The sequence below is a fragment of the Felis catus genome, chromosome A2, assembly GCF_018350175.1.
Source record: "Felis catus isolate Fca126 chromosome A2, F.catus_Fca126_mat1.0, whole genome shotgun sequence".
Classification (NCBI taxonomy): Eukaryota; Metazoa; Chordata; class Mammalia; order Carnivora; family Felidae; genus Felis; species Felis catus.
The window spans coordinates 81,480,273-82,633,705 of NC_058369.1; the positions used below are offsets into that span (position 1 = coordinate 81,480,273).

General features: G+C 38.2%; 12 protein-coding genes, 9 long non-coding RNA genes, 1 other non-coding gene and 2 pseudogenes across 64 annotated transcripts in view; 9 read left to right on the plus strand and 15 right to left on the minus strand.

The window, feature by feature from the left end:
* Positions 1–4,797: 4,797 nt before the first annotated feature.
* NAPEPLD (N-acyl phosphatidylethanolamine phospholipase D) lies at positions 4,798–84,623 on the plus strand. Of its 6 annotated transcripts, none has more exons than XM_045052295.1 (6): positions 38,116–38,538; positions 59,432–59,738; positions 74,099–74,745; positions 78,011–78,125; positions 81,351–81,509; positions 82,958–84,623. In XM_045052295.1, exons 1-5 carry the CDS (start codon positions 38,327–38,329, stop codon positions 81,477–81,479), a joined length of 1,410 nt encoding a protein of 469 aa, XP_044908230.1. In that variant the 5' UTR covers positions 38,116–38,326; the 3' UTR covers positions 81,480–81,509; positions 82,958–84,623. The 6 variants fall into 6 exon arrangements, with proteins under 6 accessions (XP_044908233.1, XP_044908230.1, XP_044908232.1 ...); XM_045052297.1 differs by having other exon boundaries at positions 83,957–84,623; XM_045052298.1 differs by lacking the exon at positions 38,116–38,538 and adding an exon at positions 4,798–4,954 and having other exon boundaries at positions 81,351–84,623.
* Positions 36,567–37,524, minus strand: LOC123383858. The gene is made up of 2 exons (XR_006594149.1): positions 37,204–37,524; positions 36,567–36,760 (listed from the first exon to the last, which is right to left on the minus strand). It is a non-coding gene; the product is annotated as an uncharacterized LOC123383858 (long non-coding RNA).
* LOC123383857 lies at positions 63,944–65,626 on the plus strand. Its single transcript, XR_006594148.1, has 3 exons — positions 63,944–64,271; positions 65,268–65,371; positions 65,457–65,626. It is a non-coding gene; the product is annotated as an uncharacterized LOC123383857 (long non-coding RNA).
* Positions 84,624–103,128, minus strand: ARMC10 (armadillo repeat containing 10). The gene is made up of 6 exons (XM_003982688.6): positions 102,990–103,128; positions 97,653–97,801; positions 94,451–94,585; positions 91,247–91,423; positions 86,570–86,641; positions 84,624–85,677 (listed from the first exon to the last, which is right to left on the minus strand). The coding sequence occupies exons 1-6, from the start codon at positions 103,126–103,128 to the stop codon at positions 85,426–85,428; spliced, it is 924 nt and encodes a 307-aa protein (XP_003982737.1). The 3' UTR covers positions 84,624–85,425.
* Positions 103,129–103,272: 144 nt separating this feature from the next.
* FBXL13 (F-box and leucine rich repeat protein 13) lies at positions 103,273–314,477 on the plus strand. Of its 7 annotated transcripts, none has more exons than XM_045052289.1 (21): positions 103,273–103,836; positions 119,684–119,787; positions 120,483–120,573; positions 139,007–139,074; positions 140,136–140,290; positions 141,631–141,740; positions 144,464–144,631; positions 189,822–189,917; positions 192,314–192,446; positions 221,486–221,538; positions 225,437–225,537; positions 234,660–234,789; positions 254,111–254,209; positions 254,748–254,865; positions 254,961–255,123; positions 260,812–260,931; positions 261,947–262,073; positions 284,778–284,861; positions 298,998–299,132; positions 304,300–304,463; positions 314,126–314,477. In XM_045052289.1, exons 1-21 carry the CDS (start codon positions 103,273–103,275, stop codon positions 314,310–314,312), a joined length of 2,970 nt encoding a protein of 989 aa, XP_044908224.1. In that variant the 3' UTR covers positions 314,313–314,477. The 7 variants fall into 7 exon arrangements, 6 of the variants coding, with proteins under 6 accessions (XP_044908224.1, XP_044908225.1, XP_044908226.1 ...); XM_011280343.4 differs by having other exon boundaries at positions 103,525–103,717; XM_045052293.1 differs by lacking the exon at positions 103,273–103,836 and adding an exon at positions 103,843–104,123.
* LRRC17 (leucine rich repeat containing 17) lies at positions 121,247–238,099 on the minus strand. 2 transcript variants are annotated; one of them, XR_002153626.3, is made up of 6 exons: positions 234,730–238,099; positions 217,574–218,480; positions 208,394–208,549; positions 192,003–192,128; positions 167,298–167,464; positions 121,247–121,407 (listed from the first exon to the last, which is right to left on the minus strand). XR_002153626.3 is itself a non-coding variant. In XM_003982691.5 (4 exons), exons 2-4 carry the CDS (start codon positions 218,343–218,345, stop codon positions 203,786–203,788), a joined length of 1,326 nt encoding a protein of 441 aa, XP_003982740.1. In that variant the 5' UTR covers positions 218,346–218,480; positions 234,730–238,055; the 3' UTR covers positions 203,454–203,785. The 2 variants fall into 2 exon arrangements, 1 of the variants encoding a protein (XP_003982740.1); XM_003982691.5 differs by lacking the exons at positions 121,247–121,407; positions 167,298–167,464; positions 192,003–192,128 and adding an exon at positions 203,454–204,183 and having other exon boundaries at positions 234,730–238,055.
* FAM185A (family with sequence similarity 185 member A) lies at positions 253,945–395,378 on the minus strand. Of its 7 annotated transcripts, none has more exons than XR_006594143.1 (14): positions 394,664–395,378; positions 391,791–391,900; positions 378,695–378,787; positions 372,563–372,701; positions 354,350–354,391; positions 341,190–341,285; positions 336,166–336,300; positions 313,493–313,557; positions 305,403–305,478; positions 304,345–304,475; positions 297,919–297,976; positions 289,730–289,830; positions 269,189–269,322; positions 253,945–254,271 (listed from the first exon to the last, which is right to left on the minus strand). XR_006594143.1 is itself a non-coding variant. In XM_045052299.1 (8 exons), the coding sequence occupies exons 1-8, from the start codon at positions 395,112–395,114 to the stop codon at positions 319,813–319,815; spliced, it is 1,179 nt and encodes a 392-aa protein (XP_044908234.1). In that variant the 5' UTR covers positions 395,115–395,375; the 3' UTR covers positions 318,996–319,812. The 7 variants fall into 7 exon arrangements, 1 of the variants encoding a protein (XP_044908234.1); XR_006594146.1 differs by lacking the exon at positions 269,189–269,322 and adding an exon at positions 292,407–292,480; XR_006594144.1 differs by lacking the exon at positions 269,189–269,322.
* Positions 395,379–395,552: 174 nt separating this feature from the next.
* Positions 395,553–510,364, plus strand: CCDC146 (coiled-coil domain containing 146). 5 transcript variants are annotated; one of them, XM_045052294.1, is made up of 20 exons: positions 395,553–395,754; positions 396,155–396,385; positions 411,982–412,151; positions 470,176–470,258; positions 473,449–473,658; positions 479,128–479,185; positions 481,420–481,596; positions 483,476–483,549; positions 484,469–484,696; positions 485,547–485,733; positions 491,928–492,023; positions 492,636–492,806; positions 494,021–494,109; positions 494,199–494,363; positions 496,473–496,697; positions 498,489–498,717; positions 503,946–504,074; positions 504,851–504,988; positions 507,962–508,210; positions 509,811–510,364. In XM_045052294.1, exons 3-20 carry the CDS (start codon positions 411,993–411,995, stop codon positions 510,012–510,014), a joined length of 2,871 nt encoding a protein of 956 aa, XP_044908229.1. In that variant the 5' UTR covers positions 395,553–395,754; positions 396,155–396,385; positions 411,982–411,992; the 3' UTR covers positions 510,015–510,364. The 5 variants fall into 5 exon arrangements, with proteins under 5 accessions (XP_044908229.1, XP_003982742.3, XP_019680936.2 ...); XM_003982693.6 differs by lacking the exon at positions 396,155–396,385 and having other exon boundaries at positions 395,556–395,754; XM_019825377.3 differs by lacking the exons at positions 395,553–395,754; positions 396,155–396,385 and adding an exon at positions 404,813–405,372.
* On the minus strand, positions 431,614–437,658 carry FGL2 (fibrinogen like 2). The gene is made up of 2 exons (XM_003982694.6): positions 436,883–437,658; positions 431,614–434,405 (listed from the first exon to the last, which is right to left on the minus strand). The coding sequence occupies exons 1-2, from the start codon at positions 437,496–437,498 to the stop codon at positions 433,699–433,701; spliced, it is 1,323 nt and encodes a 440-aa protein (XP_003982743.2). The 5' UTR covers positions 437,499–437,658; the 3' UTR covers positions 431,614–433,698.
* Positions 510,365–512,477: 2,113 nt separating the features above from the next.
* On the minus strand, positions 512,478–603,222 carry GSAP (gamma-secretase activating protein). 9 transcript variants are annotated; one of them, XM_023250292.2, is made up of 31 exons: positions 603,007–603,219; positions 592,322–592,398; positions 591,168–591,224; positions 588,925–588,994; positions 588,549–588,602; positions 581,793–581,881; positions 577,667–577,736; positions 576,428–576,477; positions 566,598–566,702; positions 566,289–566,348; positions 565,292–565,335; positions 562,678–562,763; positions 555,121–555,225; positions 554,366–554,443; positions 550,782–550,874; positions 550,431–550,648; positions 548,143–548,212; positions 547,511–547,593; positions 544,246–544,299; positions 533,549–533,677; positions 532,635–532,693; positions 531,946–531,977; positions 529,574–529,635; positions 525,997–526,092; positions 523,115–523,185; positions 522,331–522,425; positions 517,205–517,324; positions 516,309–516,370; positions 513,925–514,026; positions 513,665–513,764; positions 512,478–513,232 (listed from the first exon to the last, which is right to left on the minus strand). In XM_023250292.2, exons 1-31 carry the CDS (start codon positions 603,113–603,115, stop codon positions 513,141–513,143), a joined length of 2,592 nt encoding a protein of 863 aa, XP_023106060.2. In that variant the 5' UTR covers positions 603,116–603,219; the 3' UTR covers positions 512,478–513,140. The 9 variants fall into 9 exon arrangements, 7 of the variants coding, with proteins under 7 accessions (XP_023106060.2, XP_023106061.2, XP_023106063.2 ...); XM_023250293.2 differs by having other exon boundaries at positions 555,121–555,198; positions 603,007–603,218; XM_023250295.2 differs by lacking the exon at positions 555,121–555,225.
* Positions 603,223–612,748: 9,526 nt separating this feature from the next.
* LOC109497435 lies at positions 612,749–625,462 on the minus strand. The gene is made up of 4 exons (XR_006594153.1): positions 625,401–625,462; positions 623,842–624,031; positions 619,189–619,240; positions 612,749–617,172 (listed from the first exon to the last, which is right to left on the minus strand). It is a non-coding gene; the product is annotated as an uncharacterized LOC109497435 (long non-coding RNA).
* A 45-nt stretch (positions 625,463–625,507) lies between these two features.
* On the minus strand, positions 625,508–650,884 carry LOC123383859. The gene is made up of 3 exons (XR_006594154.1): positions 648,213–650,884; positions 644,536–644,730; positions 625,508–625,566 (listed from the first exon to the last, which is right to left on the minus strand). It is a non-coding gene; the product is annotated as an uncharacterized LOC123383859 (long non-coding RNA).
* A 67,652-nt stretch (positions 650,885–718,536) lies between these two features.
* On the plus strand, positions 718,537–823,283 carry PTPN12 (protein tyrosine phosphatase non-receptor type 12). Of its 3 annotated transcripts, XM_011280344.4 has the most exons (18): positions 718,540–718,961; positions 759,832–759,940; positions 772,755–772,831; positions 775,590–775,685; positions 776,997–777,035; positions 777,893–777,964; positions 781,477–781,536; positions 782,930–783,072; positions 786,310–786,376; positions 789,431–789,508; positions 789,618–789,716; positions 804,040–804,125; positions 811,942–812,918; positions 817,222–817,299; positions 818,143–818,210; positions 819,140–819,170; positions 822,046–822,153; positions 822,381–823,283. In XM_011280344.4, the coding sequence occupies exons 1-18, from the start codon at positions 718,863–718,865 to the stop codon at positions 822,440–822,442; spliced, it is 2,349 nt and encodes a 782-aa protein (XP_011278646.2). In that variant the 5' UTR covers positions 718,540–718,862; the 3' UTR covers positions 822,443–823,283. The 3 variants fall into 3 exon arrangements, 2 of the variants coding, with proteins under 2 accessions (XP_011278646.2, XP_006929201.2); XM_006929139.5 differs by lacking the exons at positions 718,540–718,961; positions 759,832–759,940 and adding an exon at positions 767,976–769,064; XR_006594155.1 differs by lacking the exons at positions 819,140–819,170; positions 822,046–822,153; positions 822,381–823,283 and having other exon boundaries at positions 718,537–718,961; positions 811,942–812,850; positions 818,143–818,195.
* LOC101088653 lies at positions 764,821–766,591 on the minus strand (annotated as a pseudogene).
* LOC109497433 lies at positions 783,738–810,739 on the minus strand. The gene is made up of 4 exons (XR_002153631.2): positions 805,753–810,739; positions 789,253–789,389; positions 789,034–789,102; positions 783,738–783,819 (listed from the first exon to the last, which is right to left on the minus strand). It is a non-coding gene; the product is annotated as an uncharacterized LOC109497433 (long non-coding RNA).
* Positions 823,284–845,968: 22,685 nt separating the features above from the next.
* Positions 845,969–883,175, minus strand: LOC102900101. 3 transcript variants are annotated; one of them, XR_439774.5, is made up of 4 exons: positions 882,612–883,165; positions 880,431–880,625; positions 866,119–866,300; positions 845,969–846,288 (listed from the first exon to the last, which is right to left on the minus strand). It is a non-coding gene; the product is annotated as an uncharacterized LOC102900101 (long non-coding RNA). The 3 variants fall into 3 exon arrangements; XR_006594158.1 differs by lacking the exon at positions 845,969–846,288 and adding an exon at positions 874,620–874,757 and having other exon boundaries at positions 865,828–866,300; positions 882,612–883,175; XR_439773.4 differs by lacking the exon at positions 845,969–846,288 and having other exon boundaries at positions 865,832–866,300; positions 882,612–883,159.
* LOC109497432 lies at positions 858,377–861,070 on the minus strand. Its single transcript, XR_002153630.3, has 2 exons — positions 858,969–861,070; positions 858,377–858,782 (listed from the first exon to the last, which is right to left on the minus strand). It is a non-coding gene; the product is annotated as an uncharacterized LOC109497432 (long non-coding RNA).
* A 53-nt stretch (positions 883,176–883,228) lies between the features above and the next one.
* Positions 883,229–951,016, plus strand: RSBN1L (round spermatid basic protein 1 like). The gene is made up of 8 exons (XM_003982695.6): positions 883,229–883,834; positions 915,603–915,713; positions 923,915–924,555; positions 940,789–940,926; positions 942,684–942,826; positions 945,625–945,792; positions 946,897–947,005; positions 947,086–951,016. The coding sequence occupies exons 1-8, from the start codon at positions 883,270–883,272 to the stop codon at positions 947,722–947,724; spliced, it is 2,514 nt and encodes an 837-aa protein (XP_003982744.1). The 5' UTR covers positions 883,229–883,269; the 3' UTR covers positions 947,725–951,016.
* On the minus strand, positions 907,135–907,245 carry LOC111559580. The gene has a single exon (XR_002740709.2). It is a non-coding gene; the product is annotated as a U6 spliceosomal RNA (small nuclear RNA).
* On the minus strand, positions 927,451–928,777 carry LOC109497436. The gene is made up of 2 exons (XR_002153635.3): positions 928,267–928,777; positions 927,451–927,858 (listed from the first exon to the last, which is right to left on the minus strand). It is a non-coding gene; the product is annotated as an uncharacterized LOC109497436 (long non-coding RNA).
* Positions 951,017–958,345: 7,329 nt separating the features above from the next.
* On the minus strand, positions 958,346–962,329 carry TMEM60 (transmembrane protein 60). The gene is made up of 2 exons (XM_004001387.6): positions 962,137–962,329; positions 958,346–959,042 (listed from the first exon to the last, which is right to left on the minus strand). The coding sequence occupies exon 2, from the start codon at positions 958,990–958,992 to the stop codon at positions 958,591–958,593; it is 402 nt and encodes a 133-aa protein (XP_004001436.2). The 5' UTR covers positions 958,993–959,042; positions 962,137–962,329; the 3' UTR covers positions 958,346–958,590.
* A 403-nt stretch (positions 962,330–962,732) lies between these two features.
* Positions 962,733–1,090,789, plus strand: PHTF2 (putative homeodomain transcription factor 2). 8 transcript variants are annotated; one of them, XM_023250299.2, is made up of 19 exons: positions 962,733–962,865; positions 995,787–995,866; positions 1,033,516–1,033,572; positions 1,033,926–1,033,937; positions 1,040,968–1,041,037; positions 1,041,603–1,041,761; positions 1,048,989–1,049,154; positions 1,050,087–1,050,251; positions 1,060,515–1,060,701; positions 1,062,450–1,062,605; positions 1,068,527–1,068,745; positions 1,075,173–1,075,301; positions 1,076,957–1,077,229; positions 1,077,459–1,077,590; positions 1,080,481–1,080,567; positions 1,083,922–1,084,077; positions 1,084,962–1,085,057; positions 1,087,209–1,087,334; positions 1,088,380–1,090,789. In XM_023250299.2, exons 2-19 carry the CDS (start codon positions 995,822–995,824, stop codon positions 1,088,398–1,088,400), a joined length of 2,256 nt encoding a protein of 751 aa, XP_023106067.1. In that variant the 5' UTR covers positions 962,733–962,865; positions 995,787–995,821; the 3' UTR covers positions 1,088,401–1,090,789. The 8 variants fall into 8 exon arrangements, 7 of the variants coding, with proteins under 7 accessions (XP_023106067.1, XP_023106069.1, XP_023106068.1 ...); XM_023250301.2 differs by lacking the exon at positions 1,068,527–1,068,745; XM_023250300.2 differs by lacking the exon at positions 1,033,926–1,033,937.
* Positions 1,031,953–1,033,167, plus strand: LOC101089842 (annotated as a pseudogene).
* A 59,759-nt stretch (positions 1,090,790–1,150,548) lies between the features above and the next one.
* LOC109497440 overlaps positions 1,150,549–1,153,433 on the plus strand; it is a 41,643-nt gene continuing 38,758 nt past the window's right edge. The window contains exon 1 of one of the 2 annotated variants that reach the window (XR_006594839.1): positions 1,150,549–1,152,813. This is a non-coding gene — a long non-coding RNA (uncharacterized LOC109497440). The remainder of the gene's footprint in view (positions 1,152,814–1,153,433) is intronic. The other variant, XR_002153637.3, reaches the window with a different exon arrangement.

A 1,153,433-nucleotide genomic window follows, 5' to 3' on the forward strand; every position in this document is an offset into this window, starting at 1 on the left:
AAATTATCACCATTAACATTAGGATAACATTTCAGATACCTTTTTAATGTGTATATGTACCTAGAAAGGTAGGATGGATGGATAGATGGAAGAATGGATCAGCACATAGCTATGGTGACCGAATACTCAATCTTTAAGAGAATGGGATAATACAACAAATGCTATATTTATTAACAGTGTCTGGATATCTTCCCTTTGTCCCCACTCCCCATCCTTTCCCACTCTATTCTGTGCTTTAGGGAGCTGCCCTGCAGATAGCTTGATTCCTCCGGTTTTTAGCTGGGTTTAGCCAATGAGAGTCACAGCAGGATACACAAGCCTGGAGAAGCGAGGGAGGTGCCTTCATCTCTCAGCTTCTTCCCTGGGACTTGATGCATCTCTCTGCCAAGGGCATGGCCCCTTATACAGCTATCCTCTGGGTTCTAGTGGCCTCTCCTTCCTCTTCTACCTTTGAGGCTAAGTGGGGACAGATCTCTGCAGTTGCTCGTTCTGGAATGCTGCATTTCCCCTTGTTGATTTCTCTATACCCTGCCCCTACATTTGTAAATAGACCCCTTATTAAACTCTCTTCAAATCACCCCATTTGAATAAGTCAGAAAGTAGACTGATAGCAAGTTTTAAATGTGTGTTAATCAGTATTAGGATAAATGAGCAGTACAATTGGTATTTATTATATTGTATTAGGATGGCAGATGATTTCATAGTATTATTGTCAGTATTTAATTTTACTTTTGAGAGAGTATGTGCCCGTGCATACGCATGAACAGGGAAGGGACAGAGAGAGAAGAAGAGAGAATCTCAAGCCCAAGCAGCAATCTCTTCACTGACAGCCCACGGTCCATTGCGGGGCTCAATCTCGTGACTCTGGGATCATGATCTGAGCTGAAATCAAGAGTCGGAGGCTTAACCACATGAGCCACCCAGGTGCCCCAGTTGTTGCTATTTCGGTTGTTTTGAAACTTTCATCGTGGATGTCCTGTTCCTTTCATTCTTTTATGTGTGAAAATGTCCACTTTTGCCTTTACACTTGAATAATTTATCTGGGCCTAATATTCTTGGGTAACATTTTCATTTTCTCAGAATTTATATACATAGCTCCATTATTTTCTTGAGTTGAATATTGCCTCGGAGAAGTCTGAGGCTAACCAGATTTTTTTACCACCCTTAAATATGGCTTGCTTTGTCTGTTTGAATACCTAAAAAATTATTTTATTCTTGAAGCTTAACAACTGAACTAGAGTACGTCTTAATGTTGAGTAATTTTTGTGTTGAGTGATTTTTATCAAAATTTCAAGAAACACAATATGTTCTTTCAATCTGTGGATTTAGTTCTTCCCTCATTTTGGGAAAATTCTCTTTCAATATACCTGGCATTCCATTCAGTGGGTTCTTTATTCAGGGGTAGAAGTTATCCCTATGCTGAATTACTTCAACCGTCTTCCATATTTGTTGGCATCTCTCTAATTTCCTGAAGCTTTGTCATTTTTTCTTTATCTTTTGTGATTATCTCACACCAGAAACAGACCCACATCCTTCTGCCCAACTAATTTTTTGCATAGACACATAAGGAATTCAATGGTCAAAAGATAGCCTTCACAAATGGTTCTGGAGCAACTGGATATTCCTAGGCCTAAGCCTCACACCCTCTGTAAAAATTAATTCAAAATGAGTCATAGACTTAAATGTAAAACTATATATTTTTTAGAAAAACGCATAGGATAAAATCTTTGGGATGGAAGGCTAGAGAAAGAGATTATAGCCTTGACACCAGAAGCATAATCCATACAAGAAAAAAGGCATAAACTGAACTTCATCAAAATAAAAACTTTTGCTCTGCAAAAGACACTGCTAGAGGATGGAAAGACAAGATTTAGAGCAAACATTTGCAAGCCATACATGCAACAAACAACTGGTGTCTACAATATATAAATGACTCTCAAATTAGTAAAAATAAACAAAAACAATTAAAAATGGGAAAGAGACATGAACAGATACTTCAATGAAGATGAAATACAAATGGCAAAAAAGCACATGAAAAGATCAACATCATTAGCCATGGAAGAAAGGTAATTAAAATCATGACATATCACTACACATGTAGCAGAAAGGCTGAAGTAAAAACTAGCATAACACTATATGTTGGTGAGGATGCAGAGAAACAAGATTTCTCATACATTGTGGATGGAAATGTAAAATTCAAGAGTGGTACAGTCACTATGGAAAATAGCTCAGCAGGTTGTTTTTTTTCCAAATAAAATTAAATATATGCTTACCCTACAACCCAGCAATTGCAATCTTGGGCATTTATCTCAGGGAGATGAAAACAACCACATGGTTATTGATAGCAGTTTTATTCGTGATAGCCCCAAACTGGAAACAACCTAGATTTCCTTCAACAGATAAATGGTCAAACAATTAAATGGTTAAACAGAAGTACATCCATACTGTGGAATATTACTCAGTACTAAAAAGAAATGAACTCTTAATAAATGTAATGACATGCACAGACGTCAAAAGAATTATGCCAGTCTTAAAAGTTCCATACTATTTTATTCCATTTATATACGTTCTTCTTTTGTAATGTTTATTTATTTTGAGAGACGGCAAGCGTGAGATGGGGGAGGGGTAGAGAGAGAGAGAGGAGAGACTCTCAGTCGGCGGAGAGAGTATCTAAATCAGGCTCAGTGCTGAGGGCGGACTCAGGGTTCGATCTCACAAACCATGAGATCATGACCTGAGCCAAAATCAAGAGTCGGACGCTCAAATGACTGAGCCACCCAGACGCTCCTGATCTCTTACAACTGAATGTGAATCTACAATCACCTCAAAATAAAAGTGTGAATTAAAAAAAAAAGTGAAATTATATTTCCAAAAGAATTTTTTTTTTATTATGAGAGAGGAACAGTGTGGGAAGAGTACTGCTTTCTGTTTATTGATCATCATGTATCACAGTCACACACATGTGTGTGCACACACATGCACACACACCGGTCACAGATTCTTATACAAATTGAAATGGGAAGAGAAATTCAGAATTGTTCATTTGGCCATAACTAATAAAGTAATAAAAGGAACTGCAAATGAATTGGAGCAAAAAAAAAAAAAATCTTGGCATGTTTCACGAAGTTTCCTGATCTGGCCTTTTCTACAATGGCCCCCTGGTGACGAAGGAGCGATTAGTGTGCTATGAGATGTGTAATGTGACAATTTGAGTGGCTCCCTGCATCTGGCTGTGGGGCTGGCAGCCTTTGTGCCCAGTCTGGACTCATTGAAGTGTTTCAGTTTTATTTCTTTTTGTCTCTTGCCTCTTAATGAGGCTGTACTGAGTGAGAAGTAGGCCCTGAGTTGAATATATAATCGCCATGGGAATTGAGGCCACAATCGGTCCCTGGGAATGTGGCTCATAGCCCCCACATGTCTATTGTCAAAGTCCTTTTCTATGTTCTGAATGTTTCTGAGTTTGAGTGAGCGTGTGTATGTGTGCCTGTGCATGTAATGCTTATAGGTTAGCTGATTTGTCCTTGAGGGCAGAAGCAGAAGAAAATGTAGGGCACTGTACACAAGCAACTTTACATCCTTCAAACTTCTGGTTAGTGCTTATTAGCTAGGAATCAATGATAATCAAATAGAGGAGAAGAAAAGTAGTTTCTGAAAAATCTGAACTCCCACTTACCCCCATGCAGCCCACCATATCTCTAAGTCCAGCAGTTCTGACACTAGCAAGATCTGATTTTCTGTCTTCTTCTCCTTAATTTCCTCTTGACCTAGAGGACCCCAAATTGTGAGGATTTTTCCGCACCCATGGGTCTTTCTAGGATCCTTAAAATCATTAATTTGCCTCTGCATTTTGTTCTTCTCTTTGTCCCCCCCTCCTGTGCTCCTTGATTCATACCAGATTGATGTATACTGAACGTTTCTGCCCCTGGTTTCTATTCATTCCACAAACCTTCCTGAAGACTCTGTGTTTCCCTTAGTGGAGACCAATGGTAACTTCTAGACAAATGTTTTCTCTAGATGTCTCCAGTGGTACCCTTAGGTTAGACTTACACTCGTTAAATCTTTAAGAGAAGAGTCCAAGGGGGTTGGTAAAGAGGGGAAGAGAAAGGTAGAGTCTAGATTCGAATTTAATGTGGGAAGAGATTCAATAATGATCTCAAAACAAATTTGCAAGAATACCAAATATCAAAATCACCTTGGTCCCAAGATGCTCTTCTTCAGATATTGGTATAAGATTCTTACAAAAGTAGACTGACCCTATTTACATTTACTCGGTTTTCTGGTATCTGAGAAAAGCACGGATTCAGAAGTTTAGGGATGATGATTTCCCAGTTAACTTAGATTTCCAGGAAGAGAATATAGTCATGTCAGTTTGATGACCTATCTACCTGAATCTCCTGTATGCACCCCTCCCTTCTTACCCCTGGCTGATTTCCGCAAATTTGGGTAGAGATCCTGAAGTAGAAATGTAATGATAAAGGTAGTTTTAAAAATTCCTACAAATCCATAAGCTGCAGTTAAACTTAACTGATCTTCTGTAATTGATCTCTTTTTAGTTTCAGTTTGTGGTAGGTGGAATTCTAAGATGACCCCCTAACGACCCGGGCCCCGGTGTAATCCCTTCCCCATGGAATCTCATTCCTGTGATTAGGTTTTCTCAAATGGCCTCAGTGAAGGGATCTTTCATGTGGAATTAAGTACCTGGTCAGTTGAGCTTAAGTTCATCAAATAGTCCTGAGAGGACTTTACTTAGTCAGGTGAGCCCTTTAAAAGGGTCTAGAAGTCAGAGATTCTCTGGCAGGTTCTGAAGCAGCAAGCCGCCAGAAGGTCTATAGTCTCAAGGAGATGAAGTCTTCCAACAACTGTGGGGTCTTGGAAGAAGCTCCTGAACCTCACGATGAAACCCCAGCCTTGACTGTGGAGACAGCCTTGTGAGACCCTGGAGTAGAGAGCTCAGGTAAGCCAGCTCAGGTTCCTCACCCACGGAAGTCGAGATAACATATGCATGATGTAAGCATTGCGCTTGTGTGTTTTGCAGCAGTATTAAATGAACATGCCATTTAATCTCCAGAGGTTGGGCTGGCTGCTCAGAGTGGCTGTTTTGTTCTCTTCCATCACTGTCAGTTTTTTTTAGGTATGCCTTGCCAACTAACACAAATGGGAAAAAAAAAAAAGTACCCTTAACACCAGGCCCTAAGTCTATATTTTGCACATTACAAACAAAAAGAGGGGAAATAGCATAACTAAAAATTCTTACCTCTATCTCCAGTCAAGATATAAAACTTTAGGGACACCTGGGTGGATTAAGCATTCAACTTCAGCTCCGGTCATGATCTCACAGTTTGTGGGTTCGATCCCTGCACTGGGGTCTGTGCTGACAACTCAGAGCCTAGAGCCTACTTCAGATTCTGTCTTCCTCTTTCTCTGACCTCCCTTGTTCGCACTCTGTCTCTTTCTCTCTCAAAGATAAACATTCAAACACATTAAAAAAAAAGAAAGGAGGGGCGCCTGGGTGGCTCAGTCGGTTAGGCGGCCGACTTCGGCTCAGGTCATGATCTCGCGGTCTGTGAGTTCAAGCCCCGTGTCGGGCTCTGTGCTGACAGCTCAGAGCCCGGAGCCTGTTTCAGATTCTATGTCTCCCTCTCTCTGACCCTCCCCCATTCATGCTTTGTCTCTCTCTGTCTCAAAAATAAAATAAACGTTAAAAAAAAAATTTAAAACAAAAGATGTAAAACTTTGCCCATCACAGGCCATTCATTACCAGATTCTGTTGATTCTACCTCCAAAATCTATGCCGAGCCCATCTTTTTCTTTCAGTCCCCATTCCACCCTCCTCTACACCACCATCACTGCAGCCCAGACAGCTACCATCTGGCCTCCATGTGGGTCCCAGCATCTTCCCTTTCCTTCTTCTACACACTCTCTGCCAGGCCCAAGTGATAATAAAATATGGGCGAGGATTGTGTCCCTTCGCTTCTTAAAATGCTTCGGTAGTTTCCTGTTGTCTTTAGGACAAAATCCAAAAGGATCTAGACTCTCCCCAAGTAATATTGATCGACTTTTCCTCACAATTCTCCCAGCCCTGTTGATCTTTTCCTTCATGCACACATGGTCGGTGGAACCTGGAATCCCTTATTTGGCTAACTCGTACGCCTCTATTAATTCTTAGCTTAGAAGGGACTTCAGAGAAGCCTCCCCAGACACTCTGTAGCAAAGGCTATTGATGCTCTATTTACATCACCTGCACCCAAGTAGTGCACCCATCCCTTAGCCTCTGCAGGTGTGGCTGCTGCTAACTGCTCACACCTGCCCCCGCTCCAGAGCACTGCATTCAGCCGAGGAGCACTGCCCTGCTGAAAGATGCCTGGGCGGTTATTCTGTCCCCAGAGAGCAACCTTCACTAACCATCAGCTGATGTGGGGTAAGAACATTCAGCCCCCTTGCCTGTGAGTGGGACAAATTTGGCCCTGCAGTTAATGCTCCAGAGCTCTCGGCGAGACCAGACTGCGGCTAGTTCTCCTGAAACCCCAAATTTCCCAGATTTCCCCCTCTCCCTGTTTCAGTCCCTTACAGGTTTGTCCTGAGCGCACCCCCTCAATGAAGGATTTGTGCAAGCATCCTTTCTTTAGGCTCTGCCTCCAGAGAACCTGCACTAGGACGCCCACAATAGAAATGACCTTCCCCATTACTGCCGCACATAGACCCTCTTTGCCTTCATTGCACGATAGCAATTTTATATTTGTGGGTTTATTTATTTTGTTTCCCTATTAGCCATGAGCTCTGTGAGGGTGGGGACCATGCCTGTTTCATCCACCCTGTATCCCCAGCAGTTAGTACTTTGTCCTGTACCATGGTTGGGGGCGGGGTGCTAATAAGTTGCTGAATGGATGAACAAATGTGTGACTTCGGCGTCCTTCTCTCAAGATAAGCACAGCTGGCAGTGGATGTAATGCTTACATTGTGTCTTGGACCGTGACTTGCAAGTTGTGTGGGGCTCCTTTACATGTTTTTAAGTGGAAGCGTTTGGAAAACCAGTCTCCATTAACTTAGATTCTTCCTCATGTGAAGAATGAGTAGGAGGAGGGAAAAAAGGAGAAAATAGTTTGGTCAAGTGGTGGTGTTTCCTTATTCACCTCAGAGTATTGAGACACTGAGGTTTGGGGCAAGAGCCACTCGCTCGGGGCACAAAACAAGTGAAAGTCTTAATTATGAACTGAATCGAAGGCTCTAACACCTGTGTTTCTTTCCTCCTACTTATTTCCTTTCCCTCTCAAGCTACTGATTAAATCATCTTGCACTACACAGAAGTAAAAGGTTTGCTCAACTTCTTTGCTTGAGTCAATGTCAAAACTAAGTATAAGCCTTAGAATGTGTTAGTCTTTTGAAATACCATCAGTCCACCTATTTTATTGGAAATCTATGATGTGTTGAACATTGATCTCACCATGACTAAAAAGGAGATTAACTGGAGATTTTGTTTCATTGTTTTTGATTGTTACTGAATGCCGAGTAAGGCAGGGCCCAGGAGCTCCATTAAGCTGTTTTGTGTCTGGGACAGTCATCAGTGGATTTTTATTAATGACAAACTTATTTCCTGCTTTATTTTTCTTTCTTTTATGTTTTAAGTTTATTTATTTTGAGACAGCAAGAGAACATGAGCTGGGGAGGGGCAGAGAGAGAGGGGAGAGAGAATCCCAAGCAGGCTCCTTGCTGGCATGCAGAGCCCTATGTAGGGCTCCATGTCACAAACTGTGAGATCAGGACCTGAGCAGAGATCAAGAGTTGGATGCTCAACCGACTGAGCCACCCAGATGCCCCTCATTGAAGCACATTCACATACACTATTTCAGTTTCTTCTTGCAACATACCTGTGTATTAGCGAGATAGTATAAATACCCCCATTTCCTGGATGTGGAATCCAGATTGCTAAGTGTTTGCCCAAGCTCATATACGTAGTGAGGAAGAGATCTGTGACAAGAAACTAAAGCTGTAAACTTATTTTTTTTTCAATGTTTATTTATTGTGAGAGCAAGCATAAGAAGGGGAGGGGCAGAGGGGCGCCTGGGTGGCGCAGTCGGTTAAGCGTCCGACTTCAGCCAGGTCACGATCTCGCGGTCCGTGAGTTCGAGCCCCACGTCAGGCTCTGGGCTGATGGCTCAGAGCCTGGAGCCTGTTTCCGATTCTGTGTCTCCCTCTCTCTCTGCCACTCCCCCGTTCATGCTCTGTCTCTCTCTGTCCCAAAAATAAATAAATGTTGGAAAAAGAAAAATTAAAAAAAAAATAAAATAAAAAAGGGGAGGGGCAGAGAGAGGGAGAGAGAGAGAGAGAGAGAGAGAGAGAGAGAGAGAGAGAGAGAGAATCCCAAGTAGGCTCCATGCTATCAGTGAACCATGAGATCATGACCTGAGCCAAAATCAAGATCAAATAAATGCTTAACTGATTGAGCTGCTCAGATGTCCCTACAGCTTTAATCTCAGGGATCCTCTACTTCTACGTGGACTGGGTAGAGGGTGGGAGGTTTGCTCTGGGGCCAGATGGTCCTTCCTCCAGCAACTGCTGAGTTGGTCAGGTTTGGTGGCACAGGAGCTGTGGGTTGGATGAGAGCTGTGGTTCTCACCCTGTGCCCCTCAGAAAAGTAGTGTGGTGTTAACAAGGCGAGCTGCCCCTGACATCAATGTGTCTTTGCTGATCCTGATAGTAAGCTACTTGATAGAATGTTCTCCGTTTCCAGTTTTCTCCAGGAACTCTCTTCTGAAATCTGTCAAAATGCATGAACCAACAGCAAGCACAGATGATAGTTTAATAGCAAAAAAAAAAAAAAAAAAAAAAAAAAAAATGTTCTTAGGCAATGGTCTCCTGTTGATTTGTATCAAATCCTTGGATCTCGGGGCGCCTGGGTGGCACAGTCGGTTAAGCGTCCGACTTCAGCCAGGTCACGATCTCGCGGTCGGTGAGTTCGAGCCCCGCGTCGGGCTCTGGGCTGATGGCTCAGAGCCTGGAGCCTGTTTCCGATTCTGTGTCTCTCTCTCTCTCTGCCCCTCCCCCGTTCATGCTCTGTCTCTCTCTGTCCCAAAAATAAATAAACGTTGAAAAAAAAAAATCAAATCCTTGGATCTCCTGCTGGCCCAGATTTATATTCAGCTGATGGGATTAGATGTACGAGTGTTTGAAGGACTACAACTTGATCCTCTCCATTTCCCTCAAACTCCCCCTTAGCCCCAGAGTTTACAGTGACTTTTCATCTTGAGCAGGAAATCCCACCTTGATAGCAGGGGCCACAGGGCTCCCACCACTGTCCCCTCTCCTGTCCCCTCTCCTGTGCCTTCCCACTTCACTTTTTTGGGTCTTCACTTTCTTTAGTCCTGCAGTACATGGATTTGCACAGTCCATGGCACACAGCCCATGGCGCACAGCCCACCTCAGACCTCTGTCTTTGCTTAAACCGTCCCTGCTGCCTCAGTCCTTCCTCTCCAATCTGTGCCCTTCCTTCAAGGTGAAGTTCGGGGCTCAGGCTGGGCTACAGACCCCTCTGGGCTCTGTACACCCTGTGCTGCTACCTACCGTATTATGCTGAGTTAAAAAATTTTTTTGATGTCAGCAGTGTTTTTCCTTGCTTCCTTTTTATTTTTTTTAAATTTTATTTTAGAGACTGAATACATGAATGCATGGGGGAGAGGGGCAGAGGGAGAGAGAGGATCTTTTTTTTTATTTTTACTTTTATTCATTTTTAAATTTATATCCAAATTAGTTAGCATATAGTGCAACAATGATTTCAGGAGTAGATTCTTAGTGCCCTTACCCATTTAGCCCATCCCCCCTCCCACAACCCCTCCAGTAACCCTGTTTGTTCTCCATATTTATGAGTCTCTTCTGTTTTGTCCCCCTCCCTGTTTTTATATTATTTTTGTTTCCCTTCCCTTATGTTCATCTGTTTTGTCTCTTAAAGTCCTCATATGAGTGAAGTCATGATTTTTGTCTTTCTCTAATTTCACTTAGCATAACACCCTCCAGTTCCACCCACGTAGTTGCAAATGGCAAGGTTTCATTCTTTTTGCCGAGTAATACTCCATTGTATATATGCACCACATCTTCTTTATCCATTCATCCATCGAGGGACATTTGGGCTCTTTCCATACTTTGGCTCTTGTTGATAGTGCTGCTATAAACATGGGGGTGCATGTGTCCCTTCGAAACAGCACACCTGTATCCCTTGGATAAATACCTAATAGTGTAATTGCTGGGTCGTGGGGTAGTTCTATTTTTAGTGTTCTGAGGAAACTCCATACTGTTTTCCACAGTGCCTGCACCAGCTTGCCTTCCCACTAAGTTAAAATTTTTAATTTTCATTCGTTTTATTTTTTAATTTGCAATACATACATGTGGTCCAAAATTCTAAAGAAAGTAAATCCTATGCCTCCTCTTTACCCTGTCCCCTGGCCACACCTCTCCTTTCTACAGAGGCCACCTAAGGCCTTTGAGAACTTGACCAGTATACGAAAACAAACATATATACTGATCTTCTTTCTCTCTTTCTTCCTCCCTTCTTTCTTGCACAAATCTCAGCATATTATATACAACTTTGAGCTCCTGTATTGTTTTTAATACTTATTTATGATCTTCTACAGAGGCCACCTATGGCCTTTGAGAATTTGACCAATATATGAAAAAAAACATATATACTGATCTTTCTCTCTTTCCCCCTCTTTCTTGCACAAATCTCAGCATATTATATACAACTTTGAGCTCCTGTGTTTTTTTTAATACTTATTTATGAATGAACTAATGATTTTACTTTTTAAGTAATCTCTACACCCAATGTAAGGCTTGAACTTACAACCCTGAGATAAAGAGTCTCCTGCTTTAACAACTGAGACAGTCAGGTGCCCCTTCAGCTCCCATGTTTTTTAAACAGCTTAGCTCCGTGATTGTCCTATAGCACTATATAAATATATTCATTTTAAGTGTACAAGTACAGGGGCACCTGAGTGGTTCAGTCCGTTGAGTGTCTGACTTGAGATTTTTGGCCCAGGTCCTGATATTGGGGTTTGTGGGATCATGCCCCCTTGTCAGGCTCTGTGCTGACTTAAGTAAGGAGCCTGCTTGGGATTCTCTCTGCCTCTCTCTCTGCCTTTCCACCCCCCTCAAAATAAATAAATTTAGGGGTGCCTAGATGGCTCAGTCAGTTAGGCATCTGACTTCAGCTCCGGTCATGATCTCGGGGTTCTTGAATTCAAGCCCTGCGTTAGGCTCTGTGGTGACAGCTCAGAGCCCGGAGCCTGCTTCAGATTCTGTGTCTCCCTCTCTCTGCCCCTCTCTCGCTCACACTCTGTCTCTCGCTGTCTCAAAAATAAACACTAAAATAAATTAATTAAATAATAAACTAAAATAAATCTACAACGACAGAGGATTCCACTGAATGGATATCCCACCTATTTAACTCCTCCCTAACTGATGGAAGATTTATTTCTACTTTCGTGCTGTTGGAAACAAGCCTACGGTAGATGACTGCAAGTAAACATCCATTTTTATGTATCATGCTACACAAGCATTATCTCCTTGCCAGTCTGTCCTAGCTTAGGCTCCAGGTTCTTCTGGGACAGGGATTAATACTCTATGCATTTCTGAATTTACCTGCTTTTAGCAGGGCCTAGCACGTGGTAGGCATGCAGTTACAGTTGGTCAGACTGAAGGTACTGTACTAGGAATAAGCTGGTCTATGTATGCTTTGCCACCTGCACAGGTCTAAGGACCACTAGACATGCAGGCCTTTAAGGGTCTGTTGGGTTAGTCTCTTTGTTCTCGTGCTCCCCTCTTCCATTCTCCATCCCTGTCTACCCTGATCTGTTTACCTGGGAGCTGAGCCTTAGCAACAGCATCCCTGCCACTGGCTTCCCATGGGGTTCATCCAGCAGGAGGTACTGCCAAGGGGGTAGAGAGTGGGAGAAAGGGAAGATGGAGGTCCTTTCCTGCTCAGCACCTACGGTTCCAGCAGTGGCTGTGTCTTCCTCCAGAGGCGGGGGAGGGGGGATGGTGGTGGGCTACAGCTCCCTCCATGGCTCCATCTCTCCCAGCACCCACAACTATCTACTGCTCTCTCCCTTCAAGGCCAGGGTAGTAAGAGCCCCACCATGAACCCCGGGTGCTTCCTCCTCCCTTTTTGGATCCCTTAACCCTGCCCACATCCCTCTAAATCGTCTTGCCATGACATGATCTTCAGGTACATCCTGTGCATGGGAACGCTGTTTTCTGCCAGTACCTTCACCGAGAAAGGGCCCCTTCTGAACTTGAGATTTAACCATTCTAAGCCTTGATGGAGAATTTTCCAACTGCTTTTTGAAATAAAATAAAATGAGCTGGCTACACAGGCAGTCAAACCATAACTGATCCCCTAAAGCTTCATAACAATTGTAATAAAGAAGGGTTGAAAAGACAAAAGCAGGCACACACACACACAAACACACACAACTCCCTTGTTCTGTGATTCCTTGGCCAGCATCAGCATTGTGATTCAGCCTTGGAATGTTTGATAAAAATATGCACAGGGTTTAAAGAATGTTTCAATGGCTTCTGCCTAGAGGTTCTTTTCACTTATTGAAGCAGCAGATAGGAACTGAAAAAAATAGAGCAAGCAAATAAGACCAGCAAGATTTTGTGTGAATTAAGCAGTCTTCTGCATTATACATTCCTTATAATGTATATAAATAGTGTTTTCAACGTGTGCATTTCTTGAATAGCTGTTCATTAGTGGCTATGAATTGCGTTTTTTAGATCTATGGGTTGGCCTCCAACCAATTAAGTTGAAAATAGGGTTTTTTTCCCCATGATTAATCACTGCCTGAAGAATCTTCAGGGCATTGAGATTGATTCTTTGCACTTGGAGTTGTACGGATATCTGGTTTCAAGCAAAACATAATGGCTGCAGATTGCAGCGTTGCTCGTTAGCAAAGCTCATGCTTTTGAAATTGGTGATTAGGATTTTCCTTCAGGGAGAATCAGGCTGCACAGTCTTCACACACAGATTTTGCTTGCAGACATTAGCTACCAAGCGTTTGAAGAGACCCACAAAAAGTCGGCCTGTCATTTTGTCTCTGGGCAGCCTGCTTCTAAGCTAGCTGGAACTTTCTCAGGCATAAAAAATTAGTTTGAATGACGCATGAAATCCTTTCCTAACCTGAAAAATAAAGGGATGAGGGGAATGACAAAATGACTCATTTATTTGCTTCAAATAAATGAAAATTCCTTTGGGAAAAACAGGCTATGCACGTGTGCATTTGCACATACATACATAGGGAGTACAGGTGCTTGGTCATCAACTCTATGTAGAGACTTTTCCTTTAAAGCTAGTAGTCACATGGGATTATGTTTAATATGTTTGTTTTTAGACTATTTTCTTGTGCTTATCTCACATCAAATCTTATATGTATATTCTTAGTGTTTTCATTTAGAATAGCATTTACATAGCAACAATTTAATGCCTTTAATTTTAATCAGATGGGGACACAATTCATGCATTATACTGATATACTCCTTCCTGGTTGACTAGAGACAGGACATTTTCCTAGAAAAATATGCCAATATTATGGTTTTAAACCTCACCTGGTCACTTGGTCATCTTCTATATTGGTGTTTTGGGGCCCCTAACACTTAAGTATGTTGAGCTTTATCGGGTGCCTATGACCAACTTGCTGCCTATGGTAATATGGGAATATGGTTGTGTTTCTATGGAGAACTAGGCCAGGTTATTGTTATTGTAAAACTGATATTTTTATATGCACAACTAAGAGTTACTCAGTTCATGTGGGAGTTGGCCATTTCCCACAAAATGTTAGTCCCTACAATGAGGTGGTGAGCAGCTAATTCGATCACAGCCAGTTTTACGGATGTGGAAATTGAGGCTCTGAGAAGATCACATAGCTTGTAAGAAATCAAGATGAGATGCTAAAAAGAACCCAGAGCTCTGACCAAATTCTGTACTTTATGGACCACCCCCATCCTAAGTCTTCACTTTCATGAGCTGTCTAAGGAATTTCTCCAAACAAGCTCAGTCTTGACTGTTATGGTGACGAAGGCATCTCTTTATTTAAAATAATGAAGAAAAACTTGTTGAGGGAGATTCTCCATAAGCTATCTTTCTGCTTCTGCATTAGAAGTTCGGTATAGAGGGGCGCCTGGGTGGCTCAGTCAGTTGAGTGTCTGACTTCAGCTTAGGTCATGATCTCATGGTTCATGAGTTCGAGCCCTGCAACAGGCTCACTGCTTTCGGCGCGGAGCCTGCTTCGGATCCTCTGGCCTCCTCTCTTTCTGCCCCGCCCCTGCTTGTTCATATTCTCTCTCTCAAAAATGAATAAACATTCATATATTAAAAAATCAGCATGGAAGTGGGAATGAATAGCCTTTAGTAGCATAGCACAAGTTACTTGACATGCTAGTCCTCAAGAAAAACCAATGTTATTTAAATCACGGACATTTTCAACAACCTCTAAGTGGTCTTTACTAAGTATATGCCCCACTATCTCCCTTCCTTGAATTATGTTAATACAAGAATCTTCTGAGGAAGATAACATTGGCCTCGTTTTATAGATGCATGTAAACCGATGTCACTGGGTAAAGGTAAGAAAACCCAGTCTTTGTGACGAGTCCTCTTAGTGAGGACTTGCAGAAGTCTGAGAGCGGCAGAGGGCAAGAGAAATGTCAAGATAGCAGTCAGGACTCCAGAAGGAAGAACTAGAATAGTTTTTCTCAGTACTGATTAGAACCAGCAGCAAAACCCCCTGATGGTGAAATGGTCAGTTTGCAGTCTGTGACTTAACTCTGCTGGCTGAATCCAAGCCATCAGGAAGCCCATTAGCATATGGACTATTTGTGGATATGGCTCTAAAACCCCGTAACACCACCATTCCTTGAGGCTCCATCCCACAGAGCTGAAGCCCTCTCCGTGGAATCGGTTTTCTGTTCTTTGTAGGAATAGTAAAAATCAGCTTAGTGCTCACTGTTTACTACTGTTTTTCCCCTTAATGCTGTCGTTAACTTAGCCCGTTAATTACCCAGATTCCTTTTTGTAATTTTTTTAGGTTTATTTTTATTTTTGACACAGAGAGAGAGAGAGAGAGAGCGCTAGGGAGGGGCAGAGAGAGAGGGAGACACAGAATCCGAAGCAGGCTCCAGGCTCTGAGCTGTCAGCACAGAGCCTGATGCGGGGCTTGAACTCACGAACCATGAGATCATGACCTGGGCCAAAGTAACTGACTGAGCCACCTGGACAACTTACTTTAAAAAACAGCAACTAGTAAACTTTCCAGTCACATTTTTGTTTTTAGTCAATCACTTATTTAAAAAAAATTTTTTTTTACTGTTTATTTTTTGAGAGAGAGAGAGATGAACAGAGAGAGGGAGACAGAAGATTGGAAGTGGGCTCCACACTGACAGTGGAAAGCTCAATGTGGGGCTTGAACTCAAGAACTGTGAGATCATAACCTGGGCCAAAGTGAGATACTCAACCAACTGAGCCACCCAGGTGCCCCTGTTTTTTTGTTGTTTTTTTTTTGTTGTTGTTGTTAAGTGATCTCTGTACCCAACATGGGACTCAAAGTCCCGACCCTGGGATCAAGAGTCTCATGCTCTACCGACTGAACCAGCCAAGCACCCCTCACTTACTCATTTTTTGCATGTCTACTGTATGCCGGGGGCTTTGCTAGATCCCCTTGGGATCCCTTGTTGACATGGAGCCTGTTTTCATGGAGTTCACACTCCAGTCAGGGAGACACATATTCTCAAGTGGCCAAGCACACAAATGTAAAACTGGAATTGTGTCACGTGCTGGGAAGGAGAGGTGGACAGTGCCTTAAGTCCCCGCTGAATGGAAACTTGGCATATTCAGGTGGGTCAGGAAAGTCTCCTCTGAGGAATGGGCCTCTGAGCCCAGGAAGGAGAAGCAGCCTGTGGACTGTGATGTCGGCTAAGGTCATAACATAGGCTGTGTTGGAAGCGAGAAGGACTAGGAGTCCGAGGGAGCCACAGCAGCCAGTATGAGGCTCACAGGGTCTAGTGGGCCAGGTAAGGAGCTTGTCATTGTAAGAGATAGCAGGCCCGAATTTGTGTTTTTACAAAACACAAATGTATGTTTGTGCTCTATGTATAAAGTGGATGGGAGCATGTCAGAGTGGGTGCTGGTAGACCAGCAAGGTGACTATCACACTAGTCCACGGAAGGGCTAATTGTGTTCAGACGAGGCTAATTTTAAACTGGGAGCTGGAAAGCTTGTCTCGGGGGGTCTCCTACCCCAGCTTGTTTGGGCACTGTTCTCTGTGTTCCTTTATTTCTCTCTTCTCCCAGACTTTTCCCCCAGGTCACTCCCAGCACAATAGATCGAATGCATTAAGGAATAAAGGAATGGACACAAGTTTAGCTATGGTGTCATTCCGCCTATAACAGAACATGTTAAACTGTGGAGCAGCGCCATATGAACAGAACTAGTACAGGTTACCAGTGTTGATGGCTTTGTATTTGATATTGCTCCTGTTCCGTAAATCACCAGATAATACATTTTCTGATGAATTACAAAATTCGTTTCTTGAGATGTACCCTGTTAAAATGGTCCTCTGAGTCCTAGGAATATTAGTAGCCCCTCTTTCTCCTTTGTGTGTGTATTGGGTAGGACACATGGTCCAGACAAGTTGCCTGGTTTGAAACTGCTTTTGTTTACCTCACAAGCATCCCTCACAGGGCTGTTAGGAGAATTAAATAGGCTAATATGCACTAAAGCTCTTAGTATAGAGTCTGGTACGTAAGAAGTGCTCAGTCATTTCTATTTTCTCCTCCAAACATTGTTTCCTATAAACACCTGAGTTCTCTTTAAGCCACAAGTATTAAAGTGTACAAATGTTAGCAGTGCGTATCTTTTTTTAAAAATTTATTTTTATTTTTTTAATTTTTTTTTCAACGTTTATTTATTTTTGGGACAGAGAGAGACAGAGCATGAACCGGGGAGGGGCAGAGAGAGAGGGAGACACAGAATCGGAAACAGGCTCCAGGCTCCGAGCCATCAGCCCAGAGCCTGACGCAGGGCTCGAACTCACGGACCGCGAGATCGTGACCTGGCTGAAGTCGGACGCTTAACTGACTGCGCCACCCAGGCGCCCCTAAAAAATTTTTTTTAATGTTTATTTTTGACAGAGACAGAGACAGAGGCAAGTGGGTTAGGGGCAGAGAGAGAGGGAGACACAGAAGCAGAAGCAGGCTCCAGGCTCTGAGCTGTCAGCACAGAGCCCGACGTGGGGCTCAAACTCACGAGCTGTGAGATCATGACCTGAGATGAAGTTGGACGCTCAACCGACTGAGCCACCCAGGTGCCCCTAGCAGTGCGTATTTCTTGATGCTGGTATAGATGATGATTTTATCTGCTTCTTTATGCCTCACTGTATTTTTCTCAGTTTCTAAAGTGAACATGAATTATTTTTATCATAAAATATTTTTTCTCGGGGTGCCTTGATTTTTGGCTCAGGTCATGATCCCAGGGTCGTGGGATGAAGTCCCACATTGGGCTCTGTACTGAGTGTGGAGCCTGCTTGGGATTCTCCCTCCCTCCCTCTCTCTTTCTCTCTCTCTCTCCCCCTCTGCCCCTCTGCCCCTCTCCCCTGCCTATGCTCTCTTAAAACAACATCAACAACAAAAAACTTTCTTGTCTTCCTTGTAACTTACATTATTGCCAATGGCAGTTAGAAAATTTAGAGACACCATTCTTTATAACGACACACAGTGCTGGAAGCCTCCCCAGATGCCTTATCAGGAAGAGAGGGTGACCAAATCCAGTGATTTGCTGGGTCAGCCCCGGGCACACCTCTGGGGCAGTGTTGACAAAACAGCACCAGCCATGCCCGCTTATTACTTTTCAGCTCCTAATATAGTCAACAACCAACTGACAGCTGTGTGGTGTTTTGTTTTGTTTTGTTTCTAAAGAATTTGTGCTATTACAACACTAATCTACCATCTAAACTGAAGCTGTCTTCAGTGAACTGATTAATGTGAAGAGTAGCCACTCTCCAGCTCTTTGAAACATGAACATTTGAGATGAACTCAGAGCTCCACAGAAGTGGTAACTTGCCAGCATCCTAACATCTGCAGGCTCCATACCATTTGCAAGGACAAAAGGTCGAAGGCTAACTAGATCTGATATACTCCACACGAACCCTCAGTTAAAGGCTTTGATATAATAGTTTCACTGTCCTGGTGTATCTACCACTATGAATAGGCTGGAGGAATGAACCGCATTCAGGAGGTAGGCCCGATAACTGGGCTGGGCCATCCATGAGTTGCAAGAACATATGTTGGGTGAAAGGAGGATCTGGAAGGCAGGACACGCTATCCAGGCCAGATGAAGGAAGGTCGAGCTGCAAGTAAGATGTTGGACTATCCCAAGGCCTGGGAGTCACAACAGGTGGTACTTGCAAATCCAGGCGGTGGGGAGGCTTGTTAGCTGGTGGTAGGACCACATCATGGGAGCAGCCCGGTGAGCAGTGCTCTTGTCTTTGATCCTCCCTGTGGAGGAGGGGCTGTGGGGGCTGGGAGTCTGACAGGAGGGTTCCCAAGAGACAGACTTGGTACTGGGTGGAGCACCAAAGCTCAGGCCTACAGGAGCAGGGCATGCGTCTACATCGCAAAGTAGAAGGGGTGAGGGGGTGTGGGCAGGAAAACTAGCTCCTGGAAAGGGTTGACATCGAGGTCTGGATTGGTATAAACACTGGCCCAGAGTTGAGCCGTTTGGTGGGAAGCAGGGGCTGGAGCAAGTGTGGGGTGGCCTCAGACTTGAGTGAGGGGAGGGATTACATGGTTGGCAACCAGATAGTACCTTATAGTCCTAAAAACAGCAACTGCATGCTGAGTACCTACTGTGTGTCAGATACTGCACTGGGATTTTGCATACATTGTTACACCTACCTCCCAGAAGTGTTTTGAGGTTAGTAATTCTTTCTATTTTATAAATGAGGAAATTGGGGCTCAGAGGACACATAATAGCTCAAGGTCACAGCATTAAGAAGAGGCAAGCTGAGGTCTACCTAAGGCCAAACCCACAATCCTTCTACCCCATGAATAAACTTATTGGAGTTGGCTCCAATTTTTTGCTCTTAGGGGCAACGTTATATAAGCAACCTATGACTAATGTTAAAACAGTGACTTTTTTAAAACTTTATTTATTTATTTTGAGAGACCAAGAAACTGTGAGCAGGGGAGGGGCAGAGAGAGAAAGAGAGAGAAGAAGAATCCCAAGCAGGCTCTGCACGGTCAGTGAGGAGCCTGATGCAGAGCTCGAGCTCACAGAGCATGAGATCATGACCTGAGCTGAAATCAAGAGTCAGATACTTAATCAACTGAGACACCCAGGTGCCCCTGTGATTTTTTTTTTTTTTTTTTTAATTCCTGGAAAAGTCCAAGCATCAGGCTGGTAGTATCAATAGCCTGTAATCTCATATTGAAGTAACCAGGAATTGTCATTATGCTGAGAAAACATGAACACTTTTTTTTTTTTTAAGTTTGTATATTTATTTTGAGAGTGAGAATCCAAAGTAGGCTCTGCAGAGCCTGACACGGGGCTTGATCCCACCAACTGTGAGATCGTGACCAAAATCAAGAGTCGATGCTCAATCAACTGAGCCACCCAGGTGCCCCAGAAAACATGAACACTTCTAGAATGACAGGACCTTGTAGTAGCTTTGACATTCTTGCTGACCATTTTGCTAATTCTGTGGAAACCCTGCACATTAACATCAGGTGGTAGCCATTGGAGCCCTTACACAAAATTAGAGTAGTTCAGAAAGAAAGATTAAACCTCAAATGTTAAAGCAAATTGTCAACAGGAACAGGAATCCTGGTGGGAGGGTTTCTGGTCAAAGGCTGCTGAGCTATTGAGGCCCTGCCCTACTCCTTCCCACCAAAAAACTAGTCATATCATTGCCTACTCTAGTCAAACGCACAAAGATGAGCAATGAGCAGTAAAAGGCTCTCTATCAATTGTAATTCCGAATTCCAGTAACTGTTTCAGAATTGTAGCACTACCTCATTGCAACTTTATTTCCCCAGCGCTAGGGGGAATGAAGCAGGGGGAGGACAGTGAGGCCTCATGGCATTTAAATCACCTGGCCCATACCTGTGGTCTGGCCAAATCAGGTTGATTGACTTCATGCAGGCAGGGGAGACCTCAAAGAAGAGGGGAGAAGGAAGCCTTTTGTAAGGTTTAGCTTCCTTCTGAAGGATTCCAAGGAGTAAGGGAAGCTTAGATCCGCTCTGTATTGGGTGCCACTTCTGCGGTGGTTTTAAGAAAAGCAAGAGTATCCTATGTGCTCACTCCTACGTGGAACATGGAAACTTAATGGAGGACCATGCGGGAAGGGAAGGGGAAAAAATAGTTTCAAACAGAGAGGGAGGCAAACCATAAGAGACTCTTGAATGCGGAGAACAAGCTGAGGGTTGATGGGGGAGGGGGGGGAGGGGGGAAATGGGTGATGGGCACTGAGGAGGGCAATTGTTGGGATGACCACTGGGTGTTGTATGTAAGCGATGAATCATGGGAATCTCCTGAAACCAAGAGCATACTGTATATACTGTATGTTGGCTAACTTGATAATAAATTATATATATATGCATATATATATATATATAATATAAAACCTGTTTAAAGTATTAAAAAATACAAAGTCTGATAAAAAATGAAGAATCAGCATGTCTGGAAAAAAATATATAAAAGCAGGAGTAAACCAGGTGTTGGGTGCTGCCCTGAGGGGAGGTGGTTTAACAATTGGGAATCCCTACTAAGAGATGGGAATAATCAAATGGGATGGGGCATCATTGGAAAGAAAGCAGTAACCATTCAAAGTTGGTGGGGAAGGGTGGGTTGTGGCATTTTACATCTGTTTCAGTGCTTCCTATTGACTTTGCAGCTGTCTTTATCTGTGTTCATCCTCCCAGCCTGATTTACAGCAGGGCCAGAGCACCCGTGGCTCAGTGGGTTAGACGTCCAATTTCAGCTCAGGTCATGATGTCACGGTTCACGGGTTCGGGCCCCACATCGGGCTCTGTGCTGACAGCTCAGAGCCTGGCTCAGATTCGGTGTCTCCCTCTTTCTCTGCCCCTCCCCCCACCTCTTTATCTCTCTCAAAAATAAACATTAAAAATAGATATCCATTAATGTTTTAAAAAAAAAACGGGCTGCATTTCTTTTTTCAGTTGGAGCCGATTTTTCATCTTTTAATTCTAGACAGGTTCTTAGTCTTTCAATAGGATGGGAGGAGAACACGAGGAACGTTGAGTGGATCCCTTAGCCCTCCAGCTGGCCCTCCTGCATTCTGTGACCTGGTTTTGGATCTTTGATCATCATTGATGCCTGTGACCCTCAGGTGCTCCCTCTGAGCAGCTGGAGTGTTCTATGTATAACTAATAAATTGCCTCTTCAGCATCGTCCTGACAACAGTGTTCGTGGGCAATAGTTAGAATCCCTGCCCAAAAGCTTGCTGAAGCTGCTCCTGCAGCCTGCTGCCTTTGCACAGAGACCTAATGTATCAGTGTGCTGAGAGCATCCTTTTTCTCCCCCCACCACTCCCCCTCCTCTTAGTGTGGTTTTTCTTCCTCTGTATCTCTAGGTGCTGGTGTCTGTCTGTCTCTCTCCCCTCAAAGGATTTTAGTTACGTATTTATATTTATTTTAATGTTTGTTTTGTGAGAGAGAGAGAGAGCGAGAGAGAGAGCATGTGAGTGGAGGAGGATCAGAGAAAGGGAGACACAGAATCCGAAGCAGGCTCCAGGCTCTGAGCTGTCCACACAGAGCCTGACATGGGGCTTGAACTCATGGACTGCGAGATCATGACCTGATTGGATGTTCAACCAACTGAGCCACCCAGGCTCACTCTCTCTCTTCAAAGGATTTTTTTTTATTTTAATATAATTTTAATATAATTTTTAATTTATTTTTATTTTAATATAATGTATTGTCAAGTTGGCTAACATACAGTGTATATATAGTGTGCTCTGGGTTTTGGGGGTAGATTCCCGTGATTCATCGCTTAATACAACACCCAGTGCTCATCCCAACAAATGCCTTCCTCAATGCCCATCACCCATTTTCCTCTCTCCCCCACCCTCAACCCATCAACCCTCAGTTTGTTCTCTGTATTTGAGTCTCTTATGGTTTGCCCCCCTCTCTGTTTGAAACTATTTTTTCCCCTGCCCTTCCCCCATGGTCTTCTGTTAAATTTCTCAAGTTCCACATATGAGTGAAAACATGATATCTGTCCTTCCCTGACTTATTTTACTTGGCATAATACCTTCCAGTTCCATCCACGTTGCTGCAAATGGCAGGATTTCATTCTCATTGCCAAGTAGTATTCTATTGTATATATAAACCACATCTTCTTTATCCATTCATCAGTTGATGGGCATTTGGGCTCTTTCCATAATTTGTCTATTGTTAAAAGCGCTGCTATAAACATTGGGGTACATGCGCCCCTATGAATCAGCACTCCTGTGTCCTTTGGATAAACTTCAAAGGATTTTGTAAATTGAACAGCTGACAAACAATATTATACTAGTTTCAGGTATGCAACAGTGATTCGCTATTTAGATCTGTTACAAAGCGGGACGGACGCAGTAAGTCTGGTTACCATCTGTTGCCGTACAAAGTGTTACAATATTATTGACTCTTCCCAGTGCTGTGCATTACATCCCCATGATAAACTTTGTCACTTGAATTTATCTGCTGATTCAGGCAACCCTTCCCCCTCAAATTCATACCTGATTCCTATAGAAAGGGTATGGGAGTAAAATAGCTAAACAGCAATTTTAGCAAAACACTTCCAGACTTTGGGGTCTAAGCAACGTGTCCTTGGTGCAGGAGCAGAAATCCAGCTTGGGAAAGCAGGCATGAGGGGAGGATTCACTACGTATCTTCCCATGTTTGGGAGCGATTGGGAAATGGAAAGGAAAGAATATTGGTAAGGTGACCACTCTTCATCCATCTCTTCAAAACTATGTCCAATACTTCTGCATTTTTTACCTCCTTTGATTTCCACAGCTATCGTTGCTTCCATTTTCACAGATGAGAAAAATGAGGCTTGGAGAGTGTCACGAATGTGCTGAAGTGATAGGTGGTCGATCTGGGGATTGTGGCGCAAATCCAGTGCTGTGCTGGTGAGAGGTTTAACTACGGGATCTCTGGAGAAATAGAATCCCTGGTTTGTAGCATTTGCTGATTTCTCTGCTGGCAATGCTCCGATCAGGGTGGACTCCAAGCTACCAACATGATGCTCTTAAACACAGAGTTGAGAAGAGGTGTGTATAACTTGCAAGTTATAGGAGCCAATCCAGTATACCACTTTATTACTCCCGATACACACTCTCCTATCTGCATTCCAGGATCAGACTTAGTCTCCACAGAGCAGAGGATGCTAATGACTAGATATTTAAAACCCAGGCTGTCCTCAGGTGGTGGACTCCCAACCCTAGCTCAGAGGCTCCGAGGTAGCAGGTTGTAAGAGGAGATTCCTACACTCATTGAGGGCTTCCAAGGCTTACTGCACATCAGAATCACTAGAAAACTCGTTAATGTACAGATTGTCGAGAACATAGCATAGAGGTTAACAGGGCAGACTCTGGAGCCAGGCAGCTTATATTCAGGTCTGGCTCTGCCCCTGACTAGCTGGGTGACCTTGAGCAAATTCCTTAACCTCTCTTTGCCTCAGTTTCTTCACTGATAAATGGTGATGATAACAATATTTACCTCACAGGGTTGTTGAGCAGGTTAAATGAGTATATATTTGTCAAGTGCTTGCAAGAGTGCCCAGAACACAGTAAATGCTACTGTGTAAAGTATTAGTTGTTATTATTGCTGACACTTATGCTGGGTGAGGCTCATCTGCCTGTATTTTAAAAATACTTGCCAATGATTTTTATGCAGTCTTGTGGGCTTGTTTATAGACATCAGGGAAACCACTGAAGTCTATTATTCTTGCCCTTGAGGAGTCGAGTAGCTTCTTTTAGGAGCCAAGACTAGGCCAAGAGTGAATCTGACTCTTCTTGCAAATCTGGAACAATCCATAAACCCTAAATTCACTGTGCTTGCCTTCGAAATCCTCTCATAGTCTCTATCCTTCCATAGAAGATCCAGTTTGCAGGATATTATACAGATGGTGTTTACTTAAATAATCCTAATTCACAATGGATTTCATCATAACAATGGCACAGAACATGACAGGCTGTGAGTTAATGTGAATTTCCACAAAGCATTCTAATTTCTACTAATGTTTCCCTCAATGTACATTTACATGTACATGGTAAACCTAGATTTCATTTTTGGCCTAGATCCATGTGGGGAGTCCTTGGGGCTCTAACTCTGCTCTCTCTAACTTTAAGAATTAAAACAGGGGCTCCAGGGTGGCTCAGTTAAGCTTTTGACCCTTGATTTCGGCTCAGGTGCTGATCTTGTGGTTCATGAGATCAAGCCCCATGTCAGGCTCTGTGCTAATGGCACAGAGCCTGCTTGGTATTCTCTCTCTCCCTCTCTCTCTGCTCCTCGCCCACTCATGCACACACTCTCTTTCTCTGAATAAAAAGTAAACATTTAAAAGCTTAAAAAAAAAAAACCCAGTCATAAGAGGGTTAACCATCAGCCCTTAATGCCAGGAAACTGCACGTAGATAGTACGTAGCGCTATGCACCTAGATGATAAATAGATATTACATGATGGCAGAGCCTCTGCTTTTCTACAATGGAAATTACAGAAATCTTGAATTTTGGAAACAAGGATTACATTTTTTCATTACCCCCAAAGGCTATTGTTAATTGCTGAGTAGTATTTATTAATCAATATAATGTCTCATTAGCGTTATAAAAAGCATGCAAGAAGATAGTCTGATGATTAGATCCCTCCATCTAACAGAAATGGGCCTGATTCTTGCTTCCACATCTTACTAGCCTTGTGCCTTCAGGAAAGTTAGTCTCTCTACATGTAAGCTTTCCTCCTCTCTAAGAAGAGTGTAATAATGCCTAGTGTCTGAGTTTGTTATGAAGATCAAATGAGAAATAGAATGTACTTAGCATAATATCTGGCACATGGAAAATGTACAAAATTGTACCTTAAAACAGCTGAGCCTGAAATGTGAAATTCTAAACCAGCATAGATACACAGTTAACAAAAAATAGCAAAGGAGGGGCGCCTGGGTGGCTCAGTCGGTTGGGCAGCCGACTCCAGCTCAGGTCATGATCTCGCGGTCTGTGAGTTTGAGCCCCACATCGGGCTCTGTGCTGAGAGCTCTCTGCTTCTGATTCTGTGTCTCCCTCTCTCTGCCCCTTCCCTGCTTGCTCTCTGTCTCTCTCTCAAAAATAATAAACACACAAAAAAAAATAGCAAAGGAATACACAGAGATGATTACATAGTAAAGAGTGCTGCATGATCAAAGACACATTGTAAATTAACAGCAGTCTCTATGAGAAGTCTAATTCCATGGTTTTTCGAGGTGTGTGGAAATGACAACCTCATTTCCATTTCAAAGAGGTTTTCTGAGTGGGTTTGGCCTTTGTGCTTTGTGCATCAGGAAAATGCACGATCTACTTGGAGCATTCAAGGCGTTGGGGAGGGTATTTTTTAATGTCTAAGAAGGAAAAATGAGTGTGGACAGTTTTGAGTTGTTATCCAGAATGGTCTGTGAGGACAGGGTTGTTAACTAGCTACCATGAAATTCTAAAGTCGGAGCCTCTGCCGAGAGGCACGCAAGGACGCAGAGCTGACAAATCGTGTGTGGCTGCCTGCCATCCGCCCCAGTTAAGAGCTTCTAATCAGCAGACTGCTGTGCAAGGTAGCTCGTACTGTTAACTCCACTCAGAAACTGACTTTGAAGCAAGGTCAAGAGAGATGCCAAATTGCATGTACAATGAGCATCTGAGGATAGCCTTGAATTAAATCATCACACAAATCAGCCTCCTCTTTTTCTCCAGGGCTCTGGATGTCTTGCTGAAACATGAGTTCCCTGTCCTCTTGTACTTTACCTCCATCCCTCTCCACTTCCCGCCCCACGCCCAGCCCCAAGAAGGCTCTTCAGAATTCAGGGAATAATCAATTTCTATTTTATCTAGTCCACAGATATAATAGGAGTGTGGGCTGTATGCCAACCACAGAAATACGTGCTAGAAGTATAAATATGGATCGGAGTATGTGTAAAGGAGTAGCCCACATTCTGGTTTCAGGAGACAGAAATGGAAATAAACAGTCGCACTATAATAACCGCTTTCATGGTTCTCTGAAAGCACCAAGGTCAGAGACAACCATTCTGCTTTGGGAAGGTGGGAGATTTTCTCAAAGGTGGTGATTCTTTTTTTTTTTTTTTTTTTTAATTTTTTTTTCAACGTTTTTTATTTATTTTTGGGACAGAGAGAGACAGAGCATGAACGGGGGAGGGGCAGAGAGAGAGGGAGACACAGAATCGGAAACAGGCTCCAGGCTCCGAGCCATCAGCCCAGAGCCTGACGCGGGGCTCGAACCCACGGACCGCGAGATCGTGACCTGGCTCAAGTCGGACGCTTAACTGACTGCGCCACCCAGGCGCCCCAACAAAGGTGGTGATTCTTGATTTGAGTGTTGAGGGATAAGCCTGAGGGCTCAGAGTGTGAGGCTGGGAAGACCATTCCCAGCAGAAGTAGTAACGCGTGTGCAAGCTCGTGTGTGTGTGCGTGTGTGTGCACTTGCCTTGGAGAACATGGGGACCAGAAGCCTGGAGAGAGGTCGTGATAGCAGGAATGTGTGAATGTGAAGTTCAAAGGTAAGACATGTTTGGCTCCAGCTCTGATTTTTAGATCTGAAGGGATCTTTGTGATCATGGTGGCTCAGGGTGGTCAGTGACTTGATCGTGGCAGGACCAGAAGCAATCTCTCCCAACACTAGGTCTCTGCTCCTTTCCCCAACCATGTCCCTAGCTCCAGCCAGGCAAATTCTTCCTATAAAGCTCAGAAATTGGGTCTCTCGGGCACCTGGGTGGCTCAGTCAGTTGGGTGTCCGACTTCGGCTCAGGTCATGATCTCACAGTTAGTGAGTTTGAGCCCTGCGTCAGGCTCTGTGCTGACAGCTCAGAACCTGCTTCAGATTCTGTGTCTCCCTCTTGCTCTGCCCCTTCCCTGCTCATGCTCTGTCTCTCAAAAATAAATATTAAAAAAAAAAATTAATTGGGTCTCAGAGTTCAATCTGGAAGTCACAATATAGGGTTTAGATACATGTGTCTACTCATTTGTCAGGTTAGTAGATCATCAATATTTTATAGACATTGTTATCAGACTTTCAGAGACTGTTTAAAGAAGACTGTGTTAGTTTTCCATGGCTGCTGTAACAAATGACCGTAAACTTGGTGGTGTGTACAAATTTATTTTCTTCTAGTTCTGGAGGCCAAAAGCCAAAATCCGTTTCACTGGCTAAGGTGAAGGTTTCACAGGACTGGTTCCTTCTAGAGTCTGCCTGCATTCCTTGGCTCTGGCTATGTCACTCCTGTCTCTGCTGCTGTTGTCACGTTGCTGCCTTCTTTCTTTGAGCTTCTTGCTTCCCTCTTATAAGGGAAGGGCCCTTACAATTATGTTTAGGGCCCACCTAGATAATCTGGCTAACCTCCCAATTTTAGATCCTTAATTGAATCACCTCTATAAAGTCTCTTTTGCCACATAAGGTAGCACTCACAGATTCTGGGGACTTGGAGGCAGATTTTTTAGGGAGAAGAGAGGATTGTTCACTTTACTACAGATAGTATTCTTCATCCCTGAATTGGAAGCATGCAGACAATACATACCTGTCTGCAGCTGGGGACTTGGGAATTGAGGGGTAGGTGGGAAGGGCTGGGACAAGGAACCCTTATTGGGTTACTGAGTCCATGGAGAATCAGATACCAGAGGGATTGGTCTAATCTTTGTGGGGAAGAAGGCAATAGTTTTTCTCCCTCTGTCCATAATAAATGCCATCCAAGTTGGATGACCCTTGTACTGGAAATACGTTGGGCAATTTAAAAAGGATTAGAAAACTGAAATTCTTGTTTGCTGAGTCACTGATGGCAGAGCCACATGACTGGCTGAGCACTGGGAATAAACTGTTTGAATGTGGAAATACTGAAGGATCAGTTTCTTTTCTTTCCTTTTTTTTTTTTTTTTTTTTTATGCTTACTTTTGAGAGAGCGAGCATGTGCATGGGGAAGGGGCAGAGAGAGGCAGTCAGAAGACCTGAAGTGGGGTCCCCACTGACAGCAGATAGCCCGATGTGGGGCTTGAAATAACAAACCACGAGATCATGACCCGAGCTGAAGTTGGATGCTTAACCAACTGAGCCACCCAGGCACCCCTGAAGGTTCATTGTTTCTGATGCTGGATTGGCACATGCTGTAGTCTGAGAGCATAACTATCCGTAGACGCCGGTCAGGGGTGGAGGGACCCTGCATGTGAGAGCCCACGCTGGCTCCTTTTGCTGCATTTCTCTCCAAGTGTTCCATGGAGACATGTGCTCTTGGAGCCCAATCTCCATCCTTGACCACTCTCCAGGCACCCAGGAATTGGAGACCTGCCAAAATGGTCTCAAGCCTGCCTTCAGGGCCAGCACCAACCTCTCCCCCATGTCTGTCCTCATGAGGTCAGGCAGCACACTATTGTGTGCACCCCAAAGCCTGGGGGTGGCTCTCTGTTGGTCATGGATGGGACTCAGACACGGGGAAGGGTCCACATGGATAAGCTGCAGGCCATCACAGTACAGGACAAAAGCTTGAAGCCAATGTCCTGAACCAGTTGCCAACCCTCCCCGAGTGTGCTCCCGGGTCTAGCAGAGAGTTCTGAAGAAGCAAAGAACTCTAAAGAACCCGGGCTTCCTCATCCTTATGAAGGTGTATTTTGTTAAGGTAGGAGGATTGAATATCTTTTACTTAACAGTTTGTCAGTCTGATGTAGAACCTTTTTTTTTTTTTTTAACGTTTATTTATTTATTTTGAGAGCCAATGTGAGTGAGCTGGGGAGGGGCAGAGACAGAGGGAGAGGGAGAGAGAGAATCCCAAGCAGGCTCTGCACTGTCCTTGCAGAGTCCAACGCAGGGAATGAACCCATGCACAACAAGATCGTGACCTGTGCCGAAATCAAGAGTTGTACTCTTAATCCACTGAGCCACCCAGGCACCCCTGATGTATAACTTTTCAATAATAAGATATGTAGGATGTGTGCCTTGTTAATACTCTTGCCTTGGGCTCTGCACGTGTTAGGGGCAGGGCTGGCCAGACCTATGCTCACTGCTACCAGTGTGCCCACATAGCACAGAGCAGCACAAGGAAAGCACCATGATAGGAAGTAATCATGTCAAGTTCTCTGGGCACTCAAGGGAATGTAAAAAGTTCAATGAATCCCTCAAGTCATTAGGAAAGTATCTATTTCAGGGCCTCAACCTTCAAAAGATAGGGTGTTTAGTTAGCTGGGGTGAGGGAGATAAATAAGATTTAATGCCTCCCGTGTTAACTGTCAGGTTTTGGTGTTTAGATTTTGGAATATGTTTGATTCTTTATTCTGAGTTATAATCTTTTGTTGTAACTGTGTAATTCAGCTCCATGGGAACTAAAAATAATGTTAACAAAAAACCTAAACCAAAAAAATAAGTCATTTTTCATAACCAGTGTGCCCCCATGAAGACTTCACTCAGGGGATCTGGGTGGCTCAGTCGGTTAACTGTCTGACTCTTGATTTTGGCTGGAGTCCTAGTCTCAAGGGTCATGAGTTCGAGTCCTGAATCAGGCTCCGTGCTGAGACGTTGGAGTTTGCTTGGGACTCTCTCTCTTCCTCTTTCTTTGCCCCTCCCCTACTCATGTTTCTCTCTCTCTCTCTCTCTCTCTCTCTCTCTCTTTTTCTCTCTCTCTCATTCTCAAAATAAATAAACTTAAAAAATTAAAAAGACTTCAGTCAAATAATATTCTGTGAACCACTTAGGTATGAAGGGATTCTTTTTCACTGAAGAAAACCATAGTGGGTTTCCCAATTTCTTGTTAACTTATCAGGGATTTCTCCCAACCTAATTAACGTGAGGATTAAAAACTGTTAAAATCAGTTATTCAACACTGATACCATTTTAAAAGTTAAAACTAGTGTTTTAAATGAAGAACAAATTCAAGTATAAAAGCTCAAAAAACCCTCTGAAATCTAAAATTCTTCTTAAGCACAAAATACATAATGATTGCATAATGATTGCTTTGGTTCCTTTTTTTTTTTTTTTTTTTTTTTTTTTTTTAAGTTATCTCTATGCTCAACATGAGGTTTGAACTCCTGGCCCTGAGATTGGGTCACATGCTGTGCCTACTGATTCAGTCAGGCCCACCTCACCTGTTGCTGTGTTTTTTTTTTAATCTCTAGTTTCATGATTTTTTTATTAAAAAAATTTTTTTTAATGTTTATTTACTTGAGAGAGAGAGAGAGAGAGACAGAGGTGTGAGTGGGGGAGGGGCAGAGAGAGGGAGGCACAGAATCCAAAGCAGGCTCCAGGCTCTGAGCTGTCAGCACACAGCCCAACGCAGGGCCAAGCTCACAGACTGTGAGATCATGACCTGAGCTGAAGCCAGACGCTTAACCGACTGAGTCACCCAAGTGCCCCTCATGATTTTTTTTAAATGTTTATTTTTGAGAGAGAGAGAGAGAAAGAACAAGTGGGAGAGGGGCAGAGAGAAAGGGAGACACAGAATCTGAAACAGGCTCCAGGCTCCAAGCTGTCAAGGCAGAGCCCAGTGTGGGGCTCAAACTCAGAAATCATGACCTGAGCTGAAGTTGGACACTTAACCTACTGAGCCACCCAGGTGCCCCAAATTTCATGATTAAAAGTAGCATGTTAACTTCTATCTCAGCGCTATTCTTGGAGGCACAGAATTTTCCAGGTGGAATAGATCGTAATAATGGTGGCAGACTAACCCCTCTGCTCTTGGAGTTCTCCCCTGTATTTTTTTGTGGTGCTAATCCACAGAAAATGCTATTTCTCAGAAGAACTTAGTTTACTTGGGGCTTAGATTTTACATTTTGAAGATCATACTCTGAATCTTTCAGATTAAAAAAAATAAACTGGCCAGCTACCAGTAAGAGGGATGTTACTTTCCACACAACTAAAATACCATAATATCTGGGTAGTCTCTTTTCTAGTGGGATAAATGCTAAATCAAATTCAAAGTATGATCTCATAACTATAGTGTGTGAACTTGTAAGAAGGCAAAGAAGCTAAATTTTTAGTGATTGCTTTGGATCAGCTGCCTTCTCCAGTTGCCACTATCACCCTCTAATTGAGAGACCTGCAGTGGTCTCCAATTTTTATTGTGAATGCCAAACAAAAATCTCATGTATTTTATAATGTGCTTCTGTACGGATACATATTCATTATGAAACTCAAGATCAGAAAGCAGAAAAGATGAGATTTAAAAACCTAAGAAGTTCTTTTTTCTTGCATACTCACTGGGCTGGGGCAACCCACTTTGGAAGCTGTTGCTGTAAGTTGACATCATTTGACTCAAAGAATTTCCTCTAGGCTGCTATTTCTGCTTTTATTTATTTATTTATTTATTTTATTTATTTATTTTTTTAAACACATTTATTTTGAGAGACAGAGCATGAGTGGGTGAGGGGCAGAGAGAGAGAGAGAGAGAGAGAGAGAGAGAGAGAGAGAGACATACCGAATCCGAAGCAGGCTTCAGGCTCTGAGCACAGAGCCTGATATGGGGCTCGAACCCACGAACTGTGAGATCATGACCTGAGCCAAAGTCAGACGTTTACCAGACAGAGCCACCCAGGCGCCCCTATTTCTGCTTTTAAAAAGAAGAAATGTTTGGAGAATTTTTACTTAACTGTCCCTTCCCTTTAGGTAGAACATAGCCTTGACTCTACCTTGTTTGTTTATTTTGACAGAGAGCATGAACAAGGGAGGGGCAGAGAGAATCCCAAGCAGGCTCCATGCTGCCAGGGTGCAGTCCAATGTGGGAATCAATCCCACCAACTGCCAGATCATGACCTGAGCCAAAATCCAAGAGTCAGACGCCTAACCCACTGAGCCACCCAGGTTCCCCTTGCCTTTTTTTCTTCTAGACCATCTCAGGTACTAAGAGACTAGGGGCAGAAAAGAAACGTAACATAGAGGTCAGCAAACTTTTTTGGTGAAGGATCAGATAGTAACTATTTTAGGCTTAGTGGGTCCAATGTCTCTGGCACAAGTACTCAGCTCTGCCCTTGTAGTGCAAAAGCAGTTAGACAATATGTAAATGAATGAATGTTGTTGTGGAAAAATAAAACTTTATGGGCACTGCAATTCAAATTTTACATAATTTTCAGATGTCACAAAGTATTTTTCTTTAAAAAAATTTTTTTTATGTTTGAGAGAGAGGGGGAGGGAGGGGCAGGGAGAGAGGAACCCACAGAATCTGAAACAATCTCCAGGCTCCTAGCTGTCAGCACGAAGCCTGATGTGGGGCTCGAACCCATGCACCATGAAATCATGACCTGAGCCAAAGTCAGATGCTTAAGTGACTGAGCCACCAGGTGCCCCCAAATATTTTTCTTTTGATTCCCAACTCCCTCTGCCCACCATGTAACCATTCTTAGCTCACAGGCCATATGAAAATAGGTGCAACCTCAAAGTGTAAAACTGCAGGAAGAAAACAGGACCTTGGACTTGGCAGTAGTTTCTTAGATAGGACACCAAAAGCACAGGCAACAAAAGCAAAAAGACAAATGAGACCATCTCAAACATGTGCATCAATGACAGAGAGTGAAAAGGCAATCTATAGAATGGAAGAAAGTATCTGCAAGTCATATGTCTGATAAGGGGTTAATAATCCAGACTACATGAAGAATCCTATCTCTCAACAATGAAAAATAAAATAATTAAAATTGGGCAAAGGAATTGAATAGATATTTCCCCAAAGAGGGTATACAAATGGCCAAGTATACAAACAAGATGTTTGGCATTCTTAATCATCAGAAAACTGTTAATAAAAACCACAATGAGCTATCACATCAAACCCATTAGGATGGCTACTACCCACCAAAAAATCACAAATGTTGGTGAGGACGTGGAGATACTGGAACCCTCGTGCGGTATTGGTGCGGTTGTAAAATGACGCAGCCACTACAGGAACAGTATGGAGGACCCTCAAAATATTAAAAATAGGACTGCCAGATCATATGGCATTACTGCTTCTGGGTACATATCTAAAAGAGTGATAGCAGGGTTTGAAGAGACATTTGAGCATCCATGTTTACAGCATCACTATTCACAATTACCAAGAGGGCAACCCAAGTGTCCATGAGTGGATGAATGGATAAATAAGATGTGGTAAATAAATACAATGGGATATTATTCAGTCTTAAAAAGGAAGAAAATCCCATCACACACTACAACATGGATGAACCTTGAGGACATTATGCCAAGTGAAATAAGCCAGTCACAAAAAAGATCATTACTGGATGATTCCACTTATGTGAGTTATTTAAATAGTCAAATACACATAAACAGAAAGGAGAATACTGGTTTTCAGGGCCTAGGGATAGGGGGAAAGGGGAGCATTGTTTAATGGGTTTCAGAGTTTCAGAGTTTAATGGGTTTACAGAGTTTCAGATATGCAAGATGAAAAAGTTCCGGAGATCTGTTTGCCCAATAATGTGAATACACTTAACACTACTGAACTATGCCCTTAACATAAAAATTGTTAAGACACTAAATGTTAAGGGTATTTTTTACTGTAATAGAAAAAGAGAAAACCAAGGGTGTCTGGGTGGCTCAGTTGGTTGGACGTCCAACTTCAGCTCAGGTCATGATCTCATGAGTTCCAGCCCCACACCCAGCTCGCTGCTGTCAGTGCAGAGCCCACTTCAGATCTTCTGTCCCCCCCTCTCTAAAATGTTTTTTTTTTAAATATCTTGATACTGTGATTCCTTCTTCATTAAAAAAGCAAGAGAAAACCTAACGCTATAATATAATGAATGCTGAGAATTTTGCATTCTGAAAAATAGTTTGAATCGAAAATAAAACATCTGGCCTTCAGGCCAAATTTTGCTGACCCTTGGCCTAAACACATTTCAACTCCCCCTATAGGCACCCTGTCCTGTCTTCATGTATTTTTCCTTGAAGCTATGTATGTACGTATGTATATATGATTATTTTTGAAAGAGAGAAAGAGAGCGCAAGCAGGGAAGGGACAGAGAAAGAGGGAGACACAGAATCCAAAGCAGGCTCCAGGTCTGAGCTGTCAGCACAGAGCTCCAGGCAGGGCTCGAACCCACGAACCGTGAGATCACGACCTGAGCTCAAGTAGGACGCTTAAGTGACTGAGCCACCCAGCTGCCCCTCAAAGCTTTTTAAAAAAAATCTTCAAATATTATAATGCAAGTGGCCGTACAGCCTCAGAGTAGGGAGTCTGGGGAGGTAAGATGGGTAGTTTCCAAGAACAAAGAGTTCATGGCAGAGTGTCCGTTAGAATTTAGTTACCCAACGTCTTTCTTGCTATTTGGAGTTATCTATGGATTTTTTTTTTTTTAATGTTTTGAGAGAGAGTGCAAGCAGGGGTGGGGCAGAGGGAGGGGGACAGAGGACCCATAGCAGGCTCTGCGTTGACAGCCTGCTGTGGAGCTTGAACTCACGAACTGTGAGATCATGGCCTGAGCCAAAGTCAGAGGCTCAACCAATTGGGCCCCCAGGTGCCCTGAGTGTCTATAGGTTCTTAATGATCATGAAAACAGTCTTTAGTGTGACTGGAGGTGAACGCAGGTGTTAACGATTCCACAGGTGCTGCTATAAATACGTACTGAATTAAAGTCTTCTAGTAACTAGTTCTTTAGTGCTCCGAGCATTTAGGCCTGGAGCAAGGAGGCCCCACTTAAAAAAAAAAAAATTTTTTTAATGTTTATTTTTGAGAGTGAGAAAGACAAAGTGTAAGCAGGGGAAGGGCAGAGAGAGAAGGAGACACAGAATCTGAAGCAGGCTCCAGACTCTGAGCTGTCAGCACAGAGCCTGACATGGAGCTCAAACTCACAAACCAAGATATCATGACCTGAGCCGAAGTCACGCTCAACCAACTAAGCCACCCAGGAGCCCGAAGGAGGCCTCACTTTAAAGATGAAAGAGCTATTATGCTGAAATTGTTTTATATGTGACTTTTTCAAAGTAAGTAGCACCTAACGTTTTGTGAAGTATTAAAATAATTAGTAGCAGTCTCCAGAAAAGTTGTATTGGCCATTAGCCATGCATAGAGAACTGTTTCCTAATTTTTTTTTACAGCTTTAATTAACATTTAAAAACTAAGTAATTTTTTTAAAGACTTTATTTTCAAGTAATCTCTACACCCAATGAAGGGCTAGAAACTACAACACAGAAATCAAGAGTCGCATGCTCTACTGGCTGAGCCAGCCAGGTGCCTCTAAAAATTAATGTTAAAAATCAAAATTCAACTGAGTAGATTTTAAAGATCTTATTGGCTTTATTCAGTGAATCATGAACTGGGCAGCATCACATCTAGCAGATAGAAAGGACTTCTGAGGGGCTGTACAAAATGAAAGACTTTTATGGGCAGGAGGTGTTGTTAAAATCCGACTTCTGTGCTCTGGAGCTGAAATATAACTTGAAGACAGAGTTTGGGGATAAGGAGCACCAATGGTTTTATTACTTTGCCAGGCAAAGGAGGCTGCTGTAGGCTAATGCCTTCAACACTGCAGACCCGCCTGGGGTAAAAGACTGAGGGGTTCAAAGTGAAATATAGCACCTAGATGGTTTCCATAGGTATCTGGTATGAGCCTCCAGCCATGCTCATTGTATTCTAGCTAGCATCAAACCAGCACTGGCCACCGGAGCCACTCCTTACTAAGTGTACCTCGAGGTTAGCAAGATGTCAACACCTTTACTGAGTTCCTAGAACAAAGGATTCTACAGAAAAACAAGTGAAGGGGAGGGAGAGAGTTCAAGAATAAGGAAGAGAAAAACACGTACAAAGTCAAGCCTTGCTGAAGCATTAGTGTGACCGTCTTAATTTCCATTCGTCTTTATGTGTCTGTAGGGGTTTCAAAGAAGTTACACAAGGAAAAAGTGGATCGGTGTGTCAAGGTCCCTTTCCTTTAGGTGATGGCAGGTTCTATTAAGGTGGATGATCTTAATAGTGCTGACCAGGTGATTCCTGGTTGGTTTAAGATCCCATTTCTGAGAGGCAAAAAAACGAATTCTCACTTTGGCTATGTGAAGCTTAGCATGAGTGACTCCATCTGGGGCCTGATGTCTTGTTGTTAACAGTAACAATTTAGAAGACAAATAGTTATCATTATGTGCAAAGTGCCTGACTTCCTAGGGGCGGCATAAGAGGGAAGGACAAATAAAACTCGTTCAGCAAGTCAAGATCTAAAATTAAGCCATGAGTTAAAATGCAGAGGGTGCAGTGTTCATTTTGCCCTATCCTGGGAAGCAGGGCTAACGAGAAATTTTGCCTGGAGTAATATAAATTGTTACACTAATCAGCTTCTTTTCATGGTCTAGAAAAAAATCCAACCATTAAGCTTTAGAAGTTGAGCTGACAGAGACTGCAACACAATCCATAAAGTTTATGTAGTATTCCAGGAGTTAAGCATTAACACTACTCCTTAATTAATACAGCTTCAATTACCATTTCAATGTTGTGGTAAAAGACTGTTCATTCCTCTTAGATTCCACTGATTTACAGAGAGGTGCTTACCTGTCCTCAAGGAAAAACACCTTGTGAACATTTGTCTCTTCATAGTATCTGTAAGTATATGTAGAGAAGAGTTAGCAAGTGAACGTTTCCAATTGCTTCTTAAGCATGGTAAGCAAATGCAGCACATGAGCCTAGACAGTATCCTAGTTGGGGGGGGGGGAGGGGTTTATAAAGACATTCTTGGGACAATCCCAGAAACTTGAATATGGACTGAATATTGAATGGCATCAAGGAATTGTTTTCTCAGGGGTGCTAATGGTATTCTAATTCTGGAGCAAATGTCCTTACCCTTAGCAGAGGCAGGCTGAAGTATTTAGGGGTGACAAGTTTTGATGTCTGCAACTTATTCAAATGGGTATAACAAAAAGGCATATCTATTTTCTGTATATTTGGACATCTTCATAAAAAAATGTAAGGGGAACAACAAGCTTCTTTTTACATTCCTTAGCCAGAAGCACTGTGAAGAACCTCGGAGCATAACTTTAACTCACAATTTTGGTTTGTAGCTCTGTTCCTTTCCTTTCGCACCTCAGGTACCAGCTTCTGAGTGCAGTCTGAGCTCCACCCAGGCACAACCAGCTCTAAATCACACTTCAGGCAGTAACATTTGGGAACTGTGCAAGCTCGGTTGAGGGAATAAAAGTCCACACTGACATTATCCGTGTATTCCTAGAGCATTACAGGTCCACTTTCACTTGCAAATAGTAAAGTAATTTGGTTTGCATTTTCCGGCAGTCCTATCCGCATTTGGGCCCTGTGTGGCGTTTCTTCCCCAACATGATGCCACCCCACCCCACCCCTCAAGTCCCGGAGGACCATGGACACAAACAGAAGACTCTGAATGAAGCAGTCTTTTTGCCCAACCACCTGCTGTTGAATTGTTTCAACCTGATTTCAACCTGTTTATAAATCACTTCTTGAAACAGCTAATATCATCCTGCAGTTTAAATAGAAAATCCTGGGAGAAACTCAGAATCACAGTTTCATGCTCTTTAGTCATTATCTTGAGTGTAAAAAAAAAAAAAAACAAAAAAAAAAAAACAAAAAAAACCAAGAACTGTGTGTACCAGTAGGCTGTGACATCGCTTTAAAAAGTAATGAGCACACCGTGACCAGGCAGTACTGCCATTAATATTCAACACCTCTTGTACACACTTCAAATTAGTTTCTTTGCTTCCAGGCTCATGGCACCATCGGTTGTAAGTATGCTGCTACCAAGTGTCTACTACAATTGCAACGGCTGTGAGATGCCACCTAAATCCCATTTAGTCTCAGCAATTAGGGCCGGTGTCTAGGAACGTGTTCATGCATCTGAAAGTTAGCTATTGATTTAGGTCAGGGTAACCAATCCTGTATAAAAAAAGGCTTCTGCAGAGCGCTCGAGAGGTGCGGGCCGGCCAAGGGGGCGCTAAGCGCGGGCCCCGCGGCGCCTCCTTTACCAAGATGGCCTCGGCACTGGGGTCCACGGGCGCGGCCATCTTGTAAAGGCCAGAGCGGCGGCCCGTAGGGGGCTACCGCTGGCAGAGCTGCCAGATTCAAAGGTCACAACGAGTGAGTGAGCAGCCCACGTGGAGCGAACTTCGCCTCGGCCTGTGGGTACAGCTCGCCCCCGGGATGGCGAGGCGACGAGCGCTGAGGCGCTGCCTGCAGCTGTTGGCGCCCTCGGCGGAGCCGGCGCGCCGGGGCCGGGGGCGGCGGAACCCGGGCGCCGGCCGCCGCGGCCCCTCCCTCCGCGCGGGGGTGCTGTGCCCGGGGGCGCTGTGGCCCGCAGCCCTGGAGCAGCGGCAGCGGCGGCGGCGCGCGCGCCCAGCCGCCCCCCGCGCCAGGTGAGCCCGCCCCCCTGCCGCCTCGAGCTGTAGCTCCCGGAGCTCCGCGCTCCCGCTCGCTCTCCCGCCCGCGTATCTTTTTCGCGGCTCGCTTCCCCCTCGGCCTCTGGGTGGGGCAGCCAGCACACCCCGGCCTGGGGCCGTTTGGACTGCTCGGCGAAGTGGAGCGCGCAGTGGGTGGGATTACCGGGGCCGAGCCCTGCCTCGTCCTGGAGATGCTGTACTTGTGAGCGGCAGGCGTTCGTTTGAATTTCTGCACCTCTAGAGTTGCGGAGCCCGCGTCTCTGAAGCTGCCTGGGTGAAGAGCCACATTATTATTTTTTTTTCTCTTGGGAAAGTAGCCGTCTCTGGGACTTGTTTTAGATCCATCTTCTCTTCAAATCACCAGGTCACATCTTCGCTGATCGAAATACATGTGGGTGTATTTTCTGTGGCTGTATGTAAATGAATGGGTCGACAGCATTCTTAGAGCAACTTATTTCTGCCTCATATAGGGTATTTATCTTTGAAAACTTCATTCCAACAGGTTTCTTTGCTTTTGTCTTGAAAATGAACCACGAATGGAATAGCAGAAGAAAGGAGCAAGGTGGGGTGGGGTGGTGGAAGCTGGTGCTTTCTGAGTTTTGTGTTCTGCGGTTGTTTCTTAAGTTGGGTATTATTGTGGGCGGTCCCCCCCCCCCCCCCCCCCCGGGATAGAACTCGCTGGGGCGCTGATAGTTGAGATGAATATGCTTCCTCGGGCTACGATCTGATATCAACCCGGCAACCGAACCTGGAGAATATTAAGAGAATGAGAAAAGTTAACCTTTAAAAAGTCATTTAGTTCTTGTCCTTGCCTTTACTGTTATGATATGACTCACCTCCTTTACTTGGGCTGAGCATGAAGTGTTTGCTATTTGATAATTCTGAGTAATTTATTGAGAGAGTCACTCCTGAGATACAACTCTCTGAAAATTAAACAGTTTCAATCTCTTTAAAAGTGGATATCTAGCATTTCTATTTCTATTTTAGTGCTTTTGATTTAGCCTCGGACATCAATACCATTTAGGAAGAAATTATGTAATCTTTAAAAGGAAAAGATTACCCATATCCCACAATAGTTTGATGTTGTTGCAAGAAAACATCAGGTCTGTGACAGAAATTAGGGCAAGTGTATTTAAGAGAGATTGACTTCACTTAAGACTGTTTTGGGTTAACTGAAAATATAGTCCCAATTTTCAGAAATTTTTTGTTAGATTCTGCAGGCTTTCCTGCTGCAAGAATTTCGGTAAGTCTCCAAAAGAGGAAAAATACTTAATGTATTTCTCATACCTTGTTTTCACTCACAATTCCAAGTTAAGTTGTACCGATTTCATATTGCAAAACTTAATTTTTAAAGTAGTGCAAGGATAATTGTATGAAGGACCTTTTAATGTAAGCATTCCATCGTAGGGTTTTGGTTATGTTTTAGTTGATAGAGTCATCCTCATGTTTGAAAACGGCATTTATGTTCCTTTGGTGTTTGTGAGTTTGGGAAACTGAGGGGGAACATTTTGTCTCTGTTGGGAAAAATACCATTTGCCTTTGATTTTGGTGTTTCATTCTGCTTTTTCTTTGTAGTAGTAGATGGCTGTGGATGTGGTGGGTTTTTCCATGCCATTCTCCTCTTTATGTAAATAAGATATGGCTATAGCTGGGAGGCTGTGTTGATCTGGCATTTTAGATTGAAAAGCACACAAGTAAAAAGTGTTAGCATTGAAGAAGTATTTGGGAGCCATATTCGCACATAAGTAATGGTTAATGAGCGAGCATCTTTATGCTGAAGGCCTGTGAGAGCATGTATAAAATTGGCATTAAAGAAAAATCCCTCGTGATTTCTAGCATAAGGCCCAAGTAATAAACCATTCTAACTGCTATAATACTGAAGAATTCTACCTATCTCTGCCTGCCTATCTCTTTATAGTTAGTGCTTTGCTGGACTTGTCTTTTGAATTTACAACTATTTATTGTGTATTTAAATATTTTGTTAACAGACTTTTGTGATAGATTATGTATGAACTCCTATGACCCCAGGGTCGGTTTGGTTATGTCAGAAATAGTCTTTTGCCAACTCAGGTGGTTAAATAATGTATTATAAGTATTATAACTATGACTTACAAAGCCCTTTCATGTATTTATGTATTTTCAGTTTAACTTAATAGACCTACAGTGTGTGAAATTATTAACGTCGTTCTACAGATGATGCAAACAGGAAACTGAGAGCTGGGAAGTTTTAGTGGTTTCCCAAGGTCCCTTAGCACAGCAGCTCTGGCCTTCTGTAGTAGTATCCACTGCTGCCTCTTGTCAGAAAGGTGTGCTAATGAAGCCAAGGTAGAGTGGTGTTGCTCAGCAAGCTCTGGTCAGCGTCACAGCCACAGATTGTACCCCTAAACCTATTGTTTGTGAATGGTCAGTATCACTGGTTAAAGAGGCCCAGGACTGGCTTATAGATGGATCAGCATAAATTCACAAGTGTGATTGAGAAATAACTCCGTATGTACCTGTTACATAAAACAATCCATTTTTTCCCTTGAAGGCAGATTTTCATGTTTATCTTATTTGGGGGTCTTCCCAGATTAAGGAATTAAGGAACACGTTGACCGAAAGGAAGTGCCCGTACACCTCTATGCTCTTCTGAAATCTCTCTTATTTCTGAAAGTAAAGTTGTCAGAATAAAGAAACACCAAGCTTCCTGATTGTTCCTGACACTCCTTACCCTGGTCAGATGCTTGTTTGCTTTGCTTACAAGGCTCTGATGCTAGGACATCTGGACAACACGCAGTAATTGGTTTGGAAAGTTTTCTGTAGTTCTTCAAACTACAAAGATGTTTGTTCTCTTTTTAAGTTACTGTGTTCATTCCTTTGGCTTGTTTGGAGAGTTTGTGAAAAGAAGTACTGTGCGTTTATTCAGAATATGGTGCTATTATATGGTTGAAGTAACTAAGGACAGTTGAAAAGTTTCTAGACTCCCTTTTTAAAAAACTTAAGGCCCATTTATCTGTTTATGAGCTAAACTAAGTAAAATATCCTGCATGAGGTGAAATGTGTCCTTTATCTTTTTATTCTGATCATTGCTCTTCTGATCCAAGTGTTGTTAAATATAATTACGATGAGAGCATGGCTCATAAGTAGTCCAGGTTCTATCACCAGGCAGAGCTGGAGCCTCTGAATGTCATGTAACTCTCCAGCCTGACTCGCTTCACCTGTAAAGTAAAGGGGTTCACACAGTGATGAACTTGAGTCATGGAATGTTCAAGTTAGAAAGGACTGAAGTGTGTACCTCGTGTTTAATTTATAGATTTCCTGTTTCTATTCTTGCAAGAGTTTTTAGCCAATCATGATAACCACAAAGCCAAAACTTCAAAATTCGGCTTCACCATTTCACAGAGATGAGGTACTTTAACATTCTTGGATGGAAGTTGATTCCTCTGTCATTCTTTGCCCATATAGTGTCTCAGTTTTATGTGTAGATGAACTGTTCGTTGTATACACATGTTGTATATGTGCTGTTCTCAGCTTGTTTTTTTAACTGGCAAATATGAATGCTGGTAGACATGTTTGAATAAATCACAATGAAGAGTTTGACAGCCTTTTGATGTTGTCAGCAATATTCTCTTGGTTAAGCATGAATATGTAGACCTTTGTAATTCCTTTTTGCTTAGCTGCCTAAATATATTAATATCATATTTTATAATAATGGTCATCTCCAATTTACTATAAACTGCTCACATTTTAGTTTTATTTATTTTTGATAGAGACAGAGCACAAGTAGGGAGGGGCAGAGAGAGAAGGAGACACAGAATCCGAAGCAGGCTCCAGGCTCCGAGCTGTCAGCACAGAGCCTGACACCAGGCTCGGACTCACAAACCGTGAGATCATGACCTGAGCTGAAGTTGGACGCTTAACCGACTGAGCCACCCAGGCGCCCCAACTGCTCACATTTTAGCAAGTCTTATTGAAGACCTAACTATGCATTTATATGGTACCCCGAGGCCGTAGAGTGACTATTCCTCCAGGTTTTCTTGGGACTGAGGAAGTTCAGGATGTAGGACTCTCCATGCTGAAACTGGGAAAGCCCTGGGCACACTAGATACATTGATCCCCATGCCTGAAGGTGTCTTCATGGAACTTGATTAACAATTCTTCTTGGTTGGAAGGGTAAGATGCTACGTGGTTATATGCTGGATGGACTCAAAGACATCTTTTCAAGGCAAGGAAAAGCTCTTCAAGGCCTCCTGTAGTTTGTTTATATGGCTGAAGTATAGAACTATATAAAAAGAATTCATTATTTGTTGTTGGTTCTTCACAGTGTAACTTTATATATTTAAAAAATATTTTTTAATGTTTGTTCATTTTGGGGGTGGAGGGGCAGAGAGAGAGGGAGACACAGAATCCCAAGCAGGCTCCAGGCTCTGAGCTGTCAGCACAGAGCCTGACGTGGGGCTCTAACCCAAAAGCTGTGAGATCATGACCTGAGCCAAAGTCAGACGGTTAACTGACTGAGCCACCCAGGCGCCCACACAGTGTAACTTTAAATGAGAACAGTGGGGCGCCTGGGTGGCGCAGTCTGTTAAGCGTCCGACTTCAGCCAGGTCACGATCTCACGGTCCGTGAGTTCGAGCCCCGCGTCAGGCTCTGGGCTGATGGCTCGGAGCCTGGAGCCTGTTTCCGATTCTGTGTCTCCTTCTCTCTCTGCCCCTCCCCCGTTCATGCTCTGTCTCTCTCTGTCCCAAAAATAAAATAAAAAACGTTGAAAAAAAAATAAAAAAAAAAAATAAATAAATGAGAACAGTTCAGTAATTAAATGGGTCACATCATTTGAAATCCTCTCCCTGTAAAATTAAAAGGGCAGTTATATTTATAAGGGAACTTATCAGGGAACTACTAAGTGCTTTTGACTTTGAAAGGGACAAAAAAGGACAATGTTGAAAGCAAAAAAAGGCTAGCCTGTCTGTGAGCCTTTAACTGTTAGCTATAGGTTGCTAACTTTGAAACTGGTATCTGTTCTAGATAAATTTATTGGATTTTCCTTGCAAATCCAGCATGATGAGTGGAAAGAGCATGGACTTTGGAATCTGATTCAACTTGGGTTGGATCTCCAGGTCTAGCTGTTAACCAGCTTTTTCACTTTATGCAAACTGTTAAACTCTGTAAACCTTTTGTGACATTACCTTTAACATAAGGATAATATCTGCCCCCTGGGAATGTTGTGAGGATCGAACATGATAACGAATACATTTAAAGTGGCACATAGTAAGTACAGCGAAAAACAGTAGCGGTCATGTCTGCTGCTCGGGGTACCCACGTTTGGATTAGGAAGGTTGTATTACGAAGGATTGTGTTTTCATAGCTTCCCTGAACTTTGCAGCTATGGTTATTGTCTCAGTTGGGATTCGTTTGGGGAGGCCTAGAGTTGGAAAGTCCAGACTTGTTATGGGGGGCCCCCGAAGTCGTTTTAGACCTCTGTGCCATTCCCAGGAATCGCCTCATATTCATGGCTCACAGTGGCTCCAGCCAGCAAGATGCAGGAAGAATCAAAAAGAATGTCTCCCTTTCCCTTAAGGAGACTCCCAGAGCATCATGTGAGACTTCTTTTTGCTTGAATCACAAAATGTCGTTAATATGGCTGATCCCTAGTTGGAAAGGTGGAAAAGGTAGTCATTTAGGTGGCGCAGAGCTAGTAACCATAAGTGAAACTGAGGCTCTGTTACTGAAGAGAAAGGGGGGGGGAGGGGACTAGATTTTATGGTAGGCATCTTCTAGTCTTTACCGCTAGGTCACAACTTTACCAGCATAGAACTCAAGACCTCAGGAATTCCCTGGGATTTTTCAGTTTTTCTTTCTGTAATTAGTAGTGGGAATGCCCTCTGTTGGCTTTTTGTCTCACTGTCCTTTGGTTACTTTTGCTTCTCCTATAATTTTGATTCCCAACAAGTCTTTTCAAAAACAATTAACTCTGTCCTAGTGAAGAGTAATTAGGCAATTATACTCCCGTTCTTCATTTATTCATTCAGTAAATATTATTGGGCACTCCTTATGTATAGGCTACTTTGGGTTACAATAGGCAATGTGAATCACCACTGACTGTGTTTCCTTTTCTTTTGGTTTGGCTTCCTGGGAGCACAGAATCAAATTTGTGATCCAGCTGGACTGAATACAAGTCTGTGACCTATCAACCTTTGTCCTTAGCATTGTGGTCTTCCCAGTCCTCGTGCTGTGTGGTCATCTTGGGGATTATGTGCCCCCCGCCCCAACTTGTAGTGTGGGACAGGGAGGAAGAGTAGGCTTTATTGTTGGCAGTTGCTAGGCTAGCATAAATTCAGGGGTATCAGAAAGTCCCTTTGGTCCTTCTTAGATGCCTGTCCTACCTCTGTGCCAATGACTAATTCAAAGTAGTGGTTCTTAACCCTGCCTATATTGGAATCACCCACAGAGTTTTTAAAAACTATCTGGGGAACTCCCACCTGACATTTTGATTCAGTAGCTTCAAGTATAGTTTAAATTTTTAAAAAATGTTTATTTATATTTAAGAGCGAGACAGAGCACAAGCAGGGGAGGGGCAGAGAGAGAGGGAGGCAGAATCCGAAGCAGGCTCCAGGCTCCAGGCTCCAGGCTGTCAGCACAGAGCCCAATGTGGGGCTCAAATTCATGAGCTGTGAGATCATGACCAGAGCCAAAGTCGGATGCCCAGCTGACTGAGCCACCTGGGTGCCCCAACTCAGGTATAGTTTAACAGCCTTCATAGGTAATTGTGATGTGTAGCCAGCCTTGAGAATCCCAGGGTGAAGGCTTTGTACTCAGGTGGCTTGGAAATACTTAGGTAACAACGTGGGACTCCTCTCTATCAGTTATACTGGAGATCACATCCTTTCTTAATAACCTGTTTTGACCACCAGAAGGGGACGTGGCAGAGCACTGAGATTAGTCATCACTTGGGTAAGAGATACAAGATGCTGAATTGCTTTGGGGGACATTTAGCCAAAGTTGGCCATGCTTGCTTATTTTACGGGCTCCTCTGGTGGGAAGTCCTTTGAGCCAAAGAATTCTCGTAAATGGGGCTCAAGCTCTGGGGAAGGTGCTGATTGTAGATGTGGCCACTGTTAGTATTATGAGTTTGCACATTTTTCTCCCTGGGGGCAGGAAAGAGAGATAGGAGGGTGAGGGTGGAGCGGATTATTATTTACAGAGCTAGGACACTATTCAAGGTTTATGAAAAGTCTTCTGGTAAATCCAGAGAGTTGCTGAGGCCATAAGGGGCTATGGGATTGCATAGGAATCCTTTGGAGAACCATGGTTTCATTTTTGTTCTGAGTTGTATGAATTCTAGGAAGACTGGGACTTATTTTTACTCAAATATAAGAACAAAAACACATTCCAGAGTTTCATTTCAGTTTATTCATGCCATTACTCTCTGCTGTCATATCTTATAAGTGCAGAAATTTAAAAATCGAATATGTATTCCACTAAAGTGCTTAGAATATAATAAGATAGTGGCTTACCGTTATTGAGGGCTTATTGTGTGCCAGACACTAGGCTACGGTTTATGTACATTTTGTCCAGTATCACAGTGAATGGGCACCAGACAAGGAAACTGTAAGACTCAGAGATGACAAACTAGGAAGTATTTATTTTAAAATGTTTTAAATTTTTTATGTTCCTTTTCCTAGTAATGTGGTTTTTCCTGGTAACTGATGCACCTATATTTAATTTAAAACATTTTTTTTCATGTTTATTTTTGAGAGAGAGAGAGAGAGACAGAGCATGAGTGGAGGAGGGGCAGAGAGAGAGAGGGAGACACAGAATCCAAAGCAGGCTCCAGGCGCTGAGCTGTCAGCACAGAGCCCGACGCGGGGCTGGAACCCACGAGCTGTGAGATCATGACTGAGCCGAAGTCGGATGCTTAACTGACTGAGCCACCCAGGCACCCCAAGTATAGTTTAATTATATCCATTTTTTATGTGCTTTTATAATTTACTACCTACTTCCTAGTATTCTGAAAATATACTGGGTTGAACTTACAGAATTTCAAAGTTCCTTTGAACTTGATTCTATTAGTTGACCTCTCGGGGATGTCATATGATGCCACTTTGAACCTGATGTTATACTGTCAGGAGATGGGGCTGAACAGGGTCTGACCTCAGTAGTGCCCTGGGCCTTGCCTCCTTGTAAAAACCCCCACTAGTGGTTTGGTTTTTGTCATTAACCTTTTTATCTGCGTCTTTGGCATCCCTGATCCTGGGGTCACAGAACTTCCTGTGTGAACCACGTGGCATATAGGGAAAAGTATTCCTTACCAGTTGAATTTGGGCCAGTTCTTATGGAAATGCCTTATACTAAAAACTACAGTTTTTGGTATTCATAGCTGACACTTCTGTAAACCTGTTTCTCCAAAATCTATATGGTTGCTTATGATGTTTTTTTCCCCCCTAAAGGATTCTGAATGCTTGGAGGTCAGAGGCTTGTATTGTCCACCATACCTGGAAAGCTAGAATTTAGACATAGTAGACATTCACACCATGTTTGGTAAATGACTCTAAGAATGATTTAAGTATATAGGCCCTTACAAATTATATCTAAAATCTTATTATAAGGTTGGAAATCTAATGGCTGTTTGATTATCAGATTTGTTGTGAAATCTCTCCTGAAAGATTTTAAGCTCTAAATAATCTCCTGGTCTGCTTGATAAACCCATGAAACTACACTTTCTCCAAGGAGCTAACCTTGCTGTTCTCAGATGAAAAATGCTGTGCTTATTCCTTGTTGACCCAGCCTGGGAAGGTGGCTGCATCTGAGCTAACTTTAGAGGGGAACCTCCTACCAGGGAGGAGAACTTGAGAGGGGCACGTGGCTTGGGAGTAGCCACGCTAGAGGGGACAGCTCTTTTGTGGCTTTGAGCAGGCTCTCTGGTGCAGCCACCGGCTGTTAGAATCAGGGAGGTGGAAGGGGCCTTACAGGTGTGGCCCAGGCCTCTCATTTTACAGATGGAGAAAGTGAATCTCAATGATAGTGACTTTTTAAGTGTTAAAGAATTCAGGGGTGCCTGGGTGGCTCGGCCAGTTAAACGTCTGATTGTTGATCTTGGCTCAGGTCATGATCTGGTTCGTGAGTTCGAGCCCTGAGTTGGGGCTCCTCTCTGGTGTCATGGAGCCTGCTTGGGATTTTCTCTCCTTCTCTCTGCTCCTCCTCCTCTCTGCTCCTCCTCTGCTCTCTCTCACTTGCTCTCTCAGAATAAATAAACTTTAAAAAAGAAAAAATAAATGTTACACAATTCAGTGCAGTCTCGACTTACTATGGTTTGACTTTTGGTTTTTCAACTTCATGTGATGCAAAAGCCATACATATTCGGTAGAAACCACACTTTGAATTTTGAACTTTTCCAAGGTAATGTTCATGGTACGATCCTGGCAGTACCCAGGCTCCCAGTCAGGCCTATGATCACAAGGGTGGACAGTCGACACACTTAGAGCCATTCTGTCCCCACACGACCATTCTGTTTTCACTTTAAGTAGTCAATAAATACATGAGCTGTTCAGCCCTTTATTCCAAAACCGGCTTTGTGTTACATGATGTAGCCCAGCTGTAGACTGACTAAGTGTTCTGAGCACATGCGAGGTAGGCCTGTGATGTTGGGTAGGTTAGGTGTGTTGGATGCATTTTTGATCTGAGTTAGTTCCAGCTTCAGGATGGGTTTATCGGGATTCACCCTGTTGTAAGTCAAGAAAGCTCAGTACAGTAAAAGCTGGAACCAGAACTGAAGTCAGAAGTAAAAGAGAGTGCTTTCCCCCTCAGTCCCCTTCCTTTCTATCCAGGAGCTATGAAGACCAGTTTCTCCATTCCCGTTCTTTATACTTTATACTTTATACTTTATACTTTAAAAGAAGTATACTATAAAGTATACTTTATACTTTAAAAAACAAAAAGCTTTCTTTTTGCATAATTGATGGAGAGAGAGACAGGAGAGAGAGAGGCCACATTTGAAAGAATATTTTTGTTCAAATCTTGGCTTAAGGAACAGTAAATGAGCACTTAAGGTCATATAACAGATTTAGGATATACTTCTTAGTTTCTTAACCATCAAGTTAGTCTTTCCTCCCCCACCAGCCCCAACCTTTTCAATTAAGTAATTATATCATACAGGTGTTACTGACTATAACAGATGACTGCACTTATTTGCGTTATTTTTAAGAAATTGAGGTGGTAACCGTGTCGTTTCACTAAATATACCTCTTTATGCATGCTTTCTCAATTTGCCATAACATGCCGTTTTAGTATGATTATCCTAAGGATTCCAGTTGTATTACTGTAGGTGGTATTTTAATTTTTTTTAATGTTTATTTATTTTTGAAGGAGAGACAGAGTGTGAGCAGGGGAGGGGCGGGGAGAGAGAGAGAAGACAGAATCTGAAGCAGGCTCCAGGCTCTGAGCTGTCCACACAGAGCCCGACGCGGGGCTCTAACTCAACAGCTGTGAGATCGTGACCTGAGACGAAGTCAGACTCCCATCTGACTGAGCCACCCAGGCGCCCCTGTAGGTGGTATTTTAAAATGGGCTTATAGTCTTGGGGTGCCTGGGTGGCTCAGTCTGTTAAGCGTCCGACTTCGGCTCAGGTCATGCTCTCATGGCTCGAGCCCCGCATCAGACTCTCTGCTGTCAGCGTGGAGCCTGCTTGGGATCCTCTGTCCCCCTTTGTCTCTGCCCCCCCCCCCCCCCGTCTCTCTGTCTCTCTTGCTCTCTCACAAAAATAAACGTTAAAAAAAATAAAATGGGCTTTGGTCTTAAGCTGCCTTGTTTGTTTCTAATTCTCACCTTGTTTATTGTTTCTAATTCTAATCAAGGCTTTGCTTTCTAATACATTTTTTTTTAAGTTTATTTTGAGAGAGAGCATGTGAGGGAGCATCTTTTTCTCTTTTCAAAATATTTATTAGAGGGGTGCCTGGGTGCCTCTGTTGGTTAAGCATCCCACTCTTTATTTGGCTTGGGTCATGATCTCACAGTTCATGGGATTGAGCCCTGCGTTGGGCTTCGTGCTGACATCGTGGAGCCTACTTGGGGTTCTCTCTCCCTCACTCTCTCTCAAAATAAATAAACATTAAAAAACCGTTTGCTTTCTTATTTACATATTGGAAAAAATTTCTTGTAGAGGAGGCACCTATAGTGTGCATATTTTAGTGACTTAAAATCTTTTAATAGCTTGTGAAATGACTTTTAGTTCAGTATTTTGAATTGTCTCAAATAGCAAAGATTTTCAGAGCCTTTGGTGTTCTGTGATCAAGAACATTTGTTGTCCTTGACTGGTTTTGAAGGGAGAACATGTTCTCTACTTTGTACCCCGGAGAGTCAGGTGTGTTCCACACTCATTCTTCTCAAAATTGTTTGTTCTGAGTCTCGGTGCTTTTGTTAAGGTAGAATTTCTTTGTGAATTACTTGTGTCAAATGACAAAAATAACACAATTTCATAACAAATTCAATGTCTTTAAGGGAAGAAAAAATCCATGGATCTGGGGAGTACAGTGCTTCAGGAGTCGTGGAGCACTCTTTCTGAGACATTTTTTGCAGTAGTCCATTTTATAGGGCACAGAAGAGGTGATGTGGAGATAGTGTGTGATTGGGAAGGAGGTCGGGATTTTCTTACAAGGCTAGCAGGTCCTGTTTTTAGGGTAAGGTAAGCTACCTAAGCTGAGTTGGAGGATTGTGGCTGATGTGTGTTAGGATTCCCTGATGGATTTCCTGTAAGTGCAGGCTGACTTGAGTTTAGATTTGTGGGCCAGGCCACCTGGGCAGCCTCCATTCTGTGGATCCTGATGTATGAATTAACTTTATCATTTGTTGAAGTATTGAAGTAACTTTTCTGTCTATAATCAGAAGAACACTTTATAAGACAGATTTGAAGTTTTTTTTTTAAACACAATACTTGGATTATTATAAAGGGTAAGGAAACTTAGACTTTTTATAAAAATACTTTTTTTTTTTTTTTTAAGGTAGTTTCCATGCCCAGCATAGAGCCCGTCTGGGGGCTTGAACGCGCAACCCTGAGATCAAGACCTGAGCTGAGATCAAGGGTTGGATGCCTAACTGACTTAACCATCCAGGTGCCCCCCAAATACTTTTTTTTAACATAAAGTTTTTAAGGAAAGAAAAATTTTAGGACTCTTTTTAAATCTATCTAGAATTCTGAAGTGTTATTTTTCATTTCGAAAAACAATTGGATCAAAAGTTTCTAGTTATCACATGATTTACTTTTCTACTGAACGTAACAATTTGTATTTGGATAGTGGTTGGAGATACTGCTCCATGACGTCATTGCTTCTCATTACTGTCCTTCAAGGGGTATTTAGGAGTTCTCTTTAATAGGTGCTGAAGCCCACGTTTAGAGAGGTTAGGTTACTTTACCTGTGCTAATAACTCTGTAGTTAGTGGTAAAACTGGAGTCCTTTTACACTCCCAACTAATGTTCTTTTCACTTGTGTGAAGGTAAATTATTTGGTGTGATATATAGATTTATCCTATATATACATCTATCTAAATGGACACATGTATGCACATATATATTCTGTTATTAAAAGTTGTCATAACTTGTTTTAGCGTGCTCCCAGGTATTGTATATTAAGTTATTTGCTTTGCTTTCTTAGCTTTTTAGTGAAACTGGTTAAGTCAACAAAGTGAGTAAAAGAAAGTCATAGAAAACAAACAGTGTGGCAATTTCTTTGTTAATGTATGTGGTGCACATACCTCCCACAGAACATTCTCCCTTTCATTAGCCAGTGTACTTCTCACTCTTGGACATATCTACCCTCCCACCAGACTCCGATAGGCATGTGGGGGTTAATACCAGTCTCAAGGGAAGCCTGTATTGCATGTGAAGGATGGAAACAGTTTAATCTATGGAAGCCCTTTGCAGACATTTCAGTGAATTGAAATAGTTTCATTAGCTATGTTATCTAGCATTGCACTAAAAGGACCCTTTTCTTCACTATAGATAGGACCACAGATATAAAATTGTGAATTTCCTGTTATTTTTAGATATCTGAAAATACAATTCTGAATGTTTTTCAGATTTAATGTCAGCATCTTTGTTGGTATGTAATGGATAGTCACTCAATTAGTATTTATTAAATGTCACCTTTAGGAATAATGATTTGCAATGTCATGATTTAGGAGTATGTTGAAATCCCAAACGTACATTGTACTAATGTAATTTTTTTCTTTAGTTTTTAAAATGATAATGCATTCACTTCTACGCAGCTGGCAAATCTTAAATGTCAAAGAAAGAGAGGGTAAAACATTTGCTTTTGAAATAGAGAGTTCTTGTTTTTTGAAAGCGTTTTACCCATGTGTGCAGTTATTGAAATAAAATATTTGTACTTGGCACACTTTTCTTCACCAAATGTCACAGTTCAGATCTTTCTTTGGTTAGAGACATTGGGGTAAGTTCCTCTCCTGTTAAGTAGGCACTTAATCTTCAGAGAAATGTGGAGAATGTAGTTGATAATTACTAGATAGAATTTATGTTGTCCTTTTTGTAACACATTATTCTTTACTATGAAGCTGTGGAGGCCTCTTTTTTTTTTTTTTAATATTTATTTTTGAGAGAGAGTAAGAACAGAGTACGAGTGGGGCAGGGACAGAAAGAGGTTGACCCCAGAATCTGAAGTAGGCTCCAGGCTCTGAGCTGTCCACACAGAGCCTGACATGGGGCTTGAACTCATGCACCGCAAGATCGTGACCTTGAGCCGAAGTCAGATGCTCAACCGACTAGCCACCCAGGCTCCCCACAAATTGTTCTTTAAAGAAGAGCATTTATATTTAAAAAAATTTTTTTTAACATTTATTTATTTATGGGACAGAGACAGAGCATGAATGGGGGAGGGGCAGAGAGAGAGGGAGACACAGAATTGGAAACAGGCTCCAGGCTCTGAGCCATCAGCCCAGAGCCCGACGCGGGGCTCGAACTCACGGACCGCGAGATCGTGACCTGAGCTGAAGTCGGACGCTCAACTGACTGAGCCACCCAGGCGCCCCGAGGAGCATTTATATTTTATATTAGTTGTCATAGGGCTTTGTTTAAATTTGCTTCTGGATTCTAGCTTTTTAGTCCAAATTTAGCTATTGGTCACAAAGTTAGCTGTTCACAGAGGAAAGGAGGGTGCACAAATTAATTGTGGTTCTGATTATATTTAATTACCAAGGTTAATGTTTTTGCTCCTCTTCCAGAATTTATATTTCCATATAAAAACTGGTGTATTTCATCAATGTCAAGACAGACATTTTATGCACATTTGAACACCACTGATAGCAGGTTATATCATACGATGTGTGACATTATAATTGATATTGTTACTTTCTTAGTGACACATAAAATAACAGTGTACCTTACCATTCATTCATGGTGCCTAAAATTGGATGAAAATTAGCATAATGTAAATAATGCTGATGATGTAAACTTCACCCAGTTTTGAACTCATGAGTTCACACATCTCCTTTCACTTACTGTTGGCCAGAGATCAAGGCTGAATTTTTACTTACATTGTTAAATTTGGAGAGAGATCTATAACCAGAAATAATGAGGAGATTTGCTATGTTTAATTAAGGAAACTCCCGTCTGGATATGTTAAGGGGTTTGTCTGAGTTTGCAAAGCTGAGGGCTAGTGACTGGCAGGGCCATACGTAGAATCTGCTCATCTTCAGTCCTAGTTTTCCCATCATTTTATCTTTGATGTTTAGAGATGACCGTTGTGAGATTGTCACCGTCCACTACATAGTGACCAGAAGACAGATTTGATGAGGAGCCTTCTCACGTGACCCAGCTCTCAGGCAGGCCCCATACATCTCCACTGGCCGAGGCTCACTTTGTCACTGGAGCACCTGTTGATAGACCTTGTCACTTTGCATGTTCACTGAATGGACTGCCAGTACTTTTCCTCCAGATGAACCAAGTCCAGATTGTGATGGTTCAGGTTTCCATGTCCTGGTTTTTTCTTATCGTTTCACACTCACAGTGCATAGTGTGAAATGGGACAACATAGCACCAACATTTTGTGTTGCTTGAACACTTTCACGGTAGGTAGTACATAATCCTGAGGATATATCTCTGAGTACTCAATATTTTAAAAATCATGCTCAAAGGCCCTGTGATAGCAATAAGTGGCCCCGAGGTAGGAACATGATGCATTTGAGAAAGATTAAGGCTTGTGTTTGAAGTAGGGGAGAGTGTGGGCAGGGCTAGAAACACCTTCATAGACCATCTTCCCGACCTTTGCCCTCATTCTGAGAACCAAGGCAATCTTCTGGAGGTTTTCCTGCTTTGTTTGTTTTATCAGATTTGCTTTTAAAAATATCATTTCTGAAGACTGGATTTTGTGTGTGTTGGGGTGAAGGGCGTGTTGAGAGAGGATGGCTTTTTGCTAGAAAACTGTTAACAGAATTGATTGGGGTGAGAGCCTGAGCGGATGGGAGGAAAGAAAATGGGGACACATGAAAAGACAACTTTGAGAAAATTTGTTGTTCAGGTTTAACCAGATCAGTGAACCCATTTTTCACTTTCATTTTACTCCCGGGTCCCTGAAAACCTCTCTGTTCTCTTACCTTCGCTTTTATCACCCCCAAAGCAACCTGGGTCCCAGGGTCATCATTTCCATTTGGTGCCCGTGAGCACTTCTGCTTGGATTCTTTCCTGTTGTCTCAAACCCTTTCGCAAGCTCACTGGGTCATAATTCCACCTTCTCTTATGTACTCCAAACACTAGCTTTCCCCTAATTCCTTTACTCAGTTATTGGTGCTGTCGTTTCTGGATCCTGCTCCTCCTCCCCCCCCCCCTTTTTTTTTTTTTTTTTTTACCTATCCCCCACCCTGCCTTACAAATGGTCTGAAGTTCAGGACCATTCAGAGACTCAGGTCTTTCTGATTCATCCTCTTATCTCTTGGATTTATTTGGTTCTTTCTCTTCTCACTGTCACTGCCTTCTCATCTTTTGAGTGGGCTGCTCTCTACCTTTTGGTGTTTCAGTTAGAAATGGGGATTATCCTACCTACCCTGAAATTTTGCCAGGAGCATTAATTTAAATGAAATGTGCCAAACATGTAACAGCGTGCTTTGCCACTACTGGATTTTCTGGGCTGCCCATTCCTACTCACAAGTTTATCTCCCTGGCTCCAGTGTTTAGCCACAGCCTTTTGTTTTTATCCTGCTGTCGGTTATCTCCTTTTTAAGCTCCTTCAATTTTCTTTTTCCTTCTTTTTTTTTTTTTTTTTTAAATTTTAGTTTATTTATTTTGAGAGAGCAAGCAGGGTAGAGGGAGAGAGAGAGGGGAGAGGGAGAATCCCAAGCAGCCTCCACACTGTTAGCTGACGTGGGCTCAGTCCCACAAATCGTGAGATCATGACCTGAGCCGAAATCAAGAGTCAGATGCTTAACTGACTGAGCCACCCAGGCGCCGCCCCTCCTTCAGTTTTTCTTCATTGCCTACAGTGTAACCAGACCTCCTTAACGTCTCAGGCCAGGCCCCAGATCTTTTTTTTTTTTTTTTCAGTATATGAAATTTATTGTCAAATTGGTTTCCATACAACACCCAGTGCTCATCCCAAAAGGTGCCCTCCTCAATATCCATCCCCCACCCTCCCCTCCCTCCCACCCCCCATCAACCCTCAATTTGTTCTCAGTTTTGAAGAGTCTCTTATGCTTTGGCTCTCTCCCACTCTAACCTCTTTTTTTTTTTTTTTCCTTCCCCTCCCCCATGGGTTTCTGTTAAGTTTCTCATGATCCAGATAAGAGGGAAACCATATGGTATCTGTCTTTCTCTGTATAGCTTATTTCACTTAGCATCACACTCTCCAGTTCCATCCACGTTGCTACAAAGGGCCATATTTCGTTCTTTCTCATTGCCACGTAGTACTCCATTGTGTATATAAACCACAATTTCTTTATCCATTCGTCAGTTGATGGACATTTAGGCTCTTTCCATAATTTGGCTATTGTTGAGAGTGCTGCTATAAACATTGGGGTACAAGTGCCCCTATGCATCAGTACCCCTGTATCCCTTGGGTAAATTCCTCGCAGTGCTATTGCTGGGTCATAGGGTAGGTCTATTTTTAATTTTCTGAGGAACCTCCACACTGTTTTCCACAGTGGCTGCACCAGTTTGCATTCCCACCAACAGTGCAAGAGGGTTCCCGTTTCTCCACATCCTCTCCAGCATCTATAGTCTCCTGATTTGTTCATTTTGGCCACTCTGACTGGCGTGAGGTGATATCTGAGTGTGGTTTTGGTTTGTATTTCCCTGATAAGGAGCGATGTTGAGCATCTTTTCATGTGCCTGTTGGCCATCCGGATGTCTTCTTTAGAGAAATGTCTATTTGTGTTTTCTGCCCATTTCTTCACTGGATTATTTGTTTTTTGGGTGTGGAGTTTGGTGAGCTCTTTATAGATTTTGGATACTAGCCCTTTGTCCGATATGTCATTTGCAAATATCTTTTCCCATTCCGTTGGTTGCCTTTTAGTTTTGTTGGTTGTTTCCTTTGCTGTGCAGACGCTTTTTATCTTCATAAGGTCCCAGTAGTTCATTTTTGCTTTTAATTCCCTTGCCTTTGGGGATGTGTCGAGGAAGAGATTGCTACGGCTGAGGTCAGAGAGGTCTTTTCCTGCTTTCTCCTCTAGGGTTTTGATGGTTTCCTGTCTCACATTCAGGTCCTTTATCCATTTTGAGTTTATTTTTGTGAATGGTGTGAGAAAGTGGTCTAGTTTCAACCTTCTGCATGATGCCGCCCAGTTCTCCCAGCACCATTTGTTAAAGAGACTGTCTTTTTTCCATTGGATGTTTTTTCCTGCTTTGTCAAAGATGAGTTGGCCATACGTTTGTGGGTCTAGTTCTGGGGTTTCTATTCTATTCCATTGGTCTATGTGTCTGTTTTTGTGCCAATACCATGCTGTGTTGATGATTACAGCTTTGTAGTAGAGGCTAAAGTCTGGGATTGTGATGCCTCCTGCTTTGGTCTTCTTCTTCAAAATTACTTTGGCTATTCAGGGGGCCAGGCCCCAGATCTAATCCCATCCTTCACACCTTTACTGTTGGCTCTCACAAGCCTCCCTTACTTCTTACATCCACATTGGATGGCTGGATGTTGTCCCAAAACCCCATTTTGGCTTTGCTTTTGTGGTTTTTGAGTCAGAGGGCCCATTTCTCCTTTCTCCTTATCCTCTAATTGTTTAAAACAATGAGCCAAAATGGGGCACTTGGGTGGTTAAGTCAGTTAAGCTTCTGACTTTGGCTCAGGTCATGATCTGAGCTCGTGAGTTTGAGCCCCGTGTCGGGCTCTGTGCTGACAGCTCAGAGCCTGGAGCCTGCTTCAGATTCTGTGTCTCCCTCTCTCTTTCTGCCCCTCCCCCACTCATGTTCTGTCGCTGTCTCTCAAAAATAAATAAACATTAAAAATAAAACATTGGGCCAAAAATTTATTACATAGTTGGTAGCAATATTATGTATGTATTTATATGTACATGTATATATACACGTATGTGTAAATGTGTTTATATAAATATGCACATATCTCACAAGCCGATTTTCATCACAAAGTGCAGGTGGCATCAGGTCAGCTCTGCCATCTCTTAGACATACTACTCTGTTGGGGAAATAAAAGTCTCCCAACTTGGTGTGTTTGCGTCTGTTAAATGTACTGGGGTTCAAATGGACGGTATTTGCCCTAGTGCTTTGTAAAGTCCTGGGCCTGAACTTAATTATGACCCAGGTAGAGCACTTCTTTGAGAAGAACTGAGATAACTCACCCAGATTCTTTGCTTTCGTATGGAATTTAAGGAATTTAGGTATATGGCCAGTTAGCAGGATTAGGGAAAAAATTATCATTTGGTGGGTGGCAGTCCTTTATGTACGTTATGTCATTTGATCCTTGAACCCCCATGAGATAAGTAGGTATTTTACAGGCGAGAATATTGAGGACTAGAGAGAGGTGGGTGGTTGCCCCAGATCTAAAGCTTGTTAGGCTCTCCTAGCAGTCGGGCTCTGCAGCAGACAGTGGGCGGCTGAGCAACCAACCGTGTGTGCTTCAGCTTTTGTCAGCCCTGGTTTCTTTTCTTAACACCCATTATTGTCCAGGCCAGAGACTATTTTACTGTAGATGGTTTGGGAAAAAGTTTTAGTTCAGCATACGTGTTCATCCTAGTGTTTATGTTCTTTCCCTTTCTCTCCTGGATGGTATTTCTGTGTAAACATCATTGTGGCCATAAAAATATTTGGCTTTCTGTTGTGCTTATTTTCTCAGGGGTTATGAAGTGTACTATGTGTATGCAGTGCATTTAAACTAGACAGAAAGCAAATGTTTATTTAGTGGAATAGGAAAGAAATGAAATTCATGGCATATATGTGCATATTCTTTTTTTTTTAAGTTTATTTATTTATTTTGAGAGAAAGAGTGTGTGAGTGGGGGAGGAGCAGGGAGGGAGGGAGGGGGAGAGAGAGAGAGAGAGAGAGAGGGAGAGGGAGAGGGAATCCCAAACAGGCTCCACACTGTCAGTGCAGAGCCCAACATGGGGCTCGAACTCATGAACTGTGAGATCATAACCTGAGCCAAAATCAAGAGTTGGAAGCTTAACTGACTGAGCCACCCAGGTGCCCCCAATAAATGCTTATTCTTTAAAAAAATTTTTTTTATGTTTATTTTGAGAGAGAGAACAAGTGAGCAGAGGGAGGGGCAGAGAGAGATGGAGAGAGGGAGGATCACAAGCAGGCTCCGCACGTCAATGCCCAGCCTCACGCAGGGCTCAAATTCATGTGAGGTCATGAGCTCAGCCGAAATCAAGAGCCGGAGGCTTAACCGACTGAGCCACTCAGGCGCCCTTAAATGCATGTTCTTAATATATTATCACTTCTATGTATCTGGAGTCCTATATAAATCAAAATCAAGGATTTTGCTTCCTTGAGTCTGGGGGCAGTGGTGGTGGTAGTGGGAATAAGGTCAGCTGCAACAGCTAGCATTTGTAGAGCTGTTACCATGTATGTATATGTGTTACATTTGTTATATAATGTTACATGCATGTTTCTAAGGGCTTCGCTTGTATTAGCTTTTTAAAACCTCTCCATAAACCTCAGAGATGGTGGTATTATCTCCATTTTATAAATGAGGAAATCGAAGCACAGAGAGGGTAGGAAACTTACCTAAGGTCACACAGCTAGGATACATACTACACTGTCTTGGCAGTTCTCAATCTGAGTTAATTCAAATTTGTATCGTTAACCACTTAAATACATGACTGAAATGTTTCTCCATTACTGTTATTGTTTCCTTTCCTGGGGCTTGAACTCAGTGTGCTTTTTTAGGGGCACTGGTAATTATTTTCAAAGTAAAATTATTTTTTTAAAGATTTTTTAAAGATTATTTTCAAAGTAAAAATGACCAGGCCTAGCGGAGTTCTATATAAATCACTGGAATTACTGAGTTATACTCAAGGAACTAAGGCAGTCCTTCTCACTATGTATTATTAACAATAGTATTTTTAAAATTCGGGTATGAAAATGTTACGCATTCAGGAAGGTGCTTTAATTCTGTAAGATATTGAAATGGAAAAATTCGTGTGTTTAAATGCTGGCTGGTGGAGTACTGCTTTCAGTTACAGCAGATATGGAATATCTAAATGGTTTGGCAAGAAAAGATAAAGCAAACATTTTTTCCTATTTAGCAAGCAGTAATTCTGGATTCAGAAGTGGTATTTTGCAGGAAGAAAGTTTGCGTTGACAGAGACAGAATGTTCTTGTAAATTTGAGAAAATTTTTATTAGCGAAGAAATACTGTGGATGCTGTGTAATGAGTCTTAATGCCTTTATGTTAAAGTCAGTATTCCCTCCGCCCCCCCCCCCTTTTTTGTTTTTTAGCTCTGAAAAGGACATGGATGAAAATGAAAGCAACCAATCTCTGATGACAAGCAGCCAGTATCCTAAAGAAGCAGTAAGAAAACGCCAAAATTCAGCACGGAGCTCTGTAGGAAGTGATTCTTCTAGGTTTTCCAGGAAAAGTTTCAAATTGGATTACAGACTAGAAGAAGATGTAACTAAATCAAAGAAAGGAAAGGATGGCAGATTTGTCAACCCTTGGCCAACTTGGAAAAATCTCTCTGTTCCAAATGTTCTTAGATGGCTGATAATGGAGAAAGATCACAGCAGTGTTCCGTGTTCCAAAGAGGTAGCGTTTGGTTTTTCTGGGGGGCTGTGTATTTTGGGGGGCTCTTATTATCACTTAATTTTGCTGTGAATTGTATCATGACACTCAAGTTAGTTAACTGAGTTCCTTTTATATGATAAGGCATAGGGCTAAGTTCTGAGAAGAAAAAGTGAATAAAGTGTCCTCAAGTTCATAACTTATCAACAAAGTATGTATATGAATAACCACTCTGATCTGGTGGCAATTGGGGTAGGAATCGAGTGCTTTAGAAGTACAGGATGAATGGATAAATAAGATGTGATATACATATATAATACATACAGTCAGTGGAATACTACTCAGCAGTGGAAAAGAATGAAATCTTGCCATTTGCAACAACATGGATGGAACTGGAGGGTATTATGCGAAGTGAAATAAGTCAGTCAGGGAAAGACAGGTATCATATGTGCTCACTCATGTGGAATTTGAGAAACTTAACAGAAGACCATGGGAGAAGGGAAGAAAAAAAATAGTTACAAACTGAGAGGGAGGCAAACCATAAGAGATTCTTAAATACAAAGAACAAACTGAGGGTTGATGGGGGAGGGAAGGGGGAAATGGGCATTGAGGAGGGCACTTGTTGGGATGAGCACTGGGTGTTGTACATAAGCGATAAGTCAAGGGAATCTACTCCCAAAGCCAAGAGCACACTGTATACTCTGTATGTTAGCCAACTTGACAATTAAAAAAAAAAAAAAAGGACAGGAAAGGAAGCGGTGGATCCGAGCTGGTAGGGCTGGAGATGGCTTTTCAGAGGAGGCAATTTGATATTTGAGCCGGGCCTAAAAAGATAAAAAGTATTTTGGCAGTGGTTTTCAGGTGGATGATGGCATGAACAAGGCCATGGAGGTGAGAATGTGCATGGCATGTCCCATCAAGTAGTAACCTGATGTGTGTTTGCCCAGAGTGCTTGGCTTTTCGTCCTTGGACACGGCTGCTAAAACTGTGAAAGGAATCTTCGGATAACCTTTCCAGACCTTAAACAATTGGCAGTAGGTCACGGACCTTTAAATAAATGATATTTACCTAGGGTGAAACTTTATTTTTTTTTTTTAAGTTTAGTTTCTTATTTTGAGAGAGAGAGCATTCATGTGCAGGGGAGGGGCAGAGAGAGAGAGGGGAGAAAGAGAATCACAAGTAGACTCCTGCTGTCAGCACAGAGCCTGATGCGGGGCTTGAACTCACAAACTGTGAGATCATGACCTGAGCCGAGATCAAGAGTGGGAGGCTTAACCGACTGAGCCACCCAGGTGCCCCTTTAGGATGAAACTAATTAACATTTGGCATACAGTTTATTAGATCAGTGTGATTACATTTGGCAGGGAGTGGGTGGCTCCCAATTGCAGGAGCTGTTTCTTGCCCCCTCTTTTTTCTTATTTTCTTGCTTCTCTCTACCACCTGTCTCCTTTGGCTTCTCTTTTCTACCAACCTCTGCCCTACAAGGCTTTGGAGGAAGTGGAGAGAGAGAGAGAGAACTTGGGAGTGGGGGACAAGATGAAAAGAGTGGGAGGCATCCTTGAAGGCTTGATCTGCAGTGGGAAAGACAACAGGGGGAGTGGCTGCTTGTGGTGGTGGTGGTAGATCCTTGGGTAAGTGTGTCTTTCTTTTTAAGGACATGGGATTTAAAAACGGTATTAACACTTTGATGCTAAGGAGTGTTCACAGTATTAATCCTAGTTAACAGAGTTGATTAATATGATTAATGCTTTTCTGACACCTTGTTAGAATGAGGCAGGCTGGGCATTAATAGATAAAACCGTATTACGTGTTTCAACTTTGAGGCCGGGAGGAACAAGAAGCCTCCCCCCCCCCCCCCCTTGTTTTTTCCTTCTGAAGAAGCCATATGAAGAGCAACATGGAAGGGTGTTGTGAAGAGGAGGGGTAGGGCAGGGGGCTACCTGTTTGGGGTAAATTTCCTACTGGTTTTGAGCCACAGCTTCTAAAACTGCAGAGGCAAGCTGTGGTAATTTTAGATTTGTTTCATTTCATATGGGAAGTGAGCGATCACACGAAGGCAGAAATACATCTGTGTGTTCTAAGGATTTGGAGATATTCTAGAAACTGGGTTGAACGAGAACTTGCCAGGCTAGTGGTTCTGAAGCTCTTTTCAACCCTGGCCCCTTTTGAATGTCTGATGAAAGCTGTAGACCTTATGTGGACATAAACACATTGCCTTTTACTGTAATTTCAGTGAGTTCATGGGTTCTCTCAAGCCTTTCCTCATTCATTCACTCATCCATTCATTTAGTTACTACTTACTTATTTAACATTTTTTAATGTTTATTTTTGAGAGAGAATGAGAGACTGAGCATAAGTGGGGGAGGGGCAGAGAGAGAGAGGGAGATACAGAATCCGAAGCTGTCACAGAGCCTGACACAGGACTCAAACCCAGGGACTGTGAGATCATGACCTGAGCCGAAGTTGGACGCTTAACTGACTGGGCCACCTAGGCGCCCCTCATTTAGTTACTATTTATTGAGCACCTGCTGTGTGAGCACACAGTTCTAGGCAGTAGAGGGAGACCCTTGAACAAAGCAGAAAGACACTGGCATTCTTGGACTTTGGGTTCAGTGGAAGAGAGAAATAGTAAACAAATGGGTAAAATATGTATTAAAATATGACTAGTGCTTTGAAGAATAACAAAGCAGAGAAAGGAATTAGGGTGGAGATGGGAACTACATTCTTTAATGAAGTGTAAACTTTTTTTTTAAAGGCAGAATTGTTTAACTGAAGTATGGTTGACATATACTATTAGTTTGAAATGTGTGACACAGTGATCTGACAGTTATATACATTACTCAGCGCTCACCATGATAAGTGTAGTTACCCTCTGTTACAGTACAAAATTATTACAGAGGGCACCTGGTGGCTTAGTTGGTTAAGCATCTGACTTCAGTTCAGCTCATGATCTCACGGTGCCTGAGTTCGAGCCCCACGTCATGCTCTGTGCGGACAGCTCGGAGCCTGGAGCCTGCTTCACATTCTGTGTCTCCCTCTCTCTCTGCCCCTCCTCTGCTCATGCTCTCTCTCTCTAAAATAAACCTTAAAAAACTTTAAAAAAATTATTATGATATTATTGACAGTATTCCCTATGTTGTACTTTTCATTTCTGTAACTTAGTTTATTTTATAACTGGAAGTTTGTACCTCTCAATCCCCTTTACCCATTTCACCCAGTACCCTACACACACCCCTTCCGACAACTGCCAGTTTGTTCTCTGTGTGTAGGAGTCTTTCTTTTTTAAATTTACTTGTTACGTTTTTTAGATTCCACATAAGGTAAAATCATACGGTGTTTGTCTTTCTCTGTCTAACTTATTTCACATAACATAGTGCCCTCAAGGTCCGTCCATGTTATCATTCTTTTTTATGGAGGGGTGATATTCCATGGTGTATATATAACACATCTTCTTTAACCACTCATCCATTTTTTTTTAAGCCAGGGTTTATTCTTACTTAAAACTAAGAGTCTTTAAAATACCCAAAGCCAGAAGAATTTCCAGGTTTGAGATGGTATCACAGTCAGGTGATGGCTGCTGCTTCCTCTTTTTCTAAAGCCTCAGAAGGATCCTGGGCAATTTTTCTCGAAAATGTTTCTGGTCTGAAAGCTGATGCCTAGTTTGCTTCATACATCAATCCAGTGAGGAAGAAAAGCACAGTGCCAGTAACAGTCGTCATTGCGAGAGAAACACCTCTAGGTTCCCCCTCGTTTCCACATACAGCTAAGAACTAGATCAGATGCATGTTGACTTTTCTTATTTTCATATGTAACTAAAGCCCCATGTTTAATCCCTTTACATTGGCAAAATTACTAACTTTTACCAACTTTTAAATATGATAGTCTTCCACGTTTTCCAGAAAACCACCCCCTAGACATGAAGAATACCTGCTTCAGATGATTGGGTCCACTCAGAATGTAATCCGATTCTGGAAATTGTTTTTGTTAGACATTGGGGGGCTAAAGTTTAGTGAAATAAAACTTCAAATTATTATTTTGGAAGGAGACAGGATAATATACACATAGGGTTATAATTACTATATATTAGGCAGTTTATATCATTATAACATGTATCATAACGTATGTTAATATGTTATAATGATATAACCTGTAATTTACAGGTCTAAGTAAAATGAAAATTGGTCATTAACAAAGCTAAACCATTCAGTTGGCTAGTCAGAAAATCATTTCTTTAACTTGGACCATTTCTGATACTTGCCTTTTCTGGGCAGCATGCCAGTTCACAGGCTTCACGCTGTTGAGACGCTGTCATTGCTTTGGGTTGTTGGAAAGCTCAGTGACTTTGTCTGGTTATTGTTGATTATAGTTACCAGAGTCCAGGGCGGGGGAGGGGGAAGAGACAGTTGGAGAATTTCAAAGAAGGAGGGAGGCAGAATGTCCTGAGGTTCACTGGTTGGGGGAGGCTGTCCTTACCAGTCACTACTATAGAAGTGACTAAGGGACGGTCACATTGGAGTATGAGACAAACATGGAACTGAGAAAACGCATCCTGGACTGGTAGGAAAAGTGGGATACCCGGAGTCCAGAAACCAGGCTCAGGTTCAGGATACCTCACTGAGTACTTGACTTTATTTCTATCACAGATCCTCAAGGCACTTTTTTTGTGTGTGTGTGTGGGGGGGCTTGTTTTGTTTTGTTTTGTCCATAAGGTTAGGATAAGACAGTTTAGTCCCTAGGATTTTGAGATTCACATGACACATGAAAGTACTTTGAAAATATAATACACTCTTTAGATGTAAAATATGGAAGAATAGAGTGGTGCCCTTTGAAAAAAAAGAAAAACATCAATTCTATTTCTGCTGTAGTATGCTAACATGTTGCTTTTTTATCTTTATAAAAATTACATGTATACAGAGTTTCTAAAAAGGCATGGTGCTGAAAGGCTTATTAGACAAATACCATTCCTCAAACAAGCCCCTGTAACCTGTCCCCCCTCTCTGAAGGCAACAGCTTACAGACCTTTAAGTTGTTTCCTTGGGAGCTTACCTTCGTCTTTTATTTATTTTAACTTTATTGTAGTAAGAACACTTAACACGAGATCTACCCTCTTAATTTTTCTTTTGAAAATAGTTATTTTTGAGAGAGAGCAGGCTCTGCACTGTCAGCATAGGGGCCAATGTGGGGCTCAATACTACGAACCGTGAGATCGTGACTTGAGCCAAAATCAAGCAGACTCTCAACTGAGCCCCCCCAGACGCCCTACCCTCTTGAATTTTTAAGTGTGCAAAACATTATTGGTGACTGTAGGCACAGTGTTGTAACAAGCAAGTCTCTAGGGCTTGTTCATCGTGCTCAACTGAAACTTTAGGCCTGGCAATAGAAACTGCACATTTCCCTCTCGTCCCAGCCTCTGGTAACCATCATTCCACTTTTTGATTCTGTGAATTTAACTACTTAGATATTAACGTGTGGAACCAAGCAGTGTTTCTGTGTTCCTTCATGTTTAGTGTCAAATTTAACTCCCTCTGTACCCCTCCCGTCTCTCTCCCACAGGCCTGCTTGACCTCTTTATACGCGACGGTGACTGTATCACTGTGATGAACCCAGTCATGGACCGTAGCCATGTCTCCTTTCTTAATATGCTCTTTCCCCCCGAGGTTAGCAATGCCTCATTTTTCACCTGCTTAACTTTGTATGTATTTATGACTGATTATTTCCCTCCTTCTCATTCCTTCTCAACAGCTTTCCTGAGGAGAGACTGTAAGCTGGTTTCCTAGCACTGGGTTCTTTCTGGGCTGACAGCCCTCCCGCTTCTCTGCAAGCTTCCATTCTGGAGTCTCCCTTCACCACCATCCTGGACCCCACTGCCTCTTCAGTGCTGGCTCTGTCTCCTGCACCCCACTTGTTCCTCTTTCTTGAACAGGTTCTCATTTTGGTGGAGCACCTTCTTTTTTTTTTTTTTTTTTTTTTTAATGTTTGTTTATTCTGGGGGCAGAGAGCTCATGGGCGGGGAAGGGGCAGAGAGGGAGGGAGATAGAGGGTACAAAGCAGGCTCCACGCTGACACAGAAAGCCCAGTGCTGGCCTCCAACTGATGAACTGTGAGATCGCAACCTGACCTGAAGTTGGACACTTAACAAACTGAGCCGCCCAGGCACCCTGGTGGAGCACATTCTTAATCAGTTTCCTGAGAAAAGGGTGCATGGAAAGTCAGGTTTTTGAGAACTTGATTGTCTGAAGTATCTTTATTATAATTTTTTTTTTTTTTTGCCATTTTTAAGTTGTAGTTGACACACAATGTTTATTAGTTCCAGGTGTACAAATGCAGTGATTTGACAACTCTATATGTTATGCTGTGCTCCCATATCATTGACTGTAATACCTTACATTATACCTTTTGTTCCTGTGGTTTATTCCATAACTGGAAGCCTGAATCTCCCTTTCTCCTTTACCCATTTTGCCCATCCTCCCAACCCTCTCCCCTCTGGAAACCATCAGTTTGTTCTCTGTATTTATGGGTCTGTTACTGCTTTTTGTTTGTTTATTCATTTGTTTTTTAGATTCTACATACAAAGAAATCATGTGATAGATGGCTTTCTCTGACTTACTTAGCATAATACCCTCTGGGTTCATCCATGTTGTAAATGGCAAGATCTCTTTCTTTTCTAAGGTTGATTAATAATCCATTATATATATATACCTAATATATATATGTATTATATATATGTACATGTATATATATAAATATAATATGTATTCTACATTTTCGTTGTCTGTTTATCGACACTTAGGTTGCTTCCATTTCTTGGCTATTGTAAATACTGCAGTAAACATAGGGGTGCATATATCTTTACAAATTCATGTTTTCATTTTCTTTGGGTATATACCCAGTAGTGGTGTTACTGGATTGTATGATATTTCTATTTTTAATTTTTTAAACAACCTCCACACTGTTTTCCACAGTGCATCAATTTACATTGCCACCAACAGTGTATGAGCATTCTCTTTTTTCCAAATCCTTGCCAGTGTTTTTTATTTTTTCTTTCTTTCTTTTTATTTTTATTTTTTAAGTAATCTCTACAGTATGGGGCTCAAACCTACAACCCGGAGATCAAAAGTCACATGCTCCCCTGACTGAGCCAATCAGGCACCTCTTGTTATTTTTTGTCTTTTTCACTTTAACCATTCTCACAGATGTGAGGTGATATCTCGTTGTGATTTGATTTGTATTTCCCTGACGATTAGTGATGTTGAGCATCTTTTCATGTGTCTGCTGGTATCTGTATGTCTTTGGAAAAATGTCTATTCAGATTCTCAGCCCATTTTTAAATTGGATTATTTTCTTGGTGTTGAGCTGTATTCTTATATATTTTGGATATTAACCCTTTGTCCGATATATCATTTGCAAATATCTCTTCCCATTCAATAGGTTGCCTTTTCATTTTGTTGATGGTTTTCTTCACTGTGGAAAAGCTTTGTTATTTTGGTTTAGTCCCAGTAGTGTATTTTTACTCTTCTTACCCTTGCCTGAGGAGACACATTTAGAAAAATGTTGCTAAGGCAGATGTCCAAGAGATTACTGCCTATATTTTCTTCTAGGAGTTTTATGATTTCAGGTCTCACATTTAGGTCTTTAATCCATTTTGAATTTATTTTTGTGTCTGGTGGAAGAAAGTGGTCCAGTTTCTTTCTTTTCCATGTAGCTGTCCAGTTTTTCCAACACCATTTGTTGAAGAGACTTTCTTTTCTGCATTGCATATTTTTGTCTCCTTGGTCATACATTAATTGACCATATAAGTGTGGGTTTATTTCTTGGTTCTGCTATTCTGTTCTCTTGCTCTGTGTGTCTGTTTAGTGCCAGTGCTATACTGTTGTGAGTGCTGCAGCTTTGTAGTTTATCTTGAAAGCTGTTCCCATCTGTGCTGTCAAGGTGGAGGGCAAATGTTAACTGGGGGGCTCACTTGCCTCTCAGACCCAGAACATTCTGGTATTTACTCACTGTTTGGCCAGAGTAGTTAGGGACTGGCTCCTTTAAATTCTAGTTGTCCTTTTCACCCTGTCTGTGCCCCATGCTCCCCTCTCTCAATACCATCCCTCCTTCCCACTGCAGTCCACAGTGAGCAGGGTGGGAGTTCCCTTCATGACTGTCTCCCTCTCTCTTTCTGTTCTCTGTGGTCCCTCTTTCATTGTGCAGAAGCTGTTGGGTCAGCCCTCAGTTCTTTGGGAGGAATTGCTCTAAAAATAGGTGTAGATTTGGGATGGCCCTGGAGGAGGTAACCATTCTTGGAACAGAACTGTGTTTCTGTTCTCATTCTTATTGGTAGTATGGGTGTAGAATTTTTGTTTGGAAACCGTTTTCTCTCAGAATTTCAAAGTATTACCTCCATGACATTCTTTGTAGTATTGCTGTAGAGAAGTTCAGTGCCAGTCTTGAACCTTTGTTTGCCCTGTATTTCCCCTGTAGAAACTTTGAGGATCATCTCTTTTTTTGAAACTTCTCCCAAGTTGTGTTTTACTTATTGATCATGCTCGATGCCTCGTGATGTGAACTTTCAGATGGGAAAGTTTGTTTCTTTCAGTTCTAGGAAAAGTTGAGTATTCTTTGAAAATTTCCTTTCCTCATCCTTTTAATTTATGAAACAACTACTAATTAGGTTGTGGATCACCTAGATCAGTTCTCTGTAGTTTTCTTTTTCTTTTTCCTGTATTTCATCATTTTTTTTTTGCATTCTCGCAGATTTCCTGACAATTCATTTTTAAATACTTTAGTATGTGTTTCAGAGTTTTAAGAGGTAGTAACAATGTCAAAATTTGAGATTCTTTAAAAAAAAAAAAAAGAAAATACAAATACCTTATGATCTTAACTATGCATAGAAATAGGACTGTGTCTAAAGATAGCATAATGTTAACAGTGGTTATAATCTCTGCAAACGGATGTATGGATGGCTACTCTTCTTTATATTTTACTGGATTTTCCAAACATTTTATGAAAGGTATTTTCTTTTATAATCAAGGAGAAGTTTAAAAATATTAAGCCATTCTGATGGATCTAGTACGCCTGCTACACATAGCATGGCAAAAATATAAAACATTACCATTGATAATTGAGGTATTTTGGTAACATCCGTCTCTGTTCCGTGTTAACATAATATCGGCAAAATAAATGTGAAAAAGAAAAATAGTTTTTATTTAAATCAGAGTTGCAAAGCAAAACTGTGAATTTCCTCAGTAAAAAGATACTTTCAGTCGGAAGAAAAGGCTTAACTAAATTCTTTAAATGTAATTATTTTTAAAAACATTTTAGCAGATTTGCATCATCTCTCATGCACACACATATTCTTAAAATAATTATTAAGAATATGGGTTTCATTGTTTTAAAGTTCATGAGTAAAAGTTATGCCATGGAGAAAGCTATGGTTTAATGAAAAGGTAGGGTCTTTAGAGCCAGGAAGACCTCAGTTCCGATCCTGAGTGAGTGTGCATGCGCTTGCTGTGTGCCCTGGGCCACCTTCTTAGTGACCCCTCCCCCTCCATATGGGTATCTGTAAAATGGCAGTGATATCTCCTTCATTAGAGTTAGATGACAGAACCCACCTAGGCATCTGGCAAAGAATAGTGGTTGAATGAATGTTAGGATTTTTCCCTTTCCTAAAGAAAAGTAAATATTAACTAGTATCCTGGTTAATTATGGGCCTAGGGATTTTCCCAGTTGCAGCTTTAAAAAGCAAGGCCAGGGGCGCCTGGATGGCGCAGTCGGTTGGGTGTCCGACTTCAGCCAGGTCACGATCTCGCGGTCCGTGAGTTCGAGCCCTGTGTTGGGCTCTGGGCTGATGGCTCAGAGCCTGGAGCCTGTTTCCGATTCTGTGTCTCCCTCTCTCTCTGCCCCTCCCCCGTTCACGCTCTGTCTCTCTCTGTCCCCAAAATAAATAAAAACGTTGGAAAAAAAAAAAAAAAAAAAAAAACAAGGCCAGCCAAGAAAGTCCTAACCTAGTAAAGAAAATGCCAAGCGAGTGCTTGGTTTCTTCAAATAAGAATTTCCCTACCCCCATCTACGTGCTTTTTTTTAACTTTAATAAAATCTTAAATAATAATAAAGTAATCTCTGTACCCAACATGGGGCTCAAACTTAAAACCCTGAAATCCGTATTCACATGCCCTACCAACTGAGCCAATCAAGTGCCCCTCTAACTGCTTTTTCAAACTCTGATTATCAGGGGGTGCCTGGCTGGCTCATGCCAGGCGGTAGAACATGTGATTCTTGATCTCAGGGTCATGAGTTCAAGCCCCATGTTGGACATGGAGCCTGCTTTAAAAAAATTGTAAAAACACCAACTCTCATTAGGACATAAAAGTTATTTTTTCTTTTTTTTGAATCTCAGTTGTTGACTGATTATTATGGACATAGTGTTAGAGATCAGATTCTTTAAGGTGGTCTTTTGTGATGAGCTGAGAAACCATATGGCGTGCAGAAACATGGTGTGATTGCTTAATTCAGATGTCTTGTCAGTACTTTGCTTTAAAAAAAAAAACAGCTTAGGTGAGCTATAATTCATATACTCTACAGCTGACCTGTTTTAAATGTACAGTTCAGTGGTTTTCAGTACACTCCGAGTTGTGCAACCATTCCCACATTTAATACATTTTCATTACCCCCAAAAGAAACCTCATGTCCTTACTCAGCAGCTCCTACTTCTCTTACCCTCCTGCATCCCCTGGAAATCACGCATCTATCTTCTGTCTCTATGGACTTGCCTCTTGTGGACATTTCATATAAATAGGATCATACAGTCTGTGGTCTTTGGTGACTGGCTTCTTTCAGCACTTTACCTGTTAATCTTCTGTTTAGAGAGCAAGGTGAGGCGGCCAGAGGTGCTCTGCTAAAGGTTTAGTCAGAAGATACTGTGGCTTTTAAAACTTAGGGCAAAGGGGCGCCTGAGTGGCTCAGTTGGTTAGGCATTCCACTTCGGCTCAGGTCATGATCTTGTGGTTCGGGAGTTTGAGCCCACATATTGGGCTCTGTGCTGACAGCTCAGAGCCTGGAGCCTGCTCTGGATTGTATGTCTCCCTCTCTCTCTGCCCCTCCCCTGCTTGCACGCACGCTCGCTCTCTCTTCAAAAATAAGCATAAATAAAATTTTTTTAATTAATAAAAAAAAAAATTTAGAGCAAAAAAGAGGTGCACCTGTTCTCAGGGAATTTTATTACAGATATTTTGATGCACTATTTAAACATGATGCTGCTTAAGATTTTTTAAATGGTTTTAATAACAATTCAAGTTCTACATTGAAAAAATGCAATTGAATGAGTTTTGACTTGTTTATATATTCATGAAAAGATTACAGGATGATGTACATCCTGTCATCTCCAATAGTTGCCTTGTATCCCTAGTAATCCATCTCTTATCCCTGGGCTGGTACTTGTGGCTTTTTTTTTTTAATATGTATTAAATAGAAAATTAGGACTGACTTAGGAGTCCGTGGTGGGAGATAGTATGTGTGGAGGCCAGCGGGCTGACCTTGTGTGACTGTCATCACTATTTGTTTTCTCCTCTGTAAAGTAGCATTAGTTAACAGGAGCTGCCTGCAGTATTATGGTTGGTCCTAAATTAAACATTTTTAATGAAGTAGTTAGTATGGTGACTAACACTCCATAAATGGTAGCTCTTGTTAGTGTTATTTTGTGTTATACTAAAGTACTTGACATATTGGATGATTCATCACCATCACTACTATGGTGCCTAGTGTGACGCCTAATACACGGTAGATACTCAGTTTATATTAATTCTCTCCCTTTTCCCTCATTGTTGATAAGTATACCACATGACATTTGTTACTGTTCAGTAGCCCTAACTCCTACCAACTTTGAGAACAGATCTGAAAATTTTCCACTCATTCATCCAACAGATTTTGTCGAGCACATGATGTGTTTGTCCCTGCACTGTGCATTGTGCCCTGTGGATGGTTCCAGGTTGAGTAAGACGTGAGATACATCCTGTATACGCCCATCCAGGGTTTGGGCAGAATATCCATGGATGGTGCATGAACAGAGTGGGGTGGAAGTTGAGTGGCTGGAGTGATTGTCCCGGTCTGTGGAGACTTGGTGTTGGCCCCGTGAAGGGTATGTAGTTAAAGGTCTCAAAGGGATCAGAGGGAAGGCATTTTAACCTGAGAAATGGGTTCAGTATTGTGCAGGGCTCCCGAGCTCTATCTGGGAGCAGGAATCAGTCCCAGTGTCGGTGGGACACAGCCCTGCAGGAGTTGGGTGAGACACAGCTGGAGAGGAAGACTGGGGGAGTCCACCGCAGGCTTCCTCCTGGGCCGAGGAGGGGAGTCGTGTTTTGTCAGTCAGTAGAGAGCCTGTAAAGATGTTCCAGAAAGGGAGACAGTTGTATGGTAAGTAGACTATTTTTGAGGTGGCTCTGGTGTATGGATTGAGTTTGACAGTAAGACAGTTTAGTGATCAAGGAAATGGGTAAAAATACAGAGTTGGTGCCTGATTGTTTGTCCAGGTTGTGGTTTCTTTCCCCTTCCGGAATACTTGCAGAGTGTTTACGGTGTGCCAGCTGCTCCTGATGTGGTTGGTCCCCATCACAATGAAGTGTAGGTACAATTATACTCCTTTTTCAGATGGGGAAACTAAGGGTTAGGGTGGCTTAGAGGGTGTTTGCATTGCCCTCCACCTCTGCTGCTCCTTCTCTTCCCCTGTCGGGACCCTTTTCCCATTCAGACCATCTCTGTGACCTCAGCTTTCCTTCCCTGGCATCTCCCCCCATTCCCTCTCTAGCCTCCACCTCCCTGCGGTCCCCTTTGTTCAGTCTTTATCTGTCATGGCAGCTGTTGTGACCACACTCCAGGTCGTCATTTGCATTCCAGAATGTTTTCTCTAAACATAAATTGGGACAAATCTTTTTTTTTTTTTTTTTTTTTTTTTCAGATGCTTCCTGTCTCTGGCATTCAAGGCTTTTATTGTGTTCTCATCCTTCATAGATTGTCGCCTGTCCCCAAATGCCACTTTTGTTCCTGTTTGGCTCTTTGCCTTTGCTTGGGCATTTTCTCCACCTAAAATGACCTCCTTCCTTTTCTCTGCATCATGAACTTCTTGTCAATTGGTCAGGAAACTCACACAGATCACTGTGTCGCCTTAGGCGACTGGACTCTATTCCTTTTTATTGGGCTGTAGTGTGTCTTGTATTTTACATAATTATCCAATACCAGACTTGTTAAAACTGATTTGCTGCAACTTACAAAAATCCACGTAGCGGTAAAAAACAGATGAACAGAGAAGAGCAAAAGGACTCTTAGGGTAGAGAAATAAAGCCAAGTATAAAGTTAGTATAGAAACATGTGCTGTCATCCCCTGCACAATGTTGGAAGTAGCTTTTTCCCAACTTCCTGGTGCAAAGAGGGAAGCATGAACTGTTACGAGTTTTCCCAGTGGCCAGATGAATAAGGCCAGTTGCTCTGGTGAAGAGCTTTTCCTGATATTGAGGATTGAAAGAAATGTTTCTGGGGTGAGTGAGAAGGTGGGGAAGGAGGATGGAGATATACTGAGTCTTAAGTTTAGACCTCTCTCCAGTACATACACGGCCAGGTTCGTGAGGCGTCTTCCTGTAAATGACCTTGATACAGCAGTAGAGCATAATACTAAAGCACAACTTAGAAAACAGTTTTATAAAAGCCAGGACTGTGACCCTACAACAGAGCTTCTGTAAGGATAAAATGGAGAATAACCAAAGAAGTAATGCTTCTGTTTTGTTCTGGTTACTGTTTTACATCTGTTTACCCCCAAAAGCAGTCACCTTCTCATAGGCAGGGACCATGTTCTGCTTTGGTTTGATCCGAAGGAGAAAACCTTACGGGTGAGGAATGAGAGCCGTCCGTGACTGGGGTTTGCTCAGTGCTCTGCTTCGAGTTCTGTGTGCTCAGATTCATATCTGAGATACAGGGTCTACCAATAAATGGCTGTAAGTTTTCTTTACTCTGTCCAGGAGCCCACCCACCTATTTCTGACACCATTTTTAGCAGCAAATGTACCAGCCAAGTAAAGGGGCAGAGTGACTGCAGCTAGGCTACAGTTTTGCTTCCAGCGCTTACAGAAGAGAGCTTCTAAAATTTTAAATAAGTTCAGCAATGCTTGAAGTTGCGCATTTAATTTTCCCTTTGTGTACTGCATCTGGGACTAAGACGACCTGATACTGTCATGATTACTGAGTCAGATTTGGAGAGAGGTATGCATTTTCATGCAAAAGGCAAAAATAGCAAATTTATTGAATGAGGTCATTTCTCCCCAAATAGCCCTTCTCTCTATAATCAGAGTCCAAATATGTTGTGATACCTTTTATCCCCCCCACTAACAGCTGCTTTTCTCCCTTTCTTTCTGTGCATAGGAGCTTGATAAAGAGCTTCCAGTGCTGAGGCCGTATTTTATCGATGACCCCGAAGAAGCTGGGGTGCGGGAAGCTGGCCTCAGAGTCACATGGCTGGGACATGCGACAGTCATGGTGGAAATGGACGAGCTCATATTTCTCACAGACCCCGTCTTTAGCTCCCGTGCGTCACCATCGCAGCACATGGGTCCAAAGCGGTTCCGTCGTCCCCCGTGCACCATAGGTGAACTCCCCCCGATAGATGCTGTCCTTATCAGTCACAACCACTATGACCACCTGGACTACAATTCTGTCATCGCTCTGAACGAACGATTTGGTCAGGAGTTGCGATGGTTTGTGCCTTTGGGTCTCCTCGACTGGATGCAGAAGTGCGGCTGTGAGAATGTGATCGAGCTGGACTGGTGGGAGGAGAATTGTGTCCCTGGACACGATAAGGTCACCTTTGTCTTTACGCCTTCCCAGCACTGGTGCAAAAGGACTCTCGTGGATGACAACAAGGTTCTGTGGGGCAGCTGGTCTGTCTTGGGGCCTTGGAGCCGATTTTTTTTTGCAGGAGACACTGGCTATTGCCCTGCCTTTGAAGAGATAGGAAAAAGGTTTGGACCTTTTGACCTTGCAGCTATTCCCATCGGAGCATATGAACCAAGGTATGTACACTTCCCAGGATGGCAGCCCTGCTATGTAATAAGTGGCCTCAACTCTGAAGTAGTTGAGTTTGTGGTCATTTGTGATCTCCTTTCTGATTTTGCTGGTGGACTTTTGGTGGTGGTGGCTGTTATTGGGGGGTGGTGGGTCAGATTCAATTAAATTTCTTTTGAAAGTGTTTCAATCATGCCATTAAGTAATTACTCAGAATCAGAAATTTATCACCCAGAAAGATGGACCAAGGTTTAAAGAATTGCCGTAACCTAGCTACAAGTTGGCATTCAGTTCTGACTTAAGTTGAACCTACCAGCCAGTAATCAAACCTAGTTCACGTTCTTCACATGGAGGACATGCGACATAACTACCTTTCACTTCACATCTGGTGTGCACCTGTCCCCAGCCTGTAGCCCTCCTGTGTTTGGCAGAGAAAAGGTGAGGAAAGCTAGCAATCAGTCCCTTGCAATGGTGTTACTTCAGTCTGTACTGAAGTTAATGTGGCAGTGACCCCACGGTATGCCCCTCGCCCACAGTCAGAGCAGTTTATTTTTTTATTTTTTATTTTTTTAATTTTTTTTTCAATGTTTATTTATTTTGGGGACAGAGAGAGACAGAGCATGAACGGGGGAGGGGCAGAGAGAGAGAAGGAGACACAGAATCGGAAACAGGCTCCAGGTTCTGAGCCATCAGCCCAGAGCCCGACGCGGGGCTCGAACTCACGGACCGCGAGATCGTGACCTGGCTGAAGTCGGACGCTTAACCGACTGTGCCACCCAGGCGCCCCGTCAGAGCAGTTTAAAGGTCACACTCGCACTGGAGACCGAGGAGACCCAGCCCTGCCTGTGTTGTTTCATCTTGTCTAAGGAAAAGAGAAGCGACTTCAAAGAATTCAGTTAGATTTCAGCTAACTGGGTGACAGGAACAAGTTAAACACTAAAGTACATGCACAGATACAGAATTGTATGTATGATGGCATTTTATTTCAGCAATCCTACAAGCAGTAAAACACTAGTTCAAAAATGAATTGAGCAAATCCGATGATTAGTTTCCATCTGATTTTGTTACATGTATTTAACTTTTAAGGTTCACTAAAAACCATGTCTTCACTATCTTTATGAATGCTTGCTTCTTTCTCCCTCTTTTTTTTCTAGTTTAAGAGGCTGGACACTTTTACCTTATTTTAAAATATTATGAATCTGTAGTAGTGCTTGAACTACATTTTTCCACTATAATTCTAATGAAATCTCTCAAAACATCCTGTTTTCAAACCAATTTCATATAGTATTGATCTTTCCTCAGTATATGTTCCTACTGTATTAGAATATCTCATTTGTAATTATGAAAACTCTTCCTGTGTCACAGTATATAAAGATCATATATATGGGATGGTAGAATGTGTACGGATTAACCACACAAATTCACTCACAGAATTCCCTCTTCCTGCTGCACTGTAGCTGTCTTAAGATGGGTGAAAGCCAGGAGGGCAGAATTTGCTCTAAGAGAATTAAAGTGTGGTAGCCTCTACTGTGTAATCCATTGCTCTGGTCAGTACTGACAGGTTTAGAAATAAGGTTACCAACAACTTCAGAGTGCTCTCTAAATGTGAAATGATTACGCCAAAACGGCTTTCAGTAGTAGACCTGTAACGTTCATACTTACATTATAGTATGGTCTACGTATTCCATCCAGGTTGGTTAGGAAGTTTTGTGTGTTTTGTTTCGTTTTGCTTTCTTTTTTTAAAAAAAAATTTTTTTTTTCAACGTTTATTTTATTTTTGGGATAGAGAAAGACAGAGCATAAACGGGGGAGGGTCAGAGAGAGAGGGAGACACAGAATCGGAAACAGGCTCCAGGCTCTGAGCCATCAGCCCAGAGCCTGACGCGGGGCTCCAACTCCAGGACCGCGAGATCGTGACCTGGCTGAAGTCGGACGCTTAACCGACTGCGCCACCCAGGCGCCCCTCGTTTTGCTTTCAAGTAGGCTTCACCCCCAGAGGAGAGTCCAATGCAGGGCTTGAATTCACGACTCTGAGATCACGACCTGAGCTGATTCAAGAGTCAGATGCCTAACTCACTAAGCCAGCCAGGCACACCACCACCCCGTTTTTTTTTTTATTTTTTTAAAGTAAGCTCTACACCCAATGTGGGGCTTGAACTCATGACCCTGATGTGAAGAATTGCATGCTGAGCCAGCCAGGTGCCTAGGATGTTTTTATTGTAACTTTCACACCAAAATAAAAACCTTACATTTATTTCAGGTAGACATGAAGGTGGAAAGCAAATCCCTTTGATTTGTTGTAGGAATTACAAAAAAAAAAAAAAATCAACAGAAACACCAAAAACTGTTTTGATCCTGCCCCGAATTCCGAGTGTCAGGAAATAGGGCAGAATAGTACTTCTCTAGTCTGCTGTTGAGGAGAACACAGTGGCTTTGTTCCTAGGCTCCCAGGAGGCCCAGCAGCTTCTAACAGTAAATAACAGCCCTTTAGCTGTTGGAGATGGATAGCTTTTCCATGCTGTGTTGTCTAAAATCCAGAAGCACCTGTGTCAAATCCATGTCCATGAGTCTTAACTGCAGCAGAGCTGGGAGTAGCAGAGCTGAGATCCACATTCCCAGCAGCTGGTCGAGCTGGGAGGGGTCCCCGTGCAGGCCACTGCCTCCTGAGCCCCACTCTTTCACAGGCATTTGGCAGCCTTACACTGTTTCCACACTCTCTTTGTTCAGTCCCCAGCGTGTACCCTGTGCTTGCTCAATCCTATGCCTCGCTATTCAGCTGTAGGATGCTCAAATAAAATCCTTGAATGGTAATTGGGTTTTTTTTGCTCCCAGTTTTTCAATTTTATACCCTAATTTTTGCTTTTTGCTTCATGTATTAAAAACGGTTTCAGCAATTTAGGTTCTTTTGAATTGCACTTTTGGTTTCTAGTCATTTATCCATTATCCAGTTTCTTTGATTCATATCAAGATTGCAAAATACCTTTTTAACGATTAAGACCTACCTTTAGAATAAATCATCAGTAAAATCAAATACGCATGAAACAACATCTTACGTTTCAAAGGGGAGTTTCACTTGAGATTTAGCTGTGGCATCACTAGGTTTGTGCAAGTAAGATTTTTGCTTTTTTTCCAGCAGGAAAGTGGGCTCAAAACAGATGTTTTTGCCTAATGTCTTACTCCTGTGCATAACCTTAAAGGTTGATTAGATGAAGCAGTAATTATAACTTAGTGCACATTTCAAAGGCCAGAATTAATAAATTGCTGTTTTATCAGGTGGTTTATGAAATACCAGCATATAGACCCAGAAGAAGCTGTAAGGATTCACATTGATGTTCAGACAAAGAAATCTGTGGCAATTCACTGGGGAACTTTTGCCTTAGCAAATGAGGTGAGTTTGTGATAAAAGTAACTTTCGTTATGTGTTTGACCTGAGAGGATCCTGGGATCAGCACACCTTGCAGTGTGTTCAGAGATCAGACAAGAATGAGAACCTGCACAGTCCTCAAATGAATTAAGGGGTAAACCACATTAGTAAAACCGTATTTATATACAGTGAAAAAAAAACCAACAACCTCATTACACGCTGTTCTTTTGGAAGCATGGGTTTATATAACTAAAACAGGTATAATCTTGGAAAATAGAAAAATGAATCCTGTCTTCCCTCTCAAGGGGGCTTTTGTTACAGCAGAAGATGTAAGCTGTGTACATAACTCTAAAATGTGTTGAAAGGACTGACTGCTTCATGGTGAAATTAAGTGCTCTCGAGTCACATGTTTGATTTGGAGGGATCAGGGAGGGCTTTATGGGAGAGGTGACATCTGAATGTGGCTGTGAGAAGGCATTTCAAGAGGACTAAGGGGCAGAGCATAGACTTAGAGGCAGCAAGTGAGGGGAACAGTGAGTGTATGGATGTGATGTGGAGGACAACGGGGGAAGTGAGGCTGGACAGCCTGGAATTTTCAGGAATGTTATTCATCCAGTAAACAGTGAGTGTCTGCTCTGTGCCAGGCAATGGATAAATGGTGGCTTTATTCCTAGACTGATTTTTTTTCCTCAGCAAAAAACGTTTTCTCTTTTCTTGGATCTGGGGCCTGTCCTAAGTAAAAATTTAGAAGTGGATGGGCAAGGGGCACCTGGTTAGCTCAGTCGATTAAGCATCCAACTCTTGATTTTGGCTCAGGTCATGATCCCAGGGTTGTGAGATTGAGCCCCACGTTGGGCTCTGTGCTGTGTGGAGGCTGCTTAGGATTCTCTCTCCCATCTTCCCCCCACCCTGCCTTTCTTCCCCGATCTCCACTTGCAAACACTCTTTCTCTCTCAAAAGAAAAAAAAAAAGTTGAACTTGGCTTCTCCTACTTTGCTTTGTGTGGCCTCTTCGACATCCCAGGGCCTCTCTGCAGGAACCCTGTGATTTCAGGCTGTTCTAGGCACTCCCTCTGCCTGATTTCTGGCCTGCCGTCTCCCTAAGTTGTAGTTACACTGTAGTTACCTTTTCTGTAGTTACACTGTAGTTACACTGCCTGCCCACCCCTACTGCCCCCAGTTAGGATTCCCGTCCCATGATGCAGCAACCCCGAGCCACGCTAGGGGGAGATGGAATGGAGCAAATAAATGAATGACCACAGGGCCAGGGGAGGATGAAGGGGAACAGGAGTATGTGTGTGTATTTGAAAAGGAAATTGGATACTGCTTCCCAGTGGCATACCATACTATTCGGTGGCAATTTCTTATTCTATGTGTATATAACTGTGTATGTTCATTCCATACCCATAGATATGTATTCCATATATGACATACACAGAGCCTTAGATGAAGTAATAGTATTTTTTCAAACCCATTCAAAAAGAGGAATCACGGATGACTCCCTAGGTTTTTAACTTAACGGGGAAGATGCTCATGCTCTTTACTGAGATGGGGAAGATAAGGGAAAGGTAGAAAACCTCAGACTTCATTAGTTATTCAGCTTTCAAGAATTATTCCTGTTATAATTCTAACCTCCATCTTTATTTCTTAATGAAACCTACAACTCCATAAGTCCTAGCAGTTTAGAATGTGTTCACATTCTGACATGAGTTGCATAAACCTGACAACTATGAATTTGTTAAATTACAAAGACCACAGAATTTTTGGATGTTTACCCTATGAGTAAACACTTTAAAATGATTTGCATAAAAGTAGTTATAATAGCTGCTTACTATAAGCTGACCAAGGATGTCCTTAACCTGGCAACACTTAAAAAAAACTGTGTACATATAGCAACATCTAATTATCTAGGGAATTATGAGTCAATTTCCTACATGATGTTATGTAAGTACTAAAACTTAACGTACTCGTTTTGGTGGAAACATTTCAGGCATTACATAAGATATGCTACCTTTTAACCTATTGGAGATCATAAAACAGTGACTCTTTAAAAGGGAATTAGAGTTGTCTCAGCTGGTTGCCTAGCCCTTAATGGAATCAGAGTGTTGGGTGCTTCTTCCACCACTTAGCTCTTACCTCTGATCTGCTGTCTCGCTTGATTCATAGTTGTTGTATGGCTGTGGGGCATTTTTACCTCCCTTGTGGGACTAAAGTGCTAGCATGAGCCACTTAGAAGGGTTTTTTTTGTTTTGTTTTGTTTTTTTTTTTGTTTTATTGAGAGAGTGAGCCAGCATGGAAGGGACAGAGAGGGAGAGAGAGAGTCCTAACCAGACTCAATGCTGTCAGTGCAGAGCCTGACTCGGGGCTCAATCCCACAAACCCTGAGATCATGACCTGAGCTGAAATCAAGTCAGATGCTTAACCGACTGAGCCATCCAAGTGCCCCACAGCTTTTCTAATTGAAATTGAGAAAAAAAGAATCTTTGAATAAAGGAAAAAAATAGGAAACAAGGGGAAATGGGGGAAATGCTACCAGATTTTGTTCTCTGGGTCCCTCTTATACTCTGTAGACTACAGTGTCGATATTTGCCTAGGGATTTGAGGGTGACAACCTTCTAGGAGCCAAAAATCTTTCTCCAGCATTTGCTTACACTCTTATAACCTAAGCTTCCATATTCTTTATTAAAAAAACCTTTTTTTAATGTTATTTTTGAGGGCGTGAGCGAGTGTGAACGGAGGAGGGGCAGAGAGGGAGACACAGAATCTGAAGCAGGCTCCAGGATCTGAGCTGTCAGCACAGACCCTGGCGTGGGGCTCAGAGTCACAGACTGTGAGATTATGACTTCAGCCAGTTGGATGCTTAACCAACTGAGCCACCCAGGTGCTCCCTAAACTTCCATATTCTTAAAAAATGTTGGTAATATCTAATTCTGTAATACTATCTTTGGCATTGATTCCATTTAGACTGGAATTTCATGTAGTGAAAGGGTCATCAGGTTTCATGTAATCTAGTGATGTTCAATCTAAGTTGGCACCAAATTTGACATTCATGGTATTTGGACAGATAATATATTTCTGTTAATGACTATATTAGAAAATGTGATTGGCTCATTTGCTAATGCTTGAATGAAAAGACATTATTTTAAGTAGGCATATGTTGGTTATTTTAGTTTCAACTCTCATTTGAAATAACCCCCCAATATATGCAAGGTTAATCCTTTTCCATTGTTTTCTGTGTGCCCTCTGCCAGCATTACTTAGAGCCCCCAGTGAAACTGAGTGAGGCTCTAGGAAGATACGGACTTAATACTGAAGATTTTTTTGTCTTGAAGCATGGAGAATCCAGATACCTCCATACTGATGATGAAAACTCTGAATGAATGGGAGCACGTGAGCTTTTAGTGAAAAAGGTATCCTCTAAGCTTCTAGGAAAGACTAAGAAATTCATGAATATTAGGATGTTTTACATTTGGAAACCACTTCTATAAGTTTGTGTTGTATGTTTTGTGTGACGGCTTGCTTGCTACTCCAAATGCCAGTTCATATAAAGAAGAGTTCAGAGGTGGGTCATTTAAATACTGAATTGGCAGAGGGGAATTTGAATCCTGTCTCAATGGTAGAAGCATTGAAATGGAATTTTTTTTTAAAGGATTATGCTTTAGTGGTAGAATTTGGAAGTTAGGAAAACTGATTTTAAAGTCTTCTTTCTGTTCTTCTGGTGAAGGGCCTTCTACAGGTTAAGTCTATCTACCTAGATGGTTTGAGGCTGCACATCTAAACTTCTAATTCACATTAGAGTAAGTGATGGAATGGACACCTACCTGCTTACAGCATTTCTTGTTCTGTCCACATTAGCTTATATGCCAAATGTTGAATGATTTATTTTTTTAAGTATAAAACCACAGGAGATTGGGCTAAGTTACTATTTTTAAAGACATCATTGTTTCAAAGAGGAATAATATATTCTGTTGCACATCCCCAGTCCCCAAATCAGAAGCTGCCTGAGTTGGGCAGAGGAAGGGAGAGTGTGGTTATGAGGACATGATTGATGACATTTTCTATTTTTAATCTACAAGTCAGACCTGCTGAGCACAAAGATCACTGCAAGGAAATAGTATTTTACAAAGATAAATGCAGATCTTAAAATGTTAACAATTCCTTCTATATTCTCTTTTCTCTTCACCTACTCACCCCCCCCCCCCCGTTTCTTAGCTCCAACCCTCGATGTATCAGTAAGATTTATAAATAATTTATGTTTTACATGATTCAGAGGTCTTATATTTTTATATTAAATGACCCATACGCACAATTCTGCTTTTACTAAGCTAGCACGGAATACTAGCAGTTTAAAAGTAATTCTAGGAATCAGGTGACCTGAGTTTAGTCCCGTAAGGGCCCTGGGATTGCTTGATTGCTCTGAACATTCCTCAGAGCCAATGAGGTACATTAGAGGCCCATCCCATCTTCCTGCTCCCCAGTCTCAGTGAAATAAATTTCATTCGCAGAATAATCAAAGTAGGTTTTTTACAGCATATGCTACACGGGCACTATTCTATTTACTTTCACATACACATCTATGCACGCCACCTGTTAGCCACTTAATTGGAATTTTAATCCTGCTTCCACCATGGTTTTCTGTGTATCCTGCCACAAGTCACCTACACTCACTGTGCCTCAGTTTCCTCATGTGCAACAAGAGGATAATTTTGACCTACCTCCAAAAGAATGTGAATAGTGATTTTTTAAAAAGCACTTTGAAAATATAAGGGAGAAAATTATTTAAGACCTCACTGCCTACTAGAGATCTGAAAGCTAAAACTAGGCTCATGCTTTTGGTCGCGTATCGTTCCCATTGCAGATTCAAGCGTCTGTACCTAGGACATGAAACACTGAGGATTAACAACTTCATCTCATTTTGTAAATTTGGGGAGTAATAGCCAAAATAAATGTAAATGATCTTCATCAAAATTTAGCATTTTTTATATTACAAAGATGCAAATCTGTCAGGGGGAAATGTGTATATAATGTGTGTGAATATATGTGATTTGGAGGCACTAAAGCACAAAAAATTTCCCTGTAAGATAACCTTCAGGAAAACAAAAACTGAACCACCATAAACCTTTCACTCTGAAGGAACATTCTAGCAAGCAGATGGGAATGGAGAAGTTAGGTTGATGGTGGATTCGCTTTGGGGCCTGGTGCCCTGACACTGGCTGTGTTCACGCAGTCGCCCTCCTTCTGTTGCACGCTGCATTCAACGCGCCATCTCTTGCCTCTGCTCTCTGAAGCAGACCAAGCTCCTCTTAATTTGCTCCATGAATGGCCTTAACATCATTTCTGTATTCATGTGCACTGTGTAACCGCGGGGCTCTGAGCACTTTAAATTATGTTCTAGTTCCACTGAATTAGGCCTGCTTCCTCACAAGCTTTAATTTTTATTACCATTCACATTCTTTCTGTGTTGACATTTTGTTAAGTACATCGAGCTTCAGGTCTCCTTGTACAGTCTCGTTCTATTGAGTGATTTCCATTGTCTCACTTAGCTACATTTTGTACGTTTATGTACAAAACAAAACCAAATTTTGAAAAGCCAGATGCACTCTTTAGCCTCTATTCATTCTAACCTCTGCGGTAATACCTTTTACTCGATCTTATTTGATCAGTTTTATTTTGCTCTTTGATTGGCACCCATTCGAACATGTGAGATTTGATTGAGGATTCCTTCTCCTGGGGAACCCCTTGATGTTCCTCCCTGCCTGGAGGGTGGGATCACCTAGTGGGGGGCAATCCTGAGAAAAGCCAAGATATGCCATGATCTGCACCAACCTAGATCCGTTTATGTATTTTCACATTTCAGACCTAATGCTTTGATCTCCAGGAAATGGGATGATCTATTCAAACTAAAAACAGAGGAAAGAAGATGCGGGGTTTTAGAATCCAGTGCTGCCAAAGCACATTAAAGCCAAATCCTAGTTTTTATCATGTGCACATTTTGATTTTCACTAACGAAGGCAGATTTTTAAAAAATTCGTTATAAAGAAATGTGCCTTTCAGGGAATTAGTACTTTTATTCATCAGTGATGCAAACCTAAGTAGTGTTCTTAGCATATACACATTACTGCTATAGCCACCTGGGAACTTCCATGTTTTCACCTTAATACTGAATCCTTTTTCTACTATAAAAGTAATTCTTCCAAGTTTGATTTCTATATTGGGATAAGCCTGAAAATACACATTTTTCTGTTTGAGGATCTGTGACTTCCTATGGAAATCCACATATTTATGAATGAACTTAAAGTACTCGTACGGCTTTGCCTTAACTACCTGGAGTAGGAAAACTTCTGCTTGCATACTGGTTTACTTAATACTAAGCATGGTGATGGTTATGAACTTGAACATTATAAAACCTGGCTGAATGGAAATCTATTAATAAGTTGTTACAATAGCTTATGGAATAAAAATTTACAATATGTGAAAATCTCTAAAATATGGATGAAAATGAATAAAGTACTATCAAGAGAAAATGTGTATGAACTCTTTTCCTTTTTATTTAAAAAATTATAAAACTTATGCTCATAGTAAAATTCAGACAATTGAAGGGTCAACATAGAAAAGACCTTTCCTCAGTCCCATCTTGGTATCATTCTAGAAAATATTCTCTCTGGATGGAAGCATAAATTGTTCATTTAAAAAACACATGCCTATTTCATGGATGCCTTTCCACATGAGCACATTCAGACTTGCTTATTTCTTCTAAGATTAGGTAAGTGACTTAACCAGTTGCCTGTGGATGGACATTTGATTATACACGGCATCTTCACAGGCTGGTGTACTGAGTGGGAGTGGTAAGGACGGGGAGAGTTTTCACCAACTCAGACTAAACTCTAATGCTGGGAACAGACTTCTGGAAGCATGTGGTATGGCTGGGCTGGGGGGTGGCCTCAAAGGCTCAGGAACTCTACCACGAGAACAAGGTCATTCCTGCGGCAGCCCCGACAAACTAATCACACACTAATGGGGTCTCAGACAAGTAACTGCACATCACTTCTAAGGGCAGGTTAGCTTACACGTAAAAAAAAGAAAACTGTCATGTCACGTAGAGGAAATAATTGAAGTAAACTCCACAAAAGCAAAATAAAAAGACATGCTTTCAGAACAACCTCTTCATTTGATATCAATAAAATGGTTCAAAATAAACCAGAAGACCATGGCAAGTTATGTTGTGTTAATGTTGAAATGTTGTGTTAATGAGGAAATTACCATTTAAGTTCAGCAGGTGAAAAGAATTTCAGCTCCCTTGGTAAGGAAGATGAAAAATAGGACCAATTAGAATTTTGGTAATACTGTTACCTTTTCCTTCACGTCTGCATCATGGTGATCAACTAAAGCTCTCATTTTCTGGGCACATTCTTCTCCGTATAACAGGAAAAACAGTGAACCTTTAGGGAAAGTAGGCTGCATAGCTGAACAGCCTTCTTTTTTGCAGCAGTTATTTATATTCTGAAATAGCGTAAGAACCCGAAGAAGGATCTCCTTTGCCACATGGCCGTCATAAAGGGAAAGAAATGATGAATCCACCTGAAATAGGAAACAATGACTATTTTTAAAATTTTTGAAAATATTTTTCATGTATATTTTCCCACTTGAAAACGACACTGAATACATTTAAAAAAATCTTGTCATAGAAAATTATCCCTAAAACCACCTAACATAAATGTAAAATCTTAATGCACCCCTATACTGTATACCAATGGAAAAAAAGAGGCTTCATAGTTTTAGCTGAAAAATTCTGTTTTCTTAGAGTCCTAGATTGTAGTCATTTGGAAAAACACCCATATCCTTTTTAAGGTCCAAGTTTCCTCACGGGAGCTCATCAACTCCCCAGACATTTGCTGCCCACTGCACACTGTGGGCATGGGCATGGGGCACATGGATGAGGTCACTGTCACAGGTTTCCTCCTTTACAGGAGTTGACGCCTGTTTGCTAGCAGTACCGCCTTCGCTTTCTTCAGAACACTTATCACAGCTTTTAGTGATCTTGTTTTGTTACATATTTTTGTCTCTTCTCACAAGCTCCACGAGGACAGGCACCATGCCACGTGCGCCCACTGGTGTGTCCTGGCACTCAGCCCGGCATCTGGCACATCCTGGGGACTAGGTAGGTGAAGACTAGTGTTTCAGTGGATGTGAAGATACATGCGAACACAAGTAGGTCAAGTATAGGAGACGTGACGACATACTGGTACCCCAAAATGGACAGGCAGAACGATTATAATTTATTATTGTCAGGGAGAACTTTTCCAAAATGATTTTTCAAAGGAAAATATGTTCATTACAGAAAATTTGGGAAATTCATATATAGGCAAAAAGAACCAAATTAAAAAAAAATCTGTTAACATGTTGAGATAAATCTTTCTAGGCCAAATCTATATATTTGTATACTTACAAAACAAATATGTAAACTACTTACTTGGGCACCAAGTAGTCCTTCTGCCATGGCTGGATTTTCAGATAAATTCACAAGCAGCTTCAAAACTTGAACCTGAAATAAGAATAATACTGGTTTGTTTCAGACCAGTGAGCATGGATTTTCCCTTCCCGGCAATACTGCCCTCTCACTGTGGTCACGTTCTAAAGTCCTGCCCGGGCTTCCGGGTCTGGCTCAAATCCTTTGCCCCACAGAGCCCTCTCTGCGTGCATCTTGTGAGGGCCTCTCTCCTCTTCCACACCTGGCGCACTCCGGGAGCACTTCTCACACAGCAGGCTTATTTAAACCTTACTTTTTCAAGTACATCCTCAGGGAAGAGATCCTGAATGTCTCATTGCCTACCCAACCCCCAACCCATGGTAATAAACTTAACATCTGTTACATAAATGAGCTTTATTATGATTACTGGTAAGTGAAATACGATCTTTGGAACAAAAAAAGAATCTCTCAAAGCTTGGTTTATTTCTATTTAAAGTATGAAAATCTTGGAGCAGTTCAGTTACCAAGACTAGATAAAAATATGGCCCTTTTCTTTTTTAGTAGGTTACTATGAACCTTTGAACTTATCTTTTTTTATATGAAAAATATGTTAAAATCTTTCAAATAGGCAGTGATAAAAATAATCAGCAAACAAATGTTAACTTCTAGCAGACTAGCTAGAATATCGGCATTCCCATCACTTACAACTGGTCAGTATAGACCCCCTGTCTGTAGGGGATACATTCCAAGACCCCCAGCACATGCCTAAAATCATGGACAGTATCAAACCCTATATATACTATGTTTTTTCCTACACATACATACCTAGGATAGTTTAATTTATAAATTAGGCAAAGTAATAGATTATCAATAGTTAATAATAGAATTCCAGTAATGTGCTATAACAAGTGAATGTGATCTCTCAACATATCGTTCGAATTTTAGTGTTTGTGAAGTGAGCACTCTCAGAGTATATTGTTCTGTGCTCATCCTTTTTTAATGTTTATTTTTGAGAGAGAGAGAGAGAGAGAGAGAGAGAGAAAGAGAGCAAGTGCAAGTGGGGAAGGAGCAGAGGGAGAGGGAGAATCCCATTGACAGTGCAGAGCCTGATGTGGCGCTCGAACTCACGAACCATGAGATTGTGACCTGAGCCAAAGTCAAGAGTCGGATGCTTAACTGAGCGAGCCACCCAGGTGCCCCTAACCCTTCTTATGAGGTAAGGTGATAAAATGCCTGCGTGACAAAATGAAGTGAGGTGAATGACAGGCATTTTGATTATTTGGCTACTAGTGACTTTCTGATGGTAAGTCAGAAGGATCATCCACATCCCAAATGTGGTTGACAGCAGATAACGAACTATGGAAAGTGAAACCACAGATAAGGGGGGACTACTGTAAAAACGTCATCAAATACAATTCCTATTTACAAACAACAGTCATATAAAGCTATACTTTGTAAAAGACACTTGAAATTACACAAAGTGAGGAGTGGCGAAGGTGCTCCCCACCAGACCTGGGAGGGAACCTACATCTTTATTTTAGAAGACTTTTTGGGGTTTTTTTTTGAGAGCACAAGCCAGGGAGGGGCAGAGCGAGGGGGGCAGAGCGAGGGGGACAGAGGATCTGAAGTGGGCTCTGCACTGACAACAGCGAGCCAGATGTGGGGCCTGAACTCATGAACCATGAGAGATCAACACCTGAGCCGAAGTCGGAAGCTCAACCAACTCAGGCGCCCAGGAGACTTTTTTTTTTTACATAGGCACTCTGTGTTTCTATAGAACATTTTGAAAAAGTGACAGAAAAGCACAAAGGAAAAGGAAATTCACCCATATTTCCATGACTAGAAACAATCACTATTAAGTTTTGGTATTTTCTTTCTGTTCTTTTTATATACCTATCCTATGTATGCACATATTCCTTTGATCATGTTGTACATACTAATTTGTTAAAGAGGATAAAAGGGTTTGCTTAATTTTATTTATCAACTATTTAAAAAATTTTTAAATGTTTATTTTGAAAGAGAGAGAGAGAATCCCAAGCAGGCTCCATGCTCAGCGTGGAGCCTGATCCCCCAACTGCAGACGACTGAGGCACCCAGGCACCCCCACCACTGTGCTTTTATAAAAGACCTACATAATTAGTACCTGTTTCTCTATCCAAAAGAAATCCAAAGAGGATTTTCGCTTTTCCAAACAAAAAGGCAAAAAATGAAAACAGGGTTGGGTGCTTGTTTTGCAGCCAGCATTAGTGGGGGCATCATGCACCCCGGGAGCTCCTCTCGGCATCTCAGCATCAAGCAGCCATAGCTTTGAACTGTGCCTGTGAGCATCTGCGCTTTATCTTGATTTATTTTGTGCATCTGTGAGCAAGATATGTTCCACGCTATCAGAAAAGCCTGAGAGGTTTTTTTCTTGGGTCTGGGACCACTCAAAACTTTTTCCATATAAATTAATGCTAAGTGCTGCTTCGCGTCATGCCATTTTGGCTTACGAAAAGATTTACAGGAATGCCCTACTTTCAGATAGCAGGGGAGACCTGTGTTTGTATTTTGGTTTGAACCATGTTAAGCTCTTTCTCTTATCACATGTGCCCTCTTGTGGTGACTCCATGACATTTCTTTCTTTCAAGCCATTAGTTGTTTGCTCTCGCTGGAGATTTAACAAACACAGGGTTTATTTATGTTAATCTCCCATTACTTATATTTGGTTAGGAATCACTGCTGTACCCAAAAGATTATTATAGGATGGTCAGATCTCTTATTAAAAATAAGATTTCTAGGGGCGCCTGGGTGGCTCAAGCGGAGCAGCACTCTTGATCTTGGCTCAGGTCATGCCCTGCATTAGGCTCCATGCTGAGAGTGTGGAGCCTGCTTAAGATTCTCTCTGTCTCCCCGCCCCTCTCCCCCACTCATGTGCTCTCTCTAAAAAATAAATGAGAAAAAAATTAAGTAAAAGATTTCTAAAAATAAGTTTTCATTTTGGTGGTTATTTACTAAGAAAATACGTAAAACGGGTACATTTTCTCACAAGTGGATTACTGTCCATTAGCAGCTCATTTGTAAGTTGGAACTTTGCATTCACTTTTTATGGAAAAATGATGTTATAATTGGGGTCAGGTTCCCAGACAGACCAAAAAAGCAAATTTTCTATCCCAGAAATGCTGTACTAGGCAATGGAATGGAAAAACAAAACAAAAATAGAACATACTATTGTGGTGTGAGTCACCTTCTAAAAAAGTCATAAAATATATTAAAACACAGACCATGTCTGAGACAGATCCATACAGCCCCAAGGCCAGACTCGCCTGGCTCGAAACTCAGCGTTTCTCCTGAGGTTTTGGGTAAAGCAGCTGCAGACTGGGGAGAGGAGAGATCTGTCCTATATTTGTGATGCTACTGGGAACAGGGAAGGGTTTCCATGGCGCCTCAGAGGCCGGAAGTTACCTTGCTCCCCTGGGGAAAGAGATGTCGATGGGTGCTTGTGTTTCGGAAACTGCGTATGAATGGAGCATACTGCAAAAATACTGCTAATAACATTATTACATTTAATGTTCAGTGCCTTTGGGTAAATCTTAGACCAGATCCAAATAAGTCTGGCTACTGGCAAAGTGGAAAGTCTGGAACAAATTTTAAAAGGACTGTAGTGAGGCTCTCCTCATCACATTTGATAACCTCAGCCATAAGGGTTATGATGATGTTGAATATTTGAGGTATGGCTTCAGTGATGTTGAATATTTGGGGTATGGCTTCATGTTTAGTCCTTCTAAAATGCTCATGTTTTTCTTTCAACCGTGCCAGAGAACACTGACCAATATAGTAAAACGCTGATGAATGACTAACCCAACTAAACGGAACCTTTGATTAGTCTACCTTCTGTTTTTATGCTGTTTCTCAAAGAATGGCCCTTGAGAAAAATGCCCACTAATATGAGGGGTTTACCCAAGTTACTTTCATGGGGTGTTTCCTGAGATCCTACTTAATTCAGGTTAGTCTCTGTTACCTCCTACCATCTATACAACTGGTCAAAATCAAGCACCAAGACATCTATTACTAATTTAAAAGTGGTTTTCAAAAGATTTTTCAGCAAATAATGTCTAAATCAAAAAAATGCTTCTAACCCCAGGCTAAGCAAAAATTCAATTAACCAGCATTAACTCAGAGACTCATTTTACTCAATTATGTATAATTATACCTGGTGGTGGGGGGAGCCACCCATGTCACCTCAGTAAAAGGCAAACTGGTTTTCAGAAAATCAAACAAATGTCAATCTATGGATAAGTGAAATAACAGATTTTCACAAATTAATTTTAAAATTGAATATTTGGTGATAAACATATTTAACTTTCTTGGGTCCATGAAAAGCCTTTTAATAAACTTTCGATTCCAGGGACACCTGGGTGGCTCAGTCAGTTAAGCGTCTGACTTCATCTCAGGTCATGATCTCACAGCTCATGGGTTCAAGCCCTGCATCGGGCTCTGTGCTGACAGCTCAGAGCCTGGAGCCTGCTTCGGATTCTGTGTCTCCCTCTCTCTCTGCCTCTCCCCCGCTTGCACTCTGTCTCTCTCTCAAAATTAAACAAACATTAAAAAAAATAAAAATAAATAAAAAACTTTCAATCCCAGTCTTAATAAACTTGATGCAATAGTTCCTTGCACTTCAAGTCATAACCGTTTCATTCGTACCTTGGTACTTCCGTTTCCTGTAAGCAACACATGGAACAGGTCTGTAATGTAATTGTGAAGCATGTGCTGGTGGTCGTTTGTAACTGTCATGTTTGTTAACAATCTCAGTCCAGCCAGCTGCACAGCAGAGTCCAGGGGACCAGAGAGGACATCCTTACAAACTTGATTGATGTATACCTAGGGGGAAAGAAGTGAGCATCTTAATTCTCCAAAAGTCTGTCTGTTAAATAGTAACTTTTCTGCCCAGTGGAGCAGGGCAGTTGTTCAGGATGAGACTGGCTCCTCAGAAAAGACATTTCTATCCAGCCCTTGAACTTGGGCAACTTTTTTGATTTTTAAAGCTACCTTTGGGTAGCTTTTTTGTTAATGCCAGGCAATGTGCGAGCATTTTACAAATATACCTGACTTAATCCAGAAGAGGATGGCCATTTTACAGATAAGGACAAGTCCTCAAGAAACTTGGATCCCCAGCCCAATATCAAGCCAGCTGGTAGGGGAGCAATGTCCAATTCCAGAGACCATGCTCTCAACACCAGTGGTCTCTCAATTATTGGGGGCCTCCCAACTCAGTCTACCTTTCTGTGTTAACTGGTCTAGGCACACTAGGACCAAGGAGGAAGACATGTCTGGCCATTTGGCATCAAGGTAAGTATCTTAACAATAGGACCCTATCCTTACGAAGTAAAGAATAGAGGAAACAGTGAAAGAATTTTTCTCTAGGGTTAGTTCTATCAAAAGGAGAGGGAAAACTCTCTTTGGCCCAGTTTTCTTATTTACCCAGTTTATGCATACGAATTACTCCTTCCTGATACTGTTAACTGCCACTGGCAAAACAAAATGCAAACAGTACAGGAGTACTATTTCACACATGACAGAATTGAACCCACCGGTGATGGAAAGTTTTCTGAAACTGTTTTCTATTTCTGGCCAGGATCTTTCCAGCTTGGAAAAACTAGGTCTCATAGATAATTACTATTCACCTAACTAAAAACTCCACCAGAAGTTCTAACTGCTAAAGAAAAAAAAAATTCCTAATATGAAATGCTAAGAAATTACCAATTGTCCCATAAGCCAATTCTAAGTTTTAAAAAAAACCGAAGGTATCCATGGTACCATAGAAACTAGAGTAATGGCAGTAAAGAGAGACTAGATTTTTAGTCTTGTTTCAGATCTGATATAAGTCACCTGGCTCTCTTTGGCCAGAATTTCATCACATACCTACTGATCCTTAGGAAAAAAAAAGGGGGGGGGGACATTTCTTTAGCTCCTTATAAATCATATATCTTCATAAGAGGCTGATGTCTTTCAAAGCATTTCCTAAAATGCATTGAGCATTTTTCTTTTTTTTAATGTTTATTTTTGAGAGAGTGCACAAGCAGGGAAGGGGCAGAGAGAGAGACAAGGAATCTGAAGTAGGCTCCAGGCTCTGAACTATCAGCATAGAGCCTGACCTGGGGCTCAAACTTGTGAACCACAAGATCATGACCTCACCCGAAGTCAGATGCTTAACCAACTGAGCCACCCAGGTGAATATTATTTTCTCCGAGTCTTTTCACCGGTTCAATTTTAGAAACAAGATCACCAGATGGGCCACCTTGGTTATTCCTGGAGCTGCGCCCACCTCCCCTTGCTCCTTTTTCTTGGAATTCCCTCCCTCCCCAACTCTGCTTCTAGAAACCAGACATTCTTCAGAGCTAGGTTGTACTCTACCTTTTACAAAACTTTTGGATGAGATCTCGTCCTTCTATGTACTCAACAATGTTTCACTTACATTTTTCCTTTAAGTACTTCATGTTCTGCCCTGCATCATGCCTGTTTATGGAGTTGCCTTCTCTCTCCTAGCTTTCTTAAAACAAGAGTTAATTGTGTTCATTTCTAAACTCTGTACCACAAAGTAGGAGCTCAATGAATGCTGAAAAAACAGAAGTTCCTAATTTATTTTATCTTTCTGCTGATATTACCAGACTCTGACCAGTTTCCTTTACACACTTGGATTAAAACGAACCCCAGGAGCGCCTGGGTGGCCCAGCTGGTTGAGCGTCTGACTTCAGCTCAGGTCATGATCTCACGGCTCGTGAGTTCAAGCCCCACGTCGGGCTCTGGTGCTGACAGCTTGGAGCCTGGAGCCTGCTTTGGATTCTGTGTCTCCCTCTCTCTCTGCCCCTAATGCACTAGCATTCTGTCTCTCAAAAATAAATAAACATTAAAAAAAAAACGAACCCCAAACTCAAAAGCATAAGGCACCTCTTACTGCCTGGTTCAGATTCCTCCTTCCTCTGCCTTATTCTCCGTAAAAAATGGGCAGAGGACCCAAATACATATTTTTCCAAAAGATACACATATGATCAATAGATAAATGAAAAGATGCTCAATATCACTAATCTTCTGGGAAATCACTAATCTTCTGGGAAATACAAATCAAAACCACAGTGAGGTCATATCTCATACCCAGAATGGCTACTGTCAAAAAAAAAAAAAAAAAAAAAGTCTTGGCAAGATGTGGAGAAAAGGGAATCTTGTGCACTGCTGGTGGGAATGTAAATGGTACAGCCACTATGGAACGCAGTATGGAGAGTCCTCCAAATATTAAATATACAACCACCATACGACCTAGCAATTCCAGTTCTGGGCATTTATCTGAAAACGGCAAAAAGAATAATTTGAAAAGACATATGTACCCACTATGTTCACTGCAGCATTATTCTTAACAGCCAAAACACAGAAATAACCTGTGGTGACAGGTGCATGAATAAAGCACATGTGGTCTATATACAATCGAATATTATTCAGCCATAAAAAGGAAGGAAATCCTGCCATTAGCAACCAATGGATAGACCTTGAGAACATTATGCTAAGTGACCTGACAGAAAAAGACAAATACTGAAGGGATCTTTTATATGTGGAATCTAAAAAAGCTGAACTCACAGAATTAGAGTAGCGTGGTGGTTGCCAGGGGCTAAGGGATGAAGGAAATGGGGAGATTTTGGTCAAAAGGCACAAGCTTCTAGGTACAAGATGAGTAAGTTCTGGGAGCTAATGGATAACAGGGTGACTATACTGTATTATATACTTGAAAGGTGCTGAGAGAGTAGATCTTAAATGTTCTCACCACACACACACACACAAAAGGTAATTATGTGAGGTGATGGAGGTCCTAGGTAACACCATAGAAGACTCACACATTTGTGATTTCAGCTAACTTACCTTTATCTTCACTTGATTTTCAACATTCACACTCAGGTTATTCAGTGCATTTAAAGCCTTCTCTTTAATACTGTGGTTGGGATTATTGATTTTGCTTCCAATGATTGGAATACCACCCAATTCACGAATAATGACCTAAGAGGGAAAAAAACGAGGACCATCACTTCAATATGCACCCCCTTCATCAAACTTTTTGCATCTACAAATACAAATTAATGACTCTTTGGGAATACCTTTCCTATGCACAATCTGTATTTCTTATTTTACTTATTTATTTATTGTTGAGAGAGAGTGAGACAGACAGAGGGTCCAAAGCAGGCTCTGTGCTGAGAGCGGAGAGCCCAGTGCAGGGCTCAAACCCATGAACCGCGAGATCACAATCTGAGCTGAAGTCGGAATCTTAACTGACTGAACCACCCAGGTACCCTTGTAATTCTTATTTAAAAAAAAATTATTAAATTTTATTAAAATTAAATTTCCATAATTTTATAGGTAAGAAAATAGATTGGAAATAAATTACGATACATAGTTATTTAAAAACTATAGCTTGGAGATATACAATGAAGATTTGCAGAGCTACTTAAATGATCTCAAAGCAATTTACAAATGATTTTCCTCTGAAATAAGTTCTGGGACTTTCCTATTATAGGCAAATTTGGAAAAGTGTTATGCTTTGCTAAACTGTATTCTTTGGAACACAAATCCCTCAAGATATTAATAGATGTTCCATTAAGAAAAAAAAAAAGGTTTCATGGTTAAGTTTGAGAAACTCTGTGTATATTAAGTGCAAACATTTCTTTATTGTGAAGCATTCATATATTCATCATGTGCACCGGGAATCTCCAAGAGGGGACCATTCAATATAGCATTTCCATGAACTGTACACAAAATAGAGGGAAGAGTGGGGTCAGAGGAAACACCTATCAACACCTGGAAGACTTGGGAGTTCCACGCAATTTGGGAAATGATACCCAAATTTCTGAAGAAATAATAATCTGGGGGATTTCTCACCATCAGTTGCAACACTATGCTACTACTATGCACCTTTGTCCTCAACATTAAAAGATGCATTAACTGCGTCTATTCTTACAAGAAAAGTAAGCTGAACATTACTCCTGTTGGGCCAAAACATGCCCTTCTATGAGAAAAAGAACAAAAGAGTATCTTGCCATCATCCATTTTTTACCAAAAGTCCCAAGCCCTACTCTACTGTCCAGAGTGGGCTCAGCACTGGGAGAAAAAGAAACCCCCTGTGCAATCCAGGTTCTTCCCAAAGAACTGCGATTACTAGAAAACAGATTTTTGTTTGTTTTAACTATCCTACTAAAGTAGATGAAGGCACTGTAATTTATGACCAGGGGCACCAACTTCCATTAGCCAAGAAAACACTTGTTCAAGCAGTGGCTACAGACACACTCTTCAAGCTACAGTTTGTTTCAGAGAGATATGAAACAATGGCATCAGAAACAGCACTATATAGGCATGCTAACAGTCACCACCTGTTGTTTTTGTTTGTGTGACGCTCCCCCCTGCCCGGGGGGCAGACAGAGCACCTCTTTTCTCCCATTTAGTCTCTGGTGGGACGGCTGGGCGAATGTGCTCACACCCACCACATCCATCCCCTGCTGTCTGGCCGTGAGATGCTCACGTGAGTCAAGCCTTGCTACCCGTGGCCCGGGGAGCCTTATTAGCACAGCACCTGACCCTGGCTGAGCAATTCCACCTTTCAGGGATGGAGGCCTGGGTGGCCAGTGGCTTTCTTTCCATCCTGTGAAGAAAACTTTCTTGTGGCCAAAGAGGTCAAAAACCAATATACAAAAAGAAGCAGGGATAAGCACGGCCAAAAGATGGAGGGAGGGAGAGCTCTGATAATGCATTCCGGAACCTTAAACGTTTCCACTTGTGCCTGAAGCCAGTGCTATTCTTGGATGTCCAAGTTAACTGAGCTCAGTATTTTCCTTTTTGGTTTAAAATAATTTAAGCTGGGGGCGCCTGGGTGGCTCAGTCATTTGAACGTCCCACTTTGGCTCAGGTCATGATCTCATGGTTCGTGGGTTCGAGCCCCATGTCAGGCTCTGTGCTAACAACTCAGCCTGGAACCTGCTTCGGATTCTGTGTCTCCCTCTCTCTCTGTCCCTCCCCCACTCATGCTGTCTCAGTCTCTCTCTCAAAAATAAATAAATATTAAAAAAATTTTTTTAAATAATTTAAGCTGGGTTCTGTCACTTGCAACTGAAAGAATATGAGTAATCAACAAATATCTTTTATATCTCCCTATAAATCTCAAAAGTTTTACAGTAAACCTTATCATGCTGGAAAAAACTTGATTGAAATAGAGTATAAATTCAACATAGTTTTCATGACAAAGTTAATGAAAGGCATTAGTTAAAAACCATTTCAGGGGCGCCTGGGTGGCGCAGTCGGTTAAGCGTCCGACTTCAGCCAGGTCACGATCTCGCGGTCCGGGAGTTCGAGCCCCGCGTCAGGCTCTGGGCTGATGGCTCGGAGCCTGGAGCCTGTTTCCGACTCTGTGTCTCCCTCTCTCTCTGCCCCTCCCCCGTTCACGCTCTGTCTCTCTCTGTCCCAAAAATAAATAAACATTGAAAAAAAAAATTTAAAAAAAAAAAAAAAATGAAAAAAAAAAAATAAAAACCATTTCAATTTTTTTTCTTTTCTTTTTTTTTTTTTTTTTTTTTTACTTTTTCTCTATGGGAGTAATAGAGAGAAGGTAACATTCAAATTGAGCTAGAGAGACTTAGTGTTACCAAGTTGCCATTGGTAGAAGGTAACATTGGTTAGTGGTTGTTAGCAATCAAGGGCCCACCTGCATCAGAACCACCCCATGAGACTTACATATAATAGAAGGCATGTACTTCAATGTTAGATGCTTTCACTTTTCAACTACAACAAGGTTGAGTTTCAAATAATTAAAAAAGCCATGCAATACTAAATGTGGTGTAGATAACATTTATCTACTAACCAACGTGATGCCTGTGATGAACTTCAAGGGGACCTCAAATCCCAGTAACACTATGTCACTATTAGGCTGTGCTTTTCAGGAGCAAACATTATGCTGGAGGGATACATCCCCACACCGTATATATGAGGAAAGTGAGGCTCTGGGATTAAGTACCTTATCAGGGTCACAATTACTGCCAGGGTGTAAGAATGGGAGGCACCCATTCTGAGACTAGATACTTACTTGGTTAGCTGAAAAGGCTGCATTGTTACCCAGAGTGACCAAAGCTCTTTCGATAATTATAGGATCATCAGTGGACTCAAGCAGGTAGAGGAGTTTCTGAAGCTGGTCAACATTTAGTATATCATCGTATGAACCATCGGTTAAATCTTCTGCAGAAGAACAAAGTTATTTAAAACTCTTTAAAATCAATAGGAGATTAAAGGATTTTTATTTTTATTATTTTGAGAAAGAAGAAAGTGAGGGGAGGGAGGGAGGGAGGGAATCTTAAGCAGGCTCCACGCCCAGTGTGAAGCCTGACATGGGACTCAATCCCACAACCCTGGGATCATGATCCGAGACAAAATCAAGAGTCAGGTGCCTAACAGACTGAAACCCCCCCACCAAGTGCCCATGGATAATATTTTTTAAACAATATTGAATGCATACTCTGATGCCAGGCACAGTTTTAAGCATGTCATCTACTTTATCTCATTTAGTGTTCCAGTAACCTTTGGAAGAAGATACCATTATAATTCTCAATTTACAGATGGTAAACTGAGGCTTACAGACATTAAGAAATTAGCCAATGGTCACTTGGTATTTCTTTCTTAGTAAGGCACTGCATGCTGAAACATTTTCTATTTCTTTTAAAAATCAGGTACACCTGTCCAATGGAACACTTGCCTAGAGGCATAGATTATTGAAGGAAAAGGGTTTGCATTAAGCAGATGTTTTCTGATCACAATTTTAAGAGTACCTCAGGCTGGAGACAAAGTTATGGGAGTAAGCCAATCATGCTGCTAGTGCGGCATTTTTGTTTGGTTGGGATTCTAGATGCTAGAATAACAGTCTTGCTGGGGGCAAGGACAAAAGCAAATCTCTTGTTTTGAGTAGAGCTAGAGCAGCTGAATGCTGGATCTGGTCAGTGACTTTTAGAATTTATAGCTCTATCTTAAAAAAGGCCCACAACTATATTTACAGAAATTACCACAGGAAGAATAGAAACCATTTTATAACACCATCATTGTGTGTTCGTTCCTGAAAAATGAAACTATGATTACAGGTTAGACAGTAGACATGTCCACAATTCACTGCCAGGGGAGGGGCAGCCTACAATAGTTGCTATATGATGTCATATCTGTGCCTTTAAAAAAATATATTTATTTTGAAAGAGAAAGAGAGGGAGACAGAGAATCCAAAGCAGCCTCTATGCTGATAGGACAGAGCCCGATGCAGGGCTTGAACTCATGAACTATGAGATCATGACCGGAGCAGAAGTTGGAAGCTTAACTGAGCCACCCAGAAGCCCCTGTGCCTTTTCGTTTTTAAAATATATACCAAATTATTAAAGGTGGTTATCTTTGGGTGTTGGATTTTGAATGACTTGTTTTCTATCCTGTGCTTAGGAATATTTTTTTTCTTTTTCGCAATAAATATGTATCGCTCCTGTAATGAAAATTAAGTACAGTAAAACCTTGGATTGCAAGTAACTTGTTCTGAGAGTGTTCTGCAAGATGAGCAAACATTTCTAATACATTCTAACTTGATAAAAGAGCAATGTCTTGCAATGCAAGCAGTATGTGATGCCGAATGTCACATGATCACAACTGAGCCAATGGTGTTCTCCCTCTCTCACTGCAGGATTGTGGGTGATCATCTCCCATGTTCAGATGCTCAGCCTCAGGCTGCGGTGTTTGGCAGAAATCAGTGAATTTTCAGAACACTGGAAGGTGCTCACAACTGGCACTAGTGTATTTTTTGTCGCTTCAAAGCACCTGTGGACAGTCCTTCACTTTCCTGTATTAAGAGTAAGCTTAGGAATGCTTGCTTCATTCTAGGTCAGGCTGCCTGCAGATATAGACCCTGTCCTCTGCTGCCTTACATTGCTGGTTACATTACAGTATATGACCAGAGTTTATTAATACTGTACTATAGTCAACATCCATGCGAGCGTATACAATGGCCCCATGCAGAAAAAGGTCGGAAAAAAGGTGGTAAGGAGATGATTACTTTTGAAGAAGGAAATCTCACACTGAGAAGTATGAATGAGGTGTGCAAGTGGCCAAAATTCAAGAAGTCAAAATTCAAGAGGTGGCCGAGATTTTATAAGAAGTCGATGTCTGCATCTCGTCTGCAGAGGAGGAGGAGGAGAAAGAGGCAGAGGAATCCCTCACTTCAAATGAAATTAGGGAGATATGTCAAATGTGGGAAACTGCAAAATTTTGTAGAAAATCACCACCCAAATAAGGCTGTAGCAGTGTGAGCAATGAATCTGTTTAACGACAATGCAATGTCACATTTCCGCGAAATCCTCAAAAGGAGGCAAAAGCAAGTGTCATTGGCTAGGTTCCTTGTTAAAGTTGCATGAAAAAAAGATTCTACAGAGCCAATAGACAGCAGTGACTCCGTTAGTGATCGTGAAAGTCATTCTCCACAGTAATCCTCCTCTCATCTCCCTCACACCAGCCACGAAGGTTGTCAAAGGTAAGTGCAGGTTAATTAATTTATTTTTCTTTATATTTTGTATTTTATTATTTTGCATTATATTACAGTATTGTAATCATTTTTATATGAATATTTTTCGGTTGTGGAATGAATCATCTGAGTTTCCATTATTCCTTATGGGCAAATTCTCTTTGATATACAAATGCTTTGGATAAAAGCATGTTTCCAGAACGAATTACGCTCTCAAACCAAGGTTTTATATACTGTATGATGTCACATATATAGAATCTAAAAACAAACAAAAAATGAGTTAATCAATAGAGATTGGGGTTGCTGGGGGCAGGCGAAGGGGGAGTGTAAAATAGATGAAGGTGGTCAGAGTACAAACTGAGTTTAAGATAAATCAGTCTTAGGCATGTAATGTACAGCTTGGTGACTACAGTTAGCAATACTGTATCGTATACTTGAAAGTTGCTAAGAGAGTACATCTTAAAAGTTCTCATCTCAACAAAAAAAATCTGTAACTTTCTGAGGTGAGAGATGTTAACTAAACTTACTGTGACTGTTCGGCAATATGTACAAATACATAAATCAAATACATCAAATTGAATCAAATATATGTACCATATATTTGATATCAAATACATACATATCAAATCATTATACTGTATACCTATCACTAGTACAAAGTTACATGTGAATTATATCTCAATTAAAACAAAAAAGATCATCTTCTGAAATCTAAGGTTGATGCTAAAAAAATGGGTACTTCTCAAGTCTTCTTCAAAAATAAAGGTGAGTAGCTTCAGGAAGAAGGGGCCATGAGCAACTTATTTTGTAAATTGCCTAAGGTAATGGTGACTTTGGAAACTGGTAAACTTAAGTTTAAAAGTAACACTATCCGCGTTTACCAGGTTAAGAAGGTATCTGAAGTCCAGGCCACCAGACCAATTACCTATATGGAAATCTCTCAAGGACAACAAATTAGGCTGTAAGGTAAATAAAGATCTTTAAAAAAAAATTGTTTTCCGGGGCGCCTGGGTGGCGCAGTCAGTTAAGCGTCCGACTTCAGCCAGGTCAGGATCTCGTGGTCGGTGAGTTCGAGCCCCGCGTCAGGCTCTGGGCTGATGGCTCAGAGCCTGGAGCCTGTTTCTGATTCTGTGTCTCCCTCTCTCTCTGCCCCTCCCCCGTTCATGCTCTGTCTCTCTCTGTCCCAAAAATAAACGTTGAAAAAAAAAATTATTTTCCTTTGTGCCAAAAGGAAATACACTTTCCCTCTACTCTGTTTTCTTAAGAGTGTTTCCTTGAGCAAAGTGGTAAAGCTGACTCTGGAACAAGGCAGGCGCTAGGAATGCCAATGCCTGAGAAGTTGAAAATCCATGTATAACTTTGGACTCCCCAAAACTTAACTACTAACAACCTGCCATTAACTGGAAGCCTCACCGAAAACAGTCATTTAACATATATTCTGTATGCTCTAGGTCTTATATGCTGTATTCTCATAATAAAGAAAATCATAAGAAAAATACATTTTCAGAATTGTACATATATTTACTGAAGAAAATCTGCTTGTAAGTAAACCTGCACAGTTCAAACCCTGATTGTTCAAGAGTCAGCTATAACTGTAAATCCTCTGCCTCTTTGACATAAATGAACATCTTTTTAAAGGCTAAGTAACCCTCTTGTCAGTTTACAACGCAACAAAGTGTTTCTTAGAGGCTTTGGGACTATCTGTTTGAAATGTAAGCATCAAGAAAGATGAAGCCCTGATCTCTGAGTTTAGCCTTGGCACCTGGCTCCCTGTTGTCACCTCCTGTTTATCCTAAAGATACTGAGAAGTCTGATTTTTCCTCTGGATAAAGGCAATTAGCTAACACAAATAGCCACCCCAATTACTAGTGAATATACGATGAACTATGTGTAGCAAATGGTGTTGTCAAGTCCGCTTAAGGACATGTTAATCTTGCGAACAGGCAGGTAATATGAAATAGATTTTTATCTGCCTGGGTACATAAAAGAGTGAGCACTCTTTTTCAATCCCATTAGCAGATGGCCTGTGACGACTCGGCAATCTAGTTTAATGCTTATTCAACAATAAAACTCTTTAGTGCTTTTGTCTATTTGTAGAGAGGAATTTCTTAGTTGGTAGTTTTAATTATTTCTGTAACAGCGTCCATGACCTGAAATATTCCTCCAGAACATTCAGCAAATCCTCAGAATCCCGAATGCACCAATCAACTTTTGGATGGCAATTTAACCACAACACTTGCTCACCAGGAGGGTACCCTCCCATGCAGACAACTGTTTCAACTGATATATACACCTGTGTCTGTACTTCCAGGATCTCTCTGCAACTTTGTGTATGAACCAGTGACATCAAGGTACCTCCCCTCTGAGGCTGGGCCGAATGCAGGCAGAGATAATCCTCAAGGGTTCCTTCTTCCAGGGCAAGTCCAAGCACAATTTCATCATCTACCGCTCCAAGGCCAGCAAAACCCGGGCCACAGTAGGGACAATCCCTTTGGTAACATAGAGTCCGGGAGCAAGCTTTAACGTGAGGAATAATCGACATGCTTTTGAGAAACCTAATCAACCCTCCGCTGTGACGCCGCACTCAGGCAGGAAAATCGGGGCAACTTTTCATCCCACGATTTTGAACCAAATGGAGGCAAGGGGCGGCTCAGAACCCTACCCGCACCCAGTCAAGCGGACGATCCGCCCTCTGCACCTGTGGTTCTCGACCTTGTACTTCTCACGAATCTCCCTCCCGCTCTCCCTCCTCCAGCTCGGCTCCTTTCTCTGCAAGCACGGGAGAGCCACGAGCGCCAGCAGTCTTCAACCCGCACCCTCGGGATAACACCGAGGCCCCGCCGGCCGTCCCCGGCCACCTGCTGGGCACCCCTGCGGCCTCACCTGCGGAGCGCGAGGGGCGCAGCCTAAGCCCGCGGTCGCCTTGCCGCTGGCCCCGCGTGAGCTTGTAAATGCAGTAGCAGGCGCCGGCCCCGAGGACCAGGCCCGCCGCCACCCAGCCCACGTGCCGGGAGCGGCCCATGCTACAGCTGGGGCTGAGGCGCAGCGCTGGGCCTGGCGCGGGAGGCTCCGAAGCAAGCGGGCCCCGCCGCCACCCCAGCGCCAGCCGAAGGGCGAGAAAGGAAATGGGGCTTGAGTTCCGCCTCCCGGAAACGGCCCTGCTAAAATGGTAAAACCGCCCACTCCGGCCCCCAAGCTTCCAGGCCGCTCGGCAGAGGCGGGGCGGGGGGCAGGGCTATGTGAAGGGCCGCAAGGACTGCGCGTCCCCCAGGGGGCGCACTGGGGTCCGCCGCTGTCCGGAGGCGGGCTTGCCCTCGCTTCGGCCCGGGCCCCGCCCCACCAGGGCCGAAGCCCGCCTCCCTCCCGGCTGCCCCGGGCGGTAGGGGCGTGGAACTTCGGGGGCAGCCCCGGCCCCTCCCCCCCACCTCCCGCGGTTGCCGGGGCAACGCCGGGACGCGCTAGTCCTAAGCTCGGGCTCCGCGCCTGTTACGCGGGGCGCGGAAAGCAGGCGGGGAGTTTCAGTGGGGCCTGTGGTCATGGCCTCTCTACGCACTGCCAACTCCCGGCTGAGGAACTACTTCAAAGAGAACTACATTCCTCAGGTCTGCGAGGTACTGGAGCCACGTGGCGGCGGAGTTACCAGAGGGGAGATCCGAAGATAGGCGGAAGGAGCTGGGGTTTAGCCGCCGAGGGAGCGGAGGGATTCCGGGGCGGAATGAGCCAGGATGAGGTTAGCCTTGAGCAGGCTGGCGATCTGGGCTGAAGATACAGATCAGAAAGGAGAGGACAGAGGGAGGTGATGGTGGCTGAAAAGGGGGAATGGGTGACCTAACTCGGGGAGAAAGAGTACAGGGTCCCGGGGCAGAAACCCCAAACTCCATACTTTAAGGTTTGGGCGCATTGGGCGCGAGAGGGGCCTGAGGACAAGAGAAGTGCGAAAGCAGTGCCCTAGAAACAGAGGAGGAATATCCGAAGAGTGTGGCTTTATGAAGAGAGAGGGCAATAGTGCCACCTAAGGTGAGGTATAGTGGATTTGGCACACGGGGTTTCAATGGAGTGGTGAAGGCAGAAGATAGAGACCTGTCGACGGAAGGTAGCCGGCCCTTTGTGAGGGGAAAGACCCCACCACCGGGATTGCCTTAAACAGCAAGACTGTTCCCTACCCCCACCATTATAACAGGAAGGGAGGAAGGAGGACAGGAGAGGGGTGGATAGGTTTTGTAGTTTTGGGGTTAGGAAGCCAAGAAAGTTCTCTGGTGACTTCCATTTTCTCTACAAATATTTGGTAAGATATTTGCTAAGAATTATATGTTTGGGTGGAGTTGGAGGCTGCAGAAGGGGTTTTGAGCAGAAATAAAGTATGTGGAAAATGATGGGGAGAGAGGTCTAGCTAGGGAAGGAAAGAACCAGGCAGTATTGAGAGCCCCGCTTGGGATAATAACTCCTATACAGTTGGGAGTGCAATTTGGTACAGCCTTTTTGGATGGTAATTTAGACATATTGTTGATCAAACATTTCATTTCTAGGGATCCACTCTAGAGGTATACTTTCACATGTACCCAGAAAGCTGTCCAAGGATATTCATTATAGTGAAAATCATAAAGAACTTATATATGAATGAGAGAATGGGCTAGTATATAAAGTATATGTGTACCTTTTCAAAAGAAAAGCCCTCCAAGACACATTTAAAAAGAAGGGGAAAAACATGCAAGTTGTTCCAGAAGTGTCTACAATTGACTCTACTCATATATTTATGTGTCCATATCTATCTACAGTTAAAACAATAACGCATGCATAGAACATATTGCAACACTATTGACAGCAAATGTTTGTTTTAGGAGAGAACCCTAATTTTTTGTTCTATATAGATCTGTATTGTTTTAGTTTTTTTTTCTGATGAGTTTGATTCATGTTTTACTTCAATTATATTTTTTTAAATTTTTTTTTCAACGTTTTTATTTATTTTGGGACAGAGAGAGACAGAGCATGAACGGGCGAGGGGCAGAGAGAGAGGGAGACACAGAATCGGAAACAGGCTCCAGGCTCTGAGCCATCAGCCCAGAGCCCGACGCGGGGCTCGAACTCACGGACCGCGAGATTGTGACCTGGCTGAAGTCGGACGCTTAACCGACTGCGCCACCCAGGCGCCCCATACTTCAATTATATTTAAAAATATCTGGAGAGCATGGTACTCATCTTCCCCATTGTGTGATTTTTCTTAAGCAGCAGTCAGTAAACCACACATAGGTACAGAAATAAGAGTTGATTTCAACCAGGATAGGTGTTTGCCAGGCATATAGTATGGAAGGGCAATGGCAAAGGAACTAAGCTTTTCAGAGTGCCTGATGGGCCAAGGAACTGGGTGGGAAATGAGAGTAGGATGTGAGATTGATCTATGGGCAGAAAGTGAAGGTTCCTAAGGAGTGAAGAGGTGTAAAGGGAGTAATTGAGTGAGGGAACTGGAAAAGTAGGAGGTAGGGATCAGGAAGTGGAATATTTGCATTTAAGATTTAGGGCAGAGTGATGACTCAGTCCAGGCTGGCTGTGGAGTAGGTAGCAGAAGTGGACTTGAGTTGAGGGTCAGGGAACATCAGGGAAGTGATAGCCTCTCCTCATCTTGCTCTCCACTTTCCATAACACTCAGAAGCTGCCAGAGTAATCCCTGGCTCCTCCTTTGGGTGAAAGCATCCTTTGCTCACCAGCCTACCAGGTTGCTTTGCTCCCAGAAGAAAGAGGCCCTCAGAAGTGCCCTTGGCCTAAGGTGACATTCTCATGACTCTCAGGAGTCCTTCACTCACTTCTGCTACCATGTTACCAATAGGCGCAAGAGAGCAGTTTTCTGGGGGCTCACACTCCCACCTTAACCTGGTTAACCCACTAACCCCAGGAGACTATCAGGATAAATCTCAATGTGCCTTATATTCCTGCACAGCTATTCATCTAATCCAATTTGCCAGGACTGGCTATTTTCCAAAACCCATCTTCTACAAGCTTTGGAATGTGTACACACACACACACACACACACACACACACACACACACACATTATCATGGATTCCCTGTGTATTTAACCTCTTCTGAACTTCACCTACCTATCCTAAATAAAACCTGGATATCATTTCCCTGAAAACCCTATCATGGAGGCTGATTTAAAACAAACAAAACAAAACAAAACAAAACAAAACAAAACAACACCCCTGCTTCACTTACTGGGCTGCTGATTCTTTTTTTTTTTTTTTTTTTAATTTTTTTTTTTTCAACGTTTATTTATTTTTTGGGACAGAGAGAGACAGAGCATGAACAGGGGAGGGGCAGAGAGAGAGGGAGACACAGAATCAGAAACAGGCTCCAGGCTCTGAGCCATCAGCCCAGAGCCTGACGCGGGGCTCGAACTCACGGACCGCGAGATCGTGACCTGGCTGAAGTCAGACGCTCAACCGACTGCGCCACCCAGGCGCCCCTGGGCTACTGATTCTAATTGACAACAGTTTTCATCAGTTTTAGAAAATTGTGGATCATTTCAAACAATGCTTCTACCCAATTCTCTCTACTCCTTCTGGGACTCCAATCATAAATATGTTAGGTTTGGTTTTTTTGTTCTGTTTTGTTTTTTCCCTATTTTTCTCTTTGTACTTGTTTGGATATTTTTCACTGATTGTCTTTAAGTTTATTGATTCCGTTTTATGCTGTGTCCAGTCTACTGTTAAATATATCAGATGAGTTTTTAATTTCAAACAGTGTGTTTTCCAGTTTTAGAATCAGTCTTTTTTTATACATTCCAATCAAAATTCTGCATCTTTTCATCAATTTTGTCTACCATTTCCTGCTTTCATTAATATGTTGTTATTTTAAAATCATTGTTAACATGAACAACTTTGAAGTCTCACGGAATGGGGTGATTGTTGAAACTGGGTTATGGGTACACAGGGGTTCATTATACTCTTGTTTACTTTCTCTGTGTTTGAAGTTTTCTATAATAAGAAGTTACAAGAGAGTAATGGCTGGGTGTTTTTTCTCATAATGTATGTAGCTAGGGATGGATGGAATAATAGGTTTCATTTGGCTGTATAGTCGTTTTCTATTTGCTGTATCAATTATCCATTGCTATGTAATACAACTATAAAACTTAGTGACTTAAAACAGCAGGAATCATTTTGTTTGCTCAAAAATCTGAATTCTGATAAGGTTTTTCAGTTTTTCTCTGCTCCATGTGGTACCATCTGGGGTGATGGACAGGGGTTAAAGGTCCACTTTTATTTTTTAATTTAATTTAATTTAATTTAATTTAATTTAATTTAGTGTGTGTGTGTGTGTGTGTGTGTGTGTGTGTGTGTGTGTGTGTTTGCCACTGTGCAGACTGTCCCCAGCAAGCCCATGGGCATAGAGACTTTCTCTGAGTACCTGCCTCCAAGCCATTATTGCCATGGGACATGAGACAATGATGGCCCTTGAAGTTATCAAGGCAGTAGATAAGAAGTCATCCCCTGCCAGCAAGGTCCCAAGTCAACGGTATTGAAGCATGTCCTCTAAGATCCACTTTTAAGATGGTTTGCTCACATGCCTGGCCAGCTGGTGCTGGGTGTTGGCTGGGAGTTCAGCTACATCTGTGAGCCGAGAGGCTTGGTTTCTCCATATGGGCCTCTTCATGAGCTGCTTGGATGCCCGCACAGTATGGTGGCTCAGTTCTAAGAGCAAATGTTTCTAAAGAGAACCAGGTATGTTCAATTCAAGTTAGTTAGGTAACTTATTTTTTTTGAGCAACAGATTAGGCTCTTGACACCAGCCAGCCTTTTTTTCTTAGGGGATGGTAAGTGTGGTAAGCTAAGGAGGGTACATTAGACCATTCCATCAGCAAATATTTGCTGGGCATCTACCATGTGTTAGTAGAAAATACCTCAATGGCTTTAGCCACTTGCAGCTGTGAATTTGAAGCTGTTTCTAGCCCAAACTTTTCTCCTGCATTCTCTGTGCATTTGTCTATTTGGGTGTCCTATAAATACATACATTAAAGAAGTAAAAATAAACAGGTGAAGTTAATTTAAAAAATTGTTAATGCTTATTTATTTTTGAGAGAGATTGTGAGTGGAAGAGGTGCAGAGAGAGCTGGGACAGAGGATCTGAAGCAAGCTCCGCCCTGACAGCAGAGAGCCTGATGCAGGGCTCGACCCACAAACTGTGGGATCCTGACCTGCGCTGAAGTCAGACACTCAGCTGACTGAGCTAGCCCTGGTGAAGTTAATTTTAATATATTTTAGAAAAACAATCTGTCCAGAATATCATCATTTCAACATGGACTCAATGTGAAATCACATTATGTCTTAGAATTGGATGTGTATTTTACACTTACGTCCCATCTCAATTTGGACCACCATGTCTGAAGTACTCAATAGCCATGTGTAAATAGTAGCTACTATAGGGGCGCCTGGGTGGTGCAGTCGGTTAAGTGTCCGACTTCAGCCAGGTCACGATCTCACGGTCCGTGAGTTCGAGCCCCGCGTCAGGCTCTGGGCTGATGGCTCAGAGCCTGGAGCCTGTTTCCAATTCTGTGTCTCCCTCTCTCTCTGCCCCTCCCCTGTTCATGCTCTGTCTCTCTCTGTCCCAAAAATAAATAAACGTTGAAAAAAAATTTAAAAAAAATAAAAATAAAAAAATAGTAGCTACTATATTGGACAATGCAAGTCTAGAATATATTTACATATTTAATAAATCAAGGAAAATTACCCCTGACCCAGAAGTGATCACTGTGTCTCTAAGAAGTTTGTTCTTTTCAAGAGCACAAAGCTTCTGGAACTTCAGGGAGAGTGGCACAGTGCCACTGAGTGGCACAGTGAGGGTAGAGGGGCTATAATGGCCAGTCAGCTTGGTGACTTACAACGATCAGTGGGGTCACACATAGGACAGCTATTCTCACATACACCAAAGGAAATTGATGTCTAGGTTCAAATCTTCAAGAATCACCATAATTAGATTTTATTGTGAAAATGAAAGAAGTGATGAGAGCATTCTATCAACTGAATGTTGGGTCTCCCCAAATTCATCTGTTGAAACCTAATGTTCCATGTGATAGTATTTGGAGGTGGGGACTTTGTCGGTGATTAAGTCATGAGGCAGAGCCCTCATGAGTGGGATCAGTTCCCTTATAACAGAGGCCCCACAGAAATCCCTTGCCCACCTATGATGTGAGGGTGCTATGAGAAGATGGCCATCTATGAACAAGGAATCAGCTCTCACCAGCTCTAATTCTATTACAATTAGAAATAAATTGTAAGTCACCCAATCTATGGTGTTGTATTACAGAAGCCCGAATGAACTAGGAGACTAGGTCATGGACTAACTGTTGAAATGATTTATTTGTTTTAAATCACAAAACGCTCTATACCTGTAGCTGAGAAGGTCTGTAGGGAGACTGGGGGACATGAATGGAGATTCAACAAGTGGCCTTGCTTCTGTCTTCCTGAATTTATCATTCCTCTGGGGTTCTCTCTTTGGACACTGATATATCTGCCTCCCTAATCCTATCTTAAATGAAGTCTGTCCCAATGAAGGACAAGTAAAGTGTATGCAAAATCAGAGATGGCTAGTGTCTTTGTCTGCTTGGGCTGCCATAACAAAGTACCATTACACTGGGTGGCTTAAACCACAGGACTTTGTTTTCTCACAGTTTTGGAGGCTGAAAGTCTGAGACCAGTGTGCCAGCATGGTGAGGTTCTGGTGATGGCCTTCATCCTGGCTTGCAGGTGGCTGTCTTCTCACTGTGTCTTCACATGGCAGAGACAGAGAGCAAGTTGTCTGGTGTCTCTTTTTATAACAGTGCTAATCCCATCATGAGGACCCAACTCTCACAACCTTATCTGACCCTAATTACCACCCAAAGGCCCCATCTCCAAATATCATCACAACGAAGACATGAATTTTGAGGGAACACAATTAGCCCATAGTGGCTGGTAAATGTAAGAAAATTAACCCCACTGACAAAAACATAATATAGATGAAATGAATTACTGTTTTCCACCTGTCAAATCACATATTTTATTATTCTCAGTGTTGGCAAGGTAAAATGGACACTCACATTGGCTGTTAATAAGAGTGTAAATTGATAAGATGTTTTTAGAAAGCAATTTTGAGATATGTATGAAGAGCTTCAAGATGCACCTTCTAATTCTATATTCTTCTAGAAATCTATCCTGAAAAAATAGAGCTGAAGATATGTACATTTCATCATTTTTAATAAAAATTAATATTATATCCTATAATTTTTTAATACTGGGAAAAAGTTAGAAATAACCCAAATGGCCAACATTTAGAAATTATTAAACATTTATGGTACTACTTTTTTTCTTCTTCGTTTAAAAAAATTTTTTTAATCTTTATTTTTGAGAGAGAGAGAGAGAGACAGACAGACAGACAGACAGACATAGAATCTGAACCAGGCTCCAGGCTCTGAGCTGTCAGCACAGAGCCTGATGCAAGGCTCAAACTCACAGATCGTGAGATCATGACCTGAGCCGAAGTCAGACATTTAACCAACAGAGCTACCCAGGCAACCCGGTACTATTTTTTGCAATAGATTATCAACCAACCTCAGTACATGATGGCTTGAGAATTTTGGGGAGACATGGAAAAATGTTCACAACATAGTGACCAGCCAAGGAAAAAAAAAGATATAAAAAAAAAAAAGAATATACAACAATATATAATCCTGATTTTAATTTGTACAATTATCATTTTAAAATTTAATTTGTTAAAAATATATGCACTGAGGAAAGAAACTAAAATTTTTCTTAGAGGTTATTTCTGGTTGGCAGGATGATGGTTGAGTTTTATTTTCTTCTTTGTATTTTCTCTGAATTTTCCAAATTGCATAGATCACATGTTATTTTTATAGTCAGAAAAAATATATTCATATATTTTATTATATAATAAAATATAAAATATTTTATATATTTTATATTTTATAATATAATAAAATATAAAATATTTTATATTTTATATATAATAAATATATATTTATTATATCTTATATAATATATATTATATAATATATATAATTATATAATATATTATATTTTATTATATATATAATATATATTTATTATATATATTAATTATATATATTATATATATTATATATATTATATATATTATTATATTTTATATAATTATATAATTATATAATTATATAATATATTATATTTTATATAATTTTATATAATATATATTTTATATATATTTTATTTAATATAAAATATATTTATATATAAAAATATATATTCATATATTAACTGAAATGCTGGTCTAACTGTAGTAAAAATGCCCCTTTTTTTGCTTTCCCATACTATTAGCAAATAAACTAGAAAGCAATAAAGAAAACACAGGGAGCATAAAAGCGTTTATTACTGGGAAGTGCTGGTTTCTCATCCCAGGTACAGCTGGTTGGCCTGTTGCAGACCTGCATCTGGTCTCCCTGGATTGAGTGCCCTTTTGCCTCTGGCCACGTACATGAGGTCTCCTGGACACCCCATTTCCTAGATGGGCCAGTCTCTGTCCCAGCTAGCACTGTCATAAAACCCTCTTCCTCAGGTTCGGTTTCCAGATAGCCCTGTGTGTGCCTAATTGCATACTGACAGATTTCCAAAGGTTTGGTTTTGTTTTCTGTTAGCAGAATCCCAGGGTTCTAACGACTCCTACAAGGAACGCTATATAGCTGGAGAAAGGGCATCAGGAAGAAGAGAGCTCCTCTTCTTCCCCTTATGCACTCCCCCTACAACATCAAAGAGCAGCTCTGCTTTTATCTGGATATATTTTGGGATTCCCATGAGGTTGTTTTTTTTTTTTTTTTAAGATTTTTTTTTTCTGACTAAAAAAAAAAAATGTATTTGAAATCACTGTGACCAATCACCATAGTTCTGTCAGGAAAATGATCTCTTCCTTCATGGTTCATGTTCTCATGTTGCAGCAAGCTCATCGTTTTTTCCCTCATGGGCAACCAGTATCTAATATGGATTCCACGCAAACCTACGTGTATTGTTAGTGCAAGAGGTACAAACATCGAGATACAGAATGGCTGTGGGTTTTGTTTTTTTAGACCATGGAGTCAAGTACTTTTTAAACTTTAATTTTAGGTTTGAAGTAAATGAACTAATTGATCAAATACTTGGAAATCTGTGCGATAAGAGATTTACTCGCTATATACTATTTTAAATTCAGGAAAAATATATTTTAGAAATTACACGTTTTTAAAAAACATCTGCATGTGGACACTCAGAGCCTGCACCTAGATAGAATTGTGGCAAAACTGAGTATTGTCTTCTGATTTCTCACTCACTAGATTCTCTCTCTGAGATAGTTCTTAGAAATACTTCATCTGAAGTATTTATTCTGAAATACTTCATCCCACTACTGTTGGAATCTCCTTCCTTGGAAATATTCCTTACAAAAGACATTTGTATTTTAAAAGGTATTAAGATAGCAATACACAATGAAGCCTTATTATTTTTGAGAGAGCGAGAGAGAGAGAGCACAAGCAGGGAAGGAAAGAAAGGGAGGGAGACACAGAACCAGAACACAGGTTCTGAGCTGTCAGTACAGAACCCGATGCGGGGCTCGAACCCACAGACCATGAGGTCATGACGTGAGCCGAAGTCAGATACTCAACTGACTGAGCCACCCAGGGGCCCCAATATTGTCAATAATATTTAGAAATCTATTTCTTCTTCAATTTTCTACTAGGCAGAAGTCAGCATGGTCCCAGGATGGGAGAGATACTATGGGTATAGTGTCTACCAAATTAGTAAACAGCTGTACATAGCAATTGTCTCTGAGAGCAGAAAAGTGCTCTTCAAATTGTTAGCTCAGATTTCGGTTTAACATTTAGTTTGCAAAACTAGATATTCCCAGCAGAGGGCGTATTTAAGTTACAAATCAAAATTTTTTTTGCAAAGTTTTCTATTTTTAGAAATAAGTGTTTTTTTATTTTTATGATTTTTATTCATCTTTTATGCTTTATATTTCTTTCATCATAGCTTCCAATTTGTATTTTGAAAATATTGCATTTATTTCTAAATTACATAGATTCTGTTACTGGGGATTTTTTTTTTTTTGAGTGTATTTTTTTTTTAATTTTTTTTTAGCGTTTATTTATTTTTGAGACAGAGAGAGACAGAGCATGAATGGGGGAGGGTTAGAGAGAGGGAGACACAGAATTCTGAAACAGGCTCCGGGCTCTGAGCTGTCAGCACAGAGCCCAACGCCGGGCTTGAACTCACGGACCACAAGATCATGACCTGAGCCGAAGTCGGCCGCTTAACCGACTGAGCCACCCAGGCGCCCCAGAGTGTATTTATTTTTGAGAGATAGAGACAGAGTGTGAACAGGGGAGGAGCAGAGAGAGAGGGAGACACAGAACTCAAAGCAGGCTCCAGGCTCTAAGCTGTCAGCACAGAGCCTGATGCGGGGCTGGAACTCATGAACTGTGAGATCATGACCTGAGCTGAAGTTGGATGCTCAACTGACTGAGCCACCCAGGCGCCCCTGGGGATTTTTTTTAGGAACTAATTGCTGCAAATATTTACTAGAGCTGCAAGAATCAGGAATTATTGAATATGGAGCAAGAGACCGCCAGCCAATGCAGGAGAGAAGGAACTGATACATTAACTCATTTTACTGGACCTTGGGGATAGACGTTGTATCTTCTGAGGGCAGTTGTTTGCTGAGTTCCCTTAGCCTAGTCAGCCAACTCACAGATGCAGTTCCAGAGGCAAATTTGTGGAACGCTTAAATAACCAAAAAGTATACAATGATTATTTCTCCAGTAACAGTTTACTTATTTAGGGATTAAACAGCTGGTGACCACCTCGCTGTGGGCCAGGCACAATCCAGCAGGTATCAGAATCCATTGTCTTGCTCTCACCTCACGGAGACTGGGTCTCCTCACATGTCCCACCTGCCTTAAAACCCCTCAAGTTCTAGTGTTGAGGGACATCTCTCGCTGATGTTCCTCCTGAATGGCTGAAGCCAGCTGACCCTTTTAAATAATCTTCAGTATACTTTGAGTTATAGAGTTTCTAAAATAAAAAATTGACACCTTCTATTTAAATCTCAAGAAGACACAAAAACTCTTTTGTTCTCAAATTGTTAACTTAGTAACTTCTGTAGAAACCGATTAAGAGTTCCCCTCCAATGACACAATAGCATGCCAACCCCATTTCTACCATAATGGGATGGCAAGCATTTGTGAGATGTCACTTGGAGCTTGTTTGCAAGGGGAGGGAGCTAGAAGCGACTTTGAACAGAGACTTAAACCTTATTCCTAAGAAAAGGGGTTTCTGTAACTGTGTGATTCTGACATTGCATTTTTATTTATTTTTTATTTTTTTTATTTTTTAATGTTTATTTTAGAGAGAGAGAGAGAGAGAATGGGGGATGGACAGAGAGAGAGGGAGACAGATTTGAAGCGGGCTCTGCACTGACAGCAGAGAGCCTGATGTGGGGCTCAGACCCACAAACTGCGAGATTGTGACCTGAGCCAAAGTCCGACGCTCAACCGACTGAGTCACCCCGGCGCCCCTGACATTGCATTTTTAAAAGCAATCTCATCTTGGGGTGCCTGAGTGACTCAGTTGGTTGAATGTCAGTCTCTAGATTTTGGCTCAGGTCATGATCCCAGGGTCGTGGGATCAAGCCCCATGTGTGGGTCCCCACTGGACATGGAGTCTGCTTAAGATTCTTCCTCTCTCTCTCTCTCTGTCTCCCTCTCTCTCTGCCCTTTCCCCACTCATGCACACACATGCTCTCTCTCTTTCTCTAAAAATTAAATGAAAAATTAAAAATAAATAAATAAATAAAAATAAAAGCAATCTCATCTAAAACAAATAAGGTGAAAACTATATGTTGATTTTTCTACCATTAATTTAAAAGAAGAATGTCTTTCTAGATTGCATAAAAATAAAATATTTCAAGGGGAGCATGGGTGGCTCAGTCAGTTTAAGGGTCTGACTCTTGATTTTGGCTCAGGTTATGATCCCAGGGTCGTGGGGTAGAGCCCCATGTGGGGCTATGTGCTGGGTGTAGAGCCTGCTTAAGATTCTCTCTCTCTCTCTCTCTCTCTCTTTTCTCTCCCCCTCCCTTCCCTGAACATGTTCTCAGCATGCACTCTCTCTCTTTAAAATAAAAAAAAAAAATGAATAAGGGAACAACCAAATAATAAATGAATGAATGAATGAATGAATGAATCAATAAATAAATACTTCCAGATAGATAACGTGAAAAAACCCCTCGAGTTCTGGAGGAAGATATACATGCAAACAATTTTGCGTGAGTGCAATGCTATGGGCCCGGGAGGAGCCCTGAGTTTGTGGTTTAAAAACCTTCTCACTTTATGTACCACCTGGCCCTACTTTGCCTCATCTGTGAAATCCAGAAATAAGAACATACCCTCTAAAAGTCAAGGTCAACTTCCTCTAAATGTCAAGTGGGATCTTGGGAAGCAAAATGAACTGGGAGTCTCTGGATGTTTGGCTGTCTGCGACATTTGGCCATGTGACTGGTCTTGCTGAGGTTTGCTTCTGAATGGCCTCGAGGAATCTAGAGGAGGGAGAAAGACCCTGTCCCAGGTCCCAGTATAAAATTCTGGCTATGTCTGCTTCTCTCTCATCAGAACCCTTTACTCCAGCCAAACTGGTCTCTGCCCCTGAGGTGTTGCTCTTGCCAAGAGAAAGACCCTATTTGCAAACCACCTGCTCAGTACTTGCTACCTGGAAGTTTCTCCCACTGCCCAGGGCCTCACAAGGCTTTTGTAATCACTTTATCTCTGTACTCAGGAAGCAATTGATTTTTGCATTGCTACTTAGGCCCTTAGTATATTTTACTATATTTATCTGCAATATCTGAAAAGCCAAATAAGTCTTGCTCCCTTGAGTATCTAAGTGTCTCATAGATAGTTACTACTTTGCTATTTATATTTAAACTATTGTTCTATCAAGTTCTCTCTCCTAATCCTTTCCCCCAAATGCATTTGTTCTAATCCCTTCCATCAGGCTTGGTATAAAGTCAATCTCTCTGTCATCACACTGGCCTCTGAATGGTACAAGGGAATAGTTTTGAATTTCTTTTCTCTTTGTTCAAGTCTTTGGCTCTACAGGAGGTGATGATTATCAGTGAATGGCTTGTTACCATGATCATCTATGGAGTGTTTATTTTATACTAGAAACTATTCAAAATACTTTTCATATATTAGCTCATTTAATTCTCATGATAGACCTATGATATGTGTACCTTTATGATATATATAGGGAAGGAAATAAGAACAGAGAAGTAATTGTCAGAGCTTCCCCACTGGGAGATTGCAGATCCAGAATTTACAGCTAGTGGAACCCAAGCACTGCATTATCTTGCTCCTGGAAAGATGGATGGTAGTTGAAAGGAGTAGAAACAATGGTCCTGGATAAACCCATGTTTGTCATCAGTCCCCATACATCTTTGAGAATATTTGAGAAAGACTGGGGACTGAGTTAGAGAGACAGAGCCAAAAGCAAGTGGAAGATTGCACAATTATTTTGTGAAAATACAAGCTTCAGAAAGCCAATTTAGATCTTTTTATGTCATGGTGTTTTTTGTCCTTGATTGTGTAAGTTTTTACTTAGAAACCTAGCAATAATAATTGGTAATTAATAATTAATGTGTTTTTTGACAGCCAAACATTCATCTTGTGGGAATTTTGCATAATTTTGCCTCTGCAAAACTAATGGTTTTGCAATTTTTATTTTCATTGGGTGGAAAAAAAGCTAGTGATTCACTAATTATGTTTTCTTGTTGGCAGATAGCTATACGCTGTTTACACATTAATATATAAAGCCTTAGCCTATTTTACTTTGCCCAGTGGGAAACTGAACAATGAGATATCTTGTGCAAAAAGTGAACATTTGAACTGTGCTAGTTCCATATGCCTTTATTATCATTCCAGAGACTTTTCCTCTCAACTTGATTTGACTTCTGCAAGATAACTTTTCAGGAGAAGTAGTTTCCTAATCTGTGGAACTTAGAAATATAAAGAAGTAATTTCTTGTATTCATTAATCAGATCCCAACTTTCTTAAAAATCACCTCAAGGCACCAATCCTCAGACTTCAGTGTGTAGAGGAATCACCTGGTGAGCTCATCAAAATGCAGCTTCCCAGGCCCCATCTTCAGAGACCAATTCACTCCCCAGGTGATTCCGATGCAGATATCCTCAGGGTGCCAGAATGGAATGCAGGATGTGGTAAGTGGGGAATGGAGAAACTCAGCACTCTGGGGACTCAGGCACAGCAGTGCCAGAAAGCAGATGGGCCTTTCATGGGACTATTCAGGGAGCTGTCTGAAGTCTGGCTTCAGGTAATAGAAGACTTCCGCCCTTGGGTAACAGAATGCTATTCGTATCCATCTTGCAACTGTGGTGAGAATCACTGACCTCCTGTGCAATTATATTCTGTAGGTCTAGGGGAGAAAGAAGTCAGTCAGCAGATGGCTGAGTGCTCACTGTGAACATCTGGGGTGGGGCTCAGTCAGGAGGCAGAGCTGGAGAAGGAGAGACATGTAGGTCTAACCACTTTGCCGTAGTCTTGAGGGCTGGGTTCTCACCCTGCAGCCTGCACACTAAAAGAGGGACGTGGAGCTAATTGCAAAGGGAGAACTATGTTGTGCAGGGTCCAGTCAGGGGAAAGTATCCAATTTCTTCCCCCTGGAAGAACACTATGAGAACTGCTAAGAGACTAAGGCAGGACTTCCAGGCCTGGATCTGCTGACACTTGGTCCATGGAGGTGGGAAGATCCCTGCATGACCCAGTGGGTGAAATTACTTTGTTCACAAGTGAGTGAGCAGGAAAAAAGCCAGTGAGAATAGGCCCTCTGTAAAAGAATGGCCTCTCCACCTCCACCCCCAGTCCTGCCCCATGCACACTAGACCCTGCCTGCAGGCAGTGAACCAAAATGGCAAAGAGAAATGTCTAAGGAGGATTCCAGGTGGTTTCTGTGGGATGTGTGCTGTAAACTGTTTTCTCTGCCTCAAACGGAGAAATATTCTCCATTTTGGGAAAACTCAACGCGGAAAGTAAGATGGCAACAGCTTTCTGAGTTCATATCCGTACTTTAAATTTTTTTTTTTTTAATGTTTATTTATTTTGGAGAGAGAGAGAAACAGAGTGCGAGTGCGGGAGGTGCAGAGAGAAAGGGAGACACAGAATCCGAAGCAGGCTGCAGGCTCTGAGCTGTCAGCACAGAACCTGACGTGGGTTCAAACTCACAAACCCAAGATCATGACCTGAGCCGAAGTCGGACGCTTAACCGACTGAGCCACACAGGCGCCCCTCATATATGTACTTTAAATATCCAGATCCAATAAGCCATTTGTTTCCCACCTTTGTGAACTATGCTACAAGCTTGCTTTCTTCTTTCTTTCTTTCTTTCTTTCTTTCTTTCTTTCTTTCTTTCTTTCTTTCTTTCTTTCTTTCTTTCTCTCTCTCTCTCTCTCTCTCTCTCTCTCTCTCCTTCTTTCTTTTTTAAGTTTTATTTATTTAAGTAATCTCTACACCCAACGTGGGGCTTGAACTCACAACTCCAAGATCAAGAGTCACATGCTCTTCCAAATGAGCCAGCCAGGGGCCCCATAAGCTATAATTTTTCAAATATATGTTCTGTAGATGTTGTGAATGATAAAATATAAATTTTTTAAAAAGACTCTTTGAATTTGTAATAGATTTTGAGAGTGGATTTTCTCAATAACTTTTGTGGTTGGGTCTGAGGAGATGTTTGATGTTAAAAAGGAGGACTTCATACTAAAAAGGGGTAGACACCACTGATCAAAATATCACAACTGTGTCTTCAATTTGACTCCAAAATACCGCCCATCGAATGTAAAACACTGAGCAGCAACTCCATTGTGTCATTTACAATGGATTTTTTTTTTAAGTAGTAAAGGTGAAACTTCATTTGTTAGACTTTAACAAAATATGAACACTAGATAAATAAAGGAGTGTCTATAAGGTACACTTACTTAAAAAACTGTCACATTGGGGTGCCTAGGTGGCTCAATTGGTTGAGCATTTCACTTCAGCTCAGGTCATGATCTCATGGTTTGTGAGTTTGACCCTCACATCTGGCTCTCTACTGGTAGAAAAGAGTCCACTTTGGTCCTCTGTCCCCTTCTCTCTCTACCCCTTCCCACCTCTTGCTCTCTTTCTCAAAAATAAATAAAAATATATTTTAAAAAAACCTATCACTTTATTTGATCCTGTAATTGGAGAGAAACCTATTTGTTGCTTAGTAAGAACATGCACATCCAGGGGCACCTGGGGGGCTCAGTTGATTAAGCGTCCAACTTTGACTTAGGTCATGGTCTCACAGTTTGTTGGTTCGAGCCCCACATCCAGCTCTGTGCTGATGGCTCAGAGCCTGGAGCTTGGTTTAGATTCTGTGTCTCCCCCACCCCCCTCTGCCCCTCCCCCACTAGTGCTCTGTCTCCGTCTTTCAAAATAAATAAATGTTAAAAAAAAAAAAAAAGAACATGCACATCCAGAAAGAGTGATTCTGTTTCATTTTCCCTAGGCTCTGTTATGTGGCCTACTTACTACATGTCCTGAGGATCCGCTGAAATATTTACAGAAAATGATCATTACTATAATGGAAAATGGTCTCGAAAGTCTTCTCTGGTGAGTATTGTTTTGCTTTATGGTAGGGAGATATTTTATTCTGAATGTAAAACACTCACTATAGAGTACCAAAAGAAGTCTTCTAATCTCAGGATGGTTAAGGAATCCCTCCATAGGCTTTTTTAAAATGTTTATTTCTTTTAGAGAGAGAGAGAGAGAGAGACAGAGAGACAGAGAGACAGAGAGACAGAGAGACAGAGTGTGAGTGGGGCAGGGGAAGAGAGAGAGGGAGACACAGAATCCAAAGCAGCTCCAGGCTCTGAGCTGTCAGCACAGAGCCTGACGTGGGGCTCGAACCCACAGACCGTAAGATCATGACCTAAGGCCAAGTCAGACACTTAGCTGACTGAGGCACCCAGACGCCCCCTTTCATAGGCTTTTAAGTCTGAAAGACTTCAATAGGAACAATTTCCCCACTGGTTCTTAACTTGAGAAATATAGCCCTCTCTCATCAATAATGTGCTCGTAGGGCAGTTATTTCAAGTTGGGGGTGAGGAAAAAGGGGCACAGCAAAATCTGGAGGAGGGGGTGGTTGACAAAGTCCTGCAGTAGGTTTTGATATACTTCTCCCAAGGGGAGTATATCCCCTCCCTTCAACTCCACCCATAGAATCATGGATTCAAATCACTGATTTAATTATGGAACTAACTACTATGAAATGAAATGTTTGACTGTGTTTTATGATTTTATCAAAGGGATATGTGCATTGATCCATCAATGAGGCCAAAAATTCGGAGGTTGTCTGAAACTTACATGGAACAACTTTTTGGACTGGATGATCAACTGGTCAGTATTAGTAATCAGACATTCTAAAATATACATCCCAAGTTTTGATGGAAGTTCTCAAATAGATTTTAGATTTTATAAGATGTATGAGGTCAAACTGTTTTTGAATTGGGGACACTCAGAGAAGTGAAGGAATATCACCCCGCCCCCAACACCCCGCACACAGCCACATTCATAGTAAACTTCCCAAATTTCCAGAAGTATTTAACAGACATTTATTCTTCCTCTTCTGATAAAATCTTTCCATTATATTTTTCCCATTCCTCTTTCTCCTTCTCCTCTCCTCTTGCATCTTTATAATGATAAAACCAACATTGTGGAAAGCTTTAAATGAGGATATTATCCTTCCTTTCTAATCTACTTCCTTCTGTATTCTATCCCTTCTCCATTCTTTTTGCCATCTGCCCAGGGATTATGCTCATAAAGATATGGCCAAACAACGAGAGCTAACTTAAAAGCCAGACTGATTGTTAAAGAAAGGAACAACCAGCTCTAACAGCTGGTTTTGATCCTGTACAGAGGGCAAGGAAGTAATTCAGGACACGGAGACTTTTAGAACAAAGACTGTGTATCTGAGAGAAGCTAAAATAGCAAAAGGCATGTGGGGAGAGAAATGCCAACACAAATTACATGTGTGTGGGGCCTTGTGTGATACCTCCAGATCCCAGGCTGGTGTCTTGGTAAACGCAGGCAGGGCTTGGGAGCTGCTGGTGAACTTGGGCGCCGAAAAGTGAAATCGAAGCCTGGGTCAAGGTGGATGCTGAGAGCCAGGATCAATCTGAAGCGTAATTTGGAAGGCTGGGTGGAGGGTCACACTGGATCCTACTCAGTGGTCTGCATCAGAGAGACAGAAATAGAGGGACAGGATATTTCTGTCAAGACTGGGATGATTCTGAGTACCAATACAATGGGAAGAACCCACATGTCCAATCCTAGCTGATCTGTGTTGTGGTGTCTGGGTGTCTTAATGACTTCACTTTATCAGCCATAGAACTTTATCTACTATGAAGTGCAGGTGTCTGCAAACTGTTCTCGGAGATGTTTGGGGGCCACCTCAGGAGCTGAGGGGGAGATCCAGGGGGTGGGGATTCAGGGTCTTTCACCCCCACCTTACACTCTAGAACAATTCCACTTTGAATATAATGTCATATGAAAAAAGCTTAAACATCATTGCTAAAAGATACTAAAATTATTAAAAACCACTGACGTAGAGGGGTGAACCTCGTCAATATTTTGAAAGTGATTTTGTAAAATACAATCAGATTATGTTCAATATCTAGCTAGAAGCCTAGAGAGAATCTTTTAAAGAATTGCACAGAATTCTGAGACACCATAGCAACTTTAAACCTAAAGTTTTATTAGAAAAAGAATTCTCAGAGATATTTCATGATGTTGAAAGTGCAAAGGATAAAATACAGGAAGCTCATGCACATTTAGAAAGGAGGATGATAATTCATATGTATAGAAAAGATGTCTGCTTCATTTTATAAAGTAGGGAAAGTAGAAACTAGATGTGATTTCACAAAAGGTAAATCTCTAGATGCCTATGATTGCTTTGTTAGAGGGCTCAGCCAAGATTGAATATGGATTAATTCATTTCTCCTTCACCCTCAGAGGAAAATGAAAAATTATTTTTTTTTTACAAAGGATAAGACACTTTAATCCTTAAAGTTTCCAGTATTTTATTTTATTTTATTTATTTAAAGTTTTTTAACATTTATTTATTTTTGAGACAGAGAGAGACAGAGCATGAACAGGGGAGGGGCAGAGAGAGAGGGAGACACAGAATCTGAAACAGGCTCCAGGCTCTGAGCTGTCAGCACAGAGCCCGACGCAGGGTTCGAACTCACGGACCGTGAGATCATGACCTGAGCCAAAGTCGGAGGCTCAACTGACTGAGCCACCCAGGTGCCCCAAGTTTCCAGTATTTTAAATTATAGTATACTAAATAAATATCAGCTTTGCTTTTTTCCCCCATTTTTCTTTCCTATAGTTTCCTATACAGCTATAATCACTGATGAGAGTTTTTAATGTTTTGACAAAACATTTAAAATATACATATTTTTTAATGTTTATTTATTTTTGAGAGAAAGAGAAACAGAGTGTGAGTGGGGGAGGGGCAGAGATTGAGGGAGACACACAATCTGAAGCTGACTTCAGGCTCTGAGCTGTCAGGACAGAGCCTAATGTGGGATTTGAACCCACAAACTGTGAGATTATAACCTGAGCCCAAATCGGATGCTTAACTGACTGAGCCACCCAGGGGCCCTGATAAAACATTTTAAAGATCACAAACAATTGTAATCTTTCCCATTTTTAAGATTGCTTTGTAGGGGGACCTGGGTGGCTCAGTGATTAAAACAGCCGACTTTGGCTCAAATCATGATTTCCCGTTAGTGAGTTGCAGCCTCTCTCGCATCAGACTCTGAGCTGCTCAGAGTCTGGAGCCTGCTTTGGATTCTGTGTCTCCCTCTCTCTCTAACCCTCCCCTGCTCATGCTCTGTCTCTCTTTCTCTCAAAAATAAATAATAAACATTAAAAAATTAAAAAAAAAGATTGCTTTGTATTGTCTCAGCATGCTTCTGTCTCCACACTGTTTTGCCTATTTATAACAAAGTATTTGTTTCTATTTGTGCAAACAGAGAAAATTGAATACAGGAAACTGTGAGCAAGCCACATTGTTAGAGAAAAAGTAGGAACTCCTCTCATAATAGTAAATAGAAAGACAGTTTAACTATGTGTTCCAAGATGAAAGAATCAACCATTGTCAGGAGGAAACTAACTTCACAGACTTGATTCTCATTTCTTAGGAAATGAAATCTCCAGATGGGTACTGATTACAAGAAGAAAAGACTTCTATAATATTTAAAAAAAATCTTTTTATCATGGAAAATTTTAAACATAACACACAAGCAGAACACCATAATGATTCCTCATCATCCAGCTTAAATGACAGTCAACATTTTGCCAATCTTGTTAATTATCTCCCCTTGTCCTTTTTTTTGCTGAAGTATTGGAAAGCAAATCCCAGGAGTTATATTATTTTACCAGTAAATACATCAGTGTGCATCTCTAACAAAAAATGACATTTTTAGGGAACATAGCACAGTGCCATTATCTATGTAATGAAATTAGCAGTAATTTCTGAACATCGCATAGTGCAGATTATATTCAGATATATATATTCCATATTCAGTCCATATTCGAGTTTCCCAAATTGTCTCAAAAATACCTTTTTAAACATGACTCTGTCAAATCAAAATCCATATGGAGTTCACATTGCACTTGGGTATCATATATTTAATACTTCTTGTAATAAACTTTCTTATTTCCCATGCCACTCATTTACTGAGGAAAACATCATTTGTCTTGTAAAATGTCCCACATTCTCATTGTTTCCTCTGGCATCATTTCATTTGTTCTGTTTCTTGTATTTCCTTCAAGTTTGTAGTTAGACCCACAAACTTGATATTCAGGTTCTTTTTTTCCCCTTTTTTTCTCTTGGGGACAAGAATAACTACATGGGGAGGGGTGGTTCTTCCTAATGCATCACATGGGGGTGCACCCAGAAGTGTGGCAGACCCACTTTTTATCAATCTTGATTCTTCTAGACATTAACATAATCGCTTATTAGTTTCATCTTACAATACACGCATAATGGTTTTGGAATAACGATACTACAAGATCACTAACAATAAAACTACTGGATGTAGTTTACAAAAAGTATGCAATTCAAAAGAGTTATGCAATTCTTTTTGCCTTTAAGATGTATATATCCTACCAAATATTTTCAGTAAAAATACTTTTTTTGTTACCCCAGGTACTTATTTTTTTTTTTTTGTGCCAATGGCCATCTTTTTTTCTCTTTGATATAATTATGCTTTTCCAATTATGTATAATATTACTTGGCAATAAAAACAATAAACGATACAACAAAATGAATGTTCAAAGAATCAAAACAATAAAATGAGTGTTCAGAGAAGTATTGCTTCTATTCCTGCCTTTTTCTCCTCCCTATTCCATCCCTGTTTCTAAGTATCCAATGTTTGTAGGTTTTGGTTTATTTATTTAGTTTTTCCATTGTTTCTTTTTGAAAATTATGAGCACATACATTGTATTCTTCTCCCATCAACTTCTTACATTGAAGTAGCAGACTATGTGTCGCTTTTTCTCACTTAATGTGTCCTAGAGATCACTCCCTTTTAAAATGATCCTATGGTTTTTAAAATGATGGTATCATAGAGAGCACTGTTTAACAAATCCTAAAATCTAAATGAAAGATGTGGACTTAAAAGTCTTACTGATGTAACAAAGTTTAACTATGAAAAGGAGACTTAACCTTATGACCCCAGTGGCTAGGTTTTAACCTTTTGGAAGAGGCCAGCAGATCCTATGCCTCCAACAAGAATCAACTGGTCGATAACCACACCCTCTACCCTTCCTGGTTTGCAAAAGTATCCTTTTCCTTTTAAAGTTTGGCTGGGCGCCTGGGTGGCGCAGTCGGTTAAGCGTCCGACTTCAGCCAGGTCAGGATCTCGCGGTCCGTGAGTTCGAGCCCCGCGTCAGGCTCTGGGCTGATGGCTCGGAGCCTGGAGCCTGTTTCCGATTCTGTGTCTCCCTCTCTCTCTGCCCCTCCCCCGTTCATGCTCTGTCTCTCTCTGTCCCAAAAATAAAAAAAATAAAAAAAGTTGAAAAAAATAAAATTTGGTAGATTACTCTTCCCTGAGAAGGCATCAAACTAAGTATTACAGTAACCTGGAAGGAATAGAAGTAATGAAGATATGAACTGGATTCATGTTGTTTACTTTAGGATAAATTTAAGTGTAAGGTAAGTAATAATAGTTAATGATAGAGCGTTTTTGTATGTTTGTCTACTATGTGTGGCATCTGAGAGTTCTAAAGAACATTTTTATAAGTTTAAATTGTTTCAGGGGCGCCTGGGTGGCTCAGTCGGTTAAGTGTCTGACTTCAGCATGGGTCATGATTTCACAGTCCATGAGTTTGAACCCGGCATCAGGCTCCACACTGACAGCTTGAAGCCTGGAGCCTGCTTTAGATTCTGTGTCTTGCTCTCTCTATGCCCCTCCCCTGCCTGCACTCTGTCTCTCTGTCTCTCTCAAAAATAAAATAAAAACATAAAAAAAAAATTAAAAAGAAATGTTTCAGGGACTTTCTTAAAATTTGTAATAAACATTTACATGTTTAAGGAAAACTGATTTTTCAAAGTTGTATTTATTTAAATGTGTTTATTAACACTTAGAGCCCTAAAGTACAAATATCAATCAGTGTCTGTCTCCAGGCACAAGAGCCCAGTGGGCATTAAAGAATCTTTCAATAATTTGCAGAAGATAAAAATAATAAGAAAATTACTCATGAAAAATCCAACACTTTACCCACATCATGGTACTGTTATAGACACTACTCACTTTGGCATGAAAGACATGGTTTCATTTTAGCATTTTTGTTATTACTATTAACTTTTCCAGCCCATGAATAATAAAAATATCAGAACTGGGAGGGATTTGAAGTAATGCCTTCAACACATATTTATAAACCCTGTTCGGGATGTCATAACAAAATTCTACAGACTGGGTTGTGGTTATCAACAACAGAAGTCTGTTTCTCCCAGTTCTAGAGGCTGGGAGGTCCAAGATGAAGGTGCTGGCAGATTTCATGTCTACTGAGAAGCCAGTTCCTAGTTCATAAACTGCCATCTTCTTGCTGTTACTTCATATGGCAGAAGGGGTGAAGGAACTCCCTGGAGTCTCTTTTATAAAGGCACTAAAACCAGGGTGCCTGGGTGGCTCAGTTGGTTAAGCGTCCAACTCTTGATTTTGGGTCAGGTCAAGATCTCATGGTTGGTGAGGCTGGCAGTATGGAGCCTGCTTGGGATTCTCTCTCTCTCTCCCTCTCTCTGTCCCTCTCCTGCTCATGTTCTGTCTCTCAAAGTAAATGAATAAACTTAAAAAGAAAAAGAAAAATATAAAGGTACTAACCCCATTCATAAGGGCTCTACCCTCAGGAGCTGGTCTCCAAAAGGCCCTACCTCCAAATATTATCACACTGGAGATTAGGTTTCAACATACGAATTTTAGGAGACGCAAACATTCAATCTATAGCAAATCCCATACTATTTTGTTAGTATTCTACAATGATGCTATGTGGGATATTAATGAATTCATGAATGAAGTAAAGAAATGTACTTTAAAATATGATGAGGGCACCTGGTGGCTCAGTTGGTTAAGCATCTAACTTCGGCTCAGGTCATGATCTCACAGTTCGTGAGTTCCAGCCCCACGTCAGTCTCTGTGCTGACAGCTCAGAGCCTGGAGCCTCCTTTGGATTCTGTGTCCCCCTCCCTCTTTCTGCCCTCCCCAACTTGTGCTCTGTCTCTCTCTCTCTCAAAAATAAACATTAAAAATTTTTTAAAAAATATGATGACATGTTATGATAATTTAATATATAATTCCTTGATTCTTGGATTAACTGAGCAAAAAATGGAATTGTTTACCAGAAGAAAAATTTTGTTATACTAAAAACCAAAAATTATAATATGAAGTTAATGATTTACCTTTATTTTTTGTTTGGTTCTTATCAGAGTCCTAATATTATATTAAGTATTTCAAATATCACAAAAGTAAAACTTTTTTTTTTCCTATTGGCATTATTTGAATGCATTAGTTTTCTCATATATCATAAATAGATAGTATCTAACAAAGTTAAAAATTAATGGGGACCAGTTACTACTAACACTAAAGAGCCATAAATTGAGTATGTTTGTAAGTTAGCATTCATGGTTTGTAATGGTATTTCTTTTTTTTTTTTTTTTTTTCATTACGAAATTTTCCAGGTCTCACCAGCCTGGGGTACAAGTAGAGCAATGTTGATAGTAATATTCCAAATTTCACTGCCTCTAGTCCCTAGCTCACAATTGCAGGAGGTTGGTTTCCCTCAAAATTCCAACCAGTTCTATCTGGGAATCCCAAAGCTGTCCCGTGTGAATTCAAGAATTCCTCTTAAGGTCTCTGTCTCAAGCCTGTTGGGCTGCCTGAAGGTGAAGCCGTAGTGTGGGTGCTCTTGACCTGAGAGCTCTGAAGTCTAACTGAGGTGGAGCTCTAGTCTTTTTCCACCACAAATCCTTAAAATGCCAAAACAGTGCTCCTTTCTCTGTTGCTCTACTCAGACCATACCTAGAGGTCACACTGTTTGAAAGAGATGCTTTTATAAAGACCTCGAATAAGTCAAGCTTGCACTTTAAGACTCATTCCACAAGCGTTTTACCTGCCAAAATGGTACCACCATGTGCCAAGAACTTAAAACTTCCATGCTCCCACTAGCTTTAGAATGAAATGCTTCTTGATAAAATTTTAAGTGGAGGGATTGCATTATTTCAAAATTTGGCATCATGTAAGATGTTTGTAATATTTTTATCACATTATTTCAGATTTTCAACACTTAAAGTTACACAAAATTGGATGCCACTGTGCTGTGGGTGCCACACGGAAGTGGAGGAAATGCCTTCTCTCATTTTGTCTTGTACAGAAGTGCCTCAGAGGAGCAGTTTGTTTGGGTTTTGCCTCCAGTCTCTTCTTCCTTAAAGCTCAGACCTCCAATCCATGGGGCTGTGACAGGAGCTATGCAGCGCCCTGTCCCCACTCCCCACTTCTATCATTCTTCCAGATGATAGAAGAAAACTCCCATCAAAATAAATTCACAACAAAAATATTTGAATTGACTTCTAGAACTTTCTCTGTAAAAATACATTAAAGATACCCAGAAAACTGAATTCATCAGATTTAGCCAGAGACTATGCCTTATTTGCCCTTCATAGTCATTAAATGTTGAAAAATATGTAAAAGGAGAATGAAGAAAAAAGTTTCATATAAAGTTTCATGAAGAGTTTCATATAAACCGAGTCATCAGTGCTAACACATGACCCTAGTTTAGACCTTAGTTAGACCCTAGTTTGAACAAACTAACTATTTAAGATGTTTGAGGGAATAATTCCAGAGATTTGGATATGGAGTGGGTATTAGATGATATTAAGCAATTATTGTTAATTGTACAAGGTGGGATAATGGAATTGTGGTTGTGAAGAAAATGTGACTATACTTTAGAAATAGACACTAAAATTTTTGGTTTATATACTTTATATACTACAAAGAGAAAAAGTAAGTATGGCAAAATGTTGACAATGTTAAATGTAGACTAGGGGGTGGTAGGTATTTATTTTAATTCTCTGTACATTTGAATTTTTTTACATAAAATATTTTTAAGACTATTTAAAATATTTTAAATAAAAAATTAAAATTTTTTTAAATAAAATTTTTAAATAAAAAATTAACATTTTTTTAAATATTTATTTTTGAGAGAGAGAGAGAGAGAGCAAGCAGGGGAGGGGTAGAGAGAGGGAGACACAGAATCCAAAGCAGGCTCCAGGTTCTTAGCTGTCAGCATAGAGCCTGATGTGGGGCTTGAACTCACAAATTACGAGATCATGACCTGAGCTGAAGTATGACATTTAACTGACTGAACCATCGAAGCGCCCCTTTTTAAAACTATTTTTAAGACTTGAGTTGTATTATGCTATATGCAGTATCTTTTTAAAAAGAGATCAACATTCTATTTTACTTCTTTTATTTTTCTTCCAAGCTATACAAAATGTTTCCTTGAAACTAGTGTGTTAAGTTGAATGTACTTTCATTGAATCATATTGTATTTCATTGGAACTCAGTTTAAAACAGAGAGCCTTAACATGAGGGATAAGACATATTCTCAGTAGTAATAGTGACTCATCATAGGAATAATTCCTATGGAGGTGGGGAGTGAGCATGAGTATTTTACAAAATTTCATAGGAGATTCTAACATTCCACCCTTTAACTTTCAAAACCATCTCTCATGGCAGAATTTTTTCTTTTATTTCCAGACTCAAAGCTAATCTTATAACTGGACTCTTAGAAATTGTGTGGCGGTCCACCTTTTTTCTCTCGCTCCTTCTCTCTCTGCCCTTCCACAGCTCGTGCTCTCTCTCTCTCTTTCTCAAAATAAATAAACTTAAAAAAAAAAATCACCAGGGCTTAACTCTCAAAAGCTGGATGGCAATAGCAAGCCAAGCCTCTGCCCTTAAAGAGCCAGGATACTAAGTGACTCTCCGGAGACACAGCACAGAAGCAGCAATTTGAAAAGTGCCTGGGCAGCACCTGGGTGTCTCAGTCGGTTAAGCCTCTGACTTCAAGCCCTGCATCGGGCTCTGTACTGACAGCTCAGAGCCTGGAGCCTGCTTCAGATTCTGTGTCCCGCTCTCTCCCTGCCCCTCCCTTGTTCATGCTCTGTCTCTCTCTCAAGAATAAATAAAACATTAAAACATAAATTAATTAAAATAAATAAACATTTAAAAAATCTTTCTAATAAAAAATACAAAATAAAAGTGCTTGGGGTATACATGAAGAAGATTTATTGACTAATTTGAGGTCATGTGTTGGAAGAGCAGAGATCTGCAGGAGAGTTCTTTGGGAGAAAAAGCTCTTTTTCTTGTCCTTCCTCAGCCTAGATAGTTGCATGCTTGTGGGAGTCAGTCCTATCACTCACCAGCCAGCCCTGGAATTTCTTTCAGCCCTGCCCCATCCAACTCACCTGCCTTGGCAGGTGTCCCACCACACCTAGCAGGAAGCCCTGGCTAGAACCAGCACCTCTCCAAAGTGACTCCTGCCCTGCAGAGGTGGGGAGATGACCCCACACATGACCCCATCTGCAGTTTGTGCACAGGAAACGAGTCTTGTCCATCAGTACACCCACAGCTATCACAGCAACTAATTGCAGATAGCCAGGCTGAGGGCCAGTCCCACCGACCAGCATGCCCACAGCAATCAAGACTCAGCCACAATAGGAGGACACATGCAGCCCACACAGCAGTCACCCTAGAGCACTTGGTTCTGGTAACCAAGGGGGGACTGAACTACAATGCACCACAGGACCCCATCTACACAACGTCACTACTTTCAAGACCAATAGCCATAGCTGACCTACCTAATACATAGAAACAGACACAGAGAGACAAAATGGGGGGACAGAAGAATAAGTCCTAATTGATAGAATAAGACAGGGATGCCTGGGTGGCTCAGTCGGTTAAGTGTCTGACTCTTGGTTTTGGCTCAGGTCATGATCTCACAGTTCGTGAGTTTGAGCCCCACATTGGGCTCCATGCTGTCAGCACGGAGCCTGCCTGAGATTTTCTCTCTCCCTCTCTCTCTGCTCCTCCTCTGCTCTCTCTGTCTCTCAAAATAAATAAACTTAAAAAAAAAAAAGAATAAGACAAAACCACAGAAAAAGAGCTAAACAAAATGGAGGTAGACAATATACTTAATAAAGGCCAAAGTAATGATCATTAGATATTCATGGATACTCATTAGAGAGAGGAGTGGATAAACTCAATGAGAACTTCAACAGATATAGAAAATATAAAAACTAGCCAGTCAGAGCTGAATTAGGCAATAGTTGAGATGAAAAATACACTAGAGGGAATCAACAGCATGTTAGGTGATGCCGAAGAATGGATCAGCAACCCAATCAGCTAAATAGCAAAAGAGAAAAGAATAATAAAAATGGGAATAGTTTAAGGGACACCTGTGACATCATCAAATATAGTTACATTTGGATTACAGGGATCTCAGAAGAAAAAGAAGAGAAAGAGAAGGGGGCAGAAAATTTATTTGAATCATAGCTGAAAACTTACCTAACCTGGGGAAGGAAACAGACATCTAGGTCTGGGAGGCAAAGAAAGCCCCAAATAAGATGAACCCAAGGAAGCCCACACCAAGACACATAAGAATTAAAATGGCCAAAAAAAAAAAAATCTTAAAGCAGCAAGAAAAAGCAAACAGTTACATGCCAGAAAAAAGCCCCACAAGGCTATCAGGTGATTTTTCAGCAGAAACTTTGCAAACCAGAAGGGAATAGCATGATATATTAAAAATGCTGAAAGGAAAAAAAACCCTACAATCAAGAACACTAATGTTATCATTAATTGAAAGAGAGATATATAAGGTACCCAGACAAACAAAAGTTAAAGGAGTTCATCACCACTAAACCAGCTTACAAAAAAATGTTAAAAGGAATGTTTTACTTGGAAAGAAAAGACCATACCTAGAATTAAGAAAATTAGGAAGGGAAAAAATTTCACTGGTAAAGGCAAACATACAGTAAAGACAGTAGATTAATCACTTATAAAGCCGATATAGAGGTTAAAACACAAAAGCAGTAAAATCAATTTTATCTACAACGATTAGGGGATATTCAAAATAAAAAGATATAGACTATAATATGACATACATAAAACATGAAGGGCAAGTAAAAATTTAGTGCTTTTAAAATGTGTTCAAACTTAAGTGTCCATCTACTTACATAGACTGCTATATACATAGGATGTTATATATGAACCCCATGGTGACCACAATCCAAAAACCTGTAGTAGATGCAAAAGAAATAAAGAGAAAAGAATCCAAGCATAACACTAAAGAAAGCCATTGAGCCACAAGGAAAGAGAGCAAGAGAAGAGAGGAATAAAGAATAACTATAAAAACAACCAGAAAACAATGAACAAAATAGCAATAAGTACATATCTACTACTAATTACTTTAAATGTAAATGGACTAAGTGATCCAATAAAAAAGCGTAGGGTATGGATGGATGGATAAAAAATGGATAAAATGGATAAAACAGAATGGATAAAAAAAAAAAGCAAAAAAAACAAAACAAGAGCCATCAATATGCTGCCAACAAGAGAATCACTTTAGACCTAAAGATACATATACACTAAAAGTAAAGGGATGGAAAAAGCTATTCCATGCAAATGGAAGTGGAAAAAAAAGCCAGGATAGCAATATTTATACAGACAAAATGGACTTTAAAACAAAGCCTGCAACATCAAAAAGAAGGGTATCATATAATGATAAAGGGATCAATCCAACAAGAGAATGCAATTGCAAATATCTATGCACACAACATAGGAGCACCTAAATACATAAAGCAAATATTAACAGACATAAAAGGAGGCTGATAGTAATACAATGACAATAGGGGAATTTAACACCCCATTTTTATCAATTAACAGAGCATCCAGATAGGAAATAGGAAACAGTGACTTTAAACAATACATTAGGCCAGATGAACTTAAGAGATATACACAGAACATTCCATCCAAAACCAGCAGAATATGCACTCTTTTCAAATATACACAGAATGTTCTCTAGGATAGATAACATGGTGGGCCATAAGACAAGTGTCAATAAGTTTAAGAAGACTGAAATGATATTAAGCATGTTTTCCAACCACAATGGCATGAAACTAGAAATCCATTGCAAGAAAAAAAAAACTGGAAAAGATACAAACACACGGAGGCTAAATAGACTACTGAACAACCAACAAGGCAAAGAAGAAATCAAACTGGAAATCAAAAAAATTGACAGAAACAAATAAAAATGGAAACAACGGTGCAAAATCTTTGGGACACAGCAAAAGTAGTTTAAGAGAAAAGTTTATATAATGTAGGCCTACCTCAAGAAACAAACAAAATTCAAATAATTTAACCTTATACCGAAAAGAACTAAAAAAAAAAAATAATAAACAAACCAAAGTTAGTAGACAGAAGGAAATAATAAAGATTAGAGTGGAAATGAATGAGGTGTGCCCGGATGGCTCAGTCAGTTGAGCATCTGACTCTTGATTTTGGCTTAGCTTATGATCACAGGGTCATGGGATTGAGCCCCACATCAGGGCTCTACACTGAGTGTGAAGTCTGCTTAGGATTCTCTCTCTCCCTCTGCCAGCCCCCTCCCCTACTCATGTGTGCTCTCTCTCTTTCTCAAAAAAAAAAAAAAAAGAAAAAAAGAAAAAAGAAAAAAGAGTGGAAATAAATGACAGAGACTAAAAAATAATAGGAAAGATCAGTGAAGCCAAGAGCTGGTTCTTTGAAATGATAAACAAAATTAATAAACCTTTAGTCAGACTTATCAAGAAAAAGAGGATGTAAATAAATATTTTTTTTTAGAAATGAAAGAAGAGAAAGAACAACAAACACAGAAATACAAAAGATTATAAGGGAACACTATAAAAATTATATGCCAACAAATTGGACAGCCTAGAAGAAATGAGTAAATTCCTAGAAACATACAATCTTCCAAAACTGAATCAGGAAAAAAATAGAAATTTTGAACAGACCAATTACTAGTAATAAAATTGAATCAGTAATATAAAACCAAAACCAAACCAAAACAAAACAAAAATCTCCCAACAAACAAAAGTCCAGGACTAGATGGCTTTACAGGCAAATTCTACCAAACATTTTAAGAAGAGTTAATACCTATCCTTCTTAAACTATTCTAAAGAATAGAAAATGAAGGAATGCTTTAAATTCATTCTGTGAGTCCAGCATTACCCTGATACCAAAACCAGACACAGATGCTACAAAAAGAGAAAATTACAGGCCAATATCCCTGGTGAACATACATGCTAAAATCCTTAACAGAATATTAGCAAACCAAATACTACATCAAAGGGATCAATCACCACAATCAAGTGGGATTTATTCCAGGGATGCAATCTTTGCAAATCAATCAAAATGATACATCACATTAACAAGAAGGATTAAAACCCACATGATTATCTCAATAGACGCAGAAGTATTTGACAAAATACACATCTATGCATGATAAAACTCTCAACAAAGTGAGTATACTGGAAACATACCTCAACATAATAAAGGCCATATATGAAAAACCCACAGCTAACATCATACTCAATGGTGAACACTGAAGGCCTTTCCTCTAAGACAAGGCAGAAGACAAGGATGTCCACTTTCACTACTTTTATTCAACAGAGTACTGGAAGTCCTAGCCATGGCAATCAGACAACAAGAAGAAATAAAAGGCATCCAGATTGGTGAGGAAGGAGTAAATTGTCATTGTTTGCAGATGACAAGATACTATATACAGAAAACCCCAACATTCCACCAAAAAACTATCAGGACTAATAAATGAATACACCAAAGTTGCAGCATAGAAAATCAATATACAGAAACTTGTTGCATTTTTAAACACTAATAACAATGCAGCAGAAAGAAATTAAAAAAAAAAAACACAACTTCACTTACAATTGCATCAAAAGAATACATTACCTAGGAATAAACTTAACCAAGGAGGTGAAAGACCTATCCTCTGAAAACTACAAGACACTGATGAAAGAAATTAAAGATGACATACATGGAAGGACATACTACGCTTATGGATTGGAAGACTTAATGTTGTTAAAATATCCATAATACCTAAAGCAATCTACAGATTCAATGCAATCTCTGTTAAAATACAAATAGCATTTTTTACAAAACTAGAATAATACTAAAATTTGTATGGAGCCGCAAAAGACCCTGGATAGCCAAAGCAATCTTGGGAAAGAACGAAGCTAGAGGTATCACGATCTCAAATTGCAAATCAATCAAAAGCAATCTTGGGAAAGAACAAAGCTAGAGGTATCACGATCTCAGATTTTAGGATATACTACAAAGCTATTAAAACCAAAATAGTATAGTACTTGCAAAAAAATAGACACATAGATCAAGGGACTAGGATAGAGATCCCAGAAATAAACCCACACTTACATTGTCAATTAATCTATGGCAAAGTAGGCAGGAATATACAATGGGGAAAAGACAGTCTCTTCAACAAATGGTGTTAGGAAACCAAATACTTACAGCTAAAAGAATGCTACTGAACCACTTTCCTACACCATTCACAAAAATAAACTCAAAATCGATTAAAAACCTTAATGTGAGACTTCAAATCATAAAACTCCTAAGAGAAAACCTAGGCAATAATCTCTCAGACATCAGCCTTAGCAACGTATGTATGGATATGTCTCCTCAAGCAAGAAAAATAAAAGCAAAAATAAATTATTAGGAGTATACCAAAATAAAAAGGTTTTGCACAACAAAGGGAACTAACAACAAGATGAAAAGACCACTACTGAATGGGAGAAGGTATTTGCAAATGATATATCTGATAAGGGCTTAATATCTAAAATATACAAAGAACTTATATAACTCAACACCAAAACCCCACAAATAACCTAATTAAAATGGGCAGAGAACCTGAATAAACATTTTTCTAAACAAGACGTATACATGGCCAGCAGACGTTTGAAAAGATGCTCAACATCACTCATTATCAGGGAAATACAAATCAAAACCACAATGAGATCACCTCATCAATCAGAATGGCCAGCTAGGAAAGCAAGAAAGCAAGAAAGCAAGAAAGCAAGAAAGCAAGAAAGCAAGAAAGCAAGAAAGCAAGAAAGCAAGAAAGAAAGAAAGAAAGAAAGGAAGAAAGAAAGAAAGAAAGAAATTAACAAGTATTGGTGAGGATGTGAAGAAAAAGGATTCCTTGTGTACTGTTGGTGAGAATGTGAACTGGTACAACTAATATGGAAAACAGTATGAAGTTTCCTCAAAAAATTAAAAATAGAAACCCCATATAACCTATTAATTCCACTTTTGGTATTTGTTTGAAGAAAATGAAAACACAAATTGAAAAAGATATGTGTACCCCTGTGTTTACTGCAGCATTTTTTACAATAGCCAAGATGTGGGAGCAACCCAAGTGTCCATCAATAGATAAATGGATAAAGAAAAGGTGGTATACAACGGTACATTATCCAGCCATTAGAAAGAATGAAATCTTACCATTTGCAAAAACATAGATGGTATGATGTTAAGTGAAATAAGTTAGACAGAGAAAGACAGATGCCATATGATTTCACTTACATGTGGACTTTGAAAAACAAATGAACGAACAAAAAAACGGAAACAGACTCATACATACAGAGGACAAACTGATGGTTACCAGAGATGAGGTGGGTGGGAAATACATGAAATGGCAGAGGGGATTAAGAGATACAAAGTTTTAGTTAAAAAATCAATAAGTCATGGAGAGGAAAAGTATAGCATCAGGAATCTAGTCAATAATATTTAAAAAAAAAATTGTATGATGACAGATGTTTACTAAACTAGTTATGGTAGCCATTGAGTAATGTACAGATTTTTAAATCACTTTGTTATATACCTGAAACTAATACAACAGTGTATGTCAACTATATTTCAACAACAATAATAATTAATAAATAAATAATACATAAAAATATTTCAACTTACTCCCCCCCAGAAAGTAGAAAGCAAGTTGCTAAAGCAACAGTGAAAACGTTGAGCAGTGGAAGCAGAATCATGTGACCAAACATATGGGCACAGGCCAGAGGTGCCGCAGTGGAGTAAAGCCCTGCTCAGCCCCGCGTGGGGGATGGGGCATTACTGGGCTTGAGTCTTTGCTGAGGCCAGTACCTCAGAGCGATCTCTTAAAGCTATTTTCCCTGTGGAGAAAACAGGAGGATGCCAACAATGAGGAAAAATCATAGCTATTTTCATTTTATTAGTGTTTTGTGTGTTTTGTTTTTAGTCAGAACAGTATCTGTGAAATTAAAATGAGAATTCAGGGCAAGAAACTCTTTAAACAGGAATATGAGGATGACAGACTTCCAGCATAGTAAGTCATGAATTAATGAGGACTTCAACTTCTTTCAACAATAGAATAGAAAGAACTAGAAAGAACACTTTTATGCTGGTTTAAAGAGTGGATCATTAGAAAGGAAACCCGGGGCACCTGGGTGGCTCAGTCGGTTGGGCGTCTGACTTCAGCTCAGGTTATGATCTCACAGTCCGTGAGTTTGGCCCCGCGTTGGGCTCTGTGCTGACAGCTCAGAGCCTGGAGCCTGCTTTGGATTCTGTGTCTCCCTCTCTCTCTATCCCTCTCCTGCTCATGCTCTTTCTCTCTCTGTCTCAAAAATAAATAAAAACGTTAAAAAAAAATTAAAAAAAAAAAGAAAGGAAACTCAAGTTCAAGTCTTACTGGCTGAATTATAATTCGATCATGTAATATACTCATTTTTTAATGAATGATGCCATTTATTGTAGATATTTATATATTACTTCCCAGGTTATATCTTCTAAAGAAAAGTTTAATCTTAGTAAATTTAGGGGCTAACAGCAGAACAGAAAGATTGTTTTGTAGATGAAATTTGTCTTTTCTTCTGTCACCTCATTCCTTTCCTGGTTTTATCCACCCTGCTGTGATATCCCCAATACTCTTACTTTACTCATCTGAATTCCTTTCCCTTATGAAAATCAGAATTTAGTAAAGAATGATTCCAATGATTTATGTTCCCCCTCCCCACAAGCAAAATTTGCATATAATCTCCATCAAACTGAGGGTTTCCAAATGTCTTTGAACATCAGGCAGAATATTGGCCGGGATGGGGGGTGGGGGGCAAGGGGCCTTTGTTGTATGCCTAAAATAAATCCATGATTGAGGAGAAAAACATTTGTCTTTGAAAAGTGGAATTAAGAATTCTGGGCAGTTTGTATAGATTTGAACCAAGCTTATCTCTATACCAAACAGACGTGGCCACATGTTTATTTATATGGCAAACAAGGTGGTGATAACATGAGAAAAAATAACCCCATTTGCACTTCATAGTAGCCATGTACATATAACAAATGTGTTAATATAATATTATCTTTGCTCATTAAAGAAGATACAGAAAGTACAGATAATTTCAGGAATCCTCACATAGGTGTTCAACATACATGTCAGTCAATGTGTGTTATTGTGAATAGTTGCAAGTAATAAATTTGCATCTCTTTTGGTATATTCCGAAATCTTAATTTATATGGTTTTCCTATGCCTGTTTGGTGAGACATTCTGGTAAGCTTTTTATTTTTTCTTTCTTTCTTTTTTTTTTTTAAGGAAAATTTCATTTTATATTCTTGAGAAGGCAAAATCATTCAGTTTAATAGTGACCTACAACTCTATACTATTATCAATACAGCTGACAATAATACCTTAGACTTACTTAAAAATGCTTTAATGTTTTAAAAAATGTTTATTTTTGAGACAGAGACAGAGCGTGAGGGGGGGAGGGGCTGAGAGAGAGGGAGACAGAATCTGAAGGAGGCTCCAGGCACTGAGCTGTCAGCACAGAACCCAATGCGGGGCTCGAACTCATGAACCGTGAGACCATGACCTGAGCCGAAGTTGGAAACTTAAACAACTGAGCCACCCAGGCACCCCTTAAAATGCTTTAAAGTAAATACAATATAATGGGAACATTTTAAGCTGCAATTTTAACTTAAAAAAATAGATAATATGATAACATTCCAAAAAGTGTATATGGTATATAGTTCTTCCAGTCCATTCCTGTCTCCTTACTGCCCAAGGCAACCATTGCTCTCATTTTCTTGTGTAGCTTCTGGAGTTAGCCTTTGGATTCCATTCATTTCTAATATTTGTTTTATTTATTTATAAATTTATTTATTTATTTATTTATTTATTTTAGATGACTCCAGAATTGATGATAAAAGCATGTACTTTTTATACTGGACGTTTAGTAAAGACACACTTTTGGTAAGAACGTGATTTTTACATACTATTTCTTTGTGTTTTTATTTTTTAATACTCTCCATATGAAGAACAACTCATTTTTAGCCAGTTGTTCTGATTTTATCTATTTAATCATGTCTCCACCATTTTGTATTATATATTTAATTTATTTTCACTTGGCTTTTACTTAGTTAAAATATGTTCTTTACTTCTTCATGGTATTACTTTGTTGTGTGTGTGTGTGTGTGTGTGTGTGTTTTAATGTTTTATTTTATATTTGAGAGAGAGAGCATGAGCAGGGGAGGGGCAGAGAGATGGAGACAGAATCTGAAGCAGGCTCCAGGCTCTGAGCTGTTAGCACAGCTAACAGAGCCTGATGTGGGGCTCGAACTCACAGACCGTGAGATTGCGACCTGAGTCAAAGCTGGACGTTCAACTGACTGAGCCACCCAGGTGCCCCTGTGGTGTTTTGTTTTTTTTTTTTTAAATAAAAACTTCAAAATTGAAAGTATAAGGTCTATAATCCCTTCATTTGAAACCCTTGGAGATATGTTTTGAAATTTATATTCCTTTCCTTAAAATTTTTTACAAAGGTGATTTCTGCACATTGTATGTATTATATAACATCTTCAGTGGTGTCTGAGACAGCATGCTGGAACCAAACGTATTCAAACATATTAGTATTTCTACTATGTATATATTATATATGTATGTAATAAAATGAAATGTATATACATGAAATGAAATGAAAAAAGACTATGACCAATTATGTGTCAATTTCAGGGAGGTTCTAATGCAAAATTACTTTAGATCAGGTCTAGTTTTGCCTCTAAATAGATTATGGAAAAACTTTAGGATTCCAGATCTTTCTGGGTTTTAGAAATGTAGCAAAGGGAATTGCAAGCTCAAAGGAAATGCAAGGACTAGCTAGAAATAAAACAATAACAATAATTGAACAGTTTCTTTCTATGCTGTGGTTTTTGAGGAGCTAAAGGAGGTGGTATTACTCCTTCTCCCTCTCCATTTATTTAGTAATGTATTGCCATAACATCAAAATACTATTTTTCTATATTTTCTGCCTCTAGCTCTTGGAGAGACATAGCAATACCTCTTACAAATGAAGATGATGAGCTGGCTGAGAAAATAGAAAGAGCAATGAAATATAATAATTTCAGACTTCAAAAATATGTATTTCATCTCTGGCACTCTTATGTAAAAGGTCAAAAAAAACAACTTACAGGTAAATCCTTACATAGTATTGATTTTTTTTTTATATTCAGGTATTCAAAGAATCAACACACTTAATGGCTGAGCAGTTTGTACTAGAGAATTTATTATTATGTCTAGAGAGCTGTCATGAAATGTAAAGCCCCTAATTTAAAATATTTAATGAGATTTGTGTCAAAGGGTTTCATCGTAACAGAAAACAGTCATGTTTAAAAGAAACTTCTGAAAAAATAAATAAATAAAAGAAACTTCTGTATGTATTTGTGTGAAATAGGGATCTCCTATCAGCTTTTTTACTAATAGACCCCTGGTATATCACAGTTGGGTACCAAAATTGATTATTTCTTGGTAGAGAGTTTTCCATTCATGACAGGTATTTCATTTGAAATGGGTACATGAGGAAACAAAGAAAATGAATTTTTTTTTCCTTAAATCTTTGATGAGCAGGCAGTGCAAGTACATGATCTTAGGAGCAGGGATAGAGGACTCCAGCCTTTTTTTATTTTTATTTTTTATTTTTTTAATGTTTTTAAATCTATTTTTGAGAGACAGAGAGAGACAGAGAAGGGGAGGGCAGAGAGAGAGGAAGAGACAGAATCCAAAGCAGGTTCCAGGCTGAGCTGTGAGCTGTCAGCACAGAGCCCAAAGTGTGGCTCAAACCCATGAACTGTGAGATCATGACCTGAGCTGAAATAGGTTGCTTAAAGGGGACTGAGTCACCCAGACACCCCTGGGGACTCCAGCCTTTTGTTCAGATTTTAGCCACTTCACCAAATATTGGTTTATTGTTGCTGCAAATTAGAGAATTATTTCCTCTTGATCCATTCCTGTTGGTCTCTCAGTCACAGTGAACCCTCTGAAGGTTTTGACATAAGACTGATGGACTTCTAATTCTGGGAGGAAACAATTGGTCGCAGTGAGGAAGCCACTGCCTTCTGTCAGTGGTATCCGGGGGCCTGCCTTAGTCATCCTTCTTCCTGGCCCCACCCCTGTATTTGAGCTTTGGACCCTTGGTGAAAACATAAAATGGAGCAAATTCTTTAATCATAATGCATTTAACTAAATTAGAATACTATCACATGATTCTATTTCTATGAATAAGTTTGGAAATTCTGGTTTTATAAAGATGTGCTATCACATCTATTACATCTTAATTTATAAGGGCAAAAGTGATGTTTACAGGTTAATAAAGTCTCGGGAGTAGAAATCTACTGCTATCCGTAATAATTAATTTTAGAAGAAATTAAAATCAAACAAAAACTGTCAGATGCAATATTGGTTCATATTGTAAACACTTTGGGTTTTGGGGAAATATCTTTAAATATATACAATAATCTAATAACTTTTCTTTAGATACACTATCGCAGGTACAAAAGATGTTGCACTGTTACAAGCTGACAGCTATCCTAACTAAATGGAGGGATAAAGCAAGACTTAAGTATAAAAAGAGAGAAGATGAGCTGGTACGGTATCTTGGAAACTTAGTATTTTTAGAAATTTAATTTTGGTGTTACATTGATGTGGCTTCAGATAATGATGCTATGTGTGGAAAGTACTAAAATCCTGAATATTACATACTTTTGTTGGGGTCTTTATTCTTGTAATTTAACAATTTAAATTTCACTTCAGCTACCAAGAATATTTTCTAATAAATTCTGTTGTTTCAACTATGAACACTGAGAAAAATCATTTCAACATTTTGTTTAAAGTTATTGATAAAGACTAAGAATTTTGCTCAAGCAAGTGGTTAGATGGGTATAGATGTCTAAAATGGAAGAGAAACTATTTGTTGTGATAAAGACTGAATAGTTTTTTTCTAGGTAAGATTAAATTGTTATTTATTCTTTTTCAACATTTAATGTAATAAATTATAATTTTAATATCAAATAATTTTAAAAATTACTAAATTGCTAAGATTAAAGGATCATTCTTAACTGGGACACCTCCTCCCCCCCCAGCAATTAAAGTAATTAATTTTAAAAAATATTTATTTATTTTTGAGAGAGAGAGAAACAGAGTGCGAATGAAGAAGGAAGGAGGGGCAGAGAGAGAGGGAGACACAGAATCTGAAGCAGGCTCCAGGCTCTGAGCTGTCAGTACAGAGCCTGACACAGGGTTCAAACCCAGGAAGTGAGATCATAACCTGAGCCAAAATCAGATGCCCACCCGAATGAGCCACCCAGGTGCCCCCAGGAATTAAAACAATTAAAATAGAGGATCTAAGGAAATTCCTCCAAACCTGAAAATATCTCTAGTTTGCTTAAGCTATTAGTAAATTACTATTTAATATTGTTTTAGTAAGCACAGTAACTATTAGGATCAGACAGAAAAATGCTGAAATTTTTTTAGGTATTTTATTCAGTAGGTAATATTTTATCAATAGTCTTTGAAATACAAAGTTGGAATAAATAGGAAAGAGAAAAATAAGAAGTTAAACTCCCTGTTTTGTCATTGCCTGGTGGAGGGCAGGATCAATGCCTCCCACCGCTAACTAGTTCAGATGTTGAGACTGATGATACTACATACGTCCCGAGAGGGCATGAAAAGATTTATTGCTTACATAATCCTTGAAACAGTGCTAGAGCCTGCAAAGGATACTGACATGCATAAAGCATATTCTTGCTCTCTGGAAGTTTATTATCTGCTGGTATTGAACAGGTGTTCTTATAGGATGTCCTCTAGAATTTTGTGGAGTTCATTTTCAGTGTTGCCAGTTAAACAGTTATACTTCAGGTTCCACTGTTTTAATCTGCTTGCTCAGTGTTTTTCAACACTGTGTACGAAGCTAGTACTTTGACCTTGGCTCCCCCCATGTCTGATCAGTGATTGTCCAATGGTGCAATAAATAACTGTACGTGACTAGTCTGCTCCTTTCACACCCCTCTAAAACTGAACATCCTTGAGGCAAAATCATTCTCTTAATCATACACATACATTGAGTATAATGTTTTGCATGTAGTAGTTGACACAATTAGTACATATAATAATGTATATTATACATAATATAGTATTATCCTTAATATAGATGTATATTATATAGTTAATTGAGTGTTTAGAGAAAATATTTGCTTCTAGCTATGTGATTTCTTGGCCTAATAATCACTCACTTAGGAGGGTGAAGTGAAGGAGGCAGGTATATATAATAATATATATATATACTATATATAATATATACTATATAATAATATGTAATAATTATATAACTGTATATAATATATACTATATAATAATATGTAGCAATTATATATTATATATAACTAATAATAATCAAAATTGTGTGTAACATTTGTTTGCCCTCATGGCTTTTTCTTGATTATGCAGTTTTAAGGAATGTATTGAAAGTTAAAATGGGGACTTCTTGTAACAATAAATCAGGCAAGTCCCCAGATGCTTTCTTCTGTCTCTCCTTTTTTTTTTTTTTTAATTTCTGTGCTAACCACCTCCTTTCCATGCCCCAAATATCAGTTCTATCATTACCAGAACCTCGACTCTGTGGGTTTCAGCTTCCTCATCTGAAGGAGGAGCTGGACCACATCTTCAAGGTTGTTGCCTGTGCCAATGTTGTCTTACAACTAATGGAAATGATCTCTAATGCCTTGGTGGTCCAGAGAATATTAAACATGCTATTGACAAGACAGTTTATATAACAATGATAGTAACAATAAATAGTGCTTAATTGGTGCTATCATGGTGGTGAGCACTGTGCTTTTTTTTTTTTTTTTCAACGTTTATTTATTTTTGGGACAGAGAGAGACAGAGCATGAACGGGGGAGGGGCAGAGAGAGAGGGAGACACAGAATCGGAAACAGGCTCCAGGCTCTGAGCCATCAGCCCAGAGCCTGACGCGGGACTCGAACTCACGGACCGCGAGATCGTGACCTGGCTGAAGTCGGACGCTCAACCGACTGCGCCACCCAGGCGCCCCGAGCACTGTGCTTTTTTAAAAAAAGTTTATTTTGAAGGAGTGAGAGAGCACATGCGCATATACAAGCCAGGGAAGAGCAGGGTGAGAGGGAGAGAGAATGGGCCCAATCCCATGAACATTTGAAATCATGGCCTGAGCTAAAATTGAGTCAGAAGCTTAACCAACTGAGCCACCCAGGTGCCCCACACTATGTTTGATATATATCATCTCATTTAACCTTTACAACAATTCCATGGAATTTATCAATTATTTTCATGGCAGATATTAAAACATGAACTTCAATTGCTAAAATGGAGAAACAACCTAAAACTCAAATTAGCTGCTAATGAAGAATCCATTTTTCCTGAACCAAGTCTGTCTAAAGTCTCTCTTGAAGGCAATATTCCTGAATGTGACATTTCACTGTTACCCCAAAGAGCGGTCTCACAGGTTTGTATGAATTCATGTACCGTAACTAGTCATTTTCACAATGCTTATTTAAAGAGTGGTTTTATAAACCTTACATGGATGATGGAGATTTTATTTCAAAGATATACGTGTTTTTTTACAACTACATTTGGGTTAAGCTAATTTTTTTAGAGGCCATCCTTTTGGATGGCTATAAGATGAATCTAACAGTCAAAAGTGGGGAAAGTAAAGCTGTAGGAAATGTTTTTCTTCCCTTCCTCCTTCAAGTACATGTTGTCATTTAAGGTGGAACAGATTTTAGATACCCCAGTGCTCACTTTTTAATCTCCAATCCCTCCCTAATCTTTTAATCTTAACATTATTCCTCTATTCGGGGATGCAAATGGTCATGTCTTATTGCAACTTTCAGTTAGTTAAAATATTTATACTATCTTTCTTCCTTAGATTGTGAATTCATAAAAAGAATCATGTAGTTACATCTTACAATTCATTGAATTGATCTCTGAAAAATAAACCATAATTCCAACTACTGGCTATATTCTCTCCTATTTTGATAGAAAAGTAACTTCTACTTTGTGAGGCTACCTGATAAGTGGTAGAAGAAGTGTAAAATATCACCTCATTCTGATTGATGGCAGCTTCACATTATAAAATCCCATGTATTAAATATACCCCTCTAAATGCACAGAATCAAGCTCAAGTTATATTTGGGAACAGGTATCTATGTATCTACACCTAATCTTGCATTTTATATAAAAATTTAAAAAAAATTTTTTTTACATTTATTTATTTTTGATAGACAGAAAGAGACAGCACAAGTGGGGGAGGGGCAGAGAAAGAAGGAGACACAGAATCCAAAGCAGGCTCCAGGCTCCGAGCTGTCAGCACAGAGCCCGAAGCGGGGCTGGAACTCACAAACCGCAAGATCATGACCTGAGCTGAAGTCGGACGCTTAACTGACTGAGCCACACAGGCACCCCATTTTTTATTTTATATTATTATTATTATTAATTTTTTTGCATTTTATATAGAGCATAGAATTAGGATAAGGATAGTTTTGCCCATAATTTCCTCTTTATAAATTGCCTCAGGTTTGTTTTTAAATTGGAATTCCTATAATTTTTTTTACTGGTTTGTAATAGCCCTTTATATATTGGTAATATCAACCCTTTGCCTGGAATATATTAGAGATTTCCACCCCTCCATGCTTGATGTTTGCTTTCAATTTTGTCTGTAGAGTCCTTCAATGTGAAAAATTTTAGAGCTTTCTGTAACGAAGTCTGTCATTCTTGCCCTAATTACTTTTCCTTTTGTGCCATATTAATATGTCATTCTTAGCTGTTTTCCTAAGCATGTCACATTCTTTCTTACAGTTTATACAGCTGTTTTTTGTCTTTGAACTCCTAAGCTGTTCACTGCTAATGTTTCTCTGTTTACTTTATCAGTGGCTGTTCTAGGGTTTACGATATGCCTTTTCAATTTATCACAGATTACACCTTCACAAAATTTTCTACCACTTTATGTATAATGTTAAAATCTAAGAGTAAGCTTTCATTTTCCTTCTCCTGTGCTTCATGCTAGTATTGCCATACATTATATTCTTAGGTATTTATAAACCGTACAATGCAATTTATTATTTTTACTTTAATAGTTATATTCTCTTTCTCAAATATAAATAATCTTAAAAAATATTTTTAAAAAAGGGACGCCTGGGTGGCTCAGTCACCCAGTCAGTTGAGCATTTGACTTCAGTTCAGGTCATGATCTCATGGTTTGTGGGTTCAAGAGCCTGGAGCCTGCTTCGATTCTCTATCTCTGTCTCTCTCTCTGCCCCTCCCCCACTTGTGTGTGTTCTCTCTCTCTCAAAAATAAACTTAAAATTATTTACAAAATAGTCAATTTTATTTTACCCAGCATTTATTTACTTATTTATGTATTTATTTATTATGAGTAAAGGGCAGGGAGACCTGCCCCTAATTTGCTTTATTATTTTTTTTCTAAGTTTTTATTTAAATTCTAGTTAGTTAACATGTAGTGTAATATTGGTTTCAGGAGTAGAATTCAGTGATTCGTCACTTACATATAACACCCAGTGCTCATCCAAACAAGTATCCTCCTCAATGCCCATCACCCATTTAACCTATCCCCCACCCGCCTCCCTCCATCCACCCTGTTTGTTTTCTATCATTAAGAGTCTCTTGGGGCACCTGAGTGGCTCAGTTGGTTAAGCATCCAACTTCAGCTCAGGTCATGATCTAACTGCTTGTAAGTTCGAGCCCTGCATTGGGCTCTGTGCTGACAGCTTGGAGCCTGGAGCCTGCTTCAGATTCTGACTCTGTCTCTCTGGCCCTCCCTCACTCATGCTCTCTCTCTCTCTCTCTCTCTCTCAAATATAAATAAGAAACACTAAAAAAAATTTTTTTAAGTGTCTTATGCTTTGCTTCTCTCTTCTTTTTTTTCCCCTCTTCTTATATGTTTATCTGTTTGTTTCCTAAATGCCACACATGAGTGAAATCATATGGTGTTTATCTTTCTCTGATTTACTTCACTTAGCATAACACTCTCTACTTCATCCACATTGTTGCAAATGGCAACATTTCATTTTCATTTCATATACCACATTTTCTTTATCCATTTGTCACTTGATGGACACTTGAGCTCTTTTCATAGTTTAGCTATTGTTGATATAGAATATATTTATTATTTTGTTGTTTTCTTATTGAAGTATAATTAGTGTACAGTGTTATATTAGTTTCAGGTGTATAATATGATGATTCAATGGTTCTATACATTACTCAGTGCTCATCAAAATAAGTGTGCTCTTAACCTGCTTTGTTTCACCCACCCCTCCACTCATCTCTCCTCTGGCAGTCATTAGCTTGTTTTTTTGTTTTGGTTGTCTTTTTTTTCTTTGTTCATTTGCTTTGTTTCTTAAATTCCACATGAGTGAAATCATAATGATATTTGCATTTCTATAACTTATTTCACTTAGCATCATACCCCCTAAGTCTATCCATTTGTTGCAAATGCCAAGATCCATTCTTCTTTATGGCTGAGTAATATTCCATTGTGTATATATATGTGTATATATATGTGTGTGTGTGTGAGTAATATTCCATTGTGTATATATATGTGTATATATATATATGTGTATATAAATATGTGTATATATATATATGTGTATATATATATTTTATACATATCTATATCTATATCTATATAGATATAGATATAGATATATATAGATACACACACACACTACCTCTTCTTTGGGTTTTTGTTCCCATATCTTGGTTGTTGTAAATAAAGCTAAAATAAACACAGGGATGCATATATCCCTTTGACTTAGTGTTTTAATTTTCTTTGGGTAAATACCCAGTAGTGAAATTACAAGATCATACAGTAATTCTATTTTTAATTTTTTAAGGAACTCCGTACTTCAGGAGTAGAAGTGGCTGTACCAGTTTGCATTCCTACCAACAGTGCATGAGGGTTCCAAGATTTGTTGTTTCTTGTGTTTTTTATTTTAGCCATTCTGACATGTATGAAGTGATATCTTATTGTGGTTTTGATTTGCATTTCCCTGATGATTAGTGATGCTGAACATCTTTTCATGTGTCTGTTGGCTATCTGGATGTCTTCTTTGGAGAAATGTCTGTTCATGTCTCTGTCCATTTTTAAATCAGATTATTTGTGTTTTGATGTTGAGTTATATAAATTCTTATACTTTGGATATTAACCCCTTATTGGATATGCCATTTGTAAATATCTTCTCCCATTGAATAGGTTGCCTTGCCATTTTATTGATGGTTTCCTTCACTGTGGAGAAAGCTTTTTATTTTAGTATATTCCAATAGTTTAATTTTGTTTTTGTTTCCCTTGTCTGAGGAGACATATCTAGAAAAATGCTTCCTTGGCCAATGTCAAAGAAATTAATGCCTATGTTTTCTTCTAGGAGTTTTATAGTTTCAGGTCTCACATTTAGGTCTTTAATCCATTTTGAATTTATTTTTGTCTATGGTGTAAGAAAGTGGTCCAGTTTCATTCTTTGGGTATAGCTGTCAGTTTCCCAATACCATTTGTGGAAGAGACTATCTTTTGCCCATTGTATACCCTTCTGTCCTTTGTGATAGATTAATTGACCGTATAAGTGTGGATTTATTTCTGGACTCTGTATTCTGTTTCCTTGATCTATGTGTCTATTTTTGTGCCAATACCATACTGTTTTATTACTATAGCTATACAATATATCTTGAAATTTAGGATTGTGATATCTCTAAGTTTGTTCTTTTTCAAGTCTGCTTTGGCTATTTGGCACCTTTTGTAGTTCCATACAGATTTTAGGGTTACTTGTTCCAGTTCTGTGAAAAATGCTCTTGGTGTTCTGACAGTGATTGCATTAAATCTTTAGATTGTTTTAGGTAGTATAGACATTTTAACAATATTGATTCTTCCAGTCCATGAGCATGGAATATCTTTCTATTTGTGTAATCATCAACTTCTTTCATCAGTGTTTTATAGTTTTTGGAGTAGAGGTCTTTGACTTTGTTGATTTATTCCTAGGTATTTTATTCTTTTTGATGCAACTGTAAATGGGATTGTTTTTAAAATTTTCTTTCTGCTATTTCATTAATGTATAGAAATGCAGATTTCTGTATATTAATTTTGCATCTTGTGACTTTATTGAATTCGTTTACTAGTACTAGTAGTTTTTAGGTGGAATCTTGGGTTTTCTGTATATAGTATCATGTCATGTAGAAGGAAAGAAATAATAAAGATTAGAGAAGAAATAAATGAAATTGAGACAAAAAAAAAAGCAATAGAAAAGATCAATAAAAGTAAGAGCCGATTCTTTGAAGGGATAAACCTTTCACCAGACTTGTCAAGAAAAGACAGAGGACTAAAATAAAATCAGAAATGAAGGAGGAGAGGTAATGACCAACACCACAGAAGTAAGAGGACATTGTGAAAAACTGTATGTCAACAAATTGGACAACCTAGAAGAAGAGGATAAATTCCTAGTCATATATAACCTTCCAAAACTGAAACAGGAAAAAAATATAGAAAATCTCAACAGACTGGTTATGAGCAATGAAATAGAATCAGCAATTTAAAACTTCCAATAAACAAAGTCTAGGACCAGATGGCTTCAGAGGTGAGTTCTACCTAACATTTAAAAAAGTATTAATGCCCACACTGAGATACCACCTCATGTGGGTCAGAGTGGCTAAAATGAACAAATAAGAAGAATATAGATGCTGGAGAGGATGTGGAGAAGCAGGAACCCTCTTGCACTGTTGGTGGGAATGCAAACTGGTGCAGCCGCTCTGGAAAACGGTGTGGAGGTTCCTCAAAAAATTAAAAATAGATCTACTCTGTGACCCAGCAATACCACTGGTAGGCATATACCCAAGGGATACAGGGGTGCTGATGCATAGGGGCACTTGTACCCCAATGTTTATAGCAGCACTTTCAACAATAGCCAAATTATGGAAAGAGCCTAAATATCCATCAACTGACGGATGGATAAAGAAGATGTGGTTTATATATACAATGGAATACTACTTGGCAATGAGAAAGAATGAAATCTGGCCATTTGTAGCAACATGGATGCAACTGGAGAGTGTTATGCTAAGTGAAATAAGTCAGGCAGAGAAAGACAGATACCATATGTTTTCACTCATATGTGGATCCTGAGAAACTCAACAGAAGACCAGGGGGGAGGGGGAGGCAGGGGAAAAAAAGTTACAGAGAGGGAAGGAGGCAAACCATAAGAGACTCTTAAATACTGAGAACAAACTGAAGGTTGATGGGGGCTGGGGGAAGGGGAAAGTGGGTGATGGGCATTGAGGAGAACACCTGTTGGGATGAGCACTGTTTGTTGTATGGAAACCAATTTGACAATAAATTTCATATAAATAAATAAATAAATAAATAAATAAATAAATAAATAAATGTTAATGCTTGTTCTCAAACTATTTCAAAAAATACAAGAGAGGTGCCTGGGTGGCTCAGGTGGTTAAACATCCAATTCTTGATTTTGGCTCAGGTTATGATCTCACAGTTTGTGAGACTGAGTCCCATGTTGGACTTCACACTGATAACATTGAACCTGCTTGGGATTCTCTCCCTCTCTCTCTGCCCCTCTCCCGCTCATGCTCTCTTTCTCTCTCTCTCTCAAAATAAATAAACATTAAAACAAAGTAGTAGAGGAAGGAAAGCTTCCAAATTCATCCTACAAGGCCAGCATTACCCTGATAACAAAACCAGACAAAGACACTACAAAAAAAGAAAACTATAGGCCAATATCTCTGATAAATATAGATACAAAATCCTCAATAAAATATTAGCAAACCAAATCCAACAATACATTAAAAAACATTCTCCATTATCAACTGGAATTTATTCCAGGATGCATGGGTGGTTCAATATTTACAATCAATCAACATGACACATCACATCAACAAAAGAAAGGATAGAGGGCACCTGGGTGGCTCAGTCAGTTAAGCATCCGACTTTGGCTCAGGTCATGATCTCACGGTTTGTGGGTTTGAGCCCCACATTGGGTTCTCTGTTGTCAGTGCAGGGCCTGCTTCAAATCCTCTGTCCCCTCTCTCTCTGCCCTTCCCCTGCTCTCTCTCTCTCTTTTAAAAATGAAAACACATTTAAAAAAAGGATAAAAACCATATGATCATTGCAATAATTGCAGAAAAAGCATTTGACAACAACATCCATTCATGATAAAAACCCTTAACAAAGTCGACTTAGAAGGAATATACCTCAATCTAATAAAGACCATCTATGAAAAGCCCACAGCAAACATCATATTCAATGGTTAGAAACTACGAACTTTTCTTCTAAGCTCAAGAACAAGACGAGGATGTCAATTCTTACCACCTTTATTCAACGTACTACTGGAAGTCCTAGCTACAGCAATCAGACAAAAGAAATAAAAGGCCTCCAGATTGGTAAGGAAGAAGTCAAGTCTTTTCAATACATTTTTTACTTTAATAATCTGAAGCTTACAGAAAAGTTGCCAGTACTATACAAAGAACTCTTTTTCCTAAACAGTTCGAAAGTAAGTTGCTGACATGATACTTCATCACCCCTGACTACTGTTGGTTTATTTCCTGTAAACAAGATCATTTACTTATAGTCAGTTATCAAAATCCTCAAACCCAGTTCAGGTTTCTTCCATTGTCTCATTAATGCAAAAGGATCTACTGTAGCAACTGGTTGCCACGTCTCCTTACCCTCCTTCAGGTTGCAACTGTCCCTTGGTCTTTCTTTAATTTTCATGACCTTGACATGAAGATTAGGTCGGTTTAATTGTGGAATATCTCTTAATTTGAGCTTGTTTTATGTTTCCTCAAGAATACATTCAGGTTATTCGTTTTCATTAGAAATACCACTGGGGCGCCTGGGTGGCTCAGTCAGTTAAGCATCTGACTTCGGCTCAGGTCATGATCTCACGGTCCATGAGTTCGAGCCCCACGTCGGGCTCTGTGCTGATAGCTCAGAGCCTGGAGCCTGCTTCAGATTCTGTGTCTCCCTCTCTCTCTGACCCTCCCCCATTCACGCTCTGTCTCTCTCTGTATCAAAAATAAATAAATATTAAAAAAAAATTAGAAATACCACAGACATCGTGCTGTGCTCTTCTCATTGTATCATATCAGTGACAGGATTTGGATTTGTCTATGACTGGTGACATTCACTTTGGTCACTTGGTTAAAAAGTGATGTCTATCAGGGGTGCCTGGGTGGCTTAATTAGTTAAGTGTCTGACTTCTGCTTTGGTCATGATCTCATGGTTCCTGAGTTTGAGCCCCACATCGGGCTCTGCACAGTGAGACATTTATTACCTTCCAAAACTGAATTAGGAAAAAAAATAGAAAATTTGCTTTGGATTCTCTGCCTCTCCCTCTTTCCCTCCCCCTCCCCCACTTGCTCTCTCTCAAAATAAACAAATAAACTTAAAAAAAAAAAGTGGTGTCTATCAGGCTTCTCCACTTCAATTCAATCACACCCTTTGTGATTGATATGCATTTTGTGGGTAATTACTTTAAAATTATATAAATATTCCCGTTTGTTTATTGATAGCAGTATGGACTCATGGTGCTCTGTTTTAGTCACGGGTTATAATCCATTACTATCCCTATTTATTTTGGTGCTCAAATTGTCCTAGATTCAGACAAATTCAAGTTGCCTTCCATGTCCTTTTGACATATAACCAGCTCCTTCAGTATACTTTCTTACTTTATAACACAGCATGATGTCCCAGGCTCATCTCACACTTTCCCTGCCCCACCTCAGATGAGTTATTTCTCCATGAGTCCCTAAATCCTTCTTAATGGAAATTGTACATAGAAACCAAGATTAGAGCACTACGTGTATTCTTTGCCATTGCTGTGTCACTTGTCCCATGTCTTCTCAGTAGACTGAGTGGGAGACTATAATAGGTACATGCAAATACACATTTATTTCCATGTCAACATACTTCTATATACCCAAACTTATTGCACATGGATACTTCCAGTTTTAATTTTGCACCACAGAGCTCATTCTAGTTCTTCTTCCATATTTGCAATGTCCTTCTCCACCAGTGAGAATCCTAGCCTTCATTATTTATTTTTCTTTTTTCTTTTTTTTAAAACTACTTATTTATTTTTGAGAGAGAGACCATGAGCGAGGGAGGGGCAGAAAGAGCGGGGAACAGAGGATCTGAGGTGGGCTCTGCCCTGACCGCACAGAGCCCGACACGGGGCTCGAACTCACAAACCTTGAGATCATGACCTGACACTCAACCCACTGAGCCACTCAGGCGCCCCCTAGCTTTCATTATTCTTAATATATTTACTTATTTGATCACTCCCCCTGTGTGTAACCATTCATACAGGTTGCTGCCACCATTACCTCCCTTCTTCATCCTGCTTAGGCTTTGACATCCCTCGCCAGGCCACCCTCTTATGAAGAGGCCCTCCTCACACAGCTTGGGCTCTGATGCCATGTGTCAGTTGCCTTTCTCCCTGTGTATTTTCCTCACTAACTCTGTTTGGGCTGACACACACTATCCTGAGTGCCTTCCTATGTAGATGCCCTCCTTATCCTACTCAGGTTCTGACAATGGACGTGTAGGCTGCCCTTTTTGGGGATGCCCTCCTTACACTGCATAGGTCCCATCACCCCATGCCATTCCTGCACACATAGGCATGCTCCACATTGCGCTTGGCCTCTGGTGTTTTACACTAGGTTTTCCTTCGTTGGTTCACCTTCCTTGACCTACACAGGCTCTGACATCCCACCCTAGCTTCTTCTCATTAGGAACACCATCCCCATCCCTCTTAGACTTCAACATTCTGGGATATCCTTCCACATGGAGGGAGGCCCTTCTCACCCTGCTTATTCTCTGACTGTCTGCACTGGGCACATGTCCCCTCATTGAGCTTCATCTCCCTTGGGCTGCAACATCGTAGAGTGAACCATGCTTCCTCACTTTTGCCTTCCCTTTTCCACTTGGGCTCGAACATTCCACTCTGAGCCATTCTTTCTTAGGAACACCCTCCTCACCCATCTTAGTCTCCCTAACCCTGTGCAAGGTTGTCCACTGAGTAGATACTCTCCTTTATGTACCCTAGTTCTGATACCCTGCTTTGGGCCAAAAGAGTTCCTCTGCACCCTCACTCTGGCATGGATGTCTACTTTGCTTAGGCAACTTAATGTTTTCCTGCAGGTCACTGAATTCCTATTCCGATTTTATTTTATTTTACTTTATTTTATTTTATTTTTTAGTTTTTATTTTTTAAATGAAATTTATTGTCAAATTGGTTTCCATACAACACCCAGTGCTCATCCCCACAGGTGCCCTCCTCAGTACCCATCACCCACTTTCCCCTAACCCCCACCCCCCATTAACCCTCAGTTTATTCTCAGCATTTAAGAGTCTTTTATGGTTTGCCTCCTTCCTTCTCTGGAACATTTTTTTCCCCCTTCTCCTCCCCCCTTCTGTTGAGTTTCTCAGGATCCACATATGAGTGAAAGCATATGGTATCTGTCTTTCTCTGCCTGACTTATTTCACTTAGCATAACGCTCTCCAGTTCCATCCACATTGCAACAAATGGCCAGAGTTCATTCTTTCTTATCGTATTCATTTTTTAAATTTAAGTTTCTGTTGTTTAGGCCACCCAGTGTATAATATTTTGCTATAGCAGTCTGAGCAAACTAATACAATTCTTTTCATTTTTCTTATTATAAATCCCCCACTTCGTTGCCCCTCACCTCACTTTCTGTCCTTCTTCAATGAGAAAATATATATGCCGTCAGGTAGGATGGCATAATTCCTGACCACGTTCCTCAGTCCTGTTTTCCTGATCTATTTGCCCTTTTTCAAATATACCATGCATACCCACCTTTGTTTCCTTTTCTGTTCTCAGGGGTGTTGCCTATGTCATGTACAGTATTTATTTCAGATGCTTTTCTTTAATTTCTGCCAGAGGTGATGATGCAATCAATATCAGTTTTGAGTCAATGAGGAGTAGTTGACAGAAAGCTGCATAATTAACTTCAAATACAAGACAGTTTCTCAACATAATTTCTGTTGCCTCCTAACCAAGGCACTCAATGGTCCGTCCAAACTGAATCTTTCTTGACATCTAGGACTATGTTTATTCATGTTTCCTGATTTATAAGCATCCAGAAATATTTATCAAGTGAATGAATTTATCATTTAAGAAATTATCATATGCTGGGGCACCTGGGTGGCTCAGTCGGCTGAGCCCCCGACTTCGGCTCAGGTCATGATCTCACGGTCTGAGTTTGAGCCCTGCGTCAGGCCCTGTGCTGACAGCTCAGAGCTGGAGCCAGCTCAGAGCCTGGAGATTTTGTGTCTCCCTCTCTCTCTGCCCCTTCCCTGCTTGTTCTCTCTCTCTCTCTCTCTCTCTCTCTCTCTCTCTCTCTCTCAAAAAATAAATAAACATTGAAAAAAATTAAGAAATTATCATATGCTGTCCCAATTCAAGGTTAAGAAAGAAGGTACAGATCTATAATAAAAGCACCAATATTTTCCCCAGGCCATTTCTTTTGTCTGTGAAAGCCAATTCTCCAAACAATTATTGACAAGTAGGCATAAAAGGTAAGCTTTTAATAACTACAGAAATATCGTTGATTGAAACAGAACAGAAAGGAGATCAAATTTTGAAATATCTTTAGGCTCCACATTTTTTCAAGAATGCACCATCTTTTTATGGGCCTCCATATAAACAATTTAAGGCAAGAATAAAAAATGTTAACACTATAGTTTCAGAAGCTTATTGATTGATTCAGACTCTTCAGGAGACCTCCAAGTAGCTACTTTAAACAAGGCATTCAGGTTTAGTAATTATCTAAGCTGTGAGCTAGTACTGCCTTCACCTACCAATATAAGAAAGCATGGCAGATGGTGGGGCTTAAAGAAATAAGGTCTTATTTGTTTCCTATAACAGAGAGTCCGGAGGAAGGCAATCCAGGTGTGGTCTTCCACAATGCCAATAAAAATGGAATCTATCATTTAATTCCACAATCCTTAGCATCTTCTTGCTTACTGTCTCATGGTTGCAATATGGCTACTCCACCTCCAACCATATTTTTACTTATCAGGTCTGAAGAAGGAGGAAAATCATAGTGCTAGCAGGGGAAAACGTTGGCTTATTTCTTTTTAGTAGGAAAGCAAAGTTTCCCCAAGACCCCAGTTAAGACCTTCACTGGTGTATTTTGGGCTAGAACTTTGTCACTAGGCCATGTTTAACTGCAAGATTGCTAGTCAGGAGGGGACTTTGAGTGGGGACTGGGTGAGTTACAACAGATAAGAAGCAAGCAAATCTTTAAGAAGTCAGTATATGATTGCTGCAAAGGAATTCTGGTTTAATGCTCTTCCCTCTCCCAACTCAAAGAGGCCCAAAATGCCAACTGATAAAGAACCACCGCACCCGGTGTTAGCAAACCATCTCATAAAGTGATCCAGGGCCTAACAGAGACTTGTACCTGGAAATTTCAACACTTATGATGAGCTATGAACTTGTATGTTTTCTCATAAAAGTGTTTTGGTTTGATAATACAGTGGTTACAAGTTCAGGCTCAGCTCTCAGGAGAACTGGGCTCCTATCTTTCCTCATCAATTACTAGCAACACGACCCTAGGCAATATCAGCCCTCTTGGCCCTTGATCTCTAAAACATCCCTGCTGTCATCTCTCCAACTAAATTCTGAATTTATGGAAAAGAGTTCACGTTGGATTAATCGAAGTTTTAGCACAATGGGAGTCATTGCCAGTTTTTGCATTTAACAGGTTACTTTCTGGTATCATGTCATGGGTTGTGATCAGGCTTGCTATCCGTTCTTCCACCCTGATTCCCACCCCTACTCCCATGTGGAATGATGGAGAGCCTTTGGGAATCAGAGTTATGAAGTCTGCCAGAGTACTCAAACCATAGCATGATCTAGAAAAAAGAATGTAGAAATTTCTCTGTTGAGCTTTTATGTTTTTCAGGACCTGTGGACCTAAGAAATTAAATGACATCCCCAAAGCCAGACAACTACAAAACTGAGATCAGAATCTGATTTTGCTAATTCTTGTCTAAAATTATAACCTCTATTCTGTTTTTTCTTCTTGGAGAATTCTAAAGAAACGTAATAGGGGCGCCTGGGTGGCGCAGTCGGTTAAGCGTCCGACTTCAGCCAGGTCACGATCTCGCGGTCTGTGAGTTCGAGCCCCGCGTCGGGCTCTGGGCTGATGGCTCAGAGCCTGGAGCCTGTTTCCGATTCTGTGTCTCCCTCTCTCTCTGCCCCTCCCCCGTTCATGCTCTGTCTCTCTCTGTCCCAAAAATAAATAAACGTTGAAAAAAAAATTTTTAAAGAAACGTAATATGTATATTTTACTTATGAGACAAAAAAAGGAATGGAATTTACCATTTATCTCTGTTTAGTTACATTCCCCTTAAAAATATATGAGTAATATTTTTCTTTTCCAAATGACTAAATCTTCATACAACACGAAAGTACAGAATTATTCTTGGTTATCCTCATTTTTTTTCCCCAATCAAATAAATTGTCAGGAATGTCTATTAAAAGTGCAAAGGCATTAAATGAGTGAATTTATATAATAGTGGAAAACTGGAAATTAATGATTCTAAGACTCATGTTTTGAACAGGTGGGTTTAAGCTTATTAATGCTACAGATTTGCAAAGCTAATTTTTTACATCATGGTTTAAAACGCCATCTAATTTGGTGACTAATTTGGTCAGCCAATTCTCAGGGACTTGAGGAGCAAAGATGTAAAAACATGAAAAGGTAATGTGAGTTGGATCTAACTTTACTTAAAGCCTTTGAAAGTGTTGGTTTTTAAAATAAGTTGATATTTGTACAATTTAGCTTGCCTAATGTTTTGAAGGAATAATTGAAAACAGCAATCTGGAATGACATACAATTTGAACTTACTTGGAAAATACACTTATACTGCAGGCCTGCCTTTTAGGTTCAGTTAAATCAACCCATGAAAACAGGTCAGGTTCTGTTTTATAACAATTTTCCTTAGTATCATTTACCCACTGGGAAAGTCTGCTTACAGATGGTAGGGATCATATACTATCACTCACATTCAGATCTAGTGGGAGGGTTGGCTCAGACCATTTTCCATGAAAATATAAGGTTTTTCTTTTTCTCCCCCCCCCCCCCCCCCTTTTTGGTATGTGTGTAGTTTGGCAAGCAATACAGAGAAAAGCCTTATACTTGATGAATTTGGAAAGTCTAAATAATATATAGTTAGGCAGTGCATTTGTCTTAAAATATAAAATTGCTTGATTAGCTTAACAATATAAATGGTGTCTTGGGGCTACCTTTCATTTTAAATAACTATTTTTGTTTGTTTGTAAAAGATAATAGCATGTGGACTTGCAGAGTTTTAAAATCACCTTCAGTGTTATGACTCATCTTCTCACTTGGAAAAAGAAAACACAAAACGTGGATGACTATTAAAACTTGTACCACGTTGCAGGAGACAAAGCAGATGGTTCAGGGCCATTGGATTCAGTTACTTTAGAATTATAAAACAGAATTCTCAATGACTTTTTGAATTCCATGTTTTGATAACCTCAGGGGTCAGTCTGACCTCAATTCACCAAAGCAGAGAGTGATTCCAGGTTTCATACGCATGTACTGTGGGAACTTCAGATAAGAGAAGGTTCCAGAACCTTGCTCTATCAAGGAACTATGTGTGCATTGGCTCAACTTGTGGAGTGGGTGAAAAAGCAGATGGAACAAAACATCTAAAAATTGTTTTAGCATCAGCTTATTTTTGGTGAAAGCCTGCTCTGCCCATAGACCTCGATTTCATTGCTTCAGTCCTAATCAGTAATACTAAGTTAAGCAGTTTTACAAATGATTTTACTATAAAGCTTTAATGACAAATTGTAGAAGATGTCACATTAATTTTAGCAGGAACGACCTTTGCAAAATGAAACATCATCCCTAGGATGGAAAACTACAGCACAGAAAGAGGCAGCCACTTGGAAACTGAGTGTGTACTCTGGAATGTGGGTGGCCAGTTCTGTCACTAGCTGTGTGACTGTGGGCATGTTGCTTAATCTTTTTATTTCTAAGTTGTCTCTAAGTAATGAGAGGATAATTTAAAAATATCTCCTGCATTTGCTATTATGAGGATTAAATGAGTTAATACATATGAAGCACTTAGAACAATTCCTAGTGTGTATAGTAATTTCTCTGTGGAAGTTACTATTATTATTATTTTACTTTATTTCAGAGAGAGAGACAGGGAGAGCATGAGCAGGGGAGGGGCAAAGGAAGAGGGAGAGGGAAAGAGAATCTTAGTGCGGAGCCAGACATGGGGCTCGATCTCATGACCCTGGAATCATGACCTGAGCCGAAATCAAGAGTGAGACACTCAACTGACTGAGCCACCCAAGTGCCCAGCAAAGTTACTATTATTGATATGTTGAATGTGGATGTCTGAATGATGAATAAACAACTGAATAGGAAGTACAGAAGACCGGATTCTACATGGTTCTACACGTAGTCAGTAGCACTGTCAGCCTGCTGACCTCCCACAGGGCATCTAACCTATCTCAGCCTCAGTTTAAAGACTTTGAAAATCTCTAGCAGAGTATGTACTTGCAGTTTCTTCTGTAAAACGAGAGGATGGGCTAGATGGCCTCTTGGATCGCTTCTAGCTTTAAACATCTATGAATCATGGATGCAAACAAGCATCCCGGTAGAGGAGATATCAGGAGTGAATGCAGAAAATCCTGGAGAGGGCTTTGCCCAGGTTCATGCCTGTGTTCCAAATGCTTCTCCACCCCACTACTAGCCTGATTAGCTCTTTCTCTTACTTTACATCTCAGCTTAAATGGCGTCCATCAGACAGACCTCTCCTGACAGTGCAATCTAAAATTTTTTTTTTTAAACGTTTATTTATTTTTGAGACAGAGAGAGACAGAGCATGAACGGGGGAGGGTCAGAGAGAGAGGGAGACACAGAATCTGAAACAGGCTCCAGGCTCTGAGCTGTCAGCACAGAGCCCAACGCAGGGCTCGAACTCACGAACTGCGAGATCATGACCTGAGCTGAAGTCAGCCGCTCAACCGACTGAGCCACCCAGGTGCCCCATGACAATCCAATCTAAAAGCAATCACTCCTCTAAGGCCTTGTTCTTTTCCTTCAGAGCACTTTTCATTCTAAATAGCTGTTAACTTTCAATAGCTTACTATTTTTTTTAATGTCTCTCTCACTGAAGTATATGCTTTTTAGGTTCAGATATTATACCTGTTTTGATTATTTCTTTAAATTTTTTTTAATGTTTATTTATTTTTGAGACAGAGAGAGACAGAGCATGAATGGGGGAGGGTCAGAGAGAGGGAGACACAGAATCTGAAACAGGCTCCAGGCTCTGAGCTGTCAGCACAGAGCCCAATGCGGGGCTCGAACTCATGGACTACGAGATCATGACCTGAGCTGAAGTCAGCCGCTCAACCGACTGAGCCACCCAGGCGCCCCATGTTTTGATTATTTCTTTACCCTGAGCATCTAAGAGATTGTCACAAGCAGGCACTCAATGAAGATTTTATTTTGTTTGTTTAACAACTATATTGGATTCCTACAATGTACGAAGGTTTTGGGGCTTATATTTTCATGTGAAGAAACAGTGAAGAAGTAAACAAGTGTGCAAGAACATGTCACACAGAATGAAATGCTATGAAGAAAAAGAAGTCAGGATAAAGGATGAACACCTTTACCAAAAGAAACATCAAAAGCAGAGGTAGCAAGAGCTGATGGAACTCCATCAAACTAAAAAGCTCTGCACAGTAAAGGAAACCATCAACAACACGAAAAGATTACCCACTGAATGGAAGAAAATATTTGCTAACTATATATCTGATAAGAGGTTAATATCCCAAATACAAAATATCCAAGGGCCAAGTCTCTTGAACAACACCGAGTTTAGGAGCACCAACCCCCATGTACTTGAAAATCCATTAGAACTTTTGATTTCTCTAAAAAACATAACTACTAATAGCCTATTGTTGACCAAAGCCTTACCAATAACATAAAGTCAATTAACACATATTTTGTATGTATTATGTACCATATTATTATAATAAAGTAATCTAGAGAAAAGATAATATTAAGAAATCATAAGGAAGAGAAAATATATTTATAGCACTGTACTATATTGAAAAAATATCTGCACATAAATGGACCTGCACAGTTCAAACTCATGTTGTTGGAGGGTCAACTGTATATAAGGAACTTATACAACTCAGTAGCAAAAATTTAAAAAATACAATTAAAAAATGGGCAGAGGATCTGATAGACATTTTTCCAAAGAAGATATAAAGATGGCCAACACATGTGAGAAGATGCTCAATATCACTAATCATCAAGGAAATGCAAATCAAAACTCTAACACCTCACACACCTGTTAGAATGGTTAGTATCAAAAAGACAAGAAATAACAAGTGTTGGAGAAAATGTGGAGAAAAGGAAATCCTTGTGCACTGTTGGTAACAATGTAAATTGGCACAACTTCTATAGAAAACAGTGTGGAGCTTTCTCAAAGTATTAAAAGTAGAAAAGCCACCTGACCCAGCAATTTTATGTCTGGGTATTTGTCTGAAAGAAACAAAATCACTAACTTGAAAAGATATAGGTACTCCATGTTCATTGCAGCAATATTCACATTAGGCAAGACATGAAAACAACCCAAAGGTCCATCAACAGATGAATGGAAAGAGAAAATATGGTAATATACATACACTAGAATGTTATTCAGTCATTTAAAAGAAGGAAATCATGTCATGTGCAACAACATGGATGGACCCTAAGGGGATTATGCTACATGAAAAAAGTCAGAGAAAGACAGAAAAATACTATATAATCTCACTTATATGTGAAATCTCAAACAAAGAGAGAGAGAGAGAGAGAGAGAGAGAGAGAGAGAGAGAGAGAAAACTGAACTCATGGATACAGAAGACAGATAGGTGGTTTCCAGAGGGTAGGGTCGCGGGTGAACAAAATGGGTAAAGGTAGTCAAAAGGTAAAAACTTCCAGTTATAAAATAAATGTCATGGGAATATAATGTAGCATAGTGACTATGGTTAATAATGCTGTACTATATATTTGAAAGTTGCTGAGAGAGCAGGTCTTAAAAGTTCTCATCACAAGAAAAAAATTGTAACTATATGTGGTGATAGATGTTAACTAGATTTATTGTGGTGATCATTTTGCAATATATACAAAAACTGAATCACTATGCTGTATACCTGAAATGAATATAATGTTGTATGCCAATTATATCTCACTTAAAAATAAGAATGACGGGGGTGTACTGCTCTAGTTGTGGGGGGAGGCTTCTCTCTGCAGCGTATTTGTTGAAAGAATTAAAAGAAAAATAACACTAAGAAAATGGGAGAAACATTTCAGCAGTGGTCGAATAAGGTTGGCTTGGCTGGAATGAAGAATTTATGTTGGGGGCAGCAAGATATACAGTTGGAAGGGCTGGGGATATATTGTTGAGGTCTTGAGTGTCCACTCAGAAGTTGGGCTTAAATAAGTGGTCAATGACATAATGGTAGACTTAGAAAGTGGTTCTCTTTCCCCTTCACCTGTCTCTCCCTCCTCTTCCTACTGCTCTAGTTAGGTCGTGAGGGTTGGGTGAAGTCTGAAGGCAGGAAGGGTTTTCTCTAAGAATGAGCAGTAGGGGGTAACCTGGATGACTCATTTGGTTAAGTGTCTGACTTTGGCTCAGGTCATCATCTCATGGCTTGTGAGTTTGAGCCCCTTGTGAGTTTGAGCCCCGTGTAAGGGCTCCGCATTGGCAGTGCAGTGCCTGCTTGGGATTCGCCCTCTCTCCTCTCTCTCTGTCCCTCCCCTGCTTGCACTTTTTCTTTCTCTCTCAATAAACAACTAACTTGAAAAAAAGAGAAAAAGAAGGAGCACTAGGATAGCATTGGTGGGAGTGATACATAGACTCTAAAAGACAAAACAGGGGCGCCTGGGTGGCTCAGTCGGTTAAGTGTCCGGCTTCGGCTCAGGTCATGATCTCACAGTCTGTGGGTTTGAGCCCTGCATCGGGCTCTGTGCTGACAGCTCAGAGCCTGGAGCCTGCTTCTGATTCTGTGTCTCCCTCTCTCTCTGCCCCTCCCCTGCTCATGCTCTGTCTCTCTCTGTCGCAAAAATAAATAAAAACATTAAAAAAAATAAATAAAAGACAAATGAATAAACAAAGTAAAACAGAAACAGACACATGGATACAGAGAACAATCTAGTGGCTGCCAGAGGGGAGGAGAGGGTGGAGGGATGGGAGAAATAGAGATAGGGGATTAAAAGGGACAAACTTCCCTTTATAAAATAAGTAAGGCACAGGGATACAATGTACAGCGTAGGGAATAGAGTTAATACTATGTAACCACATTGTATAGTGACAGTCAGTAGCTAGACATATTGTGATGATCACTTCCTCTGTCATGTATATAAATGTTGAAACACTGTGTTGTATACCTGAAACTAATATAACATTGTATATCAACTACACTTCAATAAAAAAATTTGAAAAAATAAAAACTTGCCAGCGCATGCACACACACACACATACACACACACACACACACACACACACACACACACACACACACGAAAGAGAAGGAAAGGACCCATGTGGGAAGCAAAGTCTTAACACAGTTCTGGGACCAGCAGTACATGGAGTGAAAGAATGAGTGAGGAGGCTGATAGAATCATCACTGAGCCTGACTGATTAGAGGGGTGGGAAGCTCAGAAGTAATAAAGTCAGGAGTAGAGCCAGGTTTTCACTGAGTTTAAATGCATGACTCATAATACCACTCAACACTTTTTCCTGACTCATGCTTCCTGTCTTGCCAAGTGTTTTTCTTTCCATACCATACAATGTTCCATTGAAATGGTGGAGTCTAATTCATTTTAGCAGTTTGCCGTCTGTTTTGGATGGCTTGTGATCTGCACTGAAGCAATTTACTAATTAACTCAAAAGTGTGTGTTTTATGTTCAGAAGACAACTCTCCTCTTATTGCACCACAAGGTAAAATTAAATAGGAGAGAACCGCTCCCCCTGCTCCTTCCCTGTGCCTTCCCTGGCCCCATCATCTTCAGTTGGTTTCTCTTTGATGACTTATTCCCTGATGTCTATAAACATATTCAACTCACTCCTTTAAAAACATGTCTCAATCATCCTTCTCTCTTGAGTTAAAATTCTATTTTCCTCCTTATATGTGTTGTCAAACTTGACTGTACCTCCCACCTGCCCTTTTGAGACACTCAGAAACTGCTTTTAAACAGTCTCCACCTGGGTGTTCCAAAGGCACAAACCAACTTATCATTTCCAAAATAGAACTTATCATTTCTTTCCTCCAACCCTCTCTTTCTTCTGTATTATTTCCAAAGGAATGGCATCATCATCGACTTAATTGGCCTAGGTAGAATTTGGGAATTATCTTCGATTTCTTTCCTTTACACCCAACTGCGTATTCTTTCTGTTTTTTTTTAATGTGTATTTATTTATTTATTTATTTTGAGAGGGAGAGAGAGAGAGAGAGAGAGAGAGAGATGAGGGGCAGGGTCAGAGAGAGGGAGAGAGAATCCCAAGCAGGCTCCATGCTGTTAGCACACAGACTGACAGGGGGCTCAATTCCATGGTTCATGAGATCATGACCCAAGCTGAAATTGAGATTCGGATGCTCAACCGACTGAGGCACCCAGGCACCCCTCCCTTAAAAATTTTTTTTTTTTTTAGAGAGTGGGGAGTGGCAGAGGAAGAAAGAGAAAGAATACCACGCAAGTTCCAAGCCCAGCAGTGTGGAGCCCAAAGCAGGGCTTGATTTCACGGCCCTAGGATCATGACCTGAGCTGAACTCAACAGATTGAGCCACCCAGGCACACCTCTTTCCCTTTTAAATGTGTAATCTCTCTTATTGTTTCCTCTCCATTCTCTCTGCCTCTCATTTTACCTATCAGTGACATTATTGTCAGAGCCACTTAATTGGGTCTTCTTGGCATCTACTTTTTTTTTTTCAATGTTTTTATTTATTTTTGGGACAGAGAGAGACAGAGCATGAACGGGCGAGGGGCAGAGAGAGAGGGAGACACAGAATCGGAAACAGGCTCCAGGCTCCGAGCCATCAGCCCAGAGCCTGACGCGGGGCTCGAACTCACGGACCGCGAGATCCTGACCTGGCTGAAGTCGGACGCTTAACCGACTGCGCCACCCAGGCGCCCCTTGGCATCTACTTTTGACCTTGACTTCCCACCAGGTCAAATGAAAAAAAACTTTTTCACTTGCCCACCAGAGCTGTATTTCTAAATTCACATTTATCTCTCGCTGACTTACCATCGGCTTGAACATGCCCCACAGGGCCCTTCATGTTCTAGGCCTTCATGCCTGTCAGCTTCATTCTCCACCATCCCCCCACAGGAATCCTTGGCTCTAGCCATGCTCAGTTACTCTCATTACCCAAGAGCAAGGCACTCCCTCCAGCCAACAGGCCCTTTTCTATGTAAGCCCCCTTCTCATCTTCTTTGGTTCATTTCTGCTTGGGCACAACTTAGATGTCATCTTTCTCAGAAAGACTACCTTTGCTTTTCTGTCCTCTCCCTTTATCTTGGTTAGTTGCCCATCATACATGTTCCTAGAGCCCTTGAGGCACTACTTTTTATTGTCTGTTATAATTATTTATTTTCTGTTTTTCTCTTGGACGGTAAGTGCCTTGAGGACAGGGATAGTGTCTCACATGTTCTGAATTCTCAACCACTAGATGCTCAGTAAATGTTGGCTGAATGATTGAATGAAAAATGATTTTTTGCCCATTCAGCTCTATCACTACAAGCTTGTTCTCCCTCCAGGAATTCCTTAATCTTCACATCTCATCTTCCTTGCTCTTTCTGTAACATTTGACTACCCTTCTTTCTTGAAATACTCTTTTTTTTTTTGGCTCCCATGGCATGACATTTCCTGGTTATTGTCTTCTGGGAATTATTTCTTTGTCCTCATGATGGGTTTTTTGCTCTCCCCCGCCCTCTGGCTCTCTACCAGCACCTCTGAATGTTGACTTTGGCCCTCTCTCCTTTCTCTACACTTTCACTAAATCTTGGCAATCACAGTTGGGCTTTTGACCACCACTCGCTGATGTTGGTATTGATTTGCAATTATGATAGGGACATTTGCAACTTCCTTACCATTTGGGAACTTTAATCTTTTTTTTTTTAATTTTTTTTCAACTTTTTTTTATTTATTTTTGGGACAGAGAGAGACAGAGCATGAATGGGGGAGGGGCAGAGACAGAGGGAGACACAGAATCGGAAACAGGCTCCAGGCTCTGAGCCATCAGCCCAGAGCCCGACGCGGGGCTCGAACCCACGGACCGCGAGATCGTGACCTGGCTGAGGTCGGACGCTTAACCGACTGCGCCACCCAGGCGCCCCGGAACTTTAATCTTTAAAAAAAATTTTTTTTTTACATTTTTAATTTATTTTTGATAGACAGAGACAGAGCATAAGTGGGGGAGGAGCAGAGAGAGAGGGAGACACAGAATCCGAAGCAGGCTCCAGGCTCCAAGCTGTCAGCACAGAGCCCGACGCGGGGCTTGAACTCACAAACCCAGAGATCATGACCTGAGCTGAAGGCAGACGCTTAACCGACTGAGCCACCCAGGCACCCCGGGAACTTTAATCTTTTAAATCTGAATGAAACGTGAGGCCAGTTGTACCTCTTGATGTGCGGCAGTGTGGGGTGTGTTGGGAGTCTGAGCTGGTTTGGGGGGAAAAGAAATTTAATTTTAGATCCATTGTATTTGGAATGTCAGTGAGGCATTAAGTTGGAAGGTCCAAGAAGTATCTGAAGAGTCATAAAGTCATAGAATCCTACATATAGAACAACTATAGAACATTTAGAGTTATGTGGTCCAAACTTTTTCCTAGGACAATAGTCCTCATAGATAAACTTGAGGTTTCAGGGGCAATATCATAACATCTCTTCCTTGTCTGGGTTTGCAACCAATTGAAAAGTTACTAGATGGAGATCAAAACAGTAATCTGATATAGCTGATAAGAAACTTTGGATTAAGATCATTGACCAAGGTGGCTTACTAGGTACGTTCACCTCTGGATCAGATAAACTCACCATCAGTCACTGCACAGCTGGACAACTGCAGACTTTCCTCAGGTTACTGAGAGCAGCCGGGTACAGGCATTCAGGTCGGGTAGAGTAGAGCAGGAGCTGAGTTGCAGGCCTGATTCTTTCTCCCAAACTCCTTAGTCAGTTTGTCTCTCCTCTTCTCCTGAGGAGGCCTGAGGGTTGGAGAGAGAGGCCTGGGGTGTTACCGAAATGCTTCCAGATGGAAACATGGGGCCAAGGGAATGAAACATCTCCATTAACAGTAATGTTTATCTTGCCTCTGACTTAACGCTTTCTGTGTTAGGGAGGCTGTTGACTTTGAGGTTATTCTGTTCCATTTGGAGAAGGATTGAATGATCAGAAAGTTGTTCCTCCCATCAGAGACAGTAGCTTGACCAGTACCTTCTGTCCCTAGGACAGAAATTTCTGCATCCACAAGGAATAAGACCAAATTTGCCAATTGTTTAAACACCACTATAATTTTATTTTGTAGTCCTTTTATGGTTACAAATTTCCAGTTCAGACAATCACTTATTCTTCTATGACTGTTTCTAGTCTCAGCCCTGCCATCCCCACTTCTGAGACTTTCCTGGTTGCCATCTTTTGAGAACTGTCTTTCAGTCTGTTCCTCATAGAGTGGGCCTGTGTTCTCCCACTTTGAAGGGCAGGGGATCTCCCCAGGTATAGGTTGCCTACATCACGTCATACCCTTATACTCACCTTCCTCCTTATCCCAGTCCTGAGGCTGTCCTTCAAGTAGCAATGTAAGAGAAACCTACACAAGACATTGAATATTCACTCACATGATTTATTACTTAACCCTGAGTCAAATAAGAATCAGTAGGAGAAGCAGCAGCCCAAAATGTGTCTTGAGCACCTAGGTTCAAGCTAATCCTTCTACACGGAAAGCTCTCCCTCCCAGATGGAGACACCCAGATCATTCAAGGCTCTGCGCCATTTATGGTTTCCTTTGTAGCTTGTGGATAGCCTCATAATGCTGTTTGCTCCTGGGGTCCTTTGGCAAAACAATTGGGAGTGGAGAATACACTGTTCTCAGACCCTTAACCTCATGGGAGCCGATTCCCACTATGTTCCTGGCTACTGTCACTCTTGTCCTTAAAATAATGTAAATCACCACATTGCTGCCTGTACCTTTTCGTTTTGCCTTTCTCATTTCCCCACAATATGACTTATCTATTTGGTTTCCCCTGAATTCTCTAATTTATCTTCTATTGCCACTACCTAATCTTTTTTTTTTTAAATTTTTTTTTCAACATTTTTATTTATTTTTGGGACAGAGAGAGACAGAGCATGAACGGGCGAGGGGCATAGAGAGAGGGAGACACAGAATCGGAAACAGGCTCCAGGCTCTGAGCCATCAGCCCAGAGCCCGACGCGGGGCTCGAACTCACGGACCGCGAGATCGTGACCTGGCTGAAGTCGGACGCTTAACCGACTGCGCCACCCAGGCGCCCCTACCCACTACCTAATCTTGACACCTGCCTGCTTTTCCTGTGCAATGACTTCCTCCTCCAATCACTTAATAGTGCCTAGAGTTGGAAAAAATATTGAAAATGTGACTCAATTTGCACAGCATCCAGTGCAAGTATTACCTTCCTTGAAGTGGACGTGTCTGTGGTGCATCTTTGGTCCCACTTTTTCATATCATACTCTCTCATCTTTGGATGAAAATAAACATCATATTTATTTATTCTCCTACATCAGGTCAATTTTCTACCTGTCCTCACTCATTTGGCAGCCAGTAAAATCAATCTCAATCATGAAACTTAACCCTAACCACTCCCCCCACCCCCACCTGGCCCCTGCTCCTTAGTTGCACAAGAATCTTAGAGGTCTCTTACAGCCCATGTGCCCAAGAAGAGTACTAGACTTGAGCCCACACTGGCCACCATACTTGTGCTTCCTGCCTGAACTAACTCAGTCCCTTAAAGGCAGGAGGCTGCAAAGTTTCTGAGCCAAGTCTGGGCACAGTGATCTTTACCGCGGTGCTCAGTGCAGGTTTCTTAGTGGTCAGTTGTGGTGGCCTTCTAGTGGCCCTGTCACCTCTTAAGAGCATCTGCATGAGAATGTAGCACAGGTGTCTGCTATGTGCCCCAATTCTTCCTCTAAGTCTCAGGAACATACTCAACTGGCAATTCTTTTCACTGATTAAATCCAATTCCTCTGAGGCTAGGTGTCTTGTGGGGCTTCTTTGGCTTCTGGTGGTTGGCAACTTCTGTTTTTGGCCCTGCCGTGTAAATGCCATTAAAGGGCTCAAATATTAGCACACACACCTGCCTTCCCGTTTCTTCTGGCAAAACAAAAATTAATATTTCAACAGATTATCTTCCAAGTGCTATGACACGCTTAATGTATGTTATCTTGTCAGTCCTCTCAATTTAGTGAGTTTGGTATTGCACCTGTTTTACAATGAGGAGAGAGACACTTGGGTTGCAGGAATTCAGTAGTGAAATCAGGAACTGAAAAAAGGTTTGTTTGAATCTATGGCTTATTTTTTTTCCCTCTACTACATAATATCCATCCTTGAACTTGTGTTGAACCAAAATGCTGAGGTCTTCTTTATCTGAACTGCTGGCCAGCAATTCAACCTTATGTCACTGCTATTCTCAATCTAGACACAGCAGTTCCTGTTATTCTTGTTCAAGTCGATCTTGTTGATTTTGGTTCTGATTCCAAAAGTCAGCGAGTTAGCTATGTCGTCCAGTCTTCTGGAATTTACTGATTTGATAAACATGATATTTACAGCTTTATCCACATTCAAAAAAATGTTGAACACAAATCCTATCTACACCCCTTTCTTGGGCTCATTCTGCTGCTCTGAGCTGTGACATGCCTCTGTAGGTCTGCTTTTTGTCAGTTAATCTATCTACATTTTCCTCCTTCCCATGAGACCTTGTATTATATGGAAGGTGGGAGTGGTTTGTATGCTGGTGGGAAACTCCATCAGGAGCCAAGGTGGTGTAATTCCTGGGTGGAGTGAGGGGCAAACTGTTTCATAGTTGCTTAGTGTAAGAAGTAGTCTTCAGGGGATTTGACCAAAGGGCCACAGTCAGCCCAGGTGGTGAGCATGGAAGGATTCCAACCTGGTGAGATTCCTGTAGGTGGGCAGAACACAGTGATGAGGGTATAGAAGTTGTCGGCATGTGGTGACACTGGTGATGGGCTGGTGATCAGGGACAAGTGGTCAGGCAGGCACTGAGGGTCTGTATGCAGGGCTAAAGGAGAGGGGGAGCCAGTGCAAGCAATGAAGAACCCCAGTTCAGGTGAGGGTTTCCAGAATTAGCAAATAAAAATACAAGGGGCTTAGTTAAATTTGAATTTCAGATAAAGTTCCCTTTTCTTTTTTTAGTATAAGTTTGTCCTATGTGGTACATACTTACACTAAAAATGTATTCATTGTTTATAGAAAATTCAAATTTAATTGGGCATCTTATAGTTAAATCCAGGTAGAACTGAAAAATGGTGTGGAGTTAAGTGCCTCCCTCTTTAAACCAGGATAATACTGGACATGTAATGGGATTCTTGTAAGACTTAAAATGAAATGCCCAGCACAGGAGAAAGGCACAATAAATAAAAATTCCCTTTCTTCTTCCATACAACCTTCTTTCCCATCTTACAGCATTAAACTTTTTGTTTAGACAGTTGTAATCAATAAAATGTCACATAAGCCCCCAGAATGAATGAATGTCTGTGAGGATGTTTCTGAATGAGATTAACTTTTGAGTTAGTAGACTGAGTAAAGCAGATATCCCCCACCCCTAGTGGGCTCAGGCATCATCTAATCCTCTGAAGGACTGACTAGAATAAAAAACCGAGTAAGAAAGAATTATCTCTATATTTGACTGCCTTTGAGCTGGGGCATTAGTCTTCTCCTGCAATTGACTCAGACTAGCACTGGAATTTATACCATTCATTGCCTTTCCTGGTTCTCAGGTCCTCAGACTCACACAAGATCTACACCACTGGCTCTCTTGGGACTCCAGCTTGCTTACTGCAGACCTTGGATTTCTCAGTCTCCATAATTGTGGGAGTCAATTTCTTATAGTAAAATATACCACACAGGGGCACCTGGGTGGCTCAGTCGGTTAAACGACTAACTTTAGCTCAGGTCATGATCTCGCAGTTCATGAGTTTGAGACCCACGTGGGCTCTGTGCTGACAGCTCGGAGCCTGGAGCCTGGAGCCTGCTTTGGATTCGGTGTCTCTGTCTGTCTCTGTCTGTCTCTGCTCTTCTCCTCCTGTGCTCTGTCTCTCTCTCTCTCTCTCAAAAATAAACACTTAAAAAATTTTTTAAAAAATACACCACACACACACACACAGATTTTCCTCAGCTTATGATAGGGCTATGTCCCAATAAACCCATCATAAGTTGAAAATATCGTAAGTCAAAAATGCATTTAATACACCTAACCTATAGAACAGCACAGCTTAGCCTAGCCTACCTTAAACATCCTCAGAACACTCACATTAGCCCACAGTTGGTCAAAACCATCCAAAACAAAGCCTATTTTAGTTTATTTTAGTTAATTAATTTATTTATTTTGAGAGAGAGAAAGTGAGAACAAGCAGTGGAGGGGCAGAGAGAGAGGGACAGAGAGAATCTCAAGCAGGTTCCACTTTGTCAGCACAGAGCCAGTTGTGGGGCTCAATCTCATGAAGTGTGAGACTATGACCTGAGCTGAGATCAAGAGTGAGACGGTTAGCAGACTGAGCCACCCAGGTGCCCCCACAAGGCCCCATTTTGTAATAAAGTTTTAAATATATCATGCAATGTATTGAATTCTGTATTGAAAGTGAAAAACAGAATGGTTGTATGGGTACAGAATAAGTGTATTAGTTGTTTACCCTTGTGATTATATGGCTGACTAGGAGTTGTTGGCTTGCATCCAGGATCATCCTGCATACTGCTGGCCTGGGGAAAAAGCCCAAATTCAAAATTTGAATATAGTTTCTACTGAATGCGTATGGCTTTTGACCATTGTAATGCTGAAAAATCTTAAATTGAACCATCTGTCATAAAAATATATCAATATATCTGAATTGATATATCTCCTATTGGTTCTTTTTCTCAACATTTATTTATTTTTGGGACAGAGAGAGACAGAGCATGAATGGGGGAGGGGCAGAGAGAGAGAGAGAGACACAGAATTGGAAACAGGCTCCAGGCTCTGAGCCATCAGCCCAGAGCCTGACACGGGGCTCGAACTCACAGACCGCGAGATCATGACCTGGCTGAAGTCGGACGCTTAACCGACTACGCCACCCAGGCGCCCCTTGGTTCTTTTTCTCTAGACTAATATAGGGACAAATGGAGGGAGCAGAGAACCAGGAGTCAGGGAGGGGGGAGGGACTAGTATGGGTAATTGGCATCCTGGAAGCTGGGAGATAAAGAATTTTCATTAAAAAAGCCAAAACAAACAAAAAACATAACAAGGTCCACAGTAAATGGTTAATGTCATTGTCTTTCTGAGGATAAAAGAAGGTCCTAAAGAAAAGTTTCTGACTAGTTTCTAAAAGGGTAATACTTGTGAAATTGATTTAATGGATATATGCTTGCTATAAATTTCTTTCTTTCTTTAGATGCTTAAATGCTTCATAATGTTTTATTTCATTTTGATCAGATTTTCCCACACTTATTTGGCTGTGCAATCATTTTTTCCCTACAAAGTATTTTTTAATAATGTAAGGAACATTTATAGAAAGAATTGGTTTATATGTCCCTGGGATCCAATGCTTGTATGCTGGACTATAACCACCATGGCTCAGACCTAAATGGAACTTATTAATTAATCCAAAATAGTATTCTGACTTGTAATGGCATTTGGGAAACACAGTAGAATTGTTTTTAGAATACCATCTTCTAGAGATCATATATCTTTTTTGACAATAAGTTTAAATTAGGGGAACAAAGAAGAAAAATACAGAGTGAAAAACTTCAATATTAATTTAGTATTTTTCTCTTAAGATCTATATACATGAAAAGAATTTTTAGAATATCTACCATTTATGCATCATAAATACTGCATTAAAAAAATAACTTTGTGGGGCACCTGGGTGGCTCAGTTGGTTAGCAGCTAACTCTTGATTTTGATCTCACAGTTTGTGCATTTGAGTCCCCGTGTCAGGCTCTGTGCTAACAGCATGGAGCCTGCATAGGATTCTCTCTCTCTCTCTCTCTCTCTCTCTCTCTCTCTCTCTCTCTTTCTGCCCCTTCCTTCCTTTCCCTCTTTCTCTCTCTCAAAATAAATAAACTTTAGAACCGCCCCCCCCCCAAAAAACCCTTTTATAAAATGTCCTACTTTGGGTAAGCAGAACAAGATAGTTGCTAAGAATAGTTCAGGTGTTGTATTATTATTTAAAAATTGTAAAGAGTAAGTTAAACAGAACATGCAATTTAGCCATGGAAGCAGATTGTTTGATTGTTAAGTGTTTTACTCTTGGGAGTTCTATTTCTAATGGGATGTGGTTAAATTTTCCTCTAAGTATTTAGAAGTGAACGTGTTGTTATATTTTTTTGACATTAGATGTTGTGCAAAAAGGAATGGTTAGTTTAAACAAGGAACAAGAAACTTGACCTTGTACTGGTCAAAGTTTCAGTTTTATTTTGGGTGAAGTGAATGACTTCATTGTACAACTGAGGTTTACTTTTGAACAAATTTTGTCTTCAAACAGATGGGTGTTTGCAGAATTTTGACATGAGTATCTCTTAGGAGAATTTGTCAGCAAAATTAAGAAAATCATCATTACATACTGTCAAGTAGTTTATGATTGGAAAATGTCCAATAATTATGCGCCTTTGGGAAAATGTTCAAAATACAGTTTATATGGTGAAGATTGAATTTTATGCTGAAAGGTGTTTTACCAATAAATAAATTCATTCTATTCTTGGCCGGATGGCAGTTAGGCAGCAACAATCTGCTATTCTAGAATGGTGTGAGTTATAGAAATTGTGTAGGGAAATGAATCCTGTATATAGAAAACCAGAGTATGAATTCCAGCTCTGGATAACTGTGTGTTATGGACTCAATGTTTGTACCCCTACCAAATTAATATGTTGAAGCACGGGGGCACCTGCTTGGCTCAGTCAGTTAAGCATCCAACTCTTGATCTCTGCTCAGGTTTGATCTCGTGGTTTGTGAGTTCGAGCCCCATGTCCGGCTCTGCGCTGGCAGCGAGGGGCCTACTTGGGATTCTGTCTCTCTCCCTCTCTGCCCCTCCCCCACACATGTGCACTTTCTTGCTCTCAAAATAAATAAACTTAAAAATTTTTTTAAAAAATATGTTGACGCATTAGCTCTCAATGAGATAGTTTTAGGAATTGGGGCCTTGGGGAGGTAATTAGGTTTAGATGAAGTCATGAGGGTTGGGTCCCCATAGTGGAATTACTGCCCTTGGAAGAAGAGGAAGAGACACCAGAGCTTCCTGTTATCAGCCATGTGAGGACATAGAAAGAAGGCAGCTGTGGAGAGCCAGGAAGAGAGCCCTTACTAAGAACCTGTCAGTACCTTGATCTTGGACTTCCTTGTCTTCAGAACTGTAACAAATAAATATCTGTTGTTTAAGTCACCCAGTCTATGGTATTTCATTGTAGCAGCCCAAGCTGACTGAGACTGTGTAATCTACGGCATGTAATTTAATCTCTCTGATCTTCCTGATTTGTATAATGCAGATAGAGTTGATACAAGCTATAATGTTTGTGAATAGGCCTACCAATACTAAACATGACTAAAGCAGTACCAAACCAATACTAAACCCTCCCACTGGTATACAATCAATGCTGGAATGGACCCAAGAGGCTTACTCTGACATTTAAAAACACTTATGTCCAAAATGCCTACAGTGACCTAAATTACTAGTGAATGTTTACATACATTTGCATTCTAACAGAACTCTACTTTTTTTTTTTAGCGTTTATTTATTTTTGAGAGAGACAGAGAGCGAGTGGGGGAAGGACAGAGAGGGGGAGAGACAGAATCCCAAGAAGGCTCTGCACTGCCAGCGTGGAGCCCGATGCAGGGCTCAAACTCACAAACCAAGAGTTCATGACCTGAGCCAATATCAAGAGCTGGACATTTGATCGACTGAGGCACCCAGGTACCCCCAGAACTCTACTTTTAATCTCTGGGAATTGTGAAAACTGGCCCTTTTGATGCAAATGCAGTGTTGCCAAAAAGATCTTTTGGGGGTTTTCATTTTTTGTCCCTAAATGTGTCTCTATTTGTTCAGATGAAATGAGTGTTTTAGGACACAGGGTGCCCTCAGGACAGGGATGACAGGAAGTGAGTAAGGTTAAGAGTTTGGCTTGCCCCAAGGATTCTTGCAGGTGCCATAGATCTAGCTGAATAAGAATCTGAAAGCCACCAAGCTGGGCCCACCACAGGCATTCTGGGGATGGGTGTGGTCCACAGCAGGGTTGGCAAACTATGGCCTGAGGGGAGGCTGTTTTTGTATTGACCTTGAACTAAGAATAGTTTTTTACATTTTCAAATATAAAATGTAACAAAAAAACCCACAAAAAACCCAAAACAAAAAAAAAACAACAAAAAAACCCACCATTAACTTTTGGTGAACAGTTGCTCAAAGAGTTTATAACCTTGCCCCGAGATCCACAAAGTCTAAAATATTTACTGTTTGGTTCTTTTCAGAAAAAGTTTGCTGACTCTTAGTCTAGAGGGTCACCATAGGTTACTACAGGTTAGTGGGTAACACCCAGGAAGTCAAAGTATTGGTGAAAGCATCCTGGAGCCCAAAGTGTTTTCACCCTACTCTGATGATCTATTGGGCAGTGACTGGCAGGATGTTGGCTACTTACTTAAGTCAATCCCTCCCCTCTTTCTTGCAAACAGAACCTTGTTTGGTTCAAGAATTCAATCTCCATGAGCTTCGAGGGAGGGTTTTCCCACTCTTGGCCTCATCTATCTATCCAGTTGTATACATTGAAACCCACAATTTCCTACTGATATCCCAGTTCCAATGTAACATTACAAAATTATAGTTTTCTTCCTTTCCCTACTTGTAACATCCTTGTCCTAGAGTGAGAACCTAGCTCCCAGTTTGCTAATATTTTTACTTATTTGATATATTTATCTCCTCCCTGTATATACTAACCTCCCATTAGCATGGCCTCCTTTCCCATGCAAATAACCCCCTTAAGCGCTTTTAATTTTTGACATTCCACACAGGCCCCCCCCCCCCTTATCTCATGAGCAGATGAGCTTCTTATACTACCAAATTCAACCTCCGCTGCCTTGTGTGACCACTTGCTTTATCTCCCCTGGGGTCACCACTCATTGACTAGACCACTTTCCCATGCACTTGGGTTCCAACCCCAGTGCCAAACTGGTCTTCTCACATTCTCCTCTTGGGGTTCCCACATTCCACGTCATGCCCCTTCTGCCCTGCCCAGCCCAAACCCCTCTCTCCTGCCTCACTTGGATGCCTGCCTCTTTCAATGGAGTATGGATGGACATCAGCACTGGAGAGCCCTCCTAAGTGGAATGCCTCCTCTAGGAGAGGCTATTACCCACGTTCCATGTAGATGCCTACTTTGTTAGCCCTACTTATGGCTTTAGAAAGAGGAAGGGATCAATGTTCTCCTACTCTTCCATCATTCTTTTTTGTTCCTAGCCAGAAGACCAGACCTACCTGAAGGTTGTGATATAGGCTTTGGCACACATTACGTTTAGTGGACCAAAACTGAACTTTTATTTTTTATTATATCTTATTTTCCACCAAGAAGGAAGGATCTTTTCCATTTCTCCAACTTTAAGGCATGGTCTCTCAGTTACACAACTCACTAACAGAGTCCTTGCAGAATGACGTGGCTAGTATGTGCGTAAAAGCATTTTGTAAACTAAGTGCTATCCAGTTGCTAAGAAGATATTGCTGCTATTTGATGGTGCACACTGTCAAATAATTATGTGATGTACAAACTGTGTCAAATTTAGAAGATTTATACTGTAACTTTTTTTCCTCCTGTGCCAAAAGTGTCTGGATTTATTTTTTGTTTGGTTTTCACTATTCTTACAGCAAGACTCCCACATGAAATGCATTACCATCCAGACAATCTAACAAATATGTACTATGTATTGGTCTTACTGGGGAACAGATTTAGTCCTCACAAAGTTCTCGTTTCTTTCTTTCTTTCTTTCTTTCTTTCTTTCTTTCTTTCTTTCTCTCTCTCTCTCTCTCTCTCTCTCTCTCTCTCTCTTTCTTTTTTCTTTCTTTCTTTCTTTCTTTCTTTCTTTCTTTCTTTCTTTCGAGAGCTGGCTGGCTTGTCTTAGAGGAAATGAATTACAAAATCTTGGAATTTTTGTGCTAGAAGGAAGTTCATCTCTTCCAACAGGCTTCTCCACCCCAAGTCTGTGTCCCCTCAGTAATACACCCTATGTTCTATCATAGTCTGTGAACTGGCACCCTTTCTAGTCAGTCCTCTCCATTTTAGCTCTCCCTTAATCCTTCCCCCTGCTCTTGCGTGGAACACATGTGCTGATACCAATCAATCTAACACCAGGGGCTTATAGAATATATTTAGTGCTCACAACAAACACTGTAAATTCTTTTCCTTTGGAACTTGCTTGTTTTGGAGAGCAGAGAATGACAAAATCTTAAAGTCATGGAGTCTTTGTGCAAGCCAGGGACTAGCCTAGAGGTCTTTGCTTACATAAAGCTGAAAACTGTTTGCTGTTGATTTCCTTCCAGGGATCCTAGTTCTATCATTTGAGGTCAAAATGAAAATGTGCTCTTGGTGCTTCAATGTGTGGTCAACATGTCATGGTCACCCCACCCCAAGAGCCATCCCTGGTCTCTTCCAAGGGGGTCAGCGATTCCCATATGAGTCAGGAGGAGTGAGAAGTGGGCAGGAAGTGTGAAAAGTCTCAGACTCCAGGATGACTCTTTTTTTTTTTCTTTCAATATATGAAGTTTATTGTCAAGTTGGTTTCCATACAACACCCAGTGCTCATCCCAAAAGGTGCCCTCCTCAACACCCACCACCCACCCTCCCCTCCCTCCCACCCCTCATCAACCTTCAGTTTGTTCTCAGTTTTTAAGAGTCTCTTATGCTTTGGCTCTCTTCCACTCTAACCTCTTTTTTTTTTTCCTTCCCCTCCCCCATGGGTTTCTGTTAAGTTTCTCAGGATCCACATAAGAGTGAAACCATATGGTATCTGTCTTTCTCTGTATGGCTTATTTCACTTAGCATCACACTCTCCAGTTCCATCCACGTTGCTACAAAGGGCCATATTTCATTCTTTCTCATTGCCATGTAGTACTCCATTGTGTATATAAACCACAATTTCTTTATCCATTCATCAGTTGATGGACATTTAGGCTCTTTCCATAATTTGGCTATTGTTGAGAGTGCTGCTATAAACATTGGGGTACAAGTGCTCCTATGCATCAGCACTCCTGTATCCCTTGGGTGAATTCCTAGCAGTGATATTGCTGGGTCATAGGGTAGGTCTATTTTTAATTTTTTGAGGAACCTCCACACTGTTTTAGGATGACTCTTCTTGTAGCTGCCTTTATATTCCTTAGCTGGGATCAGATACTATCAGGACCTGTTTCAGCCCCTTAGGGGCAGCAGCGGGTTCCTTGCATTTGTGAATTCTTTTTGTTTTGTTCTCTCCCTATTAGGGGTGAAAGTTCTTCTCTCCTTTTTTATCCTCTTTACTACATGCCTCCATTTCTCTTGTGATGTGGGCTTTCATTCCTCTTGCTCACTTCACTATTTGTTCCCAGTCTACTAGATGTTCTTTCTTCTCCTAAAGATCCAAATTCCCCCTGGCACAATGGCAACTGTGGAAACAGTGGAAACTGATACATATTGAATAGGGTGATTGAGTAGCCTCATACTTCATAATTATGTGCAGTTTCAGTGGTATACAGTTTTCTTAAAAGGTCCCCTTTTCTTTTGTATCACCTATTACCGTTTTTTTTTTTTTTTTTTTTTTTTTTTTTGGTTAGAATGTCTTGCATAGAATAACCATGTAATTATGTATGGAATTGAATTAGGAATCCACACGCACTTGCCCTGATGTTCTTCCCAGGTTTCCATGTTGGCGACAGCCCGCGCTCCCTGTGGAATTAGGTTCTAGTTTTTCCAAGTGCAAATACATATGAAGGTTTTTAAACTCTCAATATATATTATGTAACAATGACATGACTCCTTAGGAGAAAGTATAGGTGCATGGTAATTGCACTTAAATTCTTTGCAAAAGATTATTCCTCACTGAGATGTGGAACACCTGCCTTATAAATATTTCTGGGAAAAGTTCCATGGAATTAGTGAGTACGATTATCATAGAGTAGGTGCTCAAGAATGATTATTAAATGCACTTGTGAATAAATTAATGACTCCCTACATTTTGGAAAGGAATTATGTGGTCTTATTCAAATAGCTCCTTTCTTCTCTACAATATAAGAATGTAGGTATGCCTTTCAGATGAAAGTGCGTCTCCACTTATGCAAGGATTTGCAGATAGATGATGGGTACAATCCAATTAGGTGTAGACTTTCTTTTGATTATATATAATATACTGTTAAAATTCATAGCTGAAAATAATTTAATCACATGATGGGAAAAAATAAACCTTTTAAATGTCACGTTAAAGATTACACAGTGACAATACAATTAGGAGGCTAGTTTTGACTATCTGGCCACAAATCATAAAAGTAACACAAAATTTTCAGTATTGAATAGAACTTGAGAGACTACCTCAACAAAGAACTTCATTTTGCAGATGAAGAAACAGATTCCGAGGAGTTAGGTAACTGTACTGGGTTGACTAGCATCCCCTCAAAATTCATGTCCAACCAGAAACTCAGAATATAATCTTATTTGGAATTGGATGTAATTAGCTATGATGAGGTCACACTGGATTAGAATGGGTCCCAAATCTAATGACTGACATCTTCATAAGAGAAAGGAGAAGGAGGGGCACCAGGGTGGCTCAGTCGGTTAAGCATGCGACTTCGGCTCAGGTCATGATCTCACGGCCCGTGAGTTCGAGCCCCGTGTCGGGCTCTGTGCTGACAGCTCAGAGCCTGGAGCCTGTTTCAGATTCTGTGTCTCCCTCTCCCTCTGCCCCTCCCCTGTTCATGCTCTGTCTCTCTCTGTCTCAAAAATAAATAAACGTTAAAAAAATTTTTTTTTTAAAAAAGGAGAAAGGAGAAGGAGATTCAGAAACACAGATTCACATAAGAGGGAAGCCCACGTGATGACAGAGGCAAAGATTGGAGTGATGTAACTATAAGCCAAAGAATGCTGGTAACCACCAGAAGCTAGGGAGAGGCAAGGAAAGATCCTCCCCTTGAGACTCCAAAGGGAGCATGGCTCTGCTGACACTGATTTCACACTTCCAGCCTCCAGAACTATGACAGAATACATTTCTGTTTTTTTAAGCCACCCAGTTTGTGCTAATTTGTTACAGCAGCCTGAGGAAACTAAGACAGTAACCTTCCAAGGAGTGGTGGTGACTCAGGAATAAAGGCCCAGTGAATAAAGTCTCAGTCCACACTCTGAGCAGCTGTGCTCTTGTGTCCACTGCCTGCATCTTGGGGGTACTTAGAGTTGCTCCCTTTATTGACCGATGTATTCATGACTTCTATACAGTTTGCTGTCCTTCGGGCTTTACTTCCCATCCTCGTCCCTCTTTGAAGTTGTTCTTATACAACTCTTGCACAAGTCATCTGTTCTCACATCTCTTATACTCTCAGAAATTTGGTCCTATGCTTCTACTGCCATTCTGTGCTGCTACCTCTCTTTTCTAGGTTGCTTTTACCTCTGGGTATAGGCCCTGTCATGATGCTTCTTCTCTCTTAAAAAACAGTACAAGTGTAGTACATGTATAAAATTGTGTAAGTATAGTTTTCAGGCCATCGGATCTACCATAGTACCTTTCCAATGCTTCCTGACCATTTCAATAACTGACTTAATTGATGGCATATTTTTTCCTTTGTGGTACATACAGACAAAAGGTAAAGTTTTTGCTTTCTTGATAAAGTCCTTTGATGCACAAAGGTATTAAATTTTGATGAAATATAATTTATTTTTTCCTACATTGATCACACTTTTGGTGTGGTATCTTTAGAAAAAGTTTTTTTTAAGTTTATTTGTTTTGAGAGAGAGAAAACACGAGCAGGGGAGGGGCAGAGAGAGAGGGAGAGAGAGAATCCTAAGCAGGCTCCACACTGTCAGCACGGAGCTCCATGGGGGCTCAAACTCACAAACTGTGAGATGGAACTCTGAGCTGAAACCAAGTGTTGGATGCTTAACCGACTGAGTCACCCAGGCGCCCCAGTTTTTTGTGTCATATCTAAGAATCCTTTGCCAAACCCAAGGTTATAAAGATTTACCCCTATGTTTTCTTCTAAGAGTTTTATAGTTTTTAGCTCTTATATTGAGGTTGTAGATCCATTTTGAGTTTACTTAACATATGGTATGAGATAAGTATCTAAATTCATTGTTTTGTATTTGTATATCCACTTGTCCCAGCATCATTTGTTGAAGAGACTGTCCTTGCCCCATTGAATGATCTTGGCATCCTTGTCAAAAATCAATTGGCCATAGATGTATAGGTTTACTTCTGGATCCTCAATTTGATTACATTTGTCTTTGTGTCTATCCTTATTCCAGTACCATGCTATTTTGATTATTGTAGTTTTGTGGTAAGTTTTAAAATTGTGAAGTGTGGGTGCTCCGACGTTATTTTTCTTTTTGAAAACTGTTTAGCTATTTGGGGCCCTTAGCAATTCCATATGAATCTGAATATTGGTTTTTCCATTTCTGAAAAAAAGAACAATTGGCGTTTTCATAGGGTTGCACTGAATCTACAGATCACTTTGGGTTGTATGATATCTTAATATTCTTTAGTAAGCATTACATATTCCTTGGATATTTGATAGAATACTCTCATAAAATACTTTGGTATTTATTTGTTCATGGGCAGACTTCAAATTCTGATTTAATTCCATTTGTTGTTATATGTTATTTGTATTATGTCTTCTAGTCTATGAATATGGGATGTCTTTCTATTTAGTTAGGTCTTCTTTAATTTCTTTTAGTAATGTTTTGTAGTGTTCAGTGTACTAGTCTTTCACCGTGAAAGAATTTAGTGAAATTATTCCATGTATTTTATTCAAAAATGAGGTTATTAAAATATTTTAGGTATGCAAAGAAATATAATGAGCACTTGTGTTATCACTATACAGTTTAAGAAATAAAGTTTAACAAGTACAATTAAAGCCTCACTGCATTGTCTTCCCTTGCTCAGAAGTAACTGCTCTCTTAAATTCAGTGTTTATGTTTCCTTACATAGTGTGGTAGGCAGAATAATAGCCCACAAAGATATCCATGTCCTAATCCTCAGAATCTGTGAATATGTTATCTTTATGGCAAAAAGAGTCTTTGTGGATGTGGTTAAGACTGGAAATGGTGAGTTATCCTTGAGTATCTGGGTGGGTTCGGTATAATCACATAGGTCCTTGTAAGTAAAACAGGGAGACAGGACCTCTTATAAATATGTCTCTCCAAGGGCTAGATAAGCCCCAGTGTCTCTAGCTTTTATGACCTAGAGATATCTTCAAGGTCCTGCCTGGGGCACATATCTCCTTTATATGTAAATTACTAGGGATCTTCCTGGCATCTTGGAAGCTTGATCTAAAGGAGGAGGCCAAACTATAATCATTTGACCTTCTTGGGGAAACAAGAGAAGAGCTACTACCTTTTGGATCAGAGAAATAAACTAGAAAAGTGGACAAATGGTTATAGATCTAATCCCCATGGTAATGGTAATGGTAATGGAAATGATAATGGAAGGAAAAACATAGAGGAAGTGAAGGCAAAACATTACCTTTATATCATACAGATTTCTGTGCCTCCAGAGGTTAAAGGTTTTTATAGAAGCATTGAGAAATTCAGGGAAGATTTATTTCCTCACATTGATTTATCAGTAATTGAGATCTTTCATATAACTTTTTATCATGACTGTGGATTTGTCAATTTCTCCTTGTATCTTGGTGGCTATGTTATCGGAGGCTTACACATTTAGGATTGTTATAAATCTTTAGTGCATAGTTTGAATTATTTCCTTCATTTATGATATAGTGACTCTCTTTGTCGGACAAGCTTTAAAAATCCTCCTGAAATAAATCAATCCAACAAGAGGATATAACAATTGTAAATATCTATGCACCCAACATTAAAGCACCTAAATACATAAAGTAAATATTAACTGACATAAAGGAGGAAATTGATGGTAACACAATAATAATAGGGGACTTTAACACACCACTTATATTAATGGATAAATCATCCAGGGAGAAAATCAATACTAAAATAGTGCTTTTGAATGACACATTAGACTAGATGAATTTAACAGATATCTGCAGTACATTCTGTCAAAAACAGCAGAATACACATTGTTTTCAAGTGCACATAGAACATTCTCCAGGATAGATCATGTCTTAGGCCACAAAATAAGTCTTAGTAAATTTAAGAAGATTGAAATCATACCATGCATATTTTCCAACACAAAAGTATGAAACTAGAAATCATTTACAAGAAAAAAAATTGGAAAATACATAAATACATGGGAATAAACAACATGCTATTAAACAATCAATAGGTCAATAAAGAAATCAAAGAAGAAATTAAAAAAACACATGGAAACAAATTAAAATGAAAACACAATGGTCCAAAATCTTTTGGATGTGGAGAAAGCAGTTCCAAGAGGGAAACGTATAGATATACAAGAAAAATCTCAAATATACAATCGAACTTTATATCTAAAGAAACTAGAAAAAGAACAAACCACAAAGTTAGTGGAAGGAAGGAAATAATAAAGATCAGAACAGAAATAAATAAAACAGAGACTAAAAAACAATAGAAAAGATGAATGAAACCAAGAGCTCATTCTTTCAAAAGATAAACAAAATTGATAAACTGTTAGCCAGACTCATCAAGAAAAAAAAGAGAGAACTGAAATAAATAAAATCAGAAATGAAAGAGGAAAAGTAGTAGCTGACAACACAGAAATACAAAGGTTTAAGAGATTACTACAAAAAAAAATTACATGCCAACAAATTAGACAGCTTAGAAGAAATGGGTAAATTTCTGGAAATATACAATCTTCTAAAACTAAATCAGGAAGAAATAGAGAATTTGAACAGACCAATTACTGGTAACAAAATTGAATCTGGTAACAAAGAAACTCCCAACAAACACAAGTCCAGGACTAGATGTCTTCCTATGTGAATCCTACCAAACATTTAAAGAAGAGATAATATCTATTCTCAAACTATTCCAAAAATAGAAGGTGAAGGAAAGCTTTCAATACATTCCACAAAGCCAGCATTACTCTGATATAAAATCAAAGGAAAAAAAGAGAAAAGAAAACTACAGGCCAATATTCTTGAAGAACATAGATCCAAAAAAAAAAAAAAAAAAAAAAAGAAACCCCCTCAATATATTAGCAAACCAAATTCAACAACACACTAAAAGGATATTCAACACAATCAAATAGGATTTGTTCTGGGTAATAAATAAGGATGGTTTAATATTTGATATCAATGAATGTGTATACCACATCAACAAAATGAAAGAAAAAAATCATATGATCATCTGAATAGATGTAGAAAAAGCATTTGACAAAATTCAACACCTGTTCATGATAAAAAGTCAACAAAGTGGGTTTAGAGGGAAACTACCTCACATAACAAAGGCCATATATAACAAACTCATAGCTAACATCATACTCAATGGTGAAAAACTGAGAGCTTTTCCTCTAAAATTAGGAAAAAGACAAAGATATCCACTCTTACCACTTTTATTCAACATAGTACTGGAAGTCATAGTCGTAGCAATCAGACAAGAAAAAGAAATAAAAGCCATCCAAATTGGTAAGGAAGAAGTTAAGCTGTCACTATTTGCAGATGACATGATACTCTACATAGAAAACCCTAAAGACTCCACCAAGAAACTGTTAGAAGTAATAAATGAATAAGTTGCAGGGTACAAAATTAATACACAGAAACCTGTTGTATTTCTATATACTGATATCAAAGTAGCAGAAAAAAAATTAAGCAAACAATTCCATTTACCATTGCACCAAAGAGAATATATTACCTAGGAATAAACTTAACCAAAGAGGTGAAAGACCTGTACTCCAAAAGCTATAAAACACTGATGAAAGAAATTAAAGATGACACAAACAAATGGAAAGACATACCATGCTCATAGAATAGAAAGATTAATATTGTTAAAGTGTCCACACTACTCAAAGCAATCTACAGATTCAATTCAATCTCTATGAAAATATCAGTAATACTTTTCACAAAACTAAAACAAATAACCTTAAATTTGTATAGGACTACCAAAGACCCCAAATAGCCAAGGCAATCTTGAGAAAGAAGAATAAGGCTGGAAGTACCACAACTCCAGATTTTAAGATATATGACAGATCTATAATAATCAAAACAGTATGGTACTGTCACTAAAACAGACACCTATATCAATAGAACACAAAAGAAAGCCCAGAAATAAATCTGTGCTTATACAGCCAATTAATCTACAACAAAGGAAGCAGAAAATACTATAGGGAAAACACAGTTTCTTGAATAAATGGCCCTGGGAAAACTGGCCAGCCACATGCAAAATAATGAAACTGGATTACTTTCTTAAAGCATACACAAAAATAAATTCAAAATGGATTAAAGGCCTAGATATGATACCTGAAACCATAAATCTTCTAGAAGAAAACATAGCAGTCATTTCTTGGACATCAGTCCTAGCAACATATTATGGATAGTTCTACTCAGCCAAGAGAGATAAAAGCAAAAATAAACTACTGGGACTACACTAAAATAAAAAAGCTTTTGCACAGCAAAGGAAACCATCAATAATATGACAAGGCAATTTACTGAATGGGAGAAGATATTTGCAAATGATATATCCAATAATAGGTTAGTATCCAAATACAACGACAAAAAAGAATAATCCAATTTAAAAATGGGCAGAGGACCTGAACAAATATTTTTTCCAAAGAAGACATCCAGATGGCCAAGAGACACATGTAAAGATGCTCCACATCACTAATCATAAGGGAAATACAAAACTGCAATGATATATCATCTATACCAGTCAGAATTGCTAAAATCAAAAAGACAAGAAATAACAAATGTTGGTAAAGATGTGAAGGAAAAGGAACACACTATTGGTAGGAATGTAAATTGATGCAGCCACTGTGGAAAACAGTATGGAGGCTCCTCAAAAATTAAAAATAGAAATACCAAATGATCTAGTAATTTCACTACTGGGTATTTACCAACAAAAAAACTAATTCAAAAATATATATGAACCCCTATGCTTACTGCAGTATTATTTACAATAACCAAGATATGGAAGCAACCTCCATGTTACTGATAGATGAAGGGATAAAGAAGATGTGGTATATACAAACAATGGAATATTATTTGGCCATAAAAAAGAATGAGATCTTGCCATGTGGGACAACGTAGATTGACCTAGAGGGTATTATGCTAAGAGAAAGAAGTAATACAGAGAAAGACAAATACCATATAATTTCACTTAAATGTAGAATCTAAACAACAAAACAAACAAAAGGCAGAAACTTGCTCATAAATACAGAACACTGATGGTTGACAGAGGGGAGGGCATGGGAGAATGGGCAAAATGGATGAAGGGGAGTGGGAAGTATCGGCTTCCAGTTACGGAATGAGTAAGTGACAGGAATGAAAGGTACAGAATAGAAAATATAGTTAATGGTATTGTAATAGCGTACATGGTGACAGATGGTAGCTACACTTGTCGTGAGCACAGCATAATGTATAGAGTTGTCAAATTGCCATTGAACACCTGAAACTAATGTATCATTGTGTGTCAACTATACTTCAATCAAAAAAACAAATTAATTAAAAAAAATAGACCTGAATTCCTGCTCTGTCACATCAGTCTACATGTCATATAGAGGGGTTCTTACAGTCTTTCACCCTCAGTTTTCTCATTACAATGGGAATAAATATTATCTAATATTAAAAAAAATCTATCTAAAATACAACTCTGAACAAGATGAACACAAAATGATGAAAGTTTATAGCTCTGGTAGTATCAGAGGGAAAACATTTAAGCAAAAATATCATTAGGAATAATATTTGTTTTCTAACTAATGGATTTTTAAAAATTTATTGTTTCTAGATATAACTGGATTAATATTTCTCTTCTACTACTATATGATTATCCTCTTTTTTATATGCTTCTTTTCTCCTTTCCTGCCTTTTTTTTGAATTTAAAAAATCTATCCCCTTTTTTCCATTTTCATACTTTAAAAGATATGCATTCTATTTCTACTATATCAGTGGTTTCTCTGAAATATTTTTAACATGTGAATTTACCTTAATAAAGCCTAAAGTAAATTATGACCCATACTTTCTTCCTCATAATCACTACAATTTAAAACACTTAAACTCTGGTTACTCTCTCTTCAATCTTAGAATATTAGTACTATCTAGTGTTTTTATTCCACCTTGTTTTTGTATCCCACATTAGTCATGACCATTACATGCTTTTTAAGGTTAATGGTTTTATTTTCATACTTAGTTTCTTTGCCCATCGTTACTATTTCCATCTCACTCCTTTCTTCTGATTCCATTGTCCTTTGGAAGTTCTTTTGTGAAGGGTCTATTGTAGGCAAACTCCATTTTTTTCCCTCATACGTTTTGTAATTTCTATTGAAAGCTCATCTTTGGGGGGGATTAATCTGTAGGAATCCTAAAAGGCATGGTTTGAAGATGTGTCTCTTCATAGAAATGGTATTTATTTCTGCCAAATATCCCAGAGTTACCACCAAGTTGGCGGCTCTTTGCATGTTAATGTATCAAATCCAATTACAAAGGTAATAAACTTAAACTGGACCCCACAAATAATAAAATTCCAATCCATATGATATCTAGTATTTGGTTTTAAATTCTCTGTTTTTTGTTTCTTGTTGTTTTTTTTTTCAATCCCAGGCTAGGTACCTTAGTTTTTTCCTCACCAAATAGGTAGTTGTTGTTGTTGTTGTTGTTGTTGTTGTTGTTGTTTAATCCTGTCTGTTTAATAATGCTGGATTTCTCTCTTTCTTTTTCCTCTTTTCTGACTCTGTCTGTTCCTCTTAATCTCTCTGACTCAGTTAGGACTCCCAGCTTTGTACAAGCTTGGTAACTTTTTCTGTCCATGCATGACCAGTAAAATCTGAATCTATTTATTATGCAAAGCAGCAACCATCTCCACTGTTCCCTTATGTAGAGCAACTATACTGAACACCTTCTTATGAGTCTGGGTTTACAAAGACTTTGGGCCTGGATATTTTCCTTACTTTCTTAAAAACCCAGGTATGTTAAAAAAAAAACATTTGTTTTAGAGAGTAGAAAAGTGGTTGTCAGAGGCTACAACTTTCAGCTATAAGATGTATAAGGTCTGAGGATCTGACATAAAACATGGTGATTTTAATTGATAACACTGTGTTGTATAATTGAAATTTGCTAAGAGAGTAAAACTTAAATGTTATCATCAAAAAGAAAAAAGATAAATATGTGAGGTGATGGATATGTTAATTAACTGTCTGCGGGAGGGGGACTCTTTCACTATGTATATGTACCTCAAATCACCACAATGTGTACTTAAAATATCTTGAATTTTATATGTCAGTTATAGCTCAATGAAGCTGGCATTTAAAAAAATATTTAAAGAAATATTTTTTAAAAGGTTTGTTTTATCATTTACTTATATTTTGTGTCAAGAGGACTTGCAGATTTTCTAGTCTACTGTTTTTCCAGAAATAGAAGGCAAGATGGGTTTATTGATCTTTCCTAGGATTCTTTTTTTTTTTAATGTTTTTTAAAATTTATTTTTGAGAGAGAGGGAGAGACAGAGCATAAGCAGGGGAGGGGCAGAGAGAGAGAGGGAGACACAGAATCTGAAGCAGGCTCCAGGCTCTGAGCTGTCAGCACAGACCCCAGCGTGGGTCTCAAACTCACTAACCATGAGGTCATGACCTGAGCCAAAGTCTGCCGCTTAACCCACTGAGCCACCCTGGATCCACTCGGGTGCCCTTCCTAGGAATTCTTTAACTTTAAAAAGAATCCAGTTGAGTTCAGCAAGCAATCATTGAATGTCTTCTACGTACCATCTTCTATGTACCATCTGTTTAGAAAAATCACTCATTTTGTAGCGGAAAGCCACTGTCATTCAGAAAATAAATCTGCATATCTTCTTCCCTATCCTTCTGTGACTATCAATTGTAAAGATCACATTATATCAAAGGCATCATCAGATAAGTTCCAATGGTTTAGATAAAATTCCTCTCATCAGATAAAATTCCAGCACTTAAACCCCTGCTACTACAATATGGATTATATTATGATTAACAACAGCAACAAAAGGTAAGTGGAAGAGTTATATCCAAATTCACACAGTTTTCAAAATTGTGTATTTCTCTTCTTTGTGTTTAGATTTTCTTCTACCTCAGCTTAAAAGATAAAATAATATGTAGTCACGTTTGTCACTCCTGGATGTTGATGACACAAGCAAGCTCGTTGTGGAATGGTGTAAGTAGACACTACCTGAACTATGACTTGATCCTAGTTCTTAAAGGAGAACCGATCCCCATAAAAGCCAACTGTACTAGGGACTACTTTTTCCCCTGCTCCCCCCACAGGTCCACAAACAGTAGGTGCATTTGTTTCTCTTTTGCCCAGGCACAAGGCCAAAGGAAAAGACAGAAAGATAATAATGTTATTTTAAGAGCTAGATTATAAGTATTTTCTAATTTGAATGGTAGATATAAATCAAATATTATTTTTAAATTGAAACAAAGCTCCGTTAGATCTGCATTAGACTCTACATTGCCTCACTCGGGATGCTGCAGAGATAAGTTGAGGAAATGCAAGTGAAGTGCTTCCTATAAAGCCTGGCATGTAGGCAGCACTCAATAAATATCAGCCCCTATTATTGGTTTCAAAAACATAACAAAATGGCACAAAATATAGAGTAAAGGGGAAAAAAAACTAACAAGAAATAGGGCTAAAATATACGACATGTAAACAAAACTTGTTTGATATTCTTCGTGTGTTTGCATGCACACAGACACATATACACTCAGGTGTTTTCTAATATAGACTTCTAGGCAGGTACCTCTATACTATCCTTGTCATTGTACTATTTTTATACTATTCTTGTAACCTAGAACATGCTTGTGTTTCTTATTCCAATGAGACACTGGGGAGGGGTCTCAGCCAACAACAAAAAATAAGCATAAATTGCCCCTGCTGACTTCTTTCTTTTCCTTGGATGATACTTTAATCTCTGTAATAATTTATGCTGTCAACTAGTGTTATGGTGGCAACATCTTCCCTGTCACCGTTAGTAGATGACTTTACCAGCCCTCCTTAACTGCTAGTGATCAGAGGACTTATAATATCATGTGCTCAGACCGACCTATGAATAGGTGGCTGGAACCATTCCACATAAATTCTAAACCTTAAACGAAGAAACTAAGAGGGGCTGACAGGTACCACTCATAAATCAAGTCAACCTCTTGACATTCCATTCTTGGCTTCACTTGGCTTCCACTCTCACCTTGTGCAACAATGGCAAGAAGAAAATGTGCTTCTGTCTCGGCTAATCCATCTTAGCTACCAAATTTAATATTCCTGCCTTAGGTTTATTTTTAGTTTAAGGCAGTGATGATCAAACTTCAGAATGCATCAGAATTATCTGAAGGGATTGTTAAAACAGATTGCTGGTTGCCAACCCAGAGTCTCTAACTCAGTAGGTCTGGGGTGGGGCTTGAGAATTAGTATTTCCAAGTTCAAGGGTGATGCTGATGCTGTTGGTCCCAGGACCATACTTTGAGAATCAATGGTTTAAAGTAATAAATCTCTTTCTTATGTGACAGATTGGGGATGTTACTTTTTTCTTTGGAAAACCTGTAAAGAATTAGGAAAAAAAAAAAAAGAATCCAAATGATTGGAAAGAGAAAGAATATATATGACATTAAGATCAGGACAAATCCTGCAGAAGCCTGGCAGAAAAAGCTAGCGTTTCTGCCCTGGCAGAAAAAACTAGCACTTCTCAATAGGTTAAGTCAGAGAAAATCTGAGCACATGTCAGTGAAGAACAAAGCCTGGGTAGGAAGGCTTTATGTTCAGCACATTTCTCTTTCTGCAATTCTACGTTTGCCTTCATCTTCTATTAGTTTTGCCTTCATTTTGGAGTGCTCAAATGTGGCACAGCTAAAACAAACATTTTAGCACAAAGAATAGCTGTGCTCAGAAGGCAGTGAGAAATTGGAAGTTCATAAACTTAATCTTGTAGCTGAAAGACATTATTAATACTATGATATCAATGTTATTGTCAACCAGCCCTCGTCACTCAGCACTCACATAAACCTCTGTGCTCTTCAATTTTACATGCAATCAGCCAGGTACAGTCAGTCCTCTTTCCTTCTCTCCAGACCTCCCTCCTCCAAATTATGAGTTATGAAAAGGCCACTATAAATCTCTCACTCTGAATTGTCTTTTCCATAGTCAAGAACTTAACACATAGTCTGTGCTCATGAATAAAGAAGCAGGCATACATTAATAATGAACCCAGGATGAGTTCATTGACACTGAAGCAGCCTTGGGGCTCACCTGGGGCGATGGGGGGCTATCCAGGTCACTCCAAGACAATCAACTCTGTTGTGGGGTAGATGTGAGACTCTTGTCCTCCCAGCTGTCGACCTGGACTGGACATTTGGAATCTGTTTGCAATTAAACCTGGGAATGACCATGAACAAAAAAAATGTGTTTGTAATTAAACTCCAGAATGACCATGAAAACAAAGAAATGAAAAAATGAGAGATGTGGTGAAGAAATGTTGCTTGGTGCTTTAAAAATATTAAAAATTTTTACATGCAAAAGATCTTTCTCACTTCTTAACGTCTTTTGTTTATCCTTTTTAGATTGATTTTTCAACAGTAAAAAACATCATCACAGATAAATATATAGTGTCTACTTTGCAAAGGTGGCGTCTAAACGTGCTGCGTTTGAATTTTCGTGGTTGTATTCTCCGCTTGAAAACCTTGAGATCTGTCAGTGAGTATGTTCATTACAACTCTTTGTCTTGCTTTTATGTTTTTTAATTGAACAAATATAAAGAAAAATATAAAATAAAATGGAAACTTCAGTTATGGTCTTAGGCCATAAGGATACCAATTAAAAACATTTAAAATGCTTATAATATAGTCAACTCTTAATGGATTGTATGATCTGGGAGTTGGTCCTTTGTCCATTCTTTTTTTTTTAAGTTTATTTATTTTGAGAGAGATGGAGGCAATGTGAGCAGGGTAGGAGCAGAGAGAGAGAGGGAGAGAGAGAATCTCAAGCAGGCTCCATGCTGCCAACACAAGAGCCCAACATGGGGCTCGAACTCACAAAATAATGAAATCATGACCTGAACTGAAACCAAGAGTCAGACACTTAACTGACTGAGCCACCCAGATGCTCCGGTCCTTTGTCCATTCTTACTGACTACTTTTTTTTGGTTTAGCATTTGTCTATCTATGTATATTCAATTCATCTACTAAAAAAAATACAATATAAGAATATATTATCAATTTAAAAATTCTAACAATAGACAGTAAAAAGCAAAAAACCTCCCTGTGTCTCCCTCAAAACCATTAACTTACTCAAAGGTATTCAATGGTATTAGTTTTCTGTTCTTTTTTTTTTAAATTTTTAAAATGTTTTTATTTTATTTTTGAGAGAGACAGAGCACAAGTGGGGGAGGGGCAGAGAGAGACGGGGCACAGAATTTGAAGCAGGCTCCAGCCTCCCAGCTGCAAGCACAGAGCCCAATGTGGGCCCACAAACCACAAGATCATGTCCTGAGCTGAAGTTGGGTGCTTAACCCACTGAACCACCCAGGCACCCCTAGTTTTCTGTTTTTCTAAGATACATTTACATATATGTGATTAAAAATACACAATTAAAAATTTTAATATGAAATGGATCATATTGTTTTATATTTTCTTTTATATCCTGAAAATCTTTCCATGTCAGTCTATATAGAACTACTAAATTCTTTTTAAATCGTTAAACTCATTTTCCATACTGTGAATGTAGCATAATTTATTTAACTTTCTTCCTCTTGATGGATATTGAGGTTATTGAGCAGCTGGCTCATTGGTCTAGGGTTATGATTCTCGGTTTGGATATTGAGGTTATTTCCAATTTTCTCCCAGCTGCTTTGTACTTTCACTGTGACATGTGTATTTAATTGCCTTAGTCAGTTTGAGCTGTCATAATAAAGTCTCATAGACACCAGAAACTTATTTCCCACAGTTCTGGAAGCTGGATGTCCAAGATCAGGTCTAGAGAGGGCCCTCTTCTAGGTCATAGACGGTTGTCATCTTTTTGTGTCCTCACATGGCAGAGAGGAGGAGAGAGAGATCTCTGGGGTTCCTTGTATAAAGGCACTAATCCTATTCATGAAAGCTCTACCCTAATTATGTCCTGAAGGCCCTACCTCCTAATACCATCACACAGGGGGCTAGGATTTCAACATATGAATTTGGCCAAGGGGCACATTCAGTCCATTGCATTAACATATATATTTATTTATTTTGAAAGAGAGAGAGTATGTGAGTGGGGGAGGGGCAGACAGAAAGGGAGAGCGAATACCCAGCAAACTCTGTGCTAACGGCATGAACCCACAAACTGTGAGGTTATGACCTGAGCTGAAAACAAGAGTCAGACACTCAATGACTAAGCCACTCAGGCACCCCAACCCATTTGTTTTTTAAGGTGCATTTCAGCTTCCTTATATATTTCTGGAAATGAGAAAAAAAACATATTTAGAAAAGTGTACCTTCATACTGATTTCAGATAATGAGAAAGAAAGCCATAAACATGTAAATACCAACATGGATGAGTCTAGAGATATATGAGGGAAAGCAAATTGCAGAATGACATATGTAATCTAATACCATTTGCATACAAGTTTTCAATGTGCAAAATAATATATACTTTACCTTTTGAAATAATTTCAATAATACATATTTAAGGAAAATGTAAAAAGCATGCATGAGAAGGAAAACTCCAAATGCAAGATAGTGGTTATCTCTTGAGGTGGACAGAGTTGAATGAAATGGGGAAAAGTTTCACAAAGAGTTTCAAGTGTATCTGTAATTTTTTTTAAATAGAAAAGTAAATAAAATATACCAAATTGGATAATTCTGACTGGTTGCTGATACTGAAAAAAGCTATAGTTTTTATGTTATTGTATTTGATTACATATTAAAGTGTCTTCTTGGTTTTAACAGTTTGTCAGTTGATTCTTTTGGGTTTTACAGGCAGATCATTTATTTCCATTCATTCCTAGTCTTATATCTTTTATTTCTCCTTTTTTTTTCTCCCAGTAGCAGGGATATGGAGCCATATTGTCTTATTCTTGACTCCTTTTTTCATATTTTTAATGAGAATAGTGTTATTATTATTATATCTTTTATTTCTGGGATACACTCTTTATAGAGATATAATTCTGTTCCTTTTTTTACAGCAGCCATGTTCTGTTTGTTCCTCATTCAGTCTGGTCATGTCTGCCTTTGGAATTTTAGGAACTGTTAATTTCTGATCCACCAATACCATTCCTGTTTTGTTTTCCAGAGATATTACAGATTTTTGGAAAAAAAAATTATTTCTCAGAATTTGGGTAGGAGAGGAAAGCTGAAATATGGGCTTAGTCTGCTATCTTGGATGAATTTATTACTTTATTAGTAATAAAGAGTTAACAAAATAATTGCAAGCCTTAATGTGCTAGCCATCCAGTTTATAGCATTATCTACAATAGCCAAATTATTGAAAAACCTAAGTGTCCATCGACTGATGAATGGACAAAGAAGTAGTATGTATACAATGGAATATTACTCAACCATAAAAGAGAATGAAATCTTTCCATTTACAACGACATGGTCGGAACCAGAGAGTACTATGCTAAGTGAAAGAAGTCACAGAAAGATAAATACCTTATGATTTCACTCATGTGGAATTCAAGAAACAAAACAAACAAGCAAAGAAAAAAAGAAAGAAAGAAAGAAAGAAAGAAAGAAAGAAAGAAAGAAAGAAAGAAAGAAAAGAAAGAAAGAAAGAAAAGAAAGAAAGAGGTACACTAAGAATAGACTCTTAACTATAGAGAACAAACTGATGGTTACCAGAGGGGAGGTAAGTGGAGGGATTGTGTTAAACAGGTGATGGGAATTAAGGAGTGCATTGTTGTGATGAGCACTGGGCATTGCATGGAATTGTTGAATCACTGTATTATACACCTGAATCTAATATCATGCTGTATGTTAACCGGAATTTAAATAAAACTTAAAAAGTGTGCTAGCCACCCAAACTCACTCTCTGTCTCCAGAAAAATGTACTATTAAATGAATCTCTTTTTTGAAGGAAGAAAATGGACTCAAGATGCAACATTTAAGGTTTTGGTTTGACCTAAGATTTTCATGTTGGCAATGGTGGTTGAACACTGGGGTGAGTTTCTGACAAATGGCAGGGCACATATCTCTGGAAGCTTTCATTCCAAGTCTTTTTTTTTTTTTTAATCATAAGAGGGTGTTGAGTTTTGTCAAATGCTTTTTCACCGAGATTTTTTCTTCATTCTATTAATATGCTGCTATCACATTGATTGATTTTTATATGTTGAACCACCTTCACTTTCCTGGGACCAATCTCACTTATTCATAGTGTATAATCTTTTCACCATGCTGCTGTATTTTCTTTGCTAATACTTTGTTGAGGATTTTCACATCTATATTTAAAAGGAATATTGGCCTATAGTTTCCCTTTCTTGTGACGTCTTTGCCTGGCTTTGTTATCGGGGTAATACTGGCTTTGCAGAATGAGTTAGGAGCTATTTTCTCCTTTTCCACATCTTCGAAGAGTTTGAGAAGGATTGGCGTTAATTATTCTTTAAATGTTTGGTGGAATTTGCCACTGAGGCCATCTGGCCCTAGGTTTTTCTTTGTTGGAGGTGTTTTGATTGCTGATTTAATATACTTATTTGTTAGAGATGTATTCAGATTTTATGTTTCTTCCTGAGTCAAGTTTGATAGCTTATGTGTTCCTAGGAATTTGCCAATTCCATGTAGGTAACCCAATCTGTTGAGGCATAATTGTGCATAGAATTCTCTTATAATCCTTTTTATACCTGTGAAGTAAGCAGTAATGCATCATTTTCATTTGCAATTTTAGAAATTTTCGTCTTCCCTCTTGTTTTTCTTGGTCAGTCTAGCTACAGGTTTGTTAATTTTGTTGATCATTTCAAATAACCAACTTTTAGTCCTTTTTTTGTTGTAGCAAAATATACTTAACATGAAAGTTGCCATTTTAACCATTTTAAGTGTACAGTTCTGTGCCTTCACATTGTTGTGGAACCATCATCACCATCCACCTCCCGAACTTTTCCAAGTTTTTTTTTTTCAGTTGCAAAACTGAAATTCTGAACCATGAAATATGAACTCCCCATTTCTCCCTACTACCAACCCATGGCAAGTACCATTATACTTTATTTCTCTATGGATTTGGCTACCTCATATAAGTAGAATCATACAATATCTGCTCTTTTGAGCCTGGTTTCTTTCACTTAGCATCATGTCTGCAAGTTTCACCCATGTGGAGGCTCATATCTGAATCTCTCTCTTTTTTAAGAGCGAAAAATACTCCATTAGGATAAAGGACCTGAATGTGAGACAGGAAACCATTAAAACCCTAGAGGAGAAAGCAGGGAAAAACCTCTCTGACCTCAGCCGCAGCAATCTCTTATTAGAGACATCTCCAAAGGAAAGGGAATTAAAAGCAAAATGAACTATTGGAACCTCATGAAGATAAAAAGCTTCTGCACTGCAAAAGAAACAATCAGCAAAACTAAAAGGCAACCAACGGAATGGGAAAAGATATTTGCAAATGACATATCGGACACAGGGCTGGTATCCAAAATCTATAAAGAGCTCACCAAACTCCACACCCAAAAAACAAATAATCCAGTGAAGAAATGGGCAGAAAACATGAATAGACACTTCTCTAAAGAAGACATCTGGATGGCCAACAGGCACATGAAAAGATGCTCAACGTCGCTCCTCATCAGGGAAATACAAATCAAAACCACACTCAGATATCACCTCACGCCAGTCAGAGTGGCCAAAATGAACAAAACAGGAGACTATAGATGTTGGAGAGGATGTGGAGAAACGGGAACCCTCTTGCACTGTTGGCGGGAATGCAAACTGGTGCAGCCGCTCTGGAAAACAGTGTGGAGGTTCCTCAAAAAATTCAAAATAGACCTACCCTATGACCCAGCAGTAGCACTGCTAGGAATTTACCCAAGGGATGCAGGAGTACTGATGCATAGGGGCACTTCTACCCCAATGTTTACAGCAGCACTCTCAACAATAGCCAAATTATGGAAAGAGCCTAAATGTCCACCAACTGATGAATGGATAAAGAAATTGTGGTTTATATACACAATGGAATACTACATGGCAATGAGAAAGAATAAAATATGGCCTCTTGTAGCAATGTGGATGGAACTGGAGAGTGTTATGCTAAGTGAAATAAGTCGTATAGAGAAGGACAGATTCCATGTTTTCACTCCTATGTGGATCCTGAGAAACTTAACAGAAGACCATGGGGGAGGGGAAGGAAAAAAATGGTTAGAGAGGGAGGGAGCCAAAACATAAGAGACTCCTAAAAACTGAGAATGAACTGAGGGTTTATGGGGGGTGGGAGGGAGTGGAGAGTGGGTGATGGGTATTGAGGAAGGCACCTGTTGGGATGAGCACTGGGTGTTGTATGGAAACCAATTTCACAATAAATTTCATATTAAAAAAAAGAAGAAAGAAAAATACTCCATTAGATGTTCTTAACCATATTTTGTTTATCTACTCATCCATCAGTAGACACAGGTTCCTTCCACTTTTTGGCTATTGTGAAATAATGCTGCTATGAACATGATTTTTAAACATCAACTTTGATTTTTATTGATTCTATTGGTTTTCTATTTTCTATTTTATCCCTACTCCAATCTTTATTATCCTGCTTGCATTGGGTTTTGCTTGCTCTTCTTTTTTAGTTTCTTAAGGTGGAAGGTTAAGCTTATTGATTTGAGGTTTATATTCTTTTAAAATGTTGGCATATATGGCTATAATCTTCCCTGGATTTTTTTTTAACATGTTTCCACATAAATACTTTTCCTGATGCCTATGCACAAAGTCCACTGGGAAGTTTGGGATGGAGATGAAACGGGCAACATGAAATTGCAACTTGTGTGGAAAATACAGAGAGCCAAAAAATGAAAATTCTGTACTGTACAATGGCATATGTTCCTTACATCAGATAACAATATCTTCTATATGTCACATGTATTTCATTTATTGTATCATATATATAGATACGTGGACCTTAGTTTATATTTTATCTGAGGTCTAAAAGAGCCAAAAATATTGTCTTAAGGGTTTTTTTTAACTTAGTTTATTTGAGAGAGACAAAGAGAGAGAGAGAAAGAGAGAGCGAGAGGGAGAGCAAGTGAGTAGGGGAGGGGCAAAGAGAGAGAATCCCAAGCAGGCTCCGTGCTGTCAGCACAGAGGCAATGTGAAGCTCGATCTCATGAAAAGTGAGATCATGACCTGAGCTGAAATCAAGAGATGCCTAACTGACTGAGCCACCCTGGGCCCCCTGTCAAGTTTTTTGATATTTTGTTGTCTACTTAAAAATATTTAGTATTAAGGGGTGCCTGGGTGGCTCAGTCAGTTAAGCATCTGACTTCAGCTCAGGTCATGATCTCACAGTTTGTGAGTTTGAGCCCCACAACAGGCTCTGTGCTGACAGCTCAAAACCTGGAGCCTGCTTTGGATTCTGTCTCTGTCTCTCTCTCTCTCTCTCTGTGTCCCTCCCCGACTTGTGCTCTGTCTCTCAAAAATAAATGTAAAAAAAAAAATTAGAAAAAAATTTAGTATTAAGGCACCTGAGTGGCTCAGTCAGTTAAGTGGCAGACTCTTGATTTTGGCTCAGGTCATGATCTCACTTTTTGTGAGATAAAGCCCCACATTGGGTTCTGTGCTGGCAGTGCGCAGAGCCTGCTTCTGATTCTCCCTGTCTCTCTGCCCCTCCCCAGCTCATGCTTGCTCGCTCTCAAAATAAAGAAATAAACTTAAAAAATTTTTTTTTTAATTTAGTATTTATCTAGAAGTGTAATTCTTGGTAAAAATGCCTTTATCATGGAAAAAATTAAACATGAAAGCCTGAGTAGACCTTAATTTTCTAAGGAAGTAAATGTAATGCTTATCTCATCTTTGTGATATTTTCAATTTGCTAAGGATTACTTAAATAAAATCAGTTTTAATTCCAGCTACCTCGAGTGTATCAAGATTAAATAAAACCCAATCTCAGAGATGTTTCAGCTTTTCAATTTTTTCCCCCCAGCTAAGGTTAGTCTGTTGGTGTGTCTAGAATTACACACATTTTTGGCAAGAAGTTTGACTTTCTGACTGTTACACTGAAGATAAATACTGGCTGATTATTTGAGCTGTTTGGCTGAATGGCCACAAGAGTTGTACAAAATCCTGGTCTGCAAAAACTCTATAATAAAATTAGCTTTAAATTGTTATCTTAAAATGTTTAAAAGGCAGATGAAGGCAGGGGAGAAAATGCTTGCTCTAATATTGTGACAATCAAGTGTGCAGAGTATATGCTAAAACACTTTAGCAAATGTTTGGCAAGGGTACACAAGTGATTTTTTTTTTTTTAGTGTTTATTTATTTTTGAGACAGAGAGAGACACAACACTAGCAGGGGAGGGGTAGAGAGAGAGGGAGACACAGGATCTGAAGCAGGCTCCAGGCTCTGAGCGGTCAGCACAGAGCCCGACGTGGGGCCTGAACTCATGAACCCGCCAGATCATGACCTGAGCCGAAGTCGGACACTTAACCAACTGAGCCACCCAGGCGCCCCCACAAGTGATTTTTAAGTTCAGCAGTTGTGTTGTTGTGCTGGAGTAAAACAGATATATTAGGGATGAGGAGCCATCCCTAATTTTTCTACACTCACTCAATGACTGCAAGATTAGAGCAGTCCGGAAGAAGCTTTGACTTGTGGATACCCTTGGAGTTGCATGTTTATGCTTCTAGAATTTGTGAGATACAATATTGACATTTTTTTGAACAGGATTATGAAGTAATTTTCCAGTCTGCCTGCCACGTTCGTGTTGTTCTTATTCATTCTAGCATTGATACGGATTTGTTAGTCACATATTACATCTTCCTGTACACACCAATACCCCACACCTCCTGAAGAAAGGAGCCTCGATTTCTCATAGAATTTAGGCAAGTAGATTCTTAGTACTGAATTGCTTCTATTTGCCAGAGCAGGAGAAACAGATTTTTCAGAAACAGATGTTAGTTGATATAGGCCATAAAGCTCCAGAGGATGAATGATTAGTAAATGACAACTCTGAACTGGTTAATGTTAAATATCTTTCCCAAATAACCAGGCAGTAGGTCTGAGCTGACTCAGACTTAGGACTCAAGAGACCTCAGCTTGAAGTGAATCTTACTTACTTCAGAAAAATTAGGGAATTTCAGGATTAGCAGGAAAGTTAAAACAAAACAAAACAAAACTTGAGTATTTATCCAAATACTCAAGTAACATTTGGATAAATAGCCAAGTGACATTTAAACATGTATGTTCAAATATGTAGTTCTCAGGATTATTATATTTTTGACTGCCACAAAATATACTTATTTTTTTAAATCTCCTGACCCTCATCATCTATCGAACAGAAGGCAGTTTCAAAGGCAAGTTATTAAACTATCAAGAAATTGGCAGAAGGGGATGTACCTAATTGTTCATTCCATCATTGATCAACTATACTTCCCTGAAAAGTATAAACTCTGATACAGAGAAGGGGCAAATCCTAAGCTTTCAAAAATGTACTTCAATTTCAGTCCTGGGAGATACTAACAACTCTAACTTACTTTTGGATGGTCTGGATCAATTTCTATGCATTGCTAGCGCTTTATTTCCAATTAGACCTGGAGGGTGACACTGTCGATAAAAATCAACCAATCAAATCACCAACTAGCCTCCAAAAACTGAACCAGAGAGTAACATGGGCCCTTTGTCTGAATCGGATTTAATCTCTTTTTTTTTTCCTCCCAGAACCCTTGTGTCCCTACCACGTGACTTGGTCTCCTACTGAGGTCCCACTCAGGCTTTTTCCACTGTCACATCTTGGCTGTTTCAGGTCTTGTGTCCTTACTATTCTGAGTGTTCATGAACGTTCACACTCTGGTAACAGATTGAACAGTAAGGTGAAGATTTGCATTGAGACCCAAGTATGCATAAGTCTCTCCCCCTAATTCCAACCACTGGTAAAATGGGCAGAGTGGTTAGAACCTCATAATCTAGGGTCCTTCCCTGAACCACTAGCTCCAGCAATTCTTCCAGCATCCCATTCTCTTGGTTTCTGGTATGTACTAAATGATACCAGACTCTTGGGCCAAAGACTCTCTCCTGCCAGCTGCCCTCGCGGGTGTTTCTGGACAAAAAGGCTTAATTTTCCTGGTACCTATTCCTCTTCTGGGGTCTGATTCTGCAAGTTCTGATGTGAGGCAGCCGTGGCCAACAGTGACTGTGAGAGTGCTCTGCACACCTGCCCGGCAGCCAGGGCTAAGATGGACCTGAATGCTGGCTCTGTCACCCGCCGGCTCTGTGACGTTATCCAAGCTACCTAAACTCCAAGCTTTGGATTCCTTATCTAGAAAAGACAGATAGTATTACCTCCCTCAGAGGGATCTTGTTGAGAATTAGAAATAGAATATGTGAAGCTTTTAGCACAGTGTATGGCATCTAGTAGGTGCTTAAGAAACTATTTGTCATATACTATTTGTATATGAAAGAAACTATTTGTCATATACTATCTTCTATGCTTTGTGCAAGGATCAAATGAGACCAGTTGCTAAACTTTGTAGGAATACCTTGATAGAAGAATGAAAATGTATTCAACTCAGAGTGAAAGGGAAATGTCTATAAAAAGGAAAAAGTTTAAAAAATTTTTTTTAAGTTTATTTATTTTGAGAGAGAGAGAGAGAGAGAGAGAAAGAGTGGGTCAGGGTCAGGGACAGAGACCAAATCCCAAGCAGGCTCTGCACTGTCAGTGCAGAGCCCACCATGGGCTCGAACCCATGAACTGTGAGATCACGACCTGAGCTGAGATTAAGAGTTGCTCAACTGACTGGGCCAGCAAGGTATCCCGAAAAAAGTGGTATTGTAAAGGATATGTATATATTTCTTTTCATTTTATTTTTGTAATAGTAGAGCTAACTATCAAAACACAAGCTGATGGGGTTTGTCTCCAGGCATTTCCTCTTTTTGTGCTGATCTGCTTCTCCGGGTGAGTGATTTCTAACCTGCAAACCCATATCATGGGGCTTCTCCTGGACACTGCCTCCTTACTCAGTTGCTATTGATATCACTGCCTCCTGTTTGCTTCTACCTCATCCCAAATCCTGACCCTGATTTCTAATTTCATCCTTTGTTTATGCTTGACATATTAGCCTAGCAGGAAGGGCTCAGGCATTTCCCACTGGCAGGTGGCTCCCCAGTCTGAATTCTTTCAAAAATCAGCACTATTTCCACATTCACTAGTGTTTATACCTCTTCGTTGCTTATGATTCACACCATCTACAACTTCTTCTGAGTCCCATCTTCTGACCAGTCTCCAATATAATCTCAGATTCTCTTATTTATTGTTTGTGACAATTCTCCTTCAGGTCTAGCTTGACAGTTTTTTGTTTTGTTTTGTTTTGTTTTTTGCAAGAATCAGTGAAGAGCACTTGAAAATTTGGGTTTGCCAGGATCACATTTTGGAATGCACAGGAATCAGAAATGGAATTTTATTCTATGAATAAGCTGACTTGCTGGAAAAAAAAAGTGGGAGGGGGCAGAGGGGAGAGAATGATATTTTATTATTCCTAAGCGCTCATATATTTTCACTTTGATCATCTTTAGGTGTGTACAAGCAGCTCTCACAAGGCATATAAAAATGAACCAAGTTTTTTAAAATTTTATTTTCAAAAGGCAGTAAAAACATATATACAGGATGTTATGAAATTCCAATGCCATCATTAGGACCCAACTCCCGCAGTTTACCAGTGTGGAACCGTCACCAAAGGCCGGTCTGCAAACAGGCAGGCAAGCGGGATGGAAGTATTCCCTTGGTTGCTAGAATTTCTCACAATAAAAATAATAATTAAGGGAACCTTCCTGTAACTGGATAACCCTGCATAAATAGGCAACACAGTTAATCAAAATGTAAACATATGGTTTTCTGACACCGGTATAGCAAATTCAAAACCAGTTGCAACCAAAACAATTCCTAAGTTATCCCACTATAGTGATTCTTACACTTTGCTTCTTGGCTGTGTGATCCCTATGAATCTTCTCCCATTCATCATCTTCCGGATCCTGATCAAATGTCTCAGGGTAGGCTGGTAATTTGTCTTTGGGGCATTCTTCAAAGTAACTGCGAACATATTTTCCCACAAACCACCCTTTGTATTCTTCAGGCATCTTGCATTCCAGGCCGTTATAGTGGACGTTGTAGTGGTGCTTTAACCAGTAGTAGAGGTAGTGGATATTGTAGTCACATCTCCAAGGGTTATCTCTGAGCCACAAGAGTTTCAAAAAATACAAGTCTTCTAATACGCCATAGTCAAAGTTTTGTAGACTGTTGTTTGATAAATCTAACTCTTCTAAATGTGTGAGTCCTAAAAAAGCAGCTAGAAACAGAAAGTAGTTATTAACGCAATGAGTAGCTGGGTTACATGCAACTGTATGGCGTATTATAAGGACATATACACAAAAATGAGAGACTTAATTCTCCTTGTTGAAAAAAAAAATTCCCTCCTCTCCTTTTTCTCAGAGCTTTACTTTAGAAAACTTGTAATTTTAAGTACTTTATCCTCTCTTTGAAATGTATACATATCCTTTAGAAGCCTAACCAGGGATTCTGTCAACTTTATGAGCCAGGAATGTCGTCCTCAAGGACCTGAGAGCCATCTCTTTGAAATGTAAACGTCAGGGGAGCCAGTACCCTTATCTCCCAGTTTCTGAGGGAGGGTAGGGGCCTTGCTCCTTAGTCACGAAGATGGAATTTGTTTTCCTCTGGGTAAAGCCAATTAGCTAACATAACTGGCCACCTCAATTACCAGATAAGGTGAAGATGCCCTATGTATGACAATGCTGTCAAGCCCTCTCACTTGAGGACGAGTTACTTATCCTGAAAACATGGAAGTATTGCGTTTTCAGCTTTGCAATCGCTTAGAAGATTGCCTGTGATGTGCGTCACATCTTGGTTTAATGCTTATTCAATAATAAATGTTTTCTTTTTTCCTCAACTACCTTTGTGGAGAGAATTTCCGTGTTGGAGGATTTTGGTCTTAATTTTATTTTCGTAACGGTAATGTGTCTCAATGCAAAATTCCGGAGTATGTTTTTGCTCACACAAAGCTTTTCCCTTGATTTAATTGACTACAATATTTTATTTCAAAAATCACTTTTATGTTAGCTTTCTAAAAATGGTTTCTGGGCTCATGTGCATTTTTTAAATACTCACTGGAAAGATGCCACAAAAAAAGGGCATGAATTAGGAAAATATTTCAAATGTAAGACATAAGTGCATAAAAAATGAAAAAATGTGTATGGTGATGATCTGACAGTTCCCTGGGACAACAGCAAACTCTAAAAATGCCTAGGAAGAAGGTTTTCCCTTTTTAGGGGGAGGGAATGATATTCCTGTAGAGTCTAAAACTAAACAATTTTTATCAACATTTTGAAAACATCTGGTTGTGTTTTGGCAAGCTGTGGTAGCTATCAGTTCTGAATCCATATGTATTTAATTCTGCTGGAGGGTGGATAATTAGCAAATATCAAATATGTAACACGAAATAAGACAACAAAACTCTTTTTCCCCCTCCAGGGGTAAAAAGGATATCTAAACATAGATTTTAGTTGATGTGGACTAACCCTAGAATTCACTGGTCAACTTTGATTTCAAACATTTTGCTGCTATTTCAAACATTTTCTCATTACGGTTTTTTGTTTGTCTATTTATTTATTTATTTTTGAGGGAGGGAGGGAAGGAGGAAGAGAGACAGAGAGAGAGAGAGAGAAAGTCTTAAGTAGGCTCCACGCCCAGCACAGAGCCCAACATGGGGCTCCATCTCATAGCCAAGAGATCATGACCTGAGCTGAAATCAAGAGTTGGATGCTTAACCCAACTGAGCCACCCAGAACCCCTTAATACTGTTTAAAAATACTTAGGGTATATAATGTCTGTATTTTGGATTTGGAAAATGTGCTCTAATACCAATATCATGAACCATTTTCATATCATTTGTTCTCAGACAAAATGCATAATTTCCCCTAAAAAGAATTCTTTCTACTTTGGTGCAAAAGCAATGGCCTGGGTGGGAGTGTTGGGAGAGGGCAGGGGGCAGGGGAGGAGCAAAACGTCAGCCAGTATGATGACAGCTTTGAAGACACTGCATTTTCCCCCCTATTTGCCAACACTCTGTAAGTCAATGATCTCACAATTTACTTTCCTTGAAACAAGTCAGCCCTTTAGACTGAAAGCATGTGAAAACATTCCTAGATTTTATTTTGAAAGTGCTATAGTTTTTACTTAAACCATATGTATTCAGGCATTTGGGAAAGCTGGTTTTCATTTGTTTCTCAAAGGAGATAAATCCTTAATAGGGTGTCTTCTTTCTCTCTTTTGCATTAAAGTCTGGCATTTTATGAGATTGTTATTTCATGCTTTTTAAAACCAGTAAATCACCAGGTGGCTCAGTTGGTTAAGTGCCCAACTCTTGATATCGGCTTTGAGTGTGGAACCTGCTTGGGGTTATCTCTCTCCCTCTCTCTCTTTCTGCCTTTCCCCTGCTTGCTCCCTCTCAAAATAAATAAACATTAAAAGACCCCAGTAAATCTCATTGCATTTGTATACCTGCTAACATAAGTAGTTAACAGAGTTTACTTTGACACTGTTTCATCTCATAGGTCCTGAAATATAGAAGGTCTTTTATTTTAGAAACTTCTTTAGGCTATTTTGACTTATTGAAGTGTGGAGATTTTTTTGTTGTTGTTCCAGAAGACATACCAAGAAAGTGGCTGGCGTTTGGCAGGTGCTCAACACATATTTGTTAATGTAGAAAATACCTTCCTGGGACTGAACTGAACAAAGGAGAAAACAAGAATACTATTGCTGGTAACAAGAGTTCACCTTGTGAGTCAGCAAGGAAAACACATTGGGTAAACAAGTTCAGGAGGCTTCAGGAGATCTCAAGGATGGTAAAGGAATCCTTGCAATTATGGGAACTTCATAGTTGATGAGGGAAAAATATCACTTGAAGTAAAACAAACCCACGTTGCATTATTATCTATCTCTACACTGTTTTTTCATTTTACTCTAGTTTTCTTTATACACTGGTTCCATTACAATTAAAATATTGTTGTACCATTACTCACTACTTTAATAAATTTAACTTAGGCCATTAGAATAACAAACATTTCAGTCTCTTTTAGAGATAACTCTAAAACTCGATTGCACTGATACTCTGGATATGTGAAAGCCCAAGGACCTGTGACAAGGCATGCTTGTCTTGCAATTCTTTGGTTCTCTTGCAGCAAGAGAGGGTCTCCATCTCCAGATTCTTCACCCTGTGGCCTGGCTTTGTGGAGACTGGCTATCAGTCACTGACCTCCACACTAACATGATGATCACTTCATTTGGGAGAAGGATATCTCTGTTGTATTCTTATTCACTGTGAAATGAAAATGGCTTTTGACCTCTATACAGGCTAAGGTATAAGTGTAGCATAATGCTGTTCCTTTGGGAAATTTTTAAATTATGATTTTTTTTTGAGAATGCAAGTGTGAGCGGGGAACAGATAGAGAGAGGGAGAGAGAATAATCTCAAGCAGTCTCCAAGCTCAGTGCAGAGCCTGATGCAGGGCTCGATCCCACAACCCTGGAATCATGACCTGAGCCAAAATCAAGTGTTGGATGCTCAACCGAATGAGTCACCCAGCCACCTCTTAAATTATGATTTCTCAATATTTTAAAAGATGTTACAAATACTAAAATATGCCTTTGCAGCTCCAGAACATTCATTCTCAATTTGTACTTCTACAATGTTAAAATCCTACTGTTGTATTAATGACATTAAATTATCATTAAGCAAAGCAGAAGTAACAACTGAATTGAAAACATTTATAACATTAGCATTATATTATTAATAGTATCAATAATCATTTTTATAGACTGGAGTTTTCATATTGAAGCAGCACTATGAAGGCATGTGTGTTATGTATGTTCCAAATCTGATCAATATTGCAGTAATTCTCAGTTCTTTCCAAATCCAGTGTGTTTACTTAACATGCTCATTTTCGCCAGAGGCTTTATTATTAGCAAATGGAGAAGAGATTTGAGGGATGGAAAAGAAAAATAATCTGGATCTGGGATTAGATAAAATACATCTGGCTCTGGCTTGAACACATTTTATATGAATTTATGAGCTTGGTACTTAGCAGATTGTTTCAAGTTTACTTTAAACAAATTGGAACTTCATGAATAGCAAAGAAAATGCCAAATCTGAATTTCCCTTTAAAAGTCACTACATGTTTAATATATTATTGACCACATATTCTTATTTTTAAAATCCATTGTACAAAACACTTATTTGGACCAACTGAATAACTGTTGCTTAGTAATATACAGTATTATATCCTTCATAAAGCAACATTTTGGTAAATATTTCTCTGAGTGCCAAACAAATTCTGATTTAGGCATCATGTTTAATTTAAAATTTTCATTATATAGGTTTTTCAAAACTAAATTGTACTTACCATACATGTTGCCATAAAGGGGGAAAAAAAAACCCTGGAGAATACTCATCACCCATTTAAAGGGCTACTCTGTGGAACTTACCAGGATCTATGAATTCAATGCCATTGCTGCTGAGGTTTAATTTTTTTAGCTCATGAACATCTTCAAACTCCTTGGGTCGAAGCTGGTTGATTTTATTGTATGACAAGTCAAGTTTAACAATGTCTGGAGGGATGTTGTTTGGAACTTTCTTCAGCTCTGGAAAAATTAATAACATTCCGGTTATCGAGGTTTCCTCCCATGCCATCTTCTTAGTTACTGTTCCACCTGTGGTTGAAGGGTCAACTCTTAAAGATAAAGGGGAAAGGGATCATCTAAAGCTAAAGAACATTGGTATGAATGAGACATAGAATGTGCTAACTCCAACAAAGCCTCCTGGACCAGGTGCGTCAGGCTTAAAGGAATGGATATCACTCCTTGCTGAGCTGTTCAGAGAAATGTCCTAGACATGGCGGTGGGGCTCACTCCTGGCTGTCCAGTAGAAGCACCTGGGAAGCTTTAGGGGGAAAAAAAGCTAAAAGGAAGTGAAATCAATCAAACCACTGTATGTGTGTCCCTTCCAATCCTTTCCCATCTGCTTAAGGAAGGAATTTTCACTATTAACTGCCGCCCCTGGGTTGTGTTTTCATTTCATTCCTCAACTTCGATTTTTTCTGCTAACAAAAAGTGCTCAGGTCTCTCTACCCTTAAAAAATTAACAAAAAGCTTTTGACCTTGATCTTATGGCTCCTTTCCCTGGATGCTAAAATTTGAGGAAGCGTAGTCCTGACCTGCTGCCCCCTGCTTCTTCCTCAGCATGTATTCCCTGAATCCTTGTAACTTAGTTTATATTCCAGCACTCCTAGACTCCCAGACACCTCAGGAACAACAACACTATTACTGTTACTACTACTAGAGAAAAAGCCTCTGGAAGAGGAGTCCAGGTTATCTTTCACAGGTTAATAGAAAATCAAGGTTCACCTAATTTGTCTCTATTTACATTTCTCTTTAAATTATGCTTTAAAAAATATAGTGTTATTTTAAAAAATATTTTAATGTTTATTTATTTTGGGGGGATGGGAGAGAGAGAGACAGAATGTGAGCAGAAGAGGGGCAGAGGAAGAGGGAGACAGAATCCAAGCAGGTTCCAGGTTTTGAGCTGTCAGCAGAGTCTGACACAGGGCTCGAACCCATAAACCAGGAGATCATGACCTGAGCCAAAGTCGGACACTTAATCGACTGAGCCACTCAGGAGTTCCTAAAAAATATAGTGTTATTTTATATTTTAGTGTAATATTTGCCCTCTTAATCATTGGCAAAATAGTCTAAGGAGGTTTTATTTAATTTTAAGTAGGGCAAGTGAGAACTGTGAAGAGACACAAGCCTGTTTCCACAAAAGAAAACTAGAAGTAATAAAATGTCCAGATTAACTGATAACTGAGAAATAGCATGACCCAAAGGCTTTGTGAATAAAATTTGTTGAATTGGGTACAGAAAATAAGCTTATAAAAGGTGGTATCCATTTATCCATGATAATATTTTTGGAACAGGATAATTGAATTGCTGATAATTTCTTCAAAATACTAAAAAAGCAAAACAAAACAAAACAAAACCAAAACTCTGGTATTTATGACTTCTTAGCCCATAGTATATTTATTTTCATAAAGATTCAGGTTTATTTTTTCCCCTTTAAGACCCCAAATCCATGGTCTTAAATGGAATGGAATTGGTAAATCCTTCTTTAGCATCTCTATTACTGTTAAATTTGCTTTCTCGTCTCGATGGGATCTTAGTATCTTGGTATCTATGTGCAGGAAGTGTTCTGTATGTTCTAACAAGTATTAAGTGACAAGAACCCTATGGGCTAAGTACGATTATTCTCATTTTACAGATGAGGAAGCTGAGGCACAATTTGCCTGTGGTTATAGTCCTAGGATTTAAATACACATGCTAGCTTCAGAATATATGCTTCTAACCACTCTGCTCCTGGTACTTTTCTGTTTCTTTCATGCTGTTCCATCTGCCTTTGAATCCTCAAGGCTGGCACAGGGTAAAGTTGGAGTGGGGGAGGAACTGAGGTGGAGTCAATACACTGGGTGGCCATGAGACCTTCCTAGCTCTGTATTTAAAATGATGTCTCCTGTTTTCAGTTTAGCAATAACAAATACTCCCTGCTTTTCCTCAATGGTAAGTTATCACCATCAGATGTAGTATACATTTTACTGATTGTTTTCATTTTTGTCCCCTCCCCACCATAGAAGCTTCATGGTGGAGGCTTAGGACGATGCCTAATATATCCTAAACAAATGATATGTTTCAGACAGCTTCTGAAAAGGCACTCCATGTTCTTCTCTACTAATACGTATGCCCTTGTGTAAACACCTCCTTAATATGGCCTGAACCCATGACTTGCTTCCAAAAATAGAATGCAGCAAATGTCAGTGGATGCCACTTCCACAATCAGGTTACAAGAGATTATGACTTTTATTTTGCCAGCAGATTCTCTTCTGCTCACTTTGATAAAGTAAGCAGAGGCTTACTTTAAAAGATTGGAGAGGCCCACGTGGCAAGGAATGTAGCCTCTGGCAAATAGCCAGCAAAGAACTCAGGTCCTCAGTCCAACAACCCTTGAGGAACTGAATTCTGCCAATGGCCACATGAGCTTGGAAGAGGAGCCTTTCCCAGTTGAGTCTTCAGATGAGACCACAGACGTGAGTCCTGGTGAACACACTGATTGCAGCCTTGTGAAGGATCTGCAAGCAGAGGACTCAGCTGAGCCATGTCTGGTTTCCTGACCCACAGAAACTGTGAGATAATGAATGTGTGTTGTATCAAGCCACTAAGTATTGGGGTAGTTCATCACAGATAACACATTGTAAAAAGAGCTCATGAAACATTGAGTTTGATGATTTCAGGATACTGAGCACTTTTGTAATAAAAATGCTTTTAAAATATGGAGTGATCAGGGCACCTGGGTGGCTCAGTCGATTAAGTGTCCGACTTCAGCTCAGGTCATGATCTCGTGGTCTGAGTTTGAGCCCTGCATTGGGCTCTGTGCTGACAGCTCAGAGCCTGGAGCCTGCTTCGGGTTCTGTGTCTCCCTCTCTCTGCCCCTCTCCTGCTCACGCCTCTGTCTCTCTCTTTCTCTCCAAAGTAAATAAATGTTAAAAAAAATTTTTTTTTAATAAAAATAAAAAAATATGGAGTGAGCTTATTTTTGTCTTTTGGTAAGGCACTATTCTGTTTGACTTAGAATTATGTCTGCCAATATAATTGAAAGGTGAAAGATTTTAAGTGTTGAACTTATAATGTTCCAACAGTGAGGTATTCCCCCCTTTAGGATCATCAAGACCCCAAGTGAAGAGCTATATTCTCTCTGGGGTCCTACATTTAAACAAGTAAATGGAGATCCCAGCAATAATTAAAAACCATGGAGACAACGGAGGACAAATCAAAGGAATAATTTGTGGACATTATAATGTTTGTAATAATTATTGAAAATGGCTGTGGCATCTTCTTAGCAAGATTTTAAAAGCAGAATAGAGTTTTATTTCAAAATACCCAAGATCCTACCTCTTCTCAGTTCCTCCATTGCTACCACATTGGTCTAAGTCAACATCAGCTCTTGTCTGGATTATACCCAAAGTGTCCTAAGCCCATGTTAAACTGTCAAAACATAAATACGACCATGTCAATTCCCCAGATGGCTTCTAATCCACCAGATGTTCCCATCTTACTATGAATAAAAGCTCAAGTCCTCATTAAGGTCCTATGAGGCCATTAAGAACTGTAGATCTTCATTGCCACCACAGGCAGTATCTCCTAGGTTTTGGAAAGCAGGCTGTTTATCGGGATTTGCTTGCTGAATCCACATCTGTTGGGTTGGACATGGGGTGGATGACAGAGACCTCCCAAGCAACCACTGTGGGACAAGCTGAAGTGGGTAAACCACAAATAAATGGGTAGAAAAAAGAGTTTATGAGAACTCCCTGAAACTCAGTGTAAGCAGTATGACAGGGCCTGTGGAACATGCTGGAAAGGGACTATGAATTGCAGAACCAACTTTGGCATTGTCAGCAGTAAAAATAGGGTAAAAATAGGATCCACAAGTAAACCAGGATATACAACCCAAAGCCTTTGCTAGAAGGCTTAGAAAAACCATGGAAAAATCTTATTTGTTGTAGTGATGAGTAAAAACGATTCTTTAGTTCTTTTATCTTAAACTTGAATGAAAATTGCAAATAGTGATGTAAAATGATGTAAAATGTAAAATGATAAAGATTATAGCCACAAGTCAAATTTGGTCAATGTCCCTATTTCTAGACCAGGCACCACATTGTTATTTGCTGCTACCTAAAATTCTTGGTAAACACTCAAAACATACCTCATCTACTCTATCGTCACCCTCGACAAACCTTACCATTCCCCAACCAAAATTTGCTGAGTCTGAGGAGTGAACTGGGAAAATTTCTCCATGTAATTTCCCATTTAGTGGGCTATCTTTTCTTAATTAATTAATTAATTAGAGAGGGAAAGAGAGAGCATGCACAAGTTGGGGAGGGACAGAGAGAGAGAGGGAGAGATAGAATCCCAAGCAGGCTCCACACTGTCAGTGTGGAGTCTGATTTGGAGTTCAAACCCATGAACTGTGAGATCATGACCTGAGCTGAAATCAAGAGTTGGTCACACAACTGACTATGCTCCCAGGCGCCCCTTAGTGGGATTGCAATATCTTAGTTGTCAGTAATATCAGAACTACTCTGAAGGCTTGGTGGTAGTAGGCAAAGAGGCATAAATAACCCTGATTTTGCAAATAAAAAATTATTAATCATTGTTAAACTAGCGATGAAATTAACTTCAAAGGCAGCTGAAAGTACCTTACCTGCATAATTGCCCCCAGTCCAAATCTCAGAAGTAAAATGAATCCTTAGAAATTGTAAATGATTCTGGTAAACATAAAGCTAAAAAAGCAGTTTTCAATTCTTTCATGTCTTTTTGGCAAATACATTTACCTCAATGTGGCATAAACATGCCTTTCAACTAATTTCACATTTATTCCCTTTGGAAGACTACATTTTGTTGGCAAACTGCCTGTCCCCCAGTGAATAAAGCTATTATTTCTTTTTCGTGCTGTCCAATGTTTAAAGCAAAATTAGTGATTTTTGAGGTCTGTGTGGTCAAACTGGCACATATTAGGTGCCCTATGCACACCATCTGACTCATCATCTGTCAGCTGGGAAAGGCACAACTTCTGAGTTAGGGTAATCTGTATTTGGGTTTTCTGTGTGTGCTCATGTACATGATATATCATACAGAGCCTAAGAGGAGAATCAGTAGGGGTGCCTGGGTGGCTCAGTTGCTTGAGTGTCTGACTTCGGCTCAGGTCATGATCTCACGGTGTGTGGGTTTGAGCCCCATGTCGGGCTCTGTGCTGACAGCTCAGAGCCTGAAGCCTGCTTCAGATTCTGTCTCCCTCTCTCTCTGCCCCTCCCCCGCTCTCACTCTGTCTCTCTCAAAAATAAACATTTTTTAAAAATTAAAAAAAAAAAAGGAGAATCAGTACTGGGAGAAAACATCCAGAAAGCTTTTATACATTTTTCTTGGTTGATGTACCTGGAATCATGAAGGAAGAGATGACATTGCATGGTGGTCAATGGCTTGGGACTGCCTGTGGGACCTTAGAAGGGCAACTTACCTTCTCTACACCTCAGGTTCCTCCTTTGTGAGGGTAGTAATAGTTCTCTTTGAAGGCTGAATAGTAAATTACATAATGCATGTAAACCGCTATGTCTTAGGCACACAGAGCCTTTAGCAGACAGCTTTTATTCACTAACACCACTGCTGGTTCCACCTTGGACAGCATGTTTTGGGCTTCTTTAGATTCTACATAGTATCTAACACGTAGAGCATAAGCAAAAGTATTACTACTCTTTGGCAGGGAACTAGAGATGAATTGCTGAACATTCTTAGTATTTGACATTTGTTATCTATTTATAGAATGGAAATAGGAAAATTACAGATTAAATACAGATTGTCATACTTGAATTCTAGCCATGATTTTTAATTCTATGTATTTTTATTTTTAAAGGTTGCTTAAATTACTGCCTTTGCAAGAGCAAAGAAGGCAGCACAGTTATTATCATCAGTCGAAAGCACATAGCCCTGTTCCAGGCAGTACCTGAGAGTACAGGGGGTGTCAGAGACAAGACCATGGCTTTTACAAAAAATAAACTATCAACTGATTCATAAATTTATATCAATAATAGTGAAGGCAATTTATATGTATGACATTAAAAGACAAAATTGCCCTTCATTTTGTAATATAAATGACATATGCTCTCCTTTGTGTAGTTATTAACGTTTGGAGGAACTTGAATTGTCCTTTCATGTATGAGTCAGTATTATTATATATATATAGTGTGTATTGTTTCCAGTAAATAGGTGTATTTTAACACAAGGGGGATGAGTTTACGGGGCATATCTGGAAGGTCGTGTTTAGACAACAATAAGTTGAGGAAAGAAAACAGAAAATACTTCTGTTTTTATAAGTTGATGTTTGCCAAAAGAATATGAGACAAAAATATGGGAAAAAAGACAAAGGCAGAAATAGGCTCATTGTGGGGGGGGGGGTTGAATGGCCCAAGAGCAGTAAAGCAGTAAAAATGGCAGATATTTCCTAACACGTTATCTATTTTTGAATTACAGTGCAGTCTAGCTGTAGAAGTCTTTGATTTTGTGTCGATGGCATTTTTCTCAGATAATCAATGAACTTAACTGTGCAAACTTAACTTTATCACCTGATGCAACAAGTGCAAATTATCTTTAGCTTGAGGGGAGAGCCTCAGCTTTATCAAGTAATTTTTCTAACCCAAGTCTAGGATTAGTAGCTTTGTGTTAGTTTTTTAAATACGTAATTTAAGTTTTTAAAAAAAATTTTAATGTTTTTTTAGTTTTGAGAGAGAGAGAGAGAGAGAGAGCATGAGCAGGGGAGGGGCAGAAAGAGGGAGACACAGAATCCGAAGCAGGCTCCAGGCTCCAAACTCTCAGCACAGAGCCTGACACAGGGATCAAACTCATGAATCGTGAGATCATAACCTGAGCTGAAGTCAGAAGCTTAACTGACTGAGCCATCTAGGGGCCCCGGGTCTATTTTTTTTTAATGCTTATTAAAGAGAGAGAGAGAGAGAGAGAGAGAGAGAGAGAGAGAGAGAGAGAGAGAGAGAGAGAGAAAGAAAGACAGAGAAACCCAAGCAGGCTCCATGCTGTCAGCACAGAGCCTGACCCGGGGATCGAACTCACAAACCTTGAGATCATGACCTGAGCCGAAGTCAGACGCTCTACCGACAGGCACCCCTGTAATTTAAGTTTTTAATCTAAGCATCACAAAGGCATTGCTAATAAGACATGTTCTTCAGCATGAAACACTAAGTAGTCACTGTAACAAGGTCAGGGAAATTTCACCCAATCTGGCTGCAGAGAAACTGCATATACTGACTTTTCTAGAATTCTTTAATCTTTCCACTGGTGAGGCAGCTGTTTGCTTGAATGTGATCAAAGAAGATGGCATGATCAGGCAGACCTACCTTCAAACCTTGGCTTTGCTGCTTACCTGTGAGACCTCAACCAAGTCACTGAACCTCGCTAAGCTTCATTTTTCCCAGCTGTAAATGGGGATAGTGCTACCTTACTGGAAGCTATGCAGAACATGTGTGTGGAGTGCCTGGAGAATAGGTTTTCAATTAACGAACAGTTGCTCTCCAGTTCAGAGGATCCTGGCATGGCATCTCCCTGGTCATGACACTGTAATTGTTCTACTATGGCACCAAATTATACACGTCTCACAGGGTGTTGTAGTAAGCAAAACTTTCCATGTCACATGGCTGTGCTTTGCTCTCACCAGGTGCCACTTATGGAGTCTGGGACAGAGAGGCAAGGCTTGTGCACTTCTTGGCTGATAAATGAACAAATTTTCTCCTGGTTCAGGTTGCCTGCCTCTTCAGTGTCAACACATTCCTGCTTCGGGTTCCCTGGAAAGGAGTCAGGGTCTCTATGTTGCTTTTAACCTTCTCTTTCTGTTCTTAAAGAAACAAAACAAAGCAAAACGTCCTAAAATAAGTGGAAGGAATGACATCCTGCTTTAATGTGACCCTGATCCTGTGACATCTAGCTTTAATTGAATTTTGCGAATAAGTCATTAATCCATGCCAGAAATGAAACAGACACTGTCCTGTGGCTGGTTATCCTTGGGTAGACTAGCAGTTCTCAGACCACACTTTGAGAATGTCTTCACTAACCTGTCAAGAGCATTACTAAAGTTTCCCACTTTCTTATTTCATGAATTAATCCTGTATGTGCCCCAGGCAGCACCACACCAAAACTGTGTGGGATGTAAAACTCAGCAGTGATTTTTCAGGAAGTAGGTAATATTCTGGAAAGCTTTTCTTGGCTTCATACTTCTCAGATTAAATGTTTTCAGCTTAGTTCTTTCAATACTTTTAGGTTTTATTTGGGGGAACTTGGGAACAATGAAGATATAGGATGTTAGCAAGCATTTAGCAAGCATTGAGACCAGGGGTGCTTGGGTGGCTCAGTCAGTTGAGTATCTGACCCCTTGATTATGGCTCAGGTTATGATCCCAGGGTCATGGAATCGAGCCCCACATTGGGCTCTGCACTGAGTATGGAGCCTGCTTGGGATTCTCTCTTTCTCGCTCTCAAAACAAACAAAAAACCTTAAGGCCAAATTCTGAGAAGTACAGACGCGCCATTACATCCCACATAGCCTCCCTCTCACAGTGTTCTCACCTGTTCCCTTCCACACATGATTTTCCTGGAGGTAATTTCCCCACAGACGCACACTATGTTTTCGCTTTAAGTCACATTATATAGACAGCATTTGGACTTGTCTTTATACCCACTGGTCTGCCTAAATTATACCACATTGTGATTTAAGATAAAGGGGATTCTTGACAGCCACAGGTTTTATTAGCAAACAAGAGTAGCGCCCAACTGGCTGCTCTTCCTGAGCGTACCTCCTACCCTCCTCTACTGTCCCCCAAAACCCCAACCGTGTTGAGTCCGAACCCTAGAAAAGCTTGCAGTAAATTCCATTGTCACCGGGAAAAGATTTCTGGTGGAAGTGACACCAGAAATCCCAAGGCACGGTGGAGTGTAGGGAGGGTGATAAGATTCAAAGAGCATTTTTAATCGTCCACGAAAATGAAAAACTAAGAAACTTACAAACCTTTCCGTTTGCAGTCCAGCGTTTGTATGGGAAACACGTAATTGTAGCAAAGAGTCGAGTCCACCTCGGGCTTGATGACGGGGGGTCTCCCTGACACTTGGGGTTTCGGGTCTAATTGTTCCCTTTCTTCTTCATTGCATAACTGTTCAGATTTTATCTGCCGCAGCTTTTTGTTTTTTAGGTCTTGTGGCCTTTCGCACTTGGCATAGTTCCCCAAATTCCGGTTTCTTGGAATCTGCAACATTGAAATAAGCGTTTCCATCTCACAAGTACAGTGCCAGGGGTTGTCATAGAGACGCAGGTAGCTCAGGAGAGGCGTAAAAATGAACACTTCCTCTGTCAAGACTTTGATTTGGTTGTGCTGCAGGAGGAGAGTAGTAAGTTTATTTAAACCAAAGAAAGCCTCACTCTCAATTTTGGAGATCTCATTCTGCTGCAGATCCAGGCTTTTCAGCCTCTTAAACTTGGAGAACATCTTGTTCTTCAGTATGCGGATCTTGTTCCTTGCTAACAGCATATGCAGCAAATCCTGAGGCCAGTCAGGCAGCACGTAAACTAGTTTTCTTTCTTGACAATCTAAGTACTTCTCGTGAAGATACGTGTACACTTCGCAGGGGAGGCCTGGCGCGTAGCGTTTGACGGGGTTGGAGCCTCTCCTGCTCCCACCCGCCCGGCCATGATTCATTCGGCTTCTCGAGCCCCCAGGGCTGGCCTTGCGGAGCTCCGCGGCTTTGCAAAAGAAGAGCAGAATTACCACCGTAACCACGCGCATCCTGACATCCAGCTGGCCCCAATTACTTGGGGTGACAGAGGGAACGATGAAAGTATTCCTTTGAAATGCAAGCTTGGGTAATCTTAACCAATGCAATTCGGAACGATGAGACCCAGCTGAGGTTCGATGCAGTCCCTAGGTTGCAAGAGAAAAACATCTCTGAAGAACCACTGTGAACATTGTGTTATTAACAGATAGTAGCAGCTTTTTAAAAAACATTCATTTTCTTTATATGGATATTTTTTTATTGCGGTATAAATGACATATAACATTATATTTGTTTCAGGTGTGTGACATAATGACTCAATATTTGTATATATTGTGAAATGATCACCACAATAAGTTTTTTGTTTTTCTCTTAAGCAAAGACATTGCAATTAATAAAGGAACATCCTGAACAGTGGTGAGTGCACCCTCCCACTTGTCTGGTTTAGTGGCCAAGGGTTTGGCCCCTGAGTTTCAATGAAGACTCTCCTGCTTGCTTAACTATATGACGTCAGGCTAGTTATTTAACCTCAACTTCAGAATCTGTAAAATGGGGCTGATGTAGGGTGCCTGGGTGGTTCAGTCAGTTACACCTCTGTTGATTTTGGCTCAGGTCATGATCTCATGGTTCGTGAGTTCGAGCCCCACATCGAGCTTTTCACTGCTGACGGTGTGGAGCCTGCTTGGGATTCTCTCTCTGCCCCTCCCCTGCTCACACTCTCTATCTCAAATAAGTAAACTTAAAAAAAATGGGGCTGAGGATACCTCGTCGTATTGCTAGGAGAATGAAACGGGCTCATGCACGTAAGACACTTCACAGTACCTGGCCCAGGAGTAGTACTCTACTGTTCACGGCTTAGCGTTATGAAAACTGAAACACGTAATGTATCAGCACATCAGATTCAAGAAATGAAAGGGATACTTCCAACAGCCTTGCGATGGGCAAAAAAAAAAGTAGGTCCCCAACAGCTGTTCTCCTGAGCTTGTTTTTTCTTTCCTGTACTGTCTCCCAATCACCAACCATATTGAATGTGAGATACAGAAATGCTCAAAGTAAACGGCACTGTCCTTGGCAAGTCTTGCACATCTTGGTTCAAATGTCACCTGAGCAAAGCCTTCTATGACCACTCTGTGTCAAGTGGCATCTCTTCCCACTTGCTAGCCACTCTCTATGTTCTTTTTTTTGTTTTATTTTTCTCCACAGCACTAATCACCACCTGTCAAAGTAGATATTTTATTTTTTGTGTTTACTGTCAGCCTCCCCCAGTGAGGATGTGAACTCCCTAAAGGCAGGGACCTTTGTGTGTTTTGTTCACTTGCTGTACTTGTAGCACCTGTAGAGTTTCTGGCATATAACAGGTTCTTTGTTTTTTCTTAATTTTTTAAAATGTTTTATTATATTTTTGAGAGAGAGGGAGAGACAGAGTGTGAGTGGGGGAGGGGAAGGTGCATGGAGAGAGGGAGACACAGAATCCAAAGTAGGTTCCAGGCTCTGAGTTGTCAGCACAGAGCCCAAGCGGGGCTTGAACCCACAAACCATGAGATCATGACCTGAGCCCAAGTCGGTCACTTAACTGACTGAGCCACCCAGGTGCCCTCACGTAACAGGTTCTTGATAAGTATTTGTTAAATGCATGACTTACTCTCAGGTAAGTATTCTCTAAAAATATTAATATCATAAATTTAGTTATTGCATTGTTTGGGGAATCTATTTTCTTCCTTAACGAGTATTACTGATGACTTCCAAGATCTGTACATTTTAAAGAATTGTTTTCACTTTTAAATTCTGAAAGTGGTTTTGGTTTGCATTTATTACTTAGGACACAGTCCATTCTTGGCAAAGGAAGAAATGTTCAAAATCGATTTATAATTAATAACATTTCTGTTGTTATTATTGTGGGGCTAAGTGGTTATGAGCAGCAGATGTGTTTTCTATTCATTGTAGCAGTGTGGATGCCAGGATGTTTGGAGTTTTCCTGCTCGATGGGGGTCTCCTCCACCTAGAATGACTTTCCCCTCTTTGCCTCAAGTGTTCCTCTCCTTTACTGTTCTGTGTCCTCTCCCCTAGATGCTTGTTTTCTGTCTCAGATTTGGAGTTGTACTTTCTGTCGGTCTAGCCCCAGAGTGCTGATTGTAGAACACTTTGCTACCCAGCTCTTTGTGGACATGTGTCCTCTTCCCTGTGACACCATAAGCTGTACAGTTGCCCCTGGTCCTAGAGCAAATCAGACACTTGGCCTTTCTGGTCCTCCATTTCTCTGCAATTCATTATAAATTGTATTTAGACCTGGGGCGCCTGGGTGGCGCAGTCGGTTAAGCGTCCGACTTCAGCCAGGTCACGATCTCGCTGTCGGTGAGTTCGAGCCCCGCGTCGGGCTCTGGGCTGATGGCTAAGAGCCTGGAGCCTGTTTCCGATTCTGTGTCTCCCTCTCTCTCTGCCCCTCCCCCATTCATGCTCTGTCTCTCTCTGTCCCAAAAATAAATAAACGTTGAAAAAAAAATTAAAAAATAATTGTATTTAGATCTAAACAAATCCTAAACATTTTATTAATTATTACGCATGCTGAATTATTTACAATATGCATGCTGAGGTAGGAGGGGGATGTGTCCTTATGCCTATAGCTTCCTTCAAAATGCATAAAAATAAGATGGATTGAAAGATAGACAGAAAGATGGATATGTAGGTGAAGAAGTGATAACGCAAATATCGTGCAATAGAAATAGAATCTTGGTAATGGGTATATTCATTGTACAAATCTTCAAGTCTTTCCACTTTTCTGTGTTTGAAAAATTTTACAATAAAATAATAAAAGAAAACAAAATCCCCAAAATGAGCAAAAAGCCATGCCACAAAATAAGCAGGTTGGTTTTCTTCAAAGCTCTAAGTATATACTGCTTTTCCCAGAGTAGTACTTTTCTTTTTTCCCCTTCCTTCTGTAATCCTCAAGCAATAATAAACATGTGTATATATTTTAATTTTAAAGCCAGAAGGAATCGGTTTTCTGGGAAAAGGAACCATATACTTAGAACAAGTTACATGCCAAGATTTTTGTTTGTTTTCTAATGAATACATCGCATCGAATGTAGAATGGAAAAATTTTAAGTTTAAACATTTGTACTACGTTGTTTAGTAATGTTTAACTTGTTTGATTTAGGCCTCTGTAGAAATTTGCAAGAGCTGAATGTCTCTGACTGCCCAACACTCACAGTGAGTATATGAAGTTTATTTTACTGTTATTTATATAGATTCAGACTTGCTATATTGGAGTGCCAATACACAGAGATTTTGCCAAAATGCATGCCTGTCTGCTCATTTAGGATCAAATGTGTAAAAAAAGCAAACTATGTTAAACATTGGCAAGAAATGTTATCCCATTTGTATAATGCTATTTATTATTCATCCTGTAGCTATATGCCCAAGGTTGGAGTCTCTGGAAAGTGGAAACTATTCAACAATTACACAAAAATGAACTATATTTATATTTAAGGCCATGTGTGTCTGAGACAGAAAAAACTGGGTCCCAGTAGAGACAATAGGCTCATTTTAGTGGTCTTCACGGCTATCAGGTGTGTGCCAAAGAAGACAGAAATGAACATGTAACCCAGGGCAGCTCCTTCCTGGCCTTCTTTCCAAGCTTTTCTTTCACTTGCAATCTGTCTTCCACCCTGTGAGCACATACACTTTCTAAAAGGAAGATCTGATTATTTCACTCCCATTTTCCATAATTTATACACACATTCGTCACCTACACTGTTGATAAAGTCACAGCTCTTTAACAAGCTCTACCTCAAACACCCTCTGTACTCTTGGCTTTGCCTCCTTTTCCAGCCTCATCTTGCTCCAATCCCTGCATTTACATTAAGCTGCAGCAACCATGCACCGCTATGCTTTCTTTGCTGCATGAGCCAAGCTGCTCTTTGCTGTTTCACTTTTGCTCAGCCTGTGCTCTTGGCATGGAATGCCCTTTCGCTTTGTCCTCAGGTGGTGTTATCCTCTTTGTCAGGCTTGAAGGCTTACTTTCGGTACTGCTTGCTTTATCAAGACATCACTGACTCCCAGGGCTGGGTTTGTTGCAGCTCCTCTGGGTCCCTCTAATAAGTAGCCCTAATCACAGTGTTTCTGCCTCCTCCAGTAGCCTACGGGGCCCAAAGCACAGGAGATGTGTCTTATTTTTTGTGGTAGTCATAGCACATAGCACAGATCTTGGCATGGTAAACACTCTATACATTTGTTTAATGAATGGAGTTGTATGGAGACATCTAGCAGGTAATGGACAACGTGGCACAGAACTTGAGATTCCATCTTGGGTTGACATGTTCGTATGCTTAGTTAACATCACAGAAGTGAATATGGTCAGCCTAGAGAGAGAAAGAAGGCATGAGAAGACGATTTAGGAGTAAAACTTGGGGCATTGCTGACTTTTAGAAGTAGACAGAGAAGAAATAGCAAAGAATCTCCAGAAAGAACAGTGGGAGAAGCAGGGTGAAAACAGAGGAGTCTGACTGCGTCATGCTTCATTAAGCAGCAACTCCAGAGTGACATCCACACCCTTGACTCCTCCTTGCTACCTCCCAGCATCATCATTATTGTCCTTTCTTTCAAATTTCTGTTTCATTCGGTGGATATTTTTAGTACCTACTACGTTAAAGATGTATTTATTTTTATATATAAAGATATACAGGGAGTTTATACGCTATAAAATACAGGTGTTAGAGGGAACTTAAAATGAATCAAGTTTCAGTTCCTGTCCTCAGGGAGCTTCAGTTCTGCACTTGAATAACAGATCACAGTCTTGAAATATGGCTTTGTAATAGGAAAGTCAAAACAATGCCATCCGGATTGAATTTGTGAACATCAAAGTCTTTCCCAGTTTTGGAGTCTAATACTATACAGGGCTGATAATTTTATCCAGCTACATTTTACTATTGTTTTTCGCTTTGAGACATAGACTGGGGAGACAGGTTTACATTTAAGGAGCCATGTAACATCCTTTCAGAAAACTTTATTTCTAAGAAACTTGACTTATGAATATATTACACTCAGAAAGATTTGAGTGCATTGTGGACAAATTCAGAAACCATTTTGCAATAAGGATACTCAGTTTTTGAGTTTATGTACTCAAGTGTTTGGGGATTGAAACTTGAGTTCTTTTAAACACTGAGAATAGGATTCATCTGAAATTTTTTGGATATCCAAGCTCTGCCAGACAGGAAAATCCAGTAAATGGTTTGCCTCCATATCTTAAAGGAAAAATCAGATTCCTCTATGGTGCAGAAGACATACTTTATCTTGCTCTTCCTGGCCCCACATTTTCATCTTTTCTGTGGTTACCTCTCTAAGGGTGGGTGTAGAAACCAGCTTTCTATCCTCTCCTTGCCCAACTCATTTGCATTTTTGCCAGAGACTTTCAACAGGTGTACAACCACTTTGATATTTGATTGGTACCATGAACATTTTTGAAGATAGATTTTGTTTATATTAAAGTACAATGCCGCTCGTTATGGTTATTCTCTCCATACCTCTGGGAAACTTGTACGGCATACTTTTTTTTAAATCAATCCATGTGTACTTAAATCACACATTTTAGTTTGGAGTGTCTAGAAAAATCACTGGCAGCTTGAATGCAGTGGCAAGAATACAGTGCCCTTGTACTCATGCCATGTACTTGTACCTTTCCCTACAGCAGAACTACAGCTTTTACAACTGCATGATTTTGTTATTTTAATATCCTTGACTCTGGGAAATAGCTAGGAATACAACGTTAAACACTGATGATCCCACTGAAAATAAGCCTTTGCCATCCTTAGTGGTATTGGAGGTGGCCATACTGAACATGCAGAATTCTTTCCCAAACCACATCCCCTAGTCAAGTGACGATTTACCTCTTCCTGCAATGGCCTATTCTTTCCAAGACTGATGTGCCACAAATATTTAAAATGAGCTGACCTTGTCGGTGTCCCTAGGGAGACTCATCAACCATAATTAAATAAATAAAAACCATGCTGCTACTTACTCATACTAAAGCATTTTATAAATAGTTACCCATATGGGAAGGAGTTTATTGCAATGAAAGCTTGCAAGTGATCTGGTCTTGTAAATGCCAAGATAGGGCTCATGCTTGAAATCACTATTTGTTTTGCTGTCTCATTCATGTCATAGTGGAATTGTACCCTGGTACCCCAGTTTCAGCTCTCTGGGGGAGGGTTTCTTGAATCTTTGAGAGTGTTGCCCACAATACCCTCAACACTGAACTTCACGTTCAACATGTATGTAGCCTATATTTTACTTCAGGCCATCTCAAACTTACCATAAATTTGGTGAGAATCTGTTTAGCTGTTTTAATAATTCAGTAATAGAACCACAAAAACTTAATTACACACACACACACACACACACACACACACACATTTCTTTATATGTGTAAATATGGAGTCACTTTTAATGAAGTCCAGTTGAGAACATTTACTATTCCTGTCTTTCAGAATGATTTTAGTGAGCTTAAAAATAGATCAGGTTTTAATCACTTTCATGCATCTGAAGAGTCAGGAGCGTTTGACACTCTGACACTTAAGCTCAAATTTCCTGTCAGAGTTGAACTTGCAAGGGTTCAAATTTTAACGAAGTGTCACTGTGATCAAATGGGACTGGATTTCCAAAGAAGGGGAAGGGGAGAGAGTAATGAAGCTTCAAACAAAACCATCACCTTCTATTTAATTTGACTTACAACCAATATCAAAGAATTGAAGAGACCAAGCCTTGCATGGTATTTTTGGAGCAGGGAGATAGATAGTAGAGAGATCATGGGGAAATAACAGAGCCTGTTAGACTTTAAAAAATTTTTTTAAAAATGTTTATTTATTTTTGAGAGAGAGAGAGATATTGAGAGACAAACAGAGCACTAGTGGGGAAGGGGCAGAGAGAGAGGGAGACACAGAATCTGAAGCATGCTCCAGGCTCCAAGCTGTCAGCACAAAGCCCCATGCGGGGCTCGAACCCATGAACCGTGAGATCATGACCTGAGCCAAAGTTGGATGCTTCACCGACTGAGTCATTCAGGCATCCCCTGTTAGACTTTGATAAGATTCTTCCCTCTGTTTTTATGCAGGATGAATCAATGAGATACATCTCTGAAGGCTGTCCTGGAGTCCTGTACCTCAATCTATCTAACACAATTATCACCAACAGGACCATGAGACTGCTGCCGAGGTAATGTTTGTGTTATAGGTGTTATACTTAAAATAGTGATGCTCCTCCAGGTTCTGGCTTGTTCCAGCACTCCCCACCATCTAACCATCTAGCACCCCACCATCATGGCACCACTAATCTAGTAACAGGACTGCTGGTTTCAAGTCCCCAACCTGGTGCCTATTCTCTCCCTCCTGGGCAGGCCCAGATTAAATAACTGGTCCTCTGCTTGGCCAACATTTCTGTGTCACTCTTATAGCAATGTGCCCAGTAGCTTGAGTTAGGCTCTGCCAGTCTCTTTCTGGTCCTCCTTCCTGGGCAATGGAGCCTGGCTTCTAAATTCCAGTCCCATGTCTGGACTTCTTGACAACAGAACACCAGTGCCCTCCTTTCTTTGACCTTGAACACTGTGATCCCATATTCCCTGTTGCCATGCTCTGGTTACCTGTTGGGACCTCCACCACCTCCAGGAAATCTGATACGAGTTGTTTTTTGATCTATGGGCTGAATACAAATGTCGCATCTCCTCAGCTAGTGCTTCGTTGGAGGAGAAGGGACAGAAGACTACAAGACATCACCAAAAGTTGACAAGATATTCAAATTTTATGTCATTCAATTATTTATTTTCACCAAGGATATACTAATCAGGAAGAGAAGATAATCATATTGGGAGACATTCAAGACATTTTTTTCAAACTGTTGTGAAAGAATAAATTATTTTTGAGAATAAAACTTTTTGAGATTCTTTGAAAAATAACAGCAAAGCATTTGAAAAAGCTAGAGAAAATTCTAGGTGGTTATTTTCCTTATCTTCTGTCTCTGATCATTTTCTAGAAATGTGTAAGCCTAAAAAAAGTGGTAACATATTTTCTGTTTATCCCATTGATTGAGTTTCCACATTTTAGTCAAGTCTGTTTAGTCAAATCTATCAAATTTTTCCTTTGAAATTTCTTCTGATACTTTTAAACTTTTAAATAAAGGTTTTCTTCCTTCCAGGTGTTTGATGTCATTTAATATTTTTTTCTTGTATGATTTGTTTTTACTTATATCTATAATCAATCTAGAATTTATTTTGGTAGATAAATGAGGCAACAATGTAATAGGGTTCAGCAAACTATGACTCGTGTGGTCCAAAGCCTGACTTAATGTAGTCCATGAGCTAAGAATATTTTTTACACTTTCAGAGTTGTTAAGGGGTGCCTGGATGGCTCATTCGGTTAAGCTTCTGACTCTTGGTTTTAATTAAATTTTAATTTTAATTTCTCATTATATTTTCCAAATGGTCATTTTTGGACTTGGGTACAAGGTACAAGTGTCCTTTTAATGTTTTCATTTGTAAGATTTAATTGATTTCTTTCATTTGTAAGATTTAATATGAAATTACCTCTGAATAAGAATATAGGCAAAGCTTGTAAGATTTAATAAGTATTGTTCTCATTTTGTAAACTGTTGCACATTTGTTTTCATCTTTGACCCAATAATTATTTAGAAGAGAATTTTTGGTTCCAAGTAGTTGAAGTTTCTTTGATTAGGCTTCTGGTTTTAATTTCTAATTTTGTACACTGTGGTCAAGAAACGTGGGCTGAATTATTTCTACCTTTTGGAATTTATTGAGATTTCTTGGTGGACCAGTTTATATAATTAATTTTAGTAAATCATCCATGAATGCTTAAAACAAGAGAGTTTCTTTTAGAGAACAAAATTTCTACGTGTGTGTATATATGTATGAATTCTTGATATTTCACAGTATAATAGTGATACATTGGTTGTCTTTTAGAATCAAGCTTCTTTATTTTGATATTTTTATTTTATATATAAAGATTAATAAGTAGCAGGTTTCAATATAGATTATAGCATTTATTCACATAAAATTACATTCTTTATTCTGGTTGATGTTTCTTTGCCTCAGATTCTTTTTTATCTGCTATTAATATAGTCATCTTTATTTTCTTTTGCTTATGGTTTTTTGGAATAACTTTATGTATCCCTGTATTTTTAATCTTTATGTTGGTGTATTTTAGGTTTGCCTTTTATATGAAGCACATAGCTAACTTCTATTTTAAAATTTTTCATTCTGCCTTTTTAAGAGGATAGTTTACAAGTAATACTTCCTTTCAAAACTGAGTGTATGGTTTTATTTTTATGATCTTGCTTTGTTTTTTATTTTTTATGTTACTGTACTGTATTCATTGTTTCTGCCTTTTGCTATGTAAACTATATTGTTTACTTTTATAATCTTAATGTATTTCAGAGGTATGTGCACATTCTGTTCTGTATTCTAACTAGTGGCTATGTGTATGTTTTTTTTAAAAAAACATGCTTTTAATATGCATTTCTTCAGTTATCAAAGTTGTGACGGAACAATGATGTTGGTTAGAGATCTAATACTCTTTCATTCTCCCTTGAACTTGATGCTTCTCTACTTCCACCCCCTTGTCCATAAACACATATTATTTGTGATTTTTGGTAATCATCTAACTTACTTTCAATATTGATTTTTCATGTTTGTGCTCAGTAGTGTGATGATATTTATGATTATGGAGTCCTACCTCTAAGTTTGCCATTCATTGATGGTCCATTTGTTCCACAATTTCCTTAATCTTTATTTCTGACTTTGATTCATCTCATGATGACTGGACATATAGTTTTAAAACCTCTTTATTGAGAAAGATAAACAAGTGTTAGATTTTTAGCCATTGCTTTCTGAAAATGACTTTCTTTTGTCTTGAAGGGTGAACAACAACTTCTCTTGGTGTATAGCTCTTGAATTATGTCCCTTACTTTATTCTTAAAAACCTACAAATATTGCCACATAATCTTTGGTATTTCAGGTTAAAGAGAAGTGTAAAGCTAGCTTGATTTTTTTTTTTTGTTCCTTTGTTGGAAACCTATTTTTCTGCCAATATGCTTGCAAGAATTTCCTTTTTACTGAGAAATTAAAAACATTATCCAAGCTTAATTGTATTCTTTCAATTAACTTTTCCTGGAACATAGTAAACCTTTTGAATATTAAAACTTAGATCTTTTCTCAGGCAAGGAAGGCATTTTCCTTTTTAATGCTTCTATTCCATTTGTTCAGGTTTTGTCTTAAGAATCCCGTTTTATTCTCAGATAGAATTTTTATTCCTGTCCTTCAAAGCTGTCATCTTCTCTCTCATCATTTTTATCTCTGTATACATTTCCTCAACATACTGCATTCTCCATATCAGTAGTTCTCAAAGTGTGTTCCAAGGATAGCTGGGTTCCAATAAATGTTTAATAACTAGTTTGGGTAGGGGTTAAGGGGATATTCTGATTTATAAGATTTACTGATTTCCGTGGTGTAAATACTACCACCATGATCAATTTTAAGCTACCAACATGATGTCACTGAATGTGGAGTTGGAAAGAAATGTTAATAGTTGGCTCTCATGGGCTGGTGCAAGCCAGCTCCAGTGATGCTACTGTGGAGGGTCCTGACCCTTTCAGGAATTCTAAAAGGTGCTCTAGTCCTGCAATATAGAATATCACTCAATACTTTTCTTTAGGAATTCCATAGGGAGATGTATATCCATATGTATATATGTACATGTATGAGTGTGTGTGTGTGTGTATATATATGTATATATATATATACAGAGAGAGATAACATATATACTTGTGTGTGTGTGTGTGTATATACATATATAGAGAGAGAACATGTATGCTTGTGTGTGTGTGTGTGTGTGTGTGTGTGTACAGAAAGAGAGAGAATATATTACAAAATCCATTAAATCCCTATGTGAAAAACAGAATTTATGAAGTAGATGGTTTGGGATATCATACTTGGAGATAATTTTTTCTCTTAGGAAAATTAAGATAATACTACAACCGTGCATAGTTTCTTAGGAACACCTATTTTGCAAATGAAGCTATACCTTTAGTGGGCAACAGATAAAAAAAAAATAGGTAGGACCCAAAATGAGAATTTTGTTTTGATTTTAACTGTAGTTCTTGTGACTGGGAGAACAATCACGAAAAATATACTTGATATTGATGATTTTTGTCATATAAAAAAATGTACACTGACTTTCTTATCTATGATAAAAATACATTTCATTATGATTCCCTATTTTTGTTCTGTTTTTCCATTGTTTCAAGTATGTTTGGGAATGCAAAAGTGTTCTTTAAACTATAAATAACCAGAGAAATGTTGTGTGCTGTTGTCATTCTCTCCCCAGTTGCCTTTAGTATTTCTTTCCAAAGAAATCATTTGCCAGAAGAAAAATATAATTTGTTTGCCCTTCTTGACAACATTGATTTGCCAGCTTTTTATTTGAATATTTTTCCTCACTTCTTTGGGGACCTGCTCCATTTTCTGAAGTTGAAAATGAGGGCTGCTCATAGCTCATGCCCATTCCAGGACATTTTTGCTTCTGAATATCTCCTGAATCGAACCCTTTCCATTTACTCCTATTGCCACCACCTAGGTGGCACTCTCAGCGCCTCCTCTGGCCTAGCATCCCTACGGTTCACCCTTGGTCTCTCTTCCCTTCAATCTGTTTTTTTCTTATGCTGTAAGAGGCATCATCCTGAAATGATAGTCTTATCATGTCTTTGACATGCTGAAGGTCTAGACTCTTCCCTTACTGTCCTTTAACATTGATCAAACTTCTCCTGTATAGGTCCTTAACATTATGTGATGAAACCTATCTGCCCTGGTTTTCCAAGGGAAGCCCTTAACTCTGGTCATCTGGATTGCTGCAAGCTTCTCTTTCTCTATAGATGGAATTCCTTTCTCCTCCTCTCTGCTAAGCCATAGCCTTTATACCTCGAGTCATACCATCTACCACAATTCCACATTGATCTCTCCTTTCCCTGCATCCTAACAGCAACATTCATTCACTTTTATTTTTTTTTTTTACCATGCATTGATCAACTACTGTGTGTGGGACATTCTGGGCATATAGTAGTGAGTAAAGCTATTATGATCTTTGCTCTTTAATGGAGTGTCATGTGCTGTAGTGGCATGGTGTTTAATTATTTTTCACATAGTCTCTTCAAATGGCTTGGAAATTTCTTTACACATAGGTGCTCTCAGGTTATATGGTCTTACCCATCTGAGTGGGGCAGAAAGAGTAAGCTGTTTCCTTGACTGTACATCTTCAAGGTCTAGTCTATGAATAAGGTCAAAACACTGCATTTGGATTTCTGCAGGGATCCTATTATGCAAAACTGCCTCTGTGAAACTAAAGAGCCCAGCACTAAATCAAAAGAGACTACCTGCAAATCTTCTCTTTTACAAACTAGACCTTGTCTTGGTGATTTTTCCAGAGAAATCATTGTTTAAATACAGAATTCTACATTCCTTCCAACAGTAATGCTCTCAGGTATTGGTGATCTAATACAGAAGACCTCGATTCTTTAAAGGAAAAAAGCCAACAGAAAAAATGTGATCTCTGTAGTTTCTGTAAGAATTGTGATTTTTAAAAATTTTTACAAATATTTTAAATGTTTTATTTATTTTTGAGAGAGAGAGAAGGAGACAGAGGATCCGAAGCAGGCTCCACGCTGTGAGCACAGAACCAGATGTGGGGCTCAAACCCACGAACCGTGAGATCATGACCTGAGCTGAAATCAAGAGTCGGCCACTTAGCTGACTGAGCCACACACGCACCCCAAGAATTGTTATTTCTTAAAGATTATAGTAGCAGTAGAAAAATAAATCACAAAGAGAACCTCTCCCCCCATTAGAAACAGTTAGTTATCAAATAATTAGGAAAAGATAAACACAGGCTGCAAACACAGCTTCAAAGTGGAATTAGAAATACCATGTTGTCTCTGGGTTGAGAACATGATGAGCCAGATCTTACTCACGTAAGGGATGTATTTCTTTGCCAAAATTCAGAATAAAAAGTTGCAGTATTGCATAAAATTTGCCAAGTGATTTCACTGTCAACTGATTGTTTTCCCATTCCCAGAAGCTCTGAGTCTGCAGCACTGTAAATCCCTGGAAAGGCCACAGGGCCACTCAAGATTCCTCCTATGCTAGGTTTTCAAACTGATGGTTCCCATGAGGTTCCACTTTGAGGACAGCCACCTAGAGACTTTCAGTCTGGGAGTCATTTAGTCCAATGAACAACTTCTTTTGCCAAATCTGAGGTTCTTAACATGGGGTCAGTGGATCCCCCAAGGAACAAGGATGGAATTCAGAGGTTCCATAAGTTTTGATGGGGGAAAAATCATCCCCGTTTTTGCTAAGCTCTAACTGAAATGTAAGTGAAAAATCAGAATAGCACTAGCAGTTCCTGGGACTCTTTTACCCATAAAAATCTGAAATGTTTTCTTACTATAGTTGTTATAGTTATCTCAAAGTATCACTGACATTCATCGCCCCCTCAAAACCATGGGTAGTTCTTAGCCCTGCCACTAGATTTGTTATTTAATTTTAACATATGATATCATATGTTACATAACAAATATATATATATATATATATAATATAAACATGTTAAAAATAAAGAAGCACATATATTATTATTCTACTCATTTGATCCTTAAAAATTTTTGATAATAATATCTTTCAATATAATGAGCTGCTTTTGTAATTTTAAGTATTTTATTCTACGTATTAAAAACATTATGCTGATAAAGGGTCCATAGACCCAGAGGTATCTGTTACACACAAAAAAGTTAAGAACTCCTCAGTCAATTCCTACTTACAGTATTTGTTAACTGATCACGAGGAGTTAAAAAAATCAAACAGCTTTGGACTAGATTTGAATATATTTGAATATGCATGATTTTGTCAGTAACAGTTACATTATTATAATTAAAGACAGATTAATTGACATAGGGGTTAAAAATGGGTTAAGAACAGTCTGAAAATGTGCAACACACGAAGGGAATAAAAACTACATCAAAGGCTACCAATCTCACTGGAGTTCAAACGGATTAAATAGGGCTTTAAACCTTGACCAAACTGAGGGTGTAGATGTCATAGGAAATTCCCCCAAACCCTTGGAATCAGTTGTGTGCACCACCTTGTCAGATGAGTACCCATTCCATTACATGAAAGAAGACCCAACAAACTTCATAAGAACAATTAATATGTTATCATTTGAATTAGTAATAACGATACATATTTTTATTTTATTTTTGAAATTTATTTTATTTTTTAAGTTTATTTACTTATTTTGAGAGAGAGAGAGAGAGCACAAGTAGGGTAGGGGCAGAGAGAGGAGACAGAATTCCAAGCAGACTCCACACTGTCGGCACAGAGCCCGACACAGGGCTCGAACTCATGAACCATGAGCTGAGATCAAGAGTCAGATGCTTAATCGACTGAGCCACCCAGGCACCCCATATATTTTAAAGCTTCTACCTCCTGATTTTAATCATCAAAAGTCATCCTTAATATATACTCTTACATCTATGTTCTCATAGAATTGTCATACTTCTAAGAGGAAATAGCAGATAGAATTACATCCATGTTACAGATGAGAAAACTGAGGTTCAGGAAAGCTGGACACAGTTGGTCAGGGTTTAGAAAGAAAAGACATCATATTATAATCCCCACTTAACAGATGCAGAAACAATCTCTGAGAGGTTAGGGAAGTTGCAATAAGTGTCAGAGCTGAAATTTGAAACCAGTTTGGTCCGATTCCAAAACTGTGTGTGTTTTCCATTGTGTTGTGCTGTGTGCCACAGGCTCCCTCCTCCAAATTAGAGAGCTTAAGTGTTGTTAGAAATGACAATCCTCCCTGCACCCTCCACACACCCCAAGAAAGCTGTTCTTAAATCACAAGGGTACCCTTCCAGGGAGAGGAAGATCAAGCATTTTCAAAACTTTGGCATACATCTTCGTTAATTCAAGGGCCCCAGGAGAGGGGACGTGTCCTTGGGATGTTAGTACTGCTTTCTGCTCCATGGCCCTGCCCACAGCCACTGGGGAATCCAGATGGCGTCCCTCTTTGTTCTGTTGAATCTCATGGACACAGCCATTGCCAGAGGGGAATGTGTGTTCTGCATCAAATAAATCACTATGCAATGGGAATCCTTATATCATATAGATGAGTTTTTCAAACTTTAGTAATCAATCTGATTAACTGTCAATGCTCACATATCTTATTTCCCAATTTTATGTGAAGGTAAATTTCACTTGTCATTTATGCGCTTTTGAGGGACAGAGAGGCATCTTCTTCCACTTTTTTGTTCTTGTTTTCCAACTTGGTGTTAAACTGGTGCGGATCACAAACCGAGAGCATGTTGTTAATTCCATTACAAGACTCGGCAACAGTGGGAGTTCTTGCACTTTTAAAAAATGCCAGGCTTAGGAAGGCTTGGAAAATTGTCCACAGAAGGTCCTCAAACTGTAAGCCCTTGCCGGGTAGTACAGGCTCATCTTAATTACCCTCTTTTTTTTTTTTTTTTCTGGAAGCGATCATTTTGGTCATGGTGGTAATGCCACATTTAATCTGTTTGAACTCCAGTGAGACAGATAGCCTCTGATGTAGTGTTTATTCCCCTCATGTGTTGCCCAACTCATTTGTAGACTGTTCTTTTTAACCCATTTTTAAACTCTATCAGTCTTTCTTTAACTATAAATATGAAACTGTTACTTATGAAATTATGCATATTCAAATGTCTATTGCAAATCGTTTGCTAATCATGTCCATTTTAAGAGCCTGTTATGTTTAACTTTGCCTCCTTTCTGCCCCCAGTCCTCACTGTCATGTAACAGTTAATCGCCATTTAAATGTTTACAAAGGGTTTGTCCTTCTAGACATTTTGCACATTGTTTTGGTGCTCCAAAGATAAAACCTAAATGCAACAATAATGCAAACTCTGTAACTTTGGTTTTGAACACAAACTAACATCCAAACAATATGAATGCTCAAATCTCCCCCACCCCCAAAGCTTTATCCCAACTAGCTTTCTTAAAAATCGAGGCAAATCTTTATTTTCATCTAAAATGTAATTATGCATTATCTGACATACTACTACAATCTCCTTTACATAACAGGAAGAGAATTAACAATGAAGTCCAACTGTTGAATATCTGCAAGGAGAAAAGATTAATTTAGAGTTTTACTTCTCTTTGTCATAGTGGCTTAAGAAAGATGTGGAAAACGACTCAAGTTTAATCCCCTTCCTTCCTCTCTTTTCTCGTCCTGTCTTTTCAGGCACTTCCACAACTTACAGAATCTCAGCTTGGCTTACTGCAAAAAGTTCACAGACAAAGGATTACGGTACCTGAATTTAGGGGATGGATGCCACAAGCTCATCTATTTGGACCTTTCCGGCTGCACCCAGGTTTGTCTTTCAATCTTCTCTTTCCTGCAGCGGGCAAGGAAGTCCTCCGGAGGACGGGCTACATCCAGCCCTCATGTTATACTAATGCTGTGCACGGACTGCAGCACACTTTTCAGAGGTTTTGAATTACACAGCCACAGCTGCTTAAATTTTCCCCAGGATCGCTACTATAGGCTCTTGGCTTCCTTCCACTGGAATGTCACATCCACACACAGGCCGAGCTCAGGGGATGATGAAACAGACCATTTCTGTGTAGATACTTCAAGCACAATTATAATACCAGAGTTCCAAATGTTGAAAACTGTAGAATTGCTACCAGATACAAACACAGGAGAAACCTTCTTGGGGGAGGATTGGCAAAGAACTTCCTGGAAAGTCAATTAGCTCCCACATGGGCTTTCAAAAAATAAATGGGTATTGGGTCAAATGCTGCGAGTTCTAAATGTAAGAAAGGAAATACAACAAAGGTTGTAATTTCTAAAACTGCATTGTATCCTTGGGCTAAATAACATGGAGATTTGAGATGTACATAGGGAAATACTTTAGTTTGAGGAAACAAGGTAAAGGAAAATGGGGTAGAAAATCGGTGGAGTTGAGGAGGGTAGGTCATGGCACTTTGCGAACAGTTACTGCCTCACTGGTAGTTTCTTCTTGATTTTGGCAGATTTAAGTCATTATTCTTTTAACTTCTTTTCTTTCACCTCTCTAGGTATTTTGTTAATGTATGTTCCTCCTTCTACAGAAATAATACAATTGCACAGATGAGAACTGGCTGAAACCTTGATAGTTACTGTTTATTGAGTTGTTACCATATGCCGGGCACCATATTGAGTGCCTCACATAGATCAGATTCACTACAAATGCTGTGTAGTTGGTATTTATTGTGCCCATTTAGGAATGCAGAGGCTAGGCTCCCAAGGTTGCCAGCTGGTGAAAGCACAGGGTACTGGGGCAGTTGTAAGCACCTGTTGGTACCTACATAGGCAGGCAGAGTCCCCTGGAGGGCATTTAGGCATACAATGGGCTTCTCCTCCAAGTGCTTAAATGGATAGAACTTAGTCACCGTCACTGGCATCCCATGGTGCCCTGGTACACTAGGCAGTAGGGAGGATGTGGGGGCAAGGAGGGGAGGGCTCTGAGCTAGAGTTGAAACATCTAGAATTTACATTTATTTCTGACCTACTGGTGTGTAGCTTGCTAAACATCAACAAGAGACGGACTTACCATTCTCTCCAGCTTCCCTCGACTTCAGACCGGCTTCTTCCTGACTCTAGGTCCCTGACCTCCCTTAGAGAATTTCTTTTAGAAAACTTGAAACTGGTCATTCTTTCTTTGCTCTCCTTGAGATAGATAGAAACTTCTTTAAAAGCTTCTTGCCAGTGTTACAACCCAGGAACGCCTCCCTCAAGGACCTGGGAGCCATCCTTTGATACATAATCATTAAGGGTAGTGGCACGAGTATCTTCCAGTCTCTCTGGGAGGGTAGGTGTCTACTTTCGATATGGGTGTACGCATCCTATTGATTGCTCTCCCCTCTAAAGATACATCCTCCACTATTTTCCACCAACTAACCAAGTCCTTAAAAACCCTCCCCACAGTGTGACTTACCTCCTTCTTCTCAGTTTCCACAAGGTAATGGCGACAACATACAGTTCATACACAAACACATGAACACACATGCACATGTCCCTAAGGATAAATATTCTCAGACACAGTAAAGTCAAAATGAGAGGTTTCCAATCAATGTGCCTCTACTCTAGCCAGATATACATGTGGAACTCACAGATACAGTTTATCTACTTTTAAATTTTGAGCCAGCATTTTAAATTCTGGAGTTTTCAAAAAGAAATCTAGACTCCAAGCTTCTCTTAAAAAACTGGAAAAACTAACGAAATTGGGCCTACATCGCCATATGGCAACAAAGGGCTGGAACTGAGTCAGCCTCGTCCCCTTGAAATGGCGTGTGCTGGCTTCTCCTCCACTCGGTAACGTCCACACATGCACACCTACCAATTAACTGCATGGCCTGCCTGTCCTCGGTGGGTATTTAAGTTTGGTCTGAATGTATAAAGAATAGATTTTTTTCCCCGACTGGCTCTTAATTTGTACATCTCAATGCACAGTGAAGTTAGTATTTCACAGTGCTATGCAAAGCAACATTAATTTCTTTTGTTCATCTGTCTTTCACTTCCATTTGTTTATTTTATAATTCAACGGAGATTTAACTCCAGGTGTCAGACACTGTTTCAGTCACTGGAAATTGTGCCATTTGAAACCGAGCCCCTTCAGGTTCACTGAGAGTAAGAAATGGGCTCATTAGTAAGCACAGATCTCCTACGAGCAGATAGAGCTGCTGCTCTAGCTTCAGAAAGAATGAGGAAAGCTTGGATGTTACTGCTTCCGAGGGATGTGTTAAATTCTGTGGGGAGGTTCTGTCTGCCTCCCCAGCTCTGGGTGTGAGGACAGTTTCACTCTCCCAGGCCTACTTGTATTGACTGGGCGGCACAAAAATGGTTTCAAAGCAGGAAAATCGATGATTCACAGATTTCCCAGGTTCTCTGCTTGGAAACTAAAATCTATTTTCTTTTTACAAGAATTTTGCACTATGAAGTCATGTGTTAGTATATCTGCCAAAGAAAAAAGGTCCTAATAAAACAAAAGACTTGAGAATAGAAGCTCACACCTACCTGCTTTTCACTGGTGTTATCTGTGCCTGCTGCATGCTGGACACGCATGATGAATAAAACAGCATCCCTGTCCTTAAGGAGCTCTGGGTTAACGTAAGTGAAGTCTGTTAAGGGCTAAACTTTAATGCAGTCGTGGCTGCCCCCCAAAAAGGAAAGATGGATTTATACAATACCGTGGAAGTATTTTAACCATAGTTGTTGGAAAAAATACATAAATGGATAATGGAGAACTGCAAAGAAAAGTGAAAATCGATTACACATGTTTTAGAAATACTCTGAATGCTTTTGGGATTGGATAAACACTATAGGTGCAGTAAGTAATGCGACTGATTTCCTAACAAATACCAGCACTTGCATATACACTTGTGTGTCCTCATCTTTAATGTGACTGAGGAGACGCCTCTGTTCAGTTTCTTCTCAAAAAATCTCTGCTCACTTGGCCCTAAATCAGGGTAAAGCCGTTCCAGTGAGCTCTTACACCATACATTGCAAACTTCTAACAATATACTTGTCACTTTGAATTTTATTTTTTCACTTTTTAAAAACCTTTGCTTTTTTTTCTTTTTACATGTTAAACACAAAAATATGAGAAATGAGCAAAAATTTAAATTATCTGAAAATTCACCACCCAGAAATAATAAGGGTAAGGCTTTCTGGTCTTTTTCTATGCACATCTATACTTCTTTTAAACTAAAGTGGATTAGATAGTACACATATCTTTTATTTAATATTCCATAAATATCTTTTTTTATTTAACTATATATTATATTATACGATATTGTTATATTTATAACCTACCATTTTTAAAAAGTTTTTTTAACGTTTATTTATTTTTGAGACAGAGAGAGACAGAGCATGAATGGGGGAGGGTCAGAGAGAGAGAGAGACACAGAATCCGAAACAGTCTTCAGGCTCCGAGCTGTCAGCACAGAGCCCGACGCAGGGCTCGAACTCAGGGACCACAAGATCATGACCCGAGCCGAAGTCAGACGCTCAACCAGCCACCCAGGCACCCCTATAACCTACCATTTTTTGCTATCATCAGTAACCTGTGAGGAAAATTCTCATAGCCATATATTTCCATAAGTCTATGCAATGTTTTGGTATGAATTTTTAGAAGTGAAATGGTCAGAGCATATAGTTATTTTTAAGGCCATCTATGCTCTACAAAAGTTGCCAATGTATGAATTGCCAAATGTAAAATAATGTTTGATATCTTCATAAGAATATTATCTAAAAAAAACTTTAGCCAATTTGACATCAAATATGATATTTTATATTTTTAATTTGTATTTCTCTGATCACTTGTAAGGTTAAATCATACCCAGGCACTTAATAAATATTTGTTGAATAACAAGGATTCTTTTTTTTTTTTTTTAAGTGTTTACTTTTGAGAGAGACAGAGAAAGAATGCATGTGGGTTAGGGGCAGAGAGAGAGGGAGATACAGAATCTGAAGCAGGCTCCAGGCTCTGTGCTGTCAGCACATAGCCCAACGCGGGGCTTGAACTCATGAGCTGTGAGATCATGATCTGAGCTGAAGTCGGTCGCTCAACCGACTGAGCCACCCAGGCGCTCCTAATAACAAGGATTCTTATTCCAACCAGCTGCCATTGTTAAAATATTTTTCAAATTAATTAAAAGTTTTCTTTCAGAGCCTGAGTGCAACATATTCTTTATAGTATTTTCAGAAGAAGAAGAACAAGAAAACCAATCTACATTCATTTAACAAAAAATTCTGGTCGAATCAGTTGAACAAATTTAATACGTCTGCTTCTATATTTACTATTTACTCAGTTATAATATAAAATTTAAGTTTATGCCGTAAAACAATTTTTTAGGGGTACCTGGGTGGTGGCTCAGTCAGTTAGGCGTCTGACCTTGGCTCAGGTCATGATCTCACGGTTTGTGAGATCAAGCCGCACGCCGGGCTCTCTCCTGTCAGCACAGAGCCTGCTCCAGCTTCTGTGTCTCACTCTCTCTCTGCCCCTCCCCCTCTCACACTCTGTCTCTGTGTCTGTCTCTCTCTCTATCTCAAAAATAAAATAAACATAGGGGCGCCTAGGTGGCTCAGTAAGCTGAGCGTCTGATTTTGGCTCAGGTCATGATCTCACAGGGTGTGGGTTCAAGCCCCGCGTCGGGCTCTGTGCTGACAGCTTAGAGCCTGGAGCCTGCTTCCGATTCTGAGTCTCCCTCTCTCTCTCTCTGCCCTCTCCCACTCATGCTGTCTCTCAAAAATAAACATTAAAAAATTTTTTTTAATAAAATAAACATTAAAAAACAAAAACAACCCCCCCCCCAAGTACCACAATATTTTTAAAACTATGCTTAAACACAATTTGGGGAGACTTTTTAGAGACAAAATAGTTTTACTGTGTAAAGAAAAGTACCCTTTTCTATGCTCCTTTATTATCTATGGTCAGGGAGACAACTGGTGGCAACGAATGGGTCCATCTTGTGCTCTGCTCTAAAGAATGGTGTGTGACCTAACTCACAGCAGACATTTATCAGATGTTTATTGAATATTTGGATTGATGTTTAGTTAGATAAATGAAACTGATGAGCTATTGCATGAAACATTGGTAGTTTTCCTCTGCACCTGGTACTTTGCTTCAGGAACCACTCCTCTTGTTTCCTTGTGACCTTGCAGAGCTGTGTCACCCTTGACGCCTTGAGAGCAATACATGGTAGTCATTGGGAGCATGGGTTCCGGAGCACTTGCTTTTTAATCCTGAATTTATCATTTACTAGTTATGGGACTGTGGCAGGTTACCTGAGGGTTCTCAGCTTCAATATCTATGAAATGGGGAAAGTACTAGGATCTACCTCATAAGTGTGTTGTGTAAGTGAAATGATCTGATACATATAACATGCTTAGAACAGTGGCATCGTAGAGTAGATGCTTAGTAATCATTAGGGTTTTCCTATGGCCACTGGGTCATTTGACCCTGGCCTGGACAATCCTAAGTTCCATCTGCAGTGGCTGTGATTTTTCCAGGAGAGAGGCATGACCCTACCAGAACCATTCAGAATCCTTCTAAGTATTCAACACTGGGAAAAATAAATTCTGTTTTTCCTGAGGTTGCAGGGCCTGGAGAGTGTAAGTCTAGGCTGATTTGTGATTCTCTTAACGTTCATGTACTTATCCTTTGATGAAGACAGCAGATATTTTTTCTTTATAATTTTTTTTAACGTTTATTTATTACTGAGAGACAGAGAGACACAGAGCATGAGCAGGGGAGGGTCCAAGAGATGGAGAGACACAGAATCTTAAGCAGGCTCCAGGCTCCGAGGTGTCAGCACAGAGCCCGACGCAGGGCTCAAACACACAAACCGCGAGATCATGACCTGAGCCGAAGTCGGACACTCAACCGACTGAGCCACCCAGGCAGATATTTCTGCTCTATACACACGGAAGTTGAATGTCTGGGTTATGAAGTATATGTATGTTTGGTTGTTGTTAATACTGTTAGTTTCCTTAATCGGACGTGTCAATCCTAACGACAGTTTCATGATTTAGAAACCTCACATAGATACGATTTCTCTGAGAAAGCTGATGCCGTGGCTCTCCATTCTCACTCTCTGTATTTAGCCACATAATTTATTTTCACAGCAGCACTGCTAGTAAAGTGCACTACAAGAGATGTAGGAGAGCAACATTCAAACCAGGAATGGATTTCTATGCTGATAAGTATTCTTCCCCTCTCAGAAATTAGCAATAACTGTTTAAATCATCTTACGTTCACTTCCACATCAAGTAGATGTCATTAAACTTCCCTCTTTTCAAATATATTTAGCAAGCATTTAAACCTTGGTGACCACTTTCACTAAGAGAAATGAAGAAGAGGGGTTTAAAAATACTGTTTTCTCTGCAGTACTGTGCAGGGGAGAAAAAGTGCTCAGGAAGAAATATACCCAGAGGTTTTGATTTTATTTCATATTAGATTTACTTTATTTTATTTTACCTATTTTGGAACTCGCACCAGGAACAGATTTAATCAGACTCCTCAGTTCATGGCACACTTTCACTGTAAGTCCATAAAAGGCCACTCTCTCATTTTCTTTATTCCCTTTTATCCATATTTCCCACTCCTGTTCTCCCCACACAGCCAAAAAAACCCCTCTAACTTGTTTTATGTGGTTTCATGTAAGAATATATTCTTATAAATATACAGGTTTCCTCCATTATATGCATTATCTGAAAGTAGGGTGTTCTTCTGAAACCTTTCTTTTTTTTTTAAGCTTATTTATTTATTTTAAGAGAGAGAGTGTGTGTGTGTGGGAGGGGCAGAGAGAGAGAAAGAGAGAGAATCCCAAGCTGGCTCTGCACTATCAGCAAAGAGCTTGATGTGGGGTTTGAACTCATGAACCGTGAGATCATGACCTGAGCCAAAACCAAGAGTCAGATGCTTAACCAACTGAGCCACCCAGGTGCCTCACTATAAAACCTTTCTTAAGCAGAAATGGGATAAAGCCATTGAGAAGGGCACCTGTTGGGATGAGCACTGGGTGTTGTATGGAAACCAATTTGACAATAAATTTCATAAAAAAAAAAAGAAAGAAATGGCATAAAGCAAGGAAGCAGTTACCATTAATTTATATGAAAAAATTTTTGAGTGTTTTCAGACCCCCAAAATAATCTCTTAGGCTTTCTGATAACTTAGGGCACATCTTGCTAATGGATGCACAAATTTAATAGAGGTAAAACACAGACACTCTTAGACATAATTGAAACCTATGGCAGCTTGACATGGAGATGCTGACCTTAGTTCACAGGGAAGGTGTCATTCCTACTGTTTAGGGCACCCCCTATCTCTGTAGGAGCTTGATGCAAAATCTTCTTTAGATTTCTTTTGGTTAATGAAAACAGGTACTAATGTAGGTCTCTTGTAAAAGTAAAGCGGCCTGATGTGGACTTACGAAAAGCAGGGGATACCTACATAAGAATGTAAGAATTGTGTGGTTTTGCGTGTATTTGAATTTCCCTAAGTGATATTGTGCTATGTATCTTGCTTTTTGTCTTCTGACAATATTTCTGAAGTTGACTCTCTAAGTCACCTCTTCTTATTTCCAAACCCTTAATCACAGAGGGCCCTAGGGTTCAGTTCTTGGCCCATTTTTCTTCTCAGCCTACAGCTACTCCCTTGGTGATCTCACATAGATCATGGCTGTATATATCACCTACAATAATGAGCATTTATATATATATATATATATACATATATATATATATATATACACACACATATATGCTCATTATATATATATATGCTCGTTTTGTATATATATATATATAGTTTGTTATATGTATATGTGTGTATGTACATATACATATATAAATGCTCACAAGCATATATACATACATATATATGTAATATATGTATATAAGAGCTTGTTTATACATGTATACAAACTTATACGTGTATATATGTTTATAGGAGTGTACATATGTATATAATATACATTATACATAATATAAGTAATATATGTACACAGAATTAATATATGTATATATATGATATATATAGACACATATATATGATATATACCTCCAACACAGACTTACCTTTCAAATTTTAGACTCATATATGTTTTTAAATTTTTTAAGTTTATTTAATTTGAGAGAGAGCGAGTGGGGTAGGAGCAGAGAGAGAAGGAGAGACATAGAGTCCGAAGCAGGCTCCAGGCTCTGAGCCATCAGCTCAGAGCCTGATGGGGAGCTCAAACTCATGAACCACAAGATCATGACATGAACTGAAACCAAGAGTGGGAAGCTTAACTGACTAAGTCACACAGGTGCCCCTAGACTCATATCATTAAAAATTCTTGCTCTAAAAAATAACTCCTTGCTCCACCGTAAACCTTCCCCATGTCACTTAACAACAATTTCATGTTTACAGTTGCTTAGTCCAGAAGGCTTGGAGTCATCTGTTACATATTGAATTGTATTCTCCTCCCACCCCCAAATTCACATATTGAAGTCCCAATCCCTAGAACCTCCTTATTTGGAAATAGGGTTGTTCCAGATGTAATTAGCTAAGATGAAATCATGAAGATTGGCCCTAATCCAATATGAATGATGTCCTTGATAAAAAGGGGACATTTAGGGGCACCTGGGTGGCGCAGTCGGTTGAGCGTCCGACTTCAGCCAGGTCACGATCTCGCGTTCCGGGAGTTCGAGCCCCGCGTCGGGCTCTGTGCTGATGGCTCAGAGCCTGGAGCCTGTTTCCGATTCTGTGTCTCCCTCTCTCTCTGCCCCTCCCCCGTTCATGCTCTGTCTCTCTCTGTCCCAAAAATAAATAAACGTTGAAAAAAAAATTTTAAAAGGGGACATTTAGACACAGACACCTGCATACAAGAGAGTGCCATGTTAACATGAAGATAGCCATCTGCAAGCCCTGAGGAGAGACCTGGACCATATCTTTCCCTCATATTAAAGGCAGCAACCTCAGAAGGAACCAACCCTGTGGACACCTTGATCTTGAAATTTTAGTCTCCAGAACTGTAGGACAACACATTTCTGTTGTTTAAGCCCCTGAGTTTGTGGTGCTCTGTTAAAGCAGACCCAGCAAACTAGTGTGTTATCTTGGACTCTTCTCTCTCACCCCCACATGCACTCTGTCAGGAAGTCCAGTGACTGTTACTTCAGAACCACCTAGGATCTGGCCACTCCTTGCTCCCTCCACAGCTGCCACCCCAGCCCAGGTCACCATCCTCTCTTGCTTGCATTATTGTGACGACCTCCTAATTGGTGTCTCTGCTTTCACTCCTGCCCCCCTGCAAGTCTTCTTTCACCCAGTATCTATTTAAAATTTTTTTAACGTTTATTTTTGAGACAGAGAGAGACAGAGCATGAACAGGGGAGGGGCAGAGAGAGAGGGAGACACAGAATTGGAAGCAGGCTCCAGGCTCTGAGCTATCAGTCCAGAGCCCAATACGGGGCTCGAACTCACGGACTGTGAGATCGTGACCTGAGCTGAAGTCGGACACCCAACCGACTGAGCCACCCAGGCGCCCCTCACCCAGTATCTAGAGTGTGGCTTTTCAAACCCAAGTCAATGTCCTTCCTCTTCTCAAATACCTGGCAAGGCATCCTATTCATTCAATAAAAGAAACATCTTGGAAGGACTTTTAAGACCCTATGTAATCTGTCTTCTCCCCCAACTGCCCTTCAGGCATTAATTCCTACTGCTCTCCCACTTACCAAGTCTATTCTAGTCACACTGGTTTCCTTGCTGTTCTTTCAACACATGAGCTCTTGCGTCAGGGTATTTGCTACTGGACACTGGCCATTTTCCTTGCCTGGAATACTCCTTCTGCAGCTATCTGTATGGCTAACTTCCTCCCCTCCTTTGAGACTTTCCTCACATGCCCCCATGATGAATGAGTAGATAAAAAGGTATCAGCTAAAATGCTCTTAAGATATCTACATCACTCCCTGTTAATTTCAGTACTCTCCAAAAGTTCTTGTTTCTTTGAAAATCTCAAAATAGAAAATATGGGTAGGATGAAAAATTTTAACGGAGAAGACAAAGCTTTCCTAGTTTTACATGAAAAAGTCCCTATGAGGAGGGCAGTGATTGCTGGTTATGCTTTCCCTTTATCCTTTGTCTGTTTGTAAGTCCAAGGATTCTCCTGTTGATATTATCTTTGGGTGGCCACTTCTCCTACTGATTTATGTATCCCCAAATGCATGTAGCCATGGGTTATGACACTGTGTAGGAAGCCAAGCACAGAACAACGACAGCTATGCTGGGAAGGAAGGCTAGGGTTGTAGCCAATCTCAGGCTGAAACCCAAATGCCCAGAAACCAACAACCCTGAACATAGAGTGAGAGACAGAGCCAGGTGAAGGCCAAGATTCAGATTTATATTTTCAGATATGAGAGTTAAACAAGAGAATAAGAGTGCTTGCAATAGAAGCTTTTGCCTCTGTGCCTCCCCTGTTCTTCACTTCCAGCCTCAGTTGTTTTATTAGGCTCACCTTGTACCCTCTGCCCAAGTCAATGTCCTTCCTCTTCTCAAACACCCGGTGAGGCAACCTACCCACTCATTAAAAGAAAAACCTTGGAAGGAACTTCAAGACCCTATGTAATCTGTCTTCTCCCCCAACTGCCCTTCTGGCGTTAATTCCTACTGGTCTGCCACTTACCAAGTCTGTTCCGGGCACACTGGTTTCCTTGCTGTTCTTTCAACACATGAGCTCTTGCCTTGTGGTGTCTGGCACTGGCCTTTTTGGCACTGATTATGACGACCTCCTAACTGGTCTCTCTGCTTTCACTTCTGCCTCCTACAAGTCTACTCTCAACCCAGCATCTAGAGTGATCCTCATATTGTCCCTTTCTCCCATTCACCAGATTAGCTTTTATGCATCCTTTGAGGCTTTGTTCAATCACAACCTTCTTTCTCTAGGAAGCTCTCACTGACCCCCTCCTTTTCCCCCAACTCAAGCTAGGTTATGATCCTTCCTGTTTGTTCTTTTATTATTGTACTTTCACTAAGCATTCTCTACATATTCAGTGGTTTGCTTATTTGTCTGCTGTCCTCCCCATCATGGCCTCCTTGATGGCCCGGATGGTGCCTTATTTATCTGTGTATTTGTTATCCTCAGCACATAATACAGTAAGTACCTTGCATGTAGTGGGAGTAGGACTTTGATCAACGTTTAATGAACAAGTGAATGAATGAACGAAATAAGTGGCACCAATTTCAGGGTGTGGCCAGCCAAATGCTTCAGGTGGAAGCTCAAGAAGTCTGTTAGGAAGCTGAGAAGTTAGCAACTTGCCAGAGCAAAGTCTGATAGTCTTTTCTTGGTAAGGGGGGAATTTCACATTGCTTTAGATTTAGGGGAAGAAAAGCTTAGGAAAATACGAAATACTACAGTGAAAGTATTTTTTCATCAATTATTTTTTAGTCACTACACCCAAGTCAACAAAAATGAAAAGGGACAGCATCCCAGAAATGTTCAAATGACTCAACACAATAATAATGGTTTATCAGTAGTTCTTGTACTGTTAAGTCTCTCTGGGACCCATGGATCTTAAAGGTAGGCTGTGCAAACTGCAAACAGGAAGATTCCAAGGTCATTTCAGTTCTCTCTAGGCTACATAAATTACAGACTCCCCTTCTAGAAAGGCAAAGATCATGGAAGGTTTTACTTGTTCACCTCTGGGGATTGTGGTGGAGGTGGGAGAAAGACACAGAGGCATGTCCAGGAATGAATGTACTGGCCAAATGGAAGGGAGATTGCATAAGCAAAGTAAGAGTGGAGAGGGATTTCTCTTTCTTTCTCTCTCTCCTGCAGCAGAAGGCAGTGGGATGGTGAAAGGAGCCCCAAGCTGGACTTGGGACACCTGGGATCTAGTCCTTGCTGTGCCACTACCCTCTTGTGCAACTCTGAATGGTTACTTAGCTTTTCTGCCTCAGTTCCTTTATCTGTAGAATGGCTAGTTTGGGCTGGATGATCTCTGAGATCCTTTTCAGCTTGAGAATTTTGTGTTTCTGTGTAGAAGTCTGGTCCTTGGCACAGAGCTGAGAGTGGAGGTACAGATTTGCTAGGTTACCAATAAAGGGCAATTGGAACAATAAGAGTTGTGTGACCAGCTAAACCAGTTATGAATAAGCAGACTATGTACCAAAATGAATTGTCAACAGTTAATTCAAAATTATGATTCATTTACATTTTCCCTTATGATTCCATTTTCCCTTATTTTGTATTTTAATGGATGGTGATGATAATTGCTATCATTTGTTTGGGTACCGACTTGGTGCTAGGTGTTGAGGTAAGTGTTTTACATTTATTATCTGATTTAATCTTTATACATAACTGTATGAGGTAGGTATCATTATTCCCATTTTAGAGATGTGAAAACTGAAAAATCATGTGCTGGTAAACATTTAACAACTGGCAGGAAGCAGAGAAAGCCCTGATTTGCAATGGTTGCTGATTTCCATGGTGTAAATACTCTCACCATGACCTATTTCAACTTGCCAATGAGAAGTCATTGAAGAAAGAGTTATGTAATGTTATGTAACTGTTATGTAATGCTTTCGCTGTATACATCCAACACACACAAATATCCTCAAGAGCATACGAAATGGTAACATGTAATAACTTAATTAGGAATTGATGAGTTGGAATATTCACTACCTTTGTTAATAGAACTTATTTAATTTTAATTTTAAGTTTATATGACTTAATTTTTAATATGACTGTCTTTAACAATAGGCTTGCAGAGTTCCTACAAATTTAACAACTTGCACTTGCAAACTAGTATAAACTGGCCCCACACACTATTGAAAATGGTGCTAAGATAAAGTAACTTGCCTAAGGTCACACAAAAAGTGTCCAGGCCAAAATGATAACCCTGATCTGACTAATCCTGAATACCAGGCTCTATACAACTAGACTATCATTTGTAAAACTGTGAAGTGCTATATACTGCATACAGTAAAAAAGAAAAAAAAAGTTGCACTTTTTTCTATTGGAAAAAAATATTTTGTGGTCTTAAATGTCATTAATATGAAGGGGTTCTAGTGGAAAATCAGTCACGAATCAGAAAAACCACAGTGCAATTTCTGCTTTTCTCAGTCAGGTCTTGTGCCTCAGTTTCCCTGTTAAAGGAATGCTTTATGACCTTTCTGAATTATACTTTGAACTGTGTTGAACAGGAAAATCATTTTACATATCTTGTAGACAGGGCTTATCTAAATTCAAATGGTTGTTACGAGTTTGAATATAACTTTATGTTAGCCATATTGAAAATAAAAAATAAAGAAATATAACAAACATCTACTGTTAACATCCATAGCTTAATGCAATCTCTTTGTAGGCAAAATGTGTAAGGATGTTTATTACATTAAGCAGTAACAAATGAAACATCTGGCAACAATTTTTAGATCTTGAAGAATCAGATGACAAAATGATGAGTCTTAGGGGACTAAGATCATGTTTCGCACTCCTAAAAAAAGGTTTGGAAAAAACTTTAGGGCTTTCTGAAAAACCATCCTTCTTTCAGTTTCTTCTCTGCTCCCTCTCTCAGGATGTGACTTACATACAGAATTTCATCAACTCTTCACAAAACTCTACTTGGGTCTTGGGCCCCCAGTGAAGCCTATGGTTACAATGGTAGCTATAAAGCCACCATCTAGCTCAATAAGTCTAGACAAATCAAGTAGCTCTGTGGATCATTGTGTTGTAATAAAAAGTATTATGGTTGTGATTCTCTTGGTTAAAAGGGAGATGAAGCTCCATTTATCGTACAGGAGTTGCTGTGAGCAATTTGGCCATTGGGTGAGGAAAAGAAGAAGATGGTGTACGCTAAACAAGAATGATGAAGTGTAAGAAGGGTCAAGCCTACTTCGGCAGGTCACAGCTCACAGTCATTGTGCAGTGAGTGCACGGAGTTGGCATGCATGCCTTCCTGGCATCTGGAGGCTTCACTGATCTTGTATTCTAATTCCCCACTCACGTCGGAAAATGAAACTTTCTTTTTTATGTTTGGCATTTCAATGTTTTTAGATAAATACAGCAATCTTTAACAAATGACCATATTGATTATTACCCTTCCCCCGCCTTAGAACTATTAATTCTCATTGACATTCTACAACAGTTTATTCAACAACGACTTGGTCTACTAACAAACAGTTGTAGTATCATACTCAGTGCCAAGCACTTGTGTGGTACTGTGAAGGGCATGGTGGAGAAAATTCTGTCTGTGTTCCTGGGCAGGAATGGTAAACATGTGTACACATAATTATTATACAAGGGAGAGGATACAAAATTCAAACTTAAGGCTATACTGTTTGGTGCTCTGAGATCCAAGAGGAAGAAACAGTTCTACCTGAAGTGGTCACGGAGGACTACCTAGGAGAAGCACATTAGCAAATGTAGAGGAGGGGGTAGCCATGAAGAATATATAGACTGGAAAGTAAAGCATCATCTAAGCAGTTATAACGAGGCCTCTCTTCTTGTCATCACAGAGGACACAATATATGAAAGCCTGTCAAGCCCTTTTAGCACAGACCCTGGGAACTGTTGCTATTTTAGAAGTTTGTGGCACATTTGAATGGAATAAAACAAAGCGTTCCATGTTTTGGGGAAAAATCTTTGTCTTTCTCTCCAACAATTCATTCTACTTGCTAAGCCAGGCTTCTCTGAGGTCACCAGGAGGTCATGAAGGATATATGGATATGACTAAAGTCATTACATTACCCATTAGTCATGGGTTACAGTGTTGTTCAAATGAGAGAAACAGCTGGAAATGGTACAGGAACACAACTTGGGCAATGTCTACCTAAGATGGATATTTCTAGCTGTCATAGAGGCTCTGGCCCTATATACATCTCCTTTCTGTGTTGCTGAGCTAACTGGTTCAGTGTTTTAAAGAAGTGGAAAGTGGAAGCTTAGTTATATGTTATTCTCCCTGAGATAAGTTCCTTCCTTCTTTTTACCACCTTGCAGCAGCAAAGCGGGATGTGAGCTAGTCCTTGGTGCTCAACGCTTTGGTCTTCATTTCGTGTGGCTCACTGACAACTCATTTCCTCCTCAGACAGCTCTGTCCTGTCCTGCTCATGGGTTCAGACCCACCCAGAGGCAGCTGGAGAGGATTTCCTATGATCACCAAAGCTTCTCTGTCCCCATTAGCAGCAGTAGCTGTCTGCTGGGACTTGCGATTATGATGGCATTGGTGTGACCAGCTCCCCCAATTTCCTAACCAACGGGGGTTTGACAGCAAAGAGCAGGGTAGCAGGGCTCCAGTTGGTATCAAAACCGAAGTCCAAATCACCTCGCAAGGAAACACAGTGAGATTAGATCCCAAGTTTTGTAAGAATATTAAACACACGATACACATGTATCAGCTGTGGCAAAGCCTGGTGTTTTAACATGGTAAAATATTTTTTTTTCCCCTTCGAGGGGGATTGTTACTTTCAGGCTTATATTCCCATTATTTCAGTAAAGAGAAAGGACAAGTTAATAATTGGTTGGCCTAAAAGACTGGCGAGAATATTTGAGTCATAAAGTATTAGCCAAGCATCTTTTTGGACATTCTAAAATAAACTGTGTAGAGAACTAAGCATTTCATGCCAGGACAAAACTAAAAAGCTCTTCTTAGAGGTTTCCCCCACCCCTTTTCTGGACACAGTCTTATTGGTTGATAGCACCAAGCGTTTGGCTGTGCTGCAAGGAATCACTCAGCTGTGGCTGATTACTGCTATAATTTTTTCCCTTGTTCAGAAAATCTTGTCATAAATATGTTTCCAAGACAGCAAGAGAGAAAAGGTTTTTTTTTATTTTTTTATTTTTTTTATCTTGTGTTTTAGGGGAAGCCATTATTGGAAATAATAGTGCTAGGGTAATAGACCAGGGCTGAGAGAAAGGGGAGAAATTTAGAAGTGTTGTAAAAAACAACTATTCCCATAAGAGACTCTTAAAAACTGAGAACAAACTGAGAGCTGATGGGGGGTGGGAGGGAGGGGAGGGTGGGTGATGGGCACTCAGGAGGGCACCTGTTGGGATGAGCACTGGGTGTTGTATGGAAACCAATTTGACAATAAATTTCATATTAAAAAAACCCAACTATTCCCATCCCTGGAATTGTGGGTGAGATGGGGAGAGGTGGCCTCTAGCCTTCGCTCTGCCATAGATGATGTGACTCAAGACCATTCATTCATTCATTCATTCATTCAGCACTTATGGAGCACTCACTCTGTCTGACACTGTCCAGCACTGGGGACATTGGGGACATGAAGAGCAGATAAAGAACCTCTTCTCAAATCACACTACTTCTCTGAATACTATTTCTTTATGTTTGCAATGTGAGGGATGCACTAGAATGATCTCTCAAGCTCCTCTATCTCTAGGTCACGAATCTGTACTTCTCTGTGGGAACACAATGCACCCAGAAGAACACTAATAAGAAAACTGGTATCTAGTATTTCATGCCGGACATTGTGCTAACTGACCACTTTTACATACACATTACCCCATTTTGTTTTCCCAAGTATCTCCTAAAACAGATGTTATTAATGATTATAATTAATGAACCATTACATTATCAATTACCATTATTATATCAATATTAATTAGAATTATTAATAATATACCCATATGATAATGCCCACTTTACAGATGGGAAGACTAGGTGTCAGAGAGGTTGAGTTGCCTTGTGTTACAAGTGACAAAGAAACAGAGCCGGATTCCAACCCAGCTCTGCTGATTCTAAGCCCAACATTCTTCCCTCCTCTGATCTCCAGATTTTTAATGTTCATTCATCTCCCCTGGACCTTTCTCTGGGAATACTTATGGAAACTTATTCAAGAATCCATGACAGTATAATACAAAATATCTCACTCTTGCCTTATGGGTCTTCCATTAGCTTTCCCTCCCTCCTTACCTTTTCCTATTCATCCCAGGGGTGACCTTGCCACTTCAACCAAGTCCAGTGCTCCCCCTGCTTTCCTTTCACTTTTGTGCTTTACCTTCGACTTGGAATTGTTTTTGGTTTTGTCTGTAGCCAAATTCTGTACTCTTTCCTAGACGTTATTTGTCTTACTCCTAAATTTAATTCATTTAGCCACAGATAGTTGTCCAACACAGTAAGAAGTTAAAAAAGAGTGTAAGATCATCTCCTTGGGGGAATTAAGACACGCAGGTTATAGGAAAGAGTTATGGCTAAAATAAAGAGTTTTAGGCTTATAAGGGAAAGAGAAGAAAAGTAGCTGGAGTCATTGGAACTTGAGGCATAGTTAAGGCTTGAATAGACGAAAAGAGAAAGAGGCAAAGGGAGGTACAAGGTCAGACAAAGAACAGAGAGGTCCACTGAGTGCTGGAGAAGTAAGATGTCTTTCTGGCTGGAGCAGCTAGGTCTAAAGAACTATGGCATGTGGGGTGGGACAGTTGAAATGGATGTTATTGTTGAAGAATGTTCATCAGAAGGAACATTGGATTAAGAGTTTGAACATCTGTGTTCTTGTTCTGTCAATTTGTAATCTGGGGAAAACGGATCAAGGAACCTGATACTTTGTTTCCTTATCTCCTGGAGGCTACCTCAGTCTATAAGAGAAGTCCAAGATCCTTATGATAGCCTGTCTCTTCTGCTATTCCCACCTCCAGGCATTTTGTAATATGTCATCACATGTGAGGAGTCACTTATGAGCTGTGACTTCCATAACATGGTACAATCACATTCACTCTATGAGAACTCTAACAGGGCTGAAAACACTTTCTCACACAGCTACACAAGTTAAATAATACTCATTCACATGCATTTCAAAATGGAATGTTTCCCCTCCTAATTTAGTTATTAAACTTTAAGAAACTGAAATTCCTTTATTAAGTATTTTGGATCAGAACTTTAAGGGCTTGAGGGTTTCTGTTTTAACTTAGCAATGTGAAGCAACAATAAAATCTTAAAGCTTTCTTTTTAGTTATGCCTCGTTCAGGCACTTAGTGGTGCCAGATAGGGTGGATAATCTCAAAGATGCTGATATGGATAAAAATGTGGCCATGCATTGTGCCTGCGTGGCTCAGTTGGTTGAGCATCTGACTCTTGATTTTGGCTCAGGTCATGATCTCACAGTTTGTGAGTTCAAGCCCCATGTCGGCTCTGCACTGACAGCCCAGAGTCTGCTTGGGATTCTCTCTCTCTGCCCCTCCCTAACGTGTGCACTCTCTCTCAAAATAAATAAATAAAAACTTAAAAAAAAGAAAAACATGGGAAAATGAAAAATAATGTTGGCAAAGATGTGGAGAAGTGGGAACACTATTAGATTGCTGGTTGAAACGTAAAATGGTGCAATCACTGTAAAAAACATTTTGGTGGTTCCTTAAAACAGTTAAACAGAATTACCATAGGGTCCAGCAATTCCACTCCTACATATATACCCAAAAGAATTGAAAACTGGTACTCAAACAAATAGGTGCACATATATGTTCATAGCAGCACTGTTCAAAATATCCAAAAGATGGAAACAGCTCAAATATCCATCAATAGATGGATGGATGAACAAAATGCCGTATATTCATTCAATAGAATATTATTCAGCCATAAAAATGAATAAGGTACTGATACATGCTACACCATGGATGAACCTCAAAAACATTATGCTAAGTGAAAGAGAGAAGACACAAAAGGCCATATACTATATGATTCTACTTCTGTGAAATATTTAGAATAGGTAAATCCACAGAGACAGAACCCAGATTAATGATTGCTGGGGGCTAGGAGAAGGGGAGTATAAGGAGCAACTGCTTAATAGATTCAGTTTCCTTTTAGGGTGATAAAAATATTTTGGAACCATATAGAGGTTGTGGTTGCATAAGATCATGAATGGTTAAGGGCCCATTTAAGTGATTAATTTTACGTTATGTGAATTTTGCCTCAATAAAACAATTAAACAATAAGTTAACTAGACCTATTGTGATGATCATTGCATAATATACATATAAGAAATTAAATAGTAAAGAAATCAAGACTAGATTCTTTACTTCTTATGTCTGTCATATTTTATGGTTCCAATTTTAAAATATAGTAGCAACATCATGACATACCTTTGCTTACGACTTCATTCGGGTTTTATTAGCTGCCATGCTAATGAGTTCTACCATCATTTTCACCTACTTTGTACGATTCAGATTTCAGTCCAAGGCTTCAGGAACATTGCAAACAGCTGCACTGGAATTATGCATCTGACCATCAACGACATGCCAACTCTGACGGACAACTGCATAAAAGTAGGTAGTTGCAAAGTACATTTTCTTCTCAGTCCCAATTAATGCACACATTTTCTAGTGGCCTGAATTGTTGAGAAATATGAATGGGATTTTCAAGTTAGCTGTTTTTAGAGTAAGAAAATCATCTTAAAATTTATACACGCACATACAGTTGAACATTTGAATCCATACATGCCCTAATACACTTTGTTTCACAATTGGAATATTTTTGTTTCAAAGATACTATAGCCTAAGCATAAATGTTGACTTTAGTGCTACATGCCAGACTTCTAAATGTAGTGATTTTTTTGTCAGCATTTCATTTTCTCATGTCTTCCCATACCTTTGTAACATGATTTAATTCTGATTCCTCTGCAGTACTCAAATGTGAATGTACTAAAATATATTGAATAAAAATCCCATTGTCTTTGAAATTAGGAAAATGTAATGGTTAATATGTCTGCTTCTGAAAGTATGGAGAAAAACAAATAACCTCATTACTTTGCTCAGCTTGTTCTATACACTGTGGTAAATTTTATCATCTTTTCTTCTTCTAAAGGCTTTAGTTGAAAGGTGCCCTCGTATTACATCAATAGTTTTCATCGGCGCTCCACATATCTCTGATTGTGCTTTTAAAGCTCTTTCTACGTGTAACCTCAGAAAGATCCGATTTGAAGGTCTGTGATATTAAAAATGGGGTTCAGCATTAATGTTTACTTTTACTCTTGTGGCATTATAAATACAATACTTGTCTTCTGTTTTTTTAAAACAGGAAATAAAAGGATTACTGATGCGTGCTTCAAATTTATAGATAAGAATTATCCAAATATCAGTCACATTTACATGGCAGACTGCAAGAGATTAACAGATAGTAGCCTTAAGTCACTTTCACCTTTGAAGCAACTAACTGTGTTGAATTTGGCAAATTGTATAAGGTAATGAGTCATTCAGTTAAATGTTTAAGAAATACTGATTATTAGAATGTGTGAGACTCTCTCCTCAAGGTGCTCATTGGTTAGTAGAGTAAACATGAGAGGCAGGAGTCCAAGTGCAGGGAAGTACAGAGTTCTGTGGTAACACAATTAAGGGGCACCGACCCCAGGCTGGTTATACGGAAGGGCAAGGAGACTGTCAGGATAATTGGAATCATGGCCCCTTATAAGATTAAATGAATTCAAGGGAACACTTACGGGCTATTTTTCCTAGTGAGGGTTCTCATGGCTAGTTCATTTAACAGGTCTTTTCCCAAATGGAATTCATTAGTTGCTTAGGAGGAACCAACCTTACTGAAGGGTTTCTTCTTGAGTACTGGTGAGATTTCTCCTCTGTGTGGATCCCCTAACATATGGACAGAAGAAGACAAGTTCTTAACGAAACCCTTTCTTCAGTTGGGCATTGGGCTTCTCCCTTGGTATTCTCAGGTGGGCAAGGGTCAAATTCTTGTTGGAACCTCTTCCCTAGTGCATCTCAGGCTTTTGTCTGTGTACATTTTTTATGATCTTATAGGGCCACAGGCTGGCAAAACAGTAGTTGACTAGGAAGTTGGTTAATATTTGGGAGAACATAGGACTACTCAGAGTAATAAGCTAAACTACAAAAATCTTGACCCATGATCCCTATTATTAAAATGGGAAGTCACCATGGGTGAGGGAAGGAACTGGATTTGAAATGGGGAAAAATGTGGATTAGGAAATCCAGGTGTCTAGTGAATAGCCCAGCAAGGAACTGAGGCCTCCTGCCAACAGCCACGTGAGTGAGCTTGGATAGACCTTCCAGCCTTAGTCAAGCCTTCAAATGACTGAATTCCCAGTGGAATCTTTATTGCAAGCTCATGAAAGACCCTAGGCTAGAACCATACAGCTAGCCTACTCCCAAATTCCCAAGACCCAGAAACTGGGAGAGAATAAATGTTTAAGGCACAAAGTTTGGGCTTATTAGGTACATAGTGATACAGAACACACACACACACACACACACACACACACACACACACACACACACACAGAGTATCCTATCTGTATTAATATGTGAAATAAAATTGAGTTTCATCCTCATACTTCACTCAGGCTTCTGCAGGTTAACTACTTTTAAAATAAATGGAAGTTTTCTACTTCTAGCAGTATAGTTAACAAAACATTTCAAAGGACTCTTTGACACAATTTAGATCCTTGATGAGACATACTTTAAATACACTGCTGAGAGTAAGAGAACGATCCAATATCCAATATCCTGATTCTGTACGAATCCTCTCAACGAATGCTCTCTTGGGATTTGTTGCTGTTCTGAGCGTAAATGTTTATGTCAATGCCGCCACTGAGAGAATCAGCTCTGGCCAAGACTCAAGGTAGGGAAGCAGAACCTGAGACTTCCACAGGGGCTGGACCTGGACCTCTTTAAGGAGGACAAAATGGTCTTAGGTAGGTAGCACCCAGGGTCCTGCAAAGAAGTTAGCTCGAAGCTTCTCTGGAGGAAAGCATTTTCTATTTAGGCCTCCAGGACTCCTATAGATTAAGAATAAAATATAGGTGCTCACGATTAAAGATTGTTAGGTGAATGAAGATATGAGTCACCAGAAGCAGCAAAATAAATTTGACCTTCAAATAATTCAGATTATTGGGATTATCAGACATAGGATATAAGAAATATGTATAAAATGTTTGAGGAAATTAATGAAATAATAAATATGATCAGGGAAAAATATATAATAAAAATAACTAGATTTATGTTAGAAAGTAAAACTTTTAGGAATAAAAAATATAGTGCAGTTATTGAAATAAAGAAACTAAATGGATTTACAATCAGTAGGTTAGAACTCACTGGGAAGAGAAGTACAGAGACAGAAGATAATCATTTCCATGACAGAAGACTAAAAAAAAAAAAGATGAAAAATATGAAAGAGTGTATCATGGGGTGAAGATATCAGAGTTTCACAGTAGATTTTTAAAACTTCATCTATAAGAGATAAGCCTAAAAACAGTCAATTTGAGAGTCAGAGAATACACATTTTCCTCAACCACATAACCCTCCTCTTTAAAATGGACTGTGCATGAAGTTTTAAGACAAATTTCAATGATTTTCAAATTATTGGTATCAACAAATTACATTTTCTCACTATAATGCTATTAAATTAGAAATCACTAGTGGAAAGATAAATTAAAAACATATATAGGATTTAAAAATAAAAATTCCAGGGTATCAGAATCACCTGAGGAGCTGAATAAAACTACACATGCCCAAGCCCTACCACAGAGCTACTAAACCTGAATATTTAGGAATGGAACCCAGCTTGTGCTGCTTTTGATGCACAGCCAGGTTTGGGAATAACTACATTAACCAATTAACTTGTACCATTACCTGTATAATCCTTTTCTGTTGATTTTTTATGCCTTCTGGATTATAATAGAAAATTATATATACATATATACATACATATACACATACACATATATACGTACATACACACATATCAGTTGATATAGATAGGTGTGCACAGATTAAAAAAAAAATCCTTCTCACAAAGATGTACCTCACAAATTTAAGAAAAAAATAAAATGGTGTTTTTAAAACTGAAAAAAAAAAAGATAGGTGTGTATATGTATATGTTTTCAGACTACCTTTTCTGTTCCATTCATTTATCCATCCTCTATCTAATCTTGCACAGTATTTTACCTATAAAATGGGGTAAATAACAGTATATACTCAAGATAGTTGTAAGGATCAAATATGTTAGCTCATGTAATATGTTTAGAATAGTGTCTGGCATATAATATGCATTCAATAAATGTTATCTGTTATTATTGCTTTATAATATGTTTTAATGTCTAAGGGAATTAGACTTTCCTTATTAGGTTAATTTGATTTAACATATGGATTGTTTTCCTATTTTAAAAGCTTTCATATATATCTGTGGTTATTGCTGTTCTAATTTATTTTTCTCTCTTTCTCAAGAATCCTCTTTACCTAAAGATTGAATCCTAGTTCTCTGTTTTCAATCTCATTTATTTCTAATTCTTTATCCTTCTGCATTTCAAAGGAACTTTTCAAATATGCCTTCTACTTATTAATTTAATTTTCTAAAAGGGTCAATTTTGGTTTTGATGACTTAAATTAGGTTATTGAATTTTTAGTTTTTACCAGCTGTTTTTCTTTTGTTTGTTAATTTGATTATAGTTGACATACAATATTACATTAGTTTCAGGTATACAACTTAATAATTTGAAATGTTTATACATTATGCTATGTTCACTATCTGTATGAAACTATCATCTGTCCCAATATATCACTATTAAAATACCATTAACTGTATTCCTTATGCTGTGCCTTTCATTCCTGTGACTGATTTATTCCATAACTGGAAGCCTGTATCTCCTACACCTCTTTACCTGTTCTGCTTATCCTTCTACCCCTCTACCCTCTGGAGACCATGAGTTTATTCTCTGTTTTTATAGGTCTGATTCATCTTTTTGCTTTTTATTCATTTTAAAAAAAGATTTCACTATGATCTGAATCCTATGGTTTTGGAATTTCTCAGTCTGACTTGTTTCACCTAGCATAATACCCTCTAGGTCCATCCATGTTGTCTCAAATGGCATGATCTCATCTTTTTTCATCTAATGATGGACCCTTATATTGCTTCCATATCTTGGCTATTGTCAATAATGCTGCAATAAACATGGGGTAGATATATTTTTTTGAATTAGTGTTTTCATTTTCTTTGGGTAAATATCCAGTAGTGGAATTGATGGATCTTATGGTAGTTCTAGTTTTAATTTTTTGAGGAACCTCCATACTGTTTTCCACAGTAGTTGCACCAATTTACATTCCCACCAACAGTGCACAAATGTTCCCTTTTCTCTACATCCTCACCAATACTCATTATTTCTTGTCTTTTTGATACTAGACATTCTGACTAGTGTGGGGGTGATATCTCATTGTGGTTTTGATTTGCATTTCTCTGATGATTAGTGATTTTGAGCATCTTTTCATGTATCTGTTGGCCAACAGTATGTCTTTTTTGGAAAAGTGTCTATTCAGTTCCTCTGCCCATTTTTTAATCAGACTATTTTTTTTTTTTTTGGTGTTGACTTGTATAAGTTCTTTATATATTTTGGATATTAACCCCTTATCAGATATATAATTTGCAAATATCTTCTCCCATTCAGTAAGTTTGCTTTTTTGTTTTGTTGGCTACTTTTGCTGTGCTAAACCTTTTCATTTCAATGTAGTCCCCTAGTAGTTTATTTTTGCTTTTGTTTCACTTGCCTTAGACGAGATATCTAGAAAAACACTGCTATGTTTGCCATCTGTTCTTATCTCAGGTGGCCACCTTTTCATCTCAGATTGTATTTTAGAATATCTTTATTTTGGCTACAGTCAGGTCACCCTTATTAATTCTTACTGCTTCTTTACACTGCTTAATTTGTTCTAATGTTTTTGTATCTTCTTTTTCAAATCATTTTCAGAGATATGCTTTCTTAAGTCTTACAAATCCCATGATGAATTTGTTTTCTTGTTAGTAAAAATATCTCTCAATGAATACTCCAGCCCTGGTGTTTGCCAACAGATAAGTTGATCAGTTGTATTTGCACTGATCCCATCCCCTCCCATTCCCCCATCCACCCACTCACTCACCAGGCCCTTTACTGCATTCCCAGGTGCTGCCACAGTCTCCCTTTCATATTATAGATGGAAGGTGAGTTTATGGGCACAGGAGGCACTTAATGTGGCCCATTCAACTCAAACAGACCCATTCACCTTCTGCCTGTACTGCTCAGTTTTTTATAAATCTGATCAAATACAGGATATGAAAGATGTCAGCAGTCCACATATATTGTTTCCAAGGCTTTTCCCATCTGTACACCCACCTGTAGGATTGTTGCATGTGAAAGCTACCTCTTAGGATGCAATGTGCAATGTCCTGTTGTATTTATTTACTGGAATGCTTTTTAGAAGAAACCGGTGGTCTCCAAATGGAATCATAAATAAAGCTCCCAATGGAAGACAGGGAATGGATGGGCCAAATAGACTTCCAGCCATTTATAAAGCATGGTTCAGGGAGGGGGCAGGGAATGGTAGGGACACAAAGGCATCTCTGATTAGGGATAGACAATGTAGGAAGACTGAGGTCAAGATCTTCTTCTAGGTTTTCTGTACTTCAGAAAAAATCCAAAGGTCACTTGTTGGCTTTCCAGTCCAGCTAACTTGACCTTGTATTTAGTGAAAATTCCTCTAAGATTCTGGCAGTAGCTTGACTGTTAGTCTTGGTTCTACTCTCCTAAGTTTTGGTGTTTTTCTTGTGCAGGAGTTTGCATTGGGACCGCTTAACTCAATCACATTTTAAACCAAGAAAAAGATTTCAAGAACCATCTGTCTTATTGATTACAATTATGTCACCTAATTAAATGAAAAATGAACAGAAGAGCATTACTATCATTTATATCTTTTCTATTAGACTAAAAGTTGATTCTCAAATTTGGTTTTAAAACACTGGCACAATCAATACCAATATAAGGATATTACCATGTTATTTTAGAATGCATTGAATGTAGTAACTATTACTTAAGTAGTATTCTATATATTTCATATAAAATCATATTTAAAGCTTTTCTTACTCTTTCCTACAGAATTGGTGATATGGGAGTAAAGCAATTTCTTGATGGTCCTGTGAGCATAAGGATAAGAGAGCTAAATTTAAGTAACTGTATCCACCTGGGTGATGCCTCTATTATGAAACTATCAGAGTGGTATGATAAAACAATAATATTTTACATCATATATTAGTAATTGTATATTTGCTAATAGGAGAGCTTAGAGATAGACCTTCTGAGCCATTTGGGAAATATCAAGAGGCCAAGAAGCTGGTCCAATACTCAGTGAAATAAAAGAAAAGACACTGGAGTCATAGATTAAACTAGTTTTTTGATAATATATGAGTGGTTTCTTATTAATTTCATATTAGAGAAAGTTTCAGATGGAATCATTAATGAAGTTATCACTATCTAGACATGAGTGACTTCTCTGTGCTTTTCAAGGATATTACCTCTGTGTAAACCTTTGCTCCAGGCTTTGGAAATGCTCCAGCATTTCCCAAGAGATGTTCTAGCTGGTGGGTTTATTCTTGATTCTCCCTACTTGTCAGAGACCTTGTGTACTTGAAAGGGTCGAGCCCAATTCCTGTGGCAAACTTGTAAGGGATAAATGAGAAACTTAACCTTGCACTTTTAGGGGTCATTCATCATACTTACATGACAATATTTTGCAGGCAAGTGATATGTTTTTGTCTCACTAGAAATTACAGTATGAAATGAAACCACAGAAAGACTGTCTTATATAATAACCCACCTCCCTCTCATCCTATTTTGTAATTCCAAATTATTTTCCACTTTTAAACCTACTTCTATTTTTTTTAATTTTTTTAATATTTATTTATTTTTGAGAAAGAGAGACAGAGTAAGAGCGGGGAAGGGACAGAGAGAAAGGGAGACACAGAATCTGAAGCAGGCTCCAGGTTCTGAGCTGTCAGCACAGAGCCTGATGCGGGGCTCAAACTCACAAACCGTGAGATCATGACCTGAGCCGAAGTCGGACGCTTAACTGAGTGAGCCACCCAGGTGCTTCTTAAGCCTATTTTGATTTTGAGAAAAAGAAAGTCCTTGTTTCAATACCATTTGCTTTCCTTAGACAGTTTTGATATAAAGAAATGGCTACCAATACTGTGATTAAAAGCTAAAATTAATTCTTCATGCTGCTTTCTTCCAGCTGCCCTAATTTAAACTACTTGAGTTTGAGAAATTGTGAACATTTGACTGACCTAGCAATTGAATATGTTGTAAACATCTTTTCCTTGGTATCAGTAGATCTCTCTGGAACAAATATCTCTAATGAGGTAAAGAAAATTTTCAAAATAGTTCAATGGCTTTTATTGTTTTCAGTAGTATAACAATGGAGAGAACATCAATTATTTTTATTTCCTAAGTTATTAGATTATAAAAGGCCAGTTTAGGAATACTGTTTCTGTAATAGTGATAGATGAAGTTATTTATAAACTAAGGGTCTTGTTTCTCTGCTTACAAAATGGAAAATTCAGTATTTTGAGCAAAGTCCTGACAGATCGGAATGTTAAACGATAGATCTGAAATCTGTTTCATTATAGAAATGTGGCAATGTGGATGTAATATATTCCAGTTGGCTTATATATGTTTTTCTGGTGGACTGAACATTCTGTAAAACTATGTGAATGCCTTGAAACCTCACTCTTTAGTTCAAAACTGAAATCTAGAAATGGCCTCATCAAATATACAAAAGAATACATTTTAAGGAACTCATTTCCTGCAAGAGGCTGATGCTACTCCTCAGAGTTGAAACTCAGTTCACACTTATCGTATCTTATCTATCACTGCGGCACTGCCCCACTTACTAATCAAAAGGAAGATAAACTTGGAGAGATTGCCATGTTTCTGAAAGACTTCAATGGGCTGTAGTTAGATAAGAAATGCATTGGCTTCTCTTGAAAATCAGTGCATTGGGAGGGATATAGGAAGACAACAGAGTTGAGGACCTCTACCCCCATCTGCTTGTAGTTATTCCCAAACCTGGCTGTGCATCAAAAGCAGCACAAGCTGGGTTCATCCCCCTGTTCATCCCTCATGCTCATCAAATCACCTAGGAGTCCTTCTCTGAAAAGCCCTACCTTACAGGCAAGTACAGGAACTACTTCTCTATGTGGATCTCTTGCCCCAGTACATCCTTTAACATGACCCATTTCTCTCCATTTCTTACTGCATTACTGATATCTGTGTTGTGTCCATTCTTCCCCAACATTTAGTGGGCTCTGTTTATTGGTCTATGTTCTTTCCTTTCTTTATCTAAGAGTGAATTTAGATTCAGCCTCCATCCTGCTAGACGGTCTCCTCTTCCCTTCCTTGGTAGTGTTATCTATGTGTGGTATGAGAGTGGGGTAGGGGCAGTTACATGTAGTCAACTCATTTTGGTGGTGGCAAGCCTGATTTTTACAACGTTGTCTTCTGTCCAAGCTGGAATCCACTGGGATGTCCGTAGGCTCATTTGGTTTTTGGTTTCCTGTTTAGTTAGATCCCTGATGTGTCTTCCTTGGTCAGCTCCAAAGCCCCTTTAGGTCTGCAGGCTCCTTTGTCATGTGTGCCTTCCTCTGGACCCCTCTGGGTCATGCTGGGGCATGGGGACTCTGTGAGGTTATCTTAGGTCCATAGTCCTAGACATCCCCTGCAGACATTTTCCTGTTCTCACATCTGGGTGTATTTGCCACAGACCCATGCCTCACCCTTCTCTCACTCTGCTGCAGTGGCTGACTCATGTCCACCAGCTTCCAGTTGGGTTTGCTGCTTGTCAGGCATTTGTGAGCAACTGGAGGGTAAGAAGAGGGAAAAGACCAGAGTTTTCCTCCACCTTTCTTTGCATCATCAGCAGCAGCTGCATTTCCTTCATGATCTTCTGCCTCCAGTGAGATCTTCTGTGGTCCCAGCTTCCCTGGGTGACCTTGGCTCCAGCCTCCAATAACACCGTTTCTTCTCATTGGCCTTCCAGCACAGGGGGAGTAGTGGCTTCCTGCTCCTGCTCACATCTCTAGATTGTGTCATTATCCCATTTCACTTCTCAGTTTCTTTACCACATATCTAGCCAGTTCCCTATCACAATTAAATTTCCTCAGTTTTAAATACAGTTTCTGTTTTCTTCTTTAGATCGTAGCTGACACAACAAGCAGCCCAGGAAAAACTTGGATGCCTTGTTGCTTTTCACAACCCTTCCAGGGAAAGGTGGGATGGGTTCCCATTTGCTTAGATCCCCAAACCTATCAGGTTGGGGGTTCCAACCTTCTCTCCAACTGAATAGAGTCCAGGGAGGTCTAGAACAGTGCCCTGTGTGGGGCATCCCCCAGCACTCATTCTTTGCTTCCCTCTAGCTCCCCCTTCCCCTGCTCTTCCCCTCCTCCTCTCCTTTCCTCTCCCTTCCTCTGCCTTGTTCTCTCCCTTGTTCTCTCTCTTTTTAGCTCTTCTTCTTTTCTCTTGACATAGACTATCTAATTTGGGGATGGGAAAAAAATGTTCCAACTCCATTACATGGTTTGAAAAATATTATGTCTCAAGTCTTTCATGGCTTATGTAAAGCTTAAAGGCCTGGCATATCTTTTTTCCTCCTGTGTTCTTCTGTGAAAACCTTTCCCTGACACATACAAGTAGAATGCCCAGCTGCTGTTAGAAGGGTCACAAGGTAACAAAAGGTGGAAGATCAAAGCACATTACGAAACACATCACGGTATCGTTCCACCACAGCACTCCTTGCAAGCCTGAATGATGAACATTTGTTGAACAAAAGCAGTGAAGCTTGGAAGGTTTATCCTAGTTTTTAGCATTTGGGGAAAACTCAGTTTTTATTTTCAAAGACCATATATTGAAGTTCTATCTGCTGAGGACAAGTAAAAAACTTAAGAATATAGCCTCAAGTCCCATTCACTGTTGTTGTTTTGCTTGTAAGGAAGGTATACAATATGAGAGAGCTGTAAATGGATATCTGTGGGGGACAATGCTAGTTATATTCTGCTAAAACATTTAAAAAGAAGTCTTCTGAAGGTTGTTGCTTTCTTCCTCTAAATTGGTTAAACTCTGATCTAGAAGGTGAATGATTAAAAAAAATAATAAAAATAAAAAATATGATGACTAACTTGAATATAAATTTTAAAAAATAAAAAATAAATAAAAGGCAAATGGTCAACACTGTAGTACTACAACAGCTGTGGTAGCTAATCTCAAATAGTAAAAATAAAATGAGTCAGCCCAGATGTCAGTTTGGGCAGCTAAACACCAGTCTGGATTGTAGGTCTGATGAAGTGCAAATACAACTAGAAACTTAACATTTAGGATTTAAACTCTGGAATGTTACAGATATTCACCAGAGATCAAATGTGACCAATTATACCTTTTGAAAAAAAAAAAGAAAGCTTCTTACATTTTCTAATAATTCTGTTCACTCTCAATTTTTTTTCAATAATGAGTTTTCAGTTAGAATCGCACCACTCATTTAGTTAACAAATCTTTATTCTGAGTACTTTGTAGTCAGTATTGGGATGCTGGAATGAACAAGACAAACATGGCTCCTCAGGCATGGGACAAGTGGTTATAAACTGTGATGGGTATGGGAGACAACCTCCCTCAGAAAGTCAGAGAAGATCTTTTCTAAGAGAGAAAGAAGGGGTATGTGCTGAGCCAAAGAAACAGCCTGAACGAAGACACAGAGGTTTAAAAGTATGGTGGCATCAAGGATATCTGTACATTGGGTATGACTTGACCATGAGGAGAGTGATAAGAGATGATGCCTAGGAGACAGGCAAGGACCAGGTCATGAGGGGCCCAGAAGCCATACTGAGGAATTTGTTCTTTGCCCTTTTGGCAATGGAAAGGTATTTAGGACTGTCAATTAGACTGTAACAAGGTCAGACGGACATGGTTTAAAGATGACTGTACCTGCTGGATAGACAAGGGAATAATAGATGAACGAGAGACTAATTAAAAAGCAGTAATCCAGTTATGAGTGTCTGCATTAAGGCTAGAGCTAGGGGAGATGACAGTAGGGCTGGAGCAAAATCTGCAGATTGGAGAGACACTGAGGAAAATGAATCATCAGGAAATAGAAATAGACTGAGTATGGGGGTAAAGAAGGAAGGGAGGCAATCAGGGATCATGCCAGATTTTTGGCTTGAGCATCTGTTTAAATGGTGGCATCCCTTACTGAGCTGTGTCCTTTCCACAGTGCAAGGAGCAGGGCTGCTGTTTGGTTTGAGTCACCTGGAAGACAGCTTTAGAGAAATGTAGAGCTCAGGAAATAAGCAGAGAAATCGCTGAAATTCACTCCTTAGAGACAGAAGAGCTTTTTAGGTTTGCAAAGTGTGAAGGCGTGTTGCACTCTGAAAGTCATGGAAACTCGTGAGGAAGTTAATCAGAGAAAGCAAAAGTAGAGATATTTAGAAATTTAGAAATATGCTTAAGTGAGAGAGCTAGCTTAAACGGGGGAAGCAAAGAGGAGAACACAGTTATTTAAAGCTGTATACAAAAAAAAAATAAAGCTGTATACATTTCTTATAATAATTAGAAAATAGTGAAAAATGTATCATCCAGGAATAAAAGCTTATATAACAAGTTATCTAGTAAGCACATTTTAGAGAATGAGGAAATATGTCAATTTTCTTCTTTTAATATAAAGGGGACAGGGTTCACAAGTGAGGGAAATAGCTCACTAATGTGATGGTATCTTAAAGTATCATTAAAAGTCTTTTAATCCCTTATACAGCTTTTCTTAATGTCTCATTAAATGGGATGTTATTCATTCCCTTCCTACCTCAGAGGATTGTTTGAATATGAGGTTATATCTTCATGTATGTGGGGAAAATGTTTTCCTCTAGTTGGGAGAATTATCACTTACTGAAGACCATAGTACCTACAGTTAGGGAAGTTCAATCCATTGCTTAAGTTGCTTTAGTCACTGCCATATTTGCTGTTTAAAGGAGAAATGAGTCAGAGCAATGGTCCAGACAGTGTGCTTAGACAGTGGTTTAATTAAGGCTCTTTCATTTGCCTGATTTTTGAAATTTTTATTTTTTTAAATTTTTAAAGAAAGTCTTATTTTTTTAAATTTATTTTGAGAGAAAGAGAGCACAGGGGGGGCAGAGAGAGAGGGAAAAAGAAAATCCCAAGCAGGCTCTTCATTGTTAGCATGGAGCCCGATATGGGGCTCAAACTCATGAACTGTGAGATCATGACCTGAGCTGAAATCAAGAGTGAGACCTTAACTGACTGAGTCACCCAGGGGCCCCTGATTTTTGAAATTTTTAATTATGAGTACCATATCTTGAGTGCCTATCATGTACGCTATTTCCTAGAGTCCCCTTACTAGGATGTGAGATCCAAGAAGACTGAGACTTTGTTTTGCTCACTGCTGCTTTCCCAGAACCTTGGGGGGTAATAGACACTTGATAAATACTCACTGAATGAAGGAACAAATGCTGAGCTCTAGAGTTACCAAATGGGAATAAGATCTGTTCTCTGCAGTCCAACGTGGAAGGGTAAGTATGAGTAATTTAAACATGGTGTGGCAGGTGTAGTGTTGGAAGAAGAGAGGAAGGGATCTCTTAACTCAGCCTGCTCGACATGCAAGCATGCAAATGCATGCTTGTTCAAGGAACTTTATGCAGCTTCACACTACTAAAATGTACTGTGAAAAGGAGATGTCACTGAGGAATTCCATCCTAGGCCAAGGAGTTTGGACTTGAACCAATGGATGAGGAGACAACACTTAGCAGGGAAGTCACAGTCATAATAGCCTCCCATTTTAGAGACATTATTTGTGTTGTTCTCTGGAGGACAGATTGGAGGGGAGAAAGACTAAAGGCAAGGAGTGGAAATAAGATGAATCCGTAAAGGGGACTAAAGAAAGAAGGTGAGAAAGGTTGTAAGAGAACCAGGGGAGTGTAACCATGTGTGGAGTATTAAGGGAATATCCAACAGTGTTTAATAAAACACAGAAGGTAAACCAGGAAAGGACCAAAATTTGAAAGAATATTTACTATTAAACAGATCCCTGCCTGTTCTCCCAATATCACCTCATGCCCCTGCTCCCCTCACTTCCTTTCCTCTAGCTCCACTGCCTTTTTTTTCACTCCTCAAACAAGTCAAAAATCTTTCCTACTTATACATGCTGTAACGTCTGCCTGGGATGCTCCTCCTTCTATTTTTCATGTGCCTGGATAGGTAGATGCTGAGAAAATTATCAATGAGGATCATAACAATAGCTAATGCATCTTGGCAAATGGTACCTTTCAAGAATTTTTGAAATAATTTTATAATAAACATTGGTCATATTCTCCATAATTATCAGAAAATCACACTTCCCAGTCCAGATCATTCCAAGGAAATATCAATGGGTTTTATATTACTGATGCATTCTCTCTTTAAGAAAACATAAATGACATGGTGACATTAATGTCTCTAGGTGTTTTTCCTAAATAAGCATTCTCTAGTTCCTAATATTCTGTATCTTATTTCTGTCACATTACAGCATAGTTCTCTAGAGAGGTGTTATCTATTTAGATGGCCTCCCAGTAATAATACCTCTTGAATTATTGGTAGCACACAAATTATTTTCATTGAACTTCAAAAAAAAATTGATTGAATATTGGCATGCACATTCCATGTTAATTTTAATTGTATATGTTATAAAGTTTAAATTGTATTATGATATAAATACTTCTTATATCTATCCCTTTGCCTCCTCTCCATCTCTGCTGCCACTGCTGTAGTTCAAGCACTATTTCTCCTTACTAACCTCTCTTGTCTTAAATATCACTGTTTTCAAATCTGTTCTCCACTCGGCTGCAGTGTGATCCTTCAGCATGCAAATTGGAGCCTAATGCTTCCTGGAGCATATTCTGCAGGAGTTCCATACTGCTTACAGTTTAAAGTCTAAACAATTAGTGTAAAGGTCCAAACTCTTCCTGAAATTGTTCCTGCCCACCTCTACCATTTCACTTCCCCCAGATTCCTACTTTTCATCTTCGGCTCCACAGACACAGAGCTGACTCTCCTATAGCTCCTTGAACGTGTCACACTCCCCTTGCCTTCCCATCTCTGCAAGTTATTCCCTGTGTCTGAAATACCCTCTACCCTTGTCCACCTAGTAAATTCCTGCTTATCCCTCAAGTTTCAACTGTGTGAAGCTCTCCTGGAACTCCTAAGCAGACTTAGGATTTCTCTGTCTTGTTTCTACCATATTTCACAATGGCCCCAGTAAAGCCATTAACTCATTATACTTTAATATTTGTTGCACACTTTTCTCCCTACAACACTGTAAACTTCTTGATGGTAAGGCCTGGATCATCCCATCTTTGGGAAGCCTAGCATAATGCCTAGTTCATAAGAGGTACGTAAAATATTTGATTTGGGAGTCAGGGAGTGAGTGAATGAATGAGTCTCATACCATTTCCTTCCTTTCAACCAAACATTTACGGTTTCTTCAATTTCCACATTTTCTCAGCTATTCTCTGAGCTGGAGTAGGAGTGCTTACAGCTGAATGTCTTCATCTGACGATACACTTTCAAGAGACCACCCATCTGCATGGAACACACACATAAATAAGGCCTGAGGCTCAGTGAAGCAAAACCTCTAAAGCAGGAAACACATGAAATCGCTTGGGATTCGATAAATAGAAAGAATGGGAGTTAAAAGGAAGCAGGGAAACTCAGGCAGATGCATTTGCCTTGGATTTTCAAAGGCACATAACAAGAATTCTGCCCTGGTTATACTCTTCCATATGGAGCTGGACCTCTTTTGAGTCCTTTCCAGGCCCATCTCCTAGCTACTGGCTTTATAGGAATCTGTTGCTACCACCAGTAGCAATAGTGGCTTTCCTTACAGAGGTTACAGGCATTTGTCTCCTGTATCTGGCAAAATGCCTACTAGAAAAATTGCAAAAAGAAGTGAACAACTTAAGTTTGTCACTTCCCTCAAGGAGAGTCGTTGGTGCCAGAACTCTCCTCTTGACCTCCATCAGGTAGGAGGCAAGGAGTCTCAAGGCCAGTTGCTCTATTTCTAGGTAACATAGATGCTGATTTTCTTTCTCTCCATAAATATATAGAGAACCTATTTCTGTGTGTTGACCAAAGCCTGTTTTCCTTCAGAACTGTAGGTCAGTAAATTAGATCAGAGTGGTTACTACATTTAAAAATATGATAACAAAATTCATACTAACAATCAAGTAAGTAGAAATAAATAAAAATCATTGAAAAAAAGAAAGTTTTAACTGCATAAACATTTAACTGCTAACCGTAGTATAAAAGGGAAAATCACTTGTGAGGTTAAAATACATTCTGAAGGACTTTGTACAAGATAGTGTTTTCAGTGATTTCAGAAAGAGGAAGTGTGCTGACAGCTCAGAGCCTGGAGCCTGCTTGGGATTCTGTGTCTCCCTCTCTCTGCCCCTTCCTGCTTGTGCTCTGTCACTCTCTGTCAAAAATAAACATAAAGAAAGAAAGAAAGAAAGAAAGAAAGAAAGAAAGAAAGAAAGAAAGAGGATATGGTGGTAATTAAGATAAAACATATTTCCAAGTATAAGTTTTGTCCTTCATTTCTAAAAGAATGTGGTAAGCAATACCAAACACAGCAAATTGTTCAGAAAGGAACATATGAAATATAAACACTAACTCACATAATTACTAAGGGAAATAGATTCTATCCAAGAATCCTGAGAATATGCCACAACATAGGAGAAAATTGGCTCCATAAAAACAGATAATTTTACAGACTACTCATCCATTCACAGATATTCATTCATTGTCAACTGTGTGTTAAATATTATGTGAGGTACTGGGAGTACTAAATTTACAGCCATAGTTCTGGGCTCAAGGTACAGTCTAGTGGCAAAACAATAACAGTAAGAGTAACAACACTACTTGGTTAAAAGTTACCAAAAGCCTAAGTCCAGAGTGTGGGTTCACATCTCGTCTGGTGCCATCACACTAAGAGACCTTGGGCAAGTTACTTAACTTCTCTGTGCCATTTCCCTCTCTTTATTTTATTTTATTGTCTTAAATGTTTGTTTTTGAGAGAGAGCGAGCAGGGGAGGGTCAGAGAGAAAGAGGATCCAAAGTGGGCTCTGTGCTGACAGCAGAGAGCTGAACGTGGGACTTGAACTCACGGACCATGAGATCATGACCTGAGCCAAAGTCAGATACTTAACCAACAGAGCCACCCAGATGCCCCAATTTCCCCCTCTTTAAAACAGTGTTTAAAATATACTTTCCTCATAGTGTTGTGAGGACTAAATAAGATAATAAATGTAAAGTGCTTAACATAGTGCCTGGCATATGGTAAACAGTCAATACATCTTAGCAATGATTTATTCAAATTATGACATATGAGGTATATTTGTTGTGACGAAGATACATACATCTGGGTACATGTGCTGTATCTTGGCAGCATGGATGAGTTGAAAAGTGAGTGCTTATGTTTCTGTTGTCCATTTATAGAGGAGTCGGGGGACACTTCTCAGCTTCTGAGGTGTAGCTGAAAGCTTCAGTAGATGTTTGCAAGGAAAAGATGGACATTCTTGGTGGAGGAAGAAACAGGTGGGAAGGCATGGAGACATGAAAGAGGGTTTGTATTGGGAGATCCACAGGTGACTTTGTATTGTCCAAGCATGGCCCAAGAAGATAGGGGATGAGGCTGGAGAAAGAGGTAGAGGACAGAACGTGACTGGCTTTGGGTGCTCTGCAAAGAGATTCAGACTCATGCTACATGCAGTGGGAGCCACTGAAGAACTCTGAGTAGAACTCATACCGCGAGAAATGAGGTTTTGATAGTGGTGACAGAGGGACATGTATGAGAGATATTTAGGAATTATATAGGTAGGGAGGGCCTGGTGATTGGCTGGATATGGAGAGCAGAGGGGATAGGAGGAGACATAGAAAATTCCCAAGTTTTTACTTGGTCAACTGCAGACATGGTGGTACCAGAACCCAGAAAAAGAACCTCAGAGAGAGATTAGGACTTGTAAATAAGATGCCAAATTCCATTTTAGACATGTTTAATTCCAGTACTAGGACACATCTCTCTACACTACGGGCCCCTTCAATCCTGAGTGACGAAAAGAATACATAGCCATTTGACTTTTGGAATCACCATTTTTGTTTTGTTTTGTTCCTCAATATGTCTGGCAAGAAATCATAGTAACTAGGTATATTCCAATTCAACCATTACTGAAAGCAGAAAATTTACACAAAGATTTTCAACCACCTCCAAGTTCTATCCCCTCTATTACAACTAACATCTCATTTTTATCCTTAAAAAAAAAAAAAAAAGGCAGTATAAAAGGAAGCTTTTTACGTCTGCTGTCAGGGACCTTTTTTCCTTTCTAGATTTCTCGTGATCTGAGTGCCCCATAGTTACATCAGAGTTCTCAGTTATTCTAGACTCCTGGGCACTCACTGCATCTTATTTGATAGAATGTGATTTTTAATATCCTGTATTCAAACATCAAATATGCTAAGTTGCACAGGTTATATTTATAGGTTTCCCAGCCAGGGAAATCTGGGACCTATAAAGAGAATCATAAAAGTTGCAAAGTTCAGAGAAAAGAGCAAGGTACTTAGAGAAGTTCATCATGAGCCATTCACCAGACTCCTTCCTGAAGCTAGCAGAAAGAGTAGGAAAAACTGAACTACTAGTCCTCTGAAAGTAGCAATTCTGAGTTTGAGGTGCTTATGGCACATTAATGTGTCTAATTATCAATCAGGAAAGACCTGTTGCTCAGGAAGGGGATCTGAACTAGATGTAGAGATGGTTGACATGATGGAAGTCACAGATGAGAGACAGAAGGTGAAAAGAGGTCAAGTTCAAGACTCCACGAAATGGTGGATTTGGAAGGTGAACCCACAAAGGAAACTGAAAATGAACATCCAGAGAGGCAGATGAGGAAAGAGTTCAGACTGATATCAAGGGAACCAAGTGAGGTGGTATTTCCAAAAGCAAGAGATTGTCAGCAAGGTCAAATTTCACAGGTGGCTCAAGTACTGTGAAAACAGAAGCATCAATTTTTGTAAAATAAAATTGCTCATCTATGTATATACTTGTACATGGCAACATTCACAGCTTAGTATTTTGCTTGAATGTTGGTGCTGTGTGCTGTTTCAGTTTGTCTGGGATAGACAGTAAACTGCCCAGTACTGTTATGGGTCTGTGTAAAGGAATTAAGCATGGTGTTAATGTTTTGTATACTTTTTTGTTGATGTACAAAGAGACTTAATGATGGGCACAGGTGTTGTTTTTTCCAAATTATTGTAAATTATTTTTCACAAACATTGAGGAATTTCACATATTTATTGATTCATTCTTTTCTTTGTTATTTTCTTCTTTCGTTTGATACAGAATTAGCTAAGTCCTACAATATTTAGAGCAGCAATTCTAGGTTTGAGTATAAAACCAAGAATAAGACAAGCAGCTTGCCTTAAAGTTGTTATAAACTTTTCCCCCATCAATTTTTCTCTTCTTTTGAACAGGACATTTTGTTGTTTTGGCAATTTGCTTTCCCTATAGGTTGTAGCAATTTTTATTGCCATCTGCAATAAAACAACTATGGTAGACTTATACTCATTCATCAAGATTACCTGTTATAACTTCGCAAAAATTGCTAGGAATTAGAACTTTATTGTTATTTGAATTTGCATGTTAAAAAATTCTAGGTGTACCTTAGTGGCTCAGTTGGTTAAGTACCCAACTCTTGATATCGACTCAGGTCATGATCTCACAGTTTGTGGGATCGAGCCCCACATTGGGCCCTGTGCTGACAATGTGGAGCCTGCTTGGGATTCTCTCTCACCTGTCTCTCTCTGCCTTCTCCTGCTCGTGCTCTCTTTCTTTCTCTCTCAAATAAATAAACTTAAAAAAATCTAGTAATATCAATAATTTTGTCCTATATCTGCTGCTTTTCATTGCAATTATATTTCACCTTCTATGAATTTTCTGTTGACATTGGGGTATCAATACTTCTGCCAATTTGTATGAACTGTTTATAACAACGTAGTTATTAATCATTTGTCATATTTTCTCCAAATCCTTACAACAGCTTATCTCACTACTGTGGGAAAGAAATTAGTTTTAGTATTTTAATTGGAATGCCCACAAGCTACTGTTTGTAAAAAAAAAAAAAAAAAAAGAATCAAAAGTTGAACTATGCAATCTTATGTCATTTTATGTAGATTTTTTCCAAAAAATTATTTCTTTAACCATATGCAAGACAGATTATAAAGTTTATTTATGCTTATTTACTATTCTGGTATGTCTGTATTAAAGTGTTGACAGTTTCCAAACTGAAACATACTATAAATAAGGATGATTTGTAGCTATGTGGCTGTTAGATAAATTACATTATATTTTATTCTAATATTACTATTCCTAGACCATCTTTCCAGACTTTTTCTACAAACACAGTGTCTCAGAAAAAAAATCCATGTGCAAGTTTTAAAGAATAAATTTACTTTCAGAACGTTAAGCTTTGTTTAATAAGGTTTCACCCACTTCAATTTAAAAACATGTTTGTTTTTAAATTGTGACCAAATGTTCAGTCTTACAATAAGGCAAAGTATTGGTGTTTTTGTTTTCCTCAGTGTGTCATCTTTTGCCAACGAGTAACATAATCATACCAACCAAAACAGTAACTTCATTTTGTAAATGTGGTCAACAGGGATTTGGGAAAATTTGAAGATTGTTAAGGTAACACAAAAAATTAACTGCAATAGTTGTTACGTCTAAAATAATCTTATTCAAAACACCTCCTAAAATATTCAGCAAAACTGAAGAGAGAGGGTGTCAGAAAAGCTAGAAATGAGCTAAAAAATATACAAGAAAGGATAGAATTAGAAAAATCAGCATTTTGCAACTCCTAATGGAAAAAGTGATTTAGGCAAGGATGACCAATTAATCTGAAGTCTAACTTGGCTAAAAGGTTTCTGAGAAACATAGTATTTTTGTGGTCTCAAAGAATTACCCCACAGATTATTTATTAAATCAAAAGTAAAAATACATGCTATTGAAGAGATCTATAGTTACCACCTACGTCAAGTGAGTAAGCAGCATCACCAACAGTGGGGTGTCTCATATATGTGCCCCTAAAGGGTTGCAACAGCACCTAGGTAGTATTCTTGCAGAAAATTTTTACCTAGAATCTAATCAGTAGGAACAATCAGACAAATCCAGAATGAGAGACATTCTATGTAATGATTGGCCTGAGATCTTTAAAAGTCAAAGGCTTAAAAGACAAAATTTAAAGAAAAAAAAAAGGCTAAAGAGACATGACAACTAAATGCAATGCATGAACTCTGAGTTCTGAATAAAAAACAAATATTGGTTTTCTGTTAAATAGTATGGTATCACTATTAATTTTAAGTATTATAATACTATATATACTATACTATATATATGGGAAAATGTCTTAAAAAATTTTTAATGTTTATTTTTGAGTGAGAGAGAGTAAGCAGGGTAGGGGCAGAGAGAGAGGAAGACACAGAATCCGAAGCAGGCTCCAGGCTCTGTGCTATCAGCACAGAGCCCAACATGGGGCTCAAACTTATGAACTGTGAGATCATGACCTGAGCCAAAGTCGGACGCTTAACTGACTGAGCCACCCAGGTGCCCCTAAAATGTCTTTTTTCCTAGAGAGATACATATAGAATATTCAGAGGTAAAGTATCATGATATCTGAAACTTATTTTCAAATGGTTCAGGTAAATTTATAACATTTGTAATATGAAATATATAACAATTGCAAATATCGATGCATTCAACATGGAGCACCCAAATACATAAAGCTAAACAGACATAAAGGAAGAAACTGACAGTAATACAATAACAGTAGGGGACTTTAGGTCAGTGGATAGATCATCCAGACAGAAAATCAACAAGGAAACAATGGCTGTAAATAAGATGGATTTAACAGATTATACAGAACATTCGACCCCAAAACCGCAGAATACACATTCTTTTCAACTGCACATAGAACATTCTTCAGGATAGATCACATGTTAGGCCACAAAAGAAGTCTCAATAAATTTAAGAAGATTTAATTCACATCAAGCATCTTTTCTGAACACAATGGTATGAAACTAGAAATAAATTACAAGAAAAAAAAACTAAAGAGAAAAAAATAACCCGCGAACACACGGAGGCTAAACAACATGCTACTAAACAACCAATAGGTCAATGAGGAGGGGAAAATTTAAAATACATGGAGGCAAATGAAGATGAAAACACAACAGTCCAAAATCTTTGGGATGTAACAAAAGTAGTTCTAAGAGGAAAGTTTGTAGTGATACAGGCCTATCTCAATACAAGAAAAATCTCAAATAAACAATCCACACTTACACCTAAAGGAATTAGGCAAAGAAGAACAACCAAAGCCCAAAGTTAGTAAACAGAAGGAAATAAGAAAGATTAGAGTGGAAATAAACGAAATAGAGACCAAAAAAAAAAAAAAAAAAAAAAGACGAATGAAACCAAGAGCTGGTTCTTTGAAAAGATAAACAAAGTTGACAAACTAGTCAGGCACATCAAAAAAGAAAGAGAGAGGACTAAAATATTTTCAGAAATGAAAGAGAAGAAATAACAACCAACAACACAGATATAAAAGAATACTATTGAAAATTATATGCCAACATATTGGACAACTTAGAAGAAATGGATAAATTCCCCCAAAATTACAGTCTTCCAAAAGCAAATGAGGATGAATTAGAAGTTTTTAACAGACTGGTTATGAGTAATAAAATTGAATTTGTAATAAAAAAAACTCCTAACAAATCCATGGTCATGGGTTAGAAGAATTAAAATTTTCAAAATGTCCATATTACCCAAAGCAATGTATAGATTCAGTGGAATCCCTATCAAGATACCAATAGTAGTTTTCAAAGAACTAGAACAAATAATCCTACAATTTGTATGGAACGAACAAAAGACCCCGAATAGCCAAAGCAATCTTGAGAAAGAACGAAGCTGCAGTTATCACACTCCCAGAATTCAAGATATACCACAAAGTTATAGTAAGCAAAAGAGTATGGTTCTGGCACAAAAACAGACACAGTGATTAATAGTAGATAGACAGCCCACAAATAAACTCATGCTTATACGGCCAATTAATTCATGGCAAAGAAGGCAAGAATGTACAATGGGGAAAAGACAGTCTTTTCAATAAGTGGTGCTGGGAAAGCTGAACAGCTACAAAAGAAGGCAAAAGAGTGAAATTGGACCACTTCCTTATACCAGATACAAAAATAAACTCAAAATGGATTAAAGACCTAAGTGTGAGACCTGAAACCATAAAACTTCTGAAAGAAAACATAGGCAGTAATTTCTTGGATATCAGCTTTAGAAACATATTTACGAATAGGTTTCCTCAGGTCAGAGAAGCAAAAGCAAAAATAAACTATCGGAACTACACCAAAATAAAAGTTTTTGCAGAGCAAAGGAAACCATGAACAAAACAAAAAGGACACCTAGTGAATGAAAGAAGATAATTGCAAATGATATATCTGATAAGGGGTTAATATCCAAAATATATAAAGAACTTATACAACCCAACACCTAAAAAAACCAAAAAAATCCAGTGGAAAAATGGGCAGATGTGAATAGACATTTTTCCAAAGAAGACATACAGACGGCTATCAGACACATGAAAAGATACTCAACATTGCTAATCACCAGGGAAGTCCAAATCATCAGGTGAACCAGATGATATCACCAGGGAGATATCATCTCACACCTATCAGAAAAGAAAAGAAATAAGAAGTATTGGCAAGAATGTGGAGAAAAGAGAACTCTTCTGTACTGTTTGTGGGAATGTAAATTGATGCAGCCACTATTGAAAAGTGTGGATGTTCCTCAAAAAATTAAAACTAGGAATACCATATTACCCAGCAATTTTGCTACTGGATATTTACGCAAAGAAAATGAAAACACCAATTTGGAAAGATATATGCAGCCCTATATTTGCTGCAGCATTATTTACAAAAGCCAAGATATGGAAGCAACCCAAGTGTCCATCAGTAGATGAATAGGTAAAAGAGGAGGTGTGTGTGTGTGTGTGTGTGTGTGTGTGTGTGTGTGTGTGTGTGTGTGTTTATATACACAAATATTACTCAGCTATAAAAAACAATGAGCTATTGCCATTTGTGACAACATGGATGGGCCCAGAAGGTCTTATGCTAAGTGAAATAAGTCAGATAAAGACAGAAAAATATCATATGATTTCAATTATATGTGGAATTTAAAAAAAGGAACATACAAAAAACATAGACACGAATATAGAGAACAAATTGGTGATTGTCAGAGGGGAAGGAGGTGGGGGGATGGGCAAATTAGGTGAAGGGGATTTAGAGATACAAACTTCCAGTTTAAAAAACTGCATCAAGGGGCGCCTGGGTGGCGCAGTCGGTTAAGCGTCCGACTTCAGCCAGGTCACGATCTCGCGGTCCGTGAGTTCGAGCCCCGCGTCAGGCTCAGGGCTGATGGCTCAGAGCCTGGAGCCTGTTTCTGATTCTGTGTCTCCCTCTCTCTCTGCCCCTCCCCCATTCATGCTCTCTCTCTCTCTCTCTCTGTCCCAAAAATAAATAAACGTTGAAAAAAAATTAAAAAAAAAAACTGCATCAAGAAAACTTGTATATATATGTATGTATAGGCAGACTTAAAAATATATACTATGTATATATGTGTATATATAAAACTATATTCATACAGATAGATTAATGAAACTATATTTATACACACACACTCATATTAATTAAGCAAATACAGCAAAATGTTTACAATTGGTGAATTTAGGTAAGGAGCATACAGGTGTTTGACTTAGCTGTATACTAAGTGCACACACACATACCATCCCGACATTTGGTAACTAGTTCATTGCTGATGTCTATATACATCAGCTAAACAATTCCAGATGTTAAATTGGGGTGGGGTGGGGAGAATTGTTTTTAAGAATTTGCTCTGAAATGACATGTGTACATGTAGCTGTTCCTGGCAGTGTTCAGTGTCCCCTCCCACTTCTTCCAGTGACTCCAGACTGAACTACTTCCCAAACAATTCACACAATCCTTATGAAGTCTTTGTTTATGTCATTTCCTCAGCCTGAAACACTATTCTTATTATTTTGCTTATCAAAATCTTACTTAGTCTTTAAGGCTTAATTCAAATTCCCCTTCCTCCATGAAAATCTTTTCTAGACAGCCACCTCCCATTCTGTGGTCCCTGTACCTTTCTTGAAACACATGCTCGTTCTTTTTTGCATTATGGCCACTTATGTATCAACTGCTATTCCTTCAAGAGGGAAAGTTTTGTTTTACTCTGTTGCACACAATGAGGCCCAAATTCCTTAGAATGACGTACAAGACTCTTAGGACTTGGTGCCTGCTTTCGAGTGTTATGTCTTGACGCTTCCTTCATTGGACCTGATACCAGAGCTATAATATAAACCAATTACTAGGAATTCTTAAGTTCCTCAGATCCAGATCCCTCAGTTCCATGGCCTATGAAGGAGGAAACTGCTCCTTAGGATTTGTGTGAATTCCTGGGACCTTGCACTCACATACCACCTATATATGTATGTATAGGCAGACTTAAAAATATATACTATGTATATGATGTGTGTATATATAAAACTATATTCATACAGATATATTAATGAAACTATGTTTCATTAATGAAACTATGTTTCATTAATAATGAATAATAATCAATAATAATGAATAATAATGAAACTATACCACCTGCAATCTTGGCTACCACACGAGTAACTTTCCTCTGTGCTTCACTTGATTACAATTTATTCCCTTCCTATACTTTGGGAAAATAAGCCAAAACTTTCCTGCAAAACATTCATGAGTTTGGCTGACTTTTGAAGGACATTAAGGAGGATTTACATTTTCACGGTTACAACTTCCCTGAAAAGTAAGCGTCCACCTGCTCTTTACCCAAGGGAGGCCCAGTTACTCCCTTTTGTTGATTCCTCATTCCTCCTTCTTTTTGTTTTCCCACTCTCCTCTTTCCAACCCCACTAGAAGTAAAGTCCCTAGGACTTTCATCCCAAGCACTTAACAAGTGTTTCAGAGAACACCTAATTTGGAGCATTTATGAACCTCACGGTGCCAAGCAGAACATTTTACCTAGCTGGCTCTGATGTTCTTTAGGTCATTTATCTGAAAACCTTCTGAGTCAAAAAGCGGTTAAAAAATGAATCCTGTTGACTGGAATCATGTATTTCACTTGTACTGAGAAGCTGTCATCCCATACAAGCACAAGGCAGTTTTCAGCGGAGGCCTTATCTCCTCCAGCTGGCTCAGATTTGCTGCTGCTCAGTTGCAAAGTTGTGTTTACAACAGCAAGACCTTTGGTAACTTGTCCAGCACATTAGATGATGGCATCTCTCACTCCCTGTCTTGCTAAGAGATTGGCCGTCCAGATCTGAGAACTTTCTGTGTTCATCTTGGACTGAAGGATGCTGTAGGAATATTTCTACTCTGTATTTAGCTATATGGTTATTATGCCAATCAATCTCAGTTTTTACAAACATCTTTATTGAGAAATGATTTAAATACTGTAAAATTCTATGATTCAAAGTGTACGATTTAGTGGTTTTTAACATATTGATGGAGTTATGCAACCATCACCACAGTCTAATTCCAGAACATTTTCATCACCTCAAAAAGTCACCATAAACAGTGACTCCCTAGACTGGACCCACCCTCTACCCCACCCTAGGCAACCACTAATCTACTTTCTGGTTTTATATATTTACCTATTCTGGACTTTTCAAATCAGTGGAATCATATAATATATGGCCTTTAGGGTTTGGTTTCTTCTACTCAGCATAATGTTTTACATGTTTATCTATATGGTCGTATGCATCATATTTTTTTATTGCTAAATAATATTCTGTTATAAGGATATAACACATTTTATTTATCCTTTTACCGGTTGATGGCCATTTGGCTTGTTTCACTGTTTTTCTATTACGAATAATGCTGCTAAGGAACATTCGAGTCCAGTTTTTTGTGTTGACATATATTTTCATTTCTTTTGGGTATATACTGAGGAGTGAATTGCTGGGTCATATAGTAACTTTACGTTTAATATTTCGAAGAAATGCCAGACTATTTTCCAGAGTGACTGGACCATTTTACATTCCCATCAGCAGTGAATAAGGATTTTAATTTCTTCACATCCTCACAAACATTTTTTATTATCTTTTTAAGTATAGCCATCATTGTAGGTATGTAGTGATATCTCATTGTGGTTTTGATGTGCATTTACCTAATAGCTAATTATCTTAATTAAATTTTGAGGCCATATATTTTAATGAACAATTATAGTGATGAAACATAGCATTCTATTTTAATATTACCACATAGTGTTTTTGAATAAAGTGGTAAAGAGAATATAGGCTGTCAAATGTCATACTTTGCAGGTGTACTTCGTTTCCAGTTCATCTTAAAAAATTCTAACTCGGCTACATAAAAGTAAAAACAAAAGTGAAAACTCCAGAGATAGTTTCATAGGACAAATTCCCCATAGGATAATAACACATACTTAGCTATTATCAAGTACAGGGCAATGAGACAAACCTTGTATCTCTTACTTATTACTTTTGTTTGAACAAGTTGGTTTCTGCTGGGGGAATATCTAAGCTCCAGTTCTTCTAACATGAATAAAAAAAAAAATAGCATCCACATCTGGAACTGAGACCACATGTGCTGGCTCCACAGGGTTTAGTAATTTTTTTGTTTTGAAACAAGGAGGCAGAAAACATAATGTGTTCCTACCCAAAGAGTCCACATTTGCAATAAAATTTTAAAAATGAATGGAGTGATTTTATTTTTGGATGATATACAAAACTGTTAAATGAAATTAGAAATTGCAGTTTAAACAGTGGCATCAATTAAGAAGATTTTCTGGGAACACAATCTGGTGCAGCCACTCTGGAAAACAGTGTGGAGGTTACTCAAAAAATTAAAAATAGAACTACCCTATGACCCAGCAATTGCACTACTAGGTTATTTATCCAAGGGATACAGGTATGCTGTTTCGAAGGGACACATGCACCCCCATGTTTATAGCAGCACTATCAACAATAGCCAAAGTATGGAAAGAGCCCAAATGTCTATCGATGGATGAATGGATAAAGAAGATGTGGTATATATATGTGTGTATACACACACACACACACACACACACACACACACACACACACACACAAAATGGAGTATTACTCAGCAATCAAAAAGAATGAAATCTTGTCATTTGCAACTATGTGGATGGAACCCGAGGGTATTATGCTAAGTGAAATTAGTCAGAGAAAGACAAAAATCATATGACTTCACTCATATGAGGACTTTAAGAGACAAAACAGATGAACATAAGGGAGGGGAAACGAAAATAATATAAAAACATGGAGGAGGACAAAACAGAAGAGACTCTTAAATATGGAGAACAAACAGAGGGTTATGGGAGGGGGTGTGGGAGGGGGGATGGGCTAAATGCGTAGGGGGCATTAAGGAATCTACTCCTGAAGTCATTGTTTTACAATCTGCTAACTAATTTGGATGTAAATTAAAAAAAATAAAATTAATAAAAAAAGATTAAAAGAAAAAAAAGATTTTCAAGCACTTCTTTCCTTGACCTGGATTTCATTTTATTTTTTAAACAAAAGGGCCTAATATGTACATCGGTGAAACAACTGGATATAATATTTGCATAACCCATTTTAAATTATGATCCAAACGCTGTATTTAAGCTCAATAAAATGTAAACCAATGCTGTAAATAAAATTTAAAAAGGACAAATCCATATACCATTTCTGGTATTTTCCCTGCCAGTCAGCTCTGGGACCACAGAATGAGAGGAAACTGCTCTTGTCCACCTTTTATAGGAAGCATAATAAACCAGGAAAATGGCATCTAAAAGGCACATTAATCAGTTTCCCCAGTATAATGGCGAAAGTACTGAGAAATGAGACCGCAGAACCACACATTAAAAAAATTTAAGAACTAAAAAGTGTAATCAATGTTTTTTTAACTAAAAAGAAACAAAGCTTTTAAATCTTTTTTAAAAGTTTATTTATTTATTTATTGAGAGAGAGAGAAACAGAGCACATGAGCGTGGGAGGGGCAGAGAGACAGAGAATCCCAAACAGGTTCCTTGCTGTCAGCACAGAGCCTGATGTAGGGCTCAAACTCATGAACTGTGAAATCATGACCTGAGCCTAAGTCAAGAGCCGGACACTTACTCAACCGACTGAGCACCCAGGCTCCAAGAAACAAAGCTTTTAAACTGAAAGAGAGAGCTATTATTGATGAATGATTGTCTGTCTGTAGGCCTTTAATAAAGATCTGTTCCCTCTCCAAGCAATTAAACATAGTAAAATGAGCTAAAGATTTCAGATTTTTAGGCTGGGCACAAGTAAGAATTTACTGACAAATAGATTAAATAGCCACATGAAGTGTCTTCAAAATAATTGACTTAGATAATATTTACCTAAACACAGGTAACAAGGAAATTTCTGGCTTTGGGATTCTGTCACACTTTTTTCCCCTCTTTTTTCCCCTCTTCCTATGCTAGATCTGGGGCAAGAGGAGGAGAAATGAAAGAGTGGCCAATGCCCTCTTTTTATTTTTTAATTTAATGTTAATTTTTATTATTGAAAAAATTTTAATTCCAGTATAGTTAACACGCAGTGTTATACTAGTTTCAGGTGTACAACACAGTGACTCAACGATTTCATTCATTGCTCAGTGTTCATTGTAAGTGCACTCTTCCTCCCCTTCCCCTATTTCACCCATGCCCCACCGACTTCCCCTCTGGTAATCATCAGTTTGTTTTTTATGGTTAAAGAGTCTGTCTCTTTGTCTCTCTTTCTCTCTCTCTCTCTTTTTTCCTTTGCTCATTTGTTTTGTTTCTTACATTGTACATGAGTGGTATCATATAGTATTTATCTTTCTCTGAATTATTTCACTCAGCATAATACTCTACAGATCCATCAACGTTGTTGTAAATGGCAAGATTTCAATATTTTTATGGCTGAATAATATTCCATTCATATGGGTCACATGGTAACTTTATATATACACAATGGAATACTATATATATATATATATATATATATATATATATATATATATATCCATCCATTCATCTATCAATGGACACTTGGGCTGCTTCCATTATTTGGCTATAGTAAATAATGCCACTATATACATAGGGATGCATGTATTCCTTTTAATTTGCATTTTTGTATTCTTTGGGTAAATGCTCAGTAGTACATTTGCTGGATCATAGTAATTTTAATTTTAACTTTTGGAGGAACCTCCATGCTGTTTTCCACAGTGGCTACATCAGTTTGTATTCCCACAAACATAAGAGGGTTCCTTTTTCTCTACATCCTCACCAACACTTATTTCTTATGTTTTTGATTTTAGTCATTTTGACAGGTGTGAGGTGATATCTCATTGTAATTTTGCTTTGCATTTCCTTGATGACGAGTTATGATGAGCATCTTTTCATGTCTGTTGTCCATCTGGGTATCTTCTTTGGAGAAATGTTTATTCATGTCTTCTGCTCATTTTTTAATTGGATTACTCATTTATTAAGTGTTAAGTTCTTTATATATTTTGGATACGAACCCTTTATCATATATATCATTTGCAAATATCTTCCCCCATTCAGTGAGTTGCCTTTTAGTATTGTTGATTATTTGCTGTGTAGAAGTTTTTTTTATTTTGATGCAGTTCCAATAGCTTATTTTTGCTTTTATTTCCCTTGCCTCAGGAGGATTCTATCATACTTTTTATAAAACATTAGAGACAACCTGAAATTTTTATTTAAAATGTTGCCTAATGAAAGTAATTTTACAAGTGTAAAGAAATATAAGACAGAAGCTAAACTATTTTGCATAAAAGGTTGTTATTTTACTAGATATATACTATTTGTACTAAATTATAATCAGAAAATAATCTTTATATTATTTATATTTTAGGGTTTGATGACACTTTCCAGACATAAAAAATTAAAGGAACTTTCTCTATCTGAGTGTTACAAAATCACCGATGTTGGAATTCAGGTAAGATAATTAAGGTCTTCTCTTAAAGAATTATGGTTAAAATTTAAGCACAAACTGAACAAACTTTATAGGTCAGAGTAGAAAAAATAAGTGGATTATAAATATCCTGATTGAGACAAGGTAAACTGGACTTTAGACAGGTCTCCATAGCCTAAGGTGACTAAGGGAATTTATTTTCTCGTTTTTCCTCTCTACTCTCTCTCTTCTCAGTGTTAGACTCATGGGATAAATAAGGACTAACAACTTCCATATAGGACAAGGTTTTAACAAAAGGGGTTACAAAACATTTAGATGCCTGTAATCTACTAAGAGAAAAAGCCAAAAGGTTTTTCTAAGGTTAAACAATGATTTACCCTACTACAGTTCATTTAAAAGTTAAACGTACATTTACATAAAACTTTATCCATGAATACGATAAAGTCAGGCTCTTAAAAGGTCTTTGACAAGGTGACAGAACAAAGGTTATTAAAATAAAACAGTTAAATATTAACATTTCTAATACTGGGCTATCTATATATATATTTAAATATATGAAATTTATTGTCAAATTGGTTTCCATACAACACCCAGTGCTCATCCCAAAAGATGCCCTCTTCAATACCCATCACCCACCCTCCCCTCCCTGGGCTATATTTTTTATATGGTGATCAATTACACTGGAAACCTAGCATGGTGATGACATGGACTCTTAACATACACCAATTACTAACTAATTTTTAAAATATTCCATGGGATGAGAAAATGCTGATCAAAATATGAGACTAGGGGCACCTGGGTGGCTCAGTCAGTTAAGCATCCAACTCTTGGTTTCAGCTCATGATGAGTGGTTCATGAGATCGAGCCCTACATCTGACACTTTGCTGACAGTTCAGAGCCTGCTTGAGATTCTGTCTCCCTCTCTCTCTGCCCCTCCCCTGCTTGTGCTCTCTCTCTCAAAAATAAATAAGTAAACATTAAAACAAACAAAACAAAATACGAGGCTAAGTATTAGGAAGCCAGAGCTTTTTGCCATTTCTCTTTGACTCTATGGGTTCCAGGCATTTTTATTTTCGGTCCTTGAAACCTGAAAATTACACTATTTTTAGACACTCTTAGACTTGAAATAAAAGCCTTCTTCCATATGCTAACTACATGATCATTCAGATGAGTGGAAAAAAATGTAATTTTTTTAAAAATTGGCATGTATTTTTTCAGTGATCTAGAAGAGAAAATAAAAAAAGGGAATACAGGAGCACGGAAATACAGAATTATTTAATTATTAGTTACATAAGATCAGCTATTCTATTCAAGTTCACAAAAACTTTTTTTTCTCTTTCTCCTGCTTTTGGTGTGTATATGTATGTTGTGGCTGTTAATCAGTTTTACCTTTCTAAGGTTCCCAGTATACTCATACTTCTGGGCATATGACAATCTTTCTCCTCTGTGCCTCCTCCAGCCCAAGTATTAAGTCCCCAAAGAGAGGAGACAAAGAAGGTGAGAAGAGAAAATGACACAGAAACCTATTTCACAACTCCTTATTTGGATTTACAAAAGAGAGGGGAAGGGAGTAAAATAAGGTGATTATATTGAGATATTTACATTATCCACAATTTATCAGGAATTTGCTTTCTTGTTACTTATAAAAGGTAACTATGGGAGATTCTCTTTTTAGCACAAGACATTGAAACTTACATTCAACATCATGATTTAATGACAAAAATGAGATAAACATTTTTACCCTGGTTAGGTTTTGCAAGAGGCATGAACATAATCAGAATAAAAAATTACCTCATTTTAGTGTTTAACTGGAAACCGCAGCACATGCAGATTAAGTGTCTGGAGTCTCAGATGTACTGACTTAGGATCTGGTTTTAATTACTTCTTCCAGCTTCAGTCTTTTGTCTGAGAACATTAGACATTTAGTGATCATGTTAGACTAAAATTATTTGGTGCTCTTCAAAGGCACACGCATTTTGGAAAAGATGTTTGATGCAGTCATAACTGAGCATTTCTCAGGAAAACTTCTCCTTGAACATTTTATGAATTTAATTAAATAACAAACTGTCAAGTTTGGCAAAATAATTGGTTTAATTGGGATGTTGCAATATAGAGAATATGGAAGTTGTCTTGTTACTTGGATAGAACCAACGGAACAAATGTAATTATTTACTTTAGTTGCTTTTATTTTTCTCTAGTTGCTTTTTCTACTCCCTTTATCTCGTTTATATTTCTCATTCCCTGTTTTTGGAATGAAGTATGCTGTAAATGCATTTTTGTAATGGTCATATATACGACCATATGTAGGTCCTTTGCAGCTAGACAAAATTTTTTTATTATTTCCGTGTTTGTAAGTTGAGGTAGCTGTTTAAGAAAGGGCATTGGAGAGGAAAAAAATCAAGGTTAGTTATGACTTACCACAAGGGCTTACACATGTATATGCAGGGAAAAGTGTGCGTACATCTGTGCTTACATGTAGATATGTATGTAAATGTATACCTATGTATAGTATATGTGTGCAAATTAAATGTGTATACGTTTTAGCGTATGTTAGATTGCATGTTTACATGCAACTATGTGTATATCTGCATGTCTGGTATATGTGTGTAAATTAAATATGTGTACACATTTTAGTGTATGTTAGATTACACACATATAGAGATGCTGTAAGATTATATATTTCTAGGTTAAGACCAGATAGTTAGTGATCAATATTCAAAGCAAATCATAAAAATTAGTCTGTTAAATGATTATCTTTTTGTTTATATTTTAATTTTAAAAATTAAATATCCATGTAAATTAAAAGGATCTTTTCTTACAAAAGTGTATAGACTAGCTCTCTGATAGCAAAGGCAATGGATATAATATTGGCAACGTGGGCCTAGCTATCCAAAATCCTTATTTTTATCCTGATTCTGCCTCTTACATAGCTACATAATCTTATGCACACAATTCACTTAGCTCCACAACAATTCATTGCTCCCATAGTGGCTATAATTGTGAGGCAGACAGGAACTAGCACCCTAGAACAGGAGTCATCTTTTCGTATAACCTTTCTGTAACATTTTCCTGTAAGGGTCAGATAGTTTACATTTTAGGCTTTGTAGGCCATACAGTTTGTGGTCACAACTGCTCAACTTTGCTACTGTAGAGTAAAAAACAGCCATAGACAACACATAAATAAATGACAGTGACTGTATTCCAATAAAACTTTATGGACAAACTTGAATTTTATATAATTTTCACATGGCATGAGATATTATTCTTCTTTTGATTTTTTTCAACCACTTAAAAATGTAAAGGCCATTCTCAGAGTGAAGGCCATATAAAAAACAGTGACAGACAAGATTTGTCCTGCAAGTAAAAATTTGGCAGTTTGCCAACATCTGCTCTAGAGTCAGACAGAAGTTTACAGTTTTAGTCTGTCAAGATGTGTGACTTTTGACAAGTTAGTTTCCTCCTCTGGGCCTTGGATTCTTCACTTGTAAAAATGGGTGTAATAATAAAACAGTCTCCCTGTTGTGAGGATTAAATGATATAAAACATCTGAGTACTTAGCATGGTTTCTGACAGAATGCATGATGAATATTGCCTATTACTATGATTATTATTTTATTTAATGAAATAGAAACTAATATATACTAGTAAATAAAAAATAAACATATTTGGCATAATAGTTTGATAATTTGTTTACCTTAGTTAACCAGAGTCAGAAAGCAGGTAATCGTGACAGCCAAACTACTCTAATGCTAAGGAGATAGTTTAGAATATGTTCTTGGAAAAAACAGCTTATTAGTTTTTACTTCTATGAATGAATCATGTATTTTTCAGAGGCACTTAAATATAAATGACTAAATAAATTTACATATGCAAAAGCATTTAAAAAATCTAGAACACTACATAAATACAATTGCTATTTTCTTGAAAATAGAATAAGAGAACAAACCAGTTAAAAAGAAATTGGATGGCTGTTTTTCACTGGGATTATGATATTAAACATATTTTTTCAATATGCATAAATTTTCTCTTGAGACTTCTTTGACCCATGTTTATTTAGAAATGTGTTGCTAAACTTCTGAATATTTTAGGATTTTCTAGCTGTCTGTGTGATTTCTAGTTTATTTACTTTTTAAAAAAAAATATTTATTTACTTATTTATTTAGTGATTTCTAGTTTAATTCCATCTTACCCTGAGAGCATATTTTGTCTGATTTCTAATCTTTTTTGTTAAGGTCTTATTATGCAGGAACACTATTTGTGTGGTAGTTAGATGTGTTGTGGGAGGTCTCATTCTATATTCATATGATTAAGTCTCGGTCTTCAAATGGGCCTGTGTCCCAGGACAGTGATCTTTATAAGTGCTTCCAACCCCTCTCCCTGCCTCTGCTACACTGAGGTAAGACAATAAGGTGAGAGAGGCTGGATTTGGGTATTTCCCTGACCCTTTGCTGGATTAGCTCTCGTAAAACCCGTGTTGGGTAGGTTCTGGTAAAACAGTATCCCTTGAGGTCAAGCTTTTGTTAATGAGAACAGATGTTCTGGAGGTATCTTACAATGATTACTTTCCCTCTCCCTGTGTAGGAAGCATGAGGGCATTTTTCTCTGATCTTCATCCTGAGAACTTGGTGGGTCTCCTGGATAAGCTCATGAAAGCATGGGGGCTCAGCTAAGGCTGGGCCCCAGAAACTTTTCTCTCAAACTAATCTACTCTCAGTTTCTGGCAGTTAGTCAATAGCCCTTTAAATGTTCCAGCTTCAGCCACCGGCTTCTGCTCCTAGTAAGCCCTGATTCTCTGTATTCACCTGTCTTTCCAGTTTTCAGAGTGTGGTTTGCTTTGTGACCGCAATTATCTGACAGATCTAAGAAGAGTTGTTGATTTTCAGTTCGCTCACCTTTTTTCTTCTTTTGAGGATAGAAGTGATAAGTTCCAAACTCTCAGGACAGACTGGAAACTGGAAGTCTGGAACATTGCTTCTGGATTCATGGATGCTGGCTGAATCAATAACAACCAAAAGGGATGATAAATGTAAATTAGGCCTGAATCAGACCTTTAGAGTCCAGGAATGAAGTCAGGAACTGGAGGGCTCAGGAGCCAAGAGCAGAAAGCTATTGGCAAGCTGGGCAGGTGGGCAGCCATCGGTGCTGAGCACTGCCCTTGGCGTCGGGAGCTTGCTCTCTTTGAACTCCCTGCAGTGTGCAGCCTGGTGAGCTAGCTGTGCTCATACAGACAGAGCCTACGGCTGCCCCAAAGTTCAGGTACTTTGGTTGTGTCCATTCATAAATATTCTTAAGTTTCCTTAGTACAACCCCAGGATTTGCAATCACTGAGTTGGCAAAAACTGAAATGATTATGTTCAACGTAGATGAATAACTCCATGCCTTCATGGAAGAAAATATTCAAATTGTCTCATTCAGATTTATTTTGTGAAAATCTTGCTCAGTGATTGAACTAAGAACATGTGAACTGGATTTTCTATGCAGTGGACACTGAGGTAATCTGTCAGTTTTTTGAAAACAAAAATCATTCTAAAAATTTTTTTAATAAGTCAAGGCCTAGTCAAATAGGTAGGCTTATAAAAAGAAAAATCCAATACCATGTGCTGATTGTTGGCTAATGTTAATTTAGCATGTACTATATGCAAGGCATGTTCTAAGTATTTCCTGTGTATTAATTAAGTACCTTATGAAGTAGGTAATACTTTTAATTCGATTTTATAGATAAGGAAATCGAGGTTCAAAGAGGTTAAGAATTTTGCCCAAAGTCATGAAACAAATAAACACATGAGCTAGGATATAATGTCTAATTCCAAAGTGATAATTCTAGCTATTATACTGTAATAAAGAAATCTCCAGAAGGATTCAGTTGTGGTACTTAATTCAGCATGGGAATGCCAGGGAAAGCTTACCCACTGGAAGATCACTTTAAGAAGAAATGTGGCATTTAGACTGAGGGTAGAGGGGAGAGAGGACAGCTCTCAAGATTTATAGAAAGAATATAAGGTAAGAGGATTTTATTATAGTCCAGGAGAGAGAGAGTGGCAGGCCTACAAGGACAGTAACAGTGAGACTAGAGAGAAGGGAATGGATTGGAGAACATTTAAGTAGTAAAATCCATGGAACTGTTGAGTTTCAGTAGGCTTGGAAGTGAAGACATGGTTACGCATGACATCCGTCCATCTGACTTGGCTGCCTGGGAGATTTATGGTACCCTCATTTTCAAGCTCTTTCCCATAGCTAAGTCATGTAGCCAGTGCTATGAACTACCAAGTCCTATTCAGTATTTTGACGTTTAGTTTTGCACTTTCTCTTCTTTGTGAGTGATTCTGTCTGTGCTTCCTCTCTAAGCTCTCTTTACCCTTATACTCTTAGGACAGAGTCCCCTTTCCCACTCTCTCAATCCATAGGCTTGTAGTGGCTGCAGGCAGGTTAAGGGAGCTCCGTTGGAATATGTTTTTACTCTACTTACAGGTAATTCGAAGGTTGTAGTTGTTCTCTGTCTTCTAATGGGGAGAATATGGGTACTGTGTAGCTTTGTTTGTTCCCTCTATAGATTTTATGGTTTGGGGAGGAGGAGAAGATTCAGACTTAGATAAATATCACTGTTCTTCAAACCCAAACATGGTCTCCTCTTACCTTTTATTATGTGTATATATATACATATCTCAAAAGACTCTCTAATAGAGATGGATATCTGTGTTTTAAAGCCCTGCAGCCAGAATGCAGTGGGTGTATTTATAACTACATAAGAAAAATAAGAGGCATGTGGTAATGGTTCAGCCTTATCTACTCTCTAGTGTCTTTTCTGCCTGATTTGTTGCATATATCCTTCTCAAGCAGTTTACTGACATCTCCCAAATGGCACCACTGATGAATTTTAAAAACCTAGTTGTAGCCTAGGATAATGTCATATTCTCTGATGATCACAAAAATATTTGACAACTTTTGTTTATGGGGTATAAGCAGTGGTAGAGATGCTAGAACATCCACTTCTCTCACTGTTTTCTTACCGTCTTTCTTTTTTGAGACCCTTAATCTTGACCTAAGTGCTTGGACACTTGAGATTACGAGTTCCTTTTGTCTTTTAACCTTTAACATCTTTTATCCATTCTCTTGTTACAAACTTTTGATTTTATTTTTTATTTGACCTTTACTTTGTAACTGATTTATCTTGATTTATAAATAGAGATGTAGAGAAGAGGGATCAAGGAATAAGGACTGGGAAGGGTGGCTGCATGGGTAAATCAAGAGCTACGCTATGGCTGGGAGAGCAGCAGACTAAGATCCATTACTATTCAATTGGTTTTCAGGACTACTATTACTATTCTACTACTACTATTACTATTACTATTCTAATACTACTACTATTACCATTCAATTGGTTCCCAATCCAGGACTGTTCAGCAAATCAAGGGGTTCTGTAGATGTGAGGCTGCTCCAGGCTGAGTCCAAGTGGGGACCGAGGGTTCAGGGTTCTCTGTCCTGTATCCTGCATTACCTGTGCTAGAGAACTGAAACTCTTATAACTGAGGAGCATACATGGATACTCAAGTCAAAAAGGCCTAGGAGTACCTGCAACATTCAGCAACATTTCTGAGTCCTCCTCTCCAAGAATGGCCCATTGACAGTCTCTTTTGGACATTTATCTATAAATTGTAAGAAGAACTGGGTTCATGTCTTGACCTAACATCCACGTCGGGTTCATTCTTACCTAGGAGCAAGTGGATTATGCTCCAGAGACTCTTTTCTGATCTCAAACTCTTACTTTGAATCACTAAACTTTCTGACTAGTTATAAAATGTTGCTCATGCAAGATTTTCATCAATCATTCTCATCAGTTGAAAGACTCCACCCCCTTGGTGGTTTAGAGGTTTTAGTGGCCTTTGACATGTACTGACTTATAATGCCAAAGATGGATTAGATGTGTTGGTCCCACATAGCAACAATTTTTTAAAAAACCAACATTGATTTCTATTTGGTTTCTAAGATTAAATCATTCAAAAACTGTCAAAGTATGAGATTTCAATAACTCCACCTCTTCTCCAGGGATATAGTTATGTTTATGGGTTGTGAGGGAAGCAACAAACAGAGGATCCTTTTCCAAAATGGCTTTACTCTTTGGCCTTTGATACAGTGGAAGCTCTGAAATCTTCTGTGTGGGGAGATAGGACATTCAGACATCTGGACACTGTTTCTTGGCCATACTGCTCATTAAAATTCTTTGCCTCCTCCAATATTCCAGGTTACTATTAGGAAATAAGTGACTAAACTCTCTGTGATGAAGATCCCAGAAGGTCCCAGGTGTAGAATCATTTTACAGGGTTTGGGGAGAGGAAACTATGGAATTCCTGTGGTAGAATTAAGAGGAAGGTATCTGCTACCTTGTGGAAAAAGCAACTCCAACAAAACCTAGAGCAACTAAGATCTTTGTTACAGAAATCTGTGCTTCATAGATATCCATACCAAGAACTGTCTCCTAGAATCTATAATAGAACAACATAACCAACACACCTAAGACACTTGGAATTAACAGAGAGTCACAAGGTCCCAGAAGACACTTAGGCATTATTCTCTCTACCTAAGGCTGTGAGCAAAAGAAATAAGCTCAGTATTCTCTGTTGTTCCTCAACCTAGTGTGTTCCCAATTGTGGAGGCAATTCAATAGAATTAGAAATTTGCAAGACTTCAAAGGATGTGGGATTTGACAGCTTGTTGTTTTCCCACAGTCTGTAAGGTTCCAAGGGATACTGGAGTCATGGGTACCATGTTTCTTTGGCTGATAAATAGCCGAAACTGAGAATACCCAACACCAATCCTGGCTTCTTGCCCTCTCCCACTGGGGAGAACTATTTTTGGACAAGTGAAGCAGATAGACTTGCTAAATGAAAGCACACATCTGTTATTTTCATGTTGAGCATCCACAGAGAAGAACTATAAGAGAATATGTCAAAAGGAAGATAATCCTTTGGAGGACTCTCCCAACATGTAAGCTGTCCCTGGAACATGAGTTTATCCTGTGTAAGATGAAACTTGCCAAAAGTTAAATAAGAACTGTCAGATTGTATGAAGGTAAAAAAAAAGGGGGGGCACAAAAAATAAACATCCAAATTCCATTTTTCCACAAGAGTATGAGTTTATGCTTCTTTTGCTTCTTAAATATAAGTGGCCAATCTGTGTTTGATCTTTCTGTCATGTAGCGTGCCTAGGCCTTGCTTACTAAGCCTCACCTGACATGAACTGAGTACCCGTGGCATATCTCACACAAGATATGATTTTTCCATATTATGACTTCTAATTGTCCTCTCTCTTAGCTTCCAGTTAAATTTAGCACATGACATTTCCTCATCTGAAAGTCTTCAACATATGGAAGATAGTGAGGATGTGCTCTCAGGGGTCTTAAACGGCAGACCATATTGTTCTAAGACCTCTCTGGTTCCACTGCTGAGAGGCAAAACCAAGATCTGTAAAGGGTGCTATGTCTGTCAAGTACTTTTGGAGTACATTATCTTCCAATAAGCCTGTGAGATAGGTTAACGGTTGTTTCCATTTGCTTATAGATGAGACAACTTGAGGTTAAGTAACTTTCTGAAGATCACAAACCCAACTTCAGGCCCCTTAAGTTTTCTGCTGAACCAGTAACCTCCCTTGATTACATCATCTCTTAGTTCATTACCCCCACAAATGGGAGATCAAAGCAGCACCGATGGCTCATGAACTCATTATTTCCTAGAGATCTTTAAATGGAAGAGGTCACAGGAGGACAGTATGACTTAGCCCTCGGAGTGAAAGTTCTGAGTTGCCATTTTCTTGGGAAAGAATGAGAAAGAGAACAAGTGGAGTGGCTGGCTGTGTAAACAGAAACCTATCAATTCTTTCAGGCTGATTAGTATAGCTTAGATAATTTCCCTGCCCTTCTTATCCCAAAGAAACCCCTGGGGAAGTGCCAGGTAACTGGGCCACTGGGCACCCATTTAATTTTACTTATCTTAGAAAAATGGAAAAAGTGTAGGTTATCTTACAGTCCACAAGAGAAATGCCTGACTGACCTTTGAGTAGCCCAATCTGGGCTTATTTTTATTTTGGAGATAGAGTCTAAAACCTGAAACTGTTCTGGAAATTTCTCCCCACAAATTCTAACTCAAGGGTATTTTTTTTTTGTTATGCTTTTCCAGGTCTTCTTTCCGATATACGTTCTCTTTGAGTGCTTACCCTTTCTGTTGTTTAATTTCCCCACATTTGATCTCTTTTTATGACTACTATTTACCGACTGCTTACTATGTGCCAGCTACTGTTCAGTTGCTGTATTCATATTAACTCACTTAATCCTCCCTACAAATCCATGAAGTAGGTGTCATATTAAGGTACCATGTTATTCTCCTGTTGCAGATGAGATCATTGAGGAATTGAGAGGTAGGGTAATTTATCCAGAGACACAAACTTCTAAGTGGCAGGATATGAACTTAGGCTGGTGGACCCCAGACTCTGTGCTCTTTGCCACCTTCAGAACTGCAGTTATTAAACAGGGTGTGAGGAAGGACTGGACTTAGTGTCCTAAGAGCAATCTATGGGAGCTCATTTTCCTTACTCCTGTGCTAAGCAGCATTTTCCATTCCCTTCGGACACTATCTCATCTTGAACCTCTTTTGCATGCTAGATGTTGGGGCCGCAAGAGTTAAATTAGACATGGATTCTGCTCTCAAGAAGCTGCAGTCAATGCAGGAGATAAATTATGTAAATAGCTATAATACAAGTAGAAAGTGAGAAAGACAAAAAAGTTAAAAGCTATAGGGATTTGGAAGAGGCATTTCTTCCAGAGGAAGGAACTGGGGAAAAGTTTGTGGAGTTAGCCACATTTGAGCTGGCTTGAACTACAGCTTATCTCCCAAATCACCATATAATTAGGTAACAAATTGCATCATGAAAGCATCTTCGGAAATGCCTGTTTTGGGTTTTGGCCTTTGCCCTTTAAGAATCCCCTCCATATTTACTAAGCATACCAAGAAGTATGCTGAGCCTTGCTCAGCCTGGTTTCCCTGGCAGGGAGAGTGGGAATACAGGAGAGGCATTTTGCTAGCAGTGAGGCGTTGGGCTCTGTAGAATTTAGTTCTGGTGGCAATGCCCAGATTTCCCAGCTCAGTGTGCCCTGGCCACATCTACATCCATCTGCTCTAATGCCTAGTGAAAGCAAGTCTATGTTTGGTAGGATATAGGAGGCCCAACAAACTGAAGTTTTGAATTCAGTTTATAACTTAAAATTGTAGACGTTGTACATTGTAGCCCTTGAAGCAGCCAAAAATAGTCTTCATTACAGAAAATGGTTTTTGACATTACAAGATTTTCCCAAGATTTTTAATTGGGAAAAAGAAAAAATGAAGCAAATAGTCCAAAAATGGGTATGCACCACGAGGGGGAGCTTTTTTGAGACCGACAGCTGCCACCTGTTGAGGTGGCTTAAGTCAGGATTTTGGCAGAAGCACATTATTGTGACAATCAATAAATGTTAGTGGAACTCAGTCTCCTCTACATACCCAGTTTAGGAATGTAGTCAGTAAGCCTTCCCACACTATGACTCAGCTGCGAAGATAGACAGAAGAAATGATTTAAAGACATTTGGAAGTTTTCTTCAAGATTGTTAACCCACAGCAAAACTGGTTGATACGTGGGATGGGAGCCAAACTTGATAACTTTTGTATTTTCTCCCCATTTTCACTGTAAAATATTTCATCTTAGAAGAAGCTTAGTCTGACATTTTCTAAGAAAAGAAAATCAACAGCATTGATAAATATATATGAATCTGTACCACTGGAGCCAGAAAAGCATAAAATAACCTTATCAATAGGGGAGAAATGGAATTTCATGAGTGGTTATGTTGAAACATGCCTGCAGACTTAACTTACTTATGACTTATATGTGTCTTAAGGAAAATGTGAATTACAAAGAGAGGAGAGGGTCTGACTGACTTCTCAGATCTGCACTGACTTATGCCAAGCATAAAGCCTGAGTCCAGTCTTTATGCCTCAGATTTTCCATGGATGAAAATGCTACCATGAGTGTATCATAGACCTTCTAATATGTTTTCATGTTATTCTTTAATTTTAAAACCTCTGAGAAAGTTCAACTTCAAAGACTATTAGAGGTTTGTTTTTTTTTTTTAAGACTTAAAGCAGAACTGATTCAAGCAGTGCAAGACATTGACAGATGTTACTGAAAGGGTTTTCAGACACTAAGTGCCTTGAATCTCCCTTCAAATTTTGTTTCATCTTTTAATAAATTATTCTTAGTTTAAATATTCCTTCCCGCCTTGAATTTTCTATGGTTCCCTGAACTCTGTCCATTTTCTGAGTAGAAAACAATGTTACCCTACTCCTTGTGACATAAGAATTCCTGTATCATTAAAACAGAATTCTTTATATTCTCGAAGATGCTTATAAAGGATGGATCAACCAACTAGTATTTATTGAGAACCTACTGCATCCTAAATATGATGCTTGTGAAAGAGGGTATAAAAAGCTAGCAGAATTCCACACAATACCTCTGAGAGACTTACTGCATTCTCATTGAAAAAGCTGTTGAATCTCCAAGCTGAGATTTAAGACCAATCATTCCAGTCCTTCAAAGTCAGATTCCCCTTGCACCACCACTGGGCATTCTCTCTATGTTTGATTATCTCTAATGACAGGGACCTCACTATCTCATGACAAGCTGCCCCTTCCAATTTTTGTCATCACTTAGTTGCTAAAGAAGACTGATCTCCATACGAAGTTAGCCACAATACAGGAGTAAATCAAATACTGTAACTGCTGAATCAATTGAAGAAGACAAATTCTGCATGAGGTCAGAGGAAAAAGGAATCACTGTTGGCTATTCTGGTCAGGAAAAGATCATGATTGAGGGTTAAATCACCAATATCTTTTAGTACTATTTTTTACTTCCTATGCTAAACTGCCTCTCATGGAAATTTTGCCTCTTTTATAACTTGCTAAAGAAAATAGTGGACTGACTAGTTCTTTCCAGTCTTCCTTAGGGCTAAAATGATGGGAAACTGGCATAGTCAAGTGGGAGGGAGGCCCACTGGTTGTCTTACCTCTGGAGTCATCCTGATGGCATCAAGTGATCCAACAGCCCAGGTCCTTCCCTCAGTTCTGAAAGGAAAATGACATGTAGTCCAATGGACATCCATTTTTACATACAAATAAGCAACGCCTTATTAGTAAGCCACTAGTTACTAAAATCTAATATTAATGGTAAACTATCATTTACTGAAGTCTCTAATTTAGTACTTTAAGAATTTGAGCTGTTTTCCAATAAGGAAAAACCTCTAAAGTGACTGAGCACATGTTGATAATTTCTAATTTTTATAATTTGGGGGAGGGACTTTTGTTAAGTACAATATCTGGAATTGGTATATCTGGAATTGGTCATGGTTTCTAATTCCTATTCATCTTAGTATATTTTTACAACTGCAACTTTTGTGGATCATTTTGTTTTTGTATAACTGCTTGGTTGTAAACTTTTTCCTCATGGATTCTTCTTATCACTCAGTTCTTGTCTTTATTTAACTGAAAAGTGAGAATGAAAATTAATAACTACTAAGGTAAAGGGAAGAATTTCCAATGATTTCCAGGATTTTTCTAGCCCTAGAAATTTCAGATGAACATTTTGGTATCTCAGAACAATGCTAGAGGGTGGATATTATTTTCCCTGATTTAAAAAAGAAGAAACTAAGGCTCAGAAAGATGGAGTTGCTAAGGTCTGCCTGATTCCAAAGACCGTGGTCTTCCCACTACATTACCCCACAGTGTCTGCCATCTAATTCTCCCCTCTAGATTCTTTTCCTCCACTCATTTGGCTGAATATAACTTTAATAATTACTAACCATATGGGTAAAATCTCAGCGCTAATGTCAGGAATACCAAATTCCGCTAAGGAATTTGTATACTACTAAGCTATTAGGCTGGTGTGTGTATATCTTTTGTTTAAAAAAAAAAATGGATGTAATAGCTTTTTCTTCTTTTTTTTTTTTTTCAACAAGATGTAACACATCTATACTTCAGGGACTGACATGCATACTAAGCAAGCTGCTGTGGGTAAGATGGCTCTAGATGAATAAAGACTAAGAGAAAAAAAAGAAAAAAAAATCTTTGACTTTGAAATTTCTTGCAGGCGTTCTGCAAAGGCTCACTGATCTTAGAACACTTGGATGTCTCTTATTGCTCCCAGCTGTCAAATGAGATTATTAAAGCACTGGCCATTTATTGCGTTTCCCTCACATCTCTCAGCATTGCTGGCTGTCCAAAGGTAAGTGCAGGAGTCAGAGCTCAGATGTGTCCAGGTGAAACACAGAAAAGGAACCCAGGCAGGGTAGCAGTCAGGGGTCAGTGTCATCATAGAATTTGTTTTCTTTGCTATGCCTGAGGTATTCATTACATTTTTTTTTTCTCTTTCCTCAACTGGGAAATGGCTTTATGATTTCATTTGTGTTAAAGTAGAATTTTCAAAAAGTTAAAAACAATTCCCATTCAAATATAAAAACGTGTCAAGATTTATGAATTCATTAATGAGAGGACCAGCAAAATGGTAAAACCAGTTCATACAGCATTTGATCAAACTGGATATTTATAGGAACTGAAGAAAAAGAATGTTGGAATATGATTTTTAGGTTAGATCCAAAGTTGGCTAATGTCCTATAAGGTAATAAATCCATAACCTTGGATTTATAGTTTCTACCAGAAAGAAATAATTTTCATCTCCCCTGGACAAAAATATAACAAGTTATAACATGTAACTTCATCGACTTTAGGCCCTAACCGGTACTAATTAACATGCCAAACAAAGACATAATTCCTTACAGAATTCCTCTGGTGAGCCTGTTAAAGATGTTCCAGTATGACACTGAAAATACATGTAATCATCTTCATTCTTATTTCTAGTGTTTGATAATTTTTTTGACATCTGTTTATAAAAGAAATATGCACTTATTGTAAAATCTCTGGACTACATATAAAAACAAAAAGGAGAAACTAAAAATCTGTTGTCATACCACCATCCAGACATAACCAGTGTTGGCATTTTATACTTATCTTCTAGAACTGTTTCTATGTACACAGAGATTAGAAATAGTTATAGAAGGTTTGTTTTTGTCTTTTTTTTTTTTTTAAGAATAGAATCATACTTTCCAAAAGACATTGTAGCCTACTTTCTTTTTCTTTATACACTATGGACATATTTCCATGTCAAGAAATAGAGATCTCTGATTCTGGATTAATACGGTAGATTGAATATACACATATAATTTTGTTCCCTCTTAAAACCTTATAGACCTACAGAAGAACTGTTGGTAGGGAAAACAGAAGAGACAAGATCAAGAAAGTTTTGGAAGCTTGAAACCAGATCGACCAATAGAATTTAGCAGACAGAGGCAGTTTGAATCCTAAGCCAGCAACAGAGAAAACTGTGGGGGAAAAGATTGATTTATACCATGATCTTCAAACTTGGTGGCACTGTTTACCTTTGGAACTGGGTGGAGAGGGTGGCTAAAATAAGGAAGACTGGGTTAAGAGTTCTTGAGAAGTAGACAGATCCTAGATCTCCTCCTCTACCTCACACCTCTGGGCAACTACCCTTCTCTACCTTCACCAAAAGACTGGATACTTATTTCCTAAATTTCCCAGATTTCTCAACCCTGGCATTATTGATATTTTGGATGAGATAATTCTTTTGTAGTGGGGGGTTATTCTGTACATGGCCCTGTAGAATGTTTAACAGCATTCTTTTTTTTAATATGAAATTTATTGTCAAATTGGTTTCCATCCAACACCCAGTGCTCGTCCCAAAAGGTGCCCCTCCTCAGTACCCATCACCCAGCCTCCCCTCCCTCCCATCCCCCATCAACCCTCAGTTTGTTCTCAGTTTTTAAGAGTCTCTTATGCTTTGGCTCTCTCAACAGCATTCTTATTCTCTACCCACTATATGCCAGTAGCACCAGGTCCCCCCCCCCCCTTATTGTGACAATAAAAAAATGTCTCCAGATAATGCCAAATGTCCTCTGGGGGGCAAAATTGCTCTATTATTTGTTCTACCGATAGTAAAATAGTGGCTTGCTGGGCTGGGAGATACCATGCAAATTCAGAGTTTGAGTACAACAGTGAAAACAGGAATTCAGTGACTGAATGCCAAATGCAGAGACACTCAACAGCTATTCCAACAGAGCATCCAGAATGTGGCTGCCAGACCTTTCCCTTCAGGCAGGAGACTGAAAGCCTGTTCTCTGGAGACTCTGACTAGCACAAGATGAAAGACAGAAAAATATTGACATTTGGAGGTTTACCAACTAATAATCCATAGAATCATTGAAGCTTTAGGTAGAGAAGGCCGACATCATACACTTAACCCTTCCAATCAGTGTGTAGCCCTTCTGCTATTAATAAATAGCAGACAGCCAAGGATTACCAGACATAATAGAAAAGCCTCTAAAGTGGAAGATAAAGACCAAAACAAATTAATAGGAAAAACTTGGGGGAAACAAAATATGCAGAGGGAAGAAAACTAAAAAGTCTTTTTAAAAAATCCTCAGAAACTATATGACCATTAACAACCTGTTGTCTTCTGTTGTGCACACTGATGGGCTTCTTTTTAGTAAAGCACCACCCGAAATCTCAAGATATCCTGCATTCTAGCTCGTCTAAAAAGTCAGCTTCTATGTGGTTAGTGGATTAACTGAAGGATGCTAGAAACTCCTAATTCCTCCATAGTTAACTGTGCTGTAGTAAGGAGGAGAAGGCAGTGGGGGGAAAGATGTGGTAAATCATGACAAAATTAATCTAGAAAGTTCACAACAAAATTCTTGTTTAATAATGTACTTGTTTAGAACTAGAGAAACCAAATGCCTTATTGGTCAGCATCATCTGGCTCTAGAAGTAGGTCAAGGAACTAAGTATACTTAGCCACACTGACCATGGACCCTCTGCAGCGTTCTTGTTTTCATTGCACACAGACACGTGGACACATGGGCAACACATGGCTCACTGTGAACTGCCCTGGCCACAAAGCAGATGCAGATGGGGGCTGGGCCTCTTAGTGGCTCTATTAATTAGAGGGGAAAGAAGGAGAATAAGAGAAGTAAAGACTCTGGTGAGAATAGGAATTGGGCAGAGGATTTTTTGTTTGTTTGTTTTGTTTTTGCTTTTTGGTAAGGAGAAGCTGAGAGAATTTCTTCTATACACTGTGCAGTGGATACTGTCTTGCAGCCTAGAAACTAAGGAGGATGTTACACAAATAAGATATTACAAAACAAATCACCCTATATCAAAGATCTAGAGTGAAAAAAAGGAAAGGGAGTAAATTATTCTAGAACCTCAATGTAAGAGAGAAGAAGGGTTTAGCTTTACTACCACTGTGGGTCAAATAAGTATCTTCATTCAGAAGATGTGGTGACCATAATTTGGGCCAATAGGAATACTCCTCATTGAGAAATCATAAAGCTATGGTCCAGTCTAATATATTCTACCTACATTGGTTTTTTAAATTAAATTCAATTAATTTTTAAATTCCAGTATAGTTGACATACAGTGTTATATTTCCACCTACATTGCTTTTGATGAGCTATAAAAGACATTAGTGTCTGGCTCATCATCCTAGACTAGGTTTCTCAAAAGCCCATGGGTCAATCTTGCATGGTCACTTATCCATCTCCTGGAAGGCCAGCTTTTTCTTGCAACCAGCCAACCTCCAAGGTTGGTAAGTAGTACTGTGACCCCACCCTTCCCAGTGCTAAAATGGGAATAATAGAATCTCTGCTCAGTAGGACTGAGATCAGGACTGGGAGCTAAGAATTTACCCAGTCACCTCCACCTCTAGTTCCCAGCCCTATAAGTCCCAACAACATCTGTTCAGTCATTAAACATCTTGAGCTTCTGATCTACAGGAAATGTCAGGCTCCTTTTTCACTCCTTCAGAATCAATAAAACGTAGTGCTCTGAGCTCTACCTGTCCTGGACTTTTCTATCACCTCATTGTCTTGCCTATAATTCTGAGGGCTTTTTTTCCCCTCAATGACATCAGATCCTCAGAGACCAAGATAGTATGGCAGGAATGTATGGAGGTATTTTTGTGAGAATCAGGCACAATGTTAAACCTTGGTCCTGAACGTGTTCTGAAAACAGGTCATGCTTAGACAATGACAACATCTATTTTCCAAACTTGGAAAGTGTACATTTCAAACTGAAGAGTTTTCTACATAATTTCCTCAACTTTATATTAAGAACAAGAGCCAAGCCTCATGGCATGTGTTTTAGAATGTTCAAACATTTAAAATAAGAAATTAAATCCAGTTGGAAAAAAAATTCCTTTGAGGAAAGTAATCTCACTGATTTCACAGCAAGTCTTAGTACAGCTATGAATTCAAAAGCTAGACCTTGAGTAAATAAAATAATCTAAGAATGAGAGTTGAATTATCTCTGTATAACATCTGGGCAAACTCTCAAGATATTGGAACCCTCAGCAGAATTTCTCAGAGTCAGATTCATGCAGTGTCTGTGGCTTCTGCTCTTTCTTCCCCTGCCTACAAACATCTGTTTCATCTACTTGTCCCCTTCCAGAACCATTTTATTCTACACACAAACCATCAGAGATGTCCAGATCCCTTCTCATGGCAGTTTGACCTTGTCTGTGGTTTAACTTCAGGGAATATATATATTTTATAGCTTTGCAACATGTTATATTATTAAACTTAGTTTTCTAAATTGATGATGCCTTAGAGTGGATTTCAAGTTTAAAGCCAAATTCCATTACTGCGGCATTTCATAAATTGTTCATATTGGTGTGATGGGTATTACTAAGGAAATTTTGATGAAGTTACCCATCCAAAATAGAGAACTCTAATATGAAAGTTATAACAGCAAGATCACAAAGTCTATTGCTGCTACCTGAAACATAATTTTAGTGTTCTGGAAATAGTTAAATCACTAACGTGCGTGATAGGCCCATCATGTGACAAGCTGGGAAGGGTTGTGATTCTGTTTGTTATGGACTCAATTTTTGTCTCCCTCCCTCCTGCCCCCCACATTCATATGTTGAAACCCTCATTCTCAGTGTGACAGCATTAGGAAGTAAGGCTTTGGGGAACTAATTAGGCTTAGACTGAGGTCATGAGTGTGGAGCCACCATGATGCAACTACTGTCTTTATAAGAATGGGAAGAAATTAGAGCTGTCTCTCTGCCTTGTGAAGATACAGCATGAAAGTAACCATCTGCAAACCAGGAAGAGGGTCCTCACCAGACCCTCAGTCTGTGGGCAATCTCATCTTAGACTTCTCAGACTCCATAACTGTGAGAAACAAATGTCTGTTGTTTAAATTACCCAGTCTGTGGTATTTTGTTACAGCAGCCCAAACTGACTAGTTCACTGTTCTTCCCTGGGATGGAGTTCATGGGAATAATCAGTACTTCACTTTGGCTGTGTGTTCAGATTACTGACTCAGCGATAGAGATGTTATCGGCAAAATGCCATTACCTGCACATTTTGGATATTTCTGGTTGTGTCCTGCTTACTGACCAAATGCTCGAGGACCTTCAGATAGGCTGCAAACAACTCCGGATTCTTAAGATGCAATACTGCAGACTTATTTCCATGTAAGTATGAACCTGAAACATGAAAAGCTTTGAGAACTACTTTCTGAGAAAACAGAATACATGACTATGGCATTCATAACACATAGTGGCTCTCAGAGTTACAAAGTTTCATTTTAGTTTTTGCCTAATTGAAGCCAACATTTTGAGTTGAATCGGAGGAAGCTCTCTTCTAAAACTGTCTTTGTAGTTTTGTATCCCTTTCCCACTGGCCCTTCTACTTCAAGGACTTCTCCTTCCTTGACCATGCAGGTATTCAAAGCCTTAACTCTGCTCTTATAGAACTGTCACTATTCTTTCTTTACTCATCTCTCAAAATACTTCAAGTCAGTCAGTCTCCCCTAGGGGCTAAAAATAATTAGATTAAACCAGTTCACAATTAAGTATAAATTACTAACAGTTAACCCTAAGCCACATCTCTTTCAAAGCTATTTGTCTGATGGTTGTTACTCATTTAGGGATTTCCCTTAGGAGTGAGGTCAGAGTAAAGCATTCTGGCTTGACTGCTACAGCCCAAGTGCTGGTTCCCTCAATCTGCAAAATGTTTCCACTGAAATAAAAGTTGGGGAAATGAGCAATATACACAGGTAGAAGTTCTCAGGTGTCTATCCCGTGAGGTATTTTTTTTTTAATTTTTTTTTAAGGTTTATTCATTTTTCAGAGACAGAGAGACAGAGCATGAGTGGGAGAGGGGCAGAGAGAGACGGAGACACAGAATCCGAAACAGGCTCTAGGCTTTGAGCTGTCAGCACAGAGCCCAACGTAGGGCCCAAACTCACGGATGGTGAGATCACGACCTGAGCTGAAGTCGGACGCTTAACCGACTGAGCCACCCAGGCGCCCTATCCCATGAGTTTTTAAATATAAAGCAGTTATTTGCTACATTGTGTAGTTGTTTTCCTATTGACTGAGAGTAAAAATGTGCAAGTAGTTTTAACTGACCTGATGAAGTTACCTGTAAAATCTTCAAAATGAAAATTCTTGACCAATTCTTGAAGGTCTGGTTCTTTTCTGCAGGCTGGAAAAGTGAATACTAAGAATTAATATTATCAATTATCTAAACACATATATTTCGCAGAGGAACTTGCTTAATTAAGTAGCCCTGGCATGAGCAGAACCATGAGATCTGGTCACTTGAAGCCTGAGGAAGACAATGGTTCCTGATCCAAGGCTGTGTACGTTAAATTAAAACGAAAAAAAGAAAAAAGGACACAAAAATTATTACTTGTAAAATAGGCACTGCCACTGGGACCAGTGGGCCCACAGGGAGGAAGGCAGCCAACTGAAGTGGGGTCAGAAATAAAGAAGCAGGTCTTTGAAAATTTTTGAAGAGGAGTGGAGACCCAACCCTCCCTAATAAGTCTGGAGATGACTGATATAGGTGTGATTAACTTCATTGAAAGAGGCTATCATGAAATACGGTCCTAGGAGTCCCTGCCAGCCTTGTCATATCATTAAACAGTGAACTTTGGGTAGATGGCAATGAATGAATAACATATTACACAAAGGAGTCTGGCTTCTAATCTTTTGATTGCATTTTGATAATCACTAGTTTGGGGAGATAATATCACTGAACTTCTAATAAGTGGGATTTTAAGTAAGAATGAAGGAGACTTTCTGGCACATGGATGATAAATAATGGTGTTTGGTTAGGGAGACCCAAGATATCTAGTAATATCCTAATGTTGCCTGTGACGGGCTCACTCTCCTCTTGCAAGGTGACTAGGTAAAAAAAATATGTGAAGAAAACCAAACAAGGCAAAGTAAGATTTTACTAGTAGTTAGGCTTAACCACTAAAACTCAATGCGAAACTCTAGTTAACTAGTTGGATCTGTGAAAAATTCCTTTACCTAAGCTAGGACAGTGAAGTCATCTTTTGTTTTCTACCACCAAGGCTGGCTGTTCCTACTAGCAAGAAGCAGAGAGATGGTCCTAATGCTTAGAAGGGAACTGGCTTGTCTGTCCATCTCATCGTCTAAAAAGGCCAAACTACTTCAGTCTCCCTCATAGCCCCACCCCTGCTAAGCTCCAGCAGGAAAGAGGCCTAGAATGCTCTGATTCTATCTTTGTCTAGCAATAAAGAAGGGCAGTCCCCACAGCAGAGTGGTTTGGAGAGTCCCAGCATTTGGACTAGTAAGGCTCCAAAAGTGCTTATCTTGACTCCCAACTTCTAGGACAGGGTACTGTTGTTTAGACAAGGAGCTCCCAAGATACCTGGTCCTGAAAACTTTGATTAGAGAAGTGGTAAGGCCTGGCCACTTGCAGCTGTTTGGAGTCAGCTCTGAGGACTTTAAAGCAGCTTCCTTCTCCGCTCAAATCCTTGGTGGAATTGGAAATGCTACACAAAATATGTGGCCCCTTCAAGACTCAAGTTCATGATGTTGTTTAATCCTTTGCTTATCTATGTTCACTCTAAAAAAGCATAGTTGTTTGCTCTTACCAGGGCTAATGTGGCTCCCTCAACTGCAGTGGCTATTTTGTCTGGGTGAAATGGAACATTTGGTAGTTGAAATAGAGGAAATTGTTCATACTTGGGAAGACGTTCAATGACTTTGAATCACAAAGGGTTGAACTTCCACACATTTGATTCCATTTGAACATGAAAATATTGTATGATATGGCTCTTAAAATCCAGTTACTGCCATCAGAAGAAACATTTCTACGTACAAATCACCCCATACTCAATGGAATCTAAAAATATTGCACAAGCTTTGCAAATCAAAGATGTCTGTCCCACTGAACTGGGGGAGTAGCAAACTTTTGGTCAATGAGAAAATTAGCTACAGCTCTTTTGCAAGAGAGCTTCCAGCATAAGATATGCTATCATTCTACTAAACCCAGAGCCTGAAGGGATCCCAAGAAGTGGTTCCAGAGCATCATGCTGAGATACAATCTAGGCTCCTTTAACTCAAGGAGAAATAAGTAGCAACTATAATCATAAACATGAAAAGAATATCTAGTTGTTTATATTTGAAACAATTGTGTACAACCAACATTTCAACATATGGCCCTTTGTGGGAAAAACAAGAAAGGCAATACAAAGGAAGAAAAGCATAGTGGGAGAGAGGGAACAAGACCCAAACAATGGTCTCCACAACCCAACAGAGTTTGAACCACAAAGAGGTAAAAGAAACATTAAGTCTATACTTAGCAAAGAATAAAGGGACCTTTCTGACATTTTTGTGTCTGGAGTCTAAAACTTTCAACTCTAAAGAGATGAGTAGAGTCTTAGTGGCCTGGAGAGCCCAAATAGCAATACAGAGATTTCTCGAAGGCCTCTGTAGCAGTTGCTGGCAGCATGGATTATTACACAGGCACCCTGAGAGATCTCTGTTGCTAGGAAATAAAACCCTTATCAGAGTTCTCTTCCCCAGCTCATGGAAAAATCTTTGGGGAAAGACCTTTGTGATCGGGAGCTGTATTAGTATGAAAAAATATATTGCTTAATAATTATTTTTTGCCATGTATTGTGTTAATCCTATTTTATGTTGACTCTCTCATCTAATCCTCATAAATACCCCATTACTATAAAAATGAAGAAGGAAATTGGTTTAAACAGTGTAAATAAGACCCAAGGTCAAACAAATAAAAGGCAGAGCTATACTTTGTACCTAAGCATTACTATGTTGCTCTTTTGCCTTTAGCGATTCTCAAGCTTTTTTTTAAAAGTTCAGATATTCAAGGGACTTGATCACTAAGGGGAGACATGTGTCCTATTGTACCCAATCTACTCACTGATGCATAAATTAGAGAGGCTGCTGATTACCAGCATTCTTTGTGTTGTCTCCAACATTCCCCCCTTTTTTTGCCTACTCAAGAAACTAGAAGGAAATGTGCGTGAGGGCAAGCAATATTTTTATAAGAATAACCTTGAATCCCCTATAATATATAAAAACCAAAATCACCTACAAACTTCAGTACCTTATTATTATTAAACATCTAATATTTCACAACTGTTTGTGGCATAACATTTTGAAAATCGTATCCTAAATTAAAAAAAATTTCTTTAATGTTTATTTTTGAGCAAGTGACAGAGTGCAAGCAGGGGAGGGGCAGAGAGAGAAGGAGACACAGAATCCAAAGCAGGCTCTAGGCTTTGAGCTGTTAGCACAGAGCTGGACATGGGGCTCGAGCCCACAAACCACAAGATCATGACCTGAGCCAAAGTTGGACGTTTAACTGACTAAGCCATCCAGGTGCCCCTGAAAATCATGTTCTATATTGATCCAGAGAAACCTGTTTCACCAGGTTAAATGAGTAATGATGACTACCACTGCAGCATACTGGATTCAGTTCCCAAATCATCTCCTACAAGGTCCAAGGACCTGGGACTCACTTAGGTCCAGCCAGAGTGGAAGGTAGTCAAAGGATTCCATATGTACTCTAAGAAATTTAGAGTACACAGTAATTCCTAACTATACATTTTCTTTTCAATATTTTCTAGCTCCCATATATTGACCATACCAAACTATTTTAAAAGAGAGAGAGAGAGAGAGAGAGAGAGAGAGACAGAGACAGAGACAGAGACAGAGACAGAGTGAGTTCTTTTTGGCAGGAATATTCAGTTTCTAGATTTTCAAGTTCCCTGATACTTTTCAAAAGTACATGTGTGCAAACACACAGTAACACAGGATGTGTAAAAAGAGTTCAGAGATATTTGCTGCCAGTCAGCATGCTGGTCTGTTCTCTTGGCCAGGTCCTCAGCCTTAGGAGTCAGTCCATAGGAGGATGCCAAAGGTCTGAGTAAGGTGGTGAGGATAGCTAGTTCATGGGCTAAGGATTTTGTAAAAAAAATTTTTTTAATGTTTATTTATTTTTTTTTGAGAGAGAGAGAGACAGAGTGTGAGCAGGGGAGGGGCGGAGAGAGAGAGGGAGACACAGAATCTGAAGCAGGCTCCAGGCTCCAAGCTGTCAGCACAGAGCCCAAAAAGGGGCTTGAACTCACAAGCTGTGAGATCATGACCTGAGCCGAAGTCAGATGCTCAACTGACTGAGCCACCCAGGCTCCCCAATGCGCTAAGGATTTTCTAAAGAGTGGAGAGGACGTGGATTTCAGAATAGTCTATACTGGCATTCAAATCCTAATAATAATCCCAGATTTGTTCCAGGTCAAATTCAGATTTTCAGTTTTTCCCTAGGACTACTCTTGCTGTGAAAGCATACATGCTTTAAGATAGGCCCTAGAAACACTCTAGACCACAGAAAGCCTTAACCTCCTGACATTTGAGACTAGGGGAAGAAGGGAAGGGAAGGAGGGTTTGAGACCTGATCCTTTGTTCCTCTCTGGTCTGTGAGCATCACCTCCAAAGATCAGGGGACCCTTGGATGTTTAAGTCTCAGTGCAGCTGACTACGGGTAGAACAAAGAGCATTGCTTACCACTAAGAGCTAAGGTAAGGGTGGCAGGGAGCCAAGAAATAAGGGGTCGGCACCTCTAACCCTTATGTTGTTCAAGGGTCAACTGTATTTCAACAAGGGAGGACATTTTTCGTAAGAACTTTATCTCCCGTGTTTCAGAAAAGGAAGGAAGATCCCTCCCTGCCCCAGCAACAATGCTCTGACCACTACTTGTAACCAATGAGAAACTGCCACAACCTCAAACTCTTGTTCTTTTCCAATAAACTTTTGTTGAAAACAGCCCTCCCCAATTTCCCCCTGAAATGTAATAAAAGCTGACCTTCCCTTTGTCTTTTTGGACTTGGCTATGGTTTACCATAGCGTGCTTGTCCCGAATTGCAATTCCTCTGCTATACCCAAATAAGCTGGGTTTTTTTTTTTTATCTTAAATAAAATTGCTCTTTACTCTCCTTAAAGTTAACAGCTTAAGGTAAAATTGGGCACTTTCCTCATAGTTAGTGCTCAATATGCAGCTCATTTTGATCTTGTCCCATCACATTGCATTTAATGAGTACTCTTCCTTATGCATTCCCTACTTTTTTTTGTCTATACTGAGGATTCAGTATCCCCAGCTTTCTTGTTATTTTCTCAAACTCCCATTATTTGCCCTAATTATCATCTAATTTATTGTGGCTTGTAGCTGACTAAGGAACTGTATGGCCCAATATTTATATGTTACCAAGTTTAGCGTTAAGAGTATTTATCCTCTTACCAGTTATCTAGAACTCTTAGAAATTACTGCTCTTCTGAGGCCAAAGGTTACATATACTTTGGTCAATTACTTACAAATCTTTTACTCCCCAAACTCATCCTTTTCCTAAAGGTCAAGACCATTGTTGCCTATAGTTGTAGTTGCCTTATCATCAGTAGCATCGAATCATTATCAACAACTGTTAACTACAGTATGTATGTCCAGAACGATGCAGTTTGGCAGGCAGAGGGCAAGTGGGTGTTGGAAATAGCAACCTAAGAATGCTTCAAACCTGCAGAAGATAAGAGACCTAAAGGGCTTCCTTGTTGGGATAAACTGCTGAAAGTGTCTTGTTTGGTTGTCCTTTAAGATACAAAGAAATGGAATACACCCTTAAATAACTTAATACCTTATTAAACAAAAGGAAAACAATAAAGTTTATAATTATAAACAATTAATGCCATGAATTTATGTATTGGAAAGAAATTAATTCTATGATCAAGTATTTATTTATTTATTTTTAATATAATTTATTGTCAAATTGGCTTACATATAGCACCCAGTGCTCATCCCAACAAGTGCCCTCCTCAAAGCCCATCACCCATTTTCCCCTCTATGATCAACTTTTTATAGAAGTTCAGAGGAGGAAGAGATTGGGTTTGGGTCTTTACAAGAGGTTGGATTGGTTTGAAGATTTGAAAGATGCATCAAGTTTAAATGGGCAGAGATGGGGTGAAGGGTAAGTAACAGTGAAGCTCTGTTGCCTAGGGTACTGCTTTACATTTGAAACTGATGGTGCCAATACTTTATGCTTCAGATTCCCTTAACATTTGGGATTATGCTACAGTAAGTACTTAAGGGAAAACAATCTCATGGAAAACACCTTCGTAGACATGTCAATCTCAACTCCATAGAATTGGAAAGGGAGAATAATCTTCAGAAGAAAGTGGGGACAGCTAAAGATAGAACACTATTATTACTGCATAATGAAGTCCTACTTATATAAAGATTATATAAGAAGTTTCAAATGTAGGACCACACTTTAAAAAAATTAAAACATCAACAGAATGCAAAACTTCATCTTTGATCATAAAGTTATCATTTTCAAATTTGAGAATAAGTATTTCTCTAAAGAGAAGACACTTGTTTGCCAAGTTTTAGTCCATAGGATTGTTGGCTCAGAAGTAGAAATCAGTATAACTTGCTTTTACTCACACTTGTTCTTTTAAACTTGTGTGGTTTGTTTTTAGTTTTTTTTTTTGCTTTTAGTATTTTGTTTTGTTTTGTTTTTTGTTTAGTTTTGTTTTATGTGAGTGCAAATATAGAAACCAAAAAGTAATGTGGTAAGAGATGTGAGTGCAAATATAGAAACCAAAAGTAGTGTGGTAAGAGATGGAATTAGCAATGCTTTGGTTGTCTCCCTGTTGAGTTTCGTTATAATTATTTTAAGACATCTAAAATTTGGTTCAAATGAAACAGCATTTTAAACAACTGATGTATCTCAGCCTTTTACCAATGTCATTGTCCTGCCTGAACTCCTATAGCCACTGAGCACAAATTTAACTCAAAGCATATGGGTAATACCAGCTTCTTTATGTTTTAAGACTTTTGCAAGTAATAACTCAATGTAATATTTGTCAATAGTGGGCAAAGTATCCCCTTCATGGGCAACTATCATTACTCATTTCTGATCCTATAGAAGTTGCCAATTACTCAATTTTTTTAAAGCACTGGTCTCATTGTTCTACCCTCAAAAAGACATGTTTTCAAGTTAGATTTACTTATTTTTCTGATGGCTGTAATATTATGATTTATGAGAAACATATTTTGGTCATTTAGATACCAATATATATTTGGTCTTCCTTCATGGTTCCTGGCTCACAGCTCCCAAAACCCTTGGAATTTCCTGGGCAATAAGGGCAATGGGAACATCTTTTGTTATAATACTTGGTCTCATCCTCAGTTCCTGAAATTAGTTCAAAGACATAAAGATGAAAATAGGTGTCATGTTATTGATAACAAACTCCTTCCACCACAACTGGGTTTGTGTTAATGAGGTGACTTTTGGGAAGCAGCTTAGGATGGAAGCTGGTTGCTAGGGGAACGAACCAACAACGAGCATGGAGGTGCAAATTTCAGACCCATCCCCTGATTTCTCGGGGAGGGAGAGAGGATGGAGATTAAATCACTCATCAATGGCCAATGATTTCATCAAGCATGCCTACATAATGAAGTCTCCATAAAATCCTAAAAGGGTTTGGAGAGTTTCTGGGTCAGTGAATGTGTGTGGATTTGGGGAGTGTGCACCTGGATAGGACATGGAAGCTCCTCACCCTTTCTCCACACCATGTCCTATATATCTCTTCCATATGGCTACTCCGGAGTTATACCCTTTTATAATAAACCAGTGACCCAGTAACCAACATGGTTCTCTGAGTTCTGTGAGCAACTTTAGCAAATTAATCCAATCCAAGAAAGGGGTATGTTGGAACTTCTGATCTATAGCTGGTCAGTCAGAAGCCCAGATAACAACCTGGACTTGCAACTGGGATCTAAAGTGGAGGGCAGTCTAGTGAGCCTGAGCCTTGAACCCATGGAATCTGATGCTATCTCTGGGTAGACAGTGTCAGAACTGGGTTGCATTGTAGGGCACCCAGCTGCTGTCTAAGAATTGCTTGGTGGTGGGGGTGCCTGGGTGGCTCAGTCGGTTAAGCGTCCAACTTTGGCTCAGGTCATGATCTCTTGGTTTGTGAGTTCGAGCCCCAGGTTGGGCTCTGTGCTGACAGCTCAGAGCCTGGAGCCTGCTTTGGATTCTGTGTCTCCCCATCTCTCGGCCCCTCCCATGCTCACGCTCTCTCTCTCTCTCTCAAAAATAAATAAATGTAAAAAAAAAAAAAAAGAAAGAAAGAAAAAGAATTGGTTGGTGGTGGAAACCCACACTCACCCAATTTCAAATTGGGGTCCAGAACAACCTTTAGATGCCTTCTTTGCTTTCTTCCTTATTTCTTCCTAAGAAAGGCAGAAATGATATTTTAATCATTTTGGTCGCTGACACCTTTTGAGAGTTTGATGAGTCACAAACCCTCTCCTCAGAAAAATGTATATTAGACACAAAACTGCATGAATTTTCAGGGAATTCATGGACCTCCCTGAAGTTCACCCACATATCCAACAGGGATCTGGGGACTCTGGGTTATGAGCTCCTGCATGGTGGACCTTTGCAGGTTGGCTGGTTAGGATACTCCCTCATCAAAGAAACTAGAAATAAGAGGCAGAGGACTCAAGAACACTAGAGAGTGCTCTCAGTGTTCCTACTCCATGACCATGCAGTTTCCTTACCCATTCACTGTATCTGTTAATCTCTGAACTGGCTGAACCAGAGAGCTATGAGCTACTCAAGCTTTGGGATCCTGAATATTCACATAATTACCCATACCCTCCCTCTTGGTAAGGCAAGATAGCTGTGAAATTCATTCAACTTGTGACAGTTCTTTTAACTCCAAATTTGCTCTAGTTTGAAAATTCTACACCAGTAATTACTTCTGCAACTGGCTAATGCTAATCATTGTTATTGCAGGGAGGCAGCAAAGAGAATGTCATCTATAGTTCAGCAGCAGGAATATAACCCTGGTGACCCTCCACTTTGGTTTGGCTATGATTATGAAGGCAAGCCCCTTACAAGACAACATGAGATACCACCACCTAAAAATGTAGAATGGACAGTGACAGAGTCAACACACAGTAGTCAAGAGGAAGTAGTATGACCTTCAGCCTCAAGCAAGAAGAACAAAAAAATCTAGAACTTGGTAACTTCATTTGACGCAAGTATTTTCACTAGCTGGATCTCAACAGTGTGAACAACCAGCAAATCATCTCCTGATTTTTGTTCCAAATACAAACATTTCTAAATACATTATTAGTTCTTCTAATTGGTTTAATTGTGTGTTTTTTTAAAGCCAAATGAAGTATTGCTACACTGTAAATTTTCCACTTAAATTTACCTTAATCAAACTGATAGTTTTGATGAGATTATCAAATCTAAGGTTACAGTCATATAAAACAACCCTGAGAGATGTGATGTTTTTGACAACCATTTAAAAGCTTTTCTTTACAAAAGAAAGCAGAGATAGCCATAAGAGTCAAAGTAGGAGTTTGAGCCAGGGCAATGGCTTTAAGGATCTGTGATGATATATTATAAAAAATATGGGCATACATTTTTAAAGGAAACCAGGCTTTCTTGTTATTTCTAGACATTTAACAATAAGAACTAAATGCCACTTGACCCTGGACCCATCTCAACATTTGACTTAACAGGCAGGGACAAATTAAATAGAAACATGAACTATTTGTGAATAGAAAGGATGTCTCTGCAATGTTTCAGAAAGATCTTTTAATCACATCTGCACTATAGAGGAATTTTAAAATATGCTATGCCAAAAAAGATGCTCTCCCTATTTTATGCTAGGAGATATGGGTTATTAATTGTGTACCTCCTCCTTATTACTAATTTTTAATTTTTTTGAGAGGGAGAGAGTGCATGCCCACAGGTGGGGAAGGGACAGAAGGAGAGGAAAGGAGAGACTCTTAAGCAGGCTCCATGCTCAGTGCAAAGCCCAACGCAGGGCTCCATCTCACAACTGTGAGATCCTTACCTGAGCCGAAATCAAGAGTCGGTTGCCCAACCAACCGAGCCACCACATGCCCACTCCTTATTAGTGTTAATAAGCTTTCATCTATGGATTTTTACCACTCTGGTAAAAGATAATAACTACAGAATTCAAGTGATCACACGGTGGTATATCATTATTTGATATTATGTGACACTCGATAGAGTCCAGGAGCAAGCACAGCTCTGTTCTGACTGCCATGAACAAGCTGTGTTGGTAATACTGGATCAGTCTTTTAACCTATTTCCTCTATTACATACCTTTTTTTCCCCCCAGTGTAGAAAATATAGTGTTATATTGGTTTTGGGTGTACAATATAGTGATTCAACAATTCCTTACATTAGTCAGTGCTCATCATGAGAAGCATACTCTTAATTCCCTTCCCCTATTTCACCCATCCCCCCAAGCCACTCGCCCTCTGGTAACCATCAGTTTGTTCTCTCTAGTTAAGAGTCTGTTTTTATGTTCACCTCTTTTTTCCTCTGTTCATTTATTTTGTTTCTTAAATTCTACATATGAGTGAAATCATGTTGTCTTTCTCTGACTTATTTTGTTTAGCATTATGTTCTCTAGATCTATCTATGTTGTTACAAATGGCAAGATTTCATTCTTTTTATGGCTGAATAATATTCCATTGTATATATCTACCACATCTTTTTTTTTTTAATTCTTTTTAAAGCTCATTTATTTTTGGGAAAGAGAGATGGTGTGATCTGGGGAGAGACAGAGAGAGAGGGAGGGATAGAATCCAAAGCAGGGTCCAGGCTTCAAGCTGTCAGCACAGAGCCTGACACAGGGTTCAAACTCACAAACTGCAAGATCATGATCTGAGCTGAAGTCGGTCGCTTAACTGACTGCGCCACCCAGGCGCCCCTACCACATCTTCTTTATCCATCCATCTATCAATGGACATTTGGGTTGCTTCCATAATTTGGCTATTATAAATAATGCTACAACAAACAAAGGGATGTATATATCCTTTAGAATTAGTGTTTTCATATTCTTTGGGTAGATACCCAGTAGTACGATTACTGGATTGTAGGGTAGTTCTATTTCTAATTTTTTGAGGAAACTCTGCACTGTTTTCCAGCGCCTGCACCAGTTTGTAAGAGAGTTCCTTTTTCTCTATTTCCTTACCACTGCTTGTAGTTTCTTGTGTTTTTGATGTTAGCCATTCTGACAGGTACAATGTAATATATCTCATTGTGGTTTTGATTTGCTTTTCCCCAATAATGAGTGATGTGGAGCACTTTTCATGTGCCCGTTGGCCACCTAGATGTCTTGTTTGGAGAAGTGTCTGTTCATATCTTCTGTCCATTTTTGAATTGAATTATTTGTGTTTTTTCAGTGTTGTGTAAGTTCTTTATGTATTTTGGATACTAACCCTTTATTGGATATGTCATTTACAAATACCTTCTCCCATTTACTAGGTTGACTTTTAGTTTTGTTGGTTATTTCCTTTGTTGTGCAGAGCTTTTTGTTTTGATGAGGTCCCAATAGTTTTTGTTTTTGTTTCCATTGCCTCAGGAGATATATCTAGAAAGGTGCTGTTATTGCCAATGTCAAGGAAATTACTGCCTGTGCTCTCTTCTACGATTTTTATGGTTTCAGGTCTCACATTTAGGTCCTTAATCTATTATGAATTTATTTTTGTGTATGGTATAAGAAAGTGGTCCAGTTTCATTCTTTTGCATGCAGCTGTCCAGTTTTCCCAGTACCGTTTGTTGAAGACACTCTTTTTTCCCATTTCCCATTGCCTCCTTTGTCAAAGATTGACCATATAATCGTGGGTTTATTTCAGGTCTTTCTATTCTGTTCCACTGATCTGTGTCTGTTTTTGTCCCAGTAACATACTGTTTTGATTATATTACAGCTTCATAATATAATTTGAAATCTGGAATTGTGATACTTCCAGTTTTGTTTCTCATTTTCAAGATTGCTTTAGCTATTCAGGGTCTTTGGTGGTTCCATACAAATTATAGGATTGTTTGTTCTAGTTCTGTGGAAAATGCTGTTGGTTCTTTATCTCTTAAATGAAGTTAATCACGGTCTCTTTGTACCCCCAAAATTGGAAGCAAGGATAAAACTTAAGGTAAAGAATATGAAAATTATTTTGAAAAGTTTAAAATGGGCTGCACAAAGTATGATTATAATACCTTGTATTACCTAAATGTTTTTAATAATTCTCCCCTTTTTAAGGTTGATTTTGAAAGAGTTTCTGAAATAGGATAGTATCGTTTAGCTTATAGAATGGTTCCTAGAAGTGGACTGCAAGGGAATCAGCTGAGTAGGAAGCTTTCTGAAATGAGCCAAGAGATTTAAGATGACTTAAGAGGGTAATTTTTAAATCTAGAGATTTTTGGCAGCTGCAGAAAAATTTGCTTCTGATCCCTAAGTGTCTGCTCCCTAAGTGTTTCAAGCACACAACTGGAGAGACCTATAAAAGAGGCAACTGCTTTTCAAAGGAATAAAACCTGCATGGGGAAGATCAGAATAAGGAGAAAGACACCCTGTTATATTCTCTAGAAACCAAGTAGGGTGTTTGGTATTTAACTGTCAAAGCTCGCTCTAAAACTCTTTTGAGTAAGATCTTTTAAACAAAACAGGAGGCACATTTGGAAAGACACATTTTATAACCACACAAATGAAAAAAAAAAGGGGGGCAGGTGTTAGAAAAAGTGGGCTATAAAGGAGTACCAAGAAGCAGAAGGAACAGGTGGTGGAATCTTCAAGTACTCAGTGCAAAGTACTCAAAATACCCAAAATATTACCTAGGTCTTCAACTCTTAGGCATTTGCCATAGATAGGTGACTGGTCAAGAGAGCAAAATATGGCAGCTTTTCCTTTCTGTTTGGACTTAACTATGTGGTTCATATATGCACAATTCCTTTAAGAATTTTAAGTACAGTTTACTGCTTGTTATGCTCATGACCTTTCCAGCTGTTGTTGACTAATTTCATAAACTTTATTTTTAATCATGAAAATATTTATATAATTGCATGAGGGTGAAAAGAGATTATAAAAAATTGCCTCATTGCCTCACAGTTTCCTCTACTTAATAATCTAACACACACACACACACACACATCACATCAAACATACTAACATGAGTACTGTCCCAATTTCTTTAATAAATTTTGATTTCATAAAGATTGAACTAAAAGGAGACTTTGAGATATTCCACAAAGTTCACTTTTTGTTTCATAAATATGAAGTTAAAAATAGACAGGACTCTAAACAAATATTAAGAGACTATTATAAGTCATAATATTTTAAAAGGTTTATTATATATAGGCGCACCTAGGTGGCTCAGTCGTTTAAGTGTCTGACTTCGGCTCAGGTCATGATCTCGTAGTTTGCGAGTTTGAGCCCTGCATCGGGCTCACTACTGTCAGCATGGAACCTGCTTTGGACCCTTTATCCCTCTCTCTTTCTGCCCCTCCCCTGCTTGTGCTGTCTCTCTCAAAATACATAAACTTAAAAAAGAAAGAAAGAAAAGGTTTATTATAAACCATTGTTCAAGAGCTGATGTATCCTAACCATAAAAGACATAATCTGAAAGATAGGTCTATTCAGTCTTATGTAAATTAAATGTCCCAGGAGTAGACAGGTAAGCTTGAAAGAAAAAGAATTTATAAAATAACTTTATACAGTACACCATTGTAAAAATAAAAATCAATCTTCATACAGCAGGCTGTAAAACAGTTGAATGTTTCTCCTCTTCCCAATGCATTGTATCTTAGATTATGCAAAAAGAATTAAGAATCAGTAGCAAATGCATCATTTTTATGATGTATTTTATTGACAGCTTACATTTACATTGATGTCATAAGAAATACTAACATGTTACAAGAGAGCTAAAGTGAAAGAAATGCGTCTTTACAAGATAACTGCCGCCCATGACCTATGCTTTTGTATAATCTTCTCTTCTTGGGTATAAATGGAAATTGTAAATATGATGAGCGAGCACTCCCATGATTATGTTACATCACAGAGCAAAACAAAGATTATTCTGGGAAGGCCTGATCTAATCAAGCAAACCCTTTAAAAGCAGTTTCTCCAGCTGGTTGCAGAAGAGGTCGGATATTCAGTGCACAAGAAGCAAGTGCTGGCTTTAAGATGGAGAGGGCCACATGAGAAGGAATACAAGTGGCCTCTAGAAGCTTAGAGTGATTACCGATGGACAGCAAGAAAAGAGAGACCTCAGTCATAGTCACAAGGAAATGGATTTTGCCAACAATATGAATAAGCTTGAAAGTAGATTTTTTTTCCCTCCAGAGGATCTAGATGAGAACTTGAGTCCAGACTTGTGCACCTTGAGGAGAGAGCCTAGCTATGCAGAGCTCTTCACCTACAGAACTGTGAGCTAGTAAGTAAATGCTATTTTAAGTTGGTTACGTTTATGGTAATTTATTGCAGGGCAACAAAAAACGAATACAATAGCTAAGTACAAATTTTGAAAAGGTCTCCACAAGACAATTCACTAGTATTCATTCTAAATTGTTTTCAACATTTATATGAACTGTGGTATTTGCATTTTTGTAGTCTTAGATCTGCTGATCATTGTTAAAAATTATAAATAAAATTCAAACCATTCTTAGTCCTGCAGTTTCAGGGACTGAAACCAGCTTTGACTTCTAAAATTTATAGTGCCTTTTGGGGCATCGGCCTTAATCCATTTTTCATGTTTGCTTGCTTGATTCATGAGCCCTGAAACACAAAATTGCATAAAGTTATATCTTCATTGACAAGAACAATATCCGACTATGACATAGATCCTAACAACACATCTCTGAAACTGAAAAACACTTTGGAACAGCAAAAATCTTAGTAAAGACAGTGTGAGTCGGGAAAGAGTTGCAGTTACCTGGGCTTATTCCCTCCTTTCATTTTCTCAGAACTGAAAGGGAAGCTACTCTCTTTTTATCTGTATTTTTTTGTGTGTGCAGGTTTTAAAAAGAGGTTTATTTAAGTACAATTGATAAAAGACATATGCAATACAGTAAACTTTGGACTATGTAAAAATCTGTGGAGCCATCTCTTAAATCAAAATGATGAATACATCTATCACTCGTAAAAGTTGACTTCTGCTCTTCTGTCATCTTCTTGTCCCTTCTCTGTCACCTCCAGACACTCCCCCATGAAACCCCCATCACTGATCTACCCCCCATCACTGGTCTACTTTGTGTCACTATGGATTAGTTGCATTTTCTAAAATTTTAATAAATGGAATCATACAGTATGCATTTTATTCTTTTTTAAAAATCTAGGCTCTTTCACTCAGCATAATCATTTTGAAGTTCATTCACACTGTACTAGGGATGAGGTCATTTCCTGACACATATGAATGCTCATGGGCACCCTGTGCAGATCCCTCCTCTCTGGAATTCTTTCTTCTGAAATCTAGCAGCCCTGGTCTCCCGAGATGCTCAGCTCAGTCTCCACTTCAGGAGTCTGCTGGGCTCTGTGTTACTGCTCCCTGCCCTCAAAGTCATATGCTGTAGCAGTGATACAGCTCACCTGGTTTATTTCTCATCTCTGTTCTTTTAGTTCTAGGTTTTTTTCTCTTTCAGTCAAGGTAATGAAGGTGATATACCTCGTCTAAAGCTCCAGTGCAACTCTGAATTTAAGAGACCAATCAAAACTGTACTGAGGAGGACTGGCTGCCCCACATCAACACGCCCTGTTCGCGGTTGACCCACCCAGGAGTCAAAGTGGTTGGAAGCCTTTATGGCTGAAAGGAATGCCAGAAAGTGCCTGAGTGCAGCCGCTGGGGCATTTTATTCTGTTTTCCAGATCCTGGGGTCTGGAGGCCGTGACGTATGCTCTGGGGTAGGGACTACCGGTGTGACAAAGGGTTTCTCTGAATGTCTTCCAACGTTGACAGTTTCTCTTCACAATTCCCAGGAGTGTTTTGGGGCACATCTTTCTGTGAGAGTTTCGAGAAGGAAGGGAGCCGTTGGCTACGCCACTGGGTCAAGTGATTGACACCCGGGTGGGCTACCTGGGCCACCACAGCTTAGGCCCGAGTGGGGACAGGGCTCAACTGGCAATTGAGAGAAGGACTAAATAAATTAGTTTCGAGAGCGTTGGTCATTTTAAAATTAATGACTTTCGGATTCTTCTCTCTGCACATGGTTCAGTTTACTCTCTGTGTGAGTTATGTATATGCTGATTTTCCTAAGAGCAGCTCTAACCAAGAAGTGGAAATTATCTGAAGCAAAGCCTGGGTAAAGTCTTATGGTTGAAGGTTGCTGATGCCCAGGAAGACTCATTAAGTTACTTGCCCAAGGTCACAGGCTCTTTGTACTAGCCAGTAGCACAACCTTCAGAATTTCAGTCTCCTCCCCACATGAAGAAACACTACCAACTTAGACCCACGGGGAAACTAGAAGAAATTAAGTGATTAAGATATTAAGCTCCTCCAAATCCTCACCCAATTCTCTGATCTTAGGGCCCTGTTTTAGCATGACAAAACATGAAATACTTTAAAATCATTGGCACCATTTCTTATCTCTGAGTTGTAATTTTATAATGCTCTTTTCCAACTTCAGTGATGAAATGTATTAGTAAATAAGTATCACTGAGCTAGTATTATGAGTTGAGGTCTTATTATCCCCATCACAACAGAAATCCTATTGTGACATTTCCATCTCCAAGCCCTGGTAGCAAGATAAAAAACATCTTAATATCGACCTCATACAGAGTTCTGAAGCCATTTAATATGAAAGTAAGCTTTTTAGTGTTTCAAACTACTGTTTATGTTATAAAACCTCAGTCAATTCAGTTAGGATTGATGGGCCTAAGGAGGTGTTAACGTTCATCCCAAATTACCTTAAAATGGTAGGCCTCTAAGGGAGAGGACTTGTTCAAGCCCTCACTCTCGGCCACCTGCCTCTTAGGGAGGAGGAACTGCTATGGATGTGTGAGAACACACTAGACTGTGTTCTAGGTGTCACTGTGCTATGAAAGATTGTACCAGTGAGTTTGGTTCTCCTCTCGTACTTCTCTTGCAAGTTGCCTAAGTATAAGGGCGATTTCCTATTCTCTCTTCTTTGCCTTCAGACAGGTATAATATCTACCCATTCTGAACATATACATAAATAGCTCTTTTCAACTCACTTCTATACTCTGGCTTCTAGGTAGTGCTCAACCAAGCCAAATACCAGCCTTAGGGGGCAAAAATCTCTTGCCACCTACCTCTGTGATAACATACCCTTTGGTGCTGACCCTTTTTTTGTGTGAAGCTTTTTAGGCTTAGTTTAGGGAAATGTGTATCAGCTGTTTGAGTCAAATCTAACAGAACCCAATAAATAATAATATTGCACTGCCAAAAAAAAAAAAAAAAACTGTACTGAGGAGAGTTGTGAATACACTGTCTCAATTCCTTATATACATTTTCTTTGCTGAATCCAAACACACCAATCAGGAAACAATTTTTCTTTAGCATAGTTTTCCCTTATTAGTACCATATGATATTCCTAGCTGATGAAAAGGTGCTTTACACCATCCAATCTTTGTGTCGAGTGCTTTTCTGATACAAATTCTTCTCTGAATTCTTGCCTCCCCTTTAATCTGAGCCATAATCTTATCTATCAGTGTTTTAGAGTTCATTGCATCTTTCAAGTTCCTCTGGAGTTTTTCCTTCCACTTCTCTTGCTATATTTCTTTTTTATTTTTTTAAATGTTTGTTTGTTTAGTTTTAAGAGAGGGAGAGAGACAGAGCATGAGCAGGGGAGGGGCAGAGAGAGAGGGAGACACAGAATCTGAAGCAGGCTTCAGGCTCTGAGCTGTTAGCACAGAGCCCAAGGTGGGGCTTGAATCCATGAACTGCAAGATCATGACCTGAGCTGAAGTTGGAACGCTTAACTGACTGAGCCACCAGGCACCCCTTAATGTGTGTGTGTGTGTGGGGGGGGGCAGGGGAGGGAATCCCAAGCAGGCTCCACACTCAGCACACAGTCTGACGCAGGGCTTGGTCCTGGGAACCCATGAGATCATGACCTGAGCTGAAATCAAAGAGTCGGACACTTAACTGACTGAGCCACCCAGGTACCCCTCTCTTCCTAGATTTCAATATCATCATGACTCTACTTCTCATTAAACTGATTAAAATCTCATTCCATTTGGTAAATCCCTGTGTTAGATGTGTTAAAAACAAAACAAAACAAAACAAAACAAAACAAAACAAAACAAAACGAAACAAAACACCACAGGCCCAAATGGTGTCTCTTAGACCAAGTTCCCAAACAGATGCTTAATACATAATCTAATTGCAGTTTCAAACTCCCACAGAAACGTAGTCTTCGCTGGTCAGTCAGGAATTTTTAGTCAGTGGCAACGAGACTCTGCCACATGGGACCTCTTCATTCCCCAGAGAATGATGAGGTTCTTTGCATGGGAAGACCCCCTCCCCCCCCCCCCCCCCCCCCCCAGAAAGGGCCTAGCCTGGAATAATCCTTTTCTTTTGCTAACAACTTTCTTGGTCCCATCCTCCTTCTGGAAAAACCTTCCATTTTGTACAACACCTCGGTGTGCCCCTCTACTTGCTAGGTGAGGTGCTGCCCAAATCATTAATTGTTTAATAAAGCCAATTAGGTCTTCAAATTTACCTGGCTGAATTTTGTTATTTCACAGAAGCTTCTCTTTTTCCTCCAACTTGTCATTAAGGAGTTCAGCTATGTCAATTTTAATGTTCTTCTTTTCGTGCCTGTGCTGCATTTGGTAGGTCAGGATTTTGAGGTACCTGCACGCAATAGGTTTTCTATAATACATAATTTTTTCCCTAGTAATTCAAATAAATATAGAGGAAAGAATTGGAAATCTTGAACATTGGTTGCTCTAAGTGTATTATTTTCTTACACTCTTTGGCATCAATAGTAAATGATAGTAAGGTTTTCCCAAACACCTAAGATCTTTTCCTTAATATGTTATGTGTCACCTCCCCAATTACGCTTTTCTTGCTTATGGAAAGAGAAGCCAATCTACTCATTTTCTTTTGCAACAGTAGAAGAGGCTACTGTCGGGGAGAAAGGCCTTCTTCTGCCTTATGGTCCTTTTAACTGGACTTAGAATCAAACTGACATGAGACATCTACAGGAGAAAATCAAATTTAGTATGTGTGCATATGGAGAATCCCCACACACATGAAATTCCAAAGACAGTGAGGCGACTTGAAGCTTATATGAGATAAGGAGAGGGGTGGGGCCTGAAGATACAAAGGGGAGAAGCTCATTAGCAGGAAAGTGAAAGGAGATGCTTTGAAAAACAAAAGTTGCCCCGTTATGCAGGTAAGTTTCTTAGGTAAAGGGGAGTCTCTGTTAATAGCTCTCTTGCTGGCACAGGCTTTCCTTTCCAAAGTAAATTTATGCAGTTGAGGGAGAGGCAGACAGCTTTTACTGCATCTACTGGGTTTTGATTCCTTATAACTTGAAATCATCTTTATGCCAAAGTGGCCTTTCCTGGGGCAGCCTGCCCTTAGCCCTCATACTGCACACAGTGTTACTGCTACTAACAAAATGAACACACAGCAATATTAGGCTAGAGACAATACTCAAAAAACAAGACAGTTTATATTTATACAATTCCACTTGGGTTGCTTGAAAATAGCTTTCTCTATCTTGCCTATAAGTAATTTATTGAAAGCTTTTCATACTCTGGCCTGAATCTGTGGAGACTCCATTCTAATTTGTAAAGTTTATAAATTCCTTCCTACAAAAATCTTGCAACACACACTGGAACTTCTGGTTGCAGAAAACTTGTTCCTTATTTAATTCCCCTTGCCAATGATAATCAGTGTTTTATTGGCCAAAAAAAGGGAAATGACTACCCTATCCCTATGTAGTTTGGCTTCCATTAACTAAATGGGGGGAAGAGTTTCTTCTAAGGACATTTTTAAACTACAGTGTTTGCTCTCTAAATCCACCCTGTCCAAATCTACCCAAATATATGAATCTCCAAGTTCTTTTATTTCCCCCCAAATACTTAGTTGAGAAGCATTAGTCATTATTTAACCCAAAATACACCTGATCTAATCAGCACTCTCTGTGGATAAAGATAGGGCTCTAAGTAGTAATTTGCAGAATTTTAATTCTCTTGTTTAAAATTAGGCTTAAAAAGCTTCTTCACTAAGGTGAGCTTCTCCCTTCCCCTCCCCTGTTCCTGACCTCCACCTCCCTTTCCCAACCCTAGGACAGACTTTATTTACATTTGATTCAGAAGGATAATTCTGGTGCTGCCTTATTAGCATATTTAACTTCAATGATTCATAGTTGGAAGATTCCCTCTTTTACATTATAAACACTACTGACCACCTATTATGGGAAGCACCATGCTAAAGTAGTTTACATCTTTATATTCAGAAGATGTACAAAGACATACTAATATGCTCAAAAAGTTTACCAACTGGCTAGGAAAGTAAATCATAAACTTACGAAACAACATGAAAATACTCTGAAATTTTATTATTTTTACTGCATATATTTCACAAATAAAACCTCTAACCATACACAATTCTATAACCAAATATTTCAATGTTGTCAACATTCTACAAGTATTTACAGCCTGCCCTTACAACAATGCAGCCCCAGGCATCTTAACAAATTATTACCGACAAGAAAATATTTTTGAACTAGTGTTTAAAAAAAATTGTTTTTAAATGCTTATTTGTTTTTAAGAGAGGGAGAGAGACAGAGCACGACCAGGGAAGGAGCAGAGAAGGAGTGAGACACAGAATCCAAAGCAGGCTCTAGGCTCTGACCTGTCAACACAGAGCCCGATGCAGGCTCGAACCCACGAACCAGGAGATCATGACCTGAGCCAAAGTCGGCTGCTTAACTGACTGAGCTGACTTTGGCTCAGGTCATGATCTGGCCCCATTTTTAAACTAGTTTTAATGGTTTCCATCATTACATTTTCTCTCAATTACCTGGAATAACAAAGTCAACAGACCTCTAGACTTCGAGCAAGTAGACAGTTTTGCCCAAGAAGTATTCTCAAAAAGGCTCATTGTTCTTCAAATTTTTTATGTTTAATCCCATCCATTGTATTCTTCATCTCAGACATTGTAGTTTCCATTTCTAGAAATCCAATTTTGGTCTTTTTTACATCTTCCATGTCTTAACTTTATTCTATATTCTAATATGTGGAATGCAGTTTTGATAACTTCTTATTTTCCTTCTCTGTTAATTCTGACATCCATATCTGTTCTGGGTGGGTTTCAACTGACATTCCCTTTATTATGGGTCATGTTTTCTTGCCTTTTTGCATGTCTGTTAATCTTTGCTTGGATGCTAGACATTGTAAATTTTATTTTTTTCAGTGCTAGATGATTTTGTATTCCTATAAATCTTGAGCTTGGTTCAGAGATGCAGTTACTTGGAAACAGTTTAAGCATTTCATCTCTTGCTTTTATGATTTGTTAGGCAGTTCTGGGGAAATGTTCATTCTAGGGATAATTGTTTCTAACAACTACGTGGTCTACCCAGTGCCCCCATGAGTTAACGATTTTTTCCAGTCTGGCAGGTGGCACAGGCATTATTCCTGGACCAGTGTGAACACAAGGCCGTCTTTCCTCTGGTACTTCGTCCTATGAACTCTCACTGTCTTGGTCTGTGTGGACCCTCATCATGGTCTCCTCAAATCAGAGAGTCTGCTGGGCTCCACAATGGGTTCCTCTCTCTCTCTGTACTACAGACTGGAGACTTTTTCAAGACAGTAAGCAGGGCTCATTTTGTTTGTTTTGCATCTCTCAGTGATCACTTTCTTTCATTGCTTGATGTATAATGTCTTAGAAATTGTTTATTCATTGATTTTTCTTATTTACAAAATTTTATTATTGTTGTTTTAGATAAAAGGATAAAATGAGTCCGTTTTACTCCACCTCTTGCCTGGAAGCCTTCATTGTTTCTTTCTTCTCTTTCTCCTTCTCCCCATCTACCCCCCCCCCCCATTCCCTTTACTATGCTCTCTAACATCTTATTTTGAAATAATAAAGACTTACAAGAATCAAGTTGCAAAAATAGTACACAGAGGTCCTATGCACCCATTAACCCAGTTCTCCTAATGGTGACGTAACTATAGTGCATTATCAAAACCAAGTAATTGGTTGGCGAAGTACAATTAATTAGACTACAGACCTAACTCAGGTTTCACCATTTTTTGCATGCACTCACTTTTTTACATTTTTGTGTACACTGATATGACATTTTATCACATGTATAGATTTATAACCATCAACATAATCAAGATATAAAACTGTTGTATCACCACAAAATAAGTCTCTTGTGATATCTTTATAGTCTATCCTGTCTCTTCCCTAACCTTTAGCAACCACTTGTCTATTCTCCATTTCTATAATTTTGTCATTCCAAAAATATTATAATAATGGAATCATACAGTGTGTAACATTTTGAGACTGGCTTTTTTTCACTCAGCATGCTGCCCTCAAGGTCTATCCAAGTTGTGTGTATCAATAAAAATTCCTTTTTATTGTTGAATTGTATTCATTGCACAGACATACTACAATTTGTATAACAATTTACTGATAGATATTTTCAGCATTTCCAATTTTGGGGTATCACAAATAAAGTTATACTTTTTGTGTACAGGTTTTTATGTGAACTCTAAGTTTCATTTCTTCAAGACAAATGCCCAGGAGTATAATTGCTGGATCATATGGTAGTTTCATGTTTAGTTTTTTAACAAACTGCCAGACTGAATTTTAGAGTGGATATATCATTTTACACTCTTAACAGCAATGTAAGAGAGATCCAATCTCTCCACATCCTTACCAGCATTTAGTATTAGCAGTATTTTTTATTTTATGTATTCTAAGAGGTAATATCTCATTCTGGTTTTAATTTGCACTTCACTAATGGCTAGTGATACTGAATGTTTTTGTGTTTTTATTTGCCATTGTATATCTTCTATGGTTGCACTGTTTCTTAAATCTTAGGCAATCACACTTTTATGGACACAAATCATTTTTCTTCATTACTGGGAAGAGTACATTCAGGGTAAGATTTGACTGTGATTCAGTATTTCTTAAATGACCAAAATAAATACAAATACAAAAACAAACAAAAATCCCCAGGCTATACAAACAGAATTCACATGCTCTAAGACTGGGACCTGCACTTTGATCTCTAGGTTAGGGGTAAGCAAATTATAGCCCATGGGACAAATCTGGCCCGAGGCCTGTTTTTATGGCCTAAGAGCTAAGAATGACTTTTACATTTTTAAGGGGTTATATTAAAAATAAAAATACTATGCAACAGAAACCGTATGTAGCCTGCAAAGTCTAACATATTTACTATCTAGTCTTACACATAAAGTTTGCATATGAAAAGAAACAAAACCTGGTCTTTTTTGGTAAACATTAACAAATAAAGTTCATGTCTAATTATCTATGACATTCCCAGAACTTTAACAAAATGATGGGGAAAAAAAACACATTAAAAGCACAATCTGGGGCACCTGGGTGGCTCAGTCGGTTAGGTGTCCTACTCTTGATCTTGGCTCAGGTCATGATCTCATGGCTTGTGAGTTCGAGCCCAAAGCTGGGCTCTGCACTGATGACATGGAGTCTGCCTGGGATTCTGTCTCTGTGCCCCTCACCTGCTTCTGCTCTCTTTAACTCTCAAAATAAATAAATAAACTTTAAAAGCACAAAAAATCTGAAGGCAGTTTTTCTACATTAACTCCCTGTTAAAAGTATTTTTTAAAAATGTTTATTCATTTTTGAGAGAGTCAGAAAGAGAGACAGAGAGAATGGGGGAGCGTGACAGAGAGAATGACAGAGCGTGAATGGGGGAGGGGCAGAGAGAGGGAGACCCAGAACTCGAAGCAGGTTCCAGGCTCTGAGCTGTCAGCACAGAGCCCAATGTGGGGCTCAAACCCATGAACCATGCCACCGTGACCTGAACCAAAGTCGGACACTCGCTTAACTGACTGAACCACCCAGGTGCCCCCCTGTTAAAGTATTTTTAAGCAGACAGCCATAAGTCTATAGCATTCTTCATTCTCTTACTGAATTTCTTCCATGTCATCCTAAAACACATCTACATGACTGATAAATCCATGTGCTATAAGCTTGGAGAAAACTCAAACTTCAGAGTATTCTAAAAAAAAGAATTATTTCTATGAGTCATAATAAAACACTAGATATTTTTCCCCCCATTTGGAGGTAAAGCACTGTCTCTAGATCTAAAAGTGGCATTCTGTGGGCTTAGTCCCATTTCAACTTCTTTTCCAACTCATGAATCAGTTTTCCATTATAAATCCCAATACCATTCAATGTATAACTCTCTGGCCTGAAAACAAGCTGAGAATTCTATTTTGGCTTGGTGGCCGGATCCCAAATGAATTTATTTTTTATATGCTTTACATTTCTAGTTTTACTAAAATAAAATTAACCCAGTAGTATCACCTTCTATACTAAGCAGATAAGGACACGCATCATTTGGCTGGCAACACGCTTTATCTCTAATACTCTCTAAACATCTAAACTGGGGCTTTTAAGATAGAAAGACTTTGTACCACATGCAGTTTTGGGCTCAGAGAATGTTATTATATACCACAGTGAGGTTTTATATCTAAGTTGATGAACCAAGGCTAAAAGCTAATGGAGAAGTCAATTTCTTACAAGAAATATCTTACCTAAGCCATTCACCACCTGTTGAATTTGCTATATATGGGTAGAGCACAAAACTTGGAACCAAGGATCTTAAAAGGATTAAAAAATGCACTCCAAAGAATACATGCTGAACACAGCTTTTAAAGTAGGTAAATGTTTCAGCCTGAGCTTTCTTTTGACCTCAGAATAGCATATAATACTTGTAAGTCATTTTAAGAATTGTGCAATGTACAGTTATTAGTGACAGCAACAGCAAGGGAAATCATGAAGCAGGAAATCAAATAAAATTACAAGGCTGACACATCAAACCCTGTGGGAAGCCTGAGCCCTAGGGACTAATTTTTACTGGCATGCTTCTTGCAGAAATCATGCAGAAGCCATGCTACAGATACAATCCAGACCTCTTAGCAGTGAGGGTATTTCTGTTTCTATGCCTCATAGGCTCTGTAAGGAAGGCCCAGATGAGCTGAGCTCAGCTGCCTATAATAACAACTCACATATAAAACTGCTCATTATTTCCAAAACTGGGTTTCAGATTGGAAATCTCCACAAAAAAAGCAATCTGCCCTGATTTTCCAGGCCTCTTAAATTATTCCATCCATCTGATAAATAAGGTCTGTAGCCTTCTGGGCACCAAACAGTTTTAGAATCAAAATGAAACATGAAAGTTTCTGTAAACTCAGTCACTTGTTTATACGGCTGTCTCCAAAAGGGACTGCCCTGTCTCTATGTGAGGTCTCTTTGCACAATTACTCTAATGGATTTAACCTACTATCAGAGACAATCTAGAGATACATCTGGGGCTTGTAGTAGGTCATGTGGGACTCTACAAAGAAATTCTGCTGATCAGTACCTAGATTCTTGTGTTGTGAGCAGGAAATAAACTTTGTTCTGCAATGTAGGCCTTTCTGGTTTAGGAAGGAGGGGCTAGAGTACAAGACACATAACAAATCACACACAAAAGAATAGGCTGAGGAGCTTCATAAATACCAATGGGGTAAGCATGTATCTTCTTCATAGCATCCATTTATCTACTTCTTCAAGCAAAATTTGTTGAAGGCTTATTTATTTTTCTGTTGAGTTTAAGAGAGATTACTATGGAGTCCAGGCCACAGAAAGAGCTCTTCCGAATTACTGCAGTAGCCTGCTAGTTAGCTTTTCCTTCATTCACCATTGTCCTTTCCAATCTTTCTCCACTCAACATTTAGTGAACTTTAAAAAAAAAATTTTTTTTTAATGTTTATTTATTTTTGAGAGAGAGAGAGAGAGAGCGAGAGAGAGAGAGCGAGCGCTGGGGAGAGGCAGAGAGAGACAGAGGCACAGAATCCGAAGCGGATGCCAGGCTCCGAGCTGTCGGCACAGAGCCTGATGTGGATCTTGAATCCATGAACTGTGAGATCATGACCTGAGTTGAAGTCAGACGCTTAACTGACAGAGCCATCAAGGTGCTCCCCACTCAGCGAACTTTTTAATGCATAGATTTGATTGTGTAAACCCAGATGAAACCTTTTGGCGCCTTTGCATGCACTTAGTTTAAAATCCAAATCAGCCCTATATGATCTGACCCCTTCCAAAGTCTCTAGCCTTCTTTTATGCCACATTCCCCCTACTCTCTATATTCTAGCTATATTGTGCTTCTCTCACCTCTTCAAACTCACAATGGTAGTCTAATTTAGATAGGTCACATACATGCTTTCACTGTACCATATACATATCTTTACTACATTTATTCCACTTCATTGTGTTCACTGATTTGTCTTGCCTTACTAGGATGTAAGCTTCCCAGATGACAGAGAGACCATACCCTATTATCGTTCATTCCTAGTTTCTAGCAGTGCCTGACTCAAAAGTTTGCTGAGTGAATGACTTACCAAATGAAGGAAAACACAGAAGATAGGAGGAGGAGGAGATAGGCAAGGGAAGGTAACATTTGTTTTAAAATATATTATGCTTGAGGTGGTACTGGTTTAGTGGAATAGAAATGGGCAAGAAAAAAGAGATCAGGTCTGCAGATAGTGATTTTATCCAGTGACAGGACTAGTAAGTGTTCCTAAATAATTTAATGAGGTCTTTTTTAATGGCTAAAGTGTTGAGAATAGGGTTTTAAAAATAAATTAAAATGAAATCTAAATTTCATGATTCTATGAGTAACAATAGAAAATGACAAAGTAACTTTAATTTGTAATTTAAACATTAATATATGTAAAATAATTTGATTATGCTATCATGCAGAACATTATTAAACAAATTTATATTATTGCTTTAGATTACTGGGGCCAAAAAGGTTAACTCTATTGTCTCCTTATTAAACTCAAGAGATTGGATCATAAGAAGTTGATTCTTACTACATTAAATACAGTTAAATTTTCATCAAACTTTTACTATGTCACTAAGAGTCTGCCCATTGGGCACTGAGTTAGATCTGAGGGTGGGTGTACAGGTCTTATTTTTATTCTTGTTATGCTTTTTGTTAAGATTCTATGATTTTTAACAGATTGTTTAATTTTATGACATAGAAAACAAATAAAGGCATACCTTGCTTTATTGTACTTTGCTTTATTGTGCTTTGTAGACATTGTATTTTTTTACAAATTGAAGGTCTGTGGTAACCCTGCACTGAGCAAGTCTACTGGCCCCTTCACCATTTGCTACTTTGTCATATTTTGGCAATTGTCACAATATTTTAAACTTTTTCATTATTTTTACATTTGTTACGGTGGGTGATCTACGATCAGTGATCTTTGATGTAACTACTGTGACTGCTTTGAAGCATCACAGATGGCACCCATGTAAGACTGCAAACTTAATTGATAAATGTGTATGTTCTGACTACCCCATGGACTGGTCAGTCCCCCGTCTCTCGCTCTCCTCACACCTCCATAGTTGCTGAGACACAACAATATTGTGCCAACAACATCAGCCCAGTTAACAACCCTACACTAGCCTGCAAGTATTCAAGTGAAATGAAGAGTCACACATCTCTCACTTGAAATCAAAAGCTAGAAATGATAAAGCTTAGTGAGGGAGCCTTGTCCAAAGCCAAGATAGGCTGAAAGCTTGGCCTCTTGTGCCAAATGGTTAGCCAGATTGTGAATGCAAAGTAAGGTTCTTAGAGGAAAATTAAAAGTGTGACTCTAGTGAAGACACGAATGATAAGAAAGTGAAACAGCCTTACTGCTGACATGGAGATAGTTTTTGCAGTCTGGATAGAGGATCAAACCAGCCACAATATTCCCTTAAGCCAAAGCCTAATCCAGAGCAGGGTCCTAACACTCTTTAAATCTATGAAGGTTTAGGTGAGAAAGCTGCAAGAAAAAGGTTTGAAGCTAGCAGAGGTTACTTCATAAGGTTTAAGGAAAGAAGCAGTAACGTAACGTAACGTAACGTAACGTAACGTAACGTAACGTAACGTAACGTAACGTAACATAACAGTGCTCCATAACAAAAGTGCTAACGTAGAAGCTGCAGCAAATTATCCAGAAGATCTAGCTAAGATCATTAATGAAGGTAGCTACACTAAAAACAACAGATCTTCAATGTATACAAACAGCGCTATATAGGAGGAAAATGCTACTTAGGACTTTCATAGCTAGAGAAGAGAAGTCAACGCCTGGCTTCAAAACTTCAAAGGACAGACTGACCCTCTCGGCACAGGCTAAGGCTGCTGCTGACTTTAAGTTGAAGCCAATGCTCATTTACCATTCTGAAAATCCTAGGGACCTTAAAAATTATGCAAGGGGCGTCTGGGTGGCTCAGTTGATCGAAAGTCTGTCTGAATTTCGGTTTTGGCTCAGGTCATGATCTCGCGGTTTCAGGGTTCGAGCCCTGCATCAGGCTCTGTGGTGGCAGCATGAAGCCTGCTTGGGATTCTCTCTCTCCCGCTCTCTCTGCCCTTCTCTGTCTCTGTCTCTCTCAAATAAATAAATAAAAGTTTTAAAAAAACCTTAAAAATACTAGGCTAAATCTATTCTGCCTGCACTCAATCAATGGAACAACAAAGCCTGGATGATAGTACATCTGTTTACAACATGACTTACTAAGTACTTAAAGTCCACTGTTGAGGCCTATTTTCAGAAAATAAGATTCCTTCCAAAATATGACTGTTCATTAACAATGCAGTGGTCAGCCACTCAAGAGCTCTGATGGAAAGGTATAATGGGATTAATGTTCTCATGCCTGCTAACACAACCACCATTCTGCAGCTTATGGACCAAAGAGCAACTTCAACTTTCTATTCTTATTATTGAAGAAATAAATTTCATAAAGCTATAGCTGTCATAGACAGCGATTCCTCCGATGGATCTGGGCAAAGTCAATTGAAAACCTTTTGAAAAGGATTCATTCTAGATGCCATTAAGAACATTCATGATTCATGGGAAGAGGTTAAAATTTCAACATTAGTAGGAATTTGGAAAAAGTTGATTCGATCCCTCATGGACGGCTTTGAGAGGGTCAAGGCTTCAGTGTAGGAAGTAACTGCAAATGTGGTGGAAAGAGGAAAAGAACTAGAAGTACAGCCTGAGGATGTGACTGAATTGCTGTAATCTCAAGATAAAATTTGAATGTATCAAAAGGTACTTTTTATGGATGAACAAATAAAGTGGTTTTTTGAGATGGATCTATTCCTGGTGAAGACACTGTGAAGACTGTTGGAATGACAACAAAGAATTTAGAATATTTAGAATATTCCATAAACTCAGTTGATAAAGTAGCAGCAGAGGTGGAGAGGATGGATTCTAATTTTGAAAGAAGGTCCACTGTGCGTAAAATGCTATCAAACAGCATTGCATGCTACAGAGATATCATTTGTAAAAGGAAGAATCAATGCTGCAAACTTCCCTGTCATCTTTTAAAGAAATTGCCACAGCCACCTCGACCTTCAACCTTCAGCAACCACTACCCTTACAGTCAGCAGCAGCCATTGACATCAAGGCAAGAAGATTATATGACTCATTGAAAGCTCAGATGATGGTTACCATTTTTCAGCAATAAAACATTTTTAATTAAGGTACCTGCATTGTTTTTTAGACATAACGCTATTGCACACTTAACAGACTGCAGTATAGTAAAAACATAGCTTTTATATGCACTGGGAAACCAAAAATATTCATTTGAATTGCTTTTTTGCAGTGGTCTGGAACACAGTATCTCTGAGGTATGCCTGTATTTAAAACTGAAACCTGATCTCAGGAAGACACTCCACTGCCACCACTGCCACCACCACCACTGCCACACACATTTTTCCAATGCCGTTCTGGTAAGATTTTAAGGAAAACTTTACCAGCATTAATTCTTTTTTTTTTTTATCGTTTACATGTATTTATTATGTACATATATACAATAAATATTTTAAAAAGTAGTATCAGCCATCAATGCAGCCAAAGGTAATTTAAGAAAACGTGCAAAAGCCATTCACATTTCTGGGACTAAGAAATTGTTATATTAAAAGAGCAAGTTTACAACGTGCCTAATACCAAACCAAATGTGTGTTTATTCCAAACATATAAAGGTAACCTTAAATCTTGCATTCTATGTATTTAGATGATTTTTAAGGCCAACAGTTAGAAAGCAGCTTTATCAGCAAAAAAAAAAAAAAAAAAAAAATTAATGGTTAAAAAATTTTTTTTAATTGTGGTAAAAAAAATGCATAACATAAAAGTTACCATCTCAATCATTTTTAAGTTTAAAGTTCGGTAGTGTTAAGTATATTCACACTGTTGTGAAACAGATCCTCAGAACTTTTTCTTGCAAAATTCAAACTCTATACTCATGGAAGAAGTCCCCATTTTCCCCTTCCCCTACCTTCTGTTTCTATGAACTTGAGTACTATAGATATGACATATAAGAGGAATCATACAGCATTTGTCTTTTTGTGACCAGTTTATTTTACTTAGCATAATGTCTTCAAGGCTTATGCACGTAGCATGTGACAGGATTTCCTTCCTTTTCAAGGCTAAATAATATTCCATTGTCTATATAAGCCACACTTCACTTAACCATTCATCTACCAATAGACATTTAGGTTGCTTTCACCTTTTGGCTACTGTGATAGCACTCTGTGAATATGAGTGTGCAAATATCTCTTGGAGATAGAAAAATATTTTAAGTGGCTTTTATCCAATGACAGGTTAGTGAGTAGTTCAAATTAAATGTCTGCATTGTGCTACCGATAAGCAGTTGGAAGAAAAGAGTGTCAAAACACCAAAATGTGACAATGTAAAGGAATAAAAGACTAAAACTGCAGTTATGTATACCATATTTCTACTCATCTACAGATGACTATTCACCTTACATAGCAAAACGCAGCACCCTTACCAGTAATTATTACACCATCATCTTTATGAGCTTCAGCCATTTCTTGAACATGGACTTCTGAGTTCACGTCAACCTCTTTCCCTGATAACTCTAAACGAGCTTGAAGAGAAGATGCGACCTTGACAAGAATAGAGCCTGTAATAAATTTAACGAGTTTATTAATGCAAAGAAATCAAAAGTACCAAGGGCTATTTGGAAAATGATTGAAAGGGCAGCATTGCTCCTAGAACCCTGTCTTTACTCCTTGGCATATTTTATTTAAACAGCAGTGCCTTTTCCTTACTCCCAAGGCATTCACAGTAATTCTTGTCAAGGGTATGAGTCATTAGAACATTATGAACTCCTTCTGCCAAGACCTCTATCTCGTCAGCTTACCCAATATATCAGAAAAGTGTAGTGTAATACACATGTAGTTTGTAAACAGTATTTACCATTAATTGAGCATTTGCTGAGAGCAAAACAGCTTAATTAGGTTATCTCTTCTAATCTACATATCAACTTTATAAGTTATTATTGTAATCCCAATTTTACTTGCTCAAGTTCCCAATAGCACTAGTGTCGCAAACTAGATTCACTTCAATGACAACAGGGCCCATGCTCATAACCACTGTGGTATTGCACATACTGCTACCTCATCATATTTTAGGACTTCGGTTTTCACTGATCACTATGACACAACTAGAATCCTAAACTCTTGTGTTTTCAGTTGTAACCTGTGTGTGTATGTTGGGGTGGGGGGTGGGGTGGAATGGGGGAAATAACAATAATAAAAAAGGGAACATTTGAATTTCAACTGACTCATGTTTCTTTTCAATGGATATCAGTCTTTTTGTGTATGAGACAAGACATTCAACTTTATTTCCACTACACTCTTATAGTAATTTAAGCTTTTAAAGGAGGAAATAAGAAAAAGTACTCTGTTAGCTAAGTAATAATTTTCCAAAACAATTACATCTGTTGGGGTTGCAGTGCAAATTCATTAACACACTCCTGCTTCAGAAGTTTTTCTTTCTCTGTTTCTCATAAGTCAAATAAAATAAGTAAGAGACCCCTGCCATAAAGCATTAGGTCCATTTCCTCTGTGGACAAAAGTGGTCAGGACGACTTTCATTGTGAATGTTGCAAAGATTCCTTTTAAAATGCACTTATTTATGGGTCACTGTTTGTCTTTTAGTTTGGTTAGCATCAGATTAAGTTTCCCTAATTTCATATCTTCTCAGCATTCCTAACTGAAGCTGGAAAGTCTGAGCTAAAACTGATAAACTCTCATAATCATCTCTCAAAAAGGGGGGAAATAAGGTATATCACTACAACTGGGTTATATTATTTAAAAAACAAATTGCTTTTCAAGATTTAAATGTAAACTACTGACCGGAGATTCCCCATAACAACAGATATGAGGGATTTAAGTTAACAAAAAGTAGATTTTTAAAACCTTTTTCTAGGACTTTTTATCTCTAAACAAATCAAATGTGGTAATTTTATGAACACTTTTTTCTGTTTTTAAATGAAAAAGCGATGTTAAATATGTGAGAGCTTTAAAAATGTTAAGCAAAATAGGGGCGCGTGGGTGGCTCAGTTGGTTAAGCGTCTGACTCTTAGTTTCAGCTCAGGTCATGATCTCACAGTTCATGAGTTAGAGGACCACAATGGGCTCTGAACTGACAGAACAGAGCCTGCTGGGGATTTTTCTTTTCCTCTCTCTCTATCCCTCCCTCGCTTGCTCGTGCTCTCTCTCTCTCTCTCTCTCCCTCAAAAAATAAATATATGAACATAATTTCTTAAAAAATTAAAATGTTAAGCAATGCAACTAGCTCTATCCTTATCTTTCTCCACATTCTTAAAAACAAAAATCATCACTACCAAAACTCCATTACTGTCTGTGAAAGAATTCTCATGACTTGAAAAATTTTCCAAATCTCCCATCTTTAACACTATATTGTTTAGAAAAGAGAACTCTTGCTATATCTTCAACCTCTTTCACTTCATAAACTATTTTCATGGTTACTGACATCAATCCACACTGGTCGTGGAGCCTACTTAAATAAAGTTTAAGCCAACTCGGGGCTTGAACTCATGACCCTGAGATTGAGACCTGAGCTGTGATCAAGAGTCGGACGCTTAACCAACTAAGCCACCCATGTACCCCTCAATACCATTTTTTAAAATTAAAAGGTGAACTAATACTAATTGTACCATTTACTGAAGACATACTATATTAAGAAGAGTGGTTTTATCAAGGACAAATTTTAAATGGAAAAGTAAGTACTGAGATGCAGGTCTGACTCTTAAGCCTATTAAACATGGCCTCTTTGAAAGAATTAATAAGGTCATCATGTTAACTCATAGGAAGAGAAAACAAGCATGCAACATTCTTTTTCGCATGGCAAAATGAAGAACATCTAAGAGACTCAAGGGGTTGGCTCCCGAACCCTATAGCAAGATAGCAGCAGAATTGGAAAGGATTGTAGATGTCTTTACTAACCATTAAGCAACAGAATCCTGAATAATTTTCCATTACTCTAAAAAGTTACTGTTCCCAAGTGTAATTAAAAGACCTGACAGAAATTTTTGTTTCCAGTTATCTTTAAGCTTCATGCCATTTCCAATAGGAAAAAACACGAAGTTATAATCCTAATCAAATTTTGTTACATCATATGCTATTTCAATAGGTTACTGGAATAACATTCCAAATAATGCTCAAGAGTATTTTAAGTGAAGATTAACAATGTTTTTATTTTATCTTTTTGCCCATCCATATACAAAATAGGAAATAACATTCATATAAGAGCTACTTATTCAAAACTCTGTTTTTACTCTGTTACTAGTTACATTAAATTAGCAATGGTTTACATTTTTCTCTTTGGGCCTTCATAATAAGAGAATGCATTATATGACTTAAAAATTTTTTTTTAATGTTTTTATTTATTTTTGAGACAGAGAGAGACAGAGCATAAGCAGGGGAGGGGCAGAGAGAGAGAGGGGGACACAGAATCTGAAGCAGGCTCCAGGCTCTGTGCTGATAGCACAGAGCCCGATGCGGGACTCGAACTCCGGGACCATGATATCATGACCTGAGCTGAAGTCGGACGCTTAACCGACTGAGCCACCCAGGCGCCCCTATATGACTTTTATAGCACTTACAAAATACCCTGAATGGCATTACTGAAGATCTCAGAAATTTAGAGAGAACACAATATTATCCTATTTTAAAGGAAAAAAAATGTGATCTTGCAAAATCAAATCACACCTGTGTGTCAGCAAAAAACCTTCTGTTTCAGGTCTCTGTGTTTGTAGTTTTGACACTCTGAAAAGAGAGCCTTGTTGCACAAAAAAGTATTAAACCAACATGACCAAAAATATTGCTAACATCAGGAATAATCGGTTTCTGTAAGGAAGTATTTTCCTTGTTATACATATAGCTCTGTTCTGGCCAATATGCAAGATCTTCTAGACTTTATTAAAAAAATTTTTTTTTAAATGTTTAATTACTTTTGAGAGAGACAGAGAGAGAGTGAGAGACAGACAGACAGACAGTGCATGATCAGGGGAGGGGCAGAGAGAGAGGGAGACACAAAATCTGAAGTAGGCTCCAGGCTCTGAGCTGCCTGGGCAGCCAATGCAGGGCTTGAACTCATGAACCACAAGATCATGACCTGAGCCCAAGCTGGATGTTTACCTGACTGAATCACCCAGGCGCCCCTACTTAAAACAATTTTTAAACAGAGCTATGTTTTTCAGGGCAGCTGGGCTCAGTCAGCTAAGCATCTGACTCTTGATTTTGGATCAGGTCATTATCTCAAGGTTCATGAGATCCAGCCCTGCATCAGGCTCCACGCTGATGGTGTAGAGCCTGCTTGGGATTCTCTCTCCCTCTCTCTGCCCCTCTGCTGCTTGTTCTCTCTCTCTCAAAATAAATAAATGAAACTTTAAAACAAAAAACAAAAACAAACAAAAGCAAACAAACAAATAATAAACAGAGCTATGTTTCTGAACTTTCTGTACCCAGGCCACTTCAGCCCCTATGGGCAAGCTATTTCAAGTATCTGAGCCACTTGGCACCATGTACACAAAGACTTGTATTCAGTCTTCACGTGACTAAAAAATGTATTTTTAATGAAATACTTGGATTCTTAGAAAAGTTATTTGTAACAGAAATATATACAAAGAGACATGTCATGCTAGTCTTAATACTAAGTCAACAATCACGTTAGAGGAACTTCCTGGTGATACCTTTATTTTGGGATCATACTTTGCAAAGATTTCTCTTTCAAGAGAAATCTTCTCTTTCAAGAGAAATTCTTCTCTTCAAGAAGGTCCTCTTACATGAGGGTAGAAAAGCTTCCAAAAGAATGTATGGGAGCATTTTCACTCAAAAGGATATTCTATTTCAGACATAAAACCAAATTGAAAAACCCAAACACTAACAATTCCACAGTAACAGTCAATATATTGTAACATTAAAAAAAAAAATTTTTTTTTAATGTTTATCTTTATTTTTGAGACAGAGAGAGAGCATGAGCAGGGGAGAGGCAGAGAGAGAGGGAGACACAGAATCCGAACCAGGCTCTAGGCTCTGAGCTGTCAGCACAGAGCCCGACGTGGGGCTCAAACTTGTCAACTGCGAGATCATGACCTGAGCTGAAGTCAGACGCTCAACCAACTGATCCACCCAGGTGCCCCTATTGTAACATTTTTGTTTGCACTACAAAGGGAATGATAGTATTTATGGCCATCTGTTTCAAATCAGTCTTTATTTTTTTTTCTTTTTAGAGATTTTATTTTTAAGCAATTTCTATATCCAATGTAGGGCTAGAACTCACAACCCTGAGATCAAGAGTCGCATGCTCCACTGACTGAGCCAGCCAGTACCCCCTCCAGTCAATCTTTAAATCAAGTTCTATCAGAAGAAATCTTCTTGAGCTCACGATGTCAATACAGATAATATGACCATCTGTTTCCTAGATGTTACATAAAACCTTCCGTACACCATATGTCAAAATAAAACATTCCACTTGGCTAACCTTCATGAGATTTTAACTCCACTTTCCCTAGTTGGCTGACGTAAACATCTATTGCACCCAGATGAGTTGAGGCCTTTAGACATCCAGAGGATGAATCTAGGAAAAAAGAAAAAAAAAACATAATCATTCTTATTGTAGTAACTGAAATGAAAAATTTGAAATAAAAGGCTCTGCTTCAGCATTAGGATAAGGCACTAAGAGTCTTGCAAGGTTCTGTATTTTCCTCATAATTATGCCATCTTTCACTTAAAAATGAAAACAGTATCAGAAATCTACAAATCTATACCTAGATAACTAACAAAAAATCCCTATCTATAGTAACCTCCGTAACTTATTGATAAACATGTTTATTCTGCAACCTAATATATAGTAAGGACAGTATGCAAGCAGTAGATCCTTGACAGCCAAGACTATTAAGCACCATTGATATATTTAGTTTATTCTCAACTTTCAATATTTACTAAAGAGTTTTATCTCATGTACAGACACGTAGAAGTGGTAGCTAAGTTAACAAAAATAAAAACTTCTGATGCTTTCTTCTTTTAACAAATTTGCTAGTGCTAAAAAAGTACTGTAACAGTAAAAGATTACTTTAGATAAGACTTTGTTGCATTTCTTAGGGGGCAGAAATGGAGGAAAAGGGAGCCACTTAAAGAATGGGTGAAGCTTGTTTATATCTAAATATTTCTTTTCAAGTATTTGGAATTAAACAGATATTATTAAGTCAGGAGAAGAAAATCAGAATTCAGTGGTTCTGATTTGCCACTCAAATTTCTCAGTCGTCATTGACCCTAGTTTTCAAAAAACCAACATTTCAAGTTGAAGAAAAAGCTGATAAAGTTAAAGAAGTAAGTGAAAGATGTTGAAGAGTCAGCACTAAGTAGCTTCTCTTTCCTCCTCAACTATAGCAACTGAACCTTTTAATTTACCTGCCCTGAGAAAGGCCAAAGCATATTTGTTTTAGAAAGGCCTCTTAAAACGCTTATTTTATCAGGAACTTTTATTAGGAACTTTACTACTTCAAAGTGAAAACAAAATAGGGAGTGTGGTGAAAATAATGCCAAAAATTATATTATATTTTTAATAACATGTGGAGAAAAAAACATTCATATACTAGACATTTTTCTTTCAAGTTTTAAAGGACCCCAAATAAAGAAAACAACTTGGGAATAAGCTGGTTAAAATCTGACCCCAAGATAATTTATAATAATCATCTGTAATCTATACTGAAAATTGCCCTTTATCAGACCCAATTTATTTAATTTTTAAGTATAAAAAGTAAACACTGATGCTGGGAAATTAAGTCACTAGTGATAAATGACATAGAATAGTTGGGCAAAGAGGAATATCTCTCTCCTCAGTTACCAACAGAAATTCCTTTTTTATAACCTCTTACTGCATCCTAAAAGAAGCCAAGTAAAAATATACTGTGGTTAAAAAAATGTGGACTACACAATGTGTGTATTATCCCAGGTTGAATGAAGTAAAATATTTGAAACATTAGTTTGATTTCTTGCTTTCTCTTAGGGGGCTAAAAACACAAGATTTTCATGAGGCTAATAAACAGTACTTTTCACTTCTCCCCCCATCCCAATGGGAAATAAACAAGAGCTAAATAATTTTCTCATAAGCCACTGAGTAATTACATCCTCATGTTATCAGTCTTGAGCTCTGATAATGGCCAATTCCTTGGAGACTGTTTAAAAAAAATTAAAACTCAAGATATGTTTTCAAAAGAGAAAGCAAAAGTGATATTTAAAAAGCTATGGAGCAAAACAAACACTAATTTTCTTTTGTTTTCTATAATACACATGACTGGAACTAAAAATTAATTCTCAAGAATCAAATTAAGGCTTTCTCTAAAAAATTTCATTTTTGTTTTGGAAATTCACATAATGGGTAAATTCTATAAGTCTTGGAAGAAGCCTTAAGGGAAATACACATTAGAGGGTGGGTGATTAAGAAGTGAACAGAAATCATTAATCCAGGTAATGTTTGCAATAAGTAGACTCTCACAGAGAGTCTTCTATCATCCCAATTTTGGACAAAGATCTTGTTTGATTTGAGTTTTCCCAGAAAATTACAGATACAATCAGGAAAAAATGATGTCAACTACCAGTTAATCACTACATACAACCAAAAAAAAAAAAAAAAAAAAGAAGCTATTTGTAATATATATACATTTAGCTAACAGCAAAGAATAATAACTACTTGAAAGGCTAAAATTCCAAATTTTGCCATTTTCTTTCAGATAATGGGAGAATTCTCTCAAAATGGGTCAAACACGTTCAGAAAGATTTTCTGAATTTTTTTTTTATCACTTTACCTTAAGTTTCAACATGTAGATACTAAGGAACAGCAACACAAAAGGTATTTTTTTCATTTCTGCAACTTAATTCCTATACTTCCAAAGATACACTAATTGCATGAAAAGGAACAAATTTCATATATTGGACATAAAGGATTTGCAAAGGCGGAATTTTAAGGTCACTTCATGTAAAGCTTTCTAAATTAGTGCCCTGCTTGTTATTCTGTAGGGAGGGAACATACAGGAGGCTGGGCTTAAAGGAACAGACAAGGCAAACCACCCCACTCCCTGCCTCAAACATGAACATATTTCTTTTTTTAAAGATAAAATTACTGGTACATGGCTTCTGGCAGTGCCTTCCAAAAAAGGCAACACATATAAATTAAAAAGAAAAGGAGGTATCTGGGTGGCTCAGTCCAATGAGTGTGCAATTCTTGATTTTGGCTCAGGTCAGGATCCCAGGGTCATTGCACTGAGCCCCACATCAGGCTCCAAACTGAGCATGGGGCCTGCTTGGGATTCTCTCTCTCACTCTACCTCTGCCCCTCTCCCCCACTCGCACTCTTTCTCTCTCTCTCCCTAAAATTAAAAAAAAAAAAAGGGCAACATAAGGCAAAGAAAGTAAAGCGAGGTGAACAACTCTATTATACTTCTATCTTACTGTTATCTATTATCAAGCTTTGCCTTGTCCTGTTGACTCATTTCAAATAGAAGATGATCTGGTGTTCCAGAAAAAAGGCATTTTTTTAAAAAATATGAATCCAAGGAAAACCCTGGTTCTGATATACATAATCAAAATTTTTATATCACTTCAGCTTCTGAGAGAGATCGGTGTTACGGAAACTAGGAAGTACAAGGTTTTGGGAGGTGAGTGATAATGTGTATACAAAATCCAAATGACTGATGAGATCACTTAAGAATCTGATCAATTATATTGTCTAAACTCCTTTGACCTGAATTACAAATATTCTCTAAATAAAGAAATCATGGGAAAAATACTTCATCTATTATCCTGAAATCAGGATAATACTTAAATAATCTGAAGTCTCCTAATATTCCAACTTTATAATACTATATAACTTTATAATATATGTAGATGTAAGACAACCTATATTACAAAGGACAGGAGTGGATAAATGAATCTATTTGACATAATACAAAATGGCATAACATTAATTCTAAATAGACTGAAAAGTTAAGTTTCTATATTGAAATTACTAGAAACTCTGCTAAAACGTCATGTAAAGAGGCATAAATAAAAAGTCAAAAGGAAAATTAAAATGCAATTCTGAAATATATCAAATTAATTGATAAAGGCAAAAAGCAAAAAATAGAAAATACAAAATAAAATAAAATGGTAGACACATATCCAACCATACCAATAATTATATTAAATGTTAATGGACTATATCCTCCAATTAAAAGACAGTTTGCAAAATGAACTTTAAAAAGTGCCAACTACGCTGTCTATGAAAGAGGATTTTTAAACAGATAGACTGAAAGTAAATGAATAGAAAAATATATACCATGCTAACATTAAGCAAAAGAAGGCAAGAGTGCCTTTATTATTACTAATATTAAGCATAAGAAGTGAAGAGTGTTTTCATCATTAGATGAAGAAAATTCAAGACACAGAATATTACCTGAGATAAAGCAGGGCAGTTTGTAATGATAAAAGGGTTAATTCAACATACAGCCATAACAATCATGAATATGAATATCATAAATAACAGAGATTCAAAAACCAAATGTAAAGCTGACAGAATTCATTGAAAAATTTAACAACCCCCTCTCAGCAACTTATAGAACAGCTAAGACTCCCCAAAAATGTATTATACCGTATGCTCATTTCAATGGCATGTGATACAAAAATTCACAAGATAGAACCATATGCTGCTGAATGATAAAATAAACTTCAATAAATGTAAAACAACAATACCAACACTGAAATCACATAAAGAATTTTCTCTGACCAGAATGGAATTTAGTTAGAAACCAATAAAATAAGAGATCTATAAAAATCTTAAATATACAAAAATTTAAAAATAGACTTCTAAAGATCAAAGAAGAAATCAAAAGCACAATTAAAAATCTTCTAAAGGATGATTTTTAAAATGCAACATTTCACAGAACTAGAACAAATGATCCTAAAATTTGTATGGAACCACAAAAGACCTTGAATAGCCAAAGCAATCTTGAAAAAGAAAAGCAAAGCTTCAGATATCACAATTCCAGCCTTCAAGTTACATTACATAGCTACAGTATCAAAATAGTATGGTACTAATGCAAAAACAGACACATAGATCAATGGAACAGATTAGAAAAACCAGAAATAAACCCATAATTATATGGTCAATTAATCTTTGAAAAAGGAGGAAAGACAGTCTCTTCAATAAATTTCAGTTGGGAAAACTGGACAACTGCATGCAAAAGAATGAAACTAGACCACTTTCTTACACTATACACAAAAATAAATTCAAAATGAATTATAGACCTAAATGTAAGACTTGAAACCATGAAAATCCTAGAAAAGAGCACAGGCATTCATTTCTCTCACATAAGCCATAGCAACATTTTCCTAGATATGTCTCCTGAGGCAAGGGAAATAAAAGCAAAAGTAAGCTATTGGGACTACATCAAAATAAAAGCATTCTGTACAGTAAAGGAAATAATCAACAAAACTAAAAGGCAACCTAAACGGGAGAAGATATTTGGAAATGACTTATCTGATAAAGGGTTAGTATCCAAAATATATGAAGAACTTACACGTGTCAACACCAAAAAGCCAAATAATCCAATTAAAAAATGGGCAGGAGACATGAAAAGAAATTTATACAAAGAAGACATCCAGATGGCCAACAGACACTTGAAAGGTGCTCATCATCATTCATCATTGGGGAAATGTAAACCAAAACTACAATGAGATGTAAACCAAAACTACCTCACACCTGTCAGATGGCTAACATCAAAAACACAAGAAACAACAGGTGTTGGTGAAGATGTGGAGAAAAAGGAACCTTCTTGCACTGTCGGTGGGAATGCAAACTGGTGTAGCCACTGTGGAAACCAGTATGGACGTGCCTCAAAAAGTTAAAAATGGAACTACCCTATGATCCAGTAATCACACTACTGGGTATCTACCCCCAAAATACAAAAAAATACTAATTTAAAGGGATATATGTACCTTTATGTTTATAGCAGCATTATTTACAATAGCCAAATTATGGAAGCAGCCCAGTGTCCACTGATAGATGAATGGATAAAGAAGATGTGGTGTACATATATCAATAAAGGAATATTACTCAGCCATGAAAAAGAATGAATTCTTGCCATTTGCAACAATAGGGATGGAGCTAGAGTACAATGCTAAGCTAAATAAGTCAGTCAAATGATACTCTATATGGAAAACCCAAAAGATTCCACCAAAATACTGCTAGAATTGATTCCTGAATTCAGCAAAGTTGCAGGACATAAAATCAACACACAGAAATCAGTTGCATTCCTATACACCAACAATGAAGCAACAGAAAGAGAAATCAAGGAATCGATCCCATTTACAATTGCACCAAAAACCATAAAATACCTAGGAATAAATCTAACCAAAGAGGTGAAAAATCTATACACTGAAAACTATAGAAAGCTTATGAAAGAAATCAAAGAAGACACAAAAAAATGGAAAAAGATTCCATGTTCCTGGATAGGAAGAACAAATATTGTTAAAATGTCGATTACTACCCAAAGCAATCTACATATTCAATGCAATCCCTATCAAAATAACACCAGCATTCTTCACAGAGCTAGAACAAATAATCCTAAAATTTGTATGGAACCAGAAAAGACCCCGAATAGCCAAAGCAATCTTGAAAAAGAAAACCAAAGCAGGAGGCATCACAATCCCAGACTTCAAGCTATACTACAAAGCTGTAACCATCAAGATGTTATGGTACCGGCATAAGAACACTCAGATCAATGGAACAGAATAGAGAACCCAGAAATGGACCCACAATGTATGGCCAACTAATCTTTGACAAAGCAGGAAAGAATATCCAATGGAATAAAGACAAACTCAAAATGGATGAAAGACCTCAATGTAAGACAGGAAGCCATTAAAATCCTCGAGGAAAAAGCAGGCAAAAACCACTTTGACCTCGCCTGTAGCAACTTCTTACTCAACACGTCTCCGGAAGCAGGGGAAACAAAAGCAAAAATGAATTACTGGGACCTCATCAAAACAAAAAGCTTCTGCACAGTGAAGGAAACAATCAACAAAACTAAAAGGCAACTTGACAGAATGGGAGAAGATATTTACAAATGACATATCAGATAAAGGATTAGTATCCAAAATCTATAAAGAACTTCTCAAACTCAACACCCAAAAAACAAATAATCCAGTGAAGAAATGGGCAAAAGACATGAATAGACACTTCTCCAAAGAAGACATCCAGATGGCCAACTGACACATGAAAAAATGCTCAACATCACTCATCATCAGGGAAATACAAATCAAAACCACAATGAGATACCACCTTACACCTGTCAGAATGTCTAACTTTAACAACTCAGGCAGCAACAGATGTTGACGAGGATGAGGAGAATGAAGATCTCTTTTGCATTGTTGGTGGGAATGCAAGCTGGTGCAGCCACTCTGGAAAAAAGTATGGAGGTTCCTCAAAAAACTAAAAACAGAACTACCCTATGACCCAGCAATTGCACTACTAGGCATTTATCCATGGGATACAGGTGTGCTGTTTCGAAGGGACACAGGCACCCCCATGTTTATAGCAGCACTATTAACAATAGCCAAAGTATGGAAAGAGCCCAAATGTCCATCGATGGATGAATGGAAAAAGAAGATGTGGTGTATATATACAATGGAGTATTACTCGGCAACCAAAAAGAATGGAATCTTGCCATTTGCAACTATGTGGATGGAACTGGAGGGTATCATGCTAAGTGAAATGAGTCAGTCAGCGAAAGACAAAAATCATATGACCTCATTCATATGAGGACTTTAAGAGACAAAACAGATGAACATAAGGGAAGGGAAACAAAAATAATATAAAAACAGGGAGGCGGACAAAACAGAAGAGACTCATAAACATGGAGAACAAACAGAGGGTTACTGGAGGGGTTTTGGGAGGGGGGATGGGTTAAATGGGTAAAGGGCACTAAGGAATCTACTCCTGAAATCATCGTTGCACTATATGCTAACTAATTTGGATGTAAATTTAAAAAAATAAAAAATAAAATTAAAAAAATAAAAAAATAAAATAAGTCAGTCAGAAAAAGACAAATACCATACAATTTCACTCATATGTGGAATTTAAGACGCAAAACAAATGAGCAAAGAAAAAAAAAAGAGCAAGAGAGACAAACCAAGACACAGACTCTTAATTATAGAGAACATATTGATGGTTACCAAAGAGGAGGTGTGTAGAAGGATGAGAGAAATAGGTGATGGGAATTAAGAAGTGCACTTGTGATGAGCACTAGGTGATGTATGAAATTGTTGTATCAGTATTTTGTACAGCTGAAACTAATATAACACTGTATATTAACTATACCGGAATTAAAATAAAAACTTAATTAAAAACATTAACTCAAGGGTACACATGCACCCTGATGTTTATTGTAGCATTATTTACAAAAGCCAAATTATAGAAGAAAAAAATGCAACATTGCAAAATGTGGGGAGTACATTGCCTTTAACAGACTTATAATTTAAATGCTAATATTAACAAAAATTCTAAAAAAAAAAACTGTCTAAAATCACTGACCTAATGTTTCATCTGAGGAAGCTAGAAAAAGAGGAGCAAGGAAACTCCAAGTTAATAAAAGAAAGAACATAATAAATAAAGAGCAGAAATCAATTAATACATCAGAAAACAAACAATAAAGATACTAACAAAGTGAAAAGTTGGTTCTTTGAAAATAAAGTCTACCCTCATTAATCAAGAAAAAGAGAATACACATATCAATATCGGCAATGAAGAGGAAAGAAATACCACTACAGATCCTACAGGCATAAACAGGAATATAAGGGAATACTCTGCATAGCATTACGTGAACAAATTTGACAATGCGATAAAATAGACAAATTCCTTGAAAAGTACCACTTACTGAATGTAAAGTCAGACAAAACAGAAAATAGAATAATAAAATATCTATTAACTTATACAGTAATTTCATTCTAGACAAACATGCTGAAGTAATACATTGGAGAAAGAAAGTTTTGTCAACAAATGGTGACGTAACAATAACATCCAGATGGGAAAAAATAAATCCGGATTTCCTGACTCAGATTAAACACAAAAATTAGAAATTGATCAAAGGTAAAAGCAAAAATTTGAAAGCTGCTAGAGGAAAACATAGGACAGCTTCATGATTGAAGGCAGCCAAAGATTTCTCAGGACACAGAAATCAATAGCCATAAAAATAATTGGTAAATTAGACTTCATCAAAATGGAAATCTTCTCATCCAAATACACCATTAAGAAAATGAACAGACAGGGGCACCTGGGTGGGTCAGTTGGTTGGTTAAGTGTCCAACTCTTGATTTCGGCTCAGGTCATGTTTTCAGTTGTGAGATTGAGCCCCGTGTCAGGTTGACTGTGGAACCTGCTTTAAGATTCTCTCTCTCCCACTCCCTCTGCCCACACTCTCTCAGTCGAAAGAAAGAAAAGAAAAGAAAAGAGAAGAGAAGAGAAAAGGAAAAGAAAAAAGAAAAGAAAAGAAAAGAAAAGAAAAGAAAAGAAAAGAAAAGAAAAGAAAAGAAAAGGAAAGAAAACAGAATGACTGACCAGGCAAGCCACAGCCTGAGGGAAAATACAGAAAAACAAGGTTACAAAGGATTGTTCCCAGAATATATAAAGAACTCCTCCAACTCAGTAACAAAAAGACAATCCAACTGAAAAATAAATGAGCAAAAGACCTGAACAAAATTTCACAAAGATATACTAATAAGCAGTAAGCGCATGAAAAGTACTGAACATCATTAGTCATCAGGGAAATGTAAAATAATACCAGAGGGATACCACTGCACACGGGTAAAATTAGAAGACTGACAGGGGCACCTGGGTGCCAGGTGGTTGGGTGGCTGACTCTGGATTTCAGCTCAGGTTATGATCTCACGGTTTTTGAGTTCGAACCCTCTGTTTGGTTCTATGCTGACAGCATGGAGCCTACTTGGGATTCTCTCTCTGCTTTTCTCCTGTATGCACACACAGGCATTCTCTTTCTCTCTCAAACAAATAAATAAACATTAAAAAAAATAAAAGACTGACAAAAATGTTGGTGAGGATGTGGAACAACTAGAATTGTCATATGTTGTAGAAAGGAGTGTAAAAGGGAACTTTGGGGAAAAGTCTGGAAGTTTATCATACCTACTCAAATCAGTGATTCTATTCCTAGGTATTTACCCAAGAAGGGGAAAAAATATATATATCATCCATATATGTCTTCAAAAAATGACTTGTCTAAGAACGTTCATACCAGTTTTATTTATAAATGCCAAAAATTAGACATAGCCAAGGTATCCAACAACAGGAGAATGGATAAACAAATTAAGCTTTCTGGTTACCTGCTTCCACTTTTGCACCCTCTGGTACATTACAAAACAACAGCTAGGTTGCTCTTTAAAAAAAATTAAATATCACTTGCCTGCTAACACCTGTTGTAGCTGAAATTAAGTCCCAACTCTCGCAATGTCTATAAAGGCCCTATGATCTAGCCCTCACGTACCTTATCTCCCACAACTCTCCACGAGTTCTGCTTCTGTATCTGTATCTTGCAAATGATAGATCCATTCCATTTTCAGGGCTTGCGCTAGCTACTCCTCTATCTGGGGAGCTCTGCATCCAAAATTTTATGAGCCTCTTTCCCATTATTCTGGCTTGAGTTCAAGTGTCCCTTCTTCAGACCCTCCTTGATTACTAACTGAAGTAACTTTGTTTTCCCCATTCTCTATCCTATTACCCTCTCTTATTTATTCATTGCACAATCTGAAGTTATCTTTGGTTATTTGCATGCTTATTGTCTTTCTTCTCAGGCTGAAGGTAAGCATGGAGACTATGTTTTTGTTGACCAATATTATGGTCAGTACCTAAAAGAGTTCCTGAGATACAACAGGCACTCAATAAATACATGTTGACTAGTTACTGCCATACTCAAGGTTGTCTTCAAATGTTAACAGAATCTTGAGAGCAGTAAATAAAGACATAATTTATACCTTTCTTCCAAAGTATTAATATAGATATTGAAAGAAATAAAGGAATTTATGAAATGAACACTTCCTTAATAATTAAGTTTAAAACATAGTGACTTGTTCTATATTATAGATAATAAACTGGAAGAGGAGAAAGAGAGGGATAATTTATTGAACAACTACCATGCATTGCGATGTATTTTATATACTGTTGACCCTTGAACAACATGGGTTTGAACTGTGTGGGGCCACTCAAAAGTGGATTTTTTTCTATAAATATACAGTACAGTACTGTAAATGTATTTTCTCTTCCTAATGATTTTCTTAACATTTTCTTTTCCCTTGCTTACTGTATTGTAAGAATACAATATATAATGCATATAGCATACACAATACGTGTTAAATGACAGTTTGTGTTATGGTAAGGCTTTCAGTCTACAGTAGGCTATTAGTACTACTTTAATTATTATCTCAACAACCTTGTGCTATGTAAATGGCATCCATTTTATGTTAAAAAAAATGCAAACTCAGAGACTTGGTAATTTGAGAAAGTCCCACAGCTAATATATGGTAGGACCAAAATTTACCACCAAATCTATTTCTAAAGTCTATACTTTTCCACACTACCAGAGATCAAAATATGATAACCTAACAAATGTAGAACTTTTTTTCTTATTGTAAGAGATTCTTCCAAAATAAAACTCAAAGTTTATCAATGATATTTACAAAATAAGAATTCAAGCTTTATTTACCTTCATACATTTGTGGATTTTTAAGAACAACCTAAAGCCATGGACACAATTTATATTTTGATAAAGAAAATTATAAATTATAGTTCTTAACACTGTACTCAGGTCATTTTCTTTGAGTGGACAGAGATTTATCAAAGAAAAAGAAAACGTTTCATCTTAAAATCCCTCTAGTACTTAACAGTGAGAAAAAGTTCATATGAAAAATTAACAAGAATTCATAATGTTAATCATTTGTACAGTTTGAAACCATCTTCAGAGATGTAAATTGCTGCTCATTTCATCCTTGCTACTACTATTCTTTTCCAGTATGGATAAATAACCATTTATTTCCACTTTTAGAGAGAAGGGTTTTTCATTTATGTTTCACATTTCCATCCAAGAATCATACTAGCATGATCATATCATATTGTATTATAAACAGTCCTCAAATTCGTATCTGCCTAAAAGGCCTTCTAGTTGGTAATGAAATTCCCTGTGCCTCATTTTGCAACATTCTTCTTCTTTCCCCACTTGCCTTAATGCTACAAATGCCACCCATGTCTAGCATTTTCTCTCCCCAGCTGGCTCAGCTTCTTACCAGCATACCTTTTTGTTCACACTAGAAACTTCCTTTACTATACTTAGGTGTGTCCTCTGATGAAATGGCATGAATAGTTAACAGTAAATCTCAATTTTCCACTGGAACACAGGTAAATCTTTCTGTCTTGTCTTAGTTAAAATGATTTACAACTATCATGAAAGAAGCCTTTATTTTCAACTTAGTCCCTCATTGAACATAAAAGTTATAATCTGGAAAATTATTTAAAAAGATATGTACTTTAAGTCAGAAAATCTAGGAGTGATAGTGCAAAGGACTAATGGACATGTTCACTATTAAAATCAGTACAAAGAAAGGAAAAATTTAAACCATCGAAAAGGACAAAGCCAAGAGGCCCTGGGCATTCATCCTGGCAATAAGCCACAGCCTCCCCTCAAAGTTCCTCATTTTCCATCCATACTCTCAACCCTCTAAGGCCTAAAAACAACCACCCTCTTATGCCTTTGCCTATAGGTAAGCAGGTGCTCCTTGGGATAGAGAAAAACTCTATCTAAACTATCTGGAAAGCTGAACTTTTCTCCCACAGGCACAGCATCACATGTAGTGAAGAGGTCTTAAGTACCATTAGCCACTATTAGTTCTGGCCTGGGATTGGAACAATAATTAAAATGACAATTATTTATTGAATTTTTACCATATGTCAGACACCATGCTAAAGTACTTTATATATATGATCTCACTTCTTACAATAACCCTCTACAATAGGTACTTATTATAATTTCTATTTTTTTCAGATGTGCAAATTGAAGCACAGAGAAGTTAGGTAATTAGCCCATGTATAGAAAGTGGTGAAATCAGGAGCACCTGGGTAAATCAGTCAGTTAAGTGTCCCAACTTTTGATTTTGCTCAGGTCATGATCTCGTAGTTTCACGAATTCAAGTCCCATAGGGCTCTGCACTGGCAATGCAGAGCTTGCTTGGGATTCTCTCTCTCTCTCTCTCTCTCTCTCTCTCTCTCTCTCTCTCTCTCTCTCTCTCTGCCCTTCACCCACTCTCCCTGTCTCTGTCTCCCTCAAATAAATAAATAAACTTTAAAAAAAGAAAGTGGTGAAATCAGAATTCTAACTTTATTCTTATTGATACCAAATCTATAATTATATAATATATACAGGATGATGAGTCAATGAATTTTCAGAAACAATTTTACATATTCATACATTGGGTCTGCCTATATTTGACTTGCATATCAGGAACATATCAGATTCATGAGCTAAACTTCAGATTTTATTTATAAAATATCACAAATATAACTATTTTTAAAAGCATGCAAAATTTACCAACTAGCAGCTTAGCACATACCTACTGTGATGTTGCCCATGTTGCTGTGTAATGTTATATTGCCTGTAAAAGAGAGAGAAAAAAAGACAATTTTATATATTAGGGAAAGTCTAAAAATGAACTAATATATGGTTTTCTATAACATGGTTGGATATTCACAATATTATTTAATAACACTGTTATTGTTGTTGGCAATTCTCAGTAGTACAAATCTAATAAGAGAATTAGCTGAAACTCTGAAATAACTACCTTTAGTCATCTATACAAACTCTCTTCCAATATTCCACCTTAATGTTCTCTAGTATAACTACAAAACAAACCACCATACTCTCTGGGAAACGTGGATGAAAAATAATGATACTTCTATAATCCATAAATGAAAAAGTTACTTAAACATACTATGTATTTTTAACATAAACATTGCTGTATTTATCAGACCACTCAAAGCCAAGTTTTAAGCCAACTAAAATAACACTGAAATAATCTGTGGAAAAAAGTTATTACTGTTATTTTTCAGGCCGTGCTGCCATGTCTGTTAGATTAAAATAGTTTCTGTGCCAAGAGTCAAAGAGTTTGGGGCAGGAATAATGAACACATTGAAGTATGACTAACAAAGAAAAAGGTTTCAGAAGTCTTTTGATGAAAACATATTTTCCAGGAAAAGTATAGGATACTGGAACTGCTCTTCCCAGCCCCCTTTCTCCCAATACCAAAATTCATAGGATTTTTCTTCATATGTGTGTTTATAGACTTATTCCTAGACCCATACGACCTATGTTTACTGTACTGAAAATGTAATCAAGGTTACCTCTTCTGTCAGAATTCCAAAACTACTAAAAGAGTAAAGGAATAAATTTTATCTCACAAATAATCTAGGGTAAATGAACTCATTTATTTAATTTCTTACATCCTGTAAATACCGACATGTATCATCAGCACCTGAGAAAAAGCAAACAAATCACTTGATTCATTTGTCAACAGTCAGATGTATTTTGATTGCAAAAATCAAAGAGTCTTATATTCCTTCATGTGAGGATATGAACAAGGAGTACATTTGTGTAGAAATAAAACTTGGTTTGTGTGGAGAAATTAAGCTCCTAAAATTATTTTCAAGTCTCAGTACGTTACAAAGTTATAAAGATCCTTTTAAATGTGTTATGTAAATATTATTTCATCGGTGTGTTCTAGACATTCTCTTCCAATTTTCAAACCCAGTAAATGCAGATTCACCATCACATGCAAACAGCGGCCAAAGATCATATAGCTTCTAAGGTGGCTTTCAAAGATCCCTGACTCCTGGTATTCAAGCCCTTATATAATCTCTTCCCTTCATGCATAGGTTGGACCTAATAATTTAACACAGAAAATAAGGCAAAAGTGATGGGATGTTGTTTCCAAGATTAGGTTACAAAGGGATTCTGGTTTCTGTCTTGGTAGCCCTTTTCTGCTCTGACGGAAGCCATCAGCCAACTGCCTAAGAAGCACACTAGGAAGGAATCAATAGAGGCCTCTAATGAACAGGATCTGAACTCAAATCCTGCCAGCAACCACGAGTGAGCTAGGAAGCAGACTGTCCCTTAGTGGAACCTTTAAATGACCCCACAGCCCCAACTGACAGCTTCGTAACAACATCATAAGACATCTTGAGGCAGAGGATCCAGTTAAGCCACACCAAGATTCCCGACTCATCCAACTGTAAGATAATAAGTGTTTGTTGCTTTCAGCTGCTAAGTTTTGAGGTAATTTGTTACACAGGAAGAGGTAACTAGTACAGATGTTGAAAGCTAAAAGAGGGGTGCTGCCATAATAAATACTTAAAAATGTAGGAGTAGCTTTGGAACTTGGCAGTGAAGCAGAGGCTGGAAGGATTTTCAAGAGCATGTTAGAGAAAGCCTAAATTGCCTTGAACAGACTGTTAGTAGAAAGCTGAGTATGCTTTCCACAAGGACTCAGATGAAGTGAGGAAAATGTATTTAGAAATTGGAAGAAGGAGGGGCGCCTGGGTGGCTCAGTCGGTTAAGCGTCCGGCTTCAGCTCAGGTCATGATCCCAACAGTCTGTGGGTTCGAGCCCCACGTCAGGCTCTGTGCTGACAACTCAGAGCCTGGAGCCTGCTTCAGAATCTGTATCTTCCTCTCTTTCTGCCCCTCCCTGACTCATATCTGTCTCTATCTCTCTCAAAAATAAATAAACATTAAAAAAATTTTTTTAAATAAAAAAAAAAGAAATTGGAAGAAGGAGGATCCTTGATAAGTAGTTGTAGAAACTTAGCAATACCATCACCTTCAGTAATGTGCATGCAAAGTAAGAAATGTGCCTTAATGAACTGAGGGATTTAAGATTTCTAAGCAGGTTAAAGTATTATAAGTGCTACTTTTTTTTTTTTCACTTACTGTAAAATGCAAGAGATTAAAGATAAACTAATCTAAAGAAAGGACTGTTAAACAAACAAGACCAGGGCACAAACAGTTTTGAAAATTCTTAGCCACTCCAAACCATAAGAGACTCTTAACTATAGAGAACAAAACTAAGGGTTGCTGGAGGGGAGGTGGGTGGGGATGGGCTAGATGGGTGATGGGCATTAAGAAGGGCACTTGTGATGAGCACTGGATGTTATATGTAAGTGACAAATCACTAAATTCTACTCCTGAAACCAATACTACACTATACATTAACTAACTTGAATTTAAATAAAATCTTGGAAGAATAAAAATTCAAAAAAGAAAAAAAAGAAAAAGAAAATTCTTAGCCCCCCCAGATGACAAAAGATGTTAAAGGTGGGAATAGCTTTCAAACAAAGCTTGAATCCAAGAGCATTGGCAGAACATGGCCTAAAAATGAAGCTGAGAGGTGACTACAAAGACCACAGAAAGATCAACAGTGGTACCTTATAATAATAATAATAATAATAATCAATTATACAAACAATCCTTTAAAAAGATTAAAAGTATGTTTCACAGATCCTCTCAATCAACAGTCAATACTTCAGAAAGCTTGAGTGCATTTTACCTCAGTATCTCTGTGGAAGCCCACATTTTGAAGAGATTCTTGGATGTGGCTTTTATCTAATGGAATAAACCCCAATGTGATTCACAGGAGGCTGACAAAATTTTTGAGAGAATAATAACAGCAAGCACACCGCTAAACTGAACTGAAAGGAACAATGACAGTACAAGGTAAAAAGAGACCACTGGACCCCCAAAATTCTGTCAGGCAGCCGAATGAGAAAATCACTCACATGCAAACATACTTCATGAAAAAGGAAGGATGACTCAGAGGAAGGAACAAAAGCACAGAGGGCAAAGCATGAAATGCTAAATAATTACTCCCAGGCCTTGAGATATAAATCAAGGAAACTCCAATATTTGCCCACCCAAATTTTAAAATCACTATGGAGCAGTGACCTCTTTATGCCTCTCATTTTCCTCCTTTTGAACAGTAAGGTCTATACCAATTATCCTATACCTGTCCCATGATTGTATGTTGGGTGTGCAGGTAGGTTGTGGGGGAGGGGTGGTAAAGGGGGGGGGCGGCTAGATAACATCTCTTTAGTTCACAGGTCTTCAGATTCAGAGAAACTGTTCTTGATGAGTTGTACTTAAGCAACTACACCTGAGGAGTCTCATCAGGTGATGAGACTGATTTTGATGTAGAGATTCTGGACTCTGATGCGGTGCATAATGGGATGAAACTTTTAGGAAACTTGGAAGAAAGGAGGTGTATTTTGCATGTGAGAGGGACATTTGGGGGAGGGGATGGAAGACAGACTGGCCATCCAAAGCCTTACAGGATATCTGGGAAGATATACACATGAAAAATTAAAAATCAGTATTTATTAATAATTATAAGTGACAGTCCTAAGTTAACAATATGTATTAGGTGCCACGGCCACTCAGAGGAAAGAGACTAAAATGACCAGGCACAGACAACGAGAATGGTCATATTGGAGATATAACTAGAGCTGAGATTTTTTTTTTTTTAATTTTTTAACGTTCATTTATTTTTGAGACAGAGAGAGACAGAGCATGAACGGGGGAGGGTCAGAAAGAGAGGGAGACACAGAATCTGAAAACAGGCTCCAGGCTCTGAGCTGTCAGCACAGAGTCCAACGCGGGGCTCGAACTCACAGACTGTGAGATCGTGACCTGAGCCGAAGTCGGCCGCTTAACCGACTGAGCCACCCAGGCGCCCCGAGCTGAGATTTTAAACATGGATAAACTTGAATATTCTGAGGAGGAAAATTTTTCTTTGAAGAAGAATAACATAAGCAAAGGTAAAAAAAAAAAAAAGTAGAACTACACATGCTATGTTGAAATCATGCAAATCAGTTAAGCACAAGCAATTAGGCAAGTCTATGAGGACAGAGATCATGTCTTTCTTATTTAGCATTACATCCTGAAAGGTTAGTACAGTGCCCACTACATAGTAAACATTATCATTTTTTAAACAAATGTTCAAATTAAGTTTGGAAAAACATGTGAAGAGCAATCTGTAGAAGAGCCATAGAGTGCTAGTCTTCTACTGACTTTATCCTAAATTGATGAAGTCAGTGAAGAATTTCAAGATAGATAACAATAAGAAAACCATGCTTTAGGGAGACTAACCTAGTGTGAGACAGTGAAGACATTCACTCAGAATTCTCTTTATTGCTTCCACCTCCTGAACACTTCAAACAGATAAAGTAGACCACTGATTTTTCTGATTATAACTGTTAGTAAAGAACTGTAATAGTTTTATAGTCAGTCCTTTAGCAAGCGAGTCCAGTTGCCCACTCAGGAAGGCAAAAGAGCTTTATTATCTTACACTAAGCTATAAAAATTTGCTATTTTTTTTAACATTTATTTATTTTTGAGAGAGAGAGAGAGAGAGAGAGAGAGAGAGAGAGAGAGAGAGAGAGAGAGATTGTGTGAGCAGGGAGGGGTAGAGAGAAAGGGAGACACAGAAACCGAAGCAGGCTCCAGGTTCTGAGCTGTCAGCACAGAGGCCAACATGGGACTCGAACTCACGAACCGTGAGATCATGACCTGGGCTGAAGTCAGACATTCAACCAAGCCACCCCGGTGCCCCCCAAAATCTGCTATTTTTTAATAAAAATATGTTCTTTCTCAAAAAGCCTATCATTAGCGCTCATCATGAAAGTAAAGTGACCTCAAAGAAAGTTATGGTTCTTACAGCCATAAAACAGAAGTTTTAGATCAATTAAAGAATGAAGGACTAGTTCATATTATAGTGGGACCTTAGAGTCTCAGACTACATCTTTCTTGAATGTTAAAGAGTTCTGTGCAATAAAAGCATAGTGGAAGGAAAAAACTATGGAAATAAGGAATATTTGTAAATATAAAGAATATTTCAAAATACCTTTATCAATGCTAAGGATTTTAAGTTTATTTTTATTTATTCTGAGAGAGAGAAAAAGAGAGAGAGCAAGTGGGGGAGGGGCAGAAAGAGAGGGAGAGAGAGAATCCCAAGCAGGCTCAGTGCTGTTAGCACAGAGCCCAATGTGGGGCTTGAACTCATGAACCGCGAGACCATAACCTAAGCTGAAGTCATGAGTCGGATGCTTAACTGACTGAGCTACCCAGGTGCCCCATGTCAATACTAAAGGATTTTTAAAGAAATAAATAAAAAATGTATTTTTAACTCATATCAAAATATTTAGGAAACTCTACCCTAAACAGAAATATTCCAAAGTCATGAGAATATACAAAATGGATCTTTTACCTCAAATACTTTGTGGAATTAGGTAGAATATTTAAAAGGTGATAACTAAGTGAGAATCACTAGCACAGTTTTCTATATTTTGGTTCCACCTATTTCATCTCCAACCACTAAAAACAATAAACAAATCAACTACTTTAGAGGGGTGGATCTATGTAAAAGGCTTCTTTGTAAGAAAGGAGACACCACATGGTTTGTACTATGTGTGTGTATTCTTCTTTCAAGTTATGTTAACTTCTCCACAAACCCCAGTGTTTGAGAAAATATATTGCTTTTTTCAGCCAGTAATTCTTCATTCTAGTATGGTCAGAAGGAAAAATAAACTATCAATTAGAGATAAACATTAGTTTATTTTTCTTCACTAAAATAAATGTGATTATGGTTTAAAAAGCACATATCCTCAGTTTCCCAAGGGAATTTTATTTTTTTATTTATTTTTATTTTTTGAGAGAGCACGTGCATGCAAGTTGGAAAGGGACAGAGGGAGATGGAGAGAGAGAATCTTAAGCAGGCTCCATACCTAGCATGGAGCCTGATGCGGGCTCAATCCTACAATGTGAGATTGTGACCTGAGCCAAAATCAAGAATCAGATGCTTAAACAACTAAGCCAGCCAGGCCAATCATTTAAAGAATAGTTAATACTTACTCTTCTTAAACTGTTCCAAGAAATAGAAATGGAAGGAAAACTTCCAAACTCATTCTATGAGGCCAGCATTACCTTGATTCCAAAACCAAAGACCCCACAAAAAGGAGAATTATAAGCCAATATCCCTGATGAATATGGATGCAAAAATTCTCAACAAGATACCAGTAAATTAAATCCAACAGTACTTTTGAAGATTACTCACCACGATCAAGTGGGGTTTATTCCTGGGCTGCAAAGGGAGTTTAATATTTGCAAATTAAGCAATGTGATACACTAAATTAATACAAGAAAGGATAAGAACTGTATGATCCTCTCAACAGATGCACAAAAAGTATTTGACAAAGTACAGCATCCATTCTTGATAAAAACCATCAACAAAGTGAGCATAGAAGGAACTTGCCTTAACATCATAAAGGCTATAATATCAAAGACCCACAGCTAATATCATACTCAATGAGGAAAAACTGACAGCTTTTCCTCTACAGTCAGGAACAAGACATTCTCATCATTATTTAATGTCGTACTGGAATGTACTAGCCTCAGCAATCAGACAAAAAAGAAATAAGTGATCCCAATTGGCAAGGAAGACGTCAAACCTTCACTATTCACAGGTAACATGATACTCTATTTAGAAAACCTGAAACACTCCACCAAAAAATTGTTAGAACTAATACATGAATTCATTAAAAGTTGCAAGACACAAAATCAACATACAGAAATCTGTTACATTTCAATACACCAATAATGAAGCAGCAGAAAGAGAAATCAAGGAATGGATCCCATTTACAATTGCACCAAAAACCACAGGATACCTAGGAATTAACCTAACCAAAGAGGTAAAAGATCTGTACTCTGAAAATTAAAGAACACTTACAAAAGAACTTGAAGAGGACACAAAGAAATGAAAAAACATTCCATGCTCATGGATTGGAAGAACAAATATTGTTAAAATGTCTATACTACCCAAAGCAATCTACACATTTAATGCAATCCCTATCAAAATACCACCAGCACTTTTCACAGAGTTAGAACAAATAATCTTAAAATTTGTTTGGAACCACAAAAGACCCTGAATAGCTCAAGCCATCCTGAAAAAGAAAAACAAAGCTGGAGGCATCACAATTCCGGAGTCCAAGTTATATTACAAAGCTGTAGTTATCAAGACAGTATGGTAATGGCACAAAAACAAACACATATATCAGTGGAACAGTATAGAAAGTCCAGAAATGGACCGACAACTATATGGTTAACTAATCTTCGACAAAGCAAGAAAGAACATCCAATGGAAAAAAGACAGTCTCTTCAACAAATAGTGTTGGAAAAACTGGACAGCACTATGCAAAAGAATGAAAGTGGACTACTTTCTTACACCATACACAAAAATAAATTCCAAATGGATGAAAGACCTTAAATGTGAGAAAGGGAACCATCAAAATCCTAGAGGAGGGGTACCTGTGTAGAGTATATTATGCTAAGCAAAATAAGTCAGCCAGAGAAAGACAAATCACATATAATTTCACTGATATGTGGAATTTAAGACACAAAACAGATGAACATAGGGGAAGTAAGAAAAAAAAGAGGGAGACAAACCTTAAGAGACTCTTAACTATTGAGAACAAACAGCGTTAGTGGAGAAGAGGTGGGCAAAGTATGGGCTAAATGGGTGATGGGTACTGAGGAGGGCACTTGTGATGAGCCCTGGGTGTTATATGTAAGTGATAAATCACTAAATTCTACCCCTGAAACCAGTATTCCATTATATGTGAACTAACTAGAATTTAAATAAAAACTTGAAACAAAAAATAAAATAAAATAAAATAAAATAAAATAAAATAAAATAAAATAAATAAATAAAAAGCACATAATATCAATAATCCAAACGGAGCAAGCAAATATCCTTAAAGGTTAAATTCTTTTTGTATTTTGAGGAGGTGGGGGGAGGGTGAGAAGTAAGGGAGGCACTTCCCATTTGCAAGCCACAGTTCTAACTGCTAAGAATATAGAGATGAATAAAACATGATCCTTTCTATTGATGAATTTATAATTAGGCAAGAATGTACAGATCAATGGAAGGCCAGAGATGAGGAGCAGATGCTTTCAATGAGTACTGAAAAATTACTAAAAGTCAATGAGGTAAAGAAAGGTGGGAAAAGCATTTGAAGACTATCAACAGAATGATCAGTAGGTCTAAGACTCTAATCAAGGACTCAGGAATATAAAACAGGTAAGAATATATTCAGATAAGTAAGAGATTATGTAATTCCGGAAGGCACAGGGTCCAAACAGAAAGTTAGGCCAATCATCCACGCAATCGGAAAGGTTTGAATAAGAGAATGCTATGTTGAATGTGTATTTCTAATAAACAACCATAGGCTACAGTAAGGAGGATGGAGTTGATGAAAGAAAGACTGGAAGCCAAGGTATTGCTGAGTTGAGGCAAGAGATGACAAGAGTCTGAAATAGAACAGTAGAAATTAGAAAGAGATGAGATAGAATGAGGAAATATTTAGCTAATAAAACCCACCTAAATTTGGTGATTAATTAGATGATTGGGAGGTGAGAGAGAGAGGAATCTAGGATTACTTCAATCTTTCTAGCTTGGGGAGTTTGGTACATGGTAATATCAGAAACTGAAAATAGAAATAAAGGAGGAAAAACACATTATGGATAAGGTTTGTCAGGGGGAGGGGAAAATAAGAAAAAAAAAGTTAGAAATGTTGAGTTTGAGATGCCTGTAAAGATCCAATTAGCTATATCTACCAAGCAGATGGATGTATAAGTCAGAAGTCAGGGCTAGAGATACAGATTTGAATTACCAGAATACAAGAGTAGTTAAGGCTCAAAAGCATGTAAGATGCCCAAGGAAAAGAAAGAAGCAAAACAACAATAAAACAGGATGAAATCTTGGAGAATACCAAGGGAATGGGAAAAGGAGGAGCTCATAGAAGTTTGAGAAAGATCAATTATAAATATAAGACATGAAAAAGACTGCCAGTGCCCACTAATATTTGTGGCTTTTCTCCTGCCTTAGAACACTGCTAAACTCTCGATCTGAGCCTCTTGCAGTTCGATAAAGTCATTTAAAATATTCTGGCTAGGGAGAAAAGATGAAACAAAACAAAAAAGACCAAAAGACTAGAAAGTACCAGAGAACAGCACCAGAAACTCTGGCAACACAATGGCAATAAGTTCCTATCTTTCAGTACTCACTCTAAATGTCAATGGACTAAATGCTCCAATAAAAAGACATAGGGTAACAGAAAGGATAAGAAAACAATATACACCTAACTGATGTTTACAAGAGAACCATTTTAGACCTAAAGACACCTTCAGATTGAAAGTAAGGGGATGGAGAACCATCTATGATGGTAATGGTTGCCAAAAGAAAGCCAGAGTAGCCATACTTATATCAGACAATCTAGATTTTAAAATAAAGACTATAACAAGAGATGACAAAGGGCATTATTACATAATTAACAGGTCTATCCACCAAGAAGATCTAGCAATTGTACACACTTATGCCCCCAACATGAAATTACCCAAATATATAAATCAATTAATCACAAACATAAAGAAACTTATTGGTAATAATACCATAATAGTAGGGGATTTCAACACCTCACTTACAGCAATGGACAAATATCTAAACAGAATATCAACAAGGAAACAATGGCTTTGAATGACACACTGGATCTGATGGACCTAATTGATACATTCAGAACATTTCATCCTATAACAGTGGAATATACATTCTTCTTGAGTGTACACAGAACATTCTCCAGAATAGATTTGTGTGCTGGGACACAAATTAGCCCTCAACAAGTACAAAAAGATTGAGATCATACCGTGCATATCTTCAGACCACAACGCCATGAAACTCGAAATCAACCACAAGAACAAATTTGGAAAGACAGCAAATATTTGAAGACTAAATAACATCCTACTAAAGAATGAATCAGTTAACCAAGAAGTTAAAGAGAAAATTAAAAAGTTCATGGAAGCCAGTTTAAATAACACCACAGCCCAAAACCTCTAGGATGCAGCAAAGGCAGTCATAGGAAGGAAGTGTATAGTAATCCAGGCCTTTCTAAAGAAGAAAGGTCTCAGATACACAACCTAACCTTACACCTTAAAAGAACTGGAAAAAGAACACAAAATAAAACCCCAAACCAGCAGAAGATGGGAAATTATAAAGATTAGAGCAGAAATCAATGCTATTTAAATTTAAAAAAAAAACAAAAAACAATAGATCAAATTGATGAAACCAGGAGCTGGCTCTTTGAAAGAATTAACAAAATCGATAAACCCCTAGCCAGTATGATCAAAAAGAAAAAAGACAGGACCCACTAAATAAAATCAAGAATTAAAGAGGAGAGATCACAACCAACACTACAGAAATACAAACAAAAATAAGAGAATACTATGAGCAATTATATGCCAATAAATTGGCCAATTTGGAAGAAATGGAGAAATTCCTAGAAACATATTAACTACCAAAACTGAAACAGGAAGAAAGAAAAAATTTGAAGAGACCCATAACCAGTAAAGAAATTGAGTTATTAATAAAAAATTTCCCCAAAAAACAGAAGTCCAGGGTTGGATGGCTTTCCAGGGGAATTGTACCAAACATTTAAAGAAGAGTTAACACCTACTCTTGTGAAGCTGTTCCAAAAAACAGAAGTGGAAGGAAAACATCCAAACTCATTCTATGAGGCCATCATTACCTTGATTCCAAAACTATACAAAGACCCCACTAAAAAGGAGAACTACAGACCAGTTTCTCTGATGAACATGGATGTAAAAATTCTCAACGAGATACTAGCCAACTGGATTAAACAATACGTTAAAAGAATTATTCGCCACAATCAAGTAGGCTTAATACCTGGGATGCAAGTCTGGTTCAATATCCACAAATCCATCAATGTGACACGTCAATAATAAAAGAAAAGATAAGAACCACATGATCCTCTCAATAGATGCAGAGAAAGCATTTGAAAAAACATGGCATCCTTTCTTGATAAAAAGTCTCAAGAAAGTAGGGATAGAAAGATCATACCTCAAAAGCATAAAAGCCATAAAGAAGAGACCCACCGCTAATATCATCCTCAACGGGGAAAAACTGAAAGCTTTCCCTCTAAGGTTAGGAACATGATAGGGATGTCCACTCTCGCCACTGTTATTCAACATAATACTGGAAGTCCTAGCCTCAGCAATCAGACAACACAAAGGAATAAAAGGCATCCAAATCAGCAAGGAGGAAGTCAAACTTTCACTCTTCACAGACAAGATACTCTACATGGAAAACCTAATAGATTCCACCAAAAAACTGCTAGAAGTGATCCATGAATTCAGCAAAGTGGCAGGATTTAAAATCAATGCACAGAAATTCATTGTATTTCTATACACCAATAAGAAAGCAACAGAAAGAGGAATGAAGGAATCAATCCCATTTACAGTTGTACCAAAAACCATAAAATACCTAGGAATAAACCTAAAGAAAGAAGTGAAAAATCTATACACTGAAAACTACAGAAAGCTTATGAAAGAAATTGAAGAGGACACACACAAAAAAGGAAAAACATTCCATGTTAATGGATTAGAAGAACAAATATTGTTAAACAATCCTAAAATTTGTATGGAACCAGAAAAAAAACCGAATTGCCAAAGCAATCCTGAAAAAGAAAACCAAAGTTGGAGGCATCACAATCCTGGACTTCAAGATATATTACAAAGATGTGATCATCAGGACAGTATGGCACTGGCAGAAAAATAGACACTTAGATCAATGGAACAAAATAGAGAACCTAGAAATGGACCCACAAACATATGGCCAACTAATCTTTGACAAAGCAGGAAAGAATATCCAATGGAATAAAGACAGTCTCTTCAGCAAATGGTGCTGGGAAAACTGGACAGCAACATGCAGAAGAATGAACCTGGACCACTTACTTACACCATACACAATAATAAACTCAAAATGGATGAAAGACTTAAAACATAAGACAGGAAGCTATCAAATCCTAGAGGAGAAAGCAGGCAAAAACCTCTGACCTCACCTGTAGCGACTTCTTACTCAACACATTTCCGGAGGAAACGGAAACAAAAGCAAAAATGAACTATTGGAACCTCATCAAGATAAAAAGCTTCTGCACAGTGAAGGAAACAATCAGCAAAACTAAAAGGTAACTGACAGAATGGGAGAAGATAATTGCAAATGACATGTCAGACAAAGGATTAGTATCTAAAATCTATAAAGAACTTATCAAACTCAACATCTCAAAAACAAAAAAATCCAGTGAAGAAATGGGCAAAAGACATGAACAGACACTTCTCTAAAGAAGTCATCCATATGGCTAACACGCACATGAAAAAATGTTCAACATTACTGACCATCAGGGAAATACAAATGAAAACCACAATGAGATACCACCTCACACCATTCAGAATGACTAAAATTAACAACTCAGGTAACAACAGATGTTGGCGAGGATGTGAAGAAAGGGGAACTCTTTTGCACTGCTGGTGGGAATGCAAACTGGTGCAGCCACTCTGGAAAACAGTATGGAAGTTCCTCAAAAATTTAAAAATAAAACTACCCTATGGCCCAGCAATTGCACTGCTAGGTATTTATCCAAAGAATACAGGCATGCTGTTTCCAAGGGACACATGCACCCCAATGTTTACAGCAGTGCTATCAATAGCCAAGGTATGGAAAGAGCCCAAATGTCCATCGACAGATGAAGGGATAAAGAAGATGTGGTGTACACACACACACACACACACACACACACACACACACACACACACAATGGAGTATTACTCGGCAATCAAAAAAAAAATGAAATCTTGCCATTTACAACAACATGGATGGAAATAGAGGGTGTTATGCTAAGCAAAATTAGAGAAAGACAAATATGATATGACTTCACTCATATGTGGAATTTGGGATGCAAAACAAATGAACGTAGGTGAAGGGAAGCAGGAAAAATATAAAAACAGGGAGGGGGACAAAACATAAGAAACTCTTAAATATAGAGAACAAACAGGGTTGCTGGAGGGGTTGTGGGTGGGGAGAAGGCTAAATGGGCAAGGAACATTAAGGAAGACACTTGTCGGGATGAGCACTGGGTGTTAATACGTAGGGGATGAATCACTGGATTCTACTCCTGAAATCATTATTGCAGTATATGCTAGCTAAGTTGGATGTAAATTAAACAATAAAAGTAAATAATAAAAATAAATTAATTAAATAAAATGAAATATTCTGGCTAAAAACATATCGCAGAAGCAATATATATACTTTTAGGTTTGGTTTCTGAAATTTTTTGCATGAACCTCTAATCGCTCTTCCTTTCGTGGAAGCTTGGAAACCACACACTGAAGATGGCAGCATCACTTTTACAGAGAGAGTCAAGTCCATCTAAGGAACTGAGTCCAAATACAGCATGTATCACATTGTCTAAATCCCCCCCAAAATTTATGCTGTCTGTACCACAAAGCAAGCAATTCCTTTCTAGTATTTATATTAAAAAGTTTTAAGTGTCCAGAGTCAACATTAACATAACATTGTCATATGTCAAAATGAAAATCAAACCAAAACTTTACAAAAGACTTTAAATAATAAATCCTAGAATTTAAACAAAGCATGTTCATGAACTTCATGAAAAGTTCTATTTTATCCAATAAAAGCTTGTCTTTCGAAATTTTGTATTGTTTCTGTCTTTCTAAATTCACAAGACAGATTAATAAATTCACCAGTGACTAAAAATCATTTCTTAAAGCAAATTCGAACATTTCTTTATGAAATTCTGAGTGATATCAAAGTTATCAACTGTGCTTGTATAGCTAATGGAACTTTTACTTCTGGGAGTTTCTAAAATCTAAAGTAGTTGAGTAGAGAGAAAATTAGAGAACTAATGCTCAGTAATTTATTTATCTATGTATATTCCCAAAGAACCTAAAATAAGACCCTAAATTACATGGGGAAGCTAAATATTTAAAGTATACTTTTATTCATTGATAACTTATTCCAAGTACTAACATAAGTTAAATATAAAATGCTAAAACAATTGTCATGAGTTTGTCTACATATTTATTTTATTTTTAGTGTTCGTTTATTTATTGAGAGAGAGAGAGAGAGAGAGACCGAGAGCAGGGGAGGGGCAGAGAGACAAGGAGAGAGAGAATCTCAAGCAGGCTCTGTGCTGAGCACAGAGCCCAACACAGGGCTTAATCTCACCAACTGTGTGATCATGACCTGAGCTGAAATTAAGAGTCAGACATCTAACCAACTGAACCACTCAGGTGTCCTGAGTATGCCTACATATTAAACTCTCATTAATTGTTTAAATTATGTTATAAATAAAAACCAACCCCAGCAAACCATTTCAAGGAAGCTTCTGTTTCTCTTTAGAGTCAGGAGATTATATATATTTATATTTTAAAAACATATTTAGTAGAATACTAAATATAAAAATATGTTTATATCTTATACATACATGTAGAGGACTTTTTAAAATAATAAACATTCAAATAGCAGAATATAATAAAACATAATTCACATAGTATCTAATGTTTTTGATAATTTAGAAGGAAATCAAGAGAGTAAACTGTCCCAAAATTTTATACCTAAGTACAAACTATCCAACTACTTATTCTCCAAGATTGCTAGTGCCAAGAGAGTAGGGAATATTTGTTGAATCAACGAATAAACTAGTTTCTTTTATATTAGAAGACATACATACCTAATATATATGATTCAACCAACCTTACAAATAGTGAATATCATTAGTCAATTAGCTTACTCATTTTCTTATCTAGAATATATAGTTAACTATACCTAATAATTCCATTTGGAAAACCATTAGGATAGATTTTTCTTCTTCTCTACATCTAGGAGTCAACTTGCAAGGCCAGAAAAGACATATTACTGCTTTCAAAATCCCTTTTTTCATTACTGGGCATCCTCTAAGTACTTAACACTGTGTTGGGTATTGGTTTGCCATCAGGTTATATGAACAGACAGAAAATATATACAAGAAATAAATTTCATGCTCTCTCTTCCTTTATGGAAGCCTTAGAAACCATACACTGAAGAGAGCACTTTTATGGAATAAACTGAATTCCTAAATATCTCCATGAGACTAAGTTGAACCGAAACATTGTACAGAACATCCACATTTTTTCCAGATGTCTTAAGGCATCACAAATGTTACTGAAACTGGAGTTTACGATATAGAACATAGCTGAAACAGTCCATCTGTGTGGTAGTGCTGTTTGTCTAGAGGAAACACCTCCAGAGCATGCCAGGAATCCCTCAGGGCAATGATGGCATTTGGGTTCACCATGGCTATTACACAGATTTGTTTGAACACTGTTTACAAGTATCTCCTAGAAGGTCAAGAAACCTGGATTAAATCCTTGCTCTTCCATTAATTAACTTGTAATGGAGAGAAAACAATTAGACATTTCTAAGTTTTGTTTTCATTTGTAAACAGCCAAATGTCCATTAAGTGAAAGGCGCTGGTCCACTTTGGCACTCAATACATGTTTCTTTTCAATTTGCTTTCAAACCATCCACCCACCCACTGACACCAAGACCTCTGAACTAATATTTCTTGGTAAATCTATCAAAAAAGACAACTAGACAGCTACTGACACTGTATTTGTGGTAAAAATGGCTTTTTTATAACATCTGTATGTTGGGTTGCTAAAAATCTACTAAAAAAAAAAAAAAAATCAGCTTAAGCCTTGTTAAAGGAAAAGGAAGCCAAACTAAATAAATCCTAGATAGGCAGGTCTTAGAATGAATCCCAAATTTGTTTTCTGCAAGCCAGACATTTAGAAGTAGCAACACATTTTCCCATAAAAACAAGTTTTAAGATTCCCAAGCCAGCTTGTTTAAATATAGCCAAAATATAATTTGTGTTATATGACCATCCCCATTGAGAAGAACAAAGAATTCACTGCAATATATACTCAATATTCCAGCTTGGGATGATCTTCAGAAGATATTCCTCCTTACTAAAATCTTAGTAGCTAGAACATAGGGACTTCCTTTCACTAGCCACGACTCTGATCTTCTCACCAACTAGGATGTAGGCCTAGAACACTGCCTGTTCTTCCATCCCCATCCCACCTCCAAACTCCAAACTCCAGTAGCACATTCACATACTGACAAGGATGTCCTTTAGGACAAGGATGGAAATAAGGGTAGCATGAGAGAGGCAAGAAACGTAGCCTTGTCTGAAAGGTGATTAAAAAGTAGGCAGACACTGGTGTGACTAATAGGAGGGTTTCTTTCTTATTTCTTTCTCTTTTACATACTTACTATCACTGAAAAACCAAAGCAGATTGTGGGCCAAGGACCAGATGGAGGAAAGCAGGATTGCATAACATGTAAGCTTTTCTAGAGTGGCAAATGGATCAAATTTTCCCTTCCCTTACTTCTTCTCACTGCTGTACCAGTATTACAAATAAAGAAGATGACATTCAATCCTTTGATTACACCACTAGTTCTTTAAGGATAGGAATCATCTCCTGCCCAACTATGTACCCTTGGTGTCTGAAAGTATGGCACACAATAGGTGGTCAATATGTGTACTGAATGAATCAATAAATATAACTTCAATGAATGCTATGATTTGTCATCCAGAACCCCTTTACACCCGAGGGCTTATTTTCCTAGCTGATGGGAGTACTGCTGGCAGACAGCCCTCGGCTGTCAGCCCTCTTAGGGTATTACCTCAGCTGAAAAGAGCCATCTTGGCCCAAAATCATACTCCTTCCTGGGGCATCTTGCATCTAATGATTGGGGATCTAAAGGTCTAGCTTCCCTCACCTCAACTTGAGACAATTCTGAGGACCACCCCAGCTTTAGAGCTCCCCCTTGGGACTGTTGTGGCTGCATCAGGTCCAACTTCTCCAGTAGAAATTGGGCTTCCTTCCTTTGCACAGCATTGGTTCCAACACGCCTCCTTAGTAAATGTGCTACACTCGAATTTCCATCTCAGCGCCTGCTTTCAAGAAACCCAACCTGAGGACAACAGCCCAAGAGAGGATCCAGATCTGACTCAGATTTAAACCATGCAAGGAAAGGTATCTGACTTCATATTAAAGGTCAGTAAATATAAAAGGCTTTACAAAACTTAAGGAACAAATTATTTTATCCTTAGCAATTTGTTTCCATTTCAGCACTTTAAGTAATCAATAATCAAGAGACTTAAGAGTTTTTTTGAGGACTTGCTCAAAAAAAGCGCCTCTGTTTACTCTCATGTAAGCTATTAATGGCAAACTGTACCAAATTCAATTTTATCTAAGTTAAAAGAAAGTAAAAGAAATTAAACATTAATGGATTTAATGTAAATATGGTAAAAAGCACTGCAAAGATCAGTGCTGTTCTAATCACGGGTGTTAGTCAACATCTGACTTGATATAGAACTGCTTTTCTACTAAAAGCTACTCAATATATTAAGTACAGTACTTTTCACTGCCATTACCAGAAATGCAATACTACATAAAAGTCATTATTAAAAAATGAAGAGTTACAAATTACTAGGACTATTCAAGGCACAGCTGAGCAAAAAATAAATGAAAAAATAAGTAACAAAAGGAAATGCATTAAAAACCAGAATTACTATTACCTTCAAATATAACAGCATAATAGTCAATATCTTGCCAAAATAAAATATAATAGTTTATCAGTCATTTTATTTTATGTTTGTTTAAAAAGATGATGAGTTTGCCATTAATTATTTAGAAGGCCAGCTTCCTAATGGCAGATCCTTCTTCAACTAAAGAGAAATAAGAGCCACCTCTTAAAAATTTATGTTATATGTAGTCTGAGATGTATTAGGCCTTTGTCATCTTACCATGAACACTTCCTAATGTAATATCCCCAGCAGCAGAAGACAGAAATGATGATTCTGTATAAAGATACTTGGCTTCCAGCAAACCATCTTCAGTAGATATATTAACTGTACTTCCCTGCAGTTTATCTATGGTCACAGTCTATCAAAAGAAAAACTCAAAATCAGTTCATTATAAAACAAAGACTGGTAAAAAGTCAAAATGGTACCCTCAGATTTAAATGGGCAACTAGATAAAAAGATACTACCCAGTACACAATCACTTTATTTACGTTGATTCTCTAGCTCTAATTACAATATTGTGAGCAACAATGTATTCTCTGTGGAATGTGGAATAGAACCATTAAATTCCTTCACTTATTTAGATCTTTAATTTCTCTTAATGATGTTTTATATTTTCTTTGTAGAGTTCTTCAGCTTTTGTTAAATTTATTCCTATTTGGTATTTTCTAAGTGCTATTATAAATCTTTTTTTAAACTTCATTTTATCCTAATTGGCTTTTGTATGTGATCTTAAATCCAACAACTTCACTAAACTCACTAATTCTAATAATTTTCCTGATTTTTAAGAAAATTTTTCTACATGCATATTTACATTATCTGCAAGTGATAGTTTCTTTACTTCCTTTCCAATCCTTATATTAATGCATTTTTCCTGCTCTTTCCTGCCTAATTATCTGGCTCAGGTCTCCAACTCAACAGTGAACAAAAGCAAGGAGATAGCAAGCATCCTAAACTTATGTCTCTTCTCAGAGGGAAAACTTACAATATAGCGTCATTGAGTAAGATGTTTGCTCTAGATATACTTTGGATCCTTTGTATCAGATTCCAACTATTTCAAATTTGTTTAAATTATAAATAGGCTTTTAATTTTAGCACATACTTTATCTGATTTTATTGTACTATCATGATTTTCTCCTGTCATCTGTTAATTAGTGAATACACTATCAATTCTACAGTTTTTCCAGTTTACATCTAATAACAAAGTAGCTTTCTATTAAACAAAATGAAAAGAATTTTGTATCTATCCCTAAGCTTCCCTAACAAAATTTAGTATGAATTTATGTTTCAAATATTGAACACAATATAAAATGAAGATATCCAGTAATAATTTCTAATCATCTCTATCAAAGTTCAAACAAATGTTTTATAAGCGTCGAGTGTTAATTATGTCTGAGTGTTAATTACTTTTATGTTGACATAGAAACAGAATCACCAGGAAGGCATGCTACAATTTTGCCTGGCATCAAATTCAAGTATTACACTGGGGTGTTTAAAGAAAGATCGATTTTCAACACATCATCACCACACTAGTGTCATCCATTCCTAATACGTTTTTCAAAAACTGATAAAAAATGAAAATATTATGTAAGAAGAATTGAGTTTCAAGAATTCTAAAATTTGTAAGTACAAAAAAGAGAAAGAAAAGCACTCAGAGGTTCCACCAGGAAGCAAATTAGAATTACTTCACCCTCTGGATTTGAGATATATAACTTCCTTTTTTAACTTTCAGTAAGTATATAATATGCACCTGATTGCTTCTTATCTACAGTTTCTTTTAAGCTAATTATAGATTCATAGGAATTTTCACTTTAAATCTAGTTTCAATAAATCAGTCAAAAAAAGATATTTTACCTACAATTCATTCAAATTTGCGAGAATATAGATATTTCACATTCCTCAGTGTTATAGCATAGGTGTAAAATTCCTGAAAAAATCTGTCCTTTACCTACAAAGTTTCTTCATGAAAAGCTGCTTTATGCATGGCTTCAAACTCTCCAAGTATTTCCATAAAGCAGACAAGGAGGAACACTCTAGCTTTTTATAGATGGTGAGGCTGGTTTAGGCAATAACAAAAGATAAATACTGAAAGAATATTTGAAACTTAATTAAATTAGCAAAGGAGAACTTTTGATTAGACTCTCCCACAACCAAATAAAGCCTTTATGAGACTCCTTATGAGTATCTGGAAATGGTCAAGGATTTACTTTGTTCATTAAACTCTAAATATTTTATTTTGTAGAAAACTAGAAAAATATCCTCCCCTGCTGTACCAAAGCAAATGAAAGCATGTGAAAGTACCACACCTTCCCCACTACAATAATATAGTTATTTTAACCAATCATTCCATAAAATTAACTTCAAAGAAATTCAAAATTCACTGAGGGCCACATATGATGCACTATATCAGATACAAACTAGAACAATTAAAGATAGGACACCATAGTTTATAGCAAAATGCTGAGGTTCTGATTTATAGTTATTTAATGTTATGGGAACAGACTCTTTGGATTAAACTGTATAGCGTGCTTATTAACAGAAGCAGCTGTTTAAAGAAAGAACAAAAAGTAGATCCAAAAATTAATACCTTCTTGACAGAGATATTGCTATAAATTAATTTTATTTTCCATACAAGAAGGAAAGTTTTTCATAAGTTTAGTTATTATAAATCAACATATATAATAAAAATCAAACTTTAAGAAAATACTGTGGCTTTGTAGCTCAGACTAAGAGAGGTCAAGTGACAACCATGTCATGAATTCATCCAACCATCAGAGGGAATGTATTTCTAGTTTCTCAGTACCAAACTTAGGATGCTAAAATTAATGATACTATTTAGAAATAGACACTCCATTTAAAACAACATATTAAAAATACTGTTAAGTGTTTACAGTACTCATTTTATTCTCACAATCTTGTGAATAGGAAAAACAAATAATACCATCTCTATTTTATGAATAATGGAACGAGACTCCATAAAGTTAACTGGTAGATCTAGGACTAGTCATCTTTCCTGTGTTTTCACTTAACTTTACCATCATCATTATAGTAAATACCATATTAGAGATAACTATGTGCCAGACATTGTTTTAAGTACTTTATCTATACTAACTGACTTAATCCTCACTATAACCCTCTGAGTTAAGTCCATTACTATTATTCCATTTTTCAGAAAACCAAGACACAGAGGTTAAGTAACTTGTCTGAAGTTACAGAGCTTAGTAAGTGGCTGAGCCTGGAATTAAACCCAAGTAGTCTGGTTTTCAATTCTGTTCTCTTAACCAATTCAATATGCTGCCTCTCAAATATCTATAGCACATCTCTGTGAAAGTTATATATTAAGAGTAAATATATAAGTATTTATTTTATATAAAAACCCATAAACTTAGAAATATACTCTAAATATGAACACTATACACAATATAAAGAAAATATCTACATTAACACAACACAAAACTCAATCAGGCAAGAAACAAAATAGTATAATACAAAGTAGGAATAAATGAATATTTAATAAACCATGAAAGTTGGAACAAATAAATAACTAATGAGTGGGAACAGCAGCTAATAATTAAGAAATGATTTTAATTTTTCTTTGATACCTTTATTTGAATATCAATATGTAATATTCTGGTAACTTAAATCATTTCAATTCACATAAGCCATCATTTAAAGGACAGATTTAGTGGTGACAAATTCCTTCAGTTTTTGTTTGTTTGGGAAGACCTTTATCTCTCCTTCTATTCTAAATGACAGACTTGCTGGATAAAGGATTCTCGGCTGCATATTTTTTCTGTCTAGCACCCTGAAAAACTCGTGCCAATTCTTTCTGGCCTGCCAAGTTTCAAAAGAGAGATCAGTCACGAGTCTTATAGGTCTCCCTTTATATGTGAGGGCACGTTTACCCCTTGCTGCTTTCAGAATTTTCTCTTTATCCTTGTATTTTGCCAGTTTCACTATGATATGTCGTGCAGAAGATCGATTCAAGTTACGTCTGAAGGGAGTTCTCTGTGCCTCTTGGATTTCAATGCCTTTTTCCTTCCCCAGTTCAGGGAAGTTCTCAGCTATTATTTCTTCAAGTACCCCTTCAGCACCTTTCCCTCTCTCTTCCTCCTCTAGGATACCAATTATGCGTATATTATTTCTTTTTAGTGTATCACTTAGCTCTCTAATTTTCCCCTCATACTCCTGGATTTTTTTATCTCTCTTTTTCTCAGCTTCCTCTTTTTCCATAACTTTATCTTCTAGTTCACCTATTCTCTCCTCTGCCTCTTCAAGCCGAGCTGTGGTGGTTTCCATTTTGTTATGCATTTCGTTTAAAGCGTTTTTCAGCTCCTCGTGACTGTTCCTTAGTCCCTTGATCTCTGTAGCAAGAGATTCTCTGCTCTCCTGTATACTGTTTTCAAGCCCAGCGATTAATTTTATGACTATTATTCTAAACTCACTTTCTGTTATATTATTTAAATCCTTTTTGATCAGCTCATTAGCTGTTGTTATTTCCTGGAGATTCTTCTGAGGGGAATTCTTCCGCTTGGTCATTTTGGATAGTCCCTGGCGTGGTGAGGACCTGCAGGGCACTTCCCCTGTGCTGTGGTGTATAACTGGAGTCGGTGGGCGGGGCCGCAGTCAGACCTGATGTCTGCCCCCAGCCCACCGCTGGGGCCACAGGCAGACTGGTGTGTGCCTTCTCTTCCCCTCTCCTAGGGGTGGGATTCACTGTGGGGTGGTGTGGCCCGTCTGGGCTACTTGCACACTGCCAGGCTTGTGATGCTGGGGATCTGGCGTATTAGCTGGGGTGGGTAGGCAAGGTGCACGGGAGCAGGAGGGGCAGGCTTAGATCGCTTCTCCTTAGGTGATCCTCTTCAGGAGGGGCCCTGTGGCAGCGGGAGGGAGTCAGATCCGCTGCCGGAGGTTTGGCTCCGCAGAAGCACAGAGTTGGGTGTTTGCGCGGAGCGAGCAAGTTCCCTGGCAGGAACTGGTTCTCTTTGGGATTTTGGCTGGGGGATGGGCGGGGGAGATGGCGCTGGCGAGCGCCTTTGTTCCCCACCAAACTGAGCTCTGTCGTCAGGGGGCTCAGCAGCTCTCCCTCCCTTTGTCCTCCAGCCTTCCCACTTTCCGAGCAGAGCTTTTAACTTATGACCTCCCAGACGCTAAGTCGCGCTTGTTGTCGGAACACAGTCCGTCAGGCCCCTCCGCTTTTGCAAGCCAGACTCGGGGGCTCTGCTTGGCCCACGAGCCGCCCCTCCGCCCCGGCTCCCTCCCGCCAGTAAAGGATAGATTTAAAGGAGCTGCAAAGTTGGTACAATTTCGCTTTTGCACTTCCAAGCCCACAGCAATCCAAGGGGTGAAACTAAATGCCATCTCAAAAAAGTTGCTACATAAGGCCAGGCAGTATCTTTCAATACTTTCCTAGTTTAATTTAAAGGATAAATTCAAAGGATAAATTTGGGTTTAAACAATGTCCTAAAGGTTCTAAGACACAGGTGATGGAAAATAAAAGTGACAATAGTAGAAACAGTTACTGTTAAAATCTACATTGTTTAATTATGCCAACAATAATTTACCTACAAGATATATTTATAACTTGTCCTCACCAATTATCTCAGAAAAAAGCTGAGTAGAGAATTTAAATTTACAAAGAAAGATTCTCGCAAATTGTGTAAGTGTAAAATAAAAGGTGACCAAGATCTTTCTCAAAGATTTAAAACATTATCCATAATGTTAAGAAAACTGTGATAATTCATATTTCAAAATTACATCTATATTCTTAGTAGTAGGCAAAATCACAGAAAGCAACAAAAGTTAACTTAAAAATACAAGCTATTTTAGAACAACCAAAAAATCCCTATAGGTAATAAAAGATTTTGGAGAACAGTAATGCTATCTAATGGTGCCATCTTGTGGAAAATGCTGAAGAAAGTTGTTTTGAAATTCAACCTTTACTAGTCTAAAGGAAAAGTAAACAGGTCTTAGAAAAATGCTCAAATAAATCTAACACACACAAAAAAATTAATCCTGATCATGGCAGTATAACTTAATGATCGATTTTAATCCATGTTCATAAACATCCCTTTAGAACTTGGATTAAACATTTATTATTTAAAGATGTTATTGATTCCAAATAAAGAACTAAAGAACTGTCAAAAGTATTAAGTCACAAGCTAAAATTTAAGTTGTATAATACTTGATCAGTTAAATTTCAAATTTTAATTTACTAATGAACTAAAATGCATTCAAAAGAGGGAATGTTATGCCACAAAGTTTGTAGAACCTACCTACGAGTTGTGTAAGCCAATTGGATACAAAACTGTAATTGCTAAAAACAAACAAACAAACAAAAAGTTTCAATCTTACACTTTTATCTGATGCATGAATATTTATATTTCCATAAACTGTTCCCAGACAGATCACTTTGCCTCCTTTTGTTTGAACATGTAATTTTTGACTCTGAAAGACAAATATAAAAATATAGAGGAGAAAATAAATTTGATTGAGACTCATAAAAACATTTCCAACATTTTATACATTTCTTCTTAAATAATAATAAAGCAGAAAAAGGAACCAGGAATAAAACAGAAATGCACTGTTTGGAATAATAACATCAACTAGGAAATAGAGTCAACTGCTATTAAAGGGGTTAAATAAGTCATCTGTACTCATTAGAGAATAAGAAGAGATATTTGCGTGTTCCAGTAACTTCACTGAAGAAGCGTTTGGGAATATAAGATCACCATAACTGGCTAACTAAACATAAATGATGAAGAAGATGATAATAATTACTGTTATTGCTCATCATTATTAATACTTATCATTTTTAATAACAATAGTTATCACTACTTGGCATTTAATTTGTACCAAATACAATGTTAACTACTTTATATGATCTATGATTTTAATCTTCACAACTCAGAAATAAGTGTTATATTTTTTCCCATTTACAGAGGAAGAAATCCAAGAATCAGAAAGGTACAGGACAGTTAGAAAACAACAAAATATAAATTAACAGAATCAAGCTCTGTATGATTTCAAAACCCACACTCTATGGCTGGAGTCTTTTGAAGAAGGATATAGTCACACTTAGGGCAACAGCCTAAGTTGCCCATGATAAGGCAACAGAAGAATTGAAGGACTTGCCTAGAATGGTAGTTCTCAACTAAACATGATTTTGTCCCCCAGAGAACATATGACAATGTCCAGAGACATTTTTCATTGTCATAATGTGTGCTATTTGCATTTAGTAGGTAGAGGCCAGGGATGCTTCTAAACATGCTACAGGGCACAGTTCAGCCCATGATAACAGGAAATTATCTGGCCTAAAATATCAATAGTGCCAAAGTTGAGAAACCATTTTTTGTTTTATGCCACAATGGCAGGAGGAAGAAAAGTGACAAAAAAGATATCTTAGTATTATCAAATGAATCAAAAGATAAATGCCAAAAGAAAAAAAGAGAGAGAAATGCAAAGAAACTGACAGCAGCATAGTAGCTTCTGATTTAAAAAAAATTAAATCTGCAGACTCTTAATTGTGATTATTTTGAGTACCTTTATACTTGAACAGTGCCTACAGAAGTCACCATCAATTTTTTCAGTGGTAATATACTTTTTATTAAGTTATGAATTTTAATTCCAGTATAGTTAACATATAGTGTTATATTAGTTCCAGATGTATAGTATAGTAATTCAACAATTCAGTGCTCATCATGGTAAGTGTAATCTCTATCATCTATTTCCTCTATCCCCCACTGACCTCCCTTCTGGTAACCATCAGTTTGTTCTCTATAGTTAAGAGTCTGTTTCTTTCTTTGTCTCTCTCCCTCTGCTTTTTTGTTTTGTTTTCCTCGGCTTGTTTGTTTTGTTTCTTAAATTCCACATATGAGTGCAGTCATATGGTATTTGTCTTTCTCTGACTTACTTTGCAGCATAACACCCTCTAGGTCCATCCATGTTATCACAGATTGCAGGATCTCACTCTTTTTTGTGTCTGAGTAATATTCCTGTGTGTGCATACGTGTGTGAGCATGTACATGTACATGTGTGTATATGTATACACACACCACATCTTATTTATTCATGCATGTACTGATGGACACTTGGGTTGCTTCCATATCTTGGCTATTGTAAATAATGCTGCAATCTTTCTAAATTAGTGTTTCTATTTTCTTTGGGTAAATACCCAGTAATGCAATTACTGGATCATATGATATTTCTATTTTTAATTTTTCAAGGAACCTCTATACTGTTTTTTACAGTGGTGCACCAATGTACATTCCCAAACACATGAGGGCTTCATTTTTTCCACATCCTCACCACTTGTTATTTCTTATCTTTTTTGATACTAGCCATTCTGACTAGTGTGAGGTGATACCTCATTATGGTTTTGATTTGCATTTCCCTGATAATTAGTGATGTTGAGCACCTTTTCGTTTATCTGTTGGCTATCTATGTATTTTATTTGGAAAAATGTCTATTCAGGTCTACTGCCCATTTTTCCAATGGATTTTCTGGTTTTTAGGTGTTAAGTTGTGCTAAGTTCTCTGTATATTTTGGATATTAACCCCTTATCATATATATCATCACAAATATCTTCTCCCATTCACTAGAACGGTAACAAGGGTGAGAAGCAACTTCCTGAACTTCCTGTCCTGTACAAAACCAAGTTTCTTGTGTCTGATCATGTCAACGTGGGTGAGCCCATCAAGATAATTAGAAGGTGCTTACAGCTGAACACTAATCAAGTCTTCTTCCTGTTAGCGAATGGACACAGCACAGTGAGTGTGTCCACACCGATTTCTCAAGTATATGAAAGTGAGAAGGACAAAAATGGATTCCTGTATATGGTATAAGGCTCTTAGGAGACATTTAGAATGAGATTGTCTCTATAAGACTAGAAAAATATGTCTGTTCTAGAATTTTTTAAACCTTTATCAAGGGGGAAAAAAAAGGGATGTTACCAACTGAGATTGGTCAGTTCATCCAATCACAGATAATCAAACAGTAGTGTTCCTGCATAGGAATTTTAGGAAGTTATTTTCTTACTGCAAGCCAGAAAAACTGAGCTCCAAATTGAGCATATTCAGCTTTGGAAAACTACATTATTTAACCTAGGCTGTTCTGTTTTCAAATTTAGAAGTTCAAAAACAAAATACTTTGCATTCTAAAAAAAATATTTTGTTCATAATTTTCTTTGCTGTGTAAAACTTTTTCATTTTGTAATTCTGAGTTTTTTGTTTTTGTTTTGTTTTTTGCTTTTGCTTCCCTTTCCTGAGGAGACATATCCATAAATATATTGCTAGGGCTGATGCCCAAGAGATTACTTCCTATGTTTCCTTCTAGGAGTTTTATGGTTTTAGGTCTCATATTTAGGTCTTTAATCCATTTTGAGTTTGTTTTTGTGTATGATGTAAGAAAGTAGTCCACTTTCATTCTTTTGCCAAGTAGTTGTCCAGTTTTCCCAGCACCATTTATTGAAAAAAAAATGTTTTTTCTCCATTGCATATTCTTGTCTCCTTTGTCACCAATTAATTGCCTATATAGGTGTGGGTTTATTTCTGGGCTCACTACCCTGTTCCACTGATCTATGCATCTATTTTTGTGCCACTACCATACTGTTTTGATTACTATAGCTTTGTAGTATATTTTGAAATCCGGGATTGTGACACCTCATTCTTCTTTCTCAAGACTGCTTTGGCTATTCAGGGTCTTTCATGGTTCCATACAAATCTTAGGATTATTTGATCTAGTTCCGTGACAGATGCTATTGGCATTTCGGCAGGGATTGGATTGAATCTGTAGATTGCTTGGGTAGTAAGGATACTTTAACAATATTAATTTTTCCAATCCGTGAGCATGGAATATCTTTCCATTTGTTTGTGTCATCTAGCTTCTAATTTTGATTATGAAACTGAAAGTATACGATACTGAGTTTTCAGAAGACAATATTCTAAATGCACATTCTAAAACTCAAGCACTGATGAGTGAACAATATAAAAGGAACTATGAATATTCTCATCCAATTAGTCATTCAACAAGAAGATTTCATTGTGTATCTTTTACAATAAAAACCCAAACCATATCATTTTGCTAAAAGGACATATGATAGGATTCTTTAATCTTTTATGACATTTGTACAATTAAATTTATTTGAAATGGTTCACATGTGAACAGATACTAAAGGAAGGTTGTGGGAGATGCAGGAGAGAAGCATCAAAGGAAAAGACCTCAAAAGGGAAGGGCTGGAGAAGGTGCAAGGCCTTAGGACATGTTTACACAGCTGAACACTGCTGAGGCTCATAAGGAACCCTAGAGCCACTAACATTGTCAAAGGCCGGATCCTCCTTCACACCTGACCCTTCCTAGCGATATAGAAACCAGTTAACTTGAAATTCAACCTTGAAAAACTAAACCATTAGATTGATTAACACACTTGCTTAGCTGACTTTATGCACATAGCCTTTAGCAATTATCCTAATAAAAAGAAGCTTCATTCTGGAGTCAGGGCCTCATTCCGACTAGAGTATGAGGACCTTCACTAACTGCACTTTGTTTGCAGACTCATCTTTTGCGACTCTGGAACAATTGGTGGAGTCGGCAGGATTCAGTGCGGCAAACAGTCTTGGACTACTTCAGTTTACAGTCACAGGGGACCAAAGCAGAGCGGTAGGACAGGTAAGTCCCCGCTTTGGGATAGTGAAGTATGGGAAACTCCCAGTCTCAGGATCATGAAGCTTACTCTAACATACTTCGTACTTTATTGCGAAGTTCAGGAGTAAAAGTGGAAAGGGGAACTTTTGATGAGCTCTGGTACTTGGTTAAAAAACACTGCTATTGGTTTAATCCTTCTGGAAAAAATCTTTTAAACCTTAAACAATGGAGATTAATTACAAAAACGCTTACACATGCTCATCAAAATGGAGATATCATTTCTTTAAGTTTGGTCTTTTTATGCTCTTTGAGATGGCTTTACAGCCTTTACAGTCTGACTCAGAACAAAATATAATTTCATCTAAATTAAAAACTCATCAAGAAGAAGGAGATGAATTGGATTTTACATCTGATAGTTTTGAGGATGAATCTTCTTCCAAAGGAATCAAAGCTATATAGCACCTGAGGAAAATACTTTACCAGAATGGCCTCCACCGCCACCCACAAGTGATGATTAGAGTCAATTGTCTCTGGCTAGTCTACCTCAGGAGAGATTTTAAGGAATATTCCCAAGCAGCTGCCAAAACTCCTTTTGTTTCGGGGAACTTCCCTGTCTTCTCTGGCCCAACATAGACTGCCTAATTCCACTAAAGGAAAACAAAAACAAACCAAACAAATAATACAAAACAAAACAAAAATCGGTATCTGCTCGTCTATCTGAGCTGACAGACTTTAGAACCATGTGAACTCTTTTCTTTGCCCTCTGCGCCTCTGTCTGCCTTCAGGAAGATGTATGCTGTCAAAAGGCAAAGAAAACACTTCCTTAAACTTTAAATTTCCTCACTGGTTCCACAGGAAAAAATTAACAATGATAAACTTTTAAGAAAACACAGATAAAATATTAAGATAGACATGTCTTTTAACTTTATTCTACCAAGGTTGAGATAAATGGAATTTTTAAAATATACTGGTGTAAGGTTAAAATTCCGCTTTTCTCTCTGTTCAAAAAACAGCTTTCTTTGACTGTTCTGCTCTTGATAAGACAATGTAAACAAAGGTTTTTTCTTTTCTCTTTGCCAAAAACACCAAAGCTTTAGGTTTCATTTGTATCAAGTCTTTGATTGCTTAGGTAAAACTTCTCAATATTAAAGGAACTAAGTTTTGCTAACAACTATATAATGCTATACATTCGCCTTTAAGATCTTTTATTGACACGTTAATTAAATAAAATTTTAAGATTTATAATAATTTACAATCCTATTTAGGATATGCTTTATAATAACATCCTAAGGTTATAACAAACTTCCCAGGATTTAAATGGTAAATAAAACATATTTAATATTTAAACTAATTTATATTTGTTGGATTTGTCTTTCAAATTATCAACTTTAAATACAAAACTTTATTCTACTAAGGTTTATTAAAGGTCAAATAAACTCATGTTATCTCTGTTCCAATCTGTTAACAAAAGAATGACTTAAAGTAATGGTTAACTTTGTTTGCCTCATAGTTTTCATGGGTAATTGTTAAGATAGCTTTCAAAGTCTTTGGTAACCTAAAACATTTAAGTTTTGTTTGCATGATAAATTGAGATAAATTCACTGGATATCTAATGAGATAAAAAGCTAAGACACTACTAAATATGGGCCTTTAGAAAAAGGCACAATAGGCCTTATTTTTGAATGGAATAGTCTTACACTTAAAGGTATTCATATGCATCCTGGTGTTATTGACTATGATTATGAAAATGACATTCAAGTTATGATATCAGCCAATAACCCTTATACTATTCAACCAGGAGATAAAATTGCTCAATTACTTATTCTTCCTTACATAGAGGGCCAAAGCAATCCTGTTATCAGAACTGGAGGTTTTGGCAATACTAGAAAACAATTATATTGGCAAATTTTTTGAAAGATCCTTGTCCCCAAATACATCTTAAAATTAATAATAAATCTTTTATAGGATTAGTAGACACTGGAGGTTACCATTATATCTGAAAAGTTTTGGCCTTCATCTTGGCCTGTTAAGAACATACCTGTAATTTTTACAGGACTTGGCTTCTTGGAATAAAAAGAAGTCAACAGATTATGAGATGTGAAGGACCTGAGGATCAGATAGTAACTCTTAAACCCTATGTGGCTAACATTGCCATTAATCTGTGGGGTAGAGATTTACTTCAACAATGGGGTGCATATATTAATATCCCATCTATATCTACTCAAAATAAAAATATAATATGTGCCATGGGATATGACCCACTGAAGGGATTAGATAAAAATCAACAAGGCATTAAAACACCCCTCAATATTTTCCCCAAACACAAAGCCACAAGGCTAGAATATCCAAATTTATCCTAGTGGCCACTGCCAAAGAACAAAAATATACGCTGCCTTTAAATGGCTTAATGATGAGCCCATATGGATAGAGCAGTGGCCGCTTTCTCAAGAAAAACCGGCAGCTTTAAAATCTTTAGTTTCTGAACAATAAGAAGCGGGACATATTGAACCTTAAGAAATCTCTGGTTTTTGTCATAAAAAAGAAATCTGGAAAATGGAGAATGCTGACTGATCTCTGAGCCCTAAATAAAATCCTACAACCTATGGGGGCTCTACAGCCTGGCCTTCCGAGTACAACCTGCTGCTATCCCTCAAGATTGGAAAATTATAATTATTGATCTTAAGGATTGTTTTTTCTCCATTCCCTTAAACCCTAAAGATTTGGAGAGATTTGCGTTCTCCGTTCCTGTAATTAATCATGAGGAGCCCATAAACAGATTTCAATGAAAAGTTTTAACTCAAGGAATGTTAAATAGTCCTACTCTTTGTCAGCTTTTTGTTGCAGAACCTCTCCGATATTTATGATCTCAGTTTCCTCATGCTAAGATCATCCATTACATGGATGACATCCTATTAGCTTTACCCTAACGACATGATTGACATGCACTCTTTTTAGCAGCTCAGGCAACCCTCTCAAAATATGGCCTCATTATTTCAGAAGACAAAATTCAATTTGAAGATCCCTTGTTCTATTTAGGTCAAAAATTTGTACAAAATTCAATAATGCCTCAAAATGTTCAAGTTCGTAGAGATACCTTGCATACTTTGAATGATTTCCAGGAAGTTATTAGGAGACATTAACTGGTTACGTCCTACTCTAGGTATACCTACTTATCAACTGACTCATCTTTTTGGTGTACATAAAGGGGATTCTAATTTAAATAGCCCTAGAAAATTAATTCCGGAAGCATCCCAAGAATTACAATGGATCGAACAAAAAATTGCTTCCAGTCGGCTTACTCGAATTGACCCCTCGCTACCTGTTTCCTTGTTAATTTTACCATCACCTCATTCTCCTACGGGAGTACTTTGGCAGGCTAATGGAATCACAGAATGGATATTTCTTTCCACCAAAGTCTTTAAAAAATTATCTACATATTTAGACAAAATAGGAATGTTAGTTTTTAAGGGTTAGGAGAAACTTAAGGAAATAACAGCCCAAGACCCTGAGACAATTATAGTACCTCTGTCTCATGCACAAATATCCATGGCATATCGGCAATGCATTTCATGGCAACTTGGAGTTGCAGATTATATAGGTCACATAGACAACCATTATCCTAAATCCAAATTAACTGAATTTATCAAAACCACCTCCTTTATCATGCCTCGGATTGTACAATCACTACCTGTAAATGGACCTAATTATTTTACAGATGCCAACAAATCCAGTTATTCTACATATTATGGTCCTATTTCTAAATATGTAAAATCCCCATATGCTTCAGTACAAAAGGCTGAACTCTTTACTCTTTGCCATATTTTTATTACTTAAGGATGTATCCTCCTCCATCAATATCTTAACAGATTCAGCCTATTGTAAACAAATGATTGAAAATTTGGAAACCATTAATATTTATTCAGATGGCTCAGAATGGTCTTATTTTTTTGAATACAACATTGTCTCCAACACCAATCCCATCCTATATACATTACTCACAAATGATCTCATTCTGGCCTCCCTGACCCCTTGACAGAAGGAAATGCTACAGCAGATTCCTTATTGGCAGCTCCTGTTATTACAACACAAGATTTTCACAATCTGACTCATCTTAATGCTAAAGGCTTAAGTAAACACTTTTCTATTTCCCGTAAGCTAGAGAAATTATCACACACTGGCCCACTTGTGGGCCTATTGTCATTCCTCCATACTCTCAGGGGGTTAATCCCAAAGGTCAACAACCTAATGATTTATGACAAATGGAAATTACTTATGTTCTGCAATTTGGTCGCCTTGCATATGTATGTGTATCAGTAGATACATATTCTGGTTTTGTATGGACTACACCTTTGTCAGGAGGAAAAACGGCCCATGTTATTCAGCACCTTTTAGAAGCATTTGCCACAATGGGACTCCCCCAGAAGCTTAAAACTGACAATGGCCCCGCTTATACTTCTCACACTTTTCTTATATTTTGCCAAAAATGGGGGATTCGTCACACTACAGGCATTCCTTTACAATCAACAAGATCAAGCTATTATTGAACATACTAATCATACATTAAAAACCATGTCACAAAAACAAAAACTTGGGGATATGACCTTGAATCCAAAGAATCAATTAATGAAAGCATTATTTACACTTAATTTTTTGGATTTAAGAGGTGAACAAAAGCTCACTGCAGCTGAAAAACATCACACAGTCTCTAATACCAGACCCTTTTTACAACCAATATTTTGGAAAAATGATAATAACCAATGGTGCCCTGGGTATGTTAAATTGTGAGGTCGAGGATTTGCTCTTATATCCACAGATGACGGGGCTATCTGGCTCCCAGCCCAGCAATTAAAACCACGATATGAACAGATGGGCGAACAGAAAAAGAGTTGACAATTTTCAACCACTGGACCTGGAGCAAGAGATTACAAAAACAAAACAAAACAAAACAAAGCCAAACCTCCGACATGGGGTCAGATGAAGAAGATGACTCTAGAAGCAGAACAGATCCTCCAAAAAACAGGAACACCTAACCCTCTACTACTCTGTTCATTGCCGTGATGTAGGTTCTTACCCTAATCGTAAGCACTAAAGAGAATCACACATATTGGGCCTATATTCTAAATCCACCTCTTAATAGATTAATTACATGGGATGATCCCTCTTTCCCAGTTTATGTAAATCATTCAGTCTGGTTGCCTGGACCTTATGATAATAGAGGCCCATTTAAACCAGAAGAAGAAGGAAAATAATCCCTGAATATTCTGTAGGTGCAGATGGGCCACCTATATGCTTTGGAACAGGTGAACACTGTGTTACAGTTCGTTCACAGGCATGGATAACAAAAATACCCAATGGGACTAATGTCTCTATATTGTACTTGTTACAGGGAGTCTCCATGAGAAGTCAAAGAATTACATACGATCACCCTCCTAAATTGCCTCGATGTCAATTAAGAAAGATTATAAATACTGAGGAATGGGTTAATTGGGAGCTCTGTAGAGGAGAGATTAATAGAGTTCTTCTTAATACTTCCAAAGGAAGCATCATGAATTGGGCCTCTGTAGGCTCTGTTCGGACCAAATACTCCAAAAGAGAGCTCCGATGGGGTCGATATCAAGACGACATCATTTCAGGTGTAACATCTGAACCCATTGTATGGCATGAAGGAGGGATGGCTCCCCTCAGCCCACGTTTACCTGATGGGCCAGTTCATTCAGAACTTTGGAAAATTAGTACTAGATTATTAGGCATGGCCTCTTGGAAAGGCCACTTAATGAATTATTTCAAATAAATTCTCCATCTCTTTTAGATTAAATGAGACTCATAAAATCCAAGCATGTGTCAGACTTCCTTCTCTGTTTATATTAGGCATGCCTCATTAGGACCCTGATAATAATCTTCTTACTTGCCATAATTGTTCTTTTGATACTTGTCTTAATTCTATTTCTTTTAACCAGGAAAAACAAAGCTTATATAACCTTAAGGCACATAATGGGGTTTGGATGCCTGTAATCATGGATCAGCTTTGGCAACACTCCCCTGAAATGTTACTCATATATGAAATATTGAAACATGTCTTACACCGCAGCCTACGGTTTGTAGCTTTACTGGTAACTGCTGTACTTGGGATTATAGCTATTACAGCTACAGCAGCAACAGCCGGTTTTGTACTACATCAGACTGTACAAACCATCCACTTTGTACAAAACTGACATCAAGATTCAGAAAGGCTGTGGAACAGCCAACGGATGATCAATAGCCAAATAGAGAGCCAATTATCTGACTTGGAACAAGTTGTTCTTTTTCTAGGAGATCAATTGATTAGTTTACAACAACAGATAAAGCTTCAGTGTGATTGGAACATAACCACCTTTTGTGTCACCCCCATGTATATAATCAATCTAAGATATCATGGGACCTGGTACGTCAACACCTTAATCAAGGCAATACCTCTGCTGATATAGCTCAATTACAAAAGGACATTTATGAAACATTCAAAAATAAACCTGAGATGATTTCTGGTGCTCCTTCTCTATCTGAGATAACTAATAGAATCTCGGGATTGAATCCAATGAATTATATAAAACCCTTAAGCTTTTCTGCGATTGGTATTTTTATATTAATCTTTGTCTTATTACTTTGCATATACCTAGTCTGGAGAAGAGGACAGCAACGAAGAGGAGAATAAGCTCTTTGCAAGAGCCTCTGTCTTTGCTTTCCAGCTTTGCCAAATGAAAGAAAAGGGGGAGATGTGGGAGATGCAGGAGAGAATGCATCAAAGGAAAAGACTTCAAAAGGGAAGGGCTGGAGAAGGTGCAAGGCCTTAGGACATGTTTACACAGCTGAACACTGCTGAGGCTCATAAGGAACGCCTAGAGCCACTAACATTGTCAAAGGCCGGATCCTCCTTCACACCTGACCCTTCCTAGTGATATAGAAACCAGTTAACTCAAAATTCAACCTTGAAAAGCTAAACCATTACATTGATTAACACACTTGCTTAGCTGACTTTATGCACATAGCCTTTAGCAATTATCCTAATAAAAAGAAGCTTCATTCTGGAGTCAGGGCCTCATTCCCACTAGAGTATGAGGATCTTCACTTAACTGCACTTTGTTTGCAGACTCATCTTTTGCGACTCCAGCCATACTCCCTGCAACAGAAGGTATGCAAATAAAAGTGGCTGCAAAAAACAAATGATGTAAAAAATTTTAAATGCATCAAATTAAACATTCTAGTTAGTGTTTATGAATCTAAAAATGAAAATGTTTTGCAATTATGAAGCAAAGGTGACTGACTTCTCTTCAACAAAGTTATATGCCATCAAAGTTCACAAAAGTACTTGACAATGCAAGTGTAAGAAGTAGCAGTAGAAATGAAAAGCTAGCGCCTATCAGAGATGTAGTTGAAATCATTTAGAGCTGAGACCAATCTAATTTTAAGACAATTAAATTAAAAAGTGTTATTACAGGAAGGCTGGATGGCTCAGTCGGTTAAGTGTCTGACTTCAGCTCAGGTCATGATCTCACAGTTCGTGAGTTCGAGTCTCACCTCAGGCTCTGTGCTGACGGCTCAGAGCCTGGAGTCTGCTTCAGATTCTATGTCTCCCTCTCTCTCTGCCCCTCCCGCCCCTCACTCTTTCTCCCTCTTTCTCTCTCTCTCTCTTAAAAATAAACGTTAAAAAATTTTTTTTAAAGTGTTATTACAAACAAGATGAATCCTTTGTTGTTTAGCACAAATACCTACTTAATCCTTAAATAATGAGCTACTTGATACATTAAAAATGTGACTACTATTTTAAGCATATTTTTTAAATTTATTTTTAATTTATTTTTCTTTTTTTAAATTTAAATCCAACTTAGTTAACATAAAGTGTTATAATGATTTCAGGAATAGAATTTATTGATTCATCACTTACATATAACATCCAGTACATCCAGTGTTCATCCCAACCAGCGTCCTCCTTAATGCCCATTGCCCATTTAGCCAATCTTCCCACCCAACACGCTTCCAGCAACCTCAGTTTTTTCTCTGTATTTAAGAGTCTCTTATAGTTTGTCTCCCTCTCTGTTTTTATCTTATTTTTTCCTTCCCTTCCCCTATGTTCATCTGTTCTGTTTCTTAAATTCCACATATGAGCGAAATCATATATTTATCTTTCTCTAACTTATTTCATTAAGCATATTTTTAGTGCTTAAGGCCCTTTCCTTACTCTTTAATAAACAGAATAAAACCGTTTGTTAAAACGAAAATTTCTTTAACTTAATAAGATCTAAGAATACTAAGAATGTATTATTAGTTTCACTGTACACTTTAAAATGAAATTTAAAAGAAAAATGAGGATGGGCCACATGGGTGGCTCAGTCTGTTAAGCATCTGACTTCAGCCTTAGGTCACAATCCCACAGTCCCTGAGTTCAAGCCCCACATCAGGCTCTCTGCTGTGAGCCCAGAGCCCACTTTGGATCCTCTGTCTCCCTCTCTCTCTCTGCCTCTCCACTGCTCTCGTATGCACACTCATGCTCTCAAAAGTAAATAAACATTAAAAAATGTTTAATTTTTTAAACAATTTTTTAAACAATTTTTTAAAAAATGAGGAAAACCTTTAGAGTTGCTACAACCTCTGGACTTTCAGAACAGAACTGATTTCAAGGTAAAATTTCTGCCAGAAATGTCTGAAAGATGAATAAATAATACTTAACATTCTCAACATGATACTCAGAATAATAGCTTTATTTTGATACTGCAGCTCAAAGTTTAAGGTTTTTTAAAACAGTAATATTGAAACACAATTAGAAAAATTTTCATACCTTAACAGACTGTAAGATGCCAGTCCCCTGCTCAGTTTCAATTTTGCAATTATCACACTCAATATTTTGGACTTTTACACAGCCAGACCCTGATGACTTGATATTCAAATCTAGAAATAAAAAAAAAAAAAAAAAAGAAAAAGCAAATTAGTACTATGGCTAATGAGCTCCAAAGCATTTTAGTAACCCCTAGAAATCCAGCTCCTGAGTTATGTTCATAATATTACTGAACTCTGGAGAGAGCACAGTTGTTAGCACCTAAGGGTCCCACCACAGCAACAGGACCAGACGTAGTGCCCTTTTCTGCTTGTTTTAAGAAATAAAGCAGTGATTTCTGTTGACCTGTATCACCTAAAGAGAAAGTAAGTAATATAGGAGACAAGTCAGGGAGGTCATCAGAGACTCTAGTTATTATAGACATTCCTGGGAAAGATCATAGAAGCCTCTTCCCCACTGAGACAACACATACACACAGACACACACACACACACAGGTTCGAATAAGAATATAGCAAGTTAAAAAGTCATTATGAGGGGCGCCTGGGTGGCTCGGTCGGTTAAGCGTCCGACTTTGGCTCAGGTCATGATCTCACGGTCCGTGAGTTCGAGCCCCGTGTAGGGCTCTGTGCTGACCGCTCAGAGCCTGGAGCCTGTTTCAGATTCTGTGTCTCCCTCTCTCTGACCCTTCCCTGTTCATGCTCTGTCTCTGTCTCAAAAATAAATAAACGTTAAAAAAAATTAAAAAAAAAAAAGTCATTATGAGGGGCGCCTGGGTGGCTTAGTTGGTTAAGCATCCGACTTTGGCTCAGGTCATGATCTCACAGTTTGTGGGTGGGTTTGAGCCCCACATCGGACTCTGTGCTGACAGCTCAGAGCCTGGAGCTTGTTTTGGCTTCTGTGACTCCCTCTCTCCGTCCCTCCCCTGCTCACGCTCTGTCTCTGTCTCTGTCTCTCAGAAAATAAATAAATGTTAAAGAAAAAAAATTTTTTTAAGTCATTATGGTAAACTAAATATGCCAGTTAGCCTCTTCTCATATTCATGAAGATTTAAAGATTTGTTCTGAAATCTCCTATAAATTAAAAGCATGTACAGGAATAGTATGTATCTGTGTTTGTTGCCCCACACACAAACTACTGGGGCTTAATATCACAATTTTAATAGTTATGGCATAAAAAGTTTTCTACAGTTTTGTATATAGCAGTCTCTATAAAGGTTTAATAAACAGCAATACTAGAATAATCTAAATTATACAAACCAACAGTTTTACCCCATCTTTACATGGAAACAAATGTAACCAAGAAACGTTTACCCAGTTGTGTTGCAACATAGCCTTCATCCAAGGCAGTGTTGATAGACATGGAGAGAAAGAAACATACTCTAAATACACTCTACACACCCCGCCCCCCACTAGGTAGGTAGAGAAGTTAAGGCCAGACACTGAGTGGTAATAATGCTACTCTTATCTACTCACAGAAACAGGTATAAACAAACTGGAGGAACAAGTAAGTATGAAGAAAACTGAATTATGTTGATTTAAGGAGCTCGTGTATAGACATGTAGAAAATGGTAAATTGGAAATGGGATTCTGGCTCTAAAAAGAGGAATCTACAAAAAAAAAATGAGGTTAAGGATCATCAATATGGATGGTTTCACTTTTATCTGCGCTACCATAAAAATTTTGCTTAACTCTATTTCGATACTTAGTCCATTTTTTATTATGATAATATAACGGGAAATCTTTCTCCCCAACCCAGAGGGTTCTATTTTGAGGTTAGGGTCTCTTATTCATCTAGACTAGTTTAAAGAAGTTGAGAAGCAGTAAAGCATAGTGGTTGAGCAGACTGCAGTCAATTCCCATTCCAGCTCCACCACTTTATATCTGAGAGATATCTGATCTATCCCCATGAGAACAGAAGTTTCACGAAGGCATGGATTTTTTCTATTTTGTCACCCACAATAAACACTTGATGAAACCTGCTATCTCTCCCACTTCCTTAGGTGAAACAGTGCCAATAACAGTATCTACTTTATAGCGCAATTGTAAGGGTTAGAAAAGACTATCTTAGAAGTGTTAGCTGCTGTTATGATCATCATTAGTATCATCCTTCAGTCAGGAAGGAGAGCCTGGGGAGACTTCCCTAGAACAATGTGTACACACTGGCTTGCATTTGAGAAATATCATGGAGCCCAAATACTTAGAAACATTGCAGGCATTATCAACTGAAGTTTCCCAGGCAGTTTTACTGTGCGTGCGTGCGTGTGTGTGTGTGTTTTCAAAGACTGCTACTCATAGAAAATTTACAATGGAGACGTGTGTGTGTGTGTGTGTGTGTGTGTGTGTGTGTTTTCAAAGACTGCTACTCATGGAAAATTTACAATGGAGACGTATCAGTAAAAGGCTGGGTGCCTATTTGAAAGCGAACACTTGGTCCAGGTTAGATATGGAACATCCTATAGACAGAGCTGTTTTGGAACAGACTCCAGGCTGTGAGCACTGAATGGATTGTCAAGAAACTACAACCCTGAAAAATTAACCACTTTGCTACTGACAAAGTGCAGTGACAGAAAAATTAGGAACTAAGTGCCAAAGGAGAATATAAGGGTTCCACAAATAATATTTGACTTAGATTATTCCATATGAGGTTTCCAATGTCTTTAACTGCGAACCTGATGTCTAACTTTCACCAGGAAACCCAAAGTAGAACAAGAAAAAACAAACAAAAAGAAAAAGGGGGAGCAGGTTCCGAGGGGGGACAATAGTAAATTAGGTTGGAAAATCAAAGGAACCAATGAAAAGTGCACGTCTGCCCAATTTCAGAAGGTCGCCGGCTGTGCCCTGGGACCCAAACCCGTTTTCACTTCACTTCACTTGCCAAACTTCAGGGGCGCGTTCACCTCCACGGACGCCTGGGGGTCGATGGTGTCAGACACGATGGTTACCTCCTTCAGCGCCTCGTCGTATTTCACCTGCAGGCCGGCCAGGCCCCGCGCCCCGCCTTCCGCTGATCTCACCGCGACCAGCACACGGTCACCGTCGGGGTAGGAGAGGGGGTCCAGGGGCCTCACGGCCAAATGGCACGGAAGCCGCGCCCGCAGCCGACCGAACGGGCTCACTAGCAGCGCCCACTCCTTCAGAGCCTGGCGCGCAAGGCCTGGCCGAGAGACTGTGGGCTCGGACCCAGGATGGCGCTGGTCCCCACCTGAGCCGTACTCCCGGGCCGAACCAGCCCGACACGCCCAACTACCCGCAGCTCTGCCGGCCCCAACTCGGAGCTGGCTGAGCCGGAGGCGGCCCAACCCCCAGCCCGAGCAGGGGGCGAACATGGCGCGCCCCTCTCGTGCTCCCTCTAATCCCCTCAACCACAGGCCGGTCTCGCCACCAGCCAGTCAACTTGACCACTACGCCTACTCAAGTCAAAGGGGGGTCGTTTGAGAGGATTTGTTGAAGCAACAGCAAGACTGACCACTTTCTTTGGCAATTTAAACCTCAATAGCACACGCCTCACCGGCAAGTTGAAATTTCAAAGCTCTAAGTATCTACTCTGACTTGGACTCCTCGCCTGCGCCCTCCCCTTTCGCAAAGGTGCATGGGATAGGTAGTTTCAAAGGGGACGATAGGTCCGAAGGGCTTTGAGCAGCTTTGAAACTACATATCCCAGGAGGCAATGCGCAGGGTAGAAAGGGTAGTAAGACCACGTGTTAGACCCGCCTCCGAAGGCGTGCGCTGCTGGCCTGAAGCCCATTAGCTATTGGAGGAATAGGAAAAAAAAAAAAAAATCTACTTGGGAATCCAACTGGCCAATGGAAAGCGCGGAAGAAACAAGGTGGGCAGGACTGCGTGGTTTCCTTGGATACCCGGGACGCGACTACTTTGATAGAGGGTGGAGCTCTGGAGTGAGACCCTGGAGGCCCTAATCCACGGAGAAATATAGGAACTAAATAAGGATCAGGACCAAGTTAAGGGGTAAGAAACTGCGCTTTTAAAAAGTGAGAACTAGATGCAAACTAAAGTACCCTCGGTGGGTGGTTAGATCCAAACTTCACTAAACTAGTGGGGGTTACCCTGAGATGGAGAATCCCTGGGCAAGAGGGTAAAGAGCCAGATTGGTGTTTTTTGATGAACTCCCTCTTTTGATAACAAATTTAGGAATAGCATTAGAGCCCTGCCTTCTTCCTGATCCTAAGTGATCTTAAGCCAGTCATTGAACGTCTCTGGGTTTTAATTGCTTGTCCTTAAAACGAGGTCAATAATACTTTCCTTGTCTTTCCTCAGAGTTTTTGTAAGGATCAAATGATATAAATGGATGTGAACATGAGGCACAGGCTACAAAATTGCCGTGTAAATTACTGTATTTTTATTTTAGGGATAGCACTGATTCTTAGTAACAAAGAAATATCTGAGAGATCGGGACTTGTGTTGACAGCAGCATTGATCTCTTTGACTACAAATGCTCCTACAAAGAAAAATCAGTCAGCATAGTGCAATGAGAAGAGCATGGGACTATTTCTTGGCTCTGTCACCTGGCTCTTTATCTGCGTCTCCTGGATCTCTTTTTTCAGCTTTAAGATGAAGAAGGATTGTACTAAATGACTCTGTAAGGCATTTTTATCTTCTATAATTCTGTGGGCAATTTTAAAAATGGAAAAAAAAAAACCCACGAGATTTATTTCCTGCTTGCCGACATATCTCTCCCTTTCTGTGCCCCTTCCTCCGCCTACCAGTTATTCCCTAAATTCTTTAGTAAAGACAAACTGCAAGCAATGATGTTTAATAAAATGCAAGGGCTGAAACCAAATGTCTTAGAAAACTGAAGCCCTTGGCCAAGTGCAAATTACTGGGAGGTATAGTGATAGACTAGCTAAGTCCTAATGAACTTGGCTAAAGTCCTCATGGTCCCAGGTCACAGGGTTCTCTGCCAGCCATTACCTTTTTAAAAATTCAGTGTTTTCTTAGGTTATCATTTGCTCTTTTCTGTCCTCCTAGTTCTTTCTCCCTCCTTATTCTCCCTCCTACTGAAGACTTATGATAGATGCTTAGCTTTTAGGTTCACCAAGTTCCTGCTGTATACTAGTTCTGTCCTTGGCTTTGTGTTTCATTTGGTCAGAATTATTCAAACTGCTCTTCAAACTGTCTTTTTAATGAAAACCCACAGGGATAACTTTGAAAATCAATTTGAAAAAGGCATTGGTTTAAGCAAGTTAAGAATGCACTCACATCTGTTGTGCACATGCCAAATATTTTTAGATTAACTAGGAATACCTACCAGATTATTTTGTTTCTATGGTAATATTTCCTTGTGAGAATAGCCAAGTTAATGGAATTGGCAAATAAACCATAGTTGTCTATGTGGCAAAATCATTGTTTGATTATTTTCAAATAAAGCTAAAGAAAAGTGACTGAAAAACTGCTTTTCTGATTATAGGAGTGATCTCATGTGATCTCACAGTTTGTGACTTTGAGGCCTACATTGGGCTCTGTGCTGACACCTGAGAGCTGGGTACCTGCTTCAGATTCTGTGTCTCCCTCTCTCTCTTCCCCTCTCCCACTCACATACTGTCTCTCTCTCAAAAATAAACATTAAAAAAAATTTTTTTAATGTGTATACATGACCTGGAAATTATACTTCTGTGGATTTAATGTAAGCATAAAACTATGGATGTTCAAAAAACTTATGTTCAAAGAATTTTGTTTTATAGAGTTACTTATGATAATGAAGAAGTGAAGCAATTTAAATGTCCAGAAATAGTCGTAGTTACATAAATCAGTATATATCTGGAATATTCTGCAACAATTTAAAATTATATTCTGCAGAATATTCAATGATATGGGAACACTTCCATAATATAATTGGAAAGGAAAAACCTCCAGTTCTCTTTCTGTGTGTTTCTCCATTACTCTCATACTACTACCACACTCACAACACTTCTGCTGATACTCTGGGTGTTCTACAGTTTAACTCAATTCTAACACTATCTACCTGTAAATAGTGTCAGATCCCACAGGTTAAGGGCTCAGTTCCACAAGACTGCTCTCACCTACTTGATATGCCAATTACATGTAGTGGTCCCTGGGTTACCCACAACTTCTGTCTGATTTGGCTACAAATCAGAGGTTCCCACAACCCTTTCTCAGTTTTTATTATTATTTTTTAATGTTTATTATTGAGAGAGAGAGGGCAAGCGGGGGAGGGGCAGAGAGAGAGGGAGACAGAGAATCTGAAGCAGGCTCCATGCTGTCAGAACAAAGCCCAATGTGGGGCTCAAACTCACAAACTGTGAGATCATGACCTGAGCCAAAGTCAGATGCTCAACTGACTGAGCCACCCAGGCACCCCAACCCCCTTCTCAGTTTTGATGAACTTGCTAGAGTGGTTCTTAGAACTCAGGAAAACATGTTTACCAGTTTATTAAAAGATATGATGAAGGATACAGATGAACAGCCTGATGAAGAGATACATAGGGTGAGGTCTGGGAGGGTCCCTAAAACAGGAATTTCTGTCTCCCTGGGGTTGGGGTGTGTCTCCTTCCTTGTGTGGATTTGTCTGCCTACATGGAAGATCTACATACCCCATACTATTGGGATTTTTATGGAGGCGTCATCAAGTAGGCATGATCAATCATTAATCCCATTTTCAGCCCTTCTTTCTTCTTAGGAGAATGGAGGCAGGGCTGAAAATTCCAAACTTCTAATCATGGTTTGTGCTCTCCAAACCCTCATCCAGGAGCCATCCAGGAGCCCACCCAAAGTCACCTCATTAGAATGAAAGGTAATCCTACCACACCCAGAAATTACAAGGGTTTCAGGAGCCCTGTGCCAGGAACCAAGGAGAGATCAATATATATTTTTTCTATTATCTCACAGTAATATTAAGTGAAAAGAGTAGAATGCCAAATTGTATGTTTAGTATGATCTCAATTCTATAATAATAATAGTAGTAATTTTAAAATAAATTTGTATTTAAAATATATTCCATTGAAACAATTCCAACTTGATAACAATGGTTATCTCTAAGTAGTGAGATAATTAATTTTTCATTTTTTGTGTATAAACATATATTACATCTATAATTTTAAAATATTAAAAGCATTTCTTAAAATACATTGTTTCCTAAGACTAACTCAAATAATGAAATAGGTGGAGAATTTCTTACTATCTAAATTTAAGTGCCCATTAAGATTTTATTTAATAATTGTTAATAGATGGACAGCAGAGGGCATGAGAGAGTTTTCAGAAAAATGTAACTTAAAGAATTCTGGAATTCTTCAGTGAGGGAAGCCCTAGGAATTTGCTAACTTTCTCCATTATAAACTTTTAAAATAAATATATCTTATGGCTTTTATTCTTCTTATGAAATCTTAATAAATCAATAATATAAACTAATAACTGACAGTACTAAGAAGTATTTAATGAACACATAGGTAGCCTCATTTGAAATCTACATGTTATTTCCATGCAGATGATGTACCGGAAAAAGTTTGTTATTTCATGCAAATTCCCCCACTTTAAACACCTTGAGAATTTGCCTATGTTACAAATATTCTCGAGTACTTTGTATGCTAAAACAATATGTATTTGTGTGTTTATGTGTCTAAGATAATATTTTACTGCAACCAAAGTTTACTCATAATAGAAAAATTTTTAAAGCTAACTTAGGCAAGAGTTCTTGTATGTGCTAACACTTAACGCCATTTCTACAAGATAGCAATAGTGTTTCAACCATTCACACAGTGGTAGCACTGAGTAGAAATATCACTTACATTTTATATATTTTGAGACAATGCTGTTAGTTATGTATGGGTTCAAGATTCATATTGCTTCCTGATAAATTTTCTTTTTTGTCATTAAGTAATGACCCTCTTTATCTCTAGTATTGCTTTCTGTCTTTTTAAAGTTTATTTTTATTTATTTTGAGAGAAAGAGAGCAAGCAGGGGAGAGGCAGAGAGAGGGAGACAGAATCCCAAGCAGGCTCTGCACCCTCAGCACAGAGCCCCATGAGGGGCTTAAACTCACAAACCATGACATCATGACCTGAGCCAAAGTCAAGGGTCAGATGCTTAACTGACTGAGCCACTCAGGCGCCCCACTTTCTGTCTTGATACATATTTTTACCTAAAAATATTTTCATTCTTTTACTTCAAACCTGTGACCTTATAATTGGGGTTTGTGTCTTATAAACAGAATACAGCAGGATATTTTAAAACCAATTTGAGAATCTGTCTCAATAGGTAAATTAATCCACTTACATTTTTTGTAATTACTTTTTCATTTGTATTTATTCTTACCATGTTATTTTGTGTTTTCTATTAATCTTTCTTTTTTGCTTTTTTCAGGGTGGGGTCCTCTTTTTTCTCCATTCATTTAGTCTATATATTTTTCTTTATTCACCTGTTTCCTCTAATCAATCAATACCTTCATCCTCCTTTTGAACAATGGAATTCTTTAACATCAGTTTTTTCCTTTCCATCTTTCATGTCATATTGCCTTGTATATTTTAGTTTCACTTTGTTTTTTGAGGCCACACAAGTAGTTGTTATTGTTTTTTATATTTTGTGCTTGTTTGAATTTAGCAACATTTACCAATTTATTTGTTCACCTTTTTCCTTCTAGATTTAGTTTTGTTTTTACTGAAGTATATTTTTATATTTATTCAATGGATCTGAGTAATTTCTTCAGACTTTGTCTGAAAATGTCTTTATTTTGCCCTTTTAAATAATAGGTTAGTTGACAGTTACCGTTTCTCAGTAGTTTGAAGAAGTACAGTTTTTGCTAATGACAAGTCTTCTATCTGTCTAACTTAGTTCTTTTGTAGAGACAAAAGAACTTGGTTGCTTTTAGAATTTTTTTTCTTTGTTTTAGATGGTCTACAGTTTTAGCACTTTGTGTAAGTTCATTTCTTTTGTTTGCTTTTATTTTTATTTTTTTTTAATTTTTTTAAACGTTTATTTATTTTTGAGACAGAAAGAGACAGAGCATGAATGGGGGAGGGTCAGAGAGAGAGAGAGAGACACAGAATCTGAAACAGGCTCCAGGCTCTGAGCTGTCAGCACAGAGCCCAACGCGGGGCTTGAACTCACGAACTGCGAGATCATGACCTGAGCCGAAGTCGGATGCTTAACCAACTGAGCCACCCAGGCGCCCCTGCTTTTCTTGGTTTTAAAGAAAAACAGTAAATGGGGCGCCTGGGTGGCACAGTCGGTTGGGCGTCCGACTTCAGCCGGGTCACGATCTCGCAGTCCATGAGTTCGAGCCCCGCGTCAGGCTCTGGGCTGATGGCTCAGAGCCTGGAACCTGTTTCCGATTCTGTGTCTCCCTCTCTCTCTGCCCCTCCCTCGTTCATGCTCTGTCTCTCTCTGTCCCAAAAATAAATAATAATAAAACGTTGAAAAAAACAAAAAGAAAAAGAAAAACAGTAAAATTCATTTTTTAGGTGGACAGCTCTATTAATTCTGGCAAATGTATACTGTGACATAACCACCATGACAATCAAGATGTAGAACTTTTCCATCATTGCCAAAAGCTCCCTCATGCCACTTTATAGTCACTCTTTCTCCCCCAACACCCAGTCCGTGGAAAACACTGATCTATCCTTATACTTTTGCCTTTGCCAGAAACTCATATAAATGGAATCATATAATACATAGCCTTTTGACTTAATATAATGTATTTGAGATTCACCTGTGTTGTTGAATGTAGCAGTAGTTTATTCTTTTTTATTTCTGAGTTGAATTCCATTGTATGAACAGTATGAAAACAATCTGTTTCCAGTTTGGGGCATTTCCCATTTGGGGTGAATATTAATAAAGCCAATATAAACATTTGTGTACAGCTTTTGAATAGATGTATATCCTCATTTCCTTTGAATAAGTACATATGAATGAATGGCTGGGTCATTTGATAAATGTATGTTTAGCTTTATAAGAAATAAGTAAACTTTTCCAAAGAAGCTATACAGTTTTGTATTCTCATTAGCAGTACATGAGAGTTCCAGTTGCTCCACGTCCTCACCAACATTTGGTATTGTCACTTTTTTTAAAACAGTCTAATAAGTGTGTAATTATATCCCATTGTGATTTTTATTTGCATTTCCCCAATTACTAATGAAGTGAGCATATTTTCACATTCTTATTTGCCATTTGTATATCTTCTTAGGTTAAGTATGTGTTCGAATCTTTTGCCCATTTTTAAAATTGGTCTGTTTGATTTCCTGTTATTGAGTGATGAGATTTCTTTGTATTTCTCAATACCAGTCTTTTATCAGATACATTGTTTGCATATATTTTCTTCCTATCTGTGACTTGTTTTCAGTTTCTCAATACTGTCTTCTGAAGAGCAGATCTCCTAGATTGTGAAAAATTCCAAAATATCTATTTTTACCTTTATGATTTATAAAAATCTCGGGGAAAAAAAACTTTCTCCAAACCAAGGTTGTGAATATTTTCTCTTATGTTTTCTTCTGAACATTTTTTACTGTAGATTTTACATTTAGGTATGTACCTCATTTCAGTTTACTTTTTGTAAATGATGCAGGATATGGTTTGAGGTGTGTGCATTCTTTTACATAAGGATGTCCAGTTGTTCCAGCATAATTTGTTGAAAAATATGATCATCTCAATGCATTAACAAAAATTAGCCAAATTCATTACCCATTCCTGTTAAAAACTCTCCATGAACTTGGAGTAGGAGGAAACTTCCTCCACCTCACAGGCAGCTATGAAAACTTACACTTGATACCATACTTAACTATAAAAGACTGAATGCTTTCCCTGTTAAGATGTGGAACAAAGAGAGAATGTTCACTCTCACTATTTTTGTTCTGCATTGTACTGGAGATCCTACATTGTGGAATAAGGCAATACAAAGAAATAAAAGAAATCTACGTTGGAAATGAAGAAGTAAAATTGTGTTTATTTGCAGAAAGCACAATCATGTCAGTAGAAAGTTCCAAAGTATATTATGCAAAGCTACTGAATTAATAAAAATGTTTCACAAGGTTATAAGGCACAAGGTCAATGACAAAACCAGTTGTATTTCTAAGGACTAACAATGGCATTTGGAAATTGAAATTTAAAAATAATACAATAGCATACAAAATGTGAAATACTTAGGGATACATTTAACAAAACATATACAAGACCTATCTTCTGAAAGCCATAAGACATTGCTGAAGAAACTGAAGATGATCTAAATAAGTGGGGAGAATGTTCAAGGAACAATAAGACTCAACATTAAGATGGCATATCACCCCACACTAATGTATTGATTCATTGCTCAGTCAAAATTGCAGTAGGCTTTTTAAAAAAATAGAAATTGACAAGTCGCTTTTAAAATATATATGGGAGGGACGCGAGGGTGGCTCAGTCAGTTAAACATCCGACTTTGGCTCAGGTCATGATCTCACAGCTCGTGAGTTCAAGCCCTGTATGGGTCTCTGTGCTGACAGCTCAGAGCCTGGAGCCTGCTTTTAATTCAGTGTCTCCCTCTCTCTCTCTGCCCCTCCCCCACTCACACTCTGCCTCTCTCTCTCTCTTTCTCTCAAAATTAAAATAAACATTAAAAAAATTTATATATGGGAACAAAAGTACATAGTATAGCTAAAACATTTTTGAAAAAAGAACTAAGTTTGAGGACATATTCTACCTCCTTTTAAGACTTACTACAGAGCTATGATAATTAATACAATGTTGTATTGGTGTAAGAATAGACATAAATCAATGAGACAAAAGAGAGAACATAGAAATAGACTGATTTAATTTTTGAGAAAGATGCCATGATAATTCAATGGCAAAGATACTTTTCCTAACAAATGGTGCTGGAACAACTGGATATCCATATGCCCCTCCTCTCCAAAAGAATATCAACCCTTCACACCACACACAAAAACTTGAAATAGACAAAAAATGCAAGTAGACGAGCTAAACCTCTCAAAGATCCAGAAGAAAATGTAGGGGAAAATCTTGTGATATTGAGTTTGGCAAAGATTTTATTTTTAACTTCCTCTTCCAATGTAAGGTAGAAAAATTGGCTTGGTAAATATTCTTCTAACCCTATAATGAATATAAGAACCTTTGCTTTTACAGGAAGGAAAGAAATTGAGTAAGGGATGCTGCCCAAGGGGAGGAAGACTGAAGTGGAGTTCCGCCCAGGGCCAGGGGAAGCCTGAGAACAGGAAGTACTTATGCAATGAAAAGGAGGCTCTGAAATTTCTAGACATGGGAGAAGGAACTTTGCCTACTTATGGTCTAAAGCTGGGCCTGCCCTAAGAGTTGACACATATTCTTTCAAGGACTTTAAAGGTTTTTTTTGTTTGCTCCCCTTCGCCCCCCACTACCCCCACCCTGCCGTAATACTCAGTATCCTACATAGTCTTTCTTTTCCTACATTAAAACATCTCATAGTGGGATTTGAAGGTTAGGCTTACCAGGACTCTTACACCAAATCTTAAGAAGTATTCTGGGACAAATTCATGCTAGAGAAGACCCAGATCACCTTGTCCAACCTATAGATTCCTAAACTATTTGATCCAGTCCTAGGCTGACCTCTGTTTATTTGATCCCTGTCAAAATCATTTAAGGCACATTACACATGAAAGCAGAAGAACCCAACAGTGGTGGGAGGGAGCTAACATGTATTGAGGAGAGCACAAACCATGATTAGAAGTTTGGAATTTTCAGCCCTGCCTCCATTCTCCTAAGAAGAAAGAAGGGCTGAAAATGGAATTAATGATTGATCATGCTGGGTCTGGGCTGAGATTTTGTTCCATTTAATCTTCACAACAACCCTTAAATCATCTTGCAGTAAAGGAAATATCCACTTAGAGGATGAATATCTTGCCCAAGCTCACACAGGAAAGGGAAGAATGAAATTCAACTGTGAATTGATGAACTTCAGGCTATTCATTTCCCTTACTCCATGTTGTCATCCTGGTAGACTAAGTTAAAGCCACTAATCCCAGTCTTTGATGAAATAACAGGAGGAGAAGGAAGAGGAAGAGGAGGAGAGGAGGACAAGAAGGAAGGGAGGGGCCAGGGCTGCTGCAGATGGGAAGCAGGGATAGCCCATACTAAATGAAGTTCTTTGCTAAGGAGAAAGACCCATCTAGATTCACAGTTCCTACAGACTAGGGTATGGGGGAGAGGAAAGGGGTAAATTAAAAGAGCAGGTTTGCAAGGCAATGGCCTAATTAGATAGGACATATTGACTGGTATTGTTATGAATGTGCTTTCAGATATGCTTCTAAAAATTCAAACAAAGGTGGAAGTAGATTTGAAAAACATGGACATTTTTGTAGCAAAAGTAAGGAACGGCCTGCAATGTGAAGATTCTAGATCACACACAAATGTAGAATCTCTGCTTCACAGACCTTCTGAAACACTGTCAACTTCAGACCCACTTAAACATTCTAAACCTCCCACAGAATTTGGAGCTCAGTTTCTACTCACTACCAAATTATTTGGAAACCATTAAGGGAACTGTGGGGGCCTCTCAGGCATCTTTGAATTTCTGAAGTCTGACTGGACTTGCAGAATGACTATAAATTATTGCAGATATAAGACCAGTGTTTCTTGCCACACTTTGTAGAGGTGAAAGCTTTCCTTTGGTTTGTAACTATAGCAACAAGTTCTATAGCTCATTGTTTTGCACAGCTCAGTCTTACCACCTCATGGACTGCCTAGCAATCACTGCTCTACAAGAACTAAGTTGTCTTTAATTGACTTACCTTATATTGGCCTGCTGTTTGCTAAAGGGGTTTTAGCTTATACCTTTACAGGGACAGAAGTCAAATTGCATTAGCCAGTCTGATCCTTGATCCTGTTTTACATTACTGGAGGCCAAGAGGAAAGGGCTTTACCAAGGCCATGGCAAGAGGCCTATATGGTATAACAGAAAAGGGTAAGGGATTTGGAGCCAGCGGACATGAGTTTGAATAAATACTGCCATTTATGGCTGTGTGATCTTGGGCATATCACTTATATTCTGTGACCTTCAGTTTCCTCTTCTATAAAATGGAGATAATAATAGTTACGAACATGGTTGTCATAAGAATAAAGTGAAATAATATGAAGGAAAGCTTTGCTTAAACTGTCAAGAGCTATATAAATGCTGTTATTAGTAAGTGCACAGGTGAGTGACCACCCAGCAGCAGTGCCCGCATGCTGGTGAGGGCAACCAGGAGCATATGATAGGGACAAGAATCATGTCTGTTTCTCTGACAGTCTCCACATGGATGGTGCTTCCCATCCTGACCCACTCAGAAATGAGTACTATGGAGCTCATCTTGACTGTGTGGGTTTCTGAGAAAAAGAAGAGAAAATGTAAGAAGTTTTAAAAAGAGGTTGAATAACTTTCCTTGGGTCTGTGTTTGGTGTTGGAAGGTTCAAAGGAAGGCAAAAGGACTAATGAGTTGGGAGAAGGCCTAGCGCTCTCAGCTTCCTTAACCTATAACAGAGTCTTTGGTTCTCTGTGCTCATGGGCAGTGAACAGGTTCCTCACTGGTTACACATGCATATAATTTAAGATTTAACTATCTAATACTGTGAACATGTACTTTAAAGCCTCAATAGGGACTCCTGAGTGGCTCAGTCAGTTGAGCGTCCCACTTTGGCTCAGGTCATGATTTCGCTGTTGTGAGTTTGAGCCCCGCATTGGGCTCTGTGCTGACAGTTCAGAGCCTGGAGCCTGCTTCAGATTCTGTGTCTCCCTCTCTCTCCACCCCTCCCCCTGCTCACATTCTTTTTCTTTCTCTCTCTCTCTCAAAAATAAATAAACATTAAAAAATCTTAAAGCCTCAATATGCTCTTGGAGCTTCCTCTCAAGAGTTTTCTTTTATGTGTATATATGTTTTTAACCTACTTTGTTGCTTTGACACTTCAGTTATGAGGTAGATTTTATCTGTACATACTGATCTGCAGTGGTTTTATTTTTTTCTGTGCCAGATTGAGGTTTTTTGCAAAATTTTTTTTCTTTTCCTTTTTTTTAGAAACAGAAAGAAGTTGTGGTTTGATTTGTTGGGCCTTTGAATGACAAAGCTTTTCTACCCCCCTTTTTAAAAACATGATCTGAAATCTGTGTATCTTTAAAAAAATGTTTCAAGTCGCATCTTGTCTTTCTCTAATAATAATGTGCATTGTATAATTGTACATGAATAAAAGAGCTAGACGTGAATATGTGCAATAATTTTATCTGTTGCGTTTAGGACTCTCAAGCTGGTGGTGTCCTGTGGTGATGTTGTTGTTGGATTAAATGGATCTGAGTGAACTGGAGGACACATATGGGACCGGCTGCCCTATGTTCTGAGCCTGTCATATGTGGACCAGTGGCCTCTCACAAAGGGCCTTCAGTGTTGACTTTTAGCCTTATCTCTAAAAGGGAATATGCAAACAATCACAGAGAAACACTGATACAGCTTTAAATATACCACAATTTTTGTAACCCCATTTTACCATGTCTATGTTTTTAAATAAGTATAGTAAACTGAAACAAGCAAACAAAATAGGCATCCCAGACATCTCCCTTCCTCCAACAGGTATGGCTCTAAGTCACTACAGAAACTGTCCTGTAACTCACCTCTAGCAATGCCCTGCTGGGGAAAGGAGCATGTGATCCTGTTTCCAGGGTGGACAGAAGAACTAAATTATGCAAAAGAATGCTCAGGTTCAGTGTAGGACCATATCGTTTTGGACTTTGCATTATATCCTGCTATTCTAAAATGAGAAAATCTTGTGCTGGTTCAGTGGTAAATAATATCAAATGCCAGTGTGGTTTCCTGCTGTATCTTTCTAGAAGTAAGCATTGCCCTTTTACCTTCAAAAACACACATCCTTGGTGTAACCTACCCCATTCCCTTGTGCATGTAATGTTTTTTGGCATGTGTTCCTTGTAACTGTCAAGAAAACTTTCCTTAAGAGTTCAAAATCAAAACACAAAATGATGATCACTTCTTTAGCTTTAGAGAAGAGGAAGCAGTGCTGTGTCTTACAAAACAAGGCATATCCTGCAATATTCATTACTTAATTACTCTTTGTGAAGCTTCCTATTTTGGCTTTATCTTTTAACCCTGAGACAAAGTGTGAATTATACAGGAGCTCAGTGTTCACTAGTCTTTTGCTTTTCTGTGTCAAAGATCAGTACCTGTCTTCTCCCTTCTAGAAAGACCCACAAAACCACGTCCTCTCCTCCTCCTCAGACTCCTATGGCATAGCATGGTATTGCCTCGGCTTGGGTTCTCAGCATCTAACCTTCCAATCAGGCTTCCTCCCTGCACCATTTTGCCATTTTTCAGGAAATGGCGCCTGCTGGAAATGTGCAGCACATGGTTACCTTGCTTCTGCAGTCCATGCTTGCATAGCACCTGTTTCAGTTATATTTATTTTTACATTTATCTCTGATTCTCTGATTATTTTCTATCTTGCTCACCAGTCGCTGAGTGCCCCTGAGGCTAGACACCTGGTCTGGTTAAAGCTCACCAATGAATCTATCCCCTGCCCATAGCAAAGGGAGCTAACTCATAGCCACTAAATTGTCTCCTTGCCTTCAAATTCATACCCTTTTTAAAACATTCCTCTTATTGTAGGGGTGCCTGGGTGGCTCAGTCAGTTAAGCTTCCGACTTCGGCTCGGGTCATGATCTCACCGTTTGTGAGTTTGAGCCGCACCTCGGGCTCTGTGCTGACAGCTTGCAGCCTGGAGCCTGCTTCAGACTCTGTGTCTCCCTCTCTCTCTCCCCCTCTCCCACTTGCACTCTGTCTCCCTCTCTCTCAAAAATAAATAAACATTAAAAAATAAAAAAAAAACATTCCTCTTATTGTCACCAACATCTTTACAAACTCAGATAACTCCTCGATGCAAAAAAAAAAAAAAAATGTAATTGTTTTCCAACAACTATAGATTAAAATCTAAATTTCAGGCTTCAAGTTAACTTTAAAGCCATATCTACCTTCCTACCAACATTGCTTTTTCTTTAGGCTTATTTTACCTTCCCTTGTATGATACAGAGCTAGCTACTCCCTTCTCTCTGTTTTGTAAATTACTTGCCTTTTTGTAAATTCTTGATCTTCATAAAAGAACTCAGTAAATATTTGCTTAATTGACTTATGTATTAGGGAGATATATGTTTCTAGAATTACTATACTGGATAGCTACGTTCCTCATACACCAGGAATTTAAGATGTTTTATAAATGTTCTCTTGGTTATATCTTGTAGACTGAGAATGTATTTTATTCTATTGTTTTATTTATGGCTGCCAATCATATTGCCAACAGCATGGTAATATTAATGTAATGGGCTTTGCAATCCTACATTAATGAATCCTTGAATATTTGTTTTCTCCGTTAAACTTTGCTATCTACTTAAGCCCTTTCCAACCTGTTATTTAGATTAGATTAGATTAATTAGATTAATTAGATTAATTAATTAATTAGATTAATTAGTGTTTTAGGTTTAAATTCATATGAGACTTTTGTATTTGTCTCTGTTGTGTTTTCTTACTTCCCTACTCACTCTCCCTTTTCTTTTCTAAAGGTCAAAGTTTGTCTGATAATGTGTATCAGAACTCTGTTATAGTGTCTTTTAGTTGCTTCCCTCTGTTTAATGTTTTACCTGCTTTAAAATATTTGGAATGTTTTCAAGATAATAGAGACTGAAAACTTCAGGAGACTGAGAAATCTGTACAAATTCAGCATAGTGCCCTTCTCTTGTTGCCTAGGTAAGCTTTACCATATTTAAAGTGCAGTGGCTTTGAGAAGATTGCCTGAAATTAAGTTCAAATATATAATGTTTATTTTTGACAGAGAGAAAGAGAGTGCACGAGCTGGGGAGGGGCAGAAAGAGAGGGAGATAAAGGGTCTGAAGTGGGCTCTGTGCTGAAAGTGGAGAACCCAAGGTGGGGCTTGACCTCATGAACCATGAGATCATGACCTGAGCTGAAGTAGACACTTAATTGACTGAGCCACCCAGGCACCCCTGAAATTAAGTTTTTTTTTTTTAACTTTTTTAATGTTCATTTTTGAGAGATAGAGACAGAGTGCAAGGGTGGGAGGGGCAGAGAGAGAGAGACAGAGACACAGAATCTGAAGCAGGCCCCAGCCTCTGAGCTGTCAGCACAGAGCCCACTGCGGGGCTGGAACTCAGAATGGCGAGATCATGACCTATACTGAAGTCAGACATTTAACCGACTAGCCGGATGCTTAACTGACTGAACCACCCAGGCAACCCTGAAATTAAGTTTTTAAAGTCAATGCCATCTTGATTATGAAAGTTCCAAGAGCTTTTAAATATATATTTTAAACAAATATATGTACTACACTGTGCAAAAAAAACTATGATAGCAGAAAACTGGAAACATCCCCTGTTTTTATAATGTGGGAATGATTTGAATAGCTATGGCACATCTTTGCAAAGTGTGCTGGGCAGCTCTGCAGTGGCCTGAGGGCTGTCTCTGCATGTTGTTATGGAGTTCTTTGGCTATATTATTAAGTCTAAGGGTCTAGGTTTTGCTTCAAAATAATATGGAGAGTGGAGGGGTAAGTGGAAGGGTTTGGATAAAACAAAAATTGCTCAGGATTCGATATGTATTGAAGCTGATTGATGGGCACTTGAGGATTCATTATACTGTTTTTGGTTTGAAATATTGTTACTTTCATTTTTATTTGAAATAAAGCTAAAATTCACAGGTATGGTCTAATTCTCTGAAGGAGATACTTTTCTGGGATAGTCATTAACATTTTTCATCTGTGAAATGATTGAACGTACATATTTTTACTTATAAACATAAACACATCTAGATTATATAATTAAACCTTTTCAGCTCCTTGAAGATTTTTTTTAAATTTTTTTTTCAACGTTTATTTATTTTTGGGACAGAGAGAGACAGAGCATGAACGGGAGAGGGGCAGAGAGAGAGGGAGACACAGAATCGGAAACAGGCTCCAGACTCCGAGCCATCAGCCCAGAGCCTGACGCGGGGCTCGAACTCACGGACCGCGAGATGGTGACCTGGCTGAAGTCGGACGCCCAACCGACTGCGCCACCCAGGCACCCCAACTCCTTGAAGATTTAAACAATAAACTGTAATTAATTGCCGAAATCAAAGCATTGTGATGCCTCAATAACAACAGGTTCTTTTAAAACACTGCTTTATGGCACTGAAAAAAAGTATGTGTGTATTAAAGGGCCCTGAACTTGGTTTAATGCTCTACTGTCACCACCTTAATATCCTTAATTTTATTCTTGAGCTTCTGTTTTGTAAGTGAAGCCTGATGGGACAGTTGAGCACACAAGTAGCAGCAGAGATAGTCAAGGTGGTGGGGAATCGGCCCAAGCTGTGGCCATAGCAGGCAGTTCAGGTATTGAGCAATTAGCCTGTTGTGCAGGTGCACAGGTGTGTGCCTCAGGCAGTGTGGACCACCACAGTGTGTTGGCATTTATTTCCCCAAAACTAATTTGAATTAACTTTTTGTTATATTTTAAGAGTGGAAGTTACAGGTATTTACCCAATCAATGAATAGTGATTGAGTGCCAACTCAAATAAAATTAAGTCTCTGCTCTCATGGAACTTACGTTCTATTCATATCATTTTTCTCCAAGTAATGCAACAATAGCCTGCTTTTAAAAGTTAGAATTATTGGGGCGCCTGGGTGGCTCAGTTGGTTAAGCGTCCGACTTCGGCTCAGGTCACAATCTCACAGTTCGTGGGTTCGAGCCCCGCGTCGGGCTCTGTACTGACAGCTCAGAGACTGGAGCTTGTTTCGGATTCTGTGTCTCCCTCTCTCTCTGCCCCTCCCCTGTTCACACTCTGTCTCTGTATCAAAAATAAATAAACATTAAAAAAAATTAGAATTATTGATCTGAGATGCACCTGGGTAGCCAGAGCCTGGAGCCTGTTTCGGATTCTATGTCTCCCTCTCTCTATGCCCCTCCCCTGCTCACACTCTGTCCTTTCTCTCTCAAAATAAATAAACACTTTTTTAATTAAAAAAAAAAAGAATTCTTGATTTGAATGTAGCAATGGAGTGTATCTTTACAACAAAATAGTCTTTATAATAATTTATCCATAGCCGACTTTCCTGACCTATAATTTCATTGGAGACTAGCTTACTCCAGTTGACTTTTGCTTGCTTTTATTATTTTCCACCCATTTTACTTTATAAGCGATGACATCCCGAAATAGCTGAAAATGAAATGATTTATTTTAGAATTGTGAAAAATGGAAGACAGTACCACAGACACAGAACCAGAAGAGGAAGAGGAAAAAGATGAAAAGGATCAAGAGAACCCCGTTTATGCCATAGCACCCACAATTAACATCCAAGATGAACGGTTGGTTGATTTATCTACAACTCCAGCTTTCATTTGTCTGCACGAGGTATGTTTCTCTTTACGTATTACTATACTAAGACCTGAATCATTATCTACTTAAAATTCAGGTGAAGCTAATATTATTATCAAAATGGTTTATTACATGTCACCTGTAGGCAATATGTATCATTTGAAGCACTTGAAAATAAAACAATCCCCACCCTCTCTTCCAAAGTCTTATCCTACAATCCTGAATGAACACGGTGGTGTAGGTTCTGACATTTTTATAGCATAATAAATATTTGCATATATGCGCTCAGTTAAGTACATTCCACAGGCTTGTAAATGAAATAAAAGGGGAAATTTCTTTCATTATTGAATACACTACATTTACTTCCATAAAATGAACATAAAAGATCTTGACATCCAATGATAGAAAAATACGCATTTACCTAACTAAATGTAGCTAGAGCAGTAGGGCATTAAAATCCACTCTTTCCTATTAGCAGAGAAGCAAAAAGGGAAATAGGATTTTTGTCTGATTTTTGTCTGATTTTCTAACAAAAAAAAAACAACAAGATGAACATTTAGGAAATGCCTATATACAAGGAGAGGGTTTTTTTTTTTTAAATAGTAACTGACTATATATGCAACTGTTACCTTGTCATGCTTGAGAACTCTACTTTAGAAAGTATTTTACAGAACATCTGAATTCTGGACATTAACCTTATGTGGATATAACTGAATAAAACATCTAAGTAAGTTGATAGTCGTAATAGAAATAAGCTTAGAAAGTCTTAGAACAAAATCAGAATTTATTCAAAACCAAGAAGCAAAACTAAATCCCACCCAAATATTTTGTAGGTGTAAATATTTCAAACAATAGCTGCCACCACTGTTGAGATTTTATTTTATATATACAAATGTCCTATCAGGAACACGCAATGTCAACTTGTCTCATTATTGGTGGTATTAATTTGATCACTTGGTTAAGGTGGTGACTTCCATCAGTTTTCTCCTCAGTAAAGGTGTTGTTTTTCTGTTTGAAATTAGTAAGTACCTATGGGGAGATACTCTGAGTCTATTTAAGTATCCTACTCCTCCTAAAATCTTCACCTACTAGTTATATATTTCTTGGTGATACTTGCCCAAATCAGTTATTATTATGATAGTTGCCAAATGATGATTGTCTACTTCCATTATTCCTTCTACATTTATTAGTTGGCTTCCAACTGTAAGGAAGAACCTTCTCTTCTTTCTATCTACCTTTTCCCCATCTATCTCTATCTCTCTATCCATCTATCTATCTTTCTAGACCTATGAGTTCTTTTTCTTTTCAGTGGGTTATAATCCATTACTATCATTATTCATTTTGACACTTCAATTGTCCTAGATTTGGCCAGTATACACCTCTTCAAGAAGGCTCACTTGTCCTTTTGACATGACCCTATGATGCTTTGTGTAGTTCTTTACTTTCTGTTATAAGAATATGTTCCAGGCTCATCTTGCATTTTCTTTGCTCTAACCCTGGAATCAGCCATTTCTCAAAGATCCCTGGTTCCTTTTAGTGGAGAAAGATATATTTGCAAACTAAGATCTCAATGCTGGGTGTGTCCATTGCTACTGGTCTGTCACTGCTTCTAAGTCCTCTCAGCAGACAGAGCTAGGCAGTGGATGCATGAATATATTTATCTACAAACATATCTATTTCTATATCTATATTTACATATTTAAAACCATGAATCCACATCTCTAGTCTCAATATTTTTAAGTGACCAGGGTTCTCTGTTTCTGCTAAATCCATCATATGTCCAACTTTTTGCAATAGAATTTATACTTTTATACCACTACCCTTAATAATTCTATCAAATAAAATATAAGGCTAAACTAGAGTTTATTTCTACCAAAATTTATGCTAATAATAAAAATTATGGTCAAGTTTTTTAAGGCACAGATAAATAATCATGAAAGATTTCTTTTGTACAGTCAAAGGAGAACTCAGGACAACCTCTCCTGCATGTTAGTCTGCAATATAACAATTAAATATCTCAATCTCTCAGCATACATGTATGCATAAATTATAGTTCTTAAACATTGGATATGACCAGCCCCTGATAAGGTGAATACCTTACATTATAATGTCAAAGAACTGTCTTACCTACCCTTTTGAGTGGTGAAAAATCATATCAGTAATTAAACCAGTAATTTCATTGCATGACAACTGTTCCTCAAGCCAGCACAATCTTGCAGAATGGTTATTGGTTTCAAACAACTTTATTTCCATAAGAAGCACCACTAAAACTGTTCCTCTTGGCATCTATAGCTTTATTTGCTAATCATTTCAACACTCCTCTAAGATTTATGAGGCTCAACAAAATTTTTAACCTACTTTATATAAGCTTCCCTCCTTCGGTTATCTAAACAGAAGCCTTCTCTGCAGAATAGCAAGAGTTCAGATTGCAACTGAAAGAAAGGAGGCAGAAATTCACTTCCAAAGGTCCAGATGCTTGGCATCACATTGAAAGAACCAGAAGCTGCTTACAGTATTTATTGTTATTAATGCTAGTCACACAACTGGCCCACACTACTGAAATACACAGGGGTCATCATCTCGGTTAACATTGCCTGCAGAATACATTCAGGATGGTTTTCATGGCACTGAGTGATGTGGGCCCAAACTACTTGTGCAATCTAATAACTCACTTAGACTCTCATGATCTTCTGTTTATGCTGCACTCCTTCATAGGGACTCTCCCACATTCAGATGCCTAGGAAACTGGCACATATTCACAAAGCATGATGTAAGGTTACGGCTGTCCAGAAATATGCCTAGTCACATTATCTCTTGAAAGATTGTGCCATTCAAACAAAAAGAAATCAAATCAAATACTTGCATAGGCTGTACTTTGCAACCCCTGTGTCTGTTCCTACCTTTTAGGACCTTCTAGCTTAATGCCCATGTCCTTGGAGAAACTTTGCCAGCATTTTCTACAAACTCTCAACTATTACAGCATTTGTAGGCTACACCTGTCATGTGTACTAGGTCTTTAACATATTTATTGAATATCTTCTCATCATGTAATATTTTGCATGGAAAATTTAGAATTCTCCACTGACATTGTGATTATATTAATCAATAAGACCTAACAGGGCAGGAACTACACTGTGTAAATTCAGATTTTGGGATGAAGATTCCAAGTGGCGCTTGGGAATTAAGCCACATGATTTCTGTCAGTAGACTGTGCGGGTTAATGCTAGACATCTGCTTCCCAACTCTGCCATCGCTGCCTATGTATTAGGCCTGACACGCCACAGACTTTCCTTGTCTTATCGAAAATTTGATGCTGCTCTATTTTACTTTTATTTTAAACATTTTTGTTGTCCAAAAATATTTTTGTTATCATATACCATACATACAGTGATGCTCACAAATATTCAGTGTACAGCTTGGTTGAATGTTTACATAGTCCTATAACCAATGTGTTCAGAACCAAATTCATCATTCTTCGCCCAATCCTAATTCTCCTCCTGTATTCTCTTTGTCAGTTTGAGAGTTAAATACCTCTCTCAATATCTCTTGGATTTATCTGTTCTTCATTCTTGCCATGTTCCCACTCAGATCAAGATTAATGTATCCTGCAACCGGGGGGCAGGGGGTGTCCCTTGAGCCTCTTGCCAGTCACCCTAGACGCCATAGGCATTCACAGGCATAAAGCATATCAAAGGTTACTATTCTGTAGAAGCTTAATTGGGGAGGGGGGGAGTTGAAATATTAAATATCAACAAAAAGCAACATATCATTGTGAAACTGGAAGGTGCAATTAGAGTTACTAGAATTGAATGGAAGGAATAATCATTGTGGGAATGAGGTGATCTGGAAAAAGCTTTTTGGAGGAGTAGGTCATGAGAGGGAACATTTCTGCCATATCCATGGTGTTCACTATGAACCCACTTTTCTGTCCTTAGGCTTTGCCCACACCCATACGTGCACGTACTGGGAATATCTTTCCCAGATGACCCCAAGGCACCTTGAGCTAAACATGCTCAGAACTAAAGTCATTATTCTTCTCCCAAACCTAGTTTTCTTCCTGTATTCTATCAATTGTTTCTCTTAAACATCTATTAAATTTGTCTCTGTTCCATTCCTGCCATATCACCAATTAGAATGGCATTTCAGTGATCATGATAAGATGTAAGAAGACACTGAATCAAGGCAGGGGCAGTGGGGAAAAGGACAGAATATATATAGGAGAGATATTAAGGAAGTAGAAAATGCTGGACTTAGTGTCTAAATAGATGGGGGGAGTGGAGTGAGAAAGAAGAAAAAGTCTGAACTGATGCTTGGATTTCCGATTTAGGAAAGTGGCTGGAATATGACATTCTAAGTGACAGAGAATTCAGAAGAAACAGGCCTGAAAGGAATGTCCAATATGTGGGTCATGAACTTCCCAGGGAAGTTCTTGGGTTGGATATCTAGACATAACAGGTTCTCAATAGTATTCAGATTGCCTCCTGAAAAAATTGTACATTACTTTTTATGTATATTTAACGGCACCTTTTACCATGGCCATCGTTTAATTCCCTAGTCACATGTTCAAAAGATACTTTCTCATTTGTTATACATTTTGTTCTCCTAAGACTCGTAACAGATGAAATAATCCTAGGAATTTTTAATAAAAAAGTTTCGAGTAGTTACTGAAAACATTGGTGATTTTCTGATGCTACCAAAGCTTCCTTCATTTTCTAGGCTTGACCCCCTATCGGTACTAAGGAGTTTCCTGAGATAATCTGTAATGAAATTTAAAATTTTTTCACAAATGAAAATGATCCCTATTTCTTTCATACATGAATTAATCAAGTAACTGGTTACAAAGATGAAAACATAAGATCCCCACACTCAAGGAACTTAGTCAACATAGTTTTAAGTGTGTAATTTAATTCTCATAGGGATTCTATAAGGAGTAGGAATTTTAAGATATTATTTTTATCTTAAAGTTCTAAAAATGTTGACACTTGCTGGGTTGCACAACCAGACAGATGCAGAACCACAGAAGGAACGCTCTCTCCTGTGTCCTACCTTAGCGCACATCTCATCTGATGACATTCTTCACTTGACATTCATACATTTAAACACTACTCTTTTAGGATTTTACAAATTGACTTTTCAAGTAAACTGTATATTAAAAGAAAAAAATAAAGATAAATATTTAATGTTCTATTTAAATATTTCTCCTTAGCTTCCTTCTCCTTTTCTTAGTTATCACACTTTATTAATAGCTGTACACAGAGGATATGCATTAAACAAAAACTACTAAATTTCTTTTTTAAATCTTTCTACAAGTCTTGCTATTGTTGGCCTGTGTTCACTTTTCCTTTAGATATCCAGGCAGCCTTGCAAGAATAATTTTTCAAGATCTTTTTTTGGCTGTCAAGAAACTTTAAACAGACTGATAATTTATTAAATAATACAGATAGGTTCATGTTTCCCATAAAGTTTTTGGGTTTTGTTTTAGTCTGACAGTCAGGTGGAAATTTTAAACTCTTTCCAGTATGGAAAAAGACTTTGGGAGGTGCCTGGAATGCACTTAAACATTTGGGATATTGACATGGCTGATACCTATTTACAAAGATTAAAGGCTTATATGAGGATCGTAAGAATACAAGCCATATTCCACTTTGCAAAGTAGATTAACACCCTTAAATTCAATCAGCAAAATCGTACACTGCAGGAGTCCAGGGACACAGAAAAGAAAGTTCCATGTTAGGGGATCCTTATACTTGGCACTTTTATTAATTTTTTTATTAAATTTTTTTAATGTGTACTTTACTTTTGAGAGAGAGAGACAGAGTGTGAGCGGGTGAGGGGCAGAGAGAGAGGGAGACACAGAATCAGAAGCAGACTCCAGACTCTAAGCTGTCAGCACAGAGACCGACGCAGGGCTCGAACCCACCAACTGCAAAATCATGACCTGAGCTGAAGTCGGACGTTTAACCAACCAAGCCACCCAGGTGCCCCATCCTTGGCACTTTTAAAAATGAAAAACATGAAGATTGATTCTGGCCAGGAATCTGAGGTATTGTTGGAAAACTCTGCCATCTGAACAGGCTGTGATCAATAGCAAGTGAGAGTCAGAAAAGAGTTGAAAATCGGGGACAAAAACAATTGGTAGCTCCTCTGCCTCCTTTTGGAGATTATTTTCCTTTACTCATTCTGAAAATCTTTATTGAGCATGGAGCACAGGCTAGACTTAGGGCTGGGAACCAGAGGAAAATGCCACAGTGGCCTTGCCCCAAGCAGCTCATCTGACCCTTCATCTGTGTGGTTAATTGTCCTTAATTTCCCTTTCTCTTTTTTGATTCTTTTACAGACATAATGAGGACCTAGCTTGTGTATGTGTGCCTGCTTGTGTTTATTTTTCATTATATGCTTAATAGAATTTGAATTACCTCTATTTTTCTTTGATTCTTTAGCTAAACTGTTGTAGCAAAGTGATTAAATATTAGAAATAATAATCTATATTCAGATGCTTGTTTTTTTAGTTGTCACTGCAAATGGATGTTGCTTTCTATTTTTTTAATATATTTATGTATTTTTGAGAAAGAGAGAGAGAGAGAGAGAGAGAGAACGCACAAGCAAGGGAGGGACAGGGAGAGAGGGAGACACAGAATCTGAAGCAGGCTCCAGGCTCTGAGCTGTCAGCACAGAGCCCGATGCGGGGCTCGAACTCATGAACCGTGAGGTCATGACCTGAGCCAAAGTCAGACACTTAACTGACTGAGCCACCCAGGTGCCCCAGATGTTGCTTTTTAAAATAAGGATTAGGAAGAAATACTTAATGGTATAGTTTTCTCCTTTGAGAAAGGTCTTGAGAGATAAAGTAAGTTGGCTTTTGAAAGCTTGTGGCTCTCAGTAGAGAATGTGCATCTTGTGAAACAGTACCTTCAGATACCCAAGAACTATTTGAATATACATTTGACTTTGAACAACATGGGGATCAGGGGTGCCAATCCTCCTGCACAGTTGAAAATCTACATATAGCTTGGCTCCCCCCAAATTTAACTACTAATAGCCTTCTGCTGGCCTTACTAATGACATAGTTGATGAACACATATTTTGCATTGTATGTATTATACACTGTATTCTTACAATAAAGTAAGTTAGAGAAAAAGAATGTTATTAAGAAAATCATAAGGAAGAGAAAATACATTACAAGCACCTTACTGTGTTTATTGAAAAACTCCATGTGTAAGTGGACCCACGCAGTTCAAACTGATATTACAGCATGTGACAGGATTTCTTTCCATTTTAAGACTCAATAATATTCCATTGTATGTATATACCACATTTTGTGTATCCATTCATCTGTCTATGGACACTTGGGTGATTTCCACCTCTTGGCTATTGTGAATAATGTCGCTATCAACAGGTGTACAAATATCTCTTCAAGATCCTCACTTTCAATTCTTTTGAAGATATACCTACAAGTAGGATTGCCAGATCACAAATCCTGTGTTTTCTGATCTTGTTACCATTGTTAAAGTGCTCTCCATAGAGGCTGTAATAATTTATATTTCCAGAAACAATAAATGAATGTGTCTTTACTCACACCAGCACTGTGTGCTATCTAACTTTTTGACCTTTGTCACTCTGGGGCTGTCCCTAGTTATTTGGTACTTGGCATGGGTCAGGGGTAGGAGTGTGGGGTGTAGTGATAAGGGAAAGTGTATAGTGGCCTGAATGTGAGAACCTAATAAGGAGCCAGTTGAGAGTGTGGACTCTGGATTGGCTGGTTTGCATTTGAAAGTATACCTCTGGAAGGAGGATTCCTCTCAAAGCGGGGGAGGGGGACAATAAGGGAGGCAGGAGGCCAAGGCAAGGTGACTCAGGCATATTATCAGGTTGTCTAGAACAAGGTGTATCCGGCCAACATAGTCACATAGTGCAAATGTCAAAGCGGCAACTCTACAGAGGCTAGAAGCATGGATACTACAAAGACCCATTTGTACTTCTTTTTTTGTGAATTCTATTCACATTTTCTTTCCATTTTTCTGTTGTGTAGTTTTTTTTTCTTATAGATTCATAGAAACTCTTTATACATTTAGAAAACAGGCCTTTGTGTGTAATATGCATTGTTAAAGTCTTTCAGTTTGTTGGGTTTCTTTTGAGTTAGCTTAAGGTGGTTTTTCTTTATGTGGAAATTTATTTATTTGGGCGGGAATTTATTTCTTAATGTGCTTTTCTTTTACAGCTTCAGATTCCATGTCATACTTTAAGAAGACCTTTGTTACTCTGAGATGATAAATTTGTTTCCTGTGTTTTCTCCTAGCATGTTGATAGTTTGAGTCATCATATTTTAACCTTTGCTCCATTGGGCATTTATGGTGCCGTAAGGGCAAACAGAAAGGAGATGCCAGCAGCACGCTTAGAATCTAATGCCGTGTCCAATGTCTTCTGAGGCAAAAGTTCTTTACATATCCCCAGCCCATCCATACCCAGCGGACGCAAACAGGTACACCAGGGTGCATCAGAGATACGAAACCAGGAGGTACAAGAATTACCTGACATCAAACCTCAGATTAAATGAATAGAGACTAGGGGCACGTGGGTGGCTCAGTTGGTTAAGTGTCTGCCTTCGGCTCAGGTCATGATCTCATGGTTCCTGAGTTTGAGCCCTGCATCGGGCTAGTTGCTGTCAGTGCAGAGCCTACTTCGGATGCTCTGCCTCCCTCTCTTTCTCTGCCCCTTCCCTGCTGGTTCTCTCTCTCTCTCTCAAAAATAAATAAAAACATTTTTTAAAAAATTTAAAAAAAGAGAGACTATGCCATCTGAAAAGACTATGTCTAAGAATCAACAGGCTCAAAATATCTTAAATCTTAATGGCTTGGAAAAGAAAATCTCTGATCGGTGAGGGTGGGGGAATGGTTCCATAAAAATGGGTCTTTGTTCTAGCCGTGCATGTCCTAGCCATGCAACCTTGAGCAATTCAATCTGGTTCTCTGAGTCTCATTTTACACTCATAGTACATTTCTCAGCATATTAGCCTTCAGGGGTACCTCAGTGTCTACCCTGGTGGTAGACAGTTTTTTAAGCTGCTTCTGTCACTCGTTTCTAGTGGAAACCTTACACAGAAGCACACTATGTAAAGCAGATTTGGATGTAGGGATGCAGAGGGGAAGGATACAGAAGGGAAGGTCCCCTTCACATCTCCTGTCACCACCGGCATCACTGGGGAAACCCCATGCTCTGTACAGATAGTTTGTGAGCTGAATAAAACTGAGCTCTCTCCCACCTTAAAATCCATCTCAACACAGCCTAAAGGAAACACAGATCTGCCTCCAGAAAGCCTTGGAAAGCACTCTGATTGTACGGAACGCTCCTTGGAGAACAGAGGAGAGAGTTCCACGGCATGTCATGGAGCAAAACCTCCTAAAATTCCTCGTCACAGCACATGCCTCTCCCACACGCCTCTAAGCCCCTCTTTAAAAACTTCCCTAGAAATTGTTTCCCTACCCGCAAGCTGTTTTTGGTTTTTCCCTCCCTATCTCCACCCATCCTCTCCTTGATATCTTTGGTCATTTCATTATTTTGTAAAATAGTCTTCAGGGTTCCTTCCAATTTTCCTTCTCACCCCATATCCCATTATCACCTCACAGACTCAGGCACAGAACTGAGCAATCAGGAGGTGGCAGGGGAGATAGTAGGTACTGTACTTAAATTTGAATTTTTCCTTCCCTTAGATTTTCTTGCCTAAGATTAAGTGTCACCTCCTTGACCATACAGGAAAATTCCTTTACAGTCTCCACCATTCCTTTCTTCTTTTTGTTACTGTCCCCGGTCACAGACCCCATGCTCCAGCCAAGTTAGACACATGATTGTTTTCTGAACTAGCTCGTGATTTTCCAGCCTGCTGATTGATGCCTTTGCTCATCCCATACCCAGCCCAGAAGTGGTCTCCTTCACATTTCTGGGCTTCATTGTTCTCATCTTTCAAGGAAAGCTCAGATCCTATCTTTTTCTTCAAGCATCCCTCTTCCTGACAAAGTGTCATCACTTTTGCTGCTGTCAGTTCCCTGGATAGTGCCTGTACCTTATCCCACTTACCATTTTCTTTCCTGTGTTTTAAACTAGTAGCCTTAGGAACATTGAAAGCAGGAAGCCTATGCTGTTTGTCTTGATATTCCTAGCAAACTCTTAATTAGCTTACCATCTTGTGTGTAGCCAAGTCATTTTCAAAGAATGAATATTCATAGTAACTAGTTAGAGCCTTCTACTAAAAAAACCTCACAAAACACACACACACACACACACACACACACACACACACACACACCTGAATCACTATTTTACAAAGCAAACTTAAAGAGGAAATGTCTTCCAACTTTCTGAATGCATTTAACCACATCGAGTCTACCTAAAACTTCAGAGATTTAAATGTCTAAAGTTAGAAATACCATGCCAGGTTAGAATCGTCATGCATCTATATGAATTCTATTTTTGCGGGCTGAGCCCCCAAACAGATATGTAGTGGGGAGGCAATGATTTTCAAATATTTTTTTGAAAACAAACCTGTCCTTGGGGCGCCTGGGTGGCGCAGTCGGTTAAGCGTCCGACTTCAGCCAGGTCACGATCTCGCGGTCCGTGAGTTCGAGCCCCGCGTCAGGCTCTGGGCTGATGGCTCGGAGTCTGGAGCCTGTTTCCGATTCTGTGTCTCCCTGTCTCTCTGCCCCTCCCCCGTTCATGCTCTGTCTCTCTCTGTCCCAAAAATAAATAAAAACGTTGAAAAAAAATTAAAAAAAAAAAAAGAAAAAAGAAAACCTGTCCTTTAAGTGAAATTTAAGGTGGACTCCCAAGATATGAAATTAAATCAGAACTATTTACTAGGCGAGCAGTGTTTCCTACATCACACACTCTCCTGGCTTTTTCCTACCCTTGCTTTTTTTGGCATTCATGAACTATGTCTGCAGAACCTTAGGGACACAGTTTGAGAAGCTCTACTCTAGTTATTCAACATGTTAAACACCAACTGCGTATTCATCATACAAATGTCAGTCTTCCTGTCCATCTTGCATAGCTACCCATGCTATGAGAGCCTCTGTAGATTTGCAATGGTTGACTTGATCAGATAAAGAGAAAATTTTTACTTGAATATAGAACAGAAATAGAAAGTCACCATCACTAACACCATTCATTCGTAAGTGATGTTTACATTTTTAAAGAATTATTTTATGTAACAAATGAAAATAAAACTTTGGCATTTACATGAGAGATCTTTTGGCTTCCAAAGAACTTACAAAGTGCTTTGTACTTAAGCAGAATGTTTTCATCAGTGAATTCTGCCATGTAACCATGGAAGTAAAACAGTGTTTGGAGAGCGTAGAATATTTGTTTGGCCTTTTCTGTCAGAGTTGTTATAAATTCTGACTTCGCTGCAGGAAGAAAATAAATTTTAACTGCTAGGTTAAGTAGGGACATTAACACCCTTGAAAATGTATTAATTTTTAAAATATCTCCTGTCACCAGAATATTATGTAATTGTGTTGTTAAGATACAAAAAAAAATATGCCTCACTTTAAATTGAGATTTCATTGGAATCATTTTCCACTTGAAAAATTCACATAGAAAGTCAGAGCAGGGGTGATACTGAAATTTACTTATGAGTGTACTTTACCATGGAATCACCATAGGTAATTTGTCATGGAAAATTAGCCCATTTCATGAGAAATATACCAAGAAAGCCAGGAAAGCTGAAAATGGGTAATGGTCTACAGATGATCAACAAGTTTTAGGGAACAGAGGTTGGTTTAATTGTTGGGCTTTTTTTTTCAGGGAAGACTTTAGTTAAGTGTAAAACATTACCTCCCTATTGCAACATTACTCACAGCAGAGAAAACATTGGAAATGCTCCAAGGAACGTGTCCAGCACAAGACTGGCACTCGGCATGTGACAGCTGCTTATCATTATTAGAATTCAGAAGGAAGAATCTCTAAACAAAAATTTAAAAAGGTTACTTAATTAACTGGTAAAAATTTGATACTACAGTTACTGAATGGGAAATAAATGTAAGCAAACAGTTTCGTGGACCCGTCTTTGGATAAACTTGTACATGAGCACAAACTATTTGCTTCTTGCAGGAAATGAGAAAGCCAATTTCCAGAGATAGAAACTGAACGAGTTTTCAAATTCTGCATGATTCCCAAATAAGATGAACCTTTGTATAAGGCCTTTTGTAAGAGAGAAGCAATTTGTCTTAAATGGCATCATCCTTAATTACTTGAGAAAACTTTGAATGCTAGAGATTAGACTCAGATTTTGAGAGTTTATATAATTATTATTTAGAAAAAGTCTCATTCAAAATACTTTGATAAACATATAGCATGCTATACACATAGTAGGCAAATAATAAATATTTCTATTAAAATAATAAACATAAATGTAATATCAAGTATTTTAAGAGGCTAAGACAGAAAGACTACTTATTTTTAAATATGATTTTTTTTGGAAGAATTTATATTCTGAGAGGTATAGTGTGGGTTTCCTTCTGAAAATCGCTAATAAAATGATGCAGATCTTTTTGAGATACCTTGTGATGTCTAGGAAGATGCTGATCACAAGTTAGCTAGATCATAGTTTTCGTTTTGGTTTACCCCTGGGACTTTAGGTGAGCAAAAGTGCAGAGACAGAATTGAATATGGACATGGGAACAGCAGGCTGCTGACCTGACAGCAGTTGTCAAGGAGTAAAAGGAGCAAAGGAGAAGGAGCCAGGCTATGGGCTTGTGGAGGAAAAGAGAGACAGGAAAGAAATATTCCAGTTCAAGGAATAACAGCAGCATGAATCCATAGAATTTGTTACAGGGGATTTAAAGAAAGCTATCTGAAGTTCTTTTATGTCAGTCTATTTTATTTTTTTAAGTTTATTTATTTATTTTGAGAGAGCTCAAGCGAGAGCAGGGGAGGGGAAGAGAAAGAGGGAGAGAGAAAGAATCCCAAGCAGGCTCTGTACTGTCAGTGCAGAGCCTGATGTGAGGCTCAAACTGATGAACCGTGAGATCATGACCTGAGCTGAAATCAAGAGTCAGATGCTTAACTGAATGAGCCACCCAGGCGTCCCAATGTCAGTCTGTTTTAAATAGCATTGTTCAGGGGTGCCTGGGTGGCTCAGTCATTTAAGCGTCCGACTTCAGCTCAGGTCATGATCTCACAGTTTGTGGGTTCGAGCCCCGTGTCAGGCTCTGTGCTGACTGCTCAGAGCCTGCAGCCTGCTTCAGATTCTGTCTCTGGCTCTCTCTGCCCCTCCCCCACTTGTGCTCTGTCTCTCTGTCTCTAAAATAAACATTAAAAAAATTAAAATAAATAAATAGCATTGTTCAAAATATGGTAGCTATTGGCTCATGGTGATTTTTTTTTTTTGTATTGACTTTTGACTCTATGAGCTGCATATCTATTTTATTTCAGTGGGCAGGTTTCCTTGCATATTATAGCATGTGTTACAAATAGCATACATAAGCCTGCATGTGTATCATACATGTTCATCAGTGTGTGTATGTGTGCAAACACACACAAGGGGAACCTACCCATAAACAGAGGACTACACTCATTTCCAGCTTGACCCAACATTAAGTAAAAATTGCCTGTCAGATTCATTTATAGCCATTCTAGTGTTAACACTTTGAAAGCCATTAGAAACAGAAGATTTTGGTTATTGCTAACTGGGATAACTTTTGGAAAATGTTTTTGAAAGAAACAAGCCTTGAGATCATTAATGTCTCTAAAATAAAGAGTAAGGATACCTGGGTGGCTCAGTCAGTTAAGTGTCTGACTTTGGCTCAGGTCATGATCTCACGATTCATGGGCTTCGAGCCCTGCATCAGGCTCTGTGCTGACAGCTCAGAGCCTGGAGCCTGCTTTGGATTCTGTGTCTCCCTCTCTTTTTGCCCCTCCCCTGCTCATGCTCTGCCCCTCTCTCTCTCAAAAGTAAATAATGAAAAAACAATTTTTAAATAAAGAGTAAAACCAGTCTCTGCTTAACTAAAGGTTTATAATCATAGCAAACTAGTACCCTAATGATTTAAAATGACCATACATGATTACTCAGAGTTCAGCATTACACTGTTAACAAAGAACATTTTTGGTCTGTGGCCTAGTTCATAATTCTCTTGCGCTATATATATATATATATATATACATATATATATATATATATATATACACACACACACACATACACACACACACACACACATAAACACACCGTATCCTACATCACAGCACTCCAACTTCACAAGGTGCTGTGTCCCAGAAGATGCAGTATCTGAGACTTCAATAGGTGACCCTCCTCCCTTCTCTGTGAAGTGACAGCCTAAGTCACAAGCAATGATTTATAGAATACCATTTACAGAATACAGTATTCGCTTATAAGACATGTAGTAATTTGGGGCATATGGGTAGCTCAGTCAGTTAAGCATTTGACTCTTGATTTCAGCTCAGGTTATGATCTCACAATTTGTGACTTTGAGCCCCTTGTCAGGCTCTGTGCTGACAGTGCAGGGCCTGCTTGGCACTCTCTCTCTCTTCCAATCTCTCTGCCCCTCCCTTGCTCTCTCTCTCTCTCTCTCTCAAAATATATAAATAATAAACATTAAAAAAAAGACATCTGGTTTCTCAACAAAATACTGTTGCTGACAGAAGCAAGAAAAAGCACATCTAAATCTAAAATAATCTAGAGAAAGTTGTGATTCCGGTGGGAATAAATCTCTGCCCTCTCCATAAGGCAGCAGCCCTGTGACCTCTGAAAATGACCTAGTTCTAGGGTGGGCAGGGTGGGGGGAATGCAGCTGTGCTGGTTCCTCCTTATCTCCAACTTTTCTTCTGTGAAAGTCTTTGCTCCATGTACACTTACTAGGTTATCTCATTGAGGCCCACGATTGCCTTACCATCTACATTCTCGTATTTCTAAATATAGACCTGCATTTCTGAACCCTAGATGTCTTCTCCGTACATCATGCTCTCAAAATGCCATCCGCTGGGATGGATTATCGATCTCTGAGCTTAGAATGTTCAAAACTGCTGATCGCCACCCCTCACCCCATGCCAGCTACCAGACACGCTCTCCCTGCAGCCTTCCCCACCTCAGTGAACAGCAGCTCCGACCCTCACAGTTGCTCAGGCCAAAGTCCTGTCATTTTCTGTGATCCCTCTGATCTTTTCACCATCCACCCCCCCACCCCCTCTCACCGCCCCCCCCCCCGCCCCACCAATCTCTGGTCAGCAAATTCTGTCAGCTTTGCCTGCAGGACTTACTTCCCTGCAACCTCCGTGGTGCACATCTCTCTCCAAGATCATTGCAAACACTGTCAGATGACTGTTTGTGATTCAGTCGTATTCTCCACTTAACAACCAGAGTGGCCCTTTTCAAAGTGGGTGAGATCATGTACCTCCTCTAGTCAAAACCCTTAGGGCTTTTACCTATGTGGAGGAAAAGGCAGAATTCTTACCATGACTTTTAAGGTCTAGATGGTCTGGCAGCTGCCACGCCACCCCAGCTCCCCAGCTCCTCTGATCTCATCTTCCAACCCCCCTCTGTCTTAGACTATCTGCTTTTCCTACACTGGCCTCCTGGCGGACCCTAAAACAGGCCAAGCACCTTTGCACCTGATGCTCCTTTGGCCTGGATGTCTTCTCCCAGCTATCTGTCTGGCTCATTCTCTCGTATCTTTAAGACTGTTCAAATGTCACCTCTTCAGGGAGGTCTCCCCAGACTGCCTATGTAAAATAGAATCCTTCCTCTCATACTCCTTATATCCCTCATCCTGTTTAATTTTTATGGCATTTTAATATATTGTTTATTTATTCATCTCCTCTGATAAGATATAAACTCCCTGACTACAGGGTTTTTGGTAACTGATGTATCTCTGACTTCCTAAAACACATGGTATACACTCAGTAAATGCTTTTTTTTTTTTAACGTTTATTTATTTTTGAGACAGAGAGAGACAGAGCATGAACGGGGGAGGGGCAGAGAGAGAGGGAGACACAGAACCGGAAGCAGGCTCCAGGCTCTGAGCTATCAGCCCAGAGCCCGATGCGGGGCTCGAACTCACAGACCGTGAGATCGTGACCTGAGCTGAAGTCGGATGCTTAACTGACTGAGCCACCCAGGCGCCCCAGTAAATGCTTTTTTGAATGAATTACACCTGAATCCACTTCAACATTTCTATCTCCACAAGGCTTTACGTTCCAAGACATTTCTGGCTTCTTTTTTTAGTTAGCGTGAGCTGCTGTCGAAACTAGGTTTTCGTTAACTAATCAAATGAACTATTAGAAGCAAACACCTCTGCTCAAGCTAGCCCACAGAATCCAGAACTTCTGGTAAATATACCCATATCAATAGATCCGGTCTCATCTGAAATTCTGTTTTTTGCTTCCTTAGTCTAGCAACCTCAAAATCTGTCCCCACATGTATTCCCCAGCTTTCTGCTGATAAAAATTCACAAATTTGTATAAAGGCTTCTCCTCAAATTTGACATCATAATTTACATGAGAGCATGCCCTGGTTACAGGTCTGGAGAGGCTGAGGAGTGGGATGAAGGAGCCTCACGGAGAATAAGATCTCTCCCTCAGAAGAGAAAGCAACACTCTTGCAACAGGATGAGCCTCCTCAGTGTGGGGAGAGGGGCCACTTCAAGGAGCAAAGGTGGCTCATTCACATTTGGAAATTCAGGGGAGTGAGTTCTCCAAGTATACCCAATTTCCCTCATTTCTATTCTTACTTCCAACTCTTCCCAATCAGTAAACAAAAGAAACCTGGCATAAATACGATTCAGTAGACATTGCATTTTGGCAAGACACAGGATGAAATTAGTTGGGATTCAGCCAACTCTCTTGTCACCTCTGGGGAGAGGGAGGAGATTGGAATTAAAGGTGGTCTAGAAAGGGGTCTTTAGTCTCATTGTAATTTTTTTAAATTAAACCATTCATGAATTTGGTATGATTAAAATTAATTTCAAAATTATAATATGGTATAAGAAGTATGAAAAAAACACTTTTTTTTCTTTAGGAACATGGGTAGAACAATCACGGTCTGTTCTGGTACTGCCATGCGTGGTATGGACCCAGAGGCACGGTCCCAGAACCCCTTCTAAATTAGAGGTTTGCCAGTGTATGTATGTACCCAGTCTATAGTATATCTGATCCTCTCTTGCCAACTTTCCCCCTGGCTTCAACCACTTCTCACCTGTGTTCACAATCTCCCAAATCCTCAGATTTGACAGTATCTGCTCCTTCCCCAGTTATAACTCCAGCTTCCTCAGACTACAGCTCTCTTTGGTAACATATTTATGAACCACTTTGAATAACAACACTGTCACAAATTGGTTTTACATCCTAGCCAAACAGATTGATTTCAAGGTAGAACCCAGACAATTGTTGAATAATGTACATATAATACGGAATATATAGGATGGTATAGGCCTGAAGAAGAGGGGTACCAACCCCCTCCTAATGTTACCAGAACAGAATGCCCAAAAGAGGTAACTATTTAGGAGAAGGGAGAGGAGGATGGGGAGAAAGTGATACATATATATGTTCTAGGTGCTTCGTATGTTATCCTCTCAATAACTCTATTGGGCAGATTCTACTGTTATCCATTTAAAAATTTTGTTTATTAAATGTTTTTATTTATTTTTGAGAGAGGAGAGAGAGAGAGAGAGAGAGAGAGAGAGAGAGAGAGAGAGAGAGAGAGAGAGAGAACAGTGGGGGAGGGGCAGAGAGAGAGGGAGATGCAGAATCTGAAGCAGGCTCCAGGCTCCAAGCTGTCAGCACAGAACTCAACACGGGGCTCCAACTCACCAACTGGGAGATCATGACCTGAGCCGAGGTCAGATGCTTAACAACGGACTGAGCCACACAGGTGCCCCTACTGTTATCATTTTATAACTGAAAGAACCAAAGGACTGTGAGATTAAGTGACTGTGTTTGTGATCCCACAGCTTGCAGATGGTAGAGCTGAAATTCAAACCTAACAAGTCCAGCTTCTGAGTCCCTGCTCTAGATCACGAGCAGAAAGAAGACAAAACTCTGGTAGAGGATGGCCTTCTATCTAGACCAAGGGAAGAGTATACACAGAATAATGAAAACTTCAGGGAATGTGGGGATTTGTGCAAGAACAGGGGGTTTATTTGCTGGATTTATCATATAGGAAATGAGCAGTTGTTGGAAGGTTTTAAGCAGGGCAATAATATGATAACAACTGTATTTTTAAATAGTCTCTCTGACAGTGAAATGGAGGGTGGGTTGGAATAGATGGAAACTGGATGCATGGGTTACTCTGAGAAAGCATTTGCATTATCCAAAGGAGTTGATGAGGGCTGAGCCAGCAGGAATGTTAATGATGGAAAAAGATGGAGCAAAACAAAACGGAAACTTTTGTATTTCAAAGGTGTCAACAGTATGCTGGAGGGAAGTGAGATAATGGTCTTCCTGTTAATGAAATAGAACTCATTAAAGTCTTCAAAAAGAGTCAAAGGTAAAGTCTAGTTAGGTGAACATTATGTAACTTTTCAGACAAGAGTAAATATATAAATATTATTTTACTAACAATATTTAATGTTTCCATATTGCAGAAATAAATAGATGTGAAGATTAAATCTTTTATTTTATAGGGTGGTTAAAAGACATGAGACATAAACTTATTTATACATAAGAGAAAAGAAGAACTCTAAATAAAAGCTTATCATGATGACATTACCCATCACTTTTACTTTTAAAACCTTTCCCTGGGTAGCCACTCAAAAATAAGGACCAGCAAATTTTGTTACTAGAGTATCTTTTATACTTTGTATATTTAAGCTCTTTATTGGACAGATGTGTCATTCATTCATTTGAAGCGTTACTGCCTATAGGAAAAATCTGATTTTTCTTCTTAGCAATGAGTGGATCAGTTTCACTTGGAATATCTTTTCTTTTTTTTTTTTAAGGACTTCTATTTTCACTTTATATTCTTTTTTTTTTTTAAGGCTTATGTATTTTTGAGAGAGAGAGAGAGAGAGCACAAGCAGGGGAGGGGCAGAGACAGAAAGGGAGACATAGAATCTAAAGCAGGTTCCAGGCTCTGAGCTGTCAGCACAGAGCCCGACACGGGGCTTGAACTCACAGACCAGGAGATCATGACCTGAGCTGAAGTCGGAGGCTCAACCAACTGAGCCATCGAGGTGCCCCTCAGTTGGAATTTCTAAGGACTAGTTTTAGTCAACATTTTCAAAGAATGATAAAGTTTAGAAATAAAGTCTTATTAAGATAACAAATATTAGCCTTTAAAATGGAACTAATTTGTTAATAATCAATCCACATTTGTGAACATTAGCACATATTAGTGAATAACTATGTTAAAGCAAAACGCTCTTTCAGATATAATCTATTTCCATCAACATGTTAAAGATTAGCAAAGTATAAAATATATTTTATAAATGACATGAAATGATAAAGTATAAAATATATTTTATAAATGACATGAAATGATTTCAAGAAGGGATTCCTATGTCACAGAATTTTTTATTGGAAAAGTGTCTTAAAAGTATAATAGAAAATAAAATTTGATCCTTTGAAATAAGTGGAAAGATAAAAGGCAGCTTTTGAGTATTTACATGGATTAATGGATTATTTGGCAAATCTGAAATGATAATCTCATTCCCATTATATCAGTGGATACTCACTTTATGAGCTATTTTTCTTTAGAACTGTATTTTGCGCAGAGTCCGTATATTTTCCTTTTTTCAGTGTGAGAAATAGAAGTTTGAGAGGATCAGATCCTGCTTCATGAGTCCATTTTTGATCATGGGAATTGACTTAAACTTATGCATATATCAACAATTACAGATGGTAAATGAACATTCTCTTATGTGAAATAAATACATTGTATAAAATAAAAATCTTCTTAATTTTTTAAAAAAAACAAAAAAGAATAAAAGTGTAAACCAGTTACATTTACATCTGTTATACTATTGAGTAGATATGAAGCTTTTGAAATCTACCATGATATTTTGTATTTTGGCTGTCACAATTCTCTTTGCATTTCTCTTGCCTTAATACTTTAATAGTATTCATAATAACTTAATTTTCATCATGTGTACCTGAAAACTTTGTATGTCATATATTTTTGAGAGTATCTTGCTTCTTTTTGGTTAGAATTTTCTATAAAGGGCAATATTTGAAAAAGTTACTTTGTTTCCTAAAGCTACTATCCTTCTTAATTATTTTCAAATTATGAGTAAAGTTGCATCTTTTTGAGTATATTTTGAGTTACTGTGGTAGAAACAAACTAGAAATTAAAGACTGAATACATTTCTATGACTCACATACAGTATAATGTATTGTTTCAAATTTTATTCTAGAGTATATTTTAAATGTTCAACAGAATACCACTGTTCTCTCTGAAATGATCCCTTTTTTACTATGATTAAATTTAACACACTATTTTTTTAATAATCTTTAAAAAATGGTCTGCACTCCAGAATTAGTGAATTATAAAAGCTTCATATATTTTAGTTTGGTTAAAAAAAATAAACACCTGTATTTAAATTTTCTGATAAAAATATAAGCAATACACCAGTTAGGGTTGAGATATACATAATATTTGAACTACTATTCTATATATATCAAAATACATATGTCTTATAAAACTTAGCTTTCTATGAAGTGAATCACTTAATGAAAATATTGCTTTGGATATAAATGCTTTGGCCCTCAGAGTAATCTAGTCTATAAATAAATGCTTCATTCCCCACCCACACCTACCCTTCCAAAAGAAAGCCTACCAGTAGTCATGCACAGTAATGAGCAATCTTAAATTAAAAAGTGTTGTGCAATCAAAGCAAAGGAAGCTAATTTTTATAGTAAAGCAGTTTTAACCATCCAACACCTAAGGAGTTATCAACTGTGAATTAATAACCTTTAAATCATGGTCTTTAAGGTTGAATTAATTTTCTGAATGCTTTTAGGAGTGACATTATGCTACCACCAAAATATTTTAAATGACAAATATTTTACATTTCACAAATAGTACATGAACAGGTTTAATTACATGTATTTCCCTTTGTCTGGGAGCTAAAATGCTGTAGGGTCTTCCTGACCCAAAAGAAATGCCATAAATTGAGAAAGTTTATCTCAGAATGAGGATTAAGGTATTTAGAGACATAAATAGCCAATAACTGACTATAGCCTGAAAAAAAGGTATTTAAGTCACAATCAAAATACAGATTACTTGTGTAAAAATCCAGCCTGCTAAATAAACAATGATTTCATAATTATAGCAAGTAACATAAGTAAATAGAAAATCTTTCAATTAATAGAAATTAAGGGAATCATAAATCTAATGTGTAATTCTCAACACTCCCAATTGCTTTGCAAATATTCATCTGGATAACAGTATAACAGCAACAAAAGACGCCTATAAAATGTGTGCTTTTTCCGCTTTATTTAAAATGCTGTGTAGCATAAGAACCTATTCCTAGAGATAAATTTTTAGTCATAGTAAAGGAGTATAAAACATATTCCAAAGTGCTCAAGGAATTAATTGCCGTATTAGGTAATAAATACCCAGAGGAATGAGTTTAGTGATTTATGGCTTAAAGTGCTTGGGTCTCATCATCATTTTAGCCTCTTTGAAGGAGGACTTGTAGCCACCAGGGTGTGCCTCAGTTATACCAGGCCAGGTGCCCCAGAAAATCCCATTACGGACACCTCTATATTTTTGGTGATAATATTTGCCATTTAAGTTTGCAGAAAGACATGCATCAAACCACCAGCCTGAACTGTAATAGAGCCCACAGTTCCCAGAGGGATACCGATCATTGTCTCTATCTGGGGTGGTGAAATACTTCAGATCATGGTTGTAATGTTTACTGAAATGTAAGGCATCTCCAGCTGTGCCGTTATAATTACCGATGTGCAAACGGTATTTGAGAAACTCGTTGGCCACGTAAAATTGATCATACAAGGCATAGAGTTTGACACCATTAAAGTCTTCAAGATCAATTCTTAGAATCATTTCTTTACTTTTGGTCAAAAGATGAATTTTATCGTTCCCCAGCCAAAATTCTCTTCTGAGGTTCCCAAAGCCTACTTTGTAGTCTTGCCATGTTCTGGTGAAGTTGGTACTTCCATCGAGACGTGCCTGCAGCACTGTCCAGCCTCCCCCCATGGTCTCCATGTCACAATAAACTTCGAAGCTACTATTTTTGGGATCCGGCGTGACTCTGTAGGTCTCACTGCTTCTTTTGCCTATTGTGTAGTAGTCAGAGCAATCTTTATATATTAGATGTTGAACTGAAGGGAGAAGAAGAGAAAGACATTGGATTTTGTTACTAAAAATGATGCATATGAAGAATTCTTTATATGTACAAAAGCAATTTGATAATTTAGTCAGTGGTGTTCATGAAACCTTGCTCTGCAAAACTTACTTGAACCTGTTTAGCAAATGTTTATTAAAGCCTCAGAATAAGAACTTGGTGCTATAAAGCAGACAAGGCTCTCCGACATACTCTTGGTTGGTAATAATAGTAACAATGTTCGCAAAAAACAACAACGAAGTCAATAAAATAGTTTTGGTAATCTAGTAATACTTAGTGAGTGCTACTTATGTGTTCTAGGCATTCTGCCAAAGACTTGATAACATTTTCACACTTAGTCTGCACGTTGACCTTATGATGTAGGTATTATTTCCAATCTGCAGGTGAGGACACTTAGGGTCAAAGAGAACCAGTGGCTTGGTCAACTTCACAGAAGTATTAAGTGGTAGAGCCAAGACATGTACTGAGATCTGGCTGGCTGTAAAGCTTGTTCTTGTAACTACTGCATTCCTTGGTCCTAAAGGTCAGATGCTTCCAACCCTTCTAGAACTGCATTCCATGTTTACAGAAGAAGCAGAGTTTCTATTTCCTTTCACCTAACGGGGCTGATATCCTCTTCTGCCAGAAAGTTTTATAGGATATGTTCCAAATTATGTATTAAAATTCTAATGTACAGACTTGATCATAAATTCATATTTATTTTACTTTCTTGACAACTAAATTAAGAAGCTCAAGTAAAAAAAGATTTTTTTCAATAATATACCAATATCCTTTTTTTAATGCTTCCACACATACGTTTGCAAACACTTTTCTCTTTCCAATATTTTATTTAAATTCAAGTTAGTTAATGTATAGTGTAGTTTTGGTTTCTGCAGAATTTAGTGAGTCATCGCTTACACACAACACCCAGTGCTCATCACAACATGTACCCTCCTTAATGCCCAGCACTCATTTAGCCCATCTCCCCTCCAGCAACCCTCAGTTTGTTCTCTACAGTTAAGAGAGAACTTATGGTTTGCCTCCCTCTCTCTTTTTGCCTTATTTTATTTTTCCTTCCCTTCCCCTATGTTCATATGTTTGTTGCTTAAATTCTACATATAAGTGAGATCATATGGTATTTGTCTTTATTTGACTAACTTATTTCACTTAGCATCATACTCTCTATACCAACATTCTTATTCTGAATTTATTATCTGGAACGTATTTAGCCAGTGTTTCACATGTTTGGTTTCTAGAAAAGAACAACAGGTGGTTATGTTCAGGATGGTTCTGTAGGAATCAAATACAGGTATTTACTCTTAGATAATTTTTATAAGGATTTGGGCCAGATAAAGTAAGTTACTACTCAAATCAAAACAAAATCTGTTCATGTGTATTTAGAACTCAAAGTATTTCAACATTTCCCCTAAACTCTTAGTATAAAAATAGACGGTGGAATTTTGTTCATATCATTACAAGCTGCCATGCAGCAGCAAATCTAGTGTGCACCCAGGGATGTCACCCAAGATGTGAACTTCTGCCTTGCCATTCAGGGTATGTTCAGATACCGGCTGGCAGGAGTATTAGCAACAGTGGTCCTTGAAAGCCCCACCTTCAGATCCCTAGCAGATTCCTTGGGGATGGAGCACACATGAGGTGCTTGTTCCAAATGAATGTGATCTCCATCCCACGCACCATATCCCTTCAACCTTACATGCATGGTTATTGGAGGTCCTGATGCAGAGATGGCTTTCCAAAGTGTAACAAGACCATCAACAGCAGTGAATCAGGTGGAAAGCCAGCACTTGGAGGAACCAGTGCCACAGCTAGAAGTTTGTGGGCACAGTAGGTAACTAAGTTTGTGGTCTTCTGTCATGCCAAAACTCTCCCCTTAAAATGTTTTTGTGCCACTCAAAGCAAAAAGTTTTGCACACACATGAAGCCATATAGCTGCTTTTATTCCATTTATAAAATCTCCTGTTTTCACTAGATATTTGGAATTATGATTGGCAGATAAGTTAAAATCTTGCAAAGATTTCCTGTGGCCACATGAGAGGAGCAGTCAGCCAACCACAGGAAACTGACTTCCAATGAACAAAGCACAGCTGGAAATACTGCCTTATCTGTGTTGTCTTCAAACACTTCAATGAGGAGATAGATAAGTGAAATGCAGTAAAATATTAAGAAATAATATCTCTCTACTTTGGTTTGTGTGTAGCTCTGGCATTAACAAACAAGATCTTTGAAATTGAAAGTGCTTTCTAATGGATACAGAATTATGATTTTTGTAATTAAGTCTTGTTTCTGTGGTCACATTTGCAAAGATATTAGTTTTTCCTGTACTACCTTGATGAATAAAAGGCTTAATTTCTTTCATCTGTTCTTTGTCTAACTTCTTTGCAAAAGTTAATGATTATAGATCCTGTCTAGCTATATAATATTCATGAACAGATGGTAAGAAGACATTATACATACCTGGACGTGACTGTATTTCTTCTTGATTGGGACACTTAGATGAACACTTGCCATCCAAACTATTGACTACAAATGTTAGATTTGCCACTTTGCTGTCAACATAATTTTCTATGTTGTTCATATTTACAAGGTTGAGCTTCTCTAGGCGACCCTGAAGCACATCGATCTCCTCCTTTGCATTCTTTAGGTCAGAAGACAGCTTGTTAACCTCACTCTCTAATTCTCGAACTCTGTTGTCATCGGCTTCTCCTAGCGCTCCTGGGCTAGGTAACAGCTGTCCATTTCTGCCCGGGGCTCGGCTGTCGTCAGCTTGCAGTTTGCAGTCTTGGCAAGATTTCTTGAGGCTATTTACCATTTCCTTGAGGTTCTGGACTTCCTTGAACACCTCCTCGATCCTGCCGAACTGCTTCGGGAGCTGAATGGTCAGTGGCGGCAGGCTCACCTGGTAGGGGCATTCGCTCCCCTCCTCGCATTTCCCTCTGCTTTCTAGTCTCACCGGGCAGGCATCCTTGGCCATTTCATCTTTAACTTCCTCCGTTTCATTGTTCGCCACAACCAAAACGCCATAAGCCGCAAGGACAGCCGAGCTCAGCCCCCACCAGTTGGCTAGCTTCATCGTTGCTCGGCGGCGGCGGTGGCCCTCACCCCAGCAGGGACGCGTGCGGGCCGGCGCTGTTTTAATAGCCGCAGCTGCCTGCCTGAGTCAGGTTTTCTGTGTTCTCAGAAAAGGGCGGGAGCTCTTGCATCACCAGTTTCAGAATCACAGAGGAAGAGGAGACTGTCCTCTTTACACGCAGCTTGCCAAAACCTGTTATTTATTCTCAAAATACTACGCATCAGAATTACTGTGGTTGCCTGGATGTACAGATTCCTCAAGTTTCACTTTTACCATTTAGTTTATGAAGCACCAGAAAAATCTTAGATTTCAAAATAATTATGCTTGAAATAAATTGTACTTAACGCCCCTGGAAAAACTAGCTTTTAAAGATAAAAAAAATTAATGTGCTAGTTACCCAGACTGAAGAACAGAAAGTTTACAAAAATGGAAATGGTCTTTTTTTCCTTTGTAGAATGGGGTGAGTCATCGGGGATTCTGTATATTCTTCATGTTGGAGTTTCAGGTGAAATGCTAAGCACTTAAATTTTTTTGTTAATATGGCAAAAAGTGCAGCTTTCAGACTCATGACATGCACTTTTGTTTCATCTATTTGAAAAACAGAAGAAAACTGGTAGAAAGGGGTTACTATCTATTCCTTTGGCCATAGCCTAGCGTAGTAGAAATGTCTACATGACAAAAGGTACATCATTGCCTTTCATCAAAACCATCAGCCTCCTGCTTTCCTTCACCATGTTTGTGATTATATTCTACAGTTGCCCACGTGTAAATCTTTGAACTTTTCTTGGCTCTGTTCAGATTCTCCCTCTGTCCCCGGCATCTCTGCCTCCTCTTCCCACTGACAACCATGCCTCTGTGCTCTCTTCCTCCCACGGTGGGTTCCTCCACCTGGTCTCTATGCCACTTGCTCTAGCACTGCCCTGCCCACTTGTCAGACTTATGCCTTTTCAGACTTTCCTTGGTTTAAACCTTTTATCAATTTTCAACCTTTTCTCCTCAGAGGCTGAGAGGCAGGAAGGAGGGAACAGTTTCAAAGGGAGAAACCACCTCCTTTTTAGTTGTTTTGCATACTGGCATCTCATATAACGTTTCTTACTTTAAAAAGGGTATTTTTTGCTTTAAAAATAATTTCAAAAATAACTGACATGGATAAAAATCTAGATTCTTTATTGTGTTTTAAGGTACTCTGTAATCTATCTCATAGTTATTTCCTTAATTTGATTTCCTATGACTTTTCTATATATCCCCTTCATTCCAGCCAGATACCCTAGTCACCCTAACTCTTTATGTTCTCTAAGTGTGTCAGGCTCACTTTACACTTTGGCGATTGTGTTTATTCCTGAATACTTGGAAGACATGGATTCTAGCCCTGGATCTACCTGCTCTTGAATATACAGATCATTAACTTCACTGAGACTTGGTTCCTGTGCTGTGAAGGAGATATTTGGCTATTATTCCCTCATACAAGAATGATAGTTATAAAAACTTTGAGTGAAATGTTAAGGGAAAAGAATGCATTTAAGCATAACATTCTTTCCAGACAGATTTATCAAACACATTTTACACACCTTATGCCTCATTTTCCTCCATCTTCTTCCAGGTTTTTAAAAAAAAATAGGTTTGTTTTCTCTTCATTCCATTCAACATAGTCAAACCAATTTAGGCAAAATTTTTTAACCTTCTGACTAAGAACATCTAATTAATCTCTTAATTTCATTTTTCTCTCCTCACCCGCTTTTAAGCTCTGACACTCCCATGTTGTGAGGGGAGAAATAAATGAATAGATAATTTTAAAAGAAAGAGAATAATGACAATATAGATAATATATAAAAATATTTTATAAATTAGAAATATATAGAAATAATATTTAGTTTAAGGTACATTATTTTTTATAAATGCCCTTGTCTGGTTAGGGATACAATTGATATATTTAGTCAATTACTTATTAAGGATCTTCTATATATTCAGTGCTCTACTAGATTGTATATAAAATGCATGCCATGGCCTCATCCATTCAATCAGTTATTCATTCATCCACCACCCACCCATTCATCCAACTATTCATTCATCCCTCCATCCCTCCCTCCATCCTTCCCTCCATCCCTCCATCATATTAACTGAGCATCCTCTACATGCAAGACACCATTTGAGGCACTTAGACTATGCTAGTGATCAAATCAAACAAAAATTCCTTTTTCCTTCTTAGGCAGGGGTGTTGAGGACCTTGTATTTTCTTCATGTTGGACTTTGAAGTACATCATAAGCACTTTTAAAAGTTTCTGGGACGCCTGAACGGCCCAGTTGGTTAAGCGTCCAACTCTTGATTTCTGCTCAGGTCATGATCTCATGCTTTGTAAGATCGAGCCCCACACTGGGCTCTGCACTGACAGCATGGAGCTTGCTTGAGATTGTCTCTCTCCCTCTCTCTCTACCCCTCCCCTGCTCACACACTTGCATTTTCTCTCTCTCTCTCTTTCTCTCAGAATAAACTTTCAAAAAAAGTTTCTGAATCTAATAAAAGTGCAGCTTTCTGACTCTTGCAGTGGGCTTTTGTTTCATCTGTTTGAATTGGAGATTTGCTTTTCAAGCATCGCTGCTGATTCTTGGGCCCTGCTCCCCACCCCCACCCTAGCCAAGCGCCAGTGGCACATTCCACCTAAAAAGCTTGGACGTTCTGTGGGAACTGGCTCCTTCAGGACCCGTAAAAAAAATTCCCCAAATAGAGGTACTGATTTACTGATCAGTTCTCATTGACACTGGCAGGTGATCCTCTGCATTCTCAGTTTAAAACATCACTGGTCACTTACTGCAGGAAGACACTAGGTGACCACAACATGACAGAGGTTCAACCTGCCTAGTGAGTCTATAACCCATGGGGCCAGAGAGTATGTGCTACAATTATGCAAGAACGTTCACTAATACTATCTTACTGCCTCCTCCCATCTCTGCAGTTACTAAGTGCACTTGCAGATGAGCAAAGAAAGGACTCAAAGCCTGTTTTATAGTTTTTAAGAACCTGGAGCTTACTCCAAAGTTCATGTGTTTTCTCCTCTGCCACACTGCCATGTAGGGGGAAAGGATAACACTGGGAGGTACATTAGTACCACGTTGTGGGAACCTGGTGCTTCATCACTGCTTAGATCAATGGGGAGCTGAAGGTTTCTGAGCAAGGGAATACTGTAATGAGTTAAGTACTTTAGAGAAATTAATCTATCAGTGAAATACTCGATGCACTGGAAAGGGAAAGTTTAGGCAAGGAGAGCAGTTTCGAGGCCATTTTTATAGTTCAAGTCATTGTTTCCCAAAGTGTGTTTCCTGGAACGTGAATAACTAGATGTTGATGAATGTAATATGAAAATAGAGCCCCAGGACAAGCGGTTCTGAGAAATATCAGTCATACACTAAAGTGTATTATGGCTGGTCAAGAGAAAAGTGATGTATGTTGCATTTGTCAAATGTTAGTTAACAGGAGGAACCTTGCCCCCCACCCCAGGTCCACTCTTAGGAATGAACCTTCGAATAGAAACCAGTAGGAAATGGGAGTTCTAGATGAGAGGTATTAGTGTGATGGCAGTAGGGGTGTTCAAGGCATTGCAGACACTATTTCCAAGCAGTGATGGAAGCCATGAGAGCTTATAACTGATCAGAATTGGGGGGAGGGGGGGGAGAAGGAGAACTATGAAATACGGCTCTGGTTGAAGTTAAGTAATGTGGCAATGACAACTGGAAGGGAGCAGTAGATTGGGGAGAGTGTAGAAGTATTACTTCTGTTTGGAATACATTGACAAGCCATTAATTAGAGACATCTACCAAACAGTTGGACATCTAGGTATGAAATCATCACAGAATAAATGTGGGTATCAGTTTGAAACCACAGATACCAAAAGGATGGTCAAAGAAACAGGACAGGAACCAGAAGAGTGCAGTGTCGTGAAGACCAGGAGAGAGGCTTTCAAGAAGGCAGCTAGCTATCAGATAATCAAAAGCTTGAAAAACTTTTGTCCAATCCTACGGAATTCCCACCATCTGACCTTGACCTTTTGCCTCCTCCCTTTTGCTGGAAAGTCTTCCTGGATTTTCTCATGCCCAGTCTGCCCCGACTCGAATATCACCTCTCATTCTCCACAGCAGCATCAGAATCTTCCCTCCAACCCCACATCTGTCCTCAACCCAGAACTGACAGATGATGCCCATTTAGAGATTTGTTTTTCAAATCTAAACAAATTATTTAGCACCGACATATGGTGGGGTTTCTATTCAGACTTCTTTAGTGTTGTCTTATTCAAAGTATATTCAAGGGAGGATCTGCATTTACTGTATTTGGATCAGATTTCAAAAGTAAATTTCCATTTCCTATAATACGGTTTTTTTTAAGGGAACACTTTGATTCTATTTGTACCAAAGGAATATAATGACAATCATTATTTATAGCATTGAGATATTTTCACTGATACTACATGTATTAACATATTTGTAGTTTCTTATGTATTAAATTCAAGAGCCTTTGATTATTCTTTAGGGAATACATGTTTTTATGATAAGAAATGTTTAAACATTCACTTTTGGAAGTACTTGATTTGAAATGTCAACAGTAAATAATGTTTATTTTAATATTCTTTTGGGGTCTTAGTCCTTGTTCATTATAAATTTCACAGAACTTTAAAACAAAGCCCTGATTTCAGCAACCCATAGAGAGATCAAGAATTGCCTGATTTTGGTTAAAACTAGAATAAGAGTTGATAGTTTCTTTGGTCTGTCTTGCAAGTACCTTACTAGCAAAGATGCAGACTAGAAATCCCTCTAGTACGGACCTACCATGAAAGATCCATTATGTGAATTCTTAAGCGTTCTGGTTCAAAAGAAATATAAGGCATAAACAAGGGTCCACTCTTTAGAAGACTACAGAATATATACAGTTATCTGATGTGCTAATGGCCCAGATCTTCAGTGGGTATTCAGGGCTCCTCAGGCTAGAATTTTATGAAACTATAATATTCCATGGAAGTCTTGAGATATCCATCAGTTGTCATCTATCAACAGTATCTCTTTTTACCATATACCACCCACCAAGCCAGGGATCATAAAGGATTGAAGAGATCCATGGGGCATGACATCTACTTTTGCTGTCATCTAATTTCCAGACACTTAGGAAACTTCATATAACCAACGATGGAGAAACAAAATGTATTTATTTTTATTTCTATATTGAAAATACATCTTGTTTCTTTTCATATTCCTGAAACAAAACAAACAATAAAAGCATGGTAAAGAAATCATGAAAATCAAATTATGTCTCCCTCCTCCCCCAATTGTGGCTTTCTGCATCTTCTCTTTGTCTCCCATTATTTCTGGTAGTTATGTCCTACAAAGTCACTGTTCCCAGGGGACATACTAGGTTAGGTTTCTGTGAACCTCTAGTCATAGTACTTTTGTCAAGCCATCAATACGTAACCTTTTTTTAAACATGTTTCTGTTTAAAAACATCTTCTTTCATATTGTTGATTCATTAACATGGAACTCATGACCAACAGAACTATAATTCACACCTGAAGGAATCTTATCTAACACATGTATTTTCTCCGTAAGACATATCACAACCTTCTTGTACTTAAGAACACTAGGCAGCACTTCAGCACTAAGCTTAGGAGCACAAAAGTGTGAAAAAACATGACACTTAGGGGTGGGTGCCTGGGTGGCTCACTTAAGCATCCAACTTCGGCTCAGGTCATGATCTCGCCATCTGTGAGTTCGAGCCCCACATTGGGCTCTGGGCTGACAGCTCAGAGCCTGGAGCCTGCTTTGGATTCTGTGTGTGTGTGTGTGTGTGTGTGTGTGTGTGTGTGTGTGTGTGTGTATGTGTGTCAAAAAATAAACATTAAAAAAAATTAAAAAATGAAAACAAGAAACAAAACAAAAGGTGACACTTAGACCACCCAAAGGATTCTGTTTACACCATGAGAGCTGAAGCAAGACAGCAGAGCTTCACCATTCTAGGGATGTCTGCAAATGATCCCCAAAACCCACATGTATTATCTGGGGGTTACAAACAAATTTTAATGAGTAGGTGAGTTTGCAAATACACTATCCATGAATAATGAGGACTGACTGTATATTGCTATAAAATCCAGAGCTTTAAATCCTTGGAAATGTCTGTACATTCATTCTAAGCTGAGAACGTTAATTTGGTATTACCTGTTTCAGGTATTACCTTGCTCCCCTTGGGTTATTGTTTTTTGTCTTTATTTGGCATTTAAAAATAATATTTAAATTTTTATATAACATATTACATGTATAAACATACATCACATGTATGTGTTGTGTTTTATATATATATATATATATATATATATCATGTTATTAGATAATGTATATAAATATAAGTTGAATCATAAAATTTAGCTTAAAGACTTATTTTATTTAGTTTTTAATGTTTTTATTTGTTTTTGAGAGAGAGAGAGACACCACAAACAGGGGAGGGGCAGAGAGAGACAGAGACACAGAATTTGAAGCAGGCTCCAGGTTCTGAGCCATCAGCACAGAGCCTGATGTGGGGCACGAACTCATGAGTTGCGAGATTGTGACCTGAGCTCAAGACAGATGCTTAACTGGCTAAGCCACCTAGGCGCCCCAAGGATTTAGTTTAATATTTTAGTTCATTCATCAGAATAGTGTGCATCTTAAATAATTAAATCATTATGGAAAAATGAAGATATTAAACTAATTCCACACTAACTGAATAATTTCATGCTGAATACATGTCTTTTAAATGTCTACCTTTACTCTGAGACTCATTTTTGAAAGAACTCAAGTTTATCTTATGAAATATATGACAACACATGAACTCTCTCAATAAAGGTTAACTTAAAGGTGTCTTGTATGGTGCTGGTAAGTAAAGAAAATTTATGAAATGGATTAAAGGTTGTATATAGTACATATTGAAACACACTGACAGTTCATCCAAGTCCTTTGGAAATCTTTTTATGCATTTAAAATATAGCATTCTGAGGTACAGCATTATGTTATTTAGTTTATTTCTTTTTCTGCTTCTAGTTTGATAATATCTGTGATTTGAGTCATTTCCTGTTCTTTTCAGTGAAAATCTTTCAGGGTAGAAGAAACTACTTCTAGATCATTATCAACAGATGTAAAATTGCTTGTCCCTTATTTTGTTTATTTTTAAGTATCCACTATTATTTATCACCGCTTTCCTTTGCTTGTGTATTTAATACAAAGTTGTTTTGACTATGTTTGTATGTACAAAAGATAGGCATGTGTTTTGACAACTGATACAAAGTTTAGCTGCAACAATTGCTTATACACAAAAAGATGAAAAAACAGGCATAGAAGTTGTCAGTCACATACAAATTTAAACTAAATTTTCATTCGTTACTGTGATCATCTCAAAAACAGCATGTCATGATACAGTGAAAAGAACCTTAGGATGGTAGTTATGGAACTCGTGTTCTTAGGGAGGAAGCTTCTGCTTTCTTGCCACTTAAGTGGGCTTTCATTTCCACGTCTGTAATATGAGAAAGTCAAGTTAGAGATCACTAAGGTCCTTTTCAGCTGTAATAGTTTATGATTCTAAATGTTGTTCATTAGAAGCCATATAATAGGAAAGCAAATCATTAAAATATAAACCTAAGTACAGAGCATCCTTTAATTAAATCATTAATTACAATGGAAAACTATGAAGATCTGTTTTGTTTTAGCTATTCATCCAATGAATACTTATTTTGCATTTATGGAACCAAGCTCTGTACTGGGCCCTAGGGATAATAAGGGTGAAAAAACAGACACTTCCTTACTTGGTCGAGCTTTAACCTGAAGAATATGTTCCAAGCCAGAGCCAGCCTTGGACAAAGGCAATGTGTTTGGCCTTAGAACATACTTGCCTTTTCTGAATCCCGCCCCCCACCCCAATCCCTCCCACTATGCCATAGCACTGGCCTCTCCTTTTGCTACTCCTGAGATGGCCATTTTTCAAGTCATTTTTTCCAAATTAGACCACAAAGGTTGTATAGTGTCTGTAAATAACCACTGCTACCTTGGATATATGCTGTCTAGGTAGAGAAAAGAGCTTCCTGTTTGTCCCCTTTATTAGGCTTATTTCTTTGCTTCTTAACCCATCTCCCTAACTACCACCACTCCAAAATCTTCTGTGTACCAAGCAGAAAAAGTGTTTAGAACAAAGGGGGTTTAGAAAGAAAACCATACCCCATACAAATAGCACATGTAGCTTCCCTAGGTCTAAAACTTATTTAATGACTGTAGGGTTTATCAATTCAATAAATTATAAATTCTGCAGAATGCACAGAATAGATATAACCATAGCACTGAAAATATAAAAGCACAAGAGGTAAATATATTAAAACTTTCTGCTTTTTACATTTGCTCCTCTCCTATTTTTCCCCCTCCTTTTTATATCTTTGCTTCTGTAGTGTGAAGCAGTGGGGGTAAGAAGAGGGAAACAGCATATGGATTGGGGGATCTGACCTTTCTCCTTTCTAGGGCAGGCACCAGAAGAGGAGCCTGGCCTGACTTGGAGAATCTTGGCCAAGTTTAAGTTGCTCTTCCTCCCTGCTCCACAAATAGCTAACATCTGCTGCTTATTATGTGCTCATCTTCTATAATTTTCCCCTCTAATTCCCACCCAAACATAGAAGACAGAAATATAGTGTCGTGGAATAAAGTGGAGCTCTGAGAGATGGAGGTGGGGGGATAAAGATGACAGAGACAAAGAAACAGAAAAAAAGACTAGAGCGGGGGATGAAGAGAGAGAAATTGCATCATGGTGGGATCTTTTGTTTAATGTATCACAATATTTCGCTCAATGAAGATTATTAAATCCACATGTAAAGCTAATTTTACAGGATTTTCCTTTCTGGAGTGGATAATGAGAGAACAAATAGGATACGGTTGGAATCAGAGCATTAGGGCCTCATGATTGAACACCTCCTCCATCATTTTGACAGTGGCCAGGCGTGTCAGTAGTTGCTCCAGATTATATTGTTATGATGCCCATCCGCAAAGTTAAATAAACTTTTAAGACATGCGAGTTCCAAACAGCTTAACCTAACAAACAGTGTGAGCTTTTAGTCAGCATATCCAACTTCCAAATGTTTAAAGGAGTTTTGTTGTGGAAGTGTTTGCCTTCATAACAACTTAATTCCTTGTAATTTCTTGAGTTTTTCCTATTTTGGAACACCTGTACTACAGCAAATAGCAAAATAGCATTGTCAGGGGGAAGGTGCATGTACTAAATATATACTCCAGCAATTGATATAGAATATTTAGAACAAATAGTGTTTAGTGTTTACTAGAGGAACTTTAATATTAAACTGCTGTTGCAAGCTTTTCACTGTGCCACAAAACCTCAGGAAATGACGTTTCATGTTATCAAGACCAACGCCTTCATTTCACAGATGAGTGAACAGGTCTAGGAAAAGCTAAATGATCTGTCCAAACCCGACCAAGGCTGCTCAGGTCTTCCAATTTCCCAACGAGCTATTCCAGCAAATTCTGGATTGATGTGTATAGTACTCTTAATTTGTCATTAGATTATAGAAAAATGCCACTAAAATATAGTTTACCCATATTAAAACTTTCCTAGTACAATGCTGCTGGGATTTTAGAAAGCAATATGGTTTCTTCAGGTCTTTCAAAAGAATTGGGAATTCCCATATGTGCTATTCACATGCCTTGCTGGGCATGAAAATGATTCAGACAATTTCTCCAACATATACAAATCTGTATCCATAATTTTTTTCCCACTTGTCTTTCTGTCTATGCTTGTTTGTATCGTCTGGCTTTAGAGTATAAATTCTTAAGATAATTATTTTTTGAAAACATCTTGTGCCCAGATCAAAGAGAATGAAATCTTGCCATTTGCAATAATGTGGATGGAACTAGAGTGTATTATGCTGAGTGAAATAAGTCAGGCAGAGAAAGACAAATAGCATATGTAGAATTTAAGAAACAAAGCAGATGAACATAGGGAAGGGAAGGAAACGTAAGATAAAGACAGAGAGGGAGGCAAACCATAAGAGACTCTTAAATACAGAGAACAAACCGAGGGTTGCTGGAAGGCTGGTGGGTGGGAGAATGGGCTAAATGGGTGATACACATTAAGGAGGGCACTTGTTGTGATAAGCACTAGGTGTTAAACATAAGTGATGAATCACTAAATTCTACTCCTGAAACCATTATTACACTATATATTAACTAACTTGGATGTAAGTAAAATAAAAGAAAAAGAAAAAAACAACCACAAAAAAACCATCTTGTGCCCGACCCTGCCCAGAGCTGCATTCTAGAAGGCATGTGACCAGTTTTTTTTAAATCCCTTTTCTGAAAACTTTTTTTTCTGATTACAAATAAAACACTTGCTTACTGTAAAAAAGATTAGAAAATATAGAAATGCATATGAAAATTATAATCCTACTTCTTTATTACCATGGTAAAATAACCATAACACTAAATGCACCATTTGAACCATTTTTAAATGTACATTCGGTGGTATTAAGTACATTCACTGTTGTGCAACCATCCACCTCCAGAGCTTTTTCATCACCCCATACTGAAATTCCGTACCCATTACACAGTAAATCCTCACTCCTCGCTGTCCCACTCCTGGTAATCACTGTCCTACTTTCTGTCTCCATGGACATGACTGTTCGAGGTATCTCAAGTAAGTGGAGTCATACAATATTTGTACTTTTGTACCTGGCTTATTTCACTTAGGATAATGTCTACAAGGTCTGTTCATGTTGTAGCATGTATCAGAAAGAATATTATTTCTTTTTAAGGCTGAATGATATTCCATTGTACATGTATATCACATTTTGTTTATCTACTGCTCTGTTGATGGACATTTGAGTTGTTTCCACCTTTTGGCTTTGATGAATCATGAGGCTACAAAAATGGGTGTACAGATATCTGTTCAATACTAGCCATCTGAATGAGTGTGAAGTGATATCTCACTGTGATTTTGATTTGTATTTCCTAGTGATTAGTGATGTTGAGCATCTTTTAATGTGCCTACTGCCATTTATATTCTTTGGAGAAAGGAATTTTCAGGTCCTTTATTCATTTTGAATTGGGCTGTTTGGGTTTTTTGTTGTTAAGTGTAATAATACTTCTGTTAACATTTTGGACTATTTCAAATAATTTTTCTGAATGTGTAATTTTATAAAAAAAAATAGACCATTTTCTACATAGTTTTTAATCTTTTAAAATTTTGAACCGTAATACACCTATGTTAAAGTGTCTAAAATATAAAGGTATAAGTTAAATCAAATACTCAACCACTACCCAGGTCAAAAAATAAAATGTTGCCAGCTCCCAGAAATTCCCTTTATAGCCTATCACTCTACCTGTAGCAGCTACTGTGACTTTTATAATCCTTTTTAATTGTTCATAGTTTTATCACTTAAGCATGAATCCCTGAACACCATACTTTTTATTTTACCTATATTTTAAATTTGATGTAAATAGAATCGTACAAAATGTATTTTTGTGTTTGACTTCTTTCACTCTGTTATATTTGTGAGAACTATTCATATTTTTGCATGTATTTTTCTATTGTATTTTTATGCCAATATTACTTATCCATTATATTGCCTATGGAAATTGGGGGTGTTTCCAATTTTCATCAATTGCTAATAATGGTAGTTGAACGTTCTTGTATGTTTCTTGGGGTACTCATGCATACATCTGAATGGGCACTTACCAAGAAATAGAATTGCTTTGAGAAAGGGATTGTTAGGCAATTTTTCATGTAATTATCAGTCATTTGGTCTTATATTTAGTGACATATTTTTATGATCACTAGTCGTTTTGTGGTGGTTTTCTTTTTGACCTCTAAAACTTTTTTTATATATAAAGTTGTGTTATTAACCCTTTGTATATCAAGTGTATGCACACTGTTTTCAAGTTTGACACTTGATTTTTAAGTGTGTATGTAGATATGTGGAAGTCTTTAGATGTTGTGTGCTTATATTAGTTGTTTCCCTTTGATTCCTTCACAACACTACAATCATATAAAATATCCATGTGTATTTTGTTCTTATTTTTATAGTTTCATTTTTTGTTTTGATTTAAAAACTTTAGAATATATTTTTAAGTAAAATATGAGATAGGGGCCTGGCTTTATTCTTTCCCCAAATGTTTAATTTTGTTCTTTCAATACACTGTGTTGATGAATTCCATCTTTTCCTTGCAGTGACTTGAACTTGTATACTAAGTTATGCATAAACAAGCTATTTTCTGGTTACAATGATAAAGCAGCACTCTATTCTGGTGCTACTGTCATACTGTTTAAATCTCATAGGTTTATAATACATCTTCAGTCTGAAAGGGAGATTTCACACTTAACAGTCTTCCTTTTATAAAATTTATTGTTTCAACTGTACTTTATAATCATCTTTTATGCTCTAAAATTCTATTGATTAATTCAGAGGTAAATGGCCTTTTTTAAAGTATTTTTGTCATCCTAGGACATTTGTTCAAATCTGCTTTTACATTTCCCTGTATAATGAACCCGAATGCCCATAACCTAGTTTCAATTTATGGCCAATCTTGAGTCAGCCCCCACTCATTTCCTACACCACCCAATTCCAGATTATTGTGAAGCAAATCCCTAAATTATCCAAGAATTTTATTTATAAACATTTCCATATGTATCTCTAAAAGGCAAGAACTCTCTTAAACTGTAGCCACAATGCCATCATTATTCTCCCCCAACTAACAAAAATTCCTTAATATCATCAGATATCCAGTCAGTATTCATATTTCTCTAATTGCCCTATATGATTTTATGATTACACAGTTATGCACCAACATAGTTACGTTTGATTGATTTATTCTGTTTTCAATTTTTAGAATTGCTTTTCAATTTAATTTTATAGTTAAGGTACTGTTCTACACCATCTCTCCAAAACAAAGTATATTCAAAGAATTCTAACTTTTATCCCCAGGCCCTCCACCCTGATCCCTGTCTCTTCCTATAATATAATTCTATTTCAAGGTTTACCTTTCCTTTATATTTGCATATATCTGTTTTTATTCATAACATAGCTTCTGGAATTTAGGAAGATCTGTGCTTTTGTTATAATGTTATCTTTATATTCATATTATTATATCATACCCTTTTCCCTCTTTTTTTTTTAATTTTTTTTTTCAACGTTTATTTATTTTTGGGACAGAGAGAGACAGAGCATGAACGGGGGAGGGGCAGAGAGAGAGGGAGACACAGAATCGGAAACAGGCTCCAGGCTCCGAGCCATCAGCCCAGAGCCTGACGCGGGGCTCGAACTCACGGACCGCGAGATCGTGACCTGGTTGAAGTCGGACGCTTAACCGACTGCGCCACCCAGGCGCCCCCCCTTTTCCCTCTTTTTTAAAAAATGTTTTATTTAGTTTTGAGAGAGAGTGTGTGTGAGTGGAGGAAGGGCAGAGAGAGAGGGAGACAGAGGATCCAAAGTGGACTCTGCACTGAAACAGCAGCAAGCCCAATACAGGGTTCGAACTCAGGAATGGTGAGATCATGACCTGAGCCCAAGTCGGACGCTCAACCAACTGAGCCACCCAGGTGCCCCTCCCTCTTTCTTATAATTAGTTTTGCCTACTGTCTCTTGGTTTCCCACTATAAGTGATATCAAAATTAACTAGTATGTCTTCTTCCCCCCATCCCTCCTCACAGCATCAATTTGACACAGTACCCTTTCATGGATATCATCCACCTCTTCATGATATTTCATATCTGCCAATCTATATTACCTTAAGTTCTCTAAATGTTTCACATTGTCTCCATGCCATCAGCAAGGCTATGCTACTCATTTCTGAGTTTCCTTAATTCACAAAAATGACTGACAGAATAGGACTGTGGCCAAATCCCTGGAAAGCTTCTCACCAGCTGTGACCTTGGCCAAGTTTCTCAACCACCTCGAGTTTTGTTGCTGTTGTTGTTGTTAAAATAAAAGCTTTATTTTTTTTAATAAATTTTTAAAAATATATTTGTTAAAATTTGGATTATAATACTTATTTCATGAGGTAATTGTGAGGACTAAATGAGATAATATACATAAAACACATAACATATAGCAATCTTTCAATAAATAAATAAATAAATAAATAAATAAATAAATAAATGTATGTTAAGCATTATTTTTTTTAAAGTTTTTATGTAAATTTCAGTTAGTTACCATACATGTAAAATTGGTTTCAGGCGTACAAAAGAGTGATTCAACACTTCCATACAATACCTGGTTCTCATCACAACAAGTGCACTCTTTAATCCCCATCACTGGTGTACATTGGTGATATAGTGGTGAGCATAGCTGCCTTCCCATCACCTATTTAACCCATCCATCTCCACCCAACGCTCTCTGGTAACCATCAGTTTGTTCTCTATAGTTAAGGGTCTGTTTCTTGGTTTGCCTCTTTTTTTCCCCCTTTACTAGTTTGTTTTGTTTCTTAAATTCCACATATGAGTGAAATCACAGGGTATCTCTCTTTCTCTTCCTCTGTCTCATTCATTTCGGTTAGCGTACTACTCTTTAGCTCCATCCACATCATTGCAAATGGCAAGATATCATTCTTTTTGATGGCTGAGTGATATTCCACACAAGCATCTTTATCCATTCATCAGTCCATGGGCATTTGGGCTCTTTGCATAATTGGGCTATTGTTGATAATGCTGCTATGAACATTGGGATGCATGTACCCCTTTGAATTAGCATTTTTGTATCCTTTGGATAAATACCTAGTAGTTCAATTGCTGGATCACAGAGTAGTTCTATTTTGAACTTTTTGAGGAACATTCATACTGTTTTCCACAGTGGCTGCACCAGTTTGCATTCCCACCAACAGTGCATGAGGGTTCCTTCCTCTCTGCATCCTCACCAACACCTGTTGTTTCCTGTGTTGTTAATTTTCTCCATTCTGACAGACGTGAGGTGATATCCCATTGTAATTTTGATTTTCATTTCCCTGATGCTGAGTGATGTTGAGCATCTTTTCATGTGCCTGTTAGCCATCTGTATGTATTCTTTTGAAAAATGTCTATTCATGTCTTTTGCCCATTTTTTAACTGGATTATTTGATTTTTGGGGTGTTAAGTTTGGTAAATTCTTTATAGATTTTGGATATTGACTCTTTATCAGATATGTCATTTACAAATATCTTCTCCCATTCCATCAATTGCCTTTTAGTTTTGTTGATTTTTTTCCTTCACTGTGCAGAAACTTTTTATGAAGTCACGATAGTTTATTTTTGCTTTTGTTTCCCAAGTATTACTTTCAATAAGAGATAAAAGAAGAATGATTAATTTGTACTTTGTGTATTAATTCACTTGGTAAATATTTATTGAATCAATTCATTTCAGGAATTGCTCATTTATTTAGTAAATATTTATTGAAAGACTACTATTTGCTAAGCAGTCACATGTGTTATTTCTTTCACTTACTCAAGTATTTGTGAGTTCCACATGGGGCAGACCTTGGAGATATAGTGATGGGAGAAATGGACCTGGTCCCTACCTTAATGGAACTTCCAGTCTTCCATCCTACCACAAGTCATAAATTATGCTATTTCTGAATAAATTCTTTTTGTCCTTATAAATCCCCTCTTGGAATCCCTAGTGTGCTGGTGCCTGACTTGCCTGGAAATAATTTTCTCATTTGACTGTATTACTGGATGTTCACTTCCTATTTGGCCCAAACTTCCACTAAAATGATAACTATTGGAGTAAGTTGTTTGGAATTTATTATCTGCACTTCCCTTACAAATTATAATTTTTTCTTATCAAGTCCTAAAGTACAGGACCAAAGGGATAATTAACTGCAAGGATAATATTTGTAGATTTTTAAAAAGTCCTCTATGTTAATTAAAAAGTAAATAACAACAACAACAACAACAACAACAACAACAATAATAAAAGACTTTCCTGAATAAGAAAGCAAAATCTTGGGGAAAAAAAAAAGAGGCTTTGTTCTCTTTACCCTTTCTGCTGCTTCTTGACTTTCCACAGGGATAGCAGTCATTTTGTGACTATGAAGACAAGGAGGCAGGCACAGAGAAGCCTGGTTCCTCGATGAAGGTAACCTCAGCTAGCCTGAGGTAGCTGTACCAATCCTGGGTCTTATTATGAACTGAATGAATGAATGAAATAAAAAATACAAGTCCTTTATGTTAACTGAATGTTTCCTGTTTTTTGGCCCCAACAAAATTTACTGACTGATACATTTTTTCACAGTGTCTTCATAATCTTTTTAGCTTATTTTTGTCCCATGGTGTTTTATTGAAATGAAAACACATTTCAACATCCAAATAATAAACTATTTCATTTTAAGTGAATTTTAAATATCTCAATTAGTTAAAAAATTGTCAGATTCAAGTTTATTTGATAAAATCATCAGGAGTTGAAATGGAAAAACAGCAAAAAAAAATCTCAAATTTTAAAGTGTTAAGTACTAAATCTCAGATAATGCAGTCAGACACCCTTGTGCTCTGGTAGTTACACGGATAGGCAAAAGAGACAGATACAACCCCAAGGAATATGACATTCCAAAAAGTTTGTGCAAGAGTTTTATAAATAGAGCCACTCTCTTAATCAATTGACTATTTTCTACCTTGAGATATAGATAGGTAGATAGATAGATCTCATATAAATATATAACATAAAATATGTACAGAGCCCCAATCTCAAATGCCTATAAGGTCCATAAAAGTAACATAAATGATTGGAACAGCCTAGGTATTAGTACATGGGCCATGCATTGCATGGGTGGGGCAAACTGTTCTTTTTTAAAAAGGGCAGCCTCTTTTAGTATCTCTGAAAGTCAGCCTGTGCTAAATGCCAATTGATTGTTGCAATATTGGAATATGAATCCAGTGTCATCAAATCTAGTAATTTTTCGAGAAGCTGAAAATTCCATTCTTATATAAAATCTACCAATTTTTAAATGTTGCCAACTAATTCTCTAATTTCATTTTTAAATTGTGCATACTAAAAACATCTGCAGAGTGTATTTATACTATTGGATACTAGTTTGCTCTTGTGAAATATGCTGTTATGATATGGATTAAGGTCTATCTGATATATATTTAAAGAGTAGGTAGTGTCTTACCTTCTTTTCCTGATATAGAAATCTGTAGAAATGAAAAAAAAATCTGTAGAAATGGTTGCATATCCTTAAACTGTTACAAGCTATCAGAAATAATTGGAAATGTGGCATTTCCATGAAATGAGGCTATTTGTGTTTGCCAGAAGGCACATTAAAATATTTTGTAATAGTTGACTTAGTGAACTGGAAACAGCTGTGTTTGGCAAAATGTTTGTTACAATCTATTTTTCAACTTTTTTGTTTTTCATTTCTTTTTACTTTTCTTTGCTTGGTATCAAAATTGGTATCAAGTGAAGAAAGTTAAAGTTATACTTGGTGGTATTATATGATTTTCTTTCCTTTGTCCAAAATGAAGACAAGCTAACAAACTGTCTCCGAATATCATAAAAACCAGATTTCTTGGAAAACTATGTTAATTTCTGAATATTCCACCCTTTTCTGAGGAAATTCCAGGATAATTTGTTATATAATTGCCATGGGTAATAGCTATCCATCTGTTACCATTCAATTACAGTATTTCAGAAAATTTATAAGGTGACTAAGTGGTTCACATTAGTACATAAACTAAGAAGATTCTTAGGATCTAACCCTATGTTTAAATGTAACACTTTATGATATCCATTTAGTTATTAAAAAATTCTATTATCTTGCCCTTTAAAGAGTTTTTGTTAGGATTCAAATATTCATGTATTAGATTTTCTGCTTTATTTATGCATTTGAATCTCTCTGGTACTTAAATTTGGCCCACTAATCTACTGAAGTTATTAATATCAACTATGGGCAGAGTGATCCATCCTCAGAGATAGAGCATGTTGAATTTAAGACTTTCCCTAGGTGGCAAGCTGTCAGGAGAAAATGTGTGACAAATGTTCTCTTCAAAGGTGCTCACTATTCCATTCCAACCTGTACACACGAAGGGTATGCCACATACAGTCAACCAATCCATAAATCTCCCACAGTCAATATCAGATTTATGTCATCTTACCTTTACACACATGTGCACACACGCACACACACACACAAACACCCTTCAGGCTGCTGGTATTCCTTCTAGACTTACTTCTTTATATTCTTGTGGTGATGCCCTTGATGATCATTTTAGCCCAATTCACACATGTATGTGGAGAGGGAAAGTTATATACTGAAATTTCCTTTTGTGGTATGTTCAACCCTTCAGGTCACACCCCCACTCCGCTAGGTACTGATAGGTTCTTCAGACATGTACTATACAAGGTTCTTGGGGCACTAGAATGATCCCGGCCTTCAGAGAGAGAGCTTTTCATCTGGTGGACAGACATGTGAGCAAGACTTCAACGCTGACAAGATATGTATTCTAATTGAGGAATGTGTGAGATATAATGGCCTCACTTATTAAATATTTTTGTGCACTTCAGTGTCAGTTTATTCTAGATGCTCAGGATACATCAAGTGAACAAGGGGGTCAGAGATATTCTGCCCTAACTTAAACATTTGTACAACACGTAAAAAGGCTGACACCAGAGTAATGAGGATTGGCCCCTATTTTCATGGTTAATAATTTTAGTGGACAAAATTGAATGGCTTCTGCACACTAGCAACAAACAATTTAAAATTATATTGCAAAACAATTCCATTTACAATAGAACCAAAAAGAATAAAATACTTGGGGTAAGTTTAATAAACATTAAATGGTTTGTCTAAATATCCTGCTATGATTTAAAGCCCCCTACCAGTGAATCAACAAGAGCAGAACTCACCTACGAGAGACTCATTTGAGACCTAAAGATACATGCAGATTGAAAGCAAGGGGATGGAGAAATATTTATAATGCAAATGGATGTCAAAGGAAAGCTGAACCAGCAATACTTATATCAGATGAACTAGACTTTTTTGTTCTTGTATTGTTTTTATCCTGTTTTGGTATCAGGGTAATACTGGCCTCATTGAATGATTTTTTAATGTGTTCCCTCTCTTCCCTTATTTGTAAGAATTTGATTGTCATTATTATTTTTTTTTAATGTTTGATAGAAGTCACCAATAAAACCATGTGGTCTTGGGCTTTTATGTGCTGGAAGATTTTTGATTTCTAACTGAACTTTCACTCTTGTTACTGGTCTAAGAAGCTTTCCTACTTGTTGGATTCAAGACTTATGTTTCAATCTTGGTAACCTGTGTGTTTTTGGAATTATCTGGGTTTTTTTTTCTAAGTTATTTGATTTCTTAGTGTATAATTGTTTATAGTGATCTATGATCACACTATGTATTTCTGTGGTATCTGTTTTTTCTTCCATTTCTTACTTTGGCTTTTGAGTCTTCTTTCTTTCCTGGTTTAGGTAGTTAAAGCATTGGCAATTTTGTTTATTTTTTTGGAAAAACTGGTCATTGCTTTCAATGTTATGTTATTATTTATTCTGGTCTCTATTTCATTTACTTTTGATATGTCTTTGTTATTTCCTTCCTCTACTAAATTTCAGCAAAGTTTCTTCTTTTTTTAGTTCCTGGTGGTATAATATTGTTTATTTGAACTTTTTTTCTTAATACAAGCATTTATAGCATAAATTTCACTCTAACATTATGCTTTTTCTGCATCCCATAGATTTTGGAATATTGTGTTTTTCTTTTGTTTAGAGACATATTTTGATTTGCTCTTTGATTTCTTATTTGGCCCATTGCTGGTGTAGTAGTGTGTTGTTTAATATTTACATGTTAAATATTTAATATTTACATTGTAGATTTTCCAGCTTTGTTTTATTGCTAATCTTTAGTTTTGTACCATTGTGGTTGGAAAATATACCTGGTATGATTTCGGTTTTCTCAAATTTGTAATATTTGTTATATTTCTTTTTTTTTTTTTAATTTTTTTTAATGTTTATTTATTTTTGAGACAGAGAGAGACAGAGCATGAACAGGGGAGGGGCAGAGAGAGAGGGAGACACAGAATCTGAAACAGGCTCCAGGCTCTGAGCTGTCAGCACAGAGCCCGACGCGGGGCTCGAACTCACGGACCGTGAGATCATGACCTGAGCCGAAGTCGGACGCTTAACCGACCAAGCCACCCAGGCGCCCCTGTTATATTTCTTTTTATGTGATTTAACCAGGGGATTCTTCTGTGTGTACTTGAGGAGAATGTGTATTCTGTTTTTCTTGGATGAAATGTTTTATACATATCTTTTAGCACCATGTGTTCTGAAGTATGCTTCAAGTAAAAAATGTTCTTGTTGGGAAAAAAAAAGGAAAAAAACAAGAGTGGAACTCAAACAACCCCATATTCTGCTCCCAAGTTTCCATTTTATGGTATCAATGGGGAAATTCAAGCTGCAACTTTGGGTTTTTGTTCTTTTTTAAAGAACACTTCTGCAATCAACAGTGAAAGGCTTTATTGTCCATCACAATCTGCCCGCTAGAAGGGGAAGTGGAGGGTGCTGCTGGTGCCGGTGGCTTCCTGGATGCGTCTACACTAAATAAATTGTTACTTATGAATACTGGCAAAAGCACTGTGGGGCAGAAGCATCTTCAAAACAGGAAGGCGGGCACCAGAAGTCCCAAGTTTCTTTGTTGTGGGGAGAGGTTATGTCCCTTACCTGTAACCTTATGGTCCAGAGCTGGGGATCCCTGGCCTGCAGCCAGCTGACAGGGGTGATGCTGTCAGCAGACCAGAGAAGGTCTGAAGGGTGGGTGACCACACCTACCCAGCAGCAGAGAGAGCAGCCAGGCCTGGGATCCAACTCACATTCGCAATGATAGACCCTTACGGCAGGGTGTGAGCAGCGGCTCTGGTCTGTGAACTACAAAGTGAGATGAACAATTGACCAGCTGTGGACATGACCTTCATACATTCACAAATTTTGTGTGAGAAATACCCTGGCTTTTGAGGGCCCCAGCTTTGTTTCGGGGTTCTCACTGCCTAAACCAACTCAAGATCTATAAAGGTGCACTAGAGGTGGGACCTTTGGATGTGAAAGACTGAAAGCTGATTGGTCAGAATCAGCCAGCAACACAATCCTTTCTGGGGTTCATGCCACCCCTGCCCCCAATGCCTACTCCTCTGGTTCCTATTTTGTGATGTTCATCATTCACTGGTTTTAACCTGGCTCTTTTTCTTGACTCCAGTTATGTTCTGCCTCTCATGTCTCTGGCCCAGTTAGGTTCTTTGCTCTCAATCATTAGTTCACCCTTTGAAGCTCTTGAAGAGGCATCTGGGTTTTAATCTGGCTCACTTCCTGCCTCCCAGGTTCACAGCCACTCCAACCTGCTACATTTCTCCTCATGATCTTTGGAAGAGAAGGGGAAAATTTTTAAACAAGGGAAAACTGTAATCGTAGTTTCAGGGGGACAAATGTGAGTGTTTTAAAGGAATGCCACCCTTTAGCATGTATGTGTTTAGGCCTGCTTTTTATTTATTTGGCTGCACATGTTATCTTAAAACTATTATAACTTAACTTTGAAGTCTTACATATAGCTAAGCAGTTGCAGTACTCATCCACAGTGTCCACTGCACTTAATGCCTTAACTCTTGGGAGGCCCTGTTTGCCACTTGTAGCCTCCCCCTCGCATTTCTATGATGGGCCACCAGAGGAACAAGACAGCTGTGGGAGAACAGTCCCTGGCCTCTTTGCTCATCCTGTGCACCCTGCCAGCCACACAGAAGGGAGGAGAGAAGCTGTGGGTGAGGCAGCTGGTTTTGTACAGCACATTCTCTGCTCTTTCGAGTCTATGTTCAGGCCAAGTTACCTTGCTCTGTTCCTCTTTTATGCCCACCTTCTCTAATGGGGAGGTTGGAATGGAAGGAAGTGAATGAACAAGAGTTCTTCCAACTGCATCATTTGTTTTAAGATAAGGTGAAATCAACAACAGTTTAGTGAACACTATCGAGCACTTACAAGATACCAAGCCATGTGCTAGGGCTCGAAGATGAATAAAGGGGTAGGGATTCCATCATCAAAGAGTACACAGCCTGGTGGGAAGAAACATGTTTAATCATTATTTCGTTAATAGTGTATAACGAGTACAATAGCAAATGCATCTAAAAAGACAGGAAAAGAATTCTGCCTGGCAGTGTCTCTGGTGGTGACCACTGAGATGTTTCAAAGGTAGAGTAAGAGCTCTTCAAGTGGACAAGAGAGAGAAGAAACTGAAGATAAGGGAATATAACATGCAAGGCATGGTATGGTTGGGAACTGTATTCTTTTTCTACTGCTCTTTAACCAATTACCACAAACGCAGTGGCCTAAACAACACACATTTATTATCTTCTAATTCTGTAGGTCAGAAGTCCAACACAGACCTCAGTGGACTAAAATCAAAGTTTAGGTGGGACCATATTCTTTTTGGGAGTCTCTCCTAGAATTTCTGGTTCTTTTCCTTTTCTAGTTTCTTGAGGCTACACAGAGTCCTTGTCCTATGACCCCCTTCCTCTGGCAGGTCAAGTCCTTCTCACACTTCCAATCTTTCCTCCTCATTCCATTTCATCTCCCTAACCCAGCCAGGAAAGTTCCTCTGGTTTTAAGGACTTTTAAGGACTCCTGTGAGTAGCTGCGGCCTGGCCAGATAGTCCATAATAACCTCCGTATCTCAGGGTCCACACTCTTAATCACATCTGCAAGATCCCTTTTGCCCTGTAAGGTAAAATATCTCTAGAAATGTCCCAGTGATCAGGATGTGCACATCTTTGGGGGCGAAGGGGAAAGACATCATTCTGCCATTCACAGGAGATGACCCAGAACTGAAATGGTCACGGGAGATTTAGAAAGGGAGGAGATAGGTTTGGAGAGGGTGGCAACTGCCAGATAATGAAAGCCCTTGAACAGCATGTTAATGGACCTAGAGTTAATCCTGAAGGTGATGGGATCCTTTGAAGGGTTTAAAGCAAGGTGAAAACTGTGTTTTTAAATTGTGTTTTGCTGGCAGCATGGAGGACATATTCAAGGGAGAAAAGACTTGAAGTCAGAGGAAGTGGTTATCTAATTGCCACATGCTCAGCAAAGAGTTACAGATTCTGTTTATTCTATAAAACTATCTGACAATATCTGGTTCAACAAAATCTATAGACAAAATGCCACATGATAATACATTTCTCTCTAAAAAAAAATGGTCACAATACCTGAATGTCGATATTGTGTTAAGGAAACAATTTCATGTATTCCAGGTGTTAGACAAAGAAGACACTTATTATTCTTTCACCATAACTCCCATAGTCTTAACAAGGCCCTTGAACAAATCAAGTTCTAACTAGACCAGTAACAGCATGTAGACTCCCCTGCTTGGGGACCATCAGCATGTAGGCGGTAGTTCACACTATGGGAATAAATAAGACGCCCTGGGGAAAGTAAGTAATTTAAAAAGAGGAAAAGGATAAGGACCAAATCCTGGAGGACACCAACTTTGAAAGGGAGGACTGGAGAAGCAAACAGAAGAGCAAGAGAGAGAACCATGAGATGATATAGTACAGTAACTGGAAGAGGAGAGAGTTCCAGGAATGATAAGTCAATAGTAATAAATGGCATACAATCATCAAGTAATCTAAGGACAGAGGAATGTCATTTGAATATAATAATTAAGAGGTCATTGGGGCTCCATTTCCAACTAAGATGGAGTAACAGGAACCAGATATACCCTCCTACCTTAAACAACTAAGATCAAATCAAATTAGATGAAATGATGGTTTTCAGACTTTGGACAACAAATAGCACAGGACAGTAATCTCTGAGGGGAGGGGGTAGGTAAATAAATTAAGAACTATCATCGCCCCATCTCACTACTCAGTGTTTCCAAGTAATGATAGCTTAGGGAGGGGGACCCCAAGCAGAACTAAGTGATCTTGCTGATTTGTGGAGACAGAGTTTGGGATTCATGGAGGCCAAGTTGGCTAAAATACATAGGTGAGGAGAGGGCAGAGTTTCACAGAGAGGAAGCTCCAGAGAACTGCAGAGGAATATTGGTCAGTGCGTGCTTGTAAGGATACTGCTGAGGCTGGAGAAAGAACTCCCAGAGAGGAGGGTGTTGAACCATATCTGGAACTCACATAGAGCCAAATCAGGACAGAAAGACCTCCTGACATATGGGCACTGATTCGGTAGTGGGGCCAAATTAGCCTTAAACAAAAGATCATTCTGAACTTCCTTAACAAAGATTACAAGTAAGCCTTGAAAGGATCAAACTGTTTCCAAGTAACTCAACTGTGACTCACAATGCCCAAAAATATTTAAAGGAATATAAAAAAAATCCATTTCCCAAAAGCGTAAAATTCACAATGTCCGGCACGCAAAGAAACAGGAAAATATGACCTATAATGACAGGAAAAATCAAACAATGGAGTAGACATGGAAATAGAATTAATTGACAAGGACATCAGAACAGATATTATACATATTTTAATATTGGTGAAAAGGTGGAAGGAAGCATAAACATAATGCGAGAAGAGAAAGTTATAAAAAGACTTGAATTAAACTTCTAAAGATGAAACACATAGTATCTGAGATAAAAAATTCACTGGATGGGATTAATAGCAGATTGGACACTAAAGAAAAAAGATTGGTAGGTTTTGGTAACAATCGACACTATTCAAAATGAAACAAAGAAAAAGGAGTATAAGATAAAAAAGAGAACATCAGTGATCTGTGGACATCAAGTGGCCAAATATATGAATAATTAATCACAGAAGGAAGGAGGGGGGGCAGAAAAAATATTTGAAAAACCAACATCTAAAATTTTTCTAAATTTCATGAAAACTATAAGCTCACAGATCCAAAATTGTGAACAAATCTCAGGCCAAACAAAACCACATCAAGATATATCATAAACAAATTACTGGAAAACGGTGGTTAAGAGAAAAGTATCAAAATCTGCCAGAGAAATTAGTCATACATCCATTTATTAGTTTGGTTAAGTGCTGGCAAGCCGGGGACTACAACTCCCTGAGTGCCCGGAAGGTAAGGGGGTGGAGACACAGAACAGAGACTCCTCTCCTGAAGAAAGCTGAAGTGAGAGTGAAAGAGAGAGAGAGAAAGGAGCACAGCATCCAGCGTAGATTTTGTGTTGTTAGGGTTTTGTGTGTGTGTGTGTGTGTGTGTGTGTGTGTGTGTGTGTGTGTGTGTGTGTGTTTTGTGGTTTTTTGGGTTTTTTTAGAGACAGAGAGAGCGGGAGAGAGGCAGATGGGGAGAGGGAAGGGGAGGGAGGGAGACAAAGAGAGAATCTTAAGCAGGTTCCATGCTCTGTCCAGAGCCCTATGTGAAGCTTGATCCCAGAACCCTGGGATTCATGATCTGAGCTGAAATCAAGAGTCTGAGGCTCAACTGACTGAACTACCCTGGCACCCCTGTGTTGTTTGTTTTTTAAATGAGAAAGACATTCATAGGTTGAGGATAATGTCAATAATGATACTAATAAAATTACTGCCATTGATTAAGCCCTTGGTCCTAGATACTACACCAAATACTTCATATGTAATTACTAATGTAGTTCTCACTATGGACTTATGAAATGGGGACTACTTCTGTCTTTTTGTCTTTTACAAACTATAAAAACTGAAGCACAGCTTGACTAAATATTACTCCAAGTTACAAGGTCAAAAAGTAATAGAGCTGAACAAAACAAAGACAGAAAAAAAAGAGACAAACAAAAACACAGATTCAAATGAGAGAACTGATAATTACCAGAGGGAACCAGGGGAATGGGGGAAATAAATGACGGAATAAGAACACTAATGATGAGCACTGAGTAATATTTAGGATTGCTGAGTCGCTATATTGTACACCTGAATATAACAGAACTTATACTGGACTTTAATTATACTGGAATTTAAAAAAAAAAGTAGTAGAGCTGGAATTCAAATCAAAGTCCACTTGTGATGTACTTGACTACAATACTACGCTGAGCCAGTTAAGAGGGAGAAATAGAGATTATAAAAGAGAGGGAGGTATAACTGTTGCTTTAATGCCTAGGAAGAAATAGGAGAGTATATATTTGAAAACACAGATGGATAGGCTTGCCTTAACCAAGAGGAAAGGAAGACTTCATTTTTGAAATTTGGGGGAAGAAGTTAAGGGTGGGTGTGGCTATAAATAAATAGATCTTTTGATGTAGATGAGTTCAGGTGGCCTAATTTTGTTTGGTGAATGAGTTACCTATAAGGGAAAGCTGACGCTTGATATAACAACCAAGGCGGAAAGTCAAACAAAAGGAGTAAGGAAGCATTGTTGAGAGCTCAACTGCATTTGGAAACTGCTTCAAATGGCTAGATTGTTTATTTCTAGTAGAGAAAGGGAGCAGGTGAGTGGCAGATAAGGATCCTAAGGATATTTATGCTTTCAAGTTTATACTACCCCGACAAAGCCAACTATTCATGAGGATAAGATCAAACCAATAAATAGGTAATGTCAAAGAGGCAACAAGAATAGAGTAGGTTAAAAACCATGGTCACTGTGGTTGCCCTGTAGACGCCCACACAAACACCTAATTGTTTCCTCATGCTGACCCCCTTCCAGATCAGTTCACTTGGTGAAAGTTCTTACTTTCCTTGGAATGTCTTAGAATTTCCATTTTTGAAATTTTTTCCATATCATTACATGCTATCCATGAATCATGAACTCTTGTTAAACTTTCAGCTCTAGAGTAAATGTTTCCTTCCAGTCTCAATTACCAACAAGGCAATTCAGTAACACAAGTACCTATTGTGCAATCATATTTATGAACTTAATGACATACTATCTAACCTTTCCTTATGTATACTCTTTGACAATTTGAATTGGGTCTTATGTACTATTTCTTAGATCCCGCATTTTTAAAACATGACAAACTTGTTTTCTGTGCCCATTTGTATCATGCAGTGTGAAAATGCAACTATTTTTTCCATGTTTATAAGTGAAACATTTCATCTATTAGAATTAAGTCTCAAGTTTCCAACCAGAGATAGACCTGCTTAAGGAGACAGCTTACAATTTCACAGAAAGTCACTGTTTGATGAGTATTACATCTAGATTATGAATTTTATTTTTAAGGAGGCTAAAATCCATTCTTTACAGTTTGGTCTTTTTCTTTTTAAGACAGATTTGTTTTTAGGAAAGTAGACCAAATAAAATATAGCTTATCAATCCTCTTTCTAAACGTCTATGACTTAACTTTTTCCAATTTATATAGAAACTATAAAAACATATCAGATGTTTTGCCCTGCCAGCTTTCTTGACAGATTTGTAGGCATCAAAGGCAGTATGGCTTCTGGAGTGTTGGAAACAAGTAGGAAAGGAAACCTCTCTAGCCGTCCTGCTTTTTCTGTGGCCATAAAACCCACCAACATGTACCCCTGGCCACCTACCACCAGGCTTCCATTAACTGGTGTTTTAGAAGAGACTTAACTTAGGGAAAACACAGCTGAGTTTTCACTACCTTTGACCTAGAATCTGTCTGTATATGCCAGTTGGATCTGATCATGGCACACTTTAGTTTGAAATTTTGCTCTGAATCTCTGTTGTTTACAGCAATAGTTTTCAAGCATGTTTTAATAACCTCTTATTTTTTTTTAATTTTTTTTTTCAACGTTTATTTATTTTTGGGACAGAGAGAGACAGAGCATGAACGGGGGAGGGGCAGAGAGACAGGGAGACACAGAATCGGAAATAGGCTCCAGACTCCGAGCCATCAGCCCAGAGCCTGACGCGGGGCTCGAACTCCCGGACCGCGAGATCGTGACCTGGCTGAAGTCGGACGCTTAACCGACTGCGCCACCCAGGCGCCCCATAACCTCTTATTATTAAAAGCAATACATATGTGTTGGAGAAAATTAGAAGATACAGATAAACAAACATAAAAAGACAAAAACCATACATTCTTACTGACCAAAGAACATCATTTAACATATTAGTTTTTATTCTTCTACCTTATTGATATTTGCTATTTGATGAACTATCATTACACTCTCCTTTAATTCTTTAAATGTGGTTTCCTTTCATTGTCGGGACATATTTATAATAGCTGCTTTGAAGTCTTGGTTAAGTCCAACACCTGCTACCCACCTAAAGAGTTTTTGCCGTTTGGGGCGCCTGGGTGGCGCAGTCGGTTAAGCGTCCGACTTCACCCAGGTCGCGAGATGGGGCGCCTGGGTGGCGCAGTCGGTTAAGCGTCCGACTTCACCCAGGTCACGATCTCGCGGTCCATGAGTTCGAGCCCCGCGTCAGGCTCCGGGCTGATGGCTCGGAGCCTGGAGCCTGTTTCCGGAGCCTGGAGCCTGTTTCCGATTATGTGTCTCCCTCTCTCTCTGCCCCTCCCCCGTTCATGCTCTGTCTCTCTCTGTCCCAAAAATTAAATTAAAAAAAAAAAAAAAAAACGTTAAGAGTTTTTGCCGTTTTCCCCCGTTTCTTTGAAGGGCTCATAATTTTTTGTTGATAATTGGACATTTTAGATAATATATTGTAACAACTCTGGTTTCTGAATCTTCCCAGGCTTCTTGTTGTTGCTGTTACATTTTTGTTAGCATTGTTCATTTGCTTATTTGTTTAGTGACTTGGCTGGACTAATTCTGTGAAGTGTATCTCCCCTGAAGTGTGCAGTCTCTGATGCCTCTGATGTAGATATTCTTGCCTTTCTATTTTTAACCTTGCCCCACCCACCTGAATAGGTCTTTAACAATAGGAAGGTGGGGGAGATGGGCTCTTTACTGGCTGCCAAGCCTTCCTGGAATAGTTCTTCCACAACATGGACCTCAGGGCAATGGAGGCAGTTCATGGTTCATGTGCCACAGTCTCCCACCGTTCTTACTGAGTTTCAGATTTTATTAAATACATACATCTAAAGTTTTTTGTTTTTTTTTTTTGTTTTTTTTGTTTTTTTTTAGATTTCTGGGACAGTTAAGCTTTATTTTTCTTACATATACATATATATATATATATATATATATATATATATATATATACACACACACACATACATAGAGGAAATTTGCAAATTTACACACAACCTAACGAAACCACATATACATACAGGTGCGCGCACACAGATACACATTCACACCCCAAAGCTCCAGCCAGGCCAGCTCTCATCCCTAAGTACCATTCTCCCATTAGGGAAGGCCCTTCTCCCAGGGTCTAAGGCCATTAGCTCACTTTGTAGAAGTTTGGTGCTTATAGAGTTATAGTCTTAATCGTCATAAAGGACAGTCTGGACCTCATGGCTGTCCCCTAACCCCACCTTTCAGTCTTACGTGGCCCCCTGACAGGGCAATGGGAGCCAAATACATACATCTAAAGTTTTTGCATGCCCTTAGGTCAGTTTCCAGGGACTTTAAATGGCTGTGTTAGATAATTCTGGTGAGTTTAATTAATGTTTCTTTGAGGTAGAAGATTCATCAAGCTCTTCAAGTGACCATTCTGGAAGTTCCATCCCCTGGAAGTGGTCTGTAATTTGTAATTTTACTTACTTGCTTTAACTTACAATGTCAAGGAAATGATTGCAAAATACCGAATGCAGTTATTTACTAACAATAAAACTACTGAGCATAGTGTAAGTGTTATATAGTTTCTTTTGTGTCTAGCTTCTCAAACTGTGAGCTACTTTAGGACAGGACCCATGTCATATTTACTTCTGCTTCCATCATGCAGGACCATGGGTGAGACAAAAAAGTCTTTTCAGCTTGAAAACAAAACTATAAATACTCTATTTGTTTCTAAACAAAGGAGTCCATAATTACCAATGGCTTACCTAGTTGACTAATTACAAGACTGGTCCCCACATGGTCTTCATATCACACACATACACATGCAAACACACATTCACACACTTAACCTTTTCATAACTTTTTTCCCAGTACTTTTTCTCCTTTAAGAGTGCCCTGATGCAAAGTTGTTTTTTTTTTTTTTTAACATATTAGACCTTGAAGGCACAGTACCTATGTCCTATACTGTTTTTAGGAACCAATGAAAATGCTTGCGATCTGAAGTAAATTACATATTAGCTCAAAAATACAGAAAGAAAACTGAAAAACCAGAATGTGTTTAATTAAATATCTATAAAATGTAACATTAGGTCAACCTACCAACAGCAACTCAACACTTAAAAAGTTACATGTAAATTATATTTAAGGCGGCATATGAATACATTTTAAGATATTTGATATAGCAAGAAGTAGAACCTTGTCACAGGGCTTAAAAATCTTGTTTACACAGGATGGAGCTTCCTCAGAAAGTTAAAAATGGAACCACCCTGGATCCAGCAATTGCACTATTAGGTATTTACCTAAAGGATACAAAATTACAAATTCAAAGAGACACATGCACCCCCATGTTTACAGCAGCCCTATGGACAATAGCCAAATTATGCAAAGAGCCTAAATGTCCATCAACTGGTGAATGGATAAAGGAGATATGATGTATATATACATACACGTACATACCGTGGAATGTTACTCAGCCATAAAAAATGAAATCCTGCCATTTGCACCAATGTGGAAGGAGCTAGAAAGTATTATGCTGAGCAAAATAAGTCAGTCAGAGAAAGACAAATACCATATGATTTCATTCATATGTGGAATTTAAGAAACAAAGCAAATGAACAAAGGGAAAAGAGAGATAGGAAAACCAAGAAACAGACTCTCAACTACAGAGAACAAACTGATGGTCACCAGAGGGGGATAAGTTTGAAAGGTGATGGGGATTAAGAAGGGCACTTGTGTTGAGCACAGGGTGTTGTATGGAAGTGTTGAATCACTAAATTGTACACCTGAAATTAATATTACACTGTATGTTAACTAACTAGAATTTAAATAAAAACTTAAAAAAATCTTGTTTACATATCTACCCATATACAGAAAATGAGGGTTGTGAGGATTGGAACCCAGGTCTGGTACCAGCTTGTAGGTGACTCTCAAAAGATCCCAAACACTTTCACAAAAGGGTTTCGTAGTGGATTTAACACTGTTTTTTCTACCCTGATTTGGGTAGAGAGACCATGAAACCTTACTGTGGAGACTCAGACCATCACATTTTATCAGCCACACTCATTCACTCATGCAGCACATGTTTGCCAAGTACCTGCACCAGGTCTGGGGTTCTGCTGGCTTGAGGATACGGTGAAGAACAGAGTAGCCCAGGCCCTTTCTTCATGGTGCTTATACATGAGTTGGGGAGTAACATTTCTTTAGTCACATTTCTTTATTACTGCAGATTGTAATATGGCATCTGTTATTAAGTACAGCATTCTTTTGGGGTGAGTGGTGTGTGTATCTATCTTAATTTAGAAGTCAGAGAAGGCCTGATTACAAATTGATATTTAAGCTGAGGTATGAAGAAAGAATAGGGGTGAAGTCAAGGAAAAGTGAGGAATGACCAGCACAGAGACTCTGGGGAAGGAAAGAGACTCGTGCATTTACAGAAATAAAAGGCAGGCAGTGTGGCTGGAGCACTAAGAGCTTGAGAAGCGGGTTGGAAAAGAAGACTGGAAAGCAGCAGGGTCATGCAGCACCTCAGGGGTCACACCCAGGGTCTTGAATTCTATTCCACTTGAGTTCTGAACACCCAGCATAGCAAAACCTTGTTTGATTTTTTAAAAGCTCTCCCTGAAAGTAGACAGACAAGGGCCTTGAGTGGACACAGGGAAGGCTAGGGGGACAGTGGAGGTTTCGTTATTGTGGGATGTCACTTAGACTAGCCAGGGATGTCACAGAGAAAGGAGAGGGAGACAGATGGATTCAGGAGCTATTTTGGAGGTAAGAACCACAGGGCATTGATAAACACAAATCTTTCCTTTAGCTCCATTTTTTGACACTATGTCAGTAGCAGCTCAGGTAAAGTCAAACCTAACACAAATGCTCACTGCATTATGGTAAAACTTCAGTGTTTTGTGTTGCACTGTGATGTCTATTACTACTTATCATCTAGTTCTGAGAGTAAAAGTTCTTTTACCCAAAATGAAAAAGAAACAAATAATAGCACTTTACGTACCAAACAAACTCTCATGTTTCTTCGACAGTAGAGGCAGAGAGATTGTGGTGTAGGGGAGTGGTCGTGGATTTTTAGAGCTGGACCACTTGGGTTTACATCCTGACACACCGCCTTTAACTAGCTCTGTAACTTTGACACAAATCACTTACCTTTCCAAACCTTAGTTTAAAATGGCGATTCATCCCTACTTCACAAAACATCTTTGAAATAACTGAAATATAACACTTGCTTGTAATAGACGCTCAGCTATTACTAATAAATAATTTATTAGTTCTCTCAACTTAAAAATTGTTGTAAGTTTTTAACTTAACATGTATACTATTCAGGCTGTTTGCTAAAACTAGAAATATGTTTTCTTAGAATTGGAAGAACTTAACTCAATTCCTTCCCTCAATATGCAGATGGAGAAATCATAGTCTAGAGAGGTAAGAGCCTTGCTCAGGAACGTAGAGCTTACTGGAGGCAGAATAGAACTAGAATTATTTTCTGCAAACACCCAGCATTTTTGTAATATACCATCCTGTCTGGTGTGTTTCCTCTCTAATGTCGACTGGAAAGATCTTATAAGATATCCATATATCCATTTTATCTCTGCTTTAAGCATAAGGAGTGTGATGGCTAATCGTGGTCTTGGGTTCTCTTTGTTAGTTACATGCTATGGGAAAACTTCCTGGAACCAGAATGGCAGAGTTAAAAGCGAAGTACACCTTGCTACATGATACCGTGATAAGGTATGCTATTTGCAGACGTGGAGACATCTTTTATCATATTTATATTTCTTTTTTTGTGATGGGATCTATCTTGTTTTTTATTCTCCCAAAAGCAGGCCTTGAGGCAAAGATTTGAGTTCAAGTAGTTTGAGAAGTGATACCGGAAATTATCGTGGGAGAATGGGGAAGTGAGATGGGGAAGAGAGGAATCCAGCCAGGGTGTGTTAATGTGCAGGTTAACACTGTGGCCAACTGGTGCTCAGTCTCACTGAGGACCCTCTGAGTGTGTAGAACACACCTCGGAACTCTCCCACCGAAGGGTAAGGAAACTGGGATATTTGTCCACTAATTTCCATCCATCGTTGATCAAAGATTACTCCTAGGGAGAGGAGCCCCCCGCACTTCTAGCATGCCTTTTGAGAAGCCAAGTAAGTTGCTATGGCTAGACAAAGCTCTCAGGCAGAGGCACACAGGTCTGTCGGGATGTACGGTAACTGTCCACCAAAGCTACAGGTGACCCCAGAGTGGGCCAAGGGGATTTGGTGGGGCACTGACATTATCTACTACAGGACACTCCTACAGCATTCCATGCTCCCCACCTCCCTTCACGCACTAGCACAACCCCAGGCTACATCTGCTGAGGCTTCAGTTTTCTCACCTCTTCCTTCTACCCTAGGCTACTCTCCTAATCTTAGTCACCATCAACAGCATGTAAGAATATGCTTCCACAGGACAATTCCACAAAGTTTCCTAAGCACCTGCTATCAGCCAGTGGGAATCAAGAGGGAAGGAGAGTGAAGAAAGAAGGGAAATCCTGTTCTGCTGCTACTCCTTACTACTCCCCAGCCTCGTTCTTCCTTTTCTCCATAACCTCCTGCCTCATAACCTGGCATAGGGTCTTCATCAAAAGCCAAGGAGAGGCAGCAATGGATAGAAACTCCCTCCTGTCATTCCCCATCCATCCTGTCCCCCAATCTGCAAACATTAGCTCTACTTCTTTTCCTGCCCAAAGTCATTTGACTACTTTCAGGAAGGGAGCATGAGGGAAAAGTGAAGCAGCAGGAGAAGAGCAGAGCTCCATCTCTATGCACCCTTCACTTTCACTCCATCCAGGTTCCTAACAACCCCCCAGCTCTGGCTTCTCCTCCTCCTCCTCCTCCTCCTCCTCCTCCTCCTCCTCTGTGCCAGCCTCAAGCTAACTCTTCACCCTTATCCCGTCATTTCCCACAATTGGCCCCGACTGGCAGTGTAGACACATAATTCTCAAGATACATGAACTTGGAGGATTTAGATGGAAAGTCTGGGTAATCTTTTTCAACATACTTCACACTGCTTAAGTGGGGGTGGGGGTGGGGGTGGGAAATCCATGCAGTTCTCAGAACATCCCTTCAAGACTTTGCCAATACGAGTCCTACAGCAACACTTCTCACCCTCCAGATAGCTCTAGTCTAGAGCCCAGCCCAGAGAGCCTTGTGGGGTGCTGATTCAGCTTCCTCCTTGCCCGGGCCCCAGTGACAGACGGCCATGTAGGACCAAGACTGTGGCCTTGGTTATTTCTTCCTAGTTCCAGGTTGTGTTGCAAAACCATTACTTCCCTTCTGCTACCCACATTTTACCTCCCCTTGACCCTTTAGTTCCCTCTCTTGTGATTACAAACACCCACCACCCTCTCCCACTCCTCCCGCCTGGGGGGCGAGAAAAGCACGAAGACGCCAACTCTCCACTCTTGCTGCTGGGGCTGTGACAGGGCATATAGAGCCTGGAAATGCTGAACTGAAGCTGAACGAATTTTGCATAGGAACCACGTTATAAAAGTTGTTCAGTTCTCTTATGCTGGCGCATAGTCTAAGTCCATGTAGGCGAATTACCATTTGTGTTCTGGCTGGAACCCTAACCAACTTGTCCACTTTCTTTCTGGGGGAAATCAGGCACCGTGGCACAAGCCAACAACCATTCACAATTCCACAGTTGAAGATCAGGCCACTTTGGATTTACCAAGTATATTAACATGCAAGGAAACCAAATTATAAGAAAAAACTCCAACTTCTGTTAACAGAAATCATATGTGTTACCACCATAGCTGTGTTGATATTTGGTACCTAACATAGTGCCTGGGGCATAGTATGTCCCAGTAAATGTCTCACTGGAGGTTATTGAGCAAATGACATATTAACACTAGGGGAAATGGGTGGAGCAGACAACTTCAGGCGAGACAGCCTTTGTCAAGTCATTGGGCATCTCTGCAAATGAGGAGAAACCTGAAGATTTCTCCCGGCAAGGGTCCTTGCTGGGGTGTTCACCAAAGAGGCGTGCTGACTTTAAAACCGGAAATGGCACCAGCCCTGTCTCGCTTCCAAACAGGAGAGGTAGCTAATGTGAGGCAGCTGGGTTTTTGGGAAACGTGAATCAAGTCTGCTGGTAAGGCTACAGCTGGGGCTAGCTTGCAGCACAGATGAATGAGTTTTAGAAGCTTTCACCAAGTCCAGTTTCTGTGTCCATTCAAATCTGCTTCTTGCCAGATATTTAACCTTTTTTCCTATATAGCAACAAGACCTAGATAGGGGATCCCCCTCAACTGTGACATTTAAATCTGGCTCTAGCCAGACATTGAAGATAGGATCAGAAACCTGTAAGGGAGTTTATGTCCATAATTTTATAGGAAAATTTTTCTTCCCAGTTTCTTAGTAAAGTGTCATTAGAAAACTTTATTGTTTCTTAGTGCATTAAGGAGGAAAAAATTTCCCTACAGTTAGGTCAGGAGAATTCAAGAATTAGAGCCAGCATTGCTGAGGCAGTTAAAGGGAGAACCCACTCTCTTATTATCAACCCCACCCCCACCCCCTGCCAGTCCGGGAAGTCATGATTGTTCTTCAAAGCCCAATAAAAATACCATATTCCCATCCAACTCAGTGCTTTCTCTGTCTCTCCCACCATTTTGATCTACACAATAGTGGTAGTACTTGTCAGCTGGTACTCCAGCTTCCTACTCCATCTGTTCCCCTTCCTAGATTGTGAGTTCCATTCACCTCTAGTACCTACTGTAATACTTGGCACAAACTTATCACTGAATTGAATTGTACTGAGGAACGGAAGAAACCAGGAGCTGTGTGGACACGCTCCCTCCTCTCCTTGCTAGATCTCTACAGGAGTTCCTATGGATGTTAAAAGTACACCTTTCTCATTATTCCAATCTCTGTTTCATGGCTCCCAGCACACAGGAGTCAGAGGTCCAGCTGCTCCAGGATGCCAAACGTTTCACCAAGCAAATACAACAGCAGCAATTTCACCTGCAGCAAGCTGATAATTTTCCTGAGGCATTCACCACTGAGGTCTCTAAAATGAGAGAACAACTTCTCAAGTATCAAAATGAATATAATGCAGTGAAGGAAAGAGAGTTCCATAATCAGTACAGATTAAATAGGTAAGTGCACAATTCTCTCAAGCACACTGAAGACACGCTTGAGGAAAGCTCTTTCCACATAAATAAAATGATAAAAATTAAACTAAATGAGGAAGGAACTTTAGGCACACTGAGTGTAAGATGGCAATGTTAAGATGATTACAAGCCTAGCTCTTTCCTTGATTGCCTAGAACGGGCCATCCCTGAACAAGAAGGTAACACAACTTATAGAAAAAGGCTCAAGTGACAGGGAGACGTGTTCATGGAGGAGATCTCTACTGTGTTTTCTTGTGTCCGGAAAGTCATAAGCTTTGGAAGTTGCAGCCAAAGAGCACACTACATGGAACAAAGACCTGGCACACACTCTCGCCCTCTCTGGCCCTGATGGTAGCCCAGTATCATTTCGGCAGGACCAGACCACACGGCTGCACGGCGGACGCCCCACATGTACTTTGCAGACAAACCTGTGTGAGCTGAGGGTTACATCTAGCTCACCATATTTTTCTAATACACGAACACAGACCACTTGTTCAACCTTGTTCTCCTGAATTATCCCTCAGGATCAAGAAAGACAGGACTATCCTTTTGGAAGACACATTTACTTATCCAGATCTAGAGTATGTCATTCAGTGAATTAACGTAGAAAGGTACTGCTAGAAAGGCAAATAGTATTTCCAAAATCTCTAACATTCCTCCTGTGGAGGGAGTAGCAAGTCAGTGGAAGAGTTTGTTCAGCAAATCACACTATTTAGATTGAATTTCAAAATGAGTACAGTCCACGCTTTGTGCTGTGGTATGCTGGATGCTGTGCCTGGGCACTGAAGAGAAAGCCAAATAATCACTCCTAGGATTTGTTACCTTTTAAGGTGGCAGAACTTTCCTCTGGCTAATTTTAAGAATCTCAGTAGATCTCTGACAGAGCGAATATAATTCATTGCTACCAAGAGTTAAGCAAATTATTTAAGTGACTTTCTGAGGACTCTGTAAGTCCTGGGTTTTGAAATCTTCTCTTTGGGTCCTATCTTTTCAACTGGGGGGCTGAAGAAGGCTAGCTTCATCAGGAGAATTACATTCAGGGCAAAAAAAAATCTGAGTTCTCTTTTGTCTTTCAATCTAAACTTGTTTCAGGCTCACACTGAGATCTATAAAAAGAAAGGCTAGCTATTTCTGTGCTCTGTAAGCACTCTTTCAGTTGAGAAAATAATGAAATTAAAACAATTGGTGGTTGTTCATTAGTATTGAAAATAAGAATGCTTGACATTTCCATGAAAGGGTAAAGGGAACATAAGTCAGTTGATATTTAAATTGTTTAAAATTTCCAAGTATTCCTGCCAAGGAAAAAACCCAGCAACAACCAGAATTCTTGCCTTTTAGGTATAGACAGGCAAATTGTTCACTGAGTTGCCTGGGATAGGGAGGGAACCTTGCATAGTGACCTACAGTGAACAAGAATATTCAGGACTCACATTTGCAGAAATGTTTAGTGTGTATTGTTTTCGGATTTGCAATGCATAATACTTTGAGCTTGAGCAGACTTCCTCACATATCAAGTTATTAACAAACTTATTTTCATAAAAATAATGGTGATTCCCAAAGGAATACCAGGAAAGAATTATATAGGCTGCGTATTTCATTGGCTTTAACATATTTCATATCACACTGTATAGAAACAAATTCACTCAACACTCTCTCCCCAGGAAAAAAGTTGATATTTTCATCCCCACCTAAAAATAAAGAAACTAAGCCAGTGAGAGAAAACCATTCATTCAAATACACAGATGATATTTTTCAGATCAGTACAACAAACTCATTTTATTCAGGGTCTAAATAATAGAAGCTCTAATAAGTAACACCCCTCCACCCCAATATCTTTAGGAACTTCTGAATCACTGGCAGCTACGAAGAATAATTTATTGTTCAAATGCTCTAGAGAATAAAATTTTACTCTATAATTTGGTTGACTTTTCTTATGCTGTCACATAATATAAACTCTAATAAATGCTAATGGTAAGTTACAATTAAATCTATTACCATAGTTTCAGTTATGAGATTAATACTCATTGACTCCTTGAATATGCAGTTTAGGAAAGAATTTGCAACCCCTGGAGCACCTGGGTGGCTCGGTTGGTTGAGCATCCGACTTCAGTTCAGGTCATGATCTCACAATTCGTGGGTTTGAGCCCCATGTCGGGCTCTGTGCTGACAGGATGGAGCCTGGAGCCTGCTTCTGATTCTGTGTCTCCCTCTCTCTCTGCCCCTCCCCCACTTGTGTTCTCTCAAAAATAAGTAAATATTTAAAAAAAAAAAGGATATGTAACCTTAAGTAAGCTCAATTAATATTATAAATAATGAAGTTTTTAATTACTATTGAGAACTCAAAAATTTTTTTAAATATATATTTATTTATTTTGAGAGAGAGAGAGAGTGTACACATGTGGGGGAGGGGCAGAGAGACTGGGATTGAGAATCCCAAACAGGCTCCAGGCTGCCTGCAATGCAATGCTGAGCCAGGCTCAGGGTTCAATCCCACCAACTGTGACATCATGAACTTAAGAGTCAGACTGACACTTAACTGACTGAGCCACCCAGGCACCCTGAGAACTTATGTTGAAACAAAGTAGAAGTCATTATCTTTCTAAAAACAGCCTCTGAAAAGATTTTCCAATATCCTTTTCAACCATTTCCTTGCCTTCACTTTGTTACCTTTTGGGGCTTCCCTGCTTTCTAATAACTCCTCAGATTTGGACAGCAAGTAAATTGTGTCTCTGATACTAAATCTGATGCATTCTGACAAGTCTTGGCCAGGTGGGGAAACAAGGCCATGGAGAGTTATTGCTGTCTGTCACAGGTAGGGACATGGAGAGTGGGGGCACTCATGCTGTTCACATGCAGGGCTATCCCAATGTGACCCTGGCCTTAGTGACTGCTCATTATTCCAAGCTGGTCCCTGCCATCCCTGTGGTGTAATCCGGGCTTGGTAGCCGTTTGCCATTCTTAGTCCAATAGTAACAGCAAAGTTGGAACCAAGAAACAAACAGATGCAGCAAGAAAGGAACAGAGGGATTATTTTAGCAAAGCATCTGGAATTCTGGAATGTTAGCTACGACACAGGGGCACACAGGTCATTAGGATTAGTAGTAAGGAAAAATTCACCGCTGAAATAGATTTCACTTCCTAAACACTTTTTTTTTTAATTTTTTTTTCAACGTTTATTTATTTTGGGGATTTTTAAAAAAAAAATTTTTTTTCAACGTTTATTTATTTTTGGGACTAAACACTTTTTAAATCTTTCCTGCTCTCCTTGTGGCAACCAAGAGCAGAATGAGCTTAGAACAGGTTTTGCAGGGTGTGGTCTTCATATCTAAAAGAGAAGGACCTGAGAAACTTGGTTGAAAGGCAGATCCAACCTTAAAACTAATGATTCCAAGCCTTCTCACCCAAGGCAGCATTTGCAGTTTTTACAAGATCCCAGCATACTTCTGAGAAATGTCAGAGTTTTAAGAACTGTTGGCTCCGAAAGTACAAGGTTAGAATCCACCCGAGTCTTCTGTCAGTGATCACCAGTCTGTGCTTAAACACCTTCTGACGGGAGCGCACAGCCTCCCACAGCAGCCCGTTCCAGCTTTGGACAGCCTGATTTTTAGATGTTTATGGTTTGTATTGGTTCAAAAATCTACCTCTTGCAACTTCCACTGACTCAGACTGGTTCTACTACTGATAGTGAAAGATATCTCTTGCACATGGCCACACACAGGGTTTCCTGCATTGTCTCTTCACTCCCAAGTCCTTAAAATTAAAAACCTTTGAGGACATGGTTTCAGTTAGGACACTCTTGCTGCAGAAAAGAAATAAATCCTGAGTAGCTCTGACACTGAAGCACCCCTTAGTCAGGAAAGCTGAAAATGTCAGACAGATTTAAATTTTGATGTCAGTTTAAAAGGTTAGAAGTTGATATATATCAAGAGGCACAAAAGTATTTTTTCTTTATCTCAGTAATGCCATGCAAAAAGGAGAATCCAGAGGAGGGGAAAAAAGACATTAATGCACAAGAATATTTATTACATGATTACTTTTAAGAGTAAAAAACTGAAAGCAATCTAAATTCTAAAAATAGTGGAATATTTAAATAATAATGTGTTCCACAAACAGGCAGCTTGATACTGAAAAGCACCTTGGAGTCAGAGCTCAATTTCTAGGTTTGAATGTCAGTTTAGTTTTGATTGTGTGACTTTTGAAAAGGTGCTTAACTCCTCAGTTTTCTTCATTTGTACAATGAAGATAATACCTATGTAGTAAGTTCTGAAGTTTAGAAATGCATGTAAATTACCTGATATAAGTTCAGTAAAAGATAGACAATGTTTGGGATTGTTTTATTATGCTACACTCACCCACTAGGAAACCTTGAAACTAACTATTAAATTACTAATTACAAAGACTGTTTTGCAGTTGGGAAGCTACTTTAATTACATGTTAGGTAAAAATGGATTCAATCATATATACACATTTTATATAATTTAAAGATACAAGGAAAATGAAAATGATCAACTGTGATGGGATGGGATTATGAATGATAGACTTCTTTATAAATAGAAAAATACACATCTCTTAAAGGGAAAGTCAGTTTTTCTTAATAAAAAACACATGATAGAGACATAATTAGTTTAAAATGTCCTAAAGAATTAGCCATCTTATGTTTCTTTAAAAAATATATTATTTTATATTTACTTAAAGGAAAGACTGTGAGTCTTATCTTGTGGGAGAGCTTCAAGTCACCATTTTTCCAACTCAGGGACGCTAAGGTGGCCTTTACAATCAAAATATGACAGCACACTACTACCCCCTAGTGGCAGCCTGCATGAGGTGTAGAATCAATAGGTTGGAAGTTAAATATTGTCAATGTGTATGCAAGCTCTAACAGCAAAGGCCTAAGTACTCAAAACTCTGAAAGTTCAACTTCAACTTGTGTCCCAGCTAACCTACATTAAATTCCATGTGGTACATACTTATTACACTAACCTTAATTTACATTATTGCAAATAAAAATTCATAAAAATAAAAGCTGGTGTGCATGTTTTGCTCCAACTTCCCAGATCTACTGGCTCGTGAGATCTGCTTATTTGATGGAGCTTGTGGAAGTTATTGCAGTAATCCAGGCAGGCACTGGTTCATTGCCAGTAGTATAAAAAAAAAAGAAAAGAAAAGACCCAGAGCCTGCCTGGAAGGAGTCAGAGTCTAATGGGGAAGGGCCTGCTACCAAGTAGCTATAATGCGATAATATAACTGTTCTAATGGGTTGGTATACGCAGTGTTGTGGGGGGAGTGGGGAGGAAGCACCTAACCGGGAGTCACTGAAGCCATCGTAAAGAACAGACACCAGGTTCCCTGGCAAACAAACACAGGAAGTGCGTTCTAAGAGAAAATAGAAAGTTATTACTGCAGAAATAGCTTACTCTTTTGTACTTTGTCAAATTTGTTTTTTTTTTTTAACAGCTTAACAGAAGAAAAAAACCTCATAATAAAGGAATTTGAGAAGATACCTAAGCCAGGAGTAAGTCTTAGATGGTCTACAGTTTGTTAATACAACTGGATTCAAATATCCCTTTTGATAAATATTAATGTTTATCACAACAACCATACCCTGGGACATTTGAAAGACCCAAAAGTCTTAACTATGGACAATGCTGAAAGGAATAATTTCTGGAATAAACATAGTGATGCCTATTACAGGCTTAGCTATTTGGCATCTAATATAGGCTGTGTTTAGTTGGACAATATCTGCTTTGTTTTTAGAAAAAAAAAAGGGGGGGGTGTCTGTGGTTAGCACTTAAAAACATTATTTTTGCATAGTTATTACCCTCAGAGCTTCTTGAACATCTCAAGCTTACTATAAGACATTTTTATTTTTTTTATTTTTTTTTTATATATGAAATTTATTGACAAATTGGTTTCCATACAACACCCAGTGCTCATCCCAAAAGGTGTATAAGACATTTTTATAAAGGAGATGTACCACGTATCCATTCCTGCATAACAAACTGCCCCAAAACTTAGTGGCCTAAAACAGCCAACATTTCTTATTTTACACAGAGGTTTCCTGGTCTGAGCTGGTTCAGTTGGGGCTGGGTGTCCAAGATGGCTTCATTCATCTGTCAGCCAGTTGGCAGGCTAGCTGGTCTAAGATCACATGTCACCAGTCACATAGTAGTGGAAGGGTTTCCGGCCTCAAAAAAAAAACAGCCTCAAGTGATGGCAGACCCCCAAAACATAAGACCTTTCAAGCCTCTGCTTTTGTAATCCGTCATTGGTCAAAGCAAGTCACATGGCTAAGTCTAGAATCAAGGGATAGAGAAATGGGCTCTACTTTTTTTTTTTTAATGTTTATTTATTTTTGAGAGAAAGACAGAGCCAGAGAGAGAGAGAGAAAGGAAGAATCCTAAACAGGCTCTGGGCCCTGAGCTGTCAGCACACAGCCTGAGCAGGGCTCCAACTCACTAACCATGAGATCATGACCTGAGCTGAAGTTGGATGCTTATATGACTGAGCCACCCAGGCTCCTCTAAGCTCTACTTCTTAATGAGAAGAATGACAAATATCTATAGGAACAGGAGGAATTGGGAGTCCATTTTTGTGAGATCACATTTTTTGTGATCTATCACACAAAGTAAAGAGAACTGTCACTACATTCTGCACTGTTACCCCCTTCTGAATGGTTATATTTCAGAAGCATGTTGTTGGTGTTTTCATTCCAAAGCAAAAAAAACCTGTTTGTCATAGAGTAAAATACTACTTTTTTATACGTGTGTGTATATGTATGAGTATAGCTATGTACATATACATATATAGCATATAAAATATACATTATTATATAAGTACCTACCTACCATTTACACACAGATTTTATGGGAAAAAGAATTTTGGATTTTAGTTCCAGACCATAGGATCACCAATTTTACCCTCTCTCATCAGCATTGGAGGGTGGAGATATGTAGAAAACCCAGAGCAGGCTAAATGGATCCATTCGCTCAGTCATTAATAATGTGTAGATTTTCTGAGTACAAGGCTTCTCTCCCATAAGTCAAACACTCCCCAAATAATCAGGCAAGGGAACAAAGATGTGTTGAGTCTGGAGTGGAGGGCCTTTGGGGAGAATATGAATGGGTTAGAAAGAGGGGGATTAAGGAGCACAAAGGGCTGGGTTTTCCAAATATGAACTCCTCAGTCTTTAATTCTCATGTGGGATTCAGGTGAACCAGAAGCCCAATAGTCAAAGATGGTTTGCATCTGATGTCAAATCACAAAGCTACTAGAAAATAGGCTGGAAATTTTCACTCATGCTTTTTTGGTATGAAATAAAAATTAACTCAGAAAAAGGACACATTGAAAATATAGGACAGAGGGGCACCGGACTAGCTCAGTTGGAAGAGCATGTGACTCTTTTTATCTGGGGGTTGTGAGTTTGAGTCCCATGTTGGGTGTAGAGATTAAAATAAAATCTTAAAAAAAATAAATAAAATAAAATACAGGATAGAAAGGAGCCACTAGTAAAAAAAAAAAAAAAGAGTTTGAATCTAATGTAAAGTGTTTAATACATAAAGTACAACTGTCATGCCTTGATTGAAGATGTCAGAAGTCATTTTTGTATCTAACTTTGGAAGAAGTCATTTGTGAAACTCAAAACAAATATAATCAAAATGGTGAGTAAAATTATTTTTAATTTGATTTTTAGGTAGACAGATACTTGCTCAGGCTCTATATAACCTGATAATTTTCCTGACTTTTAAGGAAATGGAGAAGAAGATGAGAATATTGAGAGAAAGCACTGAAGAATTACGTAAGGAAACAATGCAGAAGAAATTAGAAATTAAAAATTTACGGGAAGATTTGGCATCTAAGCAAAAGCAATTACTGAAGGAGCAGAAGGAACTAGAAGAACTGTTGGAATATCAGGTCAACCTAAAGGTGTGTTACTTACATAAATATTTAAACATTGTTCCTCTGTGGACATAAAAATGCATGGTTATCAAGATTAACTACACAGGTTTGACAAAGAGGGGTAGCATCACACAAACTGAAATATTCAGCATTGTGACTGATCTAATCAAACTAAACCTGGGCCCTGGGAATTCACAAAAAATTTTAAGAGTGTTTGACAGGATCTCTCCAACTTGGAGCCCTGGCCCAGGGAAAAGACCTCACTAAGAATTTTTTTCTACATTAGAATTGGATGTCACAAACACAGTGACTTCTTTGAAGAGCAAACAAATGTCCTAACCTCTTGCATATATTTGTATAACTTTACCCTTATCTGTGTGATTTCACTTTACTTTCTCCTCCCCATGAAAGTGACTAAGACTTTGTTTATGCATTTATGTTTTAGGAAATAATTAAAATTCATTTTATTTTGAAAAATACATAACTCTCAAAACAATTTAAATAACCTAGAATTATTTTACCTTTTTAACAGTTTATTTATTTTTGAGAGAGAGAGCATGCGTGAGTGGGTGAGGGGCAGAAAGAGAGGGAGGAAGAGAGAATCCCAAGCAGGCTTGGCACTGTCAGTGCAAAGCCCAATGTGGGGCTTGATCCCATGAATGGTGAGATCATGACCTGAGTCAAAATCAAGAGTGAGACACTTAACCTACTGAGATACCCAGACACCCCTAGAGTTGGTTTAGAAACAACATCTGAGATTCATTGGCTTAAATGACAATTATGATTCACTTTGACCACTTTTTCCTTGAGGGTCTTAGAGCAGTCAAACACGACGTGCCCAGCTGCTACCTGGAACATAGTACCTCAGCAGAGACAGATTTACGAGGAGCCTAACAAAGCTAAAGCTTCAGGCCCCTCACTTGCATGAACGTCTTCCAAGGCCCTGTACCTATTTAGCATTTATAATTCTTTACTCTTTATCTTAGAGAGGCCCCCTGACAAACCATAAGAGTCTTAGCCTTACAAAATTTGGACCTGCCTGTGGACTGAGCGAGATCCCTGGGATAAATTCACTTCACTGCCATGATGTGTTCAACCTCCATGCATGTATTACCCCAGGCACCAAAGTCCAGTGTGATCCTTGGGCAGGAAGGGCTGTTTCATAATGCCTGCCCTGTACATACGTGGCTTGAGGCTAAAATTGAACCTTCTGTGAATCCACAGGGCATAGTGAAAAGTGGTACTAGCCAAAATTAGCTTTTGATCTCGGCCTTACCACTTCCTAGCTGCGTGACTTTGGGGAAATTATTTAAGCTTTCTTAGCACAAGTCTTAGGGTTCCCTAGAAGCAGAGTTTCTAGTATTCAGACAAATACTCATTGAGGGAGGTCTCTAAGGGGAATCTGATAGGAATGTCAGGAAAGTTGGGGAAGAAACTAGGCCAAAATGTGTTTTCAGGAAAATACTGGTCTCAACCTGATCCTGTGGGAATCTCTAGACAGTGAATTCCACCCAGACGCAGGGGGAATGGGCCGTGGTATCACCACATCAATTAGTCATTGGTCACAGAGAGCTGCCCGCTTCCCTGCATTCCCTATCCCTTGAGAAGACAGGTCTGCTGAGCCAGTGGCGATCCTATGGAGAGGAAAACAGGCATGAGCCAACCCCCGCAAACCCGGAAAGATGGGTGGACATCCATAAAGGGAACAGACAGTATTCGTTACACTCAGCTACCTCCTCTTTAAACTGGTTACAAACCATGTCTTGTAAGGTCACTGTGAGTATTAAATGAAATAATTAAAGCACCCTAGACAGTAGAGGGAAGATAAGAATTCTACACATTGTACTTCTTTTCTATTTAACTCTGGTCTAAAATTACATAATGTAACATTCCTTTTCTTTACTAGGATGAAGTGGTCCACCATCAAGCTGTTCCTGTACAAATTGGAAAAGAGATAGAAAAAACAACACGCAAAAAAGTGTATGACTTAATGTTATTTTTTAAGCCCTCCCAGCCCTAAGTTAGTGTATGCTCACTAAAACGAGAATATTAGCCATTGAACACATCAAATTACTATTACAACCTTTGAAATATCTGCATTTAGCCTTACCTCAGTTGTGTGTATCAAGTTCATTAAAAGAAAGTAAGGCAGCATATTACTAACATTCATAACATTTATTTATGTCTCTTTCCAATTTATAAATTGAATCTGTATGGAGTGTCCCTACAGATGTTAACAGAGCTGTGCAAAAGATAAATTATTGGAATTTTAATGTGTAGAATATTATGGTGTGTCAGCCAGCCAGAAGCCTAAAGCCCAGATGACAGTAACTCTACTTTGTCATCTAATCACCTGGGGAACACCCCCAAACATTCAGGGCAATTTTGGAGGCAGAAATCATGGAGGAAGTTCTTAAGGTTTAGAGGAGCTCAAAAAAATAAAGATAAATGAAGAAAGAAAAATTCTGGAGAAACCATTTGATTGCTCTGGTAAGGAGAAAGAAAAAAGCAGGCATTAGTAACAGTTCTAAAAGCCACCTTGTCACCACCACCAAAATTGAGAGATTCAGGTCAGTTCAAGAAGGCTGGTCAGGGAGAGGGTAGATCCCAGAAGGTGGTGCAGTGGAGAGCCAAGGAGGAAGTGAGGAGGCTGGACAAATCACTGCCCTCACTGGCACTCAGTGGAGACACCCCTAAGTCCCGCTCATCTGTGATCTTCATCCCACTTCTGAGTTCACCACTAGCTCTTCTATCGCCTCTTCAGGTAGTAAAAATAGGCAGAGACAGCATGAGCTCGAAATAAGGCAAACGTGTGTGTGTGTGTGTGTGTGTGTGTGTGTGTATACACATATATGCATGTATGTATGTAACTGTATCTGTATGTATGTACCGCCCACAGAGAAATGGAAAAGAAAAAAACTGCCTTAGAATATGAACTTGAAGAGCTAAATGACTTCCTAAAGAAAGTTGAAACCAAAATTAATTCCATAATGGAAGAGAAGGAGGATGTAATAAAGGAAGTTGAAGGCAAACGAGCCTTACTTGAAATAAAAGAACGAGAATATAACCAATTGGTCAAGCTGTCGGAATTGACCAGAGAGAATGAAGCAACTTCACTGACTGAAAGGTTATATTTATGTGTGTCTGTCATCTAAACTTGTCTTCAGTTTCTACTTAAGGATTCAAAACATAATCTCAAACACATTTATGTTGATTCAATAAATAGTTTATAGAATTTTGAATAGATTTTTACCTTTATTAAAAAATAAAGTATTTCCCAGTATTTTTCCCCATTGTTTACTCATCATTTTCCTCAATTTCTTGTGACCAAATCTCAAGGACACAATGTTTATATTATTGTAAGTTTTTGAAATGTGCCTCTGAAAAGTATATCACTGGAGTATGCTATAGTTGTGGGATCTTTCCTACATATGAATGGTATTCCTCAGGTAATCATGACTTTTTCCTAATGGGAATAATTTTGTGGTCCACGCAATTCCTTGGGAAGGTGTTAATTCCTATTTGTAAATAAAATTTTAGGGAAACTGGGAACCTCTGTCTCTGCTGAGCTGCTATTTTTAAAAATATTTTTATGTTTATTTATTTTTGAGAGAGAGTGAGTGGGGCAGGGGCAGAAAGAGAGGGAGACAGAATCCAAAGCAGGCTCCAGTCTCTGAGCTGTCAGCACAGAGCCCGAAGCTGTCGGGGCTCGAACTCCCGAACCATGAGATCATGACCTGAGTTGAAGTCAGACGCTTAGTGGGGTGCCACCCGGGTTCCCTCCATTTGGTTTTTTTTTAATTAGCCTGGGACTCCAAATGATACCAACTTACAAATAAAGTTGCTTTTAACATGATTTAACGTTGGATTCTCATACGAGGATAGTTCTGTATGAATATGCTGAGTATGCTGTCTTGAGAAGCATTAAGGGCAGTTGATGACAAATCACTTTCATTTTCTCTCTTTTCCTGGAACAGAGGAATCTTGGATCTCAATTTACGAAACTGTCTCATTGACAAGCAGAACTACCATGATGAACTTTCTCGTAAGCAAAGAGAAAAAGAACGAGATTTTCGAAATTTAAGAAAGATGGAGCTACTCTTGAAAGTGTCCTGCGATGCACTCACTCAAACTCAAGCACTACATCAAAGGCTTCTATTAGAGGTGGGTGCTGTGCACCACTTTTTGATTTTTTAAGATCCGTGCCATCTTTTTGAAGTAAAGATATCTTAAAAAGTTGTTTTTGCTACCAATAAAAAAATGGAAAACAGAGAATGCTAATTTTAAAACTGCATCAAACCTATCATAGAGGCTCTGTCTTAACGTTTTTCGGTCTCTTTTTGCTAACCCAAGGTTAGAGACGTGTCTTATTTGAATCAGGCATCAGCTTGGCCAGGGGAAGCAGTGAGGCCATCCAGGTCTGGAAGAGCTCAAGGCTTCACTACAGAGTAGGACCAAGTGGACCACTGTCTATACCAGTTGAAAGAGTCAGATCCAGCGTGGTGTCACTGCAGACTGCAATAGTCAGGGACTAGATAAAAGTTTGTCAGTCAGCCTGCACCTCCAACTAGCCAGGGTCCAACAGAACCCAGTGGCAGGCTACCTGGGTACTTCTGAGCAGTACCAATGATGTACCCCAGTCAGAGGATGCTCAGGATAGCTGGTATCTTCTCACTCTCTCTGTGCTCCCAAGTGAGGGTGTTTGGTCTTGTTGCCTCTGCACTCTCCTCCATCAGCAGCCTCTACTAATTGAACAAGCACTTCTGAAAGGCAGTAGGTCCTTGAGCAGGATGCATCCTTTGGTGGAAAAGAGAGCAGTCTCTGAGGTGAAGCAGCCAGGTGTATAAAAACCATACCCATTCTTTTCAGTATTGTCATGCTCTGTGACCATAAGGAGGTTCATGACCTCAGAAATTTAAACAGGAGTTTCCAACTCTGCTAGACACTACTGATCCTAAACTATACCTAATTCTCCTCTCCTTCTGGGCATGTGGGAAGTGTATACTTCCCTGCAGTTGAACAGTCACATGACTAGTTCTGGCCAATAGATTGTGGATGGAAGGGACACATGTCACTTCCAGCCCGGAATATCTGATTGCCCGTGTGAGACCCTCTAGGTTTTTTCCTCTCCTACAGCAGTTGTGGAAGTACATGATGATACATAAGTGCTGTAAAATGGAAGCAGTCCAAAGGCTCAGCCAATAGTGGTCTTGGACTCAGGTGCCTGGGTGGCTCAGTCAGTTAAGCGTCCGACTTCAGCTCAGGTCATGATCTTGCAGTTCGTGGGTTTGAGCCCCACATTGGGCTCTGTGCTGGCAGCTCGGAGCCTGGAGCCTCCTTTGGGTTCTGTGACTCTGTGACACTCTCTCTCTCTCTCTCTCTCTCTCTCTCTCTCTCTGCCCCTTCCCTGCTCATGCTCTGTCTCTCTCTCTCTCTCTCTCAAAAATAAACATTAAAATTTTTTTTAAAAAATTGTGGTCTTGAACAATCATCTTGACTGTCCATAGGCTTTGTCAGAGCAAAAAATAAGACTTCATGGTTTGGAGCCATGATAGTTGGGGGTTGTTTATTTCTGTAGCATAACCTAACTTATTCTGACTGAAACGCTAATCTTTAGCAAGGTGTGGACAAAACTGGTTAGGGTTAGGAGTGTTACAAATGGCATTCACAAACCTTTTTTTTTTTTTCCCCTATCTCAGTGGGGCAAAATATGCTTTTTACACTTTTGCAAAACAAAGAGAACAGTTATTTATGTTTCTCATATACTTTTTAAAAAATTGTTTAATTTTTTTATTGTTTCTCATATACTTCTAATATTTTTATTACAGTTCTAGCAAGCAGATTAATTCTTTTTATCACTGTGAAATCTCTTTAGAAATGCTTTTTGCCTTTGATATTAGGACATTATACGTTATACTAGCTTTTTTTGGTTAGATTTTGCCTGTTATTTCCTTTTCCATCCATTTACTCTTACTCTTTCTGTGTCCTTACTTAGATGTGTCCTTTATATGCAGCACATACTTTTTAATATCTGGTCTGAAAATTTTTACCTTTTAGTTCTTGTATTCAGTCCAAAAACATTTCATGTAAGTATGGATCTACTGGGGCTTTTGCCCACCACATTACTATTGCTTTCTCTTTGTCCCATTTCTTTTATGTTCCATTTTCCCTCCTATATATCTTTCTTTTAGATGAATCAAAAAAAAAATGAGCTGTTCTACTTCTACTTTCAATTGTCCTATTTCCCCAATTTTAGATATGATTTAGTTAGTTCTGCATTCTCTTCCCATCCATTAGCCTAAAGATTACAACATTCATCCTTGATTTTAATTAGAGTCCATATAAAGTAATAATTTGCTACTTTCCAGACAGTGCTAGGTAGAACCTTTGAAGACTTTAACTCTGTTTGCCTTTGCAACTCTTACACCTTCAAACATATTTTTTTAATCCAACTTTTCAAGTTATTCTTGTTAGGAGCATTGGTCTACTACAAGCTATTCCATCTTAGCCCAGGTCCTAGCACATTATGATGGTTAAGTTGGAACTTTGGGCAAACACAGACCCTATGCTATCTCCTTATATTTAAGAGTAAGGTACAATAAAGCTAGTTGGGAGCTATTTCTGATGATAAGGCTTGCCACTACAGGTTAATCTGGCTGGACACAAATATATATAAGGAATGGCCTTGACCAAAGAGGAGATTGCAATAGAATGATCATACATTGTTCATATTTTAATAAATAAAAGCTTTTTATAGTAGGACACCTCTAGCTATTAAATTCACAAAATAGCACCCACTGAATATAAAATGAACAGAAATGAAACCGTATTTTAAAATCCTCTTGGGGCGCCTGGGTGGCTCAGTAGGTTAAGTGTCCGACTTCGGCTCGGTACACAATCTCATGGTCCCTGAGTTCGAGCCCCACGTTGGGCTCTGTGCTGACAGCTCAGAGCCTGGAGCATGCTTTGGATTCTGTGTCTTCCTCTCTCTCTGCCCCTCTGTTGCTCTCACTTGGTCTCTCTCTTTCTCTCTTAAAAACAAATAAACATTAAAAAATAAAATAAAATCTTCTTCCTTCATTGGTTTTGAGAAAAATCTGGTTTTGCCCTAGCGCAGTTTGTTTCCATGAGAGACTATGTTCCTCTTTGACCTCATGGCTTATAATTAGCCTGGCCACAGTCCTAGGCTGGCTGGCAGCACTTGAAAATAGTCACTCCCAGACTGAGTGAACATTTCAGCCTTGCACACAGTCCAAAAAGGAAGGAGATAAAAGGTAAGTATGAAGAGTTCCCGCTACTCTTCAGACTTCATTTTCCCCCTAGAGAGAGTTGTTTGATTCTCCTATTGCTTTTGACTGTAGAGACTCCAGAAATTCAAGTCACAAACCTCGTGAAAGTTTGAAATATTTTAGGAAAATATCAAAGCTTTAAAGAAACTGAGGTTCTTTTGATATCAAATAATTGGGATGTTTACTACAACAGAATCATGTCTAACTTCTTAACTTTTATGAAGGTTACTGATGTTTGTTCATGCACTGAAAATGTCTGGAAGAACAGACACTAAACTATTAACCATGACTTGTGAGGAGTAGTATTTGAAGGAAAAGTAGGGAGCAGGTGTTTAATTTCTTACTTTAAACACTTTGTTTTGTTTGGTTACAATGAACACATTTTTTTTCTAAGTGTGAAATGCTACTCTATAAAAACCCAAACATAGAACTAAAATAAATAAGCTTACAAAACCTGCTGATATATGCAATCTGAGGCTCAAATGTAGTGGTAAATATCTCGTCACCCCAGTATTAGTACATAACTAGAATATAGCTAGAATCAACTTGGCTGCCAGAAGTAACAGAAACTCAATTATAGTGACTTAACTAAATAAGGGATTGTTTTATTCACATAATAAAAAGTCCAGAGGTAGGCCCAAGATCCTCTTAGCTCTTTTTTCTGTCACCCTTAATGTGTATATTTTGTTTTGAAGGTCACAAGACAGCCATTCCACCTTTAGGCATAAGATCAAACAAACATGGGGAAGGGCAGAGAATAAAAGGCATATGGCAGCTCGCTTGGTTGAGGTGGTGTTTTTAGCAGGAAAACAATCACTGTCCCAGGGGTCCCATCCAGCAGACTTCCATTTACATTTCACTGGCATATCCTGGTCACCCCCAGCTACAAAAGAGTCTAAGGAATCCAGGATACATTGCAGCTATGAACAAAACTGGGGTTTTATTAGTAAGGTCAAAGAAGAGGGTGGATATTGGCTAAGCTACCAGTGGCCCACCCTGATACTTCTCCCACAAACCAAGCATCCTTAATTCCTGTCTCAAACTTGAGGGTTAGGTTTATGGAGACTTAAGAAAAGTATCAGAGAAGCAGCTAGCCAGAATCCAAAAATAAATACAATTCATTGCAGTATTGTTTGTAATTCAAAACACTCAGACATTTGTAACCTAAATGTCTGAGACCTGAAACCAGTCAAGTTTTTTAGGGGCTTTAATTGACAAGAGAAGCTAGTGAGTGTGCCCTCATCATATCTTCTGAAAAGACCTTGTAAGGTTTCTTCATCCCAGCTAGCATTCATACACAGATTTGTCTACACTTGGGAGCCAAGCATTTGGAGTAGCCTGCTTCTGGGCACCTGTGGCAGAGAAGTACACAGGAACTGGGGCACTTGCTGGCCTTCCTCTGAAAGAAAGAACTCTACTTTCCAGAAGGAGAAATCAAACTCTTTCCATCTGACTTCTTAACTCGTCCATAAAATCTTCCCTGATTATTCAAGTCTACTTTGAGCTGTCCCTTTCCTGACCTGATATAGCATTTACCTGCTCCTCAGAATCACAAATTCTGTGTATTGTTATATGGATTTCACAAGACCATGTCTCGTCTTTCTAATCCAGGGTGTGCTCCTCAGTAGCTAGCTCTCCATGGTAGGATGGAAGCAGGACATCTTGGGCACTGGGGGGCACAGAAGGTGCTACTGAAGATACACAAGTTCATGGATTTGGGGACATCCAAAGACTTAGTTATTTTAAGAGAGCAACACAAATCTCAGAAAGACACTGTTAAATCACTAAACAGCATGATCTTTCCCTCTTGGTACAGATTTTAGCCAATATTCCACCTTAGTGCCTAGAAGTGTGAGCTGTCACATAGGAAATAAACTATCAGGTTGGAGTCATGTGCTTTTGGTATAAAAGTCTGACTCTAAACCTGCTCTAACTCAAGTATGCTGTCAGCACCTGAAGATAACCCTTCCTGTCTTTGGATGGTGTTTCCCCGGAAGCTGTTGTGTGTCCCCCTCCTCCTCTCTGCTTTCTTTTCCATCATAAAGAATCTGACAATTTCATTCCTAAAAGGCAGCAGAAACTGATAGAATGAAATGTTACTTTCTCCTGAAATTCTTTAGCAGAGGACAAAAGCACAAGCCAATACAATAGAAATATAATGGTGGAATTTCAGGTATCAAAAAAAAATGTAAGAGGCTTTTCTTTTGGGTAAGAACTTTTTTCCAGCTACTCATCAAATTACTACATATTGAGTAGCCAAGTATTCTTACTAGATTAATAAATGGTTCCTATTTTAAGTTTATTTATTTAGAGAGAGAGTGCATGTGCACGAGCAGGGGAGGAACAGAAAGAGAGGGAGAGAGAAAATCCCAAGCAGTCTCCACACTGTCAGCACAGAGCCTAATGTGGGGCTTGATCCCACAAACCACAAGATTGGGACCTGAGCTAAAATCAAAAGTCGTACACTTAACCGACTGAGACACCCAGGTGCCCCTAAATGGCTCCAATTTTTTTAATCTATAAGATTTCATAAACACATTTATATTTTATAAGTATGATAAATATCACTTGAACATGCCTGTTTCCAAAGTGCTGAGTTATGAGTTAGTGAAGCAGTAAAATACAATGTTAGATTCATGGACTCTGAGTCTATCCTCCTGGGTTTGCACCTGTATCACTGAGGCAAGTTGCTTAAATGTCTTTGTTCCTCCTTCTCTTCATCTGTACAATTAGAGAGAATAATATTATCTACCTCATAGGGTTTATTGTAAGGATTAAATATGACCATACACATAAGCACTTAGAACCTCTCCTGACACATTGTCAATGCTCTATAATTGTTAGCAGCTATTATTAGCAAGATTTATTTCCAAATGAAGGTGAAATATTTGCAATTTGTGAATTATAGATTTTTGGCAGGTTTTCATATTTTAGTTTACCATGACTTCATAAAGAATATTCAGCATAATAATTTGCCCACCATTTGCAAAAGGTACACAGTGGAGTTGACTACATGACATTGAAGATTTCTTTCTTGTGTAAATAGTGGTTTTAAATTTTTATTTCCAGATTGAAGCTATCCCTAAAGATGATTCTACATTATCTGAGAGAAGGAGAGAACTCCACAAGGAAGTTGAAGTGGCTAAGAGGAATTTGGCTCAACAGGTCAATATCGACTCTTATCTAAGCTTCTATCTAAGGGTGATTAATATGAAGTTGTGGTATTTTTAACTGTGCTCCACAAAACTTCATCAATAGGAGAGTCATCAAATATAGTATGATCCTATTTAATGTGGGTCTGTTTCTTCATCTCAGGGTCTACTTGAACCCCACGTTAAATAGGAGAAAAAGGATGTGTTTGAACAAACAAAATTATACAAATTCATGAGATTTTAAAATAAAAGGGCTACTGATTATATAATCGGATTAAAAATAAGCAATAAATGTTTTATTTCACCAATGTCTAATTTTAAATTTTCAAATTTTGTTTATTCAAGCCACTGTTAAAGTATTTTAAAACATGATTTTATGTCTCTTCTTTTTCTTCAAGTTACTTGAAAACAAAGTCTGATTAAGAAAAACTTCTATCACATTAAAATGCTAATACTTGCGCATTCTTTCCTAAGATAAAATACTTGGAGCTAAAGCAGTCAAGTTACTTTGTTTTATGTTCTAGCAAACTAACTTCTACATAGGAAATTAAAAAAAATGTTAAGATACTGGCCCTAGTGTGTTTCTTCAAACAAATAAGTTATAATATATGGTGTTCTTCAAAAGAAAATCCTATCAGAAGCTGAGTCCAAGTTAGTGGAACAGCAACTTGCAGAAGAAAACAAGCTTTTAAAGGAGCAGGAAAACATGCGAGAACTTGCCTTCAACCTTGTCCGTATGACTCAAATCAAAATTGATGAGAAGGAGCAAAAATCCAAGGATTTCCTGAAAGCTCAGGTAATTGCATTTTTGTAACCATCCATTAATTACTATACAAGTTCAGGATAACCTCAATTTCACATACTGTTCATTAGAAAGCTGTAATTGTCTCCTTGAGTTTGACTATAGAGTTTCCCCAAACAAGACTCAATCACATACTGAAAAATAGTTTCAGGATTTAATAAGCAGTAGTCAGCAATCTAGAGGAAAAATGAACCGCGTCAGTGGCAATGAGCAGAGGATTCGAGCACATGACAATTTCAGTAAGAAAAAGGTGGGTGCCTCCGGGGGACAGGGCTGACATAGTGGGCAGATCTCTGTGATTCCCCACCGTCTCACATGGTGAGATGTGTCCAAGAACAAGTCAACAGCGGTAGCATTAAACTGCTCCCCACCCCCCCCCACCCGTGCCTCCCAGGTTCACCAAGCCAGCGTTGTTTAAACCAATGCGAGGACTCCCTTAGTTACTACTCCACCCCATGACTTTCCTGGGCTCCCAACAAACTAGCAGAGCTGACCCAGTGCAACATCGCCAACAAAACAGCAATGAAACCAATGACAAAACAACTCTCCTGTCATGCTAGCTAACACTCTAACATGACAATCATTGTATTCCACAAAGGGATTATGTTCAGAGGTTCCTTGTTAAAAACGAATATGATATGACACATTACAAAAAGAGAATACCTGAATTTACCATGTGACCCAGATGTTGGCTGTTTCTGAGGGCAACCTTCATTCTGAGCAAGCATTGACACGGGGTGGCATTCTCCTCGGAAAAGCGCCTGAAAATCATGGCTTCTGTTTCTCACAAAATACCACAGGGGGTTCCATTTCTAACATGTGTCAAAACTGACTACAAATCATCTTCCTTCAACTATCTTCCACAAACTCTTCACTTACCAGCCCGGCTGTGACGTCCATACTCACTCCTGCACTCTCTTAAAAGTTTCCCAAACTTTTCCTCAAAGACAACTCCTATAGGCTTTTTTCTTTCTCTCTTCTCTCCTTCTTTCTTGTCCTTAATTAATTCAGTTCAGCTGGCCAGGCAATTTTCAGATCTCTCCCTTACAGTTCCCCTACCCCCACCCCAAACTGCACAACCCAGCTGGCTAAGATAGAATTCTCCTTAATGGACAGGAATGAGATCAGGTGCAGCTGGGAGTATTCATGTTAGTGGTGCTGAGCTTTTTTTTTTTTTCTTAATTTCACACATAATTTTCATATTTCAGCAAAAATATACCAATATTGTTAAGGAGATCAAAGCAAAGGATCTTGAAATCAGGATACACAAGAAGAAAAAACATGAAATTCATCGGAGGTAAAAGAATTACATGACGATTTATCTTGTTAGGCGGGCAAAAAATGAATTTTATTTCATGAGTTTCAAAAACACTTGTGTTTCCACAGACTCAGAGAGTTTGCTAAACTGTATGACACTGTTCGAAATGAGAGAAACAAATTTGTTAACTTACTTCACAAAGCTCACCAGAAAGTAAATGAAATAAAAGAAAGGCATAAAATGTCATTAAATGAACTGGAAATTTTAAGAAATAGTGCAGTTACTCAAGAAAGGTAAGTGTAATAATAACTATTGTCTTTTCAAAAGTTTCTCTTCTGATTCATTGAACTCTAAAATGCCCTGTGGATAATAAAGTAGATAATAAAGTAGAATAAAGTAAAAAGTAGAAGATAATAGTCTTACAAAGCTGTAAGAGCCCTTGCTCAAAGATGCTTTACAGATGACAGTGTAAGCATCTGAATGTGATTCGTTATGCTTCTACTGTCTGATAGCCATATTTTTAAGTGAATAAAACACTATGTTTACACTATTTATTTTCATTTACCAAATTAGAAAGAAAAACACAAATTTGATCATTTGCATTCAAATTTGGAAGACAATCAAATGTTCATCAACCAGCATTCCCTGGTTATAGATTTGAAGCATCTAATGTGCTTGGAGAAGGCAGTATAGTGGAGTGATTAAGACAGATAGCTTTCTCCATAATTTGGCTTTTGCAGCAACGTGGATGGAACTAGAGAGTGTTATGCTAAGTGAAGTAAGTCATACAGAGAAAGATAGATACCATATGTTTTCACTCTTACATGGATCCTGAGAAACTTAACAGAAGACCGTGGGGGAGGGGAAGGAAAAAAAAAAAGGCTAGAGAGGGAGGGAGCCAAACCATAAGAGACTCTTAAAAACTGAGAATAAACTGAGGGTTGATGGGGGGGGTGGGTGATGGGTACTGAGGAGGGCACCTGTTGGAATGAGCACTGGGTGTTGTATGGAAACCAATTTGACAATAAATTTCATATTAAAAAATAAAAAAGATAGCTTTCTAGACTCAACAGAGCATTAAATGAATTCCTTTAGTCTTTTGATTTGGCAAAGTGGGGCAGCAGAGGCTTGGGGCACAAAAGAAAAGATGTCCTAATCCAAGGTGGGAGGGAGGAACTATAGAAACTCCTGAAGAGTATCATATAATGAATATCATTATTACTACAGTAATAATAATTATAGTAGTAAACATTATTACTACCAGAGTAGTTCCCCCTTATCCTTGAAGGATACATTCCAAACCCCCAGTGGAGGTCTGAAACTACAGATAGTACTGAACCCTATATATTTTGTATTTTTTCCCTATATTTACATGCCTTTGATAAAGTTTAACTTATAAATTAGGCACAGTAAGAGATGAGTATAATTACCAATAAAATCGAACAACTGTAGCAATATACAGTGGACCCTTGAACAACACAGGTTGGGGCGGGGGGCACCCCCTGCACAGTTGAAAATCTGCATATAACTTTTAACTCCCCCCCCCAAACTTAACTACTAAGAGCCTACTGTTGACTGGACACCTTATCAGTAACATTTGATTAACAAATATTATGTATGGTACATGTATTATATACTGTATTCTTACAATAAGGTAAGCTGGAGAAAAGAAAATGTTAAGAAAATCATAAAAAACGGGCACCTGGGTGGCTCAGTCGGTTAAGCGTCTGACTTCGGCTCAGGTCATGATTTGGGGGAGAGGGGGTTTCCAGCTCCCTTAGGGCTCTGTGCTGACAGCTCAGAGCCTGGAGCCTGCTTCGGATTCTGTGTTTCCTTCTCTCTCTGCCCTCCCCCACTCATGCTCTCTTTCTGTCTCTCAAAAAGAAACGTTAAAAAAATTTTTTTAAATCATAAAAAAGAGAATACATTTACAGTACTGTGCTGTATTTTTTTTTTTAAATCACGTGTAAGTGGACCCATGCAGTTCAAACCTGTTTTGTTCAAGCGTCGGCTGTACTGTAATAAATTATGTAAATGTGGTCTCTCACCCTCTGTTATTGTTATTGTACTGTACTCACCCTTCTCGTGAGGACGTGAGGTGACAAAACGCCTGTCTGATGACGTGACGCGAGGCGAATGACGCAGACGTTGCGACGTAGCGTTAGGCCGCTATTGACCTCCTGAAGAGTCAGAAGGAGGATCATTTACTTCCGGACCACGGATGACCGCGGGTTAATGAAGCTGCAGAAAGCCAGATGGTGGATAGGGGGGACTACGGTACCACTATTGTCGTTTCAATGGACATACTGAAAGCAAGAGCTATGTTACTAGTTTCAGAAGTCTTCATTGTTTTTAAAGTAAAGAAAATTATGATCTCACCCATTTTCCCATTGTTTTTAAAGAAAGTTACAAAATTCCATGCTGAAACTTGCCAACAATGTTACCGTCAGAGAAAGCATGCAAAATGACGTGTGCAAAATCGTAGCAAAACTTCAGGCAATGAAGGAGAAGAAGGAAGTCCAGTTAAATAACATCGACAGACTTGCCAATATGATCACAGTGATTGAAGAGGAGATGGTGCAACTTCGCAAGAGATACGAAAAAGCCGTTCAGCATCGAAATGAAAGGTAAAAACCAGGAACCTAGTGTGAAAAACGAAACACCCAGAGATCCTACTTAGAAACGTTGCCCCTTTTGTGGGCACCTGGGTGGTTCAGTCGGTTGACTGGCCTGAGCTTGGGTCATGATTTCATGGTTCTGGTTTGTGAGTTCGAGCCCCACACGGGGCTCGCGGCTGTCAGCACTGAGCCCACTACAGACCCTCTGTCCCCTACTCCCTCTACCCCTTCCTCACTTGCGCGCTCTGTCTCTCTCAAAAATAAAAATAAACATTAAAAAATGCTTAAAAAAAACAAATATTGCCCCTTTTTCTATCTGGATTTGACAGTGGGTAGTGAGGGGCATGTGACATTTAGGTTTCATTAGCCTTTTGTGGGGGCAGGGTAGGGGGTCAGCTGTGTGTTTTGCCTGAAAATAAGAAACTCTGTTCTTGTAAGCGAGACAGGCAAGACTAGGGTTTGAGAAGTTGCCCGCTTAAAGATCAAAGTTCTTTCCCAGGCTACCATTCAGGATACCATCAAGTTATTTCAGTATAATTGACATAAGTAAGTCTTTGGATCTCGTATCCACTTTTGTGACAGGCTTGTCTTAGTAGGAAATTTATTAAGCCATTTTCCCAGCTCATTTTCTCAGCAAGTAAGACGTTTCAGAACAGCATTATTTCTTCCAGACTACAATTATGTCATTAATCAATTGCTACTGTAACTGTGCTTGTGCTAGAGAAATGTGGTATGTGAGATTGTAGAGCCCTGTAGTAATTACATCTGGTATCAGATCTTCTGTTCATTGTGGCTTGATTGTGGGCTGCTCCATGTGAAGTTATGTGCTAAGTGCTGGACCCTGAAAGTACAAACAGGTGGTATGGCATTGCTCCTGGCTTCTTGTGTCAAGAGAAGTAAGAGGATCCTGAGGAGCCAATGAATGGCAAATGAGACAAAACAAAGAGCTAAGATTAAGCAAATACAACGATGTGTATACATGTTTTAAGGGAGGGGAGAGAGACGGAGATAAAGGCAATTAAAGATGAACTCTGGGATGATGGCTATGCAGAGTGTGGGAAGAACTTCAGGGTGTGAAGAACACTACTTTTTCAAACAGCTGGCAGGTGTTTTCTCTGGGAAAAAAGAAAGAAAAAAAAAGTCCTCTTATTTGGCTCCTGGCACAAAACAAAGTAGTTAGGCAGTGTGTTCCCAGGCCCTGATCAGACCTGTAGGGCTGGAATTAGAAAATTCTTACTTTGTTTCTTTCCCACATTCTCCTCACATGGAGGGGTCTTTCCCCTGGCATGATTACAAAGGACAGGACTTTGCCTATTTATGGGGCAATTTGCATCAGAAATATTCAACTTTCAAAGAACCTAATAGGCCTGGCAAGTTACACCGAATTGCTGCAGAAACACATTCGCTGGCCCCCTGCCTGGGTACTTCTGGCCCAGAGCTCAGTTGGCAAGTCTGGCCCAAGAAAAGGGTCTGCAGAAAATCAGATTATGAGATTACTTTGTTCATGCATGGGGAATGACATTTTTTTCCCACCCCAGGAAAACCTTTGGGATTTGCAGAGATACCGTGACCAGCCAACTGCACGGTTAGCTCAGAGTCAAGATGCTAAACAGTCCTCCCTTTCCCATCCCCAGGAATTAAAAGTGTGGAGTTTAACTAGAAAGCCAACAGTGAATATCTTTTGCCTTCTGGAATTATATAACGTCAATGTGTATTTGGTGCCCACATCCAGGGGGAACCACCATGACTAAGTGACCTCAACATCCTCTTAGCCTCCTCTGCCTCTCCTTTTGGCCACAGTGGCGTTCAGCTGATAGAACGGGAAGAGGAAGTGTGCATCTTCTATGAAAAAATAAACATCCAAGAAAAGATGAAGCTAAATGGAGAAATTGAAATACATGTCCTGGAAGAAAAGATCCGATTCCTGAAACTGAAGATTGCCGAGAAGCAAAGACAGATTCATGTGACCCAGAAATTACTGCCAACCAAGAGGGCCCTGGATGCCGACTTAGCAGTGCTCCAGATTCAGGTGGGGAAAATATTCATCATACATTTCCAGGGCCATTTGCTTCCCCTCCCCCGCCTCTTCTTTAGAGGTTTGTAGATCATATTGAGCTCTCACATGTAAATTAAGCTATGCCCTTCTTAGTATCTGTACGAACCCATGAGTTATAAGTCTTCTTTAAAAATGCCCCTGCTCCAGGGTGGAATCAGGCATCCGCGCTACAGATTGTCTTTTTTTCCCCGTGAAACATTTTCTGCCTTCCATGGAATTTAGACCCTCCCAAATCTCAACTCTTGCTCAGCTTCCTCATAGCTCAAAATTTAAGTAAGCCAGGTTTTCACTGCCACCAGCATAACTATGTTTTTGATGCTTGCTGGAAAGATCCTGAAGACCATCTTGCTCTCATTTTTAGAACTCCTGTCCTCCAAAGCCGAGATTTTTGTTTGTTAATTGGCAATCACATATAAATGGACTCCTTATTAATCCCTGTAGTTTCCCTGTAATATAATAGCCTGATCTCTGACATAGTCTTTTTAAAAATGGAATAAAGCCACAAACTGTAAACATGAAATAAATACCTACATATATACATAAATAATGAATATAAAGCTACTTTCTTCACATGTAATAACTGTACTTTTTCTTCTATTTTTAAAGAATAGAGATCTTTTTTCCATTTACTCAATGCAGCAGGAACAAATTTTAACTTATAATAAGGCGCCTGTGTGGCTCAATTCTGAGTTTTGGCTCACATCATAACCTTGTGGCTTCCGTGGGTTTGAGCCCCGGTTGGGTCTCCAAGAGACTTTTCTCTCTCTCCCTCTCTCTCTCTCTCTCTGCCCCTCCCTGACTTGTGCTGTCTCTATCCCTCTCAAAATAAACAAACTTAAAAAAAAAATTTTAACCTATAATATGGTTTCTAAAATGTCAGGTTTATTTTCAGGTTTTTTCTGATTATAAAATTAAAACATGTTCAGTTAATGAAGTTTTGAAAAAATACAAAAATTAAAAAAAAAAAATTCCAAGGGCCCCTGGGTGGCTCAGTTGGTTAAGCTTCTGACTTCAGCTCAAGTCATGATCCCACAGTTCATGGGTTTGAGGCCCGCATCAGGCCCTGTGCTAACAGCTCAGAGCCCAGAGCCTGCTTCTGTCTCCCTCACTCTCTGCCCTCTCCTGCTTCTGCTTGCTCTCTCTCAAAAATAAAAATAAACATTAAAAAAATTAAAAAAATAAAATTCCATCCTAATATATAATCACTATTAAAATTATCAAAAATCTGGAAGAGATCCTTCTGGTCTTCTTCAAGATGTACAAGTAAATAGTTTTCATTAGCTCATGCTATAGACAGTTGTGAATCCTGGGTTTGTGTTTTGTTTTGTTTTGTTTTCATTTAATCATGTCATGGCGAGTCACGTGACTTTGTGGAACTAGATGATGGGTCCACTTCCATGTTTTATGCCATTTGAATGAATGAATGCTGTATCAATGATAGGATTCCAGTGTTTATTTTTTGAGCCATAAATTCTCCTATTCATTTGCTCCATAAGTGTAGCCCAATTTAGATGGATTGGTTGAAACACCCCTAGGCATTCCTCAGGTCTCCAAGGTAGCCTCCCCAGGATTCCTATGGCTCTGACTCCTGCTACCAATGAGTGGTTCATTTGGGGGATCCCCTCGTCAGCTCACACACAACAGTGCCTGGTTCACTTCCATGCCATGTCAGTGCAAAACTCAGGAGTCACTCCTTCTTCAGCTTACTGACACAAAATCATTCATGCAAGATCTTTGTCTATGAACTGATTGGAGATTTGGGGCAACAGTATGATGGGATACCTTACAGAAATGTAAAGAACTTATAAATTCCGTATCAGCTATCCATGCCCTACAGAGCTCTGTGGGGCACCCCATCACTGGTAACAGTCCCCAGGTGTGTTAGCCCATGCAGCACCCTGGCCTAGCTCCATTTCACTGGCTTGTCTTTCCATCTTTCATCCCCTTTGCCTCTCCACATCACCCCCACCCCAGATTGCCTTCCAGGCACTCCATACTTGTCCCACTTGATTTTACAGAATAATTTGCCTTTCTCTAGCTCCTTCCCAAAACACAGCTTCAGGGCCATCTTTTTCCATACCAAACTATCAAGATGCCCAGCAGAACAAAAGGATTTTAAATTCAGTAAGATCCACAATAGAAAAGTTCTCTCTCTATTGTGTAAGCATTTTATTTGTGTTAATTGCAAATCAATACTTCTAGTCAATGGATAAAATTCATTGTTCTTAAAATATACACACTTGGCATTTCATTATACAGTTATCTGGTGTAAAATGTGAATTCAGTTTACCCAAGAGGAAAATATTTATGCATTTATGCCTGATATGAGCCTTTTCCATTCTGACTGCAAATGAATTGAGACAATATGGACTATGTATTACCATCAGTTACCTGTTTTGCCAGGTTATTCTAAGCTTAAGGACTGCTGAATAGGGGCACCTGGGTGTCTCACTCAGTTAAGTGTCCGGCTCTTGATTTTGGCTCAGGTCATGATCTCAGGGGCCTGCAATCTAGCCTCGAGATGGGCACCAGTCTGGGCATGGAGACGGCTTGACATTCTCTCACTCTCCTTCTGCCCCTCCCACCCCTGCTCACGCTCCCTCTCTAAAACAAAACAAAACTGTTGAATAGAAAGTTTCCCATTAGTCTTCAAACTGCACTTAATTATTTGTCTACTTAGCACTAATCACGTGGGTCCTTTGAAGGCCATGATATGAAATTTAAAGCTTTAGGCAAGTCATTTTTGTACTCTGCCTTGCTGTGTCAGATCCCTGTCACATCCTGTTACTTGTTACAGCTGCAATGTTTTTGGGGTGTTTTTTTGTAAAGTCTTCCCATTTTTGCATCATTTCCAGAATTCTCTTAAGGTTTGCATTTTCTCAGTTGTTTGAAACATTTTTTAATTGTCCAACAGTCTAATCCAAGGATTATCATGAGTCATATTTTCCCGGTGCTTATAATAATGGCTCCTTTTCAGGGATCTTGGAAGTCATGTGAACTATTTTAGAGCACAACACTATTTTATATCAACAAAGTAAACATGGGGATTAAGGAGGGCACTTGCTGTGATGAGTCTAGGGTGTTGTATTGAAGTGTTGCATCACCAGATTCTACACCTGAAACTAACACTGCGTTGTATGTTAACTAACTGGAATTTATATAAAAACTTAAAAAAAAAAGTAAACAGTTTTTCCTCAAAGACCCATGGGGAAGCCAGAGCAATCAAGGTACTGCTTTGATAAACAAGCACCATATTTTTGTTCCTTATTTAATTTCTTAAGAAACAGAAATATCAAGTGTTGTTAATAATACATACAATAATTGGGAATGCAAGCTGGTGCAGCCACTCTGAAAAACAGTATGGCGGTTCCTCAAAAAACTAAAAATAGAACTACCGGACGACCCAGCAATTGCACTACTAGGCATTTATCCAAGGGATACAGGTGTGCTATTTCAAAGGGACACATGCATCCCCATGTTTATAGCAGCACTATCAACAATAACCAAAGTATGGAAAGAGCCTAAATGTCCATCGATGGATGAATGGATAAAGAAGAGGTGGTATATATACAATGGAGTATTACTCAGCAATCAAAAAGAATGAAATCTTGCCATTTGCGACTACGTGGATGGAACTGGAGGGTATTATGCTAACTGAAATGAGTCAGTCAGAGACAAAAATGACTTCACTCATATGAGGACTTTAAGAAACAAAACAGATGAACATAAGGGAAGGGAAACAAAAATAATATAAAAACAGGGAGGGGGACAAAAACAGACTCATAAATATGGAGAACAAACTGAGGGTTACTGGAGGGGTTGAGGGAGGGGGGATGGGCTAAATGGGTAAGGGGCACTAAGGAATCTACTCCTGAAATCATTGTTTCACTATATGCTAGTTAATTTGGATATAAATTTACAAAAATAAAAAATAAGTTAAAATAAAAAAAATACAATAATGTATTTATGCTTAATTATGTGTAGATGTATACTTTAACTCCATATTAAGGGCAATTAAGGAGTGTGGAGAGAGAGGAAGAAAAAGGAAAAAAAATAAATTATTTATGTCACCACTTATAATTCTTTTTGTCAGGAGGAGGAGCATACATAAATTAAAAATTAAATACTACCTATATCACTCTGGGACACGTTGTAGAGTGTGTAAAGTATAAATACCACTTGGAATGTGGTATCTCATTTAAGTAATCAACCCCATTAGGTTGGGCCTTATCTTCCCATTTGACAGTTGAGGAAACTAAAGTTTAGAGAAGATAAATGATTTGCCCAAGATTCTACAGGTTTTCAGTAGGTTGAAAATGATAACTCTTGGTTTTCAATGTGTTCCACATCTCTCCATATAAAAACTATGTGTGAACTGCTATTTTCTTCACCTCCAAAGTCTCCTTGACTCAATAAATATAGTTGATATATAAAGCATTGTATTAGGTGGTTAGCAAAAAAGATATAAATGGTTCAGGCTATACCTCACAGACTGTACATTGTATTGACCTAGTTAAGAACTTCATTCTTTGCAACACCATTAAACCTATTGCCAACAAAGGGTTTTAAACTGGAGTCCAGGATGCTGTCTGCTTTGTATGTTGTCTACTTTGGCCTCTAGAACAATCTTCCATAAAAAGCTCTGCTCTGCAACCATGCAGCATCCTGTGGGTATAACACAAAATGGTAAATAGTCAAAGGACTGGTTGTAAGATCAGGTTTTTCTTTAATGGCTCTGAACTCGCAGTCTTGCTTCAGAGGGTCAGTTACAGGCATCATCCTCATGGCACCATGGGTGGGCAAACACATTGTTCAACCCCAGGTCCCAGCTGATGGGATGTTAAGAGTTCTCTGGGGGCACCTGGGTGGCTCAGTCAGCTGAGCGACCGACTTTGGCTCAGGTCATGATCTCATGGTTTGTGAGTTCGAGCCCCGCATTGGGCTCTGTGCTGACAGCTCAGAGCCTGGAGCTTTCTTCTGATTCTGTGTCTCCCTCTCTCTCTGCCCCTCACCCATTCATGCTCTGTCTCTCTCTGTCTCAGAAATAAACATTAAAAAAAATTAAAAAAAAAAGAGTTCTCTTGCCCCTTTCCCTGGGTTGATCCCACTGGAAGACTTTAAAGACCATGGGCCATGTGATTTTAAAATTTATGGAGCAAGACGGTTAGTTTTGAAGTTAATGTTTCTTTCTTGTTTAATAGTTTTCACAGTGCACAGACAGAATAAGAGACCTGGAGAAACAGCTTATAAATCCTGAGGGTGAGAACAGAACCCGCTTCATTCCAGGGAAAGATATGACCCAAGAAGAAATGATCAAAAAATTAGATTCGGTAAGCATTCCTCTGACAGTAGTACCTACTAGCCCCTTGTTGATCAGTGTCACAGATATCGGTGGTGCTATTTCCATCTTATGCAGACAGATTTATCCCTCACAATTCTAGCCACTAACAATTGTGTCATTGTAATCCCTTAACAAAACCTAAGCTTGTTTCAAATGCTTGCCAAAAAGAAGTAAAACCTGTGTGGTTTCGAGATGCCCACTTTTGTCTCATAGCCCAAAGGAACAATTTTGGCATCTTTAGTGGATTAATTTGTCTTCCTGAAGGGAGAGTATCAGAGGAATGACAACAGGAAGCTAAATGGAGCTGAGAGGGCTGCCCCCTACCTTGGGAAGGAAGAACTCCCAGAGCTGCCTGCAGGGGGCTGGGAGCAAGGAGAGTCTTGACTTAGACCAGTGCTAAAGACTTTTCCAGAGCTATCTTGGCAACTATATAAAAGCAATCTGTTTTCATTAAGGGGAAAAAATTAGGGCTCTAATTAAGAAAGAATATTTTTGGGTGCCTGGGTGTCTCAGTAAGTTAAGTGGTCTACTTCGGCTCAGGTCATGATTTCACAGTTCATGAGTTCAAGCCCTGCATCAGGCTCAGAGCCTGGAGCCTGCTTCTGATTCTGTGTCTCCCTCTCCCTCTGCCCCTCCCCAGCTTGTGCTCTGTCTCTGGGTCTCTCAAAAATAAACAAACATTAAAAAAAATTTTTTTTAAAAAGAAAGAATTTGAATTACATGACTTTGTTTTTTCCTTTTTACTGAAATTGTTTTCAACCATAGCTGGAACTACAGCTGGCCAAGAAGGAGGAGAAGTTACTGGAGAAGGACTTCATCTATGAACAGGTCTCCCGGCTCACAGACAGGCTCTGCAGCAAAACTCAGGCCTGCAAACAGGACACTCTGCTCTTAGCCAAGAAGGTCTGCCTGAGACCCTGCCTTCTCCCTCCTGCCCTTACTCCTTTATTACCTGTCATTTTGCACAGTCTGCTTTATTTATCGAGAGCAGCACTGAAGAGATTTGGCTTTATGACTAGAGAAACATAAAGATGTAAAATTAAAAAGGTAAAGAGGACTCTTAGAGAATTGTCCAAAATGGGTTTCAATCTTGTCCCCTGAATGAATTGTTTTGTACTGGGAAAACTTAAGCTTTTTGATGACAGTTTGCACGTTTCCCTGAACAGGCCACCTACTCCAACTATGACAATTATACCTTTATATTTCATGTGCCAACTTAAATCCTTTCTAGTTCCTTGTGATTAGAGGGCCTCACTTACCCAGCAGTCTGCACGAAAACAGCCCTAATCCAGAACCCAGCCAGAACCCAGAAATGGACGGGACCATTAAAGAGAACAGCAGTCAGTCACACAACACCCATGCCTGTTAGTCCTTGGGATGAAGCCACTACAGGGCCACACTAGTGAGGAAAGACCAGTCATGTGGAGCTTCCTGATTTCTTAAGTTTCAAATATGAGGACTGCTGATTCAAAGCTCCAGGGTCAGGCTGGGACTGCTAGAGCTGCGCTGAAAGGGGCCACCAGCAGGAGGGAGGCTGGTGAGTTAGGTGAGGCAGGACCTGGCACCGTAGGACAGTCAGAGGAGCTGCTGCTCACCCGACCTCTGGGCCCCTTGGAGCATCTGCTGTGACAGCCCAGGGATTTTAGTTACTGAACCTGTTGTGTGCTCCCTTGATGCCAGGTGTGAGGGCAGGGACAAAGAGGAATGGACACATTGTCCACACCTAGTGCTGGCAGACAGGTAAACAGCCCATGACGGTGGGCTCCTGAGCGCAGTCACTGTTCCTCGTCCTTAATTTCCCCAATGGCCAGCGTGTACTAAACTCAAGAGAAAAAAATTATTGAATAAGTGAAGTCAGTCCCATTCTAGAAAGTTCTCGCTCACCAAAGAAACAGAAAATCACTGTAAACCTCAAGCCTCCTTTGCCATTTTTATTTGGCATTTACACACCTGCTCTGATGACTTTCACTAATAGACTTCCACATCAGACCCATGGCTCATGGGCAATTCACGACTTTACCTCATCAAATAAGAAATGCTAAGACTCTTTTAGGCTCATGAACTTTGCCTGAATTAGCATGCCCGATGTTTCTTTAAATGTTGCCTTCCTTCCTTTTGCAATATGAATTTCCCTTTCTTTAGGGGAAGTCCAGTCGTCACTGAGGGCTGGTTTGTCAAATCTGTTGGCAGTCTGGAAGTCAGCTGTAATGCTAGAGAAATGCAAATGGTGACAACTGCTACCCGGGATCCAGCAAGCGGAGTCCTAGCCTACTGCTTTATCTTCCCGCACCTTTCCCCACCTTCAGTGCTATCTACTTGGCTTTTTCTCTTTTTATTTAAAATTAGGATTTCCTTATAGTAGGCAGAACTAGAAGGTAGAAAGGTTCAGACCCCAGATCTGTGATTTACCAATACTAGGGAGTGACCCTGAGAAAGATACATAAATGATCTTAAAATGAAGTTTCTTGATCTGTGAAATGGGTGTTGATATCAGCTTAAGTTGTTGCAAGCATTGGGTAGTTGAGAAGTGGTCTAGCTCCTTGCAGGAACTCAACGAGAATGCACATCTCAAATCTCTCACCTTTCCCAGGTAGCTTATGGCTCCACTTGCAAATTTCCCAAATGAACAGAAAATGGGAAATCCCAAACAAAGACTTAGAGCAACCTGGAATACCATCCTTTTTTGGAGGAGATAAGGAGGTTGGCTAGCTTTACACACATACACACAACATTCAAGTGTACCATAAATGATTAATGAAATTTAAGATGACTCACCATTGAAGCTTTAAAAAGTAGTTGCTTTTATTCACTGTATGCTTCTTAAAATATAGAACAGTTTTTAAAATGTATATTCCCTATTCCTTTAAAGAGAAAAAATGTGTATATAACAATTAGACATTATATTTTCAGAGGAAGGCAAATCACAAACAGCAACATTTCTCTAAGCAAATGTACAGATAGATCAGTGTCCGCTCTATTAAGAGAATAAAGTATTTCAAGGTCCAGAGTAGATTTTGGAAGCTCATATTCAGGTCCCAGTGTACCTTTATTCAAAGGACTGAAGGATTAAAATAGAATAGAATAGAATTTATTAATTCCTTCATTCAGCAAAATTTCAGTTTTAATTTTGTTGGGTGCCTATGTTCCACTTAGTCCTGTCTTTTAATTCTTTGGTGGTAACTAGCTGATGTGAAATGGTAAACATACCCATAGAACAAGAAACATTTCATTTCAAATTATTGAACATATTTTCCCCAGTTCAACTCATGCTTGCTTATGACCTAATAATGATGCATCCCAGGAATTATGATCAATAATGCAACCACATTGAGGTATGATATTTTCCATTAAAAATCATTTCAGAATACAGGACCTCTGCTGATTATCTCGTATAATTAAAGAGTAATTTTTAAATGTAGTTTTTTTTTTCTACCAGATTTTTTTCCACTGGATAGGTGACAAATTAAAGACATGGCAAAATTAGGCCAGAACTTACACATCAAGAATACCCTTTCCCTTCTCCTTATCACCTCTTAAAAATAAAGGGACTATTTCCCTCCCTGCTACCCACTTGGAACTCCAGTAAGTAGATGAACAGACTGGTTTCTTTTCCCTCCTGTCTTTATTTACCCAGGGCCAGGCTCTCTCCAGGTGTGGAGGTGAGTGTGTGTGCCTGTGTGTGAGAGGAGGGCCTTATTTACACAGCCAGGGAATTGGGCTCAATCTCTGAGATCTCTTCCAATTCTTATTTTCTCTGAATTCCCACTTAAACTCTCTGTCCTCCAGCCAAGACTGCCCCCCACCATTCTAGACAGCCAGCAGCCTGCCATTTTCTTAGTGTATACATAGTCTAAACCTTGGGCTCTTTCATTCTAGATGAACGGCTACCGGAAAAAGATCAAAGATGCCACGGAAAAAATGATGGCTCTTGTTGCTGAGCTTTCCATGAAACAGGCTCTGGCCATTGAACTCCAAAAGGAAGTCATGGATAAAGAAGATTTCATCTTCTCCTGCAATTCCAGGATAGAAAAGGGTCTGCCACTCAATAAAGACATTGAAAGAGAATGGCTGAAGGTACTTCGAGATGAAGAAATGTATGCTTTGGCCATCGCTGAAAAATCTCAGGTAAGCTTTGTCTTCTATATCGCATTTGTCCAGTGTGGCAGGAAGGTCTATTTTCAGGGATTTCAGTCTTCCCAAAATATATAAAAAACCTCCCACTCTAGCACACACCTAGTTCCAACAAGCAGTAGAAAGGAGTTTTGTTTTTATTAAGATATGATGTAGGGGACAAGTCAAAATAACATCCCAAGTGCGGTAATATTCTCCAGAAAACATTCATCAAGCACCAAGCCCACCCCCCTCCCCAGTCTTACATCCTGGGCTAGTGTAGCTGAACACCATAGATTCCCACTGGCAGGACAGTGGCCAGGCTGGCACTGGTTTTATCCATAGGGCTTTATGTCCTTGCACCCCTGCTCAGGCTACACCTTACTTTCCCATGTCTGGCCACTGGGGCCACCAAGGTAGATTGGGAATGTTGTCACGGCCTTCTGCAGACTATGCACTTGGTGGCATCAAAGGCCTCAAGGCCACAGCTTTCTTCTCCAACCACTGACCTAAATCTAGGTCTATCACTGGACCGACACATCGGGTGCCGAGTTCTGCCTACTCCCATGACCTTCTAATATTCTTAAAATGGCATTAAGGATCTCTTTTTAAGAAGACTACATTCTTGGGGCGCCTGGGTGGTGCAGTCGGTTAAGCGTCCGACTTCAGCCAGGTCACAATCTCACGGTCCGTGAGTTCGAGCCCCGCGTCGGGCTCTGGGCTGATGGCTCAGAGCCTGGAGCCTGTTTCCAATTCTGTGTCTCCCTCTCTCTCTGCCCCTCCCCCGTTCATGCTCTGTCTCTTTCTGTCCCAAAAATAAATAAACGTTGAAAAAAAAAATTAAAAAAAAAAAAAAAAGAAGACTACATTCTGGGGACCTACAGCTCACTCTCAGACTGGCACGTAGATATCCCCCAAAGGATCACTATTCACTCCCTATCCCAAGAAGACATGCCTTCCAAACACACACTAGAAATGCCTGAAAATAGGGTCAGATTTGTAATTTCCACACTGCCTGGGACTCTATTTTTTAGGGCATTCATTTTTATCTATGACGTCCCAGCTGTCATTTACCTGTCTCCATTATTTAGAGTTCTTTTTTAATGCTGTTAAGAAATTCCTCTATTCTTCAGAAGCACAGGCAGAATCTTGAGGACCCTGAGGTTCAAAGCAAGGTGCTGACCACTTCTGTCCTCTGGTTCTACTTCACTCCTTATTTCCCTCTTTGTTAACATTTGCTCACCAATGACTTACTCCAGCCTTTTTCAAAACCATGGAAATAGTGTGTAATTAAAGCTATTAAAGCTGGAATATAGTGAATTTAAAACCCACTAACCAGTTTATGATAAACCCTAAACCCCAGCAACAGAGTGATACTTGGGTAACATGGGTCATTCCAATTAGATGCTGTGTGTGTGTGTGTGTGTGTGTGTGTGTGTGTGTGTGTGTGTGTGTGTTTAGCGACTCCACCCTCATACCCATCTGTCCCTTTGGGGGAATATCAGTCAACACAGCCTAAGACTGCTCAGACCCAGCTGTGTCTGCTGGGCCCTGAGGATGAACTGGCTTCACTATAGTTTTCAGGAAACTCAAAACGAAAAATCATTCTTTGCAGGAGTTCTTGGCGGCAGATATTCGCCAGCTACCCAACGGTGTTTACACAACTGCAGAGCCACGTCCAAATGCCTATATCCCAGAGGCAGAGGCCGCTCTTCCCTTGCCAAAACCATATGGCGCTTTGGCTCCTTTTAAGCCCAGTGAACCTGGGGCCAATATGAGGCACATAAGAAAACCTGTTATAAAGCCAATTGAAATCTGAGTATGTGAACCAATCCAGGCTTCTCAACGAGAGACACTTGAATCAGGTTTCCTCATATCCACAGCTGGAAAATATCAGCATAAGAATTCTAATGTACAAATTATTGCAAAATATTGCAATTGACCACCAGTGGAGAACAACATGGCTTCCTTTTACACTCATCAACTACTATATTTTACATGATGTTAAGTAGGACACAGAATTGTCCTACAGTTATGGCAAGGCATATATCTGTAGTGTTTATTTTTTTTTCTTTTTCACTCTATATATTGACTACCTTTCAGAAATGTATAGTCCAGGGGCTATAAAAATGCAAGAAAAATAAATCAAATTTCAGTGACGTACAGAAATTGGCAGAGTGGTCTCTGTTTATTAAAGAAGAAGAAAATGGGATGCCAGGGTGGCTCAGTAGGTTAAGCATCTGACTTTCGGTTCAAGTCATGATCTTGCAGTTCATGGGTTCGAGCCCCGCGTTGGCTCTGTGCTGATAGCTCAGAGCCTGGAGCCCGCTTCAGATTCTGTGACTCCCTTGCTCTCTACCCCTCCCCTACATGTACTCTGTCTCTGTCTCTCTCTCTCAAAAACAGACATTTAAAAAAATTTAAAGAAGAAAAACACAAATACTATTCAATATATTCACTTGAAAGGGAAAGACAGAATGATTGTTTAAAAAGGAAAACATCCCAAGTAACACAGGGGTATAATTCACTTTGTTAAATAGTTGTATTTGAAATTATTGTGGTAAATGTAAATCAAATAAAAAGCAGTAAGGAGATTTGTCCTTTTTAAAGTATATTATGGTAATTCTTTTTACAAATAAAGAATCCTTTTGCTTATTTTATATTTATCTTATAAATCTAGATTTATAAATTTATCTTATAAATCTAGATTTTTTACAATGTTATATATAAATAAACCTGTGATTATTTTAAGTTCTGACTCCAGATTCTTAAAAATTCCAAGGAAGACATTTATAGCTTTGCATGTGGCAGAATTGAAAATGAGGCCAATTCCACTTATTTCATTACTCTAATTTTATTGCATTTCACCCACGTATATTTTCCTAATTCCGTTTTTATATTTTCTCATGTATGAAAATACACAAGTAAATTTGAAAACTGATTTCACTTCATATATTCAAGCTGTATTTCATATTGGTATCAGGTATGGATTTTGTGTCATAATTCTGGGAGTAAGAAATACCACTTTTTCCTCTCCTCTCCTCTCCCCACCTCTCCCCTCCCCTCCCCTTCCTTCCTTCCTTCCTTCTTCCTTTCTCTCTCTACCCCCCTCCCTCCCTCCTTCCATCCCTCCTTCCTTCATTTGATTTTTGCTAAATCAAACAAAATATTTTGCAAACCCACATCCTGCCAGACCGGAAGGAAATTTAATCTCATTCTCAGCCTACAAGTCAGTCCTGAATCTAACTGGATGGTTTGGAAAGTTATTAAGAAGTAAAGTGTCTATGATAAGTAACACTGTGTGGTTAACACAAAGAAATACTGTATACTTAAACACAAATCCTGTGTTGTAGGAATTAGTAATTGCATTAGGGATCCAAAAAATATACATGTAGGAACAATATAAGAATGGAAACATAATTTGTAACACAAAGGGATGGATGTTTAAATATTACAGGTGTGCTACTGGCTAAGAGGGGGAGGGTGCCACTGTGTGTTGGAATGGCCAGGGATCACAGTCAGATGGAGCTTTTTATCTGGCCCTTAAACATAATTAAGATTTTAATAAGTGAGGAGGGGATTCCAAGTGGGGGGAAAAGCCTAAGCAAAGTTTGGAAGTAAGAAGACAAAAGCTGAATTCAAGGCCCAGCGAACTGGCCCGGCTAGAACAGCATGTTCACGTTGGGGAATTGTGTAAGAGCCACAAGGAGTTTGGATCCTATCCTGTAATGAATGGCAAATCATTGAAAGGCTAGGAGCAGGACCAGTTTCAGCGTAAGTCTGAGGAATCAGACTTTAGAAAGACACCAAAACACAAGTGTGAAAAAGAAAAGGGTAGGGAGTGAAAACCAATGACCTTCTCAAGAGAAAAAAAAGTCTAACATGCTGACAAGGCCCCCAGATTTGCAGCCTCTGTGATGATTAAATATGTGACCAAAAAGGGAAATTCTGTAGTGGAGGACAATATTTGGAACACAACTATGATTTCAGAAAAGAAGTTGAATTAGGACACCAGCTAGTGATAATTATAATCGTTAAAATTTCACAAGATCACTGCAGGAAACAGGGTGAAGAGAAAAAAAGCAAAGGGTAGACTGACCCCGGGCAAGCAACTACCATTATAGATCAGAATATAGTCACTGTAAGAGAGAGAGGGAAGAAAAAAGAAAAATAGGAGAACTAGGTAGGTGTCATGGGGGCCTCTGAGGGAACATACTCACAGACTCATGATTCCTGGCTGGGATAAAAAGGCCATGTTGAGAAAATGAAAGAGGCCAAAACCTTCAGTGTTTCTTATTTTAATGGCAAGATATTACTAAATCAAACTTTTATAAATACAAAAAAAAAAAAGAACTTTAACATATACATACAGTTCCATCTGAACCATTATAAAAACAAATCCTACTCTAAATACTGGATGTACACACTGCCGTATGTTACAAATTATTCTATTCTAGAAATAGCAGATTTGACCTGGTCCAAATTCAGCTCTTTAAAAAGTATCCTCTTTCCAAATACAGTTCTTACGTAACATTTAATTTTTCTGCTTGTCCTATGTTGTTTTCAACGACACATCTAGTTTCTGTTTTTCTACACACTGTTCCCTACATTTTTTTAAAGCATATTTTATTTCAGATTGCAACAGAAACTAGCTTTTGGCCTAGGAAGCCATTAGGAAGGTAAGCCACTAGGGAAGAGCATCACTGATGACACTGCGTGCCTCCTGGGACTGTCGGTCACTGACCTCTTGTCTGCTGTCCAAAACTGGGATGAGGCACAGCAGTTTGATTCTGTCTCAACAAGTACCAGACTGAAAGTCAGACGGCTTGACAATGCATTCTGACTTTGGTTACCAATTTTAAATATTGGTCAAGGATTCCTGACAGAGGTCAAGCTAATGAGCAAGATTAAACTATTGGAGGCGGGTATAATTGCATTCTCTCTTTTACAAGCCTAAAAGCATCATGGTGTGTTTCAGAGCTGCTTCCTCTACAAATTTTGCATCCACATTGTCATGTCCTTCAAAAGCATACAGGGCTGGGAAAAAAACAAAAAGAGAGAGAGAGAGAGAAAGAGAGAGAGGAGAAAAGAGTTACTATGAAGCCATGGAACTTCTATAACATTGTGCTCGCAGCTCGCTGAAATTGTAATTCTTTTATATTTTGGTAATACACATTATTCTGAAAATGTGTGGTTAAAATTTATCAAACCTCAGCCCTAAGCAAGGTCATTTGCAGCAACCAAATGGGTTTTGAATCTCTTAAATCCTTTTAAAACCTCAAAGGTGATTATCCCTTTGGTAATTTACTCTAAGAACTAAATTGTACATTACAAACTAAGACCAACTGCAGAAAGGACTAAGTTGTAAGTAAGGGGTATTCTGGAAAGAAAAGGCTACACAGAAATGAATAGGGACTGATGTGTCAAGAGAACAGCAGGGAAATGCTAAGAGTGGAGGAGTGAAATTACCTTGATTGGAGGATTCTATGTCTGTCAGTATTTCAACGAAGTAGTTCAGAGGCAGAAATTCCACACTGAATGACGACTTGTGAATCACGGAACTTGGGGGCTAAAAGAGAAACCACTTCTGGTATCAGTTGAATCTCCCCAACATGCACAAACTTACAAAAAGGGCACAGAATGACAATTGCTACCTATATGGATACATTGAAGTGGGCAGACAGGCTCCAAAGAACATTTAGTGGGGCTGTGCTTTCCCACGGACTCACCTTTTTCTTATAGTTCTGCAGCAGTCTCTTCACGTGGTTCCGGGAAATAATGTTAGAGCTCATAGGATGATCCCAAAGTCGACAGATCTTCTGACCAATAAGCTTTTATGCAAATTGAAAAATATGTAGAGGGGGAGTTTTAGGGCAGTGGAAACACTGTATAGATACTATAATGATGAACCCATTGCATCATACACTTGTCCAAACTCACAGAATGAACAACACCAAGAGTGAACCCTAATGTTAACTATGGACTTTGGGTGATTGTGATGTGTCAGTTAGGTTCATCAGTTGTAACAAATGGACCCCTCTGGTGGAGGATGTTGATAATGAGGGAGGCTATGCGCATGTAGGGGCAGGGGGCATATGGTGAATCTCTGCACCTTCCACTCAATTTTCCTGTGAACCTAAAACTACTCTAAAAAAATTAAGTCAATAATAACAATAAAAGAACGGAAAAAATATAGAGAGGAGAATATAGCTTACAGTGCATTAAGTAAATGTACCTTGTATCTATTTATAATTTTAAAAGAATGGGGGCGCCTGGGTGGCTCAGTTGGTTAAGCGGCCGACTTCGGCTCAGGTCATGATCTCGCGGTCTGTGAGTTCGAGCCCCGTGTCGGGCTCTGTGCTGACAGCTCAGAGCCTGGAGCCTGTTTCAGATTCTGTGTCTCCCTCTCTCTGACCCTCCCCGTTCATGCTTTGTCTCTCTCTGTCTCAAAAATAAATAAACGTTAAAAAAAATTTTTTTTTAATAATAATTTAAAAAGAATTATTCAAAAGTAGCTAGTCTCGGGTGCCTGGGTGGCTTAGTCGGTTAAGCATCCAACTTCAGCTCAGGTCATGATCTTGCAGTTTGTGGGTTCGAGCCCCACATAAGGCTCTGTGCTGACAGCTCAGAGCCTGGAGCCTGCTTCGGATTCTGTGTCTCCCTCTCTCTCTGCCCCTCCCCCACTCACACTCTGTCTCTCTCTCTCTCTGTCTCTCTCTCTCTCTCTCTCTCTCAAAAATAAACATTAAAAAAAATGAGGGGCGCCTGGGTGGCGCAGTCGGTTAAGCGTCCGACTTCAGCCAGGTCACGATCTCACGGTCCGTGAGTTCGAGCCCCGCGTCAGGCTCTGGGCTGATGGCTCAGAGCCTGGAGCCTGTTTTCGATTCAGTGTCTCCCTCTCTCTCTGCCCCTCCCCCGTTCATGCTCTGTCTCTCTCTGTCCCAAAAATAAATAAACGTTGAAAAAAAAATGAAAAAAAAAATGAAAAAAATTTAAAAACAAGTAACTAGTCTAAAAGAGAGGCCCTTTATGGTTAATGGCCCTTGAAGAAAGGCCATTTCCTATGAGCTGTGCTTCTGAATTTTGAATAAATACTCCCTTAAATGCAACCCTCAGGAAAGTAGCTTATACACTGATGTTGCCAAATTCTTTTTCTGAAATGGAGTTCATCTGCTACTCTTCAAAATCGGGTACCTGCAACTCTAAGTGATACCTTGATAGGAAAGAAAAGTCTGTAGCCATGTTTCTCTGCCAATGTCTTGCCCAGAAAATTATAATTCCCTAAGAGTTTGAGGCAAAAAAAAAAAAAAAAAAATTAGAGACCGAACTAAATGTTCAGAGGCCTTCCCCAGAGAGATATAGCCATGGAAAGTATGCTTTGTTTTCTACCCTCGCCTTTGCTTCACTAAGCTGTGAGGAGGAGAGGGTGTTACAAAGGAAGATGATTAGGTCCAGAAAGGCAACGGACATCCCTTTGTGGGAGGACTGTGCCAGAGATACGAGTGTTCAAGGTATGCAAACAGAGCAGAGAGCTGGCCGAGGCTCTCAGGGTCAGGAAGTTTGTGGAGTCCGAGGCTCTGAAGACCTTGCTGTGGAATTTCATATTTTCTTAGTATTTCTGACTCAGAGAGCTAATATCCTCCATAAAAATAAGGAGTGTCTTTCTCTCACGTTCCTCATTCTTCCTTCGACCTGGGAATGTTTTCCTGCTGTGGTGGAAATGACAGTGGGAGGAAATGCAGTTTCAGAACCTTCTGACCTCACCTGTATTTAAATTTCTTATCAGTTTAAATGCCAAAAGCACATGTTTCCCTTGTCCCTCCCCTCAGACTCACAGACGTAAATATTAGCGTGGTTTCCTAAGAGGGGAAAATGGCTCAGTGCTTCAGGCAGGCTGTGCCAGGCAGTACAAAGCCAGAGGAACAAGCCCTTTGTGGGCGCAGCAGGGAACGGCCGACGGGTGGGGATGGATGGGATTTCTTGGAAAGGACTGAAAAGTGAAACAATTCAGTTGACTTTAGCCCAAAACAAGTAAATGCTCCCTTTACAAGAAGAAACTGAAGGACGTTCATACCAAGGCTTATGGAGAGAATAAAATATAATTCAGGATTACCGGGGGAAGCCGCACAATGATGCTGAATTTTAGTTTTTCATTTTTCTCTGTATTGTCCAGATCTACAAGAAAGGTAGATTGGCAAATAAAACAAACCTCCACTTTAATATCTGAGCAAGCCAAATACTACTTTAGTGGTTCATTCTGATAACACACATCCCAACCTTGTATTCTCATGTTAAGTCTAACAATACCTTGAAAATTTTAGTTTGTGTCTCTGAATAAAAGGGCTTTGTTTTTATTGAAGCTGTTTCTATATGGCGTGGAACATGGCTGCCAGCCACAGAACAATTTTACTAACTTAAAACAGAAGGCACCTTGAGGAATGGCAAATACTTTAACACACATTAACAAAACTCATCTATAAAATACCACAATGAGTAATTTCAGCAAGTGATTATACTAGGGGCTGTCGAGTGCAAATTCATGTAAGCCCTGCATCTCTTAACTTTTCTTGCATTTCAAGCCTAAGTCTGAGATGACAGAGTTAATCAGCTGAAAGTAAGCCATTTCATGACATTTTCTTGAGAAACAAGCCTTCAGAGTCTCGTATCCTCAAGTGCCCCCGTGTACAGAGAAGGAATGTAATAGCTGTGTGTGGACTGAGAAGCCCTTTGGGGCCTCTTGAAGGTCTAAGGCACTTTAAATGAGCCCAAAGGCTGGTTACAGGAAATGAACAGGACCAACTGCATATTACGTGGAATCCATTGCAAAAGGCCAATGAGGATCCCCTTGTTCCGCTACTAAGAATTTCAAGATTTAACGCAGAGCGTTCAACAGGGCACAGGGCACTCCTGAGTGCAGCGGGGCCCCGTGTGATCCCACAGGGCCACACCCACGAAGCCAGCCTGATGGTGCTCAGCCTGGAGCACTCTGGCAGACTCAGAGCCTCGTACCTTTCATGAGCCTTGTGACAGCTGTTTCCGTGAGAAGCAACACTCCGCTATCAATGTAATGCAGCAGGTTGTGCAAAGGGAGACAGTGGACACCCAGGATCGTGTGCAGAGTGTGAAAACCTAGCAGAGAGATCAGGAGGGTGAACACAGTCGGCCAGCATCCCAGCCTTCCAGAGGAAAGGAATTCAGTGATGTAGATAAAGCGCTTAGCTTGGTCCCTTGGCACCTAGAGTCAAATAAACGCTGCTAGAAGACAAGGTCCAAGTTTCCTTCTTTGTGTTACCACGACCAAGTAGTGCTCTGGGTACATAGTAAGTTCCCAACAAGAATGTACTGCCTTCACCTCATGTCCCTTCGTAGGCAAACAGACAAAATGCAAGGCCTGCCCAATGAAAAATAGTTTTACAGTTTAATAGGTTTGCGATTCTACAGTAAGATGGCAAAAGAGAACAATTAACAAGAATTTCAAACCCCATATGGCCAGGCCAAAAGGCTGATAGATGGGGACCACGTTGTTGAAGAGGAAACATTTTGGACCAGAAGAGGACAGTCTATATGCCTGATCTCTGGGTATGCCCTAAAGAAAGGCTTTGGGGGTCTACTTGAAGTAAATTATAAAAAAGAAAAATGTAAATAATATGGTCAGATAGCATATCTATAGGAATTCAACAGAGAGGATGGCCCACCCTCATACCTAAGTCCTGTGGGGAGGGTTACTCAAACACTCAGAAACCTAGAGTTCTAAGTGTACTGTTAGCAACACACAATAAAAACAGGGGCGCCTGATGGTTCAGTCGATTAAGCGTCTGACTCTTGGTTTCAGCTCAGGTCATGATCTCACGGTTTGTGAGTTTGAGCCCCGCATGGGGCTCTGCGCTGACAGCACTGGAGCCTTTTCAGGATCCTCTCTCTTTCCTGTCTCTGCCTCTCTCAAAATAAATAAATAAACTTTAATAATAATAATAATATAATAATAATAATAACAATAATAATAATAATAAATAAAAACAACATCCAAGGGAGAAGAAGATAGCACTCCAGCAGATAATCAGAAAAGCCCTCTTGGAAAAGACAGCATAGAAGGGGACCTTTGAAGGGTAAATGCGATTCCTGTGTGTGGAAATGAGGCCAGAGAACATACAGAGTGGAGACAGTTTAAAAAAAAAAAAAAAGCCAGGCTTGTCATGAGCAGACCAAAGCTAGAATCCTGCCGTGTTGCTTGCTCACCATAGGTAACTAAGCCCCTATGATCCTGTTTCTTCATCCCTAAAATGGAGCCACCAGTACAGTTCCCACAGTGTGGCTTTGAGAACTAGAGCAAAGTCTATGAAGCACAGAGCACGTGGTAGAACAACAGTGACAAATAACAAACACGTATTGAGGCCTTCAGTCTAGGCACCGGCCAACTTGATCTTCATACAACACTATTAGGTGGGAACTACCTGATTCCCATTTTATAAATGGGGAAACCAAGATCCACAGGCACTAAGAAGGTTGCCCAGAATCATACCATTAGTAAGTGGCAGAGCTAAATTTGAAGGCGGGCTATGGAATTTTAGCCTATAACATTACCCTGCACCAATAACTGGCAGCTGGGTTAACGGGACAACAGGAACAGAGGCCCAAAAGTGAGAAAGTACAGGGCATGTTCAGAAAGCATTAAATGACCCAGCTGAGTTGGAATCAGGTGTATGAGAGGAATGGTAGGAGGTAAGGCTGGAATGGTTAGTTTATTTAACAAATCAGACGCCTTCCAGACACCAGGCAAGGAGCTGGGTGCACGATAATGAGCAAAACAGACATCACTGCTGCTCCCATCCACCTTCCGGTCTGATGGGAAGACAATCAGATAGTCACAAAATATACATTCTTAAAAATGTGATCAGTTCCATGAAGGAAAAGTGCAGGGTGCCCTGAGTATTGGCAGGGACTGAGAGCTGAATGATGGCAAGGAATATCTTATTTATTAGACTCTGGAGAGGGATACTGAAAGTTTCTGAGCAAGATGGAAAAAGGATTTCAGTTTTACTCTTGGAATATTAAAATGGCAACAGGCAAAGAATGGACTGGAGTATCAACACTTTGCTACAAGAGGTATGGAGACTTACAGGAGGCTACTGCATGAACCTGCACCAGAGGTGATGAGGGCATTGACCCTGAAAGAGGAAGGGAGGGATTGGGGGAGACACGTGGCAACAGGTACAGAATTGGAAACTGAGGGGGTGTGGATAGGGAATAACAAAGGATCACAGCCTAATCTTAGGAATTTACATGACAAGGAAATGATGCCCAAAGAGCAGGAACTTGAATTCAGAGCCATCATGGAGTTTTCTGTCTCTGAGCCTATGAATCATGAGCAATGAGGGACTGAGTCCGGAGTTCTGGCCACATCAAGGGTCAGATAAAGTGCAGACTCTGCCCACAAACAGATGTTAATGGGCTGACAGCTGGAGGAGTCCACTGGCTTCTCTGAATCCCCCCCCCCCAAAAAAGTGACTTTTACTAACTAATCAACATGAGATTTTTCACATGGATTTGGACATTCTTCCTAAGATTAAAAACTGTTGTGAAATTAGTTCTGAAGAAAAGTTTACCTAAGCGTCCTATAGGTTTCCTGGATTCAAAATCCCTTCTCCAGCCCTGTGTCTGTGTCCTGGAAACCCCTGATGACTCTTCATTCTCTATCCCTAGGGCACAGCCCCACATCCAACAGTCCTTTCTTGGCTGCCTCCACACATCAGCTCCAAGTAACACAGCCAACTGGCTCCAAGTAGGCATCAGTTCCAAGGCAGAGCTTTTGCAGCCCCCATCCGCATCCTCCGAGGCTCCTGGCCTCAGGTAGCCAGTGAGGGGAACCCAGGCTCCCTTCACACTGCAAATGCTCCAGCTATGGTTAAACCGTGACTTCCTTTTCGGGGTCCTTGTTGCCTTTTCCTCTTTAACCAAATGGATTATAAGTTTCTGACCCTTGGAACTCAAACAGTTCTCACTAATCCAGGAGGCTTGGAAAGCAAGCACACAAATACAAGGACATGGGAAAACACCGGTGTTTACACACACATACACATGCACACCCACGTGATCCAACCTCACTTCACCTCTATTTCCACGTCAAATGAGGGAAACAAAGATTTAAAAGAAGAGGAGAGAGGGATACTGCTTTTACTTGACCCATGGACACAAACCATTAAGTGTACTCCTAATTATTCTCAGCCACTATGGATAACACTTTTCCACCATGTTTCCCCTCCTTACACATGCCTGTGGAAGAATGTGATGTTCCACAGAAAGTAAAGTCTTCTGATCTCCCAAGTATAATGTTTTCCCCATGAGTCACGTTCATTTATTTACAAAAGAGGCTTGAACATCCACGGTGAACAAATCTGGAAGTGTCAATCATTCCTCTAACAAGTCTTTTGTGTTCATGACAAATAATTAAGAGCTTAAGGCAGAGAGCTATAATATAGTTTTCATGAAATCCCTTTAGTCTTTCTAGAGGGCATCTTGCAATTCAGATTCCATCAGGATCATTTAAAGCCATCTATAATGTTCATGAATGGTCACTTTCAGATCCCTACAAAATCAAAAGAAACTCTTTTTGTACCTCCACTACAAGCAGCTCTTATAAGGTGTATGGATAGAGAAAGCATGAAGGATTCCAAAGCATGAAGGATGTATGACAAATGCTGACAAGCCAAGACCTCTGTGGGGATTCCTGGGCCCATAAATAGTCAATGTTTCAGAATCAACTAATTCAAATGGAATATAAAATTCAAGAGACAGCACAGAATAGTAGCTAAAAGCACAGATTCTGGAGCCAGACTGCCTGGATTTGAATACTGGCTCTGTTGCTTAATAGCTGTGTGACTTTTAGGCAAGTTGCTTAGCCTTTCTGTGCTTCATCATCATAAAAGGGGAAGAATCATAAGTGGAACCCTATGAAAGTGCCATTTTTGTTGGTCAGAAACTGGTTGGATATTGACAATTTAATGTGGTTCAATTTAAGTTCCTACCATTTAGGACTGGTATGAAGATTAAATGTGCTTATTTATATAAAGTACTTAGAACAGTAATGGGCATAAAATGGGCACCATACTCATACTGGTTTAAATTTTTTTTGTGTGTTTATTTTTTTTGAAAGAGAGACAGACAGAATGTGAGCAGGGGAGGAGCAGAGTCAGAGAGGGAGACACAGAATCTGAAGCAGGCTCCAGGCTCTAAGCAGTCAGCACAGAACCTGACTCAGGGCTCAAACCCCTGGACTGTGAGATCATGACCTGAGCCGAAGTCAGACACTTAACCTACTGAGCCACTTAGGCTCCCTGATCCTGGTTTAAAATGAATAAATAAAAGAATGAATTACTGGTATATTATTGGATAGATGTATGTGTATAAGTAAACAAAACTGGCTGATAAACATTATGTAGTGATAGTTATCATAAAGCTTAACACGTGTCAGAACTTAGATGTAATGAACACAAAGCCGATGGGAGCTTATTTGTTTCGTATAAAGGATACTGATTTATATACACCTGTTCCCAACTGGACTTCTGTTAATTTTTGTAACTCCTCTAATTTCTAGCACAGTACATGGAATGGAATTTAAAAAATCAACAAATTGTTTACTGAATGAACAAATGACCAATTAAATGAATGACTGCATACGCACATGCCAAGGTTGTTTTGAGGCCTGACTTGCTCCTGTTTCAAAGTCCTAAGGGCAATTTTTAGCTTCCAAGCACATAAGAATCAGCTCAAGTTCTGACACCCAGCCAGACCCACTTCCTTCTGAGTGTTAACTTTCTCGATCAGATAAACTAAGCCTGGAGACATCAGAGAAAGATCTTCATGAATCATCTTCACTGGTTCAAAGTATCTTAGCAAGCTGCATGGGGACCAGCCTAGGCTCCCTAAAGTTAGTGACAAGGCATAGCATAGTTTAATAATTGGAGAGATCTGGTCTGCAGAGAACCAATGTCAGGCCCATCTCTCACGGTGACGCCAGATACCCAATTTCTCAGACACAGGGGATCACATCCTTAAACTCATAATGTGCCAAGACTGGGACCACATGAAGAAGAAAAAACAAATTTCTTACAACAAAAGACAATAGAGCCAAGACTTACCGGGAGGCAGTGGTAAAAACAAACTCTTGGTAGCTTCCAGAATCCTGGTCATGATGTGAAATACTTTAAATTCAGCCGCACTGGCCCTCCCACTGCTGGGTAAAACAACACAGCCACAGTCAGCCAAGGGTTAATCTCTAAGACCCTGTTTGTAGGGGCACCTGGGTGACTCAGTCAGTTAAGCCTCTGACGCTTGATTTTGGCTCAGGTCATGATCTCACGTTCGTGAGATCGAGCCCCGTGGGGCTCTGTGCTGACAGTGTGGAGCCTGCTTGGGATTCTATCCTTCCCTCTCTGCCCGTGCTCCACTCATGTGCACTCTCGCTCTCTCAAAATAAACAAACATACATTAAAAAAAAATCTGTTTTTCTAAGCAGTGGCTCTGAGTACCTAACAGAGATGGAATTCATGCTAATGGTGAAAGTCTAGGCCCTGCTGAAAGCCTCATAAGTATGATGGGGACCATCAGTCTAAAGCCTAGAATCTAACCAGACAGAAGGCACATAAATGATAAATGGTATTAATTGAAATTCCCCTTCCTAGCAGTCCTGAGCTCACACGTCCCTCCCTCCTCATCAACCACATGTCAGGGAAAGAGGATGGGTGAAGTAACAGGGCGATTCCCTAAATACTGAATATAGAATTAAGATAGACAGTGTCAGGGCTGGTGACAACTGCTGTCAACTGTTAACTTCCAAAAAAGCTTTGCCCAAACAGGCAGCAATTAGGGTTGTTTTAACTCTTTGCACACCTTGATAAAAGAGAGCAAGAGATACTTGCGTACAAGTGGGGAACGCAGGGGTGAAGACTGTGTTTTCTCCAACTGGTTTCCATTATCTGGCAGACGAGATCCAGCTGGAGGATAAAGACAGCCTGTTAGCCTTTGCCCATACCCTCTCCCTCAGGGGTCCCTATAGCTAGCCCTCCGCAGGCCTGATGGGCACGCTCAGGGCAGCTGGCACGTGGCCTGTGCCCGGACACAGAACCAGCCTTTCTGCAGTCCATTCTGAGGCACTGGAATCCAAAATGGAAAGACTGAAAATGCACACCAGAGTCTAACAGAGACCCTTCTGTCTATGCAGGCAGGGCCCCAACTGAGCTTCCCCAGCCTGGTTAACAGGCCCTCAATCATAGGCCCTCTGCCATCAGTGAAGGTCAAGTCCAACTGGATTTGTTCTAGGCCTGGTACATGACAAAGGTCAGCGGCTGACAGTGAGAAGAAAGGAGACACAGAAGAGAATGGAGGTCCTGAGTGTCGACTGTGGAGTAAGACTGCTTTCAAGTCCAGGTCATACATTTGACTAGTTTGTCAGCAACAGAGCAGTCTCTGTGGGGCTGTTGCCAGCCATGAATCCATGCACTACACGTGTAGGCTTAAGGACGGGGGGCTCAGGGGGTAAATCAGAAAGGATCTCCATACAGGCACAGGCATAAGAGTTTATTCTCAGTGACAGAGATTCTCAGTTTCTCTTTGGCTGAAATCAGGTAAGATAACTCATAAGCAATATAGTCTGGTTCTGCAGCAACTTCCTCCATTTGTTTTAGAAAGCCTGTTTAGCCACCCTCCTGAGAGGATTGGGAGACAAGGCTATTTGCTGCTGGGCAGGAGCAGGTGGATTTGGCCTCCATCAGTGGCAGCCAAGTCTAGTCATGGGTATTGAGTTTTCTGAGGCTACAGCTCTACCACTTCTGGTCCTATTAGTTCTGGTGGTTGTTAACACAAACTGCTGTTAAAAGTTTTATGTGGAGGCGCCTGGGTGGCTCAGTCAGTTGAGCGTCCGACTGCAGCTCAGGTCACGATCTCATGATCTGTGGGTTCGAGCCCCATGTCGGGCTCTATGCTGACGGTTCAGAGCCTGGAGCCTGCTTCCGATCCTGTGTCTCCCTCTTCTCTGCCCCTCCTCCACTCTCACTTTATCTCACCCTGTCTCTCAAAAATAAATAAATGTAAAAAAAAATTTTTTTTAAAGTTGTATGTGATTAACTGTAAGGAAGCATGACGCCTGAACAAAAATCCTTTAACATATTGGAAGGTGAAATTTAAAGTCAACAGAAGGAATGATGACAGATGGACATGTTAAATAATTGTGTTATTAAAGGACAAAGAAAGCAAGTTAATGTCAGCATGGGAAGATCAAGAACACGTTCATAAATTGAGTTCCTGGGTATAGTTTTACTACAAAGAATTATTATTTAATAAAGTTTCAATGCCGGAGAGCCAGAGCTACTCAGTCGGTTAAGCGTCTGATTCTTGATTTCAGCTCAGATCATGACCTCACGGTTCATGAGTTTGAGCCCTGCATTGGGCTTTGTGCTGACTGTGTGGAGCCTGCTTGGGATTCTCTCTCTCTCTCTGTCTCTCTCTCTCTCTCTCTCTCTCTTTCTCTCTCTCCACCCACCTCCCCCCCCCCCCACACACCGCTTGTGGTCTCTTTCAAAATAAACAAACAAATTTGGGGGAAAAAAAAGATGAAGAAGAAGGTTTCAATGCCCTGCTTGTAAATATCAATATATGAGGATTCCAACCTCTCCTAATGTATTAAAAACTGTGAAATTCAAAGATACTATTTAAAAAGACACTGGTGAGGGGCACCTGGGTGGCTCAGTCGGTTGAGCGTCCGACTTCGGCTCAGGTCATGATCTCGTGGTCTGTGAGTTCAAGCCCCGCATCAGGCTCTGTGCTGACAGCTCAGAGCCTGGAGCCTGTTTCAGATTCTGTGTCTCCCTCTCTCTCTCTGCCCCTCCCCTGTTCATGCTCTGTCTCTCTCTGTCTCAAAAATAAATAAAACATTTAAAAAAATTAAAAAAAAAATAAAAAGACACTGGTGATTGTAATAAAGGCAGAAAACTATAAAAGGTAATAAAATTAAACAAGAAATTCAATCAGGGCTATACCTAATACATATATGCAAACATGTATGTTCACACACTGGTCATTTGCATACTGTTCTTACCCAAACTTTGAGAAATGGAGTGTTCTTTCTCTTTATGTGAATTTAAATACTTCAAGAAACTGGTCTACCACACTATTTCTAGGTTCTTAGAAGGGTCACACCTGAACTCCATACACTTTCTGAGAGACTCAAGACTGCCTCAGAATTCAAACTGGTCACACCACTTCTATTTACACATGGACTGGTGTTATTAATTTGGATCACACAACTTCAGTGAGTGACTACTGGCTACTGAGTAGATAAGCTACCAATCCCACCAGCAGATTCTAATGTGGGAGTATTCATACAACTGAGCTAGAATCTGGCCTAATTGGGCTGTTAGGCACTCATTAAGAATTTAAGTTCAAGTTCTCTCATGTCTTCATAAACCTCCATGTACAGAAATCATTACCTATGGTTTAATAAGGAGTTAGAAGATGCCAAGATGACATATGACATATGAACATTTGGCAACCATGCCAAGTTCATTACTGTTCTATCCTTCCATGAACATAAAAATCACCATTTGAAGGAACTGCAATAAACTACTTTCATAACATTGCTTTTTTGGTTCTTTTTTCCCTTTATTCAATCTCCAGCACCAAATATACTGGTTTGAGGATAGGAAATCTGTAAAAAACCTAATCTGAAAAACTGAACCATATACTGGGAGCTACATACTGGGAGACCAGGGTGGAAGGAGCATGATAGAGAACAAAAAAGCAAAACTAACCAGTTTTGAAACATAGTCCAGAGCCATCTGTTCAATTTTCTTCTTTTCTACACCCTGTAGGTGTCTCAGAAGATGGTCTTTTAGCTCAGACACCATCTGAAAACAGGATACAGATTAGATAAGTCACAACCTGCCCACTCACACCTGCTACTGGTTTAAACTAGACCCATTTATTAACACTCTTTACCAATATGAAAAATACTGGGTCTGAAGGTCCCACCAGCAGAAATGTACAAACCCATAGTGTTACTTCAATAGGCATAAGTCAAGGGCACCAACGTTCTCCTCAAGAGGAACTACTGATGATTCCCTCAGTGAGCAGCCAAGAATCAGATTCCCAGCCTTAATTAGAATTCTCCAGAGAAGCTGGGCAAAACCATTAACTTAGAAGTCTTTGGGATGTACCAGATGGTTGAAGTCTAGTGCTCCCAGCCCTGGAGAACTAAAAGGAAATACTCTAATCATAGAACAACTGGGAGTTGGAGGGGGAGAGGCATGGTGTGGGACCTTTAGAAGGACACAGGCAGGAGTAAAAAGGAAATGCATCAGATACCTCCCTCTGCGCAGTGGTTACAGACACTGAATAAAGCCCCTACATGGAAAAGTAATGAACTTATTGATTCTATTGCCTCCAAACAGGCTTGTATACCTACTCTGTTCTTGGAGCTCACCAATCAGTGTGGCATCCCAGCCCTCCCCACCTTTTGTTTTTCTGTCTCCTTCCTTTCTTTTCCCCTCCCCTTTGTCTAGATGCCCTACTCAGCTAGATGCCCTCCTGGCTAGAGAGATTTTTGCATGAATAAACACCATGAGAATCGTACAATTGACATTATATGTGCACATATCTTCTATTTTAGCAGATTTGCATGTATAACATCCTAAGCAAAACTTAGCCTGTGGCATTCTGGGCCATGTGTTCATCAATTAGGCTTAAAATTTTTTGATTTATGACTACTGCATGCTTTTTTGTGCTTTTCAATTTTTCTATAATAGCCATAAAGATGAAAATTTAAGTCACCCATAATCCTATCATCTATGTTAACATTTTGAATTTTTTATTTTCCTTTTCTCTAGTGTGCACATTCATTCTAATGTTTCCTAATTTGGTTTTTTTTTTTTCATATAATAGTTTATGTCACTAAATATTCTTAACCACACAGGTTGTGATGGCTGCACAGTATTCAATTTTAGGAAAGTACTAGAATTATTTATTCCCTTCTTACACATTATGAGATGCTTCTTATGCAAGTGTTAATAGTACTGAAAAAAATCCTTATACAATATTTGTTTGCCATATCCCCAATTATTTTCTCAGGCTAAATTCCTAGAAATGGAATTTGTTGGGTCACATACTTAAGGTTTGTAGAGACACTGCCGAAAGACACAGAGACACTGTGATTATACTAATTTTTAGCCACATCACATGAGACTGCCCAATTTCCCATATGCTGAACTTTGTAATTTTTAAATTTTTGACAATTTGATACACACATACATAATTTTTTTATATTAGATTCTTTAATCTATCTAATATTTTTGTTGGTTTATGCTATAAAGTAGTGGTATTTGGGATAGGGGGACTTCAATTGTCTTTTCCAAATAGCCAGTCATTGATTGAAAATTCTTTCTTTCCATGGTGATTTTTAAATGCCTCATTTATGATACACTGAACATTCAGATTAAAACTAGAGTCTCCGGACGGTCTATTTTGTACAAGCACCACATTGTTTCAATTATCGTAGCTCAACAACATACTTAGCTATCTGGCAATGCTAGTTCCAGTCCTCTTTGTCAAGTGAGTCACTTGGTCAACTGTCAGAGAAATTTCATTGGCTTGTTAGTTGTAATTTTATTAAACCTAGAAGCTAAGGATTTGGAAATGGAATAATGTTTTTCATTTCCTTTTCTAACTGGTTAATCCTAATAAAAAAGAAAATAAATTTAGAATCACCAGCTTATTAACTTTTTCCTTATTATTTCCCATTTCCCCAGTTGATTATTTTATTTGTTTATTGCACTGGACAATCATAGCATCTTCTTTTACTTTTGTTTCTTATTGCACTGTATAGAATTGCTAGAACAATATAAAATTTTAGTGAAAATAGCAAGGATCCTTAACTTCCTTCTGATTTTAACAGGAATGCCCCCAACATTCCATTAAGAAGGGTGTTAACCATTAGTATTAGAATATCTTTTTGCCTAATTGATGTATTCCAGGAGTGGGATTTTACTTTTATCAATTTTAAGCACCTATAAAGATGATCTTTTTTTTCCCTCTTTGAACTAGTGATATGATGAATTACATTAATGTATTTGCTAATATTAAGCCTTCCTAGAAAAAAGCCCACCTGACCATGCCATATTTTTCAAATGGACAACTGGAAAATATTTTAATTAAGCTTGTGGTATCTATGTTTATAAGTAAAAGTGGTCATTGTTAGATTTTGGTTTTAAGGTTATGCTAGCTTAATAAAGTGACTGAGAAGCTTCCCATTTTTTTTCCCCCAAAAAATAATTTACATAGCATGGGGATGATCTAGATCCTTAAGATCTAGATCCTTAAGCCAGTTTGAAAGAACTGACTCATTAAATAATTTGGTGACGTTTTTGGAGATAATTTTTGACAATTTTTTCAAATTATTTATGGTTATTGTGCTTTCAAGGACTTCTATTTCTTCTTGGCTCAAGTTTGGTATTTCTCTTTATTAAGGAAAATTTAACTGGAATTTTCAAATGTGTTTTTCTCATATTTTAAAATTTTCCATAATTTAACGTAATGGATTACCCCGTTCCTAAGCCTGTACAGTATTAAAAATATTTTATTAAACTTGTCAAATGTCTCTTTAATCATTTTTAAAACATATTTTGGATTTATTTACCAATTCCGCTCTTACAGTAATTTATATAACTCTCTTTGGTCTTCCTACAGTAGGACTTCTTGAGAAAGAATACTTTATTCTGTTGTGTTTTAAACCCCAAATACAAATGCCACAGAGACATTGTTCTTCCCTTGTTTCAAAAACTCAGTGGAGTACATTTCTTTATGATGTTCCGTAATTATATATTTTGGGGGGTGACTGATTTATGTATGTCTCTCCCACTAAACTATAAATTCTAAAAGTGCAGGGGTGCCTAGGTGGCTCAGTTGGTTAAACTTCTGACTCCAGATTTCAGCTTCAGGACCTCATGGTTCATGAGCCCAGCGTTAGGCTCTGTGCTGACAGTGTGGATCCTGCTTGGAATTCTCTCTCTCTCTCTCTCTCTCTCTACACCCCCCGCCACTTGCACGTGCTCTCTCTCTCTCTCTCAAAATAAATAATTAAACCTTAAAAAAAATTCTAAAAGTGCAGAAATATTATCTGTGTTGCTTAACCACTGACCACACAGGGCCTACAGGGCTGATAACAGCTATATGTTAAAAGAATGAATGAATGAATGAATGAATGAATGAATGAATGAATGTGAATGAAAAGAATGAATGAAAGATAAGGTTAGCATGAGAAGTACAATCTAGCCCTTTCCCCTTTTCTTGAAGCCTACCATTTTCCAGCACCCAAATGGCCCACAGACCGCTTACCAGACCCATAAGCAGTCTCTGGTGGTTGTCCGCCTCCTGGAAGAGGGGTGTTAATCTTGGCTCTGAAATTAAACAGAGCACGAGTCAAGCAGAGTGGTTTTCAGAAAATGGGCTAGAAGAAGAGAAATCAGCCTGGGTTTCCCTTCTCTGACTTATTGGGAAAACTGAACACTTTGTTGATAGGATGAAATTTTTCATTACATGTGTGACCTATTCCTACAAGCTGAACTTATCACTCAGGTGATACGCAGCTCTATTCTAACAGAGGTAGAGACTAGGAAAGAAAGAAAATGAGGAACACATTTCCCAACACCAATAGGATCTGGCTTTGATTCCTCTTCAACATGAAAACTCACCACTAAGAACCTCTGCTTCACTGGTGTCAGGGAGACTTGCGTCCTCTCTTACTGCCAAGGAGGGCATAACTCAGGGACAGGGACTTGGTGAAAGGATTGCATGACTCTCTTCTTTGTGACCCCTTGTAGTTTAGTGACCTTGAGAGTCACAGAACTGAGGGGACCTGTCAATTCCTGCATCAAATAATACTAACTGAAACAAGTTATCCAACTAAAAGGTAACTAGATCAAGATGGGAAAGTGACAGGGAAGGGGCAGGCAAGCACAGTCTCACTAGATGTGCCCTCACACTCCTCTAACAGCACCTGGGTGCCCTGCTCCTCCTCTCCTGCAGCACCTGAGCCACAGCACCTGTCAAGAGAGCAGAACTTCCCCACTCAGCAGGCTGGTGACCCTATGTGGGATGGCACAGAGGCCTCTTGACCTCTTTGGATAAATTCTACTGGATCCTACACAACCTTCCTGATTTAGATGAAGTCATTCCAGACTTGACTCCAGCAGTCCTGAATTTCACACAGATTGTTCTGTTTCTGTTAGCAATGACGTTCTTCCTAGGAAACTAGTACAAACTAAGCACGTGAGAGGAAGGGACAAGTCCCTAATGTGCCCTCAAAAAGGATACTGGTCACAGGATGCAAACTGGCCAAAAGTACAGGGGCAGGAGTGACGGACACGACAAAATCCTGGACAACCAGCAACACTTCCCAGATTGCAACATTCCCAGCAGTACGTGGAGGGTGAGCATGAATCAGACACATTCACACCCTGGCCGCTGGGCAGGACTCTGGCTAGTGGCAGAACCCCCTGGCTTCAGGCATGGATGGCCTGGTAACACAGGCTGAGGATGGTTCCCTTGGGGCTGTTCAGTGAGCACAGGCTCTGTCGGCCTGGGCTGGATGACAAGTTCACTATCATGGTTCGCATGGGCTGTGCACACAGCTGCAGGATGTACCCCAACACACTATATAAAATAATTTCTGTTAGGGCCACCCAATATGCACCTAAACACCTGAGCCTATAAAACAACAGTGGGATATAAAAATAACAGCTTTTCAAATGGAGGCTGGCCTCCATGAGGCATGAAAGAGTTCCAGGGGCAAAACCACAGAAAACTTGTACCTGGGTATGCTTAACATTCTCTTCCCCCAGTTTCACCTGGACAAACACCCTGTTCATCAAGACTTACCTCAGACGTGGCTCCCTCTGGGAAGGCTTTTCTAACCTCACTCTCCTCCCCAGTCACCCCCACTCCTGACCCACTCCCTCCCCCACTATGGTTCTATAACACCTGTCACCTGGTTTAGAAACCATGTGTTAGCACCTCTTCCTCACACATTCATGACAAAGCAGCCACCTCAGGTATCCCCTGCACCAAGCGCTGTGCTGTATGAGGCACTATAAACATCAGCCCATTCACTCTCATTTTCTCCTCACCTTGCCCTGAAAAGGATAGCGCACAAAATGAATAGACGGCTTGCCCGGGAGCACACTGAAAGCACTGTGGACAAACTGGAAGTCAAGCCAAGTTCTGTCCAGGTCCAAGCCTGTGCTCTTCCCCTATAACCACACAGCTCACCCAGAGACTCCTCATCTTTGTACCCCTATGGCCTAGCCTAGTGAGTGCCCGAGTGTTAACCAAGTCACAGACTCTCGCATGATCAGCCCGCTGGAAAGAAATCAGCTCTAGGCCAGGGGAACTGCCCAAGTGCATCCTGTGGGTACAGCCACAGGGCATGGTAATTAGATCAAGTCCATGAAGAAAAATAATGAAAACCACAAGGCTAACACTGAAGGACTGGCCCAGCAAAAGTACATTCAGCAGCTGCCCCTGCAGGTCCTGGTGCCAAGACAGACAGGGAAGGAGCTGGGTGGTCCCTCTAACAGGAAGAGATTCAAGGGTACTGCCTTCATTACACTATTGGGTGTGATTTTCTTGCCAACTCACAGTGGTAGGAAAGACAGTGTTACAAACCAAACACTGACATCCAGAAGGCTTTATTATAGGTCTTTTCTTACCCAAATTCCTTGCTTCTAGGTTAGAAATCACCCTACAAAGAAATTAGCCAATGTTATTCACATATAAAGATTAAAAAAAAAAAGCCACAATACCATACAAAGACATCCTCCATAAAAACCACTGCAGAAACTGTTCTCAGGTCGCTGAAAACCTCAAACACTTTAATCAACTTGGCAAAAGCCACATTAGGCAATTATAAGATCTCAAAACCCTTTAGTGCAAACAATAACAATAATTCAGAACAATCGCAGCTCTCAGTTATTGGAAATAATGGGAACAGAAAATAGAACAGGGCTGGAATGGGGCCTACACTTGTAGCACTCTGAGATGACTCATCTATCCAGAAAATGTGCTTTCAAAATAAGAGCCAGTTCGTCAGTCCACTGACACTTTTTAAATGAACCTACTGTCTCTACCCACCTTAAAGTGCTCAGTTAGTAAGAGCTTTATCACTTATAATTCATCCATCCTCTCGATGAAAGTCTACAAGGTTTAACACATACAATTTTCCCACTAGAAACTCCAGCACTGAACTCAAGAATAGGGCCCAGGTGGCTGCATTCATTTAAGTTGACAGCATCATCTGAGGGTACTCAACAAAAGTAAGCTACTTCCATGAAAGTTACCCAAAAAAGGAATCGCAAAAGATAGCCATCTTATAGGAACACCAATCCCTAATTTTACTTACTTCGTTGCATTATCAAGAATATTCTTCACATACACCATGGACCTTCTTCTTCCTGTTTTCTAGAAGGGAGAACATGTCAGAGGTGTGGAAGGTAGAGGTTTTGTGGGTGACATTTTTCACACTAAGGACATAATGCAATATAGGAAAGAAGTATAATTTTAGCAAAAAAGAAATATACTTTCCAAGTAACCAAAATACCTAGGTTCTTAAAAATTAGTTTAGAAAACATTGTAGTCTGAAATTATTAGATTTGTAGGAAGGTGCAAGTCAACTATACACTGTTGTGTTATACACAACAAAACTACAATTATATACAATGCTAAAGAGAGATTTCATGTACTCTCCACCCGGTCTCCCCCAGTGTCTCCATCTTCTATAAACAACTATAGTGCAATATCAAAATCGGGAAACGGATGTTGGTAAGATGAGGGTATAGTTCGATGTCATTTCATCATATATGCAGATTCATGTACCATAGTGCACCACCTCGATCAAGTTACGCAACTGTTCCATCTTTCCAAAGATCTCCCTTGTGCTGCCCGCTTTGTAGTCAGTCCCAGCCACTCTTTTTTCAACTATCCCTAATCCCTAGCAACCACTAATTTGGGAACACCTAGATTTTTAAATCAAATTTTAACTATACAAGTACTGCAAGAACCCATGTTAAGACCTGGAGGTTAATCCCATTTCTACTATGAATATGCTGTGTGTGTCCCTTAACCTCTGTGCACTTGATTTTCCTCCTCAAGAGAACAGAGAGCAGAGAAGCACTTTGGTCTTCTTGCAACAATGCAAAAGGACCTGGCAACTGGAGAGACCTGCAAATTTAAGCCAGCCTCAAGACTTAAGGGCATCACCTCATCAAATGTACTATGCTTTTGCTTTTTGCTTTATTCTTATGAATCCACACAAACCTCTTCTGAGATCAGGCTGTGCCATTCTCTCCTGACCATGCTGTTGTTATAGTGCAAGTGTGGCTTGGAGTACTTAACATATTCCAGGTTGGAGTTCAGTTTTTCCCAGTAACCCTTAAAACTATGCACCTGTAGGAGACAAAAACATTGGTGAGCTTGAGAAGCAGGGCCTGTGGCCCAAACTACCCGGTAAGGATCACTGGAGCCTTGCTGCAAAGCTGGGCTTGCTTTACTTCCTCAGCTCTCATAGGGTAGCATTTATGAGTGAATTCTTCCCACGAAAGATGGCATTTCCCTCCTGAAAGGAATTCTAAATTGGAGAGACTTGGGGTGCCTGGGTGGCTCAGTCGATTAAGCATCTGACTCTTGATTTCGGCTCAGGTAATAGTAATACATTTTTTTAATGTTGAAGGATATATTGACACAAATTGCTTTTAAAGTTTTAAATTTTAAATTTAAGTATAATTAACATACAGTGCTATATTAGCTTCGGGAGTGCAACACAATGATTCAAGACTTCTATGTATGAATCAGTGCTCACCATGGTAAGTGTAGTCAGCATCTGTCATCAAACAACATTATTACAATCTTATTGACTAGATTTCCTATGCTGTACTGTTCATCCGTGACTTATTTCATAACTGGAAGTTTCTACCTCTTAATCCCCTTTATCTAATTCACCCATCTGCCCCCCACCCCAGATGCCCTCTGGCAACCACTAGTTTGTTCTCCATATTTAAGAGTCTGTTTTTTTTTTGTCTATTTTTGTTTTGTTTCTTAAATTTCACATAAGTGAAATCATAAGGTATTTGCCTTTCTCTGTCTGACTTATTTCACTTAACATTATATCCACTAGGCCTATCCATGTTGTTGCAAATGGCAAGATCTCATTCTTTTTTTAAAACTGAGTAATATTCCATTGTATATATATATATATACCACTTCTTTATCCATTCATCTATGGATGGACACTTGGGTTGCTTCCATATCTTGGCTATTGTAAATAATGCTGCAATAAACACAGCGGTGCATATATCTTTTCAAATTAGTATTTCACTTTCTTTGAGTAAATACCCTGTAGTAGAATTATTGGATCATATGGTAATTCTATTTTTCATTTTTTGAGGAACCTCCTTACTGTCTTTTTACAGTGGATGCACCAATTTGCATTCTCACCAAAAGAACATGGAGGTTTCCTTTTTCTCCACACTCTTTCCAATACTTGTTATTTCTTGTCTTTTTGATTCTAGCCACTCTGACTCTGACGAGTGTGAGGTGATATCTCATTGTGGTTTTGATATGCATTTCCCTGATGATTAGTGATGTTGAGCATCTTCCCATGTGTCTGTTGGTCATCCGGATGTCTTCTTTGGAGAAATGTCTATTCAGATCCTCTGTCCATTTTTTAATTGGATTATTTGGTTTCTTGGTGTTGAGCTATAGAAGTTCTTTATATATTTTGAATATTAACCTCTTATTGGACATATTCAGTAGATCGCCTTTTTGTTTTGTTGGTGTCTTTTGCTGTGCAAAAGCTTTTTATTTTTATATTGTTCTAATAGTTTATTTTTGCTTTTGTTTCCCTTGCCTAAGGAGACATATCTGGAAAAATGTTTCTGTGGCTGAGGTCAAAGTATATACTGACACAAACTGTTTTCTTAAATCAATGAAGATAGATTTATGATACACTTTCTTGCCAAAATATACGTGTTTATAAAAGATAGGACTGGAGCCAAAGGTGCAATGTGTAGCCATAAAACAAAGTGAGCTAATGCCTAGTGTGGTGACAGACTTGGCTGCATTGCAAGAAAAAAAAAGAAAATTTATACAAAATATGTCTCAATGAAGAAAAATGCCCTTACGTTAAATAATAGCACATTATCCAAATTCTTATTGGAAGTCCATTGGTTCAAAATGAATTTTGGAGTATCAGTAAATTACATAATAATATTAACTTACTGTTTTAGAAGGCTGAAAGGCCCATCCAGCCAACATCCCTTCTCACAGAGACAAGAAAAACTATGTTCAAGAAAAGGGCATTTCTAGGGGAAACCGGCACACTGGTCAAGTCACACCACCAACTTGACCTACCTCCCTCACCTTTTCTTCCCCTTTCAATTTATTTAAAATTAATATACCTTTATCCACCCTTTGGTCTTCCTTCTATTGAAAAAAATAATAATGAAAGCAAATACTGCCAACATTTGGCAGTATTCAGTCCCTGACAGGAAGTCAGTACAGCTTTCTTGCTATTCTACCCCTGGGTTCAGGCACTCTAGGGCCAAAGCCCAAAAACTAATTGGTGTTGTGGTGACACCTAGTGGTCAGTTAAAATACTAGCTCTGCCTGCTTTGCCACCACAGTCCCACCCCTCTGATCTTGTGAGGAACACGGATGCCCTTTTATCTGTCACGGGGCCTCTTCCCCTCAAGCCAAACACCACTGTCCTGTCTGAAGACCCCACTCACACACTGTAACTCCTAAGACAAGATCTCTCCCAAGCTACCTTCCTTCTCCTTCCTCCCCCATTAAAAAAATCCCTGTTCTCAGCTGAGAATAAACAGATAAAACAAGTCCATAGATAGGTTTCCAAGAGGGTTATGAACCCACTGATTGTATGTAAAATGGAGTGACTTGTAGGAGCAATTTTCTGGGGACAAGGTCTACAGCCTGCACCAGATGTTCAAAGGAATTCATAACCTAAAATAGTTCAAAACCACTGGGTTAGAAGGAGAAGGATCTAAGTGTTAAAAATAAACAAACAAAAAACACTTTAAATAAGAAACAACTGTTAATCAAAAGTCCCAGAAATATTTTACTTAAACCGGTGGGTCTTTCAAGAATGTCACCGGGCTGCATGCCATAACATAAGTGAAAACAATTAGTGGCTGATGTCGCTACATGGTATCTACAAGGTAAGTGATGTAATTTTTTAAGTTATGAAAATTCTCAGGGATCACTGTAATTGGAAAGTCTATTTGGAGGCCTAAGTAATAGATAAGACCCAGAGTTTGAAAATAGATTTGAGTATGTAAAAGACAAGGGGAGGATGTTCCAGATGGGGCATGTAGGGAGGGAGCAAAGACTGAATGAAAGACTGGAGTGATCTGGGGTTTAGATCAGAGAGCATTAGAGAAAGCAGAGAAAGCAAACAATAGTACTTGGTTCTCTGTGGCAAAGATTGCTGCCTCTAGCACGTCACTCCCAACCTCAGTAAACACCTGGCTTGCATCCCCTAGACATTTAACTGGTGTGGGGTGTGACCTGAGCTTCCTGAGTTTTAGAAGTTCCCTGGGCAACCCCAATGCTCAGCCAGGGCAGAGAACCCTGCTTAAGCATGCCTGCCCAGGTAATCCCAGTCTCCCACCCAGCCTCGCATATTTGCCTCATCTACACCCCTGGTTTACAGGCTGATGAAGAACCAGCTGTCTGAAGACTCATGATTGTGTTGTTAAATAGTAGGAGAAAGGATCAAAGAGAAGGTCAGCCAATCTAGGACAGATCTCGAACGAACGTCAATGAAAAACAAGCATACTCATTAACCCAGAGAATTCAAGCAGCTCCAAGATAAAATTTTAGATGCTTTAACACAGAAAGAGGGGGGAAGAGGGAGTGAAAGCTACACAGTCACATCCTAACAGTCAACCTGGGAGCACAGAAAACCACTCCTGTGTTGCTCAATTAGCACTTATGGAACCAGTTGTGAACTCAACATGGTGTTCATCAGAAACAACAGCATCAACACAAAGTAAAAGCCACAACAGCCCAGAAAGAACATTGCAGGCTACTTCAGAAGAGCTCAAAGCTTTAAAATACACAAAAATACCTTATAAAAAAATATTGATGAATTTAGCTACTTCTGGGAGATGCTAGTGTTAGAAGCCATCAGATCCTCAGGGAAGCCCCAGAAGTATTTTCTTGCACAAGAAGGAGTTTTAAAGTTTGATTCTGAAAGAAGGCAAATTATCCCAGGTCTCCTCTTGAAAAATAATCTCCTTTTATCTCTTAGGAGGACATGAAATAATTATTAAAGGAAGCCCATCAAAACAATTAATTGAACCAAAGGACCAAAGAATTACATTAAGGGACTGTTCCCCATTAATGATTTGGGTTGCCAGTTGATTTTAGGAGGGAAAAAAAATCCCTGTGGTACTGGCTCATCTGCAAATTACTGCCAGGAAAAACAAAAAAACAAAACAAAACAAAAATCTGCCTTTTATTTCTAAAAGTCCCTCTGGCTTTGGTTCTACATCTGATTAACCATCATCTTCTTAGAGAAGAAGAAGCCAACTCAGAGACCTTTACTCTTCATGCCAGGGCTCAACTAGCAGAACTAAAGCATCAATCCAATTTGTTCAGTAGATACCATCTCAGTATCAACTTCTATTTGCAGCCCAGAGAAACACAGTGACCCACTACCTCTAGTGCAGATAGAACATAGAAACACCTGTGTGTCCATAAACCCAGCAAAGCACCATATTAAGCCAAAATGCTCTAAACAGATCATTAGATCCATACAGAGGACCAGTGACTAGGTCTCCTGAAGCTTCCCACAAAGGGGACTGCATGTTGTAAGTGCCAGTTCTCCTACTTATAAATTAACTTCCTCTTTCTTCTCAACACCTAGGAAAAAACAATCTCTCTTCTTTGCCCAGCCAGGTGGCTCCCTTAGCCATTTTTAATGGGCTGCATTTTAATGTAGTCACTAAATATGACTCTAAACTATTCCATTTCACATTTCACAATCAGCATATACCCTGAGGAAGCCAATGCTATTTCCCTCCTTTCAACCTTAAGCATTCAACAGAACATCTCCAACCAAACCTATGAATAACAGCAGCACAGCCTAGTGACTCAGTCTGTTCCTCAGTTTCATCATCTGAGATATAAACTGAAGATACCCCCATCTCTGTAGATATAATAGAAATGAATATACCAGCCTAGTGCTCCATTTCTAATAGGTAGTATTTCTTTGTAGCATCATAAAATTATGTTTGACAATATTCACTGAACTTGTCATAACTCACTGCCCCAGAAAATATGTTGTACAGGAAAAACTTTTCTACAACAGTCTGTTCACAGAAGACTTCACTTCTGCTGTCACTAAATGTGTGAGCTCCACCCCTGCCCCCATCCATTAATTCTCCAACACCACCTGGGTGTCCTATAGTTTAACTCAGTTCTGACACTACCTGAAGACAGCATCAAATCCCACAGGCTGCCTATAAAACTGGAGGTTCCCAACACCCCCTGGGGTTTGATAATTCACTGGAGTAACCCACAGAAGTAAAAAAAAAAACCAGTTTACTTATTATATATTGGTTTATTGTAAAAGGATACAACTAAGGAAAACCAGGGGCACTTGGGTGGCTCAGTCGGTTAAGAGTCCAACTCTCGATTTCAGCATAAGTCAAGATTTCACGGTTCTGACATTGAGCTCCTTGTTGGGCTCCCCACCAAGCATGGAGCCTGTTTGGGATTCTCTCACTCTCTCACTGCCCCTCCCAAGCTCACTCATACACAGTGCCCATGTCCTCATTCCCTCTCTCCCTCTCAAAATAAAGAAACATTAGTGGTACCTGGGTGGTTCAGTTGGTTAAGTGACTGACTTTGGCTCAGGCCACAATCTCATGGTTAGTGGGTTTGAGCCCTGCATGGGGCTCTGCGTTGACAGCTCAGAGCCTGGAGCCTGCTTCGGATTCTGTGTCTCCCTCTCTCTCTGCCCCTCCCCCCCCACACACACACTCTCTCTCTCAAAAATAAACTTAAATAAATAAACAAACATTTAAAAAACAACAACAACAACTAAGGAACCACCAGATGGAAGAGATAAATAAGACAAGTCATGGGGGAAAGGGCTGAGTTTCCATGCATTCTTCAGGAACACCACTCTCCTACAACTTCACCTGTTCATCCATCTCAGAAACTCTTCAAACTCCTTCAGTAAAGGTTCTTTATGGAGGCTCTATTACATAGGCAGGATTGATTAAATCATTGGTCATTGGGGACTGAACTCAATCTACGGCTACTCTCTCTTACCTCTGGAAGTGAGGAGGGAATGGGCTTAAATTTCCAACTTTCTAATCACGTGTTCGGTTCTTTAGATAACCAGCTCCTAGTCTTAGGTGCTTTCGAAAAATCACCTTATTAACATAACTTGGCTGCAGCTGAAAGGAGCTTGCTATGAATAAAAAAAAGACATTCTTTACACCTTTGTGTCCCCGGGTGGTTTCAGGCACTGGGAACAAACACTAAATATAACACAAGATGTCCCTGTAGCTCTTACCACTTAAGAAATTATAAGGAACTCTGTCAGGAATCATGGATGAAGACCAAAAGTGTATGTCTAGTTTTACCATAGTATCACATATATACAGACTGATCTTTGGAAAAATCACTATTTGTCATATAACCAATTGACATTTCTGGTAATGCTACATTGTTATCAAAGCAACAATCCTCATTTTTAAAATTGTAAGCTATTACGTTGTAATTTTGTTGCTACTTCGGATCTCTAACCAACCTTTTATTTAAATGATGGTGGTTGTCTGTACTGGGAGGGTCAAGGGAAAAAGTGTTGTATTTCACCAAGCACTTAATGACACCCGTGCTCTACCCAATTAAAACAGTATTCTTAAAACACTTTTTAAGTGAAGAAGCATAATTAAATAAACAAGCCTCTACACGGAGAAGAGCCCAGGTGCCAATAATTGTTTTCCCAATTGCTCAGGGGTACTGAGACCCCAAATAGGCATTTGACATAACACCCTCACTTCTGAGTGGAAGTAAGTGGGAAGGGAATTTAAGTCTCTGACTTTCCCAGTCTCTGGGTCAGATAGTTAATCTCTAATCAAATGACAAAAAGGTTTCCTTACTTTATAAAATGAAAATAGAGATGTCTGGCTTAAAAAATACTTTGGTAGGGGCGCCTGGGTGGCTTAGTCAGTTGGGCGTCCGACTTTGACTCAGGTCATGATCTCATCATGGTTGGTGGGTTCGAGCCCCGTGTTGGCTCTGTGCTGACAGCTCAGAGCCAGGAGCCTGCTTGGATCCTGTGTCTCCCCCTCTCTCAAAAAATGAACAAAATGTTAAAAAAACAAAACAAAACCCCCAAAAAAACCTTTGGTAAAAATTCCCCATTTCTCCATCCGTGATATGCTTGTTCACCTTTTATCTTTATATTCAAGTAGGTGGTTTATATATTTTAATCCTTAGGTGCTCTTGTGGTTGGACAGTTTTAATAGTTTCTCTTCTCACCATAAAATCAAAGGTAATTTTGGGGCGCCTGGGTGACTCAGTCAGTTGAGCGTCCGACTTTGGCTCAGGTCATGATCTCTCAGTTCGTCAGCAGCCCCGTGTCAGGCTCTGTGCAGACAGCTCAGGGCCTGGAGCCTGCTTCAGATTCTGTGTCTCTCTCTCTCTCTCTCTGCTCCTCCCCTGCTCACACTCTGTCTCTGTCTCAAAAATAAATAAAGATTAAAAAAAATTTTTTTTAATCAAGGGTAATTTTAAACCTTTCACAAAAATGGCCACTTCCCCAGAAAAAACCATGTTTTATGAAGGGGTAAAATCATTCATAGGAAGGTCACTCTTGATAACACTGCTTTTAAGGCAAGGACCTTGTTCCAATATACTTGTTGTTTAATTGTTTAAAATCTTTTGGAAACCATTTTATAAAGCAAGGAAGCCACTTGTCTTTCAGGTGATAAACTTCTAACGTAACTGGTTTATGCTAGTTAAATTACATATTCATATGTTAAACGTTTGTAAAGTACTCCACAGGAGAATTATTTGCAGAGAGAGCAGGAAGAAAGTGCTTATCTAGTTTCACTTTGCCTTTCCCTCTCCTGACTCCTTATCAGGGCAGTCATCTACCAAGGAGAATGGAAGCAAGTGTGGTCAGAGTAAATAGGGGTCCCTTGGGCCTCATGGAAATTCTGGCAGCAAGCATGCATTCGAAAGGTAACTTGTGATTCAGGTCATAGGTACTCAGAGCCAAGTCCTGTAGCTGAATAAGCATGGCAAGAACAGTCATATAACTGGGACCCGGGAGGGAGGAGCGGGATGGGGGTGGTGGGGATTGAGCCACTGCCAGCAGGTCCATCGCAATATAATTAAGCTGGGACTTGGGGTAGAAGAAGTAGGTCAAAGGCAGCGGCTTATAGTGAGGGGTATTGTGCAAGCAGAAATGAGCAAACGTGAGACAGATCAGAGCCAGGTGTCCTGTGAGCTGGGAGGTTCTGATTAGGGTCTCCCATGCTGAGTGATTGGGGTGGGGGCTGGGGAGCTGGCGGAACCAAATTTAGTACCATCTCCTCCTGAGCCCAAAGCCCATCCCAGCAGTGTACCTTCAACTTCCCAGACAGATCTTGTCTGTGTGGACAAGGTCAGGTCGTGAAGAGATCTATAGTTGGAACCTGTGCTATTGTAACCCTTCCTGCCAGCGTGTAGATACATGTAGAGCAGTGGGAGAGCTCCTCAGCAGGTTTGGAAGACAGCTGTCTGCAAGGCCAAATGCTAAAGATAATTAGGGGAGAGGAGAAATTAGTGAGAAGGCAGAGGGAATATCAAGGGAGAGAAAACACAAACAAGATAAAAACGCATCATTTTACACACAAATATGCAAATAGAAAAAAGAAGAAAGAAAAAGTGCAAAAACAAGCCACTTTGTTCCTAAGCAAAGCAAATCATATTCTTAGCATTAAGCCAAGGGGTAAAAAATGAAGAGAACCCTCACATCACTCTTTTATACTTAATTTTTTAAATGAAAATATACGACAGTGATAAGGTTATAGTAAAACTGATGAACTCGTACATTCCTTGTAAGTTAATCACAACTTTTTTTAAAAGTTTATTCATTTTGAGAGAGAGAACGAGAGGTGGAGAGTCAGAGAGAGAGGGAAAGAGATCATCCCAAACAGGCTCCATGCTGTATGCACTCAGCCCAACATAGGGCTTGAACCCACAAACCATGAGATCACTTACCTGAGCGGAAATCAAGAGTCAGATGCTCAACTGACTGAGCCACCCAGGCTCACCTGCAACTTCTTTTTAAAATACCAATTTGGCAATAAGAATCAAAAGCTATCAAAACTGTCAGTCTTTCACCCAGTAATACTCCTTGGGGGGAATAAATCAAAGGAAAAACTGTCGATATAAAAATATTCACTGAGACGTCATTTTTAGTAGCAATTTTTTAAAATGGGGGCTGAAGACAGTAAATCTTTCAAAACAGAAAAATGATTAATGAGGACACACAACCCAGCAGAATTCTATGGAGGCATTAGAGATCATAATCATGACATCACGTGGCAGCATGAAAACTGCTTGATATGATTTGCCATCTTTATTCAGTATCTCTAGATGGCCACTACTACTAGGTAATAAATGCATACCTAGGACAGAGACCAGGAGGAAGTGGTGGGGGTGAGGGGGACCGACAGTTGATATGTTAGGACCTGTAGAATTGTGGGTGACACTGGTTTCTCTTTAAAATTTTCCATTGTGTGGCTTATTGTGTGTCCACTAAACACATTATGGGTTTGGTAGGACTAGTGATAAAAGCAGAAAAAAAATGAAAGGAGAGAGGGTCTTAAGAACCTTTTAAGCTATTAATCAAACCTTTCTTTCCCCTCCATCTTCCTCCCTTTGTCGAGCTTCCCAGTGGTCTCAGGCTGTGGCCGAGAATCATCACTTGTTGGTCTCCTTGAAGGACCCTTCTTAGGACCAAAACCCAGAACCACTACACCTGCCCCCATTGGCCCTCTCTCACTCGAAGGGCATCACCGTAACCTCAGACCTCATGGCTTTCACCCCAGCTGCCCAGGCCTGGCCTGCCCTTCATGAACTCACAAGAATCAAGTGTAAATGAAAGGGCACAGCACAGTGAGCTGCCTGCTGGCAAAACTTGAGATTTCCCACTACACACCAAACTACAATTAACAGGAAGCAATGCCAAAAACAACAAAAGAGCTTCAAGAATACTGCTAAAATACTCTCCAGTTTTTAACTACATACACATTCTTTTCTGCTCACCCCACCCCATTCTCCCTATTGTACTCAGAAACTCTTCTGAAACCACCAAACTGCAGAAAGACACTAATAGCTACCACTTCATGGCAGGAAGGGGGTGTGCAGAAGCTTCACAGAGACCACATACAGAGCCACTACAGATCACTTTTGAGAAACAGAAAAGCGGTTCTTAGAACCAGAAGGAAAGTAGATAATCCCAGTCCAGGTTACTTAATAGGTATGTGTGTGTGTGTGTGTGTGTGTGTGTATGCGCGCACATATGACAAGGAGGTGGGAGCACAAATGAAGTAAAGAAACAGCTACCAGGTCCTCCAAGGACAGTTTACAAGAAAGAACTCCTCCAGTGTGAACTGATTTGAGGTGCGGTGGAAAGGACCAGTTCTATATGGTTTCCATTGAGCCCTGTAATTCTCTATCTTCAGAAAACTGCCCTCTCCGAAGAGTATTAAGAATTGCCATAATATCACTATCAGTGACTACTCAACCCCTTAGAATGGATTTTCTAGAGAACTAACCCCTACCCACATCCTCCCCCAACAGCTTACAAGCCCCCCTGGGAACCACCTTAATACTTGGGGCAGCAGGGACGGGACTCCAGTTGGGCGTAGAGACCAGCAAGGAAGCCGTGCACAGCCGTGGTCTCGCCTCTGCCTATAAGGACTTACCTTCATGAAAGGCAACGCGATCTCTTCTGTCACAAGGGTTATTCCAGGAATTTCCTATCGTGGGGAAAAAACATACACACAACTGCTAAACCTATCAACCACCACAAACTTGAGCCTTCAGGAAGTGTTTTCTGCACAGACAGAAGCTAAGGGCAGCTCCCAGTTTGCTAACCTCTACTTTAAATAAACCTTGGGGTTTATAAATAACAGTGAACACAGCCCATCTTTTGCCTTGGGAAGGGAAATGTTCTTCAAAGTTATGATTACAATAGATGACAGGGTTTCTGAAGGAAAGGAGAAGACTATTAGGAATACAGAGCAAATAGTTTAATATTTACACATTTCCATTTAAGAACAAATTAGGCAAATTACATTTGCACCATGAAGTGTAATAATCAGGGGGACATGTTCCTTCTTTTTTTTATTGCTTCTTCGTCCCTCTTCTTCTCTTTTGCTTAAATGTATTACATTATAGTTAGCCCCTGCCTCACTAGGAGGAACCAAGATTAATGGGGTTCTTTTTTGACTTTAGCGGAAGATTTTTCTTTACCTCATTCTCCACCATAATTTCAGAAATAAAAAAATCTCCATGAAGAGTTTATACAGCAGTATCACCATGACAAATATGAAAGATATACAATTCACACCTGGAAGACCAAATTATAACATTCTGCTACCTAGTGAGCATTAAAACAAAAATTTCAGGGCACCTGGGTGGCTCAGTTGGTTAAGTATCTGACTTTGGCTCAGGTCATGATCTCACAGTTTGTGAGTTCAAGCCCCACGTTGGGCTCTGTGTTGACAGCTTGAAGCCTGCTTGGGATTCTCTGTCTCCCCCTCTCTCTGCCCCTTCCCAGCTCATGCTTTGTCTCTCTCAATCTCTCTCTCAAAAATAAACATTAAAAAAATTAAACAAAAATTTCAATAAAAATTATAAACTTCCAAGATTGCCTTTCATTCAGTTATTTTGGAAGTGTGTTTCTATAATAATTATGTAGGTTAGACTCTCAACTAGTGAATTCACCTTTTATTTTCTAAAAAAAAAAGATGATATACTAGAAATTAATTTATAAGGTGTTATGTAGAAATAAAATCTGGTATTTATTTAAAACTTAAATGTCCTGGATTTTTACTGACCTACAACATTCCTGTGGAAAGGGGCATCATAGCAATGGAGAAATAAATTTCCAGAATATTCAAGCAACTGAGTTGTCTGCTATGACCACTGAAAGCCAGTGATAAAAATATATTTTGTGTTTCACTTATCACTACTCAGTAGAGAAGACACTTTAAAAAAGCATTAAAATTTTACTACAGGTTTAGGTTATAAATGGCATTTTAAAATAGGTAGAACAAGGATAATTGTTTGCAAAGCACAATTCAGGATTATCTATGTGTAAGAGCATCGTATGTTCTAGTAACTTAAATACAATTCAATTATTTACAGAAATAATCTGTCTCCATACAGATGCATGAAATTAATGTCTCCTACTGTGGCAACTGTTTATTAAGGTGTAGGATTAAGAGCATTTGCAGATTAGAAAAAGCAAAAGTAAATGATTTACATCAGTGCTAAAGATATGCATACACTCAGAAATTTAGGATTAGAAGAGACCTTTAAGGCAACCTACTCTAACCACTGCAAGTTTAGGGCAATGTGGAAAATGCTAAAACAAGCTCAGTAGATGGTGATTACAACTGGGGGTTTTTTACACTGTACTGCTCACAGGACTTGCTGCCATCATTCTATGTGTCTACAAGAGCTCCTCTGCCCCCACAAAGTCATGAGAAATGCAAAGGTGAAGAATTGCCTGTCAAGATGAGCCTGTCATGGGTCATCCAATGAACACATGCTCCATCCTTAAACACAACTCTGGGAATTAGAGGGGTTCCCGGTCCCCACCTGTCAGACACTGAACACAAGAGGATGACAGGGTTGGGTGGAGGGGAAAGGAGGCAGAGACGTGTATTTCCTGACTTTGTGGTTTAACCTGCAAACTTCCTGCTGCATCACTTACAGTCTGCATGTCTATTCACAAGGGTTCTCAAAGGAAACAGTGAGGGCCTGGTGAAGGAACAAGCTCATCTTTTCCTTGTTTTTCTACAGCGAAGCAGGAAAATTTAATAACTCTTTACAGTAAAAGATGGAAGGGCCTTTAGGAAAACGCTACCACTGTGCATACAGAAAATTTAGGAATGAATCAAACACACCTGATTATATTTAGATAGTCTAAATACAAAATGGGCAAGTATCACAATTTATGCCAGTACTTATTTTCCTATGTCTGTGTTACCTAAAGTAAATTTATTTTTCTAAATGCCTTTTTGATACAAACCACTGCCTTGAGACTAAGCATATAGTTCTAACATCTAAATACGAAAGAAGAAACCTTTTTCAGGGGCAGCCTATACATGGTTTTTGCTTTTAAAAAAATGTTCATTTATTTTTGAGAGAGAGAGAGAGACAGAGCACGAGCCGGGGAGGGGCAGAGAGAGAGGGAGGGAGACACAAAATCCAAACAGGGCTCCAGGCTCTGAGCTGTCAGCACAGAGCCCCATCTGGGGCTCGAATTCATGGACCGTGAGATCATGACCTGAGACGAAGTCAAAGTCAGACACTTAACCGACTGAGCCATCCAGGCACCCCATGGTTTTTGCTTTCTGATCCAACAAAAACTCAGTTTACTGCCCCATGTTTAGGGGAAAAGAAACAATATTTTATCTCAGCACTTCCCAACTGAAAAGTAGAGAGGAAGGACCAAGAGGAAGAAAAGGTTGAATGGAGTGAATTTGCTCAGGATTACTAACTTCTACTGATCTTGAAGCTCTACACTTATTATAGATTTTCCTTATGAGGCTGGGAAGAGGTCTTAGTAAATCTACTTAGTAAACAGAGCAGCTTACAAACAATAGCATTGGCCCAGCCCTTCCTCATTAATAAAAACCTAAGAAATATTTTAATCCACCCTAGTTGCTAAAAAAAATTAAAATACCATTTGAAGATGACAGATGAGGCTTAATTCTTAGTCGTAAGAAGAGTAACACATATTCTATACCTTCACCTTCAATTCCATTTTATATAAATACTTTGGCTCACAGCAAGTATTTACTATTATTTTTCTGCCAGAAAACTCCAACTCAGATCCTTATCAGTCAAAAGACAAATGAAATCACAGCCATGGTTACTGTGACAGGGATGTCCTACAAATGACCCATGACGGTCAATCAATTTTAATTACATAAAGAACACAAAGGGTTAACTTACTGTATTCCAAGTGAGCACTGAGGAATATGGCAAAAGTTTATCCATGTTACTGGTCTCTGGACACATGCTCCAATATGAAGAAGCTGAACAGATTTGTGAAAGGAAAGGAAAAAAAAAAAAGACATGGTTTAATAAGAATAAGGCAGTAGACACTGTCATTCACCACAACAAGCAAACCCAAAAGTGTTTTTATTGCCTTATCCTTACCCTGGAAAGCCTAGCTATTATTGTTTCACTTTCACTAAATGTTCAGGTTCTGCTCTTTACAAGGAGAATAATAATAATAAAACTTATTTGGTACTTCTATCTATCCCAGTGATGTTATACCACTTCACATGGAACTGGCCAACACAAAACTGAACTAAGAAAGTTACATCTCACAGGGGAGAAAAAATCACTAATAAGGTTATAGAATGAAGATCATATATCCTATCAGTCTCTGAATGGCCGCAACTTCTCACAGACCATGAGAGAATGAAATTTAATTAGCTGCTGACTGATATAGAGTTAAAAAAAAAAAAAAAAAGCTCCTAACCAACATTTTGACAGATTGAGCCATTATCAATTTACTGTTCTCCCTCCAGTAAAAGGGTCAAGGATTCAACTTAATATGCACCATCAGCAACACCTACCAATTATAAATTCCTGAATGAGGTCAAATGAATGGCAGGCAGAGATATTCTCAGAAATCCACTGAATAATCTTTAAGAAGTGAGAAGACAATTCTGTTAGTATTTACATTTGCACCCTGCCCCCACCACCAAAGAAGTACAAAATATATGCAAATCTTTGGGGCGCCTGGGTGGCTCAGCCACTTTGGCTCAGGTCATGATCTCATGGTTCATGAGTTTGAGCCCCGCATCAGGCTCTCTGCTGTCAGCACAGAGCCTGCTTCAGATCCTCTGTTTCCCTCTCTCTGCCCCTCTCTTGCTTGCTCTCTCTCAAAAATAAACATTAAAAAAGGATATATATGTGTATATACATATATATATGTATACACACATATGCATATACATACATATATACATACATATATATACATACATATATATATGTATACACACACATATGCATATACATACATATATACATACATATATATACATACATATATATATATGTGAATCTTTTAGAATTCTCTATTTTGCTACTGCCAAAGAACACACTCACTTCTACGTTCTCTTCAAGACACATAATGCAAGACTGTAGCTTAAGTAATATGATAAATCAGGTCCATTTTACACATCTTTTTTACTAAATGTCCTTGGTTGGAATCCAAGTAAGGCTTCTTCGACCCCATGTTTGTTTTTGCTAGGGTACATCTCGTTACACCAAAATACCAGTGTGAAGGGCTGTGAGATACAGGAGAAAATCAAACCAAACCACACCACTAAGCTTGGAGGCAGCAGACCTGGGTTTGAATCCAGCTAAGCCATCAGTGTGAACATTGTCACACCATCTAACCTTTGTGAGCATCACTGTATGGTCCTCCCAAGGGCATGCTGTATCAACAACTCCCTCAGTCTCCACAACCATCCTTTCCTGCTGGAGGACTGAAACTCCTTGTTCCCAGCCTTCCAATGAAAGGATACTATCAGGCTTACCTAGCCACAGAGCACTCTCACGTTTCTGCTCCTACCAATAAGTTGCTGTTTTTATTTCCAAACGCATTCATGCTAGTTACACTTATTTTCACAATTAGGTAATTTAATAAAATATTACCATAGATGAGTGAAATATGGATGCAAAAAGAGTGTTGTTTGGTCAATAAGAGTTGAATGCTTTGTGGGTTTTTTTTTAATGTTTATTTATTTTGAGAGAGAGACAGCAAGAGAGAGCGAGCATGCATGCATGAACAAACAGGGGAGGAGCAGAGAGAAGGGGAGAGAGAGAATCCCAAGCAAGGTCCACGCCCTGTGCAGAGCCCCATGCAGGGCTCCATCTCATGACCTTGAGACCATGACCTGAGCCAAAATCAAGAGTCAGATGCTCAACGGACTGAGCCTCCCACGCCATCCCAAAGGTTGAGTCTTTGGAAAGACTCAAAGGCATGTCTAAAACACTTACTAAAAAAAAAATTAGGTATGAGATAACTAGAAAGGATTAGAAAAAAATGGCCCAATATACACAGATTGTTTTGAAAGATCTTCAAAAACTTGCTCTCCTTAGATTAAAAAAAGAAAAAGAAAGTAAGGTTAAAAAAAAAAAGGAAAAAAAAAAGCAAGCAGTAACAGGAAGTCAGAGACAACACATTACTAGCGGTTTTATGTAAGAAAAATAATTGTGAACTCTAACCACTAATATACAAAGAAAGGGTCTTAGTCTACCTCAAAAGACAGGTGAATAAGTGCACATTTTTTTGGTTTAGGTTAAAATGTTTCAGACATCTTTTCTTCAATTACCCAACAACCTGTTGGTCCCAATCAAGTCTAAATGGGCGGGGGGGGGTTCTCCCAACTTCAAAGGATAGCTGTACAATTAAATGACAAAGTGTGTGAAAGTGCTTCTTCAATTATATCATGCAGTGTAAATATATGCTATCTTTATTAAAATATAATAAATATATGCCATCAGATTTAGTTGTTTTGACACTATATATCGTACAGAGACCAGAAGGAAAAGTAGATATTTGAGAAACTATTTACTGTTCACTGAACACTTTCTTGGAATGTTACTAATATAGCTACCATTTTTCACAGTATGGAAAAGATAGTAGTCAAAAGAACAGACATGCTCACAGTCTGAGGTGTAGTTGGGGGGGTCTATAAAAAAGCACAAGAAAAGATATTCAAGTTAGGATGGAGACCATAAACTTCAATTAATTATTACAAACAAAAATGACTTCCATCCATTTCAACCACAAATATATACAGTTGGTGTTGTCCATTTGCCAGTTTTTAAACTTAAGCTACATAACCACCTTGGCTTCCAGGAACCGGCGGTCTCCACCACAGGAGAGCACACAGTGCAACACGGCCATCTTCTCACAGTCTAGCTGAGTGTTCCATAGGAACTGTAATAAATATGACTGGTTGAGGAGTGCCCTATAGAGCTTTCCAGAACACCAATCCAGTACCAGGGACCCTGACAGTGACTGTAAAGGACTATGAGGTAGCATATCAACAACTTCACTGTTTCCTGGTCAAAAAACAAAAAACAAAAATTACATCAGCAAATAAAAGAAACTCTTCTCACCCAAATATAAATGTTGCCAAGACAAACCCAAATGGATCATGTTCATGAATGAAAAATTACAGCCATATCACCATACCTGTCAGAAACAAACTGTGGCAGATTAGGTCTGGATGTTGAATGTTAAGTAGATGAAAAAAATGACCAGGTAAGTAAACAGCCAAGTAATAGTCTGTAGAAGAGAAAGATTTATGTTATCTGCATGTGGCAAGAGCTACATAGGCAAAGATAAAGCCCAGAACTTCACAGCAGCCCTCTTTGTGCCTCTTAAAAACACAAATGTTTTGACCAGTATAAAAATAAGCTGTCTTATATCAGTACATTTCATCTCACTAGCCAGATCTCATTTATTTCTACCTGTGGCTAATTTTCTTCATACATTTAGTCATGGTTATCTTAATTGACATCTGTAATTCCGTTTCTAAGTGAATTGTGGCTTTATATGAACCTAAATGACCTCTGAAAACAAATTAGAAAAAAAAATCAAGCAAGATGAATTCTTCCTTTATTGGATAGTCTGGGAACAGCTTAAAATGGGAATTTCCTTCCTAGTTTCTGCCAGCTTGGGGATGCTCTAAAATTTAGTTTCCTGTGTTTGCCCACTCATTGTCATCATCACTATCATCATCGTCATTTTGTTTAGAGAAACTTTAAATTGATATTCATCAAAACAATCTCTGCAGGCATTCTGATGCTTTGTGAAATACTAATACATTTCCTTGCATAGCTAACTGCTGAGAATTCACACCTTCACAGTCCCTGCATTAGATAATTTTGTACCAAGAACATTTGTACACAGATTGAAGCAAGGTATAAAAATAGGTTTCTGGGGAATGGGAAGGTGGAAGTAGCCCTTGCCAATAATTTTTCTAGGACCTTAGAAAAACAGAAAAATTCATGCAATAGCAGTGAATTTCACATACAAGACACATTTAGATTTTAAGTGAGCCAGCTGGACTCTTTTTTTTTTTTTTCCCTAAGAAGCAAAAAAAAAAAAAAAAATCATTTGCATAGAAGGCATTCAGTGGAAAGGAAGGGAAAGAGGATGTAAAACTTGAATGATTTGACTTAGAAGTGCCCTCTCAGTCACAGGGGATTAAGTGATGTTCAAGTCTATAGCACAAATGGTTGCAATAATGTTCTTATTATGGTAACATTTAAGTAGAAAGACACAAATAATGATATAATAGCACACAGTGGAAAGGGTCTAGGCATCAAATGATCTAAGTTAACTCCTAGTCGTAGCATTTAACCAGTTAATTAGGGTGGTAATTTTGTCCCTGGGAGACAAGGCATTTGGAAATATGTCAGGGTGTTTTGAGTTGTCCCAGTCATTGGCGTGGTAGGTAGTGTCCTACGTGCAGGACACTCTCACACAAAAAGTATTGTTTCATCAAAAATGTCAACAGTACCTGTGGTAGGCCAAATGTTGACCCCCAAAGATGTTCAGGTGCTAATCCCAGAGCCTGTGAATATGTTACCTTAAGTGATAAAAGGCACCTTGCAGATGGGATCAAGGATCTTGAAATGGGGAGAGTATACTGGAACATCCAAGTGGACCCAATGGAACCACAAATGTGTTCACAGGAGGGAGGCAGAGGGAGACTGGACTACAGAGAAAATCATGTGAGGATGAAAGAGATGGGAGTCATGTCGGTCACAAGTCAAGAAATGCTGGCCTCAAGATGCTGCGGGAGGCCAAGGATGAATTCTTCTCCAGAATCTCCAGAAGGAACCATTTCTACCTACACCTTGGCTTAGCCCCTCAAGACTCCAGATTTCAGAATTCTGACTTCCAGATCCCTAAGACAACATTTATGTTGTTTTAAGCCCTAAATTTGTGATCATTTGTTATAGCAGCCATAAGAAACTAACACAGTGCCCCTGACATGAGACACTAAAAGAAGACTGGGTACACATCTCAGCCTTTCTAAGCCTCACTTTCATTATCTGTAAAATGGGGATAACATCACCAAACAGAACTGTTTTAAGGATCAAGATAATTTAAATAACAAACTTAGCATATAGTATTCATTTTTCAAAATGATAGCTTTTTATTTACCAATGTATCTTTCTTATATAGAGGTGTTTGGGATTTATAGAAAACGTCCCCAAAGCCCAATCATTTAGTATTTTAATCAATATAAGCCCCCTTTTAATAGGGTAGCAATCAGGAAAATTGCATGCAATTTATAGGAAAAAATACATCACTCACAAAGCAATACTGTTGTCATAAAAATTACTTCTGGAATAGTTTTAATCCTGGGTATAATTTTGTGCCTATGAGATAAAATGTGTTTAAGAAGGAAAGATAACTTATGTAAGATAGCCTATTTTTACAAAGCTCTAGTATTTCTGCTGGCTCCACGGTCTGAAGACCATAGATTAAATCATGCCTGCCCTTTTTTAAAGTCACTCTCTGGGGAAAAAAAGGAAGGCTACCTTTGACCTCACAAAATGCTAAGGTTATTTTTAGTGGAAAGTTTCCCCTATCACTCTTAGATGGGATGTTGATGTAGCATTCACTACTTGATAATAATCAAGTCTCAGACCCAGGAAACCTTATATTTATCTCTCTTACCACAGGAAGCAGTAGAATCAGGCTTCTCTAAAGTAATTTCCCACAGGTTCAAAGCTCATGTTAACATTTGCCACATACTAGCCCACTCAACCTTAGATACCTCACCAATAGTATCATTCAAAAGAAAAATATTTTTTATGTATTTTCTTATCATTTTCATTCTCATTTTGCCAAGTTCCCTCACATCACACCTTCCTAAGCCTTTGTCATGATAGTAGAAGGACTGGGGAACAGGAATAGGGGAATACATCAAAGAATCATGTGCTCTAAAGCTGAAGCTTTTCTTTTTAAATATTGTCATGTCCCTTGGGTAGGCAAGCAATACTTCTGTTATTTAGTTCTGTGCTAACCTGTTTGTGACCCTCACCCCAAATGACATGCAAAAGCAGCTTTCAGGAGGTTGGTACAATAAACTCCTTCTTTATTTTCTTCATTATAGATTCCATTAATATGTCCCAACCTAACACTCAAGTTCCCTTACCATATTTACTCAATGAAAATCAACACATTCAAGCTGATCTGTAAATCATTTACAGGACTTGGAAGGCTCCAGCAACAGGAAATGGACGATTTTTCAAAGACCTTTGTCCTCTCTACAATCAATAATGAAACTGAGGCTCAGAAGGGCTGAGATGTGTGCCCAGGCTTCTTTCCCACTAAAAACATAGGAAAGCTCACAGCCTGTGTTCTCTAAAAAGGGAGATGCATCCCCCCCCAAAAGGCTGATCTGGATGGAGGGTCACAAATATGTCCATTAGGGTTGGTCTATAAGCCTTGAAAAAGACATAGGTCAGGAAAAAATATATTATAAAAATATTAACTAACTTTACTATTGAACAACAGACAAATTACTAACTAACTTAATACAGTTGACTATTGAACAACAGACAAATTACGGATGCTAATGTGTCCAGAGAAAACCTTCCCCTATCAGGTTTCAGAGAGGTCAGTGATTGTCCTCACAATCCGAGTCCTGAAGAGGTAGGAGAAAATGGGGTGCACAAATGAGATATAAAAGGCTGAGTATCACATGTACTGGAAAGGAGTGTCAGAGCAGAGAGACCCATCTCCCTCTCACTCACCAAGGTTGAGAAAAGTAAGGCCCTTTGTCACATGTGAGTCAACACTCCCAAGAGCAGCAGTGAAGGTCTTGCCGTGCCCTGTGGGTAGAGAACAGGAAGCCAAGAAAAGAATGGTAAGAAACAAAGAGCCGGAATCCCACCCAAGGCTATTACTCTATGTGATACTCTCAACATTTAGGAGCTGTGAAACTGACAAAGCATGTGTCTGACTTCTGGATTTTGTGGTTCCCCATCATTCTCCAAAAACCAGCAGAGAAAATGGATCACAAGTGCAATCACCATCTAGTACTTGTTCTGGGCTTCGAGTATAATATTAGACTTTATAAGATGGGTTGTGCTCAGACAGAAGGATCTGAAGCATTTTGTTGTAATGTTTATCACTTAACATTTATCATAAACAGTCAACACACATATGTTATGTGCATTCTACATTGTACTCTAACAGTAAAGAAAAAATATTAAGAAAAATTGTAAGGAAGAGAAAATACATTTATAGAACTCTACTGTGTTTATCGAAAAAGCCCTGCATGTAAGTGGATCTGTGCACTTCAAATCCACGTTGTTCAAGGGTTAACTGTATTCATCATTAATGAATTTATTCAGGAAACATGTATTATAGACATATAAAGGTATAGAATGTACTGATAAAATTCATTACAAGGTAATAAGTCTTTAAAATTTATCTAACTTGCTACCATTTGGAAAAAGTGATTATGTAAAAGTAAAAAAAAAAAATAAGAATAAATGGCATGTACCTTTATGAAAGTAAAACACTGAATATGTGAATTTTTCCCAAGAGTCAAACTTCGGACTGTAACACACACATAAACTTCCTAGAAGTAAGAAGGTATTTAGTAGAGCTGAAAAGAATAGGAGACAAATAAAAAGTTTCCTAAGTCATTTAACCTGACTTTTATTCCTTTAGACGTTCTGCCTCAACTTAATACAGAGATTATTCCCCAAATCTAGAAATGGTCTATTAATAAGTTAACAAGTTGCTAATTCCACAGTTACTCAGCACACACATAAGCAATGTATTGTGATGAGCTACTAAAGAACAGGAAAATGAATAGAGATACACTCCTACATATGAAATCATGAGTGTCTAGAGAAATTTACAAAGCTTCATAAGATTCTCCTAATATACATGTACTGCCCTGCTCTCTTATTTAGCTTGCCTCCCAGGCCATTACTAATAGCTATAGACCCCAGTTTAACAAAAATGTACCTCTTCTTTACAGAAAGTTTCCAGTCTTCTTTGTTATCTGGAATGGAAGGCAAACTGGGCCAATAAAAGCAAATGTGTGTTGGGACCATGCCCACACATATTTGGGTCACCAAGAGCCTTGGTCCAAGGGCAAAGAAGAGTTCGTGGCACAAAGCAGTCCTCCCAGATGAGCCCTGACTGCCTTTACTTACCCCATCACTCCAGAACACCCTCAGCCTTCACCCCTCCTTCAGTGTGTAATATGTCCATCATCTCTAGCAGCTGTTGCTATGTGGATAGACTAGATATTCTCATCAAAGACCTACCATTGACGGCATTATACAGAAACTGATACTTCCAATGCTAATGTTTATGTGATTACCCAAAATAGGAGATTTCCAGGAGGAAAGGAACTTAACAAGGAATCTGGAAACCTGGGTTCTGGTCCCAGAACTACAATTAGCTAGCCATGTAAATTCAATCATTACTTCAGTGAATAGCAGTATTTCCTCTGTTATACTTCACTAGGTCCTTTGTCAAAGAATCAGGGTGGCCCCCCCCAAAAAAAGCGCCAATTTTCTCTAAGAAGGCTGTTCAAAGACATATATGAGAATTTTGTTATAATATTTATCATTTGTGACTATTTTTAATGACATTTAAAACTGCACCATATTGTTAGAAGTACATTTTATTGCAATATCTTAAGTACAAAAGAATTTAAAAGAGTAATTTTATCAGATAAAAATAGTAACAATTCTACTAGATATAAAATTACTGTTATGGCTACTGAGTATACAATAATAGCTTTTCTTTAAAATTACAGCAGACTAAGAAACCAAGTAACACTATACTAAAGCTTAAACAAAAATAGTAATTATAACAGTTAAAAAAGTTCTATGTACCACTTGGACTATTTTTATAAAGTAAAGATACTACCAGCAAAAAACTACTGGTTTACCCTGTCCTTTTATGTTCTATGATCACAAGGAGAAAGAAATTTTCAGCAAACATAGTTAAAAATTTAGCCTCTCTAGTAATTACAAAATAAAATCTTTTTTAAAGGCACCATATTTTTTCTTTCAAATTAGCAAAGTTTTTAAAATGATAATCAATTCTGTCAAGGGAGCAGTAGGAAAAACATTCTCAAATAAGAAGGAAGTTGCTACAACCTCTCTGAAACACAGTTTTGCAGAGGATTAAATATATTCACACCTGTCGACCCAAATTCTTCTTGTAGGAATCTATCCTGTAGCATGAACATGAAATGTCCACAATAAAGAAGATGATATCCCCCCCTTCTAGCAAAATCCTCTACACCATCCTTTAGAGAATGGAGGTCATCATTTTTCTTGTTTTGCAGAAAGTTGAAGTGAGATGTAAAATAAATGTACCCAATTACATTCACCAGGAGCCATCTTCAGATCTCATAAGCAAACGTTTCCAAATAGTTACTAGGTTGTGGCTTAGTTACCCTTCCCTAGCCCAAAGGTGGGAAAAATAATAAAGACACAGCAAGGTGACACGGGTGTGCACCGACTCTGTGAAGCTTGTCCCATGGATAGAACTTTCTTTGATAATGGAAATGCTTTATATCTGTTGTCCAAATTGGTTGCCACTAGCCACATGTGGCTATCGAACACTTAAAATGTACCTACATAAAAACAAGGATATCAGAAAATTTTTGGATGGTATCTATGTTTTTGAAAAAGGAACAGTTCAGCAGGCTGATGAATAAAATCTAACTTGTCTAGCTACAGAAATACCAAGATGCCAGACGATTTATCAGACTTGTTTGTGAATTTTAAAGATGCAATAAAAGCTGTATTGATTTGGGGAAAATTTTTTTAAATAAAATGTAGCTACTGTGACTCTTTTCTGTTTAACTTTAATAAATGTTAATAGTTACATGTGGCTAGTGGTTGCCATACTGGACAACACAGCAATGGAGCACTGGTTCTCAACCTGGAAAGCATATTAAACTCGCCTGGGGCTTACAGATTCTCAAACCTCCCCTTCAATCAACTGAAAAAGAATCTCTGAAGGTGAGACCCAGGCATCAGTATTTTTAAAATGTGCCTGGGGCACATTAAGTTCTCTAAACTTCAGTTTCCTCATCTATAAAAGAAAATATAGAACCTACTTCATATAGTTCTTACATAGGAATTAAATGAGATGTATGTATAAAGCTCTGCCAAAGAAGTTATGTCTGGCTATAAAGGTTAGCTGCGATTATGATTATTCCAGAATGATTCTGCTGCTATTTACAAGTTGGGGGAACTCACTTGGGGGAAGTCAGAGTTTCAAAAAAAAAAAAAACAACAACAACAAAGCATGCTCTTAATGGTGTATCCAGAAAGAGATGTTTAATAAATATTCATCAATGATGAAGATAAAATCTCAGAGTTGGCTAGCCTTTGGGAAACTATTTGGACAATGAAAGCTATTATGGGCAAAGTTTTCCAAGGGAAATTATCTCATTGTAAAAGGCTCTATAAAATGCTAAAACACAAGACTAATTCTGGGAACTTGTGAAGGGCAACTCTTGAAATTATATGAACAGGAAAAGAGAATTTACACTTTTCACCCCTCACTACCTCCCAGTAGGTGGTGCACAAGAAAGAATACAGCCACTGACTGAAGTACAGCTATAGAGTGGACTATTAGGAAAAGAATATTTTCCTTCCTTCACTGCTTTAGGAAGTCTCTGATTTACCCTCCTGCTATAAACTCTCTTTAAAAATCTGCATTAATTATGGGGTGCCTGGGTGGCTCAGTCGGTTGAACATCCAACTTTGGCTCAGGTCATGATCTCACAGTTCGTGAGTTCAAGCCCCACCTCAGGCTCTATGCTGATAGTTTGTGCCTGGAGCCTGCTTCGGATTCTGTGTCTCCCTCTGTCTCTGCCCCTACCTTGCTTGCACTCTGTTTCTCAAAAATAAACAAACATTAAAAACATTTTTAAAAAATCTGCATGAACTCAATCTTAATACATAAGTGGCAGCACTTTTGCCCACCATCACCGCTCATGAGCACCCCCATCATCCAGATTTTCAGCTCTAATTCCTTGGAAGGTAGTGGATTTCATTTCTTAGGGCAGGAAAATTCAGGACATAGATGCTTTTGAGCATGTAACAAGCAATGCTGAAAGGACAGAGTAGCTCTTAATGACCAATATGGGACAAATGAACACGAAACATTATTATGGCATCAGTGATGTAAGATTGGGTTTGTTTACAACCCTGAGTCTGATCAGCATTCACTTCATGAACCCTGTTCTCTGGTCTCCACATCCGAGGAAAATTAAGCTCTCTGGTACAGAGGGAGCCATATAGGGATTAGCCTATCTGTTCCCTTCTCCATTCCTACTTCACTGAACTAGGCTTTTGTTTGGTAACTGCAAAGGTGAAAAATCATTTTTATGAGCAATTTGGGAAATACATGAGGTGACAGCTTGAGTTAAAAACCAAAAGGATGCTTCCTGGCTTGTTTGCATCTTACATCAGGACGTATCCCATTTGAAACAGGCTTATTTGTATTTCGAAGCTGACTGTGAAGAACAAGGCTCATTTTCTACTGTCCTAGACATTGCTGGGAAAGGAAAAAAAGCAGACTCTTCCCCTTCTGGTGCAGATAAACCCAACATTTTATTGAATAAGATACATCATAGATCACCCATCTGTAAGTTATAGCTGCTACTGTTCGTGAGAAATTCCTATGGGAATAAAATGAAAAGGAATAAAAGCTTCAAAGAATGAAAGCCTAAAATGATTGTTTATATTTGGCAGATTTAAAATAAAGCACCAGGGAAGAGCCTACCCAGGTCCCTCCACACGAGCTCAGGATCCCGTTACCTCCCACCTTCCGAGCAAATTCGTTGTACCAGTGATTCCTCCCTGCTGTGTGTTGTCATCTTTTCTCTTGCCACTAAATACCATGTAAGCATTCAAGCATACTGGAGTCTCTACCATCCTCAAAAATAATACTCCCTAAATCTTGCTACCCCTTCTAGCTGCTGCCCCTCTCATGTCTATACCTGCTATGATTTTTTTTCACCTCCCATGTGCCACTACCCAGCACAACCAGGATTTCGCTGCAATCACCCACAGTAACCTCCATGCTGCCAGACCACACGGACTCCGCCGCTTACTGCCTAGTAACAGTTAGCCAATTTCCCCTTTATAAAACCCCCCTCTGCCTTTGGCTGCTATAGTAAAACAACTGCTTTTCCCCTTCTCTCTCCAGACCTTCTTTTTCCTTTTTCTTTGGATATTCCACCCAATCTTTATATATTTGGCTTCTCAGATGTTATTCCTAAACTTCTTCCCTTTTGACCCTATACCCCTCCCATGACTTCAAATGCCAACTGCAGACTTAATGACTTCCACATTTATTCATGTCCAGTCCCGACCTCTCTTCTAAGTCCCAGATCTCTTAGTTAACATGTCCAAACAACCCTCACAATCTCTCTTTCTAAGCCTGACCTAAACCACTATACCTCAGTAAATGGCACCACTGTTCACCCATGTGAGAAACCTGAGAACCATTCCTTTCCAGCTAATTGATAGCAAGTCTTCTCAGTTCCATCTCCAAATGCATCTCAAACCCACCAAATTACCACCTCTGCCATCCTAGTTCAAGCCATCCTCCTCCCAAATGTACGACCATAACCTCATCCTAACTGCTCATCTCCCTACTTTTTCTCTTGCCTCCTCCTATCCATTCTTCACACAGCAGCAAGCGATCTTTTAAAAATACATATCTAATCACATCACTGCCTGCTTAAAACACTTCGGTGAAGGGGCACCTAAGTGGCTCAGTCGGTTATGTGTCCGACTTTGGCTTAGGTCCTGATCTCATGGTATGTGAGTATCTGTCAAGTGCAGAGCCTGCTTGGAATTCTCTCTCTCTCTCTCTCTCTCTCTCTCTCTCTCTCTCTCTCTGTCTCTTAAAATAAATAAATAAAAACTTAAAAACCACAACATTCAGTGAAGGAGCATCAAGGAGTGCCAAGTAAAAAGCTGTTGGGGACTAAGGCAGTCACATGATACTACAATAGCTCACAGGTTACTCCTGCAAAAATTAAAATGTACCTTTTAAGGGAGACAGGCAGTGGTTACCACGTGACCAAATGACCAAACTTAGCATCACAAGTAGTAGGACATCTTGACATTATGTGCCTCCCCATCTGGTGCGAGTAAATTTCACAATATTACCCATGAAGTATTCTTATGAAAAAATTTTAACTTACGTGTAACGATGCCTTTCAGTCTAATTATCAACATACAGAGAATGTGGAAGACAGAGGAAGACGTTAAATACTTCCACAAGGAAACAGACAAATCCAGAATGCAGGGTAACTGGCCTGGACACTTCAAAATATCAATGTTGTAGGGGAAAAAAAATACAAAAAAACAGGGGGCGGGGACAGAGGATAGGAGGAGGGGAGTGGTCTACATTAAAAAACACTACAAAGACATAACCAAATATAATAACAAATCTTCATGGAATCCTGACTTTAAAAATGATGCACACCACATATATTCATTTTTATACATACACACAAATATATAACACATATACAAACATATATAGAAATCTAAACACATATAGGACTTTTCTGAAATAATTATGGAAATTTGAATATGAAATTATTACTGATTAGTGCAATTCATTTTTTTCAGTGATAATGGAACCGAGGTTATGTTAAAGAGTGTCCTTAACCTAAGGAGATACATGCTAAATAATGTACTGGTAAAGTGTCAGGGTGTCTGGAACTTACTTTTGAATGGCTTAGTCAAAAGGAAGAAAATGGTACCTGTGTTTGGGGAGAGTGATCAAGCAAATACTGTAAATGATACAATTAAGTAAAAGGTACATGAATGTTCATTCTGTCCTTGAGACTTTCTGTAATGTTTGGGCATTCTCAAAATAAAATGTCAAAAGAAGAAAAAAAGACCTTTAATGACTTTAGACTCAGGATAAAAATATAAAGTCGTTCATGGTCTGCAAGGCCCTACGTAACCTGGCTCAAGCCACCTCTCCGCCACAGTTCTCTCCCCCTTGCTCCCTCTACTTCAGTCACACTGTTCTTAGCTCATTTACACCCTCCAAGTCTCACGTGAAATATCCCTGCCTTCCTAAACTCTCAAGACTGGTTTATGGAGGGACTTTGTGCCTGAGAGAGACCTGGGATGAACAGGAAAAACTGGGAGAGACTAAGAAAGAGTGAGGTGGGAAAGCAGACACTTTTCAGGACTAAGACAGAACGTGCTGGAGGGTAAGAGCACAGGGACAGACTAGCTGAACTAGAACTTATTTGAAGATATTAGTACCTTCTATCATACACTCTCATGACTTCCTAATTCCTACAGTTTATCAAGATTCTATTGAAATACTCTGTGTGCACTTATTTAATGTCTAAAATTCAAATAGTGGATTTTACTAATGAAAACTAGGTCATTTTTTCTCATCATCATTTCTCCAATACCTAGCATACGGTAAGTCTCCATAAACATTGGCTTAGTGAATACCACATAATCTGGTTTTAAAGGAATACAGTTTTATTCCAAGTGCTACTTAACTCAGTGGTAACTGTCTACTCAAGCTAGGGTATTAAAAATGGCTATCAAATTTAGTTATTAGTGTTGACTTTGTAGAGGCTTACAGTACACTAATGACTTTATGTCAAGCTTTGATTGCTAGCTCAGTAAGTTCTAGAATGGCTCTTAAAGCAGCCTGGTACATAGGTTTAGAGTCCAAATATATTAGTAGGCCTGACACAAAAAGCATCCTCATAATTGTATGACATTTGTTAAAAGACGGAACAGGTGAGAAAATGTAGATTGATTACATATGAATCCATCCCCTCTATTAAAAAGCACAAAAAAATAACCCTGCTGACTGTGGCTTCCTTTATGCAGACAACAGATGTATAAAATTGGAGTGGAGAAGATAATTTGATACACTGTATAAATATCCATAGGATCACTTATGTAAGATTGTGGCTCTATTATATTTTAAGGATCCATATATCTAAACAATGACTAAATTTTTTGTAGAACTCAAGTATAATTGAATAAATTGATAAATATAATCCTGGTTCTACCTGTATGGTTGGTAAAAACGCACAGGGTCAGGTGTTTCGATAAGTTCTCTTGGTCTTGAAGATCATCACATCCAAAGTTTACAAGTCTAAAAACATAAAGCATAAGAAACTGTGAATGCCTTTAAAAATTAGTTCTCTTGGGGTGCCTGGGTGGCTCAGTTAGTTTTGGCTCTCTTGGTTTTGGCTCAGGTCATGATCTCAGTTTGTGAGTTCAAGCCCCATGTTAGGCTCTGTAGTTGGCAGTGTGGAACCTGTGTGGGATTCTCTCCCTCTCTTCTCCGCCCTTCCCCTGCTCTCTCTCTCTCTCCCTCAAAATAAATAAATAAACTTTAAAAAAAACTAGTTTCCTCTTTCACTTAACACAGGGAGCATTGAATAATGGACTATGTTGTAAACTTGAAACTAACATAACACTGTGTGTCAACTACACTTGAATAAGAATCTTTTCATTGCTTTATATTTATTTGCTTCCTTATTTATTTATTTATTTATTTATTTATTTATTTATTTATGAGAGAGGAAGGAAGAAGGGAGGGAGAGATGGGCAAAGAGAGTTAGAGGATCCCCAGCAGGCTCTACACTGTCAGCACAGAGCCTGATGCAAGGCTTGATCCCACAAACCATGATATTGTGACCTGAGCTGAAATCAAGAGTTGATGCTTAACTGACTGAGCCACCCAGACACCCTTAATAGGAAGAATTTTTTAAAAATAAAAAATAAAGTTCCCTCATAAAGGATAGTAACTGCTATAACATACCCACCAAGGTAGAGACTTGTTCCTGAGAAATTTAAGTAGATAATGTGGGCCTTTTTGTTTAAAAGTTCTATAAAACTGGGAATGCAAGCTGGTGCAGCCACTCTGGAAAACAGTATGGAAGTTCCTCCAAAAATTAAAAATAGAACTACCTTACGACCCAGCAATTGCACTGCCAGGTATTTATCCAAGGGATACAGGTGTACTGTTTCCAAGGGGCACATGCATCCCCATGTTTATAGCAGCACTATCGACAATAGCCAAAGTTTGGAAAGAGCCCAAATGTCCATTGATGGATGAATGGATAAAGAAGATGTGGTAATATATATATATATATATATATGTATATATATATATATATATATATATATATATATATATACATATATATATATATACATACACATACATACACACACACACAACGGAGTATTACTCAGCAATCGAAAAGAATGAAATCTTGCCATTTGCAACTACGTGGATGGAACTGGGGGGTATTATGCTAAGTGAAATTTGTCAGTCAGTGAAAGACAAATATCATATGACTTCACTCATATGAGGACTTTAAGAGACAAAACAGATGAACATGAGGGAAGGGAAACAAAAATAATTTAAAAACAGGGAGGGGGACAAAACAGAAGAGACTCAAATATGGAGAACAAACTGAGGGTTACTGGAGGGGTTGTGGGAGGGGGGATGGGCTAAATGGGTAAGGGGCACTAAGGAATCTACTCCTGAAATCATTGTTGCACTATACGCTAGTTAATTTGGATGTAAATTTACAAAAATAAAAAATAAAATTAAAAGAAAAAAAGTTCTTTAAAAACGTGATCCAAAAAAAACCCCAACCAACCAAACGTAGAAACCCAGGAGGCACCTGGGTGGGTCAGTTAAGTGTCCGACTTCAGCTCAGGTCATGATCTCACAGTTCCTGGGTTCAAATGTCTCATCAGGCTGTGCTGATGAGATTCTGTGTCTTCGGACCAGACATCGGATTCTGTGTCTCCCTCTCTCTCTCTGCCCCTCCCCCACTCACGCTCTGCCTCTCTCTCAAAAATAAACAAACATTTAAAAAAGAAAAAAAAAAAAAAACCAAAACCAAAACCCTACCACACAGAAATGGCATGGTCCTGGCAATAGAGAAAAAAATACATAAAAACAGAAGTTGAAAGTGATGTAACTTTTTTCTAATGAGAGTGCTGCATATACTGTTTCAAACTAAGTACAACTGAGTGTTCCTATTTGATGAAATAAAGCTACTGAAATATAGAACAGTTTAGGGTTATCAGTAGTCTAATTCAAGACAACTTTCATTTCTTCTGTGCACTAGTGGGCTTCTGCCTATTTTTTCAAAAGTGTTCATGTTTTTATTATGTGTAAAATAGTCTGGGGGAAAAACGCTCACCTTTTGTGTAAAAAGGAAAACAAATAGCAACACAACAGATAAAACTGAGCTACAATCCTCTTTGATGGCAACAAGGAAAGGGTTTTGATGTTGGATTCTAAATGCAGCCCTCCCTGATTCATCAAATCCTTTTATTGAATCACAGGGAGAAGAGCACTTCCACAGATCAAAATAAATGGAAACATCCTACAGAAATAAGTGGCTACAAAAATCAATGTGATTGACTTTACATGAAAAACCCTGTGTTTGTGCTTGATAAAGTCGTTTATGTTCCCTATAGAGGACAGAAATCTAAAAAATCACACACACACACACACACACACACACACACACACACACACACACACGGAATACTGAACTGTCCTTTTATCTGTATACCACAGATTAGGTATAAGTATAAACATTCTGCCCACAAGTGTCTATAAAAATTAGTTGTAAGCTATGAATAACTTACTTAAATCCTGAGTCACTTAATGTTATATCCAAGGGTGCTTCAAACTGTCAAAAAAATCATGGGAAAATAAACCAAAAAACAACATTAAGCGTTGATAGTTCTGAGCCCAGAGCAAGTCTGACAATGCTGTGCTTGCCTTTTGATGAAGAACCTATTTATTTAACCATCATTATCTTCAGAGATTATCTCCTAAATTCACAGCACAGGAAGTCCACTGGAAATATTCTGGCGTTTACATACAATCACAAGCTTGGTGTATATTTATTTCTTAAAGGGCTAATACTTGGCAAACTTTGCCTCGGATCTGAGTATCATAAATAGGTTATATAATAAGCCAGTCAGTAGGGGTAGACTTTTACAAGACACAGATGACCATGTACGGAAGGAAAGACTGGGTGTCTTTAGAAGGAGAATGAGTTTAAAAAAAAAAAGGCAGGAGGAGTAAATGAAATTCTTGTAACAGTATGATATCAATCTATATTAGACACCAATATTAATCCTAGGGAAGAAGAATAACATTCTATCCATCACAGGTAAAAGATACTTATAATTCCTCCTCATGAGACTAGCATTCCAAATGGCTTTGCCAAGAGTGATGCTAGATTTTTACTAATCAGACTATACACTCTCATTGACATTTTACTTCATACTCAAATTCACTATCCTCACAAGTCTTTTTGGGTCAAATGACTTGTAATTATTTAAAGCTATCTACTATAGATAATTCCTATTACCTTCTACTAGACCTCACTTATATACTTGTTCCTTTAATGAGAGACATTCAGTTAGCAGAAATTTCCTATGTGCTCTTCTAATCACCTATATTAATTGTATATATTATAGAGTTGAAGCCTTAAGAGGCAAGAAATGTGCTACTTGTTCATACAAGTGACTAATGCAACAAGAAGTCTAAGATGCTCTTTCTGATAATAGCTCTCTTTAAACGGAGGCCATGCGTTATAAAATTTCCTATAGTCCAATCATTCTCTAGACTTACCATTAAGTTAAACTTCTCATCAGCAGAAAACTGGAGGCATTTTAAAATACTCCTTGATTTCTAGAAGAAAAAACAGGATAAATGACAAATCACAATTTAAAAAAACAATAAAAACACTAGTAAAAAAAAGAAAAAGAGAGAGGGAGAGTGAAAAGGAAGCAACCAAGAAGCAAACAGTGATGAAAACCTTTTCACGTTTTTAATAAACCTTTGTTGACTTCCCCATTAATGAAAATGCAGTAATTATAACAACGATAATGTGAAAATTAAATTGTTCCTGTGAAAGGAGGCCAGTGGACTCATTTTTACCTTTAGGTCAATGTAGTATAATCTCTGCTCTGACATATCCCATTGAGCCCAAACAAAATCCTCAGCTACTCTCTCTCTCGGGAGATGACCAGAGTCTTTAATTACCTAAAGAGGCAAAGAGATTTTAGAAATAAGTAACTATTTTAAAGGAGACCATATCTGGATTTCATTATTATTCTGCATATTCTATCTTTATAATACATACAGATATTTCCACGGTTTATTTTTCGCAGTCCCTGATCCCCAACACATATACATGGAAAGCCTTTCCAGAAAAGATTTAAGGCATTATTTCATTACTTACTCTTTCCAACCATTTTATAATAAGCAATATTATTCTTGTCCCTAGTTTGCCAGATAGGCCAGGGCTGCTGAAGGCAAGGCCACACCTACCACAAATCAATACCTAGGCTAACAGAAGGTTCAGAGTTTCCCATTCTGCACCTAATCCACTCAGGTATCTGCAGACAAAAGGACTTTACTACCAAAGGCAGCAGCTGTGAGGCCAAGGAAAGAACTCAGGCCTAGGGGTGAGGGGTATTGGGCAACAATCCCAGATCGGCCATAAAGTATTCATGCCATGCTTCTTACTTTTATCTCTTCCACAATGAGTATGGTGATACTGCCCATCCTTCAAGCAATACTTTACTACACATCCTTCAAGGCCTAACTTAGGCACTGCCTCCTGTACAAAGCCCTCCTTCACCTGTCCCCAAAACCAAGGCAAAACTCACTACCTCTGTATTTCTATGGTACTCTGGCATATTTCTTTCTTTTTTTTTTTAATTTTTAATTTTCAAGTTAGTTAACATAGAGTGTGGTCTTGGCTTCAGGAGTAGAATCCAGTGATTCATTCCTTTCATACAGCACCCAGTGCTCATCCCAACAAGTGCCCTCCTTAATGCCCATCACCCATTTTCTCCACCCCCATCGACCCTCAATTTGTTCTCTGTATTTAAGAGTCTCCTATGGTTTGCCTCCCTCTGTGTTTTTATCTTATTTTTCCTACCTTCCCCTATCTGTTAAGTTCCTCAGATTCCACATGAGTGAAACCATGTGATATCTGTCTTTCTCTGCCTTATTTTGCTTAGCATAATACCCTCTAGTTCCATCCACATTGTTGCAAATGGAAATTGTTGCAAATGGAAATGAAATTCTTTTTCATCACCAATTTGTATTCCTATATGCATGTATATGTGTATGTATACACACCACATCTTCTTAATATATTCATCAGTTGATGGACTTCTGGGCTCTTTCCATAATTTGGCTATTGTTGATAGCACTGCTGTAAACATTGGGGTGCATGTGCCCCTTCGAATCAGCACTCCTGTATTCCTTGGGTAAATTCCTAGCAGTGCTACTGCTGGGTCATAGGGTAGGTCTATTTTTAATTTTTTGAGGAACCTCCACACTGTTTTCCAGAGTGGCTGCACCAGTTTGCATTACACCAACAGTGCAAGACAGTTCTCCTTTCTCCACATCCTCGTACTTTGGCATATTTCTATTACAGTTACATTTAACTAATCGTATAAGTCTACCCCAATGAGTATGCACTGCCCTTCAACACCTTTATATTTTCAACAAAATTCTTAACTTTGGGGAGCCCATCTTATTTCCATTTTTTCTGAAATTTGTTAAATTAGGAGAGATTTGGGGACTTACAGAGGAATATACTGGCAAGAAAATGATCATCAGAGTGTGGCAACCCAAGTTCACATCTCAATTTTGCCCCTCTCTGGGGTTACCTCACCTCTGTGAGCCTTGGCTGTATTCTCTGTAAACATGGGGATAATGACAACACTGCCTACCTATTGCAGGATGTGATGAATGCATGGAACTGCACACTGCCTTAAGACGCTGTCATCCAAGCCTTTAAAGAATAAGGGCAATGATGCTTCACAGAAGGGCACAAAAGGATGGAGTGCTGAGGCCACACTGTGTTGGCTGCTGACAGAGGCCCTCACTCTGCAGTGTCTCTCGTGGTTCTCAGCCCCTCTTCTAACCAGCCAGTCCTCTGTCTATACCCACTTCTAGTCTTGTTTATTTCACTGACCTGGAAATCCTAGAGAATGCTCTCCTCTAAACTCACAGTGCTGGCTTTCAGATTCTACCTTCACCTTTCCTCTCTGGTCTCTTTTCTAACCACTAGCCCTGTCCGTGCCCTGTCATCCATGCCACTGTGGCCCAGAGCTCCAACCACTTTCTATGGTTGTCTCTGACTACTTTCTAGTCATTTTCCAGCCAGCCTCTTGAGATTTCAATCATAGATACATAATTAATAAATGACATTTTTCATTGCAATGTTGTTCATATAACTTTAAAATTAAAATCTTCAGAGAAGATTGTTTTGGTGAAGACTATTTAAATAGTGAAGGAAATAATTTCTAATACCAATAATATATTATTATGTTACATTAATTGTCAAAAAAAAGACAACTCAATAAAAAAACAGACAAGGATATAATTAGGCAATTTTCAGAAAAACAAATTCACATAGCCAGTAACATTAAGGGAAATACAAATTAAAATAATGATATCAACTTAAACCCATTAAAGTGGAAAAATTTTTTTAAATCTTTATTTATTTTTGAGACAGTGCAACAGGGGAGGGGCATAGAGAGAGGGACAGAAGATTTGAAGTAGGCTCTGTGCTGATAGGCTGACAGCAGCAAGCCTGATGTGGGGTTCGAACTCATGAACCACAAGATCATGACCTAAGCAGAAATCTGATGCTCAACCAACTGAGCCACTCAGGTACCCCTGGAAATTTTTTTTAAAAGGCAAATGCAGGTGCACCTGGGTGGCTGAGTTGGTTAGCCATCTGATCTTGATTTCAGCTCAGGTCATCATCTCCTGGTTCCTGGGCTCAGGCCCCACACCAGGCTCTGCCCTATCAGCATGGAGCCTGCTTGGTATTCTCTCTCTCCCTCTCTCTCTGCCCCTCGCCTGCTTGCACTCTCTCTCTCTCAAAATAAACATAAAAAAATAAAAATAATAAATAAAAGGCAAATGTGGCTATGATTGGTATGGGTAGAGGGAAAGCATTCCCTTACACATTGCTTGTAAAACTGTGAATTGTTACAAGGTGTTTTGGAAAGCAATCTTAGCAAAATCTGTTGAAATATATTAAATGCATACATCCATCAACCCAATTATCCCTCCCTGAGGATTTAACCCAAAGAAATATGTGTACCATATATATAAAGCTATGAAAAACATTTGAGATGATTTATAAAACAGATTTTTAAAAAAATTTTAACATATATTTATTTTTGAGACAGGGAGAGACAGAGCATGAACAGGGAAGGGTCAGAGAGAGGGAGACACAGAATCTGAAACAGGCTCCAGGCTCTGAGCTGTCAGCACAGAGCCCGACGCAGGGCTCGAACTCACGGACCGCGAGATCATGACCTAAGCCGAAGTCAGACGCTTAACCGACTGAGCCACCCAGGCGCCCCTAAAACAGATTTTTAAAAAGTGGCCATCCGACAGAGCTCAGTTTGGCGGGGAACAAAGGCGCTCACCAGCGCCATCTCCCTCGCCCATCCCCCAGCCAAAATCCCAAAGGGAACCAGTTCCTGCCAGGGACTTGCTTGCTCCACACAAACACCCAACGCTGTGCTTCTGCAGAGCCACCCCTCCGGCAGCGGGTCTGACTCCCTCCCGCTGCCACAGGGCCCCTCCTGAAGTGGATCACCTAAGGAGAAGCGAGCTAAGCCTGCCCCTCCTGCCCCCGTGCACCTTGCCTACCCACCCCAGCTAATATGCCAGATCCCCAGCACCACAAGCCTGGCAGTGTGCAAGTAGCCCAGACGGGCCACACCACCCCACAGTGAATCCCACCCCTAGGACAGGGGAAGAGAAGGCAAACACCAGTCTAACTGTGGCCCCAGCGGTGGGCTGGGGGCAGACATCAGGTCTGACTGTGGCCACGCCCACCAACTACAGTTATACACCACAGCACAGGGGAAGTGCCCTGCAGGTCCGCACCACTCCAGGGACTATCCAAAATGACCAAATGGAAGAATTCCCCTCAAAAGAATATCCAGGAAATAACAGCTAATGAACTGATCAAAAAGGATTTAAATAATATAACAGAAAGTGAATTTAGAATAATAGTCATAAAATTAATCGCTGGGCTTCAAAACAGTATAGAGGACAGCAGAGAATCTATTGCTACAGAGATCAAGGGACTAAGGAATAGTCAGGAGGAGCTGAAAAACGCTATAAACGATATGCAAAATAAAATGGAAACGACCACTGTTCGGATTGAAGAGGCAGAGGAGAGAATAGGTGAACTAGTAGATAAAATTATGGAAAAAGAGGAAGCTGAGAAAAAGAGAGAGAAAAAAATCCAGGAGTATGAGGGGAAAATTAGAGAACTAAGTGATGCACTAAAAAGAAAGAATATACGCATAATTCGTATCCCAGAGGAGGAAGAGAGAGGGAAAGATGCTGAAGGTGTACTTGAAGAAATGATAGCTGAGAACTTCCCTGAACTGGGGAAGGAAAAAGGCGTTGAAATCCAAGAGGCACAGAGAACTCCCTTCAGACGTAACTTGAATAGATCTTCTGCACGACATATCATAGTGAAACTGGCAAAATACAAGGATAAAGAGAAAATTCTGAAAGCAGCTAGGGATAAACGTGCCCTAACATATAAAGGGAGACCTATAAGACTCGTGACTGATCTCTCTTTTGAAACTTGGCAGGCCAGAAAGGCATGGCAGGAGATCTTAAATGTGATGAACAGAAAAAATATGCAGCCGAGAATCCTTTATCCAGCAAGTCTGTCATTTAGAATAGAAGGAGAGATAAAGGTCTTCCCAAACAAACAAACTGAAGGAATTTGTCACCACTAAACCAGCCCTACAAGAGATCCTAAGGGGGGTCCTGTGAGACAAAGTACCAGAGACATCGCTACAAGCATAAAACATACAGACATCACAATGACTCTAAACCCGTATCTTTCTATAATAACACTGAATGTAAATGGACTAAATGTGCCAACCAAAAGACATAGGGTATCAGAATGGATAAAAAAAACAAGACCCATCTATTTGCTGTCTACAAGAGACTCATTTTAGACCTGAGGACACCTTCAGATTGAGAGTGAGGGGATGGAGAACTATTTATCATGCGACTGGAAGCCAAAAGAAAGCTGGAGTAGCCATACTTATATCAGACAAACTAGACTTTAAATTAAAGGCTGTAACAAGAGATGAAGAAGGACATTATATAATAATCACAGGGTCTATCCATCAGGAAGAGCTAACAATTATAAATGTCTATGCACTGAATACAGGAGCCCCCAAATATTTAAAACAATTACTCATGAACATAAGCAACCTTATTGATAAGAATGTGGTAATTGCAGGGGACTTTAACACTCCACTTAAAGAAATGGATAGATCATCTAGACACATGGTCAATAAAGAAACAAGGGCCCTGAATGATACATTGGATCAGATGGACTTGACAGATATATTTAGCACTCTGCATCCCCAAGCAACAGAATATACTTTCTTCTCAAGTGCACATGGAACATTCTCCAAGATAGATCATATACTGGGTCACAAAACAGCCCTTCATAAGTATACAAGAATTGAAATTATACCATGCATACTTTCAGACCACAATGCTATGAAGCTTGAAATCAACCACAGGAAAAAGTCTGGAAAACCTCCAAAAGCATGGAGGTTAAAGAACACCTTACTAAAGAATGAATGGGTCAACCAGGCAATTAGAGAAGAAATTTAAAAATATATGGAAACAAACGAAAATGAAAATACAACAATCCAAACGCTTTGGGATGCAGTGAAGGCAGTCCTGAGAGGAAAATACATTGCAATCCAGGCCTATCTCAAGAAACAAGAAAAATCCCAAATACAAAATCTAACAGCACACCTAAAGGAAATAGAAGCAGAGCAGCAAAGGCAGCCTAAACCCAGAAGAAGAAGAGAAATAATAAAGATCAGAGCAGAAATAAACAATATAGAATCTAAAAAAAACTGTAGAGCAGATCAACAAAACCAAGAGTTGGTTTTTTGAAAAAATAAACAAAATTGACAAACCTCTAGCCAGGCTTCTCAAAAAGAAAAGGGAGATGGCCCAAATAGATAAAATCATGAATGAAAATGGAATTATTACAACCAATCCCTCAGAGATACAAACAATTATCAGGGAATACTATGAAAAATTATATGCCAACAAATTGGACAACCTGGAAGAAATGGACAAATTCCTAAACACCCACACTCTTCCAAAACTCAATCAGGAGGAAATAGAAAGCTTGAAAAGACCCATAACCAGCGAAGAAATTGAATCAATTATCAAAAATCTCCCAACAAATAAGAGTCCAGGACCAGATGGCTTCCCAGGGAAGTTCTACCAGACGTTTAAAGCAGAGATAATACCTATCCTTCTCAAGCTATTCCAAGAAATAGAAAGGGAAGGAAAACTTCCAGACTCATTCTATGAAGCCAGTATTACTTTGATTCCTAAACCAGACAGAGACCCAGTAAAAAAAGAGAACTACAGGCCAATATCCCTGATGAATATGGATGCAAAAATTCTCAATAAGATACTAGCAAATCGAATTCAACGGCATATAAAAAGAATTATTCACCATGATCAAGTGGGATTCATTCCTGGGATGCAGGGCTGGTTCAACATTCGCAAATCAATCAACGTGATACATCACATTAATAAAAGAAAAGATAAGAACCATATGATCCTGTCAATCGATGCAGAAAAGGCCTTTGACAAAATCCAGCACCCTTTCTTAATAAAAACCCTTGAGAAAGTCAGGATAGAAGGAACATACTTAAACATCATAAAAGCCATTTATGAAAAGCCCACAGCTAACATCATCCTCAATGGGGAAAAACTGAGAGCTTTTTCCCTGAGATCAGGAACACGACAGGGATGCCCACTCTCACCGCTGTTGTTTAACATAGTTGGAAGTTCTAGCATCAGCAATCAGACAACAAAAGGAAATCAAAGGCATCCAAATTGGCAAAGATGAAGTCAAGCTTTCACTTTTTGCAGATGACATGATACTATACATGGAAAATCCGATAGACTCCACCAAAAGTCTGCTAGAACTGATACAGGAATTCAGCAAAGTTGTAGGATACAAAATCAATGTACAGAAATCAGTTGCATTCTTATACACTAACAATAAAGCAACAGAAAGACAAATAAAGAAACTGATCCCATTCACAATTGCACCAAGAAGCATAAAATACCTAGGAATAAATCTAACCAAAGATGTAAAAGATTTGTATGCTGAAAGCTATAGAAAGCTTATGAAGGTAATTGAAGAAGATATAAAGAAATGGAAAGACATTCCCTGCTCATGGATTGGAAGAATAAATATTGTTAAAATGTCAATAACACCCAAAACTATCTACACATTCAATGCAATCCCAATCAAAATTGCACCAGCATTCTTCTCAAAACTAGAACAAGCAATCCTAAAATTCATATGGAACCAGAAAAGGCCCCAAATAGCCAAAGGAATTTTGAAGAAGAAGACCAAAGCAGGAGGCATCACAATCCCAGACTTTAGCCTCTACTACAAAGCTGTCATCATCAAGACAGCATGGTATTGGCACAAAAACAGACACATAGACCAATGGAATAGAATAGAAACCCCAGAACTAGGCCCACAAACGTATGGCCAACTAATCTTTGACAAAGTAGGAAAGAACATCCAATGGAAAAAGACAGTCTCTTTAACAAATGGTGCTGGGGGAACTGGACAGCAACATGCAGAAGGTTAAAACTAGACCACTTTCTCACACCATTCACAAAAATAAACTCAAAATGGATAAAGGACCTGAATGTGAGACAGGAAACCATCAAAACCCTAGAGGAGAAAGCAGGAAAAGACCTCTCTGACCTCAGCCGTAGCAATCTCTTACTTGACACATCCCCAAAGGCAAGGGAATTAAAAGCAAAAGTGAATTACTGGGACCTTATGAAGATAAAAAGCTTCGGCACAGCAAAGGAAACAACCAACAAAACTAAAAGGCAACCAACGGAATGGGAAAAGATATTTGCAAATGACATATTGGACAAAGGGCTAGTATCCAAAATCTGTAAAGAGCTCACCAAACTCCACACCCGAAAAACAAATAATCCAGTGAAGAAATGGGCAGAAAACATGAATAGACACTTCTCTAAAGAAGACATCCGGATGGCCAACAGGCACATGAAAAGATGCTCAACGTCGCTCCTCATCAGGGAAATACAAATCAAAACCACACTCAGATATCACCTCACGCCAGTCAGAGTGGCCAAAATGAACAAATCAGGAGACTATAGATGCTGGAGAGGATGTGGAGAAACGGGAACCCTCTTGCACTGTTGGTGGGAATGCAAATTGGTGCAGCCACTCTGGAAAACAGTGTGGAGGTTCCTCAGAAAATTAAAAATAGACCTACCCTATGACCCAGCAATAGCACTGCTAGGAATTTACCCAAGGGATATAGGAGTACTGATGCATAGGGGCACTTGTACCCCAATGTTTATAGCAGCACTCTCAACAATAGCCAAATTATGGAAAGAGCCTAAATGTCCATCAACTGATGAATGGACAAAGAAATTGTGGTTTATATACACAATGGAGTACTGCATGGCAATGAGAAAGAACGAAATATGGACCTTTGTAGCAACGTGGATGGAACTGGAGAGTGTGATGCTAAGTGAAATAAGCCATACAGAGAAAGACAGATACCACATGTTTTCACCCTTATGTGGATCCTGAGAAACTTAACAGAAACCCATGGGGGAGGGGAAGGAAAAAAAAAAAAGAGGTTAGAGTGGGAGAGAGCCAAAGCATAAGAAACTCTTAAAAACTGAGAACAAACTGAGGGTTGATGGGGGGTGGGAGGGAGGGGAGGGTAGGTAATGGGTATTGAGGAGGGCACCTTTTGGGATGAGCACTGGGTGTTGTATGGAAACCAATTTGACAATAAATTTCATATATTGAAAAAATAAATAAATAAAAGATATTTATTTACTCAAAAAAAAAAAAAGTGGCCATCCATGGGAGAATGATTGAAGTTGCATACATCCACGCTGGGGACTATTATGTGTTTCTAAAAAGAATGAATTGACATATTCAGGTTGACTTGTAGGTAATGCCACAAAGTTGTAGGAGGAAGGAGTGGATAATAAACAAACCTCTGGGTGTGTCAGGGGTGGGGATGAGATATATACACGTATGAAGAACAGCATGAAAGGACACATAATAGGTTGTAGACAAAAGTTAGAGGAGAAAACACAAGGGAGAAGTAGCATACAAGGAAAAAAAAAAAAGAAAAAGAAAAAAGGAAAAAAAATTTGAACTGTATTATCCCCCAGCATATATGTTATGATCCCATTTATTCTATGTATGCATAAAAATTAGTGGAAAAGGTTACATTCCTAATTAAAAACCTACGGGGATAGCCCTGATATACTAAGTAAAAAGCAAAAACAAAAATGGCAAATTAATAGATTCTCTTTTGGTAAAAACAACTGAATTCCTGCATATGTGTACGTTTGTATGAGCAAGGTAAAGGTGTGGGAAGAGTCACACAGGCTGTCATGAGTTATCTCAGGAGACTGAGATTGGACAGTGAGGTCAAGATAAAGGATATAATTAACTCCTTCATAGATCTCACATTATTTCACATGTTACAACAGCAAGTCTGTAATCTGAAAGACGTCGAATAAAGAAAATGGTCTGTGTCTGTAACATTACTCTACCCTTAACAGTCTAGAAATGTCACTCTGTGGGAAAAAACTGTGAAGCAAGAGAAATTTCAAATATTTACCACTCTACTTCCATCTTCTTGGATGACTTGGATATGAAACTTTTCGATATCTTTAAAAAGATAAACAAAAGAAAGACAGTTTAACCTTTATGAAAATTATGAGCACCTTTTTACACCTAACAGTGGTGAACGTTTATTTATAAAAGCAATGCAGATGAATCAACTGGCTGGAAAAATAGTATTATCACAGAGAGCAATTTCATAATATAAGTGCAAAACAAAACCCACCTTTCTCCAGCCTCTCTCCATAGTCTATTGCAAATCTAGCATTTACTCTGCTCCTCAATGTCAACAATGGATGAGACATTTAACCCTTCTGCTCCTCTGGGTTCCCTCAAATGTTGGCCTCCCCTGCACCATCAGTCTTATTTGGAGCTAACAGGGGTTCCTTTGGCAGGGTTTGTCTCCAATTTCCAAATATCATATGAAAATATCATACAAAAATAATGGGGAGAAAACTCATTATACAAGATATTGGGGGGTATTTTTACAGGGATCAGTTTCACAATAAGAGAACTCTCAGCAATTTAGGTAGATTTGTGGATGGTCCCTTTCTCTCAGGAAGTAATCTAGAATTAGCCATACTTAACCTTCTGCCAGACTAGGTACAAAAATGGGAGATAGATAATTGGTCAAGAGCATAGAAAGCGAACATGAACCTAACACCCCCAGGCCTGTTCTTCCCATTATCAATCAGCAATTTCATTTTATAACATGAAACATGGCTTACTAGGTAAGATCCACGAGTGGATTTTGTCCCTTCTCTGCTACCCTCCCCATCCAAAGTGAAAAAAACTTCATTAGAGGGTGTCCCAATCTTATTTCAGGTAGAATGTGACCAAGTATGTGTCCTCAAATTCTACTATCAAATTCTACTGGCTTCTAATACCTTCCTCCTTCTCCATCCAAGGTGACAGATACCCTGAAGAAGGATGAACTAAAGAAGGTAAAAGTGACCTCCACAACTGTTCTACACTCTACCATGTGACAAACATGGAAATGCATGCATATAGGAGCCCATCATTCCTGGGATGGGAAACAGAGCAGAGCCTAAGGGGACAAGTGGGGCGAAAAGGAAAAGCCCTTCCACAGGAGTGCTAGATCTGAAATGAACATCAAAGGTCAGTTGGACCTTCAGCACTGGTGAGTGAACATCTAGAAGATTCAGTCAAGTCCCATACTTCACTAGGAGATGTGCCCTTCATGAAGTTTGTATATATCATCTAAAGATACACTTACATTTCTCTTCTGAAACCAGTAACAGATGGTTCTCTGGAAGGGGATGACTTTCCACATGGGGGTAGAGAAACTATAAAAAGGAAATGAACCAAAATCATAAGCAAAGACTACCTTGCTTACACAAATATTCCAAAAGTGTTTGATCACTGTACTACTACACAGCCTAGAAGGTACTGGGAACCACCGAATAGTTTACAGACACACATTACAAATGGAAGCAAGGAGGAAAAAGAAACACTTTCAGGAGCTCAGTTTTCCAGGGGGAAATTGATGGCAGGCCAACATAATTCATTTAAACAGTAAGGCTAAAGTATAAGCTTATTTCTAGAGATGGTGCTTCCTATTTTGGAATGTGATTCTGAAGCTAATCAGAAACAATATAAACATCAGTACGGAAAGTTCTGTTTTGCAAGCACACAAAAAAGGGGTCAATACATCTGTTGTGCAATTAAATGTAGTATTTAATTTGACAACCAAGTAAATGTAGGCTCTCCTACAACTTCCAAAGTCCCACATCCAAAAGACAAAGCACAACGTAACACGGGACTTTCCAATGCAGAAGAGTGAGTCACGATGTGGCATGTGGTGGAGGATTTGCAAGCCTCAAATAATAGAATGACTGCCGTTGGGAAGAAAAGGCTCCATCCACCCTACTCCTCCTTCTCTATGCTCTCCCATACGGGTCAGCCCACAGGACAAAGCAGCCAGCCAGAAACAGCCTGATGTCATCAGCAGTGATAATGAGGGAAAAGGGGCCCTGGGATGACTCCAGTGACTTAATTCTTTCATCATCCAAAGGGTGACTATAAATCAGCAGTTTCATTTTGTAACATGAAAAACAGCTTACTAGATAGGATCCACCGGTGAATTTTGTTGTTTCCCTCCACAGTTCAAAGCATTATGAAAGAACATAACCTTTTTATGTCCTTATTTTGTAATTGGCAGCCTTTCTAAAGACTAGGAACATTTTTGACAAAATGTATTACCTGGTGTTCTAACTTTTCATGATGACAAAATGAAAATAGAACTGGCAATTTTTTTGTAGGTTTATTTGTTTACTTTTGAGAGAAAGAGCACAAGCAGAGGAGGGTCAGGGAGAGAGAGGAAGACACAGAATCTGAAGCAGGAGCCAGGCTCCGAGCTCTCAGCTGAGAGTTCGATGCGGGGCTGGAACTCACCAAAGGTGAGATCATGACCTGAGCCGAAGTCGGACACCTAATCAACTGAGCCACCCAGGCACCCCTAGAACTAGCAAATTTTTTTTTAGTTGTCCATAGTCAAGTTTCCTTTTTAGAATTAAAAAACAGAACATTAACGATACACCATTTTTCATGGCAAATCTTCAAAATTATAAAATAGTACGGTAGAATTCAGCTATGAAAATAATGTAGAACTTACTATGCCCTGATTTGTGAAATTGTGCACCTCAAACAGGAAACTGCCTGTCCTGGGGTTGAGGAGAAGCAAAGCTGAGTGACACCATACAGATAGTGGAAGAGCCAACACTCGGTGCCTCAAAACAAGGAAATATTCCTAGAGAAAATGATTCGGCCTCCCTTGGGACTACAGAGGTAGCCAAGGCATACTTGCCTAAGGCTGTGACCTGGAGTATGATGCTGACAAGTTCTAAGCCTTTGCCTGGTGTTTGTGCCGCAATCAGTGAGAACATGATTTTAAAAGTTCCATTTAGGTGGTGGTGGTTTTTCTTTCTATTATGAGGCAGCCTTAGAGCAAGGCCTAGGAATGAGAATATAAATAGACTTCAGGGCACCTGGGGGTGCTCAGTCAGTTGAGCGTCTGCCTCTTGATTTCAGCTCAGGTCATGACTTCACAGTCTGAGACTGAGCTCCTGTGTCAGGCTCTGTGCTGGGCATGGAGCCTGCTTGAGATTCTCTCTCTCCCTCTTCCTCTGCCCCTCCCCTGCTTGCATGTGTGTTCATTCTCAAAAATAAAAAGAGACAGACAGACAGGTTTTAGACACAGCTCTATAAAAGCATGCCAGGTTTTTGTTTCCTTGCAGTTTGAGTAGAGATCTATATAGATTACATCGTATTCGGGAAATATTTATCTTCACAGATATGGAGCTAGACTCTGATTATTAATACTCAGTTGGAAGATATGCACTATAGGTGGATATCTGGAGCCATTTGGAAGATGCAGGTCATGCTGGTAGGCGATTCTCCAAAGGTACCGGGTTGGGATCCAAACCCTGACCACTACTGTCCTGCTCAAGTTTCTCTGTGAAGGAGGTCAAGGCTGCACATACAGACTTGGGGAAATGTACTATCAGAGATCACCATGAATGTTTTGGTAAGGAAAGGGAGACAGATTTCAGGGCAAGACCAAATTCAGTGGACAATGAATGGCATTTCTCTAAAGGGGAGAAGGAGGGAGAAAGGGAGGTGGGGGGGGTTGTCCTGGATGGAGGTTTGGAGGATTTTCTCCCTCTAGAAGCATAAGAAAGAGGAGCAGGGAGCAGGGCTAGGCACAGAGATGGCTCCTCAAGACAAGTACGAGTTTTACCTCATTTGGGTGGGGACTTCCCCTTTGGCCTATGGATGCAGTCATGCATCATGTACTATTAATTGCTTTTAATTAAGATAAAATTTGCATAACAGAAAAATCACCTTTTTAACTGTTTTAAAGTATACAGTTCAGTAGTTGTTAATACATTCACAATGCTGTGCAACTACATACTTATAAAAATCCTTTCCCTCCTGTGCTCTAATTCCCTTTAGCTGCCCTAATCCTTCATTAGTATCTCCATTGCCTACTCAGCCCTGAGTGGACATGCTAAGGAAGCCAAGAACAGACCAAAAAAGGGAAGTGTGGTCTGCCCCATAGTCACCCCTGTACTGATGACAGTGTAAACATAGCAGCTTCCTGACGGAGGAGGAATACAGCCTAGGAGCTGGAAGCAGGCAGTGGCCCCCAGTGAAGGACCTGGGGGGGTGGGGATGGGAGAGAGGTCCCTCTCCTGACACACTGCAAGAGGGAGACCCACTGGCTTGAGGCTGGGAGTAGGCGGGGGTGGGGGGGGAGCAATGAGAAGCAGAGAGTTCAGGTTACACGAGAAAGTTATGCTATAGCACTGCATGAACATGTACAGTCCACTGTCATCTGTGGTAGTCAGATCGCATGGAGTCACCACAAACACCGTATACTGAATGCTGAACCATTACTCCTAGGGGACATACAAGGACAGGCTCCTGCCTGGTCACAACATTTCTGTCAACGAATTAATACATAATTTTGTTTCGTGTGTATTCCTGTTTTTATAAAACACATCTTATTTAATATATATTGTTGATCCATTAGCATTAAACTCATGGTCAACAGCACTCATGCCCTAAAGAAGCTAACCTAACCCACATATTCTCTCTATAAAGCATATGGCAGCCTTCTTGAGCTTAGGGACAGTAGCCAGCACTTTAGCACTATGCATGGGGGACATTTGAAACAGTGAAATCACCAACAAAAAGCTCAAAAATGTGAAAATCATGGCACTAAATAGATCATAAAAATGACATTCATGTATAGGATAAGAACTCAATCAAGAAGGCAGTGTCATGTTGTTCAACCTCAGCTGAGTGACAAATTTTTCACCACTTTGCACATGTCTGTAGATAACTGTGACGGCACCAAGAGTATTGACTTTGATGTCACAAATAGATTTTAGTGAGTAGGACAACTCACAAATTCAGAATGTGCTTGTAATGAATGTTGACTAGATCTGGTCCATCCACACTGTACCTACAGTGCTTCTGTACCATTTCATGGAGCTGACAAATTCAGTGATTTAGCCATTTAATCATGTGTACTCTGTCAACCATATGAATACACGAAACAAACTTTTCTTTAAACTTACCTTAAATATGTGTTGAGAGTATTTTATCATGTAAAAACATTACAAACCATGACATAACAGAGACAGAGGAACTAGGTTTGAGTTTTGATTTCTGTGTTTGCAAAAGGTGAGCTGATAATTCCAACCATACCCATCTACCAGATTGCTTTGAGGATTGAATGTGATAATGGGTGTGAAAACACTTCGTAAGCACCACTGCCTCTAGGTTTCACGCCTTCTGATTAGTGAGATGAGTGATAAATGGACATGCTCGCTTACCTGCACCCAAATATAGCTATCCACAGCTTTTAGAACCTTCACATTGTTAACAGGATGGATTTCAACCAACAAAGTTAAACACTTTGATCCTACAAAGGAAAGGAGGCTTTTAGTAAGAAGATGAGAATGTCATTCATGATCTTCTCCACGTACGTCTGAACTTGGAAAATGTAAACACGTTACCTGTTGTATTAGCTATTCAACCAGGAAAAGTAATTTTCTTAAAATTTACATTGACAGTTCTTAAAACCCACAACAGATAAAGAAAACCTCATGAAAGAGAAAGCAATACGCGTTCATGAACAAGTGAGGAACAAGTTCTTGCCCACTCCTTAGCCACTTGGCACAGCTTCATAGGCCCTCTGAGTTTCTAAGTCTAAGCAAACACAACTCAATTCTCTGTAACTCCAATTCTGCAGCACACTGGCAAATACTGCTTGTGTATGAAAATGTAAAGATATTTCTGAAGCATGAACATGTTACAGTTGAGAGTGCCTATTAAGAGGACAGGGGCTTGGCTTCCCTTGGGAAAGATACTGGAACTGCCCTGATAAAGACCCACTTACTTCCTCAGTGTCACATTGTAGCAAATGTCCTAAAAGATAGCAATTAAAAGGGAAGTCCTTGGACACAGGCTACAATGGGATTACCACAGATATCTACATTTAGGCCAAAAGTTCCCCTCCCCTAAGACTAAACCTCAGAGAAGAAGGAGTTGTCTTATATCTGAGTTCTTATAAAGACTTAACTATTCTCTGATGCTTTTTCAATGACTTTATTTTGAAAAATAATATACAATTTGGAGACAGCACAGCAACCTGGAATTGAATCAGTGCTAGTTTTCACTATTTAAGTAACTAACCTGATAGATAACATTGCTTAGGAAAAACAACAACAACAAAAACAAAAAAACAAACAAACAAAAACCCCCAAAACCCAAAAAGTCTCAGGTAGGGCGCCTGGATGGCTCAGTTGGCTAGGTTAAGTGTCTGACTCTTGATTTCGGTTCAGGTCATGATCTCACGGTTCCTGGGGATCAAGCCCCGTGATGGGCTCTGCACTGACAGCCCAGGGCCTGCTTGGAATTTTCTCTCACCCTCTCTCTCTCTGCCCCTCTCCCACTCCCGCTCTTTCTCTCTCAAAAATAAATAAATAAACATTTTTTTTTAAGGCAAAGAATGTAAAACAATTCCTGGGATATGGCCTCACAATTGCAAGGACTGGATATCTCTGTAAACATGCTTTTTAAAGATTACTGAGAAAGCAAGACAGTGAGTTATTATGTGGGATCTGAAATATAAAAGGACAGAACAAATGAAAATCAAATACTGTTTGGTCAATGGTACTTACAGCTTGGGATAAAAATTCCAGTAACACTGCGGCACCTGGGTGGCTTAGTCGGTTGGGTGTCCGACTGCGGCTCAGGTCATGATCTCATGGCTTGTGGGTTCGAACCCCACATTGGGCTCTGTGCAGCACAGAGCCTGAAGCCTGCTTCAGATTCTGTGTCTCCCTCTCTCTCTGCCCCTCCCCGGCTCGCACTCTCTCACTCAAGAATAAATAAATATATAAAAAACAAAACAAACAAAAATCCCAGTGAGACGATCATACACCAGTTCGAAAGAACTATACTTCTAATAACTGGGACAAAGGTAAAGGTAAGGAGCTTTGGGAATCTGCTTGATCACTCAAAAAGAAAAAAAAAGGGGTTTTAGGAATAAGAAAAACATTGGTGCCAACAATACTTAAGAAAAATAGAAATGTTTTGTGAAATGTGACAATGAGAAAAAAAATTATTTTCCTTATTATTTTATACGAAGTATGTATAACTAAGTAAATAAAGTAGTATAAGTTGACATTTGGCTATTTTATCTCTTGTCCTAAAAGTCTATATATTCCAATTTGGGGAACAAAAAAAACCCCACCTTTTAAGGGGACATGTAGAGGATCCTACTCATTGCAAAAGTAAAGAATCACCTCACATTTGGATTTTTTGGCAGTGAATTTGATAACCAGCTATCAGCTAAATTCACTTGATTTTAAAATGGGAGGATTTTCAAGGACAGAAACTATCTTCCTACACAAATCTTTCCCTTCTTTAGGGCAGCCCAGACACTTAACTAATATAATCAGCATAATCATAAGAGTAATCGTGGAAAAGGAATGTCTCTCAATAACACACCATGTGCTTTCATGGTGTGATATGATGCACTCTGGATCAGGATTCTAGAGACATCAGCTCTAGTGTCAACTAGAAAGGATGAAGCTTTCCAAGGCTTTAGTGCCTTGCTATTAAAAAAAAAAAAAAAAAAAAAACTACAGAATCAGATCATTTCCACAATCACTTTCAGTCATGAAATCCCATGATTCCATGAAGTACTTACAGTTGTCTTAAGAAGTTAGAGAATACCGATCTCAGGGGAGACTGGGAGGGCATCACTGAAGGGCAAGACGGATCCAGGCAGGATGTAGATATCACAGAAAGTAGAGACAGCAAGATCAAAAGTGACAACTTGGATGGACTTTGAGGGCGTTGTGTTAAGTGAAATCAGTCAGAAAAAGACACTGTACGGTATCTGTTATGTGTGGACTCTTGGAAAGAGAGAAAAAGAAACATGCGCATAGATACAGAGAACAAATTAGCAGTTACAAGAGGTGGGGGGTTGGGGTGGAGAATGGGAGAAATAAGTGAACTGTTCTGTCTTTTTAGCTTAAATAAATTGAACAAAAATTGAAAAAAAAATAAAAGCATAGGGATAGGCATGGCATGGGGAGGATAGAGTGGGCAAAAGAACCTGGTGAAGACACATGCTGTGAAAATTCTAGTATTTTTAAAGATGTGATCATTTAACTTCACTAGAGGTGCACCAAACTTTAAAGACTGACAAGGTTGGTAAAGGCCAGTAGGGCATGGTTCTGAAGCAGCTCTGGTTACTGGAGCTCTTGAACCAAAGCACAGCTCCAGGGAACATCCACAGCACTTAATTATCTATAATGACGCAGGGGACCCCAGGAGAGTCTCAGTGGCCAACACATGTGGACACCCCAATAGCTGCCCAGGGGGGAATCTACTGTGCCTTGGGGCAAATGCAATTCCACAGGGGAGGGTGAAGGGGGGAGCTAGGCCCTTTAATTCTTTTCTTTCCCTAAATCTTTTTTATTATTTTTTTAATGTTTGTTTATTTTTGAGAGAGACACACACAGAGTGTGAGTGGGGAAGGGGCAGAGAAAGAGAAAGAGAGAGAGAGAGAGAGAGAGAGAGAGAGAGAGAGAGAGAGACAGAATCCAAAGCAGACTCCAGGCTCTGAGCTGATGGCACAAAGCCCGATGCGGGGCTCAAACCCATGAACGGTGAGATCATGACCTGAGCCAAAGTCAGAAGCTCAACCGCCTGAGCCACTCAGGCTCCCTATCTTCTCCTCCTCCTCCTCCTCCTCCTCCTCCTCCTCCTCCTCCTCCTCCAAGCTCAACCGCCTGAGCCACTCAGGCTCCCTATCTTCTTCTCCTCCTCCTCCTCCTCCCCCTCCTCCTCCTCCTCCTCCTCCTTCTTCTTCTTTTTTTCAAGTAAGCTTGACCCAACATGGGCCTTGAATTCATGACCCTGAGATCAGAAGTCACATGTTCTACTGACTGCCAGGCATCTCTTTTTTCCCTCTTTTCCAAACAAAACATTAACTCTGCCATGGCCATAGCCAACAAGAGAAGCACTATTGATAAAAACTGTGCTGTAAAATATGTGGACCAAAGAACCCTGTATTGTTCATAGGAAAGATGTGACAGTTTGTCTCACTTACAATGGAAAAATCCCATAAGCAACAGAGTGTTAAACAACACCTCCAGGCAAACCACATTTTATAATTGAATGGCTTATCAGGTCATTCATGGACAAATAAAATAAGGCTTTCCAAAATAACTGTTCAAAGGGCAAAACATTATAATAGATTCTACAGTGCTTTCTGGTCACACCATTTCTAAACTCTTAACTGAACGAAGATCTCATAAGGGTCTCCATGATCTGTCTGTACTTTGACCCCGTTTTCCTCTGGCCTTAGTTCCTACTGATTTGCCCCTTTTCATTCAGCCTCACTGACCTCACTATCCTTTTTTTTTTTTCTCCCCTTTTAACCTCCTCACTGTCCTTGATCAGCAAATCCATCAAGTACACTCTGGCCTCAGGTCCTTTGTGCTGGCTGTGGTCACAGCCAGAAATGTGCTTTCCCCACACCATGTGCTTGCTCCCTCCCTTCTTTCAGATCTCCGCTTAAATACTCTTCTAATAGTATTTCCTAGCATCATCCCTCAAATAAACTAATTTCATTCAAATACTTGCCTCAGACTCTACTTTGGGGGGAAAACCCAAACCAAGACAAGAAATAATCTCAGGGGCCAGGATCACTTTAGCCCTGAGGGCTGGCGTGAGGGAGTGGGCAGCATGAAACAGGAAGAAGAGTCTACCACTGTAAGGAACCCAATCCAATTTGTGACCACTGTGGGATTTGAGCTGCATGCAGCGTGCCCTCAGAATGATCCACTTAAGGGATGGAAAAAAGAGTATTTATCCTTCAGCTCCTTGGCCCCTGGTTGGTCATGGCTTATGCTACTGGGAATCCTTTCCAGCCATGCTTCCAGGTGGCACGCATGTAGGTAGCAAACAGAATTTCCCAAGGGCTCTGGGCACAAAGCAAGAAGCAGGTAGAGCAGCAGAGTTAAGGCACTGTCTGTCAAATTACGTTTGCGGGGAGCTGGTTCTTACCATGGCAGCTGGCATGAAAGGTGAGCTGAGAAGATATAAAGCATGAGGTAGCCAATACGATAACTAACAACGTTCATTTTAGTATTTTTAAAGATGCAATCAGATGATCTCACCAGAAGTGCACCAAACTTTAAGAGTAAGCATATCTGAATAGGATTTAATTTAATAAAATTTACAGTAAAGTTGGTCTGAAAGTGCATTTTGTAATGTACATAATCGTCACTGTTCTGCATGACAATCAAGCATAGATGGTAAACATCAGGTGAAGAATATAGGTTCTACTGGTTTACCAGCATAATAAAGAATTCCAGAGGCAAATAGGAATAGGGGCCAAAAAGAACAGGGAGGCACAGGGAGCTAATCCAAGGATATGTAGAGATGCCCAGGCTTGTGATTGGGAGAAGCACAAGAGACGAGGCCTTTCTCTTCTTAAGTAAAGGAGATTGAGGTCATATGCCCTTGTTTTAGGGTCAGGACACCAATGTCTTAGATCCTATTTCACTTAAACTAGTCCAGTTCCATCAGTTCTGAAGTGAGCATTGCACTTCATTCTAAGAGGAGCAGAGGATGTGAAGAGGGGGACATGGCACTCAAGAGGGAAGGTGGCTGTTGTGGTTCTCCGTGTAACACGGCAGGAGGGAAGGCAAGGATGGTATAGATCATCATATAGATGATGAGGTTTCCAGGTGAGCCTCCTGCCCAGCAGCATCTCCCATAATCTCTGTGCCAAGGTCCCTGAGAAGATCCCATCCAGACTTGACTCTGCTTCCGTTGACCCTCTAAGCTGACTCTGTGGGAACCCAGGACTGCCTCATAAGCCCCACGGGGAAGGAAGGTGCAAGAAGTTTTTCCATCACATAACAACCACAGAAGAATACATCTGAGTGGGAACTATGCTAACAAAAGGAGCTTAAGCCCCGAATAAACACAACAGATGGGAAGTGCTGCAGGATGGGAATAGTAAGGGACTGAAATGAGAACTTGACCAGAGATTGAAAAATGGTAGTAGTCCATGGGCTACATCAGCCACAGGTGGTTATCACTGCCTGAGCAGAATTTTTAAAAAATATTTGAGCCAATATTTAAAATAAAATTTTAGGGCCACCTGGGTGGCTCAGTCAGTTAAATGTTCAACTTTGGCTCAGGTCATGATCTCACGGTTCCTGAATTGGAGCCCTGTGTCTGGCTCTGTGCTGACAGCTCAGAGCCTGAAGCCTGCTTCAGGTTCTGTGTCTCCCTCTCTCTGCCCCTCCCCTGTTCATGCTCTGTCTCTCAAACATGAATAAATGTTAAAATTTTTTTGATTAAATTAAAATTTTACATAAAGGTCCATACTTCTCTTGATAAATTGAAAAGCTGCTCCCACAGGGATTACTGCTGTCCTTTGAAGATGAGACCCATGCCCCAGGGGGCACTCCACCCACCATTAGTCTCTATAGCTCACCAGGTTGGCAATTGCCACACCTCTCTTGCATAACATTGCATTCCCAGCATCAAACACAGTGCCTGACCCACTGCAGGCACTTTGTTGAGTTCTGGACAGATGGATGACACATAATGTTAAAAAGAAGGGGGGAGTATCACATAGATAATAAACTACAAAGTGACCTTGGCAAATGGGAATTTTTATTTAGAATTGGTGGACTACTCATAGTGTATTATGTACTGCTCAATAGTTCACCAGATGTTAAGAACAAAAATTCATTCTTGAAGGAATATCAACCCTTTAAAAGCCCAGCCATTTACACCAGCTTCTGAACCATAGGATTCTAGTGTGTCCTCAGTGTTTATTTAGTCTGCAGGTACTAAATGCCTTTTTAATACTTCTACTATTCACTGTTACATTATTTTCTGTACTTTCTTGTTCTCTTGAAAAAAATAAAAAAACATTTTCATGACCTTTGCCTTTTCGTTCTGAGATAAAGCTATTTGTAAAGATGTTTGAAATTTGACTTAGTTAATAAATCTTCATCTTTCAATAGACACTAAAAACTATGTCATACCTGGTTGAAGCTCATTCTTTCTTCCTTCTTTAGTAGAATGAACTAAACTCGCAGCTAATGGAAAAAGAAAAAAATAATCCATTAGCAAGTGATCCATGCAGTGGCTGGTTAAAGTTTACCATTTAGACCTGAAATAAGTGAAGGCTCAAAAAATCTGTCAGTGGATGATAAAGGTAACGCAGAATGAAGTCTTTTTTTTTCTTTTTTTTGTAGGTGGATTCCACACATTTTTTATTTCAAAATTAATCTCCCAGGAGCATCTCCTCCCAGAAAATCATTGTTAGAGAATAGTCAAATATAGCAAAAGTCCAATGCTTTGAAACTCAACAAATGTAGTTTCGTTCTTGACATGTAGCAATAAAAGAGTCCAACTTACCAAGCAAAGTTCTATCACTATTGACAGAACAGCTGACAACGTGCAAGTCTTTTTCAAATGTATAGAGATGCTGTTAAAACAAAATTATTTTTTAATTTGGAGTTTTGTGTTAAATAACAATTATAGAATTCAAATTCCCATTTAGCTCTGAAACAGGTATCATGGTGGCAAGACCTTTTATTAAAGAACCATCAATGAACCAGTTTATCCATACCGAGAAGCTTCAGATTATTTTTTTTAACTTTTTATTTATTTTTGAGAGACAGAGAGGGACAGAGTGAGAGAGGGGGAAAGGTAGGGAGGGAGAGAGACACAGAATCCCAGGCAGGCTCTAAGCTCTGAGCTGTCAGCACAGAGCCTGATGCAGGGCTCAAACTCACAGACCGCGAGATCATGACCTGAGACAAAGTTGGACCTTTAACTGACTGAGCCACCCAGGTGCCCCTCAGATTATTTTTTAAGAAAAAGTCTGCAATCATAGACCAGAGTTGGCACTGAAGCTTAACCATGAGGCAACATGGCCAAGTGGTTAAGAGTTTAAATCTTGGAGCCAGGTTAAACACAGGATCAAATTCTGACTGTGCCACTTACTAGCTGTGTGACTTTGGACAATCTCTATCAGTAAAATAAAAATCATAATACCTATTTCATGAAATCCTTAGAAGGATCAAGTGAGATGATCCATTCAAAGCACTTATTATAATGTCTGCCACCCATAATAAGCATTCAGATGTCAGCTCTTATAATTATTGAGACAAGTAAAGTTTTAACCAAATTGCCTATGATATTGCCTTAACTATGGCTAAGACACAATCACAAGTGCATCTCCTCTAAGACTCTCATATTCAGAGCCTTGGCAAAGTAATCTTCTGTTTTTATTTAATCTTTATTTTTTAAAAATTTTTTTTGCTGTTTGAACAAGCAAGATTCCATTTCCTTATTAAATATTAAAGAAAATGAAAATGGTCATACAGGAGGAGGATATGACATGCAGATTTAGGAAATAAAGACAATTGTAGTTATATTAGGCAAACTCTCTTACAATACACTGAGAAGGTAAGAAAAGATCAAGAGTCTTAGACCTCAGCAGAGAACAGGCTAAGAGAAACAACACATGGCAGGAGTACTAGGAAAGTAATTAGTACCTATAGATACAAAAAGTACCAAGAATACACTAAAATCCTATGGCCAGAAGTTGAAAAATGTTGAGAAGTCACTAAACACTTGATTAGAAAAAGTGGACTTTGAGTGAATAAGAAGGCTCTCAATTCATTTCAGACATTTTGGTCTCTTTTGACTCTTGCTCTGAGGGATTCTAAGTTATAAGTAAGAAGAATTATGGTTGTACACACTTAATTTTTAGTGTTTTATCTTTTTAATTATAAAATAACACGAGTATAGTCTCAGTGTTTAAAACACACAGACACCATCAAATAAAAAGTCAAAGCTCCCTGCTATGCTCACCCAGTACGAACTACCTTCCAAAAGGAAACATGTTTTTATTTACTCGCTAGGCTTGCAGATCTTTTTAAATGAATATATGTTTATGCATATGTATTGCATACTTTCTTGAAAGTTTTTTTAAACATAAATGAAATGTATTATTCTGGCAATTTGCTTTTTTCAGGTAATAGTATGTTTAGAGAACCTTCTGTGCCAGGGTACATTTCTAGACTTCCTGGTCCCTTAATATTTGTAAGCTGCTTTTACATAGGCACAAAGGGACCCCATTGTATTTACACCGAGAGTTAGGTAAGCCTGTCACATCAACCATTGCTCGAGGTGGGTGGTTTGGGGAAAAATTAAGAAAAGGAGGCTGCGTTCTATACCTGGATGTTTAAGAAGTAAGAGAAGTGAAGGTTAAGGAGAAGAACACAGAGCCAGAGGTCAATATGAGATCCTAAACTTGTGAGAGCACACACACAAATCTCAGGAAGGCATTGGACTTCCTACATTCCTATGGAATATTGGATAATTGATTTGAGCCAATTTTGCTTAAATCTCAAAGGACTAAGAAACCTCAGGTAATGTTTTGGTCCAGGAGTTCTTGCACTTCATTCATTCATTCATTCATTCATTTTTCAAGATAATGGTCCAAGAGATGGTAAAAGGGAGGAGGCAAAAAAATTTTTTAGAAAATGAAATGAGAATATGTATCTAGAAAAAGGAGGCAGAAAGAAGTAAAAATCTCTAAAAACAATAAAGTAACTAATGAGTTATCTATGAATTATAGTAATTTTTACCTCATTTTGTCTGGTCTGGCAGTCATATAATCCAAAGAAGACATTTCCCTTATTGTCCTTAAAAAAATTAACCAGATATTTATTATATACCATTGTTCAGGAAGTTAGGATGTTGTTAGTCTTAAACCTGCAATAATTCAATCAATATTAGCAATTAGCACTCTAAAGGTAGCATGTCAGAAAGGGACCAAACCTGTTTCAACTAGTAATAGGGGCTCAAAGAGTGAAATGAATGAAGAGTGTACAGTTTGGTGAGTCTGGGGGACCCAGACTGGGGGGACCCTGGCTAGTAGGACAGAGCATAGTAAAGGAGTGAATCTTTTTATACTTCCTTTTATTTCATATACTATATATGATAGAGATTGGGAGTGGCTAAAACAAGTCTATGATATTCCTATAAGTAAAACTTTGTGAATCATATAGTTTCCTTAAATGCAGCATACTTATAGACACAACTTAAAATAACTATTTTTTTTAAAGATTTTATTTTTAAGTAGTCTCTATACCCAACATGGGGCTCAAATTCACAACCCTGAGATCAAGAGTTGCATGCTCCACTGACTGGGTCAGTCAGGTGCCCCAACTTAAAATAACTTCTAAGCAAAAAAAAAAACAAAACAAAACAAAAAGCAAGCAAACAAAAAACAGTAATACATCTACGCAAAGCAAACTGGCCAGTAAAATTATTCTTTCACGTTTCCCTACTATAGTAATCAGTAAAGTTAAATTTTCATTCCTGATAACACTGAACATTGAAAACATGTTAAATAATGCCTCAAAACAGATGATACCTAAACAGATTATTTAATCATATTTAATATGTTTCAAAGATCAAAACTTTACATATTAATTAGGTTTAAACGTCTTTCACTTAGCATTTGTTCCTCTGAAGAATGGAACTTGATTTATTCAAAAAATTTGAGAGCTGGGTCAGATATTGTGTGTAATTTTTGTTTAAAAAAATATTTCCTAAGACTCAATTTCAATTAGTTTGTTGAATCTCATAAAATAAAAGTCATGTTAAAAGTTAAATGCCAGCACTTATTCTTACCCGTCAGTAAGACATAGCATAAAATTCTGTGAAAAAACATAAATGGTTAAAATAGTAAATTCTATGTCATGCATATCATACCACAATAAAAAAGCATACATACCTTATAGGTATAAATAACATTTCCATTTCTTTCAACATTTAGTATACGTAAGCTCTCATAATTATTTTCTAAAACACCTAAAATGATAATAATAGCAAGTTAATATTTAACAGGGAATGTTTAAAAACATATCTAACAAATATTAGTGAAAAGCCAAATACAAAAGAGTACATACTGATGATTCTGTTATATAGAGTTTAAAAATAGGCAAAACTAATCTACTTAGTGACCTTTAGGGAAGAGGAAAGATCTAGTGATTGGGAGGTATCTCAAGGGAGCCTTCTGAGGTGCTGGTAATGCAATATGTGTTGGGTATACTGATATACTCGCTTAGCAATAACTCACTGAGCTGTACACTCTTAACCTAAATACTTCTCTGTATGTTATACTTCAATACATTTTAAGTAGCTATTAGTTTGTGCTTTATGTATTTTGAAACTATGTTATTAGAGGTATAAAAATTTAGTGCTGTTATAGCTTCCTGGTGGATTAACATTTAGGAACTCAGCAGAGTTATCAGATGAAAGCAACAAGATAAAAAGCAAGTAATAGTCAAGTCTTTTCTCACTGGCTATGATAGTATAAGGAAGAGTCTATACCAGAGAAAGCATCAACTTCTCAGTTTATTCTCTCCCATGGAATGACATGTGGTGGAGGGTCAGGTAGATCAGTAGAGAGGTGGGGAATCTCTCACTGCTGAAGGAGCCCTCAACAAAAGGCTCCTGCAGTGTTGTGAACCCTAGGGTTCTCAGGGCAGAGAGAGGGAGAAGACCTAACATGGACAAGTACTGAGTCAGTGTGGAAAAAGAGTATCTTCAAGGTTCCCCTCCTTTTCCTGGGGTGGTTTCAGCAGAGGTACCTAAAGAAGGTCTGTATTGATAGCTCCTGATAAAGAGGCCTCTGAATGAAGGCACCCCAGCTGAGAACGCAGCTATGGATAAGATGATGGCCACCCAGAGGGGGCCTGAGTCGACTGCAACTCCCTTGGAGAACTGCAGTGCACTGGCTATGCACCAAGTCTGGTTGGGGGGCAGGGGCAGCTTTCCCCCCATGAGGGCTGCCAGGTAAAGCTTCTTTCTTTATTTATTTGGGGGGGGGGCAGGGTGAGAAACACAGAGAGAGAGAGAGAGAGAGAGAGAGAGAGAGAGAGAGAGAAGGAGAGAGGGAGAGAGAGAGAGAGAGAGAGAGAGAGAGAAAATTCCAAGCAGGCTCTGCGCTATCAGCACACAGCCCGATGCTGAAATCCAGAATTAGATGCTTAACCAACGGAGCCACCCAGGCATCCCTAAGCTTTTGCAATTGCATACGGTTGTGCCTGAAAAATCACACATAGCTTTTTAACCAGGAGCTGGACTAGTTAATCCCTTTTTTCACCATAAAATGCCCTTTATCATGAATACATTCTTTTTGCTTTTATTTTTTTTATTTTTTTTTTAATTTTTTTTTCAACGTTTATTTATTTTTGGGACAGAGAGAGACAGAGCATGAACGGGGTAGGGGCAGAGAGAGAGGGAGACACAGAATCGGAAACAGGCTCCAGGCTCTGAGCCATCAGCCCAGAGCCTGACGCGGGGCTCGAACTCCCGGACCGCGAGATCGTGACCTGGCTGAAGTCGGACGCTTAACCGACTGCGCCACCCAGGCGCCCCTCTTTTTGCTTTTAAAGTTTACTTTGATTACAGTATAGCAACGTCAGCTGTCTTCTGATTAGGACTTACATAACATTTTTTATCCTTTTATTATGAATCTTCCTGTGTCCTTACACCTAAGATATGCTTACAAGCAACATCCTTTAGAGTATGTGGTCCATTTACATTTAATCACTGATATATTGGGTTTGTATCAACGATATTACTATTTATTTTCTATACGACTCAATTGTTTTTCTGGCCTTCTTCTGGATTAATAAAAAAACTCATTTCATTCTCCTACTTATTAATTTGTTATACAATCTTTTAGTATTACTAATCCTAAAGATTACAATACTAGTCCTTAACTAATTATGTTTTCATATTACGGGATGGCAAGAAATGTGAAGCAAGTGAAATGTCATACACTGCTAACAGGAATATATATTGGAAAACTGGCAGTAGCTACTGAAGCCGAACATACATGGCTCAGCAACTGTACTTGTACATATATCGCAATGGAAATATACACTTATTTCAGCAAATGACACATGTAATTTCTATAGCACTATGGTTCATAATAGCCCAAGCTGGAAACCCAAAATATCCATCAGGCAAAGAATGAATAAATTGTAGGATACCCAAACAATGGCCTATTGTACAACAGTCATAATAACTTGCTATGATGTACAACATAAATAACTGAGCAAAAGAAGCCAAGATCCTGCCCCCTCCCAAGAAAGGTTCAAACGATATGATTTAATTTATACACAAGTTTCGAAAACAGGCAAAATGAACGTATGGTGCTAGTTGAGTGATTGCTGGAAAGGAGCATGTGAGACCTTTGTGGTTCTATTAATGTTCTCTTTCCTGCTCTGAGTGCTAGTTACAAGGGTCTGTTTCATTTTGTGAATATTAACTGAGCTGTACACTTATGATCTGTGTACTTTTCTGCATGAAAGCCATATTTTGATGAAAGATAGAAAGGTCCTTTATACAAAACATTTAACTTGTAACTTAACTGACCATCATATTTTGGTCAAAATTTTAGTATATTCCTCTCAATTCTACAATTAAGGGATTAAAAAAATTTTTTTAATGTTTATTTATTTATTTTTTTGAGAGAGAGAGAGACAGGGTGTGAGCAGGGGAGGGCAGAGAGAGAGAGAGAGGCAAATCCAAAGCAGGCTCCAGGCTCTGAGCTGTCAGTACAGAGCCTAAATGAACTGTGAGATCATGACCTGAGCCGAAGGAGGACACTTAACCGACTGAGCCACCCAGGCGCCCCTACAATTAAGGGATTTAAACATTAGTAGATACAGCTTTGATAATAATTATCATTAATTGGAGAGAAATACATATTTCCCTAATTTCCACAAAATTGCTTCAACTTGACTCATTTTCCCCACACATGAATAGTGTTTTAGATGTTAAATTATGTTGATCATGACAAGTTTCAATATTCAGACAAGACATATGACAAACATTCTCCAACTCAGAGCAAACTTCAGTTTGTATTCCTGATTTAAAAAGAAAAACAAAACAAAACAGGATAATTGGTGACCTGGAGCCTTGTACTGGAACTGGAGGTGGGAAACATTTCAAAAGACAAAGAGCAGGTTTGTAGAAAATGTAGGAATCATCCTGGCATCTCTCTTCCCCCTCCCTCACAGGAAGAAGCTGCCTGGATCTTCTAAGAGCAAGGTAAAGGCAGGGGGCGAAGTGCTGTTTTTGTTTTAACGTGGGCACATCCACTTTTCAATGTATAATGAGCTGTCAGACTCACTTCCCACTGATTTAAAAATAAGGATAATCACCTAGTCTTCTTAGGAGAATAGTATGATTCAATAGCTCACCGATAAATAGCACTTTACAATTTACTGAGTTATTTTTAGCTCATCTACACTGTGTCAGCTTTTACAGGCCCACTATACTAATGAAACATTTGAATTTCAATGAGGTTCAGATACTTGGCCAATGTATCAAAAAAGTGGCACAGACTAGTCTCAAACTCAGAAAAAAGGTAAACAGAATAAACTAAGTTTCCTGTATCATGCTTACAATAGGCAAATGGATAATTACCAAAAAAAATCCTTTAAGGTAGATTTTGTAGACATCTAAAGAGAATTTCAGGGAGGTTTTTTTTTTTTTTTTTCATCCTGCACATGACTCAAAACTTCTGGAATGTAATGTGTCAATATTTTGAGAAGTACTTTTTTTTCTTTCAAGATTATAAGGATGCTGGGAGAGACCCTCTCCAAAGTACACTTAAAAGGTTTCAGCTAAGATAAGAAACTCCTTTACAAGAAATCTCGCTAAGAAAATTCAATTTACTTGCAAAAGCACATCTATTTTCGAAACACTAAACAATTTTTAAAAATCCCCATACAGATTACAACAAATGATATATGCTTGTTCCATTAAATTGGTGGTTCTCAACTCTGGCTTTGGGTTAGAATGATTAGGGGAGCTTTTATTTTTTTATTAAAAATAATTTTTTAAATGTTTATTTATTTTTGAGTGACAGAAAGACAGAGCATGAGCACGGGAAGGGCAGAGAGAGAGAGAAAGACAAAGAATCTGAGCTGTCAGCACAGAGCCTGACGTAGAGCCCGAACCCACAGACCACGAAATCCTGATCTGGGCTGAAGTCAGAAGCTTAACCAACTGAGCCACCCAGGTGCCCCTGATTAGGGGAGCTTTTAAAAGAACATGGATGCCCAAGCCCTACCCGAACTATCCTGACTTTATTGGGCTGGTGAGGAGCCCAGTCTCTGGTGTGTGTGTGTTTAAACTCCCCATCTGATTCTAATGTGCAGCCAGGGTTGAGAATCACTGAATCACATATTTGTATTATATATTAAACAATATTCATTAAATAACATAACTAGGACCAACTTATAATGTAATCATGATAGAGTTGAAAAATAATAAAAATAATGCCTTTGTGGATCTGTTATGTAGTAATAACTGCAGTCTTAAAATAATCCTGTAGTTAATAAGTTCACGGTTCTCATCTCAAAAACATCTGAATTAGACAAATTTGGCAATGTTGGAAATCCAGACACCAGTGTCTCACCACACACTATTAACCCATCCTCCCCGGATTAGTTGCTCATGGTTTAGACACACCCTTTTAAAAAAGAAGTAGTCAATAGCTTCTTTGCTTATTCATTCTGACTCTTCTCCCAGTAGTTCATCACTGGAAAGTCCAGAAGAGGAAGTTTAGCAATTCAAATGAGGAAATGTGGTTTAATTTTACAGTTCAATGTCCTCAGAGTTCATGAAGCAAAAATGTAGATACTTGCATAAGTAAACCTACTGAAGAAAAGGAGAGTACCTCCACACTAAAGTGTTGGCAAGGCACAGTTCACGTGAAATCAAAGCTGGTTTGTCAGATACTCTCGTGCGTTGCAAGCTCTTCTTTGCCAAACACAAGTGATTTCCTTTTATAGGAAGATGTTTGCCAAATGTGTAAATTTTGTTCCCAGCTGCATTCAGACAAAAATCAGATGAAAGTATTTGTCTTCCAACGAGGTTTCCCACAGTGTTACACAAAAATTTGAATTGCTCATATATAGATCAGGAGGTGCTAAGATAGGATTATACCTACAACACGTGTATGCTGTAAATAATTCATATAAGTATTTGTCTCAACGTGCTGAGATATTATAATTCCTAAACTTATAAAGTAAACATCATTATGTGGTTTATACCCATATTCTGAATGAAATGAAAAAGAAAAAAAAAGGATGGGGTGCTTTAGTTAAGAAGCAGTAAGAAAAGTATGACAATTAGAAAAGGAGGCTAGGAAGGTAGGGGAAGGAAAAGCGAAAAGGGCAGTATCAATACTGGCGTGCAGCGCTGGTGGTATAGTGGTGAGCACAGCTGCCTTCCAAGAGAACACTGGAACAATGAAAAAAAACAATGTGGCTAAGCCAGACCTCTGGCCCCCAAATCTGTCTGGGGGTATATAGGAGGCAACAAAAAGACATTACTCTTGAATCAGTCATCTGGTAAAATATATCACTTCTCTGGTAAAGATGAACAATTACAGTATTTGAAAGATGAATCAATCTGTGTATCAGATCTAAGAATATCAAAGAAGGCAAGAATATATACGCAAAGAAGCCTACATTCTTTCTGGTCTTAAATACAGATGACATTTAAACCTTCAGAAATATGCATACCATATACACTTTCTTAGTTTCTTGAAAGTGATACATGGCAAGAGGATATTAAGCATTGGATAAAAAATTAATAACCTAAGATCTGTTGTATTGCAATATACCAATAGGTAGAACATGTGATTTTTAAGTGTGCCATTTATGGAAGCAACATAAAATAACAACCTAGAAATAAATCTAGCAAAAAGTGTGCAGAACTTCCATGAAGAAAATTTTAAGACTTATTAAGATCATAAAGAGAATCTAAATAAATAGGAAATTATACTTGGTTCATAGTTGGAGGATTTAATATTGTAAAGATGCCAATTCTCCCAAAGCTGATGTACAGGTTCAATGCAACTCAAATCAGAATTCCAACAGACGTTTTGGTGAAATCTGGTAAGCGGATTCCAAATTATATATATATAAGATATCAAAGGACTTTGAATAGCCCAGATGGTCCTTAAGACTGCCGAGGTGAGGGGGCTTACTCCACCAGGTATCAAGACTTATCATAAAGACAGTTATTAACACGTCTTCATCTTAAGTTGACAGAAGGAACAAAATCAAGAAGCCAGGAAGGGAGACCCATACATATGTGGAAACGTGATATGTCACGGAAGTGGCTTTGCTGTCAATGAGAAGAGGCAGGTTTATGTGGTTAGTGTCACTAGAACGATTAATACAGAAAACCAAGACAATTTACAAAAGAACATTTTAACACATGTAAGCTATAAATAACAAAACCAAACCATTTACCCACCACCCAGCTTAAAACTAGAACATTATCAAGACTTTTGAAGGCTCTTGTGTCCCCTCGTCAGATTCCTACATCGTATCATGTACAAAAATAAATTCCAGATGGATTAGAAAACAAAATGCAAAGAGCAAAACCCTGAGAATTTAAAAATGTCTTCGTAACTTCTAAATAGGAGAGGATTTCTTTACAATATCCAAAAAGGCACAAACCAAAAAGGAAAAGACTCATAAATTAGACTACATTAAAACTAAAAACTCTCAATTATCAATGGCACCCCATAGCAAACTGAAAAAGACAGGATGAGAGAAAATATTTGCAACATATGATGATGAACCAAGGACTGGAAACCAGAATAAAGAACTCTTAAAAGTATGAAAAAAAAAAACACGATAGAAAAATGGACAGGATGAACAGACATCTCATAAAAGGGAAACTTGAATCGTCAATAAACAGAGAAAGATGCTCAACTTCAGACCACAATGACATAATGTTTAGACTCACCCATTTGACAAAAAATTACAAATCTGGAAATACCAAGAATACCAAAAACATTTCTACACCACAAATGGGGTTGTTAATAAGAACAACTACTTTGGAAAACAATTTGGCACTACCCAGGAAAAATGAAGAGGTACATAGCCTGTGACTCAGCAACTCCAGTTAGATATCCACCTTGGAGAAACCTGTGCATGCCTGCACCGGGAGACATGCATAAGAAAGTGAGTAAAAGCACTGATTGTAATAGCAAACTCCAGAAACTTCCCAAATGTCACCAATAGAAAAAGCATAAGCAAAGCTAGGAAGCACTCTGAGATGGGTTAGTATCCATGATACTTACCAGTGAGTGTTCAGGGATGTGGGATTAACACCCTTAGGAGGAAGGGGAAGGAAGGAGGTCCACAAAGTGGGGAGAAGACAAGCTACCATAGCCTCAGGTGATCTCAGAATCCCCTATTGGAGAAGCTCTCAAACTGAAATGGATTGTCAAAGCTGTCCTCTGTTGAGTCAAAATGGTCAGGACTTTATATCCCACTTTAGTCCCTAACTAAAAGTGGGCCACACCCAACATGTCCTGACTTTGGGTGAGGAAGGAAACCTTCTGTGGAGGCAATCCCTGAAGGGGCTGACAGCAGAAGATTATCTGCTAACTACCCTCAGCACCTGGGACAAGCCCTTCCTTGAAAGGAAGATCTAAGCAGGGCACCTCCATGTCCACCATTGCATTGTGTATTCCCACAATGGAATACTATACAGCGGTGAAAAATAATGACCTATAGTAATGTGAATATAAGAAGAAGAAAAAAAAGCAAGAAATACATATAATATTCTTTCATTTAAAGTTCACAAACAAGCAAAATGAAATGATATTTTGCATAGGGAGATCTATACCTATCTACATAGCTTAAAACTACAAATAAGATCAAAGTTTAAGTAGTTGTTACCTCCAAGAGGTGAAGGATAGAGAAATAGGATCAGATAGAGAGACACAAGAGCCTTCCAAAGTCTTGATATTATCCTATTTTTAAGGTGGGTACATAGTTTTTGTTATGTATAACTTATATGTGTTAAAATATTTTGTATAATTGTTTTAATTTTTAAAAGAAACATTTTTTTCTATTTATTTCAGGAAAGACCGGTTTCCCAAATTCAACCCAGAACCAGGAGCGTATGTAGTAACCAAATCTGATCTGCCTACTCTGTAACCCCTGGTTGACTAAAATACTATCACACAGGCACTTAATTTCCATGGCTAACTTAGTCCAGCTTCCTGGCTATTTTGCCAGGAATATGTCATACTTAGAGAGTATTACTTAGCACCACTAAGAAATCTTTAATTGTATTTGTTGATGTAAAAATATTAAGGCTTCAAATCTAGGAAGCAAGTGTGTAGAGAAGAGACATTACAATGGTATAATTACTTATAATTAACATTTGAAAAGCCGAGACTTTGAAAGGAAAATAATTTGTCAAATGTGTGGAGTAATAACCATGCTAGAAATAAATCAGAATTCCAGATTCCCTTGCCAGTGCTACAAATTATGGAAGAGGAATTAACTGTGTGGTTTTTTTTTTTTTTAGCTACCACCCACTGGTGATCCTTAGGAGTAACAATTCTGGGGGCGCCTGAGTGGCTCAGTCGGTTAAGCATCTGACTTCGGCTCAGGTCATGATCTCACGGCTTGTGGGTTCGAGCCCCGCATTGGGCTCTGTGCTGACAGCTTGGAACCTGGAGCCTGCTTGGGATTCTGTGTCTCCCTCTCTCTCTGCCCCTCCCCTGTACACACTCCATCTCTCTCTCCTTCAAAAATAAATAAACATTTAAAAAAAAAAGGAGTAAAGATTCTGTTAGCATAACAGGGCTACTAATCTTGCCAAGGTGCTCTGCAAGAGGGAAATACTACCGATATCAGAAAAAACTGGTATTTACCTTCTGAGAAACCAAGTGCATCTGTTTAGCAGAATGTCAATACACAAGTTTATATTTCTTCACAGATGAGTGAAAGGCACAGGAAGCTAAAGCTGAACTGGCTCACATAGAGCTTTTCAATCACAACACACATTACTGAAACACAAGACTGGCATTTCACACTTCGCGTAACTTCTCATTTGCAGACACCTGCCATTTAGCTTTGGAGGTGAAGGCTCAGAGAAAAAACTACTTTGTGGTGGAAAGCAGACTTGGGGCTGCCTATTGTATTTTAAAAAGTTAAAGCTTCCAAAACTCTCTAGGAGACAAATTTTTTTTTCCAAAAAAAGCTAAACGTTACTAATAATGACACTACAACAAACTCAAGCGTTAAGCTACAGGAAGATGACTCCTTATTTGGAACTAACAACCAACAGGCCAAGACAAGCTACCCTACAAATAATTCTGTTAAAGACATAGGATGGTGTGAAGACAGAAGGCAGGGAGAGAAAACTTTCACCAGAGTTAAGGAGAAAGAAACTGTAGATACGAGATAACCCTTCCAAAACAACACCCTCCAGCAGTCTAGAGCGTGTAAGGAAAAACAAGGGCAGGGGCAAACACACTGAAAAGCTCCTGTGAACAAGATGGGATCCAGGGTAGCATAGCTTTTGAAGCTGAAGTTAAGCCTTGAGAATGGGTCATTATTTGCAGCAAGCTTCTTAAAAAGAAAAAAAAATCTGAGAAATCAGAGTTCCCCCTTTTTTTAAAGTTTTGACTGATTAATGCTGGAAAGGCTCAAAAGTCACTTTTCTCTCCATCATCAAAACCAAAACAAAAGATTTTTGCGACAGATGAAAACCAAAGCCTCAACTGTGAAGGAAGTGTTCTCATTCACCCTGAGGAAGTAGAAAAGCAAACCTGTCACTGTCTCACACTCCTCTTGCTAGCCCGCACAGGCTAGTGTTCTGGGCTGGTGGCGATGGGCTTGGAGCTTCTTTGGAAAACCGGAGGCTCGAGTTCACTGCTCACATCCTGCAAGCAGACCCCTGCCCTCTCGCGCTTCACATCTGAAGAGGCACGTCCACTTCGCTCAGAAACACACCTCACCAATGTGAGGACAAACTGTGCAACTGTTAAGTATTTTTATGGTGGCCTTCTTGGTGGCCTTGATTCATCTTTTCTCATAACGCAAGAACTTCCGGGAGCCCCCAGTCTTGGCAGAGCCCTTACAAGGGTGATGAACCTTCCCAGGCAGATGAGATGCCAATGAAGCACGCAGAAGACCCTGTCCCACTCCCTGCAGCCTTGGACCGGAGGATCGTGCTCCTCCACGCCCTGCCCTGATGAGGTGATGCTGAGGTATCACTAGTGTCCTCGGCCTTTCTATTAAAGGCGACTGACTAGGCAACAAGTGAACCAGAAGCTGGAGGACTCGCTAGAATAAGCAGTGCAGTAGCCGCGACCTTGCCCAGGGCTTGCCCCTCCGACCTGCACCAGTGCCCCGGGGTGAGGGTGGCAAAGCCCAGACTCCAAAGAGGGAAGCTCACCCTTTCCGCACCAACCTTCTCAGGTTGGCGGGGGCTGCAGGCAGCTCCCCCTCTGGTCAACGCCCCCTACCCCCTCCGGTCCTGGGAACCCCCTCGGCAGGAACCACTCAGACTCCACCCCTCGCCGGCCCGCACCTGCCCCCCGCCCCTGGCCCGGACGCGCGCCTCCAGCACCTGGGCCTCCGCCTCGGGCCCCGGCGGCCGCTGACGCCACCCGCTGCGCCCGCAGCCACGGTAGCACGTCCTTCCGGAGGTCGAAATCGGAGACCAGACGGAGAGCCATCGCCGGGACGCGGCCAGCGGGCGGCTCGGGCCCCGCGCCGCGGGCATTCCCGGCCCTCCGCTCCGCGCGCCACCTCGCCCTTCTCCCCTGCGGCGCCCGCCCCTCCTTCCTCTCCCCCGCCTCCCCGCGCCGGCCGCTTTCGGTTCTGCTGCGGCCCGGCCCGGGAAGCCCGGGGCACCGCCTCCTAAAGGCCTGCGCCGAGTCCGGAGCCTCGAGCTCGGCACTGCGGACTAGGAGGAGAGGGGACTGGGGCATGGCGACCAAGCCCACCCGGCGCGAACCCTCCACGTGCGCCCTTCGGGCGGAGGGCAGATGAGTGGAGGGATTTAAGGGCCATGGAGATGTCCCTGAACCGATGGTTTTTAAACTATGCTGCGCGTTAGAGGAGGCTCTAGGCTTATTTTTCTTTTCTTTTTAAATCCTCAGGTGCTTCCTCTGCAGCAAAGTTGGAAACCACTTGACAAGAGAGAGAGGTATTTTGGCGGGATCACCTGAGAAGGTTCTAGTTCATCGCGGGGCTCGAAGGCTGCAGAATCCCGGGCCTACTGACCCAGCTGCAGGGAGATAAGGTTTCATTTGCAGTATTTAGGTAGCATCGGGGAGCTTGTGAAGAAGATAGTTCTATTTTGAGGGAGATACTGAGACCCTGGAAAGGGTTAACAACCTTAACAGAAACAGGTCCTCTGCTCGTTCAAGAGGTTCCCTTTTTACAAAGGGAATTGTTTAGGATTTTATGAACTGGCTTTTATAAAGCTGAATTGTTGACTTGTTTAGGATTCCTGCTGTGACTAAGTGCTCTCATTCTTCTATCTTGGGCAGGACACCTTCTCATCCCCACCCCTACAAATAAATCTGGTGTTTTCTTAGTCTCACCACTTTGCTTTTTATATATACATATTATATATATAGTGTGTGTGTGTGTGATCTGATTTTTTAACTTCATTTACCCATTTTGAGGGAGAGTGCACGTGAGAGTGGGCGGGGCAGAGGGAGAGAGAATCCCAGGCAGGTTCCACGCTGCCAGCACTGAGCCCAACACGGGGCTCTATCCCACCAACCCAGATATCATGACCTGAGTGGAAATCAAGAATCAGACTCTAAACCGACTGAGCCACCCAGGTGCCCCTAGCTTTCTTCTGTTTCCCATGAAAGCACCCTCAGTAAGTTTAATGGGTGTTGTGCCTTTGGCACTGACAGATTCAATCCTGAACATCAACACCCAGTTATTACTCCCTAAAACAAGGCTACCCTCATGTCCCTAGGCAGAAGACCTTGAGTAACAGCTGATTGCCCTAGGATAAAGTGCCTACACTTTAAGGGACTTTCCAGCCTTTGCACCTAGAACTTCAGCTCCAGACTGATCTAATTTCCAGAAGCTGATTCCTCTGAAAAGAAAGAAAAGAAAAAAAAAAGAAAAGAAAACAAAAATCCAGTCTTTCCAATCTGGATCCACAAAACCTTCTCACAGCTTCAGCCCACAGCAATCTTCACAACCCTGAACTCCTACAGAGATACTGCCAGTGTGCCTCATTTCATAGTCATATACTGCCTCAAGACGTGAATACCGAATCTCGAGTCTTGGCACATCCTTCTGCCCTTTTGCCTCCTATCGGGGCACCTACCAGAGCACCTGAAAAGTGCTCAACAGTTATTGAAGAATAAAGAAATACAGTAATAGATGGAAGAAAGCCTTATCAGATGTTTCTCAAAGTTAGGCTCTGAAAACTGCCTGCCATGCAATCATCTAGGAAGTTGTTTTACAATTCTTAGGCTCTAGTATAGACCTGGGTGAGGCTCAGAAATGAGCATTTTAGCCAGAACCTCAGGTGATTCTTAGGCTAAGGTTTGAAAATTATCCTAAATCAAAGTAAAGGAAGCTATTGATTTTGCCCTAGAGACATGTGTCTCCACCTGAGGTAGTGGATGATTTCAGGTAGAACCCCACTACTTCCCACCACATACCTGGGAAAACCTTCCCACCTGTAAAGTGCATGCAGGTTTAACAGAAATGTTTAAGGAGGCTACTGATAATGCTGCTGCACAAAAGGAAGACCAATGAAGTCATGGGGAGCTACTACAACAAATGCTTCATACCAAATGAAGCTTGTTGCTTTTGTCATAAAGTCTTTCCTTGTCTATTTTAAAATTCAGTTACGTTTCTGGTTCTCCCCCCGCCCCATAGTTAACCTCTATTTTTGCCAAGCAAGAGTGATATTATCCTCATACATAATCCTCATCAAGCAATGATTATACAAAAATTCTCTTCAAAATTAAGTAAAAAGGAACCTAGAGAACATAAGAACCAAGATAGCAGAAAGATGAGGCAGAAACTATGGAGGAGTACATGAATGGCTGAGCTCTGAAGATCATTCGCTAGAGAAAAAAGACTGGTGAATGGTGACTTACTGGTTTAAGATTTGTGAAGTGTTAATAGAAGAATCCTAGCGGATTATCCTTCAACTCTAGAGAAGACAGAACTGGAGACAGTGCTATCCTCTTTATTTAAAAAGCTGCCTCATTGATGGATGTGTTGACTTGATTATGGTTCTCATTTCGCAATGTATATGTGTATTAAGTCATACTGTACACTTTATATATAATTTCATTTGCCATTTATACATCAGTAAAGCTGGAAACAAAAGAAAGCTGCCTTACATAATCATTAGGCACTGGAATTGACTTTTGGGGAGAGAAGAAATATTTCTGCTTCTTGAGGATTTTAGAAATAAGCCACTGTCTTCCTTAAAATCAGCACATAGCACAGAATTGGAGACGTAAAGATCTTGTAATCAAGGCCTTTATTTTATAGAAGAAGAAACTGAGGCTCAAAAAGGTGAAGTGAGTGTCTGGTATAAAACAGCAAAGTTAATTAAGCACAAAGTTGGGGGCTCAGAACAAGTCTCCTGCTACTGGTGTTTGTGTTAATACATCCAGTGAACTGAAGTACTCTTACCTTACAGCCTGACGATTTCTAGTCATCCAAATACCACACCCTGACTGGGGTGGAATTCTCAGACCACAGTGAGAAATTGCAGAGCTTACAATCGGTTACACTTCTGGCTCTTTTGATTTTGGCTCGGGTCATGATTTTGAGATTCGTGGGATCAAGCCCCACGTGGGGCTCTGCAGTCAGTGCAAAGCCAGTTTGGGATTCTCTCTCCCTCTCTTCCTGCCCCTCCCTTGCTTGCATGCCATGTGCTCTCTCTCAAAATCAATAAATAAACTTAAAAAAAAGTAAAACTGAATCAGCTCAAAACCAAACCCTGCATTTTGGAGGCTAATCCTTTGAAAGCACAGCTGAGAATTTTTTCATGAAAATGAATAGAAGTTACCAGAATGTCCATTAGAATCTAAATGAAGGTAAAGTTCCTCTGCCCTTCACAGGAAATAATCATTAAAGTTCAGTAACTAAGATTCTCACTCACAACAAGGTAGATATATGTAGATATTGAGAAGGCTGCTTCCCTATAATAATTTATTTTTTAATGGAAATATTTAATATGTACTTAAGTAAATAAATATTTAATGTGGTGATCATTTGACTTCCCCCAAATCCACTTGCCCCCAGTCAGGTGGTAACATATCCTCTGGCCGGTGATTGATTTGGGAATGGGCAAGTGCATCAGTCAGGATTAAGTTCACCGGAGGTTAATGAAAACCTAAATTAAAAGTGAATCAAACATACAAGCTTTTATTTTCTTACATAACTGGAGGTGGGCAGTACAATACTTGTGAGGGCAAGTCCCTAAAGTTATCAGGGAGCCAGGCTTCTTCCAGCTTTTTGTTCTACCAGCTCTTTGAGTGTATCCTCATTCTCATGATCTAAGATGACCGTAAAAGCTTCAACCTTTTTTGTTTGCGTTCCGGAAATCAGAATGGAAGACAGATAGAAGAGGATGCTGCTTCTCTTTTTAAGGGTACTTCCTGGAAGTTCTACCTAACATTTTTATTACATTTAATTGACTAAAACTTAGTTATATGGCCAAATATAGATGCAAGGGAAGCAAGGGAATCTGGTCTTTAGCTGGCGAGCCATATGTCCAGATAAAATCAGAATAATATTACTGAAGAGAGCAGAGACAATGGATGCTCACAAGTAATTAGAGGCCTCTATCATGGGCCTGAAACCTAATCCTAGACAATGGGCTGTAAGGAAACCTATGCGATGTTATTTCTGGGAAAGATTTATCTACTCCTTAAAAAGGAGACATGGGAAAAGGTCTTTTTCAGCCTTTATGCATTTGAAGGCCTACATATGATTCCTGGAACTTAACCAGTCTAGCTCTGGTCTGAAGACGGAATCCACGGATGGAATTGGGCAGAGCCCAGAGAAGTGCAAAGAAAGGGAGCCCTGGCATGTCATTCTTGGCACCCGCCCTACCTTTGGCCTTTCTGAGATTAAAGATAACCAACTTTCTATTGTTTAACAAGATTGAGTCAGGCTTTTATTTTACTTGCAGCCAAGGGTCTCAGCTTTAAAGGGCTATCATTTCAAAGTTCTGGTAGCTTCCACCAAAGAGTGGTATGATCATAACAAGTTTTTTATTTGAACAGTTACATTGTCCTGTATCTTTGTATTATTCTTATTAACATAAAACGAAATAATGTGAATGGGGTCGGCATGGAGGGAAAAAAGCCCAGATAAGCAAAAAGAGTTCCAGAGCCCAAAAGACTTAAGAACCCCTGGATCTGATCACCCTTGAAACTCATTCTATCAGCACATTTTTCAATTACAGGAGCCACAGATTTCCTTTATTGTGTTAAGCCAGTTTGAATTGGATTTTCAGTTACTTTTGCTAACCGCACGTCAAATCAGGGATTCTCAAACTTGAGTAAGCATGCAAATCACCTGAGGATCTTGTTAAACTGTAGATTCTGAGTGGGCAGTCTGGGTTCTACACTTTAACAACCTCCCAGGTGATGCTGCCACTGCCGGTCCACAGATGACACCATGAATTGTAAAGCTCTGCTGCTTATTGCAATGATCTTTCCACCTGTGTATTCCTACTTTCCTTTCACCCCAAGGAGGGCCCGGTGAGGATAGGCTGGGATGTGCTAGGTGTGGAGACACCCCAGAGTCCAGAGGGAAGTCTAACATGGGGGTGAGTACAGATTATGTAAGTTAGAACCAGGCCATGGGCCACCAGTTCCAGTGGCAGACCACAGAAAATCAGGAACTGAAGGCAGGATGGTTTAGAAAAAAGGAAAAGGCTGGTAGTCCAGGACTTCCAGAAAGTACAGCCTGGTAAAAATTAAAGTGCCAACACTTTTTAGGGGAGGTGCAAAGACAAGGCAAGAAAGAGGTGAAGCAAGGCAGTGAATCAGAGTCTGCATTTTATCTTTTTTAATGTTTACTTATTTTGAAAGAAAGAGAGAGACAGAGAGCAAGCAAGTTGGGGAGTGGCAGAGAGAGAGGGAATACCAAGCAGGCTCCATGCCATCAGTGCAGAGCCTGATGTGGGGCTGGAACTCACAAACCGTGAGATCGTGACCTGAGCCAATATCAAGAGTTGGATGTTCAACCAGCTGAGCCACCCAGGTGCCCCAGAGACTGCATTTTAACAGATTCCTGGATGATTCATGTGCACATTAAAGTTTGAGAAGAACAGTTCTAATACCATATATGAAAAAAAAGACTTGTCTTCTTCCTTTTCTGTTTGTGTCTGAATTATTCGTTTCAAACCTGTTTTGATATGGTGCAGAGCAGAAACCTCACTCCAAGATCCATGAGTACAAGAGTCCTTCAAAAAAATAGCCTGCTCTGTGCACATCAGAACACAGTGATCCTAATAAAATAAATGGACATCTAAGTCAAGATTTTCTTTACCTATGTTCAGACTTCTCAGTGTTTTATTTAATGTAACTCTAGTAACAGTATTAGGGATCTAAACAACTGGAGATGGAAAAAATATGACATCTTTCTAGAGAATTTTTAAAAACCTACAAAATGTTCAAGGTGGGTAATCCATATGTCCCTAATCACCAATTCCAAGTTCTGTTATGATAAGGATGTTTTTACAGTCATTTTTTAGTATTTTTAAATTCTGTCCTAAAAATTAAAATGAATCACATAACATCCCACACACTTTCTTCATCTAAGAAAGGAATCATACTTAGATACGCTTAAAAATAGAAGATATAGTCCTATTTCTTACCAGCTACAAATGGAAGTCCAAAGACTGTCTCAGCTGTTAACAATAGTTATCTCTGAGAAATGTAATTATGTGAAGTTTTTTAAACCTTTTTTTTCATTTTGAAAATAGCTTTATATATATATATATATATATATATATATATATATATATATATACATACACATATCTTCACTCTGATTTTGATAATAACAGTATTGTTCAAGTTTTAAGGAACCATGTTTGTGCCAATTTTTGCCCCGTGTTGTTGTGGAGATGGCTGAATGCTAAGGGATATCATATGTTTTTTTTTTAATGTTTATTTATTTTTGAGAGAGACTGAGACAGAATATGAGTGGGTTAGCGGCAGAGAGAGAGGGAGACACAGAATCCGAAGCAGGCTCCAGGTTCCGAGCTGTCAGCACAGAGCCCGACGCAGGGCTCTAACTTATGAGCTGTGAGATCATGACCTGAGCCAAAGTCAGACGCTCAACCGACTGAGCCACCCAGGCGCCCATCATATGTTGTTTTTACATGTTTCCATAGAGAGCTGACACTGTATTTAGCAGTGACTGATCGAATAACTTTAAATCTGCTTACTTATCATTTGTGATGTTAGTATGAGAGCCTCTCCCTGTAATTTGTTGAAAAGAAGACTGACGTAGATCTTTTAAGAAAATGTTATAAAGAATGATAGCCTTATGATTTTGAGGGAAACAAAGCATTGACCTTGAACAAGATGGGCCAGACAACAGTCTGAATCCATTCTAAAGGAATTATGTCTGATTTAATCATGGGATAGGGAAGAAGTGGGATGAAACAGAAAGGGTACTGAACATTTCTGGCAGCAAGAATGCTTCACCAAGTTCCTGGGAAATTTACTGATGAGTAAATACTAAAACTGGGTGGAATTACTGTATCTCAAATAGGAAGAACAATAGATATACAAAATATGAAAAGATCATCCACAAAACATATAATCATGTGAAAGTTGGGCTGCCACCTGTAATACATGGATTTTGTCAAGACGAGGAAAAAAAATATTACATTCTATGTCAGAAAGCACTCCATTTCTAACTGCTTCTTAGATTCTTTGTATTTAAACCATATCACGTTAACAAAAACTTAATCTGCTTACTTGTGATCTATTTCAACATAAGTGTTGTTCTTTCTCCTTCCTTGTTCTCCTTCCTCTTTTTTTTTTTTTTTTTTGCTCCTAATTCCCTATACTCCCTTTCCTCTTCTGTTTCTAAACAATTACATCCTTAAGCCATCAGATGGGGCAAAGGCAGGTAAGCATCTACACAGTGGGGTTGAGGGCAGGGTGTCTGCCAAAATTTGGATTTCAGAGCCCAAGAAGGCTGGATAAAGTGTTTGTGGGGTGGGAGGAGTCACCCAGTAGGAGGTATCAGAATCCAGTCCAATACAAACATTGCAGGCATCCATGTGGGTAGCAGAGGGGTGGGGGTTGTCCAGCATGGGGTATCACATTTCAAATGGCTTGGGAGGGCATCTGTAGGAGGATGAGAATGGCAGCTGAGATGAGAGTTTGGCTACTTACAGAAGGATTGATCAGTTAAGTAAATATATTAAGAATAATGTAAGTTGTGTTACTGTTAGGCCAGGGTGTCACAAAAAAAGAGAAAAAAAAAGCTAAAATAAACTACATAGTGTTGGATTGGAATAGGAGGCACTGGTATAAACTTATAATTTCCACTAGACAGAGAGATGATGATGACAGAGATAGACATGTAGATGTAACATAAATGTGTATATGGGTAAACATGTATACATATATATTCCCTAGTTCTGTCCACTGAAAGCCTGGGAACAGCAATACCTCCAATATCAGTTAACACACCTGGCACAAGAAAAAAACAAGATGCACATGAAACATCTCACAGTGCCAGAAAGCAAGAACATTATTCAAGTATGATTAAGACATGTCAGGACACAGAAGCCAGTGTGAAGGGGCTCCCAAATGGCCAAATCTGGAATAATCTGAGTATCAAAATAAACAATTACAACAAAGGATTATGAACTTAAAAAAAATAGGTATATTAAAATTTAACATTTTATTTGAACAAAAATCCATTTGAAACCAGGCAGCACCAAACTGGAAATGGTTAGAAGTGCTCTTCTGGGAGAAAATTTTTATAGAGAAAAGGAGAAAGCAGAGTAAGGAAATTACTGATTGGCTATAGCTTAAAGCTTGGTTGACTGTGATTGGTTTTCGTTGGGTTTTGATTTCATAACATTGAGTCATTTATAGACCTAGATTTTGATTTGCTTACAAAAGCCACCATGGCATTAGAGCCACTTTGGTCTAATGGCCTCCTTGTTAAATTGAATTAATTTAACAAACATGTTAAATAAAAAAGAAAACCGTAGGCGCACACACACACACGCGCACACACACACACAATCTGATGTGGAACAGGATATCTAGATAATTTCCAAGTACTATCCCACAAAATACTTATTAAGCTTGGTATACATCACCTAAATCAAGGGATCAAAGTAAACAACATCAGTAATGGAACAAATGGAAATTATAGTATATAATCACTCCCCAAAATGATAACCTTAATCTAATCATGAGGAAACATCAGACAAACCCAAGTGAAGAATATTCTACAAAATTATTGGACTGTTATTTTCGAAAGTGTCAAGGTCATGAAAGCCACTGAAAGACAAAGTATTTCAGACAGAAGGAGACTGAAGAAACATGGCAGTTAAATTCTCCCCACAATCACGACCTGGATATTTTGCTATAAAATTCATCTTTGGGTCAACTGAATAAACTTGAATGGGTCTGAGGGTTAGGTGGTAATGATGTTTTGAGGTTAGTTTCCCGATTTTGATTGTTCTACTGTGTTCATGTAAGAGAATGTTCTTGCTTGTAGAAAATATATACTAAAGTTTTAGAGGATATTAGAACATCAGATTGGCAGTTACTCTCAAATGGTTCAGAAAAAAAGTTATTTATAGGATACTTCCAACTCTTCTGCAAGCTTGTGATTGTTTCAAGATGTGAAAAATATTTTTAAAACAAAAATATTTTCATGGGGTGTCTGGGTTGCTTGGTCGGTTGAGCGTCTGACTCTTGATTTCGGCTCAGGTCATGATCTTGAGGTTCATGGGATCTGTGCTAACAGTGTAGACAGAGCCTGCTTGGGGTTATCTCGCTCACTCTCTGCCCCTCCCCAGCCATCTCTCTCTCAAAATAAATAGATACATGTAAAAAAAATGTGTAAACAAAAATAAAAAATAAAAACAAAAAGATTTTCAAAATGACTGGTGTTTCAGAAGCTTTATAAAGTATTTTTTTTTTCGTTGAGGTCCCTGGGTGGCTCAGTCGGTTAAGTGGCTGACTGGACTCTTGATTTCAGCTCAGGTCATGATCTCATGGTTCGTGAGACCCAGCCGTGTGTCAGGCTCTGCACTGACTGCTCTAGCCTGTTTGGGATTTTTTTTCTCTCTTTCTGTCCTCTCTCTTTGCCTCTCTGCCTCTCTGCCCAGTTCCCCCCACCCCGCTCTCTCTCAAAATAAATAAATAAACTTTTATTTTTTTTCCCATAGAAAAAACTATTATTTTTGTGTTAAGAGCAAACTTTAAATAATGACATGGGTGGGTGGATTTAAAACATCAAATTATCAGAAGATGTAAAGGCTTTAAATTAGATTACATTTAAAGAAATGCAAAGAAAGTTTCTGAAATTATTAACCTTGTGCTTTAAGAAGTATATTCTCCCTTAGGGCCCCTGGGTGGCTCAGTTGGTTGAGCGTCCAACTTTGGCTCAGGTCATAACCTCTACTGTTCCTGACTTTGGGCCCCATAATGGGCGGGCTCTCCGCAGTCAGCACAGAGCCTGTTTGGGATCCTCTGTCCTCCTCTTTCTGCCCTTCCCCTGCTTGCGCTTTCTCAAAAATAAATAAACATTAAAAAAAAAAAAGAAGTGAATACTCCCAAACTGACTGAAAATAAGCCATAGTCGAATAAAAGCAGAAGCATGATGGAACACTGTATTTTTTCACCTCTTCAATGACTTTTTTCCCTAATAGGAATCTTCCATTAACTGGCCTCAGGAAAAAAAAAATTACTAAAATGAAACATTTTTTTTCAGAGCCATTATATGACTTTATTTCATAGGGAAATAGATGGAAAAAGATTAAATAATACCTATTACAGAAACACTTTCATTAAAAAATGTACACATTTTTTAAATGGCACTTAGCCATTTAAAAAGAAATATGTAACAGGTATTTGTGTGTGCAGCAACTTCTATGTCCAACTGCCATGTGTTTTGTATGCAGATTTATTATTTTTCTTTCAGATTTCTGAACACAGTGGAAGCCATGAGAGAGAATATCTGAAGCAATTCATTAAAATCTTGGCAGCCTGACCCTGAGCTCCTGCTTTCCCTGAAAGCTGCCTTTACTGAAGCTGAACGCTCTCCCAGCAGTCCCCTCCACAGAAGACCTATTGTCAGGGCCTTTGGAGGGGCAATTCCTGGAGGAACCACATCAGTCAATCTAGGTCGTGAATAAACAAAACCTACATAAATAAATTACCATCCCGAAAGCGGTGGGTTAGTGTGTGCTTTCAATCCTCCTAGGAAAATACATTCAATTAAAATTAAATATTTTGTTGTAAGATGTAATGCTCCGATGCAGAAGATTCTGGTGTCCCTCCAGTGAGTGTCAGCTGTTGGGGGAGGGGGGAATGACAGGCTGTCCTTCAGCTGTTGAATCAAATGAACCTCTTTTCTTGGGCAAGAATGTACACTGAAAATATGTAGGTAATCTAAAATAAAAGGTGTTTCTCCTTGCTAAGAATTGCATTTTTCACCTGTTTGTGGTTCCGAATTTTTTCCAGCTGCTCTCCCCTGCACTTGGCTTTGGTTATTAGGGCTGGGAATTTCCTGATTCCAGTGTTGCATGGTAGCCTTTTCACTCCCTCCAGTTTCCTCCCAGTGGCCCTATCTCTTTGGTGTCTTTGTTCTCAGCACAAAATAGTCCCTGCAAGCACTGATCAAAGTTCTATGAATACACACTGACTCATTAGCTACTTAAAGATCTTCCTTAAGTAGCTTCTTTTCAAATTTCAGTGGTGGTTTATTTATCTTACCATGAATCACCATATACAAAGGGAACATGAATTGACCTGAAGTATTAAAAAAAATCTGTATCATAGAAAATCTTTTTGAAAAAGATTTTACCGTGCCAAAAAAAGAAAGAAAAAAAAAAACCCCAAAAACGTAAACCTCTGAACCTTTCTCTAGGTGCATGCTAATACAGACTACTTCAGAGAAATAACTAGCTCAGTGCATTTCAAGAGGATCCAAGCGGTTAGTAGCCAAAATGACTATGTGTTTGTAGGTGATTTTTTTCAAGTTTAATTGAGGATTCCATTAATGTTCCCCCTTCAGTTCATTTAATTTTTGGAAATATATTAAATTTAAACCCTCCTCATTCTCAAAAATCCAAGATATTTATGTTAATTAAGACTGGTCTCTGGGTCTGTTGAAAGAATGGAAGAGGAATCAGATCTCTTGCTCTTAAAGAGAAATCAGAATACCATCTGAACACTTAGTCCTAATGGCAGCCTAAAGCCTGCAATGTGTCACCTTTCTCTCCAGCTTTCCAAATGTTCATCTAATCTGTGTCTACCCTTGGGAGCAGTTCCCCATGTAGGTGTTCTTTGATAATATCAAATCCTCCTTGCTTAAGAAAAAGCCTGATATTCACACCATACTGGCAAAATGCTCCAGGAATCTCAAGAGGGTAAAGAATTTCGGGTATTAAAACAAACAAACAAACAAACAAAAACAAACTAGCAAAGTAACAGAGTGATGTACTCAGTCCTTGACTGTGAGTTAAGAAGTTTGAATTCTTGGGGTGCCTGGCTGGCTCAGTCTGTAGAGCATGCAACTCTTGATCTTGAGGTTGTGAGTTCAAACCCCACATTGGGCACAGCACTTACTTTAAAAAAAGAAGAAAAAAAAAAGGCCAGAATTCTTGTCTCAGCTCTAGCATCTAGTTCTGTGACCTTGGGCAAGTCACTCAAACTTTCTGGACTTGGTTTCCTTGTTTGTAAGATAACAGAAGTTGGACTATAATCTTCGAAGTCCCTTTTAGTTATAAACAGTTCTATGATTCTGAACAGTAAGTTCTGTCAGTAAGTTCATATGTCAATAGAGGCTTCGGAGAAAAATTGCAACTCTAGTAACCAAAGAAACACCAGAATTTTAACAAAGATACCCTATATAGATATGCTGTACAAAGAAACCCAGAAAAATGGAATTGAGGATTAAGGAATATTAGGGACTTTTTAAAACACCAATTTACTTCTAACCCTCAATCCCCCCCTCCCCGGTCTCAAAAAACAAACTGTAGGTTTATCCACAGTCCACTGGATAAATGCCTGATAGTTCTTTGGGGATAGTTAAACCCCTCTAGTTAATCGAAGATTCAAGCAATGTTGCTAGTATTTGCTTTAAAATGATTTAGTTGAGGTTTTTTCAGTGTTAGACAAATCTATCTCCTTGCATATGGATTATATGGAACCCAGATAAACCAACCCTTCTGTCTTCTGTCCTTCGGTCACTAGTCTCTTTCAATGTATGTAGCTGAGTAGTCATCTTGCAAAAAAATTGATTTTGAAATAAAGACTCAGATGTCTAGTGACTGAGTCCACTCAGTTTCCCCTCTTTCATATATTTACATATTAATTTCAAGCCATAAGTAAAAATTAAAGACTGCTCTCTCCCAGTCTCTTTGATGATGCAAAGATCAAAAATTTCCAAAAGGAAAGCTTTCTTGCTGGGAATACTGATTCCAAGCATGACTGGTCCCTAAATCTGACTACTGAGACTGTGTGCGGAGGAGTGACAAGCTCTGTGCCCCTCAGGAAGTTGGGAAGCAGTCAGGCACTCTCAGCCAAGGACTAGTGTAGGGATGGGCTGGCCTTCCTATTGAGGGCTGGGTCACCAACAGCTGACATTGGAATGTACATCAGAGTTACATCCTGTTGAAGTGAAAGACAAGTTCTATTTCCAGGAATTGCTTTCCGCACCACCCCCCCACAAAAAAAGCAGAAGGAAGTGGGGTTGAATACTGTTATAGCTCTGGTTAGTGAAGGTGCAACTTGCCCTTGGAATCAGAATCTTGTTGGTTAAAGGGTGAGGCAGGGACTGGCCTGGGGCATCCTCCCTCTCTACACCATCTCTAGTACATAGCTCCCCTTCACTGTTTCAGCTCTCCCAAAATTCATTGGAGAGCATGCCGGACCCAGGGAGGTCAAGAGGCAAATGGGGAAAGAGTTGTGGGACAGGGTAGTGGAAAGGAGACGTGGTAATGGTAGGGATCAAATCTTTTTCAGGCTCTCTTGTCCCCTTTCCCTCCTTCTTAGGTCCCTCCTCCTGCTCCATAAGCGAATGTCATGACAGCAATAGAGAACAGCTTTGTTTTCCCGGCACACAGTATTAACCACAAATTGGAATATCTCCCATTTGAGCATTTTATCTGGAATGAGATCTGACTCCCAGAGAAGAATGATTCTTCTCCCCAAATGCAAGTCCTGAGGTGGCGAGAGGTGCACCCCCTAAGGAGTCAGAGGAATGAGCTCTGTGCTCAGCCACTACCCCATGCTGCCCACAGGATGCCCAGCCCAGTCCCCACCTCACCATTACCCAGTGAAATTCCAGTTCTAAATGACACCTTTAATATGTATGGGAATCTCCTGGAGGGCTTGTTAAAACACGGATTGCTGGGCTCCAATCCCAAAGCTTCCTATTTGAATTTCTAACAAGCTCTCAGGTGATGCTGATGTCGCTAGTCTAGGAAAACGACTATTCCCACACATAGCAGGCATTTAACAAACATTTGTTGTTCATTTTCATAATGGGAGATCAGGGTTGAGTGCTGTGGAACATAAAAAAAACCAGGAATCAGTTCATTTGCATTTGGGAGTTTATAGCTATTTGTTGTACTTTTCCTCACTCTGTTTCCCATGCTGTTGATGCAATTTTAGCAATTTTCAGGAAACAGCTGTTACTCACCTCCTTGAAAGACAATGAAAATTTAATAATAGGTAAATTGATATTTTTGGAAGAAACTAGTGTTTCCTATATATCTGTGATAGCCATGCCTCTGACATAATTGACAATTGAAATTTTAGGGGTGATGTCAATTGACATCAAAAAAAATTAAAGTATACATGTCAACTGACTTTTCAAATCTTTAGGAAAACTTATCATTTAAAAAGGTCCAGGTGTAGGGCGCCTGGGTGGCTCGGTCGGTTGAGCGTCTGACTTCGGCTCAGGTCATGATCTCGCGGTCTGTGAGTTCGAACCCCGCGTAGGCTCTGTGCTGACCGCTTAGAGCCTGGAGCCTGCTTCAGATTCTGTGTCTCCCCCTCTCTCTGCCCCTCCCCCACTCATGCTCTGTCTCTCTGTCAAAAATAAATAAACATTAAAAAAAGTTTTAAAAAAGGTTCAGGTGAATTTAAGATACAAAACAGATGAACATAAGGGAAGGGAAACAAAAATAATATAAAAGCAAGGAGGGGGACAAAACATAAGAGCCCCTTAAACACAGAGAACAACCTGAGGGTTGCTGGAGGGGTTGTGGGTGGGGAGGAATGGGCTAAATGGGTAAGGGGCATTAAGGAAGACACTTGTTTGGATGAACAATGGGTGTTATACATAGGGGATGAATCACCAGAATTTACTCCTGAAATCATTATTGCAATATATGCTAAGTTGGATGTAAATTAAAAAATAAACACAAAATAAAATAAAACAAAAAATTACAAAAAAATAAGAAGCTTCTGCACAGCAAAGGAAACAATCAACAAAATTAAAAGGCAATCTACAGAATGGGAGAAAATATTTGCAAATGACATATCTGATAAAGGATTAGTATCCAAAATATATAAAGAACTTATAAAACTCAACACCACCAAACCAAATAATCCAATTAAAAAATAGGCAGAAGACATGAACAGACATTTCTCTGAAGAGGACTTTTAGATGGCCAACAGATGCATAAAGAGATATTCAATATCACTCATCATCAGGGAAATACAAATCAAAACTACAATGAGATATCACCTCACACCTGTCAGAATGGCTAAAATCAAAAACTGAAGAAACAAGTGTTGACAAGGATGTGGAGAAAAGGGAACACTCACACATTGTTAGTGGGAATACAAACTGGTGCAGCCACTCTAGAAAGAGAGAGAGGGAGAGAGAGAAACCAAGAAACAGACTCTTAACTATAGAGAACTGAGGGTTACCAGAGTAGAGTTGGGTCGGGGGATGGGGTTGGGGATAGGTGATGGGGATTAAAGGATACACTTATGATGAGCACTGAGTAATGTACATAATTGTTGAATCACTATATTGTATACCTGAAACTAATAAGACACTGTATATTAACTATACTGGAATTAACATAAAAAACTTAATTAAAAAATTAAAAATAAAAATAAAAAAATAAATAAGGTCCAGATGAATTAAGAGTATGCTTACTATGAGAAGCAGTGAGTAATGTATAGAATTGTTGAATCACTATTTGTACACCTAAAACTAATGTAACACTGTTAACTATATTAGAATTGAAATAAAAACTTAATAAAAAAAGGTCCAGGTGATTTGCAAAGATTTACACCAGAACTTAGACAAAACAAAACAAAACAAAACAAAACAAAACAAAACAAAACAAAACAAAAAAAACAGAAAGAAGCATTTCTGACCTGAAGAAATCTTTTCTGACTCAGATGGTCATTTTTTATTATAGGCCAGAAAAATATTAGAGTCTGCACAGTGCAGCTGAGGATTGCTGTTTTTTTTTTTCATGTCATTTCTTTGGCTCATCTCCTTTAGCTTCAAGCCTGAACACAGTTAGTTAAGAGAAAGTGGATTATTTAAAACTTACCTTTGTGGCTGATGATCTGTTCTCCAAACTCTCTCCTCTTAGACATACACACCTTGGGAAAAAACACACAGAGTATGTGAAAAATGTGTATTCCTCTCTACATTGATGACTGAAATCACTTTCAGTGATTCAGATTAAGTGATTTCAGATATTTGTCAGGACCACTGACATGACAGTATATTTTTTTATAACTCTTTCGTGCTCAAAAAACTTTACAGACTTTTTTAATTTTTTTTTTCAACGTTTATTTATTTTTGGGACAGAGAGAGACAGAGCATGAATGGGGGAGGGGCAGAGAGAGAGGGAGACACAGAATCGGAAACAGGCTCCAGGCTCTGAGCCATCAGCCCAGAGCCTGACGCGGGGCTCGAACTCCCGGACCGCGAGATCGTGACCTGGCTGAAGTCGGACGCTTAACCGACTGCGCCACCCAGGCGCCCCAAACTTTACAGACTTTTTAAATGAATCTTTGTACCATCCCTCTGAGGCAAATGAGGAACAGGTGTAATTATCCCCTCTTCACAGATGGAAAGGCAGACACAAAGGAAGGGACTGAAATCCAGCCCAGAAGGAAATCCAGCTAAGGGCCCAAATAATTCTAATACAATCTGCCTCTCCTATCAATGCCATTTTCCTTTGATTCATGAAAATGTGTTGTGGGAAACTCTGAAGGCATTATTTTTCCATTCTTCAGTGATGTCCCAAACTCTGTAGGGACATCTGAAGAGAGGAAATGATGACAGTGGTAAATGTGGGCAGCAGCAGTGTGAGTCTATGAAACCAAAATTTAACCTTCCTGAATAATATGATCAAGGTCTATGCTGCATTCCATCAGTACCTGATCAGCCCGCACCATGCTGTTATTTGCATAAAAGCAGACAGGGTGTAGGGTGCGGGTGGGGTAGTATTAAACTAATAGTCATAATTGCACAGCTGCAAACCTCTAAAAGTACCCAACATTTGGGAAGTACTAAGGTACCGGGAATTTTTCTGAATGACAATAGCTTTCAGTGCAACAGGCTTAGAAAATATGCTGTTCCTGACCAGAAGCCAGACTGCTGACATGAAAGTGGAGAGGAGAATACAAGGGCCTCAAACTCTGCACTATGCAATGCCTTTCACATGGTACTGTTTTCTTAAGAGATTCCTACTGGGGCACCTGGGTGGCTCAGTCAGTTAAGCATCTGACTCTTGATTTCGGCTCAAGTCATGATCTCATGATTTGTGAGATCAAGCACTGCGTCGGGCTCTGTGCTGACACTGTGGAGCCTGCTTGCCATTCTCTCTTTCCCTCTCTGTCTGCCCTGCCCCACCTCTCAAAATAAATAAATAACTTAAAAAAAAAGAGAAGAGATTCCTATTACAGAAACTGCGACTTTAGGAATTACTGGTTTTAATAATCTCACCGTCTAAGCAATGGACACTATGACAGGAAGTCTCCAGACTGTCAGCTTCCACAAGGTCCTCACATATCCCTAGCATCTGAGGTCTTCCAGAAGCAGCAGCCCATCCCAGCGTCCCAGTTCCCCCAATCTCATCCCTGCCCTTCATACCCGCCAACCTCCCTGGAGGCTCTCCTCCCCAGAAGCTCCCTCCCAGTGAACCTGAGACTGTAGGGGATGAAGGGTGATGGAGCCCTCAGAGGGTGGAGCTCTCAAAGGACAAAACTTCAGGGTTTCCCTGGGTTTCCCTTCCTGTAAGTGCTGTTCTTCACCAAGTGGAGTAACTTTTGAAGTGTGGAATTCTATTCAAGAAGGGGATGGAGCGGAAAAGAACAAAATTCTCAAAAGATACAGACTATAAAGTGGGTGACTTACTGATCCAACAGGGGTTTGCCTGAAATTTCAGAAAATAAGAATAAAGAAAGATCTTATCTATGCACTGTTCCTTCTAATATTTTAAAATCGAGAAGGTAACATGCTCATACATGACAACCTACGAAGATGGCATATATAAAGATATAAATAGGTATTCAGAGGGAGGCAAGTTACTGTTCTAATCAAGTTAAAGCTTACAGCTTACTTAATCGGACACATTTGATGTTATACCTAATTGTGTAGCAAGATAATAAGATACAACAGTAAGGAGATCATTGAAAAGAAAAGTAATTGGTACTACTTGACACAGCTTGACCAACATTTTCGGTTTATTTTTTTAACTTTGATAATTCAGTATAATTTGCCACCATCGATCTTTCCATAATGCCATGAGTGCTTTTGATTATCAGCATTCACACAGATATATTCATACTGGGAAAAGAAAAAAGAGTGTGTGGGCACCTGGCTGGCTCAGTCAGTAGAGCATGTGACTCTTGATCACGGGGTCATGAGTTTGAGCCTCATGCTGGGGGTAAAGTTTACTAAAAACAACCCCAAAAAACAAAAAAAAAAACCCAGAAACAAAAAAAAAACAGTTAAAAAAAAGACTATTAAAAAAAAAAAACCCTGCTGAATCAAATTCCTTTTCACTCAGAAAGGTCTCTGTCCCTCCCCACAAACTTATGTCCCTATTCCTCATGAGTTTTCATCCTCCCTATCCCTGCTACATTGGCGATTTTTATTCAAGTTATCAAATCAAATGAAAAGAATTGCCTAAAGCATAAGAAAAAAAAAATCAGGCCCACTCAATCAGTCTTGAGGGGAAGAGCTGAGGAAATCTGTATTTAACAAGCAGCAATTAATTCTTCTTTTTTTTTTTAATCTTTATTTATTTTTGAGAGAGAGACAGAGCATAAGCAGAGGAGGGACAGAGAGAGAGAGGGAGACACAGAATCCAAAGCAGGCTCCAGGCTCTGAGCTGTAAACACAGAGCCCAATACGGGGCTCGAACTCACAGACTGCAAGATCATGACCTGAGCCGAAGTTGGATGCTTAACTGACTGAGCCACCCAGGTGCCCCAGCAGCAAGGTAATTCTTACCAGGCAAGTTCAGGAAATACTGGACTATGGGGTCCCTGTTTTCCAAGTCAAAATCAGAGCTCACAGATTTTTTTTACTTGTTAGTGAATTTATTTACAACACATGTTTTATTAAGATATACTTACTTACCTCAAATACTTTTATAAATAAAGTGGAATACAAATTAATGGTTTAAAGATATAGATAATAAATTGCACACTGACATCTTTTAATAAAATTCCCTTTTGTTTTTTCCAGAGATGACTCTATGTGAAATGAGAACCATCCAAAACATATGGCTGCTGGCTGGCTAGGTAGGAGTTCTGCCCTGAGAGGGGTGAAGATCAGGGGTGTGAATGGGGAAGGGCAGACAAGAGCGTTGGCACAGAAAAAGGAGAGGCGAATGAGAACAGACTGGATCTGAGGCTGGGAAGCAAAAGGAGAGACTGTTTTGGAATCAAGGGGCCAGGACTGTGTGGGTGGTGGGGCAATCACTACTATCAGCATCTTCCACATAATAACCCTGAGCATCTGCAGGTATGGCTACTGCTGTATCCAATATACCCTTTGGATACAGAATAAGGTCAGAGAAGACAAACACTAGGACGCCACTTTTTAAATAGCTCCCATAAAAAACAACATAGCTGATTTACCTTCAGAGCCACTCAAGTTAGAACTGGATTTCAACAGAAAGATCGACTGTCCCCAAAGAAATATATATTCCTTTAGGAACGAAGGGAAAAGATCATCTATCATGAGCTTGCTCTGTATTAAGTACTGTGGAAGTAGCTCTGGTGTGTGGGTCCAATATTCATTCAACAACTCCTTCTTCAGTGTCTGTCAAGGCTAATCACTGGGTTAGGTGTTAAGAATACACAACACAAAAGAAATGGTCTGTGTCCTCATGAAACTTAAAAAAAAATTTTTTTTAACGTTTATTTTTGAGACAGAGAGAGACAGAGCATGAATGGGGGAGGGTCAGAGAGAGGGAGACACAGAATCCGAAACAGGCTCCAGGCTCTGAGCTGTCAGCACAGAGCCCGACGTGGGGCTCGAACTCATGGACCGCGAGATCATGACCTGAGCCGAAGTTGGATGCTTAACCGACTGAGCCACCCAGGCGCCCCTCATGAAACTTTTAAAACAGTGCAGATAGACATTTAAAAATAAACACATAAGTGTGGGTTGTGTAGTGAGTTTAAAATTTATAGTCACAGCCCAGATGTGCTGGAATGTGCCTTTATCTTTTTCTGATGGAAATCAAACTTAGCTCTTGAGTCCCCTTTCTGCTGATGGAAGGAAAATGAGCTCAGTCTTGCCACTTGAAGATAACTCAGTATCTTTCCATTTAAAACTAGTAAATATTCATTCTGATTCAAAGTTTTCCTTCCCCTTCTGTTTCCCTTTTTTTTGAGGATTAGCAACTTCCCCAGGAACCCTAACTACCCTGCAGCATCGGTGCATGAGGGGCCTTTGTAGTGTGGTTGTCCACATGGTCGTTGGTGGGTCACATACATGAGCTGAGGTACAGTTTATCGCAAGTGGTATATGGCATCCATTGGTGGTGTCCATGGTCCCCACCATTGCTTCCAGCCTCAAGGTTCGCACACAAAGTCTCCCCTGGTTGCAAGGGCAATTTGCCACCACCCTCAAATCCTTCAGGGGCTTAAAACCTCTCAGCAATTTCCTCACACCACTCCGACATGTGCAGTGTTCTAGAATGCTGCCCTCATTCAGACCATCTGCCAGAACTTACTCAGTCCTTGTTACCCAGGCGTCCTATTGGCTGGGTGCTATTCCAAACTTGACATTCATCTAAGTAAATCCAGATATTGCAATGACCTCCCTTGGTTTTGCCCCGTAGGAGACAGGGTGCCGGTGCTTCTTCTTGGCACCCGTTGGCATCTGTGCTCCACTCTTGGCTCCTCTCAATCTCCTCTCCTTGTCTGTTTGGAGGATAGATGGGGCACAAAGATTTTACAGATCTGTGAAATCAGGATGAATGCAAAACGAAGACATAGCCTCAGCCTCTCAGTTACAGGTGAGGGCTGAGTAAAGAACCGCATATACAGGATGACCTTGGCCCAGAAGCTTTGTCCTCCCCAGGGAGAAAAGAAGGGGAAGAAAAAGTAAATGTAACTTGGTGTTTAGTCACAAGAGCAAAGTTCCAATGTGGAAATGATTATCACAAACTGTCAAGTCTGTGTCATCCTGTTCCTAGCTGGAAACCATGTTTTACGTGTTCTTTAGTATTCAAAGTCACATTCATGCACTCCTGACTTTTCGGAATATAAACTGGGGAAGCCCACTACATTTACAAATTGTTACCCACTCCTTGAAGGAAAAGTAGAGGATGGTGTGACAATGTATCTGTAAAAAGAGGCCCAATGGAGTTTAGAGAGCAGGAAGGGCCTGGGGCAGCTTTCTCAGCCTGGCAAGCACACCTCAGCCAGTCACAGGGTGCTCACAGCCAGCTGGGATCCACCAGCAAGGCCGCCTCCCCTGACCTCTAGCTGTTATCACCAGGGCCCAAAATAATACCACCACATTGGGTGAAACCTGACCATAATGTGCATGAACACTTTCTTTAATATTTAAATCTGACTTGGAACTACGCTACAGCAATGTAAGCAGCAGAATCCAGACTATGAGGAAAGCTACAGGTCAAAAATAATCTGTCTTCTTAAATCTGAATAAAGAGAAAAGTAATACACAGATTGAAGGAGAAATAATCACAATGTGAGAGGATTAGATCCCGATTCAAAAAAGGAACTAAAAAAGCTGATGTATACACAGCAACAGGAAAATTGAATACCAACTGCCTATTTAATTATATTAACGAATTTTAGGTGTGATGATCCAGTGATTATTTTGTGAAACGTTTGTTTCTTCTAGGGAAATATGCTTCAGGTACCTAAAGATGACATGATATGATGTAATGTGCTTCAAAGTAACACAAAAGGGGGAGTGAATGAGGGAAAGAATAGAATAGGACTGGCTTTAGGTTAATGGACATTGGGACTGAGTGATGGGTACATAAGGATTAATTGTACTATTCTCTCTATTCTGTGTATATTTTAAAATTTCCATAGCAAAAGTAAAAAACAAACAAGCAAACAAACAAACAAAACTACTTAGAACCTGTCTTGCAACTCTACCCTTCATATACAACTGTGTGTGACTACACAGGTACTACTCAGTAAACCATGCCAGGGAACTTTTTTAAGAACACATCTGCAACGTATTCTTCACACACAGAAAGTGAAACGCAACTGGATTATATTCAATTTAAGAAGAATAATATTGCTGGGGCACCTGGGTGGCTCAGTCGGTTCAGCATCTGACTTCAGCTCAGGTCATGATCTCACTGTTCATGAGTTCGAGCCCCGCGTCGGGCTCTGTGTTGGTAGCTCAGAGTCTGGAGCCTGCTTCAGATTCTGTGTCTTCCTCTCTCTCTGCCCATTCCTCACTCATGTTCTCTCTGTCAAAAATAAACATTAAAAAATATTTTTAATAAAATAAAATATTTTAGTTGGTGCACCTCGTTTCTCTTGCTCTTCCTAAATCTTTTCTGTTATAGAAAAATTGACGTATACACAAAAAATAGGGTGAATATTTGTAATGAAATCCCATGTACATATCTCCTGGCTTCAACAATGACTGATTCATGACCAGGTTTGTTTCATCTATATGCCTCACTTCTCTCTCATTTGTGAAACTAAACACAAATGTCATCTTGTTTCACATGTAAATATTTCCATTTGTATTGCTAATAAAAAAGGCCTAAAAAACTCCACAATACTGTATCTCACTTAATAAGTTATTTCTTGTTATCATTAAATAATCCAGTTAGTAAACAAGTTTCTCCCATTTTAAAAAACAATTCGTTTGTTCAAATCAAGATCTAGACACTACAGTTTAGACATATCTATTAATTTTTTTTAAGTTTGTTTATTTTGAGAGAGAGAGCTGGGAAGGGGCAGAGAAAGAGGGAGAGAGAGAATTTTAAGCAGGCTCCACACTGTCATGCAGAGGCCAAGGTGGGGCTTGATCCCATGAACTGTGAGATCATGACCTGACCCAAAGTAACTCTGGGAGCTTTGTATTAAAGATGGCAGAGCCTTGGGGCACCTGGGTGGCTCAGTTGGGCAAGCGTCCCACTCTTGATCTCTGCTCAAGTCTGGGTCTCAGGTTGTGAGTTCAAGCCCCACGTTGAATAAAATATGAATGAATTTAAAAAAGAACGAATAAAATAAAAAAACTAAAAATACATAAATAAAGAGAGCAGAGGCTCCATCAACCTTGGCTCCTAAATGGCTGTAACAAGCATAGTGCTCCCATCACCACCATCAACAATACACAAATACTTACAATACACAAATACACTATCATCACTGAACAAGAAGTTTACTTTTATGATGTTAAGCCACTGAGATTTGGGGTTTTCTCTCTCATGGAGGCTAGTACACAGGTCAATTGCTAGGTGGGATGTTGCAGTGTATATTCATGGGTGAGAAATCATTGCAGTTGTGAAATCAGAAAATGTTTCACAGGGAAGGTGGATGGAGCTTGAGCTGTATTTTGAACTATGAGCTGTATGTCAGTGACTAACTGGAGGGAAGGGGTGGGAGTGGGAGTTACCAGAATAGGAGACTAACAAAGGAACCACAATAGGAGTTCACATGCAGCCAGGGAATGGGGAGACCACCCTGATGAGCAGGTGCAGGATGGGGAGAATGGGAAATAAGGATGAAGAGAAGAGTGGGAGTAGGGTATGAAAGATCCTTGAGAATTTAGGACCTGATTCAACAGCAGCCACTGAAGTTTCTGAAGAGTGCCTGTTGAAAGGTCTATATTAGGAAAGTCAGTGAGACAAAAGAGTGCAGGATGGACCTGAAGGAAATAGATTAAATCTGAGTGACAATCCAGTTTAGATAAAATTAGAGGTTATATTAGTAAAGGCAGTAGAAAAGAAGGGGTAAATGCAAGTGTCATCTTAAAGCAAAAACCCATAGGGCTGGACAACAGAAGAAAAAACATGAAACTAAAAGATTATTCAATCAGTAGATCTATGTCTAGTCCTATGTATAATAGTAACTCCTCAAACTGTTCAAAGTTCTATTGTTTGAGACATAATATTTAATATCTGTAAAATGAAGGGATAGAACCAGATGATCCCAAAGTTATTTCCATCTATAGAACCCTTTGGTTATGAAATCATAAAGGAAAACATAAAACAACACAGGTGACACATCCAGTAGGAGGTAGAGAAGGGGTAAGTGTTCCACTGGATGGCTGAAACAGTTTGTTCGAATTGTTGCCAATCTTTTGTATTACAATGTAGCAATGCATGATGCAAAAGTACTTACAGTCTCCAAGATTTTCACTAACATCTTGCCTTTTTTTTTAAGTTTATTTATTTATTTAGAGAGTTTGAGCACGTGTGAGCAGGGAAGGGGCAGAGGGAGAGAGAGAGAGAGGGAGAGAGAGAATCCCAAGCAGGTTCCACACTGTCAGCGCAGAGCTCACTGCGGAACTCGTGAACCGTAAGATCGTGACCTGAGTTGAAATGAAGTCAGATGCTTAACCCACTGAGCACCCAGGCACTGCTGGAAGTCTGTACCTTTTAATCCCCCTTATCTATTTCTCCCACCCATCTCTCACCACCTCCCCTCTAGCAACCACCAGTTTTGTTTTGTTTTGTTTTCTCTGTATTTAAGAGTCTGTTTCTTTGTTTCTTTCCTTGTTTTGGCTCTTAGATTCCACATATAAGTGAAATCACATGGTATTCGTCTTTCTCTTTCCCTTAGCATAATATCCTCTAGGTCTATTCATGTCGCTGCAAATAGCAAGATCTCATTCTTTTTGATGGCAAAGCAACGTTCCGTTATATGTATGTGTGCCACTTCTTCATGCATTCATCTGTTGATAGGCACTTGAGTTGCTTCCATATCTAGGTTATTGTAAATAATGCTCCAGTAAACATAGGGGTGCATAGATCTTTTCAATTTAGTGGGTTTTTTTTCCTTTGGGTAAACACCCAGTAGTGGAATTACTGGATCATAGAGTATTTCTACTTTTAATTTTCTGAGCAACCTCCATACTGTTTTCTTCAGTGGTTGCCATAAATTTACATCTCACCAACAACGCATGAGTGTTCGCTTTTCTCCACATCCCCACCAACACCTGTTATTTCTTGTCTTTTTGATACTGGATTCTGACAGGTGTGAAGTGGTACCTCATTGTTGTTTTGATTTGTATTTCCTTGATGATTAGTGATGTTAAGCATCTTTTCATGTCTGTTGGTCATTTGTATGTCTTTTTTGGAAAAATGTCTATTGAGGTCCTCTGCCCATTTTTTCATTGGATTGCTTATTTTTTTTTGGTGTTGACATGTGTAAGTTCCTTATATATTTTGAATGATAACCCCTAATCGGATATATCACTTGCAAATATCTTCTCTCATTTATTAGGTTGCTTTTTGTTTTGTTGATGGTTTCTTCTGCTATGGGGGGGGGAACAAAAAATAAAAAACAAACAAAAAAAACCCACAACTTTTATTTTGGTGTAGTCCCAATAGTTTATTTTTGGTTTTGTTTCTCTTGCCTGAGGAGAGGAGACATATCCATAAACATGTTTCTAAGGATAATGTGTCTTTTCTTTCTTTTAGGAGTTTAATGGTTTCAGGTCTCACATTTAGATTTATCATCCATTTTGAGTTTATTATTGTGTATGGTGTAAGAAAGTGGTCTAGTTTCATTCTTTTGTATGTAGCTGTACAATTTTCCCAGCAGCATTTATTAAATATTCTTTTTCCCATTGAATATTCTTGCCTCCATTGTCATAGATTAATTGACCATATATGAGTGGGTTTATTTTTGGGCTCTCTATCCTGTTCCATTGCTGTTTTGTTTTCTTAGATTTATAATTATTCATAGATTTGTTTCATTTTGTATCACTTTATAAATAGGAAGGTTACTAGATGAAACTATTTTTTATTTTTTTTTATTTCTTTAAATAATCTTCACTTTCTGTATGGGGCTCAAACTCATGACCCCAAGATTAAGAGTCACATGCTCTTCCAACTGAGCCAGCCAGGCACCCCTGAAACTATTTTTCAAAGTAAACTAAGAAAGTGCTAATTTCCATCCTGAAAATAAGCCACTGAAGGGCAAATAGAAAAACTAGTTCCTGACATTCAACAGTTTTCAGGAGTCCACCATTGCCTTCCTATGGCATTAAAGAAAAATATAGCAGGTATTTATTTTAAAAACTTATAAGGGTCTTGGACAAGCTATGGAGACAATATACCGGTTCAATTATGCTACAGCATGGACACCAAGATGGATGAAATCAAAGAAGAAATGGGTTCACAAACATATACGACAAAAGACTGGTATCCAGGTTACACACAGAACTACGGCTCAAAAATAAATAAACAAACAAACAAACAAACAAACAAACCACCTAATTAAAAAGCGAACAAAGATTTAAACAGACATTTCACAAAGATAGGGCTATAAATGGCCAGTAAGCATGTCAAAAGTACTGAACATCATTAGTCATCAGGAAATGCCAATGAATACCACAATGGGTTCATTGCGTACCCACCAAAATAGGTAAAATTCCGAAGACTGACAACACTAAATGTTGGCAAGAACGTGGAGCAGCCAAACCTCATACGTTGCTGACAGAAGTGTGAAATGGCACAATTTTAGAAATGCGTCTGGTAGTTGCGTATAATATTAAGTATACACCTATGGCTCAGCAACTACATTCCTAAATACTTACCCAAGGCAAAGAAAAATAATATTCACAACACTTGTACAAAAGTGCTCATAGCAGCTTTATTCATCATGGCCAAATGTGAAAAACACTCAGGTTTCATCAATAGAAGAACGGATAAACCAACTGGTACAGTCATATAGCAGAATACCATTCAGCAGTAAAAAGGAACTAATTATTGGTTCACACAATAATTACAAAATGGGTGAATATCAACACTATGCTGAGTAAAAGAAGTCTTGCCCATAAAGGCATATACTTTATAATTCCATCTATATGAAGTTCTAAAACAGGTTAAACTAATTTGTGGTGGTAAAATATTAGCACAGTGGTTGCCTGGGGGAAGGGGCAAGGTGAGTGAGGATCACCTGGAAAGAAGCATGAGGAAATTTTCTGGAGTGACAGTAATGTTCTCTGTTTCAATAGGGGTTTAGGTTACACAGGTATCTACATTTGTCCAAATGCAGCAAATGGCAACCTGATATTCGTACATCTCATTACATGGACATACCGCTTGAAAAAAAAATTGTAAATGAATATATAGAACTCTAGTTAATGATATGCAGGCTGAAGTACACTGGTATCTGTAACTTACTTCATCAAAAACTTAAGATGGACTGCTGGGTGGTAAAGCAAATATAGTAAAATGTTCATAATAGAATACGTATATGTGGGCATATGTATATTCACTATACAATTATTTCAACCTTTCTGTCTGTTTGAAGTTTATCCAAATAAGATGTTGGGTGGTGAAAGAAAAAAATGAAAGAAAAAATCATATTTCTTATCATGATGCTTGATCAAAAGATAATAATTATTGATAAAATAAATGTTAGAGCAACAGGAAAAGAGGGATTTAGACATAAAATGAGACTAAGTGAACATTTAGTAAGCTCCTGATTCCCTAAGGTGTGCCTGGGTTTTTATGAAAGATATTAGATTTAACAAAAGTGTTAAAACTGTGGACACGGATGTCAGTATCCATCATTGAAAGGATTTGCAGAAAGAAAATCAGTGTGGGGAAGAGGGAGACTACAAAGAACAAAGGAAATAAAACTGAATTAAAGAGAAGTAGGGAAAACTGAATGAACAGAACAAAACGTACATTTTCATTTTGACCAATTTCGTAAGAAAAGAAAATGGCCAATTTTGAACTCTACAGAATCATGGTAGTGGCTTTTGTACACACATTTTTAGGCTCTGAATTAAATGCTTCAGTGAGATTTTACATACTATTTGAATACTTATTATTCAAAATGGTTTCAACAGAAAAATAGGCACATTGATCTTGGTTTTAGTATCTGTCAAAGCAGTAATTAGAGTAAATGTGACTGGAGTCCCCACTTCAAAAACCAAAGGGAAGGGCAGAAAAATTCAGCTGACAAATTGAGGTTGGTGGGGCAAAGAAGTGTTAATACCCTAACAGAGAGATGATGCTTCCAGAACTGAAGATAAAAGGTATTGTCATTAATGGGATACAAATCTGTCCATAATGAAGTATATGACTCATGTCTTTCTCAAAATAGATTTTCCTTGAGCCTTAAACCCTGAACTGTGCTGTGTCCCTGAAGATATCACAAAATGGCCTATTTTCACTTGTTAATCCCAGACCTAAATACTAATCTTTTACCTCGCCTATTAGAGGATAGTTTAAATTAGCTTTATTGATTGCAGAACTGGACACCTATTACAATGTCTTTTATAGTTCCTGACCTAGCAGAGCATGAGAAGTATTTGAAGTATGAAATAAACACAGAGTGGTGTTGGTAGGGGGTTATATTTTAAATTGCAAGCACAACACTGATTTAGTTTCTGTTTTGTAGATTCTTTTAATTCTACAGAGAAGAAAATTACTTGCAATATTGAACCACAATTGTCTGCAGGAGGTAAACATAAAGAATCTTAAATCAATTGACTTAATCAGTTTAGCATGTTTCATGTCTCTTCCAAGATAGAATAGAAATTAAATATCTTGCCACTACAAGAACCTTGACTGTAGTCTTGACACACTGGTTACAATGTTTTAGAAAATAACACTAGAATTTCACCTAGTTAACCTCATTTTAATGTAAGAACTTTAAAAACCTGTTTATTTAAGGATTAAATAATTTGTTTTGCTGTTATTAAACACTGTCAAGCTGTATTTATGAAATCAGATTCTGCAAAATAATTATTAATCCAGAAAAACCTTAGACTTGAAGGCATTTTGAAAAGTGATTTTACTTGCCACTTAAAGCATGAATATAACTTGCCTTCTGCAGTTTTGCTGGGGTGATTTGGTCATGCACGGTGACTCTGAGCCTGGGGAGCTATAGGGTACCTGGTTTGGCTAGTGGGTGGCTCACAGGTCCTGTGCACACATGCACATGTGGGCTTATTTATGGAGGGGCACTTCCACGGATGTGCAGTAGTGACAGCCAGTGGACCAGAGACTTCAAATACTCAGGAGCAGAGCATATGGCTTCCTTCCAATGCCTCTATCCTTAGAATCTGCCTTAAAATTACTGAGCCAGTTGGTGTGGGCCACATAGGAGGTACAGTACAAGGAAGTAAGAACCATCAGGAAGGGCTCTGTCATATATGTACAGATACAAAGAGATAAATATAGAGATGCAGATATCTCAATCCTCACAAACAGTTTGAATGAAATAGTTACTATTATTACCTCTTTTGCACAGATAAGGAAATTAAATGTCAGAGAAATTAAGCAATTTGTCTAGAACCACGAGGTGGTCAGGAATGGAAACTGCACTCAAACTCAGGACTCCAAGACCCTGCATTTAACCACTGCACTACAGAAACAGACCTGAGCCTCACTGCCCAGGGTAGCTTCCCAGACAAATAAGAAGAGGAGATGGGCAATACAGATTGCAGGGATTGGATAAACGGAAAAGGAGAGGCCTTTCTAGGATAGGGAGAGCAGAAGCAAAAAGACAGATATGGGAATGCCTATTGATGGAACAGGCCTGACTGGGTTAAGGGATTCTTTTTTTGTGAATAAAATCATAGTATTTTACTACTTTAAAGCACATTCATACCCATCTAAAGGGTCCTTGAAGTAATTCTTTTAGTAAAGGAGAAGGTATTATAATCCATCTCTGCATATATATAGAAATTAAAGACCAAGAGGGTTATACCTCCATCACATGCCCTACCCATCACAGGGCTTTTGTACATGTTGCTCCTTCTGCGTGGAGAGCAATTCTTCTCCTCTTCACCTTGGTAACTATTACCCATCCATCAGTTTAGTTCAACACTGACCTCCTAAGCAAGGCTTAGCTGACTTCCCCTGCCTTGGTCAAGTCCCTCCTTACTGTATGCACTCACTGAGCCAAGCACTTCACCCTGTTAGGATGTATCATACTTATTCTACTTACTGGTGGGAACAAATGCAAAAAGAGGAAGTAACTGAATAAAAACAAATCAAGAGCGCCCAGGTCTGCCTAGACTGGTTGCTCATACATTTTTCACTTTAGTACACTATTTATAAAAGGTCCAATTGGAAGATCTGAGGCTATTTTACCTGGCAAAGAGGATTTAGGGGAGAGGATCTGACAGCTGTCTTCAAATGTCTGAAGAACTATCATGTTGAAGGAGGATCAGACATATTCTGCATAGCTCCAGAGGGCAAAACAAAGACAAATGAGGTGAAAGACCAGGGAGGCATATTTCATTACACTATGAGGAAGTTAAATATGTAACACTGAGACTTGTCCAAATATGAAGCAGGCTATCTGTGAAGGAGGTGAGTATTCAAACAAAGGCTGGAGGAATGCATGTCAGGGCTGTTGCAGTAGAAATTTCTGGTAGGGAAATTTTTAGCCGCTTAGGCTTTTCTGAGACTAATGTGCTTCTACAGGTCTGGGAGGGACTTGAAGGCAAAACTGAACTTGATTTAAACTGACCTCAAGGAGGGAGAGTTGCAATGAGTTCTTATGATGCCGGACTAATACTGGGCTCTGTAAGTAATACATCTGCGTTTGTGGGTGGCACTTAGGTGCCATTGACGTCTTTGAGAGCAGCATTCCAACCGTAGCTAGGGCCTTGCAGCTGCCACTGTGACTGAACAGCAGGGAACACTCCAGTGTACAAGGGACTGATTCCAGGGTCACCCCTCCTCCTCTGAGTAGAATATGTCTCTCTTCCTTTTCCACCCCCACCTGCAATCCACATATACACAAATACATTTCTACAGTGGAAGCTGTCACGGATGCTGACAGATCTCTTCCAAATACTCTTGGAAGATGTTCTTTTTCCCAGCTTCTTAAGGCCACCTCTAATGCTGAGCACACTTTGACAGTAATGCTTCTCTCTCCTCATGCAAACACTCCAATAATGAAAGAGCCCCTGAGAGAAAATAAACTAAAAATCATCTTTTTAAGGCACCATTTCTATCTTAATTTCACAACAACAAAGGCCTCAAAAACTATGTGGAGGCTAAAAACTAGGAACCCTGATCTGGAAACTGAGGTCTGAGGACACCAATATTCGGAATGGAGGTGAACGGATCTCTAATTGTTATTCTTGGCAGATGCAGGCCTGGACCAACGATGACAGCTTTTCTATAGAGAAATGTAATCTGTCAAATAACCAGTTTGCAGATTCTGGAACTCAACTCATTTGGGAACAATCAAATTCAATACACTGTAATGTTAGAATTTCAGGATAAATGATCATTTATAAATCAAACCACAGTGTCTATTTTGCTGTGTGACAAGACATTTGGTAATCCAGTCATGAAATATTTATGGAGCCCTGTTACCTGCCAGGTAGTGTGCCAGGCACTGGCTCTGGAGAGGCAAACAAAATGGACGTGATCTGTGATGTTACAGGGTTTATTCTCTAATTTAGACTATAAAATAATAAGCACCAAATCAATTCATAACTACAAACTGATAACGTATATGAAAGGAAAGGGTCAGCAGACTCCTAAAGCCACAGTAGGCTTTCCTGAAGACGAGAACTTTCAGTGAGAAATTAAGAATAAACGAGAGAATTAACTGTGTGAGAGGTAAGGGAAAGGACATTCCTGGCAAAGGGCGCACCCCAAAGCCCTAGGGTATGAAAGAATGTGGCTTCTTTAAGAAATGGGGAGAAAGCCAATATAAGCAAGGGGGAAAAGCCTGGAGACGACACCAAGGAAGAATGCAGGGGCAGATCCTGTAGTGTCTCAGCAGCAACTAAGTGCATTCAGAAGCCCCACAAGAGGAGAGTGATGCAATTTATATTTTTAAAATGATTATTCAAAAGGTCAGACATGTGGAGAATGGATTAAGTGAAGGGAAGAACCGTGTCTCTTTGTACATAAACTCTCCATTCACAAAAATGACAACTTCCGATTTATAGCCATATTAATGTAGCATATTTAGAGTCACTTCTTTTAAGTGATTATAAGAGCCTAACATCCCACACATTTTTTTTGTTTACTAGGCAACTCTCTCCCAAGGAAACATACTATTGCTAAATGGATGAAAATTGAAATATTTTTTATTCAGGCATTATAAATTCTAACTCACATTGAGATGAAGACAAATTACTGTCTCCATGCAGAGGAGGGAGTAAAAATAAATGTGTTTTTATGTAATGTTGCACTTAGAATTTATCTCTATTTTATAATCAAGGGAAACTATGCACACTGAGGATGCTGGGATAGAAACAGAGCCAGAATTAGACATTGTCTATTCTTGACTATTTCTCTCTGTTTTTGTTGCCTGGTACTATTTCTTTCTGTGAAGCACTGTAGGAGTAGGCAGCTGGTCCTCTTCATCATTCTCATCAAACTTAAGTGTAGACTAGGGCGCCTGGGTGGCTCAGTTGACTAAGCATCTGACTTTGGCTCAGGTCGTGATCTCACGGTTCGTGAGTTCGAGCCCTGCATCAGGCTCTGTGCTGACAGCTCAGAGCCTGGAGCCTGCTTCGGATCCTGTCTCCCTCTCTCTCTGCTCCTCCCCAACTCACCCTCTGTCTATCTAAAAAATAAAATAAACACTAAAAAAATTTTTTTTTAAATGTAAGTGTAGACTTCTAACAAAAGTGAATAGATGTAATTGGGTGATACAATACTGTGGAAAATGTGCTCTTCTCTTCCTGGTCTGAAAACAGTATCCTTGGCAGAATCCATTAGTCAGATCCATCAGGAAAAGGGCTAGAAATTAGTATTATATTAAAGGAATGCAAAGACAAAAGAGTTTCTGGCATTCAAAATAGGATCATGCAGCAATCCAGGCTATTTTCCAAATACCTATTATTCCCTCTCCTCTCCCCAACAAAGCCCAAAGGACCCGTTCTTTTTTTTTTTTTTTAAGTTTATTTATTTATTTTGAGAGAGAGAAAGAGCACCAGTGGGGTAGGGACAGAGAGAGATGGAGAGAGAATTCCAGGCAGGCTCTGCGCTGCCAGCACAGAGTCCCATGTGGGGCTCGAACTCATGAACTGCGAGATCATGACTTGAACCGAGATCAAGAGTCTGATGCTTAACAGACTGAGCCAACCAGGTGCCTCCAAAGGGCCCATTCTTATGGTTTGGTTAGTTTAGTTTGTTAGTTGCTTGTTTTCTTAAGTGAGGTTGATATGAAAGTGGATGCTTTATCAAAGTAGGATATTAGGAGAAGTAAATGAAAGCTCACTGCTTTTTAGTCCCAGGGAATTATGGAAGGAATAGAGAAAGAAACCAAGAAAGAGAATCAGTCAATTAAATATGTATTCTGACACCTCCTTTTAGTGAGTTGCATTAAATCCATGGTTCGCCAACTTAACATGCCTCAAATCACCTAGAAGGCTTGTTCAAACATAGTTGTGGGGCTCCACCCCCAGAGTTTCTGATTCAGTAGGTCAGAGGTAGGACTTGAGAGTTTGCGCAAGTTCCTAGGTGATGGTGATACTGCTGATCCAGCGACTACACTTTGAGAACCAGTGTTGAATAAATGAAAGTAATACCAATGGCATCAAAGTTTGTCCTTGATTTTTATGTAGTGCCCTGGAAAGATCATTTCTGTGGCTGACCCTTGCTGAATGCTGGTGTGCAGCCAAACATTTCTAATTCACCCCAATAGGGAAACAATAAACCACATCCCTCTTCCCATTATAACAGGGCATCTCCTTAAGAAGAGAAACAGAACAGGTGGGGGTACCCCGGAGATTGACCAGTTTTTCCTAGAAAGACATAATGTTACCTAAGGGACATAATGCTACCTAAATTTCCAAATCAATCTTCTCTTAAATCATACTGGACACATGGTCAGGTTCCTTTCTCCTTCATTTCCCTTTCTTTTTTTTTTTTTTTAAATTTTTTTTTCAACGTTTATTTATTTTTGGGACAGAGAGAGACAGAGCATGAACGGGGGAGGGGCAGAGAGAGAGGGAGACACAGAATCGGAAACAGGCTCCAGGCTCTGAGCCATCAGCCCAGAGCCTGACGCGAGGCTCGAACTCACGGACTGCGAGATCGTGACCTGGCTGAAGTCGGACGCTTAACCGACTGCGCCACCCAGGCGCCCCCTTCATTTCCCTTTCTAATAATCATTTCAGGCTTCGTAAGACCATCTGGTTCCCCCTTTCCTTTTCCCACTGGATAGAATGTGGGCCCAGTTGGGATGGCGGTGAACCATCTTCTGCAGTGTGAATGATAAAAGCAACATCTTCAAGGATGGCCAAGCCACAAGACAGAAGGAGCCTTGGTCCTAGACACTGAGAAGCCACCTTATAGACTCTCTGGATTTTCCTTGTTTAACTCATTATATGTTGGGCCCCTTTGATACAGCGGTCTATCTAATCTGCATCCCAACCAATACAAATGGAATGAGAGGTAGGAGTTTGTGTGGGAATACACACATTAATTCCAACACGGTGCTTAAATTGTGCAAACATGTTGTTCCTATGCCCCACTCTTCCCCTTGATTATCAGTGACTCATCCAGGGCTACAGTTAGATCAGTTCTTCAATGCTTCACTCTTCTCATTTCCAGTTTTCCCTCTCCTTGACTGTTCTTTGTCTATCATCATTGCATTTATTCAAGTCTAGCAATCTATGTAATTACACCTCATGATTTATTAGTATTTCTTCCATAGCTGCTTTAAAGTTGTTATAAATGTCTCAGGCATTTTTAAACTTCAAAAGAACTTGTGAGTATCTGAGTAAGTAAATAAACACCCAAAAGAATATAAGTGTTTTAGGTTGTCATTATCAACCTTTCACTTTTTTAAACAAAATTTTTTAATGTTTATTTATTTTTGAGAGAGAGAGACAGAGTGTGAGTGGGGGAGGGGCAGAGAGAGAGGGAGACACAGAATCTGAAGCAGGCTCCAGGCTGCTGTGAAAATTATATCCAGCTGAAACTTAGCACAATATACCTAAGAATATATATATATATATAGTCATGATTTACTTATATGTACATATTTATTTACATATATTTACATAAATATTCCCCTGGACTTTGATTTATATATAACACATAGATAGTTTCTATTGAATAAAAAAATCCTATAAAATACACCAAATCCATGTTCACTTAGTAGTCAAATAGTTTAATCAAGTTTGTCTCTTTGTAAATTCAACAGGTATTCATATAATGTTAAATATTTTTGAATTTGTTTTTCCCCCCAAATAATGAATTATTTGTTAAAAAGAAAAAAGACTTCCCATTATATTGGCACTCAGACAGTAGGGCATATATCAATGCTAAGGTCCTATTCCTTAAGTCCTGATTGTATACCAATTTTGAAATATGTTGGTATTTACAGAAGTCACAATGCTTCAGAATCAATTGCTCAAAGCAGCCAGTAAGTACTCTTTGAATTCCTTTCTGAACTGTCACTTCACTGACCTGGTTTGGCCAAGATTAAACAATGGAAAAGCAAATATACATTACAGTTCATCTTCCTCTTGGGCTGACTAATGTAACACTGTTTTGTACCTCCCTCCATTCAAAGCATCAACAGTTAAGCAGTCCTCTTTCCAAAGAAACAAACAAAATAGAACTGTAAATAGTATAATAAGTACTCAGAGCATTATCAATACAAAATTATGGCAAATTTTATTTAAAACATTTTAGAGTACTTTTAAATATAGTTTCCTAAGAAGGGAATTAAGTGTATATATGCTATAGCTCTAATGCCTCAGGAAACTATTTTATCACCTGAGCCAGCTACTGATCACAGATAGAGATGGGGTTAGAAGCCATGATTAAGAGACTGAGACATTGAACATTTGTGACCAGGCGCAGGAATACAGTAAACCCAGAGACATATGCATCACCTGGGAATCAGTGCTTAAGACAGAGCCCATAGTCACATGTCTGGAGAGCCACCGGGAGTTAAGGAGCATATATACACAGGGTTTAAAGCAAGTCTTGAATCACATAGAAAACAAAGGCCAAAGCAAGGGAGAGAATCAAGAATCAAAACAAGAATTGAGAATTATATACATGGAACATCACACTGTTCTGTCCATTGGTCATTTGAGTGGATCTAGTCACAACAAGAATTGTGTGTGTGGTTGCTACAGGTACATCAGTTCCAGCCATTTCTTCCACCACAGTGGCCTCCCAGAGACTGCTAACCATGCCATTCGTTTCACCACTATCCATCAGTTGGGGCTTCAGAAAAGCCAGACTGGTTATAGACTAAATAAAGAACTTATATTTTCTCTTTGTGTCTGGGTTGTAGTGTGAGTTAAATTTCCACCCTGCCACATTAGCTATTGGCTGGACTTCAGGCAGAATAAAAGGGCAAAATGAGTTTGAAATTAGGCATGGGAACGTCCATCTAGCCACAGAAGTACAAGAAGACAAAATTAAATGAAAAACACACAAAACCCCTTTTCTCTTTCTTTTTTTTTAAAGTTTATTTATTTATTTTGAGACACAGGGCATGCATGAGTGGGGAAAGGGCAGAGAGAGAGAGAGAGAGAGAGAGAGAGAGAGAGAGAGAGAGAGGGAATCCTAAGCAGGTTCTGTGCGATCGGCACAGAGCTCGATGTGGGGCTCGATCTCTGGACTGTGAGATCATAACCTGCGCTGAAATCAAGAGTCGGATGCTTAACTGACAGAGCCACCCAAATGCCCCCTTCTTTTCTTTTTTTTCAGCTTTACTGACATAAAATTCACACACAATATAATTTGCCCATTTAAAGTGTATGACCCAACAGCATTTAGTATGTTCATAGACTTATACATCCATTACCACAATCTATTTTAGCACACGTTCATTACCCCAAAGAGAACACCCACACCCCTACCCTCTGCCATCACTCTAGGCAACCACTAATCTACTTTCTCTCAGTACAGATTTGCCTATTTAGAAATCTCATATAAATAGAATCATAAATATATGGTCCTGTATGACTGTTTTCTCTCACTTAGCATGTTTTTAATATTCATCCATGTTGTAGCATGTATCAGTACTTCATTTCTTTTAATTGATAAACAATATTCCATTTAATGGACTTACCACATTTTATTTATCCATTCACCAGCTAATGGACATTTAGGCTGTTTCTATTCTTTGGCTGTTATGATTAATGCTGCATGAACATTCATGTACCAGCTCCTGTGTGGACATATCTTTTCATTTTTCTTGGGTATACCTAAAAGCGGAATTGCTGAATCATATGGCAACTCTATGTTTGACTATTTGAAGAAATGCCAGACTGTCTTCCAAAGTGGCTACACCATTTTCCATTCCCATCAACAGTGTATGAGGGTTCCAATTTCTCCACATTCTTACCATTTAGTTGCTATTATCTTTTTCATTATAACCTCCCACCCCCTATTTAAAAATCTCAAACAGATCTTCTGGATCTTTGGATCTGGAAAACTGAACGAGTTCCCTGGTTAGAAAAGAAAGGCAAAATTCTGAGCACACACATGCCTAATGAGCAAGCAGAAAGAAAAGACCAAAGATGTCTGGATGTCTGGGGGGTCATGGGGGAGCCAGGGCATCCAGTCCCTTCAGACTGTAAACAAAAGGAGGCCTGGATTGAGATTGCTTCTACCTGCACTCGTTTGAGGCATGACTAGGGCATGATATGTAGGTAAGAGAAGATGAGTAAGGGTTGTAATTTCACTTGAAAATTAACTGGAGAGAGGAATATGGAGCCAGTGCTAAAGTGAAACTATTATCTTCTCTCCTCCATTCCTACTTGGTATTTTTCCACCAGAGTACATACTGAAAACCTTGGGGATATCCTCTACCTTTAAAGTTCTATGATTCCATGACTTTCTTCCTGTAAGTGCAATTTAAACTGATCGTGCAACTCATCATCAGGGAAATACAAATCAAAACCACAATGAGATACAACCTCACACCTGTCAGAATGGCTAAAATTAACAACTCAGGAAACAACAGATGCTGGTGAGGATGCAGAGAAAGCGGAACACTTTTGCACTGCTGGTGGGAGTGAAAACTGGTGTAGTCACTCTGGAAAACAGTATGGAGGTTCCTCAAAAAATTAAAAATAGAACTACCCTACGACCCAGAAATTGTACTACTAGGTACTTATACAAAAATGCTGATTCAAAGGGGCACACGCACCCCAATGTTTATAGCAGCACTATCAACAATAGCCAAATTACGCAAAGAGCCCAAATGTCCACCAACTGATGAATGGATAAGGAAGATGCAGTGTGTATATATGTATATATACATATATACCTGTGTATATATATACATATATATGTATATATGTGTATATATATACACACACAATGGAATATTACTCAGCAATCGAAAAGAAAAACATTTTGCCATTTGCAACAACATGGATGGAAAAAGAATGTGTCATGCTAAGCGAAATAAGTCAGTCCGAAAAAGGCAAATATCATAGGATTTCACTCATATGTGGAATTTAAGAAACAAAACAGATGAACATAGGGGAAGGGAATAAAAAATAAGATAAAAACAGAGAAGGAGGCAAACCATAGGAGACTCTTAAATACAGAGAACAAACTGAGGATTGCTGGAGGGGAGGTTAGGGGGGATGGGCTAAATGGGTGATGGGCATTAAGGAGGAAGGCACTTTTTGGCATGAACACTGGGTGTTATGTAAGTGTTGAATCACTAAATTCTACTCCTAAACCATTATCATACTATATGTTAACTAACGTGGACTTAAATTAAAAAAAAAATAAATTGATCGTTCAATGTTATCTTTTATAAATAGAGGCTTTATCTTAATAAGATTCAGTTTAAGTGTTTTTAATGGTTTTAAAAAATATTTTTACTTTTTGTAAACCTGAAACTAACATAATATTGTATGTCAACTACACTTTAATTAAAGAAAATTCTACTTTTAATGTTTCCTGAAGCTTGTTGAAATATAACTCTATCTATAGCATTAGTGCTTCCTGGAAGTCACTAAAAGTTCCTAAAAGTCTACCAAAGAAAAAAGATGAATATAGTTAAGAGGAAAAAAGTACATTTATTCCTTGGAAAGTACACTGATTACTATACAGCTAGTTAGAGAATTGTGTTCTTTCACCCTTGAGAACTGTGCCATGGAATAAATTAATTTCTTTGAACTGAAATATAACTACCACATCTGAAAATAGGAAAAAATGTATTAAAAGGAGGGAGGATTCAAAATAAGAAGGGCCAATGCCAAACAAAATACCAACCAAGCAAATTAGAAGACATTACACATACTCTTCCTTACTTAACATGGAAGGAAATTGCAGTTATTATTTGGTTAATAAGGCACTTCCTGGGCCTGAAAGTTACTAGCTCTTCCCTTCAACATATATTTGCTGTGCAACTGCTGTGAGCCGGAAACCTTGTTAGCTTTGTTAACTGCCAAAATAAATAAGAGAGTCTCTGCTGGCAAAGAGCAGCAGAGGGCCTGGCCTCTGCCAGGCAGATGCGAACTCATTATCCAGCTGCAATCCATTCTACGGCTATGATAGGCAAGAAGCAGAGTGAAGATGGTGAAGAGGAGTTATTTACAGTTACCTAAACTGGGGTAAGAAGGGGAAGAGGAATGTGATGGCAAAGGAATAGAGGGGTAAGGGGATGACCAGTGAACCTGGCTTCATAAGGAAAGGGAAGGATTTCACCAAGCAGAGAGAGACCAAGACATTTGTGAAAACATTCTAGTGGGAAAGCAAATGTTTTGGAGATTTATAAAGTTTAACCATATGAAAATGTCAACGGTCAACCATTTTTGGCCGATAAAAATAGCACATTCATACAGTTTCAACTCATACAAAACAAAATAATCCCCAGGATGTGTAGGGTGAATTCTTAGGACTTATAGGAGAATTAGATAGACAAGAAGTTGGGGTCAGAGTAGAAAGAACCTAGAATTGCCTTCTAAGGTTTCAACTTTATCCCATAGGTGATGGAACAGTCAATTCACAAAAGAACTTTTGACAAATGACCAACACATATATTTTTAAATTTTTTTTTTTCAACGTTTATTTATTTTTGGGACAGAGAGAGACAGAGCATGAACGGGGGAGGGGCGGAGAGAGAGGGAGACACAGAATCGGAAACAGGCTCCAGGCTCCGAGCCATCAGCCCAGAGCCTGACGCGGGGCTCGAACTCCCGGACCGCGAGATCGTGACCTGGCTGAAGTCGGACGCTCAACCGACTGCGCCACCCAGGCGCCCCAATATATTTTTAAATGTTTAAAGAAGTTCAGGCCTAAATGAAAACTGTCTATCATTTTCAATATCACAAAGAAAAAAATTTTAATGACAATATTCAATGCTATTAACACCTGAGGGAAACAGGATGCTCCCTCACACTACTGTGTGTGTAAACTGGAATAATCTTTCTGGAAAGCAATCAGAATACCCTTTGACTAAGCATTCTACTTTTAGGACTTTATCCCAAGGAGAGTCATGGCTATTAAAACAAAAACAAAAACAAAAACAGTTTATGGGTGCCTGGGTGGCTCAATCAGTTAAGCATCTGACTTTGGCTCAGGTCATGATCACACGGTTCGTGAGCACGAGCCCCACTTTGGGTAAGCCCCACTTCTCTCTCCCCTCCCTCTGTCTCTCTGCCTCTTGTGGGATTCTCTGTCTTTCTGCCCCTCACTCACTTGCACCCTCTCTCCCAAACAAACAAACAAAAAGTTTAGGCGACAGGATATTCTTAATGTCCAAAAATAGCAAGTAAAACAAATCAGGAATCATCCTTATAATTGAACACTATGCAGCTACATTAACTATTTAGATGAATATTTAATAACATGGCAATGCTCATGAAATTTTGTCTTATGAAAAAATCAGGTTATGAAACAGTACATGTATCAGATAGGGCTCTTAAGAACTAGGTCAGACTGACCAGATTTGAATTTCAAGACCATTTAAAGTCCTGTGACCTTGAGCAAGTAACTTAACCTCTCTGTGGCTCAGTATCATCATCTGTAAAATGGGGATAATGCTAGTACATACACAATGAGTTGCTATAAATATTAAATGAATTAATATACATAAAGCATACTTTACATGTAAATATACTTTGAAATTTTCCTGGCACATAATTAGCACTAAGAGTTAGTTATTGTTAATATCATTAGTATGTGTTGCCAGTAAATTAAGTCAACTTTTAAGCTAATTTAAGAAGTAAAGGTGGAAAGATAAACCACTGGGCAAGAACCACACCCAAAGCACTCTGAAAAACTGGTTTTGTGAAGTCATTACCACAGCTGCCAAGCACCGACCTCGTAATTTGCAATGCCAAGTCCTTGGATGCTGGACACTGCACACTGCCACAGAACAGCTGTCTCTCCCGCCACTGGAAACCGGATGCAGCTGCCATTGCTGCTATGCCCTGGCCAGAACGGATTCTGCGTCATCCCTGCTGCTTTGAGTCACCAGTTCTTGAATCAAAGTCTAGAGAGGATGCATCTGCTTGGCTGCACCAAGTCCCGAGTTCCCAGATGTAAGAGAGGTCAAGAAACAGAGCAGTGAGCATTTTTATCACATAGAGAAGGCAGATTCTACTTTTTAAGACAGGGGATTCAACATGCTTAGCATATTTACACATTGGGCAACTAAAGGAAGAATGATTCCTCTATGGTTTTAAAAATATAAATATAACTTAAATATATTTATAGACAAAGAAATAAAGGACTAAAAGGATATCTCTAAGTGTTAATGATTAATTGTGAACTGACCTTTATGGCTGATTTGAATTTTTTACCTTCTGTCTCTGTAATTTTCTAAATCTTCTATGACATAGAAAAGACATTTTCTCTTTTAAAGCAAGACCAGGCAATATCAGATCTCTATTTGTGAAAGAGAATTAAGTATTTCTTAGATATGGCCATGGACCAGGAAATGAAAGACTGTGTTCAAACGGCCACTGTTAACCTATAGCAGGCCTTTGTTACTCCAAGTGTGGTGAACAGACCAAAAACCAGCTTGACTCAGAAGCATATTAGAAATGCCGAATCTCAGGCCACATTCCTGACCTACTTAAAGCAAAGAAGAGGATGAATCAGGAAATATTCTAGAGATATAAGCAAGAAGGGTTGACAACTGGCGACAAGGAAAAAGTCATAAACGATTACAAACCTTGGAAACATTTCCAAACTTGGAAAAAGACAAAGTTATTAACAGAAATGGACTCCTGGAACAGGAGCCAGTTTTAAAGGAAAAAGATAAATGTGGTTTTAGATATGTAAGGTTTGAGAACTTGAAAGGTGGCCAGATGGATATGGTCAGTCTGGGACATGCAGAACTGAGAGCCAATAAGAAATATCAAGATTGGGTTTACAAATTAAGAGTCATCTAAGAAAAAGAGATGATAGAAGCCAGAAAAGTGGTTAAGAATACACAAAGCAAGAGAAGAAATGCAAGCAAGATCCTCTGGTGGTGCCTGTATTTTGGAAACATGGGAGAAAGAGAAGTCAGAAAATGGGTTGCCAAAACTAAGATCATCATTAGTTTTGATGGGCACCTGGGTCGCTCAGTCAGCTAAGTGTCTGACTGGCTTGGGTCATGATCTCGCAGTTTGTGGGTTTGAGCCCTACATCGGGCTCTGTGCTGGCAGCTCAGAGTCTAGAGCCTGCTTCAGATTCTGTCTCCCTCCCTGTCTGCCCTTCCCTGGCTCATGCTCTGTATCTCTCTCAAAAATGAATAAACGTTAAAAATTTTTTTTAAACAAAGCTAAGATCATCAGAATATAGTGTCAAAAAAAGCAAAGGACAGATATTTCATTACTATTCAATTCTCTCCTTTCATGACAAACTGGGAGTGATTTATACAATTACACTTAGATTAAACAGGACAGTGATGGATTAATGGAGATCTTAATTCTTGAGACATAAAATGGCCAAAGTATTTGGAGGGGGTAGAAGAGGAGAACACATATACCTTAGATTTCTCATCACCAGAAACCATCCAAAGTTATCTGGCTTTTGAAAAAAGTTTTGATGAAAATTTTATAATTTTTACATGTTGGAAATCAAACAAGACCATGACTTGTCTTTGTTTTATTCATTCATGTATTCATTCAGCAAACATTTTTTGAGAACTTAACTATGAGCCAGGCATTGAGGATATAGCAGATAACAAAACAAACAAAACCCTTTGACCTCATGGTGCTTACATTCTGAATGGGAGACAGATAATAAACAGAAGAAATAAATAAACATATTGTATGTTAGATGGTGATAAGCATTATGGAAGGAAGGGATGAAGGAGTGGGGTGAAAGTTGAAATTTTAGAAGAGGCGAAAGAGAAGATCCCACTGAGAAGATGAAGAGACCTGAAGGAGGTCAGGCAGCCACTCCTGGAGATTTCTGAGGGAAGTACTTTCCAGGGCAAAGCTGTACTGGACCTTGTGTGGTCAAGGAGGCCAGTGTGGCTGGCCGGACAGTGAGGGGGTGGGTAGGAAAAGAGGACTGGGTAGGAAAGGTCATTGGAGGTTTTTGAGCATATAAATGACATTACTGGGGCACCCAGATGGCTCAGTTGGTTGAGCCTGACTTAGGCTTAGGTCAAGATCTCATGGTTCGTGAGTTTGAGCCCTGCATCGGGCTCTCTGCTGCCAGCTCGGGGCCTGCTTTGGATCCTCTGTCTCCCTCTCCCTCTGCCTCTCCCCCATGCTCTCTCTCTCTCTAAGATAAGTAAACATTAAAAAATAAATAAAATGATATTATCTGACTTGGATTTTAACAGAATCGTCCTGGCTGCTATTTTAAGGACATACTGAAGTAGAAAAACCAGATGGGTAGCTACTGTAAATATCTAAGCAAGAATAATGGCGACTTGGGCCAGGTACCTTTGACAGTTTTATCTCTCTTCAGATAACTACCTTTTATATCCTTCTACTGTATCATACTGAAGTGGGTGGGAGGGAGGAGAGACTATGTATGTAGCAGAGAAAGGAGCACAAAACTCTCAACCCTTCTATTTCTATAAATCTATGTATTTTCACATTTATCTTCAGCTACACAGAACAAAATGTGTATGCAATTTAAATACTTAAATTTTATGTAAATATTTAATATGTTTAAATAGTATGTTTGAATCTTCTACATTATTACAGCCTCAAAGAAATGTTTTAAAAACCACTAAAAACCATTATCATCACCATGTCAATAAATTTATATTTAGGCCAAGGTAACAATAAAAGAACCTGATAATTTATTTTAAAGACATGAGCAATATTTTTGAAACACAGAGTCAGTGAATAATGACTAGTTCTGAAAGGTGTAATTTTAAACCTTCTACTCTTTCAATGCTATAATTAAAACAAAAATGAAAGTGAGATCAGAGAGTACACACACAGACCTGGGTCACACTGGGACATGTAATTTGCTTTTTCTATGGCTATGAGACCAAAGGCTCCATTTATTTGCTGAAGATTAAAAGGATAAACTGATTATTTCTTATTTTAAAATACAAAAGATACTAAGTCAAGTTAAATATTGATTGAGAGAAAAAGTTGTCAACATTGTATTAATATTACCCTGCATCTGCAGAGGTTTACTGTCTACAAAGCACTTTCACTAGCATTACTAGTTTGAGCCTCACAATAGACCCATTAATATCATTGTTCTTAATTTACAGAGCGCTTAAGGGACTTATCCAAAGGCACTCAACTATCTAGCAAGTGCCAGAGCTGGGAAGAGAACCCTAACATCCTGGACCACTATTCTTTATACTATACCAAACTGTATTCTTTTCCAGATACAGATTTGGGGCATGTTTTTCTCATGCAGGGACCATCTGGGTCAGCAGGACCACAGGTGGAGAGCGGCACCTATGGAAAGGTGCCACGGTAAATGGTGTTATCCCCATTTAATGTTAGAAAAACCAAGAAACAGAGGTTTATTAAGTCAAACTCTGGCTCTGCAATTACTCAACGGCTGGTGTCATTTGCACTTACCCTGGTCTTTTTCACAACTTCTAGTTCCCTTATGGCTTGCTTGATCTCCAGGCCTGCTCTTTAACACCTCCACCAGAGGGCAGGCAGGGCAGGAAGAAGAGCATTGGTAACTGGTTTGCTCAAAAAGTTGGAAGAAGAACACTTAGGACATTATCTTAATTTAGATTTTTAGAGGCTTTCTAGATTTCATTATTAATGCAAAATTTGCCACCATTCTTCTATGTAGACCTAGAATAAATAATGCAGTAAAATGATTTCAGAACTAGAGAATAGAGTTTTGTTATACATCTTCATATTTCCACTGCTGATTTTTCTAAATGATAAATATAAAATGTTAGATCTTTAAAAATATAACACTTGGGAAATAGATGGGCAATGAACAAGAACAATTCACAAAGAAGAAATTCAACTGGCAGTGAACATGGAAAAATGTTCCACTTCACAGGCAATTAAAGAGATAACATTTCAAACAAGAAACTGCCATGCTTCATCTGTCAAATTAATAAACATTATAAATGAGAATTACTGGTGAGGGTGTGGTGATATGGGCACTTTTATATATTTCAGTGGAAATGTAAATTGCTACCATCTTTCTGGAGAGAAATCTAACCCTTTAGACAGATGAATTCTGACAGAAGAAAATGGGAGTAATTTCCTACTACCTAAGTTGGAACTAAAATCTGGTTCTTTTTTCTCCAATCAAGAGAGCCCTTACACAGAGAACATGGATGTATGACACATGACAGAAAGAAACACAAGCTTTATGCCACCTCATGCCCTCCGCAGACTCGCTGAGATGGAAAGATGAGGGTCCCTAACCCCAGTAGAGAGTAAGGGCTATAACTCCCACCACTCCAGGGAAGAGGCAGAGTGTACTGGCAATGGAGAGAAATGGGAGTATCTGAAAGCCTGTGGGTCTCCCAAGATCACAGGGTCTGCTTCATAACCACAGGAGAGAAAAGTAATGCTTTCTGCAGGTTCCAGCAGGTGTAACACATCACAGTAACCAACATCTTACTATGCCAGGTTCGAGAGAGAGAGAGAGACAGACAGACAGACAGACAGAGAGTCAGAGGGCTCTAACGTTTATGGGACTATTCAGATATATATGTGCGTCTTTTCAGTAAAGGTCAGGCTTGCCTGCTCTGGACCACCCATGCACCCTCAATTACACTGCTATCAGTCTTACAGGTCAAATACATTTGCCCCTAAATTCAAACTACTGGACTATGGATAGAGTTGCTTGATCTTGCTTATAACTTAACAACTACTAGCTTCAGCTAATTTAAAAGACAGTCTAGTGGTGAAGAGTCTCACTGTAACAGGAATTTGTTTGGAAGGCCCAGGCCCCCACAGAAAGAGAGACTCCCCTGTGTTCTAACTATGAACTCATCACAATTTATAATAGGGAGAAACCGGAAACAACCTAAACATCCAATCAAGAGTGTGGTATGCACCCATTAACTGTTTCATCAAAATGGAAAATGCTTATTCTACGATAAGAAGTTAAGATACAGAATACAGAGGTTCCATTTCGACGTAAGCTGACTCTATCCTGTCCCACCCACTGAATGCAGACATAAAAGGGGCAGAATACATGAGTACTCTAAAATGAAATGGTAGCAGGCAGATAGGGAAAGAAGAAAACTGAAGTCCTGCTGAACCAGAAGGGAGTTTCCCATTTTCTTTTCTCTCCAGGGTCTCCTAGCCGGGACTCAGGATAGCCCAAAACCAGAAGTGGAAACCAGGCCTAGACAGAGAGAATTCCAGAAGAAGGCTCTAGTTCTGGTCCAATGAGCAAGAAAGGAGATCTCTAATGCTCCTAGAAAACAGAAAAAAAATCACTTAGGTTTTTTTGTTGTTGTTTTTAATCTTCCCCCCCCCCCCTTTTCTTATTTTTTCATCCTCCACACTCCAGGCAGCCACAGTAATGAGAGCATGGGGGCCACGGTACCTAAAACTCTAAGGGAAGGGACATTTATTGAGAAGGGAAACCAGTGTGAGGTTCTGGGAGGGGAATTACAGCATCAGAATTGGAACAGCAGACATGGTTTGGCAAACTGCCTGTCAGAGATGCCATGTGGACTAGTGTCAGGTAGGTGGAAATGTACATCTAGAACGCAGAGGAGAGGTCTGGGTGAAAACTTTAAGTTTGTGAATCATCAGTCAGAAGTTATTTAAAGCTAAATACTCTAGATGTTTTCTCCTTATTACTGAGTAACAGCTAATTACTGAGATTTTCTTACAGCTTTTTTTTTTAACCACTGAAGAAGGAAATAAAGTGATTATTATAATTCTAAAGATGGAGTCTATATTACCACTGGGAAAAATAGATTTGATTCAGTCCTAGGCCCTGGCTCCTAAATGAGTCGTCGTTAGGCTCTGCTTCTATGCTCCCTAAAATAATTTCGGAAAACTATAGTCCCCCACACATTTTAAAATTTGCACCTAAACTTTTTCATCATAAATTTAAATAGTGGCAAAGGATGTGTACCATAACTATTGACATTATTATATAATTATATATCTGGTGTATTATAACTATTGACATATTGTTTAAAAAACTATTATGTGATTCTGGGGCGCCTGGGTGGCTCAGTCGGTTAAGCGGCTGACTTCAGCTCAGGTCATGATCTTGCGTTCCGTGAGTTCGAGCCCCACGTCGGGCTCTGTGCTGACAGCTCAGAGCCTGGAGCCTGTTTCAGATTCTGTGTCTCCCTCTCTCTGACCCTCCCCCATTTCATGCTCTGTCTCTCTCTGTCTCAAAGATAAATAAACGTTAAAAAAATTAAAAAAAAAACAACAAAAAAACTATTATGTGATTCTTAAATATAATCCGGGAATGTAAACACCAGAGATGTTTAATTCCCACATCATTAAAAAAATACATAGGAACAAATTCTTTTATGTCAGAAATTTCACATCATGTTTTCTCCTTAACTCGTATTTCCATTCCATTTTCCCCACAAAATTTTATTCTAATATGGCATATTTTTGATGCTTGAAATCCATGATTGGTCATTCTATCATAATTCTTTACAATAAAAATACACATACAAATCGAAATGTTCTCTGGTTCTATAATGCTGGCATTTCTTTCTTCTGTCGTTACCATTATAGTTATTTAATGACAACACTGATCAACCACCACGAATGACACATTTACATAAATGTTAAATATAGGTTAACATTTTACTGTCAGCATATGTTTTAATGAGATAACGGGGCCTTTTTTTCAATGAGCTTTTGTATCTGTGGGTTAATATTACTTATGCTAGAATTAGACTTACATGTAACTTTCTTTTTTAATGTTCAAGTGCCGAAAAACTTAGTCACATACATAAGAACACGAGACTGAAAGTTTTATTACAGCAATGACCTACAATTATTTGAACCCCTTCAGAGTTATATAATTGAAATCACATAGTAATGAATTATAAAAATTATTTTTTAATGAATCACCAGCTGACCGCTCAATTAGTTTCCCCTTTAATTCTGTTCAAAGTAAAGAACTGAAAACCTCCTGAGTTTCAAAAGGATTATTATAATTATTCCCCCCTCTCACCATCCAAGCCAATAATTTGAATTGTCTTCTTGTCTGCCACTTTAGAGGTTCTTCCACCCCAGGGCAATGGGCTGCAGTAACCTCTCCAGGGGGAGGGAGGCCCTTTCATAATGAGGGAGGTGGAGGGGAGGGGGATTATGCAAGAGGCAGTGACAAAGGAAACAGCACCACACCTCAAGGATATCTTCAGGCAGATCAGTTTTAAGGACAGTGAAGGAAGCTGAAGATCCAGAAACTGGATTCCATCCAGGAAATCTTTCTTTAGGCCCTTGTGCTTTATAGAAATCTTGTGCACCCTCAGTGGGTTTAAACTAACTAGGATTTCCTCTTGCATCATGCCCTATTGGGGGGGGGGGGTTGGAGGGAAGGAGACATAAGAAAGAAAAATAAGTCCAAGAGTATTTTCTGAGGGTTGTAGGAAAAGCCAGTATGATTCCTAAGGATAAGTTAAATTCCTCAGGGAAAGGGATCTGGGGGTGGAGGGAGGAGAAAGGAGTGGTAGGTGTCCATAGTTAGAGTAATTCAGGGAACGTACCTACCCTCTATCCCCAAAAAGTGGTAGAACCTTGAGGTAAGGCCTCTCCTTCCTGAATCAGCACCTGGGACCGCACTTCATTTATTCAACAAACATTTGCTGGGCACTTTCTCTGTTAGCCTCTGCACCAGGGCCTAGGGACACAAAGACCTTTATAGTCCTGGTCTGCAAGGAGCTCACACAAGTTGATTAGGATTCAGGCTCTTGACTGAGGTGCCCCAGCCCAGACAGCCACCCTCCCTGCTTCCTGCCACATGCTCTCTGCATCCTGGGATTTCTGCCCATAACCCTGTTCCCTATTCCACCACCACCGAAAGCCATGTTCATTTCATTTCCTCCACGCTTTCAGGTAGAGTGGGCCATACCACAGTGGGTGATGCAAATGCATTATGGTGAGTTACAGGGATGTCCGAGATAGCTCTTCAGCTCCTCAATAAGTCAGGGTGGGCCGGGGTAGGAGAGGGGATGAGACCTAGGCATTAGGAGGCCACAGTTCAGATATCTCCAGGCAACAAGAAGCTCCTTTCAGTGTGATATACGAACGTTATCATATCTTTATGTGTGCTCTGGTTTCAAATATGTTGGGAAGCACTGTAAATTAATTTATCAAACTATGGACCAATAGGTCTGAGCAGAAAAGTCCAGATACACTCCCCGGAAGCTACATTTGTCCTACAGACATCTTTGGTGTGGCAGATACAGTGCTTCACAATTAAAAACTAATTTACTTCCAACATCAAAAAATTTCACACAAAAATCTAGATATCTGGCTTCTCATGAAAAGTTGCTATGAGCTATACAGCAGTCAACTGGCAATGAGTACCCTTTGAGATAGGGTTTGCCCTTCCACTGTACCTGCTTTTTCTCATCCACACTCTTTGTATGCCCTCCCCAATTTCATCATCACTTAAGCTTATTTCTACTGCCTAGAATACAGTCGGCCCTCATGCTACCTTCACACTCACCATGGGTGCACATGAGCAGACACACATACCTCTGTCTCAGTAATAATACCCTCAAAAGTAGAACACAGAAATGCAATTTAATTATTTTTATTCTAGAAATGATAATGTGTATTAAAGAAAATTTAGAAAAATCAAAAATGAAAGGTGAAATTATTAAATCATCAGAGAGCCTGCTGCTCTGAAATAACTAATGTTACACCTTAGAATGCATTTTTTCTGATTTTTTTGGTATTGTTACATACATAAGGCTGCACAGATACGTATGAAGTTCCAAGTGGGCTTATATTTTCGTGTACTTCGAAGGCATTATTATTTTCCTATGTGTTTAAAACCACGGGATTTGTTTCATGGTCATGATTTCCTATTGATAAAAATCACCCACTTCTCACGATATTGTTCAGCATATCACATACACTGAACCTTATATAATATTTTAATTATATAGATGTAGAACTCTATATAATTGATGTAGAACTCATTATACCCATTAACCTTACATAACATTTTAAACTTATCTGAAATTGCTTTGAGCTTCTCAGAGCTTAGTTAATAAAATCTATCACTTGGTTCTGGTGGAGAGCAGTATGCTATCACTTTTGTTTTCACGAGCTCAGATGTCTACAATAGCCAATGGGGCACAGCCTGTAATTTTACCATGTCACTTGTTTCATGTGTGTGTTGAGATGTAGCTGGTTAAAGGATGAAACTAAGGACCAAAGACCCCTTCTCCCTGCCCCTCTGATGCCCAGAAACTAAATCAGTCCCTAGACTTCAAGAAGAAAAGAGAAGTCCAAATTGAGCTTAAGTTTCTGTCACCTCTCATTCTGGCCTTCCTACTTGGCCTGATATAGAAATTAAGTCTATAACAGGCACATAGAAAAGTGAGGACGTACTTCCCGGTCGCCCAAGCTTATGGAGATTTACCCTTGTTTCACCTGTTGCTTCTCCCTACTTCTCCCATACTATTTGGGGGCTTGCATTTTTTACACAATTACATTGTGAACATATAAATAAAATTTCTAATAACTTTACAGAAGTGGTTGAAGAGTTACAATTAATAGTTACCTCTTCTGTTTTAATTGGAATAAATGAAGTTTCAGAGATTTTAAATGCCACTGATAACTATAGCTTGAGAGAGGGGAAATCATGAATTTATGAAATTATGATGAGGGGAGAAGGCTTCCTTTTCTTTTCAAGTAAAATAAAAAAGTATCAGGAAAGATTGTTGATGTTTTAATGTTCTTTTTAGTCAAGTAGAAAATAATGTTTACTGTGAGTTTTTGGTACTGTTTTGGGCCACTTTTCTGGTGTATATCGTAGCAGCTTCAATAGTATTAAAAATAATGTGAATCAGTGTCCTAATTAATCCCATTTTAAAGTGGCTCCATGTTCAGGGGCGCCTGGGTGGCTCAGTCGGTTAAGCATCCAACTCTGGCTCAGGTCATGATCTCGTGGTTCGTGGGTTCGAGCATCACTTTGAGCTCTGTGCTGACAGTAAGGAGATTGCTTCAGATCCTCTATCCCCCCAACCCCCACCCCACCGGTCTCTGCCCCACTCATGCTTTCTCTGTGTCTCAAAATAAATAAGCTTAAATAAATACAGTTGCTCCATGTTGAACTTTTCCTTACTGGATTATTTATGCATTGGTTATTTTAACATACATTTATAGAATGCCTGCTCTGTGCCAGACACTATATTAAGTGTTGAGAGAAAAGAATGAACAAGGTAGTCCTTCCCTTCCAGAGTCTCAGTGTAGGACGATGGACAATTGCACTACGGTGCAGTGATGAAGTGCCATTTAGAGTAGAATGAAGCATGCGATCGGGCATGCATGGGAACACACTGGTGTAACACCGACCTGAAAGAGTGATTAAAGATGAAAAAAGGGAATGGTGGTGGAGTCATAAAGGATGAGCAAGAGTTTCCCAGATGAAGACATAGGGAAGGTCTTTCCAAGCAAGAGGGGCAGTATGTGCAAAGAAGTGTGGTGAGAAAGCAAGGTGAATTAAGGGAACTAAAATCTGTTTCAGCACGACCAAGAAATTAAGTTGGAGAGAGGAAGACTTTGTTGGCAGGTGAAGCTAAACAGAAGGGCAGACCATAATGAATCTTTTATGTCATGCTCAAGGTTTGCATTTTATTCTCAAGGAAATGGGAATTTGCTGATGGCTTTTTAACAGTGGAGGGCCAGACTCACGTTTGAGAAGGTCAGGGCTTGTTGACAGAATGGAGAATTAATGTTGGGAACAGGGAGCTGGTGCAGTTGTCGGGTAAGACAGGATAATGGCAGGAGCCTACGTAGTGATGATGAAGACACAGAGAAGAGGAGGCAACTAGTCAGGGACACCTGATAACTTCCCAGATGTATGAAATGAAGGACTTCCTGGTCAGAGACATTAAAAATGCTTGTGGAAATGTTTGATCTCCTTTATGGATCCATATTCAGATGAAAAGAAATAATACTTGTTTTTGAGTCCTGAAGTTTTACGTTAAAACCTTTTCATCCTCTTGAACAAAAAAGACTCTGATGGTCTCGTTTCAACATTCAGTACATCTTTTTTCGAATCATAAAACCACCATTTGCTGAGAAGGTGACAGAGAAAATGGGGATGTGGTTCTTTAGAATAGCCAGCAATTTCACATCTCTGTCACCACAATCTACTACACCTGTTCATACACCCACCTCATGTCATTATTAATAGCCTTTTGCTTTCTTCATTTTCCATTCAAACCTAATATTTAAAAAAAACAGGTTGATTACCAAATTGGGTGAGTCACTTTTAAAGTCATTCTTATGGTTAGTGGAGTTTCGGTTCTCAAATTTGTTTTAAATAATGAGAGTTATCCTAAATGTCCAAAAATGTGGTCGAGTAATATCAATGTATCTTAAATGTATCAGAAGAAGGCAATAGAATTGAAATCCAATATGAACTTAAATTTAGGACTCGAGTCATGAACTCTAGGTGTGATTTGAAAAAAAAAATGTAATCACTAATGTGAACATGCATAAATTTGAATCAAAGGGGAAACGCACTGCTTAATGGACTTTATAGATACAAGTTGTAAAACATAATAACTGCATTGGTTAGAAACTTTGCAAGCTTTTGAATAAGCTCATTATCATATGAGATATATTAGTATGCTTTTTACGTGAACTACTTTCTCTCCATATGCCCTTGAATTTAAATTGCTGTTGTTATAATAAAATATTTAGAATTCTACTACCAGTGACACTTAATAGTAGAACTAAGGAATTATGGGAAATAGAATTTGGGAAATTTCTGACTCTACTAACAATTATATAAGAAACTCAGAATGTCCAAGACAGAAATTTGGGCCTTGGTTTACACAACAGATGAGTTCCTATAACTTGAATTTACAGAAAAAACTACGGAGATTATCTTGCTTAACCCCCTGATATTAAGGAACTGAGCACCAGAGGATTATTTGATACAACAAATGAGACAAAACTGGTTGGTAATGGCCCTAGAACCTAGACCAGAGCTCTCCCCAAGCATCTCTGCCTGTCTTTTCCATTACCTTACCACTGACTTAGATGAAGCAGAGAATTTCCAACTAGAAAAGGAAATCTTTCTCATAAAGTTAATAATCAGCCTCTAAATTACACTATATTTTATTTAAGTTCTGATTTTCATATCTGTATTCAGTATGATGAAAGGGAAAAATAATTCAAATAATTATAGGTGTCAAATTTGAAGTAGAAGAGGATGGAGATTGTGCAGAAACACAGCCTAAATTAATGAAAAGAATAAAGTTTTTTTTAATTCAGAAAAAAAATTTTTCTTTGGAGAAAAAAATAGCAGTAAGTCTAAACTGACTATGTCTTGCTCACAGAGATTAATTAGAAAGTCTGTTTTAATAACTAGATATGGATGATAGGTGATCAGTATTTGACAAGTCTAAGCTGAGTTGTTCCACACAACCCTACATTAACGGGGTCTAAAGCCCAGCCAACTTTTTTTTTCTTTTTTAAAAGTTTATTTATTTATTTGGAGAGAGAGAAAAAGAGAGAGAGAGAGCGCGCACGAGCATGCACACGCACAAGTTGGGGAGGGGCAGAGAGAGAGAACCCCAAGTAGGCTCCACACTGTCAGTACAGAGCCCAACTCGGGGCTCTATCCCACAAACTGTGAGATCATTACCTGAGCTGAAATTAAGAGTCAAGATGCTTAACCGACTGAGCTACCCAGGCACCCCAAGCCCAGTCAGCTTTTATTTAATTTGTGATTTTCAGACCTTCTAATGATGATGTAACTGTAATTGTGAAAAATCTCCAGCAAAGAGAAAGTGGACGCCTGGCAAGAAACTGCATCAGAGGCTTTCGATGGAGCCCCAAACAGGTACATTCTCTTTCTACCTCCTTGCTTCTTCCTATCATCATGGACTACCAAAAAAAAAAAAAAAAAAAAAAGAGAGAGAGAGTCATGCTAAGGACATGACAAGTAAGAGTCCTGGGATGTACTAGGAATCCTGGTCTTCCTATGCAATATTCAGTTGTAGTTATTTGATTTTTGGCAATTAAATTCTTTTTACAAATTTGTGTTGAGAGTGCTAACAATTGAGGAACACTAGGCTGCTCAGTGGTATTCATTTTCACATGGGTTGGGTGGGGCCCTGGGCCAAAGGAAGTTCAAAGCAATAAAACAATTACTCAAGCCCTTGTGGCTGAGCCATTGTTATCCAAGAATAAGGCTATCCATTAGAGAACTTACCTCCCGACTCCATACGGAGTCACACTGACCACTCCTTTCATAAAGTGGTGGCTACTCCTAGTCAGTAAGGAAAGGGGGCTGACATTTGAGCACCTGCAATGTTTTACATGTTTCCGCATTCTCAACAGCCCTGTAAGAAATGTATTACCCCATTTCACAAATAAGGGAACAAATTCTGAGAAACGAAGAAAGTTACTCAAGGCCACAGAACCAGGCGACTGGTCTGTTTAAACTCAAAGTTCAAGTCTACTCCATCATGCTCTGCTTTGTCCCCGGTCTAAGAAGAGGTGCAAGGTCCCTGAATCTCCATTCAGAGCAAAAATATATTGTAAAATCCAATGTCCTGTGTAAATGAAGAGAGTTGGCCTTGTTGGGACACCATATATACACCTCTGTGCGTTTTATCCGAAAAATCTGCTGGCTCTCTTTCACTTCAGATAGCCAGAATGTATCTCTATGATTAACTCTAGGGTGGGTGTTTATGAGATGCAATTTGATGATGACTGTGGGAACATTTGCTTCACAGCCATCAAACCAGACCTAGTCCTGGCTTCAGTGCATGGAGACTGTAGGTGCCAAAACAAGCGATGACAGGGGGCCATGGCAGAGGTTATAACCAATTAACAAGGGAGACTGTAGGCCAGGAAAGAATCTTAAAAGTGTTTGAAGCATACGCTGAAGTATACTTTCAAGTCATCTAACATCGCTGACTGAAAGAGGCTGTCAGAAAAGTAACACAATTTTGACTGAAAGAGCCATAGAGACAAGACAGCTGAGCTCCCAGCAGGATCTGGTTTTGTCATCAGTAGCTTCACTGCTGCCTAGCTAAGCATTTGGGCTGGCTTTCACATGCAGTGGGATGGTGTAAGAAGGAACATGAGGTCATGGCCAGTTTGTCAGAGCCAGTCAAGTGTGTTCTAATTTAGAGAAGAGAAAGAATTTCTGGGCCTCAGCCCCTTTAAAAGGCCATGGGAGAACCTAGTGTCAATCAGAACAGCCAGGTCTTGGTTTTACTTACCCTAAACACACACATGGAAACTAACCGTAGCACCATTTAGGCCTCATTTTTATGTTATTCAACTTGAAAAAGTATCAGTAGCAGAGTATTTTCATCATATTGACAAAGGTGAATATTAAAGACCTGCCTAATTCTTTCAACTCACATGCATTAGGGTACATTTCATCAGTGCAAATTATCTCCCAAATATGCTGGTCACAAAATACAATGGTGTACCGAAGGGGCCAAAGAATATATGTGTTAAAATATAAATATGTAAAAACAAAAGGGTTTTTACCAAAAACCAAAGGACATGCAAACAGCATTTTAAAATGTGAAAAAGAAGGGGCACCTGCGTGGCTCAGTTGGTTGAGTGTCCGACTCTTGATTTCGGCTCAGGTCAGGATGCCAGGGTCGTGGGATTGAGCCCTACATTGGGCTCCATGCTGAGCGTGGACCCTGATTGAGATTCTCTTTCTCTTTCCATTTGCCCCTCCCCCCAACTCGTGTTTTCTCTCTGGAACAAAAGAAAGAAAGAAAGGAAGAAAGAAAGAAAGAAAGAAAGAAAAGAAAGAAAGAAAGAAAGAAAGGGAAAGAGAAAGAAAAAAATGAAAGTATTCTTTTAAAAAAGATAAACAAAAAATAAAATGTGAAAAAATGTCTACCATCACAGATAACCATCGATGTGCAAAATAAAATTGCAATGAGTTTACTTTTTTGTCTTTAGTATTAAAAAAATTACAATATTCAATGCAATAAAGGGTACAGTTAGATGGGCTTTGTTATACTCATCTGATAAAAATATAAATTGCTATGAGCTCTCCGAAAAGCAATTTACCAGTATATTTCAAGAGCTGTAAAATATTCATATGCTGCTGAAAGTACAGTGATATCAGAAATTCTGGGGGTAGGGCCAAGCAATCTGTGTTTTAACAAGCTATCCAAGTGATTCTGATGCAAATTTCAGTTTGAGAACCACTACCCTATGGACTCTCCTCCACTCCTATAGTGAACAACCATCTATAGGCAGATGAGACCTACAACTAACTACATCTGTATCCCAGATGTCTTTTCTGAATTCCAGGCCCATATGGCCAACTACCCACTTGCCATTTCCTATTGATATCTCATAGATACTTCAAAATAAACAAGTTAAACATTAGGTTTAGATATTTCTCCCTAAAATGTTCTCTACCTCCAGTGAGCCCAATCTCCATAAATAGCACCATTATTTCTAAGTTCATCGTTGACTCCCCTACCCTCTTCCACCTCATCCTCACATTAAATCAAGGACTATTTCCTAAAGATATAATATATTGCTGCAGACTGCACTGTGTTCCCTAAATTCAAATACTGACACCCTAACCTACAGTGTGATATAACTGGAAACAGGGCTTTAGGAAGTAACTGAAGTTAAATGAGGTCATTTATGAGAAGAGGAAGACAGAAAGAGATCCCTCTCTGTCATGTGAAGACACAATGCAAGCCATCTGCAAGCTAGGCTGAGAAATCACCAGAAGCCAACGCTGGTAGACCTTGATCTGGGACGACTAGCCTCCACAACTGTGAGAAAATAAATTTCTGCTGTTTAAGCTCTCGTCTTTATTATACATTTTATTATATGGCAGCCTGGGCAGATTAAGATATCAATAAACTGTCCATTTCCTATTATCTCCACTGCTACTGTCCTTATCATCTCTTGCCTAGATAGACTACTGCAATATCCTTCTATCAGTTTTCCCTTGAAATCAGTTTCACATACTTCAAACCATTCTCTGTACCCAGCTAGAGGGATATCATCAAGTCAGGTTTCCATTTAAAATCCCTCAGTGGCTTTCTACTACCTTTCAAATAATGCCCAAGACTTAACATAGATATCTCAGGATGATATAAGAAATATTAACTTATGGACTCCAACCCACCCCAAGGTACTAATCCCTTGTGCCTCCCCCACTAAACACTCGCTGCTCTCAGTGTTTGCATTGCCTCACAAGCAACTTCCTGGTCAGCCTACCTTTTAGTGTGACTTTCTGGTCACACTGGAAAATATTGGTCTGCTCCCCACAGCCCACTGGGGATCACGTTTATCTGTGAGGCTGTGCTCAGGTTCTTTTCTCAGGTACCCTATGCAGGCCCTATACTATATTCCACCTCAGCAAGCATATTGCCCCATTTTTTTCTAATGCCCAGCCTGCTATTTTTTTGGTTTAGACTTAGCAAAAAAATTAAAAATTTTTAATGTTTATTTTATTATTTTTGAGAGAGAGAGACAGCATGAGAGGGGTAAGGGCAGAGAGAGAGACAGACAGACAGACAGACAGAATCTGAAACAGGCTCCAGGCTCTGAGCTGTCAGCACAGAGCCTGATGTGGGGCCTGAACTTGGGAACTGTGAGATCATGACCTGAGCCCAAGTCAGATGCTCAACCAACTGAACCACCCAGGCACTCCCCCCGCCTTAAAATTTTTTTTAAATGTTTATTTTATTATTTTTGAGAGAGAGACAGAACATAAGTGGGGGAAGGGCAGAGAGAGAGAGAGAGAGAGAGAGAGAGAGAGAGAGAGAGAATCTGAAACAAGACTTGAAACAAGACTTAGCAAAAAATTTAAAGCTTCTGTTATTGGTTTTCTTTGTGGCACTCCGTCCACCTCTTGGGAGAATAACTCTTGGCTTACAGCCCAAGTGATGGAGGGTTCAAGGTTAATAATAATGCCAGCATTGAAAACCATCAATTAATACCTTACAAATTACCCCAATGCACTGGCTAGAAAGTCATACTATTTGGTTTCTATCAATAGCTCACTAGTCAGTCTCTCCAGCTCTGTTGGGGAAAAGCCATACTGACTTTCAGTTTCTCAAATAGCTCATGCCCTCTCCCACCTTTGGGGCTTTGCACATAGTGGCCCATCAACCTGGAACATTTTTTTTTTTTGCCCTTCCCTTTGACTATTCACCTTTTATGTCTCAATTTAACATCATTCCCTTAGAAAGAACATCCTTGACCACTTTTACACAAGGTAAGGTCTCCTGTCATACATTCCTGGCATACTAAGAATTTTTTTCAACTTGTAAATTATGCACTTGTAAATTACTTACAATTTTTTTTTTTTAGGGTCTACTTTCCCTGCTAGGCCATAAATTCCAGGTGTCTGATCTCTCTAATACAACCTCAGCATATCTAGAACATATTAAGTGTTCAATGAATATTTATGACTGACCCACTGACAAAGTTAAATAATTACAGGGTAGATCTCAGAACTAGGGCTCTGGTACCGTGTCAGTTTACTTATAATATGCCACAATTGCAAAAACGTGTTGTTGTTTTTAAAGTGTTCATTTGCAATTACTTTTCTGAATTAATCAGGATTTTATCAGTATAAATCTGGAAAGAAATTTGTTTGCTCACATACAACCACTGTCCACATGCCCTAGCCTTTGAACTTTTATCTCCATCAAAATACCCTCATTGTTCTCATAGAACCTCAGCTACACTTTTAGAATGAATAAATGGTATATATTTGAACTTAATCAAGTACAGTTACACCTCTGAAATCCTTTTTCTGTATAAGATTTCACTTGAAGAGAACTTGTAAACCACTCCTAAACAACTGGTAAGTCCTAGAGAAGAAACAGAACTTTTACAACAGGCTGGAAGACAACTCAAGAATTCTCCTTTACACAAAGACCCATAAGACATTTACATGTATAATAATACCTGTAGTTTTGGTTTTTATTCTTTTCTTTTACATTTATCCTACATAATCTTTCCTTCCCCAATTTACATACCTAATGTATATTGGTCAGTAGGCTGGAGGAAAGGGAAGGAAGGACTGAGGGAGAGAAGGGGAGATCTAAGGGAAAGAGCTGGACCTTAGGCATCTCCCAGGAAACTCTAACATGGTTATCCTACCATGAATCTTCTCACTTTTCCTCTTACACAGTTCAGCAAAAATATAAAATATATTTGATTCCATGTCATACTGAGAAAGACACCGATAGATGTATGTCATCTTCAGGACAATCATGGATGTACCACATTAAAGAAATAATTTAGCTACAACAGTGATTCTCTGAAGTCCACACAACAGAGAATCCATCCCACTAATCATAACCTCCAGACCTGAGTCATCAATCCATTACAAGCTGCCAACAATATATCATCTCCATTTGGATGTCAAACCCGGCATGTCTCAAATGGAACTCACTATCTCCTCCACAAACTGGTTTCCCTTCTTATTTTCCCTGTTTGAACCAGTGCTATAATCGTAATCCTAATCATCCAAGTTTACAACCTAGGTGCTACCTTTATCCTCTCTCTTTTCTCATCCTTCACAGTATAGGGAAAAAGGAAGGAGTTAGGACCCACTCTCTGTCCTAATCACTAAAGTGGTTTACACACTGACATCACAGAGTTGTTAAGGTTTAGTACAAGGCCCAAGTGGGTCAGAATGCCCTGTTGCAGTTGTTAAAAATGTATTCTTCCAGGTACACCTCAGACCTAATATCAGGGTTGAGTTGGGGAATCTGCATTTTAAATGAATTCTTCAGAGGACTTCTGAGGCCAAATAAACAGAATCAATTCTCTAAAGGAAATGACCCAATTATAGAAAGACACACTGTGGAGGAGCAGCTAGGTGGGTAAGACACCCTGTCCAAAGGACAAAGAAGGGAGTAATGGGGTCCCAAGCAGGTGAACGGAACACAGAGGCAGAAAAACAGAATGTAAGGGTTCAACTCTTCTGAAGCCACCATTTAGATCTGTTTATGAATAGTCTTCACCAGGGTAGGGCATTAGAGACTCCAGTTCAACAAAAAGAGGACCTATCAGAATATGCCAGGGACTAGTTCTGAAAATTAAAGCACACAGAGGAGAAACAGTAGCAACTAAAGTAGTAATGTACCATTCCAGGGTTATCACTGGCCCAGAGAATAACAACTGTTTGAAATTAAAAGAGACCTAGGGAATAACAAGTGGCTGGTTAGGAGGCTGGTAGGAATGATGGGCTTCATCTGTATTAGCCAGGATTTGGTTTTCAATAAAAAAAAAGCCATTCTAGCTAATTTAAACTCAAAAGGATTTAACATAATGAATTAAATGTTTACAAAATGGTTAGAAAGTCTGGAGAAACAGGCTCCAGGATGAGCTTCTAGGAGCAATCACCAGACGTGCCAGCCAGAGTACCTCGCCTGTGCCATGGTCAGAGAATTGGGGAATGACCAGAAAGTTGAGGAATAAGGAAATGGCAGCCTCGACTCCTGGCTCCAGGCACGCTGCCTCAGTGCAGACCCATGCCATTAAAATAGATGTCCCTGGCACCCACAGAAATAGGTACCAGACACCGGGGCCCCTGCTACATTGCCATAGAAAAACCAGAGCTTCCGTATCCTTGCTTGTTAGTGGAAACAGCAGAAGAACCACCTCTGTCTCACTTCTGTCTTCCAAATATAACATTCATATGTCTGCTTTGGCAAAAGCTGGGTCACATATGGAATCTGAGGAAGTCTGGGAAATGGAAGCCTTAGCTCCCTGTCCTCTAGCATGTTAGAAGGGAAGAGAGGATATATATGGGCCATATATATCTCTCTTGGCATCATACTTAGCTGTAAGCTTCTCTACTAAACTGGAAGCTATCAGAGGCTAGGAACCTATGTTAACTGTTTAAGCAGTCACAGCACTTAGCAGAATATCTGATGAACAGGAGGAGAAGGAAGGAAGGAAGGAAGGAAGGAAGGAAGGAAGGAAGGAAGGAAGGAAGGAAGGAAGGAAGGAAGAAAGGGAGGGAGGGAGGAAGGGAGGGAAAGTGGGTAGCAAGGAACTCAAGACCAAATCTATCTGTCTACAGATAGAAAACATCGGAAAATTCTGTTTTGACAGTATTTAAAATTTAAGATGAAATGAAGACCAACATGAATAATTCTTATTTCTTAGCAGCTTTTGATTTCAGTCTGCTTCTCTTCATTTCCATGACTATGAACTTAATACAGTTCAAATTTCTTACATCTGGAAAAAATCAATTGTCTCCTAACTGGTGCCCTGCCCAATTTCTCCCCATTCCTCCCCATTCTACACACTGATCTCTGACTGGGTTTCTTAAAATAGTGGTCTTCAAACTTTTTACTTGCAAACACTTCCAAAATAATTTTGTAAAGCTTTGTATCCTCTTGTACATTATTAAGCTGACATCTAAAACTTTTCATCCCATGTTAAAATACTTGCAAAGGATGTCACTTCCAGTGCACTATAAATACTATCATTAATATATATATAATATCATTAATATATATAATCATTTATTATATATTATATTATATTATATTATATTATATTATATTATATTATATTATATTATATTATATTATATATAATAGAATCTAAATACCACATCATCTGTTTTAAAAAAAAAAACATGAACAAGTTGTTCTTTAATAATCAGAGATTTTGCATCTTTATTTCTTCTTGAACTCATATTTCTATTCTGCTTCTACCAAAAAATTTCAACCTAATATAACATATTTTTATTCTTCTAAGACTTTGGTCAATTATCTTACCACAACAAAAGGCATATATGTTGAAATGATATATTTTTTTTATTTCCAGTAACTATGAAGTTGTGTTTAAAAATTATTCTGATTGACTTTGGGGTGCTTGGGTGGCTCAGTCAGTTGGGCATCCGACTTCAGCTCATGATCTCACAGTCCATGAGTTTGAGACCCGCGTCGGGCTCTGTGCTGACAGCTCAGAGCCTGGAGCCTGTTTGAAATTCTGTCTCCCTCTCTCTCTGCCCCTCCCCCACTCATGTTGTCTCTGTCTCTCTCAAAAATAAACATTAAAAAAAATTAAAACAAATTACTATCAGCATACTATTGATGACAACAACATGGATTATAAATTTTGCTAAGTAATTAGAAGGAAAATTCCAATTTTTATTTTACATGTATCTTAATGAGCTGGATGGAGACTGGCTGGTTTTGCTAAAATTAGGCCGAGTATCTAATTTTTGTTAAAATTGGGTCAGGTATCAATTTAGCCATAATTACTTATTACTTGTGGCTAAATTAAGACAAGGTTCAACTTCAGTTTTATCTCCCCAACCTTTTTGCGTTTTGAAAATGTTGAGAAAAAAAAAACTGTTTATGTAAATAAGTAGATGGGAACAGAAGTTTTGTTACACCAATACCCTCAGTTCTTTGCACTTTCAGTCATACGCCAAAATTATGGGGAAACCAAGCACCAAAATTTGTTTTCAATAATCTATCAGTTGACAACTGATTGTAGATCTTCCTGCAATTGTACTGAAAGCAAAGTAGGAAACCATCTAATTGCAAAAGAACTTGTTATTCATTTGTTAGTGTAACTCCCTTTCTCAACACCCATACCAATACCTAGACTATGTTTCTCATTATATCAGTGGGCTACAGAGGTTTTTCTACTGCAGGAAAATAAGCTATAGAAAGATTACCGTGAGAAGGGGGCCTTTCTTCTTTAAAATATGAGATAATAGGGAAGGGACGGGTGGAAGAAGAGCTGGAAATATATCCTCAGGCTGATCAGGCTTTTTAAAATTATTTTTTTCCAGCTTTATTGGTGTATAATTGACAAATTAAATTACTAGATATTTAAAGTGTACAAGGTGATGATTGGATGTATTATATACACTGTTAAAGGATTCACCCCACTGAATTAATTAACACATCCATCATGTTACTTTTTGTGTGTGAGAGAATATTTAAGTTCTTGTCTAAGCAAGTCTCAATTATACAATGCAGTTATCAACCACAGTCATCATATTATACATTAGATCCTCAGACCTTATTCATCTTATAACTGAAAGTTTGTGCCCTTTTACCAACTTCTTCCTGCTTCCCTCACCTCCCACACATTGTAAACCACTTTTCTACTTTCTGTTTCTATGAATTTACCTTATTTTTTTAAATCCCACATGTAAGTGTTGCCAGGCAGTATTTCCTTTCTCTGTCTGGCTTATGTCACTTAGCATAATGCCCTCCAGTTTCATCTACACTGTTGTATATGACAGGATTTCCTTCTTTTTAAAGGCCGAATAATAATCCACTGTATACATATCCCACATTTTCTTTTCTTTTTTTAAATATAATTGTCAAATTGGCTTATATACAATACCCAGTGCTCATTCCAACAAGTGCCCTCCTCAATGTCCATCACCCACTACCTCACCTTTTCTTGATGCATTCACCCAATGATGGACACTTAGACTGTTTCCACACCTTGGCTATTGTAAGTAATGCTGCAATAAACAGGGGAGTACACATATCTGTTCAAAACAGTTATTTCCTTTCCTTCTGATATATACCCAGAAGTGGAACTGTTGGATCAGATGGTAGTTCTACCTTTAATGTTTTGAGAAATCTCCATATTTTCCACAGTGACTACATCAATTTCCATTTCCACCACCAATGCACAAGCATTAAGCATTCCCTTTTCTCCACATCCTCACCAACACTTGTTACCTCTTCTCTTTCAGACGACAGCCATTATGACAGGTGTGAGGTGATATCTCAATATGGTTTTGATTTCCATTTCCCTGATGATTAGTGATGTGGAGTACCTTTTCAGGTACATGGTAGCCATCTCTATTCTGTTTTTCTTCCTTGGAAAAATATGTATTCAGGTCTTTTACCTATTTTTTAATTGGGTTATTTCCTTTGCTTACTATTAAGTTGTATGAATGTCTTGTTTATTTTGCATATTAACCCTTTACTGGGTATGTGGTTTGCAAATATTTTCTCCCACTCCATAGGTAGTCTTTTCATTTTGTTGATGGTTTCCTTTGCTGTGTAGAAGCTTTTTAGTTTGATGTAGTCTCAGTTGTTTATTTTTGCTTTTGTTGTCAAATTTAAAAAATCATTGCCAGGGCCCCAGGGTGGCTCAATCGGTTAAGCATCTGACTTTTAGTTTCTGCTCAGGTCATGAACTCATGGTTCATGAGTTGGAGCTCCACATTGGGCTCTGTGCTGACAGCTGCGGAGTCTGCTGGAGATTCTCTGTTTTCCTCTCTCTCTGCTCCTCCTCCACTCACTCTCTACCTCTCTCTCGAAATAAATAAACAAATAAACATTAAAAAAAAAAATCATTGCCAAGGACGGTTTGAAAGAGCTTACCCCTCTGAGTTTTCTTCCAGGAGTTTTACAGTTTCAGGCCTTAGATCCAAGTCTTTAACCCACTTTGAGGCAGTTTTGTGTATGATGTAAGACAGGGGTCTAGTTTCATTCTTTTGCATGCAGCTGGCAAGTTTTCCCAACACTATTTACTGATGATGCTATTTTTTTGGCTATGGTCTTGTGGGTCTTGTGCATGCAAGCTCCAATGGCTTTCAAAGCTAGGTGTTTTGGGGGCCAGTGGGTCAAGTGGGACACTCGATGGGGCACTAAATGTGGGGTCCAAACCCTTTGTTCCTCAGGGAGAAGCTGGGAATTAGGAGTGCTGTTTGGGGGGGAGGGAGGTTTATGGCAAGAGTGTGGGTCTCAGACTTTCCTATCTGATGTATTTTCTTTTAAAAAAATATTTATTTATTGAGAAAGAGAGTGTGTGTGTGAGCGAGCACATGCAAGTGGGGGGGGGGAGGGGGCAGAGAGAGAGAGGGGGAAGAGAATCCCAAGCAGGTTCCTCACTGTCAACCAAGAGCCCAATGCACATATCAATCTCACACACCGTGAAATCATGACTTGAGCTGAAATTAAGAGTTGGATGCTTGGGGCGCCTGGGTGGCTCAGTCTGTTAAGCGACCAATTTAGGCTCAGGTCATGATCTTGCAGTCTGTGGGTTCAAGCCCTGCATCAGGCTCTGGTTGGCAGCTCAGAGCCTGGAGCCTGCTTCACAGTCTGTCTGTCTGTCTGTCTCTCTCTCTCTCTGCCTCTTCCCTGCTCATGCTCTGTCTCTCTCAAGAATAAACATTAAAAAAAATTAAAAAAAAAAAAGAGTTGGGTGCTTAACTCACTGAGCCACCCAGGGGCCCCTGATATGAGTATTTTCTTATTCAACCTATGTGTAGAGTTGCTTGGCTAGGTTCTGGGTTTCTTTCAGTGAGAATCACTTGAGGGGCAGCTGCACTTTCATGTGTCCATGGGACAAGGGGAGCTGAAGAGCCTCCTATGTCACCATCTTGGTCATCTCTCCAGTAAGTATTTTTTAGATCAATTTTAAGGAGTGGAAAGGGAAATGGAATATCCAGAATCTTGATTCCTTTGAAGTTCTCCTGACCTTTATATTTCTTGTAACATCTTCCTACACCATAGTATAGGTATAGGTATAATTTGAAGACTGCTACCCTAAAACAACTTGCCTAAGTAGTATCTCCTCATTGGCATAAAATACAATTTGAAAAAAAAAAACATAAAAGGATGAGAATGACTAACCATTTAAACCTGTATTTTAAAAGAGCTTACTATTAAGTGACCTGACAACTAGTAAACGTATCTGCGATGTTATTGTTCTTAGAACTGATGGATATTTTTGCATTTAATATTTCTAAAATTTTGGCAAAAACGTAGGATTTTTTTTTTTTGCACCAGAAGCTGTTGTTAAATCAACAGTGCATTTTACAACTTGAGGTAATACACTTAATTTTTTATTTTTATTTTTTTAGAGGACGATAAGGGGCAGAGGGAGTGGGAGAGAGAATCTCAACGTGGGGCTTGATCCCATGACCCTGGAATCATGACCTTAGTCAAAATCAAGAGTCAGATGCTAAACCGACTGAGTCACACAGATGACCCAGAAAATATACTTCTAAAGAAGGTGGTGGGCAGGAGTGGAGCGGTGGTTTATTGTTTTTGGTCCTACTATCCCATAGCCAAATGGAAACTTCCTCTAAAGCTTAGTTGTCACTGTTACCATTACTGGAGCCCTGTGCCCCTGCCTTGCCTCCAGTGATTTGCTCTAGAACGTCTGTGGTGGGGGACAGCAATCCAAGCATTCCAAGCAATTTGTGTGTGACTGAACCTTTGTCACACTTTGGGAGACTTTCACCTAAAGGGAAAGTGTCCTAGAAAATGTATACATTGAAATTTATAGAGGTGATTTATGAAATGAAAAAGGTAAGAACTAGGGGTGTGTTAACTAAAGTGAATCTGGAGCAAGGAGACCACTACAAACTGCATGTATTATAAGTTCAGGATTGATTTGAATAGGAAGAGCACGACCTTGCCTTAACTGTTCATCTTCAGTGGTTCTCTGCGGTCAGCAGGTGAGCTCAGACTGGGGAGCTCACTCTGTGCTCTGGAGCCTGTGGGCTCTCCCAGGGAAGAACAGTACCTAATGAGTCTCCATACCATTCCTGTAAGCAAACATTCTACATGCTGGAGAGGGCCTGAAGACATCCCACTGTATAAGCTACTTTACAGGCTCAACAATTTGAATTAAAGAGAGACCTGACTTCCACAAGATCTTTATTGTCCAAGAATGCCTGGAGTTCTTAAAAATTTTTTTCAATAGGTGGAGGTGGGCAGTATAAAGAGGACAAATAAAATTGCTGTAGCTTGATACATTGTAACAGAGAGAAAAATACCTCTACATTTACATTTGACAATATTTATTCGTTAGTGTTCATAGTGCAGAGGTGGTGCAAAATAAAAAAAAATGACAAACTAAAATTAGAAGTCTGGCATTCTTTGGGTTAAAAGGTAGAATTTTTAGTATATGTTAATTTGTTAGTTTTATAGTATACATTTAGCTGCCTACTTAGTTATCTTCAGAAATACTAAAAGATTATTTATCTACATATGAATATATATATTAAAATTCTTTTTTAAACTTTTTAAAAAAGTTTACTTATTTTGAGACAGAGACAGTACAAGTTGGGGAGGGGCAGAGAGAGAGGGAGAGGGCGAGAATCTCTAGCAGGCTCTGCACTGTCAGCACAGAGCCCAACGTGAGACTCAAACCTACAAAACCATGAGATCATGACCTTAGCCGAAAACCAGGAGTCAGACGCTCAACTGACTGAGCCATCCAGGTGCCCCTATATTAAAATTCTTTATAGCAGGTGCACCTGGGTGGCTCATTCAGTTGAGCACCTGACTTCAGCTCAGGTTATGATCTCACGGTTCGTGGGTTCAAGTCCCGCATAGGGCTTGCTGTTGTCGCCTGGGATCCTCTGTCTTCCTCTCTCTGCCCCTCTCGCACTGGTGTGCTCTCTCTCCAAAATAAACATTTAAAATTCCTTATAGCAAAAGGTATTAGAGGTCCTTATAAAGAACTCAGACTCTCTCAATATATGGAGAGGGTAATGAACTGATGACATTGAAGTAAACATGGATCTTCATATTTGTGAAAATGATTATTCTTTCCTACCTACAAGCACAAGATGAAGGGTGGCTATAATGTGACTTAAAAATAAACCTTTTTATTATTGAAACTTTCAAACATGTACAAAGAAACATGTGCAAGACCAAGTACAATAACCCTTATATAGCTATCCACTAATTCAGCTGTACTCCCCACACTGCCTGCCCTCTCCTCCCACCACTGAATTATTTTAAAGCAAATCTCACAACATTTCACCTTATTATTTCAGTATGTATCTCTAAAAAGTGACTTTTTAAAAGATATAACCACAATATCATTTTCACACCTAAAAATGAACAATATGTGACTATTTTAAAATATACTATAATTTGCATATCCAAAGGAGTGTTCTCTGAGAATCACCTTAAAAGGCTATACAGTGATGCCAGCACTTTTCAAAACATTTTTGGAATATTTCTCAGGATTATTTTCAGAATGTGCAACATATTCCTTAATTATCCTAAATGATGACAAATCTTTACTCTTCAAGGATAGACTTGACTTGAAAACAGTCAAAAGTCTTTGGGAACAAACCCCAATAAACAGGAGGAGTAATCAGACCAGGCAAGATTGGTGTTGTTAGAGAGTAATATACACACAGAGGCACAAGGTGTGGCCCTTTCATGAAAGGAGTCTGACGCTCATAAACTAGAAATTGCCTACCCGGTGGCCAGAGATGCTGGGTGAGAAAAAGAGCGCTGTTGTATTGGGGGCTGAAGCAGGAATGAAACTAAGAGGAGAATGTGAGAGGCAGCTGAGAGCAAGCCAACTGGTGAAAGGAAGTTATGCTTAATCTTTGTACCCTAAATTCCAGTGATTCCAGGCCACTTTCAGGATTTATCTTGCATTTCAGGCCTCTGTGCTTTTGCAAACAATGTTCCCTGTGATTGGAATGCCTACTCCCACTGGGTGAACCCACTGAGTGAATCTCTAGTCATCCTTTAAGACCTTGATCAAATATTACCACATTCCTTGACTCTCTCTGGCACAATTAGTGGTTCCATTGTCTGGTCTTAGTTGTACTTTGTAAGTATTTCCTTAACACCTCTGTGACTACTTCATAATTATTTAGATATATATAAATTTCGCAATTAAAGTGTGAGCATCATTATTGTATCTTGGGCACACAACAGTGACTGGCACATAGTAAGCTCTTAGTAATCATTTGTTTAGAACATAGGCACAATTAATAACCTGTGCATCTTTACACGGTTTAGACCCTGAAATGTCCTCAGAATGCAGTAAAGTAGTTGCAGGCCCAAAACATTATAAAATAGAGCAAAGAAGAAAAACCTTATGCAAGAGCAGTTTTTGTAACAGTAACCCTGGAAGTTTCAGATGTCGGCAGTGGAAAGTTACAACACAGAACTGCCCAAAGAAATGTTAGCAATTTCTTTTCTTCTTTTTCAAAAATAAAATTTCCAAATCCAGTTTTTGGGGGCTCATAATTATTGTATTTTTTTTCTCCAGGGATTAATACCTGAGGAGTTAACAAATTAAGTACCAGTTAAAATTGAGTTCAAACTTAGCTGATCCACATTTTTTCTCAAAATAAATTTGGAAGGCAGAACACAAAGCATAAAAAATGAATCATCTACTTCAAAGAAAATAGATGACTGACTCTTAAGGTCATCATGTAAAAACTAAAGAAATTTGGAATGATTGAAACTAGGACTTAATATGTTCTCTTGTCAGGACAATTCATACACTCCTCTGGCTTTCTCTCCTTCTTTCTGCCCCAGAACAAGAACAAACCCATCCATTTCTATACCAGTGACTTGGTGTTGGGCCTGGGTGGGAAGAAGGAGCATCTCTTCCAGTATTATGCCAATGGCAGTGCCACACCTACCCCACCTGTGGTATAGTTCTAGGATGAGAAATAGAGAGTTTGCGCATAGCCCAGGTGGGTAGAAAGAAGAAAGGGAGAGCCACCCATAAAGAACAATTGCATCTGATGTCACCTGTTCTTGGTTGAACCTGAATTCTACACAGACATTGTTTCTTCAGAATGCCTTCCAAGCCCCAGTGGGCTCATGGCATACTTTCAAACTATTTTTTTTTTAATCCACTAAGTCCACAGAAATTTTTACAACCCTTCTTGTCTAATGGTAAATATCCTATTGAACCACGTTTGTATGGGAATAACCTGATTTGGATACAGAAGAAACAGGATTGAAGTAGTTGAACAGGTTTGCTTGGTTTTGATGGTTACATTGCACAACCAGGGCAAGGCATCCCATGATATCAAAGGTTGTTCTAGCTCAACCCGGAAATCCGGCCAGACTACCCAGGGACTCAAAAAAATCCTGGAGCTCCACAACACAGAAACGATTTCACTGACCTCATGACACATGGACTCTTGCAATTCTGTGACCATTCTCAACTGGAGAACATATTAAATAAATCAGCACTTCCTTTTTTGTTAGTTTTATAAAGAAAATGTATGTTTTTAAATAGAAATGGAATCCAAAGTTATACTCTAAAATGAATTCACACAAAGTTGAAAATATACGTATGATGCAAATCCAAAAAACAGTATTATTTTCATGCTGTCGAAAACAGCATATTTTGATGGTTACCTATAAAGAATCTCACAATCCTAATAAGGAGGGAAAAAGTGAAATATTTGACAAACCCTTTTATCCTTTGAAATACCAAAAAGTAAGATTTAATCTTGTTTCTAGATTTCAGAGAGAGTTATATTAGCAATACTTTCTTAAATTCTAAGAGAAAATAAATCTAAAATATTTCAAATGATTTTTCAAAATGTACATATAAACAGTTTTCTCTGAAGATTAATGTGCTGAATTGAGATTTTTCCTAAAGAAGGCTTAATTTTTATGTGGTTGATACAACTTTTATATATGGAAGTTCAAAACCGTTCACTGTAACTATTGCTTTCTAGTTAATCATCAATTCAATTCCCATCAATAATGCAAACTTTTACATGCAGATCTATACATGACATTGTACTTGCCCAGAGGAACCACATAATAAAATTATGGCAGAAAGTTCATCACTCTCATTACTTCTTTTAAGCACATTCATGAGAATAAGGCATCAATTATGGTAAATAAATCTCAATAGGCTGCCAGAGCAGACTTGGGCCTGATTTAAGCTTATAAAACCTTTCCTCACTAAATTCTACTTAAAAAGTCAACTAGCTGCATCAAAAAAATCAGTTGCTCTCTATAAAACAAGATAAATTCATTCTGAACTTTTTATTTTAAAATAATTTCAAACTTACAAAAGAACTGCACTAGGACATAGAATTTCTGGATATTCCTCACCCAGATTCACCAACTGTTAACAGTTTGTCACATTTGCTTCAGTGCTTGCTTTGTCTCTGTTTCTCTCTGCTTATCTATCTATACATGTGTGTATGTATTTATATTTACAGACATTCTCTTACATAATCAGAAATTTAAATTATATTTTTATTTTATTTTTTTTAAAGTAGGCTCTACACCCTACATGGGGCTTGAACTCAGGACCCTGAGATGAAGACCTGAGATCAAGAGTCATGTGCTCCACTGAGTCACCCAGGTGCCCCAGAAATTTAAACTTTAATACAATATTATATTATTATCTACTATACTGTCCTTATTCAAACTTCACCTATTTCTCAATATTGATCTTTATGGCAAATTTCCCCCTAATGCAGGATCCAATCCAGGATAACCCATCTCCTTTAATCTGGCAAGTTCCCCTGGCTTCTTCTGTCTTTTGTGACACTGACATTTTTTTTTATAGCATACCATCCATTTGTGTTTTTTAAAGTTTATTTATTTAAAGAGACAGAGAGAGAGAGAGAGAGAGGCAGACAGAGAGGGAGAGAAAGAACCCCAAGCAGGCTCCATGTTGTCAGTACAGAGCCTGATGCGGGGCTTGATCTCATGAACTGTGAGATCATGACCTGAGCCAAAATCAAGAGTTGGGCGCTTAACTGACTAAGCCACCCAGGTGTCCCCAGTCTATTTGCTTTTATGGAATATCCTCCAATTTGGATTTCTCTGAGGTCTCCTCATAATTATATCAATATATATATATATTTGGCAAGAAGGCTTAATAAGTGATGTGGTGTCTTCTTCAGTGCATCACTTCAGGGGGCACATGATGAAGAGTTTTTCTCACTAGTGACATTACCTTGGTCACTAGGTTAAGGTAGTGCCCATTAGCAAAACAAGATTACTGGCTGCAATAAAGAAATAATTAGGGGCTCCTGAGTGGCTCAGTTGGTTAAATGTCTGACTCTTTATTTCTGCTCATGTCATGATCTCAAGTTTGTGAGTTTGAACCCCACATCCAGCTCCGTGCTGCCAGTGTAGAGCCTGCTTGGGATTCTTTCTCTCCCTCTCTGTTCCTCCTTTGCTTGCTTTCTCTCTCTCTCTCTCAAAATAAATTTAAAAAACTAAAAAAAAAAAAAAAAGAAAGAATTAGATGACATTTTAGAGTTCTTTTGTGTAGGTTATTTTTAGAATATTAAAATTTCATATTTAATGACAAAATACTAAGCACACAAAATAAGAAAATACACAGGCCTGCTATTAAATGAAATGCCAGGGAACAAGGCAAGAAATATTACTTATATCAATGACTAATTGGACTGTATGATCTAATAAAAATAGGTTTGACTTGTTTTATGCATACTACCTGCAAAACATTTTATGTACATGATTTCTAAACTTTATTACAGGTCTGAAAGTCTTTAATTTCAGTTCCATTTTACAGATGAGGAAACTCAGGCAAGAGAATTCAGTGATTCTTTGGGGTTGGTTAACAAGAAAAGATAATGTTTGAATTCAAATCTACCTGGATCTCAAACCCCTGCTTGTTCCATAGCATATCATGTTGCAATTCTCTTAAATGAAAAATCTCTTTCCATATGTTAGCCAAAACCAAAAAGAAATGTTATTAATTTTTCTCCATATAAAAAGCTGACCTTTTGAAGAGAATTTTTTTAAATGGTAATGGTAAATTTAAAGAATTATCTTAAGAGTATATTTTAAAATAGGCACTAGAAATAATGGACAGCTGGTGCGGCAGCTTTAAGCAAGACTTGCTGTACATGTTAAACTTCTGCTTACTTATCCACTTACTGAACTTTATTTATCATATGTATCTCTGTTGCAGACTTGTTTTCCTTTTTCATGTTCTCCCATTTAGCCTTATTACTCATCTGTATCTTTCTTTCTGAATATTTGGATCTCTAGGTCTCTCTCATTCTGCCCTCTTTCCTTTCCACATATTTCTCCATCTTTTCAATGTTTCCTTCTTTCCAATATACCACAGCTAATTAGGACTTGGGCACTGAAGATTGCCTTACAGGGTTAGTCCTGAACCCTGTGCCACGTTGCACTTCCATTAATAATTTGAATGACGATAATTAAGAGTAATTCCAAAGCGGCTGGCATGGGTACAACCTAGGAAAAGTGCATTAAAACTAAAATTTCTAACAAAACAGGAAAACACATGGGTAAGACCAGAAGATGCTTTGCAGGGTACCAGTAGCATACTTTTTTTTTTTTTTTTAATGTTTACTTATTTTTGAGAGAGAGAGAGAGCCTGCATGCAAGAGCAGGGGCACGGCAGAAAGTGAGGGGGAGAGAGATCTGAAGTAGGCTTTGTGGTAAAATAATCTGCTTAAGCACAAGGTGGTATAGGATGGGTTTTATGTATATCAGGAGAGAACAGAGAAGAATAGAGAATTAGAGTGATTCTCATTCTAAATATGAGTCAGGAAAGGAGCATATTTGAAAATATGCCTGATATCATTATGTATGAACAATATTACAAGATCTACTACCACGAGGTTATCCTTCCCTGGTTCTCAACATTGTTTAGGTCTTAGTGGCAATAGTGTTTCTATTTTGGCTGCTCACATTTTAAAATGTATGCACCTTACAGACATTTTCGAAAAGTAGATATTTATAGATATATTATAATGAGAGATTCTAAGGAAAAATAACTAAAAGCTTTAAAGGATATACACTCAGACCTATAAGGACAAATTTAAGAAACTGAGCTTATTAGTCAACTCTAATTAAAAATTATTAATATGGACTGTATTAAAGCAGCAAACTCTTCAGCTAAGGCCATAGAAATATTATTTACAGGATCAAAGACTATTTGGACTATAGGATCTAATAATAGTAGACACTATTTGCTGTATGGGTATAATCTACTAAGCACTTTATTATTATTATTTCTAAACTTTAAACATGCCTGAGAGGAAGTAATATTAGCTCCAACTTCTAAATATCTTTCAGTGATAAGCATTTTATTCCTTTTTTTTTGTTTGTTTATTTATTTTTGAGAGCATGAGAGTGAGCGGGGGAGGGACAGAGAGAGAGAGAGACAGAAGATCCAAAACGGGCTGTGTGCTGATGATTAACCAACTGAGCCACCCAGGTGCCCCTATTCCTTAATCAATAGGTGCTTGCTTTAAAAAATAAATACCTGCTGGAGAAAAAAAGTCTTTTCAATGATTCATATTTAAATGAAAAATACTTCATCAGGTAATACTTTGCTCTACTCAATACCTATTAAGTAGCTGTTTTGAAGGGGGAAGGGAGAGAGACAGAATAATATAGGGATACTGAGACTTACTGGGGCAGCCAGTTTGAGCTGAGCATCAGACTAGGATTACTGTCACTAACGGTCATGGTGGGCACATTGTAATTTGTTCTACATCTCCCTAGCCAACAACCATTCCTTCCTGCGTTCTCTGCCTGAGAGTTTAAGAATGCTCCCCGGTGAGTGTATTTCTGTCCAGCTTGCTGCCATCGGCACAGAAGGCAGAGCCAGACAAAGTTGCAGGAGGAAACATATATGGTAGATGTAGTAAAGATGAACTTCCTGACTATAAGGATGAGTAAACACTGGAACCAGCTACCCAGAGAGAGTGAATTTGAGGAATCTCCATCCCCAAAGAAGCAGATATGTCATGGGAAAAGTTCTCTAAAGGAAAGAAGCTCTCTGGACAACACACCCCTGACTAGACATGATAGGAGATACTGAGGGAGGACAAAGCCTTGTTTTGAATGAGAGGCAAAGGAGTTGTTGTGGTTTTAAAAATTCAATGCCATGAGTAAAGTATTCTGTCCAAAGCAAAAATAGATACTTATCACATCACACAATAAAATTTTTATTCTGCAAAAAATCTAGTAAATAGACCATCTGGAGAACTTTAGGTTCAGGCTTTCAGAACTGATTTTGTATTTTTATTTTTAAATAAACCACCAGTCCTAATTTTTTTAGATAATGGAAATACTTTCAATTAGAAACTGGTAGAGGGTAAGCTAATTTGGGAGAACTTCATACACATAAAATATGCTCTTATGATTTCTCTAAACTCCCATGTTCCCCCAAATTTATGAGCATGTGACAGGAAAACAGGGGGTAAGCAAGGGGAGGGATTGGTGGGGAGCACAGAAAACTCAAGCACTGGATTTTGTTCACTTAGTTCACTGAGTTTGTTCTCCTGCCAACCACATCCTTCTCTCCACAAAAAGTTAACAATCATCACAGTGTCCTCTTGTTTACTTACAAAAAGTGCCTATGATGTATTAGGAAAGAATTAAACTGGTCCCATAATTTCATGCCTTATTCTGCCACTTCCTTAATGTGGGACTTTGGGTAGGTTACCCAATCCCCTTTGGAGCAAGCCTCCTCACATTATTGCCATCGTTACAATCCTCACTTGGTGCATTTTGTTCGTCAAGTTACTTAACCCAACTCTGTTCTCTCATGTACGAGATGCCAAGGACAGGATCTGAGAACACAGAATACCTATAAAAGATGCCTAGCATAATGCCTTACAATGTCTCTCTCATGGGAGAGCCTCAGTGAAGTTAATCCTGTCCTTTCTGCTATCTTTGGAAAGGCTCTTCACCCATGTCAAACTAATGTCACACATAATTTCCCATGAAAACCAAGGACAGAAGTAGAGAAAATTGTTAGCTTTATGCTTTGGAGTTTTGACACAGGGTTTGCATTTCAATATTTTATCACCCATTATGATCAAAATCATCTGGCATGTACATTAGCTGTCTGTGTTCCCAAAGCCGAGGCTCAAAATAAATGCATATAGGAGAACTTGACCAGAAACACTTGATTTTTATCAGAAATACAAATGGCTAGATCAAATAGCCAAATAAAAGTTGGAGGGTCTGAAACTTCTGGTTATTTTTAATCCCTTGCCTATTATTATTTTAATTGTTTGTATTGTTAATTGATTGTTAATACAATTGATTGTATTGTTAATAATTTTAAACATTCTGTCCAAACTAGATCCATGGAATGAATGATTTTCTTGAAATTCTTTCCATTTACTGTGGGTAAAAATTAACTATCTATAGATCTCATGAAAACAGAAGTTGAATATAACCTTTAATATGTATATACCTCAGAGACTGAGCTGACAGTAAGTACAATGTTTCCTTAGAACCAAGTGGATGTACACATCATATATACATACTTAAGGACCATCTAATGATGAGATATTCATGAACATTCTAGAGCATATACAGAACAAGCACATATGTAGTGACATCAATAAATACGTGCTGAATTAATGAAAATAAAAGATCTCAGAAGGTTTGTGAGTCTTGAAACGTGTTTTCTTCAATATGGTTCATGCAGTGGACATTCTAAGAGGCATAGTAATTATTGAGTCTATACTTGTTCGTGTTACAATTACCCCCCAAAGTACAAAATTAATCTGTATTTCTTCAGCTTTCATAGAAACGTATGTAACATTACATTCTTGGACTTCTGCCAAAAGCCTACACTGAAACAACCACCTAAGGACTATTTTGACATCTTTCATAAAATTGTAATTTGATGACACTTTTGTTTGTCCTCCATATAATAAGATCTGTGTGGACAATTTTTCTTTGAGTTTAATGCTCGGCAATATTTGTTTCTTTTGATCAACTAGTATGTTTCATTTTGGTTGCGACTTATATTTCCCTTTTTACCAAGAAGTGCAGAGTTAAGTTTTCTACTTGATTTTAACATCTACTCATTCTTTTCAGATTAATTATTCACCATCCCTACACCTTCTACTCCTACCACCCTGTTGTAAAGTGACTTTTGTTCTTTTACTCTTGGGTTTTTTTAATGCCTCTGAACTTCATTACACGTTACTTCAAATATTTTTAGAAAGAATCAGATAAATAATTATATACTGTCAAATTAAACATATTTTTTTCATAATTTAGCAATTATTTTGATTAAAGCTAACATTATGTCTGGGTACATAATGTTAAAGGTTAAATTTGACTCTTGATAAGTGATATCGTTCACAAGAGCCAAATGCTAGGGATGCGTGTTTATTTGGATGTAATCTACTGACACACTGTAGCAGCAGATGTGGTTACCTCCAAACATGTCAAACAGTTCCAAATAGATTTATTACATTATTAATGTAATTCCAGGTCCTCAAAATACTCTAAAAACTTCCTTTAATTAATAGTATTAATCATCTGGCTTTATATATTAGTTTTTAAAACATCTCAATCATTCCCTGGATTTATAGTCCCAAAAGAAACATGTCTGATATATTTCCAGATGTGGTCTCTAAAATTTTTATTCCCTTTGACTTAGCTGAATATTTGAGGTCAGCTTGAAACGTGAACCTTGCCGGTCCAGGAGCTATGTACATTTTATACGTGTCCTTGAGAAGATGCTAATGAAGATCCCTGTATTAGAGCATTGTCCTAGACTTAGCCTGGTGATATGCATGCATCGGAAAGGCTGAGCTGTGGAACCACTGTATAAGAACTGGACACCCACGAATCAACATACTGACATTTTGATAGTACCCTCTGGTTCTAATAAAATTAGGGATCAAGCCTTCTAGTCACCATCATGTACGAACTCTGAATTGGCTACCTACGAGTAAGAGAACATCAACACTAATATCAGTGGTGGGAGGTGCCAATAGAAGAACAAAAATGAGGAGGGAGTGCTTCCTGGATGTTTCCACCAGGTCATTTTTGGCCTCTGTGTAACAAGCTAGGCGTCTTCTGAATGAGTTCCAAGTGTACCCTGGAAGAAGACTGGCTAGCTTTGAAATCAATATTCTACTGATTATTGATCATTTCATGAAAACTGAGAAGGAAAGTATTACTTTCTCTCCCTTTTTGGCCTCTTTTTCAGGAATGCCTGTCATTTAAGCAACTCTATTCTTGCAAGAAGAAGCTGATCATAATAACTCCAACTCACAACAACAACAAGAAACTAGAACAAATATATGTGTAAAAAGAAGCAAATTCATGGAGATTATCTGAGGGTATGAAATCAGTTCATTCCTCTAGATAACCATCCACAAAATAAGATCAATTTATCCCACAGAAATACTTTCTCTGGCCCAAACTGTATCTTCAAAAATTTAAGCCGACATTGAAAAATTGTGAGATTTCAAATATAGAAGGACTGGCAACACTGTACTAGTGTCCCCACATGGCAACATCTGCTGGAGCTGAGAAAGGGCAGCTGTGTTCCTTTTAATCAGGGCAGGGGCTCTCCAGGTGGTCACAGTCCACACATATCTGCATTAGCAAAGCCTACAAATATTCTAAAATCAGTGAGACCAACAGAGAACTGAATGCTAGGATTATATCACACATTGCCGTTTTAGAGTCAGTATTGCTTTTACTGATTTTAATTTTGGTGGCTGTCATCAGCCTACATTTAGGGATTCTATAAAACAGCCTTAGAAACTGTATTCAGCTATAGTCAAGAGTATGGCTTCCATGTTCTTTACAAAGTGGAATCTTCTGTGAGGACCTTTAGGAGAGATTTTCTTCTGCCTCTATTAAGAGGTCTACGTATGCTTATCCTAAGCAGTTGGTTCACTTTCTTCTCATATTGTATCTTGTGTATCTCACCAGCTTATTCTCTTATTGGTTATTATAAAGTCTAAAGACAAATCTGTAGCCCGTTCTTGACAACAATATAGGGTCCAAAGGTATATGTGCACTCTTACTGCTTCTTACAATTATCTTGTCTTTGGCCTCAGTCTTCATTCTCATTTCACATAAAAAGTAATACTTATTATATTTTAATAGAGGAAAATAAAAAGGGCATAGCAAAAGTGGAATACATAGAGAATGCCTCTTGATACTGGTTTTTAAACAAAATATATAGTCACAGTTAGAAAATTCAAATAGTATAGAGAATAAGTTAAAAAATCTCCTGGGGTGCTTGGCTGGCTCAGTTGGTGGAGCATGTGACTCTTGATCTCAGGGTTGTGAGTTCAAGCCTCACATTGTATGTGGAGCCTATTTAAAAAAAAAAATCTCCCTCCTCACCTCCATCCACAGACACATACATATATTTAAATATCAGGGTAAAGATATATCATCAAGGTGGCAGGAAGAAGTTTCCTTTCTTCCTTTCAGATACTTATTTTTTTATGGGAAATAGTTTAGATGTCATTTTTAAAGAATTCTACTTTCTTGAGGCACCCGGGTGGCTCAGTCGTTGGGCATCAGGCTCTTGATTTCGGCTCAGGTCGTGACCTCATGATTCGTAGGTTCAGGCCTTGAGTCAGGTTCTACACTGGCAGTATGGAGCCTGCTTGGGATTCCTCTCTCCTTCTTTCTCTGCTCTTCCCGTGCTCATGCACTGTTTCTCTCTCTCTCAAAATAAAAAATAAACTTTAAAAATAAAAGAATATCACTTTCTTGCTCTGAATACTGTAATTATTTTATTTTTTTAATATTTATTTATTTTCAAGAGAGAAACAGAGTGTGTGTGGGGGAGGGGCAGAGAGACAGGGAGACACAGAATCTGAAGCAGGCTCCAGGCTCTGAGCTGTTAGCACAGAGCCCAATGTGGGGCTTGAACTCACAAACCACGAGATCATGACCTGAGCTGAAGTCAGATGCTCAACCAACTGAGCCACCCAGGTGCCCCTGTAATTCTTTTACAATAATTTATAGTACTAGATTTTTTTCAAGTAAAAAAATATTATTTATAGGACAACTAGGAAAAGAAAAATATTAACTGGATAGCTGATGATACTAAAAAGTTACCTTTGTTTTTGGATCTCTAATAGCAATTTTGTGATTATATTTAAATGGTAGAGTTATTACTTTTAGATAGGTGTACTAAATATTTACAAATATTTACAAAATACACTTAGGATGTCAAATAATTTGGCGTATAGTAGAAAACAAAATTGGGGAGGTGCCTGGGTGGCTCAGTTAGTTAAGCATCTGACTTCAGCTCAGGTCGTGATCTTGCAGTTCATGGGTTCAAGCGCTGTGTTGGGCTCTGTAATGACAGCTTGGAACCTGGAGCCTGCTTTGGATTCTGTGTCTCCTCTCTCTCTCTCTCTCTGCCCCTCCCCTGCTCGTGCTCTGTCTCTCTTTCTCTTAAAAGTAAATAAACACTAAAAAACATTTTTAAAAAAAGAAAACAAAATTGGTGAGTTGATAATTGTTAAAACTGGATCATGGGTATATGGACTTTATAATACTGTGTTATTATTATATATATTTAAAATTTTCTATAGTACAAAGCTTAAACATTTCATAAGTACTATTATATTTATTTAAAATGTTACAAAACTGAGTTTTAAAAATACCACCTAATACCTCTTCGAATGTTTTTTAACATTACCCAAGAAAAATATAAAGTTCCTTAAATTATCGAGGGCATTACTTTACAGTTTCAGCATACAAGTATTTTTTATCACAGTAATTTATTGAAATATAATTCACATACCATAAAATGCACCCTTTTAAGGTATATCCTTCAGTGGCTTTTCATATTTTCACAAAGTTGTGCAACTATCATCACTAATTTTAGAGCATTTTTATCACTCCCCCCAAAAGAAACCCTATGCTGTTAGCAATCCAGCATGAGACCTGATTGCAGACTCGCCCCACTGTAATCTGGCTCTTTCTTTCAAGATGTCAATACCAGTAAAGCCTCCACTCCTCTGCACAGAGGCCTAATAATTCTATCAGAAGAATACAATCTCAATTGAAGCACTTTTTCTCATCTCCTCATCACACCCACATCATAAAAAATACAGTCATCTTCTACAGGGGACTGTGGGTATAGGCTTCCTGAAAGAGGGATTATGTACCTCCAGTCACAGATGATGGGTCTGGCCAATGGAATACGAGCAGATATGATACACATAATATCTGAGCAAAAGGTTTAAAAGACATTGTGTTTCTAAGAGTCATCTCCACAACCATCCCCTCCCACCCCCACCCCAATCTGGCCACGAGAAGGGAATGTCTCACAAAGGGAGTGCTTCTTCAGCCTAAGTCCTAAATGAGGAGACATGTGATGCCTACCAGAAGGCTGAACAGAGGTACAAAATGACCCACAACCTACATGTAATGTGAGCAAGCTACTGAGATAACGCTGTAAAACTAATCTATCTTCATGTGGCAGAAAAATTCATAATAAATACCCAAAATTCATATTTCTTGAGTGTACACAGAGAAAATGAGCCACTAATGGAGAACCATGGAACAAGGCAGAAGATTCCCTACCTTCTAAGAGCTTACAATCTTGTAACATTATAAGAACAGTGGCATCTGGAGACATTTTGACTTTTTAGAAAGCCCACTCCAACTCAGTTCTGGTACCATCAGAGATAAGAAAATTCCTGCTTAGAAACACACAAAGGCAACAGACATGGGGATAAGAACAATGCTTCAGAAACTAAGAGAAAAATCCTTGCCTTGGTCAGAAAGTGAATTTTCCTGAAGCCTTTGACTGTGCTAGGTACTATAGATGGTTCCTAAATGGGACAGGAGAGGTATCTCTAACAACTGTTGTCAGTGAGCAAGAATGATAAACAATATCTTCTTAAAATGTTGTTTAAAGAAAATGGGCTAATTTTAAAATAAAGGTTTCAATTACTCTAATTATGGGATCATATTCAGAATTCATATGAGAAAACAGATGTTTACAGAATGAAAAAATACACTGAGATTGATTTGCCATAAAGTTCATTTAAGAACTGAACCCTCTTTGTAAATGTGACATACTGTTCCATTAAAAAAAAGCTCATTTTACACACAGCTACTTGGGACAGTTATTGTGTATACAAACTGAGGTGGCCTCAGTGGCATATGCCCTTATACACAGGGATTCCATTTTAGTTTGGGGCTGGCTTTCATTTGGTTAAAATGTCAACCTTAATTTTACTTGTGAATGTGGCTATCTATAGGCGGCAGCCTGTTTATTTAGTTGCTTGATTCTTTGTGTGTGTGTGGCGGGGGGGGGGGGGGTGGGGAGTGGAGAGGGGGACGCTGTAGGGGGATGGGTGTTTGTTCTGCTTTTCTCATTGAAAATGGAGGAAGTCATGTTTTTATCCTGGTTCTACTTCCTGTTTATAGGCTAAAGATGGAATTGTCATTACGCTGTGGAAACACCTTATATATTCCTTTCCTCCCACTCTTTTATGAACAGGATATAACATGGAGGAATTCTTCCTTAGTCCTGGGATGTTCAAATGTTTATGTATAAACTATGACCAAAAATTAATTTCAGGGTAAATTGGTATAGCTTTGGGAAAGGCAATTTTGTGGTACCTTTAATTTTAAAAACTTTTTAAAAAATGCTTATTTTTGAGAGAGAGGGACAGAGAGAGAGAACGAGAGAGGGAGGGAGGGGCAGAGAGAGAGGGAGACAGAGGATCTGAAGCAGGCTCCATGCTAACAGCAGAGAGCCCAATGTGGGGCTTGAACTCAGGAGCCATGAAATCATGACCTGAGTCAAAGTTGGATGTTTAACCAACTGAGCCACTCAGACACCCCCCCTAAAATTTTTTTTTTAAGTAGGCTCCATATCCAATGTGGGGCTTGAACTCATAACCCTGAGATAAAGAGTCGCATGCTCTACCAACTGACCCAGCCAGGCACCCCTTAGTGGTACCTTAAAAAAAAAAAAAAAACCAACACATATCCTTTAGGATAACAAATTATAGAATTTTATCCTATAGAAACACTTTTACATATATTCAAAGATCTTTAAAGAAGGATGATCTAAATGAAAAGAGAAAAGATCTAAATGTCTTTCCATAAGAGTATGATTAAATAAGTTATAGTACATTCATACTGTGAAATACCGTGCAGCCTTAAATAGTATGAGGTGGTCTTCCAGTTAAAGATGACGCACCGATTATACAAAATCTCATTTAAGTGATAGGAAAGGAATAAAACAGCATATAAACCCCTAATGACAAAGACAATAGAAAATGAGAAGCAGCAGCAAGACATTTTAACAAATTTCTAAAGAAGATGGAGAGGGAACCAGTGTCTCAGCTCATGAGCCATCTTGAGGCCCCACCCCCAGTCCACCCTGCAGACCAGGCTGAGTGCTTATCTGCAACCTCACAAGACCTTGAGCCAGAATTGCCCAGTTATGCCACTCTCAAAGTACTAACCCACAGAAACCATGAAATAATAAATGTGTGTTGTCTTAAGCCTTTAAGTTTTTGGGTAATTTGTTACACAGTAATAGATAACTAATACAAAGTCTTAAACTAATCAATTAAGAAATAGCATTATAAGCATGTTGAAGTGATTTTAGTATTTAAAATTTTTTTTAAAAGACGTAGATTTATATATGTTGAAAAAATTTTAAACTGTATATATTTACACACACACAGATGTGTGCATATGTATCTGTACACATATGTACATGTATAGATATATACAGATACATATAAATGCACATATATGTATAACACTTATAAATGTATCCTTGATAATAGACTGAACGGTATTGGCAAAAATCCAATCAGAACAGAACTGGAGGCAAAGTTAAGGGAGATTTTCACTAGAGAAAGGCAAATATAAGATTTCACTCTTTTGTGGAAATTAAGAAACAAAACAGATGAACCTAGGGGAAGGGAAGGAAAAATAAGATAAAAAACATAGAAGGAGGCAAACCATAAGAGACTCTTAAGTACAGAGAACAAACTTAGGGTTGCTGGCAGGGTGTTGGGTGGGGGGATGGGCTTTTGGGTGATGGGCATTAAGGAGAGAACTTGTTGGGATGAGCACTGGGTGTCATAAGTAAGTAATGAATCACTAAATCCTACTCCTGAAACCATTATTACACTATATGTTAGCTAACCTAGATTTAAATTAAAAAATAATAAAGATGAGGGAAAAGAACAACAAAACTACAAAAAAGATTTTCATTTTCTATACATTTTATTTTATTTCATTTAATTTTTTTTTTAATTTTAGAGAGAGGGAGAGTGTGTGAGTGGGGGAGAAGGGCAGAGGGAGAGAAAGAATCCTAAGCAGACTCCATGTTCAATGCAGAGCCCGACATGGGGCTTGATCCCATGAGGCAAAGTCAAGAGTTGGACACTCAACTGACTGAGCCACCCAGCACCCCATGTTTAAGTTATTTTAAAACGAGTATATTTTACTTTCACTATTTTGTTAACTGAAAATGTATGTAGAAAGCAAATGACTAGTGGCATAATCCAAAGGGGTTAACAGCACTAATAAAGAAGAACTCTTTTGCTTAAAACAAAAGAGTTAATTATGGGGGTGACTGGGTAGCCAACACTTCACGGTAATTAAGAGCATGAACTTTCCTTTCAGGTACCTGAACTTACTTTGTATAAATTATTTAAGTTCCTTGAGGGGTGCCTGGGTGGCTCAGTCTGTTAGGCATCGGACTTCAGCTCAGGTCATGATCTTGCAGTTCGTAAATTCGAACCCCATGTCAGGCTCTGTGCTGACAGCTCAGAGCCTGGAGCCTGCTTCAGATTCTGTGTCTCCCTCTCTCTCTCTGTCCCTCCCCTTCTTGCACTCTCTGTCTCTGTCTCTCTCTCAAGAAGAAAAAACATTAAAAAAAAAAAAAAGCTCTTTGAACCTGTTTCCCCATCTATAAAATGGAAAATAAAAAAATAGTATCTACTTTATAGTAGGTGTGTAAGGGTTAAATGAGATAATACAAGTAAAGCACACAGTACAGTGCCTAGCATATCACAGTTGCTCAAAACAGTTGACTTCGTTCCTTTTTTGCCTTCAAATACCATATTTACTCAACCCTTTGCTTACTTTCAAATAATATGCCAGTATATTATTTATTATGTTATAACTGGAGGCATCACAGACTTGTGGTTAAGAGTTCAGATTCTAAAATTTAAATGCCTGTGTTTAAATGCCAACTCTGCCAATTATACGCTGTGTAACTTTAAGAATCTGTAAAATTAAAATAAAAGATAATTCATAGTGTTGTTTGGAGGCTAAAATGAATTAGTATACTAAGGATCAAAAATTGTTAGCTACTATTATTATTCACAAAGCTACAGACATCAATCATCTAACATTGTATTTAGTGGTAGACCAACACTGTGGAAGAGGCAATGTTCCCTTCCTACTTTGTCATTGCCCCTGCCTTATTTCAGTCTGCAAGAAATCAGAAGGTGAAGAATACCTTCATTAGGCCATGGGATTCTTTCTTTGAAGGGACTTTAACAAGGGTCTTCGAAGAAACATCTATGAAGCTAACTTTATTACAATAACTTTTTGTTTGTTTAAGCAATGACCCCACAGATATTTGTTTTGCTGCTTAAAAAAAAATCTAGGGTGCCTGGGTGGCTCAGTCGGTTAACCATCCGACTTGGGCTCAGGTCATGATCTCGTGGTTTGTGAGTTCGAGCCCCGCATCAGGCTCTGTGCTGATAGCTTGGAGCTTGGAGCCTGCTTCGGATTCTGTGTCTCTCCATCTCTCGGCCCCTCCCCTGCTCATGCTCTGTGTCTCTCTGTCTCTCAATAATAAATAAACGTTAAAATTTTTAAAAAATCTAATATGTTTACCTGTAGCAAATGGAAACACAAAGAACTAGCCAAAGGATGCCAAAAGTAACTTCTAAACAGGAAAATCTTTATTACTATTTATTTTTTGTTTTTTTAAAGTAAGCTCTATGCCCATCAGGGGGCTTGAACTCATGACCCCAAGATCACGAGTCACATGCTCTTCCAACTAAGCCAATCCAGTGCCCCATCAACAGGAAAATCATGACAACACTAATACCAACTGTCTTCATTACTCCAATTTTATTATCACATTGGCAACATGTTTTCCCCCCCACAAATGATGACCTTTATTATATCCAATACAAGAAAATCCATTCATTTATTATTGTTGCCCTAAAATTGTACTGTTAGCAGACTCCTTCCCATTCTTCATAGTGCAGCTAAAATATTACCTCCTCTGTGAGGCCGGCACTGAGATTTCTCCTATTTCCCAGACAAAAGCAATCTTTCCTTCCATTTTTGCTTCCAGAGTACCTTGGAGTTAGCAGTAGCCAACATTTATTTATCATCAACAATCACAATTTTTTATTACTTAGTTTTTCTCCTGTTAGAACAGAGCTTACAAAGGATGTCTTATTCTGCAGTGTGCTCTTTGAATTTGGTTTGGGTCCAGCTGATTTCTATTTTGTACTTGGCTTGCTCTCCTTTGTGGAGTCTGCTTTTCTCACCTGAGACATCTTTCCCTTTTTTTTGAAAGAGACTGAGACTACAACTTGGCTTCTTTGCCTCATGCCAATTATATGGCTTACTTATTTTCTGAAGGCATCTTCTTGCTTCTTAGCACACATTTATTTTGGGCAGTCACATTAGAAAAGCCTTTAGGCTTTCTTTTTTTTTTTTTTTTTAATTTTTTTTTTTCAACGTTTATTTATTTTTGGGACAGAGAGAGACAGAGGATGAACGGGGGAGGGGCAGAGAGAGAGGGAGACACAGAATCGGAAACAGGCTCCAGGCTCTGAGCCATCAGCCCAGAGCCTGACGCGGGGCTCGAACTCACAGACCGCGAGATCGTGACCTGGCTGAAGTCGGATGTTTAACCGACTGCGCCACCCAGGCGCCCCCCTTTAGGCTTTCTTAAGTTTAGAGACTGTGCAAAAGACAGTTAGCTGGTCCCTATATGTATTCTCCCTCCTTTCTATGACAATAGAGACCCCAATTTACACGGAGTACATGGTGGCCCAAAGAAAAGACTACACTTCTCAGCAACCCCCACAACTGAGTGTGGTCCTATAACTAATTTATTGCAAATGACAGGTGTCCATAACCTTCATCCAAAGACCACAGAAATAAGCCAGTAGTTGAAGAAGTTGGGTTTATTGCTTGTTGCGATGAGGGAGAATGCAAACCATCGGGAACCTAGGTGTCTCACTCAGTGAGAAGGTGTTACACTTTAGTACAGAATTCGGCTTATATTAGGCCATTTTAGGGAAGGATGAAGAATGCAGGGCTTTGCTCTGGAATGCATGCTATCGGGAAGCAGGGGCAATTCTATAATTAGGTGTCTTAAAATATTATCAGGAGGAATGACACACGACCAAAGCTGTAACTGGTAACAAAGCAGCAGTCGTTTATATTAGGCAGAATAAGGAGATGTTTGGTCACTTTGCAGTTTAGACAACATTCATTATTTTTGTCTGTGTTCAGGCATAATTATGGAGTTTTGTTTCTATGGCCTGATGTTGGTGTTCTTTGAAATTGCCGTGTGCTTAACAGAATACCAAGGCCCTGCTGTGAGTGCCAGAGAAGCTCTGGATGTCAGGGGCTGCTTTTCTCTTTCTTAGAGGTGAGCGCAATGTGGCACTGAAACCTTCTCTAAAAGATAGCTGGCATGTATCCTTTGCCCCTGATTCTTTCTTCCTCCTCCAGATTGGAATGTGGTTGTGATGGCTGTGAGTAGCCCAGTTAGAACATGAAGTGTTCTGGGAATAAAGCTACAACAGCCCTGGACCACCTTAGCTCCAGACTTTTATATGGGAAAGAAACAAAAGACTGTCTTGTTTAAGCCATTGTCATTTGGTGTCTTTTACTCACACCTAAAGTTATTCCGAACAGATACAGGGATGGAATGATTAGTTCTCTTTTCAGTGTTTCAGGTTGTTTTCGCTTCCTTAAGTTGTAGAAATTGACATGTCAGAAGTGATTTAAGAACCAGAACTAATTACTTTTGTACAAATGGAAAAACATTATAAATCTGTACTGTTGTGAGTTGAAATACTATGATAGAAGTCTCCCAAGCTAGTGTACTGAGCCCTGGTTTATCTCAAATTTACCTTTACCACAAAGGTGTATTGTTTTTGAGTTTCACCTAACTGTGTGAGTCCATATTGCCTACTGACTCTGCTGTGTGGGCCAAGCACTTTGATTTCTGTGCCCTTGGCCCCATAAGGCTATCAAAATGAAAGCCGAAATTTGCTAGAGATCAGCAAGTGTTTTTAGCAAACGGCTTCTGTGCTCACCAACCTGAGTTTGTTTTCCCATACCTTCAATGCTTTAAAACTATTTATATTTTTTCTAGCATTTTTAGTGACTTTTATCAGGAAGATTGGTCCAAATAACCTAGGCTACCATTGCTAGTCAAATTATTTACTTTATAATATTAGAACTCATTACTAATTAGAACTCATTTGCTTATTTTTACATAAGTTTTCTGCATGCACATGTATGACTTCTGGGATAAGAAAAAATACAAGTTACTATAAACGCTATAATGCTAAAAACAATAATTTGCTTTATATCTTTAAAATCTATTATCTGTAATTGATAAAAGACTTTAATGTGAGCAATATTTGACTTTCTTATGAACTGCTGACTTTTTGGTCTAGAATTTGGTAATATAGGGGTGCCTGGGTGGCTCAGTCGGTTGGGTGTCCGACTTTGGCTCAGGTCATGATCTCACAGTTTGTGGGTTCAAGCCCTACATCAGGCTCTGTGCTGACAGCTCAGAGCCTGGAACCTGTTTTGGATTCTGTGTCTCCCTCTCTCTCTGCCCCTCCCCTGTTCATGCTCTGTCTCTATCTCTATTTGTCAAAAAATGAATAAACATTAAAAAAATTAAAATATTTTATGTAAGTGATGAATCACGGGAATCTACCTCCAAAAACCAAGAGCACACTGTATGCACTGAATGTTAGCCAACTTAACAGTAAATTATATTCAAAAAAATTAAAATAGAATTTGGTAATACAGTATTTTATTTATTTAAAAAAACTTAGACTACCTTCCATTGTCATTACTTGAATGTCATGAGCATATTATTGTACTGACTAGTAAAGTTTCCTGAGTATTAGCATGTTATTTGCTGTAAATAGCCTAAGTCCCTGTTACTGACAAATCCTATTTGGGCCCCTTTCATTAAAAAAAAATATGACTTCCTTATCATTTGTACTATTTGTCATGTTTTTTGTAAAGTGTGTACTTATCATTAGAAGTATTTGTTTGACAACATATAGTAGCTTATGTTATTATTTTTCCATAAATGTGTCTTATTGCCTCTGTTAAACTCCAGGAAGAAATCATGTCTTATACATTTTTGCATTTTATGTAGTTAACTCACTATTTTTGGTAGGTTTATTATGTTTTGAAAATTTGTGATGTAATTACTTCTAATGTAAAATGAGGTTTAACCAAAGTTATAAAATTATAATATACTAACATGTACGGAATAACAGGGATACATTGCTGCAGTGTGGTTTTCCTTTTTATATCTACCTTGTACTTTGAGTGCTAGACACTTTATAGATTATGGAAGAGATTTCTGTGGATTTAAGATTCCTCAGTACCTGAGTATCCAGTTTGAAGATTTACCCATGTCTTTCCTGCTTCCTGTGTTTTAGACATTATATTTCTCATTAACATCTCCAGTGAATGTGAGCTAGAGAAAAAGAGAGGAAAGTCAAGTAAGCTGATGGGGTTGGCTACCCATTTATAGCTGTAGGGAAAAGTATGATAGAAAGGAGTTTTAAGTTATTTGAGATGAGAATAAGGAAATACAGTAGTCCTCCCTTATCCACAGGGGATAAGACCCTTAATGAATGCCTGAAAATGCAGGCGGTACTGAGCCTTACACACACACACACACACACACACACACACATATATATATATATATATATATATATATATGCTGTTAATATAATACTATATTATATATATGTTTTTTATACATACCTATGATTAATCTGTAAATGTGGCGTAGTAAGAGGTAACAATAAAGTAGAGCAATTATAACAATATACTATAACAAAAGTTATGTGAATGTGGTCTCTCTCACTCAAAATATCTTCTCATCCTGTAACTTGCCCTTCATCTTGTGATATGAGATGATAAAATGCCTACAGGATGAGATGAAGAGACGTGAATGATGCAGGCGTTGTGACGTAGTATTAGGTCACTACTGACCTTCTGACAACAGGATCATATGCTTCTGGAGTGTAGTTTGCCTTGGGTAACTGAAACCACAAATGGGGGAGGGGGCGACTATAGCTGACGACTGACTAGCTGTACTTAAGACATGATCATTTAAACATGCATATTCTAATGGTGGTCAATATTTTCATTAACTGAGAACTTTGACCAAGAGGAAGCCCGAATGAGACAACAAAGTAATTCTTATATACAGTGACCACAGGCCCCAGATTTTTTCAGAACAGTTCCCATTTTTCAACATTGTGTCTCATTGTTACAACTGATACATACCAACATGTCCTACATGTATCCTGATTGGTGGCATAAATATGTCACAATATTTACAGGCATATTTAATATACTTCTGAAAAGCCTCCTGGTAAATTTCATCTAGGTATTCCTGTTGTCCATTATATGGACTCTTCCCACGTGCTCCGGAACACTTTTATGACTTTATATAATGTATAGAGTAAGACCTGTTTTCTCCATTTGGGGAAAATGGCACCATGCTTCATCTAGTGGGAGCCTAGGAATCATGACTCTTCCCTGTCCCCAGGCTCCCTGGGTCTCTTAATCTTGCACTGCATGTCACCCCTTACCATGCGGCCTCACTGTTCATCCTCCACAGTAAAGACAGACCAAAATGGAGCAAATGCATTCATGTTATCTCTGCCTTAAAATACCCTCGGCTAACTCCCCATTGCTATAGCAAAAGAAATGAACTCAAATGTCTGCAGGGATAGATAGGAAACCTAACTATGTGATTAGTTGGGTCAAATATAATATGAAGAGGTGGCCCCGGGTAGACAGGAAACTGGAGGATGGCCTGCTGAAAGGCATTCAAACTAAAAAACAACCCCCCCCCCAAAAAAAAAAAAACCCTACACCAAACAAAGAATATCTGTAGACAAGATTCTAGCTGTGAGGTGAGAGTCTTAATCCTTCTAATTTGTTTGTGTGGCATAACAAACCTCTTTGTTATCTCGTTTACAAGCATCCACTGTGCTTTTCAATTATTCTCAACTATGTGGTTGCTTAACCAAATGAAATTGTCTGATTCAGTATTTTAGAAGTGCAGTGTTAAAATTTTCAAGTGCACAGAGTAAGTCTGCCTGTCAGAAGTGTTTTTTTTTTTAATTTAATGTTTATTTATTTTTGAGAGAGAGAGAGAGAGAGAGAGAGAGAGAGAGAGAGATAAAGAGAGTGTGAGCATAGGAGGGGCAGAGAGAGAGCGAGACACAGGATCTGAAGCAGGCTCCAGGCTCTGAGTTATCGGCACAGAGCCGGACACGGGGCTCGAACCCACGAACTATGAGACCATGACGTGAGCCGAAGTCAGATGCTTAACTGACTGAGCCACTCAGGCACTCCCAGAAATGTTTTAATAAACAGATAAATATTAGCTCCTATTGGCATACTTGTTTATGTGAACAAATGACGTCAAAGGGGAGCATCCTTAGATCCACCCTCTCCTGTCCTCACCAAAAAACTGCATGTAATGGTCAAAAGCCTGAACTCTAAACCTGAGACTCCTGTTTGTAAAATGAGTGGAACTAATAGTGTTTCTTTCATAGCTTACTGTAAAGATTCAGTGAGATAAAATATCTAAACCATTCAGTATGGTGTCTGGTGCATATAAGCACTCAACACATATTGATAACTGTAGTAGCATATATTTTGAGATATCTACCTATGATTTTTCTTCCCTCCATTTTCCTCTTCCCTTCTGCACGGCCCCAGATTTAAAGTGATAGCTATGTGTTCACTGTCTCAGGGAAGGGATTACAACATGGTAGAAAAGTTAAGCCAGAAAGTGCTTTGACTTTTATTTCCAAAAGTCCTGGAAATGATGAGAAGATTGAAGAACAAGATACTATGGCCATAAAGGTGGGTAAGGATTCCTTGAAGACAGAAACAAAATGTCTCCGGCTGTGAATGAAGAACGGGGGGTCCGCAAATAGGTCTGTGTTTCAAGGAAAAGGGGGAACTTGGGCCTTGCTTCCTGAGCAGAGAAACTAGGAAGGTACAATCCCAGTGAAAGAATAATTACATGGTGTGTTGGGACAAACAGGGCCATAGACAACCCCACAATAATTTCCATACTCCAAGCACCTCATGAAAAAGCAGGAGAATTCCTATGTTCCTGGGGTGTCATGTAAGCAAAAGACAACGTTAATATCTGAATGAGCCATGCTGTATTAGGTAGGTGTTGTTGTATAGCAAATTACCTCTCCAAAACTTAGTGGGTTAAAAGAACAACAAACATTTGTCTTACATAGTTTCTGTGGGTGGGGAATTCAGCAACGGCTTAGCTGGGTGCTTCTGGCTCAGGGTCTCCCATGAGGTTGTAGTCAAAATATCAGCCGTGGCTGCGGTCATCTAAAGATTTGACTAGGGCTAGAGAATCCACTTCCAAAATGGCTCAATTCATGGCCGGTAAGTTGATGCTGGCTGCTGGCAGGCAGCCTGGTCTTCACCATATGGATCTCTCCCAGGGCTGCCTGAGTATTCTTGGGTCATGGTGGCTAGCTTCACCCAGAATGAGACATCCAAGAGGGGTAGTCAGAGGTAGCCACGTCTCCTTTTTGACCTAATCTCACAAGTCACAGGCTATCATTACCCCTATATTCTATTTGTCACACAGACCAACGCTGATATGATGGGGCAGGGGGGCGTAAGTCAGGAGGTAAGAATCACTGGAAGCTGGCTACCACATGGACAACCGGGGTGGTAACAGTGTCAGCAGCAAGCTGCACTGCTTCATTACCCGATCAAGATGCCAATACCTGACAACCTGACAATGTGTAAGATACCAGGACCTAGCAAAATTGGGGGATGAGGAGGGCTTAAAGGATTGCTCTTAAATTTTCTGTCAGCCTAAGAGACTCTTAAAAACTGAGAACAAACTGAGGGTTGATGAAGGGGTGGGAGGGAGGGAAGGGTAGGTGATGGGCATTGAAGAGGGCATCTTTTGGGATGAGCACTGGGTGTTGTATGGAAACCAATTTGACAATAAATTTCATATACTAAAAAAAAATTCTGTCAGCCTATTGGGATTAGAGGCACAAAAGTGAATTTAGACTATTATAGAAGGTAAAAAAATGTATTTTTCTTCTACAATTTATGAATAATAATAGCAATTGCCATTATTGTAAATATGGGAATAACTGTACTTTTGTATCTTTTTCCCCAAGCAGTTCAAGGTGACTCCAGTTCCACAAGGTCACTAATTCTCAAATTTAGAAATCAACTGTGTAATCAATTGGGAAGTTTTAAGAAAATACCTGCCCATAGATGTCCTGATTTAATGGATCTGGAGTAGAGCTAGGGCAACAGTATTTTTAAAAGCCCCTCAGATGATTCTAATATGTAACTAGAGTGGAGACCCAATGGCTTATGCAAATCTCAGGCCTTACTGCTATTTCAAATGTCTATGATTCTATCAGAAGCTCACCATCTAGGAAGTTGGCTAATTCTTCCTGCTAATGGCCTATGGCAGTTTCTTCAGAAACACCAGAATAACTTCTCTGTAATATTCTACTGGAGAGAAGAGCAAAGGCTAATGTTTGCTAAAATCAAAACAGGACCAAGGGGATCTCAGTTGGCATTGTATTCTCAAAAACAGTCAATGCAACTCTGCTTGTTATGTCTATCATCTTCAGCAATTGGTCAAAATTTAATCCTCACTCATCAACTATAATCTCTCTCTCTCTCTCTCTTTCACACACACATAATCTTATTTGAGTACTTCAAGAAATTTAACACTTTTAAAATATATTCAACTCTCTGATCTTGAGGGACATAATTGATCTCCAGTTCTTTTCACACTTCTGTGACAATTTCCTCTTCTTGTCTTTTGCTAGCTGCCTTTCTTCACCTGCCTCTTAAATGACAGTGTTCGCTAAGATTCTATTCTCGGCTCCCTTTTCATCTCATTTATACACTGTTTTCCATAAGCAAATCCACTTCCTTCAGGAGTTTCACCCACCTTCTATTTACCTACATTTAACTCCCAGGTCTTTATTTTCCAGTTCCGGCTTTTGTGTTTCAGACCTGCATTCAGTTGAGGCACCTCAAACTTGAATGTTCAAAATGTAATCCTCATTACATTTATGTCTTCCCCACATCACCTCCCAGGCTGCTTTTCTTCCTCCCTTTCCTATCTTACTGAATGGCGCCATACTTTTCTACTCATTCAAAATGAAAAACAGGAGTCATTCTGAAGAGAGTCTGCAACCTATCTGCTTATGTGTTGAAGTTGATTTTATTTGGTTCAGACAGAACTTTAGAAAACTTTGAACCAACATTTCAGATTTGGGACATTTCACATAAAAATAGAGATACAGCTTCTCTTTAAAAATCAGAAGAGGAGGCAACATCAGGCTCTATCTACATGGAACAATCAGCTAGAGCTGAGTAACAGATGTCCCATTTAGACTCAGATAAGCTCCTAGGTCATGCAGTAATTTTAATGGCAACAATGGATGCTGAAGCTCCTTTTATTCATCTGTATCATCTGTCTGGCTCTCAAGGCATCTGAGATTGTAACTCTTGTCCTAAATCCTTCCTCTCCCCATTCCTCTCCAATCAATCATCAAGTCCTATCGATTCCAGCATTTCTCCAATCTGTCTCCCTTCCCTTCATCTTGATTACTACATTCCTACTTCAGGATCTCAATCATTGCTTACCTGGACTACCATAACAGTTTAACCACTCCTAGCTCCACCTGTCTAATCCATTGCTGACACATCAGTGAAATAAGCTGATGTTATTATCCTACTGAAAGGACTTCACTGGCTCTCCACTACCTACAAGATAAAGTTCAAATTCCTTTAGTCCATGGTACCAGGCCATCCATGCCTTGACCTCCACCCACCACTCCAGCTTTACCTCACTTTACTCCCTCAGGAGTAGTATATGCTCTAAACCTGCCAGACAATTCTGCTAACCAGGTGGATTTTTGCAAACCTCTGGATCATGCTGCTCTTTATGCCTAGAATAGCTTCATCTCATCCATTCAGTCCACACAACCACATTCTTCACTCCAGAGAGTCAGTTCAAGCACTATCTTCATTTTGAAGACTTTTCTGCCTCATTCCCAGTACTGCAGTTAGATGTGACCACCGCACTCCCACCTCTATCACTTTCTGTCCTCCATCAGACTGCTATCTTGGCAACTGTGATATTTTATTGTACCTCTTTGTTTACTTGCTTGTATTCTCATCTATTTACAATATCAGTTCCTTAAAAGCTGGGATTCTACCTTATTTGTCCTTATATTTCCAGACCCATGCTTGGTCCAGTAATTGTAATGTGGAGTTGCTTAATAAATACTGGCTGAATGAATAAATGATTACTTGAAATGATTACTTACAAGTAAGGCTGTTCTCTTAAATAGGTTGATCATTTTCCTATAATTGTCCTTAAACCACTGATCTGCTTTTGTTCAGGGGTTAGGCAAGGGTTAAAAATGTTAGCTCAGTTCAAGCAAATTAACTCAATATCTGAAACAGTAGGGGCCCAAATCAATGAGGTATATTTGTATTAACAATGTTTCCCCAGTTTTATTCTTAAGACACCATATATTGCCTCTGACACCTGGGGGCAAATGATTGATAAGTAATTTATGAGTCAGGTTAATTATACCATATGTAGGACACACTTCAATGTGCCTATGGGTATAGCTTATAAATAACATTAGGTTATAGCTGTCAATCCTCTTAATGAGGAAAAGAATACAATAGGACCTCTAAAGAACCAATTATGCGTCAACCAACTTTTACAGCACAAGGGAGTGTAAATGGCAGTTCTCCAGGTAATATACTTTGTGTTGCTCTCTAGAAACGCATATTAATATAAAAGTAAAAATATTTAAATCTTCAAACTTTAAGATAAAATCATACAAAAACACTCCTCTTAGAGTTCTAAAGACATTCATTCATTCAGGAAATATTAATCAAGGACCTACTATGTGCTGGGTACCATTCTAAACTCCAGGAACACTGTTGCCTTTATAAAACAGGAATAAGGGATGGGGGAAGCCAGTATAATATGCCAGGCTGCAAGATAAGAAGGGAGCCTCAGGCTGACTATGTAATATATCAAAACAAATGCCACTTCCCTGGGGAACTGAATACTTTTTTTTCACCAGCACCAACCTACATTTTGTAGCTGGTCCTAATGAAGTTTATATTTTAGTGTGGTGGAGGAGGGGGGAAGACAAAAAATAAGTAAAATATAAAGTCTGTCCAGAGACTAGTAAGTTCTACAAGAGAAATACAGCAGGGAAGAAACATGAGGCATACTGGACGGTAGAAGTACAATTTTAAATGGAAAGGTCAGGGGAAGCCTTACTGAGAAGGTGGCATTGAAGCAAAGAGCTAAACGTAAGGGAGGGAATGAATCATGTGGATACCTGCAGAAGAGCATTCCAGCAGAGGAAAGAAGCAGCAAATGCAGACAGAGGCTCAGGGGTGGCCATGTGCCTCGGGCTTCCATGGAACAGCAGGGAAGCCAGTGGCCAGTGTGGCTGCAGCAAGGGGGCACAGAGAACAGTGAATAAATCTCATTGGAGGTATTCCAGGGGAGGGAAGGGACAGGATGAGAATACACAGGCCCAATGCTCTCCTTCTATAACAAACATTTTTTACCCTTCTTTTACTATCCTGAAATTGACCTCACGGATGATACAACCTACCTAAACACCTAACTTACAAAGGAACCAATATAAATGAGAAATAAATGAAAAAAACTATAATATAAATGAGAAGTAAATGAAAGTAACTTTAAGTAATGTATTTCAATATGTAAATGTTCACACACGAACACTATAAAAGATATAATGAAATATGTCACCTTTATGTAGAATCACTATAAATGTGACAGCTACAAAAGCAGACTGACAGAGGAGTGTATTCTTGGGAAACTCAAAGGCCACAACTGGTGGCGCTGATGCAGTTTCTAATGTGGTTTTGCCAAAATGGCAAACCTCTGGTAAAATTCTGAACAGGGTATCATCTTCCCTCAATTTACATGATAGCTGCATTTCTGGAAAAGCAAGTGCACACTAAAACCATGCAAAAAATATTTTGTAGTTATATATATGTGGAGTTAGGTTCCAGGCTCAGATCATTATAAACAGGTTTTTTTTACCTTCAGAAATGTCCAGAGGACATCTGGAATTCATGCAGAAGACACACGAGGGGACTTTCTGTGGTGATGGGAATGTTTTATACCTTGATTGTTGCGGTGGTCACCTGTGTGTATATATTTATCAAAACTCCTCTAACTGTACACTCCAAATGGTGTCTTTTATACTGTCGTACCTCAAAAATTATATTTCTAAATTGTACCTCAAAAATTGATTTTAAAAAACGTCATGCACGATTGAAGAAAATTATTTAAAGTTAGGGAATCTGTGGGCTGGACCAGCAGCCTAGGAGCCCCCACACTAAATGCCAGTCAATCATGGTTATATCCAAAAACATTTGCCACAGATTTCCAAAATATACCCTACTGAGCAATACCAGCCCCACTGTGAATATTTCCTGCTGTCTCTTAGTGGGATGGGAAGACACTAGAGGTTTTGAGCAGAGGAGGGATGTGACCTGACACGTCTGAAAAGGATTGTTCTAACCTTTGGGGCAGAGGTAGGCAAAGATCATAAAAGGCAGGTCAGAGATGACGGCGGCTTAGCCAAGGACAGTACCAAAGTGGGAATATGAGATGTACCAGGAAAGCCCTTCATAAGTTTCAGAGTACCTAAAGGGCATGTAAATAAAGAAAGAACTCAAAAAATGTTTGTTAGATTAAAAGAAGTAAAGAGTAGTAATTTTCAATATTCTTAACAATACTCATATCACATTACTTCATTATTTGATGCAACTAAAAAACACCCTGCGGTTTTAGCTGTGTCGTTTTATATCTAAATACAACGACACATTATTTTCTGTTGAAATAAGATACAACAAAAGGGTTTTTTTTTAAGTTTTTTTTTAAACTGCCACAAAAAACATATTTCTTGCTTAAGTAAAATATTTTATCTTGGCTACTTCTTTGATAATTTAGTTTTCAATACCTTAAGTTCAGTGTAGTGAATATCAGTCTGTCGTATGAGTTTTGCTAAGTGTGGAAATTCATTAGATTATGCTGGAATTGTTTTAAGACTAGAGTCTACTAAGTTGAATAGTTTAAACTCTGAGATTGCAGATAATTTCTTATGATTTGTCGTGTTCTCTTAAAACTGAGGAAAAACTAATTGAAGATTCTGTGTGGTTGACCAAAGGTACACCGGTTTTATATTTAATGTCCCAATTTTTCCCTTGAAAATGCAGAAAAGTATTTATGAATGAAATGACTTTTGAAGTTTGCTTTAAAATAATCCTGTAGGGAGAGGGAATTAAGGGGATTTAGTGAAATAAGACTAGCCCTATGTTGATAACTGTCAAAGCTGGTTAATGAAGAATGGTGATTCATTTCACTATTCTCTTTACTGTTGTATAAAATTATAATTTCTCACAATAAAAAGTTTTTAAAATCCAGGGCTTAATAATTCATTTAATATTTGTTGAATAACTGCTACGGGCCAGACTTTTACTAGGAACTTGGGAAAGATTTATTAGCTATGAGGCTAACACATGTTAAGGAGTTCATATCTACATATATAAACAAACAATTATAAAGCAATGTAAGGGTTATAATATTGTGTTACATGCATAAAGTGCTGTAAGAGCTATGAAGGAGTGATTGATTCTGCCTGGTGAAATCACAGAATCTTCTCAGAGGACTGCTGTTCAGATTGGGTCCTGTAGGTTAAATAGGCTTTTTCTCTAACAATGAAGGTGGGAAGCATCCACAGAGAAGGCAACATAACTACAGAAAATCATCATATTCAGGCATTAAGAGGAATACAGAAGACAGTGAAAGAAATAAAAAGGTGTCAGATAGTAAATATTTGTATTTTTTACTGCCAGTATGTAAAACAGTGACCAACAATATACTGGGAGATCAAAATTTTCCTCCTGAATAAAGTTAATGTTTGAAAAAGCATTAAGAGGAAAACAGCAGAGAGTAGTGTTTTAAAACCCAAAAGGAGACAGCCTATAGAATGGGAAAAAATATCTACAAATCATATAATTGGTAAGGGTTTAGTATCTAGAATATATAAAGAACTCTTGCAACTCAACAATAAAAAGACAAAGAACTCAACTAAAACTTGTCAAAGAATTTGAATACACATTTCTCCAGAAAAGATACACAAATGGCCAACAGTTGTACAAAAAGATGCTCAACATCATAGTCACTTGGAAAACGCAATTCAAAACCACTATGAGGTACCACTCAACACCCACAAAGATGACTAAAAATTAAGGATATGAAGAAATTAGGACTCTTACTAGGAAGAATGTAAAATAGTGCAGACCACTTTGGAAAACAGTGTGATGGTTCCTTAAAAAGTTAAACATAGAATTACCATACGACCTACTGCTCCAAATACATGTACATGTATGTTCATAGGAGCACTGCTGACAAAGCCAAAAGATGGAAACAATGTCCATCAATGAAAAATGGACGTGGTTGAGGGAAAAATGGAGGAGTAATTGCTTAATGGACACAGGGTTTCATGTTTCCCATAAAACATGAAAATGTTTTATAACTAGAGGTGGCAGTTACACAATATTGTGAATATACCTTGAGGATATTATGCTAAGTGAAATAAGCCAGTGAAAAAAAAAGACAAACACTGTATGATTCCACTTACATGAGGTACCTAAAGCAATCAGATGCATAGATACAGAGAGTAGAATGGTGATTCTCTGGGGCCGGGGGGTAAGGGGAAAAGGTGAGTTGTTATTTAATGGATATAGCTTTTCAATTTCTCAAGATTAAAACGTTCTGGATATCTGTTTCACCAAAATGTGAATATACTCAGCACTACTGAACTGTACATTTTTAAATAGTGAAGATAATAAATTCTGTGTTATATTTTTTACCATAATTATTTTATTAAGACATTTTTTAAGTTTATTTATTTTGACAGAGAGAGAGAGACAGCAGAAGGGGCAGAGAGAGGGAGAGAGAGAGAGAATCCCAGGCAGGCTCCACCACTGTCCGCGCAGAGCTCAATGTGAGGCTCGAACTCATGAACCGTGAGATCATGACCCGAGCTGAAGTCAGATGCTTAACCAACTGAGCCACCTAGGTGTCCTGTACCATAATTTTTTTAAAAGGCAAGACACCACTCAATGTAACACTGAACATTGGAACAATAAAAATTCTAAATCTGAGACAATAATTATTTCTGGGGAAGGAGGAAAGGGAAGGGCTAAAAAGAGATCTCAGTTCTATCTGTCATGTTTAAATCTGAAGCAAATATGACAAAACATTAGAATTTAAGATAAGCAAAAAATTCCACTAAATGAAAGACACCAGGCACAAGGAGTCACGTATTATATGGTCCCCTTTGTATGAAATACCAAGAGTAATAAATAGAGACAGATGAGAGATTGGTGGCTGCCAGGGGTTGACAGAAAAATGGAGGAGTAGGAAGTAATTGCTTAACGGGCACAGGGTTTCATTTTAGGTCATGAAAATGTCTTGGAAATAAACAAAGGTGGCAGTTACACAACACTGTGAATATACTAAATGCCACTGAATTGTTCACTTAAAAGTGGTCAATTTTATGCTATGTCAATGTCATGTCACATTAAAAATAACGCTAAGTAAGGGGAGAAATTCAAGGAAGGAAGGATACTTATTGAAAAGGGTCAGATGCCCCAGATGAGTGGAAGAGGATGTACACTAAGAGGTCATTAGACCTGGCAAGTAGGAAGTCCATTTAGGAGAAGTGTGCTAGTAGTCAGATTGTTGGGGTTGCAATAGATGGGCCAGTGTAGTAGTTCATGGGAATCTTGAGGATTTTGTAGAATAAGGGGAGTCAGTGGAGAGGGAAAGACTGGAGACAGATAAAAGAGATATTTGTACAGCACAACTAGGAAGAGATAAAAGAAGGCAGAGAAGGTTTAACAGGGAGAGAGGTTAGCCTTGGAAAGGACTAAGAATCCTAATAATGGAGAGAAACAAGTATGAGGTAAATTTATGATTTCCAAATTTTACTTGGAAAACAGAGAGAGGGAATGGGTTTAAACTTGGTAATTCCTACTTTTTCTAGGAATGAGGAAGCAGGGTTTAGGGCTTGGGGAGCCACGGGGGTACCAAGAATGAATAAGAAGACTGCCTTTATTTTCTTAAAAAATTTTTTTAATGTTTATTTATTTTTGAGAAAGACAGAGAGAGAGAGAGAGAGAGAGAGAGCACGAGTCGGGGAGGCACAGAGAAATAGGGAGACACAGAATCTGAAGCAGGCTCTAGGCTCTGGGCTGTCAGCACACAGCAATGTGGGGCTTGAACTCATGAACCTTGAGACCATGACCTGAACCAAAGTTGGACACTTAACCAACTGAACCATGCAGGAGCCCCAGAGGACTGCCTTTCAAGAAGAGTTAATACATATTCTTCTCAAGCTATTACAAAAAATAGAAAAGGAAGGAAAACTTTCAGATTCATTTTATGAGGCTAGCATTACCCTGATACCAAAACTAAATAAAGACACCACAAAAAAAGAGAACTGCAGGCCAATATCTCCAATGAACATAGATACAAAAATCCTCAATAAAATACTAGCAAATCAAATCCAACAATACCTTAAAATAATAATTCACAGGGAGCCTGGCTGGCTCAGTCAGAGGAGCATGCAACTCTTGATGGTGGAGTTGGGGTCGAGCCCCATGTTGCGTGTGGAGATTACTTAAAAAAATAAAGAAAGAAAGAAAGAAAGTTCTTAAAAAAAAATCATTCACCATGATCAAGTGGGATTTATTCCTGGGTTGGAAGTGCTGTTCATGACATCGATGAGAGAAAGGATAAGAACCATATGATCATTTCAATAGATGCAGAAAAAGCATTTGACAAAGTACAGCATCCTTCACCATACACAAAAGTAAACTCAAAATGGATTAAAGACCTAAATGTAAGACCTGAAATCACAAAATCCCTAGAAGAGAGCACAGGCAGTAATATCTCTGACATCAGCCATAGCAACATTTTTCTAGATAGGTCCCCTGGGACAAGAGAAACAAAAGCAAAAATAAACTATTGGGACACATCAAAATAAAAAGCTTCTGCACAGCAAAAGAAGCAATGAACAAAACTAAAAGACAAACTACTGAATTGGAGAAGATATTTGCAAGTGACATATCCAATAAAGGGATAGTATCCAAAATGCATAAAGAACTAATACAACTCAACACCTCCAAAAACAAATAATCCAATTAAAAAATAAGAAGTCATGAACAGATATTTCTCTAAAGACATCCAGATGGCTAACAGACACGTGAGAAGATGCTCAACATCACTAATCATCAAGGAAATTCAAATCAATACTATTAAGAGATATCATCTCGTACCTGTCAGAATGGCTAAAATCAAAAACATGAGAAACAAGTGTTGGTGAGGATGTAGAGAAAAAGGAACCCCTGTGCACTGTTGATGGGAATGTGAACTGGTGCAGCTACTCTGGAAAACAGTATGGAGATTCCTCAAAAAGTTAAAAATAGAGCTACCGTACAATCCAGGAATCACACTACTGGGTATCTACACCCAAAATACAAAAAACACTAATTCACCAGGATACATACACCCCTATGCTTCCAGCAGCATTATTCACAACAGCCAAGATATGGAGGCAGCCCAAGTGTCCATCAAGTGATGAATGGATAAAGAAGAAGAAATATATACATACACACAATGGAATGTTACTTAGCCATAAAAAAGAATGAAATTTGCCATTTGCAACAACATGGATGGATCTAAAGAGTATAATGTTAAGTGAAATAAGTCAGAGAAAGACAAATACTATATGATTTCACAAGTATGTGGAATTTAAGAAATAAACAAGCAACAGAAAAAAAAAAAAAGAGAGAGAGACACACAAACCAAGAAAAAAACTCTTAACTATGGAGAACAAATTGATGGTCACCAAAGAGCAGCTGGGGGAGGGGTGGGTAAAATGGGTGATGAGGATTAAGGAGTGGACTTGTGATGAGCACCAGATAATTAAAATAAAAACTTAAAAACAGATAAAGAGATAGATAAATAAATGACTGGGCAGCTTTGAGGGCTTTGGTGGAAATCATAAATATCTTGTATATACACATACACGCAGACACACAAATCCACAATTAAAAACTTTAACTGTTAAAAGCATTGCATAATTAATATTATACCTCATAAATTGCTCATCAGAAATAAAACCACTATACTGTACCATCTGTATGACGTTATTGGATTTGTGACATATTATACATATACTTAAAAGTAGTCTTTACGTAACATGCAAGAGAAAGATCAGTCAAGAATAAACTGAGAGAGCAAATTGGTATCTACTGAAGCAACATCAAATGTCAAACATTCAACTAGGAAAAGGAAATGAAAGATCTCTAGGGGACAAGTTACGATTAAAGAAAGATACAAATATCTCACTAAAATTTTGAAATGAGACTACTTAACTATTGACAAGGAGAGGGTAGATAATAATTGCTTTGATAAATTACATAGCTCATTTCTTTGAAATGAAGGAAATACATACCTTAAAGTTTAAAATAAACTATTTTTAAGGTTTGTTTTTCAAACAAAAGTAACTGGCAGAAAATACAAGAAAATTTTACAATTATTTTTAATGCACTGAATGCTTATAGTTCAAAGTTAAGAAAAATGAGCTATCTATGAACAGTAAGTGCCTTTAAACAACTTTTAAACTACTAGATGAACTTGAATATGGCTACAAAATGGGCAGCTTGAAATGTGATAGTCACTGATGAGGCAAGGTAATCATCTAATGATTTCACTGAATGAAACATAATATGCATGTAAGGTACCTTGTGGAATTCCATGGGCATTAAAATTGTTTTACACAGTGTTATGATACGTTCTGGAAATGAAATTTCCCTCTATAGAGTTTAGGGTTTAGGTTTAGAGTTTAGAAATTTCCCTCTACAGAGTTGAATAGCTCCCTAACAACACCAATTATGTATGTTTGACTACAGGCTGAATAACCGAGAAGCTCAAAGAAATCTCAGCTTTAACAGTGGTCTACACAGAAACATGAAATGAAAAAATTTTCACAGAATAATGAAAGTTATAGATAAAAAGAGAAAATCACATTGGTACTTTTTAAAAAAGATTTTATTGAAAAAAAATTTTAAGTTTATTTATTTTGCAAGAGACAGCGTAAACAGGAGGCAAGGGAGGACCAGAGCAGAGCCAGATGTGGGGCTCAAACTCATGAAACTGTGAGATCATGATCTGAGACAAAACCAAGAGTTGGATGCTCAACTGACTGAGCCACCCAGGTACCCCTTAAGGATTTTATTTTTAAGGAATCTCTACACCCAATGTGGGTCTTGGAACTTACAACCCCAAAAGCAAGAGTCACATGCTCCACTAACTGAGCCTGCCAGGTGTCTCCACATTGGTACGTTAAACAAAATTTACTTTTTACTGTGGCAAAACATACCTAACATAAAATTTACTATTTTAAGGTTTTTAAAGTATATGGTTCAAGCAGTGAAACTGAATTAGTTATCAAAAATTCCCAACAAACAAAAGTCCAGGACCAGACAGCTTCACAGGTGAGTTAAAGAAGAGTTAATATCTATTTTTCTCAAATTATTCCAAAAACTAGAAGAGGGAGGGAAGTTTCCTGATTCATTCTATGAGGCCAAAACCAGATAAAGACACCACAGAAAAAGAGAACTACAGGCCAATATTTCCGGTGAACACAGATGCAAAAAATCTTCAACAAAATATTAGCGAACAAAATCCAGCAATATATTAAAAAATATCATTCACCATAACCAAGCGGGATTTAGTCCCAGGATGCAAAGATAACTCAGTATTTGCAAATCAATTAACATAAAAAAAATCACATCAACAAGAGAAAGGACAAAACCCTATGATCATTTCAATAGATGCAGAAAAAGAATTTGACAAAGTACACCATCCATTCATGATAAAAACCCTCAACAAAGTACATACCTCAACATAATAAAGGCCATATATGAAAAACCGACAAGTAACATCATCTTTTCAATGGTAAAAAACTGAGAGCTTTTCCCCTAAGGTCAGGAACAAGACAAAGATATCCACTCTCACCACTTTTATTCAACACAGTACTGGAAATCCTAGCCACAGCAATAACAAAAAGAAATAAAAGGCATCCAAATTGGTAAAACTTTAAATATTTGCAGATGACATGATATTCTATATAGAAAATCCTAAAGATTTTACCAAAAAACTACTAGAACTGTTAATGAATTCAGTAAAGTCACAGGATACAAATTGAAGATACAGAAATCCATGACATTTCTATAGAGTAATAATGAAGTAGCAGAAAGAGAAATTAAGAAAACAGTCCCATTTACAAATGCACCCAAAAATAATAAAATACCTAGGAATAAATTTAACCAAGAAGGTGAAAGATTTGTACTCTGAAAACTATAAAACACTGATTTAAAAAAATGAAGATGACATACGGAGATGGGAAGATATTCCAGACTCATAGATTGGAAGAACAAATGCTGTTAAAATGTCCATACTATCCAAATTAATCTACAGATTTAATGCAATCCCTATCAAAATACCAACTGCATTTTTTGCAGAACTAGAATAAATAATGCTAAAATTTGTATGGAACTGCAAAAAGACCCTAGCCAAAATAATATTAAAAAAGAAAAATAAGGGCCATCTGGGTGCTCTGGCAGTTAAGCATCTGACTCTTGATTTCGGCTTAGGTCATGATCTCGTGGTTGTTGAGTTTGAGCCCTGCGTCATGTCAGAGCTCGCTACTAGCAGTGAGGAGCCTGCTTGATATTCTCTCTTTCTCCTTTTCTCTCTCTCTCTCTCTCTCTCTCTCTCTCTCTCTCTTTCTCTCTGCTCCTCCCCAGCTTGGGCTCTCTCTCTCTCAAAATAAATAAATAAACTAAAAAAAAAAAAAAAAAAAGGAGAAACAAAACTGGAGATATCACAATCCCAGATTTCAAGATATACTACAAAGCTGTAGTGAAGAAAACATGTAGTACTGGCACAAAAATAGACACATAGATCAACATAATGAATAGAAAATCCAGAAATAAACCTATGATTATAAGGTCAATTAATCTTCGACAAAGGAAGCAAGAATACGCATTTGGAAAGAGTCTCCTCAACAAATGATGTTGGGAAGAAGAGACAGTTACATGTCTAAGAATGAAACTGGACCACTTTCTTATACCATACACAAAAATAAATTCAATATGGATTAAGGACCTAAGTGTGAGACCTGAAACCATAAAACTCCTAGAAGGGAGCACGGGCAGTAATTTCTCTGACATGGGACACAGCAACATTTTTCTAGGTATGGCTCCTGAGGCAAGGGACACAAAAGCTAAACTGTTGGCTAAATAAACTGTACCTAAATAAAAAGTGTCTTCATAGCAAAGGAAACAACAAACAAAAATTCCCTGAAAGACAACCTACTGAATGGGAGAAGATATTTGCAAGTTACATATCCAATAAAGGTTTAGTATCCAAAATATATAGAGAAGTGATACAACTCAACACCCAAAAAACAAATAATTAAAATAGTTAAAATTAAAATAGTTAAAAAATGGGCAGAAGACATGAACAGATAATTCTCCAAAGAAGACATCCAGATGGCCAAAAGACATATGAAAAAATGTTCAATGCCACTTATCATCAGGGAAATGCAAATCAAAACCACACACCTGTCAGAATGGCTAAATTCAAAAACATGAGAAAAAACAAGTGTTGGCAAGGATGTAGAGAAAAAGGAACCCTCACGCACTGTTGGTGGGAATGCAAACTGGTGCAGCCACTATGTAAAACAGTATGGAGGTTCCTCAAAAAATTAAAAATACCATATGATGCAGTAATTCCACTACCTGGTATTTACCCAAAGAATATGAAAACACTAATCTGAAAAGATACACACCCCCAAATTTATAGCAGCATTATTTGCAATAGCCAAATTATGGTAGCAGCCTAAGTGTCCACAGATTGATAAATGGATAAAAGGTGATATGTATATACACGTATATACGTGTGTATATATACGTGTATGTATATATATATATATACACACACACTATATACGTGTGTATATATATGTGTGTGTGTATATATATATATACACACTATATACACGTATATACGTGTATATGTGTGTGTGTGTGTATACACACATGTATATATACACACACATGTCATTAAAAAGAATGAAATCTTGGGGCGCCTGGGTGGCGCAGTCGGTTAAGCATCCGACTTCAGCCAGGTCACGATCTCGCGGTCCGTGAGTTCGAGCCCCGAGTCAGGCTCTGGGCTGATGGCTCAGAGCCTGGAGCCTGTTTCCGATTCTGTGTCTCCCTCTCTCTCTGCCCCTCCCCCGTTCATGTTCTGTCTCTCTCTGTCCCAAAAATAAATAAACGTTGAAAAAAAAAATTAAAAAAAAAAAAATGAAATCTTGCCAAATAAGTCAGTCAGAGAAAGACAAATACCAAATGATTTCAGTCATATGTGGAAATAAGAAACAAAACAAATGATCAAGGGAAAAAAAGAGGCTAACCAAAAAGCAGACTCTGAACTATAGAGAACAAACTCGAGGTTACCAGAGGGGGAGGTAGGAGAACAGATGGGTGAAATAGGTGAAGGGGATTAAGAGTACACTTTTCATGATGAACACTGACTAATGTGTAGAACTGTTGCATCACTGTATTGTACACCTGGAACTAATATAAACTACACTGGAATTAAAAAAACAAAAAAAAGAAAAAAAAAAGAAGATCCACAACTGCTGTATTCCCCCTACCCTCAGTCCCTGGTAAATACCAATATACTTAATGTTTCTATGAATTTGAATGCTTTAGATACCTCATATAAGTGGAATCACAATTTATTTTTTTCTAATTTTATTGAGAAATAATTGACATGCATCACTGTGTAAGTTTAATGCATACATCATGATGTTCTGACTTATATACATTGTGAAATGATTACCACAATTAGTTCACCTAATCTCCATTATCTCGTATAAAAGAAGGAAAAAAAAAACTTTCTCTTTGTGATGTGAACTCTTAGGATTTACTCTCTTAACAACTTTCCTATACATTATATAGCAGTGTTAACTATAATCATCATTTTGCATATTACATCCCCAGTACTTAATCTTATTAAGTGGAAGTTTGTACTTTTTGACCATCTTCCTCTAAATCCTCCTCTCCTCCACCGTTTACTGCTAGTAACCAAAAGTCTGATCTCTTTTTTTATGAGCGTGGTTTATTTTTTTCTTTTTTAGATTCTACATATAAGTGAGATCATTCAGCATTTTTCTCTGTCTACAATTTATTTTTAATCCAAAATATTAGCAGTCACTGAATGAAAGGGATTTTTCCTTGTTTTATTTTGGGGCTTTCTGTTGCTAATTGGGCCTGAGCCCAGTAAATACACTGGATGGATTTTATATGGTACAATCATATTTCACAGCCCCTGCTAATGATCCATTCCTGAATATAGAAATTAAATGTCATTATGTTGAAAGATCACTAATTAGGGGCGCCTGGGTGGCTCAGTCGGTTAAGCGCCGACTTCAGCTCAGGTCACGATCTCGCAGTCTGTGAGTTCGAGCCCCGCGTCAGGCTCTGGGCTGATGGCTCAGAGCCTGGAGCCTGCTTCCGGTTCTGTGTCTCCCTCTCTCTCTGCCCCTCCCCCGTTCATGCTGTGTCTCTCTCTGTCTCAAAAATAAATAAACGTTAAAAAAAAATTAAAAAAAAAAAGAAAGATCACTAATTAGATACTAAGGTAGTACTTGACTTTGAAGTTATTTATAAAATATTAATTTTTCTTTGGATGTTAAATGAAATGGATGTTTTAACATCTTTGGAAGTTAAAAGAAAAGTTAGAGGGTAGATTTAATTACTGCATTCACCTGCAGTTAGTATTTATTACTATACTCTTTAACCTTTGTTATAAAACACTGGGAAATTTTCATTGAGTGGAGAATTGCCTGGGTTTTGGTTCCAGTTCTGCCATCTATATGACCTTGGGCAAATCATTTAATTCCTTTAAGCTTAGGCATTATTATCCCCAGTAGTATTCTAATCCATAAAGATGGATGGAGATAATCATACTTGGCTTACCTACCTTGGGGTAGAGTTATGGGAATAAATGGAGAGTATTATGTCAAAAAGCTCTGAAATATTAGCTTTGGAAATACATATTAAGGATTAAAGAAACCTCATCCTTTCCCAAACTTCTCTCCATTTTTATATGCCTTTTTCTAAAAATGTTATGCCATACTAGACTAAAAAGTTACGCTGTTTTTTCCCCAGTTCCCTATCAATTGGACTATATGCTTCAAAAGTAAACTCACATTAAAAATGGTCAGTAGCTTTACGGCTTTTTTTTTGTGGTGACTAGGTCTAGGAATAAGGGAGTAAGGGATACCAGAAATAAATTAGAGAAGAATTCCCCTCTCTTCTTCCTTATTCACTCTCCTGTAACTTCCTAGTTAGGAGACCTTTAGTTTGAAAGTGTAGACACGACTAAGGGGTGTTTATACATGACAAGTGAATATTACAAGTGCTACTTTGGGGGAATCTCAGGAATGGTTTGAATCCTCATCTGCAGTTTCACTTAAATTACACCAGATATTAAAGCACTGTGACTCAGTGGTTTGTGCAACAAGCTGGAAACTCAGGACCTGTGGGTTCTGGCCATGCGTCTGACATTTGTATTTTACAAGTGAGCTAGTCATGCCCACTCCCATGTTTTATTTAGTTTTCATCTATTAATGAGGGCAATGATGCGAAATTACATCCCAGAGTTGTTAAAAAAGAACAAAGAACAACTTGCAAAGAGTTACAATGCCATGAAAGCCATAACAAAGGTAGTTTTCATGAGAGAATATACATAAAAATACTCCAAAAGTTAAAATTTCTATACAGATATAAAGCATTACTTTTACCTGAGTGAGGGGGGAAGGGTACACTGTGAATATGAAACAGGTAGATAATCCTGAAGCCCATTTTGAATTATTGGTTTCAAACTCCACCCCTCCCCCAACCTTCACAAAAATAGTAAGAAGATAAATTTTGAAAGCAGTATTTTGGTTTTCCTTTCATCCCTCATGTCTTTACCCAGAGTGAAGGTGGCGAGTGAGTAGGGCAAGAGCCCAAAGAAGGGCTGTTTTACAGGAGGTAAAAAAGTAAAAGGTTCAGAAATCATTCACTGTTTGTTTTTTTTAACCAGTTTCCTATTTTGTGTTTTTGGTGAGTGAGGGTAATGTGTAGCACACTAATTCTGAAACATACCTCCTAGAAGACGAAACCACGGCTTAGAGAGCTTAAGTGACACCCTGCGTAAGAAATGGAGTGGGCGTTTGAAACTTCATCTCTCTCACTTCACACACAGCCCATGCTCTTTCTTGTTGCCCTGTTCTGTTTCAGGAAAAGCAGAATTTCTTTTTGGAATAAATGCCAAACAGACCTGTCCTGAAAAGTTATTAAGTCAAGTTGTTCCAGGGATTCTCCCCACCTCTCTCATGGCCACATGGGTTGTATCGTGACATCTCTACACATCTCTATATGGCTGCTTAATGTTTCTTTCTTGACTAACTGGATTCTTTATAATTTCTATTCTTACAAGGCCTGCCCTAATTGTACCCCATGGCATTCAGCTTCTACCCTTGCTGTTTAACGCTCTCTAGGTTTCTAAGTTAGGATTCTGAACAGTGAGAACTGCTTGGCCAACATGATGTTTCTACACCAGGTCACAGGATGCTGGCCAGTTTTACATGGGGATTAGTTAACTTGGGTCAAGTGTGGCTGAGGATGAGCAAGATAGTCAAGTTTCTTGAGAACTGTTGTAGGTCGGTATTCTGAAACTTAGCCTGTGCCACTTAAAAAAATTCTCTCAAATAAGATCTGCTTTCATTTTTCTTCATTTGTATGTTTTTATTAACGATATTGCAGGGGCACCTGGGTGGCTCAGCTGGTTAAGTATCAGACTAGACTTTGGCTCAGGTAATGATCTCACAATTTGTCAGATCAAGCCCCACATTGGGCTCTGTGCTTAGGATTCTCTCTCTCTCCCTCTCTCCCTCTCTCTCTCTCTCTCTCTCTCTTTCTGTCCCCATCCCCCGCATGTTCTCTCTCTCTCTCTCTCTCTCTCTCCCAAAATAAATTAAAAAAAAAAAGAATTATAAAGAAGATATTGCCATTCTTCTTATCACCTAGATTGGAAGTCTAAAAAATTTTAAATAGATTTAATTTTGTTGGAAAAGTAATGCACACAGAGTAAAATATTTGGAATATAAAAGGGTATACACACTGGAAGTTGTCCCCTTTCTACCAAAGATTCTCAAAGCCCTCCTAGAGGCCAACACAAGCGAACAGTTTTTGAAGTATTTTTTGCAACGTTCTATGTTCAAGCATTTTATCCACATTGTATTTTACATAAAAGTAAATAAATACCATAAATACAATGCCTACCTTGTCTCATTTAATAAGTACATCTTGGGGCCTATTCCACATAAACATATAAAGATTATTTTTTTCATATTTTGAATGGCTTCAAAAAACTTAATTATATGTATGTGATTTTGTTTTTTAACTAGTCCTTTTTGGTAAGAAGGTATATTGTTTCCACTTTTACTACAAATAGGGTTGCAATAAGTATATATGTTTGTATACAGCTGTAAATATTATCTATAAATTTTTCAGCTAAAGCATGCATAACGTTTCCATTTTTATACATTTATGGACAAATTGCCTCTCATCATCTGTGCATGAAAGTTTCCATTTGCCCGTACCATGCATAGCCCTGTGTACTGTGAACCTTTCTGATCTCTCCTAATTTGGTAATTTCAGTCATTTGTAATTTTACCTTCTTTCTTGTTCACTAAGTCAGTCAGTCATCTAGTTCTCTGAGTTCTTTGTCTCTCTCAATTCCAATTCCATCTGTGTCTTTTTTTTTTCTTAATTTTTATTTTAGAGAGAGTGAGAAAGAGCAGGGGAGAGAGAGGCAGAGGTTGGGGGAAGAGAGAGGGTGAGAGAGAAAATCCCAAGCAGACTCCACATTCAGAGTGGATCCCCACTTGAGGCTTGATCCCATGACCCTGGGGTCATGACCTGAGCCAAAATCAAGAGTCAGTGCTCAACCAACTGAGCCACCCAGGCGCCCCATCCATGTCTTTGTAATTGAAGTACTATGACCTTAGTTGCAGTTTTTGTTGCTTCATGTATTGGCTCCTAATACCTCATTCCATTCTTTCCACTTATTAAGTCATGATTTATCGAAAAAGTGCCAGATTGCTATTTTCCTAATTTTACTTCTATTCTCAAAATCCTTTGGTGACTTCCACTGACAATATGAAGTGTGCATCATTCTCCGGGCATTCAACATCCTCCAGAATCCAATCCCTATCCACTTTAGCGCCTTCACACATATATAAAAATTCTGCTACAAACTTCTGCTTTATTGTCTTCATGCTTTTTGTTTCATCACTTCTCTTACATGGGAGCTCTTCTTTCCATTCAAACCCAATTTCACATATCCTTCAAGGACAGGACCACTGCATCGTGATAACCAATTCACAATTGTCTCGTCTCAGAACTGTTAAACGACTCAACATCTGTATCACTCATTTGGTATCACTCATGGTATAACTAACCGCTTATTGTTTTTCCTCCAGGCTATGCACTCTAAGAAGCCATCCCTAAAAACACTGATGTATCTTGCATGCGCGCACACACACACACACACACACACACACACAGCATAATCTCTCATATTTACAACCCTTCATATTTTGAGGTAGACAAGAAATATCTGTAGATTGAAACATGACCTAAGTATGTTAAAATGAGGAAGGTACTGCCAAGCCCTTGCAAAAGAGTTTAAATACATAGAGGTACATTTGTTCTCCCTAACCTACATCGGATGCCACAGGTAGCTGCTAAGAACTCAAAAAACACACAGTGTTACAGGAAAGAGAGAGAAGCAGGCCAGTTAAGAGGAAAAGTAAAAAAATTGCAAAAACACTAGTCAAAATAGACTCAGTAACTCAAAACAAGTAACACTTCCCATCAGACTGTCCCTAGACCGTTAGTTAGACAACTTGTCTAGCATATAGTCTTTATAAATCACCCTCTGGTTTGTACATTCTTTTGATACATCAAAAGTAGAAGTACTCTTGATCATCTGCCCATTTCTTTGCTGAGAGTCTAATTTCTTTTCCAGTTCTGGAGGAAAAGGGGTACCTACAGCGAGCTATCTTAGTAGGTGATCAAGACCAGATCCTGACCTTTCCATCCAGTGAAATGGAGTCTCAGTAACTGATTAAAGTAAAATACTCCAGACCCTTGTTTCAGATAAAGCTTACCTTAGAAACTGAACTGTTCCTCTAAGTGAATTTTAAAATATGGAACAAACCTGTATCATTTTACACTGCATATATATATATATATATAATGTAAAATGTATATTTTTATTTATAAATGCATAGTTAGAGATTTAGAAAGGCACACCTGCAAGTGCCTATTTCTGAGAGGAGGAGTGGATTAGTACACACTAATTGTATTATTAAAAAAATTTTTTTATCTGCGACTCAAACCTATTCTCTTGAAGGAGTTTATTCCATAGTAGTTCTAAACATTCATCTGGGAAAAGGGGGCTATCACTTATATTTTCTATTTAATCAAATTCCTTGACCAAGCAGTGTATCTGTAAAAAATGCTTGTGGGTATAAGTGACCAAAAAAAAGTCTATGAATAAAATCCTTCACTTCTGTCACATTACCACATGTTTACCTTCCTTAGAGAAATATAACCGTTGTACTGAAAACAAGATTTGCGTTCTAGTTTTGGCTCTGCTAAGAATATGCTGAGGGAACTTAGGTGAATCACTTTCTTTGTAAAATGGTTAATTAGACTAGGACGGATATTCTGATCACTAGAAGATTTACAAAGATGTATGAAGATTTATAAAATCCATTCAATGGAGAAAAATCTATTACTCATTTTGGAAGGGCTGCGAATCTAAGCGCAAGACAAATTCCCTTTCATTCAGCAATCACAACCCCCAACACAAGCGTGTTGGATGCACTCCAAATAGGAGCTCACTCGTCAGGGTTTGGATGGATTTGCAAAAAAGCAAAAGTCCTTTCACTCAAGAAACGTTTCCTTTTTCTTGACCGTAGCCATTCCCCAAAGTGCCAAGGTCTAATTGCCGTCAATAGTCACCAAACCACTAGTAAGATGAAGACATACCTGCTGTGAACGTGGAGGTGACACAACTACAGTTCCCAGCATGCCTCTCTATCCCACCGCCGCCCTCTCCCGCCCCCGCTCCTGGACTCCCGCGGGTCGGGACTTGTAGTCCTAGCCCACAGTTGTGGGCGGCGCAGAAGCGCTCTAGAACGATGCTTTTCCCACTAGCAGGCAGTGAGCCCGCAAGTTCCAACTAAAATCTTACTCGACTGACTAGGATTTACTCTGTTCAGAGGCGAACTCCCTCCTTCCAGACCTCCTCAGACCTACTAGCAGGCGGGGCGGAACCACGCCCCGGAAGTAGAGTCAAGTAGCCCAGCCGACAGCTAAAAGCCTTCCAGCCACTCCGAGAGGGGCTAGCACGGGCAGGGCGGGCTTGGGAGAGTGGCCCGGAGGCGGGGTGGGCGGGGTGGGGTGGGGTGAAATAGGCGCGTCCTAGCGCCTGGGGCGGAGCTACGGCGCGGGGCCGCGCGTCTGGGTGGCGGCGGGGCCGCGCCCGTGGGGAGAGGCGGCTGCGGGTGCTGGTGGAGGTGGGGGGGGAGGAGGAACCGGGAAGGGGGGGGGGCAGGGAGAGCGGAGAGCCGTGTTCCTGAGGCGGTGGCGGCGTCTCCCAACGAAGGAGGAGGAGGGCGGGGAAGGAGGATGGAGCAAGCTGGGGGTTGGGGTTGGCGCTAGCCGCAGCGGCTCGCCTCGTACTGTGGGAGAGCGGCCGCTGCTCCTGGAAGTTGTGGGGTCGGGAACCGGGCCGGTGCTGCCGCTGCCGCCGCCTTAAGCGGTGAGGAGCCGAAAGGAGTGGCGAGGCTAGGCGGGGGTCGGGAGGGAGGGGAAGGGCCGGGAAAGCGAGCTGGGGAAGACTGAGCGAGCTCTGCGCCGGGCGGGCGGGCGGCGGGGGGGCCAGCCACCGCAGCCGGGGGGACGCGGGAGGATGGAGCAAGTGGAAATCCTGAGGAAATTTATCCAGAGGGTTCAGGCCATGAAGAGTCCGGACCACAATGGGGAGGACAACTTCGCCCGGGACTTCATGGTGAGTCCTTCCCCTTGCTGTCGCCTCCTTTCGCCGGCACCGGAGCCCACCACCGCCTCGCCCAGCCGGCCCGGGCAGCCAGCGCTTTGTGTGCAGCTGAGAGGAGAGGGGCGGAGTGGCGCGCACCAACTCCTTAGGGCCGGGTGGTCTCGAAGGCCGGCGGGAGGTGAGACCGCCTCCGCCCCTCGGCCGCCTTCCCTCCCATCCCGCTTTCGCGGCCCCCACCGCGGGCGCCAGGGGCGCGAAAGGAGCGGCCCCGGCGGAGCCCGCACTCTGCACCGCCGCCGGCGACCACCTATTGTTTCTCGGGCCGGGAATCGAAGCCGAAGGAGGTGCAGACCCGGGGCGGGAGGGGGGGGGCTCGTCCCTCCACCCCCACTCACTAACCAGCCTGCCCCTCCTGGGAGGGTCGAGGCAAGGTGTCTACCCTGGGTGGAGAGCAGATCGTAGCTGATGGAGGTACGGGGGTGTTGAGGTTGGCATTAACTCCTGGGGTCCCTTTGCTCAGGCTGGTCTCAGAAGTGGGCAAGGGAGGAGTTCTGCCGTTTTTTTGGGTTCTCAGTTATTATTCCAAGGCTTGGGAAAGGATTGTCCGTAAGGAATCCCTTGGTTTGCCCAATTCCATCTACCCTCGTCCGGTCTCTTGTCTCTGGAGACCCAGGTTTGAGATGGCGTTGGGGTCATCGTGACTTTAGGTTGACGGTGTGTGTGTGTGTGTGTGTGTGTGTGTGTGTGTGTGTGTGTGTGTATGTGTGTGTGTGTGTGTGTGTGTGTGTGTGTGTGTGTGTGTGGGGAGGGGGTGATTATCCTGAAGGAAGCCTACTTCGGACTCCCTAGGGGATATTGTCGAAGGCGGAGGGGATGTGACTATCACTTCCTATCCGGGGTGGGGGTGGGGAACTTGGGAACAATAGTCCTGGTGGGGCGGAGGCAACGAAACGGGCTGAAGCCCTGAACTGGGAGATAACCTTCTCAGCCTCCCCCCGCCCCCCTCTTTCCGCCCTCTGCTTGGGCTGGCTGGCTGGAGAGGAGGTTAAAAGTCTTGTTCGTGAAATTGCTCTAGATACATCACTTATTGAGGGGGTCAGATACAAAGGCGTGGGACCAGAAGTCGACTTCCTACATTGTCCCTCCGGCCCCCCTTTTATTTTTCTGCTGGACAATGTTCCCTTTAGGGTTGTTTCTCGGCTTAGGAGGCGGTGGTTGCGGCTGCTGCTCCTACGGATATTGCGCAAGACTGGGGCATTGGAAACTCTGGAGGTCTGGGGAATGGAAAAGGAAGTGGGACTTTGGGAAGAGGTTGCTCCTTAGCCTTGGCGGGGTTTGAGAATGGGAAATAAGCTAGGGAAAATTTTGCTCCTGGGCAAGATACAACTCCAAGAATAAGCACTTAACTCCGAAATTCTTGATTGTAAAAAGGATACACAGTTAATGTCTATAAAAATGAATGAGCAGCAAACGCTGGCTAGTTTTTGTTTCAAAGTACAGTTTAATTGTTTACAAGGTGCAGGTGATATGACTTTTAGTACTGAAATGCTTTTTCACATTTTAAAGCGACTCCAGTCTAGTAAAGCCTTAGCATTAAAATTGTTAACAGCTTATAAAATAGATCGTTGACCTTACTCAATATAATAATAATATTGTTGAGCTTTGTGATTCCCGCCTTCCTAGACCAATAATAGAGGATAGGAGTAAGATTTTGTTAGTATCTTTTCAGAACAGAAAAAATATAAATAATCTATGCCTTCTTTTAAACATTTTCTGTTGATATTTAGCCTATGTATTTTTGAAAAATTAATTTTTGGTCGAAGTAAAGGTAAGGAACATTTTCTCGACTTACATTGAGAATTTTGATTGTGTTCGTATCATTTGGGTAGTGTCACTTACCAATAATTGGATGGAGTCCCTTTTTTCTATATTTTTAGCAAAAATAGAAAATATTTACTTAAGATATTTTAAAAGTTTAAAATTAGTCTATTACAGTCTTATTTTGGTTATGGAAGAAGAGGTGGTGTGGTCCATGGTCACTTCTCCTTTGCATGCTAGTCATCTGGTTATCCCTGGGCACATCCTGTCAGGAAAGAGCATTGTTTGGTGATGAAGGCCATCAGGACAGGTGCCCAGTCTCTGAACTACAGGGGAAGTAGCCTTGGGGTTTGTGCTTTGGGGATGAGTCAGGGATTCCTATTGGAGATTTCATTTCTGAAGGACTAAATGAGTTTCTTTTTTTTCCATAATACCTAGGGATACTAGGTGAGTCTACATTCGAGATTTGATGACTAAGGCTATTCTTTTATAGTGCTTGCTTTTTTTATTCCATGACTTGATAAGCAATAGCTATAATTAAGACTGCTAGATTGTGCTGCTTTTTCCCTTGGGTGGTATGCTGGTGGGAAACCATGCCCTTCTACCATGGAAAGAGAATAGAAAATCAGCTAACAATTTTAAGTGTTCTGTTATTCTTCAAATCTTATGTGGGCTAAAAATGCATTTTTAAATTTTAGCATTTTAGAACTGAGCCTTAGAGATAATCTAGCTGTTATAATCCTGTTCAAGTATAAAGTACTAATGTTCATTGTTTCAAATTTGGAAATTATAGACTAATTAATAATGTCTTACTCTTAGGAAAGTGGGTGGACATCCAAAATGTTTTCTTTCCATTGTTGTATCCAGCCTACCTAGTCCCATCACTCAAAGGCTGTCTCTGTTTAATGCATCTGTGTGACCATACATTATTCCATTTTACATATATATATATTTTCCATTTTGTATATATATATATATACATAAATATAGTCCATTATATATGTAAATGTATATGTATTTTAAATGTTTATTTATTTTGAGAGAGAGAGCACGCATACGCATGTGAGCAGGCGGAGGAGGGTAGAGAGAGAGGGAGACAGAGCATCCCAAGCAGGCTCTGCATGGTCAGCAGTGAGCCTGTCGCAGGGCCTAAATTACAAACCAGGAGATCATGACCTGAGCTGAAGTCGGATGCTTAACCTACTGAGCCACCCAGGTGCCCCAATATCGTTGTTTTTTAACTGAACATTTTGATAAGTGTTTTTCACTTGTAAAAGTCATTTTCAGTGGCTATATATTTCACCTGGCAACCATTTTATAGCTTAACCATTTGCTTGTGGTTGAATGTTTAGGCCATTTATTTTCTGTTATTACAATATCATAATTCTGTAATGAACACTTGTGTGTAAAGCTTCCTTATTTTGGAGTATTGCATAAGATATCTTCCAGTAGTGGAAGTACTAGGTAAAAGGATATAAACATTTAATACAGATCTATAAATAACCTTTTGGAGAAGTATCAATGTATACAACTGTCAGTAATGCATGAGTGTTCATTTAATTATCTTGCTCTTTGATAATTTGATGATCGGAAAATAGTATCTTGTTTTAATTTGAAAATTTTCCACCTGTCATTAACTATTCTTTGAGTTTTCTATTTTTGGCCTTGGTGTGTTGAGTCCTCCCCAGCCCAACCCTAGAAAGGAGAAAACTAAGATACTGAGATGGTGTAAACTGTAGTACCAAGATGATTACTTGCATGTTGAAGGTTAAACATCTGATTTGTGGCAGGTCTGGAACTCGGTTTCTCCTATCTTGACTGCAAGTCTTCTTTTTTATTTAAAAAAAATTTTTTTTAATGTTTACTTATTTTTGGGAGAGAGAGACAGACAGACAGAGTGTGAGTGGAGGAGGGGCGGATAGAGAGGGAGACACAGAATCCCAAGCAGGCTCCAGGCTCTGAGCTTTCAGCACAGAGCCTGATGCGGGGCTCGAACCCACAAACCGCAAAATCATGACCTGAGCTGAAGTGGGACGCTTAACCGACTGAGCCACCCAGGTGCCCCGTTGACTATACGTCTTCTATGCAAGATGGCAGACAGTGATCATGACAAGTAAACAAACATATAAGGTAGAGTGGTGTGCATTCGTGTTTGACAGACCTGGGTTTTACTCCCATCTCTTTCATTGGCTAGCTGTCTGACAATAGGCAGGCCACTTAAAATAGGATGACTGATCTTTTTTTTTTTTTAACGTTTATTTATTTTTGAGACAGAGAGAGACAGAGCATGAACAGGGGAGGGTCAGAGAGAGAGGGAGACACAGAATCTGAAACAGGCTCCAGGCTCTGAGCGGTCAGCACAGAGCTCGATGCGGGGCTCGAACTCATGGACCGTGAGATCATGACCTGAGCTGAAGTCGGATGCTTAACTGACCGAGCCACCCAGGCACCCCAGATGACTGATCTTTTAAAGAAGAAAAATGCTACTTCACAGGGCTGAGGTCTGGGACTGACGTTTAGGGTCATCATCTAACAAATTATTGTGCTAAGGTCTGTGTATTCTCATATGGCTAATTCATATAGTCAGTCACAGATAACTAGACATAGAAAGAAAGAAGTATCTGGGCTTTGTTTTCAATCATTTTCTTGTGCGTTTTAAAGCTTTGTAATGTCTAAAACATTAAAACAAGAAGTAGATTTCTTCGGATCAGGCTAAAGTTTATCTAATTTACATTACACAGTTGTATATGAAAAAATCACAAAAGACACTTAAGCTACAAACAAATATGGCAGCTTCAGCTTAAAAGCCAGCTTTCTCTACATTTATGAAGGTGAAAACAAAAATATAATAAGTGAATTCAGTGGAATATTTAAAATATAGAATGCAACAGAAGTGTGAATTCTAGTACTTTTTTGTGAAATATTGGGAGGAGAGGATTTAAGGACATTTTTCTGAGGCTGAACTGGGTATAATAGCAAGCCATCCTATATTAATATGCTATTTAAAATAACTTTGATGTTTTAAACTAATCTGAACTTAATTTATCAAAGATACCCAAGAACTACCATAGAAGTTATTTATTTCAGGGGATTTATTATATAAAACCATTTGTTCTACAAGTGGTAATCCTGACAGAACTGCTCAAAATGACCAGCCTATTTGCTTTGTTATGATTAAATAATTGTTATACAGTTTTTATTTTACTATGGTAACATTAGTGACTTTATAAGTTATTTTAAGTAGGAAAGAACTTAACATTTTTCATCTCTATTATATACTAAACACTGCGCCAGATACTTTACACCCTTTCTTACTAACTCAACAGTTTATGAGGTAGATATAACCTGTATTTTACACATGAGGAAGCATACTCTGAGAGTTAAGTAAACCTCTGTTCTATTTGTGTATGTATGTATGTATGTATGTAATCTCTATACCCAGCACAGGTGTAGACCCCAAGATCAAGAGTCACATTCTCCTCCAACTGAGCCAGCCAGGTACCCCAAAACCTCTGTTCTTTTTGTTCTGTTTCTCCAGGATACATCTGAGGTCTCTTAGGACCTAGCTGGGACTAGGCTGAGGGCACATCACCATGCAAAAGGATGGAAGTTTTAAAGTGGAACATGTTTAGGGAAGTGTTAATCTGCCATAATTTATGGAAACCAATTTGACAATAAATTATATTTTAAAAAATGAAAAAGATAATCTGCTATAACTAATGCAGCAGTTCACATCTTTTGATCTCAAGAGTCCTTTACATTCTTAAAAATTACTGAAGGCCCCCAAAAAGCTTTTATTTATTATACTACAAATTAAAACATATTTTAAAAAATAGTACACTTTAAGATAATGATAATAAACTCATTCCATATTAACTATGTGATAGATAATTGTTCAAAACAAAAGGTAGTGAGAAGCAGCATTATTTGTATATTTTGCAAATTTATACATCTGGCTTAAAAGAAGCCCCTCCCCTGCTTCACTCATACCATTGCAATGTTACATTTCACATAGCATCATATGTCATATACTCTAGAAAACTCTACTGTATACTCCTCAGAGAATGAAACTGATTTTTAAAAATTATTGTGCGAAAGTCTGTGCGTTATCATATTTATAGGTGAGGAAACATGACTTAATATTATTAGGAAAAGAGTTTTAGCTTCATGGACTCTGAAATGATCTGGGGGTGGGCTGTCCCTGAACCATACTTTGAGAACCAATGAGGTAATGCATGGTAAGGACTAATAACGATGCTGAGTAAGTTAGGTAGGGGTTAGATTGTGAAAGTTCTTATATCTATGCTATAATTTATTCTGTAGTTCAATGATAATAATTTTGAACAGTTCTACACTAAACTCACATGGATAGTGGGCAGGTGTTAAGAAAATACACATAGTAGCTGAGCATTCTAGCAGTGTTTCCTCCACCTTCAACCACTCACCCCCACCCTCTGGCTCCAGCCTGCTTTAGTATGAGCTTTCATTTCTATCATTCAGATAGGTGCTAGTAGAAAAGCTAAGAATCACTACTATTGGTCTCTGGAGAGCCACTTCATGCTTTAAGAAGGGTAAGCAGTGATTGGGCTCCTTGGTGGCTCAGTCTGCTAAGCGTCCTACTTAGGCTCATGTCATGTTCTCACATTAGTGAGTTGAGGCTCACATCAGGCTCTCTGCTGCCAGCACAAAACCCACTTCGGATCCTGTGACCCTCTCTCTTCTCCTGTCTCTGCCCCTCCCCTCCCCTTCTCATTCTCTCTCTCTCTCTCTCTCTCTCTCTCTCTCTCTAAAGAAAAAAAAAAGAGTAAGCAATTATTTGACAGATTTGTGTTGTAGAAAGTTGATTCTGATGGCAGTATTAAGGGTGGAATTAGTGATGGAGGAGAACATTTTGGAAGCTGTTGAAATATAAGAAGACTAAGACAGTAGAAAGAGTATAAAAAGGATCTGATAAGGATTAAGAAAGAAGATTTAACAATTCACTAGATGTGGGTAGTAAAGGAGAAAGAAATATTTGCAGTATGACTCCAAGGTTCCTGGTTTGGTATACTATCACCTGTTAGAAGATATCATTTGGTAGGGTTAGGAGTATGGGAGGAGAAACAGGTAGAGGGGATCAAGCAGAAGACAGTTGGAGGAGATTTCAAGGTAGGGGACAATTTAGTTTTAAATGTGTTAAACTGAGGTGCGTGAAACATTGAGTAGAAATGTAGGGCTCAAGAGAGCTGACAGGATGGAGTTAAAAATTTGAAACTTGTCATATAAGCATGTAAGAGGTAGTTGCAGGTATGGGAGCAAATGAGTGTGTTCAGATAAGCATATAAAGTGACCAGTTTTAGGTTGGAAAGCAACAGGATTTAAAGAGCAGTCCGGAAATAGATAGATAGATAGATAGATAGATAGATAGATAGATAGCAGTCCGAAAAGGAGGTTAGTGACTGTTCCTGAGAAGGTATGCTCGGAAAGAAGCGAAGAGAACCCGGAAGCTGTCAGAAAAGTCTGGGAGAGTTTCAGGAAAGGAGTAGTTAGCAAAATCAAATACTTCTGGGAGGACTGGTAAGGTAAGGTTGAGAAAGTACCCATTTTGTTTGCCAAATAGGAGTGATTTGGTGACCACAAATAGCAGTTTGGGGTGGAATATAGGAAGAATCTAGATTATAGTTGAGGAGAAAATAGGTAAAATGAGTATAAATTTTTTTTCCTTTTTCTTTTTTAAATGTTTTTGAGAGAGAGACAGTGAGTGCGGGAGGGGCAGAGAGAGAGAGAGAGAGAGAGAGAGAGAGAGAGAGAGAGAGAGAGAGAGAGAGAATCTCAAGCAGGTTCCATGCTGTTAGCGCAGAGCCCGATGTGGGGCTCGAACTCACGAATCATGAGATCATAACCTGAGCTGAAACCAAAAGTTGGACACTTAACCAACTGAGGCCACCCAGGCACCCCAAGTATAAATTCTTAACATTTACTCTAACATTCTGAAAGCAGACAGTAGAAACTAGAGGAAGACAGATTGAAGGAGAACTCCCCTCCCACATTCTGCCTTTTTTTTTTTTTAGATAGATACGGTATTTTTCATGTTTTTTAACTATATGTATGCCCTCTTTTGTGAAATGATTGCTGTTTAAATATGATTTTCTTTTTTTCTTTTTTTTTTTGAGAAAGAGAAACAGAGTGCGAGCGGGGGAAGGGCAGAGAGAGAGGGAGACATAGAAGCTGAAGCAGGCTCCAGGCTGTCAGCACAGAGCCCGATGTGGGGCTTGAACTCATGGACCACAAGATCATGACCTGAGCCGAAGTCAGATGCTCAACCAACTCAGCCACCCAGATGCCCCTAAATACGATTTTAAAAGACAGATAATGAGAACTTGTGTTTTGGTTAAATGAGACCTCTGAAGTTTTTTATTTAAAGTTTGGATTTGAAATGTTAGAAAACAGGAGGGGAGAAAAGACTGAAAGCCTGGAAGGTCTCATGCTGCACAGCCAAAATATGTATACACATTTTCATTGTTTGTTAAATTGTTTAATATCATGGCTTGTAGGTGTTTTAAAAATCAGTAACAGCTTTATGGAGAGATACTTCACCTACAATAAAATTTATCCATTTAAGCTGTGTAATTTAATAGTTTTTAGTATATTCACAAAAATGTGCAGTCATCATTACAATCAATTTTTATCACCCCCAGAAGACACCCCCCCCCCCCATTAGCAGTCATTCTTTCTCCCTTACCTCCCCGCTAGCCCCAGGCAACCGCTAATCTACCTGCTGTCTCCATGGATTTGCCTCTCCTGGACATTTCATGTAAATGGAATCATACAATATGTGATGTTTCGTGGCGAAATCCTTTGACTTAATATATACAATGTTTTCAAGGTTCATCTATGTGTTGTAGGACTCAGAAGTACTTCATTTCTTTTTATGACTGAATAATATTCCATTTTATGGATATACTACACTTTGTTTATCCCTTCATCCGTTGATAGACATTTGAGTTGTTTCCACTTTTTGAAATCTTTTCTTTATATAACAATAGATAAAATATATTTTATGAATAAACATTTATGTACAAATTTTTGTTAGGATATATGTTTTCCTTTATCTTGGGTATATACCTAGGAATAGAATTAAAGGGTGATATGGTAACTGTTGAACATTTTGAGGAACTGCTAGATTGTTATACAAAGCTGCTGTACATTTTACATTCCTACCAATTTCTCTACATCTTCACCAACACTTGTTATTGTCTGTCTTTTTGATTATAGCCATCCTTGTGGGTATGAAGTAGGTTATCTTGTAGCTTGTAGGTTTTTAAAATATCTTAGTTAGTTTATATAACTGGTACTGTATGTATGTCTAACGTGTCTTTCAAAGCTAGAGTGATAGGAAGTATTTTCCATGTTTTTGCATTTGAGCTAATTTTAGGGTTTTCCCATTTCAATTGGTTCAGTTTCTTATTCAGCCTTTGATGGGTATGTAGCCAAACATACTTGTATTCTAACTTTGCAAGTGGAAGTAAACTTTTAAGTAACTCCCCTGACATGGCTCACTGGAGACAGCATCCTATTACAAGTGTTAAATTCGCAAGAATGTTTGTCCGTATTTACTTTTAGAATACCGTTAGCTTTTTTCCCTTCAATATTTGACATTTAGTTTGGAAAAGGTTTGACAGTTTGAAACTGAAAGTAAGACCTTAACATTTAGACAGATTAAATTTTTTTGTTCATGTGTTAAACACTTCTGTGTTTCTATAGCACTCAGTTCATTAGATTCATAAACATTTACATTTCTGACTTCCCGGACTGAAAGCCTCCAGGGCTAGTGACTGTGACTTAATTATCTGTGTATCCTTCTTGCTTAATATAGTACTTGGCACTTAATAGGCATTAGTGGCCATTGCATGAGCAGAAATTGTAGTGAGCTTAAAATTCTGAGATGGAGAGGGGTGCCTGGGTAGCTCAGTCCACTGAGTGTTTGACTTACGGCTCAGGTCATCATCACGGTTTGTGAATCCAAGCACCACATTGGGCTCACTGCTATAGGCATAGATACTGCTTTGGATCCTCTGTCCTCATCTCTCTACCCCCACCCCCTTAAAAATAAATAAACATTAAAAAAAATTGTAAGACAGAGATTTATTCTTCAAGTGGATTCTTCAAATGGTCCAAAGAGCTTGTCCCTTAGATGAGCTTGAGAACTGCTTTTCCCCTTTATATGCATAAAGATGTACTTATACAACTTTGGTTGTATTTCATTATCCACTGAAAAAGAAAATATGAGACAAAGTACTAGACTGAATTCAAGAAAACATTTAGATAAATAGGATTTTATTAATTGTAATATCTTCTGCCTAAATATGAAAAATAGAACAGTACATATTTTTTTCTGGATGCTGTCTGATATACATAAGGATTCAGGGAAACAATGTATCTCCCACCCCATGAATCATACTTTGGGGACACTATCTTAAAATATTAATTTTAATAAAATACCTACTTTTAACTTTTGATTTTAGATTTCATTAATAAAATCTACATACCATGTCACTGGCGTTTCTGCAAAAATAACAATATCCTTGTAACTTGTGGGTGATTTAAGAGTGATTACAGCAATAGCTGTTCTCTTCTTGCCTCTAGTTTCTTGCCTCATCCAATCCATTCTACATATTGTACTCACTTTCCTAAAATACCATTTTCAAGTGTTGGCATCTGTGGAATAATAGAAAGCATGCTGATTATAAAATCAGGATATGTGAATTTTAGTCCCAGTGTTGCTACTTAGTTCTGTTTACTAATACATTTATGTAGGACCATATTGGAAACATGTTTTTATTTTTGTTATCAAAACACGTAAGTTCAAAAACAACTCAAAGCTCCCTTTGATCACCATTAAAATTATTAGAATTTTGGATGCCTATGCCAAATTGAAGCATCAGATCAAAGCTGTGCTTATTTTCAAAGTGTAATTATATGCTGTCTTCCCAATTTCCCTTTATCCTGTCCTCCCAATTTTGTAACTTTTGCCCCAGTTTAATATCACAAGGCGAGAGGATAAAGTCTGTACTTCTTAACTTGGCATTCCAGAGCCTTTTAAATATAGTCTTACATTACCTTGGCAGTATTAAACTCCTGTACTCTGTAGTATGTATCCTCTTCCCTCTAGAATAAGCCATTTCTTGTCCTTCAGCGTACCCACTGAATGAATGAAATCTTATCTGTGGTTGTACTATTAAATTAAACATAACTTTTTTCCATTTCTTAGCAAACTTTCCTTATAGGCCAGTACTCTGAAGGTCAAAACACTAAAAATTTAGAATGGCTTTACCATGTTCACCCCGAACTCAGAAACAAAAATTAATTCTCATTTTCTGGGATAAATATTTTAGCTCAGTTTATCTAAAGTATTCTCCGTTGTAAATTTATCTCACTGTAATGATATCTCCACTGTAAAATTCAATTTTTAATGTCATGGAAAAAAGCCTTGCATTAGATTTGAGTTCAAGACTTGTTTAAAGCAAGCCCAGTGATATGCAGTTATTCTAACCCTTAAGACCCTAAGTCTCATCCAAATAGTTGAATTTTTCTCCCAACATTTTGTATTTCCTGTCATATATTTACATTTTAGATTCTTTAGAGTCTAAAAAATTTTTTAGATTCATGCAGTCATACCTTGACAATTACTTCCTTTCCTCTGAAATACACAAAAGTCTTGTTTCCATTTGTAAAATATTATAGTGTCTGTGAATTGGCTTATGGCAGATATAAGTAGTTTGTCCCTTGGTTTTTCCTGGAGAATGTGGAACGTGGATCATGTTAATCTCAGAGGCTTTGGGATGTTTACTAATATCTACATTTCCTTTAATAACTGTTCTTACATGTAATCTGCATTTGAAAAGCTATTTAACAACATTGAGTAGCTACCCTGGTAGACTCTGGAGGAATGCAAAAATGTGTCCCTATCATCCTGCTATGGTTCTTGCCATTCACCATTCATACAAAAGATATTCCTTAAGTGCCCACTATGCCTCAGCACTGTGTTTACAATTACCAATTGAAAATAGGACATTTTCCTCAAGAAGTTTACCAACTGTGGATAGACTTGTGAGAACAGCAGAAAGTTTTCCTGGGGGTGTTGGATGAGCTTCAGGAGGTCTGTGAACTCTTTCAAGTTGTACATAATATTTTGTGTGTAAGTTTGTTATTGGGGAGGTGGTAGAGAAAGTTCATAGCTCATAGATTCTCAAGGGTCTTGGGTTCCAAAAACCTTAATACCTCCAGACTAGTAGAAAGACAACAAGGTTTGGAGCCACACAGGAATTTTTATCTTGGCTGTGCTATGATTATGAGCAGGTTATCTAGGGAAATTGTGGATATAATAACCTACCTGATTGACCAAGATAAAGATAATATGTATGTAAAGCTACTAGCATACTATGTAGAGAGTACTCAATAGTAATTCAAGATGTCATATTATTCTAATGGAAGTGTGTTTAAGATTTAAACCTACGAGGCAGGCGAGCCTAAATCTGCTTGTTTGTCAGGTAGACTAGCATAAAAGGCATTTCAGAGATAGAAAACTAACAGCGCTTGCAGACACACAGAGATAAGAACTGTGGGTTTGAGATGAGAGGAACAGAGTGGCTGGCAAAGGATAAAATAAGAAAAGCCTGTATACTGAAATAATAGGAGGGTATTCCCAAAGCGAGAACAACTTAAATGCAGAGTATGAAATGAATATGAAGTTGGCCTTTGCATTCTTGAATGTTTTGGTGAGGAGTATTTTGATGTCTTATTATTATGGCATAGTTGTTTACCCTTACAATGTATTATTTGGTTAGTATGAAAAATCTTTTTAAAACTGAGTTTCAACCATATGGTCAGTATTCTCAAATCTGGTAATTTTACTTTATCCCAGATAGATAAAATAGTACCCTGTTTATATACTTCTTAGATGTTTAGGTCAGTATTTTTTGCTGGCTTCTGTTAAAAGTGCCCTGTAAAAAAATTACACTAAAAAGTCTGTAGGACCTAGGCATATCATTTATAGTGGCTGGCCTCTTGCTTAGTTTGGATTTTTTTTTACAAATTTGAGTTTTGCATAAGATAACTCTCGAGTTTTTGAGACTACATATTTGGGACCAGAACCAAAGAAAGAAAGGAAAATAGTTCTAGATTCCATAATACAAAACAGTAAAGAATAGCTTTTCTGGATACCTTCTTCCCACATTATACACAACGGGTTTACTCATAAGTTATAGACATTAAACCTGTTTAGAAATTTAGAAATTAAGGAACTTCATACAGATTTTGCCATTAGAAGTTGGCAGAGCTGAGTTTGTCCCCAGTTATCAAAGCAGATGCTTTTTCTATGACATGATGTTGCTTTGGCCAACAATTGCATTCTTACTATTTACGGGAAAAGTCAACAACAAAAAAGCGGGGCATGAGAAATACAGAAAAATTCTTTGTTGGGGCGCCTAGGCAGTTAACTTGGTTGAGCGTCCAACTTTGGCTCAGGTCATGACCTTGCAGTTCATGAGTTTGGACCCCAATTGACGTTTGGGCTTGCTGCTGTCAGCTCAGAGCCTGCTTTGGATCCTCTGTCCTTCTCTTTCTGTCTCTCCCCCACTTGCGGGTGCGCGCACGCACGCTCTCTCTCTCTCTCTGTCTCTCTCTCAAAAAATAAATAAACATTAAAAAAAATAATTAAAAAAAATTCTTTGTTGGTGTGCCTGAGTGACTCAGTTGGTTAAGCGTCCGACTTTGGCTCAGGTCATGATCATGCTGTTTGTGAGTCCGAACCCCACATCTGGCTCCTTGCTGACAGCTCAGAGACTGGAGCCTGCTTCAGTGTGTCTCCCTCTCTCCCTGCCCCTTCCCTGCTCATGGTCTGTCTGTCTCTCTCAAAGATAAATAAACATTAAAAAAAAAATTCTTTGCCAGTATAGATTTTTATTTGCAGCCTACTTCCCAACTAGCTTAAGTGAAAAAAAAAAAAAAAAGATTATTGCAACAGAATACTGCCGTTAAGCTACTTGAAGCACAGGAACCAAGGAATGGAGAGCTATCTATAAAGCTAGGCACTTCTCTTCTTCCTTTTCTCTTCATAGCCCCTCTATGATTTATTAGTTTCTCTGTCTCTAGATGACTGGAGACTTGGCTTTGCTTCTTTGCACCTGCTTTACTGTTCTCTTTGTGCAGTTTGGCTTTTACTGTTTGGGACTGCATATTCTGAATAAAGACATTCCTTTTGGTGTTTAATCTATCTCGTTCACTTTATTTCAGTTTAGGGTAAGAGATCAGAATGACTATAATTGCTATATCTCCTTTTTACATTACTTAAAGAGTCATTCAGCTTGCCAGTGAGATGAGTATTGTGTGAGTTGAACAAGGTGGGGAGCTTGTTCATACGTATGGAAGGGAAAGGACTTTTCCTATGGAAAGAGAGTGATAGTTCACTAATAAGGCAGGCAGTGCAAAGAGTAGTAAAAAAATCCTTGAAGCAAAACTGAAAAAAAAATTATTAAGGTTTCAGCCCCAAATAAACCCTACCCACTTTGCTTCAGAGAAGGGAAAAAGAAAGAAAGAGTTGTTATGTCTTGAGGGGCACTGGGTGGCTCAATTGGTTAAACGTCCAACTTATAGTTTCAAATCAGGTTATGATCTCCTGGTCCCTGAGTTTGAGCCCCATGTTGGGCTCTGTGCTGACAGCATGGAGCCTGCTTGAGATTCTCTCCCTCTCTCTGCTTATCCCTCACACGCACTCTCTCTTAAATAAACTTAAGAAAAAAGTCATTATGACTTGAGATAACATTCTTTTGGTTCTGGTAGAGTGTTATTTTGCATATAACAATACATATTAAAAGGCAAATTTTTGTGTGTGTGAAAACTATAAAATTAAAGTAGTCTGTATGCTACATGTTTATGGTATCTAAAATTTAAATTGTAATTTTTCAGAGTTCAAATATTAGAACCAGAACATTACCTTTTTGCAAGAAAATATTATTCTAAAGATCTATTTTATTGAAGCATTGTGTCTGGTCATCCTTTGTTCACTCCCTGAATATATATCTGAAATATAGCATTATCTGAAAGACTAATATATTTTCTTCACAACAGATTTCGCATCAATAAAATAAATCTATAGTACCTTTAGTCCTGAGTCATCTAAAATTAAGTACTGTGATGTATTGCCTTGTTGTCACTCTTCCTGTCCTCTGTATCTGTCTGCTTTTGTGCCTCTGCTACCTTTTGTCTAGTTTTCTTTATCTACTTTGTCCATTGACCTGTTTGTGTTTAAGATTTGTTAATGTGTGTTGGAAATGGGTGTTAGAAATAGATTCGGATGTACTGTGTAATTGAGAAATTTCCTGTAATTTATGCCCAGTGTCTGTAATTCTTTACCTTTTTTAAAAAGTAAGCTCTACTCTCAACATGGGGCTTGAACTCACAACCCCAAGATCAAGAGTCACATGCTCTACTGACTGAGCCACTGAGGCACTGCTGTAATTCTTTTCTTTTAATACTGTAAATAGATTATACATAAATGCCAAGGAAGAACATAGAGTAGATGGATATCAGTAATAGGATTCTGCAACTGAAATAACTGGGTATGTGCAAGTATTTATCGTTAAACCTATTCACTGGCATTATTAGATGTTTAAAGTTTTTTTCTTATTTAATTTATAATATGGATAGCAGAAGATTATTAAAGTAAGAGAAATATGGTTTTAATGCTTAATATATTATATGCTTTGGTCTTTTATGGAAAAGTATAAAGGGGATGGGTACCTGGGTGCCTCAGCTGGTTGGGCCTCCAACTTCAGCTCAGGTCATGATCTCATAGTTGGCGAGTTCGAGGCCACCTTGGTTCTATGCTGACAACCCCGAGTCTAGACCCTGCTTCGGATTCTGTGTCTCCCTCTCTATCTGCCCCTTCCCTGCTTGTGCTTTCTCTCAAATATAAATAAATAAACTTAAAAAAAAAGTTTAATAATTCAAAAACTTGAAACAAAAAATTTTTATTTGTGAAAATCAACATTCATAGGAACTATTATTTCCTTTCTTGATTGAGTAGTCCGGCAGGCATTGGCTAGGTTCACTTCCTCAGCCTCTTATTTGTTCCTTTAACCCCCATTGTAATTTGATTTCAAGGTCTACCATTTTGCTGAAATTGCATTTACTATGGTTGCCCCAGATCTTCTGGACACATCTAGTACATCCTTTATAGTAATGTGTATCTTTGTTGATGCCTCTTTAACATTCAGCACTGTTGACTGTCTTTTTTTCTTTTCTTTCCTTTTTCTTTTCTTTAATTTTCTTCTCTTTTCTTTTCTTTAACTTCCTTTCCTTTCCTTTCCTTTCCTTTCCTTTCCTTTCCTTTCCTTTCCTTTCCTTTCCTTTCCTTTCCTTTCCTTTCCTTTCCTCTTTCCTTTCCTCTTTCCTTTCCTTTCCTTTCCTTTCCTTTCCTTTCCTTTCCTTTCCAGTACTTGCCTTGATGTTGAAGCATCATTTATACCTACCTCTTTAGTCTCGGTCTCTAATAGTGGCTCAGATGCAACATTCTGTTTTTTACCCTGGTATGTCCTAAGGGAAATATAATGGAATACTTGAATATTTAGAAATAAGAATGAATCTTACTAATCTTGTAAAACTGACTATAGTGACATGGATTATTCTAATTTGGTAAAGAGTCTCAAAGAATAATAAAATACTAATATTTTCTCATACTCTACAATCTTTTTTTTTTAATCTTCTTAAAAAAAGTTTATTTATTTTGAAAGAGAGTGTGCATGACTGCAAGGAGGCAGGGGAGAGGCAGAGAGAGAGAATCCCAAGCAGGCTCTGCACTGTCAGCATGGAGCCTGATGTGGGGCTTGAACTTAGAAATCATGAGGTCATGACCTGAGCCAAAATCAAGAGTCAGATGCTTAACCAAATGAGCCACCCAGATACCCCCATACTCTACATTCTTGTGATGACTAGCAAATTATTTTTATTTTTGGAAAATGCAACTTAATCTAAACTAGAAGTATAGGACGAATATTTAACCAATACATTTAATTTTCTGTTACTACTTTATTATATGTCAGTTTTTATATTGGTTGCAAACCATATATTGTTTATGCCATATCTAATACTATGCCATATCTAAGTATATTCCATAATTATCATATCACTTATTTTTCTTGTTAAAGAAGGGTTAGAAAATTTTATTAAAAAAAAGAAAGAATTTTATTTTAAAATAGACTGTAGATTGAATATATATATAAATTGTCACTCTTTTATCTTTAAGATATGTTGTAACTAGAAGAGGGAAGAAAAGTAATCTTTCATACTAGTGGGAGGGAATTTAATCATAGGAGGTTAAGGAAGGAATGAGTAGATGTCAAGACAGAAAGGACCAGACAAAAGTAGCATATCTTTATGATATATTTGATTTTAGCAATTAGAGTGCCTGGTGTTGTTATATTGGGTATTCCAGCAGTGGTAGATCACAAGTTTTATCTGGATTAAACTTAGCCATTTTTACTGTATGTAATTTTGAGTACATTACTTAAACTACTCTGAATCTGAGTTTCCTTATCCACAAAACAGGAGTATTTTGCAGTGTGAGAATTAGTTGAAATGTGAATAATATGTGTTAGATGTTATTCTAAATAAATGATATTTAGGAATGAAAAGTGATAAATGGCATTAAGTGAGAAGTAAAATAAATGTGAAAGAAAAAGGCAACCTCTTGCTCTTTTTCTCTTTTGGACTCTCTTGGATGATCGAGAAAAAAATAATGTGTATAATGTAATTATCTGAAGATATCATTGATAGTAACCGGAGTTTTGACCTTATTCTCTAAGCTAGTGATGTCTAAACTTTATTTATTTATCTATCTATCTATCTATTTATTTATTTATGGTGCAAAAAGGTGTTAAAGCATGGGGACAGGGCCCATGGGCAGAAAGAGCTGCCTAAACTTGAGTTTTAAAATTTTTAGGTGTGCACCTTCTTGATATAGTTTCATTAATTTATAATTTTATACATTACTTATACAACTGTGTAAAATTTATTATTGTAAAATACATATTAAAAATTAGGATGAGATGAAGCCTAAACAAATAATATACGTAAATTTAAAAAATATTTACTAATGACAAAGTATAATTTTTAGTAAAATTATAATACTTTGTAAAAATCTTAATTTTAACACTTTGTGATATAGTGATTTGAAAGACTAGCTCTGAATATAATGGCTTCCCTGGATTGAAAAGATACCTGGGTACCTGGGTGGCTTAGTCGGTAAGCATACTACTTTTGGTTTCAGCTCAGGTCATGATCTCATGGTTTCATGAGTTCAAGCCCCATATGAGGCTCTGCTCTGTCAACTGGGAGCCTGCTTGAAATTCTCTCTCTTCCTCTCTCTCTGCCCTTCCACCACTGTGCTGTCTCTGTCTCTTTCAAAATAAATAAATAAACTTAAAAAGAAAAAAAAAAGATACCTGACAAGGATACATAGATCCAAATGGTTTATTAAATCATCATGCTTATTACTTTTTTATTTTTAATGTTTATTTATTTTGAGAGAGACGGGGGGAGAGCACTGACAGGGGAAGGGCAGAGAGAGAGAATCTCAAGCAGCCTCCATGTTGTTAACACAGGCCTGATGTAGGGCTCGAACCCACAAACCATGAGATCATGACCTAAGCCAAAATCAAGAGTCAGATGCTCACCCAACTGAGCCACCCAGGTGTCCCTCATCATGCTTATTTTTATTTATTCATTTAATAATTATTGAATGCCTACTGTTACCAGGTATTATCCTAGACCCTGAAGACTACAACTCCTCATTGAACATACATTCTATTGGTAAGAGAAAATAACATCGTACACAAGTAAATATAACTAGGTCAGATATTAAGTGCTACAGAGGCCAGTAAACAGTAAGGAGGAAAAAAAGTAGAGTATATCAGTTATCTATTATCACAATAATGTTGTATATCAACCACAAAACCTTAGTGGCATATAATAATATTCTTGGGGCACCTGGGTGGCTCAGTTGGCTGAGCATCTGACTGTTGATTTTGGCTCAGGTCATGATCCCAGGGTCCTTGGATAGAGTCCTGCATTGGGCTCCATGCTGAGCATGGAGCCTGCCTAAGACTCCCTCACTCCCCTACCTGCTCTTCCCTCCTACTTGCGTGCGTGTGCATGCACACACATACACACTCTCAAAAAAAATACGTGTATATATGTGTGTGTATATATACATATATATACATATATACATATATATACATATATATACGTATATACATATATACATATATACATATATATACATATATACATATATATATACATATATATATATACATATTTTACATGCCATTGGTTTGTCAGCTAAGCAATTTTGCTGCTCTTGTCTGAGTTCATTCGTATTTCTGAGGGTTGGCTGGCTGTCAGCACATCTAGCCTGGCTGTGGCTGGGATGACTAGGATTGCGTGGCACTGTACTATATGTTTCTTATTCCCCAGTAGACTATCGGCTGTGGCACGTGGCTGTTGCAGAGGTGCAGCTGAGGGGGAAAGTACGCAAGTTAGAACTGGCACACTGTAACTTCCATCACATTCTGTTGACCAAAGCCAGTTACAATACCATTTCCACCTCAGAGGGTGGGGGAATAGATTCTATCTTGTAGGTCAAAAGAACTGCAAAGTCAAATGTGGGTTTAAAATATGGAAGAATGAAAAATAGGCTTTGAATAGGATCAATCTACCATTATCACAGGTATAGGAGATACTATTACAAAAGATGGTGAAGACATTGAACCAAAACTTGAAATGAGGTTATCTGCGAGGAGAGCATTCCAGGTAGAACATTAAAGGTCCCATGGACCTGAGTTAAGAGTGTTGAAGGAATTCTGTGTTTGAGCAGAATAGGTGACAGAGAAGTGGATTTGTGGTAGGGTTGGAAGTTACGGCTGACTAGGTTCTTGTAGGTCATTGTAAGAATGGCTTTTACTCAGGGCACCTGGGCGGCTCCGTTGATTAAGCATATGACTCTTGGTTTCATCTCAGGTCATGATCTCATAGTTGGTGAGTTTGAGCCCTGCATCAGACTCTGCTGACAGATTATCTCCTTCACTTTCTGCCCCTTTCCTGCTCGCACTTTCTTTCTCTCTCTCAAAATAAATAAATAAACATAAAAAAAAAAAAAGAAGAAGAAGAATGGCTTTTACTCTAAGTAAGATGAGAACCTTACTCTTGGGTTTTACTCTTAGGTGTTATGTTAACTTGAACAGGATCATGTGGCTGCTGTATGGAGAATAAAATGTAGAAGGGTAAGGACAGAAGGAGAGACCACTTAAAGCTTTCCACTAGTTGAAGCAGAAGGGCCTGAAGACAATGAAAAGGGATAAATTCAGAAGGCATTCTGAGGTTGCATTCACAAGACTTGGTCATATTGGAAGGTGAGGAAGAACTCATCTTAGCTAACTTGGACACTAAGTGATAGTAATGAGATAGGGAATACAGGATGAAAGATGAATCTGAAGAGTTGGTTCAGTGGTAGATGTACTGAGTTTAGGTCTCAGGTCAGTGTCATGGTTGGCCCTCTAGATTGTAATTTTGTGTGTGTGTATGGGTTGATTGTGGAACTCATGGAAGAAGATGAGATTTCTGAGGTAAAGAATATATGCTGAGAGGGGTGCCTGGGTGACTCTGTTGGTTAAGTGTCTGCCTTTGCCCCAGGTCATGATCTCAGAGTTTGTGAGTTCGAACCTTGTGTTGGTCTCTGCTGTCCACGCAGAGCCCACCATCCCCCCCCTACTCCTCCCCCCACTCACACGCTCTCTCTCTCTCTCTCAAAACACACACACACAGAGAGAGAGAGAGAGAGAGAGAGAGAGAGAGAGAGAATAAAGAGAAAGGAATACAGAATGTTAGAGACACTTAAGTGCCTGTTTGAGGTTGATAAACTCTCATTGCTTGCTAGAGTTAGGAGCAGAACCTGGAAGGTGGTGTAGTGGCCAAATGGATTGAGGATTTTCAAAGAGAATTTGAATTTAAACCTGGATTTGGTGATTAAGAGTCCTGGGGTTACCTTGTCAAAAGCACTGAGAAGAAGGTATGACAGATTTGCGTTAAAAACTTTTTTTCTTTTTTTTTTTTTTGAGAAATGGAAGATATTAAGGGAGTTTTAGGCAGTTGTTAATAGGAAAGAATAGATTTTATTTTATTTTTCAAAGCAGTGGGAGAATTGCCCTGTTTGTGAAATCCCGTCATACATAGGAGTTGTCCTGAAAGGTAAACCTCCTATAGTCATTTCAAGGAAAAAAAACTGGGGAAGGGAGTGATTACAAGTCAAAAAGCTAATCTGTTGATTTTGTTTATTTTCTCTCCTCATTTAACCCTGGATCCCTTCTTCCATTTCTATCCTCTGTACTGCCACTGTTGTGCTGCTGTTTACATGGCATTCTATCACAAAAGCAAATGGTCGTCCATTGCAACCAGAGCTGGCTTAAAGCCCAGAGATTATGGAATCCAGGAAATGATTTTAAAGCCCTACAAATGTTGAGGTGGTGCCAGTTTGTGCTTAATGAACTCTCATACTTCTCACTACAACCAAATGAGCAAGATATTATGTCCATTTTGTAGATGAGGAAACAGATGGCCAACGTTGTCCTTCAGCATGGTAAGAGCAGTGGGAGCAGTAGACCTCAAATAGTAGGTAATGCCATGCAGAAGTTTCCTCTTTTAAGGTGCATCAACGTATATGATATGGCAGAAAACTGTTGATGAAATACAGGGTTTGACAAAGTAAAGGTTTTCTCCTTGTTTGCTCCCATAGCACTTCGCATCTATCTCGATTATAATTCACCATATGATATTGCAGTTATATATTTATTTTCTGTTTCTATTACTAGGTTGTAAGGACTTCAGTGACCAGAGATCCAGAATCAGAGATTCTGAGATCCAGTGGCCTGAGTCTGTCTTGTCTTTATACTTCGGTACCTAGCCAATGGCTGTATGATAGGTGCTTGGTAAATCTTGTTAGATAAATTATACTACAGTATACTTGCAAAGTATGTTTATCAGATAACACAAATAATGACGTGTGTGTGTGTATATATATATATATATATATATAATGCTATATATCTTGTTTATATGATAAACTCTGCAGTAAATGTCACTAGGTCCTTTACATTGGATCCTCAGACTAATCCAAGTCCTATTTTTACAGATGAGGAATCTGAACTTGCCCAAGGTCACATGGGTAGTAAGTGGAAGCACTATTCCAACTATAAAACTTATGCTATTCACTATTATGTTTTATTGCCTCTTTCAGTGTAGTCATGGATGGCACCAGCAGCATGATCATCCATCCCTAATTTGAGAAAGTGACTGGCAGAACTTTTGAAATAAGTGTTTGCCTGACACCTAGAATTTGTTAACATATCTGCTGGCTGTCAACTATATGTTGACATTCTTCACCTTAAATACACTTGAGTGTGGATTACACATGTTAGTGTCCCATGTCTCTTACCATGGGATTCTTTTTTAAGTTTATTAATTTATTTTGAGAGAGGGAGAGAGAGAATCCCAAGTAGGTTCCGTACCACCAGCACCAAGCCTGACATGGGGCTTGATATATGAACCATGAGATCGTGACCTGAGCTAAAATCAAGAGCCAGATGCTTAACTGATTGATCCACCTAGGTGTGCCACGTGTGAACCATTTTTAAAATTTTTTAATTAATTTTTTTAATTTACATCCAAGTTAGCATATAGTGCAACACTGATTTCAGGAGTGGATTCCTTAATGCCCGTTACCCATTTAGCCCATTCCCCTTCTCACAACCCCTACAATAACCCTCTGTTCTCCATATTTAAGAGTCTCTTACGTTTTGTCCTCCTCCCAGTCTTTATATTATTTTTGCTTCCCTTCCCTTATGTTCAGCTGTTTTGTATCTTAAAGTCCTCATATGAGTGAAGTCATATGATATTTGTCTTTCTCTGACTAATTTCACTTAGCATAATAACCTCCAGTTCCATCCACACAGTTGCAAATATGTATATATATAATACCACATCTTTATCCATTCATCCATCAATGGATATACATGTGAACCATTTTTAATCACACATGGGAGGTGACTTAATCTCTGCAAACTTATCAATCAAAGCATTTCTGTTCATATGTCTTTAGTACTCTACTATTTAGTGTATATTTTGATAAATAATATTTAATAATCTACTGATAATATGATCGTATGTTTTTAAAGTCTCTTATTGTAACAACTTCGCTGAAAGATAAAATTCTATTGAAAGAGTGTAGCGTTAATTTAGTATGTAAAAGTAAGGCAAATAGGCTCATTTTCAGTAGAGATGGGGAAATAATGAAGTACACAAATAACTAATGCAAAACTGAGGACAATACTACAGGACAAAGTGCCAGGAGGATTCCCTTTTTTTGCAGCTTTGTTTTACTGTGGTAAAATGTACACCATTTTAACCACTTGTAAAAGTATACAGTTCAGTGGCATTAAGTACATTAACATTTTTGTACAGTGAGGATTCCTAAAAGAGAAAAGTCATATACTGTTAGGACAGTCATGGAATGCTTTATAAGAAAGGATTTTTAAAATGAATCCATAAGGATAGGTGAATTGTGGTGGAGAGACTTTACAAGTACAGGGAACTCTGTGTAAACAAATGAGAGTGGGAATAATAAATGGACTTTAGGAAACAGCAATTAATAGCAGCATTAACTAAATAAGAGCAGTAAAAAAAATAGCACTTACAGAAATAGCTAATGTAGTAGAGTGGTTGGTGAATTTATAAGTATTTTCTTTAAATTTTTTTTTAAATGTTTATTTACTTTTGAGAGACAGCATGGGCGGGGGAGGGGCAGAGAGAGAGGGAGACACAGAATCTGAAACAGGCTCCAGGCTCTGAGCTCTCAGCACAGAGTCTGATGTGGGGCTTCAACTCACAAGCAGTGAGATCATGACCTGAGCCAAAGTCGGATGCTCAACTGACTGAGCCACTCAGTCAGCCACTCAGGCGCCCCTATAAGTATTTTCTAAGACAACAAACAAGGAATAGGTTAAAATACTGTGAATTTTTAGAATAAATGTTAGGTCAGTTTTCCACAGATAAAAGTAGATTTGGTCTGTGTTCATGAAATGTTCTGGTCAGCAAAAGATTTATAATTAAAGCAATCAATGTTATTTGGTTATAGAGGATATGATCTAAAATAATTTAACCCCAGAGATTGCCAGTGTACCCACACTACACATTAAATATTAAGTGTTGTATGTCCCAAAGAAGTCAAGCTGATGGTGTAGTATTGAGTCACACTTATGTCCTCATCCTATTAGAAATTAGCTGGATACCTAAGAATTGTTACCTCACAGAGTAATGCAGAAACATACCACTTTGCCTAAGACTACTTTTTTAGTATAAAAAGTAGCTGAATCATCAGATTTCTTCATTTTATTTTATTTTTTTTATTTTCTTCATTTTATTTTAAAATAAACAAGTTCAAAAAACTACCTTATTTGGATAAAATTTTTTTTTTAATGTAATAAATAGTTGTTTAGAGGGAGTCATTATGTTGATGTAAAGAGATTGATGAAAACATCATTTAGGGGCAAAGCTGATTCTGAATTAGAATACTTTTTCTCCTAACTTACCTTTAAAGCACAAATATAATAATAAAGATCAGATTTGACCTCATTTAAAAAAATCTGTAATATAAAAGGTAAGCATATAGATTTAGGTAAAATATTTTCAGCACATATATCAGTTGATGGATTATATAAAACATGAGTAGCTTCTATATATTGATAAAAACACTCCCAATAGAAGAATGAGCATATATTATGAATGGTAATTAACAGAAGAAAAATGCAAATAATTACCGAACATGGGGAAAAGTCACCAAACTCTCTAATAATTCGAGAAGTATTTAATCAACATTAAATTTTGTGTGGGTTCACTAGATTCCACCAAATTTGGTAAAATTCAAAAATTGATCATAGCAATTGTTGGTAAAGATAATAGAAAAACTAGCATTCTTGATCTGTTGACAGAAAGGTAAAGTGGTGAAATATTTTTCACAAGGCAGTTTGGCTACTTCTAATAGAATTGATGTGTATATTCTGAACCAGCATGTCAACCTCTAAGAATCTTTTCTTTCTTTTTTTTTTTTTTTTCAACGTTTATTTATTTTTGGGACAGAGAGAGACAGAGCATGAACGGGGGAGGGGCAGAGAGAGAGGGAGACACAGAATCGGAAACAGGCTCCAGGCTCTGAGCCATCAGCCCAGAGCCTGACGCGGGGCTCGAACTCACGGACCGCGAGATCGTGACCTGGCTGAAGTCGGACGCTTAACCGACTGCGCCACCCAGGCGCCCCAAATCTTTTCTTTACAATATTTGCATCTGTGCATAAAATCGTATGTCCAAGTATGTTCATTGTAGCAGTTTCGTGAAACAAAATATCTATTAATAAAGAAGTTTAACATGGTTGACTACTTATAAGGAAAGAAATACTGAGGAGAGGGAGTTTGTTTTTTATTTTCCAATTGTGTGCAAAATAGATTTAACATAGCAAACCTAAAACTGCTATCCTTAGAATGGCATGCTTGCAAGATTGGCTCTTGGCTAATCTCTGGGAATTTACACCTTTGGGAGAGTTCCCATCATTCCATGATAAGAGTAGCTTACCATACCTTTACTGTATGTGTATGTTTATGCTGAACACCTGATTTGCTTTTGGGAGTCTGGAATTTTAGTCCGCGCAAGGCAGTGACTAGCCCCCAGTAAAAACACGTGGGACTAACTCTCTAATGAGCTTCCCAGGAAGACAAACAACATTTCACAAGTGTTACCATTACTCATTACTGGAGGAATTAAATGGGTCCTATGTGACTGCATTAGGAGAGGACACTGAAAGCTTGTCCCTAGTTTCTTCTGGACTTTGCCTTATGCATCTTTCCTTTTGCTGCTTTGGCTTTGTGTCCTTTAGCTGTAATAAATCATAGCTGTGAATATGATTGTATATAGTCCTAGGACTCTTCCTCATGAATCATTGACTCTGAGGGTGGTCTTGGGAATCCATGACACAACTTGTCAGTGTGGTTTCAATGTTTCAGCATCTGCATGTATTGAGTGTATATATTTTAAGAAGTTAAATTTTATGTATTACATGTTTAGATTATATATGTATATGTATATACGTAAGGCATACACACACACATATACACACACGCACATCTCATCTCTAAGGATATGTTGATGAGTTTTTTTAAATGTGTGTATTATGTGACCCATTTATTCTGCACATTTTTTCTCTGGTGATAAAAGATTGAAAGCTTTCCTTGGTGACATTGTAGGTAATATAATAAAGAACCGAATAAAAGGGGTTTAAGTGTGTATCTACACTTATACAGACTATATTATTTCAACTTAGTGAACTAAGTGTGTTATAACTATCATAGTAGAATGCCAATTTTATTGATTATGTGATGTTCTGAATGTGGTTATCAGTTACCATTATGTCTAAAAAACTTGCCATGCTTGGGGTGCCAGGGTGGCTCTGTTGGTTAAGTGTCTGACTTCAGCTCAGGTCATGATCTCACCATTCGTGAGTTCGAGCTCCACGTCAGGCTCTGTGCTGACAGAGCGGAGCCTGGAGCCTGCTTCGGATTCTGTGTCTTCCTGCCTCTCTGCCCCTCACCTGCTCACGCTCTGTCTCTCTCTCTCTCTGTCTCTCTCTCTCTCAACTAAACATTAAAAAAATTTTTTTGTTTTAAATTTTTGCCGGCTTTGTTTAATATATAGTACATGGAAGACACTAGGCACTTTCAGGAAATAAAGAGAAGTATAAAAGATTGTCTCTGACAGACAGGGAATTGTAATCTTTTTTGATAGCAGCTGTGGTAAGGATGGGTTAAAACATGTAAACAAATGATGGATATAAAAGGCAGAAATAATAAATGCTACACAACCAGGATATACTTTTGGAATGTATGCTATATGAGGTAGGGATTTTGTCCCATTTACCACTATATTTGTAGCACCTAAAAGAAAATCTGGCACATAGGATAGGTTAGCAGAAAATGATGTGAGATCATTCATTCTAATGAGGGTGATAATTGAATCTCACTCTTTTACGATAAATGTCTGAATCTAGTATGTCAGCAAGCTGGAAAAGTAGATTTTTTTTTTTTTTTGAAAACCATAACTGGTCATTCATCAGAGCTATCTAATGTTCTATGAATGTTGTGTGGCCTGGTAATCTGAGATACTCAAATGACATTACCCACAACCGGCTTGTACCCTTTCTATAACTGGATTGGACATTTATTTTTTAAGCAAATAAGAAAGGGTTGCTTTTCATTACAATTTTTTTTAATTGTGGTAAAATTCAAATACAAAGCTTAGCATCTTAACCATTTATAAGTGTACAGTTCACTAATGTTAAGTGCATTCATGTTGTTGGGCAACCAATGTGTATAACTCTCTTCATCTTGCAAAATGAAAACTCTGTCCTCAGAAGTCCCATTCTCCTCCTTTCCCTGTCCCTGGCAACCACCATTCCACTTTTTATTTTTAAGACTTTGTAAGTACCTTATTTACTTAACAATATTCTAGTCATTTCAACTAGAATAATGTTCTCAAGGTTCATCCATGTTTTAGCATGTGTTGAAATTTCCTTCCCTTTTAAGGCTGAATAATATTCCATTGTAGATGTGTACCACACTTTGTTTATCCATTTGTCCATCAGTGGACATTTGGTTTACTTCCACCTCTTGGCTATCATGAATAACGTTGCTAAGAACATGAGTGTACATGTTTCTGTTCAAGACTCTGCTTGTAATTCTTTTGGATATATCCCCAGAGGTGGAAATAGTGGACCATCTGATAATGTCAAGTTACAGTTTTTTGAGGGACTGCCATACTGTGTTCCGTAATGGCTGTACCATTTTACACTTCCACCAGTAGTCATAAGGATTCCAGTTTCTCCACAGTCCCCCTACACTTACTTTATTTTTTTGATAGTAGCCATTGTAATGGGTTGTCAGATAATATGTCATTGTGTTTTGATTTGCATTTCCCTGCTGATTAGTGGTGTTGAGCATCTAATCACATTTGTGTTGGTTATTTGTATATTTTCTTTGGAGAAGTATCTACCCAGTGCTTTGCCCATTTTTTAATTATGGTGTTTGGTTTTTTTATTGTTGAGTTGTGGGAGTTCTTTATATCAAGATATTTCTATATATCCGTCTTTACCAGAGAGAAGCATCAGTTTATAAAAGTTACCAATTATAATAAAACAAAATTTATGATTCATTTTTAAAGTAAAACGTTCTTATGCAGGATAGTTATGTGGCATCATATTTCCAGTTTAATAGTTCTTATAATCAGCTGAAGTTTCAGTTATTTATCATTTTTCCTCATAAGACTGTTAAACATGTTGACATATCTTCTGCTTGACTCAGTAAAGTTTCGTCTTTTTTTTTTTTTTTAATGTTTATTTATTTTTGAGACAGAGAGAGACAGAGCATGAACGGGGAAGGGTCAGAGAGAGAGGGAGACACAGAATCTGAAACAGGCTCCAGGCTCTGAGCTGTCAGCACAGAGCCTGACGTGGGGCTCGAACTCACGGACCGTGAGATCATGACCTGAGCCAAAGTCGGACGCTTAACCGACTGAGCCACCCAGGCACCCCAGTAAAGTTTCTTCTTAAAGTATATTCTCTTCAGTGACTTTGACCCCAGTTTCAAAAGCTGTCAAAATATTGCACCTTTTATTTAAAATTTTTGCTTCTTTTGTATTTTTTTCTTAAAAAGTTAAGAAACCTGGGGCACCTGGGTGGTGGTGCAGTTGGTTAAGTGTCCAACTCTTGATATTGGCTCAGGTCATGATCTCACAGTTTGTGAATTTGAACCCCACATCAGGCTCTGTGTTGACAATGCAGAGCCTGCTTGGTATTCTCTTTCTCTCCCTCCCTCCCTCCCTCCCTCCCTCCCTCTCTGTCTCTCTCTCTCTGCCTTTCCCCCCTCTGTGCTCATGCACATGCACATGCTCTTTCTCTCTCTATCACAAAATAAATAAATAAACTCAAAAAAAGTTAAGAAACCCATTCTAGATTATATTTTTAAGTTATTTTTAGTCATGTATTTCCTCTGTAGCATAAGTTTGTATATTTATGTAACATATTATTTGTGTTGGGTTTTACATGTTGGAAGAAAGAGGAACACTGTTTATCATTATTACAAAGAGATATTTGAAGATCGAATCATGCCCTTGGTAACTCGGGGTACACATATCTTCATTAGTAGGGTGGCCTGGCCTTCAGGACTAAGTCTAAAACAATGTCAGAATCAAATACTTTTTGCAAGGAATCTGAATGTTTAGTATAAAAAATAATATCCAATTTATTTCTGCAGAGAAATAAACTGAAACTTTAAGAACAGTGTATTTGTTTAATTACCCAGGTTTAGGTTTAAATTTTTTTTTGAGTCTTTCTTGACCTTGGGTTAGAGTTATAGAAGTGACAGAGTTTAGACTTTAACTCTAATCTTAGCTTACTAATTATTCCCTCTCTCCCTCACCATTTTCTGCTTACAGTCTTCTTCTCTTAAATATCCAGTCTTCCAGATTCGTTGGCTAGCTTCATTAGTGTGGTTTGGACATCAAGTCACGTTAAAAACTCCATTTTTTTAATCTTTTTTTAAAAATGATTTAATGTTTATTTTTGAGAGAGAGAGAGAGAGAGAGCGCGCGCATGAGTGAGGAAGGGGCAGAGAGAGAGAGAGAGAGAGGGAGACACAGAATCTGAAACAAGCTCCATGCTCCGAGCTGTCAGCACAGAGCCTGATGTGGGGCTTGGACTCGGCAACAGTGAGATCATGACCTAGGCTGAAGTAGGACGCTTAACCAACTGAACCACCCAGGTGCCCCCATTTTTATCTTTCTTATTCATCATACTTACCTATCCTTCCCTGAAAAAGTTGTGTGCTAAGTTCACTGGCACAAGTTTCTAGTAGACCTAATTGTGATTTATTTGTGTTACCCTGTGTAGACCAGATTCTGCAGTCTTGTTATGCTTGACTCTGTCAAATTAATGTTCTGATGAGAATGTAGTGAAGAACAGAGGCTGAGTAAGACTCATTTTGAGGAGGATGGATATTCCTTATTACTGGATGGGACTGGATGCCTTGGTTAGCATGCTCTGATGCTGCTAATAATTCCTATTAACCTCCTTTTAAGGATTTTTTTATAACTTTTTTATAAATTTTTTATATATTTTTTATAGTTTTGTTGAGGCAAATTCACATATATTGAGATTAATTCGTATATACCATAAAAATGCACCTCTTTAAAATGCGTATTTTGGTGGTTTTTAGTATAGTCACAAAGCTGGCATCTGTCATTACTATCTAGTTTCAGAACATTTCATCATCAAGAGAAACCCCATTCCCATTACCAGTAACATCTTATTTCCCCCTCTCTCCAATACTGTGGTAACCACTAATCTACTTTCTGCCTCTATTGATTTTCCTATTCTGAACATTTCATATAAATGGAATCATATGCTTTTTGTATATCTTAATATAATGTTTTCAAGATTGATCTGTTGAGTATGTTATCAGTATTTCATTCCTTTTTATGGCTAAACAATATTCCATTGTATGAATATACCATATTTTGTTTATTCATCATTTGACAGACATTTGAGCTGTTTCCCATTTTGGCTTTTATGAATAATGCTGTTTTGAACGTTTGTGTACAAGTTTTTATGCAGACTTATGTTTTCAGTTCTCTTGGGCATATACCTAGGAGTGGAGTTGCTGGGTTATATGGTAACTCTATATTTAACCTTTTGAGGAGTTGCCAAACTGTGTTTCTATTACAAATTTAAAACCTAATAATACAGACAAAAGTTTGGCAATCTAACGTGACTTTATCTTGGCTTAGTCTCTCCTTTTTGAAAAATGGTAATGATTGTATTAAAGGAGATCCTTCATTACACTTAATTTTTTATATCTTAAAACATAAATACCTTTTATTAAACAAGAACATTTTTATGCATTGATAGGAAAAATTGGCACAACAGATCCTTCAATAGTAATGCTTTAGTTATTACTAGACTTGGGGAGTTGAAATGAGAAGGTGCAAAAATACAGCTTGTAAACTTACTCTGGTTTGCTAGGTAATTTTCAAGCTTTTGGATATATATATATAACAATTAGTGCTTATGTGGTTTCTGTGTAGATTAATAATGGAAGAATTAGAACATCGATGACAGTTTATTCTACCATTTTAGAATTTGGCTTATGATTTGTCTAATGGGTCTAAGTAGACTTGCAATGTACAGTTAAAAATTGCTTTCTGAGTTTTTTAAACAGGAACTGGAGCTGGTAATGAGCACTGTGATCTCAAATATCTCATTCCAGTATGGCACCAAATCTTAGGGTACACACAAAATTTGACTAAATTGCTTTTTTTTTTTTTTGCTATATTTTTAAATGTTTGTTTATTTATTTTGAGAGAGGGGAGGGGAGGGGCAGAGAGAAAAGAAGGAGAGAGAAAATCCCAAGCAGCTCTGTCTGCACTGTTAGCGCAGAGCCCAGTGTGGGGCTTGAACTCACGAACTGTGAGCTGAAATCAAGAGTCAGACACTTAACTGACTGACCCACCCAGGTGCCCCTTAAATTGCTTTTTAAGAATAAAAATTTGGCAGTATATTTGAATATACAAGTAAAGGTAATTTGGTGTCTGCTAATTCAGCCAATCTGAAGCAGCTAATGAAAATTTTCTGTTAAATTCCTCATCTATTAATAAATCTTACATACTCATGTCAGTTTTTCTGTATTTAATTTTTTTTAACGTTTATTCATTTTTGAGAGACAGAGACAGAGTGCAAATGAGGGAGGGGCAGAGAGAGAGAGGCAATTTGGTGCCATACTGGAGTGAGATATTTGAGATCACAGTGCTCATTACCAGCTCCAGTTCCTGTTTAAAAAACTCAGAATCCAAAGCAGGGTCCAGGCTCTGAGCTGTCAGCACAGAGCTCAATGTGGGCCTCGAATTCATGAACCACAAGATCATGACCTGAGCCAAAGTCGGATGCTTAACTAACTGAGCCATGCAAGCACCCCTCAATTTTTCTGTATTTAAAGGTATGCTGTATGCTAGGTGCTATGTAGGGTGCTTTACATGCATGGTTAAAAAATGCATTTCTTCTGCCTTTACTCCTTGACATGTATTAATTAATGTAATTAGTTTATCATATTCAAAAAGTAATTATTACATAAATAATGTTAATTATAGTATTTATTTTGTTATGCCCATTAAGTTCTTTTCCCTCATTCAAAGGATTTCTTAAATCTTTTTATTTTTAATTGAAACAGTATAATTAAAGGAAAGAAAATTAAGTAACCTGTATCCTATATGAAAACAACTTTCTGTCTCCATCCTAGAAAGTAAAGGCCAGGTTTAGGAGATACTTACTGAGGTGGATTCTTCAGAAATTGAAATTGATGGGGTGTGAGAGGAAACAAGTCAGATAGATAAGGGGGGGGAAGCCCAAAACTACTAGGAGTTCTTAAGGCTGAAGAGGTAAGGAGGGTAGAGGTGCCATGAAAAGAGAGACATAGAAGCATTTGAAAAGTCAGGTAGATTTCTTTTTATCTAGTTAGGTTTGAATTGCTTTGGGGGATGTTCAATAAGCAGTTTGAATATGGAACTAGAACTGAAGAGAAAAGTCAGGCTAGAAATAGAAATTTTTGGATCTTCATAAATGTACTTGTTAAAGTCACAATAGGTAGGGGATAACCTCGCTAAAAGATGAAATCTGAGGAGAGAACAGTTCCCTAAGAGAATACAACATTTAGGATTTGGGAAGCAGAGGAACCAGAAAGGAGTAATTAGCAGGGTAAAAGGAAAATCAAGGGACCCTTGCTTCATGGATCTAACAAAGGAGTTTTTAAAAGGGGAGGATCATCTTTGTTAAATACTCAATAGGAATTAAGGCTTTGAGATTTTGGTGTCATTTGGATATTTTTGGTGACTTCATAAAAGTTTCAGTCGAAGTGGTAAAGGGAAGAATGAAAATTTTAAGGGGTTCAGGAGTTAATGGTTCACTAGGAAGTGCCAGTTTCTCTTTAAAACTGTGGTCTGTTGACCACAGCTTTGAAGCAGTGTAGCCTAGCAAAAAATAATTTATTTCCATATAGTGGTAAATATGTATTGAACTCTGTTAAACTTCTAAGGTGACTCTTCTGTGCTGTATTTGTTTTTGCAAAGATAAGTAAAAATTCTGTAACCATGCTATTAATTTGGGGGTCTTCCTTAATTTTTTAGTTGGACAGTTGATATTATTATGGCTTAATGTGTTAAAGCTGGAGCTCAGTATTCTCAATTTTACTATATGGTTCATAGTCTATGTTATGGAATAATGAGGTTGGTGATAGATTGCTTTGGAACACTTTAAGAGTCTGGGCTTGGCAAAGTATTTTCCAGTGTAAACTAAAGGGTAATGGGGACTGAAGTGACAGTGTTTGCTTAAATCAAGACACATTACCAGATAGATGAAGGGTGGCATGGTCAGAGGCCGTAGGTTTAATACCCAAATTTTGGAATCTTTGAGCAATTTGCTGTGGAGACAATGGAACAAAACACTTGAATTTGGGATTGACCTGTAAAATCTGGAGCCAACAGTTTCATGAGTTAAATGGTTAGAGGACCAGAATGATTGAGGAAGAGATGAAAGAAAAGATAAGAACTTGTGTGTAGAAACAAAGTAATCAAACCTGGGAACTCTTTTCTTTTCCATTTGTTGTATTAAATATCTTCATTTCAGTAACATTAGTATATATCACAAAACTGTTGTCCTCATCATTCAAATGGACTTCTACTTTATTTCCACAAGAATATAATTTGGAGGTAGAGAGAGGATAAACTTGCATACATCCTCCTAACTTACTTCCATCTTGAGAAAGCACTGTATTTTCTCTTCTGACCCAAGAGCAGGAGGCTTTCCTTTAAGGAAAATTTTTGCTTGCTGTCTAGGCTGTGCAAAAAACGATTATAGACTATTGTGAATTTTCTATAACTTTTATTTTCTTTTAGTTTTTATGTTTGCCATATTTATTATTTTAAAATATAAGTCTGTAGTGCAGAGGTTTATTTTAAAACAAGTTCTCAAAATTAAGATCTACTGCTTACCCCTTCAGAAAGGGTTATAAAGGTGCTACGTTGAGTTCTCCTTTGCTAGTAATTGATGGATATAGGAATTGAATCCCAGCTTCTCTGACTCAAAGCTGTCCCATTGTGAAGTGATAATGAAGTGTAAGAGGGCAGAGAAATTTGTTTCGTAAGTATACTGGTCAATTCTAATTTGTATTCATTTTCTCTGGACATTAACACTGGAGAAGATCTAAATTACTACTATTTGTCATGGGTTATGCTGGTAGTAGCTGGTATTAATAGAATAAGAAGACAGGGTGTGCATTTTCAGGGAATCCATGTTCTGATGGCATATTAACTGTTGTAAATTGTGCTATGTTCTAGATTAGATGCGTATATAATGGGCTGTGGGTAGCGATGAGGAAGCACTTTGGGAGGAAGTGGAAGATGGAGGTTGGTGCCCGGAGTAGTCTCAGGAAATGTTTTAGCAAGACAATTTCTGTAGTGATCTAGAAGAAACCAAGGAGTTTGTTTGGTGTATGCTACTAGGGAAATAACTGAAGCATTGAAATCAACAAGAACAAAGAATAAAATCTTTTTGTTACCTAAAGACCCATATGATTGGCCCCTACTTCACAATGTGTCCTTTACTATCAATCCTAATGGCATAGCTTTGGTATCTGAAAAAGAATGGCAGACAAGTTAGTCTGTTATACAGCAGCAGGTAAAGCATGAGCAAAGATAGGAAGATGAATTTTGAAAGGCAGAGTTGCATATTTTACACTTAAAGGTAGGCATTGCAGATGTATAGTTTAAAGACCTTTTGGTTTTTTTAGTTGCTTGTAACAGATATTAGTAATATGCATATTTTTATATAAATAGGTTTGTAAAGATTTAAGAAAAGCTGGTTAGAGATGGTATAGTTTTAGTGGAAAATCCTATGATTTTACTACTTGTTGCTGTTACTTTGTATTTGGGCTTAAAAAATATTTTGACTTAATGATCATACAACTTGTATGGTAGTAACAGGACAGTTAAATATTTCAGGTATAAAACCAGGTGAATCTCTTCATTTAACAGTTATTATTTAGTTCCAACTGTTTGCCAAGTTCCATACCTTTTAAAATTCAGATAGATTCTCCAGTAATTGCTTCAGAAATTTTTCAGAATAGTGGCAAATGCACTACTATTTTATGAGCTAGGTATTCTTGTATTTTGCTGCAATATAACTTTTAAGCTTAAAGTATGATTTCATTTTTATTTCACCTTGAAGTACAGTTTTATGATTTGTATATTCTTGTGTGCATATTTACTAAAATTATTGTCTTTTGGAACTCATACTGTTTTTTAAGTGTTGACATTGAGGAATTTGGCACCATAGTGTGTGGCCTGGTAATAGCAAGAGAAGTCTTGAGCTCCAATATTTGATTTATTTATATTCCATTTTATTCCCAAAAGAATTTGAGTTAGCTTAATTTCCATTTTAGCTCTATTACTTTTTGTGTCCATTTTTTTCTTAATTGTCCTGATATAAAATCCAGTCAGCAATTAAGTTTAATACTTTTCTTGTCTCAATGTATTATGAATTCTAAGTGTTCAGTGAATCTGAAGAGAATTAGATATATTTTAGACCTGAAGCTAACACAACTTGATGATGGATTGGATGTTGTAGGAGAGGGTAAAGGAAGGAATCAAGGATGATTCCTAGCTTTTAGGCTTGAACAACTGTTGAATGGTAGTGCTATTTGGACATGATTGTAATGCTCATGAGACACCCAGTGGACAGTCCGGTATACAGCTGTTTGACTGGACAGATACAACAAACAGCACACAACACATACTCATTAGCTTAAAGTCTTTGATAAACAGTGAAACTGTTCTACCTTGTTAAGGAACTCAAATCTTGACACACAAATGGATATCTAAAAAGAGCATAGTTCTATTGCATGTGACTTTTAGAAGCCTTTGAGAATAAGTTTATTGACTTAGGATTAAGGAAATAAAATTTTTGTGTTTTAAGAAATAGAGGAGTGCCTGTGTGGCTCAGTCGTTTAAGTGTCTGACTCTTGGTTTCAGCTCAGGACATGATTTCATGGCTTGTTGGGTTTGAGTCCCGCATCGGGCTCTGGGCTGACCGTGGGGAGCCTGCTTGGAATTCTCTCTCCCTCTCTCTCTGCCACTCCTCGACTTACGCTGTCTCTGTCTCTCTCAAAATAAGTAAATAAACTTAAATTTAAAAAAAAAAGAAAAAAAAGGAAAGAGAAAATAATTTGGAACTTTAAAACAAAGTGAATATTAAATTTGGGTTTTGTTTGTGTTAAAAATTATAATGTATTAGAGGGGCTTCTGGTGGCTCAGGACAATTAAGCGTCTGACTTCAGCTCAGGTCATGATCTCACGGTTTGTGAGTTTGAACCCTGTGTCAGCCTGTGTGCTAATACCTCAGAGCCTGGAGCCTGCTTCAGAGTCTGTGTCTCCCCCTCTCTCTGCCCCTCCCATGCTCATGCTCTGTCTCTCTTTGTCTCAATAATAAATAAATGTTAAAAAAAATGTTTGTTAATTATAATGTATTAGAGACATCTGTATGACGTGTCTAAGAAAGCTCAATAAAGAAATGAATTACCCATTTTTAATGTTATTTGCATTAGATCTTGGTCATATACATAATTCATTGGTCTCTAAAGTCCAATAAGATAGTCTAGTCTCTGCCTTCAGTTTTTTAGTTCAGTGGATGAGACATATAAGATTGAATCTCACAAGTGGTAATAGGGTAATGTATTATTGACTATTCGGTGCTGGAAGCTGAGGAGCTGTTAAGGAAAGGTTTGAGAAAGCTCCACAAAGGAAATAACACGTTAGCCAGAGTCCTACTATTAACTCACCAGCAAGAGTAAAAATTGTCAAACTGTGATGTTGAGGAATGAAGGGTTGCTTGTGGCAATGGTGGTGGTAAGTGATTCTACATGGCTGAAGCATCAAACTCTAAGTAAGAGAGTGTTATAAAAAGAAGCTAGGAAACTGGACAGGCAGCATTCAAAATGTGCTATAATTAAAAAAGGAATTGGTAGTTTCTCTTGGAGCTAATAGACCCACTGGAGGATTTTTAAGTGAGGGACTAAAATTTAAATGATCAGATTTGCCTTTTAGGACAGTAATTCTGAGATAAGAAATTATTTAAAAGAATTTATTTTGTGACTTTTTCAAGATGTTTAAGGATAGACAATTGGAAATCTTTCTTAAAGGCCTTTAGTTTTGTTTGCATAAAGAAAAGAAAATATGACACAAGGTTTGGTATTTATAAGCCTATGTAAATATGCCAGTTAGCTATATTTTTGCCCAATTAGGATAGTCAATGATTGAAAGTACTTTCTTGCTTTAGGATTATATTAAATAATTGTTAAGCTTAATAAATGTATTATTTTATTAGTGTTTTCCTTAATGCTATTTTCACACAGTCTGTCACATGCACTCTACTTACGAATAAGATGCCTTAGTATTTACAACATGTTTCTCAATTAATTTATTTCCTAGTAATTAATTTCACTTAGAGAAAATGGAATTGGTGGTCAGGAAGTTAAAATGAAATTGCATGTGTAGATACTTCCATTTCATGTAGTTAAATGAGGTTTGGTGCTATCTCTACTTCAAGCACTATTTGGATGTTAATTATGATGTATTAAAAGAACAAAATTTTTTGTCTAGGCCAGCATTCAAATCTTATTCTAAATTTAATTTAACATGTAAGCATTTAATATGTTCTAGGGGTACAAGGCCTTAAATATCAATGTGACTATAATCTTGTACTCACAGAGCTTACAGTTTAGTAGGGGAAGTAAAGTGTATCCTTTTTATATATTTATCATAAAGAGAAGGAAGTGGTGTTTTAAGAATGTGTATAAAGTCTAAACAGAACTCAGAAGGGAAAGATTATTTTTGCACGAGAGACATAAAAAACTTTGATGGAGCCAGGACTTAAAAGATGGATAAGATTTGGAGGCTTGTTTTCTGAGTGTGGGTATTATCCTCATATTAACTTTTTTTTAATGTTTATTTATTTTTGAGAGAGAGGAATACAGAGCGCGAGCAGGGAAGGGGCAGAGAGAGACACACACACACACGGAATCCAAAGCAGGCTCCAGGCTCTGAGCTGTCAGCACATGAACTGTGAGAACCCATGAACTGTGAGATCATGACCTAGCCTAAGTTGGACGCTTAACCAACTGAGCCACCCGGGCGCCCTGATACCTTTTTGATACATTTGGATAGAATTTTTTTGATGTTGATTTTTTTTTTTAACGTACAAAGTTTTTATGTTTAACAGATCATCTTTGTTTTGTTTATACTACACCAGAGATGAGTATTTCTGATGTGTATGAAACTTTTTAAGTACACTACTTCTGTAGGCTTATTTTAATAGAACATTCTTCATGGGAAGCTTGAAGTAGAAGGCATTCCATGCTGTGCTAGGCTTCAAGAAAACTGGATATATAAAAATTCATACTGCAATGAGATACTTATTTGTATACAAAAGTGTTAAGTTTTATTATATGAAAAAGGAAGTCATTTCACATAAAATCTTTATTTTGCCCATTTCTCAATAACATAATTCATCATGTGAAAAAAGAAATGCTTGGAGTGATTGCAGCAGATATTCCAGAAGTGTATTTATATTTTATAATTAAATACATCCCCTCTTCCTTTTCTTTGTAGTTCTATAATTTTTTCAGTGTTTATTACCTAAGTTACATTCCTTTTCCCCTGGTGTTTCTGCAAATATTTAGATTGATATCCTTCTGTAGGTCACATTCACATACAATATTTTGGAATGTATTAAGATACTATAAATAACAAAATTAAAATCTTTGAACAAAAAAACATAGAGTCTAATTATATATGTAAGATGTATATGTGCATAACTGGGAAGATCTTTGTTAATGTGGATTAAGAAAATCATGAACAATCTTTTCTATTTTCCTTTAATTTTTGTAGCATTTATTTTTATTTTTTTAAGTTTTATTTACTTAAGTAATCTCTACACCCAACATGAAGCTTGAACTGATGACCCTGAGATCAAAAGTCTCATGTTCCTCTGACTGAGCCAACCAGGCACCCCTTAACATTTAATTTTTTGAATAGGCAATACATGTATATAATCTAATAAGTATGAAATGGCATACAGTAGTTTCTTTCTCATCCATTTCCTATAGCTATTCATTTTTCTTCTCCATAGACAACAACCTTGTTAATAGTTTCTCTTCTAGAGATATTTTATGCACATGTACAAAGAAATGCAAATAATATTTTTATTCTTAACACCAACAGTAGTATATTATATACACTGTAGTGTTCCATGCTTTTTACACTTAATATGTATTTTGAAGTATTTCCATATCACTATATATAAAGAACTTTCTTATTGGTTTTCAGTCATTATCATATTTACTTGTATAAATGAAATGAATCTATTTAGTCAGTCTTCTATTTATAGACTTTTTTGATTGTTTGTAGTCCTTTGCTGTTTTAAACAATGCTGCAATAAATAACTTTGTGCGTGATATATCATTTCACCTGTGCAGGTGGATTTTAAGAAGTACAATTCCTGGGTTAAGGGGATATATGTATTTAAAATTGCCAAATTACCCTCGTTAGGGGTTGTGTTAATGTTTTCTTCTGCCAGCATTGTATTAAAGTTCTGGTTTTCCCACATCCTCACCAACAGCCCATTTACTTTCAAATATAATTTTTCCCCTATCCTACTTTGAGAACTTTATTACCATAGAAAATAGCATCATAAATGTGGGGAATTTAACTTCAGCATTGTGCCAGTGCAGAACAGGATTCTAATAAGTCTTTTCATCTTACTGAAAAAAATGTGTATTCCTGATTTAGGTCTCTAAGAATTGTCATGATAAAGTTTAGTGGTTTTTCAAAGAAACAGAAGACTCACTATTCTATGTATAATCTGTCTGTGATTTAAAAAAATGTTTCACTGCTTAAATATCAGCATCACAAGTTGTAAAAGTAAAATGGTGAAAAAGTTAAATGTTACCAGACTTTGTTCATTTCATTTGTATTCAATAATTTGTTGAATAGTAAAACCAAAATGTCTTCAATATGTCTTTAAGCCTGGAAGAAAGTAGGCTCCTTTGAAATTAAATTTCAGCAATGTAGTTGAGTAGTGAATTTAAACAATTCACAATGCTGACTTTCAGTGCTTCTGAAAGCAGGAAGTGTATTACTGACACGCAGAAATATTCCAGCCCAAAGAACATCCCTACTGCCATATGTGGTAAGAATTTGTCACTAACTCACAAACCACTTCTGTAATGCAGTGAATAAGCAGAATTGGTCTTTGTTAGACATTTCCAATTCAATATGAAAGAACTTTGTTTTGTAGTGTCTTATAAGTAATTATTAGCTTATGCCTTGGAAGGAGCCTGGCACATCATGGGTGCCCAAGGTTTATTGAGGGAAGGAATAAAGAAACTTGTACATAATCTTTTACGCATTATTTACTTGGTTTTAGGGACCCATAGTTAAACACTAAAATTACTTGAGTAAGTTAAGGACTGAGTTAAATATTCTGACTTAGCTTATTAATGATGTCTTTAAACAAATTTCTTACTTTTATTTTAGTGTCCCCTTTGAGTGCTATTTGGAATATTAATTTTATGTTTGCACTTAGGGTAAAAAACAATTATCCTTAGGGTTAATTATTAAGAGAGAGGGAAATACTGTGAGCTTGGAAAAATAGGAAAGTGAGTTATAAGGAATTGGGGTTAGCAAAATTCAATAAAGAGCTATTTGTAAATCATTAAAATTTTGAAAATATTAACGTTTGTATAAACTTAAATTTTTTTGTTTGTATTTTAAGCGATTAAGAAGATTGTCTACCAAATATAGAACAGAAAAGATTTATCCTACAGCCACTGGAGAAAAAGAAGAAAATGTTAAAAAGAACAGATATAAGGACATACTGCCATGTAAGTTTGAAATGCCCTTCATAGAACAAATGGAAATGATAATAAGTTTGTATCCTAAACTAGTTTTATTCTTCCTAATGAGTTTGATTGTTAAGGAGTTAGTACCTCTTTTGTAAGGTACACTATAAGATAATAATTTGTGATTGTGCTTCTTGTTCTTCCTTCTGAAAGTAGTTTTTGTTGTTTGCTTTTTTTTTCTTTAAGCATCACAATTATTCTGATACTTACTTTTAAATACAAAAAAAAAAAATCCAAGAAAGAATATCTTTTGTGGACTCCTGTTCAAAGAAGTTCTTTTGTTAAAATAAAATAGATAATTCAGTAGGTATAATGGAATAAGTTTTATAAAATGCCAAAAATATTAACTCTTATCTATTGCCTGTTCACAATCAGAACATTAATTATGCATGAAAAAGTGAACCATAAGGTGGTTCATGCCTGCATGTCTGCTGTACTCAGTAGTCTAAATATGTATCTCTGAGAGTATACCTTAGACTGATAGCATTATATTATAATAATGTAACTGTATTCTTAAATAGCATGGTTTTTGGCAGAATACCTTTAACTCTAAAAGCATGCATACTTCCATGTGTCCTATTTTACAGAATAAAAACTTTACATCATGTATGCTGTCCCTTAAAGCTGCCACTAATCTTTTTCTTTCCCTTCAACTGTCTTAAAACAGCTCCATTCCATGATACCATTCCCTCAACTCTAATTCATTGTTTTCTCCAGCTTTATTGAGATATACTTGAAAAATTTGTTTTTGTTTTTTTTTAAGCTTGCTCTCTCTAAAATGTCTTTGAAAAAATTTCCAGTGATTTTCTTCATGCTGGATTTGGTGACTTTCTTCAGTGTTTACCCCTTTCTGTTAACTATTTTGATGCCATTGATTAGTCCCTATTTCTGAAATTTTCTTCTTCCGTGATCTCTTTCTTTCAAATGACCTCTTCCCTCTCTTGTCCACTTCCCTCTCTTTCTCACTGTCTTCTTTGCATACATTTAATCCTTCATCTTTTTCTTGTTGTTGTTCAACTGTATTCTCAGCTGTGGGATCTGTGGGTGGCCAGTATTAGCAGAATTACTAAGTGGCAAGTTTACATAGTATAATGGTGAAGAGTTTTGACTCTGAAGTTCAAATCTTGCTTCTACCACCTGCTATTTATATGACTTTGGGGGCGCCTGGGTGGCTCAGTCGGTTTAGCATCCGACTCTTGGTTTCGACTCAGGTCATGATCTCAGTTTTGTGGGTTTGAGCCCCGCGTCAGACTGCACTGGCAGTGCAAAGCCTGCTTGGGATTCTCTCTCTCTCTCCCCCTCTCTCTCTGCCCCTCCCCATTCACACTGTCTCTATCTCTCTCAAAATAAATAAACTTCAAAAGAATTTTTAAAATATATGACTTTGGACTCATCCTCTTTGTGCCTTTTTCCCCGCATCTGCAAAATAGAGATAAAGATTATAATCCTTTTTATGATTATTTTGATCATTAGATAAGTTAATACATGTTAAAATGCTTAGGATTGTACCTAGCACATAGTAACTACTCATTAAGCTTTTTGAAAATACACTGTACTTTCTTACCAGTCTTCCTCAGAATGGTGGATGGTATGGGTGTCTGGATAGTTTTTATTAAGCAGGATAATCTCGAGGTACTCTTTTTTTTTTCTGTTGAGACAGAGAAAGAGAGTGCGAGCAGGGTAGGGGCAGAGAGAGGGAGAGAGACAATCCCAAGCTGCCAGCACAGAGCCCAATGCAGGGCACGATCCCATGAACCTTTAGATCATGACCAGAGCCAAAATCCAGAGTCAGACGCTTAACCCGACTGAGCCACCCCAGGTACCCAAATCTTGAGATACTTTTTTTTTTAATTTTTTAATGTTTATTTTTGAGAGACAGAGCATGAGCAGGGGAGGGGCAGAGAGAGAGAGGGAGACACAGAATCCAAAGCAAGCTCCAGGTTCTGAGCTGTCAGCACAGAGCCCAACATGGGGCTCGAACCCACGAACCATGAGAGCATGACCTGAGCCGAAATCAGACGTTTAACTGATTGAGCCACTCAGGTACCCCTTGAGATACTCTTAATGTACTCTGGAATTAATGCACATTCTCTCTCTCTCTCATAATAAATAAAATAAATGCTATTTTATTTATTTATTTTTGGGAGAGTGAGCAAGGGGCAGAGAGAGAGGGAGAGAGATTGCAGAGCCTGAAGCAGGGCTCAAGCTCCCTTGAAGCGGGCTCGAGCTCCTGATGTGGGGCTTGAACTCACGAACTGCAAGATCATAGTCTGAGCCGAAATCAGATGCTTAACCAACCGAGCCACCCAGGAGTCCCAATGCACATTCTTTTAAAAACACACATTTTCTCTTCTTTCTTTTTCTGTCATCTGGGCAAATGAGTCTTAAACAGCTCTAGGTTTCTATTTTCTTAAGTTATATTTTATTCATTCATTCCACAAAAAAATTTGAGCATATACTATATGCTGGAGATTCAGTAGAAAACAAACTGGCAATAATCCCTGCCCTTGTGGTGTTTATATTCTAGTTAAGGGAATGTACAGTGAATACAAATAACATACATGATCTGTCATATGGTGATTAGTGGTATTGAGGATAATACAGTGGGGATTAGGCATGTAGAGGAAACTGAGAATAGAAGGCTTTACAATTTTAAATAGAGGTAGCAGGGGAAGTTCACTGGTGTGCTTATAAATTGCCCCTCTAAAAAATAGAAACCCTGATTTGTATTGTCAGTTTCTGTAGTAAATGTATTATTTGCCATAATCACAAAACTTTGAGGTGTAGGTATTATGTGCCACTTTGCAGATGGGAAACCGAGACATAGATTAAATAGCTTGTGACACAGCTAACAGAGTCAATGAGAATTTATATTCAGAGCACTGGTTCTCCACTAGGGTTATTTTGCCCCTAAAAGAGACATTTAGCAAGTCTAGAAACATTTTGGTTGTCACAACTGGGATACGGAATGGGCATGCTGCTACTGTCATCTAGTGGGTAGAGGCTAAGGATGCTCCTGCATCCTATATAACACAGAGGCTACACCCTCTCCACAGCAAAGAATTATTCAAGGCCAAAATGTCAGGGGTGCTGAGGTTGAGACACCTTGCTCTGGATCCTGAGCTCTTATTCATTGTGCTATATAGTCAAACTAGCAGTGTCTTTTTTTCCTTTTAAATTATTGAAGGATTGATAAGTCAGTTTCCAATAAATTTCTAGTCATTTTAATTTGGAAAATGTTATTAAAAGCAATTGTACTTAGAGATGTATATTTACTTGCTGTCATAACAATAATGTAAGTTGTCAATTTCCTTTGTATGTTTAGCATGTTCAGTGTTTGGATACCAGTATTTTTTTTTTTTTAATTTTTTTTTTCAACGTTTATTTATTTTTGGGACAGAGAGAGACAGAGCATGAACGGGGGAGGGGCAGAGAGAGAGGGAGACACAGAATCTGAAACAGGCTCCAGGCTCTGAGCCATCAGCCCAGAGCCTGACGCGGGGCTCGAACTCATGGACCGCGAGATCGTGACCTGGCTGAAGTCGGACGTTTAACCGACTGCGCCACCTAGGCGCCCCTAGATACCAGTATTTTTTTAAATAGCTTTATTGAGGTATAATTTACATACCATAAAATTTACCCACTTTAAATATACAATTCAGTTATTTTTAGTAAATTTATAGAGTCATCAACATAGTAAAGTTTTAGAGCATTTCCATCAACCTAAAATAATCATTTAGGCCATTTTTCAGTCTTTAGCTCCAGGCCACCACTAATGCTTTCTGTCTGTAGATTTTCCTAAGCATGTTTTTGAGATTCATCTGTGTTGTAGCATATATGAGTTCATTCCTTTTTAGTCAGTAATATTTCATTGTATGGGTAATATCACATACTGTTTATCCATTCACCAGTTGATGAACATTATGAATAATCCTACCATGAAGATTTCCATACAAATCTTTGTGTGGACACATGGCTCTCTTTCTTTTGGGTAGATACCCAGGAATGGAATTTCTAGATCTATGGTAGCTTATGTTTAACTTTATAAGAAACTGCTAAACTGTTTAAAGTATCTGTGTACCATTTTATTTTCCCACCAGCAATATATGAGCATTCCAGTTTCTCCACATTCCTTTTTATTGTCAGTCTTTTTGATTACAGTTTTTCTAGTTGGGTGTGTAGAGGTATCTCATTGTGGTTCTGACTTGCATTTCCCTAATGACTAACTGAACATCTTTTCGTGTTCTATTAGCCACTAATATATCCTCTGATGAAAAGTCTTTTCAAATCATTTGTCCTTTTGTTAGATTTGATTTTATTTTCTCGAGTTGTTTCAGTTCTTTAGCTGTTGTTCTAAATACAGGTCTTTATTCATTTTTCCCCCAGTTTATGGCTTGTCTTTTCATTTTCTTAAGGTGTCTTTTAAGGTATGCAAGCCTTTAATTTTGATAGTCCAACCTATCAGTTTTATGGATCATGCTTTTGATACTCTGAGTAAGAATTCTGCCTAAGTCAAGGTCACAAAGATTTTCTTTGTTTTTTAAAATTTTTCTTCTAGAAGTATTGTAGCTTTAGCTTTAACATTCAGGTCTATAATCCATTTTCAGTTAATCATCTGAAATAATCTGTGTATGTAAGATTGTTCTTGTACCAATTGTTGAAAAAGACTATCTTCTTCTCCACTGAATTGCCTTGGTATCTTTGTTGGAAATCACTGGAGCATAAATACAAGGTTTTTTTTTTTTTTTCCTGGACCCTTAATTCTACTACATGGTTTCCCTTTTTCATTTTCTTTCTTTCTTTCTTTCTTTCTTTCTTTCTTTCTTTCTTTCTTTCTTTCTTTCTTTCTTTCTTTCTTTCTTTCTTTCTTTCTTTCTTTCTTTCTTTCTTTCTTTCTTTCTTTCTTTCTTTCTTTCTTTCTTTCTTTCTTTCTTTCTAAGTAGGTAAAGAACTTTATTAACCTTGTTTCAAACTTTATTTCCAGGCTTCTTCAGCTTAATCAGCTGCAAAGAATGAATTGTGTATAAGCAAAAACTGAAAAGAGCTGTAGTGTCCAAGGGGCCTAGGCTTAAAAATATTACAGATCTAGATTTTATCAGCTCTATGAACACAATTTTAAAAGGCAGTCATAATATAAAATACCAGCTCCCAGTAACTTCTTCAAGTTTTATCTTCTTCAGAAGTTGACTCAATCCAGTCTGCTTCATTCTTGGAAGCTTCATCAAAATTCTCCACAAGATCTGGAACCTCATCATCATCATCGTCTCCGGTAGCAAGCAGTGGTTTCCCATCCACGGATTGTTTGGGCAGAACTTCAGCCAGTCTCCCTAAACTAGTCAGACTGTCTGCACCAAGTTGTTTTAAGATAGTAGCATTTCTGTCAGCTGCTTTGTCTCAGTATGGCTTGTAATGGTGAAAGTGTTTGCTGCCAGAGATGCCTGAACTTGAGGGTTGTTAAAGGGGATCATTCTTCCTTGGTTTGTGAACATAGCCACTTCTTCAGTACCAGAGATATTTTTTACCTCTAATTTCTTTAAGGAGAACTGAAATTTTTATCATCTGCTATAGTCATTCTATGAACTACCTTCTTTCAGCAAGCAGTTCCTTTCCCACCAATGTGCACTTGTGCTTGCAGTTTGGTGAGTTTCTCCTGATTCATGATAGTTTCTTTAACCTTGTTGGAGCAGAAATGGTACTGTGCAGGTGACTAGGATTGGTGCTCAGGGGGTCTCAGGCAGACCAGCTGAGATCAGGTGCACACACACCTACAGTGTCTTATTTTTAAGCCAGTGTCATAGTGTCTTCATTACAGTAGCTTTGTGTAGTAAGTTTTAAAAGCAATAAGTCCTCCAGCCATGTTCTTACTTTTTAAAATTTGTTTGGTTCTTTTTTAGTTCTTACATATAAATTGTAAGATCAGCTTGTCAATTTCTGCAAAAAATCCTAATAGGCTTTTGATAAGGGTTGCATTGAATCTGTAGAGCACTTTGGGGGGAGAATTGCCATTTTAAACCATAATGATTCTTCCAATCTATGAACATGAAATGTCTCTCTCCATTTATTTAGATCTTTAATTTCTCTCCGCAATGTTTTACGGTTTTCAGTGTATAAGTCTTGTATTTACTCTTTAAATTCTTCTATCTGAATGAAATATTTTCAAGTTCTTTATTATTAGCACATAGAAATCTAGTTTCTATTCATGTGTTGATTTTTTTTAATCCAATGACCTTCCTGAGCTCATTTATTAGTTCAGTAATTTTTTGTGGATCCTTTAGGATTTTTCACATACTGAGTCATTTTATCTGCAAATAATGACAGTTTTACTACTTCCTTTCTTATCTGAATGTGTCTTTTGCTTTATTTTATTAGTTAGAACCTCTAATACAATGTTGACTTGAAGTGGGAAGAGCAGACGTTTTTGCCTGTGATCCATTAAAAGTAGTATCATTATTGTCCAAAGTTTATGTAGGTTTTTCTGGAGCTGTCTTGGAGATTTGGTTTATTTTATACTAGAATACTGAGGCCAGGGGCGCCTGGGTGGCTCAGTCGGTTGGGCGTCCAACTTCGGCTCAGGTCATGATCTCGCGGTCCGTGAGTTCGAGCCCCACTTCCGGGTCTGTGCTGACAGCTCAGATTCTGGAGCCTGTTTCAGATTCTGTGTCTCCCTCTCTCTCTGACCTTCCCCCATTCATGCTCTGTCTCTCTCTGTCTCAAAAATGAATAAACGTTAAAAAAAAAATACTGAGGCCAATTTCAGAGTTAAGAAATATCTGGATACTCTTGTGTCAAGAATGATTTGTGCTTTGTCTGCTGAGAGGGCTAAAACCGAGCTGCTAGCTGTTTTTACAAGTAATGGATCAGTATACTATGTGTATTGTAATGTTAATTATTAAGATTATTTTTTTTCTCCTGAGACATAATATTTAGCCACTGGGAAATTTCAGTTTCTTTGGAGGTAACAATATTCAAATACTTTTCTTTTTGTTGCCACAGGTTGTTGATGTTTGTTTGACCAAAAAAAAAAAAAAAAAAAAAAAAAAATTGCTGCTTGAAGAGTCTCCTGTGTGGCCAATCTTGGTTTTATCTGTTTGGAATTGGATTGTTGGGAGATTGTAGTGGCAGTCAGCAAAAAACAAAACAAAACAAAAACATGGAGAGGATTGCTTGTTTTCATTTCTTTAATATTCTTTAAGTTCTATATATGTTTATACTTACTAGGAGCACCAGTGAAGAATTGAAGCACCAACGTGATGACACGTTATCTAACCAACCTAATGTTGATTTTTTTTTTTAGCGTTTATTCACTTTTTGATAGATACAGAGCGTGTGTGGGGGAGGGGCAGAGAGAGAGGGAGACACGGAATCTGAAGCAAGCTCCAGGCTCTGAACTGACAGCACAGAGCCCGATGCGGGGCTCGAACTCACGGACCGTGAGATCATGACCTGAGCCGAAGTTGGGCACTCAACTGACTGAGCCACCCAGGAGCCCCTGTTGATTTTTTAAATTGGCAGTAATATCCTATGATTGTGTAGTATAAAGCACTGACTACAAAATTTGCTTGTGCTTTAGACTAAGCCATTTTTCTGCCCCATCTTGAACTTACTGAATCAAACTTAGTGAAGAATATGGTACTTAGAAATTTTGTATTTTAATTAACTTTCCCTAGCCCCTAAATGTTATATGACTAGATATAGATGAAATAAGTTCGGCAAAGTGTTGAGATTATTTGTTTGTTTGTTTCTTAAGTTGATTTTATTTTGAGAGAGCAGGAGGGGCACCGAAAGAGAGGGAGAGAGAGAAAGAAGCCCAAGCAGGCTTTGCACTGTTAGCACAGAGTCCGATGTGGGGCTCAAACTCACGAACTGTGAGATCATGACCTGAGGCAAAATCAGTAGTTGGACACTTGACTGAGCCACCCAGGCGTGCCGAGTGTTGAAATTATTTAATATTACACTGTGTGTTAACTAACTGGAATTTAAGTAAAAACTTTAAAAAATGTTGAAATTATTAATAATTTCTTAATTACTTGGTAATTGCTATATGGGGATTCATTATACCATTATTTTTCTATATATGCATAAAGTTTTCCATTATAGAATATCTAAAAAAAATTACCAGCTTGCATGTAGCAGCCTGAAACCAGTTTTGACTGTTATTTGGGAGCCACTGTTGTCATTTGAATTCACAATCCCCAGACATATTTACTGGGGATCCAGTGGTAAACCAATTATTGTAAGTCCTATGTTTGAGATACTTTGACTAGAGGCTAATATGCCACATGATTAAGGGTAATTAATTGGGACCCCTCATTACTGGCAGACATGGGGAGAGGAAGTGTTGTGTAGTTACTTAACTGTCATTATCCAAACTACTGAATATTTATCAGAACATCAAGTGAAATGATAAACATATTCTCTTTCCTGGAATCATAGAAAAGAGAGAAATAATTTGAATTGAGGCTAGTATGTGTTTCTTAGATATCTCTTCCTACAAAGATTTACAAAGATTTCACCAAAAACTAATAAACTCAGCAGAACTGGGCTTTTAGTACTGATAGATAAAATTTGAGTCATTGACAAAGTAGTTATTCATTAGCTGACTTTTAAGAGTTTTGTTAAGAAGTCATATTCATATCTTATTACCATTTTTGTATTCGTCATTTTGTATTTTAATTGCCTTTAATATTCATTGTCTCTGGATTAGGAAGGACTGTAATGTGATGGTGGCATTTTACATATTACATGTTGTGGTTCTTTCTAATCTAGAGACTCATGAATATTAGGCATTCCTACTACTTTAGGATTTCATAGGCTCAAAGTATCTCCCCCCAAATATTTATTGCTACAAACAGAAAGATATTAACTTTATAGTGGAGACAACCAGGTGACACCTATTAACCAAGTAACCAAGGTTGACATCACAAGTAATAGGACATTGACATCATAAACCCCTTGGTGTGTCTTCTCACTGAGGACACATCATTGTTCTCTGGTGTTCTTACCAAAATGCAAAACCTCATTCCAAACATAGGAAAAAAATTAGTCAAAGGAACTATTATAGATTGGAAGAAACTAAGGAGAAGTAACAACTAAATGTGGGATCCTCGTAAGAAAAAAATTGTTTTTAATTGGTGAAATTTGTATGCAGTCTGTTGTTTAATTACTAGTTGTGTGACAATGTTAATTTTCTGATTTTGATAACTGATAGTTATGTAAGATATTAACATTAAGGGAAGCTGAGCGAGGGATATAGGAATTTTCTCTACTATTTTTGCGATTTTTCTTTAATTCTATAATTAGTTCTAAATAAAAAGGGTGCTGTTTGCTTGTTTTTTTTAAAAGAGAGAATGTGAGCTGGGGTAAGGGGCAGAAGGAGGGAGAGAGAGAGAGAGAGGGAGAGAGAATCTTAAGCAGGCTCCATGCTCAATGCAGAGCCCAGTGTAGAGCTCGAAGCAGAGCTTGATCCCACAACCTTGGGATCATGACTTGAGCTGAAAACAAGAGTCAGACTTTCAACAGACTGAGTCACCCAGGCGCCTCTAAATAAAGAGTTTTTAAGAATCAACACAAACTAGAACAAAACTATTTGCACTACATGTACTAAAGACCAATTTTTCATATACATCAGTAGGAAAGCATAGACATAGATAAAAATGTGCAGAGGATATAAACAAGAATTTATGGTAAAAGAAATATAACCAATAACTGTATGAAAATGTACAACCATTTGCATAGTTCAAGAAATACAAGTCTGAGTTTTTTACTTTTTAGAAGTTAACTATTAAAAGGTATAATATCCTGTCACTCTCACATATAGCATCTGAATTGTCTAAGTCTGTATATACCTTTTAGAAGATAAGTTTTTTTCTTCTGTTAGAAACTTACCCTATACCACTTATAGCAGTGAGTTCATTGTGGTAGTGTTTCTAATAGGAAAAAATGGCCCAGCAGTAGTATAGCTGGTTAAATAAATAATGAGATATCTATTTATAATGGATTTCATATAACATTGAGCAAGATAGATCTGTATTAGCTCTGGGAAGAGTTCCAGGTTATACAATTAACTGAAAAGTGACATACAGAACATGTATATGTTATGAACGCATTTGCATAGTTTTTCTAAGTATGTAGGTATATGCATAAAAATTACTTTTGGAAGGAAAAAAGAACCTTAGAAGTGTCTTTGTTGGGAAGGAGAGACCTGGACTTTATGGATGGGGGAAGGAGAGACCTGGACTTTATGGATGGGGGATAATTTATTTTATACTTTTTTCTTAAATCTCATTTAAAAAAATCAGATACATATTTTATTTAAAAAATAAAATTGCAGCACAAAAACAAACAGATCACTGGAACAGAATACAGAACCTACAAAAGGACCCACAAACATATGGCCAACTAATCTTTGACAAAGCAGGAAAGAATATCCAATGGAATAAGACAATCTCTTCAGCAAATGGTGCTGGGAAAACTGGACAGCAACATGCAGAAAAATTAACTGGATCACTTTCTTACACCAAATACAAAAATACACTCAAAATGGATGAAAGACCTAAACCTAAGACAGGAAGCTATCAAAATCCTAGAGGAGAGAAAGCAGGCAAAAACCTCTTTGACCTCGGCCACAGCATCTTCTTACTCAACATGTCTCTGGAGATCAGGGAAACCAAAATAAAAATGAACTACTGGGACCTCATCACAATAAAGAGCTTCTGCACAGTGAAGGAAACAATCAACAAAACTAAAAGGCAACCAATGGAATGGGAGAAAGTATTTGCAAACAACATATCAGATAAAGGGTTGGTATCCAAAATTTATAAAGAACTTATCAAACTCAACACCCAAAAAACAAACAATCCAGTGAAGAAATGGGCAAAAGACATGAACAGACACTTCTCCGAAGAAGACATCTAGATGGCCAACTGACACATGATAAAATGCTCAACATCCCTCATCATCTGGGAAATTTAAATCAAACCACAGTGAGATACAACCTCACACCCATCAGAATGACTAACATTAACAACTCAGGCAACAACAGATGTTGGCGAGGATGTGGAGAAAGAGGATCTCTTAGGATCTCTTTTGCATTGCTGGTGGGAATGCAAGCTGGTGTAGCCACTCTGGAAAACAGTATGGAGGGTCCTCAAACAATTAAAAATAGAACTACCCTGTGACCTAGCAATTGCACTACTAGGTATTTATCCAAGGGATTATAGGTGTGCTGTTTCAAAGGCGCACATGCACCCCAATGTTTATAGCAGCGCTATTAACAATAGCCAAAGTATGAAAGAACCCAAATGTTCATCGATGGATGAATGGATAAAGAAGATGTGGGGTGTGTGTGTGTGTATGTGTGTGTGTGTGTGTGTATATACATATATATATATATATATATATATGTATATATACAATGGAGTATGACTCGGTGATCAAAAAGAATGAAATCTTGCCATTTGCAACTATGTGGATGGAACTGGAGGGTATTATGCTAAGTGAAATAAGAGAAGGACAAAAACTATATGACTTCATTCATATGAGGACCTTAAGACAGAACAGATGAACATAAAAGGAAGGGAAGCAAAAATAATATAAAAAAGGGAGGGGGACAAAACAAAAGACTCTTAAATATAGAGAGCAAACAGGGTTGCTGGAAAGATTGTGGGAGGGGGATGGGCTAAATGGGTAAGGGACTTAAAAAATCTACTCCTGAAATCTTTGTTGCACCGTGTGCTAACTTGTATGTAAATTATGAAAAATAAATAATTTATTAGATAAAAAAATAAAATTGCAGGGGCACCTAGGTAGCTCAGTTGAGCGTCTGACTCTTGATTTCAGCTCAGGTCATGATCCCAGTGTTGTGGGATTAAGCCCCGTGTCTAGCTCGGCAGAGTGTGGAGCCTGCTTTAGATTCTCTCTCTCTCCCTCTGTCCCGCTCATAGCGCTCACTCTCTCTCTCTCAAAAATTATAAAAAATAAAATAACAATTTTATAAAAGTAATAAAGTTTACACTTTTGAACTTTATTGTAAACTGTTTTTTACCTTAAGTTGGCATTACTTAATAATATTATTGCCAACTGCACTATTGAACACTTTATTTATTTATTATTTAATTTTTTAAAGATGGTTTTATTTTATTTTTGAGAGAGAGAGGGAGGGGTAGAGAGAGAGGGAGACACAGAATCCAAAGCAGGCTCCAGGCTCTGAGCTGTCAGCACAGAGCCCAATGCTGGGTTTGAACCCACGAACTGTGAGATCATGACCTGAGCTGAAGTCGGATGCTTAACCAACTGAGCCATCCAGGCACCCCTTGAGCATTTTTTATGTATCATCATAATTCATTTATTTATCATAGTTAATTAATTTTTATAATTTCTTGTGAAATATGAAAGCTACATTTCCTAGTAAGAATTTTGGCAAATGAGCTTGTACATCACTGGTTAGTGTTCACTACCTCATAATGCTTGTTAAAAACTGCAGAGGCTTCACCCTGGGCTCTTGTCTAGCAAATGTGGGATGATGCCCAGGAGTTTGTATTTTAAAAGAGTTCCTGAGATTATTTTGATTACAGCTTTAAAACACAACTTTACATCATCATATTTTTGTTACTATAGACTTATTTTCTATAAATATGATGTTAGAAATTACCCTGCTGGTATCTAGAGTCAATTTTCATTAATTGTTTTTTAAAGACAATATTTTGAATTACTTATTTAATCTTACTTGTGGTTTATTAGAAAACACCTGTCTACCAACAGGACATAATTTATGAAATCCTTTTTCTTTTCCTTGTAGTTGATCACAGCCGAGTTAAGTTGACTTTAAAGACTCCTTCTCAAGATTCAGACTATATCAATGCAAATTTTATTAAGGTATGTATTAACTTCAAATGGTGTTTCTCTGCCCTACTTAATGTCTTCCTGCATAATAGTTTTATAAAATTTTTTTAAATTTCCTAAATACCAAGAGCAAAAAAAAAAAAAAAAAAGGAAGAAAACGAAGAAAAATAAAATCACACTTTTATGTGATTTCCTTTTTTTTTAATTTTATTTTTTATTTTTTAAAATTTACATCCAAATTAGTTAGCATATAGTGCAACAATGATTTCAGGAGTAGATTCCTTAGTGCCCCTTACCCATTTAGCCCATCCCCCCTCCCACAACCCCTCCACTAACCCTCAGTTTCTTCTCCATATTTATGAGTCTCTTCTGTTTTGTCCCCCTCCATGTTTTTATATTATTTTTGTTTCCCTTCCCTTATGTTCATTGGTTTTGTCTCTTAAAGTCCTCATACGAGTTAAGTCATATGATTTTTGTTTTCTCTGACTGACTCATTTCACTTAGCGTAATACCCTCCAGTTCCATCCACATAGTCGCAAATGGCAAGATTTCATTCTTTTTGATTGCCGAGTAATAATCCATTGTACGTGTATACACACACCGCATCTTCTTTATCCATTCATCCATCGATGGACATTTGGGTTCTTTCATACTTTGGCATTGTTAATAGCGCTGCTATAAACATTGGGGTGCATGTGTGCCTTTGAAACAGCATACCTATAACCCCTTGGATAAATACCTAGTAGTGTAATTGCTGGGTCGTAGGGTAGTTCTATTTTTAATTGTTTGAGGAACCCCCATACTGTTTTCCAGAGTGGCTGTATCAGCTTGCATTCCCATATGTGATTTCCTTCTAACCTTACTCATAAAGTTAGAGTTTTGCTCAGTTTCATGAAAGTTGAGATGGTTTTCTATTTTGTTTCTTTTTTTACATTTAAAGCTTATAAACAGTTTACTGGTTACTAAATCATCTTCTCCATTGTCCCTTTGACAAAGTTTATGTATACAAATGTACAGAAATGCACATACATGGTTGTTCCCTGTTGTTGAACTATATAGGTTGTTTCCAATTTTTCTTGTTGGTAATATTGCAATGAACATTGTTATTCTTTTGAATCATTTCTTAGGATAAATTATCAGGGCTAGATAGAATTACTGGGTAATACTGATTTAAAATTACAGAATATAAACTTAGATGAAAACCTTTTGGCAACTGTCTCTGTTTCAAGTGGCAATACAAGTGAACATAAGATTAAATACAGTCTTATAAAAATAGAGATGGAGGCAAACCATTAGACTCTTAAATACAGAGAACAAACTGAGGGTTGCTAGTGGAGGATCAGGGTTGGAGGGGATGGACTAAATGGGTGATGGGCATTAAGGAGGGCACTTGTTGGGATTAGCACAGGGTGTTAGGTAAGTGATGAACCACTAAATTCTACTCCTGAAATCATTATTACCCTATATGTTAACTAACTTGGATTTAAATAAAATTTAAAAAAGATTAAATACAATCCTTATGTAGAGAAAGAACCTTTTTTAGATACTCTTAGGTGAAAAGTAGTCATGTTCATACATAGCTGTCAATAGACCAGTGCAAACTGCTACTTGAGGTGCTTGGGTCATGATCTCAGTTTGGTGTGTTCATGAGTTTGAGCCCTGTGTTGGGCTCTGTGCTAACAGGGTGGAGCCTGCTTGGAATTCTCTCTCTGCCCCTCCCCCCCCCCAAAATAAATAAACTTTAAAAAAATGCAAAATGCTACTTGATTAAATAAAAGACTACTTTGTTCCATTAGCTGTTCTTTGTTTTTGAATGACAGTATAATAATTACTTATTTTATATTTGGTATTTATAGATATAAAAAATATTTTGTTGATCAAAATATTATGGTGGTACGAGGTATATGGTAATATTAATATTACCTGTGTCAACAATAAACTGTCATGGTTTAAAATAAAAACTTTTTCCCCCCAAAAAATTAGTTTTATTAAAATTATGGCAAAACCCAAAACTAATCTGTAGGTGGTTTGCTGTTTCAGATGTTGTTATGTTGATACTGTTTTGTAAGGACATTTGTTAAAAGTTCTAGCTTTTCAGGGCCCCTGGCTGGCTCAGTCGGTGGAGCATCTGACTCTTGATCTCAGGGTTGTAAGTTCAACCCCATGTTGAGTGTAGAGGTTACTTAAATATAAAATATTTAAAAACAAAAAAAGTTGTAGTTTTTAATTCCACTTAGTAACACTGATTTATCATGTGATTCAACTATGTGCTGCTTTAGTATTTTAGTCCACTGTTTTATTTGGTATATTCCCAGGTTTGTTGTTAGATATATATATATATAATAGGCACACAATAAATCTTTTAAATTGAGTAGATAATTGAAGGTATCTATGGACGAATCTGGCTAAGAAGGAACTATTAGGTAGTTTTACTCTTGTTTTTAGAATCAAAGCATGCTTTTTATGTTTCTGTACAGTTAGCTTTATGGACTATGTATTGGGGTAGTAGGCACTTTTTGAAGAGACAGGTAAATAATAATTTGTAAATTAGCATAAAGCAGTTTAATTATTAATTCGGTGTGCCAGGTCTAATACATACACAAAAATAGTACTTCACAAAAAACTGAAATGAATTGAATATATTTTGTCATGCTTTTATGTGCTAAAATTATTTGGAAATACTTCCAGTGAAAAGAGGAGTTTTACTAAGAAAATTTAAACATTAAAATTTAGGTAAGGAAATATTTTTGGTAACCATAATAAATATGAAATTTACTTTTAACCATTTTAGGGTGTTTATGGGCCAAAAGCGTATGTGGCAACCCAAGGACCGTTAGCAAATACAGTAATAGATTTTTGGAGGATGATATGGGAGTACAATGTTGTAGTAAGTAATTTACTTTTCATAATCTATTTTGAGAAGTATTACATGTAATGACATAAGATGTTTTACTGAATATGGAATGAGAAGACCTTCTAGCCATAATGATATGTTACTTATTGCTAATGTTTACTAAAAAGACAGAAACTGAAGTCTGGGATGTCTCATTCAACACTGACAAGTTAGTCAAAATATTTTAAGAAGAGAGTGTGATAATACTTTCTTTTCTAAAGTCAGCAACTAACAAGACAGCTACCAACTAAGATGGATTTATATAGATGGATAGAGGGATAGCTGTGTGATAGAACGAATACGGTGAAATGTTAATGGTAGACTATAGATGGTGGCTATACAGTATTTACCGTAAAATTATTTCAACTTCGCTATATGTTTGAAACATTGTCAAATGTTGGGATGGGGAAGCAAATCCAATAACATTTATGTTTAAAGACAGTATTAAATGCATTAAACCTTCAGATAATTTTATGAAATATATTTAAAATATTTCATGGTGCTTTTTGGTTGGGTAAGTAAATACCCTAAAAGTGATATTTTAATATAATTTCAAGTCAGAGGTAGATCTATAAAAGTCCTAAAATTTAATTCATATATAATGCTAATTGAAGCCAATTTAATTTGTTGCTATATAGTTATCCCTTGTTTGGAAGGTGTGATTTTGGGGCGCCTGGGTGGTTCAGTCGGTTAAGCATCTGACTTTGGCTCAGGTCATGATCTCATGGTTTGTGAGTTCAAGCCTCATGTCGGGCATTGTGCTGACAGCTCAGAGCCTGGAGCCTGCTTCAGATTCTGAGTCTCCTTCTCTCTCTGCCCCTCCCCAACTCGTGCTATCTGTCTCTCCTTCTCTCATAAATAAACAAACTTCAAAAAAAAAAAAAAATAGAAGGCGTGATTTTGAACATTGCTTTAATGCCTACTTTTAATGTCAAAACTACTTAATTTTGATGGGTGCCTGGGTGGCTCAGTCAGTTAAATGCCCAACTTCAGCTCAAGTTATGATCTCATGCTCCATGGGTTCGAGCCCCACGTTGGGCTCTGTGCTGACGGCTTAGAGCCTGGAGGCTGCTTCAGATTTGTGTCTCCCTCTCTCTCTGCCCCTCCCCTACTCACGCTCTCTCTCTCTCTCAAAGATAAATAAACATTAAAAAAAAAATTTAAAAACCGACTTATTTTGACAGGCCAGGTATAATTTTGTTTTGAATAAAAGGTAATTCTTGGAATTTGTATTTTATTTAAAAAAGTAAAATTGTGTTTAGCTGATACATTCTTCATCTCATCCCATCCCCTACTTCTTTTTAGATCATTGTAATGGCCTGTCGAGAATTTGAGATGGGAAGGGTATGTATACCTGTTAACACTTAAAATAACTGTGGAGTGTCCGTTTCATCATTTCTAGGGATATATGTTCCTGGTCCTTTATTATATTCTAAGTAGTTAAAGTAGATACTTCTTTTTTGTGTTCTGCTATTGGTTTTATTTGATACAAGGAACATAATAATCTCTAAAAGGCACATAAACTTTTTTTTTTTTACAGTTTTACATTTCATTTTATGATACACTTAATAGATACCATATTATTACTTAGTCTTCAGATGTTTAATGGTGTTGTAAGTAGAATATTTATGGACTGAAATAGAGACATAATTTAAAACAGGAATAAAATTGAGCAAATGAAAATGAGTTCAATAAAATAATTTTTATTAATTATCATCAGGTTATAGCTTGAATATTCTGATTTCTGTCAGATAATACCACTACATTTTTTTGTTTTTGTTCATACTATCTTCAGAAGAGAACAAAATTCTTAATATGAAGTTTTCAACATTGGTGTTTTTTATACTGTGTCCAAGTGAAATTAGTTTTAAAACCATTGTGATCCCCTCCAGCATCAATTCCAAAGACTTGAATGTTGGAAGTGCTAATATATTTACAGAGAATAAATATTAAGTAAAACTTAAATGTGGTCTTCTATAATTATGACACATACATCAAACTCAGAAAACAAATTATGTGGTGATTTGAATTTTCCTTATACTAATATGGTACATGAGTTAAAGTAAACTTTTTTTTAATCTGATGTCAGTTTCTGTGTTTTCTGGGAAGGGCAAGAAGCTGAATAATCGGGCACAAAATATTTGTAAAAGTTCAAGAAAAATTCTATCATATGGATTAACTTCTTTTTGTTCGAATAACAGAAAAAATGTGAACGCTATTGGCCTTTGTATGGAGAAGAACCTATAACATTTGCACCATTTAAAATTTCTTGTGTAAGTACCTATTTATATACATATTATTTAATCAGAAATTTGGGATGCTAGACTGAAGAATATAATATGGAATGAACCTAGTTTTACATAAGCCAAGCATTCAGTATTTCCACATAAATCTGTACTTAATTATAATAAATGTTAATAATAATGTTTGTTTTTATACAGCTTTAAATTTAACTTTGAAAATGACTTCATAAATGTGTAATTTCCTAGTAACTTATTATGTTAATTTAGTGTTAGTCTTTGTATATAAGCTGATGATAAGTGTTACATATATAAGAGTAAACAGGGGCGCCTGGGTGGCTCAGTCAGTTAAGCATCTGACTTCTTATCAGGTCATGATCTCACGGTTCATGGGTTCAAGCCCTTTGTCGGGCTCTGCGCTCATAGCTCAGAGCTTGGAGCCTTTTTTGGATTCTGTGTCTCCATCTCTGCCCCTCCCCTGCTCTCTTTGTCTCTCTCTCTCTCTCAAAAATGAACATTAATAAAAAGAGTAAACAGTAACTTAACTGTCCTTTGAATGATCTATTTAACTTTTCAGTTCATTTATTTACTTTGAGAGGGAGAGGGTGTGGGAGGGGCAGAGAGGGAGAGAGAAAGAAGCCCAAGTAGACTCCACATGGTCAGCACAGAGCCCGATGTAGGGCTTGAACTCACCAACCAGGAGATCATGACCCTAGCCAAAGCTAAGAGTTGGACGCTTAAGTGACTGAGCCACCCAGGCACCCCTTGAGTGCTCTATTTGAATACTGGTATAAAGGTGGGGCAATTGGCTGGCTCAGTCAGTGAACCACGTCTTAATCTCAGGCTTGTGAGTTCAAGCCCCGTGTTGGGTGTAGAGATTACTTAAAAGTAAGACCTTAGAGAGAAAAAAGAAAAATTGGTGTAAAGTAGTAGTTTCAAACTGAAATGGGAAGGACCCTTGATGACTGAAGTATAGTTTTGTGTGATAATCTTTCATACGTTCGTTATGCTATCCAGAATTGTTATAATTATATACAAAGATGGGTTTGAGAACTGCTATCCTAGAAGTAAAGATTGATCCTATATGGCAGATAATTTATTATGAAACTTAAAACATATACCTAATATGTTAGCTCTGGAAATGACTTAATAAATTCAAGTTCTAAAACACAGCAGAAATCTAAGTTAATGAATTTAAAGGAAAAAGAATGAAGGGAAACATTTTTTTAAAAAGGAAGTAAAATATACGTGAACTTTAGAATAGAACCAACAATTTGCTTTTTGGTTACACCCAATGGCATCTTTCTTAATCACCTGAAAGAAATATGTTGTGTCATTTACTGATACTCAAAGACCATGACTGAACATAGATGAGAATTAAATAACTTCCCTGTATTGGTTAGGGTTTCCCAGAGAAATAGAACCAGTAGGATATGCATATATACAGAGAAAAAGATTTATTATATGGAACTGGCTCACAGGATCATGGAAGCTGGCAAGTCCAAAATCTGTAGGGTGGTCAGCCAGGCTGCAGACTCAGGAGAGTTGTGCTTTAGATCTAGTCTGGAGACCAAGAGAGCTAAAAGGTAGGCAAGGCGGAGACCCAGAAGAGCTGATACTCAGTTCTAGTGTAAAGACAGTCTGCTGTAGAACTGAAGAGCCATCCTTGCCCATGAAAGTAGGTTAGTGGAGAATTTCACTTGGGCGAGGTTGGTCTTTTTGTTCTGTTCAGGCCCTAACTGGATGGAGGGCCACCCATACATACTATAGAGGGCAGTCTGCTTTACTCAGTGTCCACTGATTTAAATGTTAATCTCACCCAAAGACACCTTTACAGGAACACAAGGAATAATGTTTGACCAAACATCTAGGCGCTCTGTGACCCAGCCACATTGACACATGGAATTAACTGTTACATTCTCCAACTGAGAATTGCTGGTTTGTAACTATGTTTTCCATGGTTAAGTAAAATATAATTTCTGTGATTTTATTTTCACTGGTGAGTTCAAGAAGTCCATGGTTTTATTAATTATTTCTACTTAATGACTTAAATTCCATACAAAGTTTATTGCTTTCTAGGTTGCTGTAGAAAGGACTTGAGGTGTGTGGACAGTCTGCTTTATAAATACAATGCGATTTTTGTAATGTTAACTATAACACATAGTTGAACTGCCTGGATTTAATAAGCAGCCAGTATTCTTAAGTCTTGGTTAGAATTAATTGTTTGTGGGTTAAATATAATTTTAAATCCTACTGCATGTCATGTTATTTGGAATGGATAAAAACCAATACATGCCACATTATGTATTTCTGTGAGAGAACACCTCCCCTCTCACCAATCTATAAAGTATTCTACAATATTATGCCCCTGAACTGTTCAGGAAATCTATTTTCTGTGCAATGTAGTTGTGTTGAACATTTGTAAGTTTAAATACAATAAGATATCTGTACTAAATGTTACAATTCAAGTGAAAATGTATAGTGCTTAACATTCAACAGCTAAATGAGTTGAAATTTTTGAAGAGTTGGGGATCAAGAATAGTAAACAACATTTAAAATAATGAGTAGAGGAGGGTCTCAGTTAGTTAAACATCCTTCTCCTGATTTTGGCTCAGGTCATGACCTCACAGTTAGTATGTCTGAGCTCCACGTTGGGCTCTGCAGTGTCAGCATGGAGCCTGTTTGGGATTCTCTCTCTTCCTCTCTCTGCCCCTCCCCTGCTCGTGCATGCATATTTTCTCTCACTCTCTTGCTCTTTCTCAAAAATAAATAAATAAAAATTAAAAGACTTTAATGAGTAAAGAAACATTATAATTTGGAAAACTATGACCTTTTTTGGATGATTTTTCAGAGTGAATGAAATGATAATTTAATCATCTTTTGAATAAGTTTGATTTGATTAGCGATAGCTGGTTTGATTTGTCAATATTGAGATTGATCCATACTGAAGAAGCAAATTTCTTCTTTCAAGATTTCAGATGGAAAGTAATTTGTATGTCTTGTGGTTGTTTCCAGCAACTCAGTACTTGTTATTACTGATGTAAATAAAAATCAAGTTTGTAATTAGAAAGCAAGCTGGTGAAAATAACCATAGTAAGTGACTTGACTTCTTGACAATCAGTTTTTGAGACTGAGAAAAGACAGTATCAGGAGCACTTTTGATTTGGGGATGAGAAAGAGGGTAAAGTGTTGGGTCACGGAGGACTAGCTAGGAGGGACTCGGTTGCATGTCGCTGCATGTAACCACTTAGACCAGACGTGGGCACGCTATGCATAGGTCAGTCTAGTCCACTGCCTGTTTTGTAAATAAAGATTTACTAGAATATTGCCTTGCCCATTAATTTACCTGTTTGCCCATCAGAACAGCAAAGTTGAGTAGACAAATCAGTGACTTTTAGAATGGTTGTTTTTGTCATTACTAGATATATCTGGAATTTCAAAGGTTAATTTTATATTGTAGACTTTAAATACGTGGTTTTTGTTTGTTTTGGTGTGTGGATGTTTTGGTTTCAGTGTTCTCACTGACTCACTTTTCCTGTATTTAGGAAGCTGAACAAGCAAGAACAGACTACTTCATTAGGACACTCTTACTTGAATTTCAAAATGTAAGTATTTTCCATTTAGAGACCGTTTCTAAGGAAATTTTTGAAGAGAAGATATATAAATTGCATGCTATCTGGTCTTACATAGTTAACTAAAATAATTAGCAAATTTCCTTATGTAAAATAGTGAAGAAAATCAAAGTGTAATTTTTATTGAGTGTCTTGAGCCTTGTGCTTATCAAATTAAAGTAATATACATCTTGACTTACTTAAAACAATTTTCCCTAAATTAAATTTATTGTATCTATTTGCCATAAATATTTTTTTCTCTATTACAGTAAGCAGATTATAGCATTCTTTCCAAATTATTTACCCACTTTTGCTAGTTCACAACTTTTTAGACATAGATGAACCACCATCAAACCTAAATCTTCATTTTGATATATATTGCTTTCACCTGAGGCCCTTGACTTCCGTGTTTCAGAACTATATAAAATGATAATTGCTTGGGGCGGCTGGGTGGCTGAGTCAGTTAAGCATTCGCCTCTTGATTTGGGCTCATGATCTTGCGGTTCATAGAAATGAGCCCCTGCGTTGGGTTCTGCACTGACAACGTGGAGCCTGCTTGGGATTCTCTCTCTCCTTCTGTCTCAAAATAAATAAATAAACGTTAAAACAAAATGATAATTTTTCTAGGAAATCAAAAATTTGATGGACATTAGAAAATGCTATCAGCTTCTTCCAAGATCTCTGTATTTTTATTATCTTAATTTTTCAAACCATTATGAACAATTAAGCATGGCCATCAAGTGCACAGTTGTTCCTCAACTGGTACATTTGAAACATACTTCCACAGCCTACCTTCCTTTTTACAAGTAGACATGGTTCCAGCACTCCATACTTTGAGAACCACTCATCTAAAATAAGGAAGTGGGTTTGGCATTGGATAAGTTTGTTTCTAATTTTCTTTTTCAGTTTAAATATCCTATTAGTTTTCTAATTACAATAGATTCAAACACTGTGCTTCTGGTATATTGCTCATCCCTTTACTGTGGATTACCAAATAATATACATAGTGTTAGAGTTAACATGCATGCTCTGGAGATAAGAGTGCCTGAGTTCAGATCCTACATTTGTCACTTGCTGTGAAACATTAGGCAAGTTATGTAATCTTTCTGTCTCAGTTTCCTTACCTATAAATCGTGGATACTATTAACAGTACCTTCCTCATAGAATTACGTGGGGAATAAATAAACTGTTACATGTGAAGCCCTTAGATTAAGACTTGATATATGATACTCAATAAATATAGCCTATCATTTACTTTTTTAAGGCAGTGTTAAATACCACATAAAAACTTCAGAAATGACAGTAAAGTCAGATGTGCAGCTTTTCTGTATGCTTTAAAATTTGGAATGTCTTTTTATAATTGTTGAATTTCTGTTTTTTCTTGAAGGAATCTCGTAGGCTGTATCAGTTTCATTACGTGAACTGGCCAGATCATGATGTTCCCTCATCGTTTGATTCCATTCTGGACATGATAAGCTTAATGAGGAAATACCAAGAACATGAAGATGTGCCTATTTGTATTCATTGCAGGTACAAAAAATTTTTCCAAATATTTAAGTACTTTGGAATATAAGTGGCATTATAATATGGGTGATGTATGGTATTTTGAAACCTAATTTTTGGAATTACCAAATGAGATAGGTCATTATATGGGTTTCCAAATAGTAAAAGCTGTCTGAATCAGAGTTTTTCTTCTCTGAATTTTTATTTTACGTTAGATTCTTCTAAACGCTTAGAATCCTACTACTTATTTCATAAAACTGCTATCAGTTTATCTCTTGAAGTGACTTTATCCGCATTCACGTTTGTTATAAAGAGTAAATGAAATTTCCCAGACTCAGAAATTTACAGGTTAATTAAATAGTTCAAAGGTTTTTTTTTTTTTGTTGTTGTTGTTGTTGTTGTTGTTGTTGTTGTTTTTTTTTTTTTAGCATAGACACAACACCAAAGGTAGTTTTTCTTATCCAGTAGGTCTGATTGTAATGCCTGTTAGTGTGTTGAAAAGGCTGCTGTGGGCCAGAAAGGGGACTTGCTGATGGGACATGTGGGAATCAATTAACAACTTGGTTAATTAAAAAAATATTTTTCTATAGCTAATTTAGTGGTTAGCTGACCATTCAATTAAGTAGTTGACTGTTTAAGAAGAAAAAAAAGTCCCTTTAATTGTAGAAATTAAATTTGACTTGATTTCTTACAAGTTAGTTGAAATTATTTCTTGTGCTGTCATCTTTGCCCAGTGTATACAGCTTATGAATCCAATTTGATGTGAAGGTTTTCCTTTAAAAAAATAAATACACCATTTAATATTTTAACAGTCAAAATAATATGTTAACTGTAGTGACTTAGAAAACAGACATTAAGAAAGAAAGAAAGAAAGAAAGAAAAAGAAAGAAAGAAAAAGAAAGAAAGAAAAAGAAAGAAAGAAAGAAAGAAAGAAAGAGAAAGAAAGAAAGAAAGAAAGAAAGAAAGAAAGAAAGAAAGAAAGAAAGAAAGAAAGGAAAACGCATACATAAAAGCAAGTAAATGACAATTCCAGTCGAGGTGAATGTCCTTTCCATGTATGTGCTGTATTTGTTACAGAATGTTTCTCCATGTAATTTGTCATGTACATTTTTCTAAATCATGTAACTATTCTCTCTACAATTCATTATGACTGTGCTCTACTTTATATTTAACCTCCATTCCTTTATTATGCCCACCCCCATCCTTTTTCATGTATTTTAAACAGTAGTTTAAATGTCCATATGGCTAGTCTTCATGGCAAAATCTTTGAGCACATCAGTAATTACTTCATTAAGATAGATCTCTATAAATGAGATTTCTAAGTCAAAGGGCATGAACATTTTTATGCTTTTAATACATATTTTATATTCTGTTATCCATAAAGTTGATGCTAATTATAATTAGCTAGTTTGTGGGAGTGCCCATTTTCCTATACTCTTCCCAGTACTATTATTTTTTTGTTTGTTTGATTTAATGCCTGTATGACAGGCAAGCTTTTTGTTCATTTTTTTTTGTCTTCGTAGTTTATATTCTTTTGTGAATTTATTTGTATACTTTGCCAATTGTTTTAAAGCAGGCATTCATCTCTTAGTTATGTGATAAATTCTTTACATATCTTTATATATTGAGATTGTTAGCTCTTAGTCATGTTGTAAGTAGCATGGTTTTCCATGGTTTTTATTCTGCTTATATTTTGCCACACATAAGTTTGAAATTGTTATGTAGTCAGAGTTGTGAGTCTTCATTTATGATTTCTGTCCATTGAGATATGCTTAGAAAAAGTCCATCTGTAACAGTAGTGCATAAACTACCCTTTTAGCACTTCTATAGGTTTTTTTATAAACATATTTTTAATCTATCTGGAATTTTTTTAATAATTAAGGTATGAGTAAGAATCTAGCTTTTGCTGTTGTTAGGCTCACTTTCCCTCTACCATTTGTTGAATGGTCTAATCTTTCCCGTTTCATGGGAGAATCCACCACTATGTAATACCTACATATACTCAGATCTGTTTCTAAATTTTGTATTGTGTTTCATCAGTCTGGTTGTGTGTATCTTTGTAAGGTTACACTTTAAACCATAAAGTTTTATTTATTTATTTAAAAAAAAATTTTTTTTTTAACGTTTATTTTTGAGACAGAGAGAGACAGAGCATGAACAGGGGAGGGTCAGAGAGAGGGAGACACAGAATCTGAAACAGGCTCCAGGCTCTGAGCTGTCAGCACAGAGCCCGACGCGGGGCTTGAACTCACGGACCGCGAGATCATGACCTGAGCCGAAGTTGGCCGCTTAACCAACTGAGCCACCCAGGTGCCCCTAAACCATAAAGTTTTAAATATATGTCATTTAGCCCCTAGTAATTCTTAACTTAAAATTCTAGAAATATTTTGCTATGAAGAATTGATAAATGTATCAATAGTTAAAAATTAGTATTATTGATGTCTTTTAAGAGCTTTTTAAAAATCATACTAAGTTTATAAATTTACTTTATCAGGAATTCTCACATGACATGTTTGACAAACTACTGATATTTCTAAAGGTTTCAAAATTTAAATGCTGCCTAACTTTTTTCCTGCCTAAAAATGATTCTGGTGATGTTAGTAATGTCTTTAATTACTCAGAGTGATTCTCAGTCCTAAGATGCATGTCTCCTGTCTCCCTCTAGTTGAGAATCAATTGCTGTAAAGTACTCTTGTCATGTTTTAAAATGTAAAAACCTGCAGAATTTTACTTATGTTCTCCAGGTTCTGTTAGTTCCTTAGAAGATGAAAGTACATCACTGGTCTTTTGTTATTTTGGTCACTTTATTCTTTTGTTGAAATCACTGCTGGAGTTCAAACCAGTTTCTAGGGCTTGTATTCTTCATCTTTCCTATACCTTTTGCAGATTGAAATGATGTGTTGTTTCTTCCTCTACTGTAAGGCATCAGAACCATGTTGTACATAAAATAAAATGATCTCTGTGAGTTATTATGTTAGCTAGACAAGATTTTCTGAGTTAGAATTAGACTTACAAAATGAAGGCTGCTGGGTCATCTGTGAATCACATAGGTAATTTTTGAATCTTGGAAGTTACCCAAATTTAATAAAAACCAGGTATAAATGCTGATGTTAAAGATGTTAAGTTGTAATCTGTTTACTAAAATGGTAGAATTTTGTCATATTTCTAAATGATTTTTTTGCTTCTGAAAACTAACATGTTCATCCACATTTAGTTTATAATTCTTTTATAACAAAAATCAAATTTTTCTTTCAAACTTTACAGTGCAGGCTGTGGAAGAACAGGTGCCATTTGTGCCATAGATTATACATGGAATTTACTAAAAGCTGGGGTAAGAATAATTTTTATATAGCATTATGTCCAATTGATCTATTATTATTTTCAAACTTAATGATTAATTTCTGTAAATTATAGATTGTGTTCTGTTATACATGTTGCTTTTTTAGAAGTAGCTTTACTATGTAAGAAATAAAGGTAATGGAACTGAAAAAGGAAGGCATAAATGATGCATATTACCTTGAGATAATGCACAGGGCAGAAAGGTAGACATGTTGCCTCCTGGTTGATCTATGTGAATTGATACCTACATTAAGAATGTAAACTCTGCGTTGACTTTTCCAAATACAGAATCTTCATTGCCTTTTATATTCTAGGTATAAATGTAACCAATTTTATAAATATTTATGCCCAAGTGGATACACAGTATAGTGGTTAAGGATGCTGACTCTGGAGCCAAACTGCCCAGATTAAAATTCCTGCTCTGTCATTTACTAGCTTTGGGATTTTGGTCAAATTACTTCATTTCACTGTGCCTCCATTTTTTCAGCTGAAAAATTAATAATATTAATAACTCATAAGGAATAAGTTAACCTTTCTAAAATTCTTTAGAACTGTGGGTGTCTTGGGACACCTGGGTAGCTCAGTTGGTTAAGCGTCAGACTTTAGCTCAGGTCATGATCTCAGGGTTCATGAATTAAAGCCCCGCATCAGGCTTTCTGCTGTCAGCACAGAGTCTGCTTTAGATCCTCTGTTCCCCTCTCTGCCCGACCCCCAGTTGTGCTCTCTCTCTCATAACAAACAAACAAACAAATAAAAAAGAACGTGGGTGTCCTGTAGTACGTGCTCATTTCAATGTTAGTTTTCATTACAATTGCTGTTACTGTTTTACTACCACTACTCATTCCAAGAAACTGTTTAATACTTTGGAGGATATACAGGTAAATAAAACACAGCCCTTATTACAGATTTGAAAAACTTAAGTTGTCCCTATTGTATGTAGATTTGGTTCCTTTTCTGGTTCTATAGTATGTTCATTTTCTATGCATTAGGGAGAGGTTTTTAATTCTTTATAGCTTTTTGAAAAATTATTTATTTTTGGGAGCCTACCTGGGTGGCTCAGTCAGTTAAGCCTCCAACTTTGGCTCGGGTCAGGATCTCATGGTTCATGGGTTCAAGCCCCGTGTCGGGCTCTGCTGACAGCTCAGAGCCTGAAGCCTGCTTTAGATATTCTCTCTCTCTCTCTCTCTCTCTCTCTCTCTCTCTCTCTCTCTCTCTCCATCTGCTCCTCCCCTGCCTGTTCTCGGTCTCTCTCAAAAATAAATAAATGTTAAAAAAATTTTTTTGGTATTGTTTTTTTAAGTAAATGCTGTACCCAACATGGGGCTTGAACTTAGAACCCCAAGATCAAGGGTTGTATGTTCCATCAACTAAGCCAGGCTCCCCCCCCCCCCAATTTTTTTTTAATTTTATATTTTAGGTAATCTCTATACCCAACATGGGGCTTGAACTCACAACCTTGAGATCAAGAGTCACATACTCCACTGATTGAGCCAGCCAGGCACCCCCCTTTATAGCTTTATAGTATGTTTCTGTGAATATTTCAATCTGTATCTTGTATAAAATAGGATTAATAAAATATTTAGGGTTTTTTTCCTTCTTTCTGCCCTCTATCTCTTTTTCCTCCTGCCTTCTTTCCATTTTAAACTCTTGCTTAGGGAATATTTAAATTTTAAATTTTCCTCAAAAGCTGTCTAGGATTAAATTTTATTTTTGTATTCCTCAAAAATTGTAATCATCTCCTGATAGTCGAAATGAAGATTTTTAAATGAACAAAATTTAACTAGGATTCTAACCCATTTTAACATAAAAGTGAAAGATTAAAATTGAGATGGAAACAGGCATATAGATAAATGCCAGTAAGCAAAATAAATAACTGGTCATCTCAAAAGTTGTGTATTTTGAACATAGTCCTCATTTGACGTGTTTGGCTTAACATAGGGTAAATCTTCTGTCTTAGGTTAGGACTTGATGTAAAAATCTTCTGATGTCATATAAAGACTCTCAAGCAGTAAGCCTGGGAGTCTTTTTTTTTTTTAGTTTTTTTTTTTTTTAATGTTTATTCATTTTTGAGAGACACAGTGTAAGTGGGGCAGAGAGAGAGGGAGACACAGAATCTGAAGCAGGTTCCAGGGTTTGGGCTGTCAGCTCAGAGCCTGACGCAGGGCTTGAACCCAGGAACTGTGAGATCATGGCCTGAGCTGAAGTCAGATGCTTAACCAACTGAACCACTCGGGCGCCCCATGCCTGGGAATCATTTTTAATTCTTTTTCCTTATCACTTCAAAATATTCTTGGTGATTACCAAGTTCTAATAGTTCTACCTCAGAAATGTGCCTCAAATCTGCTTTTTTAAAACTCCTTCAGTAAACTACTACCAGTTTGTGCCCTTTTCAGACTCTTGGCCTCCATACTGCAAAAGTAGACTGTATATCAAATCTCCTCATGTCTGTGCTACCTATTATAGTAGTTTTAATTCCAGGTGTACCAAGAATTGTCTGGGATATTTCACAGTCTCCAGAGACACAGCTGAGGGATCAGTATTTTTACCAAATTTCTTAGCTGGTCCTTATGTAGCCAGCACAGGGAACAGTGGCCTGTAGAATGAGTTCAAATTTTATTATGTTTACAGGCTGATCCCAGGTAGCCTTACCTTCTTTCCTCCTTGAATACTTCTCCTTGTTTCACTTTTAGGCTATCTCCACATCAAGCTTCTCAATTCCTGAAATAGAGTATATATTTAATCTGCTGTGCTTATGTATATTTCCTTCACTTTTCATTCCACACACCAATCAGAGTTAGTTACAGCATTTTTATTCCCACTGAACTGTGATTTTGCCTTGGTGGATATTTATTTGTTCACATATCTCACCAGCTTGACTGCCGAGGGTCAAGATTAGCTTTGTATCCACAATGCCAAGAAGAGTGTCTGAAGGATGGTAGGTAGTTCTCAGTACATGTTTTCCCTCATCCAGCATGTATATAAGGTCTGTTTGAAAAGTTGAAGGTCTATATGAAAGAGAGTTGATGTATTAAATTCTTTGTTTCAGAAAATACCAGAGGAATTCAATGTATTTAATTTAATACAAGAAATGAGAACACAAAGGCATTCTGCAGTACAAACTAAGGTATAGTTTTTTGTTTTACTTTATAAACTGTATTTTTATAAATGTCTTCTTGTTTGTTTTTTGTTTTTTAACATCTTTTCCCTTGTTTAACATTTCATCTCCATAATAGGAGCAGTATGAGCTTGTTCACAGAGCAATTGCCCAACTGTTTGAAAAACAGCTACAACTGTATGAAATTCATGGAGCCCAGAAAATTGCTGATGGAGTGGTAGGTGTTCTTGGCCTATTAAATTTAGAAAACTTTTCTTTATATTTTTAAGCTTTTTGTTTTAAAGTAATCTCTACACCCAACATAGGCTCAAACTTAACAACTCCGAGATCAAGAGCTGCATGCTGTACGGACTGAGCCATCCAGGTGCCCCAAAAACTTTTACTTTTTAACCAAGATGTAATGTTTAGCTTTTTAATTGTCATCTTGTGTTTTATCTAACATAATATCCATGACAATTATTTTTATTTTTTTGTTAACTCCTTTCCTTCTTCCTATTTGAATCTCTCTATTGTAATGGATATTTATGGACTCCATAACCAGCTAAATAATTTTCCGTAGAATATAGCTAGGCAAGTTGATCTTATATCAAAAATCATTACTGTTTCAAGTATAAATTACTTTTAAAAAGTTAACTAGGGGCACCTGGGTGGCTCAGTCACTTGCATGTCCGACTCTTGATTTTGGCTCAGGTCATGATCCCAGGGTTGTGGAATCAAGCCCTATGTCAGGTTCTGCACTGAGCATGGAGCCTACTTAAGAACCTCAGTGTCTGTCTGTCTCTCTCTCTCTCTGTCTCTCTCTCGGTCTCTCTCTCCCTCTGTCCTTCTCTCTTTCCCTCTGCCCCTCTCTCCCACTCATGCTCTAAAAAATAAAAATAAAAAAATTTTTAAATTAACTATTGTTCTCCTTTTCTACCCCCACCTAAGTAATTACAAATTGATTCTACATGAATTGTATTTTGTTCTTGGTAATAATAAATAGTTTTAGAGTTAATTTTGTACAGGCTTTTTAATGAAGTAGAATTGGAGTGCTACAATTAAGTACCTTTTTGGCGTGTGTTTATTAGTTCGATGTCATTTTAGCTTTTTTTTTTTTAACCTAAATATTAAAGTTTTATTATTTTATTTTTTTTAATTTTTAATTTTTATTTTTCTAATATATGAAATTTATTGTCAAATTGCTTTCCATACAACACCCAGTGCTCATCCCAAAAGATGCCCTCTTCAATGCCCATCACCTACCCTTCCCTCCCTCCCACCCCCCATGAACCCTCAGTTTGTTCTCCGTTTTTAAGAGTCTCTTATGCTTTGGCTCTCTCCCACTCTAACATTTTTTTTTCCCTTCCCTTCCCCCATGGGATTCTGTTAAGTTTTTCGGGATCCACATAAGAGTGAAAACATATGGTATCTGTCTTTCTCTGTATGGCTTATTTCACTTAGCTTCACACTCTCCAGTTCCATCTACGTTGCTACAAAGGGCCATATTTTGTTCTTTCTCATTGCCACGTAGTACTACGTTGTGTATATAAACCACAATTTCTTTATCCATTCATCAGTTGATGGACATTTAGGCTTTTTCCACAATTTGGCTATTGTTGAGACTGCTGCTATAAACACTGGGGTACAAGTGCCCCTATGCATCAGTACTCCTGTATCCCTTGGGTAAATTCCTAGCAGTGCTACTGCTGGGTCATAGGGTAGGTCTAGTTTTAATTTTTTTTTTTTAATTTTTTTTTTCAACGTTTATTTATTTTTGGGACAGAGAGAGACAGAGCATGAACAGGGGAGGGGCAGAGAGAGAGGGAGACACAGAATCGGAAACAGACTCCAGGCTCTGAGCCATCAGCCCAGAGCCCGACACGGGGCTCGAACTCACGGACTGTGAGATCGTAACCTGGCTGAAGTCGGACGCTTAACCAACTGCGCCACCCAGGCGCCCCTAGTTTTAATTTTTTGAGGAACCTCCACACTGTTTTCCAGAGCGGCTGCACCAGTTTGCATTCCCACCAATAGTGCAAGAGGGTTCCCGTTTCTCCACATCCTCGCCAGCATCTATAGTCTCCTGATTTGTTCATTTTGGCCACTGACTGGCGTGAGGTGATATCTGAGTGTGGTTTTGATTTGTATTTCCCTGATGAGGAGCGATGTTGAGCATCTTTTCATGTGCCTGTTGGCCTTCTGGATGTCTTCTTTAGAGAAATGTCTATTCATGTTTTCTGCCCATTTCTTCACTGGATTATTTGTTTTTCGGGTGTGGAGTTTGGTGAGCTCTTTACAGATTTTGGATACTAGCCCTTTTTCCGATATGTCATTTGCAAATATCTTTTCCCATTCCGTTGGTTGCCTTTTAGTTTTAGTTTTGTTGGTTGTTTCCTTTGCTGTGCAGAAGCTTTTTATCTTCATGAGGTCCCAGTAATTCATTTTTGCTTTTAATTCCCTTGCCTTTGGGGATGTGTCAAGTAAGAAATTACTGCGGCTGAGGTCACAGAGGTCTTTTCCTGCTTTCTTCTCTAGGGTTTTGATGGTTTCCTGTCTCACATTCAGGTCCTTTATCCATTTTGAGTTTATTTTTGTGAATGGTGTAAGAAAGTGGTCTAGTTTCATTCTTCTGCATGTTGCTGTCCAGTTCTCCCAGCACCATTTGTTAAAGAGACTGTCTTTTTTCCACTGGATGTTCTTTCCTGCTCTGTCAAAGATTAGTTGGCCATACTTTTGTGGATCTAGTTCTGAGGTTTCTATTCTATTCCATTGGTCTATGTGTCTGTTTTTGTGCCAATACCATGCTGTCTTGATGATTACAGCTTTGTAGTAGAGGCTAAAGTCTGGGCTTGTGATGCCTCCTGCTTTGGTCTTCTTCTTCAAAATTACTTTGGCTATTTGGGACCTTTTATGGTTCCATATGAATTTTAGGATTCCTTGTTCTAGCTTCAATTTTGATTGGGATTGCATTGAATGTGTAGATAGCTTTGGGTAGTATTGATATTTTAACAATATTTATTCTTCCAACCCATGAGCACGGAATGTTTTTCCATTTCTTTATATCTTCTTTAATTTCCTTCATAAGCTTTCTATAGTTTTCAGCATACAGATCTTTTACATCTTTGGTTAGATATTCCTAGGTGTTTTATGCTTCTTGGTGCAACTGTGAATGGGATCAGTTTCTTTATTTGTCTTTCTGTTGCTTCATTATTAGTGTATAAGAATGCAACTGATTTCTGTACATTGATTTTGTATCCTGCAACTTTGCTGAATTGATGTATCAGTTCTAGCAGACTTTTGGTGGAGTCTGTTGGGTTCTCCATGTATATTATCATGTCATCTGCAAAAAGTGAAAGTTTGACCTCATTTTTTACCAATTTTGGTGCCTTTGATTTCCTTTTGTTGTCTGATTGCTGATGCTAGCACTTCCAACACTATGTTAAACAACAGCGGCGAGAGTGGACATCCCTGTCGTGTTCCTGATCTCAGGGGGAAAGCTCTCAGTTTTTCCCCATTGAGGATGATATTAGCTGTGGGCTTTTCATAAATGGCTTTTATAATGTTTAAGTATGTTCCTTCTGTCCCGACTTTCTCGAGGGTTTTTATTAAGAAAGCATGCTGAATTTTGTTAAATGCTTTTTCTGTATCGATTGACAGGATCATATGGTTCTTATCTTTCCTTTTATTAATGTGATGTATCACGTTGATTGATTTGCGAATGTTGAACCAGCCCTGCATCCCAGGAATGAATCCCACTTGATCATGGTGAATAATTCTTTTTATAAGCTGTTGAATTTGATTTGCTAGTATCTTATTGAGAATTTTTGCATCCATATTCATCAGGAATATTGGCCTGTAGTTCTCTTTTTTTTACTGGGTCTCTGTCTGGTTTAGGAATCAAAGTAATATTGGCTTCATAGAATGAGTCTGGAAGTTTTCCTTCCCTTTCTATTTTTTGGAATAGCTTGAGAAGGATAGGTATTATCTCTGCTTTAAATGTCTGGTAGAATTCCCCTGGGAAGCCATCTGGTCCTGGACTCTTATTTGTTGGGAGATTTTTGATAACTGATTCAATTTCTTTGCTGGTTATAGGTCTGTTCAAGCTTTCTGTTCCCTCCTGTTTGAGTTTTGGAAGTGTGTGGGTGTTTAGGAATTTGTCCATTTCTTCCAGGTTGTCCAGTTTGTTGGCATATAATTTTTCATAGTATTCCCTGATAATTGCTTGTATTTCTGAGGGATTGGTTGTAATAATTCCATTTTCATTCATGATTTTATCTATTTGGGTCATCTCCCTTTTCTTTTTGAGAAGCCTGGTTACAGGTTTATCAATTTTATTTATTTTTTCAAAAAACTAACTCTTGGCTTCATTGATCTGCTCTACAGTTTTTTTAGATTCTATATTGTTTATTTCTGCTCTGATCTTTATTATTTCTCTTCTTCTGCTGGGTTTGGGGTGTCTTTGCTGGTCTGCTTCTATTTCCTTTAGGTGTGCTGTTAGATTTTGTATTTGGGATTTTTCTTGTTTCTTGAGATAGGCCTGGATTGCAATGTATTTTCCTCTCAGGACTGCCTTCACTGCATCCCAAAGCGTTTGGATTGTTGTATTTTCATTTTCGTTTGTTTCCATATATTTTTAAATTTCTTCTCTAATTGCCTGGTTGACCCATTCATTCTTTAGTAGGGTGTTCTTTAACCTCCCTGCTTTTGGAGGTTTTCCAGACTTTTTCCTGTGGTTGATTTCAAGCTTCATAGCATTGTGGTCTGAAAGTATGCTTGGTATGATCTCAATTCTTGTATACTTATGAAGGGCTGCTTTGTGACCCAGTATGTGATCTATCTTGGAGAATGTTCCATGTGCACTCGAGAAGAAAGTATATTCTGTTGCTTTGGGAAGCAGAGTTCTAAATATATCTGTCAAGTCCATCTGATCCAATGTATCATTCAGGGCCCTTGTTTCTTTATTGACAATGTGTCTAGATGATCTATCCATTGTTGTAAGTGGGGTATTAAAGTCCCCTGCAATTAGCACATTCTTGTCAATAAGGTTGCTTATGTTTGTGAGTAATTGTTTTATATATTTGGGCGTCCCGTATTCGGCGCATAGACATTTATAATTGTTAGTTCTTCTTGATGGGTAGACCCTGTAATTATTATATAATGCCCTTCTTTATCTCTTGTTACAGCCTTTAATTTAAAGTCTAGTTTGTCTAAGCATGGCTACTACAGCTCTCTTTTGACTTCCAGTAGCATGATAAATAGTTCTCCATCCCCTCACTTTCAATCTGAAAGTGTCCTCAGGTCTAAAATGAGTCTCTTGTAGACAGGAAATAGATGGGTCTTGTTTTTTTATCCATTCTGATACCCTATATCTTTTGGTTGGTGCGTTTAGTCCATTTACATTCATTGTTATTATAGAAAGATATGGGTTTAGAGTCATTGTGATGTCTGTAGGTTTCATGCTTGTAGCGATGTCTCTGGTACTTTGTCTCACAGGATCCCCCTTAGGATCTCTTGTAGGGCTGGGTTAGTGGTGATGAATCCTTCAGTTTTGGTTTGTTTGGGAAGACGTTTATGTCTCCTATTCTAAATGACAGATTTGCTGGATAGAGGATTCTCGGCTGCATATTTTTTCTGTTCATCACATTGAAGATTTCCTGCCATTCCTTTCTGGCCTGCCAAGTTTCAGTAGAGAGATGGGTCACGAGTCTTATCGGTATCCCTTTGTATGTTAGAGCACGTTTATCCCTAGCTGCTTTCAGAATTTTTCTTTATCCTTGTATTTTGCCAGTTTCACTATGATATGTCGTGCAGAAGATTGATTCAAGTTACGTCTGAAGGGAGTTCTCTGTGCCTCTTGGATTTCAATGCCTTTTTCCTTCCCCAGATCAGGGAAGTTGTCAGTCAGCTATTAGTTCTTCAAGTATACCTTCAGCACCTTTCCTTCTCTCTTTCTCCTCTGGAATACCAATTATATGTAGATTATTTCTCTTTAGTGCATCACTTATTTCTCTAATTTTCCCCTCATACTCCTGGATTTTTTTATCTCTCTTTTTCTCAGCTTCTTCTTTTTCCATAATTTTACCTTCTAGTTCACCTATTCTCTCCTCTGCCTCTTCAATCCGAGCTGTGGTCATCTCCATTTTATTTTGCAGCTCATTAGTAGCGTTTTTAAGCTCCTCCTGGCTGTTCCTTAGTCCCTTGATCTCTGTAGCAATAGATTCTCTGCTGTCCTCTATACTGTTTTGAAGCCCAGCGATTAATTTTATGACTATTATTCTAAATTCACTTTCTGTTAAATTGTTTAAATCGTTTTTTTTTTTTAATTTTTTTTTTCAACATTTATTTAATTTTGGGACAGAGAGAGACAGAGCATGAATGGGGGAGGGGCAGAGAGAGAGGGAGACACAGAATCGGAAACAGGCTCCAGGCTCTGAGCCATCAGCCCAGAGCCTGACGCGGGGCTCGAACTCACGGACTGTGAGATCGTGACCTGGCTGAAGTCGGATGCTTAACCGACTGCGCCACCCAGGCGCCCCTGTTTAAATCGTTTTTGATCAGTTCGTTAGCTGTCGTTATTTCCTGGAGGTTTTTTTGAGGGGAATTCTTCTGTTTTGTCTTTTTGGATAGTCCCTGGAGTGGTGAGGAACTGCCGGGCACTTCCCCTGTGCTGTCTTGAATAACTTGAGTTGGTGGGCGGGGCCGCAGTCAGACCTGATGTCTGCCCCCAGCCCACTGCTGGGTCTATAGTCAGACTGGTGGGTACCTTCTCTTCCCCTCTCCTAGGGGTGGGATTCACTGTGGGGTGGTGTGGCCCGTCTGGGCTACTTGCACACTGCCAGGTTTGTGGTGCTGGGAATCTGGCGTATTAGCTGGGGTGGATCGGCAAGGTGCACAGGGGCGGGAGGGGCAGGCTCAGCTTGCTTTTCCTTTGGAGATCCGCTTCGGGAGGGGCCCTGGGGCACCGGGAGTGATTCAGACCCGCTGGAGGGGTGGCTCCGCATAAGCCCAACTTTGGGTGTTTGAGCTGTGCAAGCAAGTTCCGTGATGTGAACTGGTTCCCTTTGGGATTTTAGCTGGGGGATGGGCGAGGAGGATGGCACCTGGCGAGCGCCTTTGTTCCCCGCCAAGCTGAGCTCTGTCCGGGGCTCAACAACTCTCCCTCCCGTTGTCCTCCAGCCCTCCTGCTCTCTGAGCAGAGCTGTTTAACCTTCCAGATGTTAAGTCCTGCTCGCTGTCAGAACACACTCTGTCCGTCCCTCCGCTTTTGCAAGCCAGACTCGGGGCCTCTGCTTGGCTGGTGGGCCGCCCCTCCGCCTTGGCTCCCTCCTGCCAGTCCGTGTAGCGCACAGCGCCTCTCTGCCCTTCCTACCCTCCCTACCCTCTTCCGTGGACCTCTCGTCTTTGCTTGGCTCTGGAGAATCCATTCTGCTAGTCTTCTGGCGATTTTCTGGGTTATTTAGGCAGGTGTGGGTGGAATCTAAGTGATCAGCAGGACGCGGTGAGCCCAGCGTCCTCCTATGCCGCCATCTTCCCATTTTAGCTTTAAAAGATCTTATTGGATATTCAAACTTTTGACCTGACAAAAATACTGTATTCTCATTGTGTTCTCATGTCTGCCTCTGTTTTCTAATTAGGTCTTTTTTTTGCTGTATGTACATAATGTCCTTGTCCTTGAAGGTATTGTGCTATTTTTTTAAATAAAATTTCTTTACGTTTTTATCACTGAAACTAACATAGCTATCACATGAGAAATTGAACTTAGTCTCGATAACTGAAGTAAAATGAGGCGCAAAATTTATAACCTTTATTTTCCTTTTCTTTTGCACATTATTTTTGGCACTTTCCCAGACTATTTGTTTAAATTTCTTGGTTTTACATATGAGAGATTTGTTACCAAATGCTGGTCTCAATGTCTTAAAATAATATAGTATTGATTATTTTGACAATATGGATTAGCCATGAGCTTTAGGGCTATGTATTTCCTTTATTAGCCAAATGATAATGTAAATTTTTAAGATTAATGTATGTGACCTCATTTTTATTTCCTGTATTAACCTAGGAATCATTGTGCAACTAGGCCTTATACATGGCCATCTCTTTTTCCCCCTTGGTTTAATTAAAACCTGTTATAATCTGTACTGAATATAGTCAAATATTTTCTAATACAGAATAGAATGTTTATATATTACTATGTATAATATTTAAATTGAGATTCAGTTAATGCTTCAGAAAGCTAAATAGGCTATGCTTTTTTTTTCTTTAAACTGTAATGGGAAAATATTTGTTTTTATAAATGCAAGATTTAATTTTAAAGTTAAAGTTTTGATACTTCTGAAATATAGATGCTTTAGACTACCATTTCCTTAGTATATACAAGTGAAAAATATTCTATTACATTTTTTAAATGTATAGAAAATTCTTATTTTAATTTTTTATTGAGATATAATTGGCATATAACATTATATTGGTTTTAGGTGTTCAGTGTGGTGATTTGATATTTGTATATATTGTGAAATGATCACCACAATAAGTCTAGTTTAACATCCATTACCATACATAGGTACAATTTTTTTTCTTGTGATGAGAACTTTTAAGATTTACTCTCTTACAAACTTTGAAATATGCAATATAGTATTATTTAGTCACCATGCTGTACGTTATATCCCCTGACTTTTTAATTTTACAATTGGCAGTTTGCATAGTTTGACCTCGGCCATTTGACTTCCTTTACCCATTTCACCCACCTCTGGCAAGCACCAATCTGTTCTCTGTATATGAATTCAGTTTTTTGTTTTTAGATTCCACATATAAGTGAGATTATATAGTATTTGTCTTTCTCTGACTTATTTCACTTAGTATAATGCCCTCAAGATCCATCCACGTTGTTGCAAATGGCAAGAGTTCCTTTTTTATGACTAAATGATATTCCATCATGTGCATATACCACGTTTTCTTTATCCATTCTTCCATCGATGGACATTTGGGTTGCTTTCATGTCTTGACTATCATAAATAAGGCTGCAGTGAACATGGGGGTGCATATATCTTTTTGAGTTTGTGTTTTCACTTCCTTTGGATAAATACCCAGAAATGGGATTACTGGATTGTTTGGTATTTCTATTTTTAATTTTTTAGGAACTTCCATATTGTTTCCATAATGGCTGCACCAATTTACATTCCCACCAACTATATACAAGGGTTTCCTTTTCTCCACATCCTCTCCAACACTTATTATTTCTGTCTTTTTGATGCTAGCCATTCTAATAGGTGTGAGGTCTCATTGTGGTTCTGATTTGCATTTTTCTAATGATTAGTGATGGTTGAGTATTTTTTCACATATTCCTGATGGCCATGTGTATGTCTTCTTTAAAGAAATGTCTATTCAGGTCCTCTGCCATTTATAATCAGTTTTTTTTTTTTTTTTTTGCTATTCAGTTGTGTGAATTCCATATATATTCTGGATATCAACACCTTATCAAATATATGATTTGCAAATATTTTCTCTTTCATAGATTGCCTTTTCATTTTGTTGATGGTTTCCTTTGCTGTGTGGAAGCTTTTTAGTTTGATGTAGTCCCACTTGTTTTTTGTTGTTGTTGCCTTTGCTCAAAAATATATATACATATATATTTTTTCCTCAACGTTTTTATTTATTTTGGGATAGAGAGAGACAGAGCATGAACGGGGGAGGGGCAGAGAGAGAGGGAGACACAGAATCTGAAACAGGCTCCAGGCTCCGAGCCATCAGCCCAGAGCCTGACGCCGGGCTCAAACTCACGGACCGCGAGATCGTGACCTTGCTGAAGTCGGACGCTTAACCGACTGCGCCACCCAGGCGCCCCACTCAAAAATATTTTTAATGCAATATTCAGTGTTATATATTTAAAGCTTTTAAGTATATTTAAGTAATCTCCAGAAACTGATATGTGGTAAATATTGCATTGCTCTCTCATCTCTGTTTTCTTATTACCTTTTTTTTTTAGGTTTTCTTTCATAAATTAAACTTTCATTTTATTAGTCAACTTCACACTAGGATTTAATTTTGTTATAGATTGTTTCTGTCTAATGGCTCAGAGGTTTATAAATAGCTAAGGAATACAAGAAGGATCATACATTGTATGGGATGAGATGAAATATCACCTAAAAGCAGATAAATGGTTATTTCAAACCTACTTTCTCATTGCATTGATTGATACATAGGAGACACCCACTAAATGTTTGCTAACTGAACTTAAAATGTTAGATTATGTCCTTGCATTTTAAAGCTGACACGGCCACTGCTGGATTTACCTTTTGGGCAAGATGGCAATTTCTATTCTGTAAAAAGGAAAAATCATTCTCTATAGAATCCATTCTGAGGAAGCTGTATTTGGTGAGAAAAAATACTTTGCCAAAGGTAGTGACTAATACTGTATTAACTATATAACTCAATGGGTGAATGGATTTAAAAAGTGGAAGGAGGAATGGATAGAAGAAAGACAGCTTATCATTCTGTGTAATTTTTTTATCTTGTCCTCTTAAGAAATCTTGCTTTCTAGGTACTGTTGAATCTGGATGACTTGTTTTTATAGCAGGTTTATATGTGGTTGGAAACCATAAATGCCATTTAGAAAAAACGTGGAATGTAAAAAACCGGGGAAAATTATTTCAGAACTGTATGGTTGAATAAAATGATTTGAAATATTTCCCTTACCTCTCTGAACCTGTGCTCTGAGAAACATTTATAAATCTGTTTATTATTTCTCCGACAATTTAGAGGCGAAGTTAAAAAACAAAAAACTCTCAAATTGTATGTTCTAGAATTATTTTCATAGAAATTTTGGTTGGAATGCTGACCAACAATATAAGACTCTATAATAAATGATATTTGTGGGGCACGTGGGTGGCTCATTAGGTTACGCAGCCGACTTTCACTCAGGTCATGATCTTGCAGTTCGTGAGTTCCAGCCCGGTGTCAGGCTCTGTGCTGACAGCTCAGAGCCTGGAGCCTGCTTCAGATTCTGTGTTTCCGTCTCTCTGCCCCTCCCCTGCTCACGTTCTGTCTCTCTCTCAAAAATAAATAAACATTTAAAAATGTTATTTGTTAGAGGTATTTACAACTAAGATGACTTTCCGGAGTAAGAGATCCAAAGCGAAAATTCATTCTAGAATGGAGTAGCCTACTGATTTGGAATTTAGAAATACATAAGTAAGCAAACATCTGTAAGATATGCTTGCATGCTTTTTTATCTTGTATATAAAAGACCAGTTATCTACACCAGGTTTTTCAATTCTAGGATGATTGAGTAATAGCAATAGTGTGTGTTATGGTCCTTCTGTTGTGTTGTACATTTAAAAAAAAAATTTATATGTTTATTTTTGAGAGAGAGGGAGAGACAGAGCCTGAGCAGGGGAGGGGCAGAGAGAAAAGGAGACACAGAATCTGAAGCAGGCTCCAGGCTCTGAGCTGTCAGCCCAGAGCCCAACACGGGGCTCGAACTCACGAACCATGAGATCATGACCTGACCTGAAGTCGGACGCTCAGCTGACTGAGCCACCCAGGTGCCCCTGTTGTGGTGTACATTTTAGATGTGATACTGAGTTTTTAATAACTTTTCCTCAAATATAATGTCTTTTATTTTTAAATCACCTTGTTTTAATATTTGATTTTACAGCTGATAATATATCTGTAATTATTTGATAGTTAGGTTCTGATTTTTTTTGTGTGGCCTTTCACATGGCTGTTATGTAGTAAATATAAGACACAAAATTACTTCAGTGAAATGGGTGAAGGTGGTCAAAAAGGTAAAAAATAATAACTTCAGCTCTTCTTGAAACAAGGATACACTAGAACCTAATTACCAATGGATTACCTTATTTCTAAAGTTGGAATCACCAAGTTGGTGATTGTTTCAGGTAATAAAAGCAGCTTAAGAGAGCTATCTACATTAGGACAAATGTGGGGACAAAAGCTGTAGTTAAGAGTGTCAGAAGATAGGAGTAGAGCAAACATTATTGTAGGTAAAACAGGAATCCAAGAACATTGTCCTATTGTGAAGTACAGTAACCGAGAGGATTTGTTCATGCTGTGTAGGCAGTGGTTCTCTTGAGTTGCATTTCTGTATTGGCAACGTTCATTTCTTTCTTAAGATGAAACTCAACATGTTCAAAAGTCTTAACCTCCCCCAAAGTTACTTTTCTTCTTTTGGCCCTTTCTATTAATGGCTCCACCATTCTCTCATTTATTCAGAATGAGGAATTCTTCATGACATTTTCTTTCCTTTATCATATTTGTTGTCATTTGCTTGCAGATGCCCTTTGTTTCTCTTCTTGTTCCCTTCCCACCTATTCCCTTCCATACTCTGTTGTGTGTAGCAATATCTTATCTATCCTTTAAGGCCTTTCAACATACTGCCTTAATATTCTCAACTTCTTAATATTTCTCAACTATATTCTTAATATCCACACCTTCATATAACATCTCCTTTCTCTGATTTCATCACTTTATGGTTTTATGATTACCCCTTTACTTTTTAATTTGGTGATCATTACTAGACTATACACTTCTTGGAGTTAAGTACTATGTTGTTTACATTTTTGTATCCTCTGCAGTGCTTACTCTTCAGTGCATTTCACATATTGAGCTATTCCAAAATCCAAAATGCTCTGAAAACCTGAAGTTGTGGGGAAGGAGAAGGGAAGAGAGAGTGAGAGTGTTGGTTTGGTATTATACCCATTTGGAAGCAAAATCTAAGTTGGCATGACTTGAGGCTTTCACATTGTACTATAAAAAATTGCTGAGTTTTGTAGGTTAGAAGCAGTTTCATATGGTTCCCCCTTAACCTTTATTTAACCTATTTAATGTGAATATTTACAGATTTTGATACAAAAATATTGAATGTTATTATGGGAGTATGTTTATAAGCATATGAATTAATATGTCGGAGGTATCTTTAATATTTGTCTAGGTGTAGTAATTACTAGTGCCCCCACTTTCTTTCTTAACGAGCCCTGATTTGGACAATAAATTATATGGCTACTTTGCCTTAGCAGATATCCCTGCAACAGATGCTTTGTTATGGTAGGTGGCTTTAATTTAAGGATGAAAACATCCATTCTCATGATGTAATTGTTGTTTTGGTCAGAGTAAGATGCAGAGTTAGGATGCATAAAACTCTTCTGATACATCTCATTATATATCAGGACACAGTGCACTAAAAATTGTTGCAAAGTGGAGATCTCTGTTTTCCTTGGTTAGGCCTACTTAGTAAAAAAACAACAAAAAAACTCATTGGCAAGAAACAGTTATAAAGGCAAAAAAGGTGCTATGATGAACCCAGTAAAAGTACATTTTGATTAAAAAAAAAAAGGCAATTACAGTTTCAGAGTTCCTTAATCATAGTTTATATAAAGATGGCTTGTTTTCTAAAATTAATCTGAGATGTAGGTAACAATGAAAATCATTCTTGTCTTCCGACCCATTAACATATGCCTAGCTGGATAAAAATGAAGTACTTCCTTGAGGCTGAAACTAATTCAAGGCAGTGTTTTATATAATAGTTTCAGAACTCTTCTATTCACAATCCTAAACACAACCTAAGATTCTTATAACTACTGACTCTGGAACATCCATGTTAATGAATATTACTGGTCCTTGTGACCAGCGAGAACAAGGATATCTCTGGATGGGCTCTCTCTGCCTTTTTTGGGTTTATTTGGTTAGAGAATGATATAATAGTTATATATGCTTATGGAGTAAGGGCACTCCATGGTGATAAAGGGTTGGGCAAAGATTGATTAAAATGAATTCTGGGACCTGTTTAAAAGTACTAAGTAGCAGTAGGAATCTTGAAAAAGATTGGGAAAAGTGGAAGATATAAGCCTTATTTTACTGGCTTTTTTTTTGTCTTCTCTGCACATGTTAAGCTTCTAGTAGTAGTGATGCCTGAAAAAAAATCTTCTTTGATCTTTATTTTCTTGGGAAATATGTTTCTTTATGGAAACATTTGAAATGTGTTGAAATGCCATGGTACACAATTGAGTTTTCAGTAACTGGAAATAGATTGTGGTGGTGGTGTTTTGTTTTGTTTTTTTTAAGTTTATTTTTTTAGTAATCTCTACACCCAGCATGGGGCTTGAACCCATGACCCCAAGATCAAGAGCCGCACACTCTTCCAACTGAGCCGGCAAGGCACCCCTAGACTTTTTTTGATATGAATATCTCTCATTGAAGTTTGGCCCTTTCAGCTAAAATAATAGAGAATGTAAACCCCATTTTGGGAAAGTGTCATTGTTTTACAAATTCAAAAGCCAAGAAACCGCTTATGTGAAGGGCACCTGGGTGGCTCAGTTGGTTTAAGTGTCTTGATTTCTGCTCAGGTCGTGATCTAATGGTTTGTGGGTTTGAGCCCTGCATTGGGCTCTCTGCTGTCAGCTTGGAGCCTGCTTCAGATTCTCTGCTCCCCCTGTCCCCTGCGCTTGCTCTCTCTTTCAAAAATAAACATTAGAAACAGCTTATGTGAAACGTGAGAAAGGAAAATTATTTTTCTCCTAACTTTAATGAAGCTTTTTTTTTCTCGGCAGAATGAAATTAACACTGAAAATATGGTCAGCTCCATGGATCCTGACAAACAAGATTCTCCTCCTCCAAAACCACCAAGGACCCGCAGGTATTGTATGTCACGTTTTCTTTGAAAGGGTATTTTTCTTTTACTTACTCTTAATTAAAATAACAAATTCTGAATATTTCCAAGTTGTTTTTATTACTTTTATCATTCTTTTTTTTAGGATATAGCATATGTATTTGATTTGTTACTAGTGTACTAAAAATTTTGTTTCACTTTAGATAAAATTTCAGTAGTACACTGTACATTAACAGTGAACACCCCCTTGAACTGACAGTAGTTCATGTTTTGGTATGTGGTACAATTACAATTTTAAATTTTCTAAAAGATGTCCACTTTTGCATAATGACTGAAAAAGTGATAATGATTGTCAAAAATTGTGTGCACACTGAAAAAGTTATTTGAAGATGTTTAGTAACATTACTAGCAAAATGAGCTTATTTCTGTCCGGATTTTATTACTTTCATACCAAGCTCATTTATAATAAAGTCAAGATATTCTTGTACCCTTTTTTATTTCTTTTTTTCTTTCAGGGTAGCTGCTAGGTCAGTTATGTGGTAGTATGGAAAGAATATAGATAGAATCAGAAAGATTTAGTTTCAAGTCCTTTCACCCATGTACTAGCTTTGAAGTTCTAATTAATTTAATTATTTAATCCTTGGTTCATTTTGTTTTTGTTTAAGTAGTGTCCTAGGAATGAAATGAAATAAAGTATGTGAAAATGCTACCTATAGGACTTGGCACATTATTAGGTTTCCATTACATGTTAATTTTCCCATTACAATTACTATACAATTATTAACTATTACAAGGACTTATATAGGGTCTTGTCTTGAGCAAATATCTGCCCAAATGAATTGGCCTTCCCTTAAAGTAGAACTTCTTTTATATACGATTCATCAAATTTTTTTTTTCCCCTTAAAAGTTGAATAGAAGTTGACTGAAGTTAAGTGGCGTTTGGTCTTGGCATTGAGTTGCTACACCTTAATGAGATTATTCCTCAATACAAAAGAAGAGTACACTTTTCCTTGATAACTAAGGCAAGATATCATACTTACTGTAGTCTCTGGAATACTTTTATGTTATGTGCTTCTCTGTGGAAGAGTAGAAAGCCTATGAAGGTGGGTTTACAATCTCAGCATTTAAATGCTCAGGATGTGGTTAACTGTGCACTAACAAAACTTCCCAGTAGTAGTTTCTTGTTTGATTTCCACTTTGATATCTGTACTGAAATTGGAATCTTAGCCTCCTGGGAAGGTATCTAGTTAAAATCTATAAACTGTTAGCTAACTTTTTTGTCCCACATATGAGTTCTTTGGGATCCTAAAACAAACTGTACTAGCTATAAAGGTAATAAATCAAGAAACATTTTTGCTACCCCAATATCTTTTAATTTTTTTGAGATTGAGCCAATGTAGAGGTTCTCAAAGTGTACACTGATATTTGTGATGTACATAGTCCTCTATTTCCAACAACAAACAGTGGTAATATCTTCCTAATTTTGAAGGGAAAAAATGAATAGAATGTTGTGCATTTTAAGTCTTTTTGAAAGTTTGACTCCTGTTATTCTTTAATAAACAAAAAGGATAATAAAGAAGTAGCAAATGAGTATTAATAGAACAATGTTCATTCAGCTTAAGACAGGATTTTATTTAGGGATATGTGAAGTTACCTTTTTCTTATACATGCAGTAGAGTCAAATGGCAGAATTTCCTTATGTTCCACAAAGGCATACCCTGTGAGTTCCAGGTTGAGATGAGTTTTAGAACTAGTGTAAATTGTTAACTGAAAATAAAATCACAACAGTGTAAGACTGATTAAAAAGTAATAATGGTATACTTTCTTTTTCAGTATGGCTACAGAAAGCAAATAAATGAATTGGTTGTTTAGAGTACATGTTCTTAGAGAAAGATCTAGAGAGGAAGGCTTATGTTTGTTGTATTAGATTTAATCAGTCATATAATTCTGGTTTATACATACTTAAAGAGTATTGTAGATTTTGAACAGCAGATTTCATTTTCTATTTTCACTAACTCCAGCACTCTGTAAGTGTACCTTGTTAGCTGTTTCTATAAATTGTCAACAGGTTTACTACAGAGACACAAATGGGTATGTGCCATAGTAAAATTTTCTTTAATATTTCAGAGACAGTGACAGTATACTTGATGCTTTCTTCTAATGCCTCTCAATTCAGTTTTAAGTGGGATTAGAACTGGAAGGAATATGGAATGTGGTTGTTTCAGACATTTTGTTATCGAGGCGAGAGGTAAAGATTTATTGAGGGTTTTGTATTTGGAAGACTTGCACAGAAATAAAGTCTTTCATATTGTAGATATAATATAACAAAGTACCAAGGAGAGAACCCTGATAAGCACCATAATTTGTGAGGAGCAGACTAAAAGAAAGCTGTAGAAAAGGAAAACCACCTAGGGTAAAACCAGGAAAACAGTGGCATTCTACAAGCCGTGAAGGAATTTCGTATCTGCCAGAAATACATGAATATCAACCTCTTTGAGGGTTGCCTGGGAGAATGAATAGACTTTCAGACATCTGTGGCTCTTAGAATATCCTGAATAGGTGAGGGCATTTGTGGGGTCAAAACAGGAGTTAAGGTCTACTCATTGGAGGCTTTTGAAGTTACCTGATTTGGGGAACCCTCATCTAGCAAAGAATGTGGTTTTTTGGTGAGGATTTTGGTGACCAAGAACTCTGGGAAAATGGCAACTGGAAAAAGTAGGTGATGGAGAAACCTGTATTTCACAAAACAGTTGTTGTTCTTCTGCACTGTTTTCTTCTGTTAAAAAAAAAAGCCTTTGGCTCTTTTTTGAAATGCTATTTTCCTTTTGTTGATTCTTTTTTTAACAAGTATATTAAACAAATGTATTGCCTTGAAGTGGCTAATTTTTAAGAAAGGAGCAAAGTGATTGAATAAAAGTAGGAAATGGTCCTATAGGTCAGCCAAATAAGAAGTGATTAAAAGAGGTCCCTTTCAAAATACTAAATATCTGGGGGCGCCTGGGTGGCGCAGTCGGTTAAGCGTCCGACTTCAGCCAGGTCACGATCTCGCGGTCCGTGAGTTCGAGCCCCGTGTCAGGCTCTGGGCTGATGGCTCAGAGCCTGGAGCCTGTTTCCGATTCTGTCTCCCTCTCTCTCTGCCCCTCCCCCGTTCATGCTCTGTCTCTCTCTGTCCCAAAAATAAATAAACGTTGAAAAAAAAAATTAAAAAAAAATACTAAATATCTGGAAATAACCTTATGTAGAAAGTAGAACCTTAGGTAGAATTATTTTCATTTGTATTATTGAAAAAAAACTAAGTGTTCTTGATTGGAAAAGTTAAATGTAATTGAGCTTTCGCAGTGATACTTAAAATATCATTTATTTTCATATTTGATGCAATTTTCACTAAAATACTAACCGGATCTTTTCTGAACTTGACAATATAATGTTAACTTGGATGAGCAAAGAGAAATGACATAGAAAACTTTGGATGAAAATAGTGGTAAGCAAGGACCAACTCTTTTAAAAACTAGAAAACTGTAATAGTTAAGATAGTCTGTCAGTGGTATAAAAATATACTAGTTAATGGAGTTGAATCAACAACTAGGGAATAGATCTTGTTAGGAATTAATATATACTAAATAGGGAGAAGGAAAAGGTTTGGTTATTTATAAAGTCATAATATAATATTACTAATCATCTGAAGAAAAATATATTTAGATCCTTATACCAAATACCAAGGCAATCTTCAGGTGATTAAATACAGAAAGTCAAATTATTGAAACAAAATATAATGTTTGACCAAAAAAATAATGTTTGACAAACTTGTAGAAGGGAATATAATAGAAGGATAAAGGAAATAATAAAGGACAAAAGTGATTTATTTGACTGATTAAAATTTTAAAGTTCTAATTGAATTATTCATTCCCAATTTGCATTCTTTAAGATAAATAAGGGTAGATTTTGTCAAAATGCAAAAATATGCATGCTTACTATAGTTCTCTAATTCTTGTGTTATTTCTTTTCACTTTAGAAATACTTTTGATCTCAGGCATAATTTTAAAAAGTTATTGATAGGGGTCAGAATATATAATAAAACCAACAAATAAAGGATAAACACAAGTAGAACATCTTTCTCAATTCCAAAGTTTAAGCTATATAGAATATAAAGTAACCATTATATTGGGGTGCCTGGGGGCTCAGTCAGTTAAGAGTCCGACTTCGCTTCAGGTCATGATCTCAAGGTTGGTGAGTTCGAGCCCTGCCTCAGGCTCTGTGCTGACAGCTTAGAGCCTGGAGCCTGGTTTGGATTCTGTGTCTCTTGTCTCTCTCTGCCCCTCCCCTGCTAGCACTCTGTCTCTCTGTCAAAAATAAAGACATCAAAAAAACCTTTTTTTATTAAGTTAATCATTATATCAAAAGTAATCATTAGCATTGATACAACACCTGTATTTATGTTTTCTCATCTTCCTTGTTTAGATTGCCATGTATTCTCTATTCATTCTGTAGTCAGTGATATGTCAGAGTGGTAAGTGATGTCATGAACACAGTGACTTTTACAGTAATCTTGATCACAGGGATATTAATAGCTGTTTTCCAAAGGAACTGATGTGAATAGGCTAGCTGAGTTCAACCAAGAACACAAGTCTCCTATCTTCTAGTCCAGTAATGTTTTCTTCATTATATGGTATTACCTCCCTAAAAAAAGAGAGTAGTGAAAGTTTTTGTTTTGAAAGTGTTCTGTTCTAATTTTTTGGTAGTCATTTTCTTCACTCCCTTACTGTTTCCACCCCACATGGAATCCAGCCTAAATTACTGTAAGAAAAGTAATTTTTTGATTTTATGTAACATAACAAATTATAGAGTCACTCATTTTAAGACTTGGTCAAACAAATTAAATATAATTTATTATTATTATAAAGTCCAAATGTCTTAGTGTGAAGTTCTGAGCCTTCACAGTATAGCTTCAATCTACCTTTTTAGTTTTATTTTTCACTGTTTTTCCGAACCGTTGTGTTCATTGTTCTGTTCTCTTCTGGTACTGGTATAATGCCTCGCATGTGGTAGGTCCTGAATGGTTTGCTTTGTTTTTGAGAAGTGAAATCTATGCCTTCCTCAAAACAGAGGATATTAAAACCAGTATTTACAATAAGAATTATGCAAGTCATATATCAGAATATCTAGTAAAAACATGAGTGTTGGTTACTATAGTGGAAAATCCATTTGTAGCATATATATTTTTGTGGTTGGACTTCCAATTTTTGTGTACATGAAAGTGCTATTTAAGTGTTTTAAGCCTTGTTCCAACCAACCTTAAATCAAAGAAGGATAAGGAAGAAATCTGTTAGTGTAATTACCGATCAAATTTGAGTAGCCACAAAAACCCACAAAAGGACACAAGGAAACTTTTGGAGGTGATGATATATGTTTATTACCTTGACTGTGGTGATGGTATCATGGGTATATGCATATGTCCAAACTCATCAGATTTTATACATGAAATATGTATAGTTTTTTGTACATCAACTCTACCTCAGTAAAGCTTTTTAAAAATATGAGTAGCTAAGAATGTGTTTATTGTGTATTTTCAACATCCTGCACACTGTTTCCAAAAGTACTTAACAAGATTATTGGTTAAATAAGGCTGTTTGAACACATTTAACTCTGGTCCCTCCCTAAACTTCCTAAAATTATTGTGAAGGAACATAAAAATGTATGAAGATTTTGAATACAAAATTGGAGAGGGATGGCAGCAGAAGGATGATTATAGAACTGTGGAAAGTAGAAAGCTTATCAACCAATGTAAAGGGACTAACAGAACAGGGAAAGCTAAAACTTGCTTTCCTGTAGGTGGGGGAAGCCCACAAGAATCAACATGATTCTCCAAAGAACTCTCAGAAAACCTCAGAAATTGGAGGTCCCCCTTAAGACTAGTGTGTAGGATGGGACTAAAAACAAGGAGACTTGAGTGTTTCTATTAAGAGTATTTAGAACCCCAGATTCCTTACATCAAATTGAGCAAATGACTGCCTCTCTCACATTTGGACACACAGGAAGGATTTACTCTGGAGTGGCTGAACCAGGGGGGTCTTTGGATTCAAGGACATCAGATCCAACTGATGGTGGTGTTGTAGTGCCTTACTGAAAACAGGAATTTGTTATGCTGAATGGTCACATCCTCCAGGTCCTTTGCTCCCAGATTGCTGGTGGGAGAACCTCCCTTTTGAAAAACTAGCTCAAGAGATGAAATGTACACTTTACTCGTTGTGGCCCACCAATATTGTTGCAAAGGCTGTACTCAGTCCACATGACCTCTAAGCCACAAGTTTCAAGACCTCCCTCTTACATAATCTGTATAGATCTTCCAGTCATTTATAATACTCCATTCTTTAAGAACAGAACCAGGATGATCAGGCATTTGACAACATCTCTAACATGAAAGATAGACCTAAATAAGCAGGAAAAAAAGGAACCTAGATGAAATAGAGATAATACAAAGTAGAAAAAAGATAGTAAGATAAATTTCCAGTATTAAAGAACATGAATTTTTATTTTTTTAAAGTTTTTACTTATTTATTTTGAGACAGAAAGAATCCCAAGCAGGCTCCTCACTGACAGTGTGGAGCTCGAACTCACGAACCTGAGCTGAAATCAAGAGTTGGACACTTAACTGACTGAGCCACCCAGGGACCCCACCTTCGACTCTTGATTTCAGCTCAGGTCACGATCTCATGGTTTGTGAGTTTGAGCCCCGTATGGGGCTCTGCACTGATTGTGATTTTCTCTGCTCCTCCCCCGCTTATGTGCGCGCGCTATCTCAAAACAAATAAATAAACTTAAAAAGAAAGTTTCCAATCTGGTAGATAAAAAAAAATTATAATACAATGGATTCTGAAAGTTCCATGGTGAAACTGTAGAACCTCAAGAACAAAAAAGAACCTAAAAGCTCCAAGAGAGGGAAAAAACACAGTTCACATTCAAAGGAGCAGGAATCAGAATTACATAATTGTGAAGGAAAATTATTTCTAATCTAAAATTATGTATATTTTCAAAAAATCAATAACCTTGAAAATATAATACTCAAATATAAAAAGCCTCAAGAAATTTGCCTCCCATATGTAGTTCTTAAGAAATTGCAGGATATAACCACCAAAACAAGGAAGTGTACCTTATGTATGGGACCTGGAAAATAGGAGAGTCCTACTGGAGAGAACGTCAGCTCTGTGGGGCCTAGGTAGTCAGTGGTACACACTGGAGCTCGAGCACCAAGGACAAGCCTAAGAGGGACGTGTGTGGTATTGATAATTACCTATAGTGTGTTTCATGACCAACTGAGAAGAGGTGTATAAATGTGGAAGAAAAAAGAAGGGCTAAATTATTGATGATGCATAGAGAACTGAGCCATCAGAAACATACGGCAATTATTAGAGAAAAATAAGAGGTTGTATAAGAAAAGATAGGAAATCATAGTGTCATGGGTAAGAATGATATCGATATTGATAAGATTGAACTAGCTAAAAGTTGTAACAGTACTGGGAAGATAGAAAAGATACCTAGCAGGAAGATAATGGAGAATGTATGAAATAGATCAAGAAATAACAATTTATGGAAAAAAGATAATTTATGAATTTTGAAATATTTTGAAATAATGGAGGTGAATCTTAGAAGCAGCTGTTCAAAAGGCTGAAAGTTGATGTCTCTGGGTAACTGAAGGGCTGTGGGAGGAGACCTGTTTTTCATGAAAATTCTTGTATTTGTAAACAGTATTATATTGCCTCACTAAACATTAAATTTTGACAGTTTATAATTTTTTATTCATGAAAGGATGAGCATTCTTATGATGCCCTTTTATTAATGTTTTCAGTTGCCTTGTTGAAGGGGATGCCAAGGAAGAAATACTTCAGCCACCAGAACCTCATCCAGTGCCACCCATCTTGACACCTTCTCCCCCGTCAGCGTTTCCAACAGTCACTACTGTGTGGCAGGACAATGACAGATACCATCCAAAGCCAGTGTTGCACATGGTTTCATCAGAACAACATTCAACAGACCTCAACAGAAACTATAATAAGTCAGCAGAACTTCCAGGGAAAAATGAACCAGCTATTGAACAGATGGATAAAAAATTGGAGCGAAATTTAAGTTTTGAGATTAAGAAGGTCCCCCTCCAAGAGGGACCAAAAAGTTTTGATGGGAACACACTCTTGAATAGGGGACATGCAATTAAAATTAAATCGACTCCACCTTGTATAGCTGATAAAACCTCTAAGTCCCAGGAATTGAGTTCAGGGGATCTTAAAGTAGATGATATTTCTCAGAATTCTTGTGTGGACTGCAGTGCAACACAGTCAAATAAAGTTCCGGGTGTTCCACCAGAAGAATCACAGAAGAATTCAGGCACACCTCCAAGGCCAGACCGCTTGCCTCTTGATGAGAAAGGACATGTAATGTGGTCTTTTCATGGACCTGAAAATACCCTACCCATGTCTGAGTCATCTGAAGGCAAACCCTCAGATCTCCACTGTCAAACGATGAAAACTGTGAGTTTAACACCAAGCCCCACAACACCAGTTGACACCCATGATCCTGCAGATCATCATAACAGCTCGCCTCTCTTTAGAGCACCCCTCAGTTTTACTAATCCTCTTCACTCTGATGACTCGGACTCAGATGAAAGGAACTCTGACGGTGCCATGACCAAGAATAAAACTAGTATTTCAACAGCAAGTGCCACAGTTTCTGCTGCCACTAGTACTGAAAGCATTTCTACAAGGAAAGTATTGCCAATGTCCATTGCTAGACATGATATAGCAGGAACAATACATTCAGGTGCTGAAAAAGGTAATAACAGTATCTAACACTTAAATATTTTTACTGTGTTACAGTCACTGTTCTAAGCACTATATCAATTAATTGTTTTGTTCCACATTTCACTGTAGAATCTACAGCACAGTTTCATTATTTTAGATACTTTTTTAAAGGTTTCTATTAAAAACTAATAATAAAGCTTTGTTACCTTAATTTGATTAATTGCATTACTAGATTTTGTGTTTGCAAGGTATTTCAATTGTGACTGAAAATTTTTGTGCTTTTTAGTTTTCCCTCCTATGTTAATAGTTTTTAGTATTTTATGTGGGTCAAAAATTTATCTGACTGAATAATTAGAAATAATTTAGGGAAGATAGAACTGCTTCAAGTAACAAATATTGTCAGACAGCTTCGGTGGGCATTTAATTTCATCCATGTTTATCACAAATACTAGTTCATCATCGTTTAATGCTTTTTTAACTATACAACACCTTTTATACTTGCACGTGAGGTTGCTTTTACCTCTAAGATGAACCAAGAAGCAAAACTGTAACTACTCAGCAGAATATGGGAAATTTAATTCAGTTAGTAGTGAATGGGATATATCCTTATCTACGTCATTGATACTATTGTTTAATTGACTTTTTTTTAAACTGTGTTAGCTTTTGAGGATGTGTGCACTTGGTTCCCAAGATGTATTACTGGTTCTTAAAATTCATCTTTGATCCACTAAAATAATCCTGGCTGCCTTCTTAGACCATAAAGTTGAGAGCAAATGTAATAAACACGAAAGCTATTTACTGGTAGATTGATTATCAGTGGTCATTTACTTGTCAGTGGACTCTGGTCATGACCAAAGGTCATGGTATTTAGGCTGGTATTTACAATGTGCAACCAAATAAGTACTGTGAACTTAAATGATAACTTTTTCTGTTCCTGACCTAATAAGTACTACCCGTACTATGGTGCTTTTATTTTCCCCAGCTGACACATACTGTGTTTTTTAATCTTGAGAATGTATCTGGTAGAGTAAATGAGAATCTAAGGTAGTTTCTTAAATTTACATTATAATCTGTAGTCTTGATTCTTCTGTTATTTGAAGGATCTTCAGAAGATAATGGTTACCACAGTAAATATCACTTTACCAGTTTGCTATAATTTAAGACTGTTAATATCTTTTTCTTCCTCAAATTCAGAGCTTGAAAAATAACTGCCAAGTTGTAACTATACAAGAAAATGGGTTGATGAGAAATTTTCATTTTGGGCTTTTGAAGTATATCAAGCATGCATCTATCTTGTACCTAGGAAATACATTTTTTTTTAACCATTGGTAGAAATAGAATTTTGGTGTGAGGGCAGGAAAGATGCAAGATATGATATGCTCATTAAAAGTTTTTGCCACCTGACCAGTCTTTCGGTGATAATAGAAAAATTTCCTTCAGAATACAAAATACTGGGACGCCTGGGTGGCTCAGTCGGTTAGGCATCCAAATTTGGCTCAGGTCATGATCTCATGATTCCTGAGTTTGGAACCCCGCGTGGGGCTCTGTGTTGACAGCTCAGAGCCTGGAGCCTGCTTTAGATTCTATGTTTCCCTCTCTCTGCCCCTCCCCTACTCGCACTGTGTGTGTGTGTGTGTCTCAAAAATAAACATTAAAAAATAATGCAAAGTACTGTATAAGGATATTTAAGTCATCCTGTTGTATACTAGCTCACTTCTCAGCATTTTATTTGTATTTCAAAGCAAAGATAGTTCTAAATGTGACTTCTGATTTCTTTTTGCCCTATCCAAACTATGCTAAATGAGTTTGGTATTAACTGAAGATTTTCCTGTGTTAGTGTTCTGTGCTGCAAGCAGTCCTGTTTTGTTTTGTTTTTTTAATTTTTTTTTCAACGTTTTTTATTTATTTTTGGGACAGAGAGAGACAGAGCATGAACGGGGGAGGGGCAGAGAGAGAGGGAGACACAGAATCGGAAACAGGCTCCAGGCTCTGAGCCATCAGCCCAGAGCCTGACGCAGGGCTTGAACTCATGGACCGTGAGATCGTGACCTAGCTGAAGTCGGACGCTTAACTGACTGCGCCACCCAGGCGCCCCATGCAGTCCTGTTTTTGATGTTACTAGTTACTTTGTAGATGAACCATTGGCACAAGAATTAGATTTTTGTTTCCTTGTTTGTTTTAGAACTTGTTAGGGAGTTAGACAGAACAATTTTATTTTGATACCTAAAAACCTTTTGCATAAGTTATTGCCTGGCAAAAATTACTGGCTATGAATTTTGATTTTAATATTGACTTCAGCCTCCTGAAAGATTTCTCAAACTTGGCTACACTGAGTCCCCATATAGTGTTATGATTTGCAAAAACCTGTGTAAAATGTGAAGTCTCTGTTTTTGATAACCTCTAAAATAGAAGTTTATAACATAAAGGTGGTCCAGAGATTGAAAGAAAAACATGAAGCTGAAAAGCATGAGCCACAGTTAGAAAATAAAAGTGTTAAAGAATAAAGACTGCCATGAAAAAAAGAGGTATAGAATTTCTGAAAGATACTGTAACCAAGCAAGACTGTCCTTCCTGATTTGTTCACTTAATTATGAAATGGCACCAGAGTGCCAAAATTATGCATCCTTTCCTTCCAACAGCTATCTTTTTTTTGTGAGCTGTTAATAATAAAAGGGCAAGGGGAAGAATGATGATGGCTCAGATTATTACTACAGGATAAGGTGGATGGTTCTTTAATGGTTTCACTTTATATGCAAGAGAGAGTTCCAGTACTAGTGACTGACATACAAAATATTGGACTGGAATTCTTAATAGGACCCAGAGGCTGTATTTTCTTGGGTCTTTGGCTAAGTAAATGTAGGAAGGACAAGAGCAATCATACCTGGCTCATGCTGGTTGAAAACTGAAAAGGCTTTGATTTTCAGTCTCTTTAATGCATAGCCTATCAGATATGGTTAAATAGCAAAGTATTATGGCAAGATTGTTCATTTTTTAAAAAGAGAACAGTTGTCAAGGCCCAGACAAAATAATACAGGATTCTTACATTCCCTTTCTTCACTCCATCCTCCCTAACTGGAGAACCCACACACGGAATTATATCCTCATATTTTCCTTCTTTACCTCCAATGAAACTGCATTTACCCTATGCAGAAAGGCTAACTGATGAGGCTTACTTAGTGCATTATCTTTTCCAAGAGCCAATTTTGTTTTTACTGGTGAAAAGCTTTAATGTGGCTTCAGTCAGTATTCTCAAAGTAGGTCATATGCCACTGTTCACAAGATTTTAAGCATAAAATGAACATTCAAAAAATGTAATACTTTTATATTAGAAAACAAACACTTCAGATTTGTCATTTTAGTCATTACTGTTTAAAATATGACCAAAGGACACAGTTAAGTTAAAAATGAATGGGACTTAAGTAAATAGTACAGGGGCGCTTGAGTGGCTCAGTCGGTTAAGTGTCCGACTTTGGCTCAGGTCATGATCTCGGGGTTTGTGGGTTTGAGACCCACATTGGGCTCTGTGCTGACAGCTCAGAATCTGGAGCCTGCTTCAGATCCTGTGTCTTCCTGTCTATGTGCCCCTCCACCGCTCATGCTGTTTCTCAAAAATGAGTATTAAAAAAAAAATTAAAAAAAATAGAGGACAGATGGTGGTATGTGGTATGGCAAAACTCATGAAGAGAGTTAAGCAATTGATTCCAGTTTGGGAAACACTGGCTTGAGTCAAATGACCAAAGGTTTCCTTTGTGTACTCAAAACATCATCTGCAAGCCCAAACGAGATGTCCCTTGCCCACTGGCTTTTCTACTGAAGGCTGTCTTCAGACTGAGAGGACAGTGACTGATGTCTGCAGGGTATCAGGAAAGTCAGGAATCATTTTCTCTGCGCAGCAGTGAATGAGTTCATTCCGCTTTGCTCATTAAATAATACTTGGTAACAAGTTGAGTAGTGAGGATTTCTTGTTTGTTATTTGCATTTTTAAAAACTGATTTCTCTTAGGGGCACATGGGTGGCTCAGTTGGTTAAGTGTCCAGTTTTGGCTCAGGTCCCGATCTCATGGTTCAGGAGTTCGAGCCCTGCATTGGGCTCTCTGCTGTCAGCATAGAGTCTGCTTCAGATCCTCTATCTCCCTCTCTCTGCCCCTCCCCCACTCATGCGTTCTCTCTCAAAAATAAACATTTTTTAAAAATAAACACTCAAAACTGGTTCTTAAGATAATTGTGGAAATGACTTTTCTCTCTTATGTTAGTTTAGATAACAAGTTCATTTTTAATGAGTTAATATTCTTTAACAAGTTCATAATTTGTCTGAATTTTATGTATTTAATATAGATGTTGATGTTAGTGAAGATTCACCTCCTCCCCTACCTGAAAGAACTCCTGAATCCTTTGTGTTAGCAAGTGAACATAGTGAGTGTCTCTTCTGCTTTTTTATTATTGTACTGTAATAATAAACTCTGAAAAACATGGCTTATTTTAGTCTAGTTGCTATTGAGCTGCATAAATTCAAAAAAAGGTTTGACTTGATATTGACAAATGTTTTTAACTCCTTGAATGAAAAATACTTATTTTTTTTGAAAAATACTTTAAAATATTTTTTGTTTGCTAAGATTGCTAAAATGGCTGCATTTATATTAGATACTATAATTTACTTAAATGTATTTATAACTGTATTTGTAAGTTGGTGTCTTTTCATTCATTAAAAATAGCATTTATTAAAAGACATTAATTGCTTCACTGGGTGCCAGTTTAGGTAAGTAAATATTTAATTTGGGTTGTAGTTGGGCATCAACTCAGTTGGTGTTAACTGAAGGACACTTGAGGCCACATGAGTATCACTGAGAACTGGGAGAAAGTGATATTTCAAAGTCTTGATAATATATTTCTTCTCTGTCTCGTCTTAAAAAAAAAGAGTACAGAAACAGCTTAATATATTTACAATGTCTCATGCTTGGTGGGGTCCTCCCTAATTTTACCTAAGTTACCTTTTACCAATATTTTATTAATTTTAACTGATTTCAAGAATGTGGAAAGTGAAGCCATATACTTCAATACTACTAAATACATCTTAGTCTGCCACATGTATACATTACCATGAGCTTATAACAGTAAACTATATTTTCTTAAATTAATAGAAATAAAATATTTTATGGAAGTGATCGTTTCTAAAAATCTATAGGGTCTGTTTTTGCATCTTTAATGCAAGAAATTCAGGAATTAAAGATGTTAATTGTAAGATTTTATTTTTCTCAGATACACCTATGAGATCTGAATGGAGTGAACCTCAAAGTCAGGAACAGTCCGAACAAAAAATATCTGAAGTGAGTCCTTTTGGGATTGGAACAGCTATAACTTAGTATTTTTGTTCTTTTGTTAATTTATCTTATAGTTGTTTAATAACTGTCACCTCAAGACTATTAAATATAACTTTTGATCAGCATTTCTTATGGTAAGATTTCAGATGAAAACCCTACATAAAATGTGAGATCTGAAATTTTTAAAAAGGGCAACATGATCTACATATGGCCATCACAGAGTATTATTTTCCTAGACTGCTTTTAAAATCTGTAAATTACTCCATGTTTTAAGTCATTTTGGAAGTGTGAATGGAACAGGAGTTAACATTTTCAGGGTCATAGTACTTTCTTAGAATTTGTTCCTTCCATTATAACACTAAGTACATAGTCCCATCCTTTGGTTTGTCTGGTTACATGAGGTTTTCTTTTCACATTCAGCAAATGTTTGACAGCTAAATATATTAGCCATGTTTCCATACCATTTTTCATCAATATTAACTTTTTTCATATTTCCCCCATATTTTAATATCCCCCAAATTAAGGCACATCTTACAATGATTAAGAAACATACTTTACTTGGCATATATAAAATAGTGGTAACCTGTAATAATGTTATTTATGTGTTACAATGTATATCATAATTTGATGAATATGGTAGAATATGGGCAAAATGGGAGTTGTGTGTATGTTCCTTTGTGTAGTTGCTCCTGCATTTTCAGTTTCCATCCACAAGGAAAAAGTAATTCCCCTATCTTTTTATTCCCAGTATAAAATACCATAACATTTAAAAATTTTAAGCCTAATTGAAAACACCATTGTTTTCTTTCCCTTTAACACTGAGAATTTTGGTGGATCTTGACTTCTTGGGATATACAGTCTTAACAGACCACATTTTCTATTATTTCTTCTAAAAGAGATATATTGTAATAGTTATTAAAATGTCTTCCTTTTAGGGCTTGACAACCCCTGGAAGTGAAAAATGTGGTAAGTTAGATTTTGTTTCTTTCTGTTATAGAGAGATTAATCTCCATAAAATAGCATGCCTCATGGTGTGTGTTATTTACTTGGTTATTTCTGTATGTGAGAATATGTAGGACACTTCTAGAACCTGAACTGTGTAGTATAATTATTTCAAATTAATTATTGTATCAGATATTATTATTAATCTGGAAAGTAACAGCATTTATTATTGGTAGTTACAGGCTCATAGGAAAGAAATTATTTTTAAAATATTTTTATTTTCTGTTGTTTATAAAAACATTTAGAATCTAGATCTGACAGTGGTTTGAATAAATGTCCCAAATTAACCTAGATTATTGAACTGGAGCTCTAAAAACTGTTTTGGAATTCTTCCTTGTAGGACTTCCGCATTTATGAAGATCAATAAGATTATGTAGCTCAACCCACTGTTCCAATGCCAAGTTAGAATATTTTTCTGCCACATTACTTGTACTATCATAGTAAAATACATCAAGTTATTATTAATTCTTATAAATCAGTGACCATGAAAGCAGCTTATCAGACGTCCTAGCCTAGGGGCACCTGGTGGCTCAGTTGGTTGACCATCCACATCTGACTCTTGGTTTCAGTTCAGGTCATGATCCCAGGGTTGTGGGATCGAGCCCTGCATCTGGCTCCATGCTGAGTGTGGAGTCTCCTTGAGATTCTCTCTCTTTCTCCCTCTGCCCTTCTGCCCCACTCACGTGCTCTCTTTCTCTCTAAAATAAAAATTAAAAACAGCAGCAACAACAAAACATCCTAGCCTGTACAATTCCCTCAGTTTATCTATCATCTGCCCTTACCCTCCATTCTGCTTCAGTTGCTCTCTCCCTGCATCTTTGACTAATGGGGCTCCATTCCATCTTACACATTTTTAATACTCTGTCTACTAGCTGAGGCAACTTAAGGAAAAGAACAGAATAGGGCTTCAGAGTCAAGTCTACCTGGTTTACAATTTCATTTTTACCATTCTACTTACTATATGACTTCAGGCAAGTTACCTTATCTTAGCCTCAGTTTTTTTCTCTGTGAAATGGAAATAATAGTACCTACCCTAAAAAACTGTTGTGAGGACTTATTTAAATCACATATATGGGCTATCAAACACTGTGGTTGGCACATGATAGGCACTCAAAATGGAAGCAATAGTATTACTACTATCTTTATTATATTAATACTGCTGCTATTGTGGATCCTTGAATCTTTTTTTTTCTAATGTATGTTAACTACTTTCTGGTTTCTCTTCTGTATCCAATCTAGATACTATTCCTTCATTACTCTAGTCCTACTCTAAATTATCCTCTAGTTTCTTTCCCCTAACTCCTGTGCCATTTTATTTTATCCCTCAAGATTCCTGAATACTGCCGGGGAACATTATTCCGTTTTCCAGATGAGCCTACAGTTCTGGATCTTCATCCACAGTTGGGCCCCCAGCTTTGCTTGGTTATCTTATCCGCTCTAGCTGGCACACTTTCTATTTTCTTTGAGTTTTCCAATCTTTACTTTCTTCTGAAATCAATCCTACTGACTCTTGTTCAGTAGATGACCTTTTATTTAACTGAGAAAACTGAGGCCTTTTGACTAGGTCATCATTTCTTCCTAGAAGCCAGTCCTTGAATAGCTCACCACCACTGGGTTTCACCTCCATACCTCTTCTGTCTGTTCCATTGCACTCTGCATCATTTTACTGTGAAACTTACCACACTACTACAATAATACGCTTGTCAGTCTCTCCTACTAGCCTAGGCCTTGACTTGTTTTTATTCTGACCTTGAGCTGAACAAATAACTTTTACATTAAAAAAATTTTTTTTAATGTTCATTTATTTTGAGAGGGATACAGAGCAAAGAAGGGAGGGGCAAAGAGGGAGGGAGACTGAGAATCCCAAGTACACTGTCAGTGTGGAGTCAGACACAGGCTCGAACTCATGAACTGTAAGATGATGACCTGAGCCGAAATCAAGAGTCACATGCTCAACCAACTGAGCCACCCAGGAGCCCCATAACTTTTACATTTTTAAAGAACTGTTTAGGGGCTTTGGCTGGCTCATTCAGTAGAGCATGCGACTCTTGATCTCAGGCTCATGAGTTCAAGCCCCACATTGGGTGTAGTACTTATTAAAAAAAAAAAAAACTTAAAAACAAAAATCAATGAAGAAGAGGTGACAGAAACTGTATGTTGCTTATAAGGCCTAAAATTTATTTTCTAGTCCTTTATAGAAAAAGTTTGCTGAACTCTGTTTAAACTACAAGCACCAAAGGACAAGGATCATGTACTATTTGACTTGAATTCCAAGTTTCCATAAGTTTCTTAGAGAGTTATAGAGGATATGATAATGGTTGTGAAAGAATAAATCATAGTAGTTAATTTCTTTTGTTGCTAATCTTATGCACTGGGGATTAAGTAAGTAAACTAAAATTTAATTGATGTAAATCTTTCAAAGAATTACTACTGTTAGAAGCCAGTAGTTCATCAATTAACTATGAACTTGATTGCCATTGATTTCCATATAAAAGCAGTTCACTTGCTATTATTGCCTTAGGACATCGGCACATAGTATAACTACTTTAAGGAAATATAATATAGCAAGATTGAAGTTTATTAAATAAAGTTTTAAGAGCATAAGGAGAATCCATACGTTGCAGAACTACTCACTGAAGATGTCTAAGTGCCCTTGAGAACACCTAACATCATTTCCTGTGTTCGTCACTGCATTTATATTTATCTGGGCCTCTGAAATTATGATGTCCAAGAGAGAAAACTTGCTCTTTTAATTTAATACACACATTGAAATCATTAGAGGATTCTATATATGATGCTACAAATGATGGTGATTAACAATCTTTATTTTGCATTTTAGATCATCCAGCAGGAGGTATTCACACAGAGACTTGTACAGAATGTCCACCTATTTTCAGTAACAAGAAAGACCAACTATCAGAAAGTCCAACAGAGGCCACAGATATTGGTAATTTGTTTACTAAATAATTTAAAAACTTTATATAGTTAATGCTAGCAAGAATGAGAAAAGGGTATTTGCCATCGTTTCAGGCTTTCCTTAGAAAGGCAAAGTTTATCAAACTTTGTGCTATGATTTATTCAGGTTCTTAAATAAACTACCCAAAGCAAATTAAGAGTTTTTAGTAAATTAAAATACATTTCTGAACACTAATCACTATGGCATTTTGATTATAGGTTTTCGTAATCGCTGTGGAAAACCCAAAGGACCAAGAGATCCACCTTCAGAATGGACATGATTCAGGGAGCTAACAGACACTTTAAATTAGACTGGAAAATTCAAGTGCCACTGAAAGCCAGATTTATAGTATTCCATCTTAAAAACGTGGGACTAACAGCAGTGTAGATTGTTGCCTTAGTATTTTTTTTTTTGCTAGGACCATCTACCTGCCTTATACTACACTTAGGAAAAAGTATTACATATGGTTTGTTTTGTAACTTCAAGTATTATTGCCTTAATGTCTCTTAACCCTGTTACACGCTGCTTGTAGACATGTTAATATAGTAATACTTTTATGATAAATTGAGTTTAAGGACTACTCTTTTGCTAATGTTTTATCATGTATGCATTATTTTGTATATGTACAGGGCAAGTAGGTATATAATTTGATAAAGTTGCAGTCATAAAATATTATTAACAGAAGATGTAAGAAATTTCTGCATGGTCTAAATCTTTGTGTACCTTATTTGTAAATTATTTGCCCTGAAGTTTTAGAAAATAGTTTCTGAATTTTAAAATTGCTGGATTCATGCAGCCAGCATTGCAGGTTATCAGAGATCAAAGATTGTAATAATAATACATTTTGTAAATTGTAAGCAAAAAGTTATTTTTATATTATATACTGTCTAATTGTCCATCCTAATTGTCCTTGTTTTCATCTAGTCATGGAGATTCAGTAAGTGCCTTGGAACAATATTGAATTCTCTTAGCTCGTGAGTGTGTGTGTGTGTGTGTGTGTGTGTGTGTGTGTGTTACTTTAATATTTGAACTCAAGTGGGATTAGAAGACTATCAAAATATATGTATGTTTCAGGATATTTGACCTGCCATTAAAAAAAAAAAAAAAACAATTTTACAGTGCCTACTTGTCTTGGTTTTTCATTCCTTATTCCAAGGGAATTAGAGTTAGTATGCACCTTCCAGTGTTTAAGTCATGAGTGTGAATGGAGTTTAATCTCTTAATTAAAGAATTCCAATACTTCTACTAATTCTAATACTTACCCTTGTGTCAGCCCTAGGCATCCTTCTCATTATTGCCTAATAATATCCAGTAAAACACCAAACAGAGGTAAGGTTAGGAAGGGGGAACTGGTTTCTTCCCATCCTACAACTGGAGCATAGATCCCATCCAGGTGTCCCAAGTTTGAATTCTAACACCAGGGATTAAAGTTAATGGATGTCTATATTTTCCCTCTGCATACGAAAGAGATAAAAGGGGCGCCTGGGTGGCTCTGTCAGTTAAGCCACTGACTCTTGATTTCGGTTCTGGTCATGATCTTATGGTCCTTAAGTTCAAGCCTCACTGTTAGCGCAGAGCCTGATTAGGCTTCTCTCTTTCCCTCTCTCTCTGCCCCTCCTGGGCTCCCCCCTCTCTCTCAATCTCTCTCAAAATAAATAAACTTTTGAAAAAATTATACAAAGAGAGAAGAAATTATAAGACTAAAGTAAGAGAGTGACTTTACCTGAGTAGAAGGATTATTGCAGAGGAGAAAATAAAACTATCATTTCACGTCAATTTTTTTTTAAAGCTCATTGGTCTTTGTGTTTGCTCCTTAGGATTTCAAATTTTTCCCATATGTTTTGGTCATAAGGAAATATGAATACAGTGGACCCTTGACATTCACAAGACACAGACACCTCTATAGTATATCATTTTCCTAAAAAAAATTAAACTAAAAGTATAACATTTATTTATTTTTTTTTATTTTTGAGACAGAGAGTGACAGAGCATGAACGGGGGAGGGTCAGAGAGAGAGGGAGACACAGAATGTCAAACAGGCTCCAGGCTCTGAGCTGTCACCACAGAGCACGACGTAGGGCTCGAACTCACGAATAGCGAGATCATGACCTGAGCCGAAGTCGGATGCTTAACCGACTGAGCCACCCAGGCGCCCTAAACTGAAAGTATAACTGTAAAATGAATTTAGCTCCTTCATGTACTTGATGATTTGTATAATATGGTACTAAAATAATTTATAAACATTTTTATGTTGGGAAGGAGTTGCTTGGAACATCTTCATTGAAAAATAACATCTATTCAGGGGCACCTGGGTGGCTCCGTTAAGTGTCCGAGTTTTGATTTTGGCTCAGGTTATGATCTCACGGTTCATGAGTTTGAGCTGAAGTCAGGCTCTGCTGACAGGGCAGAGCCTTCTTGGGATTCTCTCTTTCCCTCCCCTGCGCTCTCACTCTCTCTCAAAGTAAACAAACATTAAAAAATATATATAACGTATTCAGAAGAGTGCAAAAATCATACTAATAATCATAAAGTTTATACCCGTTTGAGTGTGACTACCACCTAGATGCAGCAATAAAATAGGATCAGCCACTAAGAACCTTTCCTCTTGGACTTCTGAGATTTCTTCATTACCATATGAGTAGCTGTTACTTCTTTTTCATTGCTATAGAGTTATGCATTGTATGAATGTACCACAGTGTGTCCATTCTGCCATTAAAAACATTCTGATGGCTTGGATTTGGGAATATTACAGATTATGCCACTATGAACATTTTTTTAATGTGTTATTTGGTACATGCAGTACATACATCTGTTGGCAGAATATCGAGGAGTGGAATTTTGGGATCATAGGGTACACATACATATCTGCCTTTAGTAAGTAGATACTGCCAGTTGTCCTAAGTGGTTGTCCCAATTGTTATATATTTCTTGGTACTGCCCTTAATTTTCATTTTAGCCTTTCTAATGGGTACAAAGTGGTATTGGTTGTGATCGGAGTACATATTTCTATCTAATGTTCCATTTTTTTGCTCAGGGAATGATTTTTTTCCCCCATTGGCCAATCACCATTTAATGTCCTTGCTCCACTGTTACACAGTTTTGTCAGGTATCCATTGATACCAATTATGTATCCATTTATCTGTGAGTCAGTTTCTAGATTTTTCTTTCTATTCTATTGCCTATCCTCAGGATGATGTTTTAAATTGTCTTTTTCTAGCTTTAGCTTTCTCCCAAGGATTAGTTTTTATACTGGTTGGAACTGTGAGTAGAACAGTTACTCATTTTTCTTTTTCTGTGTAAAGCATATGGTAAGCTCATTTGTATCTGAGATAAACCACTGCCAAATTCATCCTGCTGCTTTATCCAAAACCTCTACCTTGTATAACTAAGGGTACAGAGGCTTTTAAATCTTTCTATTTCCTTCATAACACTATCAGTTAGCTTTCCTTCGGGAGCAATTTTTCATGAATAGTACTTTTCACTCTAATACTTTTCACTTTATGGACATCTTCTCCATAAACAGATAAACAGAGAGCAATAAAGCCATAGTTATGTCAGTGCTGAGCCAGGCTCAGTCATTAGCTGAGTAACTTAGTTAAGTATAACAGCCTCATGGGGTCTGTGGTTAAGATTTTTGCCTGAGGGAAATTTCAGAACTATATGTTCTGAATCCCTGGGGTCACTTGAAATCATTGAAACTATGAACATTAAATTCTTGAATGTGAAGAGTTTACTGAATATCAATTTGTCTTTATCTTCTGAGCTTGAATTTATAATAGGGAGTTCCTATTCCTATTTAGATAACTAGATGGATATGAGGGATAGGGAGGGTCTCTTAAATTCCCAGGATTCTGGCTGGGAAAGGAAAAATCTCAATATTGAATGTTGAGTTTGAGATAACCGCCAGGAGGTAGATAGTCCATAGGTAGATTCGAAGTTCATAAGAAATGTCCAGACTGGATATCAGTAAGAGGGAATTAATATAGCCAGGAATGAAACCATGACAGCACAGAAACCTCAGGAAGAATTTGCTATTTAAACGAACTTTTGCAGTAATACGGTAAATCTTCATTCATATTTGTATTTGTTGAAACTTGATTTAGGTTAAACATGGTCCTTACCTTGGTGAATGGCATCCTCTCCCTCCCATTACCCATGCCAGTCATCTGGTGTATTATGCACTCTAGGTTCTCATCTCTTCAATCCAGCTTCCTCACTACCACCACCAGACTGATCTTAAAAGGCCAGTCTGACCTGCTGGTGACCTCTTCTAATTGTTACCTTTTCCCTAAAAAATCTTTAATGGTTCTTCACCGTCTATGGTAATACTTCTTCAAAATGTGGCCCAGGTTCTCCTGCATTAGAATATTTTAGAGAGTGCCCTTAAAATTCAGGCTCCAGGGTCCTACCCTGGAGCTGAATTAGAATGGGGATAAGTAATGTGCATTTTAAACAAGCACCATAGGTGATTCTGGTGCATAATGAAATCCAGTGACTTGGATGCAAGACCCCATCCAAGATCTACCTGCTGCTGGCCTTTGGAGCCTTTTCTCTGTACCTGTGCTCTGGCCATAATGAATTACAGCTGCCCCCTGAACAACAAGGGTTTGAACTGCAAGGGTCCACTTACACATGATTTTTTTCAATAAGTGTAGTATAGTACTGTAATTAAATTTTCCTTGTGATTTTCTTTGTTAAAAACTTAAAAATAATTTTTTTATTGAAGTGTACTTGACATACAATGTTACGTTAGTTTCAGGTGTATGACATACTGATTCAACAACTCTATGCTATGTTCACCATAAGTTGTAGCTACCATCTTCACTGTACAATGAATGCTATTACATTACCAATGACTATATTCCCTATGCTATACCTTTCATCCCCATGACTTATTCATTGTATAACTGGAAGCCTGTACCTTCCAATCCCCTTCACCCATTTTACCCATCCCTCCATCTCTCTCCCCTGTGGCACGCACCAGTTTGTTCTCTGTATTTATGGGTCTGTTTCTGCTTTATTCATTTTTTTTAAGATTACACATATAAGGGAAAGCATATGGTATTTGTCTTTCTCTGACTTATTTCACTTAGCATAATACCCTCTACATCCATCCATGTTGTTGCAAATGGCAAGACCTCATTCTTCTTTATGGCTGAGTAGTATTCCACTATTTACAATTTTCTTAATATATTTTTTCTCTAGCTTACTTTATTATAAGAACACTGTATTTAATACATACAATAAATATACAAAATATGTATCAATAGACTGTTATCAGTAAGGCTTCCAACAGTAGGCTATTAGCAGTTAAGTCAAAAGTCAATACACAGATTTCTGATTGCATAGGGGTCCCTAATCTTTGTGTTGTACAAAGGTCAACTGTACTTAGAGTTTCCTGAGCCCCTATGCCTTACTCATGCCAAACCCTCTGTCTTGAATACCCCACTTTGTCCTTGTTCTGGTGAGCCCTCCTCATCTATCAAGTCTAATTCAGCTGTTGTATACTTCATTTCATCCTATTTCTCATCAAGTCCATGAACCATTCTCCTTGTCTATACTGCATCCTATTTATTTACCAATGTACTTAGACTTTCTGCTCTACTAAACTAGCCCCTTGAGAGAAAGGACTATGATATTTAGCAAAAAGTTGGCATGTATGTGTGTGTATACACACACACACACACACACACACTTTAAAAACAGCTAAATGTGCAAAGGAGAACTGATTTTGAATGTATTTTCTTAAACATTGTCCTGACATAGGGTAAAAAATAAATGTCAGCTGAATAGGTGAACTGAATCCAAAACGATAGCACATGTTAAGATAGTCCACACCTGGCTCTGATTTACATTCCCAAGCACTCTTCTATTCAGTCTTTATATTTTCAAACTTAATACCTCTTGACATATGATTTAAAGCACCCACATCAATACACTCATTGAATGGAGCTTAATAATAGGTTGTTTATATACCTGTCCCTGCTCCTGGAGCCAGCTCAAAAGTACAGAGTGGTCAAAAACATTATCCACTAACTGGGAGTACTTTCTCAAGAATATATCCATGGTTTCCAAACTGAATAGTTGGCTCTGTTCTGAAAACATGTATACATATATATTAAGGGCTTTTTAATAATGAAACTAAAAAAAGTGTTAAATGTGAAGGGAAGCAATAAAAAGAATGATTGCAGTTTGCAATCTGAAGCTTTTGAGAGAAACTCAAGAATGCCACTTTAATTATATTTTAGCCCTAAAAATGTATTCTGATTGTAATACGTATTAGGCATTTTTTTTAATGTTTATTTACTTTTGAGAGATGGAGAGTGAGGGGGGAGAGGCAGAGATAGAGGGAGACAGAATCTGAAGCAAGCTCCAGGCTCTGAACTGTCAGAACAGAGCCTGATGCAGGGCTCAAATCCATGAACCATGAGATCACGACCTGAGCCGAAGTTGGACACTTCACCGACTGAGCCACCCAGGAGCCCCTGTATTTGGTATTCTTGACTGCAATTATAAAATCATTCTAGTTTAATTCTAAATATAGGATTAAATTGAATTAAATCACTATTGTGCTAGTTTTGGAAAAGGTTTTGCTACCTTTGTTTCCTTACACACTATCTCCTAATTACCTGCTTTTAGTCATATTAGATACCAAAATTCAGATTCTATTAATAGCTTTCTTTTTCAATTTTTTTTTTTTAAGTAAGCTCTATATCCAACATAGGGCTTGAACTCACAATCTCAAGATCAAGGGTTGCACATTATACTGACTGAGCCAGCCAGGAACCCCAAGATTCTATTAATAGCTTTCTAAATAATGAAATGTGAATTAATTTCAGTTTTTAAATGCTCTCTTTTCTCTAATACTGGATCTTTGTTACACAGCTCTTCAAGGCCAGAAGCTCAAATTTTCATTCTGGCAGATGGAGAATTGCAAAAGCTTTAACTAAGATTTTGGCATATATCCACTCAATAAGCAGCCCTTGCATATTATGGCAAAAGTGCAAAGTAGATATAGTTTTGAATATAAATTGTATTTTCTTAACAGACTTCCTCCACTTGGTTTCCTCAGTTATTTGTCTTTAAGGTGCACAAGTCATGTAAGATGTGCAAATGACCAGTATATTTAGATAATTTAACCAGTGAAAAGCAGTCATGCCTGGGTAGCTCCAGGAAGTGTGTCTCTGTTCTATACTACCACAAATCTGGGCTTGTTGAATTAATGGGGGCAGGGAATTCTAAAGATTCCAGTCATTTTACATTTTTTAGAGATAGCATGGCAGAGGTACTGTTACCACGACTTAATGTAGTAGCATTTGTGACTTGAGAATGTGCTTGCCAAAGTGTCAACAAGAACATATTCTTTAGCTACTACAGATTGATGCCCAAATAGCCAAACAGGAAACAGGAAAGTAGTTCTAGATTTCTTAAACTATTATCTTTTGTAAGTAGTTCTTTTATTTTTTTCCCACAGTTACTTTTTTGTGTGATGAGAACTTTCAACATCCATTCTCTTAGCAACTTTCAAATATATAATATAGTATTATTAAATATAGTCACTGCATTATATCCCCATGACTTATTTATTTTATAACTGGGAGTATGTACTTTTGATCCCCTTCACCCATTTTGCCCACCTCACCCTCCAATATTATAGTTTTCTGATTGAAAAATTCTTCAGGGGCACCTGGGTGGTCAGTTAAGCAACCAACTCTTGATTTCGGCTCAGGTCATGATCACACTGTGATATCAAGCCCCACACTGGGCTCTGCCCTGACAGCACGGAGTCTACTTGAGATTCTCTCTCTTTCTCTCTGCTTCTCCCCTGCTCATGCTCTCTTTCTCTCAAATAGATAAACATTAAAAATTCTTCAGCAGGACTATTTAGTAAGTACACAAATGTACAGATCATCTATACTTCTGTGACATTTTATTTATTTATTTATTTATTTGTTTGTTTGTTTAATGTTTATTTTTGAGAGAGAGAGAGAGAGAGAGAGAGAGCGAGAGCGCACAAGCAGGGGAGGAACAGAGAGAGAGGGAGACACAGAATCCAAAACAGGCTCCAGGCTCCGAGCTGTCAGCACAGAGCCTGACAGAGGGCTCGAACTCACAAACCGTGAGATCATGACCTGAGCCGAAGCCGGACACTCAACCGACTGAGCCACCCAGGCACCCCAGCACTTGTGACATTTTAAAGTATTGTGCCTTCTAAATTTTAGCTTTATATACATATATATAACCTATTAGAATATTTCCAATGTCTTCTAATACTAAAATGTGAAAAAACATTTAAATAATATACTGTATTAAATATAAAATCTAAGTATTTAGCGTTTCTGATTGTATTTGAAGCACACATTTTCATGCAGCTTCTATGCAAAAAATTTTAAATGCCAATCTAAGGTTACTACAATATGTCATAATTTGAAATGTACACATTAGCTGATACATTAGAAAAATATTTTTGAAAATCAAAACTCTATATATACACATTTAATTGTTTCAGAAAAGTGAAATGCAGATTATAGGGAGCTTCCTATTGCTATTCAGCATAACAAAGTACTCTGCTTATCTTTTAAGCCTAAAGTGAGCTGTCCATTTTAATGTCATTGTTCTGTCACTATTGATTCCCTGTAACAGAAATAAATTGAAATTTACATGTAGAAGTTTTATGTTTACACTTTACTTTCATCTGAATCCACTTATAAACTTAGGACCAAAGATTTTTCAAAGTTATATTCTTTGATAAAGGCTTCCAAATAGAGCTTTTATTCTGGATGTAGGTGTTAGAACATCATGGAACTCTTCTCTATTCTACCAGAAGGGGGCAGCAAAACAAACCAAAAGGAAATTTATGGATCCAAAAAAAATCAGGAAAGGCACTCAAGAAAATTCACAAAACTAACAACCCAGAAGCTTCTGTGAGTGGCTTCACTGTTTGAGAATGTTTATGAAGGCCCTAATACCAAGTGCCCCTCTTTGCAAGATCTTAAGGCATCAACAGTCTTCATGCAGACTCAGGCCTATCTAATAAAAATTATTAACCTTGCTAAATTCTTACCATATGCCAGGTACCCTGATAATCTCTGAACCCTGAATACATATTATCTTACTTAATCATCACAAAATCCTTGCCAGGTAAATATTCCTATTTAATGGATGAACCTGAAGAATATAGACTTCAGGTAATTTTAAGTCACACAAAGTAGCAAAGTCAGAATTTAAGCCTAGTTCCTATTCCCAAATGCTTACTCTTAACTACTAACCTTACCTTACTATATGCCTCTAGATTTCAGAGAAACTAGGTGTGTAGGCTTTAGCAGATAAGAAATGTTTGTTTGTTAACTGACTAGAAAAAGGGCTAGTTACTTAAGTCAAATGTTATCCGTAAGCTTTAAAATATACAGCCTGAAAACTGGCGAATGCTGGAAATCATGGCCACAATATTTGCAGCTTCTCCCATAAAGGTGGAGTCTGTTTTCTCACCTCTAGTATCTAGGTTGACCTCGTGCCTTGCTTTGACCAATAGAATGCAGCACGTGTGTTTCTGGGCTGATTCTGTTTCTGGACCTTAAGAGACCAGGTTACTTTGGTCTCCAGTCTCCTGGGCCCTGGTGGCACGTAAAGAAGCTCAGGCTTAACCACAGAATCCATGAAAGATGATGTGGAGACTCAGTCCCAGCCAATACCACGTGGAAGAGAAGCATCCAGCCTAGCACTCCTGTTCCCCAGAACTGTGAGAAATAATAAAGTGTTGTTTTGAAACCATTATGTTTTATGGTGGTTTATTCTGCAGCAATATGTAAGTGAAACAACAATGGAAAACCAAAAATGACCTAAGTCTACAAATATTTAATACAGATTCCACTCTTCCTATCTACTATCGCTTTTCCACTGTCCATAGGTATATGAAATAGCTGTGTGTCCTTTCTCCTTTTTGCAACATATAGTTGGTAATGAATACCAAAAATGTCAAAAGGCTGTTAGCTCAAAGCCAAGGAATTTCCAAAGTTTTAAGTCAAGCCTTAATTAGAAATGTATCTATCTACACACACACACACACGTTTATTTATTGATTTTTAAATAATCTCTACACCCATCATGGGGCTCGAATTCATGACTCTAAGATGAAAAATTTTCTGCTCACTAGCCAGGAGCCTCAAAATGTACCCATCTATTTTTTTTTTTTAATTTTTTTTTCAACGTTTATTTATTTTTGGGACAGAGAGAGACAGAGCATGAACAGGGGAGGGGCAGAGAGAGAGGGAGACACAGAATCGGAAACAGGCTCCAGGCTCTGAGCCATCAGCCCAGAGCCTGACGCGGGGCTCGAACTCACGGACCGCGAGATCGTGACCTGGCTGAAGTCAGACACTTAACCAACTGTGCCACCGAGGCGCCCCTGTACCCATCTATTTAATGACACTCTCTAAACAGCTCCTAGGGCTGGAAAAGCATTTATATGAGCTCTAAAATAAAGGCATAAAAGTCCTTTTAGCAATTACACTAAGGCTGTGATATACATAATTTTTACTGTTAAAAGTCTTCAGCCCATGGTTGGGAGTTAGCATAGATCTAAACAGATCTAAAATCCTTCTTTTTTTCTATGCCTCAAAACAATTATTTGAGAATTTTTGATAACTTACGTATATAACACTCATACGATGCCTCCTATATCCACATACTGTTGTAAGTGACTCATTTAATGAGGTAGGCACTATCATTAATCACCATTTTATAAAAGAGGAAGTTAAGGTATAGACAGAGGTTAACTAGCTTGTCCAAAATCACAATGCAGCAAATTTTGATCCTTTTCTACTGGATGGAGGCGGTGGGGGTGGAGACAGATAAGAAGTTAGGTTATATTATGTGTTCAAATAACATCTCCAAATAACCCTTGGGACTAACCATGACAGCAGGAAGGCCTCTGCATGTTATTTGAGATCAATGATATGTCTCTAACCTTTCCAGCTTCATCTGCCACCACTGGCTCTCCACCCTGACCTTCAGCTGTAGAAATGTACACCCCACATATACCTTGTAATTTTTTTTTACCTCTGTGCTTTGCTCTTTTGGTCCCACTCAACAGCCACCCCCCGCTTGGAATGCCTTCATCACCTTCTTCCAATATGAAAGTGCAGTTACATACCTTTCAAAGTCCACCAACAGCACTCTCTTCATAAACTTTCCTACTTTTCAATATATCACTCCCTTGACTTCTGGCCAAATCAACTGCTCTTCCATCAAGTTCCCTTAGCTCTAGTATTCTAAGAAATTTTTTCCACATCATTTCAAATTAGCTGTTTTAAAAATACATCTTCCACATTACCCTTCAAGGCTCTTGAGTGCCTAACCCAATTTTCTCCATACAGTGTGAACACATTAGTTGCAATAAATTCATGTGAACAGAGGTGGCATTCAGTCAGGGTGAAGAGGGCATCTTTTTCAGACCCAAATCCTGTTATATGAACTTTAGAGACAAGCAGAGTGAGGGCATCTTTTTCAGACCCAAATCCTGTTATATGAACTTTAGAGACAAGCAGAGTGACATTTCTGGTATTGCCTCAGGGCAGTGCCAGTTTTAAGGGTAAGGAATAACAATTTCATGTCTTTGGTTCAAACTAGAAAATTCTATAGCAGTTCCATATAAGCAACAGTAGGGGTTGAAATCCAGAGGTATTGGACACTAACTCTAAATGGTTACCTACCAACAGGTTTTAAGACAGTTTACGAAGCACAGAGTTCAGCAGAGACCAACAATTACCAGTTAATAAGCTCACTGTAACAACAGCTCAAGTCAACTAGGACTGCAGTTCCAACCATTGACATCTCCTTAACCACCTAATTACCAATTTTCCATCAGGTGGAGATGCCACAATTTTCCTTGAAAAAAGTGGCAACAGGGGGATCATTTTTAGAAAAACAAGGTAGCATTTGGATTTTAAAAATCATTTGAAATCTGGGAAAAAAGGACGTAAGTCATTAAGAAAAAAAAAATGTTTTTGGAGGAGGAGAAGCCAAGATGTTGGAACAGCATCGAAGTTTTTTTGCAACTCTCATCCCTGAAATACAGCCAGATCAACACTAACCCATCTTGCACACCTAGAAAACTGATTTGAGGATTAACACAACAATCTGCACAACCTGAACCACAGAACTTGGCAGGTACGCAGAGAGGAGAGGTGAACTGGGGGAGACAGAAGCTGTGGAGGGCAGGGAGCTGTTTTCGTTTGTGGAGAGAGGATGGAGATGGGGAGAGAGCATGGGAAAAGCACCACCCCTCCCCCACCACACACACAAAAGCAGCTGGAGATAAAGTGGAAAAGTGGAAACAGCCGCAGGGACTGAACAAAAAAGGGAGAGAGGAGAAAGGAGAGGGTTTAAATTCCATTAAGATTCTATAAACAGGGGAAGCACAGAGTCTGAAACTCTGCAGCTCAATACCTTGCAGCGCTCTGGTGGGAAGGGCGAATCGCCAGAAGCAAAGCGGGGTCCGGGAGGTTCTCGGGTCACATGGGGAGAAGCAGTTCCACTGTTGTAAGGACATTTGGTAGAAGCTGTGCTGCCACTTGGTCCCAGCAGACCCCAGAGAACAATCACATTCGCTAGTGATGGAACAAGGACGTTAAGAGTGAAGCCTGGTGCGAGATGTGTGTTGCGATTTTCCATAAACCCTGAAACGCTGCTGCTACAAGATCGTACGAACCTTTTCTGGGGCGGGCTCACACCCAGCTGCAATCTGTGGGCATCAGCAGCAGCGCGATCTCGCGAACATTCCTGGGGGCGGCCGGCACCTGGCCATTTCTCAGAAAGACCCTCTTCCAGAGGCCTGAGAGGATCAAAGCTACAGTCCCTCAGAAGTGAGGGGTTGGAAAACACAGCCATATTAGAGATAAAACTCAGAAGGGAGGTGCCGCCTGGCAACCTGACGGCTTGGTCACAGACAGTGTAGAAACAGGGAGTGGATGGAAACTGAAGACAAAGAAGGGGTGTTTGATTACCAATGGTGAGAGCACAGAGTTCTGATACTACTGAGTAACGCCATTTCACCTCTCTCGTGCATGCGCATAAACGCCTACACACACCACAGCAATCCACCCCAGTAAGCTAAGCAGCTCCATCTAGTGGAGAACGGAGCCATTACACTAAACCTCACCCAACTGGGCCAAAAGCGCTCTTGACAACACAAATCTCCCACCTGCTTAGCTTAAGAACTATGAAGTGCTTCACAGCTTGACTTTTATGGGAAACCAGATGTAATTTCAACCTTACTTCATATTGTTCACTGGTCCTTTTATTCAGTTTTTTTTTCTTTTTCTTTTTTCATTCTTGAATACAGAAAGAGAAAAAATTTATTTTTATTTTCCATTTTTATTAAAAAGATAATTTTTTCTACTATATATTTTACTTTTTTGTAAATTTTAAAAAATCTATTTTACTTTCATCATTTTATTTTATTCTATTTTATTGTATTCATTTTTTCAAATTTTCAAACATTTTCCTTTTTTCTTTTCTTATCTTTCCATTTTTTCTCTAATCTCTCTCAAGCTTCTTTGAACAACCAGGCCAAAACACACCAACGACCTAGCATTGTTTATTTCATTTCTTTGTGTTGTTTTTAATTTTTTAAATTTAAGTGTTTTTTGTTTTTGTTTTACTTTATTAATTTCTGTTCTTCCTTCAAAATGAAGAAAAGAAGGAATTCACCCCAAAAGAAAGAACAGGAAGAAATGACAGCCAGGGACTTAATCAACACAGATACAGGCAAGATGTCTGAACCAGAATTTAGAATTACGATAATAAGAATACTAGTTGGGGTCAAAAACAGATTAGAATCCCTTTCTGCAGAGATAAAAGAAGTAAAAGCTAGTCAGGATGAAATAAATAATGCTATAACTGAGCCGCAATCTTGAATGTATGCCATGGCGGGAAGGAAGGATGAGGCAGAGTGGGAAATCAGTAATACAGAGGACAAATTTATGGAGAATAATGAAGCAGAAAAAAACAGGGAGACTAAGGAAAAAGAGCACAAAATAAAAATTAAAGAACTCAGTGACTCATTAAAAAAAGGAATAACATCTGAATCATAGGGGTCCCAGAAAATGAAGAGAGAGAAAAAGGGGTAGAAAATTTATCTGAGCAAATCATGTGGAGAAGTTTCCTAACCTGGGGAAAGACAGAGACATCAAAATCCAGGAAGTACAGAGGAAGTACTCCCATTAGATTCAACAAAAACCAACTATCAACAAGGCATATCATAGTCAAATGCACAAAATACTCAGGCAAGGAAAGAATCACGAACGCAGCAAGGGAAAAAAAGTCTTTAACCTACAAGGGAAGACAGATCAGGTTTGCAGCAGACCTATCCAAAGAAACTTGGCAGGCCAGAAAGGAGTGGTAGGATATATTCAATGTGCTGAATTGGAAAAATACGCAGCCAAGAATTCTTTATCCCACAAGGCTGTCATTCAAAATAGGAGAGAAAAAAAGTTTCCCAGACAAACAAAACTTAAAGGAGTTTGTGACCACTAAACGAGCACTGCAAGAAATTTTAAGGGGGACTCTCTCTGAAGGGAGAAAAGACAGGGAAACAAAACAAAACAAAACAAAACAAAACAAAACAAAAACAAACAGACCAAAAGCAACAAAAACTAGAAAGGATCAGAAAACACCACCAGAAACTCCAACTCTACAGGTGACATAATGGCAATAAATTCATATCTTTCAGTACTCACTCTAAATGTCGGTCTAAACGCTCCAATCAAAAGACATAGGGTAACAGAATGGATAAGAAAACAAGATCTATCTATATGCTCTTTACAAGAGACCCATTTTAGACCTAAGGATACCTTCACATTGGAAACAGGAGGATGGAGAATCATCTATCATGCTAATGGTCACCAAAAGAAAGCTAGATTAGATTAGTCGTACTTGTATCAGACAATATAGATTTTAAAATAATGACTATAACAAGGATGAAGAAGGGTACTATATTATAATTAAGGGATGTATCCACCAAGAAGACCTGACAACTGTAAACATTTATGCTCCAAACATGGAAGCACCCAAATACATAAATCATTTAATCACAAACATAAAGAAACTCATTGGTAGTAACACCATAATAGTAGGGGACTTCAACATGCCACTTACAGCAATGGACAGATCATCTAAACAGATAATCAAGGAAACAATGGCTTTGAATGACACAGTGGACTTCTCAAAGTCAACACCCAAAAAACAAATACTCCAGTGAAGAAATGGACAAAGGACATGAATAGACACTTCTCCAAAGAAGACATCCAGATGGCCAACTGACACACAAAAAAATGCTCAACATCACTCATCATCAGGGAAATACAAATCAAAACCACAATGAGATACCACCTGATACCTGTCAGAATGGCTAACATGAACAACTCAGGCAACAACAGATGTTGGTGAGGATGCGGAGAAAGAGGATCTCTTTTGCATTGTTGGTGGGAATGCAAACTGGTGCAGCCACTCTGGAAAATAGTATGGAGGTTCCTCAAACAATTAAAAATAGAACTACCCTATGACCCAGCAATTGCACTACTAGGTATTTATCCAAGGGATACAGGTGTGCTGTCTTAAAGGTGCACATGCACCCCAATGTTTATAGCAGTGCTATTAACACTAGCCAAAGTATGAAAGAGCCCAAATGTCCATCGACGGATGAATGGATAAAGAAAAGTGGTATATATGTATACATATACATATACATATATATATATATATACACACATATATACACACATATACATATACATACATATATATATATATATATATATATATATATATATATATATAAAATACACACACAATGGAGTATTACTCGACAATCAGAAAGAATAAAATCTTGCCATTTGCAACAATGTGGATGGAACTGGAGGATATTATTATGCTAAGCAAAATTAGTCAGAGAAAGACAAGTATCATATGACTTCACTCATATGAGGAGTTTAAGATGAACATAAGGCAAGGGAAGCAAAAATAATATAAAATCAGGGAGAGGGGATGGCCTAAATGGGTAAGGGGCATTAAGGAATCTGCTCCTGAAATCATTGTTGTACCATATGCTAACGTGGATGTAAATTAAACAATAAATAAATTTTAAAAAGATTTTTTAAAATGTTTTTAAAATTAATTAAATTTAAAAAGTAAAAATGATGATGTTCATTTCCAAGAATGTGAAAACATGATTTAGAAATCACTGTATTCTAGGGGTGTCTGGCTGGCTCTATTGCAAAAGCATGCAACTTTTGATCTTAGGATCATGAGTTTGAGCCCCATGTTTGGTGTAGAGATTAGTCAAATAAATAAATATATACATACATAAATATTTAAAAAGAGAGAAATCACCATATTCTACATAAAACATCTTTTGGCCTAAGTCAGTGTTTCTGAAAATTTTTTTTCATTATAGGCTTCTCACCCCAACAAGGAGAAACTCTAGATTTAAATTCTCCCTAGTGAGAGAAATAGGAATAATATTTTGTTGAGTACTGTTGAGCTTTGGAGGTACACAGACCACTCTAATGTCTAAGATTGTTTTTGTCCCTTATGACAGAATTTTAGAGTTTATGGCCTAAGCCCATTAACAGAGCAAACTTCAAGACTGCAACCAAACAGGGAGCACGAATGGCCATAGTATCATACTTGGATGTGTCTCATAAGACAGACTCTCAGTGTGCTTCTCACATGCATCTTGGCCAGCTAGGGGTGTGTTTTGGGTTTTTCTTCATGAGACAAGAGATGCCCTCTCATACTTTCAGAGATAAAAGAACATTTTTAAAGTATTTTATTTTTAATTTCCATGTATTTTTGAGAGAGAGAGCAGGAGGCAGGAGCAGGGGAGGGGCAGAGAGAGAAGGGGCCAGAGGATCCAAAGTGGGCTCTGCACTGACAGCAGAGAGCTTGATGCAGGGCTCAAATTCACAAACCTCAAGATCATGACCTGAGCCAAAGTTGGATGCTTAACCAACTGAGCAACCCAGAAAATACTTTAAACATCAAATCTAATGTTTACTTTATAAAAAGTAACAAATCTTGAAGAGATATTATCTGATAATTTACCTTGCCTAGTAATTCCTAGTGTTCCTTCTCTGAAAGGCTGCCTGCCTCCCTCTTTGTTGCTAGACATTTAACTAAGTGTACTTTAAAATAGACATTTTTTGGCACCTTAGTGGCTGAGTCAGTTGAGTGTCTGTCTTCCATTCAGGTCATGATCTCATGGTTCATGAGTTCGAGCCCCGCATCAGGCTCTGTGTGGACAGCTCAGAGCCTGGAGCCTACCTCAGATTCTGTGTCTCCCTCTCACTCTGCCCTCTATGCCTCATGCTCTCTCTCAAAAATATATAAAGATTAAAAAAAATTAAAATAGACATTTGTTTTTATCTACTTCCAGAAAGGCTATGATAGATATTTCTCTTAATGAACACAATAATTTACCTTCATCACAGCACTGTTACAAGGATCAAATTATTTAACATGTAAAATTGCCTAGCACAATAAGCTTTCTGGCATAAAACACACAGCCATAAATTAATTATGAAAGAAACAATGTGTAACAATCTGAAAAAACAAAGAGGTTATTGTGAAAGCGATTGGAGTGATTGTTGACATTAACTACAATACTGTTATGCATCTAAAAAATTAACAATAATTCTTTAACACAATCAATTATTCAAATATGTGTTCAGATTTCTGAGTCTCATAAAATGTTTTGGCCACTGGTTCGTTTGAATCAAGTTCCATACAAAATTCCCATGCTGCATTTATTTACTGGATATATTTCCTAAATCTCTTTAAATTTTAGGTTCCCTTTGCTTTCTTTCCTTACCATGTATCTGTTGAGGAATCTGTGTCACTTGTCCTATAGAGTTTCCCACACTATGGATTTCACTGGCTGCCTTCCTCTGGTGGTGTTAACATGTGCCTGTATCCCTCTATTTCTTGTAAACTTGGTGCTAGGATTGGGAGGCTCTCAGATTCAGGATTGATGGTTTGGGCAAGAATGCTTCATAGACATTGTCACTGACTTCCACTACATGTGTCAGAAGGGTCATAATGTCTGGTAGTCTCAGTGGTGATGCTGCTCAGTGTGTTCAGATACTGTCAGCCTATTCATTATGATCTGTTCACTAAAGTTTCCAACAGCCTTTCATCTCATGCCATCCTCCTCCTTACAGCTCTTCTTAGACTTTAGTGTTGGGAAAGCTAAAAATATATTTCTCAAAGTCCTCTGCAGCTAGAGTTATGGATGTAATTTAAATTCCACCAACTGGAGGCACTTGTGTACAGTGAAGAATCTAGAATGCAGAGGGGAGGACAAGGTTATGAGGAATCCTTCTTAATGGGGCATATTATCATGAAGGTGACGTGACTGTGGAAACCAGTAAGGGTGGCTTCCACATTCAGCAAGTGGCTTCCTGATCATGACATGAGCAGCAGTCCTTTGCCAGCCCAGTTCTAAAGCGTGGATTTGTGACTCACTCCTGAAGCTCAGTTTACAATCCTGCTATTTGTAATATAACATGCAGTAAATAATCCCTTTTGGCTTAAATTACTTAAGGGTGGATTTTGTTCTCTGCAGTGAATCCTGAGCAATGCACCTCCTCTACGAAAAGGTATTGTCAGAAATTGTCAAACAACTGCCTCTCTGATTAAAAAAAAAAAAAAAAGTGTATCTAGTTAACTTGCTAACAATTTCCTGAGTGTGTAAAATAGATATTCTAGGAAGGTGAACATTTATTTATTTTTGAAATTCCAGTATAATTAACTTATAGTGTTATATTAGTTTCAGGTACACAACATAGTGATTCAGCAATTCTATACATTACTCCCTGCTCATCATGATACATGTACTCTTAATCCCCCTCACCTATTGCACCCATGCCCATCACCATGGTCCCCTCTGGTAACCACCAGTTTGTTCTCTATATTTAAGAATCTGTGTTTTTGTCTATTTTTTGTTCATTTATTTTGTTTCTTAAATTCCACATACGAGTGAAATCATATGGTAAATTTTCTCTCTCTGACTGACTTATTTCAACTTAGTATTATATCCTCTAGATACATCCATGTTGTTGCAAATGGCAAGATTTCATTTTTTATGACTAATATTCCATTGTATATATATTCCATATATTCCATATATCCCCCCCTTTTTTTTTAATGTTTACTTATTTTTGAGAAAGAGAGAGAAAGCAGGGGAGGGCGGAGAGAGAGAAAATCCCAAGCAGGCTCTGCACTGACAATACGAAGCCTGACACAGGGCTTGAACTCACAAACTATGAGATTGTGACCAGAACTCAGACACTTAACTGACTGAGCCACCCAGCTGCCTGCCACATATCCTTTGACCAGAACTCAGACACTTAACTGACTGAGCCACCCAGCTGCCTGCCACATATCCTTTATCCATTCATGTATCGATGGATACTTGGGTTCCTTCCATAGTTTGGCTATTGTAAATAATGCTGCAATAAACACAGGGGTGCATATATATTTTGAATTAGTGTTTTCATATTCTTTGGGTAACTACCAGAATTGGACCATTAGGTAATTAAACAAATATTTTCTGAGGAACTTCCATACTGTTTTCCAGTTTCCAGTTTGCATTTTCTTCCACCAATGGCGCATGAAACTTCCTTTTTCTCCACATCCTCAGCAACATTTGTTTCTGGTGTTTTTAATTTTAGCCATTCTGACAAGCATGAGGTGTGTATCTCATTGTGGTATCTCACTTCTTTAAATAAGAAAATCATATAGCTATTTCATATTCCCATTGTATAAACTTTCTTTTAAAAACCCAGAAGTGCTTTTTAAACATTTAGAAATTAATCATGTTAAGAAAATTTAATCCATATCCATTTATGAAGACAATTTTACTAAAAAATGTTTAAATGTCTAAAAATTTAAATTCAATAATGTCAACTACAATGTATAAGTCTTTGGAGTTTAGCAAAGAGATTTCTATTCAACTTTATATAATGTTCCAACACAGATAAGTTGAAAAGAATTCTACAGCGACCCATATACCTGTCACCTGGATTCTACAATTAACATTGGTATTTTGCTTGATCACATATCTACCCATCTACGCATCCTTCTATTCAGACATTAATTCATCTTATTTTTTGATACATTACAAAATAAGTTGCAAACATGAGTACATTTCACACCTAAACACTTAAGCACAGCAGGTTTTGTTTTGTTTTGTTTTGTTTTTTAGCTATAGTATTTGGCCACTGGAGGGCTTCCAAATACCATAAAATGCCCTAGAAAGTTAATCTATAGCATCCTACAGTATCAGAAGGTTTACAGAAGGGGTTGCATGGAGTATAAATGCCATCAGAGTGAGGGACTCAATCCAAAATCTAGCAAGAGATTGCAGCACCTTTCATCTTTACTCTCCTCTTTTTACAGCTACTTTCATTATAAAAGAGAAAATATAAAACCAAATGATTTGTGCTGTTGAGGTAGCCAATTCTTTAGCTCAGAATCTCAGAAAACTGGATGGAAACAAGATGTTACATTTGCAGAAATGAGCTGGTATCATGGACTCCAATTAACTGGTTGATTGATACTCTCTACAAAAGCAGGGGGGCTGTTTGTTTTCATCACTCATCCCAGCTTGTAGAACATTGCCCCGCACATGCTAAGGCTCAATGAACAATTACTGCAGCAATGAGTGAATGCAAGTGCTTGATTCCAAATATAATCTTCACACGTTTAATGTCATTACTAACCAAAGAAGTTGTGTTGCTTCTTTTTTAAATGACAATAAGCCTTAACATAAAACTAACAGCATAGGTTGGTTATCCTACCACTGGGACTGCAACTATAGATATAACCATGTTTTCCACACATGCTTCAGTAATTCAGCATAAACCCACATTGCATCCCCCCAGAGCACAGGTAGCTCTGCTGTGGCAGGTGCTGTAGAAGCCTAAAGCTGGGGCAGAAGCAGGGCTGTCGGGGCCACAGGAAAGCTGCCCACAATTGAGGGCAGAGCAGGGACCACTTTGCCCTGGGGCTTCCCAGAAATAAATGTTAAGTTTTGAAATGGGACTGATGTCTTCTGTGAATCAGTAGAGGCAAGAGTCGGTGGAATTCAAATCATTACTGTCAATGTTACTTCCCTTTTGTACCTTTACATCCAACATGGGGCCTGAACTCATGACCCTAAGATCAAGAGTCACATGCTCTCCTAACTGAGCCAGCCAGGTACCCCTACACTACCATTTTTAAATTACTTTTTCAATGTGATAATTTTCTTTGCTACTTCCTTGGCCTTTGAAAGGGCATTTCCATATTCAGTACAACTTCATCAAGTTAGCACACATCTATCTCAACAGCTACTATGGGATTTTTTTTAACAATGTTTTTGTCTCTACAGGAGAATGAGAGGCAAAGTGTTTTCTGACTGTGACTATAGAGAACAACACAAATAATAATTTTAAATCCATCAGTTTTCCTGTTAGGGATCATGAATGGGAATCAAAAGATAGGGACAATTGTGAGATTTAAAAACCATAAAATCACCTTGTATTTTGTGATAACAAAGGCAAGAGAAATGTAGTTTAAATTAAATCTCCTTACAGCTTGCAGCCCACAGACAGACACCTGAAACGGACAGAGTGTGACCATCCCCAAGGAACTCATGGCTGTCTTACTGCCATTAGTGTTTTTGTTTTTTCAGAGACTATAAGTATCTGTATCTTAACAGCAGTTAGCCCCTCAAGGTCCTGAAAGCCTTGCTTCCAAATTCCTTAGAGACTTACACTATCCCTAACCGTCACTAATTAAAAAGTATAAAACCAGTCACTCCTCACAATCCCAGTGCAGCTCTTTCTGCCCACGGTCCTGCCCGTGCTATAATAAAACCACCTTTTTGCACCAAAAACTTCTTGAGAATTCTTTCTTAGCCATTTTCTCATGAGCCCTACCTCACAATTTCATAATTTTATACTCAAAATAGGTATTTGAAGAAATTTTAGGACATAAACTGTAAAAGGTTAGAGGTGTAAGCAATCTCTTGCCCCAGCTAGTGCTGCCTTCTCATTAAAGAAATGTAAGATGTGTAGGCTCCCAAAGACTTTCAAATGGCCCAGAGATGCCTTTGTTAAAGTATACTTGGAGAAAATACACTTTTCCAGTGGAGCCGCGCGAGGCTCCCTGCCACATGGTGGGATGAGATACACTCCCAGCACTGAATCCTGGCAGAAGGTGGTTGACTGAGACCAAATATTCACTTGTTCTTTCTCAGAACACTACTTCTCTATGTCAAAGTTTCCACCAGTCATGGGTACATCCCTCCAAATAAAAACATGCAGTGAATGACATTTTCATAATGGCAATTTTATCCAATTAAATTAAATGTCTTTTTTTTTTTCCTGTAATGACTTTTCTATTTATTTTGGTGTTAAGATGTCCTTTTATGAGTAGTGGTGATGAACAACAGGTTTTTCTTTTCCCATGGTATTTACCTTGGCCAAACTAAAAGTAAAAAACTCCAAACTGGGGCGCCTGGGTGGCTCAGTCTGTTAAGTGTCTGACTTTGGTTCAGGTCATGATGTCACGGTTTGTGAATTTGATTGAGTCCCACGTCAGGCTCTGTGCTGACAGCTTGGAGCCTTGAGCCTGCTTCAGATTCCTGTCTCCCTCTCTGTCTGCCCCTACACCACTTTTATACGTACCCTCTTTCTCTCTCTCAAAAATAAATAAAACATTAAAAAAAAAACCCAAAAAACTCCAAGCTAGTCTCCAAAGACATTTTTGAAATTTTACTATACATAAAAGTCTAATGCCTAGAAAGCCTAAAATGTCTCTCCCGAATTAAGATTCTATAATGCAAAATATAAATAAAATAATCAACAATTCTAGGATTCATTTTTCCTATGCAGGTACTGGGCATGAAACAAAACAAATAGAAAACTATTGATTGGTAGAACAGGAATTCCCTGTTTTCAGCCACCCCAAGCATCCCAAATTCTCTCACAGGATATACTTAAATTAACTGATAGAAGACAGCTTCTAGGGGTGCCTGGGTCACTAGTTGGTTAAGAGTTGGACTCTTGGTTTTGGCTCAGGTCACGATCTCACAGTTCATGAGTTTGAGTCCCGTGGGTTGAGCCCCATGTGGGGCTATGCACTGACAGCATGGAGCCTGCCCTGGGATTTTCTCTTTTCTCTCTCGGCCCCTCCCCTGCTGGTGCTTGTGCTTTCTCTCACTCTCTCTCAAAACAAATAAATAAACATTAAACATTTTTTTTTTAATGTTTATTTTTGAGAGAGAGAGAGACAGAGTGTGAGCAGGGGAAGAGCAGAGAGAGAGGAACACACAGATTCCGAAGCAGGCTCCAGGCTCTGAGCTGTCAGCACACAGCCTGACACAGGGCTTGAACCCACGAACTGCGAGATCATGACCTGAGCCAAAGTTGGATGCTTAACTGACTGAGTCACCCAGGTGCCCAATAAATGAACATTTTTTTAAGACATTTCTAAAGCCAACTGCCTATGATTAATTCCTAGTTCTGCCATTCACTAGCTGCTTTATCTTGGTCAAATTACTTAACTCACTCTGTGTCTCAATTTCCTTATTCACAGAATGGGGATAATAATAGTGACTAGATCATAGGTCTGTGGTCAGGATTAAATCGGATAATCCACATAAGGAGCTAAATACACTGAGTGACACATAAGTGCAAATTTACTGTTAGCCATATTAGCTAATGTATAAGCTTAGGTGCTATAACAAAGATCCCGAAATACATTGTTTTAAATAAGATATGTTTATTTCTCCCTCTTCTACAGTGTGGCATAGGAAGACAGACTACTCCATGAATTTATCCAAGGATCCAGCTGACAATGTGTCTCTACTAGCCTCAGTATATGGATTCTATTTAACATCAGAGTAAAAAGCAACTGCTTCAGTTGTCTTTTCTTCTTTGAGTAAGCTCCAGGTCCAATGTGGGGCTGGACCTGGTGGCCCTGAGATCAAGTCACATGCTCTTCTGACTGAGCCAGCCAGGGGCCCCTCAACTGTCTTCATCCACATGGGCTGAGGTAGCTCACCAGTACCATGTCTGCAATCTAGCCCATGAGTAAGGAAAAAAAATGTGTTAAGAGTGAGCATTTCAGTTTTAAGAACGCCGAAGCAGAAACTACACCTATCATTTCTATTCATATTTATCAGTCAAAACCTAGTTTACATGGCCACATTGAGTTGCAAGGGAAGCTGGGAAATGTCCCTGGCTAGGCAGCCAGGTGCTCACCTCTCATCCAGTGTACAGTGGGGAGGGTGTCATAAGAATGGATACTCAGAGATCTTAATAGTCTCCCACATTACATATTCTTTCTTCTTTTATTGTGGCAAAATATCCATTTTAACCATTCTTTTTTTTTTTTTTTAATTTTTTTTTCAACATTTTTATTTATTTTTGGGACAGAGAGAGACAGAGCATGAACGGGGGAGGGGCAGAGAGAGAGGGAGACACAGAATCGGAAACAGGCTCCAGGCTCCGAGCCATCAGCCCAGAGCCCGACACGGGGCTCGAACTCACGGACCGCGAGATCGTGACCTGGCTGAAGTCGGATGCTTAACCGACTGCGCCACCCAGGCGCCCCTTGACCATTCTTAAGTGTACAGTTCAGTGACATCAAGTACATTCACACGATTGTGCAGCCATCACTACCATCCACCTCCCAAACTTTTTCATCACTTGACCTAAAACTCTTTACTTATTAAACAATAACTGCCTATTACCCTTTCCCTGGAGCCCCTGATAACTACCATTCTATTTTCATCTGTGTGAATTTGACTAATCTAGTCACTTTATACAAATGATATTACACAGGGGCACCTGGGTCGCTCAGTTGGTTAAATGTGTGACTTCGGCATAGGTCGTGATTTTGCCGTTCCCGAGTTCAAACCCCACATTGGGCTCTGTGCTGACAGCTCAGAGCCTAGAGCCTGCTTCAGATTCTGTGTCTCCTTCTCTCTCTCTGCCCCTCTCCCACTCACACTCTGCCTCTGTCTCTCTCTGTCTCAAAAATAAATATTAAAAATAAATAAATAAATGATATCACACAATATGTGTTCTTTGAGTCTGGCTTGTTTTACTTAGTATAAAGTTTCCAAGGTTTATCCATGTTGTAGCATGTATCAGGACTTCACTCTCTTTTAAGGCCAGTAATATCACATTGCATGGATTTACCACATTTTGTTCATCCATTACTTACGAATGGGAATTTATGCTATTTCCTCCTTTTGGCTATTGTTACATTTCATATTCTGAATAATTACCTGAATTATTTTTTAAATTATAATTTACTACTTGTAGGAGGATCTTATATACAAGCCACAAAATCAAACAAGGATTGACTCTGAGGTTCACATCCCACCATCCCCAAATAAATGGACTGTGCTAATAAAATTATTGTAATATCTGCCAGTAATTAATCTTTATGCAATATCAGTGCAAGTCATTTGAGTGCTCTCAATTTCATAATTTTAGAATAAGGATACCAAAAGTAAAAGCAACAAAAGCAAAAATAAACAAATAAGACTACATCAAACTAAAAAAAGCTTCTGCACAACAAAGGAAACTATCAACAAAATGAAAAGGCAATATACTGAATGCAAGAACATATTTGCAAATCAGATATCTCTTAAGAGGCCAATATCCAAAATATATAAAGAACTCATACAACTCAATAGCAAAATAACAACCATATTAAAAATGGGCAGAAGGGGCACCTGGGTGGCTCAGTCGGTCAAGCGGCCGACTTCAGCTCAGGTCATGATCTCGCGGTCCATGAGTTCGAGCCCCGTGTCGGGCTCTGTGCCGACAGCTCAGAGCCTGGAGCCTGTTTCAGATTCTGTGTCTCCCTCTTTCTCTGACCCTCCCCAGTTCATTCTCTGTCTCTCTCTGTCTCAAAAATAAAATAAAAAATGTTAAAAAAAATGGGCAGAAAATCTGAAAAGACCTTTTTCCAAAAACATACAGATGGCCAACAGGTACATAGAAAGATGTTCAACATCAGTAATCATCAAGGAAATGTAAGTCAAAATCACAGTGAGATATCACTTCACACACGTTAGAATGACTATTATCAAAAAGACTAGAAATAACAAGTGTTGGCAAGAATGCGGAGTAAAGGAAACCCTCATGCACTATTGGCAGAAATAAAAATTGGTGCAGCTACCATGGACAACAGTATGGAGCTTCCTCCAAAAATTAAAAATGAAACTACCATATGATCCAGCATTCCACTTCTAGGTATTTACCCAAAGAAAACAAAAACATTAATTTTAAAAGATATATGCACCCCTATGTTTATTGCAGCATCATTTGCAATATCCAAGATATGGAAACAACTTAAGTTTCAATCAGTGGATGAATAAAGAATATGTGATATATCTACAGTAAAACCTTGGCTTATGAGTAACTTGTTCTGTCAATGTTCCTCAAGATGAGCAAATATTTCTAATAAATTTTGATAATTTATTATAAATCAGATAAATGAGTGATGTCTTGCAATACAAGCAGTATGTGACACAGAATATCACATGATCACAACTAAGTCAGTGGTTCTTGAAATTGATATATGAGTGCTTTGAATTACGCTCAAAAATCAAGGTTTTACTGTGTATGTATACACACAACACACACACACACACACACACACACACACATATGCATACAATGGAATATTGTTTGGCCATGGAAAGGAATGAAATCTTGCCATTTGTGACAAAATGAATGGATGGACCTTGAGGACAATATACTAAATGAAATGAATCAGACAAATGCTGTATAATCTCTCCTATATGTGGAATCTAATATATATATTAGATATGTGTTATATATATATCATAGACACAGAGAACTGATTGGTGGTTGCCAGAGGCGGAGGTGAGAGGGTGGGGGAAATGGGAGAATTGCTTTTGTTTTTTGTTTTACTTTACATAAATTGAAATTAAAAAAAAGAACAATAGGGGCACCTGGCTGGGTCAATTGGAAGTGCATGCTACTCTTGATTTGGGGTCATGAGTTCAAGTTCCATGTTGGGTACACAGATTACTTAAATAAGTATAATTGTTAAAAAAAAAAAAAAAGAACACTAAAGGTATCTATCTTACATGCTATTTATAACACATAAAATTAATCCAGAATAGTAAGTGCTATATAAACATCATTTTTTTAAATTATCAATTTGTCAGAACAGTATTTTGGGTACAACGGACAATGTTGGTTGGACACCGAGTATCTATTTTCCTCTTCCTCCTAACAGATCCTTTGTCCAGGTACCTATCCCTTGCCCTTGTAGCCTATGAGACTTACAGATGCTACTAGTCAAATTCCTAGCTCCAGGGATGGGCTCTAAATGGACTAACGCCACTATATTCATTTATTCCTTCCTGCTAAGAATAGGCAAATAATCCAATACTTGTCAATTCGATTCCAGAAGAGGTTTGCTGGAAACTTCTGGAAAAGATCCTCCTTATTTTTAAAGATAGTGATTGAAAACCAGTCTTTCTTGCTAGACATGAGCCATGTTAAGATTTGCCTGCTAATGCTAAGGACTTGCAGTGGCATGATGGGGTAATCTGCTGGAAATGGAATCATCAAGAAGAATGACTCATTGTACCCTCCAAAGAATTTGTAATTTAAAGGGTCTGCTAAATTGAATATTGACATGTGAACACAGAGGAAATAGAAGGTCCCAGGGAACGGTAGGGTGCAAACAGCAAGAGTGAATGCACAGCTGATGGGAAGGGGTGGGTGTGTTAGTTTGGTAGGGCTGCTATACAAAGTACCACAGACTGGGTGGCTTACAAAACCAGAAATCTATTTTCTTACAGTTCTGGAGGCTAGAAGTCCAAATTCAAGGTGTTGGCAGGGTTGGATTCTTCTGAGGCTCCTCTCCTTGGCTTGTGGATGGCCGTCTTTATGTTCATATGGTGTTCTCCCTGTGTGTCTGTCCAAATTTCCTCTAAGGGCACCAGTCATATTTTACTAGGGTCCACAATAATGACTTCATTTTCAACTCAATCACCTCTCTAAAGACTCTATCCCCTAGTCACATTCTGTGGTGCTGGGGATTAGGTAGGACTTCAATATCTGAGTTTTTGAGGGGAAATAATTCAGTCCATAACTGGGGTTAGAGAAAGTGGGAATAATATTTGGAAGAAGAAGGGGGGAGAGGAAAATGGTAATTTGTAGAAGGAAAGATTCTGAGTTGTTCCTAAGGGAAAGGGTAAGGAGGAAATATGAAGGAGGTACAACGGGCCTCAGGAGAATTGCTTTAGGCACTGGCCCAGAAATTAATACACTCTTAAGCCCCTTCTATTACAGGCTTATGTTCTTCAGAATTCTAAAGATAAGAATGTTCTTTGGATTATTAGTAAATAGATGTTTTGGTTTTATATTTATGTCTGAACTTCATAAGTTTCCATTTAAAGCCAGGAAATAAACTCATATATGTTATATATGTTAATTTTTTTGAATCAAAGAAATTAGCTTTGAGAATATAGGGATAAGCAGACCAAGTAATGAATGTGTTCATGAGTAGCTACTGGTCATTAGCTAATGCCTAGTCCTTAATCAGGAGTTCAAGTTCTGTTGAATGCAATGGGATCAGATCTAACACAGCAGGGGTACTCAGAAAAAGCTTCATTAACACATGCAATATAAAGTGGCAGAATAAAGCAGAAGTATATTTCAAGGAAGAGGTATGATATGAGCATAATAAAAAGAAGAGTCTGACTTATTAACAATTCACACTTAAAGAGATGTGTAGGGGTCCAATATTGAGCCTGAGCTCTGTACACTCTAAGATTAAGCCATGGAAGTTCTATCTGGAGCACTGTGGAGCCAATTTACCTGAGGATATATTTACACGAGGGACTAAAAAGGCTTTTAGGGTTCAAAGCTCATGCATTTGGGGGCTCCTGGGTGGCTCAGTCAGTTGGGCGTCCAACTCCAACTCAGGTCATGATCTCAGTTTGTGAGTTCAAGCCCGGTGTCAGGCTCTGTGCTGACAGCTCAGAGCCTGGAGCCTGCCTCAGATTCTGTGTCTCCCTTTCTCTCTGACCCTCCCCACTCACACTCTGTCTCTCTCTGCTTGTCTCTCTCTCAAAAATAAACACTAAAAAAAAAAAAAAAAAAAAAAAGCACATGCATTTGGTTTAAGGCAACATCAAGAACTGTAAGCAATCTTTTTCTGTAAGAGATTTTACCCTGATTGCAAACCAAAAAGTTAGCCTGCCACATGGATATTGGTACAAGATATAAGACTCTTGATTTAGAGAGAAAGGAGGGTTTACTACAGCAATAGCACTATCCAGAATATCAGCTTTTGAGGTGGGGGAGGAGGACACTAGTTTTGAGTCCCAATTTCCTGCACACGCAGGGGCTTGCATTATAGGAGAGGAACCTTCAGCCTAGGGAATCTGAACCTTTTATAATGGACAGTAAAAGCTTGTTTGTTCTTTGCTCCAGGTGATACCATTTCTGTCTTCTCAGGCTGTTTGCTATACAAACATCTTGAAGAGACAGCCTAGAACAAGGGGCAGTCAATGCTTCATCCACCTTATGTGCAGAAATGCAAACTTCATGAAGAATTATCTCCAAAAAACTGGCCTAGTGTCTGAGGGAAATGACATGTTCTTCGAGAGTCATGCCAGGGTTCTAATCCAAGAGGGCTCTGATAGAAGAAGAAAAACTAAAGGGACCATTTCCCTAAAATCTTGTTGAATCATTCAGAGTGCAAGGAATTCTTGGCACAGATATAGTTACTTTGACAGAACTGATGAACTTGACTTTGGTACCAAGAGGAGGCATTACCGCATCTATACAAATATTACCGCAGTAGCCTGAAGAGCAGAGGAAGAGAATAGAAGACACTACCTAGTAACCCAAATGATGTGTTCGTAGATGCTTGTGGTATTCCAATAGTAGCCTGGATTTTAAGTCTCTAAGAAATTTAAAATTATAGGGGTGCCTGAGTGGCTCAGTCAGTTAAGCATCAGATTCTTCATTTCTTCTCAGGTCATGATCTCACATTTGGTGAGATCAAGACATAAGCCTGGCTCTTCAGGGGGTGTTTGGGATTCTCTCTCTCCCTCTCTCTCTGCCCCACCCCCACTTATGCTATCTCTCAAAATAAAAAACATTAAACATTTTTTAATTATAAAGTTTTGTCAACATGTAGTGATTTCTGAACTATCCCAAAGACCATGAGAGTATTAAGGAGCATAGCATTGTTTCTTTAAGAAAAAAATTTTTTTCTTACTGTTTACATTTGAGAGAGAAAGAGTACAAGTGGGGGAGAGCCAGAGAGGGAGAGGGAGACACAGAACCTGAATGAAACAGGCTCCAGGCTCTGAGCTGTCAGCACAGAGCATGACGCAGGGCTTGAACTCATGAACCGTAAGATGATGACCTAAACCAAAGTCAGATGCTCAACCACCGACTTAACAATTCAAAACTTTGGTGCCTTATTATGGGTAAATTCTTTGTGACCACTTCCTATCATGACACACCCAGGCACCCTGCATAGCATTGTTTCTTAATCATTATGCCACATTAACACAAAGGATGGATGATATTTATCTATGTGACATACTTCCATGGATGCATTCAGATTTCAAAAAAAAAAAAAAGTGCAAAAAAAAAAAAAAAAGAAAAACCCAGAACAATTTTGCATATAAATGAAGAAAACTGCACTACAAAATACTTTGTTAAATGTTCATCTAATAATGTTACAAATACAGTAACAATAAAATCGGTCAAGTAAGGGTTAACAAAATAGAGCTGATATCTTTTTTAAGATATCATGATTCTCCCCTAACCTCTACTCTATATTGACATTAATAAAACAAGTTCACACTATTGAAAACCATATAAATTAACCTTATTTTTATTGCTAAAATAAAAACATGTAATTGGTAGATTCCCCCCCACCCTCGTTACTAATGTAAGGAGGATTTTTATATTATTACTTTGAGAGCTCTCATTTGGCCATCATAGCTATTGGGTGTCAACTAATAATAATGCTCACAGACATTTTATTTTTGTGTAGTATAGATGCTGATGCATTCATTTGTAATTTCCTCTTCTATCTAGTCATAGGCAAAAATTTGAAAAGTGAACTCAAAAAACATGAAAATAATTCAAAATGGCCACAAAGGTAGGCTGTGGATTATGTATCACTCCCTGCAGGTCAGCTGTAATTTTACCCTTCTCTCTCAGGAAATCATATCGGATCAAAGTGATATTTACGTCACTCATAAATGTGTGTGTGTATGTGTGTGTACACATACATGTATATACATAAATAATTCAAAACTGTGGTGCCTTATTATGGGTAAATTCTTTGTGATCACTTCATATCAAAACATGATACACAAATGTGTTCTCTCACTGAGGTTGCAAAAAACCAAAAAAACCCCTCAGAATCATTCAAGTCTTAGTTCTTGAGACCCTTACCATTACATTCACATTTATACCAACTGTTTATGGAACAATCTTTGAAGTAAGAATATGTGGAAGAAATCATTTTATAGACTTAACAATTAACTTTTAATATGCCAGTGACTTGCAACAAACATGTGGAAATACCAGCTAGGACAGCCATAGATGAAACAAAGCGAAGTGAGATCCAACAATTATGGTTGGTGTTAAATTGGATGAGTCTTCTCTATGTCGAAATAAGAGACAAATGCTTTATAGGATTGCATTAAGGCATATGTGTGAAAAAAAAAAGGAAGCAATTATTTTTGCTTTATTTGGCATTGGGCAGGCTTCAGTTGGAACAAACCATATTTAATTTTCATGTCATGCTGTACAAAGAGAAAAAACTTGGAGCATGTTCAGAGGAGAACAGCAACTGATTAAAGGTTTATAAAATTAGACCTATGAGAAATTGTTAAAAGAACTAGGCATGTTCAGTCAAATGCAAGACATTCAGGCAGGATGAACAATTACTTACAAATATGTGAAGAAATGGTTCCCAAGCCTGAGGTTTAGGCTAAACAGAAAGTTAAATCATAGGATTAAGAACACAAAACAAAACAAAAACCAGAGCAATGAAAGTTAGAAACTAAATATTATAAAAACAAACTAAAAAGCTTTTCAGAAATTGATGAATGGAGCTACCTATAATTTGGAATTTTGCATATATGATTATTAAAACAACTAAATTCAATTCTGTACTTAAATAGAAATAATGTAGAAAACAAAAAGTATTTGATGGATTGCATTGAAAAGTAAAGATCACTAAGTGAAATAAGTCAGAGGAAGACGGATCCTATGATTTTGCTTATATGTAGAATCTAAAAAACACACAAAAAATGAACAAAACAGAAACAGATTCAGATACAGGAAACATACTGCTGGTTACCAAAGTGGGGAGAGGCTGGTGGGGGAGCCAAGCAAAACAGGTGAAAGGGATTAAGAGATACAAACTTCCAGTTATAAAATAAGTCATGGAGTGTAATGTATAGCATAGGAAATATAGTCAAAAGTACTGTAATAACTTTGTATGGTGACAGATGGTAATTAGATTTATCATGTGGATCCTTTTGTAATGTATAAAAATATCAAATCACTATGATGCACATCTGAAACTAATAGGATATTATCATGTCAATTACACTTTATTTATTTTTAATCTTTATTTTTGAGAGAGAGACAGAGTGTGAGCAGGGGAGGAGCAGAGAACTAGGGAGACACAGAATCTGAAGCAGGCTCCAGGCCCTGAGCTGTCAGCACAGAGCCTGATGTGGGGCTCAAACTCACGAACTGTGAGATCATGACCTGAGTGGAAGTCGGGACGCTCAACCGACTGAGCCACTCAGGTACTCCGTCAATTCCACTTTAATTAAAAAAAAGTAAAAATCATTAGATCGAGTATGATGAATATCTTAAGAAAAAAATATGGAATATTTGGTGGCTTTCTTTGGGATCCAGGACAGCAAAAACAGAAAGGAGCTCTGATAGTAAATCTTTGAGCTTCTGTATAAGGGCAGGAAGGCAGTGTGGTGAGCAGCTTTTCGGACTTATTCAGGGGGTTCACCATGAATCCCTACCATGATTCTCCCTAGAGTGGTCCTCAACTGTTAATTATTCTTTCTGTTATTTCCAGGGAAAATAGTTATTTCTCTGAAGTATCTTCTGCTTTTTGGAAATCTTGTTGGGCAAAGCATGTAGACAAATATTCTCCAGTTTACACTCTTTACCTCTCATGCAGAAGGGGGGGCAGTGCTGAGATGAAACTACAAAGTCTGTACCATTTTCTTTTACTTTAAAGCTGTTCTATTAGCCTCATGATAATTTGTTTTTTTAACTTATAAATGCAGATAATCTAACAATAATCTCCTTTAAGTGTTCTAGTTCCTTCTCTGTTTGGCACCTGAACCCTGCGTTTAATACGATTCCAACAGCAATTACAATGTATGTGTTTTTCACCATGCTAAACAATTCTCAGACCCCAGCTGGGTGTTCTACACTTCAACCTAATTCTGACACTATCTACCTGGGATAGCATCACATCCCAGTTAACGATTCTAACTGGCAATACTGCCCCGCCCCCTCTTCCCCCCCCCCCCCCCCCACTTCAGGTCCAATCCCAAGTCCAGCTTACCTGTGCTCTTCACCCACTGCCTAGAACCAGTAAGTTCCCACAAACCCCTCACTGGGTTCGATTAATTTGCTAGTGTGGTTCACACTCACAAACATATTATTTACTAGATCACCAGTTTATTATAAATGGATATAACTCCTCCAAGGAGCCCTAATTCTTCCCTTCCCTTATGCCAGTTCCACAGTACCTCCCTATAACACACCTGACAACAGTTAATGATTAATTCAGTTAATGCTGAGTTCTCTTGATTAAACATAAAAGGGCCCAGATCCAAGTTGCAAAAGCAGGTAACACCCTCAGGTCTGCAGTATCTTTGAGGATACCACACCAACAGTTCTGGTGATGGGAGAATAATATGCTATAGGGTTTCACAGGACAAAGTCCTATCAGGACATTCTGAAGAAACTGTTAACAAGATCAGACAAAGTCCCAGACAGCTCGGTGTCCGTTGGGCCTACTGAAGACCAAAACAGATTAGTGATAAAGCAAATATGGTATTTGTAACATATTTAACTACTGGTGGGTGTCAACATAGTGCTAGTTTCATTTTTTAAAATAAAAAGTTGGGATACTTTGAGTCTTAGTTTCTTGCTTGGGCCCCTGTTTGCTAATCTGGCTTCATTAATCTGTTTTGATGTCTTCCTACCAGTACTTTTTGTTGCCATTATGTTATTACAGTACATGCTGGTGGACAAATCTTCAAGAACTAGAGAAATGTTTTAATGATTGAAAATCAAAAGAAATACATCTTACTACAATTCTGGCAAGCAAAGTCTTTTTTTTTTTAAGTTATTACATAGTTAACTCTTATTTTTTAAATTGTATTTTAAGTTTGAATATGCAATGCACATGGCTTAGTATTCAATAGACACAAGAGGACAGACAATGGGAATTTTCTTCCCACACCAGTGCCAGCTACTCAGTTTCCTTTCCTAGAGGCAACTAATGCTGTCAGTTTTCTGTGGATCCATCTTTCCAGAGACAAAGGAACTTGTTTTAAATGTAATAAAAAAAAATTGGAAAGGGCCAAAGGTGATGAAGGAGAGACTGTTTTCAATGTTATGCCATCAGCATTTTAAATTTCAGCTAATCTAGAGGCACCTGGGTGGCTCAGTTGGTTAAGCGTTCAACTCTCGGATTTCAGCTCAGGTCATGATCTCACAGTTCATGAGTTAGAGCCCCGCATTGGGCTCCACTCTGTCAGTGTGCAGCCTGCTTGGGATTCTCTCTCCCTCTCTCTCTCTCTGCCCCTCCCATCACACTTTCAAAATAAATAAATAAAAAATATTCAGCTAATCGATATAGATAACACCTGTGTTATTTTTCACCAGCAAAATATGGTCAAAACATTCCTGTTCACAAAAGATGCTATTCAACACTGGACATCTGATTTTTAAACTCCATACAATTAGTTATGGATAAACTATGGATAAACTATGGATATTCGCTCTATGGATATAGAGAGAATAAACTCTACTGCTGAGGTACAGCTTGCAGCTAACACATCTTGCAAGCACAGAGTGCACAGGGGTCAGACTGCCCTTGTTATTATGGTTCAGGCCAGTATTAGATAATAGTAGCCTTTAAGAATGTACAAAAAAAAAATCATTTCATTCATATGGCATGGCGAAGAATGGTCTCACCATATGCTTGTTTAAATACTTAAGCAGATTCAAAGTTTTCTGAGAAAAATACAGGCCAAATAATAACCCTGTCTGGTGGCACCTCCCATGCTTAAATCCATAGCAAAGAGGGGTATAATTTATCTGAAAATACTGCAGATTTAAAAAAAAGTGACTAATGTAAGTTTATTTTAAATATCAATATTTATAATAAGTTAGAAATTATAGCCTTAGAAAATATTTAAACTCTGACTCTGTAGGGCACACTGAGTGAGTGCTCCATTCTGGGTTTTAAAGGGTATGAATGACTGAGAGGCAGGGTGAGACTGGGGAAGCTGGGCAGAATCATTCCAGAGATGAGTATCTGGTGAGGCCTCTGCTTGATGTGGCCACATGAGTACCCTCTCCTGGTGTCTGGGCCTGGTGCTGCTGTCCTTTGTTACAATTCACCAGAAGGTCAATAGAGGATGAGGGAGCCAGTGAAGCTCAGGGACCTTCAACTTCCAACTAAATTATTCCCAAGTGACCTGAGCAGTTCAGTTGTGAATCATGACTGACAAAGTTAGAGACTCCTAGGGACATCTTTGCTTTTTCCTTTTTTTTTTTTTTTTTTTTGGTCCCCCTTGCCTTTAAGTCTATTAGAGTGAGCATGGGTATTTGCTATGTTCTGCTGATTTTCACCCATATATAGGTGAAGGAAGGAATTAAGGAAGTTGTTAAATTCATCTGCCATGGATAGAGACTCTGGTGTAAAGGGCATTTTTCCATCCCTGGTAAGCTGTATGTACATTCTCTCCTCAGGCAGACATCAGGGGGCCAAGGGCTTGGTTTACAACAAAGATGCTAAACCTCTCTGTCATTTCACTCTCTTATTCTGAGGAACAATCTTAAGCAGTAATGCAACACGATTCATTTCTACGCAGAATGCCTGATTTTATTTTTTGGAGGGGCTTCTTACACCCTGTTGGTTTTATTTTAATCACCTCCATTTGTGTTCCATGTTTCATATTAGCATCTGTATCAGTCTCTACGCAGTTGGCAACTTCTCCACAGCCAGGACTCTAGAGGCAGACCGTCTGAGGTCTCTGAAGCTTGCTCTGTATGTAGTGTTTCCACCGGTCTTGTCTTGGAGTGGTGTAGTTCTATAGAGTCCGTTGGGTCTGGCCTGGCTGCTTTTGGCTCAGTCTATGGGTGAAACTAATTAGCCCTCCTTGCTCTCTTCTTTCTTCTTGAAGTAGTTATAACTTTAGGAGAGTATTTTTTTCTTAAACTCATGTGAAGTGATTTTTTCATCTTCTTGTATGTCTTTAGCACCTGGTAAGGCAACAAGGTGAGCCCAGAGACTGGGTTGGGACAAGGGAATGGGGGCTGGGTGGAAAGTGGAGAGCTAAGGAGGAGGTTTGTGCCAGGCAGAGGCAGGATTATCTGGGGAGGGGACTGGTGGGGTGGGGGGAACATAAATGGGGAAAAGGAAGAGAAGCTTGGGTAGGGTCATCTGACCTTGCTAATGCCTCTTGATCTGGGTTGAGAGGTGGTCTTCCTCTTCTTCCACCGCTTGGTGCTTGTGGTTTGCGGTTTCCATGATTTCTTCACCACTTTTGCCATCTTGCAGCCTCTCAGTTGTCTAACCCCAGGGGTTTGTCCTCTGTATATATACCTCTCCCAGAACAATGGGGAGTCACACCCCTTCTGCTCTGTTTAGTCAGCAGGGCACTCACTGCAGCCAATGGTGGTTAAGGGGAGCTTAGACATCACAAAGGACCACTCTGGAGGGGTGGGGATGCTAGGTAGGCCAAGATGCTCTAGCTGGAAAAGATAACTGCTAAAGAGCCTTCTCATACTGCCCTGCCACCCCTCTTTGTCTCTCCTTGGTCAATTCTAATTGTATACACAGCAGAGAGGGGGTGTTTCCCCCAAGTCATTCCCCATGGTTCATTCTACTGACTCCCACTCTTTACTGTTACTTAGTATTGTGAGATATCTAAAAATCACCAAGATATAAGTATGGCAGCCTGATTTGGAAAACCTAGGAATCAGGAAATTAGGGGACAGTGTTTGAGGCATGATGCCCTTCATTGTCTGGCTTTGAAGAAGGCTTTGAAATATAGAGGCCAGGTGAGTGTGTGTGCATGTGTGTGCACTAGGATCACTCATTCACAAGAAATAAGATTAAACTTATGAAATAAGAGTACATTTAGGAATATATTTACATTTACAGATATTATGTATAATTATCTTTTGGAGATCAGATGGAAATCTTTGGAAGAACATCTTCAAAGAGGCAAGGAGTTTTATTTAACTTCAAGTTTGGGGGATGGCAGATAAGCAGAAATCAGAAGCAGAAGCTCACTTCTGAACCAGAGCTCACCTTTCTCCCCATCTGCACTTATCCTCTCTACCAACAGTAGAAATGACAGATTACAGAGACAGAAAATAGACGAGTGGTTAATTAGGGCTGGCAGAAGAGTAAGGGAAATGAAGAGTGACAGCTAATGGATGTGTGGTTTCTTACTGAGGTGATGAAAAAGTTCTTAGGTTGTGGTGATGGTCGCACAACTTTGTGAATATGCTAAAAACCACTGAATTGTGAAAAAAAAATACTGGGGTATGATTTAGTTATATTAAAATATGATTCTAACTACAAAGAGAGCAGAAACCAGGCAAGGGCTAAAGCTACAGACCCCAAATGGACACCTGAGGCTATGAAATTTGTAAGACTAATATACTGCAAGAGAAAATGAAGCAGTGGCTAGAATTAAACTTATAAGATGCAGAGGACAAAGTGCCCCACGTGAAGGTAAGTTTTGTCTTAAGATTTGCCAGTCACTGCCGCCTTTTTAATGAGGTAACTGAATCTGTAGCTATCTAGCCAAAAAAAGTGAAAAACAGATCATTGCCCTATTCCCTCCCCCTTCTCTATTCCTGAGAGTAAAACTACAAGAAGAAATCAAATGAACTAGGTCTTCACTTTTCCATGTGGAGAGGTGGCATTCCAGAAAAAAAAACAAGTAGTCTTTTGTGAAAATCTGGGAGGAGAAGAGGTAAAAGAATAAGACTGTGGAAGGAAGGAAGGAAGGAAGGAAGGAAGGAAGGAAGGAAGGAAGGAAGGAAGGAAGGAAGGAAGGAATAAAGGAAGAGTCGAGTCAAGAGATGAGAAAACATCCACAGGATCATTGTCTTATGGTTCAAGTCGTGAGACCTCTATCATCCGCACACACGCTGATCTGTAAGGAACTGAAATAGCTGGCCGAGGGCTGATCTTCTTCACAGACTGATGCCTATTCTGCACCAGCCTCCAATTAAATAAGAGTGAGCTCAACTGGCACCCTTATTGAAGACTGCTGGACAGTGAGAAGTACCTATCTACCCAAAGCTCACCCAGTTATAAGGTGGACAAACAGTATAGCTAGAGATAGGCTCTGTGAAGCAGATCAGGAACAGGGCCTGCTATATGAACTGCAGACTCAGGTTAAAAATAATAGGATCTTGGGGTGCCTGGGTGGCTCAGTCAGTTGAGCGACTGACTTCGGCTCAGGTCATGATCTCACGGTTTGTGAGTTCAAGCCCCGCATCAGGCTCTGTGCTGATAGCTCAGAGCTTGGAGCCTGCTTCAGATTCTGTGTCTCCCTCTCTCTCTCTGTCCCTCCCCCACTTATGCTCTGTCTCTGTCTCAAAAATAAATAAACATTAAAAAAAAAATAGGATCTTATTCCTGACAGGCAAAAATATTGAATAAATAGTTTTGCCCCTCTCTTGTCATGTGCTGTAAGTTAAAAAGTAGAATAAAGCATGCAAGACTGTATAGACTGTATAATTGCAATGTATTAGAAAAACTGTAAGATTAAGATCCAATAAAAATATACCGAAACAGTGGTATTTTAGTGGTTGTTTCTACTTAGCTACAGTTCCCTTACCAGAACATAATTCCCTACAAGGCATGGCAGTTACTACCATAATAGGTAGTCAGTAAATATCTGGTGACTTGAATGAATGAATAAGCGTATAAATAAACAGATGAATGGATTTGTGTTAGTATGGTATGATTATAGATGTTTACTTTTCCCTGTTTTCCAAACTTAATATGTTTGTACAGTTGACTATACATGTTGTATTACTGTTTCTGGTACAAACTGGCTGATGGACAGTGTGTATTTCTCTCTTCTCCAAGAGGCCCAGATACAATGAGGATAAAGGAACTTTTTTCTTAAAAAGGGGTTAAACTACAAGATGACGAGTATGGCACAAAGGTTACATTTCTGGAAGAGGCAAAACGGGTGGAGGAATAGCTGCTGAAGAAGGAGGGCAGGAGACTGAATAGAATACACAGAGGGAGAGTGCAGCGAAAGGGACAGCCAAAGTCAAGGCTGTAGAAGGATGGTACCTTACAACTCAATGGGGGATCTTGGTAATTTTCTACCAGTTATGTATGTGGCTTAGGAATGGAGGAGGAGAAGGGAATAGGGCAATGATCTGTTTTTTACTTATTTTGGCTAGACAGATGTAGACTGAGTTGCCTCATTAAAAGGGCTGCAGGGACTGGCAAATCTTAAGACAAAATTTACCTTCACAGGCGGCACTTTGTCCTCTGCATCTTGTAAGTTTAATTCTTGCCACTGATTCATTTTCTCTTGTAATATACTAGAGGATTAAAAGTAGCCCAGGCAGCCATTCCAAAATAAATTAAATCTTAAAATTCCAACAAAAGTGATCAGCCTTATTTGCTAGAGATCGAGAGAGTAAAACTACATACAACAGGTGGGAATAAAGGTGGAAAAGCCTTGGCTCAATGAAAGAAGTAACTCTAATGACTAGATCAATACAGAAGTGAAACAGGCTACTTAACCCTGTGAGGTAGCAAATCCTGATTCACTGAGAACCTATGTGCTAATCAATGTTATAAAACAACTGTCAGCCTCACAGCTCTGGTCAAGGTTATTTTTAGTATATGTTGGGGGAAAAGAGGCTTTGTCTTAATGTCCTTCTAAGCTACCCACCAAGCAATTGCTCCTTAGCATCCCAGACACTTCTCTGCCAGTCCCTAGGCTCAATTCTATTGGCCACTGACTAGAACAACAGGTAGAGTCTCCATGAAAACAACTATTTCCTTGCAACATTGCCACAGGAAGTGTGAGAGAGGCAAGCCTTTTCTAAGAATAACCATTAGTTTAGCACTATTTTTTAAACTTTCTTATGTTTATTTATTTTTTGAGAGGGAGAGAAAGGGAGGGGGAGAGAAACTCTAAGCAGACTCTGCACGTTCAGCGCAGAGCCCAATGTGGGGCTCGAAATCACAAATGGTGAGATCATGACCTGACCCAAAACCAAGAGTCAGACACTTAACCGACTGAGACACCCAGGGGCCCCTAGCTTAGCACTACTCCAAAAATGATTGTACCTTGCTTTTGCTTCTGTATGTGTGGTAAAATCTCTTCAAAAGAAATACTCATCGGGCATAAACCAAGGCAGTTATAAAATAATCTATATTCTTGATCGTCCTTGTGACTTCATTTAAGATGGTCATTCCCTTAATTACACAAAGACTCAGGAGAAACTCTGAAATTACTTTCTTTAAGGGCTTGATTAAATTCTCAGCTAAAGGTTAATTTCTTTCCAGGCTTGGTCTGGGGGTTGAAGGGCTATGGGAGTTCCAGGGGTATAAAGATCTATATTGGACACAATCACTTTGCTAAGCTGCTGAAGTAGGCAGGAAGTTAAACCCATTGACCTTGGCTCTAACATAGTTGTTTACTGATTTCTTTGGTCCACTGTCTCTACCTCCACTGCATCATGAACCTGGGTCTCCCTTCTTCTACCAAACAGTTCCTCTCACAGTTGTGAGTGACCTTTATAAAATGTGAATTAGGTCCCTCAATTTTTAACAAGGCTTGGCATAGCTGATCTTTGCCTACCTCTTCAACCTCAACTTGTACTCACTAAATCCTAGGTACACAGATAGTCATTCAGTTGTACACAAATATTTCTTTAGTGATTGTTACATAACATATGTTGTTTTAGACAAAAGAAAAAAATCTTTTCCTCATGGAACTTAAGGTCTTGTTCCTTGAATAATCCCAGTACTTTAGTGGGCCTCAAGGCCTTTGCACAAGCTATTTTCTGCTTAGAATGCTTTCTTTTCACTTCACATTCCTGTTTTGACTGTTTTATTTAAAGTAACTTCTTTTACTCCCACTGAAGAACTCTGTTTATTTCCTTCAGAACTTGTATCAGAGTATTATATTATACTTATTATATTAGTATATTTTTGTGTGTGTGTATATATGTGTATTTGTAATATATCTATGCCATGAGGCCAGGATCATGTTCATTTAATTTGCCACTGTATACTGAATCTGACTTCTTGCTGTCCACCTCCCAAGGCTTAGCACAATGAGCACATGGTAGGGTCTCAATAAACATTATTTGATATAAGACTCTGGGCTGTAATGTATAGAACTGTGGAATCATAGTGTATACCTGAGACTAATGTAACACTGTATGTTGATTATACTTCAATAACAACAACAAAAAAAGAATAAAGACTCTGGGTATATTTTTATTGAAAAGATTCACTAATGATCAAATTATACCCCGTTTCTACCTTTTTATATGTACATTTTAGACAAAAGTGGAAAAGTCTGAATTGCAATTTACTGGCAGTCAGATTGGCTACCTGACTTATTTTGTTCTTTAAAAATAGCCATGTGATAAATACCATGAAGGCAAAAACTCTTAATTCTGAAAGACTCCACTGCTAATGCCCAACTTCTCCATATGGTGCCAGTTTTTATAACAATCTAAACATACAAAAAGTATATACAGTTCCAAATATTTATGAGCTTACAATATAAGTCATGAATGAGAGAGAGAGAGAAAAAAAAAAAACAAAACATTCATTGAACTGGACAAACAGGTTTTTGAGTCCAAAGGTGGCAAAGGTGTAGCTGAATAGAGCAAAAACAGAAACTGTTAAAAGAACAGTAGTGGAAGCACAAAAAGGAAGTTCCTTAATGAGAAATGTGTTTCTAGGGATAGTAGACATTATATTCTGGACCAAGTAGCTATAGGTCACAGACTGCAGTGCTGGTTACAAAGGGGTCCAAACTAGAGATGATGGATGCATTCTTACAAATCTAGTTCCACTACTGGATAGCAACTCCAAGCACAGGTTCTATGATCGTAGGTCAGTAGCATATTTATTATCCTCTTCTATATAATTTCTTTTTCATTCTGTTAACAAATTATAGTGAATACAGAAAATATATCCACAAAGTACAGAATTTCCAGACTAGATATAAGAAACAAGATTTAAAACATGAGGATATATTCCTATAAATGGCCAGTCCTCTACAATGGGTACACTGCTAATGCAGTTATGAGCATACTGGGCTTCCACACAAGAGTTTACTTGAAGAAATGATTCTATTACTTTAAAAAGTCTAAAGGATGGCACAGCTATTATAAATACACTTGAATTTTTTAAAAAGTAGGACTTCAAAATGTTTTCACTGACTTGCATAAATAAGGCCAAAAATGATCAAATATCCCATGGCCAACAAAGACCTAAAATAACAAAATATTTATATATATGTTAAATTCATTAATGTGTAAATACATTTGGTATTACTATAGAAACATAATAATTAGCTAATATATTAATATCTACTAACCTGGGTTTTATATTAATAGATTAGTTACTATTAAATAATAAGCTATTTAATTAATGTACTGCTGACTTCCAGATTTTGCTGACCCACACACAGGTTATAAAGAGATACATCTGAGTTTAAGGTGTTACCCCTGTCCTTGAAAACTGTCTCAATAATACTATTTTGGAATCTCACACACATGACTAATGTAGAACTTGTATAAAAAGGACAGGTTGTCTTTAGCACTTGAAAATTACACAGCTAGAATAATATATGCTTTGCCTACAGTCCTCTCAGCACTGATGATAAACTCTCAGACTGTTCACAGGTATGACCTCTGTTGGTAGGACCCTATTTCTGATTTTGGCTCCACTTCTGCCTAATGGGGTTCTTAAATATAAATCTTTTCCCTAAAACTGGCCCTGTTTTGAACTAAAGTATACTAAGTCAAGTATTTCCTAATTCCTCCTTCCTTTAACATAAACTACACCAAACACAAAGATGAACACATTGTTTTCTACTATAGTGCCTTTAATAGAAGTACTGATAAGCTAAGAAATCTGTTCAATTTAGTTATTTACTTTTTAGAGTTTTTTTTTTAATGTTTATTTATTTTTGAGAGAGAGACACACAACTTGAGCGGGGAAAGGGGCAGAGAGAGACGGAGATACAGAATCAGAAGCAGGCTCCAGGCTTTGAGCTGTCAGCACAGAGTCTAATGCAGGGCTCAAACTCATGAGCTGTGAGATGATGACATGAATGAAGTCAGATGCTTAACCAACTGAGCCACCTAGGTGCCCTAAAATAAGTTATTAAATATGGAAAATGAATAAAGACAGGACATATATAGTTTGGACTCTTAAACATATACCAATTCTTCCATGGCTCTCATTCTCTAACTGGGGTCTCCAAACTTTTCGACCATGCACCATGTATTAGTTTCAAAGGCCACCATAACAAAGTACCATAAACTAGATGGCTTAAACAAGAGAAAATTGTCTCACAGTTTTGGAGGCTAGAATCTGAGATCAAGGTGTCAGCACCACCTGTTCCTTCTGAGGGCAGTGAGGGAAAGATCTGTTTCATGCCTCTCCCATAGCTTCTGATGATATGCTGGCCACCTTGGAGTTCTCTGGCTTGTAGAAGCATCAGTCCAACATCTGCCTCCATCTTCATGTGGCGTGATCTATTTTATAAGGACACCAGTTATACTGGATTAGAGGCCCACACTTCTCTGGTGTGATCTTAACTAATTACATTTGCAAGTACCCTATTTCCAAACAAAGTCATATTCTGAGATACTAGGGGTTAGAACTTCAACATGAATTTTGGGGAACACAATTCAATCTGTAACACACCATAATACATGTACATTTATTTATACACTATTCACATCCAGTACTGCATTAAGAATTATATACATTATAACCCCTATTTTTTAAGTTTATTTACTATTTTGAGAGAGAGAGAGCAGTGGAGGGGCAGAGAGAGAGGGAGAGAGAGAGAAAATCACAAAAAGGCTCCATGCTGTCAGCACAGAGCCTGATGTGGGCCTTAAACTCACGAACTGAGATCATGACTTGAGCTGAAACTGAGAGTCAGATGCCTAATCAACCGAGTCACCCAGGCACCCCCTATAACCCCTATTTAATTGGAAATTTGAAAAAGATAAGGCAAAGGTAAATATACATGAAGTAGAGGCACCTGGGTGGCTCAGCTGGTTGTGTGTCTGACTCTTGGTTTTGGTTCAGGTCACAATCTCACGGTTTCAGGAGTTCACGCCCCATGTTGGGCTCTGTGCTGGCATGATGGAGCCTGCTTGGGCTTCTCTCTCTCTCCCTCTCTCTGCCCTCCCCTGCTTGTGCTGTTTCTGTTTCTCTCAAAATAAATAAGTAAACTTAAAAATATATACATATAACTAGTAACATTTTCTTTCTGACTCCTGACAGATTGCCTTGCACACTCCCTAGATTACAGACATCTCACCAATTTCAAGGATAAAATCAAGCTCTTTGGCTTAAAACATCCAACCTTCCACCATCTGCCCTCTGCTTACTTCACCTGCCTCGTCTCCTGTCACCCCCAACATATCTGGCATTGCAACCAGTCTGAACTATGTGCAATTTCCCACATGCGCTAGGCTCATTCTCGCTTCAACAACTCTGCACATGCTGTTTCCTATTTCTGGAATGCCCTCATTCTCTTCGCTTCCTGTAAACACACAGTGAACTCCCAATCATTTTCTAAAACTCAGCTCAAATGTCATCTCCTTTGGGAAGCTTTCACTGAATGCTCTAGGCAGCATGAAGCACTTTCTCAGTGTGTGTAGTACCTCGTTCCTATCTCTATCATGGAAAATCTGTTTACATATACATGTTAGGCTGAACTGGTATTTGACCATTTTTGACCTAAAAAAAGCAATTTCATATGGTTCAACTTAACATTTCAGTAGATGACAAGTCCATTGAGAGCAGGAAGCATGTTTTACTCATTTTTATATTTTTAGTGACTAAAATGAAGTTTGGCATAGAGTAAGTACTTAATATATGTTTCCTGAACTTAAGGAAAGACTTACTTTAAAACCACAAACACCCTGCACTCAGATATTTCTTCTCAAGAATGGGATAAGTATTGACTTGGTGCCTCCCATAAGAATAACGATTGGTTTAAGCTTCATTGCCTTTATTTACTTTAACAGTATTTTATTTTTTTAAAAAAATTTCTTTTAAACGTGTATTTATTTTTGAGAGACAAGAGAGACAGAGCATGAGGAGGGGGAGGGGCAGAGAGAGAGGGAGACACAAAATCTGAAGCAGGGTCCAGGCTCTGAGCTGTCAGCATAGAGCCTGACACGGGGCACGAACCCATGAACTGCGAGATCATGACCTGAGCAGAAGTCAGTTGCTTAACTGACGGAGCCACCCAGGCGCCCCTAGTTTAACGGTATTTTAAACCATTTTTCCCTGCTTTGGCATTTATATGTGTGGCAAAAATCTCTTCAAAATAGACTTTTAACTTAAAAAAAAAATAGAGAAATAGCAGGAAGAAGCTACCTGAGTATTGTTTTATAACCAACATCAAAATATTTAATGATTTTACTTTCAAAGTATTTGTATGCTAAATGAAGAGATTAGTTGTGTGAAATGAATATATCATTTTAAATTCAAACAATTTATTAGTAAGAACAAAAGTAAATCTAATTTCAAATTTCAAATTGTGCCTATTATTACTTGGTTTGTGAGAAAGCTGTGATAACTGCAAGTGTTTAAGTATTACATGAGAGTTAAAATGCAAACGAGTCTTGTATGGCAAGCAGAACTATTCAGTTAAAGTCAGGAAGAAGCACCTGGTGAACCCCATGAGCAATTAGAAGGAAGTGAAACACCGTTACATGAACATTTTTCACTCTTCCTCATTTAAGCCCTTAAATTAATAAGATGTGTTCAATGACTCCAACATGCCAAGGCAGTCGTGAGCAAAACCTTTCACAATCTGGCTCTAGCCCATTTGAGAGACTCCTCTCCTTTTATGGCACTTTGTGTCCTTTATACTTAACTACAATGAAGTTCTTACAGAGAATAGCATATTGAACATGTCATTCCTTATCTTTTTCCAAATGCTCGTTCCTCAGCCTCAAGAGTCCTTCTCCATCTTCTTTGCTTACTAATCTTTAATTCTGCTTGAATATTCTCTTTTCCATCCAGAGCTGTTGATCTGCCTTTTCTATTTTCAATGTATATATTTCATGCTACCACTGCATTACTTTAACGACAGTGCTATAATTTAGGTTATGTCTGTTTTCTCAATTATATCGTCATGGTGTCCTGGGTCCATACAGATACTCACTACTGTTTGTTGTATGAATAAATGAGTAAGAAATGAGAGAAGAGTCTTGAATAATGAAGCATCAACGAAAGGCTTATTGGAAACAGATCCTGTGACTAGATAGTAAGGTTTGCTCCATGAGGACAGGGACCATGTCTGCCTTGTCTACTGCTATATTCCCAGAACTTAGCCTACTGTTGGGTACCAAGTGGATGTTTAGTAAGTATTTGCTAACTTGGGGCACCTGGTGACTCTTGATCTTGGGGTTGTGAGTTTGAGCCTCATGTTGGGTATAGAGATTACTTAAACAAAAACAGAAAAAAATAAGTACCTGCTAACTACTTAATGCATATGGACAATAAGAAGCAGGCTATCTAATAATTAGTTGAAAACAAACTGAAAAGGGGAATTCATAATAGGTAGTAAGAAAAGCAAGCACCTCTAGCATAAGTCGTAGTATATCAAGGAATAAAGAAACTGTAGAAAGTAATAACATCACTGAATAGCAAAAAAAATTTTGGGGATGCCTGGGTGGCTCAGTTGGTTAAACGGCCAACTGCAGCTCAGGTCATGATCTTGGGGTCCATGAGTTCAAGCCTTGCATCAGGCTCTGTGCTGACAGCTTGGTGGCTGGAGCCTGCTTTGGATTCGGTGTCTCCCTCTCTCTCTCTGCTCCTCCCCTGCTTGTGCTCTATCTCTGTCTCTCAAAAATAAATGTTAAAAAACTTAGAAAAAAAGTTTTTAATTACTAAAATCTCTCATCATAAACATGAGAGATTATCCTGGGAGGCAGAAGAGTTAATGTGAGTTGAGATAAATATGATTTGTATTTTCAATTATCTATACAGCGGTAATTGGCATTATTAGTATCCCAATAGAAATAAAAATAATGATGTCCTCCGCATCTTTAAAAAATCTGTATCATTTGCCACTAATGTATTTATATTTTTCTGTTTAATGCCTCTACCTGGAGTATCAGAAATAGTATTTAATCCCCAAACTAAGTTATTTATTGATTTATAAGCACTACACATTATGACTGTATACCTGTAGTTATATTGATGCTGCATTACTTTAGGCTTATTTTCCTATGATAATCATTGAAGCACTTCCCTTGGTATTTAGACCTTTTGTGCCTCTAATAGCTATGCCTATGTGCTGACAGTTCACGGTGAAGAAGAAGAGACTCAACATCTTTACTCCCCACACTTGTGACCTGTATCAAGGTGATGAGCCAGGCACACTGCTAGTATTTGTGAACTCAAATGGCAAGATTAAGACTTCAAGACAAATTCCACCCAAGTTACAATAACTTTACAAAAAGAAACTTTATCCACTTTGGCCATTGGACTCGTCCATCTCTGTTGACAAGGATGGATATGGCAAACTTTGACCCGAGGCTTTGTGCCTTGGTATTCAAGGTTTCCAGGTACCAGATTTGTACCTTTTTTTTTCCATCCTCTTCACTAATAGGTGTTAAAACTCCCAGTGACAATAGTGTAGAACTTAGTATTTTTTAGGCATTAAAATCGAATATAGAGAAAAGACCAACAATAAAATCCTAAGAATAGGAATTACAGGGGTGTCTGACCGGTTCAGTCAGTGGAGTGGGAGACTTGATGTAAGTGTTATGAGTTTGAGTCCAATGTTGGGTGCGGAGATTACTTAAAAATAAGTTCTTAAAAAAAAAAAAAAAAGAATAGGAATTACAATACAGCTTGAGTTAGATTTAAAAGTTAACTTAAAAAGTGGCTATTTATTTGATGGTTCTTTAGTATAGCTGTTTAATTATACATCTATTTTTGAATCAAATGGTATAGAAATAGTTATTCATCTGATGAGAATCAAGAGCCAGCACTTGAATCTAAGGCAAGATACATGTTACTTCATGGCTCTGTACAAATTATACAAAAAAGCTTTTCAAAGTGAAATCTGTAAAACTGAAATAATGAAATGATAACTTTGGGACAGTCATAGCTTCGGAATTCCCTGGTTCTAGGAGCAGTGTTTGCACAAAACTGTTGTCTTCTAACTGTGGGTCATCCCCCTTGCCCCTTGGAATCTGTTAGACTTGCTTCACGATGTTCAGGTTACCCAGACTTTCTCTGGGCAACTGAATTATAAATTTTCTCTAAAAGCTGGAGTCAGGGGCGCCTGGGTGGCTCAGTCAGTTAGGCATCTGACTTCAGATCAGGTCATGAGCTCATGGTTTGTGAGTTCGAGACCCATGTCAGGCTCTGTGCTGACAGTTCGGAGCCTGGAGACTGCTTCAGATTCTGTGTCTCCTTCTCTCTCTGACTCATCCCCTGCTCATGCTCTGTGTGTGTGTGTGTGTGTGTGTGTGTGTGTGTGTGTGTGTGTCTGTGTCTGTGTGTCTCTCTCTCAAAAATAAACATTAGAAAATAAATAAAATAAAATAAAATAAAATAAAATAAAATAAAATAAAAGCTGAGGCCACTGTTTCTATAGGTCTGTTGGTCTTTCCTACTCTCTCCCACTCTCACTCCTTCCCCGAGTAGTAATGCTGGCCTATTCTTTTCTGGGAGATAAAAAAGCACCAGTACCCTAAGAAACATGGTACCTTTTTTGAATGCCCATTTTCAGAATATAGCAACTTAATTAACTGAAACTTCTAAAAAGGTCTGGTAAATGTTTGAATTTAAATCTGATGCTTTAGGGGCACGTAGGTGGCTCAGTCAGTTAGGTGGCCGACTTCGGTCAAGTCATTATCTCACAGTTCCTGAATTCATGGGGCTCTTTGCTGTCAGGACAGAGGCTGCTTTGGATCCTCTTTCCCCACCCCCTGCCCCTCAAAATAAATAAAATTAAAAACAATTTTTTTTGATGCTTTAAAGTTCTGCTCTCCCCTGCAAGACAGGACACATTAGAAAGAAAACTGCTTTAGAGTCAGAATGAATGTGCCATTCGAGCTCAGTTTTGAAAATTGCCTTGGAAAACTTTTTTGAAAACACGGGATAAAGTGAAATGTCCACAAATATGAGGCTTATATGAGGCACTCAGTAAATATTATCCTTCTACCCATAGTAATGGTCAGATAGTGTGGCTAAAGCTACAAAGCAGAGAACAATTATTCTGGAGGTGAAGTTTTCCTGTTTGAAAAGAAAGGAAAGGGTATGTAGTAAAGAAAATTCACAAACTGGGTATAGGATTGGTTTTTCAATCCAGATATTCTATGAGTTTATCATTTTTCTTTACACCTCTTTGCCATACCTAGGTTTCATGGTTATATTTTACCCTCTACCCACCAGTCATCAACTAAAATAGTTCCTTCTTCCCAGAGAATTGAGTGGAACGACAAAACATGCTTTTAAGAGCTTTACAACATTGAATAAGGTTCCCGTCATACATTTTATAGGCTTCCTATCCTTTTCTAAAATGATCTGATGTCCTCCCATATTAAAATTCTGGCAGCAAAATTAACTCCAGAAGAGACATATTTATAGATGGTTTCTATTTACTTTATTGGCCCCTTTTACTCTTTATACCTTCTTTCTGCTTTGTGGTTCCTTCTGGCTCTTCAATGAAGCCTTTAAACAGTGGGCTACTCCCTCACTTACACTTTTCAACTTCACTTTCCTCTACTTTGCTCTCTTTCTGCTGAACTTGAGTGCATACTCAAACTGGAAAGAAGATTGTGGTTGAGCAAGTGGTTGGCTTCTATTTGTTGGAAAATGATATTACTGGTTAAGAGGTGAGAATTCAACTCATCTAAAATGTTGAATAAAAAAATATATGGATTGGAAGCTTTCAATCTTGACCATTTACTGCCCTTTTTTTTTTTTTTTTCCTTTATCCAAGTTCCAGGCAGGAGAGAAAGGGGAAAGGGAAAATAGGCTAAATGTCTCTTCCCACCCTTAAAAGGCCTTCCTGAAAACCTCACCCAAAGACATCCACCATATTATTGCCATCTCCAAGAGGAAGGGAGGTTGGGAAGGTTATTTTTTCTTGTTAACCTAGGCACATTGCAAACTAAATGAAATAAAGGTTCCGGTAGTAAGGAAGAAGGGGGCAAACAAATACTAGCCATCTCTGCCACAGAAATGTTGAGTTTGAGGTGTTTTTGACATATCCATGGAAGATGCTGATTAGATAGGTCATAAACACACAGGAACAGTCAGGTCTAGAGATGTCCATTGGGGAGCTAAAACTATAAAACTAATTTATTAAAGTTATGGCATGTTTGAGATTGGCCAGGAAAAATAACGTGAAAGGGAAAAAAGTATCCTTGCATTGAAATTTCAGCGCCTCTACTATTTAATGCTTGAGAAGAAGAGGAACCTGTAAAATATTGTGAGAAGGAGCTGCATGATAAATCCGAAAAGTTTTGGAGATAGCCAACTGAACTGAAAGTGGCTGCTGAATTTAACAGATAATCCTCTTCCAGTGTCCCAAATTCATCCTTTATTTTTTAAATTATTTATTTATTTGTTTTTTAAGCAATCTCTATACCCAAAGTGGGGCTTGAACTTACAACTCTAAGATCAAGAGTCACATGTTCCACTGACTGAGCCAGCCGGGCGCCCCCATCTTTTATTTAGTTATTTTGTTTGTTTGTTTGTTTTTTGAGAGAGAGAGACAGAGCGTGCAAGCAGAAGAGGGGCAGATAGAGAGGGAGACACAGAATCCAAAGCAGGCTCCAGGCCCTGAGCTGTCAGCTCAGAGCCCGATGCAGGGCTTGCACCCACGAACTGTGAGATCATAACCTGAGCCAAAGTTGGATGCTTAACTGACTGAGCCACCCAGGTGCCCCAGATCCTTTCTTTTAATTTTTTATAAAAAAAAAAAAAATTAATGTTTATTTTTGAGAGAGAAAGAGAGCGCGCGTGCACAAGCGGGGCAGCGAGATAGGGAGACAAAGAATCCAAAGCAGGCTCCAGCCGTCAGCACAGAGCCCAACATGGGGCTTGAACCCAAGAACCGTGAGATCATGACTTGATCCAAAGTCAGACACTTAACCAACTGAGCCACCCAGGCACCCACCTAGATCCTTTATTTTTTAAAAAACATTTTATGTTGGATACTATTTGGTTAATAAATGCTATTTGGGTACTTTAATTCTTTCTTGTATCTCATAATAATTGAATGCCTCTTATTTATTTCTGTATGAAACACTTCTATTTACAACATACAGTATGCTTCAACCCTGGGATCTCAAATAGCTTCTTTTCTACTTCGTAAGTTCAGTGATTACAATTAGGGTGAGGGAAAGGATTTATATAATCATTACAGACCCCAGTGTCGGTATACCAAAGAAATTGATGATGTATCTATGGGTCAGTGGGTTCTTGCCATATATGTATACATGGACTTCAAACTTGATAGAAATCTTATTTGCCAATAGAAAGGGCAATAATGTAATATATGCAGCTTCATAAGTTTCCTTTTCTGAAGGTAAGTCCAATAGTTCTTTTAACAGGTTAGGTGTGGATAGCTGCAATGTTGATCTAAAGGTTTTTTACTCCACTAGTACAACAAAAGGTTTTCAGATACATACAAAGAGACTAAGTAGCCTTAGATACTATGTTGTGCTCTAATTTAATAGAGTTCTTTTTGAAATTTATTTAGAGTTGCTTAACTCTATAATTCTGAAGACAGCTACCAAAGAATCAAAATTGACCCTCTTACTCCTGTCACTACTTCATCTATTATCTAAACATACCTTTCTTCCTAAAGGACAGAATTATAATCAGTGCTTTTCTTATAGCCTTGAACATCCCTGTAGGAGATATAATGCCACATAAAATCTCATGCTATAACTTGGTGTTGTTTTACTTATTCAGCTGGAGCCGTTCTGTACCTTTGGGAAAAAAGTTATATAGAATGGCATTTTAGTTGTATGAATTTTCAGTGCATGAATGTACAAATATATTAGGAAACAATTACTATGACTGAAACCCATATGTGGACATAACTGGATTCATCAGAAAGCTAAAATTTTGACTTTTTTTGGTGGTTTTACCTTTAGACTACTATAGAACTATTCTATCATTTTCTGGTGAAAACAATTATATTGGCAAACCATAATTCAGACTGACTCACTGACTGATTTATCTATACTGATATATCCAATAAACATTTGTTGAGTGGTTAATGTATACAAGGCATTTTGTTAGATTCTACGGATACATAGGTGAATCAGAGTGAATAAAAAAAAGATATGATCTGTGTCCTATGGAGCTTACTGTTTACCGAGGGAGATGATAAAAAGTAAAGAAATAATTGTAAAGTAATTATAAACTGTGACAGGTGCTCTGAAACAGAGAGAATACTGTGATAGAGAATAATGAAAAGAGAGCCACCTTTAATTGAATGGTCAAAGATAGCCTTTAGGACACCTGCAAGAATAGAGAGTTGGGGGTGGGAGGGAGGAAGCATTCCAGGCAGGGGAAACAGCCTGGGCAAAGGGTCTCAGATAGGAATGGGCATGATTAAGGAAAAGAGAGAAAGCTAGTGTGGCTAATGCAGCATGAGTGGAGTGTGGCAAGCGATCTTCAACCATCTTTTCACATGGTATAAAGGTAGAAATCAAAATCCTAAAACAACAGTCAGCAAACTATCTCTTGCAGTCAAATCTAGCCTGCTTCCTAATTTTATATAGTTTTACTGAAACATAATCACACCCATTCATTTACATGCTATCTATGGCTGTTTTTGTGCAACAAACAATATTTGCTACAAAGACCATGTGGTCTGCAAAGCCTAAAATATTTATTACTGGACTCTTTAAAAACAAATTTGCTGGCCCCTGTACTAGACGTAGACTAAATTAGAACTGACAAAATGGTAGCTGAAAAGGTCAGGCTTTCTTAAAGCACAGAACCACTCTTTACAAGCAATAACTCAAGTCAGAAAGACACATAAAGATGAGCAGGTCAATGTGGTAGAAGCAGGGCTTTGAGATGTCCAAGCCAGATTGGTAGAAGAGATGTCTTTAAGGTTAATATGGGGTTTTATAAAGCACAAAGACCTTCAGCCAAGGGTGTCAGGAACCTGGACAAGGCCAGAGGATAGTGTACTGGCACAGTGAAAATATAGTTCAGCTCAGGAATACTGGAGGGCATCATGTATACAGAAACCAGATTCTAAGAGGTGCAGCAGGCAGCTCTAAGCTCTGCTAACAAACATTATGGCTGGAAACCTGAGTATAAGTTGACTCCTGAACAATATGGGGACTAGAGGTCCTAACTGTTACCTGTGCAGTCAAAAATCCACATACAACCTTGACTCCCCAAAAACTTAACTACTAGCAGCCTACTATTGACTAGAAACCTTAACAATACCAGTAAACTAATATATATTTGGTACGTTGTTTATATTATATACCGTAATCTTATAATAAAGTAAGCTAGAAAAAATGTTACTAATAAGGAAAATATTTGTACCACTGTACTATGGTTATTGAAAAAAATCCACGTATAAGTGGACCCATGTAGTTGACATTTATGTCATTCAAGGGCCAAATGCATTTACTTAGCATCTATTTCAGCAGTTGACAAAGGTAGGGTTGTGCATTAACAAACGAAACTCTCAAAACCTACCTTACCCAAACTAAGCTGTTCTTTTCTAGATCAGAAGTCACACTGGGTTACACGCCTGATAAGTTTTGTTTGGCTCACACAGCTTCTTAGGAAACTTCACATTAAAAAAATCTAGATATCTAGCAAGTAGGCCCACTGCATTTCCATACGGAAATATCAGTTAGAGCTGAGAAGCAAATGTACCTTGTAGATAAGGCAAGTATTCTTAGTTTTCCACAGTCCTCACCACTTCGTACTAGATAACATCAGCTTGCCTTATTTTTATTATTTTTGAATGTACCAAGACCATCTGGCATTCAAGTTTGTAGCCCCAGGTTCCCATCTTACCATAAAGATCACAAACCTGCACTTTACACAGGTCTTTTCAATATACATTTATTGAGCACTGACCATCCCAGATACTATGCACACAAATATAAATACTGCATTATCTCTGTCATAGAGGAGCTCACAGGCTAAAAGCAGAGACCAATGATCCTATGTAGAATGATGATGGCACAAAGGGATACTCAATTCTCACTGACCAGTCAGGAAGCACCGCCAAGGGAGATATTTAAACTAAATCTGAAAGGGCAAGCAGAGCTTTATTACTGTATTCCAGGCAGAGGAAACAGAATGCACATGGCGACAGGGAGTGCAACTCTTTTAGCAATTACACATAATTCAGAATAGATGAAAGAGAGGGAAGCTGTAAGAGAGTTAGAAAGATAGTGGTGGGGTTATATATCAAGAATGGCTCATATCTACACTAAAAAGTGACTTTTATTTCATATGCAAAAGAGAATTCCTGAAGAGACTGAAGGATAATTGAGTTTACATTTTAAAGGTTTCTTTTTTTTTTTTTAATTTACTTATTCTTGAGAGAGAGAGAGAGAGAGCGCGCGCGAGAGAGTGAGCGCATGAGCAGGGGAGGGGCAGAGAGAGAGACGGAGGGAGAGAATCCCAAGCAGGCTCCGCACTGTCAGCATGGAGCCCAACGCAGGGTTCCAACTCACAAACCATGAGATCATGACCTGGGGCAAAATCAAGAGTCGGACATTTAATTAACTGAGCCACTTAGGCACCTCCAGATTTACATTTTAGAAATACAATTTGGTAGCAACATCGAGCATAGTTTAGAAGATGCAAGACTGAACGCAGACAGACCAGTTCGTAAGGAAATCATTGACAAAACCCAAGATGGCTTGAGGCCTGAAGGCAAGAAGCAGCAGCAAGAATGAAGAGGAACTGGCTAGAGACAGTGACCCACTGAATGTGGAGGAGGAGGGAAAAAAGTCAAAGATTCCCAAGTTTGTAGCTTGAATGGTAAGGAATGTAGGAGATGACACAGGGGAGGATGGGAATGGGTGGTATGAACTCAGAGGTATTTGTGGCCACACTGGTGGCTATGTCCGCTTGGCATCTGGGTAAGAGTCAGTAATCAGATACAAGGTTAAGGCAGGTGGGAAGTTGGGAACTGTCAGCATTTGTGAGCGATCAGAAGACACTGTGATGCATACTATCACAAAGAAGTGTGCAAAGTGAGATCAAGAGCAGGGACATATGCCAAACACTTAAATGGAAAAGAGGGAACAATGCTCAGGCCGGCTACAGAAGAGCAGGTATAGACGTTGCCAGCAGCATGGAGAGGAAGAGAATTAGAGTGTGAGGAACCGAGGTGTTAGTAAATGTTTGCTACCAATTACATACTATAGACTCTAGGCTGGAGAGTGAAGAAAGTATAGAAAGGATGGATTAGTATAGGACTTCCAGATTTACTGAGAAAATTAAAAAGGGGAATCTAGTTAAGCTTGAATTTCAGATAAACAAAGAATATTTTTGGGGTGCCTGGGTGGCTCAGTCGGTTAAGCATCTGACTTCAGCTCATTTCATGATCACACAGTTTGTGGGTTTGAGTCCCGTGTTGGGCTCTGTGCTGACAGCTTGGAGCCTGGAGCCTGCTTCAGATTTTGTGTCTCCCTCTCTCTTCGACCCTCCCCTGCTCGTACTCTGTATCTCTCTCTCTCTCAAAAATAAATAAACGTTAAGAAAAAAAATTAGGGGCACCCGGATGGCTCAGTGGGTTAAACATCTGACTTCAGCTCAGGTCATGATCTCATGGTTCATGAGCTTAAGCCCTGTGTTGGGCTCTGTGTGGAAAGCTCAGGGCCTGGAGCTTGCTTCAGATTCTGTGTCTCCCTCTCTCTCTGCCCCTCCCCTTGCACTCCATCTCTCAAAAATAAATAAACATTAAAAAAAAATTTTTTTAATTAAGAAAAGATTATCTTTTTAGTATACTTTCCAAATTCTGTAGGGGGATACTTATATTAAAAATTTATTCATTGTTTACCTGAAATCCAAATTTAACTGGGTGTCCTATATTTTATTTGGCAATCATAATTAGGTAAAAAAGAAAGATCTAGAGTCTGGGAGTACTCCTGAGGTCATGGGAAGGGTATGGTATAGAGGAATGAGGAACCTGAATATTAAAACACTGTAGTTTAGGATTTCAGAGATGGAAGAGTGATGAAAAGGATCAGGAAAGGACTATGTTGTGACTGAAACAGAATGGAAATGCAAGTCCTAGAAGAAACACGGAGGCAAGAATATTGGATGGCTCATTAGTGTGGACACTGAGGTCAGTTAAAATGTTGGCTGAAGGGTACAGGGCATGAACATAAGCAAAATATCAAAATCTTCATTAAGTGTGGCAAAATGACCAGGAAGTCAGTGAAGGATGATACAGCCATACCACAAAAATCTGATAGGAGGGAGGGATTTTGACATGACTTTGAAAGACTACTAACAACCTGAAATTCTGTGAGAGGGACAGAGAGAATCTTAAGCAGGCTCAAGACCAGTGTGGAGTCTTGATGTGAGATCATGACCTGAGTTGAAATTAAGAGTCAGACACTTAACTGACTGAGCCACTCAGGCGCCCTGAGAAGAAACAACTTTCAAATGTACAGGCTGTGTCCTCAAGGTTTCAAACAAGATGGAGAAGCAGGGTATATGGGGTATGTTTTCAACAGAGCTTGTTATAGAGGAGAGAATGAAAAGGTGTGGGAAAGATTATCAGTGAGTTGATAACAACAACGAAAAGCAGAAGAAATGGGGATAAAAAGAACAGGAACAAACAAGGAATCTAGTCTTGATGGGGAAGAAAAGGTAGGCTTTCTAAACAAGTGAGAATTGGCTTAAGTTGAGATCCAAAGGAAGTGATTTCTCACCAGCATCTCATGTTCATCAGGTCCAAGGTCAGGAAGTAGTCCAAACTTGTCCCTTTTCCAATGTTTCCTAGCTCAGTGAACGGTACCACTGTCCATCAAGTCATGCAGGTTAGAAATAATGGAGGTATTCATGATATCTGCCTCCATTATGCTCATTATCCAAACGATCACAGAAGCATCAGGTAAGGAGAGAAGCTTTCCACACAGTGGAAACATATGTGATATTCTTAGGTTGAAAGATAGCATGGTGCATTCTGGAAACTAAAGAGCTTTTACCTTGATACAGAAGAAAGTACTAGATCATGATGTGTCTTGTAGGTCACATTAAGGATTTGCTCTTGATCCTAAAAGCAATGGAAGCCACTGGCAGGTGTGAAGCAAGGAAAGAGACATTACCAAATTTAGGTTTTGAAAAGAGCATTCTGGGTAGAATGGAGAACAGATTTGAGAAAACAAGAATATAGGGAAATCACAACAAAGGTCAGTGTAGTTATCCTGGTGCGAGGGGGCAGTACTTTGAATAGGGTACCAACAATGGGCATGGAGAAAAGTGGATGGTTTCAGTAAGGCAGCAGAGATTAAGCCAACAGGAATTGGTGACAGTGATGGGAATTCTCTCCTAATATTATAAGGAATGATCTAGTTGAAAGAGAATGGTTGATTACACAGGAAAGAAAACAGTTAATTGAATGCTGATAACAGTAATAGTGCAAACTGAATTACCTGGAAGGATCTTCCTCCAATTGCAAAGTGAAAGGAGTCCATGAGATCAGGGGACCATGTGTGCCCAGATCAGGGGGCAGACAGAGCTGTGCTGATTAGACATCACTATTTGCAGGAAGTGAAGGATGTGGACATAAGCTTGGACATGTTGAATGCACACATGCAAGGTTTCTTCTGGTGTGGTAAGTGAAGAAGCTGGGAATGGGAAGAGAATGGGATGCGTGTGAGAATGCTAGAAATATGAGAGTTCTAAATTTAAACCTGGCCTTCCAGATCATTATTTCAGTAGATACATCATGTATTAGAATAGAATACATTTTTTTTTAAGATTTTATTTTTTAGATAATCTCTACACCCAATGTGGGGCTCGAACTTAAAACCCTGAGATCAAGAGTTGCATGCTGCACTGACTGAGTCAGCCAGGTGCCCCAGAATATTTTTTTATAATAGTTTGTTATCTTGATTTATAACTTAAATGTTTAGGCACATGGTACGTGAGCCTCTGAGCCACATTTGCCCAGGCTCTGCAAATTTAAGGTTAGGACTGATAAGAGTGCATAATAGTATAAAAGACTATATATAGTGCAAGCAGAAAAAAATTCCTGAAGGTGAGAGTACATCGTAGGTGAGAGTACATCGTAGCTGGGCCCTTACAAAGTTAGACATCCTAGACTTCTATGTGGGAGATGAGAAAATAAATGGCACAAGTTTCCAATTACCATATTACCATACACAAGAGACACATTTATGCGCTTGGAAGGTCAACAATTAAGAAGCTACTCTAGGGCGCCTGGGTGGCTCAGTCAGTTAAGCATCTGACTTCAGGTCATGATCTCACAGTTTGTGAGTTAGAGCCCTGCGTCAGGTTCTGTGCTGACAGCTCAGAGCCTGGAGCCTGCTTCGGATTCTGTGTCTTCTCCTGTCTCTGCCCCTCCCATGCTCATGCTCTGTCTCTCAATAATAAATAAACATTAAAAACTTTTTTTTTAAATAAAAAATAGAAGCTACTCTAAATTTTTTTTCACAATAATAAATAAACATTAAAAACTTTTTTTTTAAATAAAAAATAGAAGCTAAACTTTTTTTTTTCAACGTTTATTTATTTTTGGGACAGAGAGAGACAGAGCATGAATGGGGAAGGGGCAGAGAGAGAGGGAGACACAGAATCGGAAACAGGCTCCAGGCTCTGAGCCATCAGCCCAGAGCCCGATGCGGGGCTCGAACTCACGGACCGCGAGATCGTGACCTGGCTGAAGTCGGACGCTTAACCGACTGCGCCACCCAGGCGCCCCGAAGCTACTCTAATTGTAATGGTTTCAGTGTGACTTTGTAAAGCTTCTTGCATATGGCAGAAGTTTAGAGCATGGAAGAGACCTTAGTGATCATGTAATTGAATTTATTCCGCTAAAACAGAGGCTCTGACAGATGAAGCACTGTGACGGAGGTCACAAAGCTAGTTAGTAGCTGATGATTTTCAGCCCCATCCTCTTAGTCTGCTTTTCCACCAATGTTCCTTTTCGTGAATACATATGCTGACAATCAATTGCAACCACTAAGGTTTCACTTTCTTTCACTGATATGTATTAAAGGAAGTAAATACTTTGATTATTTTAAAAATCTGACGCACCTAAAAAAAGGACCACTATTAAATTTTGACTCCAAAGTATTCTAAACAAACAAAAAAGGGAAAACAAAAAATTCCAATTTCATACGGTCACAAGAAATGATAATCCTAGAAAGTTACTTTTAACTGTCTTCCAGAAAGTTACAGGTAACTTGGGGCTCCTTTTAAGACTTAAGAATATTCTCCGACTGCTCATTTCCTGATTTGACTTTTATTTTTGCGTCTGTTCCTTTGACTTGTTAATCTCCTGTGAGACCTCAGAGTTAAATTAAAATCTTACTCCTCGCCTCGGTTGCAACGGTACTACTGTACCTCATCTCCCCCAATTCCTTATCTTCTAAGCTAGAAATCAAAACACACGCTTATAAAAACATCGAACACTCAGGATGCTAACCACTATTTTACAGTTAAAAAATTTTTTTTTGCCTTTCAAACATCAATAAATATCGCTAACGGATTTTTCTTAGCAAGTTTCATTTATAACAACTGCAATAAAATTAAGATCTTTACGGGTGTATCATAAAAGTTTAAAAGAAAAATTCTCCAGGGGGTCTTACCTTCAAGCTCGGAAGAAATCCGAAAGTTCTGGGTTTGCAGGAAGTTATCTCCCTCAAAGCATTAGAGCTGACGATCTTAGCAACAGTAACAAATCTTGTCAGGACACCAAGTGATTTTTGGTCCCTCCCATCCAACTGCCTAACAGAAGGAAGGACTTAATTCCGCACACAATTTTCTCCTCTGAGCTAAGCATCTGCGAAACTCGGCTTTCTGAGAGCGAAGAGAAAGGGAGGGACCAAAGGGACCCCAAGGCAAAAAGGAAGAGAAAGTGATACAAAAAAAGTCGTCGAAACAGAGTCGAGTGCGACCTGGCGGGGGCAGATTTGGGGGTCCATTCCGAACACTCACGGGGCACCAGAGTTCACGCTGGCGACAAGTGGAAGACCCTCCCCTCACCGCAAGCTCCGCCACTAAGCCGCGCCCAGAGGAGCTGTGACCTCCAAAACGGGTCCGCTTGGCGATCCTGCCTCTTCGGCTCCAGATTCGCGCCTTTGGTTGGCTCCCAGAGGGATCCCTCAGCATGGTTCGTCCAATGGAGGGCTTCGCCGGTGGCCCGTCCGCTCCGCCCCTCCCCCGCCCCTCGCCCGCCCCTCGCTGAGGGCCCGCCCCTGCCCCGCGCCCGGGAGCCGAGGAGAGTAAATACAACAGGAGCGCAAAATGGCGGAACCGCCGAGCCCCGTGCACGGCGCTGCCGCTGCCGTCTCGGAGAAAGAACCGTTTGGCAAATTGCAGCCCCCATTCCGGGACCCACCAGGTCCTCTGTCGGCCAAGAAGGTCCGGACTGAGGAGAAGAAGGCGCCGAGGAGACTGAACGGAGAAGGGAGCAGCGGCGGGAACAGCAGGCAGCTGCAGCCGCTGGCGGCACCTTCGCCTCAGAGCTATGGCAGCCCTGCGTCTTGGAGCTTTCCCGGTCTGTCTGCTGCCTCCTCCCCGTCCTCTGCTCGGAGCAGTTTCTCTTTTTCCGCTGGCACCGCGGTCCCTTCGTCAGCCTCTGCTTCCTCATCTCAGCCGGTGCCGCGCAAACTGCTGGTCCCTCCTACGCTGCTGCACGCTCAGCCTCACCATCTCTTGCTCCCGGCCGCCACCTCCTCGGCCAACGCCAAGCCGCGCCGACCCAAGGAGAAGCGAGAGAAGGAAAGGAGGAGGCACGGCCTCGGCGGGGCAGGCGAGGCCAGCGGGGCCGCCCGGGAGGAGAACGGGGAGGTGAAGCCGCTGCCGCGAGGTGGGTGCTGGCGCTGGGAGGGGGAGGGGAGGGCGCCCCGGGTCCCCGCGTCCCCGCCACCTCCTCGCGCCCGCGGGGCCCGGGCAGGGGGAGTGTGGCGGTCGCGGGCGCCAGCCTGGAGGGGGCGGGAGGCGTCCCGTTCTCAGCGGACGATTTTGCAGTCCCTTTGGGGACAGGAAATGGAGCCTGTAATTTCAGTTGCAGCGAGGGGAGTGCCCGAAACTCTCATTTTTAAATATTGTTTCTATCTCCCAGTTAATGCGCTGAAAGATTTGTAGAATTCGGTCTAGAGTGCCCGCTTAGGTGTGCTGGACTACGGAGGGAGATGGGAGGTGATGGGATCGCGAAGGGTTTGGTCTTGTAAAAGATTCTTGATTATTCAGACCGTTTAGACGTGATCGCGGAATTCGTATTTGTGACCACAGGCTCCAGCGCCAGAAAATCCTGTCAAAAAAGGGGTGTGGAGAGCATTGGCGTCAGCTGGAAGCTACCAGAGGCCCGAGCTTTTCATCCCTATTAGGGAAATGAGGTAGTGTGCAGGGCCCGAAGTGTGCTGTTTCATAAGGTACCTTCCGCACCGCTCCGGATTCTCAAGTGTTTTCTGGGGTCCTCTTTGGAATACCACCACCCTTCGGAGAGAATTTTCAGCCATATTCTTTTTTCCTGCAGCAAATGATAAAATCAGGAGCGTTGACGTTTTTTGGTCAGATCAAGTGACTGCAAAATGTTTTAACATCAGAAAATGGCAAATTCACGAGCGTCCGTTTCAGACAGTGCTAGGCAGTTTTCTTTTAAAATGTAGGCTAGCCATATAATTTTCCGAAAGTGTTTATTTAAAATAGATGGTCCTACTTATTTCGTTATTGATATATAGTGATCTGACGGTGGCACAACATGGAGACTGGTTGAAAAGTAGATTTTTATGTGATCAAAAGGCTAAAGCATATAATGATGTTTATTATAAATATACATTGAAAATGTACTGTGAAAGTATCATTGTTTCTTAGGAAAAACGACATGTCAAGCAGTGTTAGCATTGCTGATCGAATTGTAGCTTAAATCATGAATAATGCTGTTTGAGTGGCAGTTTTCACAGTTTTTAAAAATGCTGCCCAGGAGTATGTAGTAACGGTTACTTCTTCCCTGCTGTTTTGCTTATAGCGAAGCTTTGACATCTAAGCATAGCCATCAGGAACTCTGGCACTGAGTAAAGTTCTCTCAGTTTTGGACTGTGTTGCTTCTAGGAAAGTGGTTTTGAGGATGGAATTTATACTATTAGCTCTGGAATTTTAATATGATTAGTATTTTAAAGCTATTTTGTTTTAGTGGTTACCTTGAAAAGTTACAAGTGCCTGAAAGTCTGTGCATTTGCAGTTTGGTATTAGTTTTATTTGTGGTGTGTAAACAGTGTATTTGTTCTTCTGAATTCTTTGAATGAGGAAGTGAATGTGGGGTATAACATTTGTCAGTGTATTGGCATGGCTGAAAATAAAGAAGTAAACATTCTTTCACAAGTCTAACTTAAAATAATGGAGCATAAAAATGGCCCTTAAAATGAAATGGCTGTTAAAGAGAAATTTCTGTAGTCTTTTACGTATAGGCTCCTCCTTTTGAAGGTCACAGCTTATATTATGCTTTAATATGAGGAATGATAGCTGCTACATTAAAATGTGGGGAACATGTTTTTCCATGATTTATGTAGGGTTTTTACGTATGACTAGATGTAAACACTATTGTACGATTTTCATTTTTTTTTGAGAGAGAGAAATGCTGCCATTTTACTGAGAAAAAACTAAAAATCAAAGAGAAGAATTTTTTTCAGTGTCTTGATAAATTTAATGGTGGAAATCTTTCCCTTTTAATTTAAGAAGTACTCTTATCCTTCTAAAGTTCAGATTTAACTAAATCAAATTTATTTTAATTAAGAAAACTCTTAAGCAACTGTTATTAAAATAGCAAGATTACATACATCAATTCAATATAAATATAATTGCAAATATGAAAATCCTAATTTGTAATCCAATTCTCATTTCTGTGGGCTTTATATAAGAATCTTAGTGAGTGGATGGCGCGGGGGGGGGGGGGGGGGGGGGGCGGGGAACGCCTGGTTGCCTCAGTCGGTGGAGCATGTGATACATGATCTCAGGACCTTGAGTTCAAGCCCCAGGTTGGGCTTAGAGTTTACTTTAGAAAAATCTTAGTGAGTGGTTAGGTCTGTTGTGTTGTATGTATATACATATATATATATATATATATATATATACGTATAACTCTTTCTAGTGTTGCTCTAAGTTGGATAGTTCATGGATAGCACATAGGATAGTTCAGTGACCCCAATTATCCCATAGCTTCATGATTGAACAATCTGAATCAGAACAGGAAGTGAGCTATAAAGACATCTAAGCAAAGAAAATAGAATGAATCTTCCCTGAAAAAGCAAACAACAAAAATCCAAAAAATCTAGCCCACTACCCCATTTACCAGTTAAGTTCTTGTACTGTAGTAGGTTTGGTTTTTGGGTGTTTTTTTTTTGTTTTTTTTTTTTTTTTTAAGTCTTTAGTGAGAACTAATTTTTTTTATTGGCTACCATTCTAACAGGAATTACATGGATTAAATGAAACTGTGTATGAAAAGCCTTGGCAGGCCATTTAGTCAATGTTATTTGAGTCAGAAACATGGTGATTTTTTAACCCCATAGCAAATTAAAAAGTGGATTAGTCCAGACACAGTAAGGATCATTGACAGTGGATTTGAAAGTTAAGAGTGATAAACAACAGAATAACAAAAATGTGGCAGTTCAAGCCCATTTAGCATAAAGGTTGATGCCTTATGCACCTAAAACCTGTGAGGCCATCTGGTCGTAGTGCGGTAGCTGATTTCCATGATAGCCTGAGTCATCATGTGAAAGTTAAATTTATTTCTTATAAAAAGGAGATGTGCAAAACATTTTAAATTTTTAAAACTAGAAAATAACCAGATTTGGTTATAGAGGTAGTCTGCTGAAGAATTCACATTCCATCTTCCTGTAGGAGTGAATAAGTTTTTGCATTGGTAAAATTTTTGAATTGGTAAATGTGGAAGGTAAAAAATGGACATGTGCTGGAAGTATCTGACATTTAGAATTATATTCTAGCAAAGAGCAAAACAAACATATTATTAGATAACAAAGTGCTTTAATGATTCACGTAAGCAGTAAAACTTGTATAGATCTTCTAATTTTGGTAGTGTTTTTGCTTTGCATTTATTAACTTTTTTTTTTTCCTTAGAATGATTCTGTGAAGTATCTAAAGATAAAACCAGAGCATTTCACAGAATGTTTGCCTTGAAAGTATAGTTACAGAATTTAACTCTAATGAAAATAGAGACTCTTAAAGAATTGAATAATAGTTATTTTTGTTTTTATCGTAATTCCAGTTAACATACAGTGTTCTATTCATTTAAGGTACACGATGTAGTGATTCAACAATTTCATACATCACTCAGTGTTCATCACAAGTGCCCTCCTTAAGCTTTTAACCCCTCTCCCCTCCCCTTTGATAACCGTCAGTTTGTTCTTTATAGTCAAGAGTCTGTTAGAAATGAATAATTTAAGGTATGTAAATGTCAGTGATAGATGTTGGAAGACTTTTCAAACTATACTTTCCCCTATCTTTCTAATATTGTTAATTCCACGATTTTACCTTAAATTCAGTTTTAGAGTTTTCATCATTATGGCCAAATACTTGTCCCTGCTGGCATAGTTTACTGTAATTTCATTTTCTTGTATAACCTTTTCTCATGCCTTGTTTTTTCATTTGTTTAGTTTTGTCTAGCAAAATCTTTCTATACCCTCCAGCAGCTCCATAAAATGCTTCTCAGTACAATTTTCCACATGGTCAGATCTGTCAGATAAACTTACCAGTTCTATTTGTTCTTGTAGTCATCTCTTCTGTAGCTGTCTTTCTTCCTGCTTTCGTCTGGATTGTTTTCTCTTTAGGCCTGCTGCAAAGCTGTCATCTTGGGACTTCCCTTAGCTGACATTCTGAGAATTTCTTTCACTTTTGTTGAGTCCCTTTTTTCTGGATCCTATGTGTTCCTTTTGGTTTATTCCTTCATTTTGGTTTCCTCTACTATTACTGTGGAAGTGTATGCTGGAAATAATTTTGGGGGGGGGGGGATTTTATTTTTACCCTCACAGTTGACTGGCTGTTGAGAGGTTTGTATATTGGAAATCATTTTCCCTCAAAAGTTTGGAGGTGTTCCCATATTGCCTAGCTTCCAGTGTTGATGTTGAGAAATTTGATCTCAAAAAGTTGCTGTGATCTGGGAGATTTCAACCTTTTCATTGAATTTTTAAATTTTAGCTCTCTTTTAAAACAATGTTTTATGAACTCTTGTTCTTTGATCCTGTATTGTAGCATCTTGTTCTTTTTTCATGGGTGTAGCACTTCTGTCACCTCTTCAAGAATATTAATTATAATTTCTTTGTTTCTTGTATTATTTTTGGTTCCTCTAAAACTTTTTTTTGTTGTTGTTTTTGGTCTTTTTCTTTTTGTTGGAGGCTTTCTGCAGCTCTCCGTGATCCTTAGCCATTCCTTCATACTCAAGGAACATTCAAAGCTGATTTGAAAGCTCACTGGGCATGCATGAGCATGGCTTAGTGACTAATGAACTCCCATGTTTTATCTTGTTTTTCAAGATTTTATTTTTAAGTAATCTCTACACCCAAAGTGGCGCTCAAACTTAACCTTGCTGAGATCAAGAGTCACATGCTCTACTGACTGAGCCAGCTGGACACCCCTCCCATATTTTATCTTCTTTTCCCTGGGTAGTAGGTGACAAGGTTTTCAATTTCTACAGATAAAGGTCCTTCATTTTTCTGTCCATCTGTATAACTGGAATAATGGAGATGAGGGGATTGGCAGAGGTAATAAGTTTAGATGGTAAGACTCTAATGCTGGATCAAGGAAGAAAACTGTAAGTTTCACCATTCAGTTTCTGGATTTTCATTTAGTCTCCCTGTTTTCATATGAATATGTCACTTCTTCCTTTTTCTGTGTGGGATGCACCTGAACCTGGAGCCATTCTGATTCAGTTTTGCTGGAGATCATACCTCTCATTCCCTTAGGAGAGACAGAGAGGGAGGGTGAGAGTGTGTGTGTGTATGGGAGGGGTGGGGGTTGAGTCTGCTCTCCTGCTTCTCCTAGCAACTCCAGTTTTTCCTTTTCTTTTCTTCTCTTCTCTTTTCTTTTCTTTTCTTTTCTTTTCTTTTCTTTTCTTTTCTTTTCTTTTCTTTTCTTTTCTTTTCTTTTCTTTTCTTTTCTTTCTTTTCGTATTATTTTAGAGAGACAGAGTGCAAGTGGGGGAGAGGGGCAGAGGGAGAAAGAATCCCAGGCAGGCTTTAGGGGAGAATCCTGACTCAGGGCTCAATCCCATGACCCTGGGATCATGATCTGAGCCGGATGCTCAACTGACTGAAACCACCCAGGCACCCCTAGCAACTCCAATTTCTAAGCCTTTCTAAGGGTACTGCATAGTAAATAGGATTGTTTGGTATTATCTCTGTAGGACTTAACATTAACCTTCCGTTATGCTAAATTGTTTACCATTCTACCATCAGCCGGTTTTCTGCCTTTATACATTGTATTTCAGGTTACAGTTACAGTATCTCCTGGTTACATGAAAGATGGAATTTCTGTTTCTGTTTCTCTCTATTGTTTGGGTATGTTTTTTAAAACTAGATCTTAAATTTTAGCCTTATTTTGATGTGTTCCTATTTTTGTGACATTGATGAAATCACTTAATCTCTTTGAGCCCAACTTATCTGTTTTCTAGAGATACCTTTTTCACGGTGTGGTTGTTAGTTACATGAATCTAGCACATAGCACCCATTTATAACAGATCTTAGTTCCTAACTCTTCTTTCCTATCTAACACAACAGAGACATTTCATGTCACTGAACTTACAGATAGGTATAACCTGTATAGTTTTTCCACTGGTATCCTGGTTTCTGGGAATTTCTGGTATTTAGTATGGCCTATACTAACTTTTTGAAAGAAATTTTTATTTTCGAGGTGTAGTTATTTTGGTAAATGGTATTTTTCACCATCCTTAAATGAATTAAACTTCCAAGTTACACATAAACTACTTAAAATAGAGTATTGAAAAAATAAGGATGCTTATTTTGTGCTAGAGTAAAAAGAATTATGAAATATTGTGGCTTACATAAAATCTTTGTGTATGAGATTAGGAGAATCAGTGGTAAAAGTGAATTCTTAACTAAACTAATATGTTTATAACCTCAGACATTTTTATTTTTCAAGGTACATTAATATGTTGTACATATTATTTACTCTTGAACTGTAGATTGAAAAAATTTAGTTTTTCCCTCATGAAAAATTTTTAATTAATACAAAAGAAACCATAACAATATAATGAATTCTGAGTCTACCTTTCACACTGCTTTAACAGTTAACATTTAACACTTCAAGTTTCGTTTCCTTTCCTCCACTTATTTTTATTTTTTGAACTGGTATTTTAAAGCATATTCCCAGCATCTGTCATTTCACCCCAAAATAAGTAGGATAGAAACTTTTTGCATTATGGAACTAATAATGCCTGTAAAGTTTCAACAATGCCTATATGTATGCTTTTGAAGAGTGAAAATCTGCCGTAGTCCCAAACTCATTAATGATTTGGTATATCTCCTTTTGGAGTAGATGTGCGCATATAGATATATATACATATATATACATATTGCTTAACTCCTTTTAAAAAATACTTCTTAAAAAGTTATGGTAAAATATACCTAAAACGTACCATGTTAGTCATTTTTAAGTGTACAACTCAGTGGTATTACGTACATTCACATTGTTGTGCAACCATCACCACCATTCATCTTCAGAACTTTTTTTATCTTCCCAAAATGAAACTACATACCCATTAAAGAATAACTACCCTTTTTCTCCTCCCCACTAGCCCCAACAGCCCCTGGCAACTTTCTACTTTCTGCCTCTGAATTTGACTAAGCATTTCCTCATATGAGTGGAATCGTAAAGTATTTGTCCATTTGTGGCAGGTTTATTTCACTTAACATAGTGTCTTCAAGATTCATTCATGGTGTCAGAATTTCCTTTTTAAGGCCGAATATTCCATTATAGGTATATACCACATTTTGTTTAAACATTCATCCCTTGATGGACACCTGGTTTCTTCTACCTTTTGGCTTTTGTGAATAATGCTGTGATGAACATGGGTACAGATATCTGTTTGAGTCCCTACTTTCAGTTCTTTTGGGTATGTGCCCTGAAGTAAAACTGCTGGATCATATGGTAATCTTCCAGTTTTTTAAAGGAACTGCCATACTGTTTTCCATAGCAGTTGTACCATTTTATATTCCCACCAGCTGTGCCCCAGGGTTGAGTTAACTATTTAGTATCATCAAAGAAAACCTAAGCAGACAAGGGGCACCTGGGTGGCTCAGTCAGTTGAGCGTCTCTTAATTTCAGCCCAGGTGGTGAGATTGAGCCCCTCCTCAGGCTCTCTGCTGAGTGTGGAATCTGCTTAATAGTCTCTCTCCCTCTGCCACTCTCCCTTGCTTGTGTGTGTTCTCTTCTTCCCCCAAATAAATAAATAAATAAATAAATAAATAAAGCAAGCAAGCAAGCAAACAAAAACCTCCCAATAACATTTATATTGGAGAAGATACTTGAGAAGTCAGTGTGCAGGCAGCCACAACAGCTTAGGAAATAAAATTTGAGGGTTTGGTGGGAGAAAGGAAAGGCATTTGTTGAGTGCTTGTCATGTGCCATGGTATTATCTCAATATTTTTAGATTAAAACTCTGAGTTTTTCTTAGCTCGCTCAGAGTTGCATGGCTAATGTGTAAAGAATTTGGATCAACCCCATCTCTGCAAGAGTCTGAGCCTAACTACACAGTGCTACAGTTAACTTAATTTTTTTCCCTTTAGACTGTGATAAACAGGAAGAAGAAAGTGAAGATGAACTTTAAAACTTTTTCCAACTTTTTCTTTTTTCCTGAATTTTTATTATAAAAAAATTTAAGCATACAGAAAAGCTGAGAGAATAACAATGATCTTATGTTGATTTTCCTCCTAGATTCGACAGTTGTTAATATTTTATCATATGTAAGAACGGAATTATTTAAAAGACATGATAGTTCATTTTTTTAAAATTTTTTTAATGTTTGTTTACTTTTGAGACAGAGAGAGACAGAGCATGAGTGGAGGAGGGTAGAGAGAGAGAGGGAGACACAGAATCTGAAACAGGCTCCAGGCTCTGAGCTGTCAGCACAGAGCCTGATGCAGGGCTCAAACTCACGAGCTGTGAGATCATGACCTGAGCTGAAGTTGGACACCCAACCGACTGAGCCACCCAGGTGCCCCATTCTTAAATAGTTCAGCCTTCATCTTCTAAAAGTAACCACATAACTAAAATAACATTAAAACATTTAAGAAAATAATCATACAGCTAGTGTGTATTCAAAGTTTTCCAATAACCCCCAATTTCCCCATTGTACCACAAACACACTACATCTGTTTATCTTAATCTAGAACCGTCCCACTCACATTTTTTTCTTCATGTGACGTTGACATTTTGTAAAATTTATTTATTTTGAGAGAGAGAGAAAGTGCACGTGCTCACAGGCCAGCAGGGAAGGACAGAGAGAGAGAGGGAGAGAGAGAATCTCAAGCAGGCCCTGTGGTCTCAGCACAGAGTCCTTCTTGGGGATTGATCTCAAGAACCATGAGATGACCTGAGTCAAAACCGAGTCAGAGGCTTAACCGATTTAGCCACCCAGGCACCCGAGATTGACTTTTTGAAGATACTAGTTCAACATACTTGTTACCTTGTAGATTTTTTTTTTTTATATTCATGATTTTTAAACATTTATTTCATTCTGGTATTTTATTTATTTATTTTTAAAGATTTTTTTTTTTAATATCTACACCCATGTTGTGGTGGCATTTAACTTGATTCTTTTTATTTATTATAACCTGGAAGTTAGGTATCAAGATCAAGGCTGATTAAATTCAGATTAACTAGTTTTGGTGAGAATATTTCATAGGCATATTTCATATTATATCCCATCAGGATGCATATAATATCTAGGTTGTGCCGTTAGTAAATTGGTTGAGGTGCCCATTGTCCCCATTATTATAGTTCATTTTTTGTTTGCGTTTAGTTTGTAATCTGTGTGTTGATGCTTTGTGAATATCCAGTTTCTCAGTTATTTTTTACCTCATGGCTTCAGTATCAATGATTTCTGCCTGAGTTACCCATTCCATTGGGACTTAAAGAATGATGCCAAACTATTTCTAACTAAAAAATGAATTAGATTTGGGAATGAGGAATTCATAATAAATTGCTACTCTTATATGTCGATTAACATTTGGCAATCTATTTTGATTTGGAGTACCAAAGTAAATAAGTTCATTGGTCTGACTAGAATTTCATGGTAAACACGTTTCTTGAATTCTTAATTCACCATAGTTTGAATTTTGGAAAACTACTTGCAGAATGCTTATAGTTAAAGATTGAGTGTAGTAGTCTAGTTACGATTGGTGATCTGTTACAATATTGGTAACATGGGCCAAAAATAAGAAATTCCTACCAGTCTTTTTAATATAGTAAATATATAATAGTATAGCATGTTAAAAACTATATGTATTTCAAAATTATAATCTCTATTACATAATGTCCTCTGTCGACTATTATAAATTAGCCATATACCTATATGAATTCCTGTTTAACTACATTATATCAATGCCTTCAGAACAGGCATCATTATAGTCATCATTTTATGATCTTTGCCTTGTTCTCAGTGATTGAAGGAAAAAAAATACTTTTTTTTTTTTTTTAAGGCTGAGAGAGCATGAGAGGTAGAGGGAGGGAGGGAGGGAGGGAGGGAGGGAGGGAGGGAGAGAGAGAGAGAGAGAGAGAGAGAGAGAGAGAGAGAATCTTAAGCAGGCTCCATGCGCAGCACAGGTGGGGTTGATCTCATGACCCTGTGAGATCATGGCCTGAGCAAAATTCAAGAGTCAGATGCGCAACCAACTGAGCCATGCAGGTGCCCCTTAAGAAATTAATTTTATCTGTCCTCTTTGCATTGCAAATTTGAGTAGCTACACTTGTTAGCTTTTTTATAGAAAGGGTATACACTTTCTTTAGATATTACTTAAATCAGAACCACTTCAGTGGTTTGACATGTGGAACAATATTCTGAAAAATGGATGTCTCCAGACATTCATTTTCTGGCTAAATCACTGATGAACTTTATACCTTAAGAGGGAGCAAATAGCCACCATTTTTCAATTTACTGCTTTGAGGATGATGAAAATATCAGAATTAGTAAATTCTGTCAAGCTGAGTTGGGCCACAAGCTGATACAATGAGTAATTGGATGCAGCTTGAGCTAGAATTTAAGCTTCTTGAGGACAGAAACAATAACAATAATACCAATAGGTAACATTTACAGAACTGTACTCAGCACTTTTATGTGTTTCTATCTAATTTTAACAACTTCTTTAAAGTTTAGTTAGATATTAGCCTTTTTTTAAGTATTGTATGGAAGCTCAGAAAATTTAAGTAACCTGCCAAGGATATTAAATAAACAGGCAGTCTAAGTTTTAGATCATTATGTAGTTTGACTTCAGAGCCCCAGCTCTACGCTATTGTGCAAACTGGGTTAATGTTTTTAAATCTCCTTCATCCAGAATTACACCTTACATTGTGAGCTAGTTTACCAAATAACCAGACTTTGACAGAAGAATAGGACTTAGGTAAATGGAGATGATGGAGACAGGCTTATTAGGGGGAATGGTGTGAGCAAGATCGTAGAGACAGAAGCAGAAGTGTGGATGGCATGTTCAGTAGTCTGTGAATAGAACCATTCAGCTGGGATTGGTGATTTTGTACAAAGTTGGGAAATAACACTGCATGCCAGTTGAAAGTTTGCCATGATATGCCTTCTATTTGCCAGGATAAGGAGTTCAGACTTCATTCTGTGGGCAACAGCAAGGCACAGTTTTTTGGTTTTTTTTAATAGAGTGATAATTTATTCAAATTCCTATTTTAGGAATATTGATTTGTTAGCACTATGTAGGATGAATTGGCTGAGAGAAAAATTAGAGACAGGGATATTGGAGACTAGTAGTAAAGTGAAGTGATTTTAGTAGTAAGATGATTGGAACTCCTGGACATGGAAAGGAAAAGGTGTGTGTGTGTGTGTGTGTGTGTGTGTGTGTGTGTGTGTGTGTGTGTGTGTGTGTGTGTGTGTTGTAAGTTTATTTATTTTGAGAGAGTGCTAGCAGGGCAGGGGCAGAGAGAGTAGGGAGAGAGAATCCCAAGCAGGCTCCTTGTTGTCAGCGCAGAGCCTGACACAGGGCTCCATCTCACAAATTGTGAGATCATGATCTGAGCTGAAATCAAGAGTCAGACACTTAATTGACTGAGTCAGACACCCCAGAAAAGATTTTGAAAGGGAATGTATGATAGGGCTTCATAAATACAAATATGTAGCAACAAAGGATTTATGTATTTAATTTTATTGTTTCAGATGGAGAAAATAAGCATATTATTGAAAAAATGTGGGTAAGCTTGCAGGCGACCTGGTTGGAAACAATGTATATAAGTTTGAGATACAATCAAGTACCTTATGTTAGAGTTCTTATCACATGAAGCTCCAATTAGTGGTGAGTCAATGTGTAAGGCTTAAAAATTAAAAAGAATTTTTTTTAATGTTTATTTTTGAGAGAGAGACAGACAAAGCATGAGCAGGGGAGGGACAGAGAGAATGAGAGACAAAGAATCCACAGCAGGCTCCAGGCTTTGAGCTGTCAGCACAGAGCTCTGGCGCAGGGCTCAAACCCATGAACTGTGAGATCATGACCAGAGCCAAAGTCAGATGCCCAACCGACTGAACCACCCAGGCTCCCCTAAAGTTTTAAAATGTTTAGGAGATTCTGTTCAGTGAGTGTGTGTATGTTTCAGTATTGTGTACGTGGAGGGGAACATTTTAGAAGTCACTGATAGTAGCAGATAACAACCACTGGTTTTTTTGTGAGGAACAAATAATTTCAGATCCTGTCTTAGTTCTTAAGTAACCAGCTGTTCCCAGCCTTTAAAAGGGCTCTAAAAAAAATCAAGATTAGACATGGTCTAACAATTTAACAATTTATCTCACATTTGTCCTCCGTCTTCCGGCCTCCCCCACCATTTTTCTTATCTCTTTCCTTATCTTAGTATTTGGTTTAGTTTGGGGCTCTTTTACAGTACTCTTCTGACTTTGCTAATCTCCTTGTTGGTTTTCTAATGTCTGTTGTTAGCACTCCCCAAATCTTAGTTTGGAGTTTTAGATCCATAGATTCAACTGCCCCCTTGACATAATCCCTATTAGATATTCCGTAGAGCTGTAAAATTAATATGTTCAAAACTCATAGCCTTCCTTACTCAAATTTGTCTTGCTGTGTATGTTCTTTATCTCAATGCCATCATATATCTAGTGGCTCAAGCTTTAAAACTGGATTCTACACTTTACCTTTGTCTAACCTGTAGCCAAGTCTTGTCAGTTCTAATCACTATCTTTCATATCTGTGTCCTTTCACTGTCCTTTCTAGTCTTAGTTCAAATTACCATTATCTCTACCCTAGATCGTTATATAACTGCCTCTTTATTGGAATCCCTACTTCAGGTCTGTGATCTTTCAATTCGTTCTTCATGCTACAGCCTTAAGTGATAACTAGAGCTCTGAATGCATATGTGATCATGTCACTTTTCTCTTTATGACATGATGTTCAAATCCCAAAATGTCCTCCAACTCTGAATGATCATATTCTTGTTTAGCTCTTCAGCTTCTCCTCAGTGCTCCTTGCTGCCTAGGACTTTCTGTACCCATTATTCTACCCTCCCTAGTTCCACATTTCTACTGCACCTAGCTAATGACTACACTCATCTATCAGGACTCCACGTGAAAGGAAGGCCTTTGTTATTCTCTAGGTTAAGTTAGGTCCCCTTGCTGTCTCTTCCCATGTCACCTTGCACTTCTATCTTCTTCACTTCATTTTAATCAATTAATTGTCTTCTTCACTAGACATAACCTGTGAAAACTGGGGGCTGTGGTTCTCTTCTTTTTAGGTCAGGGTACCTCTGGGTCCTCAATAACTATTTGGGAAATGAATGAGTAATACTACGTGTCAGCCCTTTCTGCCTGCTCAGAAGAGATGTCTGCCTGTTATTCAGGAAAGTTTGGGCACGTATTTCCAACTAAGAACAGCAGAAAAGTGATAACGGGATGAGATGTTGACCAGCAACTCACAGACGATGGTTAAATTGTCAAGTGAGTAGAAAAGGCAGGTATTAAGGGCACAGGAACTAGAAAGACTCTGTAGATGATACTAAATTGTATTGTGTTTGACTCAGCTTGAGTTACCAGAATTGACATTTTATATACTCTAATGTCAAACAAATGAAGCTTATCAATACATTACACAAAGAGGATATTTTACGGTTTTAATCTGCATGTGTTTACCATATCTGTAATGGCATTATAAATGGAAATCCTTTTCCAGATTGTCAAAAAAGTTGAATCCTACACTATCTTTTTCATGTTTGGTGTCTTTCATTTAGCATATTCCTTTTTTGAGATTTATCAGTGTTGTTGCAGTAATCAATTCATTCCTTTTATTTTTTTAATTTTTTATTTATTTATTTTTTTAGAGAAAGAGTGTGAGCAGGGGAGGGACAGAGGGAGAGAATCTTAAGCAGATTCCACACTCAACACGGAGAACATTGGGCTCCATCTCATTCATGACCCCAGGGATCACGATCTGAGCCAAAATCAAATTTGGACACTTAACTGACTAAGCCACCCAGGCACCCCTCATTTCTTTTATTTCTGAGTAGTTCATTGCATAGAGATACCACAGTTTGTTTTTTCATTTCACCATTGATGGACATTTAGATTGTTTCTGGTTTTTGGGTTTTGTTTCTGCTACAATTGTTCACAGACAAATCTTGTAGTAGATGTATTTTTCATTCTCTTGAGCAAATATCTAGAAATGGGATCATTGGGTTGTATGCTAAGTTTATGTTTAACTTCATAAAAAACTGCCATACTTTTCTAAAGTTGCTGTACTTTTTTCATACCCACCAACTTTTGATGTCAGTTTACTAAATCTTAGTCATCCTAGTGGGTGTAGCAGTATTTCATTGCAGTTTTAATTTGCAGTTCCCTAATGACTACTGATGTTGAACATCGTTTATGTACTTATTTTCCATCCTTGTCTCTTGTTTGGTGAAGTATCTGTTCAGATTATCTGTTATTCTTATTTTCAAATTGTGAGTGTTCTTTATTCTGTGTACAAGTTCTTTATCAGATATGTATTTCATGAATGTATTCTCCCATTCTGTGAATTTTCAGTCTCTTAATGTTGTCCTTCACACTTTTTCATAGCAGAAAAATTTAATTTTGATGAAGTCCACTTTATTATTTATTTATTTATTTATTTATTTATTTTTAAAATTTTTTTTTTTAACGTTTATTTATTTTTGAGACAGAGAGAGACAGAGCATGATCAGGGGAGGGTCAGAGAGAGAGGGAGACACAGAATCTGAAACGGGCTCCAGGCTCTGAGCTGTCAACACAGAGCCCGACGCGGGGCTCGAACTCACGGACCGTGAGATCAGACCTGAGCTGAAGTCGGCCGCTTAACCGACTGAGCCACCCAGGCACCCCTATAATTTATTTATTTTTTGTATGGAATGTGCTTTTTGTGTCTTAACTGAGAGGGCTTTGCCTAACCCAGAATCACAAGGGTTTTTCTCCTATGTTTCCTTTTAGATACTTTATAGTTTTAGGTTTTACCTTTAGGACTATAGTGCATTTTGAAAACTTCTGTATTTGAGGTTTGGATCAAAGTGCCCTTATTCTTATTTTTCCTTCTTGCTTAACTTGAGAATTATTTTGTAAAGTCCACTCTCCCAACCCACTAATCACTTAGGGTGTTTCATTAAATTTGTTGATTAAATTAAGGGCAGGTTTTAATTACAGAATTTTCTTTATATTCAAAAGTTACATGTATGTTTTGGGGCACCTAGGTGGCTCAGTTGGTTAAGCATCCACCTTCGGCTCAGGTCATGATCTTGTGGTTCATGACTTCGAGCCCTGTGTTGGACTTTGTGCTTGATAGCTCAGCCTGGAGCCTGCTTTGGATTCTATGCCTCCTTCTCTCTCTGCCCCTTTCCTACTCATGCTCTGTCGCTCAAAAATAAACGTTTAAAATAAAAAAAGGGGGGCACCTGGGTGGCTCAGTCATTTTGAGCATCTGACTTTGGCTCGGGTCATGATCTCAGGGCTTATGAGTTCAAGCCCCGTGTCGAGCTCTGTGCTGACAGCTTGGAGCCTGGAGCCTGCTTCAGATCTGTGACTCCTCTCTGTCCCTCCCGGGCTCACACTCTGTCTGTCTCTCAAAAATAAATATTAAAAAAAATTTTTTTAAAGTTACATGTATGTCTTTACCTACCCTTATATTCTTTTTTTTTCTTTTAATATTTATCTCTGAGTGAGAGAGATAGAGGTGTGAGTGGGGGAGGGGCAGAGAGAGAGGGAGACACAGAATCTGAAGCAGGCTCCAGGCTCTGAGCTGTCAGCACAGAGTCCAGTGCGGGGCCCAAACTCACAAAGTGTGAGATTATGACCTGAGCCAAAGTCAGATGCTTAATCAACTCCACCACCCAGGTACCCTGACCTACCCTTGTATTCTTATATGTCTCCATAAAGTGTACTGATTTTTAATACAGATTATGAGTTTTCATCTGGCATTTTATTTTATTTTTTGGGGAGTTTCTTCCAGATTGTTACTGGTATATAAGAAAGCTTTTGGGTTTTCTACATACACTTAGTAGTTGGGTATGTAATTATATAATAGTGAAAGGCTACCAATTCTTCATAATCAGGAACAGTTGAATTACAGTATGATACTTAGTAATACTCAGAAAGTTATGGTACTCTTTGTGGTACTTCAAGCATTGTGTTTGTCTTTGAAATCTGAGATCTCTATTAGCACGGTATAACTATTCAGCTTGACAAATATTTTTAGTGGCTTAGGTGCTGTGGTAGGTTTTAATAAAATGACAAAATCAACAATATAAAGCTTCTGCCTTCAAGTACCTTAATCTAGCAGGATACTAGAAAAAGTAATTATTAATGCAGTAAGTTGAATACCACAAGACAAATGGAAAGTAGAGGTAGTACTGGTGGAAATGCAGGTAGGCAGGGAGGACGGGATTTTTGAGCGAATCTTTGAAGGATAGTGTGGTAGGATTTCAGTAAAGAGATGAAGGAATTTAGGTGGAGAGCTTTATTTGAAGTGTAACATTCATAGAATTGGATAGGAAAACACCTATACAATGTCATAAAACAAAGAAGGAAATAATTTCTAGATATTTGATTCTCTTTGTAGCTCTGACATTATATATTGCTAAACATCTTTATTTTAGCTCTTCACTCTTATTTTTGAGAGAGAACGTGTGCATGCATGCACAAGTGGCAGAGGGGGGTGGGGGGAGAGAAAGAAAGAACAGAAAGAGAAGAAAAGAAAATCTTAAGTAGGCTCCATGCCCAGTATCGAGCCTGACATGGGGCTCTATTTCACGACTGTAGATCATGACCTGAGCCCAAGTCAAGAGTCTGACGCTCAACTGACTGAGCCACCCAGGTGCCCCATAACTTTTTAAAATTTAGAACTTTAATTGGTTGCATGAAAAAACATAAGCATATATAATAAAAGCAATGATTCCCATATATGCTGTTATCATTATCCAAAAAGAACTATATAGTTTACTGTTTGCATTATAGAATATAGTTTTAATTAAATAAAGTAATTGTGTAATGTTGACTTAGAGGTGTAGAATGCCCCTGGTTGTATGTGGGTCACATTTTATATGACAGCTGTAGTATAAAATTCAATGAATACAGTGATTTAATTTATAATCTAGATATCAAATATAATGTCTCACTACTTTATATCTTTTATAATATATAGAGAGGAGAGGAAGTATTTACTTCTAGCTGGTCTTCCTGGTAGATTAGTGAAGAAAACCTGACCTGAAATTTTTAATTATGGTACAAGAAGGAGCCCAGACCACTGTTTCATGTTATGCCTGGTTTGGCTTTCATGTAGGTACATCTATATTAATTTTTTTGTTCTCCTTTTAGGGATTGTATTCTTGTGATTATTACTATACTATTACTATACTATTATTTTTTTTGTCAGTGTATGCATATTACTAAATGCTTTCCTAATAATCTATTTATATTTAATGATGATAGCTACTTTTGTCAAGTGCCTGCAATATAAACTGGGGATAGTTGGAAATAATGCATATGTTGCCTTTAATCCTCATAAAAAGTCTAAAAAGGTAAGTGCTGTGATCTTTAACAATTGAGAATACTGAGGCACAACGTAATTAGTAAGTAATTTGTGTCAGTGAGTGGCAGAACTGGAAATTAAATATGTCTAATTACAAAGCCTGAGTTATTTCCAACATATTACAGTACATTTAGAGTTTCTTAATACACAGCTGTCTTAAACTATATCATTTTCAACATTCTCTTCCTTGTTTTTTTGGTCTCAATATGTTAGCCAAAGCAGCCTGCCTTTCCCTGAATAGTAAGAGATAAGTATTGTACAATCTGAACTTCCTCATAATATGTTCAGGCAGAAACATTTTTTGCATTACTGTACAAAATATAGGACATTGTTGCTGTATGAGTCATTATACTAAGTTTTTTCCCCTTCATAAGAAAATAGAAGCACAGAATTGGGGAACACTAGAAGAGAAAGGGTCATCAGAGCTCAGTGAGCAGAAGCCCCTGATTTGCAAGTACAAGCAGCAGAAGCTTGCAGCCCTCTCACAGGTTAGCAGTTCCCAAGTCCTTCGGTTCTTACTTACTGGAACTGCACAAGTCTTTCACATCTCAGGGTTCATAACATGCAGCAGTTTTTACAATTAGGTCCATGAAGACCTTTCACTCTTTTAGCATTTTCCCCTCACTATGGATGAGCAGACAACTCCAGAGGAGGCATCAGGTATTTTAAATACCATCTGCCTCATGCCTGTCACATCTCAGCCATCCTTTAATTGGAAAGGAAGGTTTTCTTCTTTGCCTTCCAAGTTTCTGAAACCCATTTCTATGTTATTCCTTCCCCTATAATGTTACTATATCCTTATGAAGATGTAGTGCGGAAGAGGTAGAAGTGGTGCTGCTTCCATGTGCAGGTTTAAGTTAGGAACTATCTACAATTAGCTAAATTCAATGAAACATTTGTGGCCAAAGAATTATTATATGTTTTTGGTTTTCTTTCCTATAGTGTAGTAATGGGAGCTTTTAACTCCTATTGGACCTGTTTGGGAGTTTTCCTAGTTCTGCCACTTAGTCTCTGTGCATGAGAACATCTTATCTGCTCTGAGCCCTGACTTTTATTCTCTATAAGATGAGGAGAATAAGTGAAATCTTTAATTTTTTTCTTATGAAAAAAACTAATTTTGTGGAAGACTTTCTGGTAACTGTCCCGCTTCAACACTATCTTATTGATTTTTGTCAGAGCTCTATTTTTTTATTACTTATTTTTAGAGTCATATAAAATACTGATAAAAGCATTTACTTTCTTAAATTATATCACAGTTTCTCTAATTTGTCCTCTGCTTCTTTCTTAAATGATTCAACAAACACTTACTGCCTGCCATATGTTTGGTATTGTGTAGGGGAATGCAGAGAATTAAGTTGTTTGTATTTCTTTCCTTCAAGATTTATAATTTAATTGGAAAGATTATTAGCTGCAATGTAAGAGACACTTTGTATTGTTACTCATCTTGTTTCTGTTTCTGTGTGTTGCTTTTTTTTGGGGGGGGGGTCTTCTCTGATTGCTTCAGATGATTATTGGTAATAATTTGCTCCTACTTATATTAACCCTTTTTCTTTTGCCCTCTGGAGTCCTCATTCATTTTTAGCATCAATTATGTGCAAAATACTATTCTGGGTTCTATAGAAGACAACAAAGATACATTAGATATAATAACCAAGAAAGAGTGTATAATCCAACAGAACAGATAAAAAAGGTACACAAACAGAATTCAAATCATAAGAGAGAGAGAAGAAGGCAGTGGTCATTTCAAGTTGAAGGGATCAAAGAGTCCTTAATGAAAAGCTGAATTTCAGGTAGATTCTTGCAGAATGTGTAGGATTTTGGTCAAAAAGAATTGGGATGGGCAAAGGCATCCTAACTAAATGGTATTAACAAAAATATTGGAGTAAGTTGTAGTAATGAATCAGTCTGGAATCTTGTGTAGATATACATGTGGTTGAAGAGTAGAAGAAATTAAAATGTGTCTTGAATATGTAGATTCTTGAATGGCATACTGTGGGAATTTTCTCTTTTTATGTAGGGTAGTTTTGTTCATTTGTTTAAAGTAGAAGAGAGTGACATGATCAACTATATTTTCAAGGAATATTTTTTGGTCACTGCTGAGTGGATTGGTGGAGAGAGAAACTGTAAGTAGGAAGATCACTTGTTTCAAAAGATAAGTAATCAGTTATGGTAATGGTTATGGAAAGGGAAAGGAAGATAGACATATTTCAATGGAAAAATAGACTGAACTGAGAAAGTGATTTAATGTTAGGGAAAGTTATTATATATAATATATTATATATGTTATATATAATATGTTATCGTATATAATATTATAACATTAAGGAAGTATTATAAAGGTTTTTGAGAATTTTTTTAATTTGGATGTTGGAGGATGTTGTGCCATTAACATAAACAAGGAATTAAAAGGAGAGCTTGAACTTTATTTATATGAGAAAGATGGTAATTTTAATGTTAAGTATTTCTTTTTTTTTTTTTTTTAAGATTTAAAAACATTTTTAAGTAATTTCTTTACCCAGTGTAAGGCTCAATCTAATTCACAACCTTGAGATTAAGAGTCACATGCTCTGCTAACTGAACCAGCCAGGCATCCCCAGTTGTTAAATACTTCTTTTTTTTTCTTTTAATAGTTTTATTTTATTTTTATTTTTATTTTGAGAGAGTGAGCGCCAGCAGGGAAGAGGGGCAGAGGGAGAGAATCTCAAGCAGGCCCCATGCTTAGCATGGAGCCCAGTGTGGGGCTTGATCACATGACCCTGGGATCATGACTTGAGCTGAAATCAAGAGTCTAGTGCTCAACCTGCTGAGCCACCCAGACACCCCCCAAGGTGTTAAATATTTCTTATGGAAATAAGTGGTAGAACTTGGCCAAGAGGCTGAGTTGAGATATTAGTCTGAGGATTCATTTACCTAACGGTTATAGTTTGAATCATAGGAATGCATTTTCTTCAATGGAAAAAGAAGAGAGAAAGAAGCATGCCCAAGGTAGATCCTAATGAGAATGTGCAAGTTTTGATGATAGGATCGTGAGTTACTGAGTAGACAGGATAGTGCAGTACCACTGAGACTTAGGGAGGAGTTTTGAAGAAGAGGTTAGTAATGTCTTTTGCAGTAAGGACCAAGAAAAAAGGGCTGAGAAGGCATTGCTCCCTTTTTTACTATATCCTTTATCTTTTTCTTTCCATTTTTGTAATGTTACCTTCCCTTCTACTTCCCCACTTAAATTCTGTATTATTTCTCTTTTTCTTCTATTTATTGCTTATTTTCAGATCTATTCCTAGCTATACTTACTCCTGTCTGGGGAAGGTGTTTAAGGAGATCAGTGTTGTTGTTCAGACTAACTGATTTCATAGACTGTATTATTACAGTGTGAATCATGGCACATACCCAAAGCAGGAAAAACTCATAGCGTGAAGCCTATTTGAGGTTTGTAGTACAAGAATGTATTGTAACTGAAGTCTTCAGTAGAAAATTCTACCAACACTCCTTAAGAACAGGTAGTGTGGAGGGGCTCCTGGGTGGCTTAGTTGGTTAAGCGGCCGACTTCGGCTCAGGTCAGGATCTCACAGTCCGTGAGTTCGAGCCCCACGTTGGTCTCTGTGCTGACAGCTCAGAGCCTGGAGCCTGCTTCAGATTCTGTGTCTCCCTCTCTCTCTCTGACCCTCCCTTGTTCATGCTTTGTCTCTCTTTGTCTCAAATATAAACAAACATTAAAAAAAAAAAAAAAAAGAACAGGTAGTGTGGATTTTTATGACACTTTATTTTTTTTATTTTATATTTATTTATTTATTTATTTATTTATTTATTTATTTATTTATTTTGAGAGAGAGAGAAAGAGTGCAAGTGAGGGAGGGGCAGACACACACACACACACACACACACACACACACACACACACACACACACACAATCTGAAGCAGGCTTCAGGCTCTGAGCTTGTTAGCACAGAGCCTGACACAGGGCTCGAATTCAGGGACCACAAGATCATTAAACTGAGCTGAAGTCGGATGCTTACCTGAACCACCCAATGCCCCTATTTTATTTACTTTTTTAATGTTTGTTTATTTTTGAGAGAGAGAGAGCATGAGCGGGAAGGGGACAGAGAGGGAGACATAGAACTTGGAGTGGGCTCTAGGCTACACACTATTAGCATAGAGTGTGACACTGGGCTCAAACTCCCAAACCATAAGATCATGACCGAAGCCGAAGTCGGGTGCTTAACTGACTGAGCCACACAGGTGCCCCTGTTTTTTACTTTTAATTATTATTTGTTAATGTAAGCTCTATGCCCATGGGAGGAGTTGAACTCAAGACCCTGAGATCAAGAGTTTACCGAGTAAGCCAGCCAGGCACCCCTCTGACAACGTCTTTTAAAAAAAAAAAATCTAATGAATCTACATTAAGATCCTTCTTTATACAGAATTCTGTGGTTTAATGAGTCATTTATGGGATTTCTCTCTTTTCCTTAAAAGCTATTAAATCTAACAAGTAGTACATGCATATATACATATTGAGAATAGATGTATAATTGCATCATATTTTCTCCTTTTGTTCTTTTTGTTAACTATAACATAACCTTGAGATAATGTATATAAAGTGAAGTAGAAATACACTTGAACAATTTTAATGAAGTAAGGAATTTGGAAAAAGTAACATTATTTTCATGTGTGTTTGTGTGTTAGGTTACATAGTCACTCTTTTATTTTGAAGTGTTTTTTTTTTTTCTTATTTCTTTCCTTCTGATACACCTTGAGTGATTCTAAATCTTTTAAAAAGTTTTTTTTTTTTGATGTTAATTTATTTTTGAGAAAGAAAGAGACACAGAATGCGAGCAGGGGAGGGACAAAGAGAGAGGGAGACACAATGCAAAGCAGGCTCCATCCAGGCTCTGAGCTGTCAGCACAGAGCTCAACACAGGGCTCAAACCCATAAGCCATGAGATCAGGACCTGAGTCAAAGTTGGATGCTTAACTGACTGAGCCACCCAGGTGCTCAACTGTAAATCCAGTTAAAAAAAAATTTAAACATGAAATTATCAATTCTTCTTTCAGGAAAGAGATGTATGCTAACAACTTAATTACATAAGTATAAATATGAATCCCTTTCTGTTGTAGAAATTTCAGATAATTTAGAATTACCTAAAATAAGAATCAAGAGTTCCTTTTGGAGCCCCTGGGTGGCTCAGTTGATTAAGCGTCTGACTCTTGATCTCAGCTCGGGTCATGATCTCACGGTTTGTGAGTTCAAGCCCCGCATCAGGCTCTGCACCGTGCAGAGCCTACTTCGGATTCTGTCTCTTCTTCTTTCTGCCATCCCCCGCTTGTGCGTGCTTGCATATTCTCTCTCTCTCTCTCTCTCTCTCTCTCTCTCTCTCTCTCTCAAAATAAATAAATGAATGAATGAATGAATGAATGAATGAATAAATTTTTTTTAAACTTCTTTTGTTCCTTCCATAGGAGCAAACCTGTTAGGTATTTTGTGTTCTTCCTTCCAGATTTTTTTCAGTGCATTTACATATGTACATGTGTACATATACATGCACAGAAAAGAATATGTAGCCTATTTTCAAAAGCCTAAATATTATACCACTTTTGTGCAACTTGCTCTTTTTATTTAACAGTGTCTTGGAACTCTGTCCATTACATAGAGTGAAATTTATCTACACATGCACACAAACTGCATGTGTCTGTGTTATGTATGCATGTGTAGTTGACACACAATGTCACATTAGCCTCATGCACAAACCTGTGTGTGTCTGTGTATTTGACTATGGTTGACATACAATGGCACTTTGGCCTCAGGTGTACAAAATAGTGATTTGACAGTTTATACATATGCTGTGATCACCACAAGTGCAGCCACTGTCTGTCCCATAAATATGGAATGCTTCATGAATTTGCATGTCATTCTTGCTTGGGGGCCATGCTAATCTTCTCTGTATCATTCCAATTTTAGTATATGTGCTGCTGAGGTAAGCAAGCACTATATTTCTTTCTTACAATTAAGTTTTTCCTTTATAAATTTATATAAATATAAGTTTTATTAAGCTTTCAATTTTGGAATAGCTTTACATTTATAGAAAAATTTTCTCTTGAAATTTTCTCACTTTCTCTTCTTGAAATTTTATATTTGTATGATACATTTGTCACAATTAATGAATATTGATATATTATCATTAACCAAAGTACATACTTTATTCAGGTTTCCTTAGTTTTTACCCAGTGTCCTTTTTTAAAAAAGTTTATTGGGGCACCTGGGTGGCTCAGTTGGTTAAGCGTCTAACTCTTGATTTTGGCTCATCTCAGGTCATGATCTCGCATTTCATGGGTCCGAGCCCTGCATTGACAGCTCAGAGCCTGGAGCCTGGTTCAGATTCTGTGTCTCCTTCTCTCTCTGCCCCTCCCCCACTGGTGCTGTCTCTGTCTCTCAAAAATAAATAAATGTTAAAGAAAAAATTTTTTAAGTTTATTTTTGAGAGAGGGAGGGAGAGTGAGTGGGTGAGGGGCAGAGGGAGAGGGAGAGAGAGAATCCCAAGCAGGCTCTGTACTGTCAGCATAGAGCTGGCATAGGGCCAGATCTCATGAATTGTGAGATCATGACCTGAGCCAAAATCAGAAGTCATATGCTAAACTGACTGAGCCACCTAGATGCCCCCATAATGTCTTTTTTTCTGTTCAGGGATCCCACCCAGGGTACCACGTTACATTTAGTCATTATGTCTACATAGGCTCTTCTTGGCTACAGCAATTGCTTAGATTTTTCTTGCTTTTGATTATCTTGATAGTTTCAGGAGTACTGGTCAGGCATTTTATAAAATGTCCCTCAATTGGGATCTGTCTGATGTTTTTCTCACAACTGGAATGGGGAGATGGGTTTTTGAAAGGAAGGCCATGACTTTGTAAATTTTAAAAATAAAATTTAATCTAAAAAATCAAATTGGGATGCTTTGGTGGCTCAGTTGGTTAAGTATTCAACTCTTGATTTCTGCTGAGGTCATGATTTCACAGTTTATGGGATCGAGCCCCACATTGGGCTCTGTGTGGGTGTGGAGGCTGCTTAAGATTCTCTCTCTCTCTCTCTCTCTCTCTGCCCATCCCCTGCTCTTGCTGTCTGTTTCTCAAAAAATAAAAATTTTAAAAATTAAATACTGAAAGGTTTATAATGAGAAATGGCCCTAACTCTTTGCATTCCCTACCCCTACCCCCAGTTGTTAACTCTTTTAGTTCTCATCGTTTAATTCCAAATTTCTGAATAAAATGCTCATAGTGCCTTTTATTTTTTGACTGATCGGTTTTAGACACACTATATTTCATTCTTGTTAAGGGTAATAAGAATTTAGCACTTTTATAATCTAGCTTCTTGCCTAACCAGTAATTTCATAAAACTTAAAGTGAATAATAGTGCCTATTATGACTTTGCAAATACTGTTCAATGCACATCAGAGATCCTTTTCTGTATGGCCTTCTGGATTTTCGTAATAGTTAAAAATGGCCTTTCTTTTCATACATATTGGTCCCTGACTTACAGTGACTTGGAATTTTTTGACTAGATGATAGTGCAAAAGTGATATAATTCAGTAAAAACTATATTTTTGAATTTTGATCTTTTCCCAGGGCTAGCAATATGTGGTAGGGTACTCTCTGGTGATGCTGGGTGTGGCAGTGAGGTGAACTCCCCATCAACCATGGAGTCATGAGGGTTAACAACCCATATGCTTACAACCATTCTGTCTCCACACAGCCATTGTGTTTTTCACTTTCAGTGAAATATTCAATAAATTACTTGAGATATCCAACACTTTATTATAAAATAGGCTTTGTGTTGGATGATTTTGTCCAACTGTAGGCTAATGTAAGGGTTCTGAGCATGTTTGTTAAATTAGGTGTATTAAATGCATTTCTAACTTAATGAAAAAAAATGTTTCTTTGGTTTTTTTTTTTTTAACATTTATTTATTTTTGCAAGAGTGAGAGAGCAGGAACAGGGTACGGGCAAAGAGAGAGAGGTAGATACAGAATCTGAAGCAGGTTCCAGGTTCTGAGCTGTCAGCACAGAGCCCTCTGTGAGGCTCAAACCCATGAATTGTGAGATCATGATCTGAGGCCAAAGTCGGACACTTAACTGTGAACCATGGTTGCTGAACCACCGACACCCCAGTATTTTCAATTTACAATGAAAGGGTTTATTGGGACGAAATCCCATTATAAGTCCAGGAAGTTCTATTTATATGTATTGGCATCTTCATTTTCTGCCCTATTCTTTGTGTTCTGTGGTAAGAGATAATCTGGCAATTCCCTTTTATTCTTGGAGGTGGTTTCTGCAGTGCTCTATACCTGAACTGGTTATCGTTTAAGCCAACTACACAGTTTTCATACTGATACTTTCTTGTGTGCCTTCCTGTGGTGGGTCTCTTGTTTCCTTGGTCTCATGCCGTTTTCCTTTTCCTTCTTTGTTTACTCCTTAATTTACTTAAGCGCATCCTAAGAAAGGGTGTGTGTGTGGTAACAATGTTTGAATTTTTGCTTGTGTGATCATGTCTTCCTTTGTACTTGGTTGATAGTTTGACAGATCCTCTAATTCTGGGTTAAACATTACTTTCATTCAGCATTCTGAAGGCACTTGTCGTCCTATTGCTTTCTACCATCTACTATTGTGTTGAGTTCCACACTGTTATCTGATCTTTTATGTGAGATCTGGTTTTGTTTTGTGTTTTTTTTTTAATTCCTCAGGAGGCTTTTAGGATCTTCTCTTGAAACTAAAATTTCATGATGATGTGCTTGGTGTGTATGTGGAGAGGGGGGCTACCACTGTGAATTCCATTCTTTGTTCTCCTCTCTCTCTCTCTCTCTCTCTTTTTTATTTTTTTTAATTTAAGTAATCTCTGCACCCTGCAGGGGGCTCAAACTCATGACCCTGAGGTCGAGTTCCATGCTCTTCCAACTGAGCCCCTTTGCTCATCCCTTAAAGTTTGGTGACTCATTTTTTTCTGAGAAAATTTCTCATTCATTTTGATATTTTCCTTCCCTGTAAAATTCTATTTTTCTTTTCTGAAATTTCAGTTAATTTGATATTGGATCTCCTGAAGAGATCCTTTAGGTAACCTTTTTTTCTGCCGTTTTCCACTTTGTCTTGTTGCTCTCTTTTTGGAAGATTATCCCAACTTTACCTTCATGTTTTTAGCTTTTCAATTTTGCTATTGTATTTTTCTTAAGATTTTATTTTATTTTTTAAGTAATCTCTACACCCAACATGGGACTCAAACTCCCAACCCTGAGATCAAAGAGTCATATGCTCCACTGACTGGACCAGACAGGCACCCCTTTGCTATTGTGTTTTTATTTTATTTTTATTCAAAAATTTTTTTAATGTTTATTTATTTTTAAGAGACAGAGCACAAGTGGGGGAGGACACTCAACTGCCTGAGCCACCCAGGCACCACAGTTTTATATTGTTTTGTGTTCCTTTGAACACTGGTAAGGTTGAAATTTTTTTATGTCCTTTGCACCTTTTTCTATTTTCTCTTTTTTATTAAAATTTTTTTTATTTCTTTTTAAAATTCTTTATTGTTTTATTCATCTGTACACTCAACATGGGGTTCAAACTTACGACCCCAAGATCGAGAGTCACATGCTTTTCCTACTGTTACTTTCTTTTTCTTAGTTTTTTAGATGTTATATTGTAAGAATTCTTCATGTAAAAAGAGATCTACATAAAAGAGAAATTACCCCATTGTCTTTCAGGGAAAATTATTAGCCTTTATTGAGACTTAGAAAAATTGTGAAACCCTAATGTTTTTGGAGTAGCAACTTGATAAATCTCAGGATTTTTTGTCAGAAACAACCAGGGTAGTTAGAAGGGGAAATAAATTTGAGGAACTACTCCTGGATGGCTTTAAGGACTAAGAATTTCCTTCCTTGCTGTGGTATGGCTAGGAAAAGAAGGAAGAATTAATAAAGATCAACGTAGAGCACATAAAAGGAAAGTCACAATGTGCTTCAGAAAATAACAGTAATTTACTATATCACAGGACCTGTTTTGTGTATCAAACAAGCATTTATTGAGGTAGAGTCTTTTCTACTCTCAAGAATAAACTATATACTGGTGGGGGAGGATTGATTATAAGGAGAAAGATAAGTTTATAACTAGAAAGAATACAGTGTGAAACTTGTTTTAATAGGGCTAGAGATAGAGAACCTGAATACTGTTGTATACAGTATAGTATTGATGGACCTGGTCTAATTTCTTAGGACAGGGGGATGAGAATGAGCCTATTGGTGACTGCCAGAAGTTATAGCTGTCACCTCTTGTATGTGGAATGATAAATGACAGCTAAGACAATAAAAATTAAATGATACTCAAATACTGTTTTTTAGTTTTGAACAGGTAAATTTTGATTTGTTTTTGAGTTCATCAATATGAGTGTGATAGTGAGAGTTTAAATTTTTGTCATAATGAAAAGACTATATTTCTTAGATTTTTGAAAGCAGGGAAGTATAATACATTTTTGAAAATTATTAGAATGATTAAAAAACAGTGGCAGTCTTCTGTTATGTAGGAACTGTGAATTTATTCTGAAGATTGCAGATAAATGGATTGTTGGTGTATTAGAAATCTCTCAAAAGGATTCTCTAACAATGCTTTTTATAAGTTCTACTTTCTTTATACTGGACTGATTCACCTAATACTTGTTTATGTGTGTGTGCGTTTTCATTCTATGTTATTATAATGACTGTAATACTGGTGGAGACTAGTAAATTTTATAACAAGATGAAAACAATGATTTTATTATTTAAGAACCGGTCTTTGTTTGTTTGTTTGTTTTAAGAACTGGTTTTCCATAGTGGTACCAATATTAAGAATCAACCAATATCAACTGATATCCTTGATTGTAAGATTCTTTAGTACAGCACTATTACTCTTTTTATCTCTTGCACATAAGTGCTCAATAGAAATATATTGGGTGCATTAAATCTGAAATATACTGGTAATTCAATAAATTGAATATATGTTTGAAAATCCCATTTATATTATTTGAAATTATTTTAATCAATTTTATTTTTTATATCAACTTTTACATATGGTATATGTCTTTAGCAAATGTTTATTTTTCAACTTTGTAATTTACAGCTTGTTCTAGTTTGATAATGCTTAGTCATTTATTCCTTCTCTTTTCCTCCATTCTTATATTCCTTTTGCTTCTGGGTTCAAATTCTTATCATGGGTCTGTTTGTATCGCTTTTCTTCAGTCCTTTACCACCCTTTTTATTTTTTATTTATTTTTTAATGTTTGTTCATTTTTGAGAGAGGGAGAGAAACAGCACAAGTGGGAGAGGGGCAGAGAGAATCCTAAGCAGGCTTCACACTGGCAGTCAGCGCAGAGCAGGGAGTGGGGCTCAAACCTACCAACCTTGAGATCATGAGCTGAGCTGAAACCCAAGAGTCAGACACTCAACCCACTGAGCCACCCAGGTGCCACCAAAAATAATAGCTTTTAATAATTTGAACTATTATTTTTCAGTCTTTTGAATGTGTGTACATTATAATTTTTTAAAAATTGGGATGTATAGGGGTAGCAGTTCTATATGGAAAATCTGTATATACTTGCTGTTCAGTTTTGCTGAGAACCTAAAACTGCTCTTAAAGTCTATACTGTCTATAAATAAATATATTTATAAGTATATAAATAAAGTTTACTAAAAAATTGGGTCATAACCATATTATAATTTTATTTTCTGAGAAGCTAGTTTAATTTTATTCTGAAAAATATTTATATTTTGTGACTGTGGTAAGTTTATATTATATCATAGTCTTTGTATACATATATGCCATTAAAATTCTGTAGTTATTTCCATCTGTGTGGTTAGCAGTTAGGATCTTGGTTACTCTTAGGGGTACTGGAAGGGAAGACGGGGATCCTTGTGCTGTTCATTTTTGTGAAAATTGAGCTGTATACTTACATGTTTTTCTCTGTGTGTATATTATACTTTAATAAACTTTAAAAGTTCAATAGTTATTGAAATAACACTTTTAGGTTAATAAACTAACAGGGATGATTGGGAAAATAAATGCAGAGACCGATTATTTTCTTCAGTTGTGATTTTTAAATGAGGCATAAATAGTTCATTAAAAATGTATGTTTACTTAGGAAATATTAATTTATGTATGTGTCTAAGCTCCAGCTAGTTGGAGTAAACACTTAATAGCTGGATGACAGCCTATGACAGGATCTCAAGGACTTTAAGCATCAAAAAGTAAACTAATCTGAAGTGTGAGAACAGCTTAATGTATTTCTAGAATTTAAGTTATATGTGAACAGATGAGGACCTTACTTACTTGTATTTCCCTAACCCTTTTCTTATACTCAGCAATTATATTTGTTAAGTCAGTCCCTGTTTTGGTTTGCTCTACCATCATCTGTCCTCTCCTCTGTTTTGAGTATTATCATTTTTGCAAAACCACTTTGTCAAGTTTGATCGGTAGAATATGCTATTTGAATTTTTTTTATTAATGAATGTAAGTTTTAAATTATTAAGTGCATTAATTTATTTTTCTAAGAATTTTCTGTTTAAGTAGTCTAGACCTGAGCTGTTCAGTGTGGTAGTCACTAGTGTCACTCATGTGGCTGTTGAATACTTTGAATTGAGATATGCCGTTAAGTATAAAATATACACTGGATTTCGAAGTCTTACTGTGGAAAAAAAATAATGTAAAATGTCTCAGTAATTTGTTAATATTGGTTTCATTTTGAAATGACCATGTTTTAGATTCATTAGCTAAATAAAACGTATTATTAAAATTAGTTTCACCTGTTAGTTTTTGTTTCTAATGTGACTACTAGAATAACTCAAATTGACATATCAGATAAGCATTATATTTCTACTGGGCAGTACTGATATAGATGGTAATCTAATCATAAGGTGGTTATGGCCTCAGGATAATATTTATAGAAAGGACAGTAAGGGGGGATTTTAAGAAATTCTGCATTCTGGGGGCGCCTGGGTGGCTCAGTCCGTTAAGCGGCTGACTTCAGCTCAGGTCATGATCTTGCAGTCGGTGAGTTCGAGCCCCGTGTTGGGCTCTGTGCTGACAGCTCAGAGCCTGGAGCCTGTTTCAGAGTCTGTGTCTCCCTCTCACTGACCCTCCCCTGTTCATGCTCTGTCTCTGTCTCAAAAATAAATAAACGTTAAAAAAAAAATTAAAAAAAAAATTCTGTAATCTGTGTATATACACTATATAATCTCTGTTACATTAGAAGATATTTTATAGATTTTAGGTGCTTCAATCATGACTTTGTAATCAATGGGAAGCATTTTGAGAACAGAGACTACATCACTATTTTAAAATTCTCTAGATCTCTTTTGCTGGGGGCATTGGAGCTTGATTGAACAAGAATAGGGCAATAAATCTTACAAACTCAAATTTAAATTTTTAGAATGCAGATCAATGATTCCTAGAGTTCTTACACCTTTTATTTTAAAAAAAATTTTTTTTAATGTTTATTTTTGAGAGAGAGGCAGATAGAGTGGGGGAGGGACTGAGAGAGAGGGAGACAGAGAATCTGAAGCAGGCTCCAGCTCTGAGCTCTCAGCCCAAAGCTCAACGCGGGGCTCCAACCCGCAAATCACAAGATCGAGACCTGAGCTGAAGTTGGATGCTCAACAACCGAGCCACCCAGGCGCCCCTATACCTTTTATCTTAATATCCTAATATCACCAGCTAGCCAGATCAGTCATATCCTTTTTAAAAGATGCAAGCAAAGGTAGGGGAACTCCATTTAGTCTTATATAAACCAGGCTCTGGGTAGTCATTTTATAAATTGATTTATTTAATCCTTACAGTAACCTGTGAGAAAGATAATAACCGCCATTTTATAGTTTAAGAAACTGTGATTGTTTTTTCATTGTTAAGGTATTAATTCAGATATAGCCAACCTCAAAGGTAGCACTTTTTCCATTGTAGTTTACTATCTCAATTAGGCAGTTATTTTAAGTGATTTGAAGGTAGTCTAATATTGTGGTTGACATGAATTAAATGAAGAATAATCTTTAGAATGAAGATTTTTCTTTAGAATCTCTACAAATCTTTATAATGATAAATTTGGACAATATATGATGTGTATATTATGTGTTCCATGTTAATTTATGACAGGAAATTCGGAAATCTATTTCCCCCAAACCTGAGAGGAAGAACAAAAGCCATGATTGTTTTTCATTCTGATTTTTCATGGTATATTGTAACTCTAGAAATTGCACTATGGTTCATGGCGAAAAATTATAAAATGATTTTATTTATTTATTTATTTTAAAATGATTTTAAATATTTCCTTTGTTTTGTCTTTCAGATAAAATCAAAGACAAAATTAAAGAGAGAGATAAAGAGAGAGAGAAAAAGAAGCATAAAGTAATGAATGAGATCAAGAAAGAAAATGGAGAAATAAAGATTTTGCTGAAAAGTAAGTTTATATTTAGTGATGTAAGTTGTACTATATTATATTGCTCATTGTACTTTCAGACTTAGTAATTTAATGTTTGTTGCCAAATTTTGCTGAGAGCAAACTTTAATGGTTAGAATATGGAAAGTTATTGTAATAGTAGGGAGTTCTAATCCATAATGTTAGTAGTATATTTCTTCAGTATACTTTATGAAGAAGTAGTAAAGGTTGAGCTTCATCAAACTATTAGTTTCCTTAAATATAGGTTATTTAATTCTGTGTTTGCATTACTAGTATTTACCCATGTTTAGATCATCTAAAGAGCTAAAACAATTTTAGTACAAGAGGGATGGATGGTAGAAAAAGTGATCTTAAAAATATTTGACAGTAATCACCATCTCAAAGTCTGGTATCATACGGGGATCATTTACTCTGAGCTGAATTAGAAGATATACTCTTACTGTGTGTTGCTTGCATACCTAAAGAATATCCTGTTTTTGTTTCCTGCCTTTTCTCTGTTAATGTTTGTTTTCAGTTGCTGTTTATACATGGGGCTGAGTGGTTGAGTAATAATACTAATCCTATCAATAAATCTAAACTCTTTCAGGAAATATGTGGTAGAAGAGAAGTAAGAACAGTCTTAAATTCAGTCAGATAGCAAGAAGAATCCATGGCAACTTGGTTGCTAGACAGCTAACAAATTCATTTGCTGCCCCTGTTAAGTCGAGAATTTACGGATCAGAATACATTGACTTTGATTAATTTGATGTTGAACTCATGTGTTAATAAACCATTATATACATTAGGAAGAAAAGCTTATAGCATTGTATGTGTAATGAAGTAACTGGTTAATTTATATTATTTAAGATAAACAGAATATTAGATTCTGTATTTTCATTTCATTCTTTGTCATGTTTCCAGATGGTCTTGAGCTATTTTCTACTTGTCAGCACTTCATTTTTAATAAAATTCTTTTGACTTTGGAAGAAACAGTTCAGAGCTTAAGTTGATGGTTAGTTAATGTTCATGGTCCTTTTATTCTATTTCTTTTGACAGCGTGTGTTAGCTGTGTTGTCTAATTAGATTGCAAGCCTTTGAGGCGGGACTCAAATCTGACCACTCTAGTGCTAATGATTAATGCTTGAAGTGTTTACTTAACTTTACCCTGCTGGTTTAGTCAAATAGTCATTTTTTACTGGTTTAGTCAGATAGTCATTTTCTTATCCAATGGAATGTACAGTGATGGAAATTCCTGTCACTTGGGTGAATGTTGGATTCCTTACATACCATTCATATGAAATATGTGAATCTAGAGATTATATATGCAAACAAAATTTAAAATAGCCTAAGAAAATGGAGATTTTTCAGTAGTATACAATAGTAACCTTGACTTTGAAGTACATGAAAAATTTAGGAAAAATTTTGAATTGAACTAAATTGAAACCTAGTAATGATAAAGGGGAAGAATGAGATAGTTTTAGAAATGAATCTTAGTGACCTCTGAGATGACCATGGGAAAATGTACTTAATTATAGAATGAAGGTAAATAATAATGTAATTACTGCTTTACAGGGTTGTGAAGATTAAATCAGGTAAAGTATGGTGGAAGCGCCAACCATGGTGTCTGGCCCACAGATAATTCATTAAGTGGATATGAATCTTTTTTGTAAACATGTATGAAAGATTAACTCTTGTGATTGAAAAACAACAACAAAATTATCTCCTCCCTAGGTAAAATATAGATAATTAAGTGAATAAAACATGATTCATTTTGGAAATAGTGCCTGTCCCATTGTAAGCACCAAGTAAGTGTTAGCTTTTGTTATTATCCAGTGGAAACAATTTGCCCTGCTAGTCTATGACCAGGGAGAGGTGATGTCCTGGAGCAACAACAGAATCTGTTGGTGGGGACAGTGTGCTGGTATTTACTACTGTGTGCCCTTTGTGCCCTGTTTTCCTTTCAACCTTTCTTCTCTCTGTATTATTTTCTCCGGATAATGTTACAAAGTATGGCACACACAGGCATTGATTGTTTAATGACAGTGTTTGACATCTAAAATAGATCCTAACTCTTAACTCTGCACCAGTCTCATTTCCTCCAGGTTTTCATCAAAAACTGCATGAGATTGAGTATGACTAGATTATGTATATAAATACATAATTATATACATGCTAAAAAATTTTTATTAGTGCATAAATCTTGTAAATGTTTTTCACTGACAAAATGGGATTATTTGCTTTATGAGAAATAGTTTAAAGGAACAAATAAACTGATTTAGCTTATCTTTTTATGTTTAACATCTACCACCTACTTTTTCTGAGCATACTTATGTTTCAGCCATTTTTATGTTGTGAAAAGTTGTAAGAACAGAGGTGTTACGATTATAGTATTTTTGAGAGTGATATTTATCATTATAGCACATAAAAGAAGCTTGCTGGTGAGCAAGGGGAATGAGGGTTAAAAGAAGCCAATATCCAAGATTATTACTAGTATACCAAAGGTCACAGGTAGGTAATTCATGTCAGGAAGAGTGAAAATATTGCCACGCAAAACAAGCAAGAGTCATTCCCCTAAGACCCAGAGGTTGAAAATAGCTAATTACTACTTTTTTTCTATGTATGATAATGAGTTATATATAAATATTAATTCCCATATTAGATACGAAATCAGATCCAATTTTTCTGGACAGCCCTTATTTTTTCTTTTGTTAACACTAATATACTAACTCTAGTGGTAGAAATTAATGCCAGTAGATTTGTGACTTTTTAAAGTTTTTGTTTAATTAGTTATTAACAATACATGCTGTTTTTGTATCTGTTTCGGTGTGTGTTTATTTCTGTATTTAAGTGAGGGTCTCTTTCCTCTCTGGCAGTGTGTGTGTGTGTGTGTGTGTGTGTGTGCGCGCGCGTGCGCGTGCACCTCTCTCTGATTGAATCTTTCTTTGGCTCTTGTTGCGTGTGTGTGTCTGTGGTGCTCTGTGTATGTGTGTGTGTCTGGGGTCCACTATATTCATGGATCTATGGATCTGTGGAGGGAAGGTCCCTTATCAATCCTATTCTTTTATACTTTTTGAGGGTTCAAATTGACAACCCTTTTTGTTATGGGTACGTATCACGATCCTTTAAAAAAAAGCATACACGATCCTTTAAAAAAAAGCATAGGTCTGATTTGAAGAATCATAGGATTTAGAGAAATGTTGCTTTAAATACTTTTAGTGTAAGAGAAGAACACTGATAATCAAAATGGTCTAATTTCCTTAAAGTATTTAAAGATTGTCTACCTATATGTCTACTGCATTTCACTTGTCTTTCTAACAAAGGAAATGAGTGACAGATTATATAAAACCTTAAAAATCTATCTAGTGAATGTAAAAATATGTCTAGTGAATGCTAGTGTCTCAGTTTGTAAAGAATGCATGTTACCTGTGTCCATCAGAGGTCCACAACACTACCCCCAGGTTTGATGATTTGCTGAGAGGACTCGTAGGACTCAGCATATAGATGTATTCATGGCTATGATTTACCGTAGTGGAGGATACAAAGTAAAATCAGTAGAGAGAAAAGGCACATGGGGTAATTAATGTCTGGAGGAAATCAGGCACAAGCTTCCAAGAGTCTTCTCCAAGTGGAATCACAGAGGATGCGCTTAATTCTTTGAACAAGGAACTGTGACAAACACATCTGAAATGTTGTTTATCAGAAAACTCAAGACTCGATGCTGAAGGTTTCTATTGGGGGTTGGTTACATAGGCATGTTTTGTCTAGCATGTACAATTCCAAGCTCCCAAAAGGAAAAAGGTGTCAAGATAAACCATATTGTTTGCACGGAAAGTTTAGATACAGTGAGCCACTCTTACCAAGGAATTGTGGGGACATTCCCAAAGTACCAGTTTCTCAGATACCAGCCCAGGGCCACCCCTGTAAGCAGTCCTTTCTCAGACCAGCAGTCTCAGCCATGTTATGTTAACTCTTTTCTGCATACTGTGCTCGCTTTAGTGTTTAATTACAGAGTACTTTGTCTTGGGAATTTAATTCCTTGTTGCTCATTATAAGACTCTCTTAACTGATTTCTTATTATTTTGCATTTTTCAGTTTCTGACCATTTAATACTGTTACTACTTTCATTCATCCTTGTGAATAGAAAATAGACTGTTGTGCCTAATTCATTTCAAAGTAACATGTGATTCTAATGGCTGGATATTTTCTATTTTACTTTTTAAACATGTGTTAGGTATAAATGTAATAGGATATGAAGCTTATATTTTCATTGAAATGAAATTCTTTATTTTGGCAGCCCATTTAATTTGTGCAACTTTATATATATTTTCCATTTAGTTACTGTACTTAGGCCTTTTAAACTTTAAGTTCTGTTTTTGGAGCTTGCTTCAGCAGCATATAGTACTAAGTTCTGTTTTTTGTTTTTGTTTTTGTTTTTGTTTTTAAGTGGGTTCCACACGCAATGTGGAGCCCAACTCAGGGCTTGAACTCAGGACCCTGAGATCAAGACGTGAGCTGAGAGCAGGAGTCAAACACTTATTGACTGAAACCACGCAGACTCCCCTTAAGTTATAATTTTTTAATTCACTGCTTTTTTTCCTTGATGCATTTGGATTTTGCTTACGTATATATACCTATTTTATCTTTTCATGCTGATTAACTCTCTGTTTAAATTTTTTTCATTATTAATTTTGTTCTTAAAATATTAAATCTAATGTTTTGATAGTTCATTCCTAGGTAGCAAGTATGAGTTTATTAATATATTCATTTATTTACGTGTAGACATTAGAAAATGAACACTTTGCATTTTATGACTCTACAAACCTATGTAATCAGTAATGTTGAAAGATTTTTATTTTTGCTTTACATAATTATACCAATTTGGTCTTCATTGTATATTTATAAATTTTTAGAAGTAATGAATTTTTACAAGTTAACATTAAATTTCCCTTTTTTAGAATTGCTATTAAGAGAATCTTTATGTTTGTTGTTTCCAAGATTAGGATTTAGTGGTATTTATATTGTGGAAAACTTTGGCTGAAGGAGGGACAAGGAAAAAACCCACAGACCTCAGTTAGTTTATTGGTGAGAGAAATCTCTTCATTTATGGATTTATTAAATGTTCATCCGTAGCAATGTATTAAATGTCATGAGGAATACAATGCCTGGCTCAGGGGGGAATTTATCACTTAACTCTTTCTTATAATTCATATAAAAGTTACTTGTTTCGGGGGCACCTGGGTGGCTCAGTCGGTTGGGCGTCTGACTTCGGCTCAGGTCATGATCTCACAGTATGTGAGTTCAAGCCCCGCATCGGGCTCTGTGCTAACAGCTTGAGCCTGGAGCCTGCTTCAAATTCTGTGTCTCCCTCTCTCTCTGCTCCTCCCCCGCTCATGTTCTGTCTCTCTCTCTCCTTCAAAAATAAATAAAAAAAAAAACATTAAAAAATGTTTAAAAAAATTGTTTGGCTCATATAGTATGTGGAAGGACGTGATATACAGGTATCCTATGAGTGAAAAAAATAACTATATGAATTTATTTTTTTTTATTTTTTAATTTTTTTTTTAACGTTTATTTATTTTTGAGACAGAGACAGACAGAGCATGAACGGGGGAGGGTCAGAGAGAGAGAGGGAGACACAGAACCCGAAACAGGCTCCAGGCTCCGAGCGGTCAGCACAGAGCCCGACGCGGGGCTTGAACTCACGGACCGCGAGATCGTGACCTGAGCTGAAGTCGGCCGCTCAACCGACTGAGCCACCCAGGCGCCCCTATATGAATTTATTTATTTTAAAGTTTTTATTTATTTTGAGGGAGAGAGAGAACTGAGGAGGGGCAGAGAGAGAGAATCCCAAGCAGGCTCCACGCTGTCTGTGCAGAGCCTGATGTGGGTCTTGAACTCATGAGCCGTAAAGATCATGACCTGAACTGACACCAAGAGTCAGGCAGGGAGAGCCAGGAACCTGAGCCACCCAAGTGCCCCTATATGAATTTAGAATGAAGTGATTCCAACTAGAGAGGGAAAGCAAAATGAAGAAAATGACATGAGTTGTCTTTAAAGAATGGTAAGAAAGAGGTCAGATGTGCTGGGTGGAACAAGGGTATTTTCGGAAGAGGAGATGTCTTTGCAAGTAGTAGAAAGATAACACAGGCTAAGTGTTTTATAAGAAATTGTAAGGAGTACACATTGACTAGAGAATGAAGTACTTGAGAGCATTGTCTGTTTTTTTTGTTTTTGTTTTTGTTTTTTTTTATTTTGAGACATAGTACATGCTTGCGAGCAAGCCGGGAAGGAGCAGAGAGACAAGGAGAGAGAAAATCCCAAGCAGGCTTCACGCACAGAGCCCAAGACAGGGCTTGATCTTAGAAACTGTGAGAGAGATCTTGAGCTGAGCTAGAACCAAGAGTCGTACACTTAACCAACTGAGCTGTCCAGTTGTCCTGAGAGCATTGTCTTTGGATTCCATATTGAGGAGGTTGTATTTTATTTGGTAGGCATTGAGAACCCTTCAAAGCAGTTTACTTAAAGGATAAATATCCAACAATATATAAAATTTATAGAAAGGTTAATATGACTCCAGCATTCAGGATGAAAGACGGTCATGAGGCTTTTAAACTAAAAATTAGCAAGGAAGTAATGTCAAAGAAGCAAAAAATCAAGGATGAACTGGATAATTCTGTTAAAGCTTGGAGAGATCAGGAAGAATGAATTGAGAGAATATCATTGGATTTAGTATTTGAACATTCTGGGAAAGTAAATTTGAGTAGACTGAAGCAGACTTAGAATTTAAGGGATAAGAATAAGGTAATAAATGGAAGGACCTCAGCATAGATGGTTGCTTTGAGAAGTTTGATCAAAAGAAGAGGATAGGGAACTATTTTTGTAAGGGTTTTTGGAGTTGGTGGGAGGGACTTAGTTTTGAAAAGTAGGCAGGACATCTCACTCACTGGAGACAGAAAGGAATAAAAGCCATATGTGCATATGGAAAAATTTAGGTAAGGAAACAGATTGGGAAGGTTTAATTTATAACAGGTTGTCTATAAAAGTGAAATAACAGGTAGAAACAGTGAATGCTTTTTCTTCTTAACTCTTACCATATGGCTTTCTCATACTATCTTAGGAAGCATAGTATGTTTTTTAAGTTTATTTATTTTTGAGAGAAAGAAAAGAGCACAAATGAGGGAGGGGCAGAGAGAGAGGGCTCAGTGTAGAGCCTGCCACGGGGCTCAATCTCAGGACTGTGAGATCATGACCTAAGCATATATAGAGTCTGGCACTTAACCTATTGGGCCACCCAGATGCCCCAGCATAATATTTTCTTGTGAAGATGTTTGCTTTCTCCTATTTTTCTTGCTGTACAGAAATAAATATATTGTGATAAAATTACACATTTATATGTACACTTAGTCTATAGCTGTATAGCCTCTGTACATTACTCTTGTATTTTTTGGAGTTCTAAATTTCTGGACCCAGAATCTACCTGACTTTAGTTACAGAAGCTTATTAATGTATATGGTTATAATCCCTAAATGTTTTACTTTTTTATTCATCTCTTTACTAGTACATGGGTATCATTTATGCTTATAGGACATGTGAAATTATTCTAATTTTGTCATCTCCTTTATGCTGCCTTATTGGGTCTTCATTGGGGACTTTGCAAAATCTAGTGGACCTCTAAAATAGTCCATTTTAGATGCAAGAATAGTAAGGAGGAAATATGGTAAACAGCCAAGGAATTGCTGTGTTTGTTGCTGCTCGTACAATGCAAGTAGTTCTCTCCCTTTGTGATTTATAAGTCTTTTGACTACATGCAATTTTTAAATAACTTAGATGCATTAAAATGATGATATGTGTCATTGGGAAACATCTGACTGATCTCTGTTCAACTTCCCATTTCTGATTTTTTACATTTAAATTTGAAGATTATGCTTTCTAAAATATCCATTCATTACTTCAGTAAACACTGATTGAACGTCTGCTACATGTCAGAATGGCACCATGCGCGATAGGTACAAATTTGTCGTAGGCCTTTGTGTGTGTGTGTGTGTGTGTGTGTAGAGAGGGAAGGAGATTGACTAAATTATGTTTATCAATATTGTGTAAAACAAGTCCCAGATACAAACTCAAATCTGAGTAAACTTTGCTTATTTATTGTACAATAGTTCCTTAAGCATGATTTTTAAGTAACTAAAATATGGAGTTAAAAAAATTTTTTTTCTCAACAGGTGGGAAGGAGAAACCAAAAACAAATGCAGAAGACTTACAAATTAAAAAAGTAAAGAAGAAAAAGAAAAAGAAACACAAAGAGAATGAAAAACGGAAGCGTCCAAAAATGTATAGCAAATCTATTCAAACCATCTGCTCAGGATTGCTATCTGATGTTGAAGATCAAGAAGCCAAAGGCATCCTAAATGATAATGTAAAGGATTACAGTGGAAAGAATTTGGATACCAAGAACTATGATTCCAAAATTCCAGAGAACAGTGAGTTTCCATTTGTCTCATTAAAGGAGCCACGGGTTCAGAATAACCTCAAAAGGTTGGACACGTTGGAGTTCAAACAGCTCATTCATATTGAGCACCAGCCTAATGGAGGCGCATCTGTTATCCACGCCTACAGTAGTGAACTCTCCCACCTGTCTCCTGTGGAGATGGAGAGATTTGCAGAAGAGTTTGTGGGTCTAGTGTTCAGTGAAAATGAAAACTCTGCAGCTTTCTATGTAATGGGTATTGTTCATGGGGCAGCTACTTATTTACCTGACTTTTTAGACTACTTTTCATTTAATTTTCCCAATTCACCAGTGAAAATGGAGATATTAGGAAAGAAGGATATAGAGACAACGACTATGTCCAATTTTCATGCTCAGGTAAGAGGTTTTTAGGTTTTGGGTTTTTTTTAACTTTTAGCATGTTTTAGACAAGTTTCTGTTTTTTATTTTGCTGTGGGTTTGAAATAAAAAGGTAAGGCTATAATGACAACTTTTGGGAATATTAAGAATAAATTACTGTCCTGATGTGAACATAAGAGTTTAAATTTCAGATTCTGGGGTGCCTGGGAGACTTAGTTGAGTATCTCACTCTTGATTCCATCATTGGTCATGATCCCAGGGTTGGGGGATTGAGTCCTGCGTCAGACTCTGCTGAGCGTGGAGCCTGCTTAAGATTCTCTCTCTCTCCCCCTCTGCCTCTCCTCCCCTTCCATGCTCTCTCTCTCAAAAAAAAAAAATAAGTAATATAAAAAAATAAATTTCAGATTCTACTTAATCTCTTTTTTCTTAGAGATAATGAAATAAGATTCTGTTGTCCTTTTTTGCAAGGATTTATCTTGGAAATGAAAGAAATGTGATGGATGTAGCCATGTATTTTCCAGCCCCTACAGCAGTACTCTTACCTAAAGATCACTTAAAATTATCTTGTTTTCTATCTTAAAAGTACTTACCAGTGGATCCTTCACATAGTAGGTGCTGAGTAAATGTTGGCTGTTAAATATATTTTAGTACAAAGGAATCAGTTAATTCTGCAATTATGTGAGAAGGTTAGTGTATCAGTGCATTTATTGAGCTAATTTCCTTTTCCTGCCCTTCTCTATGGTATAGAATGTACATTATTTTAGAAAGCAGAGGCAAAATCAAATCTACTGGCTCTTGAAAGTGAATGTGGGCTCATCTAAAAGGTCATTGCCAGGGTGCCTGGGTGGCTCAATTAGGTGAGCATCTGACTCTTGGTTTCGGCTCAGGTTATGATCTCATGGTTCGTGGGATCAAGCCCCACATTGGGCTCTATGCTGACAGTGAGGAGCCTGCTTGGGATTCTCTCTCCTTCCCTCTCTCTCTCCCCTCCCCTGCTCACTCACTCACTCTCTCTCTCTCTCTCTCTCTCTCTCTCTCTCTCAATAAATAAATAAATAAATAAACAAACAAACATTAAAAAAATAACAAAAGGCCATTGCCATTTGCACCCACTCTCAGATCAGGGACTGCTTGCTTAGGCCAGGAGATAAGCCAACTTTTCATATTTATGGGTGCTAAAGTTCCCAGTTTTCTAAGTAATAATTGACATTATGCTAGTTTGGAAAGAAGGAAAAAAGTGAAAAAAGTCCCAAAGAGATCTTAGTGATCATGTATTGCAACCTTTCTCACCTTACAGATAAGCAAACAAACATAGATAGGAGTAATTTACTATTTTAAGTTTGGTAGCAGTGTCAGGAGTAGAACACAATCTCCTCAATCTTCATCCAGAACTGTTTTACTTATTCTGAGTATATTTCTTTTTGTGATATGTGTTTAAGTTACAGTCTCTACCTTAAGTGATAGTCTGGACGTCCAATCATATCCACATGTCCAAGCCCCCTTCCCCCACTGTATGTTTGGTATATATTCTGTAATATACTATTGTCTGGAAAATACAGTAGTACTTAAAGTTTTAATGTGCCTGTGGGAAGATACTCCTTAATGTAACATGTTTGAGAATCAGAATGTAAATATTCTTTTAGAGCTGAAGGGGAGCTATAGAGCATCTATTATTAGCACTGTCATTTTATAGAATTCTAGAATGGTTAGTAACTTGTCTGAGATTACACCTCTGTCTCGTGGTGGAAGTAGTGATAGTATCTATTAGTATCTAGTAATAGTGTCTACTATTTAGTCAATAAATAGTTCTGTGCCAGGAACTGCTCTAAACACAAATGTAATAACTCATTTAAGCCTTATTACAATCTAATTTTAGAAATAGGGAGAGAAGAAATAACTTGCCCATAGTCCTTTGGTACTAGATCATTCACTTGTCATTTATTATACGTCTAAGTGCTAGGTTTTATGCTCGGCCTCTTGACTTCCAATCCCACTTATTTTCATTATATCACAAACTTTCTTGCTGCCATGCTATGCAAGTTTATTTCAGTAATCTTTCAAATGTCATAATACATTTGCTTTTCAAATAGCTCCCAAATACATTTTCTTTCAAATTAGGAATTTTTTATTAAACAAGAATTTTCATGTTACTGTGTAATAAGTGCTTTTGTTATGAATTAAAATGAGATACTGGGACTCATTAATTGTGCCACTGTGTGGCCAGGTTGTGGGTTGCGGGTCCCTGAAGAGCCACCTACCATTCATTACCTATCCAGGGTTTTGGTATAATACATGTTACATAGAGGAAACGCTAGGCAGATGCTAGAGTTCTTGGTTACCAGCTGTGGCTCTCGCCCCTATATGATCTGTCAGCTGCAAGGACAGGTTTTACCTCTTTAGCTTTTTAGTTACTGGCAGGAAGCTGCCTATGCAAGGTCCATGTTTCACTGCCCCAAGATCCTCCAGATTGAGTCATTCCTATGATGTGGGGAAGAATATCCAGCAAAGAGCTACTTTGAACTGCTCATTTGGTATTTCTTGTTTTTTTAAGAACGAGGTATCTGAGGAGCGCCTGGGTGGCCCAGTTTTGGTTAAATGTCTGACTTCAGCTCAGGTTATGATTTCATGGTCCGTGGTTTGAACCCTGCATCAGGCTCTGTGCTGACAGCTTGGAACCTGGACCCTGCTTCATATTCTGTGTCTTCTTCTCTCTCTGCCTTTCCCAGGCTCATGCTCTGTCTCTCTCTCTCACTCAAAAATAAATAAAAACATTATAAAAACAACAAAATGAGGAAACCAAGGAAGAAGTTGTTTGCTGCCGACTGGGGCAGGTAGCCTTGTGTTTGTTCTTAGGCGCTAGCTATCTGAAACTGAATGGAATCCAAAAAAGAGCAAATAGGAGAGAAATGAGCATACTTTTTGTAGCTTGTTTTTATTTCTGGTTTCTTGATTCTTCCCAGTAAACCCCCATCTCTTAACCTAATTTGTGGTATCCCTCCAGGAAATTATTTAACCATTTGTATAGGTTTTTATTTGGGAAAATGCTTTATGAATTACAGAGACTAAGTTATAAACATGTATTTAGAGCTAAACCAGTTTATAACTTGAGCCTTTTCTTGTCTGAATGTGAGAACCTCTCTTCAAAATTTAATTTGTAGTAATATCTTATAGTCATTGTAGTGAGTTGTGACTGGGTTAGTGTGAATAGCTGGTTGAACTCTGATGTGGGGTGGATGGAAAGAGAAGGGGTCTTGTCAGGATCTTGCCGTTTACCCACTGTGACACTAGCCTGCTACTTCAGCTTTGTCTCCGATTTCTCACCTACAAAATAAGGATAATATTATTTAATTCACAAGGCTGTTGTTAGCAATATTTCATAGACTACTAACAGGTTATACAAAGAGAGTTGTTATAGTGACTTAGTGCAATATTAAAATTTTCCATTTTGTTGAATAGGTGACAACTGACTTCTGAGTGAGGATTCTTAAAAGTGTGTTAATTTATGGTAGGGAGTTCAGCAAGTACTGAAGGTCAAAAATTACCACAAATGCTTTATATACAAATAAGGAGTTCACTGAATTATGATATATGCACACAATGGGATATTATTGAACCATAAAAAGGAATGAAATACAGATACTGTTACATAGTGTGGGTGAACCTTTAAAACATCATGCTGAGTGAAAGAAGCCAGTCACAAAAGGTCACATATTGTATGACTTCACTTACATGAAATACCCAGAATAGGTAAATCTATAGAAACAGCAGATTGGTAGCTGCCAAGACTGGGGGAAAGGGAAAATTGGGAGTAACTGCTTAATGGACATGAGGTTTTCTTCCTTCCTCCCTCTCTCTCTCTTTCTCTCTCTTTCTTTCTTGCCTTTCCTTTATTGAGATTTTCAAAACTTTTTTTCTTAACTTTAATTTTTTTTTTTTTTTTTAAGTAATCTCTGTGCCCAGTATGGGGCTTGAACTCACAACTCCAAGATCAAGAGTCACATGTTCCACTGACTGAACCAGCTAGGCACCCCTTTTATTGAGAATTTTAATTGCAATAATTGAGGTAGAACATTATGTTAGTTTTAGTGTATAACTTAATGATTCAATATCTGTATATATTGCAAAATGATGACCACAATAAATTAACAACCATCATACATAGTTGCAGATTTTTTTCTTGTGATGAGTGCTTTTAAGCTCTATTCTCTTAGCAACTTTTATTTATTTATTTATTTATTTATTTATTTATTTATTTATTTATTTATTAATGTTATTTATTTTTGAGACAGAGAGAGACAGAGCATGAACAGGGGAGGAGCAGAGAGAGAGGGAGACACAGAATCTGAAACAGGCTCCAGGCTCCGAGCTGTCAGCACAGAGCCCGATGCGGGGCTCGAACTCACGGACCGTGAGATCATGACCTGAGCCGAAGTCGGACGCTTAACCGACCGAGCCACCCAGGCGCCCCTCTTAGCAACTTTTAAACATAAAATACAGTATTATTAATTACAGTCACCATGCTGAACATTGCATGCCGGTGACTTACTACTTATCTTATAATTGGCTTGCACCTTTTGACCACCTTCACCCTCTTACCCCCTCCCACCCCACTTCTGACAACCACCAATCTTTTATCTGGATCTATGAGCTTGGTTTTGTGTTTTGTTTTAAGATTCCACATATAAGTGAGATCATACAGTATTTGTCTTTCTTTGTCTGAACTTATTTCAATATATAATACCTGCAAGGTCCATCTGTGTTGCTGGAATCAGCAGGATTTCCTTCTTTGTTTAATGGCTAATACTTCATTGTATGCTTATATACACCTCATTTTCTTTATCCATTTATCCACAAATGGACACTTACATTGTGTCTTTTTCTGTGTCTTGGCTATTATAAATAATGCTGCAGTAAGCATAGGGGTGCATCTGTCTACTCAAGACAGTAATTTCATTTCCATGAGATAAAAATACCCAGAAGTGAAATTGCTGAATCATATGATAGTTTTATTTTTCGTTTTTCGTTAAAATTTTTGTAAAAGATAAGCTTCTTTAAGCTTTTGTTAAATCGATTTTTTAAATAAACTTTTTTATTGAAGTATATATACACAGAATGCACACATTATAAATGCATACCTTGATGAATCTTTACTAAATGAACACACCGAGATTTTTAAAAGTAGAATATTACTAGTAGCCAGAGCTTTCTCCAAACCCCTCTTTATCACTACTTTGCACCCCACCACCAGCACATACACAAGCACCCAGGCAACTACCTCCTGACTTCAAATATCACAGATAAATTTTGCCTGTTTTTGAACATTTATGTGACAGAATCAAATAGTATGTGCATTGTTTTGTGTGGCTTCCTTCCTTTTATCTTTATGTTTGTGAGATTCATCTATCTTGTGTGTAACAACAGTTTATTTTCTCATTGCTGTATGGTATTCTGTTATATGACCATACCACAATTTATTTGTTCTTTTTAATATGGATGAATATTTGAATTGTTTCCAGTTTGTGGCTATTACAGTAGGGGTGCTATGAATATTTTTGTACATGTGTTTTGGTGAGCATATGTATTTGTTTTTGTTGGCTATGTATATAAAATTAGAATTTCAGGATCAAAAAGTATGCACATGCTCAGCTTTACTAGATACTGCAGGTTTTCCAAAGTCATTGTACCAATGTACATTCCCACCAGCAGTGTACCACATCTTTGGCTACACTCAGTAGTGTCTGTCTTCCTCATTTTAGCCATTCTGGTGGCTGTGTAGTAGTATCTCATTGTAGTTTTAATTTGTATTTTCCTGATGACTAAGGAAGTCAAGTTCCTTTTTATATAATTATTGTCCAATTGGATATCCTCTTTTTGAAAGTAACTAGTTTACTCTTTTGCACATTTCCCTACTGGCTTTTTTTTTTTTTTTTTTCTTCATTGAGTTGTTGGAGTTTTTAATATATTGTGGATAGGGTAAGAATCTTGTCAATTATATGTATTGCACATATATCCTCTTACTCGAAAAGGCTTGCCTTTTCACTCTTAAGAGTGCTTTGATGACTAGAAGTTCTTAATTTAATGTAATCTAATTTATAAGTGGTTTTTTGTTTTTTTTTTTTTCCCATTTATGATTAGTGCTTTTTGTGTCCTGCTTAAGAAATCTCTGCCTAACCCAGGTCATTAATGTATTCTCTGAAGTTTTCTTCTGGAAGCTTTTATTGTTTTATCTTTTGCATTTAAATTTACAGTTCTTCTGAATAGATTTTTGTATATGATATGAGGTCATCATCAGGGTTCATATTTTTTCATATAAGTACTCAATGGACATGATCATTTATCGAAAAGGCACCCATTCCATGCTACATTGCAATGTCCTCTTAGCCATAAATCAGCTGAATCATATATATGGTGTGCATTTCTGGGCTCTTTCCGATTTCCTTATTCTTTTTGTCTTAGTTGCTATAACTTTATAATGATTCTTGATATCTAGTAGAGTAAGTATTAATTTTGCTGTTCTTCAAGATTTTCTTGGCTCTTTAGATTTGCGTATAAACTCTATAGTTGTCAGATACTACAAAAAATCTGCTTAGGATATTGATTGGGATTACATTGAAGTTGTAATTAAGTTTGGATACAATTGATGTCTTTACAATTTTGAATCTTTCAGTCTGTGATCATGGTATTTTCCTTCATTAGTTTTTTATTTTCTCTCAATAATATGTTTTGTTTTTCATCCTACAGATCTTACACATCTTTTGAGATTCATTCCTAGGTATTTGAGGACTTCATTTTATTTATCACTGTTTTTGAGAACTTGGAAGTTCTGAGTACCTCTTAGAATATGACATTAACACTCATCTTGAGAAACTGAAAATATGTCTTGTACCTTATTTCTCTTTCAGCACCCTTCTTCCCTTTACCTGGCATTATTGTGCAGCATGCTTATTAGTAGAATCATATAGTGAGGCTATATATTTTGGTGATGTCAAATGAATTAGCCTACATCCTGCCATGTGCATTTGTCTTCACCAAAAGAATTGTTTGAGATAACATTATTGGACTCATGCATGGTAGTATTCTACGGGAGGAAGAAAATGAGGTATCAGTGTTGGAATGTAGTTTCACTTAATATCAACCATAACAAAGACAGGGTGTGGGAAACAAAGCCAAATTCATGTTCTAGTTTGATGATTTGATCATGACCTCTCATTAACTAAGTTCAATAGGTTAGGTTTACTAAAACCTGGTATAGTTGAGACATAATACTTTTTACAGACCGGAGGAAAGAAAATCTATAGAGAAGTTTTGAATTTTAAAATTTTGTAATTCACTATCCTTTAATTCCTCTTTCTGCCTTTTATATTCTGAAAAACCTCAGATTTAGTCAAAACCAGTCCAAAAAGCAGTATTCAAAAGATCTAGAAACATGTGAGAAGAGATAATTGAATGAGTTCATAGAGAGGAAGTGTGCAAATCTAACCTTTACTGTTTTTCTTTAATCTTAGTTTGGAAAATGCACTTAGCAGCATTAAAGAAATTGTTGATAGGGACGCCTAGGTGGCTCAGTCATTTAAAGTGTCTGACTCTTGATTTTGACTCAGGTCATGATCTCACGGTTCATGAGATTGAGCCCCACATTGAGCTTTGCCCTTCAGTGCAGAGCCTGCTTGGGATTCTTTTTCTCTCCCTCGCTGTCTGCCCTACCCTGCTTGTGCTATGTGCGTGTGCGCTCTCTCTCAAATAAATAAACTTTAAAAAATTTTAACAAAAGAAAAGAAATTCATGATAATGAGTATCTATAATGAATTAGCACTATTTTTTAGCGGATAAAACAGTATAATAATGTTAAAATATGTATTTTATGTTTCCTTGTATTGTAGTATTGTACTCTGTGCAAATATTGAAGCTTAAAATGTAAATAAAACCTCATCTGTTTCAACTTAAAATAAGTCCTCATATGCCCAAGTTTAGATCAGACCCAGAGAATTAATATTACCAGCAAGGGCTGCTGTATATGCTGACATAAAATTGTTACTGCACCTATTCATAGTGCAACCTGATGGTCCTGACTACCAGTGGCTTGTGGAACCCAAACTAAGTCCATCCTCATGAGACTAGTTTGTTTCCTTATCTCCCTCCTTTCCTTCCCTCCCTTCTTCCTTCTTTCCTTCCTCCCTGATTAAAATCTGATCAACCAAAATTCATTTGTCCTCAATTCTGTGGAAAGTAAAAGATGACAAATTATGTAACCATTCCTATGATCTTTATAGTGTTTATCTTTGTAATATTACTCTGTAGTTTTCACAAAAACTCATTTTTGCACCTGTTCAGCCTTTATCCTTGAAACGTGTTAATTTGAAATTTTTTGTGTATGTGTGTGTGTGTATACACACAGTGCACGCACACACACACACACACACACACACACACACGGCAGTGACAGGTGATCGAGACCTCCTAGTCTTTGAATTCTTTTGGTTTTAGAATTCTTTTTACTTGTGTAATTATGTTTCCTATCTTCATCTGTATCCTTGCAGGTTGCCTGAAAATTTTAAAGACCATGTAGAATTATAATGTTGTTTTAGTAGGTCATGTCATGTCAGTAGTGTTGTGGCTCTGAGGTTAGTGATATAATGTCAGTCAAAGTGTATGATAAAAGTCTTTTTGAGAACAGAAACATATATACATGGATTTTTTTGTAAGTTAATAACCTGTCAGTTCTTTTGCTGCAGCAAACAAAATCTTCAAAACTTAATGGCTTAAAGTGATTTCTCACAATTCTTTGGGCTGTCTGGAGAGTTCTTAAGGTCTTTGTTGGGTTGGCTGGGGCTGAATGGCTTCATTCACGTGTCTGATGATTGGCAGGTCAGTTGGTCTTAGGAGATCTTGCTTGAATGTCCAGTGGTTGTTGTGCTGTCACCTGGAGTGATGATCCCATTTCTCTCATCATCTAGCAGGTTAGCCTAGGCTCATACACATGGTGGTAGGTGCAGGACTCCACAGAGCAGAAAGAGGGCAATCCCTAGTGCACAAGCCTCTGCTTCTGTTGGGTTTGCTAATGTCTGTTGGCCAAAGGAAGTGAAATAGCAGGCCCAGATTCACTTCTTGATGATAGGACTGGTGCAGTCATGTTGCTTAGAAGTGAGCACACAGGGGCGTCTGCGTGGCTCAGTCGGGTAAGTGTCCAACTTCGGCTCAGGTCGTGATCTCGAGATTCGTGAGTTTGAGCCCGGTGTTGGGTTCTGTGCTGACATTTCAGAGCCTGGAGCCTGTTTTGGGATTCTGTGTCTACCTTTCTGTCCCTCCCCCGCTTGCACTCTCTCTCTCCCTCAAAAATAAACATTAAAAAAAAAGTTTAGGGGCGCCTGGGTGGCTTGGTCGGTTAAGCGTCCAACTTCAGCTCAGGTCATGATCTCACCGTCCGTGAGTTCGAGCCCCGCTTCGGGCTCTGTGCTGACCGCTCAGAACCTGGAGCCTGTTTCAGATTCTGTGTCTCCCTCTCTCTCTGCCCCTCCTCTGTTCATGCTCTGTCTCTCTCTCTCTGTCTCAAAAATAAATAAACATTAAAAAAAAAAGTTTAAAAAAGTGAGCATACATGCTTGGGAAGAATTTTTGGCCGTCATTTGCAATCTCCACATTTGTCCTCGTTTTTCTACCATCTCCATTTTGTTCAAATATTCATTTGATAGTAGGAAGACAAAAAGGCAAGTAAGACAGGAGTTTTATCTGTTAAGGTATAAATGAGGTTTCTTTCTTGTCACTCAGTATTTAATCAGCACATACTCTGAACACTGTAGTTGGAGCTGTGAGAATATGAAAACCAGAGCACTTATCTTCTGACCACCTTTCCCCTCCCCAAACTCTGAATCCTAGTTTTATTTCATCTTGGTTCTGAGTTGTTTGTATCAAATAACTTAGGTCACGATGTTAACTCAGGATTAAATGGCTGGTACCTTAGTAGTGAAAGTTATTAAATCTGATCTGATTTGTTAAGCTTTGTCCCTCTGCAGAATGAGACAGTTAACATTTGTTGGCTTCTTGCTGGGGTCATTCACTGTTTTAGGCCAGTAAAAATGATTAGGTATGCCATCTTTGAACCATTGGCTGCATTTGTATTAAAATTTTATTTTGACCATTTGTGCCTGTCCCATCTTCCTTGAATGCTTAGGAGCAGATCTATGCAAAACATTACTGTAGCAAGTGCCAGGTGCTCTAAATGAGAAAGGGGACTTTTTCCTTTATTGTACTGTTTTAAAAATGAATAATGATATTTTTATCCTAATTTTAGTTGAAGTTACATGAATATTTTTGAAATAGAATGTTGACTAAATGTCATTACGTGTTAGATTTTGATTTGAAAGGATATGCCAGATGTGATGGGGAATGGCTCCCCCTTGTGGCACACTCATTTATGTTAGATTTTAGATTTGCCTCAGTAAGAATGGGATGAGCTTTTTTTCTTTTTTTTTTTTAAATAAGACTTTCCCTCTCCTTCCCCCTCTCCCCTCAAAACACCCAGCAGAATTGACAGCCTCTTCTGCCCTCACCTCCTAAATTTTTGATTCTGATAACTATCCTGTTTTTGTGTTTTCTTCAGATTGATGCTGATCCTAGCTAGCTAGGAACATCTGTAATATCTTCTGTATTTATTATGGCTCACTATTATTCTGTGGAACCATTACTATCTCAGGATGTTGGTAGGCATGCTAAAACAAGTATGAGAAAAACTGGTTTTGAAGCCAGAATAGTTTGTGTAAGGCTGGGTCAAATAAGTTATGTTTACCTTGAGACCTCACAGAAATGCTAATACTCCCTGTGTGTGGTAAACCTCCCACATGGAAGAGTTTCCGAAATTTATTGGACTGTATAGAATCCTCTTTGCAGGGGCTGGCATATCAAGAAAAATATTTTAGGAAACAGCAAGTTGTTTTAAATGAGTCATTCTTCATGTTTTTTTTTGAATTACTTATTACCATATTTGCTTCTTCCCTTGTAGCCATTTTTATACATAAAATAAAACAGTTTTGAGTCTTACGGATTTATTTTTGGCTGTGTTTTTCTTGTCAGAAAGTCTACTTTTTTTCTTTTTGTAAGCAGGCCGACCTCAGAATCATAAGGTCTTTTTGTTCATTTATTTTAAAGATTACTTTTCATGAGGAATAATGAATAGGATTTCGGTTTAAACATGATTTAATTAAACAGTTCATTTCTTGTTAACCAGAACTTCTTAGATTTTGTTTTTGACACTTAAACAGGCATTGGGTACAAGAAGTTTCCTATTCTTGATTTTTCTTTCCCTTTATAACATTTATAAAGAATATGAGAGGGGAAAGGTAAACATGCAATCATGATGGTGGTAGGTTTTGCGGGGGGGGGGGGCAGCGGTGAAGGGAGCTATAGGGAGGAGATTTAGATTAAAAATATTCCATCTGCTTCTAACAGGCACTTTTTAAAGATGAGCTTAATTTAACTATTTAAATATAAACAAAGATGTCATTTCTATCTTTTATTGTGTTGTCTTTTGAGTGTACCTAAATTGAGAGGAAAAATATGTGTACTCTTTGTAACAATGCATTTTTCTTTTAGCATATAGGATTTGTTTTAAAGCAGTGACACGTTTTGATATTTTCTAGTAAACTTTTTAACTGCGTCAGAAAACTGATGGCTTGACTACTGTTTACTGAAGTGAGTCAAAGCAAATAAAGTAATCTCATATCCAGTGTCATCAGGATGTGATATTTTTCAGATAGGTGGTTTTTCTAGATAATGGAAGCCCATAGTTTTAGGTGCCAAGATTTTAATGAAAATACCCTTTTTAAAAGCATATGCAATACAATTTAACTCTGTTTTCAGTCTAGGTTTGTCATTCTGATGCTCTAATGCATGCTAGGGGAGTTGCAAATATGTATGCCTGCTTCTTGTCACCGCTCCCTACTTCACATTTGTGATTTCTTATCCTTTATGATTTTAGAGATTAGTTAGGATTGTGCCTAATGTAGAAACATATGTCAGAAGAGACCCTTTTATGAGTCATGGTTTTATGGCATTTATTTTGGCTCTCCAGAGATTCTTTAGAACCTTACCTGTTTCCTCCCCCTCAACCCCCACTGCCCTTTAGTTATAATTGTTAAATAGATGATTTTTGGAGAGTTGAAGCTTTTTATCTTATGATATTGTAGGTTTAATTTCATTCCATGTAAGAATAGATATTTGCTATGTAGTATTGCAGTAAAATAGGTGTCCTCTAAATCAAGAGGTACTTACATTTTTTTGTGAAAGGTGTGTGGATCATATTCTTACATTTTGTTGTAACCACTTAAGTGCCATCTGTATATTTTATCAAGAGATACATACTTTTTGAATTTGAATGCATTATTATGTGGAATATGCCATGTTTAAAACATTAAATTAGTGATTCCGACTAATTTAGTCTATGTTTGAATATTGGGTTGTGAAATTACAAAGTTAAGTGGTATATAATTAAAAGTTATATTACAGTGTATTTTAAAAGATTGCTTTCACAAAATTACTTTTGTGAAATTTTGTAAGTAAGATTTTGATGACTTCAGTTTAATTTTTAAAATTTAGTTTTAAATTTAAATATATTTGTATCCATCGTATTGAGTTATCAGAGTATTATCTTTAATATTTGGAGAATAAATGTTTTAGAAGAAAATTACTGTTTTGTTTTTGAACATGATAGATAAATATACATAGTTTATATAAAGACCATACTTTTAATAGAATTTACCTGTGTGGTTTTAATAGTAGGCAAATAGGATGTATTTTACAGTTTAGCACATTTTGGTGAAAAGGAGAGAGACCTGTACTTTTATTAAAGCAAATTATGTATATAAGTAAATTTCATATATAATATATATGTATTTTGCCATGAGGTGACAAGAACTATAAAGATTCAAATACAATATTTAAGATTATAAGCTGACGACTAGAGTCTATATTACTTTACTCTTGAAAATTTAGTTTTTCCCAATTATCTTTTGAAATATTTATGACTTATAATAGGACCATATTTTAAAACATCATCAAAAGATATAGCCTCTTTTTAGGTGGCCTCAAAATAGAAATGGTGGGAGGGGGACTCAAGTTTGTTCTAATTTATTTAATGTATTATGTTAAAGATTTTAATAGTTTTTAATTAGTCTGTACTAATTTAGATGTGTTTCATTTTAGTTTTAGTATATGTGCTGCCGAAGCGAGCACATTTCATTTTAGTTTTAAACAAACAACAACGTTTATAACTTAGAAATTAATGTAAAGGTAATTTGAATGAAATGAGATGACTAGGTCAGTATGTTCCTTTCAATTAATAATCATTCTAGGCTAAGATAACATCTGGTTAACATCTGGTTAAGTCAGTTAGTGAAGTACTTAAGTTATAAGATAAGACATTATCATTTGTCTTTAATATTATCATCCAAGAAGCTTTACCCATTTTTTCAGTTACTAAATGATACATTTTTACTTAACATTTAAACACAGAAATTATACTCTTAAGAGGGCTGAATGTTAAATTTGTTAGTAATTAGTTCTGTTTTTCTGATTACTGTATTTATCCCGTCTTCTCTATAGTTTAATAATGTTTTTAGTAGGTTTTTGTTTTTTGTAGGATGGAAGCAATTTGAATTGCATGGCAACTGCTAGATAGAACTCAGAAAACTACCTCAGTTATTTGCAAAAAAAATTATTTCAAGTATAGTAAGACCTGTTTTTACCTATTACATAAATTGTTATGATTTCATATTTACATTTCCTCAGAGAAGATTATCTTTGATTCCTAACATTCACATTAAAGAGCATTCTTTCTTGGTGTTATCTTTTGTATGCACACATTTAATTTTTGCACTTGGAAAGAAAGTCCAGTGGACCATCCACCCATTTGACTTTTCTTGAAAAGTATGTTCAAAGTGCCCGTTTCTTTAGGAGAGCTCATAAATTGAGTTGTGCTTAGTATTTTAGAAGAATTTGGTTGTTGAAGATTCCTCCTTCCCAAATTATTTAGTTGATCATTGAGTCACTGCCCCAATTATTCAGTTGATTGTTGTTGATAATGTGATGTCGTAGAATGAACAAGCTGGGTGGCAAGGACTTCCTTGATTTTGGCTTTGTTAGTACTAGTTAATAATTAGAAAAGTTTTTTTAATGTTTTATTTATTTTTGAGAGAGAGAGACAGAGGGAGACAGAGGGCGAGTAGGGGAGGGGCAGAGAGAGAGGGAGACACAGAATCCAAAGCAGGCTCCAGGCTCTGTGCTTGTCAGCACAGAGCCTGAGGAGGGACTTGAACTCACAAACTGTGAAATCATGACCTGAGCCGAAGTCAGACGCTTAACCTAAGACTCAGCCACCCAGGCGCCCCAGAACTAGTTAATGATTTAGATGAGTTATCTGAGTTAAACAAATTAAGGAGATTTGAGGCACAGAAATTTGGTTTGAAGTGGAAATATTATTATCTTACTGTGACTTTTACAGGTCAAATAATGTATTTCAAAGCACTTGGAAAATTTGAGTTTTGCAGTCTAAGTCTGATTTCACTGAATGGCCATGAGGTCTGTTAATACAATCATATGCAGATCCAAAACTGAAGCCATAAACTCAGAATCACCTAATAGAATTAATGTTATGTCCGTTCTGGTAAATTTGCTTAATTTTGAATTGATAATAACCTTTAGCTTTGTTAGACTACATTTCAGAATGCACACTGATGACTAATTTTCTTGTAGTACTGTTAGTACATGTAACCATCTAGAACCTCTAGAGTACAGTCAGATCTTAACATTTAGCTCTCTCAGTATGGAAGATGCTAAGAACTTTTGGGATACAGGAAAAAAGATGAAATCATGAGTACAAAATGGGGACACAACTTCCAATTTTTTTTTAACTTGAGGATTGGAAGAGTGTGTTACGGTTCTAAGAAGTGAATTTTTGACAGTTAATCAAAACTTAAACTTGGAATTCTGGTAAATAAACTTGTTAAGGAATTAACGTATCATTGTTAATTGCTTTTGCTGATTATAATAAAAATGAAGTGAAATTCTCTAGTATTTGAGTCAAATTAATCTATTGTGATGGAATTTTTGTCATTTTTTTTTTTAAATATGGGGGTGGAGGGCTTACATTCTTGGGTACATAAGACTATCTGTGCCATCTGTGATAATAGGAATTTGATTTGTGATGTGAATATCTTTTAATAGTGTATCCATGATGTGACAAAAGCCTAACCATTTCAGGTTTGCCTCTTGAGATATATAGGACTTTGAATTTTAAAACCGCCATAGACCCAGGCAAAGTGAGATACTTTGATCTCCCTAAATTTAGTGCCCACCAAAGCTAATCCAGAGATGAAAAAGATAATTAGGATTTTGCTTAAAGTTTATGAAAGGAAGTTGTTTTGCCTTATAAAGATTTTTGTTTACTCCCATTAGGATATGAAACCGCATAGATTTCTTTGCAGGATTTAAATGTGCTTGCCAGAATTCAAGTACCAAGATTCTTGAGGTGTGGGTTGTTTTATTTCACTCGATACTCGAGTGCCGCCCATTTGCTAGCATTGTGCAGGTGGCTTTATAGCTTTATATAATTGTTAAGTGTTCTTCAGCAATCTGAGGTAAATCATTCCACTTAAGGAAACTAAAACTCAAGGAATTTATGTGATTTCTGAAGGTCACATAGCTGGTAGATAGCAAAGGTAGAGTTGGAACCTAGGACTCCAGATTCTCAATCTCTAGTAGTTTTTATCAGAGTTAATCATAAAAATAAACTGGATCCTAGGTAATATGGTATGATCTAGAAGGGAAAATCATTCCTGGTGGCCTTTCAGACATATAAACCACTGGTATCAGATAAATGTAACATTTCAGGGGGAAATTCCAATAAAAAGATACGAGGCATTTAGGAAAAACTGGTATACAACTTTTTAATATAATTTAATTGGCCTTATAGATCATATAATTAACTGTATTGTGAGAAGTTAGTGTCTAGAATTATGCTGTTGATCTCATCTGTGGTTTTATAAGCAGTGTATAGGAATAGCTAGAGAAGGTAAAATAGCTTGCCTTAGTATGGATTTTTTTTCATGCTTTTTTTTTTTTTTAACTGTTTGTAAAGGCTTTTGTTTTGTTTTGCTTACCTCGCATTATGTTCTTATGTTCTCAGACAGTATAATTTAGTGTTACAGAATGATAGTAAACATTATCTTATGTGTAACTTTTAATTAAATCCATATCCTTCAGGTAAAAAGAACATATTCTCACGGTACTTACAGAGCTGGCCCAATGCGACAGATCAGCTTGGTGGGAGCAGTTGATGAAGAAGTGGGAGATTACTTCCCTGAGTTCCTTGACATGTTGGAAGATTCACCATTTTTAAAAGTAAGAGAAAACAGTATCAAGCAGTCTAAATCGTGGGTGTCACTTTCACACTACGGGTGACACAAATCATGGTTGTTTCAGAAATAGAATTCTTGGGTAGTGTGTGTGCACGTGACCTCTCAGGTACTGATTATAATGGCAGAGCTAAGTGGTGGACCAGAGTAACATTTGCCTGTTGCTCCCACTTGAGGAAATTAGGTTCCATCCGTTTGTCAGCTTTGTATCAACTGAGTACCAGAGGATTTAAAGTACAAGAAGGATGCCTACAAATTAAGTGTTTAGGACAAAGTAATGGCAGTTTGGCATTGTGGAAAACTGGCTTGGGAGATTATACCTCTGTATTTCAATCTTGGCTCTACTTGCCTGGGATGGGCAAGCCATTTAAACTTCCTGGACTTCAGTTTCCTCATCCATAAAACATTGCATTTAGACTATGTGGTTTTAAGGCCCTTTTAAATTTTTTAAATGATTTCTAGCCAGATTTATTTTTTCAATAATCTCTGCATTCTAGAAAATATTTCTTCTTGTGGGCTGCTGGGACTGTCCCACCGAGAGAGAAATTTCTGAGCTGTGTAGTTCTTTCATCAGTAATTTAAAGGTCAGAATATGACAGGATCCCTTTATCTCTAATATTTGCTACATAATTCGCTGTAGATCTCTTCTTTTTTCACTTCTTGTTCCATTTTCTAATCTATGTGTGTATACATATCTTTTCTAACTTTTTCACTCCATTCCATTCCCCTTATATTTTTTTATTCTTTTACTAGTGAAATCATGGAATTTGATTGCATTTATTTTGAGTGGTATTTTTAAAATGCCGTAATTTAGGGGTGCCTGGGTGGCTTACTTGCTTGAGCATCCGACTCAGTTTTAGCCCAGTTTGTGATCTCACAGGTCGTGAGTTTGAGCCCCGTGTCAGGCTGTGTGCTGAGCATGGAGCCTGCTTGGAATTCTCTCTCTCTCCCTCTCTACTCTCCTTCTCTCGTTCTGTCTCAAAATAAACTGTAAATTTAAAAAAAAAAATACCATTATTTAAACATTATTGTTTCAGATTTTAATTTTAAAGGCAAATGAGCTAAATGCATTCTTTCAGGGGAAATTTCATGTGACAATCCTCCCCTTTCTTGGAAATGATAGGATAAATGTTGTGGTTTTTTTTTTTTTTTAATACCATTTTCACCATTCCCAGGACAATGGCCCTTAGACATTTTTTTCTCTCTTTTCTTTAAAAAAAGAAAAAAAAAAAGTTGCTTTTAGACCAGCAACCTCTTCAAGCAACTACTAAACAGAAATAAGTTTTGACTTTGGTTTGGTTTTCCTTTTCGTTTTGTTAGGTTTTGATGATAATTATTCAAAGAGGTATCTTTTTTTTTTTTTGAGATGCCTAGTTTTTATAACTCAGTTCATTTTTATGGATTCTCATGGAGAACACTTGCTTATTTTGCCAGCTTATTAACATCACATGACCCTTTTATTTGGTAGAAGGAGGAATAACAAATGATGAATGTAGTAAATCATATTCTGCCAGGGTTAGAGGAGAGAACCATCTGAGAATAATTACTCTTGATATGTTTGAAATAGAATTTTTTGAAGGAAAATGTATAAATACATAGGAATATATTCAAAATAGGTATGTGTTTTAAATGTATAAGTATAAAGGTATATATGAAAGTTTGTCAAGGGGGCAGTATTCTTTAATGTATGTTGGAAGATGCATTTTGAAAATAATTGGTTTCTGTGTAACTCTTTGCCTCTAGTGTACACTGCCATGGGGGACACTATCTAGTCTAAAATTAGAGAGTCGAAAAGACAGTGATGATGGTCCCATCATGTGGGTGCGCCCAGGAGAACAAATGATCCCTGTGGCCGATATGCCAAAGTCACCTTTCAAAAGGAAAAGGTATGTTGAATACAAATTTTTATTGCCAGGGATAGATGTCTGTACACTGGGGGTGTGTGTGTGTGTGTGTGTCTTGGAAATTGGAGAAAGAAGGAAGGGAAAGTTTAGAGCATACTTGAAATGTAAATTCAAAAATGTCTACACGTGCTGATAATTTTTTTTTATAAAATATCAAGTATAAATGAGGCTTGAGTAATGTAGGCAAATGACAATAAATTGTAAGTAGGAATGGGAAAACATGTCATTCACAACAAAGACATTATAAACTATTTTGGAATAAATTTAATAAGAAATATTCAGAACCCATATTAAGAAAACTAAAACATCTCCTGGAGGATATAAAATAATAACCTAAATAAATGGAAAACCCTACTGTGTTCTAGATTGGATAAATGAGTGTCCTTTGAAGTTTTTAGCCTTCGAGTTGGACTCACACTTCCAGCACTGGATTTAATGATTTTAAAGTTAAGAAGGAAGGATAAGTAAAGTCAACAAATTTCCAAGAAAACTGTGAAAGAGAAGATAAGTGAGGGGGCCTTGTATTACTCGATATTAAAAATTATTGTAAAGCTCAAAAACATCACTGGAATATGATAGAGTATCCAAATAGATCAAAATATGTTGAGACCTTAATGTATGAGATGGATGGGAAAAGGAAGATTTATTTAATGAGTAATGCTGCCATAATTGAAGTCCATTTGAAAGAAAACAAAACCATAGCCCTTATCTCAAGCCCTTATCAAGAAGTCAGAGATTTGAACATAATAGATAAAAAATTAAAATATAAGAATAAAAACTTTAAACCTAGGAGAGACCAAATAAGATAGAAATACTATCTAGTATTATCTAGTATAATAGTAATACTATTTGTGAGAAAAAAGACATGAACAACGAAGTTCAAAACCATGATAGACTGGACTAAAACATTTATATTGTGTGCCAGACTAAAGTTAATATACAAAAAGCATTCCCAAATTCACAACAAAAATGTAACACAACCCAATAGAAAAATAGGCTTCAGCCAGTTACATTAAAAGAATCATGAGATACTATTTCTACCTATTACATTGCAAAAAAAAAAGTATTAGAGGCTGGGAGGTATGAGGAAACAGAACCATTTATATATTGTTGGTAGAAAGGTGAGCTGCTATAATCATTCTGTGAAAGTAATTTAACAATAGCTCATGAAGTTTAATGCATATATACTATTTGATCCAGCACTACTACTTTTGGGAATCTGTCCTAAGAAATGAAATCACTAAAGGTAAATGTGTAAGAATGTTAATTTCAGCATTCTTTGTAGTGAGAAATAGACTGTGAAAGCCTCTCCCCAGAACAGTGCAGATATACACAGAATTTTACATGTGATTTAAGGGAGTTCACCAGCCCTCTGAGGAAACTGCCTGCCCTCAGGAATTAGAATCCATGTATATGTGATGATTGTATATCACGTAGTAGTCTGACCAACTAATAACAATATTGCCGAAGGCACTGTGCTAAATGTTTCATATAAAGTTTTAATTCATTAGAATGTGGTGTTAATGACACTAGAATTGTAGGCTTGAAAGCCTGTTAGCTTTCCACAGGAATTACCATCTAGCTTTCTGGCACCTGTAGAACATAGTCACAAAAGGCAAAAAAGTATGTTGTAGCATCACACGTGTGTGTGTGTGTGTGTGTGTGTGTGTGTGTGTGTGTTGTAATACAAGAGTGCACAAAGAGCAGTGGTAGTAGAGATGGACAGTGGGAAATTAGAGAACTAATAAGAGTGATGATTCTAGGGGTTAAGTCTAGGATGAGAGGAGAAAATTATGGGGGCAATCTGGATTTGTCTCTGAAAGCAACAGAAAACCACATAGGAAGATAAACAAGGTGACTCCCAAAGAAATTGTTCTCACCCTTTTCCCCTTTTGCAGCAAAATTAGAGGGTTTTTGCATTGAATGAGACTAAGTAGCAGCTTCTGTATGCTTATCTAGGTGAGCCATAGGGGAATGCAGGTGGATGTCCTTTAAGAGGGAGCTAAGGTTTTCCTTTCTGCCTCCAATAAATCATGCATGTTTTGTGGAAGTACTTACTATTTGGTATTTTCTTCCTATTTATTTATTTGTTAGTCTTTCTCCACTGGAATATCAACTCCTGTGAAAGTAGGGAACTTGTCTGTTTTATTCACTACTGTCTTGTTCACTAGCTGCAGTGCCTAGATAGCACCTAATATACAGTTGGTATTCTATAAATATTAATTAACCCATTTTTGAAAGTTACCTGTTTGTTCCAGATAATATATCTTACATTAGCCACGTGATTTGAATGAGGGGCATGGTTCTACAGATAAGACCCAAACCTCAGGTAAAGATTCTGGAAGGGAACCTGGGTAAACCACAACATCTATGATTTAGTTGTTTATCCACCTTACAGTGGCCACTTTTGTGAAGACTGTGTTAGAAAAAGGAGGGGATTATATGCATTTTTGTTTGTACTTGTTCATTTTAAAAATAGAACTTGATTTGGGAGCAGGTGATGTAAAATTTCCTTTTGTCTGAATTATGTAATTAGTAAATCCTTGATGGCAGTTAAGCCTCAGGACATCAATACAAATGTTTGAAGGCGATTAAGCTTTAATACGTAGGCCAGCCTCTTTCCCCACCTCCTCTATTTATCTTCCTTCCTTCCTTCCTTCCTTCCTTCCTTCCTTCCTTCCTTCCTTCCTTCCTTCCTTCCTCCCTCCCTCCCTCCCTCCCTCCCTCCCTCCCTCCCTTCCTCCCTTCCTACCTGTCTATCTTTGATTTTATTTTAACAGAACTACCAATGAAATAAAAAACCTGCAGTACCTACCTCGAACCAGTGAGCCCCGTGAGATGCTCTTTGAAGACAGGACAAGAGCCCATGCAGATCATATAGGACAAGGTTTTGAACGACAGACTACAGCTGCTGTTGGAGTGTTGAAGGCTGTGCACTGTGGAGAGTGGTATGTATTAACTACTGCTTTTTCTTTTCTTTTCTCTTTTCTTTTCTTTTCTTTTCTTTTCTTTTCTTTTCTTTTCTTTTCTTTTTTTTGACTGCTGCTATTTTAATGAAAGGTTTTCTTGGCTTCTAAAATTTTTCTTGGGAAGTTTCTCAGTAATTCTTCCTGTGGGGAAAGAAAGTTCCATTTTTCTCTGTATTTGTATGACTAATTGTATGACTGCACTAAAATTTTTTAATTGTTAGAATGTGCGTTTACTCTTTTGGGTTGGACCGTAATAATTTGATTTTCTAAGTGATGAGAAGTAAAAACAATTGCCTTAACTAAGGTTAAAGAAAAACTAAGGTTCACTTGGTGCTTACTGTGTCATCATTGTCCCTGATGATCTTACCCTACTTTCCCTGTGTATCAGTGTAATGTATAAGTTGTAGATTTTCTCTTTATCACTGGTTTTTAAAAATCTGTTTATGATTTGCCCTGGTATGATTGTTTTGTAGTTCTGTTGCTTGGAATTTCATTTCAAAATCCATTTTTTAGCATGTTCTATAAAAATGTATTTGTATATTGCTAATTAATTGACGAATTTGGGGATTTTTTAGAATTATAAAGACACTATTAATCCCCTGCAAATAGAGTGGTAATAGTTTAGTAGCACTTTTCTAGTGAATGTCTCTTAATTTACTAAGAGCGACTTAGGAATTTTACACATAATTGCGGTTATATATGTCTTTATTGAAAGTATTCTCTTCTCATATTTACCTCTAATTTTTATTTAGTAACTTCATCTTTAGCATTTAATTTGTTGAAGTATTGACCTTTAAGATAATCCCTTACTTTTTTGATCTCTATAATTAACCAATTCAAATTATTTTGCTTTTTCAAAATATGGTTATACATAGCTATAATAAAATGAAGCGAGTTGTTCTATTTATGTTTAAGCCAAAACTCATGGTTTTATCCCTTTGTTTAAATATGTAAAGTGGTCTTTACATATTTAAACATTTTGACTTTATTTCTAAGTACTTTTGTTTTGACCATAAAATTTAATAAGGACTTAACTGAGTGAAACATTAATGGAAGATTCTTCATTGTTTCATGTTTTTGTAGGCCTGCTCAACCCCGAATAACCAAAGATGTAATTTGTTTTCATGCTGAAGATTTCTTAGAAGTAGTTCAACGAATGCAGTTAGATTTACATGAACCTCCACTGTCCCAGGTATATCTTTAACCATTATTGTCTTCAGTTTAATTTTTATTGTGGAAAAGACTTACTGGTATTTCTGTCTCTTTTTTTAGTGTGTCCAGTGGGTTGATGATGCAAAACTTAATCAACTGAGGAGGGAAGGCATCCGTTATGCCAGAATTCAGCTGTATGATAATGACATTTATTTTATTCCAAGGAATGTTGTTCATCAGTTCAAGACAGTTTCAGCTGTATGCAGTTTAGCATGGCATGTTCGGCTCAAGTTATATCACTTAGAGGAGGACACTGTACAGAATACAGCTACTCATGAAACAGGCACATCCCCAGATACCACATCATCAGTTCTTGGACCTCACACTGACCACATGCTTTGTGCTATAAGCAAAACCTCCTTGGATTCTAATTTTTCAGACAAACTTCATTCTAAATCTGAACTGCAGCAGATTAAACATGAACCTATTCCATCTGTAAGAATCAAGGAAGAACCTGTGAATGTTTATATTCCTGAAAAGACTAGAGCACCGAATATGGATGGCAAGAATGTTAAAGCAAAATTGGATCATGTTCAATTTACAGAATTTAAGATTGACGTGGACTCTAAATTTGAAAATACCAACAAAGATTTAAAGGAAGAATTATGTCCTGGAAGTCACATAAGTCTAGTTGATACAAGACAACCTAGTTCAGCACATTCAAATCAAGATAGAAAAGATGATGACATTTTGTGCTGAATTTGTACATACCATTTACAATTCTTTTTTTTTTTTTTAAGTTAATAATGTAATAAAGATTCATGAATTCTGAAAGCAAGCCAAGGACTTGCTCCCAAGTCTGTTACAAAATAGAGTTTATGTAGCTTTGTAACATTCCTCAGTGCCTGTCCATAACTGTGAAGTATCAAAGCACTTAGGGCCAGATGCACTGTAAACATTACAGGTTTAAACAAAAGGAGTCTTTAAAAAAATCATTTGATTTGGAATTGTAGGTTTTAGAATAGAGCTGACATTAACATATATATATATATGTATATATATATGTTACATATATATATGTATACATATGTATGTATATATATGTATATATATATGTATTAACATATATATATATATTTTGTAATATGAGCCAGAATTCTTTTTTGACAATTTAAAGGCTTTTCCATAGAGCTTATTTATACCAATTTTTTTTTTCATTTTACTGTGTCAGCACTGTAGTGTAAATAGCTTTTAAAAAATCTTTTTAGTGTGATTTATACTGAAATGTGAGCCACTTAATAAAGGTTCAAAATAATAAATATGTTTTCTGTTGGGTCTGCATAAAGACAAACTGACAATTCAGTTAAATCATTTGGTCTGTTATGTTTCTGCTGGTGTATGCATTTAGAGTGGTAATGGAGTGCAATGTACGTATTCAAATCTAGTGAATATTTAAATTCTCCACACTGTGTAAGCATTTTTAAAACCAAGGTTCAGTTATGAAAGCATATTTATATATGTATGTATGTATGGGAATATATATATATATATGTATATCATATTTTGCATAACTTCTTAAATTGCTGAATAAGATGAATATGTGAAACTTCCTAGCCTCACTCCCTGGAATATGTTTTAAAATATTTATATTCAACATTAAGAAAGCAGTTTAGGTAATAGAAACAGTTTTATAAAGTTGGGAGAAACAAGGTCTGTTAGTGATATCTAACTCTTCTAACTAATGAAGTTTTGTGGCCAGATTGCATAGCCCTAAGGTAAATTTTCTCTGTAGTGTGTGGAATGATAAGTTGAGAAAATTTTCTTACTAATCAGCATCTGTACTATATATACTTCATAGAAGCTGAGTAAAAATCTTTAGTTACAGAATGTTTAGTTGTGAGCAGTTAAAATCCTTTTTTACATTTTTCTTGCAGAACAGGAGGAAAATACGACAAATACAAAATCATAAGGGCAATGACTCAGCTGCCATACAGAGATAGAACTAACAAAATAAGATATGTTACCTCATTTTTCTAAGGATCCTTCTCCCTACCTTAGCAGGTAAACAACTTAGAGTACTTTTTTCCCCCCAAAAAAGCTCTAGAAAGTAAAATTAGGGTAGAAACATGATTGCCAGTGCCTACCTAAAGCTTAAAACAAATCTCTTCAGTGATGGACTTCAGCACTATTTGAGACTGCTTCCACTACTATAATTGAAAGTCAAACAAATGTCTTTAATGTAAGCTTTGATATAAGGAATTCTCATTGCAGATCAATTTTATTTACCTTTGGTATTTTTCTGGGCTCTTACTTTGGTTGATGACTTTTAACTGTGGTTCTTTTGGGCTAGTGTTGCTATTTAAATTGTTTCTGTCCCAGCCTTATTTGTGGTACCCATAAAACTGCTTATCTTTCTGGTTAGGGAGAAAAAATAATTGCAGCAGTGATATTTCTGGCTCACAGTTTAAAAGGGTAGGCAAATATTGTAGGAAATCTCAGTGGTTTACAGGAAATCAATATGTTTGTAACATAGGAATTTTCATGGGATAAGGAAGGTATAAATCATGATAATGTAAATAGGGATTTTGTTTTATACGTTACTGCCTTAGCCTGCTCTTCACCACTTAAATCTTCTCTTTTAAGCTAAATTTATCGTTTGCATCTACCTTTTGGATACAAAAGTTAATAACAAACCAGTATTGAGAAGTAGGAGAGCATGTGGTTAAAATGTTTTTCTGTTTTTCTTTTTTTAATTGAAGGGTGATCTATTTAACAACGTTTTCGTTTCAGTTTTCCAGTAGTATACACATAGATGCATGAGATCATACAGTAATAAAATGTCTTTAGGGTATCCGTCCAAAATATTATGAGCCTTAAACTTTTAACTAAAAGACGTATCTAAAACAACCACAGTGGTTGCTTTTAGGTATAGTTTCTTTTATAAACAATACTCAAAACTTGTCCATATTTTGAAAACGTAATGTTTTGTAAAACGCATACATTTCTCTGGAAGTGAAATACAAATCACTGGGCTCAGATTTCAAGATATAGCCTTGTCACCTTGAATAATGCTATGTTCCTTGTCTTACGGGTTATAATTTTAAAATCCTCTTCAGATGCAATCTGAGAACTTTCTGACTACCTTTGTTACACACAAATAACTTCTATTTCAATATTGCATTATATTAATGGTTTCCTAGTTAGTACATTCCAGTTCTTTATCTGAACAGAAGTTTGTTAGGTTTTTTTGTTGTTGTTTTGTTTTGGTTACTTCCAGTTTGTTGGACCAGAATAATAAAGCACTTAAGATGTAGTTTCTATATGATCTTATGCTATATAAACAGTGATTATGTAAATTATTAAATTGATACACAGACCTTTAAAAAAATAACTAAGGTACCTCAGTGGTGTCTGCTACAGTGCTTTTTTTGTTTGTTTCAATTACTTTTGTTCATACCCTTTTAGCTAAGAAGTAGTATCTTTTCCATACTCAGGTTAGCTGGTTAGCTAGCAAAAGAATTAAACATTTGTGATATTTAGTTGAAAACTTTACTAAAGCCATATTCATTTTCTCCCTTGTCCCTAAGGCTGTTGACCTTAAATAAAGATTAGGTTGATCTAGCACAACACTGTGTATGTGTGTGTATGTGTGTGTGTGCATGTGTGTAAGATTATTGGAAATATTATGTTTATTCCCACATATATCCATTTTTAATCCATTATATAACTTGGGGGAGTTGGGGCCAGGGAAAGTAGGAAAAATTTTATTTCTTTTGTTAGGTCTTCAAGGTATTTCATTAGTGTTCCTGAGTGAAACAGTTTTTTCCCCAAATACTTATGGCAGGTAAGATCATGTTTGTAAATAATAGATTAGCACTGTTTTGGTAAATTTGCATTCAGGTATTTTGTTGGGACAAGTTCATTGTCATGTAAAGCAAATACCTAAAAATTCATTTTACATTTAGCAAAGATGCAAGATTTGTTTTTAGAGTTTGAGAGGAATTTTCCTTGTCTTCCACCTTTCAATAAATACTAAAATTGATAACTGTAATCTTTTTACCTTTGTTTTGTAATTATTTTCTTATATTTGACATTTTATTTTCATCTTGTCATCTTTAAAAGTTCTTGTTTCTCTGTCTTTAGCCAAAACCGTAAGATCTTGAATTGCAATTTGAAAATCTTTATTTTTTTTCCTCTTAAAACTTAATTATCAAAAGTTGATTCATGCCAACTTTAGAATACTGAGGATTACTTTAAGACTGCTAAACTAGTTAGGTATGGGTGCCAGGATGATGGGCTAAATTACTTCCGTTCCCTCTAGACTTTCTCTCCCCTGAGGGGAGGACAAAAGTGCCATTGTTTTCCAAATACTTTTAAGCTGGTAAAAAGTGACATGATGGGTTTTAGATCTTCAGAGTGGTAGTAGAGCTCTTGCTTAATCTTTCTCCCACCTGATGTAACTAATTTGATATGTAAACAGAATTTTGGTTTTTAGAATGCCTTGTCTATTTCATGAAAGACTTATGTTTGGCACTGACAGTGTATCTCAGATAAGATAATTAAGAGGACAACTAGGGAGAAGTGTAAATCTCTATCTCTGCTCTGGCTTTTCTGTTCTGTGACATACTGCATAATGCAGATGGAATGATTGCTTTTTAGAATGTCAAGCACAAGAGGCTAAAAGCAGTGATGTCTCTTCTTTTTTAAGTTTACAGAGGTTGTATATCATATCTCTACTAGGTTGTATATCATATCATATTCTCTATCAGGGAAAGGAGGGGGAAAAAACCATTCTGCATTTCAGGTTATCTTTCCTTCTAGGACTTTAGACCCAATCAGGAAATGTGAATGAGCCAAGAATAAAATGTGGGCAAATAGAATATATGTTAACTAGAAACGAAGAGTACAACAAAGACATACTACTTCTATGTTTTTTACTATTATCTGCCTTCCAAGAACTGCACTATCAAAATAAGAGAACTCTGGATCCTTCTACACATTTTTAAATTTAGGATTTATACATCTTGTGTGTTTTTAAAATGTTAAATCTATATAGTTTCCTATAAAGTTCATTGCTTTTGTACTACTTAACACTACTAGGCAGATTCAGAGACAAGTCAGTATAGCTGCAAATATTTTGCATAATGTAGTGTTTAAAATTTTATTTGGACAGGCAGTTCCACATCTTCCCTCTACAGCCCAAGTGTCTTCTTTCTTTGAAATTTTGTTTTTAACTGAGCAGACATTTATGTGAAAAATCTCAAGTCTGCCTTCTTAAAAAAAAAAGAAAAAAAAAAAACATACACACACTTTTCAGTCTGGCTTTTGTTTATACTATTGTTTCATCTCCCTGACAGTTCTTGGAAATCTCTGTCTGCCTTCATTTCCTCATTTCACTCCAATTTTGTTTTAAGCCTCAGATTTAATCACCCTGCTGAAGTGGTTCTCTCAAAGGTCACCGTTTGACTGCCAAATTCAGTGGCTTCACTTAATACTTCTGTTTAATCCTTGAAGCACTTGTAAACAATCATTTACTCCTTAAAACTCTGTACTTATGACCTAACTGTTCTGCTTTGCTTTTCCATTCCTTTGGATGTCTTCTTTTGCCTATTCACTATTTAAAGCAGTCTCAGGTTCCTTAGGTCTCTATACTCTGTCCCTGAATTATCTTCATGACCCCATGACTTCACTCAGCCTTGGATTCTCACTGCAGCTCTAATGATCCCTGTAATCAAATCTAAATTCTTCTCCCTTGCCCCCAAGCATTAGCTGTTCCATCCCTCCTAATTTGGTTATTGGCGTCACTATCTCACTACCTAGTCATCTCACAGTAATCAGAATTCTCTATCTTTTCTTCTAACTATATACAATGTATTGTGAGATTTTGTCTTGGTCCCAGAAGTGGTTTTATAATTTGTCTACTTCTCTTGTTACAGTAGATATTTAGCCATAGTAGATGTTCATCTCACCTGGACTCTTAAAATAGCCTAAAGTGTTCTAGGCTGACTGCAGTCTTCTGCCCCTATCCCCATTCCAATCCATTCTTTCTTACTACCAGATTAATCTTTGTAAGACAAACAATGATTGTTACTCTTTTGCTTAAAATATTCCATGGCTCCTCTCCTAAATAGAAGCCAAATGCTCATCATTGTACCAAAAAGCCTTCATGATATGGCCCTTCCTTTCCAACTTCATCTGTTGTCACCTTCCATTAACGTGTGTGCCCAATTTTCAGATTTACCTGGTGCCAGTACTTGCCATTTCCCTTGTGTACTTTTAAAATTCTTTGCCTTTGCTGGGGAAATCTCTGCTTGGAATATAACACAGTGAAATTTTACTTATTTTTTTTCGAAATTCTAGTTAAACATCTCTTCCACATGTCATGAATTTGTTCCATTTGTGCCCTTATCCCAAAGTCGGTGTAGAACCATTTCTTCCCTCTGCTTCTTGTGTTCCTTTGTGCATATTATTTAGTGTACATATTAGTTAAGTACATGTTGGGCTCTGGCTAAACCATAAGCTAGAAGTTACATTTTCTTTTCCTTCTGTATCCTCAACATCCAATATATACACTTGGTATTCAATAAATATTTGAAGGAACCTTAACTGTTGTACTTTTACTGGGAGTGGGAAAAACAAATTATGTAGATTTCTACTAAAAAGTCTGTCTCTGACTCTAATTCATAATGTAATTCCAGAATTGCAATAGAAAGAAAAGTGAGGAAAATTAGATCAGCAGGCACTATAAAGAGACCAAGTTTCTATTTTGTACTATGGTCTTACAAATAAAGTGTAAGAAGCGACCTGTTAAATATCTGGGCCCATTGAGTAATGTGGAGGAAGTAAATATTGTAAAGATCATTAAACCTGTAAAATCCAACTTTTTTCCTTCAACCAGACATACATTCATTACAAATTAAGGATAGATTTTAACTAGACCTAAAATGATTAAAATTGCAAATAATCATATAAGAAGCAGCCTGAAGCAGATTTTTAACTGTTGCTAAGTCTTGCTTGGCAAGATAAAGTCTCCCTATTGATACTGTAAATATTCAAAAATTGAAAATTTTGAAGGTGATAACATGCACTAGTGTTTTTAGTCTATATCCTTCTGTTGCAGGAGTGGGGCAAGGACAAAAAGGTGGCACGCTTTCACAGACCCTCTGTGAACCCACTTCACTAGTATGATACTATGCTGAGGGCATTTGAGCAGCTATCAAGGGGGAATAATACACTTGTATAATGTTGAGAAATTTCTTAGTTTGTATTTTTCATATGTAAAGTGGCGGAGTGGGGAGAAATACCTTTTCTGTTAATTTGTGGTGAGAATTAAATGACAACATGCCAAATGTTTACGTAGCGCATTGATTTATATATTGTAGACACTACAAGTGTTAGCTTCTGATCCTGGAATTAACATAGTAAAAAGAATAGAAGAGCTATGTTCTGGGTTAGCCTAATCATTTCATGCCTTTCTCACTAATGATCTCTTCTCTGTATACCTCTCTCTAATTTTGGGCAAATGATAGGTATCTGGGAAGAGGAAAAAGTTTATCAAGGGATCAAGGTGAGGTTGTGGCAGAGGTTAGGGAGATACCAAAACAAACTTCTTCCTAGTTCACTATTTTGCCCAGAGCCAGAAATTCAAAATCATGTCTTGTCACAGACTGCTTTTTCTGTCTTGTCACAGACTGCCTTTTCCTGATTAGAAATTTGTGTTTGTGGTATCTACATGATAGTGGTAGTAAATTTACTTTGAGGTGTAAGATTACCAGTATGATTATAGTATGATAACTTGAACATAGGGCAAGCAAAATGAGAGTAAAACATTAAAGTGTAAAGTAGATCCCTCTCATAAAAGCTTTTAACCCAGGGTTACCTTACCTAGCAGTTGATAACTGGTATGCGTCTTCCGCTGATAACTTTCTATTTTTTTTCAATAGCAAACCTATTTGTGGAAATAGCATTTGGAGTTAGACTTCTCCATTTATCAATGACCATGGTCTGATTTACATTTCATTCATCTGTGCTTTAGTTTTTCTGTCATTGTAATGAGGTGGTTTTTTCTTGGTTCTAACACTGTAATTCCTGTGTACCTTCACTATCTATGTCATGAATTATAGGAACACCAACAATACTTTGAGATCGACTGACATTTACTGTGCAAACGTTGACCAATCAAGATGAGAGGAAACTCCTTTTGTAGTTTGTGGGTTCTTAATATAATACTAAAAGCACTCTGATTGTCTTCAGGAAGGAGAAATGACTATTCTTTTCTTGATGACACAGGTGTATAGTAACATGCTGCCCCATATGAAAATGGTTCTATGGTTTCCTCTTCTTTTTTGACCATTACTTCTGTTAACTAATCAACATCAGTTTCTCTTACTTGCTGCACTGTGAAAAAGCAGAATGGAAAACAGCCTAATTCATAAGGTTAATAACTTTTAAAATTACAGTAAACTTTAGCGCACGGACGGATCTCTACTTCTCAAAGCTTTGCACAACTATTTTTCTTGGTGCGTGAAAGCCCTCCATTGGTGGGCTCATGTTTCATGTGGTAAGTTGATTGTACCACCATACCCATCCTCTGTGTTAATGAAATATTGCTGAATTAAGTTGTGCATTCTTTCATATTTTCTACTTTTTCTATTTCCAAGTCTTATAAAAAGTTATTTTGTTCACAAGTTGATAAATCTTTCACCCCAAATCAGATTAAGTTACTTCTTGTCCATGCTGACCTGGAAAATACTGACTTCACGAAGAAACTTCATGTTGCATACTTTCATGTTTAAGTTTCTTAAGGCAGAGTGTGTTCTTTTTATAAACACCATTAATAAACAACTTTATATTATAAAGGTAATAGCCTATAATTATAAACAAATGGGAAGGTATTTTTCTTCATATTATTTATTATTCCATTAGTTTTGCTTTTTCTGTGAGCATAGTTTCCATCTTATCTTTAATTAATATTTTAAATGTATCCCAACCACTGAGGCTGTGATACTGTGATTTATAAGAAATACATATTTGATCTTCATCCTTATTCCAGGCACAGGAATTTTAACACCCTTGGAACTTAAATGTTAAGTGTAATAAGGTGTCTGTTGAACTTAATGAGGTGACTTTTGGAAAACTCCTAGGTAACCTAAGAATAGGGGCTGGTTGCCAGGGGAAACAACCGTGTGACTAAAGGGTTGGAACTTCCAGTCCCCCTGTCCTTATACTCCAGGGGAGAGGAACTGGAGATTGACTTCTGTCACCATTGGCCATTGATTTTCTTAATATGCTATGTAATCAAGCCTCCATAAAATCCCCAAAGGACAGGGTTCAGAGAGCTTCTGGGGTGGTGAACACAAGGAGATGGGGGAAGATTGGTGTGCCCAGAGAGCATGGAAATTCCTTGCCCCTTCCCCATACCTTGCCTTACCATTTCATCTCGCTGTTCCTCAGTTACATCCTTTGATAATAAACTGGTAATCTAATAAGTAAAATGTTTCTTTGAGTTGTGAGCTGCTCTAGCAAAATTATCGAGAGAGTCATGTGAACATCCAATCCAATGCTGGTAGGTCAGAAGCACAGGAAACAACCTGGATTTGTAATTGGTATCTGAAGTTTGAGAGGAGGAGGCATCTGCTGGAATTGGACCCTTAGCCTGTGAGATGAGATACGATTTCCAAGTAGTGTCAGAACTGAATTAATTCCTTGGTGGTATGGAGGTAAAACACATCTGAATTGGTGCCAGAATCAAGGAGGCATACATCAATAACTTACTGTGCTGCTTCAAGTTGTTCGTTTATGGTGTCAGTATACCAAGTTAAGAAAGTTCTACTTTCTGGGAACCTTTCAGATACAATTACTTGATCCTCATGGGTCAACAGGTTGGTTATTACATGGCCTTTTAGATATATTTCTTACCTAGTTTCTCATCCTCTGAGACTTGTCCCATATTTTTCTTTTAGAAAATCTCACAGAGATTTGCTTGTTTCATGGCCTAGCTTAGGGGTCTGTTTTTTGAATGGCTGTGAGGCAAGAATGGATAGTTTTGAGTAAGTGGAACAAAAGTCAAAAGAATAATAACTTTGTGATATGTGGAAATTTTACAAAATTTAAATTTCATTGTCCGTAAAGTTTTATTGGAACATAGCCATGGTTTATGGCTGCTTGCTTGCCACAAAGCTGATTTGAATTGTTGAGACAGACCCACATAGCCCACAAAGCTTAAAATATTTACTATATAGCCCTTTAGAGAAAAATTTTGCTGACTCCTGACCTAGCTAATTGTTTGCATGTGGTGCTGTTCTTTTCCTTTTCCCTGTGAGAGATTATACTGAGAGATAATACATACACAAATACAGCTTTTGCCGAATTTCAAAATCCTATCTGGTTTCTCAAAGAGATGAAAACTTTTTTCTCCTTTGAATCTATCATTAGAGAGACCAAATGGTTTGGACCTCTCAGTTGAATTAGAAATATCTGATCAATTCTGGAACATTATGTTCCCCATATTAACTATCCCTCTCCACCCTATTTTTTGATGCTCAAAATAGAATATATACCAATTATAAGACAGCAAAATGCTTGTAATTGATAATTTTTATTTAGCTTAGCTCTGTAGTTTCATAAGCTACATTAATTTGTGGTGTTATAACTTAAACTGTCATCTGCTTTACAAAGGAGAACTAGACCAAAATGCTATATTCAAAGCAATCCTCTCAAGTATTAGCAGCCAGGAATCACTTTGTGTGTTAGATATTTTTTAAGACAAATAAAATACTACTTTAGGTTCTTTCTGAAGCTAAAAATGAAGGCTGTATAGGGTGAGAACAATCACCTGCTTTAGGGTTATAATACACTTAAGACTGTTGGGAATTCTTCTAAGTAATGTCACCTATGCTTCACTGGAATGGGTTAAGTGCCTTGGTAGGATGATCTATAAATTCTCAAGCCAGGATATTCTAAGAGTGAAAGGGGCACTAAATTCCTGAGACTGAGGATAGCAGGCAAAAATGAGGCCTGTCCTGATTTAACCAGGATAAAAGGCCCCTCTAAATTTAAAAAAAGGCAAGCCTCTGCTCTAATATGCCACCTCTAATTCATGGATCATAAACAGGAGAGAGAGTTAATGCAGTTAGCCTAGATAAAAATCTCTCAAACTCTGATTCTGAATGTAAACATGGAAGTGGCACACCTAAGTATTTCATTAACTGGGTTTCTTTGTTCATAATTACAAGCACAAATGACCATTTACATTGGTCATAATGGGGCCATGATCTATTAAACTCCTACCCAAATAATGTAGATTAAAGACTTTGTGTTTACTTACTTTAAGAATTGACCACATACTTATAACAGATTATTCAAGAGTCAAGTATAAAAATAAGGTCAAAAACAAACTTTATTTATATAGGGATAATAAGGATATTAGTAACTCAAATACTGAATAATTAAGCTTTGGATTGACTAGAAGTCCGTGATTCACAAAGACTATTTTATGGAAGCAGTATAAAACTACATTTGGTTATTTTTCTCAGTTCTCTGGTATTTCTTCAAGCTTGCAAAGATTCAGAACACTTTAATGACAGCTTGTTGAACAGCAATAAAATGAGATGATGTCCTTAGAAGTCAGTCTCTCACAAAAAAGACGTTATATCCAAGTTCTATCAAAGCCCCAGCCAGTAAGGCCCATAAAGGAATGAAGACATAGGACAGATTCATTGTAGTAAACTGTTCCAGTTTAGCACAGAGTGCAAGGCAGAAGGCTAATTTAAGTAACATTGCAATGAGGTACCAGGCTTTTTTTTTAATATTGTGTGATCCATGTCGAGGGTCAAAACCAGACTTACATCGCCCAGCCATTTTCACAATCAGCATGACAAGAAGGATAGTATCAAATATCCAGACTGGAATAAATATGAGGAACCAGTTCCAAGGTGCCTTCTCATCCAGTTTCAACACCAACATGATCAAGAAGAGTAATGTGAAAAGCCAGGTGAGTAGTACTCTCTGAGCCAAGGACATTCTCATTTAAACAGTTTAAAGAGGCTGTTGCAGAGTCGAAAAAAGGGAAATATACCCTAAGAGAAGGAAAAAAAGTCAAGATTGTTTTGATACCAGAAAAAAAATCACTTCCATTCCTGGTGAACAAAGCTGGTTCTTCCCCCACTCACAGATTTCCTAATTTTGAAAAATCCTATTCTGCCTTTCAAAACCTGTAAAATTTTGTAGCCATCTTTGACAACATTATATCCATCATTCCTTAAAGCCTATGACAAAATACAATAAAATTTTTAGTATATCAACTGGGCATAAGCTCTATACAAAAGTCTCAAGAATAGTCTGTTCCTTTTCATTTGCGGTCACTCAATTCCAAGTACTCATGACTTTATTCCTGCATCTCAGGGATATTCTTAACCTCTTTTTTATACATTTGTACATCTATAAATTTTCATTCAATTTGGAGATGTACTAAGAAAAAGCTTTCAAAATCAAAGTAGTGAAAAGGAGGAAGTGGTATCAGGCCAAGGGAGGAAAGTTTTAAAAAAGAGGGAATGATAAAAATTAAGATATTAAGTAGAATTACTTAAGTAAAGAGGTCATTGGGCTAAAATAATATAGAACACATTGATACTACTGGGTTTTCACATAGTTTAGTCTATGGGTCTTATATTTTTTAAATTAAACTTTCTCATTGCAATTCTTAATAAATAGCTCTTAGTCTGAATTTTTCTTTTTAATACTAATTATATATTGTTTGGTTTGTGGTATAGATCATGATTTTTTATCATTTGCTATCCAATAATCAAGACCACTTAACCTTTTGACATTTTGTTACCAATAGATGCCAAATTATTCAATAATTTAGTCCCTTCTTTCCTTTCTTAGAGTAAGCTCTATGCCCATTGTGGGGCTTGAACTCAGGACTCGGACAGGCAATCTGAAGCTATTTCTTATACTTCTATTTTGCCTTACTCGTCTATGTTTGTTTTGCACTAGTACTATATGACTATGATTGGATATGTTCCAGGATATATGCTCTAATATCTGGGAAGCTTAGTACCTACTCATGGGATTTCTTTTCCAGAATATTTTGCCCTTTCATTTTTTCACTACTAAAATCACTAATTCTTTAAAAATTGGAATTTTGATTGGGATTCATTAATCTATAATACGGTATAAGCATTTAGTCTTCACATACAAGTTTACAGTATGTTTTATACTTAAGTTGTGACCATTTGGAGAAACAGTAAGTAGAATGGAAATCAGAAGCCAGATTGCATGCAGTTGGGTAAGGAGTTAACAGAAGATAACGAAATGCAAACAGCTGACAACATTTTATTCTTTTGAAACATTTGGAGAAAAAAGATGAAAGATAAGACAAATAATGAGCCTGAGAAAGGGTTAAGAAGAATTTTTTCAGTAAAGGAATAATCTATGATTATAAGCTGAGGGAAATAAGCTACAGAGGAGTGATAGATTGAGAGAGGATACTTGATGGAAAGAGGAAAGGATCAGAAGGTGGTGGGGTAGATGGCAAAAGCATGAGAGCTAGGAGTAGAAATGCAGAAGATAAGAAAAATGCAGGAAAATAAGATAAATAAAAAATGCCCTAAACTAGCATGTTTAATTAATTATATTTTAGAACTTTGATATTCTTTGCTACATCTCTACTACTTTAAACAATGGGTGGCTATCATAGGGCAAGAACATATATCTGTTTTATTACAATAATGACTTAATGGATCTCCAAACACCCCTCTTCCCCTTATACCCATCTTTTGGCACTCATTTACTTAGCTGGCAGATGCTTCATACTGCAGTATGAAAAGCAGATGCTTTTACTCCGAGGAAGGCATTTTCTCTAGGTCTCATTTCCTGACCAGAGGCTGCCATAGTGGGATATGGGCTGAATTTGGAAGAGGTGTGAAGGGTGTGTACTGATTATTAACTACAAATGGATTTCATGCTGTAAAGCAAGTTTTTCTCAACCCTGATTCCCAGTCTATCTGAACATTTTTGTGAACCTTTAAAAAGTTTACAATAATACACTTGCTTAAACACACTTTTCCACTAGCCATTGGATGAGTCAGGGTTCATATTTTTGCATGTTAAGACTGAGTAAGCACCTGGTCAAAGGGTAGCTGCACTCAACACAGGCACGTTAGGATTGGAGGTGGAAAAATACAGCACAGTCTTAAGGCTTCCAGTTTTATAATGTGGGATGCAACAAAAGCTCTGTATGCACTTATACTAAAATGCCCTCAACTGAGAAGCGCTATGTCGATATTTAAATGATGCTTTAAGAATTCTGGATGCTGAGCTACAACGTTAATTTTACTTTATTCGTAAATCTTCACTAATTGAAGCAATCGTTATTTGTTTCCTACTACTACTCTTCTTTCTCCTCAAGGGAGGGGGTTGCCTTCTCCAAAACAAAAATTTGCTCTACTGAAGTCCCATTTTAGGTGGTTACTTCTGGTACTAGGAAGATAATTATTAGTTCATATGCTTCCTCATTCATTGTCAAAACGTTCTGCATCGCCCCAAAATGGAAATCGAAAGGGCTCTGCCCACAGTTCCAGCGTCTATCAGTTGTGTGTGCAGGCATTGATTTGCCCACGGTGCTTCCCACACCACCCCCATTTCCTTCTCTCGCTACCGCCAATCCTCTTCCAAATGAACTCGCCTCATCCCAAAAGACAGTATTGCTTATGAGCCCACAACACAGAATTCCTCTAAATAACGAGTAGCTTTTGAAAGGCCCCTGCTGCAACAGCCTTGGAAAACTTAACCTTCCTTCAGAGGAACAGCGTTCTGCTTACAACTTACATGGTTTTCGGGCCTACTTGTTCCTATAACTTCAGGATGTTCCTAAACTCTCCTCGCCCTTAGTCTTCAAACACTGACGGTCCGCCCTATCCGGACTGTTCCCATTCTGCGCTTTGGGCGGCCCCGTACATTTTGAGAGTTGAACGAGGTTTCCTGCACAAGATCCAAAACGCACGCAGAAGCCTGGTGCCAAGCAGGTGTCAGTCCTTTTGGCTGGGAGTGGGAGGGGGTGGGAGGTAGAGACAAACCCCCCGAGGCTTCGGGAAGCCAGCACCGGGGCGCCGGCAGGGCAAAGGCACCTCGGGAGACTGCTGGCCCGGCCCATTGGAGCCCGGGACTCACCTGGCAGCGCCGCTGGCCGGAGAGCGGAATGGGGCGCGAAGATCAGAAAACTCGCCAGTTTGGATCCTTGGCCTTTTCCACGCTTTCTCCTCCATTAAATCCAGAACCCGTCACATGATAATCAAGAAAAAGATCTCAGTTCCGCCTCCCCAAACCACCGCGGCGGAGGCTCTATGTTCTACCTCAGGGCCACGCCCACATCCGGGGCAGGTTCTCACCACCCCTGGGACTACCCTCTCTACCTATAGGTAGAGAGGATGCCAATCTAAGTTCAGAGGCCTTTTTTCCTGTGGTAATTGGACCATTTGGCCGCCAGTGCGAACCAACCGATCTTTTCTTACGTTCGGGTTTGTCAAAAAGGCGGCTATAAGAGAAGCCACTAGGCCCGCCTCTCTACCGCTACGGGCTAGGAGGGAAGTCAGTCTAAGCACAACCTGGAGTGTCCGTAGTCCCATTGGACCCACAAGTGCCAATCAGACCAGCCAGCTCTCGGCTTCGCCCCCGAGGGCGCCCCGCCCCTTCTCTCCCCCTCCCCGCCGGCGCGCGGAGACTGCAGGCTCCGGCGCAAAATCCTGCGGGAGAGGGGGTGGGGCGACAGCTCTGGAGGCAGCGCTCCCGCCGGCAGCCTCGTTGTGACTCCTCCGGCTCCCGCAGCGGTGGCGGCGCTCGCTTCGGAGTCTCCCGCGCGCACCCCAGCCGCCTCCTAGCGGCGCGGCGCCCGCTCCTACGGTAAGAGCCGGCATCACCTCTGTGCTTGGGCGGGCCGTGTGGAGGTCGTTGGGTTCTGACAGAATCCTGGGGATGGAGCAGGACGAAAGAGGAAAGCGGCGGGCAGGATGGAGGTGGGGGCTCCGGGCCAACGCATCGCCCTCTGCCGCTGGTGACTTCCCCGGCAGCCGCTGGCACCTGCGCGCCGGGGTCAGCCGCGGTCCCCTCCCATCATTTGACCGGTGGCAGAGGCTCAGCTTCCCTCCTCTCGAGCCCGTGCAGTCCTCGAGCCTCGATGGTGAAGGGCCAAAGCCCAGCGCCGCCTCCCGCCCCTCCGCCCCCTCTCGCGGCCCCTTTCCTTCGCTTCCTTCCCCTGGCGCTGTGTTGGGGGCGCGTCGGGTCCTGGAGGGCGTGCAGGGGCATCGGCATCGGGTGGCCGAGCCTGGGCTGGCGGGAGAGGTCAGCTAGCGGCCGGAGGAGCGGGCTCGGGCGGAGAGGGCGACTGTGCGCGCGCTGGACGCAGGTTGGAGGGAGGGTCGCTGCCCTGCACCCACTGAGCAGGCAACAGTTTAGTTTTCTGATTCCAGCACTGACTACGGAGCGGGTGCTGAAACCTCTCAGGGGCCTTAAGGGCTGTTTCCCCTCTGGAAACAATACTGCGGTCCACCAGCTTGCTTTACCTTTTCTTATTTTTATCTAATGTTGACAGCCAGTATTTTGGTATTCCTTCGTGTCATGACTTTTAAACTCAACACCTTCCTTGTGTAACTTTGGAGATCATTCTGTCACAGATCCATCACTATTTTTAGCCTGACCAAAGGGGGAAAAAAAAAAAAAGGAACTGCTTTATATCATCATATACTGACTAGGGGAGTGCAGAATATGGACAGTGTATTAATGTCAGCATTTACATACCAAGTAATTTTTAAGTTCGTGAATGTATTAAACATTTTTTAATTTACACTCGCTGTCTTTGTTTATGGTATATCCTGCTTACTTTGAGGTTATTTTGTTGTGTGCTTTGATTTTATAGTTTTTGGTTAGCTTTAGCCAACTAGCCATTTTAAGATTTTTCTTTTCTCCAAGACTTTCGGTATAGACATGGTGTTTGCTCTTGTTTTTAGAGATCATGTATTTTTTTAAAAATTTGTTTCCTCCCAAACTGGATTTTTTCATAACGTTTTTAAAGTTGTAAGGGGGAATTCTGAGAATTTGGAAACTATGCACTTTAGCCTAAAGAACTGTAAATTATCACAACAATTTGAAATTCTAGCTTCTTGGAGTAAACATTGCTAAGTTGAAGAGAGGGAAATGGGTATCCCCTGTCAGTTGTAGTGGCTCAGTCCCCAGATACCAGAGGAAAGGAATCTAGAGGTCTGAGGAGAATGAGCCATGCCTGAGCCCAGACACGAGGTAGTTCCAGGAAAAATTCTTGGTGGGGAAATAGCTTGCCTCCCACACAGGTTAGTTGTGTGCATGGATGGGATAGTATTAAGTTAGATGTTAGTCAGGTAGGAAATGTCTTTTCTAATTTTTACCACTTTCTGATAGGGCATGAAAATGTAATAAGAGGAAAAACTATAATGTACAATGGAGGTCTGGCATAGTCAAACCTCCCAGAATAAACTTTTTTTGAGTCCAAACTGACACTGGACAGTTGGGCTAAAAATGGAGTAGGTGGCCTGAGCAATTTTTTATTTTTTGATTTAATTTTGTTATTTTAAAATTGTTATTTATTTACTTACTTGTTTATTTTAAATAAGCTCTAGACCCAGTGTGGGGCTTGAATTCACAACCATGAGATCAAGAGGCACATGCTCTATTGACTGAGCCAGCCAGACATCATGGCCTGGCAATTTTTAAACCACCAACCTTTTTACTAGCCCATTTGATACAAAGTTGCAAGGAATTTGTAATGAAAAAGGCTTCACTAAACTAAGCCAAAGAAAATTTAGAGTGGCATGTAGAAAAATTGAGGATAGAAAAATAGTCGGATTGCTTACATACTATCTCATTTAATCTTTATAATGCTATAAGGTATGTACTGTGATTATTGTTCTGTGTTATAGATGAGTTAACCATAACTTAGGTTAATTCATTTGTTCACGATTTCTCAGCTAATAAGTTGGTGGAGTTGGAATTCAAATCTGTGCAATCATTACAAAGCCTACATTCCAAGCCAATAAGTTTTACCACCACAGGGGCTTGTTAGAGACCTGATACAAGGAGACTAATCAGTGGAAAATAATGCTGCAAAATCATAAACTGAATAAGAATATTGTAGGTGTTCAGTAACACTTTGACTCATTGTATAGTACACACTGTTGAGTGTTGCTGGGGATATAAGGATGGAGTCATCTTCCCTGGCCATAGTGGGGGAGAGAAATATTTAAACAGGTAATGATAATAAAATACAACATATACTATAAGAGAGTGATATAAATCTTTGATTTAATGGAAGAGAAATCAGTTGAAGTTTAGACATACCACCATTTTAATTCCTATTTGGCTTTATGACCTTTAACATGATGGCAAACCTTTTTGAGCTTCAGCTTCTTTATCTGTTAAGTGGAGAGAATATTACTTCAAAGGGGAATATTAAATATTAAACAGAATATATAAAGTACTGACACACTGGTAAGCACTGAATAAAGAAGACGGAATAATTTTCAGAGAGAGTAGAGAAGGGGTTGGAGGTTTAGCAGAGAGCTATCTCTGGAGCCTTAAAGGGTGAGTAGTAGTTTTCATTATTGGGGAAGGAAGGCATTCTACACAGACAGAACAGGAGGCAGGGTCCTGGAACAGGAATGTGGATTGTTGAAGGAATGGCAAGTAATTGTAGCTTTGTATAAAAAGTATTTGTGAAGGCCAAATTTAAATGATAATTGTATATAAACGTGGCTGGGCAAGGTGAGTACTACCCAATTTTGGTGGTTGGAAATTGCATACTTAGATATTTAAGTTATAGGAAATTGTGCATTGTTGTATTTTTATTTAATATTTACCTTTTAATACTTATTTTCACCACTGTCAGTTAAAATTTCATTTCCAAACATGTCCAGCTAAGCACTTTCATTATTTCATTGTGATATTTCACTCTAAACTGTAAAGGAAGACTTAACACCACTAGAGGCATTTGCACTTAATTTGTGGGATGTATTTTGGGAGTATTTAAAAAAGAAGAATCTTTTTTTTTTAATTTTTTTTTTCAACGTTTATTTATTTTTGGGACAGAGAGAGACAGAGCATGAACGGGGGAAGGGCAGAGAGAGAGGGAGACACAGAATCAGAATCAGAAACAGGCTCCAGGCTCTGAGCCATCAGCCCAGAGCCCGACGCGGGGCTCGAACTCACAGACCGCGAGATCGTGACCTGGCTGAAGTCGGACGCTTAACTGACTGCGCCACCCAGCCGCCCCTAAAAAAGAAGAATCTTAAAGCGACTGTTGCCTTCCCTTAACCCCTTTATCTAGTATGTAGCCACATAGAGCTAATATTGCAAACTACCCATTGCATATGTTGACTGCTTTTTCTGAATCCAAATTTGAGACATGGGAGTGGGACAGAACGTTTTAAATTGGGACTGTTCTTAAAAACCTGAGAAAAAGTCCCATGTATGTATCTTCCCTTCAGGTTAGCACAGAACCATAATTGTTCCCATTGGATTGATAAATGTAGATCACTTCGCGACCAGAATTATTTGACAAAATTGAAGATATTAAATGACATTTAGGAAAGCTGCATTTTTATTCCAACGTGTTAGCCTCATACAGATTGCCAAAAATGACACAAAATACAGAGATCAGATTTCAGATGAGAAAAACCAACTGCTTCCTAGAACAGGTAGGTTTAGAGCACAAGGAAAGAGTGCTGGACTTCATTTCTGAGTAGTGAACAGGAACTGGGCAGGAAATGGCTGTGGCTGCACCACTACCTGATAATAATCATAACATGATTGAATCTGACATTTAATGAGAGGAAGTAAAGGGGGGAAAAAGTGCACTGTATGCAGCTTTCCAGTTTCAGAAACAGTAGGGGAAAGGAGCTGTTAAAAGTATTTCAACAGAAGTTTTGAAGATATGTAGTGGGGCACTCCTCTATATTTACATGAATGAAAGCACCTTAGTAAAACATTCAGTAAAACATCTGTTACAGATAGCAGAAAACGTTTTGCTAAGTTATGCGGCACAAGTTTTGATGCTCTATAGACCTAGGTTCAAGTCTCAGTTCTTCAGTCTGTCAGTTATGTGACCTTGGGCTCATTATGAAATCTTCTTAAGGTTCAGGTTTATTTAATCATAAAATGGAGATATTTATTCTGAAAATTATGTTTGCTAATGTATGTAAAGCACTTGACACATTGCCTGGCTTATAAGACATGTTAAAAAAAATGGTTGTTGCCGTTAAAGTTAAGTTAAACAGTTGTGTTTTTATTTTAAAACTACAATTCTCAAATAGAGTAAGGGAAAGTCAGAAAATGGCAAACAGATAAAACCTTAAAGGGAGGCAGTAGGATGTCATACAGGCAACAGGCAAAGTTGAATAAAAAAATTGAGTTATTGCAGCCACATAGAAAACAAAGGAAAAGATGGGGAGAGGGTTTCATATTCTGAAGTGTTTTTTTCTTTTTTTATGACGATAGTATGTCAGATTCATTAAACCAGATAGAGTAAATAAATAAGGTTTTGCTATTCTAAATGACAATAAAAAAGTCACTGAAATTGGGTCTCTTGTGCTGTGAATTTAGTATGTACAGAAAGGGACTTTCTTTTCTCAGACTCCTTAACCACCTTCTTATCTCTAAAATTCTTTTAACAGATAGAAGCCATTAATTTTACAGTTATAGAGAAGGCTTTAATTGCAGGGACTCCTAGGAGATAGAGCAAATTAACTACATGTATTTCCTAAGTGTTGGTTCCATATATCCCATTGCCTGCTATATATCTTTTGGACACTGAATGTCTAAGTATATTGTATGTTGAAAAATAAACATATCTTGTCCCCAAATCTGTTTCTCCTTTATATTCCCTGTCATAATGAATGGTTTTTCTAGTGTTTAAGCCAAGAATCACAGAGTATCCTTACTCTTTCTTCACTCTCCATACCTTTCATGTCCAGTCAGTCATTCTTTCTGATCTTTCCTTTTATTAGCTGTCTTTTAATCATGCCCTGTCCGAATACTCACTCCTCATTGCCACTGATTTATTTCAGACCTACATTGTTTCTTGCCCAGATTATTGTTACTAGTTTTCTTGGTTTTAAATTATCCTCATATTAATGAGTTCATATGTTGAAAAATAAACATATATTCTTGTTCCCAAATCTGTCTCTCTATATTCCCTATCCTAATGAGTGGTTTTTCAGTGTGTAAGCCGAGAATCATGGAGTATCCTTACTCTTTCACTCTCCATACCTTTCATGTCCAGTCAGTCATTATATCTGATCTTTCTACTAGCCATCCATCTTTTCATCATGCCCTGTCTGAACACTCACCCCTCATTGCCATGGATTTATTTCAGACCTTCGTCGTTTCTTTCCCAGATTGTTATTAGTTTTCTTGGTTTTAATGTAGCCTCATATTAATCAGTTCTTCCCACAGCTTCCTTCCAGAATGATTTTGCTGAATAATAACATAAACATATTAAAATATATCCTTAGTGCCAGCACAAGATGATAATTAATAAATGCTAGATCCCTCCATGTATCTTAAACTTAATACTAAATGACTTATATACCTGTGTCTAGAGTTTTCTTTGTGGGAAAGATTTTAATAATTACTTTAATTTCAATAGACAGAGATCTATTTAGTTTATTTATTTGTTTGTTTTTGAATGAGCATTAATAGTTTGAATCTTTCAAAGAGTTCGTCTACTTAATCTAAGTTGTTAAATTGGCATAAAATTGTCCATAATATTCTCTTACTATCTTTTAATGTTTTAAGATCTGCAACTATGTCCCCTCTCTCATTCCTGACCGTTAATTTCTGTATTTTTTTCATTGTTTCCTTTTCACTTTGGCTAGAGGCTTCTGTTTTATTGATATTCAGAGCAGATTTTGCTTTTATTTATTGATTTTCTGTTCTCAATTTCATTGCTTTTTTTTTATTTTTTAAGTTTTTCATTTATTTATTTATTTTGGGAAAGAGTGAGAGAGGCAAAGAGAGAGAGAGACAGTCATAAACAGGCTTCACGCTGTCAGCACAGAGCCTGATGAAGGGCTTGATCTCACAAATCGTGAGATTAGGACCTGAGCCAAAATCAAGGGTGGGGCGCTTAACCAACTGAGCCACTCAGGTGTCCTTGATTTGTATTCTTTATTATATTCTTTTTGCCATTTCATTTCCATTTTATTTGCTCTTGGTATGCTTGAATTTTAAAAATAAAATCTTAGCTCATTAATTTATTGTCTTCTGATATAAATGTTTAATGTTGTAAAATTTGTCTCTAAATAGTGTTTGGCTGCATCCCATGAATTTTGATAGGTTGTATTTTCATTTTTATTCAGTTCAGAAATCCTTGCTGATTTTATTTGTGATTTCTTCTTTGACCCCATTGGTTATAAATGAGTATGTACATAAGTTTCCAAATATTGGGGGATTTTTCAGATATTGATGTCTGATTTAATTTTACTGTGGTCAAAGAACATACATTATAAGATTTGAATCATTTTACTGATTTTTATTTGTTTAAAGTTTGTTTTGAGAGAGAAAGCATATGTATGTGTGCATGCAAGTGGAAGAGGGGCAGACAGAGAGGGAGAGAGAGAATCCCAAGCAGGCTCTGTGCTATATCAGCAAAGAGCCCCATGCAGGCAAGATTGCACGAACCAGGAGATCAGGATCTGAGCCAAAATCAAGAGTCAGACACTTAACCAACCTAGCCACCCAGGCGCCCCAAGATTTGAATCATTTTAAATTTATTGAGACTGTTTTATTGCCCAAAATATGGCCCATATTGGTAAATGATTCATGTGCACTTGAAAAGAAAGTTGGGTGGAGTGGGCTATAAATGTCAGATCAAGTTGATTGATAGAATTTCTCAAGTCTTTTCTAATTGTGGACTTGCCAGTTTCTCCTTGTACTTCCATCAGTTTGGCTTCATATATTTTGAAGTTCTGTTATGAGATGCATGCATGTTTAGGATTGTTGTGATTTCTTGACAAGTTGGATCCCTTTATCATTGTGAAATGGCTCTCTATTTCTGGTAATATGCTTTGCTTTGAAATCTACTTTGTCAGTATTGCTTTTCCAGCTTTCTTTTTTCTCCCAGCTTTCTTTTGATTGGTATTAGCATGGTGGCTCTTTTTCCATCCTTTTATTTTTATCTATTGATGTGTTTATATTTGTAGTAGATTTCTGGTAGATAGCATATAGTTCAGTCTTTTTTTTTTTTTTTTTTTTTTTTTTTACCCAATTTCCCAATGTTTGCTTTTTAATTTAGACCATTTATATTTAATATGATTATTGATATTGTTGGGTTTAAATCTCCTGTCTTGCTGTTTGTATTTTATTGCCCCATCTGTGTTTTGGTTTTGCTGTTTGCCTTCTTTTGTAGTACTTGAGTATTTTTTATGACTCTCCTTTATCTCTTTTTTTGGCTTATTATCTATAGCTTTTTTGCTGTATTTTTGTTTCGGGAGTTTTGTTTGTAGTATGCATATATATCTTTACCTTATTACAGACTGTTTTTGGGTAATATACTACTTCACATATTATATAAGAACTTTATAATACTATGCTTCCATTTCTCCCTCTCATTCTTGTGTTGTCATACATTGTAGTTCTACATATGTTTAAATTGCACAATATATTTTTAGTTTTTTAGCTTTAAATGGTCAATTCTCTTTTAAGGATTTAAAAATAGTTTTTAGGAAAAAGGTTCTTATATCTACCCACATCTGTCCCATTTTCAAGGCTCTTCATTCCTTTCAAATTCCTTTTCCATCTGGTATCATTTTCCTTCTGCCTGAATGACTTCCTTTAGCATGTACTGTAAGCTGAACTGCTGATGAATTCTTTCCGCTTTCATATGTCTGAAAAATCTTTTTTTTTTTTTTTTGTACTTCAGTTTTCAAATATATTTTTGCTGGGTATAGAATTCTAGATTGACAGTTTCTTTGTTTCAGGACTTTAATGATAGGACTTTAATGATACTCCACTGTCTTCTCATTTGCATTTTTCTGACCTGAAATCTACTGTTCCCCTTATTTCTTTATACTAAAAGTGTCTTTTCTCTCTGGCTACCTTTTTTTTTTTTTTTTTTTTTTTTTTTTTTTTTTTAAAGTTTATTCATTTATTTTGAGAGAGAGCACAAGTTGGGTAGGGGCAGATAGAGACACAGAGAGAGAGAATCCCAAGCAGCCAGTGTGCTGTTAGCACAGAGCCCAGTGGGGGACTCAATCTCACAAACCGTAAGATCATGACTTAAGCCGAAATTGAGTCTGATGCACAACCAACTGAGCCACCCAGGTGTCCCCTCTGGCTACTTTTAAAATGATCTCTTTAGTTTGTGGATTTATCATTTTAATCAAATTTAGAAAAGTTGTGGCCATTATTTTTTCAAATAGTTTTTCTCTCTTCCCTTCACTCTCTCCTACCATTCTGGTATTCCACTTAATATTGTCCCACAGCTAACTGATACTGTTTTGTTTTGTTTTGTTTTGTTTTTAGTTCTTTTTTTGCCTCCTTGTCTCAATTTGGATACTGTCAATTATTATGTCTTCAAAATTACTAACCTTTCTTCTGCCGATTTCTGATCTGCTATTAATCTTATCCATTGTATGTTTCTTATTAGATATTGTATTTTTTATATCTAGAAGTTTGATTTGAATCATGTTTATAACTTCCATGTCTCTCCTTAACAGTGCTCATGCTTTTTTGAATAAATGGAGTTTATAGTAGATGGATTTTTTTTTAGGTCGTGGTTAAAAATACATAACAAAATTTACCATCTTAATCATTTCACCATTTTTACTTAACCAGTTCAAGAGTGTTAACTATATTAACATTGTTGTGAAACAACTCTCTGGAACTTTTTGATCTTACAAATCTAAAACTCTATACCCATTAAACAAATCCTCTTCTCTCCTTCCCCCGACCCAGGTAACTACCCTTCTACTTTCTGTCTCTATGAATTTGGCTATGCTAGATACCTTATATGAATGAAATTATGCAGTATTTGTCTTTTGTGATTGGTTTATTTTATGTAGCAAAATGTCCTCAAGATTCATCCATTTGTAGTTTATAACAGGATTTCCTTTAAGGCTGAATAATATCTTAATGTATGTATACACCATATTTTCTTTATCCAGTGATCCCTAAATTTGGGGATCTTTCCTTATACCTCTTGATTATTGTGGATTAGTGCTGCTCTGAACATGGGTATGCAAATATGTCTTCAAAGACTAAACTTTCACTCTTTTGAATATATACCCAGAAGTGGGATTGCTGGATCATATGGTAATTCTACTTCTGAGTTTTTGAGGAGCCTCCATACTGCTTTCCATAGCGATCACACCTTTCTACCATTTCACTAACAGTACACAGGGCTCCCAATTTTTCTACATCATTGCTAACACTTGTTATTTTCTGTTTTGTTGATAGTAGTCATCCTGATGGTTGTGAGGTGATATGTCATGGTTTTGATTTGTATTTCCCTAATGATTAGTGATGTTGATTAGTTTTTCATATGCTTCTTGGCCATTTGTACATTATCTTTGGAGAAATGTCCATTTAAGTCCTTTGCCCATTTTTTAATTGAGTTTTTTGTGTTTTTTGTTGGTAAGGAGCTGTTCTTTATATATTCTGGTTATTAACCCCTTATCAGATATATAACTTGCAAATATTTTCTCCCATTCTATAGGTTTTTTTCTCTGTTGATTGTATCCTTTGATGCACAACAGTTTTTCAAGTTTGATATAATCCCACATACTTGTTTTTGCTTTTGTTGTCTCTGCTTTTGGTGTCATAGCTAAAAAATCATTGTCAAGTCCAAAATCATGAAATTTTTCCTCTAAGTTTTCTTCTAGGATTTTTATAGTTTCAGGTCTTAGGTTTAGGTCTTTATCCATTTTGTGTTAATTTCTGTATGTGGTATAAGATAAAGGGCCACCGTCATTCTTTTGCATGTGACTATCCAGTTCTCCCAGCATCAGTTGTTAATGAGTCTGTCTTTTCCCCATTGAGTGATCCTGGCATTCTTGTTAAAGATCATTTGACCATATATGTGACCATACACGTTTATTTCTGGACTCTGTTCTATTCCATTGGTCTTTTTGTATGCATTTATGCCAGAAATACACTGTTTTGAATGTTTTGAAATAAATGGTGAGTCCTTAAACTTCGTTCTTTTTAAAATTATTTTGGCTATTTGGGGTCCTTTGAGATTCCATAGGAATTTCAGGATGGATTTTTCTATTTTTGCAAAAAAAAAAAATATCATGGAATTTTGATAGAGATTGCATTTAATCTGTAGATCACTTTGGATAGTGTGGACTTCTTAATAATCCTAAGTCTTCCAATCCATGACATAAGGTTGGTTTGCATTTATTTTTGTCTCATTTAATTTTTTTCAGCAGTGTCTTGTACATAATAGCTGTAATGTCCTTCCTTAACTAATCCTATCACTTTTGTCATTTCTGGGTCCATTTTTAGAACTGGTTTTTCTCCTTATTATGTATTGTATTTTCCTATTTCTTTGTATGCTTGCTAATTTTTGTTTGATTGTTAAACATTGTGAATTTTGTTGTTTGGAAATACCTTTCCTTTGTATTAAATTTTTGAGGTTTATTCTGGGACACAGGTAAGTTACTTAGAAACAGTTTAATCTTCCAAGGCTTGCTTTTTAAGCTTTGTTAGGTGAGACCTGAGCATCCTTTAGTGTAAGGTTAGTTTGTTCCTAGTACTGGTATAATCCTCTTCTGAATGCTCTAGCTGTTGCCCCTTGTTACAGGATTTCTTCACTTTGTGAACTCTTATCATTCCTTTGTGAACTTTGGTAATTGTTCTGATTGCTTCTGTCTCTGGCTTTCTTACATACATGTGCTGATCAGTATTCAGCCGGAAACTTATGGGGGGATGTACTGCAGAACTCCAGAGGGGTTTTTTTTTTTGCTGCTTTTTCCTCTCTGGTACTTTGTCCTTGGAACTCCAGCTAATCTTGGTATCACTGAACTTTCTTTCCTTTTTTAAGTAGGTTCCACGCCCAATGTGAAGCTCAAACTCATGTCCCTGAGATCAAGAGTCATGTGCCCTACCAACTGAGCCAACCAGGTGCCCAATTGTTTTCTCAATTTGGGGAGTCTCTCTGGCTCTGGTTTTCCCATCTTAGTGCTGCATCCTAGAAACTCTATGGACAGAACACTAGAGAAATTAGAGGGCTTACTTTTGTTTCCTCTTTCAGAGATTGTGCTACCTGTTGTACGGTATCTGAAAACGTTTTACTCTTTTGTCCATGTTTTTGGTATTTAAGATGGGAAGATTAATGTGGCCCCTGATATTCTCATCATGGTTAGAAATGAAAGTCTCTGTTGGGGCGCCTGGGTGGCTCAATCTGTTAAGCATTTGACTTCAGCTTAGGTCTTGATCTTGTGAGTTTGAGCCCTGTGTCAGGCTCTGTGTTGACAGGCCCAGAGCCTGGAGCCTGCTTCAGATTCTCTCTCTCTCTCTCTCTCTCTCTCTCTCTCTCTCTCTGCCCCTTCCCTGCTAGTGTACTCACTGTCTCTCTCTCAAAGCATAAGTAAACTCTCTCTCTCTCAAAGCATAAGTAAACATTAGAAAAAATTTTTTTTAAAGAAATGGGAGTTCCTGTATATTTTTATAGTCATAATTTAAATGTAAAGCACCACTTTTTAATTGTTTTAATTAAATCCCATGATTTCATAATGTATTAGCTTTGCATAGCCAGAACCAAAGGATACCATATGTTTTGATTGGATAAATGTATTTATGTTCATGTTCCTCAGCATTCCTATTTCCTTTAAAACAAATGTAGGAATGTATGATGAGTTAAAAAGTGAGCAATTAGTTGCATTTGCTTCTTTTATAAATCCAGTTTTTATGACAAAAATTGTGTGAGTGTGAAACATATGACTAGAATATTACCAGGGTCAATAGTGAGAAGTGTTTATTTCTCTAAGTATAATAATTCAATTTTTATCATCATTGGAAAATATTTGCAACAATGACTAAAAATACTGCTATGATCCAGAGTTATCTTTTATGTTTTGAGCAGTCATTGTAACTTAACCTTTGAAGTAATAGGTATTAAATGGTGTTAAAAATCTCTGGAAGAAATGGGCTTTAAGATATTAGAAGAGGGGCAGCTGGGTGGCTCAGTCATTAAGCATCTGACTCTTAATTTCAGCTCAGATCGTGATCTCACAGTTTGTGAGTTCTATCCCCACATTGGGCTCTCTGCTGTCAGCATGGAGCCTACTTGGGAACCTCTCACCACCACCCCCCCCCAACCCCCTGCCGGCCCTTCCTTTGTCTCTCTCTCTCTCTCACTCTCTCAAAAATAAACATTAAAAAAAAAAAAGAGAGAAGAGTATCTAAAAATCTGTCTCCTCATTGATCATAGGCAACTGAAGTGGCCTTTTTCTTTTGATGGAGGTGGATTTGTAAATTTGTTAAATTAAAACACAGGGATAGTTTTCTTGTGCTTATCCTATTCTCTACCACTGCAACCACACTAATGAGAAAATAAACTTAATTATAAGAGTAAGGCTTTGGGGTGCATGAGTGGCTCAGTCAGCTGGGCGTCTGACTCCTGATACCGCCTCAGGTCATGGTCTCATGGGTTCATGAGTTAAGAGTCTCGCATCGGACTGTGTGCTGACAGCATGGAGCCTTTTTGGGATTCTCTCTCTCCCTCTCTCTCTGCTCCTCCTCTGCTCATGCTCTCTCAAAATGAATAAAAATTAACTTAAAAAAAAATAAAAGGAAGCATTATGTATATTTAGTTGATAGTTTGTGTGTAGAAAATTAACGTAAAAAAGGAGGTATTTTAAAACTGAATTAAAGCTTATTGTAGCTTTTTTTCTTTTTTGACATAATTTCAGGTTTGAAGGAAAAGTTGTAAGAACAGTATAAAGAATTTCTGTGTATCCTTAGCCAAAATTAACTGTATATTACCATTTTCCTATATTTGCTTTATCCTTTTTATCTATGTTGATAGATACACATGTATTACTTTTTCCTGACTTATTAGAATCCTGATACTCCTTTTCTCTATATGCCTCAGTTTTGTTTCCTAAAAACCAGGTGATTCTCCAACATAAGCAAAGTGCAATGATCAAAAATCAGGAAATTAGCATGGATACAATACTATTATCTAGCTGCCAGTATTATTCACATTTCACCAATTGTCACAGTAGTATCCACTTAGCAAAAGAAAATCCCGGATCATATGCCGCATTTAGTGTCATGTCTCTGAAGTTTCCTTTAAGCTGGAATATTTCTTAAGCCTATGTTTGTATTTCTTGATATTGACATTTTTTTAAGTGTTGAGATGTCATTTTGTTGAATATCCTTCCATTTTAATTTGGTTGATTTTTCTCCAAAAATTAGATTCTGGGTCTATAAGGGCAGGAATACCACAGATGTAATGGTGTGTTCTTCATAGTGCATTATATCAAGAAGCAAATGCTGCAATTTCTCCTTTTACTGATGATGATAACTTTGGTTATTTAGTTAAGGTGATACCTGCCAGGTTTCTCCAAGGTAAAGTCACTCTTTGTAGCTAATAAAATACCTGTGGAGAGAACCTTTGTGTAAGTATCCTATTACTCACAGATTTGCCCATTAGCTTTAATATTTATTGATGATTCTTGCATGAATCAGCTATTAAGATGGTTACTTAAAAGTTCTCTTCACAGAGATACCTGTCTGGCTCAGTCAGTAGAGCATGCGATTCTTGATCCGGGGTTGTGAGTTCAAGTCTCATGTTGGGTATAGAGCTTACTAAAAAAAAGTGGGGGGTGGGGGTGGGCGGTGCCTGGGTGGCTCATTTGGTTAGCATCTGACTTCGGCTCAGGTTTTGATCTCGTGGTTCATGAGTTCGAGCCCCACGTCGGACTCTGTGCTGACAGCTTAGAGCCTGGAGACTGCTTCACATTCTGTGTCTCCCTCTCTCACTGCCCCTTCCCTGCTTGCACTCTATCCCTCTCTCTCTCAAAAATAAACATTTAAAAAAAAAAGGGAAGTCATTTAGGTGGCTTAGTCAATGAAGCATCCGACTTCAGCTCAAGTCATGATCTCACAGTTCGTGAGTTCGAGCCCACATCTCTGTGCTGACAGCTCAGAGCGTGGAGCCTGCTTCAGATTCTGTGTCTCCCTCTCTCTGCCCTTCTGCTGCTCGTGCTCTGTCTCTCTCTCAAAAATAAATAAACATTAAAAAACATTTAAAAAAACATTTAAAAAAAGTTCTCATCACAAAGGAAAAAATTATAACTGAGGTGATATATGTCAACTGAACTTATTGTGGTAATCACTTCACAGTATATCAAATCATGTACAACTTAAACTTATGCAATGTTCTGTATCAATTACATCTGGGGAAGATTGTTGCCAAATGGTAACTTTGTTTTTGTAATTATCTAATTTCTTCTGTGTTAGTTGGTTCCCTGCTATAAAGAGAAGTTTCCCTCTTATTCATTCATTCATTCATACCAGTATATTCTTTTTTTTTTTTTTTTTACGTTTATTTATTTTTTGAGAGACATAGAGAGACAGAGCACAAGTTGGGGAGGGGCAGAGAGAGAAGGAGACACAGAATCTGAAGCAGGCTCCAGGCTCTGAGCTGTCAGCACAGAGCCCGATGCAGAGCTTGAACTTACAAACCATGAGATCATGACCTGCGCCGAAGTCTGATGCCCAACCGACTGAGCCACCTAGGCGCCCCATACCAGTATATTCTTATTTTAATTTTTAACAATGTCCCTATCATTCTTTGAGCACCTTCTTAATTTCTGACCCCACAAGATGTTCCAGAATCACCTTGTACTGTCTCTGTGCCAACTGGAATCAGACATTTCTCTAAGGAGCCTTGGTTTCTTTTACTGTAGAATGGTGTTTAGAGATTTGGTTGCTAGATATGCTTATTGCTACTAAGGAATCGCTGCTTCTAAGCCTTCTCAGTGGACATAGCTAAATGTATTGTATACATATGTGTATGTATATGTGTGGATGTGTATAATACACCTTTATTTTCAGAAGTGATTATTGAGTCAACCAGTGTCGTGGCTGCTAAGAATAAAAAAGTGAATATATTATTATGCCGCGTGACCAAATGATCGTGTCCCAATTAGTAGAAGTTATAAGTCTACTGTATTTTGTACTCTTGGGATAAATAGATTATTTTCTTGGCCAACTACATTTTAGGAATTATTTAGATCTTATCTGGTGAGGAAGATGCCTTGGATCATGAGAGGTATGGAAATCATGTTATATGGAGAACATTGAAGGAGCTGGGCACATTTAATCTGGAAAATGATTAACAACAGCATATACTTATTACATTATTTTATTTGAAGGCTGAAGATGTGATAAATAAGTTTTGTGCTCATTTAAAGTAGGCAACTAATACAGGTGAATGGAACTTAAGAAAGACACAGTTTCTCTCTGCATAAGGAAAATTTTGAGGCAAACTCTCTTCTAATGGAGTGAGCTGCCTTGAAAACTTCAAAGTCAGTCATTACCTCTTCAGAGGGAAATTTTGCCCATTTTTATATAATTAATTTGTGCTGTGAGAAGTTGGAACTACTTGAAAGATAGCTTAGTATGGTATATTTAGTGGCTTAGTTAATTGTATATCTCACAAGATGCGTCGTGAGGAAAGGATTCTGTTCTAAATAAGTATAAGACATGTTGTGTACATACTCTTCTCCTGGATATTTGTAATGCACAGTAATATATTAAAGGCTCTGAGAAGTCCTTAGGTAAGGAAATTTATCTGACTTTTTCTAAACTAGTGGATTTAGGGGACAGGTGAGGCTACAGCTGTAATCTACATACATGGTATTTAAACCAAGATACCTGAAGTGATCGTCAAGGGACTAAACAAAGCCAGAGAAGATGTCTAAGTACTGAGCTTAGGGAGAAGAAGAGAGCCAGCAAAAAAGGTGAGAAGGAATAGCCAGAAAGTTAGGAGCAAACCCAAGACAGGTTTCCTAGAAGCGAAGTGAAAAAAGTCTTCCAAGAGGAGGGAACATAATTGGCTGCATTGTATACTGCTGGTATGTTGAGTATGATGAGCAACTGAGACCTGATCATTGGATTTATTATTTTTTTTTATCTTTTAATGTTTATTAATTTGAGAGAGAGAGCACAAGTGAGAGAGGGTCAGAGAAAGAGGGAGACAGAGAATCCTAAGCAGGCTCTGTGCTGCCAGTACAGAGCCTGACATGGGGCTTGAACCCACGAACCATGAGATCATGACCTGAGCCGAAACCAAGAGTTGGACGCTCAGCCGACTGAGCCTCCAGGTGCCCCAAGACCTGATCATTGGATTTGGCAACTAGAAGTCATTGGTATTCTTAAGGAGAGTTTTCAGTAGAGTGTGGGGAGTAAAAGCATGATTGGATTGAAGAGAGAAGGTAGAGAAATTGGAGAAGATAGCAAAACTTTGCTGTGAAGGAGAGAAGAGAAATGGAATAGTTGTAGTGATTGAGCACCTACTGTGGTCTTTTTTAAAAAAATTTATTTATTTTTAAGAGAGAGAGAGAACATGTGCGAGCAGGGGAGGAGTAGAAAGAGACAGAGAGAGAGAGAGAAAAAGAGAGAAAAGAGAGAGAATCTCAAGGAGGCTCCACGCTGTCACTGTAGAGCCTGACACAGGACTCACAACTGTGAGATCATGACCTGAGCCAAAATCAAGAGTCAGACGCTCAACCAACTGAGCCACCCAGGTGCCCCCCTACTATGGTTTTTATTGTTGAAAAGATTAGGCAAAAATGAAAAGCTCATGAAATTGAGCTCATGATTCTGGTTTAAGTAGTAGTTGTAGCATGTGTATAAAGTACTTTTCTCTGTGATACAGATTTGAATGGGCTAGAAATTGAAGTATTTGTTTTTTCCTGATATATAGGAATTTCCCTCAGATTAGAAGAATGTAAGTTTAGTGGCTGTGAAATTGTGTTGCATTCCTGAATTTCCAGGCAGTTTAGGCCTCTTGGTGTGGCAGTTAGTAGTAATATGGAGCAAAGCCCCCAAATTTTATTTTTATTAATCTGAATTGATGATCTGGACATATTAATAATGGTTTTACCTAAAATAGATTTGCAGACCAGCAATATGTTCATCATTTTAAAAATGACTTCATTTCCCTGAATAGTTTACTTGCCCCTAAAAAGTACTCTGGTTACATTTAAAGCCATAAATACTAACTTTAAATTGGCCACTGTAACTATAGGACAAAGAAGCCCAGGAACACAAATTGGTTCTCATTTCTACTTCACCATATTAACCCTCCATCTGCCTTCTTAGAATGAGCCCAGTCAGTAAGTCCAATTACAGTTGATTCCTGTTATTCATAGTAGTTGTGTTCTATAAGGTGGCAGCAAACACTGAATTAGTGAACATTGAAGTAGAGCTCCTATGGAAATACAGGGTTAAGCTCCTATGAGCCACTGGTCACAGCATTTTCATCAGCTGATCAGTACATAACCTTGTTTCATATCTGTTGCTGTTTACAGACACCTTATTTACTTAGTTTTGGTTTGCTAACATTGAATTCATGGCCAATAGCCCTGTAACTAATATGAAAATGAAACTTATCTAACACACATTTTCTTCATAAGGCACATCAAAGCCTTCTTGCATTAGGAACACTAGACAGCACTTCAACACTACCCTTGGGGGCCATTTTAAATAAAAAAATCAGCAATAAAAAGCAAAACATGCAAAAAAAAGTCACAAAATAGACCACAAAAAAGGTTTAAAAAAGATTAAAAAAAGATAGTGTGAAAGCTGTCTTTTTTTTTTTTTTTAATTTTTTTTTTCAACGTTTATTTTTTTTGGGGGGACAGAGAGAGACAGAGCATGAACGGGGGAGGGGCAGAGAGAGAGGGAGACACAGAATCGGAAACAGGCTCCAGGCTCTGAGCCATCAGCCCAGAGCCTGACGCGGGGCTCGAACTCACGGACCGCGAGATCGTGACCTGGCTGAAGTCGGACGCTTAACCGACTGCGCCACCCAGGCGCCCCAGTGTGAAAGCTGTCTTAAGAAGACAGACCATCATCTTGTTTGACCTCTTCTGGAAACCTTCACATCAGACATCTCAAGTTTTTTGCTAGTCTCTGCGTGTCTGGAAATGATTAGGGAAAGTACTATGAGTATTTTGACCTTGCAAGTAACAATTAACTAGCAGGCAAATTTGCAAATAACAGAATCTGAGAATAATTAAGACTATTAGGTAAGAAAGAGGTGGCTGTCCGATGTGTTAAATGAATGTTTTGGAATATACTTACATAATTGAATCATGTTTATGAATACTAGGATTCCAGTTTACTGAAGCTATAACTTTGGAAATTGAAATCTAAAACTTGGTTCAAGTTGTAATTTTTATCAGAGTTCCACAGATACATGTCTTAAGAGTATAATTCTGGTACCAATTCCAATGTATGTGTTTTTCCCCCACCACCAAGCAATTCTCCAGCATCAGCTGGGTGTCCTATAATTCAACTCAATTCTGACACTATCTGTCTGGAGATAACATCACATCCTACCAGGTAAGGACTCAGTCATGCAAGACTGCCCCTCCCCCTGCCTCAGATGTCATTCACAAGTCCAGACCATCCCATCAAATGGGCTTTTGACTTACATATAGATTGGAGGTTCCCACCACCCCCTCCTGGAGATCAGTTAATTTGCTAGAGCAGTTCACACTACTCAGAGAAACATTTTACCTACTAGATTACTGGTTTATTACAAAAAGATATAACTCAGAAGAGACAGATACAGCAGATTCATAGAGGACATGATATGGGGAAAGGGACCTAGAGCTTCCATGCTGTCTGCGCACACTTAACTGTCCCCAGATCTCCACATGGTCTCCAACTTGGAAGCTTTCCAAATCCTGAACTTTTGTTTTTTATGGAGGCTTTATTATATAGACACAATTGACTGAATCACTGAACTCCATCTCCAGCTGTTCTCTGCCCCCAGGAGGTTGAGGGAAGGGTAGGGAGTACTAGGACTGAAAGTTCCAACCTCTTTGACTCCACTGGGAAAGAATGTCCTTGTTTAGGTGCTTTCCAAAAGTCACCTTATTAACATAACAAAAGACCCCTTTAGCATTCTCCCCATAGGAAATTCAAAGGGTTTTAGTAGCTCTGTGTCTGTAATAGGAATGAAGACCAAACACGGTTGACCTTTCAAAAACAGGGGTTTGAACGCTGTGAGTCCAGTTATATGCAGATTTTTTTCCCATAAGTACAGTGCAGTACTGCAGATGTATTTTTTCATCCTTATCATTTTCTTAATAACATTTTCTTTCTCTAACTTACTTTACTGTAGGGTAATAATACATAATAATACATATACAAGATATGTGTTAATTGGCTGTTTATGTTATCAGTAAGGCTTCTAGTCAACAATAGCCTATTAGTAGTTGAGTTTTAGGGAATTCAGAAGTTACGTGTGGATTTTCGACTTTGCAGGGGGGGTCTGTACTCCAACCGCTGAGTTCAAGGGTCAACTATATTTCTTACTATGAATCAAAATATCACAAAGAGATGGTTATACAAAGTTTAGGAAAAATAACAACCCTAGAGCCCCTTCCCCACATTTTCCCTTTCCCAGGGGCAAATACTTTCAGCATTTTTAGTTGATATTGTATTTACCTGTCTTTAGATACACATGTGACTTGGTGATCTACAGGGGCATGGAGAAATAGTCACTATTATAGTATGGAGTGAGAATGCACATCTGCTGCTTTAATAGCTTTTAACTAGACCTCCTTTCAGCTGGATCTTTACTCCTACTTCCAGTGGAACCTGGGCCACAGTCCTTGAAGCTTTTGTTGATTTTTATGGTATAAATTGGGTTGATGTTCTCTTTTGTCCACTATCATGTTCTGCTTTCTCAGATCTGCAAGGTTAGTTACTAGTCATACATCTTATTTAAAGCTTCATTTTTATTTTTGTTTTCTATTTACCTGTGCATATATATGTATGCCTTTGCTGTAATTTCTCTTATATATTATATATTTTGTAAGTTTATTTATTTTCAGAGAGAAAGAGTGTGCACACAGGAGCATGAGTGAGGGAGAGGCAGAGAGAGGAGAGAGAGAATCCCAAGTAGGCTCTGTGCTGTCAGAGCAGAGCCCAGGTTGGGGCTCAAACTCACAAACTGAGGTCATGACCTGAGCCAAAATCAAGAGTTGACCCTTAACTGACTGAGCTCCGAGGCACCCCTCAGTTACATAGCGTAAAGGAGTAAAGTTCGATGCCGTGTTTAATTAGCCTTTTTTTTTTCTGGTAGTTTAAAATACGTAAATATAAAATTACTCTCTAAGTAATTAAGTCATTTGAATGCTACTGCTTACATGTTCTCAAAATTTAATTTCCTGATGAACTTGGCCTAGAAGAATCCAATGTGTCTTGTCAAATAGGTCAGAACAGGGATAAAGTTATTTTATTTTATTTTTAATTTAAAAAATGTTTATTTATTTTGAGAGAGAGAATGGGAGAGAGGCAAAGAGAGAGAATACCAAGTAAGCTTGGTATTGTCAGCTCAGAGCCCAACTCGGGGCTCAACCTCATGAACTGTGAAATCATAACCTGAGCCGAAATCAAGAGTCGGACACTTAACCAACTGAGCCACCCGAGCTCCCTGATAAAAATTATTTTAGACAGAGGAAATATGACCAGGACTGGAAGGCAAGCATGAAAATGTATGGTACATTCAGAAACCCACATGGCTAGATTGTAGGATATATATATGAATGGTAAATTGGAGAGGGTAGCTGAGAGGTCATGTGTGGAAGAAGATATCTACTACTGATTGTAAAGGCAATAAATCTATGATAAGGTTGTGAAAAAAAGACAGGTGTTGTCTACTATACTGATTAAGCTTTTTTTTTTTTTTTAAAGTTTATTTATTTATTTATTTTGAGAAAGAGCACGTGAGCAAGGGAAGGGCAGAGAGAGAGAAGGAGAGAGGGAGAATCCTGAGCAGGCTCTACACTGTCAGCACAGAGCCTGATGTGGGGCTCAAAACTGCAAAACATGAGATCATGACCTGAGCCGAAACCGGTCATGCCTGAGTCGGATGCTTAACCAACTGAGCCACCCAGACACCCCTGATTAAACTCTTTTCTTAGGCAATGGGAAAGCATTAGATATTTTTGAAGAGGAGATAGACATGAGGAGGTCAGGAGTTCAGAAAATGAAGAAGTAGTGGGACACCTGGGTGTCTCAGTCAGTTAAGCGTCCAACTTCGGCTCAGGTCATGAACTCACAGCTTGTGAGTTCGAGCTCTGTGTCGGGCTCTGTGCTGACACCTCAGAGCCTGGAGCCTGCTTCTGCTTCTGTGTCTCCCTCTCTCTCTGCCCCTAACCCACTCGCATTCTTTCTCTGTCTCTCTCAAAAATAAATAAACATTAAAAAAAAATTTTTTTTTAATAAAAAAAAGAAAATGAAGAAGTAGTAAGAGACTGTTAGAGTGTTCCTGGTAATAGATGATGGTGACTTACTTGCACCAGACCTGATAATGGGCCCGGAAGGATTATAGGAGAGATGTGTTGGCAGCACGACAAAGTAGACTATATTTATTTACTCCTTCATTCTTACTGAATGGTTCCTATGTGCCACATATAAAAAACTAGTGGTGGTGGGAAAGGGAGAAAGCCAAGAAAGTTTCTAGCGTTCCTTGTGTGAATAGGAGATTGAATAGATGGTAAAAGAGGAGTCAATTTGAGAAGGGAAAATGCATTTTATTTTTTTTTCTTGGAGGTACTTATTACAGGTTCACAGAAAAGCTTAATTCATGGTCCCATATTTTCTGTTGAGTGTCTTGAATTGAAAAGAAGAAGTGAAACTGGGTGTCTTCTCTGTACTTCCTTCTGTTAGGAATAACAGAAGTAAAAATGCAGCTGTTGTTAGTTTTATTAAAAAATAAAATACAACCGAGTAAATTTAAAGATCCATTTGGCTTTATTCAATAATTCATGAATTGGGCAGCATCCCATTTAGCAAATAGAAAGGAGCTCCAAAAAGCTGAACAAAATGGAACACTTTTATAGGCAGAAGAAGTAGGGACAAGGAAAGAGCAGATTACTTCATCTTTCTTTGGGGGCGGAAGGGGTCTGTTAGACAGACTACCTCACTAGTGCTGACCAGGAAATTCCAGATTCACTGGTTTAAGATGACATTCCTGGGAAGAGTTGAAGCTGCAGTTAGGTTAGGTATTAAGTCTTGGTTTGCTGACATGGGGTTTAGCACAAGTGACTCCATTTGGAGTCTGTTGTCTTTTATTTTTTTTTTCACATTTAACAACTCTATCTTAGAATAATTAAATTTTACTTTTCAGTTGTGTCAGTAACTTAAAAGATTATGTTTAGTACTTAAAACATAAATGTTGAAAAAAAGTAAGGGTAGGGTTTCTGAGTAAAAATGAAGTAGGATCATAGACCTTTTCTTCACTAAAACCAAAAAAAGAAGGAAAAAGTGGGTGGGAAGAGGAGAGGGCAAAAATTGAAGTAGAAGAGGACAAAAGAGGGGTATGTGTGAACTAATGCCAAATACTTAAAAAACTAGAGGCCAAGGAAAGAATGAGAAGCTAAAAGGTGTGTCGGATGAGGTTGGTAATTCCCGCTGCATATCCCAGAAGCCAGACTAAGGAAGACAAGGCCTACAAAACAGTAAGCAAGCTCAATAATACTGCCCCTGGAGGCAGAGCTAAGAGGTGCATAGGGAGCAAAAAGTCAAGGAAGAATCTTCATACTAATGCTGAGCCTCACAGAGTCAGGGAACATTGCCATTTTAATTACGCTTTGGTAAAGGACAAGAGCCAAAGCCCACGAAGGTGTAATAGCCTTCTGACTGGAGGGATAGATCCTCATACAAGATATTTAATGAAATTTCAGCATTCAGAAATACCCCATTTCCTGCATCTTTGGGTTATAGAAAAATAGATGAAAAGCAGTACCCAGTTCTCAAATTGAAGATTGTGTGTGTGTGTGTGTGTGTGTGTGCATCTGTCTGTCTATGCCTGCACATGTCAGCACAGAAATAAAAATGATCCCAGCTACAGTGAGAACGGTGTTGAAGTTGTTAAGCAGAACCTATTGGATATCAGAATAAGTGGGAGCTTAGCACAGCCCTCCCCATGTTAAACACCATCAAGATTAAAAAAAAAAAAAAGGCATGGCAGCTCTACAGATATGCCACAGGAAAGAAATAAAGGAAAGAAATGACCACGAAAAGACTGTCCTGCGTAAGAATAGCGTGTATCCCCTTTTTTTTTTTAATTTTTTTTAACGTTTATTTATTTTTGGGACAGAGAGAGACAGAGCATGAACAGGGGAGGGGCAGAGAGAGAGGGAGACACAGAATCGGAAACAGGCTCCAGGCTCTGAGCCATCAGCCCAGAGCCCGACGCGGGGCTCGAACTCGCGGACCGCGAGATCGTGACCTGAGCTGAAGTCGGACGCTTAATCGACTGAGCCACCCAGGGGCCCCAGAATAGCATGTATCCCTGGCAGAGATTACAACAAATGGAAAAGAAACAATTACTCAGAAATATTCTGAAATAAAACCTGCATTTTCAGGTTGAAGGGCACTGAATTCCAGGGGGGAGAATTTATGAAATGATTAAAATTGACTGTACCTTAGAAATAACTAACTTTAAAAATGAGAGAATTATTTTGGCATCCTGGCCAAAAAGAGAACATGACCTATAGAAGCAGGGACAAAAATTTAGCTGACTGCAGACTCCTCAATTGCAGTCAATAGCCAGAAGACACCAGAACAGTGTTTACAAAGTTTTGTTGGAAAAGAAGAGTGAACCAAAAGTATGCCCAACAGTATCCATTAGATTTGGTTTGGCTGCTAATAACAGTGGCTGTTATAAGTCAGTCACATGATCTATATTGAAGTGATCTTTGAAAGGCACATCTTTCAATTAAGTATGCATTTGTTCACTTTTGACAAATGCATATATCTATGTAACCCACCTCTGATTTTAAATATTGACAATGTGTTTATGGTTCGCAAATCCATATCACCATCCTTCTTGGTCTCCTCCAGCTTCAGACCCATCTCTCCATCTACCTGTTTGACTTCTTTATTTTAATGTCTAGTGACTTTAACAGGTCTGAAATTTTTGTATTTACTCTCATAAACTTTTTTTTAATATGTGTCCATCTCAGAAAGAAAATGGTTCAAGGCAAAAATCTAGATTCTTCTTTCTAATCCCTTTCCCCAACCTGCTTCATCCTAGTCCGTTTCCAGGTCTTGTAGATTTTACCCATAAATAAAACTCAGAACTGCCCACTTAGTGCCATCTCTCCTGATTGCACCTGAGCCCAATATGTTGTTATCTTCTACATGGGATTAAGACTTTCTTAACTAGCATCTAACTAGCATCACTGCTTCCACTCTAGCTCTTCAGTCCAGTCTGTTCTCTATAGAGCTGTCAGAGTGGTCTTTGCAAAATAGAATATTACTGCATTCTCAAATCACTTCAGTGACTTCCTATCTTTGTAATAAAATTATTTGCTATGGTGCCTGGGATCCCATGATCCCTACCTCCCTTTAATACATCATCTTGAATCACTGTCACTTGTGTCACATTGGCTTCCTTTCTGTTCCTTAGAAATACCAAGCTCATTCCCACCTCAAGGTCTTTGTGTTTGCTCCTCCCTCTGCTCAAGGTGTCCTCCCTCAATTCTTCATATAGTTGGCTGTTCTTGTCCCTAAGATCTCAATTCACATGTCATCTCACTGGGATTTCTTGACCATTCTTTTCAAAAGTTTCCCACCCTGTCCCTGTTCATTTCTTTTATGGCACTTCTTCAATACCATGTTATCCTGTTTGTTCATTTTCTATCTTTTCTCTTTGCAGTGTAAGTTTAATCAGGGCAGAGACCTTGTTTGGTGTTCACTTTTGTATCCTCAGTGCCTAGAATAGTACAGCATTAGTAGTAGGTATTCAATAAATAAGTATTTTTATTAAATGATCAGATTAAATATCTCTAATGATTTTCAAATTGTATTCATAGCATTTTTGATGAGGTATAGTTAACTATTTTAATCTCTAAGTAAAATCATTTTTAAGATCTATTAAATCTTTAAACCATTTGAATATCATGTAGTGCATTATTATTTTGATAAAGAGTACCTGGCCCATTTATTTAGTGATTGTTTCTACTAGAGGCCAGTAATAACATATCTATATTTAAAATTTTTTTTAATGTTTATTTATTTTTGAAGGAGAGATAGAGACAGAGTGTAAGTGGGGGAGGGGCAGAAGAGAGGGAGACACAGAATCCGAAGCAGGCTCCAGGCTCTGAGCGGGCAGCACAGAGCCCATTGCGGGGCTGGAACTCACAAACCACTACGAAATCATGACCTGAGCTGAAGTCAGATGCTTAACTGACTAAGACACCCAGGCACCCCAACATGTCTGTATTTGAGTGGCACCTGATTGGTTGATGGTAAAAATTTCTTGTGAGTAAATGAGGAAGTTAAGCCATTTAGATTGTATCTCATTGATTTTTCCAAGTGGTACAACAGTCAAAAATATTAAGTACTTTAAAAAAAAAAAAAAAAAAGAAAAGCCCCCCAAATGCTCAAGAAATAGAGATGATGTGGGTATATGCTAAGGTTAAGAAACCCTGAAATTTACAATGTTGCATTAAGGGACATACAGGGTGGGTTGGTTATACCCATCAGGAAGTTCCAAAGAGGTCTTTGTGGGTAGTATTAAAACTATCACTCTAGGGATTCTCTTGGATTTCACAGTAGCACAAAATGTTTTTGTAAATACAGATTTAGAGAGTTGCGTGCTTATAATTTTCCTTCTTAGATTAGGTGTTATCCTCCAGCCTCAAATATACAGACTATGCACTGGTTCCATGCAGGGAAATAAGAATTACAAATACTCTTTTTAGGGGCACCTGGGTGGCTCAGTCGGTTAAGTATCGACTTCAGCTCGGGTCATGATCTCGCGGTCCGTGAGTTCGAGCCCCGCATCAGGCTCTGTGCTGACAGCTCAGACCCTGGAGCCTGTTTCGGATTCTGTGTCTCCCTCTCTCTCTGACCTTCCCCCCGTTCATGCTGTCTCTGTCTCAAAAATAAATAAATGTTAAAAAATTAAAAAAAAACCAAATATTCTTTTTATGAACTGGTATAAGAGGAAGTGTATAGCTCTTTTTATTAGACCTTATTTTCTATTTCATTTTCCTGTCCTAAGATTGAAAACAACTTTAAACATGTAGTGTGTGGTATTTATTCTTCACAACATTTCTTTGAAATCGTATCCTCATTCCAGATTTAAAATTTTGCAGGAAATTATAACAATCTGTGGGTCCCATGATTAGAAAGTAGCTGCCTTGAAGCTGGTAGATTTCCTTCAGCCCATACCATGTTCCTTCTACCAGAGTTTCACTGTCTTCCCAACTTTGCTACCAGTGTAGCAAATTTTGACTTGAACTTTAGCATTCATTACCTAAGGTCAGAACAGCTTTGTTCCTAGTTTCTGAAGCAAAAAAAAAAAAAAAAAAAAAAAAAAAAAAAAAAAAAAGGCTTATTTTAGCTGTGGAGGAAGTCACTGAGTTATATTTAATTTTAGCATTTAAGAATGAAGTTAGACTAGAGTTGGCAGGTTTGACTTTAACTCCTTTTCATTATACTTTTTCAATCTACAAATATTTATATATTTGTTGATTGATATGTCAGTAAATAAGCCATATTTATTATACTTCACAATATTCTTATACCTCTTAGTGTTAGGAAAGAGTATGTTTCTGTATTTATGCACGTGTCACAGTAGTGCAGGAGTTGGATGGGTAGAATTTTCAATTGTGGTCCTTAAATGGACTCATCTGTGGGTGTGCTTTCATTAGCAGTTTTTAGATTTGGTTGGTAAACATCGTGTTTAATATATACAAAAAAAGCTATTATGAGAATTCAGAGATAATGACAACATTGGACTGCTCTCAAAAAATTTATAGATGGGACGGGGCCACATATCAACAAGTACACAGAGTATACACTAAGTATAATGGGAACATAGAACAGGATGAGAAATCTTTAGTGGAGAAATTTGGGAGAAACTTATAGAGAAAGTGGAATTTAGGATGCCTTCTGGAAATCCCCCTTGTTTTGTAAAGAGAAGTGTTAATTTTGACACAGAGGTGGAAAAGTGTAGGAAATATGGTGTGGTTGAAACAAGATGTATGAAAACAGATGAACATAAGGGAAGCAAAAATAATATAAAAACAGAGAGGGCGACAAAACATAAGAGACTCTTTTTTAAGTTTATTTATTTATTTTGAGAGAGAGAGGAAGAATAAGCAGGGGAGAGCAGAGAGAGAGAGGATCCCAAGCAAGCTTCATACTGTCAGTTTGGAGCCCAACACGGGGCTCAATCCCTCAAGCGGTGAGATCACGACCTGAGCTGAAATCAAGAGTCTGACACTTAACCGACTGAGCCACCCAGGTGCCCCATGTAAAAGACTCTTAAATATGGAGAACAGACAGAGTTGCTGGAGGGGTTGTGGGTGAGAGGATGGGCTAAATGGGCAAGGGGCATTAAGGAGGACACTTGTGATGAGCACTGGGTGTTATATGTAGGGGATGAATCACTGGATTCTACTCCTGAAATCATTATTGCACTATATGCTAACCATCCTGGTTGTAAATAAATAAATGAGTGCATGAATAAAGGAATGAATGAATGAAATAGGGTGTATGAGAAGATGATAGCAGTAATGTTGGTAAGTTGGTTAGGGTGAGATTTTAAAAAGTCTAATTCTAAAGGGTAGAGGGTCTAAATAGGTTTGTAAAGGCAGTAGACAGTGATACAAGGTTGTTGAACAGACTAATAATGAAATCAGGGTCTGAGGAGATTTGCATAAACTGCCTTTTTTTTTTTTAATTTTTTTTTTTCAACGTTTATTTATTTTTGGGGCAGAGAGAGACAGAGCATGAACGGGGGAGGGGCAGAGAGAGAGGGAGACACAGAATCGGAAACAGGCTCCAGGCTCCGAGCCATCAGCCCAGAGCCTGACGCGGGGCTCGAACTCACGGACTGTGAGATCGTGACCTGGCTGAAGTCGGACGCTTAACCGACTGCGCCACCCAGGCGCCCCAAAACTGCCTTTTAAAAATAACCCGTGTTCCATTTTGTCTAAAAGTTTTATTATGTTAAGTTCCATTTATGTAACACTGGTTTAACTAATGGTCGTGTTTTGGGGTGAGTTAGTAAAGGAATGCAGAGAAACTCCTGTACATTATTAGAATTGTTAGTTGTTTAGTCTTTATTGAGTTGTGGAATGTTTGGCTAGATGGCACTAGTGAGAAACTAAGGCCCAGAGAACTCAGTAACTAATTCAAAAGCACATCTCATTTAGCGTCAGAACTTGGATCTAGAACCCAATTCTCCTGATGCTTAGTCATTGCTTTTTCTCTGCTCTACTTCCTCTACGCCTATTTTAAAGTACTGGGTATTTAGAGACACAAAGGAAGAAAGATGCATCTGTTTTTTTCCTTTACAGTGTTTACATGTAATCAAGTGACATGTGGCTATACTGCTTTTCATTTTTATTTAAATACCAGATTTATTAGTACAGACCAGTCTGAAAGAGACATCAAGCTTCAGCACTTTTTGTCCAAGTGAACACTTGTAAGAAGCTTCATCTTAGAGTAAGTAGGATTCTAACTGATTGAAGAGGATGGATGAGTGGAGAAAAGGAATGAGAATAACAGCACAGGCGAAGCGTCAGGGGTGGGCATGAATGAGTTGTTTTGGAGCATGGTGAGAACCATGGTAAAGCAGAGAAGTTTGTTTCAGAATAATGAGAGAAGTTCCTTATAACATTTGTAGTGTTTGATAGACTGGGTTTGTTGGTTTTGTTTTTTTTTTCTTTTTTTTTTTTAACATTTTTTTAATGTTTATTTTTGAGAGAGAGAAAGAGAGACAGAGTGTGAGCCAGAGGGGCACACAGAGGGGCAAAGAGAGAGAGAGGAAGACACAGAATCCAAAGCAGGCTCCAGGCTCTTAGCTGTCAGCACAGAGTCCAACACGGGGCTCAACTCTCCAACCATGAGATCATGACCTAAGCTGAAGTCAGACGATTAACTGACTCGGCCACCCAGGCGCCCCTAGTCTTTGATAGACTGGGTTTTGTTCTAACATAGGGAATAGTTAAAAACCTCCCCCCCCCCCTTTTTTTTTTTTAAGCTACAAAGAATACCCTTGGGCATTACTATATTTGTGATAGTGAGATTTTATAAAGGTGGACTCAACATACGATCTCTTTGTAGTCGTCCTTTTTCTCTACACTGGGCTTTGGCATCATAAATGCATTTTGCGTTGTCCTTGACATAGTAAAGTATTTTCAGGTGTTTTGACAAGGTATAATGATTAAAGCAGTGTTAAGGAGAGAATTAGCTCAGAGTCACTGTCTATACCGATATTTAAATGTTATGTCTGCAGTTAGCTCTGTGGTTTATAATTGGATTATTTCTATATCTTAATACCCATCCTTCTCTGAGATCAGTTGATCAAAAAAGATTAAGATTCTCAATTCACGGTACCCAGTAAGCTTTCTATGCCACTCTTTTTGTCTGTAAATTAACTTTAGTGTCATAATGTAGCATTAAAAACAGCATGAACTATCAATATGATAGAGACTGTAAACCTGTGTTTCTGGACTGTTAGAATCATCTTAATTATTCATGAAATCGTTTGTTGACTTATTCTTGTTATATGAAATTTGGATGTCTCTGAGTGTACTTTTTCAGATGTCCAATTCAGAAATCTATCTCAGCATGCTGTAAAACCTGTTTTAAAAATAGGTATGAGCCACTTGTGTCACTGAAAGGCTGTTGACACAATGGAAAAACTATTAAATGAGTTTGCAGAACAAACCTTGCCATTACTGAGGAAAGGCTTGTTTAAAAAAAAAAGGTAGATTGACTTTTTATTTCTGTAGATCCAAAGAAATACAAATAAAATGTTTATAACATTTCATATACTTTGTGTCCTGTTATAAATGATTTTCAAAATTTATTTCTAAGTGTAGCTTGGTGTGAACCAAAGTATATTAAAAAATAATCTTTTAGATCATTTTATTTGAAGGAGGCAATGTTTTCCTCACTTTCATTGAAGCTTTTTTTAAAAAAGTTATTACTGTTTATATGTAACCACTTAAAGATTCCCCAAATATATTAAATATCTCATACATTTAATAGATGGAGTGAATAAAAAATCCTTTCTCATTTTGTATATGAAATGCATATTATTTGCACTCCTGGAGGATTAGGAGAGAGGATCTTTTATCTTGGTAGATAATCTGGAATTTTTGTCAATAAAGATTAGGTAAAGTGAAAGGAGGTTAAAGTGAAAGGTTGAGATTCTCATAGTTTTTGTACCATTTTTTCTGCTTTTGCATTTGGCAAAGGTGAAGGGCAGGAGAGGGGAGAATGAATGGAAAAAACTTCTAGAATGAAATGTGTTGAAGCTAATGAACTACTCTCAGAGATGTCTAGGAAAAAAAAATGGGAGATTTTATTTTTATTTTATTTTATTTTATTTTATTTTATTTATTTTATTTTTTAGTGTTTATTCATTTTTGAGAGAGAGAGAGAGAGGATGAGAGCATGAGTGGGAGAGGGGCAGAAAGTGAGGGAGACGCAGAATCCTAAGCAGGCTCCAGACTCTGAGCTGTCAGCACAGAGCCCAATATGGGGCTCGAACCCACAAACTCTGAGATCATGACCTGAGCCTAAGTTGGACGCTTTAACTGACTGAGCCACCTAGGCACCCTGAATTTATTTTTTTAAATGTTTTTAATTTTGTTTTTTTTAATTAGGGAAAGAGAGAGAGAGAGAGTTAGAGAGAACGAATGGGAAAAGGGGCAGAGGGAGAGAGAGAGAGAATCCCAAGCAGGCTCCATGCCCAGCACAGAGCCCGACTCAAGGCTAGATCCCATAACCCTGGGATCAATCATGACCTGAGGCTAAATCAAGAGTCAGACAATCAAATGACTGAGCCACCTAGGCGCCCCCAAAATGAGAGATTTTAAATCAGTAAGGGAAAGCTTCCCCAAAAACCCTGGTGAGAAAAATGGAAGTAGCCATACCTGACTAACTTCAGTGGCGGTGAACTTTGAAATCTCTAAATACTCCCATGTGCATGTAGTTGGAAATTGACATTGTGATTTTATGATAGTCTGGTAGCTATTTTTATTTTAAATGTCAACAAAAACTGATTACAGGTATTCCTTCTCTAAACCTTTTGTCATGTTTAAAAAAGGAAATATAAACATTTCCCAGTTCTTGGCTTGCAGGATTTTTAAATATAAAATTAATAATAAAAATAATCATAATTAACATCTGTTCTACGTGCTGGACTCTGGTAGGCATTTTATGTATATCATCTTATCAGTCACAAAACCCTCCAAGGGATGAACAGATAGTCATTCCTATTGTACTAGTGAAAGAAACAGGTTAGAGAGATTAAGTTGCTTTTTCAATATCATACCAGATAGTGGAAGACAGTATTTGAATTCAGGTATTTAGACTCTATGCTCCTCCGTTTGTCCAGAATTTCAAAACATAGTTTGGTTGAATTTGGTCAGTTAAAGATGGAATTATTATTATCGTAGGAAAGATAATAAAACAATCTGGTTTATAACACTGTCAAAAATACATCAAGTAAATTCTGCCTTAAATTTTATTTAGAGACTGATCATCTGAACATTTGAACTTGTGGATAGTAATTTTCTTTATATTTGAATCCTCATATGCTTCCAAGAATGATTTGTAAACCTGGTATTTTGTTTACTCTGGGCAGACTCTGTAGCAGTAGCATCTCTATAGTTGCAGACCTGCATGTGCTCACTAGGGTACTTTACTCCCAGGATTTCCCTGACATCCTCTGTAGCCTTAGATGATCCTGGTTTGTAATGAGTTCTGGGGCAAGTGTTTGTGTTTGAACCTGTTTAGGCTCATCCTTAACACCATACCCTCCATGCCAGCCTGGTCTTATGACTAAAGAAGTATTCCAGAGTTAACTGGAATCAGCCTGGAATTAATTCTGTCCAGGGCTAAGGAACCATTAAGTTTTGAATCCAAAACTCTTTTAGACAAACACACACAAGATGCTTATGAAATGGTCTGTGGTAAATTTCTGAAGATTAGCAGACTGATATCTGGGAAGTGTTTAATTATTCCTCTGTAACTAACCCTAATATCAGTTTAGTATTTAACATAAATTAGTTAAGTTTCTCCAGTTATTTGATTTTAGTTCGAAGTTGTGTTTACTGAGTACCAGGGAACATTAAATATGATTATAAACTTTGGCATCTTTATCAAGCCATCCTCTAGCAACAGTAATTGGCACTAGTTCCTAGATAGGAACTGTAGCAAAACTGATCTGTTACTGAGTGAATGAATGGATTTCTACTTTTAAATGAAGAAGTTCCAGTATAACCTGGGAAATTCTGAAATTTATTTAAAAGGCTTATTTAAAAAAATCCATCTTGTTAGAAAATTCAAGTGTTACATTCTCTTAGAAAGATCCTTTTATTATGGCAACTGATTTTTGTTTACTTAAGAGAACCTGTTGCTAAAATAGTAATGAGGAAGGGTGTAATACAAGTATAGTCATACACCCCTTGCTCTGCAAGTAACCAGAGTGCTATGTTCGCGTGTTGTTTAGTCTCATTTTGGACGGTGGAAATAAAGTCGTCTGTGTGTTTTTCTCTCTTGCACAGCCTAAAATGACGAATGTGTGATTTCAGTGGAATAAATGGCGTCCAAAGTCACAGATGCTATAGTCTGGTATCAAAAGAAGGTAAGTTGATCGTCAAAGCTTTCAACCTTTTAAATATTTTTATTCTAAAAATGCATGCTTTTTCTTAAGGTGCTATGGATTTATGTCAAATATTACCTGAAATAATGATATATAGATTTCAGGATCTTTTGAGTGGAATGGGAGCATTTTGGTTTTTCTTGTGCTAATTTTATTTCTAAAGAAATTAGAAAGATGATGCTTCACAGTGTTTTTCTCCACTTTTTACTCCACATTATTAAAGTAGCTAGATTAATTATTTTCAGTTATAATATAAGCCAGATTTCCAGGACTTTGAATATAATTAGCATTTTATAAAAGCATTAAATTTTTCTTGCATTAACTTCTTTTAAAGCTAGGTTAGCAGAAGTCTTGTAATTTTGTAACTTTTTATATCTAGAAAATATAGTCTTAATCTGTTTCTTGTAAGTTCAACTCAACAGTTGAATCTTTTCAATAAAATAAAATAAACCTTTGAGGTCTGTGTTTTTCAAACAAAATAGTAAAATGTTTATTTTGATGTTTTAGGATTAATTGTCCTAACTACTAAACTAGCTGTGTCCTCTATATATTTCAAAATAAGCTTTCAATGTAATATTTTTATGAAGTGCAAGAGAATAAATGTCTTTTTTGAAAATAAAGTGTTTTTTCCTAAAGAGTGTTGTTTAGACTCTTTAAAATGTATGTTGTTATATGTAGTATTTTAGATTTTTAGTGTATATAGTGAGTTATGTTTGTTTTCATAGTTTAAAACATTTTTGATGCCTTATTCAAGTCCCTATTAACAAAATATAATTATATATTTAAAGCTTTTCTCATATGGGGTAAAATCAGACAATTTGTAAGTTTACTTGAATTGGAAATGGTAATTAGAGTGCTTTCAAGATTAAGCAAACCTGAGAATACAGTCTGTCTTTGGATGTGTTTCTCTTCTGTGTAGAACATGCCACAGATATACAGGATCACATGTTTCATATAAGGTACTGAATTGGAAGTATTGACATTGATCATACTATTAATTCTGTCTTTTGTAGTCCTGTATTCATGTCATCTTTACCTTTAAACTTCCATTCAACTTAAAACTGAATAATGAAACTAAAAGTTATTTTTTATTTTTTTTTATTTCCTACATAAATCCTTGAAAGCTTTTCTGTTAATGCCTACTTATTATGAGAGTTAGTAATGTTTACTAAGCATTTTATCTATCTGGTTTTTTATGTTAAACATTTCGAACTTCACTGAAGATCATTTGTAGAACATGCTAGATTTACTGTCCTTTCTTGGTAACGGAGAGTTTGAAATATTACACTCGCATTCAGTTAGCTCACTAATACCCTTCTTATCTGCGGGTCATTTACCTAGCAGCTTTAGATATGTGCAACCAAAAAATTCTCCAGAGCAACCATAACAGATGTCACAAATTATATCTAGCAAATGTAATCACACATTTTATGTTACTGAGTCACCAGAACCATTAACCAGATTTTATTTGCTCTATTTTTAAATTTTGCTTTTAAATTTAATTGTCTTGAAGAAATACATGTGACTACTTTGAAAAATTAATGTTTCTGGGCTAATTGGGAAAAAAAAAATAGCCACCACTACTACCTTTCCCTGTCCTTACCCAACCTCTGAGCTTTGCTCCCCAGAGGCAATGATTTTACATTCTTTATAGCTGAAACCAAAGTTCTACTACTCCTCATCGCTGGTAGGGAGTTAGGAAGGATGGGTTACAAATGTGGGGTGTGAAGTTTTGGTTTTCTTAATTACTTTTGGGAGAATGCTGATATTTGTGGGTTAGAAATCAGAATACTAAATGTCATGCAATACTCTAAACAAGCGTTGGCAGACTTTTTCTGTAAAGGGCCATATAGTAAATATTTTAGGCTTTGAGAGTCATACGTATCTGTGACAGCTATTCAGTTCTGCTGTTCTATGGTACAAAAGCAGCCATAGACAGTACATAAATGAATGAATGAATGAGTATGGCTGTGTTCCAATAAAAATTAATTTACAAAAACAGGCAGTGGGTTAGATTTGGTCCACAGGCCTTAGTTTCCTTATCTGTATTCTAACATAGCCCAATACAACAAAGAATTGTTCTGTTCAAAATGCATTAGTGCCCTATTAAATTACACTGCTTTTTTTAAAATGGTATTTATGTTTTAAACTTGGCCCTTTCTTATTTCATTATAGATGTTGCTTGTTGATTTCTGACTGTATGATAAAGATTTAGCTTTTTTATGAGTCCCCCCTCAACCAGTATTCCTTACCCGAATCCTCCCAATGACTACAAATTTTGGTGAAATCACTATGTAGAGCTTCTGTTTGTGTATGTGTTGTTTAGAGCTATGTCATGCCATATACTCTGATATTTTCTGTCTGTGCAACTTTTTCCTCCTTTTCCTTAATTTTTCTAATTCTCCAAAGTCTGATAGAACTATAAAATTCCTTTTGTTGTAGTCAGTCATATTCAAATATTCTAGTAGTTCTTTGCCTCCCCCCACAAACCCCCCTTTGGGAATGACCTCCTAGAATTCTCTGTCCTTCTCTTCCATTCTGGGGGGATTGTTCTCATGTCACACCTCTCATCTGCCCTCTTGGTGTTTTGTTCTGTTTTGTTTTGTTTTGTTTTGTTTTGTTTTGAATATGAAATTTATTGTCAAATTGGTTTCCGTACAACACCCAGTGCTCATCCCAGCAGGTGCCCTCCTCACTACCCATCATCTACTCTCCCCTTCCTCCTACCCCCCATCAACCCTCAGTTTGTTCTCAGTTTTTAAGAGTCTCTTATGTTTTGGCTTCCTTCCTCTCTAACCTCTTTTTTTTTTTTTTCCTTCACCCCTCCCCATGGGATTCTGTTAAGTTTCTCAGGATCCCCATAAGAGTGAAAGCATATGGTATCTGTCTTTCTCTGTGTGACTTATATCACTTAGCATAACAGTCTCCAGTTCCATCCACATTGCTACAAAAGGCCATATTTCATTCTTTCTCATTGCCACGTAGTATTCCATTGTGTATATAAACCGCAATTGCTTTATCCATTCATCAGTTGAAGGACATTTAGGCTCTTTCCATAATTTGGCTGTTGTTGAGAGTGCTGCTATAAACATTGGGGTACAAGTGCCCCTATGCATCAGTACTTCTGTATCCCTTGGGTAAATTCCTAGCAGTGCTATTGCTGGGTCGTAGGGTAGGTCTAGTTTTAATTTTTTGAGGAACCTCCACACTGTTTTCCAGAGTGGCTGCACCAGTTTGCATTCCCACCAACAGGGCGAGAGGGTTCCCGTTTCTCCACATCCTCTCCAGCATCTAGAGTCTCCTGATTTGTTCATTTTGGCCACTCTGACTGGCGTGAGGTGATATCTGAGTGTGGTTTTGATTTGTATTTCCCTGATGAGGAGCGATGTTGAGCATCTTTTCATGTGTCTGTTGATCATCCAGATGTCTTCTTTAGAGAAGTGTCTATTCATGTTTTCTGCCCATTTCTTCACTGGGTTATTTGTTTTTCGGGTGTGGAGTTTGGTGAGCTCTTTATAGGTTTTGGATACTAGCCCGTTGTCCGATATGTCATTTGCAAATATCTTTTCCCATTCCGTTGGTTGCCTTTTAGTTTTGTTGATTGTTTCCTTTGCAGTGCAGAAGCTTTTTATCTTCATGAGGTCCTAGTAGTTCATATTTGCTTTTAATTCCCTTGCCTTTGGGGTTGTGTCAAGTAAGAAATTGCTGCGGCTGAGGTCAGACAGGTTTTTTCCTGCTTTCTCTTCTAGGGTTTTGATGGTTTCCTGTCTCACATTCAGGTCCTTTATCCATTTTGAGTTTTCTTTTACCATCTGCCTGAGAGTTCCCTTCACTCCTCTTAGGTCATACAGATTTGGTTTTTTCTTAAATACGTATTTATTTAAAAAGTCCTTTTACAGGTGTTTAAGTTTCAGTGAAAAGAAGGCTTGACTGCTGATGCTGATATGATACTTGCTGATTATATGACCATGGGCAAATAACTTCATTTGAGTTTCGCTTACCACTCACTACATTAACTTGATAATCATTCTCAGCTGCTTTTCAGTCATACATCTCTTTGAAATTGTGATGAACTTTCCAAATTCTCAGGATCTTATTGCCAGAAAAGTGTATATAATATAGAAACACAATAAAATTTTCGCATCTGATTTGAACCCTCTAAGTCTTCAATTAGATAATTTTTAAAACATTAGTATTTTAACATTCTTTAATTTTTGTGACCTATCATTCAGTGGTATTCAGCTTATAGTAGGAAGTATTGCTATAAATAAAACCAAGAAATGTTCAGGGGCACCTGGGTAACTCAGCTGGTTAAGTGTCTGACTTCAGCTCAGGTCATGATCTCGCTGTCCATGAGTTTGAGCCCCGCCTGTTGGGCTCTGTGCTGACAGCTCAGAGCCTGGAGCCTGCTTTGGTTTCTGTGTCTCCCTCTCTCTCTGCCCCTCCCCCACTTGCATGCGTGTGTGTGTGTGTGTGTGTGTGTGTGTGTGCACGCGCGCGTGCGTTCTCAAAAATAAATAAACATTAAAAAAAATTTCTTTTAAAAAAAGAAATGTTCAGCTTCATTTTCTTGAACATGTGTATATTTAGTTGTAACTCACTTTAGTGTCACCTTTTCCACTTAAAAATGGTGACATTTTTATATTTTTGTTTTGAGTACTGAGCACTAGCTAACCCCAAAGACCATGACTTGATCTGTGGACTGTTGTGAACATGAACTGTAATATCAGATGTGAAATTTCGAGGAGAAAATAAAAACAAAAGTTTTAAAGTATTAAATCTAATTAGATGATGTCAGGGTACCTTTAAATAAATTATTCTCTGCATGATTTATTTTGAAATTTTTAAAAGTTCTTTTAACATCTTATTTTAAACTTCATTTGGTACTATTGTAGCCATCCATAGTCATGAATAATTTGAAAGTCCCTACTGAAAAAAATAATATTCAGTCACTAATTCAGAAGAAAAATTAATGCCTCAAGAATGGTAATTGGAGAAACCAGAATAGATTTCCATTAGTATTGGGCTGTTAAATTGAAGTACTGAGCCTCAGACAAATGGGTTTATTACTTTTCCTCTTCTAAGTTTTTTTTTCCTGAACCATATTCTCATATGTACCATTAAATATTTAATGTAATTTTACTTACTTATTTTTAAAAATGTATTTATTTTTGAGGGAGAGAGAGAGTGAGTGCGAGCACGTACACATGTAAGCTGGGGAGGGGCAGAGATAGAAGGAGAGAGAATCTCAAGCAGGCTCTGCGCTGTTATAGCACAGATGAGGGTCTTGAACTCAGGAGATAAGGGATCATGACCTGAACCAAAATCAAGAGGTTGAGCCACCCAGGCTCCCCCAAACCTTTTATTTTTAACTAGAGGTGATGAAAAAGACCCTGTTGCTTCTTTCAAGGCACTAGAAGGATTGAAAGTCTGCAGCAGGCAGAAGACAATGAGACAGCACCAGAGCAGGTCAGAAATAATAGGGAAAAAAAGAGACAACCACAGGCCAGCATAGCGCTCTAGTCCCTGGATTCACTTCACCCCAAGATTAACTTCACTCCAAACTTGGAGTTGTTTACCCATGTCAGCCAATAACCCCTCCCCCCCCCTTTTTGCTGATGCTAGTGTGAATTGGATTTTTACTTGCAAAACAGAAAGTTCTGACTAATGCAGAGGCAATATATATACATTTTATTGAGGTGTAACATACTCAGAAGACCACACAGATTTTAAGTGTTCAGCTTCATGAATTTTTACAAACTGAACACCTGTTTGTGTTTAGGACTGTTTGTGTCTTGTTTATGAAACAACTCAGATCAAGAAACAGAATGTTAACCAGATCTACAAAACTTTCATCCCTCCCTCTCAGTCACAACCTGCCCTTGTTGAGGGTGACCACTGTGCAAAGCTGTGTATCTTAATGGGTAACAAGAACATAGATTTTGGGGTTAGAAAGCTGAGATTTGAATCCTTGTTCTTGAAAGCCAGTATGATTTTGTACAGGTTGCTTAATGTCTCTGAATTTCACTTTCTTCATGTACATAAATACCATTTTTTGTATTTATTTTACGAGTAACTGATGATATATGTAAAATGTTAAGCAAAGTGCTCCACACAGGGTAAGCCTTCAATAAATGAGAATTATTTCTATTATTATTACTTCATATTCACCATACTTATCAGATGAATTGCTCCCCAAACTTATCAGAGTGCTTTATTTCATGGATTCTAAAAATTCTCATGAAGCTAAAAAAAGATTCTTACTTGTAAATGAGAAATGTAAAATGTCAGGCTTCTAATATTCAATGTTAAAACAGTGGGTATTTGTTGACGTTTGTTGTCTAACACTCATACCATAAAATCATGATTAAGTGTAACTTATAAACTTCAACTGTCCTTGCTTCAGTCACTGATCATGTTTTCCACTTCTTCCTTTTTAATGTCACTTACTTGCCAAAAATAAGACTTGTCCTACCAGAAATAGATTGGTTAGTTTAGTTGCTCAAATATTTGCCTTTTCACTTAAGGTTTTTCTCCCCGTTTTAGTCATGAAGTCCTTGATTTTCCACCTTTATCCATTTCCAGTTCGGGTATTTATAGCATAAATAATTTGAGTTTTAGTTTTAGTTTTAGTTATAAGGAAGAAAGAAACTATGCTGTGCAGTAGTCATGATAGTTTGACTTTAGAGATCATCTGGTTTCTGTTAAACTTTTTGCTTTATAGGTAAGATACCTGATGCCTGTAGATCTAATAACTTGATCATAGTCATGAATTAGTTATAAAACCAAAACTCAGGTCTACTGACTTTCAGGTCACTCATCCTTCTGTACTAACATAGCTTTGAAAAACAGACTGAAGAAACTTTTACTATAAAATTTTCTTGTTTAATTTGAGAGTTTATTTTTAGATGACTTCTAATGTGAAAGTGAGGAGATACACATTTTTTTTAAAAAAAGATGGTTAGTGTTATACATATATATCTGTTGATTTAACAACAGTAATGATAGTGATGATGATGATGATGGTGGTGATGTGATAGCACTGCCTCACATTTAAAAGCATTTATTTTTCAGAGTGCTTCTGTTTCTGTTTTCATGGTTTCATTTATTGTGATAATGAAGTGGATTAACTCAGTGGTTATATCAAGACACTATAAGAAGTTTTATAAGTTTCCTGGGGCTTTTGTAACAAAGGACCACAAACTGGGTTGCTTAAAACAACAGAAGTTATTTTTTTTTCACAGTTCAGGAGGCCGGAAGTCCAAAATCAGAGTGTCAGCAGGGCTGGTTCCCTCTGTAGGGAGGCTTGAGGGAGAAATTGCCCCATGGGCCTCTTCTAGCTTTTTTTTTTTTTTAAGTTTATTTATTTTGAGAGAGAGCACACAAATGGGGGAGGGACAGAAAGAGGGAGAGAGAATCCTAAGCAGGCTCCACACTGTCAGTGCAGAGCCTGATGTAGGGCTCAAACTCATGAACCATGAGATCGTGACCTGGGCCAAAGTTGGCTGTTTAACTGGCTGAGCCACCCAGGTGTCCCTCTTCTGGCTTCTAATGAACACAATCCTTAGTTTTCTGATGCATCATTCCAATCTCTTCCTCCATCTTCATGTTGTCTTCTTGACTCTTCTTATAAGGACACCAGTCAGTGGATTTAGATCTGCTCTAAATTCAGAATGATTTCATCTTGAGATCCTTAATCAATTACACCTGCAAAGACCCTATTTTCAAGTGAGGTAACATTCCAAAGTTCTGGGAAGACATGTGGTTTTTTTCCCCACTACAGAAGTATGTCTAAAGCATATGATTGGTTTGAGTGGATTCAGTGTGGAGATGTGTAGCTTTATTTATGTCCTTTTGTTTAGCTGTGTCCTAGACCACCAGTATTGTACTGAGTAGAAGAAGATCAGGATCCTCACTATTTTCTTTATATTCTTAAAAGTTAAGATTGTGATCACTTAGCTCCTCCCATATGAAATGTTAAGGAAGAAGTTTCTATAGAATTCAACACAATTTTCTGCTTCCAGTTCTTAATAAATACATAGATATTTGTGTTCTTTATTTAATCTAATTATATGAGGTTTATTGTCTTAATTATCATAGATAGTAATAACATTCTTTCCCTTTAAAACTGCATGTAAGTTAAACCACAGTGTATATTTTTCAATGTTCTAATCTTTAAGGGTCACCAGATCTACTTTTTGATCAATTTTGACTGTTTCTTAAAATGCCAATTGTTTATATTAGAACCAAACAATTTTATATATAAAAGTAAATATTTAAATGTGTTTAAAATATTAATCTGTTGTTTCAGATGTAAAACTGTGTCAGTTGAGTTAAAGTATGGAGTTTTATTTATTTCTTTTTCAAAGCTTATTTCTTTTGAAAGAGCATGCACGCATGTACATGGGAGCAGGGAAGGGCAGAAAGTGAGGGGAGGAGAGGGAGACAGAGAGAGAGAGAGAGAGAGAGAGAGAGAGAGAGAGAGAGAGAGAATCCCAAGCAGGCTCCTCACTGTCAGCTCAGAGCCCTACATGGGGCTCAATCTTGTGAGATCATGACCTGAGCTGAAATCAAGAGTAGGACACTTAACCAACAGAGCCACACCAGGTGCCCCCAAACTATGAAGTTTTAAAAATTTAAACTCTTATTGAATTAAATGTATGAGAACTTTTTTTTTCTATTTTTTTCTATATTTGCTACAGACTTTTGAACAATTATCAATCTCTTTGATGCTTCAGGAACTTGTATTTGGGGCTAATTATGTACAACACTAGTTTCTTAACTGTACTGAGTTTTAGTTTCTTTGTCTATAATACTGAGATGAGAATCCTTAAAGATTGCTATGATGAGTAAATGAGATAACATGTAAACACCAGGTACAGTGTTGGTGTATAGTAGGTATTCAGTAAATATTGCTAAATACCAGTTCCTGTGCCTTATGTTCTCTTTCACTAAATATGGAGTGTTGTTGTTAATAATATATTTGGTTAATTAAAGGTTTTGGTTAGTAGTTCTTGTAAACTAACATTTTTGTGTCTATTAAAATAGAAAAACATTAAAAGAAGTGGTTAATCTTTTGTGTGTTTTTGTATTCTGTACTTGCATTTAATTGCTGTCTCCTTTATCCTTTGCTTTAATTTCTAGCACAAATAGTTTTTTTCTCAGCATATGTCATTATTTATCTGAGATCATTTTCTTCTTTTTTGGCAAGAGGTGTTTGGGGAATAAACAAAACAAATGATACATTAAAAAGTGGATAGATAGATTGGGGCACCTGGGTGGCTTAGTCAGTTGAGCATCTGACTCTTGATTTCAGCTCAGGTCATGATCCCAGGATCTTGGGATCTAGCCCTGAGTTGGGCTTCTTGCTGAGCATGGAGCCTACTTAGGACTGACTCTCTCTCTCTCTCTTTCTTCCTCCCTCCCTCTACCCCTTTCCCCTACTTGTATTTTCTCTCTCTCTCTCTCAAAAAAATAAAGTGGATAGATTAAATAAATAGAAGGATAGATACAGTTTCTTACATTTAATGCCACCTAACTTTACATGGTATTTGCAGGCCCATACTACACTGCTGGGTGAACTTTCTGGGTACCTTTTTTTAAATGACCAAGCTTTGTTTTATTTTTGACTCTTTACAAAAAGTTCTTTTTTTTTTTTTATTTTCTTTTTTCTTTTTTAAATTTTACATCCAAATTAGTTAGCATATAGTGCAACGATGATTTCAGGAATTGATTCCTTAGTGCCTCTTACTCATTTAGCCCATCCCCCTCCCACAGCCCCTCCAGTAACCTCGAGTTTGTTCTCCATATTTATGAGTCTCTTCTGTTTTGTCCCCCTCCCTGTTTTTATATTATTTTTGTTTCCCTTCCCTTATGTTCATCTGTTTTGTCTCTTAAAGTCCTTGTATGAGTGAAGTCATATGATTTTTGTCTTTCTGTGACTGACTAATTTCAATTAGCATAATACCCTTCAGTTCCATCCGCGTAGTTACAAATGGCAAGATTTCATTCTTTTTGATTGCCGAGTAATACTCCATTGTGTGTGTGTGTGTGTGTGTGTGTGTGTGTGTGTGTGTGTATACACACACCACATCTTCTTTATCCATTCATCCATCGATGGACATTTGGGCTGTTTCCATACTTTGGCTATTGTTGATAGTGCTGCTATAAACATGGGGGTGCATGTGTCCATTCAAAACAGCACACCTGTATCCCATGGGTAAATGCCTAGTAGTGCAATTGCTGGATCGTATGGTAGTTCTATTTTTAGTTTTTTGAGGAACTTCCATACTGTTTTCCAGAGTGGCTGCACTAGCTTGTATTCCCAACAAAAAGTTCTTTAACTTCAACTGCAAATTGAATAGAAATAGTCATTTCTAATATTTTTCTGAGCAGTGGTTGTTTTCGTCTGTTAATTTCAGCTTTGATCTAGAATGCATTGTAATTTATCTCTCTTCCTTTCCTGTGAATTTTTACTTCTATAAACTTCTCTCCATTTGTTGTTTAATCAGTTAGTGGAACTGAAGATAAATTAATTGCATTGCTCTGAAGCAAAACCTGATGGAAGGCTCAAGGGAATTTCTCCTTGGGTAGAAAGTCAAGTATTCCAGTGAACTGATTTTGCAGACATATCTCTAAGGTTCAGAAATCTCCAGTTTGCTGTTTGCTTCTTGCTTGCTTGCTTGCTTGCTTTCTCTTTCTTTCTCTTCTCTCTCTTCTCTTTCTTTTCTCTCTCTCTTCCTTCTTTTCCTTTCCTTTCCTTTCCTTCCTTTCTTTCTTTCTTTCTTTCTTTCTTTCTTTCTTTCTTTCTTTCTTTCCTTCCTTCCTTCCTTCCTTCCTTCCTTCCTTCCTTCCTTCCTTCCTTCCTTCCTTCGTTCTTTCCTTCATGTGTGTTTGCCTGAGGCTATCCCTGAGGTTGCCGTGTGCTAGAATCTAACTTCTTACTAAGGAATCAGAAAGTAGAGATGGGAAGGACCTTAAAATTAACCATTCTAATATTTTTATTTTACAGATGAGGAAACTGAGACACTGAGAGATAAGGGAACAAGGTTTTGTTTTGTTTTTTAAATCTAGTCTAGAGATCTTGTCAGCTGTACCATGAGTTACAGAATTTCACTTTTTGAACAGGCAGAACCTGTACTTAGTTGAGATAGCAGCTTCACCTCCCATGGGTAAAGAAAATGGAAAAAATCGGAGAAAAAAAAAAAAAAAGAAAGAAACCTTTCACTATTCCCTAGCAATATCCTTCTGGGCTACCCAGTAATGTTTACAGACTCCAAGGGGACCTATATTCAGTACTCCTGAGTATAGAAGTACTGGTTTCACAAAAACACTTTCAGTAGAAAATTCTTTATCTATTTTTAAAGTTTTTGCAACATCTTTTTAAACTGTGAAGACATAAACACCTAAATGGTTAGTATTTATGTTTGTCCTCTTTAGAAACTGAGTGTTTGGAAATAGAAGGTTTTGTTTTTGTTTTGCAAATACATTGATACATCAGAAATAGGAATTTCTACATAGTACATAACCTCTTTGAAATGCTGTGGTTCTCTTACTTATTTGCTTATGAATTTTTTTTCTTTTGGATAAATGTAATAGTTATTCCATTAAAAGGAAACATCTATGTGCCTACAGCAGTTGCCAGTAACAGTGCCTAATAATTAAAGTAGTTGTTTACACAGGTATGAGGAGATTCAAAAAACAGTATTATTTGACTAGAGTTGAAATTTTTAATGAATAAAGCTTCTTATGCCTCTTGGGAGTTGGGAAGAAAATTATTTTATGGCATACTGGAAAACTAGTTTCTAACCATTTTTATTTTCTGATGAATAGATTTAGAATAGAAATGTTAGCCAAGGATAGAATGTTTGCCAGTTATATTCCAAATATCTTGGAGTTTATCTTTAACCATGGTAACAGACATAGTGGTGAAATAAGTTGGTAAGTTGCCGTTGGCTGCCTAAAATTAGGCAAATGTATCAGCTTTGAAAAGGCCTGAGAGTGTCTAAAACACTGGTGTTAACCTGCTGAATGTTTATAGTTGCACGATGAATAACATTTATAAATGCTGTTTAACAGAGCAACTTAGAAGCTAAATTGCTCTTTGCCATATGGCCCCTAGAGTTTATTCAAATGAAAGCTGTTAATTCAATACCAGGGACTGATTCACAAGAAGGAAATGCTGAAGAAGCTATGAAACTTAAAAATTTCTCATTCTAGTTTTTGCCTAAAATTAATATCCTTATTAGGATATGTTATATTCACTTAAAGTGGAATCTTGTTTTAGTTTGCTTTCTGTTTTTAATGTCTTCCCCCACCCAACCCCATGATGGAATTAGAAGTACAGATAAAGAGTTCTGGTTTACCTTGTTTATGGAGAAATGGGTTGGTATGTGGCTCTAACCAGGTAAAAGACAGTATGTAAAGAGAAAGTCAGGTGGCCTTATTAAAATTTAAATCTTTTCAAACATTAGGGAACAAGAAGATGAGATCTTATTTTTCCAATCTCAAAATGGTAGACAACAGGATATATTTTAATTACCGCTTTATGGACACTGTAACACTTTGCTGTGTGGTTTGTTTTTATTTACTGGTAGAAAACAAAGGAAAATTGCTAGGTGAAGCCTTATTACATTGACTTCAGTTAGGGAAAATTCAGTACATTTAGTTTTACTAGTACAGTTTGACTTTTAACACTAAAGACTTTTATGACCAAGACTTTCTCTGTCTCTCTGTCTCTCCAAAAAAATAATGTCATGGTAGAATTTGCATCTGTCTACCTTTAAATAACATTTATGATGGACCTACTATGTATAAGGCACTGAGCGCTTATCTTAATACAACTCTGCATCATGGAGGCACCAAAATGCAAATAACTATTATACTTTATGGTAAATGCTACAGTGGAATTGTCTTTAAAGCATTATGGTAAGTCACATAAATTTCCATCTAAGTTTGTTTTTTCAGTCACCATTCTCTCACTACTTTTATCTCCCAGATATTTTTCAGATTTCCTATGATATCCCTTCCTTCATTGTTTTCTTCATTCTTATTTTCAGTCAAATATTTTCTCTTCACAACCCACCAGGGTGACTTGTCTTAAATAAAAATTTGACCTTGTCATTTACCTACTGAATAACACTCTTCCAAGATTTCCTCTCATGTGTAGTATAATCTTCTTCCCAAGGCCTTTAAGGAATTTTTTTAACATCCAGTTTCAGTTGGCTTTCTAGCCCCATCCAGCCTTCAGCTTTTATTCATTAACTCCATCCTCCACCAAATACAACTTTTTGAAGTCTCTCCATGCTGCTTTTCACCTTACTGCTTGGGATGCCCACATCTGTTTTTTTTTTTAAATCTCACTCAAATTGGTCCTTAAAACTCAAAGCTAGTATCTTCCTCAAGGACATCTTTCATAACCCCATGGGGACTGGATTAGGTGTCCCAAGCTACTTCTCCTATACAAAGGTTATGTGTGCTGTTTTCATGGCAGTAGTAAGTATTTTTTATTTCTTGATTCTTCTTCTTTTTTACAAGTATACCAAGTAACATGGTAGTTACATACCATCCTTCAAAAGTCAGCACTGTTGTTTGTTTTTAAATATCATTGTGAACTCTTGGTTTAAAGATACTTTACATGCTTCAAACTGTTGCAGTTATTCATGCTTAGATTGTTCTGTTTTGCCATTGGGAGCTTATTTAGATGACTTCTGAGTGTCTAGTCATATTTGACTGTGTTCCTTTGAAGAAGCAAATTTGAAATGGGAGCAATCCTTTCTGCATAGGGACAAGGAAAACTACAGAGAGATCTTGATCCTTTTTTAATCATCCTAGATATAAACATGTTGAGATGGTGGTATAGTTATAGACTGAATTACTTCTGCTCCATCTAAGAGCAATTACAGGGGAATTTTTCTATAAATTCAATTTTTCTTTTATCTCTGTGTTACAGTGGTATTTGTGTATTCTAGCATTTATCACAGCTTGACTTGCATTATAATTAATTCCCCCCTGCTAATCTGTAAGGGTAGGAATCATTATGTTTGTATCTACATCATTTATTCCAGTGCTTTACCTTATAGTTGGTACTTGGTAAATGTCTGCTGCTTTGAGAACAGTGTTCTCAGGAGACAATACTTACCTTAAACTTTTATTTAGTTCATGTAGTTCTTCCTTACATTGAGTGCTTAGGATGTGCCATGCACCAAGTTAGACACTGATTCAAGTAACTTATTTAATGGTAATGTGTGAAATTCTGTCTGTATGCTGAATATCTATTACATTAGGTGCTAAACATAATGGTTTAGCCTATAGCAATATTTCCCAAAGTGCATACTGAATAATGTCAGTAGGCATTAGCAAAATAGAGGGATTTTGTGATCAAGGAGTTTGGGAGATACTGAGCTAGACAAAGATAAACAAGTTTCTGATTACAGGATTTTATTATGCAAATACGTGTAGTGTTATTTACTACCTAAGAGGCACAGAAGATATCATTTCTCAATTTGTTTGACTTAGGTTTTTTTTCCCCAAGTATTTGTGGAACATTCTTAGGAAAATGCTGACCAAGTTACATAAAAGAATGTGGTTCAGCGGAAAGGACATGGGGTTCTAAGTCAGAACTTGGGTTCTGCCCCTAAATACTAGGTATAGAACTTTCTGACCCTTCTTAAAACCTCAGTTGTCTTCTTAATACAAGAAGTTAATACAGGTCTATACAGCATAAGACTGCAAATCCTTTACAAACCACCTGACAAAAATTAGTACTTTTGTACAGTCTTAGTATCTAGATAAATAGTTCATTATAAAGTTAAAATCTGTAAGTGAATATTTTATTTCTTCTTCTGCAGAGTTTTTCCTTAATTCTCCATACTAAAGATTAAAGGTATAACTTCTGTAGGCATACTTGAGTCAGTAGCAGTTTTATAGCCACCTGGATTCTTACAATTACAGCATAACTTTTCTTGACCAATGATGACAGTGGACCAGCTCCCTTAGATTGTAATTCTGAGGAATCTGGACTAAGCACCCAGGAGCAATTTATCTTAAGTTTTTTCTCCATAGTAATGTTACCCTATATAGATAAATGGAAGGAAGCCAAACAAATTAATGTATTTGATTTTGAATAATTGAACAGATTTAGATCTGTTTCAGGGTCCCATTTTTTATTTCAAATGAATGAATGAACAGCAATAATGTTAGTTATTTTCTAAAATACAAATGTACTTAACTAACCAAGATATGGTAATACTCTTGGCATTTAAATTGCCTTAAAGATATGATACACATTTTTATGCTATTTATAGTATACTATTAGAAATATGCAAACAAGGAAGGTACTGTAGTCTTGATTCATATTACTTATATGTGGTTTAGTCAGGTTATGTTTTAGAATAACAAACGAGAATATATCCTATGATAAAAACTGAAAGAATGTAGATAAGGCATATGCATTCCTTCCTTGTCTCATGCTGCAGTATGAGGGAAAAGGAAGCATTGGGTAATTCATCCAATGACATAATAGATAATTTTTTTGAGTTCTTATGTGTCTGTTACTGTTGTTAGCTCAGTATGTGTTAGCACATTTAATCCTCAAAGTGGTACTGTGATTAATATATTAACTGTTTTACATATTTTTAGGGCTGAATAAGTTGGACTTCATGAAGTTTCGTGTATTTTCATTTGCTCTTTTAACAGGGTCTGATAGCTCCCCTGCTAGGAAGGCAACCAGGGAGAGACATGAGAGACAGAAGTCTCTGACAGCAGTTAGGGGTTAACTGCCACTCTTCAGACACCTCTTAGTGATCAGAGCCAAGACAAGAAAGAGAACATGGGTGGGTTTTCTTAAGAATGTGAATGAAATCACTGGTGGGTAACTACTGGCTCAGCTGTGGAGCCAGTCACTTGGATTTGAATTCCTGTATTTTGCTGCTTACGTTTAGCTTTGTACAATTTAAGGTTTTGTTAACTGTGCAATAGGGATGCGGTAATGTCTATTTCATAGAGTTATAAGGATTAAATGAGCTAGTACATGGAACATGTGTCTGGTACTTGATAAATAATAAATGCTAACTCGTTATTGTTACTGTTACTACTATTATTAACAATATCAATTGCCTTGACTGACAAGGGAGTGGAAACCAGAGACCTTACTATCTTCCATCAACCAGTGGTGGGACCTTCCATCCAAGCTGGGTCCCAGTCAGTCCATGGTTATTTTAGACATAGCCTCTTATTGCCATCTTGGGTAGTGTTTAAGTTGTTTGTTTTCAATGATTATCACCCACTACCAACACTTTTTTCTACATTTATTTTCAAGTTATGCATAATTTTTACATATACTGTTTCTCAAACAAAACTCCTAATAAATATGTTATTATTATTTGATTTCTTGAGGGGGAAGGTTAGGGGAGAGATTTTGAAAAAATGGGAAATTTCTTCTGAAATGTCTCTCTACTATCATAAATGAGAAAACCCAGAGAACTCAAAGTAATTTGACTGAACTCATTGAGCTGGTAAGTAATGAGGCTGGAGTTTAAATATAGGAATTTAATTCTGTGCCCTTACTAATTAGTTCTCCTGCCTTTTTTTTTTTTTTTTGCAAAGAAATAATAAAACAAATTATTTTAGAATGAATATATATTTTCTAATTTAATTTCTTTTTGTAAAGATGGTAATGTCTTAAGTTGGACATGTAATAAGACTAGGTTCATTTTTTAAAAATTGCTTTCATTTCTAATATAGAATGATTTTTTTTTCCCTGAAAGTAAATACTATGGTGTCAACAGACTGTAGTTTGATATGGTTGGATTTTTAAAATCAAATCAAAATGGAGATAAATATTAAGTCTGATCTGTACAGTATCCTTGGTTAATGTCTTGATGCATATTAGCACAAGACTCCCTTTTTATTCACTTGGAGATACATTACAAATTCCTGTGAATGAGGAAAATCTTCATTTATGTAACCCCAAGCAAAAGTGACTGCATAGAAATGCAGACAATGAGAAATAAGAAGTTGAGGGATTCTTGGGGTGTTTGAAAAATGTTCATAGGGCACCTGGATGGCTCAGTTGGTTAAGCATCCAACTTTGGCTCAGATCATGATTTCACAGGCTGTGAGTTTGAGCCCCATGTCGTGCTCTATGCTGACAGCTCAGAGCCTGGAGCCTGCTTTGGATTCCGTCTCCTTCATGTTCTCTCTCTCTCTCTCTCTCTCAGAAATAAACATTTAAAAAAATTGAAAAAAAAAAAAAACCCAATGTTTAGATACAGGTATTCAGGTTTAATTTGTTTTCATAGTATGTTGACTCCATCTCCTGATGTTTTGTTCTTTGGAAATTTCCTTTATTGAAATTGTTTTTGTACCTGTGATGCTTAGAGAAATGCCCCGCTGAACTAATCAAAATTGAAGGCTAAGAGAGCTTGGTTTTCCAATGAATACTTCAATTTAATAATTGCTGTTGTCTAATTAATATAAGCATTCAAATCCTTCCTTCATAGCTTAAACTGTTCCTAATTACTTATCATTTCTATTTGCAAGTTCATACCACAGTTCAACGTATCTAAAAATCAGAAATTAACTCAGCTCTCCATTGTATTTGAAATGAAATGTATTTGAAATGAAAACTATGTCATGGAATCAAGAACTCATACTTTTATTTCAGTGTTGATCCAAAAATTCAGGAGAGATCACTTTGATGAAGTCCACTTACACAGATTCTCTCCAAATATATGATATTGTTGTGTAATTCTAGACATGGCTGGGGTTAAAAACAAAATTTAAACACCTAGTGTATACCAAGTGTTGTGCTCAATGAATTACACATCATGGTCCAGTTTCCCAAACATTACTGAAGAAACAGGCTCAGAAGTTTTTTTCATTTGTTTTATTTTTTTTTAAGTGCTCCAGTCACTATATAAATGGCCTGCCCAGATGTTCAGTCTACTTACAGCCTTGCCTTTAAAAAACATTCTCAGGGCACCTGGGTGGCTCAGTCGATTAAATGTCCGACTCTTGGTTTCAGCTCAGGTCATGATCTCATGGTTCATGAGTTCAGGCCCTGCATCAGGCTCCACATTGCTGGTGCCGAGCCTATTTGGGAGACTCTCTCTCTCCTCTCTCTGTTCCTCCCCCACTCACTTGCACTCTCTCTCTCTCCCTCTCAAAATAAATAAATAAACTTAAAAAAAAATTCTCATTCTCACCCTTTACTATTGTAGCAATTACCTGGTCATCCAAGCAAAAATTATCTATTTAATAATTTCAATTATTTGAAATGTCACGTAATTTTAATTTTTATTTGAAAATTTGCATATTTTCAAATAAACCTTAAAATTCCAAATAATGCAAATTTAGCAACTATTTGTACAGCATAGACAATTTTTAAATATTTTTTTTAAAGTTTGTTTAGTTTTAGTGATCTCTATACCCAGTGTGGGGCTTGAACTCATGACCCTGAGATCAAGAGTCACACACTCCTCCAACTGAGCCAACAGTTTCTTTATATTGACAACTTATTTTCTCAGTTGCAATGAACTGTAATTTACACCACATAGCGTTTAAATATCTCAAATCCTTTGGGAAGTAAATCTTACCAATATGCAAATGAATGTTAGGCCAAGATTAACATTAATTAATAATAATCTAGCATAGGCACCAAAAAACAAAACAAAACAAAAAACAGAAGTAGTCTTCTGGATAGAGAGGAATAGCCTGCTAGGAGTCAAAACTTGATGGAAAAGTTTTTTCATTCCAAATTCCCCTAAGATCTAAGGCCTGTGTGTGTGTGTGTGTGTGTGTGTGTGTGTGTGTGTGTGTGTGTGTTTATCACTTTAAATGTTTGTCATGTTAAAGAAATCTTACAGAAATATAACTATTTCTTCTTTTACAAAACAGCTTTATTGATATATAAATAAATGCCATAAAATTCGGTTGTTTTAAGTATCCAACTCACTAATTCTTACTAAATTTATAGAGTTGTGCAGCCATTACCACAATCTAATTTCAGAACATTCCCATCATTCTAAAAAGAAACTTCTTTCTTGTTTGTAGTCACTCATTCCCACCTTGAGGTAGCCACTAGTCTACTTTTTGTCTCTATAGATTTGCCTCTTTTGTACATTTTATATAAATGGAATGATACTATACATGGTCTTTTGTGTCTGGCTTCTTAACATGATGATTCTGAATTTCACCCAAGTTGTAGCATGTTTGAGTACTTCTTTTTTTTTAATTTTTTTATTGCCGAGTAGAATCCCATTGTGCCACATTTTTTTATCTGTTCACAATTAATGGACATTTGCATTGTTTCCACTTTTTGACTAATATGAATAATGCAGACATAAACAATTATGTACAGATCTTTGTATGGACATTGAGTTTCATTTCTCTTGGGTAGATAAGTAGGAGTGGAATTATCAGGTCATCACTGTCAAACTATTTTCCAGAGTGGCTGCTTCATTTAGCAGTCCCACAATATATGAGGATTTTAATTTCTCCACACCCTTGCCAACATGTTATTGTCTGTCCTTTTGATTTATGGCCACGTTAGTAGATGTGAAGTAGTGTCTCTGTGGTTTAATTTGCCTGGCTACTTCTTTTCATTAATTGTTTATTGTCTATATCGAATGACATTACTATAGCTTTGGAAATCCTGCAAGAGACTTAAACTGGCATGGTCCTTGACATGTGAAGTATTGGTTTCCTAGAAGATTCTGACTGTATCCTGTAAAATAAAGTCTTTGAATTGTGATTTAAAATTTAGGCCTCTTCAGGTAAAATCAAAAGGAAAAGAGATTAATTACTTGTCACACACAAAAAATAATCAATCTTAGCTGATTGGCATATTACTGGTCATTTCCTGCTTTAACTCTGCTATTACTAGTTGAGTTGTAGGAGGTTTTTTGTTTGTTTTTTTTGTTTTTTTGTTTTTGTCTTGATCTTACTTATTATCATGAACTATTATTCCATTTTCCTCAAAGTGTGATGATAATTGATGAAGTAGTCCTGGAATTTTCTTTCCCCTTTCTGGACCATCTAAGAAAACATGTCAAATAATAGATGTCAGTTGGCAAAAAAATATTTTCATTTTTTTCATCATTGTAGGTTGGGCAATAAAAGGTGTAAAATAAATATTTAATCTACAGTTTGATGCAGTAAGACATTTATGGAATTTTCCTTTTGGTTTTACTAGACTGATGAAACCCTGTTTAAGGAATTTACGAGGTGGGCTGAACTTAAAAACAAGTTGCATTTTTGTGTTAAAGCATGCCCAATACCTGTTATAGTTAAACAGTACAGTTGAGAGGACAATATAAATATATATTCATTTTAAGGAAATGTTTCTTTTTTTTCGTCCCCCTCAGTCTACCTGAAGTGCCTTTGTGGGAACTTTTCCCACTCTTCCAGGATGGCATTTAGCCTATTCTTTGCAAAAGAAGTAGTAATATTGGACTTTTAATTATAATCATGAATACAAAGAAAAAGTGATAGCTGTTCTTGGGTGTGTGGTTATTAAAAAAACAAGTCTTGGCAAGTCGAAGGATGGATATGTCTGAAATAGGTGATATATTTACTTAATTCTTTTCTAAAAAAATGTTTGAAATGGTTTCTGCTATTAAGGCATAGCAGTTTCTACAGACTATTTTTTTGAGAAAAGACAATTAAGATTTATCTTAGGAAGGTAAGACTACGTAATGGCCAGCCAGCCAATGGGCAACTGTGTCTGTAGATGGGGTCCAAATTCTATGTCTTAAAAGCTGTCCGACCATGGGCAAGTTGTTTCTTTTTTTTTTTTTTTAATTTTTTTTTTTAATGTTTATTTATTTTTGAGACAGAGAGAGACAGAGCATGAACGGGGGAGGGTCACAGAGAGAGGGAGACACAGAATCTGAAACAGGCTCCAGGCTCTGAGCTGTCAGCACAGAGCCCGACGCGGGGCTCGAACCCACGGACCGTGAGATCATGACCTGAGCCGAAGTCGGACGCTTAACCGACCGAGCCACCCAGGCGCCCCGGGCAAGTTGTTTCAATCTCTCTGAGACTCAATTTTTTTATCTTTAAAATTGGAGTGAAAATGTTGACTTATGAATAGTTTGTAAGAAAGTTCTAGCACGGTATCTGAGAGCTTTTGAAGTAAACATCATGTTGACTCAATTTGTATTTGTACCACACACGGATACACTGTGAGTCTTATAACTTAAAAATCAATCAGGAAAACACAACAAAACAAAAAATAAGGCCCTTGGAGCCAGCGCATCTTGTGTTTGAATCTGGTTTGGTCATTTGCTGTCTTTGTGACTTTTGGCAAGTTATAGAACTTCTCTATCTCTGTTCAGCTTTCTTTAAAATTGGAACACTATCTGGGGCGCCTGGGTGGCTCAGTTGGTTAAGCGGCCGGCCGACTTCGTCTCAGGTCATGATCTCGCATTCTGTGAGTTCGAGCCCCGCGTCGGGCTCTGTGCTGACAGCTCAGAGCCTGGAGCCTGCCTCAGATTCTGTGTCTCCCTCTCTCTCTGACCCTCCCCCGTTCATGCTATGTCTCTCTCTGTCTCAAAAATAAAATGAACGTTAAAAAAAAAAAATTGGAACACTATTTCAAGGATTGTTATGAGAATCGAATGACATTGTGTAAGTAAAGTAATTGGCCCAGAGCTTCCTCTGTCATGGTTGTTGTGCTGGTTGAATAACAACAGGTGGTATTTATTGAACACTTACTGTGTGCTGCACACTTTCCTAAGTCTTTACATGCATTTAGTCATCACAGCAACCCCATGAAATAGGCATTACACTTGTACATACACTGACTAGCTTGGTTTTGGTCATTATTATTTAACTGAGTAAATTAATTTTTATAAATGCATATTTGGCTAAGAGAATTGTGACCTTTGTTGTCAGTGAAAGCCCTTTCTTGGACTAGGTGGGAGGATGAAGTTCATGTCTTTTTGAAGTTTTTTTCCCCTTAAGTTTGACATGTAAATATGAACAGCGCTGTTAGTGGTAAAATCAAGAGAGAATAAAGTTTGTTATTTGGTCTTCTACTGTGTTTCAATGATTTAGAAGCTAAGGAACTGAAACCTTATTTTTTTTAACTAACCTGTTTAAGTAGTAAATAGCTTTTAAAAAGCCATTTTAAATTGTTTTAATAATTATTTTAACTATTTTTAATAAAATTACATTTTTATTTAATAAACGAATTGTTGAGATAACACTTAATGAAAAGCCCAGATAATTATTAATTAAATTAAACTTTAAGGGTTTGTCTATATAAAAGGTTTAAAACCTGGGGAGATATGTTACAAGTTTGTTAAATAGAACTTTAGTATTTACCCTGGATAATGTGTCTTGACCCTCTGCTTAATTGATGAAGTAAGGCATATTTGAATTATTTCATGTGATTAATATAAAAACCAGTGATGATCTTTTTTTCTGTCATTAGCAGGGTCTGCACAATTCATGATGCAAGGTTTGGTTAAGTAGAAAAGCAGAAGTTAAATGGTCTTTGCCAAGATGACTTCTTGGGAAAGGTTATTAATTGGGCAGTACCTTGATTAATAAATCCACTGAGAATGTACTGCCATGTACCAGCAAGTTGGAAAATAACCAATCTTTGTAAATTATGCAGAGTGGTGTTGGTTTGCATTAACAGCAATGTTCTCATTAAAGTTGGGCCAGGAAAAAACACCACTGTGTTCTGCTTCTACTTTTCACTACGCATGTAAACTACGCCAACAGCAACAGCCAACACCTGGGAAAGAAAGGCAAACCAGCCCTATGTTGGGCCCCTTAGCAGCAGAATTTCTAGAAACTTGTCTGTAGGACTTTGTTGTTTAATTTTATTCTCCTCTATTAGCCATCCAAGTGTTTCTCTTGATGATCTGACGTTTGAATGGGGAGAGAACCTGATTGGCTCAGCTTGGGTCAGCTCTCTAGCTTTGGATCACTGTGGAGAAGGGTTTCTTGCAGGATCAAATAACAGTGACCTGGTCCTGGAGAGTGCCCCTCACACACAGTATAGCAGGTTCTTAGTTCTTTATGCTTAGTGATTTAATGATTTTACTTAAGTATACATGAGAGATAGGTATTGAATCAACTAAGTACTTGCTTTTTTTAATCTTAAAGAATTAGTTTCTTATTAAAGATGGGGCTCAGCATTTGAGGACCATTGAGGGACCCCTGAAATCTGCACTGTGTCTAGTAAATCTCACCAGCTCTGAGGGTTAATCTTTTTAATCTCTTGAGAACTGAGGGAGAACAGAGAACAGGAGTCAGATGAGACAGTCCATGGCCAGTCCCTGCTGGTTGCTATAGAGGCCAAAAAGCTGATGATGGCCTTCTCTCCTTGGCTCCCAGAACTCGGAGTTCTCCCAGTTCTACTATGTAGCCGTTTATTGGGCTCCCTTCCCTCCATTGCCTCCCTTTCCTGTGTGAGCCATTTGAATTCCTTCCCTCACCACCTAATGCAATTTAAGTTACCCTTCTGCCACAAGAGTCCCTTATGGAATGTTGTTTTCTGGGGTACTATATATTTTAGCATTTTGGTTCTTTAACCCATTTTTTCCCCTTATATCCTAGCTAGGATATTGGTATCTGTCTGCCCTTTTATAGTACTCAACTTTGACAGTTTTATTGTTAAGGTATAACTTTTTTTTTTAACTTTTTCTTTTTTTATTAAGGTAGAACTTATTAGCTGAAATTTCCATTCTGTAACTCATAGGAAAAACCTTATTTATTTTCATAGTGAGACTTAATTAAATTGATTTTGTGCAGTGGCAATTGCTTTCTTAACAACTTGCCCTTCTTAACAGTATTTTTCCATGAGAAAATGTGTTCAAGAGCATCTAGTCCAGTGCCTAACAGTTGTTATTACTGTGATTAGCTTTCATTTTCTCTTGATGTTTTTAAATGAGGTTTTATTATGATTTAAAAGTTATACATGTCTATCATAGGAAACTTGGAAAATGCAGGTAAATATAGTAAAATCACACAATTGCTCTACTGGTAACCTTGTGAAGTTTCCCCCAACAATATTAGGATCATATTGTATCTAGTTTTTCTATTATCCTGTTTTCATGTAACATACCAAAAGTATTTTCTCACATTACTGAATATCCTTTTACTTTTTTAAAGTTTATTTATTTATTTTGAGAGAGAGAGCGAGCAAAAGAGAGAGTACACATGTGATTGGGGGATGGACAGAAAGAGAGGGAGAGAGAAAGAATCCCAAGCAGGTTCCCCGCGCTGTCAGCACAGTGAGAACTCACGAACCGTAAAATCCTGGCCTGAGCCAAAATCAATAGTCAGATGCTTAATTGACTGAGCCACCCAGGTGCCCCTGAATAACCTTTAAAACATAATTTTAATGGGCATAATATTCTATTGTATAAATATGCCATAATTTATTTTTTAAGCCTTTCCCCTGACTACATATAGCATTCACGTCGTTGAGATAATCTCTTACAGGGATGCCTGGGTGTCTCAGTTGATTGAGCCTCTGGCTTCAGCTCAGGTCCTGATCTCACAGTTCGTGGGTTTGAGCCCCACATCGGGCTCTGTGCTGACAGCTTGGAGACCTTGCTTTGGATTCTGTCTCTCTCTCTTTCACTGCCCCTCCCCCACTTGTGTTCTGTCTCTTCTCTCTCTCAAAGATAAACGTTTTTTAAAAATTTTAAAAAGTAAACTCTTATTTCCTTTTTTTCAAAGGTTTTTTTTTTTAAGTTTATTCATTTATTTTTGAGACAGAGAGAACAGGGGAAGGGCAGACAGAGAGGGAGACAGGGAGAATCCCAAGCAGGCTCCACACCAGCAGCGCTGAGCCTGATGTAGAGCTCAAACTCACAAACCCTGCGATCATGACCTGAGCCGAAACCAAGAGTCAGATGCTCAACTGACTGAGCCACCCAGGTGCTCCTCTCTTATTTCTTTAATAGGTTTATAGGTAGAGATTTCTGAATAAACACAGTGAACATTTTCAGTCTATTGAGCCCTCAGTCTCCACATATGTAACCAGTCTCCCATTGTAGCTGCCATCTCATTCTGTATATGGATACCTTTCTCATCCCATTCAAACTTTTTATTGTAGACCTCTTTATCTTTCTTGGGCTCTGACACCCCACATTAGGATAGATGTTCTCCAAGTGAGGATCTTCCTCACCCTGCATGGGTTTTAACACCCTGTCTGTGCTGGTTAACCCCAAAATATGGTCATCTTCCTGACCCTGCTCAGGCTCTGAGTTCTCTGACACCACAAAGCCCCTGCTCTACACCCCACTTGGGCTGGTACCCCACACCTAGCCACACCTATGTGTTAGACCTTGCTTTGGGCTCCCATGGCTCTGCCCTATCTAATGATGTTGACACTGAATTGTTCAGGAAAGCATGGGGAAAGGGAAATGATGCTATACCGTTTGAAGACTTACTGAGGGGTGTTGCCAGGTGATAGCATCATGCCTGGCATACTGTAGGTATTTGGTGGCAGGGTGTGCATGTGTGTGTTTAATTCTTCCCCTCCTGATCCTGGAGTGTTGAGTCTTGGTGGTAAAAGGAATGATTGCTGTTTACCTTTTTTATTGTCCCCCATTTTCCAAACTCCAAGCTTCCATATCTTGGCTAATGACTTTGCCTACTATTTAAATGAGATCAAGATTATTTGAGATGAACATGTTTAACTGCCTAACCACCTCAGAACATTTCAATATTTTCAGCTCTTCTTATTTTACCTTCTTTCTTGAAACTCTTTCCTCTTTTGGCTTTTATTATAGTGTATTGTCCCACTTTTCTTCTTGCCTGACTAATTTTTCTAAATCTCCTTACCTGACTTTGATACGTCTACCCCCCAGCTGGATATTTGTCTTTCTTAATATTTTGTTATTGATCTCCTTAAGCCATTCTGTTTCCCTAGATTATTATTAGCCACAAATTGTCCCAACACCTAGGTTTTGCTGCTGAATTCTGGATTTTATTTTTATTTTATTTTTATTGTTTTTTTAATATTTATTTATTTTTGAGAGGGAGAGAGAGAGAGAGAGAGAGAGAGAGAGACAAAGCATGGGGGCAAGGGAGGGGCAGAGACAGAGGGAGACATAGAATCTGAAACAGGCTCCAGGCTCTGAACTGTCAGCATAGCGCCCAACTCGGGGCTCAAACTCACAAACCATGAGATCATGACCTGAGCCAAAGTCAGACACTTAACTGACTGAGCCACCCAGGTGCCCCCTGAGTTGTGGATTTTATACCTTCCCAACTCTAGTTCAGATTTTATACCTTTCCAACTCTGACTCTAGCCATAATTCCTAGTAGGTTTATAGCTCCCAACAGTGTTTTTTTTTTATTCTTTTTCTTCTCTTTGCCATTCTTTTATTTCCTTTTTAAATGTTTATTTATTTTGAGAGAGAGAGAGTGTGCGAGCAGGGTGAGGGGCAGAGAGAGAGGAGAGAGAGAATCCTAAGCAGGCTCCATGCTTGGGGAGTGAGATCATGGCTTGTGTTGAAATTGAGAGTCAGATGTTTAACCAACTGAGCCACCCAGGCACCCCTGTCCCCAATTTTTTTAAACATGGGAGAGGGAGAAAGAGAAAGAGAACATTTTGAGCAGGCTTCACACCCCGCATGGAATCTGTTGTGGGGCTCTATCTCCCTGCTGTGAGATCATGACCTGAACCAAAATCAAGAGTTGCAAGCTTAACTGAGTTACCCATCCCGTAAGTTTCCTGTTGTACATTTTACCTTACAAGTACTGCTGTTTTTCAGACTCTCATTTGTGTATAGTACAATAGTACTTACTTGATTCTGCTTTGAATTATAACTAATTCTCTGAGTATTTTTCTTTGGATTTGTAACTTCTTCGAGGCAAGTTCTATAATCATTTCTTTTTGTTGAATTAATGAACACTCTTAAAGACATTTTTTCTAAACTTGAGTCAGTGTTTTACTATATCATTAACTGGTTTTCCCTAGGCAATAGGAAATTGGTCATGATTTGATTATATGTATGTGGCCTGTAATACACTATTCTTAGGGTGAATGCAGGAAAGGGTGTGATTTTAAGAGGATGCATAAATTGACAAAATATGTGGGAAGATTTTAAATAGCTTTAACTACTATTATAATGAATAGAATCTTTGCTAATTACCTAGATTCTAGCATCTCCAGATGAGAATGTGTTTTCAGACTTTGATGTTTACGTCTGAATGTCAGAGGCTACCTAGAAATGTATTTCATAATTGATTGGATTCTAGAAATCTCTTTTCTTTCTTGAAAAGTTGTATTTTCCCCCCCATCAAAGATTTTAATCTTTTTAAAAGTTTTATTTTTTTATTTGCTTTTCTACTCAAGCAGCTTTTCTTTCCTGTACTTAAACTATTGATTATATGATTCTGCTAATAACAAATAGCAGAAGAAATAAAGGACAGTTGAAGCAAAGGTTACAAAGAAACTCTTTGCTTATAATTATTCATATTTATTCCATGATTTAGAATTCTTTCCCCAATTAAGATATCTTAACTCTGAATACTTACCCATGTCTTCCCATTCCCAAATAACACTAGAATTGTGGTGAAATATTTTAATGATTGGATTTAAAGACTTCTGTGATTTGGCTTTTCATGTTTTTTAGAGCTCTAAGAAAACGTTGATTCAGAAGAATTAAAGATTTGGTAAAAAAAATTGGTACTTGTTTTACATTTGGAAGGGTTACTAGCTCTTTCCATATCCTCAGACCACACCTTTTTGTCTGACATCATCCTCATTCATAGTTCATATTGTGTAATTAAATGATTCAACTTCCTCATATTTCCTCATTATTAAAGTCACCTGAGTGTCTGACCTCTCTAGGTTTTGGGGGGGGGGGCGGTGCATGTGCACGCATGCAGTGGGCAATCAGAAACATTGGGCAGTATCTTGATTAAAATAGGACATTGTGGGGGCACCTGGGTGGCTCAGTCAGTTAAACGTCCAACTTCAGTTCAGCTCATAATCTCACTTTTTGTGAGTTCGAGCCCTGCATCAGGCTCTGTGCTGACAGCTCTCTGACCCTCCCCCACTGGCATGTGTGCGCGTGCTCGCTCTCTCTCTCTCTCTCTCTCTCTCTTAAAAATAAACATTAAAAAAATAGGACATTGTGAAGAAATAAGAGAATAGAACAAGAGAGCACGAAAATGGAGAAGTAGTGGGAATTGCTGTGCAATATAGTAGATTAGAAACAAGGCTCTTCAGGAGCAGTTATAAAGACTCAGAGATAGGGGCGTCTGGGTGGCTCAGTTGGTTGAGTGTCCAACTTCAGCTCAGGTCATAATCTCACAGTTCCTGGGTTTGAGCCCTGTGTTGGGCTCTGTGCTGACAACTCAAAGCCTGGAGCCTGCTTCGCATTCTGTGTCTCCCTCTGTCTCTGCCCCTCCCCCACTCGCACTCTCTCTCTCTCAACAATAAATAAACATTAAAAAAAAAAAAGAGTCAGAGATATTGCCAGGCATTCAGTAAAGAAATTTGTTTGAAAGTCAGAAGTTATGATCAAAGAACAGTGAAAACCTATTAAGCCCTGAAAGCTATACTTTGGAATTAAAAGTTATAAGAAGTCTAAAAAATCAGTTTCTACTAATACCAGGTATGTATTTATCTCAAGGTTAATCAACAATTCTGATGGAAGTGGCCCTAATAGTTTTGTTAGTATGGTTTAGTGATATGAACAGAAATATTAAGTCTAATTTCAGAATGTCCATAGTAACTTTAATTTTGTTATATTGCTCAATGCTTCAATTTCTTTTTTACCAAATTTGTGAAAATGCAAGTTATATATAGTTTAGATATCTGGGCAGATTAGATCGTGAGTGTTGACAGCTCTGTTTTAATTTATAAGTTGTAAACAATTCTTTAAAAAGTGTAACATTGACTTTTTAATTGTCAAAATGACATTCATCTCCACAGTTTATTTCTGCTTTCTTCTTTGTTCCTTTTGCCCAGGCATTTATAGCTGCTTTCATTGGTTCTTCCTTTTTTCATAGTTGTAATGAGTCTTTTCTCACGACATACTCATACATTAAAAAATGATGGCCATACAAATCCTCATTAGTGAATATAAATATTGTTATAAATTAATTTAAGTATAGTTCCACTTTATCAATTTAAAAATGAGATATTGAAGCCTAGAGAAATTGATTTACCAAGAAAGGAAAGAACTAATATTTAAGGAGCACCAACTATATACCAGACACTATCTTTTTACATTCTAGTTCTGTGAAGTATGTTTTGTTGTCCCCATTTTACAGATGTTCAGAGGTCAAGAAACTTGCCAAGACCATAAGACTTGTCATGGTGGAGGCAGGATGATAATCCACTTCTGGTGCACAGTCTGGGGTCCTTGCTACTCCTGTCAGCAAACATTAAAAGTCAATCAGCTAAGGCAGTGAAAGAACAAAGGATTAAACACAAACACTCCAAATATAACAAAGGGTATTTTCTGATTGATAACTTTTGTTTTTATTAAAAAAAAAAAAAAGACTCAAAGGTAAAAATAATCTTTGGTTGTGTAGCTATTTAAATCACTATTGGGGCCCCTGAATAGCTCAGTTGGTAAAGTGTCTGACTCTTGATTTCAGGTCATGATCTCATGGTTTGTTAGATCAAGTCCTGGGTCAGGCTCCATGCTCATGGCAAGGGGTCTGCTTTGGATTCTCTCCTCTCCTCTCCTCTCCTCTCCTCTCCTCTCCTCTCCTCTTCTCTTCTCTCTCTCTCTCTCCCCCTCCCCTGCTCTCTCTCTTCCTCTCTCTCTATCTAAATAAGTAAACATTAAAAAAAAATAAATCCCTATTAAAATATGAGACTTGTAGGTATAAAAGCAACATGACCTTTACCTATTTGGGTCTTCTAGTTGATGATGTATGTACAAAAATATAGTCACAGAATAAACTAGAATATATTTACTATCAGTATAGAGATGGAAAGAATCACGAAGGTCACAGGCATCTTTCCTTTTATTTTCTTTTTGAGAAGTGGTCTCAAGAGATTCTTTAGCTTCTTGCCCTGAGGGTATCCTTGTCATGTTCTTAACACACACACACACACACACACACACACACACAATGGAGTACTACGTGGCAATGAGAAAGAATGAAATATGGCCCTTTGTAGCAATGTAGATGGAACTGGAGGGTGTGATGCTAAGTAAAATAAGCCATACAGAGAAAGACAGAAACCATGTGTTGTCACTCTTATGTGGATCCTGAGAAACTTAACAGAAACCCATGGGGGAGGGGAAGGGGAAAAAAATGAGGTTAGAGTGGGAGAGAGCCAAAGCATAAGAGACTCTTAAAAACTGAGAACAGGGGCGCCTGGGTGGCTCAGTCGGTTGAGCGTCCGACTTCAGGTCAGGTCACAATCTCGCGGTCCGTGAGTTCGAGCCCCGCGTCGGGCTCTGGGCTGATGGCTCAGAGCCTGGAGCCTGCTTCCGATTCTGTGTCTCTCTCTCTCTCTGCCCCTCCCCCGTTCATACTCTTGTCTCTCGCTGTCTCAAAAATAAATAAATGTTAAAAAAAAAATTAAAATAAAAACAATAAACTGAGGGTTGATGGGGGGGTGGGAGGGAGGGAAGGGTAGGTGATGGGCATTGAGGAGGGCTTCTTTTGTGATGAGGACTGGGTGTTGTATGGAAACCAATTTGACAATAAATTTCATATATTAAAACGCACGCGCGCGCACACACACGCGCACACACACACACACACACACACACACACACACACACTTTTGCTATCAAAGGTTCATTTGTCCTGGCACATGATTGGCCTCTGATTAAGTTTATTGAGTGGACCAAACTCAGAAGGGATTTGGGTTCTGTGTTAACTTTTTGAATTAAATTTGATGTTTGTGAGAATTAATAGGTTGCTTTTCAGAGTTTCTGAAAGGAGATTCCAAAAACCGAAACTCAGCATGATAGAAGTAGGAAAAAGTAGGACTTTGATATATAGTATTATGGTGTATGTGTTCATTTTCTAAGGAAAGGAGGTGCTTAAAATATGTGTGCAAATCTGGGCCTCCATTTGCCCTGCTTATGTCTATTTGTTAACTCTAAATCTTTTATCTAAGCACTTATTCTAATTAAACTATTGGTAACTACCTTTTTGAAGCAAGACACCTTCTCTTTAGTCTCTTGATATTTGAGCCACTGCCATTCTGAATGTGATGACCTAAGGGGTAATCAGATCACCTAAGAGTAGCTTTTCAAATTGTTTTTCAAACATTTCTTTTCTAGAATTCCTTAGTGATGTGTGTTTCCCATTTCATCATCATCTAGGTTTTAACATTTGTACTCTTGATACCATCATATTCATTACAATTTTTTTTCCCTTAGAAGCCAGAGCTGATTCTGGCAGACACCTAGACAAAGATACTCTTTTTCTCCACCCACCAATCCTCCCCTTCCTTATCCCTGTCTATCCCTGACTTCCCCTCATTGTCCTCCCCTCTTTTTCCCCTTCTCCATTTTGTTTTGTTTCAGTGTACAGGAAGATAAAAAATTAGATTGATGATAGGTAGAGGTAGGTGATTCCCTGTAAACATACTATTTAGTGATAGAAACATTAATTTCGTAGACAGTTACTTTAAATTACTTTGGGTTAGAATCTTACTTTACAAAAGTAGTACATATCTATTATGAGAGGGAATATGATGTAAAGAAAAAAGTAAAAGTATTCTCCTATACTTCTTTTACATAATCTCTATTAATAATGGCTTTCATGTATCTTTCTAAATATCTACTATATATATTTAGGGATATACTTAATGTAACATTAGCCACATTAGTTTCAGACTTATAACATGTACATTTTATTTTCTTTTTAAATTTTTTTTAACATTTATTTATTTTTGAGAGACAGAGAGAGAACATGAGCAGGGGAAGGGGAGAGAGAGAGGGAGATTCAGAATCCAAAGTAGGCTCCAGGCTCTGAGCTGTCAGCACAGAGCCCAACGCAGGGCTCGAACCCGCAAACCGTGAGATCATGACCTGAATTGAAGTCAGATGCTTAACTGACTGAGCCACCCAGGCACCCTACATTTTTGTTTTATGATAGTCTTCTGTAGGTCAGAAAGTATCTATAGTATTCATTTGATTCAATTTTAATTCGCTTGATATTACTGTAGTATCTCAATTTCTTCTTTTTTTAATCAGTCAACCTCTCGTAAAGGCTCAAAGTTTATTTATCAAAATAGGAGGAAAGAAAATAATACTAGAAGTAATAGATGAGAACACGGATACTAGAGATGGAGAAGACAGGAAATGAAGACATTTGCATCTTATGACTTCTATCTTAGTAATTGGAGTGGTTAGCTATATGTTCTGCCAGGAGAGGTAATGCTCACAGTAATTAGGAATTAAAGCCTGTGGGAAGAAAGTTTAGAGTTCCCCTTACTGTCATGGGAAGTATTGTAACAAATCAATACAGGATTGCCAGACCTGTTGTTACAGATACAGAATGTTACAGATATAGAATGTTACAGATACAGAATGATTTGTAGAGGGCAAAGTGTTTGGTCTGGAACCAGGTGAAAAAAAAGCTAACTGTAGGTCAGCTCTGGTTGGGTAAGAGTACACCGGAGGCTTAGTTGTTCATGGAATCTGTGGGAGTAATAACCAGAGTGTTAATAAAATTGCAGCAGATAATGAACTTTCTTAACGTGTACAAAATGGTTGCCTGCACATCAAATGTAAATCAGGATTTCCAAGTAGTCTCTCATAATTCGAGAGAAAGTGTTTTTTCCTCCTTGAAATAGATGGTCAGTTATGAAGAATATGGTTTGAAAGCCATATAACTACTCATACATTAATCACGTTGGTATTTTGTAAGGTACCTTACAGAAGGTTGGTCTGTTTACCAACAAAGCATTATTTGTATGTATATCCCTTTGTTTCCATAGAATATGGGGCACTTTTCTAAACATCCAAACAGTGGAGGGCAGGGGAGAACAGAGAGGAAGTAACTGAAATTTGGAAGTAGCCAAAATATTACATAACATTCTTTTCTCGGTGGGAAAACATATTATCTCTTTTTTTTAAGAACATATTATCTGATTAAATTTCTTTTCTGTTGGACAAATGCTACTGCTGAGATTCCTTTAACTTTTTGTATGGCATTTAAAAAATAATGTAATTTTTTTGTCCTGATCTTTTGCAGAGAACTATAATTGACTCAGCTTTGTGACTTAATTTTATGTAGAAGAAATACAAAAACAACAACAACAACAGTTATTAAGGTTAGGTGACTTAGTCAAGTCTGCCAAGTGTTTGTGTGTAGAATAGAACCTTTGGAAAGTGTATTGAATTATTTGTTTTTTAATTTTGTTAGCATAGCTCTGCAGCTTATTCTTCATCCCTGACCCTAAGTCTTGAGAAGATGGTTTTTCTGTTTTTCAGTCTGAGTTTCACTTCTTTTCTTGCTCTGTGATGATTGACCATAAGATCATGTTTCTTTCAGGGGAAAAGCTTGAACTCAGCCACTGGGGTTCTGATTTATCGTGACAGATTGCAGCGTGGAATTAAATGAGGCTTTAGACCAGAAGGGGTCTTGAGAATTCCTTCCCTGCCCTTCTGGTATCCTGTCACCACCCTTATTTCACGATACTTCTGATGTGCTACACACATATCCCAAAAAACCAAGCAATTTTCAGACGCAGTTAAGTCTGAATGTCTATTTAAGAGTAATTTGTTAATGGCACATGCATCACTAAGCAGAGCCGCGAACATCTAAAGCGCCTGCATTTAGGTTCACAGCACCCTCACAATTTTTTTTCAGGGAAGTAGTCTATTTGCTTATGTAACTAAAGGGTCCATTCTGGTGGTATTTTTTAAAACAAAAAATGTCTGCTGCAAAGGAAAACTGATGTTTCCACTTGGAGAGACATTTAATTGCTTGTAATTGAAAGTGATGGCTTCTCTAGTTTTTTTTGTTTTTTGTTTTAGGATCCCACATTCTGTTACAGTAAAAGTTGTTCTTCCTCTAACCCATTAAATCTTTGGGGGAAAAATGGACTCCCCAGTAAAATAAGCCATCTTTATCCTCTTTATAGGAATATATATCCTTTTTATAGGAACATCCCTCACCACCACTGCCCTTTTTTTAGGGTTACATGATGCTATTTACAAGTACCTCAGCCTTCAAAAAGCTTTTCTCCTTTTAGCCACTGCTTCACCTCAAGATTTATTAGACTTTCCTAACGTTTTCAAGCCTGGAGCTACTGAGTACTGTACTGGGATTGTATCAAACCTAGGTAGGCCAACAATTAACATGTATTTCTGATTTGGTCTTTTGCACATACATTATTTTATATTCCTGATTCCATGTCCATATTCTTGAGTCATCTTGAAATAAAAAATATAGTTCTTTTTAAAATTCTCTTTAGAATTTAGTACATTCTTTTGTACATGCAAACAAATACTGCCAATATAATCATTAAAACAAATTAGTACCTATTCCTTATTAGTTTTGGTTATTGTTTCACTAAAAAATATACAGTACCATTGAAATAGTTACACATTTTAAAGGTAAGTTTTGATTAAATTAATCCCAGTCATTCTGAATTATCAAGTTAGAGCAGAATTACTCTTGTGGAATCTATGTCCCCATACTTACCTCTTCTGATTTTAAAGAAGATGATTGTTTGATTGAATTCAGAATTTAAGAGGGTAAAGGACATCTAGTCACTGCAGGTCAGTTCTGCCACTAAGTCCAACCAGTTGGTTACTGATTATCTACCCTGCTTTAGAGACACTCATGGCAGATTCGGTTACATATAAGTGAGTTGTTCAGCCCGTGTGGCTTGGTCTAGGTGTTCTAAGATTTTAATTTTCAGGGTATATTATATCACACAGTGATTTTAAAAATAAGAAAGGAGTCACAGGAAAGCAGTGAAAAAGAGAAAAGGATTTAAAGGACCAGAGAAATTAGTATGAATAAGATTATGTCTGAGAGAGAATAATCAAAATGAAGGGCTCTTACAGAATCATGTAATCATTTTATTCTACCTCCTTCATGTCTGTCTTTAAACCGTTCCTGTATTCTCGATTTCTCATTCCTTGAAACAAGATTTTTATTTGAGTGTCTATTTGTTTTGAGAGACACAGAGACAGAGAGAAAGCGTGCGCATGTGTGCGTGCGAGCAGGGGGAGGGGCAGAGAGAGAGAGAGAGAGAGAGAGAGAGAGAGGGAGAGAGAACATCTCAATCAGGCTCCACCCCATCAGCACAGAGTCTGATGTGGGGCTGTATCCCACAAAATGTGAGATCATGATCTGAGCCAAAATCAAGAGTGAGACACAACTGACTGAGCCACCCAGGCACCCCTTGAAACAAGATTTTTTTTTAATGTGTAAATAAGAGGACTTTTAGGTAGAATGATGTTGTGAGTCAGAAAGTGCTCTCTCCTGAATTTCCTCATAATATCTCTGCCTGTTTCTGGTGTCCATTTCGTCTCTTCGTTGTAATTATTTGAAATAGTTTTAATTTCTCAGGATTCTAATTTTCAATTAATGCTAAAAGTGAAAAATCCTTAGTTAAAACTATAAGTTATTGACCCATTTCAGTGTCCTGTTGGATATTGGGAACTAAGGGGAAACTTAGTTTCTTAGTATTTAGTTTCTTAATACTGAGATGGACCATAAGAGTGGTTTCTTCATGCTGCCCCGCTGAAGGTGTACTTCAGAGAACTTTCCAGCATCTGAGAATGATGGGCATAGAAGCTAAAAGGAATTCTACTACTTGATGTTTACCCTGTGTCTTCAATTGCTTTCAAGACTTTATTTTTCAGTTTAAACCGTAACCCACATGGTAATTGTGATCTACATGTTTATGAATTTTTAATTCTGTAAAACATTGACATTTTGTTCTTTAAAAATAACTCCGTAAAGAATTTATTATTGGGGCGCCTGGGTGGCTCAGTCGGTTAAGCGTCCGACTTCAGCCCAGGTCACGATCTCGCGGTCCGTGAGTTCGAGCCCCGCATCAGGCTCTGGGCTGATGGCTCAGAGCCTGGTGCCTGCTTCAGATTCTGTGTCTCCCTCTCTCTCTCTGCCCCTCCTCCATTCATGCTCTCTCTCTCTCTCTCTCAAAAATAAATAAATGTTAAGAAAAAAAAAATTTATAAAAAAAAAAAAGAATTTATTATTGGTAGTTTTTTCTTGAAGGTACCAGAGCTGTAGCAATTATTGTTTATTTAAAATAAAGATTCCCAGTGCCGCGCTAGTCTCAGTCTGGTGAAGCTTTTCCGTCGCTTGCAGAGATTCGCCGGGTCATGGTGCCAGCCTGACTGAGAAAGGGACGCTCCTGGGAGACGAATGAGGAACCACCTCCTCCTGCTGTTCAAGTACAGGGGCCTGGACCATAAAAGGAAGAAAAGCAAAAGACAAGAATGGCTAAATTCGTCATCTGCCCAGCCCCTGCCACCCACTGCAGTGACATCCTGCGGCTGATCAAGGAACTGGCCAAATAAGAATATATGGAAGAGCAAGTGGCATTAACTGAAAAAGATCTATTAGAGGATGGTTTCAGAGAGCACCCTTTCTACCACTGCCTGGTTGCAGAAGTGCCCAAGGAGCACCGGCTTCTGGAAGGACGCAGCGTTGTTGGTGTTGCCATGTACTAGTTTACGTATGACCTGCGGATTGGCACACTGTTGTATCTTGAGGACTTATTCATAATGAGTGATTACAGAGGCTTTGGCATAGGATCACAGATTCTGAAGAACCTAAGCCAGGTTGCAATGAAATGTCGCTGCAGCAGCGTGCACTTCTTGGTAGCAGAATGGAATGAACCATCTATCAATTTCTACAAAAGAAGAGGTGCTTCTCATCTGTACAGCAAAGAGGGATGGAGACCCTTCAAGATACACAAAGAGTATTTGCTAAAAATGGCAGGAGAGGAGTGAGGAATGCTGGTGCAGAAAATGACAGCTTCCATTCTATTTTAGATTAAATTCTCAATGATCTTGCTTTCTATCCTGTTTGTGGTCAAATAATAGAATGAACACCCATTCCAAAGCTTTATTACCAGTGGCAGGTTTGCATGTTTGAAATGCAGTCTGTTTAAGATGGTAGTCTTGTATGCCGTTTGGAGTCTCCTTGAACATCTTTTGATAAACAGCAAGATGGTGTGATCTTGATGTATATGAAAAAAACTTCATTCTTGTGAGTCATTTAAGTGTGTACAATGTACACACTGGTACTTAAGAGTTTCTGTTTTAATTCTTTTTTAATAAACTCCCCTTTGATTTAAAAATAAAATAAAAACATAAAAAGGTTCCCTAGAGTAGTGGTTCTCAAACTTTAGTAGTGTGTCTGAGTCATCTAGAGGAATTTTTAAAACACAGAGTGTTGGGTGCTATTAGTCATATTACTGATTCAGCAACTGTGGGATGAGGCCAGAGACTTTGCATTTCCAACAAGTTCCCAGGTGGTGCTAAAACTGCTGGTCCTGAAACCATACTTTGAGAGGCACTGAGTACAGTATTGATTGCAGAAGTCTGAGACAAAGCTGAATCTCATCTGTGCTGAATGAATGCTGAGTTGCTTGTAATGCAAACAGTCATTCTACCTATTGGATGAGTACCAACGATGGCATTTAATGCAGTGTCCTATTTTATTTATTTTCATAGATTGGAGCATATGATCAACAAATATGGGAAAAATCTGTTGAGCAAAGAGAAATCAAGGTAACAAGTTTATTTCATTTTGTATATTCTAAAACATAGTTCTATAAGTTGATTATTAACCACATTTTAATTTATATCTCTCCATATACTTTTAATTAAAGTACTTTTAAATAACGAGATAAACTCCAAAGTTTTAAATAAAGAGGTATACTCTTATGCTGGCATAATCATGTGTCTTTACCTCTGATGATTTATTTATTTATTGTTTTTGCTTTTTAGCATCTTTCTGTTCTTTTAAAATTTAATTTCTTATGATTATTTTTTTATCAGCTGTCTGTCTTCCCCTTTCACTTGTCACCTTATACTTCTAGTTTGCTTTTCCTCCCTTTTGATGCTGTCATTGCTCTGTACAGTTTATTAAACTGGTAAGTGTTTCAGGACTTTTCCCGCCTGAGTGATCCTGTCAAATGCCGCTCTGCTTCATTGAGATCTGCTTTTGGTGCTACTAACAAGAATGACTTGGACGCAAATAGTTTCGCTGAAAAGTTGGTCATTTTTTAAAAGAACTTAGGAAAATAAAGCATTAATTAAAGTGTTTTTGTGTTAGGTGGTTTTCATGTAATCACTTATGCTGATAAGACATTGTCATAGGCTCCTTGCTAGCATGAAAACTATTTTTTAACCAAATTTATTCTCTTTCTCAGCAGTTGCTCTTTTTTGATAATATTTATATTTTTCATTTGCATAGATAATACTAATCTGTGTGTTCCTGCACGAGCTAAATTTAATCTGAGCCCAGAGAATGTTACTTTAGCTGCTTGACATTTTCTATCTTGTATAGAAAGATGTATATTAGACTGGAAACCAGTTTTAATAGTTACTTAAAAAAAATCTCAGTGTTTAGACAATTCAGTCATCTATGATAAAGGGCAAGGTTCTTTGCCATTGGTCATTTTTAATCTTTAAACTTTTCATGAAGAATTAAAGTTGGTGTAAACATCTAGTATGTTAAATATAGGATTAAATCATGGGGACAAAAAGATGGAATGGATTTTATTTTTGTAGTAAGATACATAATTACAAATGTGATCAGTTCAGTTAGGCAAGGGAGGTGTAGGTCTGTGATGGGGAGTGCAGGGGGAGGCATCCCCAGGGAGGTTAAGAAAGACTGCATAGAGGAAGTGACTCATGAGCTGAGTTTGACAGACGTTAGGGACAATGAGGAAAACATTCCAGACAGAATGGAGAGCATATGAAAATAAATATGCAAGAAGGAAGGAACATGACTGACTGAGGAATCCTCAGGAGCTTGGTTGATAATAGGGTGGATGGAGGAAGGAAATTGGAATGGTTAGGCACGAAACTAGAAAGGAAAATGGGAGTCAGATCATGGAGGGGCTTGACTGCCTTACCTGCAAGTCTGAATATAATCTGGAATACAGTGAGGGAGACATGGATGGATTTTATTTTATTTTATTTTATTTTATTTTATTTTATTTTATTTTATTTTATTATTATTTTTAAAAAGAGAACTTTTTATAACTTTGATGTGCAGCAAATTCAGCAGCATACATTTAGCCCAGTTTGGTGGCCAATTCTTTAGCCTTTGCCTTTTCTAACTTGACAGTGTGAGCCACTGCCTTTGGACCCAGGACCCAGGATAGTGGATCTCATCATCATATCTGTCATTGTAACTGGTCCTAATAGCTTCCACCTGCTTAGCCAGAGCTTCTTTGTCTTCCCAGTTAACTGTGTGAAGGCAACAGTGGTGCAGATCTTCCTATGGACCAGACACCCTAGCCTGGCCTTTCCCTTGATGATGCAGTAGGGAACCCCCCTCTTGATGACACAGGGCAGGCAGGAAGACAACCAGCTCAGTGGGATCCACATGATTTGCAGTCACCACTGGCTGAGCTTTCTTATTTTCCACCAAGGTGGTGACAGTATTAACCCCAGCTCAAAGGACAAGCGACCTCTTAGAGGGGACATCACCTTTGCTGGCAGCTTTCTTCTCAGCCTAGGGCAGCAGTCTCTGCTTCTTCTCTTGCTTTGTCTCTGTTGTGTGTCGGGGGTGGGGGTGGGCAGTATAAGTAGTTGAGCAGCTATTTGGTAGTCGAGGGCCCGGGAGAGCTGGTTAATTGTGGGAGGCACTTTTAGACATTTATAGAGAATGGCCCTTTGCCATTGCAGCTGGATGTAGCGGGGCCATTTAACAAAGCAGATGAGGTCTCTTTTGGTCTGGATATCCTGTCCAGTGCCAAAATTCTTGGGCCTTTTTTCACATAGGGGATTGACCACCTTCTTGACCTCCTGCTTCTGCATGACAGCAGGAGGGGGCGGGGGCAACTAGCCTCCCCTTAGCCTTTTTTCCTTTCAGCATCTTGGATGGCTGGAGCTGTGCTACTTTGATTTTTAAAAATTTTATTTGAGTATACTTGACATGCACTGTTACATTAACTTAAGGTGCATCATATTTTAGTGACTTGGCAAATTCATACATTGTGCTATGTTCACCACAAGTATAGCTACCATCTGTCCCATTGCATCGCTGTTACAGTAGCACTGACTGTATTCCTTATGCTCTGCTTTTTATTCCCATGACTTGCTCATTCCATACTGGAGGCCTGTATCTCCCTTTCCTCTTTACCTGTTTTGTCCAACTCTCCCTACTCCTTACCCCCGCCCCTCCACCCCAGCAATCATCAGTTTGTTCTCTGCGTTTATAGGTCTGATTCTGCTTTTTTATTCTTTTTTTTTTTTTAAGATTCCATTTATAAGTAGAATCATATGGTATTTGCTTTTTTTAATTTAAAGTCAAGTTAGTTAACACATAGTGTAATAGTGGTTTCAAGAGTAGAATTTAATGATTCATCATTTGCATATAACACCCACCCAGTGCTCATCCCAACAAGTACCCTCCTTAATGCCTATCACCCATTTAACCCATCCCCCCCCCCCCCCACCTACCTCCCCGCCAGCAATCCTGTTTGTTCTCTCTTATGGTTTGCCTCCCTATCTGTTTTTAGACATTGAAGGATTTTAAGCCAAAAAAGTTGCCTGATTAAATTTATGTTTTAGAAACTTTGCTTAGGCAGCACTGAGTGTGATGGGAAATGCTACTAGAGGAGCAGATTTAAAATTGTGCTTTAGAAATATCCAGGTGGTACTTGAGAGAGAGATTTGGGAGTCCTTGGTATGAATGTGTGTATATCTAAGAATGTGTATATGTATGCTATGTGTATTACATAACATCATATAATACAGCTATAGGAGTGAGGGGATTTCCATTGGATGATGAGGGGAAAAGGCTGAGAATAGAACACAGGGAAACATCAACATGTAATAGGTAAAGAGGGAGATATAAGTGAAGAGTAAGAGATCCATGACACAATAGTCTGGCAAGACTATCAGGAAAAGTGGGAATAGTCAAGCAAGTAATGAGCAGCATACAGGTTTAGTAAGATGCCTTGAAACCTCTTAAGCTGCTCAGTACAAATAACTACATTCCTCATTTTTAGAACTATTTTAATGCCTAAGCAGAGGTTAGGGTAAAGGAGGGTTACTTATTTATTCCTTTGTGCACTGACAGGATGAACTTGGAGAAGACTAAGAACTATAACTTTTTTTCTGGAATATGTCTCCCTTTAAAGATAATACTTTGTAATTGTAATTGAAGAATTAAAAATGGTATTAAAACTTACTCTTGTTATTTTGAATTAAAGGGGCCAATTTGTTGACAAGTCTAAAATATTCCATTCTTGCTAAACATTTTAGTGGAGGCAAATTGTTTGTAGTGTAAAATAATTTTGTATTTACTCTAAGGAAGGTAGAGAAATAGCTGCTGTGTATTAATATAATATTTGATTTAAAGCACCTGGTGCTTCGAAAACACTGTACGGAATGTGTTGAGTTTGTCCTCTGTAATCGATTGTCTCTCTGTCATAGCAGTGAGCAGCAACTAAAGAAACCAAAGAAAGCCATAAAAGTAAATTCTTTGGAAATGTTTGTTTTTTTAATTGAGACCTTTAGTTGATATTGCCAAAGTTTTTTGTAAGTTGCAGATTATTTTTTTCTTAAACATTTTAGAAATTATAAATGAAAACTTACATTTTCTGATCACCTTAACCCAAATTTAAAAGTTAATTTGGAATTTCTTCCAGCTTTAGTGCTTACTAGAGTTTCAAAGCTTCAATAAAAAGAACCATGCTATTTAAAGTCATTATAGAGGAAAAACAGGATGGGGAAAACTAAATAGGATTTCTGGAAAGTGAAACTGATGGTTACATCCTTTGGTGGAGTCTAAGTATTATAATAGTTCCATGCATGGGAAGTCTGCATCATTGAACAGAAGTACTTTCTAAATTTAAGCAGCTGTTTTAAGCTTTTTGGCTCAACATTATCTGTGTGTACTTACAGATTTAAAAAAATTCAAAACTTCATATAATTTGTGTCATTGCACCTTAGGAAGGTACTATGAGAGTTTAAGTATTTATTCAATAAAGAATATATTATTTGGATTCTTAGAGATTAATTATATTTCTAATACTTAGTTGTTTCTACTTTCTAGTTTGATCAGTAAACTAGAAAATCTTATTAATTAATTTTAATAAAAAATATTAACATCTTTTATTTTAAACTAACTTGGTTTTTATTTTTTTGTTCATTTAAACTTTTGGTGGTCCATAGTTATAGTTAGTACCTGAAAGCTATGCTATTTTGTTTGAATATTGTCTACTCTAAACCAATTAAAAATTTTTCCAACTTAAAATATCTACTTAATTAAAATCAGATTTTTTGAATGCTCACCTGTGGGTGCTAATATCTTTCATTTTTGTGATTGAAATAATTAATGTTAGAAGATTTATCAGTGAAATTTTTCTTTGTTTTTCTTTTTTTTAACACTCTAAATAGTCTGATAGGTTACCTTGAAGGGGAGTTTTAACACTCTAAATAGTCTGATAGGTTACCTTGAAGGGGAGTTTTATCAAAACTGGCAATTATGCTATGATTCTACAATGTAACTCAAAATAAATATTTTAATAAAATATAAAACAAGAAATGAACCACATAAAAAAGGTCAAGAAGAATGAATCTTGTGTTGTTGAAAAACAACATAATTGCATAAATCAAGATAATTTACTGTTCCTCTCAAAGGACTTTAAGTTCTTAAAACAATCTTTAGAAATTATAGGTACATAGCAGTAAATTAAGCTTCAGGTTTGCCATAAAACATTGGCAATAAGATTATTTTCAAATTATCAGGAAAAGAATATGTAAAAGAAGTAAATCAAAGTATGTTACCGTTTTCAAATTTGTTGGCACTAATAAAGATTAAATCTCAAACTTTTTTCTACATCTAGTGCTCTATTAAAGAAATTTTGTTTTTCCATATGTGTATTGTTAGAATTGCTTTCCCAATTTGCAAAATGTTGGGAGTGATTTATAGTTCTGCTAGCCACTCGATCATGACGTTAGAATGGGAATACAGATGGAGTCAGTTCTCGTTATTTGCAGGAGTTTTGTTCTATAAAGTCACCACAAACACTGAACTAGCAGATACTGACCATTGCTCCATCTCTAGTCACAGCTCTTTTGTCAACCAATCAGTATTTATACTTGGTTTTTGTATGTTTCTGTTGAAAGGCATCTTATTTAATATATATTGTTGATTCACTAACACTGAACTCATGGCCAACGACAGTATGACTCATGTCCGAACAATGCTTATGGAGCACACGTTTTCTCAGTGAGGCACCTCTCAGCCTTCTTATGCTCACTTCAGCACTGTGCTTGAGGGCAATTTTAAACAACAAAAATACCAACAAGAAGCATAAAAAAAGCAAAAACCAGCACTTTGTGAAAACAGACTGTGAAAGGATGCATATTTACAGCATGAGAGCTGAAATAAGAAGGCAGATTGTTGCCTTGTTTGACTTGAGATGGGAATGTGCACATTGGGTGACTCAAATTTTTTGCCAGTCTTACTTTGTGCATGTCTGCAAATGACTGCAAAAGCACAGCAAGTATTGATTTTGGGTTACAAATAAATTCTGTGAGCAGGTAAATCTGCAAATACAGAATCTATGAATATGAAGATTGACTATGTATATAAAATTACCATGGCTGTGTCTTCAGTTCTGACTCTTTTGTTTTTGTACCTGCCAGTGGTTTTCAGCTTCACATGGACAACTATTCGAAGGGGTTCTAAGGTTAATTGCTTCTTGATTTCAGGGTACATTTTTGATTTAAACATCTCCATTAATTCTGAGCTCAAATAGTCTCCTTTTCTATGTTTCAGATGCAAACAGTACTTAACTAAATGATCACCTTACGGGTCATTGTTATTTGAATTAGGACCAAACAGAGAATTTACTACAAAGTTACCTGACTAACTGAATGAATAGTAAACAAATTACCTACACACTGTGTCATATCTCAGCGCTTGACTCCTAAAGAATTTAGTCTAAGCTCTTCCAATTCTTAACATCCCTTCTTAAGTTATAAAGTGTGATTTTTTTTTTCAGTGATTTTGATCTCTATCTCTGCTCCTGCTCCATACACTGATGGCAGAAACTTAATCTTAGTGTTCAGTAATTCTGGGTTTAAACTAATTCAGTTCATGATTCCTGCTTTCCCTCCTCTTCTTCCTGGGCATGGCATCTAAGATCTAAGGTGATTAGGTGGCATTGTGGTCTCATTGGTGGTTGGCATGTGAACGTAGTGGCGACCCTGAGATCTGCATCATCCTCTCCGGGTCTCAGCTAGTATCACCCCCACATGCTGGCATCTGCTGAGAAGTCTGCATCCCTGTCTGTCCCCAGCTTTGTGATCTTCTGCTTCCTGCAGCCACCCCCCCAACATCACACCTTGAGGGCTTTTCAGGGCCACTGCTCTCCCAGCCAGCCCCAGTATACTCTCCTGTGCAGATCTGGGGCCAACACAGTCTCCTGGACCGTCTCAGGCTTTACATCCAAATTGAGTTCCGGTTGTGATAGTCTTTGTTTTAGAATTTTACTTTTAGTAATAAACAGACCTCACATGTTACACACATCCCTAAATGTATCCTTTTGGAAAGTAATAAAATTTATTACAATACTACAGTTATGTTCCAATTGTAACAAATATGTGATGTGTTATATTTTTGTCCAGTGTATTACTTACAGGGTTTTTTTAATTGAAATCTTTAGAATTTGATTATTTTCTGTTCTGGATTTAAAAATATGTAAATTGAATTCTACTTTTTTATTGAGGTATAATTGACATATAAGATTATATTACTTCTAAGTGTACAACATGATTCAATATTTTTATATATTGAGAAATATATGTATTGAGAAATGATACCACAATAAGTAGTTAACATCCATCCCCATACATATTTCCAAATATTTTTTTTCTTATGATGAGAACTTTAAGATCTACTACCTTACCAATCCTACTTTTAATATATTATAGGGTTTAAGGAATAAACCAAAGAAAACAGCGCATGTGAAACCAGACCTCATAGATGTTGATCTTGTAAGAGGTGAGTCTTGAATAAATAACAGCTTAATGCAATTAGAAATTGACCCTGAAGAAACATTATTCAAAGTGGGTTAAATATATATGTAGAGATAAAAGAAATGTGAGCCGAAATGAAGGTGGGAATAGTACAAGAAAGACGTAGTGGAAGTATTTAAATACCATTGACTAGTCTTTCTCCCCACTAAAGATCAGTCCAAGAAATAAAAGAAAGCAGCTTGTGTTTGCCTAGCCAACTATATGGCTTGTTTATAAAAATTTAAGTGGTAATTTTTAATTTCTAATTGGAACTGACCTTTGAACATTGTCTTGTATTTATAAAATATCTGGGAGAAATTCTGCTGTTATTTCAGTTAAAATGGTTTCTTTCAGAGTACCTAAGTTAATAAGATAGCACTAAGAATGTTTTTAAAAGTGCCTACCACCCAAAATTGGGCATTTCTCACTCATAGTATAGTGCAAACTAAAATTATACATGGTTTTCTCTGTCCTTCAAATGTTGAAATATTTTCTCTAAGGAAATTAAAGAATGATGCATGTATTTTGTCATTTTATTTGACTTTTTTCAGGGTCTGCATTTGCTAAGGCAAAACCTGAAAGTCCTTGGACTTCTCTGACTAGAAAGGGAATTGTTCGAGTTGTGTTTTTTCCCTTTTTCTTCCGGTGGTGGTTACAAGTAACATCAAAAGTCATCTTTTTCTGGCTTCTTGTCCTTTATCTTCTTCAAGGTATAGTTAAGTGATAGAAATTCATTTTGCTTTTAACTTTCAGAATGTTATGTTTTTAGGCTTACTAAGGCTTTTGAGAAAACATATACTAATTATATGGAGTATGAAGATACACATTTGTTGTGATATTTCATTTAATAAGACACAACTGGTTTGGTGTTAAAAATGTTTGAGAAAACAGTTATGTTCCATTACAATTTTTATGAAAACTTGAATTTGCAAATGGCTAAAGAAAAACACAAATTGAGAGGAATTTAACAATTAGAAAGTCTCTTCAAAATGCACATACATATCACATGTACCTACCACACCAGTCTTTTTTTTTTTTTCTTAAGTTTATTTATTTTGAGAGAGGGAGAGTGTGTGTGTGCACGTGGGCACACAGTGGGGGAGGGGCAAAGAGAGAGGAAGTCAGAGAATCCCAAGCAGACTCCATGCTGTCAGCCCAGATTGCCACATGGGGCTCAGTCTCACAAACAGGGAGATCATGACCTGAGTCAAAATCCAGAATCAGACGCTTAACCAACTCAGCCATCCAGGCGCTCCCACACCAGTCTTTTTTTATACAAGCTCTGTGAGTTCGTTTTTCCTGTATCAGCTATAGTTTCTCTTTTCTTCTATCCACCATATTTGGAGACTGTCCTCATTCTGTATTGAGAGTCTGTATGCCAGGCAGTATTCTGAGTGCTTTTCAGAGTCTCCTTAATTCTAACAACCACGCAGTGAAGTGTTGGTACCAGTAGTTTGCCTAGCTTATAGAGATGGGACCCGAAGGACCTGAGGGCCCCAAGTCACACAGTCCCCAGGGGCAGTAGAATCCAGGTTCGAGTCTAAGCCATCTGACTACCAAGCCACATGTTTAACACAACTCCATTACGCTGCCTCCCAGTGCAGCAGCGCTCTGGTGCCCAGTCAGAGCAGCAGCGCACAAGGCATAATACGTGATGCTCTATAGAGTGTTTGGAGGCTTGAAGAAGACACCACTCACATCCCAGCACTGTAACAAAAGTAGTGGTTTTAATTGAGTGGGCACCCTTTCAGTCTTTTTAATGTCTTGCTTTTTTAAAAAGACATGATAGTAATCCTGAATGATTATTTAAATATGTTTCATCAACAAACTCTAAGTAAAAGATTAAGTATCTTATTTTTTTTTCAGATAAGTATCTTCTAAGTAAATGAAAATACAATAAAGCCTTCAGACTTTTATTTAGGTAAAGTTGTTTCTTTTGAGCCAAGGTACATCATATATACCTAAAAGAGAGTGAACTATGAAGATTTTGTGATTTTTATCAATAGAGAGATTTGTGTGTTTTTCTGATTAAAGAAATGATAAATGTTAATTGAAGAAAATTTGGAAAATGTAGGAAAAAAATTTTAAAAACCTGCCTGTAATCTGCCCTTCAGTTTACTTTGTAACATTTTTTATGTAGTTTTGATTATTCTGTATAAACAATTGTATTTTTTTGCCTTATGTAATCACAAGTATCATAGTCTTTATAATTATATTTTTAAATTATTATATACTGTCCTACATCAGTATTGAGCATTTAAGCTTTTTGCTGTCTTTTGCTATTAGAATTACTGCTGAAGTGAATGTATTTGTGAAGTTTTTCTTATATTTTGAATTATTTTCCTATGATAAATTCCTAGAATGCCTGCAATGGGGTGTAATAACATGTCCAAGGATTTTCATATGCAATTTTTAATCACTTTCAAGAATTTGACCTTTATTGTTATTGTTAAGTAATGCTATTATATGATAGTTCTTCTAACTGTATTTTTATCAGCTATTTTCTAGGTGTAGTGATCCCAATTTTTATTGAGTTACCATCTTGTGTTTGCTGTCCTCCCCAAAAGATTTAAGAGAACTTAATCTAAATGTAGCTGTCTTCTAATGCTTTCTAGTTTACCTACAGGAGAAACCTTTATTCTAAAGTAGTCAGAAACTGTAATTGCTAATGAAAGTAGTGAGTAATCAGTACCATTGATTGTAATCTCTGTGCATTGTGCTTTCTACTATTTGAGGGCAAGGAAGTTTCCATTGTAACTAGATGTTCACATGTTGTGTCTGAAATTCACTTACTGGCTTGCCAAAGTTAAATAAGAAACACAGGTTAGAACAGACATAAAGTAGATCTTTTTCAGTTCAGAACCAAAGTTTAACATTATAAGTGTTCATAAATGATAAACACTGAATATTCTCCTAGTAAAGCTTAAAGAAGTGACTTAACCCACTTCAAGTCACACAGCCAGTGACAAAGTGATGATATGACCCTTAATGACCTTCAAAATCTGTTGGCACCTTAGAAACCCCTGTGCCTCCATTTTTTTTTTGAATTAAAAGTTGTGTCCTCATTCTCTATCCCATCCTTATCTCCTGAAAGGTAGAAAGAATCACATGCAGTCAGATTTGGTTTTGTACAACTACGTATAGTTTTTCACTTCAGTTACATAAGTATCTCAACTGTGTATCCTCAACTACATTTATGCTTTTTGCTTATATCATTTCTCACCCAGATTTTTGCCAAGAGCCCTTATATCTTCTACCTTCTATTCATTTATTTATTTATTTACAGAGAGAGAGAGAGAGAAAGCACGAGCAGGGGAGAGGGGCAGAGAGAGAGAGAATTTTTTTTTTTAATTTTTATTTATTTTTGAGAGAGAAAGAGACAGAGTGTGAGTGGGGGAGGGGCAGAGAGAGAGGGAGACACAGAATCTGAAGCAGGTCCCAGGCTCTGAGCGGTCAACACACAGCCCGACACGGGGACTGAACCCACGAACTGTGAGATCATGATCTGAGCTGATGTTGGACATTCAACCGACTGAGCCACCCTTGCGCCCGAGAGAGAGAGAGAGAGAGAGAGAGAGAGAGAGAGAGAGAGAGAATCTTAAGTAGACTCCATGCTCATTAGGGAGCCTGACATGGGGCTCTATCCTACAACCCTGGGGTCATGACCTGAGTGGAAATCAAGAGTTGGACCCTCAACTGACTGAACCACCCAAGCAGCCCTGTCCATTTACCTTTTAAATTGCAAATCCAAACCAGCCACTTAAGGTCTAAATCTCTTTTTAGTTACCATTGCCTTCAAGGTGAAAGCCAAGTTTTTAGTCAATCCTTTGTTGAATCTTTCCCCAGGTTTAACCAGACTAAATTAGCTCTTTGCTGTTTCTTCAGCATTTTGTGGGTGTTTTTGTTTGTTTGTTTTTTTAATGTTCTCTGCCTTTGGACATACAACTGTCTTTGCTTGGGTAACCCTTTTTCCTTATAGTTACCTGGTCAGCAGCGTCTTCTTGTTCTCTCAGTTAGATTAGGCATCAGATGCCCCCTTCTTTGAGAATCCTTTCATAACCCCCCAATTTAGTTATAGGTCTTTCCTGTATATATTACAGCACTCTTTATAGGTACTGCTCGAGCTGCCATAACAAAATAGCACAGACTGTGTGGCTTAAGTGACAGATTTATTTTCTCACAGTTCTAGAGGCTAGAAGTCTTAAGATCAATGTGCCATCAGGTTGGTGTCTGGTGAGGTTTCTCTTACGGACTTGTAGATGGCTACCTTCTCACTTGTCCTCACATGGTCTTTCTTTTGTGTGTGAGCAGAGAAAGTTCTCTGGTGTCTCTTCTTAGAAGTATACCAGCTCTATTGGATTAATGCTCCACGCTTACAACTTCATTCAACCTTTGCTCTATGCATTTGGCCGTTTAGGGCTTCAACATATGAACAGGGCAGAGGGCACAATTCAGTCCATTACTGGTATCTTGTTTCTTTCTTTTTTTTTTTTTTTTATTTTTTTTTAATGTTTATTTATTTGGGGGGGGAGACAGAGAGAGAGAGAGACTGACTACAAGCAGGGGAAGGGCAGAGAGGGAGACACAGAATCCGAAGCAGGCTCCAGGCTCTGAGCTGTCACAGAGCCCGATGTGGGGCTCGAACCCACGGATTGCGAGATCATGACCTGAGCCAAAGTTGGCCATTCAACCAACTTAGCCACTGAAGCACCCCACTTGATTCTTTATATGTCCCCCTTTTCCTCTAAATTGAGGAGGGGCAGGGAAAGAGACTATGTCTTATTTGTCTTTCTACTCCCAGTGGCTAACATCTGTCACTAAATCTCAAAGACTGACAGACCTAAAAATTGACCTTTAGATGGTTTTTTATTTCTAATGATTATCCCTAGAGTTCTGCTTGGCCAGTATGTGAATCTTTGGAACTTTTGTGCCTAATAAACATTTTGTCATAGTTGAGCTCTTGGAGGAATCTGTAGAAGTTCTGTCTAACAAAAATCTCCAGTAGTTCTGTCTAGTTCACAGGACTGCATTACATGATCGAAAAGTATAACTTAGCATTATGTAAGAGAAGTGAATGCTTTCTTCTTAACCCCTCACTTGAAGGGAAACAATAGGATGGAGGTGATACCAGAACTGTGGATACAGGAACCACTGTCTCAGGAACTAAGGCCATGGGAGGGACATGGACACTTAGGCACAGCCAGAAGAAAGAAAGAGGGATAAAGTTGGTTTCCAGCCCCACCAGAGAGGATGGTAGTCACAGGGCTGAAAGAATACAGATAAATAACCAGCAAGAGGTTATATAAAATCTGAAGTTCTTTAAGATGTTCTTCTTTGTGCCTGAAACTCTGAACCTCATAAGTGGCATTTGCATCCCCCTTCTTTTTATTTTTTATTTTATTTTTTTAATTTATTTGTTTAGTAGTCCCTACACCCAACCTGGGGCTCGAACTTATGACCAAGAGATCAAGAGTCACATGCTCTTCCAACTGAGCAAACTGGGCAGCCTGTGTCCCCCTTCTTTTTAAAGATAGTTAATTTAGTGATAGTGAATAGAAGTACTATCACTAATGTTAGATACACACTATGTAAGGAGCTTTTCAGAGTGTTTTACTTGAATTTCTAGTACCTATCTCCGATTTTATTTTACAAAAAAATAAATAAATAAACCAAGGCTCAGAAAGGTAAAGGGACTTAATAAGGGTCACATTAGAGTTCGTATTAAAAACATCAAAAACTATACTTTTCAAAATTTCAGCTTTGTTATAAAACAACTAGACACTTTGAGTTAAATTCCAGGGTAGTTCATAAAGATGATTGGTATTTAAAAAAAAATTTAAGTCTCTTTTTTCTTTTCAAAGAAACTTATTACTTAGGAGATTATAAAGCTGAAATTTGTTTTTATGGGACCTCTTTAAATACATATTAGGAGGGGTGCCTGGGTGGCGCAGTCGGTTAAGCGTCCGACTTCAGCCAGGTCACGATCTCGCGGTCTGTGAGTTCGAGCCCTGCGTCAGGCTCTGGGCTGATGGCTCAGAGCCTGGAGCCTGCTTCCGATTCTGTGTCTCCCTCTCTCTCTGCCCCTCCCCCGTTCATGCTCTCTCTCTCTGTCCCAAAAATAAATAAAAGTTGAAAAAAAAATAAAAAATAAATAAATAAATAAATACATACATACATATTAGGAGGTAAAGTGGTATGTTAAGCTTCCATCTTGGTGTGCTAGACCAGGATTCTTTCGGTTGCAGGTGGCAAAACCAAATGCAAACTAGCTTTTGCAAAAAGTGTTGTTTTTGTTTTTGTTTTTTTGCTGCTTATTATAAAAATTAAAAACAAAAACAAAAACAAAACAGGAAACTGGATAGACTGGACAGTAACAATAGCCCGATGGCTGTATGTTCCAGTTTGCCTGGGACTGTGCAACCGTCCAAGTCTACTTGTGTTGTCCTAAGGCTTTTATTTCACAGCTCCTCTTTCACTCTCAAAAGAGTCCTGATTTACATGATAAGTTGCATAGTCATTCAAAACAGCATATGCCCATCTCTTTGATTAAATAATCATTGATATTTTAGAATATTTACTTAATATATTTTGTTGAAGTAAATTATATACATCATGACATTTTACCCCAGTATACATCAACATGCATCTCTTCAAAATAGGCACATTACACGACATTACAACAATCACACCTAACAGAATGAGCAAAAATCTCCTAACTTTCAGATTCTCCAGTTGTTCCAAAACAGAATTAGAAACTCCTAGGCCCTGCATTAAAGCATTGCTGGATCTAGAGGCTCAGGTGATGTCTTTTTGTGTTGTTGATTCTGTTCTCATCATGCTGGTCTCATTCTTAAGAAGGCTTTTTTCTGAATGGTGGCTGAGGTGGTATGGTAATTTTGTATTTCCATAGTAGTGCTTGTGATCTAGGAGAAGGGCCTTCTTTCAAGTACTTATATTAATCCCTGAAAAAGATTCTGATTGGCCCCACTTAGGCACATGCCCATCTTTTTATTTAAAAAAAAAACAAACAAAAACAATTTTTTTAAGTGTTTATTTTTTAGAGAGAGACAGAGACAGAATGTGAGCGGGGGAGGAACAGAGAGAGAGGGAGACACAGAATCTGAAGCAGGCTCCAGCCTCTGAGCTGTCAGCACAGAGCCTGATGCAGGGGTTGAACCCATGAACCGTGGGATCATGACCTGAGCTGAACTCAGACGCTCAACCAACTGAGCCATGCAGTGCCCCGCCCATCTTTTTATTAATTCCTGTGCCCAGAATTAAGACTGTGGCAAGACTAGATTACATTTCTATCCCTGAAGTCAGAGAAATAAGACCATTTGATTGACAGATAAAAGGGGCAGACTCCCAAAAGGTAGACACGTTTATGTCTAGAAAGTATAAAGGATGCTGAGCAGGCAAAAGCAAGATTTCTTCTTCGTATGACAGTGCTTAGTATTGGTGAGTGTTTAGAGGTTTTCCTGAAAAATACACCCAAGTAAATTTATGTTACTATTTCTGAGTGGATAAACTTCTATTGAAAAGAAGCTCTTTATAGCCTTATTACACACATCATAGACTTACTTCCTTGTTTGGAAAACAAAGAAATAAGAGCACTAGAAGTTAGTGGTTCTTTTGATTGTGATCTTACTAGGAATGCCCTTAGATTTATATGCATCTGTTTTTCACTATAGCGTTAAAGTGTGTACTTTAGAGACTATGTTGGATGTTATCTTGTTCCAGGAGTTTATTACTGAATACTGTGGGTAGCCAGTGGCAAAGAAAAAATAGTCTGAAAGAGCTTGTCTGGAGTAACATCTTAAACTCATTTAAAATTAGAAAAATAATCTGCCAAGAAGCAGTGTTAGAACAATTTTTAAAGTTTTGAAGAAGTGACTATCAGATCTATAATTAAACATATTTTCTTTCCCTTTTTGTAGTTGCTGCAATAGTGTTATTCTGTTCCGCTTCTAGCCCACATAGCATACCTCTGACTGAAGTGATTGGGCCAGTATGGCTGATGCTGCTCCTGGGAACTGTGCATTGCCAGATTGTGTCAACAAGAACACCGAAACCTCCTCTGAGCACAGGGGGTAAAAGAAGGAGGTACTCTGTTATAAGTGATCTTTTTGTGTATGTCTGTAACTTGAATCTAAGATTGTTCTTGACTTGAATAAAATGTCATCTTGTAAAGTCACTCTTTCAAATAAAGCAGGGAGTTTCAGAGTAAACTGCCAGAAGATTTAGGTTGTACATTTGCTTCAAGGCCATTGTGAGACCACAGACCTACTTTTGTTGTTTTTGCTTTCTTTTCTGAAGCTCATCTGCAAGGCACCTAATATCATTGCAGGGAATATATTAGCTGGAATTGCTGATAATTCTCTCTGTTTACAAAATCTTGTACTTATACTTTGACAATAAGAGCCAAGAAAAAATTTCAGTCAAATTCTATTTATTAAATGCTACTTGAAGCTGTTTCATATTGCCCCTTGATTAAGTAAATGTAGCAAGTCTCACTGGCCACTCAGCACAATGGAGTTCTGTTTAAAGGGTCTTTTGGAGCAATTCCTCTTTTGAATATCGTTGCTAAGAGATTGTGACATTTGCAGTATGGGGATGTTGAGATTTAAGCCCTTTTTGTTTTGAAAAGATAATACCTTCATTAGATAAATAGCATTATTGATCAGTTAGATTATAATTCTTTCCAATCTAAATTTTCTTCTTTCTTCTTCCTTCTTCTGCAGATAAGTGGCATTCAAGTAGGGAAGAAATGCTTTTGTAAAAATCTGTCCAGTGTTATCCTTACAACCTAATGTCCACTGACCTGTCATTAAGAGCAAGAAACAGTACCTAACACTTATAGAAATTGTTCTCGAATATGTACCTTAACATTTGGATTAACTTCTATCCAGTTTATTTGAATTTTATTGTGTATTGAAGTTCCTGTGTTTATGTTTTATCAAAATTTTGAATGTACTGCCAAGAAAGTGGTTGTTAAAATTTTAAAGTTAATCGGCTCTTAACCTCTTCTGATGAAGGAAATTAAGAAAAGCAGCCCATTTGGAAGTACATAGGGAAGGAGATGGTTCTAGTACCACAGACAACACGCAGGAGGGAGCAGTTCAGAGCCACGGAACCAGCACCTCTTATGGCGTCGGCGCTGTCTTCAGAGACCTCTGGCACGCGGCTTTCTTTTTATCAGGGTTTGTATTTATTCAAGGCTTTATATGGCATAGAGATGCACTATCCCTTTTCTGGGACTTCAGTCTCAGTTAATGATTATTAATGACTTTAAATATGACAGTTCTGGGGGGTGCCTGGGTGACTCAGTTGGTTAAGCATCTGACTCTTGACTTCAGCTCAGGTCATGATCTCACAGTTCGTGAGTCAAGCCCCACTTTAGGCTCAGTTGAGACCCTGGAGCCTGCCTGCTTCAGATTCTATGTCTCCCTTTCTCTCTGCTCCTCCCACATTCATGCTCTTTCTCTCTCTCTCTCAAAAATAAATAAACATTTTAAAAAATTAAGAAAGAAAGAAAAAGAGACAGAGAGAGAAAGAAAGGAAAGAAAAGGAAAGGAAGGAAGGAAGGAAAGAAGGAAAGGAAGAAAGGAAGTAAGGAAGGAGAGGAGAGAGAGAGAGAGGGAAAGAGAGAAAGAAAGAGAAAGGAAGGAAGGAAGGAAGGAAGGAAGGAAGGAAGGAAGGAAGGAAGGAAGGAAGGAAGACACAATATTATAATTGGGCACCTGGGTGTCTCAGTTGGTCCCACTTCGGCTCAGGTTATGATCTCGTAGTTTGTGATTTCGAGCCCTGTGTCAGGCTCTGTGCTGAAGAGCTCAGAGCTTGAACCCTGCCTTGGATTTTGTGTCTCCCTCTCTCTCTGCCCGTGCCCTGCTCAGAGTCTGTCTTTCTTTCTCTTTCTCTCAAAAATAAATAAACATTTAAAAAAAAATTTTTTTTTAAGTGGCAGTTCTGGTATGGATTTTGTTTTGATAAATTATAATACTATAGATGATGGAAAAACAGAGACCATAAAGTTTACTTTGGGATATGTGTAAATACATCTATATGAGAATGAGTATATACCATCACAGTATGTTTAGTTGGGATTTCTTGATTTTGGTTTATTTAATGATTTTTCAAATACTCTTTGACTTCTATTGAATTGGTCATTTTATTTTTATCAGCACTATTAGTCAAAGTGACTATTAATGCCATGTGAGTTGTACATTTTTCTTTAATCCCTGCTTCAATTATGTAAAATTATCTGAAATAAAACATATAGGCATTATTATTTAAAATAATAAGATGTATACCATAGCATGAAATTCTGGTTTTATACATTGGGCTTTTTGTATAGTTTGTATCACAGCAAAGATTTACCAAATAGGGAAATATAATTACAGCAAACTTCAAAAATAAACCTAATTCAATCTTGTATTGTCATTTTTAATGGTTGATTCAAAACATGTAAGGGTTATGTTAATAGTTTACATAGACATAATAAGTTTGAAAAAAGTTAAAAAGCTATGATCAAAACATAGAATTGATAAAACTTGCCAAGTTAATAAATCAAGGGATACTGCACATAACTATTTTTGAGCACTTTTGTTAACTCTTCCACTAGTATCATTGTTTCATCAACTTGTGATTGTGCTTTTAATGATAAAGTTTATCATACGTTACACAATTAAGCCATGGTATCCCGGGAGTATTTTCAAGTGCTTGTAATTTTGAGGGAAATTGTACCAAAGCCTAAGTTTGAAGTAACATGAAATTAAGTTGGATCCCCTGACCATTCCAACCACCTGTTCTTTGTCCAGAAAAGATACAGGCTTTGGTTTTATTTTGAATTTGAATTTCATTGTCTTTGTTAGTTTTTTGTTGTTGTTGTTTGTTTTTTAATAAATAGCTGTCCTTTCCAACAGTAGGATGTGAAAGTTTTATCACTGTGAAGTCAGTTTCTTAAGACCTTCTGATGAGCACTTATAAATAGCATAGTATATATGTTTTGCTTTTGGGGAATCATTTAGTTGTTTGGGTTGTCCAAAACTAAAATTTGTATTACATAGTATTCAAAATCCCCCTAGATCAATAGGTTAGTGCCTTTGGAATTCTAACATGTTTCTCTAGTCAAATGAGATTCAGACTTCAATTTTCTTCCTTTTGGACTATAGAATGACCTTGACTACCAGTCACTGATATTATAATGGCTAAATCCCTTTGGATTTATTTCTTTAAAATGACAACTTTGTAATCTAAATGTTTTTAAAGATGTACTATTTTAATCTGTCTCATTTTGGAACGGGTTTGTTAGCATATGAATGAGAGTGTGTTAAATATTAGGTACAAAAAGATCTTAAGAAAAATGTTAATTTTGGAAGTTCTAAACTGAGTTCTGAAATCTTGATGATGTCTTGTTCTTTCAAGCTTTGATAAATCAGAAAGGCCTTAAACTGAAATACCAACTGAGACTTAAAATTGTTTCTGGTGATAATAAATTGAAAAGCTAGATACCTCCATTAAGGTATCTGAATTAACGTAACTAGGAAAATAAATGTATGACCACACAAATGTTTAAGCTTCATGTAGAGTGTCTGTTGGTTTTGTAGATGTTAGGATGCAGACTACTGTTTATTTTTATGTCCTGAATTTGTAAGTTGGGAAGACCCTATTTATCATTTCTAAGTACATTTCATTTTCAGGATAAAACAATTTTTTAGATAAGGCATAATATTTCTCATTTGAAAAAAAATTAGGAATTATTGTAAAAGAATTCCATGAACCTAAGAAAACAAAGCCAAAGAAAGTAGCAATTTAAAAAGATGTAGAAATCAACCATATTTCCTAAGTATTTAGTACTTTAATTTCAAAGAATTATAGTCATAAATTAGCATAATTATAAGTTTTATTAAGAATATTGAATAGGAAGAATCACATCTAGCTAGTATATCTCTTCAGCATAATACCTTCTTCAGAATTCAGATACTAAGGTTTCTTACCTGTCCTTTAATTTACTATCACAATATCACTGAAAAACAGTCAATATAAATTGACTTGGTGGATGAGAGACAGATGCCAGAGTAAAACTGGTCATATGTTAATTCAGATGGCTGACCTCCATATTGACTATTTTTAACACCTAAAGATTTAATAAATTTATTTTTTTCACATAATGTAGTATACTGCATAATGAATTAAAGTGGTATGCAGTCCCACCATAAACTTTTGGTATAAGGATTAAAATTTTATATATATATATATATATATATTTTTTTTTTAACGTTTATTTATTTTTGAGACAGAGAGAGACAGAGCATGAACAGGGGAGGGGCAGAGAGAGAGGGAGACACAGAATCGGAAACAGGCTCCAGGCTCTGAGCCATCAGCCCAGAGCCCGACGCGGGGCTCGAACTCACGGACCCGAGATCGTGACCTGGCTGAAGTCGGACGCTTAACCGCCTGCGCCACCCAGGCACCCCTAAAATTTTATTTTTAATTTAAGTCATTTAAGCTATGAACTGGGTGAAGCGTGTCTTCCACAGACAAGGATGAAGACCATGTAAATATCAGTATATCACAGATTTTTCAAAAATATCTTAGGCCAAGGGCGCCTGGGTGGCTCAGTCAGTTAAGTGTTCAACTTCGGCTCAGGTCATGATCTCGCAGTTTGTGAGTTCAAGCCCTACATCGGGCTCTGTGCTGACAGCTCAGAGCCTGGAGCCTGCTTTGGATTCTGTGTCTCCCTTTCTCTCTTCCCCTCCCCTGCTCTTGCTCTGTCTCTCCCTCTCTCTCAAAAAGTGAATAAATGTTAAAATTTTTTTCTATATCTTAGGTCACAGTTAGATTAACTCATTAAGCTCTGCTAGAGCCACTCTGTTTTGGAGTAGTCCTAGAAAAATTACAGGTACCATACATAAACCTGGTACATAATACATAATTTGGTGCACACCTCTCAAATTTGCATGTTACAAAGGATACCTAGGGAAACAGGGGCCCAAAAGTCTTTGAAGGGCTATGTTAGCATATCATCAAGGTGTATGCATAGCTGTGCACACAGTAGAGGTAATATGTAGGCTTCTGTGTCATTTTCTAATGTCTGAGATTTTATGCATTCTGTCTCTCTATCTTCCTTTCCCTCTGGATTCTTAACCTTGTAGAAATGACAGCAGGACTAGAAATTTCATACCATGTTCTAGAATAAGAGTTATTTGCTACTGCTAACTTTCCCCATAGGAACATCTCTCGAATATCCTTTAGTACTGGAAGGATAATCTTCAGTTGGGTCTATTTATATACCTCTAAATGTTTTCAAGAGCACCAACAAACATTTCCAACTTTTTTTTTCCCTATAGCAGTATAGAGTACCATGAATGTTATGATTACCTGATGAGGTTTTTCAAATAGAAACACACTGGTTTTCATGTTTGGTACAGTAGATCTGAAATTTCATAAGCTAGTAAATTCTTTAAAAGTTGTGTTACATTTTTGGTTAAAGTTTTCAGTGTTGAAAAACGCAGCCACTTTCATGATTTATTTATGGCATAGGCTGTACATTTATTTGCATTTTTTCAGACAAGACCAAAATCATCATTCATCTCACAAAGGAACTAAGCTAATTATACTGCTTACATTTTTGAAAGTCATTTCCTCCTCAGAGTATTTTTGACATAGAGTTATCCTTCTTGACTTGTCAAGCATAAGACTTTTAAAACAATTCTACACAGGTCATGCCATTCAAAGATTAATGTAGTAGGCTAGTTACAAAATTAACTATAAAGTTATAAAACATGGTAAGCCTTGACCATGGCAGTGGAATTGCACATTGTTTCTTTGCAAATGCTTTTTGTTCAAAATCCAATGCATGAAATACTGTTTCTATCACAGAAATAACTAAGAGCAGTATGGCCTAGTATGTCTCCTGTTTTCACCACACTGCTAACCTCATTGCCCACATGCCTGTGACTCATGGTATTTGGGTTGATCTAAGAAAAAAATTGTTAACTCTGGTTTTTACCAAGTTAATGTATTATATGCATTAAATGTAGCTGTCGAAAGGTAGATTTTTTTGGTGGATAATACGAAAAAAGTACCATTTCTTTCTATACTACAGTACTTTAATTCCTAATACCAGCTTTTTTTGTACTGTGTGTTTTATTTTTGGTAGAGAATGATGATTTAGATACATATGTTTGTTTTAAAATCAAAATGCTATTCACTTTTATTTTTGTACATATTTTAAAGTTGACTTGAATGAAGTACCCATCCCTTTAAAAAATAGTCTAAGTAGAATTTTACAGTATTAGTATTTTAAATATATCTCTCAGTCCTACTCCCTTTCTCTAGTATCTTTGCTCCCTAAAACAATGGAATGTGGTAATAAAGCATCTGAGTCTTGGTAACCTGTGTTCCTTTTGAGAAACTAATATTTTTCTCTGAGGTTCTTACTTTCAGCTCTTAATGGCACTATGAACGACACAGCAGTCAGTGGTGGAACTAAACATCACCTGGAGCAGCCAGTTTTTGACCCTCTTTACCTCCATTAATTGGAATTTAGCTTTCCTACTCTCTCTTTCCTTTCCGCATTTTTGTGATGCTCAAACCCAAAGAATACCCTAATCAGGGTACAAATCAGCTTGTACTTTTTAAAAGATATGATTTTATTTTGAAACAATTTCAAACTTCTAGAAGAGTTGAGAGAACAGCACAAAGAACTCCCATATATCTTTCACCCAGAGACCCCATTTAAATTCTGATGGTCTCTGTTAATAGCTTTGTTCCTTCCGACAGAAGCTCTAATCTGGGTCATGTCTCTCTAGTCTCCTTCAGTCTGGAACAGACATCAGTCTTTCCTCAACTTTCACGTTTTTAACATTTCTGAAGACTTAGAAGGAAGTCATTTTGTACAAAGTCACTTAATTTAGGTTTGCCTCTGGTTGGGATCTGACTCCAAATGACTTGTGAGTGCCAAATATGTGTATCTTTTCCTAACTCCAAGGTCAGCATTATCAGTTGGTTGGTACTTGAAACTGGCCATGGTGGGATTACTTACACCATGGAAATCAGGAAACACTACAAACAAGGACTGTAGAGCTGGTTGTTTAACATTTAGCAGCATAATACTGAGTTAGTAGTGTGATGTTTCTTCATGATTAAACCCAAGTTATGCATTTTTGGCAGGAATATCAGAGAAGTGATACTTAGTTCTTATTGCATCCTATCAGATGGAAAACAAAGTAAATTTGTTCCTTTACTGCTGATATTGACGTTAATCACTTAATATAATATCTACCAGATTTCTCCATTGTATATTTACTTTTCCCTTTATAATCAACAAATCTCCTGTGTGGAGACACATGAAGATTATAAAAATAACTTCTTTCTCATCCCACCTTCACTTTCTAGTTTTAGCATCTATTTGATGATTATTGCCTGAATTATGGTGGTTGCCAAATGGTGATTTTTCTTTCTCTGTCATTTCTTCTGCATTTATTAGTTGACATTCTGCTTTAAGGATAAGCTTTCCCTTATTTATTCCTAGATTTTCATTTTATTCAATTGGTTAATGTCATTATTCATTTTGATGATCAGATTGGCCTAAATTTGGCCAGTGGAGCCCCTTTGAGCAGTTTGTCTTTTTGATATTTCCCTATCATTCCTTGATCACTTTCTTACTTTCTAGAACAACAAAATGTTTTAGGTTCAGCTTGTACTTCCTCTGTCTCAGCCCTGGAGTCATCCATTTCTTCGAGGAGGGTGGTATATAGAAAGCAAGATCTGAGTTCTAAAAGTGCTCATTGCTGTTGTGTTGTTCAAACTCCCAGACCTTCTTAGTGGGCAGAGCTGGAAAGTGGTGTGTGTGTGTGTGTGTATCCCTCTACTTTTATTTCTATATTTAGATGTATTATAAACCATGACTTTGCAATGATAGCCCCAATTCAAATATGGTACCTCAAAGTTCATCTTTTCTTTATATTCACATGTTCCTTCTCTATCACTGAAAAATCTGATTCCCATTGTCCTCAGTATACTTATTTATTCAGTTAGTCTCCATTTGTAGCCCATTCCCAAAACCCCATTGGGCTACACCTGACACCTTGCCCCAGAATTGTCCTTGAATGGGGTGCTGTTATTGGCTGCCACCGGTCTGCCCTGCTGCCCCACTGCAGCACTTCTCAAGCAAGAGCCCTTACTACCAGCCACTGCCAAGCTGCCTCAGTTTGTATTTTGAGCTACTTTGTAAACTCTGAGAGTGGTACTTATATTTGCTATTTTCTTTGTCCTTTCAGCTTGGTTTGCAACTTCTCTGCGTTTAGTTTGTGAGAAACATCAGAAAGCTGCTATAGCTTAGTAACTTACTGTTGATGTCTCCTGAGGGTGTTCCATGTACTTTGAGGAGATAGTGGGGAAAGAAACAACCCAGAGAAGATTGGAAGTAGAGATAAAGAAGAGAGGAAGGGAGATAGCAGAAAGGTATGTGGAATGGGTTACTGCTAGTACTTCCATCCTCCCCTCCACCAAGAGTACATTCCCCTCAGAAAAATCCCAGAGGCAGCAGTTACTACTGATTCAAAGCCCTTTTCACTAGGCCTTTATCTTTTTGCCCTTTAGGGTTCTGGTTCACTCTGCAGGTTTTCAGCTATTTTTTCTACTTTGACTATAGGCCTCCAGGCCTGTGTTTTCAACTGCCTAGTGATCTTTCTAAGGATGTTCCTAGGCCCTTGAGGGCCAGCATTTCCATCTTCTAAGATAAATTTCTCCTCTTGCATATCCTGTCTGATTAATAGTTCTACCAATTTTCCAGTCTTCTTTCATCCCATTCATCTCCTTTTCCCCCTGTTTTTCCACCCCAGTGTAATTTCTAAGAACCTTCATAGATCCCTTTCCAGCACACTGGTCTAGCTTTTCAATTCTCACATTTTTGAGATATCAAGACTGTATTTCCCTAGGTCTTTTTCTATATCCACATGTTGCGCAGTGTTTAAGGGAGAGATGTGAAGGGAACAATTAATAACTGATGATTTTATCACTTTATTCCTGAGGCAGAGAGGGTCACACATTTTTCTCTGCGTCTTTTGTCTTCTGTTTTGCCCTTTCTCCTCTCTACTTTAATCCATTTTCCTCCTTCCCTCTGTAACTCTTAAGTGATCTTTGTTCGATGGTTCATTCCCTTGGTCTCTCCATCTCTTAGGGTCATATAGAAAGAAAAGGGTCAGGAGATTGGGCTTCTGAGTCTTGCAACTCTATGGAGATGTGTTCTGAATGACTAGAAGGCATCAGACATCTGCGAAGCTTATGGGAAGTGTGGTCTGTACCATTTAGTAACCTTTCAGGAGAAGATCAGGAAGAAGAGAGGCCTGTTTGTATAAAACAAAAGCTTTTTAGGCTTTGATGAGTGTGTTAAGAAATCCTATCAGGCAATTTCCCCAAGAGGAGGCACTTGGAGGTAGTGTGGAGAATATAGTTACCTTCATAGTCAGAAGGTCTGTATTCTAGTGCTGGCTTTGCCTCTAACTAGTTCTGTCACCTTATATAAGTTACTTAGATTACTTAGATCTCTTTATATCTCTGATCCATTGTTTCCAAAATGAGCATTTAGAATAGGTGAGTTCTAAGGTCCTACAAAGTTCTAAAAGATTCCAATATGACTGAGTTAACTACAGTATTAAAGATATGTTTTTTGTGTGCATTTTTAAAAACTTTTGTTTTGGGGCGCCTGGGTGGCTCAGTCTGTTAAGCCGCAGACTTCGGCTCAGGTCATGATCTCGCGGTCCGTGAGTTCGAGCCCCGCGTCGGGCTCTGTGCTGACAGCTCAGAGCCTGGAGCCTGTTTCAGATTCTGTGTTTCCCTCTCTCTGACCCTCCCCTGTTCATACTCTGTCTCTCCCTGTCTCAAAAGTAAATAAAACGTTAAAAAAATTAAAAAAAAAAAAAACACTTTTGTTTTAAAAAATTTTGAGAAATTTAAAAAATTTTTGTTTTTTGGCCTTTAAAAAAGCAATATAATTTTTTTCCTGCAAATCTGATACTCTGCAGAAAATTCAAGGGGATTTATTTAAATAAAGTTAAATGCAATTGCTTTTTAATAATACAGGCTTAATAATTTAGGCTTAATCTGCATTGAGCACATTTTAATTTTGTGTGGGACTTCCACTATATTTCTGCTATTTCTTTTGGATAGCTATTCTTTCACCCTCTGTAGTCTCTGAGAGTTTCTGAAAAAGACTCTTCAAGCATTGGCCTGTTAACCAAAAAGTCTTATTATTTTACATGTTGTATTTTATGTATTGAAAATAATTAAATTCCTATAAGTGAAGAATTTCAGTGGTAGCCTTTTAGGTAATTAATGGCTACATGATGCTAATATTTTTTCCAGAGTATTTCTAGTGGGTGAAAGAGGTTACTTCTTTATTTTCTTTGCATTGTTCATGTCTACTTTGTCCATTATTTATATTTCTTTCTAATTTTTTTAAATGTTTATTTACTTTTGAGAGAGAGAGAGAGAAAGAGAGCAGAGGGAGGGGCAGAGAGAGAGAGAGGGAGACACAGAATCTGAAACAGGCTACAGGCTCTGAGCTGTCAGCACAGAGCCTGATGCGGGGCTCTAACTTGTGAACTGCAAGATCATGACCTGAGCCGAAGTCAGATGCTTAACTGACTGAGCCACCCAGGCGCCCAGAAACTTGTATTATAAAGTTTTCCCTTTCTTCACATATTTTTATGCTACAAAAGGTCATATGGCTCCTTTGTATACTACAATGAATTTATCAGAGATATTTATTTATATATACTAATAGTAAAGTATTGGGGTAAGCAAAAGTGTTAAAACCAAGATAAACCACCAGTCACAATTTAATAATTATAGAAACAGTTTTTTTGTTTTTTGTTTTTAAGTTTATTTTTTGAGAGAGAGCACATGCACTCGCAAGTTGGGGAGGGGCAGAGAGAGGAGAGAGAGAATCCCAAGCAGTCTCCGTGCTGTCGGTGCAAAGCCCAACTTGGGGCTCGATCTCACAACCCTGAGATCATGACCTGAACTGAAATCAAGAGTCGACACTTAACTAACTGAACCACCAAGGACCCTTAGAAACAGTTTTTAAATAAAACTTTAAAATATATTATTAACTGTAATAAAAAGGACAAAATTTTGATCATAGATTTTTCACAAAGACCAAGTGATTTTAATCAAGAATCATTTGATAAGTTAGGGCATGTCTCTTAGAATTGATATTTGTTAAGACCTCAAAACCAATCAAGTAAGCTAAATTAGGACATTGATTGACAATTATTGACTTACTTTTCATGATAGGTATTCTATTTCTAAATTATTTATTGTAAAAAATAAGATAGCCATTAAAATTCTGAAAAATAACTACCAGATTTAATTTTTAACAGGGCATAATTTCTATCAGTAACCCATGAAAATAAGCTAGGTCTACATAACATGCTTCTGCAATTTCTTCTTTTTAGATCAAAGAAAGCAAAGAATTCAATTGATAAATCAACTGAGACTGACAATGGCTATGTATCCCTTGAAGGGAAAAAAACTGTTAAAAGCAGTGAGGAGGGAATACAAAGCCATGAACCTCAGTGTGAAACTGTTGGACCAGAAGAGACAACGTGGCACACAGGAACACTGAGGAACATTTCCAGCAAAGTAAGTGTGATTTTTAAAATTGTTTGTGTGATCTTTTATCAGCTGATGGAAAGTGACTTAGACATCGGAATCACCTTTGAAGTATGTATTTTTTCCAGAATTTATTCTGTAGCCTTTACAAATCACACTGATAAAGCTGAAAATAAAGTTACTTGATTAAATTTGATTGCTAGTGTAACTTGGTACCTTCTGAATTGATTGATGGCTCCAATCTTTCCAAAATGTTAAAGCACTTGGGGTTGCCTTGGTGGCTCAGTCGGTTGGGCGTCTGACTTCAGCTCAGGTCATGATCTCACAGTCCGTGAGTTCGAGCCCCGCGTTGGGCTCTGTGCTGACAGCTCAGAGCCTGGAGCCTGTTTCAGATTCTGTGTCTCCCTCTCTGTCTGCCCCTCCCCTGCTCATGTTCCGTCTCTGTCTCAAAAATAAATTAAAAAACATTAAAAAAAATTTTAAATGTTAAAGCACTTTATAATTTATAACTGATGTTTGTTAAACCTACCTTCTCTTTCCTCGTTTCTCTGTGTGTGTGAGAATTTGTTTTGAATGGAACATTTAAATTATTTTAGAAACTGAACTAGGCATGTGGCTTTCCATCCATGTTCTCCATAAGAAAATATTACCTGTTTTTCATTTCATTACCTTGGTGTCAGCACATTTGTTCTGTTTTGTTTTGTTTCATTTTGTTTTGTTTTTAATTTGAAAAAAAATTCTTATTGATGACATTTGTTAAGGATAGCAATTGTTTGTTTACTTTTCCAAAATAATAAAGAAATCCAGCATTTACTGTAACAAAGCCTATTGTAATATTATATATCTCTTTGTTTCAGTTTTTTTTGTTAAGTAATTTTTTCTTTAAAAAACTGTTACAATCAAACAGTATGGCCAAATTAAAAGATGTTTGCTTCTGTTACATATAGAATGTGAGCATGAACATTTATGTTGGTTCTTTGGGTTTGAGTGAAATATGTGTTACCACTTGACAATACATGTATTTTCAGTACCAGTAGCATACAATAAATACCATGGGGTGCAGTGAAATAGAGTCCCTTACTCTGATTTTAGATTTTGGAAGCATTTAGCTCTTTAATACTGTGAGCTTCACATTACTATCATCATTCACCAGATAAGTTTTTAGTCCTACTGCTTTCAAACACATTTTTAGCTATGTATTACCTACTAAAGTTATATGAGTTTATTGAGAAAATCAAAACTAAAGTTCTGGAGTCTCCCAGTTTCAGAATTTGCAAACTCTGGATGTCTCTTACAAATTGGTATGGACATAATGTTGTCTGTCTGATATACACATACATACAACTGCCATTCACTTCCCCCTGCCTCATAAGCCATTATTAAACCAGTAATGGGCTTATAACTGACCGCATTTTGGGTTTGTAGAAATAGTATAATAAGTTCATCTTGGTTTTCTCAGTTCCTTTTAAAAAAATGGTCTCTGTTCTTCTTTTATCCTATTTTATATTTAATTTTCGAATCTATTTCTCATCCTTTTGTGAGCAGAAATTTTATAGGACAGTATTTGACAAATAGCTGTTGAATTACTCTTAAAATTGAAATAACAGTATAGTCACTAACTTAAGACATTTTTAAAGAAAATCAGGTAATACTAATCAATCACTTTGAGGTTTTTGAAGACATATGTGTATGTATGTATAATTTAAACTCTTACAGTTTTAAAGTAACAAATTCAGTCATAAACTACCAATAAGTCTCTTCCTGTACTCTCAACTTAGGATACTCAAAGGACAATAACAAATGTTTCTGATGAAGTCTCCAGTGAAGAAGGCCCTGAAACAGGATATCCGTTACGCCGTCATGTGGACAGGACTTCTGAGAGCATTCTTCGAAACAGAAAATCACACCATTATAAGAAACATTACCCTAATGAGGTATATACTTTGTCCTTATGTATATGTATACATACTTACTTATATGTTATTAATTTACAGCTTCTTTCAACAATTGAATAAAATTACTGAAATAAATATATCCCATCAGTGTGAATACCTTGTTATATGACCTGGGTTTATAGAGTAGCAGTTTTGGGTTTGTGTATCCCACACATGATAGATAGCTACACATTTGTTCTCATTTTGTGCATTTTCTCCAAAGACTCTCATACATTCAGTTCATTGTTTGCTTTTAAAGACAACCATCCTAGAGAGAGAATCTGTGAACGCCTGTGTTAGTCTTTTTCACAGTATGAAAGGCTTTATAGCTTCTTGATTATAGTAGAGTTATCATTCCAAATGACTTTCATGTTACTATTACTAGTTATTGAGTTTCCTATAGTATAAAATTCAATTATTTTTTCTTCTTTGATTCTTTCTTTATTAATATTTGGTTTTCTCTAAACCCTTTTCCAACTTTTTCACATCTCTTGAAACTATTTAAATAGAAAAAGAATTTCATTCAATTGTATTTTTAGTTTTTATTCTAAGGACAGAAAACTTCATTACCTGACTTCAAGGCAGATGTCACTTGTGTCACTTTTTGATGAACATTGCCTTCTCCTCTTTTTAGACTATATTAGAATTTTTTCCTGGATGATTTAGGGCTATACTTTTGAAAAATAATATATTATGCTTGCTGTGAGTGTGAATACCTTGATTGTTTTAAGCTTAGAAGAGTTACTTGTTTGTACATTCTTCTCTGTGGTTGTAGCTCTGTTTAATCTTGCTGGTGACTGTGGCTATGTTTCTTCTCTCAGTGGCTGCCATTAGGCAGACACTAATGCCAGTGTGTCTGCTCACCTGGATCACCTGTTCACCTGGATCATCTGATATACTTGTGAAATTCAGTCTCGTTAATTTCTCAGTGTTACACTAGGTATCATTAGAAGTCAGTTGGTACTAGAAGGGATTTCAGGACCTCTTACAGAAAGAGGTCTCCACTCTCTAAGAGAATAAATTATTTGGCTTCGAAGGTACTGTTTTCACCCCATAATCTTTGCTCTTCTTGATTTGTAGCTATATTTTGAACTATTGAGATTCTTGAAGGGCAGAACAATATTCTACTGATCTTAACTTTTAAATAAATATGTTGCTTAAAATCTTCCAGGTTTCGGGTTAAATAAGGCTGATAAGTAGCAAATCGGCATTGTTTTCAATCTTTGTTTAATGATGTAAAAGATTACCTAAAAATAAAATCTTGTCTTCAGATTCTTTATCTGTAAAGTGAGGAGCTTTAGACTAGAACATATTTAAAAATTTTTTTTTTTCAACGTTTATTTATTTTTGGGACAGAGAGAGACAGAGCATGAACGGGGGAGGGGCAGAGAGAGAGGGAGACACAGAATCAGAAACAGGCTCCAGGCTCCGAGCCATCAGCCCAGAGCCTGACGCGGGGCTCGAACTCACGGACCGCGAGATCGTGACCTGGCTGAAGTCGGACGCTTAACCGACTGCACCACCCAGGCGCCCCCTTTTTTTTTTTTTTCTTTTAAATTTTTTTTTTTTCAACGTTTATTTATTTTTGGGACAGAGAGAGACAGAGCATGAACGGGGGAGGGGTAGAACATATTTTAAAAACTGTATCTCAGGGGCACTGGGACGGCTCAGTCGGTTGAGCATCTGACTTTGGCTCAGGTCATGATCTTGCAGTTCATGAATTTGAGCTCAGCATTGGACTCTGCTGTTAGCATGGAGCCAGCTTCAGATCCTCTGTCTCCCTCTCTCTTTGCCCCTCTTCCGCTTGGGCTCAGTCTCTCTCTCTCTCTCTCTCTCTCTCTCTCTCAAAATTAAATAAACACTTAAAAAAATCTCTTTAAAAACTACATTTCAGTTCAAGAAAATTTTGACTCTCAAATCAACCTCACAGGGTATTTTAAAAAAGCAAAACAAGGGCACCTGGGTGGCTCAGTTGGTTAAGCATCTGATTTTGGCTCAGGTCATGATCTCATGGCTTGTGAGTTTGAGCCCTGCATCTGGCTCTGTGCTGACAGCTCAGAGCCTGGAGCCTGCTTTGGATTCTGTGTCTCCTGCTCTCTCTGCACCTCCCCCATTTGCACTCTTTCTCTCTCTCTCTCTCTCTCTTAAAAACAAACAAACATTAAAAAAAAAAAAAACAGCAAAACGAAACCTCCTTTGAATAAGTAAAATTGAGACAGTGTTGTAATATTGTTTTACTTCTTTATGTATATATTATTCTGTTCTTTTCAAATTACTGGTGATATTTTTTTCTTTCAGGGTGAGGCACAAAGGAATCATTTTGGGAAGCACTTTGTGCTTGGGTGGAACTGGTGGTCTTCACTATAAAATGAGTGGTTAGGGATACAGCCATTTGTTATAAGGCTCTCGAATGTCAATATCTATAGATACACTTTTTAGGGGATTTTAGTTTTTCCGGAAGAATCATCCAATCTTTGGTGGTATAGGGTGGTAGATATTATATTAGGCTGCCGTAATGTTTGGCATCAAGGAGATTGGGAATGAGGTGGTCTTGTCATTCAGTATGTAGACTTTCACTTAACCTTCTTTCCTCCCACCCCTCAACTCTCCCACCCCCACTCCTGCCCCAGTTTCTTGCCTTTTTCTACTATCCACTATGTATATCTGGTTGTCTTCTTCTAGTCTCCTGTTGGGAAGATGGTGGTAGAGTTACTTGATTATCTGGCACAGGGGATGTCCTGTGGAATTGATACCTTCTTTTAGGCATTTGCCCAGTTGCCTGCCCCATCCTGCTTTGTTTAACTCTACAAATACCTTTCAGTTTTTATTCCCTATTGAAAATTAGGTTTCAGTTTTGATGGCAGTCATAATAAAGAAACTGTGGGCTTGGACTCAGAATATTTAAGTGACTTTGGAAAAGTTATTTAACTTCTCTGAGTCTCAGTTCTGCGTTTGTACAGTGGAGAGAGACAAGCCTCATTGGATTGTTAGGATTAAATAAGATTTGCACAATTGCCTGGCACAAAGCATTTATGTTATAAATTCTTATTCCTTTCAAATAAATATTTTTTCTCCCCTTAATTTGATTATATGCTCAGTTTTAGCTAAATGTCTAAAATGATTTAAAATGAGCAGAGCAAACCAAATTAAATGAGCTATTAACTTGAGCCGTTTTCTTCAATTCAGAAATTTCTAATTTTTAGCCCTTATTCAGCAATTTGTAGCGGAATCCAAAGTGGCCATTAATCACCTAAATATTGCAGGCAAAATTCTGTTTGGCATGTAATCAGTTATAGACCATAATTTTTAGATTTTACATTTGTAAAGTAGCCCACTTATTAATCAGTATTTGGCAAAATGCATCTGTAAAGAATTAGAGATATTTTCTTATCCCTAAAATCACCCATTAGTTTCAGTTAAATAATCATCAGGGTTTTAATCCTGTTACTCATTTCTGTATCTGATTAGCAAATCTACATCAGAAATTAATGATAGATAATTAGCTAGTTTTATCAAAAAATTTAAACTAGCCATTACTGGTTTCCTAATGCATTCTGTGCCTTGCTAGCTAATGAAAACAGTTGTAGTGAAAACTGCTTATGCTTCAAGTATTCTGGTTGGCATTAGTGAATCATATATTTTTGGAGTGCTTTTTATAAGACAAAGCAGACTGATTTTTACCTTTTTTCTTTCTGTATTTTTTTATTTTGATTACTTACTTTCCTGCTCAACTCTTTCAAAACACTTTTACTTCTCCTTCAAACATACAATTCTCCCACAAATCCGTAATCAGCACACTAAATGTGTTTTCATGGTGCTCCATTCTAATATCAGTAAATTAATTATCAATAACCTGTCTCATTCATTCAAGATATTTTGTTAACTTGTGGTGAGGGTGGCAAAAAAATGGTTTTTGTCTTTCATTGACTTACAGTGTAATTGAGAGTTATGACTTATTTGAGAATATGAAGTACATGAACATTTAATAACAGACAATATTATAGATGCTGAATAGGAATGTAAAATTTATTGTCATGAAAATAAATAATAATACCTCACTTCAGGGACAAAGGGATCACTCTAAATAGAAGGCTCCAGGGGCGCCTGGGTGGCTCAGTCGGTTAAGCGTCCAGCTTCAGCTCAGGTCATGATCACACAGTTTGTGGGTTCAGGCCCCGCATCAGGCTCTGTGCTGACAGCTCAGAGCCTGGAGCCTGTTTCATATTCTGTGTCTCCCTCCCTCTCTCTCTCTGACCCACCCCTGTTCATGCTCTGTCTCTCTCTGTCTCAAAAATCAATAAACGTTAAAAAAAAATTTTTTTTAAAAAATAGAAGGCTCCAGAACTAACATTTGTGGAGCCCCTGCTTTGTACCTGGTTTGTCTTAAAAGCTACAGTGCTCATTTAATTTTCAGTGTCTCTTTAATTAAGATAGGTGGTTTTATTGCCCCTTGGTAGAAGGCTAAACTAAGGGTCAGAAACAAGGTAAGCCACCTAGAAAGGGATACAGATGGCATTTTCCAGACGCTTGGTTGAGTAGGTTGTAAAGGAGAATAGGATACAAGGTAGGAACATAATTAGAGACTAGAGTGGCAAAGAACAAACAGGTTTAGGGGCTGGGGAGTAGCCCCTTGTCACTGGAGGAGAGGTTGTGGTAGGGACAGGTGGAGAACCAAAGTCCAAAGAATAGCACATTTGAAGACAATCATGCTGGTGAAGGAATTTGAACTTTATCCAGGAGAGCAGTATGAAGTCACAGAAGGACTTTGATCAGAGGAATGGAAAAAAGCTGCACTTTTGGAAGATTAATCTGGAAAGTGGGGAAGGCCTTTCGGATAGGGGTCAGTTAGGAGCCTCTTTATAGCAAAGTGTAGATGATAAAAGCTGGTGATAGCATGAGAAGGAGAAAGAGATACACATAAAACATTTTAAAGGTTAAATTGACAGTCTTAGTGATGACATAGGATAGCTAAAAATAAATGTGAAAATTTCAGCATACTTGGCTGTAAGGATTACCATTCTTTATTCAGTAAAAGTTATTTTGAATTATTTTTTAAGCTTATTTATTTTGAGAGAGAGAGAATATGAGCAGGAGAGGGGCAGAGAGAGAGGAAGAGAAAAAATCCCAAGCAGGCTTCGCACTGTCAGTGCAGAGCCCAATGTGGGGCTCCATCTCACAGACCATAAGGTCATGACTGGAGCCAAAACCAAGAGTCAGATGCTTAACCAACTGAGCTACTCGGGCATTCCGTTTTCAATTATTAAATCAAACTTTTACTCAGAATATTTATTTTGTACAATAACAACTCCTAGGAAAAGAAGTAAACTGATTAGAAATTATGTAACTTCTACCTTTTAGGTTTCACTTTTGTACCATAGATGACCTCAAAAACATGAGTTAGTAGTTATCTTCCTGGTATAGATTATTTACCAGTTTTACATCAGTTTCTTGAACTTCTGTTTGAAAAACAAAAACAGTAGGTACATGAGATCCACTGTTGCTAAAAAAAAAAAAAAAAAAATGAGAGTAAGAAAATACTCTTAATACTCAAAATACGTTAAAGACATCAGTTAAAGTTGGTTAATATTCATTGACTATACAGTTCATATGAACTTAGGCTGGTCTCTGCTTGCCTGAATTCTGAACTTTGTATAAAAATGTAAGAGAAAACAAGCAGAATCTTTGCATGCAAAATAACACTTGAGCTGAGATGTGAAATCAAATAGATTTTGATAATAAGAAAATTCTGTTACTCCTTAAACACTAATATATATCTTTAATGTTTTGCTCTCTATTTCACTGTCATTTGACAGTGTACTTGTCATTGCAGCAAAAAGTAGCAAAGTATGGTTCTGATAGAATCCTTTGATTTAGAAAGGGTACATAAATTGTATTAATGTCAAAGAATATCTTGATTTCAGGATGCCCCTAAATCGGGTACTAGTTGCAGCTCTCGCTGTTCAAGTTCCAGACAGGATTCTGAGAGTACAAGGCCAGAATCTGAAACAGAAGATGTATTATGGGAAGACTTGTTACACTGTGCAGAGTGCCGGTCATCTTGTACCAGTGAGACAGATATGGAAAATCCTCAAATTAATCCAAGTGTGAAAAAAGAATATAGAGACGACCCTTTTCATCAGGTTAGTTTACAGCATTGGGTTATTTGGGGCTCTCAGTCCAGCTTTTTTGAATGTATGTACAAATTTTATAGAGGTAAAGAAAAGCTTACATTCAATTAAAGTAATATTCCTGTGATTTTTTTTTTTTTTCCTTTTTATGTGAGCTGTGGTCTGGCTTCATTGGAACATAGAATCTCAGTATTTATATTATGGTTGTGTCTCTGACGTTGCTACTGAGAGGTTGTTGGTAAATGGAGTTTTGTAAGTCAAATTGTGTTTTAGATGCATTAGTCCTTTTCTCCCTCAGCATACTTCATGGTCAGACCAGCACTCATGGCCTTAACTCCACCTATAAGGTTGTAATTCACAAATCTATATCTCAATACCAGATTTATATCTCCCAAGAGCCCCTATAATGAGAATCACATATGTAATTTTAAATTTTCAGGTAGCCTCATTTAAAATGTTTAAAAAGGTGAAATTAATTTTAATATGTTTTACTTAGCCCAGTATATTCAAAATATTTTCACTTCAACTTACAACCAATGTGAAAAATACTAATGAAATATTTTGCTTTTTTTATACTAAGTCTTCAAAATCTATTGTAAGCCCTGACAGGCACAACTTATTTAGACTAGCCACTTCAAGTACTGAATAGCCACATGTGAATAGGGTATCATATTGGACAGCACACCTCTATAGCATATCTTCTTTTGAATGTTCCACCAGTATCTCAAATTTAACCAAACACCCCATCTTCCCTTATAAATCTGTTTTTCTTTTGGGACTCAAAATCTTAGTGAGTGACATATCCATCCATCCACTCACCAGTCCAGAAACACGGTGGTTATTTAAAATTTTCACTCTTCCTCTTCTTTCTCTTATTTAACTTTTCATCAAATCCTAAAAATAAAACCAACAACTAAACTCTTAGAAAACTAGAGGTAGAAGGGAACTTCCTTAATCCACTAAAAGGTAGCTATCAAAGAGCTATAGCTTCTAAAAACCTATAATGATGAGATTTTAGAAGTGTTTCTATTAAAGGCAGAAACACTCAGAGACGTCCATTATCACTGCTTTTTCTATCAAAATTCCACCAGTTATGTTTGTTTGTCTGTCTGGTTGAACTTAGACTGATTTAAAGTCCACATTGAAGAGCAAAATGTCAAGAATAACTGAAGCAGTTTTGAAGAACAACAGGGAGACTTTCCCTACCAGATATAAAAACTTACTTAGAAAGTACATATAGTAATAAAGATAGTATGCTATGGGCGTCTGCTATAGACTGAATGTTTATGCCCTCCCCCTCCCACTCACCAGTTCCTTTGGTGAAACCTAAAGCCCAAGGTGATGGTATTTGGAGATAGGGCCTTTAGGAGGTGATTAGGTTATATGGGTGGAGCCCTCATGAATATGTAGAGTGCACTATGAAAGAGACCCCAGAGAGCTCCCTTGCCCCTTCTACCATTATGAGGTTACAGCAAAAAGAGGGCAGTCTCTGAGCCAGGAAGTGGGATCTCATCAGACACCAAAACTGCCAGCACCTTGATCTTGGACTTCGAGCCTCCAGAACTGTGAGAAATAGACTTCTATTGTTTCTAAGCCATAGAAATTCTGTGGTATTTTCTTATATCAGCCCAAGCAGACCAAGGCAGTGTATAAACAAATAGACCAATGGGACAGAATAAAAAACCCTGAAGTAGTGCATGTTACATGGATCTCTAATATATGACGTAAGTGGCATTACAACCATCGGGAGAAGAATGAACTCTTCAGTATATAGTTATAGATCAAATGATTATTCATGTATAAAAATATATTCCAGATAGTTCCTAAATGTGAAGAAACAAAACCTTAAAATGTTTACAAGAAAATATAGGAGAAAAATCTTTGTTACTTTTGGTAAGAGAAGAATTTTTTAAAGAAGAACACAAGAAACACATTCAAATATCAAAATGAGGCAATCAATAATTCAAATATCCTAAAATTTAAAACTTTGGGCTACAAATTAAGCCATAAACATTGTTAAAAGATGGAGAAATAGAATTGAGGGAATGTTTTGACCCCACCCACCCCACCCCCCACCCCCCAAGATGTGAGATACTTGAGCACCTGTGTACATAGCGGAAACCCAGGAGGGAAGGACTGAAGAGATACAGGAGAAGAAGTTGTTGAATGAGATTTCTTAGGATTCTAGAGGGGAACCATAATTAGGAAGTTTTGCCTTTGATAGGAAGGGGAACACATCTTCTGCTGAAATAGGAGGAGGAGTAAGTGCACAGAGAAAAATTAGTAAGATGATGAGAGGATTATTGCCTAATGTAGTGCAGGAGGCCAGGAGGTCTGTTAACAACAAGTGAGATGATAGGATTGGTGGTGACGGCTCATAGTTCTCATTTGTGAAAAGTGAAGAGAGTTTGTGCATGTATTCAAGCCAATGAACACATTAAGAGTCACACTGCCATATTGTTGAAGGTCCAGATGGAATTTGAAACCATGAATTTGTGATTGCTCAATCCACACAGTTGTGTGATAGTCTCTGAAATACAGTTATGGTAATCAATAAAGCAAACATTTAAAAAGCATTCACTACATGCCAGGCACTGTGCATAGTAATCTAGAAGCATTATGTCATATAATTTTCACAACCTACAACAGTGTAGTGTATCTTTTATATATGGTTATATATTTATTTCATAGATGAGAAAATTGAGGCTCAGAATTCAATAACACACCCAAAGTCACACAATGTAGGTGCTCAGTAAATAGTTGTTATTCAAGGAACAGGAGAGACCATGAAATAATGGAAATGCTAAGAGTCCAAACAATGTTAGATATCAGAGAAGAAAATGAAACCAAGAAGGGGATAGACTGAAGGATAGGTGTGTTCAGAAGTGTTTTAGAATTGAAGGTTTGTGAGACCTGGTAAGATGAGAAGTCGAGCAATTCAGTGTGTTGACAAGGCCCAGACTATGGCCATGGGAGTAGCTGAAGGTCCTTGGAATTTAAGAAGCAAAAAATAAGAAACAATCCATGAGAATAGGTTGTTGGATGAGTCACCTGGATATTCATCTAAGTCACTGGGCAGAGAGCTGGAATTGAAGTTTAGGAAAATGCCTGTGAGCTATTTTCCCAGTGACACCATCAGAGGCATAGAAACAGGGACTGTGTGTTCTTTTGCTCATAGTTATATCACACGGTGCTTGGTACTTAGTAGGTGTTTAACAAAAATTGAGTAAATGAATGAAAGGAAATACAGTTTTTTCAAAGCATTCCAAATTGTTTTTAAAGAATGCTGTACAGAATTATTTGGCCCTAAATCTATCCCACTACTCTGCTCCTTTTTGGTACGATTTTTAATGTTCTACTCTGCATATTAATTACAGTATCACAGACTTACATTGGTTTTGCTTGCGGATTAAAGACTTGATTTTACACACATTTCTTATTCTCAGGCTTCTAAAAAATGAGCTCATACCTTCAGTTTTAATAGTAGCCATGTAATGGAAATTAGCTCCCTTTAATGAAAAGCTACCAGTTTTTTCTTATTAGACTAAGATCTGTATTGGGTTTGGAGGACCGTTTTCTGCCCACCATAAAAACTGAAAAATACCTCCTTGCGAAGAAACAATGAGCATCTGAATCTGTGTGTTCTAGGCAGGATGTCACCAAATCTGTAGTTTTGTTTTATTGTTTATTTTCTTTGGAAATAGTAACTGAAACATTTCTACAGCAGAAAACTTCTCTCCCCTATCGTGGCTGAGTATATAATGAAGTATGAGGCCATATTCAAGTGAAATTCATTTTGCAGTAGGTGAAGCCAGATTTTAATGGGTACAGTTCCCACAGGTAGAAACTGCAGTAAAGCGGTTGTCATGGTGAATTTACTTGAAATAAAACATGGTACCAATTAAGTGTTAATGTTTTCAGGCAGTTTTGAATGAACATGAAACAAAGCAGTTGAGATTTTGAATGAGGATCCAGATTTTAGTCTGAAAAATATACCAAGAAGAACCTATATGATAAAATTATGAAATGGAATTATTCAGTTTTCCTTGAGCCTTTCTGAAAAAGCATTTCATGTAATGCTGCTCTTCATACACTGTAGACAGCACATGTTGCAACAAGACTGTGGTTTCAGAATATATTTCACACACACAGATACAGGGTTGGGTTGGGTTTTTCTTTTTTTTTTTTTTTTTCCCAGTTAACTCTTTTTAAATTCACCAGTTTCTAGTTGCTCTCTTTCTCCTACTTGTTGGCTTTCTAGAAATAGGAAGATGATATCAAATGCTAAGTAAAGTAACTGCAAGGTGACTGGGCAAAATGAATACTTTTGGAGGGTGAACTTCTTGAATTCCTATTTCTGTCCTAGATAGACCTTGATATGCCTTGCTTCATGTAATTGGGAAGGCTTTAATTCACTGTTAACAGACTGAGAGTTTAAAAAGATTAGAAGCCTGTAAATCAGTGGTTGAAATCTTGTCTCTCCAGGCTTTACACTCTGCATTCAGCTTCTAGCTCTTCTTCCTAGCCTTTGAGCCCATGTTGTTTCATAATGATTAAATTTCCGTGGAAAGCAAATAACTTTTATCCTAGTTAGAATATTTTGTGGAATTAAGTGGATAGTTAATAACTAATGTCTTAACAGTTTTGAAGGCTCTCCAATAGTGAAATATATGCTATGATGGTTAGTGTATATTAAAATACCGAATACCATATCTGTGGAAAAGATAAATTTTTAGAGAAAACTTCTTCGTAGTCAAGTAAACTAAATGTAAAAGAACTTTGCTAATAATATGGCTAGTGGCATTACGGTTTGCCTGTAATTATTCATCAATTTTTATTCTGCTTATAGTAAACCTGGTATATATAGCTTTACATGCAGAAAATTAATGTTTGATTCAGAATGATAACTTCCCATATCTGTTTTCTTACATATTATTAATGACTATTTTATCTCTTTAATCAAAACAAATCAATGCAATTTTATTCTCCCTACAGGAAAATAATTCCTTAAGTTTTCAAAAAACTTACCTTTACCATATTTTAATCACATTTCTGTCCTTCAGAGAATAACTATAACTATAGTAGATTCTTCTACTCATTGTTAGAAGTTATTTTAATGAAATATGTTATAAAAATAAGTTAGTAATACCGTAATGTAAATTCATCCCATTTTGGGTCTAATCTTTTAATGTTTTAACTTCTCATGAATATCTGATAAGGTAAAGATTAGTGTTGAATTTTGTTGCTGTCTTTAATCCCCAACCATCCTATTTTGAAGTTTTATTTATTTATTTATTTATTTACTTATTTATTTAAAGATTTTATTTAAAAATTTTTTTAATGTTTTATCTGTTTTTGAGAGAGAGGGAGACAGAGTGTGAGTGGGGGAGGGGCAGAGAGAGAGGGAGACATAGAATCTGAAGCAGGCTCCAGGCTTCAAGCTGTCAGTGCATAGCCCAACATGGGACTCAAACCAATGAACCATGAGATCATGACCTGAGCCGAAGTCAGACACTTAACCGACTAAGCCACCCAGGCGCCCCTAAAGATTTTATTTTTAAGTAATCTCTACAGCTAATGTGGGGCTCATACTCACAACCGCAATATCAAGAGGCACATCTTCTGACTGAGCCAGCCAGGCACCCCAAAGTTTTATTATTTTAATTATCTAAAACAAACAAAAAAAAACAAACTTAAGCATCTGATCCTTTGTATTAAGGCTTTCAGTTTTTCTTTTCTTTTTTTTTTTTTTTTTTTTGCCTTTTTCTATTTCTTGAAGCATTGAGAGAGTACTTTTAGTATCATGTGCTTCCATTTGCAATATATACTCAAAGGAACAAAAAAAAGTTAATCCTTTGGGGAAATGCTAGATTAAAATACAGAAAAGTAACTAAATTAAACAATGAGGGTAAGGGCATGAGGAAGAGTCTCTTCCAGGATGAGATTGTATCACTGTTTAGTCTTTCAGAGAGGTTTAAATCTTAGCTGTCATGTGCTTTGTATTGAACGACCGTAAGTTGGAGAGTCAATAATATGAACAATTTGATATCCATTTGTTTTTGAACACTACTATATTAGTAGCTATGTAGGCAATTGACAACTAAGGGCTTTTACTGACACATTTTAGAGGATTTTTGAATAGTAGCTTGCCTAATACCTATTAGAGGAAGTTCTTAATGTACACATTTTTATAACTGTAATTTTTATGCCATCTGTTCAATGTATATGCTAATTAATGTTAAGATAGAATTTTAGTGTCTTTGAAATTGGGTGTATGTAGATACAGGTATACCCATGTTCAGACATATATATGTTCTGTTTTATAAAATGTGATAAATGCATTCACCAATTTGTTTTTTAGTGTATTTTGTATATATACACACGTTTTATTTATGAAATGTGATAAATGTATTCACCAGTTTCTGTTTATTTTTTATAGAGTCATTTGCCCTGGCTCCATAATTCCCACCCAGGATTAGAGAAAATAAGTGCTATAGTGTGGGAAGGCAATGACTGCAAGAAAGCAGACATGTCTGTGCTTGAAATCAGTGGAATGATAATGAACAGAGTGAGTGCTTAAATATTATTCTTTTAGTTCAAGAATAAGACAGCAATTATTAATATAATAAATACTAGGATGTTATGTTTACAACTTATTTCTTCAACATGAAAAAAAAGTATTTGTATTTGGTCCTGTTTGTGATTTATACAGTGATTTGTCACCAAACCACCATCATGCTTTAGTGTTTTCATTCTTCTGACCAAGAACAGATGATGCAATTTAAAATTTTCTTCTTTTATGTTATTCTTTCTTTTGCTTTTCATGGATCAAATTGTGCTAGACATACACAAGTGTTGATGAAGCCTTATTTTCCTGTGTCCTCCCTCCTGCTTCATTTATTATTTAAAAAAATCAAAGTAGAATATTTATATTGATACTTGCTTGCCCACTTAAATATATAGAAGTAAATGCAGCTAGAGGTAACAGGTCTTGAGTAGTTTCAGGAGGTAGAGTACAAATACTATGGGTTTTAATTTCAGTTATGAAATTGTGTCTTTTATGAAATCATTACTACTTTTTAAATTTTATCTGATTCCTCTTGGGCAACTAGGCATGATTTAACTTGGACTTTTTTTAAAATTTTTTAAAATGTTTATTTATTTTTGAGAGACAGAGAGACAGTGTGAGCGAGGGAGGGGCAGAGAGAGGAAACACAGAATCTGAAGCAGGCTTCAGGCTCTGAACTGTCAGCACAGAGCCAATCTCCGGGCTCAAACTCAAGAGCGTGAGATCATGACCTGAGCCGAAGTCAGAAGCTTAATCGACTGAGCCACCCAGGCACCCCAATTTTATTTACACTTCTAAATTTCCATGCATTGTTCATTATGTAAGAACTATTATGCATACTTTGTGGAGGACAGAAATTAAAGTAACTGCTCTAGAAATTGATTTCCATCCTATGACATACTCCTAAGGAATCTCTGGAGATGTGGATGTAGTTGGTGCTCCATACCTTAGCTGTCTGTGAACTAGCAGGTTGTTTCCAGAATGTATAATATGATGATAGAAAGTTAGCTAGATCCCTCCCAGTCCTACCAGTCTTATATTTCCCATTATTTCATTTCCAGTTTCCTTTTTCATAATTCTCCCTTTTTCCCCTTTTTATTTAATTTTCCCCCCTCTAACACATTTTCTTTTAAAATGGTTTTAAAGTATTAAGGAGATATCCATTTGTATACTGAGCTCTTTGAAGGAAAACACAGATTGCAAATTTATCAAATAAGTGTAATTCTAGATTTTTCTTTTTATGTACTGAGCTTAAGTGGTTTTGAGATCTCATTCTTTTTAATATGGAAGTATTTGTGAATATTTCTAACTTTTGAAATAGTGAGATCTATAGAATTTTTTCCCCAGACCTAGGTAAGACCAAAATAGTTCATCCTTTTGCATCTACTTAGTGAATTAGAAATCTGATAATGAACTGTTTTTAAAAACTGAACATATAATGACTTACAGTCTACCTGTAGTACACTCTCAAACTTTGAGTCAATTTAAATTTCATTATTCGTGTATTAAAACTCATATATTTTAACAAAATGATTTTATACCGCTATAAATAAAATAATGCCTAATAGGAATTCATTTTACTGTAGATAAAATTTATGTATGGTTGGGTTTCTTTCTGTCTCTCTCTCTCTCTCTCTCTCTCTCTCTCAATATAGGTGAACAGCCATATACCAGGAATAGGATACCAGATTTTTGGAAATGCAATCTCTCTAATCCTGGGTTTAACTCCATTTGTTTTCCGACTCTCCCAAGCTACAGACTTGGAACAACTCACAGCACACTCTGCTTCAGAACTTTATGTGATTGCATTTGGTTCTAATGAAGATGTCATAGTTCTTTCTATGGTTATAATAAGTTTCGTGGTTCGTGTGTCTCTTGTGTGGATTTTCTTTTTTTTGCTCTGTGTAGCAGAAAGAACTTACAAACAGGTGAGTATAATATAGAATTTTGAATAGAGAATATTTTATCCTTTTCATAATAGATAATTCCTGAAGTATTTTAGTATTTCATTAAATCATTTGACCCGCTAATTATTTTCCTGTTTTGTTTTTGTAGTACTTAAGCAAATACAATCCTATAACAAGCCATATTTTGTTGATTTTTGTTTTTCTGTGGTAATCTACTTGAAAATTAATCCTTATCCTAATCTGTTTTTAGCGATTACTTTTTGCAAAACTGTTTGGACATTTAACATCTGCAAGGAGGGCTCGAAAATCTGAGGTTCCTCATTTCCGGTTGAAGAAAGTACAGAATATAAAAATGTGGCTCTCTCTCCGGTCCTATCTTAAGGTAGAATGGTAGTGATAAAAGTACTCTTAACATGCTGCCTTCCTCTCAGAGTTTCTCTTTTTTCAATATGGGTGTATGTCTAAATGTGTAGTCACCTGTGTACGCAACATGCTGCTGCGTGGTCATACTTAGTGTTCTTTTCAATCCATATTCAGAAATTGAAAATAAATGTTTAACTGGTTCTTTAGATAAAACACCTGAGGTCTAAAAGGCTTACATACATTTTTATGTAGATCGTTCAAGATCAGATTGTCATAGATTTATATTTTATTTATTTTTAATTTTTTAATTTTTTTTAATTTTAATTTTTAATTTTTTTTTAATCGAAGCATAGTTGACACACAGTGTTACATTAGTTTCAGATGTACAACATAGTCAGTCACCTCTGTGTGCTATGCTATGCTATGCTTACCACTACGTGTAGCTACCGTCTGTCACCTTACAGCACTAATACAATACCATTGATTATATTCCCTAACCTGTGCCTTTTATTCCTGCGACTTACTCATTCCATAACTGGAAGCCTGTATCTCCTACTCCACTTTGCCCATTTTGCCTATCCGCTCACCCCCTTCCCTCTGGCAATCATCAGTTTGTTCTTTGTATTTATAGGTCTGATTCTGCTTTTTGTTTGTTTATTCATAGGTTTTGTTTTTTAGATTTGACAATAATCTTTTTTTCATAAATCTCACCAACTTCTACTCATTCAGAAGCTTAAAGATTTTATTCATACCTAGAATGGTTATCAGAAGCCAGCAGAGGGAGCCCACTGCTTAAAAAAGAATTTAAAAAACTAATCAGTGAGTATCCTCACTGAAGTGGCCTATTACTATTTAAAAATATTAGCTTGCAGTTCTAAGCCATTCTCTTCATGCTGTTCTTTTCCCTTAATCTTTTAAAATAACTTTCCTAATTCTGGCAGTAAGATATAAAAACTCAGGAGGGAAATGGGGAACTTCTGAATTAAGTTTAGGAAAGCACTTCTTCTGAGGATTATTTCTTTGCTACGTTAAGATGCAGTGATTTTCATTATGCATGAAGTAATCAGGCCTTAAATAAAGCTGGCCAAAAGATCAGAAACCCTCTGATATATCTAGATCTTTAATGCTTTCCATTTTGAAGTAACAATGAAAGAAGTGGAAAAAAGTTTGCACTATTTGTCTACCCTTCTATTTAAAAAATTCATTGTTCTGTTCATAGATTTAATTTGTTAGTCTCCATGGGGAAATGCTAAAAATTGGCATGGATTATTTTTACTCACTGTGACTTTTCTGTTATGTGGAGGGATGAATATGATCTTTGTTACGTGGCTTAGTGAGAAGCCATCTGTAATTCGTCCTCATTATCAATCTGTTATATAAGTAGATGTTGTATTCTTTTGTACATTGTTTGTTTCATTCAATAAACATGTATTTAACGCTAACCACTTAACATCCACTACTGATGACGTGCAAGGCCTTACCTTTCGGAGCTTAAAATTTAGCGAGGAAAATCTGTAGCCCCAGACTTAGGAATTATCCTTGGTATTTATTACTTCCCTCTCGCATTTCCAACATCCACCTCATCACCATTTTCCACCCTTTCTACTTCCAAAATATATCTTGGATCCATTTACTTCTTTGTTTCCATGTCTGCAACCTGAATGAAACCTTCAATCATCTGCTTTGGGCTACTGTAGATGCCTGTTAACTGTCCTCCCTGCATTCAGGTTTCCTCCTTCCAATACATTCCTCAGTCTGCCACCAGAGGTCTTTTTAAAATGTAGATTTCATTATATGATTCTTTAAAAAATTTTTTTTCAATGTTTTTATTTATTTTTGAGACAGAGAGAGACAGAGCATGAGCAGGGGAGCGGCAGAGAGAGAGGGAGACACAGAATCTGAATCAGGCTCCAGGTTCTGAGCCGTCAGCACAGAGCTCAACGCGGGGCTTGAACTCACAGACTGTGAGATCATGACCTGAGCCGAAGTCGGACGCTTAACCGACTGAGCCACCCAGGTGCCCCCCATTATGTGATTCTTAAAACTTTCTGAGGGTTCTCCATTGCTCTTAAAGGACAAAATCTGAACAGGGCTTATCAATGCCCTTCGTGACCTAGCTCCTGAGGATATCCTGTCTCCCTTGTCTCATTTTGAAACACTTTCCTCTCTGCATTCCAGCCATACCAGACTGCTTCAGTTCTTTGAATGCAATATTATTTTTACTGTTTTGTGCTCTTGCACTTGTCCTTCCTTCTGCCAGGAACACTGCCATGTGCTATCATACCTGAGCACCCTATTCTGGTATAAATATCACAGTATCAGGAAGATCTTCCCAGGTTATCTTCCTAACTTGCCTGTAAGAGTTAGGAGTGTGGGCCTGGGAAAGATCTCCTTAAGGAAGTGATTCTTAAACCAAATTCTCTACCAGTTTTCTCCGAGCGTCCTTTACCTTTCCTTTATAGCACTTATTACAACTGATCACATATATCTGTGGCTATAAGCTTGATGTCTGACTTCCTGCTACTTCCTGTGAAGGTAGGGACTGTGTGTGTTTTGTTCTCTGCTGTATTTTCAGTGCCCAGCACAGCGCCTCATTCTGAGAAGGTGCTCAAGAAATATCTGTTGAATAAATGATTAGTGTTTGAGAAAATATTTGGAATGAAAGGAAATGAAAAACGTGGAAGTTATGCTAAGAATTCTATGCTATGTATTCACCATGTTTACTGTATTGCAAATCCTCAGGAAATAGTAACACTTTGTAATTAAAATTCATCCAACAAATTAGGTATATTTTCAACATTGTAAGCTATGATCAACCTGCAGGGATGGATCAACACTTTAATTGAAAGCATGAAATTAGCTGCTAATTAGTAAATATATTTAAAAGCATTTTTCCTCTTTTTCCCCAGCGTCGAGGTCCTCAGCGATCAGTCGATGTTATAGTTTCATCTGCTTTCTTGTTGACTATATCAGTTGTATTTATCTGTTGTGCCCAGGTGAGTTGACTTGTTCTGTGTAGAAAGTAGATAATCATATCTATAATTATTGGGCTCCAGAAGGCTTTCTAATAATAAACAACCACAGTAGTAATATTATAAGGAAGCCTAGTTATACAAGTTTTGAAATTGAACTTTTGCAGTTTTTTTTTCAGTAGAATAAATAAATGGGTCTTATTCATCTCTGTGTCATGAGCAGTGGCTAGCATAGTCTCAGATGTCTATTGATTGAATATATAGTAATTACTTTTTCTCAGTCACTTACCTGGTTATCTTTATTTCCCAAAACAAACTTATTAGTGGCTAGAATTGCAAAATTGTTTCAGACTGTTTTCACAAATCTCTGCTTTATTCACACGTAGTATTCTTTCATTTTCTATCTGAATCGTCACTGTGACATGACTGCCTCAGGCTCTGAGAAAGAAGTCTCATTGTCAAAGACTAGTCAAGAAGCACAGAAGTATCTCAGGATATTCTGCGTTATAAAATTAAACTTCCATTTCAAGTACTGTGACATACTAGATACCTGAAGATTCTTCTGCTTTAAAATACTGTATAGTCCAGAGGGTGGGTGGAAACTTAGCTGTTTAATATTCATATATAAGCTCTTCTATGTACATATTACATGCATATCTGAGCTTATAAGACAGCAAGGGGCCAAAAATGAAGATAAAGCTAAAAAACAGAGCAGTTAAGTATATGTGTTAATGCTGTGAGAGCGCTAGGATGAGGAGGTGAGGTACACTGTCAATCTTCGTATCCTAGAGACTTGAGATTTAGGCCCACAAGAGGACAGAAGATGAGGCCTCAGCCTGCATACACCCTTATACATACTCCCCCCCGTAAACCAGACCTCTTACAGGACTACGGTCTCCATGAAAAGGTAGAATAAGAAAAACAGCCTGTCCACCAGCCCAGGAGGATAATAAGAAAGCTCATCTAACTCTGCCTGGACTCTGACTAGAATGGGGGATAAGTCTCTGCCCTAAGAATATGTAACTGTAGGTCTGCCCTTATTAGAGGTTCAGGGTTTAAAATGTGCATTACAGATCTTGTCCTGTAATCTCCGTGTCAAGAAGTTAATATAAAAAGCGGTCCTAAGATATTTGACAGAAGCAAAACCAAGATTGGTTCTTGGGGAATGTGACTTCAGCCTAGGCCTCAGGATGTCCACAGATGAAGAAGCCTCTTGAGGTTTCAAAACACTGAAGAAACCATCCATGTTGAGCCAGTCAGTAAACCAACAAGCAGGAGATTAGCTGCCTCAGATGATAAACTGATCAGATAAGAACTATAAGACAAAGACACAGATAACACTATGAAAAAAGAACAGATTTGAAAAAGAACTGACAGCACTTCAGAGAAATGAAAAATTCAGTTATTGACATTAACAACACAATAAAAAATAGCAGATTGAAGACAGCTAAAAATAGTGAATGGGAGATGGAAGAAGTTACCCAAAATATAGGACAGAGATAAAGAGATGGAAATATGAAAAGGAGATTGAAACATGGGAGAGAGCCAACATATATCCATAGGAATTCCAGATGGAAAGGAGAAGGAGAGCGATATTTGGAGAGATAATGGCTAACAGTTTTTCTGTGTTGCTAAGACCTTAACTTTGGATTTAGGAAGCACAACAAGAATAAGAAGGAGCAATAAATACAAAGCTACACTCAAGACACATTGTGGAAGAACTACAGAACACCAAAACAGAGAGAAAAATCTTAAAAGCAACCAGGAGGAAAAGACTGATTTCGTTACTTACGGTTCCTTATTGCATGTTAGCCTTTTGTTCCAAGCTTAATTTCCATGTTCCTGAAGTACATCCTGTAGTAGCTCTGTCTCTTAGGAAGAGGCAGGCAAATACTAGCTATAAGAAAACTGGTGAGTTCATATTAATATCAGATGAAATGACTGTAATCTAAGTTCAATGGGGGATAAAGGGAAGCGTGACAAAAATTAAAAGAATAATTCATCAAGGTCTAATAATTCTCAGCTTGTATGCATGTAATCCAGTAACTTCAAAATATATGTACAGATAGCCAAAATCAATAACACTAAGAAGTTATTTTTAAAAACCTCATTGGAAGGTTTTAACACATTTCTTTCAGTAATTGATAGATTAAACAGACAAAAAACAAACAAACAAACAAAAAACAATGAAGATACGTACCTAAACAAGATAGTTTAAATTTTGTTCTAAAATTAGAGAATACATATTCTTTTCAAACACAAGGACAGTTTACAAAACCTTCCTATGTACTTGGACACAAAGTAATTCTCAGCTGAGACAATGTAGACCACTTAATCTAACAGTAATGCAGTTACGGTAGAAAACAATGACAGCAGCAAAAAAACTCATACATTTGGAAATTTTAAAGCATATAAATAACAAATATTTAGAAAGCATAGTGTATTAAACTGTAAGCTACTGACACAGTTGAGAAATTGTTTAAAGAATGCTAGTATAAATTACTTTATATCATTAAAGTTGAAAACCTAGGTGGACAATTTGGTACAAATGCATAATGTACTAAATCTGACTCGAAAACTGAAAACCTGAGGAGACCTGTAACTACAAAGTAGTATTGATTCAATAGTTTAAAACTTTGCCACCAACAAAAATCCTCTAGACCCATGTGGTTTTACAGTTGAATTTTGCCAATTATTTAAATAAACAGTAATTCTAATCTTACACAAAACACCTCGAGAGTAGAAAAAAAGGGACTATTCCCCAACTCATTTTGTGTGACTAATAGAATCTTGATACCAATTGACTTGAGAGACAGTATAAAAATGGAAAACTGTGAGCTAATTTTCCTTATTAACTTCAATGCAAAATACTAGGAAGATGAAGCCAGCAACTTAATAACAATAAATATGCCATGACCAATATAGTTTATACCCGGAATGCAAAGATTTTCAACTCACAAATCTGGTTTGAGCTCCTGTAGTTGATTAAAAAGGGAGAAAACATGATCATCTTAACAGATGCAGAAAACAAATTGGTGAATTTCAGTGGAGATTCATAATACAATGACTGGAAAGTACTATTCTTAATCTTAAAGTATATCTTTAAAAATTTAAAGCAGACATTGTACATACGATATTTATTACCTTAGGGGTATTTACTTTAAAATTGGGAGTAAGGCAGTTACCCTCTCTACCTTCTTGTTATGGGTTTTGATTACATTATTGATGTGTTTGAAATATTTCATAATAAATGTGGAATGTTTTTAAAATAAAAATACTATATTCGTGATCAATTTGTATGAAATAAAATGTTATTTCCTTTAAAAAAGAAATTGAATCACATTGCTGCTTCATGTTGCCTTTTTCGTACACTTTTAGTTGCTTCACGTGCATGAGATCTTCCTTGATTGTCACTACAATTGGGAACTAGTAATCTGGTGCATCTCGTTAACACTTTTTCTCCTAAGATTTGTTACCCTTGGATCAGAGACAAGTAAAAAATATAGCAATACCTCAATATTACTTACTGAACAGGTGAGAATGCATGTTTATTATAAGTTAATGCCTATAATCTACATATTAAACTAAAAATCTTTTCATTTACTTGAGGTTTTTTAGGAACCTGTTTTTAGATTGCATTTGTGTTACAAAGAAAAACTTGACATTTGATAGGACATGAGCCTTTCCTCAATGTTCCTGCCTTGATGCGGCTTTCAAGTCTGACCTGTTGTTTTACTGTTTCACTTTGATTTGACAAGAAGCAAGTACTATTTATAGAAGTGATGAACTTTAAACCATTAGTGGGATATGTTTGCTTGGCAGTCTAGCAGAGCCATATTTGAAGAAGTAGGAATTTTTTATTCAGTAGGAAGGATAAAGCATAAGAATTTTGATGGTTGACTTTGTTGTGTATTAATTTGTTTAATATTTTCCTTACCATTCCATAGGAATTACTCAAAGAAACTTACTGCCAGTGAAAATGTTTTGAGTAGTTTTGCCAGGGAAAGTATGATTTTTAAGAATCAGTAATCCTGTCACATGAGCTCAATTAAAGGGAAAGGGGAGAGCAGCAAACAAACCAATTGATCTACTTTAGTTATTACTTACTCTTTTGTTTGTTTTGGCTCTAGGAGTAAAGTATTTCACCTATTAAATAATGAAATCGAGTTTTCCTTTCTTGTGTCAGCTTTAATCTGAAAAGTTTAAAATTTTATTATAAAATGTTTACTGTAAGAAATTTGGAATATACAGTAAAGTATGTAGGAGAATATTAATGTCATCTATAATCTCAATACCCAGAGAAGCACCATGAATGTTTTAGTGACTGTCTTTCAATTCCTTTTAAAAATGAGTATTTGTTGTAATTTTAAGTATTTTTAACTATTCATTCCTCGTTTTCATTCCTTTTTTTATAAAAGATAAACCTCTACTTGAAAATGGAGAAGAAACCTAACAAAAAAGAGGAACTGACACTAGTGAATAATGTTTTAAAGCTGGCTACTAAACTGCTAAAGGTAAAAATAAAACTGAAAATGGATATAATGTAGAATATGCTGTTCTGACATTTTATCTTAGTCTTTTGTTTGCAGATCCTATCTTATGTTTGGTTTTTATGATTATCCAAATTGTTTCCAAATTATATTTGAACACATTCGTGTCATGTACATTTTACTTATTGTAAAACTAACCAGTGTGATCCAAATCATATCATTTTGAAATTTTAATAACTTTTGAAAATTTAAGACTTTAATGTTTAAAGTATTTAGAGGTTGGTATCTTTGGAAATTTTGCCTCCTAGTACTTAAAATAGATTTCAAAAAGGGAGATTTGGTGTTAATTTGGAAATTTTCTCATTTTATATTTCTCAGAGCAGTCTTCTGCGTGGCCTGAGTTAGCCTAAAAATTAGTAGTACATAGTAATTATAATAAATATATATCACCAATAAACCTTTAAATTTACGAATCATTTTTGGTGACAAAAAATACAATTCAAAATATTTGATGTCATAATAACTCTTTGGAGGTAATGTGATAAAATATTTCTAGCATTGCTTTATAGTATTAGTAATGTTTTTCTTTCTTAAAAGGAAAATGTTTTTTAAAATCTCAATTTCTGTAACAAATTGAATATAATGTTTTCAGAGAATGGTGTAAAATTAGTAGTCTCTCAGTATTACGTTTAATTCTTCAGTCAATTAAAAAGTCTTAATTAGGTACTGCCTCACAGTATATAATAGGCCTTGACAAGCAAGGTTCAGAAGAGAGGCGGGTGGGCTTGTCTGGTACATATGTGTTGAATATCTTCAGAGTGTAGGCACTATGCTAGACAGGATGAGACTTACAAGCAGCTTCAATCCCAGAGTAGAGGGAAATTTGAGAAACTACAGAGCACAACAATGTGATCCTTTTTGATCACACACGGTCATATACAATCTTCTACTCAGAAACCTGGGAGTTAATATAGATTGGTTTTCTCTGTCACTCTTCACTGCCAAGAAATTCTCAGGCCCATTGATTTAGCCTCTCCAATATCCTCTAGTTCATCTCTGCTTCCCTATCAGTACTATCCTAGGTCAGGCCCTCATTGTCTCTCACTTGAGCTTTGATCCATTGAACAAAGCAGGCCTTCCTGCTTCTAGTCTCACTGTTCTCCAGTGCCTTTTCCACAGTGCTTCCCTACTGCCTGTGATCTTTCTCATGTGCACATCTGATACACTCTCCCTGATTAAATTCAGTCTGTTAGTACGATTTGTGTACTAACAGATTAGCCCGTTTTACAGATTTGAAGGATTTCTTTCCTTGCTGTTGGCCCCTAACAATGCTGGGCAACCTGTAGCCATTCAAAGATGCCATGTTTTCATGTGTCTTATGGAATACCTATTACCTCCTCCCACTAAGTTTTAGGAGCACCTTGCTCTAGGACCCACTGCCTTTTTAATACATAGCTCTTTTATAGGAGACTCACAATTAATTATTTATTTGTATGTCTATTCAACTGTAAGGTCTGTCAGCACAGGGACTAAATCCTGACTTCCTAGAGCTTAACACAGGGCCTGCCATATAACTTTGAATCTGAGAATAAATAAATCATAGAATTTTAAATCTTTGAATCAATTCTTATATTTGAAAAGTAATTGTCTTAAAGGGAGTTTTATGTATGTATTAATAGCAGAAAATTTGGCTACTTTTCTAATTCTTGTGCAAAAAGTATTATTCTCTTACATTTTTTGTTCTTATACTAGAAAATGTTTTCATACCTCTTGGTAATTATTAGACCAGTACTTTACTAGTCATTCATTTGAGACAGAAATTGCAGTTACGAATTTAGATCACAGAGTTCTTTTAATGGAAGTCACTTTTAAGAAAAAGAAAAACCTGAAAGTATATATATATATATATATATATATATATATATATATACACACACACATACATATGTATATGTACATATGTATATATATATATATATATATATATATATATATATATATATAGTTTAAGTTTAACCAAGTTTATCCTTTCTAAAACTATCCACAATTTGTAACTGTTTTATGAAAGTTTTTTTCAAAAATTCTCATTGTATATTGCCCTGAATTAGTTTAACTCTTGATTCTTAATGTATTTCTGGGCTCATGTTTTTTGTTTTTTGTTTTTTCTTTTGCTAGGAATTGGACAGTCCCTTTAGATTATATGGGCTTACAATGAATCCACTGCTTTATAACATCACCCAGGTTGTCATACTGTCCGCTGTTTCTGGCGTTATCAGTGACTTGCTTGGATTTAATTTAAAGGTAAGAGTTTCCAAGTTTTTGTGTTGTTTTTCTTTTTTGAGAGAGAGAGAGAGAGAGAGAGAGAGAGAGAGAGAATCTTAAGCAGGCTCCACATGCAGCATGGAGCCTGAGGTGGGGCTCGATCTCACAACTGTGAGATCATGACCTAAGCCACAATCAAGAGTCAGATACTCAACTGACTGAGTCACCCAGGTGCCCCTTCCAGGTATATTTTTATTTCTTAGTGCCCTGTGACACCTTGTGACATTTATTTTACCCTGTCCGTCTTTTGAGATCTCGAATGCACAGTGGTGAAATAATTTTCATAATATTGTGCACAAAGAATGAATAATTTTCTTGGTTTATAATGCTCATGGAACTCCTAATTTGGAACAGTATTCATACAAATAGGACTCATGTATAGAATAAGGTATTCATTTTTTACTCATAATCTGAATCTAATTTAGGTGATAAAAAAGGAAAAGAAGAACCTTATTTCTTTTTTTGGCCAAAAGTTATTTATTATACAGCAATGCATATATCCCCCAGCATATGCACAACTCTTAGTGAGTAAGGTGTAGATTATTCATATTAAACAAGTGGCATATGTATATTGCTACTTCCCAATAAAAGAAAGCAAGGGAAATCTGATTTTCACTTTTTTATTTAAGGTGAATTATTCTTGAAAATGCAAGGATAAAAGAGTTTAAAATAGTAGAACCTATACTTGTTTATGAATGAAATTTAGATAATAGCATTATGTAATATAATTTATAAGTTACAGTATTAAAACTGACTCTAGGGGTGCCCAGGTGGCTAAGTTGTTTGAGCGTCCAGCTTCTGCTCAGGTAATGATCTCGTGGTACATGAGTTGGAGCCCTGCATTGGGCTCGCTGCTGTTGCCGTGAAGCCTGCTTTAGATCCTCTGTCCCCCTCCCTCTCCCTGCCCTCCGCTCAAGCGCACACTCTCTCTCTCTGTCTCCAAAATAAATAAAAAACATTTAAAAACATTAAAAAAAAAAAAAACTGACTCTAATGGTTACTACTTCTATTATTTTTTCACCAGCTGTGGAAGATTAAATCATGACAATGCAGAGAAAAGAAGATGTAGCCTCTTTTCCAGAATAAGAGTACCAACTAAGCTGCCTGAAAGCAGTCACTGACTCTTTGCTTCAGGAGTCTCAGCTGGGAAATCGAAGTGTTTACATCAGACTGTCTTGTGCAATTCTTATATTTATTTTACTTGTTCACTGTTTTTTACATTTATTTTAGTCTTTATATTTTATTTTTAGCATTGATGTACTTAGTTGTCGAAAGGGTGATAAAACTGATATCCAGATACTTGAGATCCTGGTAATTGTTCATAAATAATTGACAAAATAACAAATCGTGAGAATAGAAGCCATTGCTAAGCCCCGTTTCTCCATCAATGCCGTGAACTTGCCTTACTTGAGGAAAACTTCTTTAACTTGGAATATTGCATTGTACTCAGCTAAACACATAAAGTGTGTTCTTTGGTGAATCAAGATCCAGTCAGGGTTTCTCTTGAATTATTTTGGAACAGTGCCAGGATCTGAACTGATTAAGCTGCAGTTACACACCCTTCAGTATTAATATATATGGTATTACATAACAGGTCAACAAGTGCTCTTTGATGATAAAACTCTTAATAGAGCAATAATTGTAAATGGTTACCATACTGTAAGATATTTTGATAAAAATTAACTAGTAATAATTGTATTTATTTGAAACACTGGGCTGTTTGCACAGCTCCAACTGTGCATGCTCAAAATGTGCACTTTTTAAAATTGTTACTTTTAATGCGTATCTTTATATGGGGTATGTTATAGTGTACTAGGGCATGATATGGTATCCTTTTGGGTGAGGTATACACTCATCTCACAAGTGAAGTGCCTATTGATATTACTAAAGTACATTATTATGTTTACTCAAGTAAAATAATTTTCTCCCCATGGTACACTATAGTGTATACACACTCAAATGAACAACTTAAGAACAAGGTTAAGAACTAATAAAATATTCCTTTGATTGCTAGTTATAAAACTATATCCAAATTTTCAGAAAAGAGCTTCAGTTTGCAAATTCTATCCTCTAAACTTAACCTGGTGCATCCCCCTCACCTCCAATTTTATAAGGGCTATTTTAGATGCTTTTAACCTGGAAAGTTACCTACTCCCCCCACATACACATGCACACACAATTTGCCAAGTGTCCAAATGAGAACATATCATGTTGGCATGTTAGGTAGATAGGGCAAATATGGTGATATCTTACATTGGGCCTTGATTTTAAGTTGTTACATTTGTACAATCAAGAATATATTAGGAATTACATAAAACATGAAATGTTTTTGCAATTTTTTTTTAACTGGGTATCTAGTTTCTAAAACAAAGAATTTATTTGAAACAGTATAGAATTTTCTTGGTGCAAGGTATATCATGTTGAATATCCTCACATTTTTTACCATGTTTTAGGGAATTTATTAAAATAATTAATTGTAAATGATTTATTTGATTGGTGCAGTTTTAATCCCCAAATCATAATCTTAAGATCAGGAATGTGTAGAGAACAGAGCCATGTCATAATATCACTTTGCTCTTACCATTCCTTTTGATCAGCCTCATTGTGTAGTATATTTTCTTTATGTAGAAAACAACAAAAGCAATTTGTTTTATTACCTGTGTTCTCCTATGTTTAATAATGACCAAAGTGCATTCTGAGTTCTTTCAAGGAATGTATTACTGGAGCTTTAAGAACATACTTATTTTCTCATGTGGAAACTTAGGCTTTGTTTGATATGTTTCTTCTTCCTCTATTGTCTAATGTTGAGGTTGTTTTTAGGAATTATATTTTATAAACTTTTTCAGAATAAGGTACATACCTATACAGAACTTAACATTTTGCACAGAATATATCAAATATATTTTGAGAAAAAAAAGTACAGCATGAGTTCTGTTAGGAATAAAAGATGAAACTATTGTATCTCACAAAAAAAAAAACTTATTTCAGAATGGAAATATTTTTGAGAAAGGTAGCTGAGTATACTGATTTAGGAAAATGTTTGTTTTGGGTTGAAGTTCATTTTAACTTAGAGTTGGGAGTTGATTTATTGAGTACAGTATACCTCTCAACAACCTATAAATACTATGAATTATGTCTCTAATGTGGGCAGCAATAGAATACCAAAAGGAAAAAGTTGTCATTTTAAGCAATTTCAAAATATTAATGGAATTGTTTTCAAAGCAGAAAAAATTGACATTTGCTGCCTTTAAGAATACCGTGAATGTAAGAAATTGAAAGAAATTGTAACATATCACATAATATAGAAAAGGCAGTTCAGAGATAGAATTGTGGCAGATGTTGTGTGTTAACTGTTGTTTCTTTGCCACATGTGTTGTAATTGAACGTTTGAACAGCAAGTTTAAAATAAAATATTCTATGCTGACAGTGTTAAACTGAAGGTTTTCTGTTGTTTTCTTTTCATTTTAAATTCATATACATTTCTATGGTAATGTTGTATTTACTATAGCATAAACTTTAGTTATCATGCTTAGATTTCAGACGAGTGGAAATAAATTTTTTAAAACTTCCCGACATTTAAGATTTTGTTATGATTCTCAACATGAAAGAATATGCAGGTCTTCCGCCACCAAAATGCTATGATGTCATTAATTTTTTTTTTTTTTTTTTTTGCTTATTTGTTTCTATTTGAATACAGAAAACTGGCCATGGCCTGGGATATTAAAGCTCATTGTCAGAAGGATAGTGGTATTTTTAATCAAACAGTTTGCCACATGAGTTCAGCATGAGAGATCATGGCCAAAAATAAGATGGGTAAGCATTCTAATATTTCTATTGATTGGTACAAGTGTTCATAGGACTTTAATTAATCAGGGACTTTTAATTCAACTGCACTTTCCAACTTACCTTAAGCTTGGAATTGGCTCTTTCAATGAGTCTCCCTTCAGAATGCAAAATAGAGCATATGACTGGCATGTCTTTGAATTGCCGTATCATTTAGAACACTGATTCTCAACCCTTTTTCTGCCAAGTCTGTACAAAGGATACCTCAAATGCTTATCAATAGCACTGGCTCCTCACAGAGCCTACCTACTGGGGGTGAGACTGTGGATCTAGGAGGCAGTATATTTTTTAAAAAGTGTTCCCCAAGTGACTTGGAAAATTTGACCCACCTGTCACTCCTCACCACCCTGAGAATTACTACCTTATGATCAGGAATTTTGTAGAATGTAAATTCCATGAGATTTTAACTGCATTCACCACTGTATTCCTAGCACATAAAATGGTACCTGATACATAGAAAAATCTCAGTCTATTGAATGAATGAATGAATGAATGAATGAATGAATGAATGAGTCACATAGGCCCTTAGACACCACCTAGTCCAACGTTCTTATCAGATAAAAAACCTGTCGTCACAAAAGAGGTTAGGAAGCTTGCCCAAGGTTGCTATACTTTGTTAATGATAAAACCCACATTTTCTTTTATTCCCTTTGAAAGTATATTCTATAGAGACAAAGAAGATGGAAGAGTAGGAGGACCCTAGGCTTGTCTCATCCCATGAATACAATTAGATAACTGTCAAATCATCCGAAATACCCCAGAAATTGACCTAAAGACTGGCAGAACAAATTCCATAACTGAAGGTCGAGAAGAGGCCACATTGAAGAAGGTAGGAAGTGCAGAGAAATGGATTTTGGATGTTGCAGAGGGGAGAGAGCCATAGTCACACAGAAGGGTGAGAGGGAGAGGAATGCACAGGGGAACACACAAGAAGAATGTTTCCCCGTGGCCATTGGCTTGGAAAGTGAGAGGGGCTGAATTTTGTGAGTTCTTGCAACCAGTGGGGCTTAAGGCCTGAAGTTTTAAAGATGAGCAGGCTTGGCTGGGATAGAGCCTGGAAAGCACTGTGCTGCTCCTAGAGAGAAGGCAAGCAAACAATACAGGGGTATATACAGTGTGGAAACTGACCTGAAGAACACCAGGAGCACATGGTGTGGAGACTATTTGGAGCATATCCCTGAGTGGCAGTGTTCACAGGGACACCTCTCCTGGAAGAAAAATTGGCCAGCACCATTTCTCCTCCCCTGCCCTTCAGCATAAACACAGAGTTACCTGTGGGACGCAACACATTGTGGACACTGGCTGCCTAACTTGCTTATCCTAAGGCCCACCCCCTGTACTCTGGTGGAACTGCCATTCTCAGTCACATTTACCTCAGTCCCAGTACAGCGGGCCCCTCCTTAAGAAGACCAACACAAACCCCTGCCTGCACATCTCCTGACCAGAGAGTTTTGCAGGGCCTCATTTACAGTGGAGGTGGTGACAGGTCTCATTTCACAAGCAGACCAGATCACACCTAGTTGAAGCTCACCACATTCAGGCCAGGGACCAAATAGTGCCCACAGCAAACAAGGAGAGCCTCAGCAGACAACTGGCCTGAAGGATAGAGCATCCAGAACACAACAGGAGAGAGCACATGGCACATACTAGACACTCCTAAAGTGCCAGGCCCTGGGCACTACGTGACTTGTTCATAAGGCCATTACTTTCAGGAGTAGGAGACACAACCGGCTTTTCTAACATAGAGAAGCAGGTGGAAACTAGACAAAATGAGAAGACAGAGGAATTTATCCCAAGTGAAAGAATAAGATAAGGCCACGGCCAGAGATCTAAATGAAACAGATATAAGTAACATGCCCAGTGGGGAATTTAAAGCAATGATAATAAGTATACTCACTGGACTTGAGAAAAGGATGGAAGGCATCAATAAGACCCTTACCACAGAGATACTAAAAAGTTAAAAAAGAATCAGAGATGAAGAGTGCAATAAATGAGATTAGAAACACACGTGATGCCATGAACAGTGGGTTGGAAGAAGCCGAGGAACGAATTAATGATCTAGAAGACAAAGTAATGGAAAGCAATGAAGCTGAGTAAGAGAAAGAATTATGCAACATGAGAATAGACTTAGGGAACTGACTCCATCGAATATAGTAATATCTGTATTATAGGAGTCCCAGAAGAGGAAGAGAGAAAAGAGGGCAGAAAACTTATTTGAAGAAATAATAGCTGAAAACTTCCCTAATCTGGGGAAGGGAACAGACGTCCATATCCAGGAGGCACAGAGAACTCCCATCAAAATGAACAAAAGCAGGCCCACATGAAGACATAGTGTAATTAAATTTGCAGAATATAGCAATAAAGAAAAATCTTAAAAGCAGTAAGACAAAAGAAGATCGTGATTTATAAAGGAAAACCCATAAAGATAGCAGATTTTTCTACAGAAACTTGTTAAGGCACAAGGGAGTGGCATGATATATTAAAACTGCTTAATGGGAAAAATCGCAGCCAAGAATATTCAGCAAGGCTATCATTAAAAATAGAAGGAGGGGCACCTGGGTGGCTCAGTTGGTTAGTGTCCGACTTCAGCTGAGGTTGTGATCTCACAGTTCATGGTTTCTAGCCCAGCGTTGGGCTTTGTGCTGACAGCTCAGAGCATGGAACCTGCTTCAGATTCTGTGTCTCCCTCTCTCTCTACTTCTCCCCCACTCACGCTCTGTCTCTCAAAAATAAATAAACATTTTTTTAAAAATCAAAATAAGAGAGTTTCCCAGACAAACAAAAACTAGTTTGTGACCACTAACCCAGCCCTGGCAAGGAATATTAAAGGGGACTCTTGGGGGGCGCCTGGGTGGCGCAGTCGGTTAAGCGTCCGACTTCAGCCAGATCACCATCTCGCGGTCCGTGAGTTCGAGCCCCGCGTCGGGCTCTGGGCTGATGGCTCAGAGCCTGGAGCCTGTTTCCGATTCTGTGTCTCCCTCTCTCTCTCTGCTCCTCCCCCGTTCATGCTCTGTCTCTCTCTCAAAAATAAATAAACGTTGAAAAAAAAAAAATTAAAGGGGACTCTTGGAATGGAAAGAGGAGACCAAAAGTGACAACATAACAGTAGGAAACACAAGAGCAGTAAAAATGAGTATTTCTGTAAAAAATCAGTCAGAAATTCACACACACACACACACACACACACACACACACACACACACACGTATAAAGGATGTAAAATGTAACATATACCTAAAACATGGGGCGGAAAGAAGAAAAGAATGGGTTCAAACCTAAACAGCCATCAACTTAATATACACTGCTATATAAAGAAAAGGTTATATACAAATCTAATAGTAATCATATATCAAAAACCACTAATAAACATGGAAAGAATAAAGAGAAAGAAATCCAAATATGTCACTAAAGGAAATTAGCAAAATGTGAAAGATAGAAAGACAAGAAAGGATCAAAGAAAATCTCCAGAGACCACCACAGAACAAGTAATAAGATGATAATAAATACATATGTATATCAATAATTACTTTGAATGTAAATGGACTAAACACTTCAATCAAAAAACAGGGTGTCAGGAAGCCATCAAGATCCTCAAGGAGAAAGCAGGCAAAAACCTCTTTGATCTCGGCCACAGCAACTTCTTAACATGTCTCCAGAGGCAAAGGAAACAAAAGCAAAAATGAACTATTGAGACCTCATCAAAATAAAAACTTCTTCACAGCAAAGGAAACAACCAGCAAAACTAAAAGGCAACCGACAGAATGAGAGAAGATATTTGCAAATGACATATCAGATAAAGGGTTAGTATCCAAAATCTATAAAGAGCTTCTTAAAATCAACACCCAAAAAACAAATAATCCAGTGAAGAAATGGGCAAAAGACATGAATGGACACTTCTCCAAAGAAGACATCCAGATGGCCAACCGACACATGAAAAAATGCTCAACATCACTCATCATCTGGAAATACAAATCAAAACCACAATGAGATACCACCTTACACCTGTCAGAATGGCTAACATTAACAACTCAGGCAACAACAGAGGTTGGTGAGGATGCGGAGAAAGAGGATCTCTTTTGCATTGCTGGTGGGAATGCAAGCTGGTGCAGCCATTCTGGAAAACACTATGGAGGTTCCTCAAAAATTTAAAAATAGAAGTACCCTACAACCCAGCAATTGCACTACTAGGTATTTATCCGAGGGATACAGGTATGCTGTTTCGAAGGGACACATGCACCCCCACGTTTATAGCAGCACTATCAACAATAGCCAAAATATGGAAAGAGCCCAAATGTCCATCGAAGGATGAATGGATGAAGAAGTGGTGTATATATACAATGGAGTATTACTCGGCAATCAAAAAGAATGAAATCTTGCCATTTGCAACTACGTGGATGGAACTGGGGGGTATTATGCTAAGTGAAATGAGTCAGTCAGAGAAAGACAAAAGTCATATGACTTTACTCATATGAGGACTTTAAGAGACAAAACATGAACATAAGGGAATGGAAACAAAAATAAAAACAGGGAGGGGGACAAACCAGAAGAGACTCAAATATGGAGAACAAATTGAGAGTTACTGGAGGGGTTGTGGAAGGGGGGGTGGGCTAAATGAGCAAGGGGCACTAAGGAACCTACTCCTGAAATCGTTTCACTACATGCTAATTTGGATGTAAATTTTAAAAATAAAAAAATAAAAAAAAAACAGGGTGTCAGAATGGATTAAAAAAAAACAAAAAAAAAACCCTATGTATATGCTGCCTACAAGAGACTCATTTTAGACCTAAAGACACCTGCATATTAAAAGTAAGGGGATATGGGGACATCTGGCTGCCTCAGCTAGAAGAACATGTGACTCTTGATCTTGGGGTCATGAATTTGAGCCCCATGTTGGGTGTAAAGATTACTTAAATAAAACTTTAAAAAGAATAATAAAAGTGAGGGGATAGAGAAACATTTATCATGCAAATTGATGTCCAAAGAAAACCAGAGTAGCAATACTTATATCAGACAAACTAGACATTGAAACAGACTGTAACAAGAGACACAGAAGGGCACTATATAATAATAAAGAGGGTAATCCACCAAGCAGATACAATGATTGTAAATATTTATACACCCAACGTGGAACACCCAAATACATAAAACAATCACAAAGGAAGTAATTGATAATAATACAATAATAGCATGGGACTTGAACATGCCCCTTACATCAATGGAAAGATCATCTAAACAAAATAAACAAGGAAACAATGACTTTGAATGACACACTGAACCAGATGGACTTAACAGATATACGCAGAACATTCCATCCTACAGCAGAATACACATTCTTTTCAAGTGCACATGGAACATTTTCTATAATATCACATATTAGGCCACAGAACAGGCCTCAACAAATTCAAGAAGATCAAAATCATACCATGTACCTTTCTGACCACAACACTATGAAACTAGAAGTCAACTACAAGAAAACATCTGGAAAGACTGCATATACATTAAGTTAAATAACACGCTACTAAACAATGAATGGTCAACCAAGAAATCAAAGAAGTTATTTAAAAATACATGGAAACAAAATGAAAATACAACAGTCCAAAACCTTTGGGATTTGGCAAAAGTGGTTCTAAGAGGGAAGTATATAGCAATACAGGCATACCTCAAGAAGCAAGAAAAACCTCAAATAATCTAACCTTACACCTAAAGGAACTAGAAAAACAACAACAAAGCCTAAAGCCAATAGAAGAAAGGAAATAATAAAGATTAGAGAAGAAATAAATGATATAGAAACTTAAAAAACAAACAAACAATAGAACAGATCAATGAAACTGGAGCTTTGGAAAAGTTATTTGAAAAAGTAACATTGATAACTCTCTAGCCGGGCTTATCAAAAAGAAAAGAGAAAGGACCCAAATAAAATCACAAATGAGAGAAGAGAAATAAACAACCAACACCACAAATATACAAAGGATTATAAGGGAATATTATGAAAAACTATATGCCAACAAATTGGATAACCAGAAAAAATGGATAAATTCCTAGAAACATATAAATTACCAAAACTGAAACAGGAGGAAATAGAAAATTTGACCAGACCAATAACCAGCAATGAAATTGAATCCATAATCAAAAGCCTCCCAAAAAACAGAAGTCCAGGACCAGATGTCTTCACAGGCAAATTCTATCAAATATTTAAAGAAAAGTGAATCCCTATTCTCAAATTATTCCAATTATTTTGGAATATTCCTTATTCTCTCAATTGTTCCAAGTATTTTGGTTGAATACAACCAAATACAACATCCATTCATGATAAAAATCCTCAACAAAGTAGGTTTAGAGGGAACATACCTCAACATCCTAAGGGCCTTAAATGAAAAATGCACAGCTAACATCATCCTCAATGGAGGAAAACTGAGCTTTTCCTGTATGGTCAGGAATGAGACAGGGGTGTCCACTCTCACCACTTCTATTCAACATTGTACTGGAAGTCCTAGCCACAGCAATCAGACAACAAAAAGAAAGAAAAGGCATCCAAATTGGCAAGAAAGAAGTAAACTTTAACAGTATTTGCAGGTGACAGGATTCTACATATAAAAGACCTTAAAGGCTGGGGCGCCTGGGTGTCAGTTGGTTCAGTGTCCAACTTTAGCTCAGGTCATGGTCTTGTGGTCCATGAGTTCAAGTCCCACGTCGGGCTCTGTGCTAATAGCTCAGAGCCTGGAGCCTCCTTCAGACTCTGTGTCTCCTTCCCTCTTTGCCCCTCCCTCACTCACAATGTCTCTCTCTCAAAAATAAATATACATTAAAAAAATTTAAAAAAAGAAAACCTTAACAGCTTCACCAAAAATCCTGCTAGAACTGATACACCAATTCAGTAAAGTTGCTGGATACAAAATCATTGTACAGAAATATCTGCATTTATATACATCAATAATGAAGCAGCAAAAAGAGAAATTAAGGAATCAACCCCATTTACAGTTGCACCAAAAATAATGAGATACCTAGGAATAAACCTAACCAAAGAAGTGAAAGACCTATACTCTGAAAACTATAAAACATTGATGAAAGAAATTGAAGATGACACAAAAAAATGGAAAGAACTTCCATGCTCATGGGTTGGAAGAACAAATATTGTTAAAATGTCTATATTATACAAAACAATCTACACATTAAATGCAACCGCTATCAAAATACTATAAGCATTTTTCACAGAGCTAGAACAAACAATCCTAAAATTTGTATGGAAACACAAAAATCCTGAATAGCCAAAGCAATATTAGAATAGCAAAGCTGTAGACATCAGAATTCCGGACTTCTAAGTTAATATTACAAAGCTGTAGTTATCAAAACAGTATGGTACTGGCACAAAAACAAATACATAGATCAATGGAACAAATAGAAAGCCCAGAAATGAACCCACAATTATATGATCAATTAATCTTCAACAAAGCAGGAAAGAAGAGCCAATCGGAAAAAGACTGTCTCTGTTCAACAAATGGTGTTGGGGAAAGTGGACAGCAACATGCAAAAGAATGAAACTGGACCATTCTCTTTCACCATACACAAAAATAAACTCAAAATGGATTAAAGACCTAAATGTGGAACCTGAAACCATAAAAAGTCCTTGAAGAAAGCACAGGCAGAAATTTCTCTGACATTATCTGTATTAACTTTTTTCTAGATAGGTCTTTTTTCTAGATAGGTCTTCTAAGGCAAGGGAAACAAAAGCAAAAATACACTATCAAGACTATATCAAAATAACAAGCTTTTGCACAGCAATGGAAACAGTCAACTAAAAGGCAACCTACTATATATGGGAGAAGATATTTGCAAATGACATATCCAATAAAGGGTTAGTATCCAAAGTACATAAAGAACTTATAAAACCTAACACCCAAAAAATGAATAATCCAATTAATAAACGGGTAGAATACATGAATAGACATTTTTCCAAAGACATACAGATGGCTAGCAGACACATGAAAAGATGCTCAGGGACACCTGGGTGGCTCAGTTGGTTAAGTGTCCAACTTTGGCTCAGGTAATGATCTCATGGTACATAAGTTCAAGGCCCACATCGGGCTCTGTGCTGACAGCATGGAGCCTGTTTGTGATTCTCTCTCTCCCTTTTTCTCTCTTACCCTCCCCAGCTCTCTCAAAAAATAAAAGAGATGCACAATCAACATCACTCATCATCAGGGAAATGCAGATCAATACTACAATAAGATATCATCTCACATCTGTCAGAATGGCTAAAGTCAACAACACAAGAAACAGGAGGTTTGGGGGAGGATGTGGAGAAAGAGGAACCCTCTTGCCCTGTTGGTAGGAATGCAAACTTATGCAGCCAGGGTGGAAAATAGTACAGTTCCTCAAAAAGATAAAATTACAACTACCCTAGGATCCTGCAGTTGCAGTACTAGGTATTTACTCAAAAAATACAAAAATACATGCACCCTGATGTCTATAGCAGCATTATCTACAACAGCCCAAGTGCCCATCCACTGATGAATGAATAAAGAAAAAATATGTGTGCGTGTGTGTGTGTATATATATATATATATATATATATATATATATATATACACACACACACATATATACATACATATATATACATACATATATATATGAATATTACTCAGCCATGAAAAATTAAAATCTTGCCATTTGCAATGACATGGATGGAACTAGAGAATATTACGCTAAGCAAAATAAGTCATTCAAAGAAAGAGAAATACCATATGATTTCACTCATATGGAATTTAAGAAACAAAACAAGCAAAGAGGAAAAAGAGAGAGAGAGGCAAACGAAGAAACAGACTTAACTATGGAGAACAAACTGATGGCTACCAGGAGGTAGGCGAGGGGATGGGTCAAATAGGTGATGGAGATTAAGGAGTGCATTTGTCATGAGTACTGGGTGATGTATGGATTTGTTGAATCAGTATATCATATACCTGAAATGAATATTACACTATATGTTAAATTAAAAAATAATTAAAATACTTAATCATGGGAAAATATTCTGGAGAGAACAAAGATACTGATAAGTTATCTGTCCATATTTGTAGTGAGGTAATAATATAAAGTAATAGGCCTTGGCAGTAGGAAAAAATCAGAAGTCATTTGACATCTGCCTGTTCAACTCTCTGCAGTGTGGTTTGTTGGAAAGTACATATGCTTTGGAGTCAAACTTGTTTTACAACCTTGGGCAAATTACTTACCCATTTGTGAGTTTTGGTTTTCTCAGCTGTAAATTACTGACAGTGATACTAATATCTATCCTACAGGGCTACTAGGAGGATTAATGAGACAGCATGTGGAAAGCACCTAGCTTAGGAACTGACATGTATGGGTTATGCAGAAAGGTCGGTTCTTTTTCCTCTTCAAATAAATAATGGCTTAGGACAATTAACAAGGATTTCCAAGGTAAACCATTCATATTTCATATGGTGTCATGTGCATATCTGTCAAATATACATAATTAAGAATTATGCTTCATATAAATGGTCATACACAGAGTTCTTTTCAAGGATTCAACATTTAATTCCTTCTCTTCATAAGCAGGCATACTAAAATATGGAAGGGAAGTTTTCTCATTCTTATGTAAGCCTACATGTTATATCCAATTATGAACAATTTTGCTTAATTCTCAGGAGTATATTTTATTCATATCTTTCCATTGTTAGATCTCTGTTTCATTTATATATGGATTCTCTCATTAATAACACCCTGGAGCTTTTTTATCTTCTGCCTTGTCTCAACCCTCAACCTTAAGTTGTCTGCTCACTGTTCATGCTCTGAGTTGCGAGAACATCTGACTTGACTTTTGACAAATTGCACTTAGCAAGATTTTACTGGAACCTTTGAGTTGTATATTTGACAGGTTGTTTGTTTTGTTTTGTTTTAATCAGTCTCTTGTACATTTGTATGTTCTCTACAATGGCTCTTCCAAACTTCCTCTGTCATCCCCCAGCTCCTAAATCCCTCTCATCCTATAACTATCAGCAATGGACATCGTCATGTGTGAATTGTATCACTTTCCTCTTTTGTCACCTCTGTGGAACAAGTGTTGCTCTGTGAGGTCATCTGTCCATCAGTGCTCAGGATTCTGTCCCTGCCCTTCTATATAATACTTCTTGGTTTTGCCCTGCCATCATCATTAATCTTTTCCTTGTCTGATGTTGTAAGCTATTTGGATTTCAGTGAGAACTGCTTTGATCTAGAGTGTGAGAACACTGTTTCAGGTTTATAGGTTGGCTGGAACCATGGTATACTGGATGGCACTGTGAGGGCTCGCCATACCCTCAGCCCTTGTCTAAACAAAGCAGGAAGTTGTTTCTTCATGTTCATCAAGCTTTGTTGGACTATACAGGTATTCCCTGCTTGTTGAAAGTTTGTGTGACACCACTTTGCTCTTATGAAAGACCTACATTAGTACCTGTTTCCTCTAACCAAAAGAAACCAAAGAGGATTTTGGCTATTATGAGAAAAGGCGAAAAGTGAAAGTGCCTTCAACATTTGTTTTGCAGCCATTATAGAAGGAGTAGGCACCCTGAGCCCCAAGAGTAGTACTCCCAAGCTCCTTCCAGGGGACCACACTCAGCATCTCAGCATCAAACTGCCGTAGTTTTGAACTGTGTCCTCAATTTATTGTGTGCATCCATTAGCAAGATGAGCCCTAAGATGTCTGAAAAGCCTAAAACAGGTTATTTTTGGGGGTCTGGGAACACTAAAAAAAAGTAATGGTAATTGCTTCTTTGCTTTATGCTATTCAGTTTATGAAATAGGAATGCTGTTCTTTCAGATAGCAAGAGTAAACTATTAACTTTTCTCTCAGATGCAGCTGATTGGTGCCCGGCCCTAAAGCAGCCAGCCGTTTTATGGGCCTGTGAGTAACCTGTGAAACCAGCTGGCACAAGAGCTGTGCCCAGTGGAGGCACTTCTACCCTTGATGGTGACTTGCTGACCCAGTGTCTCTCTGTTACCGCAAGTTTGAGTCAGGATAGTGTGTTAAGCAGGGAGAGTTGCTAGAAAAGCAGAGACCCAAGAGAAGTCATGAATTAATCAGCAGAACCATAAAGTAGAAAGGAGGTACTTATAGTGGAGAAGGGAGAAGCAACTAACAGAAATTACCCCAAACTGGCAGAGAACTGAGTGATAGCTTGGTAGACTGTGTTGTTGGGTCATTAGTCTTGGACTGAGGGAGCTTCATTCTATGTCCCGAATCGTGAGGCCACATGTCCTGTTTATCTAATGATAAATTCATCACCCGAAGTAACAGAATGATGATTCTCATCCTGAATAAGACTTACACATTTGGCTGCCTGTTCAATCTTGAGCCTTTTTTCTTCTCTAATTAGTTCTCACTCTTTCTACCCATATCGAGTTAAGTGTACTGCTTGGCAATCTACCCTTTCAGCATATTTAGGCATCCTCTCTGTCTATAAAATAATTGTCAAACTCAGTGCCAAGAGTTGTGCTTTCTGCTTAGTTTATAGAAAGTTATTTAGTTCTGTGTATTCAACAGTGACCTGAAATTCAAATTAGTGGCTTGTTTTCTTTATTGTGTTTTAAAGCTAATCCAACTCTTACTGCCAAATTTAATCATTGACTTTCTGAAGTTATTTAATAATCTCCTTGACAGATAGGTTTTCAGGAGTTCAGGGTTGTTTTAGTCAAATTCTCTTACAAGTTTTGATCAATTATTTATATATGAGAATTTGTATTTTTCCCAACCTTGGTACTAAGAGGTATGCTTTAAGGCAAACTAGACTTGTTGCCAAAGGCTATAACCAGTTTGCATCCCTTGGGATATATGCCCAGTGTTAGCAAATGCATTTACTTGTTTTTGCCCAGAAATGCAGACTTGGAGCTAGCAGCTATTCTGCCTTCTATTTATATCCTTCCTATTGCTCTCAGCCAGAACTGCTGGGTCAGATTAGTGGTACTGGAAGATTCTAACAACATGAATTGTGCTGTTTGGGAGAAGACATTGGGGTAAGATGTTAGCCTCGGAAATGTGGGAAACAGACCAAGTATTTTTATTTGTTCATTCATTCATTCATTTCATTCATTCACATTTATTTATTTATTTATTTATTTATTTATTTATTTATTTATTTATTTATTTATTTTAAGAGAGAGAAAGACAGCATAAGTGGGAGAGGGGCAGAGAGAGGGAGAGACAGAATCCCAAGCAGGCTCCATGCTGTCAGCACTAAGCCTGATGCAGGGCTCAATCCCCAAAACCACGAGATCATAACCTGAGCTGAAATCAAGTGTCGGACACTTAACCAACTGAACCACCCAGGTGCCCCCAGGCCAAGTACTTTAAAATTCCAATTGTATTCAGTTTCTCTTTCATCCATTCCATGAATAGTTTTTGAATATTATGTGCTAGACAGTGAGCTAGGTACTAGATATATGGAAATTAAAATATAGTCCATCCTTTCATTTAACTTGGATGTTAGATGAAAGTATAATATTTATTTGGTGTAGTCATCCAAATAAATTAGTTTGAAGGAGGTACATGCTATAATGGATTTGCTAGTGTAAATAAGTGTCATAAGCAAGCAGTAGTATGGCTAGAAGATGAGTTTGTGAAGCCAAGGAATTTGAATTTTGTCCTCAAAGATGAGGACAGCCTCCTACAGTATTGGCATGTCATAGTTGCTTGCTGAATACTAAATTGAGATGTCACATTCTTCACTGGGACACATAGTCCCCAGCTCCAGGCTGAGAATTAATTTTTTTAACTTAAAATTTTAGTACATGTTAAGGACTCTGTCAGAATTTTTATGTAATTAAAAAAAAAAAAACGGGGGCATCTGGGTGGCTCTGTTGGCTAAGCGTTTGACTCTTGATCTCGGCTCAGGTCGTGATCTCACGGTTTGTGAGTTTGAGCCCTGCGTTGGGGCTCTGCCCTGACAGTACAGAGCCGTCTTGGGATTCTGTCTCTCCCTCTCTCTGCCTCTCCCCTGCAGACTCTCTCTCTCTCTCTCTGTCTCTCTCTCTCTCTCTCTCAAAATAAATAAATAAACTTAAAAAAAAAAACTGACAGGAACACCTGGGTCATTCAATTGGTTAAGCATCTGACTCTTAATATTGGCTCAGGTCATGATCTCACAGTCATGGGATAGAGTCCCGTGTGGGGCTCCATGCTGAGAACGGAGCCTGCTTGGGATTCTGTCCCTCCCTCTCTCTCTCTGCCTCTCCCCACCTCTCTCTTTCTCAAACTAAATAAACATTAAAAAAAAAAAAAAAACCCTGACATGTCACAAATCTGTATCCAAGAATGTATATAATTAAATTAACCTCAGTTGGATGACAGAGTTAATTTATAATTATTTGCAAAATGATTTTTTTTTAAATTATAGAATAAACCAAGTCATGGGCACTATGATAAAGATTATGGGTTCTGGAATCAGGCAGAGCTGTGATTCTTTGCATGTGTATGACCTTGGCCAAGTTACCTTACTTCCCTGATTGTCTTCTGTAAAACGTGGTGGGGAGATGCTAATGTTGGAGCCTCATGCAGTTCTTGCAAGTATGAAATCAGAGAGGGTTTGTGTAATGGGCATAAACTTGCTCTACAACCCTCCTGTACAGCAAAACATCATTGTTTTGTCCTCAATTAAACTATATCTGGCACTGAGCCCCTGCTCAAAAGACTATCAATAATTCAGTCTGTTAAGTTTGAAGGAACCCCTCCTCCCTGGATTGATACAGAAATCCAGTGGATTCAGCCAGCGCCTAGAAAGTATGGAAATGGCCTGGTCCTTATTCTCTGATAGTAGCTTTTCCTCTATCCTGCCGCTTCTGCCTGGCTGACAGCCTCTTGTGTTCGTTGGGCATGGGTGCCCTCGCCAACTCAGAGATGTTTCCCATAGATACCCTCCCTGGCTGACTCCAGACTCAGCCTCACAATCCTCACCTCTGCTTCAAAGCCTTAAGATCTCAGTGCCTGTCTCCTTCCACACACACCCCTCAGCCGTGCTCCGTTGGGCACATCTGCAACCTCTCTGGAGGACGAGCCCCTCTCCCAGCAACTCCCACCCCATGTTTCCATGAGCTGCTTTCCATCCACCGGACTCCCAAGCCAAAGTCTGGCTGAGGAGTTGTCTTCTGGGACCTGACAACTTCTACTGTCAGCCCAGAGCTCCAATAGCAGTGGTCCCCATGGAGGGGAAGGAATCCAGCTCAAAATAGGGTTGTGTGATGATCTTCTTGGAACAGTGGAAGGACGCTGCATATTCTAAGTCTTTCAGCAGCACATATCCCAAGTTCTCATGCCACTTAGGGAACATGCTTAGTCACCTCACAATAATTATTCAGCATTATTATTTTTATTAGCATCCCTTATGGAAAATAGGCGAGGATTCAGAGAGATCTCCGTGAATTAAAGAAATTATCCAACTAGAAAATGAACTGGAGAACCTGAAGCTGTCCAAAGAAAGAAATCTAAGTTATTAAAGGGATGAAAATAAGGCTTTGGGAGAAAGCACTAGTATTACTCAGTGTGGAAAATAAAACAAGTAGAAGGCTTACATTTGTCTTTAAGCATGTTACAGCTTGCAGCCAAGGTCCCCATCCTCTGTTCTTCATCAACCCTGAGGTTTAAAGCAACAGGCAGTAATTTGAATTGCATTGTGAGATTTGGGCTGGTCACACACAAAGTACTTACTCAATGCAGAATGGTAATTCGTGGATGCCACGCCCCCAGGGATGCTGGTGGAGTTCACCTGCAGGGAAATGAGGACTGGCTTAGTTGATACATTGGGTCCTCCTCAACACTGCGATTCTAGATATGCTTTCGTTACTTAGTGGGTGATCCTGAAAGTTATATTTGCTCATGTACAATTAAAATACAAAGTGAGATATGGCATAGATAGAAGGTCTTACTCTGAGTATCTGGAACCTAGGCTTGTATCTGCTCTTAGACTGATTTCTTGTGTGACCTGGAGTGGCTGTTTACCCTGGAACCTGAATAGAGGTGGTTTTAGAATTAGAATTAGTTGATCTATCTTTCCTCCTTTAGCTTTGCCATTCTGAGATGTTGTTCTCCATATTTTCTTTATCTGCTAATGAGCAGGAGAATTAAGAGTACTTTTATTTTCAGAGAGTTGGCTGTGGTTGTAATTTCCCAAGGTAATTATTTAATTTATAAACATCTAGTTTCTAAAAGAAAATTAAAAGGTTTCCTTGTGGAGAAATTTAGCTGCCTTGTTATTCCAACAAAATATGTTTTTATCAGTTGTTTTAATTTGAGGGAACTGATTTTCCATGGGCCGGGTAATTTAGTACAGTTTTGTTTCTTACCATGACCCATCTCTTTGGCAAATTGCGCTTTTTCACCATTCTCAAGTGAGCTTTCATTTGTTTTGGGTTGGTGGGATCAAGCACTCCCACTTTTAAACAGAGCCATGGTGTTAACACAAGCCCCTCTTCAGTTTCAGGTTTTTCTGATTCCCTGAAACCAGCCTGTCTTAATTAAGCCATTTTACGCCTGACCATGGCATTAATCAGATGACATCTCATTAATAGTTTTATTTTAAAACTCTGGAAACAAAAGTTTCTTCTCCCATTGCTTTTCCGCCCATATCTAAAATGCAGCTCTTGGTGGTAACTCTTTTTTTAATTTTCTACAGGTTTGTCTCATTGCAAATAGGTGAATTACAGGATTGGGACAAGGCATCCTTAACTGATATCCATTTCATTCTTCCCTCCTTGCTTCAGTCCTTAGCAGGTATTCGACTGTGAGTGCCACGTTGCTAGCCGGTGACAGAACCGCTGCACTTAGTTCTTTGTGCATTGTGCAGTTGGACTTTGTGTTTACAACTTACTTTTCCTATCTTCTCTAAGCATCTTATTAGAAGGTAAGGTAGTTTATAATGTAAACCAGCCTAATTCTGCCTCCATAATGGTGAACAACATTTATGTAGCTAGGTTATAAGATGCTCTTCAAAACAAAGTCTATGTCATAACTATTTTTATGTATTCCAAAAAAAATGTATTGCAGGTCTTTGGACATAGGTACCCACTGAGGGGAGAATAAGGGGGAAACAGCAGATGGAGACCAAAACGTTTACTAAGAATGTGGTGTCTTCATAATGGACTCAATACTGGCTGCCTGTTACAATGGCTTGGACTCAAAAAATAAAATACAATACTGATACCTTTGTTCCACTCCTAGAGATCCTGAGAGGAGGATTTTTTTTTTTTTTACTCCCCACCAAGTTGTTCTTGGGGAGCAAGAATTGTCATTATTAAAACACTGGTCTACATTGTCAAAGGCATTTAGACAGTGATGAAGACAATTGTCAGTGAGTACATGAACAAAGATGCTAGAACAAATGTATCTACTATGCTGACAACTTAAAATTTTGTGCCCTAAATAATGTATCACTGTTTTCCATTTTTTTATTTATTGGTGGGGTGGGGGGTACTTCTCTTGCCCGGAGACCTGATCCTTGTCACATGCTGACAGCACACCCAAGTGATAACTGTGCCTGCTTCAAGGGCTTAAAGATAAATGATATGTTCAGATAGTATATGTCAGCTGAGTAGGGCAGTGACATTTAGCCCTTCTGTATTCCCCTGGGTGCTCATCAGTGGTACACAGGTACTGCAGATCTTTTAGGAACTTTGTTTCAAGAGGATATTTAAAGAGGACAGAGTAGCAATTTGTTGCCGAAATTGAACTAATCCAAACTACCTACTAAATCTAGTCTTTAAATCAGCATGAACCCTGCCTTCCTCTCTTTGTCACAGATCCTTTGTTGTTGGCTCAGTTGCAAGAATTGCCTTCATATTAGTTGGTAATTTAAGCCTTTTTTTTTTTTTTTTTTTTTTTTTTTTTTTTTGACAAACTGAATAGTTCCGGGGCATCTGGGTGGCTCAGTCAGTTAAGTGTCTGACTCTTGATTTCAGCTCAGGTCCTGATCTCAGGGTTCATGAGATTGAGCCTGTGTAGGGCTCTGCTCACTGACAGCATGGTGCCTGCTTGAGATTCTCTCTCCTGTCTCTCTCTGCCCCTCCCCCTGCTTACATGTGTGAGGTCTGTTTTTCAAAATAAATGAATAAACATTTAAAAAATTGAATAATTTGAATCAGTGTTTGTCGAAGTATGGTTCCAGGAACTCTGGGGGTTCCCAAGATTCTTTCAGGGGTCTGCAAGGTTAAAACCATGTACAGGTAAGAGATCTATAAAAGTATAATATGGACCAATGGATTTCAATGAAACAGTATAAAATGTGCATGATATGGTTTCACATTCTACCCTGTGACTTACCTTTAAGAAAATATGCCAAGTTTGGGTGTAATAGCAAAGGAGAGTATCTATAATTATCAGAAAAGTCTAAGAAAATATCTGTCTTTTCTAGTAACATATCTGTGCCAAGATGAGTTTTCTTTTTTCATTTTTAAGATTTTATTTTTAAGTAGTCTCTACAGTCAATGTGGCTCTTGAGCTTAGAATCCTAATATCAAGAATTACATGCTCTACTGACTGAGCCAGCCAGGCACACCCCTGAGTTTTGGGGGTTTTTAAATGGAAGTTATTTTATTTTATTTTATTTTATTTTATTTTATTTTATTTGTTTGTTTTTAGAGAGAGGTAATGCGAGCAGGGGAGATGGGCAGAGGGAGAGAGAGAATCTTTTTCTTTTTTTTCTCACTGTTTATTTTTCAGAGAGAGAGAAAAACAGAGTGTGAGCGGGGAGGAGCAGAGAGAGAGAGAGGGAGACACAGAATCCAAAGCAGGCTCCAAGCTCTGAGCTGTCAGAACAGAGCTCGACATGGGGCTCAAACCTATGGACTATGAGATCATGACCTGAGCCAGAGTCAGATTCTGACTTCAATGATGACCAACTGAGCCATCCAGGTGCCCTTTGAGTTTTCCTCATACACATAATCAAACAACACATCAAAGCAAATCAAAGACACACTTAAGAGAGTATAGCTATCTTCTTCCTTTTCTAACATCTTTGTTGAAGCCTAGTTGACATTCAATAAACTACACGTTTGAAGTGTACAATTTGATAGATTTGGGCATACATGCATATCACAAAACTGCAGCATAATCACTTTCATGCAGGTATCTGTCATCTCTAAGTTTGCTCTGGCCCCTTTGTATTCACTCACTCTTGCACCTCTCACTCCCTCCCTACCCCTGCCATCCTCAGACAACCACTGCTCTGCTCTCTGTCATGATAAATCAGTTTACCCTTTCTAGAATTTTATATACATGAGACTGCATTTGTTTTTTTTCCTCAGGATTCTCTTTCACTTAGCTTACTTATTTTGATATTCATTAATATTACAGCATGTATCAGTGGTTCATTCGTGTGTGTGTGTGTGTGTGAATAGTATTTCATTGTATTATGCCAGAATTTGTTTATCTGTTCACCTTTTGAACATTTGGGTTATTTCTGTTCGGGGCTGTTACAAATAATGCTGTTATGACCATGCATGTGTGATTCTTTGTGTAGACATAAGCTTTCATTTCTCATAGTAAATACTAAGAAGTGAAATGACTGGGTTATATAGTAGGTGTATGTTTAATTTTTTAAGGAACTGCCAAACTGTTTTCCAAAATGGTTATACCACTGGATATTCCTCCCCGCAGTGTATGAGAGTTCCAGGGGCTCCACATGCTCACCAACACTCTGAACGGTCAGTCTGTTTTAGATATTCTAGTAAATGGATAGTGTATCTCATTGTGGTTTTGACTTTCGTTTTCCTGATGACTAATGATGCTGAGCATCTCTCCTTTATATTTTTATGCCTTTATAGAGATATGTTTCACATATTGAAATTCATCCAGTTAAAGGGTACAGTTCAGTGGTTTTTAGTGTATTCACAGAGTTGTGCAACCATTACCACAGTCTATTTTTGGAGTATTTTTTGAGCATTTTTAGCATCCCAAGGAGAAATCCCATGTGCATCCAGTGATCATTTCCCATTCTTGCTCCCCTAAACTCTACCTCAGCCCCTTGCAAATTCTAATTTACTTTCTGTCTCTGTGAACTTTCCTATTCTTGGCATTTGTCATATAAATGGAATCACATAATATGTGGTCTGTTGTGTGACTGGTTTCTTTCACTGAGCATAATGTGTTCAGAGTTGATCTATGCTGTAGTATAACTTCATTCCTGTTTATTGCCAAATAATATTCCATGTATAGATATATCACATTTTGTTTATTCATTGGTTGATGGATATTTACATTGTTTATACTTTTTGAATTTTATAGATATTGCTACTATGAATATTTTTCTATTTATTTTCTAGATATATGTTATAATTTTTCTTTTTTAGGTCAGCTCCATGCCATGCCCACTGCAGAGCCCAACATGGGGCTTAGATTCATGACCCTGAGATCAAGAGTTGAGCTGAGATTAAGAGTCAGACACTTAACAGGCTGAGCCACCCAGGAGCCCCTATCCTTTCTTTTATTGATGTGATGCATTACATTTTGTGAATATTAAACCACACTTGTATCCTGGGGATCAATCCCACTTGATCATGATGTATGATTTTTTTAATGTATTGTTTTAATGTAATGTATTCAATTTGCTAGTATTTTGTTGAGAATTTTTGCATCTATATTCATGAGAGATATTGGCCTGTAGTTGTCTTTTTTGTGTGGTGTTTTTCTCTGGTTTTGGTGTCAGGGTTATGCTGGCCTCATAGAATGAATTAGGAAGTTTTCCTTCCTCTTGTATTTTTTGGAATTGTTTGAGAGGAATAGGTACTAGCTCTTCTTTAAATGTTTGGTAACATTTGCCTGTGAAGCTGTCTGGTCCTGGACTTTTGTTTGGAGGGTGGGGTGTAGGGAGCTGTTCTTTGATTACTGATTCAACTTCATTGCTGGTTGTTGGGCTGTTCACATCTTCTATTTCATCCTGCTTTAGTTTAGGTAGGTTACATGTTTCTAGGAATTTATCCATTTCCTCTAAGCTGTCCAATTTGTTGGCATTTAAATTTTCATAATATTCTGTTACAATTATTTCTCTTCTGTTTATATTGATAGACTCAATTTGCTAACATTTTGTCAAAATTCTGTATCTATGTTCATGAGAAATATTGGACCATAGTTTTCTTTTCTCATTATATCTTGTCTGGTTTTGTCATGCTGGTCTCATAAAATAAGTTGGGAAGTATTTCCTCCTCTTCACTTTTTTTCCAGAGGAGCCTTGTATAGAATTGTATTATTTCTTCTTTGAAGGTTTGGCAGAACTCCCCAGTGAAGCCATCTGGACTCTGATTCTTCTGTGGAGAAGATTTTTAAACTACAAATTCAATTTCTTTAGTAGGGGTGATCTTTAGTAGTTTGTGTCTTTCAAGGAATTTTTCTATGAGCGGTAGTAGTGTGTGCCTTTTAAGGAATTTGTTAATTTCATCTAAGATGTTCAATTTATTGGCATAAAATTTATTCATTATTCCCCTTATTTTTCTTGTATCTATGGAATTTTTAGTGATATCACCACCCTCATCCCTGATATTAAAAATTTATATATTCCATTTTTACCCTGATGAGTATAGCTAGAGGTTTATAAATTTTATTAAAATTCTCTAAGAATCAATTTTTTATTTTATTAATTCTCTCTATTGTTTTGTTTTGTTTTCAGTTTCATTGATAAATATTTTGATTTTTAATTCCATTCTGTTTTTTTTTCCTCTCAAGCCTCGAAAGGTGGCAGCTGAGGTCATGGATTTTAAACCTTTCTTTTTTTTTTCTAATATAGACATTTAGTACTACAAGTTTTTGTTGAATACTGCTTTATTTTCATCCCACAAATTTTCATATGATTTGTTTTCAGTTTCATTTTGTTCAAAATACTTTCTAATTTCCCTTTTGGTTTGTTATTTGATCCATCAGCTGTTTACAAGTGTGCTATGTACTTTCAGAATTTTAGAGATTTTTCAAATAATCTTTCTGTTATTGATTTTAAATTTAATTCCACTGTGGTCAGTGAACATGCTTTGTATGATTTGGATCCTTTTATTTATTGAGACTTGTTTTACAATCATGAATATGGCCTGTCTTGGTAAATGGTTTATGTACACTTGAAAAGAAGTGTATTGCTATTTGTTGGAGTATATGACAAATTTCAGTCAGGTCAAATTGTTCACGTTTTCTATACATTTATGAATTATCTGTATGTATTTTCTATCGGTTATTGAGGAAGCAGTATTGAAATCCCCAACTATAATTATTGATTTAGCTATTTCTCTTTTCAGTTCTGTCAGATTTTGCTTCATTTATTTTGAAGTCTTTTTTTTTTTAATGTTTATTTTTGAGAGAGAGAGAGACAGACAGACAGAACACAAGCAGGCGGGGCAGAGAGAGAGGGAGACGCAGAATCCGAAGCAGGCTCCAGGCTCTGAGCTGTCAGCACAGAGCCCAATGTGGGGCTCAAACACATGGACCATGAGGTCATGACCTGAGTCAAAGTCAGACACTTAACCGACTGAACCACCTCGGTGCCCTATTTTGAAGTCTTATTATTAGGTGCCTACATGTTTAGCATTCTTGTGAACTCTTGATAAATTGATTCCTTTATCATTATGAAATGATCATCTTTATCCCTGGTAATATACTCTGTTATGAAACCTACTTTGTCTAATATTAATATAGCCATCTCAGCTTTCTTTTGATTAGTGTTAGCATGATATATATTTTGTCCATTTTTTTCACTGTTAGCCAAGTTGTGTCTTCATATTTAAAGTGAGAGGGTTTTACACCGCTGTTGTTTAACATAGTGCTGGAAGTTCTAGCATCAGCAATCAGACAGCAAAAGGAAATCAAAGGCATCAAAATTGGCAAAGATGAAGTCAAGCTTTCGCTTTTTGCAGATGACATGATATTATACATGGAAAATCCGACAGACTCCACCAAAAGTCTGCTAGAACTGATACATGAATTCAGCAAAGTTGCAGGATACAAAATCAATGTACAGAAATCAGTTGAATTCTTATACACTAACAATGAAGCAACAGAAAGACAAATAAAGAAACTGATCCCATTCACAATTGCACCAAGAAGCATAAAATACCTAGGAATAAATCTAACCAAAGATGTAAAAGATCTGTATGCTGAAAACTATAGAAAGCTTATGAAGGTAATTGAAGAAGATTTAAAGAAATGGAAAGACATTCCCTGCTCATGGATTGGAAGAATAAATATTGTCAAAATGTCAATACTACCCAAAGCTATCTACACATTCAATGCAATCCCAATCAAAATTGCACCAGCATTCTTCTCGAAACTAGAACAAGCAATCCTAAAATTCATATGGAACCACAAAAGGCCCCGAATAGCCAAAGGAATTTTGAAGAAGAAGACCAAAGCAGGAGGCATCACAATCCCAGACTTTAGCCTCTACTACAAAGCTGTAATCATCAAGACAGCATGGTATTGGCACAAAAACAGACACATAGACCAATGGAATAGAATAGAAACCCTAGAACTAGACCCACAAACATATGGCCAACTCATCTTTGGCAAAGCAGGAAAGAACATCCAATGGAAAAAAGACAGTCTCTTTAACAAATGGTGCTGGGAGAACTGGACAGCAACATGCAGAAGGTTGAAACTAGACCACTTTCTCACACCATTCACAAAAATAAACTCAAAATGGATAAAGGACCTGAATGTGAGACAGGAAACCATCAAAACGTAGAGGAGAAAGCAGGAAAAGACCTCTCTGACCTCAGCCGTAGCAATCTCTTACTCGACACATCCCCAAAGACAAGGGAATTAAAAGCAAAAGTGAATTACTGGGACCTTATGAAGATAAAAAGCTTCTGCACAGCAAAAGAAACAACCAACAAAACTAAAAGGCAACCAACGGAATGGGAAAAGATATTTGCAAATGATGTATCAGACAAAGGGCTAGTATCCAAAATCTATAAAGAGCTCACCAAATTCCACACCCGAAAAACAAATAACCCAGTGAAGAAATGGGCAGAAAACATGAATAGACACTTCTCTAAAGAAGACATCCGGATGGCCAACAGGCACATGAAAAGATGTTCAATGTCGCTCCTTATCAGGGAAATACAAATCAAAACCACACTCAGATATCACCTCACGCCAGTCAGAGTGGCCAAAATGAACAAATCAGGAGACTATAGATGCTGGAGAGGATGTGGAGAAACGGGAACCCTCTTGCACTGTTGGTGGGAATGCAAATTGGTGCAGCCGCTCCGGAAAGCAGTGTGGAGGTTCCTCAGAAAATTAAAAATAGACCTACCCTACGACCCAGCAATAGCACTGCTAGGAATTTATCCAAGGGATACAGGAGTACTGATGCATAGGGGCACTTGTACCCCAATGTTTATAGCAGCACTCTCAACAATAGCCAAATTATGGAAAGAGCCTAAATGTCCATCAACTGATGAATGGATAAAGAAATTGTGGTTTATATACACAATGGAATACTATGTGGCAATGAGAAAGAATGAAATATGGCCTTTTGTAGCAACATGGATGGAACTGGAGAGTGTGATGCTAAGTGAAATAAGCCATACAGAGAAAGACAGATACCATATGGTTTCACTCTTATGTGGATCCTGAGAAACTTAACAGAAACCCATGGGGGAGGGGAAGGAAAAAAAAAAAAGAGGTTAGAGTGGGAGAGAGCCAAAGCATAAGAGACTCTTCAAAACTGAGAACAAACTGAGGGTTGATGGGGGGTGGGAGGGAGGGGAGGGTGGGTGATGGGTATTGAGGAGGGCACCTTTTGGGATGAGCACTGGGTGTTGTATGGAAACCAATTTGACAATAAATTTCATATATAAAATAAATAAATAAATAAATAAATAAATAAATAAATAAATAAAGTGAGAGGGTTTTTTTTGTTTTTTTGGGTTTTTTTGTAGTTGGGTCTTTTCTAGCCAGTCTTCTAATCTCTGTGTTTTAATTGGCATATTTAGACCATTTACATAAAATGTGATTATTGATATAGCTGGGTGTAAGTCTACCATGTTGGTATTTGTTTTCTATTTGTTCCTTTAATTCTTTATTCTCTTTTCTCTTTTTTCTGCTTGCTTTTGGAGTAAGCATTTTTTATAATTCGTTTTTTATCATTTTTGTTGGCTTGTTAGCTATAGCTATTTGTTTGGTTTGGTTTGGTTTCACTGATGGCTTTAGGGTTTGTTTTAAACTTACCACATTCTACTTTGAATTGATGTTATATTACTTCACATGCAGTAAAAGAGCTTTATACTTCTATACTTCCATTTCTTCTGAGAATTCGTTTTGTTCTTACCAAACATTTTGCTTCTATATGTATTATAAATTCCACGATGCATCATAATTGCTTTTACTTGAATAATTGGTTATATTTTTAAAGTATTTAAACAGTGCAAAGAAATATTTATAATTATTGACATAATTACCAGTTCTGGTCTGCTTTATCCCTTTGTGTAGATGAAGTTGTTGTTGTTGTTGTTGTTGTTGTTGTTGTTGTTTAAGATTTCTATCTACTCACCTTTTTCTTTTACTTGAAGGACTTCCTTTAATATTTCTTTTTGTGTAGATCTGCTGGGAATAGATCCTTTCAGCTTTTGTATGTCTAAAAAAGTCTTTATTTTGCCTTTGTTTTTGCAAGATATTTTCATGGAAAAAAGACTTACAGGTTGTAGGAATTTTTCCCCCCAGCTCCATTTGTCTTCTGCCTTGTATTGTGTTCATGACAAAATCTACCTTCATCCTTATCTCTTTTTCTGTATAAATTATGTGTCTTTTTTACTGGTTTCTTTTAATATTTTCCTTTTTACAACTGGATTTAGGCACTTTGATTATGAAGTGATTTGATGTAGTTTTCTTCATGTTTCCTGTGCTTGGAATTTATTGAGATTCTTCAATCTGTGGGTTTATAGATTTCATCAAATTTGGTTTCATTAAAATATTGGTCATTATTTCTTAAACATTTTTTTTTCTGGGACGCCTGGGTGGCTCAGTCAGTTAGGCTTCCAACTTCAGCTCAGGTCATGATCTTGCAATCTGTGAGTTTAAGCCCCATGTTGGGCTCTGTGCTGACAGCTCAGAGCCTGGAGCCTGCTTTGGATTCTGTGTTTCCTTCTTTCTGTCACTCCCCAGCTCATGCACTCATGTATACACTCACTCTATAATAAATAAATATTTTAAAAAATTTGTTTTTTTCTGATGGTGCCTGTATGGCTTAGTCAGTTAAGCATCTGACTCTTGATTTCAGTTCAGGTCATGATCTTGTGGTTTATAGAATCGAGCCCTGTGTCAGACTCCACACTGACAGCATGGACCCTGCTTGGGATTCTCTCTCTCCCTCTTTCTCTGCCTCTTATCCACTTGTATGCATTCTCTTTCTCTGTCTCTCTCTCAAAATAAATAAACTTTTTAAAAAAATAAAATTTTTTTCATCTCCTAACCTGCTTCAGAGTATCCAGAAACGTGAATATTAGGCTGTTCAACACTTTGATTTTCTTTTCTTTTTAATCTTTTTTCAACTTTTGTTTCTCTGTATTTCATTTTGTATGGTTTCAACTGTGGTATCTTCAAGTTTACTAATCTTTTCTTCTTCAGTGTCTAATCTTCCATTAATCCCCAGTATATTTTACATCAGAGACATTGTAGTTTTCCTATTTGGAATTTCAAGTTGGGTCTTCTTTATCAACCCATGTCTCTACTTAACCTGTTCTTTCTTTCACCTTATTTCTTAAACATATGGAATACAGTTAGAATAACTTTTAATTTCTTTTTTACTAATTCGATTATCTGTATCATTTCTGGTTCAGTTTCAGTTGGTTATTTCTCATTTGTGGTTATATTTTCCTGCTTATTTGCATGCCTGATTATTTGTTGGATGCCAGACATTGTGTATTTTACTTTGTTGGGTGCTGGATATTTTTATATTCCTATAAATATTCTTGAACTTTGTTCTGGGAAGTGAATAAGTTAGTTGAGAACAGTTTGATCCTTTTGGGTCTTGCTTTTTAAGCTTTTAAAAGCAGGGCCAGAGCAGTGTTCATAATTAGTTTCAGATTAATCTTTCCCCATAACTGAGGCATTATTTTCTGAGTGCTCTACTTTGATACCTCATGAATGATGATGTTTTCCACTCTGGCCTGTGGGAATAGACAATGTTTTCAAACTTGTGTGCATTTCCCAATCTTTTCGGGTGACTCATTAAATTCAGGTAGTTCTCTTACATGGATTCTGCAATCACTTCTTGCCTGAATACTTGACAGGTGCTCTCTGGGACCTCTGGAATTCTCTCTTTATATAGCTCTCTCTTTTGGTATTCTGCCCTACATACTCTATTCAATTTGACTTACCCACACTCCAGCTCCATCTCAACTCATGAAGACCACAGAACTTTTACTGGGTTCCCTTCCTGGCATTGCCCCCTGGAAATTCTCCCAAGGCAGTAAGCTTCAGCAAGTTTAGGACTCATTTCATTTGTTTTCCATGTCTCAGAGATTAGTGGCTTTCACTGCCAAATGTCTTGAGAATTAACTTTTTATACATTTTGTCCAGTTGCTTAGATGTTGCAAGAAAGAGGGTAAACCTGATTCCTGTTACTCTGTCTTATTTGGAAGTATTAAACAGACTTGCAAAGATTTAAGACAATTCTACCCTTTAAGTTATTCTATTTGTTTTGGAAAATACAGTTTTTATAAAAAACATTTAGTTAACATGTAATTGGTTTATTATCACTATCTTTAAATGAATTAACAAATACTTAAATTTTTTTCTATTTTATTTTTTAACTTAGTAACTGTCAATAGAAATAACCCATGTAAACAAAAGGTCTTTGGATTACTCAATAATTTTTCCGAGTGTAAAGGGGTTCTAAGACTAAAAGGTCTGAGAACAGTTGATCTAAATGTACTGAAGTGGTTATTGTTGGATGCCTGAAACTTAAACTTGGATAACCCTCATGCTGGGGAAGGGCATGGGTACAAAGATGAGAAGATCCATAAACAGAGAAAAGAAAGAAGAACAATAAAAGGAAGCTAATAATCCATTTGGCTCCCAAGAGACACAGAGAGTAGCATAAATTCCTCATTTTCCAGTTGTTGTCTAGACATTCGCAAGGCTCTCTTGCCCTTGGATTCTTTGAAATAATACTAAAAATAAATTCTTTTTTTTTTTCCCTTAGAAAAAAGAAACAGGGGCGGGAGGATTAAAATACTACGTTGGCTTGAAAGGAGGTCATTTGGAGAGTCCAGGGTCCTTTTGGAGTCTAGAAATCACAATGCTATGACAAAGGCTGATACTCATGATCATGATGCTCAAGCAGAGACTAACAAATCACATTCTGGAGTGTGGGGAAAGAATCTAAGTTCTGTGATTTTATGGCTATTTATGCTGGTTAGTCTGTTAGCACTATACTGTGTGGAGAACCAGGACTGTCCCTCATCTTACAGTCTAATCTTGACTGACACCTCTCTGGAACTTACTTTCTCCACATTAAAAAATGAGAGTCAGAAGACTTTCTAGGTCTTTGTTTGCAAGTGACAAAACCTACGGCAAATTAGCATAAGTACAGTAGAGTGTTTATTGACTCCTATAACTATGGGAAACCAACCTGAGCTAGTGCTGGCTCTGACATCCAGGTGTTCAATGTCTTTATGTCTTCACTCTATTTTCTCTCCCCTCCTATTCCTTCCCATTTTCTGCACATTCCCTTTTGCTTTCCTGTTTGCTTTGTTCTCCATTCAACCACAGAATAATCCCCAGAAACCTTATGGACCTTTGAGATCATGAGTCCAGATATAGAAACAAAGATTAACTCTCTCCCAGCATCCACAGGCCCAATCCCTTGGAGACTTTATTGTTGGCTGTACTTGGGTCACATGACCATCCTTTATTTATTTTTTTTTATTTTATTTTTTAGTTTTTAAAATTTACATCCAAATTAGTTAGCATATAGTGAAACAATGATTTCAGGAGTAGATTCCTTAATGCCTCTTACCCATTTAGCCCATCACCCCTCCCACAACCCCTCCAGTAACCCTCGGTTTCTTCTCCATATTTTTGAGTCTCTTCTGTTTTGTCCCCCTCCCTGTTTTCATATCAGTTTTGCCTCCCTTCCCTTATGTTTATCTGCTCTGTGTCTTAAAGTCCTCATATGAGTGAATTCATAGGATACTTGTCTTTCTCTGATGCACTAATTTCACTTAGCATAATACCCTCCAGTTCCATCCATGTGGGTACAAATGGCAAGATTTCATTCTTTTTGATTGCCGAATAATACTCCATTGTATATATACACCACACTTTCTTTATCCATTCATCCTTCGATGGACATTTGGGCTCTTTCCAACGTTTATTTATTTTTGGGACAGAGAGAGACAGAGCATGAACGGGGGAGGGGCAGAGAGAGAGGGAGACACAGAATCAGAAACAGGCTCCAGGCTCTGAGCCATCAGCCCAGAGCCCGACGCAGGGCTCGAACTCATGGACCGCGAGATCGTGACCTGGCTGAAGTCGGACGCCTAACCGACTGCGCCACCCAGGCGCCCCATTTGGGCTCTTTCCATACTTTTGCTATTGTTGATAGTGCTAAATAAACATGGGGGTGCATGTGTCCCTTTGAAACAGCATACCTATATCCCGTGGATAAATGCCTAGTAGTGCAATTGCTGGGTCATAGGGTAGTTCTATTTTTAGTTTTTTGAGGAGCCTCCATACTGTTTTCCAGAGTGGCTGCACCAGCTTGCATTCCCACCAGCAATGCAAAAGAGATCCTCTTTCTCCGTATCCTCACCAACCTCTGTTGTTGCCTGAGTTGTTAATGTTAGCCATTCTGACAGGTGTAAGGTGGTATCTCATTGTGGTTTTGATTTGTATTTCCCAGATGATGAGTGATGTTGAGCATTTTTTCATGTGTCAGTTGGCCATCTGGATGTCTTTCTTGGAGAAGTGTCCATTCATGTCTTTTGCCCATTTCTTCACTGGATTATTTCTTTTTAGGTGTTGAGTTTGAGAAGTTCTTTATAGATTTTGGATACTAAACCCTTTATCTGATATGTCATTTGCAAATACCTTCTCCCATTCTGTCAGTTGCCTTTTAGTTTTGCTGATTGTTTCCTTCACTGTGAAGAAGTTTTTATTCTGATGACGTCCCAGTAGTTCATTTTTGCTTTTGTTTCCCTTGCCTTCAGAGACGTGTTGAATAAGAAGTTGCTGTGGCCAAGATCAAAGAGGTTTTTGCCTGCTTTTTTCCTTGAGGATTTTGATGGCTTCCTGTCTTACAGTGAGGTCTTTCATCCATTTTGAGTTTATTTTTGTGCATGGTGTAAGAAAGTGCATGACCAACCATCCTTTAAATCAATGACCTTGGACAGGACCATGAAGAACCAAGAATAGCTGGACTGGGTTCTGCACCTGCTCCTTTGACAGGGAGTGGAGGACAAATTGGTATTGGCAGTCCCATCAGAACCCATCTAGAATGTGGGGCAGCTCAGTGGGGTGCTTATCAGACTGCAATCAGCACTCTTAAAGTGAAACAAACTCTGTATGTTCTGTGTTTATGATTTTAAAAAGAAATACAACCACGTGGTTATTGCAGCATTACTGGGAGTTTGGCAATTTCTTCCGAGTCCCCAGTTCTCTTCTTAGGGGCAGTTTCATCTTCTCCTATTGCTTTTCAGGTATTTTATCTACATGGTTTAAATTTCATCTTTGTTCTGAAACCTTTTACCAACTTTCTTTATGTCAAGAACAGAGTTAGCTGCACCCAGAGCATTCCCAGTGATTCCAATTCCTGCCAACACATTCATGCTTCCTTTCAAATCTAACTTTCTTCTACCTGAATCTTTTCTTAAACCTGATGTGTAACAGAGATGTAGAGTCAGGGTTGATACAAAAAGACTACAAATCAATAAAAAGCAAAGAGGATGATCTCTTGATATGGAGTCCTCATCAGATTTAACGTTTAGTTGAATAATCACTTCCAGGCTCCCTGGGAGTACAAAGTAGAGTGAACACACAGGTGAGGGATTTATTCATTGCATCAGAAATGCTTAGTATGCAAGACAGAGTCTCTTCTCCCTGAAGTAGCAGCCTCTAGTAAGAAGCTCTCTACACTAACTGACTTTGGAACTCATTCCTATGTTTTTCCCTTCTGTTCAGAAGGACTGAATGAAAATGTAGAGTCTGAATCTGTTTACTCAGAAAAATAAGATCTATGACTAGTGTGATTTTAGGCATAGTTTCTGAATGCAGCTTAACACCTACATGCTATATTTAGATCGGTACTATCAAAATGAAAAGGCAACATGCCAGGTGGTTATTATGTTCTAGAATATTCAAGCAAAGAAATTTGTGTTTGGAATTAAATATAAAGTCCTCGCTCTCCTATAGATCCAGCTAATGCTTGTGGTAAGAGACAATCACTATTGTCTTAAATGGGTGAGCTGCTAGAGAAATAGTCAGCAAAAGTTGTTTCTGGAGGTGAAAATATATGTGATATTAACTTTCCTTTGTCCACTCTTCTCTGCTGTTCAGATTTTCTGCAATGGACACATACCATTTTATTTCACAATAAATACAATTCTAAAAATTCCATTTATGCTAAATTGTGAATGTTTTTGGTATACGCCAAATTAAGCAACATACACCTACTAAATGAAACTGACTGATACCCAACTCCTTGGCTTGAACCATGTTCTGGAAACTCGGATTCTACCTTGACTTTGCGGGAAGAGTCCCAGTGGGGTCTGGCATGTGTACCCACCTCAGGACCCTTTGCTGTGCCATTAGGTCTACAGGAGTCCTGTCTGCATGAGCATTATGAGGCCTCTTAGGACAGACCCAGAGAGGACTCTGGAGCTTAAGTTCAGGTCTCCAGTTCCCAAGCTTTCAGACTGAGTCAAAAAGAGGAGACTTCCCCCCAACCTCTGGGAGTGAGGGGCAAGGTGGAGAGTGAGAGCATATCCCTATCAGTATGTGTGCTGCAGGGGGAACCACTGGCAAACTTCCCCGAGAAGACCCTTCACGCCTAAGCCTTCTCCTCAAGCGCTTAACTAGTCTACGTGCACCATGTGCCAGCAGAACCCTGGCTCATCTCTTCTGAACACCTGCAGGCTGAGGTGTCAGGTTTGGATAGCATCCGCTTGGCACACAGAGAGAGCCCTGTGGATAAAGAGTGCTCCCGAGAACAGCGTAGTGTGGTAGCACTCAAATCTCTGACCTAGCCTGTGGAAGCTGCTCTTTATGATTCACAGTCTACTTGTTCAAGAACAAAGTCACAATTTGGAGCCTATGAAGAGCCGAAGAGCTGTGAGCACCCACCAGTAGCATCAGGTCCCAGTTAAGAGTGTGAATGGGCCCTGGAGACAGAGCTGAGTCTGGCTCTTCCCCAGGAATGGTGAGATCTGGGGGAAGCACTTCTCCCCTCTGAGACTTGATTTCTCCACATGTAGAAGGTGGTGGTTTATTTACTTACCAGAAATAAAATGGGGGTGAAATGTTGACAATAGAAATTACTCAATAAATGACAAACATCATTGGAATTACATGTTAAATCATGGAATACAAAGTAAGCTCACTCTGCTCCCAGTCATTTCTGTCAGACTCAAAACCCCATTCTTCAAGTTTCCCATTGAACTTCTTAGTAAAATCAGCAACCGGCAACCGTTTGTTGCTCATCTCTGAACCAGCTGTGAATGTCTTTTTCATGTTTCAGCTACAATACAGAAGCTGAAAACGACTTGGCATTCATCTTTTGGATTCTAGGGATGACTTCTATCACCTTGGGAGGCTTGAATGTGTTTACTCATAGGAAGTGCTAATAGCAGGGAAGATCATCATCACTACTGTTGAAATTGAAACATATCAGAGTGGTTTCTTTCTTCTTTCTTTCTTTCTTTTAGATAAAAGGAGAAAGAAGGGGGAAAAAAGCAACAACATTACTGAGTCTGCTGATCCTATGGTGGAAGTTAGGGCCTTACTCTTTTGTATATTCATCTGTCACTAGGTTAGGTTTTATATTTTACTTTTTTTCTGGTTCATAAGGCCATATTTGACAAAGCAATAGTCACCAAATCAGTCTGTTTCTCTAGTAGAGTGAGATGTGTTAACGATAATGGAAGTTTTCGAGCATCTGGTCTTGGCAGAGAGTAAATGGAAGGTGGGCCACAGTGGACTGAAGCAAAGGAAAGTATAATCCTTGGAATTGTCATTGTGCCACAGACACTATGGATAATCATACTTTTCACATGCAAATGTTAGTATAACATTTCTATCTTTTCCCCAAATCACCCAATAATTTCACATGAACAAGTACCTTGTCAGTGTTTTATTGAATCTAAGATACCATCTATTTTAAAATATATCATTATTCTGTGTATTGCTAAGAAAGCAAAGGCCTTGCTATTTACGGAGATGTTAAATGTGAAAAAAAAAAAGAATCTAGAAATCCTCAGAGATGGATGGTACATCCTTCTGTTTGATGAGCTCATTTTAACATCCTTTGTGTCTCTCCTTCCCACTATACTAAAGGCATTGGTTGACTAGTTTGAGAGCATTGATCACAATTCAAATAGATGTTCTACTTTATGCAACACAAATAACAACCATTCACCACCGAATGCCTAAAACTTAATGGCATTTTAAGCACTAATGAAATGAAGCTAGTTTATGTTTCTTGAATTAAATAAATAAGGGCTCAGTCATTAGGCAAATCATGACAGACCTCACCAGGAGGACTGGCTGGATCTTACAGTGTTCAAAGGATTTGAAAATGGAAATGTCACTTTGTCTTACTCCTACTTTCTTGAACATTTGTTTCTAACAAATTCTTGAGATAACACCAGAAAGATCTGATGTTTTCTTTTCTTTTTTGTTTTGTTTTCTCTTTTCTTTTCTTTTCGTTTCTTTTTGTTTTCTTTCTTTCTTTCTTTCTTTCTTTCTTTCTTTCTTTCTTTCTTTTCCTCCCTCCCTCCCTCTCTCTCTCTTTCTTTCCTTCTTTTTCTTTCTTTCTTTTCCTTCCTTCCTCCTTCCTTCCTTCCTTTTTCTTTCTTTCTCTTTCTTTTTCTTTCTTTCTTTCTTTCTTTCTTTCTCTCTCTCTCTCTCTCTCTCTCTCTCTCTCTCTCTCTCTCTCTCCAGAACCAGTCACAGAAGAGCTCCAGATTTTGGCTAATATTAATCAGTTCACCTCAGGCAGTTATGGCATATTCTTCAGGAGTATAACAGACGGAATTGTTTAAGAAACTTCCCTAGCGGAAGGTTAAGAAACAACTCAGCAAGGAAAATGGTAGATGGGAAATGTCAGGAGAGAGACTGGGTTTCTATTTTGAGGATGGTAAAACCATTATGTTTTAATGCAGCCAAGTTCAGACTGAGTCATAGCCAATGACCACTCAAGTTAAAGCCGGAGGTTGCACACTTCCAAGATGCAGTGAATTCAGACTCTGCCTCTCAGATTGGAGGATAGGAGGTAGGAGCTTGATCTCTGGAAGCTTCAGTTTCCTCATCCAGACTGATGGTCTCCAAACTCCCTTCAGTCTATAGTGCTGTGGTCTAGCCAGAAGTCATGAGCCATGGGACAGCCTCCTCTAGAAAGAGATTAGGTCTGAGTAACTGTGCCATGGTGCCAAAGACTTCTGGCTTTGGACTGACATGCAAGGCTTTAGACTTTAGGTTCCTAGACCTTGCAGAGTGGTTCCTGAGATTGTGTTTGGCTGCCTAGTATCCAAACACCTTTCCTATTGGGGGACAGCCCCAAATTAGGGAGAGCACAGGGCCAGCCACCTGTCACAGAAGCTCCAGGGCAGCCAGGACATGGGCATGTGCCAGGCCTAGCCAAGCAGAGCCACAGACAAAAAACACAGGGAGAGGCTGAACTTTCCAGGCTGGGCTCAGCAGTAGAAGGTGAGCCTTGAACAATGTCACCCAGCATCCAGGGCGTGGTTCTGGCAAGATGGTTCTGGGACCATAGTCTGGCTGTGTTCTTGCTGTATAGTCTCCCTTTGTCTCTGCCTGTTCTTGGAGCCTCTTTCCAACTTTTATGAAAATTCTCTTTGATGTCCATGATTTCCTGCCCTTTGCCACAAAGAAGTCTGACTCTCTGATATCTGTGAAGGGCATGTCTGGACTAAGCTCTGGAAAGCCAGAGATAAGGGCCTAAGCAAAAAGGTGGCCAGATGGGTGCTATTGGGAAAGGCAGCATGGGAAGACATCTGGAGTGGCATTGTCAGCTTGTCTGACTGCTTAGGAGGCTCCCCACAAGGCACCATGCCACCTGGTAGATTGTCCACGTTCCATGTCTGACCATCGGCTTATTTTCTCTGATCTCCTGTCCCCTGTTCATAAACCACTTCTGATGCCCTGGGCATACAATTAAATACTTTTTTTTTTTTAAATCAACTTTATCTATGCTCCTTATGGGTTATCTCTGCTCCCACAGAAGTGCCGGAAACTGACAGCACAATAATTACACCCAACTTGATACAGTCAGCCTGGGGAGTTGAGATGTATGGGGCAGCTCTATTCTTGGCCTGCCTCTCTTGGGGGTGTCAATACTTATCTCTTAAGTCACTGAGATTTTTGTTGCAGTTTTCCCCATGGTATAGAGAGTGCCTGACATCACAGTGCTGAGGTAAGATGGATTTCTTTCTTTAAAAAAAAAAAATCCTGCTTTTTCAAGCACTGGGAATATAGTTCCTGGCATTTAAGAGAATGTGACTGTTAAACTGAATAAGGCCATTTCCTCTGCAATTAGAGACTTTTGGCTCAAAAAAGATCTTTTCCGAGAAACCATATAAGCCTATATTCTGGTATTTCAACATTTTATCCCTCTTCCTCCCCTCACTCCTCACTAGGGTTCTTAATGTCCCAGAAATTGAACATCACCACAAGGCAATCACCCAAACTGATGCTTCTACTTTGTAAGCTTAAGAAAAGGAAGTTAAAAACACACAGAGAGGCCCAAAAACCTTTAGTAGGGCTTTAGACCTAATATATGTGACTGGCTGTTTTCAGAAGGAATAATAACTAGAAGGCACAAATAAAGCACTGAAGTAAAATCCCCCTTTGAATTATGCATAAGCAAAGTAAATTAGTAAAATCCAAATGTACTTTAAGAATAGATATTTGCCATTTGCTGGGACTGGGATTTATTTTGTTACTGAAAAGGAAGGGGAAAACAGAAATAATAAAGTTAGTTGTACCTCATGTCAGTGGCAAATGTGCTTCACATTTTGATGTTCTGTTGGCTCCATAAATATATTGTTTGAGCTGTACATGGGTTAAAATTGTCTTTATGAGGAGAACTGTTTTTTATTTTATTTTTTTTTTTAAGTTTATTTATTTCTGGGGCACCTGGGTGGCTCAGTCGGTTGGGTGTTTGACTCTTGGTTTTGGCTCAGGTCATGATCTCATGATTCATGAGATGGAGCCCTACATGGGACTCTGCTGACAGAATGGAGCCTGTTTAGGATTCTGTCTCTCCCTCTCTCTCTCTCTCCTCCCCTGCTCATGCAATCTCTCTCTCTCTCTCTCTCTCTCTCTCTCTTTCTCTCTCTCTCTCTCTCTCAAAATAAATAAACTTTTTTTTAAACTCTCAATCAGGCTCCATGCTGTCAGCACAGAGCCCAATGCTGGGCCCAACCCCACGAACCATGAGATCATGACCTGAGCAAAACCAAGAGTAAAATGCCTAACCAACTGAGCCGCCTGGGTGCCCTAAGAGCTATTTTTTTTAAGGGTTAATAGTCTTTTGAAAAACATGAAGGTTGGATTTGTCTTTCTTTTGTTTGTTCATTTTTTCATTCATTCATTCATTCATTTATCCATTTGTTCATTATGAAGCCCCTTCTCTGTTCTCAGTACTAAGAGGGGATATTAACTCAATGCAGGACTCCTATTCTTCAGGGGCTTCCCAGTCTCCTTCAGTATTTAAAAATGGAGCCTCTTGTCCTATGTATTCCTCATTAGATACTATAGAAGTTGTGTAATCAGTGACTCTATCTGAGTTTCAAAGGAGAACCACCACTTCCTGTTTGGGGTGATCTGGGATGGACTCATGGAGAACAGTGGTTTGAACTGGGTTTTCAAGGATAAGCAGAATTTTGACAGGTAGAAACAGGCAGCACAATGGAACTTGTGGGGAGAGGGACAATGGGGATTAACATATCTGGGAGATGCTAGTAATATTCATTCAGAATGAGAATCCCCTGGGCACCTGGGTGGCTCAGTTGGTTAAGCATCTGACTTCAGCTCAGGTCATGATTTCATGGTTCATGAGTTCAGGTCCCACATCAGGTGAGCTTAAGCCCTGCTTCAGGTGAGCCCCACTTCCTTCTCTCTCTCTCTCTCTCTCTCTGCCCCTCGCTCACTTGTGCCCTCTCTCTCTTTCTCTAAAAAAGCGCATGCGTGCGCACTAGAGAGAATTCCCTGGCATAAGATGAGAGGAGTAGTTTGGAGCCACCCAGTGGGATGGCTTTGATGGAGAACAGAGTTTTGTTCTGGGGTACGTTTTGAGTAAGGAAGCTCTAGTTTCTTTTCTGTCCTTGACCCTTCCTGTAGGAATTGATCTTCTGCTTTCCATTTAATGGGCCTGGTTAAAAAAAAAAAAAAAAAAAAAAAAAAGGAAAAAAACTTGAAGGCTTGCTGTTGGGTTCTCCCTTTTCACTTCCCAGCTATTGAGGAATTCTGGCAACTTTGATCCTAGGGAGTCTGAGGAGCCGGGAGTCCCTGAAGGGAGGCTTCCTGTGCTGAGAGCTTGTGTGGTTGAGGTGTGACCACACCGCAACCAATGCTGCTCATCAGTGTGGGTCAACTATCGGGGAGAAGCAATGGTGCAGAAAGAAACATGAGCCAGGGGCTGAAGTTGCTCTCAACCTTTCTGTAAAATGAGAATGGGACTTCCTCATCTCGAAGATGACTTCTTGTCATGCTTCAGTCTACCCTGAATTTGTCATTTTCATGAGGAGCCCCTTGTCTCATTTTGGCACAAGATTTATGGATCTACAGGCTATGGTTTTTCTGAGCTCCCTTGATAATATTAAAATTACATTTCTTGCTCTTTCTTTCTTTCTTGCTTGCTTTCTTTCTTTCTTTCTCTTTTTTTTTTTTTTTTGTTTCTTTGGTTGCTTAAACTTTTAAAGTTTAGAAGTTTTTTAAATAGTAAGATTTAAAGTCTCAAGTCATCTTAGAGGCTGTAATTCTCCTGTGATTTCAGCTCCCAAGCTGTTCGTGACTTTGATCAGGTCTCCTATTGTGATGGATGATTAAAGACATGGGGACGTCAGGGGAAGAGCATCCTGGGAGTGACATTTGAAGGGCTCGATTAGTCTACTGTGTAGATCAGGTAAGGTCAGGCACAAGATATTGTTAAAACTCTAAATTCTGGTCGTTTGTTGCTGAACACAGGCACTCTAACATTCAGAGGGCTTTGCTGCCTTTGAAAACGGTCGAACTAATAATCTCATGCAGATAATACTAATAATAGTGATACCAGCCAAAATTTACTGTGTGCACTATGCTAACCCATCTACAGGCATTAGCTCATGTTATCACCAAAAGAGCCCTATAAATTAGCCCATTTCACCCAAGGAAACTGCAGTTAGGAAGATTACATATGTGTCCTAGGCACAGATGAGGGGCAGAGCCAGGTCAGGAACTCTGGGTTTGCTCTTAACCCTTACATAATCCTACCTTTCTCAGAAAAGTGCGGGACTTCATCCTTCCTACTTTATGTGTAAGGGTTAAACTTTCCTGAACCAACCCTGTAGAAAAGGAAGTTAGGCCTACTTGGGATCTCTCAGCAAAGGAAGGACTTAGGCAGGGAGATGAGTGGGGGAAGATGATAGGTGAGAAAAACTAGTCTTTTTCTATTCCGATTGTATATTATGAAATTTAAACAACTCTTTGATTTTGTTTTCTGTAAATTTTTTTCTTATTTAAAACTATGAAGAAGAAAACTACAATTATCTTTTGTCTCCTAAACAGGAAGAAACCCTATGAATTTTTATGTGTGTCTTTTCTATCTTAGTTCAATGCATGTGCATATGTATGTGTGTAAACTAAACTGGGATTATATATATATTTGTTACAGTACCATTTATTACTGAAACCACTTTTGTTTCTACAGCACTAGAAAGATTGCACACGTGGCAAACCAAATCACAATACAAAGTATTTTTGTTAAGTAGCTATATATGGCATATTTGACTTTTCATTCTTTCGTGTAGCAAGGAAAGATCTTATCTCTTGCCACATCTTGCTGATTTATCCCCTGCCATATGTCTTGCATTCTCTCTATGCCCATTACCATTTCCATATACAACCCTTGTTACCTTTCTCGCCTTCCTTTCCTCCAAAACAACTTTCATCAAGGTCACCAGAGTCCTGCCCAGTAATAAGCCAGTCCAATTTATCTCTTTCTTTGGTTGCTTGTGCTTTTGTTATTATACTTAAGAAACCATTGCCTAATCTAAGGTCACATAAATTTGTGCCTATGTTCTTTTTAAAAAATTTTATAGTTTTAATTCTTACATTTAGGTCTTGATCCACTTTTAGTTTATTTTAATATACAGTGTGAGGTAAGGGTCCAACCTCATCCTTTTGCATGAGGATTTCCAGTTGTCTGAGTACCATTTGCTGAAAAGACTATTCTTTCCCTAGTGAATTTCCTAGGCACCCTTTTTGAAAATCAATTGACCATAACTGGGTGGATCTACTTCTGGACTCTCAATTCTATTCCATTTATCTATATGTCTACCATTATTCCAGTACTACACTGTCTTAATTATTGTAGCTTTGTAGTAATTTTTGAAATTGAGAAGCATGGGTCTTCTAACTTTCTGTCTTTTGAGATAGTTTTAGCTCTTCCAGGTCCCTTGAATTGCCATATAAATTTAGGATCGGCTTGTCCATTTCTGCAAAGAAGCCAGCTGAGATTTTGATAAACATTGTATTTAAAATATAAATCAATTTGGGAAGTGTTGCCATCTTAACAATATCATATTTCTTTCTATTTATTTAAATTTTCTTAACTTCTTTCAACAGTGTTTTGTAGTTTTCATAGTATGTTTTACACTTTTCTGTTAAAATTAACATAAATATTTTATTATTTTTGAATTGCAAATGAAATTTTCTTAATTTCACTTTAGTTTATTACTACTGTATAATATACAATTGATTTTTGTATATTGATCTTATATCTTATAACCTTGGTGAACTTGTTTATCAGTTCCAATAGATTTTTAATGGATTCCTTAAGATTTTCTATTCACAAGATCATGTCATCTGCAAATAGAGATAGTTTTATTTCTTCTTTTCCAACTTGGATTTTTTTTTTTCCTTTTCTTACCTAATTGCCCCAGCTACAACCTCTAGTACAACCTCTGCATCAAAAAGCAGACATCTTTGTTTTGTACTTGGTCTTAGGTGGAAAGCATTCAGTTTTTTGTCATTAATATGAGGATAGTTGTGTTCTTTTTCATAGATGCCCTTTATTAAATTGAGGTTGTTTCCTTACATTCCTAGTTTGTTGATTTTTTTAATGTAGTGGGTTTTTTATTTTAATTTTTTTAATGTTTTAATGTTCATTTATTCTTGAGAGAGAGAGAAACAGAGTGTGGGGTGGGGGGTAGTCAGAGAGAGGGAGACACAGAGTCTGAAGCAGGCTCCAGGTTCCAAGCTGTCAGCACAGAGCCCGATCTCACAAACTGTGAGATCATGACCTGAAGCAAAGTCGGATGCTTAATCAACTGAGCCACTCAGGCACCCCTGTAGTGTTGTTGTTGTTGTTGTTTTTATCCTGAGCAGTTTTGTATTTTCTCATGTTTTTTTTTTTCTATCTATTGAGTTAATCATGTGTTTTTCCCCCTTTATTCTATTGATGTGGTATATTACAGTAATTGATGTTTTTCAGATGTTAAAATACTCTTGCATTCTTGGGATAAATCTCACTTAGCCCTGAGGTATACTTTCTATATATTGCAGATTCTATTTGCTAGTTTTGTTGGTACAAAATTAGTCTATAAGACAAATTAGTCTGTAGTTTTGTTTTGATACTTTTGTCTAGTATGATTTCAGTCTCATAGAATAGCTGACAGTTGTTTCATCTTCTGTGTTTTGTAGGAGTTTGTGAAGAATTGGTTGTAATTATTCTTTTTTTTTTTTAATTTTTTTTTCAACGTTTATTTATTTTTGGGACAGAGAGAGACAGAGCATGAACGAGGGAGGGGCAGAGAGAGAGGGAGACACAGAATCGGAAACAGGCTCCAGGCTCCGAGCCATCAGCCCAGAGCCTGACGCGGGGCTCGAACTCACGGACCGCGAGATCGTGACCTGGCTGAAGTCGGACGCTTAACCGACTGCGCCACCCAGGCGCCCCCTATTCTTTAAATATTTGGTAGAAGTCACCAGTGAAGCCATCTGGGTCAGGACTTTCTTTGTAGGTAGTTTTTAAATTTCTAATTTAATCTCTTCTTATTATAGATCTATTCAGATTTTCTATTTCTTTTTGAGTCAATTTCAGCAGTTTTTGTCTTTGTAGAAATTTATCCATTTCATCTAAGCAAATAGAATTCTTTTATAGTCCTTTTCATTTCTGTAAGGTTCGTAGTAATATTTCTCTTTCATTCTGATTTTAGTAATTGGAATTTTCTCTCTTTTTGCTAGATCAGCTTAGTTAAAACTCTGTCAATTATGTTGATCTTATCAATAGAACCAAGTTTTAGTTTTATTGGTGTCCTCTATGGCATGTCTATTCTCTATTCCATTAATTTCTGTTCTAATCCTTATTATTTCCTTCCTTCTGTTTGCTTTGGATTTCATTTCTCAGTACATATTTGTTGAATTACAAAATAAATGATAAATATATTTATGTCTCCATTACAAAATACACAGTAAGAGCCAAGAAATGACCTCTAAATAATAGTCATGTGTGTGCCCTGCAGAATAACCCACTTCATTGATAGCCCTCCATCATACTGATCCTGCCTGAAAGAGTGACTTCATTTTGAAATTAGCAGACACTGCATGTAGGACCCGGATCACTTCAGGATTTGATGCCACACTCAATTTGCTCTAATTCCTCTTTTTCAGTAAGGTTTCTTGGTTTCTGCAAATAGAGAGGCCAATCTAATGAACCAAATTGAGGTTTGAGGAGAAGAGGGCTGGAGTCACGGTGGTTATGTTTGGGATTCAGATTAAAATTCTTAATTCTTAAAACGCAATAATAAGGGATGTGTAGTCTAATTAGAAACTATGTCTTTACCTTGGGAACCAAAAGGAAAACCTACATATGAAGATGCAGTAGCAGTGTTCAAGTTTAAAATGAAGGAAGCTTGCCACCCAGTGCCACTTGAGATTGCCGAGGGTCTCCAAGGCTCTTGGCTTAGAGGCTATGACCCAAATCAGTGACCATACCCTTAGGGGGAATGGCAGCAGAGAGGATCTGGAGATAGTCCTTGTGTACACCAATCCTGCCACTTAACCCTTTTTTTTTTTTTTTTTTTAATTTTTACTTTTATTTTTGAGAGAGAGTGCATGCAAACAGGAGTAGGGGAGGGACAGAGAGGGGGTTGGAACAGAAGATCTGAAGCAGGCTCTGCACTAACAGCAGCAAGCTCCATGTGGGACTCAAACTCACAAAGTGCAAGGTCATGACCTGAGCCAAAGTTACGCTCGACCGACTGAGCCACCCAGGCGCCCCTCCTGTGGACTCTGAGTTTGTAGAGACTATGCATTTGCTAATTGAACAATTTGAGGTGGGCTTTCTGATATTTGGAGTTGAAAGCAACATAACTGACATACCTCCTGCTAACTCTGTCTTTTGTTCTCCCTTAAGTCCCTGGAGGTCTGTGTCTGGGAGATGAGATCAATATCTAAGCTCCAAATGCATTGCTTTGGCCCTCCTCTCACCTCTCGTGGTTGGCAGAGGTGACATTTCCAGCTCTATAGCTGAAACATTATCTTCACATGCAGCAAATAATATGCAGGTTCTCAAACTAGTATGGTTAAGAACTGCTTGGGTGTTGAGGGGGGAGTGGCCTCTTAAAAAGGGATTATGTGTGTCTTAGGTGGGGCACAAGAATCTTTATGTTAAATAAGTTTCCAGTTAATTGTAGTGTGAGATATCTGAAGACCACATTTTGAAAACATCCCTCCCTACTCTGACCATCTTCTTCCCTGTCAGTGTATTTACTGACCTTACCAGGTCAATTTCCTTCCCACTTCTGGCCTTCATTCAGGACTTTATTATTGCTTATTCTCTCTCTAGACTTTTTCCTGGAATAAACACATGTTTCTCCACTGGGGCTCTCTAGGAGTTTACAGGAGATGTCCATATGCGTCCTCCATCTCTGCCACACTCAGTAACTGCTCTGTGTGTGGCACTGTGGTGGATTTTGTCACTCACTCATTCATTCATTCATTCATTCATTCAATGTATTTATTAAGTGCTGGCCACATTGTAGCCACTCTAGTTCTAGGCCCAGGGGGATCCTAAGGAGGACAAGACAGAGTTTCTAGATACCAAGTTGAACAAGACTATGTGCTCTTCTCAAGGGAGCATAGGTATGATGTTTCCAAGTGACTATAGTAAGGAGGACAGATAATTAAACCTGACATAGTAATATATGCAATGTAATAGAGAATATTAATATTATCTTAAATATGGCTCTCTCTTTTCCCTGATGACTTCAAAATATCTTATGATCTGTTATTTTATTTTTAGTGCCCTTTATTATTCTCTCCAATTTTCCCTTATCCTGCTACTAGCCATATTTTACACCATCTTTTCTGCCAGTCCTTTATTGCTGGATTGTAATTTAGTTCTGACACCTGAAACACATCCGCTAGCTAGGGTTCTCAGTTGCAGAAAACAGAATTCATCAAAGCTACTTTATGCACATTTATTGAGGGAAGTACTTACAGAATTAGGAGAATTTGAAGAGATAGACTCTACGTCAAGCTTCTAGGAGCAACCTTCTGGACCACATAAGAGAACAGCTATTGTCTTAACCATGACCAAGAAGTTGCCGAACCCCTCTGGCTCCAGGACCACCTCACTTCTGTTGCAGTCTGCACCATTAGAACAGGTGCCATGTGCCTAACACTCTCCCCACACAGCTCAGAGCCTCAATTTCATTTATAAACCGTGAGTAGCATCTATCTCCAGGTCACATTTAATACATTTCACAGCTGGTGTGGCATAGGCACAGACCGATGAGAATGGATATATATTATAAATCACTCATTAGGACTTACTGGTGCCAACCAGCTGAATATCAAACCTCTTGGCAGTACTACAAGTATTAAATGGGCTTGCCACAGTAATGCCAAGTGGCAAGGGCTGGTCAAATGGCACTGGGTGCATAGCGCATGAATGGTTTGATTGAGATCATACAAGGTGCCAGCGGTCAGACTGAGGTGGGAATTCTGTGAATACCCCCAAGATGTTAGAGAGAATTCTCTCACAGATCTGGAAAAGAAACCAGGGTGGTGGAGGTGAGAGGTTAGCATCCTAGTCTCAGACTCTGAATAGTGAGGCACCTGGGCCATCCATCGGAGCACAACACCCACACACAAGGAAGATGGCTGGTAGGGGGTGGAGTGGGGGGTGGGGGTCAAGGAGGAGGCCGCTTCTTTCCTTAACTGTTGTTCTAGTGAAACAGGTGGATGACTTGAAGTGTGGGAGGTAATAAGTAAGGAGAAGGACCGGGGAGTATTAGGCTTTGGGGTGCCCTCTGCATGAGAATGATGAGCACTAAACCTGTCTGAGGGAAAGGTGTGGACAGGATTAAACACACCAGAGACTGGAGTCTAGCACCTTGAAAGTTTAATGAGGACAGTCTGTGAAGCAATACTCTGTGATTAATCACATCAAAAGCATCACTTAAATCAAGTAGCATCATGGTGGACAAAGACCATTTAATTTAGCTACTGAAAGGTCATTTGGAACTCTTAATAGTGCACTGTCAGTAGGACTTGGCTTCTATATCCAGGCAGATAAAGGTCCATTAGGTCCCTGGAGTGAGGGACTTAAGATCTGAGCCATCTGGACGGGTGATGCACCTGAATACATAAGAAAAGACAAAAGGAGATACATCAAAGTGAGGCAGAGTCACTGAGGGTTTCTGGTTTGTTTGTTTTTTGTTTTTACCTTTTTTATTTTTAATTTTTAAAGATCTTCCTACTTGAGGTCCCAGAAAAGTGATATTAAGAAAGGCAAAAACTGAACACAAGGCTATAAGAGGGAGTATTGCTGTTGTGTTTTGTAGGCAAATGAACACATTATATAAAGCATCAAGTTATAAGGGCCATGCACAAAGAGCAGAGTTTAATATTGTCAGAAAATCAAGCTTACAACTGATTGTATCTGATGCATATTTAATGATGAACATAATGAAGGGCTATGAGAGCTGTAAAGGACCCGGCCGATTGTCTGGTTCAACCTCCTCATTTGCACAGACCAGGAAAATGAATGCAGAGATGATCCCATGTCCTGAGTTTACACAGTTACAAGGGGTGCAGCAGGGATTAGCACTCAGGGCACTGGACTCTGTCCAGGCCCATCCACCTCACCCTAATTGTGCCGCAGGAGCCCCAGCTGTAAACAGACATTTCCTGTTACTGCACTGCACCTAAACAAAGACTTTGGGGAGACAGCTGGGAGAGGGAGAATCCAGCTGTGCCAGAGTCGCTCAGGAGATCCTGACAGGCTGTGGATTTAGAACCCAAAGGGCAGAACCTCCATCTTCTCTCAGAAGGGGTGTCTAGAGCTTGGGCACCCCCTGCCCACTTACCTGCCAGGAGGCTCCTGAGCTCGGAGACAGCCAGGCTTGTGGGGGGCGGAGGCGTGCCTGTGCACGGGTCAAGGGAAAGAATACTTTTGCAGATGCCCCAAATCAGTCCCTTCCTTCTGGTGTCTATCTTTAATTTCACCATTGAAATACACAGCTCCTTTTTCTCACCTTTCTTACCTTCTTTGGAATGGATTGCTGTAACTCGCTTATTTTTCTTATTCCATCTCAACTGTCCATTCCAACTGTCTAGGAAGTTATACCCTCTATTTCCATTTTTTTACTGTTAGTCCTCGAAACTTCAACATGTATACTTCACTTATCAAGCTACTATTTAATCATATCATAATTCGTTTTACGTCGTTGTAAAGACATTTGACCTCTTTCACTCAGATCCCCCTGTCCTTACTTTCAAGCTATTGTTGAGGGTTTTTTAACCCTAAAGATTAGATATTGCTATTTTTTAATACAGTTAATGTTCATTTTACTTCCGTGTTTACCAATTTCTTTACTCACAGTCCTTTTTCAGACCTGCCTTTTTTCCTGAAGTGTACCCTTCCCTTAGTGCGGGTCCTATCGATGAAAGTCTCTCATTTTTTTTTTTTTTTTAATTTCATCCCTCTTCCTAAAAGACATTTTGCCAGATACATGATTCTGTACTGATTCTGTGCTGTGCATGATTCTTATTTTCTCTCAAAAGAGATTTTCCCACCCTTCTGTGGCTTCCTGTGTAGCTGTAGCCAGTGGGCTATTGGTCTAATTGCCATCGCTTGTAACCAAGTTATCTGTTTCCTGTGCCGGCCTTGGGGATCATCTTTATCTTTCTTGTGTTGTAGAGTTACTACAACATGCTCAAGTGGGGATTTCTTTTTATTTATCTATGTGCTTCTTATCTGTGTATTAATGCCCCATGACTTTTCAGAACTCTCAGCTTCTGTGTCTTTACACTTCTCTACTCTCTCCGCTCCAAGTGGCCATTAGTTAAACCTGCTCTATCTTTCGTCTCTTTTTACTTTGAGATTTTCTGTTTCCGTGACTCTGTGTGCTTAATTTTGGGTAATGCCCTTGGACTGGTCTTCCAGTTTGCTGCTGCTTTTTTTCAGTACCTCTAAACTTCTGTTTAACCCACTCCTCATTTTCAGTTTTAATAATATTTTTCCTTTCTAACATTTTCTTATAAATCATTTTTAAATCTTCCTGGTTCTCTATTTCTTCATCCTTTTCTGATTTTGTCTTTTCCTTTAAACATTTCACATGTCAGGGGGCCTAGGTGGCTCAGTCTGTTAAGCGTACAACTTCGGCTCAGGTCAGGATCTTACGGTTCTCAAGTTCAAACCCTGCTCACTCTGCCCCTTCCCTGCTTGTTCTCTCTCTCAAAAATAAATAAATGTTGAAATAAATAAATAAACATTTCATGTGTCATAATTTTGTTTCCAGTAGCTCTGAGGTTTTTCTGGATGTAAATTTTTTGTGTATTGTTATTCCTGACTTCCACCATGTTGACTTATTTCTGTCTGTATTTGGTAAGTTTTACTTCAGGGATTCTTTTTTTTTTTTTTTTTTTTAACATTTATTTTTTTAGAGACAGAACACTTGCTTGTGGGGGAGGGGAAGAGAGAGGAAGACAGGATCCAAGACAGGTTCTGGGGCCCCCCTTTGAGGCTCAAATTCACAAACTGTGAGATCATGACCTAAAACCAAAATCAAGAATCTGATGCTTAATCAACTGAGCCACCCAGGTGCCCTACCTGAGGGATTCTGTTTGAGCTTAATTTGTTCCTCCAGAGAATTGTGTTTGCTTCTGTTTGGGCATTATATAATGCTACTAACATGGCACCACTTAGTTTTAATTTTTTTTTTTTTTACTTTTACAGTCCCTAAGGGGAGGGAGAGGGAATAAGGAAAGAGAAGAGACCAGTCTTCTAGGAACACACACACAGCACATTTGGGTGAGTCCCTCCTGTGCTTTAAGAGTTTGTGTGCTTTGTGTATTTAACCATGTAAGCAGGTTATTGATGCTTGGGGAGGAAGAGTAGAATAGAAAAATAAAAAACAGGGGCGCCTGGGTGGCTCAGTCGGTTAAGCATCTGACTTCAACTCAGGTCATGATCTCCCGGTTTGTGGGTATAAGCCCCGCATTGGGCTCTGTGCTGACAGCTCAGAGCCTGGAGCCTGCTTCAGATTCTGTGTCTCCCTCTCTCTGACCCTCCCCTGTTCATGCTCTGTCTCTCCCTGTCTCAAAAATAAATAAACGTTAAAAAAAATTAAAAAAAAAAAAGAAAGAAAAAGAAAAAACAAAATCTGGAGCTCTTAATATTGCATTTGTTTTGTTTTTCAAAGGGGAGGGGATACTGTGAGCTGCAAAAATAGCTCAGGGGAGTGGGTTTGCAATGAGAGGGGTAGTGGAAGCTGGGTGATCCAGCTACTTTTTGAGCATTTCTCCATACTCTGTTGGATTTCAAGGGGTAGTGATGAAACCATCTGTAGGAGGTCCTTGCAGCAGGTGGAGGGGGTGTGAAAGAGGACTGAAAGGAAGTGCACCTGTGCAAGATTGGAAGGCTTTGGAGTAATTGTGCCCACCCGGAGGAGCCACAGATTGTTCTAGAGAAAAGCAGGGTCACAGCCATAGTAGCATGAGTTGGGAGAAGGAGCACTACATGCGATTAGTAAGAAGGGGAGCCTGGGTGGCTCACTCAGTTAAGTGTCCAACTTCGTATCAGGTCATGATCTCATGGTTCGTGGGTTTGAGCCCTGTGTATCTGTACTGATAGCTTACAGCCTGGAGCCTGCTTCAGATTACATGTCTCCCTCTCTCTCTCTCTGCCCCTCCCCCTGTTCACACTCTGTCTCTCTCTCTCAAAACATAAATACACATTTAAAAAAATGTACATGCGATTAGTAAGAAAATACTCATTATGAAAAGGAGAATGTTAGCCAAATGAAAATACTAATCTGCCTCAAGGGAGAGCTGATTTCATCCTTTGCTTTCAGGTCCTTCAGGAAGCCTTCCAGGATAGTACCCCTTTCCCCCAGGTCCCAGGCAGCCTTCACTTGGCTTGTTCTTGGCTTTTGGTCTTGCTCTGACTGAGGGCGCAGGCCCAGGAGACAGGGTGCCAATAGCCAGGCAGGGGTCCCTGCGGCCTCAGGAGGTGATGGCTGCATGGGTTCTAGTCTGGAGGAGGGAACCGGGCAGGAACAGCTCAAGGGGGAAAGGAGAGCACAGAGTGACCTCTGTGACTGTCTCCAGCAGATCCACTTGTTTTAATTTTTATCCTACAGCTTGAGAGCATGGGTTATGTAAATGTGATCTCCACACCAGGGCAAAATAAGGCCTAAGGATGCAAATTCTGAGAAAATATTATTCAACTTTTTTCCATCTACAGTTTGAATAGAGATAGTTCAAATTCTGGGTTATGTTTGGTTTTATTATCTATTGACTGTTTACTGACCTGGCTTTAGCTCGCTGTGGGTATTTTACCCCTTGAATCCAAGTGACTTCCCATATTTTCATTTTAGCTCAGCAATACTTTATTTCTACCCTGTTTTATTGAGATATAATTGACATATAACATTGCATAAGTTTAAGGTGTACAACATAATGGTTTGATATATGTTTATATTATGGAATGTTTGTCACACTAAGTTTAATTGACATCCATCACCTCACATAGTTACAAAGATTTTTTTTTTCTCTCTGATGAGAACTTTTAAGATATACTCTTAGCAATGTTCAAATATGCAAAACAGTATTGATGACTATGGTCACCAAGCTGTACATTTGTCCCCCAGAACTTACTTATTTTATAACTGGAAGTCTGTACCTTTTGACTACCTCCAGCTATCTTCATCCTGTACCCTCCCATCTGTTGGCAACCACCAACCCAGTCTCTGTTTCTATGAGTTTGGTTTTTTTAGACTTCACATAGAAGTGAGATTATGCAGTATTTGTCTTTCTCTGACTTAAAACCTCCAAGATCCATCCATGTTGTTGCAGATGGCAAGATTTCCTTCTTTTCTATGGCTGAATAATATTCCATTATTTATATTTACCACATTTTCTCTATCCATCCATTTGTCAACGGACACTTAGATTACTTCCATGCCATGGCTCTTATAAATAATTCAGCAATACTTTAAAAAGTATATTTGTTGTCATTAATCCAGGACCTGGATTAATCACAGAAGGATTTTATGATAGCAATCCATAATCCTGCCCTAAGAGGAATCCCTACAAGTGTGTTGATCTACTCATTTTTCATACCTACCTAGTTCAAAATTATTTTAGCTGGCTTACAGACGGTGCATGCTGGAGTCATCTTGTACTGGCTAAGGAGAAATTGATTGTTAAATTTCTAGGGATCTTGCAAGTCCCTAGTTAAACACAGCCATTATTAAAAATTAAAATACAGAAACTTAAAATTAAATAAGTTATATTAAAAATAAAATAAATACTCACATTCATCACTTCCTAATTCTGTGTCACTGCTCCTCATACTGTTGAGTTTGTTTATGTCCATTGTATCTGCATGACGACGATGCTACATAATGGTGTCCCTACCACACATCTCTTCCTAAATCCACATTCAGCACCCTCATGCTGGCAGCTTGAAATTGGCGGTACTGGGAGTATTTACACCATGAAAATGGGCAAACACTATAAATCAAGGTTTCATTTACTGCTTCATTGATTGTCTACACATCTTAAAGGATAATAAGCAAATAATGGTAAAATACACAATACTCTTTATTGTAAATTCTGCACAGCCATGTGATTTTTGTACAATAAGGGTTAGACATCATTTATGGAAGCAAAATTTGTAATAAATTTGTGTTTATAAATATGCATTTTCCCCCCAGAGAACCAGTTGTGAGACATTCACCAGCTCACCTCTGCTTGCAGAGATCTACAAATACAACAAGGTAACGCAGATTTGAAGCAGATGAGAAAGAGCAAGGAACAGCAAGGAGAGGGATGTATTAGAGCTGGAAATGATTTTAATACAAAATTTCATATTGTAGAGTGTAGATACATGCCATGATTGGCCACAGATTTGTCTTTAAGTTTCCTAGCATGTTTTGTATAAATAAAAATTTGATCTCATGTGCTGAGTTTTCAGCGTTCCGATGAGGAATTGTGGAGTTTCTCCTGAACTAAACCCAGAAGGAATTTTATTGTGATGGTTTGTATAGAGCAACATATTTTTATAAATGTCAATAATGTCCTTAGAGAAAATTGTCATTTAGAGTCATGGGGTGTTCCCAGCAGAGCCGCTGTTGGAAGGCTGAAAACTTCTTGCCAAAGTGCATTTCTGGAAGAAATACATACTGAAGTATTTATGGGTGAAATAATACGAACTCTGGGTTTTGCTTTAAAATCCTTCACGAAATAAACAAACAAACAAGTAATCGAAGTGAATAGCTGAAGCAAGAAGAACAAAATATTGATGAGTGTTGAAGCTGGGTGAGGGGCAGTTGGAAATTTATTGTACTCTTGTGTCTACTTTGAGACAAAATTAAGCCTGATGCATAATGTCTTTTATCTCTTTTATCTTAAAATTATTTTTTTAGGTTTGTTTATTTATTTTTGATAGAGAGAAAGAGAGAGAGAGAGAGAGAGAGAGAGAGAGAGAGAGAGAGAGCGCGCAGGGGAGGGGCAGAGAGAGAAAGAGAGGAAGAGAATACCAAGCAGGCTTTGCGCTGTCAGTACGATGCGATGCTCCAACTCACAAACTGTGAGATCATAACCTGAGCTGAAATTCAGAGTCAGACACTTAACCAAGGGAGCATCCAGGCATCCTGCTTATCTCTTTTATCTTATAATAATTCCTCTTCCTTTCTTCCCAGCACAAGTTTATGCCCCTATTCCTACCTGCCCCCATGACATTCATATGGTAGAAAAATTGGGTAATTTGCTCTATAGAATTTCCCACGTTGTGAATTTGTCTGTTGCATTCTTATGGTGACAGAAAGTGTTACCTTAGCAGAGAAATCCATTAAAGTTAAATATTATCCCACAGGAGTGAGAAACAGGGCAGGAATGCTTTAATGGAGACAAAGTGAAGAGAGATGAGGCCATCTGACCCTAGGGAAGGAATCACAGTAAACAGGGGCAAAGCCTACAGGAGAATAAGAGAGGGGACCCAAAAAGAAACCCTTTAGAAAGCCTTCATTTACTCCTGAGCTCTGTGTATTCTTCGTCTTCTAGCACCTTCCCTTTCTTAACCCTGGCGCCTTAACCCTCAAGCAGAGTGGTAGGGACAGGGCAGCAAAGGAAAAAAGTATCAAGGGCATTTTCTTTCTTCTGGCTGCCCTCTTGAGCTACTTAAGAAGAGATTCAAAAAAAAAAAAAAAGATTAAAAAATGTTCTCTAGAACAATTTCTACTTAAACAAAAGGACTAATACATTTAAAACCAAGTTGGTCTTGAAGGGGCAGCATATTTATCATCTACCCATGCTGGGTCTTCATTTCATATCCAAATAAATAGAAAACTACTTACAAAAAGGCAAATGAGACCCATATTTACCTACAGGTGGCATTTTATGCCATAATTTAATGGCACTTCATCAACATCAGCTTTTCTGGGCTCATGGATTAGTTCATGCTACATGAAAAGAGCTTTTGCTTCATTAGCTTCATGAGTTATGCCATTTGGAACCATGTAAAATGGCTAATGTTTTAATTATTTTAAAACCACTTTATAATCACAAATTCAAGAACCAAATGCCAGTGACTCGGGGACCATTTAGACATCTGAGACATGACCATGATGGAAGGTTAGTTGTAACAGTTATTTAGATTTTGTAGAGTCTTTGAAATGTTTGAACACTCATACAAACATGATGAGCATCAGCCCTGGGGTATTCCTGTGGCTCAGCTGCAGGCAGAGAGAGGTCAGTATCAACTCAGGCACACTGATTTTCAGTTCCACAGGAAAAATGCCATCCCTGTCCCTCAGCTCTCCTATCTGCTAAGGCACATGGGTCAGCTTTCCAGGCAGCACAGAAGATGCCCTCACCATACTCACCTGGAAGAACTATTTCAAACCCATTGCAGTCCAAACCTGGGAGATGCTTGACCACACAGAGGACTGGTCTTCATGGAGAACTGCCTGGAAGGTTTCAGTGGGTTTTATCCAGTTTTTTAAAAATGGAGTACAACAGCATGAAGTGGATTGGGGAACCGTCAGAGCATGGTATAAGGGTAAGTACTATTTTGTGAAACTTTTGTTTCTGTTATTTATTTGGGTATATGTGTATACTAAGACATAATGTGAAATGTGTTGCTTTAATTTAATTTTAAGTAATCTCTACACCCAACTTGGGGCTCAAACTCATGACCCCAAGATCAAGAGTCACATGCTCCACTGACTGAGCCAGCCAGGAGCATCATGAAATGTATTTTTTAACGTGAGTCAAGTCAAAAGGTTGAAGAATGCTGCTCTAAGAATGTATAATTTACCCCTGGAATAAGCCAGGCTAGTAAGAAGCTGTTACTTGAACATATCACGTGCAACCAATGCTTGAAATTTCCATAATAACATGTTAAAAATAATACATGCCTTTCCTCTCACGTCTTACCTCTCTGAGATATACGTGACCTTAATGAATTCCTCTGCCCAGGTAACAAGACTTAACATTTAATTCATTTATTTATTCATTCAACTCAATTTTTTGAGATTGTTCAAGCCACTGAGAATGTAACAGTAGGAAAAAAATTGACAAAAATCCCTATCTCAGTGGAACTTATATTCAAGAGTAGAGGGGGAAGCACAGACAATAAGCAAGGTAAATAAGTAAAGTAGAAAATGTTAAATGGCTGTAAGTGCTACGACAAAAGAATAAACAGAATAGGGTAACAGAGGGTGTTTGGGGATGTATTAGTTTTCTGTTCTTCTGCATAGCAAATTACTGCCAACTTAGCAGGTTATCTCTTAGTTTCTGGGGGTCCCAGAGTCTGGGCGTGGCTTAACTGGGTCCTCGGTTCATAGTCTGGAGAGGTTGCAGTAAGGTGACAGCTGGGATGAATTCTCATGTGGAGAATTAACTGGAGAATAGTCCTCATCCAGGCTCATTCAGGCTGTGGCAGAATTTAGTTCCTTATGGTTATATGACCAAGAGCCCCAGCTTTTTATATATATATATATATGTATATATATATATACACACACACACACATATATATATATGTATAAATTTTCTTTTTAATGTTTATTTAGTTTTGAGAGAGAGACAGAGAGAGACAGAGCATGAATGGGGGAAGGGTAGAGAGAGTGGGAGACACAGAATCTGAAGCAGGCTCCAGGCTCTGAGCTGTCAGCATAGAGCCCGATGCGGGGCTTGAACCCATGAACTGTGAGATCATAACCTGAGCTGAAGTCGGATGCTTAACCAACTGGTACCCCACCTTGGCTTTTTGATGGCTGTCCACTGGAGGTGCCCTCAGATCCTCAAGGTCTCTTAGTTCTAGCATACCTCTCACAATATGGCAATTTACTTCTTCAAGCCAGTAAGGAAGTGGTCCTGCTCTAGTCTGCTAAGATGGAGTCTTATGTAATGTAACATAAATATGGGGCCCAACACTTTGCCATATAACATAACATAGTCAAGAAAGTGACACCTCCTTACCTTTGCTACATTTTATTTGTTAGAAGCAAGTAACAGGTTCTGCCCTCAGCCACTAGGAGTGGGATTCTACAAGGGCATGGCTCATTGGAAGTCACCCTAAGCTATGTCCACCATAGGGATTTGCAATTTTAGACAGGTGGCTATAGAAGGTGTCCCTGGGAAGTATCATGTACGTAAGGGCCTGGGAAGGAGAAGGAGTCACGTGGCTATCTTGGTGAACAGCATCTGTCCTAGAGGATAAATCAAATGCAGGGCTCCAAGGAGTAAAATGTCTGCTATTTTAAGAAGAAACAGCCTATGTGCTGATGAAGGGGATCAAAGAGAGGGACAAATGGATGATGCAGGAGAGTTGCTGGACCATTGAGTAAGTAAGAAGGATCTAGTATATAAGTGAAGGGGTAGGCATTTGCTACTGGCACAGACAAGCAATTCGTGATAAAAGGCCTGGAGATAGAGTGTATGGGCACAAATACAAGTGTAAATATGGTAATGGGAATTTCTACTTTCTCAGTGAACTAGGAAGTGAGGCCATCTGCAGAGGGTAAGGGTTAGGGGGGAGGTGTTAGTGATTTGAGGAGAAATGAGAAGGTATGAAACAGCCATTCATGAGAGTGGAATGGAAATAGGTCCGTCCCTGAGAATGGACCAAGGAATGTTTGTCTTTTGGTTTAGCAACATACTAGGCCCACTTGAGGTTATAGGTCATGAATTTTAAGAGAGATCAGTCAGTAGGCGTGGGTGTTTTTCTCCAACCATACTCAGCATGTGTGGAGACAGGAAAGGTATATGCAGAGAGCTGGATTAAGCCAGGGTTGTGGTTTAGGTAAGGGAATGCACAGAAACAGAGAGGGGCAAGGTGCAATGGAGGGAGTATGGTGAATGGCCATGGAATTTAAGTGAGGTCAGATCCAACAAGGAGAAAATTACTAAGAACATAGTTGAACTGAACACCACCATCAACCAACTGTATCTAATTAACATTGATAGAATACTCCATCTAGTTATAGCAGAATACTCATTCTTTACACACTTACATGGAAAACGTAACAAAGACAGAACACAGTCTGGACCACAAAAACGTACCTTAACAAATCCAAAAGAATAAAAATCTTACAAAGCATATTTTCAGACCACATGGAATTGAGCTAGAAATCAATAGCAGAAGGATATCTGGAAAATCTCAAGATATTTGGAGGTTAAACAACACACTTCTATATAACACATGGATCAAAGATGATGCCACAAGAGGAACTTTTAAAAATATTTTGAAGTAAGTGAAAAAGAAAATATAATTCAAAACTTATGTGGTACTGCAAAAGCAGTATTTAAAGGGAAATTTATAGCAATGAATGTGTATTTTGGAAAAGAAGAGATGATCCCTATGGTTGAGTCAGATGACAAGAGATTCAAGGCTAGGCATTTTAGGGAGGAGGATGGAGAAGGGGCTGAGAGTGGCAATGAGATGCAGGAAAGAGATTCTCATGGAACAAGAGACATGGGAGAGAAAACAGCTACCACTGGAGAGGCTCCAGGGGAAACACTATCTGAAGGAGAAGTCAGGTTCCAGTGGTAGCACAATGATTCAGTAAAGTTCAGAGAAGAAGTGATGGCTATGGAGATTTTGCTGCTGATTTTCAGGGGGCTCTGGTGGAAGGGCTTCAGGGAAGAGGATAAGACAAAGGAATGTCAGAATGAGGTGGGGATAAAAGTTTGGAGGATAAAGTTTGGAGGATAAGTTTGGAGGAAGTCCAATCAAAGCAAGGTTAAAGGGCATGATGAGACAAGTCGTTCCAGTGTAGGGGCTGCTGTCGGGGTGTCCTCGGGGCACAGAATTCTGTTGTCACACTGCTTTGAGGCCGGCAGAAGAGTGTCTTTACTCTTCTGACTCTTACCCATGGAGACCTGCATAGGGCACCCTTTTTCTAGAAGGGAAAACCATGGATGCCTTAATCTACCACAAAGAGTGTGGGATGAGTGGTGGGTGGTTAGGATCTTTTTTTTTTCTTTTTTAACTTCATTTATTTATTTTGAGAGAGACAGAGACAGTGTGAGTGGGGGAGGGGCAGAAAGAGGGAGAGAGAGAGAATCCTAAGTAGGCTCTGCACTGTCAGTGCATAGCACTCTGTGGGGTTTGAACTCATGAACTATGAGATTATGACTTGAGCCGAAACCAAGAGTTGGATGCTTAACCGACTGAGCCACCCAGGCGCCCCAGTTAGGATCTTGGAGTGAGTGACACATGCAGGGTGTCTTAGTCTAAGGGGGTTTGTTGTAGGGATACTCAAGGAAGTAAAGAAGACAGAGAAGAGGAGACTCAGGTGAAGGAGACTGCAGTTTCAGACTGTGATATGTTTGTTTATCATATGCATGCTATTATCATATGCAGCTATTCTGGTGACTCACCAGTACTTCAGAAAAGCAAGTAGCTGTGGCTTCTGATTTAGCGTCTCATCTTTTTGGTAAATCAGTTCCTCTTGTGTCTGTTTTTACTGTTACAGTGGTTGCTCACTCTCATTTCATGTTTTGTATTCAAATTCTCTAAGAGAGAGCATCTAATCAATCAATATCCAACCAATCCACCACCCATTCCACCCATTCCTTCCTCTCTCCCTTCCTTTCTCACTCCCTGGCTCCCTCTGTCCCTCTCTCCATCCCTGCACCCATTCATCCCTTTATGCATTCATTCAACCAGAGTTTAGAAACACCGTGTTTCAGGATCTGTCTTAGGAGACTGAAGCGATAAAAGCAGACAAAGATGAAATTTACATTCTTGGGCATGCAAACAGAAAATAAAAATAAATGCATGAGAAGTGTTATGGAGAAAAAATAGAGCAGAGTAAGGGGGAGAGGGAATATTGAGAGAGACAGAGAGAGACAGAGAGAGAGAGAGATCAGGAAAGATCTCTGTGATAAAGTGACATTGCACAAGGGCCATGAAGGAAGTGAGGAAGGAAGCCAAGCAGATATCAGAAGACAAAGCATTCAAACAAAAGAAAATGATAATGTTTCAGGAAGAGCAAGGAAACCAGTGTGGTTCCTGTGAAGAGAGGAGAAGGGTAGAAGGAAATAAAGTCAGGTGTGTGAGGGGATGATGAGTGCCAAGTTTCAGCAGGGAATGACAGGATTGGATTGGATTTTCTTGTAATCATAGCATTTTATTCAAGTTCTTAGGTGATTAATTTTTTTTTTTCTGAAAGTCTAAGTACAGGGGTGCCTGGGTGGCTCAGTTGGTTAAATATCTTACTTTGGCTCAGGTTGTGATTTCACGGTTTGTGAGTTTGAACCTCACGTTGGCCCAGAGACCTCTTTGGATCCTCTGTCCCCCTCTCTGTCTGCCCCTTCCCAACTCACGTGCACTGTCTCTCTCGCTCTCTCTCAAAAATAAATAAAAACATTTAAAAATAAATAAATAAAAGGTCTGAGTAGAAATCTTACTCCTATATAATTGTTTGAGGTACAATTCACATCAGTGAATGCACCCATTGTAGTGTATAGTCCTGTGCATTTTGACAAATGCACAGAGTCATGGAACTGTCACCACAGTCAGTTTCGTTACCCAAAAAGTCCCCTTTGGGGTCAACACCTCCCCCACCCATAGCCTCTGACCACTACTGTCCTCTTTTTTGGCCCTTTAGTTTTCTGTCCCCAGAGTCATAAACATGGAACCATACATTAGGTAGCCTTTTGAGCCTGGATTTGTCGACCTGGCAGCATGTGTCAGACATTGCTGTGTGTAACAGTAGTTTGGTCTTTATTGCTGATTGCTGAGTAGTATTCCATTGTGTGGATTTCACCACCATATGCTTATCCATTCACAAGTTGAAGGGTGTTGAGTTGTTTTCCAGTTTTGGTTTTATTTGGAAGACAGGAATAAAGTCACTATAAAAATTCACATACAGACTTTTATGTGAACATAGGTTTCATTTCATTTGGGTAGGTGACTCGGAGGGGGATTTCAGGGTCATATGGCAAATGTATTTTAACTGTATGAGAAACTACCAAACTGTTTTGCAGAATGTTGTATCATTTTGCATTCTCACTATTAATGCATGTCAATTTTAAAATTTTGGTCATTTTAGTAGGTGTGCAGTGATATTTCTTTGAGGTTATAATTTGCATTTCCCTAGTGATTAATAATGTTGCAAATATTTTTATATGATTATTTGCCTTCTGTATATCTTCTTTTGTGAAGTGTCTACAAATATTATGTGCCTTTTATAAATTGAATTATTTATTTTTTACTACTGGATTTTCATGCTTTTAAAAATATATATTCAGTATGTAACTCCTTTATGAAATTTTTGTTTTACTAATATTTTTGATCAGTCTGTGACTCTTTATTTGTCTGTTTTTTAAAGTATCTCTTAAAGTTTTAGATTTTACATTTAGATCTATGATCCATTTAAAAAAATATATTTATTTATTTATTTTGAGAGAGAGAGAGCACGAGCAGGGGTAGGGTCAGAGAGAGGGAGAGAGAGAATCCTAAGCAGGCTTCTTGCTGTCAGTGCAGAGCCCAACGTGGGGCTTGATCTCACAACCATGAGATCATGACCTGAGTCAAAATCAAGAGTTGGATGCTCAACCAACTGAGCCACCCAGGCACCCCTGGATTTTCAGACTTAAAAATCTATATATATTCAGTATAGAGGTGCCTGGGTGGCTCAGTTGGTTAAGTGTCCAACTCTTGATTTTGGCTCCGGTCATGATCTTACAATTTGTGAGATTGAGTCCCTTGTTGGACTCTGCACTGACAAGGAGAAGCCTTCTTGGGATTCTCTCTCCCTCGCACTCCCCACTCACCTTCTCTCTCTCTCAAAAGAAAGAAAGAAAGAAAGAAAGAAAGAAAGAAAGAAAGAAAGAAAGAAAGAAAGAGAAAGAAAGAAAAACATTTTTTTAAATCTGAAAATCCAATAATAAAAAAAAAATAAATAGGGACACCTGGGAGACTCATTCAGTTGAGCATCTGACTTGATTTCGGCTCAGGTCATGATCTCACAGGTTCATGGGTTCAAGCCCCACATTGGGTTCCTCGAGCTGACAGTGCAGAACCTGCTTGGGATTCACTCTTTCTCCGTCTCTCTGCCCCTCCCATGCACACTCTCTCTCTCAAATAAACTTAAAAAAAAAAAAAACTTTAAAAAACATATATTCAGTATACAACTCCTTTATGAAATTTTTGTTTTACAACTATTTTCTACCAATCTGTGACTTTTTTTTTCTATTTTTAAAATGTCTTTTAAATTTTTAGATTTTACAGTTAGATCTATGATCCATTTTGAGTTAAATTCTGTATACAGTGTGAAGTATGCTTTAAAGTACAGTATTTTTTTGCATGTGACTGTTGAAAAGACTATTCTGCCTCCTTTAAATTGCCATTGAGCCTTTGCTGAAAATTAATTGATTGTATATGTGTGGATGTATTGTTGGACTCTCTAGTCTGTTTCATTCATCTATTTGTCTGTCATTTGCCAATACCTTACTGTTTTGATTATTGTAGCTCAGTGGTTCTCAAGTGGGGACAATTTTGTTCCTGCCGGCTGTCCCACCATGCCCCAGGGTATTTGACAGTGTCTGGAAACAATTTTGTTTGTCATAATTGGTGGGGAGAAGTCAGGGATGTTCCTAAGCATCCTACAATGCACAGGACAGCCTCCCACCACAAAAAATTATCCAGTCCAAAATATTAATTGTGCCAAAGTTGAGACATGCTGCCTACCTTTACAGTATGTCTTGGAATGAAGTAGTGTGCCTTTTTTTTCTTCCTTTTTCTTTTTTTTTTAATTTAAACTTTAGTTAACATACAGTGAAATATTGGTTTCAGGAGTAGAACTCAGTGATTCATTACTTGGGTTCAACACCCAGTGCCCTCCTTGGTATCCATCACCCAAGTAGCCCATCCCCTCCTTACCTCCCCCACCCTCTACCAACCCATATTTTGTTTTCAAGATAGTGTGGCCTTAACAAGAGCAGTTTTGTAGAAGTGGGGAGATTATGAACATACAATGTTACTGTAAGGATAAAACTGGACAATATATGCAAAAGTGCTGGGCACACAGCTCATGCTAACTAAATGCTAATTTCCTCATTATTTGTTACTGCTCCTCTTTGCAGTCCCTTCATTGTGACTTCTGCACTTGTGAGGGCCTACATATTCACTTTTGAAACTCCCACCATCATGAGTTCTCCCTTAATAGAGACCTGTTTGCTTCTCCTCTGCCTATACATGTGGTACGTGGCCTGATGTAGGCCCCGGTATCTGCTGTCAAAGTAGTGTTTCCCCTTTGGCCACCTGCTCATTGAAGAGGTATGAGCATCAGAGATGTCTGTTTGCCCACCAGTATCTATCTTTCCCATTCCATGATGTGGAGTGGTAGCTGCCAGATAGCTGCCCAGTCAGGAACTATATTTCCCTTGTGTCCAGCTGTGGCCATGTGACTAGGTCTCACCAATGGAATGGGATTTGGAGTGACTTGTCATTTGTAGGCTGAGACTTTAAGCAAAGGACAGGCTGTATTCACTCCATGCCCTCTTTCCCTTTTTGCTTTCTGGTGCAGAGGGCTCTGAAGTTCCAGAGAAGGGCTTCTCAAACTTCTGTGTACATGATTCACCCACACCTGGGGATCTGCTGAAAATGCAGGGCTAGTAGAGTAGATCTATAGCAGGGCCTGAGATCTTGCATTTCTAACAGGCCCCTAGAGATGGCAGTGCTGCTGATGCTCAGACTACTTTTCAGAAGCGAGGCTTTAGGAGATGGTGGAACCATAGAATAAAAGGAACATGGGTCTCCAAATCACTAAATAAAGAAAATCTACTTCTTCAGTCAGCAACTCCTGACTTGTTACCTGTGTGACAGGTGCCTTTTTGGACAGCAGCTGGTCTTCTGGAAGTGGTTCACACAATTCACTGCTTCTGTTTGAAAACATCTTGGCCAACTAATTTAGAACAAAATCACCCCCAGCTGTCCCCATCCCTCCTTGGTATATGTGTGTGTGTGTGTTCCAGATGACTGCTTCATGTTTTAAGAGATCCCTACCTAACTCTACTTTAAAACACTACCAAGCCCTCATACCATTAGCTCCTTGAAAATAGCAATGGTTAAGGAAAAAAAAAACAGAACAAAAAAGGTCTTGGTTTTTGTATTTGTTGGCTCAGATTAAAATCAGAGAGCAAAAATAAGGTTTGGGATGGTTGTGAACGACCACCTTCTGGAGGAAAGGTTAGTGGAGAGCAGACCAAGAGGGTCTTTAATCCTGAGGGGTCAGTATAGGGATCTCAGGTAGAGTCTCTTAAACAAGGGGCCAGTGGGTGAGTATCAGGGCCCTGGTGTAGGCTGAAGGGCCAAGGTTGGCTGGACCAGCTCAGCTGAAAGTGCAGTCACTCAAAGGTTGCTTGACATGAATAACAGGAGACTTGGCAGGTAGTCAAATGGGATTGGTGATGGTGGTGGTGGTGGTGGTGGTGGTGGTGGTGTGTGTGTTTGTGTGTGTGTGATTGTGAAGAGCTAGAATTGGAGCAGAGAGGCAGAGGGAGTCTGGACCAGTACAAGGCCAAAATCCACAGGGGCCTTTTGCATGCTTCCAGCAAACATTTACAGTGAGGAGGCCAAGTTCATCTAAAGAATGCTGACCAGCTGGACACATTTTGCTAGAGTTTAGCCAAGGATATTAGTGGAAAGTCCCTCCCTGCATTTTGAGCAAGGATGGCTGGAACAAGAAGGCCTGCCATATCATTGTTGCTCTGGCCCTGACCTTACCTTCCAGAAATAACAGCTACAGCCAGGTCGTGCTCAAGCCCTGCTGGCTTTGGGACGAGTCTGGGCCTGAACATGAGCAAGAGAAAGTCAAGGGGAAATAGTTACATCAACTTATTTTGAATACATCACGTGGGTGAGTTGCAGAGGCTAGCCTTTATCCCAAGTAGTGCTCAAATAACATCATCAAGCCATTCTATCAGTATTTTGTAGAAACAGCAGCAAAAAAAGTGAGAAAAATTGCAAACTGTCCATTTTGACTAGTCAGGGCCAGTTACTATGTTGACAGCCATTCTTATTCAAGATAAACTATATTGGATTTAGAGATGAGGCCAATTTTTAAAAAATATATCCAATTTTCAGCAACTATTCTGAGTGCCTATTCTGTTAGGCATCATGAGGATTAATTATAGAAACATGAGCTGAATCTTCAGTCCATACTTTGATGATGGAGGAAACAATGGAGGACCTATAAGGTAAGAGTTGTGAGTCTGTGTACTGATCATACAGGAAAGTTCTTGGCAGATTTGCAAATGCACCGGCAAGGGCTCCTGAGTCCTCCGAGAAAGGCTGGCATCATCTGCCTGAGACAGAAGTTCCAGAAGACTGAGCTCAGTGTCAGCAGCCTGGGGGTGGGGGTGGGGGGGGGGGTGAAACCTCTTGCAGAGGATAGAAAGGAAGGGACAGAGAATTAAAGGTCAAGGGAGAGAGCAGGAAGTAGGGAGCACAGGGTGGTCTCCACTCCAGACCAGCATGTTATGTACAGGAACAGGTTGTTCTGCCCAGTGAAAACCCAAAAGTAGCCTCCTGCTGCCTTTGGAATGGAGGCTCAAATACTGACTAAGGCCTATTAGGCCCTGGGAGTTCTGGATTCCATGGTTCTCTGGCCTCCTGTTGGCCGGTTCTTGTCCTCCCCAGTACTTCATGTGACTGGCTCCTGTAGGACCCTCAGATTTGTCAGCCCTGGCCACATGACCTTCCATCCTGGCTTGCTGGGCCTGAGGGGTTTGCTTGGATACTGACTCACAGTTTTAAAACCAGGACCATAGGTGCCTGGGTGGCTCAGTCAGTTAAGTGGCCGACTCTATTTCGGCTC

Coding starts and splice junctions, on each gene's coding strand:
- PHTF2 (XM_023250299.2), top strand. CDS start 995,822: ATGGCGTCCAAAGTCACAGATGCTATAGTCTGGTATCAAAAGAAG. Junction 1,077,230..1,077,458: donor CAGAAAGAACTTACAAACAG/GTGAGTATAATA, acceptor ATCTGTTTTTAG/CGATTACTTTTTGCAAAACT. Junction 1,087,335..1,088,379: donor TGCTTGGATTTAATTTAAAG/GTAAGAGTTTCC, acceptor TTTTTTCACCAG/CTGTGGAAGATTAAATCATG.
- FAM185A (XM_045052299.1), bottom strand. CDS start 395,114: ATGTTCGCCCCCTGCTCGGGCTGGGGGTTGGGCCGCCTCCGGCTCAGC. Junction 336,301..341,189: donor GGAGTTAAAATCTCATGAAG/GTTAGCCAAGTG, acceptor AATTTATTACAG/GCTCTATTCTTGTCAAGGTC. Junction 319,926..336,165: donor TGATGGTGTAATAATTACTG/GTAAGGGTGCTG, acceptor TTTGTGTTTCAG/GGCTCATGAATCAAGCAAGC.
- CCDC146 (XM_045052294.1), top strand. CDS start 411,993: ATGGAAGACAGTACCACAGACACAGAACCAGAAGAGGAAGAGGAAAAA. Junction 484,697..485,546: donor GCAACTTCACTGACTGAAAG/GTTATATTTATG, acceptor TTCCTGGAACAG/AGGAATCTTGGATCTCAATT. Junction 492,807..494,020: donor AGGATTTCCTGAAAGCTCAG/GTAATTGCATTT, acceptor TTCATATTTCAG/CAAAAATATACCAATATTGT.
- RSBN1L (XM_003982695.6), top strand. CDS start 883,270: ATGGCGGAACCGCCGAGCCCCGTGCACGGCGCTGCCGCTGCCGTCTCG. Junction 924,556..940,788: donor TGTCCAATTTTCATGCTCAG/GTAAGAGGTTTT, acceptor CATATCCTTCAG/GTAAAAAGAACATATTCTCA. Junction 940,927..942,683: donor AAGATTCACCATTTTTAAAA/GTAAGAGAAAAC, acceptor CTTTGCCTCTAG/TGTACACTGCCATGGGGGAC.
- NAPEPLD (XM_045052295.1), top strand. CDS start 38,327: ATGGCGAGGCGACGAGCGCTGAGGCGCTGCCTGCAGCTGTTGGCGCCC. Junction 74,746..78,010: donor ATCGGAGCATATGAACCAAG/GTATGTACACTT, acceptor CTGTTTTATCAG/GTGGTTTATGAAATACCAGC. Junction 78,126..81,350: donor CTTTTGCCTTAGCAAATGAG/GTGAGTTTGTGA, acceptor GCCCTCTGCCAG/CATTACTTAGAGCCCCCAGT.
- ARMC10 (XM_003982688.6), bottom strand. CDS start 103,128: ATGGGCCGCTCCCGGCACGTGGGCTGGGTGGCGGCGGGCCTGGTCCTC. Junction 97,802..102,989: donor GCGCCCCTCGCGCTCCGCAG/GTGAGGCCGCAG, acceptor GTTCTTCTGCAG/AAGATTTAACCGATGGTTCA. Junction 91,424..94,450: donor AAAATCAAGTGAAGATAAAG/GTAAGTTAGCTG, acceptor CTTTCCCCCTAG/GTATACATCAATCAAGTTTG.
- PTPN12 (XM_011280344.4), top strand. CDS start 718,863: ATGGAGCAAGTGGAAATCCTGAGGAAATTTATCCAGAGGGTTCAGGCC. Junction 775,686..776,996: donor TATGGGAGTACAATGTTGTA/GTAAGTAATTTA, acceptor ACTTCTTTTTAG/ATCATTGTAATGGCCTGTCG. Junction 804,126..811,941: donor AAACCACCAAGGACCCGCAG/GTATTGTATGTC, acceptor TAATGTTTTCAG/TTGCCTTGTTGAAGGGGATG.
- GSAP (XM_023250292.2), bottom strand. CDS start 603,115: ATGGCTCTCCGTCTGGTCTCCGATTTCGACCTCCGGAAGGACGTGCTA. Junction 532,694..533,548: donor ACAGCCTGATCTCAGAAGAG/GTTTGTGTGGAT, acceptor TCTCCCTTCTAG/AAAACAGGAAGAAGAAGGTC. Junction 531,978..532,634: donor ATTCTTGATAATGCAACGAA/GTAAGTAAAATT, acceptor ATTTCTTTGTAG/GGTGATTTCTAACCTAGAAG.
- LRRC17 (XM_003982691.5), bottom strand. CDS start 218,345: ATGCGCGTGGTTACGGTGGTAATTCTGCTCTTCTTTTGCAAAGCCGCG. Junction 208,550..217,573: donor GCTGGACTGCAAACGGAAAG/GTTTGTAAGTTT, acceptor TAATTTTTCCAG/AGCTGAAGAAAGTTCCAAAC. Junction 204,184..208,393: donor CATTGAATTCATAGATCCTG/GTAAGTTCCACA, acceptor TTCTGTTTCTAG/CTGCTTTTTTAGGACTCACA.
- FGL2 (XM_003982694.6), bottom strand. CDS start 437,498: ATGAAGCTAGCCAACTGGTGGGGGCTGAGCTCGGCTGTCCTTGCGGCT. Junction 434,406..436,882: donor AGAAATACAGTCACGTCCAG/GTATGTATAATG, acceptor TTCTCCCTTCAG/TTCAACATCTAATATATAAA.
- FBXL13 (XM_045052289.1), top strand. CDS start 103,273: ATGGTAAAACCGCCCACTCCGGCCCCCAAGCTTCCAGGCCGCTCGGCA. Junction 120,574..139,006: donor TTGGACTGGATGATCAACTG/GTCAGTATTAGT, acceptor TATTTATTTTAG/ATGACTCCAGAATTGATGAT. Junction 140,291..141,630: donor TCAAAAAAAACAACTTACAG/GTAAATCCTTAC, acceptor ACTTTTCTTTAG/ATACACTATCGCAGGTACAA.
- TMEM60 (XM_004001387.6), bottom strand. CDS start 958,992: ATGAGAATGTCCTTGGCTCAGAGAGTACTACTCACCTGGCTTTTCACA.